Genomic DNA, 976,542 nt, shown 5'->3' with positions numbered 1-976,542 from the left:
CAGGGATCTGTCCTTGGACCCCTTCTCTTCTCAATCTACACCACTTCCCTGGGCTCGCTGATCTCGTCTCATGGTTTTCAGTATCATCTTTATGCTGATGACACCCAGCTATACCTCTCCACACCTGACATCACCGCGGAGACCCAGGCCAAGGTATCGGCCTGTTTATCCGACATTGCGGCATGGATGTCTAGCCGCCACCTGAAGCTGAACATGTCCAAGACCGAGCTCCTTGTCTTTCCTCCTAAACCCACTTCTCCTCTTCCTCCACTCTCTATCTCTGTTGATAACACCCTCATCCTCCCCGTCCCATCTGCCCGCAACCTCGGAGTCATCTTCGACTCCTCCCTCTCCTCTGCGCATATCCAACAGACTGCCAAGACCTGTCGCTTCTTCCTCTTCAACATCAGCAAAATTCGCCCTTTCCTCTCTGAGCACACCACCAGAACTCTCGTCCACGCTCTCATTACCTCTCACCTTGATTACTGCAACTTACTCCTCACCGGCCTCCCACTCAGCCATCTATCCCCCCTTCAATCAGTTCAGAACGCTGCTGCACGTCTTATATTCCGCCAAAACCGATATACTCATATCACCCCTCTCCTCAAATCACTTCATTGGCTTCCGATCAGTTATTGCATACAATTCAAGCTCCTCCTCCTTACCTACAAATGCACTCAGTCTGCGGCTCCTCACTACCTCTCCACCCTCATCTCCCCCTATGTTCCTGCCCGTAACCTCCGCTCACAGGACAAAGCCCTTCTCTCTGTACCCTTCTCCACCACTGCCAACTCTAGGCTCCGCTCATTCTGCCTTGCCTCACCCCATGCCTGGAACAATCTTCCTTTACCCATACGCCATGCCCCCTCCCTACCCATCTTCAAATCTCTGCTTAAAACTCACCTCTTCAATGCTGCCTTCGGCGCCTAACCGCTCGAGATATATAAAATACCCCAATCTATCCACCCTATCAGATTAACTGTTCACTCGTCCTCTAGATTGTTCACTTGTCTTTAGATTGTTCTCTTGTCTTTTAGATTGTAAGCTCTTTCGAGCAGGGACTGTCCTTCTATGTTTAAATTGTACAGCGCTGCGTAACCCTAGTAGCGCTTTAGAAATGCTAGTTAGTAGTAGTAGTAGTAGTAGTAGTACTTCCTGGTTGCCTGTATGGACAGTCTGCCCCTGTTCCAGAGGATCTGTATTTCATGTACTGTATATACTCTAGAAAATTTTACTAACTTCAAAATTACTTCAGCAAACCATAGTCATCCTATCAATGGGCTATTCTGCATAGCTGCTCATAAAATTAATCACCCACCGACCCCCATCAGCATCATGAGCCAGCATCTCTTCCGCTGCCAACCCCCAGTTTGGCACCTCAATACCCGTTCCTCCCATGTTCCTTCAAATATGGCTTCTATAGAGCCGTGGCAGCATAGCGATACACCTAAGCTTCCTGCAGCTGCTCTGGAGTGGGGATTGAAATGCCAAAATGGGGGCTGGCAGAAGGAGGGGAGGGAGAGATACCAGACCACATGTTAGGGTGAGGGAGGGGAAGAGAGAGATTGATGATGTTGGACCCGGAAGTGGAGGAGAGGGAGAAAGACAGACCAATGTTAGACCTGGAAGTGGAGGGGAGAAGTGGAGCAATGTTGCATCATATTTGGCCATTTTTAGTCCCCAAACCGCCCTCGAAATACACAAAATTGACGTATACATGAGTATGTTCAGTAGTTATGGTTTCTTGTATGGCATTTTGGGCTTGATTCTATATAAGTATTGATATACTGGGACAGACCAAAGGTCCATCAAGCCAAGCATCCTGTTTACAACAGTGGCTAATCCAGGTCACAAATACCTGGCAAGATCCCAAAAAAGTACATGCACTGAAAAAAGTACTTTATAGAATATGTCTAAATTTCAGCACAGTTTATAGAATATGCCAAGCACTCATCAATGTGACTAAATTTAGTTGCAGGCAGTTACGCCAAATAAAGCTTGTTGCAAATGCTGACACCTAAATTAGACACAGACTGGGTGTATTGTATAACAACATGCATAGATTTGAGAAAGGCCCACAACCCGCTCAATCCACGCCTATCGCCATGCCCCTTCTTCAACTATGCACTTTAGAATTTATGCTTGTCACTTTACAGAATACGCTTAGACAGTTGTGCATGTAAATTCTAATTAATGCCAATTAATGCTTGTTAATTGGCAATTATTAGTGCTGATTGGCTTGTTAGCTAATTAAGTTGCATGCACAAATCCATAATACGACTGGATTTGCACGCCCAGTTTAAGTTACACTATATAGAATCCAGGGGTTTATATCTCCCACATATATATGTCTTGATGGTCAATGTGCATTCAACATATAAATAGAATGGAAATGCATAGTAAAAACTTAAATATGGGGGGGGCATTTTTGATATGACATCAGAATCTGACTTTGGACATTTTGTGGAAAGCATCCAAAAATGCAATAGTAAACCACTTTCAAACAGAAAAACGTCTTATCATTTTGTCTCAAAAATGGCCATTTGCTAGATGTTGTTTTGCTCAGTGTGTCTGTCTTTTTGGACCATTTTCGAAAAAGAAAAAAAGTCCTGAAAATGCACAAAAACAAACTATTGGGATGTAGGAGGAGCCAGAATTCTTAGTAGACTAGCCACACAGACATCCCACTAGAGCAGTGAGGCACCCTAGGGGGCACTGCAGTGGACTTCACATAAAAGATTCCAGGTACACATCTCACCATTACTCCCTTATATTGTATGGGGAACCTTCCAAAACCCACCAGACACCTACTGTACCTAACTATACACTACTGCCTGCAAGTGTTACCAGCATGTGGGTAAAGTGGATTTTGGAGGGGTCACTCTTTCCACCACAAGTGTAACAGTTAAAGTGAGATATGGGCCTAGGTCCCCTTCTCTACAGTGCACTGCACAGACCACTAGGCTACTCCAGGGACCTGCTTGCTGCTCTAATAGGACTGGCTATAACATCTGATGCTGTCATAGAGCCTGGTATGTACTATTTCTTTCACATCTTTGGGGGGGGGGGGGGGGGGGTGGAAGGCGGTCAGTGACCACTGGAGGAATAAGGGGGGGTCTTGCTTTAATCCTTCCAGTGGTCATCTGGTCATTTAGGGCACCTTTTTCTGATAGAAACAAGTCTATACCAAAACATATCGCTGGACATTTTTGTTTTGGTCCATTATGGCAGAAAAACATCCAAGTTTTGGGAATGCCCAAAGCCCGCCCTCAACATGCCCCTTTGTGATTTGGATGAACTGCAAATGAACTGCATAGAAAAACGTCTTAAAAATGTGTTTCGAAAATAGCAATTGGATGCTTTGGCAAATAAAATGTGCAAATGCCACTTTTTCGATATTTTTCTGTTTTGAAAATTAGCCCCATGGTCTTTCCCATCATTTTCTTTTTTTCACATCCTTATATGTTGTATCAAGGCCTGCAAAAGAGCGTAGGCTGTGCAGCAGAGCACCCTACTTCCCCCTGTGTTGTACCGAGAGGCAGAAACACTGTTTTATGCAAGTATCCATTGCATTGTTTCACTACCCACTCCAAAGAAACCCAGTCCTAACCAACAGTTCTTGTATTTGAGGCTTCTTGCCTTCTTTCCCACCCTTCCAGCCAGTTAATTTGTTATATATGTAATAGGATCCCACTGCTTTTGAATCAATAGTCTATGAATGAGCTTCCTTCTGAGAACTGAGACCTCAAGTTGTGTTGAGGTCCAGGAACCATTGGCAAAATAGCTTGTGGGCATAGTTCTGAGTCCCTCAGAGAGCCAAGAGATCAACCCATGGTAGGGAGTGACACAGAGGTGTTATGTGACAGATGTGGCTGAAGCGGAATCAGGCTTAGAGAGTGAGGGTGGAGAGTCTCATAAGAGTGAACAGAAGAACATGAGTAGCCATACTGGGTCAGACCAATGGTCCATCTAGCCCAGTTTTCCGAACGGTGGCCAAGCCAGGTCACAAGTACCTGGCAGAAACCCAAATCGTGGCAACACTCCATACTACAAGTCTCCGCCCACTATGGTTCAGAGTGGGCTTTGTTTTGCAACCTCCAGATACAGTGTACAATGCAGCAGCAGGTTTTGCTTTCCCTGTTTAATTTTTATTAAGAGTGATAAGAGAGTAGCTGGAACCTGATGGCAGACAACAGCAATCCTGAGTCCCTAGATGTACCTCTCCTGGTGAGGGAGAATTATCAGAAAGAACATCGTGAGTTCTACTCCAGGCAGGAAACCAGATTAGGGAATGGCACAAGTCCAAGAATTGGCAGGACCTGATGCCACATCGCTGAAATTTGGCAAATTGAGGCGCAAGTGTGTAAGGAAGAAGATTATCTATGAGAATAAGAACATTAGCGAGAGAGGGGCAAGCAGTTCCAGCTGGAAAAAAATTAAAACGGTGTTGGAGATGGCTCACATCAACAGTTCCAGTTCATCATCTGTGGAGAAGACAGACAAGCTACATAATATGGATAGGGTCCAACTTGCTTAGTTTCTTGATCCCACAGGTGACACATGGGTTTTTAAATACCTTTTCAGAAAATGCATCATCAAAATGAGATACCTGAGAAGGACTGGTAATTAAAATGGAGATTTACTTGCAAGATCCTCATGATGATATCTATTCATTGGTTACAGTTTGGGAGCACCTTTTATCTACTGCTGTGTACCATTAACATCCTGTTCCTTAGTTTTCTTACACCTTGGTAAATCAGAAGCAGTGCCTTTGGCAAAATGAACACCAGTGAAAGGTCTCATTTACTACTCTGCAGGCCATATATCACGTTAACCTGCATGAGGCCAAGGAAGCCTATTACAATATAAGGATACAGTTTTCATTGAATCACCCTTGTGAATTGTTCTTCATCATTCAAGATTTGTTACTTGTTTCGGATGCATAATCAGCAATCTAGAAGGTACCACAAGCAGAATCATGTGGTTACTGTGAGATATGCATGCACGTTGTGGGGGGCACAGTGCGCAAAGGGGTTTAGTGCAAAAGTTAACTTGCTAGTACACGTGGATGCACAGTATATTAAAATGAATGTTAATGCCATTTGGTAATGCCAAGGCAGCATAGAAGGCTTAGTTCAGCGAATTTATTGCCAGGTTTGGGGATTTACTTCCATTTTCTTTTTTGTTTTTCTACGACCATAGAAAGTACCTGCAACTTTAAAAGGAAGAACGGGAAAATAACAGCTCTGTGGGCGTGTCCAAAGAAAACAAACATACCAGCATACATCTGAGCACGAACTGGAATGTTAATATTAGTTTTGCAAAAATTTTATGTGCAAGAAATTTTGATGAGGCTAATATATGCAGAACAACATTCTGGTTCATAGTGAAGCTTCCCTTACTGCAGAACCATTGTGCATATGTGCCTTGCAGGTTTTCCCTGATTAGCACACAAGTTCTGCGCATTTTGAATTTGCATGCCTTTAGCTTACTGCATTGCCACTGAATATTTTCTTGTTAATCTCACAGTAGAAGTCGTGTGCTCAGCTGTTGGTACATAGCCATGTGGCTTTCTGCATTGACCTCTGACTTTGGCAGAGATGCGTGTCTTTGATCTTGTTTTTAAATACTTAGTAGGTTTTGATATTACTAGTTATACCATAGTAATGATTCATCTGGATGCTTTGCAGATGGTTTGCTGCTTTGCTTACAGATCACACACAGCAAATTAGGGTGGCTAGTGCAACCTCAGCATGAACCTCACCTCCCTTATTTCCAGGGTTCCACAGGGCTCTGTACTGTCCGTGCTGCTGTTCAACATCTGCTAACATCCATCATGCTCTGTTTTGCATGAATGAGATGTGGGCTATAACTGTTATGTTTTTTGCCTGATTCAAACACACCCTTGTGTTTCTTGCCCTGTAGTTTTGCATTGTTTGAGGACAGTTTTTGATTGGTTGCCTGTGAATAGTTTGATTATTATTCATAAATCTGAGGCATTGCTTATCTCCAAACACCCTGTATCCGGGTTATCATCTACATTCATTTTTTCAGACATTTCTCTGATCTGAGGTGCATTATTAATTGGGTGGTTTGTTGAATTTCCAGAGTACTATGAAGCCTCTGATGGGGAAAGTTATGTTTGCTGCATAGACTTAAACCATTGCTGGAGCCACCTGATTTCTGGACTGTTATTCAAGTTATCATTTCATCTCATTGATTACTGTAATTGTACTTACCTGCAGTTGTCTGCAGTGTTTGTGAATGTATCACAGCTGGTTCAGAATGGTTGACCTCTGTATGACCATATCACTTCAGGTCTCTATACACTGGTTACCTCTTAGTTGTCACCTCCACTTTTAGCTGCCACTATTGGGTGGTGATGGTAAGTGGTCCCTCTCCCCCCCCCCCCCCCCCCCCCCCCCCCCCCCCACCACCCAAAAAAATGGCTGCAAGGCAAGTGTTTCACTTGCCACACGACCATTTCTTGAAAAAAATAAAGACCTGCCTTTTACCAGCTGAGGTAAAAGGGGACCTTGGCATGCGTCAAAAACACGCACCAACGCCAGCTCAGGCCCCCCCTTTTGCCACAGCTTCGTAAAAGGACCCCTGGATGTTTTGTTATCTGAACCTAATTTTTTTATGGTTATATTTATATAGATTTTGAAATATGCCTTATGTTTGATTAGTATCTGCCTAGATTGCTAGATAGGCAGGCTATGAGTTAAATAATTGAAATGTATGTGGGCAGACAAGGTATTCCAAGGATTGTCTCTGGAGATGTGTGCCTAGTTCACACAGGTTCACAAAACCTTGTCAAATCAGTACGCCACAATGCATGAGATCTACCAAACTAAGGGGTCCTTTTATTAAGCTGTGGTAAAAAGTGGTTTTAGCGTACATCGTCTTTCCCAACAGCTAAGGTCATTTTTGCCACAGCCATAAAAATGCCTTTTTTCTATTTGATGCATTAATGGCCATGCACTATTGTTGCCATTAGTACTCGTCCGTTTTTTTAAATTACTGTGTGATCACTTTCTGCCACCTAATTTGTAGCTACACTAACTGGTTAGCACAGAAGTGCTCACTCTCCGCCCTGACTCACCTGCTCCAAAAAATGGGAATAGATTTTTAGTGCGTGCAGATTTCAATGTTACTACAAGATGCCGGAGTGTGTCTTGTGGTAATTCATCTTTTACTGCATTAGGTGTGCATTAGTACCTAATGCAGCTTAATTTATTTATTTATTTATTTGTTACATTTGTATCCCACACTTTCCCACCTATTTGCAGGCTCAATGTGGCTTACATAGTACTGTATCAACGTTTGCCAATTCTGGTATGAACAAATACAAGGTGATGTTGTGGTAGAATAAGGTTCATGTGTGACAGATACATTAGGGGATCTTAGAGAGGAAGAGTTAAGTTATGTCCGTTTCGAGCTTTGGTTTTGTTGTGTTGCAGATATTCAGGCTTTTATGTTGGGTCGGTGGGGTATGCCTTTTTGAACAGGTTTGTTTTTAGTGATTTCCGGAAATTTAGGTGGCCATACGTTGTTTTTACAACTTTTGGCAATGTGTTCCATAGTTCTGCGCTTGAATAGGAAAAGCTGGTTGCATAAGTTGATTTGTATTTGATAATAAAAGGACCCCTAAGTTAGGGGAGAACTGAAAGAGATATTTGACTACTAATAACCATTTCTATAATGTAACTAGATGTACATGTTATATGTAGGTTCTTTCTCTGTCCCCAGAGGGCTCATAATCTATTTTTTGGGGGGGTGGGGGGTTGTATCTGGGGTACTAGAGAGTTAAGTGACATGCCCAAGGTCACAAGGAGCTGCAGTGGGAATTGAACCCAGGCCACCAGGTTTAAAGCCTGCTGCACTAACCATTTAGACTACTCCTTCACTCCTATTTTAAGCAGGTGAGAGAAAGATGTTTGAGTAAGGTTGATTTATTTAAGGGATTAGTGAGATTATCACTGAATCTTGGTTAACAGTGAGGGAAGATCCAACTGTAATTGATGTTTGTTCACCAGATTATCAGATTTGTACATTTCACATGGGGTTTGTGTATGTCACCTAGCATGTACCCAGAGTGGTGGGAATCCAGTACATAAATAGAATTTATTGGTTGTTGAAACCAGGGCTAGACTGGTAAATACCAGGAAGCCAAATAAACAGCTTGGTTCAGACTTTTGATCACATCCTCTCAATAACTCAGCCAACTCCACTAAAATTGTTCTGAACTAGCTATATACTTAATCACTTAAAGGCAATTATAAATTCCACAGTGGCAGATAGACAGATGGGCAACAGTAACAAACTGGTATTTACAATGTCTCTTGAGGGGGTTGATGTAGAAAGCCATGCAGTAGAGCTGCTGATTGCACAGATTTTACCACAAGCTTGCCGCAAAACAATTGCCCATGAGATGCAGTATTCAAAGAATATGCAAATTACTGCCACGGAGAATACAAAATAAGGGAAAAATTCCTTTATTTAGCAGACTGGCCCCTGCTTGGTACATCCCAAGATGCATCACAGAGGGTCAGATGTGCCATTTTCCAAGATGATGGCACTGGAAGGAGGAGCTAGTGGGCATTGTTCCTACCTCTATTCAGGTATGAGGGGAGGTGGTTGGCCTGGGGAAGGTTCAGGAGTAATGAATACCACTAGACACCAGGGAATATTATTTTTTAATTCAGAGGAGTCATGTTGAGGGCATTGAGGGGTACCGCTAGACACCAGGGATCTTTTTATTAAGTCAGAAAGAGGGGGATCGGGGAAAGGGAGGGATGCCGCTAGACACCAGAGATGTTTTTATTAAGTTGGGGGCAGGGGGGTCTGGGTTACCATGCCTCCTCTTTTAAGAGGACATGTCTTTCTTTTGGACTTCTTCACATGCGTCCTCCAGGTTTTTAATTTTTAGAAAAATGTCCTCTTTCTCTTTTATATGCCTATGACCAACACATCTATCCATATAATGAAAGAAACCATCTCTGGCCTATTAGTCAGTCTCTGGACACATGGGGGTGCTAAAGAGAAAGAAAGGCATTGCTGAACACTTCTCTGTTTTCCTGCTGATTGAATCTGTCAACGGATTGTGCAGCACAACTTTAAGCATATGTCATGAAAAGACTTTCACATGTATGTCAGAAGCTAGCCAAAGTTTTTGAGGGATACGCGCTCTTCTGATAAGTACGCTTGGGCTCAGACTCAGTCAAACTCAAAATCTAGCAGTTTTTGAAAAGTAGATTATTGTGCACTACTGTACTGTAAGTCAGTCACTGTTTGATGTGTGTTAATTAACTAAAAGCTATTTACACATTTTCTACGATTAAATATTTCATTAGCAAAGGAAGCAACTATTTTTTTGTGTGTGTCCTCTTTTTTTGCCTCCACAAATATGGTAACCCTAGTACTTATAGAGTTAAATGGTCAGTATTCTTAATGGAGAAGGGTAGATAGTGGGGTTCCGCTTTTTAACATATTTATAAATGATCTAGAGATGGGAGTAGCTAGTGAGGTAATTAAATTTGCTGATGACACAAAGTTATTCAAAGTTGTTAAGCACAAGAGGATTGTGAAAAATTACAAGAGGACCTTACGAGACTGGGCATCTAAATGGCAGATGACGTTTAATGTGAGCAATTTCAAAGTGGTGCATGTGGGAAAGAGGAACCAGAATTATAGTTATATAATGCAAGATTCCACATTAGGTATCACCACCCAGGAAAGGGATCTTTTTGGCAACAATTCTACAATGACGAATGGACAGCACTAACAGATTCACCCCTATTTCTTAGCGAATGGGACAACAGATGCAGAACAGTACTAGACAATATTGCACCGATTAAAACCAGAACCTCTCGCAGAAATAACTCTATACCATGGTTTAACGAAGAACTGAAAGAGCTAAAAACACAGGTCAGAAGATTAGAACGAGCGTGGAACAAGAAAAAAGACGAATCCACACTCAAAGACTGGAAACAACTACACAGAAAATACAAATATACCATCAGAAAAACTAAAAGAACATTTTACAAAACCAAAATTGGACCAAACTACAAGGATACACACAAACTCTTCTCACTCGTAAGCAAACTACTAAACACTACACCGGTTACTTCCAACAGCATAAACACCCCATCTGCTACCAATGTAGCAAACTACTTCAAAGAAAAAATTATAAAGCTGCGACCCCTGCTACCTACCAACCCAACCGATCACGCAAACCTCCTTGAATATCTAGACCCAATACCTGGGGAATACCCAGCAGACCGATCATGGACTAACTTTGAAATGCTCTCACCCCACGACATCTCACAATCGCTTGGAAACATGCCAAGTCCCAATGCAAATTAGACATCTGCCCCATTAGCCTTATCAGATCTGCCCCTCAACAACTCACAACAGACCTCACGATTCACCTAAACTACATACTAAAAAATGGCCTATTCCCCACGGATAAAAGAAACATTCTACTTACCTCGCTACCTAAAGATGCTAAGAAAAATACAATGGACTTAACCAATTATCGTCCAGTAGCATCCATTTCGCTTATAACCAAACTCATGGAGGGCTTAGTGATGAATCAACTCTCCAACTACCTAGAAAAACACTCAATTCTACACGAGTCTCAATCAGGATTTCGGTCGAATCACAGTACCAAAACTGTACTAGTGTCTGTAATGAACTCATTCAAACAATCAATTGCAACTGGCAACAACATACTCCTCCTACAATTTGACATGTCCAGTGCCTTTGACATGGTCAATCATGAAATACTATTACACATACTAGAATACTTCAGAGTTGGAGGTAAAGGTTTGAGCTGGTTCAAAGGATTCCTGACCACAAGATCATGCCAAGTAACAATGAACGCGGGTACATCAGCCCCATGGACACCCGAATGCGGAGTTCCCCAAGGATCCCCCCTCTCACCCACCTTCTTCAACCTGATGATGATACCCTTAGCTAAATTACTAGCTAATCAAAACCTCAACCCCTACATATATGCAGACAATGAGGCACATTTTCAAAGCACTTAGCCTTCCAAAGTTCCATAGAAACCTATGGAACTTTGGAAGGCTAAGTGCTTTGAAAATGAGCCTCAATGTCACGATCTATAGCCCGTTTAAACATAATCGAAACGAAATCACCAACAAGATCAACCAAAGCCTCCAAATCATGCACTCATGGGCGGATGCATTCCAATTAAAACTGAATGCAGAAAAAACACAGTGAGGCATATTTTCAAAGCACTTTGGGAGGCTAAGTTCCATATGTTTCTATGGAACTTTGGGAGGCTAAGTGCTTTGAAAATAAGCCTCAATGTCTTGTACTCACCTCACAGCATAATACAAACAACTTCACCACCATAACCACTCCAAACTTTTCTCTTCCTGTCTCAAACAATCTGAAAATTCTTGGAGTCACCATAGACCGAAACCTCACACTCGAAACTCACGTGAAGAACACTACGAAAAAGATGTTCCACGCCATGTGGAAACTCAAAAGAGTAAAACCTTTCTTCCCGAGATCCATCTTTTGTATCCTGATACAATCATTGGTACTAAGTCATCTAGATTACTGCAACGCACTGTATGCTGGCTGCAAAGAACAGACCATCAAGAAACTCCAAACAGCCAAAAACACCGCCGCCAGACTCATATTTGGAAAACCAAAATATGAAAGTACAAAACCCTTAAGAGAGAAACTCCAGTGGCTCCCACTTAAGGAACGGACCACGTTCAAAATCTGCACGATCATACACAAAATCATCTACGGAGACGCCCCAACCTACATACTAAACCTCGTGGACCTGCCGTCCAGAAATGCCAAAAGATCATCCCGAAAATTTCTTAATCTACACTTCCCCAGCTGTAAAGGACTAAAATACAAACTTATACATGCGACCTCCTTCTCCTACATGGGTACGCAGCTGTGGAATGCACTACCAGCTAACCTGAAAACGATGAAATATCCAACTTTCGTAAATCCCTGAAGACGTACCTCTTCAATAAGGCCTACAAAGAGGACCCGTAGCTTAACTATACCACCTGAACAATCCACTAGAATCCGTAAATCATCTTTCTATACCTACTTTCTTAATACTTCTTTCCATCCTCAATCTCTTTGCATCAACAATTGTATGTGACATCCTGGAGTGGCAATGCCATAACAGACCTCTGTAAGCCACATTGAGCCTGCAAATAGGTGGGAAAATGTGGGATACAAATGCAATAAATAAATAAATAAAATGCTCCCTCTGTGGTTCTAGTCAAATCCAAGCTAACAGGCTACTTTTCTGAGGCCACGTTTAAATCATAACCCATTATTCTCCAATCTTAATACCCATTTTGTTTTTAATCTATACTAGTAATAAATGGATTTACAAGTTTATTCAGAACTTGATATACTGCCCAATCAGAGAGTCTTCTGGGTGGTTTACGATATTAAAGTAAAAAAATGTTGAAAAGAACTCCAAAATTTAACAGGATAGGGAAAGTATTAAAAAGAAAAATAAAATACTCCATGTACACTATCATACAGATCATAAGTCTAAGGAGCCTATAGACAAGAAAGTGAGATTGCACATACAGTCAAATGTTTAAAAGGCATTCATCCTGGTTATTCTGCCATACAGTTATACATGCATACATCTATTTTATTTATTTGTTTGTTGCATTTGTATCCCACATTTTCCCACCAATTTGCAGGCTCAATGTGGCTAACTATATCCGGTAGTCTCTGCCTCTGCCCTCCAATCCAGAGTGAGCAACCACAAACTCTGGGTCATCAATTCTAATTGCTAATCTCTTTGTCCTAGGATTGTAAACTCTGTCAAACAGGAATTTTGCCCCCAGTAGGATGTGCATGTCTTTTAGCTATTGTAAATATTATAGCTCTAAAATGCATTTAATGCTATTCCCACACCTTAGGATTTTAGTGCTGCAGGTACTTCCTGTTGTGGTATGTGAGCAGTACATTATGCGTAATGTAGTCCCATATTTACTGCAGCCATCCTCTGTTTAATGTATAAGCTTTACTCCTATGGTCTTTCCGCCATCTCCTCTTTCTCTCAGCCAAGCTTGAGTCCTTGTTTACCTGCTGTTGTTTCCTGATTATCCTTACCAAGGAAGTTAGATTGAGAACAGGAGATGGTTTGAGGCTTTCTAGCCTATTATATGGGTTGAAGCCAGTAGGCATAGCTTGCTGGCATTGGCGGAGTCACAAGAACATCCAAAATAACAGCAAACGTTATTGAAAGCAATAGTGAAAGATTATTAGAAATAATGGACTGCTTATTCGTGATCCATCTGTAAAAAGTCAAAAGCTGTTCCAGTTGGATAGGCAATGCCTTAAAAGGTGGAGGACAAAAGATTTTTTTTATTTTTACTTATTTGACAGCTTTTTAATTTATTTGAAAGCAAAACTGAATATCACTAAAACAGCTTCAAAATGTATTGTGGCAGGTGGAAACAGCGCTAATAAAGGCTGTATTTTGTGCTCATTTTTCTACACTGTTCTATATAATACATGGCCAAATTTTAGTGAGGATATCCTGTTTACTGATGGGTATTCATCTTAACTGTTTCTGTAATCTGCCTTGGGAAGCCTGGTGTTATAAAGATTGTAAGTAAAATGAAACTCTCCTTTCATTGGGGCACATGGAATCACATCTTCAACTCATCTCTTTTGTACAAATGGATTATTCTGTTTTGAGCATGTTTCAGGGACGAGTGGTTTCATAAGTCAAAATATTAAAAAGAAATATTTTCTTTCATGTAGATCTCTCATTTGTTTAACTAAATAGGGTATAAGCCCCTAATGCAGTCCATTGGTTTTCTTATATTTTATCCTTGTGGTGACTTATACTGTGCCAAAACTGGAAATACAGTGAGACAGAATAATAGAATTCAGTAACATCCAAAACTTATTAATTAACATTATAATTGTATTTGCATTTGGGTAATAACTGAGAAAATGCTGTTAAAACTGATTTGAAGAAGAAATAAATATATATCAGAGCTGGAAAATGTTGGCACATTTAGACTGACTCTGGACTTCTGCATGAAGGTATCTCTGCCCTCATTATTTAATATCTTTCTTTTAAATAGTAATAATAAACAATATTAAGAGGTCCTTTTAGAAAGCCATGGTAAAAAGTGGCTTACGTTAGTGTAGGTGCGGGGTTTGGGCATGCACTGAAATATTTTTCAATGCACATACCAAAAATGCCTTTTAAAAAATTTCCCCCAAAATGGACATGCGGCAAAATCAAAATTGCCACACGTCCATTTTGGGTGTCTGACCTTACCACCAGCCATAGACCTAGTGGTAAGGAATCTGCGCAGTAACGACATACATGCGTCAGATGCCACTTGGCGTGTGTCCACTACGTGCGGCAGAAAATAAAAAATATTTTGTGGAATCACACCAAAAATGAAATTACCGCAAGAGCAACACGGTAGTCGGATGGTAAGTTCATTTTGATGTGCATTGGGCGCACATAGACGCTTACGTGACTTAGTAAAAGGGGCCCTAAGTGCATTTTTATAACATACTACTGCATTCCACAAAACAAAAGGAGCAAGTTCCCACAAACCACCTTTCTCTTTTGATCTAGACACAAGAAAAAAAAAAAGATTTTAAATGCTCCCAGGTTTCAGCCTAATTCATGTTTAATGTGGGATATAACTGCCATAAATAAGTAAATAGATAGATAGATAGATACTCCGAAACAGCACCTGATTCTCATAAAATAATGTCTGTTTTAGTGGCCCTTTACCAGGAGAAAAAATCTCTGCACGAATATAACACATGCTAGGGTGTCCCCTCCAAATGACACACTGATTACAATTTATAACAAACTACTACTCTACCTATGAAAAGTTATTCCATTATTATACTTCCTCTGTGTACATCTGTATGCTGCACAAGCAGGCATGTTTGAACATATAAGTGAGATTAAATAAAAATGCTACCAACACGACAATGTGGATGCAGCAGCTCATAAGTTTGTTTGCTTTATTTTGAGTGTAAGCAGAACGACAGCTGCATGGGGATGGGGAAACATAGACTAACCTAAGTGACTTCAACATTTTGATGTCACGTCGTTTCCTGTTCTCAATCAAACCTCCTTGATCCTTACTACCGTGTTTCCCCGAAAATAGGACATCCTCCGAAAGTAAGACCTAGTAGAGGTCTTGCTTAAATTTGAAAATATAAGGCATCCCCCGAAAATAAGACCTAGCAGGGGAGGCCTTATTTTTCGGGGAAACATCGGGGTCACCCCCCCCCCACCCGAGATCGCCGGCTCCCCCCCTCGATCAGCGGCTCCCCCCGCCCTCAGTCACTCCCGGAACCAACCTCTTAACCGCTTCCTTTCACCTTCGCACTCGCCGCAAGCAGCAGGGCTGGCCACTCCTTCCTTCCGTGTCCCGCCCTCGTCACGTTACGTTACGTCAGGCGAGGGCGGGACACGGAAGGAAGGAGTGGCCTGCCCTGCTGCTTGCGGCGAGTGCGAAGATGAATGGTGAAAGGAAGCATTTAAGAGGTTAGTTACTTCCGGGAGCGACTGAGGGCAGGGGGAGCCACCGATCGAGGAGGGGAGCCGGCGATCTCGGGGGGGGGGGGAGTGACCCCGATGTTTCCCCGAAAAATAAGGCCTCCCCTGAAAATAAGACCTAGCAGGTCTTGGGGAGCAAAATTTAATATAAGACAGTGTCTTATTTTCGGGGAAACACGGTATCTTTGCAAGGATGGTCTGCCAGGGTATAACCTCACTCTAATCAAGGACTGCCCTCAATGACTTCCTCTGTGACCTGGTCTCAGGCTTTGTTCCTATTGGTCCTTTCGTCTTGCCCTCTGACACGGTGGATGTTCTTGCTCTACCCTGAACCTGCAAGACAGATACTTCCATCTTGTCTTAGGAGCATGTTGTCTCCCTCTGCTCCTCTGAAGTGAACTTGCCTTTTAACCTACTGCATAACTCAGCACCTCACCTCTGAAACTACTTCAATTTATCTACTAGCTGTTCCACCTCTGCCATAAAGCCTTTCAACCCCACCTTCTTCTCCAGCTGCAGGATTCAGAACTTTGAACTTTGAGGTCTCTTGCCTTAGGGCAACAGGCTTCTGACAATCTACAACTGTCAGTACATTAGCTGCATTTATTATTGTAATTCCTTAGTCCAAAGCCTACCTCACTATCAAATATAAAGACTACAACTTTGTGCAAAACATAGCAGTTCAACTATTGTATGGAGCCAAAATATGATAGCGCATCAGAACTTCTGATTAATGAACATTGGCTCCCTATATGTTATGTAAGCTACATTGAACCTGAGCTTTCTTGGGAAAATGTGGAGTAGAAATGACATAAATAAATAAAAATATCATATTGAATCGTGTTCAACACCCTAGTTCTTTCTCATCAAATACTTTATTCCAAAGTATCATTGTTTCTTTTCAATTTCCTCATACCCTATACCCAGTCAGTTCTTTTCAAGCTGTACATCAATATCTGTTTATAACTAGTCCCGCACACTTACAAATCTGCTCTCACAGAGCTAGGACTATTTGTTTGGGTGTCACAGCTCCTATTCTGTGAAATTCTCTACCTTTAGAGCTTTGAAAAGAGAACTTATTGAAGAACTTTAAGACCCATTATTTTAAATTGGCCTATCCAAACGCAACCAGTATTGCCATGTAACTATCCTTGCGGTTATCCTGATATGACTATGGGGCTCATTTTCAAAAGACAAAAATGTCCAAAAAGTGGAATACATCTGCATGCTCAGGGAGTACCAGCGTCAGCAGCTGGAAGCACACTGACTTTCTTGCTTGGCTCTTCAGCTTGGAGAAAAGTCAACTGAAGGGATATATGATAGAGGTCTATAAAATATTGAGTGGAGTGAAACGGGTAGACGTGAATCATTTGTTTACTTTTTCCAAAAATACTAGGACTAGGGGGCATGCGATGAAGCTACAAAGTAGTAAATTTAATACCAGAGAAAGTTTTCTTCACTTGACGTGCAATTGAACTCTGGAATTCGTTGCCAGAGAATGTGGTAAAGGCGGTTAGCTTAGCGGGGTTTAAAAAAGGTCTGGACAGCTTCCTAAAGGAAAAGTCCATAGACCATTATTAAAATTGACTTGGGGAAAATCTACTGCTATTTCTCGGATAAGCAGCATAAAATGTATTGAACTTTTTCAGGATGTTGCCAGGTATTTGTGACTTGGATTGGCCACTGGTGGAAACAGGATGCTGGGCTTGATGGACCTTTGGTCTGTCCCAGTGTGGCAATACTTTTGTACTTATGTACAGTGAAACCTCGGTTTTTGTCGATAATTTGTCCGAAAATTATCGACGAAAACCAAGGCAACAAGCAATTTTTATTCTAAATTCTTTTAAATTAATAAAAAAGACTAATGTGTAGAATAGATGAATATTTAACATGGCATTTACCTTTCTGAAGACTCTTCTTGATGTATGGAAGATGGAGAAAGAGGAGCAGTATTATTGTTTGGAAGGGGGATCCCCCTCCATAAGGACACAATCAGGGATGGTCACTTCCCTTCTTGTTCTTTTGGCACTAGGACCAGCTTCTGGGGGGGGGGGGGGGTCACTTTTTTCATCAAACAGCAGGCAATTTGAGGCAGCAGTGTGATCCCACAAGCAGTAGTGCTGGCTAAACGACGAAATTTTTTCATCAAACAGCAGGCAATTTGAGGCAGCAGTGTGATCCTACAACCAGTAGTGTTGGCTAAACGACGAAATTTTTTCATCAAACAGCAGGCAATTTGAGGCAGCAGTGTGATCCCACAACCAGTAGTGTTGGCAAAACGACAACATTTTTTTCATCAAACAGCAGGCAATTTGATGCAGCTGTTTGATTCCCTTCTTGTTCTTTTGGCACTAGGACCAGCTTCTGGGGGGGGGGGGGCACATTTTTTCATCAAACAGCAGGCAATTTGAGGCAGCAGTGTGATCCTACAACGAGTGTTGACAAAATGACGCCCTAGAAGAACTCCCCAGAAGAACGACACGTGAGAACGCAAACTTAGCAGCATCGGCACGTCGACGAATTTCTAGGCAACCAACAAAAACCGAGACAAAATTTTCGCCAAAAAAATTGACGAAATCCGAAGTCAACGAAAACTGAGGTTTCACTGTACTTGCTACTGAAGCAGCATGAGCAGGAGGGAGGTGGTGGCTGAGACAGCAAATGTCTTCAGCTAGTAGTGCTTTGGCATCCTCACCAGCAAAGGTATAAGTTTTATCCCAGGGTGAGAGAGGAAATGTGTCCTCCTCCCCTAGTCCACTCTGGGCCTCCCCAGAAATGGTCTGGTGGCTATGCCCCTGGTATGTTCTAAAACAGGACTGGCCAAAAATTCTCCCTGCTGGAACTGGAAACTTGGCAGTTCTGCAGCAAGTGGGCTGACAACTAGGAAAGTTGGGCAAGTCATTTTCCCCTTCCATTGCCTGTGATACAAACCAGAGGTGCTAAGAGTGGACTGCCTCAAGAGTGAGATTTATGAGCAATGTGTCTGAGGTATAAATCTACAGAGTTTTACATGCAAAAAAAGTTTCAGAAATGGAAGAAGCAAAACAAAATATGTAGCTTTTTTTGGTGCTTGTGAAACAAAACAAGACAGAGAGGAAGCAATTTTCAAAGGAATTTACTACTACTTATAATTTCTATAGCACTACTAGATGTACGCAGCGCTGTACACTGGACATAAAGAGACAGTTCCTGCTCGAACATTTGCACAGGAAACTTAATAGCTGGGTAAATGTCCCAGGCTGAAAACTTCCTTGTACTTATTTTGTGCACAGGTGCATTTATAGTAGTGGACTTTTCTATTCCAGCTCAGATTTTTAAAGAAAACTCTATATGAATGTGTTCCTACTAGAGACACAGAAATATATACAAGTGAACATGCTCTCTAGCTCTCTTTTGTAGTGCTGCCCTTCTGCTCATGTGCTCTTGCAGGCAGTGCTCTCAGCCTCCACCAGGTCTGCCCACCATTATGTAAAGTTCTTCCATTTGTCACCAATTCTTTTCTACAGCCTGCACAGACTCTTTACAAATTCCCTCATTCTTTAATTCCTTTCCTCTCTCCAAAATCTCACACATAGCTCAGCCCCTGCCTCCTACCTTGTAGCTCAGCATCTCCTTTCTGAAACAAAGCAGACTTCCCATTGGCTGGATCCTTCTAAAGTCTCTGCACTGGGAGGTTTGGAGAGCTACAGATGGCTAAACTCTTAAAATATCTAGATACCTTAGTCATTCTTCTGGCTTTGAGACAGGTAATTTACACATTTGTAGAATCGTGAAAAAAATCCAGACAGTTGGTAATCCTAGGCACATCTGTCAGTGTTTCCCTATAATTGTGGGCCCTAGGCAAGTGCCTAGTTTGCCTATGCCTTAATCTGGTTCTGGGTGCATACATCTAGTAGCACTATAGAAATCAAAAGTAGTAGTGGTAGGTTAAATTCCTGGATGACTGATCATGATCTGATGCTCTGGAACAGTTTGTGCAATGATGCAATCCAGAAGTTTGGGAGTGTCAAACATCACTAGCTGTGTACTACAGAAAATGCTAGCTGATGCATCATAGTGTGAGGGAGACCTCTTTTAGGGGCCCTTTTACTAAGATGCATAAGCTCCTAAGTGCATACAATGTGTGCAGAGCTTTTTTTGAGGGGTACTGAGTATCGGCACCTTTTCCATTGTCTGCTAAAATTGACCCATGATCTCCAAGTTTTAATGAAAGAGCTCAGGTTCTACACACCAATTCTGTCTTGTCATAGAGTCTGTGACTGGTTGCAGGGGACTTGGCTATTGTGGAGTGAATCCCTCAGTGATCACCTCACTCCTGAAGGGTGGCCTAGCATTTGAGTACTGGCACCTTTTTTGCTAGTAAAAACATACTGAATGTGCGTCAAATTATAACTACTGCCTCTGCCTGGCTACCTCTTTCCCTGGGCGGTAATTCTAATTTTGACGTGTGTCCAAAACACACAGCAGAAATTTTCTATTTCCTACCATGTGGCACTATCCAGGCAGTAATCAGCAGCGCACTGATGATTATCACCTGCTTAACGCATGAGACCTTACCACTAAGTCAATGGGTGGCGGTAAGGTCTCAGTCCTAAAATGGATGCGCGCTGATTTTTATTTTGCCGCATGCCCATTTTGGGGGGAAAAAGGCCTTTTTTGCAGGCACGCTGAAAAATGGACCTCTGCACGCATCCAGCACAGGCCATATTTCAGCGTACCTTAGTAAAAGGGCCCCTTACAGAGGTATCCATCATTATTTTCATGTGTGTTGCTGGTTAACCAGAGTATTGGGTATCTTCTTCCTGATCATAGAGATGGACTGTGGAAAGAAAGTAAACCCTAATCCTGGAAATTCAAGTGGGAGGTCAGGACTGATTCCACCCCTCCCACACGAATAACATTTTGCCAGCTCCTAGTGGTACATTTTAAATTTCAGGGAAAAACTGGACAAGAAAAAAAAAGTCAGTTAGAGAAACAGCAGTTTAAAGTGGGGGTTTTTTTTTTTTTGTTTGTTTTGTCTGTGCTGAAATCCAAAGAGGTTGGATTTCAGAGAGGAGAGAGGAGGTGGCTGGGAGAAAGCAGAACAAAGCACTGCTGGTGAATGGTTAAACCACAGGGGTATGAGTTGTGCAAAGACTGAGTTTAAACTGAACTCATTTCTTCAGACACAGATGCTTGACTGCTGCTTGCAGTGAGTTACACTCCAACAACAAAGTTTCATCTCCAGAGTACCAAAAAACAGAGAGTCTGTATCTGATATAGACTCAGAGCTCAGGTAATAAAGCTCTCTTGCCCACACAAAAACTTAAGAGACACCAAGAATCCTGCAAAGAACGTCTTTCTATTCTGTTTAAATTAAGCTTCAAGACTTCTCAGCAAGCCATTGTCCATCTGTTCTACCCTTGGAATTTTCACAGCTCAGTTAAATTTACTTACAATAAGTACAAAGGAACAGTTTGATAAAAACTCTAAGGTATCAGCTATCCTGGCAGCATTTGCTGTCTGGGTTAAAAGCTTCAAGAATGTTTCTAAATACATTCACTGTTATTTACATATGTAGCCTTTGATTTAAAAATATAATTTGTATATAAGTTTCTGTCGTACCTGTTTGCATTTCAGTTGGAAGGAAAATACACCAAAGGTTGTAAGTTTGACTTATATTGTGCCCAGGGCTTTTTTTGAGGGGGTACTTGGGAGTACAGTGCAATCCACTTAAGTGCAAGGGTCTGGGACCAAAGAAATACATTCAGTTAACCGGCACGTGCACTTAACCGTTGTGACCCAAAGAAGCTTGACATCTGATAAACATATGTACAGTACTGTTTATTATACGTATACAGTCTCCGTTAACTGACGTTAGGCTTACTTGAAATAATCAGTCATAGTCCTCTGTACACTCTTGTGTCTGTGAGTTCCATAGACTACGTCTGCCAGACAGTAAAAACTGTCATAGCACTAACATCCAGTGGCCTCCAGATAGGCCCATAAGGTGTTGAGACTCTTCAGCACTCTTGCAAAAGTGACAGGAGGTTGTTGAATTTCATCAGCATGTGCCTCACTGCTCATTTCATCATCTGTTTCATCATCAGCTGTTGCCTGCGTGTAGGCCAAGAGCCTGATAATGTTGTTTGAAATTGGCTATTATGCCCTGATCCATAGGTTGGATCTGAGAGGTAGTGTTTGGTGGCAGGAAGACCACCTTGACGTTAGACAACCTGACATCATTACTGTGTGCAGCACAATTATCACAAAGCAACAAAATCTGATGCTTTTGTGCCCGCATTGTAGTGTCTAACTTCTTTAGCCACTGCTTCCAAATTTCCCCAGTCGTCCATGAATTTGCGTTAGCCTTGTATGACATAGGAAGTCGCTTAACATTCTTGAAGCAACAGGGCTGTTTGCTCTTTCCAATGGCGAGTGATCCCAACTTCTCACTCCCATCCATATTGCAGCAAAGGAGGATCATCAGTTGGTCCTTCAACATTTTACTTCCTGTAGTTTCGGCTTGTTTGAATGCAAGTGTTCCATTAGGAATCACTCGCCAGTAGAGACCGTTTTCGTCAGCATTGAAAATGTCACAAAGTGCAAACTCGTTCAAGATGGTAGGAAGAACTGAAACAACCCAATTTTCAGCGTCTTGTTTTTCACCATGCTGTTTCTTTAATTTTATGTTGTTCCTCTCCTTCCATCTTTCCAACCATCCAACAGTGGCTTTGAATTCAGTTAGTCCAAGACTTTCAGCTAGCTGATTAGCTTTCTCCATAAGCAGTGGACCACCGACAGGAAACTGTTTGCTCCTGACTTGAGAAACCCACCGAAGAAGAGCATCTTCTACATCCTCAGCTTTTCCCGCCTGTTTTTGTTTTCCTGTGTGGATTTGTATTGTTTTGTCAGTCTTCCATAAGCTGATCTTTCTGCTTCAAGATACGTGAAATTTGACTGGGATTGACACCATATTCTTTAGCAATAGATGCTTGACTTTGTTTGTTTTCTAATTTTTTAAGAACTTCTATTCGTTCAGCCAGTGTTAAAGTCTTACAGTTGCACGACGACGACTCCAGTGTACACTCTAACAACATTCTTTTGCTTATTCTGCCTGTGGCAGTTAACCAAGGAGATTTCAAATTTACTGCCCCTTTGTCACGTGCCAATCGGCTTCCATATTCCATGCGTGCGCTTATGCAGAGTCTTTCCTGCAGAGGAGCGGTCTTAAACCATGCATATAAGCGAATCTTGCACTTATCAGTGGTGTGCTAAACCAAAGTTTGTCCCCATAGAAATTGATGGCGCCAAAAACGAGACTGAAGTACGGCATGCAGTTAAACAGAGCATACGCTTATTCAACATGCACTTAAATGGAGTGCACTGTACTGAGTATAGGCACCTTTTCCATTGTCTGCTAAAATTGATCCATGGTCCTCATATTTTAATGAAAGAGCTCAGGCTCTACACACCAATTCTGCCTTGTCATAGATTCTGTGACTGGTTGCAGGGGGCCTGCCTATTGTGGGGGTGGGTCCCTCAGTGATCACCCCACCTCTGAAGGGTGGCATTTGAGTACTGACATCTTTTTCTCTAGAAAAAACGCACTGATTGTGCCTGAAATAATGTAAAGTGAATGAGATCATATTCTCTGTGCTAAGGTGACTGAATATATACATATTTTACACTGTACACCAGGAAGCTCACATAGGTCCTCAAACCCTGATTTCCGAGCAGAGGGAAGAATTAATATATTAAAGCTCATTCCCTCTCACCTGTAGATGACTTCAGAGTCCTTTTTCCTACTATTTATAGGGTAAACAAAGGGATCAATGCTTACAACAGATAACCTCATGTGTCACTGGAACTACCGGGGCCCTTTCTACAGAATCAGGACTACCTACAAAACCTGTTAATTTTGGTGTAGAAACTGAAGTGTGTTTCACTTTATGCTTGGGTTTGAGTCACTCAACCTTGAAATGTCCAAGACTATCAGGTCAACCAGTAAAATCTCCAGTTTTCTTCTGAAACATATAGACTTTAGACACGAGTCTGCTATCAGTGTGGGTATACAAAACAGAAAGCTCAATGAAGTGGCCTTTGCCTAGAAATCTTACACCAGAGGACTGACAAATTATCAGATGAACACAGACATGGCCATAAACGAGAAGGCGTTTATTGTTGATCCTGTTAATTAGCCCTAGGAAGAAGCTCTAGTCTACATCAAACTAGGGACAACTCACATATTTTGCATAGAAAGGGTAATGGGATTTGATATTCTGTCTTTCTCTGGTTCAGTCAAACTGGTTTACATATATTATATACAAGTACTTTCTCTATCCCTAGTGGACTGACAATCAAAATTTTTGTACCTGGGGCAGTGGAGAGAGTCACAAGGATCTGCAGTAGGAATCAAACCCAGTTCCCCAAGTACTCAGCCTACTGCATTAACTATTAGATTACTCTTCCCCTCTTAGGAATGATATACACCCAAATGACCTAGAACCTCTATAGGTTGAGAGTATTTGGAGCAATAAATGATTATTTCATTTATTTATCTATTGGGATTTAACTGCCTTTATGACGAGATTCACCCAAGGCAGTGTACAGCAGGTACAGTTTAATATAAAGCATAGTTTTGCTAACAGCATAACAATAGTAAAATGACCAAATATAAATATTAATACAAGTAAACGTGGAAACAGCAAATTGAAACTTAATAATAGAACTACCATGAAACAGTATCACAAATACACACATTTTGCAGCACTGCAGAACCACCATATAACAGAAATATGATAAATGTCAGTACAATACAGACAATACCATAATAGAATTTCAAATAACATATTATAATACAACTAGTAAAAAAGGCCCGTTTCCGAAACCAAAGAAACGGACGCTAGCATGTGGCTTTTTTTGTGTGTGTGTGTATGTGTCACACAGTTATTTGTGTGTGTGTGTGTGTGTGTGTGTGTGTGTGAGTGTGTGAGGGTGCGGTGTGTGTGCAGGTTGTTGATGTGTGTCTTTTTTTGTTTTGTTTTTTGCTTGGGGGTTGGGGGATGTGCTGTGCTGTCCTTGGTCGCTGTTTGCTGCTGGCTGGATCGCGGGTAATCCTTCCAGCTGGGCCGCAGCTTGTCCTGTTCGCCCACGTCCCAGATGGTGACGGGCACGTTGTTTTCCGGCTCCTCTGACTCCATGTCAAGCAATCCCAAATATAGTCTATGCTATAGGCCCTCTGGCACTCTTCAGTATTGGCATTAGGCATTTAAAAATTTCTCCCCCCCCCCCCCCCCCCGGTCTATTTTTGAACATACCCACAGCAGGAATATTCTTCTCTCGTTCCAACAGTGGTTCTGTGCTCTCCGTGCTGCACAGATAATGAGCCATTCTGCTGGGGAATGCTCCTCCCTTATTGTCACGTAGTTTCCTCTGATTGGTCCGTCTTACGTTGCCTAGTGTTGCCTGGAAACGGTGTTGTGATGGTCCTTTGTGTTTCAGAATGTTGAGGGTGTTTTTTCTGATTGGTCCGCCATGCGAGGGCGGGGCAGAGAGACATGGTCAGTGTTATGGCTTCACCATCATGAATCCATGAACTCTTCAGTGAGTGACTGAGTGACTTCAGAACGTTGTCTTCAGAATGTTGAGGGTGAGTTTTATTATAGTAGATGACAACATAACACTGATGGAACTCCTAATAAGCACACATTAGAGCATTCAAATAACATAGATATGATGCTAATGCTTTTCTACAATACAGCTTACCTTGTAGCCGAGGGGCCAAGTGCAGATTTATAGATGAGGACAAGATGGGAGTCAGTTGGGATAAATAGATGGTTGGCTAAACTCAAGGTATGTTCTTTGTACAGTTAAACAATATATAAGTAATTGATCTACGTAATAATGTATGTAGCAAGCTAGTACAGGTGCGGAGTGCGTGTATTGTCAGTCACCATGAGGGGCATTTTCGATGTGATGTCTACTTGTAAGTCCAACTTTGGACATTTTGCACAAAGTGTCCAAAATCCGAACAGGAATGAAGGTCATTTTCAAAAAAGAAAAATGTCTTCTTTTTTTTTTTCTCGAAAATACTGTTTCAAACAAGGTTTTGTGCTTTTGACCAGTGGCGTAGCTACGTGGGGCCATGGGGGCCTGGGCCCCCGTAGATTTGGCCCTGGACCCCCTGCCGACGACCCCCTCCCGCTGACAACCTGCCATCGCCTACCTTTGCTGGCGGGGGACCCCAACCCCTGCCAGTCGAGGTCCTCTTCTTCCAACGCAAGGCTTCGTTCTGTTTCTGAGTCTGACGTCCTGAACGTCAGACTCACAGAAACAGAATGAAGCCTTGCGCTGGAAGAAGAGGATCTCAGCTGATGGGGGTTGGAGTCCCCCGCCAGCAAAGGTAGGTGACAGCGGCGGTGGGGGAGGGTTGGCGGCGGGAGGGGGTGTCGAGAGGGTCGTCAGTGGGGGGGGGGTCAAAGTTCTTGGTGGTGGTGGCAGCGGCAGGGGTGGTGGTGGCGGCGGGGTAGCTAAAATGTGCCCCCTCACCTTGGGCTCTGGACCCCCCTCCCGCCGAAGTCTGGCTACGCCCCTGCTTTAGATGTTTTGTTTTTTTTGATCCATTTTCAAAAAAAGAATTAATAAGTGCAAAACATAGAAAATCAAGACATTGGGATGTAGGAGGAGCCAGCATTTTTAGTAGACTGGTCCCCCAGATTTCCCAGGAGAGCAATGGGGCACCCTAGGGAGCACTTCTGTGCACTTCATAAAAATACTCCCAGGTACACGTCTCATGTTTGCTTCCTTATCTTGTCCCCAGAGCCCTCCAAAATCCACCAAAAACCTACTGCCTCCCCACTGTACACCACTACAATAGTCGTTATGGCTGAAGGGGGCACCTATTTGTTGGTACAATTGGGTGTTGGTGACTTTGGGAGGGGTCACAGTTTCCACCAAAAGTGTGACAGGTAGAGGGAGATAGGGACCTGAGTCCCCCAATCCATACTGCACTGCACTACACTGACCATTACACTATTCCAGGGACCTGCGTACTGCACTAATAGACCTGGCTATAACATCTGAGGCATGCATACCGGCTGGTAAGTCATATTTTTGGGGGGGTGGGAAGGGGTCAGTGACCACTGGGAGGGTATTGGGGGTTATCCCTGATTCCCTCCAGTAGTCATATGGTCATTTAGGACACATTTTTGTGCCTTATTCGTTAAAAAAAAAACAGGCCTAGTTCAAAACGTCTTAGTTGTAGTTTTGCTTTTTTCCATTATGGCTGAAAAAAGTCTAAGTCTTTGGGAATGCCCAAATCCCGCCCTTAACGTGCCCCTGACCTGCCCCTTTGAGATTTGGATGCACTGCAGGTGAACAGTATACAAAAATGTCTGAAAAATAGGTTTCAAAAATACTGATTTGGATGTTTTTGTGAGAAAAACATCCAAATGCTGCTTTAAGCCACTTTTTAGATATTTTTCTCTTGCAAAGGCCCCCATATGTATTAAAGGCGTCAAAGAAGAGCAAGTCTTTCACCTGCTTCCTGTAGCACATCTGGGAGTATGTTCCAAAGCGTGGAGGTTACTCGTGAGAAGGCTCACTGGTGGGTATCACATCATACAATTTCTTTTGATGAGGGTACAAATAGTGATGCTCCATGAGAGGACCTTAGAGGTCTCAAAGTTGTGTAAAGGTTAACTGATTCTTTAATAATTTAATTTATCTTAATTTTGGCATTTATATTCCACTTGGCCATTATGTTCGAGGCGGAGTACAATCAACTGAGAGTTTACAATAGAACCATCATTATACACAGAATTGAAAAACATATTATAGTCAATTGAAAAACAGAATATAGTCAATTAAGTTTAACAGTCTACAGCAGAACAGTTAATTTAGATTGGATTGAAAAACTGAATAACGTCAATTGAGGTTAATAATGAAAACAATGCAACAGTGGTGAAGTGAAATAATGATTCAGTGGGGCAATGAAATAGTAACTACAGTCTACTAAGCATTAATTGTGGTGCAATGAAACAGTCTACGTGAATGGGGTGGAGTATTAAGGTATTAGGAGTAGTTGCTGGGTTTTAAGGGTTTTTATCTGGCCCATTTTGTCTGAGAACCTTGAAAATCAACTAGAGAGTTTTAAATTTATTTATTTGTTGCACTTGTATCCCACATTTTCCCACCTATTTGCAGGCTCAATGTGGCTTACATAATGCCGTAGTGACAGTCGCCACTTCTGGATCTGAGAAATACAAAGTGGTATAGCATGTACAAGATAGGATATCTTACAAAGTGGTGATGCATTAATGTTCATGGACGATAGCATAAATTATAGGGTAATTAAATAGTCAAGTATAGAAAGTTCATTTCCGGTATGGGAAATGAAGTGGTGGTGCATCACGCGCTGCATGTGTCCGAATAAGTGAGGTAGTCCGGTGTAAGGAGTTCATCTTTGTTTAATTTTAATAGTATTTCGTAGTCTGGTATTTAGGATGAGTCATTGTGGTATGCCTTTTTGAACAGGTTGGTTTTCAGTAGTTTTCGGAAGATTGTTAGGTCGTGCATTGTTTTTATGACATTAGGCAGTGCATTCCAAAGTTGCGCGCTTAAGTAGGAGAAGCTGGATGCATAGATTGATTTATATTTGACTCCTTTGCAACTGGGGTAATGGAGGTTCAGGTATGTGCGTGCTGAACTTTTTGTACTCCTGGTTGTCAGATCTATGAGGTCTGACATATAGATTAAGGCTTCACTGTGAACGATTTTGTGGACCAAGGTGCAAACTTTGAACGTGATACGTTCTTTTAATGGGAGCCAATGAAGTTTTTCTCTTAGGGGTTTGGCGCTTTCGTATTTCGATTTTCCGAATATGAGTCTGGCTGCTGTGTTTTAGGCCATTTGAAGTTTCTTAATGATTTGTTCTTTGCATCCGGCGAAGATGGAATTGCAGTAATCTAGGTGGCTTAACACCATTGATTGTACTAGGTTGCAGAATATTTCTCTTGGGAAGAAAGGTTTTACTCTTTTGAGTTTCCACATTGAGTGTAACATTTTCTTTGTTGTATTTTTCGCATGAGTGTCAAGTGTGTGATTTCGGTCAATTGTGACTCCAAGAATTTTCAGGCTGTCCGAAATGGGGAGGGTGTATTCTGGTGTGTTTATAGTGATTGGTTTATTCCTGTTATATTGTGAAGAGAGGATGAGACATTGTGTTTTTTCTGCATTGAGCTTTAGTTGGAATGCGTCTGCCCAAGAATTCATTATTTGGAGGCTGTGTTTGATTTCAGTTGAGATTTCTGTTAGATTGTTTTTGAATGGGATGTAGATCATGACATCGTCTGCGTAGATGTAAGCCCTGTAAGATAGCAGTTTTTGCAGGAAGGGTGTGATGTGGTTATGCTGCTTGCAGCCTTCTATCATTCATGCTGCAGCATTTTGAATTAGTTAGAGCTAATGCAAATTCTTTTTGTTTTGACCAGTGTACAGGGCATTACAGTAGTTTAGTCATGATGTTATCATGGCATGGCCAATGTGGTCAGATTCGTCTGTTCAATATGGGGAGAGATTTCATAGCTGCCACAAGTGATAAGAGACAGTTTTTAAAGGTTGTTTGAATTTGTGGGATCAGTGATGAGTCTAACAGTTTCCCACAATTCCTAATCTGTGATTTTAAGGGGAATTCATACTTCCCAAAAGGTATTTTGAAGTCATGTATTTGTCCACTTATGTTAGGTACCCAAAGAATCTCTGTTTTGCTTGAGTTCAGGCAGAATTTGTTGTAGGGGAAGTTTGTAATTTGGATGTTTGGGACAAAATTAGTAATGATATTTTGGAGGACATAGCACCAATGAATAGGAAAAGTGGTTACAGAAGTACATAAATACATAAGTATTGCCATACTGGGAAAGACCAAAGGTCCATCAAGCCTAGCATCCTGTTCCAACAGTGGTCAATCCAGGTCACAAATACCTGGCAAGATCCCAAAAAAGTACAATACATTTTATACTGCTTATCCCAGAAATAGTGGATTTTCCCCAAATCCATTTAATAATGGTCTATGGACTTTTCCTTTAGGAAGACTTCCAAACCTTTTTTTAAACTCCGCTAAGCTAACCGCCTTTACCACATTCTCTGACAACGAATTCCAGAGTTTAATTACACATTGAGTGAAGAAACATATTCTCTGATTCGTTTTAAATTTACTACATTATAGCTTCATCGCATGCCCCCTAGTCCTAGTATTTTTGGAAAGCGTAAACAGACGCTTCACATCTACCCGTTCAACTCCACTCATTATTTTATAGACCTCTATCATATCAACCCTCAGCCGCCTTTTCTACAAGCTGAAGAGCCCTAGCCGCTTTAGCCTTTCCTCATAGGGAAGTCGTCCCATCCCCTTTATAATTTTCGTCGCCCTTCTCTGCACCTTTTCTAATTCTACTATATCTTTTTTGAGATGCGGTGACCAGAATTGAACACAATATTCGAGGTGCGGTCACACCATGGTGCAATACAAAGGCATTATAACATCCTCAATTTTGTTATCCATTCCTTTCCTAATAATACCTAACATTTTATTTACTTTCTTAGCTACAGCAGCACACTGAGCAAAAGGTTTCAATGTATCATCAATAACGACACCTAGATCCCTTTCTTGATCTGTGACTCCTAACGTGGAACCTAGAAAGAAAGAAATTAATTTATGGTTTGATTCTGGATTAATTGTACAGAAGAAACATTGTAGGAACTTAGAAAGACAATAGTGTAAAACTACTAATGATAATAGCAAATTAGCATGGAGATTGCAAATTCAAAAGTATAAATAGTTAATTAATTGTTAAAGCTCTATTAAACCTTTTTAGATTAGTACATCATTTTGTACTACCGACAACAGATGATCTTGCTGTCCTCTTTCAAAAGAAGGTTGATACAATTTGGCTTCTTATATATTGTTATCCACATTGAACCTTGTGGTATATGCAGACTACAAGACTATTTTTTATTGTATTCCTGAGTTGCGGTTAGACGGGCAACTAGTTTACTCAAAGCTGTGGGTAGATCTGGTTTAATGGGTATGAGTAGTTGCACATCATCAGCATAGATACAGAATTTTGTGTTCATTGACTGAAGCAGCTCAGCCAGAGGTAGATATCAAATAAAATGAGTGATTCCTGTGGCAACCCATAGTTCAGTGCCCAAGGTTAATGATGATATGTTGTTGCTGAACAGAACTGATCCACAGTGTCGAAGGCTCCAGAGAAATCCAGCAACACTAGTATCGAGGTAGATCCCCTGTCACGGTTTCTGTGCAGATCATCAAGAAGGGACACAAAAACTGTCTGTTCCATATCCAAATTTGAAGCCATGCTGACATGGGTCTAGCCAATTACTTTCATTTAGCCAGTCATTGAGTTGAATCCAGGCGAAGGAATATTAGAGACTGAACAATTTTGACCTTGTCCTGGTCAAGGGAGCTCTTTTTCAGTAGGGGGCACATCATAGCTCTTTTTAGTGTTGTTGGCAGCTGCCCTTCTGCAGGAGAGGAATTAACAATTTAAGTAGCCCCTTCAATGAGGCCTGTGCTCGCTTGTTGTACTATCTTTGCTGGATAGGAGTCAAAAGAGCAGGTTGTTGGCCATAGGCCTTTCAGAACTTCCTCTGTAAGCTGGCTTAATGAGTCCCAAATAGCTGTGCATGGTGAGGGAGAGTGAGTGTTCTCATTAGCTGGCGGGAGCTTTGATGGGACTGCTTGTAGGTCCTGACGGAGGTCTTTAATTTTGTTGGCAAAGTATATGGCAAAATCATTGCTAGTTAGTTGTGACTGGGAAGGCTGGTTCTGTTGTGGGATTTGCAGTAGGCTGTTTACTATTTTAAATAGTTGCTTGGTGAATTTGCATCTATTTGTTGAGAGAACTATTAAGATGTGACAGTACATTGCCATGTATCTCTTACAGTTGAGCCTGTCACCATTATTTTTCAAGGTGATAAGGATCCATAGTTCTGAGGAGAACCATAGGGAACATTTGTGTGTAGAACATAGGATCTTCTTTAGAGGGGCTGTTTTTTCTAATGCCATTGTTGAGCATGCATTCCAGATATCAACCTGGTCTGACACTGTCAACATCTTTTCATCCACGCGGGTGTAGGACAAGGCCTCTAGGAAGTCCAGTATCTAATCTCTAACAAGGCACTTATGCTCGCTAGAGACATAAATCAAATGACTGTATTTCACTCCAGTGAAATTATTTGAAAGTTTTAATTTAGAGGGAGATTCAGCAGGATAGCAGAAATTTAGAGATAATATAAGTATATAAACTTTAACTCACAGATTACAGTTATGGTTTTATTTTGCAGTTTTTGAACTTGAAGTCCATTGAAGATCCAATTGATGCACATCACCAGAGGCTTTTTTGTTTTAGATCCAGCTCAGATCACAAGAGAAGGGGTGCTTGCTTGAAAAGTTCATGGAGGCAAAAAGTTGCTTTTATCTAAATAAAACAAATGAAATTAACTAACCCCCCTGTTTACTAAGCCACAAAATTGTCTGCTGTGAAGCAATGCCAACATAACCCATTCTGAGTGAACGGGCTGTGTCAGCATTGCCACACAGCAGATGCTAGCGAGGAAAGAAACATTGAAATAAAACTCAGGACTTGTACCCCAACATAGACTGAGCAGAAGTATATAAAAATTTGAGCAGTAAATAAACAAGTAGCGCATTATTTAACCTGAATTGTGGGAACCTGGTGTGAACACAGCCTCTGCCTTCCTAGTGTAACGACCACCATCGCACTTACCTTCGGCTTGGGGGTCCCAAGGGGGCTGACTGAAGCATCAGGTTGGTATGGGAGTGGTGCCGGCATCACACTCCTGACCTGGGCTTTTCAGCATGTGTGGAACGCACAGCAGAACAGAACGGGACCTTTTAGGTGTGGGTGTTCGTCTGACATGCGTCTTTCTGGAAATTGGGGCTAGGCATGGTCATGACTCCTTGCCTTTCCAGCTGATGTCTTTCCATCAGTGGTGTTGGCTCCATGCTTATATCCTGTTCAGCCGAAGCCCCTTTGTGATAGGCTGTTCCGTGCTTGAATCCTGCTCAACTGAAGCCCCTTTGGGACAGGCTGTTCTCTGCTTGTACCCTGCTTAGCCGAAGCCCCTTTGGGACAAGCTGCTCTCTGCTTGTATCCTGCTCAGCCGAAGCCCCTTTGGGGTAGGCTGCTTCATGCATATATCCTGCTCAGCTAAAGCCCCTTTGGTACAGACTGCTCTTTGCTTATATCCTGCTCAGCCGAAGCCCAAATGAGACAGGCTGCTCTGTGCTTATATTCTGCTCAACTGAAGCCTCTTTTGAACAGGCTGCTCTGTGCTTGTATCCTGCTCAGCCGAAGCCCAAATGAGACAGGCTGCTCTGTGCTTATATTCTGCTCAACTGAAGCCTCTTTGGAACAGGCTGCTCTGTGCTTGTATCCTGCTCAGCTGAAGCCACTTTGGGATAGGCTGCTCCGTGTCTTCTAGCTCCTTGTGTCCTGCTCAGCCGGGTTCTTTGTCCCTGGTGCCTCGTCTGCAGCTGGCTGGGGCCGTAGACCTTCTCCACAGTCTACCAGTCACATAAGGGCTCACCCTCCTACAGCATTACACCAAACAACTCCCAAGCAAGTGGGGTTATTGTCAAAAACATGGTACTTTCTAGAGAGTAGATGAATTCAAAGACTATCCGCATGCACCTCTGATTCCCTTACCAATGATCAGTGAACCATTTGGGAAAACAGTAGTAGTTAGGTATGAGGGCACAGGTAGTGGTTGAAGTAGTTATTTCAAAGTAAGTGGACCTGTCTTGGGCACATATTGCATAGGAGGAAACATGACCTGGGCAACTTTTAACATGGTTGTCACCAAACGGAGCAAATAAACAGCCTTATAATCCTGGGAACTCCCAGATGCCCAGCTTGTTTGCTGTTATGCATTTATGATGAAATTACTTGATGTAGATGATAAGGAACAAAAAGGCAATAGATGGTGGTGTCATTGAGTAGCACTTTGTGAGCCTGCTGTAATTTGGCAGTAAGTTGTGTAGTCCGAATTGCTACTGTAATCTTGGTAGTCATTACAGTAGACTCCTTCATAGTGGTCTTAGGGAAGCTCATGGAGAGGGTGTCAACTTTGCTATTAGTTGAACCTGGTTGATACATGTTAACAAACTTGTATTAAGAACAGTGCCCATTTAGCATGGTGGGGTCAGGGTGTGACCAATGGATAGACTAGGAGGCATATTTTCAAAGCACTTAGTATTCCAAAGTTCCATAGAAACCTATGGAACTTTGGAAGGCTAAGTGCTTTGAAAATATGCCTCTATATATTCCAGATTCTTGTGATCTGTAAACTGGATGTCAAGCTCCTTGCAAACGTTGTTGCCATTCTTCAGATTCCATACTTAATTTCCAGTAGCTCTTGATTTCCAATATAGTAGTTACTCTCTACAGAAAATAATTTTCTAGAAAGCTATGCACAGGGGTGGAGTTTGGCTGAATCTGAGACCTGCTGAGAGAGAATGGCACCTACTCCAAACTTCAAATCGTCCACTTCCGCAATAAAAGACGGGTGGTGGACAGGTACCTTCATACAGGAGCATCGAAAAGGCTGTGATAAGATCCTGAACACCTTTAACTGCCACTGGTGACCACTGTTTGGTGTTAACTCCCTTTCAAGTGAGGTCAGAAATGGATGTTGCAATACTGGAGAATTCGTCAATAAAGTGGTGGTAATAGTGAAGCCTATGAAATATTGGATTGCTTTAAGGCTTTCAGGGTAAGGCCAGTTCATAACAGCTGATAACAGGATCCATTTCAAGTCCAGTAGTACCCAAGAAGGGTACCTTAGTGGGGCATTTTTAATATGACGTCTAAGTTTGACTTTGGACGTTTTGCAAAAAACGTCCAAAATCTGAATAGGAAAGAAGGTCATTTTCAAAAAATAAAAACATCTTTTTTTTCCCCCCAACAAGACTGTTTAGAATAAGGTTTTGTGATTTGGATGTTTTGTTTTTTGGTCCATTTTCAAAAGAAAAAATAGGTCTAAGTGCAAAACTTACAAAATCAAGACATTGGGATGTAGGAGGAGCCAGCATTTTTAGTAGACTGGTCCCCCAGACATCCCAGGAAAGCAATAGGGCACCCTAGGGGGCACTACAGTGGACTTCATAAAATGCTCCCAGGTACACATCTCACCATTACTCCCTTATCTTGACTGCTGACCCGCCCCCAAAACCACCCAAAATCCACTACCCCCAAATGTACACCACTACCATAGCCCTTATGGGTGAAGGGGGCATCATGGGTTTCTGGTGAGTTTGGAGGGCTCACAGTTTCCTCCACAAGTGTAACAGGTAGGGGGAGATATGGGCCTGGGATGACCTGTCTGCAGTGCACTGCACTGACCACTACACTACTCCAGGAACCTGCATGCTTCTCTTGAGTATTATATCTGAGGCTGGCAAGTAATGTTTTAAATCACATGTTTGGGGGGTGGGGGTGGGGGTGGGAGGGGGTTAGTGACCACTGGGGGAGTAAGAAGAGGTCATCTCTAGTTCCCTCCAGTGGTCATCTGGTCATTCAGGGCACCTCTTTGTGCCTTATTTGTTATAAAAACAGGTCTAGCTCAAAACGTCTTAGTTTTAGTCCTAGACGGTTTTGTTTTGTTCCATTATAGCTGAAAAACGTATAAGTGTTAGGAGCATCCAGATCCCACCCTTAACGTGTCCCTGACACGCCCCCTTGTGAATTGAACACATTTCTGACGGACTTCATAGAAAAACATCTAAAAAATAGTTTTAAAAATACCAGTTTGGAGGTTTTTGTGAGAAAAACATCAAAATGCAAATTTATACCACTTTTTGGATGTTTTTCTCTTTTGAAAATGAGCTTCTTAGTGACCTTGAACAGACATTTTTTTCAATTTTGGCATAAAAATGAATATCCAGCAAGTACTGTGGTGCACTGAATCTGCTGCCAGTGAAGCATGAGCAAAGAGGAGAAAATGAGAATATCATCCAAATACACAAAGGCATATCTTTTTTTTTTAATCTGTCATCATTTTAAATTTTCATCCAAGAGATCACTTGTACATACAAGTATAGCTATCCAACATAATATAATAAAAAAGAAAAGAAAAAGAAAAATGTCTAAAGATATCCACTCAGGTAGTTTAACTCAAGTCCACAACTCTAGATCCAAGATTACATAAAGTAGAGTATTAATTACCAAGGAAATTTAGAAAAAAGACATTATCACCTGAGATATTAAGGGATTCCCTTCCTTGATTACAGCTATCATGAGGGTACAATCAAACTCCTACGATCCCTTTACCTGCAAGAAAAACTATGAGTTGAGAGGGTTCATCAAAAACATATTTTACAGCTTGGTGCCTAACTACACATTTACAGGGGTAACGTAAATAAAATGTAGCTCCTATCTGAAGAACACCTGGTTTAAGTAATAGAAACTGTTGACCTCTCTTCTGAGTTTCTTTTGTTACATCCAGAAAGATCTGGATTTTAAGACCCCAAAATAGTTTTTCTGTACTTTTGAAGAACAATTTCATCAACCAATTTTTGTCTGGGGCATGAGTAACAGTAGCAAGCAATGTTGAAGGTGTCGCAGTTTCAGTGTCCGAGACATGGAAAGGTAAATTACCTTGAGCCAAATCTTTTTGTTGATCATCCAAAGATTTTACTGGAAGGTAGTAGACTTGAGAGAATGGAGGTAAATTATCTTCCGAAACTCCAAGGACTTCCCTAATATAGCGTTTAAGCATTTTTCTAGGCGATATAGAAAAAACCTTGGGAAAATTCAAAAAGTGTAAATTATTAGCTCTTGTTATATTCCCAAGTGTTTCTGCCTTCCTGCGAAGATCTGTTGTATCTTTAATTATAATTGTCTGTATCTTCTGAATATTTTCCATAGCTTTCTTCTATTTTCCAACCTGTTCTTTTAATTGCTTAAGTTCAGAGTCAACAATTTCCAACTTTTTCTCATGAGAAAAATTGTTGCTCCAATTTTTGAACCTGGGGACATAATTTCTTGCCCAAGTTTGCAATTAGAGCCCATAGACTATCCAAGGCCACTTCAGATGGTTTACTGTGCAAAAATGAAAGATATTGTGAGGAAGGTACCAATTCCTGAACTTTAGAAGGTAGTTCCTGCCCACTGACTGCAGTAATTGGCTCACCCACAGTAGTAATTACTGCTACCTCAGCTTGGGAGTCTGGAACACCCGTTGATCCCCTGCCCGATGTTGGCTGGATCAGAGCCTCACGGCGTTGAAACTCCACCACACTTCCCTACAGTGAAATCTTTACCGCGACAACAGCGAACTGCTGGTTTGTGGTTGCGAGGGAGGAGCTCTAAAGTCGGGTTTCAAGGTGACATCCAGCCCAAAAGATGCCACCGGATCTCCACCTTTCACAGGCTTCCTCCCGACAACCGTAATTCCTGTCCTCACCATGAAAGACTCTATAGAGCCGATAGCCTGTACAGGCAGTCGCAGCAAGGCTCCAGCCGCCGACTTTCCCCTGCACTTCGGCATCGCGGTCACAAATCAAGATTAAAGAAAGGAGAGGCTCAATGTATATCAGGTGCATGGCGCCATCTTGGATTCCTTGAACTAATTGCCCACAAAGGAATATCTTCACAACATTTCTCTAAAGACAAAATTGATGAAGACTTGGAAGATAGTGGGGGTGTTGCATATCTCAAAAGGTATCATTAGATATTTGTAGTGCCTGTCCTGAATGTTAACACCCATCTTCCACTAATTCCCTAATCCCCCTCCCTAATTTGGATCAGGTTATACATCTTTTGAAGGTCCAATTTTGTATAAATGCTAGCACCTTGGAGGTCTAATTTTGTATAAAAGCTAGCACCTTTCATGTGATTGAACAACTCGGAGATCAAGTGAATGGGAGAGCAGTTCTTGCTTGAAATTTTATTACGACCTCTGTAATCAATGTGGAGGCATACATCATCTTTTTTGGCAATGTAGAAAAATCTTGCCCCAACTGGTTATGTGGATGGATGTGAGGGGGTTTATAGAACACTCCCCTCACCCTTAAGAAAAGTCCCTCTCTTACTATCCTGAGCCACCTTAAGAGCACTGAGACCGCATCATCGGGAGAAAGTGAGCTGGGTGGGGCGGAGCCAATTCCTGGGAGTTCAAAAAACAGGGCCAGGCTGAGGTTAAGGAGGCCCAGGGAAGGAAGAACTGAAGATCAAGTCTTTTGCCTTTACTGAATACCTTTAGCTGCTGTGACCTGGCTAAGGTAATTCAACTTTGCTTTTTGTTAAGACTTGCAAGCCTTGCTGAGGTCTCTGAGAAGACCAGAGAACTTACAGGCTGTGTTTGGGGTGGGGCAGCCCCATCAGCCACAGACTGCTTGGCCTGCCAGCCAGAGGCTTATTCAAGACTGTTACTAATTAAGAGGAACTGTTGTATCTGATGTTCCTGGCCTGTGAAGCAACAGGTCACAGAGCTCAGGTGAATAAAACATTTATTTTCACATTTATATTCCTTTTCTGGCTGAATTATTCACAGGGCTACCCCATAATCCCTGCCCGGGGTATCACATGTGGTGGTATTGATGGGATCCTGAGCTTATCCTGCCCGAGGAAGCCAGATCCTTGACCGCCAGGGTGCTGGACCTCTTAAACAGCACTACCCTGGGACATTGAGCAAAGGGGGATAGCCCTGCCCTAGTTGGGGGTGGGGGACATATAGCTAGTGCCAGACAGGCAGGCTTTTATTTTGTTTATTGGGGTACCAATACTCAGAAAACTACCAGCTTGCAGACTAATACATGCATTCACATACTCAAGTACAACAAAGTCTGCTGTCAAATTGCACAATTGAAAATTATTTCAAGTGGAAGAAAGACTTCAGTAGAGCAGCGCTAATTTTATGGCATAGCTGCTGCATCATTAGTCAGAAAACCTCCACCTTCCTATTTTTTTTTTTTAATTTTATCCTTTAAATTTTTATGCTGGATTATAATTGGAGTGTTAAATTAACATAAAAATTTAAAGGATAAAATTAGATAAAAAAATAAAAATAGGAAGGGGAGGTTTTCTGACTAATGATGTGTTATGCCATAAAATTAGCGCTGCTCTACTGAAGTCTTTCCTCCACTTGAAATCCATTTTCAATTGTGCGATTTGACAGCAGACTTTGTTGTACTTGTTTATTGGGGTACTGCACAGGCCGGGCCCCTAACCACACAAACATGGAGAGGCTACTCCAAGCTTTGGTGGAAGACTGTTACTAATTAAGAGAAACTGTTGCATCTGATGTTCCTGGCCTGTGAAGCAACAGGTCCCGGGGACAGCCAAATAAAATACTTATTTTCACATTTATATCCCTTGTCTAGCTGAGTTATTCACAGGACTACTCCATAATCCCCACCCAGGGTATCACAATGGCCTGATAAATTTGTTTTGCTGAACTGTCTTGAATATATTCCTGTGTGGCCTTCGCTTGAGGTTCTCATAAGGGGCAAATCTGGTCCCTAGGAGATGTGGGGTGCACTGAAAAATGGCCCATGGTAGTGTAGGCACATCTTTTGGCCGCGTGCAGATTCATTTTTCAGTGCACCTGTAAAAAATGCCTTTTTTTGCGGGGGGGGGGGGGGGGGGGGATGTATGTGCAGCAAAATGAAAATTGGCGTATGTCAATTTTGGGTCTCAGACCTTACCGCCAGCCATTGACTTGCATTAACTGGGTAGTAATGGTCAACGTGCGTTCAAATGCTGATTACCGCCCGTGCGCCAGAAAATAAAAATATTTTCTGATGTGCGTATTGTTACCGCCCGGGCAGTAACTCGGAATTGACATGCATTGGGTGTGCGTAGGCACTTACGCAGCTTAGTAAAAGGGCCCAATGGTGCCTGGTAGTAGGTCAATGGGACAGTCATAAGCCCTATGAGGTTCTCAGCTTCCTTTTCACAGAAGACATCCACAAATTCCACATATGTAGGCAGTAGGCTTTCATATAATATAGTGGCATTTTAAGTGGCTGGATGATACAAGTTTGATAACACTCTAACTTCCAGGCAAGAATGTCTCCTGATCTTCAGTGTATAATAGGATTACATGTGCACAATCTACAAAATCCCAAAATGAGAAGAGAATGAGGAGCAGGACATGAGGCAGAATGTCATAGCCTCCTTATGGAAACATCCTACTGTAATTTTCATGTCAGGAGTGACCACAATAAGTGAGCCATTGGGTAATGGCCTCCTGTCAACAGCCATTACATGGACTGTCAAAGAAGGCTAAAAGAGAATATGAAGAAAAACTTGTTGTGGAGACAAATACTCCTGTGAGGGAATCTATGGGACCGTTAGATCATGAAGGAGCAAAAGGGGCACTCAGGGAGGACAAGGCCATAGCAGAGAGATTGAGGGGCTCTTTTACTAAGGTGCACTAGCGTTTTTAGCTCACGCTAAAAATCAACTAGTGCTAAATACTGAGATGCCCATAGGAATATAATGGGCATCTCACTGTTTAGCAGGTCAGCTGATTTTTAGCGTGAGCTAAAAACGCTAGCGCACCTTAGTAAAAGACCACCTGAATGAATTCTTTGCTTCTCTCTTTATGGAAGAAGATATATACTAGAAATGGTTTTCAAAGGTGATGATGCGGAGGAATTGAAAAAAAATCTCTTTGAACCTGGAAAATGTATTGAGCCAAATTGACAAGCTAAAGTGTGATAAATCACCTAGATTGGATGGCATACACCCCAGGGTAGTGAAAGAACTCAAACATGACATTTCTGATCTGTTGTTAGTGATCTGTAACCTGTTGTTAAAATCATCCATAGTACCTGAAGATTGGAGGGTGGCCAATTTAACGCTGATTTTTAAAAAGGGTTCCAGGGGTGATCTGGGAAATTACAGACTGGTAAGCCTGACTTCAGTGCTGGGTACAATAGTGGAAACTATTATAAAAAATAAAATTACAGGACACACAGAAAAACATGGTTTAATGGGACAGAGTCAGCATGGATTCAGCCAAGGGAAGTTTTGCCTCACCAATTTGCTTTATTTCTTTGAAGGCATTAATAAACATGTGAATAAAGGTGAGCTGGTTGATGTAGAGGGGCATAATCGAACGCCCATCTCCATGGGTGTCTATGTTCGAGAACGGGTACGTGAAGGGGCGGGACAGACTGTATTTTCGAAAAAAATGGGCTTTTTTTTCGATAATACGGTTTGTGCCAGGCAAATGCATCGGATTTGTGCGGATTTGAGCTGGGCGGTTTCGTTTTCCAGCGATAATGGAAACCGAAGGCGCCCAGCTCAAAAACGAACAAATCAAAGGCATTGGGTCATGGGAGGGGCCAGGTTTCGTAGTGCACTGGTCCCCCTCACATGCCAGGACACCAACCGGGCACCCTAGGGGGCACTTGTAAAAAGTAAAAAAAAAAAATTAAATACCTCCCAAGTCCATAGCTCCCACCCTTGGGTGCTGAGCCCCTCAAATCCCCCCAAAACCCGCTGCCCACAACTCTACACCATTACCATAGCCCTTAAGGCTGAAGGGGGGCACCTAGATGTGGGTACAGTGGGTTTTGGGGGCGGTTTGGAGGGCTCCCATTTACCAGACAAGTGTAACAGGTAGGGGGGGTGGGCCTGGGTCCACCTGCCTGACGTGCACTGCACCCACTAACAACTGCTCCAGGGACCTGCATACTGTGGAGCTGGGTATGGCATTTGAGAGTGGCATAGAGGCTGGAAAAAAAGTTCTTAAAGTTTGTTATTTTATGGTGGGAGGGGTTTAGTGACTACTGGGGGAGTCAGGGGTGATCATCCCCGATTCCCTCTGGTGGTCATGTGGTCATTTAGGTTACTTGTTCGTGAAAAAAGGGTCCAAAAATGACCCAAATTTGCGGTAAAAACGCCTTTCTTTTTTCGATTATCGGCCGAGGGCGCCCATCTGTCCTCGGCCAATAACCATGCCCCAGTCCCGCCTTCACCATGCCTCAGACATGCCCCCGTCAACTTTGCCCATTTCCTCGACAGATTGCAGTTGAAGACACCCAAAATTGGCTTTCGATTATACCGATTTGGGCGCCCACGGGAGAAAGGCGCCCATCTCTCGATTTGGGTCAAAATCTGGGCGCCTATCACTTTCGAAAATAAGGCGGGTAGTGTATCTTGATTTTCAGAAAGCTTTTGACAAAGTTCCTCATGAGAGACTCCTGAAAAAATTAAAAAGTCATGGGATAGGAGACAATTTCCTTCTGTGGATTAGGAATTGGTTATTGGACAGAAAACAAAGGGTAGGGTTAAATGGCCATTTCTCTCAATGGAAGGGAGTGAACAGTGGCGTGCCGCAGGGATCTGTACTAGGACCGGTACTATTTAACATATTTATAAATTATATGGAAATCGAAATGACGAGTGAGGTGATTAAATTTGCAGATGATACAAAACTATTCAAGGTTGTTAAAACACGTGCGGACTGTGAAATATTGCAGGAAGACCTTAGGAAATTGGAAGACTGGGCGTCCAAATGGCAGATGAAATTTAATGTGGACAAATGTAAGGTGATGCACATTGGAAAGAATAATCTGAATCACAGATACCTGATGCTAGGGTCCACCTTGGGGGTCAGTGCTCAAGAAAAAGATCTGGGTGTCGTTGTAAATAATACACTGAAAATTCTTCTGCTCAGTGTGCGACGGCGGACAATAAAGCAAACAGAATACTAAGAATTATTAGGAAAGGGATGGTATATAAGACTGAAAATACTATAATGCTTTTGTATCGTTCCATGGTGCGTCCACAGCTTAAGTATTGCACTCAGTTCTGGTCGCCGTATCTCAAAAAAGATGTGGAGGGGCATTTTCGAAAGAAATGTTTATGCTTGGATTTGGATGTCCTTGTAAAACGTCCAAATCCGGAGGTGGGGAAAAGCGTTTTTTCGAAAAAAGATGGACGTCCATCTTTCGTTTTGAAAGTACCATGGGCATCCTTAGATTTGGACGTCCCTAGACATGGACGTCTTTGACTGTTGGCGATTTTCGAAACCAAAAATATCCATGTCAAAAATGTCCAAATGCAAGCCATTTGGACATGGGAGGAGCCAACATTAGTAGTGCACTGGTCCCTCTGACATACCAGGACACCAACCAGGCACCCTAGGGGGCCCTGCAGTGGACTTCATAAATTGCTCCCAGGTACATAGATCCCTTACCGTGTGTGCTGAGCCCCCAAACCCCTCCCAAAACCCACTAACCACAACTGTACACCACTACCATAGCTCTTACGGGTGAAGGGGGGCACCTAGATGTAAGTACAGTGGGTTTGTGCTGGGTTTTGGAGGGCTTGCTGTTTCCTCCACAAACGTAACAGGTAGGGGGGTATGGACCTGGGTCACCTCTCTGAAGTCTGCACCCACTGAAACTGCTCCAGAGACCTGCATGCGCTTTCATGGACCTGAGTATGACATCTGAGGCTGGCACAAAATATTTTTTAAAGATGTTTTTTGAGGGTGGGAGAGGGTTAGTGACCACTGGGGGAGTAACGGGAGGTCATCTGGTCATTTTGGGCACCTTTTTGTGCCTTATTCGTAAAAAAAAAAACACGTCCGGGTGAAAACGTCCAAGTTTTACTTTAGGATTCCCTGGTTTTTTTGATTATGGCTCAAAGATGTCCATGTCTTAGGCACACCCAAGTCCCACTTTCACCACACCTCCGATATGCCCCCCCTGAGATTTGGACGTCCTTAAGACGGACTGCAGTTGGAGATGTCCAAAATCGGGTTTTGATTATACTGATTTGGACGTCGCTGGGAGATGAACATCCGTGTTACGATTTATGTCAAAAGATGGACATCCATCTCTTTCGAAAATGAGCCTGATGGCAGAATTAGAAAAGGTTCAAATAAGAACGACTAAAATGATAAAGGGGATTGAACTCCTCTTGTATGAGGAAAGGTTAAATAGGTTAGGGCTCTTCAGCTTGGAAAAGAGATGGCTGAGGGGAGATTTGAGTGAGATCTACAAAATCCTGAGTGGTGTAGAACGAGTAGAAGTAAATCAATTTTTTACTTGTTTCAAAAGTATAAAGACTATGGGACGTTACATGGAAATACTTTTAAAGAAATTGGAGGAAATATTTTTTCACTCAACAAATAATTAACCTCTGGAACTCTTTGCCGAAGTAGGTGGTAACAGCGGTTAGTGTATCTAGGTTTAAAAAAGGTTTGGACAAATTCCTGGATGAAAAGTCCACAGTCTGCTATTTAGACAGAAATGGGAAGCAACTGCTTGCCCTTGGATTTGTAGTATGGAGTGTTGCTACTATTTGGGTTTCTGCCTGGTACTTGTGACCTGGCTTGGCCACTGTTTGGAAAACAGAATACTGGGCTAGATGGACCATTGGTCTGACCCAGTATGGCTACTCTTATATACTCATTCTACATCTCTCAAGATTTTGTAGACCTCAATCATATCTCCCTTCAGCTGTCTCTTTTCCAGGCTGAAGACCCCTAACCTCTTTAGCCTTTCCTATATGAGAGGAGTTCCATCCCCTTTATCATTTTGGCCTCTCTTCTTTGGACCTTTTCTAATTCTGCTGTATCTTTTTTGAGATATGGAGACCAGAATTGAACGCAATACTCAAGTTGAGGTCACACCACGGAGCGATACAGAGGCATTATTATATTCTTGGTCTTATTTACCATCCCTATCCTAATAATTTCTAGCATCCTGTTTGATTTTTGTCCGCCGCCGCACACTGGACAGAGGATTTTAGCAAATTTGAATATAGCCATCCCCCCTTCAGAGATCCCTCTAAAACTCCCCAAACTGATCCCCAACTCCCCTTATATCCCTCCATGCAAAACCAAGGAAGTTTAATAAAACAAATAAACCTCACGTTTGCTGCTGATTTCAGTAGCATTAGCTATTGTTTTTGAACAAAGCAATATGGCAGCAACTTCCAACTACTGGCTTCAGCCTAGATAATGGGCCAGATAGGCTTGTGCTGTCTCCTGTCATTAAACCTCCCTGCCTGTCTGTCTGCTGCCTGCCTGTGTAGCTCTCTTGAAGAAAAGGAAGGCAGCTGTTAGGGGCCAGCTTGTTGAGTGACCAGAATCTCTCCAGGTTGTGTTTCCCAAGCCTTAGCATTTCATGGTGATTTTTTTACCCCTTAAGTATTTATTTATTACTGGCAGCAACTGTCCCCCAACCAGCCCCCTCTTGGTCTGCATTAGGAGGGCTGGCCACAGAACAGACTCATACTGTAATCACAGAACCCTTATCTCACTGTGTGTTTTTCCTTATTTTGTGATCAACCATACTAAAGACAACATTTGAAGTAAGAGTTTGGAGTTTTCTCTGGTAGTGGAATACTTGTGTTTAAGATGACTGAATGTATAGTTGAGAGAAGAGATTCACTATAGAGTTCAGTACAATATATACAACCCGTTTAGATTGTGTGGATAATGCAGGATATAATTTTGATAAACAAATACATATATGAGTAGGAAGCCAATCAGTGGAAGCCTCCTACAAGGACCAGTTAACTCAAGAAGTCTAGAAAGGGCCCAGTTGGGTGCTGCTATCTCATGGAGAAGAGACAGGCAAAGTATAAAAGCAGGCAGAGGTTTGAGTTTGCTCCTATTAAAGGTTCAGGTCCTTTGAGGTAAGTGTGTAGCAATTCTATGGATTTACCATTTCAAAAGACTGCTAATTGTGCTAAGGAATTATTTATTATGGTTAATTTTCTCTTGAGAGAATGGAAGGTGGACAGTAAGAGTTTGTCCTTGCATGGTTTCAGTTCGCTGCAGTAACAGTTGGCCTTAGAGGCCCCTTAGGCGGGTCTTTCCTTCATGCTAAGGCTATTTTTATCATGGCCATAAAAATCACAATTTTCTATTCATTTCATTAATGACTGTGCACTAATGTCATTAGCATGTGGTCATTTAAAATAATTACCGAGGAAGCACTTACCACCACCTATTTTGTAGGTAGTAAGGGTTCCCGTGTTATCTGTGTGCTAACCATCTATATTACCACATGCTAATTGGTTAGCACAGGAACGCCCATTCTCCACCCTGACACGCCTCAAAAAAGTAATTAGCACAGGATTAGTACGCGCACATGCCAAAATTAACGATGATGCTTTTATACATCCCACATTAGGCTTTTTTGCTTCATTAGCCATGGTTAGTATCTAACACAGCTTAGTAAAAGGACCCCTAAGGGACATAAGAATGTAAGAATAGCCATAATGGGTCAGACCAGTATCCTGCCTCCAGCAGTGGCCAATCCAGGCCACAAGTACCTGGCAGAAACCCAAATAGTAGCAACATTCCATGTTAATAATCCCAGGGCAAGCAATGGCTTCCCCTATGTCCATCTCAATAGCAAACTATGGAGTTTTCCTCCAGGAACTTGTCCAAATCTTTTTAAAACCCAGATACGCTAACACTTACCACATCCTCCGGCAATGAGTTCCAGAGCTTAACTATCCTTTGAGTGAAACAAATATATCCTATTTGTTTTAAAAGTATTTCCATGCAATTTTATTGAGTGTCACCTTGTCTTTGTAATTTTTGAATGAGTGAAAATCGATTCACCTCCACCCTCTCCACACCACTCAGGATTTTGTAGACCTCAATCATAGCCCCCCTCAGCCGTCTCTTTTCTAAGCTGAAGAGCCCTAATCCTTTCCTCAGGAGCAGTTCCATCCCCTGTACCATTTTAGTCACTCTTCTTTGAACCTTTCTAATTCCGTGATATCTTTTTTGAGATATGGTGACTAGAATTGAATGCAATACTCAAGGTGAGGTCATACCATGGAGCTATACAGAGGCATTATAATATTCTCTGTCTTTTTTTTTTATGTTATTTATATTATTTATACAACTCACAAAGAGAAGATACAGAAAATCGTAATAAATTCAAACCATAGAAAGGAGATACAAGATATCTCTTATGAGACTAATCCTATTACATAATTCAACCATAATTCTCAACCTTAAAAGTTTTTACAGAAATCGATTCAAAAAAAGGAAACCATATCAGAATAGTTCATATAAACTGAAATTTATACCATAATGGAAGCTGCAGACCTATCTCTTCTTCTAATCTATTTTACAGTGTACATCTGTTACTTAACAATCACTTCCACTTTTTCCTCTTCCCTAGCAGCTCTTCTAATTGTTTAGGGTCAAAAAATTGAAACTGCTTATTTTGAAAAAGAACATGACATATACAAGGAAATTTTAACAAAAAGCTAGCTCCTAAAGCCAAAGTTCTCTGGCGCAGTGCCAAAAAGGCTTTGCGCCTCTTCTGCGTATCTCTAGATAAGTCATGGTAAAGTCTTATTTTTTATTAAAAAAAAAAAAGAGAGTCCGTGTCTAAAGGAAAGCTTTAATAATGCCTCTCTGTCCATTTCGAAGGCAAAAACTACCACTGCCATTAATCTTTGGGTTATTACTTCCAATGAAGACTCCAAAAAGGATGTCAAATTCAAATCCTCTCCAACATTTGGCTGTGCTCCAACCATACTTATAGAATTGGTTTTAGCATTAATTTGTAAATATTGCACTCGCACTATACGAGGAAGTGATTCTTTTGACATCCCCAGGATCTCAACTAAGTATTTCTTTACCATATCAACTGGAGATATCAATGGGGATTTTGGAAAATTTGTAAATCTTAGATTTAAGTTCCTGGATTGGTTTTCAAGATATTCTAATCGACGTAAAGTGTAGTTTCTATACTTAATTATTATCTGATTAAACTTTTCCAAGTCTTTTAATTTTTCCCCCTGTTGTTTCACTTCCTCAAGCTATTGGGTGGTAATTTGTGCTTGGTTAAGGACTGCCTTGGTCAGTATTTTAGTTTCTTCATTATTTTTGTTTATTGAAAATTGGAGAGAGGAGTGTAACGTGAGTGTCAGGTCCCAGAGTGACTCCATCGTCACTACAGCCGGTTTAATTATAGAACCTGCTTTTAAGTCAGGAGCGGGAGTTCAGTAACAGTCTGTACAGAAAGAACATTAGTTGAAATTTGGTTTCCTACCAGACCACTCTCAGCTTCACCGTTTGGCATAGATTGGGTCCCTTCCTGCACATTTCGTCCTCCTTCTGCTTGGGGTGAAACGCCAGGCCTTCCTTCCATGCCTCCTCCTCCTGGCTGCAGGGGGCCCGCACGTTGGACGGGGCTTAAGGAAGCCCAGTCTCTACTGTCGGTTGACTGAAACACGTCAACACTAACAGCTGGAGATGAAGAGCATCTAGGTCCCGTTATTACTCCAAACCGGTCCAGTGTCGATTGCTGAGAAGGTAAGTCCTGACAGGGGTTAAGGGACCTCCCCGTGTCTTTCCTTTCCTCTTCCCCATCTTACGAGGGGGTTCGGATCCTTCTTTGCTCTCTACCGGAGCGATTCTAGACGTGTCTAGAGCAGCTTCCTAGCATGCCGCCATCTTGAATCCAGTGCACTACGAATGCTGGCTTCTCCCACGACCAAAGGGCTTGGATTTGGTTGTTTCTGAGATCGGCGTCCTCGGGTTCCATTATCACCGAAAGTCGGGAACGACCATCTCCAAGGTCGACCTAAATGTTGAGATTTGGGCGTCCCCGACCGTATTATCGAAATGAAAGATGGCCGCCCATCTTGTTTCGATAATACGGGTTTCCCTGCCCCTTCGCGGGGGGACGTCCTTTGAGGACGCCCTCAGGAAAACTTGGGCGCCCTGTTCGATTATGCCCCTCTTTGGCACCCCACAGTCCAGTACCCAAAGTGATGATGTGCTGTTCCTCAACAGAGCTGATTGTTGTCTATCTGACAGATTGGTTCTGAAACAAGTACTGTGCCACTGATACCTATTTCTGCCAGTCTTGTAAGCATGATATTATGATCCACACTGTCAAAGGCTGCTGAGAAATTGAGCAACACTAGTATCGAGGCAGATCCCCTGTGCAAATCATCAAGAAGGGACACAAGACCTGTCTCTGTTCCATACCCAGGTGTGAAGCCAGATTGACATGGATATAGCCAATTACTTTCAATTAGCCAGTCGTTGAGTTGACTACAGACTGTCTGTTCTATAAGTTTTGCCAGGAAAGGAATGTTAGAGACTGGTTGGTAGTTTTCGAGCTTGTCCTGGTCCAGTGAACTCTTTTTTTCAGTAGGGGGCGCACCATAGCTCTTTTTAGTGTTGTTGGCAGCTGCCCTTCTATAAGAGAAGAATTAACCATTTTAGTGGCCCCTTGAGGGCTGTGCTCACTCATTTTACAATCTTTGCTGGGCAGGGATCAAGAGGGCAGGTTGTAGGCCGTATACCTATTTATTTAAGGACTGTGGGGTGAAGACCATCCGGTCCTGGTTATATGTTGTTTTAGACTTTATCAATTTGATGTATTGCAGCTTTCTGGATTTTGAAAGAACCTAGACTCTATAATGAAGATAAAGAGTTTACTATAAAAAAATAAAACTATTTTAAACAAATGTCTGCTTATTATAACAACTTCTAAAAGAGGTGTTGATGATTATGAGGAATATAAAATGGATGAGCAGATGATTATATTAAAACAACATGGTAACTGTTATCATAATATCTTGATACAATTCAATGAAAGTATCATTTAGAAAATAAATTAAGAAAATTAAATATGAAAAGAGAACTATGGCCAATTGTACAAGGGAGTCAACCACCTATGAGACAAAAAAAGATCTTTTTGCAAAAGTTGAGACTGGGTTATTTTGCTTTTTCCACAGATGAATCTTCCATTAGTAACAGCGTGGTCTTAAATGACCTAGGAAGATGGATGAGATGAATTAACTATCTGCCGCTACTATCTTTCCATTCTGCTTTTTTAGCTTGTCTAGAGAACAAGACATCCTTCCTGCCTTCCTGCTCGTGTCAACCCTAAGGAATTCCCTTTTTCTTCCACCAAAGTATTCTAGGGGAAAGTGTCTCTATTGTACCTATAGTTATGTACATACAGGGGGAGATTCTATATATGGCACCTAAAAAATTGGCACTGAAATCAGTGCCGACTAAGCATATTCTATATTTAGTGCCTAGATTTAGGCGCCGATTATAGAATATGCTTAGTTGATATTTCAGCACCTAAATCTACATCCATCCATTTACACCAGTGGAAACGTGGCATAAATCTAAGCACGTAGATTTAGGCACACTGGGCCATATTCTATAGGTACATAAATTTCAGAATGCCCATGAACTGTCCATTTCCCTGCCTATAACCATGCCCCTTTTGCCTGTCTGCGTTAGAAGTTCAGAGCACATCGTTACAGAATACACTTGGGCCCTCATGATCAAAAGCAAACTCTGGCGCTAGAGGCTGTTAACGCCATACTAGCGCCAGAGTTTGCAGCCGACCCATGATCAGAGCCCTCGAGCGCCTGAAACAGCGCACTCGAGGGCTCTCAGTGCAAGTAGCATGCAAATGCATGCTAAACAGGGCTTCTAGCGCAATTAGCTTGCAAATGCATGCTAATTGGCGTTTAACGCATTCATCCCCAAAGATCAGCGACCAGCGCGCCAAAGATTGGGTCGCTGGCCGCAGCAAAATCAACGCCAGCTCCAAGCTGGCGTTAGATTTTGTGGATCATTGGGGAGGAATGGTGAGCTCTGTCCAGCATGCAGTTGCATGCTGGCAGGCCCCCCTTCCCCCCCAGGGCAAACTCGAACGGGGGGCTGGAGGTCCGGTGTGTCTCCAGCCCCCGAAACCCCCAGAAATCGTCGATCCATCAAGGGGAGGCTGGAAGTCCAGTGGGTCTCCAGCCCCCGAAACCCCCAGAAATCGTTCTTCCATCGACGGGGGGGGGGGGGGGGGGGGCTGGTGGTCCGGTGGACCTCCAGCCCACCCCAAATCCTCCCCCCAGCATTGTCTTTAAATTCCCTGGTGGTCCGTGGTGTCAAGACACCCCCCCTGGCCCCGTCCCGGCCCCCTCCCGGACCCCCTACCTTTCTGTTGGAGGAGGGACGCAGCCTGCCTGCCTCCCTCCTCTTCCAGTCAGTCGTAGCCCAAAATGGCGGCGCCCAGCACCGCCCACTGCATCCTGGGATGCACTGGGCGGGGCTACAGACCATGTAAGGGAATCGCATCCATGTAAGGGAATCCCAGGATGCAGTGGGCGGTGTTGGGCGCCGCCATTTTGGGCTACGACTGACTGGAAGAGGAGGGAGGGAGGCAGGCTGCGTCCCTCCTCCAACACAAGGTAGGGGGGCCGGGAGGGGGCCGGGACGGGGCCAGGGGGGTGTCACGACACCACGGACCACCAGGGAATTTAAAGACAATGCTGGGGGGAGGATTTGGGGTGGGCTGGAGCCCCCACCCCCCACCCCCATCGATGGAAGAACGATTTCTGGGGGTTTCAGGGGCTGAAGACCCACCGATCCTCCAGCCCCCACCCCACCCCCCGTCGCTGGGTGGGAGGGTGGGAGAGGGTTTGGCCGGCGGCGGCCACGACATTTTCTGGGGGTTTGGGGGGGGGGCCTCGTTGTTTGGGCCTCGGACCAGGCTGTTTGACAGGTTTGGGCTTTTGACAGCCCAGACCTGTCAAACAAGTGCGGGAGGATTGTGCTGAGCGCATGCTCGGGCGCAATTCTCCCGCACTTCAACATGATAATCAAAGATAATAGCGCTGCTTAGATTTGCATGCATTATCTTTGATCATCGATGCAGAAAAGCCCTGCGCTGTCCCGGCGCTATTTTTAGGGCGCTGTTTGGAACAGCGCAGGGCTTTTGATCATCTGGGCCTCAGTGACTTGTGCACCTAAATTCTAATCAGTGCCAATTAGTGCTCATTATTGCTTGTTAAGTGCTGTTATCAGTACTTATTAGCATGTTAAACTTCTTAAGTTATGTGCATTGTTATAGAATCCACACCTATTTCAGTACAGATCTCTAGGCATGCTATATAGAATCTGGGGGATAATCCTTAACAGAATATCAGTATCAATAAAAACTTATGTACTGCAAGATCCCCTTTCCGGTTCAATGTGGTTTACAAGATATCTAAATAATAATAAATAAAACAAATCGAAGTAACAAATCACACTATCCTCCCATATAAATAAAATATATTAATACAGCAAATCATATTATCCTACCATACCAAATCAACATCCTTTATCAAATAGGAAAGTTTTTTAAACTTTTTCCTAAAAGTCAAATAAGAAGACTCCAATCGTATCCACGATGGTAAACTATTCCATGAAGAAATTATAGAAGAGGAATAGTGGGTATTAAATATATGCAGAAACCAAATACCTCTAGCACATGGAGGTTGAAAGATTAACAAGTGATGAAATCAAGATGAAAAACCAGAGAAGTTTGCTGTAAAGCACACAATAGTTCAGAAGTCAAGGCATACACTACTTGGAATAATAAGCAAAATTATTTCAACAAAATTTGTTGGTGTATCAGAAGCCAATGTAATACTTTCCAATAAGAGGAAACCTTATCAAATTTTTTAAGTCTGTAAGTTAACCTTACTGAGGTATTCTGAATAATCTGCAACTTATTCGTCAGTTTCAAAGGGAGCCCCCAAGTACAATGCATTACACGTAAATGCAACAGAGGATGGAGGTACAGGCTGCCTGTTATCACTGGAAGGTATGGCCTGTGTGCACTACCACTTGCACATACCAAACCTGTCACTTCCCTCCTGAACACATACATGGCCCTAATAAATCCAGAGAGCAGCTGAGCCCTGCCACCATGCTCCAATTGATGATGGGAGCTAAAGAGCAATATTGCAGGAGCTTATGAGTGGTGGCTCCCTAAAGAACTCAGCTCATAGGAAGAACCTTAACAGTAAGGAGGAAATGGGAGGGGAAGAGGAGAGAGAGAGCAGCAGGAAGAGGGAAGGGAGAGAGGGAGTGATTGGGGGGAGGGAAAAAAATGAACAAGAGTGCCTGGGAGAGAGTTAAAAGTAAGGGAAGGAGGGAGTGACTGGATAGGAGGAATTTATGTGTGAGAGAGAAAGTGCCATGGGTGCACTGAGACACCAAGAAGAGGAGGAAAGGAAATAGAGATTTTGTGTGTGTGGTGGTGGTGGGGGGGGGGGGGGGAGTGTTTGGGGTAGAGAAGGAAGGAAAGAGAGAGAGAGAGAATGAGTGTGCATCTTGGTGTGTTCTTCATCAATCTCTCATCTCTTTGTGCCTATGTCTGAATTCCAAAGTACCAAGTTACCCAGATCCAGCAGGAACATATTTGGCTCAGGATTATGCGGGTGACGTCAATATTCAGTGCCGGCACCCTCCATAGCTAAGTGGCTTAATCTAGGACAGCTCAAAAGCTGTCCTAAATAAGGCCGCTTAGCTGTGCGTGTGCCAGTACTGAATATCGGGCCAGTACTCGCATAACTATTTTCTTATGTTTAAAAAAAAGAGCCCCTGAGCTCCATTTTGACTGCCTTATATTATGTTCTTCAGGTTCCGTTCCACCCTGGTGAAAGTGCACAAATGGAGGAATGCTAGTACTGACTCCAGAAGAAGCAGACACAGATTCTGTTTTCCAAACCCCCAAATGGGTGCCTTGTTTCTCAGACCGCTGAACCAGGAAGGTGGATCCTCTTACAGGTGGTCTGGATTAAGTAGCGGTTATAAAAGAGAATGCTATTCAGAGCTTTGAGGTTCCAGTTGTTTAATTTTTGGAGATTTAGAACTTCTGCAAACTTTACCTTTATCAGTAAATGATAAGTTTGTGTATCAGTTAGTTCTTTTCATAAGGTACATTTAGAGGAATATTGTACAACTATTTTTTATATCATTGGCAGAAACTTTGGAATGCACTGTCACAAGAACCCCCTGAGAGCATTACAGGGCATTGGACAATTCAAAAAATATCTGAAAACTGTATGTTCAACAAGCTTTTGGGGCAGACTAGTCTCTTTTTGTTAAGCATGTTGGACTGATGTGTAGTAGAAGTTATATTAGACAAAATTAAGAGTTATTGTACAGGTTTTTAATTATTTGTGTTGATATTGATTATGTTTGGTTTTATATTATGTGATTCTATTGGATATTATGTACATGTATTTGTTAGCTGCCAAGAATTTCTAGATTGTGCACTTTCTAACTATTTTAAAATTAAATTAAATTAAATAGACAGTGGCACTGAATAAATTGATTAAGTTAAAACACCTACACCAGTGTTTAACTTAAGATGGTGACTGTGCTGACTGAAAATATAACCTTATTTGCATAGCTCATGCCACAAGATAGACCCAAAGACGGGAACACAAAAGCAAGTTGGCTCAGAGAGCCACAGCTCTTCAAGTTGGGCTACTATGCATGAGATCAATTTGCATGCAGTAGATCTCCAATGTTTCAAGTATGCAAACTGATTTCATGCATTTTCATTGTGGGCTTCCTGAGAACTTGACTGACTATCAGCCCTTAGGATAGGTTTGGAAGCTCTACACTAAATACTGGAAGAAAAATTGAAGCTTTCAGAAACTGTGTTACGTGGAGGTGCATAATCGAACGGGGCGCTCAAGTTTTCCTGAGGGCGTCCTCGCAGGACGTCCTTGTAAAGGGGCGGGGAAACCCGTATTATCAAAACAAGATGGGCGTCCATCTTTCGTTTCGATAATACGGTCGGGGACGCCGAAATATCAACATTTAGGTCGACCTTAGAGATGGTCATCCTTAGAGATGGTCATCCCCAGTTTTCAGTGATAATGGAAACTGAGGACGCCTATCTCAGAAACGACCAAATCGAAGCCCTTTGGTCGTGGGAGGAGCCAGCATTCGTAGTGCACTGGTCCCCGTCACATGCCAGGACACCAACCGGGCACCCTAGGGGGCACTGCAGTGGACTTCAGAAATTGCTCCCAGGTCCATAGCTTCCTTATCTTGGGCGCTAAAGCCCCCCAAAACCCACTCCCCACAACTGTACAACACTACCATAGCCCTAAAGGGTGAAGGGTGGGTACAGTGGGTATCTGGTGGGTTTTGAAGGACTCACATTTACCACCACAAGTGTAACAGGTAGGGGGGGTGGGCCTGGGTCCGCCTGCCTGAAGTGCACTGCAGTACTCACTAAAACTGCACCAGGGACCTACATACTGCTGTCAGGGAACTGGGTATGACATTTGAGGCTGGCATAGAGGCTGGCAAAAAATATTTAAAAAGTTTTTTTTTGAGGGTGGGATGGGGTTAATGACTACTGGGGGAGTAAGAGGAGGTCATCCCCGATTCCCTCTGGTGGTCATCTAGTCAGTTCAGGTACCTTTTTGAGGCTTGGTCGCAAGAAAAAAATGGACCAAGTAAAGTCAGCCAAGTGCTCGTCAGGGACGCCCTTCTTTTTTCCATTATCGGCCGAGGACGCCCATGTGTTAAGCACACCTCAGTCCCACCTTCATTATGCTTCTGACATGCCCCCGGGAACTTTGGTCATCCCCGCAACGGAAAGCAGTTGAGGATGCCCAAAATTGGCTTTCGATTATGCTGATTTGGGCAACCCTGGGAGAAGGACGCCCATCTCCCGATTTGTGTCTAAAGGTGGGCGCCCTTCTCTTTCGAAAATAAGCCTGATTGCAGCTGGAAGAACAGTATTGAGCTTATAGGGAGTGTCTTCTGCAGTTTGTAAATATATTTTTCTGGTGTCATGAATCATCTGTGCCTTATTAATTACAAGTAAATGAGAACATTTTACAATTAAAATTTCTGTAACTTTCCTCCTCGTAGTACCATGAAATAGCTATTCAATGTCATCAGGTAATCCTATAATTCTTACATTTTCTCGTCTTAACTTGTATGCACATCTTCATTCTAGCCTCAATGCAACTTAATGAGTATCAAGTGAAACCAGCTTCTCTACAAATGTCTTATTATAGATTAATGTGAAAGGCTGTGATAGCTTTCTGTTAATTGCATACAGTCGGGGGAGAACTATAGGGGAGATATTATCTAAACAAAGATATGGCCAAGATAGGGTGGATACAGATTTAAGGAATCATACCACTTGTACCAGATGCCAATGGTGCCCATTAACTATGACGGGGCCATCGTGGATTGATGACCAAGGTTTGGAAATACAAGCTAGAGGACACATTTCTTGTATTAGTTCTAACATAGTTTACATCATACAAATTGGTATATGTTGGACGGAGTAGTAGATCTATAAAAATCCATCTTAATGAACATAGGTCAAGGATCAGCACTAGGACCGAACAGGCACCTCTGTTCACCCATTGGATATTAAAAAATCATTCAGTGCAGATCTCCGTTCGAGAGTTATTGCTCAGGTGGGAATCTGGAATTGTGGTTGAATTACAAGGAACAACAATGGATTTTTACACTAAACACTGTTGCCCCTACCGACTTGAATGCGGAGATTGAGTGGATGTCTTTAATATAGATGTCCCTTTAAATATTTTCTGTTCTGTGATTGGTGGGGGATCATGAGTCTTGAACCTATAAGAACTTGTGAAGTAGACACCAGCACCACCTTGATCTAAGCAGGATGTCGGCAGGCTGGAATAAAATGTTCACTAAGTAAAGTAATGTAGTGGTTAGATAGATGGTGGGCTATTTCAACAGGAATGGGGTGTGTTTAACATTTTACCGTTGTATTTTGTAGGGGACCTCCTTGATAAAGCATTTGCGAAACACATGCCATGTCGGAGCTCTGTACCCCTATTGCCGTCTATACATCTAAGTTTCATGCTTAAGATAAGTATAATTCTCATTAGAAAACTAAGAAAAGCAGTTACATATATTGAATTAATAATTGGAGGATGGTGAGGTTGTTGAGTCAATGATGAAGTCTCTGCGTATAAGTATATAGACGCAGTGTAATAAGACATTTGTGGAGAAGCTTGTTTCACTTGATATACATTAAGTTGCATTGAGTATCTAATAGATGTGTTTGTGAGGAACCAGCAGAAGGTGGTGTCACACCGGGCATTTGTTGACAGTTTCATTCTAGCCATACTTGTTTATATTATCTTTCTTTAAAGTGGAAATCATAGCTGTAGTGGAGCATATTTGCTGAGTGAGTACAGAAGCCTCCTCTGAATTTTCTTTGTAAAAATATTACGTACATTTCACAATTTTTCCATGCAGTTTAATTTTCTTCATTTCTAACAGATCCATTTTTTCTCTCTATGCATCTCTGCTTAGTTAACAAAGCTATTTCCAGATTTATATCCATAAAAAAGCAGAAGAGGCTTCAAGATAATCAACTTGAGTCCCCCAAATAATGGATATTGTATGGTAATGTACCATGGGCTGAATTCAAGAAACATTTTATCCTATAAAACTCAGTTGTATTAGTATTCACACCAGCAGGAGGGTATTCTTCTGACGCAGGACTCTGCCCAAGCCTTCCACATGTCTGCACTTACCACAAGAGCCACTGCATAAGAATATAAGAATTGCCTTAGTATGTCACACTAAAGATTCATCTACGTAGCATCCTGCTCCCAGTAGTGGCCAAGTCAGGTCACAAGTATCTGGTGAAATCCCCAAAAGTAGCAAGGTTTCATGCTACCCTACTCCTATAGATAAGTATTGGCTTTACCCAGGTCTATCTTAATAATGGTTTATAGACTTTATCTCCAGGAATTTATCCAAATCTTATTCTAACCCAGATAAGACAACTGCTTTTAGCATATCCTCTGGTAACAAGTTCCAGAGCTTAACTATACATTCATTGAGTGAAAAAAATATTTTCTCCAAGTATTACTATGGAACTTCGTGGAATGTCCCCTAGGTCTTTGCATTTTCCCCTGGATTCTAAATATGATGCTGAAAAATGTGTGCCAAAATTTGCACATGGATTGAAGATGCACATTAAAATTCATTAGCTAATGAGCCATTAACTTGCAATAACATCTAATGGTTGTCATCTTTCCTATGACAATTGGTGTTCCTTTTTCATGTTTTATTGGATTTTAGCAATTGTAAACTGCCTCATCCCACCTGTGGTATACTAAATGTAAATAAACACAAATATAAATTGATGTTAACAATCAATTATTGCAGTTAATTGGCAGTAATTGGAATTTATGTGTACATCTTCCTGCCCACTATTCTGTAACACTGGGCACTCAAATCCACTAGTGCACAGCTTAAAAGGGGATATGGTCAGGGGGTGGGGCAGGGGTGTTCAAAAGAAATTGTGCACGTAGTTATAGAATATCACCATTCCTGCGACCAAATTCCAAGACTTGGGTGCTGACATATACACCAGGTTTCAGCTGACATAAGTTCTGGCACCCAACTTTAGCCACTGGAATCGGCCCTAAGAGCTATTCCATAAATGGAGCTCAACTTTTTCCAGCACTGATTTTTCAGCAGCATTTATACAATTTACCCCTTTTTATATGAGTAGACAATCAATTCACATTTATCCTTTCCACTCCAGGATTTCGTAGACTTCAACTATATCTCCGCCAACCATTTCTTCTCCATACTGACGAGCCCTCACATCATTAGACTTTCCTCATATAAAAGTTGTTCCTTCCCCTTAATCATTTTGATCACCCTTCTTTGTAACTTTTCTAATTACATTATGGGGTGAATTCTATATATGGCACCATAAAAGTGCTATTTTATAAGCTGCACTTAAAGTTAGGCGTGGATTATAGAATAGTGCTTATGCTCCTTATTCTATAACTACATGCATTAATTTTAGGAATGCTTCCATTCCACCCATGACCCTCCCATTTCCACGCCCCTTTTTGTACTCATGTGTAAAAGTTAGGTGCACATCCCATGCCTAACTTTACATGCATATATTCCAATTAAAACTAATTAGTGCTAATTGCCCATTAACAAGCCAATTATCAGTGCTAATTAGCTCATTATTCAATTAAATTAGACATACAAATTGGGTGCATGCCCAAATTTGTGTGCGCCATTTATAGCAACTTTTTTACAATTCAGGGTATACCTTTTTTTTTAGATGCAGTGATCAGAATGGCACACAATACTCAAGGTGTGGTTGCACCATGGAGCAGTACAGAGGTGTTAAAATATTCTATGTTTTGTTTTCGGTTTCTTTCCTAATAATTCCTAACATCGTATTTGCTTTTTTGGCCATTTTATTTATTTACTTATTAGGATTTATTTACCACCTTTTTGAAGGAATTCACTCAAGGTGGTGTACAGTAAGAATAAATCAAACATGAGCAATAGACAATTACAGAAGTAAAAATATTCATATAACAATACAAAGTATGGCATAGTATACTACTTACAATGTCAACATAATACGTAAGAGAACATTTTACTTGACAGTGAAGGGTATAAGCAAAGATGGAACATATAGATAGGTAAGAGAATAAGGAGTTAGAAAATAAGGTGACTAATTTAAAGAATGGTGCATATGAGGTCAGAGAGATGGTTAACTATTATCCCAGCTAGGGTAGGAATGGATAAACATGTCCTGCTGCAGTATGTGCAGCCCGAGTCACTCCTTATATGTGTGATTGAGACTAACAAGTTAGTTACTTCTTCCATTAAAGGCCAAGCTTTCACCTGCTTCCTGAAGTAGAGATAGTATTGTGTTAAGCAGATCATTTCAGGGAGTGCATTCCAGAGTGTGGGGGCTACTCCGGAGAAGGCTCGCTTGCGGGTATCATTGCTGCACACTGAGCAGAAGATTTCAACGTACTGTCCACAATGACATTTAGCTCTTTTTCCTGAGTGGTGACTCCTAATATGGAACACAGAATCAAGCAGCTATAATTTGTTTTATTCTTCCTAATGTGCAATTTTTTGCATTTGCCTGCATCTGCCCTTTGAATGCCCAGTTCTCGAATCTCATAATGTCCCCCTGCTATAACTCACAGTCTGCATGGGATTTAGCAACTTTGAATACTTTTGTTTCATCTGCAAATTCAATCACTTCACTTATCGTTCCCATTTCCAGATTATTTATATATGAGGGTTAAATGAAATGTATTGCCTCCACCTCTATAAATCATTAAAAGATTGCAACACTGACGTGCTACATGTATTAACTTGTTCTCTGAAATCCTTTCCTTCACCTCATTTGGCAAGAAGTGTCTGTAGGAAGTGGCTGTTTTGCTATTGCTTGTGAAATAGAAGCATGTAGTGAGCACTCAGTGCAATTTAAGCAACATGCCATGATAGAATATTTGAATGTTGAAGGAGCCCCTCTAATTGAAATTCAGTACCACATGCAGATTGTTTATGGTGATGACTGAGCACTGTGCATCACTGGGCCAAAAAACGTAAAGATTGTGGACCAGGAAGGACTGATTTCTGTGATCAATAATGAAGTGGATGACCCATGACGGCAATGGATGAGTCTCAAATGAGAAAGGTTGATGAACTCAATTGGAGGATCACTTAAACAGTTACATTGCAATCCTGAAAACTTCTGCCATACAGCCCAGACTTAGTGCCATGTACTTTCCATATTTTCCCCAAATTATAGGAAAACCTTTGGGGCATCTGTTCGACTCAAATGAAGAGGTGGAAAGACTGTGAGGAATCGGTTGAAGAGAAAAGATGTGCAGTTCTTTCATGATGGCTTTCAAAATGTCCATTGTGATAGAAATGTGTGGTGAATAGTGGTGACTATGTAGAAAAGCAAATACATGAAATAAAAATGCAAGTTTCAAGCATTATGTTAGTTTTTTTATTCATTACAATATCTTCATTTAAACAAAAGTTATAGGGGTGGAGGCATTACTTTTCATTTAACCCTCATTTATACCTTCTTTTCAGAGAAAGTGTAAATTTGTGCGTAAGAATTTGTGCACTGCTAGGGATCTTTATGAGACTTTTTTGAGGCACATAGATGCCTATTTTGCCCTTACGGAAAAGCCATGATTGACACCTCTTTTGACATTTCACATAGGGAAACAGTTATGAAATTACCCCCTGTATATCTAGGAATGTAACAGTGAATGGTACACATTGCTTGTTCCCAAGCAAAAATTTACATTACATTGGACAATCTCCATAATGGTTATAATGAACATGAACATCTTCTTCACAGGATCCTAGTCTTCTGAGCATTCCTTAATTTTGAGAGAGAGAATGAATAAAGAGTTGGAAATATGGAAGAGATGTGTGGGATTCGTTTGTAGATACTAAATAAAAACATGACTCAGTATAGACAGATGGTATCTGAGAGCTGCTAGACATATTTGGAGTAGCTAGAAAGATTATCAGCCTGTTAAAAGACATGTACAAGACAAAAAATATTGATATGCATATTCATTGTAAAATGTCAGAGTACTTTGAAATGAAGATAGGATTCAGGGCTATGTTACTAATCCAGGGCTCAATTCACCCAAATTCAGGACTCTAGTAGACTGTTATTTACTGGCTTTGCCAATTAAGAATAATCAGATCCTATTTAAAACACAAACAGCTCGTCAGTACTGTGTACAGTGTAAACACTTCATTAATTCCCTTTAGATGGGATGTTTAGATTAGCCCCTGTTCTGACTAGCATACATCTTCAGCTTTATTACCATATATATCACCCTCGTTATCTCCTTTTGGATATGTAGAGTTGCCTTCATAATGTCACCAAACTATGGAGTTTTATGGAGGAAAGGCACTTACTGAAAATTCTTAGACTGTGATGATACTGCAAAGAAAGCATGAAGCACTTGCCCATGCTTCAATCACCTCACCACTTCATATGAATGATTTCTGAAGTACTTATGCATGTCAACTCCACAGGATAAAAAAAACAGAAATGCCTTCTCACTGCACTTATTCCCTTATACCCAGCACTGCATATCAAGAAGGAACATTCTTTTCAAAAAGATCTCTCTACTTGGCACATTTCTGAACCCTCCCCTACATTTCTCCTAGAATAGTAAGCACTGACATCCTTAAGCTGCACAGTACAGAGAGTACTGTCTTAAAGCGGAAGCAGATTATGGGCAAAGAGACTGGTCTGCAGAGGGTATCAGAACCATTTCAATGGTGGATGTGAACAATCTGAAAATAATCCATTGGTACATTTGAGCTCTTGTGAATTATAAGCATATTAGAAATAGTGAGAAGTGCAAGCAATGCTGACATACAAAAATGACTTGGAACCCAAGGGCAGAGCAGATGGATTGATATTGCTTGTGTTTCATGTCACTCTCTGGTAGGTATCTCTAGGGAGGCAATCTTTAAAAGTGCTATATATTATCCCTAGGTGAGCAAGATCTATATATAGTATTTTCTCAAGAAAAGAATTTCAGCAATGTATTAATAAATAGTAATAATGCATCACTGAAGGAATCATTACATCCGAGGAAAGTCATGATAAATTCATGGTCCAAAACACCAGAAATATCTGTGATTTCTGTCCATGTATTGTTTACCTTACCAAGTCTAGCAAATGCATTATTACCTCTTCTGGAATTGTCTAAATCTGCAGCATTATAAGACTATAAGAACTTAAGAAAAGCTACTTTGAGTCAAATCACGGTCCATCAAGCCCAGCATACTGTCTCTGCTTGACATTACTTTCATGGAGTGTCCGCTTGTTTTTGTGGTGCTTGAAAGGTTAAATTGTTCCCAATTTAACCATTTCATCCTACTCCTGAATTTATAAACTTCAACCACATCGCCCCTCACTCATCTTCTCATCTTTTCTCTCAGCTGATTAGCCTATCTTCATAGGGAGGTGTTCTATCCCCTGTAGCATTTTTGTCACCTCTCTCTGAATCTATTCCAGTTCCCTTATATCATTATTGACATGCACATAATACTCAAGGGGGCAGATTCTGTAAATGACATCTAAAATCTAGACATGTCCAATTAACGCACCTAGCACTATTCTATATAACACACCTAAAGTTAGGCACAGTGTATAGAATAGCATATAGGACTGGGGAACACATCTACATTTAGGCACGGCCATATACGCCACTGAAAACTTGGTGTAAATACCTGCACCTAAATGTAGGCATGTCTCCCTGATTTCTATAACAACTTGTGTAAATTTGAGAAACCCCTCCCCCAGCATACCCACACACCTCCCATGGCTGTGCCTCTTTTTCAGCTGTGCATATTAGAATTTACCCATGCCTCCTTTTTTAGAATACGCCTAAATTAGTGATGATAATTGGTTGTTATTGGCCAATTATCATCACTGATTTGCTCATTACTCAATTGAGTAGCATGTGTAAATTGGCTGCACGTACAATTTAATGTGCGATACTCGTCACGCCTTATATAGAATCCGTGAAGGTGTGGATGCACCAACAATTTATTCATAGACATAATGATATTCTCAGTTTTATTCTCCATTCTTTTTTTTAGTAGCCCCTGACATTCTATTTGCACTTTTAACAGTCATGGCACATAGGACTGAAAATTCCAATGTATTGTCTGCAATGATTTCAAGAACTTTTTCTCAGAATCCAGTATTTTGCACCTGTAGTTGGGATTAATTTTTCTTATGTGCATCAGTTTGCATTTGTCCACATAAAATTTCATCTCCCATTTATATGGCTAGTGTCCTAGTGTTATGAGATCCTTGTGCAAATCCTCACAATTTTCTGCCATTTTAAGAGCTTTGAATAATTTTGTGTCACCCAGAGATTTTATCACTTCACATGTCACTTCTGCCTCCAGATAATTTATAATTGTTAAACAGCACAGACTCCAGTACAAACTCTTTGGGACATGGCTGGCCCAACCATTAGACAAAACTAGACAGTAGCCTAGGACAGAAGCTCCGAGGGAAGCAGCAAAATGCAGCTGCAGTCAAAACAAAGCAATAGTCCTAACTAGGGTTACCATTTTTTTGTCCTCAAAAAAAGAGGACATTTGCCTCACCCATGCCCCGCCCACTTTCACACCCCACCCTGCCCCTTTCATGCCCTCGCCCCGCCCCTTGTCACACTTCATCCCGTCCCTTGTCATACCTCGCCCCACCACCCTGTCGCATTTTCCCCTCACCTCCCCTCCCCCCGGCCCCATCGCCTCCCCTCTCCTCCCCTTACTCACTATCTTCCCTGGTGGTCTAGTGACCTCTTCGGGGCAGGAAAGAGCCCCCTCTTTCCTTCCCGGAGCGCTGCTCTGCATCCTGTAATTCTGCCTGTGACGGTCTCGGTGAGAGTCAAAATGGCCGCCAAGAATTGAAGTCTTGCGAGGTCGCTTCAATTCTCAGCGGCCATTTTGAATCTCACCGAGACCATCACAGGCAGCATTAAGAATGCAGAGCAGCGCTCCGGGCAGGAAAGAGGGGGCTCTTTCCTGCCCCGAAGAGGTCTCTAGACCACCAGGGAAGATAGTAAGGGGAGGGGAGGTCCGCCGCCCGCCCGTCAGCCCGCCCGTTTGTCCAGAAATCCGGACAAATGGGCAGGCTGGTCAAAACCCATCTGGACGCTCGGACATGCCCTCAAAAAGAGGCCATGTCCAGGTAAATCCGGATGTATGGTAACCCTAGTCCTAACAGCCACAGAAACTCAAAAGAACCATCAGTTTGTACTTCTACACACAAGAAGAATGGCAATTTCTCAGCAGCTCATTTACCCAGGTAATCACAGTAATGTGGAAAAGTCCCCCCCCCCACCCCACAATTTCTCCTATCATTACATATGTGTCACACTAAATAGTTTCTGATATTTAAACAAAATATAATTTTAGACAAGCAAAACTTGAGTAAATACGTAATACAGTTTTTAAATGATTGCTTCATTTATTTATGAAGCAAAGTAATCCAAAACTCGGATTACTCACATGAAAAAAAAACTGCCTCCTTACTTACTCAATCAACCAATTGACCAAATTTAATTGATAATTAGAATCAGCTGATTGAACACAGCCAGGCTTGATTGCAGCCAGTCCTTTTGAATCTAAATCTCACTATATATTGAACTTTACAATGAGAGTGAAGTAGTTACCTCAAAGTTTCTACAAGAAAGCTAAGGAAATTGCAGAAGAGGTGAGAAGCAAATTTGTTGAAATATATCGGTCTGGAAATGGTTACAAAGCCATTTCTAAAGCTCTGGGATGACACCAAACCATAGCTGGAGCATTTATGTCCAATGGAGAAGATTTAGAAAATTAGTGAATCTTTCCATGAGTGGTTGGCCCTCGCCAAAATTACTCCAAGGGCACAGCAACAACTCATCATCAGAAAATGCTTCCCTAGAGGATCTGAATTTCAGCTTTCTACCTAAGAGCCTAAATTTGGCTTCCAGAACCTCTCTCCCACATTTTCCTATGTCATTGGTACCCACATGTACCAAGACAGCCGGCTCCTCCCCAGCACTATCAAAAATCCTATCTAGGTGATGCATGAGGTCCGCCACCTTCGCACCAGGCAGGCAAGTCACCAGGCGATCCTCACATCCACCAGCCACCCAGCTATCTATATGCCTAATGATTGAATCACCAACTACAACAGCTGTCCTAACCTTTCCCTCTCGGGCAACACTTGGAGACATATCCTCGGTGCGAGAGGATAGTACATTCCGTGGTGGGCAGGTCCTGGCTACAGGAGTACTTCCTACTTCACCAGGGTGATGCTCTCCTTCTAGGAGACCTCCCTCCTCCAGGGTAGCACAGGGGCTACCAGACTGGAGGTGGGACTTCTTTACAACATCCCTGTAGGTCTCCTCTATGTACCTCTCTGTCTTCCTCAGCTCCACCAAGTCTGCTACTCTAGCCTCAAGTGAACGGACACATTCTCTGAGAGCTAGGAGCTCTTTGCATCAGGCACACACAAATATGACATCTCACCAACTGGGAGATAATCATATACATAGGAGCCAACTTTTCAAAATGATTGGGGGTGCTGAAATTTTTTTTTTACAGGTGGTGCATTCCCCACCGCACCCCCGCCCCCTCTTCTCCCCCCTCCCCCCACATTCCAGCCCCCCCCCCTCCATCCCTCCCAGTTCCAGGCTCCCTCCTGCGAAAGCACTGCGATTTCCAGCCTCACCAGCACCACAGGGATATGGGTTCTGTGAAATTATTGGGTTCAAATGCTCACACTGGATTATGAATCAGCAAACATACTATTATTCTTTTATAATAAATTCACCAATAACCACCTTTGTACAAGCTAATTAGACTAGGGGGCCCTTCTACTGAACTACATTAAGCTTTAGGCTTAACACACTGTAATGCAGATTTATATGTCTACACACCTAAATAAATAACCTTACCTACGTCATCTGGGGCTGGGCTGGCACCTTTCCCTGTACCTCGTCCTCTCTGGCTCACTCTCAGTCTCTGCCCTTCAATCCGGACCACTAGTAAGCACACTACTGACCACTCAGCAGCTGCCTTCGTGCTCCCGAGCTCTCCCTCTGCTGTCTGCAGGCTGCAGCATCCCTCGATTCCCGCCTATGCGGGACAGGAAGTTGAACAATGAAGCTGTGCAGGGCAGGCCATGGCAGGGAGCATCAGGGACTGGAGCGGGAGCCGGCCCGGGACTCGGGAGAGACAGGACAGGAGGACCGAGGACATGATCACGCCGTCACGCGCGGTGCCACCGGCCCACCCCACCACTGCCTAAGTTCGGGCTTCTTCGGCTTCGCGACGGTGGCTCCGCTTCGGGACCGGAAGCTCCTCTGTGCTCTGCCTCTCTGTTGCAGCATGGTGATGATTGATTGATCATCCCGCCTATGCGGAACCGGAAAGAGCAGAGCCAGAGGGAAAGCTTCCGATGGCGAACGAAGGCAGTGTCTGCACACGGAGAGTCAGTCCGGAGCATTGAAGGAAGGAGCCAGGTAGGAGGCGGAGCGAGTGGGTGGACGGACAGCATAGGCGGTCGGTGGCCCAACTGTTTGGGGAGGCTAAAGGGGGTGGGGTTAGGGATGGGGACAGGGGTGGGGCTTAAATCCATAATTGTCTGATCACACACAGAAAAAAAAAATAAATGTCACAATTAATACCTTTTATTAAATTTAGATATTAGCTATGTATCATATGTCAAAGAATAAAGTGGTTGCTCAAAGCATATACTAACCACAATCGCTCAACTGCAAAACACTATGCACAACTTTGTGCAAAAACACACTCTGAACCTTACTGTATCATAAATATTACACTGGGCAGAACCTAATACACCAATATACCACCCATACGGAAAATGCAGACCGTCAACAATATTGAAACAAGGGATCATAATATCACAATTCTCATGTAGAGCCACAAAACATCCTAATTCATGTTTAATGTGGGATAAAATGTCATAAATAAGTAAATCAACTTTTAATGTTGAACACCTAATTCTCAAAGTGGACATATTCCAAACACTATAATGAAAATAAAATGATCTTTTCTACCTTTGTTGTCTGGTGACTTTGTTTTTCTGATTGTGCTGGCCCAGTATCCGATTCTGCTGCTATCTGTCCTCTTAACTCCGTTTCCAGGGCTTCCTTTCTATTTATTTGTTTACTTTCCGCCTTTCTTCTTCATTTCTTGTCCTACATCCATAAGTAAAAGCTGGGTCCTCCGCAAACTTGACTGTCCAGTGGATCCAGCTTTTGCCTATTTTCTTCATCCATGTGCAGTTTTTCTACTCCCTTTTCTGTTATCTCATCTCCTTCCTCACTCCTCCCTCCCCCTCCATGTCCAGCAACCCTCCTCTCCCCTTCCCTCCATCCAGCAACTCTCCTCTCCCCTGCCCTCTCCTCTCCCCTTCTTCCACCATGTCCAGCAACCCTCCTCTCCCCTTCCCTCCATCCAGCAACCCTCCTCTCCCCTGCCCTCTCCTCTCCCCTTCTTCCACCATGTCCAGCAACCCTCCTCTCCCCTTCCCTCCATCCAGCAACCCTCCTCTCCCCTTCTTCCACCATATCCAGCAACCCTCCTCTCCCCTTCTTCCACCATGTCCAGCAACCCTCCTCTCCCCTTCCCTCCATCCAGCAACCCTCCTCTCCCCTGCCCTCTCCTCTCCCCTTCTTCCACCATGTCCAGCAACCCTCCTCTCCCCTTCCCTCCATCCAGCAACCCTCCTCTCCTCTCCCCTGCCCTCTCCTCTCCCCTTCTTCCACCATGTCCAGCAACCCTCCTCTCCCCTTCCCTCCATCCAGCAACCCTCCTCTCCCCTGCCCTCTCCTCTCCCCTTCTTCCACCATGTCCAGCAACCCTCCTCTCCCCTTCCCTCCATCCAGCAACCCTCCTCTCCCCTGCCCTCTCCTCTCCCCTTCTTCCACCATGTCCAGCAACCCTCCTCTCCCCTTCCCTCCATCCAGCAACCCTCCTCTCCCCTTCTTCCACCATATCCAGCAACCCTCCTCTCCCCTTCCCTCCATCCAGCAACCTTCCTCTCCCCTTCTTCCACCATGTGCAGCAACCCTCCTCTCCTCTCCCATCTGCCCTGTTTCCTTCCTGCCCCCCCCCCCGCCGTACCTTTAAATATTATAGTTTTGCTGGAGTCGCGGGCAGCCAGCATTGAAGACATCGGCAGGCTTACGCCAGTTCCAGCAGCCTTCCCTTCCCTCGTTGCAAGTCGGATGATGGCTCCGCCCTCTTCTGACGTATTTCCTGTTTCTACGAGGGCGGAGCCATCATCCGACTTGCAACGAGGGAAGGGAAGGCTGCTGGAACCGGCGTAAGCCTGCCGATGTCTTCAATGCCGGCTGCCCGCGACTCCAGCAAAACTATAATATTTAAAGGTACGGTGGCGGCGGGGCAGGGCAGTGGCGGGCTGGGGAGTCTTAGCCTCCCCAAGCCTCTTATACGGGGCGCCTATGACGGACAGCACAGACAGCGGTGCAGCCAGCAGGGCAAGGAGTCAGGAGTCGGAACGGACAGTGCAGGGAGGGAGCGATCACGTCACCGTCGTCACGTGCCACTGCCAAATTATTGGGGGTGCTTGAGCACCCAAAGCACCCACGGAGTCGGCGCCTATGATCATATATGTGACACTCAATGCAAAAGACTGGATAGCACCTCTCTCGCTGCTGGACTGCTGACTCCATCTTAGTGTTTTTGAGTTTTTCAATAATTTAAAACACTACAGTATTAAGGATATTAGCCTAATATAAAAGTGTCTTTTAGCTTATATAGTATATTGTATGATTTATTTAGTGTTTCCTTCTTAGATGGTAATGAAATGTATTTAAAACTTTGTAAGAGCACTCCTCGCTTTTTACCCTAATTACAATAACTATAAATGAAGAGTTGTCCTAGGGGTGGGCGGGAAGACTAAACTAGATCCTGCAGTGCCTGCTAGCTTCTATCTGTTAATGCTGTGGTACAAAGTTTTTAAACTAAGTGGAGGAGTGTGGTAGCCGTGTTAGTCCACTCTTAAGGTTATCAATAGAAATCAAACAAAATAAAACATGGAAAAGAAAATAAGATGATACCTTTTTTATTGGACATAACTTAATACATTTCTTGATTAGCTTTCGAAGGTTGCCCTTCTTCCTCAGATCGGAAATAAGCAAATGTGCTAGCTGACAGTGTATATAAGTGAAAACATTCAAGCATTACTATGACAGTCTGACAGGGTGGGAGGAGGGGGGTGGGTAGGAAGTATGCATGGGGACATCAAAGCATATCATTGATATTCTAACAGGGTGGGTGTGGATAGGTGAGGGGAGGGTGATCAACAGAGACATACAGCTTTATGGTTTATAATGGGCTAGGAACCCCAGATCCTTGTTAAGTCCTTTCTGTTGGGTGTTAAAATATTCAATCATTCTGACTTCAAAGGTCTTACGTTCTTGTATGGTTTTAAAGTTACCTTTGAGGATTCTCACTGTGAAATCACTGGTACAGTGTCCTGGTCCTGTAAAATGTTGACCAACAGGCGTGGGAACCCTGCTGGCACCAGTATTGTTCATATGATGTCTATGTAAATTGAATCTTGTCTTAAGCATCTGGCCTGTTTCTCCAATATAGCATCCTTCGTTACATTTTTTACACTGAATGATATATACCACATTGGAAGATGAGCAAGTGAAAGATCCCTTTATGTTGAATATCTTTCCTTTGTGGATGACTTTGGGGTCCTGTGAAATATTTTGGCATAGTTTGCAACTGGATAAATTACAGGGAAGTGTGCCCTTCTGTTCCTTTTCAGTCTGTGAAGGAAGTTTACTTCTGATTAGCTTGTGTTTTAAATTGGGTGGCTGTTGGAAGGCCAGTACTGGTGGGGATGGGAATATCTCTTTCAGTAATTCATCCTCCTGGAGTATAGGTTGTAGATCTCTTATGATTTTCCTCAGTTTTTCCAGCTCTAGATTGTATGTCACTACAAGCGGGATTCTGTCTGTGGATTTTTTCTTTTTGTACTGTAGCAGATTCTCCCTGGGTGTTTTGAGGGAGGAGGCAATATTCTTGGAGATTATTTTGGGGTTGTAGCCCTTCTGTTTGAAGGATTCAGTCAGGGTTTTAAGGTGTCTGTCTCTGTCCCCTGGGTCAGAGCAGATACGGTGGTATCTTGTGGCTTGGCTGTAAATGATAAAATCAAAAAAATGTCATCGATGTACCAGTAGTATTTTAGAGGTTTGGTCTGGTGTGTATTCAGAAATGTCTCTTCCAGCTCAGCCATAAAAAGGTTGGCATATTGGGGTGCTGTCCTGGTGCCCATCACAGTGCCCATTATTTGCAGATAGATATCATTGTTAAAGTGGAAGTAGTTGTGAGTTAAAATGAATTTGATTAATTTTGTAATAGTTTCTGGTGAGTATTGATGGTCCAGTGTGGATTTTTTTAGGAGTCTTCCACATGCAGCTATGCCATCTGCATGTGAAGAAACTCTGAAACAATTTTATTCTGCATTCAATACATACCATCCTACAATCAGGTTCAAAATTGACTACTCCCCAGAAAAAGTCAATTTTTTGGACACCACGGTCTCAATCAGTGATGGCTGTATACAAACATCTATATACAAGAAACTCACAGACAGATGTAGCTACCTCCACAACTCCAGCTTCCATCCTTCACATACAAAAAGATCCATCATTTACAGCCAAGCCACAAGATACCACCGTATCTGCTCTGACCCAGGGGACAGAGACAGACACCTTAAAACCCTGACTGAATCCTTCAAACAGAATACTGGCACCAGAATCATGGTAAGACTATGACACTACGTAAACTAAAAGGTAACGAATTCCATTGTTTTGTCCTCTCAACATAAAATATAGATGAGTGATGTTCTATTAGTCTAATGTGATGAAAAGAAGGAACATCAAGAAGTAATTTATCAAATTTATCAGCAAAACGTAAGGTTTGAGAAGGGCAATAGATTCTCAAGGAGATATAGGAACCTTATGTGCTGCAGTCAAATTTGCAATTTCACTGCAGTAAAATTTACCATGTGAGTCACTCATCTGCGATACCTCTGTAACATAGGCTAGTGACTCATGTGGTAGATTTCATTTTACATTACTGCAGCTGAGAACATTGCATGATCCTGGATAGCAAGCCCCAAGTCCCTATCTCTGAAGAGGCCAGTTGTGCAATAAAATAACACTCACTTTGGGTGCAAGGATTTACACTTGCTGAAACATGGTATAAATCCTACCACTACTACTACTATAAATCATTTCTATAGCGCTACCAGTTGTACACAGCGCTTCACAATTGAACATGAAGAAAGAAAAGACAGTCCCTGCTCAAAAGAGCACACAAGGTGGGCACGCAACCCTAGTATTCTGTAACACTGTGCCAAAAGTTTTGGAATGACCTGACCCGTCCATGCCCCTCCAATGGCCACCCCATTTGGGTTTGCATGTGAGGCACTTTGGGTGTGCAGCATTATAGAGTAGCACATCCAAATTAGTGCCAATTAATGCCAATAATTGTTTGTTAATGACTCACTAACTAATTAATTTGTGCTGGCATCTGCCCCGGGTGCTCAAATTTGGGCAACCTATATAGAATCTGGGGGATTAATGCATTTTAGTAAAAGGGCCCCTAAATCATTTTCTGAATTTTTCTTATATATCGCCCAGTTATGCAACTTCCACATCACCAGAAGACTTGAAGTCCATTTTAGATAGTTTCATGAGATCTTTTTTCTTTAGTTACATTGCAATTCAAAGTTTGAGGACAGGCAATTAGGATTATGTTGGAACAGCTAAGATTCATCTAAATAGAGCTCTCAAACATCTTAAAAATAAATCTAAGGTAGTAATGCTGTATAATTATCTTGTCTATTATTTCATCTGTGCTTTAATCTTTCATTCTTTTTTCATGATCTTTTAACTGTACGGGGATTGCTGGATCCCTCCTCCCCCACCCCCTTTATCTCCTGATGCTAATTCTGGGTCATTTGGAAGACATTTTTGTCAGCACATGTCAAAGATCAGGGCTAGTTGAGGAAGATGTGGTAGCTGTGTGCCATCTCAATCTGAAAATTGATTTTGTCATTTTAGTTTCACTAACCATTATGATAATTCACAATTACAGCACCCAATTTAAAAGATAGAAAACTACACTGTATAAGCAAATCCAAAAGCCACTCAAAACACAAGGCATGATTTATCCTCAACAAAGGAATGGAAGAAAAGGCTTTTTTTTTTTCTTTAAGGACTACTCTTTTGTTTAATATTAAATCACAGAGAAGCCAATTTCCCCATTTAGGGGCCAGGGCACTTGGATGAATAACTTGTATAATATTATAAATATGAAAAAAGGCTCCAAAGGAGCCCGACTAAAGTTAAATAGGATGTTAATGAGAATATAATGAAGGATTTTATATAGGCTGCTCTCCATGGGGTAGAATGCATTATCTGCCTTACTTCAAGATGCATGTGGCTCATTATAATTTTGCAGCTAAGCTAAATCATTCTGATGACATCAGCAATATTTAGACATGGGTAGAGGAAGCACATGGAGTATGAATGAAGAATCTTTGCAAAATCAAAGGGCAAGAAGCAAAAAAAAAAGCTTGCCCACACCTAAATCATAATCTTGCCTCTCTTTTTTAAAAACTATATATTTATTACTATTTCAGAATAAACACCAAGTACAAGTTTTGCTTAAGCATATCTAACACCACCATGTGTGTGTGTGTGTCTGTGTGTTTTTCAGAGATAAGTACATAAGTATTGCCATACTGGGATAGACCAAAGGTCAATCAAGCCCAGCATCCTGTTTGCAACAGTGGCCAATCCAGGTCACAAATACCTGGCAAGATCCCCAAAAAGCTCAATACATTTAATGCTGCTTATCCCAGAAATAAGCAGTGGATTTTCCCCAAGTCAATTTAATAATGGTCTATGGACTTTTCCTTTAAGAAGCCATCCAGACCCTTTTTAAACCCCGCTAAGCTAACCGCCTTTACCACATTCTCTGGCTACAAGTTTAATTATACGTTGAGTGAAGAAAAAAGTTCTCTGATTCATATTAAATTTACTAATTTGTAGCTTCATCACATGCCCCCTAGTCCTAGTATTTTTGGAAAGAGTAACATACATAACATAACATAACATAGTAAATGACGGCAGGTAAAGACCTGTACAAACAAACGATTCAAGTCTACCCGTTCCTCTCCACTCATTATTTTATAGACTTCTATTATATCTCTCTTCAGCCATCTCTTCTCCAAGCTGAAGAGCCCTAGATGCTTCAGCCTTTCCTCAGAGGGAAGTCGTCCCATCCCCTTTATCATTTTTGTCACCCTTCTCTGTACCTTTTGTAATTCCACTATATGTTGTGGAATTTAGCATGTGTGTTTCTCAGAGAGAGAGAGAGAGAGAGAGAGAATTGTAATTTGTAGTCTCTAACTCGGACTAAGTGACAATAGAATATTATTATTATCATCATATTTTTTGCCTATTACATAATTTCAAGGTGAATTACAGAAAAAAAACATTCATAAAATGCCATAAAACAAAACCAATAGAATACATATCTGAATAGACAAAACAACTCTCCCTCACCCTTTTATTTCAGACCCTTTAAAACCTATACACATCTTTCAAATAATCCCTTAAAGCATTTTCTAAAAAATAACGTCTACTATCATAATATCCTTTTGCGGTTAATCCTAAATGCTTTCAATGTGGGCTATTGTTAAGATACATTAGGTCTCATTACATAAAATGGGAACTGCGCTAAAATGACACAAATTAGTGGTAAAGTAACACTTCTTAATGGCAGTCCACATTGATAACTACACCCAACGGTGATTCATTACTTATGGTTGCTGGAAGCTCATTCTAGGCAACTGGACCCACAATGGAAAAAGATCCTAGCATGAGAATAGCTAGGTGAGCCACTTTCAAACAAACACTGCTGGCTCAGTCTTAAAACACTGTCAGATCCATAATCCTGCACCCAGAGATAAGTTGAAAAGGACCCATTTTATGAACAGTTTTCCAAATCAAACAGAAGAATTTGCATTGTATAATTGTTTCTGTTTTTGATTGCTTATTTGCTTTGGGTTAAGTGTGAGTAGTTTGTATTTGCAGCAATTTTGGTTGACTGTAGGGTAGTTTGGTTAGGAGTAGGGGTGGTAGGGTTTTATTTTTATTTGGATTGTTGTTTTGTGATTAGCTTTGATTATGACAGGGATTAATGTGGGGGATGTTAACAGGGGTTTTGCGTGAGGAAAAGTTTATATAATTTATTTAAACTGCTTGTGAAGCATAGGTCCATTGTTAAATTACTATCTTCCCAAGTAATGAGTGCAAATAAAGTAACTGAGCTCTTGTTAATGTCAGATCACATAGAAATAAGTGGCATCTGGTTCATGATGGCTTTTAAATCAAGATAGATTTGTGTGTTTGCTTTTAACCAGAGACTTTGTGGGGAGGTGATCCTGATAAGAGTTTGTTTTGTCCTCCTGCTTTTAAATATCTACATACCTCTGGGAAGGATGCTGGGAGGAAGGGGGAGGGGCTGCCTGTTTATTCAAAGATAGTTATTGTTGGAAACAAAAGAAGATTGAGCTCCCAGGAGTGGATGGTTTGTTGGTGCTTAATGAGTTAAATTGCAAAGAGGGTGTGTTTTAACTCTTTTGCCCTTTAAAGGTTTCAATTGCAGTGTGGGAGGAAATTATGGAAAGCTTGTTAACATTAAGATCGAGTATGACTGAATTAATGATTTTAAGTGATTTTAATGCTTATGTAGAGGATGTTTCAATTTCTAAGGTCAGTTCCTTGGTTACCACTCTACATTCAAGTGGTATGTTGCAGATAGTACCACTCATGAGTCAGGATATACATTAGATTTAATTTTTGTGTCTGAGGGACTGTTCCAGAGGTCTTTAAGTCAAATGAGGAGTAATTTGCCATGTGTTAATATTTAGCTGTACTGAGTTAATGGGCAAATAAGAGGCAGATTGTTGCCAGAAAATAATGAAGTTCATCAATAGGCAATTTGAATTTGAGGAAAAAACTGTGATAGAATAATTGGAGAGTCTCAATTGCCAGTCTTTAGAGTGTGAGTTTGTAAAGTCACAAGTTAATTATTGGCATTCATTGTTGAAAGACATCCTTGATGAAGTGGCTCCATTAAAATAAAAATAATCTTTGTCCTCCCAATCAGAGGAAGTGGTTTTCAGATGATTTCACCTCCCTGAAGAGTTGCAGAAATTAGAGAGGAAGTGGGGTTATTCTGGTAATGTTGAAGATAGAATAAGCTGGAGTTGGGTGCAAATATCTACATACAAATAAGTCCTGGGAGATGTTCAGGATTCTAAAAAGATTGTTGGCAGAGGGATGGTTAGCTGAGAATTCAGACTTCCCAAAATATAGAGCCTGATAAGATGACAAATTTAATTCTGCAAATGGTAAAGGATTTGAAGGGAGATCTGCCATGGGCTGTTCCCATCCATAAAGAATTTATGCAGGGTTCCGGTGATCAGTTGGTTTGGAGTTTACATGATTTTAATTGTTTTGGTTTAGATAGACTGAAGTCCATGATGGGATCTTTGAGGCCGATTTTCAAAGCGATTTGAGCAGGTAAGAGTGGCTCCTGCCCACTTAAATTGCTTGTAGCCACCTACCCCCCAATATTCAGTGGCCACTGAATATTGCCTCTGACCACCACCAAAACAAGGGGCAGGTCAGGGGCAGTATGGGGGTGGTGTTAGAGAGGAGCTCGGGGTTATGCGGGTACCAGTAATATTCAGTGCCAGCACCCTCATAGCTAAGCGGCCAAATTTAGGACAGCTCCAAAGCTGTACTAACTTTGACTGGCCTAGCTATTCAGGTTCTGGCACTGAATATCAGGCCAAGGCCCACATAACTTTTGGTTTTCTTTGTCAAAAAAAGCCCCCGAGCCCCCTCCTGCCGTCTCCGACAATGGCCCTGGTAGTCCGTGGTAGTCGTTGGGGACAGGAGCACAGGCCCCTCATTCTTGCCCCTTGTGGCCACTGAAATAAAATGTCTGCTGTGACCTCTTGTGGCAGCTTGCAGTACTGTATAGTACTGTGACCTGCTGTGGCAGCCATTTTCCTTCCAGGGGGAGGGCCTACCTAGACAGCTGGGGGGGGGGGGGGGGGGGGCCCTCCGGGGGTGGGGGTTCTTGCCAGGTACTGAGGGGGGTAGGAAAGAGGGCCATTGTCGGGGAACAAAAGGGGGCTTGAGGGTTTAAAAAAACCCCAAATGTTATGCGGGCTCCTGCCCAATATTCAGCTGAGACTGCATATCTCTTATGCTGCTCTGGCTGAATATCGGCCAGGCCCGCATAAGTTCTGGCAACTTGCCCACCCCAAATTATCCCCTGATATTCAGTGCTGATTCCCTGCCACGGCCCAGCACTGGATATCAGAGGACAATTTAGCCAGCAATGATCAACGTTTAAAAAAATGCGAACCGCTGCCGGTTGAATATTGGGGTGTTTGAATTTATCATATAATCCTTTGGATCTCATTCCTTTATGTTGGTTTAAGCCAGGGGCGTATCTGCTGGGTCCACAGGGGCCTGGGCCCCTGCAGATTTTGCCCCGGACCCCCCTACCCCCGTTAACCCTCCCTCCCTCGCCTACCGCCGTCACCTACCCCGAGGTCCGCTTCCTCCGGCTTTTTAAAATATTGCTTCAGCTGGCGGGGAACCCCAACCCCCCCGCCAGCCCAGCCGCGATCTTTAACTTTTTCATCCTCGTCGTGCAGCGCGCTGTGAAAGCTGCATGCATCTTTAGTTCCAGTTGGATGGAGGGAGGGAGTGTTAACGGTGGGGGGGGGGGGGCTATAATGTGCCCCCTCACTCTAGCCCCTGCCCCCCCTACCGCCGAACCTCAGATACGCCCCTGGTTTAAGCTATATTCAGAGAGGATGATGGGTTTGTTAGATGATTTGGTCAATGTGTCCTTACAGCATAATGTGATGCCAGCCTGTTTAAAAGTTGCAGCAATTACCCCAATTTAAAAAAACAAACAAACAAACAAACAAAAGAAAAACAAGGATACAGGTGTTATATTGTAAAAATTAAAGGTCTATTTCGATTTTTCCAACTTTGGCAAAAATTATACAAAAGGAGGTGGTTTTTCAGTTAGCAGCTTATTTGGAAGATAATAATTACTGGTTGAGGCTTAAGTTGGTTTTCTAGGCAGTATTACTGAAACGCTATTATTATTATTAGTAGTAGTGACTATGCTTGATAAGGTTTATAGTTACTTAGATAAATATGTCCCGATTATTTTATCATCCTTGGATTTATCAGCAACCTTTGATTCGATGGAAGCTATCAGCATTGCCTAAGCCTCAAAAAACCAAGGGGTCCTTTTACAAAGGCGTGCTAACATTTTTAGTGCATGCTAAAAATAAGCACATGCTAAACGTTAGAGATGCCCATATATTTCTATTCATGTCTCTAGTATTTAGCACACGCTAAAAATGCTACTGCACCTTTGTAAAAGACCGCCCTAAAGAGATACCATCTTAGGGCACTATCCTTGTCATAACTGGTCCGTATGCCATGTTAATCTCAAAACAAAAATTTTTCAACACCCTGTTTCAGGAGAAACATACATGTTGAGACATTTCTCAAACTGTACAACTGAACGAGTTGTTTATGTGGTGATATGAATGTCCATGCAAACTTTTATATATTGGTAAACGTGTAAGATCTTTCAATAAATGTATCATAGAGCATAGAAGTGCGGTGAAACGGAAAATTGTATTATAGATAAACCACTTGTTAAACACATGACTGCAAAACAACACAATTTTGTTGACTTTTAGTTTATGGTTATATATACAATTCAAGTTCATTGGAGAGGAGGAGATATTAATAGATTACTGTTGCAAGAAGAACAGAACATTTTATTTAGCTATGACACCAAATGATCTCAGCTTGGCATCAGATCTTGTGATTATTAAATAAAAAAGGATACCTTTAATTTAAAAATCAGGGATGGCCATGTATACATTAAGCTTCATTAAGAACATTAATGTTTAATTGTGTGTGAGTATGGTCTGTCATTTATGTAATTCATTTGGTATGTATGTATTAATGTTCTTAATCTGCACAATGGTTAATTTTAATGTATACATTTATTTATTCATTTTCTTATGATTTTAATGGATTTTATAGGGGTTTGATATGTTTCTAAGCACCTTTAAGCAGATACTCTTTACCCACTGCTTTTCCCAGTTCTGATGACATCATTCGCATCATTGGAACACATACAAAATGTCTGCCTGGAGTGTATAAAAGTTTAAGTTACTTTTAGCATTTTTGAGCAATTTTAGCAGCATTTTTGTTTAAAAATAGTGATTCCAGATGGGCAGAGAGTGCTCTATTGATTCCCACCTTCAGTTTTGTGAAATTTTAATTTTTAAAAATCAGTCCACTTTAAATTAAAATGGTATTAAATTGGTATTTTTAACATGTGATACATATTTAACTATGTTCTGTGAGGGTCATTTGGTCCTTATACATGCAGTTTTTGGATTTCATCAGTATTTTGGGGGATTTTTAAATACAATGTTGAGCAGAGAACCTTTGACCACTGGTGCACTGCACATAAGCTTGTGACCTAACAGCAGGCTTGTTTTTCCAATTAACTGCTGCTGTAAGTAATTGGGTCAACTTTGTTTGGGATTAATATGTCTGCAAATTGCTTATTAGAATGTTTTATTGCTTTTGGGTTTTGCTCATACTTTTAAACTAGTAGGGGAAGCATTATTTTGAATCCCCTAAAAATATGTGTTCTTTTTTAGACTGTTCACTATTATATCATAGAGCTGTCTGTAATGATTCTATATACTCTGCGCATGATTCTTTCACAACCTACGTTAGCATATGTATGCATGTTTGATTACACTATTTATTTTTTGTACCTTTGTAGTCTTCTTAGATTTTGGTTCCTTTTTTTAATCAATGTTTGTTTTTTAGTCACTAGTGATTAATTCATTATGACAGGTATAGAATGTTTGTATGTTTGGGAAGCTTGCCAGGTGCCCTTGGCCTGGAATAGCCGCTGTCATGGATAGGATGCTAGGCTCGATGGACCCTTGGTCTTTTCCCAGTGTGGCATTACTTATGTACTTATGACTTAATTTTATGTGGAAAGCATTTGATGTACGTTATTTATTAATTTTACTATTTATTTGAATGATATATGATTTTTTATGTATTATATTTATTGGTTTGGTTTTAATGTAATTTACTCCTCTTCCACCTCCTGCCTTTCCAAAATCTTAACCTTCAATGGAACTCTAGCAGCGACTGAGCACATTTCCTCCACAAGGCTTGGTTCTTTCTTGATGTGCAGCATGTGACTCCACCTACTCCCTGTCTCAATGCCCAAATGATCATAGTGTCTTATCTGGTTTAGCTTTTTCTTCACCTGCCACAAAGAGACACATTATAGCAGAGGGATGTACATGGGTATCACACCTGGTGCATTCCCTTGCACTTGGGATCTCTAGGGAGAAGTCCAGGACCTGAGCAAAGTATCAGCCTGCTCTGTCTACACAGCACATCCTATAGCCTGAATTCAGGCTGTTCCCAAAAGTCCTGGATCTCCATCAGCTACACACCCCCTATCAAGTGTAGGGATATGCATTTGATATGCTACCTTTCTGTGGTGTAACCAAAGCAATTTACATCTCATATAGAAGTACTTTCTCTGGGCTCACAATCTGTGTTTCTTGTTCCTGGGGCAATGCAAGGTTGAAGGTCTTGCCTGGGTCACAAGGAGCTATAGTAAGAACTGAACTCCATCCCCTCTGTTCTCAACCCACTGCACTAACCATTAGGCTACTCCTCCACTCCTTGATTAGTAGTACTACTACTACATCAACCTTGTAATCAGCTGTCTGAGAGATCATAAGGCTGTAGTCTCAGGCTAGAAGAAGGCTACACTCTCCAACTCTGAGACAGAGGCCTTCATATAGATGGAAACTGTGCACAGCCATTGGCTTCAAGGCTTATTAGAAAACAACAAGGCATGGCAGAAGAATCCATCTAGTAGAGTACGACATTGACAAGCACGTACATTCTCTTATTGCAGAGTGGGAGGTATTCAGTAGGGTTATGCAGGGCAACAATTTTCACTCTGTTTATTTTCCTGTGTCATATGTAGGAGTTTTCATTTAGTTTTGTTCTTAAAAAATTTCATTTTAGGGCAATGTTATTAGTTTACGCTTGTCACTATTTCCTGTTTGTGTCATATTAAACAAATTTACAATAGAACATATAGAAATGTTAACATCTTGAATTGAATCAATATATCAAGGAAAAGAGCAAATAGTTTTAGGAATGCAGAAGTTAGACAAAAGGAGCTTTAATTTAGCATAGAGTAACTATTTGATATTGTAGTAATAATCAGTAGTATAAGGATGGGTGAAAAGGGAATAGATTCTGTGGTAAAGGGTTCTTAAAGAGGATAAAGGATTAGTAGGTATAACATTGATTTGGATTGAATTCATTAATTTGTTGAAGATTGAAGTAAAGAAAAAAAATATATACACACAAATGGCCAAGCTGTTTTATAAAAGGCCTTCTCTTTCCATAAAATCAGTTCTACAATGCAGAAAAGTCTTTATGAAATTATGTCCTCTCCCCAAAAATCTATATGTACTTTTAGCTGACTGAGGGCCACTTTTACCAAGTTGTGGCTCATGGATTTGCCACACACTGAGGTCCCTTTTACTGCACCAGGTAACAGGCCAAAAAAGGAAGCCCTTACCGCCATCTATTTAGGGGGCAGAAGGGCTCCTGTGCTAACCTAGTGGTAACCAGGCAGCGATAACCACTGGTAAAGCTCCAAGGGTTAACCCCCCCCCCCCAAAAAAAAGTTCCTGTCATGCTGGGGGTGGCACTACCACCGGCTCCTGCAGAAGGCCAGTGCTAGTGCCAGGTTGGCGCATGACAATGCTGCAGTAGCTCTACCATGGTGTTATAAAAGGACTCCTGAATCCCTGAGTGGAGGAGTAGCCTAGTGGTTAGTGCAGTGGACTTTGAGCCTGGGGAACTGAGTTCAATTCCCACTGCAGCTCCTTGTGACTCTGGGCAAGTCACTTAACCCTCCATTGCCCCTGGTACAAAATAAGTACCTGAATATATGTAAACCGCTTTGAATGTAGTTGCAAAAACCTCAGAAAGGTGGTATATCAAGTCCCATTTCCCTTAGGGGTCCTTTTACTAAGGTGTGTCAAAAAGTGGCCTGCACTGGTGTAGACGTGTGCAGGTCCATTTTTTAGCACACCTGCAAAAAAGGCCTTTTTTTTTTGGCCGAAAATGGACATGCGGCAACATTTAAATTGGCGCACATCCATTTTGGGCCTGAGACCTTACTGCCACCCCATTCACTTAGCGATCTCATGCATTAACTGGGCAATAATCGTCAGCATGTGTACATTGCTAATTACCACCTGGTTAGCACTGTGCACCGGAAAATAAAATATATGTTTCACCGCACTTAGTGGGCAAGTGTAAAAAATAAAATTATTGCCTGGGCCACGCGGTAGTTCCAAATTGGTGCGCATTGGGTGCACGTATTGGTGCGCATTGGGTGCACGTAGGCGCCTACGTGGCTTAGTAAAAGGGCCCTTTAAGCATTTTAGCCATTCCACTAACACATATCTCTAAAGAATCCTTTGCAAATATACATACTATTCTTCACTCTGGATTCTGAAAAATTAAGCCTTTAGTTCCTATTGTGGAGGGGCTGTTTACCACTTCCACTATTATACCGCACTACCATGGTTAGCCACAGCTGAGTGGAAAAGTGGAGCAGTGTGTGTGCATTTTTTTTAAACACTATACTATAGGTTTCTATCAAATACAGACATTTATTACCTGCTCACTGACTAGATTTGACTCATGCGTTCATGCTGAATCATGCTGTAAATGCAGAAAACAGGTTTCTAATTTATTCCATTTAATGGAGACCCCCCCCCCCCCCCGATTCATTTCCACCTTATTTCATGGTTGTTTTAGTGCACAAGAGCTGAATTTTTGCTGAGTATTTTCTCTCACATTCCTTTGCAGTGCTTCCTTTCTTCACAAGGGGTCATCAAAGGTCTGATATTTCTTTGTCTCTGTTGACACTGAATTCTTTTCTAAATCCAAGGCTTGATGATTCTGCCTTTAGATGATCTCGATTTTCTGCTCCTCAGAGCAGCACAACAGCATGTGATGCATACTCAGTCTGATGACTATCTATACAGGCCCTGCTCATAGACTTCACCCCAACAAAACTATGGGGCCCTTTTACTAAGCATTGTTAAGCAATAATGAGTGCTTACCGCATGCTAAAAGAAGTACCGAAGGACGCACTCAGGCATCCCGTGGTAGTTCTGGGATCAGCCGATCCCATGCTAAAAAATATAAAATATTTATTAGCACAGGGGGCATGTTTGGGGATCAACAAATCGCTGCACGCTGCTGATAAGCACGAGTTTAGTGTGGGAGCCCTTACTACCTAATAAATAGGGGGTCCTTTTACTAAGGTGTGCTGAAAAATGGCCTGTGCTAGTGTAAGCATGTGTTTTGGATGTGCGCAAATCCATTTTTCAGTGCATCTGTAAAAATGCCTTTTTTAAAAACTTTGACCGAAAATGGATGAACAGCAAAATGAAAGTTGGCGCGCGTCCATTTTGAGTCTGAGACCATACCGCCACTCATTCACTTAGAAGTAAGGTCTCATGCGTTAACTGGGCAGTAATGGTCTACATGCGTAGAATGCTTTTTACCGTCCGGTAGTGCCGCGCGCCAGAAAACACAAATTATTTTCTGGGTCTTGTAGTGGACGCACGTAAAAAGTGAAATTACCGTTTGGGCCATGTGGTAGCCGGGTGGTAATTCCAAATTGATGCGTGTTGGGCGCATGTAGGCGCCTACACAGCTTAGTAAAAGGGCCCCTAGGAGCACCAAAGGCTCACACGCTAATGGCCACACGCTAATTGGGAAATTAGCGTGTGGCCATTAGGGGGAAAATTGAAATTGCAGCCATTTTATTGCCTTGCTAAAAGTGGCCTCAGGGCGCAGGAAACACTCTCGCTAAAAATAGCACAGGCCACTTTTTAGCACAGCTTAGTAAAAGTGTCCCTCTATTATTTTAAAAGCAGTTGTAAGAATAAGCAAAAAAACTGCAAAGAAATGGTTGTGCTTTTGAAAACTCACAGGGCAGTGTCACTTTTATGGCCTGTCATTTCTGTAGCTCTAGCAGAAATAGACAGCGTTTCTCCTCAATCCTTCCATTAATCATGAAATCTTACAGACTCAGCACCAGGATTTTAGGGGTGCTTTCTAGGGCGAAAGAGAAGAAATATGAAGCTTGGGGATGAGCGGCAGTAAAATGCCAGATCCTCCTGAAGTTTCGCAGTTCTACAAGGTCAGATATTGTATGCTGATTTAGACTACAGATTTCAGGGAGACCAGGGAATAGACAGAGAAGAAATAGTTGCATCACAGAAACATTCCTCTCCCCTCCTCCAAAATATTTTAGAATACCAGAAATAAAAAATAGCATTTCTTAATAGTACAGTGCATAGTACCAAGCAGAGCATAGCAGTGCTACATCTTTATTAGATTTAGGCCATCTTAAAAGCATCTACATAAGGAAAATTACTGAAAACCAATCTATTCAATAAGGCATACCACAAAGATTCATCCTAACTACCAGTAACAAAATTTACACCAGAATTACACAAATCGTAACTCTTTATTCCTGATTGTTCAAGCTAATCTATCACGATTGACGTTTAATCCAATACCTTTTATTACTTATTATGAAAATGAATTTTCTTTATCTGACTACCTAATCCACTCTGTTACCTCCATTTTACTATGTATTTCTCTTTTCTGGAATTGGTGATCACCATTACGGAACAATGTAAGCCACATTGAGCCTGCAAATAGGTGGGAAAATGTGGGATACAAATGCTACAAATCAGGGGCGTAGCCAGACACTCAAGTTTGGGTGGGCCTGGACCCAAGGTGGGTGGGCAGAACTCCGCCTTGTCCTACAAGTGATTTGGTTTCTCCCTCTCTTGCCTGCATGCCATATGGTCTTTCAGACATCCCCTCTCCCCCATATACCTTTTAAATAGCAGATTTTCACCAGCAGCAAACAGTTGTTGGGAGTTTTTGGCTGGTGGGGCTTGGGGGTCCCTGCCAGCCACATTATAGGTGTGCTGCTACTTGGTGGGCCTGAACCTAAAGTGGGTGGGCCTGGGCCCACCCCAGCCCACCCTTGGCTACGCCACTGCTACAAATAAATAAATTGCAGCATTTACACATGTCTATTGGCTACATGTGTAAATGACAATTTCAGAACACTTCAAATTACAAGTATAGAAAGCCTGGCATGCACAGATTCCAAGGGAGCCTGTCGTAGGCATGTTTAGGGTGGACCCAAACGTATACATCTATTTCCAACTTTTCGTTGGGAATATACCTTTTAACTACATAATTTTCTCATCAGCTTTTGCACCTCCTCTGAATCATACATTAATTTCAATAATGTGCTTGTTTCAGCCATTGCTTTAAATGAGAGATAAAGCAGGTAATTTTCCTTAATCTAACCTTTTTTTGGCTTCATCATTTTTAAAAAAGGTTTTTCATACTTTGCTGGTTAGTGCCATGTATACCTAGATAGTAAAAAAAAATTCAGGCCACTATGTGGTTAATTTTATAACAAATGAAAAGCAAAGAATGGTATAATGCACCTTAAACAATAAATACCAAAAAACAAAGGTATGTTTGTTATTAAATAACAGTTTTAAAAATATACATTTACTTCCTATATAATAATTCTCACCACCAACGTTCTAATGTGTCCGTGGCTCCTGGAGTTGCTGAGCTAGGCTCCGTAGTCAGGATGACATCACTAACAGCTGATTCCCATGTTTCCCTACTCCTCCCACTGCCTGGGAATCAGCTGTCAGTGTGCCGCTCCCTGCCACTTTGGAGCAAATGGCAGGGAGCGGCGCATCAAAAAACTACAAGCGTGGCACCACAGAAACCCTCCCCCCTCGGCGCATCACCCAATCCCCGGAGGAGCGCAGTGACATGACAGGCGAGAGGAGGAATGGCTGCAGAGACTGCATTGTAAGACTCAGGCATTTGCGAATGATTTGGGCTGGGTTTAAAAACATTTATCGCTTCTTTTCTTTTTGTAGCGGCCGCTGCTGCTCAACAGAAGCAGCAGCGGCTGGACAGCATTACTACTGGCATCTGCGGGTGTCAATGGGGTTTGATGCGCCCGGGGGGGGGGGTGTTGATGTGCTTCGGATGGGGGGAGGGGGGTGTTTTATGTGCTTGGGGGGGGGGGGGTGTTTGATGTGCCGGGGGGATTGGGTGATGTGCCGGGGGGGAGGGGAGGGTCGCTGGACATGGATGGCTGGAGGTAGGGCAGGGGAGAGGGAGGTGGGGAGGGGGTCCTGAGACCAGAGAGGTGGGGGTGGGGAGGGGGGCCCTGTGAGAGGGGGGTGGGGACTCACACTCACTCACTCTCTCTCTGACACTCTCCATCTCTCTGTCACACACACACAGTCTCACACACACAGACACACACACGCTGTCTCTCTCTCATTCTCTCTATGACACACACACTCCATCTCTCACACACACTCTCTCTCAAACGTACATACTCCGAGGAAAACCTTGCTAGCTCCCGTTTCATTTGTGTCAGAAATGGGCCTTTTTTACTAGTTGTTTATATAAAATATAGATCCGAATGGATCAACTTGGGTATCCAGTTCAGTAATCTATGAACCAGGATTCTGGTTAAGATCTTTGTATCAATACGAGGGAGGAAAATGGGATGGTAGGATTCATGCTAGCTGGGATCCCTACCCTCCATATTTTACGGTGACCCTACTAACCTCATTCAGGGGCCCTTTATAGATGGCAGTGTAGTAATGTGTAGTAATCTGGCTTGTTCTATTTTCCTAATACGTATATTGATGTTCAAGGGCTCATTGAAATATTTACAGTGCAGCCTTTTCCTAGGTAAGATCCTGTGGTATAGCTGGGACTTAATGGGCCCTAGGCAGAATGATTAAGATGGGCCTCCTATAGTAAACGAACCCTGCAAAAAGCAAACATATTCCAAACCTATATAGACAACCTGCCATAGTTATAGTGATAGAAACTAAAATATAAGGTATCAGAGATGCACATTTCCCAAAGCTGACATATTATAATTAATAAATTCAGGAAAAAACACTTTCAGGTCAATATTCAGTCCACGGCAGTCAGCATTTTTGTTAACGCTACTGCTGTGGGCCCAGATGTTCAATGCCGGACCATGTGGGGGACCAGCATTGAATATCCAGGCTAATTTATTTGCTAGCTGATGGAGTTTATATGGGTCCCAGACGATATTCAGCTGGGACCCGCATAAGACGCTCATCCGTGTCCCAGCTGAATATTAGCTGGGACCTGCATAAATATATCTGAACATTCCCCTACTCTGAAGTTATAGAGAGCTGCCACTAGAGGCCATTCTTTCCTTCAGCAGCATCTCCATTACCTTTCCCACCACCGAGGTAAGGCTTACTATTCTGTAGTTTTCCACCTCTTCTCTGTACACTAGCATGTCTCCAATCCTACAGAACCTCCCCCATCTCCAAGGACCTATTAAACACATCCTTTAGAGGACCCGCCAGAACCTCTCTGAGCTTCTTCAGTATCCTGGGATGTATATGATAGGGCCCCATCATTTTGTCTGCTTTCAGTTTTGCAAATCATTCATAAGCACTTTCTGTCAACAATGGTGTGATATCTATGCCATTTCCATATGCATCTTTGTCAATCAAATGCAGCCATCCTTTAGGTTTTTCTTCAGTGAACACCAAACAGATGCACAATTTCAGTAACGCTGTATAGAATCCAGGGGTTACTATCTTAATATTGTAGAGACTCTAAGGTTCTATTCCCTTAAAGACTTCCAGAGACTTCTAGTGACTCTACTAAAATAATGTAGTCTGACCTTTCTCTTACTTAACCATTCTTCCTTGATTGAGAATGATAGAAGAAGTCACCTTTTGGAGGGAAATCTGGGGTAATATAAATACCAAGCCCAGGGGGAAGTCTCCTTGTCTTTGGATCTTGATTCCCTAGCCATAGTACCACACAGTAATGAGAAACTTAACACAGCCATTGCTCTTGGACAGAGAAGAATAGAGAACATTAATGGACCTTATAAAGTTGCTATACTGGTCACAAGTGTAAGTTAGAACGGGGATCCAGCCACCACTATATCCTTGTAAGGAGCAAAGGAGTGGCATAAGCAGCATAAAATGTATTGAACTTTTTCGGGATCTTGCCAGGTATTTGTGACCTGAATTGGCCACTGTTGGAAACAGGATGCTGGGCTCGATGGATCTTTGGTCTGTCCCAGTGTGGAAATACTTATGTATTTATGAATACTGCATGGACAAGCCTGGTGGAAAAAGAGGGGCCCAGAGGAAAGTCCTAGAAGATCCACAAGGATAAAGTAACTAGGTAGCTAAGTTCCCATTGGGAAAGGGACTACCTACTAAGGACTTTGTACCAAAAGGGCAACCTTCAAAAGCTAATCAAGAAATGTATTAAGTTATGTCCAATAAAAAAGGTATCATCTTATTTTCTTTTCCATGTTTTATTTTGTTTGATTTCTATTGATTACCAAAAGGCTCAAAGAGCCCTACCTACCTGAAAGAGAATGATAAAGTAGCTTCCCTTTTGAGGAAAGGCCCAGAGAGTAAAGCTGTGAAAATACTTTTCCAAGGATATCTACCAAGAGAGAGTGTGTGTGTATCCATAATGAAAGACTGTGAATATATATATATATATATATATATATATATATATATATATATATATATATATATATATATATATATATAAATCAAAACCCCTCTTTTTCTACCTCTGCCTATATATAGTTGGTGATGAGCACTGTCCAAGTTTTTGTCTGAAGTATTCAAGTTAAAGTAAACCCTTTGGCTCAGAACTAAAATTCTGGCCTGGACTACCTTATTGGATATATAACAGCTACAAGCTACAATAGACCGATGTTCATATATTCTCACTTAACACAGTGGCAAATTTTTTAATGTAAGGCTAAAATAGTTTTATTTTTTTTGAGAAGTGGTAGCTCTCAAACCTTAAAAATGTGAAACCTCAGAAGGTTTTTATGCCGATGATAGGTGACAGTTGAGCACGGTCAAGAAGTATATTTCCTTCTGCAATACCGCTTTGTTTAGTGAGATTATATAAACACCAATCTAGTGATGCAGGTAGTTGCACATTATAGCTTGTAAGACTATCTTATTGGATGATAGGAGAGTGCTGAGTGAGTGGACTGTGCCAGTTGCCCCCCCCCAGCTCAAACTGGTTCCAGATTTGACCTCCCCACAAACTGTACAAATTTACTAAAAGTAAAACAAGGGTTATACCCTGTTACTATGTTAAACCTAGCTACACTAACTGGATTTACCACATCCTCTGGCAATGAATTCCAGAGCTTAACTGTGAATTGAGTGAAAAAATATTGTATTTGATTTATTTAAATGTACTACTTAGTTATTTCATGGAATGACCCCTAGTCTTTGTACTTTTTCAAAGAGTGAACAACCGATTGGCTTTAACCATGCCACTCCACTCACAATTTTAAAGAGTGAAAGGGAAAGGGAATGAGACTTGATATACCACCTTTCTGTGGTTTTTGCAACTACATTCAAAGCGGTTTACTTATTTGTATCTGGGGCAATGGAGGATTAAGTGACTTGCCCAGAGTCACAAGGAACTGCAGTGGGAATTGAACGCAGTTCCCCAGGATCAAAGTCTGTTGCACTAACCACTAGGATTTGTTATACTGCCTTTTGGTTTAAATTTATTATAGCAACAAAGGGAATCCAAGGCGCAGAAAACGAAGTCAAACAACAAAGCATAATGGGCCTCCAAGAGTGGGTTTGTAGCCAAACCTTAATGAGAGACCCGACATGGGCCGTGTTTCGGTAGAACGTCTGCGCCAGGGGTCATCCATCTCAGTAACACAATCAGGGTGATTTCCTCTATTCTTTCTGTGTCAGCAGTAAGTACCACCACACAAAAAAATGAGAGCAATATAACATGTCCTTTCAAAATGTTGACAAAACACTGTCAAGGCACAAAAGCCTGAAATGGAGAATCTCTCCGTCACAGCAGTGAAAAACTGTTTTGATAGTAGTAGTAGAGACACTCTCCGTTTCAGGTTTTTGTGCCTTGGCAGTGTTTTTTTTTTCAACATTTTGAAAGAACATCACAAATCACTGAAGACCTATCTCTTCAACAAGGCATACCACAACGACCCATAACAGGAACTGTGATACATCACCTATTACTTGATATCGAAAATGTTTTCTCCCTGTGCTTATTGCTTCGTTCTTGTAGATCATCTATATTCTCTGTAGTATACAAATTGCATCTATACTCTGAAATGACGTTCTATTAATCTATCTGTTTAATCTACCAGGCCATCAATATTCTTTAGGTAATATCAATTGTCTCTTTTACTCTGTAATGACGAGCCACTAATGTTATTCACATAATCTATTATGTCATCCTGTTCTCTATTCAGTATCAACTGTACCTTTCTACTCTGGAGTGGCAAATGCCATGAAGGATCATTGTAAGCCACATTGAGCCTGCAAATAGGTGGGGAAATGTGGGATACAAACATGCTACATTGCTCTCACTGCTTTACATTGTTGGCAATACGTAAGGTTCTAGAAAAATATCATTTTCAGATGTACCTTGGAGTTTGTCGTCTGTGTGTGGAAACTTTGATACACTGCAAAGCCTTAAGATCTCTAGTTGTGTGATAATTAGTATATATATTCCATATATTACGTGTTTTTCTTTATCCCACCACCCCTTGCAGTGTTTAAAAATGCATGTGTGTTTCAGAATTTGACAACTAGACTTTGATTATCTCAGCTTTTGACACACAGCAGGATTTGGTACATTTATATGAATATAAGTTGCATACTAATAGAGTGATTGCTGTGTAATTTTATATTAGGGAACGAAATTGAAAGGTATAATGCCTCTGTTACTGCAAATGTAAGCAACGATCAGTAAATCATATACTCTGTGTTAGAAGGAGAGTGGTTGGGAAGGGTGTTTTCTGACAAGGGGAAGATAAACTTTAGGGCCCTACTGGGGTCTCACAACAGAAAATAGGCAGTCTATATTAAAACAATAAACTTCACATAGCAAGACTTTTCTGAAAGTAAACTTATTCAACTAAAATGATGACACTTGCAATATATTTTGATGTGAAAGAATCCAAACACTCCTTTATTCAATCCACTGCAGCTCTGAGAATTATATACTGTCCTAACTTCGGTCCCTCCAAGAATCAAGCATGGCATATATGCTTCATTCATTCATTCTAACCTATATTGAATGAGCTGGGAAAGGGAACAACAGGTAATGTGATCAAATTTACAGAGAATACAAAATGATTCAAAACTGTTAAATTATCAGTGGATTGTGAGAAAATTTCAGGAAGAATTTGCAAGATGGACAGATTGGGCATCCAGGGCTAGTTCAAAGACATCTGACACCCTAGTGGAACCTTCAGCTGGGCCCTCCTCCCACCCCATTCACATTTAGTATCTCCCTTACACCTCCCCAATAGTCCAGTATTTTACATCTCTTTCCTGTTTCCTGCTCTCACCCCCTTAGTGTTCAGTATCCCACCTTCCCTTCCTCAGCCCGAGGTGTACAGGGGCTTAGTATCCCTTCCTTACTCACTCCCAGGTGGTAGTGACGCACCAGTCAGCATGCCTATGGAAGAGATCGTGGCCATCTTGAGATTTTGAGTATCTGCACTTGCTCAAGGCCCACCAGGTTCTGTCCCTTCTGAAACAGGAAAGGATGGGACCTGGCAGACCTTGAGCATGTCAAGGCCTTCGCCAGCTATGATGTCTTCCATAGTCACACTGGCTGCCACATTGGTGTTGCCCTTCAAGTTGTGATGAGGCCGGCCTTGTGAGCATCCAAATGGAGGATGAACAAGTGCAATATGATGCACATAGAGAAAAATAATCCAAAATGTAGCTACATGAAGCCAGGTTTCATTAAGGATTCACCACTCAGGAAAAAGAACAAAGTGTCATTGTGAGCAATATGTCAAAATCATCTGCTTAGTATGTGGCAGAGGTCAAAAGAGCAATCAGAATACTAGTAATTATTAGAAAAGGAACAGAGAATAAAACAAAGAATAAAATAATTCCTCCATGTTGCTTTATGCTGGTCAATTTTGATCAGTATATCTCAAAAGGAAAATATAGCAGAACTAGGAGAGATGCTGAGAAGGGTAACCAAATTGATAAAGGAGATTGAACAACTCACTATATTAGGAAAGGCTAAAGAGGGTAGGCTCTTCAGCTTGGAGGAGAAACATGACATAGATCTATAAAATCAGACGTGGAGTTTACTCTTGCAAAAAGTACAAGGACCAGTGGCATAGCTAGGACTGAATGGGCCATAGGCAGAAAAATTAAGATGGGCCCCTATAACACCAGGGGTGGGGGAGAATGGAGGAAGATCCTTAATAGACTCCTGTAAACAAACCCTGCAAAAAGCAAATATTTCCATACCTATATAGAAAAACCTGTCTTAGTAATAGAAACTAAAATGCAAGATGTCAGAGATGCACATTTCCCAGAGCTGACATATTACAATTAGGGATCTGTTTACTAAGCAGCGCTAGTGGCTTCTGCATGGCATTGATGACATAGCCCATTCAAAGCAAATGGGCTGTGTTGGCATTAGCACATAGCCAGCCGCGCTAGCGGTTTACTAAACCCCAGTGTTCAGAAAAAAACTTTTTTTTCTACCTCTATTGTCTGAGCATTGTTTTGGTTCCAGTCTCTCTTTTTTGCTGCCTTCTGCTTTTCTTAAATCTATTTCCAGGGTCTCCTGTCCTTTTGACATATCTTCTTTCTTTATGTACAACACCATCCATCTTCTCTCTTCTCTCTGTGTCCTTGTCCATCCTGTACAGCATCTTCCCTCTGTGTCCGTGTCCTATTCTCCCTTCATATTCAGCATCTGCCTACTACCACTGGGCAGTCCTGGGCTTTTTGCTAGATTCACTGAATAGTAGCTACACCCTTGGCAAGAATTAAGGGACATCCGATGAAGTTGCTAAGTAATACATTTAAAACAAATCTGAAAAAATATTTTTTCACTCAACACACAGTTAAGGTCTGGAATTTGTTGCTGCAAGATGTGGTAAAAGCAGTTAGTGTAGCAGGATTTAAAAATGTTTGGGGAGTTCCTGGAGAAAAAGTCTATAAACTTATTAAATAGGTAACAGAGTAACATAGTAAGACCTGCATGGTCCATCCAGTCAGCCCAACAAGGTGGCCAGAGTTGAATCTGACACTTTGCACAGATTCAGCTCCTTCATTAATCTCTGTCTTTCCCTGCCAGTTTTGGGGCACAGACTGTAGAAGTCTGCCCAGCACTGGTCCTATTTCCCAACTACTGGAGTTGCTGTTGAGGCTCACTCCAGCTTTGATCCTAATCTGTTTTTTACAGTACCCATACCATAGAAGTCTGCCTGGCATTGGTCTTACTTCCCAACCTCTGCTGTCAAAGCTCACTCCAGTTATGAGGTCATTTACATTTTGTTTTAATTGGATTCCATCCCTTTTCTATATATGTTCCTCTGTGTTTATCCCATGCATTCTTGTATTCACTCATCGATTTGCACCACAACCTCCCATGGGGGGGGGGGGGGGGGCACTCCAGTCATCTACCACTCTTTCTGTGAAATGGCTCGACTTGGGGAAAGCCACTGCTTATCTCTGGGGGTGAACAGCATGAAATCTATCGTTCTTGGGGATCCTGCCAGTTGCATTGAACCTGGATCAGCCTTTGTTGGAAACCCAATATGGCAGTTTGTAAGTTCTCCTGTTCTTATTTAGGCCCACTCTGACAAAGACATATGCCTACTAAATTGAAGGAATGCTGCTATGGATTTTTGTACCTTCTGCTGTATCTCCAGCAGGCTGCCTCCTTGTTTGTTCATTCCCCTGAAGATATCCTGGGCTCAGGGGTGCAGCAAACATTGAGCGAACTCAGCAAAATGCCTAGGCCACCCAATGGTCAGGGCTGCTTGAAGTTGTACCCTCCCTCCCTCTCCATCCTCCCTGTGTCTGGGTCTTGCATCTGTCCAGCTTCCTCCTCCCCCACTGGTCCTCAAAATGCTGCAGTACATCACCGACAGAGGCGGCGGTGAAAGCTGCCTCTCACTGGCTGGCAAATCCTTTCTTTTGTAAATCTCAGCTCTCTTATGTAATTTAAGGGGTGGGATGCACAGAGGAAAGGGTCTGCTGACCTGTGAGAGGCAGTGTTCACTGCTGCCTCTGCCTGCAATGCGCTGCAGTATTTGGAGGACTGGCTAGACAGGTTCTGGATCTAGTGGAGAAGGGGAGAGATGTTGGACTTTAGAGAGCAAGAGACCTGGAGCAAAGCAGAGGAGGAAGATAGGGAGAGAGATACCGAATCTCAGACCTTGGGGGGGGGGGGGGGGAAGCAAAATGGAGAGAGAGAGAGAGAGACAGCGAGAGAGAGAGACCTGGACCAAAGGGGAAGGAGAAAAGGGGGCAGATGTTGGACTGGGGCAGGAGAGGAGAGGGACACAAAAAAGATTCTGGCAGTGGATGGAATATAGGGACAGGGAGCAGGGGGCAATACTTGACACAAGGGGAAGGACAGGGACACAGAGGGGTATGTTGAACAGAGTAAGATAGGGACACATAGGAGAGATGCTGAAGAAGGAGAGAAGATAGGGATCCGGGGGGGGGGGGGGGGGGGGGGGGGGGGGGGAGGGTGCTGGAGAGAGTTGAGAAATGCAGAAGAGAGATACTAGCTATGTTTGGACAATAAAGGTAGAGAAAAAGTATTTTTTAAAATCGTAATATGTCAGCTTTGGGAAATGTGCTTCCCCCGCCCCAATCCCCACTACTGGATGGACCGTGCAGGTCTTTTTCTGCCGTCATCTACTATGTTACTATGTATCCTGGGAACAATGGTGTTAAAGGGAGCCCATTCCTAGCTATGGCACTGCCTAAGCCCTGACTCCTTCTAAGTGAACCCAATGCCTGATATCCTCGCTCCTGAAACAGAGCTGGTGTAAGTACAGTGGCACCCTTGGCAAACTTTCAACCTTACAACCCCTTCTCAATTAACTTTGAGTTTGTGTGGCTCTTAGGTTCTATTGTTTTGCTTTGACTGCAGCTGCTCTTTGTTGTCCCTTCCCCCCCCCCCAAAACACTGTAGGCCTAGGCAACTGCTTAGCCTTGCCTAATGGTTGAACTAGCCCCGTCCTGAAATAGCATTTACTGTATATAGAAGACCAGGCAAGACTCCTCTCCTGTGCATCTTTTTGTCCCAGATATACACACAGAGTATGACACTTAAGAAAAGCCAGGCGAGTCAGATCAAGGTCCATCTAGCCCAGCATTCTATGCCCAGCAATGATCAGTCTGGGTCCAAAAAAGCAGAGCTAATTTCTAGGAATGAGCAGTTCAGCTGCACTCTCCTTCTCTTTATTTTCCTTCAGCGGACACTCAGATACACAAAAAAACTGTATTCAAAACACACCAAGCATGTAGGAACAATTTTTTTTTTGTATTGTAAGAAGATCTTACATAATTCAACAGGGATGGCTTCAAATTCTTGGCAGCTTAGAAATCTGGTGAATTCCATGTTATATGAAGTTGCTTGATTGACATCTAAGGTTTTTACATGTTAGGGAGAAGGATTTTGAATGATATGTGGATTTTTTTGAAATTATTATTTGGTGAATCAATTGTTTCTACACTGCGTGGTGTGTTCTAAATATTAGGCAGCTATCCTTAATCTGTGATCCAACTTCCTTTCACAGGTTTTTCTTCATTTCTAGATGAGAATGCCCAAATGCAGTTCTTTTTTTTCACTAATCTGTTTTCCTTACAGCTGTTTCTGCATCCTAGAATTAACCAGCTGTTACAAGCTCCCTGGTTACCTGGCAACACTGACTTCCTGATTTAGACCAAACAGCATGCTTGTGCACTATTTTACAGCAGGATAATTTACAATGTGGGATTCTCTAATCTGTGGTACCTGAATAGCATGGGTTAGTGAATACCAGGGTAAATTTACTTTTCATTTCTGTGGAAGAGATAATTGTGTGTTCCTCATTGCACAAACGTAAAGATAACAGATCCTAATTTGGGTCTATTTTCTACATTGGCCAGTAAATACCCCACGACACTGATCTCTTGTAAAACATTAATGCACTCTCTTTCCCAGTGCCTTTTTATAAATTCAAGCACACCTTCCTGGATCTCTCACCCCCGATCCTTTTAAAAATGTCTGCCCTACCCTCTGATTCTTAATAAAAATTTGCAGGGCCTCCTTGGACCCCACATTAACCCTTTCTAGCACCTACTCTGGTATCCCTGGGATCTAATGGGGGCCTGACTTTCTGCTTGCAGTAACCAGGAGTTATTATTCTAAGTGACTTGGGGAATCTCTACAGTGTTAATATACTAACATTACTGAAGGAAACAGAAGGATTATTGCAATACTGGATGGCATTCGAGTAACATTAGTAGGGAGAATGTCACTGTATTGAACGATTAGTACCAAAATGACTCTATATGATGCAGTCCCGCTCGCCTATATCCCTCCAAATTCCCTCCACCTTTCCATTGCCAACCTCCTATTAGTGTCCTCCCTTTCAGCTTTCTGTTTGACTATCTCCTGTAAATCCTCTTTCAGCTTCCATGGATCCTTTCTCTGGAATGTACTCCCTTATCCTCTCTGCTCAGAAACTTCTTACCAAAAATTTGAGGCACTGTTCAAGACTTTTCTGTTCTCAGAGACCTTTGGTTAATCTGCATTCTGTTGTCCCTGCCTTTTGTCTCCGCCCCTTACTTTGTTTTAATATTGTAAACTGTGTAGTAGCTATGTGGACCCTGTGCGGTATATCAAGCACCTGGAATAAATAAAATAAAACATACAAAGGAGGGACCTGAATACCCTAAAACTCTACATTGATTAAGATGGAAATTATCAATGTGCAGTAAATGTTGGAATTTTACCACACCTTAATTTCCTGAGGGAGTCTCCAACTAGTAGTAGCTCAGGAGCACAGGTTATATACCACCATTATTTATATACCACGGCTCCCATGGTACATAAATAATGCTGCTTGCGAACAACATTGCAAGCAGCATTTATTGTACTATCCCGGGAACATCAAGTCACAAAGCCATGATCTGGTGCTCCTGGGCAATTCTTAAAGGAGCTATGCAAAGTCTTGTTGAGCTGCCTGTGAGTTCGTCCCCCACCCCCAGTCACAACAAAATCAATCCCCTCTATCCAGGACACACCCCTCAAATATCCCTGGAGTCGGGCAGGAGCAATCCTCAGTTGCTTCTGCCCATGCCAGCACCTGGTTCAAAATGGTCACAGCAACCTACAGCAGTAGTTTTTCCTATGAGGGCAAAAAGTCTTTATATGTAAGCGTGACTCCTAGTGGTAACACCATGAGACTACTGCTAGGGGTTGCTGGTGCCATTTTGAATCTGGTGCTGGCAAATGCAGGAGTGACTGGGGTCAGACCCCACGAAAGTCCAGAGATATTTGAAGATAGATCTGGAGCAGGCCTATAGGAGGTTGGGAGAGAACTTTGTGATGGGGGGAGCACTTTGTTCCAGGTGGGGTGGGGGCATTCTGGATGGGGGAGTTCATGATTGGGAGGTTGTTCTGGGTTGGGTGATTGTGATGGGGAGGGAATTGGTTTCAGGGTGCATTGCTGTCATCCTGGGTGGGGGTGGGGGGGAGGAGGCAGCTTCTCTTGGTGAGCATTGGTCACTTTAAAATGTGGCCTGGGATCTTTCAACTGTGGATTTGCAGCCCGATGCTCCTGGGATGGAAAAATAAACCCAGCTTTTTGCTAGTGTTATTTTTCTAATTATAACATGACTTGTGGTGTTCATCACAAGCCGTTTTATAGAATTTGCATAGTCATGAGGTGTTTTGCCTATATTTGCATGCTTTGCATTTTATTACTATGTAACCCGAGATAATGTTAAATAAAGTGATATAACTTGAGTTAGTGCCCTTTTTAATATACATTAATGTCAATTGTTAATTAGAAAATATGTATAATGGAAATTGCTATAACTTATATATCATGCTGTATTACTGTACACTGCTTAGTTCTTTTTTTTTTTTTTTGATAAGTTTGTAATTTTCCCACAGTTCTGACTTGGTTTTCTCTTATTATAAACAGCTCAGAATCTAGTTGGTTTAAGAGCGCTATATGATGTATAGTAAAATAAAGTAAAATAAAATTAAGGGGCAAATAATGCATGCCATAGCCATAATGCAGCTTGAAAACTACCCCCCTAAGTTTGTATGGCAACAAATAAAGGTATGTTTAATTTTCATGAACACTGGACCCAGGGTGGGCTACCTATCTATCTAAGAGTTACAATTTAATAATATTGCATATAATAGGGGGGGGGGGAATTCTATATATGGCACCAAAAAATCCACGCAGAAAACATTTTCACCTATCCATATTCTATAAGCGGTGCGTACATTTAGGAGCGGTATATAGAATGCGCTTAGTTGATATCACAGCACCTAAAACGACGTACCTTCATTTACACCAATGAAAACATGGCATAAATCCCGGCGCATAGATTTAGGTGCACTGGGCCATATTCTATAATTATGCACATAAATTTTGGAATGCCTATGGAACGCCCATTTCCCTGCCTATAACCACTCCCCTTTGTGCCTACACACATTAGAACTGAAGGCACACTACGTTCCGGAATGCGCTTAGAGAGTAGTGTGCATAAATTCTAATTATTGCCAATTAGTGCTCATTATTAATTGTTAAGTGCTAGTAACAATGCTGATTGGCTTGTTAAACCAATTAAGTTACGCATTTTGTTATGGAATACGCTTAGATTTTGGCATGGAACCCTAGGTGCACTATACAGAGTTTGGGGGAATATGTGTCATTTGGGAATCTGGACAAGGAAAACTTTACATTATATCTCAGTGAATAAGGAAATGCCTGTTTTTTTGCCCACTTAGGTCTGGCTCTCTGTACCTAGTGTACAACTCCCAGTTCATATTGTAACCCTTGTTGGCTCAGGGAGCATCAGGGTGAATTACTATAAGTACATTTTTAGTTTGTTTGTTGGATCAGGGCTGGAATCAGCAAGAGCTGGCAAGCCAATTCGCAAAAATAATCCACTCACTCAGCACTCTCCTTTCATTCAGTTCAGGCCAGAAATTGCAGTTCTGAATCCAAAGGTTTACTTAAACTTGGATGATGCAGGCAAACACATGAGACAACTTCAGCAATGCTATATACAAGCTGTAGTAGAACAAAGTAATTTCAAACACAGTCTTTAATTGCTTTCCTTACAAACACTGTGCTTTGGTAGAGGCTTTTGGTAAATGTCTTTTAAGGCTCTATGCTGTCTGGATCTCTCATCCAGAGAAGAGCTATTCCGTAAGTCTATCCATATTTTTGTTGGTGGGCTTTCTGAGCCTTTATACAAAATGTCCTTATCTGTGAGGTATTTCCCCAGATGGGTCTTCTGGTGCTAGAACTCCTTATCCTTGTAGGTTATCTTGGAGCTCTCTATCAGTCCCTTCCTGTTCTATAAAACTTGATCTTGTTACTCTTTCTTCTTTCTCCCTTGTAGGATTGTGATGGAGGACTGGATCCCTGTTCCACATTCCTCCTGATGCAAGCTCAGCAGTTCAGTTAGCTCTTGTGCTTGCTTTTTCCGCTCCTTTCTCTTCCTAGTGCATTAGTTGTGCTATCCAGAGGCCCTCTTCTCTACAGTCAGGGAGGCAAAAGCCAAACCTCTTCCCCTAGCACTAAAGGTGTAATGTCCGTGGAAGCTGGAGCCAAAGACAAGGATACTCCCACTGGGCTGGGTTTATAAATCAGCACAGTTTCCCTCCAAGAGGCGTTTCCTCCTACCATTGACTATCACAGACAGGAGAAACAGCTTCTGGTTCCAGAAACTGGAAGAATATTCTAAGTCAAAAGATCAATGCTCAAATAATCTTGTAGAGCCATTAGAGGTCTCTGCTTTTCTTAAGGGAGCAGAACCTTAGGATCTCTACAGTTTTAAAGCTAATATTTTGTTCAAACATTTGTGCCAAGACTGAAACTGGATTTGTAGAAAGCTTTGATTTAACTTATCAAAGGAAATGGATTTCCCTGCAGGTATGGAGAATAGGAAGGACTTATGTTGTTTAGCAGACATTACTGATGGGGAAGGAAGGGTATTAATGTTCTGTAATCTATCTGAGACATTCTAATTATCTACTAAAGAGCTCTTTCCTTACTTCCAGGTTAGATATTGGAGCTCGTTTTTGAAGCAGATGGACATCTCAAAATGGCTGAAAACATCCAAATCGCGATTTTCAAAAGGCAGAATTTGGACATTTTACTCTGCAGTTCATCCAAATACCAAGGGAGTGTGTTAGAGGTGTGTTATGGGTGGGCCCAAAATTAGGACATTTTTCAGTGATAACAGAATGGGAAGAAACGTTCAGTGGTGACATGAAAATACCTTACTTGTCCCATTCTTTTCTGTGGAGATGAGCTGTTTAAGTAGTTTAGATAAACATATTTAGATGAGAAGGTAGTGACTGAACTGTGGCCAAATGGTTTCTGTCTCTTTTCCTTAGTGAGTTGAAATCTCTGCATAAATATGTTGGAGTTGATATTCAAAAGGGTTTAACTGAGCAGGTGATGCTCCTGTCAGTGGCGTAGCTACGTGGGGCCTGAGGGGGCCGGGGCCCCCGCAGATTCACCCCAGGACCCCCCCTCCCGGCGAACCCGCCCCCGCCGCCGCCTACCTTTACTTTTGCTGGCGGGGGATCCCATTCCCCGCCAGCCGACGTCTTCTCAGTCCTTCCTGCACTTCAATTTGTTTGCTGACGTCTGCACGTATTACGTGCAGGACATCAGACTCAGAGAACAGTTCTGTTCTCTGAGTCTGACGTCCTGCACGTACAACGTGCAGGACGTCAGCAAACAAATTGAAGAGCGGGAAGCGACTAAGAAGAAGACGTCGGCTGGCGGGGAGTGGGATCCCCCGCCAGCAAAAGTAAAGGTAGGCTGCAGCGGCGGCGGGTTCGCGGCGGGAGGGGGGGCGGCAATGTTGGCGGTGGGGGGGGCGCCGCCGGGGGGAGGGCTAAAATGTGCCCCCTCCCCCCGGGCTCGGACCCCTCTCCCACGGAAGGCTGGCTACGCCCCTGGCTCCTGTCCAGCTCCTGAATACCTCTGTTAACTGACCATTCCCTAACTGGCTATGTTAGTGTAATCCCATGGTAAATTGAATTTTGAAAATTTCCTCAGGGGATTACTAGACTGGTGTAGAACGTTTCAGATTCACTGGGGGTGGGGGTGGGGGGAGTGAGAGCAGCATGAGTTTGGATGGGGACAAGCCCATCCCAGAGGGAAGATTAGGTAAGAGTAACTGACAATGGGTGTCAAAGTTGGGGTGGAATTGGAAGGTGATAAAAGTGATAGGATTAGTGAGCATATGGTCTGTGGTTGCCTTCACCCCTGCCAGGACCTGTGAGGAGAGGGGGTGACCTGGTGAGGCCCAATAATTTAAGGCTGAATAAAGAGGAAGTTTTTGCCAACAAAACCATGAACTGTGAGAAGTACTCCAGTGGGTAGAAAGGTTTAACCCAATCCAGGAGCAGAGCAGGAAGCCTGTTCGGTGTCAGAGGCAGCAGCTCTTGGAAGTGCCTCTCTGGAGGGAAAGGGCAGATAGGGAGATCTGATCCTGAGTGAGTGGGACAACTTGCTGCTGACGAAACAGGAAGCCACAGCCTTAGACTGTTCTGCCAGAAAGGATGAGTATTAGAGGACTGGTGGATACATAGGATTTATTAAGACCATCAACTTAGTGAATTGGAATTTTATGCCAAAAGTCTTGGATTAACACAACAACCTCTTTCAGCAAAGTAAACTGTTTGATACAAAGCAAACAGTTATGAGGAAAAATGTGAAGTTTAGATACCTGCCTTTTGAATTTTGCATTTAATAAAAAACCTGGAGTGGAGAGTTTCATTGGAGTGCAAGTGATTTAACTTACTCATAGACTAATAAAGAGAATAAGTAAGTGTGGCTTAAAACCCTATAGCCTACCGGGATCAAGCCCGGCCCAGCCTCACCCAGGGAAAAAACTCCTTATATAGTGCGTAGCCCCTCCCAGTGCATCCCAGTATGCACCAGGCAGGGGCTGGGCACTGCCCTTTTGAGAAGGGTGGGCCCAGAGGCAGAGGGGAGTAGGCTTTGCTCCTGCCCTCCTGCTTCCAATGATTTAAGGTATGTGAAGGGGAGGGGGGTCAGGTCTTTAGACCACCATGGAGTTGTTTTGAATGGGGGGGTGGTCGAGGGATTTTTGGTTCCGGAGGGGTGTCACAGGGGGAGGGTGCAGGGGTGGAGGGTGCCAGGAGTTGGGAGGTTTTAAAGGTTTTGAGGCAGGATTGGGATAGGGGTCTGCTGGACAACCAGAGTGTTTTAAAGGTTGGGGTGGTTGGAAGAGGTCCACTGGACCACCAGCAGGCTCATTTTCGAAAGAGAAGGACACCCATCTTTCAACACAAATCAGAAGATGGGCGTCCTTGTCACAGGGTCGCCCAAATCAGCATAATGAAAAGCCGATTTTGGGCATTCCCAACTGCTTTCCGTCATTGAGACGACCAAAGTTCACGGGGGCGTGCCAGAGGTGTAGCGAAGGCGGGACTTGGGCATGCCTAAAACATGGGTGTCCTCGACCCATAATGGAAAAAAAAAGGGAGTCCCTGACAAGCACTTGGACGACTTTACATGGTCCTGTTTTTCTTACGACCAAGGCACAAAAAGGTGCCTGAACTGACTAGATAACCACCGGAGAGAATCGGGGATGACCTCCCCTTACTCCCTCAGTGGTCACTAACCCCCTCCCACCCTCAAAACAAATATTTAAAAATATTTTGTGCCAGCCTCTATGCCAGCCTCAAATGTCATACTCAGGTCCATCACAGCAGTATGCAGGTCTCTGTAACAGTTCTAGTGGGTGCAGTGCACTTCAGCCAGGCGGACCCAGGCCCATCCCCCCCTACCTGTTACACCTGTGGTGGTAAATGTGAGCCCTCCAAAACCCAACAGAAACCCACTGTACCCACATCTAGGTGTCCCTTCACCCGTAAGGGCTATGGTAGTGGTGCACAGTTGTGGGTAGTGGGTTTTGGGGGCTCAGCTCACAAGGTAAGGGAGCTATGTACCTGGGAGCAATTTATGAAGTCCACTGCAGTGCCCCCTAGGGTGCCAGGTTGGTGTCTTGGCATGTCAGGGGGACCAGCGCACTACGAATGCTGGCTCCTCCCACGACCAAAGGGCTTGCATTTGGTCGTTTCTGAGATGGGCATCCTTGGTTTCCATTATTGCCGAAAATCAGAAACGACCAAGTCTAGGGACGACCATCTCTAAGGATGACCTAAATTTCAAGATTTGGGCGTCCCCGACCGTATTATGGAAACGAAAGATGGACGTCTATCTTGTTTTGATTATACGGGTTTCCCCGCCCCTCCACCGGGATGTTTTGCGAGGACGTCCTCAGCAAAACTTGGGCGTCCCTTTCGATTATACCCCCCTATGGGTACTGTGCAAAACTTAACGGCAGCTCCAGATCTGCCATTAGGTTTTGCATGTTAAAAGTGCACTGAAATGTCTGTGCATCAGCCGGAATGCTCAGTTTAATACTAATGAGCTTGTTTGCATATAGAGTTATTGGTAGCTGCTACGGGGAACAGCTACCCTTTTGTGCATTACACTTTAAACAACGTTTGCTTTAGACTGGCTACAACTGGTTAAGTGCATAAAGTTAGGACAGCAGAAAAAACTGTTCTAACTTTGTGTCGTGTTGTCTGAATATCGACAGGTGCACTTACCCATATATTCAATGCTGACAGCTATGCATGCCCTGACAATGAATATCTGGGGTTAGGCCAATCAATAGCTGGAAGCAGCGAAGTGCTTCCTCCATTTTCAAATGTTGGTGCAAGAGTCATTACATACTGGAAACAGAATAATTAGCCTCATGAATATTGTAATGAACCATAGATATATTGCACAGCTCCAAAGAGAAGCTGGTCTAAAGACCCATTGTGGTGGTCATGGAGGTGGTAGGGAGGTCATTGGATTTTCTAATGGCCTCTGAGTCATATTTTGAAACTATAAGATGTGACTGTTTTTATTGACCAAAACCAATGAATATCTATCTGCTAAAATATGAGTGAAACAATTGCGCAGTCATTGTTTAATGATAGTAACTAACTGTCAAAATAAGCACTCTAGTAACAGCTCAACAGTCAAAGAAAAAGTGGCTGTCACTAACTCTTATTTCTGGAGCCTATACATTTCAAAATTAGTCCACATGTGTATACAGGGATTGCCACAAAGAAGATTTGGATAGGTTGATGATTTATCTCATAGCATTCTATCAAATGTCTTTGTAGTCCATATGGTACCTGGGTGGATGCTGAATTCTTTTATGGGTTGTGATATGATTTATTGGTCAGACATAAAAATTATCTAGTACACAGGAAGCAGAAATTTATATCATATATGTTGATATCCAGATTTCCAAAGGCCCTACACTGGGAAAATACACTGATATCGCTGGAAACTAATTTTCCCTTTTAACCTTTTATATCAAAAATGGGCTTTATTTTGAAGGAATTCTACTTAAATTGTGATACTTACAAACAAAAGTCCTTTGTTTCCTAGCCAGGCCAGTTGCTGGGTACTCTTTAGAAGTGTGGCATGCGATTAAAGCCGGACATTTTGGCATCAAAATCACAAGCATGGTTGCCCTGTGAGACATTAAAACATCCCAGTAGTAGTGCTGGGAAAACTTGTCACAAGATCTAACCAGCTTTACTGCTTTCCTTGTTTTCCTCTGTATCGTGTCTTTTGATGTCAGGGCAAGACAATATGCCAGTAGTGTTTTTTTTCTTGCGGATTACCGAAGAGCTTCTTGGACAGCCGCTGTTATGCCGAAATCTTCTGACCTTGGCTATTGCTGTTTGGGAGAAGCATACCCGGCAAGGATTTTATATTATTTTATGAGATTTTGCATCCCAAATACTTTAAGAATTTGAAGCCTTGCCATTTAGGCTTACCTTTTATATTTTCTGTTTTCTTAAATTTATATTTTGGCACAACAGGTACGCTCCGGCCTTTTCTGCTCGCCTTCCCCATATAGCTCCCTTTTGTTCTTCTTTCAGGGGTCATTCAAACAGTTTTGGCAGCAAGTGAAATGATTTCCTTCGGGATCGGGTTGTCAAATAATTCAAGGGGTTGGTTGGGGGGGGAGGGGAAAGTAACAGGAGGTTGAATTGTAGCTGATGACAGCTTGTTTATTTATGAGGCTTTTCAGTTTTGCATTCCCAATCATAATGTGTTCAAGAGTCTTAAAAAAAGAAGAGTACATGGATGGGGAAATCAATTATGGAAAGTAAATTATTATTTTTGCTGACAGTATAAAGGTGGGAAGGTGTTGTACAGCCAAGAAACAGAAAGGCCTAGCTAATAACAGTGCCTGGTAATATGTAGCTTAATGTGTGGATTAATACATTGCATTGTTTTTGCTGTAGACTAGCTAAGCGTTCTGAGTTCTTTTAATGCATATTGCATTCAAAGAACATGCTGTCAGTGTCAGCCTGGACCACTGTTTTTTTAATGCCCTTTTAAATCAGTCACACCGTTCGTTATAGCTCAGACCAGCTCTGCTTTTCAAAATGTTTTAAATTAAAATTTTTAACACATGTGCTGCTTTTAAAGCAGAGTAAAATTAAAATGTTTTCAATGTCTTTGGCTTCAAAGCACTTTGAAGGCAACTGTATAGCAGGGAACCTGGTCGGAATGTGTTCTGTAAAGGAACATAGGTGCCTACTTTCATTTATAGAATACTGGCCTAACCAGGAATACACATGCCTACAATTCAGGCTTGCCACTTGAATCAAAAATTAAATAGTCCAAAAATTTTAAGCGGGGGTAACTCACATATACTTAAAAAGAACCCAGCGCATATAACCAATAAAAATTCCTATGGTGTATAGGTCAGTATCAGAATTCCATGATATGAAACACCACTGTAGCGACTAATTTTCACACAGGGAACACAGCCTTGTGACTCGCCAAACTCTTCATTGGCTATCATGGAATTCAAGTTACTCAACCTTTAGTTCACTCCATTGCAGTTTTTTTTTTCAAATCTTTTAGTGGTGTAGAACAAATAGAAGTGAATCGATTTATTACTCTTTCCAAAAGTACAAAGACTAGGGGAAACTCAATGAAGTTACATGGAAATACTTTTAAAACAAATAGGAGGAAATATTTTTTCACTCAATGACTCATTAAGCTCTAGAACTCTTTGCCAGAGGATGTGGTAACAGCAGCTAGCATATCTGGGTTTAAAAAAATGTTTGGACAAGTTCCTGGAGGAAAAGTCCATAGTCTGCTATTGAGACAGACATGTTGAAGCCACTGCTTGCCCTGGGATTGGTAGCATGGAATCTTGCCACTATTGGGGTTTCTGCCAGGTACTTGTGACCTGGATTGGCTACTGTTTGGAAAACAGACTACTGGGCTAGATGGACCATTGATTTGACCCAGTATGGCTATTTTTATGTTCTTATATTATAACATATAAACTTATCATATTAGGTGCTAATTTGGCATATATGTGAACATATCTTTGATAGTATTCTAAATATAAACAGGTGCTAACATTTACATCCCAGTCACACTCAGCTATTCTCACACACCCCTACTTATACTCACCCATTCTAATACAGCACTCAGCAAAACATCCCACTCACACTCACCCATTCTCGTACACCTCTCAGCAAAACAACCCCAGTCACATACCCCAGAATACCACACCCCCACTGACACTCATCTTTCAGTACCACACCCCCACTGACACTCACCCATTGTCACACACCCCAGAGTAGCACACCTCTATGCATACTCACTCCTGAGCAGTATAACCCCACTCACATATCACAGAATAGCACCCCCACTCACACTCATCCATTCTCACACACCCCTCAGCAAAACACCCCCACTCACACTCACCCATTCTCACATACTTCTCAGCAGAAAACCCCACTCAAACCCTCTGTACCAGTACACCCCCATTCACATTCATTCACTCACACTCACCCTCCCACTCACCCATTCTCTCATCCCCTTAGTAGCACACCTCCATTCACACTCATTCTCACACACTCCTCAGTAGTACACCCCCACTCATACATTCTCACCTCCTCAGTACCACACCCCATTCACACTCATTCTCACACACTCCTCAGTAGTACACCCCCACTCATACATTCTCACCTCCTCAGTACCACACCCCATTCACACCCATTCTCACACCTCCCCGCAACAGTACAACTCCTCAGTAGCACACCCTCACTCACAATCACCCATTCTAACATACCCATTCACAGTCACTCTCAGCAGTACATCCCCACTCAGTCATTTTCACACACCCGTCAGCACTATCAATGTTTAAGGCTTGCTAAAAGTAAAATATATTTAAAGCAGACTGTAGTTTTCTAGGCCAGTCATGGATCTAGATAGTAAATAGTTTGTTTTCTATCCAGGGCAGTTGAAACTACAATGGAAAATGAAATATTGCTTGCAGTTCAGCAAAAAAGGCAGGCTAAACTAAGAGTTGATGAAACGCCAGTTGAAAATCAAAGGCAACTTGTGCACCAAAGGGAAAGAAAAGCTCAACTAAGGAGTATTGAAAACCAGCAAGAAAATGAAATATGACTTCAGTACCAAAGACAAACTCAAGCTGCTATCAGAGCCCAAGAGACCGGACAGCGAAATGCTCAACATTTAGAAAGTAATTATAAAAGGGAAGCCACCAGAAGACTATTAACAAAGTCAAATTTACAAGGGTAAGCTTTTTCTTACAACTCAATGAACGAATATGAAGAGCCACCTCAACTGAGCATTGGCAAAATGAACATTGTCTGCAAATCATGTGGTGCACCTATTCTTTGTTTCATTTCTCACATTAAAGACGTTAAACAAAATGTAACAACCATCATAAGCGAGTTAAAAATGCATACTTATACAGTGCTATTACACACAAATAAACCTCGCTTTTCTCAATTACAAAGTACTAATCTATCGCTGAGCAATGCCAGCGGGGACAGCTATTTGTCAATAATTGCCTATTCATCGGCAATTATCAGCACTGTTTGGCTTTTTAAGATAATTAAGTTGTGCGTGCAGTCAGTGGCATACCTAGCATACTTGACACCCTCCCATGTGAAAAATTACTTTTAGTATTCATGAAATGAGATATATGATCAGAAAAGAAATTTAATCTGTATTTTCTGTAGTTCCTAGACATAAATTCTAGTTTCTTTTGTTAACTGCTTAGAACTGTGAGGTGGCAGTGGTATATAAGAGTAGCTGTTGTGTGTTAAGTTAAATTGTAAGCTGTCCAGGAGACAAGAAAATATGTACTATACCAAAATCTAAATCCAAAATTCAAAATCTAGTACTTGGCCTACTGTCAATTAATACAAAACACAACAAATGTCACTCATGACCTACAGAGCAATTCTACCATACCATAAGCACTAGTAACTTCTATGAGTCACACAATAATGGTGTACCTAGAAAAAGGCAGCATCTTAAACACTGCAGTGAGCAGTAGAACATCAATACACCTATTGCAAAACTAAACCAGTCAGAATTCTGCATAATTAATGTCAACAGAAAACTATTTCTTTTTCACAGACACACTAACTCAGTGTAGAATAAGCACAAACTAAAAATAGAAATATGTAGAGAAAATTTAAACTGAAGCCCCTAGAAGCCACACTTTGCATATAATACAACACTACAGAAGCTGAAACAGTGATAGTGATAATAAGTACATAAGTATTGCCATACTGGGAAAGACCAAAGGTCCATCAAGCCCAGCATCCTGTTTCCAACAGTGGCCAATCCAGGTCACAAATACCTGGCAAGATCCCCAAAAAGCACAAAACATTTTATACTGCTTATCCCAGAAATAGTGGATTTTCCCCAAGTCCATTTAATAATGGTCTATGGACTTTTCCTTTAGGAAGCCACCCAAACCTTTTTAAAACTCCGCTAAGCTAACTGCGTTTACCACATGCTCTGGCAACGAATTCCAGAGTTTAATTACACGTTGAGTGAAGAAACATTTTCTCCGATCGTTTTAAATTTACTACATTGTAGCTTCATCGCATGCCCCCTAGTCCTAGTATTTTTGGAAAGTGTAAACAGATGCGTCACATCTACCCGTTCAACTCCACTCATTATTTTATAGACCTCTATCATATCTCCCCTCAGCCGTTTTCTTCAAGCTGAAGAGCCCTAGCCACTTTAGCCTTTCCTCATAGGGAAGTCATCCCTTCCCCTTTATCATTTTTGTCGCCCTTCTCTGCACCTTTTCTAATTTCACTATATCTTTTTTGAGATGCGGCGCCCAGAATTGAACACAATATTCGAGGTGCAGTCACACCATGGAGCAATACAAAGGCATTATAACATCCTCATTTTTGTTTTCCATTCCTTTCTTAATAATACCTAACATTCTATTTGCTTTCTTAACCGCAGCAGCACAGTGAGCAGAAGATTTCAACGTATCAACGATGACGCCTAGATCCTTTTCCTGGTCAATGACTCCTAACGTGGAACTTTGCATTACATAGCTATAATTTGGGTTCCTCTTTCCCACATCCATCACGTTGCACTTGCTCACATTAAATGTCATCTGCCATTTAGATGCCCAGTCTCCCAGTCTCGAAGGTCCTCTTGTAATTTTTCACAATCCTCTTGCGATTTAACAACTGTGAATACGTTTGTGTCATTAGCAAATTTAATTACCTCACTAGTTACTCCCATCTCTAGATCATTTATAAATATGTTAAAAAGCAGCGGTCCCAGCACAGACCCCTGGGGAACTCCACTAACTACCCTTCTCCATTGAGAATATTGACCATTTAACCCTACTCTCTGTAGCTACTAACCTAGTGGTTAGGGTGGTGGACTTTGGTCCTGGGGAACTGAGGAACTGAGTTCGATTCCCACTTCAGGCACAGGCAGCTCCTTGTGACTCTGAGCAAGTCACTTAACCCTCCATTGCCCCATGTAAGCCGCATTGAGCCTGCCATGAGTGGGAAAGCGCGGGGTACAAATGTAACAAAAAAAAGTATATATAATAAGACACTACCTCCTATCCCATGACTCTCCAATTTCCTCTGGAGTCTTTCATGAGGTACTTTGTCAAACGCCGTTTGAAAATCCAGATACACAGTGTTGACCAGCTCACCTTTATTCACATGTTTGTTCATCCCTTCAAAGAAATGTAATAGAAAAAAGTTGACAGGGAATGTGTAATGGCCTGCCACAGCCAGCAATAGACTTTGAACCTAGGTTGCCTACTCCAGCACCTGACACAGGTATAAGATATATGAAAGCTGCTACCAGGTTCAATACTGGGGAGGGGGGGGGGGAAGGGGGGAAGCATACATGACTGCAGTCTCCCTTTCCAGTCCATTATCCCAGATCATGGCTGTAGGGCTTCTGAGAGTAGGGTCTTTCCTGAGACAGGACGATGGGCCAGATACTCCCCTGGAAAGGGGCACCCTGACCCCTCTGGTGGTGAATAAATGTCCAAGTAATCTGTCTGAGAGAGGCATGGCATCTCCTCACCACCTGAGGGGCTGGGGTGCCCCCAGGAACTGGCAGGGGAATATCTTCCCCATGGTCTCATTTCAGGAAAGGCCCTACTCATAGATGCCCTACAGCCAAATCCCAGCCAGTGTCCCTCTGGAGGTTTGGGGGAGGGTGGCCAGCTGAACTGAACAATGCCAATCTTCCCATATGCAGCTATAGTAACCTGGACATGAGAAGATAAAGCAGTTGAGAGAAACATAAGCATTTGTGAAAACCAGCATGCTGAGCCCCTAGTCTGGCTGCATGCTGGAGCCCGAAACCAAGTTCCCATCACAGGGTCCCTTGACAAAGAGGTTTTTAACTTGGCTAGAGTATACCATGATATATAATTTTAGCTAGGAACACAAAAGCAATTTTCAGGCAGTTCAATGTATTCTGTGTAATTTGCTATTTGCCAGAGATAAATGGCTGTGAAAATTAACCTCAAAATTACTTAGACTGTACAATTCATCACATCACTTGTGTATTTCTCTTTATATATCACATCACATATTTACCTCTTTGCTTTCATATTTAATTGTAAATTGCTTTGCTGTTTTATTTCGAAAAGCAGTATCAAAAATCCCAATTAGCATAAACCTAGTAGTGCTATAGAAATGATAAGTAGTAGTAGCAGTACATCACAAGCATTGCATTTCTAAGGGCCCTCTTTACTAAGGTGCGCTATTGGTTTTAGCACATGCTAAAATTAGCGTGCGCTAAATGCTAGAGTCACCCATATATTCCTATGGGCGACTTTAGTGTTTAGCGTGTGCTAATCATTAGTGTGTGCTAAAAACGTTAGCATGCCCTTAGCGTGGCTTGGTAAACAGGGCTTTTATTGCCCTGCCTCTCTATTTCCAGTATTCTTTGGTAATCATTCTGCAGTTGCATATCACCAAAGCCACACGTTCAAAATCATGAATCAACTTGCGTTCATTCAAGACAAACACATCTATCATATATTTTTCATTTGTGTTGAATAGTTTGAAGCTAAGTATTCAGAGTTTCTAATATTAAAAGGGTGCCACCTACATTACCAAGAGCCAAAATATTTAAGCTATGTAGAAAGAATGTGACCCTGCCATGACAGTGTGGAGTAGTGTCCATTTTTATGGCCCTTTATTTAATTTCTTTTTTAAATTTTTGTCTGTGCCCTTCTGCATGGATACATTTGATCAGACTAGCATTCCTGAAGTAATTGGATCCACAAGGAAAGTCAGTGAGGTGAATAACCTGCTGGTTCTTATGTGGACTGTGAAAAACATAACAACAACTGAGTGCAACTTGCTCAAGATAATTGTATCAAACAATATATTTTTTAAAGAAATCTTTGATGCCTTTTTAATATTTGGCTTCCTTAGTGAAAGGAAAGCAGTTCTAAGCAGCAAATGAGAAGTTGCAAAGGATCTCCTTGTTAACCTGCTGCCTATCTTTTACTTATCAAAGAACTCTGGATGAATTACTACCCATTTCAATCTTGTTAGATGCCCTTTGTCCCCATTTTTCTTTCTTATTTTTCCAATAATTGCAGTTTGTTGCTACTCAATAATGCCGCCTTTGTTAAATGCTTGCTAGATGAGGTAAGACGATAGGACTTAGGCTACATTTCTGCAGCCACACACACCAGAGCATGAGCATACAGGCTTTCTTGGCTGGAAAGCTGCTTCAAAGCAATGTAATCCAGTATAAATTGCAGAGTGACAGGATAGAGTTTCAATTCAGAATAGGTTTCTGACTCTTACTTCCATATTCTCCTGGGAAAACACTTCTTCACTTCCTTTTGGTACCTGTTACTCCAAATACTTGAATCTCTCTCCTTAGTTCCCTTTAAACTCCTGGATAAAGTTGAAACCACTTAATGGCTGAACACACAAATCCCACGAAAGGAGCAATAAGAAAACAAAGAGTGGGAGATGGAAAAAAGGCTCATATCAAAGAAAGGAACTAAAAATATTTTACATTTTAATGCATATAACATATAAAATAGTCTATTTATAACTGTGACATAAAACACTCAGCTGTTGCATAAAAGACTTGATATGGAGCTATGTTTTGGACCAAAAAGCCTGCCTCAGGAGTCTTACACATAGATGTCCATAAAAGTAAAATCAACGACTTCAAATAAACAATGTAGAATGGTCTTTAAAAAGACCTTGAGAGAAAAAACAAAATCAAAACTTCAAGCGAATCTCCTAAACAATGATGGAGAAACACTCCTCTGTAAATGGTAGGAACTGCTTCATATAAAAACCAACTCAGTGTTTTATGTGTTATATGCATTAAATACCAACTCTATTAGAACTGTCCAATAGAATCACACAAGTGAGAACCAATCCAATTGGTTTGAATGAAGAATTGGATTGGTTCTCGCTGGTGTGATTCTATTGGACAGTTCTGATGGAGTTGGTATTTAATTGCTTCCTTTGAATGTCGCTACCATTTTGAAATGGTGGCTGACTATGACAAGAGGTGCCAATAAGTTAAGAGAGTAAGTACAGGATCAGTGCTTTTTTTCAGAGGCTGCTATGCAAATCTTTTACATTCTCTGTTTTTTTTTTCACAAAACTAATGATTCCCTGACACAGCCAGGATGGCAAAACATGGCTCTACGTCAGATTAGTTTCTGTGATGGTGTTTTGCAGTTACCTGATATGCAGTAGAATGTAGTGGAAACTGGAGCTAAAGAATAAATTTGAAGATAAGTACTTTTTGATTGAAAATTGAATATTAAAGATGATATATATTGGAAAAAATATTTTTAAAAAAATGTAATAAAAAATATGGACTGATGAGGGTAAATGGTTTGGCAGCCTTTGTATGGTTGTAGTTACATACACAGGAGAAATTGGAGATAGAGAAAAAGCCCACCTTCTGATGGTCCTATGAAAATATTTATTTTGTACTGGGACCCTTTATATATGTGTGTGGATTCTGGTTTTGGGACCCTTTTGAGTTAATTTAACCATGTTTTGTGTTTCACTTATAAGTGCAAGTCAGCCACTTATCTTTACTTTTATCTTCCAGGCTCTTTCTTTGGTCGACTGGCTTGCAGGACTGGATTCTGTAGCCTGGATTCTGATGGATATATCCTCCTTTCTTTTTTTCTTCTTCCTACTACTCTGTCAGTAAATAAAAAAAAAAAAAGCAAAACCCTATCTTCCTATCTTATCTGTGGATGCATTTTTGCTAGTGTTCTTGCCTACTTACAGAATCTAAACTTTGTGTAGCTCATCTACCCAACAAAAGGATAATTGAGAAACCCTGTTTAATCCCTCCCCTTTAATTCCTCTGATACTCTTTGCTAGCTTACTCCCTCACACTCCTGTTAAGTAGGACAGGTACAAATACACAAAAAGTAGCACATATGAGTTTATCTTGTTGGGCAGACTGGATGGACCATGCAGGTCTTTTTCTGCCATCATTTACTATGTTACTATGTTATATTTATATATGATTATGGTCCTAATTTTACACCCTATTCACATTTGATTTGTGCATAAACTGGCACTTAAACATTTATCTTGCATAAACGTTTAAGTCCACATTTTACAAACACTGAATATGAACATATCAAATCCAAGTGCATGCAAATAGCAAGAGGGCACAGTCTGGGCATGCTTTGGGTGGGACAGGGGTATGGCAAATTCATTGACAATTATTATCCATTTCAGAAGGGGGCTAAATGTCTATGTCCTTAAAGTTCAATGTTGGGAGTTACATCTGCTACCAAGGACATTTACCATTTGGTAAACAGCTGCTATTGAGCAACACTCCACTGCAGCAACTAGAGGGGTTGCTGCCTTAATACTGGCAAAGGAAACTGGTTACTGTGACAGCATTAGGATAGTAACAGGTTATATTTCTAAAGTTGCAAAGATAACTGGTTATATGCTGGCATATAACCAGTTATGTTGTCATTGTATAATATAAGTGGGTATGTGCCAGCACATAACTGGTTTTGTGCTTGCTTTGAACCCGTCAATATTATATACATTTATTTTTCTAAAATAGATGTTTATACTGTCTGCATCCAGTGCATATATATCCATTTCTCCTGCATTTTAGAAGAAGCTGTACATCAGCAGATTTCATTCTAAAATATTGGTGAAACTTGGGATGCACTGTCCTGAAACTTGACCTGCATGTCTCAATTTTTACTTCTATGACCTGTCTAAAATGGGGCTGCCCATGTCTTACTTCTGTATTTGCAGGTAATAAATGATGGAGCAGCAGTAGTGATTAGCATGGAACTTGGCCCATTGCCTATTAACAGTCACTTTAGTTTAAGTAAAATATGGCTTTAAGGACCCTGGCTCAAATTACAATGCTGCTTCTCATCAGTATTTCCTCTGATGTCCCCCTCAGAAGCTCATCAATCAGGAAAGCCTTCACATTCAATCTCACTTCTGCACAGAGGATACAACACAATATTTTCCTGCAATAACTCTCTAGTTTTGAGGGTTAAATTCAGATGATTTCCTCCTAGTCATTAAGTTATTTCTATATTACTTATCTCAGCTAATTTGCAGTTCATTCAATTGAATTCCTCTTCAGGATTAATTCAGACTGCTAGTATTTGTAGCTCAGCCTTTCTTATTAGTGAGCTACTTGGGAACTGGGTTAGCAGGAATCCCACAGAAGTGCAGGCAAGCCCTTCCCTCTGAGCCTCAGGGCACCCCCCCAGAATGTACCTCAATGCACCCTGGTGGTCTAGTGGCCTCTTCAGGGCAGGAAAGATCCCCACTCTTTCTTACCCACTGCCACTGACCTGCTTGCTGCTACTTCACCAAAATGGCTGCTGAGACTTCAAGCTGTGGCCTTAATGGACACCAGGGTTAGCCTCTGCGACCTCCTCTGGGGCTTCTTGGGTAGTGTCAGCAGCATGATGGGCTTGCACTGCTGCTTCCAGCACTTCAATGCGCCCATTGGAGTGCTCCCACTTGACCTCCCATGTCGACCTCCTCGACTCCCCTAGGCATGCGCACATGCAAGAGGATCCACTTTAAAGGGCCAGTGGTGGGAAGGGCTAAAAATGCTAGTGGATGACATCAGAGCTGGGGCTCTACTTAAAGGATCTTGGGACTTCCAGGAGTTGCCTTTGCAACTGGAGCAGGGGCGTAGCTACGGTTGGGCCTGGGTGGGCCCAGGCCCACCCAATTTTAGCTCTGGCTCGCCCGTCCACCCACTCTTCCTCAAGGCCCGTGCCAGCCCCAGCTCCCATTGCCGGCCACTGCTGCTTTTCCTGATGAGCAGCAGGGCCGGCGCTACAAAAAGAAGAAGCGCTCAGCTGACTGAGCTGAGTGCCAACGCTACGAGAAAAAATGTTTAAAAAAAAATGCGGCACCGCAGGCAGCCTCGAAGCATTGGCTGCTGGCTCTGCAGGCTCCTCCCGTCTCTTACGTCACTGCCCCTGGAGCGAAGCAGGGGCAGTGACGTAAGAGACGGGAGGAGCCTGCAGAGCCAGCAGCCAATGCTTCGAGGCTGTCTGCGGTGCCGCGTTTTTTAAAAAACATTTTTTCTTGTCGTTAGCGACGCGTTGGCGCTCAGCTCAGTCAGCTGAGCGCTTCTTCTTTTTGTAGCTCCGGCCCTGCTGCTCATCAGGAAAAGCAGCAGTGGCTGGCAATGGGAGCTGGGGCTGGTGGGCCTGAAGCGGGAGAGGGAAAACGGATGGCAGGATGGGGAGAAAGAGGGAAAATGGAAGGATGAGGAAAGAAAGAGGGAAACCAAATGGGAGGATGGCAGAGAAAGAGGGAAAACAGATGGAAGGATGGGGTGAGAAAGAGGGAAAACGGAAGGATAGGGAGAGAAAGAGGAAAAACAGACGGAAGGATGGCAGAGAAAGAGGGAAAATGGAAGGATGGGGAGAGAAAGAGGGAAAACAGATGGAAGGATGGGGAGAGAAAGAGGGAAAATGGAAGGATGAGGAGAGAAAGAGGGAAAACGGAAGGATAGGGAGAGAAAGAGGGAAAACAGATGGAAGGATGGCAGAGAAAGAGGGAAAACGAAAGGATAGGGAGAGAAAGAGGGAAACAGACAGAAGGATGGCAGAGAAAGAGGGAAAACAGATGGAAGGATGGGGAGAGAAAGAGGGAAAACAGATGGAAAGATGGGGAGAGAAAGATGGAAAATGGAAGGATGGGGAGAGAGATACTGGATGAAAGGATGGGGAGAGAAAGAGGGGAGATGGATGAAAGGATGCAGAGAAAAAGGGGAGAGACTGGAAGGATGTGGAGAGAGAAGGGACACTGAACAGAAAAGGGTAGAGAGATAGACACTGGTTAGAAGAAGGGAGAGAGACATTAGATGGAAGGATCAGGAGAGAGGGTAGATGGGTAGAAGGATGGGGAGAGAAAGATGGAAGACGCTGGATGGAAGGGTAGGGAGAAAGAGGTGACACGATGGAAGGATGCAGAAAGAAAGAGGGGAAACTATTGGAAGGATGGGGAGAGAGAGGGGAGACACTGGAAGGATGGGGAGAGAAAGAGGAGAACTGCTGCATGGAAAGGGGGAGTAGTGAAAGATTGGAGAATAAGAGGAAGGGGCATGGGGAGAACAAGGGTGAGAAAAAGATGAAAAGCCATAAGTAGATGAAGGAAATTAAAGAATGGATAGTAAGAATGAATTAAATCTGGACACAGAGAGAGGCAGAAAAATATTGAAGAAAGCAAAGAAAAAGGAGAGAAAAATGACAAATGGCCAGGAAACCCTGGCAGAAGAGTTAAGCGAAAACGAAGGAAAGCAGAATCTAGAGACTGGGAGCAACACAATGAGAAAAAGGTAAATGGCCATACAACAAAGGTAAAGAAAATAATTTTATTTTTAATTTAGGATAAAGAAATATGGTGTTAATAAAGTTTCAGAGACCAATACTTCCTTCCTTAGGTCAGGAGAGGATACCGTAACAGCATTATACTGACCTGAGGCAGGAGGTTTTGGCCTCTGAAAGCTCACTGAAAAGGATTAGGATATTAAATAAATTGTCTGAAATCTTATGCACTGAAAAGCAGCACTTTACCCTGTGTGACAAATGCATCTGAGTGTGACTAAATTTTGCTGGGGGGGGGGGGGGGGGGGTAGAGAGAAAATTTTGTGCCCACCCACTTTGGGTTCAGGCCCACCCAAAATTGGCAGTCTGGCTACGCCACTGAGCTGGAGTAATATAAAAAATAATATCACTGAATATATCTCTAATGCATGAGTTCTCTCTGATAATGTTTTATTGCTAGGAGATGTTAATCTTCATTTGGACAAACCTAATGACTCCCATACTAAAAGTTTCTTTAATTTCTTAAACCATTGGCAATTCTCCCTCTTTACTAGTAACCCCTCTCTCTTATTAATGGTCACCAGCTAGACTTTTTAGTGTATAGATTCACTGACCCTATAAATTTTTACATCGCGGAACCATCTTGGTCTCCCACTCCTTGGTCTGACCACAGCAAGCTGACTCTAACACTTTACTGAAAAGAAGCTGTAACTGTCAGCAGGTTGGTAAACAAATTATTCACCTTTGTAATAAGGGGCAAAGTTAACACTACTGAATTCTGATCTCATATACCGTTTGACCAGCTACTGACAGCTTCTTCTTCAGCTTTTTTTCAATATTGGGATAACACAAGTAGGAGGATACTGGACTTAATAGCACCTGAAAGAACAAAATTGAGGCCCACTAAGAAATTATTTCCATGGTTTACAGAAGAAATCCTAGAAGCAAAAAAGAGTTAAAGACGTCAAGAATGCATCTGGGCAAAGCCTAAAACTGCTGAAAATTGGTCTACCTGAAAAAATTATCCAAGGAATTTAAACATAAAATCAAGAAAGCTAAAACTTCTCATTGTGCAAAGCACATAGTTGGTTCCTCTATAAATATTGGGAAGATTTATTCCCTAGTTATTTCAAAGCTAGATACTCAATCTGTATCAGCTTTTTTTTTTTTGTTACATTTGTACCTGGTGCTTTCCCACTCATGACAGGCTCAATGTGGCTTACATGGTGCAATGGAGGGTTAAGTGACTTGCCCAGAGTCACAAGGAGCTGCCTGTGCCTGAGGTGGGAATTGAATTCAGTTCCTCAGGACCAAAGTCCACCACCCTAACCACTAGGCCACTCCTCCACTCAGCTATTAATGAACCTATCCAATCTGCAGACCAACTTGCTAACTATTTTATACAGCGAATTGATAAAATCAGAGCTGAACTAAATTGCCCTAGTTCTGTCTTGGATGATTATCTTAGCCTACCTAATAAATCTACAACATGCCTACCAGCAGATAGGATATAGTCCTCCTTTTCACTACCATCATTAGATTGAGTCAAATTCTTTCTTTCTAAGTATTCATTTTCACATTGTTTATTGGACCCTTGCCCCAGTTATCTACTGAAATCAGCACCAGATTTATTCATTCATTATCTTAGCATAAAAGAGAAATGTAGCATATCTCAAGGTTTATTCCCCAAAGACAATGACAGAATATTTCTTACTCCTATTCCAAAGAACCCCTTATCTAGTAGAAGTGTTCAATTATTGACTGGTGGCTTCTAAAATAAATAAAGTAAATAAATAAGGAGTAATCTAAGCTAATATTTCTTTACAGGAAGAGTAGTGGATAATGTGAAAGAGCCTCCTATGTAGGTGGTGGAGACAAGGACAATATCAGAAGTCAAGAACGCATGGCACAAACACCATGGATCTCAGAGACGGAGGAAGGGTTTTTAGAAACTGAGCTGTTTGGATGAGCAGACTGGATAAGTCATGTGGTCTTTTTCTACTATGTTTTCTTTGTTTCTGAGTACTACACCAAGCCTTTTGTAAAATCCTAACATAGTTTAAAATATATAGACCCAAATGTCAGTTTTCCAATCTAGACACCCTTTACAAAATTTGAATATTCTAAACTTGTGCTTCCATATTTTGGTAGCTGGAAATCCACTTTCATTCAGTCAACTCACATGCATAACTCATTAATTTATACCTGGGGTGGATAATTTTCAAAAGCCATTCCCAGGTAAAATGGGTATTTGAAAATTGTGGGTACAAGTATGTATGTGGTAGAACAATATACTAGAGATCTGCAGTTGTTTGAAATGACAGAATACAGAATGGTAGAAAAACTCTTGAAATTTCATTTTTCCACTGTCATCAATAATGCATGCTATTCTTACATAGCAAGTGGGATCTGATTAGTGCATGGCATTTAAGAATAGTGCACTCTACTAAAGACGAGAACATCTGCACTGAAATGCTTTTTAAATAAAACAAAATAAATTAAGAAATCACAAGCAATATGAAACAAAATGTTAAATTTTTCAATGCATATTCCTATAATGCATGTACTTTTATCCACACTCAGCAGAGGCATTTCTGGGAGAAGAGTTAATGTGTGAATTACAAGTAACATAAGTTTGCATGTTACAAAACTATATGCGGTGTTTGGATGGTAGAACATGCCTACAGAAAGAGTAGATACATTCCCTGTGGATTCTTTTTCATTAGGCTCTTTAAAAGTGAAAGCACACGTTTCTTGTAAAGGAAGTTTAGACAAGTTCCTGGAGGAAAAGTCCACAGACAATTATTAGCCAGGTAGACTTGGGAAAGCCTTCACTTATCCTTTGGTGTGAGCAAAAAGAAATTTTAAATTTTTGCTCAGACCTTTTTTAATAGAAGCTCAAGGTGAGTTACATTCATGTACATGGGGTATTTCCCTATATCTGGAGGGCTTATAATCTAAGTTTCCATATGAAATAATAGAGGGTTAAGTGACTTGCCCAAGAGCAGCACTGGGATTTGAACCAGGCACCTTTGGATGTTAAGCTTGGTGCTCTAACCACTAGGCTACTCCTCCACTGTTTGGTTGGTGGGATCTGCTTTGTATTTTCTGTTTGTCCTGTTATTCATTATTGGAGATGCTGGGCTTGATGGACCCTTTCTCTTTTTTTATTTATTTCCATTTTGCTCACACCTTTTTCAGTAGTAGCTCAAGGTGGGTTACATTCAGGTACACTGGATATTTCTCTGTCCCAGGAGAGCTCACAATCTTGGTTTGTACCTGAGGCAATGGAGGGTTAAATGACTTGCCCAAGCCCACAAGGAGCAGCAGTGGGATTTGAACCAGCCACCTCAGGATTGCAAGACCAGTGCTCTAACCACTAGGCCATTCCTGCAATGTGACATATTTCTTAGTTCTTGTTGCATTTATTTTCAGATTGCAGGTGAAAAGTACTGGCAGACTCTGCAGCAACGTGGACTGCTTGCAAGTTGTCTTCTTAAATCCCAACTAAGCTCTTGAAAACGTACCTCACAGGTAAATCCATATAAATGTGGCCTTTTTCTTTATATACTGTACCCATTTGCAGTCATGCATGAGGTTGCTGTTTGCTAGTTACTTCACAGTTATTCTAGAACTTTTAACAAAGAACAGAGAAAGGAGTTCTTTGTCATAGTTCAACGAGCTGGCCATCTCCTTTGTGAATCATTAATGGCACATACTGCCAGGTATATTTACTTTGGTTGTAAATCTAAAAATGGCATGGGAAGATGTGGTACAATGGTTTTCATATCCAGCTTTTATAAACATACATTTAAGGAACAGAGCTAGGAGATAAATTACAAATTCAGGAGGTGGAGCAGAGTGGGGTGCAAATGCTATGAAATTTCTTTTTTTTAGTTATTGTATGAATGGTTTTGATTTAAATAAGGCTGTAGCTTAGAGTTTAAGATTTGCACAAGGCAATTCACAGCAAGTGAGGAAGTTACATGGAAATACTTTTAAAACAAATAGGAGGAAATATGTTTCACTCAATGAATAGTTAGGCTCTGGAACTCTTTGCCGGAGGATATGGCAATAGCGGTTAGTGTATCTGGGTTTAAAAAAGGTTTGGACAAATTCCTGTAGGAAAAGTCCATAGTCTGCTATTGAGGCAAACATGGGAAGCAACTGCTTGCCCTGGGATTGGTGATATGGAGTTTTGTCACGATTTGGGTTTCTGCCAGGTACTTGTGACCTGGCTTGGCCACTGTTTACAAGACAGGATATTGGGCTAGATGGACCATTGGTCTGACCCAGTATGGCTACTCTTATGTTCTTATTTTCTTAAGTAAGTTTGGAGGCATTATGGATGAAGGCAAGACATCTTTGACAATGGGCTAGACTTACTAAAGTGCACTACCACAGTAACATGCACTAACTCCATTAATGAAGGCTATTATCAAATACATCCTATTAAATGGAACCTGCCATAAATAAATATTCGTTACTACATATTAGCATGCAGTAATTTACGTGAAGGCTGATTTTAGAAAGAACATACAAATTGGAATTAAGACATTCATGCCCTGATGCTCAGAAGCAAATATAGGTACTAGAGGCCATTAGCGCTGGATTAGCGCCTGCATTAGTAAGCGCAAAATGCTCAGAGGCTCTAGCGTGGGAAACGAGTACACCAAAGATTAGCATAAATAGCCTACTAATGTAGCCAAATGGATGTTAATGAGGTCATTTCCTAGTCCCTCCCAATGCTCAGAGAACAGCGCACAAAACAAAGCTGCCCTTACTGCTGAAAAATAATGCCAGCTCAGAGCAGGTGTTAGGGGGTTTGAAGAGAGGATTTTTCATGATTCATTCCTTAAAATCTGCCAGTTTTTTCTTTTATTTGGAGGCAGAAGGACACCTGTGCAACAGTGGCGTACCAAGGGGGGGGGCGGTGGGGGCGGTCCGCCCCGGGTGCATGCCACTGGGGGGGGGTGCCGCGCGCCTGTCGGCTCTTCGTTTTCATGCTCCCTTTGCCCCGAACAGGTTACTTCCTGAGCACCGATCCCTGAGGCACTCCACTACTCACTTTTCCCTCGAAGAGCCGACAGGCGCGCGGCACCCCCCCCAGCGGTGTGCACCCGAGCGAACTCTATTTACCACCACCCTCTGTCGTCTGTCCGTCAACCAGTTCCTAATCCAGTTCACCACTTCGGGACCTATCTTCAGCCCATCTAGTTTATTTAAGAGCCTCCTGTGGGGAACCGTGTCAAAAGCTTTGCTAAAATCTAAGTAGATTACGTCTATAGCACGTCGATGATTCAATTCTCCAGTTACCCAATCTAAGAATTCAATGAGATTCGTTTGGCACGATTTCCCTCTGGTAAAACCATGTTGTCTCGGATCTTGCAACTTATTGGCTTCCAGGAAATTCACTATTCTTTCCTTCAGCATCGCTTCCATTACTTTTCCAACCTAGACATGCCCCGGAGCATGTGATCTCAGTATACATAGATGCACATTTTCCTTCTGAAATAGAGACTACATGTGTATATTTTTTATTTTTGCTTCATCATAGTCCACCCTATCCACATCAAGGTCAATCCCTCTTGCCATATGCATGTATTTACGATTTACACAGGATAATCCCTGCTTTCTAAAATTGGGTTTTCTACTTTTATTCGATATGGACATGAATAGGAATTTGAAAATAATCACCTTAGTAAATTTAGTCCTTAGGTTACTGACCTTACAGTGTAAATAAGTCAACAAGTCACAAGTCTTCCATAATAGAAAGTTTGGTTTCCATAAAAGGTATCAGTAATATCGGAAGTGGCTTCCATAAAGCTTGAACTATCTATATGACATCACTGAAACAACTGGATACAAATGATATCTTTAGCAGTGAATCATGTCGCTTTTATCAATTTGTATTGTGCATATGGATCCCAGGTTTCAGTGCATATTGTTTACAAACTCCATTAGAAGTGATGGGAATTGGAATTTCACAGTCATAAATACAAAACAAATAGAGAGGGTAATAGAGCATACAAAGAAAGTATACAAACAAAAATAAAGCAACACTGGGCCTTCAAGACTGGGAAAGCAATAATTCTTTATTGACAGGTGACCCGACACAGGCCGTGTTTCGGCGTTAAACAATGCCTGCCTCAGAGGTCAAAGCTTGGTTCTTTAGTATATAACTTGTATAGGTCCCGTGCCTCCAAATGAGTGCCGCAATGCGAAGATCAGGCTCCTGTGAAAGCCTTCTCGTTCTCAAAAATAGCTGGAGGTGGTGGAGATGAAAACGGTAACAGAATACAAAAATGCTTGGATTAAACAAAAAAGAGTCCTATATGGAAAGAGAATGAAAACAAAACAAAACACGATCTGTGCCCTTATTATGGCTAGACACATCTAGATGGACTGGAGTGTGCTTCGACAGCAACTCCAGTAGCTGTGGAGAATGTTCAGTGCCAAGCATACATCTACAGTCTGTGCCCTGAAAATGGCAAGGACAGATCAAGATCAAGAATATATATATGTTATATTGCAACACATGCCATGAATTTATTTTATTGGACAAACTGGATGAACCTTGCAGATCTTTATCTACCATCATCTACTATGTTACTATCAGGCTCATTTTCGAAAGAAATGGACGTCTAAAAAGTGACATAAATTGACATTTGGACGCCCATCTCACAGAGACATCCAAATCGGTATAATCAAAACGGCATTTTGGACGTCTTTTTCAGAAGTCTGTCTCATAGACGTCCAAATCTCAAGGGGGGCTATCGGAGGCGTGTTTAAGGCAGGACTTGGGCGTTCCTAAGACTTGGACGTCTTTGAGCCATAATGGAACAAGGCAAAGATGTTCAAGACTAAAACTTGGACGTTTTCAGCTAGACCTGTTTTTATTACGAATAAGGTACACAAAGGTGCCCGAAATGACCAGATGACCACTGGCGGGAATCGCGGATGACCTCCCCTTACTCCCCAGTGGTCACTAACCCCCTCCCAACCCCAAAAATTGTGATGAAGAACATTACTTGCCAGCCTCTATGCCAGTCTCAGATGTCATACTCAGGTCCATTACAGCGCATGTAGGTCCCTGGAGTAGTTTAGTAGTAGGTGCAGTGCACTTCAGACAGATGGACCCAGGCCCATACTCTCCCTACCTGTTACACTTGTGGAGAAAACAGCGAGCCCTCCAAAACCCACCAGAAACCCTCTATACCCACATATAGGTGCCCCCCTTTACCTGTAAGGGCTATGGTAGTGGTGTACAGTTGGGGGTAGTGGTTTTTTTTTTGGGGGGGGGGGTTCAGCACACAAGTTAGGGGGCTGTGTACCTGGGAGCATTTTATGAAGTCCACTAAAGTGCCCCCTAGGGTGACCGATTGCAGTCCTGGCTTGTCAGGGGGACCAGTCTACTATAAATGGTGGCTCCTCCCACATCCAAATGGCTTGAATTTGGACATTTTAGACTTGGACGTTTTTGTTTTCAAAAATGTCCAAAAATCAAAGATGTCCAAATCTCAAAATGTCCAAATCCAAAGATGTCCATGGTATTTTTGAACGCAAAAGATGGACGGCCATCTTTTTCAAAAATAACCTTCTCCTCGCCTCGGAATTTGGACATCTTTGTAAAACATCCAAATTCACACTTAGACGTTTCTTTTGAAAATGCCCCCTCTATGTTTCTATTCTGAGGAAAAGTAAGCTTTCCTTCACAAAATGTATAGTAGAAAGTCACACATGGGCCATTTGAGTGGTAGTGGAGGGTCTCTGGTTTAATTCTTACAATGGGTCTTCTGCACCCTGAGTCAGCCGAGGAAATTGGGGATCCTGCGGTCTCAGCATTTACAGTTCTGAGGCGCGGCTATAATCAGACTAGTTCCCCTCCGAAGGGACACCACCTTGTCGTGGTGGAGGGGCTTCAGTGTTTCAATGACTCAGAGGGCTATGCTGTAGGGTTACCCATATCAGACAGGCCTCTGAGGAGAAACCAGACAAAGAGTGTCCCAAACTGGAGGATCCAAGATGGCATTGAGGGAGGACGTACGTTAGTTGAGTTCCTGTTTTACGCCAGAATACCTGAAGAAGTAGGCGCGCTCCCCAGAGAATGGGGAAGAGAAAAGGTAAAGCCGTGATGTTGTCCTCCTCGAACACGGCTGGGGTTCCCACCACTTCTCAGCCTGCTTTGGAGAGATTTGGGCTCATAACGTCGGGGATATCGGTTCCTGCTTTGAGGAACAGCAAGGCTTTATTGCTGAATCTCAGTGGAGAGGGAGTGACTTTGAGTCCCCCTGTTGGCACGACCCCTCCAAGACCCGGAAACAGTAACACTTCGCTATGGAGGTCGACAGTGGAAACGCCCGAAGTGGGTCAGGATTTTCATGCGACCCGAGGAGGTCCTGGCGCAACATCGACTCCGGATAATAAACCAACTGGGGGATTGGAGAGTGAGTTCTCCCCCCCCCCCCCCCCCCCCCCGGAGATATCTGGAGCGGTTTCTGTGGAGAAATTGGACCTGGTGAAGCCAAAAAATGTCACAATGAACGCATTCTGAGAAGCGCTGCAGAGTGTGAATAACTTTCTTCTTCAGATGTTTAAAACTTTTCAGGAATAAACATGTGAATTAAATAATTTATATCTAACAAAGTGGAACTCCAAGATATAAAATAGAGTTTTTCTTTTATTGAACTGTTGAAGAAATATTTCTCTGATAATTTGCAAATATTTTCTGATAGCCACCCTCCGGTGTCTAAAGCGATTTATATTTCCCCTAAATAGTCTTCTTTATCAGAGAAAAGAGATGTGAACTTAACTGATATTTTGGAAAAGCTATATTACTAGTGACTTTCGCCTTTGATTTAGATAGGAATAATGTTTTGAAATTGTATTTCCGACACATGGTTGATAGTTTTTTGGGTTCAAAGATAAATATATTTCCTGACTTATCAGGGGAATCACAGACTAGGAGGTGTGAACTCTTGGCTTTTAAGCCAAAGATCATTGCCCTAAGTGGGACCTTCCTAGTGCGATTCCCTTGTAACTGTTCTATTTCTTTGAATTTTAATAATTACTTATTTGTTGAACCTAAGAAATTACAAGAGTTTGTGGAGTTGAAAGAACAGATGAAGAACCCTCTGCAGCAACTTCCTTTAGTTACCACTATACCGGCTGCAATTACCAATTAACCTTCCCCCTGCAGAAAAAGTGAATTGTAAGATTAACCATTTTGAGTTTTTCTTATTTTCTTTGAGATTGTTTTCCTGATCTTGGATCTCCCAGTTGTGGACGATTATATAACATATATAGGTGGGAGAAAATGTTTTCTTTTTTTAATATCAATTTCTGTTTTCCCTTACATTAATGTGATAAATGTGAATGTAATTAAGTAAAATGATAAATAAATAAATAATCAGACTAGTTACAGAGGAAGAGAGAGTCAGTTAAAATAATTCCATGTAGTTGTGAATGAAGGGTTATGATTATGATGGAGCTGGAAGAAGAAGGAGAAAGCATGAACTAGTGAGAAAAAAAATCGCATTCTGTCCCATGAATTACTTTTCAAAAAATGGAACCCATCCAAATCAAACTTAGCATTATAAGAAAATCTTGGCAAATCTACCTATGCATCCAGCTTTCCTTCATAAACACGCAACTGTGGAATGTGCTACCAAAAGCCTTGCAAGCGACGTACGACCACCTAAACTTCCAGAAAATACTAAAAACCACCGTGTTTAAAAAGGCATACCCTCCCAATCCAACTTAAATGCCTGACCTCGGCTACACAAGAAAACTAAAGCATGTACTGAACGTAACACTAGTCTTCTGCTCTATGATTCTTATTGTGGCTCCGCCATATGAACTTATCTTACCACTACATCACATTGTATTTGTTCACACCGGAATCAGTAAATGCCTTTCTGGTACTATGTAAGCCACATTGATCCTGAAAATAGGTGGGAAAATGTGGGATACAAATGTAACAAACAAACAAATAAATAATGTGAAATCATATAAACATACCAACTGGAAAAACAAGGATCAGTGGGTTTTGCTGACTTGCTAAGGGCTCAATTCACTCAAATTCAGGACTTTGAAAAATTTACAGCCAAAAAGTTATTTGCTGACTTTGGTGCTGGAAAATTCATGCAGATCTCCTTTCCTATGAGTTTATAAGCCAATTCCCACTTCAAACTGCAGAATCTATTATAATATGCGTGGCCCTTCTGACCCTTCCCGGAATGCTGAGGCACTCTCATGGCATCACCAACATTTGGAATTTTAGCTGAAGTCTTTCAAGCTGAACCTAGAGAAGAAACTATAAACACTAAACCACACTTCAATTAACACAGCGCCTTACTGATATATGTTCAAAAACACTTAAGATGTTCAATTGCATAGGAATCAGTGTAGAACCAAAGATATATAACTAAAAAAAATCTATTGTGTATAAAATATTTATTCTGAGATTGCTTATAGTTCAAGTTAATTTTCAAAGAGAACCCCTTCCCCCCTTTAGACTTCCTTTTGCCAATCAAGTACTGATGCACAGTGGGTAATTGGTATCCACATGTGTTTGCAGCTGTGTAGAAGTAGGTACATATATTCATGCAGGATTTTCAAAATAAAAGCTCTGTAGATCCTTTCCCTTCCCTAATCTAACCCCAACTGTTTACCATCATAGTACTTTTACCCCCCCCCCCAGCTGTTTAGCCATATAAAAAAGTTTAATAATTGCCCCACCTGCTCATAAGGAAATAACAAAATGTTATAAAAGACTTTTGGAAGATGTCCCATGGCTGTCGAAGTAAGAGAAAAGCTACAAGGAATCTCGAGCACTGTACACACGTCAGCAATAGAAATTGGCAGCGTACTGTAGCTTTGCACAGCTGAAGTGGAATTTAAGAAAGATGAATGACTATGTTCAATTACTGCTGGCTAAAATTGTAGAGTTCTTGTTACTCAGCAGATAGATACAGGAATGCACTTAAAAGGGCCAGGATGGCTACCTGGAAGGACACAACATTACACAACATTCATACCATCTTTCGTCAGGGACCCAACTTTATTGGGGCAGTGAAACAAAACACGAATGATGTTTTTCAGTTTTAGACATACATATTCCAGCTTTGTAAAATCAAGATTAAACGTTTATGTAATATAAATATCTAAATGCCCCTTTATACATATCTAAAACCTGAATAGTGCTTCTAAACTAAGCACCTTAAGTACTGGCACTTATACATTCAAAACCCCAAATGATGCCACTCTTTTTTTAAAGTATGTTCCTTTTTAACATGGCTGTTCCCACTGTACATGCTGTAAACTACAAAAGGGTTTACATTCACTGAGCATTTTATAGAACACCTGGGAAACTGTGCACCAAACCACAATGTTTTTCCTTGTACTAATTATTCCATGGGTAAACTCAAGGCTAAGACCATACTCATCCAATCAAATCTCCCTTGCAGCACAGCCCGACAGAGTCCCATGTTGTGCAGTCTTCACCTGGGGAATCTTGTGAAGCCTCTGGTGAAGTGGGCCACTGTGGCAGAAGGAAGCAAGCTGCCACAGTTTCCAGGCCTCAATTTTACTCTGAGTTCAGTGGAGTACATACCTCTTCCTCTCCCATTGTCATTGGAGATTGTTAGTGAGTCGTTGAAAATTGCTCATTTAACACAATAACAGGTGTGGAAAAACCTATAAGGTTGGTGGAAGTTCTGACTTAGACACCAGTGTCGCTGGTTGGTTCATATGCTTTGGCTGAAAGATCTGAGCATTCAACTGAGGTCTGGTTGGTGGAGAAGTTGCTGGGATGCTCAACTATTTCAAGACTCCCTTCCGGTAAGACTTGGTCACTAAGCCAGTATCTTTTAGAACTAGGCTTGATTTCTTGCAGACTATGGGAGTAAAACACAAGGTTATTGGTTTTAAATATATTTATTGATTTCAAATATTTATAACAGTCATATTTGAAACAAGAAAAGGTACCTTCATCAATAACATCTTAATAACAATAATAAAGAAACATGTACTTGACTGGGTACACTCAAGTCCACAGTTGTAGATCCAAGATTAACAATTTGGAGAATTAAATTAGGTAAATTCAAAGGAAAATTAAACCGGTCTAATATCTGTGTCTAATCCATTCAGAGCTAACCTCTAAGGAGTTCTGGCTGTAATAAATTCAGAAAGTTGAACTGATTCAAAAAACACATATTTAACCGCATGATGGTATACTATACACTTACAAGGATATCGTAAGAAAAAGGTTGCCCCCAACTTGAGCACCCCTGGTTTTAACAAAAGAAATTGCCTTCATTTTTTTTGGGTGTCTTTGGATACATCTGGGAATATGCAGATTTTGAATCCCAGGAATTCTCTTTCTCTTCTTTGGAAAATTTTTTTCATAATTAACATTTTATCCATAGACAATGCCAAGGTTATTAATAGAGTTGCTGGTGTTGTCAAATCTGCAGTCGGAGTCTCTAAAATTGCTGAGACATCCAATGGTTGTTCCATTTGTTGTTGATCCAAATCATTGACTGCCTTTCTAGGCAAGTAGTAAATTTGAGTCAAAGGTGGTAAGATATCGTCAGTAAATCCTAAGATTTCCTTCAAATATCTATTAAACATTTCTCTAGGTGAAACAGTAATCACCCTTAGAAAATTTTAAAGTCTCAAATTATTTGATTTTTGAACATTCTCCAAATTAAACACAAGGTTATTAACCTAGACACTGCATGGGATACAGTTTCTTCTAGTTCTAGGCAGATTGACTCACAGTTTACATCAGCTCAAGCTGCTTTGAGAGAGCAACAGGTTTTTGGGAAAGAAGTGGATGGTGTGACGAAAAGAGTTGGGAACTGTGGAACAGAATTTGGCCAGGATGCAGGAGACCAATGGATTTCTTGTTAAAGGTCATCTCCATCAATGAAATAAGGCATACAGTGATTTATAAACTGTACATTACACTGATAAATTTTCTTAAATTAAGGAACCTATCTCCACAAGATATGTTAAGGAAGTATATCTTGGAGGTCTTTAAGAAAGCTGTGCTAATGTATATTATCTCTCCCTCCCCACCTCTAAAAAGAAGATCGATGAATAGTGACCACCAGGTAAAATCTTAGGGGCCTCTGATGCTGCTGCTTCTCTAGTGGGACCCTGTGTCAGGGGCGTGGCCATGGGTGGGCCTGGATGGGCCCAGGCCCAGCCACTTTTGCTCCAGGCCCGCCCAGCCTCTTCTGCCCGCTCTCCCTGTCCGCGTGGTCTGCTCACTTTTACTGCCCTGAAGCGCCGTTCTCCCTCCAGCACCGGCGATTCCCATAGCCAGCCTTCTGCCAGCGTGCATCGTCGGGGCCTCTTCTCAGGCACGTCCCGCCTACTCTGCAACTTCCTGCGTCCCACCTTTGCAGAAAACAGGAAGTTGCAGAGTAGGCGGGACGCGCCTGAGAAGAGGCTCCGACGACGCGCGCTGGCAGAAGGCTGGCTATGGGAATCACCGGTGCTGGAGGGAGAACAGCGCTTCAGGTCAGTAAAAATGACTAGAACTGACCATGTGCAGGGGGCTGTCGCGGGGGGGGGGGGGGGTAGCGGATGGAGAGGAAATGCAGCGGCGGATGGAGATGAAATGTGATGACGGCGGTGGGCGGGGGGGGGGGGGGGGGGGTTGGTAGCGGGTGGAGAGGAAATGCGAGGCCTGTGCCCACCCATTCCACCTCCAGGCCCATCTAAAAATTAAACTCTGGCTACACTACTGCCCTGTGTTCATCTTTAGTGAGCACAAAAGATTGTAGAATGCCTTCTCATGCAGTCTTATTTTTTCCCCTAATGTATTAGCTAATTTTTGCCTTAAATGGTTCTGGATCTACTTTAACAGTGGACCATAAAAGTATTGTCTAGTTTATTTCTTGTCCTTTCTTTTACAGGTTACCTGTATTAAGAGGAAGTTATCAATGTGGGTTACTATAAGACAGGTTATTTCACTGGTATCCCAGGTTCGATTTCATTGCATAAAATAGAATGAGTTGTGGTAAAATAGCCCATCTTAACAGTAGCCCATGTTGATAACTTCCCCCTTTAGTATTAAATGGATGTATGGTATTCTACAAAGAATGTTGTTCCTTGTTTTTTAACCTCTGAAATTGTTTGGAAAATAAAAATTTTAAAAAATATACAGATGGTCAAAAATAGATGTAAGTAAACGTGGAGGAGCATAATCGAACGGAAACGCCTATCTCCATGGGCGTTTATCTCCGAGAACGGGTCCGTGAAGGGGCGGGCCGAACCGAATTTTTGGAAAAAATGGACGTTTTTGAGCTGGGCGTTTGTTTTTTTTTAGCGATAATGGAAACTAAAAATGCCCAGCTCAAAAACGTCCTAATCCAAGCTATTTGGTCGTGGGAGGGGCCAGGATTGGTAGTACACTGCCCCCCCTGATATGCCAGGACACCAATTGGGCACCCTAGGTCAGTGCGGTGGACTTCAGAAAAAGCTCCCACATGCATAGCTCCCTTACCATGGGTGCTGAGCTCCCAACCCCCCTCCCCCAAAACCCACTACCCACAAATGTGCAACACTACCATAGCTCTTAGGGGTGAAGGGGGCACCTACATGTGGGTACAGTGGGTTTTGGAGGCCTCCCATTTACCAGCACAAGTGTTACAGGTGTGGGGGGGGGGGGGGGGGGGATGGGCCTGGGGCCACCTGGCTGAAGTGCACTGCGGTACCCACTAAAAGTGCTCCAGGGACCTGCATACACGCAGGCCTCTAGGACTGGTTGCTGCTATATAACATTGGCACACCAGTTGACACTTGAAGACTAATCTCTCCGAAAACATCCTTTATTGGAATAACCGCCTTTACTCACAGTTAACTGCAGATCAGAGGTTGTGCCCCACTGGCAACGAGTCTCCCTGGTACTGAGATGAGTACTAGGTCAGAGCTGGCAGAATGCTGTACAATGCCCTCTTTCAGCCACATTCAAGGGAAGAACTAAGTTGTCTAACGTGGCTAACACAGGAAAGGGAACTAAAACTGGCTTACAAAAATGGCCACTACCGCATGGACTACAACAGGAAACACAACAGGGCACACTCTGACCCAATAGGCAGGGGGATAAGCAGCATGGGAGAAGAGCCTACCAACTACCAACATTGTGAGACTGTAACATAAGGTAATGATATCACGGAGCCCAATACCCTGCACCCAACACAATGCAATGCTGATGTGACCCTGTACTGCACCCAAGACCCACATCTGACCCAGGGAAAGGCTGTGACAGGATCGAACACATTCTGTTGTCATAGATGTGGGTACGGCATTTGAGGCTGGCATAGAGGCTGGAAAAAAGTTTGTAAAGTGTTTTTTTTTTTGGTGGGAGGGGGTTAATGACCACTGGGGGAGTCCGGGGAGGTCATCCCCGATTCCCTCCAGTGGTCATCTGGGCAGTTGGAGCACTTTTTTGGGACTTGTTCGTGAAAAAAAAAGGGTCCAAAAAAGTGACCCAAAATCGCGGTAAAAACGCCTTTTTTTTCGATTATCAGCTAAAGACGCCCATCTCTCCTCGGCTGATAACCACACCCCAGTTCCGCCTCCACCACGCCTCCAACACGCCCCGTCAACTTTATTCGTTTTCGCGACGGAGTGCAGTTGGAAACGTCCAAAATCGGCTTTCGATTATACCGATTTGGGCGCATTTGCGAGACAAACATCTATCTCCCAATTTAGGTCGCACTATAGGCATTTTTCTCTTTAGAAAATAAGCTGGATAGCCTGGTAAACTGGGCAGTAAAACCAGTGTCCCAAGACATAGAAATATAGAAAAATGTAGGCAGATAAAGACCATATGGCCTATCTAGTCTACCCATCCATGCTATCTACTTTCGCTATCACTCCCTTAGAGATCCTATGTACTTGTTCCAAGCTCTCTTGAATTCAGATACTGTTTTCATCTCCACCACTTCCACCGGGAGGCTGTTCCATAAATTCACCACCCATTCCATGAAGAAGTATTTCCTCCAGTTACTTCTGAGTCTGTCCCCTTTCACTTTCATTATATGCCCCTTCATTCCAGAGCTTCCTTTCAATTGAAAGAGACTCACCTCTGTGCATTTATGCCTCATAAGTATTTAAATGTTTCTATCATATCTCCCCTCTCCCACCTTTCTTCCAAAGTATGCCTATTGAGATCTTTAAGTCTGTTATGATGAGGATCACTGACCATTTTAGTAGCTGCCTTCTGGACTGACTCCATCCTGTTTATATCGTTTTGAAGTTGCAGTCTCCAGAACTGTACACAATATTCTAAATGAGGTCTCACCAGAATCTTATACAGAGGCATCATCACCTCCTTTTTGCTACTGGCCATTCCTCTCCCTATACACCCAAGCATCCTTCTAGCTTTCGCTGTAGCCTTTTCTACCTGTCTCGCCACCTTAAGATCATCACATACGATCACACCCAAGTCTCGCTCCTCTTTTGTGCACAAGAGTTCTTCACACCCTAAACTGTACCGTTCATTCGGGTTTATGCAGCCCAAATGCATGACCATGCATTTTTAGTATTAAATCTAAGCTGCCAATTTCCAGGTCATTCCTCTGGCTTCACTAAGTCCTTCCTTATGTTATCCACACTATTGTAGATTTTGGTATCATCCGCAAAGAGACAAACCTTACCAGACAGCTTTTCAGCAATATTGCTTACAAAAATGTTAAAAAGAGCCGGCCCGAGAACCGAACCTTGTGGCACAGCACTGGTAATATCCTTTTCCTCAGAATGAGCTCCATTCTGACGCGGCTGAGGGGTGATATGATAGAAGTCTACAAGATAATGAGCGGAGTAGAGCGGACAGATGTGAAGCATTTGTTTACACCTTCAAACAACAACAAAACCAGGGGACACAAGATGAAGCTAGAATATGGTAGATTTAAAACAAATAGGAGAAAGTTTTTCTTTACTCAGCGTGTAGTTGGACTCTGGAACTCGTTGCCGGAGAATGTAGTGACAGCAGCTGGCCTTACGGAATATAAAGGAGGTTTGGACAGATTCCTGAGGGAAAAGTCCATTAAACATTATTAATTTTTTGGGGGGGGGAGGGGGGTTGCCAGGTTCTTGAAGCCTGGATTGGCCACTGTTGGAGACAGGATGCTGGGCTTGATGGACCCTTGGTCTTTTCCCAGTATGGCGGTGCTTATGTACTTATGTACCTATACCCTCTGTCTCTTTTCACTCAACCAATTCCTAATCCAATCAGTCATTTTAGGGTCCATACTGAGGGCACTCCGTTTATTTATTAGTTGTGTATGTGGAACTGTGTCAAAGGCTTTGCTAAAATCTAAATAAACCACATCTAGTGTTCTCCATCGATCCAACTCTCTGGTCACCCAGTCAAAGAAATTAATCAGATTTGTCTGTCAAGATCAGCCTCTAGTGAAAACATGTTGTCTTGGGTCTTTTAAACTAATGGATTCCAAAAACTTTACTATTCTTTGTTATAAAAGCATTTCCATTAATTTACTTACCTGCCTGTAGTTCTCAACCTCTTCTTTACTTCTGCTTTCGTGGAGAGTGACCACATCTGCTTTTCTCCAGTCCTCTGGGATCACTCCCGACTCTAGAGAAGCATTGAAAAGGTCAGGCAGCGGAGCCACCAGAACTTTCCTAAGTTCCTTCAGTACCCTTGGTTGTATGCTATCCGGCCCCATCGCTTTGTCCACCTTTAGTTTAGCCAGCTCCTCACGAACATAGACCTCAGAAAATCGTTCATGGGCTACCACTCCTCCATTCCTTTTTGTGTTTGTCTTCTGTGGTCCTATGGACAAAAGTATAGCAAACAGATGAAGATACAGTACTTTATGGAGTCAAAACTGTGGTCATAATATTTTAAGAAGTACCTTCAACCAGCTGAACTTCATATCACATCTCAGATCACATCTCAGATTACAAATGCAAAATTAAAGAGTTCTCAACTTTAATTTTTCTGCCCTATAGCTGTGCTGATCACACAGTGGATAACTGGATTAAGTTAATCTGATGCCACTATAGTTATATCGCATTGCAGATAAACACAGCAACTCATAAAGAACTCTAACATGGATTCTAGCCTGCATATGGTTATTATTTTTCAAGAACCAGAACATGTGATGCACATTTTTTCTATTTTATTAAAAGGAACATTTTGATAAAATATCTTCCATTAAACAGCATTGATTTGGTAAAATGTTTGTATGTTTCATGAACTTATGTTTCTAATCATTTGGATGAATGAAAATCATATTAACTAAATATGTTGTGACAGAATAATGGTCTCATGCTTCAAGAATGAACATCTGAAATTCATCTTGGCATTTGTTCAGTTTCAAAGCATTGCTTTTTAAACTACATCAGCAGACCATATCCTACTACAACTTCCATTTTACTGGTGTGATCCCTTAATGATTTTATAGCTGTGAGGGTCATAAAGCATTTATTTACACAAAGTTAAGATGAAAGTTTACTTTAAATGACATTTAATAATTAAGACGGGCATTTCCAATTTGACGTCCAACTTTTGACATTTTGCTAAAAATGTCCAAAACTCAAGTGGGGAATATAACCATTTTCAAAACAGAAAAATGTCTTTTTTTTAAAAAAATGGCTATTTGCTAAATGTTTTTGTGCTCTGTGCCTTTATCTTTTTAGTCCATTTTCTCACCCATTACTTCCCTCACCCGTAACTGTCTTGTCTGTCTGTATTATTTAGATTGTAAGCTCTTTTGAGCAGGGACTGTCTCTTTGTATCAGGTGTTCAGCGCTGCTTGCGTCTGGTAGCGCTATACAAATGCTAATAATAATAAATAATAATAATTTTTGGAAAAAATGTCCAAGTAAAAAGCACACAAAATCAAACCATTGGGATGTATGAGGAGTCAGTATTCTTAGTAGACTGGCTCACAGACATCCCAGGAGAGCAATGGGCACCCTACGGGGCACTGCACTAGACTTCATATAAATGCTCCCAGGTACATATCTCAGCATTGCTCCTTTATCTTGTCTGCTGAGCCCCCCCAAATCCACTATCCCTAACTGTACACCACTGCAATAGCCCTTATTGGTGAAGGGGGCATCTATATGTAGGTATAGTAGGCTTCTGGTGAGTTTTGGAGGGCTCACAGTTTCCACCACAAGTGTCACAGGTAGGAGGAGGTATGGGCATGAGTCCACCTGTCTGAAGACTACTCCAAGGACCTGCATGCTGCTCTAATGGACCTGAGTGTAACATCTGACACTGGCATAGAGGCTGGTAAGTAAAGTTTTTTTTTTATTTATCAATTTTGATATAACAGACTCAACAAGAGTATCAGAAATACAAGAAATAATAACACTCCAATATCATTATATAATCAAATCAAATCATTTCTTCGGTCTATCGACCAATAAACATTTAAGGTAAAGTGATCCAAGATTAGGAAAAAGAAAGTAAAAATGAAATTTTTACAAGTAATTAAATATCACACTATTGTTACTGCTATCAAAAAGTGTCTCGCCTCTTAGCCTATCTAGCAGTGTCGTCTGGTACTTCAATTGTCACATTAACATCCTCTTTAGAAACCAAAAAATCTATCAACTGTTTTGGATCAAAAAACTGAAACATTTTTGTTTGATACACAATTCTACATATACAGGGAAATTTTAGAATATAGTCAGCTCCTATGGCAAGAGTTCTCTGGCGTAGTGCCAAAAAAGCACCTCGCCTTTTCTGAGTTTCTCTTGCCAGGTCTGGGTATATTCTTACTTTTGATCCAAAAAAAGTTGTTTGTAAATGCCTAAATGAGAGTCTCAAAACTGCGTCCTGGTCCATTTCTAGTGCAAAAACAACCAGTAATGTTGATCTTTGAGTTACTACCTCCAACAAGGATTCTAGAAATGATGTCAAGTTCATACCATCCACTCCATTGTGTTGAAGAGAAGAATTCTCCACACGATTTTTATTTAGCAAATATTGGGCCCGCACAATAGGGGGTAATGATTCACTAGACATACCCAATATCTCAGTCAATTATCTTTTTACCATATCATTGGAGGAGATCAGAGGAGATCTAGGAAAGTTAGTAAATCTTAAATTCAGTCTTCTTGATTTATTCTCTAAGTATTCCAAATGCCGTGTCATATAACTCCTGTCTTTAATCATAGAATGACTAAAGACCTCCAAGGATTGTACTTTTTCTCCAATTTTCTCCACTTGAGAAACATTATTAGTGATTGTTTGAGCCTGCTGGAGGGTCACGCTTGATAAAATCTTTATATCTGACGAGTTTTTCAAAATTTGCTGTTGTAAAGAGGCAAGCATAGTGGCATTTAAGTCCCAGAGTGCTTCCAATGTCACCACGGGAGGTTTTTGAATTATACCCGCTTCTAAAGCCAAAGGGGGGGCATTAACAATCTTGCTCAGGGTACTCACAGCACCTTCTTCCACCGCGGTTGTTCCTGAGCCCTCCAATGGCGCTAGCAAGTTCCCTCGCTGAATTTGCCCTTCCCCCTCCGGAGAGAGCAAAGCAGATCTCGCCTCGCCTTCCAAACCACTTGGCTGTGGGGGCGCCGCGCGCTCGACGGGGCTGAACGAAACTCCGTCATCACTGCTGGCCAGCCCACTAGCGCCGCCCTTGACAGCAGGGGAAGAGACGCGATTTGAACCCAGAAGCAGCCCAAATTGCTCCAGAGTCGGCTGGGTCAAAAGGTGGGTCCCACTCGAGGTAGAGGGAGTCTCTCGGGTTTTCCCTCTCTGCTTTTCCATAATGGGAAATCAGTTCCTTCTCTCCTGCCGTATACCGGGCAAACGAGCGTGTCTGGTGCAGTTAACGTCTCAAGCGGCCATCTTGGATCGTAAGTAAAGTTTGTAATCACATTTTTTGAGGATGGGAAGGGGTTAGTGACCACTGGGGGAGTAAGGGGAGATCATCCCTGATTCCCTCCAGTGGTCATTTAGGGCACTTTTTTTATGGCTTATTCATTAATAAAAGAGATCTAGACCAAAACATCTAACTTATAGCCCTGAATGTTTTTGTTTTGTTCCATTATGAGAAAAAATGTTCGAATGCAGATTTATGCCACTTTTTGGACGTTTTTCTATTTTGAAAATGATGTATCATAACAAATCTTTGTTCAATCTCTTTACTCAATTTTCAAATTTACAACCAATTAGCAGTTGTTTCAAACACATTACCCTAGCAAGGTAAAAACAACAAATACTCTTGTCTCCCTACGCCCCCCCCTCGGATACTCTGTTCTGTCAATAAATCTCTCTTATCCGTCCCCTTCTCCTCTACTGCTAATTCTAGACTCCGTTCCTTTTATCTTGCTGCACCTCACGCCTGGAATAGACTTCCTGAGCCTGTACGTCTAGCCCTGTCTTTGGCCGTTTTCAAGTCCAAACTTAAAGCCCTCCTCTTTACCACTGCTTTTGACTCCTAACCACCATTCACTTGCCCTGTCCTTTATCCTTACCTCTTTATTCCCTTACCCTTAATTGTTCTGTCTGTTTACCTGTCTTATCTAGATTGTAAGCTCTTTGAGCAGGGACTGTCTTTTTGTGTATGGTGTACAGCGCTGCGTAGGCCTTGTAGCACTATAGAAATGATAAATAGTAGTAGTAGTAGTAGTAGTAGTAAAGCATTCAAAATCCCAAATAATATAACATTATGGTAATGTAAAGCAGTTCACAATTTAAAAGGGCGCTAAGCTCAAAGTGTAAAGTAACAATGCTCATGAACAGACAGAGGAAGGCACTGCTTAATTCTCAATAGCGTATCTACTCTAACTTTACAACATTTGCAGAAGGTGTAACAGGGATGTTGTGCAATAAAACTTGACACAAACTTAGGGGCCCTTTTACAAAGCTGTACTAAACAGCCGCACAGGATTTTACTGTACAGTAGATATTAGTATGCATGGCAAAAAAAACCCAAAACAAAACAAAGAGAAAAACATGCTAACTGCTTAACATGGCAGGGGCAGTTAATAGGCATAATGTCCACTCACAAAAGTACAAAAGAAGTTTTATAAATATAGCTTGGCCAGACTAATCACAAAAAGCAGAACTGTATAGGAAGGAGAAAGCCTCAAAGAGCTTCCAGGGAGTATCACCCTTTATAAGCTGCAGCCTTTACTTTTATGGCTGGAACATTTCATCATTGGCTAAAAAAAAACCTTCCTACTACAAGTTCATGCACAAATGTCTTTTCAATAATGTAAAGTGTGCTAAACTCAAAACTTTATTAAATTTAAGTCTTTAAAGTCTTTAAGCTAGTTACTTTAGTGCTGCCACTCTTGAATAATTCTGAGAGAGGAAAAAGTCCAGAATCATTTACAATTCACTTGAAAAAAATAATGAACTTGTTGGACCTTTGGTCTGTCCCAGTATGGCAGACGCTTATGTTCTTAAGCATCTTAAGTTAAGAAGGTAATGCTGATTGCTTAGCTTCTATTAGAAAATGCAGTTGATCTGGATCAAAGAAAACATAAAAGAACATAAGCGTTGCCATACCGAAGGTTCATCAAGCCCAGTATCCTGTTTCCAACAGTGGCCAATCCAGGTCACAAGTACCTGGCAAGATCCCAAAAGAGTAAAACAGATTTTATGCTGTTTAGCCTTGAAATAAGCAGTAGATTTTCCCATGTCCATCTTAATAATGGTTTATGGACTTTTCTTTTAGGAAATTATCCAACCTTTTAAAAACCCTGCTAAGCTAACTGCTTTTACCACATTCTGCGGCAACAAATTCCAGAGTTTAATTACATGTTGAGTGAAGAAATATTTTCTCTGGTTTGTTTTAAATTCACTACTTAATAGGTTCATTGCTTGCCTCCCTAGTCCTAGTATTTTTGGAAAGAGTAAACAAGCGATTCATGTCTACCCATTCTACTCCACTCAGTATTTTTTTGACCTCTATCATATCCCCTCTCAGCAATCTCTTCTCCAAGCTGAAGAGCCCTAGCCACTTTACCTTTCTTCATAGGGAAGTCATCCCATCCCCTTTATCTATTAGAAGAAATAGCAACCACACATTTACAAGGATATTGAAACTGAAAATTGCTACCCAATGAATGGACTCAATGTCTGAAAGTTAAAAATTTCTTCCTTCTCTCTAGATCTCTCCCAGATTTTTTGTTCAATATATTCCACATTCTTAACCTTGAAGAAAATTCTCAAATTATGATCATGATCTTGAGGAAAAATAAATGTAGCCATAACAGTGGCTTGACTGACCATTCCAAATTCAGAGCTTTCTAAGAATCCTGTTAGATCCAAACTTGACTTAAATCATCTTCTGACCTAGAGATGTCTCCTATCTCTTGAGGCAATTGTTTTTAGCTCCATCGTCAATAAAATAAAGTTTTTGAAAAAGGAGATAACATCTCTTTAGGAATATGCAAAATCTCTTCCATATATATCTATAGAATTTCCCTAGGTGACAAAATAGGGTGCCTTGGAAGGTTTTGAAAATGTAATTTTCCAGAATCTCAACTCTTCTAACTGTCAGCAGTCTGTGGACTTGCATGCTATTTTCTTGGTGATTTTGCTGAGCATTCACACTGGTTTTATATGTTTAGGTTACTCTCCTTACTATATTTGTGTTGCTTACGGAACCCCTGAGGAAGGCTTATAGCTGAAACACGGCCTGTGTCGGGTCATATCCATCAATGCATCCTGTATTACAATATTGGAGAATAAACTTTTTTAAAGTTTCTGATCATTCTTTCTTGGATGTTTCTAGACACCTTTCTTGGAGCTTCCACTTTTTGTTTGTTTGCTCCCTCTGTGGAAGTGTTGCTTTCCTCCTTCCCGGTTTTGTAAAATTAGCGCATGGCCATTAATAGGAAAAATACTGAGATCACCGGGTGAATCTGCAGTGGGGAAGAGGACAGGGGAACAGTCTGAAACTGAAGTGGGCATTGCTGTGAATAAGCCCAATAGGCCTGCAGAGAAGATAGTTTGTTAGTGCCAATCCAGGACACAAGTACCTGGCAAGATCCCAAAAGAGTAAAACAGATTTTATACTGAGGATATTTTGTTAGTGCTTGAGAGGTCCCTGAAGATTGATAGAGTGGCTGCTGGGTCTTTTTTTTTGTATCAGTTCCTCTCTTGGTTAAGACTGAGTTGATCATGATGAACTCACTCTGGGAAGCTCTCAGTGTCTTACATCTGTCTATTAGAGCATTGACTAATGTGGTAATTTCAACTCATCAGTCTTCCGTTGGCTCCTCTGGAGAGTTTAAACTCTCTCAAGAAAGGATTAAGAAAATGTCCAAGCTTCAGAAAATGCAATCTGCCTTAGTAAAGGATAAACAGCTGGTACACAGGAGATTGGAAAATATGGAAAATTCTGTTTGTTTCTTAAACTTATGGCTACTTAATTTCCTATTGCACCCTGTAATGTCGCCAGGGATTCTGTTTAACAAATATATGGAAGGGGTGCTGCAACTTCCTAAAATTGCTGTGCCTCCATATTCTAAAGCATATTATATTCCTCTAAACTCTTCTAGGGGACTTGAGGGAGTTGAGGCTGTGAAAGGGGACATTCCTCAAGCTTTTGGAGAGCTTAAAGTGGACAGTTTGGACATTACAGGATATTTAGAATGTTTGAGGTTACAAGGGCATGCTACCCTGAGAATGGTGGTTATTTTTCCACAAGATTGTGATCATTTTTCAAAACAAAAATGTTTTTTGTCATAAAACTGAGCTCTTTCTGAATCATAACATTTGGATTTTTCTGGATTTAACTAGAACTATGCAAGATCATTGGAAGAAATTTCTTGTTTTGAGACAGCAAGCTTTGACCTTTGGGGGCAGGGATGGATCAGAAGTTCAGAAGTTTGTAAGCCCTTGGGCCAACTAGCACATAGGGCCCTCCCCCCCTTCCTGGCTACAACTGTCAATTACATAGTTTTACTATCCATCAGACAATGAACACAATGGTGCTTAAAAATGGATGTGCAAATTTGGGCATGCAGTGTAATTGAATATTTCTTGAAAATATTTATAAACTGCACTTTCATACATTTCTAGATGGTGTACAAAATAAACATATATAAAATCATGATTAAAATATAACATTAGAGTAAGTCTAAATATCAATTGGAGCTAATAGAGTATCACCATGTCTAATCAACAACCTGAAATAATGATATCTATTTATTTGATGTAGTCTAGGTGTAAGTTCTGTGTAAATGGAGGAAAAGCCTCAATTACTGATCGGGTACTCCTTTGTTGAGCACTAATTCAATATTAGGGAGTACCCTACAATCATCATAGGCATAAAAACCTCCTTAATGATAGTATCCCCACAAAAATACGATTTAATTATATGTTAATATAGTGGGGTATACTTATCTTTCCAGCGTGTCAGTCTATGCAATCTATGCACAGCCCAACTTCGGTCTGAATTTCATTCTCTGTATCAGGGTCCGTAGCACCATTTGACTGATCTCTGCAAGAAAGTAGTTTTGTTACACCTCTATATTGTCCAAAGTAGACCTCCTTCATTATCCCAAAGAAGTCTCCCTCACATTAATGTGCTGGTTCTTAATCATCAAAGCAAGTTGTGAGAGATGGCGGCGGTTTTTTTTATAGCCTGACGTCAGATGCTATGAACTATGCCCCTCCTCTTCTGATTCAGCGATCATTACAGATAACATCACTACAAAGTATTAGAGCTTTCCATTAATTTCGATGACACTTCATTAGAAAAATTGATTTGATGAGAGCAACAGTTCACCAGGTCCTTTTATCTTCTTAAAGGGCGCAAGAGAATATTCCTTTTAAAATGACTAGAATAGCCTTCTCTGGAGTTCTTGTATTTTCCAACAAGTATTTTAAATTAGGAAAGTAAATGCGCTTGTTTACCTTTCCAAATGACATTATCTAGGGATTCTAATTTTCTTTGTATTAATTGATGACCTTTGCCATGAGCTAAATTGTTTTCCTGAAGTTTATCCACTCTCTGCACATCAGTGAGTTATTGCTGTTTAGAATTTTCAACCTCCACATTCAGTATTTTGACTTGCTCCATTGAATTTTGCATCTGTGTAGAGAGTAATTTAATCTGACAAGATGATACAGCCACAATGTCTTAAAGGCCTCACTGCAAATCTTAAGAAATCCTCAGCTAAGTACACAGCCAAACCTCCAGGGTTCAAAGTGGTGAAAGAAACTCCTGAGGATCCCTACCAGCTGCTCCAAGTCTGCAGAACTCATTGGGCTACAACTTCCTCCTACCATCACCATTTGTGGTCACTGTCCTGGGGGTTGGGGGCTCTCTGGGCAAAACAAGCTGCTCCCAACTACTTTGATCAATGTGATGCTTTCTGCAAACCACCCTACAGGAGTGATGTCTCTTCACTCACTCTTGCAGGCTACCCCAGGCTCAGAATGGCCTCAAACAGTTCTACAGCCTCTCCTGCATCTGGCTCCAAAGACATTATCCTGGGCGTTTCAGGAGTATCAAGTCCACATCTGTGAAAGATGTGAGCATCCACAGGCTCAGAAGACTTGGCAGGGTCTGAGTTTTGGCTTTCCTATTCCCTATGTAGATATAAATATAAGAAAAAGGGGAAGAACACAGTGACGACTCACAGAATCCTAATCAGTCAGCTACCTCTCATAACAAATCTTTATAATAATCGATAGAAGAGGATCTTAGGGAGTAAACTTATTGAGGTCTGCCATAATGCAGGATCTTTTGTACTGAAATTATCCCAGATAGATGTTTATTCTGCTCTTAGAAACTCACAATGATGGTACCCCATCTCTAACAGCTCAATTCACCCAAATGTGGAAGTTAGAAAAATTTATAGTTCAAAGAGATTTAGGGGCTCATTTTCAAAACAGAAAACATAAAAAAAAAGGCACAAAGCGGCAGATGGATATTTGTTTTCTTTGTAAAAATATCCAAATTGCTATTTTTGAAACTCCTTTTAAAGACCGTTTTCTATATAGTACATCTACATTTCAAGGGGGCATGTTGGAGGTGTGTTTTGGGCGGGACTAGGACGGGCTTACGATTTGGATGTTTTTCTGTGATAATGAAACATAAAAATGTCCAGGGCAAAAATAGGACATTTTTGGCTAGACCTGTTTCAATAAAGACTAAGTGGCAAAAAGATGCCCAAACTGACCAGATGACCACTGGAAGGATGAAGGTATGACACCCCCTCCTTAATCCCCAGTGATCACTGACCCCCTCTCACCTCCCTAAGAGGTGAAAGTGACAGTACATGCCAGGCTGTAGGACAGCTGCAGATATAATGGCCATTACAGCAGCAAGCAGGTCCCTGGAATAGACTAGTAGTCAGTGCAATGAACTGTAAAGAAGGGAGTCATGGAGTCACTTTCCGTCTGCCAGTATCTGTGCTGCTATGCCTGCAAAGGCAGACTGCACAGAATTCTTCATGGGAAAAGCAGAATTCTGCACAGTCTGCAGAGGGGGGGGGGGGGGGGGGGGAATTCTGCTTAAATTCTGCATTACACAGTACCACAGAATTCCCCCAGGAGTAATATCTTGCTTCAAGTCCTCTGGCTTCCATCTTTAACACTATCAATCTATAGTTTCCTTTCTTATCCTAAGAAGTTCTTATAAAAGTTAATTCCTTACACTACCATATCTTTTATCACAGTCATATTCCATCAGATGGTATGATCTGGAGTTGATGGGGGTGGGCCATGGATTTCAAACTCAGAGAATATTTAATGTACTTTTCTATCCTCCTATTGCTGCTTTCCTAGGGTTACAATATGACTCCAGAAAAAGGAGGACAGGACACATTGATCCAGTCCGGGTTTTGCTTTCATTGAATGCAATGGAAGTAAAACCCAGACTGGCTCAATCTGTCCTCCTTTTTCTGGAACCATATGGTAACCCTATGCTTTCCTCTACAGAGTGATATTTTACCCTTTCTGCTAGTCCTTTTCCTCTTGCTCTCATCACTTCTTCTCTTTTTCTTCTTTCTATATTAAGGGGCCCTTTTACTAAGCCGTGTAAGCATCTATGCGCACTCTATGTGCGCCAAAATGGAGTTACCGCCCAACTACCGCGTGGCCCTTGCGGTAATTTCATTTTTGGCACATGTCCGATATGCATGTCTGAAAAATATTTTTTATTTTCAGGCACGTGTAACGGATGCACGTCAAGTGGCATTTGGTATGCGTAATTTTGTTATTGTAAACCACTCAGATGGGTTCCTTGATGGGCAGTATATCAAATTCCAGTAAAGCTGAAACTACTTAACTCTTCTTTGAAATGGCAGAAGAGACAAGTAGGTTAACTTGTTTCTCTTTCCTCCTCTTATGCTCCTCTTATGGCCACACCTCCTTTTTAGTTGCATGCTATAAAATTTAGGCGTGCATTTTACAGAATATGGTGCAGGGCAGATCCACGTGTAAACCCAAATGAATGCTAATTAACACCAATTATTAATTGTTAGCAGCTCATTAACTAGTTTGCGTGTGGATCTGGGATCTATGCCCAAATTTGGCCTCCACCTGATACACCATATCGGAATTCCTTGGCATCAGGGAGGGGATCAGAGGATGCCTGATACCAATGGTCTCTGTCAATGCTCAATGTTGACTTATCCCCAGTGTTTGATGTAACTTCTGGAGCCATTGAGACAGATGTCTAGAATGCTGAAGTAGGTGAACCCAACATGTTGACACCAAAAACCCTTTCACGCTGCTTCTCACAACCTTTGATACCCCTTCTTGACATTCGCAAACAGAATTCATAAGAAGAATTATGGTTGGGCCCTAGGCATTTCAGGCTGTACAGTGGATGTCCATGATGGACATGGTTCTGTTGCACTGGCTGTACTTTTTGAAACCCCTGGGAGATTCCTGGGTGATGTCACCCTGTAGTAAGAAGGTTACATCCTACTTGTCCTCAGAGAAAACTCATTTTCATATTGTTTCCTGAAAAGATATTTAAAAGAAGGAAACTCCAGAGATGCCTGTTGGGAAGAATGAAGAGAAAATCACAGAAGATAAAGCATCAAGGCAGCAGTGAGTTGCTCAGGTATACCAAGTTTTGAAAAATAACTGCTGCAAAATGAAATGCTTCGTTGGTGAAACCTACCTGGTTGGTTACTCAAGGTCTAAGGGGACCTAGTGGGTTGATCACTTTTGGACTCCCATGGTAGATGGTCAATCTGGCAGCTTTGCATAGGCGGTCAATGGCCCAACTGTTTGGGGAGGCTAAAGGGGGCGGGGTTAGGGGTGGGCCAGGGGTGGAGCTTAAATCCATAATTGTCTGATAACACACAGAAAAAATAAATAAATAAAAATAAGTCACAATTAATACCCTTTATTAAATTTAGATATTAGATATGTATCATATGTCAAAGAATAAAGTGGTTGCTTAAAGTATATTCTAAGCACAATCGCTGAACTGCAAAACACTATGCACAACTTTGTGCAAAAACACACTCAGAACCTTACTGTACCATAAATATTACACTGGGCAGAACCTAATACACCAATATTCCACCCAAACAGAAAATGCAGACCGTCAACAATATGAAACAAGGGATCGTATCATCACAATTCTCATGTAGAGCCACAAAACACCCTAATTCATGTTTAATGTGGGATAAAATGCCATAAATAAGTAAATAAATACAAACTTTTAATGTTGAGCACCTGATTCTCAAAGTGGACATATTCCAAACACTATAATGAAAATAAAATGATCTTTTCTACCTTTGTTGTCTGGTTGTCCGATTCTGCTGCTATCTGTTCTCAGTGCAGGTCAGGAAGTCATCCTCTTTAAATATCTCCCTGGCAACCCAGGACCCCCCCCCCCCCCCCCCCCCAGCTCTCCCAGCAGTAAGGTAAACAAACCATAAACCAATTTCTACAATTGGTTACACAAGGCTAGAGGGCTTTCACTGCAGCTCCTGCTGTGAGGATGGAGGTAAATCAACAATTTAAACCTCTCAGAGCACAGCAGGGGAGGCTTAGCCTGTCCAAGCCTCTTATATGGGGCACCTATGCAGCTTTGATAAGTCTGATTGGGGTTTTTTTCCCCCTCTACTTTTACTCTACTCAATTTCTATTGTTTCTGGCCTATATGGTAATTGTAGTTTATTTATTTTTGACATTTTTACCCCACATTAGCCCGAGAGTGACTAGGTTCAATGTGGCTTACATAACAAACAATTAAATGAATGATACATATTAAAAATTACATAAACAGATTATAAAGTACAATAAATAATGCTATAACAATGTAACTTACATGGTGAATTAACCTGGATGCAACTGTTCTTAAGGGTAGATGGACAGAGAAGAAGATTAAATCATAATTAAGCTTGTAAACAAAGTAGTGAAGATGAATAAATATGGATACAATTCGGGCTAGATAGGATTAGGGAGGGAAGAAGTGAAATTAATTGTATGAATGGATAATGTTCAAATAAAATTCTTTGTTTTCTGAAAGTTCCTTTCCTTTTCTACTTTGTGAATGACTTTGACTTTTTATTGAAAGGCAGTATATAAATACTGCTATAAACATAAACAAGACTTACAAAGTGCTTATAACCTAATTAGGAAATCTAAGAGGAAGAGGCCCTGCATGACCAACTTACAAACTGTACACAGTTATTAAACACTGATGGAGAACAGTGACAAAGAAGAAGATGCAAACTGTATGGGACAACAGTGATAACATGTCCTCCTCACTGCTCTGTGAAAAAATGAAAACTGAGCATGTCCAACACAGCAATGGCAGATAGGAAGGCACTGCAGGTGAGGTGAGTTGTTGCCAAAAATGTCTGGAAGAGACACTGGGTAGAGTTCCTGTACTGGGATCCCAGCCTGTAGTAAGAAGATTGCATCCTGCTTGTCCTCAGAGAAAACTGATTTTCATATTGTCTCCTGAGGAAGAGATTTAAAAGAAGGAAACTCCAGAGGCGCTTATTGGGAAGAATGAAGAGAACATCACAGGAGAAAAAGCATCAAGGCAACAGTGAGTTGAAACTTTGAAAGAGCAGCTTTGTACACCTACCAAATGATGTTACGAACTATTGATATTGCTATATTTTGTCATCATAATATATTTTATTTTAATCTTACAAAAACTGTCCTTCTACGCATTGTCCTTTTATAAACGTTACCTCTCATTTCCTTTAGACTATATAAATAAATATATATACACACACACACACACACACACATATATATATATATATATATGGCAAGAAACTATCCCAGACTACATTCAAAAAATATAGATATATAGAAATTTATATGAGGCAAGAAACTATCTCAGACTACACCTCCCAAATTGCAAAAAAGTGATCTACAAAACTGTCCACGTCACTTACCTAGGAACCAAATGGTGGAACTCCTTACCACCCAAAATAAGAAATATACATGAATATACTAGGTTCCGTAAAATCATTCCTATTCAAACAAATCCTCACAAGGAACAACCATATCTCAAACAATTAATTATTACCTGAATTGATTATTACTCTATTTACCGTTAACTTTCTCTTTGCTTCATGTACAATTTCTCGTTCATAATAGATTTTCTAAATGTTAAACTTCCATAGTTATCCCAGTATGTTTATGATATTGTATTGTAAAATTGGATTCTTACAGCAAATTGCTTTCTTATGCATTATTCATTGTTATGTATCCTATACTGTTTATTGTAAACCACATTGAACTCAAACTTGTTTGCAATAATGTGGGATATAAATGTCACAAATAAATAAATAAATAAATACTATAACTAACTCTGGTCTATCTACACTCTACTGTAAAATCAGCTTCTAATTACATAACATATCCAAAACACTATGCCATACATTACTACTGTGAAGAACAATGGCAGGGTATCCAGCTTCATTGTATGTTATAATCACATTGGCATTCCTTCGATATGTAAAGGGCTGTTGCATCATTTCCAATTCCAGAGCCATGATAAAGACACTAATGCATATACCCCTGGATTCTATATAGTGAACCTAGAGATCTGCGCTGAAATCCAGGCATATTGTATAACAACGTGCATAACTTAATCGGCTTAACAAGGTCGATAACAGCACTTAACAAGCAATAATGAGCACTAATTGGCAATAATTAGTATTTACATGCACAACTCGCTAAGCGTATTCTGTAACACAGTGCACCTAACTTCTGTGTGCAGGCAAAAATGTGCATGGTTATGGGCGGGGAAATGGGTATTTTGCTGGCGTTCTGAAATTTACGTGCGTTATAAAATATGGCTCTCTGCGTCTACATCTATGTGCCGGGATTTACGCCATATTTTCATTGGTGTAAATGGAGGCATGTAGTTTTAAGCACTGTGATATGACCTAAGCGTATTCTATATACTGCACTTAAATCTAGGTGCCGCTTATAGAATATGCTTTGGCGGAAATGTTTTTGCGCGGATTTTTTAAGCGACATATAAAGAATCTGGGCCATAATCTCGAACATACCTAAACCTTCACTATCTAAACTGCAAAAAAATTTAATACAAAACAACCTATGCGTCCAGCTTCACCTATACAAGCACACAATTATGGAACGCTCTGCCAAAAGTTGTGAAAACAACCTACGACCACCTAAACTTCAGGAAATCGTTAAAGACCTACCTGTTCAAAAAGGCATACCCCGCCGACCCAACATAAATGCCTTTACTCTGCAACACAACATAACCAAAGCTTGTACTGGACACTAAATAATCTTTCCTCTCCTTGATTCCCATTGTAACTGAAACATATGTTCCTTACTCAACCATAATACCACCTGTATTTGTTTCTTTACCGGACTGGCGAATGCCTCTCCGGTTCTATGTAAGCCACATTGAGCCTGCAAATAGGTGGGAAAATGTGGGATACAAATGTAACAAACAAATAAATAAATAATGCTTCTTGAAAATGTATTTAAGACACTATCAGGGCAATTATATAACAGGGCACCTGGTAGGCACCTACTTTCCATTATAAAATGCTAAACTAACCAGGTATATACACACCTAACAATTAGGTGTGGGCACTTATGCTAGACATAGAGCTGGTGTGAGTACTAGTGCCTCATTGTCACAGATACAAGTGTAACTTACAGTATTCTATAATAGTGTTTCCCAAACGTTTTGCAATTGCGGACCAGCAAAGTAGTTGAAAAACTGGGCTCCTCCACCCGCTATCTGTCCCCTCCCTACTCAACTTAAAAAAAACCTGAGCTGGTGGAGATCTCCAGCCCCTCCAGCTGAAGACCTCTCCTAGATGGTGCTGAAAATGCTGCTCTCCACCTCAGCAGTCTGCAGCAGTGCCCTGAGCCACCAACACCAACACCTTTTTAGTTTTTGCACATGCACTGAAAACTGAGCGTGCACGGGTGCTGGTGTTAGTGGCTCGGGGAGTTGCTGCGGACTGCTGAGGTGGAGAGCAGCATTTTTGGTGCTGTAGGGGGGGAAGTATTCAGCTGACAGGGCTTGGGAACCCCACCAACCACTGCTAAAGATAACTTGTTTTGCATTGACTGGCAAAAAAGGTTTGCAGACTGGTACCAATTTGCAGATTGGTGGTTGGTAAATGCTATTCTATAAGCTATGGACTGGATTTAGTAAACCGTACTCAACATTTGGCAGCACAAAAACATTGGCACTAAGTGTAATTCTGTAAAGGGTGTGTGTGCTTTAGAGAATTGTGTTTAGTATTGATTCCGAGCTGAGAGGCCCTTTTACAGAGTGGCGGTAAGCCCATTCACTCTTTCGGGACTACAGCTGCTCCATCGCAGCCACTGGCAGTAGTCTCGCCCCTAGTGTGCACTATTTCTGGGGGGAAAATCCCATGGAAATGGCTTGCACGGTGACAACCCAGTGGTAATCGAGCATCGCTGCATGCTGCCTGGTTACCACCAGGTTAGTGCGGGAGCCCTTATCGCCATCTCAGTGGGTGGTAGTAAGGACTTCCTGTTGCACGGCCATGTGGTAAGAGTTCTCTTACCACATGGCCATGTGTGCCTGGGGTCTTTTTACCTGCTGTGGTAAAAAGGACCCTGGCGCGTGGGGAAAAACAGCCCCGACCACCAGCGGAGGGCCCTTTTTCCCGCAGCTTGGTAAAAGGACCCCTGAACTTTTACGCATTGGATTTACACCTAGTAAAATGAGGTGTAAATGTTGGTATCTTACTTGGGCTAGCTCAGGCCGTATTCTGTAAATCCACGTGTAACTTTTTGGAATGCCCCCGACATGCCCCCTGGCCATGCCCCCTTTTCAGATATGCGCTATAAACGTTAGTCGCCGAGTCTTATAGAATACCCTGCAGCCAAATGCACTCACAAATCCTAATTGGAGCCAATTAACTGCAGTGGTTGGTTGTTAGCACCCAATTATTGCTAGTTAATGACTTATGACTCAATTAAGCTGCACACACATCTTGGTCACATGCCCAAATTTGGGCACCCTATATAGAATCCAGGCATATGTGCAAAAGTTTGAGTCCCGTTGAGTACGCTCCCTTGCAAATACACGCTATGTAAGCTAAGCAGGTATTTGCAGAGTAGTGCTTATTCGGAATTTGTGCATTTACACCAGTATTTGCATACAAAGCTGCATAAATGTCATTATTCTAAACAGTAGGGCCTCCATCCTGCAGTTCTGAGGAACCCTCAAGGCCATATCAAAATCCACCAGGACCATATTCCTTTTAATGACTGCTGAAACCACAGCATGTACTACCGGGGGACGTATGCACTCTCCATCTTGCTCTGGGATAGGATACAAGGACCATTGATCTCACCATTCTAAAGGGGCATCTGGGGGAATTCCACTGGGTTTGATTTCTTTGACTGGGTGTTCAAAGTACTGGATAAAGGACATGCACTAGATGTAATCTACTTGGATTTCAGCATAGCCTTTGATACGGTTCTTCACAGAAGACTCATGAATAAGCTGAGAGAGCTGAACTTAAGATCCAAAGTGATGAACTGGATTGGAAACTTGTTGACCGAGAGGCGAAAGAGAGTGGTGGTAAATGGAATCCACTTGGAGGAAAGGAATGTGAGTAGTGGAGTGCCTCAGGGGTCGGTACTGGGGCCATTTCTGTTTGATATATTTGTGAGAGACATTGCTGAAGGGTTAGAAGGAAAAGTTTGCCTTTGTGCAGATGACACAAAGATAGCCAATAGAGTGGATACCCCACAGGGAGTAGAAACCAAGAGATCTCCAAAAATTAGAATGGTCAAAGGTCTGGCAGTTAATGCCAAGAAGTGAAGAGTGAAACACTTGGGGTGCAGAAATCCAAAAGAGATGTACCAGATAGGAAGAGAGAGATTGATAGACACAGCTCAGGAGTGGGACCTTAGGGTGATGGTGTCTGAGGATCTCACGGTGATGAAACAAAGTGACGGAGTGGTGGCCATGGCCAGAAGGATACTAGGCTGCATAGAGAGGGGTATAACTAGCAGAGGAAAGGAGGTGTTGATGCCCCTGTACCAGTCATTGGTGAGGTCCCACTTGGAGTATTGTGTTCAGTTTTGGAGGTCGTATCTTGCTAAGGATTTTAAAAAACTTGAAATGGTTCCGAAAAAAGCGCCGGAAATGGTATGGTGTTTATGAGGAGAGATTTGAGGACCTGAACATGTATACCCTGGAGGAAAGGAGAGATGGGGTGATATGATACAGACATTCAAATATTTGAAAAGTATTAATCTACAAGCAAAAATTTTCCAGAGATGAGAAGGTGTTAGAACTGGAGGACATGAATTGAGGTTGCAGGGGGGCCGAGTCAGGAAAAATGTCAGAAAGTACTTTTTCATGGAGAGGGTGGTAGATAACTGGAATGGAGGAGATGAAAACTGCAATGGAATTCAAAAATGTGTTGGATAAACACAAAGGAATCCTGTATAGAATGCATGAAACCAAACAAGTTTAGCAGTGATTAGATGGTACCATGAATAATTGGGAAGCAAAATCAGTGCTGGGCAGATTTCTATGGTCTGTTCCCTGATCATGGCTAGACAGACTCAGCATCAGTAACTGGAGAACAAGGCCAGTACCAGGCAGACTTCTATGGTCTGTGCCCTACTTGTGGCTGGACAGATAAACCAGTGTCGGGCAGAATTCTACGGTCTGTGCCTCAATCGTGACTGGAGAGATTCAGCTTCAGTAGTTGGAGAACAAGGCCAGTGCTGGGCAGACTTCTACAGTCTAAGCCCCGATTGTGTTTGGACAGATTTGGATGAGTTGAAGTGGGCTTTAGACAACCTCAGTAGTTGGAGAACAAGGCCAGTGCCGAGCAGATTTCTACAGTCTGTGCCCTGAAAATGGCAAGGAGAAATCAAGATCAAGTATACACCAGTAGTATCAAATCATACCTTATACTATGAATTTATCTTGTTGGGCAGACTGGATGGACTGTACAGATCTTTATCTGCCTTCATCTACTATATTACTGTTGATTGACAATAGGGCCCTTTTACTAAGACGCATAGGTGCCTATCGTGCATCCAATGCACATCAAATTGGCAGTACCACTCGGCTACCATATGCTCTGGGCGGTAATTCCATTTTTGGCGCACACCTAAAACGGTAGAAAATATTTTCCATTTTCTACTGTGCGGCACTTACCCGGTGGTAATTGGCAGTTGGCATGTGCTGGACACTTACCGCCCGGTTAGTGCGTGAGACCTTACCGCTAAGTCAATGGGTGGCATTAAGGTCTCAGGCCGAAAATGGACGCATGCTGGTTTTCATTTTGCCACACGTCCATTTTCCGGCACAATAACAAAATCCCTTTTTTCCAGGCACACTCAGGAAATGGACCAGTGCATGTCCAAAACAGACGCATACACCAGCACAGGCCACCTTTGGGCGTGTCTTAGTAAAAGGGCCCCAATGTGTCTTGCATACAGCATGTTCGTCTTATTTTTGAACAAGCATTGAGACTGCAGTATAAAGGCTCCTTCTTTGAGAGTGCAGCTCGTATACTTTTTTGGAATTGCTAAAAGTTTTTCTGAGCATTTTTAGTTGTGTTATTTTTTGCTCTGTTGGTAAGTGTTCACTTTGTCACTGCATCTTGACTACTGGTCGATTCATCTGGTCTGCAGTTTGATCTTGTATGCGACTTCTGTTTCTTTTCCACTGTTCACCGGTAACACTTTGCTTGCTGTATTGCGTTTGCAAACGTGCACATTACTACTATTACTACTACTATTTAGCATTTCTATAGCGCTACAAGGCGTACGCAGCGCTGCACAAACATAGAAGAAAGACAGTCCCTGCTCAAAGAGCTTACAATCTAATAGACAAAAAAATAAAGTAAGCAAATCAAATCAATTAATGTGTACAGGAAGGAGGAGAGGAGGGTAGGTGGAGGCAAGTGGTTATAAGTGGTTACGAGTCAAAAGCAATGTTAAAGAGGTGGGCTTTCAGTCTAGATTTAAAGGTGGCCAAGGATGGGGGAAGATGTAGGGGCTCAGGAAGTTTATTCCAGGGGTAGGGTGCAGCGAGACAGAAGGCGCGAAGTCTGGAGTTGGCAGTAGTTTCTCCTTTAAGCACTCTTTTCTGTGACCCGTATCCTATATTTATAATTCACTGATGCAAATGTGTGTATTTTTTGTATTTTCCCACATTTACAGTCCTAGAAATATCTTCTTTTGTAAGCACCCGCCCATGTTTTGCTTTGGCCACACGTTCCATATTTTTGAGGTAGTCTCATTTCTCTTTTAAAATCTTTATAGCACTGTATTTAATACTGGCACTTCCTGTTCCATATGCAATTGTTGTCCATTAAGCCATATTCTTATGCACACATGTATTCTTCCTCTGTGCACCCTTGAATAATGGATCATATCCTTTTCTCTATTTCCATTTCCAGTGCTGTTTTCTGCCATCAGTAGACTAATGGGCATTGAAAGCAAAGGGTATAGTGTTGATTTACTCACATACCATCATTCTTGGTCAGTGTCTTTTTTGTTTTTTTATGATTCCTTATAAGAATAGAGGTTTTTAAATATATGGCTCTTAATATGTTTTTTTGCCCATGGTTTCCGCTTACTTTTTGATTGAAGTTTATGTGGTTTAGATCTCTTGCTTCTAATTAATATTGCATAAGGTGCATGACATCCCAAAATAATGTATTATATAGAATTTTATGGTTCTAGCCTTTGAAGTTTTATCCAGTAAGATGTTTTATTGGATGAAATTTGTATTTGTACCAGCAAGTTATACTAGGAAGACTCATAGTTGCTGTGCATATTTAAAGAATTTGTCTGTAATCTATTACATATCTTGTGTCATTCTTGAATTTTTGTCTCTTATAAATGATTTTGTGTTTTTACTTTTTCAGATTCTTTTACCCTGTTTTTATAGAATTATTTAATGTCCACTTAAGTTTCTGCGGTTTTTAAAACATTTTATATATTTATAATTCTTTTAATGTTTAGCTTTATGAATTATATATTATGCTAATTTAGTTGTTCATTTTATGTTTTTAATTTACCATGTGTTTTTCTAGACTCCTGAGGCAGGCACTTGAAACATGGTGCCATGTCAAGTCTGTTGGTATTCCTTCAATAAACCTTGCACTCCAGTCTTTTTGTTTGACTTGTGATTTTTCAGAAGTGCAATCCCACACCCTATTTCTTGGTTGCATGGTTATTGTCATAGGGTCTGGTATTCCTCCACTTACGCGGTCATCTTTCTCTCTCTCTAAATGTGCAGAATACCAGCACTTATATTCATACATTCCCCCCCTTCCCACAAGAGTTCTAGCAGGGCACCTAATCACTATTCTACAGTAGCACACGTGAAGCTCTGGAACTCGTTGCCAGAGGATGTGGTAACAGTGGGTAGTGTATCTAGATTTAAAGTAGATTTGGATGAGTTCCTGGAGGGAAAGTCCATAGTCTGCTATTGAGACAGACATGGGGAAGCCACTGCTTGCCCCAGGATTGGTAGCATGGAATGTTGCTACTATCTGGATTTCTGCCAGGTACTTTTGATCTAGATTGGCCACTGTTAGAAATAGATTACTGGGCTAGATGGACCAATGGTCAGACCTAGTATGGCTGTTCTTAAGTGCAAGGAGGCATACACATGGGCAGGTTTCAGACTTACATGCGTACATCCCTGCAGCATTTATGCTACTGTGGTTATGCCAGGTCTATGGCATGTGTAATTGCATTTGGGTTGTGTTAGGATTCTTTAATGGAATCTGCATGCCCTGATGCGGCTATAGAGTAGGCTTCACTGTACATCCTTGGGGCACTTAAATGGAGGTGACCAGTTATAGAATTGCCCCCCCCCCATGTGTTCACATCTACATTATAGGCATATACAGTCTTTTGGCTGTTATACTAGTATTCTATAAAATAAAGTAGGTGCTTATGTTCCTTTATCTAATAGGCTCTTACAAGGTCCCCAGTTATAGATTTATTCTTGTTATGCTTATGTAATATAAGCGTTTCACAAACACCTTAACATGGGTTTCAGAAGCAAAGCCATATAAAGAATATTGACTTGAGCTACTATTGAAAGGCATAAGTTTAAAAAAAAAATCAGAGATCCATTCATTCCTTGTTGTATAAGTCTTGCCAAATGTCTCTGAAACTGAAAAGGAAATATTTGGAAATTCATTTTAAGGAAAGCTGAATGGAGACCATACTGAACACACACACACTGCACAAACACATATACATTTCCAGCTTTATTTTGTACCATGTGCTCAAACCCTTCATTACAATAAAAGGACTTCATGAAATAAGACCAAATAACTTATGATTATATGAAAGTTGTGATAAATCACAAAACTATACATATTAATAGAAAAAAAATGGAGCTAGTTCTTTAAAAAATATTTGATTCACGATATGTAACTGATGAGCCATTGAAGCAGAACATCAGTCACAAACACAGAATGATGTTCGTGATGTGAAAGTTGTTTGTAAGCATATATCAATATGTACAGAATGTCAGTAAGATTTATGGAAAACATATTTCTACTTTCTGTTCCCTCTCCCTTCCCCAAAGTGCTTTGTTGCACAAAATTCTCTGCTGCCTGTACAAAATAAACTCTTTTTTTTTTTTTACATGTATGAACTGGAAAACATGTGCCTCTTTTTTTTATTCAATGTTGATCCAGAAAACTTCAATGTCATACAAACAATAAAAAGTGCAGTTTATAAAAAAAAAAAGCTGCTGTACAATTATATAAAGTAGGAAAAAATGATCTGTATCTTTTTTTTTACAGTTATTTAGGATGCTTCGAGAAAATCTGTGAGTAGAAGCAGGCCAAACTATTAACTCCTCTATACTGCACCAGTACAGTATTACATCATACGTTGTTATATAGTACAGACTGATACCTGAAGCTAGGTTTGTTTCCAGTGTAGACCTTTACCTTAGGTATAAGTGTGTGAGGATGCAGAATATGCAAGCATCCACAAGAAACATATCGTGTTCTAATAACCATGCCCTCTAACATCTGTTTAAAAATGGACAACTATGTTGGAGCTTTAAATCCCTTTAGAGATTTAAAAGCAAACCTTCATTATATGTATGCTTATCACAGCTAAAACAAAAATCTTACCGTAGGGCGTGCTGAGGTGTCCTGCGGAAACTTTGGATGTGTGCACGCTACCCACATGTTAATAAAATGTATTTTTTAATACTAGGGTGGGTCTGGGGGTGGAGAGTGGGAATGTTCTGAACTAATTGGTTACAGCAGCTATATTGCTGCTTGCGGTTAGCACGTGAGTCCTTACTGCCTATGAAATAGGTTGGTGGTAGAAGCTTATGCACTAATGTGCAGGAGTGGCCTAGTGTTTAGAGCACAGGTCTTGCAATCCAGAGGTGGCTGGTTCAAATCCCACTGCTGCTGTTCCATGTGATCTTGGGCAAGTCACTTTACCCTCCATTGCCTCCGGTACAAGCTTAGATTGTGAGCCCTCTTGGGACAGAGAAATATCCACAGTACCTGAATGTAACTCACTTTCAGATACTACTGAAAAAGGTGTGAGCAAAATCTAACATAAAAAAATAATAATGGGGAAAATTAGCACATGGCCATTAATAGAAAAAAAATCAGCTATTTTACCTCAGCAGTAAAAATGGCCTTAGTGTGTGGGAATGACCCATGTAAAGTAGTAAGATCACATTTAAATTGTGGAGCAAAAGCAGAGAAACTGCAACCTCAGACTTCCACCCCTTAAAAGGGAAGGGACAAACAGCTGCTTGTGAGGGAATGGATGACAGTTTTTAACTGTATGAACCCCAGTGGAGGAAATCTTCACCCATCTGTATTCAGACATGCAGGTATGACCCATTTCAAGCAAGCTATCAGCATAGTGTAAGATTACAACAGTGAATTTGCTCTTCAATTCTAAGCAAAGTTTCAGACTGGTTTCAGCCTCAGTTAGTGATAATGAGGGAAATGAGGAGTCTGCTGTAGATTGTTCCATTGTGACACAGAGATGAAAACGGTAACGGAGTTCAAACATGCGTGGGATATGCATAGAGGAATCCTGTGCAGAAGGAATGGATCCTCAGAAGCTTAGCTGAAATTGGGTGGCGGAGCAGTTGGGGGGAAGAGGGGTTGGTGGTTGGGAGGCGAGGATAGGGGAAGGCAGACTTATACGGTCTGTACCAGAGCCGATGAAGGGAGGCGGGACTAGTGGTTGGGAGGCGGGAAATACTGCTGGGCGGACTTATATGGTCTGTACCCTGAAAAGGACAGGTACAAATTCAAGGTAAGGTATACACATATGAGTTTGTCTTGGGCAGACTGGATGGACCATGCAGGTCTTTTTCTGCCGTCATCTACTATGTTACTATGTTACTATGAGTAATCCAGCCTTGGGAACCTTTTGCTCTCCACATCATGCATAGGAGGTACACTTAACACGTTTTTGGATAAACAGCGCTACAAGCTGTCTTTTCAGGAGCACCATTTTAAAATCATGCAATACACGTAATCCTCTACTTAGAAGTGTTCGTAGATATATTTCAGAAAATGCTCCCACTGATATATGAAAAAAAGGTTAGAAAGTGATGGCCTGAAAACTGTCCGGTTTGTGTGAACGACAGAAGAGGAATTTCCTATCGCACTTATTGTGCGTTGTAATAAGTAAACAAGGTACACCTTCATTGGATTCCATCAACTCACAGTGTGACACCAATCTAGTCTAAGGCTTCACCTTACGGATAAGGTACTCAGTGTAGTGTTTGCACTGAGATGAAACAATCTCAGTGCTGTCACCCAATCCTGTTGCAGTTGATAGAAGGATTGACTGCGCGACTTCCTATGTTCAGTTTTTGCAGCACGTATGTAGAATTATATTTTAACCTTATAAAAAATGTAAAGTCATCTCTTATTTTTCAGAAAACTGTTTGTTGCACTCAAAGTATGACAATTTTTGCTTCATAAAACCCTACAGATCCTATATATAGTTTATAAAGCAAATAGTGTAGTGTGGGTATTCCAAGTACATAACAAGACCTTTTTTATTTATTTTATACAAGCATTAAATTAAAAGGATATTTAAATATGTAGTTATAGCCAAGCTATTGAGCACACATACAGACAAATCAGTGGTTTATGAAGAGATCTGCAGCGATTATATTGCAGGCTGAAAACAAGGGAATGTTGCAGTCATGTTTCCAGCAGGTGGCATCATGAGGCATTTCCAAATATTTTCCCTTTTCAGTTTTGGAAGCACCACAGCCCAATGGGCTGCATATCTAGCACTGAACTCCTCTTGTGCCGTGAAAAGTTCACTTTCTGTAGATTTCCAGGAACTGTTTTCTCCCTGCCCACCAGCAATTTCAGTGATTTGGTTTGAAACAATACACAGGAAGCCACAGTTTACTTCAATTTCAGCCTTTCAATTCCCTTTAAAGACATGACAATTAGTGATGCCATGCAGTTCAACAAACACAGAAAGGGACGACTTTCTTAAAGTCAACACTCTCTTTTGACTACTTTATTTTCACAAAAACAAATCTGTGGTATTATGTGCCTGATCCTCTTTCTATCATTTTCTCCTTTGTGTATAAGATCCTTAAAGCATCTGTAACTTTTATATAGTCCAGCAGATAAGATGATAAGCAAGAGGAATTTCGTGATGGACGGAGGCTCTTTATCCTTCTGTATAGATTGAAGAGAGCTGGCTAGGACAACGGTCCACAGCGTTAATTTGGAGAAAACTGGTGTCCTCTGATCCGTTTCTCAGCGAATCCCCGAAGAAGCTGGTGGATCCTGGAGGAAGATCATACACTGGAACAGAGGATCAAAGACAATATGTAATAAACGAATGACTTCACAAACATGTAAAGGGAAACATAGCAGTAAAACTATTGGATAAAAAATTCAGTTATTTACTCTGTCATTTCAGCCTCAAATTTGAGCTGTAATTCATGACTCATTTTTTAAAGTTATGTTTAATTAGCAGATTTAAAAAAAACAGTATTTCTGTGCTATGGAGTTTGTGGGCTGGGAACTTCACTGCCAAATTTCAAGATTCAGAAAAACTTCCAAAAAATATTCTCCAACTTCAGGGGGTCTTTTATGTAGGCGCTGGTGTTTTTAGCGCACGTTAAAAATAGGCATGAGCTAAACGCTAAAGACGTCAATGTAGTCCTATGGGCGACTTTAGCATTTAGTGTGCACCTATTTTTAACGCGCACTAAAAACACCAGCGTGCCTACGTAAAAGACCTCCTCAGTGAATAACAATACTACAATAGAAATATGAAATATGAAATCTAGAACATATATTCAATTCATCTTTGTGCCTGAAAAATCTTAGGGCTCCTTTTACAATACCACTCTAGCGATTCCCGTACGGCAAATGTGACAAAGCCCATTCAATTCCTATGGACTTCGTCACATTTGCTGTACTGGAGTTGCTAGCGCAGCTTTGTAAAAGAAGTCTACAGTGATTGTACACACTTAAACCTATGGATGATGTCCAGATTTTCTTCCCATTTGTTGACTGCAGTCAGTTTTGACGATAGTGCTTATGGCTTAGGGAAAATAAGCTGGCATTTAATGTGGGGAAAAACAGAGATTTTGGGGGTGGGTAGAGTAGTGGAACATGGCCTACTAGCACAGGTGGTTGTGGGTGGGAAAACTATTCAAGTTGTAAAAAACAGAGAAACAGAGAAAAATGAAGGCACATAAAGACCATATGGCCTAACAGTGTGCCCATCCATGTCATCTAATATCCTTTCCTCTCCCTTAGACATACTCTGCCGGATTCTATATATTGCGCCTAGCATTCTGTGCCTAAATCTAGGCGTATTCCATAACAATGCGTGTAAGTTAATTGGCTTAACAATCCAATCAGCGTTGTTAACAGCACTTAACAAGCAATAATGAGCACTAATTGGCAATAATGAGAATTTACATGCATAACTCACTAATCGTATGCTATAATGAACTGTTGCTAAAATTCTAAAGTGCGCAGTTCAAAGGGGGTGTGGCTATAGGCGGGGAAATGGGCGTTTCATGGGCATTCCCAAATTTTGGTGTGTTGTTATAGAATATGGCCCAGTCCATGTAAATTGGTGTAAATGGATTCACATAGTTTTAGGCGCTGGGATAACAGCTAAGCATATTCTATATACCTTGCCTAAATCTTATAGAATACGCTTAGGCAAAAATGATTTCTGCGCGGATTTTCCAGGTGCCATATATAGAATCTCTAAAGTGCGCAGTTCAAAGGGGGTGTGGCTATAGGCGGGGAAATGGGCGTTTCATGGGCATTCCCAAATTTTGGTGTGTTGTTATAGAATATGGCCCAGTCCATGTAAATTGGTGTAAATGGATTCACATAGTTTTAGGCGCTGGGATAACAGCTAAGCATATTCTATATACCTTGCCTAAATCTTATAGAATACGCTTAGGCAAAAATGATTTCTGCGCGGATTTTCCAGGTGCCATATGTAGAATCTCCTCCACTATGTACTTTTCCCAAGCTTGCTTGAATTCAGACACAGGCTTCATCTCCACTGGAAGGCTCTTCCATGAATTCACCACCCTTTCCATGAAGTATTGCCTCAGGTTACTTCTGAGTCTATCCCCTTTGACCCTCATTCCAGAGTTTCCTTTCAATTGAAAGAGACTCATTTCCTGTGCATTTAAGCCATGGAGGTATTTAAATGTCTCTATCATATCTCTCCTCTTCTGCCTTTCTTCTAAAGTATATATATTGACATCTCTAATTCTGACCCCCATTACACATGACAAAGATCACTGACCATTTTAGTAGCTGCTCTCTGGACTGACTCCATCCTGTAAATCAGATTCACAGTCCTATGGCAATTATTTACTCTGTCATTTCAGCCTCAAATTTGAGCTGTAATTAATTCATGACTCATTTTTTAAAGTTATGTTTAATTAGCAGATTAAAAAAAAACATGATTCCTACGAAGGATTTTAGGACAGTTCTGCAAAACATGAAACTATCAAATTCAACTACTGCAATTCACTGTATCTTAGACTCTGGGTTAACGGCAGTAGTGATTAAAGTATTAAAAAGTATTGGGGGAGAGTACTGAATGAAAATGTAAGAGCAAATGCAAGAATAATGGTTGACTTATTTTATTGTGTTTTAAATAGATTTATTTATTTATTACATTTGTACCCCGCGCTTTCCCACACATGGCAGGCTCAATGCGGCTTACATAGTAACAATAAGAAGAATTACAAGTCCTAAGAAGAATATACAATTTGTAGTAAACGTAATATTAATGGATAAGTAAATTGAACAAAGGAGAAATTAGATGTATAAGTAAATTAAACATAGGAGGAATGAGGTGTAGAAGGAAACGGGCGTTATGAGGTAAGCGTAGGATGATGGAGAGGAAAAGATTAGGGACAGCAATAAGGATAATGGGAAACAAGGTCAATATATAATAATCGTTGGTAAGGATTACGTGGGCATGCTTTAGTTAGTTGAATCGTTAGGGTAGGCTTCCTTATAATGATATCACTTTCTTGCTATGTTATATGATTACCCCTGAATTATATAAATGGCGCTATACATTGTTTGCACAAATTTTGGCATAAGTCCAATTTATGCATGAATTTAATTGCATAATGAGCCAATTAGTGCCACTAATTGGGTGCTAACAATCAATTATCAGTGCTAACTGGCATTAATTAAAATTTACATGCGTAAAATTTACCTGTATATCCAAAAAGGACGCATGACCATGGGAGGGTCATGGGTAGATCAGGGGCATTCCCACAATTTATATGCACTGTTATAGAATAAAGGGGATCTTTGCCTACTTTAAGCATGAGGATTTACACCAGGGTTTCGTTGGTGTAAATGGTTGCACCTAAAAGTAGTTGTGGTTCTGGGCGCTAAGTGCTATTCTATAAATGACGCCTATCTGTGAGTGCCATTTATAGAACAGCACTAAGGGCTATTTTTTTTAGCCCCACTATTTTAGGTGTAATTTATTGAATTTAGTCCTATGTGTGTAACTTTGTTACTCGCCTTGGCTGAGACAGTCTATAAGTGAACACACATAATACATGCACTAAAAGCTATGAAAACAAATGTGTGAGATAAACAAACAAACAAAAAAAAAAGAATCCCTAGTAAAAGAAATATGGTTCTAAAGTTCTAGCATCTCTGCAAAATGCTTTATATGTTAATAACCTCATTACAATATGAGGCACCCTTATTATTTCTTTTTGACTATGTGAACTGGTTCTCTGGACATCATTAGCATTTTAGTTTGGGTGAAAGAAGCGTACTGGGCATTATTCCATACCACACCATAAAGACAAGAAGCAACACAAGACCAAATTTCATTTACCATATGCCTTATTTAAATTTTTTATTTATACGTTATGCACATAACCCTCTCACTAATCTACTATTGAATTACATAGGAGGAAAAGACTTCAGATGCTTAACCTTTCATTGTTAATGCTCTGATTAACTTTATAGGGTTAATGCCTTCAATATCCCAAGTAGAACTATTTTGCTCGTGCTAGCCTGATATCCACAGCACAAGCAAAATAGTTCTATGTGGGATATTGAGGGCATTAACCCTATAAAGTTAATCAGAGCATTAACAATGAAAGGTTAAGCATCTGAAGTCTTTTCCTCCTATGTAATTCAATAGTAGATTAGTGAAAGGGTTATGTGCATTATTTAAGTTAAAACAGTAGTTAACAGGCAACATACCATCAGTAACCTAAATTAAGTTATTTATAAGTTTGCAATTATGAATACAGTGACAAAGAGAAGATAAAGCAAAAAAATAAAACCCCACATAAAACAATAAATATCACGTCAATATAACACAAGTCTATGTTATGAGATACACACGATTTATAGGCAGGTCAAAATGCTTGTACCAGCAGGCATAAGAAAAAAACAAAATGACACCAATTACACTTCCCAAAGGGCAGAAACTTGCTCATATCTTCAAGCAGAAACAGAACTTTCAGACAAAAATGTTTCTAAATTAATTGGATCCATAAAAATACTCAACAAGGAGATTATAAAAAGAAAGTTGCCCCAAAGGCTAAAATTTTAGGCTTTAAAGAGAAACAGGCTTTCCTCCTTAACTGATTAGGCCTAGCCAAATCAGGAAAAATATTAATCTACTGGCCACAAAAAGCAACATGTTTCTTAGGAGAATATAATTTAAAGATAGATCTCATCTGAAACTCAGTTTGAAAAGTAACCAAGTAGCACGTTTCTACAATGTCCTGTAGGTGGGAGGCAAAGGGGTTCTAAACCTCCTTCTTCCTCCTGAACCTGCTTAGTTCCTCTAGGAACTTAATAAAGATTATCCACTGCTAAATCATCTACCTATGAATACAATAATACTTCTTTCAAATATTATTTAATCATTCCAGAGGAGCTAGGTAATGTGTCTTGGAAAAATTCCTAAAACAAAGGGACCTTTTTACTAAAACACATTAAGATCTGGGCTTAACATGGGACTTTCCCAAGCATTAAACCCTGATTTTCCATGGCAGTATTTAGAGCTTTTTAAATAATTGTTTTTTTTTTTTTTTTTTTTTTGCAGATCACATGGTAATTTTTCCATTAGCCTGTGATTAAATTTAGGCATGACTATTTATGCCAAATAAAACCCGGTGTAAATGCCTACGCGTGACTTAGGTGTGGATCGGGCATATTCTATAATACTGCACATAATTTCCAGAAATGCCCACAACCCGCCCATGCCCCTCCCATGGCCACGCCCCTTTTTGAGATCTGCTCATTAGAATTTAAGTGCACCACTTTACAGAATATGCTAAGAAAGTTGAACTTATAAATTCTAATTAATGCCACAAATTGCTTGTTATTGGTCAATTATAAGTGCCAAATAGCTCATTAAACTGAAAGGATAAGGGAGGGGTGGGCTAGGTGAGAAACAGAGAGGGTTGAGAGTATGAGGGACAGGGAGATATGCATGGTGACCAGAGGGTGACAAAGCAGTGAAATTTCATGGTTTATAATGGGCTAGACAACCCAGGTCTTTGTTAAGTCCTGTCTGGTGGGTGTCAAAATATTTAATCATTTTGACTTCAAAGGTCTTGCGTTCCTGTATTGTTTTAAAGTTTCCTCAGTATTCTCACCATAAAATCATTGGTACAGTGTTCATCCTTTCAGACTGTCACCGAAATACTTTGACTATTATATGCTGTTACTTATTAAAATTTGCTTACTTCTGATCTGACATAGAAGGGCTACCTTCGAAAGCTATTCAAATAATGTATTAACTTAGTCCAATAAAAAAGGTATCATTTTATTTTATTTTCTCTGTTTTCTTTTATTCTATTTCTATTGATTACCTTTAAAAGTGGACTAACACGGCTACCACACCTCTCTGTTCATTGAGAGATAATTCCAAGTCCTCCTACAACATAAAACGTTACTTTTTTTATTCAAGTTCCAGCTTCCTCCGGTCCCCTTATTCCTAAAACAATTTCATAGAAAATTAAACACAAAGAGACTATTTCTTTAGCTGAGCAGTAAAAATCAGCACCATAGGTAATCAAATCAGAAAAACAGACCGTCCTTAATCAAAGCATACTCTCAGCAATGCTAACAAGAGCATCAGGCTTACAGATGTAGGAAACTGCAAACCTTCATGGAGCAAAGCAAACCATGGGGTCTCCAGAACAACTGGAACCTTAACCAAACTCCTCCATCAGCAGAGTAACATGTATCCTGGAAACTGCAATCATGAGGCTCAAGTAGCATTGAGAGGGTCTTTTACTAAACCTTAGCTCGAGTTATTTGCAGCAGGGCCCACTTTATTCCTATGGGCCCAGCTGAAGATAACTTGAGCTAAGCTTTAGTAAAAGACCCCCTGAGAAAATTATAGAGAGCAGAAAAAGGGATGTCCAGTAAAGAAACATACCAGCAAAAACACAAAGTGTCTTGGCTCCCTGAGCTGTACAAAAACAAAGCACAGCAGAAATCTGTTGGCTGCTAAAGTCCCACAACACAGTTCCAGCAGCAGCAACAAACTTGCTGGAAGAGATAACCTGAACTTGAGGCTCCAGAAAGACAGAGTGCTGGACAAAAAACAAAGAGCAAATAAATTTAGTCACAGGACCCTTCCAAAAAGAGAAGACTTCCATGTGTTCTACTGTGATACCTTACTTTGATCCCTTAGACTCATTTAATTTTCTCCATTTACAATTATACGGTCCAGTGTAATCTTAACCTTGTGGGTTCTGTAGCTAGTTGGCTGGGGTTCTTCTAGATCCAGTAGGAGATTCAGATCTCCCTGCTTCTAATTGTTTTTGTAGCAGAGGTGTTTCAATTGATACCTGGAACAAGAAAATCTCCCACCAGCAATCTCCCTTTTTATTTGCATCCAGTTCACTGCAAGCTTATGGATGTTTGAATAAATCTCTATCCCAAAGATATTGAGTTACATGCATTGTGCTGTGACACACACATTTGGGGGGGGGGGGGTCCCTTACACTTGCACATTCAGGGGGCTGGAGCGATGGCACTGAATGACCACAGAGTTCCCCAGTTTCCATGGCTGAATAAGGCAGGAAAAGTCAAAGTGGCTGAATACAGGAAGGAGTACAAAGTGGAGGCAATGAAACTGTGGGATTCCCCAGATTCTGCCTGCCAAGAAATGAAAAATAGGACTGCAAGTGCTGGGAAAAGGAAGTGTGTGGAGTAAAGGCTATGAAGGAGGTAGGGGCACTGAGGCCTGAAGGATGATATGTTGCAGACAAGGGAGATTTGAAGGGATGGCAGTGACGATAGAGGTTAAGGAAGGTTTGTTTAGGGGAGTTTTGGTGTGACTGAGGGCAAAGGGAGTTGCTGGAGGACAGATTGATTGATTGAGGTCAAAGAGAAGGGATTGCTTGGGGAGGGTGATATTAGATTTATAATCCTGAAACACTGCTGAAAAAATCTCATTCAATAGCCTTCAGTCTCACTCACTGGGGTGGTAAATCTCACTCTTTGGGCTAGGCCACCTTGTCCATTTCCTCTGACTGTATTGCTAATGTAATAATCACTAACATTATCTTCCTTACCTGTGATTCCAGAATGAGTTGAGAAGGCTTTATGAAACACATCAAAATTTGCCTGGCCCATGGATGTGGGAACAAGGCAATCTTCCAACGGAGGGCCCACACTGCATGAGCTGCCGGGTTGCATATTCCTCTGAACATCACTGTAATGTGAAGGGCACAATGTCTGCAGCTGACTATAGAACCCTAAAGTATAAGAAGAAAAGAAAAATAGGCAACATTGCCACAAAATGTACAGTTTGATTAAAGAAAATTGGTATTCTAAATATTGGTATTCTTAGTCCTTCCCTCAGTTGTTTTTAGAATTGTAAACTGAATAGCCACCTCCACGGACAACATGTGGTATAGCAAGCCCTGAGAATAAATAAATAAATGCTCTGTCTTCATTATACAGCTCTATCTCAAGAATGGCCACTGGTATTTTGTTTCTAGCTCCACCCCCATTGCCATATAATCAGTGATAAAGTAGCATATCTATGTGACTGGAAAATATGCAATAGTTCAGAATTGTCAGAGTGGAGTGCATCAATACATTGTGCTGATGGAAGCAAAATTAATAACGGAATTTCAGAAAGGCTGGAATAAGCACAGTAGATCTTGAGTCATGAAGAGAAAGCCATAATCAAGCAGGGCCAGAGGTACTGAAGCAAGAAAGAACATAGTGCACACTGGAAGGGAGCTCTGTTCTTTATCGTCTCGATTAAAAAACAAACAAACAAACATATATTTACCTTGTACAATGAGAAATATACAGATACTTCTCAAGCTCATCTGGGCTACACCTAGAAAATGCTACTTTGGAAACTGCATTCTGAGGACATATTCAAATGTGTAAATAGCAACTTGATATGTAAGGAAGAGCAAAAGTGGCATTGTAAGGCTCAAAGGTGAAGAGGAACAATACATAGAAGCTGAAAAGGATAAAGCGGAATTGCTCAACAAATATTTCTGATCTGTGTTCATAGATGAAGGGCCAGGAATAGAACCACAGAAGACAAATGCTAATAAGAAAGAATGTGTGGTAGAGCTTGACCAAATGTCAGAAGACTGGGTTTATGAGGAGCTGGCTAAACTAAAGGTAGACAAAATGATGGGGCTGGATGGGATACATCCAAGGGTACTAAAGGAACTTAGGGAACTTCTGGTGACTTCGCTGTCTGACATTTTCAATGCTTCTCTAGAGTCCAGGGTGGTCCCAGAGGACTGGAGAAGGGTGGATATGGTCCTCAACACAGAAGCGGAAGTAAGGAGGAGGTTGGGAACTACAGGCCTGTTAGTCTTACCTCAGTGGTGAGTAAATTAAAGGAAACACTTCTAAAATAGAGGATAAAGAGTTTTCTGGAATCAATGGATTGCAGGACCCAAAGCAATGGTTTTACAGTTGGATTTAGGGACAGCACTAGATGTGATGTACTTAGATTTCAGTAAAGTCTATGACACGGTTCCACATAGGCGACTGATAACTAAACTGAGTGCCCTTGGTCTGGACCACAAAGTCACTAACTGGGTTAGAAACTGCATGGAAATACTTTTAAAACAAATAGGAGGAAATATTTTTTCACTTGGTTAACATCCTCGCTGCCAGAGGATTGGTAACAGCGGTCAACATATCTGCATTTTAAAAAGGTTTGGACAAGTTCCTGGAGGAAAACGCCATAACCTGCTATTGAGATGGACATGAGGGAAGCCACTGCTTGCCTTGGGATTGGTAGTGTGGAATGGTACTACTAATTGGGTTTCTGACAGGTACTTGTGACCTGGATTAGCCATTGCTGGATGCAGGATACTGGACTGGATTGAACATTGGTCTGACCCAGTATGGCTGTTCTTATGTATATGGGTCAATTTTCAAAAGGGACAGCCACTAAAATGGGCAAGGTGTACACCTAGATTAGATGCATTATCAGAGGAGTCACAAGTGTAGTGTGCACCACTAAAAATGCAAGCCTAATCTATGTATATACGTATGCACCTACTCTATACAATTCAATACAATACAGTAACTTAAATTCTGCAAAATACTTGTCAGTTTCTGTGCAGAATACTGAAGAATAACTAGTTAAATAATTAGGATGTCACAATCAAAGTATAAAATCATAATCATAATAAAATATCAATAAAATTAAAAATGAAACATCAAACAAAATCAGATCTTCAAAAAATTTCCAAAGAGATATGTCCTTAGTTTTTGACAGAAAGATGTATAATTAGATTGGAGTTGTATATTTATTGGTAATGACAGATCAAAGTAGCCTAATATGTGAAAGTTTGTTCCAACTTTTAATCCGTAATCTCAGAAAAATGAAGAGTCAGTTCTTTAAATTCAAGTGATCTTGAGTTAAAAGCAAACAGAACAACTTAGTTCATGTTTGGGAGTGCTAGGCCATTCAATATTTAAAATATTAGGCAACAGAATTAAAAAATTGTACATGTTTCAATTGGCAGCCGATGTAGTCTACTTGGGGATGATATCTATATAAATAATTCTCACCTCCAACGTTCTGAAGCTCACTCCGTGGCACTGAAGCACTGAAGCCCTGTACTGTTGGTAGGCTAGGCTATGAGCACCACTCACCCTCACTCATAGACCCGCCCTCAGCCACGCCCCATCCAGACATAATTCACAACTCCAACGTTCTAATGAAGCCTCAAATCTCCCAACGTTCTAAATGTGAAGTGGTTGAGATCAAATTTTGTCCATGAGTGTCTGCCCAGCCCTCGCGTCACAACGTGATGACGTTAAGGGCGGAGCACTGACACTCAGCGAATGGAATCGTTCGCTCGTTCAATGTGCACGAAATAAGGAAGGACTTCCATCGCCAATACGTTGGTACACAACGGAAAAGACAGCACAGAGGATAAATCAATGATCTGCAACAATGCAATGCCACGGAACGATACGTAACACGCACGAGGGACCAATGAACGACCTGCAAGAATGCAATCACAATGAACTACACCGGAACACGGGAGGCAAATGAAGAGAGAACCGGCCACTTACACTGCAGCGCGGAGAACAGGAACATCGCTGACAGAAGAAATCCAGTTTGATGCCCGTGCTCCTGCTCTCCGTATGTGAGTCATGCCCCCCCCCCCCCGCGATGAAAACCTTGCTAGCGCCCGTTTCATTGCTCTCAGAAACGGGCCTTCTTTACTAGTGTGATTATAACCAAGACTTCATCATGTTTGGCATAGTGGAGACTTAACAACCAGTGTTTAACAATGGGTGACTGGGGCCTGCACAGAGTAGCGAGTGCAGCTCTGGCTACCTTGTTGGGTCTTTATCTGCCATCATTTACTGTGTTACTGTGTGTGTAACAAAGGAGTTATCCCCCCGATTCTATATAGTGTGGCTTCAGAATCTAGTCCTATATGTTCAAATCTTCCAACACTGTATAACAATCTAGCTGCCATATACTGCAAGGTTTATTAGTTTATTAAGAGCTTATATCCTGCCCATCAAAAATGTGTGAGTGGCTTACAATAAAATGATTAAAAATTGGGAGAAGTGTATTAATAAGCGACTGTGAGGGAAAAAGGTCTATAGTCTACTGTGTATAGCCTATATAAAGAACACTGAATAGTTTAGCTGACTCAAAATATAAGAATGAACAATAATTTTAAATTCATTAAAAACAAGAACTCTAGACGTATAGGTGCAGATATGGGCATCTAGGGGGCAAGTCTATGACTGGACACCTCCATTTAGGTGCCTAGGCCATGTGGTAGGAAGCCCCTGGGAACCCAGATTCTGTTATAGAATACTAGTGATTTTAATGCAACAGCAGTGGCGTAGCAAGGGCGGGGCAGTTGGGGCGGTCCGCCCTGGGTGTCAACGGGTGGGGGGTGCTCCGCTGGCGAGTCCCTATCAGCTCCGCCCACCCCCCCTGACACAGTCCCCACCTGCCTACCAGCTCCATCCACCCAGCACTGTGCAGCGTGGCGCCTCGCATCTGCAGTGCTGCTGTAAAAGAAGAAAATTGCCTCGTCGTCGGCCCTTCCCTCACTGTGTCCCGCCCTCTGATGTAACTTCCTATTTCCTCGAGGGCGGGACACAGTGCGGGAAGGGCCGACGACGAGGCGATTTTCTTCTTTTACAGCAGTGCTGCAGATGCGAGGCGCTATGCTGCACAGTGCCGGGTGGACGGAGCTGGTAGGCAGGTGGGGACTGTGTCGGGGGGATGCTGTGGGGGGTGCGCTGATGCCAGGGGGTGCCGTGTTGCCCTGCACCCGGGGGGGGGGGGGGGGTGCGCAGCAGCGCTCCGCCTCGGGTGTCAGCCAACCACAGAATGCCACTGTGCAACAGTAATTTGCATGCTCATTGATTATTGCATGTTGCTGTACTTTTTTATTTGCAGTAGAGCTATGGCTCTACCATGAGGCTTACTGCATCTTCCTCTCTGTTTGCAGGCTCCTAATATTCAGCCTGATCCCTTGCAAAGACTGGCAGCCATGCCTCATTACTACATCTGTCTCAAGAATTAACAAGGAAAGAGTGCTGGAACTACCTCTCTCAGAAGCCTTGATTTCTGTCTTGGGCTATCTGTTGAGGCAAACCACTAATATGTGGTTCCTCTTTCCCCTCCCCCAAAGCTTCTGCACAGCCTGACCACACAGCTTTCCCCAGTGCCTGCATGGTGAAGCTTTATGGGCAAGAAAGTCTTTCTGCTTTATTTTCTGCATTTTCTGGGAAACTTGGGGTCTGCTGGGTTTCCTACACATGCTAGCCCTCATCTTCCCCTGGTCCGAGAGATGTGACTGGCCTTGTCGGTTGCAATAGATGGCGGTACAGCACTGAATGACTAAGTCCATTTGAAAATTGACCTAATAATGGTAATATTCAGCTACTGTGAGGCTCATTTTCAAAGCACATTTACTTACAATGGGATCCTTTTACTAAGGTGCACTGAAAAATGGCCTGAGTTAGTGTAGGCACGTGTTTTGGATGCGCACAGATCCATTCTTCAAAGCACTTGTAAAAAATGCCTTTTTTCTTGGCCAAGTATGGACATGTGGCAAAATTAAAATTGGCGCACGTCCATTTTGGGTCTGAGACCCAACTGCCATCCATTCACTTAGCGGTAAGGTCTCACGTGTTAACCTGGAGGTAATGGTCTACGTGTGTACAATGCCGTTTACCTCTCGGTTAGCGCCGGTGTTCTAAATTAAATCCCTCAACTATACATACTGTAGCAGAATATCACAATTATGCATTTAGCTGACAGCGGTCTCCAGTATATTCAGCGGTGCTGAACATATGTGTTTTTTAAGCACCACAGTCAGTGTTTAATAAACCCTGCTACTGTCATGACCAAATATTAGTCCAATGTTTTTTTAAGTTTACAGACCCTGATATTCAAAGCAATTTAAGCGGGCAGGAGGGGATCTTAATGCCCATCGCCTCGTACTTCAATCGCCAAAGAAAGTGAACTATGAGTCAACTAGGACATCAGCTTTCTTGTTTTTTTGGACCCGGGACTTTGGAACTTCCTTCCTTCTTGTATTAGGTCAGAACATTCATTTTCTGCATTTAAATCTCAACTTAAAATGTACTACTTTGAACTGGCATATGGAATTTTGTCCCCTATTTCTAAGTAGGTTTCCAATGCACCTGGGAGACAAGGTAGTTTCCATGTGTTTTTTTTTACTGTTGCCTCCTAATCTCCTTATTCCCTCTTTTGCTGTGAATGAATATAGTGTCTGTCCTATCAATTTTATGGTGTTCTTATTTCTTTAATAATGTTATTAATTATTATAAACCGCTTTAACCTTCTTTTAGATAAAATGGTATATAGCAAATATGTGCAAAAAACAATAAACAACCACCGATATTCAGTGGCACTAAACCGGGCAGTGCTGCTGAATATTGTCTCTGACCGCCCAGTTTGAAAGTGGGCAGGTCAGAGGCAGTACTGGAGAGGACTCTTGGAATTAGCCTTGAATAGTGCCTGTGCTAATCTAGCCAGCAACAGTCAGTGTTTAAAAAATGCTGACCACCATCAGCTGAATATCAGGTGGACAGACGCCTTGTCCTATCTTATCTTTGGTAATATCTTATCTTAAGAAGTTGGTGGAATAGGCATTGAGGAAGTTTAAAGCATTTAGGAGTAAATCTTTATATAGTCACCTAGATTTAGGCATCAAAATCACACATAAATGTCTGTATTCTAGTCATTTATTTGCCTAATGACTATTTTCTGACTATGCACTATTCTGTAAATGCGTGCCAATCTTTGATGGCGTGTACTTTGAAGATGGGTGTTTACATGAAACACTTTTCGTGTGGATACTTCCTGGGGGAGCCCTTACTGACACCCACTTAGGAGGTGGTAAGGGCTCCCGTGCTATCCCAGCGGTAACCCCTGGCACAAAAAGTTTTTAAAAATCCAACACATTGAAAATGGTGCACGTTGGGGGTAGGCACTACTGCTGGTAGCCCAGCAGTGGTGCCTGATTAGCATGTGGCAAAGTGGCAGTACAGGTACCGTTGCTTTTGTAAAAGGGGTCCTAAGTGATAAATAAACCATAAACAATTACATTTTGAACACCTAGAAGGTATGTTGGTGAAAGGAGCATCTTTCAAGAGATAGCCAAGTTCTACATCTTCAGCAACTCCCTGTAGAGCATAAAAGATCCAGCTCTTCCTTGTTTGTTTTTTATAAAGTATTTCCACATGGTTATCTTTTTATGCATCGATTTTCTTCGACAGTAGCACTGTTGTAAAAGATCTGAGAGGACTGAAGACTGCTCATAGTTGATCTGCTATAATTTTTGCCTTCTGGTCCATGCTCAATGAGTGCAAAGAGATATGATACCCCATCCTACATTTTATACAGTATATCTGTGGTTACCCCACTTGGTGTTGAGGGTGTTGGAATAGAAGCCCTTAGATCAAGTTGCAGCTTGTCTTCTATAACTGAAGGAAATGAAAAACCCAGTTGTTTATTTTTTATTTGGAAAGATAACAGCTGGGTTAACTAGTCACAAAGAAACTTTAATGGCCATTGGATTTGACATATACAGAGATATGTATTAGGATCCACATACACTGTGGTTGCCATGTAGCCTACTAACACCATGAAAGAGTAAGCTGAAGAATTAATTCTATTCAGAAGAATTACGTCTATTCATTAGATTTCAGGTGATCTCTACCAGAGTGTCTGACGTCTGATCTAGTTTCTATTAGGGTCATATGAAGAGTCTGCTTGGTCTCTTTGGGAGAAGAGCCTTTCACCAACTAATGGTATAATACGTAATTAAGAAGGTGAACAGCTATTACTGCTAAATATCTTGTGAAATCTCTTGTAGCTGCTGAGAGTCGTAAAGAAAAAACATGGTATTAAAGGTGATTTCCTTGCACCATGAAGTAGAGAAAATTCCTCTGCAGAGGGTGAATTGGTGTGAGTATATACATCTTTAGGATCGAAAGAAGTCTGGAAATACCAGACTTTTGGCTCTTTTGACTTGAACTTACAAGGAAGATGATTTTTTCAGTAGCCAGCCCTGTTGAGTGGAACAAACTGCCATTTCTTAAGAAACAAACGAACTATGTGGTGTTTAAAAAGTTGTTGAAGCAGCACTTGTTAACACATGCAGCCTAGTGTTTCTGGGAACAGTGACTGACCGCTCTATTCTTCCCCATTATCTCTTGTAGGTTTGCTGTATTAGTTTCATTTTACTACATTGGCACCTGCCTCTGTGGTGCATTGTAAGCCACATTGAGCCTGACATTGTTGGGAAACTCTGGGGTACAAATGAGATAATAAATAAATAAATGATGATCGGATTGAATGTGTTCATTGATGGCCTGTTTGGCTATTATAATTGATAATATTGCTATAGTAAAGTTTTTAAGTGATGATTTTGTATATTTGTTTGCAATCCTCCCTGGATAAGGGCAGAATATAAATTTTAATAAATGAAATAACCAGGCTCCCGTATCTAAAAGAGAATGGTTGGTGTTCAATGAATTTATCTTGATCTTTTCTCAAAATAGAAATGTGTTCAGGTCTCTCAGGTCTGAGATCAGTCTCACACCTTCATACACTTTTGGAATTAATACATATCTTGAGTTAAAGCACTTTTTTTGATTCCAGCTGTGGAACCAAACCCACTGCATTTTCTTGCAGGAGGGGTTCTGTCTGTTGCTTAAGGAGAACCTTGTGTCATTGACTGAGTGAGGAGGCAGGAATGGGATGATTTGAGAGGACCTGAGAAAAATACAGGCAATATTCTATCTTCAAAACATTTTGTTCCTTGAACCTTAGTGTTCTTCCAAATGGAAGAATATTTTGGTAAACAACAGTTATGCCAAATGTCTTGATCATGAAAAGATGATGTTGAGGTTTTAGGTTGCAATGATGGTGGTCAAGTTGCCTCCTGACCCTCTGGAGATACTTAGGGGAGCTCTACTGCTGCTGTCTTTGCTTGGGTGGTAGCTCTTTCTCTGGTATTAGAACTGTCTCCCATAGAAAAAGACTGCTTCCTAGATGACATGGACTGCTCTGCTGTAGCTGCCAAGAGTGTGTGAAGGGTGAAGCACTGGCCAATAAGTTATTTAACTTTATCACCAAAAAGATTCTCTCCTATGCAGGCAATGGACTATCTGCTAGCAGATGTTTATGCATAGCCCCAATGTCTAAGCACACCAGCCTTCTTGCCCCAATGGATACTGAAGAGGTTTAAGCTGAAATGTTGAACATTTCATATGCAGGTCTTAACAGGTGTTTGTTACACTCCTCCACACTGGTCAAGTGAACCAGAAATTTATCTTCGTTCTTTCTAAGGGAGTCAATGAAAAGGGCTTATGCTTCTGGAGACATCCATGCATATACCACACTACATAAAGATAGCGTGCAGGTAAGGTCTTGGAGTGTTACATGGAATTTTTTATTTTATTTAAAGTGGATACAGATGCCCAGGTTGGTACCAATTTGTATGGCAAAAATAAACAATGGAATCATAATGCTACATGAATAGATCAGGAACATTAAGGGTAAGAGGGTCTGGGGAATTGGGGGGAATCAGGGGAGAAGTTTTTGTTTTGCGATGGCTTTTTTGGAACAAAATAAATTAAAATGAAATTTCATTTATTTCTCTTTTTCTTTTGTTTTAATAAAAGTTGAAACAAAACTGAAAATGTCATGAGCACTTCCCATTTCATTTCAAACAACATCCCTTCCCTCTAAAGAGTTTATTTTCTTGTTTTATAAATTCTATTGTTTCTTCTTCTACTTTTGCTGATGGGTTCTCTACTACTACTACTACTTAACATTTCTAGAGCGCTACTCTCTCTCATTCCGTCTATTGTATTCTTCAGGATGCTTGTTGTGGCAATCTACAGTCATGCTAGGGTTATCATACAGAAGCTGAAATAGAAAATATAGCTTTTCAGCTAAACAATGAAATTGTGATATTTTTATTGGAAATGTTTGTGTCAGGTGTGCTCCTCTCTTCAGAAATGAGGAAAAGCAATCTAAGCAACTTTGAAGGAAAGAGTTGTAATTACCTTCAGATTTCATTCTGAATAGATGTTAACAAAGTCATGACCTAGATTATACTCTGCAATAGGGTAAATTAATGAACTCTTATGCACAGATTAAACAGAGATCTATTTTTAGCCTACTTTGCTACTGCAAAACTGGCCTTATAGGATGACATAGATGTGTCTGTCTCTCACACATCAATATTTTTTAACTCATAGTTTCTGACACAGATAGTGCAGCATTACATTATTTACTTAGGGCCTCTTTTACCAAGCTACAGCAAAAGGGGGCCTGCGCTGGTGTCGGCGCACGTTTTTGACAGTGGCGTAGCCAGACCTAACTTTTTTGGGTGGGCCCAGAACTAATATGGGTGGGCACTATGTATATAGGTATGAGTAGTGTTTCTTAGGATACTACAAAATAATGCCTTAGAATGCTCCCAACAGCTGCCCTGCATCACTATAAACCACATACATACTTTTAAAAAACGATATTTGTAAATATAGTTACATTATGCCATATCAAACTTGACCAAATTTGACTATTGCAATTCCATTTATACTGGACTTGCAATAGTCAAATTTGCAATTCCATCTATGCTGGACTTAAAGGTGGTCTTCTTAAAAAATGACAAACAGCTCAAAATACTGCTGCTCATCTTATATGTAGATCTCCTCACTTCACGAAAGCCGAACTCCTCTTTTATATAAGCTACATTGGTTACCAATAAGAGATAGAATATTTTTCAAATTATGCATTTTCATTTACCAAATCCTGTTTGGTCAAGCCCCATCATATATGAGTAATCTTATTGAATTACCCCCTCGTAATGCTGTTTCATCATCTAGAGAATATCTTGTCTTATATTTCCCTATCTGTAAGAATGTGATATATACAACAATTTACCCTGCTATTTTCTCCTATCAAGGTACAAAAATTTGAATTCTCTTCCTAAATCAATCAAGTTTACAGATGATTACCTAACTTTCAGAAGTCTTCTAAAAACACATTTCTTCAGTCTGGCCTTCCTGAATACAAAGAACTCTATTTGAACTTTACCCATATCCTTTTCTTAATCTTGTTTCGTCCTTTTTTTTCCATCTAGCCCTGCCTAATTATGGTCTCACCTATCAACTATTACTTATTTGTTTGTCTTTGAGATAGTCTAATTCCCTGGTTACTTACTGCACATGCATTAATTTGCTTCTTGAAGTTATTCTAATTTGTGTTATATTCTGTACATTATTATGTTTTATTCACTTATTGTTTGTTTGTAAGCTATACTGAACTTGAGTCTATGTTGGGTTAATATGGGGTATAAATGTCATGAATAAATAAATAAATATATGCACACATGTCTGCATTTATGTGTAAATGCCAGCATTTGGGCTTTGTTCAATTCTATAGGACGGTGCATAGTTAGAAGGTGGACGTTCACACGAGCATCTAGACATGCCTCCTTTCTGTACAAAGAGCATGTTGTGGTCTATCATATATGTGTGTGTATATATATATATATATATATATGTACTGTCTTTTCTGCTTAGAAAAAGTAGAGTTGTATGTGTAAATCAGCACATGCATACATGTGTGAATGATGACTAAGCTTTCTAAAATTAATTTCAATGTGCTTACATCTGTAGACTAGTAATTACCTTCTATATTAAAGGGTACAGTATCTGCTGTGTTTACAATATTGATAGATACCATTGTAAGTGTGAACCCATAAATCCTCCCCCCCACCTCCCAAGTGCACAGAAAATGAAAATATGCAGAAAGTCTGCATGATTTGATTTTATTCCAAATACCATGGTGTCAGACAGCTTAAGTTTTAAATTACTATAACTATTCAAACTTTGCAGGGCTTTTAGTAATAATATAAGCTTTAATTATTCTGTGCCATACATTCTGTCAAAACCTGACAATTTAATACAATTCACAGTTTGCCAGAAGGTTCAAAAGTTTACACGAATCATGTGACAAAGCTGTAGAGCACATTTATATCATAATAAAAATTCAACTCACACAAGCCACGCTTTAGCACAAAGGCAATCAGACAAAATAAAAACAGTTGAAAGTCAACAATGATGGCAGTCTCCATAGTTGGACTTGGAATACAAATATATTTGTCTCGTGTCTCTATTTTGCCTTGTTTGTTTTTAGGAACACTGATTTGATTTTTCCCCACATATAAACAGCCCCTCTTCTTCTCCCCTCATCTCTCCTCCCCCCGCCCCCCACACAGATGGCATGCCTGGTGATGTATGTGCTCTAGTTGACCTAGAGAGCACGAAGATAGTTTCCTCTGGGTCTTACACTCACTGCCACTCCTTTAATTGGCAGGGATTAGCTGGATTGCTTTCTTCCTTAAAATTGACACCTGAATTGCTAAGGCTTGATCAGAGAGGAAAGTTGAACTTGTTCTCAATTGTGACCTGAGTTACTGGGCCAGTTTATTAAATGTATTTTCAGTACTCTGCTATGTTGTAGAACATCTTTATTACCATCAGCTGAGGGGTAGAAGTGCTAAAAGAGATGGAACGAGTTCAGAAGATCTGCTGGATTTGTAGAACACTCTGAACTGGATTCTATGAAGTTGTGTGCCCAGATTTCTGACTAGCATACAAATTTGGGCAAGGAGGTTGTTGAATAGTGCCAGTTGTGCACTTACCCCCGATTCTTTAGAAGTTGCTAAAACTTTTCTGTGCAATTTAACAAAATAACAAGCTAATTGGCTTGTTAACAACTAATGATTGGCACTAATTAGATTTAACTGAAATATAGGCATGTAAGTTTAGGCGCGGGACCCATACCTAAATTTTATGCTTGAATTCAAAAAGGGGGTTCAGAAATGGGAGGGTCATGGGCAGAACAGGGGCATTCCTAACATTTAAGCATGTTGTTATAGAATGAGGAGGGATATGTGCTTAATGTAGGCGCATATATTTGCACCATGTTTCAGTTGGTGCAAATGGCCACTCCTAAAATTAGGCGCAATTGCCGGGCATAAGCACTATTCTATAAACTGTGCCTAACTTTAAGCGCAGCTTATAGAATAGCACATTTTCCGGCACCATACATAGAATTCATCTCTTATCTTGTTAAATTAGGTGCCAGTCAGCCTTAAATATCAGTAATAGTGATGCTAATTGGCACTAATTTGGAATTACATGCGTAACTAAACTTAGACGCTATTCTATAAAACTAAATGCTATAGTGCACTGCACAACTAAAAAGGGGGTGTGCTTAGGGGTAGATCAGGGCGTGTCTTGCAGCTTATAGAACGCTATCACTTATGTGTGCAAATGCTTACTTTATGCATGTCAGTTTGTACCAGCCTTTGACATGGTGTAAGTGCTCAAACCTAAAGTTAGCACGCGCATGCCGACTTTCACTCTATTCTATAATGGCAGTTTTGCGTGCAATTGCTGTTATAGAATTGCTGCTTAGCGCCCATATTTTTCATGCCTAATTTTTGGTGCACAGTCTTGAATTTAGCCCTGTCTGTCAAGAGAAGAGAGTGTATCAGTGCAGCTAATCATAGGAGTAATCCTCATGGATATGATCCCTGCCTCTTTATCTGTAGTGATGTGTTTAAAGCACAAGTACACAGACCGGTCAATATTCAGCTGGCGGCGGTCAGCATTTTTAAATCACTGACTGCTGTCGGCTAAGTTAGACATGAATATTCAATACCAGGCTATATAAAGGCACCGGCATTAAATATCCAGGCCTGACCAGACTGAAGGCAGCCACTGGTACTTACGCATAAGTGTTTCTGGTCTAGTTTCCCCACATCCAAAAAGCAAAAGCCCACCCCCAATCTGATCCTCTTTCCTCCCTCCTTCCCCAGAACTTTCTAGTCCTGAACATGCCTCCCCCCACACATGCTGTAGGCCCCACAAACTGGGTCTACTTTTGAAATTCATAGTGGTCTAGTGGTCATCAGGGTAGGAGCAATCACCATTCACTCTTGCCCATCACAGCGCCATATGCAAAATGGATACTGCAATCTCTAGCAGCTGTCTGACAGTACTAACAAATATTGTGTGGATGCCGCTAGAGGTGGTGGCAGCTAGTTTGCATATGGAGACATGATAGACAGGAACGAGTGGGGATTGCTCCTATCATGGGAGGGTGTATGATGGGGGGGCCATGTTGGGGGCTAGAAGGCTCTAGGGATGGGAAAAAGGGAAGAGGATCAGATCTGGGGTGGGCCTTTGCTTTCGGGGAGGGAGATTGAATTGACAATAGGCCTTTGCTTTTGGGGAGGGAAGGGTGCAGGAAAGGAGGGAAGGGGGATCAAATCGTGGAGTGGGCCTTTGGTATTAAGGAAGGAAGGGAGATGGAGGGAGGGGATACAATCAGGAGTGGGTCTTTGCTTTTGGGGAGGAGAGGGAGGGAGGGGGATCAGATTGGGGGTTGGCCTTTGGATCTTCAGGAGGACGAAAGGAAGGAGGGAATGGAATTGAGGGGGTTACATCATGTGGGGGGGGGGGGGGGAATTTTGTGGTTGTGGGTACTCCTGGTCACATTGGAGAAGGCTGGGAGGAAGGGGAGGCCTTTGGAGGCTACTGGCCACTACCCAGAAGTTATGCGAGTGCTGGCTAATATTTAGTACCAGGACTCGGATAGCTAATTGGGCAAAGGACTGCAGTTCTACATGAGCAGTTAGTGATGCGAGCACTGGCACAGAATATTGCCGGCACCCCCGTCTCATCCCCAATTCTACCCTTGAGATATCTCTCTCGTGCCTGGATTTGATATGGCTTGTTAATGAGAATATTTAGTGGCATTGCCCAATTGAGTGCTGCTGAATATCAGCAGATGGCTGCTTGGGCATGGTTTAAGCAAGCAGGAGCATCTCCTAGCTGCTTAAACCACTGTAAATACTGGGACAAAAGGTTTTAAGGAAACCTATGAAATTCACAGATTGCACTGACTATCCCAGGGAGGTGGTTCTTAACCTGGTGCTCAGGACCCAGTTTAGTTTTCAAGGCACTCAGAACGAACATGAAGAAACAGATTTTTATACAGTGAAGGCAATGCATGGAAATACATCTCATGTATATTTCTTGCTTTGAAAACCACTGTTTCAGGGTGGATAGATATATTTTGGAGAAATAGGAGGTAGATGGAAGAAAGGACAGGATGCTGTAAAGACATCAGTCTGCCACAAGCACCTCAGAATAGGTGTTCATTGCAACATTCATACACAGCTATGTCTGATAATTTTTGTTGGTGATCTTTTTTTTTTCTGTAATTCACATCAAATGCAGCAAGAAACAGGTCTAGCATATGTATTAGGCAGACTAGACAGTTGTCAAAGGCGCTAGTTTCTGGGGGGCGGCAAAGAACAGGAGCAGTGACAGCAAAACAATAGGTTCTGACAGCCACATAAACTGCAACAACCATCAGTGCTTTAAATCACTTTATCTTCACATCTTTCATGTGAACAAATTAATAGCTACATAGAATACTCAGACCTTTGTTTATTTTATGTTTTAGGTTCTTAAATGGCTTGACTCACTTTGAAGGCAGTTCTATAACAGTGTACTTACATTTAGATGCCTAGAGTGTGCCTATGTGCCATCTATGATGAAATTTGTTCTTACTTGTTAATTTCTTTTCTTTGAGTTCTGCTGGAGTAGTCTAGACCTATGGATTACAGTGAGGGGCATATTTGAAAAGGACGCCCAAGTTTTGCTAAGGACGTCTTCGCAAAACGGCCCGATGGAGGGGCGGGGAAACCCGTATTATTGAAACAAGATGGACGTCCATCTTTCGTTTCAATAATATGGTTGGGGACGCCCAAATCTTGAAATTTAGGTCGTCCTTAGAGATGGTCGTCCCTAGACTTGGTCGTTTCTGATTTTCGATGATAATGGAAACCAAGGACGCCCATCTCGAAACGACTAAATGCAAGCCCTTTGGTCATGGGAGGAGCCGACATTCGTAGTGCACTGGTCCCCCTCACATGCCAGAACACCAACAGGGCACCCTAGGGGGCACTGCAGTGGACTTCACAAATTGCTCCCAGGTATATAGCTCCCTTACCTTGTGTGCTGAGCCCCCCAACCCCCCCCCCAAAACCCACTACCCACAACTGTACACCACTACCATAGCCCTAAGGGGTGAAGGGGGCACCTAGATGTGGGTACAGTGGGTTTCTGGTGGGTTTTGGAGGGCTCACATTTACCACCACAAGTGTAACAGGTAGGGGGGGGATAGGCCTGGGTCCGCCTGCCTGAAGTGCACTGCACCCACTAAAACTGCTCCAGGGACCTGCATACTGCTGTGATAGACCTGAGTATGATATTTGAGGCTGTCATAGAGGCTGGCACAAAATATTTTTAAAGATTTTTTTTGAGTTTGGGAGGGGGTTAGTGACCACTGGGGGAGTAAGGAGATGTCATCCCCGATTCTCTCCAGTGGTCATCTGGTCAGTCCGGGCACCTTTTTGTGCCTTGGTTGTAAGAAAAACAGGACCAGGTAAAGTCGTCCAAGGTCCCGCCTTTGCTATGCCTCTGACACGCCCCGTGAACTTTGGTCGTACCCGCAATGGAAAGCAGTTGGGGACATCCAAAATTGGCTTTTCATTATACTGATTTGGGCGACCCTGTGAGAAGGACACCCATCTTCCGATTTGTGCCAAAAGATGGGCGTCCTTCTCTTTCAAAAATGAGCCTGAGTATGTCCCCTTATTAGCAGATGAAGGCACATTTGAAGATTCTGATGACATCACCCGTATAACAGGAGGTGCAGCCAGGACCATTCCAGTATGGAAATGCCAAAGCCACTCAAAAAAGAAACCAAAATAATTAAGACAAAAAAAAAACAAGGGAACCAAACTGAACCCAGGAGAGATGCCCTATAGCACTATCTTTCCAAAAACGACTCTATCCAGACAGGTGGCAGACCTAGGACCCAAGATTCTCCTAAATCCCTCAGTCTTCCTGGACTGGTCTAACTGGAATTAAGAAAAGAAAATTTAACATGCAAGAACAAATGTCACCTTCCTTGTCATCCTGCCAGAGCAGTCTAGACCTATGGGATTTACCAGAGCATTTATCCCATAGGGTGGGACCACAACACCTTCTAAAACTGCTCTATCAAAGGCACTGTCCTACCTAGCCCAAAAATTGATGCCAGCAGAGGGAGATGATCTTCAAATGTTTGAGACTTCAGAGACCACAGGTACAGCACAGCATGCTGCAGAAGCCACATGTGGGCCCTTGCCCATGGAACAACCTCCAGGGTTGCTGCCATGGAATCGAGCAATTACAGGAAATCCCAAGCTCTTAGAGCTGGAAGTGTACAGAAAGTCTGGAGCTGGGACTGAAGCTTGCTTGCTTGGGCTTGCAGAAGGACTATCAACCTGAAATGAGTATTGAATCATACACAGATACTTCAGGACCTGAAATGGTTTCAAGTGACTCTTGGTAAAGTTTATCACCTGGCTGAGGCTCTGCAGGAAGAAGACCACCAAAACAATCAGCCTCCAGGTTTCCTGATCTGAACTGCCTTGAATCAACCAATCATTGAGGAAGGGGTGCACTCCAATCTCTCCCTTGTAAGGAAATGTTGCAACCACAGCCATTACCTTGGTAAAGGTTCATGAAGCTGTGGCCAGACCAAATAGGAAGGCCCTGAAATGAAAGTGCTCCTTAGGAGATAAAACTGCAAGAAGTGGTTGTGGACATCCTGAATGGCACTGTGGAAATACATTTCTGAAAGAATGAGAGAGGCCAGAAACTCCCTGGGACTTGAAACCATGAGACCAGGCCAAACGTCCTGTATCGTGCAGCTTAAGTTTACATGAGAGATGAATCATAGTGGGGAGCTAGGAAGCATACTGTTTCCTCTGCAAAGGCAGCCTAAGAGGTGAGGGGAATAAGCAGCAGCAGCAGAGAGAGAGAGAGAGAAAGAGAGAGAGAGAGAGAGAGAGAGAGAGAGAGAGAGAGAGAGAGAGAGAGAGAGGGTGAAGGCTGAAGGGTAGGATTTGAGAAAGAAAGAGTGGGTGAAGGCTGAGGGGTGAGGTTTGGGAGAGAGAGAGAGAGAGGGTGAAGGTTGAGGATGGGGGTTAAGAGAAAGACTGGGTGAAGAATGATGGAAAGTTGAGAGACAGACTGGGTGAAAGCTAAGGGGGGGGGGGGTTGAGAGAGAAACTGTGTGAAGGCTGGGGGTGGCTATGTATGAGTGAGCAAGGGACTGGGTAAAGGCTGGGGGGATGAGAGGGACTGGGTGAAGGCTGGGGGTGGGGATGAGTGAGAGACTGGATGAAGGCAGGGGGTGGGTATGAGCAAGTGAAAGACTGGGTGAAGGCTGAGGGGATGAACGGGACTGGGTAAAGGCTGGGGTGGGGATGAAAGAGACTTGGTGAAGGCTGGGGGTGGCTATGTATGAGTGAGCAAGAGACTGGGTGAAGGCTGGGGGGTGGAGATTAGAGGGGCTGGGTGAAGGCTGTGGGTGGGTATGGGTGAGAGACCGGGTGAAGGCTGGGGGTGGGTATGAACAAGTGAGAGACTGGGTGAAGGCTGGGGGTATGAGAGGGACTGGATGAAGGATGGGGGTGGGGATGAGAGGGACTGGGTGAAGGCTGGGGGTGGGTATGAGTGAGAGACTGGATGAAGGCTTGGGTGGGTATGAGCAAGTGAAAGACTGGGTGAAGGCTGAGGGTGGGGATGAGAGGGACTGGGTGAAGGCTGGGATGGGTATGAATGAGAGACTAGGTGAAGGCTGGGGTGGGAATGAGCGAGCTAGAGATTGGGTGAAAGCTGGTGGGCAGGTATACGTAAGTGAGAGACTGGGTGAGTTCATGGTTCAGTGTGGAGTATCCTTGAAGGATACTTTTGAAACATGACGTTTAGGGAATCCCTATAGAGGGGTTTCAACAATGGTGAAAGAAAGCTAGGAATGTTTATGAAGAGAGCAAATTAAAAAGTCATGGGATAGGAGACAATGTTCTGTTGCAGATTAGGAACTGGTTATTGGACAGAAAACAGAGGGCAGGGTTAAATGGCCATTTTTCTCAGTGGATGAGAGTGAATAGTGGAGTGCCGCAAGGATCTGTACTGGGACTGGTGCTATTTAACATATTTATAAATGACGTGGAAATTGGAACGATGAGTGAGGTAATTACATTTGCAGAGGACACAAAACTGTGTAAGGTTATTAAAACACACGTGGACTGTGAAAAACTGCAGGAAGACCGTAGGAAATTGGAAGACTGGACATCCAAATGGCAGATGAAATTTAGTGTGGACAAATTCAAAGTGATGTACATTGAGAAGAACAATCCAAATTATAGTTACCTGATGCTAGAGTCCACATTGGGGCGTCAGCACCCATGAAAAAGATCTAGGTGTCATTGTAGATAATACGCTGAAATCTTCTGCTCAGTGTGTGTGGCCGCCGCTAAAAAAACAAACAGGATGCTAGGAATAATTAGGAATGGGATGGTAAATAAGACTGAGAATACTATAAAGCCTCTGTATCGTTCCATGGTGTGACCACACCTAGAGTATTGCATTCAGTTCTGGTCGCCGTACTTAATAAAAAGATAGCGGAATTAAGAAAAGGTTTAAAGAAGAGCAACCAAAATGATAAAGAGGGTGGAACTCGTCTCATATGAGGAAAAGCTAAAGAGGTTAAGGTTTGGAAAAGAGACAGCTAAGGGGAGATATGATTGAGGTCTACAAAATCCTGAATGGTGTAGAATGAGTAGAAGTGAATTGATTTTTTACTCTTTCAAAAAGTACAGACTAGGGGACACTCAATGAAGTTACATGGAAATACTTTTAAAACAAAGAATAATTAAGCTCTGGAAATCTTTGCCGGAAGATTAGCAACCAGCGTATCTAGATTTTAAAAACGTTTGGACAAGTTCTTGGAGGAAAAGTCTGTAGTCTGCTATTGAAACAGACATGGGGAAGCCACTTCTTGCCCTAGGATTGGTAGTGTGGAATGTTGCTACTACTTGGATTTCTGCCAGGTACTTGTGACCTGCATTGGCCACTGTTGGAAACAGGAAACTGGGCTAGATGGACCATTGCTGTTATCCAGTATGATTATTCTTATGTTCTTGTGGGTGAATGCTGGGGGCAGGTATGAGCGAGTGGGAGACTGGGTGAAGGCTGGGAGGCAGGTACGAGTGAGTGAGAGACTAGGTGAAGACTGGGGGGGGGGGGGGGTTAAGGGTATTTGCAAGTGAGAGAGAGACTGGCTGAAGTCTGTGGGGAAGGGGTATGTGTGAGCAAAAGACAGATTGGTGGTGACCCAGGTTTTGGTGACATGTGAAACAGAGTCAATTGCCTCTTTGTTTCACCCATCTAGAGGGTGCTGTCAGACAGCTGACAGCATGCTTTGGAAGGGGAGACTACTGGCTTTTGCCAGTGATTTGCAGAGGAACTGTAAGAAACCGATTTACTACAGTTTCTTTGCCCACAGCCACAAAATAGGAAAAGAGCCTTTAGTAGGCCAGTTTCTAAGAGTTATTGCTGATTTGAAAGGGAATACCTCCTCCCACCCAACTTCACTGGGCGCAATGCTGGAAGGATGGGGAGGGAGAAGCAAGAGAGGTATCCGCTACCAGCTCACAGGTTTTTGGGCTGGCTCGATTTTGTGAAAAATTGTTGAGGTCTGTAATAGAATGAATTTTATAGAGTGCTAGGAGAGAGGACTTAGTTATGGTAGAAATTTGAGCACTGAAGGTCAGGAAGGAGTCAAGGTGAATTCCAGAATAAAGGGATAATTATCCATTTAAAGTTATACATGAATCTTCAATGGCAGCACTTACACAACTAGTACTGCTGAAAATCTATGTAATTTTACATGGATGATTTGTCTTTAACATTAGATGGTGGTCCTGATACCAAATATTGGCCTCAACATTCAATTGTGTGTTGTTTTAAAAGACGTTTTCTAAGAGGAATGGTAGTGGTGTCATCATTACTGTTGAGTTTAATTACCAAAATTTAGGGGGAGGACAAACTATGGGTCTAAATGCTAATGGGGAAGGGGAAGAGGAAATAGGTACATGTACCTCATAAACGACTCCTGAAGAAATTAGAAAGTCATGGGATAGGGGTTAGTGTCCTATTGTGGATTAAGAACTTGATACAAAAAAAAAAAAAGAAAAGATAGAGAACAGAGAGTAGAGTTAAATGGTCAGTATTCTCAATGGAGAAGGGTAGATAGTGGGGTTCCCCAGGGGGGCCTGTGCTGGGGCCGCTGATTTTTAACATATTTATAAACGATCTAGAGATGGGAATAACTAGTGAGGTAATTAAATTTGCTGATGAAACAAAGTTATTCAATGTTGCAAGAGGATCTTACGAGACTGGGCATCCAAATGGAAGATGACATTTAAGATGAGAAAGTGCCAATTGATGCATGTAGGAAAGAGGAACCCAACCTATAGCTATGTGATGCAAAGTTCCACATTAGGAATCACCTCCAAGGAAAAGGCTCTAGGTGTCATCGTTGATATTACATTGAAACCTTCAGTGTGCAGGGGCAGCTAAGAAAGCAAATAGAATGTTAGGAATTATTAGGAAAGGAATGGAAAACAAAAAATGAGGATATAATAATGTCTTTGTATCACAATTCTGGTCACCACATCTCAAAAACGATATAGTGGAATTAGAAAAGGTATAGAGAAGGGTGATGGGATGAAAAAGGCTAAAAAGGCTAGGCTTTTCAGCTAGGAGAAAAAGCTGAGGGGAAATATGATAGAGGTCTATAAAATACCGAATGGAGTGGAACAGGTAGATGTGAATCGCTTGTTTACCCTTTCCAAAGGACTAGGGGGCACACAATGAAGCTGCTAAGTAGTAAATTTGAAACAAATCGGAGAAAATATTTCTTCACTCCATGTGTAATTAATCTGGAATTTGTTGCCAGAGAATGTGGTAAAGGCAGTTAGCTTAGTAGGATTTTAAAAAGATTTGGATAATTTCCTAAAAAGAGAAGTCCATAAGCCATTATTAACACGGACTTGGGAAAATCCACTGCTTATTTCTAGAATAAACTACTAAAAAATGTACACTGAGGCGAAAGTCCCTAAGAATACTTGCAATTGACAACCAGGTGGAGTCTCATATCACTTAGCACGGATATTCATATCACTCCCCTGGTGACTCTATAAATGTGCATTGGTTTAATCATCGACTAAAAACCACCTCCACCCTGATGTTGTAATTGCAATAATAATGACTTGTGTTCTCACACCATCATGTACAAATATATGAATGTTCAAAAGACACTTAGCTTAAAGAGCATGTATGCTCCACAATTCAGACTGGTGTGTGTAGAAGCCCCGACAGTGCCTGTTTCGCTATGCTTCTTCTGGGGGAAACTCACACCATTTAGCTGTATTGTGTCTGAACGCAGCTTCTTAGCTTATTCTAGAATAAGCAGAATAAATGTTTTTCTCTTTTGGGATCTTACCAGGTACTTCTGACCTGGAATGGCCACTGTTGGAAACAGGACATTGGGCTTGATGGACCTTCGTCTGTCCCAGTATGCCAACGCTTATGTTCTTATGTTATGTTATCCTGTTTCCAACAGTGGCCAATCTAGGTTATGCCATTTGCTATTTTTTTTCGTTTGATTCCTTTCTACATTTTTTTAAAGATGCTCTTTTAGCTATAATAGCTTCCTTCATCTCACCTTTTGACCATGGTGGCTGTTGTTTGGCCTTCCTTCCACCTACTTTTAAACAATATCCATGCCTGATATAAACTCTTTACCTTTATAGCTGCACCTTTTGGTTTAAAAAAAAAATCATTCCACTCATTTTATCATAGCCTCCCTTTTAAAAGTTAAATGCTAAAGCAGTATATTTTCTTTGTGTTCTCACTCCAGTTATTAAGCCAAATTTGATCCCATAAGAACATAAGAATAGCCATACTGGGTCAGACCAATGGTCCATCTAGCCCAGTATCTTGCTTCCAACAGTGGCCAATTGGAAGCAGGATACTGGACTTCTCTCAGATAGTAGCAATCTTACTACTGATCCCAGGGACAAGCAGTGGCTTCCCCATGTCTTTCTCAATAGCAGACTATGGACTTTTCTTCCAGGAACTTGTCCAAACCTTTTTGAAATCCAGATACACTAACTGCTGATACCACATTCTCTGGTAATGAGTTCCAGAACATAATTATTCAATGAGTGAAAAATTATTTCCTCCTGTTCGTTATAAAAGTAGTACAGTAGAGCACGGTTAGTATGTGCACCATTAAAGCGACTGATCACTTTGAACATGGTAATAACCTGCCTCCTAAAAACATAAAATAATGCACAGTACTCAATAATACACGGTTGCCTGAACCGGAAATGACATGGGGGTGTAGGTGTTCAACTACATCATGACATCCCATAGAACAATCAAAGTGACAACGAGGGTGATGATGATGTGCCGACTATGAAAATTATGCCTGCTGAAGCAACTGCTGCGCTTGATAAAGTTATCAGATTTATGGAGGAACTTGCATCTGAACCTTTAGAAATCATGCATCTTAGGCGAATGACTGATTTTGCAAGAAAAAACATATGGAAAACCTAAAACAGCTAAAGATTACGGACTTTAAAAAATGAGCAATGGCTGTACAACACATTACAGGTACTTATTTCGTGTTTTCTTTTATAGACGATTGTTGCAGAAATACTGTAAATACATGCAATCCAGTAAATAAAATTTTTCACACTTAGTCTTTGACGCTATAGTATTTCTTTATTGTTCTGGTAATAAGCATACCGAAAGTACGTGGTTACATAGCCATGCCTCCCGAACACTGCGTACTAACAACACTCCACTGTACCATATAACTTCCTTGAGTGTCCCTATGATCACCTTTGCTAAGTGTCCCCATCAGTGTTACCTCTTGAACTAAATCTTCGTTTCAATTAGGATTAGGCCTTTAATAGCTCTTGCTTTTATTGGTTCCTGAACCATTTGATGTGACATTTATCCAATCAATATTGTGGTAACTGTAATCATGTTTTATTACTTTGTTGCCAAATTTGTTATCTTCCCTAATTTTTCTTAACATTTCAACAGCTGTCCATTCTGGCCAGTTGGATGGTAGTATACCATTATGCAATTCAATTCAATTTGTCTTATATACCGCTAATATCCCCTAGTCAGGGTTCGGTGCGGTTTACATGAGAAGCGGTGCTGTGGCTGGGGAAGTGGGAACAATATGTTTGAAGGTTGTGAGGGGCAGTGCAATGGTATTGGATTAAACATTCGGTTTAGGGAATATATGAGTTTTTGGCTTTTTTCGGAAGATGAGGTAATTGTTCTCTGTTCTAATTGCAGTGGATAGAGAGTTCCATAAAGAGGTTCTGAGTACAGGGAAGAGTGAGTTGAAAGTTCTCTGGAATTTGGTTCCCTTGTAAGTCTGACAGGAGATAAGCAGCTGGTCTTTCAGTCTCTTTGAGTGGGCCAGGCTTAGTGATGAAGTTTCGATCAATAGGCCAGAAGTGATGCCGTAGAGGATCTGAAAGATTAAACAGGTAGTTTTGAACTTTATTCACTCAGACATGGGGAGCCAATGTAGTTTGATCAGGTAAGATGAGACACTGTTGAATTTGTTTAGCCCGAAGATCAGCCTTGCTGCACGGTTCTTTATTATTTGTTGCTTCTTTAGTAGACAGGTTTTGAATCTAAAGAGCAAAACATTACAGTAGTCAAGGTGAGGTAGGATAGTCATTTAGACCAGCAGTGTAAAGGCCTTTTGATTGAAGAATGAATTTACCAGTTGGAACTGCCTCATTTTAAATAGTGTTGTTTTCCAAAGCTGGTTGATGTGGGGAGAGAAGATTAAGGAAGAGTCAAGAAGAAATCTGAGCACTGTGGCTTCGGATTCCAAGGCAAGTGTCTTGTCAGATTCTGCTGATATTGAGGCTAGGACTTGAACTCTTTGATTCTGGAACCATAAGGTCTTGGTGTTGTGTGGATTCTGTTTTAATTTGTTTGTCAGAGCCCAGTTCTGGATGGCATCCCTGCTGTTACAGTCTGGGATATAATGCGGATAGGTTGGGAAATTAGTAGGAGGAGTAGAATGTCATCTGCGAAAGATAGTAGAAGTTCACCTATGCCTAGGTGTACAGAGCACAGAGAAGACATGAAGAAGTTAAATATGACTGGGGAGAGTATGGATCCATTCAATCTGTTCAAAATTCTGCTGCACGACCTATATTCCGCCAGTGTCACTATGCTCATATTATCCCTCTCCTCAAGTCACTTCATTGGCTCCCTATCTGTTTCTACATATGGTTGAAACTCCTCTTATTGACTTACAAGTGCATTCACTCTGCAGTTCCTCAGTACCTCTCTACTCTTATGTCCTGCCTGGGAACTCCGTTCACTGGGTAAATCTCTCTTATCTGCACCCTTTTCCTTCTCCGATAACTCTAGACTCCATTCCTTTTATCTTTCTGTACCATATGCCTGGAATAGACTTCTTGAGCCGGTACGACAAGCTCCTTCTCTGGCCGTCTTGAAATCTAGGCTAAAAGCCCACCTTTTTGATGCTGCTTTTATCTCCTAACCCTTACTCACTTGTTCAGTACCCATGTTTTATCATTCCCACCTTAGTAATCCCCTTATCTCTTATTTGTCCTGTTTGTCTGTCCTAATTAGATTGTGAGCACTATCAAGCAGGGACTGTCTCTTTATGTCCAGTGTACAGCGCTGCATATGTCTAGTAGCGCTATAGAAATGATAAGTAGTAGTAGTAGTAAACTGTAGAAGAATCACTTGATTGCCCTTACACAGGTGTTGCTTGACGTAAGTGGTTAAGTTGAATAGTAGGGATTCTGTGCTTTGTGCTGATCTAAAGACAAATTGTAATCGGTGTAGGAATAAGAATTTTTCCAAGTAAGAGAAGAGTTGTCTACCAACATGTGTTTCCAATATTTTCGTGAAGAGAGGGTTACTGGCTATTGGGCGATAGTTGGCGGCCAATGTCGGATCAAGGCCTGAGGCCTTCAGCAAAAAAGTCAGGACTATTTTACCCATGTCTGGAGGAAGTGAGCCTGTTTCTATCAGTCAGTCATTGAACAACATCAATTGATATTGACAGAAGCAGGGATTTGGGGCAGGAGTCGAGGATGCAGTGGGAGCATGCATATTTTAACAGTAGCGATTTTACTTCATCCTGTGTAAATGGTTGAAACGAGACCCAGATTTGGTTGGACTTGGCCTCTTGGGCAGGACATAAGGCTGGTTTAGACCACAGAAGAAGTTGGTGTCTTTTTGTCTGTACGACTGGACTTGGATATATCTGACCAGGTTTGTATGATTTTGTTGGCAAAGCGATCTGCCGGAAGTCACAGTGGCATTTAACTTCCTTACTAAAGTGAAGAGCTTTTTGTGGTTTGGAGAGTTATGGCCTACTAGGGTACTATAGTAGTTTTGCTTGGTGCTGGCTACCTTTGATTCGAAACATGTTTTTCCAGGTTGTTTTATCAGTGATCAGGCGACTCTTTCTCCAGTGTTTTTCTAATTGATGGCATTCTAGTTTTAGTTTGGATAATTCATTGGAGAACCATGGAGAATCTCTGATTGTCCTGACCCATTTGGTTGTGATTGGTACAATTTTGTCCAGGATCAAATTTTCTTTGTTGTCCCAGAAGGACTTAACTGATTCCTGAGTTGGGTTCCAAGAAGTGACAGAATTTCCAAGGGTGGACCAGAAGTAGGGTTCATTTAGTTTCCCTCTAGAATATATCGACTTGTGGGAATTATGCTTAGATGGGGGGGGGGGGGGGGGGGGGAGGCACATGTCAATGGTAAAGTCTAGTTGGTTGTGATCGGACCAGGGTATGATTTGCCACTGGAAATAGCTAATTGTGTTGGGGGGTATAAGAGGTGAGAAGTTCCGGGGTGTGGCCCTGTACACGGGTTGGGCCCTTAGTAAACAATTTCAGCTCATTTATATCCAAGAATGATTTAAAATTATGAACACTGGTGTCAGCATTGTCCTCAAGGTGTAAATTTAGATCGCCTTAGATGATGAATCTAGGGAATTGGGTCTGCACGGATGAGATGACTCAGCTAACAAATAGTCTGCTTTTGGCCAGGGGCCTGAGGGTCGATATCAGAGAAGTAGGCCAATCTGACCTGCATTGTGCACAGTATGTATTCTAATTCAGGGGACATGAATGAGGTGATAAGTGAGATGGAAAAGAAGCTTTTGTAAATGAGCACGAGGCCCCCTTCTTTTTTGCCCTGTCATGGGGAGTGTAGAATTTTGTAGCTGGGCAGTTTTAGGTGAGGAATGAGTGGGCTCTCAATTTCTGTGAGCCAGGTTTCAGTTATGAATAGGAAGCCTATGTCTGAAGATTCTAGAAGGTCTCTGATTAGAAGAGTCTTACTGCCCACTGACCTGGCGTTCATGTAGATCGAAGGTACAGGGGTTATATAGGAGTTGCAATGGAGTGAAGGGTCAAGCCTAGGTAGTTTCATGAGTAAGCAGGTCTTAGGAGAAGGAGGGCAAAGAGAAGTAGTGCATATAGAGGTGTAAGAATCAGAGATATCTTGGTGGTGTGTAACAACACCCTGTAACAGCAGGTTCCAGACCACTGGAACAGTATAGATCTCAGTGACATCGGGGGCTTTCCCCATTGCAGATCCTAGAAGGGCTAGGCATATCAGAAGTGGCCACCACATAATGATGGACTTCAAAAAGACAGGTTAGGCAGGAAGATGGAATAGGGCCAGATCGAGGACTACTTAGGTCCTAGAATCATATAACTCCCTTGGAGTAAGATAGTGAGGAGGTAGGCCTCGGTTTTGTTCACTGGGTTATTATGAGATAGATTTTCTGTAATAACTATAGGCTCAAGCCCGGGTGGAGTAAGCAGCTGATAGTTGCTCAAAGGTGGGGAATTTGGAAGGAAATGAGGAGGAATCAGTTCTAGTGGAGCTCGGTGGTGCCCTTCTAAAGAACAGCGATGGGGTGTCTGTGATCCAAGTGCTGTTCAGTTTCCAAATCCTCCTACTTAGCGTTGCTGGAATCTCTCAGGTGTAAGGTGGTGGCAGGGATGGAGGGAGAGCTTCAAGGGGGAGAAGTTAGAGTCCCAGAGAGGATGGTTATCTCTGCAGCAATGTTGCTGCACCAGTCTCTGCACAAAGGCATGCACCGTTTCGCACAAAGGCACCTTAGGCGTTGTGCCAAATGACGGCCTGCAATTGGGCACTGCGAGGAAGATCGGAACGAAGGTGGAGCTTGCTGGCGAGACCACCTGCTCCCAAAAGCAGTATGCTAGAAGCTGTGGAAGCGGCGGGGGAGGTGGACTCCTTCCTGCATTGGGAGCTATGGCTTTATTTACGGAATTTATAACCATAAAGGATTCCAATGTGTATTTTGTTTGCTGCATAACTTTTATTCTGTTTGACTCAATGCCTTCCTTAACATGTATCACCAGGCCTACTCTAAACAATTTATTTTAAACAGCAGAGAAGCAAACAACAGGGCACACTTAAACATAGTTCCTGGTGAATGCTGTACAACTTGTCTTTTATTATACCCTGTGAATGTACTTGCAATGTTTCTTCTTTGTGACCTTTTCATCAGATCCTCCAAATCATAAATTATTCACCAATCTAACTAATCCACAGCAATCCTTACAAATCTCCAAATAAAATGTTGTCAACGGAGTCCAAGATTCTGTCATTCCAAAATTCATCAAACTCATTAATACAGTGCAGAGATGCCAAAATCTGTTGCTGTAGGCTGTAGACCTGCTTTATATTTTTTTAAGGACATCAAAGAGCATAAATTAACTGTAAAGTACAATCAAGGGATACAAATAAAGTACATGAATATTCAGTGTAAGCATCTTAAGAACCTGGTCTACATATGGCACTTAAGGATTGGCATTGCCCATCATTACTACAGTGCATAAAGAAAGCAAGTGAAGCAAGCATGGCCACAAATTGTACTTACAATTAATTCTTGTAATTTCAGGTTAATAAGACAAGCATAATTCATCAAAGCATGTGTCAATCAGAAAACTCTTTGCATTGAAATTATTCCCTAGGTTAATTGCAATTGGTTTAATGAATCTAGCTGATCTATACAATGCGATTCATTGAGGGCCTCTTTTACTAAGCTGCTGTAAAAAGGGCCCTACGCTAGCTGCAGGGGCTGTTCTTGCTGTGTTCTGAGGCCCTTTTTACTGCAGCGGGTAAAAAAACAGAAAAAAGCCACGGCCATGTGGTAAGATTGCTCTTACCGTGTGGCAATGTGGGGGAGCACTTACCACCAGGCGGCAAGCACTCCCGCACTGACCCAGCGGTAACCAGGTAGCACATGGAATTGCCTGAATATTTCTGCTAGCACCGGAAATGCCATGCACCGGGGGTGGAACTACCGCCAGCGCTCAAGTTGAGCCGGCAGTAGCTCCAGATTGGTGCACGGTAAGCTTGCAGTGGGCTTACCGGCACTTAGTAAAATGGCCCCTAAATCACTACACATTTAAATAGCCTGCCATACCAAACTTCAAATACGATGAAGGCACAGTCCAAGGTTATCAATCAAGATGGTTTCCTTGTCTTACCTTGGACCTGGATGCCATTTGGTTGAAACGAGGGGGTTGTTACTGGTAGGTATGTTTTCAGCTGTGCGGGTGCCTGTGAGGTTCTCCTTTGAATCATGGATGCGGGAGCAGGAATTCTCCTGGGACTGAGGTGATGAGGGGATGGAATGGGAGCTGCAAACCTGCAGGAGTAAAAAAAAAAAAAAAATAAAAATAAATAAATAAATAAATAAATCACATACCTAAAACATTATCTATAAGACAAAGAGTACTTAAAGTGACAGCTGAAAGGTACCTGGTAAAAATTATTACATTTAAAGAGGCGACAAAGAGGTTTGTTATCCAATCTGAGGAGTCCATTGAAACACCATGTGTTCACTGAATCAATCTGATGAAGTTTTTATGGTAAAAAAATTACAAAATATACAGTGGCTCCTAAGCTTTGCCTCATGGTTCTTCTACTTCATACATTCAAACGTAAAAAGTATGTAGGCTGATTTGATAAAAAACTGTTTTGCATTTTTCATCTACATTTTAGACTCTCTATAGATTGGCCTAGAAAAGATGATTTGTGGAAAATACACTTTGCTTGTAATACCAGACTCCTAACCACCCCCCCACCCCCCAAACCCATCTGTCTCCTGAAATTCCACATTAGGTGGAATGGCAGAAATGCTGCCAGAGACATTTCAGCCTATGGCTCCACTGGCAAATACTTCTCTTTGCTGCATAGATGTCAACTCTGATCTCATCAGGTAGCGATTGCTTTCCTAAACCCAGCTGCTCCAGCCATCACCCATCCTCCCTTCCCTATCAACCAGAAAGCTTCATTGAGGAAGAAACCCCATTCTACTATGGTATTTGGCCCATTAACAGGAGCAGAAAGGCAGGGGATGGGTTGGAGATAGGAATGAGGCTCACCTGTATCATTATGCTCCTGTTGAACAGGGGTTTATTGTTATTTAATATCCTGTTCCTTTATGGCTTCTGTCATGTTCTCACATCTAGCTTAAGCTTTACTATACCTCTTTTTCAGATTCATTTTCTACAGGAGAACTGGTCTTATGTATGTCTGTCTTTCTGCATAGCTGCCAACCTCCCAGTTCCAGGAGGGACATTTTAGGACAGTCCCAGATTTCTGGCAGCCCTATCCCTAAATCTTATGGGCTGGATTCAGTAAATGGCACCCAAATATGGGCACAAAAAAAAAATGGCACCCAGCGCTATCCTATAAACGGAGTTTTGGGATGAGTGCTCTTTATAGAATAGTGTTGGCTGAGGACTTACACCAACTGAAACCAGGAGTAAATCCTGGCGCACAACCACGGTATCCTATAATACTTGGCACAATTTTCTGGAACGACCATGATCCCCGTGTGCCCCTCCCATGGGAACACCTCCTTTGCAGTTACATGGAGATACACTTACAGTGGGGGAAATAAGTATTTGATCCCTTGCTGATTTTGTAAGTTTGCCCACTGACAAAGACATGAGCAGCCCATAATTGAAGGGTAGGTTATTGGTAACAGTGAGAGATAGCACATCACAAATTAAATCCGGAAAATCACATTGTGGAAAGTATATGAATTTATTTGCATTCTGCAGAGGGAAATAAGTATTTGATCCCCCACCAACCAGTAAGAGATCTGGCCCCTACAGACCAGGTAGATGCTCCAAATCAACTCGTTACCTGCATGACAGACAGCTGTCGGCAATGGTCACCTGTATGAAAGACACCTGTCCACAGACTCAGTGAATCAGTCAGACTCTAACCTCTACAAAATGGCCAAGAGCAAGGAGCTGTCTAAGGATGTCAGGGACAAGATCATACACCTGCACAAGGCTGGAATGGGCTACAAAACCATCAGTAAGACGCTGGGCGAGAAGGAGACAACTGTTGGTGCCATAGTAAGAAAATGGAAGTACAAAATGACTGTCAATCGACAAAGATCTGGGGCTCCACGCAAAATCTCACCTCGTGGGGTATCCTTGATCATGAGGAAGGTTAGAAATCAGCCTACAACTACAAGGGGGGAACTTGTCAATGATCTCAAGGCAGCTGGGACCACTGTCACCACGAAAACCATTGGTAACACATTACGACATAACGGATTGCAATCCTGCAGTGCCCGCAAGGTCCCCCTGCTCCGGAAGGCACATGTGACGGCCCGTCTGAAGTTTGCCAGTGAACACCTGGATGATGCCGAGAGTGATTGGGAGAAGGTGCTGTGGTCAGATGAGACAAAAATTGAGGTCTTTGGCATGAACTCAACTCGCCGTGTTTGGAGGAAGAGAAATGCTGCCTATGACCCAAAGAACACCGTCCCCACTGTCAAGCATGGAGGTGGAAATGTTATGTTTTGGGGGTGTTTCTCTGCTAAGGGCACAGGACTACTTCACCGCATCAATGGGAGAATGGATGGGGCCATGTACCGTACAATTCTGAGTGACAACCTCCTTCCCTCCGCCAGGGCCTTAAAAATGGGTCGTGGCTGGGTCTTCCAGCACGACAATGACCCAAAACATACAGCCAAGGCAACAAAGGAGTGGCTCAGGAAGAAGCACATTAGGGTCATGGAGTGGCCTAGCCAGTCACCAGACCTTAATCCCATTGAAAACTTATGGAGGGAGCTGAAGCTGCGAGTTGCCAAGCGACAGCCCAGAACTCTTAATGATTTAGAGATGATCTGCAAAGAGGAGTGGACCAAAATTCCTCCTGACATGTGTGCAAACCTCATCATCAACTACAGAAGACGTCTGACCGCTGTGCTTGCCAACAAGGGTTTTGCCACTAAGTATTAGGTCTTGTTTGCCAGAGGGATTAAATACTTATTTCCCTCTGCAGAATGCAAATAAATTCATATACTTTCCACAATGTGATTTTCCGGATTTAATTTGTGATGTGCTATCTCTCACTGTTACCAATAACCTACCCTTCAATTATGGGCTGCTCATGTCTTTGTCAGTGGGCAAACTTACAAAATCAGCAAGGGATCAAATACTTATTTCCCCCACTGTAGGTACTATTCTATAACTGGGCGCATAAGTGTATTTTTGTGCCGATCTTCCATTTCAGCCCCGTTTTGATGCCTTGCACCCATTAGAACGCATTTCTGCACTGAAAGTTGGGTGCGGAATTAGTGCCTGTCTTTAGGCACCATTTATGGAATTTGCTAATATGGGACTAGAAGCAATGATTTCAATGGGTAGAATCAGAGTCCAGAGCTGTTCAAGGCAGCTTGCAATCTCAAAAGAGCAGAAAATGATCTCCAAACATGTGCCTTTACAATAAGTTAACGCATATCACATTCAGAGCCCCTTTCACAAAGTGGCGGTAAGCCCAACACGGGCTTACTGCTCGCTAAACAGGAAGTACCACCGGGCTCCCGCATTGCCTGGCAGTACTTCCCACCTCCAGCGCGCCGTCATATCTGGTGCTACAAAAATATATTTATTTTTGTAGTGTCGGTGTGTACCCGACGGTAATTGGGCAGTGCCGTGCACTGCCCAGTTACTGCTAGGTTAGAGCAGGAGCCCTTACCGCCAACTCAATGGGTGGCGGTAAGGGCTCCCCTCACAAATGGCCATGCGGCAATTGCTTTACTTGCCGCACTGCTATTTCCTGCCAAAAAGAAAGACCTACCCTTTTATCCGCTTCAGTAAAAGGGGGCCTCAGCGTGTGTCAAAAACACATGCCAAAGCCAGCACAGGCCCCCTTTTGCCACAGCTTGGTAAAAGGGGCCCTCAATTTTTAATAGCTACATTAATCAAAAAATTATCAGATATTTTTATCTCTTTGTTTTATTTGGGGGGGGGGGGGGCATATGAGGTGGTATATTTCACATGAGCAGTCTATACTTATTTGCTCATGACTCTCCAAAATAGTCATTCTATATCTCCATTAACCAATATTATCAAAACAGAACTCTTATCGTAAGTACATAAGTATTGCCATACTGGGAAAGACCAAAGGTCCATTGAGCCCAGCATCCTGTTTCCAACAGTGTCCAATCCAGGTCACAAATACCCGGCAAGATCCCAAAAATGTACAAAACATTTTATACTGCTTATCCCAGAAATAGTGGATTTTCCCCAAGTCCATTTAATAACGGTCTATGGACTTTTCCTTTAGGAAGCCATCCAAACCTTTTTTTAAACTCCGCTAAGCTAACCGCCTTTACCACATTCTCTGGCAACGAATTCCAGAGTTTAATTACATGTCGAGTGAAGAAATATTTTCTCTGATTCGTTTTAAATTTATTACAATGTAGCTTCATCGCATGCCCCCTAGTCCTAGTGTAAACAGATGCTTCACATCTACCCGTTCAACTCCACTCATTATGTTATAGACCTCTATCATATCTCTCCTCAGGCCTTTTCTCCAAGCTGAAGAGCCCTAGCCGCTTTAACCTTTCCTCATAGGAAAGTCGTCCCATCCCCTTAATCATTTTCATCGCCCTTCTCTGCACCTTATCTAATTCCACTATATCTTTTTTAAGATGCGGCGACCAGAATTGAACACAATATTCGAGGTGCGGTTGCACCATGGAGCGATACAAAGGCATTATAACATCCTCATTTTTTTGTTTTTCATTCCTTTCCTAATAATACCTAACATTCTGTTTGCTTTCTTAGCCGCAGCAGCACACTGAGCAGAAGGTTTCAACGTATCATCGACGACGACACCTAGATCCCTTTCTTGGTCCGTGACTCTAATAAATGGGGTGTGAAACTCGCAGCCTGCCTTTGAATTTTATGCAGCCGTGAGGCCATGGGAAGTATAGCTGGTGCTAACATTTACCCCCGTTTACAAAGCCATGCGGCAATGCCGACACAGCTCATTCAATTGCCTGGGATTTGCAATATATGCTATGTCAAGAGGGTGTGGTGTGTTGGCACTAGAGAGGGACCAAAAATACATGTGTTTTTCCCATTTCAGAAGGGGACTGCACATCTATGACCACTGAAGTTAATATTAGGATACACAGCTGCTCCAAGGCACAGAGGTTTTATAAAAGTGTTCATTTTGGGCCCCATCTTAATCCCCCGGTTTCTCCCTCCCCTCTAAAAATATCAATAGTGCTAAATGAGTGTGGGCTCTGTACTTAAATGGAAGCATTTGCAGGCCGATGCTCAAAACTCCTGTGCTAAAGCCAACAGCGCACACCCCATGCCGCCAGAACAGCGCAGAAAACTAGCTCACCAATGCTTAAAGGAAATGGTATTCAAATTATATGCACGCCTTAAAAATGTAAGCAGGGGGGGGGGGGAACGTACTTGACGCATGTTAGCATGGCTGTTCTAAGTTTACTGTATGGTTAAACCAGCTCTAGCTGATTAAAGCAGCTTAGTAAAAGGGTCTCCTAAATACATAACGGTAACAATGATCCAGTACGAGATACTTTTAAATACCTTAAAACAAAAAAAGAACTCCTAATGAAAAATATGAATCCAAACCTTCTTCCCAAATGCATGTGTGTGTGAGGGATGTGGGTGGGGGATAGGAATTCAAAGCTAGACACTGGTATACTTACAATATGAATTCCCCAAGCAGGTAAAAGTAGCTCTAATGCAGGTGTTCTCAACCCATTTCTTGGGACACATCCGCAGGGCCGGGTTTAGGCAGGGGTGACAGGGGCGGTTGCACAGGGCCATGGACTCCTAGGGGCCCCGCATCTCTAGCACGTCTGTCATCCTGTCTTGTAACACCTCCCTGCGCTGTACCTTAATGTGCATCCACATTTCAGTAGAGAGCATCAGGCAGCGGCAGCGATTTTCATCGCTGCTGCATCCCACCAACTTTTGATGTCACTCCCTGCTTCCGTATGGGCGGGATACAGCAGTGAGGCGGCTCAGGGCTCGGCAACTGATGGAATATGAAAATTGCTGCCGCTGTCTACTGAAACGTGGTGGATGCATATCAAGGTATGGGGTGAAGTGGGGTTCCGACAGCTCTAAACCTCCTTTTAAACTGACAAATTATGGCTTATGGTGGTGGGCATGGGTGGGCGCAGGCAGGGGGGCCCACTGAACTGGTCTGCACAGGGTCCCGCAATTGCTAAGACTGGCCTTGCACATCCGGGTAGCCTGCTTTTCAAGATATATGCTGATACATTTTATACACACAGAGGAGATTTGAATATACTATCTACATTGCATATGGAGCTGTCCCTGCACATTTAACTGTGAGTATTCTCAAAGCAAGATTGGCATGTTGTGATCCAAGGACTGGGCCAAGAACCACTGCTTTAATGTCAGATTGCAAAGCAGCAAAGATTTTACTGGTACATCTTTGAAACAGACTGAAAAATCATCACTAACCGGCTAACAAGGCTGTAGTTAGGGGAGCAGGGGGCCTCAGGGGCTTAGGCCCCCCACTTTGGCCTCAGGCCCCTCCAAAATTGTGGCACCAGATGGATGGCTGGCAGGGATGCTCAAGCACTGCCAGCCAAAGAGATTTGCTGCTGAATCCCTGCCTGTGCTGCTGGAAGTTGGTGCTGTGCTCCAGCAGCCAATGCTGGCGCTTCTGCACATGCTCCGTTCATGCATTAAACTGAGCATGTATGGAGCTGGATCACCCATCAGAAGCTGGAGCACCCTGCCAGTCTTCTTGCTGCTCAGACATGTGCAGGGGCTCCAGCAAACAATCTCTTCAGCCGGCAGGGCTTCAGCATCCCTGCCAGGAAAGGTATGATTTGGTAGGAGCAGTGGCAGCGGTGGGGTGGGGGAGGGGAGGGAGAACTGATAGGAAATGCTTGGTCCCTCAGTCCACCCCTGGGGCCTCCCCAATAATTGAGTTCTGGCTATGCCTCCACCAGCTAAGTTGGCATTTTGCCCTAGCTTGGCCCCTGGTCTGCCCCTAATCTATCCAAGGATAGCCAGTTAACAGACATATTCAGCAACACTAACCAATTACGTGGCCCTGAATGCTGGCTGCTGGCTTGCTCAGCGGGGTTTAAGTGGGCAGGAGCATCTCCTATCAGTTAAACCTTTTTGAATTTCAACCCCTCAGTGATATAATTAGAGCAAAGGTATTTAGTGTTATGGAGCCCTCTCTTTGGAATGCGCTGCCTCAATACTTACATCTGGAATCATCTCTAGCAACTTTTAAAACTCAGTTAGAAGCATTCTTATTTCATGATGCCTATGGAATATAAGGACCTCTTTTACCCAGCCATGCTAGCAACTCCCGCTGCGGTAATGCTGACAAATCCCATTCACTTCGAATGGGTTCTGTTGGCATTGCCGTGCGGGAACCACTGGCGAGACTTGATAAAGAGGCCCTAAGTTTTTTAAGGTGACCCTGCGTTCACTGGACATAGTCTGGATGGTGAGTTGGGCAACATTGGATATGTACTAATCTTTAACTATGAAGATTTTATTTAGGATAGAACCATTTTATGTCTGATAAATTGCTAAATTAGTTTTCTCTCTCTTTAATATTTCTTTTTCTTTTCTTCCTTTCCTTTTTGGACAAAAACGGAGTTCCTTTCACTACTACAACATTTTTAGCATTGTAAACTGCTCAGAAGGCCTTCCAATAGGTGGAACATTAAGTGTTTAAATAAACTTGGAAACTAGTCTCATTCCCAGGTTAGACCAACAGGGCTTCTATTCCTATTTCCAAGTTATTAAAAATGGTTTTCTCTAATGAATATAATCTAGTTATTTGAACTAATAGGTGCAAAGCAGCAACACTAAAACTTCTGTTCCCCCTTTCTGTTCTAATTTTTATTTTGCTATTGAGATAAACATTTTGAAGGCTTCTGTCAGGTCTATATATAAATCAACTAAATAAATTTTTTTTTTAAAAAACAGCCTTTCAACATTTCATCCTTTGTTGCTGATTATTTTATTTACTCTTTTTTTTATTTTTTATTTTTTTTTAGCAGAATTCCAAGCTGGAATCACACATACAGAAAAAAAGATTTCATGAACAGCTGAATAGAACAGTCATGGAAGGAAAACTTTTTTTTTCTTTTTTTTAAACAGGAGGCCTGGCCATAATTAAAATTTCACACCTATTCATCCAAAAAAAAAAGTATATAAGTAATGAAATGTGTTGGAACAAAAGAGTATTCTACCAGAGAATAATAGCAAATGAGTAGGAGCGAAGCCAAGAAATTGGCAAGTTACTAGTGAGTGCTTCTCATTTACAATCTTTTCTCATATGAGTGGATGATGTTTAGAAGTTCTAGTGACAGATATGACGTTTAAGAGCTTATTTACGAAACCACATTAGAACCGTGCCTCAGGTTAGCTGGCACCAGTTTGGATAATGGCAGTGGTTAGACAGGAGCAACTAGGGATTGTTCCTTCTCCACTATGACTCAGGGGCTCCACTATGGTAAGTAGAGCCTGAGTAAAGGGAGCCGAGGTCAAACAAGAAGGGGTGGGGCTTCTTTTTTAATGTATTGGCTGAGGGGGGCAGAAAGTTGTGAGCAGGAAGATGGGGCAATGATAATATGTAGGGAGCAGGGGCATTTTACTTTGAGGGCAATGTGGCTGTAAGGGGGTTCAAGTTACTCAAAGCCTGTTGTCCCTTTCATGATGGGTGGCTGGCTCAAGAGCATAAGCAGGCACATTAGCCTGCAGAAGATCTCAGGAGAACTTAATTACACTTCTTCAGCAGTTAATTTTCTAAGGCTTATTGTGAATTTTGAGGTTTATCATGATCAATATTAAGCATATGTAGAGGACCTAAGGGGCCCTTTTACTAAGCTGTGTAATTATCTATGTGCACCCAAGTGCGCCAAAATGGAGTTACCACCCGGCTACCGTGTGGCACTTCCAGTAATTTCATTTTTGGCCCGCGTCCGATAGGCACGTCCGAAAATATTTTCGGACGTGCCTATCGGACGCATGCCAAGTAGCACTTGACGTGCGTAGGTCATTACCTCCCTGTTACCGTGTGAGTCTTTACTGCTAGCTTAATAGCTGGTGGTAAGGTCACAGACCCAAAATGACACGTGGCAATTTTGATTTTGCCGCATGTCCATTTTCGGTAAAAATTTTTAAAAGGCCTTATTTACAGGCGTGCTGAAAAATGGATTGGCACGTGCCCAAATCCCGTGCCTACACTACCGCAAGCCATTTTTCAGTGCACCTTACTAAAAGGACCCCTAAGATTCCACTGGTAGACAACAGTTCAGCAGAGACCTCTAGTGACTCTAATAGTATTGTAAACCCCCTGGTGGAGGAGCAAGATATAATTTAGGAAAAACAATGTTAAGATATGTCACGGCTATTTCCCTAAAATAACCTCCACGCCAAGCCAAGGAATGCAACATTAAATTATGTTTTATTTACTATTGACTAATAAGTATTAAATAATTTTCAATTTAATTTCAAAACTTGGCGATGACAGATTAATACATAAGTTTCAGTTACAGCGTTGCAAGACCAAAACAGCTTTACATCAAAAACATTCTCAGATAAGTATATATAGTAGCCACACAAATAATTTGCTTAGAACTATTTGGTAGATTCATTTCATAAAGTGCTAGATTCTTTGAAGTTTTTTCTTCTTATCTTTCAGGTTTCACGCCCCGGACATCCCCTAGGATTCCGCATCAAGTATGTTTTCTCTTACTCTCACTTTCCCTCTTAATTTCCCTCTCATCTATCTTTCTGTCTTTTTCTTTACTGTTTTTCCTTTGTGTGCACACTTTTAAGAATCTCAGTCACTTAGCTGTTTTAAATCTTCCTAGTATGTTCTTGTTAGTGGCCAGCTCTGCTTGGGGTCCCAGAGAGATGTCGCAGGTGAGAAAACTTCTTTCAGGCTCTTTTCTCTCTCAACCCTACTAGCCTGTCTTTGCAAAATCAATAGAGAGAAACCTATCTCTCAAACCTATTTAGTTATAGGTCTCAAACGTATAAAAATTGTTTTTTTAACTTTCTGGCTAACTAGCTCCCCAAAATAAAGGCTTAATTCATTACCCTAAAATAACCCTCCCACAATAGACTAGAGGATAACACTCACACATACCATTTGCACAGCTCATGTACATTGGTGATAACCTGATCTCAGGCCAGTAACCCTGTAAATTAGGCTTCTGAGGTCCATATGTGGAATCAGCTAAAAAATCATTTGAATATCTTAATTGTTTTACATTTCAGGGTTTTTGTTACAGGCAACTCTCTTTAATTGTGCTCAAAGACATTACGTTTTATGTTCCCTTCACCTCACTTCCCATCTCACACGTTCATAGCATACAATCTTGAGTCAAATATCACCGTGGACTCAGAACTTTAACTGGTCATTCGTACTTTTACCAGGCACTCAACTTCTAATTTTCACTTAAAAATACTTACTTCAGAAGCTCTGTCAAAGGAGCATACATTCACACACCCGTCCTATGTAAACAGTCCCTCCCAGCTGCCTCTGTAACAGTTTTAGAATGTCAGACAGCCTGCTTAGAACTTGAGACACCACAAGCTTCTGATGTATGTTGCACACACACACGCACACATGCACACCTCTAACTCAAAGCTGAGGAGGTTACATATATCTTCTTGTATCTTGTCAGAGTCCCCTTGTTCAGCTTTCTTTCCCCAATGCTCCTCGTTGCACAGCTCTACATTTGAAGAGCTGGGGCCTGTTCTGTGCGCATACTCATATACACCTCTGAGTCTGGGAAAATCCTTTACCTAAGCACCTCTTCAATTTTCGGGGAGGCCATCCTGAGTTCTCTGCATTCTGCTCCTCTTATCTGGCACTGCTGTACTGCCACGGATCCTGCACGGCCCTAAGTCAGCCTCCCCTCTTACATTGTTGTGACCTGGAACTGCACACATGCACCTCACACTTTCAGGTTCATGAGCCACCCCCGATTTTGCCGCTGGCTCAACCTCGGTGGCTGCCAAAGGAGCCAGCCAGATAGTTCAGCCTGCAGTAGTACCATGAACTGGAGGACAGCCAAAGCTCATGGGCCCAAGCACTTCCAGGTCCACAGGTGTCACAGGACATCTCCCCTCTGCTGCCCGCCAAGCGAAAGCCTGCTTCAACGGTCTGCAAAGCCCACAGTACCTCTGCCTTCATGGAACCCCGTGGCTCCCTGCACCTGGCCAGCCTTCTCTCCTGCAACGGGGCACTGGAGCCCCAGGACCTCCAGCCCAGGTATCTCCAACTTTTTAGCACCCCTTTACAGTATTACTTGAATATAAACCTGAGTATAAAGAGAAATAACAGTTCCCTCCCCCCCAAAAGGGGAAAATTGTTAACTCAAATATAAACTGGGGGTTTATTCAAATGTTTCTCTCCTCCCTCCCTTCTGGTGTCCCACATTTCTCCATTTCCCCCCTCCCCTGTGATGCCTAGCATTTTCCTTCTTACCTCCTTCCCCTGGCTGATGCGTTGGGAAGGAGGAGCAGAGTCCCTCAGCTCAGATCACAGAATCCAGATGGTAACACTTTTGGCTGATGTTGAAATCATCACAGTCAGACTGTGCAGGGGCCTACAGCATCTGCACATACTCAAGGCCTCTTGGCTCCTGCCCTCTCCGAAAGAAAAAGTTAATGAGTAGGAGCAGGCATACCTTGATTATGCATAAATGATCAAGGCCCCAGCACCAGCTGACCATGATTCTGTGTCAGCTGGAAAAGTTAGCACCCTGGACTCGGTGATCTAGGGATGCTGCTGACCTGAGGGACTCTGCTCATCCTTCCCACAGCATCAGCCAAGGGAGGATTGTAAGAGGGAATATGCTGGACACCACGGAGACTCGAATATAACTGAGAGGCAATTCTTGGTTTATATTCGAGTATTTAGAACACATTGAAGGCTTCTGGAAAAAGGGATGGACTTCTACCTGTGAATGACAGTGACAGGAAGAGACACCCTTTGGAGGGAAGCTGTGTTGGTATAAATACTAAGTCTGAGGAAGTAGCCGTGTTTTTGGCTTCAGCTCCTTGGTTATTGTATCATTATTGAAAGGGGACTAGGTTTGGCTTTATTCTTCCTATTAAAAATACATCTGATTAAGAGAAGAGGGTCTTTGGCCAACAAAGCCTTTGTACCTAGACACAGAAGGAGTAGCAAAAGCATACACCAGAAGAAATCAGTTGCTGCACTTGAAAAAGGAGAGAGCTGGAATGTGGAGCAGCCCTCCACCACAAGCCAAGCCTATTAAAGGAGAGGGAGAAAGAGTAACAAGATTAGTCCTGAAAGAACACGCAGGGACCAGATGAGATTCCTAGGAGGAGAACAACAGGACAACGAATCCCAGTAGCTGGTACCCATTAGGAAGGAGATTTATTACAAGGACTTTGTACATTCAGGATCAACGAGTCCTAATACAGAGGAAAAAGGAGTTACAGAGCTGCTCTCCCCTAGAGAAGGGACCCAGAATGAGTACAGCAGCCAAGGAAATTTTCCCAGAACTTCTATCCAGGCAGAAGCTTCATAAGGAAGCTTACTAATGTGTTTAAAATGACTTCATTCTCCCTTCATACCTGATTCATGCGGGGGCGCACAAGCTTCCCCGAAAACTTGGCAATTCTGTGCTCCTCCATTTGATGCGGCAAGCATGGAGTGCTTTTAGAAAGCCTTATGGGCTACAACCCCACTGCTCTCGATATCACCAAAACAGGGAAGATAGGGTATCCCGATAGTGAGGTTGCAATAGAGACCATAGTACATGAGGTGTCTTTAAATAACAAGCAGACAAAAGATTGCAAATTATCACTGCCAAATGCTGAACAAGAAGTAAATAAGAACAACAAATATAGTTTGAAAGGTTTTTATACAAATGCCAGAAGCCTAACAAATAAGATGGCAGAGTTAGAATATATTGCACTAAATGAAAAATTAGATATAATTGGCATCTCTGAGACTTCGTGGAAGGAGGATAACCAGTGGGACACTGTCATACCAGGGTACAAATTATATCGTAGTGATAGGGTGGATTGAATTGGTGGAGGGGTAGCATTGTATGTTAAGGAGGGCCTTGAATCAAATAGATTGAAAATTCTACAGGACACAAAACACATCTTTGAATCTCTATGGATTGAAATTCCATATGTAAAGGGGAAAAGGTCAGTGATAGGAGTGTAGTATCGTCCACCTGGCCAGGATGTAGAAATGTTATCAGAAATTAGGGAGGCTAACAAACTGGGGAACCCAATAATAATGGGTGATTTCAATTACTGTATAATATCGGAATAAGTAGAATACCAAATCCACAACAGTCCAAAAACAATTCTACAATCAACTTTGAGTGTTCAAGAGTAGATGGAGATCAAATGAAAAAATAGTGGAGAAAAAAAAGACCTCAGTGGAAACCAGATACACCTCTTTGTAAAGGACACACCTTTTAAATAGAGAGGGAACCTCTTAATCATTAGTCTTTAAAAAAAAACTCCACTTCATTTACTTTCATATTCATAATACCATCTCACCCCTGTAAACACTCATTAAGGGCGGACACGCAATGCTTTATATCAAAAAGCCAAAAACTTAAATATTACTTATCTTGGATGGTGACCATTTCCATCTGTGAAACTTCACGAATTGCTTTCTTTTACTTCTCTTTCTCTTTCTTTCTAATTCTCGACAGGGAAGTCCTGTTTCGCCACAATCTGGCTGCTTCAGGGGAAAATATGCTTATTCAACATCTCCAAGGACAATTGACTTGCCAGCATACTGTCCTCTGGCCTCTACATAGAAATGGCGGTCGGCGTCTTTGTTGAATCTTCCAGTTTAAATACTCAGCATGTGACGTCATTCCGTTCCCATGCCGTATATTCACAGGAACACTTTCCATTCAATAGATCCATTTAAACCTCTCGGTATAACAGTTTGTAAAATGAAAATCCAACTCTGCTCCTTTCTTCTCAACAGATTCCTGATGTTTCCCCTTTTCTCCGTAACTTGAACCTGCTCTATTACCATACATTTCAGTTCTGAAAAATCATGCTGCTTATCCACGCAATGAGTCACCATAGGTTCATGCAATTTGTTTGACTTTATACAATGCCTATGTTCAATAAGTCTAGTCTTCAACGCCCGTGAAGTCTGCCCAACATAGTTCAATCCACACGGGCAAGTAAAGGCGTAGATCACATTCATCGATGTACAATTAGTGATAGCACGACAAGCATACACCTTTCCTGTATTCTGATCTACAAATTCTTTAGTTGTCATCATATTCACACATACAGAGCATTTCCCACAGCTACTATGCATACCTTCATGAGTATAACTCATGCTTTGTCTATTCCAAATGTCCGCAGGGCATAGAATATATCACTCAGATTGCTGTTCCTTTGATATGCAAATAAAATCCTCAGGTTTTGCAAGCAAGGATGAACCCGTAGGAGGGGTAAATGCTTTTTTACAATCTTAGACATGATTTTCGAATGCGAGTTAAATTTTGTTACAAATGTCAATATCTCTTCATCAGATTGAGATTCCACTTTCAGTTGTAGCAACCACTCTCTATGATTATGATATGCTCTTTTTTTTGCTCTAGATACCAACTTGTTAGGATAACCTCTATCCAACAATTTCATCTCCAACTTATTTGCATGTTGATAAAACTGGTCTCGTGTGGAGCAGATTCGCCTGTATCTAAGGAATTGAGCAAAGGGTATGTTGGTTCTACAATGATCTGGATGCATACTTTTAAATTGTAAGGTAGTGTTTCTATCCGTGGGTTTTGTATAAATAGATGTCTCCAACTTATCATTCCGAACTTCCACCCATATATCTAAGAAGGCAATACCAGTACAACTATGTTGCGCTTCAAATTTAATGGTGTCATGACAAGCGTTCAATTTCTCCACAAATTGCATCAACTGGAACTCCTTACCATCCCATATCATAAAAATATCATCGATGTACTGGAGCCAGCATACCGCATGCCCACACAATTCCAGCGTATATATCCATTTCCTCTCTAAAGCTTCCATAAATAGATTTGCAATTGTAGGAGAACAAGCGGCTCCCATCAAAATGCCCATTTTCTGAATGTAATACTTGTGATTACATGTAAAGTAGTTCTCTGACAGAGTAATCCATATCAGGTCCAGAAGAAAATCAGTAGGCACCAACTGAGGACGTGGTCTGCCATCCAAAATCCACATCCATTGACACAGGATGTATAGAGGGCGCACACATCTAGCGCCACCAGCCTCATACTTGGAGTAAATCGCTCATGTAAATCATGCAACAATCTTAAAAAAATGAGAACTATCTTTTACAAATGATTTAATCATAACCAAAATAGGTTGTAAAATTCTATCTATATATTGAGCAGAGCGTTCCAATAATGATCCTCTAGCAAATACGATAGGGCGGCACTGTGGTTGCTGTATACTTTTATGAATTTTGGGCAAAGTATAAAACACTGGCACTTTAAAGAACCTAAAGTTCAGATAATTATACTCTTTCTGAGTCAAAAAGCCTAGTCTTCTGCCTCTGTCAGTTTAGCAATATGTTCTTGGACCATATCAGAAGGATCTTCATTCAGCTCTATATAAGTGTCCTTATCTGTTAATTGTCGCTGGATTTCTCTCATATAGTCAGTGGTATTTTGTACCACGACCGCCCCTCCTTTATCCGCCCTACGAATCGTGATACTCAAATCTTGTTTCAAGCTTTGCAACGATTGACGTTTTTTGTTCAAATGTACTTATTTGTCTTGGTAATTGAGTCTCTATATCCTCTATGTCTTTGAGGACACATGCTTTAAATGTAGACAGTACCGCATCCAAATTCCCAGTAGGAGTCCATTTAGAGGACTCACTAATAATAGATCTATCATAGTTAGTTTCTTGAGTTCCCGATCCAAAAAATAATTTTAAATTTAATTTACATATGAACTTCTCCATATCCATTCGAAATAAAAATGGATCATGGAATCCTGTTGGAATAAAAGATAATCCTTTACTTAGTAAATCTACTTCTTCCTGTGTCAATGGTCTATCAGATACATTCACCACTGCTGGTTTCGACATTGAGATCGCGTTTGAGGTCTTTGATACTCGTTTCGATGTGTTTTGCCTCTTGTTCTCCAAGATCTGTTTCTTCCATATATTTCCTTTTTTTGACCCCCCCGAATTGGATGTATCATAACTGGAGGCGCTATGCACAGTTGCTTTCTTACTGGTTGGGAGCACAAAAGTTTGGGGATCAGATAGAATGTTAAGTGATCACTACTGAGACTTGTGTTATTCTTTGATATGTATTTTAGCAAACTCCATGAATAGGGGAATTGAGTGATGTATGGGTGAGGCGGGGGATGTAATGGAAAATTGGTCATTTTGGTTATCATTTGTCTGTTGATGTGCTTAAGTACTTGAGTATCTGATATCTTGTATATTGCAAAGGTTGTGATGACTGAATAAAAACATATTTAAACATAAAACTACTTCATTCTACTATGAGTGTGTGTGTGTGTGTGGGGGGGGGGGGGGGTGTAATTCATCAAGCAGTGTTAGGGCCTTAACATGACTTAAATAGCTCTAACACTGCTTGACCAAAAATACCATGGCGATATTTAAGTCACCGCAGGTTATATGCAAATGCATGTTTTTCATCTCAGTACTCTGCAAATACCCTAGTATGACTTGTGGTGATACACTGCAAGTTGCATTAGGGCCCAGAAACCACAGTAACATGTTTTACCATCTGGGATCTCTGGGCGACAAAGTCATGGCCTGATGCTCGCTGCCAGATCAGGGTCTCCCTAGGCTTCTGCCCCCTGACTTTAACTCTCCCCCCCCCCACACACACATAAGGCCCACCAATCCCCCCTCCCAAGCACAAATCCCTTACTCCCCCACCTCTTAATGTCATTGGTGGTCCGGGGGGATCTTCTGGTGGTCCATGGGGTCTTCCTGGGGTCCTGGAAGTCTTTGGGCAGAAGTGATTCCCAGTTACTCCTGCCCAGTCCTGTGCTGGTTTCAAAATGGCACCCCTAGCGGTAGTTGCACCCATGTTAATTTTTTCAAATGCTGCATGCTAATGGTAACATTAGTGCATGGCTAGAAATTTTAAAAAATGGGAAAAAAAGGCTATTCTACAGCCATGTTAGAAATGGATTAGCGCAAGAGAGAGAGAGAGAGAGAGAGAGCGCGCTAAGTAGTTAAATTTAGACCAAAAAAGGCTGTCCTTTGTTAAACTACTTAGCTGTGGTCTCTGTTTATCTTTTGGACATCTGAAAACCAGCATTTAGAAATTCATACTGCATAGATGTCCAAATCCTGATTTTATAAAGCCGGAATATGGACGTCTTTAACTCCAGTACGTAAAGGGTAAAGGGTAAAAGTAAAGAGTAAATGGTCATGGATTTGATATCGTACCTTTCTGTAATACAACCAAAGCAGTTTATCTTTATTATATGCAGGTACTTTCTCTGTTCCTAGTGGGCTCACAATCTAAGTTTTGTTTTATTTGGGGGGTTTTTCTGGGTACCTGGGGCCTTTATGGCAAGGGGTGTGGTGTGGGCGTGTTTTGGGCAGGACTAGAGAGGAAGGTATTTTTCTGTTCATGGAGGGCTCACAATAAAAAACAAACAAAACAAAAAACCCAGCTGATACATGATTTGAACTCAATCTCCTCATTCTCAGCCCACTACTTTAACCATTAGGCTACTCCTCTGCTCTACATGGAGTGGGATAACTACCATGTGCTGTCACTTGTGCAGTTAGTGGGGGTTCACTTCCTGACTCCTCAAGAGGAGGTGCTAATTGTCAGGGTCTTTTACTAAGGAGCACTCACGTTTTTGGCTTGCGCTAAAATTGTGGGTGTGCTAAACATTAGAGACGCCAATGCATTCCTATGGGCATCTCTAACATTTAGCGCGCCCGCAATTTTAGAGTGCGCCAAAAACATGAGCATGCCTTAGTAAAAGACGCCTTGTGTCCGCACTAACTGCCACCGGAGTTAATGTTTGTTAATGAACATTTTTGTATGGGAACTGCAGAGGGCATGCTGGACACACCTCAACAGATACTGTGCTACCTTTGCTCTTAAGATTTTTCTGTTAAGATGTGGTAAGTGCAAAACTTAAAAGGGCTCATTCATTTTTTTTTCAAACTGAAAAAGGAAAAACAACCAGTTTCAAAGTTTTCACATTTGATATAAAAAAACCCCCACATTATTTCTTTCCTCCCCCATAACACTTCACCTCATAATGAAAGGTTACATCTGTTGGCCAGGAGTACTCACATTAGCAGCTTGAAGTGACAATCACAATGGCTTATACATCACTTCACAAATGTCTGGCTTACTCACACAGGGTGACTAGAGTAGCTACTTTGACTTCCCTTTCTGTCTCACAAAAAGAAGAAACTTGGACTCATGTCAATCCTGTCTGGTCCTGGAGTGAATCATAACGTGTTACCAGGAAAACTGCAAAATCTAATCCTGTTAGATCAAGAGAACATATCAAAAGATACTAATTCTGGGAAAGCAAATAACTGTTTCACTCATTTAACTAACACAATTAAATGAAAGTTGAATACAGCAGAGTTTCACAAAACAGGTCTACAGAGTAGCTGATGGTGCTGTACTCCTCTCTGTATAGAAAGATGACAAGACAGGTGGGGGAAGGGTATAAAGGGAGAATATAGGTAGTGGGATACTGTTGCCAAATGAAGTTCAGCAGCTCAAAAAGCATGGGAAAAATGGAAACTGAACAACTAGGATTACTGTTCATAACAGAAACGTGGCTCACCTTAAAGATGATCCAATACTACTTGACTTATGCCCACTGGGTTACAAAATAATACACATTAACAGAACCAAAAAGGAGGGGTTGCATTACTACATAAATCCTGCTTCTCAATAGAGCCTATTGCTGAACACATATCCTCTGCAATCGGATTTCTAGCATACAAAAACACGGACACAACACTAACTGGTCAACTATGCTGCATAATGTTCTATCGTTCTCCAGGAAACTGGTCTAACGCCCAAGAAGTCTTAATGGATTTTGTATCAAACATATGCACCCACTTCTCTGACATCCTTCTACTAGGTGATAGCAATCTACACCTAGAGAAACATCAAGACACAAACACAAGAACTTTCAGAAACTTCCTGAACCAGTAACACCTCAAAACAGCACAAGCCACTTCATCTCATGCAAAAGACCATCTTTTAGATATACTAGCTTACAGATTCACAGCCAATAATAACCTGTCATGAAATGCCAAAAAAGAAGGATTGAAGGTCTGTCACAAAATGCCTAGCAATCCAGCTGGGGTTACCCCGTGGCCACTTAGAACGTCTATCCCCAGCATAGCCCAGGTCCACCTGCACCAGCTGCTTGTGCTCTACACTAGCACCCTCCTCCCACTGACTGGGTCCCAACTGCCTCTGGGCGAGTCTCCCAATCTCAAATTATCCCCAGTGATTTCTAGGTTACTGCAGCCATACTCCCAGTGGTCCCACTGTTCCCAGAAAGCACTCACAGACCCAACATACAAACTACCAGGATTCTTTATCAGTCCAGACAAAGAGGCAATAAACTGAAAATTGTTTACTGTCTTAAAAATGAGCAGTGTAACATAAAAAGTGCAATCAGCAAACAATAACAGGTAACTGAAATATGGGTCAATTATAACACTAACTAAACATTTGTTTATTTTCTAAAAAGTACCTGGGAAGATCAGGACATATAGCTGCTCACCAGTTATCAAATATAACTGTTTTACAGGGCTTCAGCAAAGAGCTTTCTCTCTCTCTTCTCCCGGGCTGAAACTGGGGCAAAAGCCAATACAATCCAAACGAAATGAGTTCCTGGGCCAATCAGAGCCCAGATCAACAAGTTTCAAAAATAGCTGGTTACATCACTACAGGCATTTCCTTTATCTGACTGCTAACTAAAAGAAGGAACAGTCATTCTTCTGTAACTGTTTTAAACATAAACATGCACCATCTGGTGGCCAAACTAGAGAAATACACTTCAAGAAATATTCAATACAATTTAAAGGCTTAAAAACACGCTGTTCTGTCACACAGCCATATAATAGAAAAACACAAATGGGAAGAGATGATATGGTCAGATCACAGCAAGCTCACATTCACTCTGCAATGGAAAGCAAATGGCAAGAACAGGGAACGAGGAACACTACACACCTTTAAAACTAGAGGAAAGGTGGACAATGAAAGCTTTTGGTCTACGGTGCTGAATAACCAAACAAATATATCACCCAACATACATTTCAGGAAAAACTGGGATGAACTAAGAAAAAACATACTGAACAAAATAGCACCACTTAAACTGAAAACAAGCAGTAAAAAACAACCATGTCTCTGGTTTAGCAAAGAGCAACTGGAGATGAAAAAAAGCTGCAGGAAACTGGAAATAAAATGGTCCAAAGACAAATCAGACATGAACAAAACTATATGGAGGAAAGTCTTAAGAACATACAAACACATCATAAAGAAAGCCGAAGCAGAATACTACAGCATATACGTGAGCCTAGAACAGATCAACATGAAAAAAAGTATATGAACTAATGAACAGTATATTAAACACCCAATTATTATTAGCATCACATGAAACACCACCAACAACGGATGAGCTCGCACAATATTTTGAACAAAAATAAATAAATAAATAAATAAATAAATAAATAAATAAATAAATAAAAGCAAGATCAAACCTTGCAATAACTCAAACAGCTCTCATAGATTTCTTAAATGAATATTATCAATAGAAATCAAACAAAATAAAACATGGAAAAGAAAATAAGATGATACCTTTTTTATTGGACATAACTTAATACATTTCTTGATTAGCTTTCGAAGGTTGCCCTTCTTCGTCAGATCGGAAATAAGCAAATGTGCTAGCTGACATTAAGAGTGGACTAACACGGCTACCACACTCCTCTACTTAAATGAATGTGAAAGTAACACTGATCACATCAAGGCAGACAGAATCTGGTCCTCCTTTAAAACAACCACAATCAGCACAGTCAAAATACTACTGACAAAATAAGCAAATGCAAAATGCCCACTAGATTGCTACCCTAATTACATGATGAAAAACCCACCAGACTGGTTTGTTGAATGCTTTACTGAACACATAAAATACATGTTTCCAAATAGACAATTTCCCTTTGATAAAGGCAACATAATACTAGCTCCAATCCCTAAAAACTCCACTAACAAGATAAATGAAATCACAACTATGGACCAGCAGCCTCAATACCATTATTGATCAAAATTATTGGGGGCATTGCAGCACAACAGCTCATGGAATATCTGACACATTTCTCAGCCCTACACAGCTCTCAATCAGATTTCAGACCACTCCATAGCACAAAGACAGTCATAACAATTCTGATAACAAAAATCAAAAGTCTAATAAGCTAAGGTCAAAAGATCCTACTGCTACAATTTGATATGTGAAGTGATTTCGATCTAGCAGACTACACTACACTAACGACTCTGCTTGACAACATAGGAATCAGCGGTGCAGTGGCAACCTGGTTTAATAGTTTTCTAAGGACCAGATCCTATCTTGTAAAGATGACCAATCAACTGTCAAACCTCCTGGACCTCTGAATGTGGGGTGCCACAAGGATCCCCACTATCACCAATACTATTCAATTTTATGATGGCTCCACTCAGCAAAAAATCAGAAAAATGGGACTTTACCCATTTATATATGCTGATGATGACACCATATATATATTGTTTCACAAAAACATCACCAAAATACTGGATAAAGTTAAAAAACCTCATGGAAAATTGGGTCACAATTTTCAAACTAAATAAAGATAAAGACAAATTCCTGGTTCTATCTAGCTTGCACAGTCCCACCTCCTACTAAAACTTCACAATCGAACAAGCGTACCCAATCGAAACAGAACTAAAAATATTAGGAGTCATTCTTAACAAACATCTATACCTTGAAAATCAGATTTCTGCAGTCACATCAAAAAGTTTCAAAACCCAACAGAAACTGAGAAAGATCAGAGACTACTTTCCCAGACAATCATTCATCCTTGTAGTACAATCGCTGATACTGCCCCGACTGGACTACTGCAATGTGGCATATGTAGAATGCAAAGAAAATCTAGTAAAACCATCGCAAACCATTCAGAACTCAGCAGCAAGAGTGATTTTCAAAAAATCTAAATATGAAAGGGTAACTCCACTACTTGTAATGCTACACTGGCTCCTAATCAAGGGCTGACTAATTTTCAAAGCAAGCACACTCATTTTAAAATACTGTTCGGCATGTCACCCAACTACATGCTAGACCTGATTGAACTGTCACCAAGAAATGCAAGTCCAGAAACCAGAGGATACTTACTCCTGCTCTTACCCAAATGCGAAACATAACTTACAAATCCATCCACATAGCCAGATTTAGCTACCTGGATTCTAGATGATGGAACTCAATTCCCAAGGCCACAAGAAGCATCACAAACTACCTTTGGTTCAGAAAAGAACTAAAGACCTACCTTGTCAAGAAACACTATGGTTAACTAAATATGACATTGTCAGTCCACACTACTTTGTCCACTTTTGGGCTCATTTTCAAAAGAGAATGACGCCCATCTTTCGACATAAATCGGAAGATGGGTGTCCTTCTCACAGGGTTGTCCAAATCGGTATAATCGAAAGCCAATTTTGGACATCCCTAATTGCTTTCCATTGCAGGGATAGCCAAAGTTCAAGGAGGCTTATCGGAGGCATAGCGAAGGTGGGACTTGGGCGTGCCTAACACTAGGATGTCCTCGACCCATAATGGAAAGAAACAAGGACGTCCCTAATGAACACTTGGACGACTTTACCTGGTCGTGTTTTTCTTACGACCAAGGCACAGAAAGGTGCCCGAAATGACCAGATGACCACCGGAGAGAATCGGGGATGACCTCCCCTTACTCCCCCCGTGGTCACTAACCCTCTCCCACCCTCAAAAAACATCTTTAAAAATATTGATTGCTAGCCTCTATGCCAGCCTCAGATGCCATACTCAGGTCCATGACAGCAGTATGCAGGTCCCTGGAGCAGTTTTAGTGGGTGTAGTGCACTTCAGGCAGACGGACCCAGGCCCAATCTCCCCATACCTGTTACATTTGTGGAGGAAACAGTGAGCCCTCCAAAACCCACAACAAACCCACTGTACCTACATCTAGGTGCCCCCTTCACCCGTAAGGGCTATGGTAGTGGTGTACAGTTGTGGGTAGTGGGGTTTGGTGGGCTCAGCACACAAGGTAAGGGAGCTATGTACCTGGGAGCAATTTATGAAGTCCACTGCAGTGCCCCCTAGGGTGCCAGGTTGGTGTCCTGGCATGTCAGGGGGACCACTGCAGTACAAATGCTGGCTCCTCCCATGACCAAATGGCTTGCATTTGGTCGTTCTGAGATGGACATCCTTGGTTTTGATTATTGCCGAAAATAAAAAACAACCAAGTCTAGGGATGACCATCTTTAAGGACGACCAAATTTCAGGATTTGGACGTCCCTGACCGTATTATTGAAACAAAAGATGGACGTCCACCTTGTTTCGAAAATACGGGTTTCCCCGCCCCTGGATGGGGATGTTTTGTGAGGACGTCCTCATCAAAACTTGGCCGTCCCTTTCGATTATGCCCCTCTTTGTAACTATAATGCATTACTGTATTCTTAATCTGATAACTGTAAGCCACATTGAACTGAAACTTGTTTTTGGATAATCGTGGGATACAGGAATGAATAAATAGATTAACCATGATGTTATTTTTATATATCAAGTAGCAGTATATCAAATAATGAATGATGACGATGATGATGATAGTTACTTATAGCTCGCCATTCTCCCTAAATTTAGGTTCAGAGTGGGATAACAAAAATTAAAATGAAATATAGAATCACATACACCAGAAACAGAAACTGTTTTTAACAAATATTCTGAAAATAAGTAGGTTTTCAGACATTTCTGAAAAAGAGTAAGAGTCGATTATCCTAATATCTGCTGGAAGTAGATTCCAGCTTCCCGCCACATGGACCAGAATAGACCTTTCCTGAAAACTTTGAATCCCTTTTTAAAGAAGGAATCTTCAACATTTGACGGTTCAGGCTCGTTGTTCTCTTTCTGTGTCTAACAACTAAGAGGTCCTTTTACAAGGGCACGTAAGGACCTACGCATATCTAGCACGAACCAAATTGGCATTACCACCCAGCTACCACATGCCCTGGGTGGTAATTCTGAATTTGGCATGTCAAAAATACACGGTTGAAAATATTTTCTATTTTCTATTGCGTGGCACTTACCCGGCGGTAAACGGCAGTGGATGCATGCTGCATGCCTACCGCCCGGGGAGTGAGACCTTACCACTAAGGTAATGGGTGGCGGTATGGTCTCAGGCTGAAAATGGATGTGCTCTGGTTTTTATTTTGCCACATGTCCACTTTCCGGCCCCTTAAAAAAATTCCCTTTTTCCAGGACATAGCAAAAACTGGCCCGGTGTGCGCCTAAAAGACTCACTCACACTGCTGCAGGCCACTTTTTGCCACGGCTTAGTAAAAGGGCCCTAAGGTAGTCAGATTAATTGGTCAAGTCATCCAATGTTTTAAAAACAAAGCAACATATTTTAAAAAATATTCTTGCCTTCACAAGTAGCCAATGTAGCTTGATTAGCAAAAAGGGACACGTGATCATATTTAGATTTCTGCTATATAACCCTAGCTGCTGTGTTTTGAAGATGTTGCAAAGTCAGCAGCTGCTTCTTAGTGATCCCAGCGTAAATGGAGTTGCAATAATCTAATTGTGATAGCATCAACAGCTGGACAAGGACCCAAAAATGTTCAGGGATGAAATAAGATTGAACTAACTGCAACATTCTTAGTTTAAAAAATACCTTCTAGAAACATGTTTAATTTGAGTACTCATATTCATAGAAGAATCCAGTGTAATACTTAGGACTCTTGACTGTTTATGAATAGTTAGCAATGAACCATCTGAACAGAAAGCAAATCATAAAACAATACAACGTTAAATATAAAATCACTCTCCCTCACACAAATGCTGGAGCCATCCAGAAATAAATCAATTCCATATATTAAATGAAGGTGGCAAAACTTGCAATAATCAGAAAGATCCCCTAATTGCATTTGGTAATGCATTCCATAGTGTAGGGCCAACAAAAAAGAGCATTCCTATTTTCTTCCACATCTTGTACACTGCTTTTAACAAAATTTCAAAGCGGTTCACAACAAGAATATCTCATTGAGATACAATATACAATTACATTTAAATAATCCATTCACTGAAGAAATACTGCAATGAGAACAGATAAGATTTTAGTATTTTACAAAAAAGACTATAATAAAGTATTAATTACATGAACACTAGCAAACTATTCCAAATTCTTGGGCCCTGAACTGCAAAAGAGCTTTCCCAGACAACTTTCAACCTCATCTTCTTCATAGATGGAATATAAAGAGTCACATTTTTTGAACTCCTCAGATAATCTCTTAACCCTGGAAATGATATTAAATTTCCTACCATAACAGAATTCATACCGTAAATACAAATACATTTGACAAATAATCTTAAGTTGAATGGAGGATTCCAGTCTTAACCAATGTAAATCACACTACAAAGAACTAACTTCCCTAGATTTTCATAAACTAAAAATTTATGCCTAGCTGATTCTAAATGGACACTCCTGACCCCAGGGATTTCCAGTGGATTGTGATGCAGAGCACAAGGTTCTTGTTGGACAATGACAAACCAACTGATTGGACAAGTACACGGTATTAACCCATGAAGGGACTAAAAAGCTGCCATTTTCAGGGAAAAGAAATGGCCATGTGGTAAGTGAACATCAACAAGAGTCCAGTGTAAATGTTTAAATAATCAACATGATGTATTAAAATTCCAGATATTCCTTTATTCTCAAATATTATCTTCTTTTATATATAAAAAGTAGTTGAGCATTTAGCTATGGCTCGACGGTAGCCAAACCCATTTCACTTTACGTGCTTCATCAGGAGCCGTGCATCAACTTTCTTATAATATCAAACAAGATGGTATCACATATTTTTGTGATCACATTGCATCTTATCAAACCCCAATTCTTTCATGCAGTGTTCTTAGCTGTTAAGCAGGTTAGTATACTAAGTTGATGCACGGCTCCTGATGAAGCATGTAAAGTGAAAAGGGTTTGGCCACAGTCGAGCCATAGCTAAATGCTCAACTACTTTTTAAATATAAAAGAAGATAATATTTGAGAATAAAGGAATATCTGGAATTTTAATACATCATGTTGATTATTTAAACATTTACACTGGACTCTTCACTTGTTGATGTTCATCTTTTGAGTTAGAGTCACAGTAGCCTTCCTCTTTTTGTGGTTACTACGTGTGGTAAGTGAACCACTTGCCGGGGGCCATTTCAGGGGGGGAGCACTTACCGCCATCCATTGAGGAGGTGGTAAGGGCTCCTATGCTAACCTGGTGGTAACTGATTATTGCTGGGTAAGCACCGGCGCTACAAAAATGGAACATCTTTTTGTAGTGCCAGAAATGGTACATGCTGGAGATGGGAATTACCATCGGGCTCCTACATTCCGGATTGGCATAACAAACCTGTTGACATGCACCAGCCCATTAGTAAAAGGGCCCTTTACACCGCCAGACTTACACCTGCTGAAACCTGGTGCAAATGCTGGTGCCTAAGAGTGTCTTTTTCAAAGGTGTGCTAGCGTTTTTAGCACATGCTAAACCCTAGAGGCATCCATATATTCCTATGGATTTCTCTAGCATTTAGCGCATGCTAAAAACGCTAAAGCGCCTTTATAAAAGGACCCCTAAGTTAGGCACACTGAGGGAGTTAGGCACCTGCATTACATGCGTGCACAAATCTTAATGAGTGCCAATTAACATCAATAATTCGTTATTTAGCACCCAATTATTGATGGTTAAGATTAATTTGCATACTTATCTCAGCAGTGCACCCAAATTTGGGCACCATATATAGAATCCAGGGGAAAATACTACCAATAACCAGTGAAATTCACAAAGTAATGGATGAACAGGATCCAACAATTTTGAAGACCTCACTATCCAAGCTGTGGTGCTCTGGATCATCTGTAACGTGGTGAAGAATTTCTGGGGATTTATCTGCTGATATTTACATCTACTGTTTATCAGGTTAATTTACATGTATATGATCAAATTTTTAAAATATGCGTGCAGAAGCAAACCTCTCCCAGTCCCACTTGTAGGAACACCTTCACCCATTCTAAGTTATATGTGCATAGGTTGTACACATATACCTTTATGTGAGTAGTGGGTGGGCAATTTTATAAAGGGGTAAAGGGCGATGGATTTGATATACCATCTTTCTGTGGTACAACCAAAGTGGTTTACTTTTATCATGTTGATTATTGCCAAAAAGATAAAACAGCACTTTTAGTTATACATCTAAAAATAATGGTGGTGTCACTCCAAACAGCTGCATAAAAAATACATTAAAAGCAGAGATAAACTTGTTGACTTACATGTGTCTCTTCCTGGAACCGTTTGAAACCATAAAAAGAAATTTTGCTGTGACAACCTACCTTATAAGCTGAGACCATGTACATATGCATGAACTGTTGTTAAAAAAAGCAAAATAAGGTCAAAAATATTTCTGACCCTTTAGACCTTACAAAATTACTGTCATCGAGATCTCAAAAATTGTGAAAAATGAATTCAAACAGCTTAAAAAAAGGTCTGTGGTAATGCAGTCAACTTAAAAATCCATCGGGAGGAAATGGCAGTCAAAACTAAAAACAAAGTGGTTAAAATCAAAGCGGTTTACATATTATATACAGGTGCTTATTTTGTACCTGAAGCAATGGAGAGTTAAGTGACTTGCCCAGAGTCACAAGGAGCTGCAGTGGGAAATAAATAAATAAATAATAACCCCCTCCCCCTTTAATTGTGTGATTAATTGCAATTAAAACATTTTTAATCGCACAATTAATTGTGATTACAAATTTTAATTGAATTGCAGCCCTAGTTCAAATGCAAAGCTGATGTTGAGCGATTTGATATTTTAATAAAGAAACAATGCTTACCCTTCAATAAGAAATGGCTGACTGATCATTTAGTTGAGCCTGATATGCCAAATAACAGCAGGTTTTCACAACGTGCACCTTGGAGGAATTTTTGAATACTGGCAATGTTATTTGTGGAATATATTTGAAAGCACGAGCTAATGGGGAGCGGAGTTCAGGCAAAAAATGAAGTGAATGGAAATTGGATTATCTAAAATATCATACCAATCATAAAACCTCCGAGGACAGGGTCACAAAGCTTTGAAATCAAAATCAAGGACTTTGAAAAAATCTATTGACCAAATCATCTCGAATTCAAAACAATAAGAAAGAATTTGCACAATGGAATAAATCAACTGTTGATGAGGTAAAGATTTTAATTGACAGTGTCCTGCAAGCTGTCAAGCTATATTCATCCATGCTTTGTGCAGGAATCCCATAATCACTTAGCAAAATATACAAAAATTTCAGACTGCTGAACAATCAAAAATTACGTTTGATGGCATAATCAAATTTGAAGTATTCATTGCAATCTGATAAGCAGCTTTTCGCACACATATTTGACTGAAGTATGAACATCTCTATTTCAAAAAATGTTGATTTTACATATTAAATTTAGGATAGCTGGTGATCCAATACATATCACTATTAAGTTAGTAGCTTGTGACAGCAATCAAGCAGTTATACTGTGATAACTATTTCAATGTGAATAGAATGATGATGCTTACATCAAACGGTGCACCAGTGGTGCTTGGAGGACGTAACAGTGTGACAGCAATTTTGCATCAATCCATTCCTCAACTGATAGAACAACATTGCGTGGCAACAGTCAGGATTTAGGCATTGGTCATGTCTGGAAACAAATTCCATTAATGATTGATACTGAATTCTTATACACACCATCTACACAGATTGTTTTGCAAATCTAGGGCCCCTTTTAACAAGCTGTGGCAAAAGGGGGCTGGTGCTGCCATCGGCGAGTGTTTTACACGCACACCGAGACCCCCTTTTACTGCAGTTGGTAAAAGGGAAGTGTCACTTTCCTATAGGAAACGGCTGTGCGTCAAACAAAGCACTTGCCACACGGCCATTTCAGGGGGAGCCCTTACTGCCACCCATTGAGGTGGCGGTAAAAGCTCCCGTGTTATCCTGGCGATAACCGGGCAGCGTGTGGCATTGCCCAATTACTGCCAGGTACACTCCAGTGCTACAAAAAAATACATTTTTGTAGCACCAGAAATGACGGCGTGCTAGGGGTGGGATGTACCGCTGGGCTGCTATGGTAGCCCAGCCGAACTTCCTGTACAGTGAGCGGTAAGCCCGCGTTGGGCTTACCGTCACTTAGTAAAAGAAGCCCCAAGTGTGATAAAGGTGAAATGTAATGAAATTGCTAAGGCAGCAGAACGTGAAGTTATTTCATTTAAACCTCTGAACAAGGTCAGATTGTACAGTTGTCCAGGTTTTGTCTCGTCTGAGTAAGTGGAACTGAGGTTTCAGCCGTCATGCTGTGGCTTTCTTCAGTGAGGTTTGCAGTTTGTTTTTTTTATATAGTGGGTTCTCAAACCTGATTGGCTGGGGTTTGAAGTAGATGGTTTCCTTAAGAAGGAAGGAGAGTTTGGAGGGAAATTGAGGTGGGAAAGTCCATTGGTCACAAATTTGAATTTTGGAGGGAAAGTTCATTGGTCACAATTTTAAATTCTGGTGGGAATGAGGCTAGACATTCATGGGGAAAGTTCTGTCTGTGGAGGGGGGAAGAATTTCTTTACGTCCTATTCTAAAACTTTTGAGAAAGGGGAAGAATGTTTGTCCTCTGTACCAGTCCTTTTTGTACTAAATTTCTTTTGAATAAGCGGTTGCCATTCTTTGTTTAGAATGAGCCCTTTCTCTCCATTGAAGTTATTAGGGTGTCTTCTATTGCCTGTATTGCCTCTGATTTTTCTTGCCCATCAACAATCTTCTTTCTCCAAGATTTTGTGTCTTCAAATCTAATTGTATGACCAATTGCCTTAGCATTAAGGGCTACAGCTAATTTTTCGGTGTTCTAGAACTTGTGATATCTCTTATGCTCTTGTAGCCTTTCTCTATTGTGCGTCCAGTTTCATCAATGTATTATTGGCCGCAACTGCATGAGATTTGGACACTCCAGGGGTTTGGAGCAGAGGTAGCAAGTCTTTCATGTGTATGAGTGTGGATGCCAGTTTCTGTGGTACACTATAGGCTGTTTTGATGTTAATCTTCTTTAGCAGTTTTCCTATGTGATCTGGTCAACCTTCAGAAAGAAAAGGACACCCTCCGGGACACTTAGCTAATAGCTACAGCAGAAGGGCCCTTCTCAAGCCCTAAATCTTCTGGACAACCCAACCTGTGAAACCAACAACAACCAGCAACTATTAGATGATGACCCTGCAACAGAACAAAAGTTCATAGTGCTCCCCTCTGTCCAAAAAATGACGGATCACATAGGAAAATTGGTAAATCCCAGGGATGTTCTGGAGGGCCAGGGATAGGCTCAGGTTATTTTAAGGGATAGGGATTTTGCAAAGGGTTCAATGCTTCCACTATGGTGTTATTTTGGGTGGGGGCCTATTTCATATGGAAAAAGACTGGGGGAAACTGAAGGGGGGATCAGATTATCTTAGAATATGCAGTGGATTTTCCCAAGTCCATCTTAATAATGGCTTATGGACTTTTCTTTTAGAAAATTATCCAAACCTTTTGTAAACCCTGCTAAGCTAACTGCTTTTACTACATTCTCTGGCAACAAATTCCAGAGTTTAATTTTCTCCAATTTGCTTTAAATTTACTACTTTGTAGCTTCATTGTGTGCCCCCTACTCCTAGTATTTTGGAAAGAGTAAACAAGCAATTCACATCAACCTGTTCCACTCCACTCATTATTTTATACACCTCTATCATATCTTCCCTTAGCCATCTCTTCTCCAAGCTGAAGAGCCCCATCCCCTTTATCATTTTTGTCAGCATTCTCTGTATCTTTACTAATTCCAGAATATCTTTTTTGAGATGTAGTGACCAGAACTGCACACAGTATTCGAGGTGCAGCCGTACCATGGAGCGATACAAACACATTATAACAGTCTCAGTTTTATTTTCCATTCCTTTCCTAATAATTTCTAACATTCTATTTGCTTTCTTAGCAGCTGCTGCACATATCATACTGCACTTTAGTAAACAAGCCCTAAGCTACTGATAACCAATGAAATGCAGAGTAGTAGAAAAGTTTCAGAGCATGCTAACTTTCACACAACAGGATCAGTTTAATGGACTATATTTTCTATTGGATGTTTGTGGATCTTTTCAAGCTTCCAGTGCTAACTGGAAAAGAAGATAATGAATGCAATTAAAACTAAGATGGGGAAATGACTCAAAGTTGAACACCTTGCAATTTAATGAGGATTAAAATATATCCATGCTTGAGAAGTAGTGTTAATCTGGAAAGTGTTGATCATTTGTAGAAAACAGAGATAGAGGAAGAAGAGAAACAGTTTTTACTCTGTAATTTGTAAGCATCTAGTTTTTCTGTATATTTCAGTTTTGTCAAGTGACATATCTTACTGTTTTTTTGTTCAGCAACTGATAGTCTCTCTCTCTCTCTCTCTCTTCAAACCATAAACTAGTCTCTCATAACACTGGTGAATTACCCACAGCCTGGACCCCCATTGAGCCAAACTCAGCTGATGAGGAGCTAGGAAGATAAGACACAGCAGTGATGATCCAAAACTATGTACTGCATGCACCCCTGATTATATATTGAAGTGGTACATGACACTGAAAATGGAAATATTTTATTTTACACTTCCTTGGTGCCTGAAGTAGAGAGGTGTGGTAGCTGTGTTAGTCCACTCTTAAAGGTTATCAATAGAAATCAAACAAAATAAAACATGGAAAAGAAAATAAGATGATACCTTTTTATTGGACATAACTTAATACATTTCTTGATTAGCTTGCAAAGGTTGCCCTTCTTCGCCTGAATAATTTAAATAAACATGCCATTTCAATTGATACATTTTCAAATGCATTCTGTAACGCATTAAGGGGCCCTTTTACTAAGCCACGTGTGCTAATTTCGAGAGACCTTACCGCTAAGTCAATGGGTGGCGGTAAGGTCTCAGACCCAAAATGGACACGTGACAATTTTTATTTTGCTGCACATCCATTTTCAGCAAAAATTTTAAAAAGGCCTTTTTTACAGGCGCGCTGAAAAATGGATCTGCGCACACCCAAAACATATGCCTACACTAGCATAACCCATTTTTCAGAGCACCTTAGTAAAAGGACCCCTAAATCTTAGCTCGTTACTATATAGAGAGCAGCACTCACAGGGCAATGTAACTGAAAAGTTTTGCTTGTGAAGATAAAATTTTTGCTTGTCAACCAGGTCCTTAAATGGAAGATTGCTCCCAGCTCTCTCCATTACTACCAGTATTCTCAACCCATGCCTCCAGTAAAATCTCCAGCTTTCTATTTCTCAGTCCTTTACTACAGGCTTGACCCCACCCCATCCCCTGCTCTCTCTCTTTACTTCCTTGATCTCTAGGAAGGCTCCTCCATTCCATTCCAGTTCTCTTTGTAGCTGCTACTGCCATTTCTCACTTCATTCTGACCTTGGGCTTGCCAGTGGCCCTGCCAACCAGCACTATGGATGCAACCATCTCTCATTAGGATGTAGGGCTTTGGTCCTCATGGCTGCAGCTTCTATGCTGGGCCTGTGCAAATCAGCTCCTGCAGCTTAACTGTTCCTCCAAGGCCTGCACTGCTGTTCGTTCAGAGGCCCATGCCTGCCAGCACTTGTGGTAGTAGCCTTTATCCTGGGACCAAGTGAGCCAGCTCCCACAGCTGCAGCTGTCTCTCCCCATGCTCATACATCTGCAGTATTTTCATCTCAAACTCCCATGAGCCCAAGCTCGTGGCTACAGTCTTCTCTCCCGGGGGGGGGGGGGGGGGGGGGGGGGGGGGGGGGGGGGGGCAGCTGGAGACCAGAACCCGCAGTACTCTCAGACAGACTAATGACAATGCAGGTCCTTCCTGCTCCTTGTGCAGAATTCTGCAAGGAAAATGCTGAATTCTGCATAAGAAGAGAATTCTGTACAGATTCTGGATTGCAAAGCTGTGCAGCATTCCTTTACGAGTATTATGTTAAACACTTAAATTTTCCATTTAGCAGCTGAATATTGCCACTAAATGGATAATGGAGGCTCACCCTAGCTCCTCCCTCCCTTTATTATATGGATACTACTGGGCTATTCAGTCAGATTTTCAGCCCATATATGGAGAGCATCAGGCTTTGAATATCAACCTGCATGTATATTTCACCCAGAAATAAGGAGGTGAGTACAGGGCTGCCGAGAGACAGGGCTGGGCCCGGGGCAAGGCTGCCCCCCGGACCCCGCCCCCAAGGTCGTCGCCGCCACCCCCCCACAGGCCACCACACCGCAGTCCCCACCCACTCCCCTCCGTCCGCCACCAGGCTGGGCCCCCTGCATTGAAATCATCAAAGCGCCTCCACTGTCACCTCCATCAGACGAGGGTGGGACACAAGGAAGGAAGGCCCGAAGGGAGGTGAATCCAATCTGCCGCTGCTGCGCTCAGCCACAGGCGCTGTGATGATTTCAATGCGGGGGGCCTGGCCTGGTGGCGGACGGTCGACAGAGCCGAGGGCGGGTGAGACCGGGGACTGCGGCGCCGGGCCCCCCTTGGAGGCCTGGGCCCGGGGAATTGTGTCCCCCCTGTCCCCCCCTCTCGGCGGCCCTGAGTGAGTAGGAATGACTGAGCAGTTTTGACCCTGTTTTGTATCAGTTCCTCTTACTTCGCTTTCCAGAACCTTGTCACCATTAATTGACAAGTTTTTCTTGAAAGAGAAAAAAAAGGTAAAGTCTCTTAGCAGCCAAGTGTGTCAGTTAAGACAGGAAACAATCACGTTGGTCTCTAAACCATAGTAGCGCTATAGAAATGCTAAATGCTAAATAGTAGTTGTAGTAGTAGTAGTATTCAGTGTTATTCCATGCCAGATACAATGATTTGTGTTTTATATGAAGATTAGATGTTTCCTGATTCCATGCACTGTGGCACATGTGGCTTATGCTTCTAGAACTAGGGACTGGCATTTTCTCAAATGAGGGAATAAAATCACTTCCACAAATTTTATTACATAAGAAAGCCATGTAACTTGGCACTGCTCAGGCACACCAAAGGGCATAATAAACCAAATGTTTCTTGGAATGTGAACTGAACTAACAATGTAAATATGCATGTGGATGGTAGAAACTGGGTAAAGATTCACTGCTAAAGCAAGTCCTTCCACTTAACTATGTTGATGCCAGGACAGAAAGAAAAAGTAACTATACACCTCTCTTATCAACAGATACATGTCGAGAAACAACACGCTTGCTGTAATTGCTCTGTATTTGAGGGAATTAAGGCCCCTTTTACTAAAGTGTGGTAAGTTTTTGCACTTACTGTGGAAAATTCTATAAATGGCACTGAGAATTAGACGCTGATAAAATTCAGTGCTCAACACTGTTCTATAAAGGTTGCTCCGAGATACGTGTTCTTTATAGAATAGCATTCAGCGCCGAGCTTCGCATTCTTTGGCTGTGAGGACTTAGGCCAGCTGAAATCAGGTGTAAATCCTGATGTGCAAGATGGCATCAATCTCTACTATTCTGTAACACTACACATAGGCGCCGACTCCGTGGGTGCTGTGGGTGCTCAAGCACCCCCAATAATTTGGCAGTGGCACGTGACATGGGCATAAAGTCCCTCCCACCCGGTGCCGCTCCTGCGGCGCTCCCTGCACCGTCCTGACTCCCGACTCCTTGCCCTGCTGCACCACTGTGCTGTCCGTCCGTCCGCTCCGCCTCCTACTTCCTTCAAATGTTCCAGACTGACTCTGTCTCCGTGTCAGTGCAGACACTGCCTTCTTCGCCGTCGGAAGCTTTCCCTCTGGCTCTGCTCTGTTTCCGGTCCCGCATAGGCGGGATGATCATGCTGCAACAGAGGCAGAGCACAGAGGAGGTTCCAGAGCCGCCGTCGCCGAAGCTGAACTTAGACAGTGGTGGGCCGATGAGTGCATGTCCTCGGTCGGTCCTCCTGTCCGGGCCGGCTCCCGCGCAGCCGCTCCAGTCCCTGCATGCTCCCTGCCATGGCCTGCCCTGCACAGCTTCATTGTTTCAACTTCCGGGCCCACCAGCAGCAGTGTGCAGCAGTTTCCTGTCCCACCTAGGCGGGAATCGGGGAGAGCTCGGGAGCGCCGAAGCGAAGGCAGCTGTGTGTGGTGTGCTTACCGGCGGCCCGGATCATGGAACATTGATTGAATTGAAGAAGGGCAGAGACTGAGAGTGAGCCAGAGAGGTAGGTGCCAGCCCAGTCCCAGATGATGTAGGTTTATTTAGGTGTTGTAGACAAAAATAAGCCCATTTTAGACTGGAGAAGGGAATAGAGATGTCCATGTCAGGATGTGTTTAAATTCCTCCTGTATTATAAGGCTCTGGTGAATTGAAAACGTTTGAAAAATACATATAAGCTCTAGCAGGGGCCACAGCATATTTTTGCCTGTATATTCAGCAGAAGGGAGGGAGGGAGGAACCCTGGAACTCGGAGGGAGGGGGGGCGGAACCCTGGAACTCGGACGGAGGGGGTCAGGAGAGGGGGAGAGGGAGGGGGGATGGGGGACAGGGGAGGGGAAAGGGGGAGGGGGAGGGGGAATGCACTACCTGTAAAAAAAAAAAAAAAAAATTTAGCACCCCAATCATTTTGAAAAGTTGGCTCCTATGACACTACACACATCTTTCGTGAATGCCCCTGACCTGCTCATGCCTCTCCCATGGCCACGCCCCCTTTTGAATTAAACACGATCCAATTTAAGTGCCCATTGTTACTGAAGATTGGTGCCCAGATCACAATTAGTGTCAATTAAGTGCTTGCTAACTCCAATAATTAAATCATTGGCGTCCGTTAACTAATTATTTTTGGCATCGATCTGGCAGCTGCACCCAATTTGGGCAACCTTTGTAGAATCTGGGGGACTATATGTTGGTTGCGTTTGCCCTGCAATTCCCGCACAAAACAGACACTTACTACATGGACCCTGCATTACATGTTGGGGCAGATAGTGTGCATGCTTCTATGCTGCCACTGCATGTAATGTGGTGCAAGGCCGCACTGAAATAAAGAAAAGCTGCTGCGTTGGCACACCTCATTGTTCATCTCTACCCCCCCCCCCCCCCAGACATGTCACCTGTTATCCAATTCCCTCTCTTAACATCCTCCAGTCCCTCCCATTATCCTCCTAACACCCCCCAGTCGGCACGAGGCACACAGAACACCTCCTAGAACATCATGTCTGGTCAGCAAATGGGACACCTCTGTACCTCTAAAAAGAGAATCACCAAGAACCACTACCCATCGCAACGTGGTTCAACAACTTTGGGTTTTCTGAGCGCTGTTTTTTTTTCTGGTTTCTGGGATGTTCTTGCCCCCTGCACTTCAAGAGCAGTATACCAGTTCTTGAGAAAAGGTACAGTCAGGGTGTTGATTCTCAGGTTCAGGTGGTTGGTGTCCTTTTGTATTCTTTCAGCACAGCTTCTTCTTCCCTTCTCCTTGAGATCCTTGACACATCAAGAAACATAGAAACTGATGGCAGATAAAGGCCATATGGCCCACCCAGTCTGCCCATTCATATCATCTATTATTTCTTCCTCTTCCTTAGAGATCCTATGTGCTTGTCCCACGCTTTCTTCAATTCAGATACAGTCTTCATCTCCATCTCCAACTGGAGGCCACGCCATACATCTACCATCTTTTCCATTTGGACAGATTGTCCCCCAAACTATTTCCTTAGACTATTTCTCAGTCTGACTACCTCCTCTCTCAGTCCCTCCACTTGTTTCACGAGGGATTCAACCTGGCAACATCTTGCGCATGAGACCAGTCCCTTGCCTTGGATCATACTTTCTATCTGGAAAGAGGGAGGCGCTGTAACGGGAACAACAGCTTTGGTGACATGATGTTTCACAGCCATGCTACAGTTGTAGGAGCTTTAATACCTGTCGAAAGAAAATGACCTACCAAAGTCCCTTCCTTTTCCTCAGCTGTCTCTAGGCAGTTTACTGCACCAGAATAAACACACACATTATTTAGAAGAAGTTGAAGTGGGCGGTGAAAGCCCAAGCCAGTACCAACTGAGTTTTACAACTGTGAGTCAAAGTTGTGCAGAGGACTGTGAACCAGCTGAAGAAAGTCTGTTAAACCCCTATAGGCAGAGTGTATAGGAAGGACAGAGCAACTTTGTTTCTCCTCTGAACTCACTGTGGATAGGAATATTTTGCATGTTTCTGTGGTAATAACAGTGGGAGTGTGATTTATTTATTAGGATTTATTTACCCCCTTTTTGAAGGAATTCACTCAAGGTGGTGTACAGTAAGAATAAGTCAAACATAATCAATAGACAATTACAGCAGTAAAAATATTCAAACAACAATACAAAGGGGCTCATTTTTGAAAGAGAAAATCATCCAAAAAGTGTCATAAAGCACCATTTGGACGGATTTCTTCTCGAAACATCCAAATCAGTATTTTTGAAACCTGTTTTGCAGACGTCTATCTATGCATTTTGTCTACAGTGCCTCTAAATCAGAAGGGGGCATATCAGGGGCATTCTGAAAGTGGGATTAGGGAGGGTTTAGGTCATGCCGAAAACTTGGACGTTTTACAGCCATAATGGAATCAAACCAAAACATCTAGGGTGAAAACTTCAACATTTTAGACCTGTTTTTCTAATGAGTAAGACACAAAAAGATGCTCTAAATGACCAGATGATCACTGGAGGGAATCAGGGATGACCCCCTCTCTTACTTCCCCAGTGGTCATTGACCCCCCCCTCCAAAAATGTGAATAAAAATAGTACTTACCAGCCTCTATGACAGCCTTAGATGTTATAGCCAGGTCCTTTAGAGCAGCATGCAGGTCCCTGGAGTAGTGTAGTGGTGGGTGCAGTGCATTGTAAACAGGCAGACCCAGGTCCATACCTCCCCCTACCTGTTCCACTTGTGGTGAAAACTGTGAGCCCTCCAAAACTCACCAGAAACCCACTGTAGCCACATATAAGTGCCCCTTTAACCCATTAGGGCTATTGTAGTGGTGTACAGGTGGGGATAGTAGGTTTTGGGTGAATTTTGGAGGGCTCAGAAGACAAGATAAGGGAGCAATGGTGAGATGTGTACCAAGCAGCATTTATATGAAGTCCACAGCAGTGCCTCCTAGGGTTCCCCATTGCTCCCTTGGGATGTTTGGGGGACTATTCTGCTAAACATGCTGGCCCCTCCTACATACCAATGGTTTGATTTTTTATGTTTTTCACTTGTGTGTTTTTGTTTTGAAAATGGTCTGAAAATGTAATTCTATAGATAGCCATAGGAAGTGTTTGAACTATAAATAATTTATATGATATTCAGTGAGAAAAAAAAATTATTATGCTGGCTAAGAACATAAGTGTTGCCCTACAGTCCAAAGGTCCATTAAGCCAACAGTAGCCAATCCAGGTCCCAAGTACCTGGCAAGATCCCAGAACAGTAAAAAAAAAACCCCCCAGAAAAGTCCATAATGGAAATCAAACTCAAATCCCCTGCATTGAAGGACCACAGCCCTAACTCCTACACCACACATGCACCTAGTGTTTTTGAAAATAAAAACTTGCATTTATCTTGATTTAGTTGGTTATGTAATTTATTTTTGGATAATAATAATAATTTTTTTTAAACACCTGGCATTTATCTGAAAAACAGCTTCTCATACCTAACTGGTGTTGGAATTGACCTCTTCAATTGCTTCACAGAATATCTTGGGAACTGGGTTCCCTCTAAAAACATACAAGAGCATTAAAGAGGTTGGGAGTGCAGATTATTATTATTATTTATTATTATTATTTGTTACATTTGTATCCCACATTTTCTCACCTTTTGCAGGCTCAATGTGGCTTACATATAACCATTAACGGTGTTAGCCGATTACGGTCTGAACAAATACATGGTATGAATGAATACAAAGTGATATTGTAGTAGAATGAGGTACATGTAAGGTAGTTACATGTATGGTCGGTGCGTTGGGGGAAGTTAGAGAGGAAAAGGGGGAAGAAGAGTCAGATAATGTCTGTTATGGTCTTTGGTTACATTGTGTCGCATGTGACCAGGTATTTTTTATGTTGGGTCGGTGGGGTATGCTCTTCTGAACAGGACAGTCTTTAGTGCTTTCCAAAAATTTAGGTGGTCGAGCGTAGTTTTTACTGCTTTTTTTAATTCGTTCCATAGTTGTGCGCTTAGGTAGGAAAAGCTGGTTGCATAAGTGGATTTGTATTTGAGTCTTTTGCTGCTTGGGTAGTGGAGGTTTAGGTATGATCATGCAGATTTTGTGGTGTTTCTGGTTGGCAGGTCGATGAGGTCTGTATCCTGGAGCCTCGCCATAAATAATTTTATGAACAGTCGTGCAGATTTTGAAAGTGATACGTTCTTTGATTGGTAGCCAGTGCAATTTTTCTCTGAGTGGTTTGGCGCTGTCAAAACGTGTTTTTCCAAATATAAGCCTGGCTGCTGTGTTTTACCTGCCTACAGGAGTCAAAGCTAAATGATTCTGAGCATTTCAAGCTGTAGAGAAGCTGGGTGAGGGAGGTTTTATTTGCTTCAGTGAGCACTTATTGAGCAAGAGTAGCAGTCTTATCCAATATAAGTATTGCCTATCAGTTGCATAAAGATTTTAGATATTAAGTAGAGAGGGAAATTCACATGTCCAGATCAGGAAAGGAGATTTCCCATAATAATAATAGTTTGCAATAGTGCATCTTAACCTTCTCCTTGAGGCGCACCTAGTCAAAGCAGGTATTCAGGAATATACATGAGATAGCTTTGCATATTGTAGAGACCTATTATATGCAAATCTATCTTATGCATATTCATTATGTTGATTCTAAAAACCTGACTGGCAATGTATGCCTCCAGGAGAGGGTTTAGAACAGGGGTGGACTGACCATTGGGACAATAGGGCAGTGGCCGAGGGCTCACAGAAGTAGAGGGCCCTTTCTCCCCTAGTCTCTATTTAGTTTAATCAATTTCATAGGTAGTTAGGGGCCGATGCCCTTATTGCCCAGGGGCACAGATCACTGTCAGTCCGCCCCTGGTTAAGACGCACTGGTTTGCAAGAGGTAAAGCATCAAACGTAGGTGCAAGACTAAATGTTGATGTCTCTCCATATGTAGTAGAAAGAAGCACAAGTGGACTCTGGGAACAGGACAATGGCAGATCTTTATTAAGAAGACCCGACACGGGTTGTGTTTCAGCGATAAGAGGCCTGCATCAGGGGTCGAAGAAAACTAAAGTAGTTATAGATAATAGAATGTGCAAATCCACTGCTGGATTGTACTCTCTCTTGCCACGGAGCAGAATGCTCTCACTTCTGTTAAAAGAATTGCTTGAATAAACAGCGTGAGCTCCTTATTCCTGTGGAGTCACTAGTCGCTGTCTGAAAAGACTGCCAAAATTCAAAAAATATCCAAATACCCCTACATATGCATGGGAGCTGCAGCTTTTTAAAATTGCTGCTCTTGTTCTAAATTAACACACTGAGCTAATAGCTTTGGTGTCACCCCAGATCACCCCTTCTGATAGCAATCACTTCCCTAATCACCCTCCCTCAACAATGATCCCTCTTCTGATCATCCCACCAATCCCATAAGGCATCCGATGACCCCCTCACACCCCTCACAGCTGATGTCTACTTTGGAATTCAATCTCTCCCCCATAAACAAACCCCTTACCTGACAACCCCATGATATAAACAACTCCCCTGATGGCCCCCTTCACCCCCTGGTATCAAGTGGTGGAAGAAGCATCCTCCAATTGCTCCTAATCCTTTGATTGTAGGTTCGCAAATGGCCACAATGACCACTATTGGTAATCTGTCGTATTGTCTCTACAGATCAGGCTCTGAAAAATAGGGGGGGGGGGGGGTTGGGGGGGAGGGAATCATAGGAAACTGCTGACAGGGGAGTGATTAAGAAGTGGCCCAGACCTTGGCCTATACAGCTGCCCCTTCAAATGGCTGGTAAATGCTTACATCTAGATTTTTTTCAGAGTGGCGCGGAATCCTCTTTTACGATGGGAAATCTTGTCAACATTGTAGGCCCACCCTAACTGTTCCCTTTCCATGCCTCCAGCATCTCTGTATGCCAATCTATACAGGTGAATGCTGCTGTTTACACATGGGGATGCTTCTAAAATAACCCCCATAATGTCATAAAAGACCCAGAGTGACGGCTCCTCATTATACATGTAATGTGGCAGGGTAGGGAATTATTGCTGCTAATGTGTATGCATCAAATACATGTAAGTCTAGTTTAGTTTATTCAAACTTGATATACTGCTTAGCCTAGAAGATCAAATCAGTTTACAATACATAAAACCACGTAACAAAAACAAACAAACATATATTAAAAACGCCACTGCATTGCATATGCCCAAGGTGCCATTTCTACAGGAGACTTTGACCTTGTAATAGATCTTCATTTAGATCAAGCTAATGGATATGGTGGAGAGAGCACATAAGGGGATGTGGACTCCTGCTCCTATGTCAAAGTCTAAATCTGGTGGATAATGGCAGTTGATACACCCTTTCAATAGAGATTATACTCATGTGTCTTGTGCTCATGCCTCTATGTCCCTGATAGATTAATTGTTAGTATCACGAGAGAGGTTCCCAGTCAGATACTGGTTTAATAGACTCTATGGCTCGTATTAAAATGGAAATCTCCTTACCTATCAGAACCAGAATCCACAGCTGTGAGAGGAGGTAACTGAGCAGGAGGGTTGTGGGGGCTGCCCTGAACATTGTGACCAGGAGATGAGTGACTGGGAGGATGCTGGGGTGGCACAGTACCAGCAGCTGTTCCACTTCGACTTGAGTGAGTGCTCGAAAATATGTTACCTGAAACCAAAATAAGAACACATTTAGCCTAAGACTCTGCTGATCAGTCACAGCACACTGCAAAGTAAATAAAGCACAAGAACATACTTCTTAAAACCATGTTTCTGAAACAATTAAATGAACATTGTGAAATCTAAAAAAAAAAAAAAACTGGTACCTTGAATCATTTCAAAGAATGTTTAGCTTTAAAAACATTGTGTTGCACTTGCCAGAAACTAAAAGCTGATTCAAGGAAATCCAGAGCAGGTTTCCTCAAATCAGCAATTTGCTTAAGGTACAAGTGGATCTGCTTGGGGATTTCCCAATATATGTTGAGGAAAAATGTTCTAACCAATTTTCATGGTGAACCTGGGGGGAAAAAATCTGACAAACTAGGCTGAAAACATCCTTGCTTAACTCTAACTTCCAAACAGTACAAGGAAAAGATGTTGTCTCTGGCAATCATTTATCAATAGCTGATTTTTTGTTTTCTGTTGATTTTGTTGTGGAATTATCTGAGATGGTGTTAACAGAGCTGCATTTATCTGCCTGAGTGACTGCCTCAGTCCCAGGTCTGGTCTAACAATTAGGCATGACAAGGCAGTCGCCTAAGGCAGCAGCTTCTAGCAGGCAGCAAAAAGCAACTGCAAAGAAAAACAATAAGTCCTGACAGCCACACAAAGAGTCAATAGTATGCACTTTTACCTAAGAAAGTTTAATGTTTAAAAGTATGATATCCAATTATGCATTTTAATGAATAATAATAATAATGATCATGATTAGTGAATTTAGGGGCATAGTTATCAATTGGGCTACTGTTAAGACATGTTGTTTTACCCAAGGAGATTTGATTGACAACAGGAGATGGCATGACATCAAAAAGCTGAAACCACTTAGGTTAGTCTCTGTTTCCCCTTCACTGTGCAGCCATTGTTCTGCATACACTCAAAACAGAGCAAACAAATCTATAAGCTGCTGCATCCACTTTATTGTTGGTAGCATTTTTATTTAATCTCACTTATATTTTCAAACATGCCAGCTTGTGCAGCATATGGATGTACACAGAGGAAATATAATAACAGAATAACGTTTCATAGGTAGAGTATTAATTTATCATAAATCGTAATCAGTGTGTCATTTGGAGGGGACACCCTAGCATAGCATGTGTTATATCCGTGCAGAGATATTTTTTCTCATGGTAAAGGGCCACTAACAGACATCATGTTATGATAATCAGGTGCTCAACATTCAGAGTTTCTCTATCTATCTATCTATCTATCTATCTATCTATCTATCTATCTATCTATCTATCTATCTATCTATCTATCTATCTATAGCAGTTATATCCCACATTAAACATGAATTAGGTTAAAAACTGGGAGCATTTAAAATCTTTTTTTCCCTATGCCTAGACCAAAACAGAAAGGTGGTTGGGAACTTGCTCCTTTTGTTTTGTGGAATTCAGTGGTATCTCATAAAATGCTCTTAATATTGTTTATTACTACTATTTAAAAGAAAGATATTAAGTAATGAGGGCAGAGCTACCTTCATGCAGAAGTCTAGAGTCAGTCTAAATGTGCTAAAATTTGTGATATATATTTATTTCTTCTTCAAGTCAGTTTTCAACAGCATTTTCTCAGTTATTACCCAAATGTGAACACAATTATAATGTTAATGAATAAGTTTTGGATGTTACTGAATTCTATTATTCTGTCTCACTGTATTTCCAGTTTTGGCACAGTATAAGCCATCACAAGGAAAAAATATAAGAAAACCAATGGACTGCATTAGGGGCTTATAGCCCCAAATGGGAGATCTGCATGAAGACAAAGGCAGGTGTAGGTGAGGGGGAGGGGAGTGGGAGGGAGAGAAATGAGTGTAATGTTATCTTGTTGTGTCTGATTAGCACTGGAGATGTTTTCCAGCTGTTTGCTTTGTTGTATCTTGTTAAAATTCAAAAATAAAGTTAAAAAAAGAAAATATTTATTTTTATTATTTTGACTTATGAAAACCACTTGTCCCTGAAACATGCTCAAAACAGAATAATCCATTTGTAAAACAGAGATGAGTTGAAGATATGATTCCATGTGCCCCAATGAAAGGAGAGTTTAATTTTACTTCCAATCTTTATAACACCAGGCTTCCCAAGACAGATTACAACAACAGTTAACATGAACCAATTACTGAAATTTGAACCCAGAAGGAGTAGTGAAGGTAGCAGGACTCTTCCACAAAATACCAGAGGGACAAGAAATGTAATAAGCAAAATCTTTATTCTACAGTGTAGAAAAATGAGCACAAAATACAGCCTTTATTAGTGCTGTTTCCACCAGCTACAATAATTTTTGAAGCTATTTTAGTGATACTCAGTTTTGATTTCATGATATTTATATCTACATATAATGTATCTACATATGGGATGCTTTCAAATACATTAAAAAGCTGTCAAATAAGTAAAAATAAAAAAATCTTTTGTCTTCCACCTTGTAAAGCACTGCCTATCCAACTGGAATAGCTTTTGACTTTTTACGGCTGGACCATGCATAGGCAGTCCATTATTGCTAATAATCTTTTACTATTGCTTTCAATAGCATTTGCTATTGTTTTGGGTGTACTTGTGACTCCGCCTACTGCCAGCAAGCTACGCCTACTGGCTTCAACCCATATATTGGGCTAGATAGCCTTATACCGTCTCCTGTTCTCAATCTAACCTCCTTGGTTTTTACCACAATCTCATGCCTTTTTAGCACAGGTCCTAATAACTGGGGTTAACAGTGAAATAACACATTTTAACTGTAGCCCACAATAATAACTTTTCCCCTTGTTTATTAAAACCTTGGAAGGTGGAGGGAGCCAACAGGCTAGGCATCTAAAACTGAGGAAGAGTGTAAGGCTAATGGTTCACTAAGGGTGACTAAGGGTGACTAATCCTCTTGCACTGACCTTCTCAGCCCTTTAAGCCAATGGTTCCCAAACCTATTCTGAAAATAATCAATCGAACCAAAATTTCTCATATGCATAGGAGTCGACTCTGTGGGTGCTTGAGCAGCCCCAATATTGAGAAAATTCCTTGTATGTGTCCAGGAAGGGGTTATTTCCACTGGGCTTAGCACCCCCAATAATTTTGAAAAGTTAGCTCCTATGCTTATGTGTACAGGAAACTGTAACTATGATCTGTGGAAAAATGTAAAAGAATCTGAGCATGAGCAGATAAGCTGCTGCATTTTGGAGTTCTATGTTGACAGTTTATGACTGTCATTACCCCCTGTTACCTGTCAAAGCATTTTATAGAGACACTTGTTAGATAGTAACATGGGAATTGCATATGTATTTTTACAATCCTGGTGGATCAGTGAAAATAACACAAACTGAGGCAATGCTCAGCAGCAGCAGCTCTTCAAGAACTGACTCAGCAGAACAGGCCAATTAGTAAATGGCCTCCTAATTGCACTCTAGAGGGCTTCTTGCTGCAGTAGTTGAGCCAAGGCCCTGCCTCCTGATTGATGTCATCAAGGGCTTTCCAGAAGAGGAGGCCCACCATAGGAGGTGAATTGTTCCTGAAGATGTGATATAAAGGAGCTTGGTTATTTGACAGCAAATTTGGAAGTGACTGGGGACCTTTTTTTCTTTTTTTTTTTTTTTTGTTCAAGAGGTGAAGTAGTTTGCTTGTATTGGGATTGATTGGGCCTGGTTTGTGATTTTGCCATTTATTTTTTTTCTAATGGGTGGCTAAATTTCAGGGGATGTTAGAAGAGAGTGAAGAGGAACTCAGTTATATATAGGAAACAGAGGACATCATTTACTAAAGAATAAGAAACTACAAATTTGAAACAGATTCTATGACCAGTGGAACTCTGAAGAATGAGAATCAGAAAGGCATTTACTCCTGTACTGAACAAAATACAATGAAATCTCAAAAAAAATGAAACTTTTTTTGTACTTTTGTTGTCTGATCATTTAATATTTTTCATATGGTTTGGTCCTGACTTCTGTTTATCACTTTCTCCTTTTTGGTTTTCTCCTAAGTCCTTTTCTAGGATCTCATTTCCATTTCCTGTTTCTTTACTTTTCCTGTCTTTTTTTCATCTCACTCTGACATTGATCTTTCTGTTTCACCTTTTTTCTCCATTTCTTTCATCTGCCTTTTTATCCATCTACAGCTAAATTTCATTCCTCCTTCTCCCCATTCCAGCCTTAACATAATACAACAGTGGTATTTGTACACTGCTATAACCGCAAAGTTCTAAGCAGTTCACAATATCCGCTAAGAAACCAGGACAATTTCACAGGAATTATAACACTCAAATCATTAAAACAAAAAAACCTAAATAACTCTAATTATTAGACAAAACAAACTTCTTGAAAAGATAAATTTTAAGATAAGTCAGACTGAGCAAAACATAGTGAAAATTCTTGCCAAAATTTAGAGGCTTGATAAGCCAACAATAGCTCATGAATTTTCAATCTTCTACAAACTTTGGCTGAAGGAAAGCTAAAAGGAGAATTGTTTATAGTTCTTCGGGATCTAAGTGAAGATCCCGAAGAATCTTCATTTAGGTGGTTGGGAGGCGGGGATAGTGCTGGCAGACTTATACGGTCTGTGCCAGAGCCGGTGGTGGGAGGCGGGGCTGGTGGTTGGGAGGCGGGGATAGTGCTGGGCAGACTTATACGGTCTGTGCCTTGAAGAGGACAGGTACAAATCAAGGTAGGGTATACACAAAAAGTAGCACACATGAGTTTATCTTGTTGGGCAGACTGGATGGACCGTGCAGGTCTTTTTCTGCCGTCATCTACTATGTTACTATGTAAGATGTGAACTGAAAGTTATCCAACATATAAGCTGAAATAGCTCCATCTAAAACCTTAAATAAAAAACATGCAAACTTGAACAAAACCCTGGCCTCTATTGGCAACCAGTGTAATTTTACAAAATACCCCGAGAACTTGTCTGATTTTTTATTTAAGAAAAAATGAAATGCATCGTTGTGTTCTGTATTGTCTGAAACTTTCTTAGTTTATACTTTGCACTCCATGGAAATATCAATTACTGTTTTCACCTACTTATCAGCATTCCATTTTTTACTCTTACTTCACTAGTCTTCCCATTCCCCACCTTTGTCTCATTCCTTCCTCAACTTCTATTCCACCCATCTTTCATCCACTTTCTTGTCCCCTATTTCTACCCTCTGCATGATTGCTCTGTTTCTTTTCTACATTTTAGTTGATGCTTTTTTCCCTACTATTTGTATAATTTTATTGTAAGTTGCTATGGCCTGTGCACAATAATAGTGGGTAATCAAATATTTTAATAAACATAAATATAAACATCCCCTCATCAGCCTCAGCACTGTTACTCATCCTCTGTCTACCCAGATTTGAAAGAGAAAAGAGCTCCACTTAATGATAGGAAAGAGAGGGAGGCACACACACAAAGGGAGGCAAAAGCAAAGAAAACTCTATAAAACAATAAAAGACATATAAAATAAAAGAAAAATAAAGAAAATAAAAAATATAAATGAATTTAAAAGAATATAATAAAAGTCTCTATGTTCTGGTAGGCAGCCCTTTTGTATTTCGATTTCTTGAAAAACAGTCTTGCTGCTCTTGTTTTGGACTGTTTGCAGTGATTTTAGGGTGTTTTTCTTGTACCCTGCATATACTGCACTGCAGTAGTCTAGTTGTGATAGAATTGTTGATTGGACCAGTAACATAGTAACATAGTAGATGACGGCAGAAAAAGACCTGCACGGTCCATCCAGTCTGCCCAACAAGATAAACTCATATGTGTATACCTTACCTTGATTTGTACCTGTGTTTTTCAGGGCACAGACTGTATAAGTCTGCCCAGCACTATCCCCTCCTCCCAACCACCAGCCCCGCCTCCCACCACTGGCTCTGGCACAGACCGTATAAGTCTGCCCACCACTATCCTCGCCTCCCAACCACCAACCCCTCTTCCCCCCACCGGCTCCTCCACACAATTTCGGCTAAGCTCCTGAGGATCCATTCCTTCTGCACAGGATTCCTTTATGTATATCCCACGCATGTTTGAATTCCGTTACTGTTTTCATCTCCACCACCTCTCGCGGGAGGTGCTCGGTGAACCAGTCTGGTGGGGTTTTCATTATGTAGTTGGGACATTTGTCCAGTAGGCAGTATGCATGCACATATTTTGTCAATATTGTCTTTACTGTGTCTAGTTGGGGTTGTTTGACTGCGGTCCATATTCTGTTAGCTGTGGTGTGGTTTTCCCATGTTTCATAGTCCTGTAGGTAGTCTATGATGTTTATTTGTGCTTTTGCAAGGTTTGATCTTGTGTTTGTTATTTCATTTTTGAAGTATTGTGCAAGCTCGTCTGCAGTTGGTGGTGTTTCAGTTGTTGCCAATATGTTCTGGGTTTTCAGTAGTTTGTTCATGAGTTCGAATATGTTTTTCATATTAGTCTGGTCGAGGTTCATATATGTACTGTTTTGTGTTCTGCTTTTGCTTTCTTTATGCTGTTTGTGTATGTTCTTATTGCTTTTCTCCATACGGTTTTGTTTGCGTTTGTTTTGTTTTTGGCCCATGCTCTTTCGAGTTTCCTATAGAGTTTCTTTATGTGTAATAGTTTGTCATTAAACCAGGGATATGGTTGTTTTCTGATTTTTGTTTTTAGTGGTGCTATTTTGTTTAGTATGTTTTCACTTGTTTTGTCCCAATTTCTCATGAGGTTTTTATCTTCGGGTGGTATGTTATTGAGTTCATTTAGTGTTGTTGACTAGAATGTGTTGTTGTCTATTTTTCCTCTGGTTGTTAATGTGTGTTGGGTTCTTGGTTCTCTTTGCTTGCCATTTTATTTCCATTGTAGTGTGAAAGTGAGCTTTCTGGGGTCTGATTATGGTACCTCTTCCCATGTGTAGTTTGTTAGTATGTGGTTGTTACTTGTTGTGAATCTGTAGGCTAGTGTGTCTAATTGGTGTCCTTTTGTGTGCGATGAGACTCCTTGTGCTGTTGTGAAGTTCCATTGGCTGTTGAAGTTCATTAGTGTTTTGGTGTTTGTGTCATTTTGTTTTTCTAGGTGCAGGTTGATATCACCTATTAATAGGACATTTGGGTGATTGGTGTAGATGTTTGATACGAAGCCTGTTAAATCATCCTGGGCTTTAATCCAGCTTCCCGGCGGGCGGTAGAATAATGTAATGCAATTGGTCAGTTAGTGTTTTGTCTGTGATTTTGCATCAGGATTTCGATTGATGAGGATGTGTGTTTGGCGACATGTTCTGCTATGAAGAAGAATTTGTATATTATTACAACGCCTCCTCCCCTCCTTTTGGTTCTATTATGTGTAATGTTTTGTATCCTGGTGGGCATAAGTCAAGTAGTGCAGGGTCGTCTTTGAGGTGCAGCATTAGAGCCGACTCTGTGGGTGCTGTGGGTTCTTGAGCACCCCCAAAATTGAGAAAATTCCTTGTATGTGCCCAGGGAGGGGTTATTTTCATTGGGCTTAACACCCCCAATAATTTTGAAAAGTTGGCTTCTATGAGGTGCAGCCATGTTTCTGTTATAAACAGTAGTCCAAGTTGTTCCATTTCTATCCAGTCTCTTAGTAGTGTTGTCTTATTTGCTGCTAATCTTGCGTTTATGTAACCTATTTGTATCGGGACATACATGTTGTGGTTAATGTTGTTTTTTTTAACAGTTTGTAATTGTCTTTGTGAGCTCCCTATTTTGTTCTTGTTGTATTGTTGGGTGCTGTTCATGCTTGGTTTCATGTTGCTGGTTGTTTTTTTGGCCTCTTTGTAGTTGTTTAGGTGGTGATTGGGCTCTTCCAGTTGTTGGAGTGGCTGTCTTTTTCCTGTGATGTGTACTGGTATTTTGTTCCATTTGGATAGGCTAGCATTTAAGGGGGCTATTTTACAGTCACTATACTATCAGTATAAAGCACAACTAATAGGGAAAGGAAGCCTCAGTTTATACTTTAATTCTCTCCCACCCACCCCAACTCTTGCCTATCCCTGGCCTGATCTCTGATTTATAGGCCCCTAAACCAATTAGGAGGCTAAAAATGTAATTAGGACACCTCTATCAACCAGTAATTACAGTCTACTTAGATCCATAGAGGGGAACCTACTAATAACATTAAAATAATAATAATAATAATAATAATAATAATAATAATAATAATAATAATAATAATAATAATAATAATAATAATAAACTAAATATTAGCATAGCCTAGCATATAACTAGTAATATTAGGGGACTTAATTTACATATTCCCACTCCATTAGCAATTTAATTAAGAAATCACCAATAATAAGATGCAGGCAGCAGTCCAGCAGTGAGATGGGGGCTATCCAGTCTTTTGCACCATGTCACATGTTTGATTATCTCCAGTTGGTGAGAAGTCATATGTGTGTACTCGGTGCAAAGAGCTCCTAGCACTCAGGGAATGGGTCCGATCTCTGGAGGCTAGAATAGCATACTTGGAGGAGCTGAGGCACAGAGGTTTATAGAAGAGGCCTAGAGGGACATAGCAGAGAAGTCCCACCTTCAGTTTGGCAACCTCTGTGTGATGCCATGGAGCAGAAAGGTCTCCTGAAGGGAGAGTATCACTTTGGAGAGGCAGAAAGTGATCCTGTATCCAGGACCTGCTCTCCAGGGGGTTGCAATATCCTTTCACATAGAGGATGTGTCTCCAGGGGCTTCTGCCCAGGAGGGAAGGGTTAGGATGGCCATTGTAGATGGAGGTATGATCATTAGGCATGTAGATAGCTGGGTGGCTGGTGGACATGAGGATCCCTTGATCACTTGACTGCCTAGAGCGAAGGTGGTGGACCTCACAAGGCACCTAGATAAGATTTTAGACAGTGCTGTGGAGGAGCCTGCTGTCTTGGTTCATGTGGGTACCAATGCCATAGGAAAATGTGGGAGGGAGGTTCTAGAAGCCAAATTTACACTCTTGAAATCCAGAACCTCCAGGGTAGCATTTTCAGAAGTGCTCCCTGTTCCACGCATAGGACCCAAGATATGGGCAGTGCTCTGGAGTCTCAATGTGTGGATGAGGTTATGGTGCAGAGAGAAGAGTTTTAGATTTGTTAGAAACTAGACAACATTCTGGGGAAGGGGGAGCCTGTTCCGGAAAGATGGACTCCATCTTAACCAGGGTGGAACCTGGCTCCCAGCATCAACATTTAAAAAGGAGATAGAGCAGCTTTTAAACTAGAAACTAGGGGAAGGCTGAGAATCACTAGGGAAAAGCTGACTGTGGTTCAGAACAAGGCATCTTTAAAATATATCACCAAAACAGAGAAGATAGGGCATCCCGATATCAAGGTTGTAATAGAGACCATAGTAGACCAGGTGTCTTTAAATAAAGAGTAGACAGATTTTAAAGATTACAAACTATCACTGTCAACTGCTGAGCAAGTTGTAAACAGGAACAACAAACACTGGCACTACAAAAATATTTTCTTTTTTTTGTAGCACTGGTGTTTACCCGGTGGTAATCAGACAGTGCTATGCACTGCCTGGTTACTGCTGGGTAGTGCAGTGGCCCTTACCACCACCTCAACGGATGGTGATAAGTACTCCCCCTTGAAATGGCCGTGCAGTAAGTGGTTCACTTACCACTCGGACATTTCTTTTTTTAAAAAAGAGACAGTCTTTTACCTGCTGCGGTTAAAAAGTGGCCTCAGTGCACGACCAAAACATGTGCTGATGCTAGCACAGGCCCCCTTTTACCACAGCTTAGTAAAAGGGCCCCTTAGTGATTATCTGGAACATCGTGCACAGGCCTTGGTCTGGTTTTAGAATAGGATGTAGAACTGAAACAGCTTTAGGAATGCTTTTGGCAAAGGTTAGAAATGAAGTTAGCCTCGGTAAGTGAGGACTATTAATGCGATTTGATATGTCAAGTGTGTTTGATCTGGTTGATCATGATATTTTAATACATTTACTCTGTTATTTTGGGATTGGGGATGCAGAGTTGCATTGGTTTCAAGGTTTCTTGAGGAATAGCTTATACAGGGTTAAAATAAATCAGATGTATGCTAATCCCTGGGCTCCTGATTGTGGAGCACCCCAGGGTTCTCCAATGTCGCCAATTCTGTTCAGTGTTTTATTGGCTCCCTTAGGGATTATTTTGACCAAATTGAGCTTCTGCCCTCTTATATATGCAGATGATATCACAATGTATATACCATTTCCTTTAGATATTGAAGGAATTTTGTCAGATGTTAAGAGCAGTTTGGATTCATTGGAATACTGGGTTTTCATTGTTTAAACTGAAACTTAATGGGGAGAAGCCTAAGGGCCCCTTTTACTAAATTTTTAGCATTGAGTAATATTTATAATTACTTATCACTCAAGGATTTTACTGTAAACGGTATGACTTATTTGTTGGAGAAAGAACTTAAAATATTGGGTATTATATTTGCTAATCATCTTATTTTGAAGCTCAAGTAAAAGCAATTTCTGTTAGGGCAGCATGGAGACTCAGGAGAAAACGCTTTAATTTTGCATCTGAAGTATTTCCGATAATCTTGCAGGTTCTGATTTTGACACATCTGGATTATTGTAATATGGTGTATGCTGGTTGTCATAAGTATTTATTGTGAAGGCTATAAACATTACAAAATACTGCAACATGTCTTAATTGTCAGGTGTCAAAATTTGAAAGTGCTCTGCCCTTACTGGTTAAATTGTATTGGTTGCCAATAGAAGCCAGGGTGATTTTTTAAATCTGTACAACTGCATTTTTGATTCTACATGGTCATGCCCCCGAATATATGTTGAATTTAATTAATACTTTAGCTAAAAATTGTGATGCTTCTTCTATTCTAGAAGTACAGGTTTAAGAGGCTATTTTCTGCTTCTTTTATATTTTTAGCTGTGAGGAATTAGAATGTTTTACCTTTGACTTTAAGATGTATATTGGATTATAAAAGTTTAGAAAGGTTTTGAAAGCTCTCTTGTTCTAGAAATGTGTGTTTAATTAAGGGGCCCTTTTACTAAATGGGGGTATAAGGTGGCCTGCGGTGGCATCGGTGTGTGGGATTACCACGTGCTGAGACCACCTTTTTCCACAGTCAGTAAAGGGGCTTTTTTTTAAAGGACCAGTAAAAAATTGCTGTGTGGCCGTTTACTGCTGGAGCCCTTACTGCCTCCTATTTAGAAGGTGGTGAGGGCTCTGGCGGTAACACAAATGTATTTTCTAGAACCGGAAATAGCGTGTGACAAAGGCAGAATTACCGCCAGGCTCCTGAGCAAGCCCAGCTGTAGGGCCGATTTGATGCGTGCCAAGCCAGCACTGGGCCTACCACCCTTTTGTAAAAGGGACCCTATTCTCAATTGTTGTCTTATTCCTGGGAATGCCCAGCTGTTTTTTTTTTTTTTATTGTGAGCCACCTTGAACTCTGTGTTACAGGCAGTTGATAAATGCAATTTGTAATGTAGTATAATGAATAGCCTGTTATGGTTTGACCTATTGATAAACAAAAGAGCATTAAGGGAGCATCTATAGTGACTTCACATTCTGTACTTTTTTCATCCATCCTGGCTGCTCAAGACTTTTTAAAACCACAGTTATTCAGCAAAAGCCTAATTTTCAGAGCCTTTCATCTTTCTGGATCCCCAAATTCCTGTACATTAATTAATCTCTCTCTAAGAATAAAATCAAAAGAATTAGAGTAGCTAAGTAGGAAGAGTTTTCATAGATTTTAAATTCATCTGAAAATTAGAAGAAAACCCCCCCAGAATGGACAAGAGAAATGTTAATCATTTTGTTTGCCTGAACTGTAAAAGCTTTTGCTAGCACTGCCACTTTTGATGACATACCTACATGTGCTCTTAGGGTAAAAGCCACAGGCTGAGTGCTTCCAACACAGCTTGGAGTATATTTATAATTGCTTAATGCACTTACTAGGATGACTTATTCCTGTTCAAAATTGAAGAAAAAAAAGACTCAAACAAGATTCTTCCTGTTAAAATGGTCTGTCTATCTATTCAGCAATTTTAGACCCTATTACAGAAGTCAAGTTCCTAAGCTACTTGCCAGTGATTTCTTTTTAGAGGACTAAAGACACGTATGACCAGGTTTTGAAATGTATTCCTCTTTGTTGTAATACAAAAGAGGAGTAGGAAATGAGTAAAGGCACTAGTTTAGTGGTCAGTCTGCTTATGCCATACTAGCTCCTTTTTTCAGGAACATCTAGTTCATCTTAACACAGATTAGTGTCAAAAAAAGAGTATGCAAAATATCTATAACTAGTAAAAAAGGCCCGTTTTTAACGCAATGAAACGGGCGCTAGCAATGTAATGAGTTCCTGCCATTAATGTTTCCACGGTTGTATTCTGAATATAATTGTTGTTTACATGTGTAAGATTTCTTTATATACAATATTTTTTGTGTAAACTGTGTTACAAAGTGGTAAACGTTTTCCTTGTTCAGGCCCTTCAATCAGTTTAACAATCACATCAGAAGAGCTCCTTACTCGTGAGAATGCAATATACAGTTGCCCATGTGAGACACAGAGTGACAGTGTGTTTTACAGACAGTGTAAGAGAGAGATACACAGAGTGATTGTGTGTGTGTGTGTGTGTGTGTGAGTGGCAAAGTGATTAAATATTTGTCTTCCCTTCCGTTCTGTGCACTTGCCTCCACTGATGTTTGTACCTCCCTGTATATGATTGTTTGTTAGAGATTCAATCCACTCCACTTCCCTCCTCCAAGTTCCGTTCTGTCCGATTGGTTCTTTGTGATGTCACGTTTGTTTGCTTGGCAACTATGCAGCATTCCATTTCCTCGATGTGAGGGCGGGGACAGTGAAAGCCAATGAAACACTGAACTGCAGACTTATGAACCCTGCACTGTGGCAACTATGCAGCATTCCGTTTCCTCGACGTGAGGGCGGGGACAGTGAGAGCCAATGAAACGCTGAACTACAGACTTACGAACCCTACACTTCCACAGAGTCAGATCTTGAGCAAGTCATTAAATATCCAGTATACCTGAATGTAACTCACCTTGAGCTACTACTGAAAAAGGTGTGAGCAAATCTAAATAAATAAAATAAGGGGTCCTTTTACAAAGCTGCAATAGAAAGTGGCCTTAGCTTGTCCTAACATGGGTCTTTTTTGTGCGCTAAGGCCATTTTACCACTGCTGGGGAATAGCCAGTTTTCCATTTTCTGAATTAATTAGTAAAAAAGGCCCATTTTTGACACAAATGAAACGGGCGCTAGCAAGGTTTTCCTCGGAGTGTGTATGTTTGAGAGAGTGTATGTGAGAGTGACTGTGTGTGTGACAGAGAGAGAGAGAATGAATGTGCAAGTGTGTGTGTGTGTGTGAGAGAGAGACAGTGAGTCTGGGTGCGAGTGTGTCTGTGAGAGAGAGAGTGTGTGTGTGAGAATAAGAGTGTGTGCAATGCGTATGTGAGACACAGTGTGAAAGTGTGTTTCACACAGATACAGTGTGTGTGAGAGAGAGTGTGTGTGAGACCAAGAGAATGTGTGAGTGACTGTGAGACACATAAAGAGTGAATGTGATACAGTGTGAGACATAGAGTGTGTGAGAGACAGTGTGTGTGAGAGACAAAGACTTTAATTGACTGTGAGAGACAGTGTGTGAGAGAGAGAGAGTGTGTGTGTGACAGAAATACCTCCCCCCCTCTGGTGTCAGGCCCCCCCCTCCCTCCCTCTCTCTGGTGTCAGGCCCCCCCTCTCTCTCTCTGGTGTCTGAGCGTTACTGTGCAGGACGCTGAGCTCTGGCTGTGCTTCAAGGAACTGATCAATCCTATTTAATAGAATGCACCTCCAACATTCTGAAGCCGAGAAACCTCGTGTGGTTGGTTACTTCTGCTTGTGACGAACCCAGAAGTACGTGATGTCAATTCAGGAGATGGATACAGAGAGCAGGAATGCCTCAGCCATGCAGTCAGCTTCAGAATGTTGGAGGTGCGTTTTATTATATAGGATGGCCAGTGGCGTTCCTAGGGGGGCTGACACCCGGGGCGGATTGCCGATGCGCCCCACCCCCCAGGTGCAGCGCCCCACCTCGGATGCAGCGTGACACCCCCAACGAAAGAACCCCCCCCGGGTGCACGCCGCTGGGGGAGGTGCTGCGCACACCTGTCCTCCGTTCGTTCCATGCTTCTTCTCTGCCCCGGAACAGGAAGTAACCTGTTCCGGGGCAGATAAGAAGCATGGAACGAACGGATGACAGGCGCGCGCGGCACCCCCCCCCCCCCAGCGTCGTGCACCCGGGGCGGACCGCACCCACCGCCCCCCCCAGGAACGCCACTGAGGATGGCATGCACTACAGTTGCAATTAGCACACGGCCATTATCAAAACTTAGCACATGAGCCATTACCATCCCCTATTTTTCATCTAGGCTCATTTGCTAGTGCTGTGCTAATCAGTTAGTGTGCAGCAATATGGCTGTGCTGATTAGTGCAGACTTGCCCTCTCCCAGAAAAAAATAAAAAACAAAACTGTTAGGGTGTGATTGGTGCATACACATTTGGAACTTATCATGGGATGCCTCAGTCAGTGGAGGCTCTACCATTAGGACAACTGAGGTAGGGGCCTCAGGCGGCACTCTTCCTGGAACAACATCTCCCCCTTCATTCCTCCAACCTCTTCCTTGAGTTTACCATCTTTTTCCATTTTCCAAAAGGCGGCGGCAGCAATTCCCATATGCTGCCCTGCCACCAGCACCAGTCTCTTCTCTACTGTGGCCTGCCTCTCTGATGTAACTTCCTATTTCCTCAGTGGTGGGCCACAGTTGAGAAGAGGCCGGTGTAACAGGCCAGAGTATACCCCCCGCCCAGACTATACCCGGGGTTAAAGTGGTCTAGGCCAGAGTATACCCCGGGTATATTCTAGCCTAGACCAGTTTAACCCCGGGGTATACTCTGGCCTAGGCCACTTTATACCCCCTCAGGCCAAATGATACCCCGGGAATATAAATTGGGGGCTAGGCCAATTCATACTCCGTGTAAAACAATATAATTGTCAGGTTCTCAGGTTCAGAGCCTGCGGGGCTGGGCTCTGTAGCAAACGTGAGCCCTTGGGCTGCTGACGAGGAGCGACAGCAGCAGGCAAAACCCACCAACAAACGCTGGGCAAGCACACTGACACTGGCAGGGACTGCAGGCACCGCCCAGCGAGCCGGAACACACGGACTGGAACACAGGACTGGAATTCCCCGGACTGGAGGACACAGGACTGGAACCTCGGACTGGAACACTGGACTGGAATCCCCCGGACAGGAGGACACAGGACTGGAACACTGGACTGGAGCACACCGGACTGGTCCACACAGCTTCACCTGCACTTAGCTACTAAGCCCCCCAGGAGTTGAGCTCCTGGGTTTGAGTAGTCCGCAAGACTTACTGGACGACACAGGGACCAGGACTAGAACAGGCTGTAGCTGAAGTGCGCCTAACTCCTAAACTGACCAATAGTGTTCCTAAGCCCGGCACCAACCAAAGAGCTCCTAAGCCCTCCACTAACAACAGTGCTTTTAACAGAAACTAACAGGGGTGCCCCTACGCCCTACACTAACAGAAGTGCAGGGAAGCCACAAGGGAAAAGGAAGGGAAGACAAATGCCAGACCTAACCCTGGTGCTTCCAAAGCACCAAGCTGCAGCAGCTAAACATGGGTTCTCACCCCGGTGCTTCCTAAGCACCCAGCTACAGCAGCTAAACACAGGTCACGAGGAAAAGCGGGGAAAGCACAAGGAAACAAGCAGGAAAGCCAAATACCCAAACAACAAAAGGTGCTTCCTAAACACTTACTAACAAGGGTGCTCCCAGCACCAAACTCCAGCACTGCACTAACAGCAGTGCTACACACCGTAGCAAAAGGGAAAGCAGAGGAGCCAAAGGGAAAAACAGGGAAGTCAAACACACAAGTCACAAGTGCACACTGCACTAAACTAACCTGGATCTAAAGCAAGTAGCCAGAAGCAAACGTTGCGAAGGCCCTGAAGGAAAGAACACCACTTCCTTATCAAGGCCCTCCCAGATGATGTCACTCTCCCTAGAGCCAGGCAGAACACATTGAAACCCCGAGAGGCCCAACCCACATCAATGCAGCACCGAGAAGCTCTTGAAGCCAGTACACCCAGGAAGAGGTAGAGCAACTAAGACCACACCCACAGCTGCAGTGAAGTGAGACAATTAGCCCCATGCTGGCAGCAGCCGTCACAGAGAGAGAGAGAGAGAGAGAGAGAGAGAGAGAGAGAGCTAGCTCAAACAGGACAGAAAAACAGAACAGAAGCCAGCGAAAAAGCTGACCCCCAGGCAAAAGGTAAGTTTGAGAGGGGTTCTGACCACGATCATAACAATAATGCAATTGTAACATAATGTTCAACAAATTTGACTGTTCATAATATAATAAAAGTAGCCTAGGCCAGAATATACCCCTCCAGGCCAGAATATACCATCTGTGCTGCTTCCTCTAACACTTTCTCAGCCTGTCTCTGATTGGTTGCTTCCTCTAACACTTTCTCAGCCTATCTCTGATTGGTTGAGAAGCTGCTTCCTCTGTTGTCACTTCCCTGGTTTTCTCACCCTGTCTCTAATTGGTTGAAAAGTGCAGATCTCTTTTTATCATCCTCATAAACACAGCTGCTTCTTCTAACACCAAACTCTTTACTTTACCATTGTTGACAACCATGGAAGACCAACTGTATAACCAACTTTTGACATTCTACACTGCAGCACAACAAAAGTACCCCCTGTGGATCTACGATCTATCTCCAGAGAAACGTCTAAATGCCAAGACCCAGTTCAGACAAACAGCTAAGCCATATCGAGCAAACAGAGGGATTCTTTTCCATGAACAGTCAAATTAATTAAACATTATGTTACTAGGTATAAATTGGCCTAGGCTGTACCCCCTAGGGCAGGATATACCCCAAGGCAAAAATGGGTATATTCTTCCCTGGGGGGGGGTATATTCTGGCCTAGGCTACTTTATCCCCCTAGGCATAGATAGTGTATTCTTCCCTGGAGGGGTATATTCTATTCTGCCCTGGAGGGGTATATTCTATTCTGCCATGGAGGGGAATATTCTGGCCTAGGCCAGAGTAAACCCCGGGGGGGGGGGGGGGGGGGTATAGTCTGGTGAATTCTGCCCTGGAGGGGTATATTCTATTCTGCCCTGGAGGGGTATATTCTGGCCTAGGCCAGAGTAAACTCCAGGGTATATTGTGGCCTAGGCCAGAGTAAACTCCGGGGTATATTCTGGCCTAGGGGGATATAGTCTGGCCTTTAGGCCAGTTTATCCCCTGGGGTATACTCTGGCCTGGGCCACTTTAACCCCGGGTATAGTCTGGGCAGGGGGTTAATGTGGCCTGTTACACCGGGAAAGGGGTGGAGAAAGGCAGGGGGGATGCCAGAACATGGCCTGGGGCGGGCAGAATCTCATCCCTGTCTCAGTTGGCATCTTGCCTTGGGCTACCCCTGGCCTCAGTGCATCCCGTTTAAGCTGTGGTAAGCATGTACTAATGCTTACTGCAACTTAGTTAATAAAGCCCTACAGATGCTATATTAAAAAAGTGGTAAGAATAAATAATTAAAGATTTATAAGATACAAAGGGAGAAATTTGAAGCAATAACTGAAATGCTATCGGAAAAATCTACATTCATGATATGCTGCTAAGAAGTCAACCCATTTTATTTATATTCAATACCTTATTTAGTTTTGTTCTGATGGGTTGTCAGAGGAACCAAAATTAAAAACTTCATAGCGCCTAACTTCAATTATAGTGGTGTCATTCGGCTCTCAGGTTGTCAGTTTTGCTTCCCAGCTCTCACATCCAAAGAACAAAACAGAATTTATGCACATTAAAAGTTCTCTGAAAGCTCCATTAATAGACAGAGTACTAGAGCTTTACATAAAGAGTCCAACATGTCTGTTTCAGTTCCTGAACACTTGAAAGAATGATGCTTTCTGGTTAAAAAAAAAAGCGTAAAGCTTGTTTGTCTCTTGGTCAAATAGCCAAGCTTCCATTAAGGCTGCGCATCTGCTAATTCACTGAAAAAGTGTAATTACTATTGCTGGCATGTTCTGACAGAGAGGCCCTAAATGCTTTTACTCAATGTACTTCTTTATATGGAACAAGGTACAAAATGGTACATAAGTAACACAATAAGATTATACCCATCCTGTGGTATGCAGTGCAATAATGTTGATCCTGCTGTGCCTCAATAAAGCTACCTACTGGTAGAGGTTCATTACTTAACCCCCTCAGTGTTACTTAGAAGGTCATGGCTGCATTCATTCCCGGCAGATGGCTTTTTAACTCTCTCTATTTCTATTGACCGGCAGCTAGCACAATTGATTAAAAACGGCAGATGAACATATCAGACATTCTTCATGCTTTTGTGATTACGAGATGGAAAAATTCTCTGCACGTTGGAATTTGTGGTCTTGATTAAAACCCAAATTTCTTGCTTTGACTGAAGGCCATTACATCATACCTTGGTATGGAACACCAGAGCAGCTTGGTTTTCTTTTTCTTTATTTGTATTTTTTTTTGCATTATAGGGGTAAAGCAAGTGTGGGTTTAGAGGTGGGGTATGAGGCCAAAACATTTTCATTTGTTTAGTTTCCTGTGTTGTTTAGGGGAATTTGTTTTGTTACTTTTTTTTCATTTCAGGATCAATATCATAACTAGTGCGTACTGGGCTAGAGTCAATGTATGGCATCTAAAAAAATTGGTGCCACCCCCCCCTTAAGCGGCATCCTATAAGCCACACCTAAAGTTCAGCATGGCTTATAGAATTAATGCTTATGTGGAGAGGTCACGTGTATATTTAGGTGCCACCAATTGCACCAATGAAATGCTCACACCTAAATTTACACACGGAGCACCATTATTCTACAATTAGACGCATAACTCAAAACCACACACCGATCTGCCCTAAAATGCCCATGCCCCTCCCTTTTCTGCACCCCCTTTTTCGGGCCGCATGTAAATTTTAGGCGTGGAACCCGTGCCTAATTTTACACACATAGGTCCTTATTAAATCTAATTAGTGCCATGGATTCCAGTACCCAACTTTGAATGTGAGGACTTTAACCAACTGAAACCTTTTGTAAATCCTGATACTCAATTTCAGCTCACAATCCACAAATTCAGTAACACTGTGCATAACTCTTTGGAATACACGTGACCCACCATGCCCTTCCCATGGCCATGCCCCCTTTTTGACTGCACGCGAGAAGACTTAGGCATGGTTCTTTATAGAATCGCACATAGGCAGTTGCATGCACAACTCCAAATTAGTGCCAATTAACACCAGTAATTGATTGCTAGCAGCCAATTCTTGAGTGTTAGTGGCTCATTAATATAGTTGCCTGCGCAACTCACGATCATGCCCAAATTTGAGCAACCTTTATAGAATCTGGGGGATCATAAAGAAAATACAAATACACAATACGACAGACCAAAAGGTCATACTATAAAACTAAAATAGGGCCAGATTACAAAGACACGAAGAAATTATACCAACTTGTGAACAAACTACTAGACATCACCTTGGTCACCACAACCAATACAGACATCCCATCTGCAGACAACCTTGCTAAATACTTCAATGAAAAAATTGCAAACCTAAGTAACACACTACCTCAGGACAACACCGATATCGAAAATTTCATCGCTGGCTTGGACCCAACCCCTGGTGAATACCCAGCAGACCAAATCTGGTCAAACTTTGCTCTCCGCACAGCGGAAACAGTCACCCAGGCGATTAATAGGTTCTCCAACTCTCACTGTAAATTGGATACCTGCCCCAGCTCAGTGGCGTAGCCAGACTGCCAATTTTGGATGGGCCTGAACCCAAAGTGGGTGGGCACAAAATTTTCTCTCTACCCCCCTCCCCCAGCAAAATTTAGTCACGCTAATCAGATGCATTTGTCACACAGGGTAAAGTGCTGCTTTTCAGTGCATCAGATTTCAGAAAATTTATTTAATAGCCTAACACCCTTTTCAATGAGCTTTCAGAGGCCAAAACCTCCTGCCTCAGGTCAGTATAATGTTGTTACGGTATCCTCGCCTGACCTAAGGAAGGAAGTATTAGTCCCTGAAACTTCATTAACACAGGTACCATATTACTTTATCCTAAATTAAAAATAAAATTATTTTCTTTACCTTTCTTGTATGGCCATTTACTTTTTCTCATTGTGTCGCTCCCAGTCTCTAGATTCTGCTTTCCTTCGTTTTCGCTTAACTCTTCTGCCACGGTTTCCTGGCCATTTCTCATTTTTCTCTCCTTTTTCTTTGCTTTCTTCAATATTTTTCTGCCTCTCTCTCTCTGTCCTGATTTAATTCATTCTTACTATCCATTCTTTAATTTCCTTCATCTACTTATGGCTTTTCATCTTTTTCTCACCCTTGTTCTCCCCATGCCCCTTCCTCTTATTCTCCAGTCTTTCACTACTTTCCTTTTCCATCCAGCAGCTCTCTTCTTTCTCTCCCCATCCTTCCAGTCTCCCCTCTCTCTCCCCATCCTTCCAGTAGTCTCCCCTCTTTCTTTCTGCATCCTTCCGTCCAGTGTCACCTCTTTCTCCCTACCCTTCCATCCAGCGTCTTCCCTCTTTCTCTCCCCATCCTTCCATCCATCTATCCTCTCTCCTGATCCTTCCATCTAATGTCTCTCTCCCTCTTTCTAACCAGTGTCTCTGTATCACTCTACCCTTTTCTGTTCAGTGTCCCTTCTCTCTCCACATCCTTCCAGTCTCTCACCTTTCTCTGCATCCTTCCAGTCTCTCCCCTTTCTCTCCCCATCCTTCCATCCAGAGTCTCTCTTCCCATCCATCCGTTTTCCCTCTTTCTCTCCCCATCCTTCCATCTGTTTTCTATCTTTTCTCCCCATCCTTCCATGTTTTCCCTCATTCTCTGCCATCCTTCCATCTGTTTTCCCTCTTTTCTCCCCATCCTTCCAAGTTTTCCCTCTTTCTCCCCATCCTTCCATGTTTTCCCTCATTCTCTGCCATCCTTCCATCTGTTTTCCCTCTTTCTCCCCATCCTTCCATGTTTTCCCTCATTCTCCCCATCCTTCCATGTTTCCCTCTTTCTCAGACGGGAGGAGCCTGCGAGCCAGCAGCCAATGCCTCAGCAGCCAATGCCTCAAGGCTGCCGAGACAGTGCCTGCTGGTGCCGCGCTTTTTTTTTTTTAAAACATTTCTCGTCCTTAGCGCCGTTAGTGCTTCTTCTTTTTGTAGCGCCGGCCCTGCTGCTCAACAGGAAAAGCAGCAGTGGCCGGCAATGGTGGCTGGCGCTGGCGCTGGGCGGGCCTGGGCTGAAATTGGGTGGGCCTGGGCCCACCCAGGCCCACCCGTAGCTACGCCCCTGCCCCAGCTACCTAATAAAATCCGCCCCCCACCACTTCATAGCAGACCTTACATCCCACTTAAACTACATGCTTCAACAAGGTCTCTTCCCTAAGGAAAATGGCAACATCCTACTCACCCCAATACCAAAAGATCCCAAGAAAAAATCTAACAAAATCACTAACTACCGCCCAGTAGTATCAATCCCACTGGTGGTCAAACTGATGGAAAGCATGGTAGCCAAACAACTTACTTATACAGTACTAATTACCCTCCTAGCCAAATTCAAGCAGGAAATAGCAACAGGCAAAAGCATACTTCTCCTCCAATTCGACATGTCCAGTGCGTTCGACATGGTAAACCATCCAATACTACTATAACTCTCCTAGATTACTTCGGGATTGGCGGACACATACTTAGTTGGATCAAGGGTTTCCTAACCACTAGAACATATCAAGTGAAATCAAGCTCAAACATATCACCACCGTGGAAAGCAGAATGCGGAGTACCTCAAGGATCACCACTATCACCAATCCTTTTCAACCTAATGATGACCCCACTAGCCAAATCCTTATCCAACCAAGGCCTTAACCTTTTCATCTATGCAAACGATGTCACAATATACATTCCTTACAAATGTAATCTGACAGAAATCACCAACGAAATCAAGCTCAGCTTGAATATTATGGACTCATGGGCAAACGCATTTCAATTAAAACTCAACACAGAAAAAACACACTGTCTCATCCTCTCATCCCAATACAATATGAACAAACCCACAAACATAAACACCCCAGATTATACCCTCCCTATCTCAGACAGCTTGAAAATTATCAGTGTTACAATCGACCGTAACCTCACACTAGAGAACCAAGTGAAATCTACAAAGAAAATGTTCCACTCAATGTGGAAACTCAAACGCGTGAAACCATTCTTCCCGAGGGAAACATTTCGCAGCTTGATACAATCAATGGTACTAAGCCATGTAGACTACTGCAATGGAATTTATGCGGGATGCAAAGAACAAATTATAAAGAAACTTCAGACTGCTCAAAACACGGCAGCCAGGCTTATATCTGGAAAAACGCGATTTGAAAGCACCAAACCCCTCCGAGAAAAAACTGCACTGGCTCCCAATCAAAGAACGTATTGCTTTCAAAATCTGCACCCTGGTTCATAAAATTATCTATGGCGAAGCCCCGGGATACATGACAGACCTCATAGACCTACCAACCAGAAACACAACAGGATCAACACAAACATACCTAAATCTCCACTACCCAAGCTGCAAAGGACTCAAATACAAATCAACCTATGCATCCAGCTTTTCCTACATAAGCACACAACTATGGAACGCATTACCAAAAGCCGTGAAAACAATTTATGATCACCTAATCTTCTGGAAATCATTAAAAACTAACCCTACCAACCCAACTTAAATGCCTGTATCCTGCAACACAAGGAAACCAAAGCTCGTAATGGACATATAATAACTTGTCCTCTCTACGATTCTCTTCCTCTCTATGATTCCCTAATGTGTCCCGTCCGTGGCCGTGACAACCCTCAGACTTACCCTGTTTCTGGGAGTCAGTGTCTGTGCTGGCTTCTGCTTGTCTCTGTGTCTGTGTCTGTCCTAGGTTCTCTCTGGCTCTGTGTGCTGATTGCCCTACTGAACCTCACCTGTGTGGGCTATGCCTCTTCCAAGATGGCTGCCGCCTCTTCCTCTCTGCCAGTATCCAAGATGGCTCCCGCTGTTCCTTTCTATGGGATGACTGCTCTGTGTGTCAAGCCTCTGTTTGGTTGCAAGATAATTGCTGCAGCTGTGGCTCTGGTGTTGAAGGGCTTTATTAATCACTTGGAGACTACAGTCCTGGCCTTTGCATCTCATCTAAAGGTCCTGGTGTATAGAGTGCTCTGTACACAGTTTCAGTGTTTGCTCTGTGTGAGTTTCTATGTTTGTTTAGACTAGCTAGCTTAGGCACCGTGTGGCTTGTAGCCTGTGTATAGCTTTGCTAGTGTTCTATGTTTGTTTAGACTAGCTAGCTTAGACACCGTGTGGCTTGTAGCCTGTGCATAGCTCTGCTAGTGCTCTGTGTTTGTTTCCAGTGCATGACTAGTTAGCTTAGGCACCGTCTGGCTTGTAGCCTGTGTATAGCTTTGCTAGTGCTCTGTGTTTGTTTCCAGTGCATGACTAGTAGCTTAGGCACCGTCTGGCTTGTAGCCTGTGCATAGCTCTGCTAGTTCTCTGCGTTCTCCCTAGTGTTAGACTAGCCGCCCTTGCTAGCCACTATCCCAAGACTGTGTTTGTTCCTAGTGTTAGACTAGCCGCCCTTGCTAGCCACTATCCCAAGACTGTGTTTGTTCCTAGTGTTAGACTAGCCGCCCTTGCTAGCCACTATCCCAAGACTGTGTTTGTTCCTAGTGTTAGACTAGCCGCCCTTGCTAGCCACTATCCCAAGACTGTGTTTGTTCCTGGTGTTAGACTAGCCGCCCTTGCTAGCCAACTCCAGAGACTATATCCTCTTCAGCTAGCCGTCCTTGCTAGCCACCTCCAGAGACTGTGTCCTCTTCAGCTAGCCGCCCTTGCTAGCCACCTTCAGAGACTGTGTTCCTCCAGCTAGCCGTCCTTGCTAGCCACCTTCAGAGACTGTGTTCCTTCAGCTAGCCGTCCTTGCTAGCCACCTTCAGAGACTGTGTTCCTTCAGCTAGCCGTCCTTGCTAGCCACCTTCAGAGACTGTGTTCCTTCAGCTAGCCGTCCTTGCTAGCCACCTTCAGAGACTGTGTTCCTTCAGCTAGCCGCCCTTGCTAGCCACCTTCAGAGACTGTGTTCCTTCAGCTAGCCGTCCTTGCTAGCCACCTTCAGAGACTGTGTTCCTTCAGCTAGCCGTCCTTGCTAGCCACCTTCAGAGACTGTGTTCCTCCAGCTAGCCGTCCTTGCTAGCCACCTCCAAAGATTGTGTCCTCTGCAGCTAGCCGTCCTTGCTAGCCACCTCCCAAGATTGTGTCCTCTGCAGCTAGCCGTCCTTGCTAGCCACCTCCAGAGATTGTGTCCTCTGCAGCTAGCCGTCCTTGCTAGCCACCTCCAGAGATTGTGTTCTCCTCAGCTAGCCGTCCTCGCTAGCCACCTTCAGAGGCTGTGTTCCAGCCCAGCGGGTTTCACTCCTGCATGTTCCAGTCCAGTGGGGCCACTCCAGTGTGTCCAGTCCAGTGGGCCCCACTCCAGTGCGCACCCGTCCGGTGCGTTCCAGTTCCGAGTGTTCCGGTGTAGAACTCCAGTCCAGAGTCCCGGTCCAGTCTTGTTTCCTCTCTACCTGGAGGGTGATTTTGCCTGCCACTACCGCTCCACGGTAGTGGCCTATGGACTCACAACCCCCGCGCTCCCGGGGAAGAAGCCTGAAGGTATGCCAAGGTCCTCGAGAGCGCGTCAAGCGCGAGAGACGCGACAATGTGTCTGTACACACGAACCTTATTCTACCACAATATTACTGTATTTGTTCATACCAGAATTGGCGAACGCCTTTACGGTAGTATGTAAGCGACATTGAGCCTGCAAATAGGTGGGAAAATGTGGGATACAAATGTAACAAATAAATAAATGTGCCCTCTTTCAGAAGAGCATGCATTCTTACCCAGTGGTGCACATGACAAACTGGGGTGTTTCCCCTTCCTCCAGTTGGAAACTCATGCATGTCTGTTCATGAACTGGGTATGAAGAAAACATGGTAAAAGGCATCTCACTAGGGTCCAGGGGCTGCGTGGAGTGTTCATGTGTGTGTGTATGTGTTTTCATAAGTGTGTGATGAGCGTGTCTTTCCGGATGTCTTTGTGTCTCTCAGGGACAATGTCTCCAATGGGTTAGTTTTGTGCAACAGTTAAAAATTGGAGCACTACCACAGGGTTCCCTGAGGCATCCCACAGTATTTCTGCGATAAGTGTGCACAGATTCCTGTGCTAGAAAATAGAAATTGTTTTCTAGTGTGGGGGCGGAGAGTGGATGTGCCCTGCGGTAATCAGCTAGTGTGTGGCCATTGCCACGTGCTGCTCGATTACCATATAATTAGCAAGTGAGCTCTTACAACCTACTAAATAAGGTGGCGGTAAGGACTCACATGGTAATGGCCATGCACTAACTTGGAAATTAGCCTGTGGCCATTAAAACTGGTGACAAACCTATTCCTAGTTGAAACAAATTCAGGAGAAAGAAAGAAGTTCCCGGTTCATTCGATGAATCAGTCTACCTGGATGCTATAGGTTTGCCAAGGAGGGTACCTGATGAGTATAAGGCCCGCAACCAAATTGCAGCGGGATTTGAGTCCATACTCTGGTGGGTAACCATTAATAAAAATGTTGATTGGATTAATTATATTTATTATAACCAGCAGCGCTTCATCAACTACACTGGAGAAATCTGAGAACCCTTAAAGACAAAAGCCAGTCATCCAAAACTCATATCTTCTTCCGTAAAGACAGAAGCAAAGAATTAATTCAATCTCTCTGCTCTTGCCTTGTCCTCCCTGAATGCCCCTTTTGCCCCTTCGTGATCTAACAGTCCCACGGATTCCCTCACAGGCTTTCTGCTTCTGATGTACCTGAAAAAGGTGTTACTATGAGTTTTTGTCTCTGCGGCAAGTTTTTCTTCATATTCTCTTTTACCCTTCTTTATCAAAGATTTGAACAGGTGCCTCAATGGAAGATAAGTGTAATTCTTAAAAGATAAGGATATATAGAAGTAAAATTTAAAAAATAACAAAAAGAATTAAAAAAGAATTTTTGATGTTTAAGGATGGTGTAGAGGTTTTTTGGCCAATGATAGAAAGATTGTCTCTAGGGTGCTGTATGAAGTATTGCATATCACAGACTTCTGAGGCCTTTTCCTGTTTTTTAAAAAAAAATATACAGTTTTTCGCTTAGTATCTGAATGTCTGTTTTTTTTGGTTTGGGTACAAATAAAAAATTGGCCATTTTAGAGCTGTGCTAAAGAGTGGCTGGATTGTGTGGGAAACCCACATTCTCTTTGTAACGCCAGCCTCTTTTTAGCGCTGCTAAGTAAAACGACCCCTTGTAGAAGTGGGGTATGTTTCCTGTACCTGTGGAAAACTGCTGAAGCTCCTAAACTTAGAATATTTTTCCTCTCTTGCTGGCACAAATAATTTGAAAATTGCAATATTGCTATTTTCCTACAACTGTTGCCCCTTCTGGTTCTTTTCTCTTTTATTATTATTATTAATTTCTTTCATTCCATGTGGTACTGTTACCTGCTCATAAACACTGCTGGGTAATAGCTTATGTTTTCTCTTGAACTGAGCTGGTATAGCTGTCAGAGTCAAATGCTGTCCGCTTGTTGATTCTAGGAATGCAATGGAATGACACAACAATAGTACCTGTCCAAGGCAAAGAAAACAAACTCTTGCCAGCAGACTGACAGCTCTAATAAAGCCTAAACATGAAACATATATTTGGTAAGTCATGCTGTCAATTAAACAGATGCTATACTGTTTGCTAATGCTTTCATAAACATACCTATTAATTTTCATGTTACCTCCAGTAGCACTGTTACGCTTGCCAATCACTAGGAATTACCATGGAGGTATTTTTATAAGTTTTCCCCGTTTGTAAAGTTTGTTTTACACACAGAAAAAGGCTTTTATAAAATTGTATGACTGCAGATGGGCATAAAAAGGATACACATGGAAAGGGTCTACCTATTTTTATGTGTATCCTTTTTATGCGCATCTGCAGTCATACAGGTAGTCAATAGATGCCTACGTTGTCTTTATAAAATAGATGCCTTTTTGGACTTCTCACATAGGCATCCTGTTAGAAAATCTAGCTTTAAATGTAGAGCGAAATTGAATGCATACTTTCAAGTCAATCTGACATTAGTTTCCTCAACAGATTCTGTTCTTATGTTCGGCTGTTTTTGGTTTTCATGCTCATGCCTTAATTTAGGTGCTCAGTGTACTGGAATTATTCTCTGACACTTTGCTTTATGAATTCTCCAATGATTCAAGCTGTGAATGCTGCAGCTGAAGCCTGCTGATTCTACAGAGACAGAGTCTGTGATTTGGTAAAAAGGGGCTGTGTCAGTTCTAAAGAGGGTAAAAGTTACGATGATAGTGTAATGTCGGCGCTGTGGTTTCTGGGAGGGCAGCAGTGGAACTACAAAGTAGCAACCCAAGATGCAGACATAGGATGAATTAATAATGAGGGGAGTCTCATGGCAGGGGGTCTGGAGGCGCAGGGGAGGTAGGTCAGGGATTGTCCTTCTGTGTTAAAATTGTACAGTGCTGCGCAACCCTGGCAGCGCTCTAGAAATGTTAAGTAGTAGTAGTAGTAGTCTCCAAGCTGAAGAGCTCTATCCGCTTTCGGCTTTCCTCAAAGGGAAATCGTCCCATCCGCTTTATCGTTTTCATTGCCCTTCTCTGTACCTTTTCTAATTCTGCTATATCTTTTTTGAAATGCGGTGACCAGAATTACACACAGTATTCGAATTGCGGTGTTGGTCTCTCTGGTTCATAATCTGTTGCTCTAACTACTAGGCTACTGTTTCACTCCTACATAAGTGCCATGCATATATGCTAATATACAGTACATTTGTAAAACTCCTCTTATAAAATTGCTCTCAAAATGTACTCACTATGCCAGATGTATATGAACAGGGGAGGACTTTGGGCAGACAGCAGGTAGAGGCATGAAGTATAAAATTTATATGAAATGCACACCTACCTGCATATTTCAGTTGTACACTTCACAACAGCTCCCAAACTGGTGTAAATACACGGAGCTCTATTTGAGCTATAATTGTGAGCATTTTTATGCTGTTGTTTTATAAAGACACATGAGGTCTTTAGGTCCTTATAAAATGGGCTTATAATAGGTGGCTATTTGACCTCCTGACTGGTTATCTGTTATAACATTACCCTCTAAAAGAGGTGAGGTGTTAAAGTGGATTTGATTATGGCCAGAAAGAGAAAGAAAGTACATTTGAGAGATACTCTCCATTTTAGATACCTTTTGAAAAAGATCACTGAATTATGAATGTATATGAAAGACGCAGTAATGTAAAGTAAGCAGGGTTGAAGCCATTAAGGGGTCCTTTTACCAAATGGCGGTAAAAGGTGGTCCACGGAGGCGTTGGCGCATAGGATTGCTGCACACCGAGGCCTCCTTTTACCGCTGCCAGTAAATGGCAGTGTGGTAATTAAAAAATTGTCGCACAGCCATTTACCGCTGGAGCCCTCTCTGCCTCCTATTTAGGAGGTGCTGAGGGCTCCGGCAGTAACCCGGCGCTAGAAAATATAAAGGTAATTTCTAGTGCTAGAAATGACGCGTGGGAAAAGCGGAACTGCCACCGGGCTCCTGGGTAAGCCTGGCAGTAGGACAGATTTGCCCTGTGCCAAGCCGGCGATAGCCCTACAATCCTTTGGTAAAAGGACACCAAAGGTTGGTGTTACCATGTATTTTGCTCAAAAAACTGAATATAGTTTGGAGACCTGGGAAAATTTTGAATGTATTATCCAATGTGCTGAATATTAAACAAATGTTTATTTAATATAATATTAAAAAATGGTAGTACCTGAGCTATCTGTCCAGCACAGTGGAATGTAACAAAGAAGATTTTCCCTTTTTCTACTCAGTCTTCATACACTTCCCCAATCAAATATTTGAAATAGTCTTGTGCCCCGTTTCTGTAAGGTTACCTGGGTAGATGTCATGTCCAGAAACTGGAGATCGGCCTATGTTACTGTCTCCACCATCTTGGGGTGAGGAAGCAGGTTGTAGAGGCTGGATGGTGAGGCAGTCAGTAAGGATGCCCCCATCCATCTCCATGCTGGATCGCAACTGCAATGTAAGAAGCAGCAGGAAAACCATTACCTTGTGAACACAATACCTTACTGATATTACAGTCAAAATGCCAAAATAAAAAGAAAATATATTAAAGCAAAGGGCTCGAGGTACTAATGTACAAACAGGGTTACAAATAGGCTAGTATTTGTACGTTTTTATCATTTCTGTATGCATTATTGTTCTTCAGAAGGTACATTTGCAAAACTTAAGCAAAGTCACTAATAGCTTACCCAAATCAACTGATTATCAATTCAGAGTGAGTTAAATTTTGTATGAAAAAGTATGCAAATATATGCATGTATATATTTAGACAGGCATATTTTAGTACATTCTTCAGGACAGCTTTCAAAGGTAAAATTAGTCCTTACCTGATAATTTTCTTTCCATTAGTCCCAACAGATCAATCCAGAGACTTGTGAGTTATTTATTTATTTGTTACATTTGTATCCCACATTTTCCCACCTAATTGTAGGCTCAATGTGGCTTACACAGTGCTGGAGCGGCGTTTGCAGACTCCGGTGTAAACAAATACAAAGTGATGTAGTGGTAAGATAAAGTTCACGTGGCACAGCCACATTAGGGAATCATACAATGGAAGTGTTGTGTTATGTCCTTTAGTGTGTTGTAGAAATCGGCATTTTTGTTAGGTTTATGCTAGTTTTTAGTGATTTCCGGAAGTTTAGGTGGTCATACGTAGTTTTCAAGGCTTTTGGTAATGTATTCCACAGTTGTGTGCTTATGTAGGAGAAATTGGATGCGTAGGTAGATTTGTATTTGAGTCCTTTGCAGTAGTAGTGCAGATTTAGGTACGTTCGTGTTGATCCGGATGTGTTTCTAGTTGGTAAGTCGATCAGGTCTGTCATGTATCCCGGGGCTTTGCTGTACATAATTTTGTGAACCATAGTGCAGATTTTGAAGGCAATGCGTTCTTTGATTGGGAGCCAATGTAGTTTTTCGAGGAGGGGTTTTACGCTTTCAAATCGCGTTTTTCAGATGATAAGTCTAGCTGCCGTGTTTTGAGCGGTCTGAAGTTTCTTTAGTGTTTGTTCTTTGCATCCCGCGTAGATTCCATTACAGTAGTCCACCTAGCTTAGTACCATTGATTGTATCAGGTTATTGTATCAGATTATTGCATCAGATTATGCCAGAGGCTTGTTGTATGTGGTCCTGTGCAGCCACTTACACCTCAGTATGAACAATACAAAAGCACTGGAAAGGAACATCGAAACACCAAAAATCACTCTCCTGCCTCTTCAGAAGCACAATTTAGAACTGCAACCTTGTGTGCGGAAGAACCTTAAACAGTAAAACAATTAAACAGTGCTAACAAAGGAATCCTTATAGAACTCACAACAAACCGAACAGCAGCAAATAAGCAAAACTGGGTGGGCCTTTGGATTGATCTGTTGGGACTAATGGAAAGAAAATTATCAGGTAAGGACTAATTTTACCTTCCATAGCATCCCACAGATCAATCCAGAGACTTGTGGGATGTACCAAAGCAGTCCCAAAGTAGGGTGGGAAATCCCCAACCCTGCTGTGATAACCGACTCACCAAAAACTGCGTCCTAGCGTGCTGCCACATCCACGCGATAATGTTTAGCGAAAGTTTGAACCGACGCCCATGTGGCCACTTTGCAAATGTCCTCCAAAGACACCAAACAGGCCTCCGCCAGCGAAGAAGCCTGTGCTCTAGTCGAATGAGCCCGAACTTGTAAAGGCCCTCCTGCTTGCTTAAATCACTTCCTGCCACTTAAGTGGGGATATTCAGCAGCACTTAACCAGAGAGTGTTGCTGAATATCCTCACAGACCGCCCAACCAAAAAGGGGGCAAGTCAGGGGCGGCACCGTCCAACATTAGGCTGCTTAGTTATGTAGGTGCCAGCATTGAATAAATAAAACCCTCCCAATCCCCCTCCTGGCCTCTCTAATACCCCCTCCATCCTACCCCCCTGCCATGATTTCCTAAGTTCCCCCAGCCCCCACCCCAACCCCCTCCTGATGTCTAGGTAGGTCCCCCTAGGCCTACCTGTCTCCCTGGTGGTCCAGTGGTGGTCTTCCAGGGCAGAAGCACAGCCCCCTCATTCCTTCTCCCTTGCAGCTGCCTTTCAAAATGGCTGTTGTGACCTCTCGTGGCAGCTATTTTGAAAGGCAACTGCAAGGGGGTAAAAATGGAGGGCTGCGCTTCTGCCCCCAAAGACCCCCGCTGGACCAACAGAGAGATAATTAGGGGCTCATCTAGACATCCGGAGGGGTGGGGGCTTATTCGGGGGAGGGGAGGGTCTTAGGAAATTGTGGTGGGAGATAGGAGGGAAGGGAGTATTAGAGAGGCTGGGAGGCGGCTCTGGAAGGTTTTATTTTTCTTTAAATCAGTTATGTGGGTCCCAGCCGATATTCAGCCGGGGCCCACATAACTCTTGTGCGGGCCTGGCTGAATATTGTCAGGGCCTGCATAGGCTCCTGCAGCCTACCCACCCAAACTTACCCTGGACATGGCTCGGCACTGAATATTAGGGGCTAATTTAACCAATGACAGTAAGCTTTTAAAAAAACCACTGACTGTTGCCTGCTAAATATCGGGCGGGGGAGGTATTTTTTGGCCAGTGGCTTGCACATTGATCTTAAACGAGAAGAAGAGATGAGACGAGGTTTAACCCTTTAGAAATTGTAACTACTACTGCAATGGCTGACAGACTTTGTTGTAGGCATAGAACTTTATTTAAACTTGAGTTTCTGAGGGACCAATGAGAGCAGAAGCTGCCTCTGCAAGTGAGTGAACAAAATTTGTGTGAATTACTTTCCTTGGATATTTTGTAACTTAAAGCTTGGGAGATAAGAGAGATGGGGGTATTTATTAAGGTGGTGTAAAGGTCAGGCTTTTACTGTACCTTAATTTCTTGTGGACGTGCCTAACCTGTGATATCTCAGTAAAGCAGGTTAATCACTCCTATGGTATATGAACGACACAGCTTGCAATGAACCTCACAAACTGAGCTATTCAGAGCACCCCGGAGCATCTGGTACTAAGCCACAGCTTGATGCTCCTGGGCTGCTTTTTAAATGGGCCAGCATTCAAAATCAGGAGTTACCATTCCACGTTCCCCTGATGCCTCCCCACACTTATATTCCCCAACCAGAAGTTCTTTCCAATCACCAAGAGCCCCATCAACCTCCCATAGCTTCCCTGGGTCTATCTTGCAATATCTTTTGGGTTTAGTAGGGTCAGGGCAGGAGTAATCCCCAGTCACTGTTACTCTTACTAGCACTGGGTTCAAAATGACACCAGTGATCCCTAGTGGTAGACTTGTGGTACTACTGCTACAGGGTCACACTGCCATATAAAGGCAAGAGATGTGGAGGGTCATTTTCAATATGACATCTAAATCCAATTTTGGACGTTTTCCCAAAAAATATCCAGAAATCCAGTAGCGAACTTGGCCATTTTCAAACCAGAAAATGACAGTTTGTAAGATGTTTTTTTCTGCTCAGTGCATCTATCTTTTAGGACCATTTTTGAAAAGAAATAAAAAAAAGTCCAAGGGAAAATCTCACAAAAACAAGCCATTGTGACGAATGGGGGGGGGGGGGGGGGGGGGGGGGTTGGCTAGCATTCTTAGCATTCTGGCCATAGAGATATCCCAGCACCCAGTAGAGCTGTGGGGCATCCTAGATGGTACTGCAGTGGACGTCACATAAAAGGTCCCAGGTACCCATCTCACCATTTCTCCCTTCTATCGTATATTGAGGCCTCCAAAACCCGCCAAAAATCTACTGTACCCAACTGTAAACCACAACAATTGCCCCTATGCCTGCAGGTGTCACCTATATGTAGATACAGTAGGTTTTTGGTGGGTTTTGGAGAGCTCACACTTTCCACCACAAGTGTACCACTTAGAGTGGGATATGGGCCTGGGTCCCCTTCTCTATAGTCCTCTGCACCGACCACTAGGCTACTCTAGGGACCTGCTTGCTGCTTTAATAGGACTGGCCATAGCATCTGAACCTGTCATAGAGGCAGGTATGTACTGTTTCTTTCACATTTTTCGGGGGTGGGAGGAGGCCAGTGACCACTGGGCGAGTAAGGGGAGTCATGCTTTAATCCCTCCAGCGGTCATCTTGTCATTTAGGGCAACGTTTTGTAACTTAGACATGACTGAAACAGGTCTAGACCAACATGTCTAACTTTTAGCCCTGGATGTTTTTGCTTTGTTCCATTATGGCAGAAAAATGTCAAAGTTTTGGGAACACCCAAATCCCACCCTTGCATGCCCCCTTGTGATATGGATGCACTGCAGAGAAAAACATTTTAAATCTGACTTACGAAAATCTCGATTTGGACGTTTTTCATAGAAAAACATCCAAATGTAACTTTATGCCATTTTTTTAGATGTTTTTCTCTTTTGAAAATGAGCCCCTTAATGTCATTCCATTAATAGTCACTAAAGTAGCATAATACAGATCAAATAAATTGAAAAGACTTTCATTAGAGAAAGCAACCCCACTCCCTTAGCACCTTTAAATGATTTGCAACTTGACAATATTAAGATGCATAAAGCAATGAGATGGAGGTAGTATGTATAAAGCTCCAGGTTGATAGCGAATGAGTCCAATCTCTAGAAGCTGGAGTGGTAGTTTTGGAGGAGCAGAGACAGACACACAGGTATATAGAGAAGACTTTCATGGACATAGTACAGTGGTCCTATAAAGCAGTGTAGCCCACCCAGAAGTGGTGAACCCCAACATGGTCCAACATCCCTCTCTCCCTTCTCTTACCCCTCCCATAGGTCCAGCACCTCTTCCTATCTTCTTCATCCCTCCACCCCCCCCCCCCCCGGTTCTTCCAACTTACTTTATCAGTGCCAGCAGTTACTCGTACAGCTCAGCTCTGAGCCTTCCCCCTCTACCACATCCTGCCTAAGTGTAAAGAGGAAGCTGCATCATAAGAAGCAGGATGTGGCAAAGGGAAGGCCCTGTAGCTGGCCTGTGAGTTGCTGCCAGCACTGATAAAGTTTAAAGTACTCTAGGCAGGGGATGAAGACAGAAAGAAGATGCAGAGATGTTAGACTCGCAAGAGGGAGGGGGAAGGGAGAGAGGGATACTAGAACCATAAGGATAGAAGGAAGAGAGGGAGAAATGTTGAACTCAAAGTAGGAGGGAGGGTGAGATGTTGTACCTAGGGGGAAGTGTGGGAGGAAGGAAAGAAAGAAAGAGATAGAGAGAAACTGGATGGAGTGTGGCCAGAGAGGGGAGAGACAGAGAGATCCTGGACCACCTGGGGAGTGGAGAAAGAGGGGAGATATGTAAGGGGATGGTATAGAGACACAGAGGAGCACTGCTGGACATGGATGGGGATATATGGACACAGAGAGACAATGTTGGGCACAGGGGGCATATGGACATGGAGGAGCAATGCTGGACAAATGCTGGCACATGAACCCAATTGGGCAAAGGTGGATATGGGGAAGACATGAACACAGAGACTCAATACTAGACTTGGAGTTTGGAATATACATCTGCCAGAGCTGATGTCTAACATGATTGGAACCAGTGTAGAAATTTGGGAGGTGACCCCAAACCCTCCTACCAGGCTATGCCTACTTCAGCTTCCAGAAAGCTTAGGTCCCTCTCCAGTCAGTAGGCTAAGAGCAATTGCCCTAGTTGCACCCCTCCCCCCCCAACACCATCCATGACATGTGCTGTCTTTATATTTTGCACAATACAGGAGGAAATGCATCTCTTTCTATTTTTCTGGTGTTTTGCTTTAGTTTCTCTGGTCGATATTGAAAGAGATTTTAGGGGGTAGGAGAGGCTCCTGTACTGGTTGCCAAAATCAAGCAGCACCAGTTAACCAGGCTGTGCCACTGAATTTTGGCTGTGACCAACCATTTGAAACATGGACAGGAGAAGGCCGTTTCGGCGAAGGCGTTGGATAGTTGGATATCTGTCCTAACTTCGGTCACTTAGCTACACGGGTGCTGGTACTGAATATCGACCTGCACTGGCAAAGCTTCTGGGTAGTGGCCAAAACTGTGGTTTAGCTTCCTTCTATCCTGCTTCTTCTCCCTGTAGTACACACTATCCCTCCCAGTACTTGTCTCTATTCTTTACATCCAGTCAAAACATGGCCCTGTGTTGGGTCTGCTGCATGAGTGGTGCTGAATAAGATTTATAAATTACCCAACCGGCTGTGAGGGTCTTTTTGGTTGACCCCTACTCTTGGATTTGCTTTTACTGTACATAGGGGGGTTCCTTTACCTTTTGTTTATTGTTTTTTTTTTTTTTTTTGTGTGTGTGTTCACTTCTTTACATGTCAGAATTCAAAAACAGAACAGGTAGGAAAGAGCAGAGAGAATGGCCATGTATATTTTGAATTATGCTATGGTTAACAGAGCTGCCTTGTTAATCTTGATTATTTTTCTTCTATCCAGGTTTTAAAGACTTCTTTGGACGTCTATGTGAGACATGTGATCATAAATGATCGTGAAACTTTAGAAGTCACCAGCTTTAAAAGGCCTCTACTCTGTCTTGCCTCTCTGGCCTCTGAAGAAGCTGCTGAGAGCTCCACCTCCACCCTCACCTATCTAACCCAGTCACTGGTTCTTTATTATCAACTTGACAGAATCCTGATCTCTTTGGGCTTTCACCAATTGCACATTAAGGCCCCTGTTTACAAAGCCGAGCTAGTGGCTGCCATGGGCAATTCTGACACAGCTCATTCAAAGTGAATGGATCGTGTCGGCATTACCACACTGCCAGCTGCTAGCACAGCTTTGTAAATGGGGGGGGGGGGGGGGGGGAATGATTTTTGCTCTCAAGTGAATTACTTGCAGCTTATCTCAATTTAAATTACCCCTACCTTAATTCATTCCACTTAAAACCCATCTGTATTAGTTCTTCCCAGTCAAAAGCAAGACTTGCTTATTATGTGTGTCTGGAAAGTACTCGTTAACTCAGGGGTGGGCAACCACAGTCTTCAAGGGCCACAATTCAGTCAGATTTGTAAGATTTCCACAATGAATATGCATGAGATCTATCTAGAAACCAACCAAACCAGTTTCGGCTTTGGCTTTCGTGCTGAAACCGGCCTGAAAAAACGAATTTGGCCTTGTTTTGGTTTCAGTCAATAACATTTTTGGCTGAAAATGAAACTTTTCTTTCTGTCCCGTGGCTCTCCTCCTCACCCCATAATCATAAGAGGATCACCCCGAGCCCACACATAGTCCACCACTGCCCCCCTCTTAGGCCACCTTTGGCCTACTTTACAGTCTTGGTGGTCTAGTAACGAGTTGGTGCACGATCAATCCTCAGTCGCTCTGCCCATCCCGTGTCCGTGGTCATAATGGCTGCCAAGACTTTCTGCTGCAATCTTGCATGATTACCACTGGAGGTCACAGCAGCCATTTTGAGATTGGAGCTGATCTGCACTGTGTTAAAACAGAGAGTAGGGTTATATGGTCAGTATTCTCAATGGAGAAGAGTAGATAGTGGGTTTCCCCAGGGGTCTGTGCTGGGACTGCTGTTTAAAAAACCCCCAACATATTTATAAATGTTCTAGAGATGGAAATAACTAGTGAGGCAATTAAATTTGCTGATGACACAAAGTTATTCAAAAAGAATTGTGAAAAATTGCAAGAGGACCTTACAAGAGTGGGAATCAGGGCCGTGTTGACACGGTAAGCAAGGCAAGCAACGCAGGGGGGCGCTGACCTCTAGAGGGCGCCACTCACTTGCAAAATCTTTTACCTGAAGTTGTGATTCTCCTCTCTCCCCTGCCCTTCCCACATCAGGAAGTGAAGATAGGCCAGCAGTGCTGAGACAGACAGGCTGCTCTGCTAAAGCTGCTTCAAAGAATACAACCAGCAGCTATTTATGGCTTTGGTGTGTGAACAACTTTCATTCAGGGTGAGCTGGAACAACATTCAAATTAAAGAGAACAGGTTTGGAGGCAGGTGTGCAAGTGAGACTGGGGAGAAATAAAAAATAAATAGTGTAATTGTTATCTGTAAGTGGTTCAAAGTTTTTGTTTTTTGAGCATGTACACTGAGAGGAGGGCATGACTGCAATGATGTGTACATAATTATCATAGCTACAGCTAAAATCCATTTAATTGGCTGAGGTTCAAAGAGGAAGTTTTGCTGACGTATAGTGTAGAATAGCTGGTAAGTAAAAATCTGATTGCTTTTTTTGTGTGTTTGTTTTTATATAAAACATTCTGCTTGGATAGGAAGAGTTTGTGATATGTGAAAATACATTTTGCTTTAATGAAATTGCTAAACTTTAGAGTCAGAGACTTATCAATGAGGGATACATACAGTGGAAAGGAAGCCCTGGAAACAGAGTTAAGAGGACAGATACCAGCAACAGAATCAGATACTGGGCCAGCATGGTCAGAAAAAGAAAGTCACCAGCCAACAAAGGTAGAAAAAAATTGTTTTATTTTCATTTTAGTGTTTGGAATATGTCCACTTTGAGAATTTACATCTGCTATCTTATTTTGCAATGTATAGCAGTCTCCAAGAGACTGGGCTCCCAGTGAGCCAGGGAGGTCAGACTGTGTAAATGAGATGAAGAGACCCCCCCCCCCCCCCACTGTAACAAAGACAGGAACATGCATAATCAAAGCTTAGGTCTCTGCAGTTACAAGGGCTGGCCATTCCTAATTATGCTAATAGTTTTTAATAGGCTAAGTCCCACTGAAAAGCCTCTTTATAAAGGCAGTGCTTTCTCTGGAGAGCAGTGATAAGAAACAGCAGGAATTGTGTTTATTTTTTTAAACTGCTTTCCTGTGTAAGCTAATTTACAGTTTTCTAGTATATGCTTGACATTGAAGGGTGTGGTAGACCCTTTTGTCAGGTCTGGCTGGGCCTGTAGTTTTCAGTCTAAAGGAAAGACAGGTAGCAATGGAGAAACATCTAATGAAGAAGCGAGACTGATAGTCTGCAGGGGGGCACCAGAGACCCTTGGCACGGCCCTGCTGGGAATCCAAATGACAGATGATGTTTAGTTTGAGCAAGTGCAAAGTGATGAATGTGGGAAAGAGGAACCCAAACTTATATGGTCTGTACCAGAGCCGGTAATGGGAGGCGGGAAATACTGCTGGGCAGACTTATATGGTCTGTGCCCTGAAAAGGACAGGTACAAATTCAAGGTAAGGTATACACATATGAGTTTGTCTTGGGCAGACTGGATGGACCATGCAGGTCTTTTTCTGCCGTCATCTACTATGTAACTATGTAACTATCTACAGTGGTGGAAATAAGTATTTGATTCCTTGCTGATTTTTTAAGTTTGCCCACTGACAAAGACATGAGCAGCCCATAATTGAAGGGTAGGTTATTGGTAACAGTGAGAGATAGCACATCACAAATTAAATCCGGAAAATCACATTGTGGAAAGTATATGAATTTATTTGCATTCTGCAGAGGGAAATAAGTATTTAATCCCTCTGGCAAACAAGACCTAATACTTGGTGGCAAAACCCTTGTTGGCAAGCACAGCGGTCAGATGTCTTCTGTAGTTGATGATGAGGTTTGCACACATGTCAGGAGGAATTTTGGTCCACTCCTCTTTGCAGATCATCTCTAAATCATTAAGAGTTCTGGGCTGTCGCTTGGCAACTCGCAGCTTCAGCTCCCTCCATAAGTTTTCAATGGGATTAAGGTCTGGTGACTGGCTAGGCCACTCCATGACCCTAATGTGCTTCTTCCTGAGCCACTCCTTTGTTGCCTTGGCTGTATGTTTTGGGTCATTGTCGTGCTGGAAGACCCAGCCACGACCCATTTTTAAGGCCCTGGCGGAGGGAAGGAGGTTGTCACTCAGAATTGTACGGTACATGGCCCCATCCATTCTCCCATTGATGCGGTGAAGTAGTCCTGTGCCCTTAGCAGAGAAACACCCCCAAAACATAACATTTCCACCTCCATGCTTGACAGTGGGGACGGTGTTCTTTGGGTCATAGGCAGCATTTCTCTTCCTCCAAACACGGCGAGTTGAGTTCATGCCAAAGAGCTCAATTTTTGTCTCATCTGACCACAGCACCTTCTCCCAATCACTCTCGGCATCATCCAGGTGTTCACTGGCAAACTTCAGACGGGCCGTCACATGTGCCTTCCGGAGCAGGGGGACCTTGCGGGCACTGCAGGATTGCAATCCGTTATGTCGTAATGTGTTACCAATGGTTTTCGTGGTGACAGTGGTCCCAGCTGCCTTGAGATCATTGACAAGTTCCCCCCTTGTAGTTGTAGGCTGATTTCTAACCTTCCTCATGATCAAGGATACCCCACGAGGTGAGATTTTGCGTGGAGCCCCAGATCTTTGTCGATTGACAGTCATTTTGTACTTCTTCCATTTTCTTACTATGGCACCAACAGTTGTCTCCTTCTCGCCCAGCGTCTTACTGATGGTTTTGTAGCCCATTCCAGCCTTGTGCAGGTGTATGATCTTGTCCCTGACATCCTTAGACAGCTCCTTGCTCTTGGCCATTTTGTAGAGGTTAGAGTCTGACTGATTCACTGAGTCTGTGGACAGGTGTCTTTCATACAGGTGACCATTGCCGACAGCTGTCTGTCATGCAGGTAACGAGTTGATTTGGAGCATCTACCTGGTCTGTAGGGGCCAGATCTCTTACTGGTTGGTGGGGGATCAAATACTTATTTCCCTCTGCAGAATGCAAATAAATTCATATACTTTCCACAATGTGATTTTCCGGATTTAATTTGTGATGTGCTATCTCTCACTGTTACCAATAACCTACCCTTCAATTATGGGCTGCTCATGTCTTTGTCAGTGGGCAAACTTACAAAATCAGCAAGGGATCAAATACTTATTTCCACCACTGTATGTAATGAAAGGCTCCATGTTAGGAGTCACCATCCAGAAAAAGGATCTAGGTGTCTTTTTTGATGATATGTTTAAATCCTCTCTCACTATGCAGTGGAGGCTAAGAAAGCAAATTATTAGGAAAGTAATGGAAAACAAAAATGTGAATGTTATAATGCCTTTGTATCACTCCATGGTTCAACCGTATCTTGAATACTGTGTGCAATTCTGGTCACTGCATGTAAAAAAATATATAGTGGAAACAGAAATGTTACAGAGAAGGTTGATGAAAATAATAAAGGGGATGGGACAAATTTCATATGAGGAAAGGCTAAAGCAGCAAGGGCTCTTCAGCTTGAAGAGAGGACTGAGGGGAGATATGATAGAGGTCTGTAAAGTAATGAGTGGAGTGGAATGTGTAGAGGTAAAATACTTGTTTAGTCTTTCTAAAAATACTAGGACTAGGAGGAATTATTTATTTATTTATTGCACTTGTATCCCACATTTTCCCACCTATTTGCAGGCTCAATGTGGCTTACAGAGACCTGTTATAGCATAACTATACCAGGTTAAAGAAAACAATTGGTATTACATAATAATAATGAAGCTACTAATTAGTAAATTTAACACAAACTGGAGAAAATATTTCTTCATTTAGGGCCAGATTCTATACATGGCGCTTAAAAAATCCATTCGGAATACATTTCCGCCTAAGCGTATTCTATAAGCAGCATCTACATTTAGACGTAGTATATAGAAAATGCTTAGTCGATATCCTAGTGCCTAAATCTACGCACCTCCATTTACACCAACGAAAATGTAGCATAAATCCCAGCATGCATATTTAGGTGTAGAAGGCCATATTCTATAACAACGTGTGTAAATTTTGGAATGACCAATAAATGTCCATTTCCCTGCCCATAACCATGCCCCTTTTTGCATGCACACATTAAAATTTAGGCACAGTGCATAACAGAATTTGCTTAGAGAGTTGTATGTGTAAATTCCAATTATTGTCAATTTATGCTCATTATTGCTTGTTAATTGCTGTTATCCACGCTGATTGGCTTGTTAAGCCAATTAAGTTATCCATGTTATTACAAAATATGCTTGGATTTCGGCATGGAACACAAGGTGTGCTATATAGAATCTAGGGGGGTTAACGTGTAATTAAACTCTGGAATTCACTGCCATAGAATGTCGTAAAAGCAATTAGCTTAGCAGGGTTTACAAAAGGTTTGGATAATTTCCTAAAAGAAAAGTCAAAAAGCCATTATTAAAATGGACTTGGGGAAAATCCACTGCTTATTTCTAGGATAAGCAGCATAACATCTGTTTTACTGTTCTGAGATCTTGCCAGATACTTGTAACCTGGATTGGCCACTACTGGAAACAGGATACTGGGCTTGATGGACCTTTGGTCTGTCCCAGTGTGACAATGCTTATGTTCTTATCATACTACTTTTGTCTCACATTAATTGATGTTTGGTTGCAAACTTTGTTATGGGAGTTTATTTTGTCCCTGCCCCTTTTGTAGTTTATATAACTTAAGGGCTCCTTTTACTAAGGCACAATAGAGGATTTTATGCACGCTAAAAATAAGTGTGTGCTAAATGCTAAGATGCCCATTACATTCCTATGAGTGTCTTAGTGTTTAGTGCATGCTAAATCCGCCAGCACGCCTTAATAAAAATTGCCCCAAGTGCACTGAATGTCAGTGATATCTGGTTAAAGTTTTTACCTCTTCCCAGGACACCACACCTCCGGCTCTTACTAACATGGATCTGCTGAGTCATACACACACTTCTCTATTGTGGCTATAAAAGTGATAATTGTACTGTTTTTACTGGTTACAACATACTTAGCTGAAGCATCTTTCATTACCCCGAGAAGGGCTAAAACATTGATAATATCTACAGTGGGAGATGACAGGCTAGATAGGATTAAAAAAAAAGACTAGTTTTGTAAACTGAGTAATTGATAATTTTGCTGCAATTCAGATTTCAAATACATCTGTTGAAATGTTTTACTTTGTTTTTGTAAATAATTCTTTAAAATGCATTTAAACAATAATTAACCACATTCCTACTAGCCCAGATCACTGGGGGAAAACAGAGAAAAAAAAACTGAAAGGAAAAAACAACCTAAGCATAAAGTTCATATTCCTACTATATACTTCAATGAACCTTCAAATTACCTTCTCATGAGGTAACACTTTTTTCCTTATCAAAATCTGTTCCAATTGTATCCAATCAAAGAAAACATATGTCTTCTCTCAAGCAAAACTAGGCACTTGCAAGATAACTTGTTTAAACGTGCTATTTTGTTTTAGATATCCCTTTTCCTTATTCTTGTATCTGGAATATTGTATCAAAATGTCAAAACAAAATTGAATTCTACAAAATGGATTTTGTTTTATGTAACAATTTCTAGTTTTCTCTTTATGAAATTGGTAAACTGTGCAATTTGTATTTCAGACACTGAAATATTTCTTTTTCTCTGACTTTAAGGGGCATTTCCCAATGACATCTAAATCTAACTTTGGATATTTTCCTGAAAATGTCCCAAGATCAAGTGGCGAACATGGCCATTTTTAAACCTCAAAAAGGTCTTTTTGTTTTGAAAATGGCCATTTCCTACATGTTTTTAGATGCTTTCCCCTGGATTCTATATAGCACAAACTAAGGGAGTTTATTACTAAAGGTTAGCTCGAGTTATCTGCAGCAGGGACCATAGGAATAAAATGGGCCCTGCTGCAGATAACTTGAGTTAATCTTTAGTAAAAGACCCCCTAAGTTGCCTACAACTTAATTACATAACAATCCAATCAGCAACGATAATTGCTACTTAACAAGCAATTATTGACACAAATTGGCATTAATTAGAATTTGCATGCGAACAGTCTAAGTATATTCTACATGATGCGCATAAATTCTAGTTGAAAAGGGGGTGTGGCCATGGGCATGGAATAGGCGGGTCATAGGCATCTCTAAAATCTATGTGTGTTGTATACTCCCTGTTCATGCGTAATTTAGGCATCAGCATTTATACCAAGTTTTACTTGGCGTAACTGCCTGCAACTAAATTTAGTCAGGCAGACGGGCACTCAGCGCATTCTATAAACCATGCAGAAATTTAGGCTTTTTCTATAAACTATACCTAAATTTAGGCATACTTTATAAAATACACCTAGGCGTATTTCATTTTGGCACTGAGTTTTTTAGGCGTGATACTCAGTGCATTTTTCTTTTATGACCAATTTCAGAAGGGGGCACTGCTGAGCAGGAAGAGTGATGGCAGCTTGGTAACTGAGCTCCTGCTGATTCACTGAATATAATCAAGCATCCAGTGACATCACATCATAATCCTTCTTTTTAACATCAAATTCAGAAAGTGCTAACTTGCATGTATCATGTCGGCAAAAAAGTCAGGGAAAAGACACAGAACAGAGCCAGCATCACCAAAAAAAGATCAAGCCAACAAAACAGAAGGTGAGGCCTCTGAAACACTACTAGGAGAAATTTGATCCTTAAAGGAAATGCTACTAGAAAATAAAGAAGACTTACAGGAAATAAAAGAAGACATATCTTCAATAAAATCTGAATTATATCAATTCAGATCTTGTATTGAAATCTTGGAAAATAAACAAAATGCAGCAGACAATAATATCAAACAATTACAAAGACAATACAAACGTATTGGAATCCTTGAAAGAGAGACTGAAGAAATGAATAATCGTGCGAGAAGAAATAACATCGGAATTTTGGGAATACCAGAAGTGGCTGAAGGTAATAATATTACTAAATATTTGGAATCATTCATACCTTCACTACTGGATTTACAAATTGAACGATGCTTTGAAATAGAAAGAGCTCATCGGGTCCTGTCAAGGCCTATACCACAAAACAAATACCTAAGGCCTATCGTTATGAGAGTGCTCCAATACAAACATCATGCAGCATGCTTGGATACGTGCTCTGATTAAAAAAGACAGATCAACAATTCAATTCTTACTAGACCTTCACAAGAACATGGCGAAAATTCGTAAACAATTTTTGGAATTCCGCCCCAAACTTAAAAAACTAAATGCACGATTTGGTCTATTATATCCTGCACAACCGCACTAAGGATTTCACAGATCCAAGCACCATGGCAACGTTTTTTGAAGATCTCTCTCCCACTGTGATCGACGTGGTATGAATGTTTGTCTGTAACTACATCATGATGGATATTAATATAAATTCTGTCTAAATATTGTTGTGAATGATATACCTAATACAGCTAATGGCATTTGCAACAGGAAAGCTGATATAAGATTCTATATTGATATATCTTTTCCCTCTTTTCCTAATCTTACAAATCTAATAATAAGTGAATTCTCCTTTGACACAGAAGGTATAAAAAGAATCATTTATCACTAGTGGCAATACTTGAAATAGTAATATCTAATGTATAGCTGTAACAGTCAAGCTTCCAGGAAATATCTTTTGAATTGCATGTTAACACTCATACCATCACAAATGGATTTTATTTGTATCAACTATCTTGTTGTTATTGGGATCTTTGGATTCCTTCTTGTCTTTCTGCCTCTCAACAACATCCTAAGGCTGGCAGGACGAGTTGCTTTGCAGTGTTCCTGTTGCCACCGATATATGGTGTGCTCGAATTTATACTGCGTTTGAAAGGGACAGCTATATAAACTTTCTCCTCCTGCTGATCCTGTTTGGGAATGCAACGTACATCCATAAGCAATCTCTCTGGTTTTTGCACGTCAAATCTAAGAGTCCCTTCACACCTCGTCATATTATATCATGTAAATTAGTGAATTAACATTTACAATCATTTGGCTATTTGCAGATGGATGGACGGAGAATCCTATGTCCAGCAATGATTTGTCTGAATATGCTTATGCTGATCTGCTACAGCTGTCAATAGTGTTTTCACACTTTTGGTTGCTATATTATGTATAATTGTTTCTCTGCTACTCTTTTTAAAATGAAGTATAGAAGAATATACTATACCACAGTTAGACTACAGTTCAACAATTATGTTAATTGAATAGAGGGCTATCATATATCTAAAATCCAAAGCTGAAAAGAAAAATATATCTGATATTTTAGACAGTAGTACTATAGTACAATCTAAATCAGAAATAATTGTTGAATGTTTTAGACATTTTTACACATCTCTCTATATAATAATTGGTCAATCTGCGTCCCTGGATGGCTGGCTGGCTGGGTTCGTAACCGCATGCAAATGAGCTACTACATAATCGGCTCGCCTCCAGCCTTCCCTTCCTTTTCAGTGTCCCACCGTCGTGGAAAGAGGAAATTATGTCAGAGGAGGGTGGGACACTGAGAGGAAAGGAAAGGGAAGGCTGGAGGCGAGCCGAGCCAAGCCTGCTGCTTTCACTGACGCCGCTGCAACTTGAGATAAAATAAAACGTTTAAAGGAAGGGCGGCAGGAAGGAAAGGAGGGCTGTTGTGGGAAAAGAGGGCAGGCAGGTGAGGGCTGGGATTGAACTGGAACTTGGGTGCTTAAAAAGGGGCAGGTGGGGGCTGGAGCGAGTCACTGGACATGGATTGGATGGGATGGGGAGGGGAAAATCACTAGACATGGAGGGGAGAGAGGAGAAATCGCTTAGACGATAGCCTTCCTAGTGCCCATTTCATTTTGGGAGAAATGGGCTTTTTTTTGCTTGTCCTTATGCAAGTCTTAAATATCTGATAATCATGGTAATTCATCATTTCTCAAAAACCTAGACTATCCCATTTTGGAAGAAAAAGATAATTCTCTACTAACGAAGCAAATAACATTTTAAAAAATGGCACCAAAAAAGCCCCTGGGCCTGATGGACTAAAAGTCGATTTTTACACATCTTTTATATACAAGCTTGCACCTATTTTGAATATTTATTTTCATATCTTATTGAATCCGGTGATATTAGAGGTACCTTCACAGAAGCTAATATAATAGTACTCCCCAAACTGGACAAAGATCCTTTGTTAATACAAAATTATAGACCACTTTCATTAATTAATACTGATGTGAAAATTTATGACAAACTAATTGGAGAACATTTGCAACGTGTTCTTCCCAAACTAATTAAGAATGATGAATCTGGATTTACGCATGGGCGACTATCGTGTCATTATACCAGACTGTTTACTAACATAATTTTAGGTGCACAAAATTCTCCTGAACCGGTCATTGCTATAGGATTAGATGATGAGAAAGTATTTGACCGTGTCGAATGGTCCTTTATGTTTTCTGTTTTGTAGTGGTATGGTTTCTCTAAAGAATTTGTCCTAATGGTTAAAGTACTATATTCTAAACCCTCTACAAGGATTCAGATTAATAATATATGTTCTCATCCATTTTATCCTACAAGAGGTACCAGACAGGGATGCCCATTATCTCCCTTATTATTTAACTTATCTCTAGAACCATTATTAAGTGCCATAAGGACATCTCCAAAGATAGATGGAATTAAGATAGGTAAGATAACAGCTAAGGTATCGGCGTATGCTGACGATATACTCCTATATACCACACCTACCTCGGTCCCTGAGATTTTGACAATTATCAATGAATATTCTGTAATATCTGGGTATAAACTTAACAAATCCAAGACAGAAATTTTACCCCTTAATTGCCCAGAGGAAAAAGAAATAGCAACTACACATGGATTTGTATGGAATCCTGAGTCTATAAAATATTTGGAAATAATCTTTGGCACCATATTAGAAGACACACTAAAATTCAATATGAAATATCTTATTAAGAAAACCACTGAATTAACACCAAAATGGTCCCCATTAAGACTATATTGGTGGGGGAGATTAGATACAATTAAAGGTAACTACATACTAAGCATACTGCCAATAATGTTTCTTATTAACGTATATAAAAAAATAGAGCAAATTCTAGCGAAATTTTTATGGGCTAACAAGACTCCACAAATAGCCTTAAAAAAGCTTAAAGCTCCTAGGAATTATGGAGGAGTGAATTTTCCCAGCTTCCAGGTCCACCATCATGCATTTATAATGAGACAATCTGCATTAGGGGTTATGGCAAATTCAGAAATGGATACTCCATTATGATGGAAAATAAAATCTATTTGGTGTGAGGACACCCCATTGAAATACCTACCTATAACAAATTCAAATAAAAGGAAACCTAATCTATATATATAAAACTCACCCTCAACGTTCTATTGTCTGATGTCACTGAAGCCAAGGTTCGTAAGTTCGAAGCTCTGAAGCCACGAAAAACACAGTCTCGGGGCCCCGCCCTCGCGTCAAATGTTATGACATTGAGGGTGGAGCAATTCACTCACATCGATGGCGGCCAGGGCGGCGCAATGGCATCACTGACGACAAAGGTGCGTTGGGTGGGTGGGCCAGAGTCACACATCGATGGCGACCACAGCGGCACAATGGCATCACTAACAATGAAGGTGCGTTGGGTGGGGGGGGGGGGGGGCCAGAGGAAAGCCTTGCTAGCGCCCGTTTCATTGGCTCCAGAAACGGGCCTTTTTTTACTAGTATTATTATACAATCTACTCAAATTGTTTTCGCGGAAATTGAACAATATATGCAAATACCATGGCTTGAAACCTATCATGTACCAATATGGAATAACACTTTGTTCCACATCAACAGAAAAACGATAGATTGGAAAACATGGAGGTACTCTGGTATAATCTCGGTTGATCAATTAATAAATAAATCCGCCTGGTACACTTTTGATGATATAGTTAAAAGTTATAATTTACCTAATAACCAATACTTTAAATGGATACAACTCAAACACTGTATAGCTACTAAACTGAATATTAAAACATTATCTAATGAACATCCTAGTTCTTGGGAGTTATGTTGTACAATTTCTAAAAACTGCAAATCTGCATCTAATTGGTACAAATTGTTCCAATCTTGGAAATACACTACATTCACTAAATCTGAAGATAAATGGAATAAAGAATTGAACATATACTTATATAATAATAATTGGAAGCTATTATGGCCTTTATTACTTAAGTCTTCTCGATCTGCTTCTATGACACAATCCATTTACTTTTTTTTACATAGAGCCCATTTAACTCCTTCAAAAATAGCAAAATTTAGCAAAATGGCAATAATAAATGCTGGTCATGTCACACAATTTAAGTCACACAATTTTTGATTGCATTCATAAGACACACAATTTTTGATTGTATTTATCTAAAACAATTTTGGTCTTCCTTATGGACAAAAGATGTAAAATAATACAATTAGATGAACCACTGACTTATGCTATCACAGTGATAGGAGCGCAAGCTCTCTCTCACACAATAGATGTACATAGCTCTAAATTGTTGCACACCAATAAAATTGATAATACAGCATTGGAAAGACTCCTCTAAATTGGAATATACCTACTGGTGGAACTCTGTGTTTATTCGCTAAATTTGAAAGAGTTGTAGCAGAAAAAAACAGAAGTATGTTGGCTTATGAAAATATCTGGATACCTATAATAAAATATACTAGTACATAATAAGTTCAATACTGTAATTTTCAGTATAGAGACACTTTACAATGTTATTTGATTTTCACTAGACATTCATGTGTTGTTTGTATATTGTAATTATTTTGTTATGTTACTGATATGTATTAGTAAGTTTGTACTTAAAAGATTACAATTTCAACAACATTTCCACACTTTTGTATTGTAATTTACAAAATTTAATAAAAATTTTGAACCGAAAAAAAAGTAAAAAAAAAAAAGACCAATTTCGGGAAAAAAAAGTCTAAGGGAAAAGCACAAAAATCCAAGCCATTAAGGGGTCCTTTTACTAAGGTGCACTGAAAAGTGGCTTGCAGTAGTGTAGATATGGGTTTTGGGCGTGCGCTGATGCATTGGAGTGGAGGAGTGGCCTAGTGGTTGGAGTGGTGGACCTTGGTCCTAGGGACCTGCGTTCGATTCCCAATGCAGGCACAGGCAGCTCCTTGTGACTCTGGGCAAGTCACTTAACCCTCCATTGCCCCAGGTACAAATAAGTACCTGTATATAATATGTAAGCCACATTGAACCTGCTATGAATGGGAAAGTGCGGGGTACAAATGTAATAAAAACATTTTCAGCACACCTGTAAAAAAGGCCATTTTAAAATTTTTGCCCAACACGCGCCAAAATGGAGTTACCGCCCGGCTCTTGCGGTAATTTCATTTTTGGTGTGCATCCGATATGCGCGGCTGAAAAATAATTTTTATTTTTGGATGCATGTATTGGACAAGCGCCAGGCAAGATTTGGCACATGTAGGTCATTACTGCCTGGTTATCATGTGAGACTTTACCGGTAGGTCAATGGCTGGCAGTAAGGTCGCAGGCCCAAAATGGACGCACAGCAATTTTGTTTTTACCACACGTCCATTTTTGGCAAAAAATTTTAAAATGCCTTTTTTACATCTGCGTTGAAAAATGGATCGGTGTGCGCCCAAAACTTGCATCTACATTACCGCAAGCCATTTTTCAGCGCACCTTAGTAAAAGGACCCCTAAATTTCCTACCGAACACGGTATTTCTGGCAGTTGGCGTGCACTGACCGGTCACCCTATGTGTAGCAGATGAGCCCTTACCACTAGATCAATGGGTGTGTTAAGAGCTCAGGCTGTAAACAGGTGCATGCTGGTTTCAATTTTACCGCAAGTCTTTTCTTGGCCCATTGAAAAAAAAGCTTTTTTCCCAGACACTGTAAAAACTGGCCCGGCGAGCACCAAAAACGTACTCCCACACCACCGCAGGCCACTTTTTGCTGCAGTTTGTAAAAGGACCCTTAACCTATTGCATTAATTTTTTTTATTAACGAAATTAATGGAAGTTATTGTCGCTGGTCAATTGATAAGAGTATCTGGAATTTCACATTATATTTCCAAGTGCTCTATCAGGTTTTTAAAAATATTTGAGTACAGAAACTCTGTTAACTTTATTACAGGAGAGAAATCAGTTTGGACTGAAGAGTTTTAATAATGAAGTTCGACATGTCAGCGGCATTCAACCTTGTTGACCACAAGATACTGTTGAAATTACGAGCACATTATGGGGTGGGAGATCCAGTCTGGAAGTGGTTTAATGGTTTTTGAAGGACAGATCATATCAAGTAAAGTAGTGAAATAATAGACTGTCATGCTCTTGCATGCCAGAATGTGGTGTCCCTCAGGGCTCACCCCTTTTCCCCATATTATTCAATCTATTTATGTCTCATTTGTCAGTTTGATTGGCGTTAGCGGGATTTCTTTTTTATATTTATGCTGATGATGTGACCATTTTTCTCCCTTTTGATAAAACACTTTCATCAATTTCTGGACTAATTGAAGGAGGGCAGTTGCTGGGAAGTTGCTTTTAAGTTAAAATTAAACAATGATAAAGCCAAATATTTAGTGTTAGGAAATTCACGTAAACCATTTCTGGAAACATCTTTAGTGAAAAAGGGAAGTACATAAGTACTGCCATGCTGGGAAAAGACCAAAGGTCCATCAAGCCCAGCACTCCGTCTCCGACAGCGGCCAATCCAGGCCCCAAGAACCTGGCAAAACCCCAAAATTTAATAACGATCAATGGACTTTTCCTTCAGGAATCTGTCCAGACCCCCTTTAAACTCAGCAAGGCCAGCTGCCGTCACTACCTTCTCCGGCAATGAGTTCCAGAGTCTAACTACGTGCTGAGTAAAGAAAAGCTTTCTCCGATTTGTTTTAAACCTACCACATTCTAAGCCAATTTCAATTAGAAAAACAATTTAAGATTATTGACAACCAGAGATTTTTATATTCTAAAGAAGCTGAGAAGAATCAGATCTTGTTTTAATTTCACAGCTTATAAACTGAAACCAGTTTCTCCTTTTGTCTCATTTTGATTATTGTAACTCAGTTTATGTGGGTTTAAATGAGCTCCGTTTATGAAAATTACAAACACCCCAAACAAAGTGTGGAGGAGTGGCCTAGTGGTTAAAACACCAGTTTAAACATCCAGCGGTGTCCTGGTTCAAATCCCACTGCTGCTCCTTGTGATCGACCGTCACCTAACACTCGAAACTCACGCAAACAACACAACTAAGAAGATGTTCCACTGCATGTGGAAATTGAAAAGGATTAAATCATTCTTCCCAAGATTCGTCTTCCGCAACCTAGTGCAATCCCTCGTCCTAAGCTATCTGGATTACTGTAACTCACTATACACAGGCTGCAAAGAGCAAGTACTGAGGAAACTTCAAACAGCCCAGAACACAGCAGCCAGACTCATCTTCGGAAAACCAAAATATGAAAGGGCAACACCACTACTAAAGAAACTACACTGGCTTCCACTTAAGGAACGCGTCACTTTCAAGGTATGTACATTAGTCCACAAGATCATTCATGGTGAAGCCCCTGCCTATATGTCCGAGTTGATAGACCTTCCAACCAGAAATGCTAAAAGATCATCCAGAACATACCTCAACCTCCACTTCCCTAACTGCAAGGGCGTGAAATACAAGACGCTACACGCGTCAACCTTTTCTCACACGAGCACGCAACTTTGGAATACACTGCCGCACAACTTAAGAACGATTTACGAACAAGCCTCCTTCCGCAAATTACTGAAGACTCATCTGTTTGAAACAATTTATGGCAAAAGCTAAAAACACATAGAGTCCACACTCACTGAACATCAATGCTCCATACATCCACTCCTTACCCTCATCCCCCGTAATTCCACATCACTCATACATTTACTCACAGGAATATGTACACCATATATATCTGTGTCTTAACACTACCCTTTAAGCTTCCCATTGTCTCTTTCCAATGCTTTAATGTTGATGTCCCATTGTTATATTCTTAATGATACTTCGATGGTTTTACAAAACTTGTACAATGTAACCTATAACCAAGTTGTAACAAATGTATTTCCACTATTCATATCTTATTGTAAGCCACACTGAGCCCACAAAGAGGTGGGAAAATGTGGGATACAAATGCAATAAATAAATAAATAAATAAAGTCACTGAGGGGTCCTTTTATGAAACTGCTGCAAAAAGGGGCTGGCATCGGCATGTGCTTTTTATGTCCGCTGAGGCCTCCTTTTACTGCACCGGGTAAAAGGAAGGTTTCCCTTTTCTTAAAGAAATGGCCGTGCAGCAAGTGAACCACTTGCCGTGTGGCCATTTTGGAGGCCATTTTTTTTTTGTGGGGGGAGCACCACCACCCACTGAGGTGATGGTAAGGGCTCCAACGCTAACCTGGTCGTAACCAGGCAGAGAGTGGCACTACCCAATTACCATCGGGTACACACCAGCATTACAAAAATTGAAATTTTTTGCAGTGCTGGAAATGGCACACGCTGGGGGAGGGAACCATTGCCAGGTGGTACTTCCTGTTTAGTGAGCAGTAAGCCCGTATTAGGCTTACTGCCGCTTCGTAAAAGGGCCCCTTAACCCTCAATTGCCTCAGGTACAAACTTAGGGCCCTGTTTACTAAGGTGCACTAGTGTTTTTAGCGCATGCTAGTGACACCTATATATTCCTATGGGTGTCTCTAGCATTTAGCGCATGCTAAAAATGCTAGCGCACCTATAGGGTGGCTTAGTAAACAGGACCCTTAGATTGTGAGCCCTCCAGGGACAGGGAAGTACCCAGTGTACCTGAATGTTGCTCACCTTGAGCTACTACTGAAAAAGGTGTGAGCAAAATCCAAATAAATAAAATATGGCTACACACCTGATATTTAGCTCTTCAAGATATGAATCTGCTTCCCCTTTATTGATGAAGCGTCTCTGGCTTGTGAAAGCCAGTGGCATAGCCATTATGGGGCCAAGGGGGCCTGGGCCCCCGTAGATTTGCCCCTGGACCCCCCTCCCGCTGCCAACCCGCCATTGCCTACCTTTGCTGGCGGGGGACCCCAACCCCCGCCAGCTGAGCCGAGGTCCTGTTCTTCCCAATCCCGCACAAGGCTTCGTTCTAGTCTGATGTCCTGATAAAAAGGTGGGATAATGTGGGATACAAATGTAATAATAATAATATCAGACTAGAACGAAGCCTTGCACGGGATTGGGAAGAAGAGGACCTTGGCTCGGCTGGTGGGGGTTGTGGTCCCCCACCAGCAAAGGTAGGCATTGGCAGGTTGGCAGCGGGGGGGGGGGGGGGTCGAGCAGGTCATCGGCAGGAGGGGGTCAAAGTTGGTGGCGGGGGGTTCGGCAATGGCAGGGGGGGTCAAAGTTGGTGGTAGGGGGAGTCAAAGTTGGTGGCGGTGGGGGTTCGGCAATGGCAGGGGGGGGGGTCAAAGTTGGTGGCGGGGGTTCAGCAATGGAGGGGAGGGGGGTCGACGGTGCCGGGGGGGGCTAAAATGTATAGGATAGAAGTATAAATTATAACTGTAATTGTAATTGAGGTGAAATGGAAAGTAGATCCAGAAAAAAAAAGAATTTAGGAAATGATTGCATGAGGAAAACTGAAGAGAGACTGGAAGCAAACTGATTAGAAAAATAAAATAACCCAGATAACATTTTTAAGGAATTGGAATGTGTCAGCTTTGTGAAACATGCATCTTTTCTATTATTTATTTAGCATACTACAGGAGCAAGTGCATTTCTGTCTCTCTTATTCCAGTATAGTACGGCTTATAGGGTCTAGATTTATTAGGGGTTTCCATTTAAGATGCTTTCTGCATGTTCGTTTCTATTATGGGATCCCCTATTCTGTAATAGGTGACCGTCCATCTGTGTTGTGTGAGTGTGATTGTAGTAAAGGATTCTGCTAGTGTGTATCTGTGTAGGGGTCTGTAGCAGTCCAATTTGTTCTAGTTTCTCAATAGTAGGTGTATTGGTGCTCTACAGCCTAGTGTAATATTTACAGTGTGGTCTTTTCATATTTAGCTTTGTTGCAATTTGGGGCATTGGAGTCAGGCAGTTAAGTTTGCTATGAAGGTTCCGAATGTTGTTTTTTTTTTTTTTGCAGAATTTTGTATTATTCCATAACATATCTAGAAGTGAAAGAGCATGTGTTCCTCTTGAGGTGAAATTGTAATATTAATTTTTTGTATGTTGATTTGTAAGGAGAAAACTGCTAGCTTCACGGTTGGAGAATATGAAGTGTGTGACAGAACTGGAGATTCAGGGTTTATATTGAGATTCTGTCCAATCCTGTAGAGAATCTAGGCCCCACTCCAATATAGAAACATTTGCTGAATGATGCTATCAATTTTTATGGTGGTTTTACTAGGTGGCACATAGAGGCCCTGGGGATTTTTCTTATATACTGTTGCTAATGCATACGTGGGAGGGGGGCTAAGATGGGCACTATGGGGGAGTTTCTATATACGGCACCTAAAAAAATCAGTGTGGAAATCAATGCCAACTAAGCGTATTCTAAAAGCAGCGCCTAAATTTAGGCGCAGTATACAGAATATGTTTAGTTGATATACCAGCACCTAAAACTATGTGCCTCCATTTATACCAATGAAAATATGGCGTCAATTTCTGCATATAGATTTACATGCACTGGCCCATATTCTATACCTACACACGTAAATTTCAGAACACCAACAAAATGCCCATTTCCCCACCTATAGCCATGCCCCTTTTGAACTGCATGCGTTAGGATTTAGGCACAGTTTGTTACAGAATATGCTTAGCTAGTTGTACGCTTAAATTCTAATTATTGCCAATTAGCGCTCATTATTGCTTGTTTAGTGCTGTTAGCAATGCTAATTAGCTTGTTAAGCAAATTAAGTTATGCACAGTATTACAGAATCCACCTCAATTTCAGAGCGGATCTCTAAGCATGCTACATAGAATCCAGGGGTATGAGGGCAATTCTATAAATGGGCACCAACATTTCAGTGCCACTTGTGTAAATGAATGTACAGAATACCTGCATGCATGCTGGCAGCAAACTAGTTAAGTGCTATTCTGTAGGGCATGCATAAATGGCATAGATTGTTAATGGTTTAATGGTTTTTGAAGGACAGATTATATCAAGTAAAGTAGTGAAATAATAGACTGTCAAGCTCCTGGATGCCAGAATGTGGTGTCCCTCAGGGCTCACACCTTTCCCCCCATATTATTCAATCTATTTATGTCTCAGTTGGCAGTTTGATTGGAATTAGCGGGATTTCTTTCTTATATTTATGCTGATGACGTGACCATTTTTCTCCCTCTTGATAAGCATGGGAGCGGCATGCGCACTGCTGCCACTTCCATATGCCCTTGCTGTTTTTAGGCTCCCACAGTTGTGCCAGGTCTATGGCTGGTGTTACTGCAGGTTGTCTAGATTTTAAGCACCTTGATATTGGGTTATGCTAGTATTTTATAACAGACCCAGGTGACAGTCTAGGAATAGGCTGTTACTGGGTGGCACTGGGACATCTAAAAGGAGTCACCAACTTAAAGAATGACCTCTTATGCGTGAGAATACTCATTTGGAATGCCCTCTTTCAAACCTTTCATTTAGAAATGCCACTGCTTGTATGGTCTACAGTAATAATCATTAATTTTGTCTTCAAGATATTTCCTGCCAAAGAAGTGATCTGACACATTGAAATTTGGGAGAAATTTTAAGAGAAAGTTTCTCTGCTAGGACAATTCAATTGGCCCGGTCATGAGGCCTTTATTCGGGAAAAGCTCAGTAAAGGCTATAGTAAAGCTTTAGCATTTGTTCTTTCTGTTTCAGAAAAAAAAAACCTGGCGTCTCATAGAGCTCAATAATTAAAAGGGCATAATCGCCACAGTTGGGTCTCTGTGTACATTAAGCTTTAAGAAATCTGTAAATAATATCACAACAATAACATTGCAACTGTCATTACTTGCTTACTCAAAGGCTTCCAGCAGGCATCTTAACTTACAAAGCACAGTCGTCCCTCCATAATGTGCCCCAGAGCATACCGGGGATCTCATTTCGATAGCACTTCAACACTATATGATCTAATTATTATTATTATGATTAATATTACCATTAGCTTTCTTGCTTTTCCTATCCCAGGCTATCGAATACTACGGCCTACATTAATTGCTTCCTTTCAAGCATGCAATTTTCCACTATAGCTGAACTTCCCTAGTGTATAATTAAACTGGCCACAGAGAAATTGATTTATAGCACTGTATCTTCTTGCGTTGAGCTGTCAGATCATGCTTGGGTGCATGTGTTGTTTATGTTTTGCTTTGTCTTGTTTCATGCCTAGTTGAAGTAATAGACACAAGCTACACCAACCAAGCTCACACAACAGTCCCTGTTCCTGGAAGATGCGACTGTGCGGCTCAGCTTTAGCTCAGCCACTAAATGTTATCACACATGAGTAATGCTAAAAATATGTGCTGTTCAGTCAGAAAATGAAGTCTCCGCCACCACCCAACCCAACACTTTTAATTAAAAATACTTATACAAGTAAGCATTGTAGACGCAGGCAGCTTATTTCCTGCTGGCCATATTTGGGATACATGAGTCAACGTGGTGAGAAAATATGTGGTCAAGGACATGGGACTCATTTCTTTTTAAAGAAACCTCACTGGATTATTAGAGACCTCAAAGTTTCAAAAACATCATTTAATGCCTCACCTTATAGTACTGGATGGGGCTCAAAGTAGTTAGCGGTATTTTTTTCCAATTATGCATGCTAGTATTTGTATATTCGATCCATAATTTCCATACTGGTGTTTTCAGCCACACGTCATTTGTCCACAGTCAGAGTTTAGAGGGTTTCTTGCTATGCTCTGCACATCTGCTACTGATCAGAAAACCATATTGATGATTTTGATGAACCTCAATAATTAGAGAACTTACCCCTGTGTCCTTTGCAGGATACCATTTGTGAAATTACTACTATACATTAGTTCTTGCAATTTTCAAACTGTCTGCAGGCTTTGTACCAATTTTCAAGTGCCTGTACACTTTCACTTTGGAACTTGCTGTGTGTTTAAAGTCAATTGTACTTCCTTTCTATGTGTGTTGAATTTGGCTTGAAATGTTTGTGTAAAGACTTTAAAATGCAATCTACATGTGTATAACTTTTCTTCCCTTGACTATTGATTGAATACTTTATTTTAAACTGTTGCAGAGCACAGCTGGAGAACAAGAAGAGATGCCTCCTCCTCCTCCTGTGTTTGGATTACAAAACCTTGAGTACACAGCGCAGTCCCCAAGTTTCTTGGGAAGATCCAGCAGAGAATCCTGTGCAATGGGCTCCCAACAGCCCACTTTCAAAGTACACTTGCTGGGAGGCTGGCACTTTTCAGACAGCTTATTTGCATGGATGAAAAGCTTCACAGTTTTTAAATTATAACTTTATTTAAGGAACAAAGTTATCCAATACCCGTATCACCCATGTGAATAAAGTAACTGCCCCTTTAGTTAATCAATCACAGACCCTCAACTGGACAGAAACCCTGACCCTCAACTGGAGGGAAACTTCAACACAAAAGATGACACCAACCAAGCCCTATGAAACATGTGGCAGAATTGACAGCAAGCAATTCTGGTCAAGAATCTACGATGACCATTGACTGATAACGGAAGAAACCATGAACTTCATAGCAGCATGGGAAAAATGTTGTCTAAGAGTCTTAGATGAAATTACAGCAACAAAAATGAAAAAGACAGCAAGGAGTAGGATGGAACCTATGTACTTGTCTGAAGATCTCTTGAATTCAGACTCTGTAAGCTACATGTGTAAGCTGGAGCCATGCCTATGTGTTGTCTGCTCTCCACCCCAGCGTATTCCCCATTGTGAATGCACTCTATGTAAGTTCTCTTAGACTTCTGCATCTGGGTCATGATTGTTGCAGTTACATAAGTGTTGCCATACTGGGACAGACTGAAGGTCCATCAAGCCTTGTATCCTGTTTCCAACAGTGACCAATCCAGGTCACAAGTACCTGGCAAGATCCCAAAACAACACAATACATTTTATGCTGCTCATCTCAGAAATACTGTCAAACAACGCAGCAAAACTCTACACTGTATAGCTGATAGCAAAAAAAAAGAAAAATAAGCTGAGTGCTAAGGGAGAATCCAATGGTGGAGGTTATGGGCAAAGTCTCATAAACATGCAGCAGTTATTCTTAAATTTCTTTTATGCTGCTTACGTTGTAATCATAGACTTTTACCCACCCTCCTACCATAAACAGAGCTAACTAGCATGCCTATTATCTAACTCTTTTTGTCTTTTTTCTTTTCTTTTTTTCTTATAATTTTAGCAATTTATAATGCGTGCCCTTTAGCTCTCTCACTACATACTTATTCCAGATGGCTTAAAATATTCGTAACTTATCTGTATGCCGGTAGATCAGCACTTCCCAACAGGAGCCTGTTTCGCCCTCCTGGCTTTCTCAAGGGGAACTCTTCGTGCTGTCTCAGATTATCGTAGTCTGCCATCTATCATCAGTATGGCACACAAAATTAGATTTATTCAATGAACACAGACCCAACATGGCCATGTTTCAGCAAGGCCTGCATCAGGGCTGTAATCTCAACTCTGCATAGCACCAAAATTGAACAAGGTTGGTTAATGAACAAAAGTTGAGAACACACCCCTGATGCAGGCAACTGCCAACATGTGGCTGCATCAAGTCTATGTTTATCAATTAAATCTATTTTGGTGTACCACACTAGTGTCACGTTCTGTTCTTTTCTCCGTTGGCTGTTTACCCTGGACTGTTTGTGTGAGGTCATTCTGTTAATCACTGCTCCTTGTTCACCTCTTGGTTAGATTGTGCATAGAGTATAAAGTATTTTAATCTATACACATACTTGACCAATTGCTAAAAACTAATTTCTTAACCAGTTCATTCCACAATTCATTATATGCGTCTTTTACTAAGGTGCGCTCACGTTTTTAGCGCGTGCTAAAATTGTGGGCGAACTAAACGTTAGAGACGCCCATAGGAATGCATTGGCATCTCTAACATTTAACACGCCTACAATTTGAGCGCGCGAAAAACCTGAGCGTGCCTTAGTAAAAGACCCTCTATATTAGTTAATATAACAATAACCAGTTGATAAATCTTGTCTCTCTTCTGTACTGCAAATCTATGTACACTATTTGTAGTTTATTTGCTAATCTGTTACTCTCAGTCACTTCATCATTCTACTTCACTACTGTTGAAATTCAATCCCTGTATTTTGAATCTAAACAGTAAGCCACATTGAACTCGAGCTTGTTTTCGGGCTAATGTGGGATATAAATATCATTCATAAATAAATAAATATCGGTATAGATAATTCACTCTAGGACTAATGAAAATGTCCATGTTTGCTACTATGCTAGTATTTTATAAAGAGAAGCAGGTACCTACTTATCATTATAAAATAGCCTGTAAGTAGGCATCTTCTTACCCTCTTATCCTAGGTGCTCTGTAATAAAGTTATATTCTGAGCAACTGAATATTGTTGCTAAATGGATAGTTTGTGGCATGACCTCCACCTCTTCCATAACACTGCTTATTATTATTTATTTATAGCATTTATAGCCCACATTTTCCCACCCACGGGCAGGCCCAATGTGGCTTACAGTAATTTACAGAAATCATACATCAAATCTACAACAAACAGTCAACGATATGGTTAATATCTGGCTGTTCAGAAAATTAAACATCCTAACATCATGGAGTCCTTCAAAAAGGCGTTAAATAAATCCTAATAAATAAATAAATGTAGCCTAGTGGTTAGAGCACCTGCCTTGACATCCAGAGGTGGCCTGCTCATGTCCCACTGCTGCTCCTTGTGGTCTTGGGCAAATCACTTAACTCTTCATTGCCTCAGGTACAAAATTAGATTGTGAGCCTTCCAGGGACAGAGAAATACCCAGTATACCTGAATGTAACTCATCTTGAGCTGCTACTGAAAAAGGTGTGAGCAAAATCCAAATAAATAAGGGCCCTTTTTACTAAGCAGCAAAGGCACCTACACACGGCCAACGAGCCAAATTGGAGTTACCGCCCGGTTACTGCGTTGCCCTTGTGGTAATTTCAATTTTGGTGCGCATCTGCTATGCGCATCTGAAAAATATTTTTTATTTTCTGCCACATGTAACGGACGCGCCAAGTGACATCTAGCATGCGTAGGTCATTACCGTGCAGATTCTTTACCACTAGGTCTATGGCTGGCAGTAAGGTCTCAGACCCAACATGGACGTGCAGCAATTTTGAATTTGCCACACGTCCATTTTCAGCAAAAAAAGAGGGCTTTTTTGCCAGTGCGCTGAAAAATGGATTGGCACACGCTCAAAACCCGCACCTAAAGTAGCGCAAGTAATTTTTGAGCGTGCATTTGTAAAAGGACTCCTAAATTCATATCATTTAAAAAAAAAATCTATGGCTAGAAAAGTTATAAATTCACCACTGGCTCACAAAACGCATAACTCCTGCCATATACCACCCTGATAATATTTAACTGCCTTCTGAGCCTCTAATTTTCCTGGGAATTCCCTTTGTCTTCCCGTGGTTTATTTGTTATTTTCTAAGGACAGTCCTCTTTTTCTTATCTTAGAAAACCAGTAAGCTTTCTTTTTCCGCTTTTGATTGAAGACTTTCCATACACAGAAGTTTATTGCCTGTTCTATGCTTTTTTTTTTTATTGCTGCCGTTTCAGACCCTGGAATCCAGATAGGACTTCATTAACATGATCACATCTTGAAATCTAGAACCTAACATATCCATCTGAGCTCTCTCTTGGAAATAAGTGACTGCTAACTGAAGAATCCTCTAGTTCAACTGCTCCTGCATCCTTCTGGTAACTCAAGACAAATTAAATTATGAACATGTGAGTCTTCCTTTGTATGGCTGATAATCTAGTAATGCTCCACACTGTAAATTACTGGACTGCAGCAAAACATCCAATACATTATGCTGTATTTCCCAAATGATAGATTTACAGATGGCAAAGAAGGTTTAGCATGTGTGGGTGTATAGTAGAACTAGAGAATGGTGTGCAGTGGACAAGGTCATGAATACTTGAAAAAAGTGAAAGGTGGAAATAAATAATTAAACACAAAAGTGTAAGGATGAGATATTGTTATAAAGGCTTTTAAAAGCATGAAGAAACCTCAAAATCTGAAAGCAAAATGTGTTTTCACTTTCCAGTTTTAGTTGCACCACCGACAGTAAGCAAAAAGATATTAAGCTGCTCTAACAGATTAATTCCTGTTCCACTAGGGTTTTGCTCTGAATCTGTTGGGAAGCTATAGTAAACATCTACTTTCTTGCTTTCAAAGATTCTATGAAACCCATTAAAATATTTCATCGGCACATTGAGAAATGCACTGAGAGGGTAAGGGTCAGTGAGCAGTGGCCATGGTAACCAGAAAAACCACTCTGCGGAAAAAGTGCAGTTAAGAGTAAGTGTTTTAATCCTTTGCTCTAATCCCTTACTTCCTCTTCTCAAAATGAAATATAAATCAGGCTCTGTACAGTTCAGCAATTCTCCCTCCCAACTGCCCCACCCCTGAAGGGGATGTTTGGCAAAAGAGGATTAGTAAAGGGCAGACGTGTTTAAAGAATTTAATCACACAATTTGTTGTAAAACTTTGGAGACTATGAGGGACCAGTTCTTTTGAGCATGACCAATGAAAGACAACACAAGCACACTTTGAAAGTGATTAGATGCTGGCTTGAGGCTGCTGCTGCTAACTGGTTCCTTTCTTCTTCTTGTTTTTATTGCTATATTATTGCCAGGCTGTAAGAGTTACAGAAGAAACAGGAGAATACACTAAAACATGAAGGCCGACACAGCACTGAATCTTATATATATGTTTGCTTTAAACAGTGGCAAGATCCTTCAGAAACAGAAACAATAAAAGTGCTTATAGTTCTTTCTGGGTTTCAGCTTTCACCAATGCTTTTGTGACAATGTGGTGGTGGTGGTGGTGGTGGGGAATCAGAAAAAAAAAAAGTTCTGGCATTTATAATTGGAGAAAGTCTGCTTTGTCTGTTTACTATTGAAGAGAACAAACATCATGCATCCTCTGTTTATGTAACGGAGACAACGGAGAAGGCCCGGTGGAACAAGTCTCTTCTTGGGGGAAAAAGTGGGGGCTGCAAATGCCCCAAAGTCTTCTGGAATTAGAGGGTTTGTGTGTAACCCATTCAGACACTCTCAGGTCAGATAAACAGTCTGAACTACTTGCTTTATTATAATTCACAGCAACCAAAGGAAGTGGTTCTACCCAGGTGCACTGTACTCTCCACTTACTAGAGGGATCATAGAGGTTATACAACAGCCAGCATGGCCCACCACATCTCTCTCTTTTTAACTAACAGTTTTCTAAAAATTGGGCCAGTTTTCGTATGACTCTGCCAAAACGTCCTGATGAGTACCATGATCTTCAGCAGTTCCATGAGTGACTGCAACCCACGTATTGAGGAGTGCAACACTTCTAGGTGTCTATGGGTCTTGGCTGGATTATTCTTCTGAAGGGTGTCTGGGAAGTGTGTTACCTATTTGGTGGCAAATATCATAGAGACTTACACAATAACCCACTGTGGGTCCAGACAGAGGCGTTGCCAGGTTTTGACATCAGGGTGAGCAGACTTTTATGAAATAGGTGCTGGTTGGCATCAGCTAGACAGCAATGCCTGTGTTGTTGCTCAGGTGCAGTGACTGTGGCGGGCAATGATTAATACAGGCTGTCTCTGTTGTGTCCTGCTTACAAGGAAACATGAAGTTACATCAGGAGGCAGGACGCAGAAGAGGTCCCCTGGACTGGCCAGAGCAGGCATCCTGTCTTCTTAACTAAAAACTAAAAATGTTCAAATTGTGACCATCACCTCAGGAACAGCACACATACTCCTTCCACTGCTAGACACTTTGTTTAAATCAGATGGGCTTTTGTTTATGTGGTTACTCTACAGGATGTGGAGACCACTGGTCCTGAGCCTGCTTTCAAATAGGGCCAGACACTTCGTGAAATAACCCAAAACCCTGCAAAAAGACACCCAAAACCTATACTGAAGACTTACCACACCATAATAGACCTAACCCACCTATGAAAAGACAGTGCTACAAATATTATACTGAGCCCTAGTGAAGTGTTTCCCTAGGTGGTCCTGGAGTACCCACTTGCCATTCAGGTTTTCAGGCTATCCACAATGAATCTGCATGAAAGAGATTTGCATGTAATGGAGGCAGTATATGCAAATCAATTTCATGCATATTTATTATAGATATCCTGAAAACCTGACTGGCAAAGGAGTACTCCAGGACCAACTTGGGAAACACTGCCCTAGAACACCAAACTTACCACAACATAACAGTCTCAACCCACCTATGAAAAGACAGTGCTATATATATTACACTGGGCTCTAGAGCACAAATATACCTACTATTGGGAAACTGGAACAAGCTGCATTGCTACACATTCCTACACAGAAACTACACGTTAGCAGAATCCTTTATCTCAGTCACACATGCAGAACATAACATAAGAGTAGCCATACTGGGCCAGACCAATGACCCATCTAGCCCAGTATCCTGTTTCCAACAGTGGCCAAGCCAGGTCACAAGTACCTGGCAGAAACCCAGATCGAGGCAACATTCCATGCCACCAATCAAATACAGAATAAGGAGTCACAAAAAATACAGACAAAGGTTGAAACAGAGAACCCCTCCTCTCTGCGCAAGAAAGCCAGTGAAATTTACTGCTAAAAGAGAAACAGAAATGTATTTTCTCCTGTACTTTGCAAAATTAAAATAGAAAAAATTGTACATTTTACAAAGCAGATACATTTCAGTCCTTAAAAGTATTAAATAAAAATAAAATGTTTCTTTTCTACCTTTGTTGTCTGGGAATTTAATTTCCTAATTGGGCTGGTCCCAGTCTTTTTTTCTACGTTCCATGAGTCAGCCATCCAAATTCTTTTCCAGGTTGGCCTTTCAATTTCTTTTCTCTCCTCTTGTCTTCTTCCTTTCATTCTCAACATCTGTCTGGCACTGATCTTTCGTTTTATGTTTCCACTATCAAATAACTGTGTACAGAGCTGACAAGTGATCGAGTTCCAGTAGGGAGATTTTTCAAACAGTCCTAGTGTGAACTAACTCGGGTGGGATTTGCAGTCCCTGATTCTACCCATCGAAATCTGTGTTGCAGGTTCCATAATGCACCAGGATAGGGTTATCAAAAATTTAGGACTGGTCTAAAGTCTCCCTCATGGAACTGGATAACTTGGAAACTCTGTGTGGAAGTTCCATACAATATTACATTATAAAGGCAACACTTGGTAAGGGTCCCTGATTGCAATGTGATGAAAGGAGCACTGGCATATGGTATTGTGACTTAGCTGAGGCCTGCAGTATGTACATTTTAGGGGGTAGGGAATGATATAAAATAGGGCATGGTTATAAATGAAGGCTCCTGGCTCCAGATTCCAGTCCTGGATCCAAATGAGCCCAAAGAAAGGAGATGGAAACTTGAACCAAATTTTCAAAAAAGAATCAGAGGAGAGGGATTAGGGAAAGGTACTGTAAGGGGAAGGATTCCTGATGAGACCCTGATAGAATTAAAGACAGTTGATCTACTAAGTGTGGAGGATTCCTAAAGGGAGTTGGGGAGGGATGGAACATAATACTCCTTTAGTGGAAAGAATGAGCCTCTCCCTATGACAATTGGAGTCCTTCGAGAAAGATCTGCTAGCCCTAGCCTTCCCATATTAGGCAAAATCCTCTGCAGAGTCCTGACCTCTGTATTTTTTTTTTTCTTGGACAGCTGACTAGAAGCCTGGTGTTATAAAGATGGAATATATTGAATTAAAATGGAAATAAGATTAAATTAAACTCTCCTTTCATTGGGGCACTTGGACTCACATCTTCACTTCATCTGTTTTGTAGAAGTTTACATTTCAGATACACAAATGGATTATTCTGTTTTGAGGCATGTTTCATGTACAAGTGGTTTTATTCGTCAAAATTAAAATAAATATTTTGTTTCATGCAGATCTCTTTTGTTTAAACATAATTAAACAGGCTATACGCCCCAATGTAGTCCATTGGTTTTCTTATATTTTGTTCTTGTAATGACTTACTGTGCCAAAACTGAAAACTCTTATCTCTTTTATCTGATCTATAATAAAAGGAGCTCATTGTGAACACTATCCACCCTAACAGGTTGTTTTGTGGCTGTACATGAAGAACTGTGATGTTGAATAAATAAATGTATGTTTGAGGTCCTAGTCATGCATCCAAAGTTTATATAATCCTTTCAAGAAAGCTAGTTAATTGTTTAACTTATTAGTAGAATATAACCACAGAGGCATGGTATGGCTGCATTTTCAATATGGTAATACTAGAGCCCAACTAAGGAACAGGTTATTTTATTGAACCAAACTTGCTTTCCTTGTGCCATCACCATCCTGCTGGATAGGCAGTGTCTTAAAAAAGGTGAAGGATACAGTATATATATTTTTTTTTACATTTATATCACACATTATCCCAAGCAAACATGGGTTCAATGTGGCTTACATTTGAAAATATAGCGAGACAGAATAATAGAATTCAGTTATATCATGGGAGTAAGTACATGGATAAGTCTGAAATATTTGACAACATTGAGATTAGCATATATACCCAACTGGACATTTAAAAGTCTGTCCTTTAATGATGCTGCATATTCAGAAATCATAGCCGTAAGTATAGACAGTTATTCAAATATTATCATATGCACACACCAGAACAGGCATCCATACCCATATTGCAAAAGTAAAAAACAACTTCTACAGAGTACATCCAAAATTTAATTTTAATTTTCTCATTTCCATCTTCTAAAATTCTAGACAGCAGATGTACAGATCAGCAGGACCCAAAGCAGTCCAAAACAAGTAAAGTCAGAAACAACACAGTTTATACCTAATTGTTCAACCACTCTTAGGATTCACATTTGGCTTTAAAAAGCAAAACCATGTGCATGTAAGGACTGGACAAATTAATTAAAGCAAAGTTTAAAACAAATGCCCTTAATATGTAATACTTGGTAGCAATAATGAAAGTGATAGGAATATTCACATAGCAAATAGCCTGAGCCAACAGATTTATTTTATATTGAACAAACCTAATAGGGTGCTGAACTGGTGGCACATTTAGACTGACTAGACAGGTGACATATTTAGACTGACTGGACAAAACTTCTGCATGAAGGAAGCCCTTCCCTTATTATCCAATAGCTCTCTGCGAAATAGTAATAATAAAAAAGGCAAGTGCATTTTTATAAAATACCACTGCAATCCACAAAACAAAAGAAGTAAGTTCCCATATGCCATCTTATTCTTTTGATGTAGGCACAGAAAAAAAAAGATGGTAAATGCTCCCAGGTTTCAACCTAATAAATGTTTTTTAAAACGTTGTGCTTATAAATAGTAAGTCTGATTGTTGGCCACCAAAACAGACATCATGTTATGAGAATCAGTTGCTTCTTTACTAGATGAAAATCAAACATTCTCCTCACAATATGATTTAAAATGTAGAACAAATTAGTACACTAACCGATGAAACCAATTCTTCCCCTGTGTACATTGTATGCTGCACAAGCCGGTAAGTTTAAAAAATATAAGTAAGATAAAATAAAAATGCTACCAACAATTTAAAAAATGACAGCTTGGATAGAGCAGTTCCTAAATTTGCTTGGTTTTGAGTAAAGAAAGATAATGGCTGCATGGAGAAGAGGGAAAGCGAGACCTACCTAATACCTTCATTTTTGATGTCAAGCTCATTGCTCGCGCCACTGCCTCCTCAACTTCACTGCAACAAAAATGAAGCTGTGTGTGGGGACATAGCCCTATGTGCACCACTGGCGCCTCTGTCGGTTTCCTTCCTCCGCTCCGTCTCCTCCCCAAACAGGAAGTTACATCTTGAGGGGGGGGGGGGGATGGAGGGGGAAAATTGACAGAGGCGGTTGTGGTGCACATAGGGCTGTGGCCTAGCGAATGGCTTCATTTTGTTGCAGCCAAGTCGGGGAGGCAGCGGCGTGAGTCAGTCAGCGAGGGGAAGGGAAGGGAAGCTCGTGGTTCCTCCAGGCTGCCGCATACTGAAGAAGGCAGCAGCCAGGAGGAAAAGTTAGTGGCATAGGCTACACCACCCAGGGGCCTGATCAAGGGATGAGTTGGGAAAAGTGGACATTCTGTGAGTGCTCATGTTTTTATGCTAGCATTAATGCTGAATAGTGCATAGAACCCTTAGTCTAGAATGGGATGAAGACTAGAACACCTTGTGCAATATAGTGTATGTAACCCGGGTCACAGCAAAAATTCCATTTCACCACACTCTTGCTCACTCCACACTTCCCATCCAGTACAATCCCTCCAGTTCGAACTTAGGTGTGGGTCAAGGTTCGGACTAGAGATCTGGTGTATTAGGGAGTTCAAATTGGGCTTTTCAGTAGTACTTTATCAGTCCAAGAAGCCAGGGCCGGTCTTAGCAAGTGTGGGGCCCTATGCAGACCAATTTGGTGGGGCCCCATCCTAGCCCCACCCCACCATAGCCCCACCCCCACTGTAGCCCCGCCCCTACCCTAGCTCCACCCCATTGATAAGATTATTCCATTTTTAAAACATTTTTTTATTTATGAAATTTCAAATAAAGACAAATGAAGCTAAACTTGTACAAAAACCTGATTGAAATAATAAGCACAATGCTATCATGAAACCTCCCCTCCCCAGAAATTATTCAGTTCAAGTCCACTACAATTAGTAGTTCCAATTCTCATAACAAAGGAGAATAAAGAAAAAATATTAAGAAAAGATTCAGTACTTTCAAATTCCCCTATTACTCTGTAACCCATATATGCAATAAAATAAAAATGAAATGAAAAGATATACAATAAAATAAAGTGATATGTAAAATATAATGTACAATATAAAAACATATAGACCACCAAGGTATTAAAATTGTTTTAAAATATATACCACAACTCTCTGACTGAAGAAGACTCCGACTCTGTCATCCATAATTGTCTATGACAACACACAGAAAAAAAATAAGTAAAAAAAAAAAAGTCACAATTAATACCTTATACACCAATATACCAGCCATACGGAAAATGCAGATTATCAACAATATGAAGCTAGCAAGGGATCATAATATCACAATTCTCATGTAGAGCCACAAAACACCCTTTTAGAGATAGTGTGTCATGATTTAGGCTCTACACCCTTTCCGATGTTTGGTGTCACCTTAGTAAGGCCAACACACAATCTCTCCACTGCAAAACACTATACACAAACGTGTGCAAAAACACACTTATAACCTTAACAAACCATAAACAGCACTAATTCCAAGGACAGGACGAGCTACAACCTTATGCGTGGCGTGGAAAGGCAACTGTAATTACACCGGGCTCTAAAACACCAGTGCACAACCTAGTGAAAAAAAAAAAGGGCTGCAAACTATACACTAGCAGAATACTGCACCTTCCTGGATCACACCTGAAAAACACATGAATGCAAAATACTGAACTGGAAAGTTACCTCAAGAAGTCAGACTCAGCATGTAGCAATACTACAAAAATTAAAACTTACATGAAAAATATCACAGATGCACATTTCCAAAAACTAACATATTCCAATTAATAAATCCTGAATAAAATAGTTTTTTTTACCTTTGTTGTCTGGTGACTTTGTTTTTCTGATCATGCTGGATCACTATCCGATTGTGCTGCTATCTGTCCTCTTAACTCCGTTTCCAGGGCTTCCTTTGCATTTATTTCTTTACTTTCCACCTTTCTTCTTCATTTCTTGCCCTACATCCGTAAGTAAAAGCTGGGTCCTCCGCAGACTTGACTGTCCAGTGGATCCAGCTTCTGCCTATTTTCTATATCCATGTGCACTTTTTCTCCTCTCTTCCTTTTCCCTCACCTCATCTCCTTCCTCACTCTTCCCTCGCCTCCATCCATGTCCAGCATTTCTTCTCTCTCCTCCATCCACCCATGTCCAGCGACCCTCCTGTCCCCCCTGCCATCCATCTATGTCCAGCAACCCCCCCTGTCCCCTCTGCCCTCCTCTGCCATCCACCTATGTCCAGAAACCCCCTCCCCTGCCATCCACCCATGTCCAGCGACCCTCCTGTGCCCCCTGCCCTCCACCTATGTCCAGAAACCCCCTCCCCTGGCATCCACCCATGTCCAGTGACCCTCCTGTCCCCCCTGCCATCCATGTCCCCTGTCCCCTATGCCCTCCCCTGCCATCCACCCATGTCCAGTGACCCTCCTGTGCCCCCTGCCCTCCCCTGGCATCCACCCATTTCCAGCGACCCTCCTGGGCCCCCTGCCCTCCCCTGCCATCCACCTATGTCCAGAAACCCCCCTCCCTTGCCATCCACCCATGTCCAGTGACCCTCCTGTCCCCCCTGCCATCCATGTCCATTAACCCCCCGTCCCCTATGCCTGCCCCTGCCATCCACCCATGTCCAGCGACCCTCCTGTGCCCCCTGCCCTCCACCTATGTCCAGAAACCCCCTCCCCTGCCATCCACCCATATCCAGCGCCCCTCCTGTCCGCCCCTGCCATTCACCTATGTCCAGAAGCCCCCCTCCCCTCCATCCACCCCATGTCCAGCGACCCTCCTGTCCCCCCTGCCAACTGCCATCCACCTATGTCCAGTAACCCCCCTCCCCTGCCATCCACCCATGTCCAGTATAGGAGCCAACTTTTCAAAATTATTGGGGGTGCTAAGCCCAATGGAAATAATCCCTCCCTGGACACATACAAGGAATGTTTCCAATATTGGGGGTGCTCAAGCACCCACAGCACCCACAGAGTCGGCTCCAATGCCAGTGACCCTCCTGTCCCCCCTGCCATCCATGTCCAGCAACCCCCCCCTGTCCCCTATGCCCTCCCCTGGCATCCACCCATGTCCAGCGACCCTCCTGTGCCCCCTGCCCTCCCCTGCCATCCACCTATGTCCAGAAACCCCCCTCCCCTGCCATCCACCCATGTCCAGTGACCCTCCTGTCCCCCCTGCCATCCATGTCCATTAACCCCCCGTCCCCTATGCCTGCCCCTGCCATCCACCCATGTCCAGCGACCCTCCTGTGCCCCCTGCCCTCCACCTATGTCCAGAAACCCCCTCCCCTGCCATCCACCCATATCCAGCGCCCCTCCTGTCCGCCCCTGCCATTCACCTATGTCCAGAAGCCCCCCTCCCCAGCGACCCTCCTGTCCCCCCTGCCAACTGCCATCCACCTATGTCCAGTAACCCCCCTCCCCTGCCATCCACCCATGTCCAGTATAGGAGCCAACTTTTCAAAATTATTGGGGGTGCTAAGCCCAATGGAAATAATCCCTCCCTGGACACATACAAGGAATGTTTCCAATATTGGGGGTGCTCAAGCACCCACAGAGTCGGCTCCAATGCCAGTGACCCTCCTGTCCCCCCTACCATCCATGTCCAGCAACCCCCCTGTCCCCTATGCCCTCCCTTGCCATCCACCCATGTCCAGCAACCCTCCTGTGCCCCCTGCCCTCCCCTGCCATCCACCTATGTCCAGAAACCCCCCTCCCCTCCATCCACCCCATGTCCAGCGACCCTCCTGTGCCCCCTGCCCTCCCCTGCCATCCACCAATGACCAGAAACCCCCCTCCCCTCCATCCACCCCATGTCCAGCGCTCCTCCTGTCCTCCCTGCCCACCCCTGCCATCCACCTATGTCCAGAAGCCCCCTCCCCTCCATCCACCCCATGTCCAGCGACCCTCCTGCGCCCCCTGCCCTCCCCTGCCATCCACCTATGTCCAGAAACCCCCCTCCCCTCCATCCACCCCATGTCCAGCGACCCTCCTGTGCCCCCTGCCCTCCCCTGCCATCCACCTATGTCCAGAAACCCCCCTCCCCTCCATCCACCCCATGTCCAGCGACCCTCCTGTCCCCCCTGCCAACTGCCATCCACCGATGTCCAGTAACCCCCCGTCCCCCCTGCCCTCCACCCATGTCCCGCGACGCGAGTCTCCTAGTTCCCCTGCTGCTCCCCCTCCCTCCAGCCACCTGAGACCCCTCCCGTCTGAGCCCCCCCTCCCCGACTCGCCAAACGACCCTCTTCTGCCGCCCGCACCTCACCTGACCCGACCCAGCATTTTAAAAAAACCTCCAAGCGGCGGTGCCGGTGCCTCGCGTCTGAGAGAAGAAAACTCGCTTCGTCATTGGCCGGCCTTCCCTCAAGTCCCACCCTCTGATGTAACTTCCGCAAGGGTGGGACTTGAGGGAAGGCCGGCCAATGACGAAGCGAGTTTTCTTCTCTCAGACGCGAGGCACCGGCACCGCCGCTTGGAGGTTTTTTTTAAATGCTGGGTCGGGTCAGGTGAGGTGCGGGCGGCAGAAGAGGGTCGTTTCGCGGGTCGGGGAGGGGGGCTCAGACGGGAGGGCTCTCAGGTGGCTGGAGGGAGGGGGAGCAGCAGGGGAACGAGGAGACTCGCGTCGCGGGACATGAGTGGAGGGCAGGCTATCGTGGTCGGCGAGGCAGAGGCGAGGCGCGCCGCGCGGGGCCCCCTTAGGCGCGGGGCCCTATGCGGCCGCCTCGGTCGCCTCTGCATAAGACCGGCCCTGCAAGAAGCAAGCGTCCTCACTCTCACATCAAAGACTACTCTGCATGCTAAGGATTCTTTTTCTATGCAAAATCAACTTTACTGGAACTTCTGCAACGGGCAGACAAACACTTGACATTTTCAGGAAGTCAGACAGATTTTGGTGACTTCAAACTCCAAACACATCCAACAAATCACTTATCCCTTAAGGAGGACTCGCTGCCAAATTCTCCCACCAACTTGCATTTGCATGTAAGACACTTGGTACTTACATATGTACAGCTTTTCCTGTCCATTTCCCATCCCTTTGAGCCATCAATAATCCAAGGCTGCCCCTCCACCATTTTGATTGCAATCCACTTCCCTCGGGCACAGACCCTCTTGGCTGATCTCCTTCCAGCAATGCCAGAGTTGCACCCTGGCCTTGATCAGGCTTCCCCTGTCCTGGCTCTGGCTACTGGACTGGGTTCCCCTTACCCATCCAGAACTCCTTAACTTTTCTCAGTTGTTACTGTTAGGGCAACTGCGCCTTTATTCAGCCTTGGTTTATTCTGCCTTTCTAGGACCACCCCTCCTCCTCCAAGGGTCCCAGTGGGGGTACAGGTAACCAAAGACCCTGTGCATAGCATATCACTTACATTAATTACCTCTCTAGTACCTCCCTCCACGTCATTTACCAACTCAAATGCAATAGCAGGACGCTAAATCAGCAAGGAGTGAAGGGAAGCCTTGAGACAGCTTGTCAAAACACGTGTCAACACAAGAACATCCCTGACTGAGCAGCGTAATGCACAGTATCTCCACCACTTAAGATAAGTAAACAATTTATTGTTGTTTAAAGAGAAAGAGTAATCAAACATATAAATGGCAAGTGACCGACTCACCTACAAATGTGCAGTACAGTCGGAACGCTGAGAGTGTAGAAGTCCAAGCCCCGCCTCCACCAGCAGTACAACCCAATAGGGAGGAGGGCTTGGACATGGGCGTGGAAATCGGAGGAGGAGGGAGCAGGGAGAGAAGAAGGGGGTGGAACTGAGGGAAACAGATGCTGGGGGGAGGGCAGGAGAGAAAGCAGGGTTGGTGGATGGGGGAAGCCATAGGAAAACAAAAAACTAGCCCGTTGTTACGGGCTTAACGGCTAGTATTTATAGAAAAGAAAATACATAAAAGAAAAAAAGAAAAAGCTTAACTCTGGGACCAATGAAGACCTAGGTATATTACCTGCTTCCCATTATAGGAGAGAAGATTCTTTCAAGGAAGTCCACCTCTGATGGTCCACAATAACTTACCATTTTGAACAAGGTTTAGTAGAAGAACTACAGAAATATATGTGGAATTGCGTTGATTTAACAACTCAGAACAGTTTCATTCTGCAACTTATTCTTTAAACACACATCCTGGGCTGGACCTCTGTCCACCTCCATTTCACTCCCTTCCTCCAGAAGCTCTGGAGAGTTCCACACACCAAACTTTAGTAATCCCCATTAAAATGGGGGATTACAAGTACAACTGTATTTTGATATCAGTCATTCATGCGCAACACTATATACAGTAGGTCCACCCTCATGAACCCCAATAGAGTGGGGGAGGAGTAGGGGAAGTTAGAGTTCAAATTTTGTTTATCCCACTAGCACTCCTGATCTTGGGACGTTCAGTATACCCTCCATCACCCCAGGTATGAACTTAGGGACAGATTTACTATATTTTAAAGCATATTAATGTAAGTTATACATGCAATTAATAAATAGATCCTACTGACAACAATAGGATTTGTATTAGATTGCATTAACGCACCTGAGGGGCTCTTACTGAAGTACACTAAGGTTTTTCAATTACTGCACCTTAAGTGCAAATTTAAGATGTGGTAAGTGCAAAACCTGCGCCGTAAATCTGTCTAGCATTTAATACACATGGCAGTTTCCGCACAGGCACTGCATTACATGAAGTACCAGATACGGTGGACACCTGCGCCATCTGCCAAAACAGGTAACACGGTACCAGCCCAAGCAGATATAAATAAATAATGGTGCTCAGACATGCCATGCCATCACTACCCTTCCCCCCACATATATCTTCCCCAAGATCTGATTCCCACTCCCACAAATCCATCCTCATGTCACCCTTCAACATCCCCTAATGGCAACCCCTGACACCCTTTGATGACAACTCTGAAATACCACACACCTAGACATTCACTGATTATGAACCCTAAACCCTCCAAAATCTAAAAAGGCATTAAATAGCCCCTCCCTGAATACAAGCTCCTCCAAAATGTGCCTAATTTAATCCAACCCCCCATCCACCCAGCCCCCCCCCCTCACTCACCATCAAAACTTGTAGATTTATCTGAAGGCGACCGGTGGTGGTGTAGTAGTCTGGGATGGGAGTGGTCTCTCTTCACTCCTATTCTGTCCAGCTCCAGGAAACAAAATGGCTACCGTGACCCCTAGCAATAGTTTTACAGTACTACTGCTGGGGGGGGGGGGGCAGCCTTCCATGAGAAGAGACTTCGAAGACGGTTCACTGTTGTGATTAGGGGGTGTCAGACACTTTAGGGTTGTCATGGGGGGGGGGGCATCAGACAGCTGAAGAATGTTAGGGGAAAGGCAAGGCGGGGCCACAGTCCTCCACCATTTTGTCTGTGGCCATGCTACTAGACTGCTCATAACACAGTTGCATTTATCAGTTCCTCTTGAGATGGCAGTAACTGCGGCTGTGCTATTGGCAATCTTGAAAGCTAGTACGTAATACTGACTCCTACCTAGCTGTCACAGCTGACCAATCCTCAAACCACCCATGTCATGCCCAGCACCCACCCATCCCACGTTAGGCAGCTAATGTGGGATTTTTTTTATCTCACTGATTGCTTTTTTACCACAGAAGACATTAGTCCCCCTTAGGGCCCCTTAATGCAAAATAACGTGTAATAAAAATGAAGCCTTGGATTATAAGCGCTCTAGGAACAGGGAAATACCTAATGTATCTGAATGTCTTCAGCTTCATTTTGGAATGGTGAGTAATAAAAATCAAATGTAGTCCCCTAATATGTGATTAAAACAAAAAACCCTAATGTTTTTTCGGGAGTGTAATCGTCTGATAAATATTATTTCCTATGTAAATGGTATTTTGGATCTTGGATCTAGTTAGGTATTTCCAATCTTGAGATCGATATTTGAAAAATTATTTCATTCAATGAGATAACTAGTTTATCTCAAGAATGTAAGCTTTTTCTGTTTTTGATTATTGCAATTGTTTCTATGCTTCTTTGATAAGATGTATATATTAAAAATTATTAAACAAAACCCTAATACATTAAAAAATAATAATTTATTTTAATTGAAATGAACAAAGTGGCTCCAATTTAGTCTGACCTGGAGCAGGAGCATTTAGGTGACCTTAACAGAGGTACGTTGTCACCATAACAACAACCTTGGCTGCTGGGTTTTCTTTTTTCCCTTAAAAGGCTGCTACTATATTTCTGTCTTTTGATTGGGCCTCTTAATACGCCTGGACTGGAATTCTCATGTTCCTGTTTCTGACTAATTATATAAATGAGATGATCAATATTCTGTGATCTCAGTTTCCATTTCTGGGGTCAGATATACCAGGCATTTTGCTCACAGGCACAAAATGGGAGAAAGCCCCTTAGCATCTGGCCCTGGTTTTCCATGCATCATACCATCAGAATAAAATGCCTGAGCACAGTGGGGTGCTTGAGGGATGGCTCATCAGCCTTAGATCATCAACAGATGTGACTACATGGTAAGAAGCAAAAGAAAAAAAATAATCCTACTCCAATGACAAATATAGAATATTATGCATCAGGATTCCAAGTGAGCGTAAACAGCTAACAATTTCAGACACCAAAATCGTGTCATCTTGGTTTTAATATCTAAGAGCAGTTTCAAAGGGAGATTAGATGCAGGACATGTTAAATAAGCCCATGACTAACAGGGTGTGACAGCAAAGGGTTGCAATCTTTTCAAGGGAACAGCTCCCTAGAGCTGCAGCTCTTTACTCCACTGTGCCTTTATCACTTTGGAATTTTTATGGTTATTTTTGATGAATTCTCTTTTTATTCTGTAAAGGTCACTTTTGACTTTGTGCCAATTTTTAATTTTAATTAAAGTTGTAAATAATCTTAACTTTTACTTAACAGGTTTATTGGTTCTTGCTTCCCTCCCCCCCTCCCCCCAATCATTACTGCCAAGAAATGTTTTGAATAGCAGAGTTAACAATTAGAAGCTCTTAAAGATCCAGTAAATGCAATGTCCCTTGGTAATGTTAAACTCTACAGCCTGGTAGCATGGGTTTAGAGTCTGAATTGATTGATGCCATATACTTGCCATTGGTAGGCTATTCTTCAAGTTACTACAGTTCTCCCTTCGGCGTCTTAAAATAACCTCAGTCCAGAACAAAGAGTGTCATAATTTAAAGCGTATCAATTGGATTGCCACATAAATCAAATAGCTTTCAGATTAACTGCTACAGCCAAGGTCAGGGCTGTTCAGCTAAGACAGTAACCCCGTGCGAAAATTTAGGCTTATTCTATAAAGTATGCCTAAATTAATACCAAACAGGCAAACTCTTGGAACCAATATGCAGAACCTCACTGTTCCTGCTTGCCCAAAGGCAACTGCAACCTCCCCTCACAGTAAGGTAAGCGGGAGGGAATGGTCCATACCAAGTTGCCCAAGCACACAGAGATCTACCCCTGAATCCGGGGAAAGACCTCCGTTATCCCACGTAACAGGAGTCATACAGAGCTGGCACAACAACAAGTGGTAGGAGATTGAATAGAGAAAATGAAGCAGGCAGTGCTGTAGGACATCCAACTGTATTCAAGCGTCATGGAACAGCCAGGGATACCTAAAGGAAACAACACTCCGGCAGACTTTAGCCAGGGAGGGCATCTGGACTGGTCTGGTATGATTAAAGGAAAGAAAATTATCAGGTAAGAACATAATTTTTCCTTCCTTGTCATCTATACCAGACCAGTCCAGGCTAATGGGATGTAGCCAAGCAGTTTCCCAAAGAGGGGGGGGGGGGGGGGGGGGGGGGGGAGGAAAGAAGAATGCAGAAGGTTGAAAAATCAACAAAGCTATACACACAGCAAAAACAGATCAGCACCTAGTGAGAGAATCAAACTCCACAGAACAAGAAGAGACTCCAGAGTCGAGAGAACCAACTAACTGGAGCGCTAGTCTCTCCAGGAGAACCATGAAGAAAAGGGCAGCAGCATACCAGGGAGAAACTGTAGAAAGAGAGTACTCCTAAACCAGCTCGCTCTGGACTTAGGGATGAAAGAACAGAGCCAAAAGAACACAAGGAGACACAAAGAAAGAGAGTCGAGAGCCACACTGTGGAGAAAAGACCCCCCCCCAAGGTGCCAAGAAGTCACAAAAGGAGCAGAGACAAATTCAAACTTCAGCAATGGAGAAGCTTCTCGCCAGCCACCAAGAGACTATGGCAAGAAAAGGTGCCACAAGAACAGGAGACAAGACAGCCTTGTCTAGCAATCTAAACTGTGGTATGCCACAGCTGCTGAGAAGTGACTGTATCCAACCTGCAGAAAAGAGCTGGGGTTGACCGACAAGGTGAAACAGTGCCCAGCAGGCAAAGGTGAAAATACGCTCCACAGTCAGAGACTGAACTGTGCTCAAGGGACAGAAATGAAGCTGCGCTCATCAGGCAGAGTAGGATCTGTGCTCAATGTGAACAAATGGATTTGCACTCAAAGCACACAAACTGAGCCACACACCGCACACCTCTGGGCAAAGATAGACATGCACTGAACAAGCAGAGAAGGAGCTGAGAGTAACAGCCAGAGGATGAGCAGTGCCCCACTGAAAGAGCTGGATGTTAGAGGTACCTGCAGAACTGAAGCTGCGGTAGTGATGGAACTGTGTATAAAACGCAGACAAGGAGCTGCTTTCCACACGCAAACAGGGAGCTGCGCTCCGGACGCCAGCAAGGAGCTGTGCTCCTGACACCGGCAAAGAACTGTGCTCCAGACACCGGCAAGGAGCTATGCTTCCTACGCAGACATGAAGTTGTGCAGCACCTGCAGTCACAGAGCTGTGCTCCACATACCACTCTGGAATTGCACCCAATCTGCAGAGAAGAGTTGTGCTAAACACACAGAGATGGAGCTATACTCAACAGGTGATGGAGCTGTGCTTTGCACGCAGACAGGGAGCTGTGTTCCATATGCAAAGAGAGACAAGGGGCTGCGTTCCACAGGCAGACACAGAGCAGTGTTCTACACGCAGACACAGGACTGTGCCCCACACTGAGACCTGCAGAGAAAGAACTACACTCAACATGTGACAATGGAGCTGCGTTCAACATGCAGAGAAGAAAGGTTGCAGAATAAGCAGTGAAGGAACTCCACTCAACATGCCATGATACAGCTGTCCTCAACATACAGCGATGGAGCTAAAGCCTATCTGGAACTGTGCCCAACATGCAGCGATGGAACCGTGCCCAACGTGGAATGGTGGAACTACATGGAACAATGAAGCTGTGCTCAACATGCAATGATGGAGCTACGCTCAACATGCAGAGATGGAGCAATGCTCAACATACAACGATGGAGCTGTGCTCAACATGCAATTATAGAGCTGCGCTCAACATGCAGCGAAGGAGCTGCACATGCAGCGATGGAGCCGCGCTCAACATACAGCGATGGAGCCGCGCTCACATGCAGCGATGGAGCTGTGCTCAACATAGAACGACGGAGATGTGTTCAACATAGAGTGATGGAACTGTGCTCAAATGCAGTGATGGAACTGTGTTCAATATGCAGCGATGGAGCTGTGCTCAACAAGCAAAATGCATAGATGGAGCCCAGGGGAACAGCCAGAGAAGAAGGTGCTGCCAGAAGGCCAACAAGAAAGGAGCACAACTTGTGGAAATGCAGACCTGGTGCTGCACTCTCCTGGCCCAGAGGGACTAAAACTACAAGAAGAGAAAGCCCTGTGCCCCAAGAGACACTCTCTGCCCCCAAGTGGTCTCAGAGCCACAATGACTGTTCTCCTAGGCAAAGGAGATGGAGCAGCAGTCAACGTAGAGAAAGAACTCCTGCCAAGAGGGAGGTAAGCACCACAGATCTGGAATCCTCAGACAATAGGGAGCAAAATGTAGCTGTAAGGCAGTGATCAAGAAACAACTCTCGCCAGGCCAGGAACAAAGAGGAAGCTGGCCACTAACACCAAACTGAGGAAAAACCAGCTAAGGGAGAGTCAAACTCCACACCTAGAACAGCGCCACTTCCCTGCAGAAAAGTAGAGAAAAGCACAGAGCTAAGAGGCGATAATCCAGATGCACAGCAATAGATCTGCTCAGCAGGAAAGAACTGCGCCCCTTACAGAAAAAGGAAGGAGTGCCAAATGTGTCAGGAGAGAGGTGCCTGAAACTAGAAAAGGCAAAATACGCCTGTGCCAGGCTAAAATTTCTGCCTGAAAGCAAGACAAAGCAAGGAAGAGCTGTGGCAAACTAGTCCTAAAAAGGCACATTCCCATAAAAAGACACTGAACTGAGTCCAAGCAAAAAACTGGCAAGAATGGCACTCCCGATGGTACTCAGAAGAGGGATATGAGCTAGCAGTTGCACATCAAGGGCAACTTGGACTCCCGCCAGAAGGAAAGTACCCTGCAGACAAACCAGAGCAGACAGGAGGGATCCATGGGGACGAGAGAACAAGAAGCTCCCTAAGGAAGGGAGGAAAAACTGCTGCTGAAACAAGAATCAAATAGCAGGGGCGTCTCAAGCAAGATGCCTGAAGCAGCAGAGACCGGACGGTCTGAAAAAGAACTGACCAACAGCCACATAAGGCTGACAGGAATGAAAAAACAGCCCTGGACTAAAAAGACCAAGCCTGCAGCCAAACAGAGCAAGCGAGAGACTTCCCCCATTTTGGAAATGACAGACTAAGACCTCCGAACCGCAAAGGTACAAGTTCCAGCAATGGGGCCACCCTCTGAACTAGCTGCCATCTAGGACCGTGAAGAGGAGAAAAACAACTGCGTTTCGTGATCCAGACACGAGCCATGCCCCACAAAAAAACTCAAAGCAACAGGTACCAGCTTGGAAGGGTCCAAGATCAGAATCAGACGCTAGCCAGCGAAATTCAAAGAAACTTCGCAAGCGGCCACCTAGAATACACTGCCAAAGGCAGGAAAGAGCGAAAACACCACGAGGGAACAAATGGCCTGAAGCCGAACGCAAGGACAGCGGCCGCCAAAAGCAAAGGAGGCCCCGAGAAGAAGGAACTAAAAATAAATCAGGTAACATGCAAGAGAAAGAAGGAAAAACAAAGTTTCTTCTTCTTTTTTTTTTTTAAACAACCTTCTTCACTAGTGACAGGAATAAATATAGGCTTACCTCAGAGGCAGAAATTCAGAAATACCTATCACCACAGAAGAGAACAGCCCCCACAGGGGAGACAAATTACTCCATGCCACAATCAACCATCACCCTGCTAGAAAGACAGCCAGGGGAGGTAGGGGAGGGGAGGGAACCAGGGTCACTGGATATTACTCTAGCTGGCAGATGAGGAATTCAGGACCACTGAGTATCATCTAAAACTGGCCCCAACATGGCTACCAGCACACCCCTGGCTCCACTGTCACCAGAAGAATCTGGGACAGGAGCTACCAGCCAGCAATCCAGAGCAGCTGCACAATCCGTCCACCATCCGCTAGGAGACAGAGAAAATACTGAACATTCCAGCCTGCATGATACCCTTAAGGGACTGTTTACTTGGAACTATTTTCACTGTCTCCTTCCGCTGGTAGATGGACACAACCCATTAGTCTGGACTGGTCTGGTATAGATGACAAGGAACATGCTTTGAACAGCTGCCTATTAGAGATATCGTCCTCATTTAAAAATGCAGAACTAAAGTTAAATCTTGAGAAGACTCATGTTATATGATTTTCAAGTCAACAAAATTGTTTAATTGAACTCCTGCCCTAGAAGGTGTAGTATTAAAGCTAAGGCTCGATAAGAAGTTAGAATTTGAATAACAAATTTTGGGGCCATTTACTCATTTTTTAAACAGAGCTCCAGGGGTGATCCAGGAAATTATTGCCTGACATCAGCAAAATTGCTGCTTCCACATAGAAGTTGTCAAGTATATACAACTTTATTTTTGCCACATCTATATTTGTAAAAGACTGTAGGTTTGGCAGAGCCTACTACAAAATACTTGAGCATGTCCCAACCTATAAGTCTCAATTCTGATTTCAATGTTCTATCTAAAATGAGCCCATGCATCAACCAACTCACCTTTATCCCCTTTTTTTTTACACCTTCAAAAAAACCTAAGGGGCCCTTTTACTAAGCCGTGTAGGCACCTATCCAGCTTATTTTCGAAGGAGAAGGGCGCCTATCTTCTGACACAAATCGGAAGATGGGCGGCCTTCTCCTAAGGGCGCACAAATCGGCATAATCGAAAGCCGATTTTGGCCATCCTCAACTGCTTCCGTCACAGGGACGGCCAAAGTTCAAGGGGGTGTGTCAGTAGTGTACCGAAGGCGGGACGGGGGCATGGTTAAAAGATGGGCGTCCTCGGCCAATAATGGAAAAAAGAAGGGCTTCCCTGATGAGCATTTGGCCGACTTTACTTGGCCCCTTTTTGTTCACCACCAACCCTCGAAAAGGTGCCCAAACTGACCAGATGACCACCGAAGGGAATCAGGGATCACCTCCCCTTACTCCCCCAGTGGTCACCAACCCCCTCCCACCCAAAAAACAAATTAAAAAACATTTTTTTCCAGCCTCTATGCCAGCCTCAAATGTCATACCCAGCTCCATCACAGCAGTATTCAGGTCCCTGGAGGAGTTTTTAGTGGGTACTGCAGTGCACTTCAGGCAGGCGGACCCAGGCCCATCCCCCCTACCTGTTACACTTGTGGTGGTAAATGGGAGCCCTCCAAAACCCACCCGAAACTCACTGTACCCACATCTAGGTGCCCCCCGTTACCCTTTAAGGGCTATGGTAGTGTTGTACAGTTGTGGGTAGTGGGTTTTGGGGTTTTTTGGGGGGGCTCAGCACCCAAGGTAAGGGAGCTATGCACCTGGGATCAATTTGTGAAGTCCACTGCACTACCCCCTAGGGTGCATGGTTGGTGTCTTGGCATGTGAGAGGGGACCAGTGCACTATGAATGCTGGCTCCTCCCATGACCAAATGGCTTGGATTTGGTCGTTTTTGATATGGCCGCCCTCGGTTTCCATTATGTGCGAAAACCGAGTTCGGCCATCTCTACAGTCGGTGATCTCAACATTTCGGTCGACCTAAATGTTGAGATTTGGCCGTCCCCGACCGTATTATCGAAATGAAAGATGGACGCCCATCTTGTTTCGATAATACGGGATGACCCGCCCCTTCGCTGGGGCGCCCTTAAAGATGGGTGCCCAGTTCGATTATGCCCCTCCACATGTGCCAAACGTGCACCAAATTGGAGCTACCACCCTTTTACCATGTGGCCCTTGTGGTAATTTCAATTTTGTCATGCATCTGAAAAATACTTTTTATTTTCTGGTGTGTGTAACGGATGTGCACCAAGTGACATTTGACGCATGTAGGTCATTACCGCCCAAATTCTTTACTGCTAGATCAATTGCTGGCGGTAAAGTCTCAGACCCAAAATGGACGCTCGGCAATTTTGATTTTGCCGCACGTTCATTTTTAGCAAAAAAGGAGGCATTTTTTATAGGCATGCTAAAAAATGGATCGACGTGTGCCCAAAACCCACGCCTACACTACTGCAAGCCATTTTTCACCATGCCTTTGTAAAAGGACCCCTAATAGTATGGCAAGACTTATCTTTGCTGGACCCATGTTTATTCATTCTCATCAAGCTATGTTGCTCTATATTTATATATTCCATTTATTAAATTTCCTAGATGTCCAAGAAGCTCTCGACAATGTAGAAAGAGTATAAAAAGAATAATAGAATTAATAAAACATACAAACATCAATAAAAGAAACACAAATGTCAACAAAAATAAGAAATACACAGAAATAATAACAATAAAACAAAAAATACCTACAGGACAATACCAAGTATATCAAATTTTACTTCCAGAATAGAGAATCTATTACTCTAATTCATCTACCATAAACAGTCATACAGCAGATCTTACCTAAAATTTATCAAATAACCAATATATCAAATATCTTTAAAAACTAAGATAACCTTCATTTTCTCATAACATTTTATGGAGCAAATTTCAACTCTTAGGAGCACAAATGAAGAACAACCTTTGTTATACTTCCACATATCTTGTTCTTGGTACTTCTACTAATTTATTATGTTACCTTTTAAATAACTAGAAGTCCCTGACAATAAATATGTAAAAGTTAAAGACAGAACCTTAAATTCAGTCCTGTCACAGACAGGAATGGAATGCAGTTCACACAATGCTAAGTGAATATAATCAAATGGTTGCAAACCTAATGCAATTCTTGTACAGTATTCTGCACTAAATGCATCCATCTAGATGTTTCTTAAGTGTTCCCATTAATGGAGAGTTACAGTTTCCTAGTCTCCCTGTAATAAGACCATGAACCATGGGTAGCAAATGCTCTTGATCTAGAGGTGGACACTGGACGCAAGTTTCAAACAAAACACAGCTGACCACTACTACTACTACTACTTATCATTTCTATAGCGCTACTAAACGTACGCAGCGCATCCTTGTACCACTTTGCCAACATATATATGAATGTTCAAAAAACAGCCCCAAACTACTCCTAGTACCTTTACCTAAGATTGAGGTATATGTACCTGACCCGTGAATCTCAGTGGACAATACTTTTGCTTTTGTAGTACATTTTCATCCATTTTTATCAGCACTGATGTCAGGCTCATTGGGCTATAATTTCCCAGATCACCCCTGGAGCTCTGTTTAAAGAATGAGTGTTACACTGGCCAGACTTCAAGTACCATGACTATTTTAAATGGTACATTACAGATTAGTAACAAGTTAGCGATCTCATGTTTGAGCTCTTTCAGGACATTGAGGTGAATATCATCTGATCCTGGTGATTAGTTGCTCTTTGGTTTGTCAATTTGATCTATTACAGTGATTTTTTTTTTAGTTGCTCTGAAGAAGTCCAACAAAGGGACAAATATCCACTTCAGAAAAAAATGTTGAGTTACGAACAATAGAAATAAAAGTGGAAAAGTGGGTTCTTTTACTAAGGTTCACTAACAGATTTAGTGCACGCTAAATATTAAGATGCTCATAGGAATATAATGGGTGTCTTATTATTTAGCACATGCTAATCATTAGCGCATCTTAGTAAAAGGCCCCCTAAATAATCTAAGTGGAGGAAAAACCTCCATGTCAAACTGTGGTGGGAGGTGGGGCTGGTGGTTGGGAAGCGGGGATAGTTCTGGCCTGGGCAGACTTATACGGTCTGTGCCAGAGCCGGTGGTGGGAGGCGGGACTGGTGGTTTGGAGGCGGGGATAGTGCTGGGCAGACTTATACGGTCTGTGCCAGAGCCGGTGGTGGGAGGCGGGGCTGGTGGATGGGAGGCAGGGATAGTGCTGGGCAGACTTATATGGTCTGTGCTAGAGCCGGAGGTGGGAGGCGGGACTGGTGGTTGGGAGGCGGGGATAGTGCTGGGCAGACTTATACGGTCTGTGTCCAGAAGAGGACAGGTACAAATCAAGGTAGGGTATACACAAAAACTAGCACATATGAGTTAATCTTGTTGGGCAGACTAGATGGACCGTGCAGGTCTTTTTCTGCCGTCATCTACTATGTTACACTATGTTACTATGTTAGTGACCGGGCTGCAGTCATTGGTACAAAAAACCTCCACATTAAAAATACAAACGTGTATATTTCTAACACTCCAAGTGAACAAATATATGTATTTTTAGGCACTCAATGCAAAGTTAAATGGGGTGAAAGCACATCTCAAAAAGATCCCTTAACAGGAGCCTGTTTCACCAATGGTTTCTTCAGTGTATCATTACATATTCGTGCTCTTTCAACAAAACCATGACTTCTTTCCCCATGGCTCAACTTGATCCAAAAAATGGATGTCATTATTCTCAAAGGTTTCTAGTGTGGGTATGACCCAAACATCCTCCTCAGTAAAGACAGAGGTAAATAAATAATTTAGTTTTCCTATTATCTTATCCCATCCCATTACCCTCTGATCATCTACTGGGCCAATCAATTCTTTCATGAACTTTTTGCTTTAGATGTATTTGAAAAGATTTTTAATATTAGTTCTAGCTAGTACAGCAAACTTCTTTTTCTTTCTGGCCTGCCTTATTACTGTTTGACATCTACATTTTCCATCTCACAGATAGGCTGCAGAGAATACCTTCTCCTGCTTTAGACTTAGCCTGGCCTCAGAATGACATCCTATAGTATATCTCCTATCAAACTGAGCTCTCTTTTTCATCAAGCACTGCCATTTCCTCCCCTCACCCTCCCCACTGACAGTTTGAACTTCGTGGGTGTGGCTTGGATCTCTTTCAGGGAGAGAAAACTAACAACTTATAGCAGCAGCTTCAGAGAGCATTTTCCATCTCACAGATAGGCTGCAGAGAATACCTTCTCCTGCTTTATACTTAATCCTACCCACCCTACCCCTCTACCCACCCACCCCTAGAGTGAAATGTCTTATATAACCTCCCTATCAACCCACTCATTACTTTACCTCACCCATTTCTATTCTTCTATCACCTTCTCCCACTACTCCAACCAGAGTTACACCTAATCACACTGACCACCCTTCAACATCTTCTGTCCTTCTGTGACTGTTCTCTTGTGCTTGACTGCTTAAATATTTTAAATTTAAATGCTTTACTTTTTGTCTATTAGATTGTAAGCTCTTTGAGCAGGGACTGTCTTTCTTCTGTGTTTGTACAGCGCTGCGTACACTTTGTAGCGCTCTAGAAATGTTAAATAGTAGTAGTAGTAGTAGTAAATTGCCAGTGTTTGTCTTCATCCTTATGTACTTCAAAATTAGATCCTGATTCACACACCTTGGTTCTACAACTCAATGTGCTGCGGCGGCTAAGAAGGCGAACAAAATGTTGAGTATTATTAGAAAAGGGATGGAAAACAAGCATGAGGATGTTATAATGCTGTTATATCGCTCCATGGTGCGACCGCACCTGGAGTATTGTGTTCAGTTCTGGTCGCCTCATCTCAAAAAAGATATAAAGGAATTGGAGAAGGTGCAGAGAAGGGCGACGAAAATGATAAAAGGGATGGGACGACTACCTTATGAGGAGAGGTTAAGACGGCTAGGACTCTTTAGCCTGAAGAAAAGGCGGCTGAGGGGTGATATGATAGAGGTCTACAAAATAATGAGTGGGGTAGAGCGGACAGATGTGAAGCGCTTGTTTACGCTTTCTAACAATAATAGAACTAGGGGACACAAGATGAAATTAGAATGTGGTAGGTTTAAAACAAATTGGAGAAAGTTTTTCTTTACTCAGCGTGTGGTTAGACTCTGGAAGTCATTGCCGGAGAAGGTAGTGACGGCAGCTGGCCTTGCTGAGTTTAAAGGGGGTCTGGACAGATTCCTGAAGGAAAAGTCCATTGATCGTTATTAAATTCTGGGTTTTTGCCAGGTTCTTGGGGCCTGGATTGGCCGCTGTTGGAGACAGAGTGCTAGGCTTCATGGACTTTTGGTCTTTTCCCAGCGTGGCAGTGCTTATGTACTTATGTACACACTCAGTGAATCAATGCATGTACACTCACAACCAATAAATCATTTTGTCTATATATGTGTTGTATGCCCTTCCAAAGATACATAAAAGTTTAACAGCACCACCAGGGCATCCCATTTTGTCCTCTTGGGGATCCCTCCTAAACCATTATCCCAATTTGTGGATCACTTCCTTAAACCTCTGGTGACAGGATCTCTTTCATATGTCAAAGATAAGACACATTTTTTGAAACTTTTGGATGAAATTGAATGGCAAGAATCTCAACAGATATTATTAGTCACATTAGACATTAAGTCTTTATATACCTCCATCCCCCAGGACCAAGCATTGGATGTGGTGAGGGAGGCCTTGGACTTGAGACCTAGACCTGTGGAAGTACCCACAGAGTTTTTGCTAGAATTGACAAAATTGGCTTTAATGAGGAACCATTTTTGGTTCAAGGAGCAATTGTATTGGCAAACATCAGGAGTAGCAATGGGTGCTACCTTTGCTCCTTCCATAGCCAACCTGTACATGATAGATTTCGAATGGAAATGGCTGACTGACTCTCCATTCAACATACAAATAAAATTGTGGAAGCGGTACATAGATGATGTTTTTTTATTGTGGGAAGGGGATCGCATGACCTCATCAAGATTCCTTGACTGGTTAAATGCTAGGAACCCAGCCCTTCTATTTACCCATAAAGTATCAGACGAGCATATTGCTTTCTTGGATGTGTGGATCCTTAAGCAGAATGGGCGTTTCAAGACTAAAGTTTTAACCGACTGACAAGAATACCTTCTTACAATTTCAAAGTAATCACCCAGTGGCCTTAAAACGGAGTTTGCCTTTTTCACAGTTTTTGAGGCACCGAAGGATCTGCAGTGACATCAATGACTACAAAACCCAAGCAGGAGATCTGTTATCAGCATTAGATACCCGGGGATACCCTGCAAAGCTTTTGAGAAGCTCGTACACAAGAGCAAGATTCAACAGTAGGGAGTTTTTGTTAAATACTCAACATCAATCCACACGAAGGGACCCATGTGAGACTTTTGTGATACGTTATGCGACGGGAGGGGAAGAGGTGGCTACCATTATATGCAAGAACTGGGACATCATTCAAACACACAAGACATTTGAGAATCATCAATTACGCATTGCCTTTTCTAAAGGTCAAAATTTAAAGGAGATGGTAAGTCCGGCGGACCTTTTGGACCATCGTGTGAACGAAACAGGTGGCCATTTTAAATGTGGTTCCTGTACATACTGTAGCACGTCCGTTGAATGCACTGAATTTGTTAACCCAAGGAACAAGCACACCTACAAGCAACGATTTCGGACGACATGCATGTCAGAGAATGCTGTTTATTTGTTACAGTGTCCTTGTTTGAAGTGGTACGTGGGGAAAACTCAGCACAAGTTCTCAATAAGATTGGGCGAACACAAATCGTGCATATCAAATAATAAGTTAGGAGCACCGCTTGTAGCCCATTGCAAGGAGTTCAAACATTCTTTTGACTCCTTCAAAGGATGGATAATTGATTGTGTCCCTGCAAGCAAACGTGTGGGGGGGGGGGGGGGGGGGGGGGGGGGGGGACCGCAACAAAGCATTACTGCAATGTGAGCAATGTTGGATCCACAGACTTGACACTTTGGAACCTTATGGACTGCATTTCTTTAACAGAAACTATTTTTCTTTAACAGAAGCCATACTGGCTGTTGTTTGGCCTTCTTCAACCTTTTTAAATGTATGGAATATATATTATCTGGGCTTCCAAAATGTTTATTTCAAATAATACCCACAAATAGAGTTAGGAATTTTTAATCAAAAATAGAAAGCAAAGCTGAAAATTTTAAAAGGTCTTTGCATCAATTCATAGTGTAACTGCATCTCGACTATTATTGTATGTGCAGTTCTGGTCATCACACAGTAAAATGAAGTAGAATTCATGGACAAAAGTGCAAAGAGGCAACAAAAATGGTAAAAGGAACAAAACTGCTTCTTTTTAAAGACAGGCTGAACTGGTTTTGGGTCTACAACATGGAGAAGAGAAACAGAGATGTACTAGTGATTTATAAAAATATAACTGGTGTGCAAGCAGTTAATAGGGAACAGTTATTTACTCTATGCAATAATACTAGAAATAGGGGTACATTCCATGAAAGTAACTGACAGCAGATTTAAAACAAATTTATGAAAGCACTCTTTTCATTTATCGTACAATTAAGTTATGGAATTTTGTGGTCAAGGTTAGCAGTACAGCTGTGCTGTAAAAAAGGTTTGGACAAGTTGAAGCAGGCCTGCAAATAATTATTAGCCAGATAGCAGTGTCTTGAAATATCAGAGCCTTACCTTTCTAATGGGTATGAGAAATATGGGAAGCACTTTCCTGTTGGGATCTGCGGGGTTACTCCAAGTGATATGGCCTGAGATTCAGGCTGCTGAGCTCGATGGACAATTGGTCTAAGCCAGTATAGAATTTTTTTTTATGTTCTTATCTAAACAATTGACACAGTTGTGTTTTGACATCAAAAGATGTTTGTTTCAGGAGAGAGTACAGAGTCTTGATGTTCAATTTACTGCAAGGTTTATTCTTCACTATCTAAAATCAATACTTGCAAAACGTTGTATCATGGGATATGCCCTACATCATTGTTAATGAAAATAACTCTATACGTAACTTTAAATAAATTAATACAAATCAATCACTATCACAAAAACCCATCATCACAAATCTAAGTGCAATTTACCTAGCTCTTTAAGCTCACATGTGCAACCAATGCCAAATAAAGGCATGACTTACCAAAATTAACAAAATCAAATTTTGTTAGCTGATTATAAAGCATAGATGAGGAACTAGAATTACATATGCAAAGAAGTGTTTTACTACGCACTACTGGATCATACAACCAGTACAATTTAATCACATATAAATGAGACATATCTGACCAAAATCTAAATGAATGCAGATGCCAATAAGAAATATGGTTATTAGAGATCTGGCAACTAAATAGGCTTACAATGAACATTATCTGAAATTGCTTGTTATGATATCATGATAGGGTTCATGTATTCAATTTTGTGGTAAAATTTCTGTTTATTTGACCTGGAGTACAATATGCTTGTCAGGAGTTGAATTTATTCATGCCTTTCTTTGGACTTTTTATTTGCATTTTAATAAAAAATATGGACTTGATTGAGAGGACTATGATTGTAAAGTCTATAAACCATTATTAAAGTATACCTGGGGAAAGCCACTGCTTATCTATGGTAGGGGCGTAGCCAGACCTCATGGTGGGAGGGGGCCAGAGCCCGAGGTTGAGGGCACATTTTGAGTGCCGCCCCACCGCCTCACCCCCTCACCATGCCTCGCCTCCTCGCCCCCCCCCCCACCGCCTCGCCTTGCCCTCTCACAAACAAATACCTTTGCTGATGGGGGGGCCAACCCCCGCCAGCCGAAACCTTCTTCAGCGCGGTCTCCAGCGCAGCCGCGTTTGCTGCCTGTCCCCTGCTCTTCTTTTTGCTCCTCTTGTGCATGCTGACGCTGAGCGTCAGCGTGCACAAGAGGAGCAAGAAGAAAGAAGAGCAGGGGGCAGGCAGTGAATGCGGCTGCGCCAGAGACCGCGCTGAAGAAGGCTTTAGCTGGCGGGGGTTGGGGACCCCCGTCATCCAAACCAGGGGCCCCCCCGTAGCTACGCCCCTGATCCATGGAGGTCTGTAGCATGGAAACTTGTTACATTTTTGGATTCTGCCAAGTACAGAAAGGAAGTATATCAAATCCATGACCTTTTCCCTTTACTTTTGACCTGGCTTGTCTACTCTTGGAAGTAGGATACAGGGCTAGATGTACCTTTGGTCTGACAGTATGACATTTCTTATGTTCTTATGATTATAAAGACAAACGTACAAACAGTGGATCCAATAAAAGTCCTCTCACAATGGGTATCTTCCTGAATAAGGTCTTTATTCAAATCAATAAAAACAACCCGACACGTGACGTGTGACAGAGAGAAGTGCAGCAGCACATCGCATATGATATCTCTGTTAACAGTAATTGGCTGTGATTCATCTGTTTTACAAGGTACTTTGCATCAAAAATCAGTAGACCCCTGACGCAGGCCTTTACGGCCGAAACACGTCACGTGTCGGGTTGTTTTTATTGATTCGAATAAAGACCTTGTTCAGGAAGATACCCATTGTGAGAGGACTTTTATTGGATCCACTGTTTGTACGTTTGTCTTTGGTTCGCCTGTGGAGAGATCACCTTCTGTGGGTGTTTGCTTATGATTATAAGGCAGCTCTTGGGTCTTGGGTTTTGTCATACATTGTATACGTGCTCTTCTCTCATAACTACCTGCTGCCTAATATTGCCAGTAACACTCACACAATTTTTTTGTGTTCTACATTTTTAATGACTTGTACGGTCTTGCTTATGGTTTCTTTAAGGTAACTTCATACCATCAGTTATTGCTTATCTTATAAATCAATTAATGGCAATATATGGGTAAAAGCCAGCAAATACATATTTTGCTGTCTTCCCCATCATCACATTTTCTCTCTCATATGTAACACACATGCTATTCGTGTGTTGTGGACAATGATTCTTTCTCCCCAGTGGAGGAATGAAGCAGAGTTGCATGACTCACTGTTTTGGGTCATTAGTAGTAACTGCAATAACTCATTAGCTCCACTCGGTTAAGCAAATTTTTCCTTTTATTTCACATTTGTGGAATGCTCTGTGGTATCATTTTTAGTTGACTTACAATGAATTTAAGCAAGGAGGATTTCATAGCTCTTTTTTTTGTTTAAAGAGGAACTTACTCTCAACTCAGTCTGTAAAGCAATATGAACATAACGCCAGATATTTTGCACAAAAGTCTTGTCTTCTCATAGGCAGTAATGAAACTACCTGAATTAGTATAAACTGTGTGGTCACTTTTTGCCCACAGTGTTTGTACCAATAATCAAAGCAAAAGTATGTGGACATTTGTGCTTTGATTACTGCCCCTTTAAAAAAATAACTCACGAAGATTTGTGTCTGCTACCTCTGTGGTTAATCTTAACATGCATAGTTCCAATTAGACATACCTACGTATGTTGTTCGATCCCTCACTCTCTCCCTGCCCTTGGGAATGTCTCTTAACAATATGGGTAAAATTATCTGTATTGTTGACCAACATGGGTAATTTTGCCTACATCATGCGTAGTCAATAATTGAAGCCTTGGAAATGACTGACCATTGCCACCCCAAGGTTAAAGTAGTCTGTTTTAACAAATCTTATTCTTGATGTTTTAAGAGTCTTTTTTTCTTGGTGGCCTGGCAGTTTCTGCCTGTTCTTCCAGTTCAATCAGAACTGTTTTCTACCGAAGTTCCAGTACTATGGTCCTTCTCTTATAACATTTAAGAGTTCTATATTACAGTACTTCCTTGACCCCAAACCCCCCCCCCCCCCCCATGTTATAACAGAGACAATTCTCATACATGGGGAAAGGAGCCTATAACCTGTAGTTCAGCCTGGACTCTTAATTTAATTCCAGTGCTTAAATATTTATTTAAAAAATTATAGTCTGCATGATCACAACGTTCCAGGCAGACTACAATTATTGACAGACATTATTTCTTAAATAGACACATTACAAAACACAACATCAAAACTCCCACTTCCTCTTCACAATTGAAAAGGTCTTGCACATCATTTACTTGAATGCACCTCCTCTCAAATTCCTACATATGCCTGAAGAAACAACAAGGTTTTAAATTCCTTTTTAAATACCCCTAGGTTTTGCATCTCTCTCATTTCCTGTGGCAAATTATTCCATAATTGTGGTCCAATCACATAAAATAATGATGAAGGATATTCTTCCAGCCTGATTTTATTATAAGATGGAACTTCCAACAACTCTCTATTTGCGGAGCTCAATGCTTGCAATGGCTGATAAATCCATAACTTAGTAACAATCCATAACAATTACAGAGACCATCAAGTTCAAAGCGGATCATAATCAGATTTTTTTTAACATACAGAGGAAAATTACAAATGAAGAATACAGTAGGATGCCAATTATCTGGACTAACCTCGGCAGAGGCTGTTCGAATAATAGAAAATCCAGATGAGTTAGAAAAGATTGGACATACCTTTTTGAAAAGAGCACACATTCTGAGCATTGAATGTTGAGCATTATTTTTTTATTTTCAACAATAAAGGGGAAAAATACCAAATTATAGTACAATACTGTATTTGTAGTACATATACTGTATTTCTATTTAAAAAACCGAAGTAATTCTTAATTGCCTCAGTACTGATTTTCATTTCGCTGCTGCAAAATCATGTAATCTCTTCAGACAAAGGAGCTGCTTTTCCAGCCAAGCCATTGTTGTATTTAAACATTCATAGGCTTCTGCATGTGTTGATGCCACATCAGCATTGACCTGGTGATTGTCATTAGTTTCTGATTTCTCATGTTCCTTTTCTTGTACTGGATTCCACGATTTCATCATCTGTTATGATCTGATACCCTGGATGAATGGCATCACTGAATATCCATTTGCTGACATTCTTTACATCACAATCGGAGCAGCCAAGAACCTGTAGAACATCCTTAGTGATGTTTTTAAGGACATCATCATCCTCTTCTTCTCCATGTCTTTCTGATTTGTTTAGAATAAAGTTCAATACATTTTTTAGGGTTTGGTTTTTCACTAAATTCCAGGCGTCAGCAACCATGTATGAACAATCCTTTATATTTAATTATTTTATAAAGTGGATCATGCCACATTCATTATCAATATCAGCCAATATAAGCTTTTATAACAATTGTTTCCTGTAAAGTCATTTCAAGGAAATGATTACGACTTGATCCACTGGTTGCAATACAGATGTCACATTTGGATGCAGAAAAAGCCCTTTGAATCTACCTTCCTCTCACTCTACGCTTTCAGCTGTAGGATGTGACATATTGGACATATTTTGTCCTACATAAAATTTCCATCTTTCCCTGTATGAAGCTGAAATCTTTTTACTTCTGGTATGAAGCAACTTTCATATCACTCGAGGAAAACTTTGTAATTCATTCAGGCTTTTTTTTTTGTTTTTGTATAACAGCAATAAGTTATGCACATTTTTGAAAGCACAAGGGTTTGTAGATTTACCAACTAGAAATAACTTCAGTTTATGACTTCTGGTTGCATTACCCCCACCAACAGTGTGACATCTTTTCTGGATGACTTGAACCTAGGAGCTGATTGCTCCTTACGACTAACCAGAGATTTACTAGGAAGTGATTTCCAATTCAGACCTGTTTCATCTGCATTATAAACACAATCAAGATCATAGTTTTTGATAAGGTTATTAAATTGTACAAGAAAGTCATTAGCTGCTGGTAAATTCATGGAACGTTTTTCACCATGAATTTCAACCTATCTAATTCTGTGGCAGTGTTTAAAATTTTGAAGCCATCCAGTGCTGGCTTTGAGTTTGGAATCCCCATGAAGTTGCTGATTGAAAAACATTGTCTTTTCGGCTAATATCGGCCTAGAAATCAGATTGGCCCAATGATCTTTTTTGCAAAAACCATATATATAGAGCCGTATCTACCTGTTCATTATTTGACCTTCTCATGGTTTTTCTGGAACAAACTGTTCAAATCACTATTTTCGAAACTTAGTATGCAGATGTTTATTTATGCATTTCATCTGCAGTGTGCCCAAATCTCACGTTGGGGTGGGATTTGGGCATTCATAACAGTTAGACATTTTTCTGCACACTGGAACAAAACCAAAATGTCCAAGGTTGGCATATTTTGTGGCTGAGCTGGAAGAGACATTTCTGAATACATACCAGACCAAACCTCTAAAATACTACCGGTACATTGATGACATTTTTATGATTTGGACGGAAGGGGAAGAAACTCTGAAACAATTTTACTATTCCTTCAATACATAACATCCTACAATCAGATTCAAAATTGACTACTCCCCAGAAAAAGTCAATTTTTTGGACACCACAGTCTCAATCAGTGATGGCTGTATACAAACATCTATATACAAGAAACCCACAGACAGATGCAGCTACCTCCACAACTCCAGCTTCCATCCTTCACATACAAAAAGATCCATTATTTACAGCCAAGCCACAAGATACCACCGTATCTGCTCGGACCCAGGGGATAGAGACAGACACCTTGAAACCCTGACTGCATCCTTCAAACAGAAAGGCTACAACCCCAAAATAATCTCCAAGAATATTGCCTCCTCCTTCAAAACACCCAGTGAAAATCTGCTACAGTACAAAGAAAAAAAAAGCCACAGACAGAATCCCCCTTGTAGTGACATACAACCCAGATCTGGAGAAACTGAGGAAAATCACAAGAGACCTACAGCCTCTACTCCAGGAAGATGAATTACTGAAAGAGATATTCCCATCCCCAGCAGTGCTGGCCTTCCGACAGCCACCCAACTTAAAACATAAGCTAATCAGAAGTAAACTCCCAACACAGACTGAAAAGGAAGAAAAGGGCACATTTCCCTGTAATATATCCAGCTGCAAGCTATGCCAAAACATTTCACAGGACCTCACAGTCATTCACAAAGGAAAAATATTCAACATAAAGGAATCTTTCACATGCTCATCTTCCAATTTGTATATATCATTCAGTGTAAAAAATGTAATGAAGGATGCTATATTGGAGAAACAGGCCAGATGCTTAAGACAAGATTTAATCTGCACAGACATCACATGAAGATAGCCGGTGCCAGTCAGGTTCCCACCCCTGTGGGCCAACACTTTACAAGACCAGAACACTGCACCAATGATTTCATAGTAAGAATCCTGAAAGGTAACTTTAAAACAATACAGGAACGTAAGACCTTTGAAGTCAGAATGATTGACTATTTTGACACCCAACAGACAGGACTTAACAAGGATCTGGGTTTTCTAGCCCATTATAAACCATAAAATTGTATTTCTCTGTTGATCACCCTCCTCTCACCTACCCACACCCATCCTGTTAGAATATCAATGAAATGCTTTGATGTCCCCATGCATGCCTCCTACCCACCCCCACCCTCCCACCCTGTCAGACTGTCAAAGTAATGCTTGGATGCTTCACTTATATATACTATCTGCTACCACATTTGCTTATTTCCGATCTGACGAAGAAGGGCAACCTTCGAAAGCTAATCAAGAAATGTATTAAGTTATGTCCAATAAAAAGGTGGCATCTTATTTTCTTTTCCATGTTTTATTTTGTTTGATTTCTATTGATAACCTTAAGAGTGGACTAACACGGCTACCACACCTTTATACATCTGCAATTCTATTGTACATTGTTTTAATTTATTTTTTGGCCTGAACTGGAAGGCAGGGCAAATATTCAGTGAACAAAAATCCAGAGAGTTAACAATTTTGAAAAAGGACTTTCAGACATTAATTAGAATTGGAAAGTATATAGAAGGACAAACGACTGTTTTATAAAATAATTTGCAATAGCATGCAAGTTTAAAATGTGCATATGGTCTGTAAAAGAACATATATCATATCAAAGATGTAAGGCCACATGGTATTTTCCTTCAGAAATGATAAAAGACAAACTGAAAATGTTGGAAGCATTATTTGATGAAACTGTGTGGGATCCTTTGCTTGCTTGCATTTGCATTCCTTCTTTTCCTGGGCAACCTTTTCCTCTTCCAGAATCCGGAATTAGACATTTCAGAAAGAGGAGTCATTCATGCTTTAAGAATGGCAATTTTCTGGGAGGAGTTAGTTTAATTCAAGAAGGTAGACTGACTGAACTAAAACTGTTAATATTGCTATGCAATCTTTGTGTGGGGATCATTTGAGAAATCTTAGCAGTTTGAGTCTCAGACTCTCTATTCACCTGAGCAGCCTGCATTAACAAAAGACTGGCACCTCATCTCCCCCATCCCCCACTGCCAGACATCACCTAAAGCAGAATCAGGAACAGTATTTTGGGGGGGGGGGGGGTTCCATCAAGCAGCTTTTTCTTGCTCCTTTGGTCTTCCAGTTTAAAAGCAACTAAGACTAGGACCTGGCATCTTTAATTTTCATTTTCAACTTCCCAGGGGACTTTTCTTCCAGTTTCATGTCCTTTTCCTGCTTTCCTTACCTGTAGGCCATACACCACAATCACAGGCTCTAATGTGCTTCTTTCAGAAGCCATTTTAGAAAGGGGCTATTTACATATTTAGGCCTGAATTCTATAATTGTCCCAGAAAAAAATAGAACTATTCTATAAACAGCATTGAAAGATAAATGCCGTTTATAGAATAGTGCTTAGCGCTGTGAACTGTAACTACATTTAGGCGCGACTATTTATACCCACAAAACCTTGATGTAAATCCCCGAACAGATCCCCTGAGCAGGAAATCAGTGAAGTCAAAGGCATGCATTAATATCAAACCACTGTGTGCCAGCCGACCAGCTAAAGCTCTACTGGTCACAGAGTAAGTGGTTGGCTTGGGGAGCTGAGTTACCACTAACTCTAGGGCCTTGTTCAAAAATGGAAATTGGCACCTCACTTGGTGGAAACAGTTTTGGCACAATGCCCCCTCCTTTATTAGTCTTGAGTCCAGTACAACATCCCTCTTACGCTCTCCTTTTCCCAAACAACCCCCTCTTTTTTCCTCCATTCTCTGCCTAGCACCATTATTCCCCTACTTCCCCTTTTCTCTGGCCCACCTGATATGGAAGGATATGGGCATAGTGCCCTGCACAAACACAAAGGTCACATACCCTAAAGCCAGCCTATAGCAAAGCTGTGCTGGGAGTGAGAATGGAAAGCGAGGCTTAATAGCTGAGCCAAGAGGAAAACCAAACCACAAATCGCCTACCCTTTCCAAATTCCACCCATCTCTCCTGTAACCTCTTCCTGTTGCTGCCATGCTATTTTTTTGGGACGATACTGCATAATGAGCCCACTTAGTCCAACACCACCATCTCCCATAAGATGTAACAAGGGAATGACTTATTTTTGTGAAAAAAGGGAGCACTCTCTATTCCCCTTTCAGTTTGAGACTCAGTCAGAGGTCTCTGCATTTCAGAGCTGCCGAAGAAGCAATTTTAAAAATATTTGACAGACTATGGCATCAAATACTGGCACAATCCGGTTCTCCAATGTCCTTCCAGTGAAATAACCAGGGCTGCTGCTGTTAGACATGCTGGGGTCCAGGGCAGAAATTAAGGAGAGAGCCCCCAATCCCCTTTCTTCCCTGCCCCTCTCTCCCTACTCATCATTACTACCACACACAAAACAACCTTATATGACTTCTTCACACACAAAACACAGACAGACCTTCACTAACTACAGAATAAGGGATCACAGATTAGAAATATGAACACCAAAACAGAACTGGGAACCTCAATAAGTTAAACTCAGCAAGTACAGCAACACTGGAGAAATAAAAACAGAAATGCACTTCATTTTCTACTGAACACAATCAGTGGCATAACCACGAAGGGGGGGGAGGGGGAGGACTGAGACCCCCCCCCCCAAATTAACATCTCCCTTGCTGTGGTTGGTGGGGCTCCCCAAGCCTCACCAGCTGATGACCACCTCCATCCCCTCCTCAGGTCCAGCGACCAGAACTCTCCAAGCTCTGCAGCAAGCAGCAATATTTCAGAGCTGCTGCCACTCCCCACACCTGTTTGTCTTTCACATATTCATGAAATCTGAACATGTGTGGGGGGGGGGGGGGGGGGCAGTGGCAATTTGTGAATACTGCCACCAATTGCAGAGCTTGGAGATTTCTGGCTGCCAGACTGGGAGAGGAGGTTTCAATTGGTGGAGCCTGGGGGATCTCCGCCAGCTCAATTGCATTCTGGTGGGGAGAAAATTTGGTTCCCACCTATTTTGGGCTCAAGTCCCCTCCCTCCCCCAAATCATCTGGTTATACCACACAATACAATACAAAAACCATCTGTGATGCACATATCCCAAAGTTAACATATTCCAGTTAATACATTCAAAATAAAACACTTTTTCTACCTTTGTTGTCTGGACATTTTGTTTTTCCATCATGGTCCCAAGTTTCTCTTTTTCTGCTTTCTTGTCTTCTTCTGCTACTTCTCTTTCCAGTGTCTGCTGTCCATTTTTATTTTCTCCTCTCTTGTTCCATTCCCTCACTACACCTGTCTCTAACATATTGATTTTTCCCTTTCAGCTATTTCTTCCTTTTTTTTCTTTTTCTGCCTCTGTCCACTCAAATTTCACTCTCTCTAGCTCACTCCTCTTCTTTTTAATTTTCAGCTATCTAACAATTTTCCATCTCCTCTCAGTCCCTAGCTCTCCCACTTCCCATGTCATTCCTTTCCCAGCCTTCTATTTCCTTCCATCTTCTCCCTAATACCACATTTTCTACCTCTGTACTGACTATTCACCTCTCGCTCATCTTCTTGCCACCTCCTTTTGACTTCTCCCACATGGTTCCACCATTTCCAGAATCTCCTCTCCCTCTCTCCACTCTTGTAGTCCACCCCAGTCTCATTGCCTGATATCTCCCTGTCCCTTTCCCTCCATTCCTTAGCAGCTTCCTGTTCCACCTCTTTTCCCTCCTGCACCCCCATGAATCCATCTCTCCTCCTTTCTCTCTCCACCCCATGGTCCAACATTACTCCCTCTCTTTTTTGTTCTTCTTCCCTCCCCCCCTTGATGTAGCATCTCTTTCCTCCCTCCATCCTATTGTTCAGCATCTCTCCCTCCCTTCTACCCCCAGACCCAACATTTCTCCCTCTCTCTTCCTTCCCTCCCTCCCATCCCCATTTCCAGCTTCTTTCTCTTTCTTCCACAATGCCCTCTCAATCAGCATCTCTCCTTCCTTCCACATCATCCCGGGTCCAATGTGTCTCTCTTTCTCTTGCTTCCCTCCATGCTACTGTCCACCATCTCTTTCCCCTCTCTTCTGTTACCAAGCCCATTATTTCCTCCTTTTCACCTCCCCCCACCACCCTCGTTCCAGCATCTCTCCCTCTCTTTGAACCCTACCCCCCCCCCCAGTTTAGTTCAAAAACAGCTGCTCCAAGGGCCCCCGTGGGCTGTATGTCTTCCCCTTCTCTCCACCCTGGTCTGGCGTCTCCCTCAACTTCCCTGTCTAATTTAAATATATTTTTTTCTAAGCAGAGGGTTTGTGGCACGGGAGCAATTGAAACATGCTGCCTTTGGCGAAATTCAGCCTCCTCAGCACTCTTCCTCTGCCGCCACGGTCCGCCCAAGTGGAAACAGGAAGTTGTGTCAGAGGTGGGGCAGACTGCGGCGACAGAGGAAGAGTGTCAAGGAAGCCGAATTTTGCTGAAGGCAGCATGTTTCAATTGCTCCTGAACCGCAAACCCTCTGATTAGAAAAAAATATTTTTAAGCTAGACCGGGAAGGTGAGGGAGAAGCCGGACGGGGGAGGAGAGAAGGGGAGGACATGCTGGCTCACGGGGGCTCCCTGGAGCTCTGGGGCCCAGGGCAGCTGCCCTGTTTGCCCCCCCCCCCCCCCCAACGCCAGCCCTGGAAATAACATATTAATTCTGCTGACTACACGGCTGGCAGAGAAGGGCAAAATATACTATTGCCTACCCTTGATCCAGCCCAGTTGGCACAGAAGTCTTTACAAAAAATTTAAAACAAATTTATAACCTTTGTGTCTGTGGCTTAACTTCAGTCTCTACTTGTCCTGAGTTTTCTCTCTGACCTCACATTCCTTCTTTTAAGGATTCTCTTCCAGTCTTCCTCCCATGCCATCATCATTTTTTCTTTCCTTCATGTATATTTGTCTCTCCATGGTTTCACTCTACAGCTTCTCTCATCTCACTTTCTTCTAGTCTTAGTTCCTCCTACCTTTTTCTCACCTTTATGTCTCTTCTCTCCACCATGACCCCCCTTTCCCTCCCTCACTCATTTTTCCCAGTCCCACATAGCTACTCTCCATCTCTTTCAGCTACTCTTCTGTCTGCAGCCTGTTGAGTTCCCACTGCCTGCTCTTCTTCAATCTCCTAATCAAGATCATGTCTCCTCCTACCAGCAACCTTTCCCCACACAGCTCATGCTCCCTCTGACCCTTATAGCCCGTGTCTACTCCTGATTCATAGCTCCAAAATCAGTCCTCATCCCCATCATCCAACCTCTCCTGCCTTTACAGCCCCCTTTCTGCCTCTTCCAGCATTTCAGAGCAGCATTGTCTCTCTTAACCAGCAGTAACCCCATCCTTGCCCCCTATATTTATCTCCCATTACTTCTGTCTTTTTTACCTTAACTGTTATAGGTGGTACTTTGGTAACATAACTTTATTGGCTACCTATCTGAATTTGTCTAGTCCTTTTTTTTTTTTAAATTTATTATTTATTAATATTATCCAATATTTTACAAGACAATCCTCTTGTTCAGGAAAAGTATCTAATAATCTACAAATTATGTAAAAATAATAAGACAAACAGGGAAAAAAAAGTGGAGCTTAAGCTTCACATTAACAGGAAAACTATACTCAAATCCATACATGTGATCCAAGATTTCAGGAAAATACTGGAGACAATATCTAAAGGTTAATCAGAAAAAAGAAATTATACAAATACTGTTAAGTAGAGCAAACACTTACAGTGGTGGAAATAAGTATTTGATCCCTTGCTGATTTTGTAAGTTTGCCCACTGACAAAGACATGAGCAGCCCATAATTGAAGGGTAGGTTATTGGTAACAGTGAGAGATAGCACATCACAAATTAAATCCGGAAAATCACATTGTGGAAAGTATATGAATTTATTTGCATTCTGCAGAGGGAAATAAGTATTTAATCCCTCTGGCAAACAAGACCTAATACTTGGTGGCAAAACCCTTGTTGGCAAGCACAGCGGTCAGACGTCTTCTGTAGTTGATGATGAGGTTTGCACACATGTCAGGAGGAATTTTGGTCCACTCCTCTTTGCAGATCATCTCTAAATCATTAAGAGTTCTGGGCTGTCGCTTGGCAACTCGCAGCTTCAGCTCCCTCCATAAGTTTTCAATGGGATTAAGGTCTGGTGACTGGCTAGGCCACTCCATGACCCTAATGTGCTTCTTCCTGAGCCACTCCTTTGTTGCCTTGGCTGTATGTTTTGGGTCATTGTCGTGCTGGAAGACCCAGCCACGACCCATTTTTAAGGCCCTGGCGGAGGGAAGGTTGTTGTCACTCAGAATTGTACGGTACATGGCCCCATCCATTCTCCCATTGATGCGGTGAAGTAGTCCTGTGCCCTTAGCAGAGAAACACCCCCAAAACATAACATTTCCACCTCCATGCTTGACAGTGGGGATGGTGTTCTTTGGGTCATAGGCAGCATTTCTCTTCCTCCAAACACGGCGAGTTGAGTTCATGCCAAAGAGCTCAATTTTTGTCTCATCTGACCACAGCACCTTCTCCCAATCACTCTCGGCATCATCCAGGTGTTCACTGGCAAACTTCAGACGGGCCGTCACATGTGCCTTCCGGAGCAGGGGGACCTTGCGGGCACTGCAGGATTGCAATCCGTTATGTCGTAATGTGTTACCAATGGTTTTCGTGGTGACAGTGGTCCCAGCTGCCTTGAGATCATTGACAAGTTCCCCCCTTGTAGTTGTAGGCTGATTTCTAACCTTCCTCATGATCAAGGATACCCCACGAGGTGAGATTTTGCGTGGAGCCCCAGATCTTTGTCGATTGACAGTCATTTTGTACTTCTTCCATTTTCTTACTATGGCACCAACAGTTGTCTCCTTCTCGCCCAGCGTCTTACTGATGGTTTTGTAGCCCATTCCAGCCTTGTGCAGGTGTATGATCTTGTCCCTGACATCCTTAGACAGCTCCTTGCTCTTGGCCATTTTGTAGAGGTTAGAGTCTGACTGATTCACTGAGTCTGTGGACAGGTGTCTTTCATACAGGTGACCATTGCCGACAGCTGTCTGTCATGCAGGTAACGAGTTGATTTGGAGCATCTACCTGGTCTGTAGGGGCCAGATCTCTTACTGGTTGGTGGGGGATCAAATACTTATTTCCCTCTGCAGAATGCAAATAAATTCATATACTTTCCACAATGTGATTTTCCGGATTTAATTTGTGATGTGCTATCTCTCACTGTTACCAATAACCTACCCTTCAATTATGGGCTGCTCATGTCTTTGTCAGTGGGCAAACTTACAAAATCAGCAAGGGATCAAATACTTATTTCCACCACTGTATAATTAACGCTTATCCATTTTCACTGAGGTTATGAGTGAAGATACACGAGACAGCTCTGTAAATACATATTTTTTTTCCTTAAACCTTATTATACACTTGCAGGGGTATCTTAAAAAAAAGGTACCCCCCAAGTGTAAAACTTCAGGCCCAAGGAGCAGGAATTGTTTCCTTCGTCATCGTGTCTCCTTAGAGACATCAGGAAAAAGTAAAACTTTTAAACCCAAAAAGGGTTTATCTTTATTTCGGAAAAACAGACGAAATATCCAATTCTTGTCTGGTAATAGTGCAACTGTAGCCACCAATGTAGCTGCAGTTGCTAATTCAGTGTCAGAAGTCTCAAGCAAGAGAGAGACATTTATCGGAGCTTTGGGTTGAGAAGTTCCTTTCCCAGGAATATAGTAAACCATAGTCATTGGTGGTAAGTTCTGTTCAGGAATTAGTAAATTTTCACGCATATAGCGTTTCAACATATCCATAGGAGCAACATTTTGAAGTCTAGGAAAATTGACAAATCTTAGGTTATGATTTTTAGTGTAATTATCAAAGGTTTCCATTTTATCTCTAAGACTCGTCAAATCTTTCATCATAGTAGGTTGTACCGTTTCAAGCTTCTTAATTCTCTGGTCCAAGTTAACAAATTTTCCATTCAAATCTTTAATCTGCCTCTTGTACCACCAAATTACTTTCCAGAGATTTAACTTTAGGCTGGATATCATTTATCTGTTTAAGGAAAACTTGTCCTAGATTGGAAACCAGGTCCCACAAATCTTCTAATGTCACATCTTTTGGTCTAATCATAAATTCTTTAGGCAATTCAAACCTTACAGGCTGGTCTCAGTCCTCACGCTGCCCCTCTGCTTCTCTCCCCTGAGTTTACGACGTTTCCACGGGCAAACTACTCTCCAGTCCCACCTCTGTAGTAAGAGAGGCTTCGATTTGGCGATCTTCTGGGCCCCTAACCTCTGCGGGAGTGGACCCCGTCGAATCCAGGAGGAAAGAACTGGCGCCAATCGGCTGGGGAGGGGAAGTGCGTTCGGCGGGGCTAAGAGTCACTTCAAAGCCAGAGAGCGCCAAAGTCTCCGTTTCGCCGGCGCACACCTCTGGAAGCAAACCGCCATCGCGGTGAACTCCCTGCGATCTCAAATATCGATCCATCAGACCAGGTAATGAGGGAGTTAGCGGGGAAGCCCTACCCGCTAATCTCCCTCTTCGTTTCGGCATTTTTTTTTTTTAGGAGCGTGAGTCGCAGCAACCTAACAGCTTGCGGCCATCTTGGATGTTGTCTAGTCCTTTTGTCAATGTATGTATCTATCTTTTGCTCTTGCCTTCCTCATTGGCAGCTGCTAGGTTACAGCAAGTTGCAACTCACCCCTCCCCTGCAGGCTATTGGACAGACAACTCCAGCCAATAGTCTGCAGGGGGAGGCGGGAGCAGTAGCTAGGACACAGAAGCAGTTCCATATAAGTGCATAAGTATTGCCATACTGGAAAAGATCAAAGGTTCATCAAGCCCAGCATCCAGTTTCCAACAGTGGCCAATCCAGGTCACAAATACCTGGCAAGATCCCAAAAAAGTACAAAACATTTTATACTGCTTATCCCAGAAATAGTGGATTTTCACCCAAGTCCATTTAATAATGGTCTATGGACTTTTCCTTTAGGAAGCCGTCCAAACCTTTTTTAAATTCCGCTAAGCTAACCGCCCCTACCACATTCTCTGGCAACGAATTCCAGAGCCCAATTACAAGTCCATAGTCTGCCATTGAGACAGACATGTGGAAGCCATTGCTTGCCTTGGGACTGGTAGAATGGAATGTTGCTACTACTATTTGGGTTTCTGCCAGGTACTTGTGACCTAGATTGGTCACTGTTGGAAACAGGAAACTGGGCTAGATGGACCCTTGGTCTGACCCAGTATGGCTGTTTTTATGGGAGAACGTCTTCTGCACGTTTTCTCTTCATTCTGAGTGAATAAACTGGTTTGTATGATATTTCATCACAGTAGCTCATTAATTCAAAGTTACATAAGTAAATAAGTATTGCCATACTGGGACAGACCAAAGGTCCATCAAGCCCAGCATCCTGTTTCCAACAGTGGACAATCCAGGTCATAAATACCTAGCAAGATCCCCAAAAAGCACAAAACATTTTATGTTGCTTATCCCAGAAATAAGCAGTGGAGTTTCCCCAAGTCCATTTTAATAATGGTCTATGGACTTTTCTTTTAGGAAGCCGTCCAAACCTATTTTAAACCCTGCTAAGCTAACCATCTTTACCATATTCTCTGCCAATGAATTCCAGAGTTTAATTACAAATTGAGTGAAGAAACATTTATCTCCGATTTATTTTAAATATACTACATTGTAGCTTCATCGCATGCCCCCTAGTCCTAGTATTTTTGGAAAGCATAAACAGATGCTTCACATCTACCCGTTCAACTCTACTCATTATTTTATAGACCTCTATCATATCTCCCCTCAGCCGCCTTTTCTCCAAGCTGAATAGCCCTAGCCGCTTTAGCCTTTCCTCATAGGGAAGTCGTCCCATCCCCTTTATCATTTTCGTCGCCCTTTTCTGCACCTTTTCTAATTCCACTATATCTTTTCTGAGATGCGGTGACTACTACTACTACTACTACTTAACATTTCTAGAGCGCTACTAGGGTTACACAGCGCTGTACAGTTTAACAAAGAAGGACAGTCCCTGCTCGAAGGAGCTTACAATCTAAAGGACGAAATGTCAAGTTGGGGCAGTCAAGATTAATTCCTGAATAGAGGTGTAGTGGTTAGGTGCCGAAGGCGACATTGAAGAGGTGGGCTTTGAGCAAGGATTTGAACACAATATTCGAGGCGCGGTCGCACCATGGAGCGATACAAAGGCATTATAACATCCTCATTTTTGTTTTCCATTCCTTTCCTAATAATACCTAACATTCTATTTGCTTTCTTAGCCGCAGCAGCACACTGAGCAGAAGGTTTCAACGTATCATCAACGATGATACCTAGATCCTTCTGCATTTCCTCACAGCTGTATCCGGGGTGACTCCAGTTCCACCCCGATCTTCCCAGGGCCTTCTCTCCAAGTGCACAGAGTTTCCAGGTGCTTTTTGGCACTCTGGTGGATCCTCTTCTGCTTCTATCCCTCTGCCTGTCGGCGTACCTCAGGGTTTTGTTCTTGGTCCTCTCCTCTTTTCTATCTACACTTCTTCCCTTGGTTCATTAATCTCATCCCATGGCTTTTCCTACCATCTCTATGCTGATGACTCCCAAATCTACCTTTCTACCCCTGATATCTCACCTTGCATCCAAACCAAAGTTTCAGCGTGCTTGTCTGACATTGCTGCCTGGATGTCTGAATGCCACCTGAAATTAAATATGACCAAAACCGAGCTTCTCATTTTCCCCCCCAAACCCACCTCCCCGCTCCCCCCGTTTTCTATTTCTATTGATGGTTCTCTCATTCTCCCTGTCTCCTCAGCTCGAAACCTTGGGGTCATCTTTGACTCTTCTCTCTCCTTCTCTGCTCATATCCAGCAGACCGCCAAGACCTGTCGTTTCTTTCTTTACAACATCCGTAAAATCCGCCCCTTTCTTTCCGAGCACTCTACCAAAACCCTCATCCACACCCTTGTCACCTCTCGTTTAGACTACTGCAATCTGCTTCTTGCTGGCCTCCCACTTAGTCACCTCTCCCCTCTCCAGTCGGTTCAAAACTCTGCTGCCCGTCTCATCTTCCGCCAGGGTCGCTTTACTCATACTACCCCTCTCCTCAAGACCCTTCACTGGCTCCCTATCCGTTTTCGCATCCTGTTCAAACTTCTTCTACTAACCTATAAATGTATTTACTCTGCTGCTCCTCAGTATCTCTCCACACTCGTCCTTCCCTACACCTCTTCCCGTGCACTCCGCTCCATGGATAAATCCTTCTTATCTGTTCCCTTCTCCACTACTGCCAACTCCAGACTTCGCGCCTTCTGTCTCGCTGCACCCTACGCCTGGAATAAACTTCCTGAGCCCCTACGTCTTGCCCCATCCTTGGCCACCTTTAAATCTAGACTGAAAGCCCACCTCTTTAACATTGCTTTTGACTCGTAACCACTTGTAACCACTCGCCTCCACCTACCCTCCTCTCTTCCTTCCCGTTCACATTAATTGATTTGATTTGCTTACTTTATTTATTTTTTGTCTATTAGATTGTAAGCTCTTTGAGCAGGGACTGTCTTTCTTCTATGTTTGTGCAGCGCTGCGTATGCCTTGTAGCGCTATAGAAATGCTAAATAGTAGTAGTAGTAGTAGTAATCCCTTTCTTGGTCGGTGACTGCTAACGTGGAACTTTGCATGACGTAGCTATAATTCGGGTTCCTCTTTCCCACATGCAACACTTTGCACTTGCTCACATTAAACGTCATCTGCCATTTAGACGCCCAGTCTCCCAGTCTCGTAAGGTCCTCTTATAATTTTTCATAATCCTCCTGCGATTTAATGACTTTGAATAACTTTGTGTCATCAACAAATTTAATTACCTCACTAGTTACTTCCATCTCTAGGTCATTTATAAATATGTTAAAAAGCAGCGGTCCCAGCACAGAGCCATGAGGAACCACACTAACTTCTCCATTAAGAATACTGACCATTTAACCCTACTCTCTGTTTTCTATCTTTTAACCAGTTTTTAATCCACAATAGAACACTACCTCCTATCCCATGATTCTCCAATTTCTTCTGAAATCTTTCATGAGGTACTTTGTCAAACGCCTTCTGAAAATCCAGATACACAATATCAACCGGCTCACCTTTATCCACATGTTTGATCACCCCTTCAAAGAAATGTAGTAGATTGGTGAGGCAAGATTTCCCTTCACTAAATCCATGTTTATTTATTTAGATTTTGCTCAGACCTTTTTCAGTAGTAGCTCAAGGTAAGCTACATTCAGGTACACTGATATTTCTCTGCCCCAGGAGGGCTCACAATCTAAGTGTGTACCTGAGGCAATGGAGGGTTAAGTGACTTGCCCAAGACCACAAGGAGCAGCAGCGGGATTTGAACCAGCCACCGCTGGATTGCAAGATCGGTGCTCTAACCACTAGGCCACTCCTCCACTTTGACTTATTAATCCATGCTTTTGAATATGCTCTGTAATTTTGTTCTTAATAATAGTCTCTACCATTATGCCAGGCACCGACGTCAGACTCTCCGGTCTATAATTTCCCGGATCTCCTCTGGAACCTTTTTTAAAAATCGGCGTTACATTGGCCACCCTCCAATCTTCCGGTACCACGCTCGATTTTAATGATAAATTACATATTACTAACAATAGCTCCGCAAGCTCATTTTTGAGTTCTATCAGTACTCTGGGATGAATACCATCCAGTCCAGGAGATTTGCTACTCCTCAGTTTGTAGAACTGCCCCATTACATCCTCCAGGTTTACAGGGAATTCATGAAGTTTCTCTGACTCGTCAGCTTCGAATACCATTTCCGGCACCTGTATCCCACCCAAATCTTCCTCGGTGAAGACCGAAGCAAAGAATTCATTTAATCTCTCTGCTACAGCTTTGTCTTCCCTGATCGCCCCTTTTACTCCTCGGTCATCTAGCAGTCCAACCGATTCTTTTGCCGGCTTCCTGCTTTTAATATACCTAAAAAAGTTTTTACTATGTGTTTTTGCATCCAACGCAATCTTTTTTTCGAAGTCCCTCTTAGCCTTCCTTATCAGCGCTTTGCATTTGACTTGACATTCCTTATGCTGTTTCTTATTATTTTCAGTCGGTTCCTTCTTCCATTTTCTGAAGGATTTTTTTTAGCTCTAATAGCTTCCTTCAACTCACTTTATAGCCACGCTGGCTGTCGTTTGGTCTTCCGTCTTCCTTTTTTAATACACGGAATATATTTGGCCTGGGCTTCCAGGATGATGTTTTTGAACAGCATCCATGCCTGATGTAAATTTGTGACCCTCACAGTTGCTCCTCTAAGATTTTATTTCACCGTTCTTCTCATTTTATTAGTCTCCTTTTTTAAAGTTAAACGCCAACGTATTTGATTTCCTATGTATACTTACTTCAAAGCTAATATCAAATCCGATCATATTATGATCACTGTTATCAAGCGGCCCCAGCATCATTACCTCCCGCACCAGATCATGCGCTCCACTAAGGACTAGGTCTAGAATTTTTCCTTCTCTTGTTGGCTCCTTTACCAGCTGCTCCATAAAGCTGTCCTTGATTTCATCAAGGAATTTTACCTCCCTAGCGTGCCCCCATGTTACATTTACCCAGTCAATATCGGGGTAATTGAAATCATCCATTATTATTGTGTTGCCCAGTTTGTTTGTGTCCCTAATTTCCTTTAACATTTCTGTATCCGTCTGTTCATCCTGGCCAGGCGGACGGTAGTATACTCCTATCACTATCCTTTTCTCCTTTACAGATGGAATTTCAATCCACAGTGATTCCAAGAAGTGTTTTGTTTCTTGCAGAATTTTCAATCTATTTGATTCAAGGCTCTCATTAATATACAATGCTACCCCTCCACCAATTCGATCCACCCTATCACTACGGTATAATTTGTACCCCTGTATGACAGTGTCCCATTGGTTATCCTCCTTCCACCAGGTCTCAGAGATGTCTATTATATCTAATTTTTCATTTAGTGCAATATATTCTAACTCTTCCATCTTATTTCTTAGGCTCCTGGCATTTGCATATAGACATTTCAAAGTATGTTTGTTGTTCCTATTTACATGATGCTTAGTACTTGACAATATTAATTTGCAATGTTTTGTCTGATTTTTATTTAAGGACACCTGGTCTACTACAGTCTCTTTTGCAACCTCACTATCAGGATACCCTATCTTCCCTGTTTTGGTGATATCTTTGAAAGATACCTTATCCCGAACCATGCGCTTTTGAGCGACTGTCGGCCTTCCCCCCGTTTCTAGTTTAAAAGCTGCTCTATCTCCTTTTTAAATGCCGATGCCAGCAGCCTGGTCCCACCCTGGTTAAGGTGCAGCCCATCCTGTCGGAATAGGCTCCCTCTTCCCCAGAATGTTGCCCAGTTCCTAACAAATCTAAAACCCTCCTCCCTGCACCATCATCTCATCCACGCAATGAGACTCCGGAGCTCTGTCTGTCTCTTGGGCCCTGCACGTGGAACAGGTAGCACTTCGGAAAATGCTACCCTAGAGGTTCTGGATTTGAGCTTTCTACCTAAGAGCCTAAATTTGGCTTCCAGAACCTCTCTCCCACATTTTCCTATTGGTACCCACATGTACCAAGACAGCTGGCTCCTCCCCAGCACTATCTAAAATCCTATCTAGGTGACGCGTGAGTTCCGCCACCTTCGCACCAGGCAGGCAAGTCACCAGGCGATCCTCACGTCCACCAGCCACCCAGCTATCTATATGCCTAATAATTGAATCGCCAACTACAACAGCTGTCCTAACCTTTCCCTCCTGGTCAGCACTTAGAGACATATCCTCGGTGCGAGAGGATAGTACATCCCCTGGTGGGCAGGTCCTGGCTACAGGAGTAATTCCTACTTCACCAGGGTGATGCTCTCCTTCTAGGAGAGTTCCCTCCTCCAAGGTAGCACTAGCACAGGGGCTACCAGACTGGAGGTGGGACTTCTCTACAACATCCCTCTAGGTCTCCTCTATGTACATCTCTGTCTCCCTCAGCTCCACCAAGTCTGCTACTCTAGCCTCAAGCGATCGGACACGTTCTCTGAGACATAGGTGCCGACTCCATGGGTGCTGTGGGTGCTCAAACACCCCCAATAATTGAGGCAGTGGCGCGTGGGCATAAAGTGCCTGTCCCTCCCACTCCCTGCACCATCCCAACTCCATGCCCTGCTGTCCGCACTCCGCTTTCCTGCAATGTATCCGTGCTGCCATGCTGTCAGTGACTCAGCGTCAGTGCAGTAAGCACACTGCCTTCGGCGGCCCGGAAGCTTTCCCTCTGTTATAGTTTCCTGTCCTGCATAGGCGGGATGCTGCAACAGAGGGAGAGTTTCCAGAGCTATCAAAGGTAGTGTGTGCCTACCGTGTTGACGCTGCCGGCAGCCTGGAACACTGAAAAATGGCAGACAGTGAGCCAGAGAGGTACAGGGAAGGAAGCCAGCCCACACCAAAACAGAGCCAGCCAGTCAGCCGCCAGACAACGTTAAAAAGCTGAAGAAGGAAACTTTTCTCTAATTCCCTCTCCTCTGCGCAGCTGTCGGGTCAAGGTTTGTTTTCAGGCCAAAAAGCACTTGTTGTTTATAGCTTTATTTAAAGTAATATTGCTTCACTCTGAAATGTGGAATTTTTTGTATAGCAAAAATGTAGGAACTTGCTCTTTTTTGTTTTATGGAATGCAATGGTTATTATACAAATGCACTTGCATTTTTTATTACTGCTGTTTCACAAACAGATACTGAATAATGAGGTGGGGGGAGGGGTGGAGGGGGAGGGGAGGGGGGAGGAAGGGGGAAGGGGGAGGGGAGGAGGAGGAGGAGGAGGGGGAGGGGGAGGGGGAGGGGGAGAGGGGGGAAATGCACCACCTGTAAAAAAAAAATTTTCAGCACCCCCCAATTATTTTGAAAAGTTGGCTCCTATGTTCTGAGAGCTAGGAGCTCTTTGCATCGGGCACACACATATGACATCTCACCAACTGGGAGATAATCATACATGTGACACTCAATGCAAAAGACTGGATAGCACCCCTCTCGCTGCTGTGTGTTCTTCCTGTAGCTCCAGTATAGAGCTTATTGCTGCCCCAGATCTATAACTTACAGGGAAAAATATTGGGGATGCTCAAACACCCACAGTACCCACAGAGCAAGTGCCTACGATGCATGCTACCTGCACGTTAGCCCTACTGCTGCTTAGTAAAAGGACCCCTTAATGCTGATCTTTTCTGGTGCCCATTTTTGAGAGCAATTTATAGAATTTTCCCCTTGTAGAATTGCCTTTCATGTGTCTCCACCGAAAGCTGAGTATGACCCTATGGCATCCCAGGTCCAGCTAACCAGAGGAGTGGAAGACCACAGCCTGGAACTAACCCCAGAGCTCTCCATCAAGCAGTGCGCAGTATTAGCATTAAGCCAATGTGCCAGCCTAGGAACCAAATATTTTAGTATGAGCATTACCAAAGATTTCTCTCCCAGTAGCTGCTGGCAAGTTACCTTTTTCCTGGCTTGCTGGTCTTTAGAAGAATGTGCCTTCACATGCTTTCTCAAGGAGCTTGGATCAGTGTAGCGTTTGGCGCATCCTGGAATCTGACACGCATAAGGTTTCTAAACAAGAAAGATCAACAGAAGCAATTTTGGTTAACAACTTAGGTGGTCAGAAAGAAAATTCAGTTTTAAGCTTTGTGATTTTCATGGCATTCACTAATTTTTGACCTGACTGGTATGATTATTTCCCCCAAATATCTTTATTGATGGTTGCAGGAGAAAAAAAAAGACATGCATGAGAGAACAGTGCTTAAAATAATATTTCAAAAAAAAAAAAGAAGCACAAGTATCAGATTACACACAAGAAGTCAACAGTCTAAAAGCATTAGTGATAACTACTTCCAGATTACAGAGCGATATCCAACACTACACTCCATATGGCTAAAAAGATAGAAGAAAAACACATAATACTAAAAGAAACTTGTGACCAGTCTGCTCCTGCAAACTTTTCCATTGGTTGTGATACTAGGGAGTTACGGGACAATATCAAAGGAATGTTTGACTTGTACGATGCTCAATGCTGCATGTGTTCTATAACTATTTACTAAACATGGTGAATAAAATTTCAAAATGTTACATGGAAGACAGAAACCTAAAAGCTGACGGTTGTTAGAAATCTAGCACACATTTGCAGATATCCCAAATTGCACATCCCTGGGGCCAACGCACTAAACCGTGGGATTTCCTGGGGATTAATAGCCTGTTTCTGGCAAAAGTTTGCTGCACATGCAAACTAGCAACATAACAAATTTTCACCCGAAACTTTGCAGTGGGATCAGGCCTAGTTATTGTATCTCAATGAGATGTAGTTATCAATTTTGTTATGTTAAAACCAGCTTAGAAAAAGATGGATGAGGGGAGATATGATTGAGGTCTACAAAATCCTGAGTGGTGTAGAATGAATAGATGTGAATCTATTTTTTACTCATTCCAGAAGTACAAAGACTAGGGAACACTCAAGGAAGTTACACGGATGTAGTAACAGCAGTTAGCGTATTTGGGTTTAAAAAAAGTTTGGACAGGTTCCTGGAGGGAAAAGTCCATAGTCTGCTATTGAGACAGACATGTGGAAGCCACTGCTTGCCTTGGGATTGGTAGAATGGATCACCACTAGGTTCACACCGGTGCTGCAAAAATAAAAATATTTTTGTAGTGTTGGAAATGGTGACCAGGGGGTGGGAACTACCATCAGGCTGTTGTGGTAGCCCAGCAGTACTTACGTTTTAGCGAGTGGTAAGCCCGCATTGAGTTTACTGCCGCTTTGTAAAAGACCTCCTCGGTCTTTAATCTTCAAGGAGGTAATTACCCCACTATCACCACCACCTACATTCCCTTCACCTCTCACTGATACAAAACACATATGGTGCAAAAGGGAACATTGGAACAACTAGAACTTGCTTTTGCTTGAATTGAGATGCAAAGAAATGTACTAAGTGTGTTGGGGGGGGGGGGGGGGGAAGAAGGGCTGCAGTCTATTCAGAACACCTCTATTCACTTACTATGTCACGCTTGATACCGCAATCATGTTTCTCCTCTGTTACAGAAAATCCATTGGTTACCTATCAAACAACATATCATCTTCAAACGTCTCACCCTCACATTCAAGGCTTTTGGTTTTCCAGACTATCTTTCTTTGCTCACCATTCCATAAACACCAGCTCGCCTCCTCCATTTTGTTAATGATTGTCATTTGATTCTCCCTGCTCCCAAATTCGCCCAGTTAGAATTCACCAGACATCACGCATTTTTCTTTGTAGCTCCATCCCTTTGGAACTCACTTCCTCTTTATATCCGTACTGACTCCTCTTTGAAGAGCTTCAAAACCAAATTAAAGATCTGCCTTTTTTTAAACAGGTCTTCAGTCCCCCCTTAGCTTAAACCTGATCTGGTCTGCAGCTATTCTCCATAGTACTCCCCTTCCCCCCTTCTACTCCTTCCTTCCCCTGCTCATATTGACCCCTACTAGCCCTCTCTCCCTTGTTTTCTTCTCTTGCTATGATTGTTCACTATTGATTGGTATGAGTGCTCTATTGGCTGTGACTGGTATATTTTCCTGTCAATCATTGTAGTTCCTTTCTATTTTCTCTTGCATTGTTTTGCATTAATGTACACCGCCTAGTTCAAATCTCATCTCAACAAACTATAACTATAAACTTGGAAGGGGAGAGTTAAGCACAAGGGGAGGGGGACTGATTCAGATTTACATGGGTAAGAGGTTTAGAACCAAATATTGGCAGTTTTTGAAGGGAGGTATGGGGCATGGGGGGAGTCTGCTTTGGGGTGGTGTATAGTGCTGGTGGGGGAGGTTGCATCTGTATGTGTGTGGAAGAGTACATCACACAGGGCTAACTGTTCCTTTAAAGATCTGGGGTGAGGGACCCATGATGATCAGTTGGAAATATAGTTCATGAATAGTTTCCTCGTGCACTCCTAAATCTTTGAATGTTATTCATAATGGTCACATGAGCATCACAGCTAAATATAATTTTTAATACTTGATACACGAACTACTTTGTAAATAGTTCCCTTGGACATCTAGCATCTAGATATTAAGACAATTCACTCCATTTATTCATCTGACATAGTAGGGTAAATTTTCAGAAGTGAACCTAACTGCAAAGTCACATGCACAATTACAAGCATGCACAAAACGTCTGACTTTCAAACATGATACCTGCATACATTGTATTTGAATATTGACTTATGTGCTAAACGTACTCATGTAACTTTACCTGTTGCATAACAAGGCCTAATGTTATACAATAATTTTAATTTGTGTATAAATTCATAACATTCCTCCTTCCCCCCAAATGCTTTATTTGTATGCAGTCAACTTTATGCATGTTCTGAAATTCAACAGGCAATTTTAGGCAGCTGAAAATCTATTTAAATGCATACAGCTGACTTCTATGTGCAATTCCTTATTTTTGCATATGTAAACCTCAATTAAGGGGTATGTTTACTAAGGTGCGTTAGCGTTTTTAACACGCCTTTAAAGTTAAGGTGCGTTAAACGCTAATGCACCTATACATTTCTATGGGTGCATTAGCATTTAATGCACATTAACCATTAATGTGCATTAACCACGCTAACGCACTTATAGTGCACCTTAGTAAACATAGGCGTACGTTTTTGATAATTTACTTGGATATAGATGTACAACAGCATTAAAAATTTAATCTTGAATGTCTATGAGTTTTAGAGCAGGTAAAAATAAATTTAAAAAAAAAGCATTTTTTTTAAAAAGAAAGAATGGTCTTACCCATATATGTCATGAAACTATATACAATGTAGTTGTTATTTTTCATTGTTACCAATATATGCATCCCTCATGTACTTACAATAATGTCAACCCAGATAAATCTTTGACTTAGAAACTAGCAAGGTCATGTTCTTTAGTGAATCTTGTTAACAAGCATCAGAAAGTCCAAATGCACGATTTAGAGGTAAAGAAAAGACCTGCTGCAGAGACAGAAAGAAGTGAGAGAAAAGATTAGTTCAGAAGCAACAAAGAAGGACAGGAAACAAAAAAATCCCAAGATAGGTATTTAAATACTGAATTCTGAAAGTGCAACATGGCGATTAGATTCTGGAATTTTCTAGTAGAATCATTTAAACTACATTCATCCTGTGACTCAGAACCCACCTGGCTCTCATTGTGGCTCTTCTTGGCTAATGATTTTCTTTTAAACGGCACATAATCAAATGAAGCTACTTTTTGAAGTTCAAAATTACAAAAATACACAATAAGGTGTTTAGTCCAAAGATTTGTCTTGTAAAGAGCCTTTCTTCCTGTCAGCAGCGGGTGACTACTTGGATGTTGGGGGGATCCTTAGTTGAGTCTTGACTATCCTGGGGAGGGAAAGGCCCAGGAGTACTGCTCTGTTCATCAAGGGATGGGAGAGGGTGATCAAGAGATTTTTTTCTCCAAATGAACTATTTTGTTCTCTTTGAACCCATTTTTTAGATTGTAAGCTCTTCTAGCAGGGACTGTCCTTCCATGTTAAATTGTACAGCGCTGCGTAACCCTAGTAGCGCTTTAGAAATGTTAAGTAGTAGTAGTAGTAGTAGTATTAGTATAAGGAAATCTGAAGACAGTGTATGTGTGTGTGTGTGTGTGTGTGGGGGGGGGGGGGGGGGGTTGTTCAGCACAGCATAGGACCCAACTTTTCAAAATGACTGGATAGTGCAAAATGCAACACAAATGATCCTTCCAGGGACTCATTGAAAGCGTTTGCTCAGTACTGGGTGTGCTCAAGCATGCATTGTACTCAAGAGTACCTGTGCTGAGAGTATCCTTTAGCACATCTGACCCACAGTGAAGTCTAGAAACACTACAGAGAACAATTTTAAGTGGCAAAGATCATCATATAAATGTAAATGCCGACCTAGGTATTTAAATTGATAAGAATGTTCACTGCTACTATGGGGGAGAATTCAGTAAATGGAGTCCAAAGTTATGCGCCTGCATGATCTGTGCTATGCTAGCATTCAGAAAAGGGCGCTCTGCATGGAACAACCTTTACAGAATACTAACTTATGCATCTCACGCCTGACATTGGGGACGAGCATTTGTGCCTGCCAAAAGTTGGTGTAAATGTTGACATCCAACTAATGGCAGTTAGGCACATACATGACATTATTCTATAACACTGCACCTAAATCCTGGGAACGCCCCCATCCCCCACCTTTGTATGGTCAAATCCCCTTTGGAGTTGCAGCCATAAAATTTAAACATACATGTTATAGAATAGGGCACAGGGCAGATGCGCATGTAACTCCTAATTACTACTACTACTACTTAACATTTCTAGAGCGCTACTAGGGTTACGCAGTGCTGTACAAATTAATTACTGCCAATTAAGTATGTGTTAACTCCAATAATTGGTTGTTAGCACCTAATTGATTACTAAAGGGGTCTTTTTCTAAGGTGCACTAGCATTTTTAACTTGCGCTAAAAATCAGCTGGCGCTGAGATCTAGATTCTCTATATGGCACCTAGAATCTAGGCACGTCTGATAGAAGCACCTAGGCATATTCTATAAGACGCGCCTAAATTCAGACGCGATATATAGAACATACTGAGGCTGGGTGGATGCGCCTAAATGTAGGCGTGTCCATTTACGCCAGTGAAAAGCTGGTGTAAATGGTTGCATCTAAATCTAGGTGCATAGACCCAAATTCTATAATGGTGTGTGTAGATTTGATTGATATGCCTGGCACGCCCACACTCTGCCCATGACTCCACCCCCTTTTTGGCTGCAGACATTGGAATCTATGTGCACCGCTTTACTAAAGACGCCTAGAAAAGCATGCATGAAAATTCCAGTTATGGCCAATTAGTTTTGATATTTGGTTGTTATCCGCCAATTATCATGACTAAGTGGCTCTTTAAACAATTGAGATGCGGGCGTAGATTAGGTGCATGCACAAATCTATTCACGTGCTTCCCCACGCCATAAATAGAATCCCTTTGGCTTTAGCTTCAGTTGTGCAGACAATATTGTTTTGGTGAGCAAGAGTTTCTGCAACGTAGAGCGTTTTGTCTTGATAATCAAGAAAGATTTTACTATATTTAAAAAGAACTCATATGACTTTGGAGGAGATTTTCATTACAAGCCAGCAGAACAACTGTTCTTTCTACTATTCCATTCAGAAAAGCGGATGGTATATCTGATTACATATGGTTGAGAAAAGACTTCTTTATAATAGATATTCTGCTAGGATTAATAACTTTATTCACAGAAAAAATACATAGTTTAAGGATAGGATATGATAGAACATAAAGTAATATATTACAAGGAATGGAAAATCACATGTATATATGATTACAAATGGCATCTAGTGCAGGGTATAGTACAGCAGGAAAAATGGCCTCAAAGAGCTTCCAGATCTGAGATTAATCTGTTGAAGCTAATACGGGTCAACAGACCCTGCCTTTATCTTTGGCCTAAAAAACCTAATGATGTTCTAACATTCCTGCTGGTTAAATTAGTCTCATGAAAATTTTTGTGCATCTACATACTTTACTTAAGCACCACTACTTATCTTTTCAGTAGGTGCTTCTAATCAGCGTTGCGTGCTATGCTGTGCTTTTGTAGTAGTTACGTGTATTCTAGCCGGTCTGCACCCAAACATTGTATAGTGTATATGATTACAAAAACAAAACAAAAATATGTGATTATATATTATGCAGTAGGAGAATGGTTTAAAGGATATCCAGTCGTACAAGTAGTAATTGTGAAAATATGTACTTAGCCTGAGTAATGCTGGTTAACAATGAAGAGTGAATTTTAGGGGAAAATATAGAGGTCACAGTACCATATATGTATAGATTTTAAAGCAAATTTGTGATTTGTAAGATTGCATTTTCAATAAAGAATGTGAGTTTGACATACATTTTTATAGTTATCAAATATGTAGAAATACTTATTTATTTAGATTTTGTTCTCACCTTTTTCAGTAACAGCTCAAGGTGAGTTACATTCAGGTACACTGGATATTTCTCTGTCCCAGGAGAGCTCCCAATCTAATGTAACTGTGACCTCACCCTGGGCACGATACTTCACCCTACAATACCCTTAGCATACCTCGGGCAAAATATCATGTATCGGACAGGGTTAAAGTACAGACATTAAAACTAACCCCGTCTCCCCATTTCTAAAATGGGAAGAGGAAATAAAACTAAATTGGTTATATATTTTAATGTAACTCAGGAAAACAAATGACATTTACATTGATAATTCAATAACTTATTATTTTTATTTATATGATGGGTATGTGTAAAGTTCAGATCCGTTTAACAAATTCAATATTTTTTTTTTTTTAGTACATCAACAATCCAACAGATCAACTTCTCCTACGTTTTATCAGATAAGTATAATTTGATCTTAGCAAAATTCATTAACTAAATATGCATTTAATCTTAAAGTTTTGTCTAAACATTCCCCTCTTCTATAAGAATTGATTCTTTATTATTATTTCTTTTTCAGGTCCCTCATCCATCAAGCAGGTAAGTATAGTTTGTGTTTTTTCTCCCTTTTCTTCTTATAGGTATATCATGGCTCATATCACCAAATCGCAAAGACAAATTAGATAAGTATATTTTACTAATCTAACAAAATTTTCTTCTCTAATATATATAACACAACAGTACAGTATTTCTTAAATTCTCAACAACTGTAAGAGCTGATTCTTTGTTTTGTGTTTTCTTTTGCAGGAACTTCTTCAAGGAAAAATAAGGTAAGTATTATAAGTCAATGTTTTTAAACAGGGCCTGGTTGATTCTGGCTGATATATTAAAGGATACTCCTCTCCAGCACTTTTGTATGAATCTCTCTCTCTTTTATTGTTGGGTACCGGTACCGTGCTGTTTTTCTTTTCAAGATGATAGCGGGTATACTGCAGGCAGGAACTGGAACTCCTCCGAAGGACCTACTACTCTAAGCTGTAACCAACTTAATAAGAAAAACCTTAAACCTTTTCTATCCAGTCCACTCATATTAATATGCAGTGGCTCATTATAATTATTCCTTTCCCTATCTAGCTGTTCCCAGGTAAAATAAAATATGATTGAACATCCCTATCTAAACCCTCCCAAACCAATAAATCCCCAAAAATGTATCACAATTTAATATAAGCACTAGGATTATTAAATCCTATGTGTTGATTTTTTTTTTTTTCTTTCTCTGCAGCAGGTCACCGCTCTTTCAGAGACAGGGGTATTATAATCATGAGACTTTTTTTCCCCTCTTCCTTAAATTGATGAAGCTCACAATTACTGGGGTGATTATTTAGTTAAACCTTGTCACAAGGCAGATAACCCCTCACAGAAGTATTTTGAAACTCACACCAGTTCCTTACAAGTTCACTTCTATTAGTGAGCCAGACTGGTACTGCGCCCAAATATTTTATTTATCAAAGACACTTCTAACATATGAAGTTAAATTAAGATTCAGGCAACAGCTTTCCCATCCAAACCAAAATCACTTGCCTAAAGCCTCCTGACAACACGCGAGTGGCTTTTAAAATTAAGTTTTCCCACTGCAGACACACACCAATATTTTTAATTGATTACCCAAACCTCTCAAAACTCAATTTAAATGTATTTCTTGGCTGAACTGCGCAGAGACCACTTTTACAGGTCTGCACAGCCTTTAGCTTACCTCCCAACTGCCACACAAGCCGTTTAGAACTTAAGTATGTCATATATGGCACAAGCCCAGCATGAGCCCCTGCACTAACCTAACACTTTGCAATCCCCTATAAACATACACTTTACATTAAATTATGACATTTTCAGCAATATACAGCACTTTACACATATTTGAATACATTTTCCTTACCTCATTTAGCATTTAACTGTGTTTATTTTTAAGTTTTCTTCTGCACGCGTCTGCTGCACTCCCTGGCACAAGCCAGCATCTGGCTCGTGCCATCAGCTGCTTCTCTCCCTCCTCGTGGCTTCCCCTCAGCGCGTGCCACCCAACAGCACGCCCGCCAACACATTTAGAAAATAAAAAACACCGGAGAAGTGCACCGGAGCACTTCCCCCTTCTTACTCTGTTCCACGCTGGGTTCCCTACCCCGGAGCTCACCCTCAGAGGCATCCCAGGTAAAATAATTTAACCCTATATGGGTTACACTAAGCTTGTACCTGAGGTAATGGAGGGTTAAGTGACTTGCCCAAGATCACAAGGAGCAGTAGTGGGATTTGAACTGGCTACCTCTGGATTGCAAGACCAGTGCTCTAACCACTAGGCCACTCCTCCACTCTAACTATGTTGAAATTTTATTAAAACCCAGGATAATAATTTGTAATATATAGAATCCCAGGGTAAATACTGGGATGCATCTCAGCGTTTAAGTGTGCCTTAGTAAAAGACACCTAAGTTTATGCACGGATCTGGGAACCGTTTCCAAAATTGACCAACCTATACAGAATCCATGGGCATATATACAACTGGAGCACTAAATATACATGTAGTGCAGTGACCGCTGCCACTGCTATCCATTTAGGGGTAAATTTGATCAACTTTTTTGTGTGGAGGTAAACCCTGATTTGCTCATGCAAAAGGGCTTTTATAAAACTACCCCCAAGGTTATCCCTTGCAGTATATATATGGTGCCTGAAAATCCGCATGGAAACTGAAGCATATTCTATAATAATGTGAATAACTTAATTGGTGAACTAGCTAATTGGCGCTGCTAATTGGATGTTGACAAGCAATTATCAGCATTAATTGGCATTAAGATTTATGCGCACAACTCGCTAATTGTATTCTATAACATGGTGCACCTAAATTCTAAGTCACGTGGTGTGGCCATGTGCATTATTATAGAATACACCTGCTCTGCGCCTAATTTAGACATTGGGATTTACACCAAATAGAATGTGGCCTAAATGGATGTGACCAAATTTGGTCATATGGCGAGCCACTCAGCATATTCTACATACCACTCAGAAATTTAAGTCTATTCTATAAAATTTAAGTGCACTTTACAGATTATACATAGGCGTAATTTTTTCTGCACGGATTTTCAGGGGCCATATTTAGAATCTAAACCTATGTGTGTATAAAGCAGGCAAGGAGAATATTTGCACCTACTTTTATTCAACCTGACAGTAGATGTGTTTGGGGAAGAAGTTTGGTTGGAGACCAGGCAGAATCCCGATACGTGTTTGTATATACATAAAGAGAAGGGCAATGAAAATAAAAAGCGGATGGGACGACTTCCCTATGAGGAAAGGCTGAAACGGCTTGGGATCTTCAGCTTGGATGGGAGATATGATAAAGGTATATAAAGTACTGAGTGGAGTGGAACAGGTAGATGTGAATCACTTGTTTACTTTTTCCAAAAATACTAGAAATAGGGGGCACGCAATGAAGCTACAAAGTAGTAAATTTAAAACGAATCGGAGAAAATATTTCTTCATTCAACATGTAATCTCTGGAATTCGTTGCCAGAGAATGTGGTAAAAGCAGTTAGCTTAGCAGGGTTTAAAAAAAGGTTTGGATACCTTCTTAAAAGAAAAGTCCATAAGCCATTATTAAAATGGACTTGGGGAAAATCCACTGCTTATTTCTAGGATAAGCAGTATAAAATCTATTGTACTGTTTTGGGATCTTGCCAGGTACTTGTAACCTGGATTGGTCACTGTTGGAAACAGGATGCTGGGCTTGATGGACCTTTGGTCTGTCCCAGTATGGCAACACTTATGTATTTATGTACTTATGACTAGATTCAGTAAATGGCACCAAAATTTGGGTGCTGAAAAAGATCTGTGTGATGCACTATTTTATAAATGCCACTCTTGAGTTGCACACTGTTTATAGAATAGCGCTTAGTGCCGGGATCTGCACCCAAGTTTGAGCACAAGGATTTATACCAAATAAAACCTGGTGTAAATCTTGGAATGTAGGTTAGGTGTGAATCCCCGGACTCTATAGTACTGCACACCCTTTTAGTGAAAGCCCCTGACCCGCTCATGCCCCCCATGGCCACGCTCCTTTCAGTTGCTCACTAAAAGATTTGTATGCGGATCTTTATAGAATAGCACTTAGCAAGATGTATGTGCAAATTCTAATTGGAACCAATTAACTATAATAATTTTGTTTTTTAGTGCCCAATTATTGTTAACAGCTCATTGCTCAAGATGTACATGCAACTTGTAATTTGGGTGTGCAATTTTGGGCATAATATCTAGAATCTGGGAGAAAATGCATGCATTCTTGTATACTTCATGTGTTAACTGAAACTTGATCAAGTCTCTAAAGACTGCTCTGGACTTTCACATTTTGACATCTTTTTTTTTAGAATGGCTTTTGTTGATTATTATAGAAATAAAGGTCCTTTCTGAAGACAGTCTACTACTTGGTCCCATTATCCTCCACTATCCTTAATTATAAAGAACAACGTTGGATATTTATATTGAATTCAGTTGCTCCTGAGGGTTTAAATCATGAAATAGAGTGGATGACAGTCATTTAATTAAAGCTTTTTCCTCGGGAGGTGGAGTTTCAGTCTGGGCTTCTGGGATTGGTCCACGTCATGAATCAGCTGGAGTGAAATGTGCTAATGAATATATAAATAGAAAAACGCTGTAGCCATTTTGAAAATGAAGTGAATGTTGGATGTTCCGTAAGCTCTTTAGAGGTAATGGTGAACTATGGATTGTGTCTTTGAAAGTCTGATATATTTTTTGATGTTATACATCAGATTTTTTACCCTGTAGGAGATGTACCTTGAGACAGCAAGTGGCGCGAAACATGAGTTCATGTCGGATTAATGAACATCTCTGATATAAGAAACGACTTTGTAAAAAAAGACAGTTAGATAAAAGAATTGAAGAATTGAAGATTCTTGCAAGTTAAGTACATTTTATTATGGACTTTGAACTATGAAATCTTAAAAAAATTGAAGGGTAAAATTTAAAGATTAAAAGATTAAAGAATTAAAATTTAAAAAATATTGGATCAATGATGAATACATGCCCACCATAAGTAAGTGCCTGGCTCACGTATATAGCCTGAATGGTGGCGACATGGAGATCTGATAGATCCATTACACTACTCCCTAAAACATTTGTTGGTTGAGTTTAAATAAGAATGGATAGGAGCTGGGTGTTATAGGATTGTGTACAATAAAATGATGCCATTTAAATTCTGAGTTAGGCAGCTCCTGACAAGGCACATTGGCAACTATCTAGGCCAGCATTTCAGGTGGCCACCTATCTTGCTATCCTCTTCCAGTAGCCCTATGGTTTGCACACATCCATGAAAGGAATGACCTGTGACCTTTGTTTGTTCTTATTGCTAGGGTATCCCTCTAACATGGGAGCAGAGAAGTAGCCTAATGGTTAGTACTAGTGGTCTGAAAACAGCAGCAACTGGGTACAATCCCCACTACAGCTCTTTGTAACCCTGTGAAAATCTTTTAACTCTCCAGTGCCCCAGGTACAAAATAAATAATTGCATATAATATGTAAACAACTTTGATTACAACCACAGAAAGGCAGTATACCAAATCCCATCCCCTTTGCTTAAGGTTGTTAAGCTGCAGTTTGTCATTCTGATACTGCATGGCAACAAGAGGCTTCCAGAAATTTCTCTTGTCCATTTGTCTTCACAAGAATTTAAGCTTCATGGAGCAGGGGCAGGTGCTACAAATCTCCACAGAAATAGTAGTAGAAGGTAGAAATAATAATATTCCTTAGACCTTCGATGAGTGTTGCTCTTAAGCAAAGAGCCCCAGAAAAACTGACCCTACTGGCCTTCACCGTGGCGTAATTCACTTCCTCCTACATAATCATTTTGCAGATGTGTACTTAATGGACATGTATTATAAGTACTGTACCAATTTTACTGCCATGTGTAGCTGATTTAATAATGACACTAATTAAAGCCCTAGGGGGTCTTACTAGTATCTCTTGAATTAACGTAATCTTCTTCCATTTTCTGTTCTTTGCGACTGGAATCTTATAACTCAACTAGCATTTTCTTATAAAGGGTAACACTGACTCCCCAATCCACTTATATGTAATGAACTTTCCCTTGGTTATCACAGACAGAAAATGTGCTTGCATAACTGTTTCAGTGTACAGAAAGGAGTTATCACTAGAAAGAATGAGAAAAAGTGGAAATAAAAGATAATTAGAAATTGCCTTTTAAAAAAATAATTTAGAAAACTCTGCAAACCTTTTCTAATTATTCAAAAGAAAACTTATGGGAAACATAATTTATATGTTCACAGAAATGTTCACATAGTCAAAATTCCTTTGATTTATTTTAGGGGATTGATCATTTCTTCCTGTTCCTTTTTTGCATTTCAAGTTCAATCAGAACTGAGACCAGGATCCAGTGCCTTAATCTGTTATTCATAACCACATGGGGATATTTTAACCATTTTATACCTTTTCCCAGCTTCCTTAGCTCAATCACTACAGTATCAGTCCTTGGCTGGGGCCCGGACCAGGGCTCTTTTAACGATGTGCTTTCATCAAAAATAAAATAGGACATCTCATCAGAATGTCCTATGTTATTTGTTTTCAATTTCATAATGAAAGAAAAAAGCATGTATTTAATTTTTCTTTTTATTCAGGGGATCTCTGTCTGTCTTTTCCTTCCTGCCCACACCCCACCCCTGCCACCATGAAAGAAATCCAACAAAAGGCCCCTGAGCTTGCGGAGCAGGAGGGATCACCAATCATTTCTGCCTCACCACTTCTGTATTAAAAAATGGCAGTGGCTGTCCTGAAATAATTATCGCAATGGCACTTACCACCTCCTATTTAGAAGGCATTAACTTCCGGACTGTATAAAGATCACCCAAATTTGGACACGGATCCCAGATCCGCATGCAAGCTCATTAGTTATTAATTGGCACTAATTAGATACTAAATGCGGATCTGCCGATGCGCTTTTCTATAACACTGGACACCTATATTGTCATGCAATGCATCTCATAAGAACATAAGAATAACCATAGAGGGGCATAATCGACCAGAAACGCCTATCTCCATGGGCGTTAATCTCCGAGAACGGGTCCGTGAAGGGGCGGAGTGAACCGTATTTTTTAAAAAAAATAGACGCCCATGCTTTATTCGCCAAGGTGTGAGCTGGGCGTTTTTGCTTTTCACCGATAATGGAAAATGAAATCGCCCAGCTCAAAAACGAATAAATGCAAGGCATTTGTTCGTGGGAGGGGCCAGGATTCATAGTGCACTGGTCCCCCTCACATGCCAGGACACCAACCGGGCACCCTAGGGGGCACTTTTACAAAAACAAAAAAAAAGGTAAAAGAGCTCCCAGGTGCATAGCACCCTTCCCTTGGGTGTTGAGCCCCCCAAATCCCCCTCAAAACCCACTGCCCACAAGTCTACACCAGTACTATAGCCCTAAGCGGTGAAGGGGGGCACCTACATGTGGGTACAGGGGGTTTGGGGGGGTTGGACGACTAGTAGCATTAAGCAGCACAATTGTAACAGGTAGGGGGGGATGGGCCTGGGTCCACCTGCCTGACGTCCACTGCACCCCCTAACAACTGTTCCAGGGACCTGCATACTGCTGCTTGGGAGGAGGGTATGACATTTGAGGGTGAAAGTAAAAAGTTGTGAAACATCATTTGTTGTGGTGGGAGGGGGTTAGTGACCACTGGGGGAGTCAGGGGAGGTCATCCCCGACTCCCTCTGGGGGTCATCTGGTCATTTAGGGCACTTTTTGGGGCCTTATTCGTCAAAAAACAGGGTCCAGGAAAAGTGCCCTAAATTCTAGCTACAAACGCATCCATTATCGGCAAAGGGCGCCCATCTCTGTTCGGGTGATAACCACGCCCCAGTTCCGCCTTCACCACGCCTCCGACACTCCCCCGTCAACTTTGTCCGCATCCGCGACGGAGTGCAGTTGAAAGCGTCCAAAGTTCGGCTTTCGATTATGCCGCTTTATTTGTTTTTGTGAGAAGAACGCCCATCTCCCGATTTAGGTCGGAACTTGGGCGTTATTCTCGTTCGATTATAAGCAGGATAGTGGGTCAGACCAATGGTCCAGCAGCCCAGTATCCTGTTTCCAACAGTGGCCATTCCAGATCACAAGTACCTGACAGAAACCCAAACAGTAGTAATATTCCATGCTACCAATCCCAGAGCAAGCAGTGGCCAAGGAGGGGCATAGGTGGATCAGGAGCATTCCAAAAAATTAGGTGCAGTATTATAGAATACTGAAATTACATGCCTCACTTTTGGCAGTTGGTCGTGAGGATTTGCACCAGGTTAGGGCAGGTGTAAGTACTCACATTCAAAACTGAACATGAGAATCCACGCTATGTGTTATTTTATAAAGGTGCTTAGTGCTAAGTGACCCTTTATAAAATTGGTGCTTAGGGCTTTATTCTATATAGGTTATGGTCCTAAATTTACGCTCCTAGATTTAAGAGTGTCCTTTATGCTCCTAAATGTATGTTAAATCTAGGAGCGTAATGGGGGAGATTCTATATATATGTCGCCTAAAAAATCTGCGTGGAAAACATTTCCGACTAATGGTATTCTGTAAGCTGCACCTAGATTTTGGCGCAGTATGTGCGCTTCAATTTATACCAACCAAAACGCAGAGGGCCATATTCTATAACTACGCACGTACATTTCAGAACGTCCATTTCCCCACCCATAACCATGTCCCTTTTTGCCCGCGCATGATAGTAAATTGGTGCACTGCGTTAGAAAATATGCTTACCAAGTTGTGCACGTAAATTCTAATTATTGCCAATTAGTGCTCACTATTACTTAAGTGCTGTTATCAATGCTAATTAGCTTGTTAAGTCAATTAAGTTACACACAGTGTTATAGAATCTGCCTAGTTTTTGGTGCGGATCTCTAGGCGTGCTATCTAGCTTATTTTCGAAAGGGAAGGACACCCATCTTCTGACACAAATCGGGAGATGGGCGTCCTTCTCCCGAGGTCACCCAAATCGGCATAATCGAAAGCCAATTTTTTGCATCCTCAACTGCTTTCCGTTGCGGGGAAGACCAAAGTTCACGGGGGCGTGTCAGCAGTCTACCGAAGGCGGGACGGGGGCACGGTTAAGAGATGGATGTCCTCGGCTGATAATGGAAAAAAGAAGGGTGTCCCTCATGATCATTTGTTCGACTTTACTTGGTCCCTTTTTTTTCACGACCAAGCCTCGAAAAGGTACCCAAACTGACCAGATGACCACCGGAGAGAATCGGGGATGACCTCCCCTTACTCCCCCAGTGGTCATCAACCCCCTCCCACCCTAAAAAAAATTAAAAAACATTTTTTCCAGCCTCTATGCCAGCCTCAAATGTCATACCGAGCTCCATCATAGCAGTATGCAGGTCCCTGGACCAGTTTTTAGTGGGTGCAGTGCACTTCAGTCAGGCGGACCCAGGCCCATCCCCTCCCACCTGTTACACTTGTGGTGGTAAATGTGAGCCCTTCAAAACCCACCACAAACCCACATGTAGGTGCCCCCCTTAACCTGTAAGGGCTATGGTAGTGGTGTACAGTTGTGGGGAGTGGGTTTTAGGGGGGTTTGGGGGGGCTCAGCACCCAAGGTAAGGGAGCTATGCACCTGGGAGCAATTTATGAAGTCCACTGCAGTGCCCCCTAGGGTGTCCGGTTGGTGTCCTGGCATGTGAGGAGGACCAGTGCACTACGAATGCTGGCTCCTCCCATGACCAAAGGCGTCCTCGGTTTCCATTATGGCCGAAAACCGGGTGTCCCGTTCCGGGCCCTTACCTGGGCTCCCGCAGCGGGGAGCGAAGGTCGACGGAGGTCGCGAGATCCAGGGCGGCGAAGACGAGCCGCCGATGGGGCCGGCGCTGCCGCGGGCCGCTCCGAGGCCGGCGATCCGCTGGAGCGAGCGCCGGCCTCGGAGAAGGGGATACGCAGGCCAAGATGGCGGCGCCGGCGTCGTCTTCTCCCTGCGCTGGAGCGGACCAGCGAGCCAGCCCCGCCTACTCACGCCGGATTGGCGCATTGATGAGGAGACCCCGCCTGCCTGGCAGGCTGGCCAATCCAGGCGTCCCTTGCCTGCCTAGGCCGGGGGGATTGGCTCCAGCTGATGGGAAGGGGATGGACTGGCGGGGGATTTAAACAACGAAACGGGAAGAGTCCAGTGCTTCCGTTTCGTTCGTCAGAAGCCCACACAGTGGATCGGAAGTGTAGCCACCTTCAGAGACTGTGTCCTCTTCAGCTAGCCGTCCTCGCTAGCCACCTTCAGAGACTGTGTCCTCTTCAGCTAGCCGTCCTTGCCAGCCACCTTCAGAGACTGTGTCCTCTTAAGTTAGCCGTCCTCACTAGCCACCTTCAGAGACTGTGTTCCTCTTCCAGCTAGCCGTCCTTGCTAGCCACCTTCAGAGACTGTGTCCTCTTCAGCTAGCCGTCCTCGCTAGCCACCTTCAGAGACTGTGTCCTCTTCAGCTAGCCGTCCTTGCCAGCCACCTTCAGAGACTGTGTCCTCTTAAGCTAGCCGTCCTTGCTAGCCACCTCTAGAGACTGTGTTCCTCTTCCAGCTAGCCGTCCTTGCTAGCCCCCTTCAGAGACTGTGTTCCTTCTCCGCGCTAGCCATCCTTGCTAGCTGCCCTTTAGAGACTGAGTTGCTGACTACCAGCCAGGCCGACCGTCACCCCGCGGTTCCAGCAGTCCTGCTGGCCGCCTGCAGCTGGGGGCTCAACCCTCGGTGAACGGCGGTCGCCGCGGGTGAAGATTCGGGGTGCGCGGCGGTCCTCGGAGGTCTTACCAGGCCTCAGGGAACCTAAGGGCTCACCAACAACCACAACAGGACAGGAAACGGAAGCCATGAGTTTGCCTACGCAGCCCGATCTACGGGACCTGGCCAAGGTACTTCAGCAGCAGCAGGAGCAGCTGAACGCCCTGTCGGGGGCGCTCCAGAACGTATGCTCTCAACTTTCAATGCTTCAGGTACAGAACCAGGCCGCAGCGGCTCCCCGTTCGGGAGGGTTCCGCACGGGACCTCGGTTCCCTGAGCCGGCACGATGTAATGGGGCCCCCGGAGGTTGCCGGGGGTTCCTCAATCAGTGCAACTTGGCCTTCCGGATGCAACCGGAGACATTTGCTTCGGACCAAAGTAAAGTGGGATATATCATGGGCCTATGCGAAGGGAAGGCCCTGGCCTGGGTGGCCCCACTTAACGAGCAACAGGACCCCATCTTGGATGACTATAATGAATTTCAGCGCCGGTTCCGTATGGTGTTCGACCTTCCTGGGAGACCATCTTCCGTGGCGTCGGAACTGCTGCGAATTCATCAGGGTGAGGGGATGGTGGCCGATTATGCCATTCGTTTCCGGACTTTAGCCACGGAGCTCCGTTGGAACCCGGAGTCCTTGATGGCCATCTTTATGGAAGGGTTACAAGAACGAATCAAGGACGAATTGGCAGGACGAGAGATCCCAGGCCAATTGGATGCCTTGATTTCGCTCTGTATCCGAGTAGATACCCGGTTCCAGGAGCGAGCGAGAGCCCGGGCGGAACGGCAGAAGTGGGCACGGGGAATGTCCCGGACTACTAAGGGGCCGTCTCCTCGCCGTGGGAACCGGGACTCCAAGGAGAATGGGGAGGAGCCGATGGTGATGGGCCGTCAACGGCTGGCTCCTTCCGACAGGAAAAAACGATTGTGGGACGGACTGTGCCTCTATTGTGGTGAGGCCGGAGATTTTATTCGAGCCTGTCCCTCCCGGGCGGGAAACGTCTCCCCCAAGGCACCTTGAGGGGAGGGGTCTTGGGGCATTCCGCTCCCCTACCGGATTCCCTGATCACACTGCCAGTAATACTACGGTGGCACGAGACCGCGATCCAGACCCGGGCCCTAGTGGACTCTGGGTCGGGGGGGCAACTTCATAGGGCGCGAACTGCTACAACAGATGGGCTGGCCCACGCTCCTGCGGCGGCCGGCGCTGCAAATAACCTCCATCCAGGGAACTACATTACCGCAGCCGGTCACGGAGATCACCTCCTTTTTGGAATTGCAGGTGGGGGAGGATCACCGGGAAGAAGTCCAATTCCTGGTACTATCTCGGACCATTCATCCAGTGGTTCTAGGATTGCCCTGGCTACGGAGTCATAGCCCTGTTATTGACTGGACCGAGGGAAGTATCCGAGCTTGGGGTAGTTCCTGTCGGGAGAACTGTTGTAAGGGCCGGACCGGCAGCTGCCCTGCATTTACTAGTATGCCCGGGGGGGCGCGGATAGAGCTGGGCTCCCTGCCCATGGACTATAGGGACTTTGCAGATGTGTTTTGTCCAATAGAGGCGGAAGTTCTACCGCCTCATCGGTCGTTCGACTGTGCCATTAACTTGATGGCAGATACCATGCCACCGCGGGGCCGACTGTATACCCTGTCCCGAGGGGAGTCCAAGGCAATGCAGGAGTACATCCGGGAGAATCTGCGAAGAGGCTTCATCCGGCCCTCTACGTCCCCGGCCGGGGCCGGATTCTTTTTTGTTACTAAGAAGGATGGCTCCTTGAGGCCCTGTACTGATTATCAGGGGTTAAATGCCATCACGGTAAAGGATCGCTTTCCTCTACCGCTCATTCCCGAACTCTTTGACAGGCTGCAAGGAGCCCAGATGTTTACCAAGTTGGACTTACGGGGGGCCTACAACTTAGTGCGAATCCGGCGAGGGGACGAATGGAAGACAGCTTTTAACACCTACGAGGGACATTTCGAGTATCGGGTGATGCCATTTGGCCTATGTAATGCCCCTGCGGTGTTTCAGCGACTTATTAATTTTGTGCTCGAGGATTTGCTGAACTCCACGGTAATTGTTTATCTGGACGATATCTTGGTGTTTTCCCAAAACCCCGCGGAACATGTGGGTCATGTTCGCGCAGTGCTGCAGCGGTTACGACAATACCGCCTGTTTGCTAAGCTCAGCAAGTGCGCTTTTCATCAGAGGTCGTTACCATTTTTGGGACACATTCTGTTACCCGGAGGGCTACAGATGGAGCCGGACAAACTCCGGGCGATTTGAGAATGGCCACAACCGCTGGGATTGAAAGCACTGCAACGTTTTTTGGGATTCGCGAACTACTATCGCCAGTTCATTCCCCAGTATTCACAACTGACGGCGCCATTGACAGCGCTCACTAGAAAAAACGCGAAGGTCCGGGACTGGCCGCCCGAGGCGCAGGTGGCTTTTCGCCAGGTAAAGGAGGCATTCAACTCAGCATCCATTTTGTTAGTCCCGGATCCAGAAAAACCCTTTATTGTGGAAGTGGACGCGTCTGCGTTGGGAGCCGGGGCGGTCCTCTCGCAAGTGAATTCCAAGGGCCGGCGCCAGCCTTGCTCTTTCTTCTCTCATAGATTCTCCCTGGCGGAATGTAATTATACAGTAGGGGACAGAGAGCTCTTAGCATTGAAATTAGCCCTGCAGGAATGGAGACATCTGCTGGAGGGAGCGGAACATCGATTCACGGTGATCACTGACCACAAGAATCTACTGTATCTACAAGAGGCTCAACGGCTCAATCCCCGACAAGCCCGGTGGTCATTGTTTTTCGCCAGATTTCATTTTCAATTGGTCTTTCGGGCTGCTGCTCAAAATACCCCTGCGGACTCCCTCTCCAGAGCATTTGAGGTTACAGAGGAGACTAAGGAGACCCATTCCATGTTGGATCCGGCATGCCTCAGCGCGGCCGTGGGGGAGGTCGCTCCTACGAAGGAACTAGTGCCGGCCGCTGAACGAGCGAAGGTAATGCAATGGGGGCATTCGTCCAGATGGGCGGGACATTTTGGGTATCAAAAGACTCTGCGTCTCATTACCAGACAGTATCAATGGCCTCAGATGAGGCGGGACATTCTTCAATTTGTCACCACCTGTCCTGTGTGCGCCCGGACCAAACCGGTGATCGGGACCCCCATGGGGAAGCTACAACCACTGTCCGTACCGACAGGTCCCTGGACGGAGCTTTCCATGGATTTTATCACCGATCTCCCCAGTTCCAGGGGACATACGGTGATTTGGGTGGTAATTGACCGTTTTTCCCGAATGGCCCATTTCGTTCCCTTGCCGGGACTTCCTTCGGCGGTCGCATTAGCCCAACTCTTCATTCAACACATTTTTCGACTTCATGGGCTGCCTCTTCGGATTATTAGTGACCGAGGCCCCCAATTCACCTCGCGTTTCTGCAGGGCCTTGTGTACAGCATTGGGGGTGAAGACCCATTTCTCATCAGCATACCATCCCCAAACCAATGGCATGGTCGAGAGGACGAACCAAACGTTAAAAGGGTTCCTACGAGCATTTGTCAACAAACGCCAAGATAACTGGGTCTCCCTACTTCCTTGGGCCGAGTTTGCATATAATCACAGTGTCCACTCGGCCTCGGGAGACTCTCCATTCTTCTTGGTGTATGGACGACATCCTCGACTTCCAGCACCTTTCCCGTCTGGATCTCCGACCCCCATGGTCAATGTAACTCTGGCAGATCTGCAAAGAGTCTGTGAAATGGCCCGAGAACAACTGCAAAAGGCAGCCACCAAATACAAGGTCTTCGCAGATCGGCATCGGAGAACCGCTCCCGTCTTGCAACCAGGGCAGAAGGTATGGTTAAGCACGAAATACCTCCGGCTTCGGGTGCCCTCCCGTAGATTGGGACCTCGGTACATTGGACCCTTTGCAATCCAATCCCGACTTGGAGCTGTGACATATCGGTTACGGTTACCTAGTACCCTGTGGGTGCATAACGCTTTCCATATTTCCTTATTGAAGAGTTTTCGAGGGTCTCGATGGCATCCTCAACGGCAGGAGACCGAAGATCTAGAAGCAGATCCCGATCCAGAGTTTGAAGTGGACGAGGTCCTGGATGCAAAAAGACAGCGAGGAAAGCTATATTACTTATTGTCCTGGAAGAATTTTGGCCCCGAAGACAACTCCTGGGAGCCCGCGGCGAATGTACATGCTCCAGAGTTGGTCAAAGCCTTCCACGCCCGGTATCCTTCCAAACCCGGGCCCAGGGAAAAGGGGGCATCCGGGGAAGATACTGTCCCGTTCCGGGCCCTTACCTGGGCTCCCGCAGCGGGGAGCGAAGGTCGATGGAGGCCGCGGGATCCAGGGCGGCGAAGATGAGCCGCCGACGGGGCCGGCGCTGCCGCGGGCCGCTCCGAGGTCAGCGATCCGCTGGAGCGAGCGCCGGCCTCGGAGAAGGGGATACGCCGGCCAAGATGGCGGCACCGGCGTCGTCGTCTCCCTGCGCTGGAGCGGACCAGCGAGCCAGCCCCGCCTACTCGCGCCGGATTGGCGCATTGATGAGGAGACCCCGCCTGCCTGGCAGGCTGGCCAATCCAGGCGTCCCTTGCCTGCCTAGGCCGGGGGGATTGGCTCCAGCTGATGGGAAGGGGATGGACTGGCGGGGGATTTAAACAACGAAACGGGAAGAGTCCAGTGCTTCCGTTTCGTTCGTCAGAAGCCCACACAGTGGATCGGAAGTGTAGCCACCTTCAGAGACTGTGTCCTCTTCAGCTAGCCGTCCTCGCTAGCCACCTTCAGAGACTGTGTCCTCTTCAGCTAGCCGTCCTCGCTAGCCACCTTCAGAGACTGTGTCCTCTTCAGCTAGCCGTCCTTGCCAGCCACCTTCAGAGACTGTGTCCTCTTAAGCTAGCCATCCTCGCTAGCCACCTTCAGAGACTGTGTTCCTCTTCTAGCTAGCCGTCCTTGCTAGCCACCTTCAGAGACTGTGTCCTCTTCAGCTAGCCGTCCTCGCTAGCCACCTTCAGAGACTGTGTCCTCTTCAGCTAGCCGTCCTCACTAGCCACCTTCAGAGACTGTGTCCTCTTCAGCTAGCCGTCCTTGCCAGCCACCTTCAGAGACTGTGTCCTCTTAAGCTAGCCGTCCTTGCTAGCCACCTCTAGAGACTGTGTTCCTCTTCCAGCTAGCCGTCCTTGCTAGCCCCCTTCAGAGACTGTGTTCCTTCTCCGCGCTAGCCGTCCTTGCTAGCTGCCCTTTAGAGACTGAGTTGCTGACTACCAGCCAGGCCGACCGTCACCCCGCGGTTCCAGCAGTCCTGCTGGCCGCCTGCAGCTGGGGGCTCAACCCTCGGTGAACGGCGGTCGCCGCGGGTGAAGATTCGGGGTGCACGGCGGTCCTCGGAGGTCTTACCAGGCCTCAGGGAACCTAAGGGCTCACCAACAACCGCAACAGGACACCGGGGATGACCATCTCTGAGGTCGACCATCTCAACATTTAGGTTGACCATCTCTAAGATCAACCTAAATGTTGAGATTTGGGCATCCTCGACCGTATTGTCGAAACGAAAGATGGACGTCCATCTTGTTTCGATAATACGGGTTTCCCCACCCCTTCGCTGGAACGTCCTTAGAGATGGACGCCCTTAGAGATGGTCGTCCCAGTTCAATTATGCCCCTCCACATAGAATCTGGGGGAATAGGCCCTAAAGTAGGAGAATAAATTTTGGAACATAGATTATACTTGTAATTTAGGAGCGCAAATTTAGAAGTGTAAATGTTGGAGCACAACCCAGGGGCGTAGCTACGGGTGGGCCTAGGCCCACCCAATTTCAGCTCAGGCCCGCCCGGCCACCCACCCACCCAAGCGCACACACACTGCAGCAGAAACGGTACCTGTTCTGGCTCATCTGATCGCTCCAGACTCGCAGCGGCGAACTGGCGCGGGGGTGCCAGTAAAAGCATAAAGCAGCCAGGCTCTTCGACTCCGTTCGTCCTTCGCTTCCCTGCCCTCTCAGCGCGTCCTGCCTTCCTCTGATGTCATTTCCTTTCGGGTGGGCGGGACACGCTGAGAGGGCAGGGAAGCGAAGGACGGATGGAGTCGAAGAGCCTGGGTGCTTTATGCTTTTACTGGCCGCCCGCGCCAGTTCGCCGCTGCGACTAGAGAAGGAGGGAAGGAACTGGAAGCCATTTAGAAAATCTTTTTCTACTCCCCCGCGCAGCCGTCGCCGTTCACTCAAATCACAGGAAGCAAACCTGTGAGCTGCTGCCTGCATCCACGTTGTCGTTCTTTATTGTTGGTGAGCAGAGGGAAGGATGGGATTGGGAGGGGTGGTGAGTACAGAGTATGGGGAATGAGGGACTAATGAAGTGGGTGAAAGATGGGGGGAGGAATTTAGGAGACTGGGTAAGGGAGAGACAGAGGGGGGACTAGGAGTGCTGGAAAGGGAATGAGAGGGAGATGGTCAAAGGGGAGAGAGGAGCATCGATGGACATGGATGGGAGGACAGGGCCTAGGGAGAGAGGAGAAATTGCTGGACATGGAGGGGAGGGCAGGGGAGAGAGGAGGGTTGCTGGACATGGGTGGATGGAGGAGAGGGCAGGGAGAGAATTGTTGGTCTGGGATGGACGTGAAGTAAGGGAAGACAGGAAGGAGATGCACATGGATGGAGGGGAGAAAGAAGAAATTCTGGACATGGATGGAGGGGAGAGAAGACAGAGAAAGGAGATGCACATGAATGGAGTGGAAGGGAGAGAGAAGAAATGCTGACATGGATGGAGGGGAGGGAAGAGAGAGGAAGGAGATGATATGAGGGGAAAAGAAGAGAGGAGAAAAACTGCACATGGATGGAGAAAATAGGCAGAAGCTGGATCCACTGGACAGTCAAGTCTGCGGAGGACCAGAAATGAAGAAGAAAGGAGGAAAGGAAAGAAATAAATGGAAAAGAAGCCCTGGAAACGGCGTTAAGAGGACATATAGCAGCAGAATCGGATACTGGGCCAGCATGATCAGAAAAACAAAGTCACCAGACAACAAAGGTAGAAAAAAAATCGTTTTATTTTCATTATAGTGTTTGGAATATGTCCACTTTGAGAATCAGGTGCTCAACATTAAAAGTTTATATTTATTTACTTATTTATGGCATTTTATCCCACATTAAACATGAATTAGATTGGCACCTGGGATCATTTAATTTTTTTTCCTGGAGAGAGTAATGCATTGCCTCCCACCCCCCCCCCCCCAGGGTCTCTCCCCGGCTATAGCCAGCTCTGCAATTTTGAGGGGAGGTGGACCGGGGGGGGGGGGGGGGGGGCGCAGAGGTGGACCAGGGAGACAGCCTGTTGTTAAACATTTACCAGCACACCACTGTCTAGTGCCTACCCATCCAACATGTTGGCCCACCCAAAAATTGACTTCTGGCTACGCCACTGGCACAACCTTTATAGAATAAAGCCCTTAGCATGGATTTTAAAGAGGCCTAACTTTGGGTGCCATTTACTAAAATGGTCCTAAGTGTTCCTGTGTTAAATTACCATTATCTAGTCAGCACATGCTAATCAGAATCCACTAGCTGGATAATGGTTCCATGCCCATTCCCCACCCACGACACATCCTTTCCAAAAATATTTTAAACAAACTAAATAACACGCGGTTAGTGCATAGAAAATGAAGATTACTGTAAAAATGCTTTAATGTGTTTTGCTGTAAGCATTTTCTCATGTGTTAAGCATACATTAGGTTGTATCACCCTTTAATATAAGACCCCTTAAATTAACCCTTTTAATGAAACAAAAGAAAAGGAAATTAAAGTTTCCCCTTTTCATTCACTGCTTACTCTTAGGTACTCGCCAGAACCCTGCATTGATTGGTGCAAAATATGGCAAATAATGTTGAATTTGAATAATGACTTGGGCTTCTTAGCCCCACCCCCACCCCCCATCCTGTCCTGCCCCACCACATCACACCCTATTCCAGAAGCCTCTGACCCATCAGGCAAGCACTAAGGGCCCAATTCTATATATAGCGCCTAAAATTAATGTGCGTTAGACGATTATGCCTAAGCGTATTCTAAATACAATGCGTAAATCTATGCGCAGTTCATACGACTATATCTATGCACATCCATTTACACCAACGAAAAGCTGATGTAAATCCCTGCGCATAGATTTACATGCACCAGTCCATATTTTATAACAATGCGCATAGATTTTGGAACGCCCACGAAACACTCATTTCCACACACCCCTTTTTGCCTGTGGACATTAAAATTTAGGCCTAGTACATTACAAAATACACGTAGCAATGTACACACGCAAATTCTAATTTTTGCCAATTGCTTGTTAAGAGCTGTTAACAATGATTAACAGCTTGTTAAAACAATTAATTTATGTACGTAGTTATAGAATATGATTAGATTTATACACAGAATCGCACGTAACTCTAGGCCTGCTATATAGAATCCGGGGGTAACTGTTCAAATTTTCATGCTTTATAACAAACATTTTAACCCACCGAGTTAAGAATGAGTGATGATGATTCACCTTTAAGCAACTGTAAGCCAAAAATTCTAATATTTCAGAACATGATGCCCCTGGAATCTAAAGAAGTGAATGATAAAGTAGGAAAATGACTGTTTTCTTATCAAAGCCATCACCTTCTTTAAGAAGGTTCATTAAAAGACTTATTATGAGTCCCATCAGAACAATTCATTAACCAAGTTTCCTGAACCAGACTCCTCTTTGCTGGCTGTAAATGAATTTCAAGCAGTAATGTGCAGGCAAGGAGCAGGAAAGATTGAGTAGACTCCCACGGCACAAAGAAGACAAAAGTTGAGTGGGTGGATTTGTCTTTCTGCAGAAGCTTGCATTGTAATGACTTTACAAGCTTAAACCACTACGTCTGTTGACTCAGTTTGCCTACTGAGTAAGTACATTGGGAACAGAAGATTACTCATTAATGTGCAGCATTACAGGAGCTAATGAATGCTGATGGCTATTCTGACTCGTATGCTTCAAAGCTTCTTGACCCCCAATCACCAACGTGGCAATTACCCTGACTTAGGGCTAGATGTACTAAAGTGTGTTACTATGTAAGTGCACACTAACCCCCTGATTCTAGAAAAGTTGCCAAAATGTTTGCACACAAATTTAGGTGCACTCCCAATTCCCATGCATGATTTAATAGAATGAGACAATTAGTGCCAATAATTGTTTTTTTACAAACAATTATCACTAATTAGATGTAATTGGGACTTACGCACATAAATTTAAATTTACACGTGGCCCGAAAAAGTAGGCGCAGAAATGGGAGGGTCATGGGCATTTTGGGGCAGATCGGGGGCATGGTTTTGGTTACGCACATATTTATAGAATAATGGTGCTCCGCATGTAAATTTAGATGCGGGAATTGGCACCATGTTTTTGTTGGTGCAAATGGCAGCATCTAAATTTACGCATGACCTCTCTGCTTAAGTGCTATTCTATAAACCGCACTGAACTTTAGGCGCAGCTTATAGAATACCGCTTAAGCGTGTTTTTTGGCACAAATTTTTTAGGCGCTATATATAGAATCTAGCCCTAAGGGGGGCAATTCTACTACAGGACACCTTCAGTAAGGCATCCTAGTAATATGGGGTGAGAGCCTATACAGTAAGGGCACTTGCGGGCTCATTTTCAAAAGAGAAGGACGTCCATCTTTCGACAAAAAATGGAAGATGGACGCCCTTCTCACAGAGACGTTCAAATCGGTATAATTGAAACCCAATTTTGGACGTCTCCAACTGCAGGCCGTCGCAAGGACATCCAAATTTCAAGGGGGCGTGTTGGAGGTGTAGCGAAGGTGAGACTTGGGCGTGCCTAACACTTGGACGTCTTTGACCCATAATCAAAAAAAGCAAGGACGTCCCTGTTGAACACTTGGATTTTTTCACCCGGATGTGTTTTTTTTACAAATAAAATGACCAGATGACCACTGGAGGAAATCGGGGATGACCTCCTGTTACTCCCCCAGTGGTCACTAACCCCCTCCCACCCTCAAAAAACATCTTTAAAAATATTTCGTGTCAGCCTCTATGTCAGCCTCAGATGTCGTACTCAGGTCCATGACAGCGCATGCAGGTCCCTGGAGCAGTGTTAGTGGGTACTGCAGTGCACTTCATACAGGCAGACCCAGGCCCATACCCTCCCTACCTGTTACATTTGTGGAGGAAACAGCGAGCTCTCCAAAACCCACCACAAATCCACTGTGCCCATATATAGGTGCCCCCTTCACATGTAAGGGCTATGGTAGTGGTGTACAGTTGTGGGTAGTGGGTTTTGGGGGTGGTTGGGGGGCTCAGGACACAAGGTAAGGGAGCTATGTTCCTGGGAGCAATTTATGAAGTCCACTGCAGTGCCCCCTAGGGTGTTCAGTTGGTGTCCTGGCATGTCAGGGGGAGCAGTGCACTACAAATGCTGGCTCCTCCCACATCCAAATGGCTTGCATTTGGACGTTTTTGACACGGACATCTTTGGTTTCAAAAATCGCCGAAATTCAGAAACGTCCAGATCCAAGGACGTCCACATCTAGGGACATCCAAATTTAAGGATTTGGATGTCTCTGATGGTATTTTCAAAATGAAAGATGGACGTCCATCTTTTTTTGAAAATACGGGTTTCCCCGCCCCTGGATTTCGATGTTTTGCAAAGACGTCCAAATCGCAACTTGGACATTTCTTTCGAAAATGCCTCTCTTGGCCACCCAAGTGTCCTTATAGAAAAATAGAGTAAACCCGGTATTGGTATGTCTATATTTAGGTGCCCACATATACCCCTACTATACAGCTTGCATGAATGGGGGCACCTAAATGTAACAGGCACATGGGCAACTTAAGCTGCAATCCAGGTCACAAGTACCTGGCAAGATCCCAGAACAGTAAAACAGATTTTATGCTGCTTATCCTAGAATATGCAGTGGTTTTATCCCAATTCCATCTCAATAATGGCTTATGGACTTTTCTTTTAGAAAATTAGTCAAACCTTTTTTAAACCCTGCTAAGCTAACTGCTTTTACTACATTCTCTAGCAACGAATTCCAGAGTTTAATTACACATTGAGTGAAAAAATATTTTCTCAGGTTTGTTCTGAATTTACTACTTAGTGGACTCATTGTGTGCTCCTAGTCCTAGTATTTTTGGAAACCGTAAACAAGCGATTCACATCTACCTGTTCCACTCCACTCAGTATTTTATATACCTCTATCATATCTCCCTTCAGCCGTCTCTTCTCCAAGCTGAAGATCCCTTTCCGCTTTAGCCTTTCCTCATAGGAACATCGCCTCATCCCTTTTATCATTTTCATCACCCTTCTCTGTACCTTTTCTAATTCTACTATCATCTTTTTTGAGATTATTCATAGAATACCAATTAGGCATCCTACCGGCATTTTCAAGGTAGCTTACTGTACACCGCCTTGAGTGAATTCATTCAAAAAGGTGGTAAATAAATCTAATAAATAAATAAATAAATAAAGTGTAGGTGCAAAAAAGCTGATATTCTGTAAATTGCCCTTTCAAGCCATTAACCTGTGTTATACAGTAAATAGGATGTATGACATAAAAAGGGGACCTATGGTAAATAATGTATATTAATGTGGGCTTGTGCAGGGTAACTCAGCAGCACCTTTTAGTAAATCTAGCTACTACTCTTTTCTTGCAGATGCTTTTGCTCAGGATTTTCCTCTTGGACTTTCCATCTCTAACCATTATCTGATAAGTTCCACAGTTACCAAACACACAAAAGAAAGGTCCAAATCTCTCGTGAAAACGAAACAAACCACAAAAAATGGCGGAAGCTAAACCAAAACAGACCAAAAACCAAGGGAGTAAGAGCGCCAGAAAAGTTTAATGGGACCCTACACGGTCCGTGTTTTGGCCAACAGGCCTTCCTCAGGGGTCCTGAATCTGATGTTTACAGGTACACCTCCAAGATATTCATGAAATAAAAACAAAATAACAGACCATCCAAAGGAAAGAATAAAAACATCTACCAAATCTTATTATATGATATAATATAATAAGATTTGGTAGATGTTTTTATTCTTTCCTTTGGATGGTCTGTTATTTTGTTTTTGTTTCATGAATATCTTGGAGGTGTACCTGTAAACGTCAGATTCAGGACCCCTGAGGAAGGTCTGTTGGCCAAAACACGGACCGTGTAGGGTCCCATTAAACTTTTCTGGCGCTCTTACTTCTAAGTTCCACAGTTAACCACCTACAAGTCCAATCTTATTCACTCACCACCAGCACCACCTTTAGGAATCTCCAAAGCTATTGACTTTTGCATCCTCTCCACTACTATTTTATCTCTCTTCGCCTCACAGTAACAAAGTAGATGATGGCAGAGAAAGATCAAGTAGCCTATCCAGGCTGTCTGGTGATTTCTATACATAGATATAAGAATATATCTCAGCTGCCAGTTATACACCATGAACACTTTTAAGATATCACTCCTTATCCAGGATCATTTTTGTCACTACCACCCTGAGCAAAGCTTCAAAAAGGCGGTAAATAAATCCTAATAAACAAATAATCTCTCTATATAAAACGCACCGCCAACGTTCTATGAGGCAAAGTTACCCAGCATTCCAAGTTAAGTTGTCATGGTCCAGATCAGTTTTCCACCATGAGTGCTTGCCCCGTCCTCACGTCACAACGTGATGATTTACAGGGCGGGGCTATGACACTCAAAGAATCCCCAGTTCCACCGCCCTCCGAAGCTCCCCCCCTCCCGACACACACCGACAAACAGCCACCTACGCAGACCCTCCACTCCCCCTCACGGAGTGCCGTCCGAACAGCTGATCCGCCGCCATAACCATGGAGGGTAAGTCCAACAACGAGGGGAGGGGGATGGTAAGGAAAGCACCTTGCTAGCGCCCGTTTCATTGGCCTCAGAAATGGACCTTTCTTACTAGATAAAACAAAAAGGACTCTCTCCTCTGCTGCAGATCTACTCTTCTCCCCTCCCCCACCGATGACTGCTGTGATGATCTACCTCTGCCTCATGGCCCTTCACTCAGCTGGACCACAGCATGCTCTGCAATAAAAGACTTTTTCACAAGCCTGTTCCGTTTTAAAAAAAAAACTTTTTTAAAAGAGAGGAGACCCAAGAGAATTCTGTTTTATCATTTTCCTTGGAGTACATATTTCAAGTCACACTCTCTGAGGTTTTAAAGACCCCTGAGGCAGGCCTTTGGGCCGAAACACGGCCGTGTCGGGTCATTTTTTATGAGAATTACGTCATTTTTTATGTGAATAAACATATTATTTGGTATCCTCATTCATTCTCCTCACTTTTTTGTTTCATTCCTTTCTTACTAGTAAATAAATAAATGATCCCCCATTTAGTTGATACTCAGTGCCCCCTATTCCCATGCCTAATCATAAAGATGTTGCCCAAGCAGTCAGACTCCTAAATTCTATGCATAGCTTGCTAAACAGACCCATATATACAGTGGGGGAAATAAGTATTTGATCCCTTGCTGATTTTGTAAGTTTGCCCACTGACAAAGACATGAGCAGCCCATAATTGAAGGGTAGGTTATTGGTAACAGTGAGAGATAGCACATCACAAATTAAATCCGGAAAATCACATTGTGGAAAGTATATGAATTTATTTGCATTCTGCAGAGGGAAATAAGTATTTAATCCCTCTGGCAAACAAGACCTAATACTTGGTGGCAAAACCCTTGTTGGCAAGCACAGCGGTCAGACGTCTTCTGTAGTTGATGATGAGGTTTGCACACATGTCAGGAGGAATTTTGGTCCACTCCTCTTTGCAGATCATCTCTAAATCATTAAGAGTTCTGGGCTGTCGCTTGGCAACTCGCATCTTCAGCTCCCTCCATAAGTTTTCAATGGGATTAAGGTCTGGTGACTGGCTAGGCCACTCCATGACCCTAATGTGCTTCTTCCTGAGCCACTCCTTTGTTGCCTTGGCTGTATGTTTTGGGTCATTGTCGTGCTGGAAGACCCAGCCACGACCCATTTTTAAGGCCCTGGCGGAGGGAAGGAGGTTGTCACTCAGAATTGTACGGTACATGGCCCCATCCATTCTCCCATTGATGCGGTGAAGTAGTCCTGTGCCCTTAGCAGAGAAACACCCCCAAAACATAACATTTCCACCTCCATGCTTGACAGTGGGGACGGTGTTCTTTGGGTCATAGGCAGCATTTCTCTTCCTCCAAACACGGCGAGTTGAGTTCATGCCAAAGAGCTCAATTTTTGTCTCATCTGACCACAGCACCTTCTCCCAATCACTCTCGGCATCATCCAGATGTTCACTGGCAAACTTCAGACGGGCCGTCACATGTGCCTTCCGGAGCAGGGGGACCTTGCGGGCACTGCAGGATTGCAATCCGTTATGTCGTAATGTGTTACCAATGGTTTTCGTGGTGACAGTGGTCCCAGCTGCCTTGAGATCATTGACAAGTTCCCCCCTTGTAGTTGTAGGCTGATTTCTAACCTTCCTCATGATCAAGGATACCCCACGAGGTGAGATTTTGCGTGGAGCCCCAGATCTTTGTCGATTGACAGTCATTTTGTACTTCTTCCATTTTCTTACTATGGCACCAACAGTTGTCTCCTTCTCGCCCAGCGTCTTACTGATGGTTTTGTAGCCCATTCCAGCCTTGTGCAGGTGTATGATCTTGTCCCTGACATCCTTAGACAGCTCCTTGCTCTTGGCCATTTTGTAGAGGTTAGAGTCTGACTGATTCACTGAGTCTGTGGACAGGTGTCTTTCATACAGGTGACCATTGCCGACAGCTGTCTGTCATGCAGGTAACGAGTTGATTTGGAGCATCTACCTGGTCTGTAGGGGCCAGATCTCTTACTGGTTGGTGGGGGATCAAATACTTATTTCCCTCTGCAGAATGCAAATAAATTCATATACTTTCCACAATGTGATTTTCCGGATTTAATTTGTGATGTGCTATCTCTCACTGTTACCAATAACCTACCCTTCAATTATGGGCTGCTCATGTCTTTGTCAGTGGGCAAACTTACAAAATCAGCAAGGGATCAAATACTTATTTCCCCCACTGTATATGTTTCTGCAAAATCTTCTAGTCAGTATTATTCTTGCAGCCTATCAAAAAGACCAGCTGCTAATTTAATCTGTAATTGCAGCCTGCATTTCCATCCTGTGCTTTTCTCCTCAAACAAGATTAGGAAACTCCTGATTTACCCACTTTGTTCTTGATATAATTTCTTCCATTCCTATTTCAGTTCTTCATACTCTCCATAGGGACAACCATAGCATATACGTTCTAATTACATGAAGTAGGGGGAATTAGGGCATGACACGTCTACAACCACTTGCTATCTGCCCCACGTGACTCTGATCTATTGAACAAGATAGTGACAGTCAATTCAGATTATCAAATCAACAGTAGGATGGTGAATTTTGTCCTCAAATGTCACAGATAACACTGGTTTCAACACATAATTAACCAATAACTGTAGTTTTGTTGTGTAAGGAAATATCAGTACTATTTATTATCTGCGGTTTCTTACAGTGTCTAGGTGTGTTCTCTGATGTTTCGCTCGATCACTAGAGTTGCTGAAGGCTTTCTGACAGCCGGGATGCTGACAGAGGTAAGGCTTTTCCCCTGTGTGGCTTCTTAAGTGAATCTTGAGGTTTTCAAGTCTGGAGAAAGCTTTCTTGCAGCCCTCAAACTGTGGAGAGAAGATATATATATTTTGAGAACAAATAAAAAGCTTAATACAAAATTTCTGTATTAAGAAAATCTAAAATAATTTGCATTCTTGTACTAAAACTGAAAATATTTCTAAAAATACATTTTTTACAGATGCCATTATGCTTAGATTATTTCAGTACTACAGAAGACAAAGATGAAAAGCAAAAGTTTTACTGATCCAGATATATAAACCAGGGGTTGTGTCGCCTACCAGCAGGTGGAGACTGAGAAAAACTCTGACTCTAGAGAGCCAATAGGAGCCCTGGCCATGTGACCTTAGCCCCAGTATTTTCTCAGTCTCCCAGCAGGTAGGAAGCGAGCCCATTAGTCTCTCTCTCTCTCTCTCTTTTAGAGGTTTACAACTCTGGGGGTGTCACAACATTGCTACCTCTTCTTCTGTGCCTAGGAATTCTCTGTTAGACGCTGGTCAGGTAGGGACTTCTTTTCCTTTCTTTTACAGCCTCTGGGGGTGTCAAACTCGGATGTTTCCGGGTCCCTCCCCCCTTCCTCCCCATCTCCCATACTTAGCTGGGAAGGACTACCCTTTGTTTAGAAAGGTGTATGTCTTTGGGAGAGGCAGCCACTATAGAAAGTTAAATCTTATAAGTATTTTAAGGAGCAAGCTACATCCCCCGGCTTCTAATGAGCAGACAGCTATGTGTTGTTCTATTACTCTTCAGCGGAGTTTTCCCCATTACTTTAACGAGCAGGCAGCTCTGGTTGCTGTTTTTAGGTGTCTATATTATCTAGCTGGTTAAAAAAAAAAAAAAAAAAGAGGCAGCAGTAATTTGGAGGAGTTTAGGTGTTAAAAAAAAAAAAAAAAAATTAAAGACAACTTGTCCCCACTGACTGAATGAGCAGACAGCTCCGTTTGATTGCATGGGAATGCTGTGAGTCAGCTGTGTAAAAAAAAAAAAAAAAAAAAAGAGTAAGCGGCAGCATTTTGTTTTCAGCCCTCTTTGAGTTGAGCTGTATTTTATTTAGCACTGCCATTTGTGTTCTTCCCTTAGCGGTTTGTTCGGCGGAGCAGGGCTTAAAAAAAAAAAAAAAAAAAGAGATTTTGGCGCGAATCGGGTACGCGCATGCACGCGTACGCACGTTACCGTCATGTCTGAGAAGCTGAGACGCTCTGTATGCCAGCGTCGGGGATCTCCTCTTCCGGCTCCTGTAAATATTGTGCGCCGCTGGGGGGTGCGTCGGGACTTTCTCTTTCGCCGTCTTCGGGCCGTTTGGGGCTGATCTTTCTCAGGAGTCGCCTATGTTCTTTAGGGGGGTCATTTCTTTGCTTTTTATGTTTTTAATGTTGAGTAGCTGGTTGCTGTAGCCTAATAGTCAGCACTACAGTCTCTGAAGCTGCTACTACTACTATTTATCATTTCTAAAGCGCTACTAGAAAAACGCAGCGCTGTACACTTGAATATGAAGAGACAGTCCCTGCTCCTCAGATCTTACAATCTCATTAGGTCAGACAGAACAAACAAGAGATAAGGAGATTTTAAAGTGAGCAGGTTTAAAATAAGGGTCCTGAACAGAGTGAATAAGGGTTAGGAGTTAAAAGCAGCATCAAAAGGTGGGCTACAGAACTGGGTGCAGGTCCCAGTTTTAGTAATTTATTTCTCTTTCTGGGACTCCTGTATGTCTGTGTCCCACTATATATACATTACTTGGCCAGCCTGTTTGATGTTTGTTTCTTTATAATCTCGGGTGGCGTTTGTCTGTGGGCTAGGAGCCAACTTTTCAAAATTATTGGGGTTGCTAAGTCCAATGAAAATGACCCCTCCCTGGACATATACATGAGTTCCAGACATCTTAAAAAGTAAAAGTGTTTTCTAGTTTTTGCATGATGTCCTAATTCCCAGTTATTATGGTAGTCACAGGAGTACAGTCCAGGTCACTTGACTAACTGGGAATATGTGTTTTCTAAACAGCCATAATTGCTGCCCACAAACCTATCCAGGAACTTACAAAGATTTCTGTGTGTTTGAGGGCTACTAAAAGCCTGACTAAAACAACATTAGAAAATGGACTAAACTAGTTCAGTGATGCATGCCAGCCTTATCAACATTATATTTTGAGGTTAAAAGGGCCCTTCTAGGAATAATCATGCATGTGCAAGACCAAGAAAGATACTAACTTTAGTCTTAGCCTTATTTATTTATTTTTTATTTATTTATTTACTATCATTTTTAAAAAATGGAGATATGGGGATCACGTCATGCTGCCTTGCTGAGCGGTTGCTGATTTCCTCCGCTCCGCCCCACCCACTGATTATAATTATGTAAACCCTTGCAAATCACATCCCATGATGCCCCAAGACTTTCAGTTGACTTTGGTACCCTTGAGGACTCACCCAGCCCGCACTGCGATTCTGTTGGACCAGACACTGTGCTAGATGCTGGCTAAGGCCTCACAATCGGTGAAGGCCTGCGTACCTTGCACGAGTCCTAAGATGGCAGATGAGCAGATCACGGCACCATTTGTGACTCTGCAAGAAGAGGCAGTCAGAGAGCTGACTAAACAGCTCAAGGCGGTCCTGGCTGTCCAAACTGCAAACTTCAGTGGATGACAAGAATTTAGAGAGGCAAGGGTCGTGGCTGCAAAGGGTGGAGGAATGCATCTCAAGCCAGGTAGACCATGTGGTAGTAGTAGAGGCACGCCTCGCAGAAATGAAATCCCAGTGCAAGATGCTCCTGCAACAAGCAGATCAGGAAAACAAGGGGAGGAGGAATAACATCCACATCATCAGACTCCCTGAGTCTGTCAAGGTCAAGGAGCATTTGGTTTTATAGAGAAATGGCTGCTTCATAAGATGGGCCTTTTACCACCTGACTTCTCCATAAAGGTGGAGTATATTAACCACATGGAATCACTGAAGGATTTGCAGCCCAGGGGATTCGCAGCCCAGGCTGGTAATGGTGCAAGTATTAAACTATGCTGACAAAGAGAAGCTCATGCAACTCTTCAGAGCCTTGAGACAAGTGGATTACAATGGAGCCCAGATATTGTTTTTCCAGGACTACTCAGCTAGGGTTTCTGATCTGCGCAGGCAGATGGGTCAGCATTGCAAGCACCTCTTTGCCAAAGACATGAGATTTGTGATTTTATACCCCGCACAGGTGCAAGTTGTTCACGATAAGAAAACTTTGTTCTTCTTGAATCCTGCTGAACTGAAAAAGTTTGTGGAGGGATTACTGTGATGTACAACCTAGCTGCTACGTGCACAGAATGTGGCTGTGTTGATGCCGAGGAGTCCTGCTCCTGATTTCTTCAGGACACACTATGCCACCTACTGACTTTTGCCTTTTTAGTTTGGATATCCTTCTGCATCCAGAGGGCTGTGAGTCACATCCTGGGGCCTCCATGCTGGGGCACCATTCCAGTGGTATAATTAAGCTGTCTGTTCTGCTGTTTTTTTGGACCTGGATCCAGAGAGGACATTAATATGGATTCTCTGCAGCCCATCCACTCAGCATTTTGAACTTCTCTTTTGAGTTGGTTCCAATTATTTTTGGGGGGTTGATAAAGAACTTTCTTTTTCTTATGGGGTGTGTGTGTGTGTGTGTGTGTGGGGGGGGGGGGGGATGGTTAGTGGGTGATTGGTTGGTAGTTTTGGTTGTCTGTTGGGTTTTTGGAAGTGTGTGTGTCAGAGAGGTTGGGTGTCCGTAATAGGAGGCTGGGTGGGCTTGGCAGTAGGGGGGTGGGTCGGGCTGATATATCTGATTATGGATGGTGGGGTGGGTAGGGATGGTTGTTTTCTTTTTAGTGGATCTCTCCTTCCTTATGGATTGTGTCCATTTATTGTCTTTCATCGTACTCCCGATTTGTAATGGCTTGGTGTGCGAACAGTGGGGCCCAGCTGGGAGGCCCTGGAGCTGCATCTGTGAGTGCTCTATATTGCCTTTTCCATATTTTTTCTATAATTGTAGAACTGGCAGAACTTAGTATAATGTCCCTTAATGTGGACGGCATCCATTTGCTGGTTAAGCAGACCAGGATTCTTCAGGCTTTAAAGTAGAAGCATGCTGATGTCGCTTTCCTGCAGGAGATCCACCTTTCCACAGCGGAACACTTAAAATTGAAGTGGGACTGGGTGGGAGAACTCTTTTTCGTGTCATACAATGGGTGCCAGCAGGGGATGGCTATACTAATTAAATGGTCCCTAGCTTTTACTCTCCACAGACTTTACCAGGACAGGAGGGTAGGTATGTAGTAGTGGCAGGTGCCCTTCAGGGCATCAATGTGGCCTTCTGCAGTGTGTATGCTCCCAATGTTTATTATCATGGGTTTTTCTCACTGCTGTTGGCCAAACTGACAACCATTCTTAGGGATAAGATTATAGGGTATACTGCTATCCTTCACAGGAAAAGGGAAAAGAACCTGGTGGAACTTGCCACCCAGTTACAGGTCTGCCGGTGTCACGTTCTCTCTCATACGACTGACCAATCCCAAGTGGAGTTCCTTGCGGCCAAGAAGTGCCCTTTACAACATCAAGCTATACAAATATAAGTTGCATCAGTGAGGCAATAAGACAGGGATATTGTTGGCCTCCTTGATTTGCCAACGCTCTTCTAAAAGTTACATTGGTAAGATACATGCTGATAGAAGTACTGTTCATAAAAGATCGCAGATATACAGCAGGATTTCATTCACTCCTATGAATCCCTATGAATCACCTGAGGCTTGCTGTCAGTTCTGTGAGTCCCTACACTTTCCTGCGTTGTCTCCAGATCAACTTGTGAGCCTTAATGCTCCCCTGGATGGAATTGAGTTTCAACTGGCTACTAAGCAACTCAAGCTGGCCAAGGCTCCTGGCCCAAATGGGCTTGGAACTGAATTTTACAAAATTCTACAGGAGCTTATAGTGTCATTGTTCGTACAGATGGCTGACATGATTTGGGATACCCAAGTCACGGGCTCCTCTCTGAATCATGTCTATATAACTGTGTTGCCCAAGCACGGAAAAAATGCCAAATTGGTGAGCTCTTACAAACTTATTTCCCTGCTCAGCCAAGACATTAAGATCCTGGCCTCTATTTTGGCATCCCAGTTGGGTTGTTTTCTCCCCCAGCTTATACACCCAGACCAGGTGAGATTTGTCCCAGGTTGATTCGCCTCTGATAACATTTTGAAGGATGCGATTTTGGCCATTCTGGTATAGAGTACCTATTCTGGGTGCTGCAGTGATTCAGGATCACCGGTGATTTCTTGAAATGGATCCAGGTGCTATATAGTAATCCTACAGCCCAAATACTTGTTAATGACATTCTAATAGATACTATCCATCTAGGTCGTGGCACGTGATAAGGTTGCCCTCTCTCCCCTCTCCTCTTCATCCTTACCCTGGAACCACTGACTGCGAAAATTCACCAAGACCCAAACATACAGGGCATTGTAGTAGGATGTCACAAATATCGAATTAATCTTTTCGCAGATGATATGCTGCTGCTTATAAATTATCTGGGATTTTGGGTCTTTTGCAGGGTTATGCATTAACTTTGGGAAGTCTCTAGCCTTACCTATTACACATCTGTGTGCTAGTACAGTCATCAGTGACTTTCCGTTGTGTTGGTTGACCACGGAAATTAAATATCTGGGAGTCTATTTGAGTGTGGCCTATAACTGGTTCTATCGGAGGAACGTAAGTGATAAACTGGAGCAGGTGCAGAAGCTGTTTGTGTGTGTGGCTTAGAGTGATTTCCCCTTCAATTTTTTAGGGAGATTTGCCTTATGCAAGATGGTTCCTATTACCCAAACTACTATATCCACTACAAATGTTACCCATATAAGTATAGTGGAAGGAAGAAGATCTTTATCACAGGTTTATTGGTTCCTTTATCTGGCACTCTAGAAGGCCTAGAATAGCTTTTTCAAATTAACGGCTAGTAGGGCGTGGGGTGGTGTGTGGCTCCAAGACCTTCGAGTCTATAATGTTGCCATCCTGATGAGGTGGCTCCATGAACTCTACACTCCTATTGATTTTTGGCAAAGCTGGAGCGCACCTTATGATGAATTCCCTGTTTTGGAACCCAGCTATTGCCATGTGGGCATTTTGGGCTCAAACCTGTATATGGCCTCTCTGAGGAAGGTGTGGTCATGATGGTGTTGCATGTGGATTGACCCCTTTTTGTCCTTGGTAGGGAACGCTGGCTTTCTACTGGGTTTGGGACTGGATGCCTCTCAGTGGTGGAGGAGTGGGGGATGTTGATACTTGGGGCAGATATGGGATCTGGGAGGTCAGGTCTTTCCTTCTTTTGATCAACTTAAGCGTGAATGGAATCTTTCTAACAATCAATTGTTTTATTTTTTTGCAGGTGTGTGACTATCTTTTTTCCCTGGAGCGACAGTCGTCCTTTAGACTGTGATTTACCCAGGTGGATCAGATTTTTTTTTACCTTCCCATCCATGATGAATAGGTTATCGCAGTGGTATCAGTTGGTAAGGGACAACAGGAAACTCGCATACCTTGCCCCTTTAGCCTAACTGTGGGAGTTAGACTCGGTTGAAGATTTTTTGAGTAAGCAATTGCAGGAGGTATTTCAGGAGCTCCCCAAAGTCACCCTAAAAGTAGCCTTACAGACATTCAATACAAAATTTTACATAGAGGGTTCATAACACAGCAGAGGGGGGAACATATGGGGCTGTGGGAGGAGGACTCATGTTAAATTTAAGGCTTCCCAGGGAACCTATTTACATTCTTTTATAGAGTGTCCATCAAGCCCAGCATCCTGTTTCCAACGGTGGCCAATCCAGGTCACAAATACCTGGCAAGATCCCAAAAAAGTACAAAACATTTTATACTGCTTATCCCAGAAATAGTGAATTTTCCCCAAGTCCATTTAATAATGGTCTATGGACTTTTCCTCTAGGAAGCCGTCCAAACCTTTTTTAAACTCCGCTAAGCTAACCGCCTTTATCACATTCTCTGGTAACGAATTTCAGAGTTTAATTACACGTTGAGTGAAGAAATCTTTTTCCAATTCGTTTAAAATTTACTACATTGTAGCTTCATCGAATGCCCCCCCTAGTCCTAGTATTTTTGGAAAGTGTAAACAGGCACTTCTACCCATTCAACTCCATTCATTATTTTATAGACCTCTATCATATCTCCCCTCAGCTGCCTTTTCTCCAAGCTGAAGAGCCATAGCCGCTTTAGCCTTTCCTCATAGGGAAGTTGTCCCATCCCCTTTTCATTTTCGTCACCCTTCTCTGCACCTTTTCTAATTCTACTATATCTTTTTTGAGATGCAGCGACCAGAATTGAACACAATATTCGAGGTGCGGTCACACCATGGAGCGATACAAAGGCATTATAACATCCTCATTTTTGTTTTCCATTCCTTTCCTAATAATACCTAACATTCTATTTGCTTTCTTAGCTGCAGAAGCACACTGAGCAGAAGGTTTCAATGTATCATCAACGACAACACCTAGATCCCTTTCTTGGTCGATGACTCCTAACGTGGAACCTTGCATGACGTAGCTATAAATCGGGTTCCTCTTTCCCATATCCATCACTTTGCACTTGCTCATATTAAATGTCATCTGCCATTTAGATGCCCAGTCTCCCAGTCTTGTAAGGTCCTCTTGTAATTTTTCTCAATCCTCCTGCGATTTAACGACTTTGAATAACTTTGTGTCATGAGCAAATTTAATTACCTCACTAGTTACTCCCATCTGTAGGTCATTTATAAATATGTTAAAAAGCAGCGGTCCCAGCACAGATACCAACCTGCTCACCTTTATCCACGTTTGTTCACCTCTTCAAAGAAATGTAGTAGATTGGTGAGGCAAGATTTCCCTGCTTTTGAATATGCTCTAATTTTGTTCTTTATAATAGTCTCTACCATTTTGCCCGGCACTGACGTCAGACTCACCGGTCTATAATTTCCCGGATCTTCTCTGGAACCTTTTTTAAAAATCAGCGTTACATTGGCCACCCTCCAATCTTCCGGTACCAGAAGACATTTATTACTCATCAATCTTGCTACTGGTTAAGATATAATTTAGTCTATGTACCTGTTTGGCTTTCTTTAGAAAAAGAACTATGGATACTATACCTTATTCCCAAATATATACCATTTTTCTTACCAAAAAATTGTAACTAACAGTATTTTGGGTTCCTCACAAACACATTATTTAGAAATGGATAGTACTTTGGACATTCCTAGCATTAACTCTGGGGTAATCTGAAGATAAAAATAAATAACAAACATATGTTTTGGATGGACTGCTTCCAGCTTGGCATCTGGACTCTTGATCATATACTGGAGACAAATTAGGTTATATCATTCCAAAAACTGCAATCATAATTCTCACTCTGAAATTCTCAGATCTTTAAATGGTTACAATTGAAGCACAGCATAAAAGACAGTGATCTACTAGATGGACTTACTACTCAGCAACGTACTATTCTACAGTTAATTCCCAGTATCTTCAAAAAAGGCCATGTTGCTTCATGCTTGTATAAACTGCTTCTAAATAGAAGGACCTCTCAAAGAATAGTGATCACAGGCAATTAGAAAGAAGAAACACAGCATCAACTATCACAATGTCAGTGGACTCTATTCTGGTCTAAATTAAGTTGTCCTTTGTCGTCAGCTTCTATCATTCAACCACTGTTTTTCTTTCACCACAGAGCGATATGGACACCTCAAAGAATTCTGGTTGTTGGTTTATCTTCTACCAATATTTGCTGGTCTTGTAAGAAGTAGCAGGGTACTTTCTTTCACCTCATGAACGTGTTCAAATGCATGAATTTTGGAACCAGGTATGGTCAATACTCCAATTTTTAATATTAATACCTATTTATCCTTTAAAAACATTATATTTGGCACATTAACATTAAACTCGAATTTGTCAAAAGAAGGCTCAAAACTACTACATATTCTCTTGGCAATAGGAAAACAAACAGTACTACTGAATTGGAACGACAACTCACTTCTAAATGTACACTCTTCGTGGCATTCAGTGCTGAACTATTACTAGTTGATAAGCTTGACACCACTTTATATACTTCTAAAATCTGGTCATATTTGTCTAATAGATTATAACTGGAAGCATTCACATATAATTTGCTTTAATTTTCATTGGATAATTATGAAGATGTGACTTTATTCCTGTACAATGGTTTCTTAATGTTTAATGCTGTTGGCATATTCTGTTAACTGAAATAATTATTTTAATAAAGCTTCTTGATGCAGCACGCTAAGCACAAATTCTAATTGTAGAATCTGGGTGCCCAGATTCCATTATCGGATACTAGCATAATTAAATAAATATTATTTTTTTTCAATGAGTCTCTGGAGGATGGAGGTCGAGGGAAGGGGGACAGGGCCTGATCCCAACTGGCAAGAGTCCCTCAGAGCTTGTACCGCTGTGGTACCAGCAGCTGCAGGAGCATCGGCCCACATCCAAGGGGGCTAAACCACACCCAGCTCAACCAGGGAATGATCTGTAGTCCAGACCCTGGAGAAGGAGGAGACAGCCATCAGGACTCAACCAGCAAGGACCTAGCTTTGTATCTGTGGGAGTTAGGCGCAACAAAACAAAAAAAAGCAGCTGCAACAGTCCAACATGCACCATCTACTGGAGGTAGAGAAATACTGACTAGTGCCAAGCTGCACCTGCTGTTATACCAGTGGTGTCACTAAAAGCTGTCTGTGTTTCTTTATCTCCATCTGCTGGCTGTGGATATAAGCCACTGGTATGTGCAGGGGTGTAAGTGCCTCTCACATTTAAGCAGTGATTTACAAGACCTGACTGAGTGTGCACCTAAGCTCTAAAATCTGAATTCAGTGCCAAGGCTAGAAGGAAACAGATACTTCTGCTTAAATGTCCTGGCATGAACTGTGTACAGACTTTGCCATCCTTCCTTGCTAATGCTCGTGCCACAGAAAAAAAACCAAAACCTGTGAAACAGCCACAGTTGCTGAGGTGACACTACATGCAATATAAAAAGACAAAAGAGTTTGACAATCATGACAGGGCTGAGGGGCCGATGCGCATAAGGAATAGTGATGGAGGCTCAAAGGAAATCGCATGCAAATGAGATGCCCAGAAAGTCTGTGTGTAGTCCAGTAGGGAAAATGCCTGGCACATACGCAGAACAGTCTCGCGGAAACCGCCAATGTTCTGTGCATTCCTAGGCTTGAAAAATGGTAACAACTGCTCTATGGACCCTGCCATAAAGTCATGCATCATAGGAGTGTGTCATAGGTGTACGTCATACTTGCATGATCCTGGACTATAGGTTATCTTTTTTTGTTGTTGTCTTTTTTGATTGTTGTATTTTGTGAATGGCAACAAGAACACTTTTGTTTTATAGTTTTTTAAGGTTTACCTGCTGTTCTGGGCACACATAAGCATGAAAAGTGCTGCAGACCACTCCACCGAGAAGCTGCCGTTTCATATGTCTCAGATCTGCTGAAAAATTTTAAACGTCACAAGTAGGTGCTCCTTTCTGTGCATCACATGAAATGCTTGTTTTAATACTAACTTGCATCTAGTTTTCGGCTGCTGTTTGCGTGAATGGCACAAGTAGAGCAGAAATCCTTTGAGCATTAGGCACACAATAATGTATGCACAAAACCAGGAAACGGAAGGTTATAAGCTTGGTAAGCTTTGCGCATCTGGCCCTGAGGATCAGGTTGTCCCTCAGACTCTTGGGAGCCTGAAAGAGACCTTCCAGAAGTAATGGCACAAGACATTCCTGTGGTCATTGAGGTGATAGATAATAGTGTAACCTAACCAATTACCTGTCACTATCTTAATGAGCTATTTGGAACATCACTGATAATAGAATCATATAAAAGACAGACATCTCCAGATGGAAAGGGACCTTCTTCTACCTTTTGAGATTTAACTGTTTTCATCCGTATAGACTGAAATTTAACCTACCAATCAGCCAGTATTTAACATTTGAGATGCATTTCCACTATATTAGAAGATTTTAAAGAGCAAGCACAGACATTAACCAGATGATTCAAAGAAAAAGGATACCCCAGTAAATCCTTGAAACAAGCTTATTTGAGAGCAAGATGTGCTCAACGTGAATTATTATTACAGGAGAAGACTTCGATCCAACAAAAAAAAGAATAATGTGTGTTTTAAATAAGATCATACAATCTTTAAGATTTCACTGGCTTTTATTGTAATTATATCCGGATTTTGAGGAGTTCCTGGTTACAGCACATAAGTGGGGGAAGATGGTCGGAGAAATTTTATCTCACCAACGATACGAGAAGGCAATGCCCTTGGAATTTGAGGGTTCTCACGAACAATGTGGGAAGTGTCAGTGGTGCACTCTAACCATCTCTGGACCTGTTTGGACAGACCCAGGGACAGGATATACAGTGAAATCTAAGTCAACCACTTCATGTAGCAGTGCCAATGTGATTTGTATGACTGAATGGCCAGGAAGAATAGAGTTTGAGGAAAATTTTAAATAATAAATTTTTTAACAAATATATCGGAGGGACATTAACTAGCCTTGGAAAATTCAATATTCTAAGATTCAAACACCTATTGAAGTTTTCCAGCTGTTCAAATTTCCTATGAATAATGATATTATCTTTTACTAGATTTGTTGCATTTTATTTATTTATTTGTTACATTTGATTCCCACATTTTCCCACCTATTTGTAGGCTCAATGTGGCTTACATAGTACCAGAGAGGCGTTTGCAGACTCCGGTGAGAACAAATACATGGAGGGGCATAATTGAACGAAAACGCCTATCTCCATGGGCGTTTATCTCCGAGAACGGGTCCGTGAAGGGGCGGACCGAACCGTATTTTGGGAAAAAATAGACGCCCATGTTTTATTCAACAATGTGTGAGCTGGGCGTTTTTGTTTTTCAGCGATAATGGAAAATGAAAGCGCCCAGCTCAAAAACGAATAAATCCAAGACATTTATTCGTGGGAGGGGCCAGGATTCGTAGTGCACTGGTCCCCCTCACATGCCAGGACATCAACCGGGCACCCTAGGGGGCACTTTTACAAAACCAAAAAAACAGGTAAAAGAGCTCCCAGGTGCATAGCACCCTTCCCTTGTGTGTTGAGCCCCCCAAATCCCCTTCAAAACCCACTGCCCACAAGTCTACACCATTACTATAGCCCTAAGGGGTGAAGGGGGGCACCTACATGTGGGTACAGTGGGTTTGGGGGGGTTGGACGACTAATAAGCATTAAGCAGCACAATTGTAACAGGTAGGGGGGATGGGCCTGGGTCCACCTGCCTGAAGTCCACTGCACCCCCTAACAACTGCTCCAGTGACCTGCATACTGCTGCCAGGGAGCTGGGTATGACATTTGAGGGTGAAAATAAAAATTTGTGAAACATCATTTTTTTGTGGTGGGAGGGGGTTAGTGACCACTGGGGGAGTCAGGGGAGGTCATCCCCGATTCCCTCCAGTGGTCATCTGGTCATTTAGGGCACTTTTTGGGGCCTTATTCGTGAAAAAACAGGGTCCAGGAAAAGTGTCCTAAATTCTAGCTAAAAACGCATACTTTTTTCCCATTATCGGTGAAATGCGCCCATCTTTGTTCGGCAGATAACCACGCCCCAGTTCCGCCTTCGCCACACCTCTGACACGCCCCATCAACTTTGTCCGCATCGGCGACGGAGTGCAGTTGAAAACGTCCAAAAATCGGCTTTCGATTATACCGCTTTATTCGTTTTTGTGAGATAAACGTCCATCTCCCGATTTAGGTCGGAACTTGGGCGTTTTTCTCGTTCGATTATAAGCAGGATAGTGATGTTGTGGTAAGATGAAGTTCATGTGGCATAGCCACATTAGGGAAACGTACATCGGAAGAGTTGCGTTTTGTCCATTATGTACTTTAGTTTTATTGTGTTTCAGGGATCAGGCATTTAAGTTGGATCGGTGGGGTATGCCTTTTTGAACAGGTTAGTTTTTAGTGATTTCCAGAAGTTTAGGTGGTTGTATGTCGATTTCAAGGCTTTTGGCAATGCATTTCTTTAAGTATTGTAAATTCAGCTTGAACATGTTGTTCATTCTCTACAGTGTCCTTCTTAATTTGACACGCTGTCCTCACTTGGATTTCAGAATTCTTCTCTCTCATGGTTTTCTTCTTATCTCTCACAGCGTTCTTCTAGTGTATACTCTGGTGGATCCTCCTCTTCCTCTATCCCGCGGTCAGTGGGTGTACCTCAAGGATCCGTCCTAGGACCTCTCCTTTTCTCCATCTATACTTCCTCCCTTGGTGCTCTGATCTCTTCCCACGGTTTTCAGTATCACCTTTACGCTGATGACTCCCAGATCTACCTCTCCACACCAGAAATCTTGGCAGAAATCCATTCCAAGGTATCTGCCTGCCTCTCTGGCATTGCTACCTGGATGTCTCATCGCCACCTGAAGCTCAATATGTCCAAAACTGAGCTCCTTATCTTCCTACCTAAACCAACCTCTCCCCTTCCCCCATTCTCTATTTCTGTCGACAACACGCTCATTCTTCCTGTCTCACCTGCTCGTAACCTTGGGGTCATCTTCGACTCCTCCCTCTCCTCTGCACATATTCAACAGATTGCTAAAACCTGTCGTTTCTTCCTTTATAATATCGCCAAAATTCGCCCTTTCCTTTCTGAACACGCTATCAGAACCCTCATCCACACTCTCATCAGCTCTCACTTAGATTACTGCAACTTGCTTCTAACAGGTCTTCCACTCAGCCACCTCTCTCCTCTTCAATCTGTTCAAAATTCTGCTGCATGACTAATATTTCGCCAAAGTCGTTATGCCCATATCAGCCCTCTCCTGAAGTCACTTCACTGGCTCCCTATCCGTTTCCGTATAAAATTCAAGCTCCTCTTATTGACTTATAAGTGCATTCACTCTGCAGCCCCTCACTACCTCTCCACCCTCATCTCTCCCTATATTCCTTCCCAGGAACTCCGTTCACTAGGCAAATCTCTCCTAATTGCACCCTTCTCCTCCATCGCTAACTCCAGACTACGTTCCTTTTGTCTTGCTGCACCTTATGCCTGGAATGGGCTTCCTGAGCCGTTACGTCTAGCTCCATCCCTGGCCGCCTTCAAATCTGGGCTAAAGGCCTACTAGTTTGATGCTGCTTTTGACTCCTAACTTGTCACTTGCTAGTAACCTTTATCTTGTCTTCCTCTCTTCAATAGTCCCTTTCCCTATGTGTCCTTCTGTTTGTCCTACCCTTATCCTTATCCGTCCTGTCTGTCCTGATTTAGATTGTAAGCTCTTTTGAGAAGGGACTGTCTTTTCTTTATGCTCAATTGTGAAGCGCTGCGTACGACTGGTAGTGCTATAGAAATGATTTATAGTAGTAGTAGTAATTTTGTCAGTAAATTGAGACAAACCTTCAAAGCAAGATTAGCAGTCTCCTAAGCTAATTGTGACACAGAAACAGTCAGTCTCTTAATATCCTGCCAAAGAGTAACCACTAGGGGGGGAGGGGGAATTGACACCTCACACTGCCCAAAAATAACTTCTCCACACACCCTACCTTTGGTAGCGGTTCACACACTGCTGATCACAGCGCTAGTGCTTTTCGCATGCACAGCAGGGGAGTATCTGGAATCCGGCGGTAGGGGGGGCCACAGCCAGAGAGGGGGGGCACATTTTTGCCTCCCTCCCCCCCCCCCCCCGCCGCCGCCGCCTCTCTCCACCCCCTCCCCGCCGTCAACCCTCCCCCGCTGCTTACTTTTGCTGGCGCCGAGGTCCGACCCGCAATCTCCGTTTTTCGTCTTCCTCTGTGGCCATGCTTCCAGGAAGTAACGCTGCAGTGCTGATTCGTTGAATCCAGTTCGACGTCTGACGTCAGACGCCGAACTGGATTCAACGAATCAGCACTGCAGCATTACTTCCTGGAAGCATGGCCACGGAGGAAGACGAAAAACGGAGATTGCGGGTCGGACCTCGGCGCCAGCAAAAGTAAGCAGCGGGGGAGGGTTGACGGCGGGGAGGGGGGCCAGGGCGAAATCTGCGGGGGCCCAGGCCCCTGTGGCCCCACGCAGATACGCCCCTGATGCACAGGACCTGCAACCGCTTTCCTGACAGCAGCTGGGTAGCAGTATATCATATACTGGTACTTATTTTGTAGCTGGGGTAATGGAGAGTTGAGGGTCCCTTTTACTAAGCTGCCTAGATGCATGTATGCGCCCAACGCGTATCAATTTAGAGTTACCACCCAACTACCGCAAGGCCCGGATGATAATTTTGTTTTTTACGCGCGTCCGATATGCGCACCGGAAAATAATTTTTATTTTCCTACGCGTGGCAGAAACTGGGCAGTAATCGTCATTCTACGCACATAGACGATTACTGCACAGTTACTGCATGAGACCTTACCGCTAAGTCAATGGCTGGCGGTAAGGTCTCAGACCCAAAATGGATGAGTGCCAACTTTTATTTTGCCCCATGTCCATTTTTGGCAAAAATAAAGGCCTTTTCTACAGGAGCGCTGAAAAATGGATCTGCGCATGCCCAAAACATGCGCTTACACTAGTGCAGCCCATTTTTCGGCACGCCTTAGTAAAAGGACTCCTAAGTGACTTGCCCAGGGTCACCAGGAGCTGCAGTAGGAATTCAGCCCAATTCCTCAGATTCTCAGCCCACTGCACTAACCATTAGGCTACTCTCCATGTTAGTGGCTAATTTTATAAGAGAATGTGAATATGAGAATCTCTAAAAGATGCTTTTTTTAAATAACGGTAACAGATATTTACAGTATGTTCTTTTGTAAAATATGCTCCCAGATCTAGCCTCAATAGTGCACAAATTTACACCTACTCAGACTCTTATGCTGCCAAATATGTGAATATACTGCGACCCTGCCACTGTTCTGCCCAAACAACACCCCCAGGAACACCTATGTGGAGGCTGCATAAAAACAGGAGCAATCTATCAGTCTAATTACTTTTTACACATGTATGCTTCCGCACAATATATAAAAACTCTTTCCTGCTTGCAAACAGGCTTTAAAAAATGAAAAAAAACTTTATAAAAGTACCCTTATGGTATTTGATGCATACCCTATTGCATTTCAGACTTTTATTATCTGCTGTGCATGCCATAATATTTAATGAAGTTGCTACTGTATCGATATGCTGTAAGCTGCTGTCAGTCCTTTCAGAAGGAGGGCATCATACACATTTAGGGTCCTGTTTACTAAGGTGCGCTAGCGTTTTTAGGGCATGCTAAAAATTAGTGTGTGCTAACTGTGTAGACGCCCATAGGAATATTATGGGCCTCTACACAGTTAGTGCTCGCTAATGTTTGGCATGCGCTAAAAACAATAGCGTGGCTTTGTAAACAGGGCTCTTAAACTATAATGCTTTCAACTACTTGATTCCTATGGTGACAGGACAAATACATGATTCAGAAAGTACATACATGAGATGGTATGGTGATAAAAATGTGGTCTGTCTTTCTTGGCTTTGTGCCTTTAAACTATGCTGCCATTATGGCCTGAGTGTGCTCCGTGCTGTTTTCCTACCTTTAAACTATTAGATCAAAATTATCTAGGTGACTGTTGCATCTGTAAAAAAAAGAATAATGCAGCTTTTAGATAGGGGCAACTTGCATGGCGTGGTAGTCGCAAACAAAAACGAAGGCAATGGGCTAACCTGCATGAAATGGCAGATAAAACACTAATTATCTGGGCAGACTACGTGAGCCATTTCAATCTGTATCTGCCATCACGCACTATGCTAGGAAATGAGGCAGCTAATGCAATTTGTGACTCAGAATGGAGCCCACCTCTGTCTTTTTACTGGCCACGAAATGAGTGAATCAATCTCACTTTTTAAAAAAATTTTCTGCGAAAAATGGACAAGAAAACATCCCTTGGAGAAAAGAAGAAAATTTCACCCCTTATAATAACATGCCATAATTCAGTCTGAGAAAAACATTGCCTTTAATCATATTTTTATCATGTTATGTCTTATAATTATGAGGTACTCCTCATCCAATTAAGAAGCCAGTGGTGAGAGGTGAGCACAGTTGCCCACAGGCAAACCCTGTCTAAACACTCTAGTAGTTCACATTTGAAGGAGGTGAAAAAGGTCAGTGCAAAAAATTTGAATATGCATATGTATTCTCATGGTAATATGGGAACTACAAGCACATTTTTCAGCTAATCCAAAACATGCCCAAACCACTTCCCCTTAAAGTCTCTGCCTCCCGGTTTTCTGAAATTTACTATATACACGTGTATGCAGTCTACATGTGTAAATGCTACTATTTTCACAAGTAAATGCTAGATCTCTGGCTTCAATTCAGTAGTACTGCCTCTTGTACAGAACACTCCACAGCTACTTCCAGGTAGTACATATATGAGATGGTACTTCCAGCCAAGATGGCGAATGAGCAAGCCGCTGACACTCAGGCTCCGGGCTTCATAGCAATGTCGGGTGGAGCGCGGCGGCGCTGAACGGCAATCTAATCCACACCGGACAACGCATTCCGAGAGGAGGCGGCAGGAGACACCATAGCCGCCCCCGGTTCAGGGAGAGGCAGCAGAACATCTTCCCATGGGGAAAAGCGAGGCCCGCGTGGTCCACACAGTGGTGTTCGCGCTCCAGTCCTGCCTCCCACCTGACTGCACACCCGGAGAGACGAGCAACGAGAAGCATTTGAGCCTCTCACGCCGTCACCACGCGGACGTCTGACCACGTCCGCCGTCTCCGTGGAAGCAGCGCGGAACAAGGTGCTGCACCCATCATGGCCACCCACGCTGCGGAGGCTAGGGGGACACGAAGGTGGTCAGGACAGATCGCCAAATCGCCACAGTTCGACTGATGGCACCTTACGATCTGGACGATCGGAGCAATGGGAGTTGAAGGCGAAAAGAGGGCAGGACGGCAGTAAAGTCTGGACCACCGACTCATGATCAGCTGCAGAGCACAGTGGTCCAGAGCTCCAGAGCGGCGAAGCCTCAGGGGCAGTGGTGTAGGAAGGGGGGGGGCGGTGGGGCGGTCCGCCCCAGGTGCACGCGCTGGGGGGGGGGGGGGGTGTCGGCTCGCTGGTTCCCTGCTCTTTCTGCCCTGGAACAGGTTACTTCCTGTTCCGGGGCAGAGAAAGCAGGGAAGCAGCAGAGCCGACGCAGCTTCCAGTGACGTGCACTGGGGGCGGATCGGCCCTCCAGCCTGCCCCCCGCTGAAAGATAGGGTGCGTTGAAAGATCTACAGTGGCTGTGTACAATTACAGCTATAAAGATCCTTTAGTTCCCAAAATGAAAGACAAGGAGGACCTGAAAGGTAGAGACCCAGCCATCTGGCATATTGGCCTGAAGATTGCATGGGATATTAAGACACCAGGATTAGCAGTGCCTCTTTACCCTGGGGACAGCTACTTCATGTTAGATGATCTCAATATGACCCATCAGCACTGTGTCCTGTCTGGTTTACAGCCTCGGTTTAGTTCAACTCACAGAGTGGCAGAGAGCTCAACAGGCACACTAGAGTATATCTTTGCACGGTGCCAGGTTGCCCTACAGAACTCGGAAAAGAAGACTGATTCAGGAATTATAATTCTGAAGTCACTAGAAGGCACACTGATAGAGCAAGTGGAAAAAATCCACAATGAGGTTGAATTTGAATGGCTGAGACAGTTTTGGTTTCAAGGCAATCGCTATAGAAAGTGCAGCAACTGGTGGCATCAACCAATGATGAAGCTGGAAGATTTCTGGAAAGAAATGGAGGTCATGACACATGTGGTACTCTGTGAAGCCAGAAAAGTGGAATGTCCTGTGGAAAAAAGACATGAAATCATAAACTACATCTTGCCATCCCTAACTGAGCGACAGGAGCTGCGCAAGGAATGGATAGCAAGTAACTTTGTTCTGCCAGGATAGCATCACATCATCAATGTTCATATGTCGGAAGCCAAAGCAGTACATGAGGCAGCTGTAGGAAGCATTCTTCTCATTAACCAAAACTGAGCTTCTATGACCAAAACCGAGCTTCTCATTTTCCCCCCCAAACCCACCTCCCCGCTCCCCCCGTTTTCTATTTCTGTTGATGGCTCTCTCATTCTCCCTGTCTCCTCAGCTCGAAACCTTGGGGTCATCTTTGACTCTTCTCTCTCCTTCTCTGCTCATATCCAGCAGACCGCCAAGACCTGTCGTTTCTTTCTTTACAACATCCGTAAAATCCGCCCCTTTCTTTCCGAGCACTCTACCAAAACCCTCATCCACACCCTTGTCACCTCTCGTTTAGACTACTGCAATCTGCTTCTTGCTGGCCTCCCACTAAGTCACCTCTCCCCTCTCCAGTCGGTTCAAAACTCTGCTGCCCGTCTCATCTTCCGCCAGGGTCGCTTTACTCATACTACCCCTCTCCTCAAGACCCTTCACTGGCTCCCTATCCGTTTTCGCATCCTGTTCAAACTTCTTCTACTAACCTATAAATGTACTCACTCTGCTGCTCCCCAGTATCTCTCCACACTCGTCCTTCCCTACACCCCTTCCCGTGCACTCCGCTCCATGGATAAATCCTTCTTATCTGTTCCCTTCTCCACTACTGCCAACTCCAGACTTCGTGCCTTCTGTCTCGCTGCACCCTACGCCTGGAATAAACTTCCTGAGCCCCTACGTCTTGCCCCATCCTTGGCCACTTTTAAATCTAGACTGAAAGCCCACCTCTTTAACATTGCTTTTGACTCGTAACCACTTGTAACCACTCGCCTCCACCTACCCTCCTCTCTTCCTTCCCGTTCACATTAATTGATTTGATTTGCTTACTTATTTTTTATTTTTTTGTCTATTAGATTGTAAGCTCTTTGAGCAGGGACTGTCTTTCTTCTATGTTTGTGCAGCGCTGCGTATGCCTTGTAGCGCTATAGAAATGCTAAATAGTAGTAGTAGTAGTAGTTTCGGAGGGGGGAGCACTCCGGGGGGGGGGCATCATGCCCTGCACCCGGGGGGGGGGGTGCGCAGCGGCGACCCTCCCCGGGTGTCAGGCACCCTCGCTACGTCACTGCTCAGGGGCCAGGATAAAATACCCGAACTCAGACTGAATGCACTCCAGAGAACCTGGAATTAAGGAAGGAAAATATTTGCTCAGTTGGATCTTCTGGCCAGTGAGAGAGCTGTGGTCAGCAGCCCCACACCCTGCCTTTCACCCACCAAGTTGCTCACTGGACTCAAGCATGTTAAACAATGCATTGTGGCCCATCCTAATGGACACCTGATACATTTTAATTGTAGCTGAGTTCAGCGCCCAGGACATCACCCTTGAGCATCTTACCATGAGTACCTACCTTTCCCAAACTGACACCATAATGAATATAATCAAAATACTCCTAACAATCTACTCCCTTTCACTGATCCACCTAACATTATCCATCCCACATACAGAAAATAATATCATATCCATTCTACAAAATCACCAAAGGCTGATCAAACACTCCACACTTCACCAAACTGACACCCATCAAATTAAAGGAAGAATATCCAAACACGGACAACACCATCAAAACGGAAGGAAAGATCACAACAAACATACACCACCCAAGGAACGACAACTAATAAAAATCCACACATCACCAAACCTAGCAGCTCTATACCAAAATATCCAAGTGGACTACATCAATGCTAGGTCCGTAGTTAACAAAACAACAATATCAGATTGGATTAGCTCAGAAAACCTCGATCTTATCTTCATCAATGAAACGTGGATCCACGATCAAAAGGACTCCATAATCCTTGAACTATGCCCCCCAGGCTACAAAATCACCCACTGGACCAGAACAGAAAAGAGAGGAGGAGGCATAGCAATAATCTACCGAACCCAATTCACCACCGAAACTATCACCGAATCCATAACACCCCAACTAGAAATTGCATCATTCAGAATCCATAACAAATCCCTGATTGATCATCTGAACTGTGTCCTGTTCTACAGACCGCCCGGTAACTGGACCGAAAGCCAGTCTATTTTCACGGACTTCATCTCAAACACTTGCGTAAACAACTCCAATATATTAATACTAGGTGACATAAACCTTCACTTAGAAGACCCCAACTCTACCAACACACATGAATGCAAAGACTTCCTATAGTCCTGGGATATCAAATGGCCTCACATGCAAGCCACCCACATCAAGGGACACACACTAGACCTCTTATCACACAAACTGTCCACAGATCATAACCTATTAATAACAGACATTAAATGGACAGAAACACCTTGGACCGACCACTTCAAACTGAATTTATCTTTAGACTGGCAGAAGAAGGGATCAAACCACACACCAGCACACACAACTTATACCATGAGAGAGCAAATAGATCCACAAGTATTCTGGCAACTGTTATATGATGATGAATGGAACACCCTAACGGACTCTATACACTACCTCAACCACTGGGAGGATAGATGCAGAAGCGTACTAAACAAAATCACACCCTTAAAGACAAGAATATCAAGGAGTCAAAACTCGATACCATGGTTCAATGACGAATTAAAAAAACTCAAACACAAACCAGAAAACTTGAACGAGCATGGAAAAAAACAAAAGATGAACATACACTCAATGCATGGAAACAAATACATAGGAAATACAAATACGCAATAAGACAAATCAAAAGGTCCTATTCCAAAACTAAAATAGGACCAGATTACAAAGATCTGAAAAAACTATCCAGCTTATAATTGAAAAAGAAAAACGCCTATATTGCGACCCAAATCGGGAGATAAACGTTTATCTCACAAAAACGAATAAAGCGGTATAATCGAAAGCCGAATTTGGATGTTTTCAACTGCACTCCGTCGCGGATGCGGACAAAGTTGATGGGGGCGTGTCAAAGGCATGGTGAAGGCGGAACTGGGGCGTGGTTATCGGCCGATCAGAGATAGGCGCCTTTCGCCGATAATGGAAAAAAAATATGCGTTTTTAGCGAGAATTTAGGGCACTTTTCCTGGACCCTGTTTTTCCATGAATAGGGCCCCAAAAAGTGCCCTAAATGACCAGATGACCACTGGAGGGAGTCGGGGATGACCTCCCCTGACTCCCCCAGTGGTCACAAACCCCCTCCCACCACAAAAATATGCTGTTTCACAACTTTTTATGTTCACCCTCAAATGTCATACCCACCTCCCTGGCAGCAGTATGCAGGTCACTGGAGCAGTTATTAGGGGGTGCAGTGGACGTCAGGCAGGTAGACCCAGGCCCATCCCCCCACCTGTTACACTTGTGCTGGTAAATGGGAGCCCTCCACACCGCCCCCCCCCAAACCCACTGTACCCACATGTAGGTGCCCCCCTTCACCCCTTAGGGCTATAGTAATGGTGTAGACTTGTGGGTGGTGGGTTTTGAGGGGGATTTGGGGGGCTCAACACACAAGGGAAGGGTGCTATGCACCTGGGAGCTCTTTTACCTTTTTTTTTTTGTAACAGTGACCCCTAGGGTGCCCGGTTGGTGTCCTGGCATGTGAGGGGGACCAGTGCACTACGACTCCTGGCCCCTCCCACGAACAAATGCCTTGGATTTATTCGTTTTTGAGCTGGGCGCTTTCATTTTCCATTATCGCTGAAAAACAAAAACGCCCAGCTCACAAATTGTCGAATAAAACATGGACATCTATTTTTTCCCAAAATACGGTTCGGTCCGCCCCTTCACGGACCCGTTCTTGGAGATAAACGCCCATGGAGATAGACGTTTTCGTTCGATTATGCCCCTCCACATCAACTTGTAAATAAATTATTAGACACCACCCCATCACCACAACCGACACAGACATCCCACCCGCAGACAAACTTGCTAACTACTTTAATGAAAAAATAATAAAATTACGCAGCAAACTTCCTCAGCACAACACCGACATCAAAAACTTCTTCAATGACCTGGACCTAACCACTGATGGATGCTCAGCTGACCGTATATGGTCATCATTTACTCTCCTCACCACCAAAACAGTTAAAAAAGCGACTCATAGGTTTGCCAACACCCACTGTAAACTGGACATTTAAGTCTGTAAATTTGGGATAATAGCTCCTTAGGAATTAGCCTCTCTGTGGAGTTATGACATTAGCTGTCACTCTGAGTGTTGTGTAAAGTAGAAAGCTGCACATGAACGGGGTTAGCGGAATCCTGCGGTTATTGCGGAAATCCCACAGGGATCCCCTCCAGGTCCATGGGAATCCCACCAGGATGGACACAGGTCCTGTGTGGTTCCTGTGAAAGTGTAGTGCCAGGCCAGCCGACTAACCTTTCCTTGCCGTCTCCTCGCTGATCAGGGGCAGGACTGGGAGATCACACTCGTGTGTGCGACTGTGCACCTTTGCCCCCAAGACCCTGAGGCAGGCGCAAGTGTTAATGCTGGCGCTCAGCTTCTGCTCCTTGTCGTCACCAACCTGTCGCTGCAGAATAACACCATTATTGGCACCTACCAGCTGGTGAAATGTGGCAATGTGATAATAATGGGTGACTTCAATTATCCAAATATAGACTGGGTAAATTTAACATCGGGACACGCCAGAGAGGTACAATTCCTTGATGAAATCAAGGACAGCTTTATGGAGCAGCTGGTGCAGGAGCCAACGAGAGAAGGAAAAATTCTAGACTTGGTCCTTAGTGGAGCGCATGATCTGGTGAGGGACGTTATGGTACTGGGGCCGCTTGATAACAGTGATCATAATACGATCTGTTTTGATATCAACCTTGAAGTAACTATACACAGGAAGTCAAATACGTTAGCGTTTAACTTTAAAAAAGGAGACTATGATAAAATGAGAAGAACGGTTAAAAAAAAACTTAGGGGGGCAACTGAGAGGGTAAAAACTGTACAACAGGCATGGACGCTGTTCAAAAATACCATCCTAGAGGCCCAGGCCAAACATATTCCGTGAATTTGAAAAGAAAGACGGAAGTCCAAAAGACAGCCGGCGTGGTTGAAAAGTGAGGTGAAGGAAGCTATTAGGGCTAAAAGAAACGCCTTCAGAAAATGAAAGAAGGAACCGTCTGAAAATAACAAGAAGCAGCATAAGGAGTTTCAAAGCAAATGCAAGGCGCAGATAAAGAAGGCCAAGAGGGATTATGAAAAAAAGATAGCATTAGAGGCAAAAAAACATAGCAAAACTTTTTTTCGGTATATTAAAAGCAGGAAGCCTGCAAAAGAATCGGTTGGGCCGCTGGATGACAGAGGGGTAAAAGGGGTGATCAAGGAAGATAAAGATGTAGCGGAGAGATTGAATGAATTCTTTGCTTCGGTCTTCACCGAGGAAGATTTGGGTGGGATACCGGTGTCGGAAATGGTATTTCAAGCGGACGAGTCGGAGAAACTTACTGACTTCACGGTAAACCTGGAGGACGTAATGGGGCAGTTCAGCAAACTGAACAGTAGCAAATCTCCTGGACCGGATGGTATTCATCCTAGAGTACTGATAGAACTGAAAAATGAGCTTGCAGAGCTACTGTTAGTGATTTGCGATTTATCCTTAAGTAGAGAGGTGTGGTAGCCGTGTTAAAATCGAGCGTGGTACCGGAAGATTGGAGGGTAGCCAATGTAATGCCGATTTTTAAAAAAGGTTCCAGGGGATATCCGGGAAACTATAGACCGGTGAGTCTGACGTCGGTGCCGGGGAAAATGGTAGAGGCTATTATCAAAAACAAAATTACAGAGCACATCCAAGGACATGGATTACTGAGACCAAGTCAACACAGCTTTTGTGTGGGGAAATCTTGCCTGACCAATTTACTTCAATTCTTTGAAGGAGTAAACAAACATGTGGACAAAGGGGAGCCAGTTGATATCATATATCTGGATTTTCAAAAGGCGTTTGACAAGGTACCTCATGAAAGGCTACAGAGGAATTGGAGGGCCATGGGATAGGAGGAAATGTCCTATTGTGGATTAAAAACTGGTTGAAGGATAGGAAACAGAGAGTGGGGTTAAATGAGCAGTATTCACAATGGAGAAGGGTAGTTAGTGGGGTTCCTCAGGGGTCTGTGCTAGGACCGCTGCTTTTTAATATATTTATAAATGATTTAAAGATGGGAGTAACTAGCAAGGTAATTAAATTTGCTGATGACACAAAGTTATTCAAAGTCGTTAACTCACGACAGGATTGTGAAAAATTACAGAAGGACCTTACGAGACTGGGAGACTGGGCGGCTAAATGGCAGATGACGTTTAATGTGAGCAAGTGCAAGGTGATGCATGTGGGAAAAAGAACCCGAATTATAGCTACGTCATGCAAGGTTCCACATTAGGAGTTACAGACCAAGAAAGGGATCTGGGTGTCGTCGTCGATAATACACTGAAACCTTCTGCTCAGTGTGCTGCTGTGGCTCGGAAAGCAAATAGAATGTTGGGTATTATTAGGAAAGGTATGGAAAACAGGTGTGAGGATGTTATAATGCCGTTGTATCGCTCCATGGTGCGACCGCACCTTGAGTATTGTTTTCAATTCTGGTCGCCGCATCTTAAGAAAGATATAGTAGCATTGAAAAAGGTGCAGCGAAGGGCGACTAAAATTATAGCGGGGATGGGACAACTTCCCTATGAAGAAAGACTAAGGAGGCTAGGGCTTTTCAGCTTGGAGAAGAGACGGCTGAGGGGAGACATAATAGAGGTATTTAAAATAATGAGTGGAGTGGAACAGGTGGATGTGAAGCGTCTGTTCACGTTTTCCAAAAATACTAGGATTAGGGGGCATGCAATGAAACTACAGTGTAGTAAATTTAAAACAAATCGGAGAAAATTTTTTTTCACCCAACACATAATTAAACTCTGGAATTTGTTGCCGGAGAACGTGGTGAAGGCGGTTAGCTTAACAGAGTTTAAAAAGGGGTTAGACGGTTTCCTAAAGAACAAGTCCATAAACCACTACTAAACGGACTTGGGAAAAATCCACAATTCCAGGAATAACATGTATAGAATGTTTGTACGTTTGGGAAGCTTGCCAGGTGCCCTTGGCCTGGATTGGCCGCTGTCGTGGACAAGATGCTGGGCTCGATGGACCCTTGGTCTTTTCCCAGTGCGGCATTACTTATGTACTTATGAAACCCATGACCATGCCAGTCATCATCGCTACCCAGAGCCTCTGTACAGCAAGGTTAGAGTCGGCCCAGGGCATTGGAGGTTGAGGCTGGGAGTAGTGTGTGTCTGAGGACACGAGGAGGTCCTGCTCAGGACCAGTGTGTGTCTGGGGTACAGAAAGCTAAAGGTGTGTGGGGGGGGGGGGGGGGGAGGTGGTCCTTCTCAAGACCAGTGTGTGTTTGGGAGGAGGAAGCAAAGGTGGGGGGAGGGGGGGTTCATGCTCAAGATTAGGGAAAATCTTGTGTAAACCACAATGCTGCAGCTTAGTAAATTGGACAAAGTGTGTGATCCTTTAAGTTCAAAAGTTTTCCTTTCTTGGGGATGGTTGAGTCACACCACCACGAAATATTTTGTAAGAGACCAAAAATACAGAAATGCAACAGGAGAATGATGGGGAGTAGTGCTTTTTCATAATACCTACTTTGTGATCCACCAGTTGTCATTTTCAGTTGGCTCTGATTCTTTTGTTTAGATACTGGATCTGATGGAAGATCTTTTGTTTAGATACTGGATCTGACTGAAGATCTCAACCCTTTCCCGTCCCAATGTTACTGTAATGTGAAGGAGACCTAGGGACTGATGCACAAAGCTTACTGTGGTTGCAATGCTTGCTTCAACTGGTCTAAAGCAAACATTATGTAGTGTCTAATGCACAAAGGGGTTTTGCATGGCTTTAGACATGTGCCGTAGCAGCTACCTGGAATCCCATGCAAATGTATCACAATGAGCTCATTAGTATTATAATAAGCATAAGATGGTATAGGTTGGGTTATTTTACCATAAGATGGGTTATTTTAGTACAGTGGATGGACAGGGATGGAGGAGATTACTTGCGGGGACTGGCAGGGATGGTGGAAATTATTGCAGGGATGGGTGGGGATGAAGGAGGTTCTTGTGGGGATGGAGGAGATTCCAGCAGGGATGGGCGGGGATGGGTTAGATTCTGACAGGGATGGGTGAATGAAACTCTCTAGTGCAAATTTAGCCACTAGAAAAGCACCGTAGATTTTAGCTTCATTAACTGTGGTCCATGTGTGTAGAGGCTATTTTGCTTGGAAGTAAAATTCGGTCATTCACTACTTAAATTATTATATTTTGGCTTGGATACTATGGTAGAAGAGTACATGCTTTGACAATCTCCAGTGGCCTTCACTGGTTTACATTCACACAATCAAACTTGACCTTTTGGTTTCGGTTTCAGCCAAAACTATGTGATGTGTTTCAGCTTCAGTTTTGGTTGCAGCCAAAAGCTTTCAGATAGTTTTGGTGAAAAAAGCAGTTTTGGTTGGCCTCTTATCTATATCTATCTATCTATCTCACTCTGGAAAAAAGGCGAAAGAGGAGAGCTATGATAGAGACATTTACATACCTTTATGGTATAAATGCACAGGAGTTGGCCTCTTTCAACTGAAACTGAGCTCTGACATGAAGGGTCATAGGATGAGGATGAAAATGGGCAGGAATAATTTATGGAAATATTTTTAAGGTTACAGTGCCTGTGACAGAACTGTGTGTTTTAAGCCTCTGATAATTGTTTTCATATTTTCCTGCAATGTATTTCTCTAGTTTGGCCAGCAGGTGGTGCATGTTTATGCTTAAAGATGCTACAGAGAATTGACCTTTCCTTCTTTAGTTAACACAGAGAAAGTGGAAGTGCCTGCAGTGATGTAGCCAACTATTTTCAAATATTGCTGTTCTGAGTTCCAACCAGGGGCGTATCTGCGTGGGGCCACAGGGGCCTGGGCCCCCGCAGATTTTGCCTTGGACCCCCCCTACCGCCGTCAACCCTCCCCGCTGCCGTTGTTTACCTTTGCTGGCGGGGGACCCCAACCCCCCGCCAGCCGAGGTCCGCTTGCCGCCTTTAAAGATATTTCTTCAGCTGGCGGGGGACCCCAACCCCCGTCAGCCGACCCGACGTCTTTAAAGTTCTTCTTTGGCCTCCGTGGCCGTGCTGTAGTTGACTGTTCAATCCAGTTCAGAGTCTGACGTCCCAGCACGTTGTACATGCAGGACAACGTGCTGGGACGTCAGACTCTGAACTGGATTGAACAGTCAACTACAGCACGGCCACGGAGGCCGAAGAAGAACTTTAAAGACATCGGGTCAGCTGGCGGGGGTTGGGGTCCCCCGCCAGCTGAAGAAATATCTTTAAAGGCGGCAAGCGGACCTCGGCTGGCGGGGGGTTGGGGTCCCCTGCCAGCATAGGTAAACAACGGCAGCGGGGAAGGGTTGACGGCGGGGGGGGGGGGAGGGTGGAGAGTCGTTGGTGGGGAGGTTCTGGCAATGGTGGCAATGGCGGCGGGGGGGGGGGGGCTAAAATGTGCCCCCTCTCTCTGGCTCTGGCTCCCCCTACCGCCAGAGTCCAGATACGCCCCTGGTTCCAACTGGCCTGGAGTTTGAAGTTATCCAAGAGCTACTGGCTTTTGCTTCAGTTTCAGCCCAGGAGAAGAGAGAGAGAGCGCTCTTGCTGAACCTGTACAAAAGTTATATTTGATAACTGGTGAGCAGCTATATGTCCTGATCTTCCCAGGTACTACTTAGGTAATAAACAAATGTTTAGTTAGTGTTATAATTGATCCATATTTCAGCTACATGTTATTGTTTTGCTGATTGCACTTTTTCTGTTTCACTGTTCAATTTCTCAGACAGGTGGGTGGCTAGGTGTTTCATGACAGTGCCAATGTATGAAACAGCTCCCAGTGGAGGCGGTGGAGATGAGAACTATATCTGAATGGGACAAGTAGAGAGGTTCTCTGGTGTAGAGGAAGGGATTATAGAGTTAATAGTTGATGTGGATGGGAAGACCAGATAGGTCGTGTGCTCTTTATCTGCTGTTGCTTTCTATGTTTCTATGTTAACTCAGTTCTAGTGGTAAGTATTATCCTTCTAGCCTTAACTATATGATCTCTATGGGCATAGGAGCCAACTTTTCAAAATGATTGGGGGTGCTGAATTTTTTTTTTTACAGGTGGTGCATTCCCCCCCCCCCCCCATCTCTCCCACATCTCCTCCGAGTTCCAGGCCCCCTCCCTCTCTGAGTTCCAGGCCCCCTCCCTCCCTCTGAGATCCAGGCCCCCTCTCCTCCGAGTTCCAGGCCCCCTCCCTCTCCCTCTCCTCCGAGTTCCAGGCCCCCTCCCTCTCTCTCCTCTGAGTGCCAGTCCCAACCCCAGCCCGACCTCTTCTCCCACAACAGTCCTCCATCTACTCCTCACCTTCCTGCCGCCCAGAATTTAAAACTCATCTTTCTTAACCTCGGGTCCCAGCGGCAGCAGTGAAAGGCGAGTAGGCTTGACGCTTCAGCCTTCCCTTCTCTCTCAGCTCTGGTCCCGCCCTTCCGGAAACAGGAAATGAGGGCGGGACCAGAGCTGAGAGAGAAGGGAAGGCTGAAGCGCGCCTTTCACTGCTGCCACCGGGACCTGAGGTAAGAAACATGAGTTTTAAATTCTGGGTGGCAGGAAGGCGAGGAGTGGACGGAGGACTGTTGAGGCCGAGGGCGGGCAGGTCAGGCTGGCTCGGAACTTCCGGCGGGTTAAAATATTGGGGATGCTCAAGCACCCACGGAGTCGGCACCTATGTCCATGGGTATTTCTGATCCCATCAGGCAATTGTAATTCACTGGAGTTAACTGATACTTATAGCTGCAAATATTTTCATTTCATAGGGAATGCTTTGGCTGTACCGTCCTGAAAACTTTGCCTTAAGAATATCATGCTTGTTTTCTATTACCAGAACCTGTAATTACGATTTAGTCATCAACTAACTATTGGCATGATTAAAGACTTTTGACCCTTGCTGACATTAAAAATGACCTCTTTAATTGACATTAAAAATGACCTCTTTAATATGAATTTACTTTTCTATTAGATACCTTTCAGGCAGTCTAATGAAAATGAAAGGCTCATTATGCAGCATCCAAACAGGATTCAATCCATATGAGTAACCAGTGATCAACTCTAATTCAATATAATTTTAGTATTTATGATCTTAGAGGTCAGAGATGACATGTGGAGGAGTGTTTTCGATATGATGTTCAAATGGCAAAATAAATGTTTATCAGAAAATGTTTAAAAACTTAAGTCTATACTGGTCCCTGTTTACTAAGCCGCATTATAGGCGCGTTAGCATCTTTAACACGCGTTAACCATGTATGCGCATTAACCATGTACACACCTACAATATCCCTATAGGTACCTACACAGTTAGCACACGTGCTAATTGTAGGTACATTAAAAACGCTAACGTGCCTTGGTAAACAGAGCCCAATGGCAAGAAAAAAACCAAAATGTTTTCCGATATTCAAAAATAGAAAAAAAAAATGTTTGTCAATAGGATGCACTGAAAATATCACAGATGTTTCCGCTAATCGAAAATACACTATGCACAATGTGCAATGGTGGTACTGGTCTCTATGTCAAGAAAACATCCTCAGCAACTGCAGGCCATTCTCTTCAAGTGCAAAACATGCATATATACCTCTGCACACGGATGGAGTCCAATTCACAGTCCCAGACACAGAGCTCCTGGTTCTATTGTGCCTCAAGCACAGAAGAGAAATATTTAAACACCATTACCTGCCCCCCCCCCCCCCCCACACACACACCCCAACGTCTCCATGAGAGCATGGAAAACCATCAGAGGCACCCTGGCAAGGTGAATGTGAAGCATTGCCCCCCCCCCCCCCCCCCCCAGGATCACAGCACCACTCAAGTGCAAGCACCATACATAGGCAGCGTCACATGCCCTGAGATCCCTTTGTTGTTGCAATATAAGTTATTGTTTTTTCATAAAAAAGAAATAAAACAAATGAAATCAGAATGTACAGCATAACTAATGCCAAATAATTATGGGACCCCCTCCACCAACCATGCAATGCTAAAATGAGAGGCTGCACATATCTGGAACCCCTTTCTCCCCCCCCCCCCCCCCGCCTCCGCACCAGCATCCTGCTCCGTGCCTACATAGTGATGGGAACGTTGGCAGCAGTTCACTAAAGTACATTGAGCCACCCAAAGGCACACCTGCTTTACCCCACTGCCCATCCCCATTTCCTAGCAACAGTGCACATGCTCCATGGAAAGGCTACCATGTCACCCTCCGTCCCCATGGCCACCTCATCTGTGCCTGTGTAATGGATACTCACCCCCTCAGCCCCCCCCCCCCCCCCAATCTGCCTGTTGCCATCTGTCACAAGCTATGTTAGGAACATTGCTCAATATGTTGTAAAAAATAATATTGTATGTGATGCCAAGAAGGCCCATCACCTGAACCCTTTCTCCATCAACTTGTGTTTTGCAGGAGCTTCAGAATACACCGGGACCTTGAATCGAGCCAGCGCCAGTACAGGCGCAGCAGGCGAGAAGACTCTGCCTTAATCTGGCACATGAGAGAGTGCCTCAGGGTCCGATGTAAATTCTATAGACATAGCACCATATAACAGCTCTATCCCCAATCAAGGCCTGAGTATGCAGCTACTTTCTTTGGACACCCCCCTCTCCCGCAGCATTTGCAGATGGCCCAATAGAGGCAGAGGAGACTGATGAGGAGCTACAGCTGGCCCATAGAAGAATTAGCAGCTAACTGACTACCAGCAACAGGAACTACAGGAGAGCTAGGAAGTAGCCCAGAATATCTGGCAGCAGCTTCTGGGGATCTGTTGTGATCTCCAGCATAGGCGGTCGGTGGCCCAACTGTTTGGGGAGGCTAAAGGGGGTGGGGTTATGGGTGGGGCCAGGGGCGGGGCTTACATCCATAATTGTCTGACAACACACAGAAAAAAAATAAGTAAAATAAAATAATCACAATTAATACCTTTTATTAAATTTAGATATTAGATATGTATCATCTGTCAAAGAATAAAGTGGTTGCTCAAAGCATATACTAACCACAATTGCTCAACTACAAAACACTATGCACAACTTTGTGCAAAAACACACTCATAACCTTACTGTACCATAATTATTACACTGGGCAGACCTAATACACCAATATACCACCATACGGAAAATGCAGACCGTCAACAATATGAAACAAGGGATCATAATATCACAATTCTCATGTAGAGCCAAAAAACACCCTTTTAGGGTGGCTAGTGTTCACAATGAGCTCCTTTTATTAATGACCATATGCAGATCCTTCAAGAGATAGTGTGTCATGATTTAGGCTCTACATCCTTTCTGATGTTTTGGTGCCACCTCAGTAAGGCCAACACACAATCTCTCCACTGCAAAACACTATACACAAACTTGTGCAAAAACACACTCATACCAAACCATAACAGCACTGATTCCAAGGACAGGACGAGCTACAACCTTATGCGTGGAAAGGCAGCCCTATAATTACACCTGGCTCTAAAACACCAGTACACAACCTAGTGAAACAAAACAAAAAGGGCTGCAAATACTACACACTAGCAGGATACTGCACCTTGATCACACATGAAAAACACATGACACAACAGATACGAAGGCAAAATACTGAACTGGAAAGCTACCTCAAGAAGTCAGACTCAGCATGCAGCAATACTAGAAAAATTGAAACTTGCATGTGAAATATCACAGTTGCACAGTTCCAGGGTCCCCCCTCCCTCACAGACAGTTCCAGGGTCCCCCCTCTCGCAAAGACAGTTCCAGGGTCCCCCCTCACAGACAGTTACAGGCCCCCCCCTCCCTCCCTCACTCACAGACAGGTCCAGGGTCCCCCCTCCCTCACAGACAGGGTCAGGATCCCTCCTCCCTCCCTCACAGACAGTTCCAGGGTCCTCCTCCCTCACAGACAGTTCCAGGGTCCCCTCCCTTCGAGTTTCAGGCTTCCTGCAAATTTTAAATGTCATCTATCATACCTCGTTGGTGTTAGAGCAACAGAAAAAACATTGCAGACTGGGCTCCGTGCTTTAGTTGTTTTGCCTTCTCTCTCTCTCTCAGCTCTGGCCCGCCCTTGCGGAAACAGGAAATGAGGACAGGTGAGTAGAATATTGGGAGTGCTCGAGCACCCACGGAGTCGGCGCCTATGACTGCAGGGAGGAAGTGAGAAGGATAGATACTGCATCGGGGGGGGGAGGGGGGAGATGAGAGAAACGCTTGGGGCTTGCGGCTGGGGAGGCTTAGCCTCCGAAGCCTCTTATACCGGGCGCTTATGATCTCCAGGATTACACGGCAGCCTTGGCGAGCATGCTGCCTACACAGTAAGCACCGGAGCCTCCATCTGGAAGCAGTGAGGCCACCAGTCCTGCATCAACACCCTCCACAACAGCCACAAGTTGCATTAGTGGCCACACCACCCAGCCAAGCTTCACAGCACCCGCCATATCTGCAGAGCTGCAACTATCATCCAAGCACCTAAGGATGGGACCCAAAGCACTCCAGGCCAATGGGACAACCAAGAGACCAGATCCCTCAGGAGCAGAAGATGCACCCTTGCTACTGTAGGTGCTGGACCTAGTTAAAGATCAGCCACCCAGCAGGATGGATTGATGACTGCAAGGACAGTGGGAACACTATAAGGGGGGGGGGGGACTCTTAACACACTTTCTGCTACTGCAAGGCCTGGGCCATTGTCAGCAGCTCTGGGATAGGGTGGGAGAGTTGGATTCCAGAGGGGATGAGGGAGGAAAATGTAGGGCTGCAAGCCACCTAATTGCCATGCTGTGGTGGTGCATACTTGGGGGAGGGTGTGTGTGTGTGTTTGTGTGTGCAGGGGGAGGAGATGGGTGAAGGGGTGGTGTGTATGCTGGGGGAGAGGGGGGTTGGGGTGGTGGTGGGAGATGTTGTATAGGCGTTGTGCACATGTAAATAGTGCACTTACCTTTACTGAAGATTGGTCAGAATGACTTTTTGTCTGGCATGGACCCCCAGCTGGTGTGCTCTCTGGTTAGCTGTGTGTGCAGAAGGGAGAAGAGACTCCTCATCCTTTGGATCTGGCGGCTGCTGCTGAGGTTGTTGTCCCTCCTCTAGCAGTGCCTGTCTTCTTTGAAGAGCCAGGTTGTGCAGCATGCAGCAGGCCATGAACATTTTGGCAACCTTTTCAGGGCTGCAGAGGAGCTCCCCTCTGGAACGGTCCAGACATCTTAATCAATTCTTGAGCTGGCCAAAGATCCATTATATGATGGTGTGGGTACTGTTATTCTATTGTTGTATTCTTCCCCCGCCTCATTTTGGGGGTGAACTATGGGAGACATGAGCCATGTTCTCTGGGAGTACTTCCACCTGTGGAGGGAAGCAGAATCACAAACAGCAGTGTGTGTATTGACTTTTATGGTGACCTTGTGGAGGTGAGGTAATGGTTGTGGGTTCTGAGGTCATCTAGAGGGAGGGAGTGTGTTGAAGGTTAGAAGGGGGAGGGGGGGATCTGGTGTTTGAGAATCCCTGTACTGCTTACCTAGGCGACAACTGCCGATGATCTCTCCTCGGTCAAACTTGCAGTAGATTCTGAATGCTGGAGGATGTAGGCATCATGGGTGAAGTCTGGGTAGCAGGCACACTCAAGCACAATCTTCCCCTGGGCATCACACACAACTTGCATGTTCATGGAGTGAAATGATTTTCTATTCTTTTAGGTCTCCTCATGTGCCCAGGAGGGTCTGAGTGAGACATGTGTGCAGTTGATGATGCGGCATGCCAATGACTGAGGGGAAGTGGTCTATGGCATAGAACTGAGCCATGTTGTTTTGGAGTGCCTGGGTGGTAGTGGGGAAGGTAATGTAGTGTGAGGTGTGGATGAGGAAGGCATCGAGGAACTGGGCAAGACAGTTGGAGATAGTTGCTGGGTGAGGCCTGCATTGACTGCTAGCACTGACTGGAAGGTGTCAGTGGCCAGAAAGGCAAAGGAGGTGGTGACCTTCAGGTGGACTGACACAGGATTATTCCTGCATGTCCTGGGCTGGAGGAGGAGTTGTAACTGGTCACAGAGGTGTTGTATGGCAGCCCTGTCAAACTGGAACTTAGTAAGGCATTCCTGGTCAGTGAGGTCCAGGAAACGAGCATGGTGACTGAAGACTCTCTGATAGTGATACCTCCTCCGAGGCCTCCACTTCAAACTCTCATCCACCTCTAGCAAGGTATGAGCCACTAAAGCATGCAGCTCATCCATGATTGATGTGCATGTGTCCCACCACCACAGGTGCAGCCCACTGACCCCAGAAACTCTACAGTGCATGCCTCCACCTACTGCACCAGCACCCTCACCAGCGCATAGTCGTGAGACACACACCAGCTGCCCAAAACACTCACTCTCCCACCTCCAACAAACAATCCAGACACACACATCTGCAGCACTAAGCACTCACTCTCCCAGCAGCAGCAGCAGCAAACAATCCCTCACACTCAAAACAGCAGCAGCACGGAGCACAGTGACAAACTGGGAGTGGACAAACAGAGTAATAATGATAGAGGACAAGCAGGTAGGGATGTAGAATGGAAGGTGTAGGGTTTGGGGATAGTGAGGGTTTGGAGGGGGAGGGGGCAAGATACAGAGGAAGGAATGGGTATGGCTGGGGGGCTAGCAGGTGTGGGCAGGGAGGTGAGACACAGAGGAGGCAAAGCAAGAAATGTAAGGGTCGAAAGGTCCAGACTGGGGCAAACCCACAAAGGTAACAAAGCACTCAGCAACTCTCCACTATTTCTCACAAACGACAACTTCCATGTCTCCACTCTCCAACTCAGCAAAATCACAAATGAGTCTAAAGACAGGTTTAGCCTCAACTTAAGTAAATAAGTAATGCCACACTGGGTCCGTCGAGCCCAGCATCCTGTCCACGACAGCGGCCAATCCAGGCCAAGGGCACCTGGAAAGCTTCCCAAACATACAAACATTCTATACATGTTATTCCTGGAATTGTGGATTTTTCCCAAGTCCATTTAATAGTGGTTTATGGACTTGTTCTTTAGGAAACCGTCTATCCCCTTTTTAAACTCTGCTAAGCTAATCGCCTTCACCACTTTCTCCGGCAACAAATTCCAGAGTTTAATTATGCGTTGGGTGAAGAAATATTTTCTCCGATTTGTTTTAAAGTTACTACACTATAGTTTCATCGCATGCCCCCTAGTCCTAGTATTTTTGGAAAGCGTGAACAGACGCTTCACATCCACCTGTTCCACTCCACTCATTATTTTATATATCTCTATCATGTCTCCCCTCAACCATCTCTTCTCCAAGCTGAAAAGCCCTAGCCTCCGTAGTCTTTCTTCATAGGGAAGTTGTCCCATCCCCGTTATCATTTTAGTCGCCCTTCGCTGCATCTTTTCCAATGCTACTATATCTTTCTTGAGATGTGGCGACCAGAATTGAAAACAATACTCAAGGTGTGGTCGCACCATGGAGCGATACAATGGCGTTATAGCATCCTCACACCTGTTTTCCATACCTTTCCTAAAATACCCAACATTCTATTCGCTTTCCTAGCTGTAGCAGCACACTGAGCAGAAGGTTTCAGTGTATTATCGATGACAACACCCAGATCCCTTTCTTGATCCGTAACTCCTAACGTGGAACCTTGCATGACGTAGCTATAATTTGGGTTCTTTTTTCCCACATGCATCACCTTGCACTTGCTCACATTAAACGTCATCTGCCATTTAGCCGCCCAGTCTCCCAGTCTCGTAAGGTCCTTCTGTAATTTTTCACAATCCTGTCGTGAGTTAACGACTTTGAATAACTTTGTGTCATTAGCAAATTTAATTACCTCACTAGTTACTCCCATCTCTAAATCATTTATAAATATATTAAAAAGCAGCGGTCCTAGCACAGACCCCTGAGGAACCCCACTAACTACCCTTCTCCATTGTGAATACTGGCCATTTAACCCCACTCTCTGTTTCCTATCCTTCAACCAGTTTTTAATCCACAATAGGACATTTCCTCCTATCCCATGGCCCTCCAATTTCCTCTGTAGCCTTTCATGAGGTACCTTGTCAAACGCCTTTTGAAAATCCAGATATCAACCTTTTGAAAATACAATATCAACCAGCTCCCCTTTGTCCACATATTTGTTTACTTCTTCAAAGAATTGAAGTAAGTTGGTCAGGCAAGATTTCCCCACACAAAAGCTGTGTTGACTTGGTCTCAGTAATCCATGTCCTTGGATGTGCTCTGTAATTTTGCTTTTAGTAATAGTTTCTACCATTTTCCCCAGCACCGACGTCAGATTCACCGGTCTATAATTTCCCGGATCTCCCCTGGAACCTTTTTAAAAAATTGGCGTTACATTGGCCAACCTCCAATCTTCCGATAACACGCTCGATTTTAAGGATAATTTGCATATCACTAACAGTAGCTCAGCAAGCTCATTTTTCAGTTCTATCAGTACTCTAGGATGAATACCATTCAGTCCAGGAGATTTGCTACTCTTCAGTTTGCTGAACTGCCCTATTACGTCCTCCAGGTTTACCGTAAAGTCAGTAAGTTTCTCTGACTTGTCCGCTTGAAATACCATTTCCGACACTGGTATCCCACCCAAATCTTCCTCAGTGAAGACCGAATCAAACAATTCATTCAATCTCTCTGCTACATCTTTATCTTAGACGCTTTTAAAGCAGATCAGGTTTCGGTCATTTTTCTTTCCACCCCCAGGAAGTCATTTTGTTATCTGTTATCGGCAATAAAACGTTCATCACGTAACACCAACCATATCACACCCACAAAACGCCCCCTCTGGGAATGTCTTCTTTTCAGTGACTACCGGATTTGGGCATTTTGGGGGGGAGTTGTTTTGATTATATGTTTTACATTTTTTTCTGTGAGAAATATGTTTATCTGCCTGTTATTTCCATTTTTGAATGTTTTTCTGTTTTGAAAATGAGCCCCATAGTCAGTCAAAATGAATTAACAATATTATTATTGTATACTGGACTTCAAGCTCATATTTGGAAAGACGAGTAATCAAATTCAAATCCAATTAAGAATATCCACAGGTTAAACCTGAGCGCATATAAAATGGCTGAGCAGAAATTATTTGATTTAAGGGGTCAAAGGGGGATTGGAGGAAGGGAATTGGCTGGGGAAAATGGGTTGTGGAGGGTTGACTATATGTGATATTGAAGCTTTTATTTATTTGGAGTTGGGGCACTGGGTATATCAAGGGGTTAAGTAAAATGTGGGGAGGGAGGACTTGGGAGCTGTTAAGTTGATAAGGTAGTTTGTTGCTGGGGTCTTGGGATTGGTGAGGATGGAGGTGTGGGTGGGGTTTGGTCAAGGGGCTATTGAAAATGATTTTTGAGCAGAAAGATCTTTTTGTGGTATGGGCAGGGGCGGTTGAAGGGCAGTGTGGTGGTAGCATATCTCCTGCCCACCTGTTCTCCTTTGGGGCTGGGTGAGTTCAATCTCAGCTGGGTTGGGGGTGGGGGGGCAGAAAAGGTCCCCTTAGTAGGGTACGGGGTTGGGTAAGGCAGGAAAGAAATGACTTTCTATCCTGCCTATGAAAAGTGTGTCTAGGCAGCTTAAAATCTAATAAAGGAGGAAAGACATTAAAAAACTCAAATAAACCTAAACCAAAAGACTCACTGACACAGAAGGGGCAGGGGAGGAACTACAATGTTTGATAGGAAAGAGAGAGAGAGGGGAGGAAAACACAATAGGATGAAAGAAGTGCAGGTAGCTCACTCCACTAGTCTCCGTAAGCCTCCAGAAAAAAGTGGGGTTTTAATTCTTTTTTAAACTGAGAGAGAGAGAGTGCACAGTCTTCAAGCTGTCGGGTAAATGATTCCATTGATGGAGGGCTCGCACAGTTGTGGCTAAATCAATGAGACTGGATGTTTGTTTTGGGCCCTCATTTGTGGCACCATCATGAGTATGTGCATGATCCAGCAACACCCCGAGTCATGTAATTACTTTGAAATACAATGTGTCAGGGCTTTGGATTATTATAGGTGGCTAGTTTGACAGCGACTAGCTACAAGGTGGGGTGGAAAATCTGTTATGATGTTTGTTAAGTATTTTGCATTTATATTGATTACCTGTTATCATGTCTATTGCACAATAAATCTGTGGCCAAAAAGGTCTTGCCATGACCTGCTGGACATTTTAGTGTCTTAATTGAGGCAGGGATTTTTTTGGGTTGTGTGGTGATGATGCGAAGAGTTAGTGTGAGTGCCAATGTTACTATTGATTATATCTCATTCTGCTTCACTTAGCAGAGATTCTCTACTGGAACGTTAATTTGCTATTTTATCCTTTCTAAAGATTAAAAGATTGATTTTTTTTCAAGATCATCAACAGAATAAGAGAGAAATCAAGGTTTTTTTCAGATGTTTTGGAGCATTTTAAGTGACGAGCATAATCATTTTACAACAGCGATCAAGGTAACTCATTGCTCACGGAGAATAAAGCTCCAGATTGTCTTGTTTTTAATGTTTGGAGGCTACTTTAAAAAAAAAATCAGACTTTTTGTGCTTTTGCTCATAATATTAGGAGGCTTTCAAACTACTCATATATTTGCACCTGCAATTTCTGCAAATTGACATACTAGAAAAACTATGGGACCAAATGAGATACATCCCTGGATACTGAAGGAACTAGAGAAATTCTGGCAGGTCCTTTTAAGGATATGTTTAGCAGATTCTTAGAGATGGGACAGGTTTGATAAAAATGGTGGGAAATTACAGGCTGTTAAGCTTCACCTTGATGGTTGGAAAGATAATGGAGACACCACTGAAAGAAAGAATAGTAAACTTTCTACAATGCAATGAATTACAAGACTGAAGGCAAAATAATCGTACTATAGGTAGATCATACCAAACAAATCTGATTGATTTCTTTGGGTGACCAGAGAACTGGCATTATTCTTGGGTACTACCACTAGGAGTCAGCCTTCAAGGGCAATTTATGGGGACTTGGAGGAAGATGAGATCCACTGAGGGGGGGAGGGGGGAGTGGAGAATTGGATCCATGGAGTTGGGAGGGATCATAGCATCAGCCGGAAACCTGGCAATTGTGCGGGAGCCAGCCAATATTCAGTGCCGGCATCCACAAAGCTAAATGACCAAAGTTAGGACAGCTTTTTTTTCAGTCCTATTTGGTTACTTACATATACAGGCACCTGCACTGAATATTGTCGGTACCCCCATAACTCCCGGCTCTTCTTCAATCTATTCCAGAACGCCCTGTTCCTGCTCAGATTCAAGATGGCTGGTTAGTGCCTATATTCAGTGGCACTGTCTGGTACAGTGCCGCTGGATACCAGCAAGTGCGATTTAAGCAGGCAGGACCTCTCCTGCCTGCTTAAATTGCTTTGAATAATGACCCCATAATCAGCGGCGTACCGAGGGCAGGGCGATGGGAGCAGCTGCGCGGATGATGGCTCTGCCGGTTCCCTGCTCCCTCTGATGTTACTTCCTGTTTCAGGGCAGAGGGAGCTGGAAACTGGCAGAACCGACAGCCGCTCAGCTGCTTCCAGCATCCCAGGTGGTAAGAGGCAATGCACCCGGGGGGGGGGGGGGGGGGTATCTTGAGGTGATGCACCAGGGGGGATGACACTGCACCTGGGGGGGGGGCCATGCTGCATTGGGGGGGGGGGTGCGCAGTGATGATCATGCATGTGATACTCTTAAGATGGTTTGGGAATACGACTTGAGGGGGGGCTTTCTGAGACATAATGGAAAACCTTTTGAACTAGAGTCTGTAGACTATCATTGTCATCAGCAGTTACTCAGTCTTTGTATTATGTAGCCCATTGGACATTGTGGACCCCTTCATAGGTTGCAAAATTGACGGTAAATGTTGGTCTTGTGGGTCTGTGTGTCTGTGTGAGTACTTTGTCTCATATGTTGTATGCTCGTGTGAATTTGAAGCAATTTTGGGTTCCAGTGTGGGAGTAGATTACTCATGTATTAGACATTTGGTTAAATTTGAGTTATAAAATAGTTATTTGGAGGTCAACTGCTTTACCTCATCTAATAAGAGGGGGCTAGATTGCTTGATGTACTTATGGATGTAGCAATAAGGACCATATTGTCTGAGTGAAAGGATAATACTGCTTTCTCCATTAATGCTTGGTGGAATGTTGTATGTCTCAGTAAAAATTATGAGGAGGTTGCTGCAATTAAAAAGGCAGAGCTTCTCTATGTTTAAAATAGATTGGGCATCTTTAGATTTGTTTTACAAAATGCTAACGCAGGGCTATTCAAATGGCGGACTGCGGTCCAAAGTCCAGACCTCAGAGCCCTTCCGTATGGACCAGTGAGGGAAGGTGCTGTTTTTTATTCATTCTGATGCCAACCTTACTTTAAATCATTTCTCTGCCTATGCCTCCAGCATCTATTCGTGCAAGCCGTCTGCCTGAGCCTGGACTCCGCTCCCTACAGTGCTCTGCTCCCTTCTGATGTAATTTCCTGTTTCCACAAGGGTGGAGTGCAGCAGAGAGCAGGTACTGGGCTAGGGTAATGGCCTGTATGAATTGCTGCCACTTTTGGAGGCCTGGGCACAGAATAATTAAAGGTAGGAAGCAACAGACCTGGTGCCAGAGGAGGGGGTTGAGGGAGAGATGCAATGAGATATTGGACCCAGAGGAAGGGGATGGGAGGGGAGGGGAGGAGAGATCTATACTGGACAATGGGAGGGAGGGAAGGAAGGTAGCCAGATGGAGGGATGCTGGACCCGGGGGCAGAGGAGAGGGAGAAAGCTATACTGGACAATGGGAGGGAGGGGGAAGGTAGTCAGATGGAGGGATTTTGGACTCTACAGAAAGGCGGTATATCAATTGTGGAATAAACATAAACTCAGGGACAGAGAGAGCTATACTGGGCAATGGGAGGGAGGGATGATAGCCAGATAGAGGGCTTTGGAACCCAGGAGCAGAGTGAACAGAGAGTGAGAGAGAGATACTGGTCAGTGAGAGGGAAGGAATGAAGCAAGATGGAAAGAGATATTAGAGCCAGAGGAGGAGAGGAGTAAAAGGAAAGAGGAAAAGTAAGGATTACCCTGGAAAGAGGAAAAAAAGGAGAAAGGCAGAAAAGAGACACTGGGACCAAAAATAAATGGAAAAACACAATGCTCAGACAACAAAGAGAGAAAAAGAATATTTTATTTAGTATAAATAAAATAAACTCATATAAAATAATATAAACTCATGGGCAAACGCATTCCAACTAAAATTCAATACAGAAAAAAATACACTGCCTCATCCTCTCATCCCAACACAAGAAGAATATACCCACAAACTTAGTCACCTCGGACTAAGCCCTTCCCCTCTCAGCCTGAAAATCCTTGGTGTCACAATTGACCGTAACCTCACACTCGAGACCCAAGTTAACTCTACAATCAAGAAAGTGTTCTTAAACGCATGAAACCATTCTTCCCGAGGGTAACTTTCCACAACCTGATACAATCAATGGTATTAAGCCATGCTGACTATTGCAATGGACTGTATGCAGGATGTAAAGAACTACTCATAAAGAAACTACAGACTGCTCAAAACACAGCAGCCAGGCTTATATTTGGTAAATCCCGATTCAACAGCGCCAAACCCCTATGAGAAAAACTGCATTGGCTCCCAATCGAAGAACATATTACTTTCAAAATCTGCACCCTGGTCCACAAGATTATCTATGGCGATGCCCCGAGTTATATGGCTGATCTCATAGACCTACCAACCAGAAACACAATTAGAACATCACGAACATACCTAAATCTTCACTAACCTAGCTGCAAGGGACTCAAGTACAAATCAATTTACAGATCCAGCTTCTCCTATATAAGCCCGCAACTATGGAACGCATTACCGAAAGCCATAAAGACAACGCAGGATCACCTCAATTTCTGGAAATCACTAAAGACCGATCTGTTCGAAAAGGCATACACTACTGATCCAACTTAAGTAACTGAACTCAGCAACACAACGAAGCCATAACCTGCAATGAACAATATATCACTCTTCTTCTCTTGATTCTCTAATGTTCTGTAACAACATCACTCTGTATTTGTTTCATCACAAGCCACATTGAGCCTGCAAAGAGGTGGGACAATGTGGGGTACAAATGCAACAAATAAATAAATAAATACATTTGATTGGTACATATCTGCAGTAGTTTGGGGACCCCAGGTTTCAGACAAAAGAAGCTTCCAGACCTCTGCTCAAAACATTTGAGTAGCTCTCTACTTATGTATGATTTTGAATGAAATCTCAGTTTATTTGTAATATGGGACAATGTAATATGTTTGTATAACTCTGGTTTGTTGGGGAGGGGGGTTGTATTGTTTATGTTTTCTTTGTTATTAAAGAGAATGAGCTAAAAGAAATCACATGAAATTCAGTATTTATTTATTTGTTTATGACATATCCCACATTATCCTGAAAACAAGCTTGAGTTCAATGTGGTTTACAGATTAGATTAAAAATACAGCGTTTGAATTTCGACAATAGTGAAGTAGTATGTTGAAGAGGCTGAGAGTAACAGATTAGCAAATAAACTACAAATAGTGGACATATTGATAAGTTTGCAATACAGAAAAGACACAAGATTATCAACTGGTTATTGTTATATTAACTAATGTAATGAATTCTGGAATGAATTGGTGAAGAAATGAGTGTTTAGCAGTTTGGGGAATTGTAAGTACTTAGGATGAAATCTAATAGAATTTGGGAGAGAGTTCCAACATTTGGTTTCAATATAGGTGAAATCAGCAGAAAGTACTGATCTATATACCATGTTTTTAAAATTTGGTGAATGAAGTATGAGAGGGTCCCTGGCTCCAAGGAAGGCTTTATGTGAAGATATTTCTATAAAATAGCAACCAATGTAAGTCTTTAAAAAACTCTTTTTATTAATTAACTAATGTATTGCTGTGTTTTACACTGTCTTTTAGTCTGAAACTTAGGCAAACCACAATTAAACATCTGGATGTAATAAAAGCATGTATTAAAATGGCTAAATGTTTTTGATCTAATAAAGATCTTAGCCATCTGATTAGTTTTAAACTAGCAAAGGATGCTCAGTCTATTGCAGAAATCAGATCCTTAAACTCCAATGTGCTATCCAAAAAGACTTCTACATTTTTAAATCAACATTTTTTACAAAAGGCACATAGGTGCCTATGGTGCTCATTTTCAAAGTCCATGGACATTTCAAAATGCCAAAAAAAAAAGGTCTATCTGCCACAAACATCCAAATAGAATTTTGTAGAAGCAGAACCCCCCCCCCCCCCCCATCCAATACTGCAGTTCATCCAAAAAGCAAGGGGGTTTGTTGGGGATGCACAGGAAGAAATGTCCAAGTCTTAGATTTAGGACGTCCTAAGTTAGACCTGTTTCAATCACATCCAGCATAAAAAAAGGTGCTCTGATTGAGCAGCTGATCACTGCAAGGATTAAGGCATACCTCTTCCTTTATTCCCTAGTGGTTACTGTCCCCCTCCTTCTCCCCTGAAAGTGAAACTAGAAAGGAATACCAGGCTATATGACAGCATCGGGTATTATAGGCATCCTGAGCAAAGTAGGAAACAAGCGTGAGGAATAGCATAGCGGTTAGTGCGGTGGACTTTAAACCTGGTTCAAATCCCACTTTAACTATTTTTTTTTAATTGTGAGCCTTCCAGAAAAAGAAATATATCTCCCGTGCATAAATATATAAGCCACCTGCAAGCCTGAAGGCTACTGAAGTGGTGTACATTTAGGTACAGTAGGTATTTTTCTGTTCCTGGTGGGCTCACAATAAAAGAATTAAAGTGGTATCTATGTTTTTTTTTTTATCGCATTTGTACCCCACATTATCCCACCTTTTTGCAGGCTCAATGTGGCTTACAGAGTAAGGTTATGATGGAGTCAAGACATGATTTAAATACAGTTGATTATAAGTTGAGGTAGAAGAGGATTTAGATGGGTGGATGTTGGGTAGGTTGTGTGAGAAGTGTTTTAGGTGTGTTTGGGTGGATTGGGGGATGATTTGTATCATTGAGGGTGACTTTTGTAAGCTTTGTTAAAGAGGTGTGTTTCTATGTGGCCATTTTTCTCAAAATGATACCAGACAGATATCTCTATCCTTGGGTTTTTTTTTTCTGTTTATAGGTCAGGGCTGCCGAGAGATTGAGCTGGGCCTGGGGCAGAGCCGCTGCCGCCCCCCCCCCCCCCCCCAGGATCGTCGCTGCCGCCCCAATGATTGTCTCAATCGCCGCCACCTGCCACAACTGTAATACTTTGTCTAGCAGGGATCCCAAGGCCCCGCCAGCAGAAGACTCTTCCTCCTGCTGTTCTCTCTGCCATGTGGCCTGCCACTGCGGCTGCTTTTTCTCTCAGGTCACGCATGCTCGGTTTCAAAATCGAGCATGCGCGGCCTGAAGGGAAATCAGCCACTTGGAAGGCAATGCAGCAGACTGTGAAGAAGAACAGCGCTGGAGGAAGATCTCTTCTGCGGGCAGGGTCCCCCGCCAGCCTGATGTGCTGCTCCTCCAGGTCCTCCACAGTTTCCAAGGGGGGCCCGGCGCCAGAGTTTTCTCTCTCCTGCTCCTGTCGGGACGCGATCACCCGGGCCCCATCAGCAGCAGGAGAGAGAGAGAGACCTGGGTGCCGGGCCCCCCCGGAGGCCCAGGTCTGGGGAATTTTGCCCCCCTCCTCCCCCCTCTCAGCGCCCCTGTTATAAGTCGTACATTTCATTGTGGAAAATGGCTATTCATTTTGGACATTCTCAGGAAAAAAACATCCATCTCATAGCCATTTTCGAACATAAAATGTGGACATTTTTCCTGTTTGAATCTGGCTGTGAGATAATCATTTTTTTTGGATGTTATCAGCAGGACATCCCAATTCTGACTTAGATTTGAATCGATTCACCCAGAACGAATCGACAAATCGATATGATTTGTGAATTCAACAGCACTACTATTTATATCTTGCTCAACAGTTGACAGTGATAATTTGCAATCTTTTGTCTGCTTTTTATTTAAAAACACCTGCGGGCTCATTTTCAAAGCACTTAGCCTCCCAAAGTTCCATACAAACCTATGGAACTTAGCCTCCCAAAGTGCTTTGAAAATATGCCTCAATGTCTACCATGGTATCTATTGCAACCTCACTATCGGGATACCCTATATTTCCTGCTTTGGTGATATCTTTGAAAGATACCTTATTCTGAACCATGTGCTTTTGAACGATTGTCTGCCTTCCCTCAGTTTCTAGTTTAAAAGCTGCTCTATTTCCTTTTTAAATGCCGATGCCAGCAGCCTGGTCCCACCCGGAATAGGCTTTCCCTTCCCTAGAATGTTGCCCAGTTCCTTACAAATCTAAAACTCTGCTCCCTGCACCATCGCCTCATTCACACATTGAGAATCCATAGCTCTACCTGTCTCTTTGGTCCTGCGCGTGGAACGGGGAGCACTTCAGAAAATGCTACCTTAGAGGTTCTGGATTTGAGCTTTCTACCTAAAAGCCTAAATTTGGCTTACAGATCCTCCCTCCCTCCCACATTTTCCTGTGTCATTGATACCCACATGTACCAAGACAGCTGGTTCCTCCTCAGCACTATCTAAAATCCTATCTAGGTGATGTTTGAGGTTCACCACCTTCGCATCAGGCAGGCAAGTGACCAAGCGATCCTCATGTCCACCAGCCACCCAGCTACCTACATGCCTAATAATGGAATCATCAAGTACAACAGCCATCCAAACCCTTACCTCCTGGGCAGAAGGTCTTGGAGACACATCCTTGGTGCAAGAGAATATTGCATCCCCTGGTGGGCTGGTTCTGGCTACAGGATTACTTCCAGCTTCACCAGGGTGATGCTGTCCCTTTAGAAGATATCCCTCCTCCAAAGCAACACAGGGGCTGCCAGACTGGAGGTTGAAATTCTATACAACATCCCTGTAGGCCTCCTCTATGTACCCCTCTGTCTCCCTCAGCTCCTCCAAGTTTGCTAACCTAGCCTCAAAAGAATGGACTCATTCTCTAAGAGCTAGGAGCTCTTTGCATCGAGCACACACATATAACTTCTCACCAACTGGAAGATAATCATACATGTGACACTCAATATAAAAGACTGGATAGCACCCCTCTTGCTGTTGGCGTCCTGTCTACATCTTAGTATTATAGAGTTGTTTACTTAAAACTTCTTAAGGTACTAGGGATATCAGATGAATATAAAGAGCCATAAGATTATATGGTATAGTATATAATTTATTTAATGTTTGCTTCTCAGAAACTAATTAAATATAATTAAAACTCTAACAAAAACTCTCCTCTTGTTGTCCTAATTAGAATAAATGACTATAAAAGAAGAGTTAATCTAGGGGTAGGTAGGACTGGGGAGGGGGTGGGAATGAGGACTGAATTAGGCCCTGCTGTGCTTTCTAGAGTCTGTTAATGCTGTGGCAGAAAATTCAAGTTTTAGAACTATGTGTTTGCCAAAAGCAGAGGCTTCACTGAGGTAAGATGTTTCTTTAGAACTTTAAGTTGAGAAGAGTTAGTGCTGATTAACCCTTTGAAGCTGTGTCAGAGAGAGATTACAACAGTCTTGGAGTTAAAGATAGTGACTGTATACAGTGACGTTCCTGGGGGGGGGGGGGGGGGGGGGGTGCGGTCCGCCCCGGGTGCATGCCGCTGGGGGGGGTGCCACGCACCTGTCTGGTCCGCTCATTCTGTGCTCCCTTTGCCCCAGAACAGGTTACTTCCTGTTCCAGGGCAGAGGGAGCATGGAACGAGTGAAGCCGACAGGCGCGCGGCACCCTCCTCCCCAGCAGGTAAAAATGCACCCGGGGGGGGGGTGTTGTTTTGCCGGGGGGAGGTGTCGCTTCGCCCGGGGGGGGGGGGGGGTGCTGCACCTGGGGGGGGGGCGTATCGGTGATCCGCCCCGGGTTTCAGCTGCCCTAGGAACGACACTGACTGTATATTCTACCTGGGGAAGCCACATCTGGGACAGACTGCAGTGACCCTGAGACAGGAGGGAAAGATAGTGTGCACTGAATTATGGACCCTGTCAGGGACAGGGCTCAAAAGAACTAGAGTGAAACTGCACAAGAGTGATTAAATTATCTACCCTGTGGAGGGAAGAGGCATGGAAAATCCTTGCTTTGCACTTATTAAAGCTGTTGTGTTACCTAGAACCCTTGTGTGTGGCTGTATTCTGGAGAGTTCCAAACCTGTCCATGGATCCACGCTACCACAGAGGCATATAGGCATGAAAAACTATAACAATAACCCCATTATACACACACCCAGACACCCACTCACACATCCCTTGCTACCCTACTGAGAGACACATCATCATGACAATTTCAGCTGAATCCCCTATGCAGATATGCCATAGAATAGAGGATTAGGGAAATACATCATTGTGTCACATTGTAAATGTCCACTTTTCAAATAGTTAATACTGTATACATTTTTTCACTTATATAATTCTTAACTTTATAGAACTATAATCATTGCCAATCTAACGATGAGGTTAAAGTGAAGGTGAAAAGTTCATAATATGGGCTTGTCTTTTGCTAATATGATTATGGATTTTATTATTTTACAGAGAATGTAAGTGACTAGGTGCCATCAAAAGAGAATTCCTTTTATACATTTGTATGAGATTCCCAAGGAGCTGGGTGGTGATGAGATTAGAGAATGAGGGAAATGGGGGAGGGGGAGGTGAAGAAGAAAAGGGGGCTCTGGAATAAAGAGAAGGGTCATTGCCACGATACCTTTGTTCAGATTAGTCATGCCCTTTAGTAACAACTTCTCGGGTTCTATACTGTGGCTAAAGCAAATCACTATCCTGTTTTCAACCACATTTTCTGGACGCACTTAAAGTTTTATGGAAATATATTAAAAAATGCCTGCAATGTCTTTTTGAGCTGCTATAAATTATCATAGCTTCTGTGGTTTCTTTTTACTTGATGCATGCAAATTGAAACCATTAACCATCTCTCAAATACAAGCTCTTGGCTCAGTTTGCTTCCTGATTTTCGCTTCTCCTGCATGATCACTGGGGTCTTATGAATTTGTTTCTCTAACTTTTATCCTTTCTTGTACTCTGGTATTAAATATTTATATGCACATGACTACCTTAGATAACAATTTTTAATATAGACAGATTTCCTTCTATGCGAGTGTTATGGGAAGAAGTGTGATAAATAACTTTTAACTCAACCACTGTGGCATCAATTGTTAATTAAAAGTTACCCTGTGTTCAAGCCTTTTTACTTATCCACAGCTACACAGCTAATAATTTGACTTTGGCCTCAAAAATCTTTGAAAACAAAGGAGACAGGCATTCAGATCTATCCCATGCATATTGATTATGGTTACCCTGAAAACTCAACTGGCTGGGTGTGCCTTGAGGACAGAGTTGAGATCTGTTGCAGTAATTCTATAACAGAACGTCTAAGTGAGAAGTCTAAAAATTGCTTATTTTAGAGATGCCCTTGTCATTTGCAAAGACATGGGAATCTCAACATATCCCATATTATTGCATGTCATTAACACATGAAAACAAGCAGAAAATACACAATGTTTTCGTTTGACGATAAAAGTGTGCACTATTTGCAAAGTGGGTACACTCATTCAGACTCTACACACTTCGTGATGGTGCTCATATGAATGAACCATAAGGAAAGAGTGTACCCTCTTTACAAAGAAGGCATACTATTTTGAAAGGGTGCACACTCTTAATGACATTGCCCTGTAGCAAAAAACAAAATGAAACAAAACAAATGAACAATGCTGCAAATGACTAGAGAAATAAAACAAAGTGAACATTTTAGAGCTGCCCATCCCTAGCTTATTTTAAGCCTATTTTATAAGGGCTAACTTCAAAAGTGGCTATAATTTCACCATGGATGGAGGAGTGTGGTAGCCGTGATAGTCCACTCTTAAGGTTATCAATAGAAATCAAACAAAATAAAACATGGAAAAGAAAATAAGATGATACCTTTTTTATTGGACATAACTTAATACATTTCTTGATTAGCTTTCCGATCTGACGAAGAAGGGCAACCTTCGAAAGCTAATCAAGAAATGTATTAAGTTATGTCCAATAAAAAAGGTATCATCTTCTTTTCCATGTTTTATTTTGTTTGATTTCTATTGATAACCATGGATGGAAAAAGTCACACACAATATTTCCACAGCGATCAAAAATATATTATCTCAGCGGTGTAACTTGTTGGTTTTCAACTGCAAGATTTACAATGCCAACCTCCTCATCAACCGAGCAGCACTAAAGTATTGTACTTGCTAACAAATCACTAACCACAGTGCAAACCCACTTCTTTTGTATAACAAAATCTCATAGATTTCAGAAAGTACTGATTTTAAGAAATGCTTAAAGCAAAGTCAGGTGGATAGCTGTCTCCCGTCCGACACTGCTTTAAGCATTTCTTAAGATGAGTAATCACTTTGCACCCCAAATTAGGAGCAGATCTTCGCACTAAGCGCTATTCTAGAAATGCCACCCAAGTTGGAGCACTGTCTATAGAATAGCGCTCAGCATTCATTTTTTTTGGCACTCAAATCTGGGCCAAAACTCTGGTCCATAGGGGATAATTATATAAATGGGTGCCTCCAATTAGGTTTCCTGAGGCTGCAAAGTGGGCATATAGGTCCCGATATTAGCACACCTAACATATATAGAGCTGACAGAAGTGTGCATGCCTAAATGCAGAAGCTGCCCGCATATCTTGCGTATTCTGTAAGATACAGATATACAGTAGGTGGGAGCCGCGCCCATGCGTCACCCCTGCATATGCTCCACTTGTATTTAAACATTCTGCAAGTTAGGTGCAGTAATACAGAAGAACGCTTTGGCAGAATATGGACATTTGCGCATGTTTATACATAGATGTACATATCATTTTCAGTATTCTGTAATGTAAATGTAAGGGACCTGTTATACAATTGCCCTTATAGGGCTAGATTCTATTTATGCCACCTCGATTTCCGTGCAGAAATCAAAGTGTATTCTATAAAGTACACTCTAATTTAGGCGTACATTGTAGAATACGCTGAGTGCTGCTCCACATAACTAAATTTTGTCACGGTCAATTAAAACCTAGTATAAATTCCGATGCACGGAGCGGGTATATTCTATAACAATTCACATAGTTTTTAGAAATTCCCATTCCACTCCCATAACCATGCCCACTGTTCAACTATGCGACCTAGAATTTACAAGCACTACGATACAGAATACACTTAGGAAGTTGTGCACATAAATCTTAATAACAATTAGTGCTGATAATTGCTTGTTAACATCCAATTATCAGCGCTGATTAGCTTGTTAACTAATTAAGGGCCCTCTTTACTAAGCTGTGTAGTAGGCGACAAACATTTTAGCGTGCGATAATGCTAGAGACACCCATAGGAATATAATGGGTGTCTCTATCGTTAACGTGTGCTAATTTTTAGCATGCGCTAAAAAGTTAGCGTGTCTACAGCATGGCTTAGTAAACAGGGCCCTAAGTTATATGCATTGTTATGGAATACATGTTGATTTCTGTATGGAAATTAAGGCGCCATATATAGAATCCCACTGGTAGAGAGTAATTTAATAACAGGTTACCCAGTACCTATTGTGAGGCTTATTCTATATAAGACAACATAGGCATCTATATCCTTTATGATTATTCTTAGTTTCCCCAGTTTTGGATTATATGTTACTAAAAGGCAAATTCTCTCTGTGGCTTTATTTTCTTTGTACTGCAATGAGTTTATCTTGTTGGGCAGACTGGATGGACCGTTCAGGTCTTTATCTGCTGTCATTTACTATGCAACTATGTTACTCTTTGGGGTTCTACATGGAATGTTGCTACTAATTGGGATTCCAGAATCAAGTAACTCTTTAGGATTCCAGAATCTTCAGAACTTTTAGTACAAGAGACTTCTACGGTCCGTGCCCTCAGAAAGGCAGGGACAAATCAAACTCTGGTATACATATAAAGTATCTTGTTGGGCAGACTGGATGGACCGTAAGGTCTTTATCTGCCATCATTTGCTATGCTACTCTTTGGGGTTCTACATGGAATGTTGCTACTAATTGGGATTCCAGAATCTTGTAACTCTTTTGGATTCCAGAATCTTCAGAACTTTTAATACAAGAACAGTGCTGGGCAGACTTCTACGCTCTACGCTCTGATCATGACTGAATAGATATGGATAGGCTTGAGTGTAAATTTTAAGGGCCTTCAACGTTAGCTTCAGAACTGTTAGTACAGGAACAGTACTGGGCAGACTTCTACGGTCTGTGCCCTGAGAATGGCAAGGACAAATCAAACTCAGGTATAAAGTATCACATACCATGTAAAATGAGTTTATCTTGTTGGGCAGACTGGATGGACCTTACAGGTCTTTATCTGCCATCATTTACTATGTTACTATATGTATTTATAAAACAGACTCAACAAATACAATAAAAATTACTCAGAGACAGGTGCAAATGTACATGTGGGGGGTATGTGTTAAGTACAGATTTTATAAACTGAATGCATAATTTATGACTCCGCCTGTAATGAACTCTTATCTCACAATCCACAGCTCTTAAAGTATCCCTAAGGGGCTTCCCAAGGGGTAACCTCTCTTGTACACTCCCCCCCCCCTCCAGCTTGTAAGAAGTGATTGTCTTGGCAACAACATTGGCAACATTTAAAAGTACCTATCCCAATGCCATGACATCAGTGATGGGTAGAAGACAAACAGGGCTTTGGTTCCAGTACTGGAGTCAGTTCCCGAGTCCAGCAGCGATATTTCCAGCAGCAAACAAGTTTCCTAGAGCTCCTAGAACTGAAAAGTGCATCTTCAGCTTTTAGCTGTATGTATTTTTTCTTAAATGTTTCAACATGTGGTTTTTATCAAACAGTATTTTTCTCTGTAGATGTTATTGTTTGTGATCATTTATTACTTTATTATGAGAAACATATTAATGCTGTTGCTGGAATTCTTTTATTACCGTATATCATCTTGAAAGAGAAAACACAATGGTAAAAATAAAAAAATCTCCAAATGCTGAAAAGCACCGAAGAATGAGAGTTTAGTAACTTTCTGCCACTTTTATCTATCCCAACCCTATGTTCCAAGTTCTCCATTTTCTACTCTTTTTCAACTTCTCCTGCTCACTTATCCTTCATCTGCTAACCTACCACTTCCCTTTGGCTTGCTCCACCTCAGCTGTTCCACCTGTCCATCTCGCGTTGACTTCTCTATTGCAACTTCCACTTTCCATCCATTTTTCCAGTTCATCTTCACTATCTCTTTCCTTTTTATTATCAGTGATTATCCCATTTTTTTGGTACTTTCTGAATCTCCTTTCTACCTTGTCTCACCATTTTTTTCTTTCAGCCTCTTTTCTTATCATTGCCCATTCCCATTTCAGTAGCAGTAACACATTTCCACTGCTCTCCACCACACTGCTGCTATTTACTGTCTGTGTGTAATTACAAGGAGAGATTCTAGTAGTGATTTTGTTTTAAGCATAAACATAGAAAGAAAGTATGTGGTCAGAGCTTGTGGCAGACTCCACACTCTACTCTAGTTGTAAAATGTGGGAAGGGTAGTTAGTTCAAAAAGGTTCCAAGTCAGGAACCTTGTGTAACCCACAAAAATGTAGTATTATGAGGTTCTTAGGTGATATCATCTTAATAAAAAACAAAGCCCCCAACTGAATTTAAATTTACACCATTTGACTATGCGTTAGACACCTTTACTGGTGCCCTGGTGATCTTGACTCTACTTTGTGGGACACAGTTATTACTGCTTCGAGTCATCTTACATCTTTAGCAAGATACGACCTCCAGTATTGTGTTGTTTTAGAGACCATATCTTGCTAAAGATGTAAGAAGACTTGAAGCAGTCTAGAGAAAGGTGACAAAAATGATATGGGACTTGTGATAAAAGACGTATGAGAAAAGACTGGAAGACCTGAATATTTATACCCTAGAGGAGAGAAAGGACAGGGGAGATATGATACAGACGTTTAAGTACTTGAAAGGTATTAATATAGAAACAAATATTTTCCAGAGAAAGCAAAATGGTAAAACTAGAGGACATGAATGGAAGTTGTGGGGAGGTAGACTTAGGAGTAACATCAGACAATTCTTTTTCACAGAGAGGGTAGTTGATGCCTGGAATGCCCTCCTGAGGGAGGTGGTGGAGAAAAAAACTGTGGCAGAATTCAAAATGGCATGGGATGAACACAGAGAATTTCTGTTTAGAAAATGAATGGTATAAAAATAAAATCTTAAAGGGTTGCATATGTGTTTGCATGTGTAGTGGTGCTTAGATGGTAACTCTGGCTGTATTGACAAATACCGGTGCTGGGCAGGCTTGTATGGTCTGAGTCCCGTATATCGCAATCCAATTGTAGGATGGGTTAGAGAGATCTTCGACAGAAACTCCAGTAATTTAGAACATGAGGACAGTACTGGTAGACTTTATGGTCTGTGTTCTGCAAATGACAAAATGGATTTGAATAGGCTGGAGTGGGCTTTGACGGCAACTCCAGTAGTTGGAACATAAGAACAGAGCCGGCAGACTTCTAAGGTCTATGTCCCAGAAACATCAAAGAAAGACCATGATCAGGTACATAATATCATGTTCGTTGCTGATTTAATCTTCAAATTGATAATGAATGTGATTGTTGGGAGACTGGATGGATCATTCAGGTCTTTATTTGCCATCACTTACTATGTTACTATATTCAGGGCTTTTTTTGAAGGGGTACTTGGGGGTACTGAGTACCGGCACCTTTTCCATTGTCTGCTAAAATTGACCCATGGACCCCAAGTTTTAATGAAAGAGGTCAGGCCCTACACACCAATTCTGCCTTGTTATAGATTCTGTAACTTGTTGCAGGGGGCTTGTCTATTGTGGGGTGAGTTCCTCAGTGATCACCCCACCCCTGAAGGGTGGCCTAGCATTTAAGTACCGGCACCTTTTTTGCTAGAAAAAACGCACTGACTATATTACTACTTCACCAGAAGTCCCTGCTCTAAAAATAAGTGTTTTGCAGCACTGCAAAATTAGGATATCAACCCAAGATCATAAAAGAAACACTTTCCAGCTTATTTTTGAAAGAGAAAAACGCCTATAGTGCGACCTAAATCGGGAGATAGACGTTTGTCTCGCAAAGGCGCCCAAATCGGTATAATCGAAAACCGATTTTGGGTGTTTCCAACTGCACTCCGTCGCAGAAACGAATAAAGTTGACGGGGGCGTGTCGGAGGCGTGGTGGAGGCAGAACTGGGGCGTAGTTATCAGCCGAGGAGAGATGGGCGTCTTTAGCTGATAATCGAAAAAAAGACGTTTTTGCGCGATTTTGGGTCACTTTTTTTGGACCCTTTTTTTTTCACGAACAAGTCCCAAAAAAGTGCTCCAACTGCCCAGATGACCACTGGAGGGAATCGGGGATGACCTGCCCGGACTCCCCCAGTGGTCACTAACCCCCTCCCACCAAAAAAACCCCACTTTAAAAACTTTTTTTCCAGCCTGTATGCCAGCCTCCAATGCCGTACCCACCTCCATGACAGCAGAATGTGTTCGATCCTGTTACAGCCTTTCCCTGGGTCAGATGTGGCTCTCGGGTGCAGTACAGGGTCACATCAGCATTGCATTGTGGTGGTTATAGGGTATTCGGCTCCGTGATTTCATTAGCTTGTGTTACAGTCTCACGATGTTGGTAGTTGGTAGGCTCTTCTCCCATGGTGCTTTTCCCCCTGCCTACTGGGTCACAGTGTGCCCTGTTGTGTTTCCTGTTCTAGTCCATGCGGTAGTGGCCATTTTTGTAAGCCAGTTTTAGTTCCCTTTCCTGTGTTAGCCACGTTACAGAACTTAGTTCTTCCCTTGAATGTGGCTGAAAGAGGGCATTGTACAGCATTCTGCCAGCTCTGACCTACTGCTCATCTCAGTACCAGGGAGACTCGTTGCCAGTAGGGCACAACCTCTGATCTGCAGTTAATTGTGAGTAAACACGGTTATTCCAATAAAGGACGTTTTCGGACAGATTAGTCTTCAGGTGTCAACTGGTGTGCCAATGCTATATAGCAGCAACCAGTCCTAGAGGCCTGTGTGTATGCAGGTCCCTGGAGCACTTTTAGTGGGTACCGTAGTGCACTTCAGCCAGGTGGCCCCAGGCCCATCCCCCCTACCTGTAACACTTGTGCTGGTAAATGGGAGGCCTCCACCTACACCTACACCTACTGTACCCACATGTAGGTGCCCCATTCACCCCTAAGAGCTATGGTAGTGTTGTACATTTGTGGGTAGTGGGTTTTGGGGGAGGGGGGTTGGGAGCTCAGCACCCGTGGTAAGGGAGCTATGCATGTGGGAGCTTTTTCTGAAGTCCACTGCACTGATCTAGAGTGCCCAGTTGGTGTCCTGGCATATCAGGGGGGCGAGTGTACTATGAATCATGGCCCCTCCCACGACCAAATGGCTCGGATTAGGACGTTTTTGAGCTGGGCGTTTTTAGTTTCCATTATCGCTAAAAAAAACAAACGCCCAGCTCAAAAACGTCCATTTTTTCGAAAATACGGTTCGGCCCGCCCCTTCACAGACCCGTTCTCGGAGAGAAACGCCCATGGAGATAGGCGTTTCCGTTCGATTATGCCCCTCCACAAGACCTAAGACTACAGGCCACTAGGTTCTGAATTTAGAAAGATCTGTGGCACAAAATAAGCTCCATATTCATTCTTTGCATGTAGTAATTTTAGCTTAGAGGAGCAAAGGAGCATTGAAACCTCACAAGTAAACAAGAAGAAAAAGAGGAAGAAGTGAGGTCCAATCAAAACGAAGAATCCAAGATGTAAAGGCAGAGCAGTTTATTAAGAAGACTTCTTAATACACTGTCCTGCTTTTACATCTTGGATTCTTCATTTTGATTGGACCTCACTTCTTCCTCTTTTTCTCGTAATACTAGCTCAATCAAAAAACAATGGAAAATTTACAAAAATGCAACAAATTTATATGCAAAGAATCAGTCAATGCACTACAGTCTAGATTCCCAAAGGTCGATATTCAGCCATGTGGTCAACATATAATTTGAAACATCTAAATCTAATTTTGATGGTTTAAATAGCTAGATAGATAGATATTGAGCTGTATTATCCATTTGGGCAGCACCACTGACCATCCAATAGACATTCAAGTTGTATCTGCTGTTTTTGTGGTCCACTCTGACATTTAATTTAGATGTTTAATGGACAAATATTGATGCTTAGATCTACAAACACGTGGGTCAATATTCAGCCACTGCAATTAGCGTTTTCTTAAACACCAGCTATATCAGTCAAAAAATATGTGGATATGTAGTACAACTATCCGGATAATGGCCGGTGCTGAATATCCGGATAAAGCAGTTAGAGGCATATTTTCAAAGCATTTAGACTTACAAAGTTCTATAGGTTACTATGGAACATTGTAAGTCTAAGTGCTTTGAAAACGAGCCCCTGTGTGCCTGTACTTATTTAGTCTGTTATGCAGATAACTTATCCTGATAACTTACGACAGATGAAAAGCTGCTCTAAGTTAACAGAATACATTATCCAGATAGGAGACTGAATATTGCCACTATCCAGATAGGTTTTTAGACTGCCCTGGCTCTGCCCCAGGCTATCTGCCCAGTGCATAGGTGGTCTGTAAGAATATTCAGCAGCACTATCCAGATAGTGCTGCTAAATGTCCCAGCCAAGAGCCCGTATCCAAATAACAGGTGCTGTTATTGGACTAAGTGATTTTCCTCATTAACCCGTATACGTGTATGTGATACTTCCTCTGGAATGTCCTAAACCCTACCCTCTTTTGGATGGATAATTTTGGCTTTGTAATGGTTTATACTGCCCAAATGTTTTATTCAAGTGGCCCAAATATTGGACTGACGATATTTTAATACTGAGTAGCTTCTGCAGGATTTTTCACTGCAATGCAGTGGTGGTGCCATTACTCCCAGAGGAGATGGGTGGATCCAGATTATCCTTTTGCAAAAATGTTTAGCAATATGAAGTTAAGAAAAGAAATTGTGGTTGCTAGTTTTTATCTTTTGGGAGAATCAAAGGGACCTTCTCTTGCAGTCCTTTTCATGATTCAGGCAGGGCAGATCATATTGGCCCAAGTGCCTCTGAGGATACCCCCCACCCCTATCTTCCTTCCTCATGCTGTCTCTCTATCTTTTCGACACATTGGTGTCAATAGCCAAAAGGTATAATCTCTCTTATTATAGGATGTGAAGTCTTCTGTAGCCTCCTTAGTTTGTTTTAACTTGGACAGTCCCAATGCACTGCTTCTCACACACTAGAACCAGTAGTTAGTTTCTTACAGTGCTAGCACCTGTACTACCTCCATGACACAGGAAAGTATGACAGAGCAAGATCCAAGCAGTAAAACGCAATATTTCCTAAACTGAAAGCAATGTTGTGAAGGGAACTGCTGGACTGAAGTCATACCATGACAGTGGAAACCTGGGAAGTTCTACCTACAGTACATGACACAGCTCAGACTCACCAGCCTGTGAATTTTATAAAATACTCGCTCAATGCAGACCTGCTCTGATGCTCAATGGCAGCAAATACTGCAGGAAGGCTCCTCCATCCATGCCACCTTTATTCTGCTGGATTTCCTGCCTCCTGCACTGCTGCCACCTGGATGACTAGCAGCAGCCCACCAGGGATGTCTGATCCCTCAACAGACCAAACCACCCTTGCATAAGGAGTTAATCTGCTATTGAATCAATTCTTTTCCAGAAATACTATGCTTTTTACTGCTCAAGTAAAATAAGCACTTGCAGGAACTGAATGAAAAAGAAAGGAAGTGACTGAACATGGTTTAAAGTCAAAATGTTTCAGCTGCAGGAAAATAAAGCTGGATTCTTGGAAATTGCCTGAGGCAAGTTTAGCCACATATAAACACAACTGGCAAGAAGTCCAAATCACAGTCATCATAATGACGCACTAACATGTATTTGTCATCTAGGAAATAACTAAGGAAAACAGCATGCTTAAATGCCTGAAAAAGAAGGTAAACACAGCATGTAAAATAAACATCCCTTAATGCATGTTCGCAGCATCAGTGCTAAATTTTTAATGCTGAATGAATGTGGATGGATCAATACAGCGTTCCCTTACAAGGGGCTATTATTTTAAATGAGATATTAAAACCCCTTCCCCACTACTCATTAGCCACTGTTGTGCTGCCGACTCTTTTAGGGGTCCTTTTACTAAGCTACAGTAAGCGCTAGTGTGAGCTTACCACAGTTTAAAAGGGCTTACTGTGGGACGCGCTCAGGCACCCTGCAGTAAAATCCCAATGTGCATGTGCAAACCACACACTACAAAAATTCCTACATTTTTCTTGTAGGGGGCATGTCTAGGGGGCAGGGCCGCTGAGGGGGGGGGGGGGGCAAGATTCCCCAGGGCCCAGCCTCCAAGGGGGCCCACCCGGCGCCCGCTTGGCTGATTGGTCTTTTGCTCCTGTGTGCCACAGTGCTGGGTTACCACATTAACTGCTTTGTTGGCCACAGGTCATTCCTGCCTCATCCTGTTTCCTGTGTGAAGTACTGCCTGTTTCCGCAATCACGGAAGGGGACACGGCAGGAAGAAGGACCTGTGTGGCAGAGCAGAGTTAATATGATCCTGGCACACGGGAGCAGGAGACAAGTATTTTTTTTTTGTTACATTTGTACCCCGCACTTTCCCACTCATGGCAGGCTCAATGCTGCTTACATTTATTTGCATTTGTATCCCACATTTTCCCACCTATTTGCGGGCTCAGTGTGGCTTACAATACATATACATGGGGCAATGGAGGGTTAAGTGACTTGCCCAGAGTCACAAGGAGCTGCCTGTGCCTGAAGTGGGAATCAAACTCAGTTCCTCAGTTCCCCAGGACCAAAGTCCACCACCCTAACCACTAGGCCACTCCTCCACTCTAAGCATTAAGTATTAAGCAAGTAAGCAGGCCGGGGGGGGGGGGCCCACACATGGAGGGGGTGGTACGTGGAATGGGGGGACATGCATAGGGGGACCTAGAGGGTTTTGCTCTGGGCCTGGCCTTGTCTCTCAGCAGCCCTGCTGGGAGGTGGAGGGTGGGTGTGACAGGTGGAGGTAGGTGTGAGAAAATGAAAAATCAGCCATTTTCTGGCTGTGGTAAAAATGGCCTTAGCAGGAAACACCCACGTAAGGGTTTGCTAAGGCCACTTTTTACCACAGCTTGGTAAAATGACTCCTTAATCAGGAGCTTGCCAGTTCTTCTCGGCTTTGTAAGCACTTCTTGACTTTCATAAAATAATCAATGGACCTGGAATGCCCCTCCTCCAAACATCCCTAGACTATTTGAAAGGTATTAATCTGCAAACAAACCTTTTCCAGAGATGGGAAGGTGGAAGAAACAGAGGGAATGAATTGAGGTTGAAAGGGGGCCAACTCAGGATTAATGGCAGGAGGTATTTTTTTTCACTGAGAGGGTGGTAGACACCTGGAATGCCCTCCCACGGGAGGTGGTAGAGATGAAAGCTATAACAAAATTCAAAAATGCATGGGATAAACACAAAGGAACCTTGTTTAGAAGGATCGGATCCAAAGAAGCTTAGCGGAGATTAGGTAGGAAACTTACCAATTTTTCATTAATACAAGACACTCTTTGCCAGTCATCATTGCACCAAACCCTCTCTTCCTACCTAAATTAAATGGACAACTAAAGGATCTGTTCAATTTCTGAAGCAAGTCCATGAACTATATTTAAATTATGTATGAAATATTGTAATCAATTATGCTTCAAATCACTGTGGATAGGCTTGTGTTTGTGGATAGAAGGCTTGAATCTAAGAATGTTGCTACTGGCTGTGTCTAATAGAAAAGTCCTAAATCAGTGGAGCACTAGAGAAAGTGCAAAACAATGTTAAAAGTTCCTTTTCCCATATTTCTTTTTCCATCCTCGACATGGACCCATGTTTCGCTGTATTCAGCATCTTCAGGAGAACAGAACTGCAATTAAAATGAATAATTCCACTACTAGAGATCAAACAATAAATAAATATTTTTTAAAAACATATCTATCTATCTATATTTGTAAAATAAGTTGATCTTAGTAGTTTAAATGGTATAGGGTTCGTGATTGGATAGATATCGAGTTAAAATGTAATGCCAAGAGGTGCAGAGTGATGCACTTGGGGTGCAGAAATCCAAAGGAGATGTACCAGATAGGAGAGATTGATAAGCACAGCTCAGGAGAGGGACCTTGGGGTGATGGTGTCTGAGGATTTCAAGGTGACAAAACAATGTGACAAGGGTGGTGGCCATGGTCAGAAGGATGCTAGGCTGCATAGGGAGGGGTATAACCAGCAGAATAAAGGAGGTGTTGATGCCACACTTGGAGTATTGTGTTCAATTTTGGAGGCCATATCTTGCTAAGGACGTGAAAAAACTTGAAGCAGTTCAGAGAAAAGCAACAACAATGGTACGAAGTTTGCGTCACAAGACGTATGAGGAGAGAATTGAGGACCTGAGGAAAGTAGGAGGAAAGAAGAGACTGTTTTCATCCCCCCCCCCCCCCTCGTAGGAAGTGTGGGAGATGAAAACAATAATGGAATTAAAAAATAGATGGGATAAACACAAAGGAATCCTGTATGGAAGGCGTGGAACCATACAAGCTTAGTGGTAATTAGATAGCAACACCAGTAATTGTTTCACTCATGACGAAGTCACAAAAAGGTGCCCTAAATGACCACTGTAGGGATTAAGGCATGACCCCCCCTTACTCTCCCACTGGCCAGTGACTCCCTCCCACCCCCGAAAGATGTGAAAGAAATAGAACATACTAGCCTTTATGACAGTGTCAGATGTTATAGCCAGTTCTATTAGAGCAACAAACAAGTCCCTCCAGTAGCCTAGTGGTTGGTACAATGCACTGTAGAGAAGAGGACCCAGGCCTATATCCCACTCTAACTGGTACACTTGTTTATGGAAAGTGTGAGCCCCCCAAAACCCACCAAAACCTACAGTATCCACTTATAGGTGACACCTGTAGCCATAAAGGTTATTGTAGTCGTATAGAATTGGATATTGTAGGTTTTCGGTGGGTAACAGTGAGATGTGTACCTGGGACCTTTTATGTGAAGTCCACTGCAGTTCCTCTAGGGTGCCCCACAGCTCTGCTGGGAAGTCTGTGTGGCCAGTCTACTAAGAATGATGGCCCCCCTCATACATCCCAGTAGCTTGTTCTCCTGCATTTTTCCCTTCTGCTTTTTTTTTTTAATGGTCCTAAAAGACATACTGAGCACAAATACATCTAGCAAATGACCATTTTTGAAACAAAAAGTTGGTTGTTTTTCTGGTTTGAAAATGGCCATGTTCACTACTGGAGTTTTGGACATTCTCCATAAAATGTCCAAAAATCAGATTTAGATGTTATATCAAACATGCCCTCAGAAGTGCTAATTTCATCCCCAGGAGCTCTTTTCTGGCATAAACATTGTTTTATTTGTAAAATTAGGTTTTTTAAAATAAAATTAGAGCATGTCTAAAAGTACACACGATACAAGCCAGTGCATACTTATATAGTAGTCATGTTCAGGGGTGGAATTTGGTTGGATCATAGGCAGATAGCAGCACACAATCGGTTAGTGCCACTGAATATGCCACTAATTGGCCAACTAGCTAGGTTAGGAGTGGGCCGTGGGTGGGTTGAGAGCACAGTGTGGGCGGAGCACCTACTTAGCTGGTTAGCAGCAATTTTCAGTCTGCTAGCGGCTGCCACATGGCATTGCTGGCACAGCCCATTCAAAATGAATCACACTATCAGGCTTATTTTCGAAAGAGAAGGGCGCCCATCTTCCAACACAAATCGGGAGATGGGCGTCCTTCTCTCAGGGTCGCCCAAATCAGCATAATCGAAAGCTGATTTTGGGCGCCCTCAACTGCTTTCCATTGCGCGGACGACCAAAGTTCACAGGGGCGTGTCAGCAGCATAGCGAAGGCGGGACTGGGGCGTGCTTAAGAGATGGGCGTACTCAGATGATAATGGAAAAAAGAAGGGCGTCCCTGACGGGCAACTTTACTTGGTCCATTTTTTCTTGCGACCAAGCCTCAAAAAGGTGCACAAACTGACCAGATGACCACCAGAGGGAATGGGGGATCACCTCCCCTTACTCCCCCAGTGGTCACTAACCCCCTCCCATCCTAAAAAAAAAAACTTAATTTTTTTTTGCTAGCCTCAAATGTCATACCCAGCTCCATGACAGCAGTATGTAGGTCCCTGGAGCAGTTTTAGTGGGTGCAGTGCACTTCAGGCAGGCAGACCCAGGCCCATCCCCCCTACCTGTTACACTTGTGGTGGTAAATGTGAGCCCTTCAAAACCCACCAGAAACCCACTGTACCCATATGTAGGTGCCCCCCTTCACCCCTTAGGGCTATGGTAGTCGTGTACAGTTGTGGGGAGTGGGTTTTTTTTGGGGGGGGGGGGTTGGGGGACTCAGCACACAAGGTAAGGGAGCTATGCACCTGGGAGCAATTTCTGAAGTCCACTGCAGTGTCCCCTAGGGTGCCCGGTTGGTGTCCTGGCATGTGAGGGGGACCAGTGCACTACGAATGCTGGCTCCTCCCATGACCAAATGGCTTGGATTTGATCATTTCTGAGATGGGTGTCCTCGGTTTCCATTATCGCCGAAAACCTGGGACGACCATCTCTAAGGACGACCATCTCTAAGGTCGACCTAAATGTTGAGATTTGGGCGTCCCCAACTGTATTATCGAAACAAAAGATGGACGCCCATCTTGTTTCGATAATACGGGTTTCCCCGACCCTTCATGGAGCCGTCCTGCGAGGACGGCCCCAGGAAAACTTGGGTGCCCCGTTCAATTATGCCCCTCCACGTGACTTTGTAAACAGGGTCCTTAATATGAGCAAGTAGAAAGTTATACACGTAGGAAAGAGGAGTCCAAACTATAGCTACATGATGCAAGGTTCCACGTTAGGAGTCACCCTCCAGGAAAAGAATCTAGGTGACATTGTTCATGATACTTTGAAACCCTCTGGTCAGTGTGCAACGGTATTAAGAAATTGATTGTCCCACACGGTATTGATTGTCCCAACGGTATTGATTGTCCCACACTTGACGGCCTCATTCTGTTGCACGCCATCCACAACTGCAGCTCAACCAGGTTTGGGAGAAGTCTCATGGTGAATCGGGCTTAACGAGGTTTTCATTGCACCTTGGACTAGTACTTTATCAGCAGCATCCACTGAGTTCACTTTTTGCCACAAATTTGGTGATGGATTATTAGGTTGATAATGAAGGAGCATTCTTTGCTAGTTAAGAATGCATAATACCAGTGGCGTAGCAAGGGCGGGGCAGTGGGGGCGGGGCGGTCCGCCCCAGGTGTCATCGGGTGGGGGGGTGCTCCGCTCCCGCTGCTCCGCCTTTAAATTTTTTTTTCGACGCGCCGGAGAGTGGCAGGCAGCGCGCCTCGCGTCTGCCCTGCTAGTAAAAAAGATCTCACTGACGTCATTGCCCTTCCCACATTGAGTCCCGCCCCCCTCTGAGGCAACTTCCTATTACCGCGAGGGCGGCGGGACTCTGTGGGAAGGACGATGACGTCGACGAGATATTCTTTACTAGTAGGGCAGACACGAGGCGCGCTGCCTGCCACTCTCCGGCGCTTCGAAAAATTTTTTTTAAAGGCAGGACAGGGTAGGAGCAGCAGGAGAATGGATCTCAGCTATTGGGTTGAGGGGGACTCAGAGGGGAGAAGGGGATTGGGGAGGGGTGGGGGAGATCAGAGGGGTGCTTAAAGGGGATTAGGGAGGGTGGGGGGAGCTCAGAGAGGGGAGAAGGGGATTGGGGAAGGGTGGGGGAGCTCAGAGAGGTGCTTAAAGGGGATTAGGGAGGGTGGGGAGCTCAGAGAGGGGAGAAGGGGATTGGGGAGGGGTGGGGGAGCTCAGAGGGGTGCTTAAAGGGGATTAGGGAGGGTGGGAGAGCATCAAGGAGGGGAGAAGGGGATTGGGGAGGGGTGGGGGAGCTCAGAGGAGTGCTTAAAGGGGATTAGGGAGGGTGGGGAAGCTCAGAGAGGGGGAGAAGGGGGTTGGGGAAGGGTGGGGGAGCTCAGAGGGGTGCTTAAAGGGGATTAGGGAGGGTGGGGAGCTCAGAGAGGAGAGAAGGGGATTGGGGAGGGGTGGGGGAGCTCAGAGGGGTGCTTAAAGGGGATTAGGGAGGGTGGGAGAGCATCACGGAGGGGAGAAGGGGATTGGGGAGGGGTGGGGGAGCTCAGATGGGTGCTTAAAGGGGATTAGGGAGGGTGGGGGAGCTCAGATGGGTGCTCAGAGAGGGGAGAAGGGGATTGGGGAGGGGGAGGGGAGTGCTCAGATGGGAGAAGGGGTCTGAAGCTGGAACTGGGGTCTGACAAGGGGGCAGGAAGGAAAATGGGTACATGCCTGGGGCAGGTGGGAGAATGGGTCTGGGGCTGAAAAGGGGGGATGCAAGGCATGTGGTGGATGAAGGGGGCTGAAACTGTGGGGACTAGGGGCTTTAAAGGGGGCAGGGAGAACTGGCTGGGGCTGAAGCTCGGGACTGGTGAGAGAAAAGGGCTGGGGTTGAAACTAGGGGCTGAAAGAGGACAGGGAGAAGTGGCTGGGGGCTGAAGCTCGGGACTGATGGGAGAAAAGGGCTGGGGACTGGTGGATAGTGGGGCTGAAAAGGGGGGCAGGTGGGAGATGTGGGCTCGGCCTGGAACTAGGGGGCAGGTGGAATAAGGGGGCTGGAACTGGGGCTGAAAAGAGGGGGCAGAGAGAGAGGGATAGAAGGGGGGAGCGTGAGGGAGGGCAGACCCTGGATGGATGGTAGAGGGAGGGCAGACTGATTGAAGGGGCAGAGAGAAAGGGCAGATGGTGGGTAGAAGGGGAGAGAGAAAGAGGGCAGACTGGGGCAAATGGTGGATGGAAGGGGCAGAGATAGAGGGCAGATGTTGATGGAAGGAGGAGAGAGATGGCAGACTGGGGCAGAAGTGGATGGAAGGGAGAGAGGGCAGACAGTGGATGGAAGGGGCAGAGAGAGAGGGCAGACACTGGATGGCAGAGAGAGAGAGAGCGAAGACAGATGCTGGATAGAAGGAAGACAGTGAAAAGATGAGGAAAGCAGAAACCAGAGACAACGAACTGTAAATATATATTTTTATTTTTTTTCTTTAGGATAAAGTAGTATTGTAGCTGTGTTAATAAATGTTTATAATAGAACATGTAAATAAGGTAATCTTTTTATTGGACTAATTTTAATACATTTTACTTTCGGAGAACAAAACCCCCTTCCTCAGGTCAGGATAGGACACTGTAACAGTACTATACTGAATTTACCTGAGGAAGGAGGTTTTGGCCTCTGAAAGCTAAATGTATTACTCCAATAAAATGATATTATTTGTTTTATTTCTATTTGTTAATTTGCAAAGTGGTGATTGGTATTTGTTAGTTTTTTCAAATTTACATCTGCTGTCTTTATATTTTGCACAGTACTAGAGGACATTTTCTTTTTCTGTGGTGTTGCATTGTATGCCGAGTCTGGCATCGGGGTTCAGTTTAATTTTTGTCTAAATAGAAAGTTTATGATTACTTATTCTATAGTGGATTAGGGTGTATCTGTATTTGTGAAAAAGACATGGCTTTCGGTTGGCATTGACTGTGCAGGATCGACGATCTGTACTAATCTGTCTGTTTTCGTTTTACAATAGGTGAATTGATGTTCTAGTGCTCACTGTAGTGTTTAAGATGCTTTCCTTTCCTTGTGTGACTCGTACAAATTACTGCTTATGGTATGGTAGAATTGCTCTATAGGTCCTGAGTGTTTTGTATTTTCGGTATGCCTAGTACTGGATTTCGGGGGGGGGGGGGGGGGGGTGTTAAAAAATGACCAGCCCCGGGTGTCAACTACCCTAGCTACGCCACTGCATAATACCTTTGCATTTCCCCATGTTGTTTGCAGCCACACCAACACAGACAGTGCTATTCTGCATGTCTACTTCCTGCTGCCATCTTGCTCCTTGTGGGCTTTTTAATGTTGTGTGTGTGTGTCAAAGGATTTGGATTGGCAGATTAGAAATAATTTTACAGTGAAGTGCCTTTGACTTCCAAAAATAAGATATAAACAGAATTAAAGACTTCTTAATGACTGCTAGAAATGGTATAGTTCAATTCATTTACTGAACTCAATTTCTTATGAATTTTTAAAGACCTCTTCTGGCAGAATTTCCTGATTGCACACTTTGGGGGTCTTTTACTAAAGCTTAGCTTGAGTTATCTGCAGCTGGGCCCACAGGAATAAAATGTTCCCTGCTGCAGATAACTCAAGCTAGGCTTTAGTAAAAGACACCCTTTGTGGTTTTTTAAAGACTTGAAATACTACTAATAACAAAGCAAAATACATTATTCCCCAAACTCTGGATATAACCATGCATACCTTTCTTAAAATGGAAAGCAAGTATATGTTATAACTAATAAAATAGGTATACGTATCAATTCTAGACATTAAATAGCAGCATGATACAAAAGCTTTCTGCTCACTGACATCAAAGGTTAGCATAGTTTGCTGCTGTAAACCCTTCAAAAATCAACCAGTGAGTAAAAACTTCAATTCCCTTTAAAATCGATCAGAAAATGCAAACCACATATCTGAAGTAAAGCATGCATTTGTTTGTTTATTAAATCCATGTGCTTGCTTTTGAAATATGCATTTGAAAGGCACATCTGCTTTTGTTATAAAAATGTTTCACACTGGATCAAGTGAAAAACATATTGTACCAATAAATCCTGTATTTATTTACATCATTTACCAATCTCATGCTTTATTTCTCCTCTAGAGATTTTGTTTTTTGAAGCAAAACATCAATCTAAATTTACATCAGGAAGAAAACGGATAGATCCTTAGATCTCCAAGAAGCCTCAGCATTATTTAATAATAATAATAATAATAATAATAATAATAATAATAACAATGATGATCAGTTCCAATACAATTGATAGAGGCAGATGGCACCTTATAAACCATCCAATTTATTGAGACCTGAGCTTTCAAGGACTAGATGCAAGAAATGAAGTTCAGGACATGGGTACCTATAAGGAAGATACATGGGGGAAGGACATGGATACAAAGGGGTCATGTTAGTAAGCTGCATTACAATATGGGCTTAGCATGTTTTAAGGTAGGACTTTCCCACGCACTAAGCCCATATCTAATGTGGCATTAATTTATCCATTTGTCAATTATTTCTTTTTCAGGTTGTAAGCTAATGTTCATGTTAGTGTGCATTACCTGAAAAAAGTTAACGTGAGAGCATTTCTGCCTCCTATTTTGGAGGCATTAAGTGCTACCGCATTAAAAGGTCCTTTTACTGAGGTGCGCTAATGGGTAATGATTAGTGTGTGCTAAATGATAAGAGGCCCATTATATTCCTATGGGCATCTTATCATTTAGCGAGTGCTAAATCTGTTGGCGCACCTTAGTAAAAGGACCCCTGTTGAGACAGACGTGGGAAGCAACTGCTTGCCCTGGGATTTGTAGTATGGAACGTTGCCATACTACAAATCTGTCAGGTACTTGTGACCTGGCTTGTGGCCACTGTTTGGAAAACTGGATACTGGGCTAGATGGACCATTGGTCTGACTCATTATGGCTACTTTTATGTTCTTATAACTAATGCAAACACACTAGCTGGCTAATACTTCCACACTCATTCTCCACCCATGACACGCCACCAGCATTAAAAATATTTTTTTAAAATAGCTAACAAGCAGTTTGACATGCACTGGCAGGAAACTACCACAAAACGCTTTAACGTGTTTTGTGATAAGAAGCGCTTAACACGGTTTAGTAAAACGGCTCCAAAAATAAAGTACCAGAAAATGCAGGGCAGGGTGTGGAAAGGGAGAGATAATGGCTGCATAGTTCAGTTAACTGACAGTTGTAGTGAGCGAGAGAGAACAAAGACAGGATGATCTTGGAGTAATTAAATCCATTCACACAGGGCCAGTGGAACACCTTTTTGTTGGGGGGGGGGGCAGTGGAACACCTTTTTGTTGGGGGGGGCAGCGGAATGCCTTTTTGTTTGGGGGCCAAGCTCCACCCCCAACCCCAACCATGCTCCACCCCCCAGCTCCAGCATCTCCCCTTACCTACCATCCCATAGTTGCCCCCCCTCCCACAGCATCCAGCATCCTTCTCTACCTTTGAACCCCCCAGCATGGTGCCCAGCACTTCTATCTTCCCCTCCCCCTACCATGGTCTTCACCACTTCTCTCCACATCCCCGCCCCGTGACATGTTTAGTGCCGTACTTCCCTTCTCAAGGGCGGTGATACTCCAACCGGCGCAGCACCAAAAGCATAGAGGCCAGTTGGTGCAGGCCTTGAGCATTTGTGCATGCTCATGGCCTGCATGCTCTTTTATTTATTTATTGTATTTGTATCCCACATTTTCCCACCTTTTTGCAGGCTCAATGTGGCTTACAATGTATCGTTCTTGGTGGTAATAGATTAGAACGTAATCACTTATTCCCCTCCAAACTTCCTATTACAGAAGGGGCAGAAGCTGGCAGGACTTGGGCATGCGCAGATGCTCAAGGCCCCACACCTGCTTTTGATGCTGTGTTGGTTGAAGTATCGTTGCCCCGGAGGAGGGAGGTAAGGTACTAAACTCGTTGCAGGGGGGTGGAGAAAGTGGAGAGAAGGAGAAGTTGCAGTAATATTCTCTCTCTCTAAGGACTGAAGTTGACATGAGCAAAAATTTTCCATTATATTACATGGTGATCACTTCTTACATGCTTGCTCCGGGATCGGTAGCATGGAATGTTGCTACTATTTGGGTTTCTGCCAGGTACTTGTGACCTGGATTGGCCACTGTTTGAAGCAGGATGCTGTGCTAGATGGACCACAGGTCTGACTCAGTATGGCTAGTCTTTTGTTCTTAACACACACACATATACATAAACACTCACAGGGATGCTGGAAAGAATTCCATAAGACATGCTCTGTATGCTTTCCCTCCTTGTTCACCTGTAGTTTAACTATGTTCATAGATTCTCTGAATTTTACTCAGCTACTGGATGTATAGCACAACTTAGAGGGAACACTGCTTTCCCTGTACAAACACCACTTTTAAAAAGAAAAAAAGGGACATTAGGGGCACTTTTGAACACAGCAGGGAAAGAACCCTTCACTGTCTCCCCCAATATCTATGTTACTGATGGTATTATGTACACTGTAATACACTTTAGGGAATTATGTACCAAAAAATCAAAATAATGCAGCATATTAAACAGAAAAGTATTAGCAGTGGTCTGGAAATATACACAGGTACTTTAAAACTTGGCTATCTGTCAGCCCTAGCTCACACGTCTGTTGGCCATGTGAACAGAGAAGCTCAGCAGCACTATAACAGAAATCCTGAGGTTACTGGCAACTATAAAATAATTTACCCATCAATGTTTTTGAAAGGTTGCCAAATGGCCACCAGGCTTCAGCTCAGCTAGACTTTAGTATGTGATTGAGTTACCAAAGATCAGGTACAGCTAATATAGACAAAATGTGAAAACAATCCATGACCACCTAAACTTCAGGAAATCACTAAACCAACCTCTTCAAAAAGGCTTACCTTACCGGTCCAACGTAAATCCCCACTCCCGGCAACACAGCAAAACCAATGATCGTACTGGACAATATACAACCTTCCCTCCCTTCAACCCTCATGGTGCCTGAAACACATCTACTTTATTCGACCACAATATAACCTTGTATTTGTTCTCTACCGGACTTGGCGAACATCTTTACAGTACTGTGTAAGCCACATTGATCCAGAAAATAGGTGGGAAAATGTGGGGTACAAATGTAACAAATAAATAAATAAATCTGTATTAGCTATACCTAATAGAACTCCAGGCTGAGAAATGGGGAGGCCACTGCTGCTCCTTGAAATCTTTGACAAGTCATGTAACCCTTACATAAGTACATAAGTAATGCCACACTGGGAAAAGACCAAGGGTCCATCGAGCCCAGCATCCTGTCCATGACAGCGGCCAATCCAGGCCAAGGGCACCTGGCAAGCTTCCCAAACGTACAAACATTCTATACATATTATTCCCGGAATTGTGGATTTTTCCCGAGTCTATTTAGTAGTGGTTTATGGACTTGTCCTTTAGGAAACTGTCTAACCTCCCTTTTAAACTCTGCCAAGCTAACCGCTTTCACCACATTCTCCAGCAACGAATTCCAGAGTTTAATTACGCGTTGGGTGAAGAAAAAGTTTCTCCGATTTGTTTTAAATTTACTACACTGTAGTTTCATCGCATGCCCCCTAGTCCTAGTATTTTTGGAAAGCGTGAACAGACGCTTCACATCCACCTGTTCCACTCCACTCATTATTTTATATACCTCTATCATGTCTCCCCTCAGCCATCTCTTCTCCAAGCTGAAAAGCCTTAGCCTCCTTAGTCTTTATTCATCGGGAAGTCGTCCCATCCCCGCTATCATTTTAGTTGCCCTTCGCTGCACCTTTTCCAATTCCACTATATCTTTCTTGAGATGCGGCGACCAGAATTGAACACAATACTCAAGGTGTGGTCGCACCATGGAGCGATATAAAGGCATTATAACATCCTCACACCTGTTTTCCATACCTTTCCTAGTAATACCCAACATTCTATTTGCTTTCCGAGCCACAGCAGCACACTGAGCAGAAGGTTTCAGTGTATTATCGATGACGACATCCAATCCCTTTCTTGGTCCGTAACTCCTAACGTAGAACCTTGCATGACGTAGCTATAATTTGGGTTCTTTTTTCCCACATGCATCACCTTCATTGAATCAGGTACAAAATTTAAATTGTAAGCCCTCCAGGGACAGGAAAATACCTACTGTACCTGAATGTAACTCGCCTTGAGCTATTACTGAGAAAGCAATGATCTAAATTTAAATCCAAGTTCCAATACCAGGCATACTGTGAAGTAATACAAAACACTACAAATGTCAGGACCCAAACAGCAAGTCTACCGTACCATAATAGCAGCATAACGTCCACAGGTCACAAAATACTATAAACACCACAACAGAACCAACCTTCCCAATGACAACTAACCAGCAATGACTTTACTACTTACTTTGCCAACAAAATTAAAGGTCTCCATCAGGACCTACAGACAGTTCCATCAAAGCTCCTACCAGCTAATGAAAAGAACACTCCCTCTTCTCCACCATGCACAGCCATCTGGGACTCATTCAATCAGGTCACAGAAGAAGCTCTTGAAAATATCCTGAAAGATCTATGACCTACAACCTGCCCTCATGATCCTTGCTCAGCAAGGATTGCACAACGAGCAAGCACAGGCCTCATTGAAGGGGCCACTAAAATTGTTAATTCCTCTCTTATAGAAGGGCAGCTGCCAACAACACTAAAAAGAGCTGTGGTGCACCCTCTATTGAAAAAGAGCTCACTGGACTACGACAAGCTCAAAAACTATTGACCAGTCTCTAATATTCCTTTCCTGGCAAAACTTATAGAACGGACAGTTTGCACTCAACTGAACAACTTGCTAATTGAAAGTAATTGACTAGACCCATGTCAATCTGGCTTCAGACCTGGGTACAGAACAGAGACAGTTCTTGTGTCCCTACTTGATGATCTGCACAGAAGCCATGACAGGGGATCTGCCTTGATACTAGTGTTGCTCGATTTCTCAGCAGCCTTTGACACCATGCATCATAATATCATGCTTACAAGACCGGCAGAAACAGGTATCAGTGGCACAGTACTTGGCTCAAATCAGATAGACAACAATCAGTTCTGTCCAGCAATAGCACATCATTAACTTGGACACTGAACTATGGAGTGCCACAGGGATACATACTATCTCCCATTTTATTTAATATCTACCTCAACCCTCTGGCTGTACTGCTTCGGTCAATGATGTGCAATTACTCATACTCATTGAACCAGATCTACCACAGCTCTGAGTAATCTGACTGGCTGCCTAACCGCAACTTAGGAATGGACGAACAACAACAAACTTTCCATGAATCCAAATAAAACAGAGATTCTTTGGATACCAAACACAAGTGGAAAAATACCCGACTTCAAAATACCTTTTGGGAAGTATGAATGCCCCCTAAAATCACAGGTCAGGAATCTTGGGATACCGCTAGACTCATCACTCACTCTGATCCCACAAATTCAAACAACCTTCAAAAATTGTCTCTATCACCTACGGCAGCTATGAAATCTCTCTCCTTATATTGAAAAGATGAGTCTGACCACAGTGGCCTATGCCATGATAACATCACAACTAGACTACTGTAAAGCCCTGTACACTGGCCAAACCAGAAACAGTTTGTACCAGCTCCAGCTAATTCAGAATGCTGCAGCACAACTCATAGAAGGCTGCAAGTGGCGTGACCAAATCATACCCTTCCTGCAAAAGCTACACTGGCTACCAGTATCTTATAGGGCTAAATTTGAAACTCTATGTTTGATTTTCAAGGTCCTCAGACAAAATGGGCCAGAGTACTTAAAGAATAAGTTAGCCCTTTACACACCTTTGAGACCTTTAAGGTCTTCTCTAGGATCATCACTATCTGTACCCTTGTCAAAAGAAATTGTACGATGTGATACCTGCCAGTGAGCCTTCTTAGGAGTAGCCTCCATGCTCTGGAATTTACTCCCAGAGGAGCTATATGTAACTCGAGATTACCTCTACTTCAGGAAGTAGGTGAAAACCTGTCTCTTCTCCCAAGCCTTTAATACATAGGATGACTGACTATACACTCATTCTGCAGCTGGACTAGCTTGCTACACACACTGTATCTTAGATCAGTTTCTAATCTCTTGCTTAACTATATAGAGAACGTGCCCTGAGTTTAACCAACTATCAAATTATCCCAATTGACTCTGTACCACACATCTTGTTCCCATCATATATCTGCTCTTGGTCCCTCAGCTATATGATAAGCCGTATTGTAGAAAATCTATAGCATCATATCTATGTTAGTTGAATGTTCTAATACATGCTTATTAGGTGTATCGTTAGTATTATGCTAACATTGTATTACATCTCTGGTATTTGAATTTCCAGTGCTGTTAAATGTGTATATTTTTATACTGTTTCACGGAGTTCTATTATTAGGTTTCAATTTACTGTTTTCAAGTTTACCTCATTTATTGTATTGGGTTTATTCTTGGTTATTTCACTATTGTTATGCTGTTAACAAAATTGTAAGTTTGATGTTAAACTGTACCTGCTGAACACCACCATGGGTGAATCTCTTCATAAAGGCAGTTAATAAATAAACAAACAAATAAATACATAAGCACTTACTTAGGAAAACACAGCACCACAAACACTGCAATAGGTACTAGAATATCAATAAACACTATTGGAAAACTGCAGAAGCCAGATTAGTACAAATCCTTCCTGCACAGTTAATGCTAACAGAAAACCATATCTCTTTCGTATACACAGAATACAGACAGACCCTCACCCAGTATAGAATAACTAACCACAAATTAAAAATAGAAATATGTAGCCAAATTTTAAACTGAACCCCCAAGAAGATACAGTGCAACTCCAGAGAAAGAGAAAAAGTGATGCATATTCTCCTATACTGTGCAAATAAAAAGACAACAGACATAAATTTCAAAAACTAACATAGTCCAATCACTACTCTATCATTAAACAAATTAGTCAAAACTGTAATAAAATTTGTCTAATAAAGATATCACCTTATTTCCATTTTCTATATTTATTGGTGGTTATTAACACAGCTACCACAATACTTTATCCTAAACTAAAAATAAAATTAATTTTTCTATCTTCTTTCATCCCCCAACTTCCCCTTCCCCCTTTCCATTATCTTCCTCTTTCTTTCCACCCTTTATATCTAGTGTTTCTCTCACCTTTCTCCCCCTCTACTTCCAGCCAGCATCTATGCCTTTTCTCTGCCTCTACCCTCTTGCAGCCAGCATCTCTTCTCTCTCCAAACCCTATTTCCAGCCAGCATCTCCTGTCTTCCTTCTCTCTCTCTCTGCCCCCCACCCCCCGCTTTCTCTCTCGAACATCCCTCATTCCTGGCACCCTGACTGCTGCTGCATCTTGAGAACAGCAGCAGTAATTTAAAAAAAAGTGGCAAAGCACAAAATCTCTGATTTCATACGTGCGACCGCCGGCTCTGCTGCTCATGCCCCTTTCGGAACAGGAAATTGACGTCAGAGGGGACATGACCAGCAAAGCAGGCAGTCATGTGTGAAGAGATTTGCAGCCCCATTTGCATTGTTTAGGTGCTGCTAGTGCTGGTTATTAAAAGCAGCAACATCGGTGGAGAGGCAGCGGGAAGGAGGTAAGGAAGGACATGGTTGGGGTTGGGGAGCCTTAGCTTCACGAAGCCTCATATATTGGGTGCCTAGGGGGGGGGGAGTGGGGCCTGGTGCACTTCCTGTCCACTCTGAATTTTGGGGGGTGCCATGGCACCCTTGGCTCCCCCAGTTCTGATGCCTATGCATTCACACCTGTAGTGCCATGAATCTGTTGTCTCTATTCAGGTCTAGGGTGATAGTGTCAAGCTTTTTGATGAGTTCTTATTCAGCAGCTTGAAGCTGGATTGTCCCTTTGAAATTTTTTTGTAGGAGTATGGCAATTTTAAGGTCAGTTAGAGAGTGTCCTGAAAGGTTAAAATGTTCATCTACTTATCTGCCAGCAATGCCCCTCTGCTATCTCATAAAACAAACAGGACAACCCTTACAAAAATAGGCACAAATCTGATATTAGAAATGGCTTGCTTGAGAAACAATGCTACCTTGAGGTCATGGGGATACTTAAGGGCTGAAACACCCTCCACTGGGATAGTGGTCTTCTTAGTGAGTACTGTCACCATACTGTCCACTCAAGAGAGGGGCAGAAACATTGATATCCTCCTGTGGGAGGGGATAGAGCCTGCACATGAGCTTAGTACCCCAGAGAATCCCATCCAGCATCTCCCACTCAGCTAACACCATCTGAAGGGAGGGCACAATGAAATAGGAAGGCCCTTTAGTCTACAGAGCCCTCCAGAATGAGATGCCTATCCATGGACCTCTCCCGTACACACATATAAATATGGGGAGTCAAGGAAACTGATCAATGAAGGAAGCAAGCAAGCTCCCTTTTGTGGAAAAGCCTCATTACCAGGGAATCCTGATCCTTTTTGAGGACAGCTGCATCTTGTTCAGGGACTCCCCATCTTCCTCATCCTCCTTGCCGCACATATCTTTCACAAGGGACAGAGGTGGGATAACAGCCCACTCTGGATCCACACCACCACTATGAAGCATGGACTGCTTGCAATGCTGGGCTGGGCCCCTACTCAACTGGGGCCCCCTGAGACTCTTGAGACATAAGAGAGACCCCTGAAGAGTCAGGAGTCCATCCTTTGAACTCTTTAAGACCTCGCTTAAGGCATACTGGACCCCCCAGCCTCAAAATTTACTGAAACTAAATATAATAAGGGAGTGGTCTCAACCAGGCTGAACCCATGATCCCCAGCTACAGAAGAACAAAAACCATAGGCGCCCGGTATCGAAAGCTTGGGAAGGCTAAGCCTCCCCAGCCGCAGCAAGTCGGCTCCTCCCCCTTCCTCCGGATCCGGTCCCGTCCCTCACGTTACCGATCTGACTATTCGGACCTCAGCTGTCAGCGCTAACTCTCACCCGTTGGCACTGCAAGCATTTGCGCTTTAAAAATGGCCGCCGAGACTTCCAGAGGTGGCCTCGCGAGACTCCTGCTGAAGTCTAGGAGGCCGCCCTGTAAGTCTCGGCGGCCATTTTGAAACGCGAACACCGGCAGCGCCAGCGGGGGAGAGTTAGCGCTGGCAGCAGGCAGGCAAGATTGCCTGCCCTGAAGAATTCGAAGAGTCAGGTCGGTGTGAGGCACCGGATCCGGAGGGAGGGAGAATTCACCGTAGAACTCGGGAGGGGGTGGCAGGGGAGAGAAGGGAGTCGCAGGGCATTTGTGGATGGAGGGGAGAGAAGGGTCACTGGGTATAATGGGTGCATGCAGGGCAGGGGTGAGGAGGGTTGCTGTGTATGGGTGCTTGCAGGGGCAGAGAAGGGTCACTGGACATGGGTGGATGGAGGGCAGGGGAGAGGAGGATCACTACTGGACATGGGTGCATGGAGGGTAGGGGAGAGGATGGTTGCTGTGTATGGGTGCTTGCAAGGGGGAGAGAAGGGTCACTGGACATGGGTGCATGGAGGGCGGGGGAGAGGAGGATCACTACTGGACATGGGTGCATGGAGGGCAGGGGAGAGGAGGATCACTATTGGACATGGGTGCATGGAGGGCAGGGGAGAGGAGGGTTGCTGTGTATGGGTGCTTGCAGGGGGAGAGAAGGGTCACTGGACATGGGTGGATGGAGGGCAGGGGAGAGGAGGATCACTACTGGACATGGGTGCATGGAGGGCAGGGGAGAGGAGGATCACTACTGGACATGGGTGCATGGAGGGCAGGGGAGAGGATGGTTGCTGTGTATGGGTGCTTGCAGGGGGAGAGAAGGGTCACTGGACATGGGTGCATGGAGGGCAGGGGACAGGAGGATCACTACTGGACATGGGTGCATGGAGGGCAGGGGAGAGGATGGTTGCTGTGTATGGGTGCTTGCAGGGAGAGAGAAGGGTCACTGGACATGGGTGCATGGAGGGCAGGGGAGAGGAGGATCACTACTGGACATGGGTGCATGGAGGGCAGGGGAGAGGAGAGTTGCTGTGTATGGGTGCTTGCAGGGGGGAGAGAAGGGTCACTGGACATGGGTGCATGCAGGGCAGGGGAGAGGAGCGTTGCTGTTTATGGGTGCTTGCAGGGGGAGAGAAGGGTCACTGGACATGGGTGCATGGAGGGCAGGGGAGAGGAGGATCACTACTGGACATGGGTGCATGGAGGGCAGGGGAGAGGATGGTTGCTGTGTATGGGTGCTTGCAGGGGGAGAGAAGGGTCACTGGACATGGGTGCATGGAGGGCAGGGGAGAGGAGGATCACTACTGGACATGGGTGCATGGAGGGCAGGGGAGAGGAGGATCACTACTGGACATGGGTGCATGGAGGGCAGGGGAGAGGAGGGTTGCTGTGTATGGGTGCTTGCAGGGGGAGAGAAGGGTCACTGGACATGGGTGGATGGAGGGAAGGGGAGAGAGAAGAAATGCTGGACATGGATAGAGGGAAGGGAAGAGTGAGGAAGCAGATGAGAGGAGAAAAACTGCACATGGATGAAGAAAATAAGCAGAAGCTGAGGACCAGAAATGAAGAAGAAAGGAGGAAAGAAAAGAAAGAAATGGAAAGGAAGCCCTGGAAATGGAGTTAAGAGGACAGATAGCAGCAGAATCGGATACTGGGCCAGCATGATCAGAAAAACAGTCACCAGACAACAAAGGTAGAAAAAAAATCATTTTATTTTCATTATAGTGTTTGGAATATGTCCACTTTGAGAATCAGGTGCTCAACATTAAAAGTTTATATTTATTTACTTATGTATGGCATTTTATCCCACATTAAACATGAATTAGGATGTTTTGTGGCTCTACATGAGAATTGTGATGATATGATCCCTTGTTTCATATTGTTGACGGTCTGCATTTTCCGTACGGGTGGTATATTGGTGTATTAGGTTCTGCCCAGTGTAATATTTATGGTACAGTAAGGTTCTGAGTGTGTTTTTGCACAAAGTTGTGCATAGTGTTTTGCAGTTGAGCGATTGTGGTTAGTATATGCTTTGAGCAACCACTTTATTCTTTGACATATGATACATAGCTAATATCTAAATTTAATAAAAGGTATTAATTGTGACTTTTATTTATTTATTATTTCTGTGTGTTATCAGACAATTATGGATTTAAGCTCCACCCCTGGCTCCACCCCTAACCCCGCCCCCTTTAGCCTTCCCAAACAGTTGGGCCACCGACCGCCTATGACAAAAACCATCTCTCCCATTATAAACAGGACTCTCCTGGCAATAACAACTGCTGTAGCCACTGCTAAAGAAAAAGCCCTTGCTGAGAAAACAATAAGAGCTGCCCCCAGAGCCTTGCACAGGCCTGTCCTACTGAGCATCTGGCATGAATACTCCAAGGCTCTTGCAGAGGGTCAAAGAGGTAACAATATTGGCAGGAAATCCCCGAGGCAATGGGGGATGAGTCTTAACTATTTGACTGCTTTTGGATTCCTTTTCTCTTTCTCTATTCCATCATATTTATATTGATATCCAATGACATGTGATGGAGAGCTATCCATTGCTCCAATGACTTCTTCAGCATCAAGTAAGTGGAATTCCACTTTGTGCCAAGATCCTAAACAAGCTGGTGCACAAGTATTCCTGCTGCTTCCTACTTTTGATGTATCTTATGCCCATCCTTTATACTCTGGAGGATATGCACTACTATTTCTTTTTAATATCACTTATCAATCTTTACCTTCAGGACTGGGCTGTTGATTTCCTTGCTGTGCAAGCCTAGGGAGCCTCTTATTACCAGGTGCACCAAGTGTGTAAACCATTGAATACCAAAAAGCCCCCTCTTCATGCTTACAAAATAGCCAGGAAGCACAAATGTCTCTTCTTAGAGTAGTTGCCAGTCCTCCATCATTGCCCTTATTTCCACAAAAATATGGGTGACAGTATGGCTGTTATACATCAACTGGGTGTGCAGCACACCCCACCTGTGCTCTGCTGCTGATCAACTATCACTATACCTATGCCAGTCCCATTTTTGTCCTGCTGCTATCAGAATGGCATCAGCAATAAATAGACAAATGTACCATTCTGACTACTCCAGATGTCGCTGGTGAAACGCACACTATTACCTTTTGCTTGGTCAGTTGTGTAACTGTTGATACTCTCCTTTTAAAGAAATCTTTCTTCAGCTTCGCTGGTAGACTACTGGGAATTGGAGACCACCCTCTCTGTTTCTATCCATTAATGATGATGCTGGACCTTGAAATCTCAGAAGCATCAGCTAACTTCCTTAGTCTGCTTCTACCACTATCTCCAATCCTACCCTTTCCAAGCATTGTGATCCTATCAAATTAGATCATAAACTCTATGCAGCTGGGATTGCCTCTATTAAAGGTGTCTGTATGGAGCTGCATACATCTGGTAGCGCTATTTCTCCATTATTATTTTCTTTTTTGATGTGACATTTATTACCGTATTCTTGTTTAAACAAAATTTCCTTGCTGTGAATATCCCATTTACTTTTCTGACTTTCAATTTTGGGCATGATAAATGTACACATAGCAGAATATCATAATTTTCTCTCTGTTTTCAGAATAATGAAAATTCTAGAGTGACTGCTCCTAAACTGATCCTGCATATAGCTGGGTAATGGAAGTTGGTCCTACTTGTATAAACCATGAATGTCTCTTCCTCTATTTTGGAAGGAACTACTTAATGGAAGTTGGTCCTACTTGTATAAACCATGAATGTCTCTTCCTCTATTTTGGAAGGAACTACTTAAGGCCATGCTTAGACTGGGTTTGGGGGGAGAGAGAGAGAGAGAGAGAGAGGTGCTTGAAGGAGCCCACTGGGGCTAAGTAACAGTGGAGCTGCCTCTCTGATGGTCAGCTGGGTCATACCAGGCAATGGGAACAGTGTTCCCTATGCCAAACGTAGGTGAATGAGGAGGAGAAAGATACAAAGAAGAATGGAGGAGGCAGAGAAACCAATGAACGATCTGGAGTCATCATCTTCCAATGAGAGAATCTATAAGCAATGAAAGCCAGAGGTACTCATTCCAAGCTCCTGCAGAACTCGGCCACCACAGGGGTTTTCTGTTTTTCCTCAGAGGTGAGTGGATACTGGTCATTGGTCAAGTGCATTCCAACTCTATTCACTGAGACATCTTGCTCTGCTGTGTAAAGGACTGGTCTCCCTGGAGCATCCTGAGCACACAGGCAGGAATATACACAGAGGAGCTTTAAGGAATTTCCCCATTATTGTATTTTCCTAGAGGAGATACTTTTGATGTGATTTTGTTTTATTGTTTTCGTTGACAGTCCAAGGAGTTCTGGCACTGGCAGCTCCTGTCTAGGGCACTGAGGAGATTTTGTGGTATTTTTGTTCTATGATAGTGTCTTATAGGATTACCTGGGGAAGTTTGTAATGACCAGCCTGGGACCCTGAGGATCAGAAGAGGAGGACTCCTACCAAGGTTCCAAAAGAAGAATTATCAAAAGAAGTCTGTTCAGGACTCAAAGACTATGGGACTGAAAATCAGTGGATAGCTGGTAATATCACCAGATATAACCAGCATTGGTCTTGACATGACTTGCCGCAAGCGGTTTGACATTAAACTTAAAGAAAACTGAAGTGTTCTTTGTGTCAACATGTCCTTTATTTGATGTACCGGCACAGTTCATGATTGTTAATGTGGTGGTATCTATTTATTCTCAGGTTACTTACTTGGGGGTTATGTTGGACAGCTAGATTACTTTGAAGCCCCAGATTCAAAAAGTGGTAGTTTCAGTCTTCTTTAAGTTGCATTTGTTGTGAAGACTGAAGCTACTACAGGAAGTAGCTGATTTTCAGATGGACTTGCAAGTCATGATTACACCTTTATTTGATTATTGAAATTCATTATAAACAGGACTACCACAGTTTTCAATGAAAGCATTTCAAATAGTCCAAAACATTATGGCCTGGTGCTAATGGGTTTTTCAAGATCTGAGCATGTCTTGCCAAGCCTTTTATCACTGCATTGATTGCCAATTACATCTGGGGGATTGTATAAGCTTTGTTGATTTTCAAGGCTTTGCATGATTTGGCACCTGCCAATGTGTTATTGTTCTTCTCAAGAGTTGCATTTGTCGCAGTAAAGCTTTATTGACTGCTCCCTCATACAATCAATTGTCTGGGGTTCAATTGCAGTCACTTTTTTTTCTCTGTGGGATGCCCCTGAGCCTGGAATTTACTCTGTATCCATCTACACACTGAATCTGTTTTGGCAAGATTTAAAAAATGGTTGAAAACATTTTGATTTTAGAAGGTGTTTAGTGGGTTTGGATAAGCTTTTTTTTGTGTGTCTCTTTTAGTATGTCTGTGAGTTTGTATTTCAAGTGTTTCCATTGTTACTTCCCTAAGCTGCTAGATAGGTAAGATATACATTTTCTAAATGAATGAATGAATGAATGAATAAATAAATAAAATACTGAGAACACAACAGATGTCAGATCTTCACTGAAACAAACAAACAAAACAATCTATGCACATCATTTTTGCAAAGATGTCACATTTTCTTTTACAATGGAGCCTATTATGAGTAAAATCATGGCCAAAAAAAAAATGCTTGGGCTAATATTCAGACCCAGCAGTAAGCATTTAAAAAGAATGCAAGCCATAGCATTTTAAAAATATATATATATTCAGCATCACTATCTGGACAGATGGTGGTGCTGAGTACGCACAGAAAGCTGTTCCCACTGGTAGCTATTCATATAGGGCTAGATTCTATATATGGCACCCAAAAAATGGGGGCCAAAAAAGCACTATTCTATAAGCCGGACTTAAAGTTTGGCACGGTTTATAGAATAGTGCTTACACTTGGGAGTCACACCTAACTTTAGGAGCTGCCATTGCACTAACTGAAGCGTGCTGAAAATGTACATGCCTATCGATGAGCATAAATGCTTGGAATGCCCCCTTTCCACCCATGACCCTCCCATTTCCATGCCCCTTATTTCTGATCGCACATAAAATTTAGGCACAGATCCCACACCAAAATTTACGTGCGTAAAGTCCAATTAAAGTTAATTACTGCCAATAGTTGCTTGTTAAAATAGCAATTATTGACACTAATTGGCTTCTAGTTCAATTTTTACAAGGAAGGAAGGAGCAGCAGCAGCTATCTGCCATTGAGAAAGTGCTGAAGTCATCCTGGTGCTCAGTTTTACTACCAGGGCTAAGCATAGTGTGTCCCTGGCTAGCTGTTTTAGTTTTCTACCCCTGAAGCAGCCTGTCTGGTGAAACATGGCCACATGGTCTTTGCATCTGATAGTGTCTGCTCTGGTTCTTTTTTTGCTCTGTTGCAAGACACCTTGTGCCTCTTTTTGATTCATTTGATATTCTGCCACTATACTTATGGCTAAATCGTTTAACATAGGGCAATTATTTTTTGCAGGTTTAACTTAGACCACTTAGAGGCCCTTTTGCTGAAGCTTAGCGTGCATTAACTGCTGGATTCTATATATTGCGCCTTATGTTCTGCGCTGAGATCTAAGCATATTCCATAACAATGTGCGTAACTTATTTGGCTTATCAAGCCAATCAGCATTTTTAACAACACTTTACAAGCAATAATGAACACTAATTGGCAATAATTAGAATTGAAATGCATAACTCGCTAAGCGTATTCTATAATGAACTGTACCTAAATTTTAAAGCGCGCAGTTCAAAAGGGGCATGGCCATGGGCGGAGAAATGGGTGTTTCATAGGTGTTCCCAAATTTTTGTGTGTTGTTATAGAATATGGCCCGGTCCATGTACATCTATGCGCATGGATTTACGCCATGTTTTCATTGGTGTAAACGGAGGCGCATAGTTTTAGGTGCTGGGATATCAACTAAGTGTAATCTAAATATCGCGCCTAAATCTTGTAAAATACGGTTAGGTGCAAATGTTTTCCACGTGGATTTTTTAAGTGCCATGTATAGAATCTGGCCCTAAATGCTGCACATCCTATTTTATAACTATGGGCCATGTGACATTTAGTTTGTTTGTTTGTTTATTGGGATTTTTAACCGCCTTTATGAAGAAATTCACCAGAGGCGGTGTACAGCAGGTACATTTTAACATAAAACTTACAATTTTGTTGACAGCATAACAATAGTAAAATAACCAAGAATAAACATAAATACAATTACTGAGGTAAATTTGAAAAAAGTAGATTGAAACCCAATACTAGAACTACCGTGAAACAGTATAAAAAACATACACATTTAACAGCAGTGGAATTCAAATACCAGAGATATAATACAATGTTAGTCCATTAGTGTGCTAAGCTTTAGTAATAGGGCCCCTTAGTTATTATATATGTGAAGGCAATTCCAAAACCTAAGCACCTTCATCCATGAGTGCATTGTGCAAGTAAATGCTTAGAATACTAGCACATATGTGCATGGCTGCTAAGGAGGAGATTCTATACATGGCACCTAAAAATGGAGGAGTAGCCTAGTGGTTTGTGCAGGGGACTTTGATCCTGGGGAACTGAGCTCAATTTCCACTGCAGCTCCTTGTGACTCTAGGCAAGTCACTTAACCCTCCATTGCTCCTGGTACAAAATAAGTACCTGAATATATGTAAACCGCTTTGAATGTAGTTGCAAAAACCTCACAAAGGCGGTATATCAAGTCCCATTTCCCTTCCCATATTCTATAAGATATAGGCACAGTTTATAGAATAGTCTTAGTCGATACTCTAGGGCCTAAATCCATATGCACTCATTTACGCCAATAAAAACCTGGTGTAAATCCATGCACATATATTTAGGCGTATTGAACCGTATTCTGTAATTACATGGGAAAATTTTGGCATGCCCATGAAATGCCCATAAACACACCCCTTTTAAACTACATGCATTTATTTTGAACTGTGCACTTTCAATTTAGGCACAGTACTTTTTAGTATATGCTTAGCAATTTCTGCGCATAAATTGTGATAATTGCCAATTAGTGCTCATTATTACTTGTTAAGTGCTGTTATCAGCGCTCATTATCTTGTTAAATTATGTGCATTGTTATAGAATCCGTGCCACTTTTGGCGCCGATCTGTAGGCATACTATATAGAATCCGGGGGTAAATGTACAAGTCCTTTTGGAAAATTGACATAACTTTGCTCAAGATGACCATGGGCCTAAGCAGAATCTTGGAATGATTCAGGACAATAATTTAAGCACTGGAAAACTTAACCATGAAGCCAAAAGATGAGAAAATGATTCTTCAGCAGAGAAAAACAGACTATAATTCCAATTAGATTCAATTCAGAAACACCACAAAATCTACACGATCATATCTAAACCTCCACTACCCAAGCAACAAAGGACTCAAATACAAACATGCTTTTCCTATTTCTATGCAACCAGCTTTTCCTATTTAAGCGCACAACTATGGAACGCACTGCCAAAAGCAGTAAAAGCTACGCTCGACCATCTAGACTTCCGTAAAGCACTAAAGACACACCTGTTCAGAAGAGCATACCCCACCGTCTCAACATAAAATACCTGGACACCTACGTCACAATGAAACCAAAGATCTTAATGAACATTACCTGACTCTTCCTCCCCTCTCCCTCTCTAAAACCCCCCAATCCAACCTACCATACGTGTACTTCATTCCACCACAATATCACTTTGTATTATTCACACCATGTATTTGTTCATATCAGAATTGGCTATCGCCGTTAACGGTAATAGGTAAGCCACATTGAGCCTGCAAATAGGTGGGAAAATGTGGGATACAAATGTAACAAATAATAATAATTGTCACCAGTTTTTAAGCTGGCAAACATGTCTTTTTAATATTATATTTTTTAATATTATGTTTCTGTCACTTTAGTTCCTCTCATATTTCAACCTGATTTGTGTGTCTTTTACACTAGACTTGGTATTCTCAAGGCAAGATTGTATTTTTCCATTGGGAGATTGATACATAATAGGACCATAACAAAACTCTGTAAGTCACATTGAGCCTGCAAATAGGTGGGAAAATGTGGGATACAAATGCAATAAATAATTATAATTATATAAATATTCTTGGCTATATGTCTGAAGGTCTGATGCACAAAGCTTACCGTGCTTGCAACATTTGCTATAGCTGGTCTAAAGCAAACGTTATTTAGCATCTAACGCACAAAGGGGTTTTTCGTGGTTTTGACCATTTGCTATAGCAGCTACCGATAATCCAATACTCATAAGTATTAAAATGAGAGCATTTCCATGCATCTCATTTGCATGCGATTCCATTTCAGCATCAGTTGCAGTTTGGGAATCGGTAAGTTTAACTGCGGCTGCTGTATTTAACTGACTTTTGAGCATCAGGGCCTTAGTCAACACCCCTGTACTTAAGAAGTGTTTCTGTAACTGTCAGATAAATTGGACAAGACGCATGGCTGCTTTCAATAAAGGATCTGGGTAAAATGTTTTGTGAAAAGATGAGACTAGCTGTCTGTGAAAAGGGATGGGATTTGACATACTGTGAAAAGGGATGGGGTTATAATCACAGCAGTTTATATATTATATGCAGGTACTTATTAATACCCGGGGCAATGGTGGTGGTGCTGGGGTGGGGGTGGGGCTAAGTGACTTACACAGAGTCACAGGGAGCTGCAGTGGAAATTGAACCCAGTTTCCCCTGGTTTTCAGGCCAATTCATGATTCATTTTTTTCTGTATTTTTGACAGTAGTAATATACAGTTGATTCAATAAAATAGATGATATATAAATATGTTTACTCGACATGGCACCATGTTTCAGCCCAAGTACCTTCCCTCAGGAGTCTTTATGTAGGTAAGAAGCCCACGTGTAACAAAAAAAGCTTCTCAGGAGTCTTTATGTAGGCAAGAAGTTTTTTTTTATATATACTTGGGCTTCTTACCTATATAAAGCCTTCCTGCTGTGATTGTATGTGTCCTTTTGGCCATGTTACTTCATTGTTGGACCTCCAAGCTAATGGGAACATTAGAAATGAATAGAAAAAAGGCATTTTTATGGTTGTAGTAAAAATGGCCTTAGTGCATGAGAAAGACCCACATAAGGGTTTGCTAAGACCACTTTTTACTGCAAGCTAATAAAAGGATCCCTTAAATGGTTAACTTTAACTGGACAGTGTTGGATATAAGTGCTATGCAGTTAAAGTTTTAACCTATCCCCAGCTTACCTTTTACTGTTCTTCTGCCATTGAGTTGTCCAGACTAAAAGATAAAGGAGTCCATACTTAGCTGGTGGCCCTCAGCGTTTTGCTGACTTTTGTCAGTGTTATTCCCGGATATCCAATGCCGGCCATGTCTGGGCTTCAGCATTGAATTTCTGTGCTTGCAGAGTCAGCTAAGATACAGCCAGTTAAGTGTGATATTCAGTACTTAACCTGCTGTGGGGCACTGCATAAAGATAGGACTGACTTTTATGTGGTTACCTCAGCCAGTTAAGTGCTGAATATTGGCATTTAACCAACCTAGGGGTCCTTAGAATCGGATCATCACAATCATACCTAAATCTACATTACCTAAATTGCAAAGGACTTAAATGCAAAACAACTTACGCATCTAGCTTCTCCTACATAAGCGCACAACTATGGAATGAACTCTCAAAAGCTGTGAAAACAATCTATGACCACCTAAACTTCAGGAAATCACTAAAACCCAACCTCTTCAAGAAGGCCTATCCCACCAATCCAACTTAAATTCCCACACCCAGCAACACAGCATAACCAATGATCGTACTGGACAATCTACAATCTTCATTCCCTTCGACCCTCATAACGCTCGATTCACACCTACCTCATTTGACCACAATAGAACCTTGTATTTGTTATCAACCGAATTGGCAAATGCCTTTACGGTACTGTGTAAGCCACATTGAGCCTGTAAATAGGTGGGAAAATGTGGGGTACAAATGTAACAAATAATAATAATAATTTTACTAAGCCATGTAGGCACCTACGTGCACACATGTGCCAGTTTGGAACTACCATCCAGCTACTGTGTGACCCAGGTGGTAATTTCATTTTTTATTCAAGTCCAGTACGCATGCCAGAAAATATACTTTATTTTCCGGCGTGCAGCGCTAACTGGGCAGTAATTGGCATTGTACGCACACTGACAATTACTGCCCAGTTAATGTGTGAGACCTTACTGCTAAGTGAATGAGTAATGGTAAGGTCTCAGGCCCAAAATGGACGTGCTCCAATTTTCATTTTGCCGCATGTCCACTTTTGGCCCCCCCCCCCCAAAAGGCCTTTTTTGTAGATGCGCTGAAAAATGGACCTGTGTGCGTCCAATACACGTATCTACACCAGCGCAGGCCACTTTTTGGGGCACCTTAGTAAAAGGACCCCAAATGCTGAATCTGCTGAAGAACACCCCCAAATAGTTGGTTTTCAGTTTAGCGCTAACCACTCATTTTCAGTGGCAGTAGTCAGTTATGTGCTGTTAAAAATGATCAGTTAGCCCTGGACACGCATTTACTGGCCAGGAGCCATTGGCCTGTTAAATTGCTTTGCATATCGACCCAAGACAGTTTGTTCCCCAAATTTTCAAAATTAAAGATTTGTGGGTTTAACTACTGATGTTATCCAAACACATCTTTTGAACATCAATATATTTCTTGCAGAAACTATTAAAGCAAGCATGACAAAAGATTCTGCAGGACAGTCTAAAATATTCTCTGATTTTATGACTGTGAGGTTGAAAAAGAAAGTGGCTGCAAGGAATTTTTTTCTTTTCCAAAGGCAGCAGTTTTTAATTTTCACGTTATAAATCCCAAATAATTCATAGACAGGCTGTTTGTCAAAGGGCAAGCTTTAAAATACAGTAACTCCAACTCTGTTAAAATTTGCAAAATAAAAAATCTACAACTGCCAGGTTATGAGTCAAAAGATGCATTCTCACTAGTACCTGAAGATGAAAATATGGCATGAATAAACTGTGTGGTCTAATGGTTAGAAATACAAGCTCAAAGGATGAAACAGGAAAACACCATATCAAAAGCAATTCAAAAAAGATTTCCAACATGAAAGAGTAAAAAATACATTTATTCTTTTTTTTTAATCAAATTGTTCAGTCTTCCACACAAACAGTCCAGAAAATTCTGCATTAAATCTTGGACTTCCAACTTCACAAAAAAACATCCAAAACAGGGTAACATGATGTTGTCACATTTCCACAATATCTGTTTCAGTGTTTAAGCCTTAAAGCGTCTTCAATTTATTTACATGGTGGTCAGATGCAATAATATGCAAGACCATTTTGTCCCTGTTGACCTTGATTCAGCCATATTATACGGCGAAATGGGTCCCGTTGGTTCAGGGACTGCTGCTTAAACAGTGAGGCAAATAAATTGAAGATGTTTTAAGGCTTAAACACTGAAACAGATATTGTGAAAATGTGACAACATCATGTTACTCTGTTTTGAACGTTTTTTTTTGTGAAGTAGGAATTCCAAGATTTAAAGCAGAATTTTCTGGACAGTTTGTGTGGGGGACTGAACGAATTTGATACAAAAAGAATAAATGTATTTTTCATTCTTTCATGTTGGAGATCTTTTTTGAATTGCTTTTGGTCTAATGGTTAGCACAATGAACTACAAGGCAGGAGAAAAAAAAAATCTTTGGATGTGAATTTGAGACGCCTGTGCTCCTGTCTCTCTGTAGTCTTTGATAAGCTGTTCCATCTCCCTGTGCCTCACTTTATCCAAGTGTAATTGAGCAGTAATAACAAACATTTTTTCCCCTTCACCCTTGACTTCTTTGGCAGCTTTCTTGCAATTTAAGTGTCAAAAGTATGCTATTAGACAGTCAAAATTTCTACATAAGTAACTACGGTATTAAAAATACAGATTGAGACCCTGTTCAAATGAGGGACTTACAACAGACAAATTATTATTAATGCGGCAATCATGTTTACCAACATTATGGCAAAACTAAACTGTATAACAGTACACCTTCCTAGAAAACAGAATAAGAAGAGGGGGTGGGGCGGGGTGGGGGTGGGGGTCAGTGGAGAGGACTAGAATGTCTAGCAGAAGCTGATGTAGGGAGCTGCTGAATTGCAGCTTTAAATGTTAGATCAAACGTTCCATGGGATTTCTTCTCTCTCTCTCTCTCTCTCTCTCTTAGCATAAAGGATAGTATGGTGATGGGGAGGAGTGGGGGGCACAAGTTTTGGAGAAGGGTCCAAGCAAGAGCATCCATCAATCTGTTTATGGTAGTGCACAGTGGTATTTACAGTCTGATGTAAAGATCTTTTCTTCTGGTAGAGGTTTGAGATCTGATTTTTCAATGCGGTTGGCCTTGGATTTGGTGGTGGCCGCATATTATGCTGTCATGAGGGTGTCAACATTTTTGATAGCAGGACCTGTGATGTGAAGCGCTTTACCTGGTTATCTGCGTTTATGCTCTAATGTTCTTTGATTTAAGAAACTGTTAAAGGACACAGCTTTTTCTTCAGGCATTCTTGATTCTGTGAGGGTGGCAATGAAGAAACCACACTGGGGGAAGGTAGCAGCTCATTTGTCTTAACTGTATTATATTTTTGAATGGTATTTTTGTTTTATTTTTTTTTGTAGCGGCTTAGGTTTAAGCAGGTTATAAGGTTTAAAAAAAATAAAAATAAAGAATTTGTAATAAAGCCACTTTAGTTACAAAAATGCTGTTGAAGAGGAGGGGAATTGTGGTGAGATTAGTGATGATAAAGGGGTAAAGAAGAAGGCAACTATCAAGCAGATGATTATGGCCAAGGCTTAGATCACTCTGAGGGGCATTTTTGATATGACATCTAAATCCGACTTTGAACATTTTGCTGAAAATGTCCAAAAATTAAGTGCTGAATATGGCCATTTTCGAATCTGAAAAAGGTCTATCTTTTTGTTTTGAAAATGGTCATTTCCTAGACGTTTTCTAGACATTTTGTGCTTAGTGCGTCTAACTTTTTGGACCATTTTTAAAACAAAAAAAATGTCCAAATGAAAAGCGCACAAAATCAAGCCATTGGGATGTAGGAGGAGCCAGCATTCTTAGAAGACTGGTTACACAGGCATCCCAGCAGAGCAGTGGGGCACTCTAGGAGGTACTGCAGTGGACTTCACAAAAAAGGTCCTAGGTACACATCTCACCCCTACCCCCTTATATTGTATGGGGAGCCCTCCAAACCCCACCAAAAACCAACTGTACCCAACTATACACCACTACAATAGCCCTTATAGCTGCAGGTGTCACCTATATGTGGCTACAGTAGGTTTTTGGTGGGTTTTGGGGGGAATGACACTTTCCACCACAAGTGTAACAGTTAGAATGGATTATGGGCCTGGGTCCCCTTCTCTTCAGTGCACTGCACTGAATACTAGGCAACTCCAGGAAGCTGCTTGCTACTCTAATAGGACTAGCCATAACATCTGAGTCTGTAATAGAGGCTGGCATGTACTGTTTCATTCACATCTTTGGGGGTGGGAGGGGGGTCAGTGACCACTGGGGGTGCCATTCATTTGTTCCTCCAGTGGTCATTTAGGGCTCTTTCTTTTGTGGCGTAGTTTTTATTAAAACAGGTCTAGACCAAAACATCCAACTTTTAGCCCTGGACGTTTTTATTTTGTTCCATTATGACAGAAAAACGTATTAGGAATGCCCAAATCCCACCCTTAACATGCCCCCGACATGCCCCCTTGTGAATTGGACTCACTGCAGACAAACAGCATACAAAACCATCTAAAAATGGGTTTGGAAAATAGCGATTTGGATATTTTTGCAAAAAAATCTCCATCTGCCAGTTTATGACACTTTTTGAATGTTTTTCTCTTTTGAAAATGAGCTTCTTTATATAGCAACAAATAATAAGAAACTGTAAGTGAATTTTGTGTGAATATTAGTCAAACAAAAGAATAAAAACTGGAGAAGTCAACCTATCAGAGTAAGAATAAGAAAACATACAGAAAAACCGAATGCACATATAAAAAAAAAAAAAATCAATGCAATAAATGATAAACCCCGTTTGAGATAGAATGTAGAGATTGCAGCTGAGACATCTAATCTTGGACATGCTCAATTCTGGTGGTATTTTAAGAAAAAGATTTGTGGACACAGAGCCTTTCTAAGATACCTGCACTTTATGATAAAGCAGTGGCGTAGGAAGGGGGGGGGGGCGGTGGGGCGGTCCGCCCCGGGTGCACGCCACTGGGGGGGTGTTGGCTCCGCTGGTTCCCTGCTCCCTCTGCCCCAGAACAGGTTACTTCCTGTTCTGAGGCAGAGAGAGCAAGGAACCAGCGGAGCCGACGCAGCTCCCAGCGATGTGCACTCAGGGGCGGATCGGCCCTCTCGCCCGCCCCTCGCTTCCTAATTAAAGTAAGAATGTGCTCCGGGGGGGGGGGGGGGGAGGGTGCACGCTGAGGGGGGGCACCATGCTGCACCCGGGGGGGGGGGGGGGTGTGCAGCGGCGACCCGCCCCGGGTGTCAGCCGCCCTCGCTACAGCACTGTGATAAAGCACTCTTTATAGAATGGCGTTGAGTACTTTAGATGTGAGGACTTGCGCCGGCTGAAACCTGGTTCACAAACTGGGCGCAGATCCCAGCTAATCTGTAACACTGCACTCATCTTTTGTGAATGCCCCATGACCCATGGCCACACCTCCTTTTTGAGTTGTACACAATCCAATTTAGGCACCCATTGTTACAGAATAGCACGTAGCCAGATTGACACCCAAATCATAATTAGTGCCTATTAAGGTCATTTCTGCAGGAAAGAGAGACTTCCCTTTTACCCTCTACAGTAAAAGGGGGCCTCAGCATGCACAAAAAACACGTGCCGATGCCAGCGCAGGCCCACTTTTGCAGCCGCTTGGTAAAAGGGGCCCTAAGTGCTTGTTAGCTCCAATAATTACATCACTGGAACCCATTAACTAATGGAACCCAAATTTGAGCAACCTTTATAGAATCCATAGGTTTATGGGTATATGCACCTCGAACCCCAATCTGTCTACCCACCACCTCTGGGAATGCCTAAACGCAAACTACTTTAAACACTGTTTCCTCTAAGCCAGTGTTTCCCAAGTCCAGTCCTGGAGTACCCCTTGCCAGTCAGGTTTTCAGGATATTCACAATGAATGTGCATGAACTTGATTTGCATACACTGCCTCCATATTCATTGTGGATATCCTGAAAATCTGACTGGCAAGGAGTACTCTAGGACTGGGCTTGAGAAACACTGCTCTAAGCTGTGTGGGAGCCCTCCTCCCACAGTCCTGCCAGTGGGGGGTGCTGTTTCATTATCACATTTGCAATAGTGATGGGCAGACAAGCGCTGCAGGGCTCCAGGGAACATTCCTGTCCCTAGTAATTGAAAACACAATATTGAACCCCCCCCCCCCCCCACACACACACACACACACACACTGGCAGCAATGCCGTTGGAGGACCCCTGCACAGCTTAGAGGGAAAAGTAGCTTTAAAGTACACCTGCACTTATAAAGTGCAGGTGTACTTTAAAGCCACTTTTCTCTCTAAGCTGTGCACACAATTTCACAACAGCCATTTCCTATATGTAAAACAGAATTTACATGTAGAAAATGATTTATAAAATTAAGGGGCTGATATTCAAAAATTTGGTCTAACTTTTGGAGTTGGACAAATCTTCCACTTTCAAAAAAATTGCCACTGATTGCTTAAATATCTAGGTGTCTGCCTTAGTCTGAATAATTGAAGGGCATTGCACAAGAACCTGATAAACCACATTTTTGATATAAGCAGTTCTTGTATTTAGATTTTTTTCCCCGTGAAAGCCGTCATTCACAGGACATATTATTGTTGTTAACTTTGTTACATGTCATCAAAGCAATGTCAAAATAACAGAAATAATGTGAAGACTGTCTAAGCATCTTGACATATTTTTTAATCTAAATATCAAATGCTCGATTAATATGCAATAGTTGTGCTAATAAAAGAAGTACAGTTTATATCCTAAATTCATTCACAGTTGTCTTCCCTTTCATCTGCTGGACTGTCTTTAGCTACAATCTCTGTGAGTTTCAGGCACGTATTTCTCAACTAAACTCTGGACATCTTTCACGTGTTAGTGTGAACAGGTCCAGATTTATTGTGAGCTGTAGAAATTAGGGGGTCCTTTTACTAAGCTGTGAGAAAAAGGGCCCTGCGCTAGTTGCGGGGGACATTTTTCCCGCAGCCGGTAAAAGCCCCCTCCCCCAAATAAATGGCCATACAGTGAGATAATTCTTACTGTGTGGCCATGTGACACGGAGCCCTTACCACCACCCATTAAGGTGGCGATAAGGGCTTCCATGCTAACCCGCAGTAACCGGGAGAGGCCATCAGCGTTACTATGTTCACTGGCTTTCCAATGCTGTATGGTGAAGTTGTTCCAAGGAAGGCCAATACTTGCTTTTTAGTTTGGGAAGTGGGCCAGTTTTGTATAGCTTCCATCTTAGCTGGTTCAGGCTTCAGCTGTCCACCTCCTATTCTGTGCCCTAAATATCACACTTCTGCCTTCCCATCTGACATTTGCTGGGTTTTATAGTTAGGGGGCCTCCCTGATCCGGTCCAGTACCCCACTCAAATGGATCAGGTGGTCATCCCAAGTCTGACTGTACATAGCAATATTATCAAGATAAGCCCTAGCATGCTCATTGAGTCCATCTGACTGACAATTCACTAAGGACTGAAATGTATCAGGGGCATTTTTCATTCCAAAAGGCATTACAATAAACTCACGAAAAACAAATGGGTAATAAATGCTGATCGTTCCTGAGCAGCAGCTGTCAGGGGAATCTGCCAGTACCCTCAGCTAAGGTCCATTGTAGTCAAGAACTGGGCCCCAGCTAAGTGGTCTTGTAACTCGTCCATCCGGGGCATCGGATAGGCATCAGATACAGTACATTCATTAAGTCTCCTGTAATCTATGCAAAAGCGGGTTGTGCCATCTTTTTGGGGAACGAGAACTATAGGAGAAGCCCAGGGACTATAAGACTTATTTATAACACCTAGGGCTAGCATCTCATCAATCTCCTGCTTCATTTACCTCTCCACTTCAGCAGATATTCGATAGGCACCCTGTTTCAGTGGGTAATGGCCACCTGTGTGTACATTGTGATTAGTCAAATGGGTAAGTCTTGGTTTAGTGGAAAACACATCAGCATACTTTTGCAATACTGCTTCTAACTTCTGTCTCTTGGTGGAGCCTATTTGCTCACCCACTACAATTTGTTGTACAGATCCCTCTGGTAAGGTCTTTGCTAAGAGATCAGGTATTCACTCACTATTCTGACACTCTTCTGGTAGGCTGCACACAGTTAGCACCATAGCTGTGCAATTTGCATAGGCCTTTCACATATTTACATGAAAGGTGTGCTGCTTTCTGTCTTGAGAGTCTATAGATATAATATAGTTTATATCATTCAGGTGCCTTATGACCTTGTAAGGTCCCGCCCAATTTGCTTGAAGTTTATTCTGATGTACTGGGACTAAAACAAGCACTCTCTACTTCGGGCCTTACGATCATACCAGGTCTTTTGCTTAGTTTGGGTTGCCTGCAAGTTATCTCTGACAAAGCCCACAAGTTCTTCTAATCTCTGCTGCTTATTAACTATATATTCAATTACAGAGGTGTCAGAGGTATCAACTTTCCCCTCCCAATGTTCGCTTATAAGGTCAAGGGGCCCTCTCACCCTCCGGCCATAAAGCAGTTCAAATGAGCAGAACCCTGTAGACTCCTGAGGTACTTCTCTGTATGCAAACAGTAGGTAGGAAAAGTATTTTTCCAAGTCATAGTCTCCTAATTCCACAAAATGTCCCATTAAATCTCTCCACCAACCCATTAGTTTCAAGGTGATATGGTGTGGTATGTACAGATTTCACTCCACAGTGTGCCCACACATTCTGGATCAACTCAGACAAACTGTGTCCCTTGGTCTGAAAGTATTTCTTGTGGATATTCTACCTGGGAAAAAATTTCTGGCAGGGCAGTGGCAATTTTTTCTGATTCTATGGAGGATAAGGCTACTGTTTCAGAATATCTGGTAGCAAAGTCCATCACTGTCAATCGATATCTTTTCCCAGTCCGCCTAGGGACAGCTAGAGGCCCCACTATATCCACAGCTATTCTCTCAAAGGGCTCACTGATAATGGGTAAAGGTTTCAAGGGAGCTTGGAGTGATCTTGGGTCTTACCCACTCTTTGGCACGCATTACAGATTCGATAGTAGTCAGCTACAGCTTGAGATACTCCTAGCCAATAGAAGTTCTGTGTCAATCTAGTGCATGTGCGTGCCACCCCCCGATGTTCTGCTAGTGGAATATCTTGTGCAATCTGTAGGAGTTGTCCCCTGTATGCCCTGGGCACTATAAGATGCTTGCCTGCTATCCAGGGCCTATTGGGATCAGCGGGATCAGTCTCTCTATACAACATGCCCCCTTTCCATAGGATACGATCTTTACAAGTCTCACTGATTGGTTGCCCAGCCCTCTGTCTCAGGGCTTCCAGGTCAGGGTTAGAGCACTGTGCTTCCTGAAAAGCATATCTCTGTCGGTATGTATAACTAGAAGGGTCTCTGCTGGTGACTCTGACAAATCAGGGTCATCAGTCTGATCAATAGGTGTGTCAGTTAAGTCAGGCTGTTCCATACTCACGGTCCTGGTCACCTCTGGTGCTGCTGGAAGCACTGGAGTGCCTTCTCCTGTCACTTGGTCAGCTGGTTCCACCTGGACTGGCTCAGGATCTGGAACTGGAGAGGTGATCTGTGCTGCTTCTGCTTGTTGGGCCACCATAGTGGAAATGCTGACTTCGCTATCAAGAATAATATTCATTGGACCCATGTCAGTCCCACACAGCATTGGTACAGCATGTTTTTCAATATGCCTAATTCTCTGTATCCAGGTTTGGTACCCCAATTCAGGAATACTAATGCAATGGGTATAGTCTCTATGGATCCATTGACTGACACTACCTCCGCAATGCGCCCTGGTAGAATTGTATCTTCCAGCACTAGCTCTGGCCATTATAAAGTCATGCTAGAGCCAGTGTCCACAAGCCCAGCCACCTGGGTCTGATTTGCAGTTACTGGGGTGCTGTAGTGTTGTGGAAACCCATCTGTTTCCTTGCATGATGAATGGCTAGTATCTTCTTGTGCTGTGGTACTGAAACCACCCATGAAAACTGCCAGCCTTGGTGCAGGAACTGGAATGCTCTTTTGTGCAGGCTTGGGGTTATCAGGGCAGTCTGCTTTGAAATGTCTTGTACACCCACATTGATAACAAAAATGCTCATGCCTAAAGTTTTTAGGTGTCTGGGGAACACTGGAGGGTTTGAGGTTGCAGGGATATTTGGCTTAGGGCTGGCTGCCCTTAGATCCTGACTGCTGCGGATAAGGACAACTTGTCTTTGCCAACCAGAAACGGTTAGTCATAAAGACGTCAGCTAACTCAGCCACTTTCTCTGGAGTATGGGCTGGTGATCTTGAACATTTTCCGTCACCTCTGGATGACAGTGCTGAAGAAACTGCTCCAGGACCATCAGGTTTTGGCAGTCCTCCAGGGTTTTAACTTCAGCTCCACTGACCAACCACTGATGCTAGTATCTTAAATGGATCCCAAACTCACTGTGAGTATCATCTGCCCCCTTTTGCAAAGTCTGGAACTTTAGTCTGTAGGTCTTGGGGTAATAGCATAACGGTTCAACAAAGTTTTGTGCATCTCCTCAAACTGGGGGCATGTCTCCATGAATAGTCCTTGAAACGCCTCAAGTGCTCTACCAGTGAGCTTTCCTCCCAGCACCCAGTCTTTCTGAGGAATCTTATTGAGGCTGCAAATTTTTCAAAAGCAGTTAGATATCCATCTATGTCACCTCTGGTATCATCAAACTGCGAAAACAAGTTGGGCCAGATCCAAGATGTTGGCCCTGTCTCCAGTGGCGTTCCTAGGGGGGCAGACAACCGGGGTGGCGCCCCGCCCCCCCGGGTGCAGCACCCCCCCCCCCCCCGATGCAGCATGGACCCCCCCCCGGGTGCAGCACCCCCCCACGATGCAGCGCGGACCCCCCCAGGTGCAGTACCCCCCCACATTGCAGCGCGGACCCCCCCGGGTGCAGCACCTCCCCACGATTCAGCGTGGACCCCCCCCCGGGTGCACGCCGCTGGGGGGGGGTGCTGCAGCGTGCGCCTGCTCAGAGTTCCCTGACTTCGCGCGTTCGCTGCAGCTCCCTCTGACCCGGAACAGGAAGTAACCTGTTCAAGGGCAGAGCAGAGGGGGAGCTGCAGCGAATGTGCGAAATCAGCGATCTCAGAGCAGGCGCGCGCCACGGCACCCCCCAGCGGCGTGCACCTGGGGCGGACCACCCCCCCCCCCCCTTGGTACGCCACTGCCTGTCTCTGGCCTCGACGTAGGGGTTGGGTTGGAGCTTTGGATAAGGGCCATTTCCATCTCCATCTTTATTTTCTGCAGCTGGAACTCCAGCTCCTCATGCCACTGTTGCTCTTCCCATTCCTCTTGCCGCTGCTGGAATTCATGGTCTTCACGCTGCCGTTGGTCTTCCTTTTCCTCGTGTCGCTGCTGGTCTAGCCGCTATCACTTTTCCCATTGCTCATGCCACAGCTGATCTAGCCGCTGTCACCCTAGCATGTAGATCTGCCGGATCTCAGCTAGTGTGGCATCTGGCCCTGTCAACTCAGGGGCCTCTGCCCACAAGGAGTCTGCTTTCCCCCCAGGAGAACTCTGCACAGGCCGGTCCTGCAGTTTCTCCCTGCTGAGGTCATCTGATTTCTCTTGTGTTAGGTCAGGCATCTCCATATTTATTGCACATCTCACAAGTAGTACTTGACACAACTAGTTTGTGAAAGAACCTCTTAAGTCCACTCACCTTATATAGGGCCCCTTTTACAAAGTGGTGGAAAGCCCAATGCGGGCTTACTGCTCACTAAAAAAGTACCACCAGGCTACCGTTGCAGCCCGATGATAGTTCCCACCCCCAGTGCGCCGTCATATCCGGCGCTACAAAAATATTTTTATTTTTATAGCACTGGTATGCACCCGGTGGTAATCTGGCAGTGCCGCGCACAGCATGGTTACCACCGGGTTAGCGCGGGAGCCATTACTGCCACCTTAATGGGTGGTGGTAAGGGTTTTGCCCTGAAATGGCTGCGTGACAAGTGCTTCACTTGCCACACAGGCATTTCCTGAAGAAAAGAAATACCTACCTTTTACCTGCTGTGGTAAAAGTGGGCCTTGGCGCACATCAAAAACACGTGCCAACGCCAGTGCAGGCCCCCTATTGCTGCAGCTTGGTAAAAAGGGCCCAAAGCCAGCTGCAACCTATTGGGTTCCCACTTTCAGTTCAGAGTCAATGCCATTTGCCACCTAATTTTGTAGCCATTCCTCTGGGCGGCATGATCTCTGATTTTGCTGAAAGTTGAAAGGATTTCTTGCTGACATTGGACATCCATACTGTACAGCAGAGCTTGCAACCACAATCAGGCCCAGTAGACCGCTGCAGTATTGTCTGTCCTTTTCCATTCACAAATTCCTTTCCTTTCACACTTAATTTTTGTTACAGTTCATTTCCAGTAGCTTTCATCATGCTTTTGCTTTTTGGCATTGTGGCAGGATAATTCGACATTTTTACTTACAGCTGCCATACTCAAAAACATAAAGGACTGCTTTGCCTTGCATGCTGAATGATCAGCTAGGCTAAAACGTGCATGTGAAGTTACCACACAGCCATTTCATTTTGGCCCTTTTTACCCGCTAAGGTAAAAGATGCCCTGGCACATGGCTAAAATGGTCATCACTGCTAGTACAGGGCCCTTTTTACCGCAGCTTAGTAAAAGGACCCCTAAATGCATTAATCAGCATGTGTTGTCAAGACAGTGTGGATAACTGCTACTGCGGCCATGTGATAATAGTTAATTCATGCTAATGCACACACTTTAGTAAAAGGGCCCACCAACATTTTTTTTGTATGCACATCCCTAGTATGGACGTTGACCAAGGGTCTGCACAGAAGAAGAGACAACTTTTCATCTATTCTTAGGGTGCCCTTTGCATAGGATTTATTGAAGTCCACTGACAATGAATTCAGGGCCTACATCTCAGGGAACTGAACAACTCATCTGTCAGGACTGTTTCCAAAGACACACATATCAGGAACTATCCAAGAGCCTTGAAGGCTCTACTTCTGCATAAAGAATATCATCCTTGTTGTAGAAACCACTTTGTGCCCCAGATGGAGACATGTTGCAAACTGAATCATAGGTTTCTCCATGCTATGCCACTTTGCTGAGTGAAACATGGGAAATGAACAGTAAGAGTTCCTGTGGCCTAGTGGTTAGGGTGGTGGAGTTCAATTCCCACTTCAGGCACAGGCAGCTCCTTGTGACTCTGGGCAAGTCAGTTAACCCTCCATTGCCCCAGGTAGGTACGAATAAGTACCTGTATACAATATGTAAGCCGCATTGAGCCTGCCATGAGTGGGAAAGCACAGGGTACAAATGTAAACAAACAAAAAAAAAACACCTCAAAAAAGCTGTTTCTATTTCCAAATTTAGATCCTTCCCTAACAGACAAGTACTTGAATATTTACTTTTAATTGCAATTTCTCTGATGGTGATAGTGATTACAGGATCATCTCTTCTTTGTCAGTAACAATTTTTAAATTTTAGCTTACATTTTCCAGTATGACACTGCATTTATGTTATTTTGGCTGGTGAAATGGTAAAGACATTGAAATTGTGCAACTGCCTTGTAATATTAACTGCTGTAATGTATCTAATATCTATCAATAGTTTATTTTGATTATTTAAAAAAAAATGCTTTCTGCTGCAATATAAGAACATAAAAATAGCCATACAGGGTAGACCAATGGTCCATTTAACACAGTATCCTGCTTCCAGCAGTGGCCAATCTAGGTCACAAGTACTTGGCAGAAACCCAGTTAGTAGCACCATTCCATGCTACCAATCCCAGGGCAAATAGTGGCTTCCAGTGGCGTAGCTACGTGGGGCCTGAGGGGGCCCGGGCCCCCACAGATTCGCCCCTGGCCCCCTGCCGACGACCCCCCTCCCGCCACCAACCCTCCCCCACCATCGCCGCCAGCCCCGCTACCGCATGATTTACCTTGATTGCTGGCGGGGATGCCCAAACCCCGCCAGCCAAGAGTGTTCTTCAGCGCTGGAGTTAGTAAACTCCAGCGCCTTCATTCAAGAAAGTTCGTCTGAAGGATCAGCTGGTTTTGACGCCTTACGTCCTGCACCGTGCATGTAGCCCCGTGCAGGACGTAAATGCGTCAAAACCAGCTGATCCTTCAGACGAACTTCCTTGAATGAAGGCGCCGGAGTTTACTAACTCCAGCGCTGAAGAACACTCTTGGCTGGCGGGGTTTGGGCAGCCCCGCCAGCAAACAAGGTACTTCATGGGGCGGGCGGCGATGGCGGCCGAGGGTTGGTAGCGGTAGCGGGAGGGGGGAGTTTAAGAGTGTCGGCGCGATCGAGCGGGGGAAGGGGGGTTGCCGGAGGGGGGGAGGCGGCTTAACAGTGCCCCCCCATCTCGGGCTCTGGCCCCCCCTCCTGGCAAGGTCTGGCTACGCCCCTGGTGGCTTCCCCATGTCCATCTCAATAACAGACTATGGACTTTTCCTCCAGAAACTTGTTCAAACCTTTTTTAAACCCAGATACGCTAGCTGCCGTTACCACATTCTCCGGCAATGAGTTCCAGATTTTAACTATTCTTTGAGTGAAAAATATTTCCTTCTATTTGTTTTAAAAGTATTTCCATGCAATTTCATTGAGTGTCCCCCTAGTCTTTGTACTTTTTGAATAAGTTAAAAATCGATTCATATCCACCCACTCCACACCACTCAGGATTTTGTAGATCTCAGTCATATCCTCCCTTAGTTGTCTCTTTTCCAAGCTGAAGAGCCTTAATCTCTTCAGCCTTTCTTCATACGGGAACAGTTCCATCCCCTCTATCATTCTGGACGCTCTTCTTTGAAAATTTCTAATTCCATTATATCTTTGTTGAGATACGGCGACCAGAATAGAACACAATATTCAAGATGAGATCACACCATGGAGCAATACAGAGACATTATAATATTTTTGTCTTATTTTGCATTTCTCTCCTAATAATTTCTAGCATCTTTTTCCTGGGTGCTATCTCCTAAGGTGGACCTTAGCGTCAGGTAACTATAATTCAGATTATTCTTCCCAATGTGCATCACTTTCCATTTGTTTACATTAAATTTCATCTGCCATTTGGATGCCCAGTCTTCCAGTTTCCTGCGGTCTTCCTGCAATTTTTCACAATCTGCATGTGTTTTGACAACTTTGAATAGTTTTGTGTCATCTGCAGATTTAATCACCTCACTCATCGTTCCAATTTCCAGATCATTTATAAATATGTTAACTAGCACCAGTCCCAGTACAGATCCCTGCGGCACTCCACTATTCATCCTCCTTCTTTGAGAAAAATTACCATTTAATCCTACCCTTTGTTTTTTGTCCAATATCCAATTCTTAATCCATAGAAGGACATTGCCTCCTATTCCATGACTCCTTAATTTTCTCAGGGGTCTCTCATGAGGTACTTTGTCAAAAGCTTTCTGAAAATCTAGATACACTGTCCACCTTATAATTGAAAGAGAAAAATGCCTAGATTTCGACCCAAATCGGGAGATAGACGTTTATCTCACAAAAACGAATAAATCGGTATAATGGAAAGGCGATTTTGGACGTTTTCAACTGCACTCCATCACGGAAGCGTACAAAGTTGACGGGGGCGTGTTGGAGGCGTGGCGAAGGTGGAACTGGGGCGTGGTTATCGGCCGAGGAGAGATGGGTGCCTTTCGCCGATAATGGAAAAAAAGTATGCGTTTGTAGCTAGAATTTAGGGCACTTTTCCTGGACCCTGTTTTTTCACAAATAAGGCCCCAAAAAGTGCCCTAAATGACCAGATTACCTCTAGAGGGAATCGGGGATGACCTCCCCTGACTCCCCCAGTGGTCACTAACCCCCTCCCACCACAAAAAATGATGTTTCACAACTTTTTATTTTCACCATCAAATGTCATACCCACCTCCCTGGCAGCAGTATGCAGGTCCCTGGAGCAGTTGTTAGGGGGTGCAGTGGACTTCAGGCAGGTGGACCCAGGCCCATCCCCCCCTACCTGTTACAATTGTGCTGCTTAATGCTTATTAGTCGTCCAACCCCCCCAAACCCACTGTACCCACATGTAGGTGCCCCTCTTCACCCCTTAGGGCTAGAATAATGGTGTAGACTTGTGGGCAGTGGGTTTTGAGGGGGATTTGGGGGGCTCAACACACAAGGGAAGGGTGCTATGCACCTGGGAGCTCTTTTACCTTTTTTTTTGTTTTTGTAAAAGTGCCCCCTAGGGTGCCCGGTTGATGTCCTGGCATGTGAGGGGGGGACAGTGCACTACGAATCCTGGCCCCTCCCACGAACAAATGCCTTGGATTTATTCGTTTTTGAGTTGGATGCTTTCATTTTCCATTATCACTGTAAAACAAAAACGCCCAGCTCACAAATTGTCGAATAAAACATGGACGTCTATTTTTTTTTTTCGAAAATACGGTTCGGTCCGCCCCTTCACGGACCCGTTCTCGGAGATAAACGGCCATGGAGATAGACGTTTTCGTTCAATTATGCCCCTCTATATCAACCGGCTCACCTTTATTGACATGTTCATTCACACCTTCAAAGAAATGAAGCATATTGGTGAGGCAAGACCTCCCTTGGCTGAATCCATGTTGACTCTGTCTCACTAAACCATGTTTGTCTATATGTTCCGTAATTTTATTCTTTATAATAGTTTCCATTATTTTGTCCGGCACTGAAGTTAGGCTTACCGGTCTGTAATTTCCCAGAGCACCTCAGAACCCTTTTTAAAAATCGGCGTTATCTTGGCCACCCTCCAGTCTTCAATGCATCTTTATTGTGTATCCTAAATACTAAGTAAATTTCTATGCTCATCCCCACATTGAAATACGTTCGTTATTTCCCAGTGATTGTATAAGAAATTGCTTAATTAGGTATGCATTAAAGAACAAAGGTGACTCATTGAAACAGCATGAAAACTGCTATTAGCGGTATATTTTTCCTAAAGACGTTGACAGTGTGATAATGAATATATTAAGAATTTGCCATGACATTAAAGCAACCGACTGGTTTGACATGTTTCCTCCTAAATGTATAATAATAAAATGATATAGCAGTATTGGCCTTCTAAAGGAACATACTTTACAACCACTGCTGTTTTTAATTTGCAGTCACTTGTGTTATAAATCTTTGTTTCCTCTCCAGCGAGTTCTCTTTTCTCCTGCAGAGCCCCATCATGGAGCTCATTCCTCGTGATCGGCATTCCCCGCCAAAGCCCAGATAGAGGTTCTGATGGAGGTGGTGGAAAAAGGGGCGCAATCATAAGTTGACAGCACATCATCTTCAAAAATGCCACTATATTTTGTTACTGTGCTTCCACGAAAGACTTTATAAACCACTTTTTGCTAATTCTAATTTTACATACTGGGCTCCGTATAGGATGGCATATGTTTGGGACTGGCAGCGTGGCAAAAGACTACAATTATCCCATATTTGTCAAAAAATACGTAACAGTTTACAATGGCTAACTGTAGGCTTACCTCTCCAAAAGTCTAGGGGATGGATATTCAAAAGGATTTAACGGGGCAAGCAATGAGCTGATATTCAAGTGGTGGTAAAAAGGGCCCTGCGGTGGCATCAGCACATGGGTTTGCCACGTTGTGAGGCTCCCTTTTACCACCACCCAGTAAAAGTAAAAAAAGGAAATGGTGGTGCAGTAAGGTGCAGTAACCAGAGAGGGTAAAACAGTATACACAAATAGCAAACAACGAAAAAAGAACAGCTGGGCCTTCAAGACCGAGACAACAGGAGTCCTTTATTAGTATCAGACCCGACACGAGCTGTGTTTCGGCGTAAACAAGGCCTACCTCAGGGGTCTATCAATAAAACACATACATTGCAATGAAACATAAAATATAAAAGGCATAAATATAAAAATATCAGAACGCATTCAAAATTAAATAAATAAATAAACATTTAAATTAATAACGATCATTATATAAAAAATATATAAAAAGATAAACAGTATTTATTTTTTTGTATAAAAATAATAATGATATTCAAGTGGTGGTAAAAGGGGACCTGCGGAAGCATCAGCACACAGGTTTGCCACGCTGTGAGGCCCCCTTTTACCACCACCCGGTAAAAGTAAAAAAAAAAGAAAATGGTGGTGCAGTAAGGTGAACACATGCTGCGCTGCCATTTCCCAGGAGGAACCCCTTACCACCACCCATTTAGGAGGTGGTTAGGGCTGCTATGCTAACCTGGCAGTAACTGAGCAGTGTGCAGAGCTGCCCGATTACTGCCAGGTAAGCCCCTGGTGCTGAAAAAAATAAGAGAATTTTTTCAGTACCAGAAATGGTGCTTGGTGGAGGCAGGTACTACTGCTGTGCTCCTGTCGTAGCCTGGCGGTAGTGCTGGATTGGCACATGGCAAAGTGGTGGTATGGTTCCTGCCGCTTTCTAAAAAAGCCCCTTAACCAGGTAGTGACACAATGTGTCTGTCTAGGCTAGGGGTGGTCTGGGGGCAGAGTTTGGGCAGAGGCACAACTTAGGCAGTTAAACTAACAGGCTAAGTAAGCACATAAAATTAAGATAGAAAAAGTCTGTCCTAATTTTATGCACTGCGGGGGTCTTTTACAAAGGTGTGGTAGCGTTTTTAGCACGCGGTAAGTTTTAGCGTGCATTAAATGCTAAAGACACCCATATATTCCTATGGGTGTCTAGTGTTTAGCGCTTGCTAATTTTTAGCACGCACTAAAAATGCTAGTGCGCCTTAGTAAAAGGACCCCTGAGTTAACCAGGCAGTGGTCTATCAGCTGATATCCAGTTACCTTCCGGGTCGGCACACATACCTGGTAATTTAATGCCAGGAGCCGCACATGCCCCAGCATTGAATACCTGGGTTTACAAGCTGCTTACTGCTGCAGGCTGAATAATAACCCCCCCCCCCCCCCCAATGTATAATCAATTCTCTCATAAAGATGTGGGTTCCGCTGAGTTCTAGATATTGACCTATTTAAATCTTAGCTTCCTAACAGCATTTTTATTTATTTATTTATTATTACATTTGTACCCCGCACTTGCCCACTTAAAGCAGGTTCAATGAAGCTTACATAATAATATTGATTACAGAGTATTGATAGAGAAAATATAAGTTAATTATAGCAGAATAATAAAAGAGATAGGTAGGTAGAGAAGGGGAAGGGTGAAGGGAGTAGGAGAGGTATGAGCAAGGGGTTGATGAGCATTGGAGGAGGGGTAGAGGAGGCGGGAGGGGGATGGAACACGGGAAAAACATAGGGAAATTTGAAGGGAGCTGTAGTCTAAGTCATTGTCGTCGTCTTCTGAATATGTGTTGGGTAGATGGGATCATAGGATTCGATTGGGTCATTTGGGTAGGCATCCATTTTAGAGACACAAGCAAACCTTTTGAGAAGTAATTTCCTAAACCATTTCTACATGCCAAACACTGATTTACCTGCACAAAACGGTGCTTATAATATTAGGTCATGCCTAAATGTATGTGTGTGCAAGCTGGTATGTGCTTGTACAGTAGGCATGCTTTGGGGCAGAGTTGGGGCAGAGTCATGCATATTAATTAGTTTTTTTTGTTACATTTGTACCCCGCGCTTTCCCACTCATGGCAGGCTCAATGCGGCTTATATGGGGCAATGGAGGGTTAAGTGACTTGCCCAGAGTCACAAGGAACTGCCTGTGAAGTGGGAATTAATGAAGTAGTTAACTAATGAAGGGGATCTTTTGCTAAAGTGTATTGAAATCTGGGCTTAAAGTGTCTAAATATGGGATTTTCCCGTGTACTTAGCCTAGTTTTAAAATGGCATAATTTAAGGTTTTTTAAAAATCCAGTACAATTTAAGGGCCCTGTTTACAAAGGTGCACTAGTGTTTTTAGCACACAGTACAAATTAGTGTGCGCTGACTGTATAGATGCCCATAATATTCCTATGGATGTCTACACAGTTAACGTGCGCTAAAAATGCCAGCGTGGTTTTGTAAACAGGGCCCTAAGGTTTTTTCTAATATTGATTTTTCAGGTCAAGTGCTAATGTTTGCATTACGGCATGGTACTTGTAAAAAGTTAGTGTATGTTAATGCAAATGTGTTGGCTGGTTAACACTTCCATGCTCATTCTACACCCATGGTACGCCCCCTTCAAAAACTATTTTTTAAAAATAGCTAGTGCACCTTAATGTGTTTTGCAGTAGTCTGTTTTTCCTGTGCTAAGCATGTTTTAGGGCTTACCACCCTTTAGTAAAAGGGCCCCTAAGTAAACTTCTGATCTACCTCCTCTGGTACCACAGAAAGGTTCCCAACACATGACAAGGGGTACGCAGACTATTAGCAGGGGGTATGTAACACCCTAGTAGCACATCAGAGCCAAGTGCCACATCTTCCCGACCTCCTTACTTCTTCCTCCTCTGGTCCAGCAGCAGCTCTCCCTGTCTGTCCCCACCCTCCGGACTAAGAGCACCTCTCCCTTTCAGTCTACCTCTCCCCCACCCCTGGCCCTCTGTCAATCCTAATTTGCCTGGAGTGCTACTTGTAGCAGGAGTGCAGTGATTCAAACAGGCTGCCTTGGAGTCTTTGTTAGGTTGTGCCCTGCCTCCTCAGATGCAACTTCCTGTTTCCTCAGAGGTAGGGTTACCATATGTCCGGATTTACCCAGACATGTTCTCTTTTTGAGGACATGTCTGTGCAACCGGACGGGTTTTGCCAATCTGCCCGTTTGTCCAGAAATCTGGACAAACGGGCAGATTGCTAGCCTCCCCTCCCCTTAGTTACTACTGCCCTGGTGGTCTGGTGACCTCTTCCGCCTTCGGGGCAGGAAAGAGCTCCCTCTTTCCTGCCCGGAGTGCTGCCCTGCACGCATCCTTCCTGTTGGTGATCTTGGAGTCAAATCAAAATGGCCGCCGAGAGATGAAGTGACCTCACGAGACTTCAACTCTTGGTGGCCATTTTGAATCGGCACCGAGATCACCAACAGGAAGGATGCATGCAGGGCAGCGCTCCGGGCAGGAAAGAGGGAGCTCTTTCCTGCCCCGGCCACCAGGGCAGTAGTAAGGTAAGGAGAGGGGGGTGATGGGATGTGTGACAGGGGGGAGGGGAAAATGTGTCAGGGGGCGGAGCGAGGATGTGAAAGGGGTGGGGTGGTGTGTGTGGTGGGGGCGGGGCATGTGTCCTCCTTTTTGGGGGATAAAATATGGTAACCCTACTCAGAGGTGGGGCGAGGCCTGGCACAGTCCCCAAGAGGGTGTCTCTAGCATTAACGCATGCTAAAAATGCTAGTGCACCTTAGTAAACAGGGCCCTAAGATCCTTAATGGGTCTAAGTGTCATGGTTAGGGGCTTGAATAACATTTTTACTTTACGAGGGAGCCAGTGTATTTTTATGAGGAATGGTGTGGCATGATTGGACCAGCGACCTCCTCCTACTAATTTTGCTGCCGCATTTTTGACTATCTGTAGTCTTTTTAATGATTTATCTGGCAGTCCTAAATACACTATATTGCAATAGTCTAGTCCTGTAACAATCATAGCTTGTACTATGAACAAGAAGTGTGTTGGATTGCGTAGGTATTTAATGTGTCAGAGAAGTTTTAGTTTGAAGAAACATTTACATATCATACAATTTATTTGTAAGGACATTGTTAAGATGTGAGTCTAGCAAGATGCCCAGGATTTCTTTAGAGGAATTTCCAGAGAGTGTACATTTGTAGGAGCATAGGGAATTTGGCAAAACATTTTTAAGGAATGTGTTTTGGATTTTTCGGCTTGCATAGGGGTCTTTTATTAGAGTGTGGTAAGGATTTACATTTACTGTGCATTAGTTGCAAAAGAAAGAAAATGGCATATGCAAAGACTCTGTGGTAAATGCAGGGTGCATGTCAAAAGAACATGCTCAGCTGTCTCTTCTCCAATCTGAAGAGCCCTAGCCTCTTTAGCCTTTCCTTAAAACATAAGTGTTGCCACACTGGAACAGACCAAAGGTCCATCAAGCCCAGTATCCTGTTTCCAATCCAGGTCACAAGTACATGGCAAAATCCCAAAAGAGTAAAACAGGTTTTATGCTGCTTATCTTTTTTATTTCAATAGATTTGGTGATACTCCTCCTTAACAAAGCATTGTGAAACAGGCACCTGTTGGGGTGTATGAGCTCACCAAAGTGCAGATAAGTGCTGTGTGCTGAGTAAAAAGTCACTAAGGAGTCATGTAATATTTATCAATTAATTAAAAAGAACTCAAGACAAGATATTAGTGAGAGGCAGGTGGGGGACGAGTCTATGATTATGAATATTTACACGAGCAAAGATTCACCGGAGAGTGAAATAAGAACAGCCGTCTTAATTGTATGAGACTCCACCCTGCAGAGTTGAGATATTAAGCTGACTCGTATACAATTCTCTGCTATTGTGTGTTAGTTTGGACGATTGTCAAAAAAGCAGAGCGTAGCCAGTAATTTTTGACAGTATATCCTAAAAATAAGCAGTGGACTTTTATTTTAGGAAATTATCCAAACCATTTTTAAACCCTGCTAAGCTAACTGCTTTCACCACATTCTCTGGCAACGAATCTGAGTATAGTTACACGTTGAATGAAGAAATATTTTATCTGCTTTCTTTTAAATTTACTACTTAGCACTTTGTTTTAAATTTACTACTTAGTAGCTTCATTGTGTGCCCTTTTATTTTTTGGACAGAGTAAACGAGTGATTCATGTCTACCTGTTCCACTCTACTCAGTATTTTATAGACCTCTATCATATCTCCCCTCAGCTGTCTCTTCTCCAATCTGAAGAGCCCTAGCCTCTTTAGCCTTTCCTCATAGGAAAGTTGTCCCATCCCCTTTATCATTTTCATTGCCCTTCTCTGTACCTTTTCTAATTCTGCTATATCTTTTTTGAGATGCGATGACCAGAATTACACATAGTATTTGAGGAGCAGCTGCATCATGGAACAATACAAAGACATTATAATATTTTCAGGGGTTTTCTTTCCATTCCTTCACTAATAATTCCTAACATTCTATTTGCTTTCTTAGCCACTGCTGCACACTGAGCAGAGGGTTTCAACGTATTGTCAACTATCATAGGAGCTGGATCTGCAGGTGATATGGGTGCTTGAGCACCCCCAATATTGAGAAAATTCCTTGTACGTGTCCAGGGAGGGGTTATTTCCATTGGGCTTAGCACCCCCAATAAAGTTTGAAAAGTTGACTCCTATGTCAACAATGACACCTAGATCCTTTTCCTGGTTGGTGACTCCTAATGTGGAACCTTGCATCACGTAGCTATAGTTTGGGTTCCTCTTTCCTAGATACATCACTTTGTACTTGCTCACGTTAAATGTCACATGTCATTTGGATGCCCAGTCTCCCAATCTCGTAAGGTCCTCTTGAAATATAACAACTTTGAATAACTTTGTGTCATCAGCAAATGTAATTACCTCACTAGTTATTCCCATCTCTAGATCATTTATAAATATGTTAAAAAGTAGCAATCTCATCATTTGCCCTGCATTTACTACACAGGACAGACACTTTATGCAGGGCACTATAGGTATCATGGTGCGGACTCAACCATAAATAAATTGGAGTGACAAAGATCTACCACAGTGGATTCCCCCCCCCCCCCCCCCAAAAAAAAAAAATCTGATCCCCTATTCTTACCCTTGATATGATCACCCAGATATTGTAATCCCAACACCCCCCCTCCCCAATCTCAACCCCAGACCCATGGAACCTCCAATCACAACTCTCAATCCCCCTCAGATCAGTCAGATAAACCACTCTGTGAACCCCAGCCCCACCCATGTGTGTCCCTGGAAAACCTCTTCCACTACCCTCAAACCCTGGTTGTGTAGCTAGCTGGGATGGGTTCTGTAGTGAACAGGCCCTTTCTGCTCCTGCTCTGTCTGGGGTTTAGGAATCAATATGGCTGCCATGATCCCTAGCAGCAGTCTTATGATACTACCACTAGGGGTATCCTTCCATATATGGCAGGGGTTTTCAACCTAGTCCCCGGGGCACACCCAGTCATATCCTGAAAACCCCAACTGGCAGGGTGTGCTGAGAGGACTGGGTTGCAAACCTCTGATATAGTGAGATAACTGCTCTCATCTCAGTCCAATACAACACCAGGGTTTGCCTCCAGGTAAGTCCTGGAAGTGGTGATGGGATCCAGGGGAATGGGAGGAGTGTTTTCAGTGATACACATGGGTGGGGCTTGGGTTCAAGGAGGGGCTTATCTGACTGATAGGATCCAGGGGAGGATGAGGGTTGTGATTGGGGTGTTGGCAGGGCCGTGCCGACCCGGTAAGCGCAGTAAGCACGGCAGGAGGGCGCCTGCCAATCAAGGGCGCCGCCGGCAGCTGAGTAGTGTTCTAAAATTAAAAAATATAAACCTCTCTCAAATTGTTGGCGCCTATGCGCATGCGCTGCTGGGTCTGGCTGACTGGCTCCCTGCTGCCTTCCCGTGCGCAGCGCGTCGTTCATCTGTTTAGGACCGCCCCAGCTCTGACGCACGCGCCTGGACTATGGAGCCTCGCAGGCAGTCCGACTCTCCAGGACCTGGAAGGGTGTTGCTGATGCCGACGCCGCGTTGGAGTGCAGCAGTGCTGAGAGGAGAGAGGAGAGCCGACGCTGCTGCTGAATGATTGATCGCTGCTCCCGCTCCCGTGGCGCTCCGCCTTAATTTTGTTTTTTGCTGAGACTGAGGCAGACTGTGGTGGACAGCATTGGTAAGGTTTTGCCTTGTTTGTTGTTAACTTTTCATTACTTTGTTGGCTGGCTGGCATGGCGTGGGCCTACTTATGGATAAAGAAAAAGAAAGTGCATTTGAGGCTGCAGGTTGGGTGGGGGAACTCAACTGGAACCAACCAGGCCAGCTGGGGAAGAAAAGAAAGACAACAGCCAACAGCAGGCAAGGAAATTTCTGTGAGGGGGGGGGGGTGGAGAGAACAAGCTAGAATCAGGGAGAAACAAAGGAGGGGAGAGTAAGGGCAGCAGGAAAGGAAAATAAGAGCTGATGGAACAGAAAAGACAAAGAGGAAGATAGGAAAAACAAGGCAAGGAAATTTCTGTGTGTTGGGGGGGGGGGGGGGGAGAACAAGCTAGAATCAGGGAGGAAGGAGGGGAGACTAAAGGCACAAGGAAAGGAAGAGATAAGCTGATGATGAGTAATAAAATGGATTGTGACATATGTATAGCAATAGCACAGTCATATTTCCAGTTCTAGTAGTACTTAAGATCCAGCAACTATGTAAAAAAAAACAAAGTAATTGACTTTAAAATGATGGCTCGGAGTAAATGTAATGACAAGGATGTTTAAAGTGGTAGTGCTTAAATATAAGTAGCAATGGAGGGTAATCAATCATGTGATAGGCTTTCGGTTTCGTATAGTACTACTTCTACTCTTTAACATTTCTAAAGCGCTACTAGGGTTACTCAGAGCTGTACAAGTTAACAAAGAAGGACAGTCCCTGCTCAAAGGAGCTTACAATCTAAAGGACAAGAATGCAGTCAATCAAATTGGGGCAATCTGGGTTTCATGGTTAGTCCAATGGTTAGGTGCCGAAAGCGACATTGAAGAGGTGGGCTTTAAGCAAGGATCTGAAGATGGGGAGGGATCATAGATCTGTGTAATGTTATTATTTAGTGTTTAAGATGGATGATTATGGTATGCCTTCTTGAAAAGATCTGTTTTCAGTAGCTGTGTGCAGATGTATGAGAAACTGGCTTTTAGAAAATTAAAATAAAATATGAACCTTTTTTTTAACTTTCCACATAGGCACCCTGTTATAATCAGGCTCTTTTGAATGTAGGTACTTTTACACCGTAATACTAACTTGACTGGCACCAACTAAAGTTCATTTAAATGTCCTGTTGAAATTCTAAAGCTGTGTTATTCTAGATCTGTAAAGGGACCGGTGCTATATTGTACTGATCTGCAAATGGGAATGATGAGTGAGGAAATTACATTTGCAGATGACACAAAATTCAAATCTGTTAAAATGCATGTGGATTGTAAAAAATTGCAGGAAGACCTTAGGAAATTGGCTCTTGGGCCAAACCAGGGGGGGGGGTGCCAACTGATAGTCTGCAGGGGGGCACCAGAGACCCTTGGCACGGCCCTGGGTGTTGGAGTTGTGAGTGAAGGTGTTATGGAGGGTTGGTGGTTGTGATCAGAGGTGTCAGAGGGGTTGGGAGGTGTTGGGGGAAATGGAAAGGGGGGGGGGGAGGAAGAGGACCTGCAATAGTGCACCTGTAGCCATGCTACTGGACTTCTGGTAGTGTGGCTACACTTAGCACTCCATCTTGAGGTGGCAGTGAGTGCAGCTGTTCTATTGGCAGTTGCGACAGCTAGTGCCTGGTATCAATCCGCATGCTAGGTGGCACAGCCGGCCACTCCTCCAACTACCCATGTCATGCCCAGATCCTGCCCACTCTCATGTCAAGCAGCTAGCATTTTTTTTTTTTTACCGTGTTGGCTATTTTAAAAATGGAATAGATGTTAACACACTGTGCACCACATTGAGTGAATGAATTCCTTCAAAAAGGCGGTAAATAAATCCAAATAAATAAATAGCACAGGTCCTCACTAATGTCTGCTGCATGGCAAAACCCATACTAGCTGCTGAATGTAACTTAGTAAAATGGTCCCATAGTTTCACTAAATAAGAACTAGATATTACAATTTTTGTGTTCTGTGCACAGTTGCTTTTCTAAAGTTACTCTTTTAAAATGCAAATTCAACAGAAAAGAACAGTTGGAGAAAAGAAAGCAAAAAAGTACTTGGATTCTTACCAGTGGGAGTCCATCACAGCAACAAATGCTCAGTGAATGTTTCTCCCCCTCCCCCTCCCCCCCAACACACATACAAAAAAATCCATATGCAAATGTTTGGCAATATTCAATATGCAGATCCCAGCTCAGTAAATGTTTTTCTTTAATTCTTTGCCTCTCAGCCCTTTCAGCTTTTACCAATTAGATTCTGTATATCAAGGCAAGGGGTGGGGGGGCAATGGGGGTTGTCTAGAGAAAAGATTAGCTCTCTAACCTAAAGAGAATGAACATATATTACAAATTCGATTAGAATCTCAAGTATGCATTTTTCATTCTTTCTCCCTGCCGAGAAGTGCAGTGATGAAAAGAAAAGCTTTGCTTCACATGATTTGCTCAGCTGAAAACACTCTTTTGACTCTGCCTGGAACTAAATCCCCCAAATCTTGAGCCAGACAATAATCTAAATGTTATAAGCTTTGGTGCCTCAGTGTAAACAGCCTGGCTTTGAAATACTGTATCGTATCCACTCTCTCCTTGTTGCAAGAAAACATTATTCTGAATGTGTAAAAAGCAGTGCTTGTTAAACTTCCAATTTCAAATACCTCGCATAATGATAAGAAAAAATCTGATAAACAGTAAGCTTGGCATGCAAAATTTGTTTCAAATATTAATTTGTAAAGTTTCTTTGTCATGTAGTAGCTTGCTCAATCAACACAGCAGCAAGACTGTGCCAATGATTTTCTTACACTTGTAAGGGGTAATTTTAAAAAGCATTTTTTCACACGTAAAACATGTTCTATACAGATAAAAGTGCATAAGAGTATACACACATTCAAATCAAGTACATATTTCAACTAGAGGCTGATCTTTTTCCGTTGCCATTGGTTTGGGGTTTATGGTTGGACAGGTGGGTTTGACTGCTGTATTGCTTGTTTTAAATGATGAAAGTTATATGATGCAAACAGCTTAGCTTTGTGTCTAATAGGTGGGATTAATAAACATATAAAATGCGAGTGAACGTTCTCACCCGCAAATGCGCAGTAGAGACTTCCCTCTCTGTCCCGCCCCGCGTCAATACGTGATGACGAGGGTGGGACAGAGAGGGAAACTGCGTGAAGGGGAGGGAGGGAACTGCTCCCCCCCCCTGAGGTCGCCGCCACCGCTCCCTCCACCTGGAGTCGCTGCCGCCACCGTCCCCCCTCCACCCGGCCCGGGCCCTCTCTTTGCTGTTGAACTTACATCGCCGAAAACGCAGCAGGGCAGATCAGCTGAGCTCCCGTCGGCCTTCCTTCCCTGCCTGTGTCCCGCCCTCGCCGACGTTACATCACATGAGGGCGGGACACAGGCAGAGAAGGAAGGCCGACTGCAGCTCAGCTGATCTGCCCTGCTGCGTTTTCGGCGATGTAAGTTCAATAGCGAAGAGAGGGCCTGGGCTGGGTGGAGGGGGCGGCGGCGGCGACTCCATGGGGGGACCGGTAGCAGCGATCAAACATATAAAATGCGAGTGACCGTACTCACCTGCAAATGCGCAGTAGAGACTTCCCTCTCTGTCCCGCCCCCGTGTCAAAACATGATGATGAGGGCGGGACAGAGAGGGAAACTGTGCGAAGGGGAGGGAGGGAACTGCTCCCCCTCCCGAGGTCGCCGCCACCGCTCCCCCCACCCAGAGTTGCCGCCGCTGCCATCCCCCCTCCACCCGGCCCGGGTCCTGTCTTCGCTGTTGAACTTACATCGTCTAAAACGCAGCAGGGCAGATCAGCTGAACTCCTGTCGGCCTTCCTTCCCTGCCTGTGTCCCGCCCTCGCCTATGTTACGTCACATGAGGGCGGGACACAGGCAGAGAAGGAAGGCCGACAGCAGCTCAGCTGATCTGCCCTGCTGCGATTTTGGTGATGTAAGTTCAATAGTGAAGAGAGGGCCCAGGCCGGGTGGAGAGGGGCGGTTGTGGCGGCGACTCTGGGGGGGGGGGGGGACCGGTAGCGGCGACCTCGGGGGGGGGGGGGGGGGGGAGGGACGGCGGAGACCTGGGGGGGGAGGAGAAATACTGGACATGGGAGGTATCAGAAGGAGGAGGGTCTTGGAGCTGGGAGGGAGGGACGGACGGAGGGGGGCCTTGGAGCTGGGAGGGAGGGAAAGAGAGCCTTGCAGCTGGGAAGGAGGGGGGCCTTGGAATAAATAATAATGCTGATGACAATTATAATAATGTGGCAACATTATCACATGCTTATGTGAACTGCGCATAGGCATAATCATGGGCATAGTTGGGGTGGATCTACAATAAACACACACTGTAGCAGTGGTATAGTCATGGGGGGGGGCTTAGGGGCCTGAGCCCCTTCATTTTCAACTCAGGCCCCCTCTGCTTTAATGGCTGGTGAGGAGGCCAAGCCCTGCCAGCCGAAGAGGTCTCCTGCGTGAGTCCCTCCTGTGATGTCTGAGCAGTACTTAATAGAACAAAAGGAGATGATGATCTGCCAGTGCTGAAGCAGTACAGAAACAATGTGAACCAGATATACCAGCAGATATAAGTTGCAAGAAATTTATTGAACAAATATTGACAAAAATGGTGCTGATGTGGCCATGTTTCGCCCATATAAGGCTGCATCAGGGCCAGAGGACTAGAGGGAATATTTGAACCGCACTTCCCTCTAGAACTAACAATAATGGCAAATAGCTACAGCAACGTCAGCATTGCTCCACACAAAAAAAGGGGACTCTGGGTGTACAAAACATAGGGAACCAATAACCAGGGGATAAGTGAATTAAATAAAACAATCAAACATATAAATGGCAAGTGACCGAGTCACCTGCAAATGCGCAGTAGAGACTTCCCTCTCTGTCGCGCCCTCGCGTCAAGACGTGATGACATCAGAGGGCAGAACAGAGAGGGAAACAGAGTCGGACTGTCAGACGCTGCTGCCTGGAAATGAACATCGCGCGCACCAACCTCCACCCTCCCCCCCATCCCCGCCGCCACTCCAACCCCCCTCTGTATCGGGCCCCCTGCACTGACCTGACAGCGCCTCTCACCTCCGTGTGGAACCGCTGCAGGCAGCGCTTTCACACGGAGGTGAGAGGGAGCGGCGGCGAGGAGGGTTGCCGGAAATCTTGCCTGTTTTAACGGGCTTAACGGCTAGTAACTAATAAAGGAGCCCTTTTACTGAAGCGTGGTAAAATCTGGACATAACACATTTTAATGCGGGATTTTCCCATGCACTAAGCCCAGATTTAGGGATCCTTTTACAGAGGCGTGCTAAACACTAGAGCCGCCCATATATTCCTATGGGTGTCTCTAGTGTTTAGCACAGCTAATAGTTAGTGGGTGCTAAAAACGCTAGTGTGCCTTTGTAAAAGGACCCCTTAATGAGTTAGTTATGGGGGGGGGGGGGTGGTAAATATTTTATTACAGGTTGGCTGTTAATGCTCCCATTAGTGTGCGGTACCTGTATACAGGTAACGAAGGAGCACCTGTTACCTCCGGTTAGCTTGCACTAGCTGGAAAATGCAGGAATTGCTCACTCTCCGTCCATGACATGCCCCTTCCAAAATATTTTTTAAAAATAGATAACGCACTGGTTAGTGCACATAAACAAGCAAATTACTACAAAATGCTTTAACATGTTCTGTGGTAGGCCTGATAGCCTGAACTAATCGTACGTTAAGGGCTTAACACCCTTTAGTAAAAGGGCCTCAAAAAGAATAAAAAATGAGAGAGCAAAAATGAATAGACCATTAAAAGACAACATTGTGATAATAATAATGGTACTAGTTAAAGCCATAAATAGCACCTTGGTTCTGAGTTAGAAAAATATACGCTGGGAACCACCAGTTTGATGTATTGAATTAGACTAACACAGTACACTCCAATCAGGGTCACTCATACTGAATCTATTTTATAATTACTTTTTAAGTTATTCAGGTGAAAATCTTTATACAGGCCTGTTGCTGACGGGCTCCAGTGTCATAGTATACACAGCCTAGTTGCAGTGTTACACGGATCCTGGCCTGGTTCCAGCCAGGCCTCAAAAAACAGGATTCTAACAAGATTGAAGAAAAGGTTTGGCCTACCTTAGCCAGGATTCTTATAGTTTACAAATGTAATGGAACCATATGTTGTAGGGCTGCTTTTCTCTTTCCTGGGCCTCTCTAGCTTGATTGTGCTCAGGTGTTTTATCTGTCTGCCTGAACCACTCCCTTCTTGCTCTGCCCAATCTGCCATGTGCTCTGTACTACAGGACTTGGCTTCTTAAGGTGGCTCTGTGAGAGAGTGTTGTTAGTAGGACTGGCAACGTCCTATACATACCATCACAGACATACAACCATACACTTAGAGGACACCTCCAACTATGAGGTCAACTTGTTCTTAACTTTTTTGGAAGGTCTGAATCTGAGATTGGTGAAAAAGGGGAGTACGCATATGCATTGATTTTGTCTGACCATTTTCAGTTATAGTTTGCTGTTAAGGCTAAATTGGATAGACAGAGGGCCAGGTTGAGAGGGCCTAAATGGCTTTGGAGAGGAAAGATAGCTCCAAAACAACTTTGGGATGACTTGGCCCAAAAGTTGGGATCCTCAGCTGATATTTAGTAGTGGAGCTTGTGGATAGCTGGAATGAGACCTTATGAGAGGTATCAGAATGACTCCACTTTGTTTTTTTTTAGGGGATGGAGTTCCCAGGTCAAGCAATTACCCATGGTACACTGACAGATTATTAGAGAAGGAGAAAGAGTGTAGGAAGTTGGAGAGGGTTTTTGTCAGGAGATGCCACCAGGCTATTGTAGTGGGAACAGATTAGAATTTAGAAGATGATAAAAGAATGGAAAAAAAGTTGTTTTATTCAAAATTAATTACAAAGAACCAGTGCTGTAACTAAGCAAATGTAACTAGTGTTCTTAAGTGAAGGTTTTGTCACTTTTAATTGTAAAGAAATATAAGATAACATTCACTTTTACTGAAGTAATAATTTCACCAGTTTTTACTACTTTTACTCAGTTACATCTGATGGTTGCAGTTAAAAGTAAAAAGTAAAAGCAGAAGAAGACGTAAATGACAGTTTCTCAGTAAACCAAATGAAACAGCAAAATCGGGGACAGGATTTTGCTATTTCAAACCTCATTAGGCAAACAATGGATCATCTCATCTTAAATTTTACTGTTCAGTAAATGTGGTCTATACGAACAGTGAAGTTGCTTGTGTTTGTTGAACTGGTTACTGGTCCCCAGCCAAACTGAACAGTGATGAGTTGGATCACATTAAAAATGGAGATGAAGCTGAAGCTGGTGGCAAATTCTTGGTTAACTGAAATTTTTGACACTATTGCTTGGTGGCCGAGAGAATAAATTGGCTTTAAATGTCGATAAGACTGAAGTGATGTTCTTTGGTAATTGTGGGGAAGAACAGGTTCCTGACTCAATTAAACTGTGTGAGAATGTAGTGTGTTTGAAATCTGAGGTTCATAATTTGAGAGTTATTCTTGATGCTTCACTGAATTTCAAATCCAAAAAGACAGGAGGAGCCTCCACGGAAAATCAAAACAAAACAGCAAAAGTCGAGGCTGACAAATGTACAAACCAATAGGGAGATAATATCAATGAGCAGTTTATTCAGAATATTCATATCAAGGACCTGACACGGTCCGTGCTTCGGCGCCAAAGCGCCTACCTCAGGGGTCACAAACAACTTTCTCTGAAAAGAAGCTGATTGGCTTGGATAAATCCTTTTTGTATGCACATGGTTATATAACAGTTAAATCCACGGAGAGAACAAAAAAACAGCAAACCGACCAGCAAACAACACCTTGTGACAGGGTCCTTGATATGAATATTCTGAATAAACTGCTCATTGATATTATCTCCCTATTGGTTTGTACATTTGTCAGCCTCTACTTTGTTGTTTTGTCACTGAATTTCAAACCACATATTAAAAAGGTGATTCAGAACTCTTTCTTTAAGCTTAGGGGTCTTTTACTAAGGCACGCTGGCGTTTTTAGCATACGCTAAAATAGGCGCATGCTAAATGCTAGAGATGCCAATGTATTCCTATGGGCGTCTTTAGCGTTTAGCTGCACCTATTTTTAGCCTGCGCTAAAAACGCCAGCGCACCTTACTAAAAGCCCTCCTTCAGATGCTAAGTAGATTGAACAGTTGTATTCCGGGGGAAGATTTTAGATTGTCCAGAGTTTGGTATTGAGTGGTCTGGATTATTGTAATGTTCTATATCTGGGTTTAGCGAAATCCAGTATTAGAGCATTGCAGGTTATCCAAAATTCAGCGGCTAGGTTAATATCTGGACAGTCATTTCCACTGAGAATTCAGTTAAAATTTTTATTATTAATTCATAATGCCTTTCAGTTCTTAAGATTTATCAACCAGCCAGATCTCTGAGATTGATTAATGCAGTTTATTGGTCATGGCAGGACTATGAAGAATTCATTTTTGAAGAAACGAGGCAAAAAACGTTTTCCATAGCAGGTCCGTGGTTGTGTAACTCTTTGCCAGGACAGATCAGGTTGATGTCAGATACTAGACAATTTAAAAAGTGACTAAAAACATGCTTATTCTGTTTAGGATTCTAGAATTAGGAATTAATGTACTTTTTTTTTTTTTTTAGCAATCTCTGAGGGTTAATTTATTTTGGAGAAGATGGAATGTTTTTTTTTCAATTGTTTTTAATGCAATTTGTATGTTTTTGTATTATTTTGCTTGGGATTGTATATGTTTCCTTGTTATCCACATACTTATATGCAGAATATAAATGAATAAACTAAACTAAATATCTCTATCACAATAGACTGCTGGTGACTGAGTCTTTAGAGAGGAAGTCTCCTTATCTGGCCTTAAGACTGAAAGGTTCCTACACATTTGACATTCTTGCATCAGTTCTTGAATATATTCAAACAGAGCTTGCCATCAGATGAAAAATTTGTTAAAAAAAGACAGTGATCCCAACTTTCTGAAAACCTTCTTTGTAACTGGACAGCATTTATTTATTTTTGTTACATTTGTACCCTGCACTTTCCCACTCATGGCAGGCTCAACGCAGCTTACATGGGGCAATGGAGGGTTAAGTGACTTGCCCAGAGTCACAAGTAACTGCCTGTGCCTGAAGTGGGAATCGAACTCAGCTCCTCAGGACCAAAGTCCACCACCCTAACCACTAGGCCACTCCTCCACTGATGATGATAACAAAGATAAAGATGCATGTGATGAATTAAATAGCACTACTTCTATTGCAGATGATGATAATAAAATGATAAGGTATTCTTTGTTATATGGAAGTCAAGTGTTTCTGAGATTCCCTTGATCAAAACCTGCAGACCCAGTCAGAAGACATCAGCAATATTGCAACCTGGTCTGACTTGAAGAAACTATTTATCAGCGTGAACTATCCACTTCTTGCCAATGCAGTTGTTGAACATCTTTTTAGCTGTGTTGGATTAATGACTCACAAGTGCACCCACATGAGTGAGTCATTTTCAAAAATGTAGTTTTACTAAAAGCAAAGTGGATTGAATTGTAGAGCAATAAAGTTGTTGGGATAAAAATGTTAATAGTTACATTCATTGTAGTTGCAGTACTTTTACTTTTTATTCAAAATATATTACAATAGGCAATAACTTTTTTACTTTCACTTAAGTAAATTTTCTTCACTGTACTTTTACTTAAGTATTATAATATACATTTATTTTTTACTTTTACTTAAGTACTTTGACTTAGAACTTTGACCAACACTGCAAAGAACCAGGAACTATTCCAGGTTGTAAAAAGATTATCCCACACTTGGGCCCGATGCTCAAATTCAAACGTGGGTGCTAGAAGCCATTACTAGTACCCACAGTTACCTATGCAGAATGTTCAGAGGCCCGGATCGCGGGAACAAACGAGCGTGCAGATGAACAGCGCAAGTAGCAAGCTAATGCAGTCAAGCTCATGTAAATGAGGCCATTTTGTATTCCTCCCCAATGACCAGAAAAGAGTGTCCAAAACAAAACTGCCTTACCACTGCAAAAAATAATGCCAGGTTGAAGAAGGCATTAGGGTGTTGGAAGAGAGGGTTTCTCATGATTCTTTCTTCAAAATCTGCTGGTTTTGATTGCTTTTGGAAGCAGAAGGAAGCCTATGCAAGCCCTTAAGCGCTGCTCATGAGAAACAAACGTGTGCAAGTCACAGCAGACCCTAAAGTGAAAGCACACATTGGTGTCTCTTTCCTGCATTCAACTATAAGTGTTAAAGCAAAAAAAAAAATTAAAAATTAAAAATGCTTATATTAAGGCAGCAGAAAACAGACGCCAATATGTGCTTGATGTTCGGATTTTTTTCGAGGGGTATGCGCACAGGAGCAGAACTTACCACGGAACCCCTCTGCGCATGCACCAAACATAATCCTCTTGCCAAACTCCCTAATACTCAATGCTATGTTCTTTATTGCTATTCCGGTGGTATTTTTACAGCACTCTTCGGAACAGTGCCGTAGTGTTGCGCATCGGAGCCTTGGTGAGGCATATAATCAAAAGGTTGGCACAGTGAGCTTAGAACCAGTGGAATTAGGTTCAATTCCCACTATAGCTCCTTGTGATCCTGAGCAAGTTACTTAACCCTCCATTGCCCCAGGTATAAAAAAAAACTTAGATTGTAAGCACACTAGGGACAGAGCAGGTACCTGTATGCAATATGTAAATTTCATTGGTTCTACCACAGTTTATCAAGAAGTATTCCAGGTCTTGTGACTTTCTTTGAGCAAGTAGAGGGTGGGTGTTACAGGAAGTATGCAGTAAGTTTAGCCAATTGTATTTAGGATGAATTCTCATTTGCCTCATTCAGGGCAGTAACGTTATTAATTCAGCAATATGCCAAGTGTAATTGTCTATTAGATCCCAGACTATTAAGGGAAATGCCAAGAGGTCTGTACCTCTGCGTTGCTAAGCTTGTAATTTCTTCTCTGCAAGAAGGATGCTTTCCTACTGAGCTAGGATAAACAGTGTTAGCTCCTTTATTGAATGGGGACAAAGCAGACGATACACAATGTTCCATTTATTGTCCAGTAGCATATATTCCTGTTATTGTCAAAACAGTGGAAGTAGCTGTGGCTATCCAACTGCATCATCATTGTTCTGATTATGAACTTCAGGACTACCTTTTTTTCATATGCCTAAATTATTATGATTTTTCCTATGGTGTCCAAAATATCAGAAACTTAGGATTACATGAGTACATTATTTGAATGCGACTAAGATCTGTGAATGGGAGGGAAAATGTGAAATGGCATCTGATGGACCCCATTCTAGCAGGTATTAGTATTCCCTTAAATTGTGACTTAAAAATACTTGGAACATTTATGGATTCCAAACTCACCATGGAGTATCAGGTGAGGAACATTTTTCACAATTTAAGACTAGTCTGCCAAATCAGGGTATACCTTGAGATGGGGCAACTACAGATGGCAAGTCAGATGCAAAGCATTAATAATGAAGACTAAAAGAGAATATGAAGAGAAACTTGCCGCAGAGGCTAAAACTCATAGTTACAACTTTTTCAGGTACATCAGAAGAAGAAAGCCTGCAAGGGAATCTATGGGACCATTAGATCATGAAGGAGCAAAAGGGGCACTCAGGAAGACAAGGACATAGTGGAGAAACTGAATGAATTCTTTCCTTTTGTCTTTACAGAAGAAGATGTAAGATATCTGCCTGTACCGGAAATGGTTTTCAAGGGTGATGATGTGGCGGAACTGAAAGAAATCTCAGCGAACTTGTACTGACCTAAATCTACAAATTAAAGAATAGTAAATCACCTGGACTGGATGGCATACATCTAAGAGTACTCAAAGAACTCAAGAATGAAATTGCTGATCTGCAGTTAAAAATATGTGACCTGTCGTTAAAATTGTCCATAGTACCTGAAGATTGGAGGGTGGCCAATGTGACGCCAATTTTTAAAAATGGTTCCAAGGGTGAAACATGGTTCAATGGGACAGAGTCCGCACAGGTTCAGCCAAGGGAAGTCTTGCCTCACCAATTTGCTTCATTTCTTTGAAGCTTTGAATAAACATATGGATAAAGGTGACCCAGTTGATGTACTGTATCTAGATTTTCAGAAAGCTTTTGATAAAGTTCCTCATGAGAGACTCCTGAGAAAATTAAAGAGTCATGGGCCCCTCCGAAGGGACACCACCTTGTAAGTGGTGGAGGGGCTTCCGTGTTTCAATGACTCAGAGGGCTATGCTGAAGGGTTACCCATATCAGACAGGCCTCTGAGGAAAAACCAGACAAAGAGTGTCCCAAATTAGGGAGAGGGGAAAGATGGTGACCTGAAGCTCGTACACTCAACGGCCCAGCTGTCCTCTGAAGTTCAGTTTTTGTTCACTTGAAATTTCCTCTCTGCATTGCAGTTGCCTTAACAGAGGAAGGGGACAATGGGGGGTCAGCCGCCGATGACCAGCGTTTTGTCCCCTGTGCAGCAAATGTGGGACCGCTGTGTGACGAGCTGCCCATAGATGACTGGATTGATGAGTCCTTTGATTAGCGCCGACAAAGGAGCGTCGATACTCTTGGACCTGGAAACAACTTCATTGCTCAAAAATCATTTAACCACCATGCCCAAAGGAGTGGAGGAGTAAGTCAGGAGTGTATGCTGAAACGGAAGTCGTTTACAGCTGAACCCGTGTCGGCGGTGCTACTCCTAAACCCTTAAGAGTTATCAGCTTGGAGTTTTTGGCTCCCGTGGAGGTTGCATTGAATGTCATCTGGAGGGTGCTCCAGGACCTGACGGTGGTAGAGAATGACTTTGCTTCAGATATAGTCTTGTTAATGAGCCACATGGATAATCTAATCGAATCCTTTGAGAATATACAGCAAATGAAGTTCTACTGAAGTAGGAAACGGTTAAGATTTGAAAATGATAAAAGACCAGAAAAATTTGAACAAAATGAATATTGTTACAGATGATTAATATTGAGATTGTTGTTTTCCCAGAGTTCCGGGTATGACTCCTAATGTTTCTTTTCCTCTGAAATGATTCCTCTTAATCTATTAATTCAAAAGCAGTGAAGCCTGTGAAACTGGGATTACTTTAATCAGCGGGAATTGGATTGGAGATTCAAGGGTTTGTATTGTTAAATAATTTCTGGTTTTAAAAGGGAAAAAAATGAAATCAGGTGTATTACTTTCACTAATATTGGACAATAAGTATGTTTCCAATGAAATTGATGGACTATGCACCATTATGGTCTTGAAGAAACCAACCAGATAATCAATGTGGAATAATGATTTAGATAAATAATAACTGGGGATAATCGGGTTAATACCACGTTTTCTTTGTTTGCTGTTGTTTAAATTGATCTCCTTGTCTTGTTTCACTCTCCCTATTTATTTTGTGGTCTAAGAAAGAGAAAGATTGTATAAAATCTATTTATCTTGTTGAGATTGTTTTCTTCTAATATTGTTTTAATGTACAATCATCTCTGTTTTACTGTTTTGCAAGTGATCCTTGTAAAATGAAAAAATTATAAATAAATGATTTAAAAAAAAAAAAGGGTCATGGGATAGGAGGCAAGGTTCTGGCGAGTATTAGGAATTGGTTATTGGACAGAAAATATTTCTCTCAATGGAGGAGGGTGAACAGTGGAGTACCACAGAGATCTGTACTAGGACCAGTGCTTTTTAGCATATTTATAAATGATCTGGAAATCAGAATGATGAATGAGGCAATTAAGAGCCCTGTTTACTAAGGTGCACTAGAATTTTTAGCATGTGCTCTTTTTATTGCACGCTAAAAAACATTAGCATGCCTCTAGCATGGTTTAGTAAACAGGGCACAAAACTATTCAAGGTTCTTAAAACACATGCAGACTGTGAATTATTGCAGGAATACCTTAGGAAATTGGAAGACTGGGCATCCAAATGGCAGATGAAATTTAATGTAGACAAATGCAATGTGATACACATTGGAAAGAATAATCTGAATCATAGTTACCTGATGATAGGGTCCACCTTGGGGATCAGCACCCAAGAAAAAGATCTAGGTGTCTTTGTAAATAATAAGCTGAAATCTTCACCTTGAGTATTGTGTTCAGTTCTGTTCACCGTATCTCAAAAAAGATACAGTGGAATTAGAAAATGTTCAAAAAAGAGTGACCAAAATTATAAAGGGGTTGGAAGTCCTCTCATATAAGGAAAGGCTAAATAAGTTAGGGCTCTTCAGCTTGGAAAAGAGATGGATGAGGGTATATATGATTGAGGTCTACAAAATCTGAGTGGTTTAGAATAAGTAAAAGCAAATCGATTTTTTACTCATTCTAGAAGTGCAAAGACTAGGGGACTGTCAAGGAAGTTACAAGAAATACTTTAAAAACAAATAAAGTTTTGAACCATATCACTGATTGATCTGCTTTGTTTGTCTCCACGTTGGATTTTGCGAATCGCTTGCCATCTTGTTTCTTAAAACAAATAGGAGGACATTTTTTTTCACTTAACAAATAGTTAAGCTATTGAACTCTTAGCCGGAGGATGTGGTAACTGTGGTTAGCCTATCTGGGTTTAAAAAAGGTTTGGTTATCCATAGTCTGCTATTGAGACAGACATGGGGAAGCAACTGCTTGCCCTGAGATTGTAGCATACTCAGGTCCATGACAGCAGTATGCAGGTCCCTGGAGCAGTTTTAGTGGGTGAGTGCACTTCAGACAGGCGGACCCAGCCCCACCCCTCCAACTGTTATGTTTGTGGAGGAAATAGCGAGCCCTCCAAAACCCACCACAAACCCACTGTACCCACATCTAGGTGCCCCCCTTCATCCGTAAGGGCTATGGTAGTGCTGTACAGTTGTGGGGAGTGGGTTTGGGGGGCTCAGCACACAAGGTAAGGGAGCTATGTACCTGGGAGCAATTTATGAAGTCCACTGCAGTGTCCCCTAGGTGCCCGGTTGGTGTCCAGGCATGTCAGGGGGAACCAGTGCACAAATGCTGGCTCTTCCATCGACCAAATGGACATCCTTGGTTTTGAAAATCGCTGAAAATCAGAGACAACCATGTCTAGGGCCCTCCATCTCTAAGGATGACCAAATTTAAGGATTTAGACGTCTCTGATGGTATTTTCGAAACGAAAGATAGACGTCCATCTTGTTTTGAAAATACGGGTTTCCCTGCCCCTGGATCGGGACGTTTTGCAAGGAGGTCCAAATCGAAATGTGGATGTCCCTTTCAAAAATGCCCCTCCACACGTTTCCTATCATCAGTTGCGTTTGGCAGGTGAAGTCCGATTAGACCTGCCAGCCACAAAGCAATTTTCTTTGCAGGAAAACAGGAACTAAACTATACTTGGTCCTGAACTGTGAAATTTCTTGCCTGAAGAACTGTATAGTGTGACAGCATATGGTCAGTTTCGATGAACCCTTAAACATTGTTATTCTATACTGATCTGCTTATTTAGCTATGCTATTTGGTATAAGGATGTATTATATTCTTTACATATAATACATATGTATTATATTATATGTATTATATTATATTATATTATAATATTATATTATAATATTATATGTATTATATTATATGTATTATATTATCTACCGGTTCAAATAACCACTATCTACAATGACTCAGAAATATCTCCTACCAACCTTCTTACCCCCTCCATGCTCTTCCCATCTTCTCCTTAATCGCTCCACCGCCTTACCTGTCCCTATCCTTTTTCTCATATCTCTTCTATCCCATTTACTCCTTGTTCATTTGTCCTATCACATACCCCCTTTGTTGATTCGTTTACTATAGATTGTATTCTCTTTTTACTATGTAAGCCGCATTGAGCCTGCGATGAGCGGGAAAGCGCGGGATACAAATGTAATAAATACATAAATAAATAATACATATATTTTAGCAACCCATCTTGAACTTCATGGTAAAACAGAATATAAAACTAAATTAAATTAAGAGATACTAAATATCCTGCAGGTATGAGAGGAGCTTAGTGAAACTGGCTTAATCTATGTACACAGAAGACAATTTCAAATCCTGAAACAATATTAGGGGTCTGAGAAAGCTAAACTTTATAAAGCTCACCTTAACATTTTATATTCATAGTGAATATCAACAGAGGGAATGGAGGAACTGGAAAACACTGAAACATGGCTGAACCTATGCCAATAAAATCAGTAGTAGGTTGATGACAAGGAGAAATACCCTACATAAGTATTGCCATACTGGGAGAAACCGAAAGTCCTTCAAGCCCAGCATCCTGTTTCCAACAGTGGTCAATCCAGGTTACAAGCACCTGGCAAGATCCCAAAACAGTACAATACATGCTATGCTGCTTATCCTAGAAATAAGCAGTGGATTTTCCCCAAGCTTATGGACTTTTCTTTTAGGAAGCTATCCAAACCTTTTTAAAACCTCGCTAAGCTAACTGCTTTTACTACATTCTCTGGCAACGAATTCTAGAGTTTAATCACACGTTGAGTGAAGAAATATTTTCTACGATTTGTCTTAAATTTACTATTTTGTAGCCTCATTGCATGCCTCTCAGTCCTAGTATTTTTGGAAAGAGTAAACAAGCGATTCACGTCTACCCGTTCCACTCCACTCATTATTTTATAGATCTCTATCATATCTCCCCTCAGCCGTCTTTTCTCCAAGCTGAATAGCCCTAGCCGCTTTAGACTTTCCTCATAGGAAAGTTGTCCCATCCCCTTTATCATTTTCGTCGCCCTTCTCTGTACCTTTTCTAATTCCACTAAATATTTTTTGAGATTTTAAAAAAGCATCTTCCTGCTTCATTGTGTGGCCACGTGTATTATCATATTACAAATTATAGTGAGACTCTGAGAGCAATTTTCAAAACTGTGTGGTTAGGTACTTGGTCCACAGCTACTTGTACCCATGGAATTTGTACCAATTTTCCAGAAGAAAATATAAGCAGAGATTTGAACATTAATTTTTTTTCTGCCAGTGTTTTTTTACAGCTGCAACTACATGCATTCCTTCACCTAGACTAACCCCATCCCGGGGACACCTACACAAAACTATAAGCAAAAGCATCCATGTTGTGTAACAGAGTGAATCAAGATGAGCAGTTTTAAGTTTTCCATGGTCTTTTAGAAATCGTCACCTCTAAGTTCACAAGTGTATAATTGAAAACAAGCAAGCATTTGTAGGTACAATGGGTATTCTCGATATGCTGTTCTAACTTTAGCTTTCTACACTGAAAAAAATTTAAGCCACAGCTACAGTGTTAAAAAGATGTCTTCCGCCTACTAAAAAGTTTTCATTATGTTGTCCTTTATTTTAAATGCTTAACATATAAAACAAACAAGAAAAAAAATCATTGGGGCTGCCAAGTCTATGTGAGTCATTACAAAACTCCTCACGTCATCCTGGCTCTGAGAGTGCCCTTGCTGAAGTTTCTCTCTGCTTTTCGCCCAACTTCACAATGCGAAACATTTCACTGAAAGGTACAATTGTTTCCCTCAGTGTCCTGGTCTCCCGCCAAACAAAACTGAATTGATTGGAACACAGCCTGTTGATGATTTAGAACACTGATGGCAACTTACCACTCTGTGCTGAATGGTATAATTGGCCTGCCAGAGAGGATTTGGGATTTTTAACACATTCTCTGTTTGGCCGGGCTAACCAATTATTCTGCAAGTTGCTATCGGAGTTGAGGACTTTTCTTCCTCAGGGTCATTAAGCTTGTCAAAACTAATTTGTCACCACAACTGCGGACCCTTATTGCCTCTGACAAGCAGTGCAAGTCTCAAACTAAACAGGTCCTTGCATTACTAGCAAGCCAGTGAGTGATCAGAGCCCACAGTGTGCTCTGCCTGCATGGTGCACAGTGCCCTTCTGGCCTTAGGAAAAAGCAGACACGGCATCAGATGAATGAAGTGCATCACAGTAGTCACATGCTCATCTCTTTGCAAAGATCTATATACATTAACACATGCTGTGTGGGAAGCTATTGCATTGGGTTTGGAAAGTATGTTTTAAAATCCTTGGGGGGGGGGGGGGGGGGGGAATAAGATCTGTGGGCATATGATTATTTCCCAAAGAAGGGAAAATGGGTAAAACTAGAGGACATGATGTTTCAGGGTGGTAGACTTAGGAGTAATGTCAGAAAATTCTTTTCATAGAGATGGTGGTGGATGGCTGGAATGCCCTCCTGAGGGAGGTGGTGGAGAAAAAAATGTGATGGATTTAATACAGGCGTGGGATAAACACAAAGAATCTCTAGTTAGAAAATGAATAGTATAAAAAACAAAACTTAAAGGGTTGCATAGGTGTTTGCATGTCAAGTGGTACTTAGATGACAACTCTGGCTGTGTCAACTAAGGCCGGTTTAGGATGGGCTGGAGAGAGCTTCAGTGGACACTCCAGTAATTTGGTCTGTGTCCCAGAAATGACAAGATGGATTCAGATAGGCTGGAGTGGGCTTTGACAGCAACTCCATTGGTTGGAACATAAGGACAGAGCCGGGTGGACTTCTACTGTCTATGTCCCAGAAACAACAAAAAAAAAGACCATGATCAAGTGTATAATATCACATTCATTGTTGATTTAATCTTGAATTGATAATGAATGTGACTGTTGGGCAGACTGGATGAACCGTTCAAGTCTTTATCTGCCGTCACTTACTATGTTACCACATTACTTAGAGTTTCTATTCCTAGGTATTTATAAAATTGGCACATTTAGGTGTTTCTTTTCTAGCAGTGCGCATTAGAATTTACACGCACCACATCATAGAATACACCTACAAATCTGCAAGCATTCATTCTAATTAAAGACAATTAGTTCTGCTAATTGGTTATTAAGTACCAATTATTGATGCTGATTGGCTTGTTAATCAATTAAGTTGTGAACGCAATTTGGCTGTGCTCCATATATAGAATTTGGGGGTTAGGCCCTAAGGGGTGAATTCTATATATGGCACTTTAAAAAGTGCTATTCTGTAAGCCACGCTTAAAGTTAAACACGGTTTATAGAATAATGCTTACACCCAGGAATCATGCCTAACTTTAGGCATGGCCATTTGCACCAACTGAAATGTGGCGGTGCAAATGTACGCATCTACATTAGGCATATATCCACCTTCATTCTATAACAATGAACATAAATGTTAGGAACGCCCCCATTCTGTCCATGGCCGTCCCATTTCCACACCCTCTTTTTGAACTCATGCCTAAATTTATATGCATATATCCCAATGAAATCTAATTAGTGCCAATAATTGCTTGATAAAAAAGCCAATTATTGGTGCTAATTACTTTGTTATTCAATTAGATTGCTTGTGCAAATTGTGCACATGCCCAAATTTGCACACACAGTTTTGCTAGATTGAACCTCTGATTGAGATGCTATGTGGGCATACTGAATCCCCTGAGGAAGCTGAGCGGTGAAACGGGTCCCCGCTGGGATTAATCGGGACCATTCGATTGCCTCAGATCGCCTCAAAGCTCAGAAATTGGTGCACGATAAAGGAAATTGACCGTGCTATAATTTTATTTAATGATAAAAACTTTTTTCGCATAAAAAGTTTTTTTGCATATAAAATTTAATAAACGGTTTTTGACTGGGAGTTTTTTAGACCGATGATAGAAGCTGTGAGGTGTGGTTCGAATGTTATGATATCTCAATACGGAGACATTCGATTGATACCATTGTCATCTGAGGTCTTTTTTCCCCCACCATTTCATTGTGTTGTTTGATTATAGTGAGTTGGCTTTTCACTCTTTTTTTGATTGAGTATGCACACACAATTTTTAGCAACATTTATAGAATTAGGGAGTTACTGGGCATTTTCATCTGCACTATCTGCCCAATTAGCCCTGGACAAGCATTTTAAATGGTCAGGAGAAGCTCCTGGCTGTTTAAGTTGTTTTAAATATCAACCACAGTTTTTTTGTGCCCCGTGTACTAGTGCTAGGTACCTTTTATTGTGGAATCAAAGAAGTATTTTTGTGAAACAGCAGTCACTGGGACAGAGGGGCACAAAACTGAGTGGAGGATACAAGATAAGCAGGGTAGGAGTGTGAGAATCCTAGGAGAAGTGCTGTGATTACCCAATAAACACTTAATTTCCAAGCCCTTTTTTACTAAAGCTCCGCACGCACTAATGAGCATTAGCATGATCTAAGTGCCATGTGGTCTGTAGGTATAAAATAGGATGCACAGTATCTAGCACTCACTAATAGCACATGCCAAGCTTTAGAAAAGAGCCACTTATTTTGTTGCATCATTGGTTATATTGCTGTTTGTGAGTTAAAACCTAAATTTAGAAGTCCTATGTACTGTATACTGCATAGATACTATTCCGGTGCATCAGCACCTCCATAGTAATAAGTCTCATGGAGCCTCTTTCGATCAGTACCCAAATTTGAAGCAGGTCTTGACATCCCCTGATCATTTTGCTCTCCAGGAACACACATGATCACATCTTAAACATGTGCCCCAACACAGCCTGTGGAAATCCCTCTGGAAATCTGTTCTACAGCTTTTACCGTGTACTGTATGTTACATTAAAATCTCTTTTCTGGAGCTGATGAAATCTAGTCCATTCTAATTGCAAGGACCTACTCTGTTGATTTCACAGTGTGTGTGTGTGTGTGTGGGGGGGGGGGGGGGGGGGGGGTAAATAGTTGCTCTGAGGAATAATATTTAAAGAGTGCAAGGGTTACTAAAGTCTGAATTATTGTCTCTGCTGGGAAAGCTAGCTTCTGTTCCAGGGTCCCTGCTGTGGCTATCTAGCAGGGCTATAGTCAGTCATTGAGTCTGGTGAACAGTCTGACAAGGTTTTTTGGCCCCTGTCCGTACAGTTCTGGCTGAGTTCACTGCCTTGCTGATGACAGTACTCAGGAGCAGCTGAGAAGTTTGTATGCATAACTCTGACCTACATTTTTCTAACTGCTAGACAGAAAGAAGTTAATGAAGGCACTGACCTTTCTCATAACACCTCAGCACTCAACAATATCTACTACTGTATGTTCCCCTGGCAAAATGTTCTGATTTATAATCCTGTGAATATGAAATCCCCTCTACTGTGCAGTCAAGCCCCCTCCCAATCTTTCTTCTAAGGAAGAGAGGCATTGAATAAGTCTTTTCTTGTAGAACAGTTCCTTCATTTCTTTAATTAATATATTTCTTCACTCCTTCCAGTGCTTTGATATTCTTCCTGATGTATGAGGCTCAGGGCCAGTCCTACCACTGAGTGACTGTGTTTTTCACACATTGCCCCTCTTTTTAGCCCCTGACTTATGAAAATGAAGCCCCTCAAAGAGTCTCTGCATTTGACCCCACATCCCTCATCATCAACTATGGCCAGGCCCTAATGAAGGTGAGAACTGTACCCTATAATCCAAGTCTGTTCTGAAAAGATTATTACTCAACAATTTCCCAAAAGCTGAATGTCCCTCCCCCCCCCCCAAAAAAAAAAAATTAAATACACTACAATGTATATTCAGCTAAAGTGGTTGCAGCCTGTGCTTAGCTGTCTATCATTGTACCAAAGACCTTTTCCTGGGTGGGAACAGACACCACTGACTCCTTTCGTTTTAAAATGCAGAATATGGACTGTTAGTTCCACCTAGGCTGCACACTTTACTTCTTGTTACAGTGTCATAAACCCAGTTGATAGCTGGCTTTGGAGGAGATTTAAGAAGGTTTACACATGTGAAAAACACCATTTTGAATGAAAACATTGGCATACATGTAGGGGCCCTTTCACAAAGTGGCGGAAAGCCCAATGCAGGCTTACCACATGCTATTCCGGGACTACCGCCAGCCCAACATGGACACCAGTGGTAGTTCTGAGTCAAGCATGCACCATTTCAAGGGAAAATGTAAAAACTCTGGAAATGGCTAGCGCGGTGGTAACCTGGCAGTAATCAGGCATCACCGTGCACTGCCCTGTTACCGCCAGGTTACCATGGGGTACCGCCACCTCAATGGTAAGTGCTTCCTGTTGCATGGCCACACGGTGAGAGTTATCATACCATGTGGCCTTTATTTTTTTGGGGGGGGGGGGGGGAATTTTTACCTGCTGCAGTAAAAAGGGTCCTAGCATGTGGGAAAAATGGCCCCCACCACTACCACAGGGCTCTTTTTCCCGCAGCTTGGTATAAGGACCCCGTAGTGATTTTAGATGCATTACTTCTATGCAATGCACCTGGTACATGCAGATTTGAAGGGAGTGTGGTTTGGGTGGAGCTTAAAAAAGCGCTATTCTATAAGCCACGCTTAAAGTTAGGCATGGTTTATAGAATAATGCTTATACCTGGGAATTGTGCCTAACTTAAGGCATGGCCATTTGCACGAACTGAAATGTGGTGTGTATCTCCTGCATTCTATAACAACCTGGGTAAATGCCAGGAATGCCCCTGTGTTCCATCCATGGCCCTCCTATTTCTGTGCCCTTTTTTTTGTTTACTCACATATAAAATTTAGGTGTAGATCCCATTCCTAAATTTATACAAGTTCCAATTAAATCTAATTAGTGCCAATAATTGCTTGTTAAAAAGCCAATTATTGGTGCTTATTAGCTTGTTATTCAATTAAATTTTTGGCACCTTTTATACAATTAAGGGGTATAAGCATATGTCATTTTTTAAATGGGAATATATCTATAAATACACACGTACTTCCATAAATTTTACCATCAACATTAGCACCTACTCTGAGACATACACAGCTTTCAGCTAACTGCTCATTTGGACATGGCATTTGGGGGAGTGATTGGAATGGGGGGGTGGGGGGTTGTGCTTACCTCACTGATGTTCAAAACCACCTCAAAACAGAAACCCTCCTCCCCTCAGAATTTAGCAGCTTGGCTCCTTTACTACTACTACTACTTATCACTTCTATAGCACTACAAGGCATATGCAGCGCTGTACATCATACATAAAAAGACAGTCCCTGCTCAAAGAGCTCATAATCTAAGTAGGACAAACAGACAGACAAACAAACAAACAAACAAACAAACAAACAGACAGAACAGCTAAGAGGTAAGGGAATAAAGAGGAGGGGATAAAAGTGGTTTGCTTTGCAAATGCAGTTCTGCAATTTCTCCTGCTTAGACACATAGGCAGTAAACTTCGTTGTTTATACTTTTAAGCACAGATAATTACACATATAGGGCTAAATTCATTAAGGGCACTCAAAAATCGGTGCTCAATACCAATCTGGGAGGGTCCATTATAGAATAGCATTGAGTGCCAGGACTTACACCTGCTGAAACCAGCAAGATGTGTGTGCAAATCCAAACTGGTGCCAATTAGCACCCAACTATTGGCACTAATTGGCTCATTAGTCGATTTAGTTGGGTGCACATCTTGGATCGGTACCATATGTAGAATCCAGAGGGTAATTCTTTACAGGTCACCTAAAGTTAGGTGCTGTGATGATATATCAGCAATTATGCACATAATTGCTATTAAAGAATATTATCGTAAGTCTGCAGTCATACACCTATCTTTAGGCACAAGCACACTAGCTCAAAGGCTGGTTTAAATGCTCATGGCTAACTTGTCAGATAGACGCATAACTGACAGAATTCTATAACCTATGAACATAAGTACTAGGCATGCCCCTTACCCACCCATGCCCCTTCCAGGTCCATGCTCTATTGCTGTAGAGTGCTCAGGGGTCCTTTTACTAAGCTGCAGGAAAAAAGGCCCTGTGGTAGCAGAAGGGCCATTTTTCCTGCACGCCAGGGCCCTTTTTACCGCAGTGGGTAAAAGGTTCCCCCCCCAAAATGGCTACTTGGCAAGATAACCCTTACCACGTGGCCATGTGACAGGGAGCACTTACTACCACTCATTTAGGTGGCAAATAAGGGCTCCCGCAGTAACCGGGCAGTGTGTGGTCATGCCTGATTACTGCCGGGTTAGCACCATGCTAGGGAAAAAAATGTCCCAAAGCACTGGAAATGGAATGCGATCCAGCTGGAACAACCACTGGTAGCTGCATTGGGCCGATTGTAGTTCCATTTTACTGTGTGGTAAGCCTTCGCTGGGCTTACCACCGCTTTGTAAAAGACCCCCTCAATTTATAGAATATCAATTAAGGCAGTTACACAAATTAGTACCAATTAACACAAATTACACAATTAAGTTTCACACCTGACCCGACTGTATAATTTTTGCGTGCAGCTGTGCACGCTAAGCATCAAATTGCGTGTGCAAGTTTATAGAATTAGGGACTAAAGCCTTGAGTAATAGTGCTTATTTTTTCTGCATTTTTTAAAAATTGCTGTGTCCTCTGTATAGTTCACTAAATACACATTTCTTCCATGGGCTCATATTGTACCAAAGGCTCCATGTTCACTGAGTCTTTGGTAACATATGCTGTAAGCTATGATCAACCGTTTACCAGCCTAGATGATTTATTCAAAACTGGGCTTCTTTCCCCTCATTTCTTATCAACTAAACAACATCTATGCTTATCTCAGGATTTTTTTAAAAAATCCTGTTGCTGTTTTTTCCCCACCATTTTCACTGGGAGGCTGTTCCTTGCATCCACCACCCTTTCATTGAAGAAATAGTTTGAAAAGCCACTCTCAATTTAGTGTTTTTTCACATAAATGTGGGAAGTAGGGTTGAACAGAGTACTACAGTAGGCTCTGACTTTAAGTGCAAGGTGAGTCTTCCTAATTTTCTAAGGATGGTTCCAAACTGTCCGATTTTTTTAAAAATGACTGAAGACATACTTATTTAATTTTTTCCCCACAATTTTATTAGTGATTTTTAACAGAAATACAATACAAGGAAATTGGAACAATTAACAGGTTAAAACACCCTGAAAGAGGGTAAAAACAGAGGAAAAAAGACTACACATCAGACATCCTGCATTATAATCCAAGAATATCACCAGAAAACCAAGAAAAAATAAAGGATAAGTAGATAAAGATCAATGGCCTAAGAAGGTGAAGTCATGAAATGAACTTAAGTGTCAATAGACGACCATAATTTCCTTTTACTTATTATTGTGCCATATTTTTCAGCAATTGCAAGTTCAAATTTTTGATGTTCTAGTACAGAGTTCCACCAAAAATGTACATTAGTAATCTTGTAGATTTCCAATTAGTAAGAACAAGACTTTGAGCTATGGTAATGAGACGATCATAAAGTCTGGTTTGATGATCAGTTAAGCAGACATGAGGAATTTAAAAATAACAATAAAGGAGGAGATATCTGAAGACAGATGAAATATGATTTGAGTTATACTCCAAACATCCTTCCAGAATGAGCGAACTAAGTCACATTCGTAAATCATGTGGAGAAGAATACCAATTGTAACATTACAATGCTAGCACTTGTTTGTAGTAGATAAACCTGCAATAAAGAGTTTATTTGGTTATCTACGTGGTTCTAAGATATAAAAAATAAAGTGATTGTAACATTGATGCTAGTGCTAGAAGTCTCATAGTGAAAGTCCAAAAAGCATTCCATTCTTTTTCAGTAAGCATATGACCTACATCCGTTTCCCATAATATTTGTAGGTGGAAACACTTTGGACAACGGAGAATAATAACATTTTGTAAATCACTGACGCAGTATGTCCATTAACAAGCAGAGTAGTAGCAATCTGACATATTGACAAAGAATCTGAAGTAAGGTTTAAAAGGAAATTATTATTGGAGAAACAATGGTTTAGCTGAAAGCACTTGTGTTCACCAGAGAATAGCGTTCCTGTAGTAGAGCAAAGGGAAATAAAGATTGATTGTCCTGAAGGATTTCCTGCACATTCTGGATACCTTTATCAATCTAATCCTTCTGGAAAAAAGGTGTTTTATTAATCTGAATATGAGGATTGTACCACAAAGAGGCAAATGTAGTAGTGCTGGCAGGATGGGCATGAATATTATCATCTCATTTTTAACTCTTTATAGTAGAGATAATAATCAGATTTAGCAATTTAAGAGGAAAATTTGAAACAGCCAGTAAAGACTGAGGAGGAAAAGGAGACAAAAAAGGCTCCTTAAGTTCAAGCCAGAGAGTTTTATAAAAACTATCAACATCAAGTTTGTATAAAAGCTTTATTGATAAGTAGCAAAATCAGGTAACAAAATGCCACCATTCATTTTGGAATTCTTAAGTTTTCATAGAGCTATTTTAGGTTGTTTACTCTTCCAAGGAAAAGTTGACATACATTTATCCAACTGAGAATAAAAGAAGGATGGATATTACACCTCTTTTGTCATGATGCTCCCGAGGGGTATTTCGATTACTGGACACATTTTTTTAAACCAATGCATCAGACCTGTATCTCTGTTGCTAATTGACATAAGGCAGTAACTTTAATTACTCCTGGGAAAAAACTTTGCGTTGTTGGTATGTTGATCGCAAATGGACATTGGATGTTCTATTAGTGAGGTCGCCATCTGGCCATTATTGCAGACAATTCCGAAATATATGTCTAGTGCAGTTTATAGAGAATGTCAATTTAGGGTTCTTACACGGACCTATTTTTCACCCTGGCAAGCGTATTATGCAAGATGTTTAGATGCTAAATCTTGTGTGAAATGTGGAAACCCTAATGCTACATTAGCCCATGCTCTGTGGTATTGTCCAGCTATACAGCAATATTGGGCTCATTTGGTTAGCTATTGGGAGCAATTGTTGCATAAGAGTGTTACCGCCACGCCTGAAGGTCTTGTACTTGGACAGGTGGGGCAATGTGACTCACTCATGCGGAAAGAATATATATGCATTTATAAAGCAAGCATACTAGGGAAGAAATATATCCTTCAATGTTGGACTCAAGGCACTGCTCCCAATTTCTGGTCTTGGAGGAATGCACTTCATAGTTTAGTACTTATGGAGGCAAGGGACGTGTGCCAGAGCCCGAAATGCAGGAAAATGTTTTGGTCGGTATGGGAGCCTTATGTAATGGCGTTGTCCCCTAGAGTATGGAGCCTTCTCATGAACCAGACCTCTTTGTAGGACACTAAACTGAAAGGTGAGGATCTGTGGGAAGGGGAGGGTGGGGTTAGAAGGGGGGGGAGTAGATATAAGTTGGGGGGGGTCGGATAATATGGATAGTCTGATGTGATTGCTCGGTGGTATCACATTTCAGTGGAGAGCTATAAGAGGACAAGCACTCCACAATTAGTAACTACGGGTAAGTGACGGGAGGAGATTACCTCCTTGGGTGGCTACCTCGGCCTCTATGACCATATCCCTGGTATTTGCTGTATGGAGCAGAGAAGTGGGAATTGGGGGAAGGGGGAATAGAGGGAAGGCAGTTCATTAAGGTTTGTTTCTGTAGTAGAGTGAACATGACGGTATTGTTACTTAGGATTTGGGAAGGGTTATGTAGTCAAGGTTAAAAATTCTGGATTCTTGTATGATACCTATCAAACAAGGTGCTTTTTACTCTTGCCTTGCTTGTTGGTTTGTTGGTATGTGCCTTCTGCCTGAATAGTCGTTAATACAAACGTTTTTTCACAAATGTTTTTCAAATAGAGGAGTGGGGTGGGATAAATGTTAAAAAGCTTTTCAATGCTTAATAAAGACCTTTAGAAATTAAAAAAAAAAGCTGATGAAAGTCTCATTTTGTTTTCATTGTATACATGTCTCATATTTGACTCTTGGTCTATTCATATTTTTGGTTGTGTTTACTTGAATTGTCATCAATAAAAATGTTGAACCATAAAAGAAGGGTGGAAATAAAACAGGAACGATGCTCATAGTGAAATTAACTTTTCGAGTTATCATCATTTTAATAGTCTTCACTCTCCCCTACTAAGATAGGTGAAGAGGGTGCCAAGAGTGTAAAAGAGATTTGATAAATTGAAGCACTGTGTTTAATAGTGTTAGACAGAGAAAAAAAAATTGAGTGTTATCAGTAATTAGATGATTAGGCATAAATCCCACATGATTAGGGTGAATAATTATTCCTATAATTTTTTTTCAATCTAGAGGTGAGAATCTTTGCATAAATTTTATAATCCACATTAAGGAGAGAAATGGACAATAATTTTGAGCCAATGGAGGGTCTTTATTTGGTTTTAGAATCACTGTAATTATAGCATCTGAAAAATTATTGTTAATGATATTATCTGGAGTTAAATGATTAAAAAGAGGAATCAAAATTCAGCAAGACTATTGTGAAATATTTATAAAATTCAATCAGTATCTCATTGGGCCCTGGAGTTTTATCCAAATTAGTGTCTTTTATAGTTGCTAAGACCTCATTCTCAGTAAAATCTTTATGTAAGGAATTGTGATCCACTGAGGATCAACGAGGTCCTTTTAAAGATGGCAAAAATTGGTCTATGCAAGCCCTGGAAATAGGAGCTTCAGGTTTATTTATTCATTCTTATATCCCACAATTATCCCAAAACAACTTTTGGTTCAAAGTGGCTTACATTTAACTGTTAGGGGAAGTTGAACTGTGCTTTTTTACAATTACAAGCAGTAAGGGACATTATAGCATGTATGATTAACCATAACATTTCTTGAAAAGATGGGTTTTTAATTCTTTTCTGAACTGGAGATAGTAATGCTTCTTGTGTCCTTGGGAATTGAGTTCCACCATTGGAACTTAGATAGCTAATTCCTGTCGTACAGATGGATTTGTAGATTATGTTTTTGCAGTTGGCAAATAGAGTAGTAAGTACCCTCTGGCTTCTGGACTTTTATTTCTTGGTGATAGTTCAATCAAGTCTTACATGTAATCGGGAGACATACTAAACAGTATTTTGAAAATTAGAGTGCTAGTTTCAAAAATAGTCTAGCCTTAATTGGGAGCCAGTGTAACATTGCAAGCAGTGGGGTTACTCTTTTTGAATATCAATCTTGCTGCCGTGTTTTGGACAGTCTGCAGTGATTTTAGCAGGTTTTCTTTGCATCCTACATATGCTTCATTGCAGTAATCTAGTTGGGGCAATCGCATGGATTGTACTATCAGTCGGGATGATTATCTGGGAAAATAGTCTCTAACCCTTCTCAGTTTCCATAGAGTTCTGAAGCTCTTTGAAGTGACTGCTGAAACTTGATTTTCCAGAGTCAGATGTCTATCAAGAATAATTCCTAATATTTTTAGTTGTGGTTCAATTGGGTATGTAGTTTGGTCAGTTGTGAATCTTTGGTTAGATGTGGGATTGTGCAGGTTAGATAGAATCAGGAACTTGGTTTTGTCTCTGTTTAGTTTAAGTTTGAAAGTTGTGGCCCAATTTTCCATGAGGTCCAGTCTTTTTTTAACCTTGTCTGATATCTCTGTGATGATGTTATTAAAAGTTACATAGATAGAGTGGGGCCATCATTACATTAAACAATATAGGTGACATGGAGGGGCATTTTCGAACGGGGACGACCATCTCTAAGGGTGCCCAACTCTAAGGACGGTGCCGCAAAGGGGCGAGGCAACCCATATTATCGAAACAAGATGGACGTCCATCTTTCGTTTCGATAATATGGTCGGGGACGCCCAAATCTTGACATTTAGGTCGACCTTAGAGATGGTCGTCCTCAGTTTTTGGCGATAATGGAAACCAAAGATGTCTATCTCAAAAACGTCCAAATCCAAGCCCTTTGGTCATGGGAGGAGCTAGCATTTGTAGTGCACTGGTCCCCCTCACATGCCGGGACACCAACCGGGCACCCTAGGGGGCACTGCAGTGGACTTCAGAAATTGCTCCCAGGTGCATAGCTCCCTTACCTTGGGTGCTGAGCCCCCCAACCCCCCCCCCCCCAGGTCCGCCTGCCTGAAGTACACTGCACCCACTACAACTGCTCCAGGGACCTGTATACTGCTGTGATGGACCTGAGTATGGCATTTGAGGCTGGCATAGAGGCTGGCAAAAAAGTATTTTTAAACTTGTTTTTTATGGTGGGAGGGGGTTAGTGACCACTGGGGGAGTAAGGGAAGGTCATCCCTGATTCCCTCCAGTGGTCATCTGGTCAGTTGGGGGCACCTTTTTGAGGCTTGGTCATGAAAAACAATGGACCAAGTCGGACATGTGCTTGTCAGGGACGCCCTTCTTTTTTCTATTATTGGCGGAGGACGACCATCTCCTAATCAAGCCCCAGTCCTGCCTTTGCTACCCTGCCGACACCCCCCCCCCCCCCCCCCCCGTGAACTTTGGTCGTCCCTGCAATGGAAAGCAGTTGAGGGTGCCAAAAAATCGGCTTTTGATTATGCCGATTTGGACGACCTTGCGAGAAGGACGCCCATCTCCCGATTTGTGTCAAAAGATGGGCGTCCTTCTCTTTCAAAAATAAGTGTGATGGGGAACCTTGTGACACCCCATATTTGGGGTTGATATAGCCTAGATATAGATTGATAATTGATGTGGCCTAGAGTAAAAGGCATGAAATGCTTGAGCAATATCTTTTCAAGGAGATGAAGTTGTATTAGACGGCATTTCAATAACTGGGATCTGCACTTTGGTCCTCTTTCTCTTTAGGTAATCGGCAGGCAACCGACTACTTTTATTATTCTCATAATAGTGTCTTCAATTACAATCAAACAGTTCTTGACCTGCTTTAACACTTAACAGTTTATTCAACTCCAATTTAGATTTGTATAAATTGTGGAGTGACAAAGGGCCAGTTTCAAAATATTTAATTTGTAGTTCTAAAGAAAGAACCTGAACAGTAGCCTCTTCAATCTTATGGGCGTGTAAAGAAATCAAATCCCCTCTAAGTGCTGCTTTATAAGCTTCCCAAGTAATGATCAAATCAATGTCAGGGGAAGTATTTAGATGAAAAACATTCCCGAGTACATTTTTGAATATGATATCTAACTTTATCATCTGCTAAAAGGGAACAGGGGAGACACCACAGAAGCAATCTAATTGGAGGAGGGGCCTTCGAATTTAAGGAAATAGTAATAGGAGAATGATGGAAACAACAATAGGGGAGATCTTAGTATGAAAAAGTGACGGCAATAATGATTGAGAGATAAAAAAATATAATGTAGCCTAGAACAAATATTATGTGGAGAAGAAAATAAAGTATATTCATTTTCAGTGGGGTGTTGTAAACTTCATGAATCTTGTAAATGGAATTGAGAAATGAGTGAGGACAAAGTTATAGAAGCTTTAGCTGGTGAAATTTTAATTCTAGAATGCCTATCCAGCCAAAGATCCAATGGTAGATTGAAGTCTCCAGCCATAATAATAAATAAAGGATCATAAGTTTGCAATTCAGGAGAATCTATATTAGGAGTATAGGTGATTACTAATCAACTTAAATGCCTGTACTCTGCAACACAACAAAACCAAAGCTCGTAATGGACATATAATAACTCTTCCTCTCTACGATTCCCTAATGTGTCTGTACACACGAACCTTATTCTACCACAACATTACTGTATTTGTTCATACTGGAATTGGCGAACGCCTTTACGGTACTATGTAAACCATACTGAGCCTGCAAATAGGTGGGAAAATGTGGGATACAAATGTAACAAATAAATAAAATATAGGATCTTTATATATAGACACTTTAAAATCCAGTATTTATGTTTGGAGATCTTTACGAAATAAATAGATACTCCATGTTTTCTACCATCAGATGGAGCATCACAAGAATTAGCAATCCAATTACATCCTTTAATAAGCAGCTTAGTACAAGGAACATGGGTCTCTTGCAGGAAAACTATGGGCTCCTTTTACTAAACAGCAATAAGCCGAATGCAGACTTAATGCTCGCTACACAGGAAGTACCGCCAGGCTTCCGCAGCAGCACGGCGGTACTTTCCATCCCCAATGCGCCATCATTTCCGGTGTTACAAAAATATATTTATTTTTGTGGTGGCAGAGTGTAATCGACGGTAATCGGGCAGTGCCGCTCACAGCCCGGTTACCACTGGGTTAACACGGGAGCCCTTACCACCACCTCAATGGGTGGCGGTAAGGGCTCCCCCCCCCCCCCCGAAATGGCAGCATGGCACTTCTTTCCGCATGGCCATTTCCTGCAGGAAGTCGAGACTTCCCTTTTACCAGCTGCAGTAAAAGGGGGGCCTCAGAGCGTGTGTAAAACATGAGCTGACACAAGCGCCTGTCCCCTTTTGCTCAGCTTGGTAAAAGGGGCCCTATCTGAGGTTTCAATGAGAGGGTGACATAAGCCATTGACATTCCAGGAAACTATATTTATAATATTATTACCATCAGCCTGTAACATATATATATTTTTTTGTTACATTTGTACCCCATGCTTTCCCACTCATGGCAGGCTCAATGCGGCTTACATGGGGCAATGGAGGGTTAAGTGACTTGCCCAGAGTCACAAGGAGCTGCCTGGGCCTGAAGTGGGAATCGAACTCAGCTCCTCAGGACCAAAGTCCACCACCCTAACCACTAGGCCACTCCTTCATAGTGAAGAAATGATCTGTAATTAAACAGTAACAAAATGAGCAATAGCATGAATTAATAACAGAAGAAATGCCGTAGGTCTGAGAGCAGTATAAACTGAAAGGTATAAAGAAATAACAGTTCAACCAAAAACTAAACGTTGAGCTGTTAAGTGTGATCATTCAAAGGATCACATGTGCAGCTCTAACTGATCAAGACTTTCTCTCATATGATAAGAACATAAGCCTTGCCATACTGGGATAGACCAAAAGTCTATCAAGCCCAGTATCCTGTTTCCAACAGTGACCAATCCAGGTCACAAGTACCTGGCAAGATCCCAGAACAGTAAAACAGATTTTATGCTGCTTATCCTAGAAATAAGCAGTGGAATTTCAATAACACAGATTTTCTATATCTACATTAGGCTCATTCTTACAAGTGATAGCGTGGGTAAGGCTTGTATATTCTGTGTTTCCCCCCCCATTGATAGCAGATACACACATTTGCGATGAAAAAAGGTACGGAGAGGATGCCACTGGAAACAGATTTTGACCTTTAGAGATAATGGATAGCCTCTTCCTCTCCTTATTCGGTGTTCTGTACTTGTCCAAAATCTAAAGAAGTGCTTTATCACTCTGTTAATGATTTTGGGTAAGAGGATACTTTTAAGAAACAGCTTGAACACTCGGAGTAAAAAAAGCTGCTGAAGTTTGTTAAGCTCCAGTGATGTCAGTCTAGCTTTCTCTAGCAACAGGGAGAGATTTTTTCCCTCCTGGCAGTTGGAAGTACCGCTAAAAGCTTGTCAAAATTCCATGCTAACAAAGCCCGGCATTGGCAGCTAAGGTATGGATGTGAATTTTAAGTTGTTTTCTCTATTGTGCTATACAGAATTAGCCAAAAAGCCAAATTTATTCATATGTAAACAGCTAACTCTTTCACCTCTGTTCTAATTTATCCATTTTGAGAATGGAATCTGGACCTTTATTTATTTTGAGACATTTGTTACACCACCTCTCATTCACCATATCAGAGCGGTTTACATAATAAAAAGTTAAAACGGCACTATAAATACTGCAATATAAACACATCTATGGAGAACACACAAGAGAGGTTGCATAAGGCCACACTATAAATCAAAAGGCATGAGAAAGCTGTGAGACATGAGAGTAAATATGATACCTTACTTGTAAGCTCATCTGCTATTTTATTTCAAAGCCTGTAAATTAACATCACTTCATGCAATACTGTGATTCAAAAGCCTGCCTAAACAGTCTTCATTCCTCTCTTAAATTTCTTGTAAGAACCTTCTCTGCATAATTCAGAGAGGAAAGAGTTCCAAAGTGTTTGGGCCACACAGCTCAATGATGTATGGCGAGAGGAACGAAACCAAAGTCTCTTGCGAGATGGAACCACCAGGCAATTCTCCTGAGCAGTCCTTAGAGCATGACATGGTTGATAGGATACCAGCAAGGAAAGAAAATATTGGAGAAAGCCCATGTAATAAGTTGTATGGGGCCGATATTCAAAGTGATTTAAGCAGGTAGGAGAACCCTCTGCCCGCTTAAATAGTTTGATGCTGCCTACCCCCGATATTCAGTGGTACTAAAGCAAGCAGTTCTGCTAAATATTGCCTCTGACCACTGACAAAAAAAGGGGCAGGTCAGTGGCGGCACCTGGGGGGGCGGCATCATGATGAAGCCTGGGGTTATACTTCCTGTTTAGCGAGTGGTAAGCCTGCGTTGAGCTTATTGCCGCTTATTAAAAGGGGCCCTAAGTTGATTAAAACCATAAAACCCAACACGGCCAGTGTTTCGGCAAATTAATGCCTGCTTTGGGAGTTAAAAATATAGAGGCATTACCTCTGTGCTGCTATCTCCCTTTATCCTGTCATCATAGTTTTTCGCCAAGTGGCTCAAAAGAAATTATCCGTAAAATGTTCTTTCCTCCCAGAACACATCACATTACTTTTCAAATGTTTGTTTTCATTTACCAGGATTAGTAGCATAAAAGGAAAAGAAATGGGCAACTATAAACAACTGTGTCAATATTCAGCCAATACAGTCAGCATTCTTTTCAAACCTGGGCTGAAGGGATGTGTACTCAGTTGAAAATAGGGCGTAGAATTCCCAAATGCTGGAGGAGGGCAAAGGAATCCCCAGACAGAGTGACAATTTTGTTCAACAGTTGAGAAGAAGAATCTTGCTATGTCTTTTCTGCCCTAAATTTTACAGTAGGAAGAGAAGGAAATTTGCTAGGGAGGCCTGTCAGGGTCCCTCTCCTTTCTACATGTAAAACCTGTTTTATACACAGAAAAGATCTTTTATATGATTGCAAATACATGTAAAAGGTATGTCCATGGAGGAGGAAGTGACATCATCAACCTTGATGGCCACATAATCTGTGAGTTCCTCACCCCTCACCTACAATCAAGCTATTTCAGCTGACACCAAGACTTGAATTTTGGTTTGTTGTCTCGTGCAGCTTTCCATAGTGTGTGCAGGTGCTTGGAGAGAAGTCCACCCTGGGTAGAGAGATTATACTTTTTATTCCCCTCCTCATGCATTGACTATATCTTCCTAGATGTCTCCTTCTGTACCCTGCACTGCTCTACTGATAATGGCAGTATTACATTTTCCGATCGCACAATTTGTGTAATGGTTATTCTGCAGATAGGTTCAGAAAATACTGATGGGCGCTGGTCTTTGAATGTGACTTTATTGCAAGATAACTAAGTTGTAGAGCAATGTAGGTAATGTATTCAGTATTATTTAGAGAACAGTTTATTTGGGAGTGGTGTGGCATGCCATTAAAGCAACAGTTTGGGGACTGTTTATTTGCCTGGCGGCTCAGAAAAAAAGGCAGAAGCTTGCACAGATGTTTCATTGGTGAGCTTGTATTGCTATCCTTGAAGCACAACATAAATGTTTTCCCTCTTTAGTCTTGCTTGCTGAATTGCAGACAATACTGATTTTGTGCTTTCTGTGCTAAAGCAAACGTGGAATGAAAGGTCAGGCAAGGCGCAGAGATTGTTAGCTAATCGATTGTATGTTGCTCTCCTTGAGCACTTTATTTAAAGGGTTAAAAATGAGGATGGGACTTTTATAACCAAGTTTGTTGATATTAGGGAGTGGTTTCGGGCTTAATATGAAGATCTATATAAATGTGACCCTAGTATAGTAGATTCTGATATCAGAGCATATTTAGACAGCGTGCACCTCCCAAAGCTCATGGACATACAAGCAGCTCAGTTGAGCAAGTCAGTTACTCTTGATGAAATGTTGGCAACTATTAAGTCCTTGCCTTCTAATAAATAACCTGGACTGGATGGCTTGCCAAATGAATTCTATGGGCAATTTTCTGCTGAGCTAGCTCCTTTATTGTGAAACCTTGCCAATGCTGTTCTTAAGGGAATACTTTTTCTACAGACCATGATGGAGGCTTGGATCTCTGTAATTCCTAAAGCAAATAAAGATCGTACTGAATGTCCATCTATCACCCCATCTCTGTTTTGAATTCTGATGTAAAAATTGTAGCAAAGGTTTTAGCAATGCATCTGGGCTTTGTTTTGCCTCATATCGGCCATCTGGATCAGGTTGGCTTAATCCAACATAGACAGGCAGCAGATAATAATCAGTGAATGATCAATCTTAATTTTATAGTAAAGCATGAAAAGATCCCAGCTTGTCTCCTTAGAGTTAATGCAGAAAAAGCCTTTGATAGGCTTCACTAGAAGTCTTTAGTTTGGGATACCCTTGAATTTTCTGGCTTGGGTCCATGCCTTGTATTTCGCCCCTACTGCCTGTGTGCAGGTCAATGTGGGGAACTCATCAATGTTTTCTCTGGGGTAAGGTACATGTCAAGGGTGTCCCTTTCCACCTTAATTGTTCGCACTTTCTATAGATCCTTTTGCAGCAGCTGTTTAGGCTAATCTGGACATTACAGGACCCGGTTGGCAAAACGTGACTACATGGTGGCCTTATTCGCTGATGATGTGTTGCTGTTCTGTACACATCCTGTATGTGCCTATAGTTGTGTCTCTGGTTTAAAAGTTAATATGACCAAAACTGAAGCTGTGAATCTCATTTTGGAGTCATTGCTGGTTACTCATTTGAGGGAATCCTTTCCCTTCAAGTGGGCAGCAGGATCTCTTCTTTACTTGGGTATGGGTCTCACAGTTCAGTATAGCAATCTTTTTTCATGTTAATTACTCTCATCCTGAGCCTCCTTCTCTGCATTAAATGTGTAATGATTGTCAGGGAGTAGGGGAGGGAATTGGTTAGCTGCCCTACTGTGAGCAGCAAATTAAAAGTTTTTGGCACTGTGTTACACGCAGCGCCTGATAGAAGGAATGGTTCCACGGAATCTTAGCAGAGATTGGGTGGTGACGTCGGTAATTGGGAAACAAAACGGGAGCTGGGCAGACTTCTACGGTCTACTCCCTGATCGTGATTAAATAGATAGGGATGGGCTGGAGTGTAAATTTTAAGGGACTTCGACGTTAGCTTCAGAACTTAATACAAGAACAGTGCTGGTCAGACTTCTACGGTCTGTGCCCTGAGAAAGGCGAGGACAAATCAAACTCGGGTATACATATAAAGTATAGCATATCAAGTAAAATGAGTTTATCTTGCTGGGCAGACTGGATGGACCGTACAGGTCTTTATCTGCCGTCATTTACTATGTTACTATGTGCTCTTGCACAATCTGGCACTGCACATATAGCAGTGGCTCTGTGGTAAACAGGAGTCCCTGGGCTGATGTGCTCAGGGAAGCAAAAGCAACCTAGTGCCACTGCACCTCCCCGAGGGGGAAAGAGAGTAGAGGACCTTCCACCCTTCTTCCCCCTCTCTTTTACCCAAGGGAAAGGATGGCTCTTTTTCACTGCAGGGAAGAACAATGGCAGTCCTGCCAGGAGGTGGGCAGCAGGTGGGGGGTTAGAAATCAGTGAACTAGGTGTCCTGGCCTCTTTTCTATTTTTGCCCCTGTCCTCCCACCTTCAACCTGACGAGGAGAGACCTGGGAGTCTGAATTCTTGGTTACAGCTTGGGAACATTGAGCCAATAAAATGGATTATTGAGGGGTTACACTGCAGAGGCACAGAGCAACCAAGGGATAGGTGGTCAGCATTACCCGGAGAGGCCGAGTGGAGGCACATGCCAACCAGAGCTGGAAGAGGTCCATGCCAACCAGAGCACTGACTTGACTGAAGGACAGCAGGCTGAGGGCTGGGGACTGCAGATGGATATAATGCGATGTGGTTGGCTCAGAACTGGATTTCCATTTTTTACACTTAATAAAGCCGCAATTTTGTATCTCAAAAGTCATGTCTGGGTGCTTAATAATATAGCGGTGAGGCGCATACAGGTTAGCGACTGCCCTGAATAGTACATACAAGGCAGATGCAGGGCACGCCCCCTGCATTCCCCGTACAGGCTTTGCACTTGGCACAGTTAAGGTGTGGTAAGTACCAGGGCCGGTCTTAGCAAGTGCAGGGCCCTATGCAGACCAATTTGGTGGGGCCCCATCCTAGCCCTAGCCCCACCCCGCCCTAGCCCCGCCCCCACTCTAGCTCCACCCTATTGAAAAGATTATTCCATTTTTAGAAAATCTTTTATTTATGAAACTTCAAATAAAGACAAATGAAGCTAAACTTGTACAAAAAAACTGATGGACTCCTCATGCCACAGGGGACCCCAAATTTGCCTGAATTAGCAAGGTAGGTGCCCTGGGTCCCAGAATGTCTAACACCAGCCCTGTCCGAAAGAGGGATATAGGGAGGGAGAGAGAAGAGAGGAGAAGAGAGGTAATGAGTCACAAAGATGTTGTAGGTGAGTAAGAAAAGATTGAAGTGTATCCAGAAATGTGAACAAGCCACTGAAGTGACTTGAGAAGGAGAATTATGTTAATATAGGGAGACTAGTGGAAGATGAGTTGCACAACTGAATTTTGAATAGATGGAAGTAGAGAGAGATGGTTCAGTAGGAGAGCTGTGAACAGCAGGTTGCAATAGTCTAGTGCTATTGATTCTGGACTGGGAATATTAGTGTTTCCTCCACAAACCTCTTTTATGCACTTTTTCTCTCACTTCTAAGTTGGTTTGCCCATATTTTGGATTATTAAACTGAAAGCAGTGGGCTATATAACTGTATATTAATATCATTAGGTCCCTCGCCCCCCTGACCTCAGAGCCCCCTACTTTTGACCCCTCTATGCTACCTGTTGGTACTCTTTCCACTTTTTAGCAGAACAAGGTGAATACACTTCAGTCCTCCTTAATTAGCTCTTCTCCCCTTTCTCATCCCCCCACTCAACTCCTTCATTCATCCCCCCCTCCCCCTCTAGAGAGAGAGATGCCCAACTTCAGTCTTCCTGGTGCTCTTTCAGTGCTATCGTCCTCTTCTCCCTCAAAACTCTACTCCAGGACATGAACCCCTTTGACTCTCCTCTTGATCCCTGGCACACTCACTTATTCAAGCATCTAGCACCTCATGTGTTCCCCTTATTTTTACCCATCCTTCAAATCTCTTTAACCAACAGCAGTGTTCCAAGTGCCTGGAAGCATGCTCTAGTCTTGAAACCCACCCTTGACTCCTCTGACCCTGCAAACTTCTGACCCATCTCAAACCTTCCATTCATTGCCAAAATTGTTCCCTACCAACTTTGTGACTTCTTGGACAAGACCTTTGTTTTACACCCCTACCAGACCGGTTTTAGGAAGAATGATAGCCTGGAGCATCTAAGACCTGCCCTGGGCACAAATTTGCTCCAGCTCCTCCACTTGCACTTGCACTTGCACCAGCGATGGCTCACCTGCACAAATGAACCACCAGATCATCACTTTAATGGTTGAGTTCCATTCGCAAATCAACAAGAACACTTTGGTTCCTTTATAAGAAAAGCTATCATCATTCATACCTTGCCTTTGAATGGCACTGGCAGTGGCACAAACTTGCTCCAGGCGCTCCACTTGACTTTCATTATTTTTTAAGTCGCACTTGCACTGGCACCAGCGAATCGATGGCTCACTTCTGACCACGCTCCTTTTCCCTTCCCACTCAATGATTCCCGCCCGCCCTCACGGAAACAGGAAATACCTCAGCAGAAGGAGGCAGGACATTGAGTGGGAAGGCGGAAGGGAAAAGCTGGGGTGAGCCATCGTGCCTGCAACTGTCTGTCGGGGCCAGGCAGTCGCTGCAACTGTCGTTGTCCTGGGACTGGGAGGCGCCGGGAGCTGACGGCGGGCTCAGCGGGGGGTGGGCACCAGAGGTGGGAGCGGAGCGATCATGATGCGGTCCGGAGCAAGCGGGATCATGATGATGGTGCAGTCCGAGCGAGTGGGGGTCGGAGGGAGAGGCAGAGTTGAGGCGCTCCGCACGGGGCCCCCTTAAGCGCGGGGCCCTATGCGGCCGCCTTGGTCGCCTCTGCCTAAGACCGGCCCTGGTAAGTACAAACCCTTAACTACACTTTAGTAAATATTCTCTCCACATGTCCCATTTTTCACAATCTCCTACTCTGAGCCCATTCTTCGGTTGTTTATGCTCTGTTCATACCTCAGAACTTTAGAAGTAATGCCTACACCGGGTTCTGCTACAAAATGTGAAAATCTGCACAGCATTTACCTCAGTTCTGTGACAGTGGGTGAGGCTAAGTGCAAGGAGATTTAAACAGCTGTAAGCATGAATATACTGCCAATAATAAAATTTCTCTTTCACTTTGGCAACAACAGCAACAAAACGTTAACTGAAAAGATATTTTGGCAGCATTTATTATTTGAATCCTCCAGCAAGAGAGCACATGAAGCATTTCAGATAGTTTTTTTGTTAGTGCTACTCTAGGGGGATCTTCTATTTAAGTGCATAAGTCCAACAAACCCAGTATCCTATTTCCAACTGTGCCCAATCCAGGGCACAAGTACCTGGAAAGATCCCAACAGAGTAAAACAGATTTTATGCTGCTTATCCCAGAAATGAGCAGTAGATTTTCCTCAAGTCCATCTTAATAGCAGTTTATGGGCTTTTCTTCCAAGAACTTGCCCAAACCTTTTTAAAACCCTACAACACTAATTATTTTTACCACATTACCTGGCAACAAATTCCTTAGCTTAATTATACATGGAGTGAATACATATTTTCACTGATTTATTCTAAATGTACTACTTAGTAACTTTATTGTGTGCTCTCTTTGTCCTTGTATTTTTAGAAAGCGCAAACAAGTGATTTACATCTACCTGTTCCACTCAGCTCTTGATTTTATACATAGTAGCATAGTAAGTGATGGCAGATAAAGACCTGAATGGTCCATCCAGTCTGCCCAACAGTCACATTCATTATCAATTCATGCTTAAATCAACAATGAATATGACATTATATACTTGAGCGTGGTCTGTCTTTGTTGTTTCTGGGACACAGGCTATAGAAGTCTGTCCGGCTCTGTCCTTATGTTCCAACTACTGAAGTAGTTGAACTCCAGCCTATCAGAATCCTTCTTGGCATTTGTTTCTAGAATACAGACCATAAAACTGCCCAGCACTGTCCTCAGATTCCAAATTACTGGAGTTTCTGCCGAAGCTCTTTTCAGCCCATCCTAAATCGAATCACCATATGCGGGACTCAGCACCGATCTTAGTTGATACAGCCAGAGTTGCCACCTAAGCATCACTTGACATGCAAACACATATGCAACCCTTCAAGTTTTGTTTCTTATACCATTCATTTTTTTTATTTCCATTTACAAATTAATATACAAGCAAAACACTTGACAGTAAAGCACAAAAAGCAATACAAATAAAAAAAAAAAGCATTAAATTCACTTTAAACCACCTAAGACCTGTGCTACTTAGTCCACAATTAGGAGATCCAAAATAAGAAATACTCTCTTGAAGCAACAGGGACAAATAATGAAATACTAAGGTAAAAATGAGCGGTTAAGTCGGACCTTACTACTTATCTTCCTTCTATAGGAGTTATTATTCTGCACTCAGAGAAATATATATCTGCATTGACAATTACGTCAATTAGTTAGGTTCCCTTTTACTAAGCTGCGTAAGGGCACACACATTTACAGCATGCGCCAAGCTGGCACTACTGCCCGGCTTGTGCATGAGCCAGGTGATAATTCTGAATTTGGCGTGTACCGAATCCCGTGGTAGAAAATAATTTTCTATTTTCTACTGTGGGCCGCTTGCCCAGTGGTAAACAGCAGTTGGCACGCTCTGCACGCTCACCGTGCGGGTAGCGCATGAGACCTTACCGGTAGGTCAGTGGGTGGGGGTAAGGTCTCAGACTGAAAATGGACGCGCACTGGTTTCAATTTTAGCGCACGTTCATTTTCCGGCCCCTTAAAAAAGGCCCTTTTTCTTAGATGTGGTAAAAAAATGGCCCAGCACATGCCCAAAAGACACGCTCACACTACCACAGGCCACGTTTTACTGTGGCTTAGTAAAAGGACCCCTTCGCTTCTACCAGAAACCTCAAATGGTCTGGATCAAAAAACACATATCTAGTAGATGCCAAAACAACCATACATTTACACGGATATCAAAGCCGAAAGGTGCCCCCCCCATGGGCTGGACTCATCTAAATGCCAAAAAGTTCTTCGATCTCTCTTGAATTATTTAGTAAGGTCCGGAAAAAAACAAACCTTACATCCCATAAAGTTATCTTGAGGAAAAACAAAGGTGGCACTCAGGGTAGCACAGAGTCAGAACTAAAAACCTGTTAAGTCCAAACTATCTTGAGTTAAATTAGCCCAATCCATGGTAGCATCCATTTTCTTCTGAGGTAATATTTTAGAGGAAATAAAATAAGCTTTAGCCAAAGGGAGCAACGCTACCTAGGAAATATGTAGTATTTCTACAAAATATTTTTAAAGAACTTCTCCAGATGACAATATAGGATGTTTTGGAAAGTTTAAAAAAACATAAATTCAAATAACGGAAGGAGTTATTTAATTAAGTTGGGTAATTAAGTTTTCCAAAATCTCCAAACGTCTATCAGTAAATGTTTTATCTTTTGCAATAACTGATTGAACCAGCTACTTTATCCAGTCTCACCTGGGCACTCTTCTTATTTTCAATAACAGTTTTAGAGGTATCTTGTTCTGTCAGAACCACAGAGGTTAAGGTAGTAATAGAATTGTGCATTGCCACTATAGTGATACCATTAATTTTCTAATTAGAGATTCTGTATGTTCATCCCATGCCTTTTTGAATTCCACCAGAGTTTTCTTTTCTCCACCACCAACCTCAAGAGGGCATTCTAGCCATCAACCACCCCCTCCGTAAAAAGAATTTTCGGACATTATAGACCTCTATCATATCTCCCTTCAGCCATCTCTTCTCCCAGCTGAAGAGTTCTAACCTCTTTAGCCTTAAATGCAATAACGGTTTGCATCTACTATGAAGTAAATGATGCTCAAATTTGGGTGCCAAAAAAATGGGCGCTGAGCTGTATTCTATAAATGGCGCTCCAAGTTGCATCTGTTTATAGAATAGTGCCCAGCAGGGGCGTAAGCCAGACCTCGTGGTGGGAGGGAGCCAGAGCCTGTCATGCAACCCAGATTGCTGACTCCTCTCACATCAAACCCAGCATTTGATAATATGTAGTGCACAAAGTAGAGACACACACCCTGTTATATGAAAAAATATCCGTGTATTTAACAGAAAAAATAGAACTATATACAATTTCCCCCCCCCCCCCCCAAAGTCCTTCAAGGGAGGCTACGTCCTCCTCCCTGCTTGGCCTTGTGCAGCAGGCTAATGAGCAGCACCAGGAGCAGCCTCTGTACCCTGAAGTGCTGCTCGTTAGCCTACCGCATCGCCGACACCTCCTGCAGCAACTGGTTTTGGCTATTCACCAGTTGCTGCAGAAGGTGCAGTGCTGGGGCTGGGGATGGTGCTGGGGATGGGGCTGGTGCTGGGGATGGTGTGGAGATGGCTCTAAGTGTTGGGCTCTCCTCCTCCTCAAGCAGAAGCATGTCCTGCCAGGGGTCCTCCTCCTCCTCCTCCTCCTCCACCACCAATTCAGGCAGTTCTGCCTTCTCCTCCTCCTGCTCCTCTTCCTCCACCACCAGGTACATCAAAGAAGTCCAAAATATAATAATAAGGATGTCTTTCTCATAGAACCGGCAAAGGACGTTAATATGACAAATTCAAGTACAGTGAGTTTTAGGGACATCCTTTCGCGGTTCTGGAAGATGGGCGTCCTTTTTACTATACTTTGGGAGTTCCCGATTTGGGTGTTTTGCATTGCGATAATGGAATGTCTAAGGACGTCCATACTATTTTTTTGATTATACCTATCTGGTTTTGGCCGACTTCACGAGAGCGTCCTAATTCATACTTGGACGACCTTTCGAAAATGCCCCTCCACAGGGCTCCTGGTATGAGTGAGGAGGGTTATAAGATGGGAAATATTTATGCTGGAAGGAAAAATGCCTTCCATTGGCAAGCAGGGAATGATGGATGTTAAAGAGTAAGGGGCCCTTTTACAAAGGTGTGGAAGGGCTAACGTGTGGGTAGCGTATGCGCCCGTTGGTAATTCCGAGTTTGGCATGTGCCAAATCCCACGGTAGAAAATATTTTTCTATTTTCTACCAAGGGGAGCATTCCCAGTGGTAATCAGCAGTGCAGCCATGTTGGTGCATGCTGCGTGGTTACCACATAGGTGGCACGTGAGCTCTTACCGCTAAGTCAATCGCTGACAATAAGGGCTCAGGTCATAAATAGGCGCACACTAGTTTTAATTTTTGCACACGCCCATTTCCCGGCCCATTAAAAAATGGTCTTTTTCCCAACCGCGGTAAAAAATGGTCCAGCGCGTGACCAAAAGATGGATCCACACTACCGCAGGCCACCTTTTACTGTAGCTTTCTAAAAGGACCCCTAAATTTCTCTCTTGCTGAAACAGACCTTTCAATTTACTCTATATCCTGCCTGATAAACTGTATCACTTCAAGTCAGAAAAAATATGTAAAGACCTATAAGTTATATAAGGGACATATGTCTTATAGAAAGGGCATGTGATTGCTACCAAGAGTAAGGAACTAGACCAACGTATTTGTCTAATCAGCCCCCATATATGGTCCTATAACAATTCAGTCCTATGTTTAATACAGTGATCCTAGAGAGTTCTAGAAGGAGATGTACAATGCAGGAGTTGGAGTTTGGAGAAAGACGTACTCTCTTTTCTCTCAATCCTGTGCAGTTTGTTGCAAGAATTCTTTAATATTAAGGATAATGTAGGATCTTTTCAATTTCTATATATTTTTGGAGGGGGTGAGGGGAATTGAGAGTGTCCTCCTTTTCAGTGGAAGATAACTCATGCCACCTTGAGTTTGTTTCCAAACAGGAGAACCCAGGTATGCATTTTTTTTCCCAGCTAATTGGTTCTCATGAAGCAATTTTACTGCACTCTTATGTTATAGAGGAGATTAAAACAGAATAGGAGGAGGTTAAAACAAAGCTACACAGTGAAAAGTCATGTGCAAGAAGTGTCCTGAAGATAACAGGAGTCCATTATGACATTCCCAAAAAGGGGATCCTGCCTATTAAGGCCAGGGAGTATGTTGAAGACTTGCAATTGAAATAAATTATGGCTTCACCATCTAGAAAATATGTACTTTGTGAAGTTATTACTACTGAATACATTTGGCTTCAGTAAACTTTTGAAGAACTGAACTGAAGTAAACTGAAGAAGATCTAGGAAAGTTTCTCTCAGCTCTCAATGGATTTCATCCAGCTATAAGGTTCACAGCGAACTATGACAGAAAAGTTATTTCATATCTTGATATTAAAATTAAGAAGGAAGAACATGGTTTTGAAACCACAGTCTTCAGGAAAGAAACAGATCGAAACACTTTCCTTGCTTATGATGAAAGCTGCCATGCTAAGAAACTAAGAGACAGTTTACCATTCTCCCAGTTTCTAAGATATTGTCACATCTGTTCAGATGATAATGATTTTAAAGAAAAATCTAAAGATTTACAAAAATGCTTAAGGGAGAGAGGTTATCCTAAAAAAGTGATAAGAACTGCACACAGAAGGGCGAAATGCAACAATCGGGAATATTTATTACAACAAAAGACTAAACTAACTGAGGAGGAAGATCGACTAACATGTGCTCTGTGATTCACAGCCATGGCCACAAAAATGGCCACAGGAATTAAAAAACATTGGTATATTATCCAGACGATGCCAGCATTCTCTACCTCAAGTCTTCGCTTTGCTTTCAGCAGGGGCAGGAATCTTAAGGAGATATTGAGCCCCTCAGCATTGAGAACATTTAATTTACAAGTTCCTTGAGTAGGGACGTGGGGACATTCATTTTGTGGCACAAGTCAAATGTGCAAAATTATGATGATAACATCAACATTTATCAATCCACAAACAGGTAGGGCTATAATACTTTGAGATAATACCTCCTGTCAATTGGATTTTGTTGTATATTTTATTTTATGCCCATGCCAAAAACTGTATATTGGAAAAACATCTAGGAAATTAACAACATGTCTAACTGAGCATAAAAGCAATGTAAATACTAAAAAACCCATGTCCCCATTAGCAGTACATTGTAATGATAAAAATCACAACTTTGAGTCTTTGCGATGTACAGTTTTACAAAAGATTGAGATAACACAAAGAGGAGGAGATAGATGACTGGCTCTATTACAGGCAGAGCAGAGATGGATCTTTCGCCTGAAAACAATGGAGTTGATTGGCTTGAATGAGAGAATAGAGTGGTGTCATTTCTTCTTAGACCATTCGAGCCAGAGGGGATAGGCTAAGAGCTCCGATGGGCGTCTGACGTCAGGTTTTAAAAGCAAGGGCGCCATTTTGTGCTAAGAATGCAAGGATCCGGTCAACAAGTTATATTGTTATCTTTGTAAAAAATGATTGAAATGCAATGACAATTTAAATGAGATCTTTATTTTGCTTTGACAGTCTGCTCCACGAGCCCTGAAAAAAGGTCACGAAACCTTGGCCATGGTCGGCAGTGGGACTGAGATCCAGCAAAGCGAGATGAGCTAAACGCTAAAAGCAAAGTAGTTGCTCGTTGTTTTTGAATATTGAAATAAAAAATATATTAAGGAAGGTTGGAAGGTTTTTGAGCTGATGATGATAATTTGTACTCCAAGATATTAAGGCGTTTCACCTCAAAAAGGAGTCAGATGAGGCTTTTCCCTTCCTTTTTATAACATAAATATAAAATCAGAGAAAAAAAGATAAAATTATCAATATACTTGATTGAGAAGGATTATTGGAGGTAGATAGTAGATCATAACATTGACATTCGCACATCAGCCAGCCTTAATAAATGCTTAATTATAAATAATACCAAACAACATTTTCTTTTTTGGAATAAAATTTGGCTGCAGCTTTATTTCCAAATAATCATAAATAACTCAATTCACTTAACAACCACTTAGTAACATGTCAATCAATATCTCGGTTAAATTCATATAGCGGTTTAATACTGTTAAGCCATTCGGTCACGAAACTGGCTCGGTTAAATTCATATAGCGGTTTAATACTGTTAAGCCATTCGGTCACGAAACTGGCTTACCTTCCCCAACTTACCCCCATCCCCCCATGTGACTTACGGTGCCGTCAAGCCACATCTCACTCATGGCGGTTCCGCCCCTGAGTTCTTTTCCATTTCATAACTTTCCCAATATTCATTTTAACCGCTTCTGGTGCCTGTAGCACCCTTCATCCAGGCACCCCCTTTTATTAAAAGCTGCTACCGATCCTCCCAAATACTACCCCCCACTCCCCCATGCCCCTCCTAAACTTCTCCAAAATTCAACCCCCAAAATCCCCATCTCCCACCAAAAACAGGGTGGGCCGGGACGGGTCCTTCAACTACCTTTCAACCACCCTCCCCCTCTCCTACCTAACTAACTATCCTTTTCAGCGCCAAATTCCTCCTATCCTGTCCTTTCCTTCCTAACCAATCCAATTCCTTTTCCTTCAACCAATCCCCTTTTCTTTCCCTTTGTTGCTGCCCTGCCAGCCTCCAATTAATTCACCCCACTACCCTCTCTTTTCCCTCCCCCCCACCCTTCATCAATCTAACTTGGCTGCTTCTGTCTCAGCCAATGTTATCACCCTCACTGATTAACAGTGAGGGTTTCCTAACATTGACATTCGCACATCAGCCAGCCTTAATAAATGCTTAATTATAAATAATACCAAACAACATTTTCTTTTTTGGAATAAAATTTGGCTGCAGCTTTATTTCCAAATAATCATAAATAACTCAATTCACTTAACAACCACTTAGTAACATGTCAATCAATATCTCGGTTAAATTCATATAGCGGTTTAATACTGTTAAGCCATTCGGTCACGAAACTGGCTCGGTTAAATTCATATAGCGGTTTAATACTGTTAAGCCATTCGGTCACGAAACTGGCTTACCTTCCCCAACTTACCCCCATCCCCCCATGTGACTTACGGTGCCGTCAAGCCACATCTCACTCATGGCGGTTCCGCCCCTGAGTTCTTTTCCATTTCATAACTTTCCCAATATTCATTTTAACCGCTTCTGGTGCCTGTAGCACCCTTCATCCAGGCCACAAGCGGTGACAGACTATATCTTGTCACCGCTCCCCACCAAACAAGCTGCAGCCAAATTCTTCACTAAACAATCCTCCAACAAATCTTGGATTGTACTTAAAAAGATATCAATCCCAATATCGGACAGATGAACTCCATCCGACCTATAAAGACCTGCACAATCCGAAGAAATCAACTCATGCCCTAAAACCAAACCCCCTATTCTCCCCATAAATTTAGACACTTCCCCATTCACCCTACGCCTCAAGCGCTCAATACCTTTTGGATTAATTGCCCCTTTCCACACTCTTCTTGGAATAATGTGTGACCACACAATTATAGCCTCTGGAAAATAACCCATCACCTCCAATAATTCTATTTTCATTAAATGGATTAAATCCACTCCTTTAACATGACATAGATCATTACCCCCCAAATGAATACATATCAAAACTGGTGACGAAAATCTCCGAGCTTGCAGTAAGGCCGGTAGAAGTTGCTTCCATGTCATTCCTCGAATGGCCAACCAACGGATTCGAATACCATATTCCACCAGTCCCAGGTTGGCTCCCCACTTGGATTCTCGAGCATGCTTGTGTGCCCAAAAGACAAATGAATGGCCACAAATCCACACACATATGTCCGGAGGCAATAAATCTGCAAAAGAAACTAAAACAATTTAATGTGACATATTCAATTCCTTTCCCGAATATATCCTTTATATCTGTTCGAACGCCATCTCCCCACACGCTGAATTAACTCTACTGAACCCCCTTCCTGGGCTGCATTTGAAGCCGCACCAATTCGAAAAGAATGTGTGCCATAATCCTTAGGCTCCAAACCCATCAACTTTAAGCCTTTTTTCAGCACCGCTGCAAATTGGTACCTAGTCAAAGGCATTCCGTTCTTATGCACCAACCACACTTCCCCACCAGCCGGCCTTACCTCATCATAAACCACTGCACATTGAACTGGACAAAATTCCAAACTCTTAACCGCACGCAGAGTAATCCACGTGCCTTTTCCCTCCTGATCAGTTTTTGATTTGCGCAAATATAAACGCAAAACCCCCTTTTCCACCATCACCTCCCCTCTCTTCAAACCTTCATCCTCCAGCGCTCGCTTCGAGGAAACTACCAATTCCCCAATCCTGCAAGCTGCAAAGAATGCCACCACAAAAGCCACCTGAAATAGCAGTGTCTCATAGGCCGTAAAACAAATCTTTGGTAACACCTGACACAACTGCACAACTTGTGCATAAAATAGAGGCCTTCTCACCTTTTCTATCCGTGATTTTCCTTGATCTCTAGAAAAACCACACAATAACTTACGAATCAAATAAGTGCCAGCTGGATCTGCCCAACCCATCAATTTTGACACAAATGCTATTGCAGCCATCATCTGGGACACCATCCCAAACGACCATTTTTTCTCCACTGCAAAAGCGATAAGTCGGACCACTCTCTCCTCACCAATCGGAAAGACCAAGTCCCAATCTTTATCTTCAAGGAAAGCTAAGAATCGCCGCCATCCAACTCCATAAGCCTTCCAAGTATTCTGAGCTAATGCTCTCATCAACAGCGCCTCACAATCTCCTGAAAATTGACCCACAAATCTTCGGATATCCTTGTAGGCTCCCAATCTGCTGATGGGGCCAAAGCTCTGAAACGATGAAACTGCAAACGAGACAAGGCATCAGCAATCTCATTACAAACTCCAGGCACATGTCTAGCTGTTAGCCATACATTTAACTGCAAACATTTTAGCACAATTAATCGCAACAGCTCTACTAACATTGGACACCGCGAATACTGTTTATTGATTGCCCAAACAACTGACATATTATCAGAATAAAATGCAATCCTCCTATTACACAACCTCCTTTCCCATAGGAACAAAGCCACCCAAATTGGAAATAATTCCAACAAAGCTATGTTCCTACACAAACCCATCTCTTTCCACCATTGAGGCCACTCCTCTGCACACCATGCACCTCCAAAATAAATACCAAAACCAATCTCTCCTGACGCATCGGTGAATAATTGCAAATCCACATTGGACACCAATACCTCCTGCCACACACAAATGCCATTAAACAGTGACAAAAATGTCCTCCAGACCTGCAAATCTGCTCGTACTGCCTCTGTTAAACGCACTCGAAAGTGCCTCCTCCGCAAACCTACCGTTAGCAATGCTAACCGTCTTGAAAAGACTCTTCCCATAGGGATCACCCGCGTTGCAAAATTAAAATGACCCAGCAACGACTGAATTTCTTTCAACGTCACCTTTTTCTTGGTGCACACTCTATCAATCTCCTGACGCAAAGCCTCAATCTTCACTCTAGGCAGTCTAGACTCCATCTTCACAGAATCTAACTCTATCCCCAAAAACACCAATGCTGTAACAGGTCCTTCACTTTTTTCCAAAGCCAAAGGAACACCTAACTCCATTGCCACAGTTCGAAACGCCGACATCAAAGCAGCACACTGTAACGAATTCTCTGGACCTCCAAATAGAAAATCGTCCAAATAATGCACTATAGAATCCCAACCACTAACTTGTTCAACTACCCAATGTAAAAATGTCGCAAATGCTTCAAAATAAGTACAAGAAATAGAACACCCCATCGGCATACATTTATCAAAATAAAATTTTCCTTCAAATTGGAATCCTAACAACCTAAATGCTGAAGGGTGCACCGGTAATAAACGGAATGCTGCCTCAATATCAGCTTTTCCCATTAATGCACCTTTTCCCAATTTCCTCAACAGATCCACAGCCTGCTCAAAACTTGCATATCCCACAGAACACAACTCTGGATCAATAAAACTATTCACACCACCACCTTCCGGGTACGACAAATTATGAATCAACCGATATGTACCCGGTTCTTTTTTCGGTATCACACCCAATGGAGATACAACTAAGTTTTCAATTGGTGGGTCAACAAACGGACCAGCTATCCGCCCAAGCCTCAATTCCTTCCTCAACTTCTTCCTAACCACCTCCTCATGCTGAATCACAGATACAGCATTCTTACACTTATGATCCAACACTGGTCCTTCAAATGGGATCGGAAAACCCTCTGCAAAACCGATCCACAACAAATACGCATCCCCACCACACGGATACCGACCCAACCAATTTTGTAAAGCAGATATGTTAATAGGAGAAGGGGCCTTGCCAGCCCAAACCGGGGCCACTTGAAGTTCCTCCACGCCCCGACCTTCCCCGACTGCCCAACCCTCCTCTTGGGCATTTAAATACCGGATGGAATCCTTGACAGACACTGCAACAGTGCCTGAATCTGCAAGCCGGCCTATTACATCGACCTGCATTAAATTGGAAACACACATTCCCGGGGGAACTTCCTTTTCCCACCAATCCACTTGTCCCCAAAGTTCCTCCTCCTCCCATCCAGACACCTCCTGTTCGACCCATGCCAACCCCCCCGGTATTTCCGATTGAGCCACTACCATACCCGGGCAATCCAGCAGAGGCTCCCACACGAAAGGGGGGGTTAACAGCAGGTGTAAAATTAGCAATCCACAAATCAACATCTCGGACACCCCAATTCTCAGATTTATCCTTTGCCAAACTCCGCCTAAACTGCTCATCATAATTCACCCAGGCCCAACCGCCATACATTTTATACGCTCTCAAAATTAAATCACAATAACTCCATAAGCCCGGGTAAAGAGCAGGTTTTTGAGCTCCCAAAACACTGGCAAGTACATGAAAGCTTAACATCCAATTCATAATTGTCTTTGGTACTCTCCCTCTTTTCTTCTTTCCATCCTCTTTACCCCCATCCTTCCCCGCACTACCCTCCCTATCTCGTGCTAACAGAGCAAATAAATCTATATATTTCCCTTTTAAAATTCTCTGCTTCCACTTTAACGTTATATAACAGTCTAAAGGTGCAATATTACATACTGTATGCCCCAGCCGGGAAGCCATAACTGTACCTACCATAGGATTATCCCCCATCCCCATGACCACATTCCCCCCAACCACTTCTCCTTCATCCGAAGAAGATGACCAAGACCCTGATGAATCCCAAGAATCTGAAGACTCCCAAACCTGCATCGGGTCTCCTTTCTCACCCCTCTTCCGCCTTTTTTCACTATCCAACCTCCTTACAACATGACACAAATTACGCAAAAATTTTTTATTCCTCAACCTCTTCCTCAAACCTTTTCCTGTCATCTCTTTACCACGACTACTCCGCTCTCTCGCCCCCTCCCGCACTTCTCTCCCCTCCCTCACCCTGTTACCTTCCATTACACCCATTCCCATCAACTCACCCGTTGCTCTCCCACAGGAAGGCCCCTCTAATGGATCTTCCACAGCAACATTCTGCACCGGAACATCAACTCGCCTCTGCATGCCACGTGCCATGTCACCAGTTGTAGCACCAACTTCCATCCTCTGACCCCTTTCCTGCTCCATGTGCCATCCCACCTGACACCCCATTTCAACACCATGTCCACTGCTCACACCCTCTGCCCCATACACAGAGCTCCCCATATCTACCACCCCCCTCCCTGTTGTCCCCCCTTCAGACGTACTCATACCATGTTTTTTCTTGGCACTCACTTTTCCCCCACCTTTCCCACTCTTCTTTGGCCCCATCTACACTGTTGTTTTTTTTTTTTTTTTTTTTTTAATAAATATAATTTCCCACGCCACTCACTCCCCAAACACCCCCAGTCAAAATCACCAACCAAACACCCTCTATAAGTAACTTAATATATCCCCTACTTCCTTTACACAACAACACAACCCACCACTACAACCATTCCTCTGATATCTCCCAAATCACTCCAAGTTTACACTGTTATAACACACTGTAAAAACACCTCAGTGACAGATCAAAAACTCTCCAGCCCCTCCGATATCACAGTCCCCACAAACCCAAACACTCCCACACTTGTCCTCACCCACCCTCTCTATAAAAAACCCGCCACCCCTCCGATATCAAATCCCCCAATTTCCCACCACTTAAACAAACCGCCAACCTAAAAAACTGCTCCTTCCAATTCTTCCGATATCCCCAGCACCTCCCCGAAACCGGAAGTGCCTCTCACCAACCCACAGCGCTCCTCCGCCTCCCCCCCTAACGGTAACACACTTCCAAGCCGCTTTCCCCCACACAAAATCACCGCCAAATTTCAATTACCCCCCCTTACTATTTTCCGTTTTCCTTCCCCCCTCACCTCCGCGAAACCGGAAGTGACGCGTAGTCGCCACTACACGCTCACGCAGCCGCTCCCCCCCACTTTTAAAACACACTTCTGCCCCCCGTTTCGCCGCCCCCACACACAAAAAACACCACCAACCCAATCTTTTCTACACACCTCCTCCCCAATTCCTCCGTTTACTTCACCTCAGCGAAAACCGGAAGTGGCATCGCAAATCACTCCTCTACTGCAACACCAAGCCCCTCACTTTCCCACCTCAGGTAAGAACCAATTTCTTCCAATTTTCTTTAAAAAACCTTCAAAATTCCTTCAACTACCTTTCAACCACCCTCCCCCTCTCCTACCTAACTAACTATCCTTTTCAGCGCCAAATTCCTCCTATCCTGTCCTTTCCTTCCTAACCAATCCAATTCCTTTTCCTTCAACCAATCCCCTTTTCTTTCCCTTTGTTGCTGCCCTGCCAGCCTCCAATTAATTCACCCCACTACCCTCTCTTTTCCCTCCCCCCCACCCTTCATCAATCTAACTTGGCTGCTTCTGTCTCAGCCAATGTTATCACCCTCACTGATTAACAGTGAGGGTTTCCTTATCCTCATAAACCACTATTAAATAATTTTGTAGAGATTTCTCAAGTGTTAGGAATGCCCAGATCCTGTTTTTAACACACCCCTGACACGCTCCCTTGTGATTTGGATGCATTTCTGACGGACTTCATAGAAAAATATCTAAAAATCGATTTTGAACATCCAGTTTGAATATCCAAATACAGAATTATTCCACTTTTTAGACATTTTTCTGTTTTGAAAATGAACCCCATAGGTAATTCAATTTTTACATTCAATTTTAAAACTCTGGGTGCATATTATACATAAGCGCGTATTATATTTGAGATAATAGAGTACCTAAAGAGCTCGTTTGCATTTTACTTGAATGTGCACCACCTCAGTAGCCCTCAGGTTTGCAGGTGTCTTTAGTATTTAGGTACAGTCCCGCTGATATTTAAGACCATTTAACCAGCCAGGAACAGCTCCTGGCCGTTTAAATGGCATTTAGCCGGCTACAAAGCAATATTCAGCAGGAGATAGCCAGCTATCTCCCGCTGAATATTGTCAGCACCCTAGTGGATAACCAGTTATGTCACACGATATAACCGGCTATCCTCCAATATTCAGCACTGGCCGGCTAAGTTTGGCGGCCAAATTAGGCTGCTGAAATAGCAGGCCTATCTTTGGCCGATTTAAACTTAACTGGCCAGTGCTGAATATCAGCTTGGCTGATTAAATTTAAACCATCCAAAAAAACATCCGGGCACCAGAAGCGGCCCAGCATTAAATATCCAGGCAGACCACTGACCGTGGGAGGCAGCCTGGCTACCTCCTGCAGTCTGAATATTGGGCCCAGTAGGCATATCTATGGTGTGGAAGAGCTCACAATTTAAAGGTAAAAAAAAAAAAAAGTTCCAAAGTCGACATGGGATGTGAACCTGGGCCTCCTGGTTTACAGTTCTTTGCCTAGGCCTTTAGGCTACCCTTCAGACCGGCTTGCTGTGGTGTTCAGAATGTCCATAATACCTGATGTTGTCAGGGAGCCTAGTTTCCCTTTCTGGTGTCACTTTCAGGGGCGAGGGAGGGAGACAGCATCTACAGGGAGATCCATGAAGGGTCATGCCTTAATCCCTTCAGTGGTCAGATGTTCAATCAGATCACTTTTTTGTACCCCGGATTTGATTGAAACAGGTCGAAATAAAAACATCCTTCTTTTTAGATTTGGATGTTTCTTCTCGTTGAATTACTGTTGTTGGACATTCTAATTTTAGGCTCTCCCTAGCCCTGCTCAAAACATGCCCACAACATGTCCCCTTGCTATTTAGACTCACTGCAGTGTAGGAAATCTAAATTCTGCCATTCCAAAATCTCAATTTGGACATTTTGGGCAGATGAACGTTTTGGGGGCATTTTGAAATGCCCATCTGCTTTTAAAATGAGCGCCATAGGGTCTTAAAAGTACAGCAGCATGCTGTTCAGTAACAAAGAAAACTGGAGGTGGAGGGGGAAGCCCTCCTCAAAATCAAGATAGGTAGCATTCCTTGTAGACATTTTCTGTGCACCTCAGATAATCCCGTCTGCATTAAAGCAATGGCAGTCTAAAGCTCCATGTAAAAGAATACATTGTCCCAGATAAAATCCCTCGAAAACCAAAAGCATGGTGTATTAATTTACTTGACTGCTCATGGTGCATATTTTGGATGAAAATGAAAAGTGGTTGAACTCATTTTCCCCCTTAAGGTTACTAATTTGGAAGACTAAAAAAATCTCAAACATCCACAATTTAATAGGTTTAAGTGCTGAAGCAGAATAAGCTGCTAAACCCATGAGACAATCCTTTTGAAATTACTTTTATTACAGGCTTAAATGTAAATATGCCAAATAAAGCACACAGAGAGTGCCAATCAGATTCCAGCATACCTATCATGCTAGAGTTTAGTGCATATTAAACTTTGGCATTGTATTCTGGCACTTGTGAGCCCAAGAGAAAGAGAGAGAGTGTGTATGTCAATTCTGTTACTGACATAAGATGGGATTTTTCCCGCACATCCGAAACTGAAAGTGTTATTTTTTGTTGTGTGTGTTTTATTTTTTTTGGATAATAGCCCCAGCTACTCAGCTTAACAACTAAATTGATAACTGCAAGGTGTGAGTAAAGCTTGGTTCAGGAAATACGCTACTGACTTCTTGGTTCAGGAAATATTCTGGGGAAAAAAATGTGAGGGTAAAATGATACTGAAGTCAAATTCCTTGAAACAGCTGGGCCATGGTGTAGAAACCGACTTTTAGATCTCAGATGATCTATTTGTGTCTGTTATGAAAAATAAATTTAGGGCCATATATGAGGACTGTGAAAAGTAGAGCAAGCTAGTGTACATAACGCGTGGACTGGGATGTAAGAGAGCATTTACTTTATCATGAAACAGCTATATGAGTCCTTTTCTTGGCCTAGGTGGACTGAAATTAGCTCTTGGCTGTATTACTTGACATGGAGGGGCATAATCGAACGCGAACAACCATTTCCATGGGCGTCTATATCCGAGAATGGGTACGTGAAGGGGCGGGACAGACCGTATTTTCAAAAAAAAATGGGCGCCCATCTTTTTTTTCGATAATACGGTTTGTGCCCGGCAAATGCACTTGTAACAATAATAAAAAAAGTTAAATACCTCCCAAATCCATAGCTCCAATCTCTTGGGTGCTGAGCCCCTCAAATCTCCCCCAAAACCCACTGTCCACAACTCTACACCATTACCATAGCCCTTATGGCTGAAGGGGGGCACCTACATGTGGGTACAGTGGGTTTTGGGGGCGGTTTGTAGGGCTCCCATTTACCACCACAAGTGTTACAGGTAGGGGGGATGGGCATGGGTCCACCTGGGTGAAGTCCACTGCACCCACTAACAACTGCTCCAGGGACCTGCATAGTGCTGTGATGGAGCTGGGTATGGCTTTTGAGGCTGGCATACAGGCTAGAAAAAAATTTGTTAAAGTTGTTTTTTTTGGTGGGAGAGGGTTAGTGACCACTGGGGGAGTCAGGAGTGGTGATCCCCGATTCGCTCCAGTGGTCATCTGATCATTTAGGGCACTTTTTTGGGACTTGTTCGTGAAAAAAAGGGTCCAAAAAAGTGACCCAAATTTGCGCTAAAAACGCCTTTCTTTTTTCGATTATCGGCCGAAGGCACCCATCTCTCTTTGGCCGATAACCACGCCCCAGTCCTGCCTTCACCATGCCTCTGACATGCCCCGTCAACTTTGCCCGTTTCCGCGACAGATTGCAGTTGAAGACGCCCAAAATCGGCATTCGATTATACCGATTTGGGCACCTTTGCGAGATGGGCGCCCATCTCCCGATTTGGGTCGAAATATGGGTGCCCATCACTTTCGAAAATAAGGCTGATGTTGTATTATGCATGGAGATTGTATAATTTCACTTAAATAAAGAAAGAGCGAGCTATATGAGACATCTAGCTCTGTCATCGAAGCACTTGTAACATTCTTTTATTTATTTATTTATTAGGATTTATATACCACCTTTTTGAAACAATTCACACAAGGTGGTGATTCAATAAATGGTGCTCAGAAATTGGTGCCTGTAGAGCTATTCTATAAAGGGTGCTCTGAGATGAGCGTGCTTTATAGAATAGTGCTTAGAGCTGATTCCCGCACCTAAAGTTCAGTGCTGGAATTTACACCAGCGTGTAAATGGCACTATCCAATAACAATGCGCGCAACATTTTGGAGCGCCCATGTCCCTCTCCTGGCCATGCCCCCATTTGAGTTGCACGCTAGAGGGTTTAGGCACGAGTATCATAGAATAGCATGCTAGATGCACAAACAAATTCCAATTAGTGTCAATTAAGTGCAATTAGTGATTGTTAAAGCTTATTAATTTATATGTGTTTAGGGGGTAATTCTCTGTAGATTACAGTTAGACACAGGGGTGATGGGTGCTAAGCTCAAATTCGATATCAGCAATAGCCACTATAGAATAGAAACATTTATTTATTTATTAGGATTTATTTACCACCTTTTTGAAGGAATTCTCTGAAGGCGGTGTACAGTAAGAATAGATCAGACATGAGCAATAGACAATTACAGCAGTAAAAATATTCAAATAACAATACAAAGTATGGCATAGAGGGGCATTATAGAACGTGAACGCCCATCTCCATGGGCGTCTATGTCCGAAAACGGGTATGTGAAGAGGCAGGACAGACTGTATTTTCGAAAAAGATGGGTGTCCATCTTTCGTTTCGAAAATACGGTTTGGACGGACCAAATGCCATGGATTTGGTCCTTTCTGAGATGGGCGTTTTTGTTTTTTTTAGCGATAATGGAAACTAAAAATGCCCAGCTCAGAAATGTCCTAATCCAAGCCATTTGGTCATGGGAGGGACAAATGTACAACACTACCATAGGTCTTAGGGGTGAAGGGGGCAACTACATGTGGGTACAGTGGGTTTTAGAGGCCTCCCATTTACCACCACAAGTGTTACAGGTGGGGGTGGGTGGGCCTGGGTCTGCCTGCCTGAAGTGCACTGCAGTACCCACTAAAAGTGCTCCAGGGACAGGACTTGTTGCTGGTGTATAACCTTGGCACAGCAGTTCACACCTGAAGACTAATCTAGCTGAAAACGTCCTTTATTTGAATAAGCACGTTTACTCACAGTTAACTGCAGATCAGAGGTTGTGCCCCACTGGCAACGAGTCTCCCTTTTACTGAGATTAGCAGTAGGTCCAAGCTGGCAGAATGATGTACAGTGCCCTCTTTCAGCAACATTCAAGGTAAGAACTAAGTGCTGTAACATGGCTAACACATGAAAGGGATCTAAAAGTGTCTTACACAAATGGCCACTACCTCATGGATTACTGAAAACAAAACAGGGCACACTCTGATCCAGTAAGCAGAGGAAAAAGCACCATGGGAGTAGAGCCTACCAACTACCAACATCGTGAGCATTTAACACAAGCAAGTGGAATCACGGAGCCCAATACCCTACACCCACCACAATGCATTGCTGCTGTGACTCTGCAGTGCCCTTAACAGAAAAGGTGTCACACTCACCCGAGACCCACATCAGAACCAGGGAAAGGCTGTCAGAGGATAGAACACATTCTGCTGTCATGGAGGTGGGTACGGCATTTGCGGCTGGCATACAGGCTGGGAAAAAAAGTTTGTAAAGTGGGTTTTTTTTTGGTGGGAGGGGGTTAGTGACCACTGGGGGAGTCAGGGGAGGTCATCCCCGATTCCCTCTGGTGGTCATCTGGTCAGTTAGGGCACTTTTTTGGGACTTGGACCTGAAAAAAGGGTCCAAATAAAACGGACCAAATTCTCGTTAAAAACGCCCTTCTTGTTTCGATTATCAGCTAAAGACGCCCATCTCTCTTCGGCCGATAACCACGCCCCAGTCCCGCCCTCAACACGTCTCCGACACGCCCCCGTGATCTTTGTTTGTCTCCGTGACGGACTGCAGTTGAGTACGCCAAAAATTGGGTTTCGATTATACCGATTTGGGCGCCCACAGGAAACGGACGCCCATCTCCCGATTTGGGTCAAAATATGGCGTCTTTCTCTTTTGAAAATAAGCTAGATAGTATACCACTTACAATGTCGACACAATATGTAATAGAACATTTTAATAGAAGTGTAGGGTATAAGCAAAGATGGAACATACAGATAGGTAAGAGAGTAAGAGGAGTTAGAAAATAAGGTGACTCATTTAAAGAAAGTTGCACATGAGGTCACGTGGATAAAGGTGAGCTGGTTGATGTAGTGTATCTAGATTTTCATGATGGCAGATAAGCACCAAATGACCCACCCAGTCTGCCCATCCTCAGTAACCACTAACTCTTCCTTTCCTTAAGGGATCCCACGCGCCTGTCCCACGCTGACTTGTTTTGTAGCCGCCTTCTGGACCGACTCCATCCTGTTTATATCTTTCTGTAAGTGCGGTCTACAGAATTGCAACCAGTATTCTAAATGGGGCCTCACCAGAGACTTATACAAGGGCACCATCACCTCTTTTTTCCTGCTGGTCATCCCTCTCCTTGTACATCTAAGCATCCTCCTGGCTTTGACCGTCGCTTTTTCTACCTGTTTGGAAACCTTAAGGTCATAAGACACAATCACCCCCAAGACATGCTCTTCTTTCATACACAGAAGCACTTCACCCCCTATATTGCACTGTTCCCTTGGATTTTTGTAACCCAAGTGCATGACCCTGAATATTAGTGCAACTCCACATTTATGTGCTTAACTGTAGGCCTGAACACCTATTCCAGGCAGTTAGGTGCATAAATAATAGTGTTCTAGAACCTAAATGTATAAATGCTAGCAGACCCACACCCCTTTGCAGTTCTGCACTATTCATTTACTATATTTATAGCCTGCCTATCACCTAGGTGGGGTTCAAGTAAACATACACAAAACTATAACAGCCATACATAATACCCATTCACATACCTGCTGACGTGTCATTTCCTCATCATTATATCACATATAGGCTTGTAAAAACAGATGAGTTTTCAACTTTTTCAAAAACTTAGGTATGGATGATGACGAACGAATCAGTACTAAGTATGAACCAGTTACTGAGAATGTCTTCTCAGATGTCACTACATAGTACACCTTAGCTGAAGAGGGTTGAGCCAACTGTTGAGTCCCAGTAGATCTTAAAGAGCGACCTGACTCATAGCATTTTACAACTTGCTTGAAATATCTAGGGACAGTGTCAGTCAAGATCTTAAAACTCAACATCAGTATTTCATATTATATCCTTTACTTCACTGGTAAAATAGTGCACTATAGACAGGTGGACCCAGGCCCATACCTCCCCCTACCTGTTACACTTGTGGTGGAAACTGTGAGCCCTCCTAAACTCATATGAAGCCCACTGTACTCATATATATGTGCCCCCTTCACCCATAAGGGCTATTGTAGTGGTGCATAGATGGGGGTAGTGGGTTTTGGAGGGCTCAGCAGACAAGAGAGATGTATATCTGGGAGTATTTATTTGAAGTCCCAGCAGTGCTCCATAGAGTGCCCCATTGCTCTCCTGAGATATCTGGGGGACCAGTCTGCTAAAAATGCTGGACCCTCCTAAATCCCAATGGCTTGATTTTCTACTTTTTTGAAAATGGCATGAAAATATAAATACACAGAGCACAAAACCTTCTTACAAATGGTAATTTCGGGGGAAAAAAAGACAGACATTTTGCTTTTTTGAAAATAGTTACATTTGCTATTTGGGATGTTTAGCACAAAACGTCAAGTCTATCGAAAATGCCCCTCTAAGTATAAAATAAGGGGGTTAATGTATTTGTGCTTTATATGAAGCATGATGGCTGTTTTCTACCTGATATAAATATCTTGGGATTTATAGATGGGTAAGTAGAACTCTAAGGGATCTTTTACTAATGGTAAGTAGTAGTGAAGTGTAGTAACGTTTCACACTTACTATGCATTAATTGCCAAAATTACCATACAGAAACTGCAAAGCCTCTGTGTTGATTGCTGGAGACATTCCCAGCATCTGTCCATACAGTCGAGGGTAATTCTATAAAGGAGGTGCCTATATGGAGCCTTGTCTATAAAGGAAAGTAAGTGCCTACTTTCCTATATAGAATACCAACGAAACAGGTCAAATATGCACCTGCATTTTAGGCACAAGCACTTCCATCAGTCATAGAGCTGGAGGAAATGCTTATGCCTAGATTTTAAAAAATGCATGTAAATAAATTATAGGATTTTATAAATTATATATACAACTGTGCACCCTGCTCACGCTCCACCCAGATAGGTAAATGTTACTGAAGAGCATGTGACTGGAATATTGGCATTTCTGTGCATATGTGTACACAAACACACACACACACACATAGTAGTGTAGTCTGGTAGTCTGGTCTGGTCATCTATACAAGTTCTTGGTACATAAATGTTTGCACTCTCCTTATAGATAAGAACTGCCTTCTTAATGCACAGAAAAATACACTTAGGGGTCCTTTTACTAAGCCGCGTAGGCGTTACCGTCAAGCTACCATGTGGCCCTTGTGGTAATTTCATTTTTGATGCATGTCTGCTATGCGCATCTGAAAAAGAATTTTTATTTTCTGACTCGTGTCAGCTATGTGCTTCAAGTGGCATTCTATGCGCGTAGGTCATTACCGCCCATTTAACGCGTGAGACCTTACCACTAAGTCAATGGCTGGCGGTAAGGTCTCAGACCCAGAATGGATGTGCGCCAATTTTTATTTTGCCACATGTCCATTTTCGGCAAAAATTTTAAAAAGACATTTTTTACAGGTTTGACGTGCAAAGACTATCCATGAAGATTTGTTCTGAACTGTTGTCTTATATTGGAAGTGTGCTGAACTCTTACTAAACCCTTCTGAAGGAGGGGGAAGGGAAAACTAATGCCCTAATAGAAGACCTGAGGTCTTGAGGAGCTGAGCGTTTGCTGGGGGATTTTGGGACCTGGACTGTACCTTTTTTTCTTTTGAAGGTTATCTTAAGAGGGCTGTACCTTTTTCTTTTAAAGACTATATTAAGAGGGCTGTACCTTTTGTTTTGAAAAATATAATTATGATTTTTGGTATGAAATTGCCTTGATAATAAAATACTTTGGCCCTGAGTCCCAGTATCAGCAGCATTCTGTCCTGGAACCCTGGGAGCCCCGCAGGCTTGCTGGCTCCACCCAAGAGGAGGAAGCAGACCCCCCTTTTACAATATTCATTGTGATATTCTGAAAACCTGACTGGCTGGGGAGCCTCCAGGCAGGGCCGTGCCAAGGGTCTCTGGTGCCCCCCTGCAGACTATCAGTTGGCGCCCCCCCCCCCCCCCCCCCACACACACACAGAAATTTCCTCCTTGACTTGTCTTTCTTTTCTTCCCCAGCTGGCCTGGTTGGTTCCAGTTCCCCCACCCAACCTGCAGCCTCAAATGTAACTTTCTTCATCGATAAGTGTAGGCCAGCCAGCCATTACAGAGTAATGAAAAGTTAACAACAAGGCGAAACCGTCCTTACCAAAGATGTCCACCACAGTCTGAATCTCTCTCTCAGCAAAAAACAAAATTAATGCGAGCGCCGCGGGAGCAGGCAGCAGCGGATCCAAGCAGCGGCACCGGCTCTCCTCTCAGCAGTCTGCAGCACTACTCCAACGCGGCGGCGGCGGCAACACCCATACAGGTCCTTCGGAGTCGGACTGCCTGCGAGGCTCCAGGCGCGATGACGTCAAGCCGTGCGTGAAAGAGCTGGGGCAGTGCTAAGTCTAAACAGATGAACGAGCGCGCCGCTGCGCACGGGAAGGCAGCAGCCAGAGCCAGCAGCGCATGCGCATATAGGCGCCGGCCAACGCGAGAGAGGTAATTATATTTTTTAATTTTAGAACACAACACTGATTCGGCCGGCGGCGGCAGCGGCGCCCTCGAAGGTGAGGCGCCCTCCTGCCGTGCTTACCCCGCTTACTGGGTTAGCACGGCCCTGCCTCCAGGACCATGTTTGGGAATCACTGGCCAATAGATCACAGCATGTGTTAGGCACTGATCGATCTGCTTGGCGGAGTTTGACTTCAGGTGTTACCCAGGGTTCTCTACTATCTCCAGTTATACTAAATATTGCCTTATGGCTCCTGAAGACTTTTGTTGCATAGAATAAAATAAAGGTTTTATGCTGATTATATGTATCTGTTTTTACTTTCCTGTTCTGATGTTAAATATAAATTGGGATTTATTGAGTAAATGTCTTAAGACCTTTTTTACAAAGCCGCGCTGCCGATTCTCGGTGCGGCAAATGAGAGGAAGCCCTTTCAATTCCTATGGGCTTCCTCTTATTCACAGCACAAAACTTGCTAGCACAGCTTTGTAAAAGAATTCCTCAAGGCAGTAAGTATCCCATGGAGAGAAGCTTTCCTAGCTTAGATCAATCTGGAAGCTTTTCAAAAGCTCTACCCGTCCATATGTGTGAATTCCTGCTTGTCACTGTTATACAAGAGACCTCTCTCTGTCTCTAATTCAACTTAGAGAAGAAGAAAATTGCTAGTATCCTTTTGTCCACAGAGAACACCTGTTACAGGTAAATTAACTTGCTGGTCAGTATTCAGAGTGTTCAACCCAGCAGGAGAGTCTTCTGCTCAGTTAACTCACTCTACGGAGCTCAAACACTAATATTCAGTGGCATTTGACCAGAAAGTCATTTGAGAGATGTTAGTGGCAGACCTGAGAACAGAGGGTTACAGAAATCTGAATGGGTGATAACCAGTGACAAAATTAATGAATAAATACAAAGTCCGGGGAGATAGATTTACATAACTGAATGCATTGAAGGACAAAAAAAGAGGCCTGGAGATCTCTATCAATATTTACTCTATCAATATTTACCAAGCTGTGATAGGTCTTTATTGTGCATTAACTGAGGATGTTCATAGCATACTGCTTGGCTTTAGCAGGTCACAGTGGTTTAAATAACAATTAGCTTTGATTGCTGCAGCTCACTCTGGTTAGTGCCAGGGTACTCCGGGGGGGGGGGGGGGGGGGGGGTGCAGAATGAAAACTATCTAGGCACAGCCAAAATTAAGTGCCAGTGGCCAGATAACTAATTGGGCAAGTGAGATCACATAAAATACAGTCCTAACTATGCCTAGTAAGTCATTAGGGTACTGACACTGAATAATGGCCGAACTCAGAGCACGGTATTCAGCGCTGGTAGCCAGATTAGGTCTGGCACTGAATATCTGGGTTTAATTCAGCCAGCAGCAGCCAGTACTCAAAAAAAAAAAAAAAAAAAAACTGCCACAGGCTGAATACTGACCCCTTGGTTTCCTCTGAGGACAAGCAGGATAGTAAGTCCTCACAGATCAGACTACCTGGCTGTAGACTGCCGTCCACAGAAACGAGAGAAACATACAAGAAAGGGACTACTACAAGCAGTAATCGGACTTATGTTGGAGCAACTAACCTTTTTAACTTTTTGGAAGGAAGCCTGGAAATGAAAAAAAAATGGGCTTGAGTGGATGGAATTGGATTCTAATTCCCAAAGAAATTCTGGAGGACGAACTGGCCAAACCTAGGGGTCCTTTTACTAAGCTGAGGTAAGCACTAACATGTGCGTGTCTGGGGGTGGAGAGTGGGTGTGTTCTGCGCTAATTAGTTATTTTTAATTTATTTTTATTTATTTATTGTGATTTATTAACCGCCTTCACGAAGAGATTCACTTGTTCGGTTCACAGATATGGGAGAACATAAACATAAAACTATTCCTTAGATGTAGGAACCTCCTCTTGCAGCCTGCTCCTGCAGGGCCAATGTGTGCAGCCCAAATTTTTGGAACATCTCAGACTCACCTGTACCAACCCCATGGCTGCACCCCATTTTGGATTGCATGCTATAGGATTTGGGTACCAAGTGTTAAAGCACATAGGTAGGTGCACGTGCTAATCTCAATTGGTGCCAATTAACAGCAATAATTGATCGCTAGTGTCTAATTATTGCTTGTTAATGGCTCATTAACCAACTAAGGGGCCCTGTTACAAAGGTGTACCAAAAAGTGACCTGAGGTAGAGTGAGTGCATGTATTGAACGCATGCATCTGGAAAAAAGGGTTTTTTGGGGTGAGGGGGGTCGGGAAATGGACATGCGGCGAATTGAAAACCAGCGAACGTCTATTTATAGCCTGAGCCCTTAACGCCACCCACTGACTTTGCAGTAAGGGCTCGTGCGTTACCCATGCGGTAACCATCCAGTGCGCGCCAACTGCCGATTACCGCCAGGAACGCCCCCGTGGTAGAAAATAAAAAATTATTTTCTACCTCATGTTTTCGGTGTGTGCCAAACTCAGAATTACCACCAGGTGCACGCACTAGCTGGGCGGTAATGCTGATTTGATGGGCCAACTTTTATAGAATCAAGAGGTAAGTGCCCTTCAACACATGTTAAGGGAAAAATAAAGCAACTTTGGGGTCCTTTTACAAAGAACTGGCCTGCGGTAGTGTGGGCATATCCTTTGGGCATGCATTGGGCTACTTTTTACCACGGCTGGAAAAAAGGCAGTTTTTTGAATGAGCCGGTATATTCCATCTTGAGTAAAGTGATGTAGTAGCCGTGTTAGTTAGTCCACTTTTAAAGGTAATAAATGGAAATAAAATAAAACATGATACCTTTTTTATTGGACTAACTTAATACAGTTTTGAAAACTTTCGAAGGTAATCACTTTACTCAAGATACATGAAAAAGCAAATGAACCTAAAGAAGGGTTACCTTCGAAAATGAATCAAAAAAAATGTATTGTTAGTCCTATAAAAAGGGTATCATTGTATTTTCTTTTCTATGTTTTGCTTTATTTCTATGTATTATCCTTAAGTCAGATGGGAAATGGGCCCGCGCTAATATTAAAACTAGCACATTTATGGTCTGATCCCTTATTGCCACCCATTGACTTAGTGGTAAGGGCTCATACGCTACCCACACGGTAACCATGGAGCATGTGCCAACTTGGGCACGCTGCTGGTTACCGCCGGGAATGCCCCTGCAATAGAAAATTAGTTCTACCGCGAGATTCGGTGCACTCCAAAATCGGAATTAAGTGCATGCACTACCCCAGTGGCATTGCCAATTTGGCACATGCTACCCATGCTTTAGCATTCCCACACCTTTGTAAAAGGGCCCCTAAGAGCTGTAACGCAGCTTAATAACTTCCCTCCTTAATGTTGTTGGCATATCCTAACCTAGTAGTACCAGTTAGTAATTAACTGCCTGTTCATTGTGTATTTCATGATTAATGAGGCAAATTAGTTCTGTGTTTATCATTTAAACTAGCCGTTCAGCCCGTAAAAACGGGCTAGTATAGGAAGGGGGGGGGGTTGAATGGCCCTCCACCCCGCCGCCGAGTTTGCCGCTGCCGCTCTCCCTCCGAGTTTGCCCCCTCCCCGGAGCCGTCGCCACTCACCTTCCACCCGGTCGGGCCCTCGCTCCGCTATTGAAACAGCGAGGGCACGCAGCACACAGCTCTACTGCTGAGCTGCCGTGACCTTCCTTCTTCTTCTCTGCCTGTGTCCTGCCCTCATGTCACGTAACGTCGTCGAGGGCGGGACACAGGCAGAGAAGAAGAAGGAAGGCCGACGGCAGCTCAGCAGAGCTGTGTGCTGCATGCCCTCGCTGTTTCAATAGCGGAGTGAGGGCCTGACCGGGTGGAAGGTGGGTGGCGGTGGCGACTCCAGGTGGGGGGAGCGTTAGCGACGGCGGTGTCCCTTGCAAATGCGTAGTAGAGACCCTCTCTGTTCTGCCCCCGTCATCACGTATTGACGCGGGGCGGGGCAGAGAGGGTCTCTACTGCGCATTTGCGACTGAGTACAACACTCGCCATTTATATATTGATTAGGAACTAGGGGCGGACCAATTCCAAGGGTGAAAAGCCATGGTCCTACTCCAACCAAATAACACAAGAACACAAAAGGAAGAAAGGTCCCCTACAAAAGGAATGCCAAAAGTCAAGGAAATAGAGGTGAACCTTTTGGCATTCCTTTTGTAGGGGACCTTTCTCCCTTTTTGTTTTCTTGTGTCATTGTATCATTTAAATATAGCCCCCACGCTCTGGAATTTACTCCCAGAAGGGCTACGTCTAACTTGAGAATATCTCTATTTCAGGAAGCAAGTGGAAGCCTGGCTCTTCTCCCAAGCCTTTAATACATGAAGTGACTGACTATACACCCATTCTGCATTTGGACTAGCTTGCAACACACACTGTAACTTAGACCAGTTCCTAATATCTTGTTTAACTGTACAAAGAACTTGAGTTTAGCCACCCATCTATTTATCCCAACTGACTCTATACCACCTATCTTGTCCCCATCTATATATCTGAACTCAGTCCCTTAGCTGCATTGTAAGCTGTATTGTAGAAAATCATTAGCATCATATCTATGTGGTTTGAATGTTCTAATGCTTACTTATTAGATGTTTCATTAGTATTATGCTGACATTGCATTATATCTGTTACATGAATTTCAGTGCTGTTAAATATGCATATTTTTAATATTGTTTCATGGTAGTACAATTATTAGGTTTTAATTTGCTGTTCTCAAGTTTACCTCATTTAGGGCCTCCTTTACTAAGATGCAGTAAAAGGGACCCTGTGGTGGAATCGGTACATGGATTTGACGCTCGCTGAGGCCCTTTTTACTGCAGTGGGTAAAAGGCAAAAAAAAAAAAAGGAACTGGCTGTGCGGTAAGTGCATACTTGCCGTGCGACCATTTCCGCAGGAGCCCATATCACCTCCTATTATTTAGGAGGCGGTAAGAGCTGCTGCACTAACCCAACAGGAAAAATAAAATTATTTCCTGCCACACCAGATATGGGTCCCGCGGTAGGCTAATGGTAATGTTGGATTGTCACGTGACAATGCTGTGGTAGCTCTACCGTGGCATTGTAAAATGGTCCCTTATTGTATCTATGTTTATATTTGGTCATTTTTACTATTGTTATGCAGTAATTGTAAGTTTTATGTTAAACTGAACCTGCTGTACACCACCTTGGGTGAATCTCTTCACAAACGGTACAGGTACATTGTAAAAGGAGCCCTTAATGCATATATGAGTCCTATGGGAGATTATCTGAGAGATATGAAGATGATATCAGGATGAATTTTAGTCTGGACAAATATGCTAAGGTAACCCCCCCCCCCCTCCCACTTTAAGGGAAAACTGAGTAAAGCTGAAAACTTCTCTCTGACTGAAGATTGTGACATAAAGGAACTTGAGCAAGAAAGTTTGAATACATATTTAGGAACAGAGGAAGGAGAAGAAATCTAGCATCATCAGTGTATGTTATAGGAGACTGAAACAGATATTGAAAAGAACTTTAACAGCACAGAAAAATATCTTCATCCATTCTGACCCTCCACTTATACCTCATACGATCACTATACAACTTTGTATTTGTTAACCACCGACTGGGCAAACACCTTTGTCGGTACTATGTAAGCCACATTGAGCCTGCAAATAGGTGGGAAAATGTGAGGTACAAATGCAACAAACAAACAAACAAATAAATAAATAAATATATTTATTATCTCATGCAGATTACATATTTGTTCTTTGTCCTGAAAAAGAATCAATTGTTAAAACTCTTACTACTGTAAAATATTATGTCTCAGTTGTTGAAAATTGGGCTATAGCCAATTTTCTTGAACTAAATGTCCGGAAGACAAAATTGCTATGATTTGGAGACCAACAACAGGTCTCTACTAAGACCATAGATCAGGTATATATTGAAACAAGTCAGGATTGAAGAAAAAGCTTTTACAATCCCCTCTCAAATCTTTCATACATGAAATGTGAATTGAATGACTTGATAAATGTAGCTATTTAATTGCTATATTTAATATCTTTCGTGACGTGTGGTTATTTCAGTTAATTTTCCTAAGATAAAATAAACAGTCTCTGTTTCCCCATTCCTTTCCACTGGGTCCAAATGTAACTCATCTGCCACAGGCCTATAGTTCATATAGACCCAGTGCTTAATCTCTAACTCCTACAGAGCATAAGGTACCAGGCTGTATCTCATGGTAGCACAGTGCTACAGTAGATTAGCAACACAGAAGTTACAAAGTTGGGAAGTTCACATTCAATTTTTTTCACATAAACTGTCAAATCATGGCTGTAGAAGACTATCCTTTAAGGACACTTAGCCCTGAAGAAGGCCGATGTTAGTTGTTACTGTACTTTGGGATTACATACTCTCTGTTGCCTCGAATTGTACAGATTGGCAACAAAGAGAACAAGATAAATGGGGATACAGAGATCAAAATGATAGTGAACATGCCTTAAATAAAACACATGTGATGCCAAAATGGAACAAGTTAAAGTGCAATAAAGACTTACTGTAATGACACATAAAAGTATCTTTCTTATTTTTCTCTAATGTCAGAAAGGTAATAGCAAGCACATGGTACATTTTAAATAGCATGCATCTTACAGTGTTGGAGTTAAAAAGAAAAACAGATTAAAATAATGCAGTTTTACTACAATGTAAAATGAATCATTAGTTCTTTCTAGAAAATAAAATCAATGCATGAAAATATATGCAATTTAAGTTAAAGAGTATTCACCAGTTGAAACCATTTTTGGATGGAAAAGCATTACGTTGTTCAGTCTCTACTATTAAGCTGTTTGGATTATTGCATTGCTTTATATATGGGTTTATGGTCAAAATATTAAAAGAAATTTCAGATTATTCAAAATGCAGCAGCCAGGCTGGTTTTAGGTGGGAAGTGGTGGGAAAGTGCCCAGCCATTCTTTTATAAATTACACTGGTTCCCCATAAAGGGCTGGATTCTATATATGGCGACTAAAATCTAGGCACGTGCGATTCATGTGCCTAGCGATGTTCTATAAGCCGTATCTACATTCAGATGCGGTTTATAGAATAGCTCATAGGCCAGGTGGATGTGCCTAGATTTAGGTGCAATCTACTTTAAAGGGACCATATACAACAGGTGTGAGGATTAGATCAATCAAAAATATTCAAATCATCCCAAACACTAGAGAATTATTTACAGTCTTTTCACAGTGTATTGATTATTTACTCCTTCATATTGTAGTACACGGGGATCCTCAGAATTAATAACAGCAACAAGCCATCTAAAAAACTTTTCAGTTATACTGATGGAGCTGTTCACCTCGTCATAGATCAACCCGTTTTCTCCTAATTTCTTACATATTTATATTTATTTGTTCATTTATTTTTAATCATTTCTTAGATGAATTTCTTCTTAAAAATTTTCTTAAATACTTTTTAAATCTTTTTCCGAAAAAATATATATAGTGATGTAACTTAGCTTTTGAAGAGACTTAAAGCAGCATTATATCTCCAAAATAAACCTCTACCGACTTGGCCAGGTTTCGAGGGTCTTCTTCAGGGAAGAGGTTTACTAAAAAGAGAAAACGTACATCAGTAAAATATCAAAAGTCCCGTCCACCACGATGACTATTTCTAAAGATAGATTCACTGTGATATACCATTTAAAACTACATAAATTCATATAAACAAAATGGCTGCGGCGTCTTCATTAGCCCCAGCAATTTAAATAGACCACAGCTGATCGAAAAACGCCACTTTTTGATAGGCTCACGTCATATTTGTGAGTACCAATCAAATAAGTGACCACCAGTCTATTTCAGAATTCAATCCACAGGGGTGTAAAGCACGAAGCTGAAAAATCCATCGTTGTTCTTTATAATTTAATAAAGATTCAGTGTTACCACCTTCCCATCCCAGCTGAACATGATCTATAACTCGCCATCTAATCTCTTCCAATTGATGATTCGCTTCTATCCAATGTTGAGCTAAAGGGGCGGTCAATATTTTATTTTTGATCCGCGATTTATGCTCATTTAATCTAATCTTGATCGGACGGCTCGATCTTCCTACATAGATCATGTTGCAGGGACACAATATGACATATACATTATTACTTGAAGTGCAATCTGTATGAGCACGCGCCACTATTGGGCGTGTAGATCCAGGAGGAGTCCAAGATATCCCTTGTATTGTGAGATCGCACCATTGGCAGGAGTTGCATTTAAAATGACCCAAGCTCTCAGGAATCATTTGACTGTAATCCAATCTCTTATATGTCAACATCTCACCTATCGTTTTCCCTCTTTTAAATGCACAAATAGGATGATCTTCAAAACAGGCATGAACCTGCAACATGCTCCAATACCAATGTATGCTTTTATTAATACTGGAACTTAAAGTAGAGTATGGAATAACCGCAACAAGTTTGTCTTCCTCCTGTTGCACATTGTATTGTAATAACAAATTCCTACACGCATATTTAGCTCTTCGATATGCCTTTTTAATTATTGCAAGAGGATAGCCTCTCTTCAAATTGCTACTCTCTATTTAGCTAAATTTGAGGACTTATTTGTATATACATTAGAAGAATTTCGACAGATTTCTCTTTGGAAGCGGTTCCTAGACGACATATTTTTTATTTGGAATGGATCTTTTCAATCCCTCCAAGAATTCATGGTAAAATTAAATTCTCAGCAGAATAATTTGAAGTTTGTATTTAAATCTCATTTGATAGGTATTGAGTTCCTAGATGTTTGGGTGTATAAAAAACATGGGTATTTATGTACTGATTTATATCAGAAACCCGCTATGCGAAACACTCTACTTCATTTTACTAGTTTCCACCCTTATCATCTTAAGGCTAGTTTGCCAGTGAGCCAATTCTTGAGACTTAAAAGGATCTGCTCTGATGATCTATTGTTTGAAAATCAAGCACACAATATGACTATGCGTTTTTTGAAGAGAGGCTATCCTCTTGCAATAATTAAAAAGGCATATCGAAGAGCTAAATATGCGTGTAGGAATTTGTTATTACAATACAATGTGCAACAGGAGGAAGACAAACTTGTTGCGGTTATTCCATACTCTACTTTAAGTTCCAGTATTAATAAAAGCATACATTGGTATTGGAGCATGTTGCAGGTTCATGCCTGTTTTGAAGATCATCCTATTGTGCATTTAAAAGAGGGAAAACGATAGGTGAGATGTTGACATATAAGAGATTGGATTACAGTCAAATGATTCCTGAGAGCTTGGGTCATTTTAAATGCAACTCCTGCCAATGGTGCGATCTCACAATACAAGGGATATCTTGGACTCCTCCTGGATCTACACGCCCAATAGTGGCGCGTGCTCATACAGATTGCACTTCAAGTAATAATGTATATGTCATATTGTGTCCCTGCAACATGATCTATGTAGGAAGATCGAGCCGTCCGATCAAGATTAGATTAAATGAGCATAAATCGCGGATCAAAAATAAAATATTGACCGCCCCTTTAGCTCAACATTGGATAGAAGCGAATCATCAATTGGAAGAGATTAGATGGCGAGTTATAGATCATGTTCAGCTGGGATGGGAAGGTGGTAACACTGAATCTTTATTAAATTATAAAGAACAACGATGGATTTTTCAGCTTCGTGCTTTACACCCCTGTGGATTGAATTCTGAAATAGACTGGTGGTCACTTATTTGATTGGTACTCACAAATATGACGTGAGCCTATCAAAAAGTGGCGTTTTTCGATCAGCTGTGGTCTATTTAAATTGCTGGGGCTAATGAAGACGCCGCAGCCATTTTGTTTATATGAATTTATGTAGTTTTAAATGGTATATCACAGTGAATCTATCTTTAGAAATAGTCATCGTGGTGGACGGGACTTTTGATATTTTACTGATGTACGTTTTCTCTTTTTAGTAAACCTCTTCCCTGAAGAAGACCCTCGAAACCTGGCCAAGTCGGTAGAGGTTTATTTTGGAGATATAATGCTGCTTTAAGTCTCTTCAAAAGCTAAGTTACATCACTATATATATTTTTTCGGAAAAAGATTTAAAAAGTATTTAAGAAAATTTTTAAGAAGAAATTCATCTAAGAAATGATTAAAAATAAATGAACAAATAAATATAAATATGTAAGAAATTAGGAGAAAACGGGTTGATCTATGACGAGGTGAACAGCTCCATCAGTATAACTGAAAAGTTTTTTAGATGGCTTGTTGCTGTTATTAATTCTGAGGATCCCCGTGTACTACAATATGAAGGAGTAAATAATCAATACACTGTGAAAAGACTGTAAATAATTCTCTAGTGTTTGGGATGATTTGAAGATTTTAGATTTAGGTGCAGTCATTTATGGCCTTCTGCCTAAATCTAGACATCCTCCCCCAAATTCGATAACCACATGCATAGATGTGATTGATGGCCCCCAACAGCCCACAATCCCCCTATGACAGCTCCCCCTTTTTGGCTACACACGTGAGAATTTATGTGTGCCGCTTTTTAGAATACACCTAAAAGAAAGTGTGCACAAATTCCAATTATACCCAATTAGTGTTGATAATTGGTCATTATCAGCCAATTATCAAGACTAATTGGCTCGTCACTTAATTTAGTAGCTTGCGTAAAATGTCCACATGCACAAATTTAAGCATGCTAATCAGAGCGCCATATATAGAATCTGGGGGGAAATGGGAGATGCATGTTTATACTCTTGGTCCTGACCTGATCTATTTAGGCTTGATTTTACATGGCCTAAATGAGTGTGCCTACATTTTAGTTGCAAGAACACCGTGTGCACATATTCTATAAACTACACCTAACTTTAAGCGTGGTTTATAGAATCACGCTTACCGCATGGTTTTTCAGTGCCAGTTTTTAAGGCACAATTTATAGAATTTGGCCCAAAGTCCACATTTATGTGGATAAGTTTAGGCACAAGTACTTATGCCAGCTAAATGGCTGGTATAAATGTTCACACCTGTTGGCAGTTAGGCGCATAAATGCTAGTATACTAAAATTTGTGTGTATAGTTACCTGGCACACCCCTAATTCACCTCTGTTCCTCTCAGGTCCATGCCCTCTTGGAGCTGTGCACTCTAGAATTTGAGTGCACAGCTTATAGAATACTAACTAAGGGCAGATACATGCGTAACTGCCAATTAGCACCAATTAACTCCAATTATAGCCAATAATTGGTTGTTAAGGCCAATTTATATCTAATTAATCTGTTAAATTACACGCACAGTTGATCTTATTCTATAATTTGTGCATGCGATTTTATGGACTAGTCACAAATTGAGCACGCGCTTTTATAGAATTAGGATGTTAGTGTCATGGTCTGGAATAAGTTACTAGTGGATTTGAAAAGGGAAACTAATGTGTTATATTTTTGCAAAAAACTGTAGACATTTCTTTTCCCTCTAATCTGGCATCATATTAACCTGGTCTGATGACCTAAGCTCACAGGCTATTGTATACATGTTGATGTTATGTTTGGTTCTCAATTCATTTTCTAGCTTTTATTGTCTTTTATATGTCTATACCTTTTTGAATAACTATGGTTCAATAAAACATTATATAAAATATGATAAATATATAAGTAAATAGGGGAGGAAGTTATCAAGGTGAGGTAAAAGGTGACCTAATCTAAGCCTCCCCCCCACACACACACTAGAAACCTACACATCAGTTCCCCCCCTTCAGACCCCCCACCTCCCAATGTACTCTCTACCTCACCAAGTAGTACCTGTGGTCTAGTGGGTCTGTGAGCAGCAGTGATCTTCAGTCCTATAAGGAAACATGACCTATAGCAGTAGATCCACTAGGGGCAGCATTTTGAGAGTAGACTCCAGCAAGGGCAGGAGTAACTGGGAATCGCTCCTGCCCACAGACAGAGTAGACCACCAGTTACTGCCTGGTAGGCACCTGGGGTGGAGGCGGGGATGGAGTCCTTTGGAGGGTGGCAATTTGATGGGTGGGGCTGATGTGAAGGGTGACTGAAGATTGGGGGTCTTGTGGGTGTGTTTCTGTGCAGGGACATATGTGTGGGGCCTGCAGATTGGAAGGGTTGGAGATCATGATTGCGGGTTTGGGGCAATAATTGACGAGGGTGAAGAACTGTGGGTCCAGTTAGATGCGGCACGGGAGCATCAGGCCATACTTTGAGGCCTAATGCTCCCATAATTATGACCTGTGTCACATAGGCATTCACCCTTCCACCTTTCCCCATAGTAACATACATAGTAACTACAGTTCCTTTACTTCATTGGAGCATCATGATGCTCAGAAAAGAAGAACTGAGGTGGAGCCAGAAACAAGGAATGTAACTCAATCCAAAAGACAATGACAGATTGGTTAAAAGCAGAAAATTCTTACTGCTAAGAAACTCCATTATCAAAGGCATTAACTTAGTTACACAGTTCAAAGGTTCAAACCCAGTGGAATGCATTCCAGTATCCTTTGCTACCAGATGCACCAATCAAATATAGAATGTGATATGAGAAGAGAGTAAGGATTCTAATACTGATATTGTAATCCATCAGGGGACAAATGACCTGGCCAACAATAGCAAGTTTGGGGCATAGTGTCACGGCTGTGGCTGTGTCTTCTGGTGGTTAGCCTCAGCAGCAGCTCTGGACTGCCTTCTCTCTGCATTATTGATACTGTTGCCTGTTTCCTTGGTTCTCAAGCCTCATTCCAGAGATTATTCTAGCCTTACTCTGATGTTCCAGCTTCTAAGCCTCGCTCCCGAGTCATCCAAGCCTCACTCTGGTGTTTGTGTGCTTCAGGCTTCATTCCTGATGACATGACATTATCAGTGAGGACTCTTATAAGGAACAATGGGACATTCAAACTTTGCATTTCCAACAGAGGCCTTCTAGTGAGTTCTAGTGTTTGTGTGTCCCAGGTCTCAGAGATGCCTATTATATCTACTTTTTCATTTAGTGCAATATATTCTAACTCTCCCATCTTATTTCTTAGGCTTCTGGCATTCGCATATAGACATTTCACACTAGGTTTGTTGTTCCTATTTACATCATCATGCTCAGTACTTGACAGTATTAATTTGCAATCTTTTTTCTGATTTTTATTTTTATTTAAGGACACCTTGAGGGGCATAATCGAATGAAAACGTCTATCTCCATGGGCGTTTATCTCCGAGAACGGGTCCGTGAAGGGGCGGACCGAACCGTATTTTTGAAAAAAATAGATGTCCATGTTTTATTCGACAATTTGTGAGCTGGGCGTTTTTGTTTTTCAGCGATAATGGAAAATGAAAGCGTTCAGCTCAAAAATGAATAAATCCAAGGCATTTGTTCGTGGGAGGGGCCAGGATTCGTAGTGCACTGGTCCCCCTAACATGCCAGGACACCAACCGGGCACCCTAGGGGGCACTTTTACAAAAACAAAAAAAAGGTAAAAGAGCTCCCAGGTGCATAGCACCCTTCCCTTGTGTGTTGAGCCCCCCAAATCCCCCTCAAAACCCACTGCCCACAAGTCTACACCATTACTATAGCCCTAAGGAGTGAAGGGGGGCACCTACATGTGGGTACAGTGGGTTTGGGGGGGTTGGACGACTAAGCATTAAGCAGCACAATTGTAACAGGTAGGGGGGGATGGGCCTGGGTCCACCTGCCTGAAGTCCACTGCACCCCCTAACAACTGCTCCAGAGACCTGCATACTGCTGCCAGGAAGGTGGGTATGACATTTGAGGGTGAAAATAAAAAGTTGTGAAACATCATTTTTTGTGGTGGGAGGCGGTTAGTGACCACTGGGGGAGTCAGGGGAGGTCATCCCCGATTCCCTCTGGTGGTAATCTGGTCAATTGGGGCACTTTTTGGGGCCTTATTCGTGAAAAACAGGGTCCAGGAAAAGTGCCCTAAATTCTAGCTAAAAACGCATACTTTTTTCCCATTATCGGCGAAAGGCGCCCATCTCTGTTCGGGTGATAACCATGCCCCAGTCCCGCCTTCACCACACCTCTGACACTCCCCTGTGAACTTTGTACGCTTCCGCGATGGAGTGCAGTTGAAAATGTCCAAGTTCGACTTTCGATTATACCGCGTTATTCTTTTTGTGAGATAAATGTCCATCTCCCGATTTAGGTCGGAACTTGGGTGTTTTTCTCGTTCGATTATAAGCAGGCTTATCTACTACGGTCTCTTTTGCAACCTCACTATCAGAATACCCTATCTTCCCTGTTTGGGTGATATCTTTGAAAGATACCTTAATCCGAACCATGCGCTTTTGAGCGACTGTTGGCCTTCCCCCAGTCCTAGAGTAACCCCAGCCAAGTCAGATTTTCATGATATCTGTAATGAATATTCATGAGATTGATTTGCATGCACAGATTGCACTGCATGTAAGTTTCTTTCATGCATATTCAATGTGGATATTCAGAAAACCTGGCTGGCTGGTGCTCTCCCAGGACAGGTTTGGGAACCACTGGCCTATCAGATAGCAAAGATGTTTAGGTCTTCACATTTGTATGTAGTAGAGAAACTGTAAAGTTTTAGCAAGATCATTCCCTCTTCCATCACCGTCTAGTGATATAACGGGAGCTTTATTTTGTTCACATATTCAATTTTACTTCCAATAAATGCATTTTAACATCAGGCCCTGTTGTTATTATTAAGTGAATAATGAGTAGCTCTTAGAGTTTAAAAAAATTTTTTTTAATGATTTAATAGACAACTTTTTGCACTCTGGTGACATTCAACAAGTCACTGATTTTGAAGCATGTAACGAAACCCCAATCAAAATTACAAGAATTAAAAAAAAAAAAGACTTATCTAAGCAAGATGGGTGCCATCCACTGAAGATTCAATAAACAAAGCTGCCACACAAGCTCTAATAGAAAACCTCCCCAAAATTCACATTAATCACACCAGAATAACAATGTGCAGTGAAGATCAAAAGAACTTTATTATTTTCTGGTAATACTTTTGCATATATAGACACTTTAGTAGTTTGTGAACCCTTCACTCACTCAATATGTACAGCATGTAAGGAAAAAAAAAACAGGTCAACTAAATTAGACTATGGCATGTGTGAGCAATAACAAACATTACATACTGCCCAGTAAAATTCTTAGATGTGTATTATGTGATCTGGAAAAAAATAATCAACATTCCGAAGATGCCTGATATAAGATGTAAGTCTTGATGCTGGCAGTTATTTCTAGCAAATAATAGACCTGAGTACAGAGGCCTTCCCATGACTAATGGGGTCAATATTCACAATGTTTGTCCAGTTAACTTCAGGAGTTAGCCAGGCAAATTGCAACTTTTCAAATTACAGGACTAAATGTTGGTTAACTTTTAGTCAGACAATTCAATATCTGGCCAAACAGTTGACTGATTAAAATGAAGAGGGGTGAGAGATATTCCATTATTGTAGTTATAACTGATGACTTACAGCTATAGTTGCTAGTACCCTTTAATGCCATTAATGCATGCTATTTTAAGACAGCTCTCATTTTAATCAGTGGGACCTAGTTACTAACGCAATAGAACAAATTAGTAACTTTAGGAGGGAAGTAAACAAGATGAGGTAAGAGATCGTCAACATCCTATGATATAACAGTCCCACAGCTTGCTGACTATTGTAATAAATGAGTAACACTGCTTGCAATTCACCCCACAAACAGCACTATTCTAGTGGCCCAGAGCATCAGGCTGCTAAGCCGCAGTCCTATGCTCCCACATTCCTCCCCCCCCCCCCCCTGATGAAGCTCTCACCCTGATACAGTGTTCACATCCTCCCCCTCCAATACAGTCCCCATACTACCTTGATGCAGTCCTCACAACCCCTGATGAATCTCTCTGCCCACCTCCACCACCTACAGTACATAAAGAATAAAAACTTGCCAGTGCAGCACCCCCTTAATCTCTCCACTCCCAACAATTCAATCCTCCCATCACAATTCCAACATCTGACACCCCATGATCACAATCCCAGCGCCTCCATCACAGTCGAGACCAGTAGTTTTCAACCCAGTCCTCAGGGACCACATGGCCAGATGGGTTGTCAGAATATCCGCAATGAATATGCAGGAGATGCATGCACTTCCTCAATTACATGCAAATATCTCTCATGTATATTCATTGTATGCAAGGTGAAGCACACTGGAAAGAATAATCCGAAGCATAATTACCTGATGCTAGGGTCCACCTTGTGGGTTAGCACTCAAGAAAAGATCAAGGTGTCATTGTAGGTAATACGCTGAAATCTGCTTAGTGTGTGGCGGCGGCGGCCAAAAAAGCAAACAGGATGCTAGGAATTATTAGGAAAATACTATAACACCTTTGTATTGCTTCATGGTGTGACCTTACCTCGAGTATTGCATTCAGTTCTGGTCGCAGTATCTCAAAAAAAGATATAACAATTAGAAAAAGTTCAAAGAAGAGCGACAAAAATGATAACGGGGATGGAACTCCTCTCATATGAGGAAAGGCTAAAGAGGTTAGTGCTCTTCAGCTTGGAAAAGAGATGGAGGTCTACAAAATCCTCAGTGGTGTACAATGAGTATAAGTAAATCGATTATTTACTTGTTCCAAAAGTACAAAGACTAGGGGACACTCAAGGAAGTTACATGGAAGTACTTTTAAAACAAATAGGAGGAAATATTTTTTCACTCAATGAATAGATAAGCTATGGAACTCTTTGCCGGAGGATGTGGTAACAGCGGTTAGTGTATCTGGGTTTAAAAAAGGTTTGGACAAATTCCTGGAGGAAAAGTCCATAGTTTGCTATGTAGACAGACATGGGAAGCAACTGCTTACCCTGGGATTTGTAGTATGGAGTGTTGCCACGATTTGGGTTTCTACCAGGTACTTGTGACCTGGCTTGGCCACTGTTTGGAAAACAGGATACTGGGCTAGATGGACCATTGGTCTGATCCAGTATGGCTGCTCTTATGATCTTATGTTATGTTGTTATGTATCCTGAAAGCCCAGCTGGGCTTTCCGTCTAAAGCACATCCTCAGTCCTGGCCACCCCCCAAATCAGGCTATAAGAAGGTTAAATTATGGCACTCAATTTTCACCATGGTTTAGTTTCCTAAATCTAGTGAATTTTTGACAGCCTAGATTTATGAAAATTGTCAGCTGAAAATTTAAGTGCCCAGCTTTGGCTGACAACTTTCCTAAATCTAGATGGCTAAAATTAGTTTATATGCTTAAACTTGGCTATAAATTGATCTGTTTACTTTTAGTGATAGTATGAACTTTGATAGCAGGTACACTATTACAGAAACTACATTATATCGAATGTGCTGAAAGATTTAACACACTGCATATTACTGCTCTTTCAGCCCATGATCTACAAAAAATATATAGCACAAACTCTAAGGCAGGCTCCTTAAAGTTAGTTTGTAATGGTTATAGCTACTTATGGAGACCTGAGGTACATAGTTATAGACACCGAGGGGGGGCGGAGGGCAATTTTCTAGACCTCCAGGGGGGACCCGGCACAGGGGTCTCTCTCTCTCTCTCTCCTGCTCCTGACAGGACCCAGGTGATTGCGTCCTGAAAGGAACAGGAAAGAGAAAGCTCCAGTGCCGGGCCCCCCTTGCATTGTCTGCCTAGCAACTTGCTGGGCCCTCAGGCCGCACATGCTCAGTTTTGAGACTGAGCATGTGCGGCCTGAGGAAAGCAGTTGCAGGAGCAGGCAATAATGGGCAGAGGAAGGAGCCGCGCTGCCTGCAGCTGGCGGGGTCAGCCAAGGTACTTTGGGCGGATGGGCGGAATGGAGGGGGGCAGCGGCAACGGTGGTGATGATGATTTTGGGGGGGGGGGATGGCGGCAGCAGCGATGATGATTCTGCCCCAGGTCCAGCAGCGGTGGCCCTGCCCTGGTCCCGGCTCAGTCTCTCCGACCGCGTCCCTATATATAGTTAATAAGAGAGAACGCTTCTGTTTATTACCATAGTCCATTTAGACGCATAGATTTCATTGGGACCTGCAGAACTTCTCTCTCCAGTGTTTCCCATAACTGCTTTTAGTACTTGGCTGATAGAAACTGTTTCTGAATTAGAGAAAAGGAATGCAGTTATAACTAAGGAGGTTTAATTGACAGGAGACAGCATCTTGTGACAAGGCTGTAAAAAAATGGCCCAAAAGACGCACTTGCACTACCGCTGGCCACTTTTTACCATGGCTTAGTAAAAGAACCCCACTGTTTTTGCAGATTCTGATGTTCTGAAGTCACAACCTTGGAAAGAGCACTGAAATCATTATTTCACCTTTTTTCACCATGTATAATACAATTAATTTACTTAGAAAAAAAAACCACATCCCAATCTGGCCTCTGTGATCTCATTATTCTATTGTGTTTTCTAATTGCTATTGTATTTACTTGCTAATGCAGAGAATAGAAAAGAACATGTCATACCATATTGTGCTTTTTCCCATGATTTGTTCTCTTACAAAAGTAGGTGGTAAACTTGCTTTAGATTATATCATAGCTGAGTATACAGTAAAACATAGCTTTTGTTATAATATCTCAGCTTATAAAACAACTAAAAGGAAGTTTCAGTTCAAGACTGAATGCATTTCCCATTTAAAAAAACATCGTAATCCCTCACTAGCACCCCCAACAGCACTCCAGATTTGAAAATGAAAACAGCTTGTCACTCCTCCTTTCTCCTTGTTCCTCCGCCCCACACACACCCAATGCCTAGGTCCTCAATAATTTTAGTTCAGTTAGGTTTAGTTGTTATAAAGATATAAGGAGCTGGGGTGGGGAAAGGGGAAGGGACAGCGAGGAACCAACCCAAGAATACAGAAAGAACAATATGATATGTTTTCTTCATATGGAACTGATACTGAAATGGGGATAGGGATTTGCATGTGCATTTATATGAATCCATGGCAAGGCTTTAGATCTGCTCATTTGTACTTAGCAACATATTGAAATAATTATAAGTAAGAATTAGTCCTTTCCAAGCCAGCAATAATGGAGAAAGCAGAATCTTTCTCCTTTTCAACTTTTTACCTATTGTATACACTGATGAGAGAGAAGGAATCCTGAAAAAAATATTTTAAAGTAGAACACCTAACATTTTAAGTAGAAACTTCAAAATTGTTCAATTAGGGGTCTGCCATCATCATTTGCTCCACAGGGTGCATAATATAGATGAATCTCAGATGTCATCCTGTAGAAGTCTGCCAGCACCAATTCTCCAGTAGCTGGGAACTGGAACCAGTGCTGGGTAGATGTCTACAGTCTGTACGCCATAATTAGCAGAGAAAGTTAGGAAATAGGACCTGAAGTGGTGAACTGGATTAGGAACTGGTTGACGGGCAGACGCCAGAGGGTGGTGGTTAATGGAATTCGCTCAGAGGAGGGAAAGGTGAGTAGTGGAGTGCCTCAAGGATCAGTGCTGGGGCCGATTCTGTTCAATATATTTGTGAGTGACATTGCCGAAGGGTTAGAAGGTAAAGTTTGCCTATTTGCGGATGATACTAAGATCTGTAACAGAGTGGACACCCGGGAGGGAGTGGAAAACATGAAAAAGGATCTGCGGAAGCTAGAAGAATGGTCTAAGGTTTGGCAATTAAAATTCAATGCGAAGAAATGCAAAGTGATACACTTAGGAAATAGAAATCCACGGGAGACATATGTGTTAGGCGGTGAGAGTCTGATATGTACGGACGGGGAAAGGGATCTTGGGGTGATAGTATCTGAGGATCTGAAGGCGAAGAAACAGTGTGACAAGGCAGTGGCCATAGCTAGAAAGTTGCTAGGCTGTATAGAGAGAGGTGTGACCAACAGAGGAAAGGGGGTGTTGATGCCCCTGTATAAGTCGTTGGTGAGGCCCCACCTGGAGTATTGTGTTCAGTTTTGGAGGCCGTAACTTGCTAAGGATATAAAAAGAATTGAAGCAGTGCAAAGAAAAGCTACGAGAATGGTATGGGATTTGCGTTACAAGATGTATGAGGAGAGACTTGCTGACCTGAACATGTATACCCTGGAGGAAAGGAGGAACAGGGGTGATATGATACAGAGGTTCAAATATTTGAAAGGTATTAATCCGCAAACGAACCTTTTCCGGAGATACAAAGGCAGTAGAACGAGAGGACATGAAATGAGATTGAAGGGGGGTAGACTCAAGAAAAATGTCAGGAAGTATTTTTTCATGGAGAGAGTAGTGGATGCTTGGAATGCCCTCCCGCGGGAGGTGGTGGAAAAGAAAACGGTAACGGAATTCAAACATGCGTGGGATAAACATAAAGGAATCCTGTTCAGAAGGAATGGATCCTCAGAAGCTTAGCCGAGATTGGGTGGCAGAGCCGGTGGTGGGAGGCGGGGCTGGTGGTTTGGAGGCGGGGATAGTGCTGGGCAGACTTATACAGTCTGTGCCAGAGCCGGTGGTGGGAGGCGGGGCTGGTGGTTGGGAGGCGGGGATAGAGCTGTGCCCTGAAGAGGACAGGTACAAATCAAGGTATACACAAAAAGTAGCACATATGAGTTTATCTTGTTGGGCAGATTGGATGGACCATGCAGGTCTTTTTCTGCCGTCATCTACTATGTTATGTTACTATGTAAGGGCTTATCGTTGGCTATACAGGAAGTACCACCGGGCTACCGTAGCAGCCTGGGGTACTTCCCACCCCTAGCATGCTGTCATTTCCAGTTCTACAAAAATGTATTTATTTTTGTAGCGCCGGAGTATACCTGGCCGCCCAGTTAGCGCGGGAGCCCTTACCACCACCTCAATAGGGGGCGGTAAGGGATCTTCTCCCCCTGAAATGGCCACGCAGCAAGTGCTTTACTTGCCTCACAGCCGTCTCCAGAAGGAAGACAAGACTTCTCTTTTACCTGCTGTGGTAAAAGGGGGCCTTGGCGAGCGTGAAAAATATGCTCCAATGCCAGTGCAGGCTCCCTTATGCCGCAGCTTGGTAAAAGGGATCCTAAGTATTTACATATTTTATTTTTTATTAGGATTTATTTACCGCCTTTTTGAAGGAGTTCACTCAAGGCGGTGTACAGTAAGAATAGATCAAACATGAGCAATAGGCAACAGCAGTGAAAATATTCAAGTAACAATACAAAGTATGGCATGGTATACTAGCAATGTCATCACAATACGTAATAGAAGATTATAATTGGTAGTGAAGGGTAAGGCAAAGTTGTAACATATAGATGGGTAAGAAAGTAGGAAGAATTAGAAACTAAGGTGACTGATTTGAAGAAAGTTGCACATGGAGGAGTGGATAAACTTGTCCCGCTGCAGTATGTGCGGCCCGAGTCACTCCTTGTGTGTGTGAGTGAGACTAACAAGTTAGTTACTTCTTCCATTAAAGGCTTGGTTGAAGAGCCAAGCTTTCACCTGCTTCCTGAAGTAGAGATAGTCTTGTGTTAAGTGGAGCCTTTCAGGCAATGCATTCCAGAGTGTAGGGGCTATTCCGGAGAAGGCTCGCTTGCGGGTATCACATCGTGTAATGTCGTGTAATAGCATATGACATTCAAAGCATAGGCTATGATTGCAGGTGCTGTGTATGTCTATGGGGGGAAAGGTAGAATCATAAAGGAGAAAGGGGATGGGACTTGTTATACCAACTTTCTGCGGTTGCAGTCAGAGCGGCTAACATATTATATACAGGTACTTATTTTGTATCTGGGGCAATGGAGGGTTAAGTTGATATTAGCGAATAAAAGATGTGAGCTAGTGGTGGAGGAGGGGAAGACATTCTTAGGGTTGAAAGCAGTGATATCATGGTATTATGTTCCAAGATTGCATCATACAAGATTGGCAAGGCCAGTTGCCAACTGCCTTGTTTATGATGCTAGTGTTTAGTCATGAAGAAGTTGAACCTGTGCAGAGACACCTTGTTGGGCAGATTGGATGGACTGTACAGGTCTTTATCTGCTGACACTTTGAGGGGCATAATCGAACGTGAACGCCCATCTCCATGGGCGTCTATCTCCGAGAACGGGTATGTGAAGGGACGGGACAAACCATATTTTGGAAAAAAATGGACATCCATCTTTTTTCTGTTAATACGGTTTGTGCCAGCCAAATGCATCGGATTTGTGCGGATTTGAGCTGGCGGTATCATTTTTCAGCGATAATGGAAACCGAAGGTGCCCAGCTCAAAAACGAACAAATCAAAGGCATTGGGTCGTGGGAGGGGCCAGGATTTGTAGTGCACTGGTCCCCCTCACATGCCAGGACACCAACCGGGCACCCTAGGGAGCACTTGTAAAAAGTTAAAAAAAAAAACATTAAAATACCTTCCAAGTCCATAGCTCCCTTCCCTTGGGTGCTGAGCCCCCCAAATCCCCCCCAAAACCCACTCCCCACAACTCTACTCCATTATCATAGCACTTCTGGGTGAAGGGGGCACCTACATGTGGGTACAGTGGGTTTGGGGGGCAATTTGGAGAGCTCCCATTTACCACCACAAATGTAACAGGAAGGGGGGATGGGCCTGGGTCTGCCTGCCTGAAGTGCATGCACCCACTAAAACTGCTCCAGGGACCTGCATACTGCTGTCATGGAGCTGAGTATGACATTTGAGGCTGGCATACAGGCTGGAAAAAAAAGTTTTTAATGTTCTTTTTTTTGGGTGGGAGGGGGTTAGTGACCACTGGGGGAATCAGGGGTGGTCATCCCCGATTCCTTCCGGTGGTCATCTGCTCATTAAGGGCACTTTTTTGGGACTTGTTCGTGAAAAAAAAGGGTCCAAAAAAAGTGACCCAAATTCATGCTAAAAACGCCTTTCCTTTTTCAATTATCAGCTGAGGACGCCCATTTTTCCTCGGCCGATAACCACGCCCCAGTACCGCCTTCACCATGCCTCTGACATGCCCTCGTCAACTTTGGCCGTTTCCGCGACAGATTGCAATTGAAGACGCTCAAAATCGGCTTTCGATTTTACCGATTTGGTCGCCCACGGGAGAAAGACACCCATCTCATGATTTGGGTCGAAATATGGGCGTCTTTCTCTTTCAAAAATAAGGCGGTTTGTTAACTATGTAACTATACCTTTCTCTTGACTTCATAATGATGCTGCATTCCCAAAGCCATCCATTTGCATTCAACACCTGAAAGAACGAATGTGATACCTTCCTGCAAGCACTGCCTCTAAGACTGAAATCCCTCAGCAACTAGAATTCTTTAGTTTGTTCTTTCGAACCTGAGCTTGCTGTCAAACCCCTTGATCATAATCTTGGGTGTTATCCCTTGATACAGAAAAATCTTTCATGTCTCAGTTCTTTAAATAAGGTGGATTTTTAGATATTAATTAACCAATGGTGTTTGTCTCTCACACTTTATTTTTTGGCTTTTTGCCAAGTTCTTCATTCTATGATTTTAACTTAGGGGTCTTTTCACAAAGCCATTGTAAAAAGTTGCCTGCAGTAGTATGGGCACATCTTTTAGGTGCACACTGGGCCAATTTTTACTGTGGCTGGGAAAAAGGGCTATTTTTTAAAGGTCTGGGAAATGGGCCTGCATTAATATTAAAACTAGCAAGTGCCAATTTATAGCCTGAGCCCTTACCACCACCCAGTGGCGTAGGAAGGGGGGGCGGTCCGCCCCGGGTGCACGCCGCTGGGGGGTGTCGGCTCCGCGCTGGTGCACTGCCCTCTCTGCCCCGGAGCAGGTTACTTCCTGTTCCGAGAGAGCAGTGAACCAGCGCGGAGCCGACACACCCCAGCAACGTGCAGTCGGGGCGGATCGGCCCTCCCGCCCGTCCCTCGCTGCAGGTATGCGCTCCGGGGGGGGGGGGAGGTATGCGCTTCGGGGGGGGGGTGTGCTCCAGCGGGAGGAGGGTGCGCCGTGCTGCACCCGGGGGGGGGGGTGCGCAGCGGCGACCCACCCCGGGTGTCAGTTCCCCTCGCTACGGCTCTGCCACCACCTATTGACCTAGTGGAAAGGGCTCACGTACTACCCAGGCGGTAACAATGCAGCAGCACCAAAATTTTACTTATCTTTTACATATCTCAAAAAGCTTCATTAAATATGAAGCTTTTCAACAATAGACTAGGACCTGTGCCAACATGCCATGTTTCACTGTGCTGTGTCAGGGCCACGGTCCTTACAAAGATGCCCACATCTCTCAGCACCATATTTAATGAAGCTTTTTAAGATAAGTAAAATTTTTCTACTAAATCTTTAAAGCAATAAAGTGATGTGAGGAACTTTGAAGCTGATGATGAGGAGACAAGTGAGTCGTTGGGCAGTGGTTCCAGCAAGAATTGAGTCAATGATGAGGATTCTTCTCACATTAGTTAATTCATGTACCATTATTACAAAGATAAATATTTTTACGGTGGGTTGGTGATACATTATATGCTTGTGAATACCCCCACATGGTAGAGTGCTTCTGGGACATTTAATTTCTGATTTATCCTAGACGCCCTAGCATCAATTAGATCCTCTTATATTAATCCAGACATTTAAGCAGCTGGTATCACCCTGTCCTGCTTATCTTGAAACAGTAAGTTAGAAGAGCTGAAAGGCTCTAGAGCAAAGCTAAGAATCCCCACAATCTTATGCACTATTGATCAATGCAAAAGCAAAAGTGCAATAAATCCTTCTTGCTAAAATAAAATCTAGTTTGCCAAATCTCCGCATGTCTCAATCCCATAAACATAACATTTTTTGGACCATAGCTAAAGATATAGCTCACTCAGCTTCTCTTAGCAGACCCCCCCCCCCCCCCTCCAAATTCTCTTGCCTATTTCTTCAGTAAAAGGTTTAATTCCTTGAGAAGTGTCTTTGCATCCATTATCCAGAGCCTAAGCCTCACCACTTGTATTTTCATGAATGACATTCAAGTTGTTTTCTTCACTGATTGGAATATCCCAATCTTTCCCATCTCAACACCAGCCTTACCAAAATCTCTCAATGACTTTCAGGTCATAGGATGATTCTGAATCCCTCAAAATATAAGGTAATCTATATTTCTCACCATCTGCCCCTTCCAGGGCCAGCTTTAGGGGGTACAAGCAGGGCAGTTGCCCTGGGTCCCCATTCTACAAGGGGCCCCAAGCCCCCCTCAATGAAACCTACTGGTTGGCTTTGGGACTCCCTTATAAGGGGTCCTTTTACTAAGATGCACTGAAAAATGGCCTGCGCTAGAGTAGGTGCATGGTTTGGACATGAGCAGATCCATTTTTCAGGGCACCTGTAAAAAATGCCTTTATTGGGGGGGGGGGGGGGGTGAAAATGGATGTGCAGCAAAATAAAAATTGGCATGTGTCCAGTTATGTCTGAGACCTTACCGCCACCCATTCACTTAGCAGTAAGGTCTCATGTGTTAACCGGGCAGTAATCGTCAACGCATGTACACTGACGATTACTGCTGGTTAGTGCCGCACGTTCAAAAATAAAAAATATTTTTGGACGCACATAGCGGACACACATAAAAATAGAATTACCACCTTCACCACACGTTAGCCAGGCAGTAGTTCCAAATTGATGCGCAATGCCAATGCGGCTTAGTAAAAGGGCCCCTATAGGCGCCTACATGATTAGTGTGCGTGCTAAGTGTAGGCGCGATAAAAACACTAATGCATCTTAGTAAACAGGGCCCATAATGAGAGGGATAGTGGCATTGAATGTATTTAGTTGCTGAGCACCAACATTCAAAACTGACCCAATATACAAATCCATATATTCTAAATGTTCACTATGCTCTTGTACCTTGTAATTTATTTATTTTATTTAACACATTTATTCCCCACATTTTCCCACTTAGTTGCAGGCTCAATGTGGCTTACACAATACCATAGAGGCTGGCTCTGGTTCGTTAAAATGCAAATACACAATATAGTAGTAGGCGTATAAGAAACATAAATAAAAGCAACAAAGAAATAAAGAGGGGGTGGTGATAAAAGTCCAATACGGTCCATAGTTTTGCTGTGTCGCAGGAAGTTAATTTGGGTCAGGGAGGTAGGCCTTCTTAAACAAGTTGGTTTTCAGTGACTTCCTGAAGTTAAGATGGTTGTGGATAGATTTCACGGTTTTGGGCAAAGCGTTCCACAGTTGTGTACTTATGTAAGAAAAGCTGGATGCATAAATTGATTTGTATCTAAGTCCATTGCAGTCTGGATAATGCAAATTTAAGTAAGTTCGGGATAGACTGGTGCTGTTTCTGGTTGGTAGATTTAGAAGGTTCAACATGTATCCAGGAACTTCGCCGTAAATAATCCTGTGGACCAGGGTGCAAACCTTGAAGGCAATACGTTCCTTGGTGGGAAGCAAATGCAATTTTTCAGAAAGGGGTTTGGCACTTTCATATTTTGATTTTCCGAAGATCAGTCTGGCTGCTGTATTCTGTGCGGTCTGAAGTTTCTTAGTTAGTTGTTCTTTACAACCTGCATAAATTCCGTTGCAGTAATCTAAATGGCTTAATACCATTGATTGTATTAAGTTGCGAAATACATCTCGTGGGAAAAAATGTTTTATACGTTTAAGTTTCCACATTTACTGGCTGTACAGGCAACATTTCTACATCAGTAACACCTGGTTAGTAATGGCATGCACCAGTAGATGCCTGTGAACACCACCTTGTGGTTGGGTTAGGGTGAGATTAAGGCCAACTGATGCCCTAAACACAGCCCAACATAGGTGTCCCTCGGCCCTTTCGGTGCTTAACTGACAAGACATGAAGACTCAATAAGTGCTGAGAAATATCATTATTGTATGAAACAAAACATCATATATATTTATAATGATTTAAAAAATACTGAAATTCATGTTGGACAATGAGTGTGTCTGACAGTAGTGAAAGAGTTAAGGGCATGACAGCTAGGGGGAAAATCTCTGTGCTGCTCCCCTTCACTTGGTGCCCTAAGCAGGTGCTTGTTTTGCTTAATGGTTAATCCAGGACTGGGCTGGGTCTGGGAAATACTAGCCTACTGTACTATATTGCCAAGTGATTGTCTATAAGAAATGTGTTCTTTCTGGTATTTTCATGGTATGCACTGTGTGACATACTCAAAACTGAGCTTCAACTACCTTTCTGATTCTTGTCATTCAGAATGTATCCATTCTCAACTGAAAAGCTCCATTAACTAACACGCTTCATTTTTCTGACACACAAACGATATTGAAAGAGCCAAAAGCAATACACAGTAAAATACAACACGGGATATGACCTTGATTAATTGTAGTGCACAAGGGAATGAAAATACTTTTCTTGAAGAGCCTCAAACACATCTGGACGAATATGTTTGAAGCTGAGAGGGAATGCATCTCCAGCCCACCAACTAGAAAATGAAATCAAATCCACGCTGTACCACTGCCTTTCGATTTCTGCACCGTTTCACTTCCTTGCCGGCTTTGCAGGTGCATTTCCTTTTGCTTTTCTTTTAAATTTCATATGTCTCAGCTTTCAACTACTGTGCTGAGGCAAAGCCATACTTCAAAAGAACTTGAATATATGACCTGGTATCCTTCACTCAGCATGTAAGCACCCTGCCAGTCACTATTTCTGTCATGTTTTCTTAGTGCTGTGATGGCTCCATTGTTGTTTATAGCCAATACAAACCCATTTTACCAACTGGCAGATGATCAGATGATAGCTACATTGAACACAGACAATTAAAGGGTAGAGGGAATGACTGAAGCCTCATTGTTGGGTAAAGTAACTGAAGACCTTTTTTATGATACACGATCTGTAGCTAACATTCACACTACACTTAGACTACGCGCAGGGTAAAAGATGTTGCTGCTAGGCAAACCTCTCCTAGAGTTGCCATGACCTTGTGAATAATTTAACATTGGAGGACTGTATCTACTGGTACTATTCAATCACTAGTTGGTAGGTAGGGATGCTTTAAAAAACAAACAAACAATTTTTACAAATCAAATGTTACATTCGGAACAAAGATGTACTGAGTTATCCAGTTCAACGGCCACTGGAGGAATTTAGATGTACTGATGTCCTTGGTAACAAAGGACATTCCCCAGACCAAATAATTCTTCCCAAACAGCAGATTACAAAATTAACCATGCTAATTAAAGGTGCATTCTGACTGGGAAAGCACCAAATTAGATTCTGAGGCAATTATATAACTGTGTACATATATACAAGTATACCCATACTGTTATCATGCATTTTCAGATCTAAAGTTTGTAGACATGTCTGCATTGAAAATAACCTTGGTGAATTTATAGGAACAACATTCAACAGGAAGCATTCAGTGTTTCTTTAAATACTGACTGCCGCCAGCCAGGGGCGTAGCCAGACCTCGCAGTGGGAGGGGGCCAGAGCCCGAGGTGGGGGGGGGCACATTTTGGTCTGCCGCTGCCTTGCCGTCCTGCCTCTCCCCACCCACTGCCGCAGCAAATACCTTGGCTGGTGGGGGTCTCCAACCACTTCTAGCTGAAGCCTTGTCCAGCGCTGGTCTCTGGCGCCACCACATTGCCTGTCCTGCTCAGCGTCAGCCTGCAGAGGAGAAGCAAGAAGAAAGAAGAGCAGGGGCAGGCAGCAAACGTGGCTGCGCCAGAGACTGGTGCTGAAGAAGGCTTCGGCTGGCGGGAATTGGGGACCCCCGCCAGCCAAACCAGGGGCCCAGACAAAATTTGCTGGGGCCCAGACCCCCTTGGCTCCCTGTAGCTACACCCCTGATAAGCATTAATTGACAATAATTAGAATTTACACAAACAACTCGCTAAGCGTATTCTGTAATGCACTGCGCCTAACTTCTAACGCACGCAGACAAAAAGGGGCATGGTTACGGGCATGGAAATGAGCATTACATGGGTGTTCTGAAATTTATTCGTGTATTATAGAATATGGTCCAGCCATGTTTTCCTTGGTGTAAATGGACGCACGTAGTTTTAGGCGCTGGGATGTCAACTAAGCGTATTCTATATACCGCACCTAAATCTAGGTGCTGCTTACAAAATACGCTTAGGCCAAAATGTTTTCCGCGTGGATTTTTTAGGTGCCATATATAGATTCCCCCTCCCCCAAATGGCCCATTCAGTCTGCCCATCTGCAGCATCCACTATCTCCTCTTCTCCCTAAGAGATCCCAAGTGCCTGTCCCACACTTTCTTGAATTCAGCTATACGCGTGGTTTATAGAACAGTATAAATTATGTGCATCTCTTAGTACACCTAGGCAAGCCATCTTATGCCTGTCATTGTCATGGCGTATGAGAATGCATCTACACGGGCACGATAAAGCTGTCTGTAACAAAGCGGATGTTCCTTTCCATGAGGTCCCTTAAGCGAATCAAGCAGTTCCTACCATTTAACCTGTTCAGGACACTGATCCATTCTCTCGTCTTGAGCCACTTTGACTACTGCAATGAAATTTATACCGGTTGCAAAGAACACGCCCTTAAGAAACTTCAGACTGCGCAGAACACGGCGGTGCAATTGCTATTTGGCAAATCGCGGTTTGAGGCAGCAAAGCCCCTTCGTGAGAAGCTCCACTGGCTCCCGATCAAAGAGCGTATTGAATTTAAAGTCTGTGTGCTCTTGCACACAAGATTGTCTACGGGGACGCTCCAGCCTATATGTTCAGCCTAATCGACCTCCCGCCCAGGAATTCCGAGAAATCATCCCGCACCTACCTCAATCTCCACTTTCCTAACAGCAGGAATTTAAGATATAAACTGCTCTTTGCCTCTTCTTTCTGCTTCACATGCCCCCATCTCTGGAACACTCTACTATCAACAATAAAACAGACAGCTGATCACAGTCTGTTCAAGAAATCTCTAAAGACATACCTGTGTGATCGATCTTACTCCGCTCCTGCTTGATCTTCTGCATTCCCTCACTCCTCTCCCCTGTTGACTCCCTCTCTTCTCCTCCACTACTCTCTACCCTGTTTTGCACTAGAATTATTATATTGTACTTTTCCTAAAAATTGTAGGCCACATAGAGCCTGCCTTGGTGGGATTATGTGGGCTATAAATGTTCACAATAAATAAATAAATTATTCTATAAAGGAATCTTGCTGCCAAGATGCTGTTATGGAATTGGGCTACGTAGATTGATGATTTATAGAATTTATAGCATTCTTTTATTTCTTTAAAAAGCTTTTACCCCGTTTAACACTAAGCAGCTTACAAAAAAATATCACATACATAATTCAATAAACAACATACAAACACAAAAAACAAACCAAAAAAATACTGTCATTAAAAATTGCCCCATGTTTTGATCGGTTGTCTTCTCATCTCTCCATTCAATTGTTTTAAATCTATGTTTCCATCACTCTTACTTACATAAATATACCTAGCTTCAACTCAGTGGTCTACTATGGATCTCTGGCATTCATGGGACGGTGTTCGCATTTGCATCTGCAATCCATCCGCTCCTCTGCCTTGGCCCAACTACAAAGTCTCTCCCTTCTAGAATTCCACCTCTTATCCATGCGATCCAAGTCTTTTTAGCTGTTACCAGGGCCAGCTTTCCTCCAACCCTACTTCTTTTCACATTTATCATGACAGCACTCCCAGACTCATGGCTTGCAAGCTTAAGGTGACTCCTCATGGTGGCTAAAGCAAAAAAAAAAAAAAACAGCTCTAGGCATGATCTGTGGCAAATATGCCTTTCACACTTTTCAGCAGGCATGATGCCCCTGTTCTGCCTTTTGAATTAGCTGAAATCCGCATTTGAATTGTGATGCCTAGAGGTGAGGATGTTAGTGAGGGATGCATGTTTGGCACTTGTATGGCAGCACTCTCAGGCACAGACTTGGGCTCCCTATGTGGCTGCTGACCCATATCTTGCAATTTTTGAGTTATAGATTAATTGGGGGGGGGGAGGGGTAGATGCATATCAACTTTCTTCCTTTGTCTCCCCATCACTTTCCACTGTTTTCCTTCCACCTCTAGGAATGAACCAAATACTCTCTCCCTTCCCTGACCTCAACATGCTGCTCCTCTCCCAGCTTAATCTCAGCATTCTGCTTTGAATAGGCAAGGCTAGTGCAAGGAATCTCAGTCAACAGAAAAGAGTTCTCTGCTTCCTGTTCCAGCCCCTCTCCTCCTAGCTAGCATGCAGGAAACAGTGAAAGCTGAGGCTGGAGCAGACAAAGAAAATCAGGGGCTCTTTTACTGAAGGGTTGGTGCACGGTAACAGACTCGCCATGTGCCAGTCCACAATTACCACCAGACTACTGCAGGAGGCTGGCGGAATTCACACCCCCAGCGTGCACCATTTCCAGTGCTACAAAAATATTTTCTCTTTTTGTAGTGCCAGTCTTTACCCAGCAGCAATTGGGCAGTGTCGCATGCGTGGCCTGGTTGGTAATTTCATTTTTTAGGCGCATCCAGTACGTGCGCCAGAAAATATATTTTATTTTCTAGTGTGTGGCACTAACCAGGCGGTAATCGGCATTGTACATGTGCTGACAATTACCGCCTGGTTAATGCAAGAAACCTTACCGCTAAGGGGTCCTTTTATCAAGGTGTGCCAAAATATGGCCTGCGCTGTTGTAGCGTGTGTACTGGATGCACGCAGGTCCATTTTTCAGTGCATCCGTTAAAAAAGTCCTCTTTTTGGGCTGAAAATGGATGTGTGACAAAATGAAAATTGGCGAGCGTCCATTTTGGGCCTGAGACCTTATCACCACCCATTCACCTAGGGACCCTTTTTCTAAGCTGCGTAGGCACCTATGTGCACCAGTTCAGAACTACTGCCCGGCTACTGCGTGGCCCAGGCAGTAATTTAATTTTTTTTAAGTGTGTCCAGTGCGCACACAGGAAAATATATTTTATTTTCTGGTGCGCGGCGCTAACCTGCTGGTAATCGGCATTGTACGTGCGCTGACGATTACTGCCCAGTTAACGCATGAGACCTTACCGCTAAGGGGTCCTTTTACTAAAGTGCACCAAAAAATGGCCTGCGCTGTTGTAGACGCGTGTATTAGAGGCGCTCAGGTCCATTTTTCAGTGTGCCTGCAAAAAAGGCCTTTTTTTGGCTGAAAATGGACATGTGACAAAATGAAAAATGGCGAGCGTCCATTTTGGGCCTGAGACCTTACTGCCACCCATTCACTTAGTGGTAAGGTCTCACGCATTAACTGGGCGGTAATCATCAGCACATGTACAATGCCGATTACTGCCCGGTTAGTGCCGCATGCTGGAAAATAACATATATAGTGGACACACGTAAAAAATGTAATTACCGCCCAGGCCACGTGGTAGCTGGGCGTTATTTCTGAATTGGCACGTGTTGAGCATGCCTAGGTGTCTACACCGCTTAGTAATGGGCCCCAAAGTGAATAGGTGGCAGTACGTTCTCAGGTCCAAAATGGATGCGTGCCAATTTTCATTTTGCCGCACGTCCATTTTCGGCCCAAAAAAAAGGCCTTTCTTGCAGGCGCGCTGAAAAATGGACCTGCCCATGTCTACAACAGCACAGGCCATTTTTTGCCACACCCTAGTAAAAGGACCCCATAGGTGCCCACATGTCTTTATAAAACAGGCTAAAAATAAGCACTCTTGCCCTCTCAATTAAGACAACATGCTGTAAAATTACCCTCATAACATCAGGCACAAAAGAATGAAATTATAGAGTGCAGCTGTCATACATAACATGGTTTGTATGCTGAGATTATTTAGCAGACCTACCTTGCCACAGTGTAGTAAAATACAGTGCAATAACTGAACGTTTACTGTCAATTCTGCAACGGATCATTCAGCATTCACAATAAACATTAGGAACACAGGGTTGTTGGAAATCAGGATCTTAATTACAATGTTCTAGAGAACTGATAAATTGTGCAGTCAGGTCTTGCAATTACTTAATTAACCTAGGGCTGAATTTTATGGTGATTAACAGCCAGTCATCTTCACATTTTGACATTACAGAAATATTACCCCATGATTGACACTTTCTTTGGAAGCTGAGTAGAAAATTGTATAACTCGTTACCAGGCAGTGAAGATTCCTTTTGTTGACACACAAGGAAACCTCTAATTATGCAGGGCATTGTAGTTTAACAAGTGAATAAACTGCTCACTAAATTGGAAAAATTGTCATAGAGACAATGATGGCTGCAATAAATCTGACGCCAAACTGCTCCAAACTATTAACTCGTATCTAACAACCCACTTGTAAAGAAATTGATGTCTGAGAGGCTGGTGTTGAAATGCATACAACTTTTGACTAGCTAAGCCTGATTTACAGGAATCATTCAGCCATATCATCTGAACATGACAGCAGCCTACTAGTAGATTTAACCAAGGTCTAGGAAATCCTCCAGAATATTCTTTCTGTGACAACTCCACATCCACAACATATGGATCTAGATTTATTTGGAGAACAAGGCCAGTGCCGGGCAGACTTCTATGGTGTGTGCCCTGAAAATGGCAATGAAAATGAAAATGGCAGACTCATATTTGGAAAACCTAAATATGAAAGTGCAAAACCCTTAAGAGAGAAACTCCACTGGCTCCCACTTTAGGAACATATTACATTTAAGATCTGCACACTGGTACACCAAATCATCCACGCAGACGCCCCAACTTACATGTTAAACCTTGTGGACCTACTTCCCAGAAATGCCACAAAATCATCCCGCAAATTTCTCGACCTGCACTTCCCCAGCTGCAGAGGACTAAAATACAAGCTGATGCATGATACCACCTTCTCATACATGACCACAAAGTTATGGAACGCATCACCTAGAAACCTGAAAACAATCAACGAAACAACTATCTTTCGCAAATCCCTCAAGACATATCTCTTCAACAAAGCATACAATAAAAACCCAGAACCTTACTCCGGGGAGTGGAAAGGATGAAAAAAGATCTGCAGAAGCTAGAAGAATGGTCTAACGTTTGGCAATTAAAATTCAATGTGAAGAAATGCAAAGTGATGCACTTAGGGAGTAGAAATCCACGGGAGACGTATGTGTTAGGCGGTGAGAGTCTGATAGGTACGGACGGGGAGAGGGATCTTGGGGGTGATAGTATCTGAGGACCTGAAGGCGAAGAAGCAGTGTGACAAGGCAGTGGCCGTAGCTAGAAGATTGCTAGGCTGTATAGAGAGAGGTGTGACCAGCAGAAGAAAAGAGGTTTTAATACCCCTGTATAAGACGTTGGTGAGGCCCCACCTGGAGTATTGTGTTCAGTTTTGGAGGCCGCATCTTGTGAAGGATGTTAAAAAAATAGAAGCGGTGCAAAGAAAAGCTACGAGAATGGTATGGGATTTGCGTTACAAGACGTATGAGGAGAGACTTGCGGACCTGAACATGTAAACCCTGGAGGAAAGGAGAAACAGGGGTGATATGATACAGACGTTCAAATATTTGAAAGGTATGAATCCGCAAATGAACCTTTTCCGGAGATGGGAAAGCGGTAGAACAAGAGGACATGAAATGAGATTGAAGGGGGGCAGACTCAAGAAAAATGTCAGAAAGTATTTTTTCACAGAGAGGGTGGTGGATGCTTGGAATGCCCTCCCGCGGGAGTTGGTGGAGAGGAAAACGGTAACAGAATTCAAACATTCGTGGGATAAACATAAAGGAATCCTGCTTAGAAGGAAGGGATCCCCAGAAGCTTAGCCGGTGGTGGGAGGCAGGGCTGGTGGTTGGGAGGTGGGGATGGTGCTGGGCAGACTTATACGGTCTGTGCCAGAGCCGGTGGTGGGAGGCGGGGCTGGTGGTTGGGAGGCGGGGATAGTGCTGGGCAGACTTATACGGTCTGTGCCCTGAAAAAGACAGGTACAAACCAAGGTAAGGTATACACAAAAAATGGCACATGTGAGTTTATCTTGTTGGGCAGACTGGGTGGACCGTGCAGGTCTTTTTCTGCCGTCATCTACTATGTTACTATGTTACTAATCCACTGCTGAAAACCTACCGTCTACCATACCTAATAAATGCCTTCCTTCTACTCTCCACTTCTTCCCTTAACTAATCTCTGTACAACAATAATTGTACCTGACATCCAGGACTAATTGTGTTAACAAAACTATGTAAGCCACTTTGAGCCTGCAAATAGGTGGGAAAAGATGGGATACAAATGCAATAAATAATAATAATATATGTAGTATCACATCATACCCTATGCCATGAATTTATCTTGTAGGGCAGTCTGGATGGATCATACAGGTCTTTATCTGCTGTCATCTATTATGTTGCGATGTTATGTTTGTTCCTATGTTATGCTACTGTTATTTTAGTTGTTACATCACTAAGGGGGAGAGCGACCAAGGAAGCCAAAGACAGGAAGATGTACATCAATAAGAAGGTTTATTTGAAGTACAAAGACTTGACACAACGTCGTGTTTCAGCCGTTAGGCCTGCATCAGGAGTCTATAAAAATATATATACATGATAAAAACAAGTCAAATTTAAAATAATGAACGTATACAATACACACATATATACATAATTACAAAGATATAATAAAGTATATGTAATTATGTATATATGTGTGTGCTTCTTCCTGCCTTTGGCTTCCTTGGTCGCTCTCCCACTTTTTTTGTACTGTTGTATTTACCGTGAGGCGTTTTGAGTTCTCCGTCTTCTGGTGGATTTCTTCTTACATCACTAAGGGGCCCTTTTACAAAATGGTGGTAAGCCCAACGTGGGCTTACTGCTCGCTAAAAGGTAAGTACCACCGGGCTACTGCAGCAGCCCAGTGGTAGTTCCCTCCCTCAGCAAGTGCCATTTCAATTTTTGTAGCGCCAGTGTGTACCCGTGGGAAAAGCAGCATAAAATGTATTGAACTTCTTCAGGATCTTGCCAGATATTTGTGACCTGGATTGGCCACTGTTGGAAACAGAATGCTGGGCTTGATGGACCTTTGGTCTGTCCCAGTGTGGCAATACTTATGTACTTATGCACCCCTGCCTTACTGTTCGATTGTTTGTTTCCAAGGAGCTGTTTTAGGAGGTTTTTTTGACCATAAAAATAACTGTAAAAGAGAGTCTAATTTCTTATAAAAGCTGGGAATTGCAAGCAAAGGAAGCATACTTAATATAAAATTAACTTTTGGCACCTATCATTTTTATAGTCTTGATACGCCTCCACCATGATAAGGGACAATTGCATAGTGAGATCTATAGCTGTCAGTAGAATTTTTGTACTGGAGTGAGACATTGTAGTTCTTATGTCATTGTAAAAATAGACTCCTGAATATTTTAAGTTTTGCAAAGCCCACACAAACCCATATTGAACAGCTAGGCCTTTGAGTGTAATAATTTAAAGGGAAAAGTTCAGTTTTGTGCATATTAATTTTGTAACCTGATACAAGGGAGTATTTCCATACAATGGTATGGAAGTTAGGTATGGTAAGGTCAGGATTAGTTCCAAACAAGAGATGATCATCAGCATACACTGAGACTTTAAATTCTATATTCTTATGTTGAAAACCATAAATATTGGGATTCTGATGTATGGCTAACAATAAGGGTTCAATAGTTACGTTAAATAGGAGGGGCAAAAGAAAGCAACCTTGATGGGTTCCATGTTGCAGCATAAAGGGTTCAGACAAAACTTCATTAACAAGAATTTGGGATTTGGGTTGGGGGTATATATTCCTGTATATTCATTGTGGGTATCCTGAAAACCTGACTGGCTGGGGTGCCTCCAGGATGAGGTTTGGGAACTACTGCCCTATCCAAAAACTTTTGTGGACGCCCAAACCATTTCATCAGTATAATTAGGAAGTGCCATTCAACACAATCAAATGGTTTTTCAGCATCGGTTGCCGAGGCAAAAGCTGGGCAGTAAGGACTTTGCATAATGAATCATATAGTTTAAAAAAGTGTGCATTCTTAGTACTATATCTATTCTTCTTACAGCCCACATTATTTCTATCTATAATCTTGGGTAATGCAGTATTCAAGTCGGCTGTCAGTATTTTGGTGTAGTATTTGCAGTCTACATATAGGGGGCCTTTTTACTAAGGTGTGCTTAGAAGTGGCCTGCACTGGTGTAGACGCATTTTGGACATTTTTTTTGTGCCGGAAAATGGACGTGCGGCACAATTAAAACCAGCACACGCCCATTTTTGGCCTGAGACCTTACCACTCCCCCATTGACTTAGCGGTAAGGTCTCACGCGCTAACTGGGCGGTAAGCGTTTAACATGCGTAAACTGCCGATTACCGCTGGGTATGCGCCATATGGTGGAAAATAGCAAATATTTGCTACCATGTGTTTTGGGTACTTGCCAAAAATGGAATTACTGCCCGGGGCACACGGTAGCTGGGCGGTATTTCCAATTTAAGAAGCGTTGGATACACACAGGCGTCCGCGCACCTTAGTAAAAGGGCCCCTTAATAATGAAATTAGATGTTTAGTTAATATCAAAAAGAGGATTCTTTCTTGTTTTTTTTCCAATATAACTATAAGCATGTCCACACAGTGTCCCTTAAATGACAAATTTAACTTAATGTATTATAAAAGGCACAAAACCCAGCGGCACATTGGCCGCTGTCGGAGACAGGATGCTGGGCTTGATGGACCCTTGGTCTTTTCCAGTATGGCGATACTTATGTACTTATAAAATTCAATCAGAGCCTGGAGACTTACCTGAAGGCAAGCCTTCTATAGCCGTTTGCAATTCTTTTGCTCTTCAAGGAGCTTGAAGCTCCTGAATCTCTGCATCGCCCAGTGATGGAGGGTCTAATTTATCTAAGAAAAGCGGGGGAGTCTGCAAGACATTTGAGCCCCTGAGAATGAAAACGGACCAAGTCCACTTTGTTACAATGGGAGATATTGGTCATCTTATAAGGTATACATTTCAGTAAAAAGAACAAACAATGCCTGAATCGATTTAATCTGTATGTATGTCGGTATGGACATGGTATGATTTTTCTTCTAAGTTTTTTTTAGGCCACAGAGGCTATGAATCAGTGCATAGCTTAAATAATGCAGAAAGTGGACATGGCCTGCTTTTGCTCTGAAGGTCTCAGTTGGGGCTTCTAATGAATACAATTTAAAGTAATTTTCTCAGAACTGATTAAGGATGAAGCACATTTTAGTAACTGTTTTACCCTCTGTAGAGTTTAAAGTGCGCAATCGAATTTTGGCACGATGTGTGCTAAAAATCTACCCCCCCCTTTTTTTGCTCAATATAATAATGCTCTCTATCAGACAATATCCCTCAAATTCTATAAATGGTGCTTTAATTACACACACTAATTTGGGTACATGCAATTTCATTGAATAATGAGCCAATTAGTGCCAACAATTGGGCCCAAACAATTATCGAAGCTAATTGGTATTAATTAAAATCTATGCTTGTAAATTTACATGCCTGGAAAGGAATGGAAAACAAAAATGAGGATGCTATAATGCCCTTGCATCGCTCCATGGTGCGACCGCACCTCGAATATTGTGTTCAATTCTGGTTGTCGCATCTCAAAAAAAGATATAGTGGAATTAGAAAAGGTACAGAGAAGGGTGATAAAAATGATAAAAAGGATGGGATGACTTCCCTATGAGAAAAGGCTGAAGCGGCTAGGGCTCTTCAGCTTGGCGAAAAGGTGGCTGAGGGGAAATATGATAGAGGTCTATAAAATAATGAGTGAAGTGGAATGGCTAGATGTGAATTGCTTGTTTACTCTTTCCAAAAATACTAGGACTAGGGGGCATGCAATGAAGCTACAAAGTAGTACATTTAAAACAAATCAGAGAAAATTTTTCTTCACTCAACATGTAATTAAACTCTGGTATTCATTGCCAGAGAATGTAGTAAAAGCAGTTAGCATAGCGGGGTTTAAAAAGGTTTGGCTGGCTTCCTAAAGGAAAAGTCCATAGACCATTATTAAAATGGACTTGGGGAAAATCCACTGATTACTTCTAGGATAAGCAGTATAGAATGTTTTGTACTTTTTTGGGATCTTGCCATGTGTTTGTGACCTGGATTGGCCACTGTTGGAGACAGGATGCTGGGCCTGATGGACCTTCGGTCTGTCCCAGTATGACAATACTTATGTACTTATGGATCTGCACATAAATTTTACACATGGATCAAAAAAGGGGACACAGCCATGAAAGGGTCATGAGCGGATCAGAGCATTTCTGCAATTTAGGTGCATTGTTAGATCCATGCCTAACTTAGGTGTGAGGATTTATACCAGTAGCCACAGATCATGATACTAAGCACTATTCTGTGCCATTTATAGAGTGCCATTTATAGAGTAGCACTAAACACTATTTTTTTCAGTGCTGATCTTTTGGTGCCATGTATACAATTTACCCCTATGTCCATATGAATTATTTCAATAACCAATTTATTATAATCACGTTTTGTTTTTTGGAGCACAAGTTAAAATTGGACACATCATTAATGTAGAGTTTCTCCAAAATACTGTAACTACCCGGTGATCCTGGGCATTTTGCTTAGCTGTGCATGCTTTCCGTTTTTGCATAGCCGCTAAGATATACCTTGAATGCCTCCCATAATGTGATAAAAGGCATTTCAGAAGCCATATTGCACTGACAAGAGCAGGCAATGCGTCCTTTAATTTAGTAACAGATGCACTATCAGACAGTAACCGAGTCTAAACACTACACAGGGCTCCTCATTTGCTCTTTCTGCACCCGTACAAGACACAATGAAACAGCTGTGTGGTCTGACAGCAAAATGGGATTTATATTCACAGTCCGAAGGGCATCAGTCAGTGAATTAGATATTAAGAAATAATCTATCCATGTATGGGTTTAATGTAGGGAGACGCAGAATAAAAAGTAGATTCTCTTGCATCAGGGTATAACAGCCTCCATCTGTCAATCAAATCATATTGGTGCATATCTGCTCGTAGTGCTGCGAATGCTATAGAGCTCCCAGTTTTACTCAGACTGCGTTGCAATAATTCGGGTAAAAAAAAATTCTGGATAGTCATAGTTAGGTGAATAGATGTTTAACAAAATTAAAGGTTGTTTGTACAGGATAGCATGAATAAGCACCCACCTCACTTCTGGATCAAATCGTTCCTCAATGACTTGAACGTCTAACTCTTTGGAAATTAATATAATGACGCCATTCTTCCAATATTGTGCAGGAACACAGAATTGATGCCCCACCCAATGATCTGTGAAACAAAGGGCATCTTGGATAGACAGATGATTTTCTTGCAAAAGCACTACAGAGGACATATTGTTTTTAAGATAATGCAATGATTTTTTCCTTTTGAACGGATGCCTCAGTCCATGAATATTCTTAATGAAATAATTTTGATGTTTACAGCAGTCAGAAAATTCAGAGAGTAATAGCTTCTATTACTCCAACCACACCCTAAGATCCCGTGTAACTCATTCTTATATGTCACAGATTGCACTTGATTTAGCCAGGTCTAGTATCAGTATCCTCTCCTCATATAAGAACGTGTCTTTGGCTCTTGCGTCTTCTAGTATCTGAAATACTTTCTGATACTGCAGAGTTTGAGAACAACTGGATGAGGATAGAGCAATGCAGCTGGCTAGCAGGAAGTGTGCTGTGTGACTGTTTTATTTCTAGAACCTTCTAGTACCTATTTAGTGCAAACAGAATCAAGGACTCTAAGAAGGTGATCATATTAGAGCCCTCAATGCCCTTTCAGAGGCCCAACATAAACAGATTGGTATTGTTGACTCTTGGCTGAAAACTCTTCTATATCATGCCCTAGTATCTCTGTTTTGCTTACTGTCTTTTCTAGATGTGTGACTGCTTCTCTGATATGCACAGATTGAGATTCCATGATAGCCAGCTGCTGTAGAAAGCGTGCAATTGCAAAAGTCAGCTCTGTGACTTCAGTCTGTGTTTTGCATATTTTTTCAAAATCCACAGTGACTAGATAGATCACTGAGCCCTTTTATTTCCATCTTAAGTGCATCAACATTGGCCAAGGCCTGCTTGATGCCTGCTATCTTCTACGGGGCTGGCCTGGAGGATCTTCTTTGGAAATGTTGGATGCCTGAAGCAAGTCAATAAGGCTGCGTGTTCTGCAGTTTAGTGCTTGATGACATCTTGTATCCCATGAATATCAACATTCAAGATCAAATGTGATCCGTAGCAGGCTGCAAAATGTTGTTGATATGAAAGAGAGATTGGAGCTACCTTGACCCTCTAGTAACCCCCCCTCCACTCTATTAATCTACATTCTTATTAATTTTCCCCACAGACCATGCTAATGATCTGATGTATTTAACAGTCTTGCTAGGTCACAGTTGGTGGACACCAGACTGGAATTTAAAAAAAAAATAAAAACAATCCATATTGATTTTTCATAAATGTTAGGTAGCAGAGAAAATGGTTAGGGATATTGGCCCAATACAGCACATTAAGGAAGTAATTTGAAAAGCCATTTATGTATGTAATTTGCTTTCTTTAAATCCTGCCAGACCAGTGGATTATGTCCTCTGCCAGTACATGGAGATAGAGAAAACAAAATCGAACTTGGTATAGCATGGGAGCCCTTACATCAAATCTCCTAATAAAAACATGAATCTAAGTGGATTTCTGAAATGACCAGTTACTAATATCACTAATATCACTTCCTCCTTTAAGCTCTGCACATGAGAGGAGTGAGCAGCATTCTAACAAATACAGCAATGTCCAGATAAGAGCAGTGAAATGCTAAAGTCACACCTCCACCTCTAATTACCTCCAGAGAGAATTCACCAGAAAGAACTTCTTGGCTGGGTTCATGACTGGTCTGGCAGGACTTAACAAAACACTACATTTCTCCTTCCTTTTTGTACTTTCATATCAATCAAGATAAGTGGGATGTACCCAAGTTTCAACCTATGTTTGGGCAGAAGGAAAACAAGGTAGCTCTGAGGACTCCTTCCCGAAAGACTGAGTCTGCCCTGGCATACATGCTTTGAGAGGGCATTTAAGGAAGACCATATGATGGTCCTACAACTGTCCTTGGGATTTCAATTCCAGTTTGGTGGTCACACATTCTACTACTAATTATTTCTATAGCACCACTAGACATACACAGCACTGTACATATGATATACAGGTACTTTTTCTGTCCCTATAGGGCTCACAATCTAAGTTTTTGTACCTGGGACAATGGAGTGTTAAGGGGTCCATTTTTATTGTTACATTTGTACCCCGTGCTTTCCCACTCATGGCAGGCTCAATGCAGCTTACATGGGGCAATGGAGGGTTAAGTGACTTGCCCAGACTCACAAGAAGCTGCCTGTGTCTGAAGTAGGAATCAAACTCAGTTCCTCAGTTCCCCAGGACCAAAGTCCACCACCCTAACCACTAGGCCACTCCTCCACTCCATTTACCAAGCTGTGAGAAAAAGGGCCCTGTGCTAGCAGTGGGGGCCATTTTTCCTGTGCACCAGGGCCCTTTTTTACCTCAGCAGGTAAAACCCCCCCCCCAGACAAACTTGGCCATGCGGTAAGAGGTGGCAATGAGGGCTCCCACTCTAACCCGGTGGCTTTCAAGCCATTCCAGGGGTTTTCTTTTTCCACTTGGGGTGGGAGTTGGGCCTACCGGTAGAGGCTGTGTTGGGCTGGCAGTAGTCTCATCTTTGACAAAACGCAGTAAGGGAGTCTTCTTACAAACTTCCAAAGTGTCACAACTAGAAATGCAGAAGTGCGGGGCAGCAAGATGGCCGACGGTGCATGATTTAAGCTGGCTGCTCCATGCTAGTGTCCCTGAATTATATCGCTGTTTTGCTGGGATGCTGAAAAGGAGAGGGATGGTTTGGGTGACCATACCTTCTGCCCCCTTGTCGGGCCAGGCATCTGTTTTTCAGTTTGGATTTCCTTATCGGGACCAGGATGGAGGACTCCTCACTTCTCTGCTGGGTCATAGAGCATCACTGGGGCTTGAGGAGAATGTTTTGCTCAGCCTGCCTGCCCGAATGCCTCCTCAGCCATTGGTTGCTAGATCTCCTACTCCTCCCCTGAATGTGGCTTAAGCAAGGGCAGTACTTGTTGAGAGCAATGTGGGATACCAGACTGGAGCGTTTGGCATTTCAAGAGAGGGGAATAGTGGTGATTTGGACCAGACAGGGGTTGGCTGGGGCTGCAGTTTTCCACCAGCAAGAAGCCCCTGTAAGGACTGAACAAACTGTTGGAGAAACATTGAAGGAAGCTGCACCATTGGTGGGATTGGAGGCTGATTCTGAGATCACCTTGGCTTCTATATTGAAGGCAATCAACACACTGTCTCAAACTGTGAGTAGTTGGTTGAAACAAATGGAAAAATCTGCCAAGATTGTGTTTACATGAGTTGGGAAAGTGGAGAACTTGGTGGAGAAGAATTTGAGGAAAATTGTTGGAATGGAAAGTTCATTGAGAGTAAGACCTCTGTGGACACTAAGTACAAACTTGAAGAAATGGAAAATCAATTGAGAGCGTGTAACCTTAGGTTTTTACATTTTCTTAAGGTGGATTTAATGTCATCAAGGGAGTTATTTAAGAAGTATTTAGTGGAGTACTACAGTTTGCAAGTGACTTGGTGCCTCCAATTAATAAGATCTACCATCTTCCTTTCAAAAAGAAAAAAGCTATGAAATCTGCAGAAGTATTACCTAATGCAAGTGAGAAACGCTTTATGCTGCAGTCCGCCGTGGCGGCAAAAACCGTCTATGACGTCAAAGAATAGTCTGGCCTGATCAACCTCAGATAGGCAGTGCAATTGCAAAACCCTTCCTGGATGACTTCATAGTTAGTTACAATTCTGGTGACTGGAGCAGGGGGTACAATTTTACTTTCAAAAATATGTTTGCAGACCCATGGGAACAAAATATCTGTAAGCCTACAATTACCTGTAGGGTTTTAAAATAGCTATATAAGAACCCAATGGATTCTTAGCCAGTAACTTGCATGAATAGTACTTTACAATGTTATTACTTGGATTTACTGAAGAATGTCCTCAAAAGACAAGCTTGTGTGCTTGTGGACAACTCTAACAGACAGACATATATAATCGGCTACATGTGCAGACTCCTGTATGAGGAGTAAAAGGTGTTTTGTTCTTGTCAAAGGTTGTTTTCACTTTGAAATTAGAAACAGAGATAAAATCAGTAGCTCTGATTTCAACTCTATACCAGGCCAATCACTTTGATTATAGTGTGCAGTACCTGTTCTTGTGTTGAAACCCTATTGGAAAAAGTCCCTATGGGAAAATGATGGTCTCTTACAAACCAGCCCCAAAGGCTCAATCCACGGCTATGGGTGGCAAAGTAATATAGTTTCAAAATACACAGAGGTATGTGTTAAGAACATGAAAGATTGATGGTCTTGGTAAACACAGTAATTAAATGTGGATATCAGTACGGCGTGGCTATCCCATACCCTGTCTGTCGAGTATGGCACAGATGGATGCTGGCCAAAGAAATCTTATATGAATGAAACAAAGAATGAAAGAAAGAAAGAAAGAAAGAAGAGTTCCTTGCCGATGAATGCAGTCAATTCCCTGGGTAGCCAGTTCTATGGAGTTGATAATATCACATCTGTGGCCTATGCATCGGCTAGTGTAACCTCACATACATTGCACTACTTGATTTGCAATACTGCTTAGCAGTGTCATTGTGTTGCTATATTAACTAACTGCTTGACATTCAGCAATACTTATCCAGGTAGCAGGTGCTGAATATTGGGGTAATCCTGCTGAAAATCTCTGCAAACCGCCTCGGTGTTGTCCTGATAGCACAGGGACGGTCCGGGAGCAGAGCCAGGAGTTACCTAGATAATGGTACTATTCAGTGCCAGTATCTGGATATTATCTGGAAAAGTTAGGACAACAAAAAATCTGGTTATACAGATAATAGCTCTGAATACCACCCTTACCCGGATAATTGCAGCTCTGTCTGTTAGACTGAAATATTCAGTGTTCATACCTTCAGAGCAGCCAGTGTTGAATGTTTGCATATAACTTCAGATGCTGTAGCTGGCATTGAAATGAAATGTCGACTGTGGAGGCAGAATATGGACCCGTAGATGTTTTTGGAGCAATGTGCTGTCTTCATTTTGAGTCGGCAGGGGGAGATCTGAGGAAATGGTATAGGGTGCCAGTATCATAGTCTACTTTACCTGCTCTTGCGTTCAATCACTATCAGCAAAGGCATCTGTGGTAAACTGACTCCTGATGCATTTCCACTTTTACCTTGGCACACATCCAGTTATGTGAGTAAATAGTAGATTAACAAACAAATGGCAACAAAATGTGTCCGCTCCTCGGGGCTTTGAAATCTCACTCCTAAAACAGTAAATTTTATAAGCTTAGGGGGTCTTTTACTAAAGATTAGCTTGAGTTATCTGCAGCATGGCCCATAGAAATAAAATGGGCCCTGCTGCAGATAACTTGAGCTAATCTTTAGTAAAAGACCCCCCTAATTTCTAAGGAGTCCTTTTACTAAACTGCAGTAGAAAGTGGCCTTAGCACGCCCTTACGCAGGTTTTTCCTGCATCCTAAGGCCATTTTTACTACAGCAGTAAAACAGCTGATTTTATATTCTTCTTTTAATGGCAATAGTGTGTGTCCATTAAAAACAATTTCCGCATGAGCTCTTACCACCACTTATTTTGTAGGTGGTAAGGGCAGTGGCGTAGGAAGGGGGGGGGCGGGGGGCGGTCCGCCCCGGGTGCACGCCGCTGGGGGGTGTCGGCTCCATGCTGGTGCACTGCCTTCTCTGCCCCGGAACAGGTTACTTCCTGTTCCGGGACAGAGAGAGCAGTGAACCAGCGCGGAGCCGACACACCCCAGCAATGTGCAGTCGTGGCGTATCGGCCCTCCCGCCCGTCCCTCGCCGCAGTTATGCGTTCCGGGGGGGGAGGTATGCGCTCCGGGGGGGTGCGCTCCAGCGGGAGGAGGGTGCGCCGTGCTGCACCCGAGGGGGGGTGCGCAGCGGCGACCCGCCCCGGGTGTCAGCTCCCCTCGCTATGGCTCTGGGTAAGGGTTCACTCATTAATCCTGTGCCAATCAGTTAATGTGCAGAAATGTAGATGTGCTAACTGCCCCTCAACCAGGGGCGTAGCCAGACTTCGGCAGGAGGGGGGTCCAGAGCCCAAGATGAGGGGGTACATTTTAGCCCCCCTGATGCCGCTGATCCCCCCGCCACTTTTGACCCTCCCCTGCTGCCGTCGCCGCCGCCATCAGGTACCTGGACTGGTAGGGGTCCTCAGCGCTGGCCCCACGTAGCTACGCCCCTGCCCTCAACCCCAAAATTAAAAAAAAAAAAAACTTTTAGCACACCAATATGGAACATACCATGGGATGCCTGAGCAAGTCCCACCGTAAACCCTTTTAAGCTATGGTAAGTATGCACTAGTACTAAAAGGACTCCTAAATATTTTATAAAAGATGAAAGGTGTTTCTTTATCAAGGTGCCTACTCTTTAGGCTGGAATTCTCAACCCAGTCCTCGGGACGCACCTAACCAGTCGGGTTTTCAGGATACCCACAGTGAATATTCATGAGACACATTTGCATACAATGGAGCTAGTGGATGCAAATTTATCTCATATATATTCGCTGTGGGTATCCCGCAAATCTGACTGGCTAAGTGTCTCCTGAGGACTGGGTTGAGAACCCCTACATTAGACTAATACAAGTAAAAAAGAAAAACAAAAAGCAGGAGGAATGAAATCGTTAAGCATGTTTCTAATTTTCTTCTATTAAATTCAGATTTCATTTCTATAGCCACTCTCCTGACTTGTAATATGTTTGCAGTGCTCTGAGTTGTTATGCCAAGAGTACAAATCTGACATAATAAGATGCAGAACTGTGACAATACTGCATGTGAATAAGCAGGAAGAGGATATGAGCTGTGAGGATGAAACACCTCGATTAGTCGCAGAGATCTTACTAACTAGGGGTGGTACTTGCAAAAGAAGGTCCTGTTCAAAAACATACCTACAGTATTGTTCTGACAAAGAATGTTACAAGGAATATGCAAAAAAAACCCACTCTTGAACTAATTATATTTTTAAGATAATACGTTCACAGTGTAAGACAGTGGATATTGCCTTCTCCCGTGATGTGCTGCAAAATCTGATATATCTAGGGAAATAACTTGTGTCCCCAGTACAGATTTCCCAATGTGGCCTTCATTTGCTGCAGACGCTGAAACTCAGATGTCTGCATGTGCTTCAGAGTTTTCTTTCACAGTGCCAGCCTGGTAACCATTCATGCGTGTTAATGAGTAGTGACCGACCTTTGGATTCTGGATGTTTATATTTTACATTACATTTTTTTTGACGGGTGCAAAATTCACGATGGCTTTTGTGTCCCAATGGTTTCCATAGAGGTTAAGAGTTACCACTGTTGCTTTCTATAGTCAAAAAACTGTGCTTGCCCTGTGCAGACACACTGACTTCTCAATGGACTGAAGCCATAAGGCACCAGTGGCTTTTATGATGTGGCTGTAAAACCCATTAAGAAATAAAAGAACAAGTTAGAGCCTTTTCATTTTGTGCAAAAGGGATGCGCAGGACACGTGTTTTGTTCCATTCATGGAAAGTCTCATAAAGACCACCGTATCAGAACTATGAACCTTTCTCTCAGAAGCAGCGTTCATGCAAAAAAATATACAAATCATGTGGAGATGTACAAGAATGCAGAAAATGTGGTGTTTTTCAATGTCTTTTTCATGTGAACACCCTCTTCTGACATAAAGGGGTCCCTTTTACCAAACGGCGGTAAAAGGGGCCCTGCGATGGCATAGATCAGCGGGTTTCTGAAGTCTTATTTCTCCCAATAAAAAGAATTAATGTAAAAAGGTTTTTCCATAGTGTTTGGCCAGTAGAAGAGGGTCATTTGCTTTAGTGCCAGTTAATTTGTGTTATAATTCTCTATTCCATCTCATCTGATGTGTGTTAATTCGGTATATATCTTTAAAACTTTCTTATGTCCTTACTTTTCTCCTCCCCCATATTGGGGCCCTTTTACAAAGTGATGGTAAACACAAATGTAAATTTAGTGATTCACTATTATATATCCCATTCCATAGGCGCCCCGTATAAGAGGCTTGGGGAGGCTAAGCCTCTCCAGCCTGCCACTGCCCCGCCCCGCTCCGCCGGTTGATGGAGGGAAGGGGAGAGGAGGGTTGATGGAGGGAAGGGGAGAGGAGGGTTGCTGGACATGGTGGAACAAGGGGAGAGGAGGGTTGCTGGATGGAGGGAAGGGGAGAGGAGGGTTGCTGGACATGGTGGAAGAAGGGGAGAGGAGAGGGCAGGGGAGAGGAGAGTTGCTGGATGGAGGGAAGGGGAGAGGAGGGTTGCTGGACATGGAGGGGGAGGGAGGAGTGAGGAAGGAGATGAGATAACAGAAAAGGAAGAGAGTAGAAAAACTGCAAATGGATGAAGAAAATAGGCAAAAGCTGGATCCACTGGACAGTCAAGTTTGCGGAGGACCCAGCTTTTACTTATGGATATAGGACAAGAAATGAAGAAGAAAGGCGGAAAGTAAACAAATAAATGGAAAGGAAGCCCTGGAAACGGAGTTAAGAGGACAGATAGCAGCAGAATCGGATACTGGGCCAGCACAATCAGAAAAACAAAGTCACCAGACAACAAAGGTAGAAAAGATCATTTTATTTTCATTATAGTGTTTGGAATATGTCCACTTTAAGAATTAGGTGTTCAACATTAAAAGTTGATTTACTTATTTATGACATTTTATCCCACATTAAACATGAATTAGGATGTTTTGTGGCTCTACATGAGAATTGTGATATTATGATCCCTTGTTTCAATATTGTTGACGGTCTGCATTTTCCGTATGGGTGGTATATTGGTGTATTAGCTTCTGCCCAGTGTAATATTTATGGTACAGTAAGGTTCAGAGTGTGTTTTGCACAAAGTTGTGCATAGTGTTTTGCAGTTGAGCGATTGTGGTTAGTATATGCTTTGAGCAACCACTTTATTCTTTGACATATGATACATAGCTAATATCTAAATTTAATAAAAGGTATTGTGACATTTATTTTTTTTTTCTGTGTGTGATCAGACAATTATGGATTTAAGCCCCACCCCTGGCCCCACCCCTAACCCCGCCCCCTTTAGCCTCCCCAAACAGTTGGGCCACCGACCGCCTATGTCCCATTTCATCTGTGCATCAAACTTTGGAGTCCTTTAAGGTGCACTAACAGATTTAGTGCACACTAACCATTAGCACATGCTAATTGATAAGACGCCCATAGGAATGTAATAATTAGTATACGCTAAATCCATTAGCACCCCTTAGTAAAAGGACCCCTATATATAGCTTTTGCTTCATAAAAAGTTGATATCCATATTTTTTGAGTACTTATCTTTCATAAAGTTCCCCTTCTCTTCACAAACACAGAAAATGATTATGTGATACACAAATGGAATGGGATGCATAACAGTGAACCACAAAACTTATATATATTTTTTAAAAAATAAGACATAAGAGAACCAATGAAGAATATAGGTGCTGGTACTGCAGCAAACATTGAATCCATTGAACTCACCTTCTGAAGGTCTCAGTGGCGTAGCCAGACCTGACATTTTGGGTGGGCCCAGAGCTAATATGGGTGGGCACTAGGTGTGAGTAGTGTTTCTTGGGATACTCTAATAATGCCTTAGAGTGCACTTGATGATGGATTTCTAAGTAAACAGTCTGTGCAACAGCTCTCCTACATTAACGCAAACCACATACCTGGTTCATGAAACACCGACATTTTTAAATATAGTGATTTTATCCCATATCTTAAACTTGACCAAATATGACTGCTATTAGGCAAACATGTCAATGGCACATATCCTTCAAACTTTGCTTTGTAAGAAATGCAATGCCTGATTAAGCTGTATTCATAAAACAGGTAAATATCTGACATCTACAATACTACTTTATCCTAAAGCAAAAAAATAAAAAAATATATTTTATTTACAGTTTGTCATCTCTGGTTTCTGCTTTCCTCATCTTCCTTTCACCGTTTTCCTTCCATCCAGCATCTGTCTTCGCTCTCTCTGCCATCCAGTGTCTGCCCTCTCTGCCATCCCTTCCATCCACTGTCTGCCCTTTCTCTCTGCCCCTTCAATCCACCATTTGCCCTCCCTCTCCCATCCATCCAGGGTCTACCCTCCCTCTCGCAGCCCCTTCTTTTCAGCCGTCAGTTCCAGCCCCATATCCCACCTGCCCCTAGCTCCAGCCACAGCCCACATCTCCCACCTGCCCCTCCTTTTCAGCCCCCAGTTTCAGCCCCACTATCACACCAGTCCCCAGTTTCAGCCCCAGTCCCTTTTCTCCCACCAGTCCGGAGTTTCAGGCCCCAGCCACTTCTCCCTGTCCCCTTTTCAGCCCCCAGTCCCCACAGTTTCAACCCCTGCCCCTTTTCAGCCCCCTTATCCCACCTACCCTCCTTTTCAGCCCCAAGTTCCCTTCATCCACATGCATTAGGGCCCCCCCTTTTCAGCCCCAGACCCATTCTCCCTCCTGCCCCCTTCTCCCATCTGAGCCCACCTCACCCAGACCCCTTCTCCCATCTGAGGCCCCTCCCCGACCCAGTCCCCACCTGCCTATCAGACCCTCCAACGGACAGACGACCCTCTTCTTCCCCTGCCACCCGGCAGCTGACCTGACCCAGCCTTAAAAAAAAAAAGTCCTTGAAGCGCCTGGTGTCTGCTCTGCTCGGCACTGCTGCTGTAAAGCAAGCAAATCGCCTCCCTCATCGCGTTCACGTCGGCCCTTCCTTCACTGTGTCCCGCCCTCTGATGTAACTTCCTATTTCCGCGAGGGCAGGACAACAGTGAAGGAAGGGCCGACGCGAACGCGATGAAGGAGGCGATTTGATTGCTTTACAGCAGCAGTGCCAAGCAGAGGAGACACCAGGCGCTTCACGGACTTTTTTTTTAAGGCTGGGTCAGGTCAGCTGCCAGGTAGCAGGGAAAAAACAGGGTCGTGTCTGTCGGGGGAGCTGGTAGGCAGGTGGGGACTGCGGCGCCAGCGGAGCACCGCCCCACCTGCTGACACCCGGGATGTTGGCTGGGCGGGCCTGGAGGGAAAGTGGCTGGGCTTGGGCCCATCCAGGCCCGCCCGTGGCTACGCCCCTGGTCCAAATAGTCATAAAATTATTCTAGATACATGAGAGTCTTTTTGGTAACTATTGTATAATAGTAACATATATCCTGTGTTCTTTTATAAAACTTGTTTCCTAGAAAGCACCTGCAGAAAGGCTCCAAGGCAGGTGTAATTTCTCCATCTAAGGAGTTTACTTATCAATGTGGGGGGCTATCGTTAAGACGTGCTATTGTACCACTAACTCGTGCCAGGGCCGTGCCAAGGGTCTCTGGCGCCCCCCTGCAGACTACCAGTTGGCGCCGCCGCCCCCCCCTGCACCTGCCTGGGTCCAAGGCAGCGATTCCCCTCTCTCCCTGAGCCCTACCCTCCCACCCATCCATGCCCATCTGTCCCCTGCCCCCGCCATTCATCCCGATCAAGCAATTCCCCTCTCTCCCTTCCATGAACCCTGCCCTCCCATCTATGCTCCTCTCTCCCCTGCCCTCCCGCTCCCATGTAGGAACTGCCCGCCCTCTTCTCCCCCCCAAGATCCCTTTCCTTTTTTTTTTCTTTTAAATTTACCTTCCTCCAGCAGCGCAGCGTCAGTGAAGGAGGCGGCGCACCCAGTCCCGACGTCTCTAGCCTTCCATTCGTTCGCTCAGTGTTCCGCCTTCTTCTGACGTCAAGGATGACGTCAGAAGAAGGCGGGACACTGAGCGAACGAATGGAAGGCTAGAGACGTCGGGACTGGGAGCGCCGCCTCCTTCACTGACGCTGCGCTGCCGGAGGAAGGTAAATTTAAAAGAAAAAAAAAGGAAAGGGATCTTGGGGTGGAGAAGAGGGTGGGCAGTTCCTACATGGGAGCGGGAGGGGCAAGGTAAGCACGCAGCGGCGGCGCCCCCCAGAGGATGGTGCCCCCCCTGCGGCGCTTACCCCGCTTACCGCATCGGCACGGCCCTGACTCATGCTATTTTAGCACAGCTTTCATTTTATGCAATGAGATCTAGCTACTAATAACTGGGATTAATAGTATAATAACAGGTTTTAACTAGGGCTGTCCATTGCTAAAAAGTTGTAATCGCATGATTAATCGCAACACAATTTTTAATCGTGTGATTAATTGCATAAAGTGTCCCCCGCACATTTTCACCTATATAGTGCAAAATATAAACTACAGATGTCAATTCTCAAAACTGACATATTGTACGTCAGTTACTAAACTAAAAATAAAATCATTTTTCTTACCTTTGTTGTCCAGTGATTTTATTTTTCTAATCATCTTATTCCCTGTCTCTGGTTCAGTTCCTCTGTCTGTGCTCTGAACACTATTTTCAGGGCTTCCTCTCTCCTCTCTATTTCTTTTCTCTCCTCCTCTTTTCATCACTTCTTCCCCTATAATATCTTTCACATTCTGCCATTTTTCTTCCTCCTTATAGTAGAGAGCAGAATGATGCGATTATTCGAGTTAAAATTCTTAGTGCGAGTTTTAAAAAATTGACGTGATTAATCAAGATTAGTCACATTAAATGAACAGCCCTAGTTTTAACAGTAGCTCCCCTATGTTTGTGAGAATACATGAACACCTAAGAGCCATGCCTGTGGGTGCCAGTGTGTGCTGAGTGCCCCAATATTGAGCAAGCTCCTTCACTGTGTCCAGGGAGGGTTGCGTTGGCACCCCCCAATCATTTTGAAATGCTGGCATCCATAGATGCATGTTTATTTCACAGTTCTCTCCCCCTCCCCCCTCCGGTATACTCAACTCCATCCTGAGGAAGACGAACGGGCTCATTTTCAACATAAATCAGAAGATGGACGTCCTTCTCCCAGGGTCATCCAAATCGGCATAATCGAAAACCAATTTTGGATGTCCCCAACTGCTTTCCGTCGCAGGGACGGCCAAAGTTCACAGGGGCATGTCGGAGGCATAGCAAAGGCGGGACTTGGGCATGCCTAACACTTGGATGTCCTTGACCCATAATCAAAAAAAACAAGGATGTCCCTGACGAACACTTGGACGACTTTACCTGGTCATGTTTTTCTTATGATCAAGGCACAAAAGGTGCCCGGAATGACCAAATGACCACTGGAGAGAATCGAGGATGACCTCTCCTTACTCCCCCAGGGGTCACTAACCCCTTCCCACACTCAAAAAAACATCTTTAAAAATATGTCCTGCCAACCTCTATGCCAGCCTCAGATGTCATACTCAGGTTCATGACAGCAGTATGCAGGTCGCTGGAGCAGTTTTAGTGGGTACTGCAGTGCACTTCAGACAGGCAGACCCAGGCCCATCACTCCTACCTGTTATGTTTGTGGAGGAAACAGCGAGCCCTCCAAAACCCACCACAAACCTACTGTACCCACATCTAGGTGCCCCCTTCACCCGTAAGAGCTACTGTAGTGGTGTACAGTTGGGGGTAGTGGGTTTTGGGGGGGGTTGGGGGGCTCAGCACTCAAGGTAATGGAGCTATGTTCCTGGGAGCAATTTCTCAAGTCCACTGCAGTGCCCCCTAGGGTGCCCAGTTGGTGTCTTGGCATGCTAGGGGGACTAGTGCACTAGAAATGCTGGCTCCTCCCATGACCAAATGGCTTGCCTTTGGTCATTTCTGAGATGGACGTCCTTGGTTTCCATTATCGCAGAAAATCAGAAACGACCAAGTTTAGGGACGACCAAATTTCAGGATTTGGACGTCCCTGATGGTATTTTTGAAACGAAAGATGGATCTCCATCTTGTTTCGAAAATATGGGTTTCCCCGCCCCTGGATCGGGACGTTTTGCGAGGACGTCCATATCAAAACATGGACGTCCCTTTTGAAAATACCCCTCCACATGTGTTATGCATGTGCAGTACATACTTTATGCATGTGTATTCTCTCGGAAATTTCCTAGGAGCATACTTCTGCATGTAAAACCTTAGATTATGCACAAAAATATGATGTGTGAACACAAGTGTATCCAGCCTTTATGTACACTTAAGTTTACCCAGTCAAAGTGAAAGTGCGCCTGAAGACAGGATTTGGACAGAGGTTAGCTTTGGCATGCATAATTTATAGTCTATAAACAGATACGCATTTGAAAGAACATCCAATTCAGAATTGGGACGTCCTGCTCAAGGTGCAACACCCCCCCCCCCCCCCCCCCCCCGTCCATTTCACAGCAATTTTTGAACAGGAAAGACGACCAGATTTCCTGTTTGAAAATATGTGAAAAGGACGTCCTTACGCTGGAAACGTCCATACTGAACAACCACAGTTTACAAACTGAAATGTTTAAATTATAAACAGTGGATAACAAAGCACAGGGATGTCGGTCTGACAGCATTCTTATGAAAATGGCCACACAGACACCCTTGCAGAACAGAGGAGTAGCCTAGTGGTAAGTACAATGACTTGTAAAGTAAGGGACACAAGTTCAAATCCCACTGTAATGCTCTTTTTTTTTTTTTTTTGGAAATGTGGTCCCTCCAGGAACAGAAAAATGTCTACTGCACCTGAATGTATACCACTTCAATAGCCTAAGGCTTGCAGGTGCCTTATATCTGTAGGTACAGTGACTAACCCTTAAAGCCCACCTCTTCAATGCTGCGTTTGGCACCTAACCCTTACCGTTCAGTGAATCCAGAATGCCCCAATTTGACTGCCCCTATCGGACCGACCGTTCACTTGTCTATTAGATTGTAAGCTCTTTGAGCAGGGACTGTCTCTCTTTGTTAAATTGTACAGCGCTGCGTAACCCTAGTAGTGCTCTAGAAATGTTAAGTAGTAGTATTTTTTCTGTTCCTAGAGTCCCAGGAAAGAAAAGTGAATAGAGCTACTGTGGGATTTGAATCCATGTCTCTTATTTCACAGTCCTCTGCTCTTACCACTAGGCTACTCTTCTGACCTGCTTACTACTTTGTTCAGAGTGGCCATAATACCTACAGCTGGCATACAGCCTGGATTAAGGAGGGGTCACAACATAATCCCTCCAGTGGTCAGCTGCTCAGTCAGAGCACCTTTTATAACTTGGACGTAACTGAAACAGTCTAGATTTAAACGTCCTTTTTAGAAATGGACTTTTATTCCCATTCGAAAATTGCTATTTTGGGGCCCTAGTCCTGCCCAAAACACACCCACAACACATCCCCTTGCTATTTGGATGAACTGCAGTGTGAAATGTCCAAATTCTGACTTTCCAAAATCGGGATTTGGATGTTTTTAGCACATGGACCTTTTTTTTTTTTAAGCATTTTAAGGCGTCCATCTGTTTTGAAAATAAGCACCACAGTGAATTAAGCAATGGATATTTCCATGGATACTACTGTGCTCCAAACTGAGTCCACTGTGAATTGTTGAAGCTTGACTGAGGGAGGTTCCAAGGATAGTTAGACATACCTACCACCACAGCAGTAAAATTAGCACTACCTACATCTGTCCATCTGGTAATCTTCCTTTCTTCCTGCTTACACCCAGAACATCGAGTCAATTCCTGCACTATCTAACATTCTTGTCACCCAATGAAGGAAGTAGCCTTGATTGTTAAGCCCCCTGTTTCACTGGCGTCAACACTGAAATGAACCCATCTCCCTCCATCGAGGGACCCACAGAGACCAACTGCAACAATGGCTCCAAGAAAGACAAACCAGCAGAGGGGAACACCAGAGCTGAGCAAACATGATGTCTTAGTGACATCTTCCTGTTCAGCTAGCCCCTTACTCTATTTCTAATGTGGTACTAGAACCTTTAGAGGTAAGAGGAGAGGGTCTCTTAAATAGTTACCTGCTACAAATCGAATCTCTTGGAGCTGCTGGGCCAAGCCCCTGGGTTTTCCCTTTTTGGTCCTCATAGAAACATCACCTTAGAAAAAGGTACATAAAGTAAGACAGACTCATTCAGGGGCCCCTTTACTAAGCCGTGGTAGGTTCTATGGGCATGCAGTACGCGCCAAAATGAGACTACCATCAGGCCAGCGCGTCCCCTTGGCAGTAATTTCAGCTTTGGTGCGCGCCTAAAATGTTTGGACAAATTATTTATTTCCTCCTACATGCTCCGGTTCCGGTGGTAATTGGCACTTGGTGCGCATCAACCGGTCACTGTGCATGTAGCATGTGAGCCTTTACCGCTAGATCAATGGGTGGTGTTAAGGGCTCAGGCCGGTTTTGGGTGTGCGCTGGTTTCATTTTTACCGCAGGCCCTTTTCTCATCCCATTAAAGAAAAAACATTTTTTGTAGATGCGGTAAAAACTGGCCTGGCATGCGACCAATACACGCGTCTACACTACCCCAGGCCACTTTTTTTCCTCGGCTTAGTAAAAGGACCCCTCAGAGAGAGCTCTTGTTGCAGTTTTCTCTGATGCCACCTGGTTTGTCCCCATATGCTTTATGGTCATTCAAGTATCTACCATTAAGAAATATATTGTATGACCCATGCTTGTGGAGCTACACATATGAACTTATAGATGCCAGTAATGAACACAGTTTGAAAGATCCCTCTTGTTTCTGCACAAGGGAAGCAATACATCAGAGGAGTGCGCATGCCTAGAGAGCATGCAACCGTTGGAAGAGATAAAAGGAAGGTTGAAACAATGGACACAAGGATGACTTTCAAGTTCTACTCAACTTATCATAAATCCACTCACATCCACGGACCCGTCATCTTTTAATGGAAACTAGCATATGTCAGTTTAGTACACGCTGCACAAATGTGTGTGTGTGTGTGTAATCCAGTCCAGTTTCCATGACATACAAACCCAATTCCAATTAGAAAGCACAAAATACCATTTTATACAATGTTTTTGTTAAGTTATATAATTATCTGGAATTCTTGCACTATGAATCAGACTAAAAACAGGTTCCCATAAATGCTGACTAATCCAGACACTGAGTAACCTACCCTATTATTCCACTCAGCACAAATTCTCAACAGACAGCAAAAGAAAAAAAAAAATCCACAGTCTCCAAACTGACTCATGTGGCCTGCATATGAGCCCAGCACTCAGCACCGGAAATATTACTGGGGTGGAGGGGAGGGGGGAGAGAATGCAGGAAAAACTGTGTTTTTCATAAGTTACATTCTGAACGCATTTTGCTGTTCTGTTTGATAAATAATTAGCTCTGGCACCATTATGTCATACAGGAAACAAAATTCCCCAATCTAGCTGCAAATGCAAATATTCAGACCCTTAGTCATTAAGGCTTTACTTCTATTGCATTTGTAGGAAAAGAGCTCTATAAATCAGGCCATTAATCTTTTGCATTACAGTGCTGTTCTGAAGAGGGTCTCCTGGGAACTCTTTCTTGAACTATCTTATGAAAACAGTGTTCTATCGAGGAGTAGGGCTTAATAACTAATTTATCACAAAACAATCAATTACTGTTCCATGACAGCAAACTTCTATGTACTAGAATTGCCATAAAAATAATGCATTCTTGTTAGTACTTTCCTTTGCTTTTATGATGCAAACCTCGTTCACCTTGTGTACAATCTGATGCTCTGTGTTGACAGAATGTACTATATCTGATAAGTAACGGGCAGATCTGAAGAAGATTGAGGAACACTCTGAACTCTCTTTTCAAACCAAAGACAAAATCATCAGCTGCACAAATAAGGTATGAGATTTCCCACTGGCCCTGGACAGATATGACTTGATTCTATAGACATCATTTTTTTCCTATTGCACATTCCTGCTTAATTTTTCCAAGCCACCCATCTCTCTGACCGCATGTGCAACTTTCTTTAAATTAGTCAGCTTACTTTCTAACTCATCTTACTCTCTTACCTATCTATATGTTCCATCTTTGCTTTACCCTTCACTGTCAATTAAAATGTTCTAATATGTATTGTGTTGACATTGTAAGTAGTATACTATCATACTTTGTATTGTTATTTGAATATTTTTACTGCTGTAATTGCCTATTGCTCATGTTATATCTATTCTTATTGTACACCGTCTTGAGTGAACTCCTTCAAAAAGGCGGTAAATAAATCCTAATAAATAATAAGAAAAAAAGATGTCTAATTCTTATACATATTCCAGGAGTGGCCTAGTGGTTAGGGTGATGGACGTTGGTCCTGAGGACCTGAGTTTGATTCCCAGCACAGGCAGCTCCTTGTGACTCTGAGCAAGTCACTTAACCCTCCATTGCCTGCCATGAGTGGGAAAGTGTGGGGTACAAATGTAACAAAATAAAAATAGTACATTAGAAATAGAAAAGAGTACAAACTTGCCCTTGTCCTCTCTCTCTGTGCGGACTGCCCAGTTGCCTTTCTTTCTGATTTTCTACCACTTTAGGTAGATAATATTCCTAAACTCACTACCAGCTTCCCCCACCCCATGATTCTTACTCGGCATCAATGTATGTCCCAAGCACGTTTAAATTCTATACTTTTCCTGGTAAGCCATTCTAGGTGTTCACCACTCTCTGTGTGAAGTGTCACTTCTTCACGTTCCTCCAAGCCTAACATACAGTAGACAAAGATGATGGCAGATAGGTATCAACTGGACCATCAAGCTTAATCCAACATCTAGGCCTCATTCCTTGTCTGACCACTAAGCTATTTAATAATACAAGCTCTAGTGAGGCTGTTTGAACTTCTGGTCACCTATGCTTATCAGTGTGTGGTAACCATGGCCTCTGCTGGATTTAGGCATAAGCTAAACAAGCTACAGTGGCTTTATATGTGCAGATTGAGCTAGTCAAATCCTTAACAATTACTATGTCGTATTCTATATTACTTATTTTAAGATCTCTCTTTATTGTTGTATTCTTTTTTTGTTTTAAGGACAAAAAGCCTCACGTGTCGTGTTATGCCACCGCTCCTTGCAGTTACACTGTCAAATGTTAGCAGGGGATTCCACTGGCATCACTGGCAAAAACCTCCAATTTGCTACTACTATACATATGCCTCTTGATATAATCTTCTAGATTCAGTTTAGTGCACACGCATAGACTTATCTTAATAGTCTGCAGGTCCGCTGCCCATGGCCAACTGTGGCCAGAGTTTCGGGTCCTTCATCAGGGTCCGTGGTTGCGTGACCGCTTTCTTTATGGATGTCCTAGATCGCAAACAGAAGCATAGATAGATATATCAACGACTCAGTCTGTCAATGCTTCACATAACCAGTCCTTCTTAACAGACGTAACCGCACTTCTCAGCTCCTGTCATTCTTGATTATATCCGGAGCCTAACAATATGGTGCCCCTCTTTTATAATGATGTCAGACGCCATTCGTTTTCCCAGTCAATAGGCTCACCTTACTCCATTTCCAATCATGGGCCTTATGCTTCATTCGGCGTCTATTCCAAAATATAAGTTCCCTTTGCTAGCTGGGTCAGTGAACGAATTACTCATGCAGTTATGTGAAGCATTGACAGACTGAGTTGTTGATACAACGATAAAGAGAGATCTTAAAATAAGCAATATAGGATATATGGAAGAAAGAACCGTCTGAAAATAACAAGAAGCAGCATAAGGAGTGTCAAAGCAAATGCAAGGCGCAGATAAAGAAGGCCAAGAGGGATTACGAAAAAAAGATAGCATTAGAGGCAAAAAAGCATAGTAAAAATTTTTTTGGTATCTTAAAAGCAGGAAGCCGGCAAAAGAATCGGTTGGGCCGCTGGATGACCGAGGGGTAAAAGGGGCGATCAAGGAAGACAAAGACGTAGCGGAGAGATTGAATGAATTCTTTGCTTCGGTCTTCACCGAGGAAGATTTGGATGGGATACCGGTGTCAGAAATGATATTTCAAGCGGATGAGTTGGAGAAACTTACTGACTTCACGGTAAACCTGGAGGACGTAATGGGGCAGTTCGGCAAACTGAAGAGTAGCAAATCTCCTGGACCAGATAGTATGCATCCTAGAGTACTGATAGAACTGAAAAATGAGCTTGCGGAGCTACTGCTAGTGATATGCAATTTATCCTTAAAATCGAGCATGGTACCAGAAGATTGGAGGGTGGCCAATGTAACACCCATTTTTTAAAAAGGTTCCAGGGGAGATCCGGGAAATTATAGACCGGTGAGTCTGACGTCGGTGCCGGGGAAAATGGCAGAGTCTATTATTAAAAACAAAATTACAGAGCACATCCGAGGACATGGATTACTGAGACCGAGTCAGCACGGCTTTTGTGTGGGGAAATCTTGCCTGACCAATTTACTTCAATTCTTTGAAGGAGTAAACAAACATGTGGACAAAGGGGAGCCGGTTGATATTCTGTATCTGGATTTTCAAAAGGCGTTTGACAAGGTACCTCATGAAAGGCTACAGAGGAAATTGGAGGGTCATGGGATAGGAGGAAAAGTCCTATTGTGGATTAAAAAATGGTTGAAGGATAGGAAACAGAGGGTGGGGTTAAATGGGCAGTATTCACAATGGAAAAGGGTAGTTAGTGGGGTTCCTCAGGGGTCTGTGCTAGGGCCGCTGCTTTTTAATATATTTATAAATGATTTAGAGATGGGAGTAACTAGCGAGGTAATTAAATTTGCTGATGACACAAAGTTATTCAAAGTCGTTAACTCGCGACAGGATTGTGAAAAATTACAGAAGGATCTTACGAGACTGGGAGACTGGACTGCAAAATGGCAGATGACGTTTAATGTGAGCAAGTGCAAGGTGATGCATGTGGGAAAAAAGAACCCGAATTATAGCTACGTCATGCAAGGTTCCAGGTTAGGAGTTACAGACCAAGAAAGGGATCTGGGTGTCGTCGTCGTCGATAATACACTGAAACCTTCTGCTCAGTGTGCTGCTGCGGCTCGGAAAGCGAATAGAATGTTGGGTATTATTAGGAAAGGTATGGAAAACAGGTGTGATGATGTTATAATGCCGTTATATCGCTCCATGGTGCGACCACACCTTGAGTACTGTGTTCAATTCTAGTCGCCGCATCTCAAGAAAGATATAGTGGAATTGGAAAAGGTGCAGTGAAGGGCGATTAAAATGATAACAGGGATGGGACGACTTCCCTATGAAGAAAGACTAAGGAGGCTAGGGCTTTTCAGCTTGGAGAAGAGACGGCTGAGGGGAGACGTGATAGAGGTATATAAAATAATGATTGGAGTGGAACAGGTGGATGTGAAGTGTCTGTTCACACGTTCCAAAAATACTAGGACTAGGGGGCATGCGATGAAACTACAGTGTAGTAAATTTAAAACAAATCGGAGAAAATGTTTCTTCACCCAACGCGTAATTAAACTCTGGAATTCGTTTCCGGAGAACGTGGTAAAGGCAGAGTTTAAAAAGAGGTTAGACGGTTTCCTAAAGGACACGTCCATAGACCACTACTAAATGGACTTCGAAAAAATCCACAATTCCAGGAATAACATGTATAGAATGTTTGTACGTTTGGGAAGCTTGCCAGGTGCCCTTGGCCTGGATTGGCCGCTGTCATTTACAGGATGCTAGGCTTGATGGACCCTTGGTCTTTTCCCAGTGTGGCATTACTTATGTACTTATGATTTTGGTTTTATCCAGCTACACTTCTTCTGATATACCGGATGTCTTTACATTTGGAGGTCAAATTATATTGGGAGGTGAAAACATTCCTACTCTGAACAGTTTGTGGAATCTAGGAGTTATTGAAGACTCTGCTTTAACTATAAGACTCCATATCCAGAAAATCATCAGGGATATGTTTTTTAAATTGAGACTGATAAGACTATTAAAAGAATAGCTAAAACCACAAATTATTATCTCCCCTTGCCTTGATTATTGTATTGGGTTACTTTGGGGTATTCAAAAAATAAAATCAACTTAGAGCCCTACAGGTAGCGGCAGCCCTACCATTAGGCCACCTGAGGGGGGGCCCTCAGGTGGCACTCTTCTTGGAGTGGCATCTCCCCCTTCCTTCCTCTACCCCCTTCCCCAAGTTTACCTTCTTTGTCCATTTTCCAAAAGGCAGCAGCACTGGCAGTGATTCCCATATGCTGCCCTGCTGCTGGCACCAGCCTCTTCTCTTTACTGTGGCCTACCTTTCTGATGTAACTTCCTGCTTCCTCAGAGGCAGACCACAATAGAGAAGAGGCCAGTGCCAGCAGCAGGGCAGCACATGGGAATTGCTGCCGCCACCACCATTTGGAAAATGGGAAAAGAAGGTAAACTAGGGGAAGGGGTAGAGGAAGGAAGGGGGAGATGCAAGACCATGGCGGGGGGGGGGGGGGGGGGCAGTAGCATCTCATCCATGTCTCAGGTGGCATCTTGCTTTGAGCTGCTCCTGTCAACAGGTAGCCCAAAATTCGGTTGACAGGGTACTAATTGGTTGCAATTGCCATGGCACATTCTTCCTATCTTGAAAAGACTGCATTGGTTCCTCATTGAATATAGAATACAATTTAAGATTACCTGTATAGTTTTTAAAATATTAATGGAACAGGTTTCCAAGGTTTAGCGGCAAAACTTCATATATATTAACCTTCACGATTGTTGAGATCAGCAGGTAGATTGTTACTGGAAGTTTCTTCACATCATATGATAAAGTCAACTGAGTTTGGAAACTCAATTTTTTATATTGCAGGTCCTTCATTATGGAATATGTTGCCCTTGAGGTTGAAAAAATAAAGGATTTGAAAAAGCTTAAAAAATAATTTAATTTACGATCAGAGCATAGACCATAGAAGTCTGACCAGTACTGGTTTTGCTTCCTAATTACCGGTGATGCCACCCAATCTCCGCTAAGATTTCGTGGATCCATTCCTAAAACATCTTAATAGCATAGGGTATAAACAGAGGTGGATGACAGAGTAACAGGAGTTACATAGAAATAAGGGTGGCTAACTTAAGGGAAAAATGCATGAAAATAATTTCAGCTAAATTAGGAATGGATAAGCAGCTCCTATTACAGTATGTGCAGCTGGTATTAGTCTTTGTGTGTGTGACTAGATCATTAGTTGCTTTGATTAATTAACTCATATCTACAAGGGTACTTAGGGCAAGTAATATGTTCAGGGGAAGAGTTTGAGCAGAATATGCACAGATCCACAATTTATGCACATATTGGATGATATTCGGCGCTATTTAACTGGCCAGGAACAGCTCCTAGCTGATTAAATAGCACTTAACTGGCTAAGTGCTAATATTCAGAGTGACACAGCCGGTTATCTCCGCTGAATATTAGCGTTTAGGGTCTGATTCTATATATGGTGCCTAAAATTTATGCGAGTTAGGCAATCACGCCTAAGTGTATTCTAAATATCGCACGTAAATCTACCAGCTCACCTTGATCCACATGTTTGTTCACCCCTTCAAAGAAATGTAATAGATTGGTGAGGCAAGATTTCCCTTCACTAAATCCATGTTGGCTTTGTCTCATTAATCCATGCTTTTGAATATGCTCTGTAATTCTTTTCTTTATAATAGTCTCTTCCATTTTTTCCGGCACTGACGTCAGTCTCACCGGCCTATAATTTCCCGGATGTCCTCTAGAACCTTTTTTAAAAAATTGGTGTTACATTGGCCACCCTCAAATCTTCCGGTACCATGCTCAACTTTAAAGATAAATTACATATTACTAACAATAAGTTCTGCAAGTTCATTTTTCAATTCTATCAGTACTCTGGGATGAATACCATCCGGTCCAGGAGATTTGCTACTCGTCAATTTGTCAAATTGAGCTATTATATCCTCCAGGTTTATAGAGATTTCATTCAGTTTTTCTAGCTCATCAGCTTTGAATACTACTTCTGGCACCGGTATATCTCCCAAATCTTCCTTGGTGAAGACCGAAGCAAAGAATTAATTTAATCTCCCTGCTATGGCTTTGTCTTCCCTGATTGCCCCTTTTACTCCTCGATCATCTAGTGGTCCTTCTGATTCTTTTGCCAGCTTCCTGCTTTTAAAATACCTAAAAAGATTTTTACTATGTGTTTTTGCCTCCAACACAATCTTTTTTTCAAAGTCCCTCTTTGCCTTCCTTATCAGTGCTTTGCATTTGACTTGACATTTCTTATGCTGTTTCTTATTATTTTCAGTTGGTTCCTTCTTTCATTTTCTGAAGGATTTTCTTTTAGCTCCAATAGCTTCCTTCACCTCACTTTTTAACTATGCTGGCTGCCATTTGGTCTTCCTTCCTCCTTTTTAAATACATGGAATATATTTGGTCTGGGCTTCCAGGATGGTATTTTTGAACAGCATCCACGCCTGATGTAAATTTTTGACCTTCACAGCTGTTCCTCTAAGTTCTTTTTTTATCGTTCTTCTCATGTTATTATAGTCTCCTTTTTGAAAGTTAAATGCTAATATATTGAATTTCCTGTGTGTACTTACTCCAATGCCAATATCAAATGTGATCATATTATGATCACTGTTATCAAGCGGCCCCAGCACCATTACCTCCTCATCAGATCATGCACTCCATTAAGGACCAGGCCTAGAATTTTTCCTTCTCTTGTTGGCTCCTGTACCAGCTGCTCCAAAAAGCAGTCCTTGATTTCGTCAAGGAATTTTACCTCCCTAGCATGCCCTAATGTTACAGTTACCCACTCAATATCGGGGTAATTGAAATCACCCACTATTATTGTGTTGCCCAGTTTAATTTCCTTTAATATTTCTACATCCGTCTGTTCATCCTGGGATATCCCACCTGTGGTAAAAAGTGGCCCAGCGCGCACCTAAAAGACGTGCCCACACTACCGCAGGCCACTTTTACCATGGCTTTGTAAAAGGAACCCTTAATATGTGGTAAGGAAACTGTCTTTCTGTTTATTGGATGGAAAGATTCTGGGAATAGTCCCAACAGTTAATGCAGAGGCTTTGCAGGTACCATATATTAATTTTAACCCTTTTTTCCGGGACAGATTTCTTTATGAGTTCAACATTTTATAAGAAAAATTCAAACAACGAATAACGCATAACATAACAAATAACAATGCGTACAGAAACTGCAAATTAACATTACAAGTCAGGTGCAGGCAATTTCAAATAACACTCAAGGATTCCCATATCTTGCGATAGGATTGAATGCGATTGAGATACTCAGCAGCTGCAGCTTCACATTTAGCAGTATGACAAAACCGTATTCCACTGTACATTATAATTAATAGCCAGAACGTCTTTCCAATTGAACAAAATAACCTGAGGGCCAAGGAGATTGGCAGATCAAAAGGTCTTCAATAAGGTTTTGCAATACTCTGTGACAATCCAGCAGATTTCCAGATTAAATGTTTAAAGTGTACTGGTCTGGTGAGTTGAAAAACAGCACTAAGCTTCTCCAATATTTTCTGCCAAAACCAACATTGAGCATTAGGTTGACCAGACAACTTGGCAGCTTTGTAGGGTGTCCAAACTGCTCTATGGATGTTAAGGATGCCGACCATGAGGACAGAACTGAACTTCCCCAGATCCAATCCCATCACAATCCTTTTCCCAGACGTTTCAGTGCCAATACAGAGCCTGGTAGCAGCCGTGCAAAGCATTGCATAAAACTTAGAAGCAACCTTAGAGGATGCCAAAACTCTCCTACAAATGGCCATAATTCCTGGTACACCTTGCAAGGCTGGGATTAATATGTTGATGCTCCATACACAGTTTACCAGTTGCAACTACTGAGAATAGCATTTTGAAAGTAAATTATGTTTAGCTTGATGATCGGGAGAATGTATGAGATCATCACCATTCAATATATGGTCTAAGATCCAAGTACCTCTGCGTTGCCAAGTTGTCCAGTTCAAACCTTTCCCTTGGATATGAAATCCAGTACTACACCAAAGGACAGATTTCAAAATTCCTCCAAAATTTTACTTTCATAAGACAAGAAGGTATAAGACTTCATATTACGGTTCAAATAAAGTCAATTGTCTGAGGGGCCCTTTTATTAAGCAGTGTAGGCGAACATCAGTTTTGAACTACTGCTCGGGTACCGCATGGCCTGGTTGGTAATTTCATTTTTTATTCACATCCACTAAGCACGCCAGACATTTTCTGGTGTGCGGCACTAACCGGGCGGTAATCGGCATTGTACGCATGTAGACCATTACCGCCCAATTAACGCATGAGACTTTACTGCTAGGTCAATGGGTGGCAGTAAGGTCTCAAACCCCAAATGGACATGCGCCAATTTTTGCTGGACATCCATTTTTGGCCAAAAAAAGGCCTTTTTTGCAGGTGTGCTGAAAAATGGACCTGCGTACGTCCAATACATGCGTCTACACCAGCACAGGCCACTTTTTGGCGCGCCTTAGTAAAAGGACCCCTGAGTCCATTTTTTTTGCATCTATGAAACAATCCAATATATGCAAAATAAAATAAGATTTTTGTCTACAAATATAAATTTAATTTTTTTCCTACAGAGCAAATATTTTTTCATGTATGAGTATCCAGTTCCACGTTTTAATGTTGCATTCTGTATTGTTCTAAGTCCTTCAAAGGATTACTGTTGCCTATTTTGTATGTATAATATAAACTAAAGCCTTTCTATTACTTTCCCCCTCCTTCATTTGTTACAGTTCAAAAATGTTAGTTAATAAACGGCTGAAATAATATATTTAATTCCAGTACTCTCTGAGGTTTTGCCAATGAGCGGAAGAATGCTCAAGACCCCACAATTCCCACAAAGGCATTTTATTTAACCAGCTAAGAAACACTCTTCATATGTTATCTACTATACAAAAGCTTGAAAAGTTGTTTTAATAAATTACTTTAATCACACAACAGAGACTAGGACTAAACATCTGCAACCATGCATAACAAATTAGTCGGCTCTTTGGTGTTTTCTGTTGTAATGTTGCTTTTTCAGAGGAAGGAGGATGACAATGCATAATCAGGTGTTTGGAATTAGTATATTTATTTTGCTGCATTTATATCCCACATTTTCCCACCTATTTGCAGGTTCAATGTGGCTTATAATATAATACAACTACAATCACATTGATGGAATAGAGAATCAGAGTATATATAACAGATAAGGTGCATAGGAATATTATGGCAATCATATTAACGGAGAAGTATTTCAGAATTATTGCTATTAAGTTGACAGCAGCTACACTTAAAGAAAAAGTCGTTTGTGCCCTAATCGCATAAGCGTGCTTGGATACAATGCACATATGAACAGGGCCGACTTAACCACTGGACCAGGTGAGGCTCTGTCCAAGGATACCAGCAATTAAGGGTGCCAAAATACCCAGCCTCTGACTTCATGTGGTCTACAGATTAAGCCTTTTCTCCCCCCCCCCCCCCCCCCAGACTGGTCTCTCACATTCTCCCTTCCCCCTCCTCATGGGTCTGGAACTGCTCTCTCACTCTCCTGTAGTCCTGTAAAGCATATGTCGGTTGCCAGAGGTGGCAGCAGCAGCATCTGCATGACAGGCTGCCTTTGGCCAGCCTCTGGATCTTCCCTCTGCTGCTTCCTACCTTCTCTGATGCAACATCCTGTGGGAAGGACGTTGCAGAGGGAAGACCAGGTGCTGGCTGAACGTCGCTTGTCATGTTGCTGCTGCCACCGGGAGCAGACGTAAACTTTAGAGGACCGCGGGGGAATGAGAGGTGAAAGAATAGTGCCAGACCCACAGGGAGGGGGACAGAGAAGGGGGAAGAGAGACTGGATCGAGGGTAGATGCCAGCCCAAGAGAGAGGGCAATGGAAGTGATGTGATAGGACAGCTGGCCTGCATATGAATATGAAAATAACCTCCAGCTCCAGCAGTCAGGGATTGATACATGTATACTAGGGATGTGGTGTCATTTGCATCCTGTGTTTGTTTGGTGAAAATTAATTCTTTTAACATGAGCTAAAGAATAGTTACTGAACTGCCCACACCGGTGTGAAATGCACTGATGGATTTTGCCCTAGTTTTCAAACTGGTTGTACATATACACTTTCAATTCAAAAATAATCTCTGGTAAATTACCTGCAGACATTTACACTTACTAATTTGGATGATTAATTTCCCAAGGGTTTTGTGGCACGTTGATTTTCAGAACCCAAGGCAATGGGGTTTAGAGAGGGGCATAATGCAGACATGGTTCTGGTGATTTTATTGAATGAACTTAGGAGACCAGTGGATAAAAGCCAGGAATCTCTGGTCTTACAGCTGGACCTTTTGGCCACATTTGGTACTATTGATCATGAATTTTACAGATGAAAATACAGGACTTGTCTGCAACTGGTTTTCTTCTCTTTTGAAATGTTGGTGTTATTTGCAGTAATAAAATAGGGTGTGGGGGGGGGGGTGAGGTGCTCTCCCATTACTGGTGTGCCTCTTGTAGAGATCCACAGGGATCTTCACTATCCCATATTGTTTTAAACAATTTTATGAGCTACTTTGGAGAATTTGTTTTAGGGGTGGGAAAGTTTTATTTTCTTTATGCTGATGACATACAGGTTTTGATTCCCTTTAGAGCACCTTTGATAGACACAAGAGCAAATGGTTGGATGAGGTTGAACCACATGAAACTGGACATGGAGAAGAGGGGATAGAAATTACATTAAATGCTAGAAGTAGGCTCTACGGAAGGCATAAGAGATCTTTTATGTTCTACCCATACCCAGTTTAAGGGTGATGATCAGCTCCTAGCTCACCATGGAGCAGTATGTAGGCAAAGTAGTTCAGAATGTGTTCTATTACTTGCATTTGGTGAAGCCAATATGTAACCTACAGTACTGTCTATAGACCATCTCTGGCAGGTAGTCCAGGCCACTCTCTTGGCCCATATGGACTACTGTAGCATTGTATAATGGGGCTTTCCAAGAGGTTTCTGGCCCATTGCACAATACACTAGCTATTGAAAGGATGTACGTCAGAAGGAACTACCCCATACTTAAATAGGTTGCACTGATTGCCTATCACTACAATAACTGAGCTTAAGTTACTTTGGTTTTCAAGTTTTTATATGGTTCTTGCCCTGAGTATTTTTCTTCCCATCTAAGCATGAGATTTACACCAGCTTTTTGGCTCATGAACGAGGTCATGCCTAAATTATACACTGCTATACTAGAATTCTATAAGAGAGAGTAGGCACCTACTTTCCTTAAAAGAATAAGCTCCGGGCAGCTGCCTTCTTGGCACCTAACACTGCCCTCTCTAGGGGTAATTCTATAAAGCGGGTGCCATCTTTAGATGTGGAGTTCCGAATTTACGCTGATGATGTGCAATGTTTTTTTTTCCAGTTGATGATAGTTTTATGATTGGATATTTGGCTTTTCAGCATTGTACAGATGTTATTTTAATGTGATTGAATGAAAATAGATTAGCTTTACATTTGGAAAAAAAAACTGAATTAATGATTCTGAGAAGAAATGCTAAGGAAGATAATGGGTTTTTTTTTTTTTGGTTCATTTGCAGGATCATACTATTCATGTTAAACTGCAAATTGCCAGTCTGGGTGTGATCTTAGATAATCAGCTGGATTTTAAGTCTCAAGTGGCAAAGGTTAGACAGACTTGTTTTTACCATCTACATGTTTCAAGTAAAATTAAACCTATGATTCCAAAAGCTGATTTTAGAACTGTTGTATAAACTCTTGCATTATCTAGAATAGATTATTATAATAGTTTGTATCTTGGTTTATCGCAGACACTTTTGAAGGCCCTTCAGGTGGTACAGAATGTTGCTGTTTGATTAATTGTAGGGCTTCAAAAAACTGATCATGTGTCTCTTTCAATGAAGTCTTTGCACTAGCTTCCGATTAGGTATTGAATACATAGTAGCAAAGTAACATATAGTAAAAGACAGCAGATAAAGACCTGAACAGTCCATCCAGACTGCTCAATGTTCATACTCATTATCAAGTCATGATTATACCAACAATGAATGTGATATAAAATACTTGTTCTTTGTCTCTCTTGGCATTTCTGGGATGTAGACCATGGAAGTCCCTCTGACCCTGTCCTTAGGTTCCAACTACTGAAATTGCAGTTGAAGCCCACTCCAGCCTATCCAAATCTGTCTTGTCATTTGCGGGACACAGACGGTAAAAGTTTGCCTAACCCTGTCCTCACATTCCAAATACAATACAATATAAAATACTGATGTTAGTTTTTAAGACCTTGACTGATGTCACTCCTGATTATTTCAAACAAAGTTCTTCAATGTTATGAATCAGGTCATTTGTTGAGGTCAACAGGAACCCAACAGTTGTTGCAACCCTCACTGGCTAAGGTACATTATGCCATAACATCTGAAATAATTTTTTCCATAGCTGGTCCATATTTGTGGAATAAGTTGCCAGGACTGATTCGTTTATCATCATCTACATCTGATTTTAGAAAAAAAAACCTACAAACTTAATTATTTGTTCAAGCTTATCTGTGATATAATGATGCAGTGATTTTAAAGGTAGGATACTAATATGTTTCATGAAGGTGTGCATATTTTTATGTGTTTGCTTGTAGCCCGCTTAGGTGATAAGCGAGTATGAATGTAATAAATAAATACATAAATAAATAAATAAGTACGCATGAAAATGACCTAATTTTGCAAGAGGGCTTTGATATGCCTGAAGTTGTGTTTTAAACACATGATAATGCGGCTTAGTAAAAGGATCCCCTAATTTGTTAACAAACGATAGGAGTATGCAGGCAAAAAACTGTGTTTTTAGTATCCCATGTGGTTTACTTTTTTTTGGTTGTTTTGGGGCAAGGTCATTAATAGTGTGCGTTACCACTCAGTACTGTGCCTTATTTATCAATAGGTGTCTAGCAAGAAATAGTGTGCACTATTGATGACACAGGAAAAAAAAGAAATTTCAGGTTGTTTCCTGTCATTTCAGGTTAAAATCAATCTGAAACAACATAGGAAAAATCATTGTCATTTCCTGTACTGTGTCAAATGAATTCACATCCCTCAAAAACAAACAAGCAAATGACTAACATTTAGCATGTTAGAGATGCAGCAGATATACCTGCACTCAAAATCCTGCTACATTTATGGCAGAAAAAAAATCTTAGTGACAATATATAATTATGTGCCTGGGAGCATGATAAATTGCTGTGTGTCAGGAATTTGCAGAGCATTGATCAGTGTCCGAGACAGCTTCAGGTCAAGATGCACTTTAGACGCTGATTATTACCTTCCTATCACCTCTGTTGCTCCTACAAGCCTCTACATCAGTAGTAATTGTAGTTTTTTATACTAGGAAGCGAGGTTGTCCTGATTTTCTCTTTTTGAATATGTGTTTGTGTTTACTTCTACGTATTAAATTTAACGTTTGTTTTTAATTTTGTGAACTGACATATCTGTGGCGTGGAGGAGCAGAATTATAAATGCTTTTAAAGACACGTTTGCAGGCTAATTTTATAAACCTTTATCATGCGTTTAAAACACTGTTTCAGGCATATCAAAGGCCTCTTGCAAAATTGGGCCATGCCTAAATGTAAGCACAGTGCAAGATGGTACCTATTTGTAGATTGGAAGTAGTCAGGGGAGGAGTCTGATGGAGGATCAACAGAGTTGCATTTTACTGACGTATTTTATAAAGTATATGCTTATGGGCGCTTTTACAAAGTTGGCAGGAACGCTGGCGGTTTCTACACAGCAGGTTCATGGAACTTTTTCGCAACTGATCACCAGATGCATGCACAATACTTTCCATGAAGATTTACATTCAGAGAAGACTCAGCAGTTGACTACTGATGAAGGCTGTTTAGCCGAAACACGGCTTATGTTGAGTTCACTTGGCTGAGACTTGTTTGTGCTGTGTATACACTAAATGCAACGTGTTTTACAAGACGGCATCACCTTGATGCTTCAGTTTCTTCCGCTCTTGTGACTGTTTCAGTTGGATTGCTTATGGAAGCATTCGGTTTTCTTCTTTTGTTTTGGGCAAAAAATGGCATACCAAGAGGTGCACTGAGGCATCCTACATTAATTTTGCCATGTGTGTGTGCTACCCATGCACTAAAAAATATATATATTTTTTACTTTTTAGTGCCAGGGGAGTGTCAGGGGCATGTTCTACGTGAATTGGTTAGCGCAGCTATATTACTGCATGCTAACCGATTAGCACAGGTTTAACATGAGAGTCCCTGCCACCTACAAAATAGGTGACAGTAGGGGTTCACACACTAATGGCCACACAGGCTAGTGTGAACATTAGCACGTGGCTATTATTGAAAAATTTAAAAAATCTGCCATTTTACCCCAGTGGTAAATATGGCCTTGGAACACAGGAATGACCCACATAAGGGCACACTAAGGCCACACTTTACTGCTCTTTGGTAATAAGCCCTCTATATACGTATTTTACAAGGTATCAGTTACACTTGTTGCTGAGCAAGCGTACTTATGTGCCTTTCTAATATAAGCAAAAAAGAAGCACTTTTTCCTCTATTAACTTAGGTGCCCTGTTTTAAAATCAGGTTTATGTTTATTGATTTGGGTTTATCACCTTTTTGAAGAAATTCATTCAAGGTGGTGTACAGCAAGAATAACAGTACATGGTTACCCTAGCAGATAATATATTCATGCATCTTTCTGACTTCTTGCGTAACTTTCTTGTGTTACTCTATCGTATCTACAGTATCTATATGTTTCATATAGATAGATACGATAGAGTAACACAAGAAAGTTATGCAAGAAGTCAGAAAGATGCATGAATATATTATCTGCTAGGGTAACCGTGTGGATACGCAAGTCCTGCTACAGCCAGTTTTAGTCCTTGTGTGTGTAACTAGCAAGTTAGTTACTTTTTCCATTAAAGGCCTGGTTGAAGAGCCAAGCTTTCACCTGCTTCCTGAAGTAGAGATAGTCTTGTGTGCAGTGAAGCTTTTCAGGAGTGCATTCCTGAGTGTAGGGGCTACTCTGGAGAAGGCTTGCTGGCAGGTATCACATCATGTGATGTCCTTTGGAGATGCTGTGGTTAGAGATACTCCTTGAGATGACCTTAGTGATCTTGAAAGCGTTTAGACGGAGATCCTGTACTTTTTTTTTTGTTACATTTGTACCCCGCGCTTTCCCACTCATGGCAGGCTCAATGTGGCTTAGGTACTTATTTTGTACCTGGGGCAATGGAGGGTTAAGTGACTTGCCCAGAGTCACAAGGAGCTGCCTGTGCCTGAAGTGGGAATCAAACTCAGTTCCTTAGTTCCCCAGGACCAAAGTCCACCACCCTAACCACTAGGCCACTCCTCCACTCAAGCACTCTGGGGCCATTTCCTTTAAGGGTCTTAAAGATATAGAATTTTAAATTTAGCCCTGTATTGTACTGGCAGCTGGTGAAGTTTTTGCAAAAATGGTGTGATGTGGTCACATTGCTTACAACCTTCTATCAGTCTTGCTGCAGCATTCTGAATCAACTGGAGCTGGTGCAAACCCTTTGTAGTCAGAGCAGTGTAGAGTGTATTACAGTAATCCAGTCTTGATGTTCTTATGGCATGAACCACTGTGATGAGACTTCCCTTCTCAATGTATGGAAAGAGGCAGTTTAGTTGTCACAAATGATAGAAACAGCTTTTGAAGATTGCTTGGATTTGGGGGATCAGCGTTAAATGAGGAGCCTAGCTGTATTCCAAGGTTCCTGATTTGTGATTTAAGGGGGAGTTTGTATTTCCCAAAAGAGATTTTGATATCAGATATGTGCCAACTTGTATTAGGGAACCAATGGAGCTCTGTTTTACTTGGGTTCAGGCAAAGTTTATTGTTTTTAGCCCAGTCTTAAATTGCAGTTAATCAGGTAGTCACTTTATTCAGGGCTATGGGTACGTCAGATTCAATGGGTATGAGCAGCTGCACATGCTTATTAAGGACTTGTTATATCACTTTTATTGTTACCACCACAACACGGTTTACAGACTAAAAACAAAATTAAGAAAGGAATGGCATAATCAGTAGGACAGAGTAAAAAGATGCAAATATAGAAAGTATATCATAATGATTATACAAAGTAGTTAGGGTTAGAAAACAGTGAGCAAAGAACAAAGATCAGAGACCAAAGACAGATTAGCAGCTTGCTCCAGCAGGGTCCTCCTGCAGTGGATTCATTTTTTGGAATAGCTTGGAAAACATATAGGCTTTCAGGCTGGCTTTAAACTTTGGGTAGGAAAGCTCTACATGTAAATGAAAGGAAGTAGTGCTAAAAAGATAAATGTGCTGAAGAATGTGTAAAGTGAGCATGAGACAGAAAAAGCAGAGTTAAGAGAAGCTCTGTAAAAGACTGTAAATAATGAAAAGTAAGGAGATAAAGGAAGAATAAATACCAGCATGAAAGCCCTACGTTTTAAAATAAGAATCTTAAATTGAAAGTGGAATCAGGTGGAGAGAAAATGATGTTTGATGAAAACCTGCAAGTATTACATTACAGTAGTGTAAGTGATTGTCTCAATGACATGAAGAATGTTTTTTTTAGCTCAGAGGTTTCAAGATAGATGCAGATAGACCTAAGTTGACGTAAGGCATGGAAATAATGTTGAACTTTAAATGTGATTTGCTTGTCATACCAAGGTACCTGTTGGAATCAACCAATTGAATTGGGGATTCAAGTATTTTGGAATCAAGAAGGAAAAAAAATAGATGGTCCATTAGCCATGGAGCAACAGTATTAGATGAATTAAGGATTCTCCCTAACCTGAGTCAAAGAGTGTTCAAATAGAGATAAATCTGGGTAGAGAGAATCAGTTAAATGGAGAAGATATTATCCTCAGAATAATATGCACTTATTCCACAGTCCTGGACAATTGTTGCAGGGGGCTCAAGTAGATAAAGAAAAGCAGTGGAGATAATAATGTGGAGGAACCCCATAGGGCAAGGTACAAATAGAGAAAGAAGATGATTGAAAAGTAACTTTAGACGAAGCTCATAGAAAAAAGAAGAAAACCAATGTAGAACTGTGCCAGACACACCTATAGAGGCCAATCTATCCAAGAGATGACAGTGGTCTGTCAAGAGTTGCAGTTAAATCTAGCCATACTGTGAGAGCAATTTTCCTAGAATCCAAGGTGCTATGGAGTTCTCTTTGTAGTGAAGTAATGATGGTCTCAGTGCTGCATCCTACTATAAATCTAGACTAGTGTGGGTGGAGGACAAGAGCCTTCTCAATAAATTGGGAGAATTGCTAGAAAACCAGCTTCTGCAAGATTTTAAAGGCATATTCAAAATTAGACAATGGTGAATGTATGATGTATAGTAGTTTTAGAACTTTTCACTTGCAAGTTGTCCTTTCATTAACACCTAGTGTGTAAAGAAAGGACTGTACAGCAACAAGGGACAGGATGGTTCTCTGAGGGGCCCTTTACTAAGCAGTGGTAGGGTTAACGTACGGGTAGCACATGCCAAAACAACACTACCGCCCGGGGAGCGCGGGCACCCCACACCGGTGGTAATTTCAAAGTTGGCACATGTTGTTTCCCATGGTAGAAAATATTTTTTTATTTTCTACCGCAGGGGGCGTTCCCGGTGATAATCAGCAACACAGTCACATTAGCGCATGCTGCATGATTACAGCGTGAATAGCATGTGAGCCCTTACTTCTAGGTCAATGAGTGGTGGTAAGGGCTCAGGCAGTAAATAGCTGTGCGCGTCTTTTAATTTTAGTGCACAGCCATTTACTGTCCCAATAAAAAACGCCTTTTTTCCCAGCTGCAGTAAAATGTGGCCCAGCGCGTGCCAATTCCATACGTCCAAACTACCACATGCCACTTTTTACCATGAAAGATTTTATAGATCAGGCAAGAGAATTTAAAAAGAATCCTTGCCTTCACAGGCAGCCAATGTAATTCAACGTAACAGGAGGAAATTCTATCCCTTTTCCATAAAGAAAAAATAATCTTACTGCTGTATTTTGAACACTTTGTAGCTTACAAATAGTCTGTTTTGGAGCATCCAGTTAAATGAGATTGCAATAATCCAGTTTCAATAATAACAGTGACTGAACCAATAATCTAAACTGCTTAAATTAAAAAAAATGTACAGATTCATCTTAAATCATGGAGGAGAAAAAAAGCACTCAATCAAGGTATTAAGTTGGAAATCAAGAGTTAGAGCCTGATCTATATAAATCCCCAATATCTTCACTACTGGTGACAAAGAATACCTAGTCTGATCAATTAATATATGACCTAATAAAGAATCAGAATTATTAACAACTCCTTAGTCTACTCAGCCTTCTGGCAAGTGGCTGGATGTAGCTCAAGGTAGCAAAAGCAGAGGCCTGAGTGGTTCACAGTGGACCTGAGAATCATCTCGGAAGAAGTTGAGAGGAATATCTAGATGGGCTTAAAACTTCCCCAGCACCTGGCAAGCAGCTGGATTGGACACAGGACAGTAGGAGCTGAGACCTGAGTGGTTCAAGGTGGACTTGGAAGATGCAGGGAAGCAGTGGCGTACCAAGGGGGGGGCGGGGGGGGGGGGGGGTCCGCCCCGGGTGCACGCCGCTGGGGGGTGCCGTGGCGCGCCTGCTCCAAATTCGCTAAACTTCTTTGCTTGTTCGCTGCAGCTCCCTCTGCCCCAGAACAGGTTACTTCCTGTTCCGGGGTAGAGAGAGCTGTAGCGAACGAGCAAAGAAGTTTAGCGCATTCGGAGTAGGCGTGCGCCACGGCACCCCCCCCCCAGCGGCGTGCACCCGGGGGGGTCATTTCACCGGAGGGGGGAAAGGTGTAATTTAGTGGGGGGGGGGGGCATCGGCGCTCCGCCCCGGGTGCCATCCAGGCAAGGAACACCACTGCAGGGAAGGATATGCAGATGGACTACAAACCTCACCAGAACCACAGGCAGGATGGCCCAAACAACATCTGGCAAACTGAAATCACCTATCAATAGTATTTTTCCTTTCCTAACAACAGTGTGAATGTTTTCAATTAAATCTCTATTTCTTCTGCTTGCAACAGAGGTCTGTATATCACATCATTCTAAGCAGCTATTCCATTTCCTCTTTCCAGATTAACCTACTTTGTTCCTCCAAATCTCATAAGCCCTGCAGTCTGCTGATATAATATTATTCTTAAATATAGGCTCACTCCTATGCTCTTCCTGGACAGACTGTAGCCCAGTATAACTACATCTCAAGTCATGGCTCTCCATGGAAAACACACCTGTGACTGCCACTAAAACCTACTACTACTACTACTACTACTACTACTACTACTACTACTTATCATTTCTATAGTACTACTAGACATACACAGTGCCATATACTTGAACATAGACAGCTCCTGCTTGACAGAGCATACAATCTAATCGGGACAGACGAACAGGACAAATAAGGGATAAGGGAATTACTTAAGGTGGGAATGATAAAACAAACATGGGTACTGACGAAGTAAATAGGGGCTAGGAGTTAATAGCAGCCTAAAAAGGTGGGCTTTTAGCCTAGATTATGATGACGACCAGAGATGGAGCTTAACGCAGTGGCATAGGAAGGGGGGGGGGGGCGGTGGAGCGGTCCGCCCCGGGTGCACGCCGCTGGGGGGGTGTCGACTCTGCTGGTTCACTGCTTTCTTTGCCCTGGAACAGGTTACTTCCTGTTCCGGGGCAGAGAGAGCAGGGAACCAGCGGAGCCGACACAGCTCCCAGCGACGTGCACTCGGGGCGGAGCGGCCCTCCCGCCCGCCCTCTTTGGTGAGAATGCGCTCCGGGGGGGGGGGGGGGGGGTGTGCCGTGCTGCACCCGTGGGGGGGTGTGCAGCGGCGAACTGCCCTGGGTGTCGGCCGCCCTCGCTACGGCACTGGCTTAACGTACTGGCTCAGGAAGTCTACTCCAGGCATATGGTGCATCAAGGTAAAAGGAATGGAGTCTGGCATTGGCAGAGGAGGAGAAGGGTACAGATAAGAGAGATTTACCCAATGAATGGAGTTCCCAGAGAAGAGTTTAGGGAGAGATAAGTGTGGAGAGGTAATGAGGAGCTGCAGAGTGTATGCACTGATAAGTCAATAAGAGGAGTTTGAACTGTATGCAGAAACAGATAGGGAGCCAATGAAGTGACTTAAGGAGAGGTTAATATGAGCATAGTGACACTGGTGGAATATAAGTCATGCAGCAGAATTTTGAACAGATTGAAGGGGAGAAAGATGGCTTAGTGGGAAACTTGTGAGATGCAAGTTGCAATAGTCTAAGCCAGAGGTGATAAGAGTGTGGATAAGGGTTTTGGTCATAGGCGCCCGGTTTAAGAGGCTTGGAGAGGCTAAGCCTCCCCTGCTGTGCTCTGAGGGGTTTAAATTGTTGATTTACCTCCATCCTCACAGCAGGAGCTGCAATGAAAGCCCTCTAGCCTTGTGTGTAACCAGTTGTAGAAATTGGTTTATGGTTTAATTTGTTTACTTTACTGCTGGGAGAAGGGGGGGGGGGGGGGTTGGCTGGAGGTGTCCTGGGTTGCCAAGGAGATATTTAACGAGGATGACTTCCTGACCTGCACTGAGGACAGATAGCAACAGAATCAGATACTGGGCCAGCATGATCAGAAAAAGTCACCAGACAACAAAGGTAGAAAAGATCATTTTACATAGTAACATAGTAGATGATGGCAGAAAAAGACCTGCACGGTCCATCCAGTCTACCCAACAAGACAAACATATGTGTAAACCTTACCTTGATTTGTACCTGCCTTATTCAGGGCACAGACCGTACAAGTCTGCGCAGCAGTACTTCCCGCCTTCCAACCACCAGTCCCGCCTCCCATCACCGGCTCTGGCACAGACCGTATAAGTCTGCCCTCCACTATCCTCGCCTCCCAACCACCAACCCCTCTTCCCCCCAACTGCTCCGCCACCCAATTTCGGCTAAGCTTCTGAGGATCCATTCCTTCTGCACAGGATTCCTTTATGCATATCCCACGCATGTTTGAATTCCGTTACCGTTTTCATCTCCACCACCCCCCGCGCGAGGGCATTCCAAGCATCCACCACCCTCTCTGTGAAAAAATACTTCCTGACATCTTTCCTGAGGCTGCCCCCCTTCAACCTCATTTCATGTCCTCTCGTTCTACCGCCTTCCCATCTCCAGAAAAGATTTGTTTGCGGATTAATACCTTTCAAATATTTGAACGTCTGTATCATATCACCCCTGTTCCTCCTTTCCTCCAGGGTATACATGTTCAGGTCAGCAAGTCTCTCTTCATACGTTTTGGAACGCAAATCCCGTACCATTCTCATAGCTTTTCTTTGCACCGCTTCCATTTTTTTAACATCCTTCGCAAGGTACGGCCTCCAAAACTGAACACAATACTCCGGGTGGGGCCTCACCAACGACTTGTACAGGGGCATCAACACTTCCTTTCGTTTGCTGATCACACCTCTCTCTATGCAGCCTAGCAACCTTCTCGCTACAGCCACCGCCTTGTCACACTGTTTCGTCACCTTCAGATCTTCGGATACTATCACATATACTATCATTATAGTGTTTGGAATATGTCCACTTTGAGAATCAGGTGCTCAACATTAAAAGTTTATATTTATTTACTTATTTATGGCATTTTATCCCACATTAAACATGAATTAGGGTGTTTTGTGGCTCTACATGAGAATTGTGATGATATGATCCCTTGTTTCATATTGTTGACCGTCTGCATTTTCCTTATGGGTGGTATATTGGTGTATTAGGTTCTGCCCAGTGTAATATTTATGGTACAGTAAGGTTCTGAGTGTGTTTTTGCACAAAGTTGTGCATAGTGTTTTGCAGTTGAGCAATTGTGCTTAGAATATGCTTTGAGCAACCACTTTTTCTTTGACATATGATACATATCTAATATCTAAATTTAATAAAAGGTATTAATTGTGACTTTTATTTGTCTTTATTTTTCTGTGTGTTATCAGACAATTATGGATTTAAGCTCCACCCCTGGCCCCACCCCTAACCCCACCCCCTTTAGCCTCCCCAAACAGTTGGGCCACCGACCGCCTATGGTTTTGGTAGTCTTCTCAGAAAGAAATGGATGAATTTTAGCGATATTATAGAGAAAGAAACAACAGGTTTTAGCAGTCTGTTAGATATGTTCAGAGAAAGAGAGAGAGGAGTCAAAGATGACCTCAAGGTTATGAGCTCATGAGACAGGGAGAAAGAATGTTTTATCCACAGAGATAGGGAATGGGAGAAGAGGAGAAGTGGGTTTAGGAAGAAAGAGGGGCTAAACCAATTGGACAGCATCAGCCTAGGATATCCTGCCTACTCATTACTGGAGGGGGACACCAGGAAGTTCGAATCCAATCAGTTCACAGCTCTAAAGTGATGTCATCAGGGAAGTCCTATAGGGAGGAGGAGTTGGGACAGCAGCCAGCCAATGACAGTCCATCTTCAGGGATATGGGCGTTCTAGGATGTCAGCCAGCCAATAGAAGGAAGCAGCAGGAACAGCTGGGGGTGGAACCAAGCGCTGATGCTGCTGATTCCTCACAGAAGAGCGGAGAGCAGCAGAGCGAGGTTTTTCTCACTTTTTCCCAGCAGCCGGAGGCAGGGAGCTGCAATACAGGTATGCCCATCCAAAAAAAAGCACTTTTGTGTCTGCCCCCCAGAAAAGGGTAAATCTACTGCTATCATAGATGCAGCTTGTCTGCGTGTATGAGAGCCGTCTGTAGCATGCGCAGAGCAGCCACGCATAGCAATAGTTCTGCGCATGCTCAGCTCACCGACTTCCTTCCCCCTAATCGCATGCAAATGAGCTGGGTCACAAAAGCAATGAGCAGCTCATTTGCATGCGATTTTCTTAGCGAATCCCTCTGTGTTTCTAAATCAGTAAAGTTTTACCGATTTGGAAACGCAGATGGATCCTTAACGGGACCTTTATGCAACTGGCTCTAGGTATTTGGGATTTCTCATTATAATAAAAAAAATAAAAAAAAATTATCCTTCCTAGGGCATTCCAAGGACATCGCCTGGCAGCTGCCATGGCAGCTAATGTCATCAGAGTGGGCTGTCCCTTTGTAGCAGGGGCAGCTTATGCATTTGTTCTTTGCCACTCCCAGCTGCTTCACCAGCTCTGTTGTTGACAATAGAGAAGATTCAAAATGTGAGAAAATGTGCTTCCTGTATTTTTGTGAGAAACAGGAAGTTTTGTTCTTATATTTCAAAATTGTCCTGCAATGCTGGCGGCAGAACCAAGAAGCACAGAGTGATGGGAGCAAAAGGATAAGCTCCCATTGCTTTTACAGACAGAAGGTGGCTGAAGCTGGGCCAAGGGGAGCTGATGCTGGGACTGGGAGAACGGGCTGGTGGTGGAGAACTGTGTTTTGGGTCATTGAATGGAATCTACCTTAAAAGGTACAAAAATATTTTTCATGAGGAAAATACATTGAAATCCCTATTTTTCTGACCCTTGGAAAGCACTTAGGGGCCCTTTTACTAAAGGGTTGACGAGTGGCAACCTGGGAACTACTGCCAGCCCAACGTGGCCTCCAGCAGTAGTTCTGCCTCGAATGCATGTCATTTCCGGTGCAATGGAAAATATTTTGGGAATTTTTACCATGGCACTAATCTGTTTATCGCTGGGTTACTGTGGGAGCCCTTACCACCACCTCAATGGGTGACGGTAAGTGCTCCCTGCCACATGGCCACATGGTAAGAGTAAGTTTACCACATGGCCATTTTTGGGGGGAGGTGGGCTTTTTTCCTTCTGTGGGAAAAAGGCCCTGGTGCATGGGAAAAATGGCACCCACTGCTACCACAGGGCCCTTTTTACCTCAGCTTAGTAAAAGGGCCCCATAATTGCTTAAAAAATAGACCCCAAATATTCCAGAAGCCCTAGTCACGGGATACTATTCAGACATTCTAGAGTTTGTAAGATTGATTCCGTCTATGATCATGTACCAACAAGATAACAGAAGACAGGAGAAAGAGAGAGAGTTAGAGAGAAAAAGAGAGAGAGAGAGAGAGAGAGAGACTGGCATTTCCCTGAAATTAATGAAGCATTTCCAACAATTAAGTTGTTTAGGATCAGACAGAGCATTCTGATTGGCTTATGACAACATGAAAAAAAATGTTGACATCAACTTTTTAATACTTATCATTATTTATGTATATGGAATAACTGACGGTGCTGCAGTGTACATTACCAAAGCAATTTACGGATAAGTAAACGTTCAGAAATGACTAGAAGCTGCTGCCTTGTCTGAAATATGATCAGGGGCCATCAATGTGTAGTTCATTCTTTGTTACTAGGACGTCTGTGACACTATATATTGTGAGAGGAAGTTTCCCATGCTACTAGAAAGTCACTGGACATCTCCAACAAAGGCTAATCCTTCCTAATCTCCTGATAAAAGATGTGAGGATTGACAGATTACATGCAGCATTTATAGTGATTTATCAAACCTGTTTCCAGTTTCTTTGCAGCTTGTTGCCAAAATGACTGGAACCCTGCTCTGTGAACCAGGGCATTTTTTGTTGGCTTGCTTTTCATATTTTAAGAGCTTATTTTGTGAAGAGATAGAGACAGAGCGAGATTGATGGCTTTCAGAGCAATAGAAGGGTGATTCAGCAATTATATCAATAAAAGTCAATTATGTTCAGTGAAGGGGAAAAGGCAGTTATAGGGGTGGGGAATACGAACACTTGACTTGTATTTGGTGGGATTCATAGGTTCATGCAAAAGTCTATGTAAAACAGATTCTAGTGTACCTGAATGTAACTGACTTTGAGGTACTACTGAAAAGGGTGTAAGCAAAATCTGAATAAATAATTAACTATAAATAATCCTCCTACGTAATTGTGGGACCAGAGAAAATGCATTGGCACTAAAGATACATTGAGTTCAAAATCAGGAGAAGCATTTTTCATTGTCCAGATTTAAGGATCTAGTTCAACTACAAGCAAATAGAACTCAGACATTTCCAGATAGATTCTTAACTTGAAACAATGCATATTCTTAGCTGTGAAAATTCATTACTGGGAACAAGGATGTATGCTGAGCAAAAGTAGTATCAGCATGATGGGCAAATTTATCGTTCAGTGGTTAAAATAAATATCTTAAAGTTAAAATAATACAGGGAAAAATATTTTAAGTAGTTTACAAAAAGGAGCTTACATCCAAATATGTTTGTGCTCTACTTTAAATATTAGTAGAGAGATGTGGTAGCCGTGTTAGTCCATTTCTAAAGCCAGTCAATAGAAATAGAATAAAAATAAAACAGAGAAAAGAAAATAAGATGATACCTTTTTTATTGGACTAACTTAATACATTTTTTTGATTAGCTTTCGAAGGTAGCCCTTCTTCGTCAGATCAGAAATTTCTGGGATGTATACAGGGCAGTGGAGCCAACTCTGTGGGTGCTGTGGGTGTTTGAGCACCCCCAATATTGAGAAAATTCCTTGTATGTGTCCAGGGAGGGGTCATTTCCATTGGGCTTAGCACCCCCAATAATTTTGAAAAGTTGGCTCCTACAGGGCTGGTTTTTGACATGGTGGGGCCAAGGGCAGAAATTAAGGAGGGGGCCCCTAATCCCTGATCTCCTCTCCTCTCCCCTCCCCTGATCTCCCCACCTACATGGTTACTATGTGGCTGGGCATCTCTTACCCTTCTCCCCACCATGGTCCATCTCCCTCTCTTCCCTTCACCTTGTAGTCTTCTTTAAAAATGTATTTCCCTTCTCAGAGGGGCCCTGGTGCAGCAGACATCCTCACAAGCTACCACCAGCTGTCCTGAAGCTTTCCCTCTCTGCCGTGATCGACCCAGGAGGAAACAGGAAATTGTGCCAGAGGGAGGCAGATCGAAGCAGAGAGGGAAAGCTTCTGGATAAATGGCATAAAATCTATGTTACTTTTCTGAGATCTTGCCAGGTACTTGTGATCTGGTTTGGCTATTGTTGGAAACAGGATACTGGGCATGATGGACCTTCATTCTGAGTGTGTATGGGGTCCTTATACTAAGGCGCGCTGAAAAATGGCTTGCAGTAGGGTAGGTGTGGGCTTTCGGCGTGTGCCAATCCATTTTTTAGCATGCCTGTAAAAAGTTCTTTTTTTGTTGAAAATGGACATGCGGCTAAATCAAAATTGCCGCATATACATTTTGGGTCTGAGACCTTACCGCCAGCCATTGACCTAGTGGTAAAGACTCACGCGGTAACTGGGCGGTAATGTCCTACGCATACCAAATGCCAATTGGCGTGCGTCTGTTATGTGCGCCCGAAAATAAAAAATATTTTTCAGATGCACCTATCGGACGTGCACCAAAATTGAAATTACCTCAAGAGCTATGCGGTAGTCGGGCGGTAACTCCATTTTGGCTTGCATTGGGCGCACGTAGATGCTTACGCGGTTTAATAAAAGGGACCCTATGTTTTTATGTTACTTTATTGGGTTTTTAGAGGCGTCATAGATAGCTCGATAGTGGAAAGACTGCAGTTAAGGTGGGTTATAGTTGTATTGGTCTTGTGGGGGGGGGGGGAGGCCAAGGGAAAGAGGAGGGTTGCTGGATATGGGGGGAGGGCAGGGGGAGAGAGGAGGGTTGCTGGGCATGGGGAGAGAGCAGGGCAGAGAGGAGGGTTGCTGGACATGGGGGGAGGGCAGGGGAGAGAGCAGGGTGGGAGGGAGGCCAAGGGAAAGAGGAGGGTTGCTGGATACGGGGGGAGGGCAGGGGAGAGAGGAGGGTCAGTGGACGGGGTGAGGCCAGGGGAGACAGGAGGGTTGCTGGACATGGGGGGGAGGGCAGGGGAGAGAGCAGGGTTGCTGGACATGGATCGATGGAGGGGAGGGGAGGACAGGGGAGAGAGGAAGGTTGCTGGACATGGGGGGAGGGCAGGGGAGAGAGGAGAGTTGCTGTACATGGGGGGAGGGCATGGGAGAGAGCAGGGTTGGTGGACGGGGGGGGGGGGAGGGCAGGGGAGAGAGGATGGTTGGTGGACGGGGAGAAGCCAGGGGATAGAGCAGGGTTGCTAGACATGGATCAGGGGAGGGCAGGGGAGAGAGGAGGTTTGCAGGACATGGAGGTGAGAATTATAAATCTCGCCCGTTTTAACGGGCTTAACGGCTAGTATAATATAAATGACATGCTTAATTAAATTAAATATTGGCCTCCTTCTACATGGGCAGACTTAGGGCTCCTTTTACAAAGAGGCGCTACCAATTTAGCCTGCAATGAATGCGAAGAAGCCCATAGGAGTTGAATGGACTTCTCTGCATTCAGTGCGTTGCTAATCAGTAGCACCGCTTTTTAAAAAATAGAGAACCGTAGCCCCACTGGATCACCGGGGAGGTCAGGTAGGCCTAAGGGGGGTACCTATCCTAATTGATAGGTGGGGAATGGGAGGGGGTGGTGACCTCAGGGGGCTATGCAGCATGTCGCGGAGGATGGGTGGGGGCCTATAGAGTTCATCGAGGGGGTGGGAGGTGGATTGGAGGAAAAGGCCAATTATTAAATTTATGCAGGACCCGCATACCTAAGTGGGTCAAATTAGGACAATTTTTGAGCTGTCCTAAATTAACCCACTTAGCTATACAGGTGCCAGAGTGGAGGATTGGCCTAGTGGTTAGGGTGGTGGACTTTGGTCCTGGGGAACTGTGGAACTGAGTTCGATTCCCACTTCAGGCACAGGTAGCTCCTTGTGACTTTGGGCAAGTCACTTAACCCTCCATTGCCCCATGTAAGCCGCATTGAGCCTGCCATGAGTGGGAAAGCGCGGGGTACAAATGTAATAAAAAATAAATAAAAATACCATGGGCTCCTGAGCACCACCCCTGACTGGCCCACTTTTTCTGGGGCCTTTCAAAGGCAATATTCATTGGCACTGACCGGTTTAGTGCCACTGAATTTCGGGGATTAGGCTGGAATATTGGCTGGAAGGAGTCATTGGTAGCAGAGCTATCCCCTTGTTCTCAAAGTTGGGGAGGGGGGTATGTAAAAAAAGTCCATTACTCTGATAGAACCAGTAGAGGTCTTCGTAATCTCTAGTGAGTAGAACCCTGAGTGTCTCTATACCACAACAATAATTTGAACTGAATCCTCTGTAACACTGACAGATCTTGCAACAACAGTGTCACATGATCCTGCTTCTGCTTCACATATACCGTCTTTGCCACTGTGTTATGCACTAGTTGACGTAATTTTAACAGATATCCTGCATTACAACAATTGATTCAGGTAGTCACTAAACCATGAGTTACCATCAATACATCATGTTTATCCACAAACAGGCATAATCAGTGATCTAACGGAATGATAAAAATGAACCTACCATGGTCACTGAAATTTGTTCATCCAATGTTAATTGTCCATGTAAGCAACCCCCCCCCCCCCCCCCCCCCCAATATTTAATCACTGTTTCAGGCGCTATTCAAAATCCCTCCACCACAGAAGAATACAGGGCACTACATAAAGGCCTTCTATATTCCATCTGGGTTCCTGACAGGCCGATGCTCAAAACTACTGCGGTAAGCCAACAGCGCAGAAACCATACCACTGAAACAGTGCAAAAACCTAGCTGACCAATGCTCAAAGGAAATGATATTCAAAATATATGTATGATGTAAAAGCGAAAGCAAGGGGGAAACATTCTTGGTGCATGTGCAGAACAGTTTTGCTATAAGCTTAGCTCCTGAGTGCATGCGCCTTGCAAATCCAAAAATGAAGCACACATTGGTGTCTGTTTTCTGTGCCTTTAAATATAAGTGTTTCAATTTTTATACTTGGAAGACTTATATTTAAATACAAGAAACAGGCGCCAATGTGTGCTTTCACTTTTGGGTTTGCTCTGACTCACACACATTCACCTCATGAGACACCCTCTTTTCAAACACCCTAATGCCTGCTCCGAGCTGGCATTATTTTTTCAGCAGTAAGGTGGCATTGTTTTGTGCGCTGTTCGCTGAGCATTGGGAGGGAATAGGAAATTACCTCATTAACATCCGTTTGACTACATTAGCGTTCTATTTGCATTAATCTTTGGTCTCATTATCTTCCACGCTAGAGCCTGTGAGCATTCTGCACTCACTAATGCTGCAGACACAAGTCTTCTCTTGATAGGCACATGAGTGAATGGCCATAAATGAAACAAATACAAAAAAAGTTTTTTTCACGGCCACTCAAGAAATGGGCTTAGTGCACGAGAAAGATTCATGTAAGGGTGCACTTTTGTGATTAGAACACTGGGGGTGGGGGGGAATTTTTTTAGAAAATCATGTTCTCCAATGTACACTGTTTTAATAATAATAATAATCAATAGAAATCAAACAAAATAAAACATGGAAAAGAAAATAAGATACCTTTTTTATTGGATATAACTTAATACATTTCTTGATTAGCTTTCGAAGGTTGCCCTTCTTCTTCAGATCTGGGCAACCTTTGAAAGCTAATCAAGAAATGTATTAAGTTATGTCCAATAAAAAAGGTATCATCTTATTTTCTTTTCCATGTTTTATTTTGTTTGATTTCTATTGATTACCTTTAAAAGTGGACTAACACGGCTACCACACCACTCTACTCAATAATAATAATAAAACTTTTTCTTCTTGCCCACTATATCTGAAGCATTCTAAGCAGGGTACAAAAATTCATACAAAGTAAAGTATAACAATACAAATCAACATGTATTGTTTACCATTTGTAAACTGATTTTATAAGTCCCAAGCAGTGTTCAGGTTACCCTGTTTCTTAAAGAGAATACAGTTTGAAGAACATTCACTAAAAAATTAACTTTTCTCCACTATTGGCCCATTGGGTTTTCGACAAAGATTGCACAGTGTCAAATACCCAAACCTTCTGAATGCCACATTAACCTCTTTGATTTCAGAACAGAAAAACCTGTAGAACTGGAAACCACATGGCCTAATGGTACTAGCTTCCTGCAAAATTTAGAGTTTCTTCCTTCAGTAGCAATTAAAGGGAGAGGAGTGGATAAACTGGCAGAGGCAGAGCTGTATAAATACAAAAAAAAAAAAAAAAAAAAAACTAAGAGTTTGGCAGGCCATATCTCTTCTTTAATTCTACAAATGAGAGTCTATTCTTGCCAGATGTTACATCCTGAAAGACCCTATTACCATAACTTTACCACAGCCTCCTTCAGTAAAAATATTCCTTTTTCATTTTCAAATAGGAGTTATACCACAAATGAGATATAGGTCATGTCTTGCCAGTACAGAAATACTCTTTTGTCCAATATAAATAATGCCTGATATGTACTGTATTTTGGCAACCATTTCTTAGCTCTACTCGAGCATGCCATAGCTATAAAAAGATCTCTAAGAAGGGATTAGAAAAGGTTCAAAGAAGAGCGACCAAAATGATAAAGGGGATGGAACTCCTCTCATATGAGGAAAGGCTAAAGAGGTTAGGATTCTCCAGCTTGGAAAATAGATGGCAAATCCTGAATGGTGTAGAATCAGTAGTTTCAGAAAGTATAAACACTAGGGGACATTCAATGCGGTTACATAGAAATACATTTAAAACAAATAGGAGGAAATATTTTTTCACTCACCTTCTGTGTTAAAGAAGAATTCACTTATTATTAGATTTGTAAGGTTAGGAAACGAGGGAAAAGATATATCAATATAGAATCTTATATTAGCTTTCCTGTTGAAATGCCATTAGCTGTATTAGGTATATCATTCACAACAATATGTAGACAGAATTAATATTAATATCCATCATGATGTAGTTACAGACAAACGTTCATACCACGTTGATCGCAGTGGGAGAAAGAGCTTTAATAAACAACGCCATGGCGCCTGGATCTGTGAAATCCTTAGTGCGATTGTGCAGGATATAATAGACCAAATCATGCATTTAGTTCTTTAAGTTTGGGGCTGAAATCCAAAAATTGTTCATGAATTTTCGCCATGTTCTTGTGAAGGTCTGGTAAGAATTGAATCGTTGATCTGTCTTTTTTAATCGGAGCACATATCTAAGTGCGCTGCAAGATGGTAACCAAGTGTTCATATCAGAGCACTCTCATAACGATAGGCCTGGGGTATTTGTTTTGTGGTATAGGCCTTAACGGGACCCAATGAGCTCTTTATATTTCAAAGCATCGTTCAAACTGTAAATCCAGTACCAAAGGTATGAAGGATTCCAAATATTTAATAATATTATTACCTTCAGCCGCTTCTGGTATTCCCAAAATTCTGATGTTATTTCTTCTCACACAATTATTCATATCTTCAATCTCTCTGTCAAGGATCCCTATACATTTGTATTGTCTTTGTAATTGTTTGATATTATTGTCTGCAGCATCTTATTTATTTTCCAAGATTTCAATACGAGATCTGAACTGAGATAATTCAGATTTTATTGAAGATATGTCTTCTTTTATCTTCTGTAAGTCTTCTTTATTTTCTAGTAGCATTTCCTTTAAGGATCAAATTTCTTCTAGTAGTGTTTCAGAGGCCTCACCTTTTGTTTTGTTGGCTTGATCTTTTTTTGGTGATGATGGCTCTGTTCTGTATCTTTTCCCTGACTTGTTCACCGACATGATACATGCAAGTTAGCACTTTCTGAATTTGATGTTAAAAAGAAGGATTATGATGCGATGTCGCTGAATGCTTGATAATATTCAGTTAATCAACAGGAGCTTAGATAGCAAGCTGCCATCACTTTTCCTGATCAGCAGCACCCCCTCCACTCAATGAATAGTTAAGCACTGGAACTCATTGCCGGAGGATGTGGTAACAGTGGTTAGCATATCTGGGTTTTAAAAACGTTTGGACAATTTCCAGGAGGAAAATCCCATAGTCTGTTATTGAAACAGACATGGGGAAGCCACTGCTTGCCCTGGGATTGGTAGCATGAAATGTTGCTATTAATTGGGCTTCTGCCAGGTACTTGTGACCTGAATTGGCCACTGTTGGAAGCAGGGTACTGGGCTAGATGGACCATTGGTCTGACCTAGTATGGCTGTTCTTATCTATTTCTAACTTCCACCACTGGGGAACATATGAATCATTTGGTTTCCAAATCCAGTAGCACCCTTGACACAACAAAAAAATGTAAGATAATTATTTATTTATTAACTTGATATACCACCTTTAACTGACAAATAGAGCAAGGCAGTTAACAATAATATAAAAAAATGAAAGCAACAAGAAATAACAACAATGTTTTGACAGGAAAGGTAATCAAACACACAAACAGAATCAAGCACTTAAAAAGTCAAGGAGGTCAATCCCCCTTTTAAAGTGATAGTTCAAGAAAACTTGGCTCCCTATTGAAGTACTCCTGGTCTTAAACTTCTTCCGTCTTCTCTGGGTATCCCTTGTCACATTGGGAAACATCCTTATAATGCAACCCAAAAATGGAGTCTCTTGATATTCAAAGAATATATGGAGCAATAATTCCTGATCTGTGCTCAGAGCCAAGGTCGCCACAAAGACAAAACATCCAAAATACAAATTCTAGGATCAGAAGATCTTCTTGAGATTTCATCTTAGCACCAAACAAATAATAAACCCTAGAAAGAGGATGCATAGAATCTCCAGGAATTTTTAGTACCTAAAGAAAGTACTTTTTAAACATTTCCTTCAGGAAAATCAGGAAGACATTGAGAAAATAACTTGAAGATAACAATTCCTGGGGAGGATCCAAGATGGCGTTTTGAACGGATGCTTGGAAGAAGCTCTGCTCCTCACCTGGTTTATCTGCCCTGCTTGGCTTTCCCCATTGTAGTCTGATGGAGAAGAGAAGGGGGAAAGTCCAGCAGCAGCCTCCAGTGCTGGCTTCAACTCCGTTGATAAGGCAGATTACTCCTGAGGACTTTCGAGCTTCTATCAGTTTAGGGGTGATGGTCTCTTCAACTCTGCCATGGGAGATCTCTTCAGGCAGCAGTATAGATGGGGTTTCCTTGAGCCCCACACCCACATTGGCTCCACCACAACTCAGACATTCGGTCAGTTGATGTCGGGTAGACTCCGGGGCAATTGTGGAATCTGGGCTACATGTGGAAGACCCTCCAGAACTGGAAAATCCCCCCGAATGCTATCGAGTGGGCAAGAGTTTAGAAAACAGAGTCATCTAATAGCGAGTACCCCTCTGACTTCGGGGGAAGGAACTTCTTTGGAAGCGGTGGCTGTGCTTGTAAAACTGATTATAGTCACTTCGGACTCTCTTTGGGACGCTGCCCATACCTTAAACTCCTCTTTGGCAAGAGTGGTTGGAAGTTTTTATTCTGAATTTATTAATGTTAATAGTTTGCTTTCTGCCCAGCTTCAAGTGGCAAATCAGCAGGATTTTCAAATATCTGCTCTGGACTCCAGGATCTCAGAGCTACAAAAAGTGAGTAAATGTATTGGTCAAGGATAAGATCTTTATGTCCAGGAAGATGGGCTATTTGGAAAATCAGACCAGGAGGAATAACATTAGGTTTCTGAATTTCCCAAAGTCACCTTTAATTCCAGCTAGTGATATGGTGAAGAAATATCCGAGAGAGATTTTGTTAATGCCGTCTGAATCATTGCCACCAATTATGAAAGCTCAATATTTGACTTTATCAAAATCTAGGAGTGAAGGAGAGACTATACAAGGAACATCTGTCTCTAGTCTTAATTTAACTGAGTTCCTGGAATCATCACTAGAAGTAGTTGCTCAGAGAACTACTACCTTGCTTATAATTTTTGCTTTGGAACCGGACAGAAATGTGGTCCAGAAATTGTTTTTCTGGCATATGGACCAATTGTTCTTAGGTTCAATGATTAGATTATTTCCAGATATTTTGAAGGGTACCCAGAAATGTCACCAGGAATTCCTGGCACTTCACCCTAGGGTGAAGGCTCTAGGGATGTCTTTTTTGTTACTTTTTCCTTGTATGTGTTGTATTTCCTATGAGTCTAAATCTTTAATGAACCTAAGCATTTGTTAGATTTTGTGGTATCAAAAGAGGGGAGGAGGGTAGTGGTGTGATGTCTCATTGAGTAGGGTATACTGTAGGAATTGGCTGAGAAATGTCCCTAATTAGGTAGTTTGTTCTGTAAGAGAAGGAGAAGGGTTCTCTTCCTTAATTTTTCCTTTTTTCTTTATTTCTTTTCTTGGATCCTCTTTTCTTTATAATTTGGACAATATTTGTTTGTTTTTTATTTACCTGTATTAAGATGTTTTTTTTTCCCCATGTGTCTTACATTTCTGGATTTCTTTGAATTGCATTGAATCAATGTAATTGTATAATTGAAAGTCATTAAATAAAATTTTTTAAAAAAGATTACAATTCCTAAGAGTGTTACCTTGGAAAGAATAGCATCTTCTTCCTCAAGACAGCATTATATTTTAACTGGGGAAATGTTTGAAGTTTGAATGCTTTAGAGCTTCACACTTCATAGTCTTACAGTAAAAGTTTTAGTCTTAGCTATGTTTTGTTTATTTTGCTGAATTTTTAACACATTTTCTTGAACTTTGGCATTCAGAGCATTTACTTGGGGTAATTAGTCCCAAAGAGTATGGGCAAGGCAACAGAATGTCTTGTACCAATGTGTATCAAGACTAGCAAAATTAGTATTGCTGGAATGAAGCTTTTTGGATGGACAGTAAGGGATAAGTTTGCCCTTAAAGTATGCCTTATGGGTATGGAGGAGAATTTTGTATGGAATCCTGTCATAGGCGTAGTTTGACTGTTTCATTTGGGGGGGCAAAGAATGGGCGGAGCATATTAGCATATCATTTGCATATATACATATGCAAATGAATATGCTAATATGGAGGAAGGAAATGAAATTTACAGGCAAAATATCACAGATGCACATTTCAAAAAGCTGACACATTTCAATTAATAAATTATGAATAAAATACTTTTATTTACCTTTGTTGTCTGATCATTTAGTTTTTCTATTCTTTGGTCCCAGTGTCTTCTTTCCATTTGATATTTTTTCTCTCAACATGTCCACCATCCTCCTGTGTCCTTATGCGTCCTGTCTACCATCTGTAGCCCAGTTTCAGCATCTGCCCTCAAAGTGTTCCAATCCAGCCCTTAAATTCAGCAATTTCCCCTCCATCCAAATCCAGCATGTCTCCCCTCCATCCATGTGCATGAACTTCCTCTGTCTTTCCTCCCCTCCATCCATGTCCGGCATTTCTCCTCTCTCCCTTCCACTCCATCCGTGTGCATCTCCTTCTTCCCTCCCCTCCATCCATCCATGTCTTTCTCTTCTACCCTTCCATCCAGTGTCATCCCTCTTTCTCTCTCCATCCTTCTACCCATTACCCTCTCCCAATCCTTCCGTCTATTGTCTCCCTCTCCTTCCATCCATTGTCTCCCTCTATCTCCCTTCCTTCTAAACAGTTCTCTCTCTCGACCCTTTTCCATTCAGCATGTCCTCTCTATCCCCATCCTTCCAGTGTCTTTCCTCTTTCCCTCCCTACCCTTACGTCCAGTGTCTTCCCTCTTTCTGCCCCCTCCTTCCAGCATTTTCCCTCTTTCTCCCTCCTTTCATTCAGCATTTCTCCGTCTGACAGCTAGGGTCTGCCCCAGTTTCTCTCCAGCACCTTCTCTCTCTCCTGCCCATGCCCCCTCTTTCTCTCCCCATCTTTCCACTAATCTCTCTCTCTCTCTGTACCCCTCTTCCATCCAGCATCTTCTCTCTGGCTCTCCCCTGCTCTCTTCCATGTCCCCTCTTTCGCTCCCCATCTCTCTCTGGCTCTCCCCTGCTCTCTTCCATGTCCCCTCTTTCGCTCCCCATCTCTCTCTGGCTCTCCCCTGCTCTCTTCCATGTCCCCTCTTTCTCTCCCCATCTCTCTCTGACTCTCTCCTGCTCTTTTGCATGTCCCTGGCTCTCCCCTGCACTTTTCCACTTTCTCTCTCACTCCTCCAGCGTCCTCATGCATCCTACCTTTCTCTTCCCTCCCCTTCTTGCTCCCATCACTCTCACTCCTTTCTCCACCCCCCTTTTCCTATTCCCTGCCATTGCTTTCCTTCCTCCCTGTTCCCCTTAGATGTGGCACCTCACATCCTCCTCTCTCCACCCCCTTTCCCTTTGGTCTAGCAGCTGGCTGGCACGATGCATCGCTCTCCCCCGCCCCCCCCCCCCCCCCGGACTAGTTCGGTATCGCTTTCCCCCTCCGCTCCTGTCATGTCTTTGAACGTCGAGGATTCCTTCCGGTAGCAGCAGAATCGGCAATGATGTCAGCGCTGCTTTCAGCCTGCCCCAGAAGCCTTCTCTGGACAGTGTCCCTCCTACGCGGGAAACTGTACAGAGAGTGCTTCCGGGGCAGACTGAAAGCAGCGCTTACATCATTGCCGATTCTGCTGCTACCGGAAGGAATCCTTGACATTCAAAGACGACGTGACAGGACAGGAGCGCAGGGGGAGAGCGATACTGCAGTAGTCGGGGGGGGGGGGGGTGGCGGTAATGATCGCGCGGTCCACGGGAGGGAGATGTTCAGCGGGAGCTGCACCCGGGGTGGTCCGGTCCGGTCCGGTCCAGTCTGCCCTGCCCTTGCTGCACTTCTGGCTGGGGAGGCTTAGCCTCCCCAAGCCTCTTATACCGGGCGCCTATGGAGAGGGGTAGACGTACACGCTCCTCTCCATCCGCTTGGCTTCCCTGCCCTCTCTGTCTGCGTCCCGCGGAAAGGAAATGACATCAGAGGAAGGCGGGACGCAGATAGAGAGGGCAGGGAAGCCAAGCGGATGGAGAGGAGCGAGTGCCTGTATGTGGTTTTTTGTTTTTTTTTAACTAATGGCGCGGCGGCGCCTCGCGTCATTTGGGGGGGCATTGCCCCCCCTCGCCCCCCCCAGTCTACGCCTATGAATCCTGTGGGAAACTGGTAAGTAATATTGGTCAATCAATAAATGGGTGAAGTGATCATAACGGTATGGTTGCAGGCTTTTCTGGATTTATAATCCAGTTTCCTCCCTGAGCTATAGATGCCAGGATAACTATATCCTTGGATGTGAGGCATGTATAGAAGCCTAATTTGATGGTCTACCATCCTCCTGGGAACTCTCAGTATCTATAATGAACTCTATAGTGAATCTCTTTTCTCAGCTATATATTCAGCCAGCTTAAACCCAAGAATTCCACTACCAGAGAAGACTCCAAACTCTTACTCCACATGTTCTTTTTAATATGGTTGATCATAAAAAAAGGAAGAACATTGAGATGTGATGGAATAAGGGTTCTCTCATTACAGTTTGAGTCCTTTCTGTGGCCACCCCTTCTGACACAGACCGAGGGGGTTGGGCAGGGGACAGCTCCACGCTGCTGGTAATGGGTAAATACTTAAGGGGTGAAAAATCACCATGAAATGCTAAGGCTTGGGAAACAAGCAGTAGGATTACTGTCTCAACCTGGAGAGATTCTGGTCACTCAACAAGCTGGCACCTAATAGCTGCCTTCCTTTTCTTCAAGAGAGCTACACAGGCAGGCAGCAGACAGGTATTCATTGGGAAGCGGGATATCTGCTCCTCCCAGCATGTAAAGAGCAGCCAAGCAAACTAGAAAGGTTCCATCAGGCATTAGGAACAAAGTACAGGTGCTCAGAGAGGACCCATCACCTAAGAACTACAGAAATGCAGGGACTTGGTCCATATACGCAGCTTAATAAATATATAGACATGTAATCTGTTACATACAGACACCACAAGCTGCCCCCATATACAGGGGGCAGAGTAGTATCCAATCCTACATTTGCACTCAAACTTCAAGCCTTTTTGTCTGGACATCTCAGGCACAATTTCAGGCTTCTTTTTTCTTCAGGCAGGGTTATTTATTTATTAGGATTTATTTACCACCTTTTTTTAAAGGAATTCACTCAAAGCGGTGTACAATAAGAATAGATCAAACATGAGCAATAGGCAATTACAGCAGTAAAAATATTCAAACAACAATACAAAGTATGGCATAGTATACTACTTACAATGTCAACACAATACACAATAAAATGTTTTAATAGACAGCATAAGGTGTAAGCAAAGATGGAATATATAGATAGATAAGGTAGGAGTTGCACATGAGGTCAGAAAGGCACAAGCACCGTGCTTGTGTGTGTTTGTCTAGTTACTTTTTCCATTAAAGCCCTTCTTGAAGAGCCAAGCTTTCACCTGCTTCCTGAAGTAGAGATAGTCTTGTGTTAAGTGGAGCCTTTCAGGGAGTTCATTCCAGAGTGTGGGGGCTACTCTGGAGAAAGCTTGCTTGTAGGTATCACATTGTGTAATGTCTTTTGGAGAGGATGTGGTTAGGGATACTCCTGGGGAGGACCTTAGTGACCTTGGAGGTATTAGAGAGAGACCCTTTTCTTCAAGTACTCTGGGTCATTTCCTTTAAGGGCTTTGAAGATCAGACATAGAGTTTTAAATTTGGCCTTGTGTTGGACTGGTAGCCAGTGAAGTTTTAGCAAAAATGGTGTGATGTGGTCATGTTGCTTATAACCTTCTGTTAACCTTGCTGCAGCATTCTGAATTAATTGGAGCAGACCCTTTGTACTCAGACCAGTGTAGAGAGAATTGCACTAAAGATGTTATCATGGCATGTGCAACTGAGACTTTTTTTGCCTTCTCCATGTAAGGAGAGAGGCAACGTAGTTGTCGCAAGTGATAGAAGCTGCTTTTGAAGGTTGTTAAGTACCAATTATCGGCGCTGATTGGCTTGCTAATCAATTAAGTTGCACACACAGTTTGGCCATGTGGCCAAATTAACGCGCACAAGTTAGGGCGCCATTTATAGGACTTTAGCCTGTGAATGCAAATATTCTATAACCTACACATGTAAATGTTTGACATGCCCATCTTGGGTATTCTCAAATCCTGACTGGCTAGGTGTGACCCATGGTCTGGGTTCAGAACCCCTGCCCTAGACTAATCTTCTTTCAATAATTTATTTAAAAAAACACATATAAATATCAATTGGAGTTGTTCCAAAAGGAAAAAAAAATTACTAAAGCACATGTTCAATGTGCATAATGTTACAATATGTACATTTTCTTTACCCTGGCATCCATAAACAGAAAAAAGGAAATCAAAATGTAGTTTAGATTTTGAAGTCAGTTGTCAGCAAGTTACTTTCCAGAGTTGATCCCAACTGGCAGTCTCCCTGTATTAGCACCTGGGTAAACTTGCAGACTGTCAGTGCAGGCCTTTGGATTTGAGGTGAGTTGATTTGCTGTGCTTAAACTTTGTTAAGGCCTTCAACAGAATAGGTGATTAATAAATAGACTGAGCACTACTGGTATGGACCAAAAAGTAAGTGACTGGGTAAGTGAGAGGTGCTAAATGTTAGTGGAACACAGTAGCGTAGCCAGAGTTTAATTTTTAGATGGGCCTGGAGGTGGACTGGGTGGACACAGGCCTCGCATTTCCTTTCCACCCGCTACCACCCCCCCCCCCCCCCGCCCGCCCCCGCCACCACATTTCCTCTCCATCTGCCCACCGCTGCTGCATTTCCTCTCCATCCGCTACTCCCCCCCCCCCCCCCCCCACGACAACCCCCTGCACATGATCAGTTCTGGTCATTTTTACTGACCTGAAGCGCCGTTCTCCCTCCAGCACCGGCGATTCCCATAGCCAGCCTTCTGCCAGCGCGCGTCGTTTGAGCCTCTTCTCTGGCGCGTCCTGCCTACTCTGCAACTTCCTGTTTTCCGCAAAGGTGGGACACAGGAAGTTGCAGAGTAGACGGGACGTGCCTGAGAAGAGGCCCCGACGACGCACGCTGGCAGAAGGCTGGCTATGGGAATCGCTGGTGCTGGAGGGAGAACGGCGCTTCAGGGCAGTAAAAGTGAGCAGACCACGCGGACGGGGAGAGCGGGCAGAAGAGGCTGGGCGGGCCTGGAGCAAAAGTGGCTACACCCCTGGTGGAACATGGAGTCCACTTTGAAAAAAAGGGAATGTTACCAGTGGTTTGCCACAGAGAGCCATCCTTGTTCTGGATCTTATTAATATTTTTCTAAATGGCATTTCAGAGGGGCTGTTGAGAAAGGTTTGCCTTTTCATGAATGATACTAAAATCTGAAACAGGGTAGATACCTTAGAAAGTGTAGAAAATATGTGGAAGGATTTAGTGAAGCTTGAAGAATGGTCTAGAGACCCTTGTCGACTCACTCTAACAGTTTTCAATAATTCAAACACACATACACACACAGAAACAGCCAACCCACCCTAGGATTTAAGTACTTTATGAAAGCAGCCTGCCTACAACAAACAGTGCAATTTTATTACTAGATGTTTGTATATCACAAACCTTACCCCAAACTGAGAAACAGATGCTGTGCAGAGTCTTCAAACAAATTAGCCAACAGGAGCCACAACCTTTTAGAGATAACAGTGTGGGGAAAACATCATTGGGTAAAGAGCAGAGAAGGCTGCTTCAGGAATCTAGCAAATGAGTGATGAATTTTTGTAGTTTGCAAAGCATAACTCTTATTTTTCCCCTTCACTGTGCAAACTTTTTTATGTGCTGCCCAACAAGTGGTGACTTGTTTTATGTAACCTCTGTTCCTCAAGCTTGGAAGTATAGGGACCACGTTTCCTTCCAGCAAACACAGAGATATGATAAATATAGGTCATAAGTACATAAGTACATAAGTAGTGCCATACTGGGAAAGACCAAAGGTCCATCTAGCCCAGCATCCTGTCACCGACAGTGGCCAATCCAGGTCAAGGGCACCTGGCACGCTCCCCAAACGTAAAAACATTCCAGACAAGTTATACCTAAAAATGAGGAATTTTTCCAGTCCATTTAATAGCGGTCTATGGACTTGTCCTTTAGGAATCTATCTAACCCCTTTTTAAACTCCGTCAAGCTAACCGCCCGTACCACGTTCTCCGGCAATGAATTCCAGAGTCTAATTACACGTTGGGTGAAGAAAAATTTTCTCCGATTCGTTTTAAATTTACCACACTGTAGCTTCAACTCATGCCCTCTAGTCCTAGTATTTTTGGATAGCGTGAACAGTCGCTTCACATCCACCCGATCCATTCCACTCATTATTTTATACACTTCTATCATATCTCCCCTCAGCCGTCTCTTCTCCAAGCTGAAAAGCCCTAGCCTTCTCAGCCTCTCTTCATAGGAAAGTCGTCCCATCCCCACTATCATTTTCGTCGCCCTTCGCTGTACCTTTTCCAATTCTACTATATCTTTTTTGAGATACGGAGACCAGTACTGAACACAATACTCCAGGTGCGGTCGCACCATGGAGCGATACAACGGCATTATAACATCCGCGCACCTGGACTCCATACCCTTCTTAATAACACCCAACATTCTATTCGCTTTCCTAGCCGCAGCAGCACACTGAGCAGAAGGTTTCAGCGTATCATCGACGACGACACCCAGATCCCTTTCTTGATCCGTAACTCCTAACGCGGAACCTTGCAAGACGTAGCTATAATTCGGGTTCCTCTTACCCACATGCATCACTTTGCACTTGTCAACATTGAACTTCATCTGCCACTTGCACGCCCATTCTCCCAGTCTCGCAAGGTCCTCCTGTAATCGTTCACATTCCTCCTGCGACTTGACGACCCTGAATAATTTTGTGTCATCGGCGAATTTAATTACCTCACTAGTTATTCCCATCTCTAGGTCATTTATAAATACATTAAAAAGCAACGGACCCAGCACAGACCCCTGCGGGACCCCACTAACTACCCTCCTCCACTGAGAATACTGGCCACGCAATCCTACTCTCTGCTTCCTATCTTTCAACCAGTTCTTAATCCATAATAATACCCTACCTCCGATTCCATGACTCTGCAATTTCTTCAGGAGTCTTTCGTGCGGCACTTTGTCAAACGCCTTCTGAAAATCCAGATATACAATATCAACCGGCTCCCCATTGTCCACATGTTTGCTTACCCCCTCAAAAAAATGCATTAGATTGGTGAGGCAAGACTTCCCTTCACTAAATCCGTGCTGACTTTGTCTCATCAGTCCATGTTTTTGTATATGCTCTGCAATTTTATTCTTAATAATAGCCTCCACCATCTTGCCCGGCACCGACGTCAGACTCACCGGTCTATAATTTCCCGGATCTCCTCTGGAACCTTTCTTAAAAATCGGAGTAACATTGGCTACCCTCCAGTCTTCCGGTATTACACTCGATTTTAGGGACAGATTGCATATTTCTAACAGTAGCTCCGCAAGTTCATTTTTTAGTTCTATTAATACTCTGGGATGAATACCATCAGGTCCCGGTGATTTACTACTCTTCAGCTTGCTGAACTGACCCATTACATCCTCCAAGGTTACAGAGAATTTGCGTTCTATCCTACCTATCAACAGGAAATGCCAAAATCGATCACACATACTTGTATACGTTTCCATTAGCAAACGGTTCTTTAGTACTTTAGAATTAACTCAAGTGATAAAACACCTAGGCCAGCATTTACTAAGCTGCATGAAGGTTTTGTGCTTAACTACAATTTTTAACATGTGTAAAGTGCAAAACTTCTGTAGTAATTGTAGGGGGAATGGCTGTGCTACAAACCCTCTATTTAAATTGAGAGGGTACATAAACAAAGCCTTCTAAAAATTGGAAGAGGCTCCAGAACAAAAGTCTCTATGGCACTATGCAAGTAGTACAGCTTGATCCGATAGCAGTAGCACCATGAAACTATTGCTAGGGGTCACTGAGGCCATTTTGAACCCAGAACCAGCAGGGGCAGGAGTGATCTGGAATTGCTTCAGCCCTGACACCCGCCTACGTCACCAAGGACTGAGGGAGGTAGGCCCTTGGAGGCCTATGATGGAGCAAGGGGTCTTAGGGGGGACGGGGGAGGGAGCACTGTTCAGTTTTGTCAAGCTCTGGCTCTTTTATGATGGAGCCTAGGAGCATCAAGTCATATCTTGGAGGTCCAATGCTCCCAAGCCTAAAAAATAATGACAGCTTTCTGCTGGTATTCTTTTTCCACTATAACATAGCTCATGGACTGCAAAGCAAGATGAGTTATTCTATATGCATAATGATGCGGTGCTTTGCATCTCATTATTATGCAGCCCATGGTGACTTATACTAATCTGCATTACGGTAACATAACGCATGATTTTTGCCATATATATTGAAGGCTGACCTCTAGTGGTAGTGAAACAACTGCTAGAGGTTGCATCGGCCATTTTACAGCTAGAGATGTCAGGGCCTGGCCTACCCCACTAGAACAATAGGGAAGGTGTGGTAAAAGGGGCCTTGCAGTAGCATCAGTGTGTGGATTTGCGAGTGCTGAGGCCCCCTTTTACCACAGCAGATAAAAGGCTTTCTTTTTTTTAAAAAAAGGAAATGGCTAGGCAGTAAGTTTGGTCATACAGGAAAACACCTCTACGGAAGTCCAAGAGTAACAGAGGAAGTAGAGAATGCAACATGAGCTGCAGCACTGGGAGTGTCCAACAAAGATCCAATGGAAGTTACACACTTGCTGCGTGGCCATTTCCTGGGGGATCCCTTAACGCCATCTATGTAGGAGGTGGTAAGGGCACTCGCGCTAACCCAAGGGTAACTGAGCAGTGCACGGCGCAACCCAAATACTGCCAGGTAAGCCACGGTGCGAAAAAAAGAAAAATATTTTTTAAGCACCAGAAATGGTGCGCGGTGGGGGCTATCGCAGGATCCTGGCGGTAGACTTGCTGTGCCTTTGTAAAAGGGCCCTTTGTTTTGTATAAATGTTTATTTCAAGGCAATTTTAAGTAAAAGGGGGCTAGAACTGCTGCCACAGACAAGCAAACACAAAACAGCTTGAGACAAACTACCCCAATCCCCTGTTCAAAACTCATCCCCCCCAAATGACAACCCTCATTGCTGCTTTCCCCCTAGCACCAACATTATGACCCCCTCCTGAAGAGGCAGCTGATCCCCCCCCCCCCACTCCAGCACTTACCAGGGATATCGGTAGTATAGTATCGGAGCAGAAGCAACCCCCTTCACTCCCAGCCTCATTGCACAGATACATAGGTTAACTATAGCCCCTGGACTAGAATACTAGGAGCTGGAGCAGTGGGGTAGCTACGTGGGGCCTGGGCCCCCTCAGATTTGGCCCTGGACCCCTCCCACGGCATCGCCAACCCTCCCCCGTCGCCATCGCCGTCGAGTACCTGTGCTGGCGGGGGTCACCAATCCCCGCCAGTCGAAGTTCTGTGTCTTCAGCCTGTCTCTGGGCCGGCGCGTTGCTGCAGCCTGCAGCAGCTGATCTGATTCTGCAAGTGGGAAGCCGATTCTCTTTGTGTGGTATGAATCGTCCTTACGTCCTGCACTTAGGAACGTGAGGATGTCAGGACGATTCATACCACGCAAAGAGAATCGGCTTCCCGCTTGCAGAATCAGATCAGCTGCTGCAGCAGTCTGCAGCAATGCGCCGACCCAGAGACGGGCTGAAGAGTCTTCAGTGAAGACACAGAACTTCGGCTGGTGAGGATTGGGGACCCCCGCTAGCACAGGTACTCGACGGCGACGGGGGACAGTTGGCGACGCCGGGGGAGGGGTCAAAGATGACGTCGGCGGGGGGGGGGGGTCAAAGATGACGTCGGCAGGGGGGGGTCAAAAATGGCGGTGCGGGGGGGGGGTCAGCGGGGGGGGGGAGGAATGTGCCCCCTCACCTTGGGCTCTGGCCCCCCCTCCCGCCGAAGTCTGGCTACACCCCTGAGCTGGAGTCTTGGAAGTAGCAAACACTAAACAAAGGTTGGTCACTGTAACCTGTGGTGAAACACCAGGAATTGGAAGCAGGTGGCTTTGAAATACAGCTTAAAGTCACATATTTAGAAGTCTTTGGAGCAGGTGAAGGCAGTTATTAGGGGGTGGAGTGGACTTCAGGCAGGTGGACCCCGGCCCATCCCTCCCCTACCTGTTACAATTGTGCTGCTTAATGCTTATTAGTCGTCCAAACCCACTGTACCCACATGTAGGTGCCCCCCTTCACCCCTTAGGGCTATAGTAATGGTGTAGACTTGTGGGCAGTGGGTTTTGAGGGGGATTTGGGGGGCTCAACACACAAGGGAAGGGTGCTATGCACCTGGGAGCTGTTTTACCTTTTTTTTTGTTTTTTGTAAAAGTGCCCCCTAGGGTGCCCGGTTGATGTCCTGGCATGTGAGGGGGGACAGTGCACTACGAATCCTGGCCCCCCCCCCCCCCCCCACAAACAAATGCCTTGGATTCGCTGAAAAACAAAAACGCCCAGCTCACAAATTGTCGAATAAAACATGGACGTCTATTTTTTTCGAAAATACGGTTCGGTCCGCCCCTTCACGGACCCTTTCTCGGAGATAAACACCCATGGAGATAGACGTTTTCGTTCAATTATGCCCCTCCATTGAATATTTTTACTGCTGTAATTGCCTATGATCTATTCTTGCTGTACGCTGCCTTAAGTGAATTCCTTCAAAAAGGTGGTAAATAAATAAATACAAGTAATTAGATAAAGAAAGGAAGAAATAGATCAAACCCATTTCTTCAAATTCCAACTAATGAAATAATTATAGTGTTCAGCAGACCACTAGGAGAGAGATCCAAGAATAAGAAAGCATACACCTTGAAGCATAGGTAAATTTTAAAGAAATAATTATAATTCAATTGCAAACTGAAGCAGCCAAAACTAAATAACTAAGCGCTAATCAGAGTCAGTCCATTCAAGGTATGAGATAGTCCCAGCTTCTTTGCAACCAAGAAAGACTTTAACTGCTTAGGATCAAAAAATGCATACATTTTGAGGAACAAGTTGCACAGCATTTACAGGAACAAAGGAAGAAATGTATTTTGTTACGTCCTCAGGTGGTTTCACTTGGGCTAAATTCCTATTGAATTTTCCTTTCCTGCACTTTATAGAATTGCCCCCCTGGGTAACTTTACTGCTCCACTGATAGCACAATAGTAATGGTGAATTTCACTCAAGAATTCAGGATTGACATGGAGGAAATGTTAACAAGGGTTCCAAAATACATTCCCCAGAACCTATAGTGCTAGGATCGTGGCACAAGAAAAGTTTTTGAAATAAATCTCTAGAGTAGTTCCAGGAGAGAGACTGCATTATGGGAGCTGCTGATTTCAATGGATACAATCAGGGCCACCGAGAGACTAGGCCGGGCCCGGGGCAAGGCCGCCCCGCCTCCGCCCCCCCCTGTCGCTCCCCCGCCGCTGCAGTCCGCGGTCTCACCTGCCTCCCTCCACCTGCCTCCCTCCCCCTTCATTCAAAGCGGCAGTCGCAGATCGCGTCTCTTCTGGCCTTCCCTGCCTGTGTCCCGCCCTCGTCTGATCTAACTTCCGGTTTCCGCAAGAGCGGGACACAGGGAGGGAAGGCCAGAAGAGAGGTGATCTGCGACTGCCGCTTTGAATGAAGGGGGCCCGGAGCCGTGGAGGCAGGCAGGTGAGACCGGGGACTGCAGCTCCGGCGGCATGACCCCGGTGCTGGGCCCCCCTTGGAGGCCCGGGCCCGGGGAATTTTGCCCCCCCCCCCCCTCGGCGGCCCTGGATACAATTGCACACTGCTTTGGAATGTAATTTTAAAACCAGGACTAGTCAAAAAGTTTCTTTCCAGATACTGAGTAACTTAACAGCTTTCCGGGCACTCAAACTACTACTGCTGCTATAAATCACTTCTATAGCGCTACTAGTCGTACGCAGTGCTTTGCAATTAAACATGAAGAAAGACAGTCCCTGCTCAAAAGAGCTTACAATCTAAATCAGGACAAACAGGATCAATAAGGATAAGGGAAGGACAGACAGAAGGACACAAGGATAAGATAAAAGTGACAAGTCAGGAGTCGAAAGCAGCATCAAACAGGTAGGCCTTTAGCCCGGATTTGAAGGCAGCCAGGGATGGAGCTAGACGTAATGGCTCAGGAAGCCTATTCCAGGCATAAGGTGCGGCGACATAGAAGGAGCGGAGTCTGGAGTTAGCGATGGAGTTACTCAATGTAATTTCAACTTTAAGAGGGACTACTGCTACCAACACAAACCTTGAAGTCGGGTCCCTTGAATCAGCTATTCAGCGAAACATGGTCCATGTTGGGACCTAAGACTATTTAGTTCTTTATGAAAGAAAAAAAATCACTTATAAGAATACACATTATCGCATGAATAATGAAAAATATATGTACAATGATTAGTGGCCAGTAGACAATATAAGACCAGTCGGTCTGTGATAGTCCTTAAGAGAATCTATGAGCTTATAAATATTTTTTAATCATTTGCTACAAGCACTGAAAGTATTTGACAATAGTTATTATGTCTACATATGGGGTTTATGTTATGTGATATGGAGGGGCATAATCGAACGGGGCCGGCCAGCGGCGTCCCGACCGTATTATCAAAACAAGATGGCTGGCCAACTTTCGTTTCGATAATATGGTCGGAGCCGGCCAAATCTCAACATTTCGGCTGGCTTTAGAGATGGCCGGCATTGGTTTTCAGCGATAATGGAAACTAATGGCAGCGATCTCAAACCCAGCCAAATCCAAGGCATTTGGTCGTGGGAGGAGCCAGTATTTGTAGTGCACTGGTCCTCCTCACATGCCAGGAAACCAACCGGGCACCCTACGGGGCACTGCAGTGGACTTCAAAAAATTGCTCCCAGGTGCATACCTCCCTTACCTTGTGTGCTGAGCCCCCCAAGTCCCCACCTAAAACCCACTCCCCACAACTGTACACCACTACCATAGCCCTTAGGGATGAAGGGGGGCACCTACATGTGGGTACAGTGGGTTTTGGGGTGCACTGCACCCACTAAAAACTGCTCCAGGGACCTGCATACTGCTGTCATGGAGCTATGACATTTGAGGCTGGCATAGAGGCTGGCAAAAAAATGATTTAACATTTTTTTGGGGTGGGAGGGTGTTGGTGACCACTGGGGGAGTAAGGGGAGGTGTTCCCCGATTCCCTTCGGTGGTCATCTGGTCATTTGGGGCACTTTTTGGAGGCTTGGTCTGAAAAATAAATGGACCGTGAAGCCGGCCAAGTACTCGTCAGAGCCGGCCTTCTTTTTCCATTATCAGCCGAAGCCGGCCATCTCGTAACCACACCTCCATCCCGCCTTCCGTACCCTGCCGACGCGCCCTCTTTAACTTTGGCCGGCTCTGCGACGGAAAGCAGTTGGAGCCGGCCAAAATCGGCTTTCAATTATACCGATTTGGCCGGGTTCAGAAGATGGCCGGCCATCTCCCGATTTGTGTCGGAAGATGGCTGGCCATCTCCTTCGAAAATAAGCAGGATGATCGCATTTTTCTCTTATATATTTTGGGTTTTTCCCATTGTTTTGTGATGGTTTTTCCTACATATACAACACTTGTATATGTAGGAAAACCCATCACAAAACAATGGTGGCATTTCAGCTATGTTCTGCCAGTTCCTCAGAACTTCTGTATCCAACTAGCTGTATATCCCGATTATTCATGAGATCTTACGCCACCTTTGTGTCATGCTTCACTATAAAAATTTATGACACACAACCAAGATCTTAATTAGCACCTCGTATTCCCAGTTCCCACAATGGGATCATAGTGACCAAGAATGAAGAAGAACCCTAAGTCCCCTGCCAGTCAAGGCTGAAGGAACATGTCCTTAAGCCAGCATGCTTTCCATAGAAGGGTCACAGCAACTGTTACAGATGAACCCGATAAGCACCACAGTGCAACGAGCAGTGAAAGTTCAACAGCTCAATTTACGATGCCGGGCTTTCATAAACAAACAGGGCAAAACTCATTGTTACACTGAGTAACTACTTTTGTTCCTAACTGCCATCAAACACATACCTCAAACAAGTTTCGACAAGTGTAGCTGGATCACTTAAAAGGGGACCGGTTAAGGTCACAGGACTGAAACTTTGTTGCACTGATTATCTCCAGCTAATGGAAAGAGATCCTTGTGTCTCAGGCTGTCCAGCAAACAATGACAACCTTGTCCATTATATGATGATTCCTAATTACAATCAATGATTTTTTTTTATTATTGTGGTTCTGATAAGCATGTTTGCATAGCTGCACTTTCTTAAAACTGTTAAACATTACTAGGGAAAATATGAGCAGTAGCCGTACTGTCCAACAGGCCTTTAACTAGGCCTGAGGTACTGCATGATATTTGCAGTTTATTGTCCTTGGGGGGTAACTTTACAAGATTAAAGTACTAAAGAATTTATTAAGGAGCCAAGCAATTTCATTTCTTTCGAATGTTTATGGAAATGTACCAGAAGTTACACAGAGAGGCATGCTGGCATTTCTCCCTTGAACCTTTGCCAGTTTACAAACATATGAAAAGCATTCAGAAAAAAAAAATAATCATGTTTGAGATAATTTAATTCTTTGTCTCAGGCCTGCTATTTTGTGAACATCTGAGGAAAATCAAGCAATATCATGGGCACCAAAATAGGTTATTCAACCTATTTAGGGCCTCATTTACTAAAGTGTGCTAAAGCTTTTTTAGCCATGTTGTAATCGACAAAATTAGGGATCTTTTACTAAACATTAGCATTGTTTATCTGCAGCATGGCCCATAGGAATAAAATGGGTTCTGTGGTAGATAACATGCACTAATGTTTAGTTTAAAAAAAACCACCTTAATGTGCGCTAAGGGCTCCTTTTAAAAAGCAGTGGTACCCATACCATCGCTTTGCCACATGCCAATCCATCACCATAGGAGCCTGGCTGTAGTGCGCACCCCCAATGTGTGACATTTCTGGCACATTGGATTTTGAAAAATTTTTGCACTGGGGGCTTACCCAGCGGTAATCGAGCAGCACCGTGTGCTACCCGATTATCACTGGGGAGCCCTTACCGCTTACTAAATAGGTGGAAGTAAGGGCTCTCCCAGGAAATGGCTGCATGGCAACTGTTTCATTTACCACATAGCCATTTCTGTCCCCTGTCTGGAATTTTCTTTTACCTCCACTTGGTAAAAGGGGCCTAACTGCAAAACCTCTGCATTAACTGTTTTGCCATGAAGCTATTGCAGAGAAAAAGTTGTTGGCATGTGTTAACTGCATGACAGATAACATATGATAGAAGTGAGGCGTTATCTGCCACATTAACGGTTATTGCATGGTAAGAACCTGTGCGTTAGGGACTAGCTGTCATTTGTGATGAAATGTCATTTGCTGGTACTAGTGTGCAATCTTCTTACAGAATGGAACAAAAAAACAAAATCATGATACCAACTATATCAGTGTATCAACTGACGAAGGCTTGGACTGGTAGGCTTCAGTCACAAAGAGTTAGATTCTAAATCAGCGCTGAAAGAGTGGTATTCTATAAGCTGTGCCTAAAGCTTAGCATGGTTTATAGAATAACTGCTAAAGTGGAGAGGTCACACGAAAATGAGGCGCCACCATTTCCACCAATGAAAATGCAGTGCACATGCCCGCGCCTAAACTTATGCATGTAATTACATGCATAACTCAAAACCACACCTCTGTTCTGCCCTGAAACGCCCATGACCCTTCATTTTCCACATCCCCTTTTTTGGACCACACGTACATTTTACGTGCGGATCCCACATCTAACTTTACGCATGTTAGTCCCAATTAAATCTAAATAGTGCCAATCATTGCATGTTAAAAAATCAATTATTGGCACTGACTGGCTCATTATTCTATTAAATTGCATGTGCAAATCGAGAACATGCCTAAATTTGCACGCGCAAATTTTGGTGACCTTTATAGAATCAGGGGAAACGGAGATCATCATAAGAATCATTTTCCTAATGTAATTTCAAAAAGGATGCCTTTCTGAAATGTAAAAAAAAAAAAAAAGCACCATAGTATGCCTAATTTAAAAGACTCTATGATAATATGCCAGACCACAAAAGAAAACTTTCTTTTCTCATTTGATGTGATTGTTTGTAGACAGCTCTGATGATTTTAATGAAGGGTAGTGTATAAAGTTCTGTAAGAAAGATAAACCAACACACTTTGTAAACTTTGGGACTCTTGTTTTGCACATACTGGGCCTCATTCTATATTTGGCACCAAAAACATTGGCGTGGATGGAAAATGCACCTACGCGTTTTCCATCCATGTGGTTTATAGAATATGCATGGACAGTGCTATGTGTATTCTATAAACTGTGCCTATAGTTACACATGACTAAAATTTAGGCACAGCCATTTACACCAATGAAAAGCTGGTGTAAAAGCCCATTCCTAACTTTAGGTATAGAACGGGTTATTCTGTAACATTGCACATAGATTTTGGTGCAGCACAAATGCATAAATGAGATTACAATAATCGAGTCAAGAAATCACAAAGGAATGTTTTAAAGTGTGAATGGCAAAAAAAATCTATAAAATGTCTGATAGAATATAATTGATGAAGCCAGAAAAATTCTTTCTTATCTACCTGTGAAATGTGTTTTACAAAGGAAAGTTCAGAATTCCTAAATAAAGGAATGAACTGACTGGTGACAGAGTCAAATTAAAAAGGGAAACTGGGTGAGATGGGATATTTGGGATGCAGAGATCCAACATATTGTTGTTTTGGAGGGGTTGAGGAGAAGGCTCTGAGATTTCAACCAAGCAGAAAGTGAGTGAAGAGGAGTGAAGAGCTGTCTGAAGGGGAACCAGATCTGGTGACAAAGGAGAAGCGGAGTAAATCAGGAGAATGTCTGGTTCATTCTGTCACAGAGTCCCTAACAGGAACTCCTGAGTCTTGAATACTAGAATAGAACATGACAAGAAGTAGTTGGTGTAGTGTATCTAGACTTTCAGAAAGCTTTTGACAAAGTTCCTCATGAGAGACTCCTGAGAAAATTTTAAAAATCATGGGATGGGATAGGAGACAATGTACTTCTGTGGATTAGGAATTGGTTATTGGACAGACAACAGAGGGTATTGTTAAATGGCCATTTTTCTCAAAGGAGGAGGGTGAATAGTGGAGTGCTGCAGCGATCTGTATGGGACCAGTGCTATTTGACATATTTATAAATGATCTGGAAATCAGAACAATGAGTGAGGTGATTAAGGGCTCCTTTTACTAAGCAGCAGTAAGCCCAATGTGGGCTTACCACTTGCTATACAGGAAGTAGTGCTGGGCTACCATAGCAGCCCGGCGGTACTTCCCACCCCTAGCGCGCCGTCAATTCTGGCACTACAAACATTTATTTATTTTTGTAGCTACTTCAGGGGATGTCCTCGGACTCATTGTTAACCGACCCAACATGGTGTCCACAAAAATGGATTTCCTTTTGAAAGTCTGATACTTAGTTTCACTGCACGCATTTACACTTGCTTTACATGTGTGGTGAAAAGGCACACTTCATGTTCCATAAAACCCAAGCCTGTATTTGAGCATAAAGCAGCAGTAAAACAAATCATAACACTGATTGTTAGAGACACCATAGACATAAAACAATATTTAAACCATAATATTTAATCACTATGCACACAGCTGTTCACTAATACCTATACATTATAAAATGAAAGCCACAGAAACCTGTCAAGTCTTATGTGCTTTCTAGACCTTAAATAGTCCAGAATTGGGGGACTACCGACAACAAGCAAATTTCCATGTCAAAGCATTGTCGCTTCCGATAATGCCTGCAAATGTAGCAGCCTATCTTGAAACAACCTATCATGGGCTATAAATATTAATTTATCACATAGAATGCTTGGGCACTGATACTGAATTCTACTAAACATCAACTAAGTGACTTAAAGGATATTAGAAGACACCAGGAACCAATCAAGATCTTCCAAGGCAGATGTAAAATGATTCTATAGTTTTAACCCCATCAATATACTGGTAAAAATGGCAGTATGCTCTACCCATATCATTTATCACTGTATTCTGCATTATAATACAACACAAGTACATTAAAGCATATTTGAATGGTTCTCAAAGATCTGACATTAATTCTTAGTGAAACTTGATCAAATAAAGATGCTCCACAGTAAAACCCTAATTGTGACTAGGGACACATCTGGAGAAGATTTCTATCCATTATCCTAAAAAAAATTATAATTATTAGTAGTAGAAATAATAATATCAAGAGACAGTCCTTCTCACAAGAATGTCCTTCAAAGAAACTTCTTCAGATCTCAGACTTTCTCTCTTTGTCATTAAGCATTGAGTGCTTGATAGACTGATGTGCTAACATGAATGGAGAGGAGGATTTGTCCAAGAATCCATGATGCCTTTCATAGGTACCAGATGTTGAAAAAGCAGCATCAGTTTCACTCTTTACAGACATTGGTAACTTTATTCAACCAGACCAAGCAGATTTGATGAAAGAATTTTTTTCTTATCCGAGAGCAAAAGAAGAAAAGCATGAGAAAGAACATTTGTATCACATCCTAAAGGAAATGACTTGCGAATTTCAAGAACTGCATAGATCAGACACAATCCCCCAGATTCTATATAGTGCACCTAGAGATCCGCACCGAAATCCAAGCGGATTCTATAAAAACGTGCATAACTTAACAAGCTAATGAGCACTGATAGTAGCACTTAACAAGCACTAATTGGCACTAAGAATTTACACACACAACTTGCTAAGTGTATTCTGTAACGAAGTGTGCCACACTTCCAATGCACGCAGGCAAAAAAGGGGAGTGTTTATGGGTGAGGAAATGGGCATTTCATGGGCGTTCTGAAATTTATGTACGTAGTTGTAGAAAAGGCCAAGGCACATAAATCTACGTGCTGGGGTTTATACCACATTTTCGTTGGTGTAAATAGATGCACATAGGTTTAGGTGCTGAGATATTAACTAAGCGTATTCTATATAATGCACCTAAATCTAGTCATCACTTATAGAATATGCTTTGTCAGCACTGATTTCCATGCCGATTATTTAGGTGCCATAAATAGAATCTAGCCCTATGGGCCCAAAATTCAACAAAAGTGCTGCCCGTCACTGGCATTAAACCTGGATATTCAATGCTGGGCCATTTCTGGTGACAGGCATTGAATAACCATGGGGTTTTAACCAAAAATAGTTAACTGGTTATGCCGATATTCAGGGCTAACCGGTTAACTTTTTAGCGGTTAAAGACAGGATGGCTATTTGTGCAGTCCCATTTGACCAATAAAATTATCCGGTTAGGCACTGAATTATCGGCACCTCACCAGATAAGTTGCGTGAAATAGCTGGTTGCGCCATAGGTGCTAACCGGCAATATTCAGCAGAGATAACTGGTTATCTGCCGCTGAATATTAACATTAGCAGGTAGGTGCTGATATGCTATTTAACCTGTCAGTGACCGTGTCTGGCCAGTTAAATAGCTTTGAATATGGGGGCTATAGAAACATACAAAAAGCTGTAAGTGTTATTAATTCTCGATAGGTCAAGCAGTAGCCCTGGCAGAGTGCCACGCATGCCCAATATTAAAGTATCCAGTATGGGGATAAAAGCTAAATTATGAAAAGTAGGAAGTTGAAGGGCACTTTCAGAATATGAGGAGAGTAATTTTCAAAAGCATTTCTGGGCTAAAGTCGTATGTGATATGCAGAAATAGTGGATTCAAAATTACTACTCAGTATATTGAAAACACTATGCATATAAAACCTGTACATATGAAGGGCAATTCCTTAAGCATCTTCAGCTACACACCCCCATGTGTGCATAAATGCATAGAAAATTAGCACTTATACATAAGCACTCAAGGGATTTATATTCAGCCGGTGGCGATCAAGGTTTTGCTGACTGCTGCTGGCATTATCCCCCAAAATTCAATGCCGGGTCATGTCTGGGCTCCTGCATTAAATTTCCAGGTATACAGAGCCAGCGAAAACACAGCCAGTTACGTGCGATATTTAGCTACGGCGAACCACATAGAGATAGGGCTGACTTTTATGCAGTTAACTTGGCTGGTTGAATGCTGAATTTGCCCCTGGAACTCCCCCAAAATAGCCAGTTTCGAGTTGGGCGTTAACTGGACATTTTCAGCAGCACTATCCGGTTAAATCACTTTGAATATTGACCCTCAAAGCGCTATTCTGTAAAGACATGTGTAAATGCTATAGTTCAAAAATGCAGGGGTTTGTGTGCGTGGGCGGAGCTCCCAGTTACACATGCCATTTACAGATTACTGTAAATTATGTGTGTTTCAGCCACATTTGGGTGTCGGCATTTACCGCAGGTCTACAGCTAGTGTAATTGCGGGCACATAAACTTTAGCTGCTCCAATACCAGGTAATGCTAGCATTCCATAATGAAACCTGGACACCCCAGGTGTCATTATAGATTACACTCATGGTTCAAGGTTGTATTTATTTACTTGATCGCCTAAGGCCTATCACTCATTATCGAGGCGACTAACTGGAGGTACTTTGCTCCCTAGGTGCAGTGCTAATATTTTCTAAGTATCCTTCAGATATAGGTTTGTTTTGAATCATGAATTTTTTTGGAATTATGTTTCTTTGAATAATGTGAGGAACTTTTTATACCCTATGAATGAAAATAAGCCACACTCAATAGTCTGAGAAATGTGGTACATTTTCTGAGGTCTTTTTCCTCCTTTTTCACACTAGTGTTTCTTGCCTAATCCTGGTATATTTTCCAGCAGTCTGTGTTTGTCTGAAGCTGTGATCTGCTGGTTCCCCTTCTTAGATTTGTGGTTCACTTCGCAAGTCTACCTGCCTTGAATGACACTCACCTCCAGAAAACATTTCTCTAAACATATTTTAAATCCAGCTACACTATTAACCTTGATCACATTTTCCAGCAACAAAGCTTAACTATGTACTGATTGAAAAAAAGTATTTATGACCTATCATATCCTTGTCTACCTTCCCTATTCTAGTTCATTACGTTCTTTTCACATGTCCTTTGTAATGCCTTCATAATGTAAGTAGTTACGATCATCACAATTTATAATACTGTTCCTACATTTCCTTGTTTTTACTGTATTCTTTACCATGTAAGATGCTTTCTTTTACTATGTAAGCCGCACTGGACCTGCTGTATGTGGGAAAGAGAGGGTACAAATGTAATAAATAAATAAATAAAGGTACTACAAGCGGGGTTTCATATAACAGAGGTAAAGGTTATAACCCTCCCTTTTTGAAAGCCGTGCTAGCAACTGCTGGTGCAGTAATGCTGACACAGTCCATTCAAAGTGCATGGGCTGTGTCAGTATTGTCACATGGCAGCCGCTAGTGTGGCTTTGTAAAAGGGGGAGGGGTAAAAGTTTGGAGGGACATCGTTCTGTTTTAATAGTTTTGTGTACTGTAGGTTCAATAGAATGGGGACTGTACTATTTTTTCACAACTTTGATGTCTTTCATGTTTACAGCTTAAAAACTGCATGTTCCTAAAGTGAAGTATGTGATTTCTGGGATGTCATGTGGTATAATTAAGTCACATACTACACGTTTGGTACCTTTTTGCTCAGTGGTCACGTTTACCTTTGCTCTAACATGATACCAGTCTGTTTCTTGACATGTTCATTAAGTATTAGTAGTATTCGAAAAGGGCAAATACTTATTTGCTATTAGCTTAGTCCACAGCGCTCATGACTTCATGGGCTTATGTCATACTGCCCCCCCTTAGTTATCATTACCAAGCTGAATAGCTCTATCCCACCTAGTGTTGTTTTCATAAGGGAGCTGCCATTTCACCCCTTTATCTTTTGCATTGTCCTGTTGTATCACTTCTTCATATAGGGTGACATGAACTATATGCAATACTCAATCCCTTGGATTCTATATAGCTTGCCTAAGAAATCGCCAAAATCCAGGTGGATTCTATAATACCGTAAGTAATTTAATTGGCTTAACAAGCTAATTAGCATTGATAACAGCACCTAACAAGCAATAATGAGCACTAATTGGCAATAATTAGAATTTACTCACTAAGCATGTTGTAGGGTGAAAATAAGTAATTAGGGCAATAATTATTCCCTGATAAAACTTATTACAAGGTTTCCGCTCAGTCTAGGGGAAATATTATAAAGAAACCTTGTGCTGGCACCCTGCCAGTGTTTTGTTCTTCGCCAAAGAACCAAAGCCACGTCACAGATGATAATTGTATATTATTTATTACAGGTAGAAAAATAGACACTCTGCAATAGCTTATATGCAATAAAATATCTCTTACTGATATGCACTAACAAAATATATTGTCTAACTACACTCTGATTATCCTGAGACTACATACAGTAATGATTAGAACAGTACAAATGATATCCTAATGATCCTTATGAAAACTTATCACATCTTATGCAAAATACACATTAGCAGCTGTCCCTGACCAAGAGCTGACATAAACCAGTCGTACTTAGATAAAACCACTGCCTAACCCCAGACCAGGAAATATATCACTGTGATCTTACCACGCTGTCCTGATGACGGCTTCGGATAAGACGAGAGCAGAATCTCCCCAGACGCCATCTTAGCTGTCTGTGTCTTTTGTAGTGCAGGTCTTTCTCAGCAAACACACAGGTTCCCGTCTCTCCTTTGGTTCTCAGAGCCAATATCTCTGCCACAGGTATTTGCACCAGTTATGCAGGTCACAAGGTTGGTATCATACAGTCTCTAGCTCACCCCGAGCCTTGCTGGATTTCTCAGTTCCCTCACAGGTACCCCTCCAAGGGTCTTTGACTAACTTACTTCTCTCACTCTCTCCCCATTCTTTTCGAACTCTCTCCGTGATAGCCTGGACCAATTCTCCTCTCATATAGTACAGTGCATGGGTAAGAAGAGTTCTTTGTTTTGTGACCTTGGAGATGGTAACTTCTGGTGCCATGAGTATGACTCCCTTCCCAGCGTCTCAGCAAGCCTGTCAGTGATTTTCCACAAGCTGAAGCTGGATCTTGCTGACGCAGAGATGTTGCAGCAGCCATCTTATTATACCAAGATGTCATAGGCTTGTATAGGCCAAGACCAGCTTAGGCTAGATCACAGGGAAATACCCCTACAATGTTCTGTAACGCAGTGTGCCTAACTTTCTAATGCGCGTAGGCAAAAAGGGGTGTGGGTTTGGGCAAGGAAATGGGTGTTTTGTGGGTGTTCCAAAAATTTACATGAGTAGTTATATAATAGTGCGTAAATCTAAGCACCAAGATTTATACCATGTTTTCGTTAGTGTAAATGGAAGCATGTAGTTTTAGGGCACTGGGATATTGATTAACAGTATTCTATATACTGTGTCTACATCTAGGTGCAACCTATAGAATATGCTTAGTCGGAAATGTTTTCTTCGTAGATTTTTTAGGCGCCATTACACCCTGTATCTGTATAGAGGTACTGCAATATTTACAGTTTTATTTTGTATACTTTTCTGAATAATTCCTAACATTCTTCTTGCTTTATTGACAGACTGAGATAAGGTTTTCCTTATAGACCGCAAGTATAAAAGCAATTTCTCTACAAAAAATTGTGTGTCCCATATGTATGTAAAGTTATGCACATTCAGCCTGTACATGCGTAACTTTACTTCAATTGAGTGGAGGTGTTACCCATGGTGGAGTTGAAAAGGATTTAGCATGACAAAAATATAAACACAACCCAGAGACTATGTCCATGGCAGACAGTATAAGGGCAAGTCTGTATAATGTGCGCCTGCAGTTACGTGCATCTGGCGCTATTTTCTAAGCTCACGTATAAGTAGAATAGCACACAAACTGTGAAGGGAGTGTACACGTGCAGTGTTGTATAGTAACTAAGAAAATGTAACTAGTTACTTGACTTAAGTAAAAGTTTTGCCACTTTTACTTGTAAAGAAGTACAGGAAACATTTGCTACTTTTACTTTTACTGAAGTAATAATTTCACCAATTTTTACTACTTTTACTAAATGTTGCTGTTCAGTGAATAGAGCCTATGAGAAGAGCAGAATTGCCTTTGTTTGTTGAACTGGTTACTAATCTCCAGCTAAACTGAACAGTGATGAGATGGTTCACTTTGAAGTGAGATCAAGCTGAAGCTATTGGAATTCTTAGTGAACAGGCATATCAGAACAGAATGCTGGTCATCCCATGGAAAATTTTACATTGGGGTGATTGTCCACTGGATTGATAGTCTTTAGAGAGGAAGTCTCCTTGTCTGGCCTTAAGAGGATGGAAGAGTTCCTACACATTTGACATTCTTGCATCAGTTCTTGAAGATATTCAAAAAGAGTTTGCCATCAGATGAAAAATTGTTAGAAGAACAACAAACATTAATTACAACTTATGAAAGCCTTCTCTGCAATTGGACAACATGACCGTCATAATAAAGTTGAAGATGAAGATGCAAGTGATGAATTAGATGGCACTACTTCTAATGCAGATGATAACAACAACGATGATGATAAAGCATGTTTTGCTATAAGGAAGCCAAGTGTCTGAGACAGAGAGTCCCCTGATCAATACCTGCAGACCCAGTCAGAAGACACCAGTGGTATTGCAGCCTGGCCTGATTTGAAGGAACTTTTTATCAGACTAAACACTCCATTTCCTGTTAGTACAGTTGTTGAACGCCTTTTTATCTGTGCCTGATTAATGACTCACAAGTGCACTTGCAAGAGTGACAGTCATTTTCAAAATTTATTTTTCCTGACAGCAAAGTGGATTGAATTGTATAGCAATAAAATTGTTGGGAGAAAAAACATTAACAATAGTTGCATTCATTGTAGTTGTGGTACTTCTGCTTTTTACTCAAAAAGTATTATATTCAATTCAAATCAATTCTTGTATACCACTAGTATCCCCTTTCCAGGGTTCATTGCGGTTTACATTCTAGGTGAGAGAAAAGCAAATAGTGTTAGTGTGAGGTTTGAGAAACATTAGAGACCATTGGATTAATGCATGAGACTAAAAACATTAAGGAAAGGATAATGGATGATACTAGGAGGTAGAAGACATGATGGATTGTTATAAAGCAGTGTTCTTGAAGTTGAGGTAGCTGTTTTCTATTCTGATGGACATAGGTAGAGAATTCCGAATTTTGACTCCAAGAATGGGGAACAGAGAGCAATAACATGTTTTACTTTCGCTTAAGTAAATTTTTAAATGTGTTCTTTACTGTACATTTACTTTTACTTAAGTACTTTGACCTAGTGCTTTAAATAACACTGCTGATGCGAAGAACACGGACAGGACATGGGCATTTCAACCATCAACCCACGCAGCATATAGAATGCTATTAAGTTGCATGCATGGATTGGTGCATCTAGTTATGCCCACTTATGACTGCCATTGACTTCTTTTTGGTCAGCCAATGTGGGTTGACACCCTGAATTGGCACTTCCTGTGCTGCATCAGGAGGCCAAAAAGGAGACACCAATTTATACAATTACCCCTATATGTAAACATAAGTATATAAATTCCCTGGAATTCTCTTTAATATGGACTGATTAATAATTATGTCTGCCACCTCTGTTGGGCAGCAGAAGCCATGGGCTTTCTACTATCCTATAAAGGATTCCATGTTCCCTCCAAATACTTAATTACCCCAACCTTGTATCTGCTCATGACAGTTTTACACAGAGCAGCAGCAGGCTCCTTAATTAGAAAGAAACCCAGTATTCAGTAGATATAATAGTATAGACTGGGCACTGACAAGCTCCATAATCAGAAGGACTCACTGGGATATAAAAAGATAGTTTATTACAATCTCATCAATAGCAGTACAGGCAAATCAGGCATTCACATAGTGGAACAGCTCTTCACGACACATCCTCTCTCCCCAGCCTTCTGGAGTCTTCTCCTTCTAATACCCTTCTGACTCTCCTTTTTATACCATGTTGACCCTATTCATTCTAATGGACCCTAGCTTTCTCACCACAGCACTTGGCCCTTATCAGTTGATCAGAATGACTTCATATATTCTCAAGCCCTAAATATAAACAAATTATGTTTAGGACAACATCTGCGAAGAAATAACATCACAGGTCATTTTGTCCTCCTCTGCTCCCCCTCCCTCTACTTTCACCTGACCCATTACTCACTTGTATTAGCCATAACATCTTTGCTCATGACTTCTCGCAGGTGCCAGTCCAAGGATTGTTGACAAGAGCAAATGCCCCCTCCCTTGCCAGCTCTCAATTACCTCATTTCAGCACTTGCTACAGTGAAATGTGATTTGTGTCAGAAGTGATCTTTGATTTTAAGAGGTCTAGCTCTTAGCCTGAGCCATTGGCCTGTATTTTACTGAGAGCAAGGGCTAGCATATTTCTGTAGGACATATGTGCATATTCTCCCCAAGTCTATATATGGTGCCTTAAACTGTGCGCACTAATTTGGCCGCATAGCCAAATTGCACACCCAACTTAAGGATTAACAAGCCAATCAGTGCTGACAATTGGTAATTAACAACCAATTAGCAGCACTAATTGGCTTTAATTAGAATTTGTGTGCACAACTTTCTAGGCATATTCTATAATGCGGTGTGCATAAATTCTAATGCACACAGTTGGAAATGGGGCCATGGGCATGGAATGGGCGGGTTGTGGGTATTTAAAAAAAAACTATGGGGCCCTTTTACTAAGCTGCGTAGGCACCTACATATGCATAATGCACGTCAATTTGAAATTACCGCCCGGCTACTGTGTGGCCGGGTGGTAATTCCATATTTTTATGTGTCGGAAAATATTTTTTAATTTTTGGACTTGTGGCGCTAACCGGGCGGTAATCAGCAGTGTACGCACATTGGCAGTTACTGCCCAGTTAACGCATGAGACCTTACCACTAAGTGAATGGGTGGTGTTAATTTTTATTTTGCCACACGTCCATTTTCGGCCCCAAAAAAGGCTTTTTTTTACACGCACACTGAAAAATGGATCTGTGTGCATCCAAACCATGCGCCTACAATAACGCAGGCCATTTTTCAGCTCACCTTAGTAAAAGGACCCCTATGTTCACTAATATAGAATACATTCGATCTGCGCCTAACGTAGGCACAGGTATTTAGGCCTGGTTTTAGGTGGCCTAAATGGGTGTGTCTAAATTTTAGGAGCAAGAACAGCGTGTGAGTGTATTCTGTAAACTACGCCAAACTGTAGGCATAGTTTTCAGAATCATGCTAAGTGCGTGGTTTTATGGCGTGAATTTTTAAGGCACCATATATAGAATTTCTCCCATTGCGAATATTTTTAAAAAGCAAACTAAGAAAAAACAAGAGTTTAGATAAGTGAAGCTTACACAAAGAGAACGGAAACTTAACTCAAATTTTTGCAGAACTTGAGAAAGAGAATGGAATAAGAATAATAGGAAGGAAACCAGTGGTAGGAAAGAAATATAAGTTTGCCAGTAGCAGGGAAAACCAGAACACTAGTCACTGCAGCAAAAAATTGAGAATGCAACCACAGACAACTTTAAAAACTGAGAAAGAAATATCAGATGGACCAAAGACTATTTTTTTAAATGGTGGGGAACACCCATTAAGAAGAGATTATAGAGCCAAGGGTGGCAAACAGTTAAGGATCCAGGACCGAGTCCTGGAGTATACCAGCAGGTAAGGAGAAGAAATCAGAGTTAGAATATCTAACAAAAAAATTATGAAGAAAAAGCTTGAACAGATTAGGGCTCTACAGCTTGGAGAAAAGGCGACTGTGAGGGAAGAGAAGTTTATAAAGTCGGGAGTGGGTTGAACAGTTAAAAAGGGAATGTTGTTTAATCTTTGAAACAACATTGAGGGGCCTGTTTATTAAAGTCTGCTAAACAGTTAACATGTGAATTAGCACATGCTGTTAGCACACATGAGAGGGGATATATTTTTATCTTATTTATTTAGATGCTTCTCACACTTTTTCAGTAGTAGCTCAAGGTAAGTTGCTTTCAGGTACACTGCATATATCTCTGACCCTGGAGGGCTCACAGTCTATGATTGAGGTTTATAACCTGGGAATTAGCATATGCTGCTAGCAGATATGGTGGTAACTTACCACCGTAGCATGACAGCATGCACTAATTTGCACGTTAACAATGCATGCTATACTAGGGGCATACGAACTGGATGGAGCACAGAAAGGGTGTGAACTGCATAATGCAGTTAGCTCAAAGGCACTGCAGTGTGCTGTCACTTGTGCAGGCACAATGAACACCTCCTCAAGAGGAGGATTAACCTTCAGATTCTAAAAAATGGCACCCAGGCACACAATCAGGTGCAAGGTTATACAACAGGGCCATTTATATGGCTAACGTAGGGGTCTTTTTACCAAGTGGCAGTAGGACTACCTCAAGGGTAGCACACGGCAGAACAGCACCACTACCGGGCACGCCCAGGCACCCTACAGTTGTTTTGCTTTTGTCACGTGCTGTTTCCTGCGCCAGAAAATTGGGCAGCGCCATGCACCTCCTGATGACCTCCGGGTTATCATGTGAGCCCTGCCAAGCAATCATTGGTGGTTTAGACATATAGGGCAAGAATGATCCCCTGTTGATCTTGCCCCTGCCAGCACTGGTTCAAAATGGTGCCCCCAACCCCCAGCAGTAGTTTCATTGTACTGCTGCTAGGGGCCAGGCTGTTAGCTTTTCCATCCCTCCACATCTCTCACAGTCCACCCCTGCTACCAGCAAGGAATATCTCAAAACCAATATTAAACAGATTAGAAACCAAATGAGACATGACAAATAATCCTAAAAATGTAGTGGAAAAATAATTCTTCAGTAAAATATTGAAAATAAATGTGTAACGGAGTACACTTTGAGACTTCAAAGCAAATTGTGGAAGTTTATATTAACTTTTTGTCCTCTGCCTTTTCCAAATGCAGCTAGCTAGCACAATGCAAATTACAGGAGACTAAAAATAAAGCCATCATAAAATCAGCAGCTAATTATATACTATCATTTGTAATAAAACACAAAATTGAAACAAAAAATAAATAGAAACAATTTGAAATGAAATTCAAATTTAGGATAAACAGAAATAAAAATCGAAGGGTTTGGAGCTGAGAATAATTGTTTTTAGCCTGCCTCAAACCTCTTGGTAATTTTCACAAGATTGAAAAGGTAGTTTAGATTAACAGATCTCCACCCTCCTTTGACAACTCTAAAGCATAATAGTCCCTATATTCTAACACTTAGGACTAAAGTCTATAAATGGAGGCTAAAAAATCTGCACCAAGAAACATAATGCTTAGTGTTATTCTATAAATGGTGCTTAAAGTTAGGCACTGTTTATAATAGCATTTACCCCCAGATTCTATATAGTGCACCTAGCGTTCCGTGCCAAAATCCAAGCGTATTCTGTATCAATGTGCATAACTTAATTGGCTTAACAAGCCAATCAGCATTGTTAACAGCACTTAACAAGCAATAATAAGCACTAATTGGCAATAATTAGAATTAACTCATATAGGGGTCCTTTTACTAAGCCGTGGTAAAAAGTGGCCTGCGGTAGTGTAGGCGAGTGTATTGGGCGGGCCAGTTTTTACTGCATCTACAAAAAATGTTTTTTTAATGAGACGGGAAAAGGGCCTGCGTTAAAAATGAAACCAGCGCACGCCCAAAACCGGCCTGAGCCATTAACACCACCCATTGATCTAGCAGTAAAGGCTTATACGCTACACACGTGGTGACCAGTTGGCATTTGCCAAGTGCTGATTACCGCCAGAACCGGTGTGCATAGGAGGAAATAAATAAATAATTCATCCAGGCATTATGGGCACGTGCCAAACCTGAAATTACCGCCGGGAGGTTGCGCTGGACTGGTGCTAGTCTCATTTTGGTGTGCACTGCACATGCATAGAGCCTACCACGGCTTAGTAAAAGGGTCCCATAACTTGCTAAGCATATTCTATAATGTACTGCACCTAAATTCTAATGCACGCAGGCAAAAAGGGTCATGGCTATTGGTGAGGAAATGTGCATTTCGTGGGCATTCTAAAATTTGCACGTGTTGTTATAGAATATGGCCCTCTGCACCTAACTTTATGCACCAAGATTTATGCCACATTTTCATTGGTGTAAATAGAGACATCAACTAAGTGTATTCTATATAAAACACCTAAATGTAGGTGCCCCTTATAAAATATGTTTAGGCAGAAATGTTTTCCACGCGGATTTGCTAGGTGCCACACATAGAATCTGGCCTTTAGTGCCAGGAAGTGCAACTACATTTAAGTGAGCTCCCATTTACACCGGTGGGGGGGGGGGGGGGGGGGGGGGGAGCCCAACCTCAGCCCTCGCCAGGTCAGATTTTCAGGATTTCTCCAGAGAATATGCATGAGATCTATTTGAATACAATGGAGGCACTACTTGCTAATAGAGCTCATGCATATTCTTTGGGGAAATCCTGAAAATCCAATTGGATTGCAACCCTTGAAAACCGAGGTTGGACAACCCAGATTTACACAATTGAAACCTTGGAGTAAATCCCTGCACCTAAATTAGGTGTGGATCCCCTTTATTCTATAATGCGCACAAATTATGGGAATGCCCCTGATCCCCCAATCCGCCCATGATCATCCCATGGCCACGGCCCCTTTTTGGACCTGCATGCCTAAATTTACACGCAGATCCCGCACCTAAATTTACATGTGTAAATTTTAATTACATCCAATTAGCACTCATATTGGCTTTTTAAGATCTCAATTATCGTCGCTAATTGGCTTTTGTTATTCAATTTGTGTGCACAAATTGTGTGCGCACTCAAATTTTCATACACAATTTTTAGCAACTTTTATAGAATTTGGGGATTAGAGTGTGATAATAGTGTTATCATGACTTATTTGCAACAAACCTCACTGCATAAAATAGTCTTTGAGGCAGGTAACGTAAAAACACCATTTTTGTCACCTTATTGAATAGGGGCCAGTATAAGGCATGCAAAAGACAGTGATGCCCAAAGAACCTCACACAATGCAAGTTCAATCTGCAATCATGGACGAGTAAGTACAAGGATGAGGAATATCATACAGCTCTATTAATTTGTCTGAAATCTTCCAATGTCGTTTACGATTACAAAATTCCTGACATTTCAAAGGAAAATCTGATGTTATTTCATGGACAACCATCTATGCAGATGAAACACATAAGCATCCATTACCCATTTGTTGTCCTGTTTTGATACATTTCATTTTTCTGTGCATGAGTCCTACTGTGGATGGTTTATAGAACAGTGCCGTACAAGTATCTACTGCTGATCGTATGATGCATTACAGTCTATCCAGTGACAGCAATGCTTGCCATTGAAATCATGTAGTGGTTCTTCAACTCAGTCTATGGGACACACCAATCCACTCTGCTTTTCAGGATAGCCACAATAAATATGCATGAGATAAATTTGCATACACTGCGTTTATTGAATGCAATTCTACTTCATGCATATTCGAAATTTGACTGGCCAGATATGCCCAAAGGATTCGGTTGTGAACTACTGGTCTTACATGATATCCTGCTTCAAGCATGGCTTTCTTACTACCTGAAAACACACTGTCTCTCACACTATTTTTCCTAACAGTGGGCTTTTCCTTGGTTATATCACATTTATATATATGCTTCAAACAATACACCTCAAATAACCTCTCTTCTTTCCAGAAGCCCAGGTACTTTAGAACAAGAGAAGACTGACACTACATTATCAAGTACTGTGGCTTTCTTATCAGCAGATATGACTAGTAAGTTATAGGTTACTCCTTTAGTATAATGTTCATAGTCCTGTGTAAACCAGGATTTCTTCATGCTATACATGCATAGGAACTAAGTAAACTTGACCTGTTGATAAATGCAATCTCTTTTTGTGTATGTCAACCGAATGGAAAGTACTGGTAGCTGAAACCTTGCAGGATTCAAGGGGTTAAACAGAAACGTTTACATTCAGACACTGTGACTGAGTTTATATTCACTAGACAAAGAAATGTAAAACCTTGCTCATATTTAATGGAGGCAACAAATTTCTATAATCAAAATGATAGTTTGGGGACTTACTGTACACTTGTTCGGCTTCTCTCCCGAGTGAACTCTCATATGAATAAGAAGTTTGTAACGTGCATTAAATGGCTTATATCTTCGGGGGCATCCTGTCCAGAAACAAGTAAAGTCCTCTCCTTTCCTTTGGTCTATGTGGACCTTTTCTATGTGCCGTACAAGTTCCTCTTGCTGATCGTATGATGCATTACAGTCTATCCAACGACAGCAATGCTTGCCACTGAAATCATCTACCTCATCATCCTCCTCCAGCAATGGTCCCTGGGTAGGTGGTGGAAGGGAAAGTTGATGGGAGCGGTTTATGATAATGTCATGCTGGTGAAGGTGCTGATGGGAATGGTAAGGAGGTGGGGGGCCTTGTGGAGGAGGTGGAGGTGGCAATGGGGGAGGAGGAGGGGGAGGAGGCATGTCAACTATATTCCTTGAAAAATCTTCCCCACATTCACTTTTCAACATACCCATTGATTGGTTCTCTACCAGTGGCATACCATGCTGGACCACCATGTTGTTCATGACTGCCGACTGCAGGCTACTATGTTCCAGTTGCTGCATCCGCTGATATTCTGCTGTTCCGTTCTCACTGTAAGGTGGGAGTGAAATGTTACCAGTGGCCATGAAAAAGCTTCTTTGTGTGCCAGAAATGGAGCAAGACTGGGGAATGCAGCTGCCCCTCACTCCCAGGAAATGACCATAGACCTCAGGCTGAGGGGAGATGGTTGCTGGAGATGCCCTTGACCCATTGATGTAAGCAACTAATGAAGTTGGGGATGTGCGAATAATTGTATTGAAATCAATCCCAATGCCATCAGATAAAGGGGAAAGGGAAAGAGCTCTTTTCTTTGAACGAGCAGAGTGGGACCTAGTAGACGAATGACGAGGACTAGGATAAGGTGAATGGCTGTTCTCTGTTCCAAACAGGTATGACGGTAAGGAATTGGACACACTGTTGTTAGACATGGCTGTTCCAGGAGCTATACTCATCAAGTCTCCAAGTTCACTGCCATTTTGAGAACCTTGGTTTGAAGGAAGAGAAGGCAGAATTCGATAACCGTGAGACCATTCTTGTTTCACACTCAGCACTGACTGACTTTCTGTCAGACTCAGTGTTGTGGAGGCCAGCGACTCACGTGACATGAGGCATCTAGAATAACAGAAGAGAGATAAATTTCAAAATGAATCATTCAAAGTTTATTGCATTTTAAGTACAAAATGATTAAAACAGTTAATCTAATATTGGATGCATACATTCATTCAGCTTTATAAATGTTCCAGTTTGAAGGCTTTGTTGCTTTTTTTCCTGCCACAGCTAGCACGATGGCTTATAAAATTATGTTAAGTGTAAGTGCATTTGCTGATCTGTTTTCAGTAGCATCTGATTAATATCACAACTATGTAAGCAAAACATTTGTCTGATCTTATTCTCGCTGAGTGTCCTCTTGTGAGTTGCATGAATGTCCAGCTTATGACGGAGGATAATGTATAGAAGTAAATAAATGATTCTCATAACACTGTGCTATAATTTTATAAAATATTCATGTATCAACTTATTATATTTTAGGTTATTAACATAGGAACCCTTTTACTAAGCCGTGGTAGTATATGATGAATTTTTACAGTTAGTTTGTTACAGGCCCTGCACTAATTTTTAGAATCAAGATGCAGGATTTGCAAAACAGTAGAGTGGAAGAACTTACTGCCTCCTATTTAAGAAATGCCAGATGTTCCCTCATTATAAGGCCCTTTTACTAAGGCACAGTAGGCCTAACACAGGCCTACCACATGGTAAAAGGGCACTACCACGGGATGCGCTGAGGCTCCCACGGTGGTTTGGCCATCAGTGCACACTACTCCTGAGGTAAAAAAATATTTTTATTTTTTGCCTCAGGAGGCGTGTCTGGGGGTGGAGAGTAGGCACATCTGTGCTAACCGAGTAGCACAGGCACATTATCACATGCTATCTGATTAGCATAGGAGTAGCACAGGAGCCCTTACCGCCTCCTAAATAGGTGGCCACAAGGGCTCCTGGCAGTGATAGCCACACACTAATGGGGAAATTAGAATGTGGTCATAAAAAAAACCAACTGTGGCCATTTTACTGCCACACTAAAAGTGGCCACAGCGTGCAAGAAACCCATGCACTGACAGCAACACCGGCCACTTTTTAGCATGGCTTAGTAAAAGCCCTAAGCTCTAGTGTACCAAGGGTGGGGTGGGGGTGGGGTCCGCTCCCGGGTGCACAGAGCAAGGAGATGTACAGAGCAGGTAAGCAGCTGTTGGCTCCGTCGGTCCCCTGCCCCCTTTGACGCAAACTTCCTGTTCTGGGGCAGGGGACTGGCAGAACTGACAGCCGCGCACCTGCTCCATGTACCTACTTGCTCAGAGGAGGGAGATGCTCCACCCCGGGTGGCATCCATGGTAGGTACATGGCTGCCCCTAAGTCTACATTATCCAGTGGGCTCAGGCTAATGTGAACGCACTAGCTGGATAACACTTCCATGCCCACTTCCTACCCATGACATGTCCCCACCCAAAAAATTAACAAAATAAATAGAGTACAATTAGCACACGCTGACAGGCAAAATACAGTAAAATACAGTAAGACTTTTTCCCCATGTTAACCACACGTTAGCACTTAATGCAGTTTAATAAAAAGGTCCATAAATTAAGCATGGATATTCATCGCACTATCTGGATAATGAGTGCTGCGAAAATCTGGGTAGAACGGCAAATGTCCACCACTATCCAAACAGTAGCGATATGCAAACTGTGATCTAGATAGCTATCCAGATAAAATCAGCAATTGTTCTGACCTAACTTAATCCAGCTAGTTATCCAGATAGTGCTAGATTCTATGTATGGTGCCTGAAATTTCTGCGTGGAAAAAACATACACTCAAGCGTATTCTCTATAGTATGCCTAACTTTTAAAGAATAGGCTTAAATTTCTGCGCCACATATAGAATTACACTGAGTGCCTCTCCATGCGAACAAATCTAGTCATGGCCATTTATGCCATGTTTTCCTTGGCATAAATCCCAATACCTAAATTAGGCACAGAGTGGATGTATTCCATAACAATGCGCATAGATTTAAAAACGCCCAGACGCTGCCCACAGCCATGCCCCCTTTTCAACTATGCGACTTAGAATTTACACACACCACATTACAGAATATGCTTAGCGAGTTGTGCGTGTAAATCTTAATGCTAATTAATGCTGATAATTGCTTGTTAACATCCAATTAACAATGCTGATTAGCTAGTTAAACAATTAAGTTACGCACATTGTTATAGAATACGCTTCGATTTCCATGCGGAAATTAAGGTGCGATATACAGAATCCTGGGGAAAGTGGGTTGAACATTGCTGCTCTACAGATAATGTCTTCCTTCACCCACATTCCATACCTTCCAGCACTGTCTGATAGTGCCAAGGCAATCTGGAAGGATACTCAGGGCCCCTTTTACTAAGCCGCGTAAGCGTCTACATGCGCCCAATGTGTGCCAAAATGAACTTACCGCCCAACTACTGCATGGCTCTTGTGGTAATTTCATTTTTGGCGCTCGTCCACTACGTGCGTCTGAAAATATTTTTTATTTCCTGGTGCACGTAGCAGACGCGCCAAGTGGCATCTGACACATGCAGGTCATTACCGCTCAAATTTTTTACCACTAGGTCAATGGCTGGCAGTAAGGTCTGAGACCCAAAATGGATGTGCGACCATTTTGATTTTGTCGAACATCCATTTTCGTGGGGGGGGGGGGGGGGGGGGGGAGGAAGAGGCCTTTTTTACAGGCGCGCTGAAAAATAATTCTGTTCACACCCACAACCCACTCCTACACTACCGCAGGTCACTTTTTACTGCAGCTTAGTAAAAGGACCCCTCAGTGCACTATCTATATAGTGCCACTGAATGTCCACAGATAACTCCAGTCAGTGCTAATAACTGGTTATCGGCAGCCATCATCTAGATCTTTGTTTTCAAATTGGCCCTGAGTTTTTAGCTTTAAGAATTAAATCAAGCCTTAATTAGTAAGATAGTATATAATTTTGCTGGATTCCACAAAATCCTCAAATTGTTCCTATTCAAACAAAGTCTCACAAAGAACGACCATATCTCAAACCAGTCGGCGGGAGGGGGGTCCAGAGCCCGAGGTGGGGGGCACAGTTTAGCCCTCCTCCCCCAACCGCTCCTGCCACTTTGGACCCTCCTCCTGCCACCGACCCCTCTGACCCTCCCCCATCGCTGCCGCCGCCGCAGCCACCAAGTGCCTTTGCTGGCGTGGGTCCCCAACCCCCACCAGCCGAAGTCTTCTCCAGTGCCTTTGCTGATGATCTGTTTCTAACTCCTGACGTCCTGCGTACACGTCCTGTATGTAACCCTGTACAGGACGTGCATGCAGGACATCAAGAGTCAGAAACAGATCATTAGCAAAGGCGCTGGAGTCGACCAGGGTTGAAGAAGACTTCGGCTGGCGGGGGTTGGGGACCCCCGCCAGCAAAGGTACCTGGCAGCGGCAGCAACGGGGGAGGGTCGGCGGCAGGGATGGGGGAGGGTTGGTGGTGGCGGCGGGGGGGGGGGGGGGTCCAAAGTGGTGGGGGTGTCTGCGGCTGAGGGGGTCAAAAATAGAAGGGGGTCAGGGCTTAATCTGTGGGGGCCCATACTGCCATGGCCCCACCTAGATACGCCCCTGTCTCAAACAATTAATTATTACGTGAATTGGTTGTTACTCTATTTACCATTAACTTTTTCTTTCCTTCATGTACAATTTCTCATTCATAATAGATTTTCTAAATGTTAAACATCCATAGCTATCCCAGTACATTTATGATACTGTATTGTACAATTGGATTCTTACAACAAATTACTTTCTTATGCATTATTCTTTGTTATGTATCCTATACTGTTTATTGTAAGTCACATTGAACTCAAACTTGTTTGGGATAATGTGGGATATAAATGTCACAAATAAATAAATAAATAAATAGATAGATAGATAAATAAATAAATAAAAAGAGGCAGAAAATAGAGAAAAGTATTACAATCCATAAGAAAAAGGAGAAAGAGGTAAAAAAAATTTTGAAAAGGAAAAGGAAGTGTGTTCAACAGCCCAGGGTACCAGTAACCACATCCAACCCCGACCGTATTAAAAGGAAAAGAGTATTATGCGTGAAAGGCCCTTCCACCACTCTATGGTATATGTGCCTTTCTGATTTTTTAAATTTGAATTTAGCCAACCAGTTCAGTAAATTTAATGCTAAACCCTAGTCTACATCTTTGCCAGCAGCTACAGCACATCCTTTCTTCTGCTATATTTTCTCCTTTATAAAGATTCTGGAGGTAATATTCAGTAGCAATGGCCAGCAGGCCAGCATTCTTAATTTAAACAACAGCCATGGCATTTACATTAATATGTGCATTCAGCAGTATATTCAGGTCTTGCCTTATTTTCCTGCAATACTTAAGTAATTAGTAGAAATGACAGGGTTAATATCCAGCATTATTTAACAGGGTCTATATCTAGCATTATTTCATAGGGTAGGAGGGCTCGTACCCAGTTCTAATCACACTAACCGGGTGTAACCTGGATTTTCAGTGGCACTGACCTAAATATTGCCAGGGTGATCCATAGGCACAGCCTGGGCAGCACAATGAGTTTTCTGGGCACCACTGATATTTAGCAGCGGTACTGAGATAGGTATCCAGTCAACTTAGGGGACCTTTTACTACAGGGTTGGCTTATGGCAACAGGTTTGCCACGCACTAATCTGGAACTAACACTGGGCTAAGTGTGAACCATTTCTGGTGCTACAAAAAGAATTTCTATTTTTGTAGCACTGGTGCTTACCTGGCGGTAATCAGGAAGCGCCATGCACTGCCCAGTTAACAACAGGTTAGCATGGGAGCCCTTATTGCCACCTCAATCAGTGGTGCAGGGGCGTAGCTAGGTGGGGCCACAAGGGCATGTGCCCCCACAGATTTAGCCCTAGCCTCCTCTACTTTTTACCCCCCCCCCCAGCCACTTTCAACCCCCCTCCTGCCGCCGACCCTCCCCCACTGCTGCCAGGTACCTTTGCTAGCGGGGGTCCTGACTGACGTCCTGCATGCATGTTACGTGCAGGACGTGTATGCAGGACGTCAGTCAGGACTCACAGCACAGATCAGCGAATGCGCCAGAGAACGGTGCTGAAGAAGACTATGGCTGGTGGGGGCTGGGGACTCCCGCCAGCAAAGGTACCTGGTGGTTGCGGCAGCGGGGGAGGGTCGGCAGCGGCAGGGGAGGGTGGCGGCTGGGGGAGGCGTGCTAAAATGTGCCCCCCACCTTGTGATCTGAAACCCCCTCCCGCCGAGGTCTGGCTACGCCCCTGCAGTGGTGGTAAGTACTCCCCCCTGAAATGGCCGCACAACAAGTGGTTCACTTACTTCAAGGCCATTTCTTTCTGAGAAAAAAAGACAGCCTTTGACCCACTGCGGTAAAAGGGGGCCTCAGCACGTATCAAAAACACATGCTGAGACTAGCACAAGCCCCTTTTTACTGCAGTTTGGTAAAAGGACCCCTTAGTACAGTCCTAGGTTAAGTAGGATCTGGATACCACATCTGAATAACGGCAATACCCGGGTAACACCTGCAGACCACTTAATACCCTAATATTCATATTTGTGTGCATCTTTCATGTGAAAGAGTAATTTTAGAAAATCTTATACAGTAAAACTACATATAGAAACTACTACTGTACAAAATTTGCCACAATAGATAGAGAGATAGGTAGAATTATATGTAAGTAGTGATTCCACATAAACTTTTATACATGCATAAAAAAGGTCTTCCCAAGGGTGGACTTGGGCAAAATTTGGAATTTATCCATGTACTTTGTTTGATTAGCTTTCAAAGGTAACCTTTCTTCTTCAGATCTGAAATAAGCAAATGTTGACAAATATCAGAATATAGAAGTGAAACACAAAATCATTCCAATGACAGTCTCACAGGTAAAGAGAGGGGTAGGTAAGGTAAGAAACAGGGGGAGCTGGGTAGGTGAGAGACAGGGAGTGGCTTTGCCACTCTCTTATCAGAAATCCATCTCTCCCTGTCTCTCACCCACCCTGTCCTCCCTGTTTCTCACCTAACACACACCACCAGTGGCGTTCCTAGGGGGGCTGGCACCCGGTGCGGATCGCCGATGCGCCCTGTCCCCCCCCCCGGGTGCAGCGCCCCCCCCGATGCAGCGCGGACCCCCCTCTCCCGGTGAAACGACACCCCCGCGAAGGAACCCCCTCCCCCCGCCGGATGCACGCCGCCGGGGGGGGGTGCCGCGCGCGCCTTTCCTCTGTTGTTCGATGCTTCTTCTCTGCCCCGGAACAGGAACTAACCTGTTCTGTGGCAGAGAAGAAGCATCGAACAACGGAGGGCAGGCGCCCGTGGCATCCCCCCCCGGCGGCGTGCACCCGGGGCGGACCGCACCCACCGCCCCCCCCCCTAGGAACGCCACTGCACACCACCCTCTTCCTGTGAGACTGCCATTGGAATGCTTTTGCATTTCACTTATATATTCTGATATTTGTCAACATTTGCTGATTTCCGATCTGAAGAAGAAGGGTTACCTTCGAAAGCTAATCAAAAGATGTATTGTTAGTCCAATAAAAAAGGTACCATCTTATTTTCTTTTCCATGTTTTGATTTATTTTTATTACCTTTAAAAGTGAACTAACGCGATTAACACACCACTTTACTCACATATACTGTGTAAAATGCAAAGGATACTTGCCTAGGTTGAGGAGTGAAACTATGCACACCCAAGGATATTGTCAAATTCACATGCCTAGCTTTCTACGGGAAAAATCTATCAGCTGAAAGAAACAAATGCAAGTGACCAAGCATACTTTGTAACTCAAGGCAAAACTATGCATGTGCTTTTGTTTTGAGAATTAGTGTAAAGCCAATAAGTAACAAGTAAGCACCATCTTTGTCCCAATACAGACTCAGTGCCCACTTTTCACCCTCTTATTAAAACCTATTGTCAAAAAATGCATAATTAGCACATTGTTCCAGTGATTTAATTGTTGTGCCATTGCCAGAGGTTCAACTATTCTATTAAATGACGCAGATCAGTGGCATGGCAAAAATGTTAGGATGGGATGGACTTCCTAGGACTGTTATGCACTCAAGCCAAAAAAAATAAGGATCCAATGAATATTGCCAGTAGATGAGATAATGTTTACTTATGACACAAGTGATGAAATTGTGCCTTGGCTGTCCTTGACATGCTTTTCATTATGACTGTAACTGCAGAATTCACTGTACAGATTTTTCAGATTTCTACTTAATTCTGTCAGATTTGGCAGCATTCAGATTAGGCGCCTTTTTAGTAAAGGATTTCCCTTATCTGCCCTTTATTTTAGAAGCATTCCTACATACAAATGGCAGCATTTAAATGTCTGGAGAGGCCTAGACATTTAAATGTCATTTCAAAACAAGGGGAGACATTCACATGTGGAGAAGCTGAGTGTTTAGATGGCAAGGGGATATGGATACGGTGGATAGAGATGAGCCTACAATACAGACATGGAATCGATATTTCACAAAAGGAATCCCACATATGTATAGACCTTGGCATTTACAGTGTCCTGAGGCATGTCCGAGTGCCTGCTGTAGATGCAGCTGTATGTATCTATTTCTATAATTTCCCCAATTCCCCCTGTCTGTTGTGAAGGCATCAGTACTCACTGATGCCCATTCTCCCCACCACCACCACCATTCTCACACACAGCATAGACACTCTCCCTTGAAGCAGACCCTGCCACAATACAGATACCCCAAGAGATGGACCCCCCTATGAAACAGACCACCCCAGGATGATGAATCTTCCTAACATGAAGACCCCCCATGGCACAGCCCCCTCTGAGGATAAAGACACCCCTATGGCACACCACCCCCTGTTTAAGCCATCCCCAGCATATGCCCCCATATGTTGGCAACAGTGCAAAATGTGGAAGTTTCTCTGAAGCCAAACACACACTGTGGTACAACCTAATTAAATCCTCCTCTCCCCAGATCCCCCTACCTCTCAGTGTGTGCTTATTAAGGATCCCTGGTGTCTAGAGGAGCTGGAGCAATGTCCACTTGCTCCTGCCTTGAGATTCAGGCCATCCAAAATGGCTGCCATGACCTCTAGTGGTAATATCATGGTATTACTACTAGGGGTCAGATTTTCAAATGCCCATATATGGAAGCCTCAACCCTAACTTAAATAACTCAAGGTTACCACCGTAGGTCTCAGTAGCTATTTTGGATGGCTCACACTTTGAAATGGAAACAGGTGGACATTGCTCCTGTCCCACTAGACACCAGGGAGCTTCAGGAAGCCAAGGGAGTAGGTTGGGGGTGGAGCTTCTGGGGGGACATATGAATAGGGGGACACTTGGTTATTGACCACATGTGGGGGCCTTCTCTGGAGGGGGCGTATCACTGGGGGTTCTTCATTCTGGCCAGGTGTCTAAGTCAAAGGAGTGTCTGTGGAAGCAAACAAAAGAGCAGATCACTAGGTGCTATTAATAAGACTTTATTGGAGAAATAAACACCCGACACAGACTGTGTTTCGCCCACAAGCTTGGTATTTCTGTTGGGCAGCCTTTCTGTCCGTAATAAGCTCGTTCCTGCTTGGTTTGTTTAGTTTCCCTTTACTCAGTGTTAACCCTTTATCTGCAGAGCTTGGTATTTGCCTTCTGTGAGCGCTGCCAGTTTTGTCTGTTACCCTTCCCTTTGTGTCACTGGCTGGCGCTGTGTGCATTGCTTGAGCTCCAGTCCCTTCGGGGACCCCTCGTTGTTCTTTTCCCTTCCCTAGTTTATGATTCCATTCCAGTTTGGCCTTGTGGCCCATATGCTTGGACTCTGTACAAGTGGGTTCCGGATCGGCCTTGCAGCCCACCTGAGTGGTCTATCTCCCTTTACTCGTGGAGCTTGATGATTGTCCTGAGTGTGGGGGGCTTTGTGGCCCGTGGTATTGCTTAGCACCTGTTTGGTCTACCCTAGGCCTTGGCCAAGGTCCTTCCTAAGCCTCAGCCTAGGCACAAGGGCTCATGATCAGATTAACAGTAGTGGAAGGAGTTCTCTGAAGAAGAGAGCAAGTAGGCTGAGGGAGGAGAGTGAGGCGAGTGTAACAGCCTCTAAGGACCCAAGACCTAGCTTCTGTTACTCCTCAGGTGACTCAAGAGGATGTGGCCACTCCTACTGCATTCTCCATTTGTAGATGGCAACCTTCCAGGAGCCGGTAATGTGGAGATTTGATAAACAAATGGAATGCTTCTTTGCTTGTCACAATGCTGCAGCTTCAGCACCATCAGTATAAATGTAAAGAGACATCCAGCCAGTCCTTGAAACTCACGCACTGCCTCAGAGTCAATCTCTGCCACACTGCTGTTGATCTCTGGTGCATTGGGAGAGGAAGATTCACAAAGGCATCAGAGATCCTCACTGCCTTGATGTCTATGCCTAAGACCTGACTCCAGTGTCAGTAGACCCAGGCTTCTCCTTTGAATTACTTTTTCTGGGTCTGACTCTGGGTGCTCCCAGGATTCTGATAGAGAACCAGATGTTTTATCTGAAGAGGTTTCAACTAGCTTACCATCGGACCCCATCTCCCCCACATGAGAAAAGAAAGTCCCCACTAAAGAGCTCTCATTCACTGATTTTGTAAGGGAAATGAATGATACTATTCCATTTAAGTTAGAGACAGAGAGGGAAACAGGACAGAGTCCACCAGAAGGTCCTAGAGATTTAAAGTGAAGAAGCTTTCCATCTTGTGACGGAAGGTCCCTAGACTCTTTTTCCTGTCCCACAAAAAAAAACGGAATACTTTTCCACATTTGTCTGAATTAGGCTTTAAAAGTACCATTAGGGGACACCTTAGTATGACTGCTACTTATCATCAGCATGTAGAAAGGAAACCCATTTGTTTGGCCTTTATTTGTTCAATTCATGTGGGGCTTGCTTTATCAAAGCCTTCTCCAGTGTCATAGGACTTCAATGTGGTATTAACCTAAATGATAAAAGCTCTCTTGAGCAGCTCAATACCTATGAACTGAAGTTCCTGACCTGGAAGGTCTTATTTTTGGTGATGGCGACTTCAATGTGCAGAGTGAGTAAGCTCCAGTTTCTAGTAACTTGTTCAGCTTACACCAAATTCTTTAACAACAGGATAGTACTGCATACTCATCCCAAGTTTCTCCCTTAGGTAGTGTTGGATTTTAATCTTAACTAGTCTATCATCTCAAAATTATTTCTCAGGCTTTCGTTCTCACAAAGGTAACAGCATAGTGCACACATTGGGCTTCTATTTGAAGCAGACTAAAGCCCAAACAACTTTTTCCTTCTCTATCTATCTATCTATCTATCTATCTATCTATCTATCTATAATTTTATTGAATTAATTTATGAATAACAACAAGAAAAAAACATAGTCCAAAAGATATCCATAATTAGCCTAGAACATAATTGCCATACTGGGTCAGACTGAAGGTCCATCTATCCTAATATCCTGCTTCTAACAGAGGCCAATTTAGGTCATAAGTCCTTGATAGAACCCCAAGGGTAGCAAGATTCATTCTACCAACCCCAGGAATAAGTAGCGGATTTCCCCCATGTCTACCTTAAAAGCGGTTTATGGATTTTTTTCTCAAGGAACTTGTCCAAACATATTTATTCATTTATTTTTGTCCAAACCTCTTCTTAAACTCAGATATGCTGCTTTTACAACATCCTCTGGCACTAGCTAGGCCCAACGACATAAATCTCACCTGTTTCTTTATAAAAAAAAAACCTCTCATGCTAGAAAGAATCATAAACCACATATTTTACATTACTATGAACAGCATTTTAGTAAGGACGTCCAAATCAGAATAAGGATGCCCAGGTCAGTATGTCACTGGTAGTGCTAATATTTTAGAATAGGATTTGCCAGCATACAGCCTGCTCTAAGATATATGAGAAATGAAAATCCATGTGCTGGTTACGTCCAATATAAACATTCATTTTACAAAATGAAATGGCCAAACTATGAATGGACATCATTGTGGCAACATAGGAACATCCATGTTGTAAAACACCCTGGAGGAGTAGCTTAATAGAGCAGTGGGCTGAACAACTGGGGCCCCTAGTTCAAATCCCACTGCAGTTCCTTGTTATTTTTTTTAGTTTTTTAAATTGTGAGTCCTCCAGGGACAGAAAAATAGTGCGTGCACCTGAATGCACACCACTTCAACAGCCTTTGGGCTCACAAGTGGTATATAAGAAATCAATTAAGAAAAAAAAAAACAATTTAGTACCATGATTGTCCATAGTTCCTGAAACTTTCCAGTTTCACATTTGGGTGGGGGGGGGGGGGGAGTAGAAACCACTGAGGGATTCTCTTTGTGCATCCTCAACAGGAGGTGCAAAGTGCCTCTGTGCTAACTGCCAGAGATGGCCCAAGGCAAGACGTAGCCTGAGGCAGGGCTGAGATGCTGCCGTGCCCCCCCACCAGGCCAAATTCTGGCATCTCCCCCTTCCTTCCTCCACCCCGTTCCCCAAGTTTAATTCTTTCTTCATGTTTCAAAAGCCGGCAGCAGCAACGATTCCCATATGCTGCCCTTCCGCCAGCACCGGCCTCTTCTCTACTGCGGCTGCCTCTGAGGAAACAGGAAGTTACATCAGAGAGGCAGGCACAATAAAGAGAAGAGGTGGGTGCCAGTGGCAGGGCAACATATGGGAATCGCTGCTGCCACCAGCTTTTTGGAACATGAAAAAGAAGGTAAACTCGGGGAACAGGGTGGAGGAAGCAAGGGAAAGATGCTGCTCCCGAAAGAGAAGAGTGATGCCTGAGGCCCCCGCCACAGGTGGCCTAATGGTTGGGCTGCCCCTGTTAACTGCAACGAAATTTAAGCATCTAGTGCAGTTTTCAGTGCGGTTATTGCAGCGGGCAAGCTGGGTACACTCCTACCAATTACTTCACAGCTTTTGCAGTTAGCACATTTAAATTTTTGCAAAAACAGAGTGCACTTTAGTAAAAGACCCCCTTAGTGGTACTTACTGATTATCATGGTACTCAATTACCACAGTTCAGTGCATACCGAGGTAATGGAAGTGTGTTAAAACTATTAATTAAAGTGCATTTGAACACATTTTGGAGGACATTTTAGAAGGCTAAAATCTAAAATTGCGTATTTAAGTAAGCACACTGACAATAAAACACTCATATATGTGTGGTGTACAGGCATTTTCAGGGTGAAGGTTACTTTTTAGCGCTGCTAAGGGGCCTCTAAATGTATTATGCTAGCCCAATAAAAATATGTCAATTTATGTTCTTTAGGGTTTTTTGTTGGTGGTGGTGGCAGTTTCCCTTCTTGATCTCGCTCCACTGTACTATACTTTTTAGAAATACCTATGTTAGACCATTAGTCACTACTTACTTCACAGCAGTTAAAATTATTTAAGTTTTATTATCAGCCTTTGCCTGCTTTTAGGTAAGTTTAATTCATGATACTGTTTAAATCAGTTATGAAGTCAAATTATTAAGATTCTACTGTTATTGTTACGATGTAAGCCTCATTGAACCAAACACGTTTTGGAAAATGCGGGGATACAAAAAAAACGAATAAATAAAAATATATACAGGAAACTGTTAAAAACCTACTAAGAGAATTGTAATTTAGAAGAAGAATCCAATAAAGCAATAAAGCAGCTAAAGATCTCTGTTTTTCACAATTACCTCTAATACAAACTGCAACTAGTGAAAGAGCATTTGGATCTGCCACAACGTAATACGGTTTATTTGTAATGATGTAGTAAACAGTAAATCATGCTGCTTCCTATACTGATAATAGGTTTGCTCAAGCAACCTGGCTTGGGACAGCCAGAATGTGCAGCCAAATAACTTACAATGACACCTACCTCATAAACACACTTAATTGTGCAAGAAGCATTCAGCAGATATGAGCCATCCCTAGAGACACAATCTTCTGTACCAAAGTGACAGATACCTTGCTGCAGCTCTAGCTGGGGTTAAAACAAGTTTCCAAGTAGTTAAAAATTAGATTTGTCAATGCGGCAAGCAGTTTGATCTTTGATCTTTTTCTTAGCTCTATAATTTTCGCTTAGTCCCTTTGAAAAAAAAATTTTTTTGAATGCAGCCATATCTTCCTGTGACGCTTACCAAACATCTTTTATTCAGTTGCATGAACTGAAAAGAGCAGCTTCTCAAAACCTAGAATGGATGTAATCCGTTAATGCCTATCAAGTGTAATATTTCTTCTCTCCACCTCCACCCCCCCTCCAAAAAAGGTCTGTCTTTAAACACCTGCTATTTGGTTATGGATTTGCTGTGACAAGTAGATCTGAAGATGTGCATTCGTTAACATACATTCAGGGCTGGGTTCAGTAAATTGCACCCTTAGGGGCCTTTTTATTAAGCCACGTTAAAAAAATGGCCTGCGGTAGTGTGGGTGCAAGTTTTGGGCACGTGCTGGGCCATTTTTTACCGTGTCTAGGAAAAAGGGCCTTTTTTAAAGGTGCCAAAAACGGACGTGTGCTGAAATTAAAGCCAGCGTGCGTACACTTTCGGCCTGAGACCTTCCCACCACCCATTGACCTAGTGGTAAGGTCTCATGTTCTACCCGGGCAGTAAGCATGCAGTGTGTGCTAACTGCTGTTTACTGCTGGGTAGGCACGCTGCAGTCAAAAATAGAAAATATTTTCTACCGCATGTTTTCAGCATACGCCAAATTCATAACTATCGCCCGGCTCAAGCGCTAGCTGGATGGTAGCGCTGATTTGGTCTGCGCTGTATGTGCATAGTCCCTTACGCAGCTTAGTAAAAAGGCCTCAAAGTTAGGCATAAAAAAAAAAATCAGCGCTAAACACTATTCAATAAGGGTCACCTAACTTTATGCACCAGATTTACGCCAGCTGAAATCTGGTTTCATTCTGGTGCCCAACTTAAGCATGGAAATGGCAGCATTCTGTAACAGTGCATCCACCTGTTGGAAACACCCTAACCCACCCATGCCCTTCCCAAGGACACACCTCCTTTTCAGTTGCACATGAGAAGTAGATACGAATCGCGCATAGGCAGTTGCATGCACATCTTCAAATTATTGCCAATTAATGACAATAATTGATTGTTAGCTCTGAATTATTGGCTATTAATGGCTCATTAAGGGATCTTTTACCAAGCTGCGTGAAATACTTCTACTACTACTTAACATTTCTAAAGCGCTACTAGGGTTACGCAGCGCTGTACAGTTTAACAAAGAAGGACAGTACGTCTTCCAGATTCACCGATATTTCTTTCAGTTGCTACTCAAGTTTATCATCAAAAACGGTTGAAGCCTTTGTGGGAGACACTTGCCACCACTAGTAAGAGAACTGAAAGAAACCTGATCTAGTGATAACAACAGAGGTCTAACAAAAAAAATTTGAAACATCCTTTTACCTATCTTGAATGCTGCTGGTCATATTTCCCAAACCTTTAATGGAAGAAACAACTAACTATGTGCAAATGTTTCTCAGTTTAAGAAGTACTTGAAGGCTCACTATTATGTGAAGGCATTTTTGGAATGATAGTGGAGGACATTAGTCACTGCCATTTGGACTGTCTGAATTTTATTAGGTTTATTGTAAGTTTTTATGGTTTTACTATCCAGCTTTTTTTCGAAAGAGAAAGACGCCCATATTTTGACCCAAATTGGGAGATAGGCGTCTTTCTCCCGTGGGTGTCCAAATTGGTATAATCAAAAGCCGATTTTGGGCGTCTTCAACTGCAATCTGTTGCGGAAATGGCCAAAGTAGACGGGGGCATGTCGGAGGTGTGGTGAAGGCAGGACTGGGGTGTGTTTATTGGCCGAGGAGAGATGGGCGTCCTTGGCCGATAACGATAAAAGAAAGGTGTTTTTAGCGTGAATTTGGGTCACCTTTTTTGGACCCTTTTTTTTCACGAACAAGTCCCAAAAAAGTGGCCACCGGAGGGAATCGGGGATGACCACCCCTGACTCCCCCAGTGGTCACTAACACCCTCCCACCCAAAAAAAAACAACTTTAACAACTTTTTTTCCAGCCTGTATGCTAGCCTCAAATGTCATACCTAGCTCCATCACAGCAGTATGCAGGTCCCTGGAGCAGTTGTTAGTGGGTGCAGTGAACTTCAGCCAGGTGGACCCAGGCCTATCCCCCCCCCCCCCCCACCTGTCACACTTGTGGTGGTAAATGGGAGCGCTCCAAACCGCCCACAAAACCCACTGTACCCACATGTAGGTGCCCCCCTTCATCCATAAGGGCTATGGTAATGGTGTAGAGTTGTGGGCAGGTGGTTTTGGGGGGAATTTGGGGGGCTCAGCACCCAAAGGAAGGGAGCTATGGACTTCAGAGGTAGTTAACTGTTTATTTTAAATTGTTGCAAGTGCCCCCTAGGGTGCCCGGTTGGTGTCCTGGCATGTGAGGGGGCTAGTGCACTATGAATCCTGGCCCCTCCCATGAACCAATGCCTTGGATTTGGTTGTTTTTGAGCTGGCGCCTTTGGTTTCCATTATCGCTGAAAAACGAAACCGCCCAGCTCAAATCCGCACAAATCCGATGCATTTGGCTGGCACAAACCGTATTATCGGAAAAAAGATGGACGCCCATTATTTTCGAAAATAGGGTTTGTCCCGCCCCTTCATGTACCCGTTCTCGGAGATAGACGCCCATGTAGATGGGCGTTCGCGTTCGATTATGCCCTTCCACGTCTGTTAATTATTGTCACCTGCTTTAGTTAAAGCAGGATATAAATATAAAAATAAATAAATAAATAGCTAGTCACACATAAGAAGGCAGTATGCTCCTGCATTAATTTTTTGCAGATCTCACGCTAATGGAAAAATTAGCGCGGGACCTGCAAAAAGAAAAAAGCTCTATTTTATGCATCATTGAAAAGGGTTTAACATGCAGGAAAGTCTCACATTAAAACATGCTAAGCCCATTTTTTAACGCTCTTGTGAAAAGGCATGAAGACTTACAAAATCAAGACATTTGCTTTCTTAATTGTAATTACTTTTTTATACATCTCTAATTGTTCTTCCATGATGAAAGTATAGAGTATGTTGTATAGATCAATGAAACAATGTCCAGTAGGAATGATCATAAACGAGGAAAATCAAATGGAACAAGGTATCCTTTATTTAAGATTAATTTAAATTTTCAAAACATCTACTCCTGAAGGACTCAACATGAGCCATATTTTGATGTAATTGCCTGCATCTAGAGTCCAATGAACACAAGGAATTTTATACTTTGGTTATGTTTTTACTCATTGCTTTTATAGTTTCTTGTGTTTATTGGACTCCTGATGTAGGCAATTATGCCAAAACATGGCCCGTGTCAAGTCCTTCAGAAATTGATTCACCTCAAATAAAGGATACCTTGTTCCACTTGATTTCTCTCCTTCATGGTAACTCCTACTGGACATTGTTTCGCTTTGCTGAAATGTGGGGAATTTGTTCTTCTTCTGTGCCTATATAGATCAGTGAAACATACTCCTACTTTAATGCATTTGGAATTTTATATTTTAGACTACAGAACATGGTGGCAGGGTGTAAAGACTTTTACAAGCTACTGTCTACCTGTTATTCAGCCAGTGATAGGCAGCACTTTTAATGTCCGCTGCTGGCGTTAAACCCAGATATTCAGTGCCAGGTCATATCTGGCCACCGGCATTGACTATTTGATATTTTGTTTAGCTGCTACAATTTAACCGGTTAAGGTGATATTCAGCACCTGCCCATTTAAGTTAAACTGGACAAAGATAGGCCTGCTATTTATGCAGCCTGATTTAACTGGTTATCTTGTGTTTTGCCTAACCACATATGTCCTGCGGTAGTTGCTAACAATGAATATTCAGCAGAGATAACCTGTTAAGTCCCGCTGATTTTCACAGTTAGCCTCAAACAAGCTATTTAACCAGTCAGTGGCTGTTTCTGTCCGGTTAAATAGCTTTAAATATTAGCCGTTGTATATATAAATGGGCTTAATAGGTATTGTTTATTACAGTGGTGTAGCCAAGGGTGGGCCCAGGCCCACCCACTTTGGGCTCAGGCCCACCCAGTAGCAGCACACCTATGATGTGGCTGGCAGGGCTCCCCAAGCCCCACCAGCCAAAAACTCACAACTGTCTCACCTGCATACCTTGTAAACAGCAGATCTTTGCCTGCAGCGAGCAGTGACTGATACATACTATTCACACTGGCCCCACAGCCTTCCCTCTGATGTATTCCCACCTATGCATAAACAGGAAGTTGCATCAGAGGGAAGGCTGTGGGGCCAGCATGAGCAGTGTGTATTAGTTGCTGCTCACTGCCAATGAAAATCTGCTATTTAAAAGGTATGAGGGGGATGTTTGAAAGACCACATGGCTTGCAGGCGAGAGAGGGAGAGACCAAATCACTTGTGGGACAGGGCGGAGTTCTGCCCACCCATCTTGGGCCCAGGCCCACCCAAAATTGGATTTCTGGCTACGCCCCTGTTTTATTAGGATTACCAGTGAAAGTACTAATATCTAAGCAAGTTCACCAATTCCATGTAAGGCAGAAATATTAACTATAACTCTGGAGGTAAACTATGTTAACTCTCCTTCCAGGGTCTCCCGTCCTTTGAACACTTCTCTTTCTCTGTGTCCACCATCCAACTTCTTTCTGCATCTCTTATCTGTCCTATCCAGCATTTCAAAAGAATGTGCACTCTTTTCCAAGAGTGCACTCATTTAAATCAGTACACATGTGTGAACCATTGTGCTTGCATGAACCATCGAGAAAAGAGTGCATGCTCCTTTTAGAAGAGTATGCGTTCAACAACTTCGCTCCCATGACAACAAAATGGCCAAATGAAAATTAATAAAATGAACATTCCTAAAAATGAGACCAGAAGCAGCATGAAATGAACATTTTCTGGTTGCCCCATCCCTAGTAAGATACTTCTGTATTAATATTCCAAATATCACTTATTGTTGAGAATGAGAGAGTAGAGTAACAGACCTTATGCAGTGCATCTGAAGCTGAAGTTGTAAAAAAAAAAAAAAAATACTGCAGCAACAGTTTAATACAAGTATAACCACAATCTTGCACAGGAGAAACACTATCAGAATTTTGTTTTCTAAAATGCTTGGTACAGACAGCTCAAAGTTAACATAAAGAGTTGCATTTCTTATAGTAGTTCTGAGAAAAAAAAATAAGACAAGACCTTGCATCTGATGGAGGTATACTCAGGTGTGATAAATTTGTAGGCCTCTGGAAACTTGGCATAATCTGGTTACATGCTGTTGAGGCCTGGTTTCCAGGAGGTGAAAGAGGTCCCAGTTGCTGAACCATCATAGGACTGCTGGTGACTACCAAGTTGTTGGAACTGCCTTTTCCAGTGGATTTGCATGGATGCCCATAGCCAGCCCCACCTAAAAACAAATGAAATTGGTTAGTTTTTACATAACTTATACAAAAGAAAATGAAACAACCATACACAGTGAAATCAAGCAAGTTGATTGGGAAGCTCGCCAGGTGCCCTTGGCCTGGATTGGCCGCTGTCGTGGACAGGATGCTGGGCTCGATGGGCCCTTGGTCTTTTCCCAGCATGGCATTACTTATGTACTTAAAATAATGAGCTAAAAGCTCATATAGAGGGGCATAATCGAATGGGGATGACCATCTCTAAGGGTGTCCATCTCTAAGGACGTTCCGGCGAAGGGGCGGGGAAACCCGTATTATCGAAACAAGATGGACGTCCATCTTTCGTTTCAATAATACGGTTGGGGAACCCCAAATCTCAACATTTAGGTAGACCTTAGAGATGGTCATCCCTGGTTTTCGGCCATAATGGAAATCGAGGACGCCCATCTCAGAAATGACCAAATCCAAGCCATTTGGTCGTGGGAAGAGCCTGCATTCGTAGTGCACTGGTCCTCTTCACATGCCAGGACACCAACCGGGTACCCTAGGGGGCACTGCAGTGGACTTCACAAATTGCTCCCAGGTGCATACCTCCCTTTCCTTCGGTGTTGAGCCCCCCAACCCCCCCCCCCCCAAACCCTCTCCCCACAACTGTACACCACTACCATAACCCTTAGGGATGAAGGGGGCACCTACATGTGGGTACAGTGGCTTTCATGTGGGTTTTGGAGGGCTCACATTTACCACCACAAGTGTAACAGGTGTGGGGGGGGGGGATGGGCCTGGGTCTGCCTGCCTGAAGTGCACTGTACCCACTAAAAACTGCTCCAGGGACCTGCATACTGCTGTGATGGAGCTGAGTATGACATTTGAGGCTGGCACAGAGGCTGGAAAAAATGTTTTTTAATTTTTTTCTTAGGGTGGGAAGGGGTTGGTGACCACTGGGGGAGTAAAGGGAGGTCATCCCCGATTCCCTCCGTTGGTCATCTGGTCAGTTCGGACAACTTTTTGAGGCTTGGTCGTGAAAAAAAGGGACCAAGTAAAGTCGACCAAATGCTCGTGAGGGACGCCTTCTTTTTTCCATTATCGGCCGAGGACGCCCATCTCTTAACCACGCCCCTCTCCCGCCTTCGGTACACTGCCGATACTCCCCCGTGAAATTTGGTCATCTCCGTGATGGAAAGCAGTTGAGGATGCAAAAAATCAGCTTTTGATTATGCCGATTTGGCCAACCTCAGGAGAAGGACGCCCATCTCCCGATTTGTGCCTGAAGATGGGCATCCTTCCCTTTCGATAATAAGCTGGATAGTCAGCAAACCTTGAAAACAGAGCGTAAGAAAATAATAAGGGATAAAAGTAGCAGATGCTATATCAGCTAAACCTTAAAAATAATTTAACAGAAGTGAATCACATGGCTGGTGGACAAATAGAAAAACAATACTTAAAGAAAGCTACCTCTAACAATGCATCTACATTTATGCAAATCAACACCAAAAGGTAACAAAATGCAAAAACCTTCCTGATTTATACAGCTGATTCGTGCGAAATAAAATTCTACAGTAGATTATAAATATCTCCTTGAGATGGATTGCCACATAAAGACTGCGCTGTTTACTTACTTTATAGAAGCATGAAAACATTATTAAACAATATTGCTAATATTTAATTCTAATATCCTATGATGAACCACATTTCAGAATATCATTCAGCAATATGATCAATCGCTAATTTATCCTGTGTACAGATCATCGGGTTAAACAAGTCTGTAGTGTTCTGCTCGTTGTGACATATGTATGCTGCAGCATTAACCTTTAAAAGAATCTTTAAAAGAACCCACTGAGAGCTAAAACTTCTATCAAAAAGTATAAAAATGTAACTGTAAAACTTACCAAAACCAATTAAGGATAAATCATCAGCGAGGAGCAGAAAGTGTGTCATTGCACACTGGTGTCCCCAAATTGGTGCCAAACAGGAGCCGCATACATGTGTGTTACAATATAAAAGGAAAGAAGCGGGGCTTATGCCCATGCATCATTTAACATGACACCAAACCCAAAACAATTTTTGTTAAAAAAAAAGAGAAATAACAAAGACTGCTGGCAGATGTCTCAGCATCTAGCAGCACACACACACGGTGGATAAATAACCAGTTATTATAGAGATGCCCCATGCATATTGAAAAACCCTTTTTAAAAAATTCCTAAGTAAACGAAAGCTGTGCTGCTGAAATTGTAAACCAGCGCCTGTACTTTATAGACTGCTAAGAACAATCATTTGTACCAATACATGGAAACTTGCACAGTGTGCAAAATATCTAACAAGCAAAAATCTGCTGATTGGCATGTCAAACGTTTTTCACAAGTTATAAACCAATCCATGCACTGCTCTGCCCCTGACAGCTAGCATAGGTGAACACAATGTGGAAAAGATACCTAGATGTGCTTCAAGACTCCTATTTGGTAACCATAATGTACAGCCCCTCAGAATACTCATAGAAGCAAGATGGTTTGATATCCACTATAAAAATTATGTATTATAATCTGAAAAAATCCAAAAATGAAATGAATCAAAAATGTATATATGAAAAAACTTTCTGAATAAAAAACTACAATTTTCTTTATAAAAAACTTCAAAACGAACATGATCCCAGTCATTTTATCATATTCCAGAGGGAAGCGAGGTCAAATACACTTAACCACTGATGAAGTACATAGACAATCCCAGTATTACACTAATGGTTAGAATGATCAATGATTGAGAATAGTTAAATAAATATGCAAACTTGCATTTATACATAATAAAGTATATGACATGGATAATTGTTCTAACATACATACAAGGTTAACAGCTGGAGGATAACCGGTTATATAACGCGATATAACCAGCTATCCGCCAATTTTTAAACCGCGATTGGTTGTCATATTTGGCCGTGTCAAACCCTGATATGGAAACCCTCACAGTTGAGGTTGAAAGTCAGTCAAGTAAAAGGGAAGGGGGTGTGGTAAGGAAGGATAGGAGGGGGAAGGGTTAGGGGCATGTACAGGCGGAGGATAGGCAGGATAGCAATAGAAGAGAAAGGAAGGGGATTGGTCAAAGGAAAGGGATGAGGATTGGCGGAAGTGGGAAAGGATAGGATAGAGAGATTTGGTGCTTAAAAAAGTATTAGGTAGTTGGGTTGGACAGGGTGAGGGTGGATTGGGGTAAGTTTTAATGACCCTTCCCAGCCCACCCGATGTGTTTGGTAAGACTGGTGGGTTGGGAAGAGGTTGGGGGGGGGGTGGTTAGAAGGAGGGAGGGGGGAGAGGGTGGAGATTAGTTGGGGGATTGGTAGCAGCTTTTAAGGGGGGTGCCTGTTGGAGGGGTTAAAGAGGCACCTGAGACGCTTAAATGAATATTGTGAAATATATAGAATGGAAAGAACTCGGGGGTGGAACCGCCACGAGTAAGGTGTGGCTTGACGGCACCGTAAGTCACAGGGGTAGAAGGGGTAATGTGGGGAAAGTGAGAGCCAGTTTCATTACCAAATGGCTTAGCACTAGTAAACCGCTCTCAGGGAAGTTAACCTGGTGCTAAAAGGTTTACTAAGAAGAGGTTAAGTGGAGTTGAGTTATTTATTGAATTTTGGTGAATAAAGCTGCAGCCAAATTTTATTCCAAAGAAGGTGTTATTGTGTTATTTAAATATATAAGGAGTTGTGTGATAAATGGACTGACTGATGTGCGAATGTCAATGTTAATATCTTTGGCCTGTTTAAAGATAACCAGTTATGCCTGAATATCAACTTAGCTGGTTATCTTCAACCCAGCCTAAAATAAATCCCACATATTCAGTGCTGGTCACTGGAAATAACCCAGCATTGAATATTCGGGTTCAGCGCGGACCGCAGGAGACAGCCCAGCTATCTCCCGTGGTCCAAATATGGGGACTACTGTGTCCATTTCAAAGATTAATTGCTGCTCTTGTTGAAACAAAATCTCATTTCCACCACGCCATGGTGATTTAATGACCTCAAGTACAACAAAAAAATCCTAAATCAGAAAAAGCGTGGGAGAAATTAAGGCACTGCTGCACTGGGGGGGGGGGGGGGGGGGGCAGCATTATCTCTCTTAATATTGGTTCTATGTTTTATCATCCAAGTTTTGATTTTACATATGGTCTTCCCTATATAGATCAATCAGCAATAATAGCATATACAGTACTTTTGGGATTGCGATCAGATCTGTGCGTGGATGTACAACATTAGTAATTGTCATTGCAAATGGACAAACCGAGCATGAACCATAGAGATAGTGGCCTATTTCTGAAGATTCTGACTGCACGGTGATAGGAGGTGCAACAATTTATTTGATATTCTTTTTTTACACATTTACAAGTATTTCCAAGAATAACTCTTGCAACAGAAAAGATGAAAGCATGAAAAATATTAACCACACACACAAAACAATATTACAAAAAAAGAAATAACTACTCATGAGCCATCATCAGTCCACCATTATCATCATGGGAGCAAGGCACAAATGAAGGGCCCTGTTTACTAAACCACGCTGTAGGCACGCTAGCGTTTATTCCTACGGGTGTCTCTAGCATTAGCGCATGCTAAAAACACTAGTGCACCTTAGTAAACAGGGCCCTTAGGAAATAAAGAACTATAACTGTAGGCAACAAAGACAGAACTTAGGGCATACCTTCATAAATTATGGAGTAGACATTACTGGTAATGCAGATGGTGAAGGAGAAGTTATTACCATCCTACTATTCAGGAACATCTTTAAATGTTTAGGATCAAAGTAAATATATTTAACAGAATTCAATTTAATTACACACTTACAAGGAAAATCCAACCAGAACAAATCTCCTAATTGCAAAACCCTAGAACATAATTTGTAGGAATTGCTGTCGTCTCTTTTGAGTCACTCTAGAAACATCAGGATAAACTCTTATTTTGCAGTTTATAAATGCACACTGTGCAAAATATCTAACAAGCAAAAGTCTTCTGATAGGCACGTCAAAAATGTCAACTCCTCAGAACGTTGAAAAAAAATATTGCAATATTCAGTTCCTATCTGGATTCTAATACAAACTTCACAATCAATGTAGATGGTTTAAGTCCCAAAGTATCATCTTCAATCGTCTGTGTTAGATTCAGTTCCAGTTTATCAAAAGAGACATTTGCTCCTTCCACCACTGGTTGCCTAGAATCCTTATTAACAATGGTGGTGGTTTGCAGGAAGTGTGTGTGTGTGTGTGTGGGGGGGGGGGGGGGGGTATTAAAGCTGCTGCACTGAGGGAGGGGAAGAGAGGAAATTGTTGGACTAGAGTGGACCCTGTGCTTATGACTACTTTTACCCAGTGTTTTTTTTCCCTAGAAAAACAGGGTGCTGGTACTCATACAGGGCCAACCTTAGGGGACGGTGTGACTATCCATGGCTCCATCCCACAGTAGCCACATATCCCTGTTACCAGCAGCAGAACATATAAAAGAGCTAAAATTGTTGCAATTAAATTAATAATGACCCCTGATCCTGTACACGGGCCCATCAAAGTATTTAGTTTTAAAGTAATCTGCCACCGCCTATTTGCTTACTGGTGTTCCTAAATTTGAACATGTTTCTCCTGTTTTAAAAAAATATTACACTGGTTACCAGTAAAATTTCAAATTTTATTTAAAGTTCTTGTGTTGGTCCATCAATGGGTTTATAGTGTAGTACCAAAATATTTTGTTTATGCATTATCCATAATTCAACAATTTACCGGGATATTTAAGACTGTGTTGAAATCAATAACAATTTAAGAGGTCTCTGAAAATATATTTGTTTACAAAAGTTTTTTTTAATGATTAACAAGAACATAAGAATAGCCATACTGGGTCAGAACAATGGTCCCTCTACTACTACTACTAGTACTTGACATTTCTAGCCCGGTATCCTGTTTCCAACAGTGTCCAAGCTAGGTCACAAGTACCTGGCAGAAACTCAAATCATGGCAACACTCCATACTAGCGAGGTAATTACATTTGCTGACGACACAAAGTTATTCAAAGTCGTTAACTCATGACAGGATTGTGAAAAATTACAGAAGGATCTTACGAGACTGGGCGGCTAGATGGCAGATGACATTTAATGTGAGCAAGTGCAAGGTGATGCATGTGGGAAAAGAGAACCCGAATTATAGCTACATCATGCAAGGTTCCACGTTAGGAGTTACGGACCAAGAAAGGGATCTGGGTGTTGTCGTCGATAATACACTGAAACCTTCTGCTCAGTGTGCTGCTGCGGCTAGGAAAGCGAATAGAATGTTGGGTATTATTAGGAAAGGTATGGAAAACAGGTGTGAGGATGTTATAATGCCGTTATATCGCTCTATGGTGCGACCGCACCTTGAGTATTGTGTTCAATTCTGGTCGCCGCATCTCAAGAAAGATATAGTGGAATTGGAAAAGGTGCAGCAAAGGGCGACTAAAATGAAAGCGGGGATGGGACGACTTCCCTATGAAGAAAGACTAAGGAGGCTAGGGCTTTTCAGCTTGGAGAAAAGACGGCTGAGGGGAGACATGATAGAGGTATATAAAATAATGAGTGGAGTGGAACAGGTGGATGTGAAGCGTCTGTTCACGCTTTCCAAAAATACTAGGACTAGGGGGTATGCGATGAAACTACAGTGTAGTAAATTTAAAACAAATAGGAGAAAACTTTTCTTCACCCAACGCGTAATTAAACTCTGTAATTGCCGGAGAACGTGGTGAAGGCGGTTAGCTTGGCAGAGTTTAAAAAGGGGTTAGACGGTTTCCTAAAGGACAAGTCCATAAACCACTACTAAATGGGCTTGGGAAAAAGCCACAATTCTAGGAATAACATGTATAGAATGTTTGTATGTTTGGGAAGCTTGCCAGGTGCCCTTGGCCTGGATTGGCCGCTGTCATGGACAGGATGCTGGGCTCGATGGACCCTTGGTCTTTTCCCAGTGTGGCATTACTTATGTACTTATGTAAATCCCAGGGCAAGCAGTTGCTTCCCATGTCTGTCTCAATAACAGACTATGGACATTTCCTCCAGGAACTTGTCTAAACCTTTTTTAAACCCAGATCGCTAACCGCTGCTACTACATCCTCCGGAATAGAGTTCCAGAGCTTAACTATTTGTTGAGTGAAAAAATATTTCCTCCTATTTGTATTTGATTGATGTTTTATTATAGGGCAAATCTATTCCTGATGATAAGATTTCATTTCTGATCTGTATGTCATATTTTATGAATGCGTTTACTGTAACATAGTCTGTTAAAACTGGGATTTAAATATGAAAATAAATTAATAAGTAAACAGTGGGTGCAGAGCAGAACCAGGACATTTCCGCATACAACTCACCATACAAAATTGGTGTCATCTCAATAACAGCAACATAAACCCTCTCCAGCACCAGGTATCTTGTAAAGTAATTAAAAGCCACTCAGAACTTACTGAACAAATCTACCATTTCATAACAGTACCAACTTCCCAAATCTCACACAAGAATATACCTAGGAAAACATCGCACAGTAAATATTGCAATGAGCCCTAGAACATACACCAACCGGGAAACTGAACAAGTTAAATTGCTACAGATCGCTACTCAGACACTTGGTCACATGTGCAGAGTAGAGAGAGCCCCTCTTTAAATAGAGGAAAAAATTAACCTGAGATCCCAAACATCCAGATTCTGCATGCAGTGCAATACCAGGAAAACAGTTTCCTCCCTTACAGTGCAAAATAAAGACAACAGATGTAAATTCTCAAATTGGATATATTCCAAACACTCAATATGAAAATTAATTTATTTTTCTACTTTTGTTGTTTATTCATTTTTTTTTCTGTTCATCCACGTCCCTGTCTATGGTTCTGATTCTCGCTATCTGTGCTCTTAACTCAGGGGTTCTTTTACTAAGCTGTGGAAAAAAGGGCCCTGCGCTGGCGGTGGGGGCTGTTTTTCCCATGCGTCAGGGCCCTTTTTCCCGCAGCCAGTAAAACCCCCCAAAAATGGCCACACGCTGAGATAACTTTCACTGTGTAGCCATGCGGTGGGGATCCCTTACCACCACCCACTGAGGTGGCAATAGGGACTCCGGTGCTAACCCAGTGATAACTGGGCAGTGCACAGTGATACCCGATTACAGCCGGGTTACCACCACGCTAGCAATTTCCGGGGGGTTTCTTTTTCCCCCCGAAATGGCGCATGCTTGGGGTCGGGACCACCGCCGGCGGCTGCGTTGAGCTGGCGGTAATCCCAAAAGAACAAATGGTAATCCCGCATAGGGCTTATCACCACTCTGTAAAAGGACCACTCAGTTTTCAGGGCCTCATATCCATTTGCTATTTTTTCTCTCCTCCTTACTTCATCACTTCCTGCTCTTTGTCCATCTTTATTGGCACTTATCTTTCACATTCAGCTTTCTTCCATTTTTCTGTCTGTTTCTCAATTCTAATTTTCCATCTGTTCCCTTCACTCCATCCATGTGCGGCATATCCTCTCTCACTCTTTCCTTCCGTTTTTCTCCATCCATGTACATCTCCATCCCTCAGGACTGGTTAAAAGCCAGATCCTCCAGATCTCCTATATACCTTCTACAGTGGGGTCTGCGGAGGATCCAGCTGTTACTTATGTGCTGCCACAGATCCTCTGCAGCCTTGGACATGAGGCTCTAAGTTGCCCTGTTCTGTTCTGTTCTGGATCTTCTGCTGCCCAAGGCCACCGAGAGGAGGGGGGCAAAATTCCCCCGGGTCCGGCCTCCAAGGGGGGCCTGCCTGGTGCTGGCATGGCTCAAATGGCTGATTGCGCTATCGTGTTAACTTTACTCTGCTGGCCACAGGTCCTTCTTCCTGCCTCCTGTGTGAAGTACTTCCTGTTTGGATAGGGTTACCATATTTGGTCCCCCCAAAAAGAGGACACATGCCCACCCCACGCCACACCCCCACCCCGCCCCCTGTCACATATCGTCTCACCCCTTTCACCCCCTGCCCCTGTCACACCCCCCTAAGTGTGTCCTAGCCTTCCCTACTGCTCTGGTGGTCTATTGACCTTTTCGGAGCAGGAAAGAGCCCCCTCTTCTTTCCTGCCCAGAGCGCTGCCCTGCATTCAGTTCCCCTTGCAATGCTGAGTGCTGACGGTCCTGGTGCCGATTCAAAATGGCCACCGAGAGTTGACACGGAAAGCAAGTAAGCATGGGCCCTGGAGGGGTGGGCATGTGCAGGCCTGGGGGTGCATGTGGGTGGGGGTGTTTTCCCCAGGTCCGGCTTTGTCTCTCGGCAACCCTGCTGCTGCCTTGGTTTAACCTGGATCCTGTGCTGTCTCGACTGGATCTTGTGGATGCCCTGGATTCTCTGCTGCCTCAGACCTCCCCAGATCCAGTGGCTACTGTGGCCACTTATCCACCCTGTCCTGCTCTGCTTTGGCAGGGCATACCTTGTCCAGGAGCTCCAGGTTTTGTTTTTTACATTAAAGTTGGTTCCAGGGGTCTCCTCTGGATCCAACTTTAATATTAAGAAAAAAATGACAAAAGTAAAGACACATCCAGGGCAGATGGAAGCAACAGTGAATTTTGGGCAAAGCAAGGCAAGTTGGAGCCCCATGTACAAGGCAGCAGAGGATCTAGGGCAGTGCATAAGTAAAAGCCAGATCCTCTATGAACTTGACTGGAGAAGATATAGAGTGGATCCAGTGGACCTGAAAGATCCATCTTTGCCTATTTTCTCCATCCATGTGCACTTTTTCCCATCTCTTCTCTTCCCCTCCTCTCCATCTGTATGCATATCCTGCAACTAAATTTAGTCATCTGGACGGGCTCTAGGCATATTCTATAAACCATGCCTAACTTTAGGTCAAGTGTATAGAATACGTCTAGGTGTATTTTTTTCTACACCGATTTTTACAGTGCCGTATATAGAATCTAGCCCTAGGTGTCTGGGAAGGTAACACCTCAGTACCATAGCACATTACGTAAGTACATAAGTATTGCCATACTGGGACAGACAGAAGATCCATCAAGCCCAGAATCCTGTTTCCAACAGTGGCCAATCCAGGTCACAAGTACCTGGCAAGATCCCAAAAAAGTACAATACATTTTAACCTGAGATCCCAGCACCTAACTGCAAGGGGGCATACATGTGGGTGGAGCGTGGGCAGAGCATGGGCGAGTCTCCCAGTTAGGCACATAGTTTAAAGTATAAACTATGTGTATGACTTGGTGCACCTAGGTGTGTCAACTTATGCCTGCAATATGGCCTAAGAAGGAGCAACTACGTATGGGCATGCCAATGCCAACCTTACACTAGTATTCCATAATAGAATCTTGGTGCCAAGATGCTGTTATAGAATTGGCACTAAGTGCACGGCATTAGGGTAACTAGACTGAGGTGTCAATTTATAGAATTGCCCTTAAAATCTGAAATTGATAGTGAAGATTCTAAATCTGAAATTCAAAAATTAGTGTGTTAATTTTCATTCCACCTATGCTGAACACTCCATGTTTTAAATACGAATTTTGTTTGGCCCCTCTGTATCTTATCCTTGCTTTCCCCAAAGCTACAGAACTGCTGATGGAATTAGGGGAGCTTACACCAGAAAACAGTGACTTATATTGGCATGGGGTGAGAGTGCAAAAACTGCAACCTCCGTAACTGAAGGAAAGAGCTCTGTGCATCTTAATCAGCAGTCTCAAGGGTACACATATGCTGGTTTTCAAAGAGAGCTGAGGTTCCTCTTTCTAGGCTCTAGAATAATTCTTGGGATTTCCAGTCTAATGAAAGGAGACGTATGAAGACACTAAAAAGAGACAACCCTAACTACCATCAGTGAGAGTCCAAGAGTTAGAAAAAGTTATACTCAAAAAGGAGAAATTAAAAATGTTACAATAAAAATAATAGATAATTTGAGAGATAAAGGACATGAAATGGAGCAAAATAAGATGAGACGAGCTTAGGAAAATAACCAACACAGGTTTGGAAACAATTTTTAACTTTTTAAAGAGATGATGCTAGACAATATGGGGTAATATTATGAAGCAATGTAAATCATGTTTTCATAAATGTCTATATTAAAATTGTGAGGGGGTATTCAGATATACAAGTACATATGCTTATACCCTGTTTCCCCGAAAGTAAGACCTAGTAGAGGTTTTCCTGAATTGGTAGATATAAGGCCTCCCCCGAAAGTAAGACCTAGCAAATTTTTGTTTGAAAGCAGGGCTGCTGAGAGCCGGACAAGGCCGCCCCCGGGCCGCCCTCCCCACCCAAGGTCACCAGGCCCACCCTCCGTCGCTCCCGGAACTAACCTTAAACGCCTCCTTTCACCTTCGCAGCAAGCAGCAGCAGGGCAGACCTCTCCTTCCTTCTGTGCCCCGCCCTTGCGGACATTATGTCAGGTGAGGGCAGGACACGGAAGGAAGGAGTGGCCTGCCCTGCTGCTGCTGCTTGCTGCAAAGGTGAAAGGAGGCGTTTAAGGTTAGTTCCGGGAGTGACGGAGGGCGGGCGGGCCAACCCCGATCCAACCCCTATGTTTCCCCGAAAAATAAGACAGCCCCTGAAAATAAGACCTAGCGCATTTTGGGGGGGGCAAAAATTAATATAAGACAGTGTCTTATTTTCGGGGAAACACGGTAGCATGCTTACTCATATGTTCAATGCACAGGCATAGTTTGAGCAGAGCTGGGGTGGAGTTGCAATCTGCATATGTATTTTATCAAATATGTGTGTATATGCATAGAGTACACGCACACTTAGCACAGCAGGTGTAAATTTGTTTGAGAGAAGTTTTATGCTATTAGGAATAATTCTGGGAGCCTACTTTATAAAAGCACATAGGTACTTACGTTGAACATAAGAACATAAAAATAGCTATACTGGGTCAGATCGATGGTCCATCTAGCCTAGTATCCTGCTTCCAGCAGTGGCCAATTCAGGTCACAGGTGCTTTTTCTGACATTTCACACAGAGAGTGAATCTTAAGAGGGTACCTAAGTGGCTTAGGAATAGCCTAGTGGTTAATGCAGTGGATGCTGATCCTGGGGGAGCTGGGCTTGATTCCCACTACAGCTCCCTGTGACTCCGGGCAAGTCACTTAACACACCATTGCCCCAGGTACAAATAACTACCCATATATACTATGTAAACCACTTTGAATGTACTTGCAAGAACCATAGAAAGGTAGTATATTAAGTCCCATTCCCTTTTTAGAAGCAAAACATTGCATTTTTATGAGATTTCTTTTCTACTAGTACACAAGAAACATCAGTTCAGCATAACTGAGCAAATACAGATTCTGCTGATGTATTTTTTTTAAGCCACTGATATTCTCCCCTCATTATCTGGATACTCCTTCACTCTTATAACATATCTGGACAATTCTCAGAAGTCCAAGAGCTGGAGACAAGTCACCTTCATGTCACTCTCTTGCCGATGGGAATCACTGAAGTAGATACAGCCACCTTTATTCTCTCCATGGGCCTGAACACAGTGCCTGAATGTCAAGTCCAGGCCTACTGACGTCAATAGACAGCTGGCTCGAACAGAAGTCTACTGGGCAGCAGTGCACAGTGCTACAGCCTGAGCTTCAGGACCAGGCCAACCAATCTGTTTTCTCTTGAGCATATATCAATACATATCTTTCCAAAGCAAAAATAACTACGTAATGTACCCATTACAGCTTATCACCTGCACAAATCTACAAGAATCCCATTGTAGCTCTTTAGCTGATTCAGTCTCAAACATTGAACCTAAGCTTAATTTGAAAGACTGCTACTGAAGGTTCCTACCTGAAATCAGTATCCAGTAACTACAGAGAAAGGTGATGTCAATGATCAAAACAGCAACAGTTTGTTGAATGGGGTCATTTAAAATAAAAGCCCCTTGTCTCAGTGCAGTTTCCAGTGAATGGGTGTCCACTATTTGCACTCATTGACAGCGAGGTTGCATCATGCAGGCAGATAATTGTGGGGATCCTTGTGTTACATAAGTACATAAGTGTTGCCATACTGGGACAGACCGAAGGTCCATCAAGCCCAGTATCCTGTTTCCAACAGGTCCAGGTCACAAGTACCTGGGAAGATCCCAAAACAGTACACTACATTTTATGCTGCTTATCCCAGAAATAAGCAGTGGATTTTCCCAAGTCTGTTTTAATAATGGTTTATGGACTTGTCTTTTAGGAAGCTATCCAAACCTTTTTTAAACCCTGCTAGGCTAACTGCTTTTACCACATTCTCTGGCAACAAATTCCAGAATTTAATTACACATTGAGTGAAGAAATATTTTCTCTGATTCGTTTTAAATTTACTACTTTGTAGCTTCATTGCATGTACCCTAGTCCTAGTATTTTTAGAAAGAGTAAACAAGCGATTCACGTCTACCCGTTCCACTCCATTCCGTGGATATTTATCATACCTCCCTTCAGCTGTCTTTTCTCCAAGTTGAAGAGCCCAAGCCATTTCAGTCTTTCCTCATAGGGAAGTCATCCCATCCCCTTTATCATTTTCATTGCCTTTCTCTGTACCTTTTCTAATTCGCTATATCTTTTTTGAGATGCGGTGACCAGAATTGCACACAGTACTCAAGGTGCGGTCGCACCATGGAATGATACAAAGGCATTATAACATTCTCATTTTTATTTTCCATTCCTCTTCTAATAATACCTAAAATTTAATACACATCCTGCTGTCCTGTGCTGTACCTATTCTGTGCAGAAATGAAGGACTTCTGTTTCCAGAGCGGTCAACCCAGCACTTGTGACAACCACTAAAATGAACTAGAAAGCTTTATATTTTTTGTCAGAAATCACGGAACTTCTGCAAGAAAAGGAAAGAAAATCAAAGGGCTACAAAAGGGTGAATTATCTGAACCCAACCAACTGGTTTTCTAATTTGTAGCTTCTGAAAAGAACAGAACAATTTTTATCACAGAATCTTAGCACATGAAATCTGATTTTTTTTCTTTTTATTATTTTCATTTTCATAGACTGAGAAAGAGGTTGAGAGAGAGACAGACAGACAGACAGGCAGACAGGCAGAAAACGTAAGAGAGATAGAGAAGACAACAGAAGATTGTTAAGAATTTTCCTTCTTATATTTCTCCATTTGGTCACAGAAAAATCTGAAACCATGTTATTAGACTATGTACATAATTAAGCTTGAGCTCACAAAACCTGATATACCAAAAAGTCAGAAATGCAGTAAATAGGAGAAGTTCTTAGGGAAATAAATATGAAAATATGTTTTTTGAAACAAACGTTGAAGCTCAAGGTATTACTAAATGAGAAAAAAAGAGGTACATGTATTATGTACTAGTAGCTATATAACTTAGCTTTAAAAAACTGAATTTCAACACTGAGATCAGGAAGGAGTCAGAGAAGATTAGAAGAACAGCAGGTGGGAAGAAGAAACATGGGAGAGAAGTAAGAAGATAAAAGCCATAAGGAAAGGAAGAGACAAGAAAAGAAGAAGGAAAAGCAGGAACAAAGAAAAAACAAGACTGTGAAAAAGAAACGAAGCACACAGCAGATAATAGAGGGGCCTATTTACTAAGCTGTGTTTTAGGTGTTAACCCCTGGATTCTATAAACGGCGACTAAAGTTGCGCAAGCAACTTAATTGCTTAACAAGCTAATCAACGCTGATAATTGGCCACTAACAATTATCAGCACTAATTAGAATTTACGCATGCAACTTTCTAAGCATATTCTGTAAAATAGTGCGTGCAAATTCTAGTGGGCAGATCACAAAAAGGGGCGTGGCCATGGAAGGAGCCTGGGCAGGTCGTGGGCATTCCAGAAATTTACATGCACTGTTACAGAATATGGCTGATCTGCACATAAATTAGGCACAGGCATTTATACCAGGTTTTAGTTGGTGTAAATGGTCGCACCCAAATTAGTCATGGAGACAGGCGCTACACGTATTATATAAACTGTGCCTAACTTTAGGTGAGGTTTATAGAATAGTCCTAAGTATAGTTTTTTAGGCACTATTTATAGAATTTGGTCCTAACTGATAATAGGGTCCTTTTACAAAAGTGCGGGAAAAAGTGGGCTTAGCATGTCCTTATGCAGGTCTTTCTCTTGCACTAAGGCCATTTATTCCCACAGCCGGAAAATGGCCAATTTCCCATTTCCGGTATTAATAGCCATGTACTAATGTTGCCATTAGCATGTAGACAAGCACAAGAACTAGCAGAAGTCCAATATCTTCAAGATTAAAAAGTTTATTCTCCAATACAAGTTGCATAAACAGTTCAGACCCAACACAGACCATGTTTCGGCTATGTGCCTTCCTCAGGGGTCACAACTATAATATGATTATTTTATCTTTTCTGTATAGTTGTGACCCCTGAGGAAGGCACATAGCCCAAACACGGTTCGTGTTGGGTCTGAACTGTTTATGCAACTTGTATTGGAGAATAAACTTTTTAATCTTGAAGATATTGAGCTTCTGGTAGTTCTTGAATAGGTGTAGCTAGTTGTATTGCATTATTTGTAAGGCTGTTAGGACGTGATAATGACATTTCCTCTGTGTTAACTGAATGGCGAAATGCTGGGGATGCCCCCAACGGTCAACACAGAGGTTTAGCAGTTTAGCACAAGTTAATTCTGCAAAATCAGGCTAGACTTTACTAAATAGGTTCCAAAATCTTATTTTAAAATGTGGGATTTATTGAGGGATCCAACATGGCTGCTGACTGGTAGCACACGTTAGCAGTTCTATAGAGATCAGGCTTATCCTGCACAGCCCGATGGCAGAGGCTACTTTGGACCACTGTGGCAGAGATTCAGGCCCTTCTGCCCTAGCCAGTACTACTATGGAGCTCTCCTGTGATCATTTCAGCAAGTAGTGATATCAGCAAATCTCACCGTAGGATGGGAGAGATGGTTAGAGGTGTGGTATAGCAGAACAGTGGTATTGGTGTGCAAGGATCAGTGTTGAATGTGGCTGGCCTCCCAGTCCCAGAAGAATCTAGGGCAGCTGTAAGGGCAGTTGGAATAAAGAATGGTGCAGTAGAAACTTCTTCAGTCTTAAATATTAGTGCTACAGGAAGCCAATTGTTAAAGCTGGTCAGTTGGTTATCATCTTTTCAGGGCTTAGAAAGGTTGCAGAAGTTCACACTAGAGTCAAAATGTCCACTTTGAGCCAGCCCTGTCCAGACTAGATTAACCCCAGTGGGAAGTTTGAAGTTATCAAAGGGGAAATCTTTTCTGTTGTGTATCTACACCAATAGAATGTAGCTCTAAAATTGAGGTTTAGGAGAGAAATAAACATTGAGAAATGGAATGTAACTTCGTTAAGGAAATAGAAATGAATATGAAAAATGGAGAATCTTGGTGCTATTATAAGGAGATGAAAATCGCACACTATTAGTTTTCCTCAGATGCTTATAGTATCTCTATTAGTAACGTTTAAGATGTATCTTGTTGAGATACTGAAAATTCTTCCTCAAGCTGTTCTCACAATTGTAAGGATTTGCTGCCTTCCACTATCGTGGATTTCTCTCAGCTCTCACACATCGCTTGTGACTTTTGCACATGTTCCAGACAGATAGGGATTATTAAACCTTTTCATTAAGCAAAGGGAGATCTTGTTTTGGAACTTCCTGGTTACAAAGAACCGAAAGTATTATTTGGACATGAGGAAGAAGGAAGGCCTCCTTTTTGGTTCAATACAAAAGTATAGTGAAAAATCAGAATAGTCAATATGGGTTTTTTCAACCCTCCATGCCTCTTTTTGTTTTTTAGTGACAAAGAGGTACTACAGTCCTAGGTACTCTAAGGGTAATTATTTTTATCATTTATTACATTTGACATACTGCTTATTTTGCCAAATTAGTCAAAGTAGTTTACAATAAAATTATATAAAAGAATTAAAAGTAGAACTCTACAAAACAACAGGATTCATCCAAGAATAATCATTCATAGCAGACACAATTCAGCCAAGGTCACTGTCCTCCATAAGAACATTAGAACATAAGAATAGCCATACTGGGTCAGACCAATGGTCCTTCTAGTCCAGTATCCTGATTTTTTAAAAAAATTTATTTATTTATTTTTGTTACATTTGTACCCCGCGCTTTCCCACTCATGGCAGGCTCAATGCAGCTTACATGGGGCAATGGAGGGTTAAGTGACTTGCCCAGAGTCACAAGCAGCTGCCTGTGCCTGAAGTGGAAATTGAACTCAGTTCCTCAGGACCAAGGTCCACCACCCTAACCATTAGGCCACTACAAACAGTGGCCAATCCCAGTCAGAAGTATCTGGTAGAAACCCAATTAGTAGCAACATTCCATTCTAACAATCCCAGGGCAAGCAGTGGATTCCCTCATGTCCATCTCAATAACAGACTATGGACGTTTCCTCCGGGAACTTGTCCAAACCTTTTTAAAATCCATATACACTAACCGCTGTTACTACATCCTCCGGCAAAGAGTTCAGAGCTTAATTATTCGTTGAGTGAAAAAATGTTTCCTCCTATTTTTTATAAATTCATTGAGTGTCCCCTAGTCTTTGTACTTTTTGAAAGAGTAAAAAATCAATTCACTGCTACTCATTCTACACCACTCAGGATTTTGTAGATCCCAATCATATCTCCCCTCAGCCACCTCTTTTCCAAGATGAAGAGCCATAACCTCTTTAGCATTTCCTCAAATGAGTGGAGTTCCATCCCATTTATCATTTTGGTTGCTCTTCCTTGAACATTTTCTAATTCCACTATATAATTTTTGAGATACAGCGACCAGAACTGAAAGCAATACTCAAGGTGAGGTCGCACCATGGAACGATACAGAGGCATTATAGTATTCTTGTTTACCATTCCTTTCCTAATCTCTTACATCTTCTTCTGTAAAGAATGAAGCAAAGAGTTCATTCAGGGGCTCTTTTTACTAAAGGTTAGATCAAGTTATCTACAGCAGGACCCATAGGAATAAAATGGGCCCTGCTGCAGATAACTCGAGCTAACCTTTAGTAAAAGACCCCCTCAGCTGACCAGCCAATGCACTTCCCAGGTCCATGCTATCTTGCAGTTGCGCCATCTGGAATTTGTGCACACAATTTATAGAATACCGACTAGGGGCAGTTACACATGTAACTGCTAATTACTGCCAATTGGTACCAATTATTGTCAATAAATTGGTCTTTAACACTGAGTAGCAGCTCATTAGCTTATTCGGATATTTGCATAACTGATTCTATTCTATAACTTCCATGAGCAACTTTGCATGCTATTTGCAAACTTCAGCATAAAACTTTATAGAATTAGGGGGTCTGTGTGTAGACTTTCCTGCTCTAATCATGTGACCTAATTATGTGATGACTCTCTCCATTGTGCTACCTTCCAGGAGTATGTGACTTTATTGTTCTCTCGCTTTGCTTCTGAGATTGTGTACTGGGTCCTGTTTAAACCAGTCAGACTGCCTCAGAAGATATGATCTAGAAAAAGACAAGAAGCATATTATAAATCAAGAACTGAAACAAGCCACAGTACTACATAGCAAAAGAAAACAAAAAAAAGCTTTATCCTTAGAGCTGCAACAAACCTCAAACGTACCAAGTGTGTAATGTGTTTTTTTGCTAAAGTATTGTGGTTTGTTTGAGTCCTTGATTTATAATATGCCTTTTATCTTTTCTTGATTATATCTCCCAATGCGGCCTAACTGATGTTTATTTGAGACGTTTGCTTTTGATACTACAAGAACCTCTAAGCGTTTATGCAATCTCTATACAGCACCTATTAGCATACTGCAATTAATAATGGAGCAGCATGGAATCTCTCAAATAAGTATAATGTATCTTTTGTCTTTTATTATTGAAAAGTTCTTTTGAGTCTGAAGATTCATTTATATGGAAAAAAAAATACTATACATTTTAAATGTTTTTGGTTAATATGGTTTTGGCACATTTTTCCCTGTGAAGCATCAGGGTGTTAATATTTTCACTGAGGTCTTTTTCTCCACTTATATTTATATATTTTTCTGTATGTTCCACTTTATTGCTGTTGGTGGTAAATTTTTTGTTTGCCTAAAAAAAGAAAACCTCACTTAGAGACCCTTTTACTAAAGCATGTCATATGCGAATGAGAGAAAAATGGCCTAACACAGAACGCATTAAAGCACTTTGTGTTAGTTTTGACATTTGCGTGGACTAATTATGCAGAATTTTTTTTTTGGGGGGGGGGGAGGGCATTTCAGAGGAGGAGAATGGGCTTGGAAACACCATTCAGTTGGTACACTGGCATTAGTGCGTACTAACTGATTGCTAACTTAACAAAGGAACCCTTAATAGCCTCTAAGTAGGAGGCAGAAGGACTCCTGCGTTAATTTTGTTCAGTGGCTGTGCACTAGTCCTAACGTTAGCGTATGACCAGAAAAAGAAATAATTCAAAAAGACTGAATTTACGGCAGCGCTAGAAATGGGCTTAGTGCATGGGAAAGCCCCACATTAAGATGTGCTATGCCCATTTACTAGCACAACTTAGTAAAAGGACCTCCTAATCACCAATAAAGATGCACTGCTATGTAGGAACACTTAACAAGCAAATAATGGCAAAAGAAAAGTTCTTTCAAACCAAATAGTATAAAACTAAAACATATAGGGCCCCTTTTAAAAATGGTGGCAAGCCCAACACAGGCTTACTGCTCGCAGCAGCCTGGCAGTCATTCCCACCCCCCTAGTGTACCATCATATCTGGTACTACAAAATATGTTTATTTTTAAAGCTCCGGTGTGTACCCAGTGGTAATCAGGCAGTGCCATGCGCTGCCCGGTTACCGCCAGGTTAGCGTGGGAGCCCTTACTACCACCTCAATGGGTGGTGGTAAGGGCTCCCCCATGAAATGGCCACACGGCAAGTGCCTCACTTGCTGCAAGGCCATTTCTTAAAAAAAAAGAAAGACCTACCTTTTATCCACTGCGGTAAAAGGGGTTGCATCAAAAACACACGCCGATGTCAGCTTAGGCCCCCTTTTGCTGCAGCTTGGTAAAAGGGGCCCATAGAGAATAGAGGCCTGTTAGAATCTTCCATTCCAGATAAGTTGCATGCTAATTTCATCTTCATTATGCTTTTATACACAATGAAAATAAGAAAAAAGTTGAAAAAATAAATATTGAACATGTGAAATTGCATGATTAAGGACATCAATAAAGTTGGGGGGGGGGGGGGGGGGAGGTGGACCAGTGGTTGAATTGACCCTAAAGATGTGTTAAGATAGTGTGAGGAGGAGGCAAGGGATGAGAAAGCATGTATCCCTGGGAACAGGAGGAGAGATAGAAACTACCAGTCCCAGCAGCCGTTTGGGGAAAGACACACTAAAAGATAGGACTATGATACCCAGCTGGCACTGCAGAAACTCTACTACAGAGTCCAGGACTCACATACTCAACAGCCCCCAGTAGAGGTTAAGGAGAAGTTCAGGGAGGGTAGTTTGGAATACCCGGCCTGGAAGTTCGGGAAATGGGAGGAGAGTGGGAGTAACTCTAATCAGGAGGATGAAGTACAGGTGGGAAAAGGGTGGGGTGAGGAGCCCATGGAATGGAAAGGGGCAGAGGAACAAGAGGAAAGGGGAGGAGAAAGAGGAGGAGAGCCCATGGATATCGCGGGGCTGGCCAAAGCCAAGGGAAAGGAACTGGGCCAGCAAGTAATAGCGTGGTGTGAGGGCTGGGCTTAGAGAGGGAGGAGGTGGTTACTCCAAGGAAGGAGGTGAGGGAGGGAGATTTGGGGCTGGGTATCACAGGGTCGAAGCAGGCGGTTGTCAGGAGTTATGGTTAACAGGTAAAGGGAGGGGACCCTGCCATAGGCGCCTGGTATCAGAGGCTTGGGGAGGCTAAGCCTTCCCAGCCGCAGGATCGGATCCTGATGATGTCACCTGTAGATTCACATGACGACGCCCACACGACCCAGTTCCACCCGCCCGGGGCTCGCCGCTCGTCCCAACTGCCCGCCCTCTTCTCTCCCCCAAGATCCCTTTCCTTTTTTTTCTTTTAAATTTACCTCCAGTGTCTGGCAGCGCAGCGACAGCGTCAGTGAAAGCGCTCCCAGTAAAAGTGCTTCCCTTTGCTCAGTGTCCCGCCTTCTTCTGACATCATGACGTCAGAAGAAGGCGGGTCACTGAGCGAAGAGAAGCGCTTTCACTGATGCTGCACTGCCAGACTTCTGAGGTAAATAGGAAAGGAATCTTGGGGGGGAGAAGAGGGTGGGCAGTTGGGGCAGGGGAGAGAGGGACATGGATGGGATGGCAGGGCTCAGGGAGAGAGGGGAATTGCTGGATATGGGTGAATGGAGGGGGGCAGGGGAGAGAGGAACATGGATGGGAGGGCAGGGCTCAGGGAGAGAGGGGAATTGCTGGATATGGATGAATGGAGGGGGCAGGGGAGAGAGGAGCATGGATGGACATGGATGGGAGGGCAGGGCCCAGGGGGAGAGGGGAATTGCTGCATATGGATGAATGGAGGGGGCAGGGGAGAGAGGAGCATGGATGGACATGGATGGGAGGACTGAGCCCAGGAAGAGAGGAGAAATTGCTGGACATAGAGGGGAGGGGAGGGAAGAGAGAGGAAGGAGATGAGATGAGGGAAAAGGAAAAGAGGAGAAAAACTGCACATGGATGGAGAAAATAGGCAGAAGCTGGATCCACTGGACAGTCAAGTCTGCGGAGGACCCAGCTTTTACTTACGGATGTAGGACAAGAAATGAAGAAGAAAGGCGGAAAGTAAAGAAATAAATGGAAAGGAAGCCCTGGAAACGGAGTTAAGAGGACAGATAGCAGCAGAATCGGATACTGGGCCAGCATGATCAGAAAAATAAAGTCACCAGAAACAAAGGTAGAAAAGATCATTTTATTTCATTACAGTGTTTGGAATACGTCCACTTTGAGAATCAGGTGCTCAACATTAAAAGTATTTACTTATTTATGGCATTTTATCCCACATTAAACATGAATTAGGGTGTTTTGTGGCTGTACATGAGAATTGTGATATTATGATCCCTTGTTTCATATTGTTGACAGTCTGCATTTTCCATATGGGTGGTATATTGGTGTATTAGGTTCTGCCCAGTGTAATATTTATGGTACAGTAAGGTTCTGAGTGTGTTTTTGCACAGAGTTGTGCATAGTGTTTTGCAGTTGAGCGACTGTGGTTAGTATATGCTTTGAGCAACCACTTTATTCTTTGACATATGATACATATATAATATCTAAATTTAATAAAACGTTTTAATTGTGACTTTTATTTTTATTTTTTTTCTGTGTGTTATCAGACAATTATGGATTTAAGCTCCACCCCTTACTTCCTGTTCCAGCCGGGGCAGAGGGAGCTGCAGCGGTTAGCGAAGTCAGCGAACTCAGCTGACAGGCGCGCGCCGCGGCACCCCCTCCCAGCGGCGTGCACCTGGGGGGCGTGTCATTTCGCTGGGGGGGAGGTGTCATTTCACCGGGGGGGGGGGGGCTGCGCTGCACCCGGGGGGGGGGCGCATCGGCGATCCGCCCCGGGTGTCATGTAGGCTAGGATCGCCACTGGTGTTATCTTACTGTTAACCTCCGTTATTAGCAACTAGGTCTCATCTTAACGGTAGCCCACATTGATAACTATACCCTTATTTGTTTAGTTTAGGTCTGCTGCATATATAGGGCCCATGAGGTCATTGGTCAATTCATTTGTTCAGTGCTCTTCCCTATCCAGATAGCATCACTGAATATAACAATTAAGCATCAACTTAATCCTGTAACCATGCTGATTGAAAATCCAGCCCATCGGATCTATGATAAAGCACTGGGGATAACTGCATGGAGTGACAGTTATAACCCTAGAACCACTGGCTCTATGAAAAAGCATTGTACAGAGTGGCAATTATCCTAAAAGTCAGTGGTACTTCTTTGAATGGCTGGAAGAGGGACAAGAAAGGAGACGAAGTGAGTACTGGGTTCCATATGAGGATCTGGATACACATCGATCTACCCAACATAGATAAAATTGCTTCCAAGCAGAATGGATTTTGGTCTTTATCTGCCATCGTTTACCATGCTACTATTTAATATGGTAATCTACATGATCAGTAATATGCATATAAGCATTACCAAAAACCAGGGATGCAAGTTAATTGCAGTATTCTCTGCAATTAATGCATTAATTACTAATCATGATTAAAAATTTCATTGTGATTAAAAAAATTAATCACATTGCAGCACCTCCTGTCTCTTCCAAACATTTCTTCTGCTCTCTTCCACTGGCAACCCCTGTCCTTGTGTGATCTGGCATTCACCCCCCTCCCCTCGCCCACGCCGGTCTACCTTAAAGGTGGTCTACTGTTGGTCCCTAGCAGCAGCAGCAGCATTGCCATATGCTGCCTGCAGCCTGGTCTAAAGCTTTCCATCTGATCTGTCCCATTTATGCAGAAACAGGAAGTGATGTAAGAGGAGGCAGGACAAGCCAGAGGGAAAGCTTCAGAAGGAGGGAGATTAACAGTCCTTTAGAAAAGGGAATGAAAACGGATGGGATTTCACATACTGCTTTCTGTGGTTATAATCAAAATGGTTTACATATTATATACAGGTACTTATTTTGGACCTGGGGCAATAGAGGGTTAAGTGACTTGTCTACAGTCACAAGGAGCTGCAATGGAAAATAAATAAATAAAATACCTTTGTGCACTTAAAAATGTTTTAATGGCACAATCAACCATGTTTAAAAATTTAATCAAAATGCAACCCTACAAAAAAACACCATAAAATATACAAATTTAGAGGGGAAGTTATCAACCTAGGCTACCATTAAGACAGGTTATTTTACCATAAGTTGTCCTATTTTAGCATAGGGTCTCATAACACAAAATGTGGTACAATAACCAATCTTAAGTATAGCTAATGTTGATAATTCCTCTCCTTATATTAATGTGAGTTTAATATTCATGCATGCATCCCCTGGTCACCTTGTATTATTTTGTATCCCATTCTAAACACTAATTAAAGAAGGCAGATTAAACAATTAGTATATGCAACCTCAATAATAGAAAGATGAGCGTGTGTCATACACAATACAGGAGCACACACCAGAGGTCTGCTCAATCTGTTCATTAATTGAAAACCTCTACCTCTAAGGCACTTCTTGATCTCTCTCTCTCTCTCTGTCTCTCTCTACCTCCTCCCCCTTACCAATGCTAAGCACAGAGAACGGTTCTATTATTGGTTGGTCAGTTCCTGTCAGTCACTGTAACTGATTCCATCAGACACCTCTCTCTGCCTTTCAGTTCAGCGCAGTTTGCAGAAGCTAATAGGGAGACGTTTATAACCTGCTCCTCACAGTGAACTAATTAGTTCACTAACCTGCTTATAATCGAACGAGAAAAACGCCCAAGTTCCGACCTAAATCGGGAGATGGACGTTTATCTCACAAAAACGAATAACACGGTATAATCGAAAGCCGAACTTGGACGTTTTCAACTGCACTCCATCGCGGAAGTGTACAAAGTTGACGGGGGCTTGGTGAAGGCGGGACTGGGGCATGGTTATCACCCGAACAGAAATGGGCGCCTTTCGCCGATAATGGAAAAAAAGTATGCGTTTGTAGCTAGAATTTAGGGCACTTTTCCTAGACCCTGTTTTTTCACGAATAAGGCTCCAAAAAGTGCCCTAAATGACCAGATTACCCCCAAAAGGAATCGGGGATGACCTCCCCTGACTCCCCCAGTGGTCACTAACCCCCTCCCACCACAAAAAATGATGTTTCACAACTTTTTATTTTCACCCTCAAATGTCATACCCACCTCCCTGGCAGCAGTATGCAGGTCCCTGGAGCAGTTGTTAGGGGGTGCAGTGGACTTCAGGCAGATGGACCCAGGCCCATCCCCCCTACCTGTTACAATTGTGCTGCTTAATGCTTAGTCGTCCAACCCCCCCAAACCCACTGTACCCACATGTAGGTGCCCCCCTTCACCCCTTAGGGCTATAGTAATGGTGTAGACTTGTGGGCAGTGGGTTTTGAGGGGGATTTGGGGGGCTCAACACACAAGGGAAGGGTGCTATGCACCTGGGAGCTCTTTTACCTTTTTTTTTTGTTTTTGTAAAAGTGCCCCCTAGGGTGCCCGGTTGGTGTCCTGGCATGTGAGGGGGACCAGTGCACTATGAATCCTGGCCCCTCCCACGAACAAATGCCTTGGATTTATTCGTTTTTGAGCTGGGCGCTTTCATTTTCCATTATCGCTGAAAAACAAAAACGCCCAGCTCACAAATTGTCGAATAAAACATGGACGTCTATTTTTTTTTAAAATACGGTTCGGTCCGCCCCTTCACAGACCCGTTCTCGGAGATAAACGCCCATGGAGATAAACGTTTTCGTTCGATTATGCCCCTCTAAGGGGCCCTTTTACAAAAGCATGGTAGGCTCTATGCATGTGCAATGAGCGCCAAAACACGACTACGGCCAGGCTAGCGTGCCCCCTGGCAGTATATCAGATTTGTCATGTGCCCATAATGCCTGGACAAATTATTTTTTATTTCCTACCACGTGCGGCATTTTTGGCGTTAATTGGCAATTGGCATGTGCTGACCAGTCGCTGTGCATGTAGCATGTGAGCCCTTACCAATAGGTCAATGGGTGGCGGTAAGGTCTCATGCCGAAAATGGATGCGCACTGGTTTCAATTTTAGCACATGTCCATTTTCCTGCCCAGTTAAAAAAGGCTCTTTTCCTAGACACGGTAAAAAATGGCCCAGTGCGTGCTCAAAAGATGCACTCGCACTACTGCAGACCACTTTTTACAACAGCTTAATAAAAGGACGCCCAAGCCACCAAGCTATAGTCATTCCTGTTGTTATGATTTCCTTGCTGTGTGCAGGGTTGGTCTTAAGGCGAGGTGACCGCATAGGGCCTCGCACTCAAGGGGGCCCCGCGCAGCGTGCCTCCGCCCCGACTGCCCGAGTTCCAGTCCCCCTCCCTCTGAATTTTAAAATTACCTCGTTGGGTTACAGGCAGCGGCAGGCGGCAGCAGTGAAAAGCGTGCGAGCTGCTCGGCGCTTCAGGAGCCTTCCCCTTCCCTCTCTCAGCTCTGGTCCCGCCCTCATGGAAACAGGAAATGAGGGCGGGACCAGAGCTGAGAGAGAGAAAGGAAGGCTCTTGAAGCGCCAAGCTCGAATGCTTTTCACTGCTGCTAGCTGCCGCTGCCTGTAACCCGACGAGGTAACTTTTAAAATTCAGAGGGAGGGGGACTGAAGCTTGGAGGGAGACCTCGGAGGGAGGGAGGCCTCGGAAGGAGGGGGCCTTGGAGCTGGGAGGGATGATGGGGGGCCCTAGAGCTCAGAGGGAGGGGGCCTCGGAGGGAGGGGGGATGGTCCAGGATCTCGGAGGGGATGGCCTGGGAGCTCGGAGGGAGGGGTGGCCGCCCTGGAGCTCAGAGGGAGGGGTGGCCGGCCCTGGAGCTAGGGTGGGGTGGGGCTAGGATGGGGCCCCATCAAATTGGTCTGCACAGGGCCCCGCACTTGCTAAGACCGGCCCTGGCTGTGTGCAGCATATATAGGAGTGAATAAGAAGCAATATTCTCCCTGTGTGAGAGTGGAGGAACAGAAGGTGTTTTGGGCACAAATATTAATCAAATATGATTGAAATGATCTGTCAAGGGAATCCATACTGCTTCACATCTAACCTCTTCTGACCTAAGGAAGAGGATGTAAGCTCCCAAAAGCAAGTCAAGAAATGCATTGTTAGTCCAATGAAAAGGTATCACCTTATAATTTTTTCATGGGGGGGGGGGCTTTGTTTGTTGTATTTATTCATTTATTAACCTTTATTTCTATGCATTCAAGTAGAATAACATGGCAATCTCACTGTTCAAATCCTGTAATCCATTAAATGGAATCTATTTTGCAATAACAGTTATATTATTTCTGTAGTGCTAGCAGGTGTATAAAGAGTTTCACAGATGCACAGCATAGACAGCTCCTGCTTCTTGAAACTTAAAGTCTAATAAAGAGTTACAGACAAGAAACATACACATCTGGAGGAGGAGGGGGGGGGGGGGTTATAATCCTTAACAATAATCCTATTAAATTCACTGCTACTGAGGTAAAGCTAGCTTTACTTTATTTGATGACGTACCTCACCATTAAACTCAAACTGAGTTACAGTGAATAAGTAATAGTTTTGCACAATCAATATAAAAAAGCACACATTCACAGTATACAGAACATTATGCATAAACAGACAAACTTAGTTAATATTAAAATTACATAAGACTTAGACATCACATTGAATTGTTACTGAAGCATTCCTGAAAATACCAGGCTTTCAAACGTCTCTTAAAAAAGGGATGTTGAATTCAGCTCAGATCAAGCGGAATGTCTTTCTATAGCTCGGGACTCATAAACCCCAAAACACAGTTAGGAGCGGACATTAATCTAATCTCACTTGGGATGTGAAGAAGGCTGTGTCATGATGAGCGTAATGTCCTAGACGGCTCACAAGCAACAATTTCTTTAAATATTTTGGGCCCTCTTAATGTAATGTATAAAATACTAAGGGGATCTTTACAAATGCGTGGTAGCATTATTAGCGCACGCTAAACACATGCTTATTTTTAGCATGCACTAAAATCGTTAGCATGCCTTTGTAAAAGTCCCACTAAACAAGTAAGTTTAAAACTCACTCTTCAATTGATAGGCAACCAATATAAATCTTTCAGAACAGGCCATAATATGATCGAAAGATTTTTTTGTCTGTCAACAGACAGCTTAGAGTTGCTGGCCTCCTCCCTACTCTGTCTTTGGGGCTTTCTTCAGTCCTTTGAACTATTCCTGCTTTCAGTGAGTGATCTAATTAGGTTTACAGCAGTGCTGTACTGTAAAGGACATTTGCCCCTAGCCAAAGTACTAGTAACATGGAGGGGCATAATCGAATGGGGCTGGCCATCTATATGGGTGGCCATCTCCAAGGCCGGCCCCATAAAACGGCATACCCGACCGTATTATCGAAACAAGATGGCCGGCCATCTTTCGCTTCGATAATACGGTCGGGGCCAGCCAAATCTCAACATTTGGGCTGGCGTTAGAGATGGCCGGCGTTAGAGATCGCCGCCATTGGTTTCCCGCCGATAATGGAAACTAATGGCGGTCATCTCAAACCCGGCCAAATCCAAGCCATTTGGTCATGAGAGGAGCCAGCATTTATAGTGCAGTGGTCCCCCTCACATGCCAGGACATCAATCGGGCACCCTAGGGGGCACTGCAGTGGACTTCAGAACTTGCTCTCAGGTGCATAGCTCTCTTACCTTGTGTGCTGAGCCCCCCAAAACCCACTCCCCACAACTGTACACCACTACCATAGCCCTAATGGGTGAAGGGGGGCACCTACATGTGGGTATAGTGGGTTTCGGGTGCGTTTTGGAGGGCTCACATTTATCACCACAAGTGTAACAGGTAGGGGGGATGGGCCTGGGTCCACCTGCCTGAAGTCCACTCCAGTACCCACTAAAAACTGCTCCAGGGACCTGCATAGTGCTGTGATGGAGCTGGGTATGACATTTCAGGCTGGCATAGAGGCTGGCACAAAAATGTTTATAATTTGTTTTAGGGTGGGAGGGGGTTGGTGACCACTGGGGGAGTAAGGGGAGGTGATCCCCAATTCCCTCGGGTGGTCATCTGCTCAGCTGGGGCACTTTTTTGAGGCTTGGTCCTAAAAATAAATGGTCCAAGTAAAGCCGGCCAAGTGCTCATCAGAGCCAGCCTTCTTTTTTCCATTATCGGCTGAAGCCGGCCATCTGGTAACCACGCCCCCATCCCGCCTTCAGTACACTGCCAGCACGCCCCCTTGAACTTTCGCCGGCTCCGTGACGGAAAGCAGTTAAAGCTGGCCAAATTCGGCTTTCGATTATACCAATTTGGCCGGGTTTATGAGATGGCCGGCCATCTCCCGATTTGTGTCGGAAGATGGCCGGCCTTCTCGTTCGAAAATAAGCAGGATAGTAACATAGTAAATGACAGCAGATAAAGACCTGAACGGTCCTTCCAGTCTGCCCAACAAGATAAACTCATTTTAAATGGTATGTGATACTTTATATGTATACCCGAGTTTGATTTGTCCTTGCCATTCTCAGGGCACAGACCGTAGAAGTCTGCCCAGCACTGTTCTTGTACTAAAGGTTCTGAAGCCAACGTAGAAGCCCCTTAAATTTACAGTCCAACCCATCTATATCTATTCAGTTACAATCAAGGCATAGACGGTAGAAGTGTGCCTAGCACTGGTTTTGCTTCCCAATTACCGGTGTTGCCACCCAATGCCTGCTAAGATTCTGTAGATCCATTCCTTCTCAACAGGATTCTTTTGTGTTTATCCCACGCCTGTTTGAATTCCATTACCTTTTTCATCTCCACCACCTCCCGCGGGAGGGCATTCCACATATCTACCACCCTTTCCATGAAAAAATACTTCCTGACATTACTCCTGAGTCTGCCCCCCTTCAACCTTAATTCATGTCTTCTAGTTCTACCGCCTTCCCACCTCCGGAAAAGGTTTGTATGCGGATTAATACCTTTCAAATATTTGAAAATCTGTATCATGTCACCCCTGTTTCTCCTTGATGGACCCCTGTTTCTCCAGCTGTCCCAATTTAGGCAGTTTATTAGAAAATTACCCTTTTATTGAGCAACCTGCAATTAAAAAGGAAAAAAAACAAACCTTCCCCCTTGGGGTCTTCCTGGAGGTTCAGAGGACCAGACTTCTATTCCCCAATCAAACAGATCTAGGAATGCTGCAGGGGTAATACTCACTCTCTTCCAGATTTAGGGTCCACCTCCTGTCCTTATGAATTCCTCACTTCTTTGAGGTCACTCACTAGCCATTTCTTCTGCTACTATTTGTTCAGTATTTATGCTTTGTTCTGTTCCCCCACAACATAGTTTACCACTTCCTTTTAATCTCAGTCTCATTCCATTCAATGCCAGTGATTATGTTACATTTTTATTAACCACAGGAACCGTCTGTAGGTTAAAAAATAAAAAGGACGACAATGGGGAAAAAAATACTGTTTGCTCAAGTGCACAAAAATTGTCTCATACTTATAAAGCTATTGTCTGAAATGTTATTGTATATTAGTTAACAGTGCATTGGCAGTCTAAGCTGCCTTTCCTTACAAAATCTCAGATTACACTAACAGCCCTAAAAGTGGATATTTCAAGTATCACAGCAACCACTGCCTTAAGTGACACACAAGCTGTGCCAGAAAATGTCCATTTAAACTGAAAGAACCATTAACAGCTCACAGCTCACTTCATCTCTAGCTTTGTCAACTTGAGGTAAACAGAGAGCTGGTAATATGCAGAAAGCCATTCAGACTGAGAGCATAGTATATTTTCTTCCAGTGACTGGCAAGGCGTAAAGCAATTAGAAGTAGATTCAAGAAAGTGCTTCAAAAATTAGGCACAAAAAATATGGCCGCTAAGAACCAATTCTTTAATGGCAATTGAGCACAAAATTGCCGCTAACAGAATAGAGAGCAAGTTGGCATGTCTGTGCCTAACTTCGGGGCCCTTTTACTAAGCAGCGGTAAGCCCACCGCGGGCTTACCATGCACCAGTCTGGAACTACCACCGGGCAACCACAGGAGCCCAGCAGTAGTTCCCACCTCCAGCACATGTCATTTCTGGTGCTGCAAAAATATCTTCTATTTTTGTAGCGCCGGAGGTTACCAGTGGTAATCGGGCAGTGCTGCACGCTGTCCAATTACTGCCGGGTTAGTGCAAGAGCCCCTACTGCCTCTTTTCCTCAAAATAGACAGCCTTTTACCCACTGCGATAAAAGGGAGCCTCAGAGCGCATCAAAAACATGCGCTGATGCTAGCACAGGTCTCCTTTTACCGCAGCTTAGTAAAACAGCTTCTTTGGGTGAAAGCACTTATGCAATGTCAAAGGCTGGTGTAAATGGTTGTGCCTAAAATTGGCAGCTGCACATGTAAGTAATAGTATTCTATAATTTATGAACGTAACTGCAAGACATACCCCTGATCTGCCCATGTGCACACTCTCTTTGTAGTTGAGCACTATAGCATTTAGGCCCTAGGCGTATAGAACAGTGCCTAAGTGCAGTTATGTACTCAACTACAAATTAGTGTCAACTAGGACCGATTGGTATCAAGCGAGTTCCCACAGACAGTTCTCACCCACCAATTCCCTCTGAGACAATTTCCACTTAAGGGGAACAATTCCCACCAAGGACTCCTCCCCCCCCCTGTTCATTTCCCACTTTCCCTAACCTTTTTTTTGCCGACCGTAGATTCTTTCTTGTATCAGGACCCATAAGTCCTGGCAAAGTTAGCGCAACATACGGATGTACACAGAGGATGTATAATGAAATAACTTTTCATAGGTAGAGTAGTAATTAGTTATAAATTGTAATCAGTGTGTCATTTTGAGGGGATGAATTAGGTTGAAACCTAGGGGGGTGCGGGGGGCATTTCCCCACTACATGAACTGCAGTTTGTATTTATCTATTTATTTATGATATTTAGATCCCAGATTCAAAATGAATTAGGTTGAAATCTAGTTTGGGGGTGTGGGGGGGCATTCCCCCCCCCCCCCCCCCCACCCAGGAACTGCATGTCTAGAAGTGGAAAGGGATGTGTAAAGGATAATGTTGTGGGGGAGTGTGAGGGGGTACTGGCCCCCCAAACGATCTGGATAAGAAAAGGGAGGGAGATTACTTGTCCTAGTGTGTTTTGTATTTTTTGGGTTACAAGTGTGAATTGTCCTCCCTAGTGTGGTGGGAATTGGTTCAGTGGGAATTGTCCTAGGTGAGAATTATCCAGATGGAAATTGGTGGGAGGGAACTGTCTGATGGGAACTGTTCAGGTGGGAACTAATCTAGAATTAAAGCCCACTTAAGGGCTTTAATTGGTACTTAAGGCCAATTGGCGCCTAATTTAACAATTCAGTTAGACACAAATGACACTATTTTATAAATTGTGCACACAAATTTGTGCACTAGTCAGAAATTTGGGAATGCAGCTTTATAGAAAGAGAGGGTGTGACGGGGTCTATGTCCTGTTTCACAGGAAACCTCTGGCCTGGGAGGAAGGTAAAGGTGGAGACCAAAACCAAAGAACTAGAAAACAGAGAAAGAGCTAGAACAGGGAGATCACATGACAGTCAGAGGGAGGTCCTCTGGCCCTTCCAATAGAATCCATGAATCAGTACAGCCTCCAATCAAGCTGGGGTGGTGGTGCATAAGGGAGGAGTCTACTACCCTATAAAAGAGAGAAGTGAGAGAAGAGCTCAGTCTTTCTGTGAGGAGGCCAAGGAGAAGGTTGCCAGAGCCCAGTCTGGATCTTTATTTCTTTGAACTAATGGTACAATTACTATGAACATTTTTCTTTTTGTTGTTGATATTCAAACCACTAACTGTTTGGACTTATGCTGATAGGTGAGGAGGTTTGATTTTCACTGCTTTGGGATCCGTAAGGACCCAGACGGAGTTTACCTCAAGTTGTGGGGAGAGACCCTCAAACATTCGGTCCATATTTATGGGTGGACGGTGTGCACAACTGGAGACTCAACCCACAGGGTTGGCAAGGCGGCAGAGTGAGAGAAAACTCAGTCTACATACAACATGACAGGGTATGACAGGGAGGTTAACATGCAGCTAACACCTGGAAACAGGCTTCCGCATGACCACATTAAGGGCTATGCGGTAGTTTGCCTGTTTCTGAACATTACACTGTGCATTACTGAATTTTTCTCTCGGGCGTGTGGCATGGGCAGAGAGAAAGCATGGAAGCGTTAGCCAGTTAACACATTCCACTGATGCAGAGTTAATGTGGGACCACTTACCGCCTACCAACAGGAGGCAGTAAATGCATCTGCATTAACTGGGAGCAGCTGAATGTTAATGCACAACCTGCATTGTAAAATAGCAGAAACATCTCTTCTTGATACAGCATTAATTTTGAGCTTGCTGCATATTAAAATCGTAAGTTATAGCACATTAAGCCCAAAGCTTAAAAACATTTTGTAGAAGGGCCCCATTTTGTCAAAGACATACAAATTTTGCACCTGTTTATAAATGAATAAAGAAAATTCCCAGATACCCTTGCAAATTGCATTCCAAATATAAATCATACATTTACCCCCCGATTCTATATATGGTGCCTCAATTTCCATGTGGAAATCAAAGCGTATTCTATAATAGCGCACGTAACTTAATTGGTTAACTAGCTAATCAGAGCTGTTAATTAGATGTTAACAAGCAATTATCAGCACTAATTGGCATTGAGATTTACGCACATAAAATTGTATATGCAAATTTTGGGCATGCGCCCAATCTGCATGTACGAGTCAATTAGCGCCAATAATTGGCTGCTAACAATGAATTACTGGCGCTAATTGGCAACAATTTGGATTTCCGCATGCATCTTGTTAAGCACCATTCTATAAAGATGTGCACGTAAATCTTTTCGTGTGCAACTGGAAAGGGGGCGTGGCCTTGAGAGGAACATAGGCGGGTCAGGGCATTTACTAAAGATGGGAGCACTATTATAGAATTTGTGGGATGTGTGCCTATTTTAAGTGTGAGGATTTACACCAGGTTTCAGTTGGTAGAAATCCTCATGCTCAAAATTGGGTGAAATTTATATATTTATTTATTTATTTATTGCACTTGTATCCCACATTTTCCCACCTATTTGCAGGCTCAATGTGGCTTACAAAGACCTGTTATGGCATCTCCATATCCAGGTTAGAGAAAACAATTTGTGTTACAAAGAAGTCATGAAAAACAAGTGGTTTGGTCAAGCAGTAAAAGATATTTTCTGAGTAGAGTCGGGTAGGTGATGTGCTATAGTTAGTTAAGGGATCTCGTGGTAGGCTTTGTTAAAGAGGTAGGTCTTTAGGGATTTGCGGAAGTTAGTTAGATCGTTGATCTTCTCAGGTGAATTGGAAGTGAGTTCCAGAATTGTTTGCTCAAGTAGGAAAAGCTGGTCGTATGTGTTGCTTTATATTTTAGACCTTTATAACTGGGGTAGTGTAGGTTAAGAAAAGTGCGGGAAGATCTCTTAGCATTTCTTGGTGGCAAGTCAACAAGGTCCATCATGTAGGTTGGGGCTTCACTGTGAATGATCTTATGAACAGTCGTGCAGATTTTAAATGTGATACGTTCTTTGAGTGGGAGCCAGTGAAGTTTCTTTCTTAGTGGCTTTGCACTTTCATATTTTGTTTTCCCAAATATGAGTCTGGCTGCGGTATTTTGGGCTGTTTGAAATTTTTTGATGGTCTGTTCTTTACAGCCAGCCTAAAGTGCATTGCAATAGTCCAGGTGGCTTAGTACCGTTGATTGTACCAGGTTCCGAAAGATGGCCCTTGGGAAGAACGGTTTTACTCTTTTGAGTTTCCACATGGCATGGAACATTTTCTTAATTGTGTTCTTCACGTGATTATCGAGTGTGAGATTTCAATCAATGGTAACTCCCAGAATTTTCAAGTTGTTTGAGACTGGAAGGGAGAAGTTAGGGGTTGTTATGGTGGTAAATATATTTGTATTGTATTGTGAGGTGATTATAAGGCATTGTGTTTTTTCTGCGTTGAGTTTTAGTTGAAATGCGTCCGCCCAAGAGTGTATGATTTCGAAGTTTTGGTTAATTTTATTGGTGATTTCCTTTAGGTCATGTTTGAATGGGATGTAGATAGTTACATCGTCTGCATATATGTATGGATTGAGATTTTGATTGTCTAGTAACTTAGCTAGGGGTGTCATCATTACGTTAAAGAGGGTAGGTGAGAGGGGGGATCCTTGGGGAACACCGCATTCAGATGTCCAATGGACTGATGTTTCTGTTTTGGTTGTTACTTGATATGTTCTCGTTGTGAGGAATCCTCTAAACCAGTTAAGAACGTTGCCTCCAACTCCGAAGTATTCCAGGATGTGTATTAATATTCCATGGTTGACCATGTCGAAGGCACTGGACATATCAAATTGAAGAAGAAGTATGTTGTTGCCAGTTGCGATTGTCAGTTTGAATTTGTTCATTAAGATTGTTAGTACTGTTTCTGTGCTGTAATTCGAACGAAATATTTAGGTGGTTAGTGAGCTGTTCCGTCACTACTCCTTCCATAAGTTTGGTTATCAGTGGGATAGATGCTACTGAGCGATAGTTGGTCAAGTCATTTGTACTTTTCTTTGTGTTTTTAGGTAGAGGAGTGAGTAGTATATTTCCTTTGTCTTTTGGGAAGAGACCATTTTGTAACATATAGTTTAGGTGATTCGTGAGGTCTGTTACGAATTGCTGAGGGGCAGATCTTTTAAGATTGCTAGGACAGGTGTCTAGTTTGCATTGTGATTTGGCGTATTTTTTGAGTAGTTGAGAAACTTTTTCAGGCAGTAGTGAATTAAAGTTGGTCCATGATCCTGGCACTATGCACTATTCAACTCACAGTGCCATTTATAGATTAGTGATCAGCGCTCATTTTTTCGGCACCCAAATTTGGGCACTATTTACAGAATCTGGGCCTAAAGCACTTACATTCGCCCTTATACTCACAGGATGCACGTAACTGCATGCACTCAGTTATAGAACTGCCTATTTAACATTTAGGCACGATAAAGAGAAATCTAAATAAAGAGAGTAGTCATGCCAGCCATAGAGCTGTTGTAAGTGTTAGCATCTAAATGCCAAAGATACATCTGCAAATTACAGTACAGTCTCGATTATCTAACCTTCTCTAATCTGACAGACCCTCCCAGTGACATCAGTAAGTTGTAGACAATTGATCCAAAGAAGTTGCTAACCTTTGGTTATTGGTTCTATGCATTTTATAAAATCATGGAAGCCAGGGGACTTAAAATGAGGCTCAGATGAGCAGTATCCCATATACAGTCAAGATGATGATCAAAAGAGAACAAATAATCAAGAAGTCATCTTACGGTACCTGACTGTTCAATTATGCTTTATGCTTAGCAGGGAAAAACTGTAAAACATTTGTGTACAGTAAATAGTACAGTAAAATGTGCCCACCATACCAGTGTGGTTCTTACAGCAGTTCACAATTTATTCCAGAACAATGCCACTTACTTAACATAAACTGTTTTTCATCAATAATTAACATTAATTATTAACAAGTGCAAACAGTTAAAAAGAAAAGCTTTTATGGAAACATTTCAATTTCTCTATATCCTCATTCCACAGTCCACTCATTCTCTGTCTCCTCCCTCTGTTGTTGGTTAATAACTAAACCTCCATTATCTCTGACACGCAACAATACCCAGCTGCAGTCTTCTGAAGAAAGCATTCCAAAGAGACAAAGGCAAAAGAAAGGGAAGAAAAAAGGAAACACAACAAATGATAGATCAGTGATAAGCAGCTTTGGACCTCGGGGGATGCAAACTAGGCTGGTTTCCAGGATACTATAATAAATATACATAAGCCACCTCATATTCAAAGTGATTTAAGTGAGCAGGCGCTCAGGGCCACCCAACCACCAATATTCAGCGGAACTTAACCAGGCTCTGACTGGCCATGAAAAAAGTGGACAGGTCAGGGGTGGTATAGGGGCCACATTAGGGAGGAGCTGGCAATTATGCAGGTGCTAGCACCCACATAGCTAAGCAGACAAATTTACAACAGCTTAAAAGCTTAGCTATGCGATTGCCAGCATCCATATAATTTCTAAAAAGGTTGCCCAGCACAATCTCCTTTCTGATCCCCCTCCCCCTGAAATGACCTCCCTTCCAATCCCCCTCTACTCCAAAATGATTCCCCTTCCCTCACAACAGCAATACCCCCACCCAACCCCCACCCCACCATACCCCTCCCCCCTGGGCTAGAACTCAAAGTACAGCAAAGAAACAGTGAAGATGACCAAAGAACCAGTGTGCAGCCAAAGTTATCTTCAATGAGGGTCCTTTTATTAGCAACAACTCACATAAAATACATAGGGACGCACATGGCAGCTTAAAGGACTTGACACTGGCTGTGGTTTTTTTTTTGTTTGTTACATTTGTACCCCATGCTTCACGGCAGGCTCAATGTGGCAGGCAATGGAGGGTTAAGTGACTTGCCCAGAGTCACAAGGAGCTGCCTGTGCTGGGAATTGAACTCAGTTCCTCAAGACCAAAGTCCACCACCCTAACCACTAGGCCACTCCCCCTAATGCCTGCAATAGGAGTCCAAAAATAAATCTAAATGTGCATATGTCAAATGTAAAGGGTTGTACATATGTCACAATATGCAGCCCAAATGTTCATATGTCAGATGTAAAGGGGAGAGGAGGGTGTGTTCTTACTCCCCTATAGGTTCTATATTGTATATTTTGACACATGTACAACCCTTTACATCTGACATATGCATAGTTGGATTTTTTTTTTTGATTCCTGACCCCTGCTACCCGGGGGCCCTGACCACTGTCAGTTCGCCCCTAGTACTTTCTCTGTCCCTGGTAGGCTCGCAATCTAAGTTTTGTACCTGGGGCAACGGAGGGTTAAATGACTTGCCCAGGATCACACAAGGAGCTGTAGTGGGAATCAAACCCAGTTCCCTAAGGTCTCAGCCCACTGCACTAAGCATTAGGTGCATTTAAAACATTAGTTAAGTGGTGACTAAAGGTATTCCATCTTTCCAAGCACAAGAAATGACTTTTCAGTATTCTATGTCTTACTAGTTTTAACGTTATGAATTCTTTTTATTTCAGATTTCTATGCTTTCGAAACATTGAAGGGCATTTTTGAAAGGACATCCAAGATAGATGTCCAGTTCATAATGTCCAAAACAGATTCCATCTCACATATATTTTCCAAAAGAGATGGATGCCCATGTGCTAAGGATGTCCAGCATGAACAGCCATTTTACAAACTGGAACGTCCAATATATGAATGGTAAAAAAGCAGGGACATGGACGTTTATCTAGCAACATTATGAGATGAAAGGCCACACAGTCGTACCTATAGAGCAAGGCGCAGCCTATGGTTAGTGCAGTAGACTTGCGGTAGTGTAGGCGCAGGTTTTGGGCATGCGCCAATCCATTTTTCAACGCGCCTGTAAAAAAAAAACAAAATTGCCACACGTCCATTTTGGGTCTGTGACCTTAGCGCCTGCCATTTACCTAGCAGTAAAGACTCACGCGGTAGCCAGGCGGTAATGACCTATGCGTGTCAAATGCCACTTGGTGCGTGTCCGATATGCGTGTCCGAAAAAAATATATATTTTTTGGACATGCATATCGGACACATGCCAAAAATGAAACTACCAGAAGAGCCATGCAGTAGCCGGGCGGTAACTCCATTTTGGCATGAACTGGGTGCGCGTAGACACACATGGTTTAGTAAAAGGGCCCCTTAATCCCTCCAGTGGTCAACCCCTAGGCAGGGTGCTCCACTGCTCTTCTGGTATGTCTGTGTGGCTAGATGGTGCATTTTCAAAGCATAGTAATCTATGAAACTTTGTAAGTCTAAGTGCTTTGAAAATGAGCTCCCTAGTAGGTCTGCTAAGAATGCTGGTTCTTCCTGCGTCCCAATGGCTTGATTTGGTGCATTTTTCACTTGGACGTTTGTTTTGTTTTTTTAATGGCCTAAAAAGATAAACATACAGAATACAAAAATATCTTGCATGTGGCAATTTTTGAAAAAAAAAAAGATGTTTTGCTGTTTCGAAAATGGCTACATTCATTATTCGGATTCTAGACGTTTTAAGTAATATCGAGAATGCCCCTCCAAGTCAAATGCCTTTTTAAAATCCAGATAAACAATATCAACCGGCACGCCTTAATACATGTTTATTCACCCCTTCAAAGAAATGTAGTAGATTGGTAAGGTAAGATTTCCCTTGCTTTATTGGCTTTGTCTCATTAATCCATGCTTAAGTATATGCACTATAATTTTGTTCTGTATAATAGTCTCTACCTACCATTTTTCCCAGCATCAATTTCAGGGTCACCAGTCTATAATTTCCCGGATCACCTCTGGAATCCTTTTTAAAAAATGGCATTACATTTATTTATTTTATTTATTTATATCATTTATACCCCGCCTATTACCACACAGAGCAGCCACTAAGCGGCTTACAATGAAGAAATAAATCAGTTACAATAAATCAGTTACAATGGCAGAAGAGAAGGACCGGAGGAATAAGGGAAGGAGGGGGAGAGTTAGAATACAATATATCATTAGTAGAAATAGAAAACAAAAAGAAGAAGAAGAGAAAGCAGGAGTCCTAAATCAGGTCTTGACTCGCTGAGACACTCAAGGCAGGAAACCAGGAGGAAACGGGCCCCTTCGTCATAAACACAGAGCAGCCACAGAAGAGAAGACCAGCTGCCCGATTAATCCAAACTTCTGGTGTCATGATTGATTTTAAAGATAAATTACATATTAATAATAACAGCTCTGCAAGTTCATTTTTCAATTCTATTCGTACTCTGGGATGTATCCCATATGGTCCAGGTGATTTGCTGCTCTTCAATTTGTCAAACTGCCCCATTACATCTTCCAGGTTTACAGAGATTTGTTTCAGTTTCTCTGACTCATCAGCACTGAATGCCGCAGTGCACTGTAGAGAAGAAACCCAGGCCCATATCCCACTCTAACTGGTACACTTGTGGTGGAAAGTGTGAGCCCTCTGAAACCCACCAAAAACCTGCTGTACCCATATTGCATAAGGGCCACAGTAGTGGTGTACAATTGGGTACAGTACTTTTTGGTGAGTGTTGGAGAGTGCACCATACAATATAAGGGGGTAATGGTGAGATTTATACGTGGGACCTTTTCTATGAGGTCTACTGCAGTGCACCCTAGGGTGCCCCACTGCTCTGCAGATATCTGGGTTGTCTGTCCAGTGTACTAAGAATGCTGCCCCCCCCCAAGTCCCAATAGGTTGTTTTTGTGCGTTTTTCACTTGGACGCACTGAGCACAAAACGTCTAGAAAATGTCTAGGAAATGGCCATGTTCCAGTGGTGTACCAAGGGGGGGGGGGCAGAGGGAGCATGGAACGAGCGAAGCCGACAGGTGCGCGGCACCCCCCCAGCAGGTAAAAATGCACCCGGGGGGTGTCCTTTCACCAGGGGGGAGGTGATGTCCTTTTGCGGGGGGGGGGGGGCGCATCGTGATCCGCCTCGGGTGTCAGCGACCCTAGGAACGTCACTGCCATGTTCACCACTTGATTTTTGGACATTTTCAGCTAAATGTCCAAAGCTGGATTTAGACATCATATGGAAAATGCCCCTCCACCTGCACATAAGGACTTAACATCCTTTAGTAAAGGCATAGTTAGGACTACATTTTATGCAGTCTAACATCTTCGGTGAATTATGCAGTCCCCAGCACCAGTGCCATAGCGAGGATGGCTGACACCTGGGGAGGGTCGCCGCTGCGCACCCCCCCCCCCCCTGGGTGCAGCACGGCGCCCCCCCGTTCAGCGCGCATTCTCCCCCCTCCGGCGCACACCCTCCCCCCCCCCCGGAGCACATTCTTACTTGAATTGGGAAGCGAGGGGCGGGCGAGAGGGCCGATCCGCCCCCGAGTGCACGTCACTGGGAGCTGCGTCGGCTCCGCTGGTTTCCTGCTCTCTATGTCCCAGAACAGGAAGTAACCTGTTCCGGGGCAGAGGGAGCAAGGAACCAGCGGAGCCGACACCCCCCCAGCGGCGTGCACCCGGGGTGGACCGCCCCACCGCCCCCCCCCCCCTTCCTACGCCAATGCCCATCACTGAATATTCGCAGTACCCAAATAACTTCTGGGTCTGCCCCAGCATTAACTGGAGAGAGCATGGCAGTCAGAGACAATATTCAGTTGCACTATCCAATTAACTGCCACTGAATACTAGTGTTTGGGCTGGTCAATGCAATTTAACTGGGCAGGAGTCTCTCTTTCCTGACTAAATCACTTTGAATATCGACCCCAAGAAATATATAGCTATCCACATATATTTTTTCCAGATATCTATTTAACCAGGCAGAAATAATAAGTCTACAGCTTGCATAATGTATGCATTCTAGGAGTCTTTATGCTCAGTTAATTAGTTTAGCTATTGCTTTTATGGTTCATCGGAAAGCTTCATGCTTCATTAAATATCAATACATTTTATCCCACAGAACTTTTCAGCAGGCGTGCAATTGTCTCTTCAAGTGGTAATCTTATTAGCTCATGTATACATTTCAAACATGCCTATCAGACACTTGAAAAGTTTGAATGATGTGGCACAGAAGTGAAGGTAACTCACAAGATAAGCTGCTTGTACAAATTTCATTCCTGCCTAAGTATATAAACTACTTTATCAAAATATTTTAATATAGTTTGGATTGAATTTAAACTTGTTTTTTTTGTGTGTGCAGAAGAGGAGTTTCATTCATTTCAAAGTGAAGAAAAAATTGACAAACTTTTGGCTACTTAGCAATGCCATAATCGATGGGAGTGCAGAGCGACCCTTACTTCAGTTTTCCACAAATGAGTTTGGTGCACCAGCGGCAAACAGTCCAAAGCTCGCTAGCAAAAGAGTTCAAGAAAGAGTTTTCTTTTCAGTCCTCTCTTTACTCAAAAAGTTCTGATTTGCGTGGCCAAAAATAGCAAAAGACTATAAAGGGGATTCTGTCAGCACACACACCAATCAAGTGCCAAGATCATAGAATATTGGCACTTACCTGCAAAATTAGTGCCAAAAAGCTTGAATCTGGCCCTTAGCGTCAACTCCCATGTCCAAATCTGGGTGTCAGACTTACACCTCCTGAAACCTGGTGTAAATCCCAGCAGCCACATTGGACACAGAGACACATTATTCTATAACAATGCACACAACATTTTGGAACGCCCATGACCCACCCTACCCCTCCCATGGCCATGCCTCCTTTTGGGTTTCACACTGTGGGATTTGGGCGCTCAGTGTTACACAAAGCCAGATGTGAGTGCAAAGGATTGAGTTACCTAGATACTTACTTGATCTTTCATAAAGATCAACTAAGTATCTTCTTCAAAAAATCCTTCAACGAAGCTCCACTGTGAATCAAATATGAACAGTCATCACTCTTACTCAGCAACATCCCTTACATCCCTAGACTGGTCATAACCCCACATTACCTTCCGCTAATAGATTCACCTCCCTACCCTGTTGCCCTTCCCCTTGTCCTTCATAACTCCTCCTGCTTCACTTCTCCCCCTATCCCTCTTCAAGCCACTTTGATTCTATGTAATTCAGATACCCTATCAGCCACATTGAAACAACAGTAGTTGGAAAATATGGGATAGAAATGCTGCAAAATAATAAATAAAAAAATAAAATAAATAAAGGTCAATAATTGGTTATTAGCATCCAATTATTGATGGTTAACAGCTAGTTAGCAGCTAGTTAGCCAATTAAATTGTACGTACATCTAGAAAGCATGCCCAATTCTGGGTGCCATATGTAGAATCTGGGGGCAAGAAGGCAATTATATAAAGCCTATTTCTGCATATATAATACCCACAGAAGTGCCTTTTAAAATTAACCTCACTGTCATAGAGCCCTGGAGTGAAGCATATTTTCAAAGCACTTAGACATACAAAGTTCCATAGTAACCTATGGAACTTTGTAAGTCTAAGTGCTTTGAAAATGAGCCTTCTTTGTACAGATAGAAGATATGAGCTTTCATCTCTGCTGTACAGTGCTCCATAAAGCAGTGGTTGCTCACTCCATTAACAGAAAAGGTTACTGGTTTCATTCTTAATATTCTAATTATAATGACTTTTTCAGACTGGCTTTCAATGGCATTCTTTAAATTACTGCCCATTATGATTGTTTTAAAAAGTCGAAACCTTATTACATCATGATCCAACACAAAATCTTCCACTTGCCATGTTCGCTGTGATCCCTTCAAGCCAGAAGCAGGCAAACCCTGGGAAAGCTACACAAAACAGCCACAAATATTTGAAGCCTGCATTGTTCCTGTGGTTTTACACTCATCTCAAATCTTAAGGCATTTCTCCTTTCAGTTTTATTCTTTCATTAGCCCGAGGCGTGCTAATTAATTGGAATTTTCCAGGGCTTTTGTTGTTCTGACAAAAATAGCTTCATTCCCTCATGTTAAAGAGGGTCTCGCTACCTTCCAAAGGCCAGCACAAAGCCGCTGAGGAATAAGAGGTAGGATTAAATCCACTCTGAATGGTTCAAGGCCGGTAAAGACTTCTCCAGTTCCTGCCCTTGATCTACAGCCTTGCCAAAACTGATTTATGGAGTTTGACATCTTAACTACAACTTTTATTTAGCATAAGAGGAGGCTACTTAATCACTGCTTGAGATCTGAAATTAGTAGTTGAAGTTCAGTAACATAAGAATTTTTTTTCTAATGCTACAATGCAGATGGAATTTTAATTACTGTAAAGTGAGGGAGAAAGCTTTTGGAGAACATTGGAAAAGCTGCATGCTAGTAATAACCCAGGAAAATTTGCCAGATAACCTACGACAGTAAGGAACAGATGTATCAAAGATCTGCCTAAATGTAAAACGCATTCCAGTTTTGTCCTAATGTTTTCACACTGCTACAGAATGGACAAGGCTCTTTAATCCATCTGGCCTTCTAAGTACTAAGGAGGTTTTCACCAATAAATCTGGTGTGAATAATTGCTGACCTACCAAAGAAAAACATACAGCCCCATTTGGTTTCATGTATTCAATTGCCACTTTGCTTTGCATATAAATAAAGGTTATTCAATAAAAACAAAACAAAACAAAAAAATAAGGTAATGCTCCGCCCGGCCTGAGGGAAGAGATTTTACCTGAAAGCTAGTAAAAAAATATGTAGTAATAATAATAATAATAATAATAATAATAATAATAATAAAATATTGCATTAGTCTAATAAAGAAAAGTTCATATTATATGCTTTATTTTCTTCTTATCATTGTTTACTGCAGTATTGTATAGTAACTAAGTCACTTTTACTTGTAAAGAAGAACAGAAAAACATTTGTTACTTTTACTTTTACTGAAGTAATAATTTCATCAATTTTTACTACTTTTACTCAGTTACATCTGATGCTTGCAGTTAAAAGTAAAAAGTAAAAGTGGAAGGGAGATATAAATGATGATTCCTCAGTAGACCAAATGAAACAGCAAAACTGGGAACAGGATTTTGCTATTGCAAACCTCATTGTCCAAACAGTAGATCATCTCATCTTAAATTTAGCCTACAAGAACAGCAGAGTTGCCTGTGTTTGTTGAACTGGTTACTGAACAGTAATGAGTTGGGTCACATTAAAATGGAGATGAAGCTGGTAGCAATTATTAGTGAACAGAAATATGTCTCTATCACAACAGACTGCTCGTCATCCCATGGGAAATTTTACATTGAGGTGATTGTCCACTGGATTGATAAGAGTCTTTAGAGAAGAAGTCTGCTTGTCTGGCCTTAAGACTGAGGGGTTCCCACACATGTTCTTATATCAGTTCTTCAAGATATACAAACAGATTTTGCCAGCAGATGAAAAATTGGTAGAACACAATGATTCCAATGTTATGAAAGCCTTCTTTGTAATTGGACAGCATGACGATGATAACGAAGATAAAGATGAAGATGCAAGTGATGAATTAGACAGACAACACCACTTCCAATGCAGATGATAATGATGATAAAGTACACTTTGGGGTCCTTTTACTAAGGTGCACTGAAAAATGGCCTGTGGTAGTGGAGGTGCTTGTTTTGGGCACCCGCAGATCCATTTTTCAGCACACCTGTAAAAAAGGCCTTTTTAAAACTTTTTGCCGAAAATGGACATGCATCAAAATCAAAAATGGCACGCGTCCATTTTAGGTCTGAGACCTTACCACCAGCCATTGACCTAGTAGTAAAGTCTCACATGCTAACCAGGTGGTAATGACCTACGCGCATCAAATGCCACTTGGCGCACGTCCAAAAATAATTTTTCAGATGCGCATATCGTATGCGCACCAAAAATGAAATTACCACAAGAGCCACATGATACCCGGGCGGTAACTCCATTTCGGCGTGCGTTGGGCGTGTGTAGACGCTTACATGGCTTAGTAAAAGGCCCCCTAGCGCACCTTAGTAAACAGGGTCCTAAGCAAAAAAGTTGGCTTTGATATCTTCATTCAACAAATAGGTAGATATGCTGGGGATAATAAAGTGGGCAGACTCTCTCACAGTATTTAAAAGGAAAGCACAAAAAAGATCAGATTGTCTCAATTCAAGATGAATACTCCAACATACTTAACACAAAGGTTAATACTGAAAATGTGCTTTTAAATAATTATCTTAACTCATTATTTCAATCTGAGTCCTCAATTATGTGAAGATTTTCTCAACAACATGAAACACCCTCAATTATCAGCCAAAGATCAGCTAGTCCTATGTATCTGAATTCTATAAACAATTCAAAAAAATGTATCTCCTTTTTCAATAGTTCTCTTCAATGCTCTATATCATCATCTTACTATATAAATGAAGAGTGACCGACGTGCCGCGCATGTGTCATGTCACAGGTCTGTCTTGCGCATTCGGCCGCTCCACCCAACTGCCTCCGAGGAGAGGGAGGACCGATGCGCGCCTTTGCTTTGCTGTGCCCCGTGTTGCTTGCCTTCCCACGCCCCCGTGTAGGCATGAATGGACCCCTTCCAATGGAAGGGCCGAAGGCTTAGGATGCTGCTCCGCTTTTGATCGACCAATTCCCCGCCTAAAGGGCAGGCTGTCCGTGTGAAGAAGCAGATGGCGGCCATCCGTCCTCCCCCTAGCTCCGGCGTAACATGGTATGATCGGGTGGAATGTTCTGATCTCCCTTTTTGGGTGTTTCGAGATGTCATTGCTGGGTTGTTTACACTCAGGGCTGGCACAGCGGAGTGAGGTGGTGCTGGCGGGGCGGCACAGGCTGTCGGTTAAATTCTCTCTTTTTCTCAGTTCCCCTTCTCTAGAATCATGTCACCCCGGCCAGATGATGGCTCATGAGGGATTTTAAGCGGTAAATGTTCGCTCTACCTGAGAAAAGGGTGTGGCCGGTGGTACCTGGACTCTGGTGTTTTCCCTGCGGGCCCCCAATTCTCTCTCCATCATGACAGAACACTATCAATGCCTCTACCAAGGGCCGGGACATAGGGAGAACACAGTCAACCGGTGCAGACTATAGCTTTCATTTTTTGTTAAACAACTGAGAAAGGAGAAAGAGGCAAGGAGAGGAAGCAGTGCTGGGTTAGGGGTAGCCAGGTGTACTCCCCAAAGGTGGCACCGCTCAGCCAAACTCCCCATAAGCTGAACTGAACCCCAAAGGCCAGGAACTAACAGCAGAAGAAATCAGGAGCTGGGAAAGATGTCTACTCCCCTGCTGCAGATAGAGAATACTCTCTTTCTCTCTCTCTCTCTCTTTCAGACAGACACACACACTCTCTCTCTCACACACACACAAAATATTAGAACAATAAGGGACCTGGGAAATCAAATAAGTCACACAATAACAAGGTTCAAATTCAGTTTAATGAAAGAACGTAGTATATAAAAGTGTACTGTACATATCCACTCTCATTTCTTCCTTTGGCTATTTCATTACATGTTTCACATTTCTCCTTAAGGTAGCTTTTAAATTACATTTAAGAAATAAAAATTCTTGCCCATTTTAATGGGCTTAACGGCTTGTAATCCTAATAAACAAAGAAATTTTGCCACTGCTAATATAGTTCTAAAATCAAAAGCCAGTAGAGATCCCAGCAGATCTCAAAATTATAGACTGAGGGATCCTTTTACGAAGGCATGTCGAAAAATGGTCTGCGCTGGTGTAGGCAAATGTATTGGGTGCATTCAGGTCCATTTTTCAGCGTACCTACAAAAAGGGCCTTTTTTTTAGCTGAAAATGGACGTGCGGCAAAATAAAAATTGACTTAACGGTAAGGTCTCACGTGTTAACCGGGCAGTAATCAGTGCGCGTACACTGTCGATTACCACCCGGTTAGTGCTACATGGCAGAAAATAAAAAAATATTTTCTTCCCCATGTATCGAACGCATGTAAAGGGCCCCCAAACATTGACTGCAAACTATTAACCAAAACACCAGCAGATTACGCAAAGTCCTAGACATACTAATACATAAAAATGAAAAAAATCATTTTATTAGTGACAGCTTAAGACTATTCTATGATCTTAACCATAACGCTAGTAAACAAAGAGGCCTTTTTATCTCATAATTTCTAGCGTGGCACTAACCCTGCGGTAATAAAGCAGCACCGCACACTGCCTGGCTACCATCGGATTGCCACAAGAGCCCTCACCACCACCTCAATGGGTGGTGGTAAGTGCTTCCTAGGGTTACCATATGTCCGGATTTACCCGGACATGTCCTCTTTTTGAGGACATGTCCGGGCAACTGGGCGGGTTTTGCCAATCTGCCCGTTTGTCCGGATTTCTGGACCTCGCGAGACTTCAAATCTCGGTGGCCATTTTGAATCAGCGCCAAGATTACAAACAGGAAGGATGTATGCAGGACAGCACTCCAGGCAGGAAAGAGGGGGCTCTTTCCTGCCCTGACGAAAAGGTCGCTAGACCACCAGGGCAGTAGTAAGGAAAGGGGAGGGGGTGATGGGGAGGGGGAGTGATGGGGTGTGTGACAGGGGGGAGGGGAAAATGTGACAGGGGGCGGAGCGAGGGCGTGAAGGGGGCAGGGCAGGGCATATGTCCTCCTTTTGGGGGGGACAAAATATGGTAACCCTACCGCTTCCCCCCCCTCTCGTATGGCCACATGGTGAGAATAATCTTACTGCATGGCCATGTCTTTTTAGGGGCTTTTTACCCACTGTGGTAAAAAGGGCCCTGGTACGAGGCAAAAATGACCCCCAAATGAACCAATGGTGGCATTATCTCTAGATGCCGAAAAGACACAGAATGGCCTTATTTGTTTAAAGTCATGCAGTGGTTCAATTTAGATGAAAAATTCATCAATTGGATCAGAATCCTTTATTACAATCCATTCTCCAGATTAATTCTTAATAATAGCATCACAACTCCAATTGCACTTCATAGAGGTACACAACAAGGCTATCCCTTATCTCTGCTTCTTTTTAATATTGTTCATGAGCCATTACTAATTGGAATTAGATTTACTGACAAAATTAGAGGCATAAAGACATTCCAATATAAACCTAAACTAGCTACATATGCAGATGACCTTTCAATATTTCTATCTAATCCCAGTTCCCTTAGCTCACACCTCAAAACCACAGTTGACAGTTCCTCTCAGTTTTCAGGATATAAGATAAAGTCTGAAATAATGCCATTAAACAATACTACCACCCAGGACAATATTGGGACTTCTAAGTTTAAACGGATTCCTCTACAACTCAAATATTTGGAAATATGGCTCAACAAAGATCCCAATCAAATGGCACACATTAATATGGGAAAATCAATAAATTAATTGATGAGGCCTCCATAAACTGGTCACCATTATATTTGTTCTGGAAGGGGCAGACTGGAAACAACAGAAATGTTCCTTACTTCTCAGCTTACTTTTTATTAAGCTACAATAAAAGGGGGCCTGCACTAGAGTCAGCACGTTTTTGATGCGCGCTAAGACCCCTTTTACCACAACGGGTCAAAGGCCATGCAGTAAGTGAACCGCCATTTCAAGAGGAGCACTCACCATCACCCATTGAGGTGGCGGTAGGGACTCCTGCGCTAAGCCAGCGGTAACCAGCCAGCGTGCGGCACTTCCCAATTGCCGCCGGGTAAACAACGGCACTACAAAAATATTATTTTTTTGTAGTGCCGGAAATGGCGCGTGCTGGGGGTGGGAACTACCGCTGGGCTGCTGCGGTAGCCCAACGGTAGTTTTGGAATAGTGAGCGGTAAGTCCGCATTGGGCTTACTGCCGCTTAGTAAAAGGTCCCCTTACATTATTATGATGCTACCATAGTAACATAGTAAATGACGGCAGATAAAGACCGAAACAAAATAAACTCATTTTACATGGTATGTAATACTTTATATGTACATCCGGGTTTGATTTGTTCCTGCCTTTCTCAGAGCACAGACCATAGAAGTTTGCCCTGCACTGGTTTTATTCTCCAAATACCGGCGTCGCCACCCTATAGTATGTCCGCTAAGATTCCATAGATCCATTCCTTCTAAACAGGATTCCTTTGTGTTTATCCCACGCATGTTTGAATTCCATTACCGTTTTCATCTCCACCACCTCCCGTGGGAGGGCATTCCACGTATCCACCACCCTCTCTGTGAAAAAATATTTCCTGACATTAGACCTGAGTCTGCCCCCCTGCAACCTCAATTCATGTCATAAGTACATAAGTATTGCCATACTGGGAAAGACCAAAGGTCCATCGAGCCCAGCATCCTGTTTCCAACAGTGGCCAATCCAGGTCACAAATACCCGGCAAGATCCCCAAAATGTACAAAACATTTTATACTGCTTATCCCAGAAATAGTGGATTTTCCCCAAGTCCATTTATTAACGGTCTATGGACTTTTCCATTAGGAAGCTGTCCAAACCTTTTTTAAACTCCGATAAGCTAACCGCCTTTACCACATTCTCTAGCAATGAATTCCAGAGTTTAATTACACGTTGAGTGAAGAAAAAGTTTCTCCGATCCGTTTTAAATTTACTACATTGTAGCTTCATCACATGCCCCCTAGTCCTAGTATTTTTGGAAAGCATGAACAGACACTTCACATCTACCCATTCAAATCCACTCATTATTTTATAGACCTCTATCATATCTCACCTCAGCTGCCTTTTCTCCAAGCTGAAGAGCCCTAGCCGCTTTAGCCTTTCCTCATAGGGAAGTCGTCCCATACCCTTTATCATTTTTGTCGCCCTTCTCTGCACCTTTTCTAATTCCACTATTTCTGTTTTGAGATGCAGCGACCAGAATTGAACACAATATTCGAGGTGCGGTCGCACCATGGAGCAATACAAAGGCATTATAACATCCTCATTTTTGTTTTCCATTCCTTTCCTAATAATACCTAACATTCTATTTGCTTTCTTAGCTGCAGCAGCACACTGAGCAGAAGGTTTCAACGTATCATCAACGACAACACCTAGATCCCTTTCTTGGTCCGTGACTCCTAACGTAGAACCTTGCATAACGTAGCTATAATTCGGGTTCCTCTTTCCCACATGCATCACTTTGCACTTGCTGACATTAAACTGTCCTCTAGTTCTATCACCTTCCTGTCTCCAGAAAAGGATCATATGCGGATTAATACTTTTCAAATATTTGAACATCTGTATCATATCACCCCTGTTTCTCCTTTCCTCCAAGGTAGTAGTAGTAGTATAAAAATATTGATTCATATCATCTAGCCTCCCTTGCCTGTTTTGGCTCTTTCTGGTTAAATTTTGATCAAAATATCTCTTCTAAACCAGTTTGGTTAGAAAAAGAAAATGCATTAATGAACTTCATTCCTATGCAACTTATATTAACTACAGACTTCCTATATAATAATTCTCACCTCCAATGTTCTAAAACCTGCCTGCCTGTGTCCGTAACTTTCTTGGTCTCCGAAGCCTCAGCTGACGTCACTGCACGTACATGCTCGAGACTACCTGACGGCACAGACGCGCTGAACAGTGGAACACCAGTGCCGGCAGTGAAGTGATGAACACCCTCCCTACTCCGATACCGCTCAGCTGGCCTTCCCACAGACTCAAACAAAAGTGGAAAACGCTCAGCTGGCCTTCCCACAGACGAGAAGAAAACAAAACAAAAGCGGAAAAAAGCAGCAGTCAGTGAAGCGCTGAAAACACCTCCCACCCCACCCCCGGAACACCGGTGCCGGTAGTGAAGCAGTGAAAACCTCCCTGCAAAGAAACCGCTCAGCTGGCGTTCCCACGGACGAGAAGAAAAGAGAAAAACCGTCGCTGTCAGTGAAGCGCTGAACAGACTCCCTCCTCATTTACAATTCAGCTGGCGTTCGCGAAAAAAATACAAAAAAGAAACGAACACGATGAACACCCTCCCTCCACAGTTAACGCTGTGCTGGCCAATGCACACAAACACGGAACAAAGGTAAGCAGGGCGGGGCACCCTTCACTATTACTCCATCTCATTACAATACTTTCATATGAACTATTTGGTTAACAAAAAACAACTAATCAATATAACCTTGCTAGAGCCCATTTCATTTCTAACAGAAACGGGCCTTTTTTACTAGTATACATAATAAAACAATAAGAGATACACATCTTCGTATTTTAGTATCTGATAAACATCTAAAAATCAATTGATGGAAATCCTCTAATTTTTCTATATAGAACCCCAAATTTAAAATAGATCAATCCAGCATAGCCTGGAAATCCTGGCAAAGTGCTAGAATCTGGTCATTAAAACAAATTATAAACAACTCAGTTTTAACTTACATTTGAAGAATTAACCCATCAATTTAATTTTCCTAAGTCTAACTTTAACTGGTTACAGTTAATATACACTATGGGGCCCTTTTACTAAGGCGTGCCGAAAAATGGGAAACTTATTTTAAATGCCCCAGTGCGAGAGCTGTACGGCTAAAAGAGAGATTTAAAACAATTTTCATTGTTTATGTTTACCCCGATGCAGCCTTATTGGCGAAATGTGGCCACGTCAGGACTTGTTTGAATAAAGACTTGTTTTGGACATCACAGTGTCTGCTTGGGTGTTGTTCTGTTTGTTTGGTGCAAGACACTTAGTGCCTCTTTTTCGGTTCACAATCATACACTAATTCATTATCTTCAAAATACATAGATAATAACACAGCTACACAACGCCCCAGATTAATTTTAAGCTCCCAGAAATGCATTTTGAAAAAAAAAAAAAGCCTTTAGCTTCCCTTTGAATTGTTTCAAAGAAACCTCCATATGTAACTCCAGCTACAAGCGGTTCCACAACACTGGAGCCTGCCAAAAGAAAGCCACCAACCGTGCACAAAAATTATTGGGAACTACAAGCAAGTGGGCAGTATTTGACCTCAGAATGCTCTCTGGGGTATACCACTGAATCATAGGCAGACCCGTATATAAGATCTAATGCACCAAAATTAAGATCTTATAGGATGCCCTATATTCAACTGGCAACCAATGAAACTGTTTGTATAACCAGTTGATATTCAGTCAGTGACAGTCAGCGTTTTCTTTTTTCTTTTTTTTTAATGCTGACTTTTGCTGGCTAAATTAGCCCCAGATATTCTATGCCAAGCTATTTGCGGGTATCAGCACTGAGTATCTGGTGCTAATTGCACTGGTACTGGCCGCTGGAGCTTATGTGGGTCCCAGCCAATATTCTGCCAGGTCCCACATAAGACAGTTATGCGGACCCTGGCTGAGTCCCACATAAAAAAGAAATGCCCTGTGCTCTTCTAGATTCCCCCTGCCCAACCCCTTGCCATCTTAACTCCCTGCCCATTTCCCTTAGCCCCCCTCAACTAAGGTAGACCCCCACAACCACAACACTATACCCTCTCTCCATTTTGGAGGCACAACCACTAGGGGCGGGAGCGAGTGGGCTTCGCTCCTGCCTCCATCACCCCAATGGTCCTATCCTGAGTGGCGAGGAGGTTGGGAGGGAGGTTGTAGCATTGCAGGGGTCTGGCTTTGTGGGGGGGGGGGGCACTAATCTTGTGAGGGGTGAGTGGGGGACCTCGCTTGTGAGGGGGGGAGAGTTGGTCTCACGAAACATCTAGCCATCCACCTGGGTTTACCCTACAGCCACTTAGAGGGTCTATCCCCAGCACAGCTCAGGTCTGCTGCACCTGCCACTTGTGCTCTACACTAGCATAGGTAATTCCTATTATCTGTGTGCCAACTAAAAGAAAGAGAAGTCAGTTCTTTGTAACAGTTTTAAGCATAAATATGCACCATCTGCTGGCCAAATAGGAGAAATACACTACATAGTCAATGCAGGAAAATATCCAATACATTTTACAGGCTTAAAACACACTTGTTTCTTCATAGGTGGGTGGAATCTGGAGCAGCACAGGGCAATTGTTTTTAATGTGGGTCCCAGCCTATATTCAGCCAAGGTGCATATAGTTACCAAGGTGATTACCTCTCCCTTACTTTAACAGCACCACCGTATTCCAGGGCTTCCTTTCTGCTCTGCTTCCATTGCTCCTGATTTGCCAGCTGGAACTGTTAAAGTAAGGGAGAGGTGACAAGAGGTCAAGCTCCCCAGAGTTATTTTCCTTGAAGTTTTACCTGAGCTTATTTAACAAGGCTTTTACTGTTTTATAAGATCCACAACTGAATTTAGTACTGTGACTCATGACACAGGCCTAGTGCTGAAACATGGCCGTGTCAAGTCTTTTGTGCCATGGATTGACTTCAAATTGTATTACAAGCTGTTGTCATAGACTCTATCTTCTAATAAAGACTGGTTCATGTGACATTTGATCACTCCATCATCTGTTGCCGTCTCCTCACTCTTTTGTCCATGGAATATTAGCAAATATGTGTTTATATATACGTATAAAAGTGGCTATACGTTAATATTCCACTTAAGCATTATTCTGTAAATACACGCTTATCTTGCATAATGCATATTTTCATGGGGGCATACACACAGATGGAGCATGGGCATGGCTGAACTTACATACATAACTTATGAAATTTGTGAGTCACACAAACATCACTGCCACATTCAAACACTTGCACTTAACACTAGCTCTATGGCTGATGTATGGGTTCTCCAAAATGTTTGCCTCAGTTTCTAATCCCCTATATTCTCTCACAGTCTCTTCGCTCTGCACGGCAGCATGCGCTGCTGGTACCATCCCTTCACCAAGTCTCTTTGATGGCTTATAGAAACTCATTGTTTAATGTGATGGGTCCTGTGCTTTGGAACCAGCTTCCAGTACCTCTGCACTCAGAATCCTCCATGTTCTCTTTTAAGAAATTACTTAACACATATTTTTTTTTTCAGAAAACCTTTAATATTGAACCCTAAGTCAACCAATATTGTTTGCGTGACTAGCTGGGTTGGCTGGTGTGGGACTGTGAGCCATTGTCTGGGGACATGGCAAGTAGACAGTGCTTCATCTTTTCTTTCCTGATTTCTTGTTGGTGTTCCTTTCTGATGATATGAATTTGCTATTTTTATTTTATTTTATGTTATTTTATTTTTTTTGTATGTACTCCACCTTGATAGATTATTTCTCTGGGCAGTTAATCAAATGTAATAAACCTGAACCTGAGATAAGTGCACCTAGAGGTTAGGTGCACCAATACCAGATTACACTAGTATTCTATAATGGAGAATGCTCTAATGGCAGTTCCCCTAAGTACTATTGTGTAAAGTTCATGTGACATGTGAGAGAGTGATGGACATAGGGCTAGGCATCCCCGGAAACCCTCCCTCACTGACAGTGCAGTTCAGCTGCTTCACAGCAGGGGGCGCTAAACCTGCCATGTCAGAGACTGAACTGCAGAGTCAAACAAGCAGGGGGATGTTGGGCTGGCTTGCCAGGAGGGTGGGGCTTAATAGGGAGCAAAAGGTAAAAGCCCTCCTGCAGGTCAGAACACACAGAGGCCTCGATTATAGAGGTTTCAGGCCCTGATACAGATGACCTGGAAGGAACAGGGGCGTAGCCAGACCTCGGTGGGAAGGGGGTCCAGAGCCCGAGGGGGGAGCACTGTTTGGCCGCCTCAGTCCTACGTAAACTGGGCTAGCCTTGTAACTGAGATTATCATGCCTCCTCATGCCAAAAATCCATTCTTGAATCTCCTGTCCATTCACAAATTTGCCACACTAGGTTACAAAATAATGTAAAGCACAATTTCTACATTGTCCTGCACTTTATGTAGAGCTTGCTTTTAAATAGATCTTAAAGATAACATCAAGTATTGTTCAGTATTTTACCTCAGAAGTACAGAACTTGCTGCATTATCAAGCCTGACCTTTTATGAACTATGAGGTTAGACCATGGCACAGGAATGCAAGACAGGAGCGATCAGGTGGAAGGAATTTGCCCACAACAATTTATCCTTGTATTACAAATTGTTTAGTATCTGATGTAGACTGGACTTTGCCACTGAAAAGTGAGTCTGTAATACTGGAATCCCAGGCAGTTGAACTGTGATATTCTTATGGAACATCGCTCTCTGCATTCATGCCCATGGATAAAACAAGAAGATAAAATTCTTAACTGTATGTTTTTAAAAAATGTATTTCCCTTACACTTAAGTTTTCAAAATAACTTATACATCTATAGAGTTCTGAAATGAACTTGTACTTCTAGTAATAAAGCGTTCTTTCCATTTCTCATTTACCTCCCTATAGAAACACATACACAGGCTTCTCCACTGAACAGTAAATTTGATAGAATGTAAGGTAATATATTGAAAAACACTGCATATATAAATTTTTTTGTTTTAAATTTTGAAAGCACAAGTATGAAAGATACAACAAACTTAATTCTGAAAACAGTACTATTAGCTCACCTTTGCTGTAATATAGATAGATAGATAGATAGATAGATAGATAGATAGATAGATAGATAGATAGATAGATAGATAGATAGATAGATAGATAGATAGATAGATAGATAGATAGATAGATAGGCTGGCTGGTTAAGTTTCTAGCGGTCAAAGATAGGACTGTTGTTTAGGCAATCCGATTTGGCCACTAAATTTAGCCAGCAAAGTGATGAATATTTACAGCTAGTCAGTTATTTTACGTGAGATAGCCGGTTAGCTGGTATGAACTCGATTCTATATATCATGCCTAAAAAGTCGTTGCTGAAATCAAATATGCCAAGGCTTATTCTCTAAAGTATGCCTAAATTTAGGCATATTTTATAGAATAAGTCTAAATTTCTGTGCAGTTTATAGAATACACTGAGCACTCGTCCAAGCAATTAAATTTAGTTGCAGGTAGTTATGCCAAGTAAATTACATGCGGACCGGGTGTATTCTATAACCATGCGCATAGATTTTAGAAAAGCCCATGAGCCGCCTATTTCACACCCATGGCCATGCCCCCTTTTCAACTATGTGACTTAGAATTTACATGAATCATGTTATAGAATACCCTTAGACAGTTCTGTGTGTAAATTCTAAATAATGCCAATTAGTGTCAACCATCAATTGTTAGGTGGCAATTGTCGGCGCAGATTGGCTTGTTAACTAATTAAGTTGCATGTGCAAATCCAGACTACAACAGTATTTGTGGTCGCAGTGTAAGTCGCACTGTATAGAATCCGGGGGTATGCGCTAAGCGCTAGTATGCAGCGGAGATAACCACCTATTTAATGCAGAATATTGGTGCTTAGCCAATTAAGGGGATCTTTTACTAAAGCTCAGCTCGAGTAATCTGTAGCAGGGCCCATAGGAATAAAATGGGCCCTGCTGCAGATACAGTAACTCAAGCTAAGCTTTAGTAAAAGTCCCCTAAGTGCTATTTAACCAACCAGGAAAAATTTACCACTGTTTGTTAAAAGGGCCCCAAATGACTTGCCCAGAGTCACGAGGAGCTGAAGTGGGAAATAAGTAAATAATGAATAAATACCTTTAATTATGTGATTAATCGTGATAAAAAAGTTTATTCAAAATGCAGCCCTAATGCTGTGAGCAACAAGACTAGCTGGTGCCCAGGGCCGTGCCAACGCGGTAAGCGAGGTAAGCGTGGCAGGGGGGCACCGTCCTCTGGGGGGCGCCCCGCCGCGCCATGCTTGCCTCGCCTACCCGCTCCCATGTCCCAACTGCCCGCCCTCTTCTCCCCTCAACAAAATCTCTTTTAAATTTACCTCCGTCCGGCTGGCAGGGCAGCGAACGGCGCAGCGTCAGTGAAGGAGGCGGCGCTCCCGACAGCTCTACTAGTCTTCCCTTCGCTCAATGTCCCGCCTTCTTCTGACGTCAAGGAAATTACAGCGATCATCTTCACGGGGGGGGGGGGCGCTCCAACCGCTTGTCTGTGGGGGGGGCCGGCACCCGTTCCCCTGCGGGGGGGGGGGGCGGCTCCCGATCCCCTGCGGGGGGCACCACCTGATCCCTTGCAGGGGGGCGCCACAGACCCTTGGCACGGCCCTGCTGGTGCCCTTACCTCATAGTATTCCTGTTCTACAATTATGCCACAAAGAAAGAGGAAGGGGGTCGTTAAGGCTGTTTCCTCACCAGCCTCTGCAGTGCCCCTGAACCAGCAGAGGATTGAGCGCTATGCGGTGGAGTTCTCGAGGTTGACTACCAGGAGCAGAAGCTCTGTACTGAAGGAGGGCAGAGGAGCGTCCACCTTGGTAGAGCACGAGACATCTTTTTCTTCCTTGCCTGCAAACATTCTGACATGTCCAGTGGCCAAATTCGCGTTTTCCAGAGGTGCACCACTTATTACAGGATCGGCGTCTGATGCGCCTAGAGAGGACGGCATGCCGAATGGTGAGCCACTGAAAGAAAAATCTGGAGCGGAGGTGGAAGCTCCCCCAGCAGTGACTTTAGATCTCATTTGGATCTTAATGCAAATTTGAGTAAAACAACAATGGAGGTAACTATCCTGGTTTCCAAGTCTGATGTCATAAATAAGAATGTGGAAACTTTAAGGCTAGGAGAAGGTAATCCACCTAAGTGGATGAACGCTAACTCCCATGTAAATGTAACAGCGTAAAAGGAGTGGGAAGTGGACCAATGACTCCAGGGAAACGGGATATAAGATTTCAAAGTACCACTTTATTCAATGATTCGACACAGTCATTGAATAAAGTGGGACTTTGAAATCTTATATCCCGTTTCCCTGGAGTCATTGGTCCACTTCTCACTCCTTTTACGCTGAAACTTTAAGGCTGACATTACTAATCAGATTGAACAGACTCAGACTGATGTCAAAAGTCTTCAGGACTTTAAAGCGTGGATAGACTGACGGTTCATCATCGAATTGACGAATTAGAGAACTATAACAGGACACTAAATCTTCGTATTTTGAATTTCTCTAACCCCCAAAGTCTATATATCGCGCCTTAATTTCCATGCAGAAATTGAAGCATATTCTATAGCAATTTGCATAATTTAATTGCTTAACTAGCTAATTAATGCTGTTAATTAGTACAAAATAAGTACCTGAATATATGTAAACCACTTTGAATGTAGTTGCAAAAACCTCAGAAAGGCGGTATATCAAGTCCCATTTTTCTTCCCCCTTTCCCTTAATTGGATGTTAACAAGCAATTATCAGCACTAATTGACATTATGATTTACACGCACTAATCGCTAAGGCCCTGTTTACCAAGGTGTGCTAGCATTTTTACTGCGTGCTAAAAATGCTAGAATGCCTTTGTAAACAGGGCCCTAAGTGTATTCTGTAACGTGGAGGAGCATAATCGAATGGGGCAGGCCATCTATAAGGGCACCCATCTCTAATGACGGCCCTGTAAAGCGGCGTACCCAACCATATTATCAAAACAAGATAGGCGGCCATCTTTCGTTTCGATAATACGGTCAGGGCCGGCCAAATCTTAACATTTGAGCCGCCCTTAGAGATGGCCGACATTGGTTTTTGCCGATAATGGACACTAATATCGGCCATCTCAAACCCGGCCAAATCCAAGCCATTTGGTCGTGGGAGGAGCCAGCATTGTAGTGCACTGATCCCCCTCACATGCCAGGACACCAACCGGGCACCCTAGGGGGCACTGCAGTGGACTTCACAAATTGCTCCCAGGTGCATAACTCCCTTACCTTGTGTGCTGAGCCCCCCAACCCCCCCCCCCCCCCCAAAACCCACTCCCCACAATTGTACACCACTACCATAGCCCTTAAAGGGTAACAGGGGGCACCTAGATGTGGGTACAGTGGCCTTCTTTTTCCATTATCGGTCGAGGACGGCCATCTCTTAACCACGCCCCCATCCCGCCTTCGGTACACTGCCGACACGCCCCCTTGAACTTTGGCTGGCCCTGCGACGGAAAGCAGTTGAAGCCGGTCAAAATCTGCTTTCGATTATACCGATTTGGCCGGCCTTAGGAGAAGGCCGGCCATCTCCCGATTTGTGTTGGAAGATGGCCGCCCTTCTCCTTCGAAAATAAGCAGAATAGTGTGCGTAAATTCCAAGTCGCATAGTTGAAAAAGGGACATGATATGTGGATTGGGCATTTCTAAAATCTATGCGCATTATTATAGAATACATCCGCTCTCCCCCGGATTCTATATAGCATGCCTAGAGTTACGCTCAGTTCTGCATGTAAATCTAGGCGTATTCTATAACTACACATGTAGATTAATTGTTTTAACAAGCTGTTAAGCGTTAACAGATCTTACCAAGCAATAATGAGTACTAATTGGAAAAAATGAGAATTTATGCACATTCTAATACTAAGAATACTAAGCATATTCTGTAATGTACTTTACCTAAATTCTAACACGCACAGGTAAAAGGGCCATGATTAGGGGCATAGAAATGGGCGTTATGTGGGCGTTCCAAAATCTATGCACGTTGTATCAAGAATATTCTTGATTTAATTTGTGAATTGATAAAAATAAAATTTTTTAAAAAATATGGGCCAGTGCATGTAAATCTACATGCAGGGATTTACACCAGCTTTTCATTGGTGTAAATGGATGAGCGTAAATTTAGTGGCATGAACTACAGCTAAGCTTATTCTAAATACCGTACACATGCATAGATTTATGCTCGGTATTTAGAATATACTTAGGCGTAATTGCTTAATGTGCATTAATTTTAGGCGCCATATATAGAATCAGGCCCTCTGCGCCTAATATATTGTGACAAGGCTACATCCCAGAGGTATAGAATGAAGCAGCAAAACCCTAAACTACATCTCCCAGAATGCATTTCCAGTCCCAGCAGTGAGAGCCCATGGAATAGGCAAGCTGGCCATATACTGTCTCTGACCACAAGAGGGAGGGAGAATGAAGAAGGAGCCCAGTTCCCCTGGACCCGCAATCAGTATATCATGCTGCCCACCTGTAATAGGGAGGGGTGGGGTGAGAAGCAGGAGGAGGATTGGATGGATGGTATGGCAGAGGGGGTTAATCAGGCTGAGCAGGGAGAAGAAACCAGAATGAAATGGGAGCTTGAGAGCCTGGGGAGAGCAGCACGTGAAGGTTTGAAAATCCATATTGTTTTGAAAGTTATTCTGATTGAAACCTGCTTAAAGAGAGAAGCCTGGTTTCTTTTGGGTTAGACCTGTTTGCTGTGGGGAAACCCTGACTGTTGGGGGGAGGTTGCTGGAAGAATTACAAACCTGGTTCCCCAAAAGCTTACCCTGATTATGTTAGAAAACTCTGTGGAATTTGAAAGACTTGTTTGGAGAGGGGGGAGATAATCCTGCTGAGAGGCAAGTACTGATCTTGCTACTGACTTGAAAAGGAAGGATTTTCAAAAGACTATTGCAGCCCTTCAGGACAGGGGGCCGAGACTTTGTGTTTGGGGGCTTGTACACTAAGGTGGCTGTTTTACACTGAGACCCGTTTCCCAAAGTAAAGGGGTTCAGTGAGTGTATTTACAAATGAATAACTGGAAAGAAGTTGTTCCCCACAAGACTGAATCTAGGTACTAATAAATTGAATTTGCATTTGAGTACTGCCTAATTTGCATATTGATGAAGGCTGGAGAATCCGAGTTATAGTTCCAGGGAAAGTGCGGTGGGTCACTGTCCGTGAACCAGAGGAGTGACCGGGGCACGGTGGACATAACAGGGAAGGATATCCGGCAGGAGGAAGGTATGTCAGAGCAGTCACCCTGAGTATGGAAGGAGCCCAGGATATGGAGGTGGGTGCTTGCCAGTGACTAGGAGAAGGCCAGCTGGAGTTCTGCTCAGGAGCATAAAGCCACTGAGACCAAGTGGAGGGCAGGAAGTCCACGTGTCTTTACAAGCAGCTCCAAAGTCAAGGGCTAGATAGCCTCAAGAAGCCTGAGCCCAAGAATACCCCAAGGGAGTTATAAAGGAAACCACTTTGTTTTGAACTGTTTGATTTTGTGCACCACTGGTTGTTTTGAACTCCTTTGGTTACAACTGTCTGTGTCTGAGCTGTTTGCCTGGCAGATTACAATAGGTAGCTTGGCTTGGGAATGAAGGGAACTCCAAGGAGACTGGCAAGTGAGATTCCAGCCAGCAGAGGGCTGCGTTTCTGAATCACCCAGTGGCTGGGAGCTTTACAATATACATCAGGATTTACGCCAAGTAAAACATGACGTAAATGAACGTGACCAAATTTTGTCACGTGGAGACATGTGGAAGGGCATAATCGAAAGGGACGCCCAAGTTTTGCTGAGGACGTCCTCGCAAAACATCCCGATGGAGACCCGAGGAAACCTGTATTATCAAAACAAGATGGACATCCATCTTTCGTTTGGATAATACGGTCAGGGACGCCTAAATCTTGACATTTAGGTAGACTTGGTCATTTCTGATTTTCGGAAACCAAGGACACCCATCTCAGAAACAACCAAATGCAAGCCCGTTGGTCATGGGAGGAGCCACCATTCATAGTGCACTGGTCCCCTTGACATGCCGGGACACCAACCAGAAATTGTTCTCAGGTACATAGCTCCCTTACTTTGTGTGCTGAACCCCCCAACCTCCCCCAAAACCCACTACCCACAACTGTATACCACTACCATAGCCCTTATGAGTGAAGGGGGGCACCTAGATGTGGGTACAGTGGGTTTGTGATGGGTTTTGGAGGGCTCACATTTACCACCACAAGTGTAATAGGTAGTGGGGATGGGTCTGGGTCCGCCTGCCTGAAGTGTACTGCACCCACTAAAACTGCTCCAGGGACCTGCATACTGCTGTGATGGACCTGAGTATGACATCTGAGGTTGGCATAGAGGCTGGCACAAAATATTTTTCAAGATTTCTTTTTACGGGTGGGAGGGGGTTAGTAACCATTGGGGGAGTAAGGGGAGTTGATCCCTGATTCCTTCGGGTGGTCATCTGGTCAGTTCGGGCACCGTTTTGTGGCTTGGTCGTAAGAAAAACAGGACCAGGTAAAGTCGTCCAAGTGCTCATCAGGGATGCCCTTTTTTTCCCATTATGGGTCAAGGATGCCCATGTGTTAGGCACGCCCAAGTCCCACCTTCGCTACGCCTCCGACATGCCTCCGTGAACTTTGGTCGTCCCCCTGACGGAAAGCAGTTGGGGACGCCCAAAATCGGCTTTCAATTATGCCGATTTGGGTGACCCTGTGAGAAGGATGCCCATCTTCCGATTTGTGTCGAAAGATGGGTGTCCTTCTCTTTTGAAAATGAGCCTGATAGCGTATTCTATATACCACATGGATATTTAAGCCTATTCTATTACATTTAGGCATACTTTAGAGAATATGCCTAGGTGTATTTTTTTCTGTGCAGATTTTTCAGGCACCATATATAGAATCCATCCCTAAGTCTCTAGTCACTCAAACTCTGGACCTTTTTAAAAAGCATCTAATTGATATTTTGCGAGTTTCTTCAGAAGGGGTACCTCCTTTTAATATAATTTATTATTTGCGTGTTTCTTCTAAAAATGTTCAGGTGGGGGTGGGTCACCTCTCTGCTCAACCTTTAGATATGATTAATATTTCGGCTATTTTGAAAAATCTTTTAATGAGTCATCAAAGAGATCTATTTTACTGATGTCTATGGTTTTTGAGCAAGATGTAACCTCAATCATGAAACAATATTTTAGAAGTTCTTAAGATCTGTTTAGGTAGAAACTATGGATATATCCAGAAGTAGCAAAGATTGTGCAGGAGCAAAGAAAAGCTTTTCTAGCTGAGGCAAAATCTAGGAGCTACCTTCCTATTAGCTTTTCCATGCAAATGTAGAGTCAAATATGGTCAATCAAAGTATGTCTTTTATATACTCGAACAATTGTGAGCCTTCCTGGATTTAAATAAGATTGTTCAATCTTAGGTTTTGTATTTAACTAAGACACGAGGATGTACCTCTTAAACCTTTCCTTTATTGTTATTTCCTTTGTGGAACTCCTATGTTTTTTAGGCTCTCCCTCTCTTTTCATTTTTTGTTCTAAGGAAAGTTGAAGTATTTCTTATGTTTATATTTTTTTCTCTTTAATGTTACTTTCTGTATTTCTTGAACAAAAGCAATCTTGTAAAATTATTATAAATTGCATAAAATAAAAGTTTTTAAAAATGCTATCTAATATTTTTATTATTATTATTATTATAAACCACTCTGATGTTTTCATAGTAACATAGTAAATGATGGCAGATAAAGACCTGTACAATCCATCCAGTCTGCCCAACAAGATAAACTCATTTTAGATGGTATGTGATAATTTATATGTATACCCGAGTTTGATTTGTCCTTGCCATTCTCAGGGCACAGACCATACGTAGAAGTCTGCCCAGCACTCTTCTTGTACTATTAGTTGTGAAGCTAATGTCGAAGCCCCTTAAAATTTACACTCAAGCCCATCCCTATCTATTCAGTCATGATCAGGGCGTAGACCGTAGAAGTCTGCCCAGCACCGGTTTTGCTTCCCAATTACTGGCGTCACCACCCAATTTCCTCTAAGATTCCGTGGATCCATTCCTTCTAAACAGGATTCCTTTGTGTTTATCCCACGCATGTTTGAATTCCATTACCGTTTTCATCTCCACCACCTCCCGCGGGAGGGCATTCCATGTATCCACCACCCTCTCTGTGAAAAAAATACTTCCCAACATTACTCCTGAGTCTGCCCCCCTTCAACCTCAATTCATGTTCTCTAGTTCTACCGCCTTCCCCTCTCCAGAAAAGGTTCATTTGCGGATTAATACCTTTCAAATATTTGAACATCTGTATCATGTGACCCCTGTTTCTGCTTTCCTCCAAGATATTACATGTTCAGGTCAGCAAGTCTCTCCTCGTACAGTTTGCAACGCAAATCCCATACCATTTTTGTAGCTTTTCTTTGCACCACTTCCAGTCTTTTTACATCTTTAGCAAGATACGACCTCCAAAACTGAACATTTTCCTAGTGAACTGCAATATACAAAGCCTTATATAAGCATAAACATAAATATTTATGGGAAAATGTAATAATGAACTGTAGGTGTTATATTTACCCATACATGGAAGGCCATTTTCGATATGATGTCTAAGTCCGACTTTGGATGTTTTGCAAAAAAAACGTCCAAAATCTGAATAGGAAAGAAGGTCATTTTCCAAAAAGAAAAACGTCTTATCTTTTTTTTTTTAACTATTTTGAACAAGATGTTGTGATTTGGATGTTTTGTTTTTTGATCCATTTTTGAAAAAATGCCCCAGTGCAAAACACACAAAATCAAACCATTGGGATGTAGGAGGAGCTAGCATTTTTAATAGACTGGTCCCCCAGACATCTCAGGAAAGCAATAGGGCACCCTAGGGGGCACTGCAGTGGACGTCATAAAATGCTCCCAGGTACACATCTCACCATTTCTCCCTTATCGTGTCTGCTGAGCTCCTCAAAACCCACCCAAAACTCCCCCCCCCCCCCCACACACACACACTGTACACTACTACCATAGCCCTTATGAGTGAAGGGGGCACCTATATGTGGTTACAGGGGGTTTCTGGTGAATTTTGGAGGGCTCACAGTTTCCTCAACAAGTGTACAGGTAGGGGGAAGAATTGGCCTGGGTCCACCTGCCTACAGTACACTGCAGCCACCACTAGACTACTCCAGGGATCTGCATGCTGTCCTAATAGACCTGAGTATAACATCTGAGGCTGGAAGAGAGGCTGGCAAGTAATGTTTTAAAAACATGATTTTGGGGGGGTGGGAGGGGGTTAGTGACCACTGGGGGAGTAAAAAGAGGTCATCCCTGATTCTCTCCAGTGGTCCTCTGGTCATTTAAGGCAACGTTTTGTGCTTTATTCATTTTAAAAACAGGTCTCAAAATGTCTTAGTTTTAGTCCTGGACGGTTTTGTTTTGTTCCATTATGGCAGAAAAATGTCCTAGTGTTAGGAACACCCAGATCCCGCCCTTAATATGCCCCTGACATGCCCCCTTGTGGTTTGAACAGACTTCTAACAGACTTTGTAGAAAAACATCTAAAAATTGGTTTTGAAAATACGAATTTCTGTTGATGGCTCTCTCATTCTCCCTGTCTCCTCGGCTCGAAACCTTGGGGTCATCTTTGACTCTTCTCTCTCCTTCTCTGCTCACATCCAGCAGACCGCCAAGACCTGTCGTTTCTTTCTTTACAACATCCGTAAAATCCACCCCTTTCTTTCCAAGCACTCTACCAAAACCCTCATCCACACCCTTGTCACCTCTCGTTTAGACTACTGCAATCTGCTTCTTGCTGGCCTCCCACTTAGTCACCTCTCCCCTCTCCAATCGGTTCAAAACTCTGCTGCCCGTCTCGTCTTCCACCAGGGTCGCTTTACTCATACTACCCCTCTCCTCAAGTCGCTTCACTGGCTCCCTATCCGTTTTCGCATCCTGTTCAAACTTCTTCTACTAACCTATAAATGTACTCACTCTGCTGCTCCCCAGTATCTCTCCACACTCGTCCTTCCCTACACCCCTTCCCGTGCACTCCGCTCCATGGATAAATTCTTCTTATCTGTTCCCTTCTCCACTACTGCCAACTCCAGACTTCGTGCCTTCTGTCTCGCTGCACCCTACGCCTGGAATAAACTTCCTGAGCCCCTACGTCTTGCCCCTTCCTTGGCCACCTTTAAATCTAGACTGAAAGCCCACCTCTTTAACATTGCTTTTGACTCGTAACCACTTGTAACCACCTGCCTCCACCTACCCTCCTCCTTCCTGTACACAATAATTGATTTGATTTGCTTACTTTATTTTTTTGTGTATTAGATTGTAAGCTCTTTGAGCAGGGACTGTCTTTCTTCTATGTTTGTGCAGCGCTGCGTATGCCTTGTAGCGCTATAGAAATGCTAAATAGTAGTAGTAGTAGTAGTAGTAAAAATGTCCAAATGCAGATTTATGCTAGTTTTTGGATGTTTTTCTCTTTTGAAAATGAGCTCCATAATCAAACAGGTCAAAGCAAACCACTGTAAGAGGTAGCAGTCTAATTCTACCTGCTTTCCAAAAAAAAAAAAAGAAGAAGAATTAATTAGCATAATATCCTGCATTAGAAAAACTACTTGCAAGCTGCTTTCCTTATACCTGTCTCCATCCTTAGCCTTCTTACATATCATGATCAATAAATACATGTCAGACATAAGGGAAAAAATAAAAATTCAGACCAAATTCGCAAGTAATAACATTTGCATCTATATTATTAAATGAAATAGGAATTACATCAGCACACAGCTCAGTGACTTCTACACAATCTGTAGTGTTTTCTTAGAGTATTAGTTGCCAGTTGCTTATGAATAACAGTATTCTGTCATACTCCCTATGCCAAAACTGTATTTGATTGTTGATTTTTCATGGCACCCTGCCCAGTGCATGTACAGGAAGAACAACAGAAAAAGGCAGTGCAAAGTGATAAGGCACAGGAGCCCAAATGTTATTAGCAAACCAGCCAGATAAGAAATTTAAGGGAGTTTAGTTAAGCAGGACTGCTAAATAAGAGTATTAAAAGAGCACCCTGAAGCTCAGGGGATAATTTATTCTATATAGAGAATGTGCCAGAAAAGGTAGGAGGCTGCCTGCCAGAGAATGTGCCAGAAAAGGTAGGAGGATGCTGAGGAGAGTCTGATTACAAGCAAAAGAGAGCACATGTCAGAACAGTGATAAATTCAAGTTGAGCGATAGAATGGAATTAGGCTGCATATTGTGATGGTATATGCATAGAGATAGGTAGAACGGGAAGAAAAGAGAAAGAAACTGCCAATCATAGCCAGGGAAAACAAAGAGAAAATTATTGTCAAGCTGGAGGGGAATTACATGTAATTAAACTCTGGAATTCGTTGCCAGAGAATGTGGTAAAGGTGGTTAGTTTTAGCAGGGTTTAGAAAAAGTCTGGAAGGCTTCCTAAAGGAAAAGTCCATAGACCATTATTAAATTGACTTGGGGGAAATCCACTGCTTATTTCTGGGATAAGCAGCATAAAATGTATTGAACATTTGGGGATCTTGCCAGGTATTTCCACTGTTGGAAATAGGATGCTGGGCTTGATGGACCCTTGGTCTGTCCCAGTGTGGCAATACTTATGTACAAATCTCAGAAAATCTTGGGATGGGAATTCAGCTTGAGTGAGCATAGGAGAAAGGAAGGAGCCAAGAGTCAGATAAAATTCAGCTGAGGAAGAAGAACCCTATCTAAAGGGCATCAGGAATGCTAAACCAACTGTCTGTGATTCTGGCTGTGGTTTGCTGAATAAAGCCTGTGAAGAAACAGGATTGCTAAAGAGATTGTTTTTGTAATTCAAAAGACTCTGAGAAAAGAGAGACCAGGCCTGTGAGGTGGCTACAGCCCTACACACATTTTAAAGTAGAACAGATCATTACATCAAGCCATTGATGAGAGACCCAAAAAATGGACTGATGTGGAAATAACAGGATTTTTTGGTTTAACAATTAAGCAGTAGTGAGGATGAAATACGCAAAAGAGAGCTGGAGTCCTAAGACAAGAAAAAATAACATGAAAATGGAGAATTCAAGCATCAAAAAGTCAAAAAAGGGAATTTTATAATAAGGGTGATACTGAGCACAGGAACAGACAAGAAATGTGGAAGCAAAGAGTGGAGAGGAAAGACCATGACTAACAAAAAGATAATTTATAGTATCAGAAATAAGAAGGGGGAAGGAGTTCACATAAAGAAAGCCTGGCAGTGGTTTGAGAATATGAACAGAGACAGGAAAGACACCCCTGGAAGCATGTAGATAGCTGCTCCAATACCAAGAAGGGCAATGACAGCAGATGTGAGTATCATCTGTGAACGAGTAATTTCAGAGCCACTTTTGCCAATGGGCACAAGGGACAGCTGCCCTGTTCACCTACATGAAGGGGGCCCAGCCGCCCATAGGAGGAGAGCCATCAGATCACAGGGCTGATTGCCCTGCCTGCCTCCCTTCTACTGCCTCTGCCCGCCACCCACTACTGCCATACCTCTGAATCCAAATCTGCAGGAGCAACAAAAAAGGACTAGACCCAGCATTAGTTAATACTTCAGTGCTGAAGATCCTTCAAGCCCACGCACTCAGGAAGACCCCGCTGGTCCCGTCCCGTTGCTACCAGCTGGAAAAGCTATTTTGCAGTTTTATTACAGTTTCTGTTGGGAGATCTTTTTCTATGTCACATGGTCCTTTCTAGAAGGTGGATATATTATCCAACTTACTATTGATGTAATATTTGCCCCTGATGCAGGCCTTGTTGATACTGAAACATGCTGGGCTGTTTTGAAATCACCTTTTTATTGACTCAATAAAATTTTATTTCAGCCTTTTAAACTGACACACTGCTCTTTTTGTTCACAACATCTCCCTTCCCGCCAATACCTTAGCAAGAAAAGATATATTTTATAAAATAAAAATGAGGTCGGACTCCCCATATTCCATCCTTTACCTCTATCCTGCAAAAATGCCATGTGGCTCAGGTGGGTCCTTGGCCCTTCACCCCTGACCTCCCCAAAAGAAAGCCCTTATGGCCAAATGGACCTCCCAGATCCTACAAAACAAAGCCCCTGTGGCCAGTGGAGCCCTCCAGACCCTTCTCCCCCCCCCCCCCCCCCCATTCACATGCAAAAGCTGGGAGGCAGAAAAGATGGTGGCATTAGCAGAAGCAAGTGAATGTTTCTTCTGCCTTACAGCTTCTAGAACTGCATGGGAAGTGGGGGAAGACATCTGTGCTAGGGCTCCCCCACAGGTGACAAGAGCTTTCTTTTTGGGGTAGCACGGTCGGGAGGATCACCAAGGATCTTGGGTGATCTGAGGTGAAGTGCTAAACTTCATCTCAGATCACCTGCTTCTGCACAGGCATAAAGATTCTACACTACAAGGGGAGTAAGAAAAAGTACACTAGATTTGAGCACAGTTTTTTTTTTTTTTAATCTTGGGATCAATCTTTTATTCAGCGATTTGAATGCATTTTTCATACCCCTTGTGCTACCCTTCACTGCAGTAGTTTTAGGCTGATTTTCCCACACTAATATTTCTCTCTGCATTGAGAGTAATATTAGCGTGGGAAAGTCAAGAGTACACCATTGCACTACAGGATAGTGCAGCTTTCTGCACTGGCCCCTGAGTATAGACAAAAATCAGAAGGAGTCAAGAACAAAGCTTTGAAGGACATCTTCAAACTTGATTGGCGTAAGAACTGTCTATGAGAGCACTGAAAGAATGATTCAAGATGATGAAGAACAATTACAGCCCATGCCACAGAAACCAAAGAAGAAGAAAGCAGATAGAAGAAGAGGGCAATTAGCGTCAAATGCAGAAGAGGTCAGGAAGGACTGTACAAGAGCAGGAAGGAAAGACCATCAGGCTTATTTTCAAAGCACTTTGGGAGGCTAAGTTCCATAGGTTTCTAAGGAACTTTGGGAGGCTAAGTGCTTTGAAAATATGCCTCATGGGCATATGCATCATATTGAATGGGCAAAGAACTGATTCCTTGGAGCAGGCTGGTCTGAAGGCATCTAGATTAGAAAAGTTCACCACCATCACCACCAGCACCACTTACACAGAGAAGGAACCAGCAAGCTTGTTAGTATAGTGCACTCTCAAGAGTAATAGAGATAAAAAGAAATAGGAAAATGTGTATATAGAAAAAAAAATTAGGATCAACAGAGTTCTTTTTGAGAATAGGACCCATAACAGCAAACCTCAAGACTTTTAATTGATATGACAAAATAAATTATATGCAGCATTATCCATGGTCTTCTCTCTTTTAAAACAAAAATAAATGCATATGTCAAACATGAAAGATTAAGGGAATGATGCTCTGGTTAGCATTTTTCAGTCAGAGGTTGCATGTGGACCCATAACCTTCTACAGCTGGTGTTGTCCTCCAGCCTTCCTCTAGTAGTGTTGCTTGCCTGAGATGGCCTGTGTTTCATCCTGAATGGCTTATGGGTTGCTCTTTAACACTCACCTCACTGTCCTCCTCGCATCCAACTCGTGATCCAACTCTTGATCACGCAAGGTCTCAGAGACTGAAGTAAGTCTCTCCAGAACAACTGCCTCCCAGTCTCCTTCCTGATGAAGTTGATCATTATGCTCCATGAGCATGTGTACCTACTCTGCTAAAGCCTACGGTCTTGTTCCATTTGTTCTGAGTGTTTCACCAAGTTCCCAGTATCCAGCTGCACCTTGTTGATCTGGCTCTGGATGGTTAGACATTGTTACCCAGATCTTGAGCTGCCCTTGTACATAGTCCAGGTGCCCTGTCATGTCATCATCTGCTGGACTTGCACAGAAGCACATGACAGTCATTTTCTGTGGCACTAACCAGTTAACTTCTACTGAAAATGACCAGTTTGCACTGAACAGGAGATTTAACTGGCCAGAAGCCATTTCTGGCTGGTTAAATTCCTTTGAATATCAACCTTTTTATATTTCACTCTCCAGAACACTGGTAACCAGTATAATAAGGACAAAATTGGCTTGATATTTTCAGACCTTCTAATTCTGCCTGCAGAATTGGGCACTATTTGCAGTGCTCTTATCATCATAAACATCAGTCCTAAGTAGAGTGAATTACAGTAAGATTAGCAAAAATTAAAACTTCCAAAACAATTCTAAAATCATCAAAATCGATGTACAACTTTCTCCATAATACTTGTCTAAAAACACCCAAGATCTTCATCACTTCCGGACAGCGTAAGGGATTAATTCAAAATCACACCAAGACTTCTTTGCTGCAGTTGTAAAGGAATAGTAATGGAAACAGTAATAAGGGATTTTGGTGAATCAGATGAAGGCAATCTACCACACAATATATTCCCTGTATTACTATTGTTTAATGTCAATAAGTTCCTTGATATCCAGTCCTGAATCTTAACTAAAATGGAGCTTTGCAGGTCCCCAGACAACAAAGGGTAACTCATTATGGAAGAAGCCCTGACTAGGACTTCATCTTTTGCCTATTAAAAAAGATTTTGACCATTCAAAACCTTACACAGCCCTACTGCTCCCACATTAGATAGTAATATCGTGTAAGGGTCGAGGGTCTGACCAAATCAATAAAATTCAGTAACTAATTCAGAATAACTTTCTCCAGAACACTGGGTAAAAAGTGAAGTGAAACAACTAAATAAAAATTCCTCTCCAGATTTCCTTTCTTCAATATTGATCTAACTACAGCCTATATTAACTGATCTGACACAATCCCTAATTACAATGATAAATTAACCAGATTTATATAAAAAAAAAAGGACTAACATCTTTCATAACCTGTAATACAGCTGGGGAACAAATCTTGTGGAACACCTAAGGAGTAATTCTCAATAAATTGCCTAAAGTTAAGCGCCAGGATGATGTTTGCTAAGCACGGACTCTATAAGAGAAATGTTTCCTTAATATAAGCTTCCATTGCCTTATCAGCTCGTTGTCTATTTAGGTCCTGTAGTGCTCTTACTGATTTATTCTTCCTCCAGCAATTCAAAGTGTTCACTTTCGCAGTACCAAATCAGAATTAAACCATGGAGCCCCTCCTGCCCTCTTCAACTTGTACTAAATACTGTTATCAGGTCATGTGAATAAGTAAGAGACTCAGTCCAGTTGTCTACAGCAGTTGTAGGGTCAATGATTTGTAAGGAATACAAAACAGGTAGCCAAACACTCATCAGTTTTTCAATATCATATGAACTCATCATCGACTCAGAGTCAGCCATTTATTCTTGAGGTTAGATGACACAGCAATCTCATTTTTGTCAATACTGATCTGATGAAGAAAATAATTTAGTCTTCAAACTACTTACACATTTATTCTGAACATTTTCACCCAAGAAAATTAAATTTAATGTATTAGCTCCTGAATGTGTTAGATATTCGACAATTTGCACATTAATAATATACAACAAGTCCCAACAAGCATTAGGTAAAGGGGTTTGATTCATATGTAATTTTAAAGTCACCAAGTACAATAGAATTAGATAAATGATCTCTGAAGAGATTAGCTTTTCTATGGTCAGAGAGCAGCCATGAAGCAACAAACCTGGCAGACAATAAAATAACCAAATAAAGAATAAAAAGGTCAGAAACAGCATTTTACAAGGTAAAATATAGCATCTCTATTCTACAAAATTCCAAAGATTCCTTAAACACAATCAGAACCAATCCACCTCCTTTTTTGTTTCTAGCCTGCGGTTTCCAAACATAGCCCGGAGAACAGCATCGCTAAATTAACATTACATCTGAGACCTGGACCAAAGCTTCAATAATACATAGGACATCCAAACACTCATCAGTAATTAAATCAGCAAAGTTTTGTTCCTAATTGATAAGTACATAAGTATTTATGGTTAATGGCTTATTTGTGTTCCTCCTTAAACAAACAAATAATTGTAAAACAAAGAAACATTGTTAAAAACATCTTATGAAAGGAAAACATAAAACTCCAACTAGGCACAAGGCTGCCAAAGATGGATGAACAACATTCTGCCTCTACTCCTCCAAGCTTGTTCAAGTCACATAACTGCATATCTAACTTGCTCCATAAGTTAATGTGAATAAATAATCCTAACTGCCTTTTAAAAGTGGAAGTATCTGCCTGTGCTCTGATATAAGACGGTAACTGATTTCATTCCTATGGTGCTGCAATTGAAAACATCTATTCAAAATGGACCTTTCTCAAAGAAGGGATGGAAAGAAAAAGTATATTCTCTGATCAAAGAGATATATTTGATTTATAGATTTTTCAGTACTGTTGCTAGGTAATGTGCTGATTCATTGTGCAAGGCCTTGTGGATGAGCAAAATATATTTTAAACTTGATCCCTGATTGCATGAGCAGCCAACAAAGCATGACGAGACATGAGTGATATGTTTAAAACAAAAAGAACATGTGGGAAGACGTGCTGGTGAATTTTGGATTACGTGTTTATTGATTTGAGGTATTTAGATGATAAACCTAAATAAAGGGGATTACAAGAGACTAATGGCCGTGCTCTATAAAACTTTCCTGAAATCTTTACTCAGGATCAGTTTTAATTTGCTTAGTAGCCAAAGTTTAAAGAGAGAATTTTTTTAATGACAGCCTGAATATGTGGTCTGAATGACAAATTGGAATCTTAAGAGTATTCCCAAATGTTGAAGCTGAGATGAGATCTTTATGGGTGACTACAAGCATGGTATGTGACAAAATATCAGAACATATGCTCGGACCTACCACCATCACCTTGGTTTGGACACATTTAAGACAAGATTGTTTTCTTTCATTCTTCTGGTCTCTACAAGGCATTAACTTTGGTCTTATATATCCAGAGGCTTAAACCTGGAGCTGCTTGTTACCAAGAATTGATTCTCATCCTTGATCCCATTTTTTTATTTAATACAATTGATGACAATATAAACAACTCAATCACCTACAGTTACACTGAGATGGATTAAGATTCTATATATACATATTGAGTCTGAATCTATGATCAGCCCCTCTCCAGAAGGAAGAACTGTTACTGAATGATTCTTGAAATATTGACACATAGCATTAACAGTACCACAGAACTGCACAGGTAAAAATTCACTATGAATTGCTACCCTGAGAGGAAAAAAACAAGCAGTAGTTTACTGTCTCAGTATGGAGAGATTCAGGTCTCTCAACACACTGGATCTAAGACCTTGGTAAAGCTACCACCTCTCATACTCCTCAAAAGAGCAATCAGAGGGAGGGGGAATTCTGCTCCTCCTATAATGCCCTGAGGCAAGAACTAATTACAAAGATCCAAAAGGCATTAAGAACAAAACACAGGTGTTCATAAGTGCTAATCACAGAGGACCACAAAAACGCAGGGATCTGATCCATATACATAACTTACAAACATATAATCTGTCACATACAGACAGCAGAAGCTGTCCTATGCAATAGGGGCAGAACATTCATCCAGTCAAAAATGTTAGCTAAAATATTTTGCAACTGTGCCACAGCATGAGAAAAAAAATGAAGGCTGCCTGCATATTTTCTGAAATGCACATTCAAAGCCTTTAGTTTCCAACATAATGGAACCAAATAAATATTAAGGAGAGTATCAGATAAAGAGGATCCTTGTAGCATTTCTGCACTTAAGGTTTTTGGGGAGGTGATCACATCACTTCTTGCTTCCTCTCATTGAAAAAAAAAATTGCATCAGTCCGGTACTGTTATCAAGGACCATAGTCCCCTTATTATGATGGAGTGATGCTGCAAAGATGTTTAACAGCACAAAAAGATAACTGCAACATTGATCCAACCCCTGATTCATAACATCCAGTGTTGATCACAGAAGGGACTCAGTACTATAGGCCCTCCAGAAACCATACATGAGCATTGAAACATTGCAACAAGGCACCAAACATGGTACTAACTATCTCCTTCCTAACAGGTAAGCTCAAATTGACATATCCCAGTTAAAAACTTAAAAAGCACCAGGTATCTACCTAATTTTGTGCTCTGAAAGACCATATAAAAGAGCATAATGGGGTACTCTTTAGTTACACTTCCTTTGTTGAGGAGATAAAGTTAGCATGTCTCATCTTCAGTTAGTGGGGCCTCCATTATACCCCTGCCTTTTACTACCATGCAGCGATATCATCACCCAAAATATGGTCAGCATTGTTCAGGGGCTCATATCTCTAAGGCCAGCAAATCTCTCTCACAGCTCAGTCAGATGGGCACTTGGTAGCATCCCAGGTGGTCACAAGTGGCTGCAAGAAGATTCTTTACAGAATCAGGCCTGGCCTTTTACCATCACATAGCAATGATGTCACCAGATGCAAGATCAACACATTCAGGGGCTTGCAATTCTCATTCACAGCTCTGAGATCAATCAGAGGGTCAGTTGATAACATCCCATGTGGTCACAAGTGGCTGCCCCTCTGACTAGCCTTTCCTTCTGTTGGGAAGAGAGAAAATAATCTAAGAGTGTAAGGAAAGCTGGTCTTCCAGGTGAATCCTTACTGAAGATGATAAAATGCTGAGTGGTAGGGACCTGTTAACCAGGTACATCCCTTTGCTTTAGTGGAAGAAAGATTTTGCATTTTTTGCTGCTTTTGACTGTATTTCAGGAGAACACCTCAGCAGTAAGGAGATGTTCAGAGGTAGTGGTATGGGGAATTTTTTGTGCCCAGGGAGCGTGTTTAAACTGTTAGCTGTAACAATCTGAAGGGAAGAGGGCTGCTAGTTAGGGAGCCTCCAAAAAGAGAAGAGGAATGTCAGGAAGGAGGAGCAGAAGAAGACCTAAAGTCCAAAGACTGTGAGCTATGTTTATTTATTTATTACATTTGTATCCCACATTTTCCCACCTATTTGTAGGCTCAATGTGGTTTACATGGTACCGGAGAGGCGTTTGCTGACTCCGGTGAGAACAAATACAAAGTGATGTTGTGGTAAGATAAAGTTTGTGTGGCACAGCCACAGTTAGGGAATCGTACAACGGAAGAGTTGAGTTATGTCCATTACGTACTTAAGTTTTGTTGTGTTGCAGTGATGAGGCATTTAAGTTGGATTGGTAGGGTATGCCTTTTTAAACAGGTTAGTTTTTAGTGATTTCCAGAAGTTTAGGTGGTTGTGCGTCATTTTCAAGGTTTTTGGTAATGTGTTCCACGGTTGTGTGCTTATGTAGGAAAAGCTGGATGCGTAAGCTGGATGCGTAAGTTGATTTGTATTTGAGGCCTTTGCAGCTTGGGTAGTGCAGATTTAGATATGTTCGTGTTGATTCTGATGTGTTTCTAGTTGGTGTTTATATTGCTTTTATGTGCTAAATTTTGTCTTCTTTCCTACATCCTCTTTCTATTTGTCGAGAAACTGTATAGATTATGTTTTGCACTCCTTTGCCTTTTTGTCTTGTGGACTTTGCATTTTACTTCGGTTTAGGCTTTGAGCTTTGCTCCCCATATCCAACAAAACCCTTTTGTTTTAGGTGCTCTGCAGTGCTCCGTGCTGATGTTTTTCCCATATTTAATGAGGCAGGCACCAGTTTATAAATTGTGACCCACCTTAGGGATACTCTCACCCCTAAGTACCGGCAGAGGCTATATTTTATTGTCTTTTTATTACACTATAAACTGCTCTGATTTCCTTGGATAACAGTCAGGTATTATTTCAAAATATGTTACATCCGGAGAGTAATTCTGTAAGGGGCACCTAGATTTAGGCACTAGGAAACCATTTATTTGAAACCCATGCTGTACAGAAAAGTAGGCACCCACTTTTCTTTATAGAATACTTGTATAAGTGGCTGAAAACGTGCCTGCATTCAGGATGCAAATACGTACACCAGCCATAGAGTTGGATAAATGCTTATGCCTGTTTGCACCATCACATTTAGGGGGAGTACTTACAGAACACTGCTTAGCTGTAAATTATTCACGTACGTGCATAAATAACTAGAATATCCCCTAGGGGCTGGGAGGTTGTGTCGGAGGGAGGTCTCCAGCAGGGCCGCTGAGAGGGGGGGCAGGGGGTGCAAATTTCCCCGGGCCTTGGCCTCCAAGGGGGGCCCGGCGCCGGGGTCAGGCCGCCGGCGCTGCAGTCCCTGGTCTTACCTGCCTGCCTCCTCAGCTCCGGGCCCCCTTCATTCAAAGCGGCAGTCGCAGACCACATCTCTTCTGGCCTTCCCTCCCTGTGTCCCGCCCTCGCGGAAACCAGAAGTTACATCAGACGAGGGTGGGACACAGGGAGGGAAGGCCAGAAGAGACACGATCTGCGACTGCCGCTTTGAATGAAGGGGGCCCGGAGCCGAGGAAGCAGACAGGTGAGACCGCGGACTGCGCGACAGGGGGAGGCAGCGGCAGGGGAGTGACGGGGGCGGCAGGGGGAGCGATGGGGGGGGGCGGAGGTGGGGCGGCCTTGCCCCAGACCCAGCCTAGTCTCTCGGTGGCCCTGGTCTCTGAGGTTGGTGTAGTGGGCTATGTGGGTCATTGCTCCCTGCCGCCAACTGCTGGAGATAGGAGGGCTTGCTCCATTCTGGCGTGAATGGAGCTGACTCAGCTCCTGTGGCACAAAACGTTGATCTAGAGAATATCTCATATTACATTTCCCAAGTTGTAAAAACTTAACCCACAAAACTCTCCATAATGCTAATTTTTCTTACCAAAGTACCAAACTCTGGAACTCGTTACCTAAGTATATCAGACACTATATCAGACATTATATGTCATTTAGAAGCTTACACTTCTTTAGATCTGTGTTCAGCTAATATGAAAAGAATTTTTTTAATAGCTGTATTCTTGTATTAATATTAATTGTTTTGTAATGCTTCTTCTTAATTTGTTAATCAAGACACATTGAACCTGAGCTTTCTTGGGGAAAATGTGGGGTAGAAAGGTCATAATAAATATATAAATAAATAAGCAAACAAACATCCATGCTTATTTTATATGCATTGTTGCTGCCTAAAGCTAGATGTATCCTTCTAGAATCACCCCTTTTCTAAACTGCCTTCCTTAGAATGGAAATGGGCTGTGTCACCTTCCAACAAATTATGTAAACAGACAAAATTAAATGCTGTAAGTCCTACAAAGTTACCTGTAAACACACAGGACAAGAAGGATATGTATTTATTAATTTGGATTTTGCTCATACCTTTTTCAGTAGTAGCTCAAGGTGAGTTACATTCAGGTACACTGGGCATTTCTCTGTCCTTAGTGGGCTCACAATCTAATTTTGTATCTGAGACAATGGAGGGTTACATGAGTTGCCCAAGATCATAAGGAGCAGCATTGGGATTTGAACCTGTCACCTCTGGATATCAAGACTGGCTCTCTAACCACTAGGTGACTCCACCACACTCAGAGATACAAAAAGTAAAACACAAAAGAAGGCCATCTGCGGCACATACAATAGTAGGACGTGTTTATCCAGTCCTACTCTAGCTAAGATAATATTCAAGCAGCTTTCTGACTTCATGTGCAACTTTTATACATTAGTCCCCTTATTTTCTAACTCCTGTTTCTCTATCTTATCTATCACTATTTTCCATCTTTGCTTATACCGTATGCTGTCTATTAAAATGTGTTATTATGTATTGTGTTGACACTGTAAGTAGTACACTGTCAGGCTCATTTTCAAAAGAGAAAAACATCCAAAAAGTGACATAAGTCTGCATTTGGACGTTTTTCTCACAGAAACGTCCAAATCAGTATTTTCGAAACCTCTTTTTGGACGTTTTTCTCTGAAGTCCATCAGAAGTCCATCCAAATCTCAAGGGGGCATTTCATGGGTGTGTTCAAGGCGGGACTTGGGTGTTCCTAAGACTTAGACATTTTTCAGCCATAATGGAACAAAACAAAAACGTCCAGGACTAAAACTTAGACGTTTTGAGTTAGACCTGTTTTTATTACGAATGAGGCACAAAAAGGTGCCCTAAATAATTAGATGACCACTGGAGAGAATCAGGAATGATCTTCCCTTATTCCCCCAGTGGTCACTAACCCCACCCCCCAAAAATGTGATGAAAAACATTACTTGCCAGTCTCTGTGCCACCCTCAGATGTTATACTCAGGTCCATCAGAATAGCATGCAGGTCCCTGGAGTAGTCTAGTAGTAGGTGCAGTGCAGTGCAGTGCACTGCAGACAGGTGGACCCATCCTCCTATCTCTCCCTACCTGTTACAATTATGGAGGAAACTGCGAGCCCTCCAAAACTCACCAGAAACCCACTGTACCCACATATAAATGCCCCCTTCACCCATAAGGGTTATAGTAGTGGTGTACAGTTGGGGGTAGTGGGTTTTGGGGGGCTCAGCAGACAAAGTAAGGGAGTAATGGTCAGATGTGTACCTGGGAGCATTTTATGACATCCACTGCAGTGCCCCTTAGGGTGCCCTATTGCTGTGCTGGGATGTCAGGGGGACCAGTCTACTAAAAATGCTTGCTCCTCCTGCATCCCAATGGCTTGATTTTGTACATTTTGCACTTGGAAGTTTGTTTTTCCAAAATGGACCCAAAAAAAAGTTCAAATCACAAAACGTCCAAAATACAAAACGTCCATAGTATTTTCGAAAAAAAAAAGAAGACATTTTTCTTTTTCGAAAATGACCTTCTTTCCTGTTCAGAATTTGGATGTTTTATGTAAAATGTCCAAATTCAGATTTAGACGTCATATCGAAAATGCCCCTCCACCTCATACTTTGAATATTTTTACTGCTGTAATTGTCTATTGTCTGCCTTAGACTTGTTCTTGCTGTGCACCACCTTCAATGAATTCCTCCAAAGAGGCAGTAAATAAATCCTAATAAATAAATAAATAAAATTAAATAAACAAATATAGTACAGTCTTGATTATCTGACATAAACGGGACTGAGCCATTGTTGAATAAATGAAAAGTTGGATAATACAGAAAACAATGGTAACCCCTTTAAAAATGCATGGAAAACATACTTTTTGCATACAGAACAGGTATAGAGTATCTGTATTTAAAATGCAGTATTGTTTATTAACACTAACCAGCAATGTGTGAAGCTGGAAAACAGGAAGAGAACCTGCGTTCTTTTTAATGCTAATGCGAAGAAGCTACGGGGGGGGGGGGGGGGGGGGGGTCTGTCGGATATGCCAGATGGTCAGATTAGCAAAAGTTAATCGAGATTGTACTATATTTGGAAGGCTGTAGGTACCTGATTTACTAAGCTTTCCTCATGCCACCCCCATAGACAAAGAATGGGAGAAAAAGATTAACGAATCAAAGATTTGAAGGACCTAACGGCAAAGCCAGGTTTAAGTACTGTTACGGTCATAGCAACGTGGTATTGAGTCCCATGAATGGGACATAACCATATCTGTTTACATTTGGGGCTCATTTTCAAAAGAGAAAAATATCTCAAAAATGGCATAAAGTGGCATTTAGATGTTTTTCTGTGATAAACATCCAAATCACGATTTTCAAAACTTGAATTTGAGCCATTTTTCTCTGCAGTGCGTGCAAATCACAAGAGGGTATGCTGGGGGTGGGATTTGGGTGTTCCTAAAACTTGGACATTGTTCTGCCATATTGAAACAAAACAAAAATGTCCAGGGCTAAAAGTTAGATGTTTCGGTCTAGCAAGAGCGACAGGAGCATCAGCGGTGTGGTCTCCAGATGAAGCCGTTGGTGAAATGGGTCCCCGTTGAGACCAATGCCGTCTTACCTCTCTGTTCAAGTGGAGCAGTGCCACGTTGACAGCTGCAGCATTGCCTGGACGCTTTGAAGCTCGTTGCAGAAGGAAATGACTTTTGCCGAAAAGATTTCCACAAAGCTAAATATGCTTTTGATTTTAGGGCACCATTGATTATTTTGATTTTGGAATGTAGAAGGTCATTTTTGAATTGTGTTTGGACACTTTAAAGAAGGTTTCTCTGACCCATGATTACTTTTTGAACTGGATGCAGTGAAGAGTTATTCACTCATACAGGTTCATGTAACCAAAAGGCTTTGCGCTGGTTTGATGAGGTCTTTTCCTCCTACTTGTTGAATATTATTTGAATTGATAACTTACGTTAAGTTTCATTATATTCACTATTTGGTTTCAAGGTTGTACTTGTGAGTGTTTTAAGGCCCCTTTTACTATGCCGCATATGCGCCTATGCACGGCCAATGCGCACCAAATTGGAGTTACCGCCTGGTTACCGCGTGGCCCTTGCGGTAATTTTCAATTTTGGTGCGCATCCGTTACGTGCATCTGAAAAATATTTTTTATTTTCTGGCATGCCTAACGGACGCGCACCAAGTGGCATCTGATGTGCGTAGGTCATTACCACGCAGATTCTTTACTGCTAGGTCTATGGCTGGCGGTAAGGTCTCAGACCCAAAATGGACACGTGGCGATTTTGATTTTGCTGCACATCAATTTTCGGCAAAAAAAGAGGGCTTTTTTACTAGTGCGCTGAAAAATGGTTTGTCGTGTGCCCAAAACCCGCGCTTACACTACCGCAAGCCATTTTTCAGTGTGCCTTTGTAAAAGGACCCCCTTAGTGAATAAGATCCTAGGGTTTGAATTAGGTTTTTTGCTATAAACCTAGGCGCCAAAATCCCATAGAGTGTAGCCCAAAAAGGGAGGGCAGGTCATGAGTGGGTCAGGGGCATTGTCAAATGTGTAGTTTAATATTCCTAATTCTCAACTATTACAGTGGTATCAGTTGCGCAGTGTAATTAAATCCAAAAAATGGAATCTAAACTATGCATTGAACAACATCATGGCTCTTACTGGTTTCATTGACAATCTTTGCAGACTGCAGCATAGGGCCTCATTGTTTTATAAAGCTATGAGGTCCAATATTACTGCTTCTTGTTGTTCTACACAACATGTATGGGAATTGGATCTCAACGATTCATTGTCACATACTCAATGGTCTCGTATATGGTTGACTGGCCCAAGGGCATCTTTGTCAGCTGCATTAATACAATCTCTTTTCTTTATTATCACAGGGCCCTATGGATGCCTAGAAAGAGTAAATTGTCTGGGTCCTCTAATTGTGATCTATGTTGGTCTTGCAAAAAAAATACTGGAACTCTAGTACATCTTTTATTAGAATGTCCTAACCTAGTATTATTTTGGTCAGATGTCTGGGATAAATTTAAAAAAGATTTTTGGGTTTCAAGTATATAATCTGGAAGTCCATTTGCATTCCATTTTTTCTCTCAGAAGTTGATAAATTATTGTTTGATTTTTTTTTAGCATCTGTTGCATTGAAATTAATAATATCGCATTGGAAAGATAACTCTCAAGCCAATGTTTTTCTTTGGTGGAACTGGACTTTACTGTACAAAAAAATATGAACAGTCTGCTATATATTCTTTGCCTGGTCCTAAAACTGGTCTTCAGAAATGGAAAACTTTAGACCTTTTTCTCTCTTCTATTGTTTAGACTTATAGTATTGTTCTTTTTGAACTCAGCTTTGTTTATTCCATTGTGTTGTATTATAGTACATGTTTTCTTTCTTTTGATTTTAAAATGTTTGTTGTATCTTTAAAAATTTAATAAAAATATATTTTTTTAAATGTGTAGAGAACTTCAGGGATCACTGTCCATCTTGTACACCAGGAATGAGTCCTTGGGTGTGGGAATCCTCATTAGGTGCTATTCTATTCTCATCTTGGAGTGCCTTGTATTTTTTTTTTTTGTTACATTTGTACCCCACGCTTTCCCACTCATGGCAGGCTCAATACGGCAATGGAGGGTTAAGTGACTTGCCCAGAGTCACAAGGAGCTGCCTGTGCCTGAAGTGGGAATCGAACTCAGTTCCTCAGGACCAAAGTCCACCACCCTAACCACTAGGCCACTCCTCCTAATGCTGAGTACTGATTTTTCCCAGTGCCTATTTTTCTGTGCCATTTCCTGAATCCAGCCCTATGTGAGTAACAGATTTTTTTTAATTAGGAAAGTAAATATAAAGAAAAATAATAGGATTAATATTGTTTGAAAAGGACGTGACAGAACAGTTAAAAGCAAAAAGATGAGCATTCTACAAAGGATCTCACAAAGAGAACTGGTAAGAACATCTTGACAAAAAAAAATTGAGATAAGTAGGAAAGGTGGTCAGGAAAACAAAGCCAAGATATCCCATTTGTGAAGGTAAAAAGAATAATGGTGGAGATCTGGGTTTTATTTTGATGTTTATGGATCTCCCAACAGTGGATGTGTATTTTACCTAATTAATTTTATCAGATTATTGTTTTGCTTGGTAAGTTCTGGGGGGGGGGGGGGGGGTGTTTTTTGTTTTTTTTTCTATTTTAAGAGGATGGCTTACCTGGATTTTTCACCAGGTTTTAAGTGTCTGCAAGCTACTATTTTAAGAATAAGTAGATACTAGATTTGATGAGTTCGATATGTTTTGACATGTTCTTACTCGATTTTAGACCTTTAAAAGATGTTCTTCACATTTGTTACTGTTTTTATGTCCAATGTTGCAGTTTTCTTTGCCCCTGATGCAGCCGTTTTTTGGCAAAACGTGGTCATGTTGGGCACTTGTTTATGAATCCTGGGAGTATTGATGAATTAAGAAAGACTGCTTTTCTACATAAGGTCTGCTTCTCTTTCTGTTCCACGTTGGATCTAGTAGACTGTTTGCCTTCTTGGCTTTCTCTCTACTGTCTACCTGGCCAGACTGAATAGGCAGGTGATGAAATATTAATAGAAGTTAATGAAGCGAACAAATTAAGAAACACCATAATATTGGCTGATTCAGTTTCCCAATATTGACTGGATAAATGTCATATTAGGGAACATGCTAGAGAGGTAAAGCTCTAGATGAAATAAATGACTGTTTCAAGGAATACCTGGCTCAAAAACCAACAAGAGGGGATGCTATTTTAAGAAAAAGACCTCAGAAAAAGTACAATATTAACCCTCTTGTTGTTTAATTTGGCACCTACTCTTAGGTGTCAACCCCCTAATTCTACAAAAGTCACTAAAAATTGTGTATGAAAATTTGGGTGAATGCCCAATTTGCGCACGCAATTTAATTGAACAATGAGCTAATTCATGTCAATTACTGGCTTTTTATCAAGCAATTATTGACACTAATAACATTTAATTGCATTTTTAGGAAAGGGATGCAAAATAAGACCAAAAAAATTATAATGCCTCTGTATTGCTCCATACTGAGGCCTCAGCCTTAAGTATTATGTTAAATTCTGGTCACCGTATCTCAAAAACGATATAGTGGAATTAGAAAAGGTTCAAAGAAGAGTGACCAAAATGATAAAGGGGATGGAACTCTTCCCATATGAGGAAAGGCTAAAGAGGTTACGGCTCTTCAGCTTGGAAAGGAGATGGCTGAGGGGTGATATAACTGAAGTGTACAAAATTCTGAGTGGTGTAGAATGGGTAAAGTGAATCAATTTTTCACTCTTTCTAAAAGTTCAAAAACCAGGGAACTCTCAATGAAATTACATGGAAATACTTTTACAACAAATAGGAGGAAATATTTTTTCACTCAAAGAATAGTTAAGCTCTGGAACTTGTTGCCAGAGGATGTGGTAACAGTGGTTAGCATATCTGGGTTTAAAAAAGGTTTGGACAAGTTCCTGGAGGAAAAGTCCATAGTCTGTTATTGAGATGGACATGGAGGAAGCCACTGCATGCCCCGGGATTGGTAGCATGGAATGTTGCCACGATTTGGGTTTCTGCCAGGTACTTGTGACTACTACTACTATTTAGCATTTATATAGCGCTACAAAGCGTACGCAGCGCTGCACAAACATAGAAGAAAGACAGTCCCTGCTCAAAGAGTTTACAATCTAGTAGACAAAAAATAAAGCAAACAAATCAATTAATGTGTAGAGGAAAGAGGAGAGGAGGGTAGGTGGAGGCGAGTGGATACAAGTGGTTACGAGTCAAAAGCAATGTTAAAGAGGTGGGCTTTCAATCTAGATTTAAAGATGGTCAAGAATAGGGCAAGACCTGGATTGGCCACTGTTGGAAACAGGATACTGGGCTAGACGGACCACTGGTCTAACCCAGTATGGCTATTCCCTCAGTGTAGGCCCTAAAGTGACTGACTGGGTTAGAAACTGGTTGAATAATAGGCAACAAAGAGTAGTGGTAAATGGAGTTCACTCTGAGGAAAGGGATATTATCAGTAATAGAACCACAAGCGTCAGTTCTTGGACCAGTTGTTTTTAACATTTTGTAAAAGATATTTCTGAAGGGTTGTCTGTTAAGGTTTGCCTCTTTGTAAATGATACCAAAATCTGCAATAGATGGTGCGGGTAACATGAAAAGGGGTCTAGAAAAGCTTGAAAAATGGTCAAGAATATGGCAGCTAAGACTTAATGCTAAAAAATGTAGGGTCATGCACTTGGGCTGGAAAGACCCACGGGAGCAACAGAGTATAGAGGATGAAGCATGTCTGTGCATCAAAGAAGAGCATGACTTAGGGGTGATCATACAGTGGGGGAAATAAGTATTTGATCCCTTGCTGATTTTGTAAGTTTGCCCACTGACAAAGACATGAGCAGCCCATAATTGAAGGGTAGGTTATTGGTAACAGTGAGAGATAGCACATCACAAATTAAATCCGGAAAATCACATTGTGGAAAGTATATGAATTTATTTGCATTCTGCAGAGGGAAATAAGTATTTGATCCCCCACCAACCAGTAAGAGATCTGGCCCCTACAGACCAGGTAGATGCTCCAAATCAACTCGTTACCTGCATGACAGACAGCTGTCGGCAATGGTCACCTGTATGAAAGACACCTGTCCACAGACTCAGTGAATCAGTCAGACTCTAACCTCTACAAAATGGCCAAGAGCAAGGAGCTGTCTAAGGATGTCAGGGACAAGATCATACACCTGCACAAGGCTGGAATGGGCTACAAAACCATCAGTAAGACGCTGGGCGAGAAGGAGACAACTGTTGGTGCCATAGTAAGAAAATGGAAGAAGTACAAAATGACTGTCAATCGACAAAGATCTGGGGCTCCACGCAAAATCTCACCTCGTGGGGTATCCTTGATCATGAGGAAGGTTAGAAATCAGCCTACAACTACAAGGGGGGAACTTGTCAATGATCTCAAGGCAGCTGGGACCACTGTCACCACGAAAACCATTGGTTACACATTACGACATAACGGATTGCAATCCTGCAGTGCCCGCAAGGTCCCCCTGCTCCGGAAGGCACATGTGACGGCCCGTCTGAAGTTTGCCAGTGAACACCTGGATGATGCCGAGAGTGATTGGGAGAAGGTGCTGTGGTCAGATGAGACAAAAATTGAGCTCTTTGGCATGAACTCAACTCGCCGTGTTTGGAGGAAGAGAAATGCTGCCTATGACCCAAAGAACACCGTCCCCACTGTCAAGCATGGAGGTGGAAATGTTATGTTTTGGGGGTGTTTCTCTGCTAAGGGCACAGGACTACTTCACCGCATCAATGGGAGAATGGATGGGGCCATGTACCGTACAATTCTGAGTGACAACCTCCTTCCCTCCGCCAGGGCCTTAAAAATGGGTCGTGGCTGGGTCTTCCAGCACGACAATGACCCAAAACATACAGCCAAGGCAACAAAGGAGTGGCTCAGGAAGAAGCACATTAGGGTCATGGAGTGGCCTAGCCAGTCACCAGACCTTAATCCCATTGAAAACTTATGGAGGGAGCTGAAGCTGCGAGTTGCCAAGCGACAGCCCAGAACTCTTAATGATTTAGAGATGATCTGCAAAGAGGAGTGGACCAAAATTCCTCCTGACATGTGTGCAAACCTCATCATCAACTACAGAAGACGTCTGACCGCTGTGCTTGCCAACAAGGGTTTTGCCACCAAGTATTAGGTCTTGTTTGCCAGAGGGATTAAATACTTATTTCCCTCTGCAGAATGCAAATAAATTCATATACTTTCCACAATGTGATTTTCCGGATTTAATTTGTGATGTGCTATCTCTCACTGTTACCAATAACCTACCCTTCAATTATGGGCTGCTCATGTCTTTGTCAGTGGGCAAACTTACAAAATCAGCAAGGGATCAAATACTTATTTCCCCCACTGTATATGATGATCTTAAGGTGGCTAAACCAGTAGAAAAGAAAACAGAAAAAGCCAGAAGGATGCTTGGATCATAGAAAGAGGAATAACCAAACAGAAAAAGGAAGTGATAGTGTTTCCGTATGGTGAGACCCCATTTAGAGTACTGTATACAGTTCTCAAGACCATACTTTTCAAAAGATATAAACACAGGGGAAAAATAAAACAAATTTCTGATTTTTCTCACTGTTTCAGTCTAAAGGCAACACAAAATGACATGTTGTTTCAAAAGAATGACCATCCCTGTAAGCCAGTGGTATTTGCATCCAGGGTTCTTACCCCAGCTGAGCAAAATGATGCACAAATTGGAAAAGTCCCAGCACTGGTTTGCTTTGCCAATGCATTCATTACCTATAATTACAGCAGAAAATGACCACAAGCCGTTAACACAAATCTTCAAAAAGCCTCTATTGTGTGCACCTAAGTGACTTCAAAGCACATTGCTAACTTTGCACATGACAACCCTAATGTTGTTTACAAGCTGAGCTCGAGATGCTCCTTCTAAGGATTGATGGGTTGGGAGCAACATTTTCAGCCCATGTGCAAACACTTCCACTGGCCAAATTTGCAAGTAATTTTGTGTACCAGAAGATCCTAATTAAAAATCATATTTATAACAAGGTGCAAAATGCGGGACAACAGTAAATTTCTATTATTAACCTTAATAGTAATATGTTAGTATTGTTTATGATTTACTTCAGATGAACTAAAAATGCAAAATAAGGAAGGCATTTCAGACCTGTGATGGAAAGTTAATGGAGAACTGTATAGTTAATACCACCCTCTCCCTTCTAAAAAAAAACAAAAACAAACCTCACGTCAGGGCTTTTTAAACAGTGTCACCAGCAATCTATTATTAATATTATCACACCATCCAATTGTGCCAACTTAGCAGAGCACAAATTCAATAGGCCCTTTTACTAAAATGGATTAGCACAATTTAACATGGTACTTTCCTACACTCTAAGCCTATTTTTAACACAGACAAAAAATAGGGCTCTTTTTTTTTTTTTTTTTTAAATTTCTGCAGGTCCTGTGCTAATTTTTCCATTAAAGCGTGAGACCTGCAAAGCTATTAATGAAGGAGTACTTACCACCTCCTATTGAGGAGACGCTAAGGGCTCTGGCATGCAGGCTGTGTTATCCAGTTAGCGCATGCTAATGCAAATGTGCTAGCTGGATAAGATATCCGCAGCCAAATAGTGTGCAATTAGCAGGAGCTAACAGCAGGGGCAGACTGACCATTTGGGCAACTGGGCAGTGCCCGAGGGTCCAGAGGCTCTAGGGGGCCCAGAGGCTATGCCCAGATGCCCGGCACGCCACTGGTGATCTAGTGGCCTCAGCGGGGGGAACATATTCTTTCCTGCCCAGCCTGCTAGGCTGCTGCTATCCCCCCCCCCCCCTCTCGACTTCACCGTATTTTAGCAATGGCGGCCAAGACTCTCTGCGGAAGTCTCGCGTACGTGCAGGACGTCAGACTCACAAAAACAGAAGCCTGCCCTTGCAGATCAGCAACGCGGCCGTGCCAGAGAAGAGGACTTTGGCTGGCGGGGGCTGGGGACCCCCGCCAGTAAAGGTACCCGATGGCAGTGGCGGGTGAGGGTTGGCGGCAGCAGGAAGAGGGGGTCAAAAGGATTGGCGCTGGGGGGGGTCAAAGGTGGTGGTGGCGGTGGGGAGGTCAAAAATGGGGGGGGGGGTAAAAATGGTGGTGGGGGGCTAAAATGTGCCCCCTCACCTCAGGCTCTGGACCTCCCTCCCGCCGAAGTCTAGCTACGCCCCTGCCACACACTGAGGCCACTTTTAGCATGTCGGTAAAATTTTTGCCTCAATGGCCACGCGCTAATTTCCCAATTAGCAATGGCCGTTAGTGAGGGAGCCCTTACTGTCATCTATTTTGTAGTGCTAGGGGCTCTTGCACTGATTCAGTGCTAATCGGTTGATGTGCAGCAACACACTCGCACTAACTGATAAGCTCATGGAACGCCTACTTTCCACCCATAAACACACCTACCCTACGCTAAAAAATAAAAACTATTTTGTACCATGGGATTGGCATGTGCTGATTAGCGAACTACCATGGGATGCCTCAACGTGTCCCACGGCAGTGCTTTTTGGCACATGGCAGTCACGCACTAGTTCCTACCGCTGCTTAGTAAAAAGGGACCCTTAGTATGCTGTGGTTTACTAAAAGGGCCTCTAAATAACTGCTCAGCTGCTAAAATGAGGCATGTGTGAATAGTTCAGTTTCTCTGTCCTGCTTTCTAACTACTAATCAAAACGTGTATTTATTACGTGCACTACATTTTGCTGTGTATGCATAAGAACATAACTTAAGAACTGCCATAATGGGTCAGACCAATGGTCCATCCAGCTCAGTATCCTGTTTCCAACAGTGGCTAATCCAGGTGACAAGTACCTGGCAGAAACCCAAATAGTAGAAATATCCATGCTACCAATCCCAGGACAAGCAGTGGCTTCCCCAAGTCCATCTCAATAGCAGACTATTGACTTTTCCTCCAGGAACTTGTCCAAACCTTTTTTAAATCCAGATACGCTCACACACATGAAGTCTGCTGAGAGCAGGGGCTTTTAACCTGGGTTCTAAATAGATTTCAGAGGGTCCATGAACAAAATTACTACTTTTACATTCCTCTAACTGAGATTTAGCCTTTCATTCAATAATAAATGTAGAAAACTAAATAATGTATGGCCTATAGACTCCAAACTTGTTTCTTAACTTCAATAAATCTCACCATGTAAAAATTATTATACTCTAAAAAAGCAAAACCAGAATGTATTTCTCATCTAGTCAGGATTGCCAGATTAGGCAGCTTGAGATCATGATTTGAATTAATAAAGAAGCATATATTTTACTAATGCCTGAACCCTGCAACACTACGAAACCAAAGCACGTAATGGACATAACGTAACTCTTCCTCTATACGATTCCCTAATATGTCTGTTCCACATGAACCTCATTCTACCACAACATCACTGTGTAACTGTTTATACCGGAATTGGCGAATGCCTTTACGGTACTATGTAAGCCACATTGAGCCTGCAAATAGATGGGAAAATATGGGATACAAATGTAACAAATAAATAAAATATTACATAATTGTTATTTTTTAACACTTTGATAACTGCATTTCAGCATAATTGGTTTCCTTTGTAATGGAATCTATATCTATATATTTTATTTCATGCATTTACGTTTCAACAATTTTTATTGATAACAAATCAGAGTGAACATACAGCCAACATAACATATGTGCTCAGAAAGACATATAGCACACAAAAAAAGATAATATTGAATTGTGTCATCAAATTTTTAACCTTCTTAATTTCCCCAATTCCTACCAACCCCCCTCCCCTCCCTATTGTTATAACTATTTTTATGAATAAACAACTTTATTGAAAAACAAAATGTCCAAAACAGTGATCAACTAATGCAAGTTTAAGATATCAAGGTCAAAAATCCCCATTCCCCTCCCACCCCCCCTAACTCCGAACAAAACAAAAAAAATTCTCCACAGAATCCTGACAATTAAAACGTTCCTAATCATATGAAATTGTCGCATGTGTCCTCTATAAGGCGTTATTTTATGCATTTAAATACAGAAGTAGTCCGTAGGTTTTTCACCAGACTATCAAAGGGGTTCATGGCACAAAAAAGGTTAAAAATCCCTTCCTTAGAGGGAACATTGCTGAAGACAGCTGTCAGCACTTTAGCACTGACCACCTCAGGGTTTATTGGGGGGCAACTGGAATATACTGGCATTGCCCAAATCAACCAGGCAGATTATCTGAATGTCACAGAATGGAGCCTGCATCAGATCATACAGCATACCGCAAGTGATGAGAACTTGCAGGTATTGAAGTCTGTAGTTCTGGCTGGACAGCCAAACTTGAAGATTACAGCAGCTGAAATTAAAGTCATTCAGGGATGAAATCAGAACACCAAATGGCATTCTATTAGAGCCCAATCAAATTTTAGTTTTGGTTTCGGCACTGAAACCAACCCAAAATTCAGGTTCTGGTTTTGGCCGAAAATGCAGGTGTGAATGAAACCTCCCTCTCCCCTGCCGCCATCATCACTCTCCACCCCATGCCTTCCCCCCCCCCCCCCCCCCATGATCACTCTCTGCACTGTGCCCTCCCCCTCCTACCACCCACAACCCGAAGGCCCTCCCCGGAACTAGTTTTAAAGCTCCTGATGATCTAGTGGATCCTCAGGGCAAGAGCGATCCCCAGTCACTCTTGCCCCCATCAGTTCCACAGCTAAAATGGCTGTGCAAGACTGCAGCGGGAGGTCCCAGTGGCCATTTGAGACTGGAAACAGCATAAGCAGGAAAGACTGAAGATTACTCCTGCGTATGCTGCTTCTAATCCCAAGGTGGCCGCTGAGACTGCCACAGGATTGTCACTGGGGATTGTTCTTGCCCTGCAAATTCACTAGACCACTATGAGGTTTAAAGGTAGGCCCAAGGAGGGCGTTTGGGTGGGTGATGGGAGGGTAGGAGGCCCTGAGAGTGATTGAGGGGGGGCAGGCTGCAGCAACGGGGCAGCAGTGAGAGTGAGGGCCGCCGAGAGTGATCACGGGGGGGAGGGCGAAGGGGGTTCAGATTTAGCAAGTTTCAGTTGCTGGTTTGGTTTCACTTGAAACCGAAAATCCCAGTTTCAGTCAAACTCTACATTCTATAAAAAAGGTCCAGGGCTATTATACCCAAATCGCTGCGATCTGAAATTCTAGCACATACATATTCAAACTGTATCAGTGGTAAAGCATGATACTATCTGGCCCATGAAACCCTTTATTGGTCTAACATGCAAGGTAGGATCTTTAACTTTCTGAACAATTGTCCCACCATGCACAAAAGCAGCAGAAAGAAATGATGTCACATGATGTACCAATGCAACCTTGGCAGATTACCAGTATGAACTTTTTAACTTTGCTGGGAAAGATTTCCTATTGATAGTGGACCACTATTCAAACTTCTGCAAAATTGGACTGTTCCCCGACCTGGCTGTTAAAACCAAGTGATGCAAGATACAGTTTTCACATTCTACTCATCCTGATTCAGTGATCTCAGATAATGCTCTCAATGTAATTTCATGCAATTTAAACAGTTTTCTGCTAAATGGGAGTTTGAACATGTTACAAACCACCAAGGCACCCACAAGCTAATGGCAAAGCTAAATCTGCTGAGAACACAGTGAAGAACTTATACAAGAAAGCAAAAAGATGGTGAAGACCCATGAAAAGTTATAATACACTGGAGGATCAGGACCAACAGAGGGCACGGATAACAGCTCAACACAGCGCCTGATGTCAGGGAGACTGAAGATATCTCTGCCAATAGCCAGAAAGTTACTTGAGTCTTGTGCGATACAAGGTTTATCAGGAAAATTTCAACACAAGAGGCAAGCTTTTAAGTCAAGATATGACTTACCTGGAAGAGATTTGCCCAAGTTGAAAACTGGGGAACCAGTCCACATGGAACCATTGCCATGGGATCATATAAACTGTTGGCAGTTGGGTATCTGTATGCAAAAGGTTAGACCATGCTCATATCTAGTGGACATCTCTATCGCCTTAATCATGAAGATCTTCAAGTAGCTGAGTATACTACTTCACAAGGCTAACACACACACAGCAGCCTCAGCAGAAGGGTCAAGCACTCCCTTCTGCTCCAGTACATCCCCAAGCATGGAGAGCACAAGAGCTGCAGGGAACAGCAGCCAGAATCCTGAACTAGTGGGCACCTGCTAGGTTGCATAAAATCCCACCAATACCAGACAGAGATCAGCAGCTACATGCATAGACAAGCCCTAATTGCACTGGCATTTGTGCATAGGCTGAAAGAAGGAAAAAAAGGAGAGGTTACATATGTTAATTTACAGTGGTGCCACCTAGTGGTTCACTGCTATATCTGTTTTCCTGCTTCCTACTTGTCACCTTTAACCCTTAGTTGTAATGTAGAATGGTTCCTGCTGCATTTATTGTGTCTTTATTTCTCTCTCTGAAAATACAATAGTCTCATCTAAAGCAGCTGCTTCACCACCAGGCCTGGCTACAGATCCAAAATCTTCTTGATAGAAATGGAAAATTGCTCTATTGTTTGAACTGACCTTATGATCTGCAGGGAAGATGGCCTCTTGCTCAGCCCTTCCGCCTAAACATAACCACAGATGAGAAAGACCTTTAAGAAGTTTACAGACCCTGGAAAACAACTAATGTCAATGAAGTAAAAGTTTAAGACTACCTCTTATAAACCAAAGAGGCAGGAGAAGTCTTGAAGGATCCAAGCACCTAACCATCCCATAATGCTCTGAAGGGACACATCTGTTTGCAATGCACTACAGATAACATACCACAATGTGCTGGATTTTAAAAGACACATCAGATGGCCCTGATGATGTCATCCATAGGAGCCAACTCTGTGGGTGCTTGAGCACCCCCAATATTGACCAAACTCCTTGTCTATGTCCAGGGAGGGCTAATTTCTATAGGGTTTAGCACCCCCAAATATTTTGGAAAGTTGGTCCCATGATGTCACCTAAGGGGTGAAGCATCCAATCTCACAGGTCTGTAACAGCAATCCGGACAGCAAAAGGGGACAAACACTAGCAGTGATATCAAACAACCCCTTTCCTTCTCATCTCAGGGTCACTGTTGCTCCTTTCCTTTGGTTTTTAATGTCATACAATGTATGTTGTTTTTCTTTGTTAGCTTGTGTTCCTGTTGTCTCATATTTAGGACTTTTATTCTTAACTTTTAATACAATGTCAATTTGGGCATTTTTTTTCCCCATCTAATTAGGGGGTTCTTGAAAAAAATTGGTGTTTATCTGCGTTTTTTCCAGTGGAATGAATTGTGTGCATTTGTGTTCCTTAGAGGCCCTCTTACTAACTTAGTCGTCCTTTTACTAAGCTGTGGCAAAAAGTGGCTTTACTGCGCTCTTGCATGGTTTCTCTTGCACGCTAAGGCCATTTTTACCACAGCAATAAAATGGCCAATTTTCTATTTTTTTTTTTATTGATGGCCATGCACTAAAGTTCATTAACAAAAGAGAGCAGGTTCTCTGAATAAACCAAAACTGTAAGCCGTCATGGAAAGTAATTGTAACAAAGGAGGAAAAAAAGCCTCAAGAAGCTCCCAGCAACAAGCTGAAAGAGCAGGACTTCCTCATCATTGGCAAAAAAAAACCCTCCTTAAATATTAAGTGATATTGAGTGAGAAACGTTAAACAAAAAGTACTTAGCTTCAGGGTCTCTTCTTTCCAATTATAACAGAACCGACCGTGACCAACGTTGGCCAACGTTTTGAAAGGCTGTATCAGGGTCAACTAGTTGAAAGTATATGAGTTCCGTTCAAAAGCCGACAGTTGCTATAGAGTTCCATTCAAAACCATTTCCAGACTGTTCCTTGAATACCTAAATAATTCAACCTGTTTAATAAAATCTCATGGTGAATAGTCTCAAAAGCTGCAGAGACGTCTAAAAACACCATAAATCTGGAAAGCCCGGCATTAGAACGCACTTAAGTTTATATTGTACCACACTGTAGTAAAAAGGCCCCTTAGGAATCATTAGCACAAAAAAGGCACAAAACTGAGAAGAAGATACATGAAAAGCTAGGGGAGGAGTGAGAGCTGCAGGGTAAGTGGTGTTTTTGCAATGGTTATTAAATAATTACCTATTAATTTTTTTTTCAATAGGGGTGTTTTACTGGTGTTCATCGGATGAAGCCTAAAATCAACTCTACCCATCTTGCTGATATTACTTTGTAATTTCCATGGAATGTTCTCGGACAAATGAGTGTGTGCTCACTACGAAATATTGACAATATCATCTCAAGGTCGAAAGCTTTGTTTTTCAAGAACTCTATGGGGCCATTTTACTAAGCTGTGTAAGCGTCTGCATACATCCAATATGCACCAAAATGGAGTTTCTGCCTGGCTACCGCGTGGCTTTTGCGGTAATTTCATTTTTTGGCACGCGTCCGATACATGCGTCCGAAAAATAATTTTTATTTCAGACATGGTATTGGACACGCGCCAAGTGGCATTTGACAGCATAGGTCATTACTGCCCGGTTACCATGTGAGACTTTACCACTAGGTCAATGGCTGGCAGTAAGGTCTCAGACCCAAAATGGACGCGCGCCAATTTTGATTTTGCTGCACGTCCAGTTTTGGCAAACATTTTAAAAAGCCATTTTTTGTAGATGGGCTGAAAAATGGATCTGCGCACGTCCAAAATACGCTCTTACACTACCGCAGGCCATTTTTCAGTGCACCTTAGTAAAAGGACCCCTATGTTTGGGTTTTCCTTTATTTAAAAATGTACGTTATAAATCCATCCATGACAGTTTATTTTCAATTCAAGGAGCTAGGTTATGGAATTCATTATTTAGGAATATTAGACAGGTGTTGTCACTTTCTCTTTTTCATAAACTTAAAAAAAGTTTTTTATTCTTAATAATTCTGAGATTTTTGGTCTTAAATGGTTTTAAGAGAACTGTAATTGGTGTAGCCATTTGTTATGTGAATTTGTAGATTCCTCTTCAAGAGAAGAATTTGTTTTGAAGTTGTAAACTGCAGAAAAGTCCATACTGGATATATATGACATACATAGCATACCATGATATACAAAGTATACGTTACTAAAGGTAGACTTAGGGATCCTGGACTAGACTTAGGGATCCTGGACTTTTGTCACACCCTCCTGTAGAGATTTATTTCTCCATGTCTGACCTTTTGCCGTTAGCATTCATGTGATATGTGCGTGTAAGAACACAAGCATAAAGAGAAAAAGAAACAAAATTAATCTTCCAAGCAAACATTTGACAGAGAGAAACTCTGCCAAAATTCATAGGCTGTCTGGCACTCAAGATAAATGCTGTCAGGTATATTATGAATGGATTTAATTGGACATTGCAATGCACAACAAATTACTTTGGTCAAAAGTATGTCATTTGTATTGGAATAAACAATGTACATTATTCAGTAGTGCTGGGAAAAGTACAATGCGTTTAATCTAATCTACACTCAATATCAATCAGCCTGGCTAAAGTACACACAATCCGCAACCAACTATAATAAACACTGTATCTGTTCTGAGACTTTAGCACTTTTATTTGTTCACTGAAGTTCGATAGCTCCTTAGCCTTCTCGATCTGTCACAAAACACACTCTGCAACTCCTATCATAAGCTCTTAGATGTACATATGCCAAGTAGATTTCTGTAGGGAGAAATAAATCTGAATATCTGAGCAATGGCAATGGGTGAGATATTCACATCTCTTTATTAAGCAGCAGTACTTGATACTGAAGCAGGTAAAACGCTCTCCAGTTTTCAACAGGTATTCTATCATGAAGGGACCCTTTCACCAAACTGTGGTAAAAAGTGGCCGTAGCGTGTGCTTAAGCAGGTCATTCCCACGCGCTGTGGCCATTTTTACTGCATGGGTAAAATGGCCGAATTTCCGTGTTTTTTTTCTATTACTGACCATGAGCTAATTTTCAAATTAGCGTGTGGCTGTTAGTGCGTGAGCCCCTACCACCAGCTTTTTTGTTGGCGGTACGGACTCACGCACTAACCATGTGCTAATTGGTTAGTGTGGGGCAATGTAGCACGCTAACCAGTCAGGGCTACTCTCCAGCCAGCCCCAGACCCGCCCCCACTGCTAGAACATAAAATCTGTTTTTCAGCATGTGGGTAGTGCGTGCTGATGACAAAATTACCACAGGATGCCCGAGTGTACCCCACGGTAAGGCATTTTAAGCTCTGGCAAGCACATATTACTTCTTACCACACCTCGGTAAAAGGACCCCAGTTAACCAACTTATCTTAAATGAAGTTCTAGTTTACTACAAAGGAAACCCTTCAGCCTGTGGTTTTTCCCCCAAATGAGAAACAGATTTGGGGGCCCTTTTACTAAGCCACGTAGGCGCCTACGCGTCTCAATTTTGAACTACCGCTCGGCTACCATGTGGCCCGGGCAGTAATTTCATTTGTTATGAGTGTCCACTAAGCGCGCCGGAAAGTTTCTGGCATGCGGCGCTAACTGGGCAGTAATCAGCATTTTATGCACGTAGACCATTACCGCCCAGTTAAAGCATGAGACTTTACCGCTAGGTCAATGGGTGGTGGTAAGGTCTCAGGCCCAAAATGAACGCGCACCAAATTTTATTTGGCTGCACGTCCATTTTCAGCCAAAAAAGAGAGGTCATTTATGCAGGTGCACTGAAAAATGGACCGTGTGCACGCCTAATACACGCATCTACACCAGCGCAGGCCATTTTTCAGCACACCTTAGTAAAAGAACCCCTTAAAGAGTATTCCATGTACTGCGGAAAACTACTGTCTAGTAAAAATTAAAGCGTTCTAAGTGCAAGGGCCGTGTGCTCATTGTTGGGGATATGCCCAGGATTTCCTCAGTAAGTACCACACTGAAAGGTTCATTGGTGGGCATAAACTTTGACTAAGGCCCCGATGCTCAAAAGCAAATGCGGACGCTAGAGGCCGTTAACGCTGGACTAGCGCCTGCATTTGTTACCACTGAATGTTCAGAGAGCTCTAGCATGGGAAACAATGACCGCACCAGACAATAGCGCAAGCAGCATGTAAATCACATTTTAATAAAGTCATTATCAATTCCACCTGATGCTCAAAGAAGAGCATCCTGTACAAGGGTGCTCTTACTGCAAGGAACCTTACACCAGCTTGGAGTCGGCATTAGGTAACCCAGTAAGGATGAGATATCATTAAGCAGCACCTCAATTAGCAAGGAAGGAAAAGGGAAAAGGAAATGAGACTTGATATATCGCCTTCCTGAGGTTTTTGCAACTACATTCAAAGCGGTTTACATATATTCAGGTACTTATTTTGTACCAGGGGCAATGGAGGGTTAAGTGACTTGCCCAGAGTCACAAGGAGCTGCAGTGGGAATTAAACTCAGTTCCCCAGGATCAAAGTCCACTGCAATAACCACTAGGCTACTCCTAAGTAAACCCACGCTAACAGATGAGTTTGAATTGGTTGTGAATGTTGATATAACACAAACTTCTTGGATCAGTTGGCAAGCTCACTGCCAAAATTTAATACCTAATTTGTTGGGGAAACAGATTCCACCAGTGGATAGTTTTAGATACTTAAGCGTCATTATTGACTCACATTTATCATTTGATAAACAGATTTCTTCAGTTTTATAGAAGGTATTTTTTTAACCTTACAGGTGTTGCAATCAATCAAATATTGTTTGAATGCAAAGACCTCACATACCCTGTTGCATACTGTTTCCCCCCCGGATTCTATATAGCGTGCCTAGCATTCCGTGCAAAATCCAAGTGTATTGTATAACAACACGCTTAACTTAATTGGCTTAACAAGCTAATCAGCGTTCATAACAGCTCTTTACAAGCAATAATGAGCACTAATTGGCAATAATTAGAATTTACATGCACTACTTGCTAAGCGTATTCTGCAACACACTGCGCATAAATTCTAATGCGCACAGGCCAAAAGGGACGTGGCTATGAGTGGGGAAATGGACATTCTGTAGGCATTCCAAAGTTCTCACATGTTGTTAAAGAATATGTTCCAGTGTGCCTAAGGGGCTCATTTTCAAAAGAGAAGGACGTCCATCTTTTGACATAAATCGCAAGGACAGCCAAAGTTCAAGGGGGCATGTCAGAGGTGTAGGAAAGGCGGGACTTGTGGTGGTCCCTCTTCACAAAAGTGGTGATAGGGAAGAAGCTGGAAACTACAGGCCGGTAAGCCTCACTTCGGTTATTGGAAAAGTAATGGAAGCCATGCTGAAGGAAAGGATAGTGAATTTCCTAGAAGCCAATAAGTTGCAAGATCCGAGACAACATGGTTTTACCAGAGGGAAATCGTGCCAAATGAATCTCATTGAATTCTTTGATTGGGTAACTGGAGAATTGAATCATCGACGTGCTATAGACGTAATCTACTTAGATTTTAGCAAAGCTTTTGACACGGTTCCCCACAGGAGGCTCTTAAATAAACTAGATGGGCTGAAGATAGGTCCCGAAGTGGTGAACTGGATAAGGAACTGGTTGACGGACAGACGACAGAGGGTGGTGGTAAATGGAGTTCGCTCGGAGGAGGGAAAGGTGAGTAGTGGAGTGCCTCAGGGATCGGTGCTGGGGCCGATTCTGTTCAATATATTTGTGAGTGACATTGCCGAAGGGTTAGAAGGTAAAGTTTGCCTATTTGCTGATGATACTAAGATTTGCAACAGAGTGGACACCCGGGAGGGAGTGGAAAGCATGAAAAGGAATCTGAGGAAGCTAGAAGAATGGTCTAAGGTTTGGCAATTAAAATTCAATGCAAAGAAATGCAAAGTGATGCATTTAGGGAGTAGAAAACCACGAGAGACTTATGTGTTAGGCGGTGAGAGTCTGATAGGTACTGAGAGGGAGAGGGATCTTGGGGTGAAAGTATCCGAGGATCTGAAGGCAACGAAACAGGGTGACAAGGCGACGAAAAAACCAAGGACGTCCCTGACGAACACTTGGACGTTTTCACTCGGACGTGTTTTTCTTACGACAAAGGCACAAAAAGGTGCCTGAAATGACCAGATGACCATCGGAGAGAATCGGAGATGACCTCCCATCAAGCCCCCAGTGGTCACTAACCCCCTCCCACCCTCTAAAAACATCTTTAAAAATATGTCGTGCCAGCCTCTATGCCAGCCTCAGATGTCAGACTCAGGTCCATGACAGCGCATGTAGGTCCCTGGAGCAGTTTTAGTGGGTACTGCAGTGCACTTCAGACAGGTGGACCCAGGCCCATACCTCCCCCCCCCCCACCTGTTACATTTGTGGAGGGAACAGCGAGCTCTCCAAAACCCACCACAAACCCACTGTACCCATATATAGGTGCCCCCCTTCACCTATAAGGGCTATGGTAGTGGTGTACAATTGGGGGTAGTGGGTTTTGGGGGGGGGTTGGGGGGCTCAGCACACAAGGTAAGGGAGCTATGTTCCTGGGAGCAATTTATGAAGTCCACTGCAGTGCCCTCTAGGGTGCCCGGTTGCTGTTCTGGATCAGTGCACTACAAATGCTGGCTCCTCCCACGATCAAATGGCTTGCATTTGACCGTTTTTGACATGGACATCTTTGGTTTTGAAAATTGCTGAAAGTCAGAAACGTCCATGTCTAGGGACGTCCAAATCTAGGGACGTTCAAATTTAAGGATTTGGACATCTCTGATGGTATCTTCGAAATGAAAGATGGACGTCCATCTAGTTTCAAAAATATGGGTTTCCCCGCCCCTGAATTTTGCCATTTTGCAAGGACGTCCAAATCGCAACTTTGACGTCCCTTTCAAAAATGCCCCTCCACATCTACATGCCAGTATTTACGCCACGTTTCCCTTGGTTTAAATGGATACATGTAGTTTTAGGCACTGTGATATCAACTAAGCGTATTCTACATACTGGGCCAGATTCTATATATGGTGCCTAAAAAATCCACGTGGATTTAAGCATATTTAGGCATGTTTATAGAATATGCTCAGTCGATACCATAGCATCTAAATCTATGCACGCCCATTTACGCCAATAAAAACCTGGTGTAAATCCATGCACGTATATTTAGGCACACTGACCCATATTCTGTAGTTATGCACAGAAATTTTGGCATGCCCATGAAACGTCCATAAACATGCCCATAAACACGCTCCTTTTTAAACTACGCGCATTTATTTTGAACTGTATGCTTTTCAATTTAGGCACAATTCTTTATAGCGTACGCTTAGTGATTTCCATGTAGAAATTCTGATAATTGCCAATTAGTTCTCATTATTGCTTGCTAAGTGCTGTTAAAAACACTGATGGGCTTGTTTCACTAATTAAGTTACACGCATATTTCCGCACAGAAATTAGGTGCCAGCACATGTGCAGTGGGAGTGGAGGAGTGGCCTAGCAGTTAGAGCACCGGTCTTGAAATCCCACTGCTGCTTCTTGTGATCTTGGGCAAGTCACTTAACCCTCCATTGCCTCAGGTTAGAAAAGTTAAGTAGTAGTAGTAGTAGTAGGTACAAACTTAGTGAACCCTCCTGGGCAGAGAAATATCCAGTGTATCTGAATGTAACTCATCTTGAGCTACTACTGTGTAAATTATGAGTAGCCTGTGCAATTTTGATCATGTAACTCCTATGTTTTTGAAACTTCACTGGCTACTGATAGACTTTAGGATATGGTTTACATTCTTGATACTAACTCAAAGGGCGTATTCCCCCGGATTCTAAATATGGCTCACCAGGTAGCATGTGTAAAAATTTGTGCATTTGGCCAATTTACGCACACTACCAAATTGAGTAATGAGCCAATTAGTCTTGATAATTGGCCAATAATGACCAATTATCAACACTAATTGGGCATAATTGGAATTTGCACTTCTTTTTAGGCATATTCTTAAAAGCAGCGCAGTAAAAACGGGGGCGTGGTCATGGGAGGAGTATGCTCATGTTGGGGGCCATCAATCACATCTATGCATATGTTTAAAGAATTTGGAGGAGCACACCTAGATTTAAATGCTGGGGCATATATGGCTGCTCCTAAATCAAGGCGCATACACCTGGCCTATGAGCTATTCTATAAACCGGGTATGAATATAGACGCGGCTTCTAGAATACCACTAGGCGAGTAAATCAGACACACCTAGATTATAGTCGCCATATACAGAATCGGGCCTATTATGCCCATCTACCTAGTTATCTATATTCTTTTGTAATTTCGTAAACACCTACTAGAGTGCTAAGATCTTTACAGGATCATGGATTAGTCTCGCCATCTTTGGTACGAGGTAAATGAGAATCTACCCACTCAAGGTCTTTTTATTAGTTGGCACCAACATTGTGGAATAATCTTCCTGAAGAATAAAAGAGCATAAGCAAGTTTTTAAAAAATTTAAGATGTTATTAAAAATGTACTTTTTAAGACAAGCATTTGATTGTTGAGGAGAATTTACTAAAAAAAAATCTGGAAAACATGATTTGTTTAGATTTTGTAATATAGGTTTTGGACTGAAGTCTTGGATGTGTGGTATATGTCTTATCTAAAGTTAATGGAGTTCTTTTTCTGTCATTTTATTATTTATTCTTTTTTTATTATTGTATATCTCTGTGTACTGGGAAGATGTAGTGGCATATCAAGTTTTAGGAGCCCTTTTACAAATCCACGTAGATGCCTACACGCGCCCAATGTGTGCCAATTTGGAGTTACCACCTGTCTACTGTGTGGCCCTTGCAGTAGTTTCATTTTTGACATGCGTCTGCTACGCAAGTCTAAAAACTACGCACGTAGGTCATTAACGCGTGAGACCTTACCGCTAAGTCAATGGCTGCTGGTAAAGTCTCAGGTCCAAAATAGATGCACGCCAAGTTTTATTTTGCCACACATCCATTTTTGGCAAAAACTTTTAAAAAGGCATTTTTTACTGGTGCACTGAAAAATGGATCTGTGCACCCAAAACCCGTGCCTACACTATCACAGGCCAGTTTTCAGTGCACTTTAGTAAAAGGACCTCTTAATAAAACATAAAAATGACAGTGCAAGGTAAGTGCTAATTGTATTAAGCAGTCCCCGCCCATTCTCCACCTACATCTCATCCCCAATGACAACATTCTGTTAACGCATGAATTTGCACATGCTAACTGGCATGACTGCACTAACAGTTGGCATGCTTGAGCCCTACTGATTAGAGCACATAAATTTGCAGATTAAGGACTAGAATCTAAAAATAACGCTGAAAAATCAGTGCTGAAAAAAATTTAAGGGGTCCTTTTACAAAGGCGCGCTGAAAAATGACTTGCAGTAGTGTATGTGTGGGTTTTGGGCACATGCCCATCCATTTTTTAGTGCACCTGTATAAAAGGCCTCTTTTTTTTACCAAAAATGGACGTGCAGCAAAAATTGTTGCGCGTCCATTTGGGGTTTAAGACCTTACTTCAAGCCATAGACCTAACGGTAAAGAATCTGGGAAGTAATGACCTACGCTTGTCAGATGCCACTTGGCGCTTGTCCGTTACGCGGCTTAGTAAAAGGGGACCTAAGCGTTAAACACTATTCTATAAAGGATCCGCGTCCTTTATAGAACAGTGCTAAGGACCAGATTCTATTTATGACGCCTGAAAAATTGGCACCGAAAAAATTTCCGCTAAGGCGTAATCTATAAACCATGCTTAGATTTAGACCTGGTTTATAGAGTATGCCTAAGCGAATTTATAGCATACGCCTAGAAGTCATGCCTGCTCCTAACTCTAGGCACATTCATTTATGCCAAGGAAAACTTGGTGTAATACCGGCACCTAAATTAGGCAAGGAGCAGGTGTATTCTATAACCCTGCATGTAAATTTTTGGAACACCCATGAACTGCCCATTCCATGCCCGTGGCCATGCCCTCTTTTTGGCAGCATGCATTAGAATTTACGCACACCATTTTACAGAATACACTTAGCGAGTACTGCGTGTAAATTGTAATTAATGCCAATTAGTACTGATAATTGGTTGTTCACATCCAGTTATCGGCGCTGATTCTTGTTAACCATTTAGGTTATGCACATTGTTATGGAATACACTTCAATTTCTATGTGCAAATCTCAGCACTATATATAGAATCCAGGGGTAAATGCATAAACAACGCCCAACTTTAGGTGCCAATCGAGTCTGTTCTGTAGCATTTTGTGTACATTCTTGGAATATCTCTGGTGCACCCCCCCCCCCAAAAAAAAACACCCTTGTCAACGCCCCCTTGAAATTACGTGCTACAGGACTTCCATGCACAGAGGGGTTCTTTACTAAGTGGCGGTAAGCCCAACGCAAGCTTACCACTCGCTAAACCATAAGTACTGCTGGGTTACCCTAGTAGCCTGGTGGTAGTTCCCACCCCCCAGTGCACACCATTTCCAGCATTATTTTTGTAGCGTCTGTGTTTACTACTACTACTTATAATTTCTATAGCGCTACTAGAAGCACGCAGCACTGTACACTTGAACATGAAGAGACAGTCCCTGCTCGACAGAGCTTACAATCTAATTAGGACACACAAACAGGACAAGTAAGAGACAATTCTGGCATTTCTCTGTTATTGGTAGGTTTGTTTCCTTTTTTTTTTCCTTGTTATGCTTCTGTCTATTCCTACTTTAGTGCACCTGATTCCAGTGCATTGGGGCCACCACCCTATGCCACTTGGCACTGGGGGGCCTGGGCCCCTGTAGATTTGGCCCTGGACTCCCCTGCCGACGACCTTCTCGACCCCCCTCCCGCTGTCGCCTGCCTTTGCTGGCGGGGGACTCCAACCCCCGCCAGCCGAGATCCTCTTCTTTCCCAAAAGGCTTCCTTCTGTTTCTGACGTTCTGCACGTACAATGTGCAGGATGTCAGAAACAGAAGGAAGCCTTTTGCGGAAAGAAGAGGACCTCGGCTGGCGAGGGTTGGCCCCGCCAGCAAAGGTAGGCGACGGCGGGTTGGCGGCGGGAGGGGGGGTCCAGAGGGTTGGCGGCGGGGGGGGGGGCAAAGTTGGTGGTGGCAGCGGTGGCGAGGTCAGCAATGGCGGGGGGGGTCAGCGGCGCCGGGGGGGGGGGCTAAAATGTGCCCCCTCACCTCGGGCTCTGGACCCCCCTCCCGTTGAAGTCTGGCTATGCCCCTGCTGCTATGTGCCCTGTGTCTTGCTCTGGTTCTCTCTTCATTTTCCTGTTTTCTTGTTAATCAATCTTTTAAAAGTAAAATGACTGTTTTCTGTGATTCACTTTCCAGTGTTCATCCTGGTCTTTTATCTTTGACTGGGACTTGATTGAGACTTCATTGAGAACCAGACAGGAATCATTTTTACCTAACGGTAAATGGGCAGTGCTGCGTGCTGCCCAGTTACCGCTTGCTTAGCGTGACAGCCCTTACCTCCACCTCAATGGGTCATGGTAAGTGCTTTCCCCCTGAAATGACCGCGCAGCAAGTGCTTCACGTGCCACACAGCCATTTCTTTTTTTAAAAAAACAGTCTTTTACTTGCTGCGGTAAAAAGTGGCCTTAGCGCACATCAAAAATACATGCTGATGCCAGCACAGTGTCACGGTTGTGCCCTGGTTTCAGGCTCTCAGTCATCTCGCCCCCTGATGGCCAGGCCTGGTGGCTGCATTGGATTGTCTGTGTGCTGTTTCCTGTTCCAGACTTCAGCCCCGTCCAGTCCGGATCTTCCGGCCTGCCAGACTTGCTTGTCTTGTTTGAGCCTGCACAGCACCCATAGCTGCCTGGTGATTGCTGCAGCTGAATCTCAGCTGCTGCTGGGCTTATTAGCCATTTGGAAACTCTCTGCTTTGCCTTTGCATTGCCTAAGGCCCTGGTTTGTTGGTGCTTGTTGCTCTTCTGCCTAGCTTGGTTTTTATTCTAGTTCCTTGTCTGATGCTAGTTAGTCTGTGTGTAGTTTAGCTTAGGGTTTGTTTGTTTCCTAGACTTGTTCCTTGTCTGTCTTTTGTGTTAGGTTCTGTTTGTCTGTGTTTCTTGTTCAGTGGCTGCTTGGCAGCTTTCAGTTCTGTCTCGTGTTTGTCAGTGTTTGTTCCCTGTTTTAGTGGTTGCTTGCAGCTTCCACTTCCTACCCTGTCCTGTAAGTCCTGTCGGCCGCCTGCAGCCAGGGGCTCAACTCCTGGGGAAGGGCGGCTAGTGCTAGTGAAGTCTTGCTGTTCCTATCTGAGTTCTGTCTTGTTCCTGGTGTGGGGTGGTTTTGCCTGCCACTGCCGCTCCTCGGCAGTGGCCCAAGGGCACACTAACCTAGTTCCTGCTTTGAAAATGTAACACACAGACCCCTTCTTGCCACAGCTTAGTAAAAGGACCCCTGCATTATAGAATACGATGTGTGCATAACTCCAAATTAATACCAATTAACACCAATAATTGTCAGCAGCTCATTGCTGATTGGCTCATTAATCAATTAAGCTGCACACACAAATTGGCTATGCACACTGATTCGCACGTGCAACTTTAGTCACCATATATAGAATCCAGGGGTAAAAGCAGGGCTTTTTTTGAGGGGGTACTTGGGGGTACTGAGTACCGGCACCTTTTTCATTGTCTGCTAAAATTGACTCATGGTCCCCAAGTTATAGTAAAAGAGCTCAGGCTCTACATACCAATTCTGCCTTTTCATAGATTCTGTGACTGGTTGCAGGGGGCCTGGCTATTGTGGGGTGGGTCCCTCAGTGATCACCCCATCCCTGAAGGGTGGTCTGGCATTTGAGTACCGGCACCTTTTTTGCTAGAAAACACGCACTGGGTAAAAGCCTTACATACCTTAATAAACCACCTCTAAATTTCTACCTCTTATGAATCACTTATGTAGCATCACTAATTTTTTTAAAAAACAAGGGCCCAATATTCAGACCACAGGAGTTAGTCCAGTTTATTTTTGGCTGGTTCAAACTCAACTGGCTAATACGATATTCAGCGCTGGCTAGTTAAGTTTGAACCAGCCAAAGATAGGCGTGGTATTCACACAGCCAAACATGGCCGCAAAACTCACACTGAAAATCAGCGGATAGCAGATTATATCACAGGTCATGGCCAGCCATATCCTGCTGAAAATTAACCATCCAAGTGCTAATCCTGGCTGGTTAAATGCTTTTGAATATCAGAAGGCAAACCTTGTACATTTTTAAAAACAGCTTATCAATTTACTTCTCTTATCTCCAGATACCTGCAATCACACACAAATCTCCAATCTTTGTTAATCAGCTGTATACATCTAATCCAAACTCACAAAATGCTCCAAAAGGGGGGTTTCTTAATTGCATCAATCAATTTTTGCTCAGCATCTCTGCTGAACCAACAGTGTTTTCTGCAAGGCATCACCATTTTGAAAACCTGTGTCATGACAGTGACTGATTGACAACCATGACTTCAGACCTGCCAAGTCTCCCGCATTCAGCGGGAGACTCCCACTTTGGCATGTCATCTCCCGCACTCCTGCCAAAGCGAAATTCTTCCGCTGAGACACGGTGTTGGCAGCTCCTCCTTCCACTCGGTATTAATTTCCTGGCCACTGCTGCTTCTCCTCTTCAGTAGCAGCGACCGCGACAAAAAAAAAAGAGCTAACAAAAAAATTAAAAAAGCAAGTGCGGGGCCACAACAGCCTTCAAGCATGGGTTGTCAGCTCTGCGGCTGCTCCTTTCTCCGCTCTCTGCCCCTGGAGGAGTAGAAAGTTTACAACGACTTCCTGCTTCGCTCCAGGGACAGAGAGAGGAGAGAGGAGCGGCTGCAGAGCCGACAGCCCATGCTTGAAGGCTGTCGCGGCCCCGCGCTTGCTTTTTTAATTTTTTTGTTAGCTCTTTTTTTTTTGTCACAGCCGCTGCTGCTGAAGAGGAGAAGCAGCAGTGGCCAGGAAATGATTATCGGGTGGAAGGGAGAGTGAGAGGCTGGTAGAATGGAGAGAGTGGGAAGATGGGGAGAGAAGGAGGGGACATGGAGAAGGGCTGGAGAAATAGAGAAGCTGCTGAAGGGGATCCTGGCTGAGAGCAGAAAGAGGGAAGACGCTGGAAGGAAGGGTAGGGAGAGAAACAGGAGAGACAGTGAAGGATGGGGAGGGAGAGGGGGGACATGATGAATGAAGAAGGGTAGAGAGAGAGAGACACTGGATGGAAAGAAGGGGATAGAGAGAGAGAACTGGATGGAAGGATCGGGAGAGGGGGTAGACGGATGGAAGGATAAGGAGAGAAAGGGAAGATGGAAGGATGGGGAGAGAAAGAGGGAAATGGATGGAAGCAGTGGCGTACCAAGGGGGGGCAGTGGGGGCGGTCCGCCCCGGGTGCATGCCGCTGGAGGGGTGCCGTGCGCCAGTCAGCTTTGTTTGTTTCAATGCTTCCTCTGCCCCGGAACAGGTTACTTCCTGTTCCGTGGCAGAGGGAGCATGGAAACAAGCGAAGCTGAGCGGCGCGCAGCAACCCCCCCCCCCCAGAGGCGTGCACCCGGGGGGGTTCTTTTGTCATGGTGAGGGGGTTCTTTCGCCGGGGGGGTGTTCTTTCGCCGGGAGGGGGTCGCGCTGCACAGGGGGGGGGGCGCTGCACCCGGGGAGCGGGGTGCATCGGCGATCCGCCCCGGGTGTCAGCCCCCCCTAGGAACGCCACTGGATGAAAGAATGGGAGAGAAAGGTGCTAGATGGAAGGATAGAGAGAGAAAGAGGGGATATGGATGAAAGGATGCAGAGAGAAAGGAGAGAGACTGGAAGGATGTGGAGAGAGAGAGAGGGGACACTGAAGAGAAAAGGGTAAAGAGATAAGAGAGACACAGGATAGAAGGAGGGGGAGAGAGAGAGAGAGACACTAAATGGAAGGATCAGGAGAGAGAGTAGATGGGTGGAACGATGGGGAGAGAAAGAGGGAAGACACTGGAGGAAAGGTAGGGAGAAAAAGGAGACACTAGATGGAAGGATGCAGAAAGAAAGAGGGGAGACACTGGAAGGATGGGGAGAGAAGGAGGAGAGCTGCTGGATGGAAAGGGGAAGAGGACAGAGTAGTGAAAGACTGGAGAATAAGAGGAAGGGGCATGTGGAGAACAAGGGTGAGGAAATGATGAAAAGCCATAGATGATGAATGGACAGGAAACCCTGGCAGTGTTGCCAGGTAGGGCGGTTTTACCACCCAATTGGGCGGTTTTCCGCGACCCGCCGCGGTAAATTTTTGCCCGCGGCAGGTCGCGGTTTTTTGGGCTTCTTTTTTTTCTTTTCCGCGGTTTTTCGGGCGGTTTTTTCGGCCGCGAGGGGCGGGGTTAGTGACGTTTTGGGCGGGGTTAGTGACGTTTTGGGCGGGGCCGATGATGGGGGAGGCGGGGCCGATGACGGGGGAGGCGGGGCCGGTGACGGCGGGGGCGGGGTTGATGACGGCGGGGGCGGGGTTGATGACGGCGGGGGTGGGGGTGTCAGGGGCGAGGTTTGAGTTTGGGCGGGTTTTGGGCTGTTTTTACGCTGGATTGGGTGGGAAAAAAATTTTCCACCTGGCAACACTGAACCCTGGCAAGAGAAAGACTGGAAGGAAAGCAGAATCAAGAGACTGGGAGCAACACGATTAGAAAAAGTAAATGGCCAGACAACAAAGGTAAAGAAAATCATTTTATTTTTAATTTAGGCTAAAGTAATGTGTTAGCTGTGTTAATAAAGTTTAATAAATGCAAATAAAACACAAAATAGAAAATAAGGTGATACCTTCACTGATTTTAAAATATTTTTGATTAGCTTTCAGAGACCAACACTTCCTTCCTCAGGTCAGGAGAGGATACCATAACAGCATTATACTGACCTGAGGCAGGAGGTTTTAGCCTCTGAAAGCTAATTGAAAAGGGTATTAGGCTATTAAATAAAATATTTTCTGAAATGGATGTGGGTTTGAGGTGTGATAGGGGGCAGAGCCATGTAGAGTAGGTGGAGCCAATGCAAAGTGGGGCGGGGCTGGGGATGTACTAAAATCTCCCTCTCAAAAATTGGGACCCCTTGGCAGCTCTGTGACTTTCAGAATTAAAAATTAATAAATAAGAATGTTTACCACTTAATAAAATCAATGGAACTGTAATATATGGTAACATATATTAAATGTTTTTTCCTGGGGCTCTGGGGGGGGGGGGGGGGGGGGGCTGTTCCAGGGTGTTGGTGGATGCTGCTGGCTGGAAAAGGTTTAAATTTTAGTTTGGGAATTGTTAATGGAGTTAGCTGAAGAAAGTTTCTTAAATGTGGTTTTATTTTTCAAGAAATAAACCATGATTAGGTGGGGATTGTACTTTAAAATGTTCCTTTCTGTTTTGGGTACAAGTCAGGTTAAAATTGACTTTGAAATTCTCTGTATAGGAAGTTTTGCATTTACTTCTATGGGAGAGGGAGATTCTAAACAGATCAGAGGAAAAAAAAAACAGTCTTTAGCTGACAAGCTGATTGGTTGAGTGATGTCAGATGTTCCTCTAGTGGGGGTGAGTTGCCAGGGAGACTGCTGAGTGAACTGAAGACAGTGTTGCCAGGTGGGCGGTTTTACCGCCCAATTGGGCGGTTTTCCGCGACCCGCCGCGGGAAATTTTTGCCCACGGCGGGTTGCGGTTTTTTGGGCTGCTTTTTGGGCTTCAGAGCGGTTTTTTGGCCGGCTTTTTCGGCCGCGGGGGGCGGGGTTAGTGACGTATTTGGGCGGGGTTAGTGACGTTTTAGGCGGGGTTAGTGACGTAGGAGGCGGGGGCCGATGACGGGGAGGCGGGGCCGGTGACGGGGAGGCGGGGCCGGTGACGGTGGGGGCGGGGTTGATGACGGCGGGGGCGGGGGTGATGACCTGGGGGTGGGGGTGTCAGGGGCGGGGTTTGAGTTTGGGCGGGTTTTGGGCGGTTTTTGTGCTGGATTGGGTGGGAAAAAAATTTTCCACCTGGCAACACTGACTGAAGACCAGAGCAGGGAATGACTGGGAGAGAAACGTATGCTGAGTGTGTGAGAGGAATAAAAGTATATTTTATGAGTTTAAAGTGAAATGTGACATTGAAAAAGGGTACTTTGATATTGAAAGTGAGCTGAGGTGAGTGTGAATGTTCCAGTATAGCACTGAACTTCCAGAGATAAGTGATTTACCATTTTAGGGTGAGAGAGGCTTTGATTTGTGGTGGGAATTGTACTACATGAGAAAGCCTATAAGGGTGTCAGGAAAAAGTATGTAAGGATTTTAAGTATGACACAGGGGAAGGACTGAGAAGTGAAGTTGATATTTGGAAAAAGAAGCCATTAAGCTATGTCTGTGGGGAAGGTGTGTTTAGTGCATATGTTCTGAGTTCAGTACAAGGTTTGTCAGGTGGCAGATTAAGCCCTGCTTTTGTATGATTGCTGTATTCTCCAGATTGATCTGATAGCTGTGCAGGGAAATGTTATGTTGATATGTGAAGTCTGTGAGATGCAATGTTGAATCACCATTTGAATATGGAATGGGTTACTGTGTGAGATCTCTGAATGCAGTGTGAAGCCTGCTGGATTTTAGAACAGGGAATCAACAGTGAGAAATAGGTTTTGTAGTGAGAAAACCTTTAACTTATTTTATTTCAATTAGAGAGTGTGGCCACAGTATTGAGAACTAATTAATTGTCACCAGAGTGGAGTCAGTTCCTGGACAAGCAGGGAGTTTTAAGGGCTTTGCTTCCATTTATTTTCTTTATAAGTGAGGTTTTAGGAAGAATAATTCTGTAGATCATCCGCTGAAGGATTTCCAGATGAGCTCCAACGCAAGAAAGACAGCATTTAAGTAAATTCAACTACAGCTAAGTGACATTTGCAAAGGGTGTTGAAGGACATATAGTTTTTTTGGTTTACAACATTTGAAGGGAAAACTAAAGAACAGAACAACATCAAATATAAAAAGTCCATGTTTTCCTGACTTGCCTAAGTGTTCTGGGTTCAAGTGAGATCCTTGCACAAACATCCATCATACCCATAAAGACTCAAATTCTGACATCAATAGCAAGGAAAGAATATAGAAACAAATATCTGATTTTGATAAAAGACAATTTAAATATTTATCTGAAAAGGTTCTTTTCTGCCTTTATAGGTGATTTTGTTGAAAGAAACAGGAAAAGTTAAGGGTATACATGTAAAACTACATTTGAATGTTGAATATGTTATTGCAGTTCTATTAAGCCACATACTAATTGTGAATTTGAGTTTGTTTGAATGAAAATTTGTTTGCATTTGTATTCAATAAAGAAAAAAGATAATTTGCAAATCTGAAGGTGCGGTTCTTCCAGTTCAGGAGCAAATCCTAAATTTAGCTTCTTTTCCTCCTTTATTCTTTGAGAGTAAAGGACGAGGTTAGTTTATTTGTTCCACTCCCTCAGCTGTGAGTGTGTGTTCCCTGGATATTCGCCACGACTACAAACAGCAGGTATCTGGGAGCACATCACTACAGTCCAGCCGAGAGGGGTGGTAACAGATTACCTTAGAAAATCAAAGTGCAAAAATGTAAATTGCTGCATTTATTTAATGTTAATAACAAACAAATTCAACTTTATTAGACACCGAACGTGAAGCCTCCAATACACACACTGGCATACTGCTCTTCTAAGAAAACATTTAACTGACTTGAAAAAAATCACCCCATCAAAATCAAAAGCACTTAATTAAATAGAAAATAGGATGGGAATAATAAATTGTGTCCATATCAATATCAGTCACAGAATCTTGTTTAAAATTCCATTTTTTAAGGGCAATAGGCCTCATGTCCTTTGTGAGGACCATTAAAGAGCACAAAAAGTTCTGACATCCTTATAGGATCAGTGACCTCCACGTAGCAGAGGGGGAAAGTGAAGCAAGATCAGTTGAATGTAAGAAATGTGAGAAAAAAAGAAAAGAAAAAGGAAAAAAATAAAAAATTTACATAACACAGCCAAGTTTCACCCTGGTTAAGGTGGAGCCTAACCTTTCAGAACAGGCTCCTTCTTCCCCAAAATGTTGCTCAGTTTGTAACAGATCTAAGATGTACCTCCCTGTACCATCATCTTAGCCATGCATTAGGACTCTGGAGTTCAGACTGTCTATGGAGTCCTGTGATTGGGACGGGGACCTTTTCTGAGAATGATACCCTCAAAAGTATCTATGGCAGCATTTACACATGTTAATGACATACATGTGCATATATTTCAACAACTGCTATTTCCATATGTTGATGTTCTAGGATGCAAAGATTTCAATGGGGTGTGATTTGGACACATTTTGGGCAGGCCAGAAAAATGTACATGTAGTTCGAATGTACATGTGGTCTTTCTTACAAATCAATTCTTGTTGCAAACTTCACTTATCAGAGTATCAAATTTTGGAATTCTCTACCCAAGCAATTAAGGTACTTAGAAGATTATCTGAGATTCCGTAAATTACTAAAGGCTTTTCTATTAAGTACATATGTTCTCAAAAGACAATAAACTAATGTTGCCATCTCTCTTATATGACTCAACATAACCAATACTCTAGCCGTCCTTCATGACAAACACACAATTATTCCTAATAAGTTAAATGTTACAACTAATTATCTGACTGTTTCACATTTTTGATGTTCTTGAATGTAAGCCACATTGAACCTGAACTTGATCGGGATAATGTGGGATACAAATGTCATAAATATATTACAAAATTTCTGTGCTGGCTTCTGTACCTGCTCCAAGGCATAAGTAAGTGCCAGCTGTCAGAGCATTATGGCTTGGGGTGTCCTCCAGTGAATTAGCAGGAAATTGTTCACAACAGTGTGGTGTCTTAACACCTCAGAAAAGAGTTATTTGAGGTAGGAAACACATGGCTATGTTGTGAAAATCGGCTCATATTGCACATATATGACAGTGCTTACACACAAAAAGCCCTGAGTAATCACATAAAATTATATGAGGCTAGTGGAATCATAATATCAAATATTCACAACAAAAACGTTGACTCCAGTTGTGTTCTTATGCAAGGCTAGTCCACTTTATAAGTAATTAATACACTCAACATTATATAAACCAAATACAAAAAAAAAAAAATTCAGGGTAGGAAAAAGCCTCCCCATCCAATACTCAGCCTGCAGGAGGCAGGACAGCTAAGTGCCATGATCAGCGCTGAACCTGGATATTCAATGCCGGTTCATTTCCGGTGACTGGCATTGAATATCTGGGGGGTTTTGGCTGGCTTAAACTTAACTGGTCAAGTCAAAATTCAGGATACTTGATAAGGAGGGGTCGGAAGTCAGAAGGATACAACTGAGGTGTATCCAAAAGAAGGAAGAACTTATATTACCTAAAATAGGTCCAACTAGAACACCAGGCCTAACTTAAGACCGGAAAGACTGGGGAGAAGATCTAAAAAATAAGCCAGAATCTTACCTCTCCTGCAAAGGAGAGCTGCCTTGTATTACAAATTAGTGTAAGGGACCAATGCTTGCTAACGACACAGAGCAGTATACCATGACTGTATGTTTCTTGCTATATTTCTAGAGGACTCATAGTCTTAGCCATGTGTGCTGGATGTTAGAGAAGATAGGTGTGCTATGTGTAACTGGGTCTGCATGCTTGTAGAAAGCATGTATGTTGAGGGCAGGTACGAGTGCATGACGTGTAAGAGAATAAGTGTAAACAAATGGGAAGGAAGGTCACAACAAGTACATTTTAAACAGCAAGATGCTTGAGTGAAAGACATGCTGAACGTCCATGGATGAGACTTAGATTTCAGTCAAAAACAGGAGAGCAAAGGGCTTGTAAGCACTTTTTGCAGCAGCTATTGCTGAAACAATTTTTCTATAAATTATTTCCTGTAATTGTAGAAATTACAAGACTAAACGCAGACCAAGCAAATTTCAACCCGGTTCAAGTTCAGTGGGGCTTTTTGATTTTCCTGAGATTTGTCAAACTTTCCCAAAATTCACAACCACAGCAGACCCTACAAGGTAGGCAAACTCTTGATGTAAGATTTTCCAGTCTGAGAAATTTACATTAGATTTTATTAAGCTTCTCCCAGGCTCATCACCTTGTTTGGGAGCTTCATTGTTTAAAAAATGTGTGCATCTCTATTTGTTAGCAAAAGATAAGGTATTCCAAAATTGTGTAAGCAGACTTAATATGCAGGCTCTCTGCACTTTGGGGTCCTTTCACCAAGCCATACTAGAAAGTGGCTGGCGCTGCGATTAGCACATGAGCTTGTCGTGTGCTCTGGCCACTTTCTAGAGTGTTTGACGAAGAAGGGCAACCTTCGAAAGCTAATCAAGAAATGTATTAACTTATGTCCAATAAAAAAGGTATCATCTTATTTTCTTTTCCATGTTTTATTTTGTTTGATTTCTATTGATAACCTAGAGTGTTTGAAAAATGGCCCTGATTGTTTTTAGTGGCCGCACACTAATTTCCCCTTTAGCCCATAGCCATTGCCACCAGGAGCCCTTACCGCCACCTGTTTACCGTGTGCTAATCACGTAGCGCATGGTAATGTGCCCACACTACCCAATTAGCGCAGGCATGCGTTCCCTCTGCCCCCAGACATGTCTCCCACAAGGGCCCCTTTCTTTGTACTTATTTTTCACCAAAACCTAAACTGGAAGCTTGACATATTTTCACACAAACATCATGGTATAATTTATGCCAGGGCATCGCTAAACACGGACCCATGGAATCTATGCCTCAAAGGCCATTGTTGTGTGCCGACTCACAAGCCTTTAAGAGGGCAGATTTGATGGGAAGACAGGGTTGCCAACTCTGCACTTTTCCCACCCAATTGGGCGGGTTTTTAAATGTGTCTGCAGGAAATGTTGACCTGTCGCGGGTCACGGGTTTATGGGCTACTTTCCTCATCCTCACACAACCGCATGGTGGAGCCCTGGAAAAGAGAAACAAAACTATTGGACATCCAGCATGAGGCTTAAAATGAGTTTCAAGCCTCATTCTCGATGTCCAATGGGAGAGGTTGAGACAGGTGACATCACGCTGAGCCTGCCTGTGCTGCTCTCACATAGCATATATAGGAAGGCACAGCAAGACAAGAGGAGATGAAAGCGAGCACATGGACCATGTCAGAGGATGGAGGCACAGCAGCCACTCAGAGGTAGCATGCTAGCACAGGTAGGATGCACACACACACACCCATCTCCCACTCCTCAGATAGCCCTTTGGGCAGCTTGGTCTTCTTTTGGGCGTGGGTTGGGCTGGGAAATATTTTCCCATCTAGCAACCTGCAGGAATAGCACAGCATTAAAGGACTAGTGAAGAAGAGAAAAGTGCCCTCATATTTATGGAGGAGGAACCTTTTCCACCACTGCTCTTACATTTCCAAATGAAAATGGTCTTCTTTTCCTACTCATTATAGTAAGTTTCCATCAACACCACTTTAACATGCTTCCATTTCTTTTAATGTCAATATTTTTAAATGTACTATGGCTGTTCACGTTAGAATACTTAATCAAATAACAGGCAGGAAAATCGTACCTTTTAAGCTGCTTGTGGGGAAGAGGTTCCCAAACTCTTGCTGTTTTGGCTTTGATTGTGGTGCAGGCAGCCCTGGAAGCTGAGGGAGGTGGAATACAGGCTTCCCATTTGTAAGGACTTGTCTCCTGGGACTGAGAGCAGGAAGATGGTTGCTGCTATCATTTCCAATGTTCTGTGGAGCCACCCCTCCTCCCAGGGGCATTTTTAAATGCAGATTTCCAGCAGCTGGGCTTGGACTGTTGCTGTTTGAAGATGGGCAAGGTGTTCCAGCATGGACTCTAATTGGTGGGATCTGCTGCCCATTGATCATCCCAGGTCCTTGAGGCGTGCCTGATGTCCGACTGTTCATATTACTGGACCTTCCATTCATTGTGCTTCAGCTGCAATGATCAAAACTTGACTTCCAAATCCACAAAGGCTATGTAGACAATACTATTTGTAGTCCAGATGCTTATCCATAGCACAAGAGTTAAGCCTGTGAAAGAGAAATACATAAGTTACAAAATCTGCAGAGTGGCATAAACTGATTATCCATAGCTTACGGATGTATAGAGGATACATTATTGTAGTTCCAAATCATATTTGACTTTATGGAGTTCAATATGGAGGAAAACAAATATATACTTAGTATGGCTCACTGCAGTGATAAAAGGACTGGAATTGAAGATAAAGTTGAAAGATGAATTTTCAGCAGCAGACATCAGTAGACAGGAGAAAGGCACTGTCCATTGGCAATTATTCTAGGAAGAATTGGACTGCGTTTTTATGAGGCAGTAACAGAATGCATAAAAGGTTTATGATGTTTTTATGGGAGGGAGAGGTCATTAAAAAAATTGATATGGAATGGTGCATTGAAACAGAAGATTTGGAAGATTTTTCGTTACTTGTTTTCTGAGTTCTATACTCACAGAAAAATAAGCTGCAGATTTGTTTCTGGAGCTGTATTAATTCAGCACTTCAGCACAGCCAGAAAGGTCATCAGCCAGCCACGTTGAAACGTACAGCTGTGTAAAAGCTATTACAATGCAGTTTTTTAATACCCCTGGGACAGACAGTATTAATTTCACAATTTTTTTTGGGCAGTCTTTCAGTTTCAGCATTCCACCAGGGCTCTAGCTCCTTCATGACCTACCTCTCAGGGCAGTCTAGCAGGACTAGTGAACCTATAAAGGATTCCTACTACTACTACTTAACACTTCTATAGCGCTACAAGGCATACGCAGCGCTGTACACCATACACATAAAGACAGTCCCTGCTCAAAGAGCTCACAATGTAAATAAGACAGGTAACAGACAGAACAACTACGGGGTAAGGGGATTGAAGAGGAGGGGATAAAAAGTACAGGTAAGTGAGCAGTGGTTAGGACTCAAAAGTGGCATCAAAGAGGTGGGCTTTTAGCTTGGACTTGAAAACGGCCAAAGACGGGGCTAGACGTACATCTCGGGAAGTCTATTCCAGGCATGTGGTGCAGCGAGATAGAAGGAACGGAGTCTGGAATTAGCAGTAGAGGAGAAGGGGACAGACGAGAGATTTGTCAACAGAACGGAGTGCCCAAAGGGGGTGGAGGGAGAGACAAGAGTGGAGAGGTACTGGGGAGCAGCAGAGTGAATACTCTTATAGGTCAGTAAGAGAAGTTCCTGAAGAGGAAAAAACATAACCTGACCTGGTGCAAAGGTCATAAGTGCATAAGGGACCCACAGAGTGACCAGAATTTTTGCACTGGTATTTGTGTGTGTACCACTGTTCACTAACTTGCTGTGAATTTTCATGAAGGGTAGTTTACAAAATCCAATAAATTATTGTTATTGATAAGTTGGTCCAATAAAAAGTATCACAACTCGATGCAGCTTTCAGAACTCTGTGCTCCACAAAAACTAAGTGACCATCTGTGGGAAAGCATAACTCTGACTCTAATTTCTAACTCTTCCTACTTTCTTACACTTCTATATGTTACATCTTTGCTTTACCCTTCACTATCACCTATAATGTTCTATTACGTATGGTGTTGACATTGTAAGTAGTATACCATGCCATACTTTGTATTGCTTTTGAATATTTTTACTGATGTAATTGTCTATTGCTCATGTTTGATCTATTCTTACTGTACACCACCTTCAGTGAATTCCTTCAAAAAGGCAGTAAAGAAATCCTAATAAATAAGTCACCAGAAACAAAAAACTGAAGGGCTCTTTTACAAAGACACGTTAAGCTCTACATGCATTCAGCACACACCAAAATGAGAGTACCACCAGGCTGCCATGTTCCCCTGGCAGTAATTTCAGATTAGCCGTGCGCCCATAATGCCTGGATGATTTATTTATTTATTTCATCCCATGCATGGCATTTCTGGCGGTAATCAGCAGTTGGTGCATGCCGATTTGTCGCCGCACCGAAAGATCAATGGGTGGCGTTAAAGTTTAACGGATAAAGGATCACAGAAAAGAAGTTTTAGGCACGTGCTGGTTTCAGTTTTACCGCATGTACTTTTCCTGTCCCATTAAAAAAGCCCTTTTCTGCAGACGCAGTAAAAACTGGCCCAGCGTGTGCCCCAAACACAGGCCTACACTATCGCAGGCAACTTTTTACCGCGGCTTAGTAAAAGGACCCCTGAGGTTTTAATAAATTCTGTTATAACAAACAATTTGTAAGACAACAGTCCAAACCCCATCTTTTTATGTGAAAAAAAAAACCGGGGTCGATATTTAGCCGGCAGCACTCAGCATTTTGCATTATCCCCAGAAATTCAATATCCGGGCTCCCGCATTGCTACACCATAGCCGGTTAAAACAGCCAACTAATTTTTTGTCTTTTTTTCTTTTTTTTACAAACTTGGCAACTGCACAGAGTAAACAATTACAAAGCTCTGCATGCGTTCTTATAGCAGCAGGAGGTGTCGACCAAAAGGACATTGTCTAATGATATCAGATACAACATCTGCAGAAAGAAACAGCTTAACATTTGCATCCATTCTTGAGTTAGGAGGCACCCAGTATGTATCATACATAGTAGATGACGGCAGAAAAAGACCTGCTCGGTCCATCCAGTCTGCCCAACAAGATAACTCATATGTGCTACTTTTTGTGTATACCTTACCTTGATTTGCATCTGCCTTTTTCATTATTATTATTATTGGTAACATTAATAGTGTTACTACTAATCATGTCTATACCTGGGGCAATGAAAGGTTAAGGAGTCCTTTTACTAAGGTGTGCTGAAAAATGGCTTGCGGTAGTGTAGGCGAGGGCTTTGGGCGCGCACAAATCCATTTTTCAGTGTGCCTGTAAAAAAAGGCCTTTTTAAAATTTTTGTCAAAAATGGACGTGCGGCAAAATCAAAATTGCAGCTCGTCCATTTTGGGTCTGCGACCTTACCGCCAGCCATTGACCTAGAAGTAAAGATGCGGTAATCAGGCGGTAATGACCTACGCGCGTCAAATGCCACTTGGCGTATGTAGTGGACGCATGCCAGAAAATAAAAATTATTTTTCAGACGCGCGTATTGGACGCATGCCAAAAATGAAATTACCGCAAGAGCTACGCGGTAGCTGGGCGGTAACTCCATTTTGGCGCTCATAGACATTTACTCGGTTTAGTAAAAGGGCCCCACAGTGACTTCTCCAATGTCACAAGAAGCTGCAGTTTGACTGGATCAAAGCCCACTACACTATTAGGCCACTCCTCCACTCACACACATAAAAGGTTTTATTTTCACCTAAGATCCTATCATTGGGAACCTGTTTCAGAAAACTCAAGGTGATCATTAACCTATGGTAGAAAATATGCTTTCCCCACCTGTGGTCATTGTGTACCAGGTATTTATAATACATCATTAATTTTTATTTCATATTTTTATTTAAGGTTTCACTATAGCCTCCTAGTTGAACTTAAATGGAACCTTTATTCAGAAACAACTACTCTGTACATTAAAAAAAGATTCCATTTTTGTCATCGTAGGTTAATATCCATCTTTAAATCAGGCTCATCCTGTTTCCTCATCCCATCCATAAGGAAGAAGTTAATGTTTAGAATTAGAGGTTGAAAACATTACATGTGTCTTCATGTGTAGACAGATGACCAAAGTTTGAAGATGTTACTGTTGGCTTAGACAAATTAGATCAATCAAATCTTTGATACATGCTCTGACTTTGAACATCCTGATTCACTCTTTTGTTATTAGTCAGTTACACTACTGCAATGTACTCTATAACGGTCTTACGTAACGAGATATACACTGCTTAGAACTCATACAGAATACCACTATCAAGTTAATCACTGGGCTAAAAAATTTGCTCATGTCTCCCCACTCCTGAAAGCTGCGCACTGGCTACCCTTACCTCATTGCATTATGTACAAAACTATGCTCCTAGTACATAAAGTTCTTATGTCTGGAGAACCCCAGAACCTTTTCTGTCTACTGACTCCATACGCCCTTCGAAGAACATTAAGGTCTTCTACTCAGCACCGTCTTGTGGTTCCTTTATTTTATGGAAATTTTCCATGAGCATAAACGGGCAGCCATTTTTTCAGTACAAGGTCCTGAAAAGTGGAATAAATTGCCACAATACCCCATGAACAAAAATCACTCCAGAATTTTAAAATGGACCTCAAAACTTTCCTCTTTCAAGATGCCCACATTTAAGGCTCTCTTTTCTCAAAAGTGGTTCTGAACAATGTCCCCTTTCCTTTCGTGATTTCCCCTTCTATCCTATCATCCTTATCCTTTTATTCAAGTCTTGTCTCCCCCTTCTCTTCTATTTTATTTTAGTCTGTAAGCCACCTAGATGTAACCCATGATGGGCGGGGTAGTAAACCCCTAATAAACTTGGAAACGTGGACATCAAAAATATGGAATAGAGTGTAGTCACTAAAGGCCCTGTTTACTAAGACGCGCTAGCTTTTTTATCCCGTGCCTAAAATTAGCATGCACTAAATGCTAGAGACACCCATATATTCCTATGGGTGTCTTTAGTGTTTAGCGCACAATGTTTAGCACACGCTAAAAACGCTAGCACTAAGAGCCTTATTCTATAAAGGTTATGCTCCTAAATTTACGCTTCTAAATTTATGAGCATAAATTAAATTTTGCGTGCAAATTGGGCGCATGCCCAAATTTGCATGCATAATTTTGAGCATAGGTATGGCATCTGGGGCAGGGCCGTGCCGATGCGGTAAGCGAGGTAAGCATGGCAGGAGGGCGCCATCCTCTGGGGGGCGCCCCGCCGCACCATGCTTACCTCGCTCTCTTCTCCCCAGATCCTTTTTTTTGTTTTTGTTTAAATTTACCTCTCCGGCGCGCGGCAGCGTAAGTGAGAAGGAGGCGGCGCTCCCCCGGCCGCCCCGACGTGTCTTTCCTTCGCTCGGTTCCGCCTTCTTCTGACGTCATTTCTGACGTCAGAAGAAGGCGGGACACAGCGAAGTCAAGACACGTCGGGGCGGGGGAGCGCCCGCCTCCTTCTCACTAACGCTGCCACGCGCCGGAGAGGTAAATTTAACAAAAAAAAAGGATCCGGGGAGAAGAGCGCGGGTAGTGTAGCGCTCGTTTTCGGGGGGGGGGGGGCGCCGGAGAGGCCAACTGCAGGGGGGCGCCGGAGACCCTAGGCACGGCCCTGATCTGGGGTGTGTTGTATGGCAGAATCTGGGTGCCCGGATGCACTTACAGAATAGGCTCTCTATACACAACACTCGCATGGCTCAAAGGAGGTACCCAGTTATGGAATTGCCCTATTTGGGCTTTATTCTATAAAGGTTTTAGGAGCGCAAATTTAGGAGCATAACCTTTATAGAATATGGCCCTAAATAGGGCAGTTCTATAACTGGGTACCCCCTTTGAGCCATGCCAGTGCTGTGTATAGAGAGCTTATTCTGTAAGTGCATCTGGGCACCCAGATTCTGTCATACAATACACCCCAGATTCTCTACATAAGCTCAAAATTGTGCACGCAAATTTGGGCATGCGCCCAATTTGTATGCAAAATGTAACTGAGTGATGAGCCAATTAGTGCCAATAATTGGGGGCTAACAATCAATTACAGGCATTAATTAACAACAGTTTGGATCTACGCACACATCGTGCTAAGCACTATTCTATAAAGCAGTGGCGTAGCTATGTGGGGCCTGAGGGGGCCTGGGCCCCCGTAGATTTGGCCCTGGCCCCCCTGCTCATGATCCCCTTGAACCCCCCTCCCACCACCAACCATCCCCTGCCGTCGCCGTCCGCCCCGCCGCCGCATCAGATACCTTTTTTGCTGGCGGGGTCCCCGAACCCCGCCAGCCGAAGAGAGTCTTCTTCAGTGCCGGAGTAGCGCCTTCGTTCAATGAAGTTCCTGGTGCGATCAGCTGTTTTCGACAGCCTTACGTCCTGCACCGTGCATGTAGCCCCGTGCAGGGACGTAAGGCGTAAGGACGTAAGGACGTAAGCTGATCGCACCAGGAACCACACCAGCAAAAAAGGTATCTGATGCGGCAGCGGCGGGGCAGGCGGCGACAGCGGGGGAGGGTTGATGGCGGGAGGGGGGTTCAAGGGGGTCATCGGCAGGTCAGCAGGGGTCCAAATGGTGGTGGCGGCTCGGGGGGGCGGCTAAACAGTGTCTCCCCCACCTCGGACTCTGCCCCCCCCCCTCCCGGCAAGGTCTGGCTACGCCCCTGCTATTAAGATTTGCATGCAAATCTTTTAGCGTGCAATAAAATGGGGATGTGGATATGGGAGGAGCATGGATGGGTCAGCTACATTCACTAAAGATGAGTGCACTATTATAGAATGAGGGATCCATGTCTGGTTTACGCATGAAGATTTACACCAGGTTTCAGTTGGTGTAAATCCTCATGCCCAAAGGTAGGTGCAGATTCCGGCACTCTGTGCTATTTTATAAACGGCACCCAACTCAGAGCGACATTTATACAATGGCACTCAGTGCTTTTTTTTTTTTTTTTTGGCACCCACATTTGGGCACCATTTACAGAATTCTGGCCTACTGGCGTAACCCAGCTTTTGTGCACTTACATTTACATGCCTGCAGTTGCACCAGTCATAAACCTGACTTAATTGTGGGCACCTAAATTAAGGTTGCCAACTGGCAGGACAGGGTTGATCCAGTCCTGGATTTACCCCAGTGCATGCTGGGACTTCCAGTTGGCAGTCTTAACCAAAATGCAACAAGGGCATGTGTAAATTGCAATATTCTGTAAGTTGTGTGTGTAAGTGGCAGCACCATCCATGTCCCTCTCATGCTCCATGCATGTGAACGCCCCCTTTTAATTTACACACTAACCCTCCAATCCTGTATAGTGTAACTTAAGTTGCATGTGCATATCCGATAATATTCTGGATTTGCACAAGCAACTTAATTAGTTAACAAGCCAACGACTGCTGATTGCCAATTGACACTAATTGACATTAATTAGAATTTACATGCAGAACAGTCTAAACACATTTTGTTACGTGATGCACGTAAATTCTAAGTTGCATAGCTGAAAAGGGGGCATGACCATGGACGTGGAATGGACGGATCATGGGCATTTCTAAAATCTATGCGCATTGTTATAGAATACACCTGGTCCGCACCTAATTTAGGCATCGGCATTATACCAAGTTTATATTCACATAACTGCCTGTGACTAAATTTAGTTGCATGGACATGTGCTCATCGTGTTCTATAAACTGCATAGAAATTTAGGCGTAATCTATAAAGTGCGCCTAAATTTATACTTTATAGAATACGCCTAGGCGTATTTTTTATGATGATATTTTAGGCATGATATATAGAATCCAGCCCTATGTTACTTACACACACCATTTCAGAATAGCACTTAGGGGGAAATTCTATATATGGCATCAAACGTTAGGTGGTACTTCGGTGTCAAATGTTTGGTGCAAAAAGCGTTCTAATGGATGAAAGGCACCAAAAGAGAGGAGACATGATAGTCCTGTCTGTCCTAACCCCAGTGGCTTACCAAGGGGGGGCGGTGGGTGTGGTCCGCCCCAGGTGCATGCCGCTGGGGGGGGGTGCCGCGCGCCTGTCCGCTATGTTCGTTTCCATGCTCCCTCTGCCCCGGAACAGGTTACTTCCTGTTCCAGGGCAGAGGGAGCATGGAAACGAACGAAGCGGACAGGCGCGCGGCACCACCCCCCCAGCGGCGTGCACCCGGGGGGGTCTTTCGCCGGGGGGTGTCCTTTTGCCGGGGGGGGGGTGGTCGCGCTGCACCCGGGGGGCGGGGCGCATCGGCGATCCGCCCCGGGTGTCAGCTCCCCTAGGAATGCCACTGCCTAACCCTTATCCCTTACTTGTCCTGTCTGTCTCATAATTAGATTGTAAGCTCTATCGAGCAGGGACTGTCTCTCCATGTTCAAGTGTGAAGCGCTGCGTACGTCCGGTAGCGCTATAGAAATGATAAGTAGTAGTAGTAGTAGAAACGTTTAAATATCTCAAGGGCATTTATGTACAGGAAGAGAGTCTTTTTCAAAGGAAGGAGAGCTCTGGAATGAGGGGGCATATGACAAAGTTAAGAGGGAATAGGCTTAGGAATAACCTAAGGAAGTATTATTTCACAGAAAGGGTGGTGGAGGCGTGGAATGGCCTCCCGGTGAAGATGGTGGAGTCGAGGACTGTTCCAGAATTTAAAAAGGCATGGGATAAGCATGTGGGATCGCATAGGAACAGGAAGAATTAAGGGTTACAGAGGATGGGCAGACTGGATGGGTCATATGGCCTTTATCTGCCGTCATGTTTCTATGTTTCTAAAACAGGGCAGAGATGGCAGTTCTATACGAAAAAACATACTTATGTGTCCATTTATAGAATAGCACATAGGGGTTCTATGCAGATCTGCAAAGGGTTCATGTCCATGGGAGGGATATGGACAGGTCAGGACGTTCCCTTAAAATACACACAGTGTTATAGAATTTGGGGGATCCATGCCCAACTTTCATACCAAGATTTACATCTGGTTTCATTTGGTGTAATTCCTTGTGCCCAAGCTGAGCACAAATCCCAGTGCTACATGCTATTCTATAAAAGGCATCAATCCCAGAACTCCTTTTATAAAATACCATTCAGCACCGATGTTTTTGGTGCCAAATGTTTAGTGCCATTTATAGAAATTTCCCCCGACCCCCAGATTCTATAAATGGTGCCTTAAGTCATGCATGCTAATTTGGCTGCATGGCCAAAATGTGCATAGAACTTAATTAACAAAACAATCCGTGCCAATAATTGGTACTTAACCAATTAGTGGCGCTAATTGGCTTTAATTAGAACTTACACGTACAATTTTCTAGGCATATTCTATAACGTGGTGTGTGTAAATTCTAATGTGTACAGCCAAAAAGGGGCATGGCCATGGGCGAGTTGTGGGCATTTCAAAAAATCATGCACACTATTATAGAATACACCCGATCTGCATCTAACTTAGGCATAGGTATTTAGGCCTGGTTTTAGGTGGCCTAAATGGGTGCACCTAAATTTTAGTCGCAAGCACAGCATATGCACATATAATTGTGCTAAGTGTGTAGTTTTTCAGCGCTGATTTTTAAGGCACCATTTATAGAATTTGGTTCTTAGTGTTTTGTTACCACTTACTGTAAGTGCATATGTGTACACTTACTTACCCGCAAAAGTATTTTGTAAATTTACACATACAAGAGGCACGTAAATGCACCTGCCCTTCATGTCTTTTCTTGCTTCATAGATCTTGAAAATATCCTTCATCCAGTCACTACATGGTGTAATTAATCTCATCAGTTTTATCAGTAAAGATATGTCAACTCCAACACCTATACCTACTGTTAGCATTAGCACATCAAAGTAGTTGTTGCTTATTAGCTAAGCTACTTTCTAAAGGGTAAACAAGCAGTAATTAATCATGTGGCATTAATTCAGTTCAAACTATACACATGCAGTGTATTTAGATTCACTAGGAAGATGACAAGCACTTGAAATAGATAGGTGTGGCGAAATGGTGAATTTTCCAGCATGTGAAATATAAGAATATTTCATGAAGTGTATTTCTCCAGTTTGGCCAGCATGTTTTATGTTTAAAGCTGTTACAGAGAAATAACTGTTCCTTCTTTAGTTTAACACAAAGAGGAAGTAACCTGCAGTGATGTGGCCAGCTACTTAAAAAAAAATGTTGTTCTGGGCTCTGATTGGCCCAGGAGCTCAAATTCAGTTTAGAAATACTGGATTTTTCTCTAGTCTCAGTCTGGAAGCAGAGAGAGCAAGACACCTTTACTGAGACCCTGTGAGCAGTTATATTTTATAACTTGTGATCAGCTATATTTCCTGTACTTCCCGGGCACTATACAGATAGTGATAAAATGTTCAGATAGTTTTATAATTGATCCCTATTTAGTTACCTGTTATTTGCCAATTATTTTCCATCTGTTTTTATAGTTCACTGTTCAATATTTCTTATGACAATAAACCTTTTTTAGTTTATTGACTCTGCTTGTCTAGACTGACTAAAAATCCTGGTGGTTTGTGTGTTGGGTCTGTGTGTGCTTTCTAGGAACCATGGGACCACTGGGAGGGTGGCCCCAGTAACTGAGAAATCACTGGGGATAACTTGAGAGCGAGATACTCGCCCAGAGGAGGTTGGGACCCAGTTGGTGGGAGGCGACTGCTAGTGTAAAGTACATGCCCAGGTGCAGGCGCACCTGAGCTCTGCAGAGGATAGACCCTCTAAGTGGCTGCAAGGTTTGACCCAGGTGAGTGGCTAGGCGTTTCATGACAATAATCAAAGGTTATTATCAAAAGAAATTGTTCTTTCCCTCTGTTGCTCTTGCTTACCTCTGAAATGCTATCTGAAATACATTTTCCATCAATTGCATATCTACCAATTATAATTGGCACAGAGAGGTGAGTTTTTAGCCAATAAGCTAATTTTTTCTGCCACAGCTCCCTCCAGCAAAACTGCAAATTATAGCAAGTTTGCCTACAACAGTTATTCACTTTGAAACGTTTCTCTATTAAGAAAGATGATTTGTTCAGAAATGTCACATTTACCTATTTTGATTAGTCTTTACAGAGGTCCTTTCCAGGCAAACTTCTCAGGCTTTGGAAAGTTACTGTTTCAGGGTTCAACTAATTTATCTTTTTTTTGGTTACTCATTCAACTGATCTTTGCTGTGTTTTCTTGCCTATAGTATAGTTCAATCATTTCCCTTAGATAAATGTGACAGCAATTTGGAATGAGCCTGTTAGAAATATGACTCAGGAACCACGTATTCTAGCTGAAGAATCAATCACAGCCCGAGCTTCCAAATCAGCAACACAGCAAGATAAGAATCACACTTCCTACAGACAGGAGGGAAAATGTTAAGATTCATACCTCTGAAGTTTACAAAATAATGGAACAGAAAAATACAACTGCCATAACATAGATCCGTTTCAGCAAAAAAGAGGTTTCTACAGCCACAAAAAGAGATCTGTAGAAATGTATTCACTGCACAGGGACAGACAGCAGTGTTTTCCAAGGAGGACCATCATGAAATATATTTTCACATGAAAAACAGTGGATGCTTGCAATGCTCACTAAGAAAAAAAAGAATGAGATAAATGGAGGATCCCTAAATAGCAAGAGGATGGAAACAAAGCATTAACACCCTAATTCTCTAATCCTACCCCCTGATAGTCAAAGCCATTTAACTGGCCAGATACAACCGCTGACTGGTTAAATAGCATATTTTTTTTTTATTGCATTAGTATCCCACATTCCCCCACCTATTTGCAGGCTCAATGTGGCTTACATAGATTTAATAACATTGTAAACAGTGCCTAACTGCTAATATTCAGCAGGAGATAACTGGTTACCTCCACTGAATATTGCCAGTTAGTGCCTAGCGTGCAAACAGCTATATTGCACGACTTATCTGGTGAGGTGCCGATATTCAGCGCCTAACCGGATAAGTTTAGTGGTCAAATAGTACTGCATAAATAGCTGTCCTATCTTTAACCGCTAAAATGTTAACCGGTTAGCACTGAATATCGACAAAACCGGTTAATTTTTTAGCAGTTAAAAAAATGGATATTCAATGCAGGTCAACAGAAACCCCAATATCCGGGTTTAATACCGGCAACAAACAGCAAAAGAGCTGCCCACAGCCGGCTGAATATCAGGCCCTTAGCCCCTAAATGTAAGCAATATTAGCACACTAACAGGGGCATTTTCGAAAGAGAAGGGCGCCCATCTTTCGACACAAATCGGGAGATGGGCGTCCTTCTCTCAGGGTCGCCCAAATCGGCATAATTGAAAGCCGATTTTGGGCATCCTCAACTGCTTTCTGTCGCGGGGACGACCAAAGTTCCCGGGGGCGTGTCGGCACTGTACCGAAGGCGGGACGGGAGCGTGGTTAAGAGATGGGAGTCCTTGGCCGATAATGGAAAAAAGAAGGGCATCCCTGATGAGCATTTGGCCAACTTTACTTAGTCCCTTTTTTTCACAACCAAGCCTCAAAAAGGTGCCCGAACTGCCCGGATGACCAGCGGAGGGAATCGGGGATGACCTCCCCTTACTCCCCCAGTGGTCACCAACCCCCTCCCACCCCCCAAAAAAAATTTTTTAAACATTTTTTCCAGCCTCTATGCCAGCCTCAAATGTCATACCCAGCTCCATGACAGCAGTATGCAGATCCCTGGAGCAGTTTTAGTGGGTGCAGTGCACTTCAGCTAGGTGGACCCAGGCCCATCCCCCCCTACCTGTTACACTTGTGGTGGTAAATGTAAGCATTCCAAAACCCACCCGAAACCCACTGTACCCACGTGTAGGTGCCCCCCTTCACCCATAAGGGCTATGGTAGTGTTGTACAGTTGTGGGTAGTGGGTTTGGGGGGGGGAGTTGGGGGGCTCAGCACCCAAGGTAAGGGAGTTCTGCACCTGGGAGCAATTTCTGAAGTCCACTACAGTGCCCCCTAGGGTGCCCAGTTGGTGTCCTGGCATGTGAGGGGGACCAGTGCACTATGAATGCTGGCTGCTCCCATGACCAAATGGCTTGGATTTGATCGTTTTTGAGATGGGCGTCCTCGGTTTCCATTATCGGCGAAAACCGAGGTCGCCCATCTCTAAGGTCGACCATCTCAACATTTAGGTCGACCATCTCTTAGGTCGACCTAAATGTTGAGATTTGGGCATCCCTGACCATATTATCGAAACGAAAGATGGATGCCCATCTTGTTTCAATAATATGGGATGCCCCGCCCCTTCGCGGGGACATCCTCAGAGTTGGGCGCCCTTAGAGATGGTCATCCCTGTTTGATTATCCCCCTCCATGGGGTCCTTTAACTAAGGTGCACTAACAATAATTAGAATTTACACGCACAACTCGCTAAGTGTATTCTGTAATGAAGTGCACCTAAATTCTAATGCACGCAGTTCAAAAGAGGCATGGCTATGGGCGGGGAAATAGACATTTTGAGGGCGTTCCACAATTTACCTGCGCAGTTATAGAATATGGCCCAGTGCACGTAAATCTACACACAGGAATTTATGCCACATTTTCACTGGTGTAAACGGAGGCACTGGGATAGTAACTAAGTGTGTTCTATATATCATGCCTAAATCTAGGTGCCGCTTATAAAATACACAGCCAGAAATGTTTACCGCGCTGATTTTTTAGGTGCCTTACACAGAATCTGGCCCATAGCGTGCAACTGCAGGGGGGTGTGAGCAGGGCCGGTCTTAGGGAGAGGAAAACGGTAATGGAATTCAAACATGCGTGGGATAAACATAAAGGAATCCTGCTCAGAAGGAAGGGATCCCCAGAAGCTTAGCCGGTAGTGGAAGGCAGGGCTGGTGGTTGGGAGGCGGGGATAGTGCTGGGCAGACTTATACGGTATGTGCCCTGAAAAAGACAGGTACAAATCAAGGTAAGGTATACACAAAGAATAGCACGTGAGTTTATCTTGTTGGGCAGACTGGGTGGACCGTGCAGGTCTTTTTCTGCCGTCATCTACTATGTTACTATGTTAGACCGAGGTGACCGCATAGGGCCTTGCGCTCAAGGGGGCCCCGCGCAGCGTGCCTGAAGTCGCCCCGCCCACGACCGCCCAAGCTTCAGTCCTCCCGCCCTCTGAATTTTAAAAGTTACCTCATCGTTGACGTTGGGTTACAGCAGCCAGCAGGTAGCCCATTTCGAAGGTGGGACCAGAGCTGAGCAAGGGAAAGGAAGGCTCCCGAAGCGCCGCCCAGCAGCTCACACGCTTTTCACTGCTGCTGCTACCTGCCAGCCGCTGTAACCCGACGTCGATGATGAGGTAACTTTTAAAATTCAGAGGGAGGGGGGCCTTGGAACTGGGTGGGAGCTGGGTGGGGGGCCTTGGAGCTGGGTGGGAGCTGGGAGGGGGCCTTGGAGCTGGTGGGTGGGAGAGAGAGAGAGACAGGCCTTGGAGTGGGGAGGGAGGGTGGCCTTGGAGCTGGTGGGTGGGAGGGAGGGAGGGAGAGATAGAGACCGGCCAGCCGGCCATGGAGCTGGGTGGGAGGGGGGCCTTGGAGCAGGGAGGGGGTCCTTGGAGCTGGTTGGTGGGAGGGAGGGAGAGAGAGAGAGAGAGACCGGCCTTGGAGCTGGGAGGGAGGGAGGGAGCTGAGGAGCCCAGTCCTGGAGCTGGGGAGCCCTGGGGATGGTCCGGGAGCTCGGAGGGAGGGGTGGCCAGCCCTGGAGCTAGGGTGTGGGCGGGGCTAGGATGGGGCCCCATCAGATTGGTCTGCATAGGGCCCCACACTTGCTGGGTGTGAGGCATGGGCGGGTCCCACACTTATGTTCATATTACTATAGAATGCTATAAGTTATGCGCCAGTGGCGTAGCCAAGGGTGGGCTCGGGTGGGCCCAGGCCCACCCACTTTGGGCTCAGGCCCACCCAGTAGCAGCACATCTATGATGTGGCTGGCAGGGATCCCCAAGCCCCACCAGCTGAAAACTCCCAACAACCGTCCCTCCTGCATACCTTGTAAATAGCAGATCTTCACCTGCAGTGAGATGCAACTGATACACACTGCTTGCTTTGGCCCCACAGCCTTCCCTCTGATGTATTCCTGCCTATGCAGAAACAGGAAGGTGCATCAGAGGGAAGGCTTTGTATTAGTTGCTGCTCGCTGCCGGTGAAAATCTGTTATTTAAAAAGGTATATAGGAGAGGGGGGGATGTTTGATAGACCATATGGCATGCAGGCGAGAGAGGGAGAGACCAAATTACTTGTGGGATAAGGCAGAGTTCTGCCCACCCATCTTAGGCCAAGGCCCACCCAAAATTGGGTGTCTGGCTACGCCCCTGTAATGCGCTGAAGTGCAACATTTACAGCTGCCTTTTACATGGCATAAGTGATAACACCTACATGTTGACTAGCAAACAATGCAATCTGGGCACCCAGATTGCCATTATAGAATTCGCACTCAGCACCCTGCAGTTTAATGCCCAAATTTGGGCAACCTTCATAGTATTCCCTCCTGAGTGCTTCAGCTCAAAACAACAGTGAAATAACGTTTGCACTTATAAGAAGACATGTGAACTACGAGGGAAGAAGCATTGGCATTGCCATGAGGGGGGAGGCTTGGGGCCTGGGATCTTCCAATTTAAGCTTGGGGCCCCTCAAACTGCAAGACCCTGAATGACCTGGCAGTGATGCCCAAGCTCTGCCAGCCGAAGAGCGCCACAGACCGAACCTCCCCTGGTGTCAGCCATCGATGCTGGTACTCCTCATGCGTGCTCACTTCACATGCACAAACTGACCTTGCATGAGGAGTGCCAGCATTGGCAGCTGGATAGCACACCGCCAAATTCTTCGCACTAGGAAAGGTTCAGGCTGCAGAGCTCTCCAGTTGGCGGGGCTTGGACATCCCCACCAGCAAAGGAAACATTTTAGTGGGGGGGGGGGGAGAACAGAGAGGAATAGGTGGCCCCCAGTCTACCCCAGCCCCCCTCCCCAAAAAATTGGGGTGCTGGCTACACCCCTGGGTAGAAGTAATGTACCCAAACTAGCAGTTACAACCCTCAAGGAAAGCATGACAGTAACCTTCACAATAAGCAGCATAACCACCTTTTGGGTTGTATCTGCTGTGACTTACTATGTTACTGTCATCTTGGGTCCATTCACATGATGGTTTAAAAATTGAGCGCAGGCTGCAAAAAGTTCAGTTTCCTTCAAGACCAATAGCTTAGTTTATAAAGGAAAAGAAAGACTTCATAAATCCAAAGCTCGAAGCTGTCCTGGAGACCCCAGTGCTCAAGTTTTCAGGATATCCATAATGACTATCAGGGCCAGCCCAACCATTAGGCACAACTAAGGAATTGCCTAGGGCAGCAGGTTCTTGGAGGCATCAACGAACAACTGCAGTCAAAGCAAAACAATAGCTCTGAGCCACACAAACTAAGGAGCGATCAATGTATTCCTTTACCTGCAGAAAGGTGAGCAATTTTCAAATAACCTATTTACCTAAGTAAATAACTTTTGGAAATTAGCCCTTATTTGTGTGTGTGTGTGTGTGTGTGTGTGTGTGTGTGTGTGTGTGTGTGTGTGTGTGTGTGTGATATACACACATATACACAACAAAGTCTAATATTTGCAAGCAAGATGTGGTGGGGAGGGGAATTAGGGGCCTGAAAGTTTATTAAGAGAGGAGTGTAAGGCTGAAGATTTGCCAAGGACACCCAATACCCTTGATCCAGCCCTGACAACTTTGCATATTTGCATGCACTGTCTGTGGCATATTCACATGGATATTTTGAAAATTGTACTGGGTGTGGTGTCCCCCCCGGATAGGTGGAAAACCCAGGTCTAAAATGAATGGAGTATTCTTAAAAGTTTCTCTTAATTCATATTTTTGCATTAGACCAATTGAGGCAGGTGGCTCAGAAACCACTGAACATATTTTCTGTCAGTTTTATCTGTATTTATGCTCAGTGACATCACATACACCAAAGCCAGATTTTTTTTTTTTTAACTTTAGCCAGCCTAAAGGAGCCTGGGTTTAATTCCCAGGTCAGGGACATGGTTTCTTCTCCCTGTCAATCGAGACCAGATATACTATAGAAGCAGCATTCACAAACTGTGTGAGGGGAGGGGCTTATGTGACATCCAGTGGTCACTCTTCATGATTCTGAAAGGAATTCTAGTGTTTGGCCCCAGCTAAAAGCTATTTCTGCAAAGACTGGGCTGGAGAAGTTGGGACGGGATATATGAGGGGAAGCTACTGGTAGTTGTAAAGGAAAGGTGAAAAGGGAAATGGGACTTGATATACTGCCTTTCTGAGGTTTTTTGCAACTACATTTAAAGCAGTTTGTGTATATTCAGGTACTTATTTTGTACCAGGGGCAATGGAGGGTTAAGTGACTTGCCCAGAGTCACAAGAAGCTGCAGTGGGAATTGAACTCAGTTCACCAGGACCAAAGTCCACTGCACTAACCACTAGGCTACTCCTCAGTTTATGTCCAAGAGTATCACAAGCCAGAATCACACCCTGTGTACCATGTCCCCTAGCTCTTCCCCTGCCCAGCCCACTGCACCATGGCCATAAGGGAAATAGTGGACACAGAGTGATTTCTCTGCACCTCTGTCTCCCTTGCATCCTGTGCAAACGCACTGCCCACACAGCCCTCAGGAAGGCCCTGCCTATATCACCAGATCCCAGTTCCAATTCCACTTCAGGAAGATGCCCAAGAAAGTAGGAGGAAACTGCAGCTCTCTCCCCTCCTCCCCACTAAAGAGATGTGTAAATTCAGAGAGCGCTCTGCTGAAATTTAACAAATATATATACTAGTGTTGCCATCAACATGCTACCCAGGAAGTCAAAGTTAGAGATAAACCTGGAACTATATGCTTGAATTAATATGGATCATAATATATCTACTTCACAACCAATATTTTCTATTATGTTAATGATCACTGTTAAAATCAAGATAAGCCACTAGATTTTATATATAATACTCAAAATTGTGCACACAATTTAGTTGAGTAACGAGCTGATAACTTGCAATATTTGGGTGCTAACAACCAATTATTGCAGTTAATTGGCTCCAATTAGGTGGGTGTATCTTGCTAAGTGCTATTCTATAAAGATGCGCGTGCAAATCTTTTAGCGTGCAACTGAAAATGGGGCATAGCCATGGGAGGGGCACGGACAGGTCAGAGGCACTCACTAAAGATGTGCACAGTATTCTAGAATTCAGAGGATCTGCACCTAATTTACGTGCAAGGATTTACACTAGAGTTCAGCTAGCATAAATCTTCACGCTCAAAGCTGAATAGCGCTCAGCACACATTTAATTCACTAAGGGATCCTTTTACTAAGGTGTGCTGAAAAATGACTTGCGGTAGTGTAGATGCGTGTTTTGGTCGCGCACAGAATCATTTTTCAGTGCACCTGCAAAAAATGCCTTCTTAAATTTTTGCCGAAAATGGACGTGCGGCAAAATGAAAATTGCCACGCGTCCACTTTGGCTCTGAGACCTTACCACCAGCCATTGATCTAGCAGTAAAGTCTCAAACGGTAACCGGGCGGTAATGACCTACGTGCATCAAATGCCTCTTGGCACACACCCAATATGTGCATCCAAAAATAAAAATTATTTTTCAGAGGTGTGTATCGGATGTGTACCAAAAATGAAATTACCGCAAGAGCCATGCGGTAACCGGGTGATAACTCCATTTTAGAGCACATTGGACGCACGTAGACGCTTACGCGGCTTAGTGAAAGGGCCCCTGAATCTAGTCCCAAGATGTAAAGAACCAGTCACTGGAACAAAATCAGGGCTCAGACTGAAACTTTAGATTCTGATAGCTCCAGCTTCCTTCTGCACTCAATCATCTCACACACTCCCACAGCCAGTGTCTCTTCCAGCTCCAACCTTCCTCCTACCATCACCACAGACTCATTGTGTTCACTGAGCACCTCCACCCCCAGGGGAGGAAGGCACATGGTCCACAACCTCATCTCACTACTTTGACACTGCCCCTGAGGGAGAGGTGCCCATGGATCAGGGGCCTGAGGAAGAGGATGCTGCCTCTCTCACTGCTGAAACATGAACAGCAGGATCAGCCTGAAGGTAATTCCTACCCCTCCTTTCTCCAGAAGTTATCCAATGTTTTGTAGCTGTCTTCTACACAGAGACCCAGACACAGGCAAAATGTCCAGTCCATCTTGCAATCCTGTGCTTCCACTAAGGAACTTCTTGCTCTCCCTGGCCATCAACTGTTCCAAGACCTATAGCTGTCCATCTGGTAATTGTCTGTTTTGGAAGCTGCAACCTCCCAACGTCTCAAGCTCAGGTATAAAGTGCATCTTGCCCCTGGTCATTCCCGTATGCAGTTACCACATCAATCTGTGATATCGCAAATAGCCATAAAATAGCAAAATTTACAAAATCTGGACTGTTACACTGAAGCCACTAATGAAGGGGAATATGAAAAAGGTAAATTTGGAAATGTGTAACAACACCAGCTTGGTGTAATCATTAATACTGAGAGTACTACTGCTACTACCAAGGTTATTAGCCCTGACAAAAATGCAACCACTTTGCAAATCATTACAGATGATTTTTTTTTTTTTGCAGCAGGATAAGGCTTTTAAAAGAAAAAAAAAAGGTGAACATTAACCTATGATGTAATCTTTTTCTGCCTAGTGGCCGATGAAGAAAGAAAAATATGGGACACAAGGTTAATTTTGTTTCCTTTTGTTCATGTTTTAGAGTTGAATAAGGGCACCTGACTGAAGTGCTTACTTAACATGCACACTATGCAAGCTGGACCTTTTATTTTTATTATTTTGAAATTTCAAATTATAATCTGAAATTAAAGGAAAAGGGACCCCTCAATAATCACTGAAAGGCATCCATCAAAGAAGCCAGAAAACAGGTAATCAGAAGGGGGAAAAAAAACCTATGTGTTATGTCAGTACTCCTTCATGGAGGCTCAGATGCTGAGCATGTGCTATAAATCACACCCACAGAAAAATAAAACTACTTAAGTACCTATGATATAACTAACAGTGGCACATAAAATACTCGCAAGAAAATCATCACGGGTAAAGGTTACCTGCAACAGTCTTTGAGAATGTGTGCTGATACAAAGCAGTATAATTTACTATTATGTACAGCCCTTCTTGGCTTAAGAAATAACAACTATATCATGAGAGAAACTCATTTTCTAATACTCAAGGTGTGAATGAAGGGCAGCTGAAGTCCTGCAGTATCTCTTAGCTTCCCATGTGATCCTTAACAACTTCAACACACATTTGGCTATATTAAAAAAAAGTTTTTCGGACTTCTGCTTGTCATTAAAAGAAATGAGTGCTATTTTGTAGGAAAGAAAGGAAAAGGGCATTTTACAACTCAAACTAAGCTAGACTCCTTTGCCATTTACAGCTGTTGCTTTTCAGTGTTTCCCTACATTTCAAGGGGGAGCAGGTTCAGGGATTGTCCCCACCCCTATGTCTAGTGGGGTGTTGATACGCTCTGTGTGCCCACATCAGCTACCCCCACCTCACTGACTCTCACACTGAGATTCATCCCTTACTACCTGGAGGGCAACATGTCCAGGGTTATTGCACCTTGAGACTCCCTCCATCCTCCTACCTATCTGCAGGGCTCAGAAGAGGAAGTAAAGACTACCTCTAAAAGTTTCCAGTAGACAGTGGCGACCCCATTGCGGGTCCAGGGCCAGCCTGTCACTCCAATCAACCTTTCATTCAATATTTCACCGACAAGGAACTGATGGTTGGATTTGTTCACTGCCTTTTCTCTGATCCTGAAAACTAATAATTACCCTGCTCAGAGTCTGTTCAAACAAAGTATTTCTCTTTTGAAGTACTAAACCTGATAGCATATTAGCTTGGGTGGGACAACAGGAAGTCTAACCAGTGTATGAACCAAATATGAGATTTTGTCAGCAAAGAAATTGAAGAACGTTATATATGTAACCAATAAAACTGAAATTTCAATGATCACAGACTAAACAAGCAACTTCCCTGGCCCACTTCCCTGCACAGACGCCTGCTCACGTACAGCCTATGATGAAAGGCTGTCAATATTTTTAGTACTATATAATCGGAAATGCCAATCAAACAAACAGGTGTCAAAGCCGGACAAACTGAGAAGCAAGATTTACCGGGCATGCTCCTTTTCAACGATTGTAAGCAGGGCTAGCTTGAACAGAAAAAACCTGGATTGAAAAGTCAGCCAGCCAGGCTCCCAGAGAAGAAGGCAACCGAATACTTCCTCAGTTTCAACTGGTGGTGGTTAAAAATTACCTCTTTATAACTGGCAGTCTTGCAAGGGCACTTGTGTTTCGACTGTGACCAAAAAAAAAAAAAATGAACGAGCAGGAGGGCAGTCCAGGATCAAAAGTGCATTTTACACTGGATGCTGCTGGAGAGAATATATTCCTCTAAAAAAGGTCTGGATGAAATTTTTTATACTTCTCACAAGCATCCCCGTGTCTTGCAAGTGGAGATCATGCACAATCTGTCTTAATTCGCTGCCAGACGAAAACGACCCAGGAGCTAAAATAGTTTTGTACACTCACACCGCAGAAGGTAGCTAAAAGCCTCCTCTTAATCATCCACATGACAAATCAGAGGACCAAATAACATGGCTTCAAAGTTTCCAGACATTATACTTACTTGTCCACGTTTAGGCAGACTGTCAGTTAAGTGAGTAAGTTTGAAGTAACTTCCCCCACAAGGTTTTTTACACATGTGAGAGCAGTGAAAGAAGCAGACTCATGCTTTCCAAACCACCCTGGACAATTTTCAAAACACACACACACAACAAAACACGAATTCCGTTTATAGCACTACAAACAGGGACAAAAACAATCTCCTCAGAAGGGAATGAAACATCTGACAAATATTTTGTTTAGAGCTGGCAATGGTCAAGCATTACATTTTCTTTGGCTGGCTGGCACAGATTCCGATGCCCTGGATCAAATTTGCACTTTCCCAAGGGTTGTTTTTTTTTTTTTTTCTTAATTAGAGTCTAATTGGTTTCACTATACCTCACTGGGACAGATCTCTGTCTGTTGTAACAAACTCTTTGGCACTTTTAAGATTCAGCAAACACCTTCGTTTCTGTACAGTTCTGCAACATCTCCTGATACTTCAGGTTTTCCTAATTCATATGTTATGTAATGGCTTTACTACGTTCCCAGTTGCGATTTGTGTATGCAGAGCTAACTTTCCCCTCTCGTGTCTTTTCATCTGTGATTGCTAAAAGCACTTCTTTTTTTTTTTTTCTTTGCCCCAGTAAAAAAAGGTTCCTATAGCATCCACTTACCAGGTAACCAGGATTTCCACAACAAAGCCCAGCGTGCTTTTGTCCTTTCCCAGCCAAATGCTGCTTGGCTCTAGAATGACAAGTGGCCAAGGAGGGACTGTTGTACAATAATTAGCAACTTTTGTTCACGGCACTTCAGCCCATGAAACTCAGCCAGTCTGAGACTTCAAATGGGGAAAGAAAGAACGTTTGGGGATCACTCGCCTTGTTTTTTTTCCAAAACCAGTTTATCAAATGTCAGTGTCCCTCTTCTCAGTGCCTCGTCTGTAATAGTTGTCCATGATGAGGGGGGAGTTGGAACTGCATAATTTGACTGGCGAGGAGGAGGTTACCCCTGGTAAGTTGCCGCTCTGCCTAGTGGGTTGGAGCTGGGTGTTGGGGAGACGGGCTGCATCCTGTCCTCCGTGGTGTTTGGGGTTGGGGGGGTGCAGGGGTCTGTCTGTCTGTCTGTCTGTCCTGAGCAGGGACTGTGAACCAGCACAGTAGCAGCTGCTTGTACTCCTGGCTTGTGCTCTCTGTTTGTGTATGTGTGAATGAGAGGAGAAGAGGAGAGCAGTGGGAGGGAGGGAGGGAGGGAATTCAGTGGTTGGCGGTGACCAGACAGTGCAGGGGGGAGGGGACAGCAGGGGCAGCCGAGTTGCTCAGTGCTAGAGAGTGGAGGATAGGCGGGCTCGATGACAGCAGCAGCCCAGCCAGGCTCTGCCTTGTGAGTCGGGAGAGGGACTGCCAATACTGCCTCTGAGAGATTCCTCTTAGTCACCTACCCTTGCTCTTTGGTCCTGATGCCTATATTTTAGTTCCACAGTTCAATGCCCCTAACCCAGCCATGCACTTTGCAATTTTACATTTCTGTCTGAGGAGATGTAATCCTATATAATAATTCTCACCACCAACGTTCTAATGTGGGACTGCCTGTGTCTGTGGCTCCTGGAGTTGCTGAGCTAGGCTCCTGTAGCCAGGATAACGTCACTCACAGCTGATTCCCAGGCAAGAGGAGGAGTAAGCTGTTTCCCTACTCCTCCCCCTGCCTGGGAATCAGCTGTCAGTGCGCTGCTCCCTGCCACTTCAGAGCAAGTGGCAGGGAGCGGCACATCTCCCCCTGCCCCCCCTGCAGCCACCCATGCCCAGCGACCCTGCTCTCCCCCTGCCCCCCCTCCAGCCACCCATGTCCAGCGACCCTGCTCTCTCACCTGCCCCTCCTTCATCCACCCAGGTTGTGTTTAACAAAATCTTCGGGGCAGGCAGGAAAGATCCATGTTCCTTCCTGCCCGCTGCTGGCGCTGACGCTCCCCCGATGCCGGATTGCTGTTCAAAATGGCCACCGATACTTACAAGGGCAGCCTCCAAGACTTCAACAGAAGTCTCGCGAGACCGCCATTGGAAGTCTCGGCAGCCATTTTCAACAGCGATCCGGCAGCAGGGGAACGTCAGCGCCAGCAGCGGGCAGGCAGGAATGTGGATCTTTCCTACCTGCCCCGAAGACTTTGTTAAACAAAACCTGGGTGGATGAAGGAGGGGCAGGTGAGAGAGCAGGGTCGCTGGGCATGGGTAGCTGCAGGGGGTCGGGGGGAGGGTCGCTGGACATGGGGGTCGGTGGATATGGGGGGTGGGAGGGGAGGGTCACTGGACATGGGGGGCAGGGGGGTCGCTGGGCATGGGTAGCTGCAGGGGGCAGGGGAAAAGCAGGGTCGCTGGGCATGGGTGGCTGCGGGGGGCAGGGGGAGAGGAGGGTTGCCGCTGGACATGGGTGGCTGCAAGGGGGCGGGGGAGAGGAGGCTCGCAGGACATGGGTGGCTGGAGGGGGGCAGAGGAGAGGAGGGTCGCTGGACATGGGTAGCTGCTGGGGGGGCAGGAGGGGAGGGTCGCTGGACATGGGTGGCTGCAGGGGGTCAGGGGGGAGGGGAGGGTCGCGGCGGGGGGGGAGGGGGGTCCTAAGACCAGAAAGGTGGGGGTGGAAGGGGAGCCTCAGACCATAAAGGGAGGGGGAGGGGTGCACACTCTCACTCACTCTCTATCACATACACTGTCTCTGACACACTCTCTGTCTATCACACTCTACATCTCTCTCTCTCTCTCACACACTCTCTCTCAAACATACACTCCGAGGAAAACCTTGCTAGCGCCCGTTTCATTTCTGACAGAAATGGGCCTTTTTTACTAGTGATATATAATTTGATAAGGATAACGGAAACAAACAAGCCTGCTACAGGATGCCCAGAGCTTCCGAGCCAGTAGTGCATCGGAGTGATCCTGGTACCCAGGGCTGGCTTAACCACTGGAACAGCCAAGACTCTGGCCCAGGCTGCCAGTGATTAAGAGCACCAAAATACCCAGCCTCTGACCTTACCTGGTCTACAGATTAAGCCTTTTCTACCTCCTCCCCCACACACACACACACACACACTGGTCCAGTCGCTCCCCTTCTCTCTTCCTGCCACCCCCACCCTCTGGCACTGCTCCCTCATCCCCTGGGTCTTCCCTCTGCTGTATCCTGCCTCATCTGATGCAATTTCCTGTGGGTGAGGGCAGCAGAGGGAAGACCCAGGGACTGGTTGAAGGTAGCCTGTCATGCTGCTGTTGCTGCACTGGGTGACCAATGTTGACTCAGGTCGCACTATCTCTTGAGCCAGCCCTGCTGGTATCCTGGCATCTAATGTGTACAGTATAACTCACTCTATTGATTTCTCCATCTGAAAGAAGAGTGCAAGATGTCTATAGGAAGACGTACATGGAACTAGCTGCTACTCACTGAGGGAAAAGCATTCCAGTGAAATAGTGATAATGTGGGTGAGGCCTGAAGGCTCTTCATTTCAGAGTGGAAGTAAATGAGCCAAGGAAAGTGGCTGGAGATAGATTCTGCTCCATCGGAACCATTCTCAATGGTTCACACAGGCTCATGCTAAGCTCTCATCACAGGGCTCATGAAAGTCTGACAATGGGTCCCAAACCAGCACAGAGGGACAAGCCGATACTGAGAAGAAGGTACAAGCAAGCTAGGGAGGGAAAAAAGTTTCCTCTATTAAAACCTTCAGTTCTCTCTTGCCCCCCCCCCCCCTACTTGCTATAACACGGCCACTAGTAATCATCTCCACCTTTTCCAACACATCCTCCATCCCATCCCCTACACAAATTCACAGTCACCATAAAGAAATATACTCAAGTCAGAGCTACTACTACTACTACTTATCATTTCTAAAGCTCTGGGATTCACTTGGCCACAGATTTTTATGTAATCCAGTCACCACAAGTGTCACGACCTAGATCACTGTAGGGCGGGGGGGGGGGGGGGAGGATACAATTTCTTCAGCCAACATGTTCCCCAGCCTCCACCCCCCAAGCAGAATCTATCCCCACCAAGTAAAATTTCCTAAAAAAAAAGAGTTCATAAGCTATTATTAAAATGGACTTGGGAAAATCCATTGCATATTCTAGAATAAGCAGCATAAAATCTGTTTTGCTGTTCTGGGATCTTGCCAGGTGCTTGTGAACTGGATTGGACACTGTTGGAAACAGGATACTGGGCTTGATGGACCTTCGGTCTGTCCCAGTATAGCAATGCTGTACAGAAGAAGTCACTGGTAAAGCCTGAGAGAAACCCATACTCCTCTATAAATTTAAGTGCCACAGGTAATGAACTCTATGGGCTAGCCCAAATTAATAAAATGTCATTAACAAAGGCTAAGATTTTAAGGGTGGTAGGACCCAGCTGCAGACCCTTCACCTCCCCTTCCTGTCTCAAGGTACACAACAAAGTTTCTAAAGTGAGGAGGTACAGTAAGGGGGAGAAGGGGCATCCTTGTTGCATACCTTGTTCTATTGGAAAAAAAAAAAACAGTATGGACCCCATTTACTAACAGAGACGCCTGAGATTGTGTATATAAAGTTTATATTGCATCAAAAACCCACCCTTGGATTCCTACATAAGACAAAGTATGAAACATAAAAGTCCAGCTTACAAAGGCTTTGACAGCATCTAAGCTAACCTGTAAGGTAGGTACACTGTATTTTTGACTATGCACGAAGGCTAAGACAGTTTTATGAACATTTAATACAGACTGCCTCTCCCATACAAACCCAACCTAATCTTCATATGACACTGTAGATAAATGAAGAGACAGTCTGTCTGCCAGGATATGAGAAAATAATTTTAAGTCAACATTGATTAAAGAGATGGTGTGATAGGCATTTGGATTAGCACTGGACTTTCAAGGCTTCAAAAGCAAAGTTATTAGAGCCTTGCTGACATAGTGAGGAAGCTCACTATGATTGACAGCTGCATTACAGTATGCCAAGAGTAGAGCACAGAGTTGCACACTTCATATTTTATAAAAAAATCTCCTGAGCACCCATCAGGACCCGGAGTCTTGAAATTCTTAGTGATTTTTATTGCTCTCTGAAGTTCCTTTGCTTGCAATGGGCCATTAAAAATAGCAATGACATCTATAGAAAACCTTGGCATACCAGAATGCTGCAAATAATAAAGAAAATGTTCTGTGGAAAACTCAACCCCTGCTTAATAAATCTCACTAAAATAATCCATCAATATCCCTGCAATGTCCTCTACATGAGAGTATAAGGTGCCATCTGAGGCTTTCAAGGATAAAATCTGGCTCTTTCTCTGCCAAGTCTCATCAATCTGAACCAATAATTTTCAAAGTTTATTACCAAATCTATGAAATCTATACTTTCAATAAAGTTGAATATGTAATAGAGAATTAAAGGCCACCTGAGTGGCAAGGAGGCATAAAATGTATTGAATTTTTGGGTGATCTTGCCAGGTATTTGTGACCTGGATTGACCATTGTTAGAAACAGGATGCTGGGCTTGATGGACCTTTGGTGTGTCCCAGTGTGGCAATACTTATGTATTTCTTGGTAGATGAAAATCTAGGGCCTATGTTAAGTATATCAGAACTGCAAGCAGTGAAGAAATGCATTAATGATTGTTTTTCTTATTATAGAGTCACTGAGCGGGGGTTCAGCCAGGAATGTGGTCTGGATTGTAGGCCATTCCTTTGTTTTCTGGGCTTCTCAGTGAACGCTAGCAAGACCTGATGGGCCTCATTTGGCCCTGAAGTTAGATGGAACAGCAATAATCTGGATGGGACAGTGTGCTATATTCACTGGGACAAGTTAATTCCAGAGATGAGGGCTCAGATGAGGGGAATGAGCATTCCCAAGATTCTTATTGTCCATTTAGATAGGATTGAAATTAGAATAGTTACTAGCAGGAAGCTTATCAAGGTAGCGTGGAAGGACTTCTCAGCATTGTTTCAGTGGGTCCCTGTGTGAGGGTTGATTGGTCTGATATCATTCCCTGGCCAAACCGTATGGAGAGAGTCTTTGTGGAATAAGGGCTTAAAGAAAGTTAACAAGCAAATAGGTAGTTGGGTGGTAAATCAAAGTAATTTTTGGATTCGCCAAGAATGATTAGATGGTGGTGTTGAGGGATTGTTTCAGGTGGCCGGTGTTTACTTGTCAAATATTGGTCTTGATTTGTATAACAAAGGATTGTAGAAGGCACTAGAACTAACACTGGTAGCTGCACTTTATTTGCGGATGGAATCATGAGCTACAGGGCGGTTCATGGCTGTGGCAGGAAGCCCAAGCCAGTGGGGAGCAAAAGAGAGGTATAATTAAGCTCAACAAGAGTCATGTGATGCAGTAGGAGAAGCAGGATGTGTTCTGACTCTGTTCTGAGCTCCCCAACCCTATCCATCGGCATCTTTTACAGTGTCTTGAAATTTATGATACCGATTGCTGCAATGTCAGTGTATGGATATATTTCTTCCAAAATCTTGCATCAAGATGAGCTCAAAGCTCAGAAAAAGGACAAAGAGAAAGGTAAAGGGGGTGACAACAAAACTGTGGACAGTCAGGGAGATAAGGCCCTGCCATTTTCACCTGAGCATATCTCAGCCCTTACCTCAGCAGTTGTTCAAGCTTTGAAACCAAGGCTAGCCCAACTTTCCAGGCAGATGTCCAATTTGGAAACTTTGTTGGCTGAAACATCCCACCAAACCTGATAGTTGAAAACTCATGTTTCAGCTGAGGAAGATCTGGAAAATTGCTTCCGCAGGGACAATCTCCATTTTCACAGTATCCCAGAAACTATCTCAGATGTTCATTTTTATTTGAAACATTTGTATCCCACATTTTCCCATCTATTTGCAGGCTCAATGTGGCTTACATAGGACCATGAAGGCGTTCACCAACTCCAGTAGAGAAACAAATACAGAGTGATGTTGTGGTCGAACAAGGTTCAATGTGTTACAGACACATTGGGGAATCGTAGATGCTCATCCCCTCTCTGTTCTTGAACAGTGGTTGGCGACCGAGCTGCCTTTTACCGAAAGGAGTGGGCCCTTTGTCCGTGGAGCATGCACATTGAATTAGGTGTCAACAAGAAGAGTAACTGCGACCTCATGTAGAGAAGTGCACAATTATCTACATAAGACAGCATTTTTACGTAGTTACAAGTCTAAGCGGCAATACTTGTACTACGAGGAAGTTCTTGTGTGCATATTTCAAGATTATTCTTCAGCACTGTGAGATAAGAAGAGCCTTCTCTTTGTACTAAACTGTTTGAAAAGAACCTCCGGTTTATGTTGATTTATCCAGCAATATTGAAAGTGTTTCATTCTGGTCGCTGGATTACTTTAGATAATATTTCTGCAGCTCGAGACTTTGTGAATACTTTGGATGGTGAACAACATGTCAGTAACTCAACTTTTCACCAGATTAGGCCGAGAGCCTATTCTCAATTTTCAAGTCTTAGCTCTGCAAGGGGATGGGTTCTGCAGAGCTGCTTCCCTGATTTTGGCCCTTGTAGTCCTACTGGGGCCTTATTTTGTGCAGGGCACTGTAATTCTTCACTTGGTTTCATTCTTCATTTTCAGGGATTTAAAATCTGTATAGAATGTTGCTCATTGACTTTTTTACATCTTGATGTAGATTTTGGATCAGGGGGCCCTATGGTATGCAATTGTGGCTCCTTGCATTCCTTTACCCCCTGTGGGGCTGATGTACGGTGGGGATAGGGGTGGGGTGGTTGAAACTGTGTGCATGTGTGTGTGTGTGTGTGTGTGTGTGTGTGTGTGTGTGTGTGTATGAGGGGGTGACTTTACGTATGAGGTTCAATGGGGTTAGAAGGGGGCTGCGGGGGATGTGTGGGGATTACATGGTGAATGTTTCTTTGTTGGTTGGGTACCTCTCTGAGGATTTCCTACAAGTGATTGTTTTTTGTCAGCACTGGGGTTTATATGTGACAGAGGAAATAGTAGATGGGTGTTACAATGAGAGCCAGGCTCTGCAACCACTGCCTGTGGGAGGCTGCGCTCCAAGGCGTTTTTGTGGATGGTATCTTTTCCTTGTTCTTTTTACATCCTGTTATTGGTACACTGAGCAATAGATTTCTGTCTAGGAATTTAGAAGGTATCACTTCATCTACAAAAAGAACAAAACTTTTGACAGCCTTGAATCATTTTAAAGCTGACATAGCCTGCTTGCAGGAGACCAGGTTCACTGATATAGAACATCTTAAATTACAGGGTCAGTGGGTGGGTGAGATTTATTTTTCTTCCTCAGGGGATAGACATGGTAGAGTTGTTCTTATTAGGAAGTCCCTTCAGTGTACAGCTATGATCTTGGCAAAATCTAGTGAAGGCCGTTGTTTATTACTTCATCTAACCTTATAGGGTAGGGATATTATTTTGCTGGTGGAGTATGGACCTAATCAATCTGATCACCAGTTTTTCACTTGATACAGTTTTGTTCTCATCATATGAGCAAACCAATTTTTATTTTGAGAGACTTTAATTTGGTGATGGATCCCTTGATTGACAGATCGACTTCCTTCAGCACATCTTTTGAGGAGTGAGCCAGGCGCTTGCATTCCATATGTCAAGTGCTTGACCTGGTAGATTTATGCCTGAGCTAGAAGGCTCATTACTGTTTGGAAGCGACTATTTTCGGTTTCTCTGCGGTTCACATCCCAGTTTGAAAACAATTGTTGTAGGTGCAGTTTCTTCTTATGTAGATCACATTTCCACACTCAGACTCCTGATGCAGGCCCATGTTGAGTCTTGGTTAATTAATAAAGATCTTTTAAGCACCTTAGAGTGCTGTTTGGAGTTTGTGCATTACCTTCATAAGTACATAAGTATTGCCACACTGGGACAGACCAAAGGTCCATCAAGCCCAGAATCCTGTTTCCAACAGTTGCCAATCAAAGTCAAAAATACCTGGCAAGATCCCCAAAAAGGTCAATACATTTTATGCTACTTATCCCAGAAATAAGCAGTGGATTTTCCCCAAGTGGTAAAGGCGGTTAGCTTTGCGGGGTTTTAAAAAGATTTGGACGGCTTCTTAAAGGAAAAGTCAATAGACCACTATTAAAAGTCATTTTAATAATGGTCTATTGGACTTTTCCTTTAGGAAGCCGTCCAAACCTTTTAAAAACCCCGCTAAGCTAACCGCCTTTACCACATTCTCTGGCAATGAATTCCAGAATTTAATTACACGTTTGCTATATGTTTGGTGTCGCATGAGATTGCACCCCTCTTTCTCAAGTGAATGGATACCTTTCTCGATTGGATTATGTATTGACATCCTTCTGATACTGTAGCTGTTGATATAGGTCCTTTAGACATTTCTGACCATTCTGTGGTCTTGGGAAATGTCAAAATAGAGTCTTTCTATCAAACCCCCAGAATATGGAGATTTCCTTCTTATCTCCATCATGACACAGAGTTTCAGACTTATCTATATAATAAATGGGAGGCCAATATATGGAAGACCCCCTTCTATTCTGGAAGGCCACAAAGTCCTTAAAGGGATATTTTGGCCTAAACTAGTGTTTCCAATAAGCGTATCAATCAAGGCATTATAACATTAGAAAAGGCCTTGCACAGGGCAAAAGGAGCCTACATGTGCACACCCACACAGGCCACTGAGTGCCTCCTTGCCACTCAGGTGGCCCTTAATTCTCAATTACATCAATGTATTCAACTTTATTGACTATGAATTTATGCTTGTATTTCTATAATGACAATTACACACATAACTGCTGTTTTAGAATTCGCCCACAGCATTCCTCATCCTGGTGCCTTACTTTAGGTGACCTTTTGACAATTACCCCCATGGGGCGTTGGGAAACAGGTCGGCAGGATAATTGAATGATTAAAGTGGAATTCTGACACCCCCTTAGGAAGGAATTTAGGATACATGCGCACAGCCACTGTGTTGTAAAACTTCGTATAAGGTGGATCAGCTGCTAAGGCCTGGAGCTCACTGACCCTGCAGGCGGAAGTGACAGCCACCAAAAACAAGACCTTCCATTTCAGATGACAGGTATCAGGTGGTTTGAAAGGAGATTTAACTATTCTTTTATGGTGGGCATTTGGAAAAAAACGCTCTTCTACCTGTGAGGCTTGTCTTTTTCAACACCAGTCTTGTGCTAATTCTGTTCAAGTACTTCCATGGTACTATAGTGGTAATTTAAAAAATAAGAGGAAAAGACCTCAGAAGCCCCAGGTAATCAGTGCCGAAGCACAGACAGTTTAGTACTCAAGGGGCGACCTGCTTAATCATAGGTCAAAAACCTCCATATAACTTATAGCCTTTTTAAGCTTGCATTTTTATAATTTTTAATTTTCAATATGCATTTAAAACATCAAAACATTCAAAAACCACTTAACTTCAGGCACTTAACATACAGGTACTTAATCTTGCTCCAGCGTTTTTGACCTATGATTAAACAGGTTGCCCATTGAGTACTAAACTGTGCTTCGGCACTGATTACCTGGGGCTTCTGAGGTCTGTACCTTCTGGTTTTTTTTTAATTACCACTATAGTACCACGGAAGTACTTGAACAGAATTGCACAGGATTGCTGTTGGAAATATTAATTTATTGCTGTGCAACATTTTATGTATGAAGTGATCTTAGGCTTTTCTTTTTGACATGGCTTTTACGTTGGCATTTTTATAGCATTGAGGTTAGGGGAATTGGTGGCGTACTGTAAGGTGCATGTGGGAGAGTCAGGTTTGCTTAGAGAACATGTGCAAATGCCAGAGGAAATTCTATACATTTGAATCAGATGTTCGAAAACTAACCAAAGGGTGAGAGATGAAATATTGCAGCCGCGGAAGGTACCACTAGTTGTTACATGCCCTGTAGCAAATGTATTGACATTTCTGGAAAGGTGTCCAAGTGGGGGAAGGTATTTTTTTCATATATCAAGATTTGCCTTCCTTGAGGCACTTCCTGTCTGTCCTTTCCTCCAGAGATACACTTCAGCCTGCTGCACCCTCTGGTCTTGAACCATATGGCTCCAGAAAAAGGAGGACAAATTGATCCAGTCCGGGTTTTGCTTCCGTTGCAAGCAATGGAAGTAAAACCCAGACTGGCTCAAGCTGATCTTCTTTTTCTGGAGCCATATGGTAACCCTACCTTACACCCACCCAGAGCATCCACTCATTCAGTTACTGCCTTTGCAGACAATAACTCCCCCTTTGATTCAGCCTTAGGATATTTGGCCTTTCCAGGACACCCCCTCTCCTCACGAGTCCTGGGGTAGATGCAACCAAGGACCATGTGCTCAGGTAAAGCATAACATTTATTCATTGTAAACTCCACCCCTACTGTAATACAATAACCAGAAACATTTCCCTCAGCACTTTTCCACATAAAACACCCCCTGGGCTTCTCACTTACCAAAGAACTCCATCCCTTCCCCAATTGACTCTGATTTCACTGTCAGTAATCTCCAATATAATGGGGGATTACATCCCCCCCCCCCCCCAGTAAAGACAAGATGATTCCTCTTTACTCCATTCCCAGGAATTATCATCCTTTGTCCTCAAGGACCAAACTTCATAGTACACCTCCCCCCTTGGGTCACCAACTAAACTTATTATGCCCCCATTTGTATGGAACTGCTAATAACCACAAACCAGGACTCAAAAGCCACCTACTGCGAGTAAGTGTAGTAATAAACAGTTATTTCACCCGTATGTGATCAATAATTTTTATGTGTAGAGTACCCTCAGATATAAACCACCGTGACTGCAGTCAATAATGCTGCTACAACGTGGCATAGCACTTCTTTCATTGGGTAACTCTTACTATATTTTTTTGGGTAAAGAGCAACCTCTGCTCATATTTTTTTGCATCCCAATCACCACAGTGCTATAAAATCACTTATATATTTATTTAAAAAATTACATGTACTAGGTGAAAAAAACTGTACACTTATCTCGTGAGTTCTTGCCCCTCTGGCAGAACTATGTTGCCTTGCTGAAACAATTAGCAATTGCCTTCCCCTGGATCCAGGGGAAGGCAATTGCTAATTGTTTCAGCAAGGCAACATAGTTCTGCCAGAGGGGCAAGAACTCACGAGATAAGTGTACAGTTTTTTTCACCTAGTACATGTAATTTTTTAAATAAATATATAAGTGATTTTATAGCACTGTGGTGATTGGGATGCAAAAAAATATGAGCAGAGGTTGCTCTTTACCCAAAAAAATATAGTAAGAGTTACCCAATGAAAGAAGTGCTATGCCACGTTGTAGCAGCTTTATTGACTGCAGTCATGGTGGTTTATATCTGAGGGTACTCTACACATAAAAATTATTGATCACATACGGGTGAAATAACTGTTTATTACTACACTTACTCGCAGTAGGTGGCTTTTGAGTCCTGGTTTGTGGTTATTAGCAGTTGAATGTTACCAGAGACATTGATATTGTGAACCCATTTGTATGGAGGCAGGTTGCCTATTGATTATATGTATATGTTGGACATTGTTTTTATCAGATTGCATTGCCTATAGCAGTTTACAGTGCTTGTGCCCCTAAGAAAAGCAGGAAGTGCCTTTGGGCTACAAATCTTAGTCTTCTTGCAGTGCTCTGTAATAGACTTTTCCTGAGCATTTGTCCCAGTTCCCTGTTCCTTATGGAACTTTTCCTATTGGCTGGCCATTGTCATTGTGTATGCTGGGCTGTAGCCTGCCCCTTCCCTCTCCATTGGGGTTGAGTGTGTCTGCAGCATGCTTTTCTAAAATCAGTAAGCTGACTTGCTGTACCTTGTTGCATACTTCCCCCTTCAAGCTACTGTAAAATAACCAAGTTTTTACCAGTTTAAAAGTATTTTCAGCATGCACTCTTCAGCCAGTGCTGAAAGCTCCCAGCTTATCTCTGCAATGAGAGAGAGAGAGAGAGAGAGAGAGAGATGGTAAAAAGACAGACTCAAATCTGCAGGGCAAAGACTCCAGAACTGTAAGTTATTTTCTTTGTTTGAATTTGCATTAAAGAACATTTTGGTTCCAGACAGAGTTCTGAGTCTTTACAGTGATGGTCTATGCTCTGGTTAACCCATGCTAATTTCCTGAGTAGAGAGAGCCTTTCAGGAGACAGAGCAGAACAAAACTTGTACATCACCAACTTTTATTCAACATGAATATTGTTTCTCTTTGAAACTCAACCACATCTCTCATTATTGCCCAACACTTAACTATATGTTTGTTACACCTACTATTAGCCCACATCATACACTCCACTTCCCCAACAATCATTTTGTGTTACCCTAATATCCCAATCTCCATCTTTTCCACTTAAAATCAGGACACCCAGATAACATCAAGGGTAGCAACCTGGGTTTTTTTTCTTTCTTTCACACTCATCATTTGTTTTTGGCCATGAGTCAGAACACCTTGCCTCTAATAAAGGTGGCAACCCGCTCACATTTTTTCTTCTTTACATTTATCATTTATTTGGGCATGAGTCAGGACACCTTAGCTTTAATAAAGATGGCAACCTGCTCAGCACTCCATGCATTTTTTTTACTTTTCATAGAGAACACCCTTCAGCATCCTCATATATGTTTGCCTTATAGTATTCTCTTTTCTCCTTGGTGATCAAGAAGCAAACATAATTAACAAATAACCATTTTTTTTATTCAACATAATTTCACCAAACACTATAACTTTTGTTTTGAGCACAAGTAAATAACTCAATCAGACTCATTTTCAAAAGAGAAGGACATCCATCTTTCAACATAAATCAGAAGATGGACGTCCATCTCCCAGCGACATCCAAATTGGTATAATTGAAACCCGATTTTGAACGTCTCCAACTGCAGTCCATCGCAAGGACATCCAAATTTCAAGGGGGGGGGGGGGGTCAGAGGCATAGCAAAGGCAGGACTTGGGCGTGCCTAACACTTGGACATCTTTGACCCATAATCGAAAAAAGCAAGGACGTCCCTGACGAACACTTGGACGTTTTCACCCGGACGTGTTTTTTTTACAACTAAGGCACAAAAAGGTGCCTGAAATGACCAGATGACCACCAGAGAGAATCAGGGATGACCTCCCGTTACTTCCCCAGTGGTCACTAACCCCCTCCCACCGTCAAAAAACATCTTTAAAAATTTTTCGTGCCAGCCTCTATGCCAGCCTCAGATGTCAAACTCAGGTCCATTACAGCGCACACAGGTCCCTGGAGCAGTTTTAGTGGGTACAGCAGTGCACTTCAGACAGGCGGACCCAGGCCCATACCCCCCCTACCTGTTACATTTGTGGAGGAAACAGCAAGCTCTCCAAAACCCACCACAAACCCAGTGTACTCATTTATAGGTGCCCCCCTTCACCTGTAAGGGCTATGGTAGTGGTGTACAGTTGTGGGTAGTGGGTTTGGGGGGCTCAGCACACAAGGTAAGGGAGCTATGTTCCTGGGAGCATTTTATGAAATCCACTGCAGTGCCCCTTAGGGTGCCCGGTTGGTGTCCTGGCATGTCAAGGGGAGCAGTGCACTACAAATACTGGCTCCTCCCACATCCAAATGGCTTGCATTTGGCCATTTTTGACATGGACGTCTTTGGTTTCGAAAAGTGCCGAAAGTCAGAAACATCCAAATCCGAGGACATCCAAATTTAAGGATTTGGACGTCTCTGACGGTATTTTCGAAACGAAAGATGGACATCCATCTTTTTTTGAAAATACGGTTTTCCTCGCCCCTGGATTTCGACGTTTTGCAAAGACATCCAAATTACAACTTGGACGTTTCATTTGAAAATGCCCCTCCATATCATCTTTCTCCAACAACTTGGAAACATCATCTTCTTTCTTGTTTTGTTTTGTTTTTTTATCACACTCACCTCATGTAATATCACAGCTTTTGAATCATCATTCTTGTTCCTTAATATCAGTTCTATAAATTTTGAAACCCATATCCATACCCTACAACTCTTATGTTTCTTTATTCCTTAACCATCCACAACACACAAACCATTCTGGGTTTAACTCACAGTCTCAGACTTGAGTCCACTCAGCTTTTTTACTCACCCACACCACTTCAGGTCAGGCTTTCTTCTCCTCAACTCTCCCCTCAAATGAGTGTGGGTCTCCCCTGTAGAATCTGATGATGTAGTACTGGCTCGCCACCTCATCAAAATGCTTCTGGATGGATTGTCCAATCTGCCGATCCAGCCACTGGGAAAACTCCAGGCCTCAACACCTGGGTCTGTTTGGAAGACAGACCCTGCTGATGATATATGGCCTCTCCTTGTCAGGACTCTCCTCCTGATTCAAATTCTTTCTCTGTTTACTCCTCTGGTCTTCTTTCAGCAAATCTCTCGGCAACAATTTGGAGCAAACAGCGGCTCTGCATCTTGCAACCCTCAGCCTCAACTCCGAGGTTCTTCCAATGCCATCTCTTTCTCGCTCAGGCCCTTTGTTGTAGGCGGGATGTGATCCCCAGAGTCCCCAGACTCAGACTGGGTCTACCCAATCGTCCCATCCCCTGAACCAATTCCCCCTCAGCACCAGAGAAAATCGGTATGGGTTCAGAGTTCAAAAGGGCAACTTCCCCTCTAAGCATGTCTTCCTCCTCTGGGCTGCCTTGCATCAACCTGGTCACTTCTTCCTGGGCCAGGACCTTGTGTCCACAGCGCCAGCACTTAAGCGGGATCAGCATAGGATCTCCCCGCGTCTCACAACCGCAGCATACAAACCGGCCTACCCAGTTCCCATCTTCAATGGACACTTCAATCCAGGTTCATGATTGCTGAGCCATACCAGAGAGGCAGGTGGACTTTGGTCCTGGCTCTGTATCTCCATGTTCTTTCTTTCTCGCTCCTCATGCCTATAGCATTGTGCTTGACGTCACTTGTTGCGGCATTTCCAACACTGATCACATGCATCCTGCATTTTCCTTCCCCGAAGTACGGGAACAGCAGCCATCTTCGTTCCCCAGATTATTCCGCCACTTTCAGGTACTCAGAGTTCTGATGTTAATCTTTGCAGCAAAGCTATGGCAGCTGTAGTAGACAGTTCCACAGTTCTCTGGTGGTGGACAATCCAAAATCACAGTTCTCAATTAAGTAATCTCTCTCCGGTAACTGAAACAATGTCCAAAGTCATAGATCCATCCGGCTCACATAGACTCTCCTGGCTTAAACTCCATTGCCCCAAGTTACAGGCGCAAGTTTGAGTAACCCAGGTCTCACCACAACACACAGCATCCTGGGTACCGACCAGCTGTCAGGCTCGAGCACCCCTAGCCTGGGCCACAAAACAAAACAGTTTTTTATTTCTTTACTTCACTTACTGAGCTGGGCGCAGGCTGGGGCCGGACTTACTCTGGAAGGCCGTAGGGTATTAAGCCACACTTTATTTCTTAGGGTTTCTTTATCACTCCAGGTGCAAATAAACTTCACTGTCACTCAAAGAAATATTCCAGTCTAGGTCGTTTATGAAACCAACAGGAACTTTACTTGAACTCTGCAGCACGCAGTCAATCCAACTTCATATTTTCTTATAAACAGTACTATTTGGTTCAAGAAGTTTTCTTATTTTAGTCCAAGACCATTGATTACAGTCCCACTTGCTTCCTAATGGTTTCTGTACATCTCCTATGATATGTACGTATTTACAGCCATCCTTTTGGGCAGAATAATCCAAGGCTGTGCTTGCAGCATTGGCTGTCACAGGCAAACTCCACAATAGACCAGACCTCCCTGTCTTTCTTTTCCTCCAGAGATGCATTTCCATGAGCTGCACCCTCTGGCCTTGAACAAGCTCTTTCCTGCTCTTCCTCCTGGTCTGGGTTTCCCCTTACACTCGCCCAGACCACTCCACTCATTCGGCTACTACCTGTGGCTGACAATAACTCCCCCTTTGATGCAGCCTTAGGCTATTTGGCCTTTCCAGGACACCCCTTCTCCTCACAGGTCCCAATGGGGGTGGAGAGAACCAGGGCCGCTGAGAGGGGGGGCAGGGGGGACAAAATTTCCTGGGCCCGGGCCTCCAAGGGGGGCCCGGCGCCGCAGTCCCACCCACCCTCCCTTGGAATGACAGTAGGGGTTGAGTTTAGAGTTAATAAAAGTTATGCTTTGCCTGAGTATATGGTATCTGGTTCTCTCCAGGGCCGCAGAGAGACTGGGCTGGGCCGGCTGCCCCCAGGGCCCCGCCACCGCTGCCCCCCCTGAGGTCGTCGTCGCTGCTGCCCCCCTCCACTCGTCCCCCTCCATCCACCACTTTGCTGGGCCCCCTCCATTCAAATCACAGCACCTCACCTCACTCCATGTGAAAATGCAGCAGCGGCAGTCTGCAGATCACCTCCCTTCAGGTCTTCCCTCCCTGTGTTCTGCCCTCGTCTGACATAACTTCCGCGAGGGCGGGACACAGGGAGGGAAGGCCCAAAGGGAGACGATCTGCAGACTGCTGCTGCTGCTGCGCTTTCACACGGAGTGAGGTGAGGCGCTGTGATTTGAATTCAGGGGGCCCGGCCCGGTGGTGGACGGAGGGAGATGGGTGGAGGGGGGGCAGCAGCGACGACGACCGCGGGGCCCCAGGGACAGCCTTGCCCCGGGCCCGGCCCAGTCTCTCGGCGGCCCTGGAGAGAACCAGATGCCATGTTCTCAGGCAAAGCATAACTTTTATTAACTTTAAACTCAACGCCTACTGTCATTCAATAATCAGAAACATTTCGCTCAGCACTTTACCCCATAAACATTCCTCCTGAGGCTGGGCTTCTCACTTCCCAAAAAACTACATCTCTCCCCCGAGTGACTCTGGAGAGTTGTAAATTTCACTGTCAGTAATCCCCAATATAATGGGGGATTACTTATACACTATACAGTAAATAAACCTTCACCTGCATTTTTTGCTGGCATTTACAGTGTAAGTTACAAATGCAGTACTTGACCCACACTGTCTCATCCTTACTTTCTAAGTCCTGCAATGCACACCTGCTTTAGCACAGGTTTTTGTAAAATGGCCATTCCCACTGTACACTTCAGCAAACACATATGAACTCCTGCACATTCTTATTTATATTTTATAAAAGGCTCTAGGTTCAGCAAACCTCTTGTGAAATACTTAGGAAATCTTGAACATCCCAATTTGGATATCCTTTTCCAACCTATATGTCCTATACCAGTGGTTTCCAAACCTGGTCCTGGAGGCACCCCAGCCAGTCAGGTTTTCAGGATATCCACAATAAATATTCATGAGAGAGATCTGCATGCACTGCCTCCACCTCATGTAAATCTATCTCATGAATATTCATTGTGGATATCCTCAAAACCTGACTGACTGACTGGGCTGCCTCCAGGATCAGGTTTGGGAACCACTGTCCTATGCAATGTAGGGCTTCAAGATTGCAAGCCTTCCATGAGCAGGGAACTACCTAGCATATCTGTTAATAATTCACCTTGAACTACTACCAAAAAGGCCTGAGCTAAATCCAAACTAAATACATTTTTTTAAAAAGTAAAGACTTGCGCAAAGAGACTTCCCGACCTAAATATGTATACCCTGGGACAGAGGAGGGAGATGGGACATATGATAAAGATTTTAAAAGACCTGAAAGATATTAACTTACAAGAAATAAACCTTTTCCAAAAGAAGTTGTAGAACTAGGGGACTGTATGTAAACCTGCAGAAGGTAGGCTCAGCAGCAACATCAAGACAGAATTTTATGGAAAGGATCATGAATGCCTAGAATGTCCTCTCGGTGAAGTTAGTGGAGGCAAAACCAGTGATAGAATTCAAAAAGTAGTGGGTTATATACAGAGGATCCCTAAAATACAAAAGAATGAAAATGAAGCATTGAGAGCTTTCAGTTCAAAACAATAGTGCAGGAGTTCTCAAAGTTGTCCTGGGGGAACCCCAGCCAGTCAGGATTTCAGGATGTCTGTAATGACTATGCATTAGATAGATTTGCATACCAAAAAGGTAGTATATGCAAATTTATCTCATGAATATTCATTGTGGATGTTCTGAAAACCTGACTGGCTGGGGTTCCCCCAGGACAGATTTTGGAATCACTGCAGTAGTGAAATGACTTTTGCAATTCTGAAGAAGGCATGGTGATGCTAACACTAACCACCATACTTGGCAGATTTATCTGCCATCATCTGCTATGTCACTATCCCCCGAATTCTACAAAAACCCCTAAAAATTGTGTGTGCACAATTTAATTGAATAATGAGCTAACAAGCAATTATTGGCACTAATTAGATATAATTGAAATGCACATGTGTAGGTGCATACAGATACAACCCTTTTTGGGGTGTTATTAGGGTACCTGATACTTAGCATAAATTCTAAAAGGAATAGGTCTCTGGTAATGCCAGTCTGAGGGTCCTCTTTACTAAGGTGTGCTAGCATTTTTAGCACATACTAAAAATTAACACTTGCTAACCGTGTAGATGCGCACCTTTAGCACAGCTTAGTAAACAGGGCCGTTAGTGAGTGAAGTGTCAGAAGCAAATGTGTTTCCTCTTATCCTTAGAGCCAAACTTACTATGCCCTAATTAATAGAAAGAACTAACTCCACAACTAAGTATAAAAATAGGGTTTGCATTTATTTACAATAGTAGCAAAGATAATGTGCAAAGAAGGAAAGTATAAAGACACAGGAAATCTTATCATAGAAACAGCTCAGAGTAAATGCATATTAATCCCTAACTAGACTCCTAAGTAAAAGAGTCACACTGAGCCCACAGCACTTATACAAATGTACATGGCACACATACAACCTGATGAAGACTTCTAGCTGGTGGCAGCTTGTTCCTCAGATGTTCATTCAGCTTCAGGTCTGCTGCTTGGATGGAATGTCAACACAGGAGCAGGCAGTCCCAATTGGTCAGCAGGTAAGCTCTCCCTAGCCAGGCAAGAGCATGCAAGCAGGTGATGGCACAGATTAACAAGCCTTCATCATGTGGCTGGCTCGGGTCAGCTGATAGCAGCTCTCGTGTGAACTGCCCAAGATAATAGCCAGCTAGCTATTATGCTTATGGAAGAGGTTTTTATACCCTTTCATCTGGTTTGGTGCCATGCTGACTAGAATAACAAAGTCTGATGTTTTCCAGTGTTGTGTCTTTGGGGGACCAAACAACTGATTTCTTCAGACCATATAAACAGGGTTGTTATTGAAAGTTACTTTATTTTTTTTTGTTACATTTGTACCCCGCGCTTTCCCACTCATGGCAGGCTCAATGCGGCAGGATATGGAGGGTTAAGTGACTTGCCCAGAGTCACAAGGAGCTGCCTGTGATGGGAATCAAACTCAGTTCCTCCGTTCCCCAGGACCAAAGTCCACCACCCTAACCACTAGGCCACTCCTCCACTCCACTTTGCCTTGCTCAGGCCTTGATGTGTCAGTAATCTGTCACGATTGTGGTTGTGACCCCTCTTTTGACTCACCTTATTTCTGCTGGTCAGCTCATGAGCTGGCTTCTATCTGCATTGTTGTGTTTGTCCTGTGTGTTCCAAGCCTCGCTTTGGTGTTCAGTGTGTATTTCCTGTTTCTGTCCTGTAGGGGTTCCACTTCCTCTCTGTTTCAAGCCTCACTTTGAGTTCTGTGTATTTCCTGTCTCTGTCCTGTTTATAAGGAAGTGGTTGACTTTCATTCAGGGCCTTTGCAATGCCAAAGGTCTCCAGGTCAGTCCGTGTGCTGTGTGCACTTCTGCCTTGTTCTTGTCTGTGTCCCTGTGGGCACTTCTGCTTTGTTCTTAGCCTGTGTGCCCGTGGGCACTTCTGTTTAAGGTGCCGGTGTGCACTTATGTTTCTGTTCTTCTCTGTTTGTTAGCCTTGTGTCCTGCCTAGTCTGCCTTGCTGTTCTAGTCTCCTCTATCTTTTGCCTTCAGCCATTGTTCTGTTGTTTGTCTGTGTGGGTCAGCTTTGTGTCCTGCCTAGTCTGCCTTGCTTGTTCTAGTCCCCTCTACCTTAGCTTCAGCCTTAGTTCTGTTGTTTGTCTGTGTGGGTCAGCTTTGTATCCTGCTTGTGTCTGCCCTGTTTGTCTTCAGCTCCAGTCCCCTTCCTGCTTGTCTCCACTCTGTGTGCTTTTAGCTTCTGTTCCAGCCAAGCTTGTTTGGAAATCCTGAATCCTGCCTGAGTATCCTGAATCCTGTTCCAGTCAAGCCAAGCTTGTTCCAGTATCCGGGTCCAGCCAAGCCAAGTTCCTTCCAGCATTTGGTTCCAGTCCAGTCAAGCCAAGCTTGTTCCAGTATCCGGTTCCAGTCCAGCCAAGCCAAGTCCGTTCCAGCATTTGGTTCCAGTCCAATCAAGCCAAGCTTGTTCCAGCATCTGACTCTATCCAAGCCAAGTGCATCCTGAATCCTGCCCAGTCTTGTTTGGGGGGTTTTGCCTCCTGCTGCCGCTCAACGACAGTAGCCCAAGGGCTCACATTGTTCCAGAGTTTGTGCCTGGTTGTTCAAAGCCTGGGATCGTGACATAATCTGCCTTTGCATAGGAACTGACACAGGCTTAAGCCTGTTACAAGAAAGTCAGGCTCACAGTACTACATAGTGCCATAGGCAGGGCCTGTTTTGTTCTTACATGTGCATACATTTAGCACTAGATCTGCGCCTAATTTTTATGCACAAGTCTAAAAAGAGTACATGGAAATGGGAGGGTCATGGGCGGATCGGGGACGTTCCTAGAATTTATGTGCATAATTATAGAATAAGGGGGATTCTTGCCTAATTTGCACCACATTTGCACCTAATTTGTCTGAGGATTTGCACCACATTTCAGTTGGTGCAAGTGGCCTCGCCTAAAGTTAGGCACGATTCCCAGGCATAAGCACTATTCTATAAACCATGCCTAACTTTAAGCATGGTTTATAGAATAGTGTTATTTTCAGCACCAAATTTTTTAGGTGGCATGTATAGAATCTAGCCCTATATTACCTCTTCTTCCAGTTTGTCTAGTAGATTATAAAAGATCAGTTAGGACACTTATCATAGATAAGTCTTACTTTGCACATATAGGGAAAATTCTATATATGGCGCCGAATGTTAGGCGCAACTTCCATATCAAATTTTTAGCATGAAAAAAGCATCCTAATGGATGCAAGATACCAAAGCAGAGCAGAAACAGCAGTTCCACATGAAAACACACGTATGCACCCATTTATGAAATAGCACGCAAATGTTCCATGAGGATCTGCAAAAGGGGTATGGCTATAGGAGGGGCATAGATGGTCCAGGTGGTTCCCTTAAAATGTACACAGTGTTATAGAATTCAGAAGATCTACACCTAACTTGCACACTGGGATTTACATCTGGTTGTAGCTGGTGTAACTCCTTGCAAACAAAGTTGAGCATGAATCCCAGTATTCTATAAAAGGTGCCAATTCTAGAACGCCCATTATAGAATATCCTTCAGCATAAATTTTTTCAGTGCCAAATTTTGAATGCCATTTGTAGAATTTGCCCCATAGCCATCTCCTGAAAAAAATGTAGCAAATACACAAATTTATATTGGAGAAAGGCCAATCGTTATGTTACGTGAATGGATGTCAGTTTTGAAAGGTATAATAAAAGGGGGAAGGGTTGTTTTATAAAAGACAGACTGTCTCACTGGTGGTTGCTGTAGAGTTTGGATTTCATTTTAATCTTTGCCAGGTCCCCAACAGAAAGTATATGCCATGATGTGACAAAGCTTCTGTCAATGATTTGTCTAGTCCTGGTGCTTCAACCCAGTGTGCTTTCATATACAGTAATTTATCTGCATACATCGACAGACAGGAAACACATCACTGATTCTGTTGCTATGTTCACGAGGGCATAGAAATCTGTCACATACCTCTCTTACCACAGAGCATGAAAAATTAATCAGTTTTTTCCCACTGCTTTAGAGTTATAACTAGTGCAACACAAGGAAGGGAAACAGCTGAGCTAAAGTGGGCATGGACCCTTATCACCTGCACTATAAATGGAAAAACTCCTTCCTCTTCTTCATTCATGAATGGAATGCTCCAAAGTAATAGCATCTATTAGGTTTCATATCTGAGGGAAATTCATATACTGTATGTATGTTGGCCCTAATCTCTTTAGCCTTTCCTCATATGAGAGGAGTTCCATCCCCTTTATCTTTTGGTCGCTCTTCTTTGAACCTTTTCTAATTCCACTATATCTTTTTTGAGATACGGCGAACCAGAACTGAACGCAATACTCAAGATGTGGTCACACCATGGAATGATACAGAGGCATTATAGTATTTTTGATCTTATTCACCATCCCTTTACTAATAATTCCTAGCATCCTGTTTGCTTTTATGGCTGCTGCCACACACTGAGCAGAAGATTTCAGCGTATTATCTACTAGGACACCTAGATCTTTTTCTTGAGTGGTGACCCCCCCAAGGTGGACCCTAGCATCAGGTAACTATGATTCGGATTATTCTTTCCAGTGTGCATCACCTTGCATTTGTCCACATTAAATTTCATCTTCCATTTGGATGCCCAGTTTTCCAATTTACTAAGGTCTTTCTGCAATATTTCATAGTCCGCACGTGTTTTAACAACTTTGAATAGTTTTGTGTCATCTGCAAATTTAATCACCTCACTCATTGTTCTGATTTCCATATCATTTATAAATATGTTAAATAGCACTGGTCCCAGTACTGATCCCTGCGGCACTCCACTGTTCACCCTCCTCCATTGAGAGAAATGACCATTTAATCCTACCCTCTGTTTTCTGTCCAATAACCAATTCATAATCCACACCAGAACCTTGCCTCCTATTCCATGATTCTTTAATTTTTTCAGGAGTTTTTCATGGGGAACTTTAAAAGCTTTCTGAAAATCTCGATACACTACATCAATGGGCTCACCTTTAGCCATGTGTTTATTCATGTCTTCAAAGAAACAAAGCAAATTGGTGAGGCAAGACTTCCCTTGGCTGAACCCAAGCTGACTCTGTCCTATTAAACCATGTTTATCTTTGTGTTCCGTAATTTTATTCTTTATAATAGTTTCCACTATCTTGCCTGGCAATGACGTCAGGCTTACCAGACTGTAATTTCTGGGATCACCTCAGAACCCTTTTAAAAAATTGGTCTCACATTGGCCACCCTCCAATCTTCAGGTACTACGGATGATTTTAATGACAGGTTATATATTACTAAAAGCAGATCAGCAATTTCATGCTTGAGTTCTTTGAGTACCCTTGGATGCATGCCATCTGGTCCAGGTGATTTACTACTCTTTAATCTAAACCTCCAAGGCACAATCTCTGCTTCTGACAAGGATTCAGCTAGGTCCACCAGACACAAATTTTTGCATCTCACACTGCCCTCCATCTCGCCCACCTTTACATTCCAATTGCTGGACTGTGTGTGTGAGTTGATCCACCCCATGACATGTGCACTGGGCCATTTCCTCCAATGCCCTGACTTGATGTTGCTGGGCATCTAATTCCACATCCACACTGTCTAGGCGTTCGTGAGCAGCCTCTGTTCTATTCTGCAATTGCTGCAATTATGCATCAAGTGCAGCTTCCACCACCGCTCGAACCTCGGACAAGAGTTCAGAAGTCCAGACTGAGCTTACCGACGGATTTGGTGGGGCCATTTGAGCCGCCACCTTGGTTGGTGTTCCCTGAAGCCTTGTTTTTTTCTTTGCTGTTTCAATGTCATAGCAAGACAGTACCTTTTAAAGTTGCACCCCAACAAAGCCCACAGGAGCAGCTAAGCCCTATCTGGCAAAAATATATGGAGTATGTGTCTGTTTTCCATGGGGAGACAAAAGATCCAAGCAGGCTGCCTCCACTCCTGCTCTAGGCGTCACGTGATCTCCAAAAAGTCAGATTTTAAAACATTGGAGGTCTGTTTTTGAAATGAAAGTTCAGAATCAATGATGGTGCCCAGATTTCGAAATGAACTAACTGGATTGATCACAGTTTCAAACAAACAAAGAGGCATCTGTGACTGAGACAGACAGTGGCACGGAAGTTCTTGTAGATTTGGGTGAGACCAAGGTTGTGGAGGCAATGCAGGAAGGATTGAGCATGGGGTAACACTCTTTGGGTTCCTCAGAAGGGTTGAAGGTCCTGGATAGGGCATCAGCTTGCGTATTTTTCTCGGCCAGTCGAAACACCAGGCGGAAGTTAAAATGGGCAAAGAATAATAACCAGTGTGCCTGCCATGGGTTCAACCTTTTGGCTTCCTGAAGGTATAGGAGATTCTTGTAATCTGTGATTACCATGATGGGGTGCAAAGCACCTTCCAGGAGGTAGCACCATTCTTGAAAAGCCAATTTAAGGGCCAACAGTTCCCAGTCTCCGACAGTATAATTTTGTTTGGACGGAGAACATTTTTAGAGAAGAAAAAACAGGGATGACATTTGCCAGACTCTGAGGCTTGAGAAAGAAGAGCCCCTGCCCCGAGGGAAGAGGCATCAACCTCCATAACGAAAGGTCTTTTAACATCAGGACTTCGGAGAACTGGGGTGGACAGAAAAGCTCGTTTAAGGGTGGTGAAAGCGTCTAGGGCTTCCGGTGTCAAGTTCTTCACATCTGCCCCCTTCCTGGTCAATGCGGTGAGAGGGGCAGTGATGATGGAATATCGATGGATGAACTGCCGGTAGTAGTTAGTGTAAATATAGAGAAGAAAAGAAGCCTTTACCTTGTCTCCCCCCTCCCCCTCTTTTCTGGGAAGGGGGCATCTTGCAGAGAGCAGGGAGACACAGAGGACAAGCTGAGAGCCAACAACAATGCTAGCACCTTTTGTTAGAATGTTTAGAGTGTTTAAAATGCTCCAGCACTGTTGTACAAAGAACTCAGATGTCCATGGCTGCTAGATGTGTGTTTATAAAGTTTCAGCAGTTTGTAACTGTGAGAGAAGGGCAGACTTGTTACAAACCTTCCGATTGACTGTCTGAGAGCACAGTACAAGGCTCCTGATTTGCTGTTTGAGAACTGGAAGTAGAGGAGGGGACAGTGTGTGAGATAGCCAATAGGAGACAGGATCTGCAAAAAGGCACAAATTTGGACCAATGAGGTGGCAGGAGGCAGTCTGATCCTTAGATTGCCGCAAATTTTGAGCCAATCCGGGGGCAGGAGGAGTGGAACAAAGAAAAAAGTTTTGAAGATTCGGGCAGAGGCTGCCTGGGAACAAGAAGGCAATCGAGGCTACAGACAATGGAAGCTACAAGCATGGTCTGAGGGAAGAATGTGCTGCAAGCTGGGGCAGAAGCAGGGCATACTCAAATAAGAAGAGGCAGCTGCAGGCTGGAACCCACAGATGAAGAAAGAGAGATGGTGAGTGTGGCCGGGCATTGAAGCAGACAGGAACAGAAGAAAGGGGGCCTGAGGTGAGCTGAGCAGAAGATTTGTTGTTACAGTGGTCACAGGGACGTGCTGGGAGCAGTGCATAGCTGGATAGAACCCCAGAGGAATCCACCCAAGGCAATCCGCGCGCGTGTGTGTCTGTCTGTCCAGAGAGCAGAGGAGAAAGCCAGCCATGTGACTGTCCTGTAAACAAGAGGCTCCAGTGAGAAAAGAGACACCCCCCCTTGCACTGAGTGCCCACATAAGAAAAGGAACTGTGCTTTTTGAGTGCCTGCCTCAGGAGGGATCTAGCCCAAAAGCTTGCTGGTTTGAGCGTCCACAAAGAGAGAGAGAAGGGGCATCCCCCTGCACTGAGTGGCCAGACTAAAAGTGAACACTGTGTTTTTTTTGTTTATGCCTGCCTCCGGGAATCCAGACAGAAGTTGCCCATGCCTAAGCCTTGAGTCCTGCGAGTGCCTGCCTCCAGGGGATTTAGTGTAGCTGTCCATCAGTGAGATTAGGGGTGGTTGTATAACAGAACAAAACAAAAGGGGTCATGTTTTGGGCGGTTGAGATAGGAATTTTCCTTGCTTATCTTTTTATTTTGAATTTAGTTAGTCCACAAGTTCCACAGAAAGTCAAGGTTTTCCTTTTTTGAGGTTTTTTGAGTCAGAGTAGTAGGTATCATGGAGTCCCTGAACCAGGAGCTGACCTCACCAACCGAGGAGACATGGAAGTGGAGAAGACTAAGGTACCCAACGCAAGAAAGCAGCGATGCTAGCGAAGACTTTAATATACTGGTAACGAAATTGTGTGCACACAAATTGAAAACTATATATATCAGATCTGAGCACACTAATTAGTGCTGTGTACATGTGTGGGATGTTTTGGGTTACTGCAGATGTGGAGTTGGGGTCTTGATAGCTGTGATCCTTGATAACTGTGATTCTTGGTGACTGTGATTGTAGTTTTAAAATTGTTATTGCCTTTATTTCCTTTGTAACTTATCTCAAAGCATTTAACATCTTGCACTAATTTTATTTAATACCATCAACCTGTAAAAATTGGTACCAACTTTAAGAAACATATCTCAGTGTTTCTATTTACTTTACCCTTTAATAAAACCTTTAATATTTTTTTTCTAGCTAAATCCCTTGGTTGTGTGGAGTTTATTTGGGAACCCTATTTAAAACTGTGACACTCGTATATTTATTTCTTCAATTATTCAAATTTACCTGCTCCACGACTAGGGGGTTTACATTAGCAAAGCCCAAAAATTGTTACAAGGTCCAGAGACCCTGGGGCACGGGCCAATCTCAGATGGCTGGGAGTTTAGCGTGGTCCATTTGGAGGCCATTCGAGGAGATAATATATCCCAAGAATGGGATAGACCATTGATGAAATGAGCACTTCTCCAGCTTGGCGAATAGGCAGTGGCTCTGGAGGCACTGCAGGACCATACGGACATGATGGACATGGTCCTTAACAGAATAGAGAAAAACAGGATGTCATCCAAGTAAACTATGACCGAGGAGTACAGAAGATCTTGAAAAATAAAATTGATGAATTCCTGAAACACCACAGGTGCGTTGCAAAGGCCAAACGGCATAACTAAATACTCAAAATGTCCCTCATGGGTATTAAAAGCGGTCTTCCATTCGTCCCCATGGCGAATTCGGACTACGTTGTATGCCCCTCGGAGATCTGAAGATAGATGCCCCTTGCAGACCGTCGAAAAGTTCTGGAATGAGGGGGAGCGGATACCAATTCTCTCTTTTGGGAGAAGAAGGGCGCAGCGTCTGGGGAGATGGTCTCTGAGAGCAGCGCTGAGCATAGCGTTCCAGTGAACTTTCTTGAAACCGTACATCGATACGGACGCAGAGGGTGATCAGAGCATCCAAAGCATTCGGAAGTTTCCGGCCAGCCTGTTCATCTTTGATCCGGTTGTTGAGTCCTTGCCAGAAAATGGCCGTAAGGGCCTCTTGGTTCCATCTTACCTCTGAAGCTAGGGTTCAAAAGCGAACGGCATAAGCACCAACAGAACAATTGCCTTGTTGAACTCGTAGAAGTTCTGTGGCTGCAGAGGAGGGCCATCCCAGCACATCGAAAACTAACCGGAAGCGGCAAAGAAATTCTCCAAGATCAGTGAGTAAAGGGTCCCATTCCTCCCAGAGAGGAGAGGCCCAAGCCAAGGCGGATCTGGAGAGTAGAGAGATGATATAGGTTATCTTGAGTCTATCCGTAGAAAAGGCTGCTGGTTGCATTTCAAACAGAATAAGACATTGGTTGAGGAACCCTTGGCCAACAGAAGGGGTGCCGTTGAACCGGGGAGGCTCAGGAACCCGCAACCCTGGAGTAGGTAACACAGATTCGAACGACGCAGCAGGAGGCTGTCATTGGGCTTGAAGGGTTGACATCTTGGAACACACCTCCTGTACAACTCCGGACAGACAGTTTAGCTGGGCCTGTTGCTGCTGAAGAACCTGGGCCAACTCAGACAGGTCAGGTTTGTCCGGCGAACTCATGGCTTCGGCTTACTGTCAGACTTGTGAGTTCTTGTACCAAGTAGAGCGCTGCTGAGCCCGATACTTGGGCCAGGTTCTGTTTGGCGGCTGGACAACCCCAGGTTTCATCTGTGCTGACCGCTGTTCCCCAGAGGTTGAGCCCCTAGGTGCGGGCGTCCTGCAGGACTTACTGGACAGAGCTGGAAGTGGGGTGATGAATGTATCAGCCAGGCAGGCAGCAGGTCAAGAGAGTAATCCAGGTACAGGCGAAAGTCAGTAGGCAGGCGGCAGGCAAGAGAGTAATCCAGATGCAGGCAAAAGTCAGTAGGCAGGTGGCAGGCAAGAGAGTAATCCAGATGCAGGCGAAAGTCAGTAGGCAGGTGGCAGGCAAGAGAGTAATCCAGATGCAGGCGAACGTCAGTAGGCAGGCGGCAGGCAGAGGGGTAATCCAGGTACAGGCAAAGTCAGCAACGAGGGACCAGTAGATAAAAAGCAGACTACAAATTTAGAAACTCCTACCAAAGTAGAAGCTGAAGCATGGAGTCCAGGGAGAGCTCAACTGATAAAGTGCTGGCGTCTGACATCAGCAGGGAGAAGGGGCACAGCCATAGGACAAGAGCAGAGGAAGGAGGAATCGGAAGACCAATAGGAGAGAAGCAAGGGAAGCCAGGCAGAGGAAGAACAGACCCAGGTGGTGGAAGCAAAGCAATCAAGGAGCCTGGAAGCCAGGCAGAGAGGGAGCAGAAACAGGTGCATGGAAGCAAAGCACTTAAGGAGCCTGCAACCACCGCTCTCTGAACAAACCCAGAGAGGACTACACACACATGGCTCAGGCAGTGCCAGTCAAGTGTGCGTGTCGACGGGACCCCACGCAGCCCAAGGACACCGCTTGTATTGAGGTAGGGGACATGACATCAGGATGGTCATTGAATTCGGTGAACCTGGTTGTTATGAAGTCTCAGCAAGACATGCACTTTGCTAGATCTGTCTTGATTGATGTCTAAGTCTGAATAACAGAAGGCATTTGTGAGAGATTGTAGTTAGACCTACACTATAGTTGTTTGTTTGCTTTGTTGGTCTTGAATAGTGGCGTAGGGTGTACTCGCTCAAATACCTCTGGTTTGAGCAAAGGATGTATAGATAATACTTCACTGATGACAACAGCTGTATAAATATAGTACAGGCCTGAGGCATACTACCCAGCTTGGGACCTGCTGGAAGCGCTTGGCCAGCCTAAGGGCTGCTGGGTAAAACAGGCCAAGGGAAGAATTGGTTTTAAAAGTACATTTTCTAAACTGACTTTAGAGTGATGGACGGAAATAGACTCTGACCATAGGCGCCGACTCCGTGGGTGCTGTGGGTGCTCGAGCAGCCCCAATAGTCACCCACCGGAAGTTCCCTGCAGGGCGTCCCCCCTCCCTCCGAAATTTAAAAGTCACTCATCTTAGCTCCTCGTCGGAGGAGTTACATCTGCAGCAGCAGCCCAGGAAAAAGCGTGCAGGCAGGAGACTCAGCTGTTCCCTTTGGTCTCTCTCAGCTCTGGTCCCGCCCTCATTTCCTGTTTACGCAAGGGCTGTTCCCGCTCTTCTGCTGGGTATTGGTGTCTGGTAGGAATTTTTTTACATGTGTGTGAAAATGTGTTTTAATGTATGTGCTGCAGAGAGAAAGGGCTGGGGCTCGTGCTTGATTTATTTTAGGCTGCCAGATTCCCAAGTTGTGTTGGTGAAAAATCTCCACCTTGTTTAGTGCTTTAGATGTTTTAGTTTCGTTTTTATGGTCTTTGCTTTTCAGTTTCCTTTTTTATTTAGGAGGTATAAGGTATTAACTTTTTGTAGTTGAATGTATTCGATTCGAATTTCTAAGTCTTTGTTGCAGGGGAGTTACATAGTTTACATTATTATCCTCTGTTTTTACAGTGGCGCCTTTTGTATGGCTATTATTACAACTTGGGAGCTATTCTTGGTTGTAGAACAAAAATGTAGCCTAACTAATCGAAGGACTGAAAAGTAATATTGGATTTGATGTTATGAAAACAGAGTGAGTGTGCGATTTAAAATGCAGAAAAGTGATAAAAATTGTAAGGGAAAAGAAAAAAAAAAGTCCACAGTAGTAAAGTGATATATATTTTTTTTCCAAAGCATCTGTAAATTAAGGTGCTGCTTAGAAGGGGTGAAGCTCCTTGTGGGAGATTGTAAAGCAATAATACAAGGATGCATGCAATGATTAGAGGATAACTTTGCAATAGTTTCAAATACTATGTACTTATATTTTAATAGTGCTTTTTTTTCTAGCTTTGTAGGTAATTTTGTACCCAATCAAAAAACAGAAAGTGACAGTCCATTAGACCTATCCAGTCTGCTTATCCATATCATCCACTATTTGTTCTCTCTTAGAGATCCAATGTGAAGTATTTCCTCAGATTACTTCCTAGTCTATCCCCTTTCATCTTCATCCCAGGTCCTTTTATTTCTGAGCATCCTTTCAGTTGACAGGGATATATATATTTATTTATTTAGATTTTGCTCGCAACTTTTTCAGTAGTAGCTCAAAGTGAGTCACATTCAGGTACATTGGATATTTCTCTGTCCCAGGAGGGCTCACAATCTAAGTTTGCACCTGAGGCAATGGAGGGTTAAGTGACTTGCCCATGATCACAAGGAACAGAAGGAAGGGATCCTCAGGAGCTTAGCCGAGATTGGGTGGCAGGGCTGGTGGTTGGGAGGCGGGGATAGTGCTGGGCAGACTTATACGGTCTGTGCCAGAGCCGGTGGTGGGAGGCGGGGATAGTGCTTTGCAGACTTATACGGTCTGTGCCCTGAAAAGGACAGGTACAAATCAAGGTAAGGTATACACAAAAAGTAGCACATATGAGTTTATCTTTTTGGGCAGACTGGATGGACCATGCAGGTCTTTTTCTGCCTTCATCTACTATGTATGTTACTATGTTTAAATTCGGAAGGAGGGATGGAGATGGGGGGGCCACCCTGGAACTTGGAGGGAGGGGGAGGGGCCTGGAACTGGGAGGGAGGGTGGGCGAGGGGGGGGGCCTGGAACTGGGAGGGTGAGAGGGAGGGACCTGGAACTCGGAGGCAGGGAGGGAGGCCTGGAACTCAGAGGGAGGGACAGGGGAGGAAGGAGGGGAGGGGGGTAGGGGAATGCACCACCTGTAAAAAAAAAAAAATCAGCATCCCAATCGTTTTGAAAAGTAGGCTCCTATGACTCTGACCACATAACAGGTGCATGAAAAAAGGAGAAGTGAAAGAACATTGTGGCTAGAAGAAGACTGGCCATCTGCCAGAAGAAGGTGGAGGACTTGTTCCAAGGATAAAATTATCAAAATCTGTGGTTAAGTGTCATCCGGCCACCTGGGCTACTTACATAGGAATAGATTTTTTTTAGAGCTCCATAGAACCTAATGGAACAAAAGGGTATAAATATGGTTGACATTTGGTATGTAGAGGGGACTTAGAGACTAGAGGCTGACCTGTGTCATCTCTGTCAAAGACCTCTTCATAAGAATACCTTGCTCCATTTCTATGCATATGTAACCTGATTTGGGTGAGTAATAAACTCTGTAATAAAACCTGTCTATGATCTTCCTTATTTCTTACCTATGGGGAATTGGTTAAGTTGATACAGACAGTAAAAAGATTAACTGGAGTAAAATGACAAGCCTTCTGGGTCTGACTGGGGAAATGTTTATCCCTGGACAGACCCCTGCCAGAGTTATCTGGTCCATACCTGGTCCATAGTTATTTACTTTCGATTCGAAGTTAGTGGGTTCAATGATTGGAGTCAGATGGGGTTACTAACAGCCTTCCCCACATCAGCCTAAATTTAGGGGACCTAGGAACCCCCTTTTATTTCACTACCCAGATCTCTCTGGCATCTACTCTCTGTAAAGCACTGGAATATGTGGCTGAAGTTGTGTGTGTTCCCTGGTGTGCATACCTGGAACATGAACTAGTTGTAGTGCACCCATATGCATGTGAGCGTATGGATCACTGTAGTAGTAATTGGCATGCTGAACATTAGGCTGGCTTCTCTGGGGTGAGACAGCCACTATGAAGAAGGATGCACTTCCTTAGCATCTGAGGACTTCGCTGGGTCAACTTTTGCTTGTACACTAGCATATATTGAGGCATGAGCTAAAATATAGTTTTTGGTATACTGAGCAGAGTCTTCAAAGGCAATGTAGCTAATCTGGCTCTCCCCACCATTCTGCCCTCAACTTGGGCCTCAATGGCAGCAGTATATCAAGTCCCATTCCCTTTACCTTTTAAATTCTTTTAAATATCGGGGATTGTGAGCCGAGCAATGTATCAAAATGTAGCAACTTTAGCTAGCTGCAGGGATAGCTGTGTCCCATCATTTATCATTTACGTAGTAGATGACAGCAGATAACAACCATCCAGTCTACCCAACAAGATAAACTCATAGCATAAGGTATGAAACAATGTTACATATGCATACTTCATTGTGATTTGTCCTTGCCATTTTCAGGGCACAGATCATAGAAGTTTGCCCAGGACAGGCCTTGTTCCCCAAATACTGAAGATGTCATCGAATCCCCACTCCAGCCCCATCCAAATCTATCCAGCCACAATCAGAGTGTAGACTGTAGAAGTCTCCCCGACACTGGCTTTGCTTCCTAGTTGTTGGTGTCATCTGATCACTGCTAAGTTTGTTTGGTTTCATTCTTTCCATATAGGATTCCTTTGTGTTTAAACCATGCATTTTAAAATTCTGTTACCATTTTCATCTCCATCACCTCCCGTGGGAGAGCATTTACCACTCTCTCCATGAAAATATACTTCCAGATGTTGTTCCTGACTCAGCCCCCCTCCCCCGAACCTAAATTCATGTCCTCTAGTTCTACCACCTTCCTGTCTCTGGAAAAGGCTTGTTTGTATATTAATACCTTTCAGATATTTGAATGTCTGTATCATCATCACCCCTGTCCCATACCATTTTGTCACTTTTTTCTCTGAACCGCTTCAAGTCCAGCAGATAGCCAAGACCTGTTGCTTCTTTCTCTATAACATCAGCAAAATTCGCCCTTTCCTCTCTGAGCACACCACCCGAACTCTCGTCCACTCTCTCATTACCTCTCGCCTTGACTACTGCAACCTACTCCTCACTGGCCTCCCACTTAGCCATCTATCCCCCCTTCAATCCGTTCAGAACTCTGCTGCTCGTCTTATCTTCCGCCTGGACCGATATGCTCATATCACCCCTCTCCTCAAGTCACTTCACTGGCTTCCGATCAGGCACCGCATACAGTTCAAGCTTTTCCTACTAACCTACAAATGCACTCAATCTGCAGCCCCTCATTACCTCTCTACCCTTATCTCCTTCCCGAAACCTCCGCTCACAGGACAAATCCCTCCTCTCAGTACACTTCTCCACCAACGCCAACTCAGAGGCTCCGCCCTTTCTGCCTCACCTCTCCCTATGCTTGGAATAAACTTCCTGAGCCCATACGCCGAGCCCCCTCCCTGCCCATCTTCAAATCCTTGCTCAAAGCCCACCTCTTCAATGTCGCCTTCGGCACCTAACCACCATTATACCTCTAATCAGGATATCTAGACTGCCCCAATTTGATTGACGGCACATTTTGTCCTTTAGATTGTAAGCTCCTTTGAGCAGGGTCTGTCCTTCTTTGTTAAACTGTATAGCGCTGCATAACTTAGTAGCGCTTTAGAAGTGTTAAGTAATAGTAATAGTAGTTTTACGTCTTTAGCAAGATACGGCCTTCAAAATTGAACACAATATTCCAAGTGGGACCTCACCAATGACTTGTACAGGTGCATCAATGCCTCCTTTTTTCTGCTGGTTATATTCCTCGCTATGCAGTCTAGCATATTCTGGCTGTGGCCACCACCTTGTCATATTGTTTTGTCACCTTGAGATCTTCAGATACCATCACCATAAGGCCCCTTTCCTGAGGTGTGCTCATCAATCTCTCACCTCCTATCTCAAACATTTCCTTTGGATTTCTGCACACCAAGTGCATCACTCTGCACTTTGCACTAAATTTTAACTGCCAGACTTTTGACCATGTAATAATCACTATTGCCTAGGTGGGCACATTGGAAACAATTCCTCCATTTGTGAGCACTAGACCCAGAGCTGCCCCTTCCCTTATGGGTTCTGTCACCATTTGTCTGAACAAAGCACTTTGAAAGGCATCTATGATCTGATATTGTTTTTCACATTTATCATTTGTTGATACCACCTTATTTGCCATGCAAGTCCAGGCGGTTAACGAAACAAAGAATTCAGAACGGGAACTCTATCCAATAATAGGAAAGATACATTCATCCAAGATGCACATGCATGCTTAGAAATTTTAATGTAATGTCTTGTTTTAGTGTTGCTCACTCTACATTCACCCTTTTCAACTCTATTGAATGGGAAATGCTGAAAACGTAGTCCCCTTGGCTGGTTTCAAAAGCCATTTTAAATAAATAGGTCTTCAATAATGAAAGGAATTTTGATTGTAAGCTCTATCGAGCAGGGACTGTCTCTCTGTGTCAGGTGTTCAGCGCTGCATGCGTCTGGTAGCGCTATACAAATGTTAATAATAATAATAATTATTATAAGAATGTATTGAACACAGTAAAACAGGAAGATTGTTCCACAGAGCTAGAGCCAGAAAGAAAGCTGGCTTTCGTGTAGATTCTCAATTGGCTCGGGCTGAGCCTGCGGTTGTTATGTGTACTTTTTCTGACAATTGTATTTATTTATTTACAGCCACACAATAGATGTCTCTTTAAGGAAAGTGTTCCTCTGTTAAGGGCCCTTTTATTAAGCCGCATAAGCGTCTACAGGTGCCCAAAGCGTGCCAAAATGGAGTTACTGCCCGGCTACTGCGGGGCTCTTGCGGTAATTTTATTTTTGTCACACATCCGATACGTGCATCCGAAAAATTTATTTCAGACATGTGTATTGGGCACATGCCAAGTGGCATTTCACTCGCATAGGTCATTACTGCCCAGTTACCGCGTGAGACTTTATCACCAGGTCAATGGCTGGCGGTAAGGTCTCAGACTCAAAATGGATGCGCAGCAATTTTCATTTTGCCGCATATCCATTTTTGGCAAAAAAAAATTTTAAAGGCATTTTTTTTGCAGGTGCGCTGAAAAATGATTCTGCGCGCACCCAAAACACGTCTACACTACCGCAGGCCATTTTTCAGCATACCTTAGTAAAATTACCCCTTAGCTTTTGTGAAGTACAATCTTTACTGAGTTTGCTCCTGCAGAATGTATCTATGTTCTTTTCCACCACATAAATCCTGTTGTTGAAAAAAGGCTTTCTCAGATTGCACACACTGTAAACTTCCTCTTGCTTATTATGTCCCTGTAGCATATATTCTTTTCTAATTCTGTGCATCCCTCCTGAATCCACTTCATTTATTTTACCTTCTTTTTATTGTACTGATCCTCAGTGCCCATGGACTGCTGATTAATCAACCTGTTTCTCCCTCCAAAAGGAAGACACACTGTCTAAAATTCCTACAGTTTTATTGCAACAGGTAAACAATAACAGGCCAATTACTGGATGAAATCTAGAGAGGGGAAGGGGAGGAAGATGAAGTCAAACTGAAAGCACTGGTTCTGCTGCTGCAGTTGATAACTGGAACTGTGGTGGAGAGTTGGTAATACAATGCAGATAAAAAGAATATAGTCTGAAGAGGGGGGAGAGGACAGCTAGAGCTACTCACTGGAGTCCAGATAGAGCCTTCAGCTTTTCTTCTTTCTTGAAAGCACACACGGAAGGAGGGCAGTTACCAAGCAGGCACCGGGGCAGACACTAGGGCCGATAACAAGGACCCATGTGACAGTGAGAACAAGTATCATGTGCCCAGAGGGATACCAATAAAGTAGATCGACAAACTTACAGGACGTAAGAAACTGGTAGTTTATTGTACAGCTGAATTTCATACATAATAACATAACCTGTATACACAGAAAGTGGAGGCAGGACACATACCATCAGGAGCATAGGAGCCATCTTTTCAAAATGATTGGGGGTGCTGAAATTTTTTTTTTAACAGGTGGTGCATTACCCCCTCCCTCTCCTCCCCCTCCCCTCCCCCATCCCCCTCCCTCTCCTCCCCCTCCCTGTCCACCTCACTCTCCTACCCCTCCCCCGTTCCCCTCCCCTCCTCCCCTTCCCCTCTCTCCCTCCCAGTTCCAGGCCCCCCCACTCCCTCCCCCTCCCTCCCAGTTCTAGTCCCTCCCAGTTCTAGGCCCCCCTCCCCTCCCTCCCTCTCTCCCTTCCTCCGTGTTCCAGGCCCCCTCCCTCCCTCCCAGTTCCATGCCTTCCCTCCCTCCCTGGTCCAGGCCCCCCTCCCTCCCTTCGAGTTCCAGGCCCGTCCCTCTGAGTTCCAGGCCTGCCCTCCCTCCAATTTCCAGGGATCTTCCGAATTCCAGGGCCCCCCTCCCTCCCTCCCTTCAAGTTCCAGGCCCCCTCCCTCCAAATTTTAAGTCATCTTACCTCATCGGGGTTACAGCGGCAGCAGCAGTGAAAAGTGGGCAGGCTTGGCGCTTCAGCCTTCACTTCTCTCAGCTCTGGTCCCGCCCTTGCAGAAACAGGAAATGAGGGCGGGACCAGAGCTAAGAGAAGGGAAGGCTAAAGCGCCGAGCCTGCAAGCTTTTCACTGCTGCTGCTGCTGCCGTAACCCTGACGAGGTAAGATGACTTTTAAAATTCGGAGGGAAGGGGCCTGGAACTCAAAGGGAGGGAGGGAGGGGCTTTTAAAATTCTGGGCTGGCGAAGGAAACTTCCGGTGGGTGAAATATTGGGGGTGCTCCAGCACCCATGGAGTCGGTGCCTATGATCAGGAGTGATGGCTACTCTATTGCAGATTTTGGTATGATCTGCAAAGAGACAAACCTTAGCAGATACTCTTCTGTAATATCGCTTGTAAAAGTGTTAAAAAGAACCGGTCCCAGAACCAGTCCTTGTGGCACACCACTAGTAATGTCTTTTTCCTCAGAGTGAATTTCATTTACCATTACCCTTTGTTATTCAACCAGTTTCTAACCCAGTCAATTTAGGGCCCATACCAAGGGCACTCAAGTTTATTTGTAAATCACCTATACAGATCTGTGTCAAAGGTTTTGCTAAAATCTAAGTACACCATACACATATTGTATTCTTCCTCAATTCAACTGTCTGGTCACCCAGTCAAAAAAAAAAATCAGATTTGTCTGACAAGACCTACCACTAGTAAAACCAAGCTGCCTCAGGTCCTGCAATACATTTGGATTTGAGAAACCTCACTATCTTCTGTTATAGAAACATTTTTATTCATTTGAAACCATTACCTATTTACTCATTCTACCTCACTCTATCATATCTCCTCACAGCCATTCTTCTCTAACTTAGTTAACCTTTTTAAATAAAGAAGCCCTACTATCCCCTTTATGAATCTGGCTGCCCATCTCTGTACCTTTTGAAATTTCTCTATATCTTTTATAGATAGGGTGTCCCGAACTGCACACATTTCTCAGGGCGCAGTCGCATTATAATATTCTCTGTTTTATTCTCCATTCCTTTCTGAATAATTTCTAACATTCAGTTTGCATTTTTTTACTATTGCCACAAAGAGCAGGAGATACCAACATCAAAATTGTGTAAATAAAAATATAATTACATAAATATTTTTCACAATGATTCCAGATCATTTTCCTGCGTGATGACTCCTAATATGAACCCTAGCATTCTGTACTAAAGGTAAGAATTATTTTTGTTACATTTGTACCCTGTGCTTTCTCACTGGCAGGCAATGGAGGGTTAAATGACTTGCCCAGAGTCACAAGGAGCTGCCTGTGCCAGGAATCAAACTCAGTTCCTCAGGACCAAAGTCCACCACCCTAACCACTAGGCCACTCCTCCACTCCTATATGTGTCACTTTGCATGCCTCCACTATAAGGTCCCTATTTACTAAATTGCACTACAGTTTTGCACCTAATGCATGCTAACAGTGAGACATGTTAGGTGTAGAAAATCTATGGTAACAGATGAGATTGTTCCTTTGACTTTTAAGAGGGTAGCTGTACCATTAACACAAGGCAAAATTCACTACTATGTATTAATGACACCATTGATACATCAGAAGGCGGCTAGCTACACCTTGAGATGGCATTAGCTGTTCTGCATTATTTGCGACCTTAGTGCTTCATGAACAGTAACAACCTCTACATTAACTGCAAAGTGCAATCCCACCTATGCTGTACCCCATAATGGCACATTCCACATTAAAAACTGTACTAATAATGCAACTCATACTATTAACTGTTAATTTGGACTTGTGGTGCTAGCATGCATTAATTCCCGTGCTAATAGATAAAACAACTTATTAAATAGGCCTCTAAATGTCATGTGCATTTTGACACCTGTTCCCCCAATCTCACCAGATCCTTCTGAATTCCTCACAATCTGCTCATGATTTAACTACTCTGAATAGTTTTTTTGCTATCTGTAAATTTAAGTCACTTGTCATTTCTTATTCAAGATCATTTATAAATACAAATGATTAAATACAATCATTCATCATTCAAAGTCAAGGATATGGGTATCATAAGACCCCTGTGTCGCGTTCTCGAGGGCCTTTGCATTCTGTCAGGTCCTCGAGGCAGGACTGGAGTTCGTGAGCCCTTGGGCCACTGCCGAGGAGCGGCAGCGGCAGGCAAGACCACCTCGGAACTGGATACACCGAAGAGCAGTACTGGAACTCTGGACTGGAGTAGTACAAGGCAGGCAACTAGAACAGACAAAACAGGAACAGCTTCACCTGCACCTAGCCACCGTTCCTCCGGAGTTGAGCTCCGAAGTGCAGGTGGCCGGCAGGACTTGCAGGATAAGGCAGGAACTGAAGATCCAGAGGACCCACCCTGGGTCTGGGAAACATGAGGCAGACCAGACTAGGAACTAAACACAGACAGTGTGCTGCTGCTGCACAGCCACTAGCAAGACCCAGAAGACAGACCAAGGAACACAAGGCATACAGAAGCCTAGCAGGAGCAAGGACTAGGGCAGCATATACACTAGGCAGAACGGGGATCCAGGAATACCCACAGGGTAAACCCTCTAGCTAGGTGGAGACAGGATACAGGAATAACCATCCAGGAAATACACACTAGCTAGACAGATACAGGATTCAGGATATACAAGCAGGGTCGGCACACAGGCTAGGCAAGGCAGGACTTAGGGTAAAGAGAGCAAACCAGGAATAACAGGCCAAGGGTCTTGGACAGGCAGCAGAGCAAACAGAGAAAACACGGACAGCGGCTTCACCCCAAACACAGGGTAAGCCGGAACAGAGGCTTCAACCCAAACACAGGGTAAGCCAGGAACAGAGGCTTCACCCTAAACACAGGGTAAGCCAGGAAGGACCTGCAGTCCACAGACACACAGTGGCAGGGAGGAACCCCTCACAGGAAGACAACAGACACAGAGTGAAGCTGGGCTAGAACCCAGAGAAAGGCAAAGCAGACACTTACTAACCTGACCTGGCCTAAGAGCAACACCAATGCAAAGGCCCAGAATGCCAGCACAGCACTTCCTTATGAAGGCTCTCACTGATGAGGTCACCAGCAGCAGGACAGAAGCAGGAAGTACCTTGACCCCAAAGAGAGGCTTGACACACATAGGAAGTGAGCCCACAGGAAAGACAAGCAGGAGCCATCTTGGAAGCTGGCATAGAGCCGGTGGCAGCCATCTTAGATGCTGGCTCCCTAGAGAGGCATAGCCCACACAGGTGAGGTCTAGTGAAGCAATCAGGTTCATGCTGGAAGCAGCCAGCACACTAGGACAGAGACAAGACTAACACAAACACAGAGAGAAGCCAGCACAGCTGCTGGCCCCCAGAAATGAGGTAAGTCTGAGGGTGGTCACGGCCACCGACGTGACACCCTGCCATAACTGTTGCCACCATGATGAGTAAATCAACATATAAAAAGGAAACAGATCACAATACTTACTCTCCTCTATTACTCCAGTTTTCACTCGACAGCATTGAAGGATGACATTCCTGTTGGCCAATTTCTTTGTTTACATCGTCTATGTTCCTCTGTGCATGAATATGAACAGCAAGATGGAGAGTTAATTAACAGATTTGCCCAACAACGGTATCCTTTATTAAAAAGGCATATAAACGTGTGTTATAGACACATAGATCCTAGCTATTTTTCCCAGTCTAAGCAGAGTGAACAGACACCTGTATGTGTCCTGTCTTATTCTCAGAAAAGTTATAAGAAAATACTAACATATATTGGGCATACATCCTTCCCTTTAACAATTTCCTAAATTTGCATTCCGCAGGTCCAACAACATGGGTGAAATATCGAATAATAAACACGGTACTGCAGGTCCAGGTGGACATTCTCCTGGTAGCCATTGCAGTTATTGTAAATATTCCATGACAACATCTACATTGGATATTTCTAATTCTAATAAAATATTCCATTTGAAATCATTAACTGCCACAGTAAGCAGGTGGTATATTGCATTATTCCCCGGATTCTATATAGTGCGACCTAAGTTGTATGCACAAATACACTTGTATTCTGTATTTGTGAATGCAACTTAATTAGTTAACAAGGCAATTGGCACCAATTAACAAGCAATTAATGACACTAATTGGCACTAATTATTTAAACGCAGAACAGTCTAAGCATATTATATAACGTGATGCACGTAAATTCTAAGTCACGTGGAGAGGCATAACCCCGTAAAGCAGTGTCCTGACCGTATTATCGAAACAAAATAGCCAGCTATCTTTCGTTTCAATAATACGGTCGGAGCCGGCCAAATCTCAACATTTGGTTCGGCTTTAGAGATGGCCGGCATTGGTTTTCAGCGATAATGGAAACTAATGCCGGCCATCTCAAATCTGGCCAAATCCAAGGCATTTGGACGTGGGAGGAGCCAGCATTTGTAGTGCACTGGTCCCCCTCACATGCTAGGACACCAACTGGGCCCCCTAGGGGGCACTGCAGTGGACTTTAAAAATAGCTCCCAGGTGCATACCTCCCTTACCTTATGTGCTGAACCCCCCCCCAAATCCAGCCCAAAACCCACTCCCCACAACTGTGCACCACTACTATAGCCCTTAGGGATGAAAGGGGGCACCTACATGTGGGTACAGTGGATTTGGGGGGGGGGGGGTTGGAGGGCTCCCATTTACCACCACAAGTGTAACATGTAGGGGGGGATGGGCCTGGGTCCACCTGCCTGAAGTGAACTGCACCCACTAAAAACTGCTCCAGGGACCTGCATACTGCTGTCATGGAGCTGGGTATGACATTTGAGGCTGGCATAGAGGCTGGAAAAAATGATTTTTAATTTTTTGGGGGGTGGGAGGGAGTTGGTGACCACTGGGGGAGTAAGGGGAGGTGATCCCCGATTCCCTCCGGTGGTCCTCTGGTCATTTGGGGCACTTTTTGGAGTCTTGGTCCTAAAAATAAATGGACCAAGTAAAGTCGGCCAAGTGCTCGTCAGAGCCGGCCTTCTTTTTTCTATTATCGGCCGAAGCCGGCCATCTCATAACCATGCCCCCATCCCGCCTTCCATACCCTGCCGAAATGCCCCCTTTAACTTTGGCCGGCTCTGCGACGGAAAGCAGTTGAAGCTGGCCAAAATCGGCTTTCGATTATACCGATTTGGCTGGGTTCAGGAGATGGCCGGCCATCTCCCGATTTGTGTCGGATGATGGCCGGCCTTCTCTTTCAAAAATAAGCAGGATAGTTGAAAAAGGGGCATGGCCATGGGCAGGTCATGGACATTTCTAAAATCTATGTGCATTGTTATACAATACACCCAATCCATACCTAATTTAGATATCAGCATTTACACCATGTATTTTTTGGCATACCTGCCCGCGACTAAATATAGTCACGTGCGTGACCGCTCTGCGTGTTCTATAAACCGCACAGAAATTTAGGCTTATTATATAAAGTATTCCTAAATTAAAGCATACTTTATAGAATACGCTTAGGCGTATTTCATTTCAACTCTAATTTTTTTAGGTGTGATATATAGAATCTAGACCTATATGCCCATGTGGTTTATATTATATTGGGCAAACTTGCAGAAGTATTAAATATCACATAGCTGAACATCTCAGCAATATTAGGAATCAACACAGTGAAGCTCCCTTGGTTAGTCGTTAATTGGCCACCAGGCATTCCCTCTCTGACTTGCAGTTCGTGGCTCTGAAACAGATAAGTTTTAAGAGAGGGGGAGATATTTCAGCTATAATGTTGCAGTCTGAACAACGTTTAGTTTTACATGGAATATTATTGTTGTCCCAAAGGGATTGAATAATGAAAATGAATGGTTAGTATAATGAAATTAGAAAGAGTAGGAGTAGCTCTATGCTGTGAACTAATTATGCTTTATTAGGAAGTGGAGACACAGTATTTGTAAGTGCGTCTTAGCACGCTGCACATCAGCATTTTCTGACCATTATGGTTGATCAGGCGTGGGTTCCCAGCTTTGTTCTAGTAAGCTGCTATTATGTAAAGTTTAAAAAGTATGGAACTGATATTTCAAATGTTGTTTATTGCATTATAAAGGTGTATTTATATCTTTTGGTGAATAGGTTTTAACAACATGTTTGGTGGTGATGGTTTATGCATATATTTTAGGGTGAACTCTGTTCCTCCTGAAGAATCTAAGTAGCAAAATATGGAACCGTAGTGAGGACAGAATTTAAACACTGGTACATAATACAATATAGGGTTTTTTAAAATTATTATCTCTATATATAAAACGCACCTCCAATGTTCTAATGAAGCCTCACTTTCCCAACGTTCTAAAGTGAGGCGGCTGAGACCGCTTTTCGTCCATGAGTGTCTGCCCTGCCCACGCATCAAACGTGATGACATCGAGGGCGGAGCAATGACACTCAACCAATGAAACGAACTAGCGACCCAGGCAGGGGGAGGAGTACTACTCCTCCCCCTGCCTACGATTCAGCTGTCACTGCCCGCCCCACGAACCTTAAAACTAGCCCCTTCCCCCAAAGCACATAGCTCCCCAGCCCCAAGGTTACCCACACGCTGCCCAATACGGAGTCAGCCTTGGCATTTACAGACGGAACGCATGTCGTTCTCCGGGAAAGGACTCACATTCGACCACAAGAAACGGAGCCTGCGCACAGCCGCACACTCACAAGAGTCACAATCAACCTCAAAAGGACCAAGACCATGTGCTGCGGCGCCGCTATCAGAGCCCAAGAAAGGTTCAAACAGGGGAATGCACAGCTTGATGCCCAGCAATGGCGCACGCCTCCACACCCATAGCTGATTCAAAATTCGCTGTCCACACACGGAGGAAGGTTCGATGGCCCCAGCAACCGAACAAGACCTGAATTACAGCAACGGAGCACGCCCATCTGCCGGCCCCAAACAAAGAATTCAGTATAGAAGCAGCAAAAGACAAACAGCTCTCCCAAGCCTGCCAAAAATAATGACACTGTCTCCAAAAAACATCCAGGACCAGCTCAAGCACGAACATGACTGTGTGAGAGAAAGAAGAGGGAGGAGGAGGGGGAGGGGTCCAGAGGGGGAAAGGGGGGATCCTGAGACATGACAGAAGGGGGAGAGTGGGACCAGAAGGGGGGGGAGGGGTCCTGCAACCACACAGAGGGAGGGGGGGGAGGTATCTCTGGCACACACACAGTGTCTCTCTCAATCTCATACACTGACCACCACACACTCTATGTCTCACACTGTGTCACATTCACACACACACTCGCACACACCCTCATTCTCACACACACACTCTCTCACAGACACGCTCACACCCACACTCTCTCACACACACAAATTCACTCTCTCTCTCTCTCACACAATCACTCTCACACACACTCTCTCAAACATACACACACCCAGGAAACCCTTGCTAGCACCCGTTTCATTTGTGTCAGAAACGGGCCTTTTTTACTAGTTTTATGATAATTGTAAGCCATATTGAACTGAAGAAACTTTAGATAATGTGGGATACAAATGTCAATAAAATTAAAATGAACCTGAGGATTTTATCACTGACAATAGAAGATTTGGTGAATTTTTATAACTTCTGGAGTATGAATAAGGGGTGTTACCCCTTATTGGCTTTTATACACAGACCTATCTACAGAGGTTTGCTTTTGGATGATTTTGACCAAATGGCAAGATTCTGGCTTGTTTAAGCTAGCTTGTTTTATTGAATTTGGAAGTGCATACCCCCACCCTCCCACTCTGTCGTCAAAGTAATGCTTTGATGTTTCTCTTATGTATACTATCTGCTACCACATTTGCTTATTTCCGATCTGACGAAGAAGGGCAACCTTCGAAAGCTAATCAAGAAATGTATTAAGTTATGTCCAATAAAAAAGGTATCTTATTTTCTTTTCCATGTTTTATTTTGTTTGATTTCTATTGCCTTTAAGAGTGGACTAACATGGCTACCACACCTCTCTATATTCTATATAAGTGCACTACCAGTAATACTATTTTTGAGTTACTCATAGTTATTGACATACCCAGCACATTGCCATATAAATTGCAAAGGCATTTTCTCAGATGTGAATCAGGAAGTAAGAGGCAAATATTTATTTATTTATTTATTTATTTATTAGGATTTATTTACTGCCTTTTTGAAGGAATTCACTCAAGGAGGTGTACAGTAAGAATAGATCAAACATGAGCAATAGACAATTACAGCAGTAAAAATATTCAAAAATAATACAAAGCATGGCATGGAGGGGCATAATCGAACGGGGCGCCCAAGTTTTCCTGGGGCCGTCCTCACAGGACGTCCCCGCAAAGGGGCGGGGAAACCCATATAATCGAAACAAGATGGGCGGCCATCTTTCGTTTTGATAATACGGTCGGGGACACCCAAATCTCAACATTTAGGTCAACCTTAAAGATGGTCGTCCCTAGAGATGGTCATCACCGATTTTCGGTGATAATGGAAACCGAGGACACCCATCTCAGAAACGACCAAATCCAAGCCATTTGGTCATGAGAGGAGCCAGCATTCGTAGTGCACTGGTCCCCCTCATATGCCAGGACACCAACCTGGACACCCTAGGGTGCACTGCAGTGGACTTCAGAAATTGCTCCCAGGTACATAGCTCCCTTACCTTGGGTGCTGAGCCCCCCCAACCCCCCCCCCAAAAAAAAAAAAAACCACTCCCCACAACTGTACACCACTACCATAGCCCTAAGGGCTGAAGGGGGCACCTACATGTGGGTACAGTGGATTTGTGGTGGGTTTTGAAGGGCTCACATTTACCACCACAAGTGTAACAGGTAGGGGGGGATGGGCCTGGGTCCCCCTGCCTGAAGTGCACTGCACCCACTGAAACTGCTCCAGGGACCTGCATACTGCTGTCATGGAGCTAGGTGTAACATTTGAGGCTTGCATAGAGGCTGGCAAAAAAAAGGGTTTTTTTGAGGGTGGGAGGGGGTTGGTGACCACTGGTGGAGTAAGGAGAGATCATCCCCGATTCCCTCCAGTGGTCATCTGGTCAGTTCGGGCACCTTTTTGAGGCTTGGTCGTATTAAAAAATGGACCAATTATAGTCGGCAAAGTGCTCATCAGGGACACCCTTCTTTTTTCCATTATCGGCCGAGGACGCCCATGTGTTAGGTACGCCCCAGTCCCGCCTTTGCTACACTGCCTTCACCCCCCCCCCCCCTGAACTTTGGTCATCCCTGCGACGGAAAGCAGTTGAGGGCGCCCAAAATCGGCTTTCAATTATGCCGATTTGGGCGCCTCTGAGAGAAGGATGCCCATCTATCAATTTGTGTCGGAAGATGGGTGCCCTTTTCTTTCAAAAATAAGCCTGATGGTATGCTATTTACAATGTCAGCACAATATGTAATATAACATTATAGTTGATAGCGAAGGGTAAAGCAAAGATGTAACATATAGATAGGTAAGAAAGTACGAAGAGTTAGAAAATAAGGTGACTGATTTAAATGGTTAAATATTATCTCAGTTAGGGTATGAGTGGATAAACATATACAATAACTGGATTGTCAGAGCCCTGATAAACGTATCAAACTATTACTGAAAACTATTCTAAGCCTAGGCCTACTGCAATCCATGTGTTTTTTTGGTTATTTTTATTCTCTGTGTCAGTGGAGGTAAACTGGTTGGGTGCTGTGTAGTCCTGGAAGTGGCTTTAATTGTAGCCAGTTTCTGTGTGAGCTTGGTAAGCACCCTATGCATAACTGGTAGATCAAGACATATAGGGCAAGCTCTGAGCCACTACATGGTTTGCCTTAGGAAAAAGCACCACAGTTATTGCACTAAATGAAAGTCATGTTGATTGGCTGCAGTTTAGAATTGCTGTGTTATGGTAGTAAGCAGTGGCGTACCAAGGGGGGGCGGTGGGGGCGTTCTGCCCCGGGTGCACGCCGCTGGGGGGGGGGTGCCGTGCGCCTGTCGGCTCTTCGTTTTCATGCTCCCTTTGCCCTGGAACAGGTTACTTCCTGTTCCGGGGCAGAGGGAGCATGAAAACGAAGAGCCGGCAGGCGCGCGGCACCCCCCCCCCCCCAGCGGCGTGCACCCGGGTGGGGGGTTCTTTCGCCAGGGGGGCATCACACTGTTCCGGGGGGGCTGCACCTGGGGGGTGGGGCGCATCGGCGATCCGCCCCGGGTGTCAGCCCCCCTAGGAACGCCACTAGTAGTAAGTACCAATTTTGAAGACTACCTGATTGACATTGAATGATAAAGTGGTCTATAAAGGAGAAGAAAGCTCTGAGGAGAATGGGAGGGAATTAAAATTAGTAGAAGGACAAAATCATAGCAGATTAGATGAGCAAGCTGCTGAGGTAGTGAGAGGAACGGAAGTTTTCTTTTTTAATTTAATTTTATTTTCTCCTGAATAGGATAGATTGAGGCAAAATCAGCAAACTTTCTAGGAAGAAAGAATGAGAGGAGCACACAGGTAAGAGAGCAGTTTAGAGTCTATGAATCAAATCAAACATATTTATAAATGTTCTGGGAATAGGAATGATGAGTGAGGTGATCAAACATAAATCTTTTCAAATTGTTAAATCGCATGTGGAGTGTGAGAAATTGCATGAGGATCTTGAAAGGCTGGGAGACGGGGTATCTAAATGGTAGATGAAATTTAATGTGAACAAATGCAAAGTAATGCATATTAGGAAAAATAACCCAAATTATAGCTATATAATGTTACGGTCCACATTAGGAGTCACCACTGATGAAAAGGATTTAGGTGTCACTGTGAACTATGCAATGAAATCATCTGTTCAATGTGTGGTGGTGGCCAAAAATCAAACAGAACATTAGGAATTATTAGGAAAGGAATAGAGAATAAAACAAAGAATATTATAATGCCTCTCTATTGCTCCATGCTGAGACTGCACCTCAAGTATTGTGTGCAATTCTGGTCACCACATTTCAACAAAATATGGTAGAACTAGAAAAGAAAGAAAGAAGGGCAACTAAAATGATTAAAGGGATGCGATTTTCATATGAGGAAAGACTAAATAGATTAAGGCTCTTCAGCTTAGAGAAGAGATGACTGAGGAGAGATTTCTAATTCCACTGTTATCTTTTTTGAGATGCGGCGACCAGAATTGAACACAATATTTGAGGTGCGGTCATACCATGAAGTGATACAAGGGCATTATAACATCCTCATTTTTGTTTGCCATTCCTTTCCTAATAATACCTAACATTCTACTTGCTTTCTTAGCCACCACTGCACACTGAGCAGAAGATTTCAAAGTATCATCAACGATGACACCTAGACCCTTTTCATGGACGATGACTCCTAATGTGGAACCTTGCATCACGTTGCTATAGTTTGGGCTCCTCTTTCCCACATGCATCACTTTGCACTTGCTCACAATATACGCCACCTGTCATTTAGATGCACAGTCTCTCAGTCTTGTAAGGTCCTCTTATAATTTTTCACAATCCTCTTCTGATTTAATAACTTTGAATAACTTTGTGTCATCAGCAGATGTAATTACCTCACTAGTTACTCCCATCTCTAGATCATTTATAAATATGCTAAAAAGCAGTGGTCCCAGCACAGACCCCTGGGGAACCCCACTATATACCCTTCTCCATTGAGAATACTGACCATTTAACCCTACTCTCTGTTTACTCTCCGTTTTCTATCTTTTAACCAGTTCTTAATCCACAATAGGACATTACTAGGACATTACCTCCTATCCCATGGCTTTCTAATTTCCTCAGGAGTCATTCATGAGGTACACTGTCAAATGCCTTTTGAAAATCCGGATACACAATATCGACCAGCTCACCTTTATCCATATGTTTATTTACCCCTTCAATAAAATGTAGGAGATTGGTGAGGCAAGTTTTCCCTTCACTAAATCCATGTTGGCTTTGTTTCATTAATCCATGCTTATATATATGCTCTGTAATTGTGTTCTTTATAATAGTCTCTACCACTTTGCCTGGCACTGATGTGAGGCTCACCTGTCTATAATTTTCCTGATCACCTCTGGAACCCTTTTAAAAAATTAACGCTACATTGGCCACCCTCCAATCTTCTGGTACCATGCTTGATTCTAAATTACGTATTACTAACAATATCTCTACAAGTTCATTTTTCAATTGTATCAGAATTCTTGGATGTATACCATCTGGTCTAAGCGACTTGCTACTCTTCAATTTGTCAAATTGCCCCATTACATCTTCCAGGTTTCCTGAGATTTGTTTCAGTTTCTCTGACTAATCAGCACTAAGTACCATTTTTGGCACTGGTCTCTCTCCCACATCTTCCTTGGTGAAGTCTGAAGCAAAGAATTCATTTAATCTCTTCTATGGTCTTGTCTTCCCTGAGTGCTCATTTTACCCCTTGGTCATCTAGCAGTCCATTTAATTCTTTTACCAGCTTCTTGCTTCTAATATACCTAAAGAACTTTTTACTATGTGTTTTTGCCTCCAACACAATTTTTGAAAGTCTCTCTTTGCCTTCCTTATCAGTACTTTGCTTTTGACATGCCATTCATAGGCGCCCGGTATAAGAGGCTTGGGGAGGCCAGAAGTGCAGCAAGGGCGGGGTGGGGCGGACCGCCCCGGGTGCAGCTCCCGCTGCCTTGAGCATCTCCCTCCCTCCCTCCCCCGACTGGTATGTGGACCGCGCGATCATTACCGCCCCCCCCCCCCCCGACTACTGCGGTATCACTCTCCCCCTCCGCTCCTGTCATGTCTTTGAACGTCGAGGATTCCTTCCGGTAGCAGCAGAATCGGCAATGATGTAAGCACTGCTTTTAGCCTGCCCCGGAAGCACTCTCTGTACAGTTTCCCGTGTAGGTGGGACGCTGTCCAGAGAAGGCTTCTGGGGCAGGCTGAAAGCAGCGCTTACATCATTGCCAATTCTGCTGCTACCGGAAGGAATCCTCGACATTCAAAGACATGACAGGAGCAGAGGGGGAGAGCGATACCGAACTAGTCTGGGGGGGGGGGGGGGGGAGCGATGCATCATGCCAGCCAGCTGCCAGACCAAAGGGAAAGGGGGTGGACAGAGGAGGATGTGAGGTGCCACATCTAAGGGGAAGAGGGAGGAAGGAAAGCAATGGCAGGGAATGGGAAAAGGGGGGTGGAGTGAGAGTGATGGGAGCAAGAAGGGGAGGGAAGAGAAAGGTGGGATGCATGAGGACGCTGGAGGAGAGAGAGAGAAAGTGGAAAAGTGCAGGGGAGAGCCAGGGACATGCAAAAGAGCAGGAGAGAGTCAGAGAGAGATGGGGAGAGAAAGAGGGGACATGGAAGAGAGCAGGGGAGAGCCAGAGAGAGATGAGGAGCGAAAAAGGGGACATGGAAGAGAGCAGGGGACAGCCAGAGAGAGATGGGGAGTGAAAGAGGGGACAAGGAAGAGAGCAGGGGAGAGCCAGAGAGAAGATGCTAGATGGAAGAGGAGAGAGAGAGAGATTAGTGGAAAGATGGGGAGAGAAAGAGGGGACATGGGCAGGAGAGAGAGAGAGAGAGAAGCTGCTGGGGAGAAACTGGGGGAGACCCTAGCTGTCTGACGGAGAAATGCTGAATGAAAGGAGGGAGAAAGAGGGAAAATGCTGGAAGGAGGGGGCAGAAAGAGGGAAGACACTGGACGTAAGGGTAGGGAGGGAAAGAGGAAAGACACTGGAACGATGGGGATAGAGAGGACATGCTGAATGGAAAAGGGTTGAGAGAGAGAACTGTTTAGAAGGAAGGGGAGATAGAGGGAGACAATGGATGGAAGGAGAGGGAGACAATAGACGGAAGGATTGGGAGAGGGTAATGGGTAGAAGGATGGAGAGAGAAAGAAGGATGACACTGGATGGAAGGGTAGAAGAGAAAGACATGGATGGATGGAGGGGAGGGAAGAGAGGAGAAATGTTGGACAAGGATGGAGGGAAGGAAAGACAAACGAAGGAGATGCACACGGATGGAGTGGAAGGGAGAGAGGAGAAATGCTGGACATGGATGGAGGGGAGGAAAGACAGAGGAAGTTCATGTACATGGATGGAGGGGAGGGGAGACATGCTGGATTTGGATGGAGGGGAAATTGCTGAATTTAAGGGCTGGATTGGAACACTTTGAGGGCAGATGCTGAAACTGGAGAAAGGATAGGGACAGGGCTACAGATGGTAGACAGGACGCATAAGGACACAGGAGGATGGTGGACATGTTGAGAGAAAAAATATCAAATGGAAAGAAGACACTGGGACCAAAGCGAATAGAAAAACTAAATGATCAGACAACAAAGGTAGAAAAAAGTATTTTATTCAGAATTTATTAACTGGAATATGTCAGCTTTTGGAAATGTGCATCTGTGATATTTTGCATGTAAGTTTCAATTTTTCTAGTATTGCTGCATGCTGAGTCTGACTTCTTGAGGTAACTTTCCAGTTTTGCCTTCATATCTGTTGTGTCATGTGTTTTTCATGTGTAATCAAGGTGCAGTATTCTACTAGTGTGTAGTATTTACAGCCCTTTTTGTTTTTTGTTTTTTTTTTGTTTCACTAGGTTGTGTACTGGTGTTTTAGAGCCCGGTGTAATTACAGTGCTGCTTTTCCACGCATAAGGTTGTAGCTCATCCTGTCCTTGGAATTAGTGCTGTTATGGTTTGCTAAGGTTATGAGTGTGTTTTTGCACAAGTTTGTGTATAGTGTTTTGCAGTGGAGAGATTGTGTATTGGCATTACTGAGGTGGCACCAAAACATCGGAAAGGGTTTTAGAGCCTAAATCATGACACACTACCTCTTGAAGGATCTACATATAGTTGTTAATAAAGGAGCTCATTGTGAACACTATCCACCCTAAAAGGGTGTTTTGTGGCTCTACATGAGAATTGTGATATTATGATCCCTTGTTTCATATTGTTGACGGTCTGCATTTTCTATATGGGTGGTATATTGGTGTATTAGGGTCTGCCTAGTGTTATGGTACAGTAAGGTTCTGAGTGTGTTTTTGCACAAATTTGTGCATAGTGTTTTGCAGTTGAGCGATTGTGGTTAGTATATGCTTTGAGCAACCACTTTATTCTTTGACATATGATACATATCTAATATCTAAATTTAATAAAAGGTATTGTGACTATTTTATTTTTACTTATTTTTTTTCTGTGTTAATTGTGGCTATAAGCTCTGCCCCTGGCTCCACCCCTAACCCACCCCCTTTAGCCTCCCCAAACAGTTGGGCCACCGACCACCTATGATGCCATTCCCTATGCTGTTTCCTATTATTTTCAGTTGGATCCTTCTTCCATTTTCTGAAGGATTTTCTTTTAGCTCTAACAGCTTCCTTCAACTTACTTTTTAACCATGCCGGCTGTCTTTTGTCCTTCTTTCCTCTATCTCCTTTTTAAATGTTGATGTCAGCAGCCTGGTTCTACCCTTGTTAAGGCAGAACACACCTTTCCAGAATAGGGTTCCCCTTCCCCAGAATGTTGCCAATTCCTAACAAATCTAAAATCCTCCTCCCTGCACCATTGCCTCATCTATGCTTTGAGACTCTGGAGCTCTGCCTGACTTTTGGCTACTGTACATGGAATGGGGAGCACTTCTGAAAATGCAATTCTGTAGGTTCTGGATTTCAGCTTTCTACCTAAGGGCCTAGATTTGGCTTCCAGAGCCTCTTTCCCACATTTTTCCATGTCATTGGTACTCACATGTACCAAGACAGCAGGCTACTCCCCAGCACTATCTAAAATCTTATCTAGGTGAGGCATGAGGTCCACCACCTTTGCACCAGGCAGACAAGTAAGCAAGCAATCTTGATGTCCAGCAGCCACCCACCTATCTAAGAACATAAGCATTGCCAAACTGGGACAAATCAAAGATCCATCAAGCCCAGCATCCTGTTTCAAACAGTGGTCAATCCAGGTTACAAGTACCTGGCAAGATCCCAAAACAGTACGATACATTGTATGCTGCTTATCCCAGAAATAAGCAGTAGATTTTCCCAAAGTCCATCTTAATAATGGCTTATGGACTTTTCTTTTAGGAAGTTATCCAAACATTTTTTTTAAACCCCACTAAGCTAACTGGTTTTGCCACATTCTCTGGCAATGAATCCCAGAGCTTAATTACACATTGAGTGAAAAAATATTTTTTCCGATGTTTTAAATTTACTACTTTGTAGCTTCATTGCATGCCCCCTAGTCTTAGTATTTTTGGAATGAGAAAACAAGTGATTCACATCTACTCATTCCACTCCACTCAATATATTATAGACCTCTATCATATCTTTCCTCAGCCTTCTTTTCTCCAAGCTGAAGAGCCCTAGCCACTTTAGCTTTTTCTCATAGGGAAATCATCATTTTCGTCGCCCTTCTCCGTACCTTTTCTAATTCCACTATATTCAAGGTGCAGTCACACCATGGACTGATACAAAGGCATTATAACATCCTCATTTTTGTTTTCCATTCCTTTCCTAATAATACCTAACATTCTATTTGCTTTCCTAGCCACCACTGCACACTGAGCAGAGGGTTTCAATGTATCATCAACGATGACACCTAGATCCCTTTCCTGATTGGTGACTCCTATCGTGGAGCCTTGCAGCATGTAACTATAGTTCGGGTTCCTCTTTCCCACATGCATCACTTTGCACTTGCTTACATTAAACGTCATCTGCCATTTGGATGCCCAGTCTCGTAAGGTCCTATTGTAATTTTTCACAATCCTCTTGCGATTTAACAACTTTGGATAACTTTGCGTTGTAAGCAAATTTAATTACCTCTCTAGTTACTACCATCTCTAGATCTCTTATAAATATGTTTTTAAAAAACAGCGGTCCCAGCACAGACTCCAGGGAAGCCCCACTAACTACCCTTCTCCATTGAGAATACTGACCATTCAACCCTACTGTTTTCTATCTTTTAACCAGTTTTTAATCCACAATAGAACAGTACATTCTATCCCATGACTCTTCAATTTCCTCTGGAGGCTTTCATGAGGTACTTTGTCAAATCCAGATACACAATGGGACTCATTTTCAAAGTGCTTAGACTTACAAAGTTCCATAGGTTACTATGGAACTTTGTAAGTCTAAATGCTTTGAAAAATACACCTCAATATCAACTAGCTCACATTTATCCACATGTTTGTTCACCCCTTCAAAGAAAAGTAATAGATTGGTGAGGCAAGATTTTCCTTCACTAAATCCATGTTGGCTTTCAGGCTCATTTTTGAAAGAGAAGGATGCCCATCTTTTGACACAAATCGGAAGATGGGCGTCCTCTCACAGGGTCGTCCAAATTGGTATAATCGAAAGCCGATTTTGGGCATCCCCAACTTCTTTCCGTTGCAGCGATGACCAAAGTTCAAGGGGCGTATTGGAGGCGTAGCGAAGGCGGGACTTGGGTGTGCCTAACTCATGGACATCCTCGACCCATAATTGAAAAAAAAGGGTGTCCCTGACGAGCACTTGTATGGCTTTACCTGGTCCTGTTTTTCTTATGACCAAGGCACAAAAAGGTGCCTGAACTGACCAGATGACCACTGGAGAGAATCGGGGATCACCTCCCCTTACTCCCCCAGTGGTCATTATCCCCCTCCCATGCTCCAAAAATATCTTTCAAAATATTTTTTGCCAGCCTCAGATGTCATACTCAGGTCCGTGACAGTAGTATGCAGGTCCCTGGAGCAGTTTTAGTGGGTGCAGTGCACTTCAGGCAGGCGGAACCAGGCCCATCCCCCTCCCTACCTGTTACGTTTGTGGAGGAAACATTGAGCCCTCCAAAACACACCACAAACCCACTGTACCCACACTAGGTGCCCTCCTTCACCCGTAAGGGCTATGGTAGTGGTGTACAGTTATGGGTAGTGGGGGTTGGGGGGGTTGGGGGACTCAGCACACAAAGTAAAGGAGTTATGTTCCTGGGAGCAATTTCTGAAGTCCACTGCAGTGTCCCCCAGGGTGTCCCTGTTGCTGTCCTTGCATGTCAGGGGGACCAGTGCACTACAAATGATGGCTCCTCCCACGACTAAAGGGCTTGCATTCAGTCGTTTCTGAGATGGGCGTCCTTGGTTTCTATTATCGCCGAAAATCAGAAATGACCAAGTCTAGGGACGACCATCTCTATGGACGACCTAAATTTCAAGATTTGGGCGTCCTGACCGTATTATCGAAATGAAAGATGGACGTCAATCTTTTTCGATAATAGGGGTTTTCCCGCCCCTCCATCGGGACGTTTCATGAGGACGTCCTCAACAAAACTTGGGCGTCCCTTTCAATTATGCCTCTCTTTATCTCATTAATCCATGTTTTTGAATATGCTCTGTAATTTTGTTCTTTATAATAGTCTCTACCATTTTACCCGGCACTGACGTCAAGCTCATTGGTCTATAATTTCCCAGATCTCCTTGGAACCTTTTTAAAACTCAACGTTACATTGGCCACCCTCCAGTCTTCTGGTACCGTGCTTGACTTTAAAGATAAATTTGGCTTCCAAAACCTCTCTTCCACATTTTCCTATGTCATTGGTACCCAAATGTACCAAGACAATCGGTTCCTCCCCAGCACTATCTAAAATCCTATCTAGGTGATGTGTGAGGTCCGCCATCTTCGCACCAGGCAGGCAAGTGAGCAGGCAATCCTCATGTCCACCAGCCACCCAGCTATCTACATGCTAATAATCGAATCACCAACTACAACAGCCATCCTAACCCTTCCCACCTGGGATGTAGCTCCTGGAGACACGTCCTCGATGCAAGAGGATATTGTATTCCCTGGTGTGCTGGTTCTGTCTACAGGATTACTTCCAGCTGCACCAGGGTGATGCTCTCCTTTTAGAAGGCCTCCCTCTTCCAAGGCAGCACAGGGACTGCCAGATTGGAGGTGAGACTTCTCTACAACGTCCCTCTAGGCCTCCTCTATGTACTTCTCTGTCTCCCTTAGCAACTCCAAGTCTGCTAATCTAGCCTCAAGAGAATGGGCGTTCTCTGAGAGCTAGGAACTCTTTGCATCGAGCACAAATTACATATTGCTAACAATAGTTCTGCAAGTTCGTTTTTCAATTCTATCCATATTCTGGGATGAATACCATCCTTTCCAGGTGATTTTCTACTCTTCAGTTTGTCAAATTCCTCTATTACATCTTCCAAGTTTATAGAGATTTGATTCAGTTTGTCTGACTTGTCAGCTTTGAATACCATTTCTGGCACTGGTATCTCTCCCAAATCTTTCTTGGTGAAGACTGAAGCAAAGAATTCATTTTATCTGTCCGCTATGACTTTGTCTTCCCTGAGTGCCCCTTTTAACCCTCGGTCATCTAGAAGTCCAACTGATTCTTTTTCTGGGTTCTTGCTTCTAATATACCTAAAAAAGTTTTTACTATCAGGCTTATTTTCGAAAGAGAAGGACGCCCATCTTTCGACACAAATCGGAAGATGGGCATCCTTCTCACAGGGTCATCCAAATTGGTATAATTGAAAGCTGATTTTGGGCGTCCCCAACTGCAGGGACAGCCAAAGTTCAAGGGGGCATATTGGAGGCGTAGCGAAGGCGGGACTTGTGTATGCCTAATACATGGACGTCCTCGACCCACAATGGAAAAAAAGGGTGTCCCTGACGAGCACTTGGACGACATTACCTGGTCCTGTTTTAATTATGACCAAGGTACAAAAAGGTGCCCGAACTGACTAGATGACCACCGGAGAGAATCGGGGATCACCTCCCCTTACTCCCCCAGTGGTCACTAACCTCCTCCCACCCTCAAAAAATATTTTTCAAAATATTTTTTGTCAGCCTCAGATGTCATACTCAGGTCCGTGACAGCAGTATGCAGGTCCCTGGAGCTTAGTGGGTGCAGTGCACTTCAGGCAGACAGACCCAGGCCCATCCCCCCTTAACTGTTACGTTTGTGGCGGAAACAGTGAGCCCTCCAAAACCCACCACAAACCCACTGTATCCACATATAGGTGCTCCTCTTCACCCGTAAGGGCTATGGTTGTGGTACATAGTTGTGGGTAGTGGATTTTGGGGGGCTCAGCACACAAGGTAAGGAAGCTATGTTCCTGGGAGCAATTTCTGAAGTCCACTGCAGTGCCCCCTAGGGTGCCTGGTTGATGTCCTGGCATGTCAGGAGGACCAGTGCACTACAAATGCTGGCTCCTCCCATGACCAAATGGCTTGCATTTGGTCGTTTCTGAGATGGGCATCCTTGGTTTCCATTATCGCCGAAAATCAGAAACGACCAAGTCTACGGACGACCATCTCTAGGGATGTCTAAAATTTCAAGATTTGGATGTCCCCGACCGTATTATTGAAATGAAAGATGGACGTCAATCTTTTTCGATAATACGGGTTTCCCCACCCCTCCATCAGGACGTTTTGCGAGGACATCCTCAACAAAACTTGGGTGTCCCTTTCGATTATGCCCCTCTATGTGTTTTTTACTCCAACACAATATTTTTTTAGTCTTTCTTTGCATTCCTTATAGCGCTTTGCATTTGACTTGCCATTCCTTATGCAGTTTCTTATTATTTTCAGTCAGATCCTTCTTCCAGTTTCTGAAGAATTTTCTTTTAGCTGTAATAGCTTCCTTTACCTCACTTTTTAACCATGTGGGCTGTTGTTTGGTCTTCTTTCCTTCTTTTTTAATATAACTGGCCTAGGTTTCCAGGATAGTATTTTTGAACAGCATCCATGCCTGATGTAAATTTTTGACCTTTACAGCTGCTCCTCTTAAGTTTTTTTTTTCACCGTTCTTCTCATTTAGTCTCCTTTTTGAAAGTTAAATGCTAACATATTGGATTTCCTGTATGTACTTAGCCCAGAGCTGATTTTCAAATCTGATCATATTATGATCACTGTTATCAAGCGGCCCCAGCACCATTACCTCCTGCACCAGATCATGCACGCCACTAAGGACTAGGTCTAGAATTTTTCCTCCTCTTGTTGGCTCCTGTACCAACTGCTCCATAATGCAATCCTCGATTTCTTCAAGGAATTTTACCTCCATATTATGCCCTGATGTTACATTTACCCAGATGTTACATGCCTAATGATCGAATCTCCAACTAGAACAGCTGTCAACCCTTCTCTCCTGGGCAGAAGCCTCTGGAGACACATCCTCAGTGCGAGAAGATATTGTATCCCAGGAGGGCAGGTTCTAGCCACAGGATCACTTCCTGCTTCTCCACATTTATGCTCTCCCTTCAGTAGACCTTTCTCTAGCATAATCATAGTTTCAATAGCCTGTGCCCCAACATGGCTTCACAGTTCCAATAGCCAAGGGATAATTGGCCTTCCTTGGCAGTCTTCAATTATCTCTCATACAGTCCCTGGAATCACTGGTATCCCTGTAGGCATAGACTTGAGGCTTCATAATAAACAGGACACAAGCATCTGAGCTAGGACTACACCTTTTTCCTTGAGCTCCCCTCAAGTACTGCTCCTGCAGCCAATCCAGAACACTCTAGGAGGATACTTGTTCAGGGCTGCTCCCTTGGAGGCTTCTTCACTTGGGGCCTCCCCTTTCTGTTCTGCCAGGGGGCTTCTATCTTCCTGCTCCCTCCTTGAGCCCTGCCCTCCTGGCCAAATAGGCTAGCATACCTATTCTTAAGAACATAAGAGTAACCATGCTGGGTCAGACCAATGGACCATCTAGCCCAGTATCCTGTTTTCCAAACAGTGGCCAAGCCAGGTGTAGGGAAATTATTGAGTTAATCATTTTAACATATACTAAATAAGTGTAGATTATAAGAAAAGAAACGGCTTCTGACCTTGTGTGTTACAAGAAGAACTGAATGTTCTTAGATATGCTTTTTGACTAGCTTGTAAAAACCTTCTAATGGTCTAAAACTGTAACATGTTCATCCAAGTTTAAAAGATATGCTTCATGTACAGCTGCACGTAGATGAAAGTCTAAAAAGGTATATAAGAAACAGGAAAGTATGGGGAGAGCAGACAACTTCATGAGGGTATGCTGGATTTGTCTCCTTGCAAGACATAAAACTGCTTTAAGCCTGACTTGGTCTCGTGGTGGTCATGAGTATCATTGTTAGAATTCTTTTAACACCAGGTCACAAGTACCTGGCAGAAACCCAAAATGTGGCAACATTCCATACTACAAATCCCAGTTCAAGCAGTTGCTTCCCATGTCTGTCTCAAGAGCTGACTATGAACTTTTCCTCCAGGAACTTGTCCAAACCTTTTTTAAATCCAGATACTCTAACCGATGTTACCACCTCCTCTGGCAAAGAGTTCCAGAGCTTAACTATTCGTTGAGTGAAAAAATATTTCCTCCTATTTGTTTTAAAAGTATTTCCATGTAACTTCCTCGAGTGTCTCCTAGTCTTTGTTCTTTTGGAACTTATTAAAAAATCGAATTACTTCTACTCATTCTACACCACTCAGGATTTTGTAGACCTCAATCATATCTCCCCTTTTCCATCTCTTTTCCAAACTGAAGAGCCCTAACCTTTTTAGCCTTTCCTCATACAAGAGGAGTTCCATCCCATTTGGGTCACTCTTCTTTGAACCTTTTCTAATTCTGCTATATCTTTTTTGAGATACAGCAACCAGAACTGAAGGCAATACTCAAGGTGCAGACGCACCATGGAGCGATACAAAGGCATTATAGTATTTTTGGTCTTATTCACCATCCCTTTCCTAATAATTCCTAGCATCCTGTTTCATCTTTTGGCCACCACTGCACACTGAGCATAAGATTTCAGTGTATTATCTATAATGACACCTAGATCTTTTTCTTGAGTGCTGACCCCCAAGTTGGCCCCCAGCATCAGGTAGCTATGATTCGGAATATTCTCTCCATTGTGCATCACCTTGCAATTTTCAACATTGAATTTCATCTGCCATTTGGATGCCCAGTCTTCCATTTTCCTAAGGTCTTCCTGCAATATTTCACAGTTGGCACCTGTTTTAACAACTTTGAATAGATGACTCCACTTCGGTGAGGGAGTATTCTTAAGGAAACCCTGTCTTGTACCACCCATTCCCTCACAGCCTGATGCAGTTCATATAATAAGGAGCTGGATTTGGGATGGAGTAAGTTTGGACTGAAAAATTATATGATATTTACCCGCTGTCTTGATAACATATTTATTAGCAACAAAAAATGGAGTGGAAGCAGCTGGGTGAATGCTTTACGGCACTACGCAGATGGACTGTCTCTGGAATTTGAGGTTTTTTCCTCTTATTAATTTTCATCTTTTCAAATATCACAGTTTCATTCAGTTTTTGATTTGAGCCCAGGTGACCCCTGAGGCAGTGGCGTAGCCAGACTGCCAATTTTGGGTGGGCCTGAACCCAAAGAGGGTGGGCACAAAATTTTCTCTCTACCCCCCTCCCCCAGCAAAATTTAGTCACACTTTTCAGTGAGCTTTCAGAGGCCAAAACCTCCTGCCTCAGGTCAGTATAATGCTGTTACGGTATCCTCTCCTGACCTAAGGAAGGAAGTATTGGTCTCTGAAACTTTATTAACACAGGTACCATATTACTTTATCCTAAATTAAAAATAAAATTATTTTCTTTACCTTTGTTGTATGGCCATTTACTTTTTCTCATTGTGTTGCTCCCAGTCTGCTTTCCTTCATCTTTCTCTTGCCAGGGTTTCCTGTCCATTCATCACCTATGGCTTTTCATCTTTTCCTCACCCTTGTTCCCCACATGCCCCTTCCTCTTATTCTCCAGTCTTTCCCTACTCTGTCCTCTCCCTCTTTCCATCCAGCAGCTCCCCTCTTTCTCTCCCCATCCTTCCAGTGTCTCCCCTCTTTCTTTTGCATCCAGCGTCTCCTTTTTCTCCCTACCCTTCCATCCAGTGTCTTCCCTCTTTCTCTCCTTATCCTTCCACTCATCTACCCTCTCTCCTGGTCCTTCCATCTAGTGTCTCTATCTCCCCTCTCCTTCTATCCAGTTTCTATCTCTCTACCCTTTTCTGTTCAGTCTCCTCTCTCTCTCCATATCCTTCTAGTTTCTCCCCTTTCTCTCTGCATCCTTTCATCCATCTCCCCTCTTTTTCTCCCTATCCTCCCATGTCCAGCAGCTCTTTTCCCTCTAGTCCCTTATTCCTCTTTCTTCCTTGTCCAGCAGCTCTCCAGCCCCTTCCTCCTCTCCCTCCCATGTCCAGCAGCTCTCTCCCTTCCATCCAATCACCTCCTCCTCTCCATCCCATGTCCAGCAGCTCTCTCCCTTCCCTCTAGTCCCTTCTTCCTCTTCCTCCCTTGTCCAGCAGCTCTCCAGTCCCTTCCTCCTCTCCCTCCCATGTCCAGTAGCTCTCTCCATATCCTCCAGTCCCTCCCATGTCCCAGCAGCTCTCCCTTCCCGTCAGTCCCTTCTTCCTCTCCCTCCCATGTCCCAGCAGCTTCTCCCTTCCCTCCAGTCCCTTCTTTCTCTCCCTCCCATGTCCCAGACGCTCTCTCCCTTCCCACCAGTCCCTTCTTCCTCTCCCTCCCATGTCCCAGCAGCTTCTCCCTTCCCTCCAGTCCCTTCTTCCTCTCCCTCCCATGTCCCAGCAGCTCTCTCTTCCTTCCCTCAAGTCCGTTCCTCCTCTCCCTCCTATGTCCCAGCAGCTCAGCCACTTCCCCCCCCAGGCCAGCGAATCCACATCCTTCCCGCGCTGTCGCTGCCCTTTTGTCCCGTGGAGGCAGCGTTCAGCGTTTCCTTCCTGCCCTGTCTTCTCCCCAGGCTCTGCTGCATCGTCCCTGCAAGTGGAATCCTTTTCATTTTCGGCCGTCGCGCTGCGCTGCCATATACACAGGCAGCTTCGCTCCTCCCCCGCCGCATCCATTCTGGCCCTCTCTCTGATGCACTTCCTGTTAGGGCCGGATGATCGCGGTGGGGGAGGAGCGAAGCTGCCTGTGTGTATGGCAGCGCAGCGCGATGGCTGAAAAAGAAAAAGGATTCCACTGGGACGGTGCAGCGGAGCCTGGGAAGAAGACAGTACAGGAAGTAAACGCTGAATGCTGCCTCCGCCGGACAAAAGGGCAGCGACAGCGTACAAAGGATGGGCGGGCCTGGAGGGAAAATGGGTGGGCCTGGGCCCGTCCAGGCCCACCCGTGGCTACGCCCCTGCCCTGAGGAAGGCTCTGAGTCGAAACACGGTCCTTGTAGGGTCATTTGGGTTACCTCTTCAAGACCATGTGAATTATTGTTTGTCATCTAACCAATAAACTTCTTTTATTTGATGTGAGTGGTTTGTAACTTTCTCCTTCCACCCCTTTTTTTGTTGCTTGGATTATTTGTGGAAGTTGTGTGAGCCCTCTTTTGTTTTGTTTGGATTAACATATTTATTATACATTTAGTGAAGGCCTGCTGAATAGCAGGATTGTGCTGGCATGGTAACCACACTATTGGTATATTCAACACCAGTACCTATACAGACAGCAGTGCTGAATATATGTATATGTATAGAGCATTGATTCTCAACCAGTATGTCTGGACATGTCACCAAAAGATGGCAGGGGTGTGTCACCAAATATTTGGCAAAATAGATAGCAAGCCTGTGCTTTACCTAAGAACTACCTGTGACTGCAAGCTGGGGAGAGCAGAGACTCAGAGAGTTGGGTACTCAAAATCACCATTAATCGGTCCCTATTTCTACATCCCTACTACCCCCGGTGATAACTACTGCCACCAGCCTCAACTAGAAATATAGCAGATCTGCTGTTCATAGGTTCTGGGTAGCTTATTTGCAGGGTTTTGTTTTACTTTACAGTATCTGGCAGTGGAGGGATTTTGTGGTGTTACTGAGGTAACACCAGAATTTAAATATATATTTGTTTTGTATGACAAGCTATAAGGGAAACATCCCTAGATCTATATTCTGTAATGGGCAAAAGTTTAAGTTAGTATGAATTTGCCTACCAGTCAACCCCATATCGAAAGTTGTATGCACCACAGTAGTTCCAGTTAGCATACAGCCTGAATTTCTTTAAGAAAAAAATACAATTTGATCATTTTAACATTTATTTTAAAAAATCTGTTTAATAATATTTTGTATTTCCCTTACATCATTGTTAATAATTAAATATTTAGGATTTTATTTTTGTTCAACTGTGAATTTTAGTGTTCAGCATGTCACACATATGAACATCACAACAGAAAAGAGGTTGAAAACCACTGGTATAGATATAGATATAGTTATAAATAGATATAGATAAAGATATGGATATAGATATAAGCTTAATTGCCAATTAGAATACTCAGGAATGTAACTTACTGAGGTCAAAATCATGGCATGTCTCAAAACATGGTGCTTTTATAATATGCTGTCTACTAAGCCATCTGAAAATTAGTAAAATACCATTAATAATGTGTTTGTAAAGAAACAGAATGCCATCTAGTGGACAATAGGTATCTACCACAGCCAATGAGATGAACATCGTCATAAATCAGGGCTGTAGAAACTCAGGACCCGATATTTAGCCCTCCACAGTCAATAGATTTTTTTTCTATAAGATTTTTATTGGTGACATGATGAAAAATGCAAAACAGTAGTAAATTACAATATAACAGCAGCACAATCAAGATAATTATAGGAATAATATAAAATAGCTAAGAATCCAGCAATCCCATAGAAAATGGGCAGAATATATATATTAAAAAAAATCAATGTGCTAACCCTGCAACATCGCAACCCTCCATTTATGATAATATAACAGTCTCCATACTACCTTTACTTATAAACCTACTCCTGATAGACCAAGATATCAAGCCTAGCTTATCCCCCACCCAGACCCCCTAATCCTCAACCTCCCCTCCAACCACTCCAATTTTAAAACCTTGTTTGAGAAGGTGGGCTTTCTTCTGAGAGCTCATTAAATCATAGAAGGTTCTCCATGCCGAAAGATACTGTTCTGTGGCTATCCCCCTCCCCCTCCCCTTGCCAAGTATAATGAATATCTAAGCATTCTAGATATAGTGATCAGACATTTTTAAGCATCTGCCAGCCATGGACTGAATTAAGCCTGAATATTCAATGCCAGGCCATATCTTGGATCAGGCATTACGGGCCCCTTTTACCAAGCTGCGGCAAAAGGGGACCTGTGCTGGCATCGGTGCATGTTTTTGATGTGCGCCGAGACCACCTTTTACCACAGCAGGTAAAAGGGAGGTCTTTCTTTTTTAAATAAAATGGCAGTGCGGCAAGTGAAGCACTTGCCACTCAGCCATTTCAAGGGGGAGCCCTTACGCCACCCATCGAGGCTATGGTAAAAAGTAGCCCGCCGTAGTGTGGGCGTGTGGAAATGGAGCTCATGTCAAAATGAGTGTGTGGCCATATCGCTACCTATTTAGCAGGTGGTAAGGGCTCATGTGCTAATCTGGCAGTAATTGGGCAGGGTGCAGTGATGGCCGTGTGCTGCCCAATTACCTCCGGGAACGCCTACTCTACGCCCCCATGCTAGAAAATCAAATTTATTTTCAGGTGCAGGAATTGGCATGTGCCAAAATCAGAATTACCACAGGGCTGATTTCCTACCTGTGCGGTAGCCCTACCACTGCTTTGTAAACGGACCCCTTAGAGCTATATACTCTGACTCTCCTATCTCATTTTTTTGGCTTCCAGCATTTGTATACAGACACTTCAAAGGATGTTTTTTTTCCTTGCATCAACAAACTGCTTAGAAGTTAACAGGAGCAAATTTTGCTCTGTTCTATCCTTAAACACTCCCGGCTTTCTTTCACCTTTGTTGAAACCTCTCTATTGGGATTCCCAAAATGTTCTGTTTTAATAGTATCCTTCAGGGATATCTCACTCTAAACCGTGCGCTTCTGAGTGACTGTAGTTTTTTCCTCTCCCCCACCCCCCTTCCCGTTCTTATTTAAAAGCTGCTCTATTTCCTTTTTAAATGTTAGTGCCAGAAGCCTGGTTTCATCCCAGTTTCTGGGTTTTTTTCTGTGCATTCTCTCCAAAAGAGGGCACATTATTTCTGAATAGGGTGAACTATTTGTGAAGAGTGTGGACTATTGGGGAATAATACACACTCTGCAAACCATATGCCTTCTTTAGAAATAGTACAAACTACTTTCAAATACCATGCACTGTTTATTATACTGGCCCCACACAATAGCATAACAAAATGAAAATTCCCTTAAAGACCATGGGAAGCTAAACAAAATGAAAATACTTTGGCTGCACACCCCTACAGTCCTTGAGTGTGGAAGTTGTACATTTCTGTTACATATAAAGCATAGCTCAATGCTGGAAAAAGGGAGGCTTCTAAGACTTTTTAATGAAAGATTCAACATAAATATAGATTATTATAGAATAGCACAAAATAAAGCTAAATAAAACTTGGTTTAACAGACATAGATTGTGATGGATTATTACCTAAATCTGGAGAAATGTTATAATATGGGTCAAGCTATATGGGAGCGATGAGAATAGAAGCAGAAGGATTCAGAGAACTGCTGGATTTTGAGACAATATATCTGCATCTGTGCATAAGGATTGACATATTGGGTCAGACCGATGGTCTATCTTGCCCGGTATCTTGCTTCCAACAGTGGCCAATCAGGTCTCAATGCCTGACAGAACCTCAAAGAGTAGCAAGATTCCATGCTACCAATCCCAGGGATAAGTAGTTGCTTTGCCACATCTGCTTTAATAACAATTTATGGACTTTATCTCCAGGAAACTGTCCAAACCTTTTTAAAACCTAGATATGCTATACCACATCCTCTAGCAACAAGTTCCAGAGCTTATTCATTCATTGAGGGAAATATATTTTCTCCTATTTGTTTTAAAAGTATTACAATGTAACTTGTTTGGGTGTCCCTTAGTCTTTGTACTTTTTAAAAGAGTAAAAAAAATCAATTCACTTCTATTTGTTCTATACCACTCAGGATTTTGTAGACCTCAATAATATCTCCCCTCAGTCTTCTCTTCTCCAAGCTACTACTACTAGGGTTACGAAATGTTAAGTAGTAGTAGTAGTAGCTGAAGAGCCTTAAGCTTTTTAGCCTTTCCTCATATGAGAGGAGTTCCATCCCCTTAATCATTTTGGTCTCCCTTCTCCCTTCTCCCTTCTTTGAATCTTTTCTAATTCCACTATATCTTTTTTGAGAGGCAGTGACCAGAATTGCATGCAATACTCAAGGTAAGGTTGCACCATGGATTGATACAGAAGCATTTGAATATTCTTTGTCTTATGTTCTACCCCTTTCCTAATAATTCCTAACCAGAGCCACCAAGAGGGAGGAGCAAGATTCCCTGGTTCCAGCCTCACAGGGGGGGCTGTCACCGGGATCTGTGTCTCTCCTGCTCCTGTGTGTCAGGAGCCAGGTGACTGCATTAACAGGATAATCTGGGTCCCGGCACACAGGAGCAGCAAAAGTGACAAACCGAGGGAGGCGAAGAGAAAATGCAGGAAGGTAAGGGAGAGTGGGCAGCAGCTATCCGAGTCGGGGGGGGGGGGGAGAAGTGAGAGCGGAGGCTCAAGTGATGGGGGGGGGGGGAGGGAGTGGCAGCGGTGGCCCTGCCCCAGGCCCGGTTCTGTCTCTTGGCGGCCCTGTTCCTAACCTTCTATTTGCTTTTTTGCCCACTGCCACACACTGAGCAAATTTCAACATATTATTCACAATGACACCTAGATCTTTTTTTTTTTTATAGTACTACTACTACTACTACTTAACATTTCTAAAGCGCTACTAGGGTTACGCAGCGCTGTACAATTTAACATGGAAGGACAGTCCCTGCTCAAGGAGCTTACAATCTAAAAGACAAATGTACAGTCAATCTGATAGGTCAGACAGATTGGGGCAGCCTATATGTTCGAAAGGTTAGGTTCCGAAAGCAGCATTGAAGAGGTGAGCTTTAAGCAAGGATTTGAAGATGGGTAGGGAGGGGGCTTGGCGTAGGGGTTCAGGAAGATTGTTCCAGGCATAGGGTGAGGCAAGGCAAAATGGGCGGAGCCTGGAGTTGGCAGTGGTGGAGAAGGGTACTGAGAGGAGGGATTTGTCATGTGAGCGGAGGTTACGGGCAGGAACGTAGGGGGAGATGAGGGTAGAGAGGTAGTGAGGAGCAGCAGACTGAGTGCATTTGTAAGTAAGGAGGAGAAGCTTGAATTGTATGCGGTATCTGATCGGAAGCCAGTGAAGTGACCTGAGGACAGGGGTGATATGAGAATAACGGTTTTGGTGGAATATAAGACATGCGGCAGAGTTCTGAATGGATTGAAGGGGGGATAGATGGCTGAGTGGGAGGCCAGTGAGGAGTAGGTTGCAGTAGTCGAGGCGAAAGGTAATGAGAGCGTGGACAAGAGTTCGGGTGGTGTGCTCAGTGAGGAAAGGGCGAATTTTGTTGATGTTGAAGAGGAAGAAGCGACAGGTTTTGGCAGTCTGCTGGATATGCGCAGAGGAGAGGGAGGAGTCGAAGATGACTCCAAGGTTGCGGGCAGATGAGACGGGGAGGATGAGGGTGTTATCAACTGAGATAGAGAGTGGAGTAAGAGGAGAAGTGGGTTTAGGTGGAAAGACGAGGAGCTCGGTCTTGGACATGTTCAGCTTCAGGTGGCGGTTGGACATCCAGGCAGCAATGTCGGATAGGCAGGCCGATACCTTGGCCTGGGTCTCTGCGGTGATGTCTGGTGTGGAGAGATAGAGCTGAGTGTCATCAGCATAAAGATGATACTGGAAACCATGAGATGAGATCAGTGAGCCTAGGGAAGAGGTGTAGATAGAGAAGAGAAGGGGTCCAAGGACAGATCCCTGGGGAACTCCAACAGATAGCAGGATGGGAGTGGAGGAAGATCCATGAGAGTATACCCTGAAGGTGCGGTGGGAGAGATAGGAGAACCAGGAGAGGACAGAGCCCTGGAACCCAAATGAGGCCAGAGTGGCAAGAAGTAAATCGTGATTGACAGTGTCAAAAGCAGCGGAAAGATCGAGGAGGATGAGAATGGAGTAATGGCCTCTGGATTTGGCCAGGAGCAGGTCATTGCAGACTTTAGAGAGCGCTGTTTCTGTCGAGTGGAGAGGGCGAAAGCCGGATTGGAGTGGATCGAGGATGGCATGAGAGGAGAGAAAATCGAGGCAGCGGCTGTGAACGGCGCACTCAAGTATTTTGGAGAGGAAGGGTAAGAGAGAGATGGGGCGATAGTTGGAGGGGCAGGTAGGGTCAAGTGATGGTTTTTTGAGGAGAGGTGTGACTACGGCGTGCTTGAAGGTGTCAGGGACAGTTGCAGTGGAGAGAGAGAGGTTAAGGATGCGACAGATGGAGGGATTGACAGTATGGGCGATGGTGTTAAGTAGGTTGGTGGGGATGGGATCAGAGGAACAGGTGGTGCATTTCGAGGAGGAAAGAAGGCGGGAGGTTTCATCCTCGGTGATCTCAGGAAAGGAGAAGGAGGCCTGGGTTAGTTGGTTGAGCAGGTTCATAGAAAATATACTTATTTCCTAGATAGGAAAGGAAACATTTACAAGGAAAATGCAACTGAAAAACCGCTTCAATGGAAATTGCAGATTGTTGTAACAACAAAAATTTATTTCTGCGCAAATGAGTCCATTTAGAGATATCAGGAAATATAGAGTACCTCACGTAAAAGAAAGCAAATAGAATGTTAGGTATTATTAGGAAAGGAATGGAAAACAAAAATGAGGATGTTATAATGCCTTTGTATTGCTCCATGGTGCGACCGCACCTCGAATATTGTGTTCAATTCTGGTCACCGCATCTCAAAAAAGTTATAGTGGAATTAGAAAAGGTGCAGAGAAGGGCGACGAAAATGATAAAGGGGATGGGATGACTTCCCTATGAGGAAAGGCTAAAGCGGCTAGGGCTCCTCAGCTTGGAGAAAAGGCGGCTGAGGGGAGATATGATAGAGGCCTATAAAATAATGAGTGGAGTTGAATGGGTAGATGTGAAGTGTCTGTTCACGCTTTCCAAAAATACTAGGACTAGGGGGCATGCGATGAAGCTACAATGTAGTAAATTTAAAACGAATTGGAAAATATTTTCTTCACTCAACGTTTAATTAAACTCTGGAATTTGTTGCCAGAGAATGTGGTGAAGACGGTTAGCTTAGCGGAGTTTTAAAAAGGTTTGGACGGCTTCCTAAAGGAAAAGTCCATAGGCCATTATTAAATGGACTTGGGGAAAATCTACTATTTCTGGGATAAGCAGTATAAAATGTTTTGTACATTTTTGGGATGTTGCCAGGTATCTGTGACCTGCATTGGCCACTGTTGGAAACAGGATGCTGGGCTCAATGGACCTTTGGTCTTTCCCAGTATGGCAATACTTATGTACTTATAGAACAGTCTCAACATTGTTTCCTTACCTTGAAGAAATACTAAGGGTTCAAGGAGTGTAACTCTATCTGAAATCTCAATATCTGATGATTCAAGAAGCCCGGAAACAGCTAGGCCTTTCCCTTCTTCCAATTTTCCTGACTCCATTTTTGCTGATGCAGTACGGATGGGCATTTTTGATATGACATCTAAATCCAACTTTGGACATTTTGCTCAAAACGTCCAAAATTCAAGTAAGGAATATATTCATTTTCAAAACAGAAAAGCATGTCTTTTATTTCAAAAATGGCTATTTGATAGATATTTTTGTGTTCTGTGCATTTATCTTTTGGTCCATTAAAAAAAAAAATCCAAGTGAAAAACGCACAAAATCAAGCCATTGGAATGTAAGAGGAGCCAGCATTCTGAGTAGACTGGCCACACAGACATCCCAGGAGAGCAATGGATCACCTACATGCTGCCAGGTACACATATCACCATTGTTCTCTTTTCTTGTCTGCTGAGCCCCCCCAAAACCCACTATACCCAATTGTACACCACTTCAATAGCCCATATGGGTGAAGTGGGCACCTATATGTGGGTACAGTGGGTTTCTGGTGAGTTTTGGAGGGCTCACATTTTCCACCACAAGTGTAACAGGTAGGGGGAGGTATGGACCTGGGTCCACCTGTCTGCAGTGCACTGTACCCACCGCTAGACTACTCCAGGGACCTGCATGCTGTTCTAATGGACCTGAGTATAACATCTGAGGCTGGCATAGAGGCTGGTAAGCAATGTTTTAAATCACATTTTTGGGATTGGGGGTGGGAGGGGGTCAGTGACCACTGGGGGAGTTAGGGAAGGTGATCATTGATTCCCTCAGTGGTCATTTGGTCATTTAGGGCAGCTTTTTGTGCCTTATTCATTATAAAAACAGTTCTTGCTCAGAACGTCTTAGTTTTAGTACTGGACAGTTTTGTTTTGTTCCATGATGGCTGAAAAACATCCAGGTCTTAGGAACACCCAGATCCTGCCCTTAACATACCCCTGACATGCTCCCTTGAGATTTGGATGCACTGCAGACAAACAGCATGGAAAAATATCTGAAAAAAATGTTTCAAAAATACAGATTTGGACGTTTTTGTGAGAAAAACATCCACATGCTGCTTTATGCCATTTTTTTAGATGTTTTTCTCTTTCAAAAATGAGCCCCATAGTACATCTTCTGAATCAGGAAATTTCAATATAGTTTTCAAAAACTTTTGAAATAATTCCTTCACAGACAAATATGTGGAAACAGGAAAATTTAAAATCTCAAGTTTTTAAAATTCATATTCTCTGTGTTCCATAATAGCGGAACGTCTTTGTCTTCCGCCTCTTGAGTAACAGAGTTCTTAAGCTCCAGTCAATTTTTTGACTTTCTTTATTCCAGTTGAATGAGTTTGTATGGAAGTTTCGATATTATTCAGTCTACCTACAGTACTCATTGAAATACTCACAAAGTTTGAGAATACCTTATAGAGACTCTTCATGGCTAATCACAATTGGGCTCATTTTCGAAAGAGAAGGACGCCCATCTTTTGACATAAATCGGAAGATGGGTGTCCTTCTCACAGGATTGCCCAAATCGGTATAATCGAAAGCCAGTTTTGGACATCCCCAACTGCTTTCCGTCGCAGGGATGGCCAAAGTTCAAGGGGGCGTATCGGAGGCGTAGCGAATGCGGGACTTGGGTGTACCTAACACTCAGACGTCCTCGACCCATAATCGAAAGAAACAAGGACGTCCCTGACACTTGGACGACTTTACCTGGTTGTGTTTTTCTTATGACCAAGGCACAAAAAGGTGCCTGAACTGACAGATGACCACCGGAGAGAATCGTGGATGACCTTCCCTTACTCCCCCAGTGGTCACTAACCCCCTCTCACCTTCAAAAAACATCTTTAAAAATATTGATTGCCAGCCTCCATGCCAGCCTCAGATGTCATTCTCAGGTCCATGGCAGCAGTATGTAGGTACCAGAGGCGTAGCCAGGTTTTGACATCAGGGGGAGCAAACATTTATAAAATAGGCGCCGGTTGGTGTCAGCTAGACAGCAGTGCCTGTGTTGTTTTCAGGTGTAGTGGCTGTGGCGGGTAATGATTAATACAGGCTGTCTCTATTGCGTCCTACCTACAAGGAAACAGGAAGCTACATCAGGAGATAGGACACAGAAGAGATCCTTGGACTGTCCACAGCAGGCAACCTGTCTTCTTAACTGCAAGTAAAAATATTAAAATTGTGACCATCACCTCAGGAACAGCACATACACTTCTTCCAGTGCTGGACACTTTGTTTAAATCAGATGAGTTCTACAGGATGTGGAGACCACTAGCCTTGAGCATTTTTGTTTTGTGTGACAAGGGCCACCAAAGGCACCCCTAGCCCCACAGCCTACTTTCAAATAGGGCCAGACATTGTGAAATAACACAAAACTCTGCAAAATGACACCCAAAACCTATAATGAAAACTTACAACACCATAATAGCCCTAAACCACCTATGAAAACACGGTGCTACAAATATTACACTGGGCCCTAGAGCAGTGTTTCCCTAGGTGGTCCTGGATTACCCCCTTGCCATTCAGGTTTTCAGGCTATCCACAATGAATCTGCATGTAATGGAGGCAGTTTATGCAAATCAATTTCCATGCATATTTATTGTAGATAGCCTGAAAACCTGACTGGCAAGGGGGTACTCTAGGTCCAACTTACAAAACATTGCCATAGAATACCAAGCTTAACACACCATAACAGCTCTAACCCACCAATGTAAAGACAGTGCTATATATATTACACTGGACTCTAGAGCACCAATATACCTACTGTTGGGAAACTGGAACAAGCTGCACTGTTACACATTCCTACAAAGACACTACATGCTAGCAGAATCCTTCATCTCAGTCACACATGCAGAACATGGACAGACCCTCATCTCATCTAATACAGAATAGGGAGCCACAAAAAAACCCATACAAAAGTTGAAATAGAGACCTCCTCCAATCTGCTCAAGAAATCCAGATTCAGTACAATACTAGTAAAAGAGAAACAGAATGAATTTTCTCCTGTACTTTGCAAAATAAAAATAGAAAAAAATGTACATTTTACAAAGCAGGTACATCTCAGTCCTTACAAAGTATTACACAAAAATATTTTTTTCTTTTCTACCTTTGTTGTCTGAGAATTTAATTTTCTAATTGGGCTGGTCCCAGTCTTTTTTTTATTTCCATGTTCCATAAGTCAGTCTTTACGCTAACTGCTGTTACCACATCCTCCGGCAAAGAGTTCCAGAGCTGGTGTTATGGGGCATATGGAATCACATCTTAACTTCATATATTTTGTAGAAGTTTACATTGTAGATACACAAATGGATTATTCCGTTTTGAGGCTTGTTTCAGGGACAACTGGTTTTATAAGTCAAAATAAAAATAAATATTTTGTTTCATGCAGATTTCTTCTGTTTAAACATAACTAAACAGGCTATAAGCCCCTAATGCAGTCCATTGGTTTTCTTATATTTTGTTCCTGTGATGACATATGCTGTGCCAAAAATGAAAACTCTTCTCTCTGGTCAGTAATAAAAGGAGCTCATTGCAAACACTATCAACCTTAAAAGGTTGTTTTGTTGCTGTACACGAGAAATTGTGATATTGAATAAATAAGTATACTGTATCCCTAGTCATGTATCCAAAGTTTATATAGTCCTTTCAAGAAAGTCAGTTAATCGTTTAACTTATTAGTGGAACATAACCACAGAGGCATGGTATGGTCACATTTTCACTATGGTAATACTAGAGCCCAACTAAGGAACAGGTTAGTCTTCACTGAACCAAACTTGCTTTCCTTGTGTCCATCACCACAGAATTCAGCGGAGGAAAGGGAGAGAGACTAATAGAAGCAAAAGGTAAAAGATACAGCAGTGGCTTGCCTTAAATTTCAATGTTTTCAGTTGACCTCCTTGTTCGCCTCGTTGCCTTGCCTCCCCAACTTGCCGCTGCAACAAAAATGAAGCCACGTGCGGGACCATAGTCCTATGCGCGCCACTGGTGCCTTGCTTCTGCCGGTTTCCTTCTTCCGCTCCCTCCTCCCAACCCAAACAGGAAGTTAAATCTTGCGGGGGTTGAGGGAAAAAAACTAGCAGAGAGAGGCGGCACAGGATCGCGGTCAGCACGCATAGGGCTATAACAGCTAGCTTAGTTTTTAAGTTCCAAGTCAGTCAGGGAGGGGCAGACTGCCACAGATCAAAATGCAGTGGCTGCGAGGAAAAGTTAATCCAGCACGAGGCGGCAGGAGCCTTTGGTGCATAGGCGCCATTTTATTTGAAAGAGTGTTTAGGGGACCGCTCCCCCTGCGCCCCACCTAGCTACGCCACTGGTAGGTACCTGGACCAGTTTTAGTGGGTGCAGTGCACTTCAGGCAGGCGGACCCAGACCCATCCCCCCCACCTGTTACGTTTATGGAGGAAACAGAGAGCCCTCCAAAACCCACTGTACCCACATCTAGGTGCCCCTTTCACCCATAAGGGCTATTGTACACCACTGCAATAGCCCGTAAGGGCTATTGAAGTGGTGTACAGTTGTGGGTAGTGGGTTTTGGGGGGCTCAGCACAAAAGGTAAGGGAGTTATGTATCTGGGAGCAATTTCTGAAGTCCACTGCAGTGCCCCCTAGGGTGCCCGGTTGGTGTCCTGGCATGTCAGGGGGACCAGTGCACTACAAATGCTGGCTCCTCCCACGACCAGATGGCTTGCATTTGGTCATTTCTGAGATGGACATCCTTGGTTTCCATTATCGCCGAAAATCAGAAACGACCAAGTCTAGGGACGACCATCTCTAAGGATGACCAAATTTCAGGATTTGGGAGTCCTTGACAGTATTATCGAAACGAAAGATGGACATCCATCTTGTTTCGAAAATACGGGTTTCCCAGCCCCTGTATGGGGATGTTTTGCAAGGAAGTCCAAATCGAAACGAGGACGTCCCTTTCGATTATGCCCCTCCACGCCTCCATATTTATTGTCAGCAGTTTAATCAGAGGCTTGAAAGGAAGCAATGCTGCAAGACTGTCAACAGATCCAGGCCCATCAATAGCTGCACTCCTCTTCTCACTGCCTCTGACAGCAGCCAATGAATCTCCCTCGCAATTGTGCCTCGCCTGGCACAATCGACTTAGGTAGAATCACTTCCAGGGACAAGTAGGAGATCACTCACCAGCTTAATTTCCAGGTCTCTCCAGTGCTTGCACTGCAATCTTCCACTGTAACCCTGGTAGAGGAGGGATAACTGGGTATCTTGGTGTCAATGAGATCTCGTTGTCCAAATCGGGCTCCTTCGTCAGCCCAATAGCAGACATGCCCACAGCAGCAGGGACCATAAAAGAAGTAATAATGGCCTGTCACGAAGAAGAAGTAACAGGAGTGGCTCGAAGGAAAACCTTCTGTTTCCCTCTATGTTTTGGCATCATATTAAATGTTTACCACCCAAATCCAGAAAAATATATGCCAGCAGGTAAGGAAGCTCACTTCTCTGTGTCTTTCTCTGATGCCATCTTGGTTTCCCCTAGATTACTTTTCCCAGTGTGCATCACTTTGCACTTGTGCACATTAAATTTTAACTGCCATTTGGATGCCCAGTCTTCCAAGTTCCTAAGATCCTCCTGCAATTTGTCACAGTCTGCATGCAATTTAATAACTTTGAATATAGTTTTTTATCATCCACAAATTTAGGGGAATTTTTACAAAGCCACGTAGGCACCTACACGTACCAAACATGCGCCAAATTGGAGTTACCACCCGGTTACTGTGTGGCCCTTGCAGAAATTTCAATTCTTGGTGCATGTCTGCTACGCGCGTCTGAAAAATATTTTTAATTTTCTGGCCTGCTTAATGGATGCTCACCAAGTGGCATTTGATACACGTAGGTCATTACTGTCTGAATTCTTTACCGCTAGGTCAATGGCTGGCAGTAAGGTCTGAGACTCAAAATGGACACACGGCAATTTTTATTTTGCCGCACGTCCACTTTCAGCAAAGAAAAGCTTTTTTTTTACAGGCGCGCTAAAAAATGTATTGGCACATGCCCAAAACCCGCGCCTACACTACCACAAGCCATTTTTCAGTGCACCTTTGTAAAAGGACCCATTAATTACCTCACTTGTCATTTCTATTTCCAGATCATTTATAAATGTTAAAAAAACACTAGTCCCAGGACAGATCCCTGGGGCACTCCACTAACCATCTTCCTACATTTACAGAAATGGCCATCTAACCCTTTTTTTTATCTTTTAGCCAGTTCCCATTTACTCCTATCCCTTGGCCTTTTAGTTTTCTCATGAGTCTCTTCTGAAGATCTTTATGAAAAGCTTTTTGAAAACCTAGATACACTACATCAACTGGCTAACCTTTATCTACATATTTATTCACACCTTCAAAGAAATGTAGCAAATTGGTGAGGCAAGATTTCCCTTGGCTGCATTCATGTTGACTCTATCCCAATAACCATGTTTGTCTATGTGTTCAGTAATTTTATTCTTTATAATACTTTCTATCATTTTGCCCAGCACTAACATCAGGCGTACCAGTCTGTAATTTCCCAGATCACTCCTGGAACTCTTTTATTAAATTGATGTTACATTGGCCACCTTCCAATCTTCAGGTACCATGGACAATGTTAATGACAGGTTACAGATCACTAATAGTAAATCAGCAATTTCATTTTTGAGATTTCAGTAGCCTGGGATGTAAACCATCCAGTTCAAGTGATTTTATCCTCTTTAATTTGTCGATTTTGTTCTCTATATCTTCCAAGTTCACCGAGATTTGCTTCAGTTCCTCTGTATCATCACCCTTGAATACCATTTCTGGCACAGGTAGATCTTTTACATCCTCTTCAGGAAAGACTGAAGCAAAGAATTCATTTAGTCTCTTCACTATGGCATTGTCCCCCTTATTTCCCTAAGTGCCTCCTTTACTCTTTATTGATCTAACAATCCCACTGATTCCCTCAAAGGCTTTCTGCTTCTGATATACCTGAAAAGTTATTACTATGAGTTGTTGCCCCTACACCAAGTTTCTTTTCACATTCTCTTTTAGCCTTCTTTATTAATGTTTTGCATCTAACTTGCCAGTGCTTAAACTGCTTCACTCAGATCCTTTTTCCCTCTTTTAAAAGATATTATTTTGACTCTAATAGCCTCTTTCACTTCATCTTTTAACGTTGCCTGTCATTTTCCCTTTCCCCACCTTTTTTAATACATGGAATACATCTGGTCTGGGCTTCCAAAATGGTATATTTAAAATTTTATATTTATAATCTTACAAACGTACATCAAGAATACACTGATGAAATAAAAATATTTCTTATAGAAGCAATCATCTAATATCAAGTAATAAAGCAAAGCAAAATGAATATAAGAAGTATAAAATTACAACATAACCTAAACAATAAGGAAAACTAGTCTTGAAGAGGGTGAGCCATAGAAATTCACATATTAAGGCATCTTTGTTTGTTCTCTGACGTGTCCAACATCCAGCCTCCTAGATAGACAGCCTACTGAATTCTCATGAAAACTCACTTGTGGGTCTGCCTTGGCAGATAATGCACCCACCTTTCTAAGGGGATCTTTTATTAAGCCACAGTAGCATTTTTAGCTCATGGTAGAACTCATCTGGCAGTAAATACCAAGATGCCCATTATATTCCTATGAACATCTTGGTTTTTACCACTAGCTGATTTCTACTGTGAGCTAAAAATGTTACGGTGGCTCAGTAAAAGACCCCCTAAATCTGTAGCTCTTAGCTCAGTTCTTGGGACATATCTATCCAGTCAAGTTTTCAGGATAACCACAATAAATATGCACTTATGTAATGGGTTGACTAGTGCTTAAAATTAGTCAATATATTAAATCCACTTTATTTAAAGACCAGTTCCTATTAATGTATAAAATAATTCATATATTTAACAGTTTAAATTCACTTTCACACAATTATATGTTATAAAATTATAATGGTACTCAGTACAACCCCACGAATGCCTACTGGGATTCTATGGGTTTATGATGAAAATTATTGCACCGTGTAGGCATAGATACAACATAACATCTTCCAAAACATTTTTTCACCTTCTGGCAAAACAATATGTAAACATTACTTAGCTTTCTGAAGATCTTCCCCATGGTGATTGCAGGTGTACCTTGCCAATTAATCCTGGAAGAAATATAAATTCTGTGCAACCCTTCTGTGAACAGATGCTCCTTTAAAACCAATTAGTAAAGAAAAATGAAGAGAATCCATATAAAGTATTCAATAGTTATATATGTCCAAAGAGGAATAAGGTTGGTGGTACCATAAAAATCCAATATATCCAGAAAAACCAGGATGTCCAAAAGATCAAAATTTAATGGAACCACACAACGTCCATTCCACTCCTCAAGAATTTTCTTTCTATTCGCCATCCAATAACATACAAACTTCAGATATATTATCCTCTTCTGTCTGGAACCAGGAAACTCTCCACAATTCCTTACTCCATCCAGTACCATATAATTCACAGAAAACAACTTTACTGATGACACAAGTGGCTTGGTCTCTACATGACAGAGAATTCCGCTCCTAGCTTCCACGGGAGACCAAATCTTCGGCTTTCCATATCAGCTGAAACTCCACAAACTGCTCAAGCATGGTAGATGCTGAGAATCTGATGGGGTAAGAGGAGAAATGACAACAGATCAAATCAAAGGCTACTTCCCTGTGACAGGCATCAGAGGCTGAAGAGAATAGCTCCTCACTTTGCTCTTGTGCTTTCAAAGAAGAAATGAGGTAATATTTAATGTAAAAATAAGGAAAGCACCATAACCTTATCTACTTAGGCCACTGCTACCTTGGCTACACTCCTTTCCTTGGTTTCACTATTTTAGGGGTCCTTTTACTAAGGTGCACTTAAAATGCGTTGTGGTAATATAGCCACGTGTTTTGGACGTGTGCAGATCCATTTTTTAGCACACCTATAAAAATGCCTTTCTTAAAATTTTGACCGAAAATTGACGAGTGGCAAGATGAAAATTGACACGCATCCATTTTGGGTCTGAGACCTTACTGCAATCCATTGACTTAGCGGTAAGGCAGTGCATTGTTTCTAGCAAAAAAGGTGCTGGTATTCAAATGCTAGGCCACCCTTCAGGGGAGGGGTGATCGCTGAGGGGACTCACCCCACAATAGCCAGGTCCCCTGCAACCAGTCACAGAATCTATGACAAGGCAGAATTGGTGTGTAGAGCCTGAGCTTTTTCATTAAAACTTGGGGTCCATGGGTCAATTTTAGCAGACAGTGGAAAAGGTGCCGGTACTCAGTACCTCCTCAAAAAAAGCCCTGTGGTAAGATAATGGTCTACACGCTTCAAATGCCTTTTACCACCCAGTAGCACTGCGTGCCAGAAAATAATTTTTATTTTCTGGAGCGTGTAGTGGATGCGCGTCAAAAATGAAATTACCATCTGGGCCACATGGTAGCCGGGCAATAACTCAAAACTGGCACACATTGGGCATGTGTAGGTGCTTATGCAGCTTAGCAAAAGGACCCCTTAATTTGTTAAACTTTTGTAAATAGATTAGCTCCAAGGAGAACAGACTGCCCATTGTGAAGGTAATATTATAGAGCTTTCCCCTTGTGTAAAACGTGCTTTACATGCAGAAACATGTATGTGGGTTAAAAGTAAATGAACTGGAAAACAGCACCTCCTACTATGCAAGCAATGCATAGGTGTTACGTCTGTGGCCGTGACCACCCTCAGACTTACCCTGTTTCTGGGAGTCAGTGGCTGTGCTGGCTTTTGCTTGTCTCTGTGTCTGTCTCTGTCTTAGTTTCTCTCTGGCTCTGTGTGCTGATTGCCCTACTGAACCTCACCTGTGTGGGCTATGCCTTTTCCAAGATGGCTGCCGCCGACTCCTCTATGCCAGTATCCAAGATGGCTCCCGCTGGGCTGACTTCTCTGTGTGTCAAGCCTCTGTTTGGATGCAAGGTGATTGCTGCAGCTTGTGCCCCTGGTGTGGAAGGGCTTTATTAATCACTTAGAGACTACAGCCCGGGCCTTTGCAGTTCATTTAGGGCCCTGGTGTATAGAGTGCTCTGTACACTGTTTCAGTGTTTGCTCTGTGTGAGTTTCTATGTTTGACTAGATAGCTTAGGCACCGTGTGGCTTGTTAGCCTGTGTATAGCTTTGCTAGTGCTCTGTGTTTGTTTAGACTAGCCAGCTTAGGCACCGTGTGGCTTGTTAGCCTGTGTATAGCTTTGCTAGTGCTCTGTGTTTGTTTCCAGTGCATGACTTGTTAGCTTGGGCACAGCTTTGTTGTTAGCTGGTGTATAGCTTTCAAGTCTCCTGAGTGTGCTCTGTGTATGTTTCTTGTTTATGATTGGTTTGCCTGGGTATAGCGTTTCTATTAGCCTAGGTACAGTTTACTAGTCATTGTGTTTAAACCTGCCGACTGCCAGAACCCGGACAGTCCCTGCCTGTCGGCCTTGCCTGCGCCTAGGTGCCAGGGGGCACTCCTGGATCTTCATTCCTGTTGTTCCTGCTTGCAAGTTCCAGTTCCGGGTTTTCCTGTAAGTCCTACCGGCTGCCAGAACCTTAGGGCTTAACCCTTGGGGAAAGGTGGTCAAGCGTAGGTGAAGCCTAGGTCCAGTGTGTTCCGGTCCAGTGTGTTCCAGTCCAGCGGGTTTCACTCCTGTATGTTCCAGTCCTGTGGGGCCCTCCAGTGTGTTCCAGTCCAGTGGGCTCCACTCCAGTGCGCACCCGTCCGGTGCGTTCCAGTTCCATGTATTCCGGTGTAGAACTCCAGTCCGGGGTTCTGGTCCAGTTTTGTCTCATCTCTACCTTGGAGGTGATCTTGCCTGCCACTGCCGCTCCACGGTAGTGGCCCATGGGCTCACGAACCCAGTGCTCCCGGGGAAGAAGCCTGACAGCATGCCAAGGTCCGTGAGCACGCGACAGAAACCCCACCCAGCCGACCCAGCTGGGGTCCAGCTCCGTCATTGTGCTGGATCCTTCTATGACTCTTCGTCAGTATCGTGGGAAACTTTTGTCTAATCCTGTTTTGAAGAAGACCCCTGAAGCGGCAGCTGAGAGAAAACGTGTCCGGTGGCTTGGAATCGCTGAAAACCCAGTTTCAGATATGGACCCTTTTATCACGCTCTCAGAGTATCGCCGCAGCCTTGTCTTGAATCCAGCTTTGTGGGATACTCCTGAAGCTGTCGCTGAGAGGAGACGTCTTGGGAATTCCATGCTCTGGGCCCAGCAGGGGTCCAGTCCCATTCAAGCAGCGCGCCCAGACAAGCCTCTGAATCCAGTCCGAGCAGCGCGTCCAGCCAAGCTTCAGAGTCCAGTCCGAGGGACGCTTCTGACCGAGCCGCCTATCCCAGTTCAGGTGGCACTTCCATTCGAGTCTCTGAATCCAGTCCGAGGGATGCTCCTGACCGAGCCTCCGAGTCCAGTCCAGAGGGCGCGTCAAGCCAAGTCTCTGCGTCCAGTTCAAGTGGCGCTGTCTACGGAGTCTCCTAGTACCAGTGTGGATCCCAGTTCCAACCCCATTTTTGAGCTGGATCCGTTTATGACGCTCCAGGAGTACCGGGTTGCCCTTTTGTCTGATCCAGCCTTGAAGGATACCCCTGAAGCTGCCGCAGAGAGAAAGCGTGTCTCCTGGCTTGGGTTTGAAGAAAACCCAGTTTCTGCTATGGATCCCTCTACCAAGCTGTTCTTTTACCGCTTCCAACTCCTCTCGGAGCCAACCCTACGGGATACTCCTGAAGCCCAAGCTGAAAGAAGGTGGCTTAGTAGTCCCGGACCGAGTTGGAGTTCCAGTCAAGATGCTGAGTCTGGATCGAGTTGGGGTTCCAGTCAAGATGCTGAGTCTGGAGCGAGTTGGAGTTCCAGTCAAGATGCTGAGTCTGGAGCGAGTTGCAGTTCCAGTCAAGATGCTGAGTCTGGATCGAGTGGTAGTTCCAGTCAAGATGCTGAGTCTGGATCGAGTTGCGGTTCCAGTCAAGATGCTGAGTCTGGATCGAGTTGCGGTTCCAGTCAAGATGCTGAGTCTGGATCGAGTTGGAGTTCCAGGCAAGATGCTGAGTCTGGATCGAGTTGGAGTTCCAGTCAAGAGGCTGAGTCTGGATCGAGTTGCAGTTCCAGTCAAGATGCTGAGTCTGGATCGAGTTGGAGTTCCAGTCAAGATGCTGAGTCTGGATCGAGTTGCAGTTCCAGTCAAGATGCTGAGTCTGGATCGAGTTGCGGTTCCAGTCAAGATGCTGAGTCTGGATCGAGTTGGGGTTCCAGTCAAGATGCTGAGTCTGGATCAAGTTGGGGTTCCAGTCAAGATGCTGAGCCTGGATCGAGTTGGAGTTCCAGTCAAGATGCTGAGCCTGGATCGAGTTGGAGTTCCAGTCAAGATGCTGAGTCTGGATCGAGTTGGAGTTCCAGTCAAGATGCTGAGTCTGGATCGAGTTGGAGTTCCAGTCAAGATGCTGAGTCTGGATCGAGTTGGAGTTCCAGTCAAGATGCTGAGTCTGGATCGAGTTGCAGTTCCAGTCAAGATGCTGAGTCTGGATCGAGTTGGAGTTCCAGGCAAGATGCTGAGTCTGGATCGAGTTGGAGTTCCAGTCAAGATGCTGAGTCTGGATCGAGTGGGAGTTCCAGTCAAGATGCTGAGTCTGGATCAAGTTGGGGTTCCAGTCAAGATGCTGAGTCTGGATCGAGTTGGAGTTCCAGTCAAGATGCTGAGTCTGGATCGAGTTGCAGTTCCAGTCAAGATGCTGAGTCTGGATCGAGTTGGAGTTCCAGGCAAGATGCTGAGTCTGGATCGAGTTGCGGTTCCAGTCAAGATGCTGAGTCTGGATCGAGTGGGAGTTCCAGTCAAGATGCTGAGTCTGGATCGAGTGGGAGTTCCAGTCAAGAGGCTGAGTCTGGATCGAGTTGCAGTTCCAGTTACAATCAAGGGGTTGATTCCAGTCCCGGTCCAAATCCCGGCTCAGTTTTGGATGCCAACCCAGGTTTCAGTTCCAGATCTGCTTCTGTTCAGACTTCTAGTTCCTGTCAAGACTGGGATGCCACTTTGGGCCCCAGCCCAGCTTCTGATGTCAGCTGGGGTAGTGGCTTCAGCCTTGCTCTTGCCATTACACGGAATTGCCAAGAGGTCCAGGACATTGTGAGTTCCCTCTGGGAAGGGTTACTTTTGAATTTTGTTCCTCTTGATGCATCCATGTTCCTGAGGTTGCCCCGTGGTGATTCGAAGGAGCCTCCTGGTCACAGGTGCTACTTTTGTCTGCCAGTTTTGAACTTCCTTGTGACTTCCAGTCCAGTGATCTATGTCTGGCTTTTGAGACCCATCAGGAGGTTTCACCATAGTTACCCCTGGACACCTGAACTCCTCAGGGAGACCGAGAGGGGGGTCTTGAGGAGGGGGTACTGTTACGTCTGTGGCCGTGACCACCCTCAGACGTACCCTGTTTCTGGGAGTCAGTGGCTGTGCTGGCTTTTGCTTGTCTCTGTGTCTGTCTCTGTCTTAGTTTCTCTCTGGCTCTGTGTGCTGATTGCCCTACTGAACCTCACCTGTGTGGGCTATGCCTTTTCCAAGATGGCTGCCGCCGACTCCTCTATGCCAGTATCCAAGATGGCTCCCGCTGGGCTGACTTCTCTGTGTGTCAAGCCTCTGTTTGGATGCAAGGTGATTGCTGCAGCTTGTGCCCCTGGTGTGGAAGGGCTTTATTAATCACTTAGAGACTACAGCCCGGGCCTTTGCAGTTCATTTAGGGCCCTGGTGTATAGAGTGCTCTGTACACTGTTTCAGTGTTTGCTCTGTGTGAGTTTCTATGTTTGACTAGATAGCTTAGGCACCGTGTGGCTTGTTAGCCTGTGTATAGCTTTGCTAGTGCTCTGTGTTTGTTTAGACTAGCCAGCTTAGGCACCGTGTGGCTTGTTAGCCTGTGTATAGCTTTGCTAGTGCTCTGTGTTTGTTTAGACTAGCCAGCTTAGGCACCGTGTGGCTTGTTAGCCTGTGTATAGCTTTGCTAGTGCTCTGTGTTTGTTTCCAGTGCATGACTTGTTAGCTTGGGCACAGCTTTGTTGTTAGCTGGTGTATAGCTTTGCTAGTGCTCTGTGTTTGTTTCCAGTGCATGACTTGTTAGCTTGGGCACAGCTTTGTTGTTAGCTGGTGTATAGCTTTCAAGTCTCCTGAGTGTGCTCTGTGTATGTTTCTTGTTTATGATTGGTTTGCCTGGGTATAGCGTTTCTATTAGCCTAGGTACAGTTTACTAGTCATTGTGTTTAAACCTGCCGACTGCCAGAACCCGGACAGTCCCTGCCTGTCGGCCTTGCTTGCGCCTAGGTGCCAGGGGGCACTCCTGGATCTTCATTCCTGTTGTTCCTGCTTGCAAGTTCCAGTTCCGGGTTTTCCTGTAAGTCCTACCGGCTGCCAGAACCTTAGGGCTTAACCCTTGGGGAAAGGTGGTCAAGCGTAGGTGAAGCCTAGGTCCAGTGTGTTCCGGTCCAGTGTGTTCCAGTCCAGCGGGTTTCACTCCTGTATGTTCCAGTCCTGTGGGGCCCTCCAGTGTGTTCCAGTCCAGTGGGCTCCACTCCAGTGCGCACCCGTCCGGTGCGTTCCAGTTCCGTGTATTCCGGTGTAGAACTCCAGTCCGGGGTTCTGGTCCAGTTTTGTCTCATCTCTACCTTGGAGGTGATCTTGCCTGCCACTGCCGCTCCACGGTAGTGGCCCATGGGCTCACGAACCCAGTGCTCCCGGGGAAGAAGCCTGACAGCATGCCAAGGTCCGTGAGCACGCGACAATAGGTGTTCTCAGGCTGTAGTTTGGGTGGAGCAGGGCCTCAATGGGTGGCAGTAACTACTCCCCCCAAAATGGCCACATGACAAGTGCGAACTTACCACATGGCCATTTCATTTTTGTTTATTTTCATCTGCTGCGGTAAAAGGGGTCCTGGCGTGTGTGGCAAAAGCAGCAGCACCAAAGCAGACACTATTAGATGCAAAAAGTCATTTATTCAAACAATCCCGACATGGCCATGTTTCACCAAAAAGGCTGTATCAGGGGTATACCTGAATGACTAACAAAAAATAATAAGATCCAGGATTTTAAGTTGTATACTCACTATGATTCTCAGCTCCAGTGATGCCTGAGGGCAAGATGGCCGCTGGAATGCATAACGTTTTTAGCGTTTTTCAGCCGCGGTTTTTTATAAAACTTACATTTCTGAGAAGGCCATCACCTGGAGAACAAGATTCTATAATCGGTTTTGATTTTTAGTTTTTGAACGAAAACACCATTTTTTTTAGCGATTTCAAACTTGTGTTTTTAAGCTAAGCAGTTAACTGAGGAATAGTCACACTTCAGTGTCATTTTTTCTCCTATGTCTTTCCAGCACAATTGTTTTATAATGGTTAAACATCAGAATTTACTTTTAGAATGAAATCACTTAGCAGCATAAATAGAGGGCATGATTTAAGATGGAGGAACTCCTGAATAGACGAATGTAACTGTTGCTCTGCCATCTCTGATTGAGATACTGCTGAAGTAAGTTTTTAACCTCTTTTTCACCTCTTTTTTTAGTACCTTCTTACTCTAATACTGCTCAGAAGTGGCACATTCAGCCACCTGTTATTGTAAGACTGCTTGTGTGAGCTGAGTATATTGTTTAATTTCTTTTTTATTTGTTTACCCCTTTTACCTTTGCACTGCCCAAGAAATCTGATCTTGTTTAGGTAGAAAAATCTTTTTAGTAAAATTCCTTCTCAGCATGAGGTTTTATTAATGGATTTATGCTATTCCTGTAGGTCATCTTGGATGCTCAGTTTTACTGCCAGGGATAAGTCCTGTGCATCCCTGATTAGGTATGTTTACATTGTTTTGATTATTTATATGTTTTTATTGATTTATATGTTTTATGAACACTGTTGTTTGAAAATTCTTTTATGTGTGTTATATGTATATGTGGACTTTTAAGTTAAGCTTTTTGATTTATTAAGGATTCTTATTTAAAGTTTTTAGTTTTTAAACAAATTATTCTGTATTTATTCATATGTATGTGCTAATTGTTATCATTTTTTGTTAGTAGTTCACTATACCCCTAATGCAGCCTTTTTGGTGAAATGTGGCCACATCGGGATTGTTTGAATAAAAGACTTTTTTGCATCTAGTAATGTCTGCTTTGGTTTTGCTGTGCTGTTCTGCTGGAAGACACACTAGTGCTTCTTTCTTGATTTACTGTGCGGCAAAAACAGTCACCGACACTAGCGCAGGGCCCCTTTTACTGCAGATTAGTAAAAGGGTCCTAAAGAAAATAATATAAGGCATTGCTTTTTACTATTTTATTCCTGCTGATATGCCTGAATACCTTGACTATAGAGCTGGCAGCTCTTCAGCTGTTTCACAGCTGCAGTGGGAGTGGGCTAGCAGGCGGAGGAAATGGGATGTAGTGAAATGGCAGATAGCAAGACATTAGGGGTAGAAAGTAAAAAAATAATTATTAAGTGGCAGAGCCAGTGGTAGGAGGCAGGGCTGGTGGTTGGGAGGCGAGGATATTGCTGGGCAGACTTATACGGTCTGTGCCCTGAAAATGACAGATACAAATCAAGGTAAGGTATACACAAAAAGTAGCACATATGAGTTTATCTTGTTGGGCAGACTGGATGGACTGTGCAGGTCTTTTTCTGCCATCATCTACTATGTTACTATGTTATTAACCTTTATTTCCTTCCAGTAATAGCAGAATTTCAGTAGGAATAGTTGTTCGCAGATAACTTGAATGGCCATAAGATGGCAGCATAGATAAAGAGAATTCAGCTAGGAGAAGCGACTGAGCAGTACAAAAATTTGTGTGTAGTTGTGCGAAGGACCCAGGAGGAAAATGAACTGAAGATCTCAATCACCTTTCCTTCAACCATTGGGTTCCTGTTTATATCTCTGGTGCAGGGAGTCAAACCCCAGCTTGCACAATGACAACTTATTTATTTATTTTATAGGATTTATTTACCGCCTTTTTGAAGGAATTTGCTCCAGGCAGTGTACAGTAGAACAGATCAAACATGAGCACTAGGCAATTACAGCAGTAAAAAATATTCAAGTAACAATACAAAGTATTATTATTTTATTATTTATTTAGATTTTGCTCACACTTTTTTCAGTAGTAGCTCAAGGTGAGTTACATTCAGGTACACTGGATATTTCTCTGTCCCAGGAGGGCTCACAATCTAAGTTTGTACCTGAGGCAATGGAGGGTTAAGTGACTTGCCCAAGATCACAAGGAGCAGCAGTGGGATGGTATACTACTTACAATGTCAACACATTTGAAATCTGCAAAGAAAATAAATACAAACCATAGTAAGTGGCCTGGGTAACAAGCTATAGAAAGAAAGAGGGTGCTGAGGAAATTCTTTTCAAAAATGTTTTTTTCCCTCCATTTTACCAGCTCTGATAAGACCTATATAAATAAATATTAGTATGGCCAAAAGGAGCTCTGATGTTCCCAATGGTAAACAGATTGTTTAGAGAAAAAAAAGGAGGACATTATAGGGGAAATATGATATTTTACAGAAAAACTCATATGTCATTGGCTGGTAGAACTTTTTCTGAGAATTGTGGATATTTCTTTAGAAATATTCATTTTAAAAACTGGTGTAAGAAACACACAGGACCTCCAGATAGCTTCCATGCATTGTTGCCTTCAGTGCTTGCTTTGTAGAGGGAACTACAGTATAGAAAATGATCTCTCAAAAACTGGAAGGAAAAAATATGGCCCAATATTCAAACAGGCGTAACCATATAATAGGTGAAAATCCCTTTGTTCACCATGGCACTATTCAGATGGTGCTGGGCTGGAGTGAGGATAGAATGAGTAGCTATATAGATAATGGCCACATTCAGCGGCTGTCTTTATAGTTGAGCAGTTTAATTTAGGCCTAAAGAAAAAAAAATGTCCTGAATTAAACTGTTTAACTATACATATAGCTGCTGAATTTATCACTACAAACAGCTGGTATCAGTGACTGCAATATACATATATTCAGTGCTACAGGCTATAGTCACACTGTATGTACCGCACTGCGTTTAATAAATGCTCACCTGCAATAACCCCCCCCCCCCTTTCAGGACCCCCAAAAAAACAGAAAATGTGGTCTTCAATTCAAATCAAGATTCCCCTAATAATCCCCAACTCCACCCTGGAATTCAGAATTTTTTGAAAATTACTCTTCACCTTGCCCCCCATGGTAGCTGGCATTGATCCCTCCCCCCCCCCTCCCCCCCGATGACCGGATCTCTCTTGTTACTTTGTCTGAAGGTGATTGCACTGGGCCAGTGTGGGGCTTTGAGCAAATTATTAGTATGGGATGCCTTTTGCAGCCACAAAACTCCAGAGATCAAGAAGTTATTAATGAAGCCTGGTTTCATTGGAGGCAATAGCGATGTGCAGTCTGCTGATGTTTCCTGGAACAGGCCTTTCAAAACCTTCATTCAAGACAAGTGAGAAGATTGGATAGTCCAATCTTTACACCAAGGGTAGTCATCAGTGAAATGTGAGAGAAAATCCACCAAAAAGGCGGAGAACTCAAACGCCCCACGGTAAAAACAGTAGTGTAAAAAAAGTGGGAGAGCGACCAAGGATACCAGAAACTGGAGGATGTTAATTAGTAAACAATTTCATAATAAAATTGTTTACTAATTAACATCCTCCAATTTCTGGTATCCTTGGTCGCTCTCCCACTTTTTTTTACACTACTAGTCATCAGTGAAACCCAGAAACCCATCTTCTTCTGAAATGGGTGAAGGAAGCATGGGTTCATCTAGACCCAGGAATTATGCGGAAAAGTTTCTTGAAAATGGACATAGTCAATGTCTTAGATGGCAGAGAAGATAATCTCATCTGGTGCAGTGACAATGATGATGATGTAAGAATATAAGGGGCCCTTTCACAAAGGCACGCTGAAAAATGGCCTGCGGTAGTGTAGACGTGTGTTTTGGGTGCGCGCAGAATCATTTTTCAGCACACCTCTAAAAAATGCCTTTTTAAAATTTTTGCTGAAAATGGGTGTGCAGCAAAATGAAAATTGCCACTTGTCCATTTTGGGTCTGAGACTTTACCGCTAACTGTTGACCTAGCGGTAAGGTCTCACACAGTAACTGGGTGGTAATGGTCTACATATGTAAAATGCCGATTACCAGCAAATTACCACCCGCACACCAGAAAATAAATATATTTTCCTGCGCGTGTAGTGGGCGCGTTTCAAAAATTAAATTACCGCAAGGGCCACGCGGTAGCCGGGTGGCAACTCAAAATTGATACACGTTGGTCGCGCATAGGCGCCTACACGGCTTAGTAAAAGGGCCCCATAGTATTGCCATACTAGGAAAAACCAAAGGTCCATCGAACTCAGTATCTTGTTTTGAACAGTGGCCAATCCAGGTCACATGTACCTGGCAAGATCCCAGAACAGTGAAACAGATTTTATTCTGCTTATCTGAGAAATAAGCAGTGAATTTTCACAAGTCCAACTTCAAAATGGCATGTGAATTTTTCTTTAGGAAATTATCCAAACCTTTATTAAACCTTGCTAAGCTACAGTAACTGCTTTTATCACATTCTCAAGCAACAAATTCCAGAGTTTAATTATATGTTGAGTGAAGAAATGTTTTCTCTGATTTGTTTTAAACTTACTATTTTGTAGCTTCATTGCGTGCCCTCTAGTCCTAGTATTTTTGGAAAGGGTAAACAAGCAATTCACGTCTACCCGTTCCACTCCACTCAGTATTTTATAGGCCTCTATCATATTTCCCCTCAACCATCTTTTCTCAAAGCTGAAGAGTCCAAGCCATTTCAGCCTTTCCTCATAGGAAAGTCATTTCATCCCCTTTATCATTTTCGTCGCCCTTCTCTATACCTTTCTAATTCCACTATATCTTTTTTGAGATGCGGTGACCAGAATTGCACACAGTATTCAAGGTGCGGTCGCACCATGGAGCAATACAAAAGCATTATAATATTCTCAATTTTGTTTTCCATTCCTTTCCTAATAATTCCTAACATTCTATTTGCTTTCTTAACCACAACTGCACACTGAGCAGAGGGTTTCATCAACAATGACACCTAGTTCCTTTTCCTGGGCAGTGACTCCTAGTGTGGAACCTTGCATCATACAGCTATAGTTTGGATTCGTCTTTCCTACATTTGCTCACATTAAATGCCATCTACTGTTTGGATGCCCAGTCTCCCAGTCTCGTAAAGTCCTCTTGCAATTTTTCACAATCCTTTTGCTATTTAACAACTTTGAATAACATTGTGTCATCAGCAAATTTAATTACCTCATTAGTTATTCCCATCTGTAGATCATTTATAAATATGTTTAAAAGCAGTGATCCCAGCACAGACCCCTGGGGAACCCCACTAACTAACTTTCTCCATTGAGAATACTTACCATTTAACCCTATTCTCTATTTTAACCAGCTCTTAATCCACAATACACTGGCTGCAAAGAACAAATACTCAAAAAACTCCAAACAGCCCAGAACACGGCAGCCAGACTCATATTCGGAAAAATATGAAAGTGCAAAACCCCTACGAGAGAAGCTCCACTGGCTTCCACTCAAAGAACGCATTACATTCAAAATATGTACCCTAACTCACAAAATCATCCATGGCGACGCCCCAGCCTACATGTCTGACCTGATAGACCTACCACCCAGGAACGCTAAAAAATCATCTCGCACATTCCTTAATCTCCATTTCCCCAACTGTAAAGGTCTAAAATACAAACTAATGCACGCATCAACCTTTTCCTATATGAGCACGCAACGTTGCCACGCAACCTAAGAGCGATCTATGAACTGACCAACTTCCGCAAACTACTGAAGACCCATCTCTTTGACAAAACATACCACAAAGATCAACACATGTGAAATACCCCACTTATATCCAGTAATGTCTAATAATGCCTTCTGCTTTATTATTATTATGTATTTCCTTACCACACATCCCAAATATATATTCTTTTCTCATTTCCATTATCCATGAAATATTGTAAGCCACTTTGAGTCTGCAAATAGGTGGGAAAATGTGGGATACAAATGCAATAAATAAATAAAATAAATAAGACATTACCTCCTATCCCATGACATCGTTCATGAGGTACTTTTTCAAATGCATTCTGAAAATCCAGATACACAATATTGACTGGCTCATTTTTATCCATATGTTTATTCACCCCTTCAAAGAAATGTAGTAGATTGGTGAGGCAAAAGTTCCATTAACCAAATAAGTACATAAGTACATAAGTAGTGCCATACTGGGAAAGACCAAAGGTCCATCTAGCCCAGCATCCTGTTACCGACAGTGGCCAATCCAGGTCAAGGGCACCTGGCACGCTCCCCAAACGTAAAAACATTCCAGACAAGTTATACCTGAAAATGCGGAATTTTTCCAAGTCCATTTAATAGCGGTCTATGGACTTGTCCTTTAGGAATCTATCTAACCCCTTTTTAAACTCCGTCAAGCTAACCGCCCGTACCACGTTCTCCGGCAACGAATTCCAGAGTCTAATTACACGTTGGGTGAAGAAAAATTTTCTCCAATTCGTTTTAAATTTACCACACTGTAGCTTCAACTCATGCCCTCTAGTCCTAGTATTTTTGGATAGCGTGAACAGTCGCTTCACATCCACCCGATCCATTCCACTCATTATTTTATACACTTCTATCATATCTCCCCTCAGCCGTCTCTTCTCCAAGCTGAAAAGCCCTAGCCTTCTCAGCCTCTCTTCATAGGAAAGTCGTCCCATCCCCACTATCATTTTCGTCGCCCTTCGCTGTACCTTTTCCAATTCTACTATATCTTTTTTGAGATACGGAGACCAGTACTGAACACAATACTCCAGGTGCGGTCGCACCATGGAGCGATACAACGGCATTATAACATCCGCACACCTGGACTCCATACCCTTCCTAATAACACCCAACATTCTATTCGCTTTCCTAGCCGCAGCAGCACACTGAGCAGAAGGTTTCAGCGTATCATCGACGACGACACCCAGATCCCTTTCTTGATCCGTAACTCCTAACGCGGAACCTTGCAAGACGTAGCTATAATTCGGGTTCCTCTTACCCACATGCATCACTTTGCACTTGTCAACATTGAACTTCATCTGCCACTTGCACGCCCATTCTCCCAGTCTCGCAAGGTCCTCCTGTAATCGTTCACATTCCTCCTGCGACTTGACGACCCTGAATAATTTTGTGTCATCGGCGAATTTAATTACCTCACTAGTTATTCCCATCTCTAGGTCATTTATAAATACATTAAAAAGCAACGGACCCAGCACAGACCCCTGCGGGACCCCACTAACTACCCTCCTCCACTGAGAATACTGGCCACGCAATCCTACTCTCTGCTTCCTATCTTTCAACCAGTTCTTAATCCATAATAATACCCTACCTCCGATTCCATGACTCTGCAATTTCTTCAGGAGTCTTTCGTGCGGCACTTTGTCAAACGCCTTCTGAAAATCCAGATATACAATATCAACCGGCTCCCCATTGTCCACATGTTTGCTTACCCCCTCAAAAAAATGCATTAGATTGGTGAGGCAAGACTTCCCTTCACTAAATCCGTGCTGACTTTGTCTCATCAGTCCATGTTTTTGTATATGCTCTGCAATTTTATTCTTAATAATAGCCTCCACCATCTTGCCCGGCACCGACGTCAGACTCACCGGTCTATAATTTCCCGGATCTCCTCTGGAACCCTTCTTAAAAATCGGAGTAACATTGGCTACCCTCCAGTCTTCCGGTACTACACTCGATTTTAGGGACAGATTGCATATTTCTAACAGTAGCTCCGCAAGTTCATTTTTTAGTTCTATTAATACTCTGGGATGAATACCATCAGGTCCCGGTGATTTACTACTCTTCAGCTTGCTGAACTGACCCATTACATCCTCCAAGGTTACAGAGAATTTGTTTAGTTTCTCCGACTCCCCCGCTTCAAATATTCTTTCCGGCACCGGTGTCCCCCCCAAATCCTCCTCGGTGAAGACCGAAGCAAAGAATTCATTTAATTTCTCCGCTACGGCTTTGTCCTCCTTGATCGCCCCTTTAACACCATTTTCGTCCAGCGGCCCAACCGACTCTTTGGCCGGTTTCCTGCTTTTAATGTATCTAAAAAAATTTTTACTATGTATTTTTGCTTCCAACGCTAATTTCTTCTCAAAGTCCTTTTTTGCCCTCCTTATCTCCGCTTTGCATTTGGCTTGGCATTCCTTATGATCTATCCTGTTACTTTCAGTTGGTTCTCTTCTCCACTTTCTGAAGGATTGTTTTTTGGCTCTAATGATTTCCTTTATCTTACTGTTTAGCCACGCCGGCTGACGTTTAGTCTTTTTTCCCTTTTTTCTAATACGTGGAATATATTTGTCCTGAACCTCCAGGATGGTGTTTTTAAACAGCATCCACGCCTGATGCAAGTTTTTTACTCTGCGAGCTGCTCCTTTCAGTCTTTTTTTCACCATTTTTCTCATTTTGTCGTAATCACCTTTTCTATAGTTAAACGCTAGCGTACTTGATTTCCTAGTTTCACTTCCTTCAATGCCAATATCAAAACCGATCATATTATGATCACTGTTCTCAAGCGGCCCTCGTATCGTTACCCCCTGCACTAGATCATGAGCACCATTAAGGACTAAGTCTAGTATTTTTCCTTCTCTTGTCGGCTTCCATGAAGCTGTCCTTGATTTCATCAAGAAATCCTATGTCCCTTGCGTGTACAGATGTTACATTAACCCAGTCTATATGCGGGTAATTGAAATCCCCCATTATTATTGTGTTGCCCAGTTTGTTTGCGTCCCTGATTTCCTTTAACATTTCCGCATCCGTCTGTTTGTCCTGGCCAGGCGGACGGTAGTACACTCCTATCACTATCCTTTTCCCCTTTGCACATGGAATTTCAATCCATGTTGGCTTTGTCTCATTAATCCAATTTATGCATATATATATATATATATATATATATATATATATATATATATATATATACTCAGTAACATTGCTCTTTGACGCTACCATTTTGCCTGGCACCAACATCAGGCTCACTGGTCTATAATTTCTTGAATCATCTCTGGAACCATTTCTAAAAATTGGTGTGACATTGGCCACCCTCCAATCTTCTGGTATCATGCTTGTTTTTAAAAGATAAATTACATATTACTAACAATAACTCTGCAAGCTCATTTCTTAGTTATATCAGTATTCTGGTATATATACAGTGGTGTGCTGGTAAATGTTTAACAACAGGCTCTCTCCCCGGTCCCCCTCTGTGCCCCCCCCCCCAAATTGCAGAGCTGGCTATAGCCGGGGAGATAGCCTGGGGGGGGGGGCAATGCATTACTTCAGGAAAAAAAATTAAATGACCCCAGGTTCCAATCTAATTCATGTTTAATGTGCGATAAAATGCCATAAATAAGTAAATAAATGTAAACTTTTAATGTTGAGCACCTGATTTTCAAAGTGAACATATTCCAAACACTATAATGAAAATAAAATGATTTTTTTTCTACCTTTGTTGTCTGGTGACTGTTTTTCTGATCATGCTGGCCCAGTATCCGATTCTGCTGCTATCTGTCCTCTTAACTCCGTTTCCAGGGCTTCCTTTCCATTTATTTCTTTCCTTTCCTCCTTTCTTCTTCATTTCTGGTCCTCAGCTTCTGCCTATTTTCTTCATCCATGTGCAGTTTTTCTCCTCTCTTCCTTTTCCCTCATCTCATCTCCTTCCTCACTCTTTCCTCCCCTCCATCCATGCCCAGCATTTCTTCTCTCTCCCCTCCTCTCCCCTGCCCTCCATCCACCCATGTCCAGCGACCTTTCTCTGCCCCTGCCCTGCATGCACCCATACCCAGTGACCCTCCTTTCCCCTGCCCTCCATCCACCCATGTCCAGCAGTGACCCTCCTCTCCCCTGCCCTGCATACACCCATACCCAGCGACCCTTCTCTCCCCTGCCCTGCATGCACCAATACCCAATGACCCTCCTTTCCCCTGCTCTCCATCCACCCATGTCCAGCAGCGACCCTCCTCTCCCCTGCCCTCCATCCACCCATGTCCAGCAGTGACCCTCCTCTCCCCTGCCCTGCATGCACCCATACCCAGTGACCCTTCTCTCACCTCCATCCACCCATGCCCAGCGACTCCCTTCTCTCCCCTGCCACCCCTCCCGAGTTGTTCACTGACGACTTCTCCTCCCTCCCTCCGGATCCATCCCTCACTGACCTGTCCTTCGAATTCTTCGGGGCAGGCAGTCTTGCCTGCCCGCTACCAGCGCTGACTCTCCCCTGCCGGTTCGCGCTTCAAAATGGCTGTGAGACTTCAGCAGAAGTCTCGCGAGGCCGCCTCTGGAAGTCTCAGTGGCCATTTTTAAAGTGCGAAATGGCAGGGGAGAGTCAGCGCTGGTAGCAGGCAGGCAAGACTGCCTGCCCTAAAGAATTAGAAGAGTCAGGTCGGTGATGTGAGGGACCGGATCGGGCGGGCGGGCGATCGGGAGGGAGGGAGGGAGGGAGGGAGGGAGGGGAGCCGGCTCGCACTAGGGAACAACCGGCTCGCAAGTCACTACAAAATTTAACAACCGGCTCTTGCAAGCCAGTGCAAGCCGGCTCCAGCACACCACTGGATATATACCATCCAGTCCAGGAGATTTGCAATCTTTAATTTATCAACATGCCCCATTACATATTTCAGGTTTGCAAAGATTTTTTCAGTTTCTCTGACTCATCAGCTTTGAATACCATTTCTAGCACTGGTATCTCCCCCATATCTTCCTTGGTGAAGACCAATGCAAAGAATTCATTTAATCTCTCCACTATGGCCTTGTCTTCCCTGAGTGCCCCATTTTACCCCTCAGTCATCTAGCAGTCCAGCTGATTCTTTTACCAGCTTTCTGCTTCTAATATACCTAATGATGTTTTTATGTGTTTCTGCCTCCAACACAACCTTCTTTTCAACGACTCTCTTTGCCTTCCTCATTAGTGCTTTGCATTTCTTTTTTTTTTCTTTTTTTTATTTTATTTTTATAAACACAGTGCATCAATGTGTGCTCGCAGGCACTTTAAACTTACAGATTACAAGTGCTTTGCATTTCAATTGCCATTCTTTATGCTGTTTTCTACAGTTGGACCCTTCTTCCATTTTCTGAAGGATGTTCTTTTAGCTCTAATAGCTTCCTTCACCTCACTTTTTAACCATGATGGTTGTCATTTGCCCTTCCTTCCACCTTTTTTAATATCTGGAATATATCTGGTCTGGGATTCTAGTTTGGTATTTTTGAACAACATCCATGCCTGATATTATTTTTTTTACCTTTGCAGCTGTTCTTCTAAGTTTTTTTTTTTTTTGGGGGGGGGGGGGTTGTTTTTTACCATTCTCCTAATTTTATCATAGTTTCCTTTTTTAAAATTGAATGCTTATGCATTGGATTTCCTGTGTGTACTTACTCCAGAGATTTTATCAAATCTAATCATGTTATGATCACTGTTAAAAGCAGCCCCAGCACCGTTACCTCCTGCACTAGATCATGCGTTTCATTAAGGACTAGGTCTAAAATTTTTCCTCCTTTTGTTGGTTCCTGAACCAGCTGCTCCATAAAACAGTCCTTGATTTCATCTAGGACTGATGCCCTGATGTTACATTTATCTAGTTAATATCAGGGTAATTAAAATCATCCATTATTATTATTGTGTTCCCCAGTTAGCCTCCCTAATTTCTGCTAACATATCTACATCTGTCAGTTCATCCTGGCCAAGTAGACAGTAGTACACTCCTATCACTATCATTTTCCCTTTTACACAAGAAATTTATATCCATAGGAATTCCAAGGTGTGTTTTGTGTCATGCAAAAGTTATAGTCTATTCGATTAAATGCCCTTCTTAATGTATAATGGTAACCCTCCACTAATTCGATCCACCATATCACTGTGATATAATTTGTACCCTGGTATGACAGTGTCCCATTTTTCTTTCCACCAGGTCTCAGAGATGCCTACAATATCTATCTATTTTTCATTATGTGCAATATATTCTAACTGTCACATGATATTTCTTAGGCTTCTGGCATTTCCATACAAACATTTCAAACAATGGGGCCCTTTTTTCTAAGGCACGCCTAAAAGTGGCCTACATTGGTGTAGGCACGTGTTTTGGACTGACGCTGGTCCATTTCCTCAGAGCACCTTGAAAAAAACGCAATTTTTTGTGCCGGAAAATGGATGTGCGGCAAAATTAAAACCAGTGCATGTCCATTTTTGGCCTGAGACCTTACCCCCACCCATTGGCTTAGCGGTAAGGTCTCACGTGCTAACCACACGGTAAGCATTCAATGCATGTCAACTGCCAATTACTGCTGGCTAAGCGCCACATGGTAGAAAATAGAAAATATTTTCTACCGCGTGTTTTGGGCACACGCCAAAATGGAATTACCACCTGGGGCACGCGATAGCCGGGTGGTAGTGCCAATTTGATGCATGTTAGATGCATGTAGGCATATGTGCCTTAGTAAAAGGGCCCCAATGTTTTTTATTCCTATTTACAGCTTGCTCAGCAGTTGACAGTGATAATTTGCAGTCCTGAAAATTGGTCTGCTCTTTATTTAAAGACACCTGGTGGAGCATTTTTGATATGACATTTAAGTTCGAATTTAGACATTTTGCTCAAAACGACTGGAATCTGAATAGCAAATATAGCCATTTTTGAAACAGTAAAACATCTATCTTTTTTTTTTTAAGACTGCTTGCTAGAAGTTTTTGTGTTCTGTGCGTTTATCTTTTCGGTCCATTTTCAAATAAAATATGTCCAAGTGAAAAATGCATAGAATCAAGCCATTGGGATGTAGGAGGAGCAAGTATTTTTAGTAGACTGGCCACACAGACATCTCAGCAGAGTAGTGGGGCACCCTAGGGGTTACTGCAGTGGACTTCACTAAAAGCTCCCAGATACTCTTTTCACAGTTGCTCCATAGTGAGCCCTCCAAAACCCACCAAAAACCTACTGCACCCAACTGTACACCACAACAATAGTCCTTATGCCTGCAGGTGTTACATCAGGGAGTGCCAGGGACATAAAATTTCTACATGTCCTAAACGACTGCTTCTTGAAGCAACTAGTCCAGGAACCAATGAGAGGGGGCGCCATTTTGAATCTACTGCTTGGTGGTGTGCAGGACATAGTGCGAGAGGTGGTGGTGTTGAGTCCCCTGGAAAACAGAGCTACTATCTGGGATGAACCCACAAAGGAAATCTACTGTAGCTGCATTTTATTTTCGAAAGGAAGAGTATAATAAAATGTGGAAATGGTTAAAAAGAAACTAAAAGGATCAGCTGCTAAGGTTAGGACAATAAATCAGGTAGGGATGTTATTCAAAAATACCATCTTGGAAGCCCAATCCAGATGCATTCCACGTATTTTCAAAGGTGAAAAGAAGAGAAAATGACAGCCAGTGTGGTTAAGATGGTGAAGTAAATGAGACTATTACAACCAAAAGATTGTCCTGCATAGAATGGAGAAAGGATCCAAATGAAGAAAATAAGAAGCAACATAAGCACTGGCAAGTCAGATGCAAAGCATTGATAAAGAAGGCTAAAACAGAATATGAAGAAAAACTTGCCACAGAGGCTAAAACTCAGAGTAACAACTTTTTCAGGTACATCAGAAGCAGAAAGCCTGCGAGGGAATCTGTTGGACCATTAGATCATGAAGGAGCAAAAGGGGCACTCATTGAGGACAAGGTCATAGCAGAGAAACTGAATGAATTCTTTCTTTCAATCTTTATGGATGAAGATGTAAGAGACCTGCCTGTACCGGAAATGGTTTTCAAGGGAACTGAAAGAAATATCGATGAACCTGGAAGATGTACTGAGCCAAATTGACAAATTAAATAGTAGTAAATCATCTGGACTGGATGGCATATATCCAAGGGTACTCAAAGAACCCAAGCATGAAATTGCTGATCTGCCATTAAAATCATCCATAATACCTGAAGATTGGAAGGTGGCCAATGTGCCACCAATTTTTTTAAAAGGGTTCTAAGGGTGATCCGGGAAATTACAGAGCGGTAAGCCTGACGTCAGTGCCAGGCAAAATAGTGGAAACTATTATAAAGAATAAAATTAGAAAACACTTAGACAAACATGGTTTAATGGGACAGAGTCAGCATGGGTTCAGCCAAGGGAAGTCTTGTCTCACCAATTTGCTTCATTTCTTTGAAGGTGTGAATAAACATGTGGATAAAGGTGGGCCAGTTGATGTGGAGGGGCATAATCGATAGAGACACCCAAGTTTTGCTGAGGATGTCCTCGCAAAACATCCTGGTGGAGGGGTGGGGAAACCCATATTTTCAAAACAAGATGGGCGTCCATCTTTTGTTTCGATAATACGGTCGGGGACGCCCAAATCTTGTCATTTAGGTCATCCCTAGAGATGGTCGTCCCCAGACTTGGTCGTTTCTGATTTTCGGTGATAATGGAAACTAAGGACACCCATCTCAGAAATGACCAAATGCAAGCCCTTTGGTCATGGGAGGAGCCAGCATTCGTAGTGCATTGGTCCCCCTGACATGTCAGGACACCAAGCGGGCACCCTAGGGGGCACTGCAGTGGACTTCATAAAAGGCTTGCAGGTACATAGTTCCCTTACCTTCTGTGCTGAGCCCCCAAAACTCCCCCAAAACCCACTACCCACAACTGTACACCACTACCATAGCCCTTACAGGTGAATGGGGGGCACCTAGATGTAGGTACAGTGGGTTTTTGGTGGGTTTTGGAGGGCTCACATTTACCACCACAAGTATAACAGATAGGGAGGGATGGGCCTGGGTCCGCCTGCCTGAAGTGCACTGCACCCACTAAAACTGCTCCAGGGACCTGAGTATGACATTTGAGGCTGGCACAAAATGTTTTAAAAGATATTTTTTGAGGGTGGGAGGGGGTTAGTGACCACAGGGGAAGTAAGGGGAGGTCATCCCCTATTCTCTCCGGTGGTCATCTGGTCAGTTCGGGCACCTTTTTGTGTCTTGGTCATAAGAAAAACAGGACCAGGTAAAGTCGTCCAAGTGCTCATCAGTGGCGTAGCCAGACAGCCAATTTTGGGTGGGCCTGAACCCAAAGTGGGCGTGCACAAAATTTTCTCTCTAACCCCCTCCCCCAGCATTTCCCAACTCAAAAGATAAATACTTTAGCTGATGAAGATCCCCAAGCTCTGTCACCTGAAAACGTCCACCAAAGATGGCCAGAATTTACTTTTACCAAGCTTGGTCGGAAGCAGCAACTCCTTGAGCCACCGATAGCGGCACCCCATGCGTGCTTAGTTGTCAGTGGCTCAAGGATGCTGCCCCCATCTGCCAAGCTCAGCAGAAGGGATTTCTGGCCACCTTCAGTGGAGGTCCTCAGCTAGCAGGGCTCGGGGATCCCCACCAGCTACAGCAAGGGTCAGGGCTGCTGTTAGCCATGCTGGGGCCCAGGGCAGAAAATAAAGAAGCCCTCTCCTCTTTAATCTCCCCATCTGCCCTTACAGTCTCACACTGACAGACCATCACCAAATACAGAACAAGGGATTACAAATTAGAAATAAAAATATGTAGACAAAAATTGAACTGAGAACCTCAACATTTAGTGCAACACTGGAGAAATAAAAACAAAAATGTATTTCCTTTTCTACTGAACACAATAAAACTGAACATATTCCATTTAAAACATTCAAAATAAAATTATTTTTCTACCTTTTGTTGTCTGGACATTTTATTTTTCTATCATGTTGGTTTCAGTTTCTCCTTCCCACTTTCCTGTCGTCTTCTGCTAATTCTTCAAGCAACTGTTGTCCATTTGTCTTTTCTCTCCTCTCGTTCCATTTCCTCACTACAACTGCTTCTGAAATATTGATCTTTCCATTTTAGCTCTTTCCTTTCTGTATTTTGTTCTTTTCTGCCTCTGTCCACTCCAATTTAACCCTCTTTCTAAACTTTTCCTCCTTTTTACTTTTCAGATATCTATCAAATTTTCATCTCCTTTCACCCACTAGCTCACCCATATCCAAACTCATTCCTTCCCAGCCTTCCATTCCCTTCCATCTTCAATCTACGCACCATTACCATATTTCTACCACCTGTAATCACTATCCTCTCATTCATTTCATTACCATCTCCCCTCTCTCTTTATTCTCTCTTCACTCTCATAGCCTGACATCTCCCTTTTACCCCCTCCCTCCATTGTCCTGCATTTCTCTCTCTTACCCATTGTCCAGCATATCTCCCTTCTGCCCCTGGATCCAATATCTCCCTCTTCCCCCTCTCTTGTGCAGCATCTCTCCTTCCCTTTGCTCCACCTCTATGTCCAACATCTCTCCCATATTGTCCACTATCTCTTTCTTTCTTTCTTTCTTTCTTTCTTTCTTTCTTTCTTTCTTTCTTTCTTTCTCTCTCCCTGCCTTGAGCCCCTGGTCTAACATCTTTTTCTCTCCCCTCCAGCCATGTTCAATATTTCCCTCTCTCATCTCTCACTCCCTTCCCTCCACTGTCATGTCCAACACTTTTTTCCTCTATCGTCCTTTGCCACTCCTCTGCAGCCTTTCCCTTCCTCTCCCCACCATAGCCATATCAAACAATTCTCCCTCTCTTTTCCTCCTGCATCTCTCCCTTCCCTATTTCAAACAATTATTTCTCCACCCCACCGTTTCACTCACTCACTCGCTCTCTCCACCCCACCCCCTCTCACGGGGCAGGCCCAGGGCAAGGACACTGATGCCCAACCACTAGTTTCTCCTCCTGGCCACTGCTGTAGTGTGGGGGCCTTGAGGAATTGCTGTAAGGCAGCTTTCATGCCCTTCCCTGCCTCTCTCTCCACCCCTGTGTCCCACCGCGCCTGCAACGAAGATGGTTGTCCTCCCCGCCGGTGCTGCCTCTGTCCCTGCCTGCATTCTTTTCTTCGATTGTCGCATCACCGGCAGCGCTGCCATTCACTCAGGCAGCTCCGCTCCCCTCTGCCGCGTCCATCTGGCCCTACGTAAACAGGAAGTGCGTCAGAAAGCCAGATGGACGCGGCAGAGGGGAGCGGAGCTGCCTGAGTGAATGGCAGCGCTGCCGGCGACGCGACAATCGAAGAAAAGAATGCAGGCAGGGACAGAGGCAGGGTAGCGTGCAGGGGCTGAGGCAGCGCCGGCGGGGAGGACAACCATTTTCGTTGCAGCGCGCCACATGCGAGGGATGTTGGGTGGGCCTGGAGGGAAAGTGGGTGGGCCTGGTCTGTAATTTCCTGGATCACCCCTGGAACTCTTTCTAAAAATCGACATTACATTGATCACTCTTCAATCTTCAGTTACTAAGGATGATTTTAATGACAGGTTACAGATCAGTAGCAACAGATCAGCAATTTCATTTTTTAGTCCTTTCAGTATCCTAGGGTTCATACCTTCTGGTCCAGGTGATATACTATTCTCTAATTTGTCAATTTGGATCAGTATATCTTCCAGGTTTACTGAGATTTCTTTCAGTTTCTCTGCATCATCACCCTTGAAAACCATTTCCGATGTAGATAGATCTCTTATATCTTCTTCCGTATAAAGACTGAAGCAAAGAGTTCAATCTTTCTGCTATGGCCTTGTTCTTCCTGAATGCCCCTTTTGCTCCTTGATCTAATGGTCCCATTCCCTCCCAGGCTTTCTGGTTCTGATGTACCTGAAGAAATTGTTTCTGTGAGTTTTTGCCTCTGTGGGAAGTTTCTCTTTATATTCTTTTTTAGTCTTCTTTTCTTCTTTATCAGTACTTTGTATCTAACTTGCCAGTTTACATCATTTATATGCAAAGGGATTTGGATTTCTAAGTAGTTCAAAGTGAAGTACATTCAAGTACAGTAGGTATTTATGTATCACTTGAGGGCTCACATTCTAAGTTTGTACCTGAGGCAATGAAGGGTTAAGTGACTTGATCAAGAGCACTAGGAACATCAGTGAGATTTGAATCCCTGGCTTTCAGCCCACAGCTCTAACCATTAGACTGCTCCTTCACTCTACTAAAGAAGATCCCAGCATCAGACTTCTGGAAGATTCTTTAAAAATAAACTTTGGGAAAGCAAAACACATGACTACCTTTTAATCAAAGAGTTTTTTTAAATGCTTAGAAAGTGAAGCTTTCATAATAGGTGCATTGTTCTATTGCAGGGAAGATGTCCAAAAAGGACCATCCATCTTCCTAACCGGCATTCAAAGAGTTCTGTGGCAATGCTACTTCTGTAATCATTCAATTGCTATTGAACTACACAGATGGCCTCACCATTAAGTGGTTTACAATTATCCTGTTCTATCCATGTCAATACATATTTACATTCGCATTCCCAACAATAATGAAAATACAACTTATAAAACATAAGGTCAGTCTACCATAAAAACAGGTCTGTCTGTACTTTGCTGACGTCGAAATGCTGACTCTTATGAAAATACATTGTGGTCAGCAAGAAGTGTGGAAAATACATTTCACTCTGATCAAAAAAACTGAGCAAATGCAGTACGTGATCCAGCTGCGTTAGGATATCAACTGTGTGGATCATTTGCCCAGAGTCACAGGGATGTGCAGTGGGAGAAAAGTAACACACCTTTAGTGATGTGATTAATCGCGATTGGAATTTTTATTGAAATGCAGCTCTAATAGAAAGCTCTTCCATTTGTGCATAGTTACACAACTTTCCCATGTAAAACAGCAGTTACTGATCACAACAAACTGAGGAATGCAGTAACTCTTAAGCGCCCTGTCATGTGAGACAGAAATGAACTGACAGTAGCCCACATGACTGACACCATTATCAGTCAAATGAAATTTCTGACAAACCATGTTTAAGATTCTGAAATGCAAGGACTGGAGATGGAAACAAGAAGTGGGGAAGCAAGGATGCAAATTTGAGGGATTAAAATTGCATGCCATTGCAGCACACAGCAGAAGCAGAGGACAGTAAGAGCACTATTAGCACTGCAGGTGGCAAAAAGAAGAACCAACAAAAAGGGATGGTAAGGTACGAGCTGAAATAGAACATCACCACTCGACTACCTGCGACTCACTACTAAGAAAATTCCATTTGGAAGCAATCTTGCTCCTTAAGAAAAGAACTTGGCTCTCACTTCTTGAGGACCACTCCATCTCTGGAGGAGCCTGACCCAAGAGCTTAATACAGTCAATAACAATAGCACCCAAACTCTTCCTCCTGCTCTAGGTAAGATTAAAGCCAGAGGGCTTAGCAGTTACTACATGACAATGATAGTGTAGGTAACCCAGAGGAAAACTGACACAAGAGAGGAGAAAGAAGCAACTATGAAACATCCCCGTATGAGGAAAGGCTAAAGAGGTTAGGGCTCTTCAGCTCGGAAAAGAGACAGCTGAGGGGGGATATGATGGGGGATATGATTGATACATCAAATAATACTACATAGAAATTTAAAATGAGCTATTCCAACATTAACAGTAATCCTGAAATATACAACTCTATTTTAAGAATTGATAGAATAATAAAAATAGCTGAGTAGACAATGTCAATATAGAATTGATATATAAAGAGACTCATCTAGAATGATAGTGAGTAAAACTATGCTAATCAATTATTAGATAGGTAATCTTTAAAATCCTGAGTGGTGTGGAGCGGATGGAGGTGTATCAATTTTTCACTCATTCAAAAAGTAGGAAGACCAGGGGACACTCAATGAAATTGCATGGAAATACTTTTAAAACAAATAGGAGGAAAGCAAGCTCTGGAACTCACTGCTGGAGGATGTAGTAATGGTGGTTAGCATATCTGGGTTTAAAAAAAGGTTTGGACAAGTTTCTGGAGGAAAAGTCCATAGTCTGTTGTTCAGATGCACATGGTGAAACCAATGCTTGCCCTGGGATTTGTAGCATGGAATGTTGGTACTAATTGGGATTCTACCAGGTATTTGTGACTTGGCAACTGAAGCAGAAAACTGGGCTAAATGGACCAATGGTCTGACCCAGTATGGCTATTCTTATGTTCACTAATCCTTAGGAAAATGCAATTTGACTTTAACCTGACATTTCACATTTGAAGTGTTTCTCTTTGTAACCCATAGCATGATGTACTTCCTCGATCTCACTAAAAGTAAATCTGGCTGCCTCTAAACATTTAGGAACTCGTATAAGGCTTACAAAATAGCCTGGTTACTCTACTAAACCTATAAACTATGTTTAGACTTTGCCTTGTCTATCATCTTACGTAAAAAGAGTGTGTACATTGAAGCATTATGAAACAATAAAACTGTCATAATGTAACAAATTGTCTGAGTTTGAGTAAAAATTAACAGAGGAAATAGAGTGGCATCATAAAAGCGAAGGTATACCAGTGCCTGTGCTTTGGATACCTCAGTACCACAGGAGTACAGATCAAGAACATACAGAGGAAGAGAGGAAACATTTTGAACTGTTTTCATGGGTGCAGTTAGTGAATAGTCAGGAATCACTAATCTAATCTAATCTAATCTGAGATTTGTACTGAGAATCAAATCTGTTCACATACAAGAAACTCACATTAACATAACGAATTATATGAAATTATAAAGATAATAACATAAACAACTTAATATTTAATAAAAATGTTTTCAACCTTCTGTGTAGTAAACAAATGCTGTCTTTAAACCAAATGATTCCTGTTAAAAAGGGGGAATTTCAAATAGCCCTTTAACACGCTATCAACATGTAAGGCAAACTGCATAGTTGCTAGCATATAAAAAGACTCTAGATGAGTAAACATTTTGTTAGTTTAAAGCATAAAGTATAATGGACCCATATAAAGTTCAAGAAGTGTAAAACCTGGCACATAACAGTAGCCATCCAAACACAAAAGAGGCTGAAATATCATATCAAGGAGCAGAAACTAGAAAAAGTGATAGTTGTCACCAAAATCAGACTTTGGACTTAAAAAGTGCATTGGGGCCCAATAGTATTTCAGCAAACGTCTGCATTAGAGGCAAATTATGCTCTCTTCTCTCATGCAGATCACACACTCAAAAAGATCCACATTTGAAGTATAAAGCCTGTAAGAAATGTCATCTTCAGACAATTGGATGCGTATTTTCACAGCACTTAGACTTACAAAGTTCCATAGTAGGGAACTTTGTAAGTCTAAGTTCTTTGAAAATGAGCCAATTGGTCTGTTAAACAAAGAAACTTTCTCTGCTATATATCTGGTGTTTTCAGCTTGGTTTCCTCTTATAAGGACACAGTAGAAAATTCAAATATATAGCTGCAAATGTTTCTTTGTTTAATAGGCCAGTTGACTAAAGGTGACGTACGGCAGTGTTTCCCAAGTCCAGTCCTGGAGTACCCCTTGGCAGTCAGGTTTTCAGGATATCCACAATGAATGTGCATGAACTTGATTTGCATACACTGCCTCCAATATGTGCAAATCTCTTTCATGCATATTCATTGTGGATATCCTGAAAACCTGACAGGTAAGGGATTACTACAGGACTAGACTTGGGAAACACTGACTTACAGTATAACTTACAGTCTGTATTCATACTTCAACCATGGATTTTTCTGGGTAGAGATCTGCATAATTTGTCTCTGACACAGGCATTTGCTGAAACATGGCCATGTTGGGCCCTAATGCACTTTTTAAGTCCAGATTATTAATAAAGTCTGATTCTGGCAACTATCACTTTTTCTGGTTTCTACACAACAGTGGCTTTTCAGGAGATTAAGCAAGTTAACTTTCAAGTCTACAAACTGGCTCCTGTATCCAATGATCGTGCTGGTTTGTGTGTCTACCTATTACTATTTGTTGCTATAGAGAGGGAGGAAGCGTGAATACAGAGAATGACCTTGCAGTGACCCTATATGATAACCAATGGTAACCTCCTCTAATGGGACCACTGCACCAGTACTGAAATTGCGCAGAATGAGGGAGAGATGGGTTCCATTTTTTTTTATTAGTAAAGAAATTGTAAGAAAGGGAAGGGGAACTTGATATACTGCCTTTCTGAGGTTTTTGTAACTACATTCAAAGCGGTTTACATATATCCAGGTGCTTATTCTGTACCAGGGACAATGGAGGGTTAAGTGACTTTCCCAGAGTCACAAGGATCTGCAGTGGGAATTGAACTCTGCACTAATCACTAGGCTACTCCTCCACTCAGATGTTACCTTGAGCCCTCTAAAATGGACATTTATTTAGGGACCCTTTTACTAAGCTGCGTAGATGCGTATGCGCACGTCCTACGCATGTCAGTTGTGAATTACCGCCTGGCTACCGCATGGTCTGAGCGGTAATTTCATTTTCTATGTGCACCCACTATGTACCCTGGAAAATTTCTGGCACACGGCGCTAACCGGGCGGTAATCGGCGTTGTATGCACGCTGACAATTACCACCCAGTTAATGTGTGAGACTTTACCACTAGGTCAATGGGTGGCTGCAAGGTCTCAGGCCCAAAATGGACATGTGCCAATTTTTATTTTGCCGCACGTCCATTTTTGACTAAAATAAAAAAAAAGGCCTTTTTGGCAGGCGCGCTGAAAAATGGACCTGTGCGTGCCCAATACATGCGTCTACACCAGCGCAGGCCATTTTTCGGCGCACCTTAGTAAAAGGACCCCTTATTCATTTCTGACATTTTTATCCCCCATTAGCCCAAGAAAGCTCAGGTTCAATGTGACATACATTACAAACATTCATAGATTGGTACACATTTAGAAAAGTATCAATTCATAAAATACATCAAATAATACTAGGTAGAAATGTAAAATGAGCTATTCCAACATTAATAATAATCCTGAAATATACAATTCTATTTTAAGAATTGATAGAATAATAAAAATAGCTGAGTAGACAATGTCAATATAGAATTGATATATAAAGAGACTCATCTAGAATGATAGTGAGTAAAACTATGCTATTCAATTATTAGATAGGTAATCTTTAATTGTAGAGTAGTCAGGTAAGGTTTCTATTGTCCAAGAGGCAGGAAGTTATTAGGTTAGATAGAATATGATAAAGGAGGGAGGATAAAGCATTATTCAGTTCAAGATTAATACTTTGCTTTATTGACGGTTAAACTGAAAAGATGAGTTTTCAGTAAACTTCAAAACATCATGTGGTCATTTGTGATTTGAATATCAGAGTTCCTAAAATCTAGTAGTTAGTGTCTCCCTTCCAAATATAATTTATATTTCATGGGGGAAATTTTCAAAGCTATTTCCCGCCCTCTGTACAGCTAACAGTCAGAAAAACATGCAGATATTTAGCCATCTTGGAGGAAGCATTTCTGGGGATGGTTATAGGTCAGGAGAAGAAAAGAACACGGATAGATGCATGTTCAAATCAGTGCCACATTTTTCTAGCAAAATTATATCCACAGAAAACCTAGGTGCAAGCGACCACACACAGTTTGTGTGAAAGTCCTTGCACGTTTTTCAACACTGGTGTAAAAAAATATACAGGACTTTGCACCAAGGTGAATAAACAGAACATTGCTTCCCTTTAGCTGATCTCATCTAAATGTTTCATTACAGTTTATCTTGCTCTAAAAGATTTCATTGCTGCGTTTTTTTTTCAGTTCTTCTCATCTCTACCCATCATTTTGATCTGCTGCCTGCCTGCCTCTGAGCCAAGAGGTAGAATATGGAAGTAATGAAAAAGATAACCAGGCAGGTAATACGTACACCCATGGTTTCTAAACACACATGCTGACAATGTTCTCTAGTCAAGCAATGCAAAATATTGTCCCTCAAGTCTAAAATTTCAGCTAAACTCATTTACTAGTATCTGTGCTGACACCAAATTAAAGATGGACAGACACATCCTGCCTAAAAGGAGTCCTTGATTTCTTTTAGGAAAAAATAACCTAACAAGGGAACATTCCATTCCACTGGCAGTTTCTGAGCTGTGAGGAAATCTACAGTATAGTAAGCTTGAGGCAGAGAAATGCCTCCCCCACTTTCTTCCTCCCTTGAGAGATTATGCAGAAAGGCTTTATTTACTTCTGAAATAATTGATGAGCTTGATGTGAAAAGTTTACCTGGAAACTGTTGAGATTTGCGTGTGTCCTGAAATAAAGGGAGAGGAGGTTTATGAGGAATTCATTCAATAGGAAACTTTAGTACTAGAACTTTCCAGTGTAGACACTGATGTACCTGCCTGTATCTATGCTCTGTGAGTCATAAAACAAGTACTGCCTGTACCCTCTGCACTCCTAGTAACAGTGAACTGGGTGAGTCTGAGCTTCTTTGACATCAGACGCTATGAAGGATTAGGCCTGGTTAGTTTCTAGATGGGTATAATTGTACATTTTTCAGTTCTTATTACTGTGAGATTGTCCAGAGGCAAACCAAGTCAAAAGGAAAGGCCAAATTAACTGAAACATGAGCACCTTATGGAGTGTAAATGAATTTTTGAGGTGTGACTGCTGATGGCTCTGCCAATTCTGCCCCCCAGAAACAGAAAGTCAACATCAAAAGGGGCAAGACTGGCAGAAGCATTAGTGGTACAGCCTAGACAGCTGTGCCATGCCTTTATACTGCTTCTTATTTTTGCTGAAAGCAGTGTGGCTGGCATGGGGATGCTGGGGAAGGGGAGAGGAGGGAAGATGTTGCAGAGATGCCAAGGATGTCCCTTTCCAAAGAGTGAGATTGAAGGCCAATGAGTGAGGTTTTTCACATGGTGCATTCAGGGTATAAATTTGGCATGGTGGTAAAGGGACTCAGGCCTGATGGCTACTCTTATTGGCAAGTAATGCCTTCATGTGCACCTGAAAATGGATTGATGTAGCATAGGTGATGCTACATATTTTAAACTCAATTATTTCAAGCACTTACCAACACTAAACTACTTACATATCTATGGAAACAATTCTGTTGTATTTAAAGATCCCTTGAGGAAGTGTCTCAGAATTTAAACTTGATCAGACAGAAGTCTGTTATAAAGACAACCACCTCAACCAAGGGTGCCTGATTTTTCAGAGGAAGATTTTAGGACATGCCCCCAGCCCTGCACTCTCCTCCTACTAGCTCTATCCCCAGGCACACCTCAATTGTGCAGCTGCAGCACCAACAAGCCACTTCCCCCTCCTGCAGCAGGAGACACCTTAATAATGTTATCTCCTGCTCTCACAAGACCAATCTCACACTAAGAGCTGTGAGCTTTTTCATCTCTTATCATAAAATGGGTCATGTGGCAACAGAAGATGACCCTTTATTAATGTGTCCTCCTACTGCCAATGGAATAGAAGGTTGCTGAGTGGGAGTGCAGGAGATGACCCGTGAAAGCAAGTGTCTCCTGCTGAATGTGGGAGTCTTGGCGGGTCTTTCTCAACACACATCAATTAAATGTAAAGGTGGGGGAGGTGAGACTTGATATATGGCCTTTCTGTGTGTAATCCCCCATGATATGGGGATTACTGAGTGGAGATAACTTTTTCTTGGAGTCACTGGGGTGTGAGTGTGGGCTGTCCCTAGGTGGGAAGGAGGCCCAGCTCAAGGGGTCTGTTGTTGAAACAAACTGCAGAAAGAAAGTGGGTTTGTTACTTGCTTGACTAGGAGGAGTAAAAGGCTGGAGTTGGGGGAGACAAAGGGTCTTTGGTTGCTTGTACCCCCACCGGAACCCTTGAAGCAGAGGGGGATCCCAAAATGGCTAAATAACCACAGAATAATTTAAGGATTAGTTGCTGCCCCTAATAGTGGCAACTGTGAAGGAGTCAGAGCTGAGGATGGGTAAAGGGAACCCAGCCCAAAGCAGGATCAAGGCCAGGGTACAGCTCAAGAAGTGAATTGCTGGAAGGATCTATAGGGTCTGTGCCTGAGAGAAGTGGATTGTGACCAAGGAAACTAAGGAGCAGCCTTGGATTATTATCGGCCTCTGGGATGGGTAAAGGACAGGAGATCTTGTACATGTGTAAATACTAATTACCAAAATGAAGATCAAGTTTGTTGAAACAGGATCGAGGTTGTGACACACTGTCTTGAATGGACAGGAGGAGTACTGTTGTACAGAATGGAGTTAACCAAATGGTTTGCCTGCCGGTTGCATAAAGTTGAGTTTGCATCAAATACAAACTTTGGAGTGCTGTGTGGTTATTGGAAGTGGGAGTGAGGATGCTTGCTCCTGAGAAATTAAATTTAAAATCCCCATTTATTTTCCCAAAGCCCTGGATCTCTATTCTGGACCATTAATCCACTCCCAAGCTTGAACTGGAAAGACTATGTTGAATGGAAAGAGAGGTGAGAACAAGGCAGTACAGGAGGGTATCCCTGTGTAAACTGGGTTTGACATGGAAGAAGGAAGTGAGAGCTGAGCACCATTGTCTCATCCATGCTTTGAGACTCCGGAGCTCTGCCTGTCTCTTGGGCCCTGCGCGTGGAACAGGTAGCACTTTGGAAAATGCTACCCTAGAGGTTCTGGATTTGAGCTTTCCTCCTAAGAGCCTAAATTTGGCTTCCAGAACCTCTCTCCCATATTTTCTTATGTCATTGGTACCCACATGTACCAAGGCAGCCGGCTCCTCCCCAACACTATCTAAAATCCTATCTAGGTGACAAGTGAGGTTCACCACCTTCGCACCAGGCAGGCAAGTGACCAGGTGGTCCTCATGTCCACCAGCCACTCAGCTATCTACATGCCTAATAATTGAATCACTAACTACAGCAGCTGTTTTAACCCTTCCAACCTAGACAGTAGCTCCTGGAGACACATCCTTGGCGCAAGATGATATTGCATTCCCTAGTGTGCTGGTCCTGGCTACAGGATTACTTCTAGCTGCACCAGGGTGATGTTCTCCTTTTAGAAAACCTCCCTCCTCCAAGGCAGCACAGTCCAATCTCTTTGGTAAACTTGGAGATAAAGATCCTCGCCACGATATTGGCCTCTCATTTGAATAGGGTACTGGGGCATTTAATCCATAAACACCAGTCAGGATTTTTTCCCTGATCATGAAGTGGGAGACAATATAAGGAAAGTTCTTACACTGCTGTGGACAACGAAGGCCTACAATATGCCCCCCTGCTACTTTCTGTTGATGAGGAGAAAGCTTCGACTAAGTGGCCTGAATAGTTATTTTTAAAACATAAGAGAATATGTATTTGGGTAAGGATTCTTAAGCTGAATCAGGGAACTGTATTTGTAGCCCAAGGCTTGTTTGAAATTGAAGGGTGAATATTCTGAGTTCGGGTTGGGCAGAGGGGTAAGGGAAAGTTGCTTGCTGTTCCCCCTAGTGTTTGCTCTTTCAGTCAAGCTCTTGGTGGAAACAGTATGGAGTAGCTTGGACATTGACAAGCAGATGATCAAAAGCCCCACACTGTTCCAAACAGCACTCTAAAATAGCGCTGGAACAGCGCGGGGCATTATTAGACCTATGATCAGAGATAATTGCATGCAAATTTAAGCCTGCAATTATCTCTGATCATGGGGTAGAAGTGTGGGAGAATTGTGCCTGAGCATGCTCTCAGCACAATCCTCCCACACTTGTTTGACAGGTCTGGGCTGTCAAAAGCCCAAACCAGTCAAAAACAGGGGCTGGAGGTCCATGGGATCACCAGGCCCCAACTACCCCTGCCCCGAGCAACAGGGGCTGGAGGTATGGTGGACCTCCAGTCCCCCCAACGATTCCCCCCCCAGGTTCAGGGAGGGCTGGAGATCCGGTGGGTCTCCAGCCCCCCCCTAATTCCCCTCAATATTTCCCAAACAGTTCCTGGTGGCCCAGTGGGCGACCAACCCCCCCCCCCCCCCCCCCCATGCGTCAGGGGGGCTGAAGGTCCGCTGGATCTCTGGTCCCCCCAACAATCCCCCCCTAGGTTCAGGAAGGGCTGGAAATCCGGTGGGTCCCCAGCCCCCCCAACCCCCCAGCAAAGGGTCCCTGGTGGTCCAATGATCAATCTGCCCCATCCCTCCCTACCCCCCCACCCCTACCTTGTGGGTTGGAGGAGGGAGGTAGCCTGCCTCCCTCCTCTTCCTTCGACGCCGCAAAATAGCAGCACCCAGCCCTGCCCAGTGTATCTCCAGCCCTCCAGCCCTCCCTGAACCTCCACCAGATCTCCAGCCCTCCCTGAACCTAGGGGGGGATTGTCGGGGGGACCGGAGGTCCAGCGGACCTCCAGCACCCCTGTTGCTTGGGGGGGGGGGGGGTTGGTCGCCCACTGGGCCACCAGGGACTATTTGGGAAATGTTGAGGGGAGTTGGTGGGGCTGGAGACCCACCGGATCTCCAGCCCTCCCTGAACCTGGCGGGATCGTCGAGGGGGACCGGAGGTCCAGCGGACCACCAGCCCCCTGTCGCGGGGGGGGGGGGTCCAGGTTTGCTTTGTTGGGGGGAATGGGGGCCTGCTAGCATGCAAACGCATGCTGGACAGGGCTCACCATTCCTCCCCAATGATCTGCAAACCATAATGCCAGCTTGGAGCTGGCGTAGGGTTTGCCGCAGCCAGCAACTCAATCTTTGGCGCACTGGTCACTGATCATTGGGGATGAATATGTTTAGCCCTGTTTTGCATGCATTTGCATGCTAGTTGCGTTCAGAGCCCTTGAGCGCGTTGTTTCACGCGCTTGGGAACTCTGATTATGGGGCAGTAGCAAATGCTGATGCTAGTATGACGCTAACAGCCTCTAGCGCTGCCGTTTGCTTCTGATCATCCCCCTGTAATCGGATAGAGGCAGGGAGTGTGGACCACAGAATCACTCTGTTTGCAGATGACATCTTATTTATAATGGGTAGGCCCCATATCTTATTACTTCTGTTGATATGGAACTGTCTGGCCTAGTGACTTGCAGTGACATTTACAACAGGGGATTCAGTAAATATGCCAAACAACAAGAGGGGCACAATGGCATCCCACTCTCACAAAAGCAGCAGTCTGGACACTATAGAACATCAATATATCTATCAAGAAACCAATTAGTACAGATCACTAAATAGAAAATTCATGCTGATAGAATACCTATCCCAGTCACACAAAGCGAACACAGATACCAAATACATAATAAATGATCACAAACTAGAAATAGAAATAAGTAGACAGAAATTAAACTGAAACCTCAAGAAGCCAGCCTTGCATGTAGCACATCACCAGAGATACAGAAAGAAATGCATTTCTCCACGCCCCCCCCCCCCCCCCCACTGTAATGTGCTGGGGGAGGGGAGCAAAAGAAAGAGACACTGAGTCTGTGGGTGGGGAGAGGAGAGAGAGAGAGAGAGATACTGCTGCAAACTTTCAGCAAACAAAAAATAGCACACTACTGAATGCCTTGAAGGCCTTGACCACACACCACTGTTCTTCCCCTTCACTTTTGAGTCTCACAATGCCACTTTTGCACTTCCTCCTATCACTAACATATATAAAACATTTCTTCCCCCCCCCCCCCCCCCATCCCCTCCATTTGACCCTAATGGATATTTTTTTCTTCCATTTGCACCTTTGCTTCCCTGACTACCTGCTTCTTTTAGATTTCCAGATATATTGTCACCTGTCTTCCTCTTTCTGTGATCTCTTGTAGTTTATAAAAGCTAACCTCTTTTTCCTTACCTTTTCAGCTACTACTTTCCAAATTGGCCTCCTTTCCCTCTTACTTTTATTTATTTTTCCTACAGAAAGGTTTGTTGCTCTTACAATAGCTCCTTTCAGCTTTACCCACTGCTTTCCGACTTTGTTCAGATGGGGGATTACCTCAAGGAATTGTCTGGATGGGAACATCTGGAAGAACAAAGGTAGTTTTTAAAAAAAATCTAGAACCTTCACTTTTGAATTAACCCTCACCACACCTATCTTAATATTAAAGCACACCATCTGGTGATCACTGGATGCCAGATGATCACCTACTATAACAACAGAAACAGTCTCACCATTAGTAAGCACTAAGTCCAGTATGGCCCCATCCTGCGTGGGTTCCATTACCAACTGCTGGAATAGTTCTCCCTGGAGAAAATCCAGGATCTCCCTGCTTCTAAAAGACCCTGCAATAGGGATACCCCAATCAACACTGGCATATTAAAATCACCTATTAGTAGTAGTTCCCCTTTCACAGCTATATTTTCAATGTCTTCAATTAAATCTCTGTCCATTTCTTCTGTCTGTGAAGGAGGCCTGTATATCACACCAATGTAAAAACACTTATCATTCCAACTTTCTAGATTGACCCACAGTGCTTCTTCCTTACCCAGTAGGTCCTGCAATTGTGTGACTTTAATATTTTCTTTAACATATAATGCCACTCCCCTTCCCTTTCTTTCTACCCTGCTTTTTCTGAACAGATTATAGTCATTCCAATCATGGTTCTCTGTGATCCATGTCTCTGTGAAAGTCACTAAATCCAAATCAGCCTCTTCCATCACAGCCTCAAGATCTAAAACCTTATTTCCCATACTTTGGGTATTAGTATATGCTGCTTTACAGACGTTGTCCCTTTTTTCCATTTGTGTAGAGGTATTTAATGTTGCACTTACCTGAGAGGTTGTACTTACCTAGTATCTTTGATCACCCTGCCCCAATGATTCTAGTTTAAAGCCCTCTTCAGTTTGTTAGCCAACAGTTGCTTAAAAGTTTGTAGAGCACATGGTTAAGCCAGTGGCAAAATGGTTTTGTGGAGTTTTTTTTGAAGACATATGACTGATATGGTTCCCTCATTATACAAAAGGTTTGTCCTTTGACAAAGAGGTGTTTCTGTAATATCTGATGTCTTTTTTTCTCCACGTTTTTGCTTTTGTTTTTGTGATTGTTAATTTTTTTTGCCCAAGGGATGCCATAGTTGCTTGCAAACACATTGTATACAAGGTAGAAAGGTACATTTTTTGTTGATTTCAATTACCCCAATATTGACTGCGTAAATGTAACATCGGGGCATGCTAGGGAGGTAAACTTTCTTGATGACCTAGTCCTTAGTGGAGCGCATGATCTGCTGCGGGAGGTAATGGTGCTGGGGCCGCTTGATAACAGTGATCATAATATGATCGGATTTGATATTAGCTTTGAAGTATACATAGGAAATCAAATACATTAGCGTTTAAATTGAAAAAAGGAGACTATGATAAAATGAGAAGAACGGTGAAAAAAAAATTAGAGGATCGGCTGTGATGGTCAAAAATTTACATCAGGCGTGAATGTTGTTCAAAATCATCATCATGGAAGCTCAGGCCAAATATATTCCGCGTATTAAAAAGAAGGACGGAAGACTAAACGACAGCTGACGTGGTTAGAGAGATTAAATTAATTCTTTGCTTCGGTCTTCACCGAGGAAGATTTGGGTGGGATACCGGTGCCAGCAATGGTATTCGAAGCTGACGAGTCGGAGAAACTTAATGAATTCTCTGTAAACCTGGAGGATGTAATGGGGCAGTTTTACAAACTGAAGTAGCAAATCTCCTGGACCAGATGATATTCATCCCAGAGTACTGATAGAACTGAAAAATGAGCTTGCGGAGCTATTGTTAGTAATATGTAATTTATCCTTAAAATCGAGCGTGGTACCGGAAGATTGGAGGGTGGCCAATGTAACGCCGATTTTTAAAAAAGGTTCCATAGAAATTCCGGGTGGGTCCAAGAAAGCACAAAGGCAGACGGTCTGCAAACTCCAAGATGGAAAATGAACAGAGCAGATCGTAAAAAGACAAACGTAATTTATTGTTAAGAACCAATTTAAAAAAAAATATATATATATACACATAGGAATTCCGGGAAATTATAGACCGGTGAGTCTGATGTCGGTGCCAGGCAAAATGGTAGAGACTATTATTAAGAACAAAATTACAGAGTATATTGAAAAGCATGGATTAATGAGACAAAGTCAACATGGATTTGGTGAAGGGAAATCTTGCCTCACCAATCTACTACATTTCTTTGTTGGGGTGAACAAACATGTAGATAAAGGTGAGCCGGTTGATATTGTGTATCTGGATTTTCATGAAAGACTCCAGAGGAAATTGGAGAGACATGGGATAGGAGGTAGTGTTCTATTGTGGATTAAAAACTGGTTAAAAGATAGAAAACAGAGAGTAGGCTTAAATGGTCAGTATTCTCAATGGAGAAGGGTAGTTAGTGGGGTTCCCCAGGGGTCTGTGCTGAGACCGCTGCTATTTAACATATTTATAAATGATCTAGAGATGGGAGTAACTAGTGAGGTAATTAAATTTGCTGATGACACAAAGTTATTCAAAGTCGTTGATAATACACTGAAACCTTCTGCTCAGTGTGCTGCTGCGGCTAGGAAAGCGAATAGAATGTTGGGTATTATTAGGAAAGGTATGGAAAACAGGTGTGTGGATGTTATAATGCCGTTGTATCACTCCATGATGCGACCGCACCTTGAGTATTGTGTTCAATTCTGGTCCCTGCATTTCAAGAAAGATATAGTAGAATTGGAAAAGGTGCAGAGAAGGGCGACTAAAATGATAGTAGGGATGGGACGACTTCCCTATGAAGAAAGACTAAGGAGGCTAGGGCTTTTCAGCTTGGAGAAGAGATGGCTGAGGGGAGACATGATAGAGGTATATAAAATAATGAGTGGAGTGGAACAGGTGGATGTGAAGCGTCTGTTCACGCTTTCCAAAAATACTAGGACTAGGGGGCATACAATGAAACTACAGTGTAGTAAATTTAAAATAAATTGGAGAAAATGTTTCTTCACCCAATGCATAATTAAACTCTGGAATTCGTTGCCGGAGAACGTGGTGAAGGCGGTCAGCTTGGCAGATTTTAAAAAGGGGTTAGACGGTTTCCTAAAGGACAAGTCCATAAATTACTACTAAATGGACTTGGGAAAAATCCACAATTCCAGGAATAACATGTATAGAATGTTTGTACGTTTGGGAAGCTTGCCAGGTGCCCTTGGCCTGGATTGGCTGCTGTCGTGGACAGGATGCTGGGCTCGATGGACCCTTGGTCTTTTCCCAGTGTGGCATTACTTATGTACTTATGAGTAGAGGAAATTCACATATTTATACCTTTTTCAGAACAGGTATAAATTTGTGCATGGGCATTTTTGCACTGTTAGACTTGGCTATGGAAGCCTATTTTCATAGACAGTTGGTAATTGTAGGGCAAAGAAGGGCAGGCCTAGGATGAAAGGGGACAGATCATGGTTGGGCATGTTAAAATCCTTGGGGTAGGGTGGGAGGTGACACCTATGTTAGCAGTAAATGGACAATGGGTCACTTTTGAACACAGAAGGAAAGAACCCCTCCACTGTGTCACTATGGCACAGCTGCATCAGCCATGAAATGGGGGAAACCCCCTTATTCCAAAGGCTCCTTAGTGCTGATGTAGCTGTTGCATTTGTTTTCTGTGTTGCTCTATTTTCCCACTATATTTTTAATAATAGCCATAAATTAGGTAATTCCTGACTTTTGGGATTGGTAGTGTAAGTTTCTGTACCTTGACTTTTAGTTTGCAATTTAACATTTGATATCACATATTGGGAGTTATTCTAAAAACCTTATTTGTAATTTCCACATGAAAATTCCAATATTTACATATGGGAAATGGCAAGGTCTGTGCATGGCCTGGGAGGGGTCAAAAATAAACATGTGCATTTCCTCTTCCCACAAAAGGAAGTACATGTCTGACCTAATATTTCTACATCAGGATTTACAGCTGCTCCCTGGCACATAAAGGTTTTAAAAATGTGGTTATCTTGGCCAACCCTTCACAGGAGGGTTTAAGGGAGGTATCTTTCTTAATTCTCCATTGTTTACTTCCCCCTCCAAACTGAAAATACTTATGCACAAAGTCAGGGCCGGTCTTAGCAAGTGCGGGGCACTATGCAGACCAATTTGATGGGGCCCCATCATAGCCCTGCCCCCACCCTAGCTCCAGGGCCAGCCACCCCTCACTCCGAGCTCCAGGGCCATCCCCTGGGCTCCCCAGCTCCCTCCCTCCCAGCTCCAAGGCCGGTCTCCCTCCTACCCAGCTCCAAGGCCGGTCTCTCTCTCTCCCTCCCTCCCACCCACCCACCAGCTCCAAGGCCCCCCTCCCACCTCCAAGGCCCCCCTCCCACCCAGCTCCAAGGTCTCCCTCCCTCCCCTCTCCAAGGCCTGTCTCTCTGTCTCTCCCTCCCACCCACCAGCTCCAAGGCCCCCTTCCCAGCTCCCACCCAGCTCCATGGCCCCCCTCCCTCTGAATTTTAAAAGTTACCTCGTCGTCGACGTCGGGTTACAGCGGCCGGCAGGTACCAGCAGCAGTGAAAAGAGTGCTAGCTGCTGGGCGGCGCTTCAGGAGCCTTCCTTTCTTTCATTCAGCTCTGGTCCTGCCTTCGAGGGTGGGACCAGAGCTGAACAAGGGAATTGAAGGCTCCCGAAACGCCGCCCAGCAGCTCGCACACTTTTCACTGCTGCTGGTACCTGCCGGCCGCTGTAACCCAACGTGGACGACGAGGTAATTTTTAAAATTCAGAGGGCGGGGGGACTGGAGCTTGGGCGGTCGGGGCAGGGCGACTTCAGGCGCACCACGCGGGGCCCCCTTGAGCGCAAGGCCCTATGCGGTCACCTCAGTCACCTTGCCCTAAGACCGGCCCTGCACAAAGTCTTACATTTTGGAACTCCTTCATACCTTCTTTCTTCTGTTGTCCCTTATGTTTCCCCAAGATTATTGCCATCTGCACAGACTTGAGACAACTAGGAACAGAGCTTTTTTCTTTTTTTTTTTTTGTACTGCTCTGGTCCTTTGGAATTGTCTTCCAACATATATTCGCTTGAATTTCCTATCCAAAATTTCATTCGGCTGTAAAAACATACCTATCTCAAAAGGCTTCTGGTCACTGGTGAAGTCAATGCATGATTTAGAGCCCTGGATGTTTGACTGCATGACTATAGTGGTCAAGAATATCATAAGAAAGCTTTTTTTTAATTATTATTTATATTTATTTTATTTCGAATTCTTACAATCAAGTAAGAAAGGTACTATTTAGACAAATGTTTAGATAGTTTTAAAATTGATCTATATTTCAGTTACCTATTATTGTTTGCTGATAGCACTTTTTGTTCATTGTTCAATATTTTTAAGACAATAAACAATTTTTGGTTTGTTGACTCTGCCTGTCTGGACTGTTAAAGAATCCTGGTGGTTTGTGTGTTGGGCCTGTGAGTGCATCCTGGAAACTGTGGGACAACTGGGAATGTGGCCCCAGTAACCTAGAAATTACTGGGGATAATTTGAGAGCGGGAGACTCACCCAGAGGTGGTTGGGACCCAGTCAGTGGGAGGAGGGTGCTAGTCAGGGCCGTGCTGACCCGGTAAGCGAGGTAAGCATGGCAGGGGGGCGCTTCCCTCGGGGGGGGCGCCGCCGCACCATGCTCACCTCGCTCGCCCTCCGTGGCGGTGGTTCCGGCAGCGCAGCGTCAGGGTGAAATGTAATAATGTATTTCTATCCATTGGTTTCATGTGCACTGTTGTTGTTAACTTTTGTTGCTGCTGATGTATTGAAATGCAATGGCGTTCCTGGCCTGGATGGCACCCGGGGCGGAGCGCCGATGCGCCCCCCCCGCCGCTAAATTACACCTTCCTCCCCCCTCCGGCGAAATGACCCCCCCCCTGGGTGCACGCCGCTGGGGGGGGTGCCGCGGTGCACGCCCTCTCCGAGTTTGCTAAACTTCGCTTCGCTGTTCCGGGGCAGAGGGAGCTGCAGTGAATGAGCGACGAAGTTTAGCGAACTTGGAGCAGGCGCGCGCCGCGGCACCCCCCCAGCGGCGTGCACCCGGGGTGGACTGCCCCCACCGCCCCCCCCCCTTGGTACGCCACTGTTGAAATGTCCAAAAAGTTAATATTTGTCATACATGATTGCATGGTAAATTTTATATTGATATCTCTATTATTCAACCACTCTGCAAATTTATTTAAATCCTTTTGCTGGCCTTCCCACAGGAGGAAAATGTCATCTATGTATCTATACCATTTTTTAATATGAACTTCCCACGGATTATTTTTTATCCATTTATTCTCAAAGTGTATCATATACAGGTTAGCTACCGAAGGGGCGCATGTCACGCCCATAGCTACTCCTATGGGCGTGACATGCGTGTATGCGAATTAGCAACATAAAGAGGATTTTAGACTGATGAGGATGCCCGCCTGTAACCGCACTGGTAAATCAACGAACCAGCGGCAGAGGGGAGCGGTGCTTTTCAAAACAGAGTGAATTTGCACCGGGTATCTGAAATCTTTTACCTCTTAATAAGACTGTGTGGTACTTTATAGTTTGCAATAGAGATATTAGATTTTGAATTCAAACAGCAAACATTGGGTAGATTAAATTAAAGACATTTATCTATGCAATTCATCAGTAGTGTGTCCAAATCACAAGAGGGTGGTTTGGGGGCATTTTGGGGGTGGAATTAGGGCAGGCTTAGGGAATTCCTAACACTTAGACGTTTTATAGTCATAATGGAACAAAATGAAAACATCTCAGGCTAAAACTTCAACATTTTGATCTAAACCTGTTTTTAGAACACATAAGGCACAAAAAGGTGTCCCAAATGATGAGATGACCACCAGAGGGAATCAGGGATTACCCCCCTCCTTACGCCTGCAGAGGTCACTGACCCCTTCCCACCCCCAAAGATGTGAATAAAAATAGTACCAGTCTCTATGACTGCCTCAGATGTTATCACCAGTTCTATTAGAACAGCAAACAAGTCCCTGGAGTAGTATAGTCAGTGAAGTGCACTGTAGAGAAGGGAACCCAAGCCCATATCTCACTCTACCTATCACACTTGTGGTGGAATCTGTGAGCCCTCAAAAATTCACCAAAAACCTACTATACCCACATATAGGTGACCCTTTCACCTACAAGGGCTATTGTAGTGGTGTACAGTTGGGGGCAGTGGGTTTTAGGTGGTTTTTTGAGGGCTCAGGAGACAAGGGAGCAATGGTGAGATGTATACCTGGTGTCCCGTTCCGGGCCCTTACCTGGGCTTCCGTTGCGGGGGGCGAAACCTGAAGGAGGCCGCGGGATCCAGGGCGGCGAAAACGAGCCGCCGACGGGGCCGGCGCTGCCGCGGGCCGCTCCGAGGCCGGCAATCCGCTGGAGCAAGCGCCGGCCTCGAAGAAGGGGATACGCCGGCCAAGATGGCGGCGCCGGCGTCGTCGTTCCTCGATGCCGGAGCGGACCAGTGAGCAGGCTCCGCCTACTCACGCCGGATTGGGGCATTGAGGTGGAGTCTCCGCCCGCATGACAGGCTGGCCAATCCAGGCGGTCCTTGCCTGCCCAGGCCGGCGGGATTGGTTCCTGCTGCGGAATAGGGATGGACTGGCGGGAGATTTAAACCCCGGGACGGAAAGGGTTCGGTGCTTCCGTTTCAGATGTCAGAAGCCGACACAGTGGACTTCGGAGCCACCTCAGAGACTGTGTTCTTCTTCCTGCTAGCCGTCCTTGCTAGCCACCTCAGAGACTGGGTTCTTCTTCCTGATAACCGTCCTTGCTAGCCACCTCAGAGACTGTGTTCTTCTTCCTGCTAGCCGTCCTTGCTAGCCACCTCCAAGACTGTGTTCTTCTTCCTGCTAGCCGTCCTTGCTAGCCACCTCAGAGACTGTGTTCTTCTTCCTGCTAGCCGTCCTTGCTAGCCACCTCAGAGACTGTGTTCTTCTTCCTGCTAGCCGTCCTTGCTAGCCACCTCAGAGACTGTGTTCTTCTTCCTGCTAGCCGTCCTTGCTAGCCACATCAGAGACTGTGTTCTTCTCCCTGCTAGCCGTCCTTGCTAGCCACCTCAGAGACTGTGTTCTTCTTCCTGCTAGCCGTCCTTGCTAGCCACCTCAGAGACTGTGTTCTTCTTCCTGCTAGCCGTCCTTGCTAGCCACCTCAGAGACTGTGTTCTTCTTCCTGCTAGCCGTCCTTGCTAGCCACATCAGAGACTGTGTTCTTCTCCCTGCTAGCCGTCCTTGCTAGCCACCTCAGAGACTGTGTTCTTCTTCCTGCTAGCCGTCCTTGCTAGCCACCTCAGAGACTGGGTTCTTCTTCCTGCTAGCCGTCCTTGCTAGCCACCTCAGAGACTGTGCTCTTCTTCCTGCTAGCCGTCCTTGCTAGCCACCTCAAAGACTGTGTTCTTCTCCCTGCTAGCCATCCTTGCTAGCCACCTCAGAGACTGTGTTCTTCTCCCTGCTAGCCGTCCTTGCTAGCCACCTCAGGGACTGTGTTTTCTCCCAGCTAGCCGCCCTTGCTAGCTGCCCTTCAGAGACTGTGTTGCTGACTACCAGCCAGGCCGGCCGTCACCCCGCGGTTCCAGCAGTCCCGCTGGCCGCCTGCAGCTGGGGGCTTGCAGGACCTCAGAGAACCTAAGGGCTCACCAACAACCCAAACAGGACAGGAAACGGAAGCCATGAGCTCGCCTACGCAGCCCGATCTACGGGACCTGGCCAAGGTACTTCAGCAGCAGCAGAAGCAGCTGAACGCCCTGTCGGGGGCGCTCCAGAACGTATGCTCTCAACTTTCTACGCTTCAGGTACAGAACCAGGCTGCTGCGGTCCAGGGGGCCGCAGCGGCTCCCCGTTCGGGAGGGTTCCGCACGGGACCTCGGTTCCCTGAGCCGACGCGATATAATGGGGCCCCCGGAGGGTGCCGGGGGTTCCTCAATCAGTGCAACTTGGCCTTCCGGATGCAACCGGAGACATTTGCTTCGGACCAAAGTAAAGTGGGATATATCATGGGCCTATGCGAAGGGAAGGCCCTGGCCTGGGTGGCCCCACTTAACGAGCAACAGGACCCCATCCTGGATGACTATAGCGAATTTCAGCGCCGGTTCCGTATGGTGTTCGACCTTCCTGGGAGACCATCTTCCGTGGCATCGGAACTGCTGCGAATTCATCAGGGTGAGGGAACGGTGGCCGATTATGCCATTCGTTTCCGGACGTTAGCCACGGAGCTCCGTTGGAACCCGGAGTCCTTAATGGCCATCTTTATGGAGGGGTTACAAGAACGAATCAAGGACGAATTGGCAGGGCGAGAGGTCCCAGGCCAACTGGACGCCCTGATTTCGCTCTGTATCCGCGTAGATACCCGGTTCCAGGAGCGAGCGAGAGCCCGGGCGGAACGGCAGAAGTGGGCACGGGGAACTTCCCGGACTACTAAGGGGCCGTCTCCTCGCCGTGGGAACCGGGACTCCAAGGAGAATGGGGAGGAGCCGATGGTGATAGGCCGTCAGCAACTGGCCCCTTCCGACAGGAAAAAACGCTTGTGGGACGGACTGTGCCTCTATTGTGGGAGGCCGGACATTTTATTCGAGCCTGTCCCGCCCGGGCGGGAAACGTCTCCCCCAAGGCACCTTGAGGGGAGGGGTCTTGGGGCATTCCGCTCCCCTACCGGATTCCTTGATCACACTGCCGGTAATTCTACGGTGGCACGAGACCGCTATCCAGACACGGGCCCTTGTGGACTCTGGGTCGGGGGGCAACTTCATTGGGTACGAACTGCTACAACAGATGGGCTGGCCCACGCTCCCGCGGCGGCCTGCGCTGCAAATCACCTCCATCTAGGGAACTACATTACCGCAGCCGGTCACGGAGATCACTCCCTTTCTGGATTTGCAGGTGGGGGAGGATCACCGGGAAGAGGCCCAATTCCTGGTCCTATCCCGGACCATTCATCCGGTGGTTCTAGGATTGCCCTGGCTACGGACTCATAGCCCTGTTATTGACTGGACCAAGGGTAGTATCCAAGCTTGGGGCAGTTCCTGCCGGGAGAACTGTTGTAAGGGCCGGACCGGCAGCCGCCCCGCACTTACTAGTATGCCCGGGGGGGGGGGGGGGGGGGGGGGGGGGCGCGGATAGAGCTGGGCTCCCTGCCCATGGACTATCGGGACTTTGCAGATGTATTTTGTCCAGTAGAGGCGGAAGTTCTACCGCCTCATCGGTCGTTTGACTGTGCCATTAATTTGATGGCAGATACCATGCCACCGCGGGGCCGACTGTATACCCTGTCCCGAGGGGAGTCCAAGGCGATGCAGGAGTACATCCGGGAGAATCTGCGAAGAGGCTTCATCCGGCCCTCTACGTCCCCGGCCGGGGCCGGGTTCTTTTTCGTCACTAAGAAGGATGGCTCCTTGAGGCCCTGTATCGATTATCGGGGTTTGAATGCCATCACGGTAAAGGATCGCTTTCCTCTACCGCTCATTCCCGAACTCTTTGACAGGCTGCAAGGAGCCCAGATGTTTACCAAGTTGGACTTACGGGGGGCCTACAACTTAGTGCGGATCCGGCGAGGGGACGAATGGAAGACGGCTTTTAACACCCATGAGGGACATTTCGAGTATCGGGTGATGCCATTTGGCCTATGTAACGCCCCTGCGGTGTTCCAGCGACTTATTAATTTTGTGCTTGAGGATTTGCTGAACTCCACGGTAATTGTTTATCTAGACGACATCTTGGTGTTTTCCCAAAACCCCGCGGAACATGTGGGTCATGTTCGCGCAGTGCTGCAGCGGTTACGACAATACCGCCTGTTTGCTAAGCTCAGCAAGTGCGCTTTTCACCAGAGGTCGTTACCATTTTTAGGACACATTCTGTTACCCGGGGGTCTCCAGATGGAACCGGACAAACTCCGGGCCATTCGAGAATGGCCACAACCGCTGGGATTGAAAGCACTGCAACGTTTTTTGGGATTCGCGAACTATTATCGCCAGTTTATTCCCCAGTATTCACAACTGACGGCGCCGTTGACAGCGCTCACGAGAAAAAAACGCGAAGGTCCGGGACTGGCCGCCCGAGGCGCAGGTGGCTTTTCGCCAGGTAAAGGAGGCCTTCAACTCAGCGTCCATTTTGTTAGCCCCGGATCCAGACAAACCCTTTATTGTGGAGGTGGATGCGTCCGCGTTGGGAGCCGGGGCGGTCCTATCGCAAGTGAATTCTAAGGGCCGGCGCCAGCCTTGCTCTTTCTTCTCTCGTAGATTCTCCCCGGCTGAATGTAATTATACAGTAGGGGACAGAGAGCTCTTAGCATTGAAATTAGCCCTGCAGGAATGGAGACACCTGCTGGAGGGAGCGGAACATCGATTCACAGTGATCACTGACCACAAGAATCTCCTGTATCTACAAGAGGCTCAACGGCTCAATCCCCGACAAGCCCGATGGTCATTGTTTTTCGCCAGATTCCATTTTCAATTAGTTTTCCGGGCGGCTGCTCAAAATACCCCAGCGGATTCCCTCTCCAGAGCTTTTGAGATACCAGAGGAGACTAAGGAAACCCATTCCATGTTGGATCCGGCATGCCTCAGCGCGGCTGTGGGGGAAGTGGCTCCTACGAGAGAACTAGTGCCGGCCGCTGAACGAGCGAAGGTAATGCAATGGGGGCATTCGTCCAGATGGGCGGGACATTTTGGGTATCAAAAGACTCTGCGTCTCATTACCAGACAGTATCAATGGCCTCAGATGAGGCGGGACATTCTTCAATTTGTCACCACCTGTCCGGTGTGCGCCCGGACCAAACCGGTGATCGGGACCCCCATGGGGAAGCTACAACCACTGTCCGTACCGACCGGGCCCTGGACGGAGCTTTCCATGGATTTTATCACCGACCTCCCCAGTTCCCGGGGGCATACGGTGGTTTGGGTGGTAATTGACCGTTTTTCCCGAATGGCCCATTTCGTTCCCTTGCCAGGACTTCCTTCGGCGGTCGCATTAGCTCAACTCTTCATTCAACACATTTTTCGACTTCATGGGCTGCCTCTTCGGATTATTAGTGACCGAGGGCCCCAATTCACCTCGCGTTTCTGGAGGGCCTTGTGTACTGCATTGGGGGTGAAAACCCATTTCTCATCAGCATATCATCCCCAAACCAATGGCATGGTCGAGAGGACGAATCAAACGTTAAAAGGGTTCCTACGAGCATTTGTCAACAAGCGCCAAGATAACTGGGTCTCCCTGCTCCCTTGGGCCGAGTTTGCATATAACCACAGTATCCACTCGGCCTCGGGAGACTCTCCATTCTTCTTGGTGTGTGGACGACATCCCCGACTTCCAGCACCTTTTCCGTCTGGATCTCCGACCCCCATGGTTAATGAAACTCTGACAGATCTGCAAAAAGTCTGGGAAACGGCCCGGGAACAACTGCAGAAGGCAGCCACCAAATACAAGGTCTTCGCAGATCGGCATCGGAGAACCGCGCCCGTCTTGCAACCAGGGCAGAAGGTATGGTTAAGCACGAGATACCTCCGGCTTCGGGTACCCTCCCGTAGATTGGGACCTCGGTACATTGGACCCTTTGCAGTCCAATCTCGACTTGGAGCTGTGACATATCGGTTGCGGCTACCTAGTACCCTGCGGGTACATAACGCTTTCCATGTTTCCTTATTAAAGAGTTTTCGAGGGTCTCGATGGCATCCTCAACGGCAGGAGACCGAAGATCTAGAAGCAGATCCCAATCCAGAGTTTGAAGTGGACGAGATCCTGGATGCAAAAAGACAGCGGGGAAAGCTCTATTACTTATTGTCTTGGAAGAATTTTGGGCCTGAAGACAACTCCTGGGAGCCCGCGGCGAATGTACATGCTCCAGAATTGGTCAAAGCCTTCCACGCCCGGTATCCTTCCAAACCCGGGCCCAGGGAAAAGGGGGCATCCGGGGAGGATACTGTCCCGTTCCGGGCCCTTACCTGGGCTTCCGTTGCGGGGGGCGAAACCCGAAGGAGGCCGCGGGATCCAGGGCGGCGAAAACGAGCCGCCGACGGGGCCGGCGCTGCCGCGGGCCGCTCCGAGGCCGGCAATCCGCTGGAGCAAGCGCCGGCCTCGAAGAAGGGGATACGCCGGCCAAGATGGCGGCGCCGGCGTCGTCGTTCCTCGATGCCAGAGCGGACCAGTGAGCAGGCTCCGCCTACTCACGCCGGATTGGGGCATTGAGGTGGAGTCTCCGCCCGCATGACAGGCTGGCCAATCCAGGTGGTCCTTGCCTGCCCAGGCCGGCGGGATTGGTTCCTGCTGCGGAATAGGGATGGACTGGCGGGAGATTTAAACCCCGGGACGGAAAGGGTCCGGTGCTTCTGTTTCAGATGTCAGAAGCCGACACATTGGACTTCGGAGCCACCTCAGAGACTGTGTTCTTCTTCCTGCTAGCCGTCCTTGCTAGCCACCTCAGAGACTGTGTTCTTCTTCCTGCTAGCCGTCCTTGCTAGCCACCTCAGAGACTGGGTTCTTCTTCCTGCTAGCCGTCCTTGCTAGCCACCTCAGAGACTGGGTTCTTCTTCCTGCTAGCCGTCCTTGCTAGCCACCTCAGAGACTGGGTTCTTCTTCCTGCTAGCCGTCCTTGATAGCCACCTCAGAGACTGTGTTCTTCTTCCTGCTAGCCGTCCTTGCTAGCCACCTCAGAGACTGTGTTCTTCTTCCTGCTAGCCGTCCTTGCTAGCCACATCAGAGACTGTGTTCTTCTCCCTGCTAGCCGTCCTTGCTAGCCACCTCAGAGACTGTGTTCTTCTTCCTGCTAGCCGTCCTTGCTAGCCACCTCAGAGACTGTGTTCTTCTTCCTGCTAGCCGTCCTTGCTAGCCACCTCAGAGACTGGGTTCTTCTTCCTGCTAGCCGTTCTTGCTAGCCACCTCAGAGACTGTGCTCTTCTTCCTGCTAGCCGTCCTTGCTAGCCACCTCAAAGACTGTGTTCTTCTTCCTGCTAGCCGTCCTTGCTAGCCACCTCAGAGACTGTGTTCTTCTCCCTGCTAGTCGTCCTTGCTAGCCACCTCAGGGACTGTGTTTTCTCCCAGCTAGCCGCCCTTGCTAGCTGCCCTTCAGAGACTGTGTTGCTGACTACCAGCCAGGCCGGCCGTCACCCCGCGGTTCCAGCAGTCCCGCTGGCCGCCTGCAGCTGGGGGCTCAACCCTCGGTGAACGGCGGTCACCGCGGGTGAAGATTCAGGGTGCGCGGCTGTCCTCTGAGGCCTTGCAGGACCTCAGAGAACCTAAGGGCTCACCAACAACCCAAACAGGACACCTGGGACCTTTTATATGAAGTCCACAGCAGTGCCCCCTAGGGTGCCCTACTGCTCTCGTGGAATGTCTGTGTGGCCAGTCTGCTAAGAACAGTTTCTATACTACTCAACTGGCAAGCAGAACAAAGTGGTGTAAAGGCTATGCATAGAGTAAGAAATGAACACCAGTTAATACTAGGACAGCAAGGTTATTCACACCAGAAAAAAGTGGAGAGAGAAAAGGTCAGGGGAAGAAGGGAAGGGTGCTATGCACCTGGGAGCTCTTTTACCTTTTTTATTTGTTTTTGTAGAAATGCCCCCTAGGGTGCCTGGTTGGTGTCCTGGCATGTGAGGGGGACCAGTGCACTACGAATCCTGGCCCCTCCCACGAATAAATGTCTTGGAGTTATTCGTTTTTGAGCTGGGCGCTTTCATTTTCCGTTATCGCTGAAAAACAAAAACGCCCACCTCACAAATTGTCGAATAAAACATGGACGTCTATTTTTTGCGAAAATACAGTTCGGTCCGCCCCTTTACAGACCCCTTCTCGGAGATAAACGCCCATGGAGATAGACGTTTCCGTTCGATTATGCCCCTTTATGTACTTTAAAAATAAGCACCCAAATCTAATAAACTATAAATCATAAAATAAAGATTGCAGGTCCTTTTCTAAATTTCCACTGAAATGGCTCAGATCTCTACGTTGTATGTAAAAGGGGGCTCAAGCTTATTTTCTTCATCCTTACTCAGTACATGCCAATGCACTCTTTGTTCCAGTACAGAAAATACAGCATTTTCTTGCCTGGCTTTGGCATTGCTTGCTGCATTGACTAAGAGGGAAACAGAAAGAGACAAAAAGAATATGTTTCTAGGCAATTAAACTAGAAGGTGTGGGTGCTATATGAAGCAGGTCAATTCAGGTATTTACCCCCAGCAAAAGACAAGATTTAACAATAGTAAACAAAGCAATATAAACAACAATCTTAGCCATTCACTTCTTAGCAACACAGTAGAAGGAGAGACTACACAAAAAAAAAAAACTATACAGACGATAAGACTGCCTCTGAAATGTAGCTGGAAAGCAATTACCACAAATGCTTACAGTCTAAGCAACAAAGTTCATGATCTGCAAGCCCTGATGTTAGAGGCAGACTTTAGATATTGTTGCTATCACAGAGACATGGTTCAATGACTCCTATGAATGGGACGCAAACATACTGGGCTATGATCAAAAAGGTGGAGGAGCAGCACTATATGTGAGAAACAATATCAAAGCAACTGAAATGTAGGGGGCCCGGAAAAGAGAAGATGGAACCTCTGTCCACATGGGTGTTATCTACAGACCTCCAACACAATCAGAGCAGCTTGATAAAGATCTGGTTGTAGATATCCAAAAGCTGGGAAAGAAAAGGGAGGTACTGTTGCTGGGAGATTTCAACATACTGGATGTGCATTAGAAATTTCTATCTGTGGAATTGGAAAGAAGTAGAGAGATCGTGGATGCTTTTCAAGGTGCTCTGTTCAGACAGGTGACGAAACCTGCAAGGGAAGGAGCGATGCTGGATCTGGTGCTCACAAATGAGGAAATTGTGTCTAATGTCTGAGTGGGTGCCCACCTGGGCAGTAGTAATCATCAAACAGTTTGGTTTGATAAAACAGCTAAAGCGGTGGGCAGTGACTTAAAGTCCTGGATTTCAAACACGCTCCAGCCGATATTCAGTGTTATTTAACCGGCCAGGAACAGCTCCTGACTGGTTAAATAGCACTTTACCAGCTAAGCGTTAATATTCAGCGTGAGATAGATAGTTATCTCCACTGAATATTAGCGCTTAGCAGCTATTTGGATATAACCGGCTAGCCATGAATATTCAGCCAAATCAGACCGCCTAAACTGCGTCCTGTCTTTGGCTGCTATAAACTTAACCAAGCAGCACTAAATGCTAACTTGGCTGGATAAGTTTAAGCCAGCCAACCCCCCCCCCCCCCCCCCCACACACACACACACAGATATTCATGCCAGCCATGGGAAATCACCCAGCATTGAATATCTGGGCTCAGCGCCAATCACGGGTCTTAGCCAGCCTGCCTCCCACGGGCTGAATTTTGGCTGGGTTGAGTTTATTAAAATGGGGGAGTACCTGAAGAAAGAGCTGATGGGATGGGAGAACATATGAGAAGTGGAAAGACACTGGTCTAAGCTGAAAGGAGCTAAAAAAATGGCTGACCTTTACGTGTGGAGAGTAAATAAAAGCAAGAGGAAAAGGAAACCGATTTGGTTCTCCAAACAAGTGGCTGAGAAAATAAAGGCAAAAAGAGTTGGTGTTCATGAAATACATAAAAACTCAAGAAAAGGAATACAGAAAAGAATACCGGATGAAACTGAAAGAAGCCAAGAGAGATTATGTCTAGTGGAAGCACCAGGGGAAGAACAAATGGCTAGAAATGTAAAGAGGTGTATTACTGAAAGAAGGAATGGAATTGTAAGACTGAAAGATGCTGTGGACCACTATGTGGAGAGTGATGAAAAAGCGAACATGCTAAACAAATACTTCTGTTCTATGTTCATGGAAGAAAATCCTGTTAGAGGATTTGGTAGGGCCCTCAAAACATTTTCCACTCCATCAGGCCCTCTCTTACATGATGCTGGAGGAGTAGCAGTCCCAGATGGGGCTCTCAGGGTGGGCCAGAGCCCTGTATCGCTTGAAACTATTTGCCCAGAGAAGGTGGAGAAATATTGGAAGTGCCCTTGATGGATGTGGTAGTCACGGCAGCGACTAAAAAGATGGCCACCCCAGTGAAGGATTGATCTGTCCTCAGAGAGCTCCACGAAACATAGGTGGATCAGCAGTTTAGGCTGGGCTCTTTCATCAGGGTGGTGAGTGTGCAGAATGCCATCTGTGGGGCTATGTGGCCAGAGAAATGTTATGCTGGTTATAGCAGCTGCTGGAGTCACCCAAGGTCTAAGCTGGAATTGGGCTTGTTGTTTTTGGCCAACATCCTTTATGATCCAGTGCATTTTTCCTGATGTTTGGTGGCCTCTTTGGTCGTGGGTCACTGCTGGTTGAGGCTGCACCATTGGGCTATGGACACTGCTTCCAAGAAGCTCCTTAGTGGAGAGACAGCAAAGCTAAAAATAAAACAAGACAATACAAAACCAAACTTAAAAAAAAAAAGGTTGACTCAGATGGTCAAGCAAATCCTGCAAGCAGAGGTAGTCCCCTCAGTCACTGGAGGGGCTCCTATAGGCCCCATGGTAGGGGCTAAGTGGAGCAGGGGGGACTGAGTCATACCAGAGGTGCCAAGTGGCTCAGAATGGTCCCTAGAATACCCTCAGGGTCTCTCAGTCCCCCAGTCCCCCTCGGATTCAGACGCTGAGCAGAATCCTTCCCCCTCAGAAGGAGGAACAGAAGAAGTCTCATGTGATCTGGTTCTTTATACAAGAGGGCCTCTCCTGTCTAACTGATGCAGTTTCAGAGGCCCTTGCTTTCTCCAGAGCACCTGCAGCTGACCCCATTTGGAGGGTTTAGTGGGGTCCCCAAAGCATTTTCCATTCCATTCCATAAGACCCTCTTTCACATGATGCTGGGTTCCTTTCATGGCCCCAGAAGATCAGAAGACTCCAGGTCCTTTGGTGGGGCTGAGGGTTCAAGGCCTGCCCAATGAGGGTGTCTCACTACAGATGTTCTTGCTCAATATTTTACATCCAAGATGGATTATTTATGTATCTTTTTGACAGACATCCAATCGTCCTCTTGCAAGTCTGCATCACTTTCCTCCTGTCATACTCCATTGTCAACAATACCTCCTGGAACCACTTCTGACTGAACTAATGACATCTATCCTTTTATTAACTGGCATTCTTTTCTAATTTTATTTTATTTTAATGTACACTGCTATGATGTACTGCACATAGCATTCAAGGTTCAGAAGTACCATGGAGCTATACAAAGGCATAACATTCACATTTTTGTTTTCCATTCCTTTCCTAATAATTCCTAACATTCTACTTGCTTTCTTAGCCACCGCTGCTGAGCATAGGGTTTCAACATATCATCAAGGATGACACCTAGATCCTTTTCCTGATTAGTGACACTATTCTGCTAAGGATTTACAGCCTGTTCAATGACACAGACTACTCAATAATTACTGTGGATTCTTTTGGATTTGTATTAGGTAAAAGAGACCTTTATTAGAGGTTCTAAAATCTACAATGATTAAAATATATACAATGATTAAGCTATATACACACAATGATTAGCTATATAAAAAGAAACAATACCTATCTATAACATAGTAACATAGTAGATGACGGCAGAAAAAGACCTGCACGGTCCATCCAGTCTGCCCAACAAGATAAACTCACATGTGCCATTTTTTGTGTATACCTTACCTTGATTTGTACCTGTCTTTTTCAGGGCACAGACCGTATAAGTCTGCCCGGCACTATCCCCGCCCCCCAACCATCCGCCCCACCTCCCACCACCAGCTCTGGTACAGACCGTATAAGTCTGCCCAGCACTATCCCCGCCCCCCAACCACCCGCCCCACCTCCCACCACCAGCTCTGGCACAGACCGTATAAGTCTGCCCAGGACTATCCCCACCTCCCAACCACCAGCCCTGCCTCCCACCACCGGCTAAGCTTCTGGAGATCCCTTCCTTCTGAGCAGGATTCCTTTATGTTTATCCCACGCATGTTTGAATTCCGTTACCGGTTTCCTCTCCACCACCTCCCGCGGGAGGGCATTCCAAGCATCCACCACTCTCCCCTTGAAAAAATACTTCCTGACATTTTTCTTAAGTCTGCCCCCCTTCAATCTCATTTTATGTCCTCTAGTTCTACCGCCTTCCCCTCTCCAGAAAAGGTTCGTTTGCGGATTAATACCTCTCAAAAATTTGAACGTCTGTATCATATCGCCCCTGTTTCTCCTTTCCTCCAGGGTATACATGTTCAGGTCAACAAGTCTCTCCTCATACGTCTTGCAACGCAAATCCCATACCATTCTCGTAGCTTTTCTTTGCACTGCTTCCATTTTTTTAAACATCCTTCGCAAGATACGGCCTCCAAAATTGAACACAATACTCCAGGTGGGGCCTCACCAACGTCTTATACAGGGGTATTAAAACCTCTCATTACATCACTGGTTTCTACATCTAAGCAATGCTAAGATTTCCTAGACCAGGAAAAGAAGCAATAAAACAATCATCACTGGTCCTTACATCATCGAGGCTCTTATCATCAGCTGAGGGGGCCTGGTTCACAGCGAAAGCCAGGAGTTTCTTTGACCAGGAAACATGGTTCCCTGCGCAGTTTGTACGTTACTCACAGATGAGCTCCCAATTTCACTGAAAGAAACCCCCCTTTTTATTAGGCTTAGAAATCATGTTCAGAGCTAAGGACAATTACAGGATGCTTCTCTGTTTAGGTAAACAAGCCATACTGTGGGAATGTGGTCACATGTTTCCCAGTACAGGTGGTCAATCTGAACTCGAAAACAAGCTCCATCCCCCTCATCACATACCAAATTAATTAGAACTGTGTCTTATCTTCTACTTTTCAACTTATTTTCACACAACGTTAAACAATCATTTCCAAACAGAACCACTTCTAATCAAAAATATAGACCCCGAGTGCACTGGTCGGTCAAGGCAGAGTTGAAAAACAATCTTTAAAATTCACTTTTATTACAGACACCTAATGTGGAGCCTTGATCATGTAGCTATAGTTTGGGTTCCTCTTTCCCACATGCATCACTTTGCACTTGCTCACATTAAACATCATCTGCCATTTAGATACCCAGTCTCCCAGTCTCTTACGGTCCTCCTGCAATTTTTCACAATCCTCTTGCGATTTAACAACTTTGAATAACTTTGTGCCTTCAGCAAATTTGATTACCTCAGTAGTTATTCCCACCTATAGATCATTTATAAATATATTAAAAAGCAGTGGTCCCAGCACAGACTTCTGGGGAACCCTGGAGTGGAGGAGTAGCCTAGTGGTTAGTGCAGCAGACCTCAATTCGGGGGAACTGGGTTTGATTCTCACTGCAGCTCCTTGTAACCCTACACAAGTCACTTAACCCTCCATCATCTCAGGTATAAAATAAGTACCTGTATATAATATGCAAACCACTTTGATTGTAACCACAGAGAAGCAGTATATCAAGTCCCACTCCCTTTCCCTTTCTCCATTGAAAATACTGAACATTTAACAGGTGAGAAGTTGGGTAACTCTGTTATTGTAAAGTATGAAGTTTAAAATGTAATCTTTTTCATCTCTCTATATAATAATTGGTCAATCTGCATCCCTGGATGGCTGGCTGGCTGGCTGGGTTCGTAACCATATGCAAATGAGCTACGACGTCATCGACTACGTAATTGGCTCGCCTCCAGCCTTCCCTTCCCTCTCAGTGTCCCGCCCTCGCGGAAAGAGGAAATTACGTCAGAGGAGGGCGTGACACTGAGAGGGAAGGAAAGGGAAGGCTGGATGCGAGCCGAGCTGAGCCTGCTGCCGCTGCTGCAACTTGAGGTAAAGTAAAAGTTTGAAAGGCAGGGTGGCAGGAAAGAAAGGTGGGCTGATGTGGGAGAAAAGGGAGGGGAGGTGAGGGCTGTGGTTGAACTGGAACTCGGGTGCTTACAAGGGGGGGCAGGTGGGGGCTGGGGCGAGTCACTGGACGTGGATGGGATGGGAGGGAAGGGCAGGGAAGAATCGCTGGACATGGAGGGGATGGGAGGGCAGGGGAGGGGAAAGAGGAGAAATCGCTGGACATGGATGGGAGAAGAAGGCACGGGATAATCATTGGACTTGTCACCTCTCGTTTACACTACTGCAATCTGCTTCTTGCTGGCCTCCCACTTAGTCACCTCTCCCCTCTCCAATCAGTTCAAAACTCTGCTGCCCGTCTCGTCTTCCGCCAGGGTCGCTTTACTCATACTACCCCTCTCCTCAAATCGCTTCACTGGCTCCCTATCCTTTTTCGCATCCTGTTCAAACTTCTTCTACTAACCTATAAATGTACTCACTCTGCTGCTCCCCAGTATCTCTCTACACTCGTCCTTCCCTACACCCCTTCCCGTGCACTCCGCTCCATGGATAAATCCTTCTTATCTGTTCCCTTCTCCACTACTGCCAACTCCAGACTTTGCGCCTTCTGTCTCGCTGCACCCTACGCCTGGAATAAACTTCCTGAGCCCCTAAGTCTTGCCCCATCCTTGGCCACCTTTAAATCTAGACTGAAAGCCCACCTCTTTAACATTGCTTTTGACTCGTAACCACTTGTAACCACTCGCCTCCACCTACCCTCCTCTCCTCCTTCCTGTACACATTAATTGATTTGATTACTTTATTTTTTGTCTATTAGATTGTAAGCTCTTTGAGCAGGGACTGTCTTTCTTCTATGTTTGTGCAGCGCTGCGTACGCCTTGTAGCACTATAGAAATGCTAAATAGTAGTAGTAGTAGGGAGAGAGGAGAAATCACTGGACATGGAGGGGAGGGCAGGGGAGAGAGGAGAATTGCTGGATATGGATGGAGGAGAAGGCAAGGAAGAGAGAAGAGTTGCTGGACATGAATGGATGGAGGGCAGGGCAGGGGAGCAAAGAGGAAACAATAGAAAAAAAAATACTGATTTGGAAAGGGAGAGAATTTAAAACATAATGGCGATTAGATGATAGCCTTGCTAGGGCCCGTTTCATTTTTCGCGAAACGGGCTTTTTTGCTTGTTACAGATATTGTTAAAGCACAGTGAAATCTCAAGACAAAGCCTTGGGTGAAACGGGTCTCCGTCAGAACGTAGCAGATAAGATAAGTGCTTTTTTGTGGTTACATGAAGAAAGAAGATGAAGGTTACATGAATAATGTTGAATCATTTGAAAATGTTATTGAGTAAATTTGCACTGTTTTGCAAATATTCATTTTGGCAGTTGGGGTTATTTATTTATTTATTTATAATAACATTTATACCCACAATCTTCCAACTTGCATTAGCTCGATGTAGCTTACATTAGAAACAGGAAGTCTCCTGGCCATACAGAGCATATGCAACATGGGATAGTGAATGATACTAAGAGTGACTTACAGTGGGACAAGGATGAAACAGAGCAAGTGGCAACATAAATAATGAAGGAACTGAGAGAACAGCGACTGACCTAGGTTATCATGAGATTATTTGTGGTTCTCATAGTAGAATTTTCTGAAGAAAAAGGCCTTGAGGTGTTTGCAAACGTTGAGGTATTGGCTTATGCATCTTAAGCTTTTGGGGAGGGCATTCCACAGGTTTGTGCATTGGTATGAGAAGTCTGCTGAGTGTACAATCTTATAAATTAATATCTGGCATTTTGGGTGATGGAGATTTAGATAGGTACAAACCCCAGCTTTTGCGTTTCTGAGTGGTAGACCAATTAGACTCTCGTATAGGCTGAGGCCATTCCATATTTTGAATACAATGCTTTCCTTTACTGGGAGCCAATGAAGATCTTGTAATAATAGGCCTGTTTTATCGTAACCTTTTTCACAGGCTCCCTGAAAAATGGACCTGTGTGCATCCAAAACATGCGCCTACACTAGAGCAGGCCATTTTTCAGCATGCCTTAGTAAAAGGACCCCTAAGTGATTTTCTGATACCTACAGTGCCTGCCCAATCTCTAATTTCTGCCTTATTAGATATGGATCTAATGTTAGTGTATCCTACTGGGATAAGTAGGCAGTGATTGACCGTTAGGTTTTCACAGTGAATTGGAATCAGGTGTCTTCTGCTTTGTGTGGTTACTCTCATATTATCTTTATTAGGGACTAGGGCTCCCTCCCTCCTCCTGCAGGCGCCGCCTCAAAATGGTGGCACCCTTCCCAGTGGGGGTTTGGAAGGGCACTAGACCCTGGGGAGGGGGTAGGGGGCCCTGGAAGCCAGGGGCGGGCCTGGACGGGCCCAGGCCCAGCCACTTTCCCTCCAGGCCCGCCCACCCAACATCCCCTCGCCCGGGGTTTAAATCTTTTTTACCTCCGTCAAAGTGGCAGCGTTATTGAAAGCCCTGCCCATTGAGCCTTCTCTTCGAGTTCGTTCCCTCAGAGTCCCGCCTTCTGACATCATTTCCTCTTTCTGTGAGGGCGGGACTCTGAGGGAACGAACTCAGGAAGGGAAGGCTAGAGATGGGCAGGGCTTTCAATGACGCGGCCGCTTCGATGGAGGTAATAAAAAAAGATTTAAACCACGCATGGCACTGTGGCAGGAAGAAAAAGGGGGACATTGGGGGGAGAAGAGGGTGGGCAGGTGGAATGGAATGGGAGGGGAGGATGGGGCGAAGGAGAATTACTGGACATGGATAGGAGTGGGAGGGGAGGGCAGGAGAGAGAGGAAAATCGCTGAGTATGGAAGGATGGAGGGGGCAGGGGAGAGAAGAGAATCACTGGGTATGGATGGATGGAGGGAGGCAGGGTAGAGAAGAGAATCGCTGAGTATGGATGAATGGAGGGGCAGGGGAGAGGAGAGTTGCTGGACATGGGTGGATGGAGGGCAGGGGAGAGGAGAGAGGAAGGTTGCTGGACATGGGTGGATGGAGGAGAGGGCAGGGGAGAGGAGGGTTGCTGGACATGGATGGAGGGGAGGGAAAAGTGAGGAAGGAGTACAGAAAAGGAAGAGAGGGGAAAAACTGCACGTGAATGAAGAAAATAGGCAGATGCTGGATCCACTGGACAGTCAAGTCTGCGGAGGACCCAGCTTTTACTTACGGATGTAGGGCAAGAAATGAAGAAGAAAGGCAGAAAGTAAAGAAATAAATGGAAAGGAAGCCCTGGAAACGGAGTTAAGAGGACAGATAGCAGCAGAATCGGATACTGGGCCAGCATGATCAGAATTATTTTATTTTCATTATAGTGTTTGGAATATGTCCACTTTGAGAATCAGGTGCTCAAAATTAAAAGTTCATATTTATTTACTTATTGATGGCATTTTATCGCACATTAAACATGAATTAGATTGGAACGTGGGATCATTTAATTTTTTTTCCCTGGAGAGAGTAATGCATTCCCCCCCCCCCCCAGGCTCTCTCTCCCCCCCCCCCCCCCCCCCCCCCCGCTATAGCCAGCTCTGCAATTTTGAGGGGAGGCACAGAGGTGGACGGGAGGGGGGGGGCGCAGAGGTGGACTGGGGAGAGAGCCTGTTGTTAAACATTTACCAGCACACCACTGCCTAGTGCCCACCCATCCAACCTGTTGGCCCACCCAAAAATTGCCTTCTGGCTACGCCACTGCAAAGCATGCCAATGTATGCTGATCAGTCTCCCCATTTTTCCCCACTGCCCTGACAGACCCTAACGCTAGCTTGGAGCTGGCATAGGCTTTGTTCTGGGAGCAGCACCCTTGATCTGTGCACTGCCTGCTGAGCATTGGGGAACAATATTTAATAGCCCTGTTTATTAGCCTTCAGAGACAGCTGGCTGGTTATTCACACACTTGCGGGCTCTGAACATCTTGATGCAGCAAATGCAGGCGCAAGTCCAGCGCTAATGGCCTGCCTCTATTTGCTTCTGAGCA

The 976,542-nt window shown here is 43.1% G+C and overlaps 2 protein-coding genes across 6 annotated transcripts; one reads left to right on the top strand and one right to left on the bottom strand.

The window, feature by feature from the left end:
* Window positions 1-158,269: 158,269 nt before the first annotated feature.
* GLIS3 (GLIS family zinc finger 3) lies at window positions 158,270-838,809 on the bottom strand. 5 transcript variants are annotated; one of them, XM_030193810.1, is made up of 11 exons: window positions 838,323-838,809; window positions 816,071-816,545; window positions 700,549-700,756; window positions 681,317-682,457; window positions 382,387-382,548; window positions 349,562-349,672; window positions 267,057-267,198; window positions 237,879-238,047; window positions 196,091-196,251; window positions 167,036-167,218; window positions 158,270-159,764 (listed from the first exon to the last, which is right to left on the bottom strand). In XM_030193810.1, the coding sequence occupies exons 2-11, from the start codon at window positions 816,438-816,440 to the stop codon at window positions 159,628-159,630; spliced, it is 2,784 nt and encodes a 927-aa protein (XP_030049670.1). In that variant the 5' UTR covers window positions 816,441-816,545; window positions 838,323-838,809; the 3' UTR covers window positions 158,270-159,627. The 5 variants fall into 5 exon arrangements, with proteins under 5 accessions (XP_030049670.1, XP_030049671.1, XP_030049672.1 ...); XM_030193811.1 differs by lacking the exon at window positions 838,323-838,809 and adding an exon at window positions 838,190-838,253; XM_030193812.1 differs by lacking the exon at window positions 838,323-838,809 and adding an exon at window positions 837,157-837,224.
* On the top strand, window positions 387,226-417,224 carry LOC115461756 (alpha-ketoglutarate-dependent dioxygenase FTO-like). The gene is made up of 4 exons (XM_030191803.1): window positions 387,226-387,657; window positions 400,724-401,386; window positions 403,933-403,947; window positions 417,153-417,224. The coding sequence occupies exons 1-4, from the start codon at window positions 387,226-387,228 to the stop codon at window positions 417,222-417,224; spliced, it is 1,182 nt and encodes a 393-aa protein (XP_030047663.1).
* Window positions 838,810-976,542: the final 137,733 nt, after the last annotated feature.

Source organism: Microcaecilia unicolor, chromosome 2, assembly GCF_901765095.1.
Source record: "Microcaecilia unicolor chromosome 2, aMicUni1.1, whole genome shotgun sequence".
Classification (NCBI taxonomy): Eukaryota; Metazoa; Chordata; class Amphibia; order Gymnophiona; family Siphonopidae; genus Microcaecilia; species Microcaecilia unicolor.
The sequence above is the reverse complement of the archived record's forward strand: the minus strand, read 5'-3'. Positions and strand labels throughout refer to the sequence as shown.

Bases quoted from the DNA above. Each gene is read 5' to 3' on its own strand.
- LOC115461756 (XM_030191803.1), top strand. From the start codon at position 387,226: ATGAATCCCTATGAATCACCTGAGGCTTGCTGTCAGTTCTGTGAGTCC. The intron at 387,658-400,723 runs GTGAGATTTGTC...CCCCGCTGAAAG, and splicing joins AGCTTATACACCCAGACCAG to ATAGGGTGCGTTGAAAGATC.
- GLIS3 (XM_030193810.1), bottom strand. From the start codon at position 816,440: ATGAATGGAAGGTCCAGTAATATGAACAGTCGGACATCAGGCACGCCT. The intron at 349,673-382,386 runs GTAAGAAACCGC...TTTCTTGTTTAG, and splicing joins AGAGAACACACCTAGACACT to AAACCTTATGCGTGTCAGAT. The intron at 238,048-267,056 runs GTAACCTTACAG...TTTTGGTTTCAG, and splicing joins TGGACATGACATCTACCCAG to GTAACATATTTTCGAGCACT.